Here is a 1,126,706-nt window from a genome sequence, read left to right on the forward strand (position 1 = left end):
GCATACACTTAGGAGAAGGAAAAAATTTTTCATATTTCTTCCACATATGAAATTATCTCTGAGATTTTCCAGAGTCCTGGAAAATTACAAAAGTGTTTCTTTTGTTTGTTTGTTTGTTTGTTTTTTTTAAGTTCACCTTAAGGGCAGCCCCAGTGGCGCAGCGGCTTAGTGCTGTCTGCAGCCTGGGGCGTGATCCTGGAGACCTGGGATCGAGTCCCACATCGGGCTCCCTGCATGGCGCCTGCTTCTCCCTCTGCCTGTGTCTCTGCCTCTCTCTCTCTCTGTGTGTCTCTATGAATAAATAAATAAAATCTTAAAAAAAAAAAAAAGTTCACCTTAAGAGAGATGATAGATATAATTAAGTTTGTTCAGATATGCATACTAAATTGTTCCAATATCATTTATTGAAAAAACATCAAATGGATGGATAAGGAGAGGATTTATTTTGGATGTAGAGAAATTCTAAAACTTGCACATTGCTACTGGGAACGTAAAATGGTGCAGTCATTGTAAAAAACAATAGGATAGTTCTCCAAAAATTCAACATAGAATTACCACATGATCCAGCAATTCCACTTCTGGTATATGCCTAAAAGAACTTCAAGCTGGGACTAGAACAGATATTTGTAGCTCCAGGAAGGTAGAAACAATCCCAGTGTCCACCAACAGATGAGTAGATAAACAAAATGTTTGTATGTACCTATACTGGAACTTATTCAGCCTTAAAAATGGAAGAGACTGTGGTACATTCTGTAGTGTGGGCAAACCTTGAAGACACTACACCAAGTGAAATAAGCCAAACACAAATAGGGCAAATGTTGCATGATTACATGTACGCAATGACTTATATGACAGGCAAATGCATAGAGAAAGAAAGTAGAATGGTCATTGCCCCAGGGGCTGGGAAGGTGGGGAATGCAGGGTTATTTAGCAGGTACAGAATTCAGTATGGGATGATGAGTGATACAGATGGATGGTAGTGATGGCCGGACCACATGAACAAGGTGAATGTTCTAAATGTCACTGAACTGACACTTAAAAAATGGTGAAAATGGCAAAAAAAAAAAAACAAAAAAAAAAAAACAAAACACAAAAAACAAACAAACAAAACACACAATAAAACCCACCCTCTTTTCTCCTTATGTGTCATTTTGGTTAGTATTTATCACTAGCTATTAAATTCTCTAATCTTTCTGTTTACAATGTCTAATCTGCCTTTAATATGATGTATTTTGTATCTCAGACATTGTAGTTTGTAGAAATTTGATTTGGTTCTTTTCATATCTCTTCTGTCTCTCCTTAACTTTTGTAACTAGGAAATACAGTTATAACAATTGCTTTAGTGTCAGTTAATTTTCACGTCGATCGATTGAAAGATTGTCTCCCCATTTGGGGCCCCATGTACCTGCTTCTTTGCATCCTTGGTAATTTCTCATGGGATCCCAGCCATTGTTAATTTTACCTTACTTACTCAGTAGTGAATAATATTATATCCCTCAAAGTATTACTGCTCTGTGTTCTAGGACACAGTTATTTGGAAACCATTTCATCCTTTCAGACGTTGGTTTTCAAGTCTGTCAGGAAGGACCAGAGAAGTGATGAGTCTAGGATCAATTATTGCCCACTCCCAAGGCAGGAACCTGTGCACGCTCTGCCCAAAGCACCATGAACCATGAGCTCTCCAGGGAGGTCGGTGTGAACATGCACTGCTCACCGCCCTCTGCAGGAACAGGACTCTGTTTCAGCTAAACCCTTCTCGTGGTTTTTCCACTGACCACATGTATTTTCTCACATGCATTTGCTGATCAGCTGGCTGCTGGAGGGTCCCTTTGCTGATCTCTGGAATTCTCTCTATCGTTTAGCATTTTCTTATTTGGTATTCCCTGAACCCCAGACCTAGCCTGGAAACGCTCTCAAAACAGTGATCTCAGGGAATCATAGGACTCCTTTTGCTTGTTTCCTGTCTCTTAGGGTTAATGTCCTTTTTCGCCTGCTGTCCAAAGTATAGTAGGTAGTTGTTCTATCTTGACCTGAAGCGGAAATCTTAAGTTCTTTTTTTAAACTCTTGAGTATATAGCAGAGGAACCAGGAGATCTCCGGCCACACTGTTTCTTCAAGTCCATTTATTTATTCACACTCCCTCGTCTTCCTGCTTTTCTTTCTTTAGTTAATATCAGCTAATGTTGGACATGCCAAATATTTCTAAATAACTAAAGATTCTTCATCACAAAATGCTCCCTGAAAACAACTCACCTGGAAAACATAAATGCTGTGAAGCTGACAATAATGGAAAATTGTGATGACCAGTTTTCTGTTTGTCATATCAATACTACCTTTTTAAGTAATATAAATTTTTAACATTTCTGGTTCATATTTGAAATCCTTAAGGATAATAATAAAGTTGAGTTTCATACTATTTTATTAATAAAGGGAATTAATGGGAAATCAAACAACAATTTTGAGAACTGGAAAGGAATCCAGCTTCCTGAATTTATTTTTCTTAGTAAAACCAAAAGCGAGTGCATCTATTGTATTTTAAAGTTTCTCTAAAGCCACACAACTCCCTGTTCATGCTCTTTCTTGCTCACTCTCAGATAAATAAGTAAAATAAATTTTAAAAATATCTAGTTTCCTTTTAGTTTCTTTTTTTTTTCCTTTTAGTTTCTTAAATTTTGGGGGAAAATCTACCATTGATGAAGTCACTTAGAGACTCTGAAATAAGTGACGTTTTGCCAAATTCATGATTCATTTGCTGCCCTCAGATTTCACCCTGTTCAAGTCCAGCATACAGAACAAGATAGAATATTTTCACATACTTTTATGGCTTCTGTAAAGAAAGATCAGGTCTGTGTAATTCACAAACCTAAAACTCTAGTGATTTTAGGAGACCAGCAAAATAAATGAATGTTTTCTGGGAAGACATCACCAAAAAACTAGAAACACTTCAAGGGAAGAACATCACAGGTGCGGGGTCGTAGAAGGAATCTGATGTGGGACTCATCATTTGGGAGGCTCAGTGTTCACAGGAGGGATATTTCTCTCAACTGTTGTTCATACTTCAACGCATTTTATATTTTAATGTGTGTGAAAAAAAAGGAGCAACAAGCATGTGTAGACTAATATAAACAAAATAACAAGTGAGATTTTCCTTTTCCCTTTAATATGTGAGAAATAAAATAGAGATAACTGCCTACTGCGTTTTAAAGGGGATCCCCATTGCCCATGTCAGCAATCTATAATTCTAATTTGAAATGGCCACTTAAATGTGCTTGAAAGCGTAACTCTGAAATGCTATTGGACTTGTTCCTAGTTACTGATTCAATTATGGAAGAGCTTTAGCTTGGGTAGTGTCTGGCACACAATTGATAAGCTTTGAATGTGAAATAAACAATTCTCATTAAATGCAATGTTACCTTTTTCTTGGAAATAAATAGTTCAAAATCTATTTAAAAATCCTTTTCTTTAGTATTGTTTTGAATTTAAAGTTGCAAAGAGACTGCCAAGATTTCCCATGTATTATATACTCAGTTTCGTTCACTTTTAACGTCTTTCACTAGTATTATATATTTTTCATGGTTAATGAATCAATAATGATACATAATAATGATTAGTTATTAATTATTAATTCTACTAACGTGGATTGAGATGGTTATTTTTGAAACGCATTTTACACAACCAACACATTAAAATATTTACTTAACTCTTCTTTAAAATAAGGGGCGATTTTCCTGTGGTCTAACAAACTGAGCCCTGGATATGTTAGCCATCTTTCCGATGTTATATTCTGAAAGCTGCATTGCATCAAGCGGCATGTTGAGGTTTATTAGATCAAGTCAAATTTCTCTGGTGTCATGATTCTCCCTGGAATTTATTTCTACTTCTTGGTCCTTTCAGCATTCAGTCAAATAAAATAGTATATTCTTTCCCTAGAGGAAAGTTTGAAACAGGAAAAAGCAAGAAAAAGGTGCCTATCTGTAGCTTTTAGAGAGTATTGCACATTTTCCTCACCAACCCTCCACAAACTCACTTAATGGTCTTCTGAGCTGATGAAAATAAAAGAACCAGGGGCCAGTGAGCAGCATGTGGACCCAGTGGAGCCAAGAAGAAGCCTTGGGATGGGGAGGCAAGAATGAGCAGTAGGATTTGTGGGATCTGAGAGTGGAGGGTGTGGGCACTCTATGCTCCAGGTCAAGTCCAGGGAAGGCAGCAAACACACAGAAGAATGGCTGGAAGGACAGATGTAAAACAGTCCTGCAGCATTCCTGTTCATTCCATCAGTGCACAAGAGAAACACAACAGTTTCCATGGTTCCAAACTAAAACAAAGTAAGTAAAGGGTGAAGGCAGGCTGACGAGATTTGCTGGGTTATAGCATGCCAGGAAGTATTAAATCATCCCTCTCTCCTCAAAAGCAGAAAGCCACAGGTCCTCCAGGGACCCTGCATACAAATCTTGATTGATAAATGACCAAAGACTAGAATTGGACAATAGATAGCTCACAGGTCATGGAGGATTCAGAAGGCACTCTCCCTTCTGCCTGCCTTTGGTACTCATCCTTGGTACTCCCTCACCACTAGTTTAGACCCCATCCTTTTGGGGGGAAAAACTAAATTTTCAGTGGCCAGGATTTCATTTGGAAGTTTAGTTATAGAACTGCAGACTGAGTTTTATTGCACTTTATATGCTTAAGTTAAAACTTCCCTGAATATTTTATTTACAAATGAAAGTGGAGGCTGGTGTGTGTGTATGTCCCCGTGACGGTCTATATTCAGATCTCCTGTTCTTTTAATTCTTCTTTTGTTTATCTTTCATCACTTTCAAAGGCATAGAGTATTTAAAGAAGTGTTTAAATTTATCTTGGAACCATTTTTAGATGTTAAAATGTTCTTATTGCTAATGTGATTTCTTGCTCTGTTTAAACAACAGCTGTGCACTAACATGCCATATTGTGCTTTTGTATTTTAATGGCTTGAGCTACATCCTAAGAAACTGGCAGTACTATTATTTTTGTGTTATGTTATTGATAGAAACAACTGTAATATGAAAGTTTGAAATTAAGTTCATTTGGTATCAAGTTTCTCATACGTGTAAATATTGAAATCGGCAATGAAATGAACCATCCTACAGCCTCCCGGAGAGGTGGTCAGACTTGTGAAAGCAAGCATACAGAGACCGATGAAATCCAGACTTTCTTCTGGGCTTTCTCATGAATGTTTTGTTCCAAAATTATATAAAGTGTGCAGATAACTTTTAATAATTCTGTCATTTTCTATATTTCCTATGGATATGGCATGATTTGGTGCCTAGAAAATTGCTTTTCACTCATAGAAGCAGGTTATGATTGAGCTAATAATAACTGAGTACTTAGTATGTACCAGGTACTGTGATGAGCATTTTCATGTATCAAAATATTTAGTATTCACAATAAACCCTTAAGTTCTAACATTTCTCTTTATTAATTTGTCTTAAATGTATCCACAGGGGTTTTGGATCAGAGAGAGTTCTTATTACTTACCTCAGAGCATATGATAATGTGGTCACTTCTCCTAGATCTTCTCCCTGGACCATCAGAAAGAAAGCCAGGGCAAATGTTCAACTCCAAAGATCTGTGTTGTAGGCAAGGAACAGAGGAAAATCACGTGACCTGATAGAATGAGAAGGAGACCACTGCTCTCTCTCCCTTTACATGAGTCTGCTTTGAACTGTCTTACTCCAACGGTTTGGGATGGAAGTAATTCTCCCCGGGGAAGTGACAAGCCTGGTTTCCCCAGTATTGAAGGACATAAAGATGTCACCATGGTCCAGGGCCTCCCCACTTGGAATGTTGATGGGTGTCTGGAGTTGTTACAGGCTAGACAGCACCAAATTCACTTCTGAGGCTTGTTTTCAGTTCTGGTCCATGTTGTAGTAAAGTCTGCCTGGAAAGCCCTGACTGGTCGGAAATATCCATATCTTTTCTCATGACACCACCCACATCCTGAGTTATTTTTCAGACGAAGCAAACTAAAGAAGTGAACTTGCCCTGGATCAAATTTTAAGTTATGGAGAAAACCAGGATTTTGACCCCAGCTAAAGTTAAAGCCCCAAATCTTAAAGATCACAGAATCTTGTTTATCTTTTGGTTGGATAGATGAACGAACCCATAAGATGGCCATTCCTCATCACCACATTAACTTTTACTTCACATTCTCTTTTTTCCTTCACATTTTCAGTGTGGCCTCCTCTCTATGGTGAGCCATGGAGAGCCTGTTTTATCAGCCTCTGGGTCATTTAGTGGGTTATATATAGTGATGTGGTGAATCTGTGTGTGGAAGGACTGCTTAGGGTACTCCTATTTTGCCATCTTCCCCAGAAGTCTTTTCACATTCTTTTTCAAACACATCTCATATTAATATAGAAAGGTGGTTGCAACTTGAATATCATTTATTCACTCATGAGAATGAACTCTGGACTGGGGGAAAAATGAGTGCATATGGGCATAATTAAATAAAGATAAGAATCAAGTACAAATTTGGTAAATCTATATCGATTCAGTATAGGTTGAAAAACCTGTAAATTCTGATCCCTCCAATGGGATATGTAATTTAATAAATGAACTGACAAGCACTGTGTATCACACAGCATAGGTACCTGTAATTAATAAATGAATGAAAAGTGATCTATGATCTTCTATGATTATTGCAAATGGCATGGGGAAATAAATCTTTGTAGTAGATCTTTTGTTATATGAAACCAAAAATTCATTTAAATGTAATATTTGGCTTTGTCATCTACTTTGCTCCTTTTTGCTTAAAATTTCCCTTGAGAAAAGGATATTTAACATATTTATATTTATTATGCAATTTCTAAACATCAATATTTTTCTCTATCTTAGAATAACTGACATTTAGAGTGAACAGTTATCTTAATATTTGACTATTAGTGATAGGTTGGGATTATTTTTGCCTTTTTTCCCCTCAGTATAATTGATTTTTATAGTTGCTAAAACAAAGTGTGGGAGGATGGTGGAGGGTGGAGGGACTCATCTCAAAGTCTTAGTGCTTCAGATGAAACCACTATTCTGTCTTTCCAGACCTATAATAATTTCTGGAAAGGAAAGAGAATTTGTGATTTCAATACATTTCTAAAACATTTGCTCTTCAAATTTGGACATGCTATGTGGCTTTTAATCTAACTATTTTGAGGAAACACCTACGGAGAGACTGGGAAATTTTGGTAGCATAAACAATATTATTATTGTTACTATTTTTGACAATTTATTAAATGCCAGGCATTCAGCAAGGTCATCAAGACTATGTCTTCCTGAATATTCTGGACAAACAGGGAAGAGATTCCATGTGCATTAGAGAGGGTAGGAGTTCCATGGGGAAGTAGGAATGTCCATGGAAAATAGAGTTTTGGGGAGTGGTGCACTATAATTCAAAGGCATAACACCATGAAGATAGAGTAGTAGATTCAGGGAAATGAGGCTGAAAACAATCTTGTAACTTACTACCTGGTTGTCAAGGAGGGAGTAAAGAGGAAAGGGGCAAAGGAGGCTGAAATTATCATTCCCATTTTATAGATGAGAAATTGAAATCATGGAAGTTAAGTAACTTGCTGAGGGTGAAGTAAGTAGCAGAGCAAGGATTAATCTATTTACAATGTAGATTTTTCCTATCATACCAAACTACCTCCAAAAATTAATTCTATGCACACGATTTTGCTGATAAGTTCCATTTTAAGAGTCCCCAAGGTTATGGCAACTATAAATCGATGTCACTAATAGACATCCTATTGCCTCTCCTCCCTGAAAGTAACTGTGTAAGAATTTATAATTTATATTACATCTGACAGAACAAATGTAAATATAAAATTCCAAAGAATCAGGATTGCTGAAACCATCAATACTGCATAGGAGAATTAGAGATGGCCCTAATGATAAAATCAGTAATTAGAGAAATGTGGTTAGAAAATTTTGATCTTCCACAAGGAAGCAAATGAAATACCAATATTCCACCTGGTTTCCAAAGGAATTTGAGATTGTCTGCATGAATTTACTAAAACGGGCTGCAAGATTCTTTAGATTGCATTTTGGGATGAGCAGAGCTGAATATGGCCTGCCAAACTACTTATTCCTTAGACAACTTCCCTCCATTATGTGGGAGAGCATTTGTTTACATTCCTGGGTGCGGAAACAGGCTCAGCCCCAATCCCCAAACCTTTATTGCAGGAGGCAATGATTTCATCTCCTTGCCTTGCAGCTAGTCAGGAAACAATTCTATTGCATTAGAGAGTGATCTCCACTTGCAGCTCATTTTAACCAACGTAGGATTTTCTTTCAATGTGAAGTTCCATTTTCTTTGCAAACATCTTTGCTTGCTACTGCTATCTGTCACATATAAATCTAAAAACTATGGATCTCTAAGTCTATTAAATTCAAAAATATGCAAAGAGGCCATGGAGTCAGATGCCTGAGACAAATGTTTTGTTATCAGTAGAATATTGAGAGAAAAAACGGCAGGGTGAGCTGGAGGAGAGAAGCAAATTAAATATAATAGAGAGAATACTGTAAATTAGCAACTTGACATGCTTTACACAGCTTCTAGCAGAGAAGATTGACATATTCATACTTTGCAAGATACTTGTGATTGATAACGTTATTCTCTAAGATAAAAAGTTGCATGAAAACATATTTAACTGATACTAGGAATGCATCCAATTTTTATGGGTCCTGGAGTTTATATAATTTGGACAGCTGACTTGAAGGGAAAAAAAATTCATGTACAGAGTTAAAAATAAAAACACAAGTATAAAGACTTGGAAGGAATTTGTATAAATGTGGGGACTTGAGGCTTAAATACATTAATTAGCCTCTGATTCAGATACACATAAAAATTTTAGAGATTAATGTTTCATTCTAAAAGGAAACTTTAAAAAAATTTCATAGGAGATTTAGTAGTAAAAATCCTCGAAGCAACCAGATTCTCTATGTAAATGGCACTTTTGCCTCATTGGTTTGCAGTTCATTTTGCCCTAGGATACCTGGCATTCAGGTTTAAGGAACTCGAGTAATCACTGCCCTGTTATCCGGAGTAGAACCTCTAATTTGCCACCTGTGGATGATGGCATCAAATGAAGATCTGACATTTTTGGTTTGTCATAGGATGAAATACCACGTAGTAAAACAAAACTATGTTGCTAATGATATGTTACATAGTTATTTGTTAATCCTTTTCAAAATGGTTTACACAGTGTCCTTTCAATAAATAAAAAAAATGTATCTTCACGTTTTTTCTATATTTTTAAGTCTTTAGTGCTTTGTTATTTTTTCAGATTTTCTAAACTTTCTTCAATAAGCAGTATTATAACTATTTTATTATTATTAATTAGTAGAATATTATCATTTATTTTATAAATAAAAATGTTTTAACATTGAGACAACGGTAAAATGTGAGCTTAATGTCAATCCTTTAACTCAAGATAAATAAGGAATAATTATTCTCATGAAATGGTATAAGTAGAATATCTGTTGAATCAACAGTGCATTGTCCCCTCAAAGAAAATTTCAATGTTGTGTCTCTGCACAAGTAAAATCTTGGTAACATATGTGCAAGCATTCACAATTTTCCTGGTGTGAAAAAAAAAAAACTACAACTGTCCTATTTTTATTGCATAGAAGCAATAAAAATATAACTTTTCCTTAACTGACTGACACATATGAATTCACTGTATGTTTAAAAAGAGAGATTAAATCAGAATCCATTGTGCTTTTATTGTTTATACTCCTAGCTATTTGCCATGTTCCCATAGTAAAGGATTCTAGTTGATGAATGCAAGTTTGAAATTATCTTTTTTTTTTATACCATTTAACTTCAGTTTAGTACTTAGCAATCTGGCTCATATGTGTTTCTAGCTTATGCAGTGGCTTAATTTGCAGAACAATAAAACCACAGGTTGTTTTTGACATACAACATATTTTAATGAATGAATATCTAATATCTAATATCAAGAAGATTTTAGAGGGAGCTAATAAACATTGAATACCCATATCATAGTTATATGATAGTAATATTGCTTCATCTGACATCCTAACATGTTATTTACATCTTTAGTAAAAGGACACAGGTACAGATTATTAAAATGAGCATATAAGATTTTTTAAATAATAAAAAGAATAAAAAATAATAATAAAAAGAATCTTCTGAAAACCATGGCATGTATTAAACAGTAAATATTAAAATACAAAAACAGAACATTTTAGACTATACTTTATATGGCTGAGAACAGTAAAGCACTGCTCAAGATACTCTTTTCTTACCTTATTTGTGAAACTTATGCATATCAAAGTTTATTGAGAAAATTTTAAAAAGAAGACAGATATATGCTTAAAATATGGAAGTATCCTTCCAACTCTTTACAAAACGTAAAATATAATAAATAATCAAAAGCTAAATGTAATGAAATGTGATGTAGATGATAAAGTGTTAAATTCTATAATATGGAAAGTGCTTTTTGATAATAAAAAAATTAAAGAAAGGAATGGATAGAAAGTTGGATAAAGATTTGCAAGGTCTACTATGATAACTACTGGATATGTGTAGCCATTTAAATTTAAATTAATTAAAATTAAAAATTCAGTTTCTCAGTCATAATTCTACATTTCAAAAGAGTATTTCTAGTGTCTGAAAATCCTATTGAAAAGTGCTGTTTTATGGGACACCTGGGTGGCTCAGCGGTTGAGCATCTGCCTTTGGCTCAGGGCATGATCTCGTGGTCCTGGGATCAAGTCCCACGTTGGGCTGCCTGCATGGAGCCTGCTTTTCCCTCTGCCTGTGTCTCTGCCTCTCTCTTTCTCTGTGTCTCTCATGAATAAATAAATAGAATCTTAAAAAAAAAGAAAAGTGTTTTAAATTGTAAGTTTACAGAAGAGCAAATACAAAAGGCAAGCAAGCAAACAAAAAAATGCCTATATTCACAAGTAGTGTGCACAATGGTGATTTAAGTGGCATAGAGTACTACTGAGCACACACCATACTGGCAAAACTTTAGAAGAACAAGAATATTCTCTCTGCCTGATATTGACTTATTCTCACCATTACCAGAGAACTATGAATCAGTGTATCATTTTCGAATGCAAAATAACAATATTTATTTAATAACATACTTTATAACATATATGTGTATGTACATGCCATGTATAAATCTCTTGATAGCACTATCAATCTTGGCGATCTGCCCCATAGAAATAAAAGTTCAAGTACACATAACACATATATGCAGGTGTTTATAAAGCCCCTGCGTGTAATGTCCCCTCCCCCAAAACAAGAAAGGAAAAGACACAAACAAAAGTAAAATTTAAAAACAAAGATTGCCCATGAAAGAGAAACAGAGGAACATATTATGCTGCGTATTACATATTACTTCTTGGAATATTCCACAGCCATTGAAAATAAGTTAAAACATCATAAGTTGACTTGGAATGATGCCCACACAGAGCTGTGAGTGAAAAATGAAAGGTTTAGGAAAATGCACATGAGATCAACCCATTTTTAGCAAAGCAAAAGTGAGAAATAATACATTTATGCACATACATACATAATATATGCATATATGTACACACATCAATATATGAATATGCTTGTATCATATATGTGAGCATGGAAAAACATGAAGACTATGTGCTAGACCATTCACCTTGCTAATATGTTGTGGAGGTGGGCTGGAGAATGTGATTAGGAAAAGAAACAGTTAAGCATTGAGGCACTGAAAAAGACATAGGGTTGATTTTTCATGCATTCACTTACAATTATATATGCCTGTATCTGTGTAAAGACATTAAAATAATTTAAAAGTAGATTCAAGCTTTCTAAAGCCAGGGAACATTTAAATTATCCAGAGTGAATTTTAATGCACATTTCTCCTTCAAAACACTCATATAAGATTTTTCTTGCCAGTTATTGCTTAATTGCTTTATTTAGGTTCAAGTTATGCTTTCTCTTGTTTACATAAAGATTTATTTCACACATCCAAGGAAAAGCATAATTTTATTTAAGTAATCATGATCAGAAGAATTAACATGCGAGAGCAGTACATCCAACAGAAATTAATACAAGACAGGTGAGAGTCACGTGGGTCATTTAAAGTTTTCTGATTGCCATATTTAAAAAGTGAACGGAAACAGGTGAATTTGAATAATTTGCATAATTAATAATTTTAGTAATATGTTTAGCCTCAAATATCCAAAACATCTTTATGTTAATAAGCAGTTAATATACAAATTATTGAAATATTCTACACTGTTATTTTATACTAAGCCTTTGAAGCCTCATGCAGATTTTATACTTTGAGCACTTGGTAATTTGCTCAACCACATCCTCCTTGGTAGCCAGGGCATGGGACAGAGTTGTACTATCAGCTGGCAAAAAAGGAAGGTACTAATACAAAAAGTTGCAGTTATAAAACATTTGGTCATGAAATAGAGTGATTTAGAACTATCAGATTTTTTATGTTCATTAGCATACCGCATATAGGTGGTAAATAGTGTCTCCAGGTTAAAAATTTTGCCCAACGCTTCACAAATGGTTTCCTTTTCCCCCTAATTCTACTGTGATATAATTGACAGGCAGCTCTGGGTAAGTTTAAGGTAAACAGAATAATGATGAAATTTAATACATATTGTGAAATGACCACAATGAGTTTAGTTAACTTCTGTCATACCATATAGATACAAGAAAAAAAAAAAAAAAGAAAAAATATATCATTTTCCCTTTTGATGAGAACTCTTGAAATCTAACTCTATCAACCATCAAACACACCAGATAACAGTGGTAACTGTAGTCATCATGCTGTTAAACTGTTCTTTCAGGAGGATCCATGAGGCCATTTTGCCTGCAGAGCTACACTGCCCTCACACAAATGGTAATTTTAGACACAGGGGTGCAAGGGAGAAGTGTGTGTGCACACACATGTGCGCTTCTTGTAGACTGAACTTTCTGCTTTACTAAGCAACTCATTCCAATCATCTGGAGAACTGTCATTTCTTACAATGCAGAATCTTGCACCAATCCAAACTCGTGGGTTTAAGATATTCCCAGTGGGTTGAGTGTCCATGGTTTGATTTTTTTAAAAAATCAAACTCAGGGTTCCTGGGTGACTCAATCAGTTAAGCGTCCACCTGAGTCTGGGTTCAGATCATGATCTCAGGGTCCTGAGATGTAGTCCAGTGTTGGGGCTCCAGGCTCAGAGGGAGTCTGCTTCTCTTACTCTGCTCGCCCCTTTACTCCCTTTACCACCCCCCTCACGCTTTCCTTCTCTTTCTTTCAAATAAATACAACTTTAAAAAATAAATAAATACTGCTCAACTCATGATTGTGAGGTGATAATTTCTATTGGGTTTTGATGAACTCTGTTTTAGGGAGGTCTGCCGTCTGTCTTTGGTTGCACGCATCTTAGCGCCTAAGCTGTGCAGACACTGCACCTGTGTTCTAGTGTTTTATCCCAAACTGGGTTTATTTTTTAAATTCCCACTACTATTTTCCTTTCAGCTTGAATATGAACTTTCCCCAATGTCAACTCAGGGAACATTTTCAGTGCAAGTTTTGCAACAGAAAAATAAAAAACTGAGAAGCATCAGTGTGTCTTTGCAAAACATCTTTACTAATGTGGGACTGGAGGCCTCGTTGCCCCAGGCAGTGAAAAATGAAGTTTTGCAGCAAAACAATTCATTGTGGAAGTCCATCTACCATGTGGCTAAACACACCATTTTGCTTCCCCTTTTCCTGGGTGTTATGCATCCATCCACAACCATGCCTGCTGCTGCGAGCCCTTGGGATTCTCCCACAGTGTAGAAAACCTAAGTTCTTCTGCCTGAGAGGCGCACAGGTAGGAGATACAAAGATGGAATAAAAGGAAGTGGCCAGGACTTGGAAAGGAATTAGGGAGGGAGGTGGAGGCCACCCAGTACCTTGATGCCCAAAATTGGGGGGTACATATTCAACAACTGACTGAGGCAGCATTGAAATCCCTCCTTTTAGGGTTCCAGATAGCAGCTTCTTCCCAGGCCAGCATCTACCCACCTTGGGAACAGAGTGTGAAAGGAAGCTGAAGCATGCAATGTGGGCAAGCAGGCACCCTGCTTCTGCCACCACTCCCTCTCCCTCTGCCCCACGCATACAAGACAGCATGGGCTACAATGTTGTCAGCAGCATGGTTTATGGTAAAAGAAAAAAGAAAAGAAAAGGTAAACAACTCAAATGTTCACAGATGGAGAATGGACAAGTTAGATCCTTGGACCATGGAGTACAGTATAGCAATGAAAGCAGACACAGCACTCCCATTGCTTGGAGACAGATCAGAGTGAACAGTATACACCTTAGGGATTAAACACACAGCAAAATATAGAAGAAAACACAGAAATGACTAAAAAATATAACTGAGATTTAGGATTACATCTGGGTGAAGGAAGAGTAATGCAAAAAAAAAAAAGAATTAGGAGGTGTCAAAAGCGTTGCTCATTTTCAATTTCTTAAACTACATGGGAGGCACAAATATATTACCTAATGCTATTTTTTAAAAAGATTTATTTATTTATTTTAGAGAGCAAGCAGATGGGAGGGGCAGAAGGGGAGGCAGAGAGAGAAGCTCAAGCAGACTTGGTGCTGAACGTGGAGCCTGATGCAGGGCTCCATCTTAGGACCTTGAGATCACGACTTGAGCCGAAGTCAAGCGTCAGATACTTAACCATCTAAGCCACCTAGGCATCCCATAATGCTATTTTTAATAGTGTGTGTGTGTATATATATATATATAATAGACAAGTCATATATGATGACATGTATGGCATTTTATAAACACATGCATAGATTTTATATATATGACATTCAAAAAATAAATCTAAGAATTAAAATTATGGACCTTGCATTATTATAAATTTGAGTTTGCATTTCAGCTCTGCCATATTCCAGATGTGATCCTGAACATTTGTTTGTTTTTTTTAAACAGGCTCCAGGCCCAGTGTGGAGCCCAATGTGGAGCTCAAACTCACCACCCTGAGATCAAGACCTGTGCTGAGATCAAGAGTTGGATGCTTAACTGACTGAGCCACCCAGGAGCCCTGATCCTTAGCACTTGTTAACCACTGAGAGCCACTTTTTCCAACTCTCTACAACGGGAAAGATATTTAATTTAGAGGGAAATGGTCAACTGAAACATTTTTCATTTGTAAGACTCTCATTTCCTTAAAAAAATTTTTTTAACATGAAAAACACCAGACTTGGTAGTGCGCAGATAAAGAGTCCTGCAGGGGTTCAGTTGGTCGCTGGTGCCGTGGACTCTATGAGCAACACTGAACAGCTCAGTCAGAGGTGGGTTCTGCAAGGCAGATACTGACTGCACTTCCAGAACAGTTCTCCTAAAGACTTCGTAATCAACTCTTGCCCCTTTGTAGTAATTTAAGCCTTGTTGTTATCATGAAAGGGATTTCACTTAGATGGAAACTTAGTGTTTTGGGCAATTTGCCTTACATCGGTCCCCGAATTAAGACCTTACAAGAAGTCAAATCAAGACTGCACTCTTTAACATTTCCAGCATATGTCTGCTGCAAACTGTTCTTTAAATTTTTGAAAGAAAATTCAGTAGATGAACAACCTTTGCCAAAGCAAAACTTTAAAAATTAGATTCTGTTTGTTTACAGAATTTGGAGGTAATATTTCTTCATGGATTAGTATGTAAGTGGGACAAACACAAGTTTGTGTGACTCACTAGATACTAAACTGCTAATCTTTTACAATAAAATAAATTTTATTCATAATTTCTGTGACTTTTCATGTTTTCCTTTTTTAAAAATAGATTTTATTTATTTATTTACTTTAGAGAGAGCATGAGTGGAAGGGGAACAGAGACAGAGAGGGAGAAGCAGACTCCATGCCCAACAGGGAGCTGACTCGAACTCGATCCCAGGACCCTCAGATCATGACCTGAGCTGAAACCAAGAGTCAGATGCTCAACCAACTGAGTCACCCAGGCACCCCTCCTTTACCTCTTTTATAGTACCTCACGTCAGATATTTCATGAGGCAGCTGCCTTCTTGCCTCTCTCAACCCACACAGAAAACTGTATGCAGCCAGACATTCTGGCCACAAAGAAGGTTTGCCTCATTGCTGCCTTTCAGCTACATTCTTGAGAAGGCTGTAACCATACCACAGTCTTCTGCCCATTGGGCATGGACTCTGCAAAGGCCCCTGTTTTTATTCCTCAGCTGGTTGTTCTTATGGACTTCCTCATAAGGCCACTGATCTGCATTCAAGCTGTTAGTTCATGCAAACTTATTTGGACCCTCCAGACCTGATCAAACCTGATCTATTAAATACCTTATCTTTCTCTTTTTTAAAAGATCTTTTTTATTAATTTGAGACAGAGACAGAGAGACAGAGACAGAGAGAGAGCATGAGCAGGAAGAGGGGCAGAAGGAGAGGGAGAAACAGGTTTTCGCTGAGCAGGAAGCCCAATGCAGGACTCGATCCCAGGATCCTGAGATCATGACCTGAGCCGAAGGTAGATGCTTAACCAACTGGGCCACCCAGGTGTCCCTCTTAAATTCCATTTCAAAATGATTATAGGTTGCTGTTGAGCACATCCAGTCATAGGTGTTGGGGTCAGATATCACCAGTTCATGGTGGGCATTGGTTATGTAAAATCTGAGGAGACTCACAGTCAATCAATACTAGGTCTCAGGATAAGTTAGAAGCAGTTTCCTTAAAGGAGCATAGGTATATGTACAACAGGAGATAACTGGTCTCCAAATGTCTAGAGGTCTGTGTTGGTACGGTCCTACTGGAGTCTGCCAGAAGCTGGTTCACCTTCCACAGACACTTCAATTATCATTGGATATCCTGGGTTTTAAGGCCCAAATATCTGAGGAGCTCCACCAGCCTTGGACTGATATAAAGCCTTCTCTTGTTCTATGCCTTATTCAGGCAAAAAACAGCTACTGAATGGGATACATAGCAGATAGATTGGATCAGCTCCCTAAATATACTATACATTGACTATAAAGATAAAAAGACCCACATATATAATTTGAGTAATATGAGGTGCAATGTGCAGGATTTTAGCTCCCACTTTGGAAGGGTAGATAAACATAGTCCAGATCCCTGGACATTCAGAGTGGATAGACTTCTGAATTTTCATGGGGTGTATCCCACACACTCTGGCTCACATGTCTGCTAGTAAGACATTTTAGTTTTTTGCTACTACCTCATTAGATTCAATTGGAATGACATCATCAACAGAGTTGTGACATGTTCCATAGTGAAAATATTTACAGATTAAATTATGGCAGCTCCAGAGGGTTCTCGCCAAGTAGTAGAAAGAAAAGAGTATTTTCCACATCAAAGATAGAGCAAAAAGATCTATGTTGATTTGCTATGTTGATTAGAGAATGAACAATACAATAAAGCAAAGGAGATCAGAATACATGAATGTGTACAGACAAAATTTAATGAGTTAGAAGATAGAGATTGATGAGAGTAGTTAATAAATCCAAAAGCTGCTTTTTTTCTGAGGAGCGAGGAGGGGCAGAGGGGAAGAAAATATCTTAGGCAAGTTCCATGCCCAGTGCAGAGCCAGGGAACAGGGGGCTTGATCTCATGACCCTGAGATCATGATCTGAACCAAAGTCAAGAGTTGGACACTTCATTGGCTGAGTCACCCAGGCGCCCCCAAAAGCTGATTTTTTAAAAAAAAAATTAATACACGAAAGTTATCAATTTCTATCTAATTTAAAAGAGGAAAAAATACAAAGCTCGTATTTTGAAAAAGAATGAAGTAAAAAAAGATAGCAAGAAAAAAATAATTCAAAAGAATCCTAAGAGTCATGGCTTTGAAAGTTATTTCCCATGATCTCCTTATTTGCTGCAAATTATTTTGGGCCATACACAAAAAATTATGCAACTTTTTTTTTTTAAAGATTTTACTTTTAAATAATCTCTGCATTCAACATAGGACTCAAACTCCCAATCCCAAGATCAAGAGTTACAGGTTCTACCTGACTGAACCAGCCAGGCACTCCTAAAATAACATTTTTAATCTGTTACTAACACATTTTAATCTGAGTGAAACACTTTATTAGAAAAATATAATTTTCTATAATGATTCCAGGAATCATAGGAAATATAAACATCCCAATTTTTATTAACTAAATAAGAGAAAGACTTACTGTACACTTCAATGCAAAGCATCGTGTAGCATGGGTAGTGCTATGCACAATGCTAAGAGGTATACATTGAGCCTTCTCCTGAGCTGTGTACTGCTCGCAACTGAATCTGGTACTGCTGCTTTTGTTTATATTGTATTAAAAACACATCAGTCTACTTCTATTTTATCAATATGCAATTTTACCAAGAACATATTTTTTTCATTTTTTCTTTTTTTTTTTTTCATTCGTAAGAGACACACACAGAGAGAGAGGCAGAGGGAGACGCAGGCTCCCCACAAGAGCCCAACTTGAGACTTGATCTTGGTCCACGGGGTCAAACCCTGAGCCAAAGGCAGATGCTCAACTGCTGAGCACCCACTAGTCCCCAAAGAACAGATTTTGAATCTTAAAATGCTCTTCCAGTATTAATGAAGGTCTTTTATTTTTCACCTTAGATCTGGGAATATAATGAATGATATTAACACATATCTTAATTCTAAAAAACCTTGCATGTTCAGATTCACTCGAATTGAGTCGAGTTCTATTATTCTTTTAAATTTTTGCCGAATTCTATGTAGTAACAGGGTTGTTTTTTCCCATTTATAAAAGGATTGGCCTGAAAATATCTTTTTGGACTCATCTTTTCATATTTTTATTATTAATTGGTATTTTTCTTTAAATAAGTTAGCAGCTTTTGTTCTCTTATATAATCTGGAATAGTGCTGTCCGTCTCTTTTAAGCCATGCTTCACTGAAATTCTTTGGTTGCCTTAGGCTCACACTCATCTCTTTTATTCATAAGAAAGTTAGTGTTATTTTTCCAGATCACACAGTCATAGAATTTGATCTAAAACTTTTGATGCCAATAATATGTCAAGATTGGCTACAAAATTTATAAAACAAAATGCAAAGTAAAAATGTGGACCTCTTGCTCAAAAACTACTAGAAACTTTAAGATGACCACAGAGAGTATTACACTAAGCATGGGGCTCTTCTGACTGCCCACATCACACATCCATAAGTTAGAAATGGTGACCCTCCACATCTCGTTCACAAAACCACAGATATGAAGCCAGAAAGGACTTACAAATTATATTTTGATTTCATAGAAACTTGAAATAAGTCAGTTGTCTTAGGCCATACTTTCAAAAAGCCTTGCTTTGTTGCATTAGGTGGGGGTGAAAGGTTGGAGTGGGGAATGGTTGCCAGCAGTCCTAAGTCTACTAGATCCAAATTCTGAGTTTCACTCTGCCATAACTAACTCTGATTTTGTTGGGTATGTCCTTCTCTTCAGTTTGCAACAGACCGCTGATTGAACTTGTACGTGGGTAATATTCAACACCTAGTTCTTACTGCTGCATTCAACTAGAAGGCGTTTCTGTTATTCCCACTTGGATTGCTTATACCACTGGTCACTATGTTGTTTTCATATCTTATGGAACTCAGTTTCCGAACTAGTAATCTCTTTAAAAATGACCACAGAGCTGTTCTTAAGAACTAAGTAATATAACAACACCAATTCTGTCCTCTTTGAATTCTTGGCAGGCACATCTCAACAGTTAAAGCCAGTAGACATAAAAAGGAGGGTGTGAGGGTTTTGAGGGTAAATTTAATAACAGGTCTTAATTCATTAGCTACAGAATGAAAGCCACTCCAAAATGGCAAAACTGGGTTGTTTGCTTCGTCAAAAATGGCTGACCCTAATAGGCAAAAAATACAGAGGTTCAGTCCCAGTGAGCAAGGATTTTTTTTTTTAAACTAAATTCTGAAAAAAATAAAAATAAAAAAATAAACTAAATTCTGTTTTCTGTTTATTATGCAGAACTATGACATAAGTGTCCACTGTTTAACTTCGGGGAACTGAAAGTCAAGATTTGTGTCACTGAAGACCATTTATTTTCAACCTTTTCATTGAACAATTTTTAGCCCTCTGAATGAACTAAGCTCTTCTTTTTTACTTTAAGTGGTGTTAGGACATTCTGTCCTTGATAAGTTATTGTCATTTGAGTTCTAAAAATCACTAAATCACTAAACATGAAGCTGACTATAAGAAGCAACTTGCAATTACTCTTCCTTTGAAAAAGATGAAGAAATTGTGGCAGAAACCCATTAAATCCTCTCTCCAAATGCAAAGTCAAGGACTGATGTTCCACATTGGTCAAGCACCAAGATTACTACATGTACCACACAGTTCTTGTAATCTGAGGTAGAAATCGTCTGTGATATTTTAATTTTCTGTATCAGTTTGGGTTTTGAGCTAACTTTTAAAATTACATTGTATATAACTCTTTTGAAAATATAATGATCACAAAACACTATGATAAAATTATCTTTATCCATGATCACAGAATTTCACTTGAACTAAATAATAGAGGTAACTTTTTTTTCCCAAAATGGGGACATTTTCATCCTAGGCCGTATGAAATTTGTACACGCATGTACATTTAATGAGCTGTGGATTATTGGAGTGGTGGAACCCTAGAGATTAAGTAAAGCAACTTCTTTTTATTAGGGAGATTGGAACCCCTGAAGTAAAGCACCCTCTCTAGAGCATGCTGTTAGGACCCAGCAAAGATTCGGATTTCTGTCTTTAATTTAGTGCTATCACATACTGCTGCCTTGATAAAATGCAAAGAAAAAAAACTTGACTTATTTGTGTGTGTGTGTGTGTGTGTGTGTGTATTAGGAGTTACATTAATATGGTTTAATCATCAGATTGCTCTAACCATACTAGAGTTTCAATCATTGTACATATTCTATCTGAAAATTCAAAACCATAGGGTAAGGAAAGTGTTAATAATTATCCTAATAATAATCCTGAATCCCAAGTAACACAAACGCAGGTGCTTTTCTTCTATGTTCTTTTTCTGTCTTTTTGAAGTATCCTGCTATCATTTTTGAGAAGTTCACAGGTGCTAAGGAAGTCAGATGCACTTGGCAGAGCTTCTCCCCACAAGAGAGTTTCAGGGTGGGGAGGAAGCAGTGGTCCCCCTCTGCATTGATGATATGTGGGAACAGAGGCTGTTCTAGGTGAATGACAATGCGCAATGGGCAGCAAAACTGCTGACAACCTGTGATCCATGCATGATGCAAGTTTTCCCTGTATGTCTGCCTCTGTGTCTTCACAGAAGTTTTAAAACTCCCAAAGACATGAGTGTGGCTGGACTTGTAGCATGGTACAATAGTAAAGGAGTGAATATCTATATATCAGTCGGCACAGAGCTGCAATAAAATGTTGCACACAGATGGAAAAAGGGAAGCTGAGGAATGGCGCACTTACTTAGCACTCCAAGGGTAGGCTGTCCCAAACTGAAACTGCACCTAGGTCATAATCTAGGGTCAGGAGAGGGGAATTGGGAGGCACGTGGGAGGGTTGGAGCCTAGTGTGGACTTCCGAGGGAGATGGAAACGGTGAAAAGGAAAGAAGGAAGACAGGGAGGTAGGGAATGGAAGAGTTCTGTCATCCTCATTTACGACTGAGGAAATGAGGGTACTCAGAGTATAAACAGCACCTTCAGTGTCTCAGAACTGTGTGTGATGCTTCACCACCGAGCTCTTCAGCTTGTTAAGAAAATACTTTGCAGGAACAATGGCAAACAAGGAATCTAGAAATTGGTGAAGGCCATAGTCTCTGCTGAATAGGTATAAAGAGAGATGGGACCAGAGAACTCGGGCTGAGGCAGATGCGACTAAGCTCCCTGCCACTGCACCTTCCATGTACTCCTGTCTTATATTTTCTACAGTGAGTATTTATTGCTCGAAAAAGTAAGAATAAAGAAATACAAGGCTTTTATTTTAAAACTTACATGTATGACACATGACTTCATTTGGATATTAACGGGATTTTGCTGATTTTTCTTCCTCCTTTCCTCTATAAATGCAGCCAGGACCTTTCACTCTGCCTTGTCTCAGGTTTATTATGAAAGGTAAGTAGTAATGTGCTTACAATGATGATCCAAAAAGAAAATTAAGAATAAAATTGCATTCAAAATAGCATTGAAAATACTTAGGAATAAGTTCAATAAAATAAGTGAAGATGTATAAACTAAAAATTACAAAACTTTGCTAAGAGAAATTAAAGAAAATATAAATAAATGGAGATACAACAGAGGCTCATACATTGATGGCCTCCATATTGTTAAGACAGCAGTTGTCCTCAAATTGATGTATAGTTTCAATTTACTCACAATCAAAATTGAAGCATTTGTGTGTGTGTGTGTGTGTGTGTAAAATAACAAGCAAATCAAAAAAATGTGCATGGAGATGCAAAACACATAGAATAGCCAAAACAATTTGGAAAAAAAAATTTAGTTGGAGGACCTTTCACTTACCAATTTCAAAACTTGGTGTAAGGCTCCCATTTATCAAGATAGTAAAGATAGACATATAGGCAAATGAAACAGAATTGAGAATGTAGAAAAGAAATAAGTGTATTTACAGTTCATTTATTTCTGACAATGGTGACAAGAATATTTGGGAAAAGGAAAATTTGCTCAACAAAGAGTGCTGGGACAATTGGATATCAATATGCAAAAAGATGAACTTAGATCTATACTTCAGACCACCCACAAAATTAATTCAAAATGGATCACAGGGCTAAATGAAATAACTAAAACAATGAAACTTGCAGGAGAAAGCATAGGAGAAAAACACTGAGACCTTGAGTTAGGCAAATATGTCTTAGATGTGACACTAAAAACACAGTCCACAAAAGAAAAAAAAAAAAAGATCAACTGGAACTCACCAAATATCACCACTAGTACACACCCAGTAGAATGGCCAAAATTCCTAACACCGACATCACCAAATGCTGGAAAGGATGTGGAGCAACCGAAATTCTCATTCACTGCTGTTGGAATGAAAATGGTATAGCTATTTTGGAAGACGTTTGGTCATTTCTTACAAAACTAAACATACTCTTACCATATGATCTTGGAATCACACTCCTTAGTATTTACCCAAAAGATCTGAAAACTTAGGTCCACACAAAAACCTGTACATGAATGTTTATAGCAGTTTTATTCCTAATTGTCAAAATTTAGAAGCAACCAAGATGTCCTTCAGTAGGTGAATTGATGAACAGTGGTATATACAGACAAGATAATATTACTTAGTCCTAAAAGTACATGGGCTATCAAGCCATGAAAAGACATTGGAATAATCTTTTTTTTTAAAGAGATTTTATTTATTTATTCATGAGAGACACACAGAGAGAGAGGCAGAGACACAGGCAGAGGGAGAAGCAGGCTCCATGCAGGGAGCCTGACGTGGGACTCGATCCCGAGACTGCAAGATCATGCCCTGGGCCAGAGACAGGCACTAAACCACTGAGCCACCCAGGGATCCCCGACATTGGAATAATCGTAAATGCATATTACTAAGTGAAAGAAGCGAGTCTGAATAGGCCATACACTCTGTGATGTTGACCATATGCCGTTCTGGAAAAGGCAAAATTATGGGGCTAGTAAATAGTAAATAGATCAGTGGTTGCTAGGGTGGTTAGGTGGAAGGGAGAGATGAGTAAGCAGAGCACAGAAGGTTTTTTGGACGGTAAAAATTCTCTATATCATACTATACTGGTGAATGTATCCCATTATACCTTTGTCCAAAGCTATATAATGTACAACACCAAGTGAACGGTGATGTAAACTATGGACTGTGGGTGGTAACGATGTGTTGATATAGGTTTATTCATTGTAACAACTGTTGATAATGGGGAAGCTGTGAGTGTCCAGGAGCAGAGGGTATATGGGAAATCTTTCTACCTCCCTCTTAATTTTGCTGTGAACCTGAAACTGTTCTAAAAAAATAAAGTCACAGTAAAGAAAATCACTATTAAGAAAATGAGAAGATAAGCAACAGATTGGGAGAGAATATTTGTAGAACATTTATCTGATAAAGGACTTATAGCCACAATTTACAAAGAACACAACCCAATAAGATAACTAATAAAAGAAATAGGTAAGACATATGAGCAGATATACAGAGTAAGATATACTAATGGCCAGTAAGCACATGAAAAGATGTTCAGAGTCATTAATTATTAGGGAAATGTAAATTAAAACCACAATGAGACAGTATTTCACATCTACAAAAAATGGCTATATTAAATGACAGCCCAAAACAAGTGTTGGCAAGGGATATGGAGAAAATGAACACCCACATGCATTTCTTATCGGAATGTAAAATGGTGCAGTTGCTTTGGAAAATTTCCTCAACAATTTCTCAAGAAGATAAACATAAGACTACCGTATGACCCATTATCTCCACTGTTGGATATTTACCCAAGAGAAAAAAAATATGTCCACATTAAGACTTACATGTGAATGTTCACAGCAGCATTATTTTTAATAGCCCAAACTGGAAATAACCTAAATGTTCATCAACTGGGAATGGACAGACAAATGTGGTACACTTATACAATGGATTATTATTCACCAATAAACTACTGACATATGCCACATCATAGATGGATCTTAAAAACACATTATGCTAAGAAAAAGAAGCCATAGTCAAGAAAATATATATATATATGATTTGATTTATGTAAAATATGCAGAAAAGATAAATTTATAAAGACAGAAAATGCATGGGTGGCTGCCTGAGGCTGAGGGTAGGAATGGGGGTTTACCATGAAGGAGTATGAAGAATGTTATTAGTGAGATGAAAGCATTCTAAAACCAATTTTTGATGGATTTATTATCATGAAGTTGGTAAAAGTAATATATGCATGCCAGATTAATTAATTTGGATATTCATTGTTCTGTCTTGATGAAGAAAGAGAATTCAATAAGTTCTGCATGCAACAAATTATAGGTGTGATTGGACTTTTAGCAGCAAATAGCAAAGCAGCCCATATCCACACATCGATCAGCACAGAGGGGACATATTGGAACACATCTGGCTTATAAAATTTCACTTCTCTTTTTTTTATTATTTCTAGTCATCACGGAGAGCATTTCTCTATTCAGCAGGGCTGGTATCAGAATGGTAAATCAGTGAAAAATAACATAAGAATTATGCAATGTGAGGTCATCTGAATTACTATTTACATATTATTAGTATATGTCCAATACACCTAAAAATAATAATTTTCAAGTAGTGTATGTCTTCTTTTTAAGCATGGTATTGTGAATTTATTTTAGAAATCCTGTGTACTAGGAAGAAGCTGATAATCTGTCAATAGTGAATATATTGAAAATTGTATTTTCTCATTTTCAAGAAAGAAGAGTTCATCAATCATAAGGTAAAAAGAAAAGGGCTCATTGTAAATGGAAATACTAGATCCAACAGTGATTAAATAAACACACAACACAGTAAGGGTCTACTCTGGGTTTAATGCTCTGCTGTTGTCATTTTGATATTCTTTTTTTTAAGATTTTATTTATTTATTCATGAGAGACACAGAGTGAGAGAGAGAGGCAGAGACATAGGCAGAGGGAGAAGCATGTTCCCTGAGGAAAGCCCGATATGGGATTGGATCCCAAGACCCCAGTTATCATGACCTGAGCCAAAGGCAGATGCTCAACCATTGAGCCACCCAGGTCCTGCTGTCATCTTGATATTCTTAATGATTTTTTAGCAAGGGGTCTCACGGTTTTATTTTGCACTGAGTGCAACTCATTGAGTTAGGTAGCCAGCACTTCATGAAGACAATAGCACCTGGAGAAAGGTGGGCTTTTACCATAGTAGTTCTGCTTTAATTGTCCTCCGTTGAAGCATTTCCTCTCTGTGTGCATAAAGAGATGACAACATGTGCCTTATGGTGGGTGTAGTCAAACAGCTGAAGGAATTTGTGCAAACTTCTAACTCACAATCATCATTTTGTTCAATTTATTTAATTCTTGGCAGATAGCACAAGATAGTAACTGGTTCTTATGAACAGCTTAGAAAGGTTGTCCTGTGGTGCTCACCCAGCACTGTATTTGTTTGCCAGCCGGCTTGTGGCCACTTCGCACCAGCAGTGTGTATGCTGAGCAAGACGAGGACAACAGCTGTCCAGGGATCTCATTGCTGGAGACCACTCCACCCACAGTTGACACTTGGTGATAGAGAATACGAGGAGGAAGAGGTGCCAGACAGGATAAATGGTACTTATTCTGAAACTAAAATCCATAAATTATGCTATGTTAAACACACTTGTGAAAGCAAGCTGGTGTTATCTGCTAATGAAGGTTTAGCTGCTGTAGACCTACATGAAGGCTATCAAAAGCTTTTTACAAATGAATAAAACATGTACCAGAGAACATATATTTTCTAGGAAGTAAAAATTTATTTCTCTCAGCTTCATATGAAACAATGCTTTCTTTTTTTCCTATCTTTTTTTGTCTTTTTGACCCACTCCATGTCTTCCACTCTTTTGGCAGGGGCCTATGGTTGTGAGATCTCCACATTGCCTTTTCATTAACACCCACACATGCACACACACACACACATCACCCGAGTAACCGTGGCAGCCTCGGTGCTGAGTTGAGGACTCTTCACTGCACTCTGGCAGTAGGAAGTGAGTTGATCGATTCACCACATCTCACCATAGTTGGGGGAGGGAGGCTAATGGTGGAGACACACAGGGAAGGGAGGTTAAAGGAAAGTGTATTACACATTTGCTGATCTTAAAGAGGGATCTGTTCTACTGCTACCAACCAGCCAAGTGCCCTGAGATCTGCAATTCCTTTCCATTTTTTTGCAGCTTGCATTTAAGAAACACTGACTTAATCAATGTGTCACTATTTCATATTCATTTACAAAGGGAATGTTTGATATTATAGAGGGTGAAAATCTGTGGTCAGCCTGGAGCCTAGCAGACACCCTGATTAGCACGGGGTCTTGACTGAAGCACCAAGTCAATGGGGTGAGCATTGAGGCTGCTGGACCTTGGTTCACATTTTCTTCTTCTTGAATGCCCTTGTTCACAGAATAAATGCATTCATTCTTAAATCTAGCCCAGAAGTCATCTTCCTCAGTAAGTTATCCTGCCTCTTCCAACTCAAGTCACCACATTCTTACCTTTGTTTTTATTTTTGCTTTTTTTCACTGTCAATGATTCTGTGCTTCTAACTCTAAATGGAGAGCCTCACTGAGGATCTAAGCAAGACTCAAGGAAACTTACTTTTCAAAAGACTTGCTGGGGAAAGACCTGTCATTTGGCCCCCTCAACGTGAATCCCAAAGGCCTCTATAAGCATTTTATTTTACATAACAGGGCATGAGCAAAAAGTGTTAAATCATCAGTGATCTGTTGCTGAGACTGAGCAAAATATTAAGATAGATTGATATTTCTTTCAGTTTACCTCTTTCATCAAATCACAAAATGTCTTCAATTTGGTAAGTGTTTACTAATCATTTATGAAAGAACTTGTCTTACTTTCCTAGGATGGGTATGACAAAGTCCCACAAACTGAGTGGTTTAGCCCAACAGAAATATATTGTTTAACAATTCCAGCCCCAGGAGGTCTAAAATCAAGGTGTCTGCAGGGCCATCCTTCCTTTGAAATCTGTAGGGGAAAATGCTTTCTTGTCTCTTCTGCTCTGGAGGATTGCAGACCTCTTTGACATTCCTTGGCTTATAGATGAATTACTCCAATTCTCTTTTTCACACAGCTGGCAACACATCTTATAAACCTTGGTGTAACTAATTATATTTCTAAGACCCTATCTCCAAACAAGGTTGTATTCTGAGGTAGTGGAGTCTGGGACTCCAACAATTTTTTGGGGGAGGGGGCACAATTTAGCCCATAACTAAATTTATTTTAGTCTATATATAACATTTCTAAAATGCTTCCTGCTTGCAGCAGTGAAAATGCCTTAAATTCCAAATTGAAGATTTTAAAATATTAAAGCCTCTAACTTGATCATAAGTGAATTATAGAAAATTATCTTCTTCTCTCTTCTTGATTTTAACACATAGCTGGACTTTACTAAGATTTAACAAATGTAATGTGCATGCTTACAAATTAGAATAATTCAGGGGATCCCTGGGTGGCACAGCGGTTTAGCACCTGCCTTTGGCCTAGGGCACGATCCTGGAGACCCGGGATCGAGTCCCACATCGGGCTCCCAGTGCATGGAGCCTGCTTCTCCCTCTGCCTGTGTCTCTGCCTCTCTCTCTCTTTCTGTGTGACTATCATAAATAAATAAAAATTAAAAAAAAAAAGAAAAAAAAGAAAAAGATAATTAAAAAAAAAGAATAATTCAGTAAGTGTATATTTTCAATGATACCATATGGTCTTTGAGTCCTTCTGAGTAAAGTCCCTTATAAGATAAACCCAGGTTTGCTGATGTCACTAGCAGATTTAGTTTGGGCAACATTCAAGCATCATGTGACAAAGAATGCCAAGAATATTTCATAGAATGTTAATAAAATAAAAATGAATGTTTTGATAGTTTAAAATACAGACAACCATTGAACAACATGGGTTTGATCTGTGTGGATCCCCTGATAACACAGATTTTTTTTCAAGAGCTTAGTACTGTTTTTTGTATTTTCTTTTCCTTATGAGTTTCTTTTTCTTATGATTTTCTTAATATCAGTTTCTTTTCTCCAGCTTATTTTTTTGTAAGAATATAGTACATGATATGTATAACACACAAAATACATGTTAATTGACTGTTTACATTTGTCATTGGTAAGGCCTCTGGTAGACAGTAGGCTATGAGTAGTTAAGCATTTTAGACAATTACGTTTCTGGGGAGTCAGAAGTTATACTGATTTTTGACTGTGCAGGGGGTCAGCACTCCTAATCCCCGAGATATTCAAAGGGGCACTATAGTAGTATTTCAATCATTTGGATATAGTATTGTTTTGCCTTTATTATTTAAATGATTAGTTCAGTTTTCTGTGTTATGTTTTGCATATAGTTATAGTACATTTTTGCCCAACAAAATTCTAGTAGAAAATGGTATGTTTTAGCATTATTTCTGCATTTTTGCAAGACTTTTAAGCATAAGAAATGCTAAAACCGAAAGAACAGTCATCAGCAAAATAGCAGTGTCATCTCAGCTTGCGTGATTCTGTGATTAATAGCTATGTTGGCAATCACTGAAGCCCGGATACTCAGATAAAAATCAGCAGAGTGGGTGATGAAAATGTACCATTCATTCTGTGACCAAGACAAAAATGAAAAATATGACCGTCAACCTATCCCGTACATTAAAGCGCCCATAGAATTCTGTTAGCTTCAAGTAGGAAAACTGTGAGTTACAATGTAAGACTAGAGAATCGGCTCTAATGATGGAGGCAGATGTGGCTACTGATAAATTCATTCTTAGACCTGAGTTCATCTCTTGTGCTACCACATTCATTAGCAAGGGAACAGAATGGAAAGTGTAACCAAGCCCCAAATTTAAGCATGAATTAAGAGGAATTGCCATCCATTTCAAAAACTTCAATCAATAACCATTTCAATTCAGTGGATAAAGTTTGCTTATAAGGTATTTTTATTAATAGGATGTTATTCTGCCTTTGAGTTCATCATGATTTGAATTGAAAACGTTTGTAGCTATCATCATTGTCACATTTTAATTACGGTGATGGTGATGATAGCTAACACTTGGTGAGTTTCTGTGGTAGTAATTTAAGACCAGTACCTGAAAGTGTTCTTTCTTCCTTTCCAAATGCTGCAGAATGCAAACATATCCTTTTCCTAAATGAATGTTACTACGCTTTGTTTCAAATGAATCTGGCCACAGATGGTTGGATAAAGGAGAACTACCTACTCAAACACAGAAGCTACAAGCTAATCATTGTTCTACAAGCTAAGACAGAAGAGGTGTGCCCAGTAAGGTATTAGATATGTGATGGAGACCCGATGATCCAATCAAAGGTTCATCCCCAAAAGACAGTTTCAATTGGGAGAAAATGAAATATTTGGTAGCAGCCTGAAGACGAGAGCTAATTAAAACAGATACAGAGAGTAATAGGCTCAACATTATGGCAGGGCACTAGTGCTGGAAGAAGAAGACAATTGCTTCTGAGGTGAGAGACATCTTTCCCCATCATGGGCATATATGCTTCGCATCCAGAGCAATTCTATTCAATTGAGCCTTGTCTGTGCCACTGTTAAAGTGGTTTCTTATGCTTGACTTATTCTTGATTTGGCATGAAAATAGACTCCATCCAGCGAAGTCACTTCATTAATTCTCTGATCTTTAAAATTCATACATGATAGTACAATTTAAAGAAGTTATATTATCTCACTACCATCACTAACATTGATACAGTAAATTTCTTTTGAATATGAAATGAATTGCAAGAAACCAGCATGAAAGTGTTTTTCTATTTTCTGTGTTTATATTTATTTTGCTGCTATAGTGTTTGTCTTTAAAAGTTCTAACAAATGTGATAATAAAATTTTTTTAAATGGCTGGAAAAGTTATATTCTGCAAAGAACATGTCCATTTCTAAATAAATGTAATTATAAATGCATAATTAATTATAAGGAAAATAATCTATTCACAATCTATTTGACAAAGTTTGACTTCCACTTAAAAATGATACCTTATCAAAATTTTATTTGTTTTTGAAATGTATACATTGTCTTTACATACTGATAGTCTTTGGCTATGTATTTTCTGTATAAGATTATCTCAAGAATTCTATCACTAGCATACCAATCATTTTCCCATGAAGTTTATAGTATAAAATGACACTATTTGACTTACTAATTCCTAGGATCCAAACAATTAATGGATCGCCCAATATTTAGAGCATACTATTCAGTGGTTGAAATTGTATCAAGCAAGTCATAAGACCTGGATTCCAATTTTTGCCCTACTAAAATTAGTTGTGTTTAGTTAAGTTACTAAATTAAAATGAATAATCTGAAGTCCTAGAGATGTTGTTAACCAACTTTGAAAAAAAAAAAAACCAACTTTGATGAATTATTGCTAAAATTCCCAGTAGTATTTTAAGCCTCTGATTATATGATATAAACTGGTCTACTATAATACATAAAATACTATTTCCACTTTAATTAGTTTATCATTTGACTGGGATTTACTGCTTCATTATCAAAGAAAAACATTATTAACCAGTATATAAAAATGTAAGGCAATGGATTTTAAATTGTAATCATAGATTGTAAGATGAAGTCTCATTATTCTTTGAAAGGATGATTTTAATGAACATTGTAGGATTTTAGAGCTGTCTGCTGTGATATGAGACATGATTGCCATACACATGTTATGGTGTCACTTTTCATGCCTATCCCTTTAAGTGGAGTAACATAAAACTGTTTAGTCTCTGTAGAATGCAAGGTACCTATAGCAAGCGTGTGAACAGGGTGTTACCTGTTCAGAACATCTTGACATTGTCTTAGCATTCATTCTAAGTGAGAATTGTGCCTTGCTCAAATGCAATTTAAAATCCATATTAGTTACATTAACATTGCAAGTAACAATGCCTTTTTCTTTATATATCACAGTTAGGGTGTAACTGCTCTCTTCCCCACACTCTTTCTCAACTAAAGTATTTTATAACGGATTAGTATCATTACAGCTTGTTTGGTGATTTGGTGAGGTCATTAGAAAGGAGATGAACAAAAACTGCTTTATTTTTAAAGAAAATTGGCATGAATTTTAAAGAAGCTCACCAAAGCATATATCCATTAACATTCAAATTGATCAAAATCGCTTCGTTTTATATTAATGGTTAATTAAAACTTCACCTTCCCCCACATGTAATATCAAGTAAAATTTGCTATCATTGTGGAAAAATACTAGGGGTCCCATTTATCAGATGTGATATAGTCATCTACTGCATTATTCCCTAAACACATGAACTGTTGTTTGATCTCAAGCAAAGCCAACATGAGGTTCTTACTCATGTAAGAGTAAGAAAAGGCACATTTGTGTTACCAAATGGAGGGGGTGTTATCCAGCCAATATCATCTGGGTCTTGCAAAACTTCTTATCTCACACAATAATAATACATCAATATACCTGTGGGATATACCTTAACATCTTAACATCTTCACATTGTGAAAACATTTTAAAAGCAACTATCGTGCATCACCTCTACATGTTTAAGAAGTTGGAAATAATTAGTACCTCAAGAAAAGGTGTACTTATCCTAGAAGTGAGGGACCCTGAAGACATGAGGGGCTAGGAGTTTGTCAAGGGACTGCATCTTCTCCTCTGAGGAAAACATCCCTCATAGAATCAGGATCCAGGGTTGGAATCCCTTTACAACCTGAGAGGTTTGTAGGACTCAGTCTCTCTCACCTGTAAAATAAATAACAACTACATTGGCCATTACCCACTTATGGCCAAATTTAAATGAAATATTAGATATCCAACCAATTTGAAAAATGTGAGAATGAAATGCGTGTTCAAAGACCAAAGATAGGCATACAAAGACAAGATACCAATATGATTTTCAGAGGTACTTTCAGAATAAAAATTGCTTTATTGAGGAAAATCATTCCAAAATAAAGTGGGCATTCCAATATTGGCTTATATTAACACTAGTATCATTAATATTAGTACTAATATTTGTATCATTATTATTACTGGTTAATTTTATCTTTGAAGTCCTTGAAGTTAAGTCCAATGCTTTTCAGGAATCCATGTGAGCAAGACTGATGGAATTCTTGCCATAGGGCCACAATGTTTATGACATTATCATAATTCAATGACACACAGGAGTAAAGGTGTTGCTCTTTATATATCAGTCTTCAACCATAATATCTCATGTGCTTAAAGAGTAAGTATAAGGTTAAGACCAAGAAGGAAAAAGTCTATACTCTCTCATGGAAAAAGGCATTAGTTATACTGTTTGTCTTTTGGATAAAGAAGTAACATTGCTGTCAAATCCTCAGGGATCCACCACCTAGACTACATTGTGCATGTATCATGAGGCCCATCTAATAGTTGCAATGTTATCTACATTAATGTTGATATAAGGTTCACTTGCAAGATGCAGGGAAGAGAATATTAGGGACTCAGTATGTGTAGTAACATTTGGAGTATCAGGGCAGTACTATAGTCATAGATGATGTAAACCTGTCTAGATAGGGGTAGGAGAGTGAATACAGGACCAGCTCTTGACAATCCTTGGAACTGGCTAAAGGGCTTTTTTTAGGGGGATCCTATAAATATTTGATCCATCTGTACTGTGACTAGACCTCCTGACATTCTGTTATCTTCTCTGCCTTCAATTTTAATATGAATTATGCTTTATAACTGGGTCTTGTCAAAACTGTTTCCTAATATCCTGTACTAAATTCCAAAAAGTACACACCTCAGAGCTGTTAATTAAAAGGGCCTGCTGGTATAAATAAACACATATGCTGCTGATTAGCCACCCTTTAGGGGTCAACAGTGGGGAACTCCTGCTGGGCTTCTGTTAATTGTTGTCCAAAATCCTTACAGGAACTGTCTAATGATCTCGTATGGCTTTGGCCATCTGGCCCTCTGAGTTCACTTGCCAGTAAATAGCCAACCTTTAGAGAAAGAGAGAAATATCCCTTACCAGAGGAGTAGCTTAGGAGATAAAACCTAGCATCCACAAGTGTACATAAGGATTGATTTGCTTTAATTCACTAATGAAACCCAATACACTTAATTTAAATTGCCCGTTAGATTTATTTTGATGTCAACTGCTTTAATATAGCTATAGAATGAATGTTTTTGCTTTCCTTACACGAACAGCATTAGATGCAATTAGGATTGGATTGTAATGCATATTATATTTACAGTCATAAACAATGAAGAGTCCTTCTAATAATTAATATTTCCGTATCATACTTGACTATGTTAAGTGGGGATGCATCTTTTTACTGCAGTGCCGTGCTGTGGAACTGATGACCAGGTGCAAAACCTAGTTTCACATATTCTAAAATAGACTTAGGATTTGGGTTGGTATTAGTCCTCTAAATGTTACAAAGCTGCACTATTAGCTGGTTTGTCACTACATCATCCCTTCCATTTTGAGATAAAGGTTACATAATAGAAATAACAGATTTAAAAGAGCTAAAACGAGAAGAGTGTTCATTCATAGTAAGACATTGTTTTAGAAAATCTGTCTTATTTGTCTCATTTCCAAACAGAGATGAAAGTCTGTATATGGGGGAAGAAGTCCTTCATCTTGAGGTACATATGTGCATATTATTTCATAGATAATTGTGTGTTAAATAGAAGACTACACCTCACTACGTTTACTCTCATATGTTTAATCTGCTAATATACTTTGAAAAGAGATCTGACAGCACTCTAAAATTTACCTAAGCAATGGAAATGGAAATTAATAGGGTAATATTTGTATTTCATTTTATCGGTATTTTGCCTTGTATCAAATAGATCCTTTTTTTAATTCTTTTTTTAAAGATTTTATTTATTTATTCATGAGACACAGAGTGACACACACACAGAGAGAGAGAGAGAGGCAGAGACACAGGCAGAGGGAGAAGCAGGCTCCATGCAGGGAGCCTGATGCGGGACTCGATCCTGGGACTCCAGGATCACGCCCCTGGCGAGGGCAGGCGCTGAACTGCTGAGCCACCCAGGCATCCCCAAATACATCCTTTTTTTTCCTAAATTTTCAAACTACTCTCTTTCCCAGATGATATATATTTCACCCAGGCTTTGTTTAATTGTTGAATATTATTTTAAGGAAATTAAGTACTGGCGGAACACTACTCATGGTGTTCATGTTGGCATATGACTGATCAGTGAGGCAGCATGGGTGGTGAAATTCAGCCACCCTGTGACTGTCAACTGCAAGAGACATTATGATTGTTTTTTAGTGATGTTGCCCTCATTATGAAAAATAAATAAAAACAAGTTATTTCTAAGATTTTACAAGTAAGTTTTATATGAGGAACAGAATGTCAAAAATCTTTCATGTTTTTGTTTTTTTTTCTGCTTTTTTTCTTCCATTGTAACTGTTTACCAGATATGAGGGATGAATGGGAAATGAGAAGCACCTCAACTAACTACCAAATTTTTCTAGAACTCACTTCACACAAGAAATCTCCTTCATTACACTTTCCCATTGCAAAATCAAACATTTCTTTCTAGATATAATTAAAAATGAAACAAAGCAACAAACAAAATCTTGAATGACTGGTTTCCTCTAAATGCTACATCCTTCCAGAACCCAGAACCTATAATGCTTTCTTACTCTCATTTTACTTATCCTGCCATATCCTGGTTACATCTTAGGTAATCTCCTTGGAAAATCTCATATTGTGTTCCTTCCACACATTTCTTCCTTAGTGATTTTCCAGAATCTCTCTACAATGTCATCTAAATAGTTAAGATCAATCCATTCACTTACATATTTTGCCCTTGTCAAAAGTACAGGAAAAAAAAAAGTACAGTTTTCAGAGTGTAGGCTTCTTGTCATATATTAATTTTTTAAAAAATGTATCTGTTTAAGAGATTTTGGTAAAAAATATGACCAACTGAAATTACAAAAATATTATTCATTACTGAAGTTATTTGTCAATATTTGAGTGATTCTCCACTTCAAGTAGCCAGAAGACAAGGTCATTACACATATTAAAACTAATCTATATTACATTTACATTAATATCCCCCAAATTAGTAATTGTGCTAAGTGAAAGGAAATGCAGATTTAGATGATATCGGAAATCAGCTCAAATTGCTATTTAATTAACTGAGCAATCATTAGCATAATTTGTCAGAACCTATATTGTTTACTTCCATTGTACCTTGAATTTTTTTCAAATTGGAGATGAAATTTACATAACAAAATTTGTCACTCAAGCCATTTTGAAGTACAACTGAATGACCTTCTGTACATTAAAAATATTGTGTAACTATCAGCACTATCTAATTTTATAATATTTCCATCACTATACAAGGAAATGTTTTACTCATTAAGCAGCTACTCCCCATTTCCTGCCTTGCCCTCAGCCCCTGGCAACAATGAATCTGTTTGCTATCTCTATGGATTTCCCTATTCTAGCAATCTCGAAATGTGTGTAGCTTCTTTTACTGAGCATATTGTTTTCCACATTCATTCATGTTGGAGCATATATCAGTATTTCATTTTTATGTTCAAATATTTTGTTGTATCGCTATGCCACTTTTTGTGTATCTATTCATCTATCACATTATGAATATGAATTGTTCTCACCTTTAGTTATTATGAATAATGCTGTTATGAACATTTATGTACAAATTTTTGTACTTGTTTTCAACTCTTTTGGGTATATATATCAAAGAGTAAATTTGCTCGGTTATATGGTTATTCTGTTTAACATTCTGAGGAACCACTAAACTGTTTTCCATGGTAGATTCACTGTTAAACCACTCCTAACAGGAGTGTTATCAAGGTATAGGGGTTCCAATTTCTCCACATCTTTGCCAATACTGAATGAAAATTTTTCTGACTATAGCCATCCTAGTGAGTATGAAGTGCTATCTTATTCTACTTTTTTATTTGGTGTTCCATAGTGACTAATGATGTTGAGAATATTTTCAAGTGTTTGTTGGACATGTGTATATATTCTTTGGAGAAATATCTATGAAAGCTTTTTGTTCATTTTGTAATGAGGTTGTTTGTCTTCTGCTGTTGAGTTGCAAAATTCTTCATATATTCTGGATACATGATTCTTATCAGATATATGATTTGCAAATATTTTCTCCCATTCTGCAGCTTGTCTTTTGAGTGCTCTGATAGTAATCTCTGAAACACAAAAATTTTTAATCTTGATGACATTAAATGTATTCATTTTTCTTTTCTTGCTTGTGCTTTTGGTGCTGTATTTAAGAAATTATTACTTACTGAAAGGTCACAAAGATTTACAGCTATATTTTCTTCTAAAGGTTTGACAGTTTTAACTCTTAAATTTATATCTCTGATCCATTTTGAATTTTTAATTATAATGCAAATAGGGATCCAAATTCATTCTTTCCCATTTGGTTATGAGTGGTCCTAATATCATTTGTTGAAAAGACTCTTCATTCCCCTTTGGAGAGTCCTGGCATTTTAAAATTTAAATTTCTGAATAGTCCATAGTAATGTCTACTTTCAATCCTGATTTTAGTGACTTGAGTCTTCTCTCTTCTTTTTTTTTTCTAGGTCAATCTACCTAAAGAATTGTCATTTTATTGGCATTTTCAAATTGGAGTACTGATTTTTGCCATACCTCATAAGTTTTGTTATGTTGTGTTTTCATTTTCATTAATAGCATAGTATTTTATAATTTCTTGTGATTTCTTTTTTAGCTCATTGGTTGCTTAAGACTAAGTTGTTTAATTTCCACTTATTAGTGAAATTTCCAGATTTCCTTATGTTACTAATTTCTAATATCATTTCATTGTGGTTGGAGAAGATGCTTTATGTGACTTTGATATTTTTACATTTACTGAGACTTGTTTTGTGGCCCAAGATACATGTTCAGTCCTAGAGAATGTTCTATGTGCTCGAGAGGGAAATGTATACCCTGCTGCTGTCAGGTAGAGTATTCTACATACATCTGTTAGGTCTAATTGATGCATAGTGTGGCCAAGTCCTCTAGTTCCTTGTTAATATCCTGTCTAGCTGTTCTATCTGCTATTGAAAATGGGATAACGACGTATCCATCTATTATTGTTGAACTGTCTATTTGCACATTCAACTCTGTCAATGTTTTTGCTTCATATATTTTGGGTCTCTGTGGTTTGGCGCACATATGTTCATAATTGTTATATTCTCTTGATGCTCTCACACTTTTATCAACACATTATGTCCTTCTTTGACTCTTACATCAATTTTTGACTTAGAGTCTTTTTATATAATATTAATGAAGCTACTTCAGTTCTCTTTTGGTTACTATTCCCATGGAATATCTTTTTCTATCCTTTTACATTCAACTGACCATGATATTATAACGAAGAAATTTAGAAAAGAAAGAGGCAATGAAAAAAATTGGAAGGACAGTGACAAAATTACATTTTCAAGTTTGAAAAAGAACTCTGAGAACCACTTGGAAGACACATCGAAGAGGCTGTGACTGAGGCATTCTGACCCCTGCCAAATATTGTACATTTTACTAATATTTTTCACATCCTTCTGAGGCAATGATACCTGGTAGAGGCAATGAGCCATGCTTAGGTCAGCTATTCCAATATGATTCAATTGTGAAATGATATATAAAATATATATTACATGTTTATAATATTACATAACACTAGTTTTGTTCTTTTGGAGATGCTGCATTTTAGAAAAATGCTAATGTCTTCCTTCTGAATTGAATACATCTCTAGAACATTTTTATTTCCTGTACACACCCATGTGTTTATGCATACATAATGAAAACTGTACTATTCTGGTATACACACTCTTTATGTAAGCATTATATATTCTAAAGAAGGTATTTTGAACAGTAAAAGCAATAGCCTGAAATAACATGGTTTAGGAAATAGTAAAATCAACCAGAATTACAGTAAATATTTATTATAACTCAATATGTGCTAATATCATACATCACTTATTAGATTTAATTTCTTGATTACTTTTCCTTCCCTTAGTGTGTATTAAACATTAGCTGGCAGTGCTGGTTGCTGCTCTTTACATAATGAAAGATTACCCTTATCATGCAAGCTCTCACAAAAATATTTACATTTATTTTAGATCAATAATCTCATGTGAGTTTTGTGTAAAAACATATAAGATAAAAAAGGTTCCAACTCAGACATCTTGCAGCAGAGTATAAACATGAACACTAGCATTTTGAAATTCCTTTGTAAACAGAAAGACTTGCATTACTGAACCACAAAATATGTCAAGAGAGTGTGATTGTTTATTTACTTCTCTGTTGTGTATTATATTGGGCCTTCCCCTAAGTTTGTATTTGCATATTGTTAGGCATACAGAGAAAGGAATGTATCTATTTGCATTTTTAGCATTTGGTATCTCTGGCATAAATGAAGGTAGGCCTTCATATTCCCTCAGTACATTTCTTGTCATGAAAATATCTCCCCAGTGAATCACTAATGTGGTGTGTAGAGGAAGCCAGAATATTAGTGAGACAATCTTCATACATCAGTAAAAAATTTAGGCTCTTGGTTAAATTTAAATCTCAAATGTAATTTCTAAAATGCAATGATGAGATTTGGTCACACCCCCTTTCCTCAGAAACCCATCCATCACCCCCAAATATTCCATGTATTTGTTGATACAAACTTTTCCCTGACTCTGAATATATGTGTCTAACCTCAAGGAATATATTACCACTTGGAAACTCACAGTAGCTCAATAATATGTTGATTCATTTAAGCTAATCGTCTAAGGCATAGGGCAGTCTGAATGCAAATAAGAGAAAAACAAAATTGGATAACTGTGGTATGTTCTGAAAATAGCAGCCCAAACTGGAGATTAAGGTACAATTCACGTATGTACTAAATGAAGACATCACAGATATAAAGGCTTCAGATACAAAACAGTGGGCTCAAATCCCAATTTGATGCTGACTCATTGGATCAATTGTGGTCAACTTCTAATTTATTCATCCATTTTTCAAGCACAGATCATTATTCAATAAATATTTAAAACAACCTAAGGTAAGCCAGGGCTTTACCTACTAGAATCTCATGTTACCAAACCTATCTCGTCCCTTAGTTTTTAGTAGTTTTTAGTATTATATTAAAGGTAGCCTATGCAAAGTACTTAGCACAAGGTATGAGACATTGTGGGGTATTTGACACATATTTGTTGAATGAATGGACGGATGGAATATCATTAACCAAATATGAAAATTATTCTAAAGTTAAAAAACAACTTTCTCGGTATATGAAACAATCTTTTTAGGTAAGAACACATTAGATTGCATAGGCCCATTTATAAGTTCAAAGAGAAACCAAACAAGTAATGTTTGTAATTTTTCCATCACTCACAGTTTTTCATTGTTATACCTTTGGTTTCCAAGATAATTTTGTGCCTCAGCTAATAAGCACCATCATATTATATCACTTCATGGACAGCTTTATATAATTTTTGGTACTGTATTTGAGACATCAAAATGTGTGGTGCAAACTTTTTAAACCCCTCATGGATTAAAGAATTGCATAATGTCTCAGAATAAAATAAGAATGTGCCTCCACTCATGCAATTTTTTGGTCATTGGCAATAATGAAAATTTTTCTCTAGCATATAATTTGTTATTCATGAAAATTTGTATGTCAATACCCATTAAGCAGAGAAAAATCCAGCAATTGTAATAAATATTTGGTTTTAAAAATATGTTGGAAAATATATTGTGCATATTAACGTGTATGACAAGTACGTTAAAGTTGGAGAATAATGATAAAATAAACCAATGCTTCACTAAAGTAAATATATTTGTACTCTGAAGTATCTGTGAACCACTCCCCAATCTTGTTCCCATCGCTCTCCCACACCAGTGTCAGTTTTTCTTAATTTGGAGATATTTTTTCTTCCTTTTTCTTTGTAGATTTACCACAATACTGGATATCCCTAAAAAACACGTATATGTTTTAATTTTGCTTGTTTGTTAACTTTATAAAAATGGGTTGGTACTGCATTTATTCTTCTCTGACCATGCTTTTTATTTCTCAGCATAGTTTTTAGATTCACCCAAATTTATTTGTGTACCCTGTTTCAACATTTTCACTGCTCAAAAATAGTGATTCTTGAAACTTTTGGTCTCTGGAGTCCTTTTTCTTCTCTCCTTAATACATGGTAAAATTATTTTCCCCCACCAACTGCAGTCTACCATTGTCCATATCATCACTCCAAGAAAATAGGCATGCTTGCCGGTTCTCATAGTCATTGTTTCCTTCTCCATTTTTGCATATACTCCACCACCCCTCAGCCAATGCATAAAACATCTAGAACTTCACAACTGAATTGTTAAGGATATACATCTGTTGCTTGCTTTTATGGTTTATTTTTCTCCTTGTTTTATGTGAAAACATTAAATTTTACTAAGTTATGTGAAACCATTACTTCCATCTGGTCCTATCATCCCTCCATGATATGTATTCTTCTTACTCAAGCATTTTCTCAAGAGTGATTATAAGTAGATGTTGGTATGGTAAACCACCTGATGTCTTGGAAAGCTGAAAATTTCTTTATTTGAACTCTAGTTGTCTCTAATAAATGGCATAGGTTTAGATTTGAGGAGGTCTTTTTTTTTTTTTTTTTTGGACCAGTCTGTTTTTTAAAATTATTTTTTAAAAATTTTATTTATTTATTTACTTTTGAGAGAGGAAGAGCATGTGAGAAAGCGAAGGAGGGGGTGCCAGAGGGAGAAGCAGGCTCCCCATTGAGCAGGGAGCCCCACTGTAGGGCTTGAGCCCCCGATCGCCGGGATCCTTGGATCATGACCCCAGCCTAAGGCAGATGCTTCACCGACTGAGCTACTCAGGCGCCCCAGGATAACTCTTTTAAGAAGTAAAATAATCTAGTGGCAATTGAGTTGAATATAAAAGTACGATTTTAAGGTTATTGACCTAAACACTTGAAAATACTACCGATTTTCTCTTCCATCGAAATTGCTATTGCAGTTAGAAAACACCTGGCTATACCTGACTTTGTGTGATTCACCAAGTGGCCATAAACACAAAGGTACATCTAAAAGATATCCCCGGGTGGGATCTGCCAGGGCTGTCCCTAACATTTGGCACCGTCGCCACCACGTCTTTCCAGAGCTTGTCTTGAGGTCATTTGCAGTCCTTATTTCCCATCTCTGGGCCTGCTTGCTGGGAAACAAATGCAACATCGGTCTCGCCCTGCAGGTTTTCTCTGCTGCAACCCGGAGGTGAAGTCTGACAGAACCCAGAACCCGTGTCACGAGGCACAGGCCCTGGGACGCAATAACCCCACCGTCTCAGCATCAACATCAGGTCTGCACCAACCAGCACAATTCCAGAATCGTCTCAAAACCATACAGTGAGGTCAAAAAAGAGATGCTCTGCCTTGTCCTAGCTGCAGGTGTCAAGAGTCCCTCTGTCGCCCTCCCAGAGGCGGGAGCGCCCCCGGATCACTGGCCTCAGGGTTTGGAGCCTGCCCAGGGCAGCAGTGGCGACCCCTGCCCTTTACTGAAACGGGACTCGTCGTACAGAGCTTCAGCCAGGGACCCTACCCCTGCCCCCGCCCCCGGGTCACAGGGCTCCCACAGTGCAATGTGGCTCGGTGCCTAAGGACCAGGCGGCAAGGGCCGGGATGCTCCTCTGAAGGGCGCAGCGTGGGAGGTGCCGCCCACCGTTGTCAGAGGCCCCGCCGCCTGCCCCTGGGGCGACGAGGCCCAGCAGCTCCCTGCGCTTTCCTGGGTCCCCCAGGGGAGCCCTCTGGGGCCAGGAGACTTGGGACTGAGGTTCTCCACACTGCGCTCAGTGGACGTTCAGGGGAGCAGGGATGAAGGCGCTGGGAGGAGGATGGAGACCCAGAGCAAGTGCGCCAGGTGAGCCTTGAGGAGGTGGAGAGCATGGGGGGGGGGAGGGGGGGGAGGTTGGAGAGCAGGGCGGGGCATGGAGCACGTGGTTTGAGGCCTGGGTTCAACACCAGAGCTGTTCTCACTAGGTTATCTCCGCTGGTGTGAGTGCTGCAAAGGCTTTTCTAAATGCTGTGCGTGTCTCTAGCTCCTTGTGATGATTTTAGGGGGCTAGGGGCAAGTCTCTGGAGACAGAAGTTCTCTGGCATTCTCCATTTGCACCCCTGACCTAGCACTGCTGTTTTTCAACGGTGATCTTCCTCTGCTGTAGTCCTCTACATGCGTTTGGGTGTGGAAAGAGACTTAGGATCTAGCGGATGCTGAAAGGTCAGCTGGTTAATTTCTTCCTATTGATCCCCTCTCTCCACTCTGAGTTGCACGCTGGGGGTCTTGCCACAGCAGTGGTGTCTCCCTTCCCCTGTCCCCCCAACCCTCTGGTCCGAGCCTTCCTTCATTCTGGTCTGCACTTCCTGCCTCCCTCTACCACCCCAACAGTTTCTGTGGCCTTATACACTCCAACAGGCCTTTTGTTAGTTGGCAAATCCATCAATCTCCCTCCAGCATTTGGCATGGGTGTGGGAGTCCCTGCTGCTTCGTCGTACTCAGAAACATCAGGCCTACTGCTTGATAAACTTGAGATGAGTGATTTTGTGTCTTTGACATTCCCTTCTCAGTGACTGATGGATGAAGAGGGGAAGTTGGGTTGGTAATGCTCAAATGCTCCCTTCTTCAGTAGCTATTTTTATCTATGAGAGAAGTAATAAGATGTCTGTATGCCATTCATTCAGGGTGTTAGACACCCAGACACTTGAGGCAGGGGATGCTCCCATTTCCAGTAGCAAAGTGGCACTAGATAATGATTTAGGAGTGCTGCACAACGTTGTGCTATCCAGTGAGAGACCTAGGAGGATTTGGCAGAAAACCAGGACAGCCACTGGCTTTCATTTGTAATTGAAAATGTTTATTTCTAAGGATAATCAATAGATAACTCCAACAGATTTATAAATGTATATTTTTGAAGAAGAGAAAGATAACATTGTCCTAAAAGCTCATATAAATGGTTCAAAATTTATCCTTTTAGAAATTGTGGATTTGCTTGGAAACTAGGTACAAATATAAAATGTAATTAACTAAGACAAAGTATAGGAACTAATTAAAGAGATTCTAGAGCTGAGGTGAAATCCCCAGATGACCAAACCTGGCTCAAAGGATGTTGCATTGGTAGAGAAGCTGTTGACCTTCCCTCCCACAGATTTCACACCCTTAGGTCAGGTACCTAGTGACAGGGAGACCAGCACAATGACCAGTGGCCAGTGGCCTTCCCGGCTTTCAGAACTGATAGAAACGTGGAAGGTCCTTTGACAAAAGAACTTAATAAGGAACCTCCAAAACTACACTCTTTCCAACATTGAGGAGAGAGCTCTCTTGGCAGAGTTGCTTTGATTATATAAATTAAAAAGTGGCGCTTCATGTTCTTTAAATGCTGTAGAGAAATCCAGACCTAACGCACATGCATCCTGTATACATGCACACAGACAGACACACACACAAACCCATGAAACTGATAAGGCAAAAATTTCCCAAATACCAAGATGTTTTTTAAAAAAAAGAGCGGTTCTCTCGTACTAGTGATAGTAAAAGAAGCAGTTATTTTCTTTATACTTTTATGCGTTTTTTACAATGAGCAATTACAACACTTGTTATTGGAAAAATATTATTAATGGGTAGAATATAAACTAGCCTATAATCATTCTTTCTGTCTTCCTACAAGCTGCTAGAAAAAGCCTGCCATGATTTCCTCTGAATTTAATATTCTTTCTCTTATTAAGGCTAATTTTGAAAATGAAGTGCATTGATAATGTCTGTGCTAATTTGTAATAAAGGAAAGACGGACAGAGGGGAAGTGTACCACAGTAAAAGGGCCATGTGGTACATTAGAACATCGCACCAGGCCATTTCTTGTACATGGTCCGTGTCTTTGATCTTTTCTTTTATCAGTGCTGCAATGCCAAGAGACTGGATTTTGACAGTCAGCTTAGTAGCTTTTCCTGCAGAAGTGACCCTAAATTTTAAGTATTCACCATGCCATTCTGGCAATAATCATGTAACAAAATGTCTCAGGGCAATGTGTTGCCTAATTTGTTTAAATTGTGAGCAGACAGCCATGAAAAACGAACACCAGACAATAAAGACTGTGTGTATATAGCTCTTATTCACACCATCATATTAAAACAATTTGGTAATTCATTCAACAATTGTTAACAATTAATAATTTTCTGTGACATAAACTTTTAGCTCCTGGACCATCAGAAAATGTCCCTGACTTCACAGAGCTCACATCTTAGGGACAGAGGCAGACAGAAAGCAAGCGTGCAAATAGTCATACTAGATTATAATTAACTGAATGACACTCTGGGATGTGACCTCTAATCCCCAAACACAACATGATGACCGAGAAGATAAGCCAAACTTTCAACAACCCCAGAATATTATGTAGAAATGGAAATATTATTGCTTTTACATAATCAAGTCTTGTTTTGTTTTTTACCCTTTTTTCCTTTATCATAACTTTGGATAGACTAATTATCAGGCACATAGGTGTATATATATATATATATATATATATATATATATATACACACACAGTATACACACACACACACACACACACACATACATACAGGGATAGACATAGACCCTCAAAGTACTTAGAGTCTGTCCTCTTTCCTTACACAACTTTTGGCCCTAGGGCATGTCTTAACAACCATCCTTCATGCTAAACTCTTTCATAGATTGTGCTTCTCAGGAAACCGAAACGACAATACATAGGAAATTAGGCTCTGGAAACAGAATAGTCTTTCATAGCCATCTTGAGTAGGACCAAGATAGCCAGACCTTTGTACTCTTGCCAGCCTGTCTTTGGATAAGAGCCTCTGTGGAAGAGGCCTGGCTTCAGGCAAGGTGTATGCTAGCTGTAGCCAGTGGACTTTTCCATCCTGAGTCCTGACTAACTCAGGCATCCTGGACCAGAGGCTACCCCCCCCTCCCCTCCCTCCTTCCAGGGAGATCAGTGGGTATAGGGTTGAGGCTCTAGTCAGTGAGGTTGCTGCAGGAGGGAGGCAGTTGGATCCATAGCAAGATGGTCACAAAGGTGTGGTGAAAGAACACCCCATGGATATCTCTGGAACCAGGAAAGCCTCTGGGTTATGAACATGGAGGCAAGGAAAGAAGTAATGGAAGAATGTACCCAAACCTCATAATGCCTATCCTGACCCCATCAGAAAATGATTTATAAACATGCTTACTCATATGACTTCAGGGATGAATGGACTTTTATTCCTCCCCAAATGATCATGCCCATCTCCACGCAGTGAACATTTTCTTTCTTCCATTATGCAATTAAAGATGAAAGTACAATCATTAAAGTGGAAATTTCACATAGGAGTAAAATGAATACGAGCAAATAATGCCAAGGTAAGTGTCAAATTCTTCACTATTTTGAAATAGGACTTCAGAGGACAGCATTATGACTAGAAGAAAAAAAAATGGAGTAAAAGAGAGAAACATGAATATTAAAAACACAGTTAACTGTGTACTTGGTCTATTTTAATTTTTAAGGGTATGCTTATTTTTTAAAAAAAATAGCTGCAATGAAATTAACAGACATTTCCTGAATTCATATTTCTAATAAGAAACTATTTAGGGGCAGCCTGGGTGGCTCAGCGGTTTAGCGCCACCTTCGGCCCAGGGCCTGATCCTGGAGACCCAGGATCGAGTCCCACATCGGGCTCCATGCATGGAGCCTGCTTCGCCCTCTGCCTGTATCTCTGCCCCGCCCCCTCTCTCTGTTTCTCATGAATAAATAAATAAAATCTTAAAAAAAAAACTGTTTAGGAATATGAGGAGATGGGACGCCTGAGTGGCTCAGTGGGTTGAGCATCCAACTCTTGGTTTTAGCTTAGGTTGTGATTTCAGGATTGTGGGATTGCACCCTGTGCCCCACAGTGGGCTCTGCGCTTAGTGGGGAGTCTGCTGGAGATTATCTCTCTTCCACTCGTGCTCTCCCTCTCTCTCTCAAATAAATAAATCTTAAAAAAAAACAGATTTAAGAATATGAGGAGATGAAGATACAAGGGAGAGAGAATACCTATCCTCATGGTTCAGATTTGGCTGAATTAAGAGTCCATTTTTATTTAATTTTGTATCTTTGAGAGAAACTTTGACTTTTTTGTTACAAGATAGGGTATAAATTTGGAAACCCAAAGAGTATGCAAATATTCATAATATAATTTGGAATTAAATGTGCTGTAAGAGTTCATTGCAACATGAAAGATAATCAAATGAACTCCACTGATAGGACATTTGTGATGAAGTTCAGGTGTGAAATAATCTTGAGATTTGTGGAGAGTAGAACATCTTTATCTTCTAGAGCCAATGCATTATAAAATACAAAATAGAATACATCCATGGATAATACTTTGATTTTATTGGAAAATAAGGTATATGTTTTAAAAGGTTGGCAGGTATGTCTGCAAGACTAGCTTGACTGTGTTTTAGTAAGCTTTGCAGGTAATATGGGATCCATGGCGACTTTGAACCAGGGACTAATGTTATCAGATTTGTACTTCAGAAGCACAACCTATGATCAAGGTTTGGGGAAAATTTAAATGTCTGGAAGTAAGAGGCTGAGTGAACTGTAAAGCAAAGTAGAATGAGCATTAGCATGAATATGGAAAAATATAGTAGTTCCCCAACTTGTAAATTATGTGACCCAACCAAGTTTCTTAGCTAGTCTCAGTCTTAATTTTCTAATAACTAAAAAGGGAAACAGGATAGCTATTTCACAGAAGTTCATGTAAGCAAAAAACAATGAGATTTGTAAAATATTTGAGTGCATATTTCCAATAATTACTAGTGCTGTCTGTATCTATCAACCATACAGGCTTCTGTTTATTACTGTATTCTGGGAGTAAAAAAGATGTGCCATTGAGTGTGAGCAATGAGAATAAACGGGAAAAAAACACTCACATAGTCTTCATCACTTGTACCCCCAACAGAACATGATTCATTAAAATGAATGGCAATTATGAAATTGTGGCAAATCATCTTGGGACTTCTTTTCCACTGAAAATTGTTAGAATAAAAAGCCATGATTATTTCATAAATGATCAATTAAAAACTTTGATACCCCATTCATGTTACCTTGTCTTTTCTTCATCATGGAAGATTTGTGGCCAAAAAAATTCTGGATATGGGATTTGATGATCTGACTTGATGCCAAACTTAGGGCTCAAAGTGAATATTGAGAATCATGGGGCAATTTGGTGATTCTGACAAGAAGAAACATTGTGAAGACATTTTGGCCATGCATCAAGTGGATAATCAGAATTCAAGGAGTCATTACCATGGGAATTCTGTCCTTTCTTTGCAAATAAGATTGGTCTTGGTTATGAAATGTACCAAATTTAAACTTTTCAGAGAGACAAGATTGTTTTTGAGCTGTCTTGTTTCATTTGTCAGTGTTTTCACACAATAAAAAAACAAATTATCTCTACCACTTCTTTATTAAGATGTTTATTAAACCTTACAACAGGAGAAGAAAGCAGTAGAAAGAGCAGGGTAATGTAGAAGCAATGTGATAGAATTATGTATAAAGAATGAAAAACAATGTAAATGCATATATGTATATAAAATATGCTATTACCTTAATATTTATCTATGTGTGCATATGTACATGATTGTGTAAAATACTGCAAAAATATTCTTTGAGTCCATACTTAGGACAGAGGATATATCAAAATGACTAGAGGACTCACAGGACCAGTAGTGCCAAAGGCGGAGAAGAATAAGAAATAACTTCCTAGAATTATTGGTCCAAACAATTTTTTGTCTGATTTTATTTTATTTTATTTTTTTTATTTTAAAAAAAATTTTTTTATTATTTATTTATGATAGGCAGACAGTGAGAGAGAGAGGCAGAAACACAGGCAGAGGGAGAAGCAGGCTCCATGCACCGAGAGCCCGACGTGGGATTCGATCCTGGGTCTCCAAGATCGCGCCCTGGGCCAAAGGCAGGCGCTAAACCGCTGCGCCACCCAGGGATCCCTTGTCTGATTTAAAAAATGTGTTTTTTTAAAAAGATTTGTTTATTTTAAAGAGAGAGAGAACATGCATGCATGTCTAATTTTTAAAAATTAGAAAAAAAAAAGCAACAAGATACCCTAGAATGGTCACTGAGCAGTAATGTATTGTGTGTTGATTTTCTTTAATACATGTATGGATTCATAAGATACTAGCACATAAGTCATATAATTCTACTTTTATGATTTAAAATTATATTGCCAGCACAAGCATATATTTTCTGTAATGAAAAAATGTTTTATAGTGGCTTCAGGCTATTCTAAGAGATCATCTCAACTATTTTCCAGTAATTAGACCTTAGGATTACATCCTAATTTTATCTATTATATACAATACTTCATATAATGTTTTTAATCAAATTTTTAAGTGAATGTACTAAGTTACCAAAAGTGGCTGCTTTAGAAAAAAATATTTTATTTATTTATTTGAGACAGAGAGAGAGAGAGCGCACAAGCAGAGGGAGAGGCAGAGGGAGAGGGAGAGGGAGCAGCAGACTCCCTGCTGAGGAGGGAACCAGATTCGGGAGTGGATCCCAGGACCCTGGGATTATGACCTGAGCTGAAAGCAGACTACTTAACTAATTGAGCCACCCAGACACCTCCAAAAGTGGCTTTTTTAAATAACAGAAAACAAGATCAAGCTCCGTTATAAAGATCTCAGTTCTCAGAGGGAAGCAGACTGTGGCTGATGCTTATTTTCAGTTGGTTAGTAGGTAAAGGAAATCATTGATGAAGGGTAGCAAGTTGGTCTAGGTTATTGCAAAGAGACTTTGCAATGATGTTTCACATAATGTGATCACTTAACATTGAGTGTGTGACAGGCAACATCCTAAGCCCTTTATAGGTAAAAACTTATTTAATCTTCACTATAACCCCCTGGTTGGTAATACCATGCACCTTTGTTTTACAGCATAGGAAAATATGGCACAAAAATATTATGGCCTTCACCCAAGATCACTCAGTACTAAGCAGAATTGTCAGGACCACTTTGCCCAAGAGCTCTCATGCCATGTACCTATCTTGCAGTTACATTGAGGTATTTAATATTGACTGTGCTTCAAAAATTTATCATGACCCACATCATCAGAATTCTCATGTATATTCCTGGAAACTAGAAGGCAGTAGGTGTACCATCTTTGGTATCATTCTGAAGAAATTGACCAGGTAATTTTTCTAAACAAAATCAAATGCCATCTAAGCAAGATTCAAAGATAAAAACAGAAAAATTGTGCAAGAAAAAAGGGCTCCCTCAGTACAAGGCCATGTATGCAAAGGGTGGACCTTCAAAATGCCAGATGAAAATTGCTGGGGGATGGTAAGCTGAAAGCTCCCCAGAACTCACACAAGGTACTGGATCAATTGGAGAATTCTCAATGGCTCAATTGGTTCATTTAGCCAAAATCCCTGTGGTCATGTGTTGTGGAAGAGCAGAACTTTCTGCGAAGTAAAGGCTACCCTAAGGGATGCCACCAGGACGTGATCCTGGAGTTCTGGGATCGAGTCCTACGTTGGACTCCCTGCATGGAGCCTGCTTCTCCCTCTGCCTGTGTCTCTGCCTCTCTCTTTGTATCTCTCATGAATAAATAAATAAAATCTTTTAAAAAAATCTGATGGTCCTCTAGTAGTTCATCAGATTTGAAAGCCTCAGCAGCATTAATTGGTTGTTTGATGCTATTTATGATGCTCTAGTTCCTCTTCAGTTACTACAATTTTTATTTCGTTATCTTTATAAGGTGGAGTCAGTAAGGGTGATGGACATCATGACCCAATAAATTCACACAGAGTGTGAGGGAGCGGAGACAAGAAGGAAAGATAAAACAGGCTACATGAACCCCACATTTATCTCATGTAAAGAATGTGAGGGAGAAGAAAGTGAGGAATGAGGAATAGAAGGAAAAATGAGTGTGGATAGAAGACTGCAGGTAGCAAATAAACAAAACCAAATTATGCTCATCATAGAAGTTATTTTCATGCAGACTTACCATGTTTCATGGTATCAAAATTCAGTGGAGCATCACTCATGACTTCCAGGTCTCTCACTCTGATCCAGTTTTATCTAACTTGAGAACTGGTTACAGATAACACAGTTGTGTGGGATACCAGCAAAATTTGTAATATAAAGAATGTAGGAAGAAATACTTGTAATTAAAATAATATTTCTACATCACTACTATTAACTGTCATTTATTAATTCTACATTATTAATAGGATATTTCTGATACTCATTTTGTACTTAATTGATATGTCAGAAAAGTAAACTAGAATAGGTACATATGGATAATATTTTAGTTGAAAAGTTGACTAATAGAATAAAATTACAAAAATTCCAGTCAGTCAGAAGAAAAATACTAATGCACACAACACAGGGATACAGGCAATATGTTAAAAAAAAGAATCAATAAAAACAAAGCATTTCATGAAATATTAATGCAAAACCAAGAGCAATCATATTTTTCATATCAAAAAACTTTGATTGTTCCAACCAATCTATTAAAATAAAAACACTCCCAAATAGCATCACAGAATAAAATGCGACTGTGTATTGTATGTAAATCACTAAGACAAAGTGCCTCAGAAACACTGATAATAATCAGATGTTTAAAACGCTTGGGCACAAAATGAAAGCAGTAGTCTTGATATCAGGTAGTGTTAAATTTAGAGTTATTAAATACTATGGGACACAAAGAAGGGAAATTTGTATCAATTAAGTGTGAAATCCACAACAAAAATCCAATAGTTATTATGCATGTAATAAACTATCATAAACATTCATGAAACAAAACAACAGGCAATTCAAGGAAAAATAGAAACAATGCAGGAGGTGATTTCATGGGTACTTGTCTTGTGACACAGTATGTGTACAATATAATGATAAAGGTGACCCAGGTAATTTGATGAATAAAAAGATGTACTTGATATAATGAATTCTGTACCTTGAAAACCGAGAATATGCCTTTTTTTGAAAGTGACCGTATGCTCAGCCACAAGCTCAAGGAAACTATAGGTCGACTAAGCATTTTAACTCTTGTAGCTGTTCGGAAAATAGTCTCCTGTCCTGGTTCTCAGACACTAAAATTATGAATTGACTTGGGCCAGATTGTACAACCCAGTCCGTGTAGTGATGGATGAGGGCTTCTTTATGTCTGAGGGCACTATTACCCCGCAGTGATGAATTATACAGGATATCTCAGAGATTGATGAAGCACACCTGGCCCAGGTGAGATGTTCCCTGGCATAGATTCAGATTTGACTACTATTAGGATTTCTAAAGCCTAACATACTAAATTGGATCTAGGAGACACTCAAGCTTTGAGGAATTCTGAAGTGACTTTCATTCACTCACGTATTGTTAGTAGTCTGCAGCCTTCTTTTCTCCAGTGAAGAACTTTAGGACTGAACGTTCATCTTGTCTGTAAAAATTTTGCTGATCTCTTTGCTACCTGCCAGTAGTATGCTGGTATATCTGTATCCTTTAAATAATTAAATATTGATTGATATACTTGTACATTACCTACTATTGACTATTAACCAAGTGACCATTTATCCTTAAATAGTCAAAAAATTGACAAAGAAAACCTCAATCCATCCTCAAAAGAAAAAATAAAGATATTATCAAAATACAACAACAAATAAAGAAAAACCAGGAAATAAGCTATATTACCAGCATTTGAACACTTTCTTTAAAGGCTTTTGGTTAAGACTGGGAGTGTAAGGGTGGTGGGGAAGGAAAAAGTGTTACTGCAGATCATCCCCAAAATAATTACAATGGAATATTATAGTTTGATCTTTGAAGGGGAAAAAAAAAACACAATAAAGGATACAAATTGTTAGCTAACTCTTTCCAAGGAAAAAATAAAAGGGAGGAGAGGCAAAGTGCAACTATTGAAAGCCAGATATGATAAGAAAAGCTAACCAGACAGAGAATTTAAACTCATGAGGTTTTTTTGTTCAATGCTAGGCAAATAATTTTGAAAACATGGGTGAAATGCATTATTTTCTAGAAAACTAGAAATGATCAAAACTAATCAGTGAAGATATAGAAATCCTAAACAGACCTGTTAGTTTGAGAGAATTAGGGAAAATTGTCAAACAGAAAAAAAACCTGAAGGATGTTTTAGTCTGGGTGCTTTCCTGAACAGAGAATTGTGAAGTTGATGCAGGTAAAATGTTTGGATTACTTATTAACATTTTCTTGTGTGGAAATGAAAGAGACTTTGCTTAAAAAGCGTTTTTTTTTTTTGTTTTTTTTTTTTTTTCTGACATCTGATTTTGGTCCTTCTAAATCTTGAACTCAAAGAAAATAACTTTTCTTGAACTATAAGAAAAAAAAAAAAAAGAAAAGAGAAAAGGAAAGAAAGCGCCTTATAAAAAGTACCAATTAAATAAATGAGTTGCTGGTGAGAGGCAGGAAGTCTCCTGTGAATTCTTTAAAAGAACAGGATTCCTGGGCCTGGAACAAATGAGTAACAGCACAGTAAATGTTTGTAGTAAATGGAATTACACATTTAAATGCATATAGCATCACAGTAGGCATCAGGTGAGTTGGGCTCTATGCTAGTTCCATCACCCAGTGACTGACCTTGAGCAAGTCCCTTAACTGTTTTTGTGAATTTTATTTTCTTTGCACAAATGGAAGATCCTTGCCTTAAAAAAAAATTATCCATGAGAGACACAGAGAGAGAGGCAGAGACACAGGCAGAGGGAGAAGCAGGCTCCACACAGGGAGCCCGAGGCGGTACTCAGTCCCGGGATTCCAGGATCATGCCCTGAGCCAAAGGCAGGCGCCCAACCACTGAGCCACTCAGGCATCCTGATACTTGCCTTTTTAAAATACTGTGTATAGATTGGTTTCTCACCAGTTTTTTGAAGGATGCTTTAATAGTAAGTTGAAATATTAAAATAATAGGAACATTTTATGTCTTACCTAAGTGGATGGAGTAAAATTGGTACCACTCCCTATGGGAGACTTGCCTTGATTGCTGAGAATATGTTATGGAAAAGTATGGGTTTATCATGATCATACTCAAATGTGCAAAGTAAACTTAGGTCTTTATCTTCTCTCTTTTTTTTTTCTTCTCTCTTTTTTGAAGCATTTCTTTCTCTTTCAGTGCTCTTCCCACTGGTAAGTGGGAAAATAAAATTTAACTCCAATATATTAACCTCAGTCCATGGGATAATTCAAATAGTCCTTTGAGGAATCACTCAGTGCTTTTAGAAAAACATATTCAGTCTCTATTATTACTCCATCCTCATTCCTCCACCCAAGATGATGTCCGTGTATATAAGGGGGGCTTGCTGAATCACATGGCAGCAGAGTAGGGGGTCTTCCATTCTCCTTTGTTCAGTGGTTTCTTACTAATCTTCTCTATAGAGTAGTTAAGTTTACTCTCTGGTCATTTTGGCTGGAATTTTTGTTAAAAATGGTAGCTGGTAAAGCATGTAGCCCATTTCCTTTTAGTTTAATTAAAGCCTGGATATCTTGCAGTGCTGACTGTACACACTTAGATGCTTGCTGGTTCTATTGACCCTCTCTTAGTTACCTCCACTGCTGCTTTTTGCCTTCTGACCAGGCTATCAGTGGCACAGAATTGACTGTGAAGTCTCCACTCCCTTCAACAGTTCAGACTTCACAAGTAGACTTGAACTTGACTACCTACCTCATAAAGAGATCCAGGAATTTCTGGGATCTGTCTAAACCATTTGGGAAAAATGGGAAAGCTAATATCTAGCTTGAGAGAAGAAATAATTACATCATCTAGCCAAAGTTACTCTATTTTGAGACTCTCCAAAGTTGATGTTGGATAAAAAAAAAGCACACCCTAAATGCTCTAGAGGCTCATTTCCTTCTCCCTTCCAGGAGTCCACCAGAATCTGACTAAGCATGTTTAAGTTGATTCAGAGGCAGCTCTAGAAATTCTTAATCTCAAACAATGTTACTTCCTTAGCAGGAAGATCCCATTGTTATGCAGTAGATTTCATGTTCTCTGCCCTCCTTTCTCCATAATACACAGGCTGATGTGGAGGATTGGAACTTTTTATTGTGCACTTCCTTAGTGTGGTCAGCCCTGCCCAACATGATGGTAAGAATGGCAAGAGAATATGGCAACATGTCCTTGTACTACTTAACTATCTCTGATTTTCTGAAAATCCCTGGTTTTATAGATAAAGAACACAGTTATGCCTGTTGCTATGTGCCTGTGCCATACCTGTAAAATGAGAGGAAGATTGCACACCTCAGTACTCAGGCCAAGAGGAGCTATTTTAGGGAATCATGGGGAACACATCATAGGGAATCACAACCAACATACCCTTGGCTCACTGTAATCTAAGGCAAAATACAGAGCAAATATCCAGTGGTATGCTGGAGCTGCCCCTGCCCACTTATGATAGAAGACTGTTAAAGTTTTAACATAGCCTTTGTTGCAAGTTAAATGATTTAAAATTAAATGAATTATATCAAGACAGAGTATATACTCAAGATGCATCACTTAACTATTTTATTACCATCTGTCCTCTTTGGATTATTGACATTTATTTTATCTCTATGGTGGAACTACTGCATCACAATGTACTACTTCACATTACTTCCCAAGTCTGCATTCAGTGGCATTGTGTTGTCTCCTTGAAATTGGTCATTGTAGGAATACTTAGCCTATAGAAAAAGGCAAACACTACAAACATAGGCTTTGTTTTTTTTTTTTTTCTCTCTTGGAGCTAAACATTGGACAATGTACCACTGCTCAACCTCTTCCCAAATGGAGACCATTGTTTGTTGCTGGCTAGGAGCCAGAACAGAGAGCTATCAACATGGCTGTCAGACTCACAGCTTGCCTTCCTGAAGCTCTTTCTCCTGCATAGGAAGCACAATTCAATACTGAACTGCAGTGTAGCCATTCTTGAAGATACATAATCAAAGCTCAGTTATATACACCAGCAAGAACTATGAGAAGAAAAATAATCATTTCAGTGTGGCTTTGTAATTCATTATCTACCTTATTTGGCAACGTATTTACCTTTCCAGATGTGTTTAGTTTAACTCAATCAGGTGTTAAGCATCTGAGCAAATATCTTTCATTGAAGTGCTCTGCATCCTATCTTGGAAAAAAAGAAAATAGTCTGATTAGCATGTTTTGTCACAAATAATACATTCAAGAAAAATAGTATTCTTGTAATTCCTTTCATGCCAACATTCCTAAAGTTGTTTGAAATTAACTATTCTTTAGTTTCTTTTTTTTTATTCTTATATAAAAGTCTTTAATTTATTCTTTTATCCAACACATACTTAAGATAATGATGGAGGTTCAAGGATGAATAAGGAGTGTTCCCTGCCCTTAAGGATATCATAGTCTAATTGGTGGAGATAGCCTGATAAACAGGAAGTACCCAATAACAAAGTAAATGCAGTGATATAAATGAAGGGTGATTTGTGGAAGCACATGTGTAGATAATTGTGTTTTCAAGTATATAAACATGATATTGCCTCCTCCCCTCATCTCCTCTCCCTCTCCTTTCTTCTCCTCTCCTTTCCTGTATCCCCTCAGTGCTCCTGCTGGGTAAATCCATCTGAAATATATGGTGATATCCCTCATCCTCAGTTGCTTCATGTGGTACTGTGAAAACAAAACCAATTTTAGCATCAAAAGATATTTTCAAGTATTTTTCTTCACTAGGCAAGCTGTAAGAATCTTCAGCTGTTTTGTTGCCATGGTGAGTGGAGTGGAAGCGATATTTCTAGTCAGAAAGGAGAATCTAGAAAATGAATGCTAATATGAAGTAAACCAACAGCCGTCATTCTTTAATGCAGTCAAGTTAAGTGTGAGAGTCAGCACCTCCTCTCAGACACTCGGGAAACATGTAATGGTTCATGAAGATGGGGGTAGGGGTTGCCTATTTTCTCCTCTTTGCAAATTCAGTTTTGAATATGTCTTAAGTTATGAATTTTACTTTATTTCAAGAATACACTTAAAATTTGGTTGTAGTGAGAAGGTAATTTTTATAGGGACAGAGGAACTAGTTTCAGTCAGTCCTACAGAAAATTTTTAAAATTATCATCTTCTGTTTGGTCCAGGGAATTTCATAAATTTTCAAGAGCTCAGTTTGTTCACCTATAAAGATAAAAAAAAAAAGAAAAGAAAATGAAAACTTATAGTCTTTGTTCCTTATAGAAATATTTTGATAGTAGATAATATAATGTTTTCTAAAAGACTAGTAAATTGCTAAGAACCAGATAAACATTTATTTTTGCTGTTATTGCATGGCAATACCACACACAGAAACATGTAATATTGATCACAACACCTGATACAATAAATACAGAGTTCTAGCTGGTCAGTAAAATTCTCTCACTATTTCAGATAACCTATTCCTTGCCTTTCTTTATACAGTTAGTGAGATGGCATGGTTCTTTATGGACTTCTATAGCTATAACTATATTCAGGAGGCCTAACAAGTCTTTTGCCCATTGTTTTTGTGGAGGTTTTATCTTCTTATTAATTGTAAGAATTGGTTATGTATTCTGGATATAAGTTGTGTTTAGACACTATACAAAAAAAAACATAGGATTGGCCAATAAACAGAAGAATAGGTGCTCGGTCATGGTGAATAATTTTCTTAATGTACTGTTGGATCCTATTGGCTAGTATCTTGTTGAGAATTTTTGCATCCATGTTCATCAGGGATATTGGTCTGTAATTCTCCTTTTTGGTGGGGTTTTTGTCTGGTTTGGAATTAAGGTGATGCTGGCCTCATAGAACGAATTTGGAAGTACTCCATCTCTTTCTATCTTTCCAAACAGCTTTAGGAGAATAGGTATGTTTTCTTCTTTAAACGTTTGATAAAATTCCCCTGGGAAGCCATCTGGCCCTGGACTCTTGTGTCTTGGGAGGTTTTTGATGACTGCTTCAATTTCCTCCCTGGTTATTGGCCTGTTCAGGTTTTCTATTTCTTCCTGTTCCAGTTTTGGTAGTTTGTGGCTTTCCAGGAATGCGTCCATTTCTTCTAGATTGCCTAATTTATTGGCGTATAGCTCTTCATAATATGTTTTTAAAATCGTTTGTATTTCCTTGGTGTTGGTAGTGATCTCTCCTTTCTCATTCATGATTTTATTAATTTGAGTCTTCTCTCTCTTCTTTTTAATAAGGCTGGCTAATGGTTTATCTATCTTGTTAATTCTTTCAAAGAACCAACTCCTGGTTTTGTTGATCTGTTCCACAGTTCTTCTGGTCTCGATTTCGTTGAGTTCTGCTCGAATCTTTATTAACTCCCTTCTTCTCTTGGGTGTAGGATCTATTTGCTGTTTTTTCTCTAGCTCCTTTATCCCTGGGACACAAGGCTGGTTCAACACCCGTAAAACAATCAATGTGATTCATCATATCAGCAAGAGAAAAACCAAGAACCATATGATCCTCTCATTGGATGCAGAGAAAGCATTTGACAAAATACAGCATCCATTCTTGATCAAAACTCTTCAGAGTGTAGGGATAGAGGGAACATTCCTCGACATCTTAAAAGCCATCTATGAAAAGCCCACAGCAAATATCATTCTCAATGGGGAAGCACTGGGAGCCTTTCCCCTAAGATCAGGAACAAGACAGGGATGTCCACTCTCACCACTGCTGTTCAACATAGTACTGGAAGTCCTAGCCTCAGCAATCAGACAACAAAAAGACATTAAAGGCATTCAAATTGGCAAAGAAGAAGTCAAACTCTCCCTCTTCGCCGATGACATGATACTCTACATAGAAAACCCAAAAGTCTCCACCCCAAGATTGCTAGAACTCATACAGGAATTCGGTAGCGTGGCAGGATACAAAATCAATGCCCAGAAGTCAGTGGCATTTCTATACACTAACAATGAGACTGAAGAAAGAGAAATTAAGGAGTCAATCCCATTTACAATTGCACCCAAAAGCATAAGATACCTAGGAATAAACCTAACCAAAGATGTAAAGGATCTATACCCTCAAAACTATAGAACACTTCTGAAAGAAATTGAGGAAGACACAAAGAGATGGAAAAATATTCCATGCTCATGGATTGGAAGAATTAATATTGTGAAAATGTCAATGTTACCCAGGGCAATATACACGTTTAATGCAATCCCTATCAAAATACCATGGACTTTCTTCAGAGAGTTAGAACAAATTATTTTAAGATTTGTGTGGAATCAGAAAAGACCCCGAATAGCCAGGGGAATTTTAAAAAAGAAAACCATAGCTGGGGGCATCACAATGCCAGATTTCAGGTTGTACTACAAAGCTGTGGTCATCAAGACAGTGTGGTACTGGCACAAAAACAGACACATAGATCAGTGGAACAGAATAGAGAATCCAGAAGTGGACCCTGAACTTTATGGGCAACTAATATTCGATAAAGGAGGAAAGACTATCCTTTGGAAGAAAGACAGTCTCTTCAATAAATGGTGCTGGGAAAATTGGACATCCACATGCAGAAGAATGAAACTAGACCACTCTCTTTCACCATACACAAAGATAAACTCAAAATGGATGAAAGATCTAAATGTGAGACAAGATTCCATCAAAATCCTAGAGAAGAACACAGGCAACACCCTTTTTGAACTCGGCCACAGTAACTTCTTGCAAGATACATCCACGAAGGCAAAAGAAACAAAAGCAAAAATGAACTATTGGGACTTCATCAAGATAAGAAGCTTTTGCACAGCAAAGGATACAGTCAACAAAACTCAAAGACATCCTACAGAATGGGAGAAGATATTTGCAAATGACATATCAGATAAAGGGCTAGTTTCCAAGATCTATAAAGAACTTATCAAACTCAACAGCAAAGAAACAAACAATCCAATCATGAAATGGGCAAAAGACATGAAGAGAACTCTCACAGAGGAAGACATAGACATGGCCAACATGCACATGAGAAAATGCTCTGCATCACTGGCCATCAGGGAAATACAAATCAAAACCACAATGAGATACCACCTCACACCAGTGAGAATGGGGAAAATTAACAAGACAGGAAACAACCAATGTTGGAGAGGATGCGGAGAAAAGGGAACCCTCATACACTGTTGGTGGGAATGTGAACTGGTGCAGCCACTCTGGAAAACTGTGTGGAGGTTCCTCAAACAGTTAAAAATAGACCTGCCCTACGACCCAGCAATTGCACTGTTGGGGATTTACCCCAAAGAGACAAATGCAATGAAACGCCGGGACACCTGCACCCCGATGTTTATAGCAGCAATGGCCACGATAGCCAAACTGTGGAAGGAGCCTCGGTGTCCAACGAAAGATGAATGGATAAAGAGGATGTGGTTTATGTATACAATGGAATATTACTCAGCTATTAGAAATGACAAATACCCACCATTTGCTTCAACGTGGATGGAACTGGAGGGTATTATGCTGAGTGAAGTAAGCCAGTCGGAGAAGGACAAACATTATATGTTCTCATTCATTTGGGGAATATAAATAATAGTGAAAGGGAATATAAGGGAAGGGGGAAGAAATGTGTGGGAAATATCAGAAAGGGAGACAGAACGTAAAGACTGCTAACTCTGGGAAACTAACTAGGGGTGGTGGAAGGGGAGGAGGGCGGGGGGTGGGAGTGAATGGGTGACGGGCACTGGGGGTTATTCTGTATGTTAGTAAATTGAACACCAATAAAAAATATATTAAAAAAAACAAAGAAAGAAAGAAAAAAAAAGAAGAATAGGTGCTCAAATGCATTGGTGATTAGGGGAATGCAAATTAAAATCATAATGACATGTTACTTCACAACTACTAGAGTGAATACAATTAAAAAGAATATTGGCCAGAATATGAGACAACTAGAACCCTCGTATTTTGTTAATAGAGTAAAACGGTATTTTGTCAAATTTCATTGCATTTTCTTTAAATATACACAAGATTTTTAAAAAAGATTTTATTTATTCATGAGAGACACAGAGGAGAGGCAGAGGCATAGGCAGAGGGAGAAGCAGGTTCCCTAACTGCTGGGGAGCCTAACTCAATCCCAGGACCCTGGAATCATGACCCAAGCCAAAGACAGATGCTCAACCACTGAGTTATGCAGGGGCCCACAAGATATTTTTTCCAAAGGAAATAAAGATGTGTTTAGGAAGACTGTCACACACAACTACCTCTTCATTCATAATAGCTTCAAATGGAAATAAATATTGATCCATAAGTGAATGAATACATAATTTATATTTATAAAATATAATACTACTCATCAATAAATAGTAATGAAATGCTGATTTACACATCAATGAAACTCAGAAACATCATTCTATGTGAAACAGGCTAGAAACAAAAGAATATGTACTTTGTGATTCTATTTCTGTGAGGTTCCAAAACAGAGAATATAGTATATGGTGATGCAAACCAGATAATTTGTTTGGGTGACAAGTGGGCTGGGATTGCATTCAAAGTAGGCAGGACACTTTCTGAAGTGATGGAAATGTTATATACATTGAATGATGTGGTACCTACATAGGTATATGTCTTTGTTAGTATTCATCTGATTATGCACTTAGAATTTGCCCATTTAAAAAAAAGAAAAAAGAATTTGCCCATTTTATGTAAAGTGTAATCTATAAAGTTAATTTTATTTATTTTTAAAAATATTTTGTTTATTTATTTGAGAGAGAGAGTATGAGCATGAGCAGCAGAAGTGGGGAGAGGTGGCAGAGGGAGAGGGAGAAGCAGACTCTCTGCTGGCAGACACCCTGACTCAGAGTGATCCGAGGATCCTGAGATCATGACCTGAACTGAAGGCAGACGCTTAACCATCTGAGCCACCCAGGTGCCCCTATAAAGTTAATATTAACTGATATGGGTGAAATAAAGAACTTTTCAGATAGATAAATACTGAGAAAATTTGTGGACACCTGAGACATCTTAAGAAATGCTAAATGAGGTTCTTCAGGATGAAAAGAAAAACTGCCAGAAAAAAACTCAGATCTCTCTAAAAAATTTATAGTCTTTGATTTTAAAGTTATTTTGCTGAAAATATGATTTCACATTGGTACTTTTTTGTTTCAACACTTTAAAGATGTCATCCATTAAGTTTGTGTTCCCATTGTTTCTGATGAAATGTCAGCTGTCATTCTTAGTACATATCCCATGAATGTGAAAAGTCTTTTTTCTCTCATGCTTTTAAGATTTATTCTTCATTTTTAGTGCTTATCCTTGGACTATGATATACATGAATGCGATTTTCAGTGGTTATCGTTCTTGGGATTTGCAAAACTTCTGAGATTTATGAGTTGATCTTTCTATTGGTTTTAATAAATGTACCTCAGTTTATCTTCTGTTCCTTTTCTACTTCATTCTCTTTCCTCTCTGGAAATCCAACTTCAAATATGCTAGGTTTATTTGATTTTCTACAGGTCCCTGATACTATATTTGATTTATTTTTCGTTTTAATGTTTTATGATTTGAAAGTTTTTTAAAAGATTTTATCTATCTATTTGAAAGAGAGAGACAGAGATAGTGACAGAGATAGCAAGAGAGAGCACAAGGGAGGAGGAGAGGGAGAAGCAGACTCCCTGCTCAGCAGGGAGCCCTATGCAGGGCTCAATCTCAGGACCCTGGGATCATGACCTGAGGTGAAGGCAAATGCTTAAATGACTGAGCCACCCAGCCACCCCTAGTTATTTAATTGTTGTTAATTTTATCTTAGCTTTTAATTCTTGCTTCCTAATTCCAACATCTAAGACATCCTTTATTCTTGCCGTATTGACTAATATTTTTTAAGTTGTGGGTGCCATTTTCCTATGTATCTGTATGTCTCCAATTGTTATGGTATGATGGACATTTTATATAAGGATTCAACAGACACTAAAAGAGGTCATTTTATTTTGATTTATTTTTCTTCTCTGAAAAACACACTTCCCCTTGTTAGGAGCCCTATAATTCCTTTGCAGTTTTTGGGCAATTGCAAATTTATAAGGTTCACTTTACCTCTGGTTTTATTTTATTTTATTTATTTTTTTACCTCTGGTTTTAAATGAGATAAGAGGAACTATCTTTGCTTTTCTTCCCAATTCTAAACTTCTTGAGTTGATAAAGGGAGTGTTGTATTTAATCTCTTATGTTACCTGGGACAGAGTCTCTCTGTAGCTTTAGTTATATTCAGCTTAGCTCTGGGGCACCTGGGTGGCTCAGTGGTTGAACACCTGCTTTTGGCTTAGGTCGTGATCCCAGGGTCCTGGAATTAAGTCCTGCATCAGGCTCCCTGTAGGGAGCCTGCTTCTCCTTCTGCTAATGTCTCTGCCTCTCTCTGTGTATCACTCATGAATAAATAAATTTTTAAAAAATCAGCTTAGCTCTGAATTCAATGCCAGAGGTACCCTGTCTTTTAGTTTTGCTCTACCTCAGTTAACTTAGCAAATTCCAGTGAAGGAGAATTGTCAAGTCAAGATAACCTTTTTTTGGGGGGGGGGGAGGGGTTAGACATTTTTCCAGTTACTAACAAGATTTTCCAAGCACAGTGTTAATAAAAGTTTGGCTGCTTTTTGCTTTTCCTAGAAATGTCTCTCTAGTTCCAGCAGTCACGTGCTTCTACCTAACCGTATTTAGTTTAGGCAACTGTCTCTCTTTGCTCCCCAAAGAAGGGCTTATCCTCTCCAGAATTTATTTAATTTAGATTTGTTTGCATACATTGCTCTTAATGGTATTAAAGAGAAGCATGCTTTTATTTTACCTAGTGTGTTTTTGTTTCAATGGGAGCAAGAGACTTTCACCTGAACTCAGTTACTACTTTTATTTCATAGTTTGCTTTTTTATCTTTAACAGTATATGTTTCCCCTTATCTTCCTGAAATGGACAGATCTCTAAATTAGTTCATATAACTCTGATTCATTATCTCCAATGGCTGAATGATGTATCATATTATGGCAATACCAAAATATATCCAAATAATCTCCTATTGATGGCCATTCCTATTTCAAAAAATCATGAGATGAGCAACCTTGACATATATCAGTGATATGGTTATCTCATACCTTTGTGTGGTTATTTCGTTTTGGTAAATTTCCAGGATTGGAATTGTTGACTCAAAAACAGCATGGTGGTGGGCACTGAGGGGGGCACTTAATATGATGAGCACTGGGTTATATTCTATTCTGGTAAATTGAACACCAATAAAAAATAAATTTATTAAAAAAAACATGAATTTTAACTGGTTATAAATATTTCCTTATTCTATTTACAGATAAATATTATTAATAAATGGTTCAAAATTTTATGACTGCTACTTGCTCAAGACTCCTATCCTTGTCACCACTATTGTATCTCATTCTTTTAAATTTTGCTAAATTGATGGGGGCCAATTTCATGATCAGTTATGGAATGTGTGGAGAAGATGAAAACCTCGGTGTATAATTTCATGTGTGCAAAAAGTGTAACTATTTCCTATTGTTCAACTTAACATTTAATTCAAAGCTTTTATTCTATAAAACCCAGTACCCTTAAAATATCCACCTCTCGGGATGCCTGGGTGGTTCAGCGGTTGAACATCTGCCTTTGGCTCAGGACATGATCCGTAGACCAGGGATTGAGTCCTGCATCAGGCTCCTTGAGCCTGCTTCTCCCTCTGCCTATGTCTCTGCCTCTCTCTCTCTGTCTCTTATAAATAAATAAAATATTTTTGAAATTTCCACCTCTTGCATTAGGATATAGCACTTCAAAATTGCCTTTTTTGAATTGAAGAGAAAGAAGTCATCTACACAAGATACAGAAATATGTGCAAACCAAAAATAATTGAAATATGTAGTCAGTTACTTTGGATAAATACTGCTGCTCCTTCACGATTTGTAGCAAAAAAAAAAAAATAGATTGATTTTTTTCCAACAAAATTAGCAGGTTGGATATAGAAAATCTGGATGTATCATGGAAGTGTGTCACGCATGGGAAAAATCTTCATTTATGCCTGCAGCAGGACAAAAATGTGTAGAAACTACTATTTTATAAAGAAAATTGTAGTGGGGCATGATTGATGACAGGTCCCAGTTTTCAATAAACAAATGATTTAGGAAGAATACATTTAACTAGACTCATCTAGAAAAAGTTTTCAGGAAATAAATGGACAGAAGTAAAACAGACATATTGTTTCTCTTCAATTAAATATACACATTTCATTATCCACATTGTGCATTTATTAAAAATATGTGTTTAATGGGAACTAGATGTCCAGGCATAGAACACAAGGATTCTGTTGAACATCAGGGAACAGGATATATGGGCAGGTGAAGGACAGTGTCATGACCTACATTAAACCATTATGAGTGTGCTCACTAACCATCCATTGTTATTAGCTTAAATTCCAAAATCTGTGTGACAGCACTCAACTGGCCAAGACTTCTCATGTGTGCCTCTTGATTATGTCTTTGGGAAGGTGAGGATCAAATGTCTTTGGTTTCTGTAGAGGAAGGCAGCCATTATTTCCCAGAAGTATCCAGGGTGTTAACAGGAAGGAGACCAGAAACATAGAATTTTGTTTTGTAGAATTTTTTTTCAGACTGTTTCATGGAAAAGACCATTTTTGAATCACATGTTGTACTCATTTTACATTTTGACATACATTGCCAAACTGGTCTCCAGAAAGTTTCGTTAAGTTTATATAACCATCCATAGTGCTTGAGAGAAACCATTTGTACTCTCTGTTAATAGCACTCTGGCGAGAGAGGGTAATATTCAAAGATGGTATGAGAGTAGTGAAAATTCAAGAAGGGAAAGTGGTATGTGGCTTGGACTATGGCTGTTTATTTTAGGGTTCTCTATAAAGTGTGGTCCCTCAATTAAAAGTTGGAGTTGAAAGAATAGAAGATTAATTAGAAAAATTAAAATATAGAATGACTGCTTTGAGAATTGTGATTGGAAGTGAATCGGGATGAATAAAATGATTACAAAATGGTAGAAGAGCAAACAAATTTCAAAAGCACAAATCTGTAATAGAGCAAGCCAACGCAATTATGCTTCTTCCTTATGAAATACAAACACCAAAGGAGAAATGAATTGCAGGTGGCAGAATAATGTGAGGTCTCGAGTTGGTCACTGTATTCTGAGCTCATGGAAAAGACTGGTTAGGGGAGATTTCGGCACCTAGGATCCTAGAGAAGTTACCATTGAAATAATTGGTCACAGCATCTATGAGAGCCACCAGGGCAGTCAATGATGTATCCATTGGGCTGGGGACATTGGGGAAATGTGAAGAATTGAGCATACATTCCTTACTAGAATGAAAATTCCTACATGAACCCCACATAATGCCCACCAAGACAGCCTTGCATATTTTGTTATTTAGTGCTTCATAATTGTCAGTGAACAGTATTTCCTTTAAAGATATCTAGAAAGGGGATCCCTGGGTGGCGCAGCGGTTTGGCGCCTGCCTTTGGCCCAGGGCGCGATCCTGGAGACCCGGGATCGAATCCCACATCGGGCTCCCGTCATGGAGCCTGCTTCTCCCTCTGCCTGTCTCTCTTTCTCTCCCTCTCTCTGTGACTATCATAAATAAATAAAAAATAAAAAAAAGATATCTAGAAAGATGACTAATGAGGTGGGGCAGGCACCTGAATGAGACACATTCACTTCTCAGTGTTTTTAACCCCAAACAAAGTACAGGTGGGAGATTTCCATATGAAGATGCAGCAGAAGCAGTCAGGTGGAAGGCTGGCCACTGCTTCATTAATTGAGCCCTTCTCCATAAACTTTTACTTATTCAGAAATTTGTCCAATATCCCTAGGAACGGTTGTGGAAAGGGTTCCACAACGGTTGTAGAGACCTTGGTAAGCTGAGCAGAAATGGAACCATGGCATAGACATGGAAGCAGAACAGATAAAAAATAAGATTAAATTTTCTTTTTTTAAAGATTTATTTATTTATTCATGAAAGACACACACACACACAGAGAGGCAGAGACAATAGGCAGAGGAAGAAGTAGGCTCCCCATGGGGAGCCTGATGCGGGACTTGATGCCGTATCCTGGGATCACACCCTGAGCCAAAGGCAGACACTCAACTGCTGAGCCACCCAGGCATCCTAAGATTAAATATTCTTACCATAACAAAATGAACAAGATTAATAAGGTTTTCAGAAGATCTCTAGAGACAACTTGAATTTTCAAAGCTATGGAGGAGCTAAATTTTTCCATTCCTGAAATATCTAAGGAGTCTTCTGTGGCAGGTATCGTTTCACATAGTATTTTGGTACTATAATGAAATACTAGGTATGCTCTAGGTGAAACCATCCCATAGGATCAAATTGAAAATGGACTCTGACCATGCCTCTTTCATACTTGCATGTGAGGTGATCAGAAGGTGAGACACATAAGCCTGGCCTGTGATGATCCTTCATATACCACCTCTAAGCTAGGTGTTGTGAAAACTCAGAGATCTTAATTGGAATGTTCTTGAGTTGTACATTTGAAGATTTGTTGTTTCAAGGTGAAGAGACAGTCCCTGGAGCCCTGTGTATGGGTTTAGTCTGAGAAAGCATGTGGTGATAGGAAAATGTAGACAGTGCAGTGTAAACAGGCTTGGAGAGTGAGAGCTTGTATCAGATTGGAGTTGTCTTGCCATGGGAAAGATGTCTGTGGACACTGTGCACATGTGGTGTGACCAAAGCCCCATTCCCTGACTCAAGAGACCCTCGAGGCTGGTTAGCGGTGGTGGGATTATCTCTCAAGTTTAGTTCTGAACTCCTGGTGTCACCAGAACCTAGAAACATTTACAGGAAAGACAGTGCCAGAAACAGGAGTGGAGAGTTGTGAGTTGACGTTACAATTTGTCACTAAAATTTTAGAGGAATGACAGGCCTATCCAGGAAGTGACAGATATAAATGGAAAGTTTGCAGGCCTGGCATTAAGAATTGTATCTAGTCGCATACCCTCAAATTCCTCCATTTCTAAACTGATGCACAGAGTATGTGAACTAGTATGAAGTGATGTGCAGAGTTCCCAGAATTTTGATGTTCATTTTCTCACACAGCAAAAATTTCCGCTGTAATACAGTTTAGAAAATCAGCCCTATCGATAAACCTACTGTGAAAGCAAGCTCTCTCTATATTGGATAAAGTATTTAAACAAAACAAAACAAAACCAGAAGAGACATCTGTGAGAGATTAAAGAATATGCTGGATCCTTGTAATTATCGAAGCTAAATCAGGAGAAGAGAGGAAGGTAGAATGATAGGCAGAAAGCAGATTCAGCAGTGATGTCAGCCTGGGATTCAGAGGCTGGGGTTGGTACAAGTGTGACTTAGCCCCAGTGGAAATCCTTGGGGTGAGGGAAGGTTCCAGACCTGGTTCGCCCTGCTTAGGACTCTGGCTGGCGACCAGTGTTTTCTTTCTTTCTTTCTTTCTTTCTTTCTTTCTTTCTTTCTTTCTTTCTTTCTTTCTTTCTTTCTTTCTTTTCTTTCTTTCTTTCTTTCTTTCTTTCTTTTTCTTTCTCTCTTTCTTCTTTCTTTCTTTCTTTCTTTCTTTCTTTCTTTCTTTCTTTCCTTTCTTTTCTTTCTTTTTTCTTCTTTCTTTCTCCTCCTATTCTCCTCCTCCTCCTCCTCCTCCTCCTCCTCCTCCTTCTTCTTCTTCTAAAATTTAAATTCAATTTAGTTATCATACACTGCATTATTAGTTTCAGGGGTAGAATTTAGCGATTCATCAGTTGCATTTAACACCCAGTGCTCATTACTTCAAATGTCCTCCTTAATGCCCATCACCTCATTACTGCATCCCCCCACTTCCCCTCCAGCAACTCTTAGTTTGTTTCCTAGAGTTAAGAATCTCGGGGATCCCTGGGTGGCGCAGTGGTTTGGTGCCTGCCTTTGGCCCAGGGCGCGATCCTGGAGACCCGGGATCGAATCCCACATCAGGCTCCTGGTGCATGGAGCCTGCTTCTCCCTCTGCCTATGTCTCTGCCTCTCTCTCTCTCTCTGTGACTATCATAAAAAAAATAAATAAATAAAAAAATAAAAAAATAAATAAAAAAAAAAGAATCTCTCATACTTTGCCTCTCTATTTTCCTCATATTTTATTTTTCTTTGCCATCCCAGTGACTTCTTTCTGATGCAGGAGCTGGTCACAAAAGGGCAGGCTTGAGCTCATTTGAATTTACTGCCTGACTCTCCTAAAACACTTAGTAGCAGTGGGATTCATCCTAGAAATAAAGAAAGAACTCCCTAGGGGGTCCTATGAGATCCTCGTTCTATACTGTGTCTAATTTTTATCTTTTCAATCCTGTGCAAAGACCTATAGCTCTACTCAATTTCTTAGCCTCTCAGCTGTCAATTTGGGTTAAGCCTCATGGTTTCAGAATTTAAATTAGCAGTTTGCTGATGGGGAAAATGACACCAAACATCAAGCTCACTTTTCTGGATTTTCCTTTTTAAAAAAAAATATTTTTGGATATATCCAAGAGGACTATTCTAAACCAATCTACCATTGGTTACCAATCATTATTTTTTTTAAAGATTTTATTTAATTATTAGAGAGAGAGAGAGAGAGAGAGCATGCGCACAAGCAGAGGGAGTGGCAGTGGGGGAGGGAGAAGCATGCTCCATGGAGCAGGGATCCCTACTCAGGGACAGATCCTAGGACCTTGATACCATGGACCTGAGCTGAAAGCAGATGCTTAACTGACTGAACAACCCAGGCATCCCAAATCTACCTCATTATTTGTGGGAAGCCCAGCTTCTCAGTCCTGTTATTTTATGGGTTCATTTTCTTTCCGCTCCACTTGAGTGTTTAACTATTGTTTCATATTTTTTCCATTTCACTATTTCCATGTAGGTTTTTTTAAAATGTAAAATATGGGGCAGCCCTGGTGGCGCAACGGTTTAGCGTCGCCTGCAGCCCAGGGCGTGATCCTGGAGACCTGGGATTGAGTCCCATGTCAGGCTCTTTGCATGGTGCCTGCTTCTCTCTCTGCCTGTGTCTCTGTCTGTCTGTCTGTCTCTCTCTCTCTCTGTCTCTATGAATAAATAAAGTCTTTAAAAAAATAAAATGTAAAATATGATGAGTTTTGATATATAATATACTTTTGTATCTCCACTCATGATATGAATCATTTCTATCACATTAGGAAGTCCCTTTAGTAAACCTTCACCCTCTGTAGATAACCCCTCTTCTTTCTATTGTATAGCTTCATTGTTTTTGTTCTTCTTGAATTTCACATAAATGGAATCATTTAGCATGTAATCTTTTGTGTGTGAGTCAAAACAGCATTTTCTCAGACTCATCTGGGTCAGTGCTCATGCCAGCGGTTTCCTCCTATTGGCAAGAACCCATTCGTTGTGTGAATATGGTACCCTTTGTCCATTCAGCCTTCCATCTATGCATTCTCCATTTTGTTGCTTCAGTGCCATTTGTTGAAAAGAGTCTCTTTTCCACTTTGAAATCTCTGTGCTGGCTGACCATGCACCGCTTTATCCTTTTCCTGATACTATCTCTGATTAGCTTTATAGCAAGGCATGCAGATTCCTCAAACAGATTTACATTGTATTATTGGCTATTCTAAATCTTTTTTCTTTTTTAGTTTAGAATTAAATAGTCAATATCTTCTTAAAAGCCTGTAGAGAATTTTCAACTGGGGTTGCATCAAATCTATAGATACATTTGAAGGCGTTTGACATCTTAACAATTTTGAGTCTTCTTTGATTTCTCTCAACAATGTTAAATGTATTTTTTTCAGTGTTCAAAAGTTTCATACTTGTTAAATTTATTCCTGAATGGTTTATATGTTTATGCTACTGTAAATGGAGTTTTTGAATTTTGTTTTCTGAACTTTATATTTTTAATTTTATATCTTTCATCTACTGCATACTCTGAATCAGATGGAGGAAGTTCCCTTATGTCTTAATCTGTTGATAATTTTTACCATGAATCACTGTTGAATTTTGTCAAATGCTTTTTCTGAATTTAATGAGATATTTCTATTCTTTTTAGCCTTCATTTTGTTAATATGTTGAATTATATTTATTGATTTTCAGTTGTTAAATGAACCTTGCATTTCAGGGTCAAAACTACACGGTAGTCATGGATTGTACTTTGGTTATATTGCTTGAATTGATTTTCTAGTATTTTGTTAATGTTCATGAGGGCTCTTGGTCTGCAGTTCTGCTTTGTTTTACTTGTATTGTCATTTGTTAGGTTTTGGTAACAGTTATGCCAGCCTTATAAAATGAAGGCACAGAGTTCTTCCTTTATTATCTGAAAAACATTTTGTATATTAGTATTATTCTTTCCTTAAATATTTGGTAGAATTCAACAGTGAAACCACCTGGGGCCAGAATTTTCTTTGTAGAAAATTTTCTGATTGTGAATTAAAATGCCTTTATAGGTATGAGGCTATTCAGACTTTCCTTTTCTTATTGTGTTAGTTTGGATAAGTTTTGTGTTCCAGGAAATTTTCTAGTTTTATCTAAATTGTCAGGTTTATTGTCATAGCACTGCTTGTAATATGTCTTATTATTCTCTAGTGATTATAGCATGGTAATATCTAATCTTTCATTCTTGATATTAATAATGTTTAATATTAGTAGTTAAACATTTATTATGTGCCAGGCACTTTCATAATATTATTCTCTAATATTAAAGGTAAATAATTATTGGACAATTATTAACTCTTAAGCACTGTTGTAGGCACTCTTATTTTCTAAATCTTGCAGCAATACTGTGAATTTGTTGCTATTATCATCCTGACCTTCCAGATATGAACAGTGAAGCATCTGTCTGCTGGAGGTCTCATGGCTGCTACTCTGGCCCAGTACAGGCATTTTGAAGCACTTCACTACAAAGTTCTGCATGTAATTTATTTAATTCTCACAACAACTTTATGAGCAGGTACTATTATCAATACCAGTTTTACAGATGAGGGCATTGTGTTCCAATTAACGAGTTAATTAAGTTGGGTTAATTAACTTGCAACAAGTCACAAACATAGTAATCTGTGAAGATAGATTTAAACCTAAATGTGACATCAAAGACTTTAGTAAGCATGCAAGGCTTATGTTCATTTTGCTTCAAGACAGTAAAGTGAGAGAGGGTGGTGGTAGTGTACCATGGGACTAGCATGGTTGCTAAACCAGTGCCAAAGGCATAGGGGCCCAAGACCCACTTTGCTTCCTGCATTTCAAGTATAACGTATTTGGATTTTGTTTAATTACTTGTGTACCACATATCAGTGCCAGAGGCAGTCATATGTGAACACTGGAAGGTGAAATTGTGGGGCCTCACATTTTGATGACATATGGGACTTCAGATCTCTTAGCTGCGAGGGGCAGTAAAAATCAAACTGTCCTAAACAAAGAGTCAACATGTTGGCCCAAATAGCAATCAGTTCCAGATGCAGGTTTTATTTTGTTCAGTTTAGATTAAAAAATTGTGAGGATGTCCTGAGCACACAGTCCCACATTTTCCATGTTTAGTCCTGCTTCACCGTCCTTGGTCTCCTATGGTACAGTCTTGTCTTCTTGCTATGGCAGTTCAGCCATGGCAGATCCATGTTTGAGTACTGTTCTGTTTTCCCAGGAAATCTAAAAATCCTGGCATTAAACCTCCTTTGTTTTTTTGGAATTCAGGCCTGTCTGTTAAACAGTCTCTCCCTTTAATCAGATGTGATTATTGATGCAGCAGATCTGGATTCCAGGCTCACCTTTCGTGGAAGTGAGAGAGTTTATATTGGACAGAATATGAAAGATGAATAGCCTCCTTCTTCCTTCCCCATTGGAGATAACCTCTATCTAGTTATATATATATTTTTAAGAGTTTTACTGCCTATGTGCATCCCTGAACACATACTTGGGACTGTGGTTTTGCCTGTGCAAAGTATTGACTGCACTTGTGTTTTATTCATTGTCATTAATGTATTATATTCCAAATTATTTATTTATTTATTTTAAAATATTTTATTTATTTATTAATGAGAGATACACAGAGAGAGAGAGAGAGAGAGAGGCAGACACACAGGCAGAGGGAGAAGCAGGCTCCATGCAGGGAGCCTGACGTGGGACTCGATCCAGGGTCTCCAGGATCAGGCCCTGGGTAGAAAGGTGGCGCTACACTGCTGAGCCACGCGGGCCGCCCTATATTCCAATTTATGAATAGTTAACACTTTACTTACCCATACTATAGTGTTGATGGGACCTTTTTTGGGTTGTTTCCAGCCTGAGGAGACTACAAAAGCAATGTGGCAATCACATACATATGTTCAAATGAAGAGTGTACATTTCGCTAGAACATATACCTAGAACAGAGCATCTGGGTCACAGGATGTGCATGTTTTTACACTTAGAAAATGGGGTCAAACTGTTATCCAAAATATGTGCATCAGTGTACACCTGCTACCAGAAATGTATGAGAGTTCTTGTTGCTTTAAATCTTCACGACTCAGTATTGTCAGATTAAAAACACTTATTTGTCAATCTGTTGATATATAATTGTATCAAATTGTTGTTGTCCTTGGTAGTTCTCTGATTGATGAAGTTAAGCAACGTCATCATATGTTTATTAAGCATGTGAATGTCCTTTTTTTCTGAAGTTCTTCTTTATTCTTTTGCACAATTGTGTTAGATTTTATGTCTTCATGTATATGTGCCAGTTTCTATCTTTCAACAGATCTAGGTAGTTTTTATGTATTATGGTACTAATTCATTGATGCCTAAATGATATAAATTATGGATAGCATTTCTTATGTCTTGCTTAAATGATTACTTCCTGTCTTTAAGTAAGGAAGTTATTTCCCTGTGTTCTTAGTTCTATCATTTTCCCTTTTACAGTTGATTCTAATCAACTTGGAGTTGATTTTTTTGGTAAGGTTAGTGTCAACCTTTGTTTTTACCACATGTTAATACAGTTATCCTGTAACTGTGTATTGATACCATTTATCAAAATGGTCATTGAAAAACTTTCCACTGCCTTGCATGGTGAAGTATTTTATACACCAAGCTTCCATGTAGGATATCTTTCTGCTTCTGTACCTTCCATTTTGTCCTTTAGTCTGTATGGATATCATTCATCTAATGCTATAGTGTGTTATTTATTAAAGCTTAATAATGAAGATAGCCATATAATTTATTTTCCAAACTGGACAGTTGTGAGAATAAAATAAGGCATGAAAAAAATAAAATTATGTGAATTTTAAAAGTGTTTATGTATAACTCAATTTTATTATATTGGTAAACTTACAGAAAGTTCTATTCAAAATGATTTTTTAAAATTAAAATATTTCTATTTTTATAGAAAATATATGGGTGGGTGGGGAATGGATCTAATAAGTGTTGGAAATAATTAATAATAATTTTTATGATGAAAAATGAAATTTAAAAAATCTAAAAAAATAAAATTATTTCTGAAAAATAAAATAATGTTATATATATATATATAACTTTTGTCTGTTCCAGCTGCTATAACAAAATACCATTCACTGGCTTTTAAACAACAGAAATTTATTTCTCACAGTTTTGAAGTCTGGGTTGTCCAAGATCAGGGCACCAGCAGTCTTGTGAGAGTTGGCTTTCTGATTCATGGGTCACTGTTTTCTTGTTGTGTCCGCCAATACTGGAGGGGCAAGGGAGCTCCCTTGAGCTCTTTGTAAGGGCACTCATACCATTCCTGTGGGCTCTGTGCTCCTGATCTCATCCCTTTTTAGAGCCCTAACTTCCAAGTATTATCACATTGGAGATTAGGTTACAACATATGAATTTGGGGGTGAGGAAAACACAAACTTTCAGTCTACAGCAATATTATACATATTAAACAGACCTTTAAAATCTTTGTTTGACTGTCAGCATTGATTAATATTCACAAAATCATTTCTTACCTATATCTGTAATAACCTGTATTGGTATTTTTCAGAAATGAGTTTTTTTTTCCAACATGATCTTATGTATAATTTGTTGGAAATTTTGCTGAAATTTTGGAACTTTTAATTTATGGTTAATAATTTTGTTTGTTAAGACCTTTGATTGACTTTTCTGTGTAAACCCAAATATTTTTGAGAAAATATTCCTTTCAGGTGTTGAGTTAACTGGTAGGATCACAGCAAATTCTGTTAACTGGATAATTTTCTTATGTCTTTAAAAAACATTGAGGGATCCCTGGGTGGCGCAGAGGTTTAGCGCCTGCCTTTGGCCCAGGGCGCAATCCTGGAGACCTGGGATCAAATCTCACATCGGGGTCCCAGTGCATGGAGCCTGCTTCTCCCTCTGCCTGTGTCTCTGCCTCTCTCTCTCTCTCTCTCTGTGTGACTATCATAAATAAATAAAAATTTAAAAAAAACATTGAATATGTAATTATTTTACCAAAATGTTTTCCAGGTACTGTTTTTTAGTCTCTATGCAAATCATCTTTCTTTGAAAAAAAAAATTTAGGAAAAAGATCACTTTAAATCAGTTGATTCTATTTATGATTCTTTTGAGTGTTTTACCAAATTTATATGCTCGGAAATCATAGGCCTTCTCTATTTCATTCTGTCCTAGTCGGAACATAAATTTACCTAATTAAAATAGGAATTTCATAAAAAATTCTTCTCACAATCCAAAATCTTCCAAATCGCTCTTATAGAAGTTCAGAATTAAATTCTGTACACCATCTGAGCGCTCACTCTTTGAAATGCTCACTTCCTCTCTTGCTTTTGTCAGTGTGATTTTCAATGTCTTCTTGCTTGCAAGGTCTATTTTCAATAATTGAAGTTCACCAGTTATTCAGAAGTTGAAGTTTCTTAGCATTCCATTCACTGAATATTTGGATTAAAGATTTCTAGCCAATTTTGAACAGAAGGGGACCATGTTTTTAGAATTCGTTTACAAAATAATTCAGTAATATATTACTGGTTTGATTTGGCCACACCATCTCTGAACTTTGCCACTTGCCACTTCTGATTGGTTATGTCAAGGCTTTAATTGTTTTATTAATTCTTCTAGATCACTATGAACTATTAGGCTACAGTTCCATCCATTTTGTGGCTACATGTTTTCAATGTGTTTTCGCTGTCAAATGTTAATAGGATTATTTTTACCTCTCTCCTTGTAATTCTTCTTTTAACTTATATATGGATTAGAATCTATTTCCTTTTTGTTCTTCTGTTGCAAGAGATGAAGGGACTGTGTTGGACTAGGGAGACTTTCTCCATTTCCTGGCTGGCTTGTGGGCACCCTGCTCTATTGCTTTCCTGAGGGGTTCACAATATGGCCTCACCTGTCTCAGGTAGCTGTACTTTGGTGTCTCAAATGAAGTCTTTGTCAGGATGGTTTTTTCTCTCTTGCCCCATGCTCTAGCCCCAGGGCTCATGGGCTTTGCTGCCTCTGGACAGACTCTCATTTTGCTTCCCAGTACTTATGGGACCTACTTTTCCTGGACATCTCCCCTTTGGGCCATCTGAACCTTCTCTCCCCAGCCTTCTTTCTCTGCTCAGTTTGGACTTTAGCTTTCTACTTATCCCCCAGGAGGAGCCTTTCATCTAGAGCCTTTCATGTGCTTCTGAGGCTCTTGGGCTACCTTCTGCCATGGTGGTATTTAAAGCCCTGACTCCTGGATTTTTGTGCTTGCCAGCAACTTGCCAGCAAGCCAGGAGGGCTCCTCATTGTACCTATAGCTCTTCGTCCTCCCAGGCTTCCAAACTCAGGGCTTGAATCCCTCTTTGGGGGCAAGCAAAGGTTGCCCCCTTTCATGTCCTTTTATTGCCACCCTGCAGATACTGCAATTTGTGCTGGTTTTATTTCATCCATACATTTCCTGGGGTCTTTTGAGATTCTTACTCATCAAGTTTTGTGGAATATGCCATCATCAATCATTTGCCTCATAAAGAACCACTCTTAAGGTTTTTTGAGGTGATTTTAAAAATATTTTATATAAACTTAAAAGCAATATATTGTTTCCTATAGGTTGAAATGTGTCATGCCAACATTTGCATGTTGAAGCCCCAACCACCAAATGTGAAGTTATTGGGAGATGGGGCCTTTGAAAAGTAATTAAAGATCGATTGAGGCCTGAGGGCAGGATCCTCATGATGAGATTACAAGAGACACTAGAAAACTTGCTTCCTGTCTGTCTCCCCAAGTGAGGACAAAGTAGAAAGCCACTGTTTGAAAGCCAAGAAGAGAGCCCTCACCTGAAAACCAAATCAACACCTTGGTCTAGGACTTCCAGACCGTGAGAAATAGATTTCTGTTGTTTAAGACCCCAGTCCATGGCATTTCGCTACAACAGCCCAAGCTGACAAATACACCAGTGTATTTATACTTTTACTTTATTCAGTCTCATACATGTTTTTTTGTTTTTATGAAATAATCTAGTTTTAAATATAGATTTTTAGAGATTACTAAATAATTTGAGGATTTTTACTTTATTTATCTTTTAAAAATTTTTATTTATTTATTCATAAGAGACACAGAGAGAGAGGCAGAGACACAGGCAGAGGGAGAAGCAGGCTCCATGCAAGGAGCCTGACGTGGGACTTGATCCAGGGTCTCCAGGATCACACCCTGGGCTGAAGGCGGTGCTAAACCACTAAGCCACCCAGGCTGCCCCAGGATTTTTACTTTTAATCAATACTGTTAAGTTGCTTTGTAAAACAGTTGTTTTAATTGATATTCTCACTAACAACGAATTTACTAAGAATGACTTCTTTTTATACATTATCTCTAGCATTGACACTGGCCTGACAACAATAACAACTCTACGTTCAGCCTGTGGATCTAGCCTTGAAGATTTAGATGTCTAATAGTTGGGATCTTGCCCGGTTAGAAAAGCCAATCCCCAGTCCTAAGCTAATTTAGAGAAAACACAGGCAAAGAAGACAGACATTTAGAAGTATCCTGGAACCTGAGAGAATCCTGATTCCCAAGGCCTGGCCTCAGCACCTCTTGTTCATTTCTGCCAGACAAGGAGCTCATTATCCTCCCTGTCAGGATGGTGCTGGAATGCAGCTCAGGGGCCAGAGGAAGATCTGCACCTTCTGACCTCAAGCCAGTGATCCAAATTGCCTTGAGGCATAGACTAAATTAGAGACCTGAAATTCAAAGATCTGAGCATGGATGCTTGTGAGTAAAGAAATGGACATTCATGGGTCAGATTCTAAATTCAAATATTATAAATTGAACAAGATTTCTGGCTTTGGTCTATATCCCATGGTCAGTATCCCATCATTTTCATGATGACCAAAAAAAACCAGCTCGTTTTTAATACATTCATTTACTTTTATTTAGTAGTTGTTCCAGATATTACAATCTACATCAATTACTTCTACTTTTATAATTATAGTTACAAAATTTCTGTTTGATTCAACTTCATAGTTTCTAGTTCTCTGATAAAATTTTTCATCATGTTACCTAATCTCTTCAACAACTTTAAATTCAAACTTTAAATCCAGTGCCCAGTACTACAATTTCTGTATCTCTTGCAGATCTTTTTCTTTAGATACTATTAATATTAATCTTATTAATTTGATTTTTCTCCTGAAATTCTGTCATGGTATTTTCTGATATTGGTTATTTTTATTACACTTCAAATATTGGTATGAGCCATTATAGACATAATTTGAGACTCTGGCTAATGTTAGATCCTCACAGTAGATTTGTTCTTGTGCCATGTTAGCTCATTAGAAAGGACACAGAGCCCCTCAGTCTAATCAGGAATTGAGGGGCTTCAGATTTGGGCTTCAGATCCTATGAGGACTGGTCTTTTTTTTTTTTTTTTTTTACATACAATGTGTAGATGGTTGAGGCCCCCATCTGTCTTGATAGATATCTTGAGATACCTTACAGGTTCTCTCTTCTTTAGTGGACATTGCCCTACCCTCACGTCCAGCCACAAGAGACCTGAAAGCTTCTCCAGCCTCTCAGCTGCTCCTTTCATTTTAGTTTTAAAGCCTCTCCACTCTTGCTTTAAATCAACACATTCCCAAAGAAAAACATAGACTGTTGGACTTACTGTCGTTCATCATAGCCTCCACACAGATATTCAGCTTTACTACCTGTAATGAACTTGTTTTCCAAAAATGGAAATGGAAATATATCTTCATTTACTACAAGAAATAGTTCACTTCCCACCATACTGATTGGGCATATTTTAGAGTGAGCAAGAGTACTGCTTGCATGTGAGTGGTCAGGCATATTTATTGATACATCTGCAGTTGTCAGGTCTTGAGAAACCACATCTGTACCTGAGATTATGGCATATCAGTCAGAGATCCAGGGCTTAGAGTCAGATATTAGAAGTAGATGGGAGTGTAGGTTATATTATTTGAATAATTTTTTTCTGCTCAGTATCCACTTTTTCTCTCCATCAATGTACTCTGACTTTGAGGGATCCACATGATTTCTGAAAATGAACTTTACCCCATAAGTCACTGAATATGACACATGGTTCATGGTAAGTCCTTCAACACATTCCATCCCCTTGACCACAGTGATTGGCTCAAGAATGAGCCAAGGACTAAGACACAATGAGCAGGAGCAAGACATCTCAAACTTGAAATTTAAAGGGACTTTATTTAGCTGTGGGGCAGCTAGAGGTTACAATGTGGACCCTAAAGAATGATGAGCCCAGAAAACAGAGTCTGGGTTTACTGATAATGGTTGACTGACTACAGATGTGTATGAAGTCAGCTCTGTCCCTGGTCATTTTGGTAATACAAACCAATATATTCCTTTTTGTTCTAAGTAGACTTTTTATGACATGCAAATAAAACAGACCTCAGTGATGGAGGCTGTCTCTTCTTGGAGAAGGGAAAGAGGAACTTATGTATATTTGTGTATTTTGAAGGAGTATAGATGAGAAGAAGAGTATGTGGATGTTAGGGAACAAAACTACAGGCTTTTTGGCCTTCCTGGAGTTTTGTGCATCTACTCACCCTAGTCCTGATAACAGCCTTGGATGTTCACTTATAGGTCAACCACTCTTCCTTCCCTTCAGTGTGTATGGCTGGGGTGGAAGCTCACCCAGCTCTAGATGTGGATCATGTGAGGCCACAGGGATTGGATCAAGAATGATCACACCACTTCAGCCTCTTCAATCACAGGGAATGTCAGGACTTTTTGTGGAAGCTACTGGAAGAAGATCAGTCATTCCTGATGGTCTTGAACTTTGAAGCAATGAGATGGTAGATGCTGACACACTCCTTCCCCATGCATGTGAGAAGAGCCAACAAATTAGAAGTCAGAGCAGAGTGTTAGACCATAAAACTGGCAAAGAAGTCAGTTTTCACCCCCAAAATACAGCTATACCTGAGAAAGAGTTTACCCCTGGACTATTCAGTTACATGAGCCAATAAAGTGATTTCTATTTGGGCCTGTTTAGGATTTTTTTTTCCCTATCACTTTCTATAGAAGGAATCTTAACTGATGCTGCATATGGCTCACTGTCTCTGGTACAGTTGTATCACATAGGCATAAGCATCTTTCATGCAGCATGTTTTAGAGGAGAAGATATGTGAGATCCTGTTGAATTACTCTTTCCACATAGCTACTTTCATTCAAAAAATACTGGTATGTGCTGCTACTCTATGAGCTGCAGTAAATGCAAAAAGACATTTTGTCCATGAGCAGCTTACAACAAAGTGGTTTTGCTGTGTTGTTTTGTTTTTAGAAGGTGCGATTGTATAAGCAAACACAGGCAATGCTTACAGGTACATATCAAGATGGGAGGGTCTTCAACAGATATTGCCCACTTGATGTGAATGACTCATGATAGAATTTTAGGAGGTATACGAACCCTGCAAAATTGCAGGCAGAATATTAGTGCATGAGGATATAGAATCTCTTTTGGGGAGACTCTGCAGAGCTTAGAGTATCAAAGAGATCCTTCACCTCCCACATGGTTAAGAGTCACTATTGTGTACATTATTGTGGAAACACCCAAAAGGGAAGTAATCAATAAGCTATATTTATGACATGTTGAGGACATGTTCACATTTATATTCCTAGAAAAGTAAATAGGATACGACTCAATATATACTGGTTAAATGAATTATGAACAACGAGCTCTGGTCTGGTCAAGCAGCTCTTGGGTGGTTCTATGGAATGTCACTGGGAAATATTGTACCAACCAGAGAATCCATTTGTGTAATGGTGAGACTGTTCTTTTCTTTTAAAAGAAAAAAAAAATCCCTGAAAATGTATTCTTAACTGCTGCCACATGAACATTTATCATATTGTTCTCTACCATGATCTTAAAAATCATTACTTAGAATGACATCTCATACTTGCTATTGTGGAATCATTACCCCAGAAATAATCATTAAATTTACCTTCTTTAAAAAAATGTCCTTTGTTACATTAACAGCTTCATTGGGTAATCTTATAAGCATCTAAAACCAACATTAGTGGATATTATTTTAGGGGAATGTATCTTCCCACAAAGAAGTATGAAATAAAAGAGTCCTCCATAATATGAGAGATTTTGTAAGGATTCAGATATAAAGTAGCTCTTTCTTTTACTTTTTTAAAAATATTTTTTTTATTTATGATAGACATAGAGAGAGAGAGAGGCAGAGGCACAGGCAGAGGGAGAGACAGGCTCCATGTCGGGAGCCCGACGTGGGACTCGATCCCGGGGCCTCAGGATCGTGCCCTGGGCCAAAGACAGGCGCTAAACCGCTGAGCCACCCAGGGATCCCCCTTCTTTTACTTTTATGAGGGATGAATTCTTTCAGGAAAAATAATGTTACATTGTTTTAAGGCATATGTAAATTAACTTGGAGAGAGTTTCCATCTTTATAATGATCATCTTCCTATTTAGACACTGGCAGATTTTTCCTACTGTTCAAATATCTTATATTCCTCAGTAACTTCTGTTTATTTCTCCGTGTGGACCTTGCTCTGTGAATCTTGAAATGTTTTATCTTTGTTACTTTTTTACTTGCAAAACTGTGTGTGTGTTTATTACACACATACTCAGCATAGAATTTGGGAAAAGCTTAATTTCTATGATGATGATGATATAGATTTTTAATGTTAAGTGTGAGGTACTGAATTTGCATTCTATGCAAAGTGCTCATGAAAGCCTGAAACTCTATATGTGCTAATTCTTAATCACAGATAATATTATTTAACACTACATTCTCCAACAGATGGATATTGATATTGGTTTAGAGTATGCATTCTAATTTGACCAATACTGACCTCTATCTCAAGGGGTCTTTACCTTGGACTGAAAGGTTCATTGGCTGTACCAACTTACCAAGAGGGACCCTTTTAAAAATGCAGTTTCCCTGGACCTCATCCTGGTGCTACTGAAGCAGGTCTCTAGGGAGGGGCCCAAATTTGCTAAGGCTTCACTTGATGTTGTGCCCACTAGCATTTGGAAACCACTGAGCTGCAGCCCATTGGAAGTGTAAACATGGAGAGCAAGTCCTAGTTTTGCGCAATCAACCTAATCGAGTCAAGGTCATCTGAGGTTATCAAAAGATTCTGGCACATTTACCATTGTTGCTAATTAACCAGAGTCCTCAGACACCTGATGGTACCAGAACCTGCCTTTTTCTTTAAAGAGAGGTTGTATTAGTAAATTATAGTTGGCCTAAAAGTTTAAGGTTTAATCATATTTTCTTTATAAATGAACAGGCTACTCTTTATTAGTTGTTTAAGTTTAATTTGCTTTAAAAAAAAGATATGCTGGTCAAGAATTTGCACATTATCTATGAATTCCAAAAGCACAACATTCCTTTCTAGATCAATAGGTATTTAAGGATGTAATTTATTTTCACTTATATGTGGCACATAAATAATGTATAATAAAATCAAAGAGGATGAGCCTATTTCTGCGCGCCCAGAAGACATTCAAAATGAAAAAAGAAAGCATCTCAGTGTTGTTATATATTTGGTTTTTGGAGTGGGAATATTCAAGTAGTGGTTCTCACTAGAAAAGAAGATGTTAGATTTTACTCTCTATGATAAAATTATTTGGCAGATGTTAACTCTAAGGAATTGGGGCAAATGTTTGAGAAGATGACAAATGTATTATTTTATATGTTTTATAATATAAAAACAGAGTAAGAAAACTGTCTCCCTTCCAATGCATAACAAATCTAGCCGTTTAAATAGGAATAAAATACAAATTTCCATGAAAATAAGTCTAATCAAATATTGTAACAACTCTGAACTCTTCGAAAGACAGAAGCATAGATGATACTCTAAACAGAGCAAAAGGAGCTGTGATATATATGTAGATCATTTCTGCAGTGTTCTTTTGTAAAAGGCACATCCTGTTGCCAGATCCCTCAATATAATGTATTTGCAACTGTGTACTATTCAGCAACCTTCTGAAATGTGCCTGTGCTATTAAACTACTCTGTGCCATTAGTCACACTCTTAGGTGAAACCCACGTAGGAGTTTCTAGACTCCACAGCCTGCTTTTTCTGATAAATGAAGCCTACATTCCAGCCAAGCTATTTGCTCTTCCTTTTTACTGTGCTACATTTGGGCTGATAAGTAACAAGAACCAACATTTACTAATCTGGTTAACACCTTCTCCGAACATATTTCTCATTTTGATTTTAGTGAACGGTGATGTTAATGAAAGCAAACTTTCAAATCATTATCTACATTTCCTCAATGAGTTCCAGCCACATTCAGAAAGGCCAATTTCCTTTGCTTATTGTACAGTGTCATTCATGATGGAGCTCCATCCCTTCTCTCTAATCTCTTCCTTTCCACTTCCCCACATACTTCCATACTCTAGCAGAGCCCACTCACCCATAAATTCTCCCCTGCGCTCCTTCAAGCACCAGAGTTCTTGAACATTGGGGATCTTCTTCAAGAATCCTCCCTAATGTCATTTAACCCCCCTGATACTTTCCTATCCTGATGCTTCTCAAAATCAGATTGGAGTTCACCCCTCCTGTGAAGTCTGCCTCGTTGGTAATCCTTGAGCGTTCCCCATTGTATTACGGTTGCTGGACTAGTCATTTTCTCTACTCCCTGACTAAGCTTCATGGGGTCAGACAGGGTCTATCATCTTTGTCTCCCCCCCGGCCCCAGAGAACCAACATACATCAAACAGAGGTGGGATTGGCTGTGAATGTTTTACTTTCCGAGGGCATACACCCTTATTTTAAAGCATCTTAATTCGTGGGAACTATTACAAGAAGGCAAAGTCGAGATTACAAAGAATTGTTTGTTCTTACAAAGAATTGACTATAATCTGTTGTAGAAAGAGAGTATTACTGTCCCAATTATAAAAAAAAAAAAATCAGATAAAAGAGCAGGCTTCATAGCCTCTGTTATTTTAATGCAATATATCAGACTTTTACTAAGCATCATTGAAATATTTTGTGAGACATAATTTGACTAGATATGAATAACAACAAGCTAAAAACAACAGTGCCTGGTTTTGCTTCTTCCCCTTGTTTGAGAGTAATGGTCCTTTAATTTTATATATTGTACATTTTTAGAATTTTCTCATTCTTAGTCCTCTTTCTGATTCAATCACACACTTAGAGAAAAGAAAGTGAGGCTAATATTCTGAGACCATTAGAATTTGTGAATCTCTGATTAAAATTAACAATGCAATACTGAAGGGAAATTTGTGTTATTATCTAATAAATGTGGATATGTATGCTATGATGCTTCTTACTTCAATCTTCAAAAATCTGGTTTAGTAAATATTCTAAAATGGGATTTATAATATAAAGTAAATGTTAGATACTACAAAATAGAAATAATGACTGTATATGAGTGTTGGGATTACTTATGACCTCTAAAATTGGTTGTTTGTTGTAATTCTTTATAATGTGCACACAGTAGCTGCAAAACAATAACTATATATATGAATACACATATATTTAGTTTATGATGTATTGTGGCTGAGAATCCACATATAAAGAACAGACAGTTGCCTGATTAATAAATAATATGGTTAACAAACAATATTTTCATCTGAATTATGAAGAGAAATTCTGACACTAATCAGATTTAAGTGATAATTGTCAATTACCCCTTAACTTTGGATTGAGCAGCGAGGTTAAGGGAGTTTCTAGAGAGTTTTCTAGTCTCTTGAAAAAATTCTGTAATGAGATGTATGATGAGGTGATGGTTCTAGGTGAGGAGTTTTGAGATTATAAATTCCTTAAATATAAAGTAAAAGTTACAGCTTTATCTCTGATGCCAGAGCTTCACCCATATAGATATGAATTAAGTAACTATGACTTTGGTGTGTTTCTAGAGCAGTGGTTCTCGATAGGGGCGATTTTGCCCCCAAGCATTTGGCAATGCTTGCGGACATTTTTAGTTGCCAGAACTGGGGAGAGATGGGTGTGCTACTGGTGTTTCATGAGTAGAGGCCATGCAGCCCGGTGAACCTTGTACAAAATATAGGACAGGTTCCCCCCCTCCCCAACAAAGAATTTCCTGACCCTGAATGTCCGTAGAAATGAGGCTGAGGCACACTGTGTGGAATAATTGTAAATAGTTTGATCTCAGTAGCTGTGTTGGTCCTTAGCTTTAAAAAACCTCCCTTAGGAGTTGTTATGAGTCTGTCTGTCAATAACAGGAGCACTCACCAGAGCCCAGCTCCAGGCTTATACATGAAATTTGAAGCTGAAAATAAATATGGAGCGGTTGGGTTGGGAAATGAAGTTAGTACAAAATTATAGCCTACTGGACTTGGGAGAAGAAAGACAGAATATGTATTTTAAGAATAAATAGGATAGTTCATTTTAGCACAACTTTTGCCCTTTTTTTTCTTGGAAGAGGAACTTAAGAAGGTCTTTTCATAGTCAACCAACGTGCTTTTAATCACTGTGAATAAGAGTATGTGTGACCTGAGTTGAAAGTGCCAGGATTGGAGGCACATGGGGTGTGCAGGACACTGGGTTGGGCAGTGGTGGGGTGCTGCACAGCTGGGGAGTTGCTGTCTGTTTAGGAATTTCAGCCTTGGATCCCTTACAACAGTCACTTTGCTACCCTTTTTTTGTAGGGTAGCAGAAAGGCTCTGATAGATTTTTCCATTTTTATGTGAAAAAGCCAGTTGCCCTCAGATCTTATTTGTGTTTTGAAACTCGGTCTGGTCTGTCTGTGAGCTTTCTGTGTGAGCTTTTTAGCTCAGGGACCCTGTGCGCTTCCCTAGCCAAGCATTTTCTGAGCTTTCCATCTTGTACAGGAGAGATCAAGAGAAATATAAACCGGTCAAATTAGGAAGAAACAAAGTGAAGAAAAATGAAAGGGTAGGTATGAGGCAGCAATGAAATTAAATCCTGCCACCCAGGTTTTAAATTGCTAAACGTAGAGCTAGAGATAAAGATAGATAACAGATAATCAAGAAAAATTCCTTTTAACATTATCTACAATTTTTTAAAAATCCTCACTTAGAGTCTACAAAAAGAAAGGCCTTGGATTGCATTTCATCTGTATTTTGTCACAAAGGGCCAACTGGTTCAAAACAAAAAGGAGAGGGAATCATCTCAGGATTTAGATATGTTCACTTTCATGTTCTGCAAAATCTTTTATTGAATAACAGAAATGCAGACCTCTGATATTATCTTCACATATATTATTTATACAGTAGAAAATGCCAGACCCTAAACTCATGTCCAAAAGCAGACTTTATGTTGTACTTAAATCTGATTGGGCTTAAAAGGGTTGAAGCTTTACATTTAAGAAAAGAGTAATCATGATAAGAGGGTAGAAGAATGCTCTCTAAAATTTTAAAGGATTTTTCCAAAGGATATCCTTATCTACATAACTGGTTGACAAAACAATATTTTATTCAATGTCAAGATATTTAAACTATCGAAAGAGAAGAATTAAAAGACTATCCCCTCAGCTTAAGCTGGGTTCAGATACAGAGCTCAGGAAAAAAAAAAGAAGTTTTATTTCATGTTTAATATTCAACAGAACTTCAATTTTTGTGTATTAAAAGATCTTCTGAGGTAAGGATAAACTTGCCATAGAACATATATCAGTTTCTAGATCTTATATGCAGTTAAAAAAATTAGCATGTTGAGATCCAAGTGCCAGAATGATATACTCACACGAATGGTCTTTTAAAAACATTACATGACACCTAAAGATCAACCAGCCTTCGAACTTCACCAAGCTTTGATGGTCACTGCATACAGTTTTTAGGAACTTAGTATTTATATGAGTAAAATTTAGTATATACCTTATGATGCTGCGGAAAGGGCTGGCTGCCCTTTATGTTTATAATCCTGCCCATTATGTTTTTCGCCTTGCCGTTTTAAGAGATACCCTACCCTGTTCTCGGGTCTCCACGCTCACGGCGCCTCTGGAAGGAAAGGGAATACGGATGATGATGATGATCCATCCTTTTGGTTCCCTAGGATATTTACTTAGAACAATGGCACCCTAGTATTGCCCATGTGAATGTGCACCGGACAGAGTATTTGGGTCATTAGAAAGCAGAGGAGGGAGATTGACAGAGTGAGTGGCCGGGGTGGAGCAAACCGCTGCCCAAAGCGACAGCTAGAGAGAGCTCGCGACAGCGCTGTGCTCGGGGTGCGCGCACCGGGGAGCTGGCTTGGGCGCAGCCTCCTGCTCCCGCAGCTCGGGTGGGAGTGAGGGGTGGAGCGGGCAGGGTCCTCGGGTAAAACGAGACCTTTGCCCACAGCATCGCTCGCCCCCCCACCCCCCCCCCACCCCCGATTTCCCCAGCGCGTCTGCTGCTTTGCGTTCTCGGAACTCCGAGAGCCGACGCTAAGGGGCACCAGAGGCTCGGGCTGCAGCGGCTGCCTCCTGGGCACCCCGGTAGCCCGCTCTGCGGAAGTCCTAGCGGCAGCGCAGCCCCACTCAGTGGGGGCTGGGGTGCATGCAGGCCGTCGGAGTGGGGGTCACGGGAGGTTGGGATGCTCCAGATGGGAGGGAGAATACTCCGCGGTCAAGACGTCGAGCCCGGAGCAGAGAGCGAGGCTGTGACACCCCCCTGCCCCCCGCCCCACGGCCGAGGTCTTCTTAACGGTTTTCCCCTAAGAATGTGAGCTTGCTCCCAATCTCCTATTACTCTGGGATGTGAACTGGGTCGCTGTAATATATACAGCTACAACTGTAGGTAGAGATGCACACTGCGCGCGCACCACCTCTTCCAAACGCCGAAATCATTTGACAAAACAATTCAGCACGCTGGTAGCTGTCGATCGGTAGTTCTCCGGGGATCCCTAGGCACACGCAGAGACCAAATATCACGTCCTCTCCTCCCCAGCCAGTCCGTGTCTACTCCCCCGTCCCCCATCCTTTGATGCGAAGTCCATCATTGCGTAGTGACAAGGAGGCAAGACAGACCCTCGCCCCGCTGGAAACCTCTAACCGCCCTCCTGCAGCCCGGACTTTTTCCGGAGGCGGAGTGGGAGCCGGGGATGCTGTAGGCATCAGCCAGCATCCTCGGCCGTGCGGTCCGCACGCTGACTTTGGTCAGTGGTAACGGAAAAGAGAAAACCCGAAAGGTGGGGAGGGCGCCGGGCGCGCGGAAGCCCAGGCGGGGCCCGCGGTGCGTCCTCTCCCTCCCGCTGCGCCCGGGGCCCAGCCCGGTGCCACTGCGCCAGGATGGAGAGGTTTCGGCGCGGGAGGAGATGACGCAAAAGCCAGTGCTCCCCCCAAAAAAGTGTTTCTCCAGGACGAAGATGGCGGCAACTTAGCCGGGGACTGAAGATGACTGTGGCTCTCGGGAGGCCCAGCCCAGGCGATTCGGCCCCGAGGTCCGGGGGAGGCGGCGTCAGCAGTCGGAGCCCGGCGGGCAGACCTGCGGCAGCGGCGGCGGCGGCGGCGGCGGCTGTCAGAGCGCGGGGTGGGGGGTGGGGGGGAGGGAGAGCCCTGCCGGCGGCGGCTGCCCAGGCTCCGGACTCGGGGAGCGCAGGCGAGAAGTAGGAGCAGGCGGAGGAGAGAGAAAGGAGAAGGGAAGGAAGGAGGAGGAAGAGGAGGAGGAGGAGGAGGAGAGGAGCTGGGGAGGCGCTCCGGTCGCCGTCAGTGGGCAGCGGAGACGCGGCATGCCCCTGGCAGGGGAGAGCGGGCTGTCCTCAGCAGGGCCATGGGGACCCGCGCTGTGACAATGCCTGGGTGAGAGGAGCAGCGCCAGCCACCCCGCCACCTCCACCAGCATCACCTCCTGCACTCAGCTCACCACCGGCCACCAGCCCCAGCCTCCTCCGGCTGCCTCTCCTCCTCTCTCTCTCTCTCTCTCTCTCTCTCTCTCTCTCCATTATTGTTTTCTACTCTACAGAGGATGGGGTCGGCTTATGATTAGGTCGGGAGCAAGTCAGATCTTCCTCCAAAGCTGGTAATATTTATGTAGGCAAAAAGAGAGAGAACAGAGGGAGAGAGAGAGAGAGAGAGAGAGAGAGAGAGAGAGAGAGAGAGAGAACACGAACCGGGAGGAGGGGATAAGGAAATTAAACCCTTTAAGTCAATGCATATTGTGGTGACAGCGGCACAGGAGCCCTCACGGTGGAGTCGGCCAGGGCTGTGCGTTCCCAAAATATGACCAGGGGTGCTTGGATGTGTCGGCAGTATGACGACGGCTTAAAAATCTGGTTGGCAGCACCCCGGGAGAACGAGAAACCGTTCATCGATTCAGAGAGGGCTCAGAAATGGCGACTGTCTCTGGCATCTCTCTTGTTTTTCACAGTCCTGCTCTCTGATCACTTGTGGTTCTGCGCCGAGGCCAAGCTGACCCGGACCCGGGACAAGGAGCAGCAGCAGCAGCAGCAGCAGCAGCAGCAGCAGCAGCGACAGCAGCAGCGACAGCAGCAGCGGCGGCAGCGGCAGCAGGAGCCCTCCTGGCCCGCGCTCCTGGCGAGCATGGGGGAGTCCTCGCCCGCCGCCCAGGCACACAGACTCCTCTCCGCCTCCTCGTCCCCCACCCTGCCCCCCTCCCCGGGAGACGGCGGCGGCGGCAAGGGCAACCGAGGCAAAAACAACCGGAGCAAGGCTCTTTTTCTAGGAAACTCTGCCAAGCCCGTGTGGCGCCTGGAGACTTGTTACCCCCAGGGCGCCTCCTCGGGCCAGTGCTTCACGGTGGAGAGCGCGGACGCAGTGTGCGCCAGGAACTGGAGTCGGGGGGTGGCGGCCGCGGGGGAGGAGCAGCAGGTGAGGGGGACGCATCCAACTCCGCTCTGGAACTTGTCGGATTTTTACCTTTCGTTTTGTAATTCCTACACACTTTGGGAGTTGTTCTCGGGGTTGTCCAGTCCCAACACTTTGAACTGTAGTCTGGATGTGGTGCTCAAGGAGGGCGGCGAGATGACCACTTGCAGGCAGTGCGTCGAGGCTTACCAAGACTACGACCACCACGCTCAGGAGAAATACGAAGAGTTTGAGAGTGTGCTCCATAAATATTTACAGTCGGAGGAGTACTCGGTGAAATCGTGTCCTGAGGACTGTAAGGTAGGAACAGTGGATTCTCTCCCCTCTCCCATCTTGCGTTTTTCTGTCTTGTGTGCGTTTGGCCAAGATGTCTTCTGGAGTTTAAAAAAAAAAAAAAAAAATCTTTTTTTTTTTTTTTTTTTTTGACGCTGGTTTTGTTACTTCAGTTGTTTTTGTGGTTATAAGGGCCTGACTTGCTGCTTGAGTTGGGAATGCCTCGAGGATTGCTTGTGGACTGGTGCCTTCTTCTGGGAATCCTTGGAAGCTCAGGGAAGACCCTGGTGTTCTGAGCTCATAAAGCTGTTGCTTAACTATCTCTTACAGCTATGCAATTGGTTCAAACTCTGTTCCCTTTAAAAAAAAAAAAAATGGAATTTGGATGCAGCTTGCTAGGAAGACAGACATGGGACTGCATACTGATGACCCCAGATAAAACCAGACTCAGCGACAGGCGTGTATGGTTTGGCTTATGGACCTGTACACATGATTTCTCTGATAGTGACATTATTAAATTGGTTGACCAGAGGGACAATAGAAAGTGTTTGTAGTTGTTTATGCAGGAAGATGAAAAGGCGTTTTACCTGTTTTTACAGGGGCAGTTCTGGTTGTTTGGAAAGTGTGGAGGCCTACCTAAGCATATTTATTCACCAGAAGTTTCTGGTGTTGTCTTAGACATTTGTATAATAATTGATCGGAGACTCACTACAAGTAGAAAGTTTTAATTAAGTATCTGGTGATCGAAGATGAGTGTTAGCTTATTTATCAGACATCTTATGTAATTAGCTTTAGTTTTCAGGATGCTCTTCAGAAAGGCTGAATGGCAAGTGCTAGATGCTGCGAATGAAATATACCGAACTCTTTAATAATGTGTATTATATTCAACCTCTTCCTGCTGAATATAATAAAGGGTATAATCCTTGCTGATTGACAAAGGAGAAGAGAATCCAAGTTTCTCAAGAAACGTCAATGTAATCCTGGGTGCATGTGCTAATAGGAGCGTTCCTGTCCATGGTGCTGAAATGAGATTTGCCTGGGATCTGTTGAAGATGAAGATACTGCAGTGACCTTTTAGTAGGAAAGAAATGATGACAGAGTCTCAGTAAGCCTTTATGTTTCATTCCAAGGGTAATTTCTTAAACAACACAATAAAATAGTACTGCTCTTCAAAAGAAATAATACACCACATTCTCTTCCTTTCTCTTCACTACTCCCCCACACAGGAACAGGACAACTGTCTCTCTTCTGCCTCACTTTGTATTGGGGAAATGTAATGAAGGGCAATATGGATCAAAGGTTTGAGATACTTTGATAAGAGAACTGTGCTAAAAGATACCTGTTTAAAATGAACATAGTTCAAGAGCTGTATTTTACTTTGGTTTGATCACTTGTGCTTTTGACAATTAAGCTAAACTCAAACTAAACTTGCTTTGTCAACATCCTTTAAAAGACCAGAAACATATCTTCTTTGCACATAGTAATATTGAGTTTACAACATTAATTTGGAATGCTACTTCACTAGATAAACGGATCTTAAACTTTCTACCTATTTTTCTTAACCATACCACAGTAACTCATGCCTGGAGATCAAAGTTATTCTTAATGGCAGAAGTTAATGACTAATGTTTATTGCATAGTTGTTTATGTTGACGAGATATGTTGCATCAGAATTGTAAACATAAGGACACTAATTCCACTACTAATAAAAAAGGATGCAAGGGCTTCAGTATAGTTATGTTTAAAAGTGGTACCTTGTAATAATATGAATTTGCTTGCTTCTCCGAATGCAAACTTTTGTAGAAATTTCTAGTAATTCCAATTTGTATAGATTCAGTATTTAAAAGATAGTCTCCATTGCCAATAGATTGCAGCATATTTTCAAATAAACATGTCTAACATATCTTTGTTCAAATGCCCAGATTTTAAATATATATTAATGTTTATTTTCACCTTGACCTGAAATAAATCTCAACTTGATATTTATATTATCATAGCTATAAGGTATAGTGTAGGTTAAACTAATTTATCATATTATAAGCTACTTCTGTATTGTGTTTCTTTATAAAAGAATCATCATCACCTGTACACATATTATAAAAATATTAATTCCTTTTTAGCAAGATTTCTTCCTCACATAGAAAATTAAATACAGACATTAAAAAAAATAAATACAGACATTTGAATTTTTCATTGCCATAACACAGAATTTATTACCCATGATGTCTTGTAGCCATTTCTTGGTTGTGTGATTTTGGCTGATTTGTCAATTTGACATTTATTCCATAGTAACTGTTTTCAAAAATTACAGTTTCAAATTTAAGGTGTCAGTGTTTTTGGCTAATAACTCATAAGTTGAGAATTTGGTTCCTTAGTTTAATGTATGATGTCTTTATGATTCTCCAAAAGTCACAAACATATCCACATACAAATTATACTACATGGCTAAAAATGCTACTTGTACACATTTGAAGAATGTGTCTGAGTTCTTTCTAAATACAGTTATTTCAAACATACTTATATTTATGAAAAGAAGATTATCATCAGGGACCTTGTCAAAATATACATTCTACACAAAATTTTCCATGTTTTATGGTAGCCACAAAGTCCTAGGTTATATTAAAAGTAAATGCATTATATTTCTCGCATTGGTAATATATTCATGAAAAAGATGCATTTTTGATACTTTATAAACATATTTTAGAACTAAAGGTAGAATATGTTTAATCATATTAGCTATACAAATTGTTATAATTCATATTCTAGGAGAAATATATTAGCTTTATCATACCCATATATAATCGAATGACTAAAGCAGTGATGTCTAAGTTTTAAAACTTAGGGCATGTATTATTACCTTCTAGTTTTATAATCTTCACTTCATTAAGATAAATGACACATGACATATATGTATAAAATTAGAATAGATCAAATTTAATATTTATTTAACTTTCTTGAAAAGTTTTTTGGCCCATTATGCAAAAAAAAAAAAAACAAAAACAAAAAACAAAAAACAAAACAACAAAAACAAAAAACAAACAAAAACAAACCCTTAATGTTGATCTAATACAATCATAATGTCTTGATTGAGTCCAAAGTAATTAAAGATAAAATACAGCTTACAATTACATTAGCAAGCGTTTGTATTGCAACATATAATAGAAAAAATTGGTATCCAAGAATATTTCCTAATATTCTAAAAAATAACTGGTTTATTTTTTTTGAAGAAAATACACACATTTGTCTAGGAAGTAATTTATAAAAAAATAAAGAACAAAACCCACTGCATATATCATTTATATTATAGCATTCAAACTGCTGTACTAAATAAATCAGGTAGCAAAAATTATGACAGTAATTTTTCTCTGTAGTTTGTAGTGTTGTTCAAAATAATGTTTTTGATATTCTTCTTTAAGAAGAACCTAAAAAATCTGTAAAAACCTTCAAGTTGGGTGGTGGTATTAAAAAATACAATATTCTAAGTTACAAAATTACATATGCATGTTTTTAATTTGCTGATTTTTTTTATCTAAATAAAAATCTTCTGTTAAATATGCCGTTCTTTAGCCCCTAAGTATTCTTGAAGATGTATATTATAAAAACTTGTGATACTTAGGAAATATAAATTTCTGGGTGAACAGGTGAACTTTTGTTGCTGCTAACTTTATTTACTTAGTATACCTTAATAGAGATGGTCAATGAAAGCAGGTTTGAGATTAGATTCTAACATAAATCATTAAATCCTCTGTATTTTAGTTCTGTCAGCACATAGTCTAATCTTTATACTCTCACGAATATAAGCATTCTCATATTTTTATTTCTATAATCTCATATTAAAGCAGATTTTATTGCCTATTTTTATTTAACAATCACTGACCAAAAAGCTAACCCTGCCAGGGTTAAGCATATATGACAGTTGTGATACCTGAAGCTTTCTGCATTGTTTGCAAGAACCACTCACAAACAGTAACCAGTTTGGTAATGGAATTTAGGTTACATAATGTGCAGTTTGGAAAAAAGGCATTTCTTAAGTTCTTATTTATTTTGGTGTCATGCACTATAGATTCTTAAAAAATAGTTTTTTAAAAAGAAAATCAAATATCTAACAATTCTTTCCACTAAAATATTATTTTGCTGTTAAGTGCTATTGTATGTATTATGACACTGTTCAAAAGTGTAGAATACATCTACAAATACAACTCTTTTATATTTAACCACTTTATTATTTTCAAATCTGTAAAATCAAACAGGCTAACAATGCAGATGATCACTTTAACCATTAATAAGGCCATTTATAAGGTCAAAGCCACTACCATAATCATTTTTATGACCCAGATTTTTTATTATATTTTTGCTCCACATACAACTACTGATTTATGATCTGTGTTTTATTTTTATAAGGAAACAACCCAAATTTTATCTTAATGTTGTTTTATAGACTAAAGAATGAATATTTTTACTTTGAACTTATAACTGGGTCAAATTGACAGCTATATAGGGCATAACCACAAAGTTTCAATAATTGCTGTTTTACACTCGTTTAATCACTTTAATTAGATGAAGATGATGTCTGCATATGCAAGGTGAATTAAAATATGAAGGAAAGGAGATCAAACAACACTTTGACTCTCAGGCTCCCCCATATATAGATCATAATACATTAAGATATATTTTCTTGCTAGATTGAATATGCAAGAACAAATATACAGATAGCTATTTCAAAGAAGAAAACATTTTGAATTATCTGACCTATTGCTTAATTTCAATTCTTAGTTGCCTGTTTAAATCTTCATCTTCTATATCAAAAACACATTAATTCAGCACCAAACATTTTTTGTCATTTATTTTATATTGATTTATGCTGCAAGATGTTTCTTCAATATCAATAAACATTTAGCCTAGATCAATGGTCCATGGGGTCACATTGGCATATCCTGGGGGACTCTTTGAAGAAACTCCTAGTCCCAAAAGAGATTCTAAGGAATTTCATTGGTTTGGCTTGTGTTATTGGCTTGGGATTTCCAGTTTCCCTGGTGACTCTCGTGTGTGGCAAAGGTTGAGAAGCACTGTTCTATTTGACAGTGACAGCTCCAATGCAAGGACCTTCTAGTTCCTGTGCTTCTATAATACATAATAACCTCATTTGCTCAACTGATGAGAATGGAATTCAGATATTTTTGAAAAGTTGTAGAAGCAACAGAACATAGCCAGAGGGCAGGGAGCAAATATATAGTAACTAGGATGAAGAAGTAGATGAAAAGTGAACCAACTGGATGAAAGTTTTAAGGGATATGACCAAAGAGAACGCGGAGAGAAAAGGAAGTGGATTCAGAAGACCAGAGTCTTGAATGTTTAAGAAGGGCGCTTTGGCTGTGACTATTCTTTCTTTTAGGTAGAACTGAGTCATCATACTTCTGTTCCGTAACGGGCTGATAATATGAGTGCAGAAACTGAATGATTGTCTTTCTGAGCCTGACTGATAAAGTATTAGATTAGAGGAGCTCCAGCCTTATTTTTGTCTCTAATTTTAGTCTATATAAATGGCCAAAATTTAGACTTTTTAAAAAGTACATGGTTGGTTTTAAGAGAAAATCTTTTTGCTTTTCATAATATTTTGCATGATTCTGTCCTATTCTTCATCTGTTCACTTTATTAATCCTAGGAAGTCACTAATTGTTTTTTTACTTTCCTTTAATTGTAATGATGAGACATATTTTTAAAACTTATTTCTATATTAGTATGATAACTACGTGAAATTCATACAGTTTTTTTTAAAGTACAAAAGCTAAGTAGTCACAGATTATGACAAAGCTTAGTTTAGGAATTAGTTTTAAGAGGATCTTATTATTCTGTTTGGAAGTGATTATAATACCAATAATATTTTATTTCATAACATTTTAGATAATAAGTTACAATGAAACATTAAATCTAAGTTTTAATCTAAGAAAAAATTAGATGATATTACAATTGAAATAATGGAATTTCTTTAATGAAATGTAAATTTACTCTGCTTCCTTAAAACTGAAAACAAAAGATGATTAACATTTGCCTTTCTTGTAATAAGTGGTTACTGATTTATAGTATGTACTGTATTGGAAAACATGAAAATATTTCCTTCTTGGCTGTTGAAAGTGTTAAAAGGTAATAGTTGATCCCTCCCCCACCTCCAACCACCTCTCAGGAGTTGGTTTCTACATTAAATCATTTATAAACAAAATGATGTATAAGTTACCACAGATGGTAAAAAAAAAAAAAAAGTCTTGCAAAAATAGAAATTTAATATCTGTTTAAACACTGTTGCTGATTTTAGCAGTGACAGTAGCATATTCACACATAATATGTGATAGGTGAATGCAACAATTAGTTCTATGGAAATGCATGGGGATTCTGTATGTCAGCTGGTCCATCTTGCACAGGAGGGAGAATGGGCTCTAGACAAAACTGTGTATAAAGATTCCTTGCTTTTCTTACTTTTCTCTCAGTGTACCTTCTTCTTATCACCTGGCAGAGTCTCCTGGCATCTAGAAGTGGCATTTCCAAGGCCTGTGTCTCATGGGAAGCCCAAAGTTCAGGACTCTTTGCATCTCTACTGTCATCAAAAATGATCAGTCTCTTTCTTACTAAACTATCACTGACTTTATTTGAAAAGAAGATTGAACTAAGATGTAAATGGTTGATCGTGACAATGTATTAGCTCTCACAGAAAATGATTTGAATCACTCATAGATTTAAGTGCTTGGAACAAGCTTCAGCAGTAGCAGTTTAATAAGCTTTAGAGCTTATTAGAAGTCAGAAACTTGTCTAATTCATTTAATCTTTACATCATTTCTATATGAGGTAATTTTATCACAGATTTTATCGATGAGTAAAGCGAGGACAGAAAGTTAACTATTCCAAGGTCAAACAGCTGAGCAGAGTGTTAAAGATCAAGTTCACAAAAAAAAAAAAAAAGAAAAGAAAAGATCAAGTTCACTTTGTCACTTTAATGCATTTTCTCTTTTTCTTTTAGTATGAGCTTTATCAACATACCAAAGAATGGGAAGATTAGTATGATTAGTCCGCACATACTTTCACGTAATTTAACGACTGTTAAAGATCTTGCTGTGGGAGATAGCTCTGGGGAGGTGTCTGTGCTCCATTGTGAAGGACTGTATATCCCCTGCTAAGGCCTTTGAATTTTATTTTCTGTGTGAAGAAATATCAGAGAGGAATTTTAATCAAGTGGGATTCATTTGGGAAGCTTTGTTTTTTTTCAAAAATTAACTCTGGCAGCAATGTGATAATAGGTTGGGAGAGGGTGAAGTAATGCCAGAGAGACCGATTTAGAATATGCTGTCTTCTGTAGGGGTAATAGGATGGCTCCAAATCAGTACTCTCCAACAGAATTTTCTATGATAAAGGAAATGTTTTATTCTCCACCCTGTCCAATATGGTAGCCCCAAGCTATGTGTGCTACTGAGCAGCTGAAATGTGGCTAGGGTGAATGAAGATCTGAATTTTAAATTTTATTTAAATTTAATTATCCTAAATTTAAATAGCCCAGGATCTAGTGGCTACCATGTTGGGCAGAAAATTCTAAATGACTACAGTGGCTATGGAAGTGGAGAAGAAAGGCCAATTCCAGAGACTTCTCAGTCCAATCTTACCAACTGTAGAGGAAGGATATGATTCAAGATTTATAAAGGGTGAGATTACAGATGTTGATACCATTGAAAGAAATACAGAGGGAAGAACAAGTTGGGATTGACATCATTGAAAGAAACAAGGAGTTCATTTTTGTAGATAATGATAGCAGAAGATATCCAGCAGATAGCATGCCATGTGAGTTTGGTTGAGGAAGTTTGGTTGTGAAGCTCACTCTCCACATGGAGGTTTGATGTAGGAAGCTGTGGACAGAGATTAGATGACCTAACAAAAACAAATTATATGGAAAGAAGGTTAAAGGTGAATCCTAAAGAAGAACAACATCTAAAGTTTTGGGCAGAAAAGGGACCAGGAAAGGAGACAGAGAAGCACAAGGAATGAGAGTGAAGATATGAGGGAGAATGAGAATGGGAGTGGGAGATGAATATACAAGAGAGAAGGAGAGGGAGAAGAATAGGCAGAGGGAAGGGAGAAGGAATCATGGGAATGTGATAATCTGAAGGGTAAAGGGAAGGAGTTTAAGAAAGATGCAGAATCAGTCAGGAGTGTCTTATCTTGCAGAAAGGACATGCGGGATGAAGCCTAGGCGTAGGTCACTGGATTTGGCAATTAGTTCTTGTCGACCTTACAAGAGTAGTTTCAATAGATTGTCAGGGAGAGGTGTCAAATTGTGATGGATTAAGGAATGAGTTGGAGCTGAGATAAAGACTAGTCTTAATGACTCTTCCTTAGGAGAGAAAAGAGAAAGAGAAAGGAACAGGTGGGGAGATGTGAATTTATTTATTTATTTATTTTTAAAAATGATTTTATTTATTTATTCATGAAGAAACACAGAGGAGACTGAGAGAGGGAGAGACACAGGCAGAGGGAGAAGCAGGCTCCATGCAGGGAGCCTGACGTGGGACTTGATCCTGGGTCTCCAGGATCATGCCCTGGGCAGAAGGTGGCGCTAAACTGCAGAGCTGCCCGGACTGCCCAAGGGAGATGTGAATTTAAAGAAATATTTTATGTTGAAATAAACTTGAGGATATTTGTAGATTATGATCTAAGACCCAGATGGGAATATGAGATAGAAAGTACCAGATTCAGAAAAAAATTAGTGGAGGCACCAGATCCCAAAGAAAAGGTGGTGGGCTCCCATCTATTCCTAGCCTTGGGGAGGAAGAGAGGTTGTATCTGTGCATTCTGCTATACAACTCAGATCCTTTATTTTGTTATATCTTAAACAGGATAAATGCTTTAATTTCAGGATTTCAGAAAATAAAAAGCATTTGTCATCTTGAATATGTTTTTTTTTGGTATTTTTTTTTATTGGAGTTCGATTTGCCAACATATAGTATAACACCCAGTGCTCATCCCGTCAAGTGCCTTGAATATGCTTAAATGAAGTAGGAAATTCATTTTCAAATAATACAAAATAATGACTGTAAATAGCAACAATTATATAATACATGTTACTATAAATACTTTCTTTAGGAATGTGTTGGGCTGAGGTTTAATTGTATATTTAAACATGTATTAACCCACCCAATTAAATATAGCTATCTCTTTATAGAATTTCTTTTAAAAATATTGAAATAGAAATAAAAAGTAATTTTAAACCTAATAGAGAATGTCATAAAATTATTAAAAGGACAACTGAAGATAGCCTGGGTTCAGCCCTCAGATTCACCATTTATTAGTTACGTGACATCACCCTAGTTACTTAAAATTGGGATTTTAGTATCTCTTCTATAACATGGTTACAAGGAAGAAATCAGGAGACTCCATACATATTATTATATCCAACCTAAGGCTTGATGATGCCCAATAAATGGGTAACAATTCATTAAAAACCACAGGGGGGGATCCCTGGGTGGCGCAGCGGTTTGGTGCCTGCCTTTGGCCCAGGGCGCGATCCTGGAGACCTGGGATCGAATCCCACATCGGGCTCCCGGTGCATGGAGCCTGCTTCTCTCTGCCTGTGTCTCTGCCTCTCTTTCTCTCTCTGTGACTATCATAAATAAATAAAAATTAAAAAAAAAACACAGGGGGAAAAAACATGAAAAAATCTATAAAATTAACATAGTCTTCACTTGAGATCGCATCGAAATTATCTGGGAAACAATACCCATTTACAAGAGTTTTATAAGCACACTTTGCGTCTTGGTTGATAAAATTCTCAGTTTTATTACTTCTACATGCTTTTCTAGAAAGGTGAATAAATTATTGAACAATGCTATCAGAAAACATAAGTTCAGCTGGAGTGAAAACATTCCGTTCTTAAAGCTTGAAGTTTTTCTCTATTTTAGATTAAAAATTAATTTAATTAATGTGCTGGGTTTTGGACTATGTGGATTCCCTTAGGTTACCCCAGAAGGATTTGAACCATCTTATGCAATTTTTTGAGAGGACATTTGGAGAAACCATTATAATGATCTTCCGTCTCTTGGTTAAAAAGAGAAATCTTGGGGAAGGTTCTGTGTTAGGTAGTTTGTAATGCATTGCAAAGTCGTGCCTTCAAAATCTATTTTAAAAGATAAGGCCCTTTGCTCTGCCCTCTAAATATTTGGCTCTGTTTTGGTTTTTTGTGTCCCTGTTATTTTCTGCTCTGACCCACATTTACCCACTCAGCCACACTTAATATTTTTATTGATTGGAGAGTGAGAGGAAGTTTAGGTAAAAGATTGTTTTGATATTGAACCAGAGCTAGTAGACAAGGCAAACATGGCAGGTGCCAAGACATAGAAGACTGAATGAGGAGAAGACTAGGCTATGCTCCATATGTGGGAACATGATTACCCTGGGAAAGAGAAGACACGGGGTGACACAGCAAGATTCTTTAACTAGATAAAAATCAGCGTGTGGAAGAGGGGGGTCTTATATCCAGTACTTTATATGGCTCTAGGGGTGAGAATGAGGCTCTATACATAGGTGTTTTATGCAGGAATATCTCTACTCCCTATAGGGAAGAGTGTTCTATTAAAGGGTACAATGGAAGAACTTGCCTGAGGAAATCAGAGCACATTGCTACAGAAGATGTACAAATGGGATGGGAGTTATCTGCCATGACCCTACAGGACATCCTGCCTGTGTGTTGCAGGTTGACCAGATGATTGTAAATATCCCATCCAACAGCTTTTGGCATAAGATGAGGCACCCAGAAGTGATAGGTTTACACAGTGAGCTTGTTCTTATTGCTAATCTCTGTCAAAGAAAAATTTTCTTACACAGAAAATATAACTGTTTTCGTAGTCTAGCACCTCACTGATAGTAATACTTTGCTTTAAAAAAATGAAAGTCCCGACAATATCAATGTTAAATTATTTCTCTGGTTCCTGTTTATATTGTTATTGGTCTGAATAACTTTAAAAAAGAATGAATCAACTACATATGCTTACCCTGAAGATGTATAGGAACGGAGTTAGACGATAGAGGAATTTTTTTGTTGTTTTTGCTGATTTGCAGAAACACTCATTATCTTCTGATTACAAGCGTATCCTTCCCTGTAATAGACTGTCACACACGACTCAGCACATGGTCAGACAGGGTAGAAGAAGGTGGGCAAGACATTGGGCAAGACAGTGTGGGGCACCTGTGCTCTCTGACACCATGGCCTCAGCCCAAGTCCAAGGGAAGTCGTGGGGAAAGAGACCACATGCAAATGTGAATGGTCTTACTGGCCACTGGAGCTGTGAGTCTCTGCAACCAATCTGCTCTGTGGAGGGTTGGCCAATTATGAAAGGTTTCAGATACGTTCTGTTTGTCCCATGAAGTGTCTCCATATATATTGAAAATTTAAAAGTCGCTTTCTCTATTGGTTTGGCAGTGCTTCTTTTCATGTGTTAACTCACCCCATATCTGGTTCTTTGGGGACATTATTAACAGAAGCAAAATCACTGTATAAAATTCCCCACTCTTGTAGAATGGTACTCAATATTTATTAGGTTTTTACCTTAAATAAGCCCTATTCTGATGAGCAAGCATGCATATCTTATTTCCCACAACAGTCCAACATCATGGACAAAACTAGCATTCTCACCAAAATAGGGTGACAGTGACTGAGAGTTAGAGAGGTTAAAGAATATGATGCTGAAGTTCTCACAGTAGGTGTGGTGTAGCCAGAGTTTACACCTAGTAGCTTAATCTCAGAGGTTTAATTTAGTTATTATATTACTTTGTCCACTCTGCCATAAATTGTTGCTCATGTCTAGTTGTTTTTTTGTTTTTTGTTTTTTTTTTTAAGGGTTGGGATTGTGGGTGGGAAGTAGCGGGAATAGATGGAATATAAAGTTCTTTGGCACATAAAAAGAAACACAACACACTTCATCCAGATTTCTTGTTGCTGCAGCAGCTTCGTGTGGGGAATAAACAGGGGCCTAAAAGTTAGAATGGCCAAGATACAAATTGCTGTTCCTTCAGATCCTTTGAGATAGGGGCACTTCTATCTAATTTGAGGGAACACTGAGAGGAGGAGCAGAGCATTTTACAGGATAGTAAAATGTAGCTGGCCAGTTGTCCTCTCAGCTGAAGCCACTCTGAAAGGAGATGATTGTTTCTTACTGCACGGCAGCACCACTTGTCCTACTATTTAGACACTGAGCTCGTACAAAACATTGACAAGTTTGTCCTTCTAATCTAGTAATTAGCTTCTAATCAAAACTGTCCTTCTAGTTCAGATCAGCTGCCTGATAGAGATCTTGAATTTAGTTTCCATAGGGACATTTTTAAAAGCACTGTTTTATGTTTAACCTTGGGAATCACAGAGACCCTACTTAGATAAAACCTGTGATCGTCTGTATGAAGAGAAACAAATGTTTTTTAAAAAGGGCGATCTGAATCTTAAACCACTTAAAAACAGGATTTCTCCTTCCACGTAGTGAAAACTGGGCTGACAGCCAGGAGCCATTGGGCAAGACAGTGTGGGGCACCTGTGCTTTCTGCCACCATGGCCTCAGCCCAAGTCCAAGGGAAGTCGTGGGGAAAGAGACCACATGCAAATGTGAATGATCTTGCTGGTCACTGGAGCTGTGAGTCTCTGCAACCAATCTGCTCTGTGGAGGGTTGGCCAATTATGACAAGTTTCAGATACGTTCTGTTTGTCTCGTGAAGTGTCTCACTATATATTGGAATTTTAAAAGTCACTTTGGAAAAATGAATCCTTCCATTTCACTTTGGTTTAGAATTTTTTAACTTTTCATTTTTATTCAGTGTGTCTGAAAAAGTCCAATGAAGAGGAAGGAATTCAAGTCTGAGTAAACAAAATCCTTGTGGGCATAGTTTGATTTCAATGATAAATATACATTGTGTTTTTCACCTGCTTAACCATAGACTTGATTGCCCTCTTGTTTATTGGTTAAGATTATTAAGATAATACCACTCTTTAGGTATTTTGACATTTTTTGTTCTTATAACTTAATGGATGAAATAGGTCAATCATGTATGATACACTATTTTACCTCCCAAGAGTCAAAGGAAGCTATCTATCTATCTATCTATCTATCTATCTATCTATCTATCTGTCTATCTATCATTTTTTTTTTTTCAAAAACAAGCATACTTACTATAAGAGTACATGAACTTTCTTGTTTGTTGATTTGGTCTTTGACAAATAATTTTCTTAAATTCAAATACTTCAAAATCTGAGGGAAGTTAAAAAAATCTCTTGGTATTTATAGTCCTGTCTTTAATCTTACATTTCTTTTTTTTTTCTTTAAAGATTATTTATTTATTTATTTTTCATGAGAGACACAGAGAGAGAGAGAGAGGCAGAGACACAGGCAGAGGGAGATGCAGGCTCCACACAGGGAGGGAGCCCGATGTGAGACTCGATCCCGGTCTCCGCGATCATGCCTGGACTGAAGGCAGAGCTAAACCACTGAGCTACCTGGGCTGCCCTAATCTTACATTCATATTAAGAACTTGAACTTTTTCATAATAGAAATCTAAAATGTTTCCTTAAAGCTTTGGGAATCAAAAAATTTTTGATGTTTCTCAGTTTAATAAAGGCAGAGATTTTTTTTAAAGGTCTTAGTCACAAGAGCAAGTCTTAACACTGACGAGGCCATCTGTCTTTGTCGCTGTTGCGTGGTCCAGATGGGCAGCACTGCAGATGTGTTAGCTGGAGAGTTCACTGTCCTTTCGTTCCACTGCTTGAGTATTGGTGCTGTCAGCTTTTCCTTGCTTCCACTTGGCTGTGTCCACACAGGAAAAGGAAAATAAGACCAATAAATAACTACAATTAAGACAAATACAGATTCCCAAAGATTTGAAATGCTGTTTTGTTACTCAACTTTTTGGGCTAATCATCTTTGTCAAAAATATGATGCATCCCTACCGAGGAAATGATGCTTACTTCTCCAGTGTTGCACATTAATTAGACAGATGTTTAATTTTCTCATGGCATCTGCTTTAAACAGAAAAGTGCAAAAGCTAAGCAGTGCAAATGTGTCTTTCTTTAATGACTTGATTATATTAATAATACTAAAACAGTACAGCTAAAGGCATTATACAGCACTCAACAATTTCCTTTTTTCCAAGTCAAGACTAGGGTAGATGAGGAATTGTAGAAAAGTTAACTTATGATACATACAGTTCAGGGGAAAAAAAATCATATCATCATCCAAATATATTTATTTGTCTTAATAGCCTGATATTTGAAATACATGGGTTCAGATGAAGTAGCTAAATTCATGCTACCAACAGACCAAGGGAAACATGCAATTATATTTGAAAGTTCCCATTTTCTACCTTTGACCAGTTACCCACAGTTTACTCTTGTCTTTGTAACACTGTCTCCATTCTGGGCTATTTTAATCAATTCCCATCCTACATTTTAAAAAATACCATGATAATATATAATGCATTTAATATGATAAGTTATTAAAGGTAGTTTCCCAAGCAGCTGTCCAGCCAAGTTCCTCTGACTTCTCCAATAAATGATTAAGGGTTGTCCTCTAGGGTTGCTGTTCCTTGTTGTGGAATAAGCAGGTGAATCAGTGGGGCCAAAGAAGCATCGGCACTGAAGAGAACGTGTGCATTTTCTCAGAATGATCACAACGATTATTTGCAGTGGATATGATAATTGTCATCCAGAAGCATTAAAGGATATTGCATAAAGAACATTTTAATAATTTAATTTGTAATCATTCTCTGTGACTGCATTTTGTTATACAAATTTTATGTACTATATAGGAAAAACTGTATAGAGACAAATGAATATTACTTTCTAAAAATGGATCCTTAGTGGAGACTGTTGTTGGATAGTCTGAGCACTATTATTATATGGCAACAGTAATTTAGACACTGAGATAAAAGATATCCCACAGTGCACCTAGTTAAAAAAAGAATAAATAATCAGACATTTCATCATGTGTGACTCATAAGTGGACATGCAAAAAAAAGTAAGAAATTTATATATAAACAGGGTAATTATTAAAGCAAGGGAAGGAAGGAATACGAGAGAAAATGCAGGACAACACTTGCTTTCCACACCGCCCGCCCCCCCCCCCCCAGATGCACAGGAATGAGAGCAAGATTAAAGCCATGTAAATATCTTAATCCAAAAGCTGTTGTGCTCATAATGTGTTCCTGAAAGAAAACAACCTTGGCAACAAATTTTCTTTTTTATATGGTCCCACTTTCAACCTATAAGTGAACATTAGATTTTCCTCAGTCTTGAAATTTGGACCATGCCACAACTCGCTTACAAAAACTTCATGGTTTTTCTGTTCAAATAAGTAGACTGTAAGATAATTATAAAATATGGTGTTTGATATCTTTGTCACTGAACAACAGAGGTATTTATATGGGAACTATAAACAGAGTATTTTATTTGTACATGCTTCTTTATGGGTAATTATGGGTTTGAAAAGTCAGAAACAGCAGTGTGATTACTCCATAGCTTGCAGTGGGGCTGTGTGAGTCCTTAATCTGGCCACTTAAAGAAAGAAACAACTATTCATCTCTGAACCTTTCCAGAGAAGCAATTTTTAAAATCCGAGGCTGCTTCCCAAATTTAGAAGAGTTCAGAAAAGTATATCACTTTTTGGTTCTGCTGGTGAATTTATGAATTTTAGGAAACTGGAAGGATACTGCAGCTTGATCGAAGTGCATCAAAGTCAGGAAGAGATTGAAAGAGAAAATATTCCACTTGATAGAAAAAAGCAAGAGAGACTATTTGACAGCGTAATGGAAACTTTTTCATCAATCCTCCCATAAAAATGAAGATTTTTTTCTTTATTACAAGATCCTATTCAGATATTTAACTAGGATGTTCAGAGCAGCAAAATTATTATATTACCTGAGAAATCATCCAGACAGTTCAAACAGTTCCAAAAATTCAAATTGTTCATAGGCAAATGTTTTAAAATAATACTTTCCAAACATTGTTCTTATTACTTCACATTATGAAATGATCTAGAGCGTTAGAAATAAAATAAGGAAGAGGCTCAACCCCTAATGGCCAATCATGGGCTTTGGTGGAAAGTCTATTCTGTGTATTTTTTTGATACTCCCCCAACTAAGAGGGTGCAGGCATGCCCTCCCTTTGGATCTAGGCATGCTTGTGGCTGCTTCATACAAAAGACTGGGGCGTAAGTGATGCTCTGGAACTTCCATGGTAGCTGATAGATGGCCATGCATTCTTAGTCCTGTTTTCTACGACACATATTCTGGAGGGTTTGAGCTGTCATATAAGACGTTCAAGTACCCCCAGACCACCCGCTATAAGGAAGCCTGAGGCATATAGAGAGGCCAGGGTAGGCTTTCTTGTAGACAGCCTCAGTTAAGGCCAGACTTTGTGTTGTCCCAGGCCAGGTTCAGACTTCTGGGTGAAACCTCCAGATGAGTCAGATGCCAGCCACTCTAAGTCACCCAGAACCCCTCGGATCTTCTCCAAGCAGCAGACTCTTTAGAGGGAAGAAAAGCTACCTCCTTTATGTAGTTTAACTTCCTGATCCACAGCATCTTAGACTGTAATAAAAGGGTTGTTGTTTTAAACTACATTTTTGGGTGGTATGTTAGGCAGCAACGAACTAAATGTTCAGTAATTGTTGAATGATTCTCCATTGTGTGAGAGATTCCATTGAATAAACTAATCAAAGTTGAAAAAAAAAAAAACCAACGAACAACTGATGTGGCCTCATTTTTTTATTGAATTTTTAAATTCATTTAGCAATAAATACTCATGCATTGACTCTTGTGCACAATTCATCATCTGAGGAATTAGGAGACATATGAAAAGATACAATACCTGTGAGCAGGTTGTGTACAATGTAAGTGAAAAGATACAGTTTGACACTGAATATATGAACAGTGCCCTGAAGGGATATAGCACACTCCTCTGGGAATTCAGGATAGACCAACTTCTTACTTCTTTCACTGGCTTTTTACTAATATCTTTCACCATTGTATCCATATGTGGCAAATAAAATGGAAATTAACTGTTCAATCAAAATATATCTGCTGAGGGCAGCTCTAGTGGTGCAGTGGTTTAGCACCGCCTGCAGCCCAGGGCGTGATCCTGGAGACCCTGGATCGAGTCCCACGTCGGGCTCTCTGTATGATGCCTGCTTCTCCCTCTGCCTGTGTCTCTGCCTCTCTGTCTCTATGAATAAATAAATAAAATCTTTAAAAAAATATATATATATCTGCTGAAATTTTTGAAAGAAGCAATTTTAAAGGCTGCATTATTTGGAATATTCTGTTGAAATCTTCGTATTTTAAATTTTTTTTAAAGCTAAGAAACCATAATGAATGGGTCCTCTTGAAACTGAATTATTTACTGTGCATTTAAAGCGTTTAAGCATTTTCAAGTGGGCGATTATACTGATACTCTCTCAGCCACTGAGTTTCTACTATTCTGTAGGAGAAAGTAGTTGCAGTTTCATGAACATGTTATAATATCACCTTTTTGTTCTTGCACCTTCGCCATAACTTTGGAGTATTGTAAACAGCATTTGCACAAATTTGCACATTCAATTTATCTGAATTTTTTTGGGAAACATTAAAGGCTAATAATATTCATAGAAATCACAAAAGAAAACTAGGTATGGTACAGTCAGTAGCAAGTGGCATCATTTAACCATTAGGTCGAATATGAAGAGGTGAGCAATTGTCATGAAAGCACCAACTGGTTTTCAGAATGACTTACTAGACTTTTTATTCAATGGAGTGGTTGCCGTTTTCCGTGGATTATTCCAAAAATGAAATCATGCATTAGATTTCTTTTTGAAGTGTAAGTTGAAGTGAAACAGCTTGAGTTTATTTTTCTTGCTTTGCAAAAGAAAAAAAAAAGGAGGGATTTCTGTCGTATTAGTTATCTATCACTGTGTACCAAATTACCACAAACAGAGATTTAAAACTGCGCACATTTATTATCTCACATCTGTGGGTCAGAAGTCTGGACATGGCTTAAATATGTTCTCAGCGAGCACACAGTTAAGGTGTGCGCCAGGATGGGGCCTCATCTGAGATTCAACTCTACTCTTCATCTGAAAACATCAGATAAAGCCCTTGTGGTTGTTGGCAGAGCATGTGCCTTGCTGACGGAGGAACTGAGGACTTCAGATACTTGCGGCCCGTTGGCTGGATTCCGCCCTTGATTCACTGCCATGTGTCCCTCTGTGGAGCAGCTTGTTTTTTTAAAGCCACAAGAGGGAAGGGTTCATGGCAAGATGGATGTTATAATTGTACATAATGCCATCATGAAATGACATCCTTCTTTGCTCTATTCTATTCTTTGGAAGGAAGTCCAATGGAGGCTACACAAGAACATAAAGACCATAAGGGGGATCATGGGGCCACCCAAGAGACTATTTGCACATATGTTACTTTTAAAGGTCCCTCAAATACATCATTCTTAAGATATTCAAAGACAATTTCACATATCTCAGACAGATAAATGTTTTTGTTTTATGTTGCTACCAAATCAAGAAATATTTGATAAATATTTAACAGTAATTGTAGGAAACCATCAGCATTATTAAGTACATATATGTTTTACTGTAGGAATAGGTAAATAAAACTTATTAGGCATGATCCGCATGGGGAAAATGGAATTCTAACTAAAGAAATTGAAAACAGTCATTTCCAAGCCTTTTTATTTCTTCTACAATTGTTTCTGTATAAAACTAAATTCTAAATTTGCCTTGAAATATTTCCTTAAAATATAAGAAACTTGCTATGCTTATGGAATAATAAGTGTCACATAATTGCTTTAGAGGAATATAATCTGTTTCCTAAAATGTATTTTAGGGTAAATTAATGAATCTGTACAACTGTAGTTTCTAAGTGATGACTTATAAATCCCATAAAAAGATCGACTTATTTAGACCAATACAGAAATCACACATGCCAGTTTATTCATCCATATAAATCTCATTTTTCTGGAATGCTGCCCATAATGCTAGATTCATATTAAAGGTTTCAGGAGTGGGATTTAAAATAAACATGAAGGCGCATAAGGGCAACTTCCTTTATGACTAGAGGCCAGGAAACACTCTCTTTTCAACTCTTCTGACTGTATTAGAAGAATTCTTTTTGTGATGGATTCTAGTGCTGGATATTCTTATGGGGGCTGCATTTTTGTCTTTAGACCTTGAACTTCATTAAAGTAGTTGCTTAGCACATAGAAAATGGAAATCACAGTTTTGGAAATAATGTTCTGATTTCTGGGTTCATACTCATTGAGGAACTGGTACGTTTCAGTATGGAGGGAGAGTAAATTAGATTGGATAATTGGGCAGATAGGGTAAGTAAGAGTCAAGTGTACTGCTGCCCTGTGCACCTCAACTTCAGCTATTCTATGACATCAGCTCGCTCTGTTCCACAGCACACACTGATCTTCTAGTATTTAAGGAAGTTGAGATGGATTACTGCAATATTTCATTACTAAAATGATTCCAAGCATATGCCACCCAATAGCATCAGCTTAGTATTTAAGGAAAAATGGAATTAGAAGTTCTTCATCTGGACTTGGGTCATGCCAAAATGATGAAAAGGTGCAAAGTTAAGGATTAAAAAATATATATCTCTGGGTTTTCTCTGGCTGTAATGGAACTGTCTCCTGGACATTCTGAAGTGACTGTTACAGTATGTGTATATTGTTCTTTTTTTTCCTATGTATAATTGCTGACTTAGAAATATGTGCTATGTAAAATCAGGTCCAGAACTCTATGATTTATCCTTGCACCACACTTGTTACACTAGGTACTGTTTACAAAATATTCACTGAATTGATATTATTCAATTGGAGAAAAGTTGAGTTTTGATTCCATAAACGTATAAAAAAGTTGGGTAGCCAAATCTGTTGTGATTCCCAGAAATCCCTATCCGTATGCTATCCTCTCAAGGAAATTATGTACAGTTCAGTTATGGTCCTTTGCTGTGTGGTTTTTAGATGAAGTCATGCGGGATTACAATGTCAAAATCTTGTTTGAATTAAGGAGAAAGAAATTAAACAAGCCATCTCTTCATTTCAAAGTATATTCATTTCATTGTCAAACTATCGGCACTTGTTGGATTTCTTCAAATCAAAGCATGATTCATATAATTACTGTATTATGATTCGCTTTATTAAAGGGCGGAAGGTATTTTAATGGTTTGTGACGAATGAAGAGAAGATGAAATACGAAGAACTTGTCTGAGTGAGACCTGCTGAATATTGAATTTAGTTATAGTTATTGTTGAATATTCTCTTAATAAGATTGAATCCAGAGGCAAGACATTTTGTTCCTTAAAATCCCACTGAAGTATATTTTAAGAATGACCTACATAATGATGAATTTTCAAATTCTTATTAGCATCCTGCAAAAAAGAAAAAAAAAGTACTCTGGCATAATGACCTGGCTTTTCAGTTTCAATTCATGCTTGTTATTATGTTTTCTTCCAGTCATTTCATAAGAGTATGTTGTAAAGTTATTGATTTTCCAGTTTTAAAAAAAAAATCTATATTTTATTTATAGCTACTTACAACTTGCTCTTCAACAGACTGCACTTTTTTCCTGTAATAAATATTAGAGGAGGGAATGTTAAGTTATTCTAATTGACAATTTTTAGAACCCTTCAAAAAGGACATTCCTTTAGAAATTTGGTAAGAGGAGAGTATTAATATCCATTATTTACTAATTTACATCAGGTTTAATTATGCAGAAGGTAAAGACCGAGCTTCAGTACTTGAATGGAAAATAAGGAAGTACTTTTGCAGTAACTTTGTTTCTCTGGAAACCATAGTATTTGATGTTAAGGAACAGTGTCTGTTTCATAAAATAAGATTTTGATCATCAGTTAGTATATAGTTTCTCTTCAAACATCTATAAAGTGCTATTAAGCTTTTTCTTTACTTTTCACTTGATTCCATTCATAGATGCCTTCAGTTTCTACTAGCTGTCCTTAGTGAGTTTTGAGTCGATCAGGCTCTACCCCAGGAAGGCAGCACAGACATCTTCCATATGTAATTTGGAGGTTTAAGGATGTATCTGATGGGAAATAAAACTGAAACAAAAAATTGGGCTGATTAGGCTTATTCACTTGTGGATTTCACTTACCTTTACTGGGTGAACCACTTGGGGAGCTTATTAAAATGTCAGGCTTGATTAGTGGCCTTGAGGTGGGGCCTGAGCTTCTGCATTTCCAAGTTTCCTGGTCATTGCTGTGATGCACATGCATGGAATCGACCATATTCTGTGCTGCATTGTGTGGGATTTGAGATGATAATACCAATGAGAATGCTTCCATCCTACCCTCCTTTGTTTTAGCAGACCCTTGACATTTATGATGTAACATCCAGAGTTTGACAGACTTGTAGATTTACTTTATACTACCACTGAGGTTCAATTTTGAATTGCGCATTATAAGAATAAGTCATTCATCAATTAAACAAATTTGTACTGATGCCTTATTGTGTGCTAGGCATTCTCTTAGGTGCTGGGTAACAAAGGTGAACAAGACTCAGATAAGTAAATAGATAACAGTAATATGATGTGATTATTGCTACTTAAGGAATGTCCAGGTACTATGTGAGGCTTTGGAAAGCCTGCTCCAAGGAACTCATGTGCAGGCTGAAACCTGAAGGCAGCAAGGGTATATGTGGGACACGGCATAGAGAAACATTCCAGATGTCCTGCCTCCCAGAGTGGGCTCCATAGATCAACATCAGAGACCTGACTGCAGGGCTTATTAGGAATAGAGTCGTGGGCCTCTCCCCAGGCCTCCTGCGTCCCAGAATCAGAATCTGCATTTTAACAAGATCCTCAGGTAACTCAGTCAAGGGAACACTGACTGTAGGGGAGAGAGTGGGGATGTGCAGGAGACTCTAGGAAATTTATTTCATTGGAGGAGACTGCTAGCAGTATCTTGAAAATGGTTCCTTGAAGACCAGTTGGTGAAAAGAGATTATTCCTGAGTTTCTTTGTTAGTTTATCATAAAGTGTAATGCTTTGTGTTAATTTTTAATTAACTGCTAAAAACGTCTGGAAATGCTGAGTGAAGTCCATTGTTAGCTGGAAGCTCTACCACTGTCTGAATTGGGGCTAAAGTTATCAGGAGTGGACTCCTCTGGCTTCAAGTACTTGACTAAAGTCTCTATTGTCATTCAGAGAACAATCTCTGTTTGAAAAACGTTTAATTATTTATTGCCAGACATGAGGAATATTGATTATGGCAATCTACTTCAAGAAAGGCATGTTTCTTATAGACCGTCACTCATATTTAACATGTTAAACTTCATGTGGGCATTTATTTCCAGCGATGGAGGTGATGCTTTGGTTCTTCCTAACAGATGCTCCCTATTTAATTTCAGCTTTCAAACAAAATAGTCTAAGATCTCAGTAATGTAAGAGTCATCACGTAAAAGCATAAAACTGACATAGTCTTTCTAAATTCAGCCATACTTATTGGATGCCTACTGCAAAGATTGGTATATACATTGTAACTTTTATAAATCTGTCCAGTTAACTTTTGGTAAAAAGTTGTTTTTCACAAATCCACTTTATATTCCATCCATCCATCCATCCATCCATCCATCCATCCATCCATCCTTCTAGTATCCTTGGATCACAGTTGATATATTCAAGAATATTATTTTTTCATTAGACTCATTAGACAGTTTGTATTTAATGCACGATCTATAAAAAGTGAATAAAATGAAGAGGATAGAAACTTGCACATAATAATGAAGGAAGTAAATTTCATATGCTGTGAGGTCCATAGTTAAGAATTTGTTTTAAAAGGAACTGAGGTTTGGGGCACCTGGATGGCTAAAAGGGTTAAAGCATCTGACTCTTGATTTCAGCTTACGTCATGATCTCAGGGTTGTGAGATCGAGCCCTACCTTGGACTCCACACTGGGTATGGAGCCTGCTTAGGATTGTCTCTCTCCCTCTGCCCTCCTCTGCAATATAAGCAAAAAATTAAAAATAACTGAGTTTTTAACTTATCAGTTTTAGCACCCTGGGCATTTTATTTTCAATTACTTTATTTTAAAAATGTTCTATACATTTAGCCTATGTGATGGTTAACATTTCCTCCCTCCCTCCCTTCCTCCTTCCTGTCGGTTTCTTTCTTCTCTTCTCTTCTTTTTCTCTTCTTTCTCTCTCCTCTTTTTTCTTCCTTTCTTTTTTTTCATTTTTCATTTTTCTTCTTTCTTTCTTCTGATGTTATTTAAGAAATATATCTTATTCTTCTTTCCTTCTCTGTGACCTGAAATGTTAATTATTACCATAACTTTGAAATATCTCAATGTGAGAAGCCTAATTTGTTTGAAGAGTCATCCATAATTTATAAAAGTTGTCAAGCTCTGTCCATTTTAGATGGGGAATCTCCTAAAAACAGCCATATTTAGACTGAGAGATTGCTCATTTGTTATGACCATAGCATGCATGGTCTTAACTTAGGACTTTCTATGATGGCTTGGAGTATTTTAGGCTCATTCAGTGTAATGTATTTCACTTTCAATGTCAAACTCTGAATCAGATGCTTAATCATGGGTCTGATATGGTACTGGCCCAGACCATGATGTCTCCCAGAACTTCTTATTTGGACTTGCATCAAGGTAGCTTTTACTCTTGGGTATCCGGAAAGGAGCAATTTGAAAATATAAATAAGGTGGAGACATGGGTGGGAGTGTTCAAGACACCTTCATGGATAAGAGAAAGTTGTGTGGAGACACATCTACTCACTCTGAGCTTGTTTTCTACCTCCAGCTATATCAGCATAGAAATCATTTATACTTGTCTAAACTCTCATATAAGTAGGACATTCTGGGTTTTTAAGTGTATCTCATGCAAGCAGTAGATCCCCCCCCTTTCCTACTCAGGCTTAGTTCTAGATTTCTCTTTCTCTCTCCTTGGGACTTTCCATGCTCAGTCCTGGCCACAACCTACTGCTAATATAGTATTAATTTCATATATCAAGGAGATTACTGATAGAATTCAGAGCCCTTATGGGAGAAAAGGAGGGTGAGATCAGTCAAATGAGGCTCAGAAAAACAGTTAAAAAATAGAAAGTTACATACGAATGGGCAATTATTCAGGCATCTTTAAAAAACACCAAGTAAAAGCTTTCATTTTTTTAGATCAAGTTTCAGAATTTAAATAATTTCACAAAACTACCATCTTTATAATCTCAAAGTGATATTATTCTTTTTTGTCTTAAATGTAAAATAGTCATATAAAAGAGACTAAGGATTCATTGGTTACAGTGAAGTTCCCTTGCCCTTTATTTTGCAAGGAAGTTACAGATGCTTAACCATATTTTAGCTGAGGGTACTGGAGAGCAGTGTTGCTCCACAGAATTTTCACAATAATAGAAATGTTTTGTATCTTTACCATCCAATACAAGATGGTAGTCACTAGCCACCTGTGGCAGTTGAGCACTTGAAATGTGATGAGTAAAACAGACACTACCTGTTTTAAAAACTATAAATCTTTAGTTTTTTTCTAAGTTTAATTAGTTTAAAATTTAAAGATCCACATGTGGCTAGCGGCTACCATCTTGAGCAGCACAGTTGTAGAGAATGGCAGCAATTTCATAAATGTTGTTGACTGCATGGCTTTTGGTAGCTCTGTGACAGTGTTGGGGTGACTTGCATACACCCTGTACTCAGTTAATGATGAATGAGGTGAGGTGTAATTAAAATTCACCATATATCAGTCCTTATTCATAAGTCATTTTTATCCACATGAAAGAATGTAAGACCCTTAATAAGAAGCTCTCAGGTGATTGTCAGTTTTTTGGTAAAGTCAAATGAGTTTGCTCCAATAGTTGTAAGATCAATGTTATAAGACCCACAATTGTGTGATTGTGCTATGTGGCATGAATAGGCAGACTTGGCCGTCAGTAAGGTGAGCTTTGAGGAACTGCTGTCTTATGACGGTATCTCCTTTGGTGGGGCAACATGTCATAGGGATGATTCTGTAAGTGATGCCTGAGCTTCAGGGCCAGGATGTCTACACTCAAACTCTATCTCTGCAGTTTAAAATCGGCGTGAGCCATTTTTGAGCCATTTACTTAATTTTTCTGACTTAGTTTCTTTTTCTCTAATAGGAGGAGAAAAAGCACCTAACTCCCAGGGTTGTTATAAAGATTAAATAAATCCAGATTACTAAAGCACTTAGAATAATGACTGGCACATTGTTAGTGCCACAGAAGTATTTGTTAAATAAAAGAATATACTTGGCATATAAAACATAGCTGTCAGCCATCATTCACTATTGATGATCTGCTAAATGTCATTAATTGAATGCTACATGTACTTCTGCTGCTTAGGCAAGTGTCAGTGGCGTGGATAACATGTGCTTGGTTCTTTTTTTTTTTTTTTTATGATAGTCACACACACAGAGAGAGAGAGAGAGAGAGAGACAGAGAGAGGCAGAGACACAGGCAGAGGGAGAAGCAGGCTCCATGCACTGGGAGCCCGACGTGGGATTTGATCCCGGGTCTCCAGGATCACGCCCTGGGCCAAAGGCAGGCGCCAAACTGCTGTGCCACCCAGGGATCCCCCATGTACTTGGTTCTTGGACCTTGGGCCCTTCTTTGCCTTGTCCAAGAATATCTGGGTGATACTCTTGTTGAAGAGAACATGTGAAAGCTGATTGGGGTACCAGGGAGTACACAGGGGAGTGTCTTAGTGATACTTAAATAAAAAGCTGGACATAAGCATCACACTGGCAGATGTCTCCTCCCAGACACTTGTCAAGGTTAGATTAAATCACTGTCAAGTCTTCCTGAAGGATGTGATGCGAATGATTAATTATGCAGGAGGTTACAAGATGCTGAAAGACAAAATATGTCATGCTCAAAAATGTCTGAGAATTAGTAGCTTTAAAAAGAAAAGTTAGTTATATTTCTTTATGGCAGGTCTACTCATAGTCTTCCATGTATCACTGTGCCTTGTGAATCTCCAAACTTGTTTAAGCATGAGATTCTTTTTGAAAGGCATTGTGAGGAACTCTTGCCCAGTATAACTCAAGGCACTGTAAAATAAACCAAACTATAGTAGAGAGAATTTGAACACATGCTACTATTCATTGGTAAATGTACAAACTTCTGCTGTTAGTCTTTATATGGGATATACTTTTAATCTACATATTTGATTTTGAAAGCAATTCTAAGTTTGCATCCTAATGATTGCCACCACTTAGTGAATTTTAAAAAGGCAGTATACCAAATATTTGTAGTAGACACATTATTTCTTTGTGATCTAATACAAGTAATTTGATCTCTCTTGGTTTTTGATCTTATCTATAAACTAGGTTTTGTTTACATACAAGTAGATGATGAAACATCTGTTTTTATGTTTCAGTTCTGGTATCTTTGAATACATGAATTTTGGACCACATTTACTTTAATGATATATTTGGTATTTTAAGGAAAAAATAAATTGCTTGTCTGACCTTGCTATACTTAGAAGTAATATTGTCTAAAATGTTCCAAAATAAAATAAACATTTAAAAAAAACACAATGTATATAAGAAAAGAATATAATATTTTACCAAGCTATAAATAAGAAAGATTTCATAAATACAAGCAGAAAGTAGTGTGTTTTGATTCTTCATATATAACTATTCATTTGTGTGTGTGTGTGTATATATACATATATATATATAAAATATATTTATTTATTTATTTTAAAGAGAGTGTGTGGGAGCAGAAGAGGGTGGAGCAGAGGGAGAGGGAGAGCAAGACTCTTAAGCAGGCTCCACACCCAGCATGGAGCCTGACAAGGGACTCAGTCTCATGACTCTGAGATCATGATCTGAGCTGAAATCAGGAATCGAGTGCTCAACAGACTGAGCCACCCAGGCAACCCCTGTTCACTAATATTTTCTGTCAAAGGATGAAAATTTAAATATAGATGTGTATTTCTCATATGATTTGTGAGACACATTCTTTTCTAAGAATGTTTGAGATTTCAGTGATACTTCAAGCATCCAGTAACTATCACAAATAGTGAAACAGGAATGCATGCAATCAACGTCTTTCCCAGAACTTACTCAAACAGTATGCTTCCCCTGTGGCAGTTTGAAAACAGTCTTTGTGAAATGTGGTGTGTAAAAACAAAACAAAGCAAAACAAAGTTAAACAAAAAATTGAAGACATTTTTATTTTTTCCAGTTTGGGCTTCTTTTTTTTTTAATATTTATTTATTTATTCATGAGAGACACACAGAGAGAGGCAGAGACATAGGCAGAGGGAGAAGCAGACTCCCTGCAGGGAGCCCGACTTGGGACTTGATGCCAACACCCCAAGATCATGCCCTGAGCTGAAGGCAGACGCTCAACTGCTGAGCCACGCAGGTGTCCCTAGTTTGGGCTTCTTAAAAGATTTATTATTTGAGAGAGAAAGAGAGAGAAAGAGCATGAAAGTGAGCACATGAGTGGAGAGGGAGGGGCAAAAGGAGAGGGAGAGAGAATCTCAAGCAGACTCTATGCCCAGCATGGAGCCCCAGGCATCCTCCATCTCAGGACTCTGAGATCATGACCTGAACCAAAATCAAGAGTCAGGTGCTCAACTGACTGAACCACCCAGCTGCCCATCCAGTTTGGGTTTTTTAAAATTTTTAATTGAGATTTCAGCTTTTCTTTTGCATTCTATATTGTATGGGCTATAAAAGCCCTGAGTCATTTTCATAGAGAAGAACCAAGAACTAATAAAAAATAGAACATTTGCAACTGATGATATTTAACATAGTGAATTTCAGCATTGGCATTTTCCCATGTCTTACCCTCAAGCATTTTAATATTATTTATTAATATCAATTATTTTATTATAATGAATTCATTAATAATATTATTTTCCTATTTAAGTGAAAATACTCCCGAGGAGTACTTCCTAATGTCATCCTCTTGCTAAGTGGTAATCTTTATCTTTGACCAGCCCCTTTTCCCTTTAGTATGGTACCCTGAGAGCATACATAGCCAGGGCTCTCACTCCATGGCGAGATCCTTTGGCAGTAATTTTGGCAGTGCCAGATGGAGGCATCAGCATTCCCAGATTGCCTTGACCGTCATTGGATTGGAAAACCTAAAGCACTGTTAAAATTTTATTACTTGAAATCTGCTTAGGTATAATTGCATAAATTAACAAATATGTTTTGAACATGTTCTATATACAGATCATGGGGGAGGTGCCTATAATAGTCACTGCATTTGTGCTTGTTGAATACACATGCTGAATAAAAGTGCTGGTGACCCCTGTCCTCCGATGGCACATAATTTAAGGGGAGACACAGAGTTGCTTAAAACCATTTGTATTCCAGGCTAGAATGCTGTGTATCACTAGAAAAAGGTCAAGTTGTGTCAAGTTCAACAAGGAAGGATTAGGAAAGATTTTATTTAGGAAGTGGTTTTTAAATTGAATGGTCAGGATGAGTGGGATCTTACATTACAGATAAATAGTCATCCTCTCTTTCCTGTTTTCTAATAGAGCCCCAATATCCTGAGGTTAGTTGCAGGTAAAAGGGACCATGTGATCAAGCCAAGTACTGGCCAATAAAATGCAGACAGAAATTCAGGGTAGCCCCTCGGTGGGATCATCTGAAAGGGGAAGGGCATTCCTTTCCCTTCAATGGCTCCACTTGGCTACCTGAAGGCTAGTGTGATGTTCTCCAGCACCAGCAGGCATCTCGAGCCCTCATAAGGAAGGTTGTCATTCTACGGATGGTGCAGCAGACCTGAGGAGTATTTGGAGACACTAACCCAACATCGACTACTTTAAGCCTGATGTTCCCCTTTTTTACCAGAGAAATAAATCACCTCCTTGAAGCCACTATTATTTTGGGATTTTACTGTTACATGTAGCTTGCGTGAATAAGTGATCGAAAATATGCATATGGCAGTGACGTTGCTGAAGAGGTATATGGGCCATGCTCATTTCTTTTAGTTTCTTTATATTTATATTTATATCTTGTGATATTTAATAGGATCACTTTGTAGATCTCATTTGATCTACACAAGAATATAGGAAGTCCATAGTATGTGTGTATCCGTAGAGTACTTGTGTTCGTGTCTTTGTGCATTAAGGGGAGGGGGTTGCAAGTTTAAATGGAAAGAGTATAATACACAATACCATTTTGCCATCCTAAATTATGCATAGAATAGTCTTGAAGTTATATCTAAGACACTAAAAATAATGGCCTTTCACCATCTCCATTATTTTTTCCATTTATTCTTTGGCTTCCAAATTTTTTATGGTCTGTGAACATTCCTCATTTAATATGTAAATAATATTTAAGAGATACTTTTGTCTTAAATGTGCACAGATTTTTACACTATGGACCCAGACTTGGTAATTCAACTCTGCCACTTTCTAGCTGGGTAACCTTAGGCAAGTTTCTGAAATTTTCTTTCCTTTAGTTTCATCACAGGTAAAATGGGGAAGAATAGAACTTACCCCAGAGATTGAATTAAAATATGGCACTTGGCACCAATAAACACTATCAAAGGATGAACAATTATTGTCGTGGAAATCCTTTCATGAAAAGCCATAGAGTTTAGACTTGATTGATCCACATTTAAAATAGCAAACAATTTAAATTGGGAACAGAAGCATGTTGGAATGGGAAACTGGAGTTTTAGGTAGGTTGAAAAGATTGAACTTTGGAAGAGGGACCAAAACAAGGATAAAGTACAGATGCTAAAACATCGTTTAAATAAGAACTGGGCACTTACACAGGTGACCAGAATCAGAGGAGCCAGCCTGCCTGCCTTCGCCTGGCATAGGGATTGTTTTAAGCCCTAACCTAGTTAGACCAACTAAATATCAACCTTTAACCCACAGCTTCTTTTTTTTTTTTTCTTTTTTTTTTACAAATCAGGTATATTTTTCCCACAAAGATGGCACTTTTAACCTATTTCATGGTGGCAGAGGTCATCATCAATCCTTGCTCTCCGAGGGGCCAAGACCCAGAATCAGAATAGGAATCTGAATTTTGCAGCCAAAGATAAGGCACCTGAGGTTTGTGTGGGAGAAGCATCTGGTATGCTGTCTCTTTGAAAGGCAGTTCTGTTAATTCTTCTCTTGCCAGAACATAATAATTACTCACCAATAAAATGTGATAGAAGATTTGTTTTTGAATAATGACTTCTGTACTAAAAACATCCCCAAACTCCTTGCAGATGAATGATTGAAGAGCTCCCTTACTCTCCCACCTGCTCAGGAGTAACTGGAACCTCTAACAGCATTTTTTTTTTAAAGCCAAATGAGATCACAATGGGGGGAAGACTACCGTGGAGGTGGTGTGTTTGGCATTAATTTAAATGATAGCTTGAATAAAACAGATCTATCTCCAAGGCACTTTTTACACTCTTGCTGTCTTCATTGTTTCTGCTGAGATCTCTTTAATCACTGGTATCGCCTGGATGCATATTCATATAACATACATCCCACCAATTAGCTGTTATATGCAATGCAGTCTGAAGTGCCTCTAAGAACATGTCCCTGAGCCCCCCTTGAATAGGAAAAACAAAGTAATTTCCAGATTTCCAAGTGGGATGCGCAGTGTAAGCACTTACTGAAAAACAACGTGGAAGCTGAAAACACATTCAATGTCATTTCATCTTCTTGCTTAAGGAAAAGGTAATCCATGGTGGGGCTTCTGGTATTATGCATGTGCATTAGCTGGGAGCTTAAAATGCAGATTCTGATTCCATAAATGAGACAGGGTGTGAGAGGGCATTTCTAACAGGTCCCAAGTGACGCTGATGGTGCTGGTGTTTGCACTGCATCTGTGGCATAAGGAGATGCCTTCGAATAGATGTGAGAAAGGAATCCTACTTTGTCATGAGTGGTTCTTGAGCTTGGTTTACTGGGCTTTCAGCATTTGAAAAGTCAACTGAAAACAGAAGTCTCAGGTGCTGCTACTCATATTCTGAGCACCGGATATAAATACCAAATAAGTATTTGTATAGCACATGAGTCAAACGTGAGTTTAGGACCGATGTTTTCAAAACATCTGGATCATCTAATGATGGAGGCTCTCTCGTAAGTCACTTATGACTGCTTTCTCAAAGAGATGTCTCAGTGAAGTGACCTTGGAGGTTTTCAGGCTTTTTTTTTTTAATAGAAAAAACTGGGGACACCTGGGTGGCTCAGCGGTTGAGTGTCTGCCTTTGGCTCAGGGCGTGATCTCAGTCGCGGGATCGAGTCCCACATCAGGCTCCCTGTGAAGAGCCTGCTTCTCCCTCTGTTTGTGTCTGCCTCTCTCTCTCTCTCATAAATAAATAAATAATAATCTTAAAAAAAGAGAAAAAACTGGTAAAATATCATTTTCATTCATCCTCCTCCTCAAATGTCTTTTCTGAAACCCGGTTGGGGCTATGAAGTGCTCTGTTGAGTAAGCAGAGCAGATGTCATGAGGGCTCCTGGGAGAGTCTGCATAGCTGGCAGGGCATCCAGGGTCCCAAGACTCTCCCCAGACTATGCTGGGTCTTTGTATGGCTTAGGCTGTATTATTTTTCTGTGTTCCCGGAACCTCCTATTTTTTCAGGATCCATTCTACGCAGCATCTCCTGTACTTACAGACTCACCTAAAATTCCTCTAAAAGGTGGGTACCCCAGGAAATGCATGGAGGTGTGTTGACAGTGGGAGGGGAGGGCCCTTCATTGCTAGGAAGAGTTCTCATAAGCCCACAGAGTTCTTCATTTAGTAGATCAGAACTTGAACCTGTGAGAGTGTCTGCTGCTCTCTATCTCCTCTTCTCTGGGCACCAGCCCATGTGTTTCTTCTACATGGTGGACACTCTTCAAGATTGGTGAGCTTACAAAAAGGGTTGTGAATCACATGTACTGTTAGCAACATTCATAGAGTGCTTTACCATTTACAAAGCCTTTTTACATAAATTGTCTCAACAGCGGATGTTGGGCCACTTGCCTGAGGTCAGTTGGCTGGGGTGGCTTTTGAAGGTTGTTCTGAAGCCGGGTCAGAGCTTGTCAGTGCTGGTAAATGCCGTCACATACAGAGTCTTCAAGCATACACTGGTATTTATTTACAAGTATTATGCAATCCTGATTTTCTTCCTTTTTATGTTATGGTATATTTTGAGTCTTTTCTTAATTAAAACTGTAATTTGATAAAAATTTTTTTAAAATTCCATTTCATAAGTAAATGGGCTCACCCATTTTTCAGAGATTAATTTCTCATTCTTGATGATGTCCTTATTGACATATTTAATAGGAAAAGAGCACCTGCTGAGCAGGGACACAACACTGGGCTCCATCCCACGACCCCCAGATCGTGACCTGGGCCAAAGTCAAGAACCAGATGCTTAACTGACTGAGCCATTCAGGCATGCCAGGGTTTTATTTCTCTGTGTATGTAAGAATAGAAAAAAAATAGTTTAAGAAGCCATTACATGTGCACTTGTCTGCTTCTGTGTCCTGTGACACTGTATCTTGACAGTCATCTTGTGAATAAACACCGTGCTACATCAAAGGAAAAAAATCAATAATTAACTGGTCATTAACCCTATATCAGACTCCATGGATGATGCATGATCCTATATTTTCATGAAAGAAGGAAGCAGAAGAAAAAGGAAGATACTAAGGCAATCTGTGTTCTGCTGTGTTGTTCCAAAGCCAGTTGTCCCTGATAGCAGTTCTCCTCTATGTTATCTTCTCTTACTCCTCCATGCCATTTGCTGAAATTAGTCTGGTGCTCTTGTCTCGTTTCCTTAGGAACTTTCCTGAGTGATTCGTTATACAGGAAATTATCATCCCGCAGTGAGGAAAGTAACATTATAGGTGAATGATGTTTTGACAGAATTTTCAAAATTAAATTGCATATCATACCTTAGCAGAGTTGAAATATCTTAATGTATATGCTCCTGAGAGAGTTATCTTTATCATCCAAATAGAGGATATGAGAATGAAAAACAATTTTGTTTTTCGTATCAAAAATTGGAGAGTAGAGCTTTTCTCCAGGCAAATGATCCAGCTGTCTGGGGTAACATTTAGACATGAAATTCAGAATCTTTTTAATTACACTCATTAATTGTTTACCCAGTTATTACATCATTAATTGCCACCCTTGTTGGGCCAGTACCCAGATGACTACCATCTCACAAGCTTTGCTGATAAGTAGGGGATGATTCATTGCATTTTCCTCCACTCTCTTGACATCAATTCTTAGAGGTTTATGGTTATTAAAAATATATATAACAATTCAGTTTCATGTTCCCTGACTCAAATATAAGGCCGAAATGGTCTCATTTTATCCTATGTTTGAAATTTCTCCCTTAAAGTTGCCAAAGTTCATACATACATTACTGAATGGCATTATTAAAAATAAGAAGCATCTTATCTTAATAATGTAATATTGAAAATTTAAATATTACTATGAGAAGAAATGAAAATGGTGTCAGGAAGCAATACCTTTTCACGGAAAGCATTTATGATGGCATAGATAAAGAGGTGGTCAGAAACCTCAGTTTTCTTTTTTTCATTTTTTGTATTGTGATAAGAATACTTAACTGGGGATCTACCTTCTTAATAAAATTTAAAGTGCACAGTACGGTGTTGTTAAATATGAGCACTGTATTATACAGTTAGTCTCCAGCACTCATTTATCTTGTATAACTGAACCTTTACACTAGCCCTTGAATAACAAGTCTCAATTTTCGCCTCTCTCCTACTCCCACCCCCACCCACCCCCCCGCCACCCCCAGCCTCTGGTAACTGCCCTTCTACTCTGTTTGTAGGAGTTTGGCTATTTTATTATTTATTTATTTCGATTATTTTAGATGCCTCGGGAAGTGCAGTCTTGCAGTATTCGTCCTTTGGTATCTGGTTTATTTCACTTAGTGTAGTGTCCTCTGGGTGCATACATATTGTCGCATATGGTAGAACTGCCTTCTTTTTTAAGACTGGATATATTCCATTGTGTATGTATACTACATTTTCTTTATCCACTCATCTAGCAGCGGACACATAGGTTACAGAAATCTTGGCTTTTGTTTCGCCACTTTCATGAATTGGTTGAGAAATTTTTGACCTATCGTTTAATCTTGTGGGCTGCCATTGCTTTGCTACATAAAACAACTTATTTTTACCATCTTTTTATCAGAGACAATTTTAAAGCTGAATGGTGATGGTTGAACATGAGTGAAAAAGTTAAACATGGCATACAAGAAAGCTAAATAAATTCTATATAGTTCAAATCATGATCAGGAGATTGAAATGTACAGTATGAATTTTAGCAGATAGAAGTAACCAATGTAATAAGAGAACTAACAAGAATAGTGTTTTTTTTTTTTTTAAGAAAAATTCTCTAAGTAGGGGGTGAAAAGGAGGTGACTGTTAATCCTACTAGCATATAATACAGAGAAAAGTTATTTTGAACCTGGTATAAAATGATACCAAAACATTCATATTTGTACTCAAAAGACATATCTGTCTTCTGAGGATAAATATTTCAGATTCATAGAGATAGAAAAGTAGAATGGTGGTTGCCAGGGGCTGGAGTGAGGTAGAAATGGGGACTTCTTGTTTATTGAGAATGGAGTTTCAGTTTAGGAAAACATACATTTTGGTCTGCACAATGTAAACTATCCATCTTATCAATTTGCAGACCATACACTGAGTAGGACTGCTTTGAACATATTACAACAGGAGGTAGGAAGGGCACGGGGCCGCAGACAAGTGGGTCAAAGTGGTGTCCAAGTATGTTTCTTGCTTATTTGATGAGAGTATTGGGTAATGGCAGCACTTTTGGGGGTCATGTAAATAGAGACTTATGTAGATTAGGGTCGGCATAGGTTGTGAAATTACCAAATTACTCCTTGCTAAGCCTCCCTGTGACTTCAGTGTCTTCAACACTGTGACTCAATGAATAAATTGAAAACTATATACCACCTCTCTTATGGATGACAGTTGCATACAGAAAAATGATTTATATGTTTAATGCAGTATAGCCTTCTGTTACAATACAAGCTTTATCTAGTGAATAGTGATTTCAAAAAGTATATGCATGTAAACTTTACTGGAGAAAAACAGGTAAACTTACTAATATGTTAGAAAACGTTCAGATGTGAGGAAGCTCACGATCTTTTTTCTCATAATTTATGCTGATGCACCGATAATACTTTGTTGCAGAATTAATACAGTTGTCCTAAATTTTATTATAATTGTTATAACACCAAAATGCAAAAAGAAGTTCCGTCGGTAATATGATTCCTTCAATGTCAATGGTTTTGTCTGAAAGTATTTGAAGATCTGGCGTTATGCAACCACTGCTACTGCTAAGAAAACAAACGGCTTAGGTTTTAAAAGTTTTTTCCTTTCTGTTGTGGACACAGAGTGTCAACATTGAAATGTCGAGTTTATCCTTGTGATTTTTGTCTAGTAAATTTCTGAACTACACGCATGAGATTTTCATGGCACAGGGAGTACACTCCATCAGAGTCAGGCTTCGGTTGACCAACACGATTAGAAACACATCAGTCACTGCCTGACGCTGTGCAATTTGGCCAGAGCATAGAGCAAATATGGCAGCAGGACGTAGAAGTAGGGACTTTTAGTCCATCTCCTTGTCATTCTGACACCTGCCAAAGATCCTTTTTCTCTCTGCTCTGAATACATAATAATGGAGAATCTCTATGGGGTATGTGCCTTATGTTCCCAGATTTGCATCTTCACTTTTGTTCATTTGGCCAGCCACAGTCTTACCTGCAGAAAAGGAGTGGGCTTGTTCTTGCTGCAGCTGGCTTTGAAAACTCAGTTCTAAGTTGAGACAATGAATATAAGTTGTATTGAACCCCGGCCAGGAAAACAAAACAAAACAAAACAAAACAAAACAAAACAAAACAAAACAACAGTGTACATAATCTAGTGCTTAGAGAAATGTCTTTGTCCTGGTAATGATACGTCTATAACCCAAACTATTCCTCCACGCTGATCCGAAACCCCAGCCCTATTCACCTAGATTGAGTTGCTAGTTTTTCAAGTGAAATTTTGAATTCACATCTGTTTTGTACAGTTTTTGAATAGGTGAGCAATTGTTAAGCTATTATTCTTTTATCTGCTTCTCTAAGCAGAAATAAATCTTCTCTGAAAAGAGATATTGAATTGGATGCACTAGAAATGGAAATCATGTTTGTTGGTATGGGAGATTGTATGTGTGTGTGTGTGTTCTGATTGAATGTGTTGTGCGTCATTAGATACTCTGAATTTCCTCATAGTATTCTCTTTGGGGAAAAAAGAAAGATCTCTGTGGTTCCACTTTCAAAAAACACTACTTTCTGAGTGATCTGATTTAATCAAATGAAATTAGATGGTTACAGAAAAGCAGTGAGCACACACTAGTATATGCAGGTGCTATTCTACCCAGAGCCTGACCTGAGGCCTTCTGACTTCCTGTGTTCACTGTGGTGACTGCAGATTAGAGCCACACACGATGACACGAATGCTGGCTCTATAATGCTAACAAAGTTGGGAATGCAGGTCTACTAAGGGGAATCTCCATGGTAATTACTCATGAAAACCTTTGCAGAAAGAAAGAGATTATGCAGTTTAATAAAAGTGCTACCAGCATTTTAAGACTAGGGTGAAAAATCGCCCAAATGCAAAATAATGTGAAGTCTAATTCACAGATGCCTTCGGTTTGCTCGGACACTCTAAGACCTCTCTCAGCTGCCACATGCCCGACAACATGCACACACACATAGACGTGGGAAGCTTGTTTGTGGCTCTGCTGATGTTTTATTCAAAGAAATATGTGAGCGTGGGTATTCCCAGGAGAATTGATCTTTTCTGTGTTGAGATATTTTTAACTGCCCTTTCTAAAATTTACACAAGTTCAATTTTCTTAAAACCGTAGCCAGTAATAATGATATTGTGTTTTTCCCCCCAGCTCTCTACTATACCAACAAAGATGTGATCTGTCCCATTTTTATGTCTGTGGCAAATAAAGCAGTGTGTTTACAAGTAGAATGTTGCCTTAAACATGTTGAATAAAACTAGACTTATGGATTTGCAGGATGCCATAGACTAAATGCATTTCTCCAAAATTCATATGTTGAAACCTACCCCCTAGGGTGATGGTGTTTGGAGGTGGAGCCTATGGGAGGGAATTAGATCATAAGGGTGAAGCCCCCTCGAACAGGATTAGTGCTCTTGTCAAGGAGACTCCAGAGTTCCTCCCTCCACTTGGAATGAATTGGCCAAAAGGTGGCACAATATTGCTGGTCTGGGAAGGTGGGTTTCGGCTATAGATTGTTATGCTTTTTCATGACCTGGGATCCTTGTGGCAAGACACTGGGTTTAGTTCCTAAGGATAGATCTGTTCTCAATGATTCTGTGGCATACTCTGACTCTGACAGACATTATTCTGAGGTGTCTGGGTGGAATCATTCTAAAGGAAAGATATAACTCATTAAGAAGGAGTCGTTCTGTTCCTTTAGCTAAGGCAAACTCTCAGCTGGCTGAAAGGCAGAGAACAGAAGAAGAAAATGCAAAGTGAGTTTACAAATGTAGTTAAGACTACTTGGAGTAGCCTTTTATTTATTAGGAAAAAACCTTATTTCTTGAATGCATACTTCACAAGTATTTATTTGCACAATTTATGAAATATAAAAAATAATTTATTTTACAGGTTGACTCAAATAATAGTAGATTTGATTGGTTAAAACAGGTGTCCAGTTGGAGGTGTCCTTTACTCTGAGTTGACTATGGTCTTCGCTGGTCTCGTATATGTTTTCTGCAGGCAGTCGCTTCAGTATTACCAGTTGTGGTGCTTCTGCAGGCTAATTGCCAGGGGGATGATTCTGACAGAGACAAATGCGACCCTCATTGAAAAGTGTTTATAAGCTCTCTTCTCTTTATATGAAATATTTTTCTTTTTCTGTTTCACACTTTCATCCTGGAGCCCCCCTGGCATCTTCCTGTTCATGCTGGACCATTACGGATGATCCTTCTTTCCTGCTATTTCTAGGGGATGCTCTCCTGTTTTAAGAATGCAGATTTTATTCCTGCTTTTTCTATTGTGCATGGTCCTCATGCTGTGTTTGACAGCTTTTCAACTGCTGGCATTCCCCGAGGCATACTCTCTCAGGTTGTGTTGTTGGTTGAGTGACTTTGCACTATGATGGGGGCTGCACACATGCACACATATGCATAACACATGCATATGTACACTCACGTAGGCATACACACATGCATATGTACATATGCATGCACACATATTCATACACATGCATATGCATGTGCACATACACATGCAGGAGGAATCTGGCTGGTACCTGTATAGTAAAGGACTAGTCCAGAAAGACCACTTCAAGGATCTCAGATGAGTGCACATGCTCTCTCCATCCCTACCCCCTCTGTCTTTCTGCCTGATTGTCTGTCTGTCTCTCTCATTTTCTCAGCCTGAAATAGTCTATTGCAGCCTCCAGCAAAGTGGCTACATTTAAAAGACTACCAGCTGAATACCTCTAGTCTTTAATGAGTTACACTGGTTGTAGTAAAAACACAGATACATTATTGAACTTTGTTTGGAATGGTAACTGCTTATTTAAAAGGTTTATGAAGACTTTTTTTTTCATGGTTTTCTGGGGGAGGGGAAGTACTGCTTATATGAATGATAAGGGAAGTTGATTATTTTCTACAAGTATGTGGATTTATTTATTTTTAATTATCTCCCAGCTTTGATTATTAAATAATATTTTCAGAAGTTACTCAATTAATGCTCTCCATGAACTCCATGCTCTCCATGTTTTTAACATGGTGCATAGGACTGTGGCCTAAGAATAGATTGGAATGAAGAGTTCAGAGGAAGGAAAGAAGGTCCTCATGAAAGATTATAAATATATTTTTTTAAAAATAATTAAGGAGAATCAACATTTTCTTTATATCATGAGGCATTTGATATTGAAAAATATCATTTCACCAATTAAATAGCATGTTTCTTTCAGGTTTGGTTAGCCACAATAAATTATATTTGAAGAGAGACAAGAAATTATAGTTATAGAGCCTTTTAATCATTGGAGATCATCCAATGTAAACCTATTTCCTCATCTTACTGGTGAAGGGTTGTCTAGAAAGTAGATTTTAGGTTACTTATCACAAAATAAAAGGGCTAGTTAGTAGCATAGGCCAGAAATTCTAACTCTTTCCCAGGCTAGGAATATACCAGTTTTACCCTGGGAACTGACAATTGCATTTTACTTTTGTGAATGATGAGTTTACTATTCACAACATTGCCTTTCCTTTCTAAGCATCCAAGATACTGTTGGAATCTAAATGAATAAGAAAATAAACAACAGCAGCAAGGTAACCACTAGATTCATGGTTGTGGATTATGTCCTTGAATTCAGGAGAGGTGGAAAGCAATTTCTTCCTTTATCTTTTACTTTCACATTGCCAGCATCAGCCACTGAAGTGAAAAACCAAAATTCATAAGAGCAGTGGCGCAAAGCAGGCATGGCCCATGACTACTTAATGATGGAAAGTATGTATGTACTTACACAGGTGGACCCAAGTTGTGGTGGTGGCTTCTTTTCCTAGAGCTCTGTGATTACCCATATTTGTGTATGAAGGACGGAGGAGCCCACACATGCACAGTGGGGTTGCAAAACAAGCAATTTTGGTGGGAATAGCTTCTTATAATCCTTTAACCTGGATCAGCTTAGGCCAGAGTTTCCCCCCAGGAGTATCAGATCCCTGGCTTCTATTCTTCTGCCTTGTGTTCTCAAATCTGAGGAATACTTCCCTGGAAACATTAATGGAGAAGAATTCCATCATAGACTTCTCATTTCAGTGAAGCATCAGCCAAAAGGAAATCAAAGAAGAAACTGGTTTTAAGTAGTTAGGTAGTTAAGGAAATTATAGAAGAAAATGGCGTTAAGTCAGTCTATTCACACTGTATTTTCATTTATTTTCTGATTTGGTTGCTCATTCAATAAGGCTTTACTCTATGTCTGGCACCATTAGGTACTGGAGTCAAAGCAGAGGACTTTGATATGGCTCCTGCTATTAACAGTCAGATTATCTCATGGAAAAACAGAATTATATACCTATAATAATTATTGTAAGGTGGGCTAAAGATGACAGTAGAAATAGCCATTTGTTTGTTCAACAGACAGATGTTGAAAGCCAGCCACGTACCATTAATGTGTGACACAAGACTAAGAAAACATTCTTTTCTTTAAGGCATGTGGAGTCTGATAGGGGATGATAATCAGAGCAGTAAGCACAGTAATCACACTGAGCATTTTCTAGATGCTAGCAGTCCAAGAAATGCTTGACGTGCCTAACTCATTGACTCCTCACAGCAGCTTTATGAAGGAATCACTACCACTATTTCTGTCTTAGAGATAAGATGGCTGAAAACCAGTAGGTTAAATAACCCGCACAGAATCACACAGCTAATCAGTAGCATGGACAATATTCAAACTCAAACTTTCTGGCTCTAAAATCTTATGCCTATCACACAAACTTATGTAAAACTGCATCAAAGGAAGATTACAGAAGGTCTCTGGAAGGTCATGGGAGGCTTCTCTGAAGATGTAAGCTTTGAAAGGTGGTGTAGGACAGAAGCTGGTGTACTCCACTTGGTGGAGAAGGGGAGATGATCGCAGGCAGGGGGATGAACGAAGGCCTTTGGAGAGGGTAGGCAGGCAGTAGGAAATGTCTGTGAAAGTCAGTGGGACCAGGACATAGTGGAAGGTGAGGCGAGAGGCATGGGCTTCTTGGCTACAGTGAGGAAGCCAGTGCATCGGCATGATTATATATGAAAAACGTTTGGATGCAAGGCAGAGGGGCTCGTGGAGAGTAGGCTGGGTGGCTGTTGGACTTACCTAGTGAGAGTTGCTCACAAGACTGATAATGGGGGGTTAACAAACTGACCACCTAGAAAGGGGTTTTAATTGTATTCAAGTCTCTGTTAAGGGAAGACCCAACAAAGCAGTAACAGCCATTCTGGGTATGAAAGGCAGGGGTTTGCCCAATTGACAAGGAGGGTGACCAGCTGTTCTACAAGAGGAAAGAGAGAGATACTGACAGAAGAACTTTGGGTAATTGGACTGTCACAGTAAAACCAAACAAATGCTCCCAACAGGAGCATTTCCCTTGGTCAGCTGTGTCCAGCACATTTACACAGATTCTCGTCCTCAGCATACTGCGGTGGTGCTTGCTTATTTGTTATGGCCACTGGCAAACAGTTTATTAAAACCCAGTCTGAAGAGAGAGCAGACTTCCTCAGAAGGGTGAACTAATATTCACACACCATCAATTTCCGGTTTAACTAGAGCAGTTAAACTGCCCATTTCAGTCTTTGGGGTAATACTTTTACACTAGAATTTTCCATTGTTCTTTTTACATTTCACTTCTTTAGGTCTTAACTATCTTTCCAGAAGGCTGATGCTATCTCTCCCTTTAACTGTAGTGCCGAAATTTGGAACATTTTCAATCACCTTAGTGCTAAAGCATAAAGGAAAAAGTGAAAAAGGCTGTAAATAGAAGGAGCCCAAGTTCTAACACTATGCATGATTTGTCAACTGCAGCGCTGAGACTTGTATCAGTGTCTTCGTTAATGGTGTAAAATCGCTTCCACATCTTAGTGGTGAAGCAGTGGCTCTCACAGTTGTGTTATGGGATCACCTGGAGGGCTAGTAAGAACACAGATTACTGTGCCTATCCTAGAGAGGTTCACTAGGTCTTATACTTGCATCTGGAAGGAGTTCTAATTGATGCTGATGCTGATGCTGCTAGTGTAGAAAGCACACTTTGAAAATGGCTGGTGGGAAGGAAGGGTGGTCTTAAACTACTTTTCCATGATGCTGAGCCACCACAGGGTTAGAGAGAGAGCAGAGCTCAACCACCCAAATCATTTTTTTAAAATTAAGATTGACTTTATTCATTTGAGAGAGAGAGAGAGAGAGAGAGAGAGAGATGAGAGATTGCACAGGCAGGGGAGGGGCAGAGGGAGAGGGAGAAGCAGACTCCCAGCTGAGCAGGCATCCTGATGCCGGAACTTAATCCCAGGACCCTGAGATCATGACCTGAGCTGAAGGCAGACACTTAACCAACTGAGCCACCCAGGTTCCCCTCATGCACACTTTCTAAAAGAGCCATGCTTGCAATTAATTTAGTATGTATGCTAGACAGTCTAAATAGAGTCAAAATCACTCTGAAGGCATGTCATGGCCAGCTGATTCCTATAGCCCTTAGAAAATATGCTTGAAAATAAAGATGAATTATGATATAATTAAGAGAAGTTGTTTAAAAGTTTATGGAAGGAAAAGGAGAATGACACAATCTTTTCACAAATGAATTAAATTTGATGATTGGTTTAAACTCTTATTTCCATTTTTGTTAACATGGCTCATGATTCAACTTTATTTGGATATGACCAGTTACCCCATGAATGTCCTCTGATTGTTCAGGATCCAATCCAATCCAAGCTACCACACTGCATTTTGTTGTCACGCCTCTTTAGTCTCTTCTGGCCCATGATGGTTTGTGTTATTTCTTTACTTTTCATGACTATGACAGTTTGAAGTATACTGGCTAAGCATCCTGTAGAATGTCTTCAAGCTAGATTTGTCTACATTTTTCTCAAGATTTGACTGGGGTTGTAAGTTTTTGGAAAGAATACCACAGAGAAAAAATGACCTCATCACATCGTGTAAGAGGAGGCATGACAGCCACAGGACATCACAGCATCATCTACTTTTAGACTGCTGCCAGTGTTTATATAACTACAGAGAATTCCTGATGCCATGTGGTAGTAAACATGTAATAGTAAACAACTGAGCCAAGCCCTGTTTCGGTGGTTGAAGGATATCAGGGTGTATAAGCCATGAGGAAATCAGGTAGAAAATTTTCTTTCTTATAAATATTGATATAATAAACCAAAGTTTGATGAACGTGTTGATAAAACTACAAATAAGTAAAAATTACACTTAAGCACAGAAATCTTTTTAGTTTTTAAAAGAACATTTGTTTTCTGCGCTAGAGACACATTTTAGAGTAAAGAATGTAGGCAGTGATGCACAGGTATAAGACTAGTTTGTGCTTATTCCTATTTTTTGATAAAATGCTAAGGGAGAGGGTATGCAAAATAGGTAGCTTTGCATTTTACCTATGTACTGCAGAGTGCATGGAATGCAGGGTGATTTTTACCAATACCCGAAGTCAGTTTGTGGCAGGGCCTTTTGACGCCAAATTAATTTCTTTTCCTTTCTTTCTTTCTTTCTTTCTTTCTTTCTTTCTTTCTTTCTTTCTTTCTTTCTTTCTTTCTTTCTTTTTTTCTTTCTTTCTTTCTTCTTTTCTTTCTTTCTTCTTTCTTCTTTCTTTCTTCTCTCTTTCTTTCTTTCTTTCTTTCTTTCTTTCTTTCTATCTTTCTTTTTCTTCTTCTTTCTCCTTTTGCTTTTAATTGTATGGAAAATGTTGCCCCTTTTGTAATTTCCAGTGACATCTGTCTTCCAAGCACCTTTTGCTGTAGATTGAGTCCTTGTGGTGGTGGTGGTGGGGGGGGTGGGGGTGGGAGTGGAGCTGGTGGTGAAAAGGAGTTAGCTTGCAAATGGACTTACTGAAATTGTATATTCTGGTCTGCTGAGTGTGGAGGTATTCCCAGGCCACCCTTAAGAGTGGCTGGATGGGGGAGCTCTGGGCAAGGTCTTGTTTACTACATTGTACACACAATAGATGGCCTTGAACTGTGACTCTTTGTGGTATGATGAGTTCTAGTAAACTGACCCTAAAGAGTGCAATGGTTCTTGCACTGCAGTTATACGTTTTTGATAAAGCAATATCCAAAGTTCTGTTCCTTTGAAGGAGTTGTGGGGAAACTGAGTGAAAGGTAAAGACGAGAGCAGCACCCTGATGATCTGCTAGGTGATCTGCCTTGTTGCCATCTCCATGGATAAATGGTCCGTCTGTGCATCAGGAGCCTTGAGTCAATTCAAAGTCTGCTCTTCCCAACAGTTCTCAGGTTCCTTGTGTGAGGCTTTGTCACCCAACACAGGCCTTCTAAGGGAATGTAGGACATATTCCTGACTGAGGTGGAGTGGTGACTTGTCTGCACCCTTCACATTATGTCATGTCACCACAGTGATGTTAAACCAATGGTTGGAATGATAAAGAGCATCCTTGATGGTTCTTTACAGGATCCTTGATGAAATCACTGTGTCAGTTCAGCCAGCATGCCCACACAGTTTTGATGATCCCTCTCTTCAGGTACAAATAAACATTTGCTAGATAGTCAAGGGCTCCCATGTGGGGTTGTGGCATGTCCCCTGCCCTCCGTGCCCCAGTGTGGTCACTGCGCCCGCCTTAGAGCAACCCACGGGAGCAGTAGTTTGGGGCTGGTTGCCGCCAGATTTCTAACATTGATTATGAACAACATCATGAAATAATATCATATTTTGCTAAATCAGTGTCTCCTGTGGTTATTAAGCTGCAGAGTAGAACTGGAAAATCTCTGTAAGCAGCAGGCACTGTGACAGAAATATCAATGTAGTGAGGACTGGGAAACATGTATTTCCTATTAAAATGTGAAGCCCTTGAGCACAAAGAGAAAGATTTATATAGGAGATAAAGGGAAACAGATTAACTCTCCCAATATTCATTTGGAAATTGTCATTTAGAATTTTGCACTCCCTAAATACCATAAGCTTCTGCCTCACAGGTTTTGAAAGAAGAAGTTTGCATGTCAGCACCTTTACAAGGTAGATAGCGAGCTTCGGGTAACTAGACTGAGGGCAGTTTTAGCCAGCTGTGTGATGCATTAGGGAAAGTCTCGAATAACCCATTCAAAGTAAATGTCAGATGGTATGCGCATTCAATTTTTAAAAACTATGAATGTGATTCAGGACATTGGAGTCAGTCATACTCATGAAAATATATGGTTATCAACAAGTCTAGTGACTTTAACATTTCTTTGGAAGAATAAGAAAACCTTGCATTCACAAAACATCACACAGGGCATCATCATGAAACATGGATTTTTTGAGACCTTGTCTTCCTCAAAACACTGTGTATGGCACTGCAGACGACATAAGATGTCTCTATGAGAGAACAAGTCTACTCTGAAGAAGTGTGTAAGAGCATGTGTCTGAATGACTTTTTGGACCAAGAATGGGGCATAGAGTTCGGCCAAGCTGGGTAACATGAAACAGGGGTAGGTGGCAGAAGGAAAAGCATGACTTTGAGATCTGGGCAGGAAATCTGTAATGTGTATGTCAAGGATTTAGCTTCTGGGTTCCCTGTGAATAAATCTGTTGTTCAGAGTAGGATTGAACCAGTTTCAACTAGTATATAAACAACTGCAAATCAGAGACCCTGCAAAATAGCAAATGGCAAGGGCCACAGGAAGGTATAGCTAATGAAATCTGTTTGAGAGACATCAGGGAAGGATAGAAGAAAGAAGGAAAGGAGGTAAAGGGAGAGAAAGGAAAGGACACAGGGAGGGAGAGAGAGAGTTTCCATGTGGAGGCTTTGGCTTCATTTCATGGACTTTAGAGTTCCAGAACTAGTGATACACTTCTTTTTTTTTTTTTTTTTTTTAAGATTTTGTTTATTTATTTGTTTGAGAAATAGAGAGAGAGGGAGAGAGGCAGAGACACAGGCAGAGGAACAAGCAGGCTCCATGCAGGGAGCCTGACGCGGGACTCGATCCTGGGTCTCCAGGATCACGCCCTGGGCTGAAGGCAGCGCTAAACCGCTGAGCCACCCGGGCTGCCCTAGGGATACACTTCTAAAGGGATTTATGTCTTGATCTTACTAAGTGGTCAGTGGGAAATGATTAATATGTATAAGTAGTAAAGGAACATAAATGGATGTGCACGTTAGGGAGATTGGTTGGGCCACAGTTTATAAAATAGATTTTAGATGTGTAGAACACTAACATGTTTGTATCAGTACTGCATTCATTTTTATTGCCGAATAATATTCCACAGACTGGCTCTGCCATGTATTTTTATCCATTCTCCACCTGATAGACATATGGGCCATTTGCACAACAACAAAAAATTAAAAAAATATGTAATATGTATCATATGTAATAATAAAATGTAATAAGCAATGCCTAATATATAGCCAATCTTAGAAGAAGATGTAAAATTACAGAAAGAAGCAAATAATAAAACAAGTTTGAGCTTTCCAAAATGGAAATGTTATAGGAGGAATTAAATACTTTGGTCTTCTCCAGGTAGATTTCTGTGATTCATGTGTTGTTTATTTAGGTGATAATCTGTTTCTAAATCAGCCACCTCCAAGACCTGTAATGCTGCTGCAGAATATAATAGTCATTTTTATGAACTTAATTATAGTTTTGGTTTCTTTGTTCATTGTGAAAATTTGCTGTGGGCAAATGACACATACAAATAAACATATTTATTCAAAGCTTGCAATTCACAATTTATGAAAATTTGACCAAGCCTGTGCCACAATGATTATATATTAAGAAAGTGGTTCATCATATCCTTATGAGGCCAAAGTAGAATAAGCTTTCTAAAATCTCATAATATTGTGGATGGAAATAATGTAGCATTACTTAGAAATTACCATATTATACTCCTTGAAAACAGAAGCTTTGGCTTAAGAAAAATAAAAATAAGTACTAGTTATAACGATGAGAAGTTTTACATGCCAAATATTAAATAAGCTGTATAAAGTTCTAGATGGACTCATGGGTAATATGCATATATGTCAGTAAGGAGGAGTTTGAGCTTTAATATTTTAACAAAAACTTTCTAGTCATTATCAGGAATTCTATTTCATCAATGTGTCAAAAACATCATAATGCTTGGTAGAGCTAGACTGAGATGTCAGGGTTGCATAGTCTCCACACCTGAATTAAATGAACCCATTTCAAGTTTTTTTTTTTTTCACTAATGTAAGTGAAAAAATGATCTTCAAGTATCTTAGAGGTGAACAGTCAAGAGATAGTTTTGTAATAAAACAATTCATTAAAGCAGGCCCACAGTGTTTATGCTGGCAAAATGTGGTCAGTAGTTATGTCTACTTAATGCAAGTAAAACTGCATTTATACTTGGTATTATAGCATTTATTCTATATCCATATTTTTCGTTAATGTAGCATTTATTTCGATAAAACTCGTGAAGATTTATTTTTTGTGGGACTTAATATTTCATTGCTTATTAGTAATCATGTTGAAGTGTTTGACTCTCTATGATATCCAACATTGAAATAATTTCTATTTCTTAGATTTCATTTCTCACGCTTTGTAAAAATATTGAGAAAATTTCGACTGCTATAATTAATTTTTCTAGATGCCAGTGGAAGCAACACAAGGTGTAAATGTGCAAAGAGGTAAAGAGATTTAAGTTTCACCTAAACAAAAAGCAAATTTTAGACCTTAGGGGGGCTGTAAACATCAATAAAATGCATTTTCTGTCTTCTGTGAACTCATTAGAGTGGATGCATATGTCTTATGTAAATGCTGTCAATCAACATAAAATGTAAAAAGTGTAACATAGACACTAAAAGGCACATAATCAAAATGAAAGCAACAGTTATTTCTGATTGAGGAATCAGGGACAGTTACAGAACTGTGGCCTTTAAGTTGGGGTTTGAGGGCACCTGGGTGGCTCAGTGGTTGAATGCCTTTGGCTCAGGGCATGATCTCGAGGTCCTGGGATCAAGTACTGCATCAGGATCCCCACAAGAGGATCCTGTATCTCCCTCTGCCTATGTCTCTGCCTCTCTTTCTGTGTCTCATGAATAAATAAATAAAATCTTTAGAACAAATAAGTTGGAGTGTGATGGGTTGGTAGAATTTCTTAAGTGGACAAAAAGAGACTAGCATTCCTCCTGTGGAAACAGCATGAGTAAAGCAAATATGCACTTGTACCCCACGTTTCAATGGTGATTAATTTTCCAGTGGTCCTGTTAGCTCTTTCCACCTGCTGCAGAAAGGGGAGCATGGCCACTGTTCACATGGGCAGAGGCAGTGGAGAAGAACCTTACAGGGTTTGGAGTTTTGCTGAGTAACTGTAAGAATGCTGTAAGCAGGTCCACGGTATTGGAGAATGACTTCGAATGGCACGTAGTCGTGAGGTGGCTTATCTCAATAACTGCAGGAGGTGTTGGGGCCCTGAGAGGCATATCTTTGGAAAGGAAGTGGTGATTGGCAGAGGGCTCATGTGGCTTGGGAAGAAAACTTGTGTACACAGTCCTTGTCTAATTGATAGCCTTTTGGGTTTAGTTAGGAAATTCATGGTCTGATTCACAGTGGTGTTAAGAAGTGGATTAGGGGAGAGAAAAAGAGAGGGAAAAGTAAAACAAGATGAAATCAAAGAGGGAGACAGATCATTAGAGATTGTTGATCATAGGAAACAAACTGAGGGTTGCTGGAGGGGAGAGAGGAGAGGATAACTGGGTGATGGGCATGAAGGGAGGACACATGATGGGATGAGCACTGGGTGTTACAGAAGAATGATAAAGAATCACTGAACTCCACCTCTGAAATTAGTACTACATTATATGTTAATAAATTGAATTGAATTTATTTTTATTTTTTAAAGATTTTTATTTATTTATTCGTGAGAGATACAGAGAGAGAGGCAGAGACACAGGCAGAGGGAGAAGCAGGCTCCCTGCGGGAAGCCCGATGTAGGACTTGATCCCAGGACTCCGGGATCATGACCTGAGTCGAAGGCAGATGCTCAGCCACTTAGCCACCCAGGTGCCCCAATTAATTGAATGTAAATAATAAAAAAAAGAAGTGGATTTGAGGTTTTATTTCTTTGCAAACTACACAATTAAGAGAAATGTGGAATATTGAATCCAAAATCTCCCAATCTGAAGCTCTGTACCATATGTTGACATTGAGGCTGCTTGCTGTTGTGTGGGCTCAGATTCCCAGAGTAAATTGTTTCTTTCTCACTGGTATGATTTTCACTGCAGACATTGCATGGTCTTTGATGTCAGAAAACAAGGTTCTTAGCCCTGGTCTTGATATTAGTAAATAAAAGCAGTAAATAAAAGTCACAGTTTTCCTGCCCCAAGAGTGGATCCTGAATGGGACAACCCGGTCACAAAGCACTTTGATTTGGACCTGCCTTTGGAGGTGGCTTGACCCTATTCCCAACTCTGTCTAATGTTGTGAGCAGAAGCAGGAAGATAAATTTTAAGCGATTTGAAGGAGTTATCTGCCATATGCCTTTTCTCTTACTACATTGTTCTGATCTTTCCAAGGAGTACTTTTATCCCTATAATGAGAATTCTGACAAAACTAGAAGTGAACATGGAAATAGGCAAGACTACTCTATCAGCTAAGCTTTCTTATGAGTCCTGTGTTTCTCTGAGAGCCTCTGTTCACGGTTGATGTGCGTAGCAAGGGGCTCCTTTGAAGCTAAAACAATGTCATTGTCTAGAAGTCAGGAGAAACAGAGAGATTGAAACAAGACAAAGGAAGGGACGAGCTTGGAAGAAATGTTCAAAAACCTAAGTGAAATTTATAGTTTTTGGGGAAAAAAGGAAAGATAGGGAGAGATTCCTTCAGTATTGAAAAAACTAAATAGGTATCATAAGCATTTCATTGTAAACATTGTTTGCTGCAATCATGGACATGATAGTCCTACAAAGTATTTCCTGTGGGGTATGTATCTTGGCTGCAAAAGCTCTGGAGTCCCCCAGTACCTTCACAGATTAGGTTATCATAATGGACCCGTAGATAAGTAAACTATGTGAGGACTGAAAAGAAAAAAAAGCAATTTTCCTAAATCAGCCTTGGTGAGGAAAGCCTAGAACTCAGTAGATAACGTTTGCTTACTACATATATTGCTGTTTGTAGAAGGAGCCACATTAAAATCTCTGCGTTCATGTATCAACGATGCATTTGCTATTTTATCACACTGTGTAGGTAGGTAATGCAGTGTGGGAAGTATAATGTCACATCTACTAGTGCTGCTTTGGTGGCTACCATCTATTAGCTCTGATTTGTCTTTTTGGTGAAAATTAATGCTCATCTGTTTTGAAAATGTTCATTTCTTTGTTGGCATTTTTAGATGTTTCTGGATCATTTATCTGAAGTGTTAAACCCTTGGGACGCCTGAGTGGCTCAGTGGTTGAGCGCCTGCCCTCAGCCTGGGGTGTGATCCTGGAGTCCGGGATCGAGTCCCACATCGGGCTCCCTGCATGGAGCCTGCTTCTCCCTCTGCCTGTGTCTCTGCCTCTCTCTCTCTCTCTGTCTCTCCTGAATAAATAAAAAAAAATATTTTTTAAATAATGAAGTGTTAAACCCTTTGTTTTTACTTGATATTTGATTTTTGCAGAATAAGCCAAGTACAGAAATATTATTCAATAACTTGCCACAATGTATATTTATGCCTGGTGATAATTTGTATTCTGGATGCACATAGCATGTGTTAGATTTTGAGTATGACATTTTGCCATAATGCAAAGTGTTTTATGAAGCTGAATAAGCAAACTTCTCAGATCAATGAAATCATACTTATATATTGAATATTTTATAACTGAACTTACTTACAAAGAAGTCATGAGGAGATTAATACTAGAAGAAACTAAATACATTATTATGTTTTTTGCAAGTATGTGTCACTATTAGGTATTTTGATAAGTGTCTACTGGCTCGATATTTAAAGTTTTAAATATACATTAGAAAGAACCAAAATAGAAATAAGAGGAAACTGCCAAAATTTTTTTAACTTTGAAAAAGAATTATAGGGTGTCTACTAGCAAAGTAATATGATTTATAGGGATAATTTTGAAAAAAAATAAATAAAACATAGTACCTATGAGTCAGGAGTTTTTAAGCATGTGTTACTAATTTCTTGCATTTAAATTCATGGGGTTAAAAAAGGACTATTAAAAGTAGCCCCTTTTTGTTTTCAGTTACTTGTAGTTGGTTGGAGAAACATACAGAAAGTAAAATGCAGACATTTCAGTTTCGTGGGAAATTATTTTAATGGCAGGTCAAAGATTAAGAAATGACTTTTGTAATAAATATTCTCAGAGTGAGTTTCAGATTTTCTCATCTACTTGGTATACTGAATCAACCCCATGTAAAAGCATTTTTGCTTTTCCTACAAGATGTCATATTTTGACATCATACTTTAACGATAAATGAACAATCCATTGCTTTATAAACCTCATGAAATTATATATTATTATCATTTAAAAGATTTATGAAATCATATTAAGAGATGGGCACTATCCATAATTGACTTTTTAAAAGAAATGGCTTGCCCCAAGAGTCATTACTTTTTTTTGGTTCTCCTCTGATATAATTTCTTTAATTTCAAGGATAATGTTTTAACATTTCAGTGTTTTAACATTTTTACAAGTAGTAAAGCACAATAAATTCTATTTCATCTTCTCCCAAATTAAAAGGTCAGCATGAAGCCACATTATCAAGTGGCTACATTAAGGAAACACCTAAAGGCATAGAGAATTTTAAAGCTGTCAGTAACAGAACCTGAAACACAGCAGAATATTTAGTATTAGAAACTAGGTCATCCCTGCACAGATGCATGTCCCTTCCTTTTTTCTCCAGGTCACTTTGAGGTTTATATGCTCAGTTCAAAATACTTGCAATCTGAAACTGTTACAAAAGGGTGAGCTTTCTGAATGTTTCTCTGTTTATTTCTATATAATTCTACAAAATCTATTTGGAACTTTGAATAACATTAAAAATGGTATAAGCAATCAGTCTGTTGTCAGTTTAAACCGTATTTTAAACATAAGGTGTTGGGCCTGCTCATTGTAATTTGGTGCATGAAACATCTCCTGTGATTTTATGATCAGCAGCCCTGTCCACGTGAGAGATCTGAGCCAGAAGAAGCCACAGGCCGTTAAACTGAAAATCCAACATTGACAGGAGTTAGAACTGTTAGCAATTCATTAAGAATATACGCTTGCAAAATATTTATTCAAGACTTCTGAAACTATAAAACAATGCTGTATTTGCATATAATTTGCTCCTGTGATTGTAATCTTCAGGGTTAATTGCACATAGGATTAAATAAAGTGTACCATTTCTCAAGTAAATGTGTATTTACTCATGGAATGTAATTTAGAAATGTCGAAAGTATGCATTTGTGTGTGTATGCTTGGAAATAAAGAGATTCAGAAGAAGGTGGATACACTCTGCAGTCTATTATAGCTTCTCCCATGTCCTTTATCTTGGTAGGAATAAAAGAGCCCCTAGGAGGAAGGACTGTGAACATGTTTATTTTGAAATTATCAAGGAGTAAAAGTATCTGGGACATCCTGAAATATTATCTGTGCTTATGCTAAAGAGCCTGCAAGTGAAACAGTACAAAGAGAAGCTCTTTTGGAATTTTTAGTGCTAGTGGCACTGATAGATTTTGGCAGAGATCGATGGTAACACGTGCACATTTAAGAAAATTGCATATCATATATAAGAGTAATACACGGAACGTCAGAGTGCAGAAATATTCCTCCATGGTGAGAAAGGAATCTGTTCAGATCAGCACGTGTGTACTGGTGCTCCCTGCCTGGCTGGTTTGTGAGGGGTTTGTGAGGGGTTTCCCATCTCTTTATTTGAGAAGGAAATGCTCACCTGCTAGTGGCTGATCATTCCATTGTAGATGCCTAAGGCTGTGTGCATAGGGACGACACAAGATGAGTTTATACTGTGTAAAGATTGGGGAAAGCTTCTCAGCTTCTCCCTTAGGCTCCATTAAAGAAGGAGGAAGTGCAAGGAGTGAGGATAGATCCTGTGAGTCTTTTTGCTCCTGCCTTCCTGCACTGGAGCAGAGCCTTGGACATTTCGTCAATGAATGATGGATGAGCTTGCCAGGCAAAAGGTGGTTATGTGCAAGGTCGTGAAGACACAGTGAAGAGCCATGCGAGGGGGACAGGAAGGCAGGGCTGGACTTTAGTCTGTGCTGTTTAATATTAGTGAGAGGGCTTATAGAGGAGGATTTGCATGATTGCATCTCTGCTTAGGAAAGATAATCTTGGGAAACTACAGAAGAGAATAATTGTGACAAGTTGAGTGAAGAGTGGACAGGACTTGGCAATTCATCATGACCAGGGAAAACTCAGTGAAACTACCAGTTTTGTGATTTAGGCAATGTTTTGAGATCAGAAGCATGGGAAATGAACCAGCTCACCTTGAGAATAATGGAAGAAGAAGAAAATATGGGGCTCCTGGGTGGCTCAGTGGTTGAGCATCTGCCTTCCGCTCAGGTTGTGATCCCAGGGTCCTGGAATCGAGTCCTACATCAAGTTCCCCAGAGGGAGCCTGCTTCTCCCTCAGCCTGTGTCTCTGCTTCTCTCTCAGTGTCTCTCATGAATAAATAAAATCTTTTAAAAAAGAAAATATTAGATTTTACCCTCAATCTGAATCAATGATTTCAGGAGGAAGATGTTTACCATGCAGGACATGCTAAGTTTGTTTTCCAGAAAAGCAGGTGTGGAAAACTGAAGCAGATTCCATTCCTTAGATGTCTTTGCTCAGGTTGGTGGCTCTCAAAGTCTTAGTTTGAGGTTTTCCTTGGCATCTGCAGCTCTAGCCATGCACTTAGAGTTTGGTAAAGGAGACCAAAGGACTAAGGTATGGGTACAAAATGCAATCAACTTAGAAAGCTTAGTGCATCTGGGTCTAGAAAGTCTAAACAGCCTCAAACGTGAGCTCTGAAAGCCAAGAGAGACCATTACGCATTAATAGTAAACTGTTGGCAGATAATGAGATGAACCCCTCCTTCAAGAAAAGCATTTAATTAACTTCCTGCCGATGTCCTTACTGTCCATGGGTGTTTATTCCCACTCAGAAAACAGAAACAGAGGAACACCTGGGTGGTTCAGTGTTTAGGGTCTGCCTTTGGCTCAGGGCGTGACCCCAGGGTCCTGGGATCGAGTCCCACATCGGGCTCCCCCTGAGGAGCCTGCTTCTTCTACTGCCCATATATCTGCCTCTGTGTCTCTCATGAATAAATAAATAAAATCTTTTTTTTTTTTTTAAAGAAAACAAACAGGGCCACTGGATCTGTTTAGTCGATGCTTGTGGCAGTGCGGTGTGGTTGATGGCACGCATGAGGAGAGAGGTAAAGAAAAGATGTTCTCCTGCAGGACTCAAAGAATGGGTGACAAGGTGAAGGAACATTTAGGGGCAGTGAAGAAAAGACTGAGCAAACATTTGTCTACACTACTGTCACGGGCCACCACATTCCAGGTACTCATCTACGTCCCTAGCTCACTCTTGCTCTCTGCCAGGACCAAAGGCATAATGCTCAGAGGCACTTTCTGAGAGTGAGGTATGGCCATCATGTATTGGAAATGTCTTTCTCTTGTGAATTTTTACTTTTAGCTGAAGCAGAACTAATGCCATCCTTCACCATCGTTCCCACATCAGCAATGCTAGAGACTTCTAGTGTTCACTCCTCCCTGGCTATTTCTGTGAAATCCTCTTCTTCTGTACTCCAGACTACCTCAGCCTTGGTTCAGATCCTTAAATTTTTTTTTTTTTTTTTTTTATTTATTTATGATAGGCACACAGTGAGAGAGAGAGAGGCAGAGACACAGGCAGAGGGAGAAGCAGGCTCCATGCACCGGGAGCCCGATGTGGGATTCGATCCCGGGTCTCCTTATTACACGGCATACTACACAAATCTAAAGTGGTCGATTCCATGCCAAAATTAATCCCAACATTATTTGTTCATTAGGGAATATGCAAAAAATTATATACCTTAGGGAATATACAAAAAATACAAAAACACCCCTCACTCAACCAGCCATTGGAAAGCCTCAGCTGTTAGGATCAGAATCGTCAACTTCTAGGAAGGCCTCTTTGATGACAAAGACCAAAGCAGAATGATCAGAGTGCACTGATTATAGGGTGAACACTTTGAAATTTATTATTAGTTTTTTAAGATTTTAAGAAAAGTAATCTCTATACCCAACATAGGGCTCAAACTCACAACCCCGAGATCAAGAGTCACACGGTCTTTTGAGCCAGCCAGGGGCCTCATTCTCACTTTTGATTTAGGAAGTTACTTGTATGTCCCAGAAGCCATTAGTTGAGATGAATCACGGAAGCAGCCCCTCTGCTGTGTATGGAAGAAGCCTTGATGGTCATCAGAAACCAGGATTTGGACGAGGCGCAGCCACCTTCATCAGTCCTTGGGTAGGCTGCTGCCCCCTGGGTAACTGAAGAGCTGACTTGCCTAATGTATAGTGGTGCTCATTAAAGGCATGATAAATTTGTTGTTTTGGGGTCATTTTATTTCTAATTAGTTTAGGAAATCAAAACAATAAACAAATGAAGCCTCCATATTTTGATAAAACTTTTCTAAGGGGACTTTTCAAAGAATTTAGTAACTTGTCTGCATAGGATCTATCATTCCAAGCAGGTAATCATTACACTGAAAAGTGCAGATAAAGCCCAGTGAAGTGTAAATGTAGTATATTGAGAATATATATTCAGACAATGGGAAGTTTCGTCCAAGTCTTTCTGAATGGTTTTTGTGCTAAATAATACAAACCATTTTTTAAAAAAATTCTTATCCAGACTAGGCTATAAAATAATAATCTGACTTTATAAAGTGGTTACCTGTGACTGAACAGTTTTCATTATTATTACCTGGGATTCTGAGAGAAATATTGACCAAATTATGTGAATTTTAGAAATGCTTAATTTAGAATATTGATGTCATTAAATTATTGTCATTTCCTCTTGAATTCATGCCAACATAGTTCACACATTGAATCCAATCTCCTCTGGTTTTCTGGGCTGTTCATTTGCTTCTCTCAGTAATAGGAACAACTCATAGACATCCTAACCCAAGAGGTTGAGGCCCATTTCTTCCAGGTCCGGGAGGGTTACCCCTCGTGCAGCACAATGCTAGCACTTATTAAAAAAAGGCTTAGCAAATATTTTTGAATAACTATATGCGTGATTCAATGACACCAAACTGAGATTTCCCTGAAAGTTTTTCCTTTTACCTCACATAAGAGACCTTTTCATTTCTACCTGAAGAGTGCAGATGGAGCCTTAAATATCTAGTGCAATTGAGTTGATTAGTTCATTTGATCCCAACTTCCCACTAAGATTTTTTTCTCTGGCTCTCTCAGGTGATCACTCTCAATCTTAGACCCAAGCATTTGAACTGATAATACTTCTAGCAATGAAGATGGTATAAAATTGACTTTTTTTATTCGGGTAGTCCGTCCAGGAACCTTTGTCTTATTCATTCATTGATCCACATTCTAAAATTTATTAAGTGTATACCGTTCTGTTAAGCATTGTGTTACATACTACAACTGATATAACAGAAAACATGGTCCTTTGCCTCAAGGAGCCCATGTTTTGGGCAACTCTTCCCCGTTCTAGGAAATGTATATCTATATATGTTCTGTGCTTGAGTAAATTTTGGGTGATGACAGAAAAAAGAAGACGAGGAAAGGGTTCGAGAAAAAACAAATATAAGATGTTCCATTTTTTACTGATTCTAAAATTTATAGAATCATTTACAAATTATTAGAAAACCTATGTGCAAGACGTTTGTAAGGATATATTTTATAAATAGTATGATTTCGGTATTGTTTGTCAAAGTCTTTATTTTAATCTGTATTATATACAGATAAAATAGATGCAGCTAATATAATTCAAAATAAAAATATCCCAAAGGCATGTGTTGGGAAGGCTAATTTCGTCACTTCCACCTGTGATAATAAGATATTTTTCTGGGGGTATCTCCACAGCATACTAGTGGATAACATGCTAAGTGAATAATACATTTTCTCAGATGGGGAAAAAAGGGAGTGTCTGACAAATTGAAACAAAACACTTATAAAAATTATGACAGGAAAGACTGGTAGCCTATATTGATCTGTGATAAAATATCTTTTACCCCTGAGAGGAGCCATCTAGCAAACAATTCCTTAATAATAGAGCTAAAGATATTTCCACTGAAGAGCTTTCATAATTGAGGCGATGGCATAAGATGCACTTCATGCAAATTTCCTTTTTTTTTTTTTTTTTTTTTTTTGGAAATTTCTAAAACACATTCCCACCTAAGCACATAACCAACGAGATGGCTCCTTAAGCCACCGATGCACAGATAGTTATAGAATTCAGGCAATGAAATGTACAAAAGACAGAGAGTAATTCACAATGATTTCATTCAGCCAGCGCAGCAAAGGGTGTGTGTTGGGAAAGAGGAAGAAAGCAGGCAGCTGAGGAGCTGGGTGTGTATGTGTGTATTCACGGCCAATTTGAGAGAGCTGAGAAGATTCGGTTCATCCTTGTGAAACATTTCTGGAATGGCTCTCCATCGGCGTTAATTAGGATATGAAATTAAAATCTGTTCACGTCCAAATGAATGTTATGTTAGCAACATAGGGCACATATTTAGTTGGCCCTGAGAGGATTTTAATTTCTGCAGTCAGTTTCTAGAAAAACTTGTAAGGAAGGGAATGTACTGATCTATAATTTCTATCGACAGCTGCCAAGGTCCTGCCGAAACCATCTGTCTTATTTTTACTACTTGTCATTGGATTTTCTTGGAATTCCTCGTACATGAGAGAACAGTACCTGAGTGTTACCTATGACTGCATTGTGAGGGTACCTCCCTCAGTATTTGCTCATCTATTCAGAATCTTCCATGCAAATATTTTAAAACAAATTGACATCATCTTGGTACAATTAAGCTGCTCTTCTGAGATATCTGGGAGATGTCTTACTACTGTGCTTTGTATGCATGGATACCTAGGAAAGAAAATTAGGTATGGAGGCAGTGGAGAATATTTTAATGAAATAATTATATTCAATGATCTGGGATCTCCAGATTGCTGTGACAGCAAATGACATTGTAGTTTTAAATGCTTCTCTAACAAATATCTTACTATTATGCTATTTAGTGTAACTTTAATTTTTTTATTAATGTGTAAATAAGACTACAGGACAAAGTAAGTGAGGGCCAGTGGTATTTAAGGGCATTTAAACAGTTTAACTGACGGATTATGTAGAACCTGTAGCAAAATAATTTGTGCAAGCCAATTCCCTTCAAATGTGGTTGAGGAGCTAGAGTTAGTATAGAATCGGTTGTTCATTTTGCTGATGTTCTTCTGTTGGATTAAAGATAATTCTAGAGCAACCGTCAAGGCTTTGCCCCAAAGATCTATAGGTTATTATTTTGGAGGAGGAGCACAATACACTAACTCAGTCCAAGTGATATGATACTGAGAGGGGGACTTGGGTGTTATTTTATTTGCAAACTAGAAATTACTTTGGCTGTTTCTAAATAGTTTAAACATTTTGTTTAACTGCATGAATGCAAGCCAGGATGGAGCTTCTAGAAAAATCATAGGAATCATAATAAGAATAGCACAGTAAGCTAAAGAAGATTTTCTATAAAATATCGAAACTGAACGTTAAAGTGCCTTGAACTTCCTACTTCACTTGAGCATTGGTTATCTTACTCACAAGAGTTAGGCAATTTCTAACTCCAAGCTTTAGCAGTACTCTATTGCCTTTTTCTTCTCTTCTTTCTCTTTTTCCTCTCCTTATTTGTCCTAAATTTCAGTCAAATAACAAACAAAGGTATGTCCTTTAAGTATGAGGATTGCAAAGGAAGTGTTAAGACATAGTTTGGTTCTTAACATTTATTAAGCCCCATCCTCCCCCTACCTCCTTTTCCTCTTCCCCTCCCTCCCCACCTCTCTCCCTCTTGCTTTCTCTCTTTCCCTCCCTCCCCTCCTCCTCTTTCCCTGTCCCTCCTCTCCTCCTCCCCCGTCCCTTCCTCTCCTCAGTCCCCTTCTCCCCTCCTTTTCTTCTCCCTCTCCTCCTGCCCCTCTCTTTCTTCTTCCCTCCCTCTCCTCTCTCCCCCTTTTTCCTTTCTTCCTCTCTCTTTCATTCCCTCTCTCTCTCTCTCTGTTTTTCTTCAGCTGACATTGATTTTTTTTCTTGTCTCTAATAATTAGTCAAAAATGGTGTAATGAACCAAAATCCCAGAGATTCTTTACCTGCAGTTGTTTCTTCTTCCTCCATAAAGTAAAGGGCAGCTGAGCAACATAAGGATCCTCACCCTTGCCCTTTTGCTTTCAACCACAAACCTAATCATCATACAGTTTGCAGACTTGCAGCATCCTTTGGATGATTTTTTGCATAAAACAGTTTTCTATGTTCATTCTATTTTTAAAAGCACTTAAGAATCAGTCTATGGATCTCCTTCCCTCCTACAGTTTATTATAAGCAAAACAAGCCCTGTCAATTGTAAGCATTGCTTGTATAAGTAAGTAATGAGTCCACATTTCTAGCCTCTAACCTGTGGTCTTGGGGGCAGGGTGGGGGTTGAGGGGGCTGGAGAAAACTGATGAAATAAAAAGTTCTTCTGCTTTCATCATTCTCATGCTTACATATCCAAGAGGAGGGAGATGAAAAGGAGGTTCAGGAAAACCAGTGTTTAGGAAATGCATGTTCTGGCCCTGACCCTACACTGAGTGGGGGTGGGGGGTGGGGGGTGGGGGATGGCAAGTTACCTCTTTCAGAGGCAGGCCCCTACCACAGCAGCTCCAGAAGATCCTGGCCGCTCCAGCCCCAAGGCAGAGGCTGTAAATAGGGCATAATGAGAGGAGGCTGGTGGCTGCTCCAGAAATAATTTGTTCCTGATTTTGCAGTGCATGTTTTCATATCCCAACAGAAGGTGTTTCACTCACTGCAGTAAATGTCTAAGGCCATAGACATTTCTGCAAGGTTTCCCCTGGTGTGGTGTGGGAGGATTCTGTGCTAAGTGGAGGATGTGGCTGTGCAGTGGCCAGGCAGGCAGGCTTTGGGGATGCTAATGTCTGCCATTTCCTGGTTGTGAGATTTGAAATTTATCAGGCTCTCTCCAAGGCTGGGTTTTCTGTAAAATGAGGTTAATTATGAGTGAGTTGTTGTGAGCTTAAAAGAGAAAATATAAAGTTCCTGGCATTTATACATGCACAAAAGGCCAGAATTTATGTTTTTACTCTTTTCACTAATTTGGCAAACATTGCATGTCATTCCACAATATTTTGGGTAGATTGTTTTTTCTTATTGCCAGGACTTTATGTGCTGTGGGATGCGTTCAAAGTCAGACTAGCCAGAAAGACTTAGTTTTGGAAATGAGGCATTGTTTTATCTCACACTGGCAAACTCTACTTAGAAATACTTGAAAAGAAACCGTAAAATTATTCCAAACTGAAAGAATTTCCACTCTGGGTACAATTTCTAATCATTTATATCACACCATCAGTTGGCTAATTGGCTCTTTGAGCATCTTTCAGAATTTAGAAGAATGGACAGAAAGAACACACATGAAGGAAAAAAGGATTAATCCAATGAAAAGGATGCTATTGATGAACTATCATAGCATGGAACTTTGCATCTATGTTTTAGGAGTTTCTGCTCATCTAGGACGAGAATTGCATTACTAGTGATACATGAATACAATTAATAGTAGTGTTTTTGTTCTGAATGAAAAATATCTTTAGAGACAAGAAGTTAGCACACTCAACTGCCAACATAGACTTAATGTGCATTTTATTTTATTGTGCCCTCTGAAAAATAATTTTGCACACAGAGGAGAAGAAAATACATGCAACTAAAATTGCCTGCCATCAGGGAGTGCTGATCTGTAGTGATTGTTAGTGAGTGGATAGCTGCCAAAGCGTCCTGTTTACGTGAGGATAAAAGCAGGAAGCATGAATTATGGGGAAAATTGTGTATCCTTCCTTACATATCAACACATCTCTGTGGCCAAGAATATTGTCTTCCAAATCCTAGCAATATGCCTTGCTTTTGAAAGAATTCCACAGAACCCACTTAACCCAAACTGAGGAAAACAGGGATGCTTTTCAAATTGGTGCTAATTGGAGGGCACCTGGGTGGCTCAGTGGTTGATCATCTGCCTTCAACTCAGGTTGTGATCCTGGCATCCTGGAATCAAGTCCTGTGTCAGGCTCCTCTCAGGGAGCCTGTTTCTCCCTTGGCTTGTGTCTCCGCCTCTCTTCTTTGTGTCTCTCATAAATAAATAAAAATAAAATCTTAGAAAAGAAATAAATTGGTGCTAATAATTGCCTTCAAACTTTTTTAAAGTCATTTTTAAAAAATTTTTTTAAAGATTATTTATGATAGACATAGAGAGAGAGAGGCAGAGACACAGGAGGAGGGAGAAGCAGGCCCATGCCAGGAGCCTGACCTGGGACTCGATCCCGGAACTCCAGGATCACGCCCTGGGCCAAAGGCAGGTGCTAAACAGCTAAACCGCTGAGCCACCCAGGGATCCCCGAAACTTTTTAAATACAGAAAAAAAATACAATAGTCATCTTGAACCATTTCTATTCAAATGCATTTTGTGAAGTCTGTTGAAAATCCATTCACATGCAGAATACGAAAGTAACATAAGAAGTATGGTGCACTTTTTAATGCTGGAGGAGTATGCATGGGTTAGGCTGTTTTCATTCCTGCCAGACATCAGAGGGATGCCTTTGAGAAGTTTTATTCAAGTAAGTGTCAAGTTAGAATGGTACTTTAAAAAGGTAACTCTAATAGCGTCTTGGAGAATGAATTGAGTTTGGGACCATCAGGTAGAAACAGGGAGGATAGTTTATGATTGGTATAGGGGAAAGGACCATGCTGAAAGCATAAAACAACACTGGCATTTAGAGAAAGTGAAGGAATAATAAAGATCAATAAAAATAGAGATTCATGCATTCAGAGATTATTTATATTTATTGGGAGAAATACAAGTCCTTGGAAAATATTTAGATGGCATTGGAATTGTAATGTATCTTGGCCAGCAGAAATTAAGATTAAACATATCTCAGTCACTTGTTCATTATCAAATAGGAGGAGAAAATTTGGATAATAGCCAGGTCAAAGATAATTTTTAAATTAAATACAAGCAAAACACTATACAAAATATTATATTAGGCTAGAAAAAATTCAACTTAAGACATATAGCTGAGCAGTTCTATAAAGGAGAGAGATGAATGTTAGCAAGGGATGCTTATTTGATGTGACTAAAAACCACACTCGATTTATTATAGGACTCAAAAAGTTTAAAGAAACAAAGTACATAAGACAAATAAAAGGAAATCCAATAATCATGACTTTAATCTGCAAAGGGAAATCTATTGAAGGAGAACTATTAGTCTATATAATTACCACACACAAAGATTACCTTACTTTAGCATCAGAACATGATTTGATGAAAAAAAAAAAAAGATTTAACTCTCAATATTTGATGTTTTAAGAAAGGATTGCATAGAAATATAGTAAGACACAAATATACTATGCTGATACACTTATGACTCTAGGCAGCAATCTATCTGGTAAGAACCAAGATTGATTTTAAGATTACAGAAGAGGGAGGAGGAAAGAAAGAACAAAGACTGTTTTACAGTATGGGGAAATTTCCTCACTTGTATGGACTCAGCACAGGACTACCCTGAGGAAGACAGTTGGAGAAGAATTTTTTTTTTTCCCCAGAATGTTATATAGTTGTGGAATCCTATAAATGTATGTTAAGCCATCACTCATTATTAGCTGGTGGTAATTGGGGTTTACGAATTGCAAAATGTAAAGTGCTCAATGCACTATGGGGTTTTTAGGGATAATGATCATGATAATCACTGTGTGTTTGGCATTATGCTAAGATAAAAGGATATGTGGAAATCATAAAAAAACAGCCTTCTACCTTCTGAGTATCGAGTTTGTTGGAGGAGAAGGACTGTACAGAAAAACGGAAAGGCTCTTTCTTCCATCTTTGTATACCTCCACTTGGGAAAAGGCTAGAGATGTGCAGCCCCACAGAAGCAGAGAGAGCTAACCCAGAGAGGGACTGGCTGGTCAGTTCAGGGAGACTTTCCGTTTTTTTTTTTTTTTGCTGATGTGTGACTTCTACAGAAGGATGCCTAACTGGACAAACTGCATTTGAAAGATGAGCCCTGCTGACACCTTATCCCTCCTTCCCTAGATGGGTGGCTTTTTTCCTGCTTTCAAAAGACATTTACTGAATTATTTATTTATTTTTGGGCCTGAGAATGAGCAAATTAGATTGACCTAAATATTGCTAGACTGTATTTTATTTTATCAGAAACACAGGCACGGTTTCTAATTACCCTTGTGTTCTGAGTAAAAATTGCAGATGTATGGTTCTAACATTACCTTAGCTAATTTTTGCCTGTTTTGCTTAGCATGCACTCTGTTCTTGCAATTATTTGTGTATGCAAATAAATACCGTGTGAAGTGAATGTGAGTATTCACGCACCTCTTTTATTTTATTTATTTATTTTTCTTTTTGTTCTCATTATTAAACCTCTCCAGAGATGAGGTGATGGAATAGATGGATCCAGAGATATTCTTGTCTCTCCACTGTTAGAAGAACCTGTTTGGACAGATTTTTTCCCTACTGTTTAAGAACTTACACCAATTATTTGGATCAATTGAAATAATAGCTTTAGGCATGAATATATTGTGTAAGCATTCAAAATATAACTCAAAAAGTATAAGTGCAGTAATTATTCAGTGCTTCCTTGTGATAGGAGTTTGTCTTACAGGACATTAAATTCTTACAATGACCCTGTGATGGACTTGCCATGGTTCTTAATGTCCCATAGGTAGAAAATAGGGACAGTAGGGTTTTTTTTTAAATCCAATGATGTAGGTTCCAAGAATACTTGTTGAAACTGGCAATATGTGTCAGATTTTAGTAGGTTTTTTGTTTTGTTTTTTTGTTTTTGGTGCATGAGGGGAGTTTTGAAAAAAATGGTCTTATAGTATATTGGTATATTTCGTGTTAAGTATTGACCAAAGAAACTGCATTGCACTCTGAATAGAGAACAAAAGAATTTTTCTATTATAATCTGTGTGTCTCTGTCCAGTTCCGGAGTATAACAATTAAAACAGTTTGAGGGAAAGAAGGATGTAGCAACTATTCAAGAGGGGAGAAAAGCTCACAGGAAAACAACCACAGTTTAGATTGGGTTAAAAGAAAAACCCCAAAAAGTGACATAACCAAGAGCTTTCAGACCCAGTGAAAGGGTGACAGGCAGCTCTTCCTCACTTCCATGGGCACACACAAAGAAATACGGGGTATGCTGCTCTACAATGTGTTTCCTTCAGACATATTGGCCATAAGTTAAATATCAACTGTGGGAATAACTTACTTAAAGAAGATATTTGACTCTTTTTTTCTGGATATTATTTGAAACTAGTGAAGCTTCTCTCTCCTGTTGGGAATGGTTTAGGTCTTAATTCCCATGCTTGGAAATAAGAGGAATGAGGATGAGTTAATGAAATTCATATTCAGGCTCATATTTTTTTCCAGAAAATTTCAAGCAACTTTTAAAGACTAAAATTAAAAAAAAAAAAAAAAAGGAATGATTCATTGTCGATTTAGAGACTAAAGAAAGTAGATAAGCTGAGGTGGGTTTATTTATGTCTGGATACCAGAATTTATAATAGGCTATGTAGGTGGGAGAGACTTTATAACCTAAAATTACTGTAGAAATTGATTCAGAATAACTAAGTCTGATTCAAACTTGTGACTTCTTAATGGGCAGAAACTTTTAACGATGAGATTTAAAAAGTGCTAGTACTAAAATCTTGACACAAACCTACTGCTTAATAGAAGCAGAATCAAGTTATTGCTTGCTCTGTGCTTGGCGTCAACCAATGTAGTTTGGGAAAATGATAAAAATAGGCTAAGTAAAGCATTCCTGATAGCATTTTGCATGGTACTGGGTAGAGCATTTTATTTGATCAATATATTGTGATGGCATTGACTGATTCTAAATTCAGACATACAATTTCTTCCTTTTGTGTCACAACATTTACTAACTTCTGCTCTTAGTCCGATTCATGTGAGGCTCTGATTCTCTCCCCTGGAACCTGGGGGATTGGTGCTGTTGGACCAGAGCCTCTTGGCCACTCCCATTTCTTCACTCTAGTCCCATTACCATTTGTGACAGACATTAGGGTTTCTCTTCAATCCAATCAAGGTCTCATCAACTTAATAGGCTAAACACATTTGTTTTCTGTTCTAATCAACTTCCAGGACAGCATTTTTTTTTTTTTACTTTTTTTTTTAATTGGAGTTCAATTTGCCAACATATAGCATAACACCCAGTGCTCGTCCCGCCAAGTGCCCCCCTCAGTGCCCATCACCCAGTCACCCCACCCCCCTGCCCACCTCCCTTTCCGCTACCCCTTGTTCGTTTCCCAGAGTTAGGTGTCTCTCATGTTTTGTCACCCTCACTGATATTTTCACTCCTTTCCCTTTATTCTCTTTCATTAATCTTTATATTCCCCAAATGAATGAGACCATATAATGTTTGTCCTTCTCCGATTATTTCACTCAGCATAATACCCTCCAGTTCCATCCACCTTGAAGCAACTGGTGGGTATTTGTCGTTTCTAATGGCTGAGTAATATTCCATTGTATACATAGACCACATCTTCTTTATCCATTCATCTTTCGATGGACACCGAGGCTCCTTCCACAGTTTGGCTATTGAGGACATTGCTGCTATAAACATTGGGGTGCAGGGGTTCCGGCATTTCACTGCAACTGTATCTTTGGGGTAAATCCTCAGCAGTGCAATTGCTGGGTCTAGGGCAGGTCTATTTTTAACTCTTTGAGGAACCTCCACACACTTTTCCAGAGTGGCTGCACCAGCTCACATTCCCACCAACAGTGCAAGAGGGTTCCCCTTTCTCCACATCCTCTCCAACATTTGTTGTTTCCTGTCTTATTAATTTTCACCATTCTCACTGGTGTGAGGTGGTATCTCATGGTGGTTTTGATTTGTATTTCCCTGATGGCCAGTGATGCAGAGCATTTTCTCATGTGCATGTTGGCCATGTCTATGTCTTCCTCTGTGAGATTTCTGTTCATGTCTTTTGCCCATTTCATGATTGGATTGCTTGTTTCTTTGGTGTTGAGTTTAATAAGTTCTTTATAGATCTTGGATACTAGCCCTTTATCTGATCTGTCATTTACAAATATCTTCTCCCATTCTGTAGGTTGTCTTTTAGTTCTGTTGACTGTATCCTTTGCTGTGCAGAAGCTTTTTATCTTGATGAAGTCCCAATAGTTCATTTTTGCTTTTGTTTCTCTTGCCTTCATGGATGTATCTTGCAAGAAGTTGCTGTGGCCGAGTTCAAAAAGGGCGTTGCCTGTGTTCTCCTCTAGGATTTTGATAGAATCTTGTCTCACATTAAGATCTTTCATCCATTTTGAGTTTATCTTTGTGTATGGTGCAAGAGAGTGTTCTAGTTTCATTCTTCTGCATGTGGATGTCCAATTTTCCCAGCACCATTTATTGAAGAGACTGTCTTTTTTTCCAGTGGATATTCTTTCCTCCTTTGTCGAATATTAGTTGACCATAAAGTTGAGGGTCCACTTCTGGATTGTCTATTCTGTTACATTGATCTATGTGCAGGACAGCATTTTTTTTTCTTTTTATAAGATTTTATTTATTTATTCATGAGATACACAGATAGAGAGAGAGAGGCAGAGACACAGAGGAGAAGCAGGCTCCATGCAGGAAGCCTGATGTGGGACCTGATTCCCGGGACTCTAGGATCACGCCCTGGACCGAAGGCAGGCGCCAAACTGCTGAGCCACCCAGGGATCCCCCAGCAGGACAGCATTTTTAATAACTATCGTAAATTTCCAAATTTTTCTTCAACAACTTTCTATCTCTTTCCTTCAACAACTTGCTTCTCTTAGAGGACAAAAACAAACCAGAATGAAACCATGTAATCATTGATTGGTAGATATGTCCCAGTCATCACATTAGATGCTGATGCTCTCAAGAGAAGCCCTTGGTCTCTGGATCTCACCTTGTAGTGGTTGATATTACAAGAGGACCAGCACTGAGTAGTAATGTATCATGTGGAGCTGTGGAATCACATGGGAGGAACAATAGAAATGATGGGAGTGGATGTGGAAGTTCAAGGAGGGGTTGCCATATGAAGAAAGAGGATATTTCAGGCAGGAAGGTAGTGATTGTTTACACATGGAGAGAGTGCATTCTTTACACAAGACTCACCCTATAGTTACCAGTGCAGAGAGAGCAGAGAGAGCCGAGGCCAAAACATAAATGGTTCAAATAAAAGGATTAAAAATGAGAAACATCATGATCAGGCTGATGTTTAAGAACAGGCATTCGGGCCCCCCTATGGAGAATATATCCATAGGGGCAAATGTAGAAGCTGAGATAATAATTAGGAGACTGTTGCAGTTGAGAAACAATGAGGATCAGCTGGAATGGTGGTGACGGCGTGGTGGAAAACAGAAAAATAAGGAGGCAGAAACGGCAGGATTCCAATGTGGAAGGTGGAAGTGGTTTAAATACTATGGGTAGTACCCAAAATTCAGATGGACCAAGATGTTTCAAGGGTGGTTCCACTGGGTAAACTAAATATGTAGCGTAGAGTCATGGATATACTGGCTTTAGGAGGGCTATGGCATAGTTAGTGACCACAGCTCTGGCAGATGTACACCTAATCTGGAAATTAGGAATATAAGTATGAATTAAAGTTTCATGAGTCATGGCCATTGATGAAACGAATGAATCCTATTACCTAGGAATATTTTATTAACTGAAGCACATATGATAAGTGTTCAGAGAAGAGTGGTTTTATTCCTTACTCCATAATCTATATATGTTAGTTTTCAAGAGGTTCGTTCACCCTGGTAAGAATATTTGCCTAAAGAAACGACTTTGAAAATCTATTATTTTACTTATAGACTTATTATAATAAATGATAGTCCAGCTATGGGAAGGTAGCCACACAGGTAACTCTGAATCCCATTTCCCAAAACCCATAAGAAGACATACAAACATTGACAATAGCTTTAAATCCTTTACCATGACCATATAACATTAGGTCTCGTTTTTTTTTTTTTTTTTTTTTTGTAAAATTAAAGACATATAAACTGTGAATCAGAGAGGAAACAAAGAGCATAATCAGGACACAGCTCATGTGAATTTGCAAAGCCTTTGAGTATCTAATGAAGTATGTATCTTTGAATAAGCCCACTTACTTAGATATTCTCATTCATATAATTGTGATAAGATTTTCTGCCATATGCGGCTATTCCTGGAAAAATTTAAGGCTAGAGTTTCAGATTGGCCAAAATAATTGCTGTGTATGAATATGTATGGATTGCTCAGTATAAGAATATTTTTTGTCATGGCTGTATGAGAAGATCACTTAAGAGAAATTTTACTCCTCAATAACAAATAGTGATGAGAGCTTAATATAATAAAGAAATAATAGTAGGTGTATGTAATTGTTTAAGGCCTGGGAGATTTTCATTGTAGGTCAGTAGTAAGCATAGAGTAGGAGACAGATTAATTGTGTGAAGTGATTATATTAAGGCTCTAGGGTATTTCTTTACTCAGTAGCTTTATTAGCCTTCCTGGAGTCAGTATTCTTATTCTTAAAAGGAAGATGACAGATTCACCAGACATTAATTTGTCCAACCAGATCTACTCTCTGCCATTGCCTGCTGCTATGGGAGATGAATGGGCCCATCACATCTATTCTAAGCTGTATCTTAGTGAGGTCCTTCACCATTTGGTCCAGGAAAATAGTCGCTTCAGGAGAAGATGACAGAGAGGGAGGAGCCTGTGTTTGGGGTCATCCTTTAATTCTCTTCCTGGATGTTGCCTTGTCCTGGCTGGGTCCTGAACTCACCTTTGATCTTCCAAAGGAGACCCCTCTGAAACTTTCTTTCCTTCTCACCCCTCCCCCGTCTTTTTGGGTATTGGTTGTGGGAAAAGTTAGGATCCACTAGCCCCTGGCTTCTACACTACCCTTTATGCTGTCCCTCCATCCTATCCATGACTGTCCCTTTGTACAGTAAGCCTCTCCACATAGGCCAATTTGAGTACCATCTGTATCCTATCACATCCTAGAGTTTCTAGAGTTCCATCCAGGAAAGTTATTCTTTGTTTCTTTGAGAACCACCATCATCAGAATAAAACCATTAGTAAGTTTGTTCAGGAGAACAGTTACTCTAAGCACTTCTTTGCATCTCAATGGAGCAATACTTCTTACCAATTTCATTTTCAATATTGATCAGGGTAAGTCTTCAACTGGTTCACCTGTGACACTTTTATACAACCCGAATTTTCTATTATACATAAAAACAAGAGTCAATGATTTCCTGTGGAAAATCTTCATAAACTGACACTAGGAGCTGGTCTTCGGGCATTCATGCTGCTTTTGCATAGCAGTGTAAGACAATTACTGTTTTAGTGGTCACTAGAAGCATGCAGTTTCCATATCTGCTCCTCCTGTTTGTCCAAAATCACTTTTTGTTTGAGATACATCACTTAAGTAAAACAGGGTAATAGTGGTGTGTGCTAGGTCTTCATGAAAAATCTTCTTTTCTAAAACAGATGAAATGTGTAGAGCCTAATGTGTGCAGGTTTTCCTGATGTTGTGTGTAGTTTGTCATCTCAGATACCATCTGCAGCTGTGATCAGCTTTAGGCTCTCAGGGGGAGAGTTCTCTTAATACCTTACCCTAACAGAGAGGAGCGGTAGCATGGAATTGGTTCTCTGTGATCCGCTGGCCTCCTAAGAGTGCAGCTCTGTCATTGAGCCCTAGAGAGGAGGGAGTCAGAACACTTCTAACAGCTAAGGGGTTTTCATAAGATTTTCACATAAAATTGGTACACAGAAATGTAAGTTGGCCTTCTCTATAATTTTCATCATCTGCTAGGAAGTAAACAAACAAATAAAAATCCCAGTGTTTGGTTCATAGGAGTCAGTATCATGCAGAAAAATAATCATAAAAAGGACCATAGATTAATGAGTTGCTTGGTTTATTTATTCATTCAACAAATTATACTGAGCCAGATGGTGAGACTATTATAACAGTTAAAGCATATATTCTTATTGTCCACATAATGGTTACAGTTAATGCAAGCAGTGTTCAATTCAATAAATAATTAAAATCAGAGGACAGAGCTTTTAGAAGCACCGAACTAAAAAATAGACTCCAGATGAAGTGCTGTAAGGAAGAGCTGAAGGGTAGGGTAGGTTTCAGACACGGTCTAGTCAACTGGAAAATTTCTGCCTCTGTCAATTAGCAGAAGTTGTTGATAAATTTTAAGTGATCAGGCCAAATATCACACTCTTAAAACACAATTCAGACAAGTAATATTATTAGTGATGGGAACAGACATGGACAGACTCATGCAGCACCTGGAAAGGGACAGAGTTTACATGTGGGGGCTAGGGGCAAAGTGAAATAAAGTTTTGTGCAGATCCAACACGTAGATCAGATTAAAAATAATTTCCCTGGCTATTTCTTCATCTGGAGGTTGATTTTTAAATCTCTTAAGGCTGGGGTCATACAGCCTCCACTTCAGGTAGATACACTCTCATATAGCTCCTAGGTCAGAATGATTAATGTGGGAAAGATTCATGGACTTAAAAATGAGTTTTTTTGTAGAGACATCTCTAGTTCCAAAAGTATACAAGTTTAGATCTTCTGTATAATAATATTGGCATGGACAATACTGTTTTTTTTTCCCCCCTTGCATAAGAAGAAATTTGTAAGATTAGCACAAGTAAAATGTAAGCTGCAAATCCACCATAAATTTGATAAATATTTAACATTTTTGCTAGCTCTAGTATATGCAACTGATAAAATGCATAGCAGGTATTGATTGAGTAATTCAGTAAATGAACATCTGAATTGTGATGGGCAATATACTGAATGGTAGGAATATAAAGATGAGTTAAAAACTTGTTCCTCATAATCCAGGAACTCACATCCTATCATTGAAGGCATTGAGTTTTTCCACCCCAGCTTTATCAAGATATAATTGGCATATAATATTGTGTAAGTTTAAGGTATACACTGTGATGATTTGATACACTTATATACTGCAAAGTGATTACCACAATGAGGTCATTTAACACCCTTCGCTTCATATAATCACCATTTTTTTCGTTGTTATGGTGAGAATATATAAGAGCTGTTCTCTTCATAATTTTCAATTATGCAATAAAGTACTAACTGTAGTCACCATGCTCTACATTACATCTCCAGAATGTAGTCATCTTATAACTAGAAGCTTGTATCCTTTGACCAACATCTTATCATTTCCTCTTCCCTCCGTCCCCTGGCAATCACCAGCCTACTATCTGTGTCTACAAGTTTGGCTTTTACAGATTCCACTTAAAGGGAGGTCATACAGTATTTGTCTTTCTTTGTCTGATATATTTTACCTAACACCTTGAGTGCTCTCAAGGTTCATCAATGTTGCTGCCAATGGTAGGACTTCCTTCTTTCTTGTGACTGAATAATATTCCATCATGTATATATACCACATTTTTTTTCTGTATCCATTTATCTTTCAGTAGATACTTACACTGTTTTCATGTCTTGGCTATTGTGAATGATGCTGCAGTGAACACCAGGAGCTATCTAAATGAGATGATTTTATTTCCTTTGGATAAATACACAGAGATGGGATTGCTGGATCATATGGTAGTTCTATTTTAATTTTTTGAGGAACCTCCATACTGTTCAGCCTAGTGATCGTATCAGTTTATGTTCTTGCTGATGGTGCATGATGTTCTCTTTTCCCCATATCATTACCAGGATTTATCTTTTGTCTTTTTGAACATGGGCATCCTAACAGATGCAAAGTGACAGCTCCTCATGGTATTGATTTGCATTTCTTTAATGATGAGTCATGTTGGGCACCTTTTCATGTACTTGTTCACTATTTCTGTGACTTCTTTGGAAAAATGTCTATTCATGTCCTTTGCCTATTTTTTTCAACTGGATTATTTTTTTTGTTTTGTTTTGTTTTGTTTTGTTTTGTTTTGTTTTGTTTTGTTTTTTAGCTGTTTGTTGTATGAATTCTTTATATATTTAGGTATTAACCCTTATCGGATACCTGCTCTGCAGATAACTTCTTCCATTTCAAGGTTAACTTTTTATTCTTTTATTCTGTTATTTTGTTTTGTTTTGTTCTTTGCTGTCCAGAAACTTTTTAGTTTGATGTAGTCCTACTTAGTGATTTTTGCTTTTGTTACTCATGCTTTTGGTGCCATATCCAAATATTGCCAAGCCCAGTGTCAAGGAGATTTTTTTTTGTTACAGAAGTTTTATGGTTTTATGTCTTAATGTTTGAATCCTTAAATCAATTTCAGCTTATTTTGTGATTAATGTAAGGTAGGGCTCCAATTTCATTCTTTTGCATGTTTCTATCTGGTTTTCCCAACACCATATATCGAAGAGACTTTCCTTTCTTCAATGATTGTTCCTCTCTTTGTTCCTCTGCTCTTTGTTCAGATATTAGTTGACTGTATATGCATGAATTTATTTCTGAGCTCTCAGTTCTATTCTATTAACCTATGTGTTTATTTTTTATGGCAGTGCCATACTGTTCTGATTACCATGGCTTTGTAAATATAGTTTGAAATCAGGAAGTATGGGGTTGTCAACTTGTTTTTTCCCAAACATGCTTGTACTTTAGGTATTTGACGTCTTTTGCAGTTCCATACAAAATAGATTGTTCTATTTCTGTGTAGAATGCCATTGGAGTTTTAATAGGGATTGCTTTGAATCTATAGATGGCTTGAAATAGTGTGGATATTTTAATAATATTAACCCTTCCAATCCATGAGGAAGGATGTCTTTCCACATGAGGGTTTTATTTTTTTTTAAGACTTTATTTATTTATTTATGATAGACTCAGAGAGGCAGAGGCATAAGTGGAGAAGCAGACTCCCTATGGGGAGCCTGATGTGGGACTTGATTCCAGGACCCTGGGATCATGACCTGAGCCAAAGGCAGATAGATACTCAACCTCTGAGGCACTCAGGTGCCCCTCCACAGGAGGTTTTTAATGTCAGTTTGAGGCCCCTGTGAAATGGCTACATAGTAAGAGCCACCCTTGCATAGTGCTTTTCAGAAATTAATACGCTTTTCAAATACGTTAACTTGTTTGATAGTTTAGACACTTCTGAGAAATGACTATCATTTATCACTGTCACATTGTAGATCAGGAAGTTGCAACTGGGATTAGGACTTTCCTCTAAGGCAGGGAAAACTTGTGCTAGATGGCAGTGTGGAAGTAAGCCAAAAGTTTGCATAATAAAAAAAACACTTCAAAAAAAGTTAAAGTATTTAGGTGGGTGGGGGATAGAAGATATGGAAAGTAAGAGGAAATAAATGAAGAAAGAAAGAAAGAAATGTGCAAATAGCTAGAAGATTGTGAGTAGTATACAAAGCCTGAGGTCAGCTAACTTCCAGAAGTTTTCAAATTTAAGAACAACAATTTGTGTAAAGGAGGACCAAGGAGAGAATGTTGCTCCAATAACTACAACAGCAACAACAATTGTGAATTTAGGGGAAAAAATATATCTTTTGGATACAGAGACCAAAGTAATACTAGCACATTTTGTATGAAAATTTAAGAAAATATTCTGTATTCATTTTTAATAAATACAACATTGTTTTCCAGAGGGCTTACAGCCATGAATCATCTTTAAATTTTATAGCAGAGGGTGTCCAACATCAAGGTCTCAGCATGCCATGGAAAGGAAATAATTGAATTGTTAGCATTTGCTTCCTTAGTAAAAGGAAGTTCCTTGTGGTCTTAGGAGAAGGTGGAAAGAGAGTAAAAGAAGAAATTCAAAAGACAGTTTAAGAGTACTAATTAAATCACCAGAGATCTCAGCTTGCTATGTGAAAATGCCAATGTAGAACCTAGTCTAAGAGTAGTAGAGAGTTAGCTTTTGACATGTGTAGACGCGGTGTTCTTTCACAGCTATGAATGGTTTGGCTGAGAGAATGTGAGAAGGGACTAGCATGTCAAGGGGAGAATGAGTCTGTGACTCCTTCCCTCTGCTCATTATAACCAGAAAGGCATGTGGAAACATATCAGTGTACGAAAGCTACTAGATCTGATTTAGAAACATTATTATATGTGTGAATCAGAGATTATGAACTCTGGTCTGTAACTGTATATTCCCTCAATAAAATATGGAAATGAAAATTACTTGAAGAGGGCTGCCTGGCTGGTTCAGTCGGTTAAGCACTCAGCTCTTGATTTCAGCTCAGATCATGATCTCCAGTTCATGAGATCGAGTCCTGCGTTGGGTTTCCCGCTCAGCACGGAGTCTGTTTGGGAGTCTCTCTCCCTCTCCCTCTGCTCCTTCAGCTTGTGCTGTCTCTTTCTCTCTTTCTCTCTCTCTCTCTCCCTAAAATAAATAAACCAATCTTTAAAAAAATTAAAAAAAGAAAATTAATTGAAGATATGCCATTCTCATGTATTATAGAAATGGTATCAGAGATGGACTTTTCTATTTCAGAGCAGCAATGGGCAGGGTTGAAATAGCCTAAGTAGAAATCACAAACTCAGGTATTTTTTTTTTTAATTTTTGTGTGTGTGTTTTTCTAAATTTTTTATTTAAATTCAATTTGCCAATATATGGTATAATACCCAGTGCTCATCCCATCAAGTGCCCTCCTTAGTGCCTGTCACTCAGTCACCCACCGTCTTTCCCTTCTGCAACCCTTTGTTTATTTCCCAGAGTTAGGAGTCTCTCATGAACAAACTCGAATATTTGTGTTTTTCTTTTAAGATTTTATTTATTCATGAGAGACACGGAGAATAGAGAGAGAGAGACAGACAGAAAGACAGGCAGAGGGAGAAACAGGCTCCATGCAGGGATCTTGACGTAGGACTTGATCCTGGGTCTCCAGGATCACACCCTGGGCTGAAGGCAGTGCTAAACTGCTGAGCCACCTGGGCTTCCCAAACTCAGATATTTGAATTAATTTTATAACAATGGTGGTGTGAAGATGTTCATCCTCATTTAGATCAATATGGTGAGACGATGGAATGAATATACAGCAGAGACATGTAAGAAGGTCAGTGAGATTTATGTATGAAAAAGCATAGAGCTGTGAAAATATTGCATCTCTTTATAATAATTCAATCAAAATATTCTAAACATGAAATAATGATGTTCATACAAATCTTATTTTCTTAAAAAGGAAAGAAGAACTTGATGACATATGACCGTAGGGAATGAAAGATTAGGAGCAGTTAAATAGAAATACTTTTAATCTTTTTAGTAAAAAAAAAATGGTACTGGAAAAATCAGAGTTTGTGACTAAAAGATGCAGATTTAGGAGATGAGGGTTAGGGGTGAGAGCTGAAGCTGCTGAAAGCCATTGGCTGTTGGAAAAGAGTCTCTGAGAATAGGATGCTGCACACAGAGTTGCACATACTGAACAAAGAGAGGCAGGAGGAAGAAGAGCATTGAGCAACAGCTGGGTGGGGAGTTTTGGGTTTATAGCCTTCATCTCATGTCCCTACAGAACATTTGTGCTTAGCCCCTCCTAAAAATAGGGAGTTCACTCCCTCACTAAGATGCCCCACTCCTGTCCCCGCCCTAGCTTGAAGTCTGCCTTTATCAAACGTCCAACTGTTGACTTTGGCCTGCATTCAGAAGTCATCCCATTGGTGGCGATGGCTTCCTTTAGGTGTCTCAGATGTGCACTGGGCGGTCACACCCCCTCTGGGTGTTGGGGCTCTCGAGTCCTATGTTCTTGTTTCCTCCAAGTGCTCCTCACGTGGTATCGTTTTCACTTCCTACTTCCCTGATTCTTTTCCTCTGGGCACACGCTAAGTAAGTTCCTTCCTAAAATGTGGTGGCCAGATTTAAACATGATGCTCCAAACACATTCCACACACCAAGGAATAGAGGGAGGCAGATGTTTTTCTTTGTTCTGAGTCCTGGGTTTCTGTTCCTGCAGCCTAGGTCTGTAAGGGGGCTTTGGCAGCCAGGTGTACCATTCACTCCACTTAATGTTAAATATGCAGCCACCCCCAAAGCCCTGGGTGTTGGTAACAAGTTTTTTCATTTATTTAGGTCTCCTTCATTTTGAGATCTGGAGTCAGTTCTTTCTTTCTTTTTAAAGATTTTATTTATTTATTCATGAGAGACACAGAGAGAGACAGAGAGAGAGAGAGACAGAGAGGCAGAGACACAGGCAGAGGAAGAAGCAGGCTCCATGCAGGGAGCCCAATGTGGGACTTGATCCTGGGTCTCCAGGATCACACCCTGGGCTGAAGGCAACGCTAAACCGCTGAGCCACCGGGGCTGCCCTGGAGTCAGTTCTTTAAAACTTAAAATGTGCCCTTTTAAATCTGTTTTATAAAATTACATTCTTAATTCACCAGCAAACACATTGGCAGAGAATTTGAACTGGACAAAAGGTAAGCACAATGTCATGTCACAGGCATGAAGACCATTTTGGGGAAAATGTGAAAATATGTTTACCAGTTTTTAGTAGTCTATGATATAAAGTCTATATGAAATGTGATGAGTTTTTTTTTTTTGAGGTTTATTTTCTCCAGTTTCTTTAATGTCTCTTTTACCTCCCTTCCTATAACATATATAAAATTAAAGTTCTGTCCTTGAAAGGCACCAGGGGCTTGGTCTCCCTTTCTTCACTGCTCTTCTCCAGAGCTGAAGAGGCAGACTTGCAGCTGCACCAGTTACTAGCTGTGTGGCTAGGGCAAATTTGAAATTGTCTTTTAACCTTGCTTTTCTTACCTTTGAAATGGGCACAATAATAATGTTGTTCTTGTCAGGATGCTGTGGCGATCATCCAAGATACTTTATGAAGATATGAAGCATTAGATAAATTGCCTCAAACAGAAAGGCATCAGTAAATATTAGCTATTTTTATTGGACTACCACTGAATCTGAATTTTTTTTTTATATTTCAGCACTTACATCCAAGCACATCTCAAGCATTTTTCAAGTATGCATTCACATTTTTGTCTGTTCTAAAATCTGCTACATCTGAAAGAAACTGTTTCCTACTCAACTTTGTATTCTTAAGATCTGTCATGGTTCCTGGTACATAGTGGGTCCTCAAAAAATGCTCGTGAAGTTCATGTAATAAATGGATTAATAAAGGAAGATGTGATGCAATCTAAGAGCACACATATTGACTTGACTACTGCTTGGTGATGGCGCTTATCAGGATGTAATGCTCCTGTAAACCTGTGACCTGTTCTTTACCTGTTAATCACTATGTTACTATCATTTCTAAAAGCTTACCATGTGCCAGGAGAGTTTATGTGCACTTTCACATTAATGCTCACTACCACCCTCTGACATAGGTTTGATCACTAGTCTCCTCTTACAGAAAAGGAGTGGAGGAACAGTGACTCGCTCAGCTGGGGAGGGGAGGGTAACAGAAGAACCCACCCTGTCAGGCTCCAGAGCCGAGAGAACTCCTCTTGGCCCTTTATTGCCTCTCACCCTGCTGATTTGCCCATGCTGTAGGTTTCTACTGATAATAATGATTTTTTAAATATTTTATTTATTTATTCATGAGAAACACACAGAGAGAGGTAGAGACATAGGCAGAAGGAGAAGCAGGCTCCCTCTGGGGAACTTGTTGCAGGACTCGATTCCAGGACCCCGGGGTCATGACCTGACCTGAAGGCAGATGCTCAACCCACTGAGTTACCCAGGAGCCCTGAAAATAATGATTTAAATTAAAAAAAAGACTTCGCCCCAGATTTAGGTAGATTTGTACATTTGTATTGTTCTCTCCTGACTGCTTTCAGAAGCTACAGTTGATGGGCCCCCGGCACTTCCTTCTTCCTTCTGGCTGTAAAGCCCAGTGAGTTGTGCATGTGAGAAAAAGAAGGTTAGCTGTCACTTTAGGACAGTTTTACTGTGTCAGTGTTCCTAAGATATCACCACTGGGCTGTTCCAGGCCAGGTACATCACCACCAACCTGCCCAGTCATTTCCTAACTAACCTGAGATAGACTCAGCCTCCCCAAATCATGTTCCTTTGTCTTTGAAATGGTGGACGTATTTTCTCATGTTGTTACAAAGAGTAAGTGACATAACACATCCCAGCATCTAAAATGCTGTCTAGCTTAGAGTAAAACTTGATTTTCTTGCCCAAATGACATTGATAACCCAATGGGGAGACTAGGAATTCACATCGATAACTCTAGTATGCTGTAGTCTCTGAGACTTCATGTATTAGACACATGCAGAATATGGAGATACCAGGGAGGAAAGATCCCTCCTCACTCTGAAAAGAGGGAGGAGGGTTCATAAAAATTAGGATTTCTGCCTGGTCCTTGGAGAAATTTTTGGCTTCTTCAGAGCATGGTTAATTTAATAGCAGTCTGTTTCCCTCAACTGACTGGGTGCAGAGACAGGACTGTTTTCCCAACATTCCCATCCTCACTGCCCAGCAGCAAAGTCTTACACACAACAGATACTCAGTAAATATCTGTTGGATGAATTAATAAATGATAGGGGATGCCACAACCAATGGGATATACTGTTTGTTAGATCAGAGGTATTTTTAACTCCATTTTACTGCTGAAAAATTTAGACTCAGAAAGGTCATAATTTGTTCAAAATAGTTTATTTAGTCAGGAATAGTGAGCTGAACATAGAATTTCTGTAAAATCTGTTACTTTTTTTAAGGGTTTTATCATCCTAATTTTAGAAGAAATTCCAGAATAAAATCAAACTTTTGAACTGCCTTGGGATCCAGTCTTGGTTTTCCTAGCTGATTTAAAAGTCCATTGAATCTCTTGAGAGCTTGTTAATAAAGAGCTGCCACTAAGATTTACAAATCATTTGCAAAAGGTATACCATGACATATAAAATTGGAGCTCTGCAGCACATGTACGCACGTGAAGAAAAATACACGCATTTAGACTGACTTAGAATTACAGCTACTGCAACGAACCTTCTTCAATATATTGGAAATGTCAAGAGAAGTGATAGAAATAAGTGGCTGCTCTTCTTGCATTCATTAAGGGGTAAATATTCTAGCTTGGTATCTGTAGCATAGTAGACACTCAATTAATGTTTGATGAATAGAAGCATAACAGGCTGACTTAATTAAGTAATTAATTTAATAATGAACTCTTAAAAATACTTAAAGTTGGTCATTTAAGGGGAAAAAACTGTCTTTAGCAGGACTGAAACAAAATGACCTGTATAACCTAGTTGATCTTAAACCCATACAAAATAGTGATATTTATTGTTATTTTTAAATAAAGAAAGCAAACTTAAAACACAAATATGATTTTATTAAATACAATGGAAAATTTTTGTAAGATAATTTTTTGTCTTGTTTTGTTTTAGAAAATTTATGCAGAAACGAAGATATATGGTTAGAATAAGAAGAAAATATCAATCCCCTGGGATTAGAAAATTGTTATTTTGTTTACCCCATGGCAAAGTAATCTATTAATAACTTCAAAGTATAAACATATAGTAGCTTTAAACAAAAATAGAAGTCTGGGATCCCTGGGTGGCGCAGCGGTTTGGCGCCTGCCTTTGGCCCAGGGCGCGATCCTGGAGACCTGGGATCGAATCCCGCATGGGGCTCCCGGTGCATGGAGCCTGCTTCTCCCTCTGCCTGTGTCTCTGCCTCTCTCTCTCTCTGTGACTATCATAAATAAATAAAAAAAAAAAAATAGAAGTCTGTATTCAACATTATTATTATTTATTATTATTATTATTTAATATTATTTTTAGAGGGGAGTGGGGAGGAGCAGAAGGAGAGGGAGAGAGAGAATCTTTTTTTTTTAAAAATATTTTATTTATTTATTCATGAGAGACACAGAAAAAGGCAGAGACATAGCAGAGGGAGAAACAGGCTCTACGTAGGGAGCCCGATGTGGGACTCGATCCTGGGACTCAGGGATCATGACCTGAGCCAAAGGCAGACTTTCAACCACTGAGCCACCCAGGCATCCTAGGATCTTAATCGACTCCCTGCTGTGTAGAGCCTGAATTGGGGCTGAATCTCATGACCCTGAGATCACGACCTGAGCCAAAACCAAGAGTCAGACATTCAACCAACTGAGCTCAGGCACCCCTCAATATTATTTTTTAACCTGTCTTATTCCATGCATATGATCAATAATCTGGAACTGTGATTTATCATATATCGTAAGATAGGTTCACATATTCTAGTGCTGTCTTTGTTTTCACTTCATATTTTTGATAAGAAAATTGAAAATAATTTATCAAGGTGGATTGTGTCAAGGATCTAAATAAGGTACATATCACAAGTCAATAGCTTCTGTAGACACATAGTCAATGTACTGTTTACCTTAATTAAGAACCAGTACTTTTGCCTTATTCTTTGCTGAAATTGAGCTCTTTAAAGAGTTCTTGAGAACTGTGAATTATTCATCCTAAATTACTTGTACTTAGTAAAGTACATTCTATATACTCATTTAATGTTCATTAAATAAAGCAAATATAAGATGTAAGAAACCTCTTTTAAATGTAAGAGGTAATAAAGATCCATCCTGAAATTTTCCATTCCATAAAATCTAAACATTAATTTTTAACTAGGAACAATCACAAATGGTAGAGAGTTTGCATGTAATTTTCAAATACTGCATTTTTAATAGTGTGTCCCATAGAACGCTGCTTCCAAGGGTTGTTAACAGGTGTTTCTCTTATATAGGGTCCAAGCTTTTTGGAGGTTTTATTATAATAGGCTAATACACAAGACCATGACCCAAGGAGAGATCTAATTACTGTGTTTCCTACCATCATTTCACTGCAGAGTTTCTCTTTTTATTGAGTAAATTTTAGGAAAGGCCACTGTGAATGATGCTGCAAATTTCAAATTAGTTAATTTATCCTTTGCTGATATGTTTCCTATTTTGTTAAGAGACTTTTTTTTTTTTTAAGGAAGAGACTTTTTTTCATGTAACTTTTTTTTTTTTTTTTTTTTTTTTTTTTTTATGATAGTCACACAGAGAGAGAGAGAGAGAGAGGCAGAGACACAGGCAGAGGGAGAAGTAGGCTCCATGCACCGGGAGCCCGACGTGGGATTCGATCCCGGGTCTCCAGGATAGCACCCTGGGCCAAAGGCAGGCGCCAAACCGCTGCGCCACCCAGGGATCCCTCATGTAACATTTCATACAACTCTTCAAATGCCTCAGTGAACTTATATTTTAGGTTGAATATGTATATACACATACATATTTTACATAAATACGTATTTAGGGAGACAGATAAATAGGTAGATATGGTGGCCTCCAATCTATTTGATAGCCATTAAATATTATATATGAATTACAATAATAATTTATAGACCTAAGATCTGTTTATATGTTCAATTGCAAAACATTTTAGAAATCAGAATTCAAATACTTATCATATACTAATAAAAACTTTATATTAAAATATAATCAAACCAGTCTAGAAATTTGGGATTTGGAAACATCCAAGAAATAAAGGTAAAAGTTGCATTATATTTGTAATTTGCCTAGATTTTTTGAGCTTTAATCACTAACAATGCAAATCTAAACTGTAAGATAAAATATTATATGAATTACAAGTACATTTTCTTTCTTTTTTAAAAAAAAAATTTATTTATTTGAGAGAGAGAGAGATAGCAAGCATGAGCAACGGGGGCAGAGAGAAAGGGAGAATCTCAACCAGAGTCCCTGCTGATCATGGAGCCTGACTCAGGGCTTAATTTCAGGACCCTGAGATCAGGACCTGAGATGAAACCAAGAGTTGGACTCTTAGTAGACTGCACTGCCCATGCACTCTTCTAAGGACATTTTCAAATGAAGTTACTTTATGCCCCATTGGGGAAAAAAATGCATGTCAAGTGATTTTACATAAGGTGTTAAATTCAGACTCTTCTTTGGAAGGAAGACAAATGTCTCGAAGGACCTTGAAAGGTCAAGCAAAATTTAAACCCAAACCAAGAATGCAACAAAAGAATTGCCAGAAGCAAAGAAGACACAAAGAAAAGGAAATTCTTTAAATAGGGAAGGAAAAAGATGACAGTTTAGGTCATTGGAGATTTAATTGACTCCTCAAAGTCAGAGAGAACAAAGCAGTCTGAAGACCTTTTACAATGGTCCTATTGAGACTTCACCCCAGCCATTAACATATCTTCCTAATTACACTAGTCAACTCTCAGACAGGCTACTGGTAAACCCTGCATTTTTGAGAAAAATAATTGGATAATGGCTTGAAAGCAATTAGAAGAATCATTGGGGAAGAGATTCTGTATTATTTACCTGTAAGAAGATGGTACTTTGAAGTCTATTTCAGAAGTTAAAGCCCAGTTATAAATGATTATGAAAAATATCTTTCCTGAAGCCGTGGAGCTTTTTTTGATTGGTGAACTAGAGTTGCTCTCCTGTGTTATCTGTGAATAATTTACTATGCATAAATAATGTTAAATAACTCTTTGACCTTTAAAACTTTAACATACAACAGCACTACCACATACACAGTCGAACTTGGCTCTCATCTACACTTATAATGTCAGGCCTCACACAATGGCCCCTGAATTTTAGGTCAGTCCCAACAACAGAAATAATCAAGATGTCTTAGGTAACTCTGGCTGCTGTTGGAGACTATCATAATTATAGGACAAACTGAAGTAGATTTTGAAGTTTAGATATTTGGAGGATCTACACGGATCAAATTTTCAAAGTAGTGACCATAGCCCACTACAGCTTAGGCTCACAAGCAGAACATAGCTGTGTCCACACACAGCCACGGATCTAAGGGGCACTGCCTGGTTTACTTAAGCTTAATGGAACAGTTCTTCAATTAAGCACTCTATTTCTGAATTCTGAAAAATTTGCTGTATCTATCAATCAACTACTCTTATTTCTCAATTGGTAATGTGAATTTTAAGAATTGATGCTCCTACTTCCGAAGAAGATTTGATTTCATTTTCTTCTATTTGCTTATTACGTGTTAACGATAGAGGAGTACTTACTCAGAGGATGGTTTATATTGTCCAACCCTGTTCTTAATAAGTGTTTTCTGGAGATCTCAATTAGTTTAAAAAAAAATAAGTCTCAATGATTTTGTTCATATCCTAAGTGTTTTTGAAACTACTATGTAATATTACTTGTTGTGCTCTTTCACTAGGGTATTTTCTTTCTTTCCTTCTTTTTTTTTTTTTTTTTTTTTTTTTTAACTAGGGTATTTTCATAGAATATCCCTACTCCTGCAGAGGAGTGCCAGTTATAGATAAGTATGTTTATTTTCACTTTGCAGAAGAAAAGCTAAGAATCAGAGTAGTAGAATAACTTGCCACAAGCGTGCAATATTTAGCATATCTGGGCCATAATTTTAGAAATAAACCATTATCCACGTATTGAGTGCTTATGATAAGCCAGATACTGTTCAAAGCACTGTAGTTGTAATGTCTAATTTTATTCTGGAAATGAATCCCAGAAGGCAGCTTCATGGACTTCATTTCCAGTTATGGAAACTGAGGTTCAAACGGTGCAATGACTTGTTCAAAGACTGAGGACTCAGGTGATGTGCTGAGATTTGCATTCAGGTCAGTCTTCCTCTCTGTTGCTCCTGCTCCCTCTCTAGGTCTCTAGGAGTATTTCCTATAATGACCTCCTAGTGATGATTCCTGGGGGTCCTTGCTTTCTCCATGTCTCTTTCTTTATAAATGTCTCCCCATTCTTTAAACAGATCTCTTCTTACATAGAAACATGGAAAGAGACAAACACTCTGTAAAGATTTAGCAATGTCTTAAGGTATGATCTAGAGTAGGGTCTGATAACAAACAGAGAAAATGTCTATTATAAATGACATTATAAGGATGTATATATTTACAGTTGGCCCTCAGACAACAGGGGGTTAGGAGTGCCAACCTCCCATGTGGTTAAAAATCTGCATATAACTGTTGCCGCCCTATAAACTTAACTACTAGCAGCCTGCTGTTGACTGGAAGTCTAATCCATAACATGAACAGTTGATTAACACATATTTTGTATGTTATATGCATTATATACTGTATTCTTACAATAAACTAAGATAGGGAAAAGAGAGTGTTATTGAGAAAATCATAAGGAAGAGAAAATACATCTATAGTGTTGTAGCTCTAAAACATCCACATATAAGTGGATCCCGTGTTGTTCACACACATATGTAGTGGCGTCCACATAATGCTTACATTATTATAAGAAAGCATGTGAAAAAAAAAAATCAAAAAAAAAAAAAAAAAAAAAAAAGAAAGCATGTGATAGTTCATAAATTCTCCCTAACTCTAAGGCATTAATGTGATTCTAGGTTTCTTCTCAGAAGGAATGCCCTTGTCCCCTAATTGATATATAGATATGTGATCATAGAATATTCTGATGTATACTATGAAGCTAACTCTTATAAACCATTGTAGAGCATTTTAGGATGCTAGAATAGAATTTAATAACCAGTTATTGCCACGAAACACTAATGCAGGGCTAGAATCTGCCTCTGCTGCCCAACCACACTTGGATATGGATCAGGGACAGGGAGTCCCGGCCCTTGAATTCATTCATTTCATTTGGAGGTAAGTAACAGGAAGCCACAAACCATTTATACCTCTGGCTACAAAGCACAGTGCGACTTTAACTCATGAAAATCTACCATAGAAGGTCATGTGGTGTGCATTTCCATGTGTTAAATTTTTTCTCTGTGTTTGGGCACATGGCATTTATTTTGTTTCCATATAAGAGGAGCACACCATGCGTATTTCTGCATCATTTTCTGCACCTGAATTTCTCTTTATGATTCTCCCTCTCCTGTTGCATTTTCCCTCTGACTCTTTTATGCTTTTGCCCCCACCCCAATTTCTAATTCTTGCTGTTGTCAGCCATGTGCTTCCTTTAGCCAAAATATAAAATAAAATTGTAAAAAAATAACTCTGAGTTGCTTTTGAGCTCTTCCTGTGATATGACAGCAAAAATTAATTTTCTTTTATTTCTGTAGCTTTTCGTTGATTCTTTTTATGGATCAGATGCTCATTAAAACAAAGATTGGGGCAGAAGTGCACATTCTGTGCCTTTCTGTGACTGTTTTGAACTGAATCCACGAAATCAATATAGGGCAATCAGCAGTTTAGAAGTTCGATTACATCAGTTTATTTTAATGGGGTTTGTCTTGTGTTTTAAATTGAATCAGCACTCTTTGTTGCTCCAAGTATCAGTAAGTTTGTAATAGGAAATTTTTCTTATGTTTTACATATACAGATATAAATCTTTTCATAGGCTGATCACAATTCTAAAATATTCTAATGACACTTAATCCATCTACTTAATTCTTATACAAACCATTTACCCAGCCAATACTTGAGACAATGAATTGATTACAGGTTTCAATATGTGTTTCTCCTGTCATTGTTAAAGCTAATAGATCTGCATTTTGGTCTGTTGTGTAATACAATTTCACTTGGAAGAAAATTTATTTTAGTGACCTGATCATACATTTTCTTTGTCTGATTTTCACTTGATTTAAAAAGATAATGTTTGAGTGAGTACATTGTTATCTACAACTTCATCTTTTTCAAAGCAGCATTCCTAACACATCTGCTAAGCCATTGCTTTCATTAGTTTGCTGTCGACTATGAAAGGTGTCCATTTTATTTTACTTGATTGCTGGGGATGATATGGGTTCATCTTACTAACACTGTCCTCAGTGACACTGACTAAAGATCTCAGGTGCTCATTAGCCACAATCCCCTCCTACATAAAAAGGGTGGGACTGCAAAAAGACTCCTTGTACCTACACCTTATATGCAATTACATCCACTTCACTTCGTAACTGAAGATGAAGGATAATTATCATATGTAACTACTGGTAGCCTCTAGTAGAGCTATTATGGATGATTGTTCTTTTTTTAGGTTTTTTAGTTTTACAATGAACAAAGAAAAAAACCCAGCTAATATATAGCTATTTTTAAAAAGAGGCTAATGTGACCTAGATAAAGAAGAATTTAAAACAGCTAGTTGATTGGACCCTAAAGGATGTGATTAGTCATAGACATAATATGTTCCTCAAATATTTATTAAGGCTTAATAATAGGTATGCTCTAAATATTTCATTCCTTTCACTCCCCCCCCCCCCAAATCTAGGTAATACTTATTAGTTTAAATATTTATTAATTTAGTAGGCTTAAATAAACTAAGATGATATTTCAGGACTACTCAGTGAGACCAGGTTTTATAAATGATGCAAGCAGAGCATCTATTTTCATTTATTATGAATATAAATAGTTAGGAATTCCACCTACCAAATGGTCTTGTGAGAGACCATTCAATTTCATTTTTAAATCTGTCCTCATTTTTTAAGCCTATTCTCATTTTAAAATCTGTCCTTAAGTAGTGTAACTATTTGTATGTGTATATATAGGCAGAAACACACACATTTATATACATACACACATAATTGGAACTAAATAGGTAAATATTAGGTAAGTAGGGTTGCAAGCTTCTGTGCTAAGCTCTAGTAACTAATGAAGATAAGATGGCACTTCACACACACACACACACACACACACACAAAAGATGGCACTTCACTATGCCATTACTTACATGACCAAGCTATACTGTTCCATCCACATCAACCAGATACTCACCTTGGATTTTTGTTGTTAGATAAATAAATATTTTAGGGAGAAATTTAGAAACCCTGCTGGACTGCATTTATTCAGCACACATTCTAATGATACCCAGCATTTTGGAAATGGGTATTTATGGCTTGTTGAACATTTGTGGTGCAGTGAAAAATCCATACATTGCAATTAACACAACAAAGCTGGAAAATGCAGAAAGTTGTCATTTTACTATCCTTCTGCTGAGCTGCTTGCACGTGTGGTGGTGGTGGTGGGGTGTCTGTGGCATTCTAATCCTAGCTGCATATTTTCTTTCTATGCAGTGGTAAGTCTCATTCAGTGAAGTGGCAGATATATCTGCTAGACATCTCTTTCAGTGGGTGAGGAACAGCGCTTGCTTCAGATAGCACTTACTAAGGACACCCAGTAATTTGCATTGGCTTGAAAAGCAGGGACTAGATGTCTTCCATGTATAAGCTACTCCCAAGTTGTGAGCTACATCCCTTCATAATTTGTACCAGTTCTTTCAGTCCAATACCTGGGAAATTACTAATCAATCATAGCTCTTCAAAGGGCTTGCCGTAATAACCTATAGTTTACCTTAGTACAGAGAATATTTTTCCTGGAAAAATTGTAAACTCCATTAGAATATATCCCAGACTGTCCCTGGTTGTTTTGCACTATTTCCACAGATTTTACGATATTGGTCATCTGATGAGTATTTTTGTGATTGAAGAGACTTCTCAGTATTAGCTGTTAAGCTTCCTATGTTTGACAACACAGCATGGCCATTTTGACATAATCACAGTAATTTTAGGTGCTGGTTTTAAGAAGTCAAATATGCTTGGTTTTCCCTTTCTTGATTTTTCTTATATTACTATCATTTAGATGAGACAGTCCCTTCATTAGAGTACTTTACCATATATTGATCTCAATGTCTCTGTCTCTCTTTCTAGCTCTATGTGCATAGATATAATATAGACATAGATACAGACATTGATAAACAGTTATAGATGTTTATAGATATTGTCTCTCTGTGTGTATATACACATACAATAAAGTTTGATGTAATGGTGTTGCAGTATCTAGCCATCTATTTCCTCTCTTAATGTGCTCACAATATTTCTATCCTGGCTGAAAGAAGTGGAAACAGAGAACAAAGAGGTCACTACATTGGGGACACTTCCTTAATATTATGGTACCTGACAGTATGTTGCCTGACAAGCTTTCTCAGAGGTCATGGAACAGAAGGGTTCAAAGACCAAACTAAGAAGACAGAATTGCCGAGACTATTACACCAACGTAAAGGTGCAATGCAAGGTAGGAGGAAGAAAGCTATAGGTAACACACTTAGGATAGGGTGCCTGTGGAGGGGGGCTGCTTGTGATCAAGTAAGGTAGACCTGTTGGCCTCTGCTGGGAAACTCATCCAGCTGGCTAGATACCTGCTGGTCCTGTATTTATATAATTTAAGTAATTTCAGAGTAATAATACAGTGATATAAAACAGTAGGAATTGTACTAGTGGAATATGTGTATATATCTGCATTTAAGTACACAAGTCAATGATAGAAATCATTCTGTATCTCTAAGTTTTCTAGTAATACCTATTTGCTGCTTTCCTTATATATGTCTATTTCAGAATGCAGAAATAGGCCCCATAAGCTTAAAAAATCGTTTTGAAGCAAACTTAAAATGGGAACAATCTCATCGACTATTTTTCTACCCAGTGAACCAGGATGGCCTGTCATTTTTTTTTTTTTTTAATTTCGATACGGAAAATTTTAGGATCCCAGATGTTCTGAAAGTACATAATTTGAGAGCCAGTGATTTAGTGTGAAGAAAATAATAATAGGACGACTAAATAACTATTTTAAGGCTAGAAGTGGACATTATATGGAGGATGGCATCTAGTGATACTTAATTTACTGGAGTTGCTATTTTTACCCCTCTGAAATCTGAGTGGTGACTAATTCTTGGGGGAGGAGGAGGAGGAGATTTAAGAGCACTTTAATTGGATAGTTCTTATTTGTGTAGATGTTGATTTTCTCATTTTAATAATTTTCTGTTGCATTATGTTTAGGAGATTTATGAAATATATAAAATGCTTTCAAATGATTTGTTGGATGCCAGAAAATGATTAATTCATTTTTCTTTGTTTAGATTAAATATCGACACCTCTTAATTTAAAAAAAATTATCAAAACAGATGTGCTGTTTGCTATTCTTTGTGGCATTCTCTGAGGCTGATATCAGGAGGTTGGAAATCCTGCAATTATTTCGCTTGTTCTCTCTCTGAAAACCTCATAATCAATCAGTTCTTGTTGCCACACAGATAAAATCTAATTCCTTAAGAAACAATATGACTTTTTAATTTATTATTTTATTTTTAATTGTGGTAAAAAAACACATAACCTAAAATTTACCTTCCTGGCCATTTTAAGTGTACAGTTCTGTAGCGACAAGTATATTCACATTGTTGAGTGACCTATCTCTAAAACTTCTTCAAAAGTCTCTTACAAAACCATAACTCTGAAGCCAGTAGACACCTCCCCAGTTCTTTTTTCTCCAGCCCCTGACAGCCACCACTCTGTGAGACTTTCTTCCTCTGACTCCTGTCTGCACTGTTTGGTTTTTCTCCAGCTCATCTTAAAACCTACTGTTTAGGCACACCAAACTGTCCATACCCCATTCAGGTTCCAATTTCAAGACTCTCATCCACATTCTTTCCCCAGTCATTGTATAGTTAACTTCTGACTCAACTTTCAGTTACAGACTTACAAGACTCTCTTAGAATGGGGGATGTACACCTATCGTGTGCTCCTGTATGCACCCTTTATTTCCAACTATCACAATTAGCTTAAAATTTTTCTTGGTAGAATGTGAGCCCTTCAAAAGTAAAACCAATGGCTATATAAATAAGAACATCTGATTTAGCCTATCATTTTATTCTTGGCCCCGTAGCACACCCTACATAAATAATTGTTGACTGGATTAACAGTGAAAGCTCAAAATACCTAATTTGAATCTTATTTTGTCACCTACTGGCTGTGTGCCCTTGGGTACATAAAGATGATGATGATAATATTAATTACAACATTAGTGACAGTAGTAGCAAGCAGCTATCGCTGTCACTTACAGAGCAGTTGCTATGTACAAGGCACTTTTTAAACTTTTACATGTATTAACTCATTTACTCTTCATAATAATCCTAGTCATGAGGTACTATGAATGTGCCTGTTGTTGGATGAGTAAAGAGGACAGGGGTGCAGAGTGATTTATTCAAGGTCACTTAGCTCAAAAGAACAGAACTGTTCCTGAAATCAGACACTTTGAATCTGAACTCATGTTCAGAAATATCACTGCTTTATATGTCGGACCTCCATTTCTTTATTTATAGTATGGGTTATTGTAACTATTTCAAGTATGGGTAATGAGCATTAAATGTTCTGATCTATGCAAGCCGCTTAGCACAGTGCCTATTTGTAATAGGAGTTTTTTTTTTTTTAAACTTCTTCACTTTTTTTTTTAAATTTTTATTTATTTATGATAGTCACAGAGAGAGAGAGAGAGGCAGAGACATAGGCAGAGGGAGAAGCAGGCTCCATGCACCGGGAGCCCGACGTGGGATTCGATCCCGGGTCTCCAGGATTGCGCCCTGGGCCAAAGGCAGGCGCTAAACCACTGCACCACCCAGGGATCCCTGTAATGGGAGTTTAATAAATAACTGCATTTATGACCATAATATATGTCAAGTGCCTTGCACAGTGCTTATAAGGCTGTAGGCTTTCAATAAATGTTAGCTCCCTTCTCTTTTTCCTTAGACAAAGTCAGAGGTGACTACTAATGCAAAGGAATTGGGTTGGAGCATATTGCAGTGGCCACCAAGAAAATAACGGGTACAAGCTGTAGAAGAAGAGCACATATTTAAGAAAACAGCATCCTGTAACTGAGTGCTAATACTTTGCTGGGATTGTGATACAAACATCTGGCATTTGAATAAGATTCCTGACTTTGAAAGCATGTTCACATTTCTCATGTCATTTTCGTTTCATGGCTGACCTTGGGAGAAGAGACGTAATATGACGGTTCCCATTGTACAAAGATCCTCAGCAACTTACTGAAGACAGAGAAGCTAGGGTACAGAGAGGAACTAGAAATTGTATTTCTAGATTGTTATGTCCAAATGAAATTCATCCTCAAACTAGAACATTTTTGAGAGCAGAGGTGAAAACATAATAATTAAGTTAGTAGACCGGACATAACCTGAGTCTGTCGAGGGCCGGAGGAAGTATGGGGTCCCTTTCTTCTGCTCAGATTCTTCCTTCTCTTCTTCACCTTTTCTCTTGTTGGGAGCATCACACTGACTTAAAATATTCTTCGTCCTTGAACTGCAGAGAGTGAGTCCTCCTTATCAGGGTGTCTATCCTTCCATTTGCTATATGCACAACATTCCACATTATGGAATCAAACATATCTATTTGGAAAGAATGAGAAATTTACCTTGATGCAATGACTATATACACACACATGTGTAAGTGTGGATGTGTGTGTGTATTTGAGATAAAGGTTGACAGGTCAGCCTATCTGAAGTGGTTAGCTTCTATGACTGAACTTTCTTTTTGACCTATTAAAACTTCTTTTATCAGCTATATTTAATCATGAATTAGTTTCCTTATACGGCTGTCACAAAGTGCCATAAACTAGGTGTCTTAAAAGCACAGACATTTCTTGTCTTACAGTTCTGAAAGCTAGAAGTCCAAAATCAAGTTGTTTGTGGGGTTTGTACTTTCACGGGCTTTTGAGGGAGAATCTGCTCAATCTCTGTCCCAGCTTCTGGTCGCCCCCCCCATGTTTACCTTGCCTTGCAGATAAGAGACATCACTGCAGCCCCTCATCTTCACATGCCATCTCCTGTGTGTCTGTGTCTTTACAACGGTCATCTACAGTCCTATTGAATTAGGGACCCACCGTACTCCAGCATGACCTCATCTGGACATTATGTATGCAATGGTCTTACTTCCAAATCAGGTCACATTCTAAAGTACTCAGGGTTAGAAATTCAATGCTTTTTGTTGTTGTTGTTGTTTTTCTTGGCAGGGAACAATTCAGCTCATAACAATTAGTAAGATCAACCAAACTCAGTTGTATATGGAGGAATTTGCCAATGTTGCACAGTCTGTATCGATCTCTCTTTGGTGATAATCTGTGTTTTAGGAAAGCAAGCAAATGTAAGAACTAATTGTGTCTACTGAAGATATAACCTCCTAGCGACCCTCACCATGCATTAACTGGAAGATGGTGACAGGCTGCAATTTCATCGACAGGAATTACAAACAGTTACTACAAAATTAATGTTTTGCTTAAATTATTGTGTTCACCTGCTGTGCTTAAAAGATAGGAAAATTATTTTCCTTTTAAAGTTAAACAATGATATTCATGTTTTATTGATAACTATTTATTCCATATTTCTTAGTCATGAATAGTTGCTGATTGGAATGGGATCTGATATTTAGTAGAATTATAGATTGTTCACACTCCAGATGTTGAAAATGACAAAGAAGTTATTATTGTAACATGCTCTGGCTTTACATAAACTAAAGAGCATGGTGGTATCTGGATAGCTTCCACGTTCCATGCAGGACACAGCCAGGGAAAAGTGGCAATGTGGCTGAGCAAAAGACACTGGGCTGAGTGACAGATCCTCTGGGAAGAGATCAGCAATCTCAAGCAATGAAGTCTCAAAGAAAGGGGCAAAAGTAAATGCCATTGAAGGTAGCTCGCTGAGACACCCAACAGAGGGGACCGATGGTTGCAGAGAAAGTGCAGGTAGAGTGTTGGCTGATGGCTTCTGTGAAAGTGGAAGGGCTAGGATTAGCGCCTAGTCTGGCAAGCAGTTCCTTGGATGAGTTGGAATATGGGTCTGGACTCACGAGAACCAGATTCACGTGCAAGATGGCAGAAGCATGCAGGTACCTGTTTGCTCTACGCACTTCTGCCAAGATAAAGGAGTATCCTTAAAAGACTGTCATGAAGAAGTGTTCCTTGTGTTTTGCTATTTCCTCTGAACCCATTGACTCTTCAGCATAAGACAGAGTCTGTTTCAAAACCCACAAGCATCTTTCATGCCTCTGCTCTGAGACCTCCATGGTTCTCCACCAGGCAACTGATATCATTCCTACCTGTCATCGCCATCCTCTCTGACTAGAGAGTGTGTATGTACGCTTAAACACATGTTGACCTAAGTTTTTCAAAATTATTGAAAGAGGTGCTTTGGAAGTAATGATATAAAGTGTTTATATCTACAAGAATTCCTTACTATGTATCAGACAAAATTCAGAGTCTTTCAGAGTTAGGGCCTGCATCTTTACAGATCTCTTCCTCCTTTTCCTGTTCAAATAGACCACAGTAGTATCTGTTGAGGGAATGTGATCCACGTTGTTAGCCGGAACGTGAAGCTGTCCATACACTGTTGCCCTTCATCTCTTCTGAATTATTATTTCTCCTGAATGAAGCCTCCCTGACAGTGATGTCCAATGTCTCTGCAAACCGCTGGCCCCTTCTCCCACTGCAACAACATCCATGGAACATCTTCCTTCCCTACTGCTAATTCAGACACGGTCTGTGCTGCTTTCCTATCTTCCTGCGTTTATCTGGAAGGGCTGCACACCAGCACAGGCTGCCTCGTGATGGCACTGCCCCTGGCATAAAGGCACGGACCGCTTCCTGCATCTCCTTCAAAGCTTGTGTAGGGCAAGGCTTTTGTGTTCACGGAAGTCTCCAGTCAAGAGTCATGTCTGCAAATAATGTTTTCCTTTACAAAATAACTTTGAGTGAACACTTCTAATGAGGGACAGCTGCAAGTGAAGACACATTTGTCAGTTTGTAGCCTTTGCTATGAACTTATTTTTTTTTTTTTTATGATAGTCACAGAGAGAGAGAGAGAGGCAGACACACAGGCAGAGGGAGAAGCAGGCTCCATGCACCGGGAGCCCGACGTGGGATTCGATCCCGGGTCTCCAGGATCGCGCCCTGGGCCAAAGGCAGGCGCTAAACCGCTGCGCCACCCAGGGATCCCTGCTATGAACTTATTAAGTGAGACTTACGATAAAAATGTGACAAAGAATTCATGAGACTGATTGTGAAGATTTGTGTGACCACCGTATCTAATGTTGTTACAACAAAATCAGATCCATAAACCTTTGATTGTGACCAAACAATTAGTTTTGCGGTGCACCTAGGCTTCTGTCCTTGTTTACTATGCAAAGAGAAAGTGCAGGTCTTCTCTCTGAGGTTAATTGTTGCTTTCACGGCTCACTCACCTTCTTCCCTTCGATTGTCTCTGACCTATGACGTTCCTGTGAAAATTGACATCCATGGTTAATGGGCCCCAAGAAATAATTCAAATGATGACAGATCCCTGGAGGTGTTTAGTATAGTTAAGTATGCATGTTTGAAGATGACAGTTGTGAAGCTACAAGAGCCATGTCAGGCTTTTCTGGGCTAACATTGTTTCATGTTAAAATGTGGCATCTCCATCATGTTTATATACTTCTGTTTTATATGCATTTTTGTATTTATGATTTCTATGCATTGGCATTAAACAAATAAAATACTTGGTTATGATCAATTCAGGTGCAAGTCCACACTCTGCATCTTTGCTTCTTGAAGGGCAGTCTCTGGACCAGCAACATTGCATCATAGCAAAAGCTTGTTAAACATGCAGAATTCAGGTCAAGAGACTAAGAGAAGGGACTTCAGAGGAATATTTACCTCAATTATGGCATGATCCTGAAAGGGGCTGCTCACTCAGGTTACTCTGTCCTGGAGCCTTTGAGATGTTCTAGCTGAAAGCAGCCCTGAGAGCTATATGGTGTTCCTTCAATAGCAGCTGGAAGAACAGATACAGCTCAGGGTTGTTCCAGAACCACAGCTCTGTCTACACACCAGGATCATGAAAATGAAAGAAAAAAAACCCAAAAACTTTTTATCAACCTTTGTCAGCAGAAAAGGACCGTTGACTACTCATCCAGCTCTGCAGTCAGCCACTCATCCAGTACCTGTAAGTGGTGATAACCAGAAGATATGTCTGAGACATCAGATGTGAGCATAGTTGTTGATGTAGCCTGTGATCCTCGTGTTCTCTAGGCAGAGGAAACCATCTTGCGAAAAAACATCAATTAATATGGATGGCCATGAAGTGCATTGAGGACAACTCCAATTTATTCTCTCATATTCTGACGGTATTACTGAATTTAGAATAAAAGGAAACATTCAAAGGATGAAGCAAAATCTGACTGGAATCCAAACTGACCCCATGGGTTTAAGGAGAAAATGGAGAAAAACTGATCCTTGAACAGATCAGAAGCAGTACTGTGAGCAATCCAGGTCACTTTCCTCAACTTTTATTGCCAAGAAACCAGGTTTCAAGTAAAACAAGGTTCGGATGGAAGAGCTTTCCAGTACAGAGATCCAGGTGGAGATAAAGAGAGAGAGCAGCCTATGAATTAAAAATTGTGGCTGATCAGAATGAGAAACCTCTGAAAATTGAAATGGAAGTTAAATCACCTGGTAATAATTCAGTATGTCTCCCTGACCTTAGTGTTTCTGGGGATGATTTATTGATTGAGGTCTATGAGAAGTACAGATTACATCTGAATCTTCCAGAATCTGTGCATACTGAAATGACTACAGCAAAATTTATCAAAGAGAACGCTACATTAATCATCACAATGCCAGTGGTGTAAGTCAAGAGCATCATCTGCTTTGGGTTTTCCGTGCTGAAGCCATGTGAATCACAGGACCTTAAAGGTTTATCTTAAACACTAGTTTCGTATTTTCTAAGAGTTCCTTTTCACTAAACAATGTTTTCTCATCAGCCCTCCTCCTTCTTCTTCTTCTTCTTCTTCTTCTTCTTCTTCTTCTTCTTCTTCTTCTTCTTCTTCTTCTTCTTCTTCTTTCTTCTTCTTCTTCTTTTTTAACTCTCTCCTCCTCAAACTTGGCATTAAGCAGAAACTCCTAAAAAGAGCAGTGCCATGATACACTTGTTTAAAAAGTATTTCTAAAATAAATAAATAAATAAATAAAAATAAAAAGTATTTCTAATATTATTAAAGTAACAAATATGATTTGGGAAATTCTGTCTGTTTCCAGGTGACATGTGAGAATTCTTGGTTTACTGGTTGAGTTTTTTTTTTTTTTTTTTGGTCTAGGACATTTTTACTTCAGAAAATAAAAATAAAAAATTTAAAAAGCAGAGCTCACGTGATGATTTGAACTACTACATCAAAATTACAATTCATAAGAAGCTCTATCTTAATGTTTTCTGGGCACACTAAGGTTTGAGCACTCTTCTACATCTCTATGAAGTGTACTCTTCCCAGATGTGAATTAGTGTTTGGTTTTGAAACATTGCCCTTGTTTTGGGGAGTTTAGAGCCCCCAGAAAAATAATTTAACAGTTTTCATACACCAAAACTATCTTCTAGTGTCCATCTAGCAGAAGGAGATTTTACTTTGGGGTCACAGAGGTGAAATATTATAAAGAAACCTTAGACACAGTGTCTTTGGTTACCTGGAAAGCCTGATTTCATTAGACGCTCTGTGTTCAATAGGACTAAATATTATTGAAAGTAGGTTTTTTCCTCCATAGTGACTTATTTTTCACTTGTCTATATTTTATGTAGAAGTCTATAGAATTGTATCTAAATAAAAATTGTGGCCAAATTTATTTGCTGGATCTGACTTTTATTGCTCCTTAAGTAACCGAGCTCCTGGTTGTACTGTGTCTAATTTTATATTCTGATGAATGTTACCAGCTACAATATTAAGTTAGTCCTAAGTCTGCAGTAGACTGTAACTTTTCTCCTACATGTATATACATATGTGTGCAGACTCATATTTGAAGTTAATTTTGAGCAGCTCTGATAGTTGTGTCTATCAACCTAAATTCATTATAGGAGCTGTGGCATTTATAGAGATAAGTAGAGAACAGTTCCTGCTTTTTTGGGCATTTATAATCTAGTATGCAAAATAAATTGAACAGAAATCACTTTGGTATGAAATGCAACAAAAGAGCTCCTGATTACTTTTGGGCAGGGTAATCAAAAAGACATTCTTTGATAAACTGGTATTTAATTGAACTTTGAAAGATACGTAGTACTCCAACAGGTAGAAAGAAGCAAGAGCATTTTAACTGGAAGCAACAGTATAGACAAGACAAGAAAACCAAAAATGATGAGCCACGGAGAGAAAATGACAAATTCCCAGAAAAATAAAGTGAAGATGTTTTTAAAAAAATACCAAAAATTGAAGTCTGAGTGCTCTGCTTGCCACTACTCCATAATATGTACATCTTCTAGTCTTTCTCATAGCTCCAGTATATGAAGGCATTCTTGTTAATCCTGGCAGATGAAAATACTCAGTGAATTTATTTTTTAAATAACTTTAAAAAAAAACTTTTTTTAAAAAAACTATTTTTTAAAAACGTTTTAGTTTTTTAAATAATTAAAAAAAAAAAACTTATATGATAGAGAGAGACTGAATAAGAGCACAAGCAGGGGGCCGGGGGAAGTGGCAGAGGGTAGAGAAGCAGGATCCCCACTGAGCAGGGAGCCCAACATGGGCTCTATCCCAGGACCCTGGGATCATGACCTGAGCTGAAGGCCAACACTTGACTGACTGAGCCACCCGATGCCCCTAAATACTGCAAAGAATTTAGAAGACAAATGTGTAAAGACATTTCTCAAAATAGTTAGCTACAAAACCACATAGTCTCAGAATGAAAACATCATTGAGAGGCATCTTCTACTTTCATACAAAGGATGGAAATCCTGTATGTCTCCTTCCTGGTTTCCATTTCTGTTTTGCTTAGGTTCATTTAATGACAGGTTTCTTCACTGAAATTTTTAAGACAGCTTTGGGAAAGTCCTTGTTTTCTTAAGTTGATTGGAAATCAGAGGAAAACCATCCAGGGATCTACTTGTCTGTCTATCCCTAAGTCCCAAATTAAGAAATTGGGAATTGTGAGTGTATGCATGTGTATAAAATTTCTGAATACTCTAGAATCTCTTTTTTGGATTGAATATAATGGACCAGTAAATTTAAATCAGATCAAAAGTTTGTCAAGGGATTGCATTAAAAAAATCACTATTGTGTATCTAATTTCACTTTCTATTGCATAAATAAAAATACAAATTTCACTTGAGAAGTAGGAAGAAAATAATCTCAGAATGAAACATCCCCTATTTGATAACTTAATTTTATCATATGTAGTAAAACTATGAACAATATAGTTTTTTTTCCTCACATTTTTCCATGGATTATGGGAAAATGCTTTATCGTCAGCAGACAGACTTTTCGAAAGCACGCTTCTGTGTGACCTCTATTTTGTAATTATCTCTGGGTAAAATGTCCTATCAGAACGAACACCTGCAGTGCCTGGATGGTTCGTTCGGTTAAACAGCTGACTTTTGATTTCAGCTCAAGTCTTGCTCTCAGGGTCCTGGGATTAAGTCCTGTGTCCATGCTCAGTGGGGAGTCTGCTTGTGGATTCTCTCTCCCTCCCCATCTGCCCCTGCCTCAGCTCATGAGCATTCTCTCTCTCTCTTAAATATATATATATATATATATATATATATATATATATATATATATATATATTTTTTTTTTTTTTAAGGAATTGAACAGTGTATTCTCCAGCAGCATCCTATTTGGATATACCTCTGTGTAAATGCAGCCACATACAGCTTTAGCTCTCATTGGCATCATCAGTCTTGTTTGCTCACCTTGCACTTAGACTCTCAGAGCTGTTACTCTCCCATCTTTATTTGTGCAGGAAAGTTTCTGAACCTAAAGGCATCACTGTGTATTTATTTTTATTCAGCTATATCCTATTAGTTTGCCTCAGTGTTGCATTCTGTTGAGAACTTTAATAAATAATGGTGATATATCTCTATAAAGTTTATTTACAATGTCTTCAGACTTTCAAAAAATATGAGCAGAAAAATTATATAAAATTCCTCAAAGAACATATTCTGTGTATCAGTAGTATGTGATTTTTTAATTTTGCTTGGCATAAATAAAAATTAAATCAGTTTTATGTAATTAAAAAAAAATTCTGCCAGTTTGAAGTTTTGGCAAACACAGCTTTATATCTCTCCATCATCTGTTGAACATTTTTTATAAGGAGGTTTTTAAAAATAAAAATTCTGTATATTTAAGGTGTACAATGTGATGACTTGATATAAATATACATAGTGAAATGATTACTACCATTAAGCTAACATTTCTTCACAGTTAGCATATTTTGGTGTGCAAAGAGTGTACAGTATTATTAAGTATAGTCATTATACCCATACTTTAGGTATCTTATTTATCCCACATAGCTGAAAATTTGCACCCTTTGACCAACATTTCCCCACTTCTCCCCCAACCCCAGCCCCTTGTAACCACGATTCTACTCTGCTTCTATGAGTTCAACTTTTTTTTTTTTAATTCTACATATACGTAAGATCCTACAGTATTTGTCTTTCTCTGACTTCTTTCACTTAGCATAGTGTCTTCCAGGTTCATCATGATGTCACAAATGGCAAGATTTACTTCTTTCTCAGGAATGAATAATATTACATTGTGTGTGTTGTATCTTTCTTATCCATTCATCTATGGATGGACATTTAGATTGTTTCCATATCCTGGTTATTATGAATAATTCTGCAATGAACATGGGAGTGCAGATATTTCTTTGAGATACTAATTTTGTTTCCTTTGGATATATACACAGAAGTGGAAAATTTGTATCATATGTTAGTTCTATTTTTAAGTTTTTGAGGAATCTCCATAACACTTTCCATAATGGCTATATCAGTTTGTGTTCCCATCAAGAGTGCACCACTTCCTCTCCAACATTTGTTATTTTTTGTCTTTTTCATTATAGCTATCCTAAGATATATGAGATAATATCTCATTTTGTTTTTGATTTGCATTTTTCTGATAATCATTGATATTCAGCACCTTTTCACATATCTAGGGGCCACTTGTATGTCTTCTTTTGAGAGATGTCTATTCAGATTCTTTGACCATTTTTTAATCAGGTTATTTGTTTTCTTACTATTGAGTTGTTTGAACTCCTTACATATTTTGGATATTAACCCCTTATTGGATATATGATTTGCAAGTATTTTGTCTCATTTTGTAGATTTTCTCTTCATTCTGTTTTTTTCCTTTACTGTGCAGAAGGTTTTAAGTTGGGTGTAATAACATTTGTCTGTTTTCGTTTTGTTGACTGTGCTTTTGGGATCACATCCAAAAACTCATTGCCCTGACCAATCTCCAGAGGCTTTCCCCCTATATTTTCTTCTAAAAGTTTTATGGTTTCAGGTCTTATATTTAAGACTTTAATCCACTGTGAGTTGATTTGGGTGAGTTCAAGGTCCAATCTCATTCCTCTGTATTTGGGAAACTAGTTTTCTCAGCACCACCTCGTGAAGAGACTATCCTTTCCCCTTTGTGTGTTCTTGGCACTTTCGTTGAAGTTCCACTGACCATTTATGCATGAATTTTTTAAGTTTTGGCAAACATAGCTTTGTATTTCTTCATCATCTGTTCTACATTTTCAAGAAATGTCTCCGTTGTTTTTGTGATGATCAAACATGTTTAAATTAAAACAATAACAAAGATTTATTATTTTGCTGCCAAGAAACTCAACAACTAATTTGGGGTCAGGAAGAATCAGGGCAGAAGTTCATTGGTAACCCGTAAGCAGAAGCCAGTTATAAATAGGAAAAATGGCTATAAACACTTAGAAAAGTAATGACTTCAAGAAGTTAGAAATGTGTCAGGATCCTAGGAAAGGCCTTAGATAAGAAGACAAGCATCCAAAGGGCAGATGGCCAAACAGAGACTCAGGGCTAGAGAGAGGATTTCAGAAGAAAACAGTTTTGTCCTTGTGAGGACCATTTGTCTAAAAGGTGATAAGTTGACTATGAACAAATTTTTTAAGAGTCTGAATCTCTTTGGAAAGATTTAGAACATAAATGAATTGACTTTATTTTTTTTTTTATTTTTTTTTTTGAATTGACTTTAAAAAGCAACTATGAATCTCATAAAAATCTGCTTTCATCTTATTAAACCATAGTTTAATGTTACATATATAATGTAACACAGACTTATGTTACAGCCAAAGTCTAAGTGTTGGCTAATACAACAGTGAAATATAATCAGAAGATTAATAGATTGACAGTCTAATGTAGAAGAAAGAAAAGTGTTGTATAATTTTTGTAACGAATATAACATTGGATACATAGCTAGAACATTTGACATGCCTTTAATTACCAAATTTAAGTCCTTTAATATTTTTGTTTCATTGTGTATTATGATTACATTACATTTTCTTACATACAATACTGGTTTTCAAAAATTGACACTGATAAAATGATAAAAGTGAATATATTTTACAAAATTTAAAATTTACATTTTGTTATATATGCAAGTTCTGTGTGCCTTGATTATATTAATTTCACTTGACATTAATTTAAATTATAAATTTAAATATATATAAATATTTTTATATGTTTTATGTGTTTATAGGTAATAATGAAGCACTAAGTTTGAGTTTCTTTTAAACTATTTTAAGGTGGGCAACCTCTCACAGGGTATAATAACTATGAATTTCTGCTGTATGTTTCTCATCATAATTCAGCATTTGAGACATAACTATTTTACAAGGTAGTGCCTTAATAGGACTTGCGTTTGTGCATGTTCAATACCATTGAGCAGGCGATATATACAGTAGAAAGTTCTATTAAAATTACATAGGTCTATTTTAAAGAACAATTATTTATATATTTATTTAAAAAATATTTTATTTATTTATTCATGAAAGACACACAGAGAGAGAGACAGAGACACAGGCAGAGGGAGAAGCAGGCTCCATCAGGGAGCCCGACATGGGACTCCCTCCCCAGGACCCCAGGATCACGCCCTGAGCCAAAGGCAGATGCTTAACCTCTGAGCCACTCAGGCATCCCACAATTATTTATTTATCAATAAACTGTGCATGCATTAGATAACCTGGTCTAATCTTGCAATTGATAAATAAGTAAATGTTTTTAAAATAAAATAAGCAAGCCAGGTAGTTCTTTGTGGTTACTCCAAAGATCAGTTGTTTGGCACTGTATAGCTATTTTTAAATCTAAGTAATGTTCTCCAACTCTTTACAAAACAGGGATATTCTTCAAGGTCAGTTTCTCATTATCTTTAACCTGAAAGAAGGCTTCCATAAGAATACAAATGTGACTTCTCTTTTACCTCTACCTTGGGCAAAGCAATGTGAAATATTATTGGAACATACTCTGCTGTTTTGCTATGAGTCTTAAAATAATTTACCCACTCCAGAAAGGTTAAGGCATGTCATCCAGTTAAAACCTCCTAAGCCTACGAAATAGATTATTTTATGGTAAAGCAGCTTTCCTTTCTAAGCATGCTTTGCCCTAGAGGAAATGAAGTTGCCACTTTAGAACGCTCAAGAACACCTTCCACTCAGCATCGTAACTCACCGAGATTAATCAGTTTCTGCTCTGTTTTATCACTCAGTCAAGAGGCTTCCAAATTAAGGTTGCCACCCGTCAGACTTGCACCCGTGCACTCTAGGATGCAGCCTTTAATGTAGGCTTTCTCTGTCTTTTTATTTTATTTTTGTTTTTATTTTTGGTTGTCCTACATTATTTATAGAACAGATTTTAAGATCAGTTATTTCAAATTTAGCACTTTTTAGCCCTCTGAACAAAATAAATACTCTTTGAGGAAGTTTATTTTCTAATTTTAGATATCTTATTTTAAAAAATATTTTATTTATTTATTCATGAGAGACACAGAGAGAGAGAGAGAAAGGCAGACACAGGCAGAGGGAGAAGCAGGCTCCATGCAGGAAGCCTGATGTGGGACTCGATCCCAGGTCTCCAGGATCAGGCCTTTGGCTGAAGGCGGTGCTAAACCGCTGAGCCACCCGGTCTGCCCTAAATATCTTATTTTATGGCATTTTAGCATAAAGGACTTTCATGATAACATTTAAGAAAATACCATTTAAGAGCTATGATTCTCTACTAGAATTGCCCAACTAAGTATTATAGTATAATTATTATTTTAGTGGAAATCTAATATCTACTTCAAACTATTGTTCCTTATCACTATAACATCACTATTTGTGAGTTTTTGTTTATTCACTTATTGCTTTTCTTTGTTTTGTTTGTTTTTTAAGATTTTATTTGAGAGACAGAGAGAGTGAGAGAGAGAGAGCGTGTGTAGGGAAGAGAGGTAGAGGTAGACTCCTGCTGAGCAAGGAGCCTGATGCAGAACTTGATTCTAGACCTTCAGGATCATGACCTGAGCCAAAGGCAGATACCTAACCGACTGAACTACCCAGAGGCAGTTCCCCAGTTGATTTCCAGGGAGAATCACCACCTATAACATTCTCTGCATCAGCTGATCAGGGGTTCCTGAGTGGCTCAGTTGGTTAAGCATCCGACTCTTGATTTCCACTCGGGTTATGATCTCAGGGTCATGAAATCAAGCCCCACATCAGGCTCCTTGCTCAGCAGAGAGTCTGCTTGAGATTCTCTCCCTCTCCATCTGTTCCTTCCCCTGCTCTCTCTTTCTCTCAAATAAGTAAATCTTTAATAAACAGACAAAAAGATGATCATATATTGGGGAGTATAGTTATGGTGATGCCTCATTTTGTTACTCATCTTCTAATGTCACAAATGACAGTACCTATGGATGTGACATGTATATTTTATATTGACACGTTCCCTTGCAGCTAAATGGCCTATTCCAGCTGGTTGACTTTAGATTCCTCACTTTACTTCTCTCATTCTTTCCCTCATCTTCAGACTCACACTAGGCAGGTAAAAGAACAAATATAACATAAGTAAATCAAAGACTGTGTGTGAGATTCCCTACCCCAGTATTTAGCACATAGATTTTCATATGCTAGACATTTCGAATTCTTATTACTAGCTTCAGTTAAATATTCAAGACATTAAGTTAAATACCAGAGGGCATTCAATGCTTCTGATTCTAAAATTATTCCTGACTAATGAGTATTAATTAATCCTCAGGTCAGTTAACAAATATTTATTGAGTTTACAGTTTTCAAGGAACTGTGTTGTCAACATTAGAGATTCAGTAGAAATAGAAATATGTGGAATTTAATAATCTGAACTCACGGAGAATAATTAGTGAATGAATGCAGTATAATTAGCAAAAATAGCCCATGCTGGTATAGCGTATAGACTTGTTCATTTATTGTTTTGAGATTTCCATTCTGCTGCTTATGTTAAACAAAATATCTTATGTCCAACTGCAAAGCAACCATTTGTACATAATACATGTAAAACAAAGCTGAGTTCTGTGTCTTATGAACTACAAACTACAATTGAAATATTTTTGCATACTTCTAATTAGTAAAGAATATAAAATTACCTACTGAGAAAATAGATGGCCTATTACTTGATAGAATTTACATACTTTTCATTTACTTGTACTTTTACTCTTTTCAGAGTGAATTAGCATAGAACATCTCATTTTCTCCCTGATAAGAAGTGGGGAATCTGGGAATGTGTTTCACCATGCCATGGGAAAGAATGCTTAAGTTACTATAGTTGAGAGGTGACTGGGTGACTCAGTCAGTTGGATGTCCAACTCTTGGCTCAGGTCATGATCTCAGACTCCTGGGATCTAGCCCCGTGTTGGACTCTATGCTCAGCACAGTCGGCTTGGGACTCTCCTTCTCACTCTTCCCCTTCTTCCTCAACCCCCATGAGCACACGTGCTCTCTCTCTTTCTTTCTCTCTCTAAAAGAAAAACAATAAATATTTTTAAAAAATACTGTGGTTGAGGGATGCCTGGGTGGCTCAGCAGTTGAGCGTCTGCCTTTGGCTCAGGGCATGATTCAGGAGTCCTGGGATCAAGTCCACATCAGACTTCCTGCATGGAGCCTGCTTCTCTCTCTACACATGTCTCTGCCTCTCTCTCTCTCTCTCTCTGTGTGTGTGTGTCTCATGAATAAATAAATAAAACCTTTAAAAAAATACTGTAGCTGAGATTCAACTTTGTTATTAGATGTTAGATCTTTATTTGCTAGATGTTTAATTGTTAGAATTGAAAGTATCACTTGCAGAAATAACCTGGGCTCTTTCAGTTGATAACTGGTTCACTTAAGATGCTCCTTATTAGTAATAAAAATAAAAAATTAGAGTATAAAAGGGCAGAGTGAGATAAAACAAACATACAATTAACAAAACCAAAGGATAGATGTTAATTTCCTAACAGCTGGAAGAGAATCCTGGTTTCAGTAAAGTAGGAGAAAGATCCCATCTGGTGAAAGGCTTGATCTTCACAAAATAAGCATTTGAAATTAGCTGCACAGCAATGGCAGATTTTTAACAGGTAGAGATGGAATAGAATGTCTTACAAACAGAAAACCATGTGGATCATATGTAAGAATCATGTGTAAATCATTATCAGAGTGCAGAAAATAATGCTTGATTATGGTATAAAGTGTAAGCAATGAGGGCTCAAGATGGAAACTGAAGTCAAGTTGTAAAAGTTTTGACTATCATGACACCTATTTTATTCAATGGACAATGAAAAAATAGAATTAATGACTCAACTGTAGGAATGTTGATCTGTCAGTAGAATGGATTAGAGTCGATATAATTCAGAGAAATATTGGTTTGGATGGAGATAAGTTTTTAGAACACTAAAGCTGGCTTTCTTTGAGATCAAAATCCTGGTGAGATTCAAGCAGTTCAGGAAACTAGTCTGTGTAAAAATATTTCCACTGATAACTTTTAGAAACATTCGCAAGTGAAAGGCTTATTTAGATGTTTAAATTAAAAAGATTATTTATTTAATCATTTGATTCAAATGTAAAGGGCTTTGGAAAATTTGAGTGGGGATTCCCTCACACTCAAGTACAAATCAGTATAATCGATTTTCTTCTTCCCAGTTGAGTTCACTCTAATTCCCCAGAGAGATATAATAATGTAGAATCGGGCACAATTAACAAGAAAAAAATGCCTGAAGTAGTGACAGAGGAAAACTGATAGAACTATATATAGAACCTTACTGTCATAATGGTAGATCTCAGGATATGTCTCTCAATTACTGATAGATCAAGAAAATGAAAAATCAGCAAAAATGAAGATTTGAACAACAAATGTGATTTAATAAAAACTACATCAGACTACAGTGTTTATATATAAGCATTTAAAAAAAAAGATTTACTTTAGAGAGAGAGAGAGAGTGGGAAGAGCAGAAGGAGAAGGAAAGGGAGGGAGAGAATCTCAAGCAGACTCCTTGCTGAGCCCTGACTTAGGGACTCTATCTCATGACCCAGGGATCATGACCTGAGCCAAAACCAAAAGTTGGATGCCTATTGGACTGTGCCACCCAGGTACCCCTATATTATAAACACTTTTTAATTATATGTTGTGCCTTTATTTTTTAAAATCATCTATTAAGCCATGCATAAAGTAGAACTCAACAAATCTTAATACATTTTGAAGAATTCATATTACACAAAGACATGGTGAGGTGATAGTGTTTAGTGAAGTATGGACTCTTAAGTCCGTCTGCCTGACCTCAAATCCCATGTTCTTCACTTACTGAAAACTTCAGGAAGATGAATATCCTTTTTCTACCTATTTTTCCCAACTGCAAATAGAATTAATAATAGTACTGATTTTATAGAGTTATTGGGAGTATTCCATAACTTTATATATGGGAAGTACTTGGTAAAGTTCCTGGATCATAGTAAAATGATCTAAGAACTTGCTATTATCAATTATTATTATTATTGTGCAGGATGGGAGCAATAGGGAAGAAAGTAGACTTTTTGAGTGAAGCAAGATTTCATTTGGATAGAGAGCCAGAATGGGGATAGGGGTAGAAGAGTACATGGAAGAAAAAGGGCAGAAGGGGACCCAGTAACTGGGAGGCAGAGAGGGGATCAGTAAAATGGGGATGGAAATAAAGCAAAATCCTCTCTGTTTTTTGTTGAGTGTGTTGGGTGGCAGCGATGGCATTGGAAAACTGGCTACACCATGTTTTTGGCCCTGGTTCTGTCCCTGGCAGCTGTGGAAATGTCTTTATACATCCTGGGTGGTGGTGCCTTGGGGAATAATGACACAGGTGTGTCAGTAGGCCCCCCCCCCCCATCATCTTAGGCACGTCACAGGTTGGGAATTCCGGCTTGACTCTGTAGTTTTAGATATTCTCATGGACCTGGGACAGAGTACCAGTCATGGAGCTTCTGTGCTGTGTCAGCAATCGCAACCTGCTGTCGTATGGTTTTAGGCAATTTTATAATTTCACTGCTAATTTTCTCTGAAGACCAAATACTGTGCCTTTGAGTTCTGATCTTGGTGTACATGTTCACAAGTGTTCTGATAGAAAATAGAAGCCACGGTAGTCTTTTGGACGCATTGATGACAGTAGGAACCTGAACTATCTTAGAATGAGAGTGAAATGCTTGCATGAACAGAACATTTACTCTTCATTCATTCTGATTTTTGGAAAATATGTGAATGCTTGCTGGGAAGGCCCTGTTTAAAGAGTTATTACGTCGTGCCTCTTTCCAATGAAATCTTGAGAAGAAACCTCAAGATTTTAGTGCATCTCTAGCAAAGATGTAGAAAATAACTATGTAAGGACACAAATTTTCTGACGGCAACATCCCAAGGTAAATAGAGAGTAACCACTCTAAGTGCCGTTGTGGATGAATTAAAATACAATCGATCTCAAAAGTCTATGCTAAAACAAAGTGCTAAACAGGGAAAAATTGAGTGCTGTAATGGAATGTTTTCATGTGATGTCTTCAGAGGGGACCTAATTTTTCCCCTCAACAGAATATCTATTTCCTTTACATATAGATTGAGTCATCTATTAATAAATATTTAATAAATATCTATTAATATTGATATTTATTTATTGATATCCTGAGGTGAACCTAGGATCTGAGTTACTGCACTGCCTCACTGGCTACAATAAATAATAAATATTGGCACTATGTTCAAGAATAAGAATACTCTGATTTGAGGGTTTTTTTTTAATCAGAAAAATAACATAGGTCATGATAAATATTTTACAATTTTTTTTTTATTTATGTGAACCCCATCATGAAGTAAGGAATGAGAAATATGGTCAGACCTTTGTTGGCTAAAGAGCAATGGGGGCTTCAGGGAGGATGTTAGAGCTTTAAGAGGCTTCCATAATCTCATGCAACTGTCTCATGAACATTTATGGAAGCTGGGTGCTGGCGAGAACCTGCAGTTTGACTCCCCTGCTCCACCATGACAGAAGTACGAGCCAACTCCTCTCCTTGCTTCTTCTTCCCACTGTGTTGGGATACTCCTTGCCTTTAGTCTTGCTCTGCCTAACTTTCTATAGGTAGAAAGAAAACCTTGCTTCAGTAGTTATAAAAAAATAAAGAAACCACGTGTTACCTTGTTTTTGTTTTACTTGTGTACTAGTTTCAGTGAAAAGCCAGCTTTGTCTCTTTCTACTGCAGAACTTCCCATGATAGATTATAATAGCCAGTGTCATGTTTGTTAAGAATTTTTTTTAAGATTTTAATTATTTATTTGAGGAAGAGAGAGAGAGAGAGCGAGAGAGAGAGCACAAACAAGAGGAGGAGTAGAAGGAGAGGGAGAAGCAGAGTCCCAGCTGAGCAGGGAGCCCAATGTGGAGCTCCATCCCAGGACCCTGAGATCACGACCTGAGCCGAGGGCAGACTCTTAACCAACTGAGTCACCCAGGAGCCCCTATTAAGAGATTTCTATTGAAGTTCATAATGGTTCCAACCTACTTGTTGCCAGTGAGGTGATTACAAATATTAATGAAGGAGAATGAAAAAGCTGTACCGTTGAATCATTCATTCAGGAGTGTCGAGGGTCTCCAAGTGCCACGCACTGTGAGAGAGATGAAATGTACAAACGGATCCTTTCTGCTAAGTTCTTATTGGCTTAGGATTTCATCCTGAGGTTTGGACTCTTCGAAACTTGAGTTTGTCTTGATAATTGAGAGTATAATCATTGCTAAACCATGCCATAGGAGAATATGCATGAACCTCAAATGGAAATTTATCGAACCTCAATAAAAATAACAGTTTCACAAAAAGCAGATTTCTCAGGTTGTCATGACCAGCATTTTGTGTTCTTGTAGGCAGACCAAGTAGTGGAACCGAAGTCTAATCTCAAGGTTGTTCTGAGATCATGGAAGGAGAGGAAGAGGCGTGAATTGCATGATTCACCTGGACTAATATCCTGGGTGGTGCTAGAGGCGCGCACCTGACGTCTGTCCTCCTTGCTTTGATAATTAGTTCCAGGCTGATAAACTGTACCTTTCTTCTGACTGGAATTTCTTTGAGATGTTAATATCTTTGACTAGGTTTTGGCCTTGGGAATATCATTTTTTTAAAGACTTTGAATAGTTATTTGTGGTTTAACAACAGTGACAGTAGCTACCATCAATTAATCATATGCTTAATATTCTCCAGGCCGTGTGCTGGACTTTAAATGCATGATCGCTTTGAAGCCTCACAAACCTATGGGGCATGTCTTCTTCCATTTCTTGCAAATGAAAATGTTCACATCTCAGAGGATTTAAAGAGCCTGCAAGATCTCGCATTGGATTAAACCCAAGTCCGTCTGACTCAAAGCCTTCTCTGTCTGCTTACTTTCTGAGCTTCCTTTCATAGTCATGTCCTCGCCTTACAGCCAACCAGGCTGCTTCTAATATATACACCCCTGTCTTTTCCATTCTCTCTGCTGTAGCCTTAATTCTCGGCATCGTTATTTGCTACCTAGACTACTGTGCTAGCCTTCTACAAGGATTTCACAACTCTTCTTCCCACTAGCAATCTATTTTACATGACTGAATGATCAATTTTCCTAAGGCACATGCAGATCATGTCACATACCTTTTTAAAAAAATCATGAAGGCTTCCCATCGCCCATACAAAATAATCACCATTCTTGGTAAGATATACAGTATGCTCTGTGTTTAGTGTCAAAGTCCCCTTTCCAACCATCTTCCTGCTACCCCCCCTTTGCACAGCCTACAGCCAGACAAACAGAAACACTAACTGTGTTCTCCTTATAAGTCTGCCGTATGGCCCCTATTTTTTGTTTCTCATTCCTTTCACTTGATTAGGCATATCTTCAATTTTTTCATGTCTATATCCTAATCATCACTCATGACTTAACCCAATGAAGTTTAATCTACAGTGATGGATTTGGTACATAATCCATGGTTCCTCTCTTCTTTAAGTGCCATCTCCTCTCAAGAAATGCTTCAGGTAGAGCCCTGCCTGTCAAGTGATTTGCACTTCCATTATGGCCTCTATTACTTTTAGTATTATACCAGAGTGATTTAAGTGTGCCTTTTCCTACCAGAATATAAGTATCTTGCCCCAGAAGCTTAGACCAAAACAAGGATTTGAGTGCAAGCTATTTATTTTAGAGTTGGTCCCCTTAAGGGGGAATGGGACGTGTGAAGAGGGGAGGGGAGGATGTGTGTTAAGGAGTAGGCTGATGCTCTGAGAAACTGAGATTCAGGCCTCTGGAAATCTGTGAGACATTTTGTGTGTGCCTGCCAGGGAGAAAGAAGCTTGGTTATGCATATGATGAGTTCCCTTTGGCACTAGCTGAGGACGACACCCAGGTGGACCAAACTCCCTAGCCCTCCCAGCCTGGCCTGTGCGGTCTGAGCTGGTCAAGCCAGAGGAAGCGATCAGGGATGGAACCCCATGGTGAACCTGGTAAAGGTGCATGTCAGGAAATGTGCACGCCTGGGAAAGGTGTGTGGGTAGGACTGGCATTGTCTGCCACATGCCGCCAGGGCAGAATTTTGTGGATTTACTTCTATATTCTCAGTGATGTTCATAATTCTTAGCATGGTTCCATTCATTTCATTTGCTCCTTCATTTAAAACTATCTTATCTGGTGTCCATTAGATGCCAGGCCAAGCGCTCTAGGGATTGTGGCTACAGCCATTGAACAAGATGGATATCAGTGCTGTTCATGTGAAGCTTACATACCATGAGAAAGGGTCGGTAAAGAAGGAAGGAAATAAACAAAGGGATACCTCTGTACAACTAAGTGAGGGACACCTGTAAGCAAACTTTTGTTTGCCTATGCTAAGTTAAAGAACAAAAACTATGTCAAGAGATTTTTTTTTTAATCCAGCCAGTAAGGCTTCAGGATTGAGATGCATATGAGTGGGCCTGATTTTAGATGGCTGCCTTTTCACACTTAAAAAAAAATTCCTACTTTATTTACTTAAAGCATTTTTTTCAATTATTATATAGTGGTTGTAGGTATACGAAGTCAATAAAATTGCCTTTCGGAAAGACTATAGAAAAGCAGCTAAGTAGGTGCTCAATAGCTATTTCTTATTAATAATTAAAACATTTATCCATTTTCAAAACCACACTTTATCCAAAAAACAATAATTAAATTAAAAATAAATTATATCCTTGATCAATATATGCTTCTGCAAATATTTCTCCTATGAGAGGTTAAATTGTTTTCCAATGTAGAATTACTGTTCAGTAAGATTTCCCTGTGAAATGGGCAGAGATATTCTAACCACATTTGTCATTTGGGAAACCAGCACTCAGAGAAAGTCATAATACTTGATGGAATTCCAACATCCAATTAGCACCATAACCTAATGTAAGTAATAGGTATGGGAATTGTATGTCAGATACGTCATTGATGAATCCATACATATTGCCATGAATGAACTATCTTAATATGGATTTGGTTTTATAGTTTTATAACTAACAAAATACTACTCGTGGGGATCAGTGTTATGCCAGCATATAGCAGGAACACATTAATGTGTATTGAATGAGTGAAAAAATATCATGGTCACTGCGACTCTAGCTCTTAAATTTAGCAACATCTGAAGATGTTTGCTACTGTCATATCCATCCACCTCCACTCCCACCCTTTAACCCACAGAAATAGTTTACTTTTTTTGTTTGCATTTCAAAGCATATATGTCATCCCTTGCTGTGAAGGGTTCACTATGATTTGATTTTTCTGATCCCGAAGAAAACTGGCGAGAAGTGGCAGCGTATTCCACCGACTTGGCAAACCATTCTTGGACTAGTGATGCATGCAAAGTGTTGCCTGTTGATAAAATGATCATGTGGACAAAGTGAGTAGATTCACTAATATCTAAGAATCGTCTAGGTTACTAATCATTTGATTTATGATAAAGTAGGTGAAACTAATATGCAAACATTTTAAACTTTATAATTACAGATAATAATTTTATTATACTGCACACATGAATCTGAAAGATGAATAGTGATTAATAATACAATGGCTGATGCTATGTAATTTCAAGAAATTCTTTGTAAATGACATTTCATTGATTTTTAAGTATTTATTTACTAATACCCCCCCAAACCAGGAGTAATAATTTGAAATCTCCAGTCTTTAATCTCCAGAGATAAAGAGAGTAGATATAATGTTATCAACAGATCCCTCACGGATTGTGTCTATCCTGATTCTATTCTAAGGCTTTGTTTATATTCCTAATGGGATATTCTCATTCTGCTTCTATGATTTCAAATGGGAAAATGTATAGTTTTCTATGTTCATAGATATAGTTTTTTTTTTACCTGAGAGACATAAAAACATTATTTTTGCAATACAATTTGTGCAAAGCATGTAAAAATCATACTGATTTGAATATACTGTGGAGTTTAATTCCCCTAGGCCCTAATAAATAACACAGTTTACCTTGTACAATCTGTCTGGCATTAGTCCAGTGGTATGTTGGATATATATTTGTTACCATATGTTCCTGATTCAGTGATGTCAGTATCAGCAGGTGAGAGAGTGTCCAGTGTATGACCAGAAAATCTCTGGAGTCAGATTTTTGAGCAAACATGCTCTTTGATAATAAAATTTAAACTTCACTTTTCTTTTTGCAAATCATACACAGCTTTTTCAAAGAGGTATTGACTCCATTTCCAACTGCTTTTTATTTACCCATTGTAACGTTGTAGGAGAAAAGCTCTCAATAATCTGTTGTTATTGAGCAGAGTGGTATTGCCATTGTGTCCTTGTGTATTCCCAGGTTCCTGATTATCTTAACCAAGTTGGGCATTAGGAGGATGAGACAGTTTGGGGACAGGGAATGAGGAGAAGCAGGGAAATTGGACGAAGTGCAGGCACATGTAAGACTCATAGTTTCTATGCCATTGGTTCAATGGAAGCTCTCCACCAAGGCCATGAGGCTACAGAATGTATACAAGTCCATCAGCATAGAAAATGGTGACCTTTGATCCAAAGCAAACTTCTCATATATAGAAATAAATATTAATTGGAAACATTTTTAAAAAGCATTACAGTATTCTTTTTTTTGTGACTAGACATAAAAAAATGTATATGCTATTAACAAGTTTTTAAAAGATTTTATTTATTTAGAGAGCATGAGAAGGAGGAGGCACAGAGGGAGAGAGAGAGAGAGAGAAAGAGAGAGAGAATCTCAAGCAGACTCCACACTAAGCATGGAGCTTGATGCAGAACTCGATCTCAGGACTCTGAGATTATGACCTGAGCCAATATCAAGAGTCGGACATTTATTTGACTGAACCACCCAGGTGCCCCACTATTAACAATTTTAATAAGAATTCTCAATAAAAAAGAATTCTTAAAGATATCACCAAGTTTCTCCTAGAAACACTTGAATGAGACCGATAAATAGGTGATATTAACTTACTTTTCATTTTGTTGACTTTCCACAGTATACTAGTGCTGAGTGCAGAGATTTATATTCTTAAATGTTTTAATGTTGTACTTTAATAGCACACTGACTGAACTAGTACCATTTTCACTGATTCTTGTGTGCTCATATTTATGACTCTGTAGAAATTTTGTGCTGTCCAAGTGACTTCATGTGTTTTAAATCTCTGTCCTCTCAAATCATACATAGATGTATTTTGTATTCTTCAGAAAGAATATTCTGACCTCTGCATTAAAAGAAGAAGAAAGAAATTGTTTCTGCTAGGCACACAAATGATATGATGGACCACTTGCAGTGCTTTATAGTTAACTGATACCTCATACAAAAATGTGAAAAGAAATCTACAAGGGGATATAAGGGAAAAGAGAGAAACTGAGTGGGGAAATGTTAGAGAGGAAGACAAACCATGAGATACTCCTAACTCTGGGAAACAGTGTCGCAGAAGGGGAGGAAAGGGGGGATGGGGTGACTGGGTGACGGGTGTATAACCACTGGGTGTTATACTATATGTTGGCAAATTGAATTTAAATAAAAAATTTAAAAAAAAGAAATTTACAAGTAATTAGAAAATGTGTTTCTACCCTGGTTTCTTTAGTTCCTCTGGAAGTTATTTATACAAGAGTATATGGTGAGACTAAATAAAATTTAGTGTTTTATTTTTCTCCTTTTTTTCCAGAAACCAGCAAATCTTTTAAGGTTAAGGAAAAAATGTTTATAACATAGGAAATGTAAGTGGTTAACAAACATGGATGTTGATCACATATCATTATCAGAGTTTACAGATTGTAGTAATAATGATCTTTCACTTTTCCCATAGTTTAAAAATCAATTAGTTTTAAAATGAGCATATCGGATATTATTTAGGATTCAGTGAATGGGAATTCTGCATTGCCCTGAAATGTTGATAAAACTTATTTCAAAAGTCATTTGGCTCAGTAAGCTTATAAATATGCATCGCTTTTGACCTAAGAACTTCATTTATTGTTAAATGTAGAATAGAAGCAACAACAGACTGTTAAGAAATGGTCTCATGAAATTATTAATAATAATTACGGCAACTGGAAACTACATAATGGCTAATAAGGAGGTAACTGGTGCTTGTGTATGATCTACTGTCATGCAGCTATTGTGGAACTGTTTATAAAGATTTAATAATACTACTTTAATATTTAGAATAAAAGAAAATCATGGAAAGGTTGAGGTGGTCCTCAGCTGGCTTCCAAACTGGTTGAATCAGGCAAACAAACCTGGAAGTCATAGTTCATGGATATACACATAATTAACAATGCAGACCTGCTCCAGTGGTTGGCAGGCCATTAGGGTCTCTTCACTTTCTGGATCTCCCTCACCACGTTAGTCTACAAAAAAATGAGGTTAATATGGTGGGGTGGCTTTCATTTTGTTTTTTCTTGTTTAAATTTCAGAGAAGGGTGTTGCCTGCCTCTACTCTGACGCTTCTTTGTTAGCCTTTATTTTGTCATTGATCGATCAGTGCCTCTTCAAACTCACAATTAGTTTATGAGTCTTTGATATTCACTCTGGCTTTTTTCATAACTTGTTAGCTAAAAGCACTAACTTAAATGACCAGAATTTCTAGACAGCAGGGTTGAGCAGACAAAAGGGACTGTTTAAAACCCCTAACATTTGAACAGTGCTCTAATACGCAAATTAAACAATGTGAATGTAAAATGTCACTTGGGGCCGTGCTTTATACTTGCAGGTTCCTGAAAGAACTAACAGTAGGTACATTTTAAAGAGATTCATAACTAAGCACAAAGGAATGAGTAGGTTTGCTGCTTACTTGTGTGGATTTATTCCTGCCTGTGAATTGCAGCATCTTATTTTCAGGGAAACCTACTGACAGAAGCAGTAGCAAGGGTGTAATCACCCTGTGGGAACAATCCAACAAGCAAACTCCAGCAGGGAAACATTGTACATCCTGAGACATGTGGGTGCCGCCACTGCCACCGCTCTCAGGAGGGCGTCCAAATTTCTCACACACGAGGGCGCAACTGTGGGGTACAGCTTTTTAGGTGTGTGTGCGTGTATGTCTTAGTGCAATTGGGAAAGAAGCCATAAGACATCACCTTTATTCTCTTACTTTCCACTGGAATATATATCACATTATATAATCAATCAATTATTGATTTTATGGTTATTGTCAATATGCTGGGACTGTCCCTGCCCTCAGGGTCTTCATAGTCTCCTAGGGAACCTAAAATTAACATAAAAATCACTTCAATACAAGGTAAAATGAGAAAATGCCAAGAGAGAGGCACACAAGTCAGAATAGAGAAAAATTGCTGACAAAAGCTTAGAAGTTCAAAAGCGTCCGGCTGTCATTCTTAGGTAAGACTGTGTTCAGTACCTCATCGATTAGCTATGTTGATGCGACTTCCAGATTCCACAGCTTATTGAGCATCCACATAATCCTCATGCCACGGACAGTTTGTGGGTGAGGGGATGTTGAAGAAGAAGCCTGTCTTCTTTTGATAATAATATGTTAACAATGTGAATTCAGACCTACAAGGTACAGCTATCTGTATAAAATCTATTGTTTTTTTCTAACGTGGTAAGATATTTTAGTAAAAATATGATTCTATGCTGATGGTTTCCACAGGAGTCAGTGGAGTGGCAGTGAGGATAATCCTCTTGCTCTTTCCTCTTTTGCCACTTATCCTCCTCCCCCAGCTCCATCTAAGGGTAAAGAAAAATTAAACATATGTGCGTTCAGATGGGGGAATTTGGAGAAGTGAGCTTCTGTGGTTTCATAGCATCTTCCTGGATAAAATGGGCTTGTCAGCATTCTAAAGCCAGGAGAAAAAGGCAAGCTGCCAGAACTCAAATATTGGCTGAAAATATTTGGCCACTCTCTGCAAATTAATTATTTAATTTATCCAACCATGTTATATTCCTGATCATTTGGAATCTCAAGATGCCCATTACTTAGTCAGCCACAAAGGCATATTGGCTTCGGTGTGCCCTTACTACATAGATTGAGTTCTCATATGTGGAGTTAAAACCTGATGAAAACCAAACTGTGTTATGAAAATCCTCTGTCTCTGGGACTCTGATTGGAGTAAGTGGTTGAGGTTGCTGTTCCCACCAAGGGTCCATGCAACTGGATGAAGTCTTGATTGGTGCTTCTGAGCCATTGGTGTTCCTGAACGAGGTTGCCTGGTGGAAAATCATTTTTGCCATGGGCAGACAGACAGGCTTTCCAGTTCACACCTGCAGTTTCTGCTCCCAGGACCCATGGCCTTTGATCCCATGGACACCAGTTAGCTACTGTTTTACTTCTTTTCCTAGAGAGGGATTTAGAGCAGTGTCTGCACTTTGTCCTATAATGGTGCCTGGAGCATCCTGGGGCAGTGGAAGCAGAAATAAACCATCATTTGGAGGATCTAAGGTAATACTATGTATATAAATTGCTAGCATACAGAGAGTACTGCCAGTAGTAGTTCTCATCATCATTATTTGTGAGTACATTCCATACCTTTTTAATTTCATCAAACATTTCTCTTTTTTCTTTTTTTAAAGATTTATTTATTTATTTGTTTGTTTGTTTATTTATTTATATATTTATTCATGATAGAGAGAGAGAGAGAGAGAGAGAGGCAGAGACACAGGCAGAGGAAGAAGCAGGGAGACCAACGTGGGATCAATCCTGGGTCTCTAGGATCCTGCCCCAGGCTGAAGGCGGCACTAAACCGTTGAGCCACCTGGGCTGCCCCAAACATTTTTTTTTTTCTATAAGATAAGCATTGTTATCCACATTATATATCAGAGAAAACTAGGCTCAAAAAGATCAGCGTCTTATCCAAGTCACCCATGTACTGGCAGGAAGAGCTAAACTGCCTCTTTCTGGATCCAAAATTTATAAGGATTTTTTTTTTTTATAAGATGGCTGGTGTTGCAGCCGAAAAGTAAATATATTTTCATTATTCTGCAGCCAGCTCTTGGCTCTTTCTTTAAGTTCATTATGTTGATGTTGTTTAAGGCATGAAAAAAATCCTTGGGTTTTCTCTTGCCCCCAGATGCTCCCTAGTGATGACCATCCCCAACGTTCAGTTCTAGGAGTCATCAGTGGCTGACGCTATTCTATATACGATCATAAGTAGGTGACGTGGTAGCAAGACTAGGTTCTTCTTCATGTCTTCTGTCATTTTGTCTCCTTTTTCTGGAAAGTACAAGTGAATTATATCCTAGGAGCAACTTTGATGCCACACGATATCTCAAGGTAACTATATAAATTAAGCTTTACTAATGACCCTAGTGGCTTTTAATGTCATAATTTTTCTACCAGGTTTTAAAAAAAAGTCATTGATTTATCTTCACTGTGAAGATTAGTAACAAGTAAAACATCTTTCCTTAGTTTCAAGGTAATACAAATGTATCTCTCTATTAGGCTAATTATAACATATGCCTTTGCTTTTCAAAAAAGTAATAGATTTAAGATGTATTAGTATTGATGTTATTTTGCTTTGTAAAGGCACATCCAGATAAGCGAAAATTTTAAGGTGTTGAAATCTCCCATGTGACCAAAATTCTATCACTGCTGTCAAAACTCAACAAGAAGACAAATAACTAAGATTTGAGCCACTCTGAATAAATAGAAGCCCTCAAAATTGTTATTGTATGAGTTTACACTCTTGAGCATAAGGATCTAGGAGCATCTGCAGTAAATCATGGGGACGTTCTAATAAACCGTGGGGACGTTCTGGAAGCTGATTGTAGGAAAGTGGTTCTCAAGTTGCTTTAACTTCTGCAGCCCAGAACCCTAGGGTCGCTTAAGCTGAGAGAGACTAGACATTTGTCTAATTTAAGAAACTGCCATAAGGAATGAGTGACTAATGTATTAGTGCTCTAGGCATTTTTTTATTCTAATAGAAGAATGTATTAACCCTAAGAAATGCCCACTATTTCTAGAGAATGTGAATGAAGAGGCTTTGATACAAGAGTTCTTTCTCTTCCCCAGGGAGCTGCCTTTATTTAATTCAAGAATTTTCATTTTAATTCATTGATTTAACACTTTTTTTTTCAAGTGATGGTATCCTCCCTCCTGGCCCCTTATGTTTCTCTGAACTCGAAAAATAAGTCAGAGAAAACCAAGTTTCTGCCAAATAGGTGAGCTAGATATGAAATTGCATATCCATATCTTTATGGATGAAGAAGGAGGCTTGGAGGAAAGATTCAGTGGTTAAAACCTGTCACTTATGTTACTCTGTGTACTTACATGTTTTATGTAATATATTTATATTGCTTTGTATACTTATTTATATTGACACCAAAAGTAGGCGGAAGACAAGGCAAAGCCTCAGATCTTGCTGTTAAGAAAAGTAGGTTAGCTAGCAGGTGTCCCATTCCCTGGAGGGGGCAGCTCAATGGTCAGCAAGTGACCTTCCCCAAATCACTTGGATGGAACATCTGGGAAGGAGGAATGAGTGGGAAGGGACAAGTCTTTTCTCACAAAGAGTGCAGTTATGGTATACCAAGACTCTGATGACCCAGTGTACATTACTGTGTCCTGGGGAAGATGAATTTTCTTCATGGTGTTGCTGGGGGTGTCACTGCTGTCTGGCTCCTGATGGGGGGTTCTTTCTTGTATGGCTCCTTCCAACCCCATGCCTCCATGTTATTGGGGTCCCTTTGCCTATAGAAGACTTGGTAAGGCTCCTGTGTCCACTCGTGGTAAACACACATCTTTTCTGTAAAGGGCAAGATACGTTCCAAATGCATCCTCTGTGGCATAATGAGAGGAATGAGAGGATGTGTCCCAGACACCAGGTAGATGATTACATGGCAGTCTTTCATGGAAAGGGGCTTGACCTCCTCTCTGATAGCAGTTGGAACACTACCCTTGCTCTCACACAGTGAGTAGGAGAGGAATGCCAACCCTAAAGCCAGGCAGCATGACTTCCTGGGAGGCTGTCCCTGCTGCTGAACAGTGGTTTGGCTTATAGGTAGCTAATGCATTTTTTCAAGTGCCTGTGGTGTTCAAAGCACCCTGGCAAATGAACAAGTCACTGTGTTTACTGGGCACAATACATTCAATCACATGAATCCATATCAGTTTCAAATCACCTTTGTATTTGTATATATTTGGCTTATGTATGCTATTATACATATATAGCATGTATATACGTTACGTATAGGTATATACTCATATTTATGGGATATGTAGTATAGTATATGTTGTACAGTGTTCAAAATCAAGTGGAAAGAATCCAGAAATTCTTCATGAAGAAGGATGAATGATGCTGCTCCTCAGGGAGCTCACAAAGAGCCAAGAATTGCTAGAAATGAGGGAGACAATATGTGAGGAGTTAACCTATGAGAAATAAGTCAGTTTGCAGCAGCAGTAATTCCTAATTCCAATTTTCATTTGTCTGGTTTTCCTTGTCATACAGATTCCTTTGGTTCCAAATCTAGGTGCTTAATGGAGAATTCCATAGGGCATAGGCAGCAGGAGCAAAAAGGATTTTTGGGATTTTAAAATTTACTATAGCATAAATTAATACATGAATTCTCAAGTACACTTTCCTCAACTGTTATCTCCAGGGCATAACATTTTGTTGATAATTTACATATAATATACAGGCAGTTACTGGCAGGAAACCATGACATTGTTGTTATATCAATTTAGCGATTACCATTTCCTTACAGTATACAGAAATATGATCTAAATTGTTTCCTTGTAATGGCACAGGATTCCTTCCACAGTTTGTTTTCTGGGAAGCTAGTCAGCATGCTGACTTCCTAAGGAAGACCACGGCAAAAAACATCACATTATGAGGGGCGCCTGGGTGGCTCAGTTGATTAAGTGTCCAACTCTTGATTTTGGCTCAAGTCACGATCTCATGGTCCTGGGATTGAGCCCCATGTCGGGTTCTGTGCTCAGTGCAGTCTGCTTGAGATTCTCCATCTCCTCCTTCTGCCCCTCCCCCTATTCAGGTGCACTCTCGCTCTCAGATAAATTCTTTTTTTTTTAAACATCACATAATACCCTAATAACACAGATTCCTGTACTTTATACTGTAGGAATAACTCTTATGCTCTTCCGACATTTTTGGCGTGCCATCCCACTCTGTTCATTAGCATACAGATGGCGTGTGGTGCTAAGCACTTCATCACTGTTCTGAGGCTGAAAACCCAGAGGTAATTTGCAGGGTTTCTATGTTAGATGCCCATAATTGTGCACAGAGTTTGAAATCAAGCATTTCAGTGCACGTTAGCCTACAGAGAGGAGTGTTGCTTGGTTCCTGCAGTATCACTATTTTAGATTATATTACTCATTTACTGACTTATAATAAAAGTTAAATGCATGCTGACAAGTCATTCCAAGATGCTTACGTGATTTTATGCAATAATAACAGATACTCCAAAACATTAAAGAGATATGACATTTTTATTGAAAAACACATTGAGTATGATTTCTGTATGACATTTAAAAAATTGTTTCTGAGATATCATAGGTTAATACAAGGCAATGCTGAATGTCTTTTAAGGAAAGTAAGTATTGGTTTGGAATACCAGGGATTCTTAGAGACTCATTTCCAACTCCAGCCAATGAACTAAATTAACAAACACAGCAAAACTGGGAAACATTAAATCAAAGTGAAGTCCCAAATTGAATTTATGTCATGGCTAAAGGTAAAACAACAACTACAACATAAATCACAAAACCCAAAACCAAATGAAACCAACAACAAAAAACAACTCAGCAGCTAATGTCAATCACAACAAAAACAAAAATTCAGGAACCATGGTCTATTTAATATTCATGTTATAAAGAATGTGGCTCAGTCATTAGATAGGAGAATGTTGATGGAGCCAGAATCCACGGTGATAAGTCAACTGTGAAAAGCATTCAGGTATCAGCAATATTTTTATTTTCAATAACTTATTTGTGCTGACTTCTGTGAAGAGAAATCATTTTACTTAAAATGATAATAATAATGAGAAGCTTTTTGATAATAGGTCTATTACGTACAGGTCTACTTTATGAATGTGTTCTATCTTTTCTTCTGAAACAGGTCTTTGACCTTCCTGTAGAAGCTTTAGTAGCAGACTCAGAAAACATGCCATAGAGATTATATTATTGATAATCAGCAGGAATGGCTTTTGTTTAACAGACAAAGAGTTGTACAGATATAGGAAATTTAATGTGTTTTGACTACATTGCCTAGATTAGACATCCAGTATATGCTTGAGGTGTTCCCCCAAACCCATCTGCTTTTCAATTATACATGGCCAAGGGGAGCTGCACAGTTTCTAGTTAGTTGGATTTATTTTAAACTAGTTTGCAAAATAAAAAATACATTAATGCCTAACATTTTAAAGAGCATCTTTAAACATTAGATTCCACATTTATGCTTTCTCAGGAGCAATACAACGTATCACAAATAGCATCCCATGGGGATGAGGCAGAAAAAGAATTTATGATGGCCAAATAAGGACTTCGGTTAGGGATGGGTAAATTTTTCTGTAAAGGGCAAGATACTAAATGTTTTAGGCTTTAGGCTTTGCAGTCAATGTATAGTTTCTGTCACATATTTTTCTTTGTTTTATTTTTGAAACAACCATTTAAAAATGTAAAAGTATTCTTAGACCATTGCAATACAAAACAGATGCATTTGGATCTGGGGCTGCAGTTGGCCTGCTCAACCAAATTCAGTACATAGTTGGTGGCCCAAAGAATAAGTGTCTTCTTTTCAAGGGCTGTCTGGTGCATCCCTTAAGGGGAGTCATTTCAATTGGCCCTCTCTGCCATGATGAAACATATATATATATATATATATATATATATATATATATATATATATACCATTTATTAATGTCAAGAAGTTAATCAGAATGTCTTTCAACTACTGCATGCTCTAATTTTTCTCTTCTTGGAGCCTATTCAGTGCATGTCTTCTGGCCTGTTGGTTCTAAACCTTTCCCTCGCCCTTGGACCCAATGTCACTGCTATGCCTACTTCTGAGGGAAGCTGGTTTCACACTCTCTGCCCAGGTTGTGCATTTCAAAGACTAACAGCATGTCTGCCATTTCCTCATAGACAGATTCTTCTTCCTCTCCAGAATCAGAAACTGAAGAAATTATAGGAACTTGTGCCAGGAGCAAGGATTCTAATAGATGCCTCCTGCTGGACTCATGGAAGCTTTTTCTTTCCCTGTTTTCCTCAGGGATGCTCCCGAGACCATAGAGTCCCAGGGTGTGACAGTGTGCAGATTTTAAAGGAAAGGATAACATTTCCTAAGTTCTGAAAACCTCAGCCTGTGTAACTCTCGTGAGAAGTGCCATAAGACCCCGAATATTCTTCATGGAGAGTTTTTGGAACAACCCATAGGAAGTCAAATATAGATAAGGAAGTAATGCATCTATCCATTTAAATCTTTTCAGATGGAATGTTTACAAGATTATTTTAGTTTGTTTCTTTATATATATTGTCACCTTTTCCCTCATGGCAAGCTGTGCTTCTGTCCTTTCTTTGTGCAAAAGACACACTAGTCTCAAGTCTGTGCCTCTTTTGCCATCATTCAGCCCCTTATGTCATTTAAACATTTTTTTTCTTGGTCTATTTTCTGCTCTGTCAAGTTGAAATCCTAGGGTCATATAGTTTACACCATAAAGGAAGCATGAATCCCAAACTTGGAGAAATAAAAATGAAGAACTGCCAAACCTTGAAAATATCATCTCTTAGAAAAGAAAACCAACTGAGGCAGAACTCTTTGGAAATGGGGGATGCAAAATAGTCTTGAATTTCTCCTTAAAAATATACATGAAACAAACCTCATATTCTCATCTTTAATTTTCTGTGTTTTCTTTGTAAGCAATAGTGTGTTTTTGCAAATTAATTTGCAACCATCTGTTCCCATATGAAAAAAGAATGCCTTATTTTTCAACTTAAATTATTCAGCTTAAAAGTTGACTGTGAATCTATCAATATAAAATTCTAACAAATAGGTAAGGAATTTTGATAAATGCAATTATACATAAGAGCATTTTGACTCTTTAGATCGTTTTTCCTCTTAGATAAAGAGGAAAAGTGGTGAGTAGGAAACGTGTATCAAAGGTGGAATATAAAAAAAGGCTTTGGAAAAAAGTCAAATAAAAATGGGAGTGTGCTGAGGGAAACAACGGAAAAAATCACAGCCCAGGTGTAGGTCTGCTTTATTTTGATGCACCTTCTATGAAGCCCAGTTGGACATTTAGAATTGTTTTATGGGTAATTCAATAAGTCAAGCCACTAAACTAATGCTTGCCTGATTGCTTTAGGTGGAATTTTTAACTCTAAGTTACATGATTGGCATTTTTGTCATTTTCACCCACATTAATTAATCAGCCTTGTACTTATGTTGGACCAATTTTCTCTTTCCTTATCTGCAAGTTCATTCTGTTTGCATGTGAGCTGCAAGGGGCCATTTTGTTAAAAAAATTACTGGACCCTATCAATTTTGAATTTATCCTCTCTGCATTTGTAGACAATGTAAAATAAAAACATGCATTTCAGGTAGGTCGTGAAACTGAACATCAGAAAATACAAAAGAAATTAATGAGAAACTTTATTATAGCATGTGTATTTTTTATGATAAATATTAATACTATTTTGTATTATAATCTGTATACAGATAATATGTATTCATATAGTATATTATTTAATGTATATAAACTACATTTATGTATCACATAGTATATATCATATGTTTATACATTATTTTATACATATAGTATATGTAATATATATTTAACTATAGTACATTAAATTAAAATAACTTGTTAGGTACTGATTATTTAATTTAAATTAAAAAAATATACACTTAACTCCAGTGGCCCAGTGTGTCTCTGCAGCTTCAAAGTTGATAAATGCAAAAGTCAGTGTATATTTCTAGACTTACAAAAGAGAATTCTGGGTGCAGCCCGGGTGGCTCAGCGTTTTAGTGCTGCCTTCAGCCCAGGTATGATCCGGGAGACCAGGGATCGAGTCCCACGTCAGGCTCCCTGCATGGAGCCTGTTTCTCCCTCTGCCTGTGTTTGTGCCTCTGTGTGTGTGTGTGTGTGTGTGTGTGTGTCATGAATAAATAAATAAAATTAAAAAAAAAAAAAAAAAGAATCCTGTAAAGTCAGCATTGTATATCTTGGGTGGTTTCCTTTTCTTGCTTGTCTACTGTCTCATCCAATTTTTTTTTATTTATTTTTATTTTTTTATTTTTATTTTTTTTACTATTAACCAAATGTTATTTTCTAAGCATTAGCTTGAAAGTATTAAATCTAGAGTATTTCTACACCATTGGAGAACTCTTGACATCCATACTAATCAAACAGATAGTAGTAAGACTGTGGCTCTTCTGGACAGACAGACCTGTCCAGCTCTCCAACATGTTATGCTTAGATTGATGTAGTTCTTGACTCCAGCTTACATGTCCTTACAATCAGAGATAGAGGACTTCAAGAGATGTATTTTCATCTTATTTGTACAGAAAGTAAGACTCTAATTAATTGAACTCAGTTAACTTCATATGTCTTAATAACAAAGAAACTTGTTAATATAAGTCAATTTTATGGAGGTGAGATTAATTTGATACAATGCAAATTAGACATAATATTTCCATGACTTAATTTAAAAAATATATACATAACTGTGTGCATGCCATTCAGTTTATATAAAAGTAAAATGAAACCAAATAAAAAAATATTCACACAGGATGCTGGTAGCATGTAGCTATGGGAATTGAATCAATGTATTAAGTGTAAAGTTAACTACATCTTAACTATGTACATACTGGTCTGACTGGCATTGGGAGAGAGATTTTGCTCCTTTTGGATACCTAACATCAAAATTTAGTACATGTCTATGTTAAAAATCTTGAACTAGCTGTTCCTTTCTGTAATGACCAAGAAACAGAAACATACCAGAAATATATTGATATCACATAATTCAAAATGAATTTTTAGGATGTGGGGATAGGTGTGGTTGGAAGAGAGATGCAACGTAACTTTCACATCATTGCCAATCTCTTTCTGTGTTTAATGGACAATATGTAATGCTGTTATATATAATCCCTATTTAAATAATATATATTCTGGACTTTTCCATTTGGAAAACCTCAAAAGTCTGCTGTTTCCTTTGTTCATTCATTCAAGGAAATGCATTTCCTGTCTTGGAGGTTTACGTATTTGGTCTGTTCTTTTCTTTTTTTTTTTTTTTAATATTTATTTATTTATTTATGATAGTCACAGAGAGAGAGAGAGAGAGAGAGGCAGAGACACAGGCAGAGGGAGAAGCAGGCTCCATGCACCGGGAGCCCGATGTGGGATTCGATCCCGGGTCTTCAGGATCGCGCCCCGGGCCAAAGGCAGGCGCCAAACCGCTGCGCCACCCAGGGATCCCCTGTTCTTTTCTTTTTAAGATTTTATTTATTTATTCATGAGAGACACAGAGAGAGAGAGACAGAGACACAGGCAGAGGGAGAAGTAGGTAGGCTCCGTCAGGGAGCCCGATGTGGGACTCGATCCCAGGACCCTGGGATCACGACCTGAGCCAAAGGCAGACGCTCAACCACTGAGCCACTCAGGTGCCCCATGGTCTGTTTTTTTATCATGAAGTTTAGATCCAGCAGATTTGAATGTTGACTAACCCAGTCTAACTTGTACTCATAATTTTCTTGTTAAACCTCTTATTCTTATGACAGAGTTTATGTGTATATTCATGTGTATGTACACTTTTGTATCTATGCGTAATTCAATGAGGACAGAGATTCAATAACTGGTTGAATGAATGAATGCATATGATATTTAAAGAGTGTTTAAAACCAAGTGTTAGAAATTGCCAGACTGAAATTGGGGGCTAAAGAGGAAGGAAAAGAAAGCAAGGAGGAAATGCATGAAGAGAGCACCATGGTAGGGCAGAGCCTACAAAGAACATAGTATACGATGAACAAGTAGTGGAAGTCACTAAGGATAATAAAGGATATGATACAAGAATAAGTTATCTCATGTTAATCTTAAAAAAATTTTTCTTGGAGCACCTGGTGGCTCAGTTGGTTAAGCATCTGCCTTTGGCTCAGATCATGATGCCCAGGTCCTAGGACTGAGTCCCACATCAGGCTCTCTGTTGTGTGGGGGCCTGCCTCTCCCTCTGCTCCTCCTCTGGCTTGTGCGCGCGCTCTCTCTCTCTCTTAAGTAAATAAGTAAAATCTTAAAAAAAAAAGTTTATCTTTTAACATTTATCTTGCTTCCAGTTGTATGTGACTTGTTTTGATTTATACATGCTTCACATTCAGGAAGGTTTCAAAGCAGGTCATTGGGTCTTAGTCATGTAAGCAGGGAGGATGTTCTTCTAGTCTGTATGTGCCCACAACTGCCAGCAAAATGCCTTGCGCACTGGAGACACACAAAGTCTCTTAAGTTTCTTGTTTCAGTCTTTCAGAATTTCTCAGCTGCATTCTTTTCAGCTTAGTTCAAAGAATTTAATTTTTAGCATATTTTAAGGGCTTGCCAAATGGATTTTTCGAACTAGTGTGCTAGACTATGAGTTTCCAGGGTCTGGAGGATACCTACACATGTTGGGATGGGAATTGCAGCACAAAAGATACAAAGAATCCACCAGGGACCACAGAGCAGTCAGGCATTCTGGTATGGATGCATCCATAATGGTACACCCCAGGAATCACATGCCCTATTTCACATTTATCATCTTCTTGACTATCCAGTGTAACTGACTCAATATTATAAATGGATGCAATAATTAATTAGAATTCGTTGCACAAGGAATTGCAACGAATGTAAATTTGGATGTAAATTTTAACGATGGCTAGTAAGGTTTTCTTAAATATTGAACATCTATGACAAACACATGCATTGAAAATCCTAAATTGTGTAATCATTGTAACAACCACCCTTTAAGGTCTACTCAATGCCAACATATATCATAGTGCTGTTTAATCACAACTCAGGTGTGAGTCCACTGACTTCCATCCCCTATTGTAATGATCTGACCGGACTAGGGATGAATGCTTTAAATGCAGTATTTGGGATCATTACAGCAACCCTTGAAGTAGCATTTTATTGCTTCCATATTATAGATGAAAATCAAGGTTAGGGTTAGGGACATTTAGTGAGCTGCCTGGTGCATGTGCTAGATATACCAGGTTTGGTTGCAAGTCTGTCTGAATGCAAAGCCTTTCTCCAATACTCAGTTGCTAGAGCCAGAGGCAGACATTTTAAGGAGGGAAATATTGGTGTTGTAAGAGGATGGCAGGAAGGCTTCACAGAAAACACTCCATTGAGGAACAGACTCACAGCTTCACGCCTGAGTCAGATGGCACTACTTATACCCCCTTGGTTCTGGAATAACAAAGTGAAGGCAGCCAGAGCAAGAAAGGATGTGACTGAGCTTCTTCTCAAATTCCTGTTACATGAACCATCAAATCATTGAGTTTCATAGACTGTTTCTCCTGTTTCCTTCAGTTTGGGTTCTCTGAATAGAAAAAGGCTATGGACATCCCACTTTTCTTATAATAGGATCATGTAATGAATTCCTAAATGTTCTTTCCCTTCCTCTCTGTCTCTCTACTTAGGTCATGGTCTACATATAATTCTACTGGAATGTCTCCATTTCTTAACTTACTAAATGTTTCATTTTGAATTTATAATGGCATTAAATCTCAAAGGTTGAATAAAACCCTCAAAGATGACTTCTTCAATTTATCATTGGCCAGAATGTATGGATAACCAGAGAATGCCAGAAAGCCTTATGAATGCATAGGTCGTTCAAGAAAGTTTAAAAATAATCATGAAAAGAGAGTAGGAATGTATCTGAGACATTCACAGTCACCAGCACGCTTCTCTGCACACTGCGGTTCCTCTGTCTCACAGGAGAGAGCAGGGAACATTTTAAATATTCTGCTTGCCACAGCTCAGCAGTAAGATCAGTATAACGAGAAGCTGAAATGTAGATCGAGGCTATCCCAGGCATCCATCACTCCCCAGGAGTCAGGTGTTTGGGTTCTGCCAAAGAAGCAGTCTGAAGACATTGTGGGCAGAGCCCAGAAGTGGGAAATCCCTTCTCAAGGGCTGGATGAGACTGCCTGTAATTTCCTGCAGCACGGGGCCACGCACGGACCAGGCTCAGGCTTCTCTCATTCATATATATATATATATATACAGAGAGAGAGAGAGAGAGAGAGAGAGAGACAAAGTCGAATTTGCACCACACTGGAAAGAGCTGTATTCTGCATATTTTTTCAGGAACACATAAGACTTGAAGTATTAAACCTGCTATATTTGAAATGCAGTCTAGCATGGAAAATGAAGACGTCTATATGGACTCAGGCTGCCTGCACTGCTTACCTCTCTATATGCGAGCAGTTTGTTTTTGCTTCACTCCTGGAGGCCTGTCAGGGCTCTGAGCTGGACTGGATGGGACTGTATTTTCCTGGTACTTAATCCTGGGTGCTGGTGGAAGATGATGAGGGACCAGCTCACTTGTGGAAAGGGCAAGCAGAGACAAGTGGCAGTGAAGCCACTTTCCTCATATGCAGTATTATCCCCTAAAAAACGACACCATTTTCACATATTAACTTTACTTCATGCATTTTGGTGGGTGTTATCCAGAGCATTCACAATCCTGCCCTTGGTATCTATTCTGGAAATGAAAGTTATGGTTATTTTATGCTATGTTGCTTTATATCTGTTGAGATCCAGTGTCAAACTAGGCTTAAACTCATTTGCTTCTGAGTAAATAATGCAATTCTCAAATCCCAAAGTGCCATTCCCATGATACACACAATGAAGTGCCTACAAGCAGCACTGATGTTCTCCTGGATCCAAATGGATTCAGGAAACAATTTTTCCTGTTATTTCAGGGTTCAGTTCCGATCTGACTGCACGAATGAAATTGTGCTGGGTTATTCTCCCAGTATAGAAGACAAAAGCATGTATGCAACCTTTGGTGTAGACAGATGTGTTTCAACCTGTGTTTACCTGGAAGATGGGAGGAATCGCTACCCTCAGCCCAGCAGGATTTTGCTCCAGCGTGATCAGTCATTAAAAGGACATGGGTTAGAACTGCAGTGCAGACAGATGGGTAATGCTTGGCAAATAACAAACTCTGTCTGCATCCCCAGCCAAGTTCCTTCCATCATTTGATTTGGCTAATTTGCTGCTGCAATCTTATAGGTGGTCAAATGCATAACCTAAAAATTCACATCCAACAGGCATCACTGAGCTCAGTACTCAGGTATGATACTTGGAGCTGTGGCTGCTATGAAATTGAACAGAGCATATGATTGTCTTCTAGGAGATGTAATAATGCACAAAAGACATGTACAGATCTAATGAGGGGCAAGCTAACAGGGTGGAGGGCACCACAGTGTCATGGGGTAAAAATTATGTCCCTAGTTAGAGGGGAGCTGGAGGGGCTCCAAGGAGGTGGTGACAAATGACAAATGTGGGATGATTTGGGGGTGGAGGCATAGTAGGTGGGGATGGGGAGGGTGTTCCAAACAAAGAGAGATACATGAGCAAAGAAGGGAGAGAGTAGATAATGATCATTGGAGGGAAGCAGGAGAGCAACACGATGCCATTATATTTAGAGAAATCAGTCATGCAGCCACATTTGCAATGAATATGGGTGTGGGAAGCCTGAGAACATGCCCATGAAAAGGCATTTTAGTGGAGTCTGAATTAGAAATGAAGAAGGGCTGGTGGGGGGGCGGGCAGAAGCACATGAGTATAGGTTCGGAAAGGGAAAAAAAAGAGTATACTATGACACTGGGCTTTCTTTTCTTTAAAAAATATTTATTTATTTATTTGCTTATTTATTTATTTGCTTATTTATTTATTTATTTATTTATTTATTTATTTATTTTAGACAGGAGGTGGGGGCAGAGGCAGAAAAAGAGAGAGACTCTCAAGCAGACTCCCCACTGAGCTCAGAGCCAACATGCGTCTCAATCTCATGACCCTGAGATCATGACCTGAGCCGAAATCAAGAGTCGGACACTTAACCAATTGTCTAACCCAGGTGCCCCAGCAGTGGGCATCAGAAGCCAGATCCCTGCAAACATTCTATTACCAGCAGCAAAAACTGTCTGAAAGAGGGAATGTAGTTGGAGGTGAAAGGAGAAGATCAGGGACTGGATTGGACTTATGTTAGTTTGTGTTGCTGGAGCATCTAGAGCAGACTTCTGGCAGGCAGGTAGAAATGTGGATCTGGAGCTGAGAAAAAGACCAGGATGGGATAAATAGACTTTGGTAATCTCTTTAAGAAGGCATGGTCCACGTAGAAAGCATGATCATATTACCAAAAGAGAAGGTGAATGGGAAGGAAAATGCATGCTTGCACTCAGGGAGAAGGAAGAAAGAGATCCAGATGCAGTGTCCAGAGACAGTCGTGGGAGCTGTGGGCAGACAGGACAGGCCCTTTTGGAACATCTCAGAAATGCAAGAACCATCAAATAATACAGACTTCGAGGAACTCTGTCTGTGAACTTGCAAACCGAGAGGTTCTTGGTAAGGTCCGCAGACAGCTACTAGATTTCAGGTAGCTGCAGAGCTTAGGTTTGAGGAAATAGGAAGAGATCACTCGTTCAAAATGATTGTGGTTTGCTAAAAAGACAAAAATGCAAGAAAAAAGCAAGCTTGGTTCCCTGAAAATCGTTTATGATGATACCTTTCACTAGTGTCTGCTAGAGGCCAGGCACTGCAGATAACTTACCTCATTTAATTTGAACGCATAGTCATGACTAGGATTCAGGGGGATGGAAGGAGATGAAGGCACGGAGGACCACACGTCACCATACTGCCTTCTTCAGTAGAAAAGGTGATTGAAGCAGAATTTAGGACTTTGTTTCAATTCTGAGAATCAGCCCATTCCTATCTGGATGGAGCCCCACCCAGCCTTGACCCTTCCTGGTTCCCACTGCGGTGCCCTGCGTACCGGACCTCGCTTCTTAATCGGCATCCCCTAGCTGCCCAGGTGAATACTGTCTGCTCCCTCCCAGCTCTGCCGTTCACTGTTCCCTGGTGCTTCCTTTCCTCCCCTTCAAGAATTTTCCAGTCCAGTTGTCCTCACACCCTGGAGTGCATCAAAGTAACCTGGAGGGTTTGTCGAACCGGCACTCGCTGGACTCCAGCACCAGTGCTTCTGACTCAGATTTATGAGACCTGAGCTTCTGCATTTCTAGTAAGTTCTAAGATGATGTTTATTGTGCTGGTCAGGGCACCACACATGGGGAGTTTTGCAGTTTAAGAATATTGATGGACTTTTGGGAGGATGGAGACAACTTCAGGATCTATGTGGTTGTCAGAAAGAAGAGGGATTTTGCTGATGTTTGGTCCCAGTGGATGGAAAAGAACCCGTGTGCAGAGTGTCCAGGAAAGAAAGAACTGAATTCTAAGGATGCGTTGATGTAGACAGCTGTAGACAACGTTGGGGAGCCAGGAGGACACTGCCAGGTGCCATCAAAGATTCCAGAGTGGATGGGGCCAGTGGAGCAGGGCATCTTTAAACTGCCTCCAGACTCTGCCATGTAGTGATTTTGATTCTGTCATGTTCAGCATTTTTATCAAGTGGCCTGGGCCACCCTTCCCTTCCCAGAAATGCGTCCCAACATTAAAACAATAAAAAATGTGTATAAATGAGTTCCTCTTCATAACACCAGCCTTCCTCTCACCACTCTTAGTCATGGAGCTGCCATCTAAACAACTCATACCAGTTGCTGCTCTCACCAGACCCTCGGATCAGGCATGTGGCCCTTGGAACCAGACGTTCCACAAATTTCCTCTGAAATAAGTCTGTGTTGAAATATCCATGTGTCTCCCACCTCTAGTTAAGCTGCCACTGCATTATCCACTTTGGGGAAGGAGGTATTTTCAGCATGAGGTCCAGTAAAGATTTTAAAATGTGCCGCCAGCCTGTATGGGAAGTGAAGAGAAAGTGAGTTGCCCAAACAACTTGTCTGTGACAAGTGTAGAGTTTCTCTCCATCAAGCCACGACCCTGGGTGGACTGAGAGCGAGATCGGGAGGGAAAGCTAATCAAACTGTCCTCTCCTGAATGCTGGTAAGTCCTCAGTGAGGACTGAGGAGAAAGGTGTGCAGTGAAATGTCACACACTCACTCTTTCCCCTGGTGAGTTTCACACCTGGCTTAAATCATGGAGCAGTGTTCTGGAGTGATTGAAAGTTTTCTTTTCCAAATGCACAGACTCTGATGAATCTTGAACCTTTCAGCACTCTCTTACGGTAATAACCGCTGCTAAGAAGTGCAAATGAAGTCTGATGCCTTTGACAAGTCTTGAATGGTCTTGATGGAAGCATTGATAAGGGCGAGCCTGGATATTAATGTTGCCTTGAAGAGTGACATGAATGGGTTTGAATTACCATCTGGGATGGACACCCTCGTTTTTATAGGTAGCATCCATCTTTTAGCTTCCCAAAGTTAACTGTCTTTCATTGCATTGAACTTAGCAAACTTAGATCGAGTGAAGTTAGAAAAAATGGCTAGCATGCCATATCCTTTACTTGCATTTGTTTCCTTTTCTTTGGAGAGATCTCTGCCCTTCATGGTGGGAAGAAGCTAGGAAAGAGGCAGCCAGAAAGCGCTGAAGGACAGCTTTGGGCATGTTGACTCAAAATGTTTCACAAATGGACTCATTACCCTATCTCATGATCAATGATGGATGGAATGTTGGCCACAAAATGGATTTCTGATATAAAAATTTTTAATCAGGGACTCCTGCCTGGGTGGCTCAGCCGTTAAGCGTCTGCCTTCGACTCAGGTTGTGATCTTGGAGTCCCAGGATTGAGTCCCACATTGGGCTCCCTTCATGGAGACTGCTTCTCCCTCTGCCTATGTCTCAGCCTCTCTCTCTCTCTCTGTGTCTCTCATGAATAAATAAATAAAATCTTTAATAAAATGTTTTAAATCATAGAGTTGAAACTTGCTTTGATGATTCTTTGTTCATTGTTTTGTGAAATTAACTGAAGTCTAAAGTGAAGACCTCACTGGTAGTAAAAGCTAAATTTGGACCCTTACCCAGAGCTTCTGACTCCATCTTTGAGCTCTTTCCCTATGTCCTCTTCTGTCTCTCTCTCTCTCCACCTTGATTTTTATTCTTTTTCTCTTAGTTGTTTAAAAACACTTCTCTCCATTAATCTCTGCAGAGCACTGTCCATTATGCAATTCTTTTTCAGTGTCAATGATCTTTTCTCTGATGATGCAATAAGGGCTGTCATTCACCGCCCCCCCTTTAAAAACACAGACACAGAAAAATGATAAGTGTATCATACGTGTACTGGATCTGCTGCTGAACTCGAACTCTCCATTTGATCAGGCTCTTGTGTCCACACTGTGCTGATCACAAAGTGATCAGGGGCCCAGCTGACCGATTGAGCTAAGGTTGTAATAGTGAAGTAAGAACCCCATCTCATACAATCTGCTCTTAAATCTGGGCATTGGGATCCCTGGGTGGCGCAGCGGTTTAGCGCCTGCCTTTGGCCCAGGGAGTGATCCTGGAGACCCGGGATCGAATCCTACGTCGGGCTCCCAGTGCATGGAGCCTGCTTCTCCCTCTGCCTGTGTCTCTGCCTCTCTCTCTCTCTCTCTCTCTCTCTCTGTGACTATCATAAATAAATAAAAATTTAAAAAAATACTAAAAAAAAAATCTGGGCGTTGAATCTCAGATGGCATATTTAATTTCTGTAATCTTCAGTTGCCTCATCTGTAGAATGTGGACAGGCGTCCATCGTGCAGTCCCACTGCAGGGATGATATGGGATCATTCACTGAGGCACGTGGCACAGTGCCTACCTTGCAGTACACAAGCAATAAACGGCACCCTTGTCATTATAAGTTTTTATCATTCTGTTCTACAGAGGAAAAAAAAAAATCCGAGTCCTTAAAAGAGAACAGAGAAGGGAAATATTATGTGATGAATTAAGAAAGGAACAATGACCAATTATATTGTTGTGCTCTGAGAGAGTAAAACCATTTGTCTGCTTTTATTTCCCTCAAAGGATAATCAATATTTGAAATGCTCTGCTTTCTGAAGGAGCAAGCAAATTAGAAGAATATAATTAAATTAAAAAATACATTTAAGAGTGCCATTTCTAGGGAACATTAGATGCTGCCTTGCAGTGGCAGTGATCTGACCTGCAGATTTGGGTCAGGAAAGCATCCCCACCACCGCAGGGACGCTGCAGCTCTTAATGCCCTGCTCGGAAGCGGAGGGCAGGGGTTTCCATCTCAGCGCCAGGTTACCAGGCTGGACATGGTGCACGGCCTACATGGAAATGAAGCCTGGTCCAGGGTCTGTTTGGTTTGTGGGTTAACGAGTCAGTTTCTGTCTTTGATAGCATACAAGAGAAAGTCTTTTGAATTTAAGGAATCAAACCACTGCAGCTGTTATGAGGCAACAGTTTGAAAAGCTTTTGTAGACTGTCTGCTGAAAGACAGCTCTGTACCTTTTCATACAAGCCTTTCACACTGTGTGACATTTTCACTGCTTTCATTTTTTTTTTATCCTTCTAGCACATGTCACAGTAAAATTACAAGTATAGCAGTCCACCATCTGGTGAGACTCATTCTCCCTGAAACGAAGGTGGGGCTGTGGAGGATGCTCTCCATGTTACGTTCCTGTTCTCCTACATCTGCATCGCTCTGTGTTGTTTCTTGTATTGGCTAATCAAATTTTGAAAAAGAACCTTCAAAATTAATTTCTGTGGCTCTCAAGGCGTCAGTACATCCTCCTGGATCTTGGCTTTATTCAGGACCTCAGAACTTAGTTTGTGTTGATGGCGCACATGTCACATGTTTTAGGCTGAGTATTGCCCTGGTCCCTTCCTTGTTGCTGTTTACCATCTGTGTGTTTATTTAGGGTTCCTTCTGGTTTTTGAATCCTGTTTGGGGATGTCACTGCTGATTAGTACCTCTTCCAAGGGAGAGCAGGAAAAGATGGAATACAGGCATTGAAAATTCTCCAAATCCAAATGTTCACATCTCAGTTTAATGGAGTCATTGGCCCACTTGGATATTTTTTATTTAGATCCTTGTTATCAAATAAAGGTAGAATTTATAGCTTGTGTGTTTATTATAGGATTAAAAGATAACCTAATTGAAGTTTGTATGCATTACGGTAATTTAAGTAAGGTAAAAATTCAGAGGGCTTATACTTTTGGTATGGAAAGGATTAATGTAATTAAGGCCTTATTTATGTATAGTGGCTGGGGATTATTTTGTGTGTGATTTTAGGTAATCCATGTAAAAACCTATTTCTCTTCTCTGAAAATAAATGAAAATTGTTTACTATCAATACATTTTTATTTCAAGCAGCAGAGCTAAAATATTGTTTTCATTAGCAATATTCTACTATTGCAACCATGTGTTCCCTATTAACTGGAAATTTAAAAATAAGATCAATAGTTACAGCAAAAACATGCTTTCTTAGCCAGTCTCCCAGTCTGTTTCTTTAGGAGGTAGTATTTAGAAGAACTCTTGAGAATGCGGTTTGAAATTCCCATTGAACACCTTGAGATTTGTCATATTTTAAGAAGATCTTTCTTCTTCTTCTTTTTTTTTTTTGATATTTCTTCTTTTTACAAAAGCTGCCATAGAAACCCTCGTGGAATGTAGATATCCCCATGATGATAAAGAAAGCACATGATATCATAATCATGGATACTTTCTCTAGTACCTATATAACAGTTTGCTTTTCCTTTTAAATGTATGTATTTCACACTAGGTTCTTTAGGGAACAATAAAAGAAAGATTATGAGTGTGATACAGTATCGCACTACAACACACACTTCAAGTCCATAGACATTTCTGGAATATCTACAAAGAAATGGTAATCATTTAGTTCATGCGGATAACAGTATGATGTGCAAGATACAGCCTCTTCTTTCAAGTTGCTTACAATGTTGTCGGGAGATAAGGTCGATATATAACTGCTAAAACATATGTCTGGGAGCAGTCAGTTTCCAAGCACTTCAGAAGAAGGAAGAGTCACATTATTTGGATGATACAGAAAGTATAAAGTAATAGTTAGGATTTGAGCTGGTTTTTCATAAAATAATTACTAACACCTAGATTCAATCATTCCCAACCAGATAAGACCTACTAAGATATAAAAACTAGGAAAAGTTAAAAAAAGAAAACTAGGAAAAGTTTGCTGTTCTACATAAGGTAGATGCCAGAGGGAAGATGTCATGTTGATTTTTATAGAACCACATTAATGCCATGAAGTTTAACTTTCTCTCAAAAACATCAAGCATAGACTTTTCTATAAAGCATCTTGGGATTGAAGATATCCAACCTATCTCCTTAACATTGGATGCCTATACCTGCAAATTTGACCAACTTATCCAAGTTTCAATGAAACTATCATCACATGAACAGACATCAAATTAATAAGGAAGATTTCATATACATTCATAAGTGTTCATCTGCTTTTTAATATATAAAACCAAATTAATTAATGGGAAAAACTTACTCTTTGTTCATTTTCTAACATTTTAATTGTTTCATCATGAAAAGGAAATTTATCAAATAACCATATTGTCTATACCCTAAACAGCAAATGTTGAAAGATTGGAAAGTAATAAAATGAGAAATATTTTGCGAGCCTCTCCAAAATTACTTCCTTAGCATTGTCCACTAAAGCTGTACTGTCCCTCACAGCAGCTACTGGCCATATTTGACTACTTCAATTTCAATTCATTAGAATTAAATTAAATGAAAAATTCATTTTCTCACTTGAACTAGCCATGGTTCAGGTGCTCAAATGCCACATGTGGCTAGTGGCTTCCGTATGGACAGTAGAGATACAGAACATTTCCATTTTTTTAAGGTTTTTAAATTATTATTATTGAGAGAGAGAGAGAGAGAGCACACGAGCAGTGGGAGAGGCAGAGAGAGAGAGAGAGAGAGAAGCAGACTCCCTGCTGAGCAGAAGACCGAAATGGGACTCTATCCCAGTACCTGGAGATCATGACATGAGCTGAAAGGCAGACACTTAACCATCTGAGCCACCCAGGTGCCCTGAGCATTTCCATTTTTGTAGAAAGTCCTGTGTAACAGCAGTGCACTTAAGTTCCTTTCAGGATTGGCTGCTTAGGAGATTAAACAAAATTGTATATTTTTAATAATTCATTGAAAGATAGCTCTCATCTAGAACTTTTGATCTCCTGGGGTTTCTTTCTGGACTTTGAAAATTCCTGTCTTTGGTTCAATATAAATACTAAGCTATGATAACTTTGGGTAATTATGGTAGTGATGTTGAGGGTGATGGACAGATAATGATGATGGGGCTCTTGGTAATGATAGTAAAAAGGAGAATGAATAGTGAGTCAACCTGAGGGAGTTGAATTTTTATGTGTTATCTAATGAGCGACTGTTGCCAACTCTTCCGATGGGGAAGTTTGTTACATCTGTGATGTGTGTACAGGCCCATTTATGTATACAGAGTCTTTTTCATCAGATGTGAGGGTTGGTGAAAACTTCCATTAGAAATGTTCTGTATTTTCGGCTGAGAACTGTAGAATAGACCTTGAATTTATGGTGGTGCACTATGGTCTACTGTCGATGCCTGGTTGGGATTATCATATGCTGCAATTATTTTAAATGATGTAGATACAGTGTTGTTGAATATTTAGTCTAAGCGTCTTACAATGTGAAACGGTTTAGAAGAGTTTCTATGAACCATTCACATGCCAAGGCTTCTGACCCAATTCTAGCTACTTACTAATGGAAACCAACTTCACAAGGAACTGATGGATCAACCAGAGTTTTTCCAAGGATTTTACTTTAGAGGAGATGTCTTCTCAAGGATGACAGTGATACATTTGCAATCTAAATTATGTCCTTTCCAGAGTAAGTTACCCCATGAAGCACACTTTTGGTCAGATAGCTTCTTGGTTAACACGCAGTCAGAGCTGAAGCCTTTCAGACTCATTTGATCTAGAGGCCTGAGAGAATGTAATGAATTATCCCCATACTCACTGCAGAGCACCCCTCACCTGGTAACCAGAAGTTCTGCCCAGCTCCTGGGGCAGTGTTGGATACACATGAATGAATTCCCATTCTTCATTTCTCCTGCCAAATAAACATCACTCACACTAACCCGTTTTATATTGTAATATACGTATGTATATGTCTTAATGGAATTTTATTGTCATCCTTATCCAAATATAAGTGAAACTGAGTCCTTGGAAGTGGTATTTTTAGACTCCACATTACTTTATTTTTAATATTCCATAATACAAATGTTGGGAGACTTGTCATTCAGGAAAGCTGAAACAGATCATGTCAAGTATTACAAGGCTTTTTGAACTTTGGTTTAGCCATTTTTCCTTCTAAAGTGTCATTGATAGTAGTATCATGTTGTTCTTTCATTTTTGTACACAGTTGATTTTATGTTGCCCCACATAAAGCTCTGCTTATTATGTACCTCTGATAAATATAAATGTTAGTTATTAATAAACACATTTTATTTCTAAAATGAAAACTTCTAAAACAAGGAAGGCAAAAAAAGGTTATAAGATCATTGGTTGGTGGTTAAGTTGTTGGGTTATGTTTGTGGTTGAAATTGTACCAAAAGTATCAAATTCTTGATGGATTACTTGTCTAGAATCATATCCTTCATGATTCCTTCTGTGAGTGCCCAAAAAAGGGAGGACTTCTTTGGTCATTAAACCACAGTGATACTTGGCATATATCTCTCTTAAGATAATAAAAGCTTGTTTTTTAAATTATTGTTATTTCATACTAATCTTAAGATTATTTTCCACAGCAAGATTACCCTGATTCTCGATGTAATAGAAAAAAAAAAATGAAAGCAATATATATTTTACCCTAGGGTAGGCTATTCCCTGGAAGCAAATTTTATCATGGCTTTCAATGGTCCCATCATTATCTTGATATAAAAAATTTATACAAACATTTTCTAGGTGGCTGCAAATTGACTTCGTTCATCTTTTCTTTGCCATCATCCAGAAAACACACCTATCTATGCAAACAATTTGAGGGAAATTGTAATTATTGTATTAGAATAACATGTGTTTCCAAGTCAAGGATTATTGTATATCTTCTAGGCCTAGATAGAAGTCCTAAAGCTGAAAAATTAGAGTGAAGAGAAAACAGAATATTCAGTTAGAGTTCTTATTTGCAAGCAATGGACATTGGCCACTTGGGTGACTAATGTAAGCATAAAGGTAAATTGCATTTAAGGCTATTAAGTAGCTAACGGAAACTCTAGGAAAGCCAGCTAACCCAGCTTGAGATCTATGCAGCTAGGGACCATGCAATTTGTCCTCTAAGCACCTAGTCATAAAATAAAATAAAATAAACACCTAGTCATATGAGGATGTCACCACAACCATCTGTGGGACTGTGGACAATGCTGCCACACTGCAAACCCTCCCAGAACCTGTTCTCTGCAATTCCTTCCTACTTTGCATCATTAGCTTCCTCTTCAAAGTAGGGGAAATGAGTGCTGGGTTGACCTGCTTTAGCCAGAACGCTGGAGGGGAAAGGGAGTGTCTGAAATTTTCAATTTGTTTATGAAAATTGGATTCTGCCAAATGAGGTAGGGGATTTCTTAAATGTTGGAAGGGGATTCTGAAATGAAGCAACTACAAGTAATGAAATAGACTATTCTACATAAAATCTGGTTAAATCTCTTTATCACTGACATCAGATGCATCATTTTTATGACTCAAGAAAGCAAGGAAATTAAATTTTGCCAGATTATTAGATTTACTTTGGCCTACCTGAATGGCCAAGGGAAACAACATTTGTATGAATGTACTGATTCTAAAAGCTGGAGGACAAAATTCTCTCTACATGTACGTGAGACAGCCAAGCAATTGCATTAAACTACTAATGAGATTGAAACTATTAAGAGAGAAACATTTTCCTGCTGATATTTTGGGTTGGAAGATAGGAAGTGTAAGGTCAAAGAATTGGAGACCCTCTGTATATGCAATCATTGAAGCAGTTTGAGGACAAACACACATCCTACTCCTTCTAGCACAGCCTTGTGTGAGTGGGGGCTGGGATTATAATAGTCTATTTATAAAAATCTTTTTTTTTTTCTTTTGGATGACATTGTTGCCCAGGAGTAATCCTTCTTTTAGGTAACCAAATGAAATAGATTACATCAAATGCTAAATTTAAATTAGCATGGAGAAAAGATCTTAAGGGAAGGGGCAAATAGGCATAAATGAAATCTCCTCAGGATAAAATTCATCTACTTAAAGGAACGCATGTGAGAAATCTCAGTATAACATGAATCCTTATCAGATTTAATGAAGTCACTGCCAATATGATCTTGCAGAGTTGCTTGTCCTTACCCTCCACACATCACGTATTCCCAGCAAAAAGAGATACAGGATGAAAGAAGAAATTCATAATGTCTGGAAGGAAGCAGAGTTCTGATTAATAATTTGACTTCCCTTCCCACGTAGAGAGTCCAGAGGAAGCATTTTTTAGGCATTTTATTGCCACTGAAGATTGAATCTTAATGTTTCAGAACACCCCGACCTCCCGCTTTCTCTTTCTCTGCTGTTTAGCCGGATGCTGGGAATGTGTCCTTAAACTGAACGACTTGTCATTATTCCAGATGCCTGTGTTACATAGTCCCTGGTGTCGCTGGAGTTAAACCTCAGGCTCCCTGTTAAGTTAAGCTTTCTGCGGCTCCTCCAGAGCTGGAGCCACTGCAGCACTGAACAACTCCCCCCCCCCCCAACCCCTTCCATACCCGCAGTCTGTATCAGCGGGAAGAATCACTAGCCAACCCCTTGCTCACTGCTGCAAATCTATTCCCAAATATAAGTTCTCAGTGGAAAAAAATAGTAATGAAAGCAAACCTCCCAAGTTTTATGTAAGCTTTTTCATTAAAGCAACTGTTTATATTTTCTTATACTGAAAGGTATCATTGTTTTCATTTGTCCTCAGCAGAGGGTGGTAGCTAATTCAAGATTTTTTTTTAATGTTAGAGCCTTGGTTTTGGAATAAAATTTAAAGACAATTATATTACTTTCTCAATTTCTTTTTTTTTTTTTAAAGATTGTATTTGCTTATTCATGAGAGACACAGAGAGAGAGAGGCAGAAACACAGGCTGAGTGAGAAGCATGCTCCTGGTGGAGAGCCCAATGTGGGACTCTATCCCAGGACCCTGGGATGACACCTTGAGCTGAAGGCAGACAGTCATCTGCTGAGCCACCCAAGCGTCTTCTCAATTTCTTTCTAAGCTGATGTTTTGTTATGTTTGATAAGACTCTTATTATGACCAATGCCAATTTCTATGTTGTTTTATACTTAATGGGTCACTGTGCAAACACAATTTGGATTATGACTGTAAATACACACACACACACACACACACACATTTACCCCACATGCTGTATACTATAATACACACACACACTATGTACACATATGATAGCATAAACTTTCTAGTTGGATGAAACTTGGTTCGGTCTTGTCACCCTCATTTTATAGAGTCTTGACCTTGGAAATACCTCTTTTCTTATCTATAAAAGAGATTAACATGTGCATCTCTTTCACATGGCTGATATAAAGTTGAAATTAGAGAATGTCTGAATATGGGAGAACCAACTTTCATGACTTTTATAGGCCAGGCTTGAGACTGATCATAGGAAGACTGGTGGCAAGTCCATTTGCACATTAAATAGACACACAAGTGGGAACCTAGACATCTAGGGGCATGCTTCCTCTTCCCCTCCTTCTCTGACCCCTCCCCAGCTTGTTCTCTGGAGTAAGTGAGCCAGAGAAATTGATACTCAGGGTACCTCAATTATAGACTACAGTTTAGAAATAAAACACAACGAATGCATTGAATTCTACATACTGAAAGATGGGGTTCTGTGTCCTAACATCCTTTCACTCGAAAATGCCTGTGGCCATCCATATATTTCTCATAGCTGTAGGTTTTAAATGGTTTCTTCTGATAAACCAGTAACCCCATACCAAAGCTCTGGTGACATGAAAGTTTGGGGTTTGGGAACCCCCAACAAATATATATAACTGGATCAAAATTAAATGCTGCTACATTATGGGATAAGAATGGATAGGATGTAAAATAATTGTCAGAACTGAGAACAGCTCTTATAAACTAGGAATATATATTCATTGAAAAAAAAAAGAATTTTTATCTAAAGATGAAGGGATTTCCCAAAAAGTACAATGAAAAGGAAAGACATAGTAGGACAGAAGAGATTAGCAAATGAGATAAAACAATCCAGGAAATCTTAGATCTAACTGTTTGGAATTTCAGCAAGGGAAAACAAAGGAAAAGGAATGGAACAGTATCAAAGAAAGAAAGAATTCAATAATCCAGAATCGTGAAATACAAGTCCTCCGATGAAAAAGACCCCTATGCAACCAGAACAATGGGTGGGGGAAAACTCTCTGTAAGGTACACAACCATACAATTTAAAATTGCCACACATACTATTGAGAGCCAACAATGTCTAAAAAAGAAAAACATTTCATGCACATGCATCAGATTTAATTAAATGTCTTAAGAGCAACACTAGAAACTAGAAGACAGAGAACAATGTTTTTCAATGTATTTTGTACTGGAATTATACAACCATCCAATTATCAGTAAGAGTGAGAGAAAAATCAAGACAGTTTTGGACACTTAAAATTCTCAACAAAATTTTTAACTCCCTTTCGTTATTTATCATGAAGCTTCGGAGGCTGTGCTTCACCAAAACAATGGAGTGAATCATGAAACAGAAAGCATGAGCTCCAAGAAACAGGGTATTTAATGGAGAAAAGTGGAAAGAGGGCTTCTCTATGGTGCAGGTAGGGGCAAGTTCTAGCGTGAAAGACTCCAGAAAAAATATTAAGAAAATGAAAAGTATAGGCTTTCAGGCACATTTAAAAATCAGTGGATTGAATTGGTAGGGTTTTTAGAGGGATCTTGAGAAATTTTTACAACAGATATGTTAAAAACGAGCAGAGATAACATTATTTCTTAGCCTTAAGAAAACATTTGTGGAAAGAATAAGTACATAATACAATGTTTGGGTCCAGCAGGGGACAATTAAATATTCATAAAATATATAAGCTAATTATTAATTTAACTAGGATATTGCTTGAGAGGACACAATATCCATCCACCATAATGGAAAACAAGTAGAACATTTCTAAAATATATAATTCAAGAATCAATTTTTAAGAGGCCTTTTTAAAAGAAATATTACTTTAAATGCTAAAAGAAACAGCTGAAATGGGTAATAATGATTGCTTCTGAGAAGACTAGTGAGTCAGAAGGGTGGATAGGAGACACTTGTCATAATAAGCTTTGTAATAGAAATTGATATTTTAAACTTTCTGTTGCCTGTATTAATTATAGTAGTTGCTACTCCATTGCTTTTACAGAACAGAACTGAAAGTCAAGAAAATTTAGTAAGTTTGCTAATCTCATTCAGATAGTAAGTGAAAGAAGTATAATTTAAGTCAAATCTGTCCGATTCCAAAATTCCATACTTCCTCATTAACAGAGTGTAACCAATAATTCCATATATGTATGGATACCCTTACTCTCTCTCTGCTTTGGTAAATAGACCAGTGTGATTTGCTTTCAAAGAGACATTTGGCCAGTTGAATTGGTCGGCGTGTGCCTTTATTATTATAGTTCATGGCCAGTTATGATTTCCTTATCTGTTTGTTCTAGGTAGCTGCCTATGGTGTCTACAAAGTAACTGAAGTTACGGTAAAAAAGTGTCCTAACCTTACTCACACATCCAGATTCATGGTGACTCCCCCTTGCCAGCTCTTATAGAACATACTTATTTTTCTCTGATTTATTGGCCACTGGGAGTTGCTTTCGTATTTTATTTCCCTTCATCCTAAAGGGTAGATATTATCGGTGCTATGTCAGATATGACGACACAGGCTTGGAAGGTAAGGAGCTGCTTTAAGTTCAAGTTAGTTGGGGAGCTGTGGTCTGTAACCAGAACCAACTCCAGAAAACTAATGTCACAGAAGCAGAGAATTTGCAGAAGCGGAAAAATGACTCTATTTTTAAAATAAAATTTGATGGTATAGGAATATTTTGATGTAATTAGAGTGAGCACGAAAATTGCAAGAATGAATAAAATGGGTCACAAACAGATAAATTACTGGTCATTTGGGGTAGTACCTACCTGGCTTGTTGGTGAGTTTCAGTGTTTGTTACATGTAGATCTCCCCTCTCCTGGCCCTTGAAACAAAATCCAATGTATCAGAATTCTTAGGAATGCATTCTCAGGCAAACTAGTCAGGGCTTCACAGTCAATTTTGACTTTTCAGTGAAATAGATGATAGACGAGTGTGTGTGTGTGTGTGTGTGTGTGTGACAGAGAGAGAGAGAGAAAGAGAGAGAGAGAGATTAGAATTAAATGCAGTATGCTTTTCTTTAATTTATCAAATCATCAGATTAAAAATGAAATGGAGGGCCAGGAAAAAGTGAATTCATAAATTAGATTGAAAGAGTAAGGAGCATTGGAGGAAGCAGAAGTGAATGGATTTTACCATCAAGATTGAGGCTGAAAAGTTTGACTCCTGAGTGCCTAGGATTTGAGACGTTATCTCCAGCATGTCCCAATCCTTTCTTGCTTCAACATCTGTTTGAAAATCCCATCTGTGTTTGTAACAAGCACTGCTCCTGGCTCCAGGCTGTTGCACAGATTAATTCTACCTGTAGCACAAGCTTTTCTCTGTCTAGTTCTGTCTTGTAATGCTGAAACACAGAGAAATCAGGTGATGTGATAACATGGTTTGCAATGTCACCTCTACTTTCATGAGCTTAAGTGTGGGATTTGATCATTCATTCTCTTCCTTAGTTTCCTTACCTGTAAATGAGGGTGACAGTGTGTACCACATAAGGTCTTGTAAGGATCCATGAAGTTAAGTGTATGACACAACTAGTCCAGCACTTAGAAAAGACTGTGGGTCTTAAGTCTGGGAGTCACACTTCAGCATTTCCAAAATCAAATTATTTTATATTCAATGTGTACATTTATGATATCTTTTTTTCTCCCCCCCTGGGAAACACATTCTATTACCTTCCTCTGGTCAGAGTCAGTGGCACTAAAAATGGCAATATGGCAGGAAGTCCTCAGTAATCAATAATTATTTAGCTGAGGGCCTGGGTGCAGCAAGTTCTCCCTTTAACCCTTATTATAAAGAAAAGGAAGAAAAATGAGTTTCTGAAAGAAATTTGGCTCACATATAAAATAATGGTGCTTCCCATGCAACTCTCACTGGAAAACGTTTCTCTTATTTATTTTAGATATGTACTGTTTTTTTTTTCTATATAAATCCAGAAATTGTATTAATGTTCATGTAAGGACTGCTGTTGTTTTTAATTATTTGGCTATATAGTGAATTGGTAGATTTCTAGCCATACATCTATATGAAGTAGACCTCGTTAGTTTGACATAGCTGTCAATATATGTCAAATTAAGATTATTTTCAAATATGTTATCTGCATGGTTTTTTGTTGAAGTTTGTGAGAAAATTTTTACTCATAATGGGTAGTTTGTCTTTAGACTTGTCACTTTTTTATTTGAATTTGTTGGAGATCCCTGAAAAAGGACTAAGAATCCCTTAGTCTGGGTTTCTTTAGCAGCAAGTATAACACTTTAAATCCATAAATAGCCAAAATTAAAGTAATTCCTAGATTACTTCAAACTGGGCCTGATTTGCATAATATAAAACCAATTTAGATTTGATTTCTCAAGAAAATTGAGATTTTAAATGAAAAAAAAAAGTTTGCTTTTGGCTACATTTCATATTTATATCAAAGTATAGTGCCCAGTACATTTTCAAACTTTTTTTTATAAAATATCAATATTTGGAAAAATTTATCATTATATCTTATATGTAATATATTAGGAATCCCATATGGATGTGGATCACAGGGAGGTAGCAGAAAATTGGCATTGATGACAACTCATTCTCACTAAAGTCTAATTCAAGGAGAGATGATTAAAGTTTTTATCTATTTTTGGCCTTCTCATAGGTCAGAATCATCAGGTGAGTGGTATTAAGTATCTATGAGTCTCAGTACATCTCTTCTTATCTCTTTTTTATATGAATAATTGTGGTTAAAATCATGGTATGCTCATGTGGCCATAAGGTTTTATTTTGCTTCATTTATTCTGTTCCAGACACGATAAATACTTATTAAACATGTACAATGTGCTAAAAATTATGCTATAGGTGAAGGTAAAAAAGATAGATATGCCATCAGCTTGTTCTCATTATATCTACATTGTAATGGAGGGCTTGACGTATTGAGATTTAACTTTTTTTAAAAGAAACAAACATTTTTACCAAATCTTGTTCAGATTCTGCATATGTTTGTTTTATTCATATACCTTTTTTGTTATTTTCAATTTATGGAATAGATCACAAACCATCCAACAAAGCATAACATTCATATGTTATATTTAAGAATATGTTGTATGATATAAATGGATTTCAGATGCTTGCCTTTTTCAATATTCAATTGTTTATTTGGTTAGGAGCAGATTTTAGTTTGTAAAAATTGTATTTTTTAAAAAAGACTTTTTTTTAAAGATTTTTATTTATTTATTCATGAGACACACAGAGACAGAGGCAGAGATATAGGCAGAGATATAGGCAGAGAGAGACGCAGAGAGAGAGAAGCAGGCTCCATGCAGAGAGCCTGGGTCTCCAGGATCATGCCCTGAGCCAAAGGCAGGCACCAAACTGCTGAACCACCCAGGCATCCGTAAAAAAGACTTTTTAAAAGTTTATTTATTTATTTATTTTAGAGGGAGAGAGAGAGCACGTGAGTGCAAACAGGGGAAAGCACAGAGGGAGGGAGAATCTCAAGCAGACTCCACGCTGAGTGTGGAGCCTGGCTTGGGGCTCAGTCTCACGACTCTGCGATAGTGACCTGAGCTGAAATGTAGAGTTGGTCATTTAACCACCTTGGCCATCCAGATGCCTCTGTAAAGATTATATTATTAAGAAAAACAAAAGTCTGATTTATGTGAGACTGATAATAAGCTTTTTGTTTTACTTTGACTCTAATGTCACCTGCAAAGTGTGTGTGAGTTGACTTCTCATGATCCAATGCAGTCCGTATAGAAAACCAGGTGAGGAAGACACCCTTGGACACTTTATTAGCCAGCTGGGGTGGCCATGGCAAAATACTACAGACTCACATAATACAAACTGTCTGGAGCCTAGGAGTCCAAGATCAAGATGTGGATTCCTTCTGAGATGGGTAAAGGGAGAATCTGTTCCAAGCCTCTCTCTCAGCTTTTAGTGCTTGCTGGCGATCTTTGGCATTCCTTGGCTTCCCCAGCATCACCCTAATCTCTGCCTTCATCTTCCTGTGTGTGTCTGTGATCAGATCTCCCCTTTTTATAATAAGGATGCCAGTCACATTGGATTAGGAGCCCGCCCTAATGGTCTCATCTTACCTTGATTAATTGCTTTTACAATGATCCTCTGTCTATCTAGGGTATATTCTAAGGTTTTGGGCCTTAGGACTTCAGCATATGAATTCTGGGGGAATATCATTCAACCCATAACAGATCGTGAATTCTTGGCTCGGATTTACATAAAACTAAATGGATTTTCCAAAATTCTACAAAAAGGCACCCATGACCTATATCCTTATCATCCTCTTGTTTGGTCGTGTACCTTCTTCATGACTGTTAGAAATTCTCCACAAGTATTTATAATATGAATAATTACATTTCTACCTATCATTGTTTCCTTATCCTTTCAACTCTAGCTTTGGCCCTTCGGTTAAGATGCCACTCTGAGTGCCATACATTACTTGTCCTCCACTGTTGCCTTCCAAGTATTTATTCTGACCAGATTTGGTAAACTAGACCAGAAGGTGTTTTCCCAACTACTACTTTTTTTTTTTTTAAGCTGTCCCATTGCACGCTGCTTAATTTTTATTTCCTAGATTTTAAGATGAGCACTCTCAACATAAACAATTGATCTGTTTCACTTAATCAAAATATCTTTAATTTTGAATGCTTTCTTTAGTTCAAATCATTCACTCACTAACTCCCAGGAGATAATGCAAAAACCACTTTAGCTTCTCAGGACACATACCCCTAAAAGCTGTCATTCTCAATGTCCTACATTGAATTCTCCCAGGAGAAGTCAAGCCCTGGAAACTATTTGATGCTGTTGAACCTATGAACTGCTTATTAAGAATATGCTGTTCCCCAATTTACATCCTTTCCCTCTTGGTGAAGCACTGTATCGCTTCTTGCACTGAACGCAGTCTCACTGGAAGCTTTGATTGCATCAATCCTCAAAGTATAATAGAGTACACCAAGCAAGGACTTGGGGGCACAGGAGAACTGAATTGGATTCTCAGTTCAGCATCTTCTTACCTCTGGAGCACTTCCTTCAACTCTCCTATGCTCACATGCTTCATCTATAAAATCCATACAGGAAGATTACCTTCTGAGGTTTGTTATGAGTACTAATTATCTCTAACACTTCACGGCAAAATGTTCAGCTCCTTTCTTGAACTTGCCTTTGTGTATTTTTTTCACTTACTTTTACATACTCAAATGCTTTATTAAATAATAATTTCTTCAAAAAGATTGCAAGTTAAAATTAGTTTTATCTACAAGGAGCTATATTGTTTAATTACTTAAATGATAGCATATATGCCATTCGAGATGTGACCTTTGACGATGTCTTCAATTTGAAAGAGGGAATGGAGGCAAATAGATCAAATTGAGTTAAGAGACAGGAATGGAATGTTTTCACACTTACCATAACTTACTCACTTACCCATTACAAGAATCTGAAGACTTTCCATAACATGATATGTCTCTTTCCATTGCTATTACATTCCCAGATTTGCATGAGGAATTTAAGAATCCCCCAAATAAAGCCATTTAAAAAAAATATATATCTGTCTTGACTCTTTGGTGTCTGTATTTTTTTTTAATTAAATCTTTCAACATTATTATTGTTAGAGTTCCAGTCTAGGCTTAAATAACCATCGCTTGGAATTCCTTTTTACAAGCATCCATAGGACTGAGGTATGTATATTTCTTTTAATTGCCAAACTGTCACCAAGATAGTTTTAATTGCATGCATCAGAATGCTGCCACAAAAATTCAACTCCGATGTGATTCTTTATTTACTGGGATCCTAAAACAAAGAATAGACAAAGATGATGAATTATATCAGTTATAAGAAATTGTCATTATAAGAATTAAGCAGTAAGACCTAGTAAGAGGAAAAACGAGAAAAGCGAAAGTTAAGTCCAGACACCTGGACAGGGGAGGGCAGGCCAAGGGTAAGATGTGGAAGAAAAGGTGAGACAGCACTGGCTGGGATGGAGGAGGGGAAATTGAAAATCTGACCCCCTGGGGGCACTTGCAGACACGGGGCATGGCTGTGATTGTTGGCAGGGCCACTTCTCTCTGGATGTTTCAAGGGGACTAGAGAGACAGGATCCCCAGGGAAGCAAGCTGTCTGATCAGCCTTCCTGCCCCGTCCAATGACAGAACACAATTTGGGGCTTTTCGGACTGGATCTTTTTGTTCTGTGTCATTTTGTCCTTCCACTCCATTTAAAAGTGCCTTCCTGCTTCTCCTCATTACCATCACCCTCACCAGCGACCTCCACTTGGAGATTCTTGTTTGCCTGGCTTTGGTGACATTTTCATTAGATAATGCAGTTAGGCCACCAGACGTTCTGCTAGCCTCTGCCTCTGACCTCTGAATTCCCTGAGAAGATTCCTTCAGTTCTCAGCCAGTGGGTCCTTGGCCTTTGGGGCCAGTGTACCCTGCAGAGGAGCTGTAGGATGACACTGAGGAATGCTGCCTTTGACACTGTCCTTGTTTTTTTTCCCCCCGAAAAATCCTTCTTATGCGGAAAAAAGAGGTCTGGTTGCATTTCATTTGAATAGGCACCTTAGAACTGTCATCTTTTTTTTTTTTTTCTTTTTCATTTTTTTTTACCCCCGTTAAGTTCTAAAAACAATTTCCTGGAGCTTTGCCATGCATATGTAAAACATTTTATATTGTTCAAGATATAGTTACATATTTTCCAATTGCTGGTCTCTCTGTGATTATTTTCCAGCTCACCGAAGTGAACGGAGATGGCACATAATTGAAATGTACTAATGTTGAGCTTGTCAGTACTTGAAGTAAAATCCTATCTTACCCTCTTGCAAAAGTTTTTCAAATTCTCAGCAATGTCACCCGAGAGGAGTGGTTGTAGAAAAAGTGCTTGACTGTGAGGTTTGGTGCCTCTGCTCCACATTGCAGCAGCCCTGAGGGAGTGAATGAGTGGCCCCAGGGCCTTTGTTTTCATGGCCATAAGATCATGGTTTGCATAAGAGAGCCTGTAGCATCAGATTGTAATAACAGTGACTTGAGAATGTGGTTAAGTTGTTTAGCACCAGGACGCCTGGGTGGCTCAGCGGTTGAGCATTTGCCTTCAGCTCAGGGTGTGATCCCGGGGTCCAGGATTGAGTCCCACATCCAGCTCCCTGGGTGGAACCTGCTTCTGCGTCTGCCTGAGTCTCTGCCAATCTCTCCCCCGCCCCCCCCGCCCTGGTCTCTCATGAATAAATAAATAAAATCTTTTTTTAAAAAGTTGCTTAACACCGAGTTGGCCACAAAGCAATCCAAAACTGTCAGCCATTATTATAGTGTTGAGAATTATCACATTAGTCTATTATATTTTATTTCAAAAATGTTAAAATGCTGCATAAGAGGTCTTTAAATAAAGATTGTTATTTTTAGAACTATATTTATTTCTTACTTAATGTTTGGTTTGGAGATTTCACGTGTTCTTCCGAGGGCTGTCCAGTAGCCCTCTCTGTGGTGATGGAGCTGGCCCAGGTGTGCAGAACCACATGCTCCATGTGGCTGTTCAGCACTTGACATATGCCTCGTGCAATTGACTGTCTGAATTTCTAATTTTATTTAATTTTAAGTTTTATTTTCATAGCCTAGGGTAGCCATATTTAGCAAATACAAATACAGCTATCCAGTTCAACTTTAACTTTAGACAAACAACAAATACATTTTTAGTATAAGTATACCAACAATTGCCTGAGACATACTTTTACTCATGTATTTTATCTGCAAATATAAAATAGCTCAAAAAAATAAAATAAAATAAAATAAAATAGCTCATGTCAGTAGTGTTTACAGTATTGGGCAGCATGGCTCTAGGCAACTCTTTTTTTTTTAAGGAGATGAAATTGCCATACTCATTTAACAAGAACATGAAGACTTACCACTATAGTTAATTCCTCCATCTCATTTTATGGCTTATTATCTAAAACCAAAAGGCATAGTTTCTTGGTGATATTCTGGGAAGAGTCAGAGATTTAAATAATGTTAAACTGAACCTAATTTGTAATCTGTTGTGAAAGAGAAGCCACATAAATGAAATAGTGGCTAACTTCAGGAAATAACTTACTTTCTTTGAGCCAAGTGGAATGTACAGGTGGTAAGTGGTGCACAGGTAATGTAGAAGACAAGACTCAGGGAAGCGCCAGAACATGGGTTAGATGCCAAATGGGCAAGGGTTACAGATTTAAATAAGTAACGTTAGTTCCTTAGTTATCTGCACATGTAAGTCCCGAGCATAAGGAAATACCAGCCATCATCTGCTCTCAAGAGAGGTAGTAGGAGCAAATGAGGTACTATTTGATCCCCCATCTCTGTAAACTATTTTTCATAATTTCTCAAACTTTAAAGAGAAATTATCAAATGATTGTCCTTATCATTGTCAAATTCATAATTATTTGAAGTCTGATGTATTTCATATTCTGAGACTTCAAAATTGGTTACATGTTTTTTTTCTTATTAAATTATTAGAACTATTGTTAAGACGAGGATGTTTGCATAATCACCAGACAAAATGCAGGGAATGGTAGAGAAATAGGAATAACAAGACTTTTCTGATGGGATGAGCATGGGGATGGAGTGAATGTACTTTATAGACGTTCAGACCTCACACAGTTTAAGATGTGTTCATGACGTGTAGTATGCATATCTGTGAAACTAGGGCATGTTCCTTGTCCCTCACTCTGAGTCAAGCCACCATAGCTACAGCCTTCTCTGTAACCCACTGGACATAACATGCAAGGCCACCATGTATTCCCTGTTTTCATTGTTACTATCTTACATGCAACCATCCCAGCACACTCTGTAAACACATCCCTTCTTAGATCAACTCCTGTGGCCATATCATGAGTAAGATAAAATACTCACCTGGCCTCCATGGAGGGCCCTTCCAGCCCTCCCACCCATCTACTCTCATGTCCCTACCCCGTACCCCCTCCCACTGGCCCTCTTGCTCTCTCTCCTATGAACCAGGCTTGCTCTTACCCTGCAACCTCAGAACAGACTGTTCTGGAATGTCCTACCCCCAGACATTCCCACAGCCTTACATAAAATTTTTAGATCAAACACCACTCCTTCCAAGGGGCTAGCCCTCACCACCCACTGCATCATGCCCAGCTTTGTCACCTAGTTGTGGTTTTCTTTTTCTTTTTCTTTTTCTTTTCCTTTTTCTTTTTCTTTTTTTTCTTTTTCTTTTTTTTCTTTTTCTTTTTCTTTTTTTTTCTTTTTCTTTCTTTTTCTTTTTCTTTTCTTTTTCTTTTTCTTTTTCTTTTCTTTTTCTTTTTCTTTTTTCTTTTTCTTTTTCTTTTCCTCTTTCTTTCTTTCTTTCTTTCTTTCTTTCTTTCTTTCTTTCTTTCTTTCAGACAGCAGGAAGTAGAAGGGCAGAGGAGAGGGAGAGAAAGGATTCCCAGCAGGCTGCACACCCAGCCTGGAGCTCAATGCAGGGCTTGATCCCAGGACTCTGAGATCATGACCTGAGATGAAATCAAGAGTTGGACACTTAACCGACTAAACTATACAGGTGCCCCCGCCCCATCACATTTTTACAAATCAACCTGCTGTATGGTCTTTACAAGCACCTCTAGTAATAATATTTGTGGCTTATGTGTTTGTTAAATGCTCCCTCAACTAGAATGCAAATTTGTGAGAGAGGAACTCTTTCTCACAGTCACTATTGAATACCAGTACCTCAGAACACAGCTAGAGCTGGCAAAGACTAGGTACTCCAGTTAGACTGGTTACATGAATCAACAGGATGATGTAATCACTTGCGTTTCTGCACTTTGCATTCATGTATCATCTCATTTTCCTCTGTGCTGTTGTCTTTTATTTTGAATATGGTATGAGTAGAGAAATCCACTGACCCATTAAAGATTTAGAGGGATGTTGCTGGAATAAAATTTAGTTTCAGTTAAGTTTTGCCTTTAAAATATAATATATTCTGTATCATAAAAGAATAGAGACAAGGCTAGAGTAGTTTCTACAATTTTTCATTAATCCTCACTTATAATATGAATGTGCCTTCGGAAAATAATATAGTGTCATGTCTTTTCCTTCTTCCTCCTCCTAAAGTTAGCATTCACACACATCTATCAAGAATCCAAGCTAATAAACAAAGTTGTTCTTTATAAAAAAAAAAAATTAGGTCATTCTTTATTTCAAGCTGTTGTCATTCTACACTTGAATTTTTAACTTGTTATTCTATGTAATCAATTTTCATACATTTTAAAAATACTTTAATATTCAATGTACTCATTGTGCTCTTTCCCTACCTTTAGTAATATTGAAGTAATAAAAATGATAAAGTGAGAGTTTGGGTTTCTGAGGAGGTTTTGTTTTGTTTTGTTTTGTTTCACCGGGAAGGAAGATGAAATGTGCACACAAAGACCTATAGGAGAGGGCACGATGTACCCCAGGCCCCCATGAGCCCGGGGAACAAAGGTCTGCTGAGTGATGAGAAGGAAAGAGCTCAGTGAGGCAGCAAAGGCATCCATGGGCCTTTAAAGATCTTTGAGATTAAGGTCCACTAATGCTAGCTAGTCCAAAAAGGCAGAGATGTTATTTTATTTAGAAGCTTTGCACCAGATTGGAGATATCTGCCCACATTTGTGCTTGTTGATTGAGTATCATGAAATCTCTCCTCCTTGGTAACAGAAGAATCCAGGAGACACAACTGAGCTGAAATTACATGTGTTTTCATGCCTTGCCAACTGAAAGCATCACACAGATCTAAGATGTTGTTGACAGTGTTCTATCTTAGAAACCTGTGTCTTGAAATTACAATTAGGATGGAAGGAATATCCGGCAGAGAGATGTCATTTCCTGACCCACCCTACACTTCCTCACACTGACTTCTTTCTTCTGAAATTTTCTCTGCTACCAATTGGGACTATCCCCTGCTCTGACAAATACTATGTATTTAGAATTGTTGAGGACTACACTCTTAGTGTTACATCCTGTCTTCAAGGATTGTAACAAAGTTTGGAGTAAGGGTCTTCCAACTCCAGATTCCAGATTCATGTACAGGCACTGCACACCAAAGTGAAGGTGATAAAGACTCGTCCTGTCCTCCCCTCTGCACATTCACACAAAAAATGGGTTCTGAGACTCAGATGCTCAGCATGGTCAAGGATAAGAAACAAAGTTCAAAAAGGTGCAAGGTGTCCCCCACCATATGAAGTGAAGTTGTGCATGGGGAATTACTACTTCTGATCACAAACACATTGGGGTTGGGGTAGCGGAGTTGGTAAAATACACAGAGAACTCTGAGGTATGTTCCCTGCACTTGGGAGGCTCAGAGAACTGTTGGTCTCCCATGCCTGAGAAAGTTGAAGGGGTTGTGGCCTGAGGCTCAGGTGCCCTGGGTATCCCAGATGGAGAGCAGATGGCTGAGAGGATACTCTTGGAGTGGCACCAAGGGTAGCCCCTGGCCAAAGTCTTTGGAGCAAGCATCCATGAGCACCTTACATGCAAATGATGTGGGCCATAGAGGCAAGGGCTTGTGTTGGGTTGATGTGGGTCCCATCACCCAGGAGTCCAGGAGACTGCCAAAGGACATCTTTGTCTGGGAGTCCAGAGACTGAGGGAGAATCACATGTGAGCACCTAGAATAGAACTGCACCTTTCTGGGATGATAGACACAGCCAAAGAGAGAGGAGCCAGCAGGAAATCTCTAAAGAGGATTTGCCAGCAGTATCCTCAGTAAAAAGAGGTAGCTTCACACTCATGCCTCTCTGGGCACCCAACCTGCACACCCCAGCACTGTGAGAGGGTAAGACCACACAGCCCTGTAGAGTGAAAGCACTGCTGTGTTCTCTTTCCCTTCTGCAGGCAGAGTGTGGGAAATGGGAAGGTTCAGCACTAAGTTAATTTTGGAGTTTGGAATAGCACATGTTGCCATAGATTCTCGAACTGACAACTCTTGAGATCAAGAGTTTCATGACTGAGCTAGCCATGCTGTTGTTTGGCTTCTTACAACACATTTTACATTTTGTTTTTCTTTTATCTTCAAAATGGACACAATAATACAATGTCTCTACTGTGGAATTGGAATTGTTAGGGTTTAGAAGAATTAATGCCATGTAGAGGGATTTATGTGAGGTTAGGACATGACAGAGCTCATTTGATGTTAGTTGAATCTGAGTCTATTTGGAGTTTATGAGAGTTTGGGATTGACATTTACAAACTACATATCATATCCGAAATAGTTTTTCTGTGTTTTGGGTGCATTATCTAGTTAGTCATGTCTGTCAGTGAAGCGGCTAGGGGTCCTTTGGATGCTCTGATTTCAGGTTCCAGTAGGAGTCTAGGGTTTGCATGGCTCAGGAAAGACTATGATAGAAGCAGCCTCAGGATGGTTCCAGTGGTTCCGGAGAGGAGTGAGTCAATTAGGCCACTGCATTATTTCCATTCCTCTCCTTTGCTGCTTCCTGGGCTTCTGCATCTATAAATAGGTGATGCTTCTGGGACAAGCAGCATCAAGGCTGATGATAGGAGACACAGAAGAGGGGGTGCTCTACAGCACTTTGGGCTCCCTGGAGAGTATGGCCTCCCATTGGGCACCACAGTGGTCAGAATAGTGCAGGATCCAGGTGGCAACATCAAGCATCAGAAGATGGAGCGCCTGTGGCGTAGGGACAAATTATTCCTGCTTTTCCTCTGGCTTGGTCTACCCTGCTCACCCCAGGGGCTGTCCTGGCTCTCCCTCATGTCTACAGGGTCCTATTTGATACTTAGGTTTAGAGATGAACAAGACATTGAGATTGTGTAAAATGGTGATGTTTTCCCCCAAATTTTCTCCTTGGAACCATGGGTTCCTGAATGTACCCCAGGGCCATTTAGGGAGTCAGGGGTTAGATCCAGCAGCCTGTTCAGTCACATTAATTACAGATTGCTCACATGTGTCATTTGAAGTCAGTATGAGCAGTCTTACATACACATGTATATGCACATATGTGAATAAATTGAATGAGTGAATGAATGAACAAATGAATGAATGAAAAGTAAGTAAGTAAATAAATAAATAAATAAGGTTTTGGGCCCCTGACCCAGTCAGCTTCTTTATTTTACTAGTAGAGAGGCACATTGCCTGCATTAGAAAGGCTAATCTCCTGAATACTGTGCGTGTACTTCCAGGTATTTTGCTAAGTAACATAGGGTCATGTGCTGATATTAAGGAAAAGATCATTCAAAGGTAATAATATTATTGATAGTGACTGTTTAAAAACTCAATTCTTTAAATGTTTACTCATCTGTAACTAAATTTAAAATATGTACTTCCGGGATCCCTGGGTGGCACAGCGGTTTGGCGCCTGCCTTTGGCCCAGGGCACGATCCTGGAGACCCGGGATCGAATCCCACGTCGGGCTCCCGGTGCATGGAGCCTGCTTCTCCCTCTGCCTGTGTCTCTGCCTCTCTCTCTCTCTCTCTCTCTGTGACTATCATAAATAAATAAATAAATAAATAAATAAATAAATAAATAAATAAATAAAATAAAATAAAATATGTACTTCCAAAAAAGAAAGAAGAAGAAAGAAAGAAAGAGAAAGAAAGAGAAAGAAAGAAAGAAAGAAGAGAAAGAAAGAAAGAAAGAAAGAAAGAAAGAAAGAAAGAAAGAAAGAAAGAAAGAAAAAGGAAGAAAGAAAAGCCAAAACCATAAAGAACTGACCTACACACACACACACAAGCAGAGGGGTTGGGGTCAGAGGAGGAGCAGGTTGCTGTCCTGTGCCTTCGGTGCTGAAACTTCTTGGCTGCTTGCCACCACGGTCGTCAGCTTTTGTAGAGAGAAGTTTTCCTCTCTGTGAAAGTACAACAACAAATTATAAGAAGAGGTTAGCTTGGTGTCAGTGGCTCCACTTGGCCTTGCTGCTGAGCTTGGAGTGGGAGGAGCTGAGGCTGCCTAGCTCCTGGGAGCTCCGGTACCGTTGGAAGAACCTAGCAACATCATCATCCCTTATGGCTGCTGGGAGGTCTTTGCTATTAATTTATTTATGTGAAAAGATTGACAAGCTTGTGAAAAATGAAATATTAAATTCTTGATCTAATAAAATATCATTTTGAGTTTTTAAAAAATCTCTAGGAAGCTGAATGATCTCAGAATATATAAAACGTGCGGACCAGAGAGCCAGAGATGAAAGTCAGATAAATCATCATTTAAGCTGCCTTAAGTTTCTCCCAGAAAGGAGAAGAAAATACATATCAAACTCCAGTTCTTGGCCAAATGCTTTTGGATTGTCTCACGAGGTATGATAAATGAAACAGACGTTCAGAGGGGTTGGTCACCTGCTTGAAGTTACCGAGCGAGATTTGGCTTTTACCCCATGACCATGTGGGCACTGTTGTAGGAAATCTCTCTGCCCACCTCTCAGGAGCTATGGAAACATTTAGATGAAGTGAATAGGTTATTCTAGAATGCTTTTTGCACTTGAAACCTGGAGATTTGCTGCCCACCTGTACCTTGTGTCCCTTGGACTCCGCACCTTCCCACCTTCCCAGCAGCGATATGCTGGTACATCATTAATCCCCCCACGTTAAAAACATCCTCTAGTGTATCAGGTTCCTTGGGGGAGGAGAAAGCTGTTTGAAGCACAAGCTGAATGTGTAAACCCTACGGCTCTGTAAATGCTTCAAAGAAGGTCACTGGCTTCAAAAATAGTCTAGCCAGGATTATTTTTCATTTTGACACACACACAAAAAAATGGACTTTGTGGCTTCTGTAATTGTTGATGACCTGGTTAGTAAGAAATTCAAAAATTCATGATTCCACTGAGAAAATAGGCTGCAGCTGTGTATGGGCATTTTTCACAATTTACTGTGGCAGAAACCCACATAAAAGGTCATGAAATAAGAAGAGGTCACTCTAAACCCACATGAGAAGTGGGAAGTGTTCTAGAAAGTTCAAACTTTCTTAAGGCATCTGAAGCAAAGGTCTTGTTTACTCGATTGTTTTTGCTTTCATTATCTTAGATTTCATGGTTATTCCTTCACCCTGTAATCACAGACTTGGGTTGACTGAACAACATGATTAAAAGCAGTAGGTGAGTAACATGGTTAAAAAGCCTTTTAAGCAATATTTTGATATTTTATGTTGTTTTGAATTTTTTCACTTAACATTTTATTATTATATCCTCACATATTCTTGTATGAAATAGTTTTACTGTCTATATATAATATTCTATTATCAGATTTGCCATGAAGTATTTTACTGTTCCCCTGTTGAAAATTAAGTTTACTTTTGGTTTTTAAACTCTATAAATAATAATGTTGCTATCATAATTGTTGACACAATTCTGACCCAAGTCTGATTACTGCCTATGATACAATTTTAGGGAAAGGAACTATAAAATAGAATGCTTGGCATAGAGCCTGCTTCTCCCTCTGCCTATGTCTCTGCCTCTCTGTTTCTCATGAATAAATAAATAAAATCTTTAAAAAAATAAAATAGAATGCTTGGCCTTTTAAAGAATTTTGATAAATATTGCTGTATTTTCTCTGTTTGGTTTATACCAATTTATACGGGCCTGAGTTCGGAAGTCCAATTTACTCTCTCTAGGCATCTGTCCAAATTAGAGGCAGTGTCTCATCACCTGAAGGGTGTTTGAACAGGCAGATAGTTCATATTCTATACAAATTTTTAAAAGTATTTTTTAAAGAGTTTATTTATTCATGAGAAAGAGAGAGAGAGAGAGAGAGAGAGGTAGAGGCACAGGCATAGGGAGAAGCAGGCTCAAGGAGCAGGACTCATCCCGAGACTCCAGGATCATGCCCTGGGCCAAAGGCAGATGCTCAACTGCTGAGCCAACCCAGGCATTCCTCTATAGGAATTTTTAAAATCATTTTGATATTTTAGTATCCCCCTTTTGCTTTATTAAAATATTTTATGTTTTTAATCAGGTTGTTTTATAGTCTTATAACCAAAAATAAACATAAGCATGATTTTATGTTTTTTAAAAATTTTATGTGCATATATGTGTGCATTTGAATGTGAAATATATACATATATGTGTGTGTACATATACATATTTGACACATATATTAAAATGGCATGTATATTTATTTATATAATATTTATATTATTTATGTTTGGTATACGTATATATTCTGAATATAAATATTTTTCCCGGGATCCCTGGGTGGCGCAGCGGTTTGGCGCCTGCCTTTGGCCTGGGGCGTGATCCTGGAGACCCAGGATCGAGTCCCACATCAGGTTCCCTGCATGGAGCCTGCTTCTCCCTCTGCCTATGTCTCTGTCTCTCTCTGTCTCTCTCTGTGACTATCATAAATAAATAAAAATTTAAAAAAAATTTAAAAAAATAAATAAATATTTTTCCCTAGAATCCTTCCTCCAAACTGTACCTAGAATTATGCTTCTAAAAGATAAACATCATATAAATCTGCTCGTGTAAAAATTCTATCATAACAATGTCTTGCTGACGTGACAGAGGGCAGGGCAGCCCTCTGAGTGAGCCTCATCCCATCTGGTCAGCCTTGAATCCTTTTGTATTTCACAAATAACCCACATATTTTTGTCTTGCCCACTATGTCCAAAGTAAGTGTGCCCTGGATTTTTCTTTCCACTCTTCTACACTTGAATATCTGAGGCTCTCCAAAAGTCGAATCCTCAAGCAAAAATGAGGAGAATGCTGACTGCCCACCTCATCTTTAGACACAGGATCCTACTCAGTCTTTGTGACTCTGTTGGTTGAAAAAGTAGTAGTTTATTTTATTATTTATTTGTTTGTTTATTTATTTATCTATTTATTTATTATTTGTTTATTTATTTTGAGAGAAAGGGAGAGAGAGGGGAATGGCAGAGAGAGAATCTCAAACAGGCTCCATGCTCAGTGCAGAGCCCAACATGAGACTTGATCCTACGTCCATGAGACCATGACCTGAGCCCAAATCAGGAGTCAGACACTTAAATCGACTGAACCACAAGTGCTCCAAAAAAGTAGTGTTTTAATGCATGTATACTGGCAAGTCCATGAGGTCTGGAATGGTCATTTGATCTTCATGTGGATTTGTTTAATTTGATTACATACTTTCAAGGGACGGAAGGAATGAATAACCTAGTACCCTCTTATCAGGCCTGGGTGTGCTTCCATGAAAGGAAGTGACAGTTGAGGAAGTACTTAGTGACTTTGGGGGAAGGTAGAATCACAAGATGAAGGTGGTGCGTTTGTTCCTTCAGAGGCTCTAACATTCTACCCGAGGCTGGCAGTTACTAATTAAACCTTCTAGAAATCTGATAGTGGGTGGCTCCCATTCTTGGAAGGGAAGTCCTGACATTCTCATGTACCAGACCCCCTGCCATTAGTGGCAAGAAGAGGGTGGAGGAAGAGAATCCGTGTGTGTGTGAATCTGTTTTTAATAGCTGTATATGATTGACATTCTTGGGCCTCACCTGAATTTGCTCCATGACAGTGACCTTTGGCCTTATTTGCTTCCTTGGAATCATAACCTTGCAAGGATGAAGGTTGGCATGAACTATGGCACACATCTTAGGGCAGCATTGGCAACAGCTGTTAGGTCCTTTGTCCTGACCACATTGCCTGAGGTATTCACCAGATTCAAGTCTTCTGACAATAAATGTATAGCAACAACTTCCAGGATATATCAGCACAATTAGTTAGTTCTTGACAATCAACGACAAGGGCTATTTATTCTATTTGTCTGCAGTCGGGTGCATGCAGGGGTGGCAGACAGAAATTCACAACCGACGTGGAATGGAAGTGCACAGAATGGGCCCTTCCTGACATTCCCAGTGGGGCCAGGAAGGGCTTTCCTGGGGCAGTACCCGGGCTGGAGTCAGTGAGGTGGTCATGAAGGTAGGCAGTGCAGAGCCTGGCCCAGGGGTAGGTGCAGTCCTTGCTCCCTACTCACTATTGTGTGACCTTGGAAACCGCTTGTCTCCGTGAACCTCATATTCTTTCTAAGAAGGGAATGGAAACTACTTCTTGGTATTGGTGAGGATGAAATGAGATCGTGACTGCATTTGTCCCAAGACTAGGGCTCAGAGGCTCTGTCGTACATCATCCTGTTAATCAATAGGAGTCATTTGGTGTGGGGAGTAAGGTGTATGGGCACATCCAGGTGGAGAAGGCAGGGAGAGTGGGAATCTCCATCTCCTGGGATGTGGAGCCAGTGCAGCGTTAGGTGAGGCCAGGTGAGGCACAGGAGGGCAGGTGACAGGTGGGATGGGGCTGGACAGGCAGGGCCCATGGGTGAGTAACATGGAGAGGGCAACATGCACAGGACATTCAAAGCCACGCAAATGGATGTGATGATCTGGGAGGTGGGGTTGGGGAGTGGAAGGATGACATGAAGTGGAAATAGAAACTGGGAGATCCTGTGAAAATACACATTTTTAAAAGGCTGGAGGTGGAGACTAAGTGGCAGTGGCCAAGAAGATCAAGAAATCAGACAAAGGGCAGTAAAATCATTTCTTTCCTGACACAGAGCACTCAGCATATCTCATGCCCACCTGGTATTAGATAAACTATTTCATGAGACAAAAATGTTAATTAAGAAATATTTGTGTTGTTCAGACGAGGGCAAATGAGTTTGGTAAAGCAATTAATGCCTAAAGAATAACAGTTCATGTGCTTTATTTTTTCTAAAATCAACTGTTTATTCCAGGGCCACAAGGGCATTTCCTTGGTACACGTGCTTTCCATTCACAAACATTTCCTAATGTGAAATTCAACATTATGCTACTTTACCTTCCAAACTGTGGGGGGTTTTGCCTAGAAAGATTGACGCCAAAGACAGAGGGGTGACCGAGATGCCCCCTTCTGTGTAGTGCGCAGTGAGTGGTTATATTTTCACTAGCAAGAATTGTGGTAGTGGACAAAAAGCCAACCAGGGCCCTCTTGGAAAGTAGATTTGAGGATTTATGAATACACATCCAGACAAGAAGCCTCAAAGATGTGTACTTGCTCCTGTGGTCCTCGTGTTTGCTTCCCTCAGGGTGTCTGGCCTCCCTCTTGGCAGCTGTCAGTGTCATTTTCCAGGTCACAGGCATTGCTTGCTTTCAGGGATTTGTCTTTTCAGTGGTCTCTGGCTTATGTAACCAGTTAGGACATGGAACTTTCTTGCTGGCCACTGCTGCGCCTGTGTATCATCTCTCATTGAGATGACAGCCATGTGGCTGTCTCCAGCCTGTACATGAACCATTTGTTTAGGACAGAGACGCTTTTCTTAAACATATGACACTCTAGACAGATTGTTTGGGTTAGACCACAGGTCATAGAAGGTTAGCGCTTGAGGGAGAAGGACGGTAAGGACTCTGTGGGTGCATATATAATGTGATTGTTCAAATTGTTGGAGCCTTTGTTCAGTTTGAGAAATGTCCCCTTAGTAGTATTTTAACTTTGAAAATCCTTTTCGGCTTGGGCAGAATGCTGTGGTCAACACTTATTTTAGGACTTCAGTGTGATTAATGATGCATTTCCACATTTCTAGAGATTCCTGAGATAGAGACAAAGGGTGAAGAAGTTATAATGCAATATGATGAAGACACTTTTAGCATTTCTAGCAGATACCTAAAGATTTATCCCCCTGTTCCAAAAGCCATTAGAACAACTCTAATCACATTATTCAGCAGGCGTCTGCTGGGTGATAGTGCTGTTTGTGAGCAGGTGCTGTGAGTGCTGAGGAGACGCAGGAGTCTGTACACCAGTGCAGAGAGCTCACACCAGTTTATTGGTGGTGTGCTGGGCATGCCGCAGCACAGAAGCACATTGCCTTGGAAATGGCGCACAGAATGCCATTTTTCTTCTGGAAGGAAAAGTTTAATGTGAAATGTAATATTTGGATTGGACCTTTAAAACAAACTGTAGAAATGTCTCTCCATCCCAGCTGCCTAGCCTCTGGAGGCTCCCTTGCATGCACGCAGCAGAGGACCTCTAACCAGCCTCCCTCGGGCTGGCCTCCATACCTGGTAGCAATATCCATCACACTTCCTGGTTCCCTGTTGTCTTCCTCCCTCTCCACCCATGAGAGGAGTCACTGCTGAGCTCCAAGCTTCCACCAGAACCTTACTTCCAAGTAGCTGGAGGGGTAGAAGAGGCAGCAAGATGAAACTACTTTGACAGCATTTTCTCCCACTGCTTGCTTGGCCTTCCAGTCTTACCATCCTGAATTCATCCATGGTCTCTGTCTGAGTCAGGAAAGCCCTTCACTCTCCATATTTCTCAACATCTTGTTTTATAGGCATATTGGAAGCAGTTTTTGCTTATCCTCTGTGTTATTCATGCATGTGTACATTGTAGCACAAGTTGTAGGACTGTGATCATTCTCACTGGCAGTCTCTCCCCATCTGGGGTTGAGCCCCTTGAGGGCAGGCACAGGGCCTGTCATGTTGTATGATGTGCAGAATGGACTGTGTAAAGGCTCTTTGAAAAACAAAACAAAACAAAAAATGTGTGCATAAATGCTGACGATTTCAATAGAAATGAAGTGGAAAGAAGGGCATACAGTTCAGAGGGCACAGCATAGAAAAACCTTTCCTTCTGGTTAGGAAAGCACACTGTGAAGAATCAGATGTGCCCAGGGATGAGATAGAAAATGAAGGTGGGATGATTACATGCGTGAGATGATCGATAGCACACTCCTGCTGCTGAGAACAGAATTTCCTATAATGCAGATTTTAGAAAAGGGAAGTGACATTCCCTCTTGTTTCGTGGGTCCCATTCAGACTGCAGGGCAGGGGAGTGGGATGGCAGAGAATGGAGACAAGGACTCTCCTCAGGCTCTTGGCTTTTGTTCTTTGCGTCTGAATCTTCCCACTGTGAGTGCCAGGTCTAAGGAGCCAGCAGCAGCAGGAAGCCCGGTTAGATACTGAGCTATGTGCCCAGACTGGAAGTGAAAATAAAATGGCAGGTTGGTATCATCTCCCATCACGAGGACATAGGCCCTCTTGGGATGATGGTTACTAGCCTCTGCTCAGAGCTTGAGGGGCTGGCACCAATGTGGGGACAGCACGTGCTGTGTCCTTGCCTCTGACACCCTTCGGGGCTCAGCCCCAATAGGTGCACCTGCATGACCAGGTTCCGCCCCATGCTCTCCTTGGGTGGTGGTGTTTAGTTAACAAACACAGAGATCTTGTGCTCACAGGTCCCTTTCCCCAGCGTGGCCAAAGGACTCTAAGTCCCCACCCTAAGAGAACAGGAGCAGCACCTCTGGTGAGGAGTGGCAGAGTCACCACACTCCTCCTGTGGTCTCCACCTGCCCAGGGGTGGAGGAGGCTGGGGTCCTGGGGGCAAGCCACACCGCGGGCTACCAGATGGGGGATGATGTGGGCTCTCTGCATATATTTTCCCCTAAATCTGTTAAAACATTTGCTCTGAGAACTATACTAAGCTAACAAGTGAGAAGCAGGAGAAGAAGAAACAGGAGGAGCAGGAGAGGGAAGCCTCCTAATGAGCCGTGGGCATCTCCCACAGACAGGATAGCCCTTGCGGCAGCAGCAATGACAGTAAAAGGGGAGGGAACATTTGAGGCTAGGGTTTTAGGTGTCTTTGAGGTCAGACGTCGATGCGTGGCTACTGTCAGCATTGCTGGGCTAGAAGTGAGTGTCTAGACGTTGTGGGACAGATGCCTCTCCACGGGAAGGTGTGCCAGTGGAAGAGAAGGGAGGTGTGAAAGGCAGGGCCAGGAAGGGGCCGATGGGAGTGGGGTGGGGCGAAAGGTGTCAGACTCTGGTCAGGGAGTGTGGGGATGATAGTCCGTGATGAGCAGGTCAGCAGTGACCTTGGAGAGGGTTTTCCATAGAGAACGTTATGACAACGTCCACTGCTAGACTTCAGTGAGCTCATGGCGGAGGGAATATATTGGTGAAGCTACTGCTCTGATTTCACTGCCAGTGGACATAAGAAAGTAGAGCTTTTTCAAGTAATGAGACAAAGAATAATATAAGAGAACCACAGTTTTTAAAAAGGCAATAGTTTCCATTTCACTTAAGGGTTACATGAAATATAAGCGAGTGTCCCAGTGTCCTCTCTGGCCATCTGTTTTCTTTTCTACAAAATTGTAGTAGGAGTAAGGCCGACCTAACTGTAGTTGAATGAGAATGATGTTTTCACGCCCTGTGTCTGTACTGAGCCTTTGCTCCATTCTGTGTCCTACACTAGATGCTGTGGGTAAGTCCTAAACCAGAGCTTACCTTCTGAGATAATACATGTCATGTTATTTCTGAAAGGTAAAGGGCTGTGCAAATATGTGAAAGATATTATTTGATTGAAAGTATAATAGATATATTAATAAATCTTAGGTGTTAGCAAGTTATTTGGGAAGGTCTCAGGACACTGGACATATTGGAGAAAGAACTGGATGACATATTTAATGATGACTCACAGCTGGTTAGGAGACACAAGCATGTTCAATGATAAATGCACGGCCAGGGATCCTGGAGTCTTAAGAGTGAGAAGCGGGAGAGCTTACATTGTCCAATTGTCCACTGGGCCCTGTGTTTGGGGCTTCACAGTCTTGATTTTCATTCTTTTACAAACTTAGGAGGTCAATATTTACAATGTAGTTTTACTCTAAAAGGAGACATAGGATATTTTTTTTCCTTTTATTATAAAAATCATTTATATCTTTTGAGAAGTTAAAGCACAGAAAAGTATAGGAAAAAAATCCAAAATATTTCCCAGCACACAGTAATGAACACCATTAATATTTTGGTGTATATCCTTTTAGGCATATGACCGTCTGTTGGACAGGAACTATTATATCCTGCTAACTTCTCTTTTTAGATTATTGAAGAGTTTGTGCACATTTTTCATATAATTATTGGCCATTGGTTGTTTGACATTTATGGATTTTTTTCTTTGTAAACCTAGGACTATCTGAAGATAATCAGAAGGTTTGCTAAAGGTGAATTCATTGTATAGAAGGATGGCCTGAGGCAAGCATCAAAAGATGAATGTACATAAGATTCTAAAACGTACCTAGAGAGCATGGTCTTAGGGACTACCCCCAAACAATAGCAGAATGGCAAGGTTAGTGTCACCATTGCAAGTACCTGCTCTGGGCCAAGAATGATGGTGGGCACTTTTTACACAGTAGCTCATTTAACACGTATAACAGCCCCACAAGAAAGATATCACCACTCTTATTTTACATAGGAAAACAGATGCAAAGAGATGTCTCTGTTAGAGAACTCAAGTCCCTTACCTCATGTTCACTCACACTGTTTGGAGAATGACAGAAAAAATGGGATTCTGATCCTTCCTATGTTCCTTTGAGCATGAGTGCATGTGTGAATGTATGTCTCAGAGAATATTGCTAAGGGTATGGTTATTTTTCCAGTCACTGTGACCATTCTCTTTAGGTGCATTTCAGATTTTTTAAAAATTTAAATTCAATTAATTTACATAATGTGTTATTAGTTTCAGAGGCAAAGTGAAATCTTGCCATTTGCAACGATGTGGATGGAACTAGAGGGTATAATGCTAAGCGAAATAAGTCAGTCAGAGAAAGGCAGTTATCATATGATCTCATGCATTTGTGGAAATTAAGAAACAAATCAGATGTTTTTAAATCAAAGTATCGTTGATGCACAATGGTATATTAGTAGTTTCAGGTGTACAACTTAGTGATTCAACAAGTCTCTATGTTATGCTCTGCTCACCACAAGTGTAGCTACCACCAGTCACCAGACAAGCTATTATAATACCACTGACTCTATTCCCTGTGCTGTACCTTTTATCCCTGTGACTAATTCCAGAACCAGAAGCCTGAAGTTCCCACTCCCCTTCTCCCACTTTGTTCATCCCCCCACCCTATCTGGCAAATACCAGTTTGTTCCCTGTATTTATGGGTCTGTTTCTGCTTTATTTCTTGTCTTGTTTTTTAGATTCCACTTATAAGTGAAACCATTTGGTATTTGTCTTTGTCTTATATAATGGAATATTACATATATATGATCCATCTTCTTTATCCATTTATCTGTTGATGGACACTTACGCTGCCTCCAAATCTTGGCTATTGTAAATAATGCTGCAATAAAGGTAGGGGTACCTGTGTCTTTCTCAATTAGTGTTTTCATTATATTTGGCAAATACCCTTTTCTGCTTTTAATTTTTTGAGGACCCTCCATACTGTTTTTCATAATGACTGTACCTGTTTTCATTCCCACCAGCAGTGCACGAGGGTTCCCCTTTTTTCCACCTCCTTGCCAACATTTGTCTTCTGATTCTTAGCCATTCTGACTGGGGTGAGGTGATCTCTCATTACGGTTTTGATTTACACTTCCCTGATGATGAGTGATGTTGACCATCTTTTCATGTTCCTGCTGGCCATCTGTTTGTCTTCTTTTAAAAATGTCTGTTCAAGTTCTCTCCCCATTTTAATTGGATGATTTGGGGGTTTTTTGGTGTTAAGGTGCATACATTTATACATTTAGAAATTAACCCCTTATTAGACACATCATTTACAAATATCTTCTCCCATTCAGTAGATTGCCTTTTCGTTTCATTGATGATTTCCTTCATGTGCAAAAAGCTTTCTATTTTGGTGTAGTCTCAAGACTTTATTTTTGCTTTTGTTTCCTTTGCCTAAGGAGATGTATCTAGAAAAATGTTTCCATGGCCCATGTCAAAGAGATTGTTGTCTGTGTTTCTTTTTTTTCTAGCATTTCAGAATGTTATTTAAATTTACCTTGCCAATGCCTGTCTCAGTCCATCCTTTTATATAATGGACCTACTTGTATGCAAATGAGCTAATTATCTTCAGATGGTGTTAGATTTACCAAACTTTATAAGCAATTTTCATAAGTAAGTCTACACTGGAGGCATAAACTTTTCACCGTGCATGAACATCTGGTGAAGTTCAAAGGCTTAATTTCCTAAAAGAGGATTTAACAGCAGCTATTTTGCGTTTTCTGTGAATCATTAAAAATCATAGGGTGAGACCAAATAATTCCAAACATCATTTAAGTTGAGTCAAGCTTTCATCACTGAGAATTTGCAGCATCATTATCTGTACAATTTCCCGACCTAGACAGAATCATTAAACTGGCGGTGCCAGCGAGTGGGAGGGTGGATGTGGAAATGGGACTTTGGAACTGTCCTTGCATTTGTTCTGACTTGCATTATATCCCAAAGCACTTTCACTTTTCCTCACTAGCTTTTCTCAAAAAAAAAAAAAAAAAGAAAGAAAAAGAAAAAGAAAGAAAGAAAGGAGAAAAGAAAAAAAAAAAAAGAAAAACCAACAGTTGCTTTCTTAGTGTTTGATTCCAACCCTGAGCTCATGCACACCAACAGAAGACACTTGAAATGAGGGAGACAAAAAAAAAAAAAAAGAAATGAGGGAGACAAATACGCTGTTATGTGGCTCCTCTCTGAACAACGTGGTTGTGTTGGTAAACCTATGTGATGAGCTCACATAAGCTCTGCTTGCAAACCTGTTGTAAATAACAGATGTTCCATTGTTCATGCAGCAGCTCTGTGCTCCTTCAGGAAATCCAATACTTCCAGCAGGCCTCAGCCACTCATTTCTATGGTATTGAGTTTGTTTGCTCCATTAATGCTCTGTGTTTGCATCACATGTTCCTGTTTATATTTATTTGGAATAAAGTTGGGACTTGGGTAAATGTGTACAAAGCAGTTTTAAAGTAACATTCAAAGTTGGACATTTCATCATCTTTGAAGCATTTTCTGTGATAGAACCTTTTCGGCACAACCTTTAAAACAGTGACTGAATTACTGATTATTGCTCAAGGAAGTAATAAGCAAATGCAAATAAAAATGCAAGAGTTATGCATGAGAAAAGGTATCATTAGCATGTACTGTTTACACAGTATCTCCCAAATACTAGAGTTAGATCGCTCCCCTTCTTCCTGGATATCAGGTGGAGGATGGTGCTAAATAGAGTGGGGGCTCACAAAGTGTTTATAGATTGTGTAAATGAGTATGTAACTAAAAACATAAGAAAAATACAAAGTTAATATCAATGCCACATAATTAAATTTTCCAAAAAGTATCTGTAGAGTATAAACTTGAAAAGAGAAGGATAAAAGACTTTTAGAGTATGGTTTAGTGCCTTCCAATTTTTAAGGTATTAGAATTTTGTGTGTGTGTGTGTTATCTGAAAGTGAAAACTCAGGGGATCATTCCAATATTTAGTGCACTGTTAAGGACTGTCTGTCTCTCAAGAAGATTGCGGCATCCTCCGGACCCAATCTTATTAACATCCATACCATTCCTCTGAGGTAGATGATGAGCCATGGCTAAATTATAAATGAAAAGCTGTTACATTTATGACAAAGTATTTCATGCTTGGAGTCTCAAAGGGCAGAGAGGCCTGGACTCTCCATGAGCACAACTTAGAAATCACAGGGCTGACCTACTCCTGATTCTGGTGCCCTTAGTTGTGTAGGTCCTGGGGTGGGGGGATCAGAAGATCAATGGCCAGTATTTGCTCAGGACTCCTACCTCGTGATTGTCACAACTCTGCTATGCAAGTGGAGACAAACCAACAAAGGCAGATGGAGTTATGAGGGTATCAGATACACAGACCCAACTAGCTTCCAATGGGGGCTACTCTAGGGAGGTTGGGACCCCACCCCAGCAGCCCTGGCTCCTGGCAGCACCACCTGCCACTGCCACAAGGTGCCTTGGCAGCCCTGAAACTGTCTGTGGGGCTGGGCTTCACAGAGGTCCAAGAGGAAGAAAAGGTTCAGGGACTTCGTAGATTCCAGAAAGGAGATGACTTAGTACTTTGAGATGGAAAGCCTGACTGCACAGAGGACTAGATACTATTCTCCTCTCTTTAAATCTAGCATGCTTCTTATTTGGGGAGGTGAAATGAAATATCTGGTTTTATTTGGTGGATGTTTCAATGCTATATGCTGTACCACCCTTCAGTTAATAGGAGAAAGGGCGATTTCAAAATAAATTGCAAACTACTTAAACTACCAGTATAAGTTTTCAGTTAAATATGTTAAATATTTAAATTTAAATATGTTAAATATTTCAGTTAAAATGATAAATAAATATCATTTCTACGTGAGAAATAACCATTGATACAGACTTCCACATAGCCATGTATTTTTATAATTTTAAAGATGTTAATTAAATTGGATGTATAGATACATGATATAAAAATAAATATGTAATAAAAATCATTCATCCTCCCATCACACAAAATAAAAAAATGTTTTCCATTATAGAGGGAGGAGAGTTTTCAAAAATTCAAAGTCTCTTCTATGATTTTGTAATGGTTTGATGAGATGACTCTTAAAACATGAAATAAATAATTATAGTACCCCACCTTTTCTGTAAAGAACTGATTTCTGACATCCATAGAAGTTATGCAAATTAATTTTATACCTAATGGATAGACACTTGGCTTTTTTCTAACAGGAAAATTTAAGAATGGAACTTTTAATAATTGACTTTGAAAACTAAAATTTCCTTAAAAACGTCTGTTGAACCAAGAATATTAATATTTTGTTCTCCTTTGCATTGGTTCTCTAACTTCAGATAGGCTTTAAGAATCTTAGAAATCTTCTAGTTTAAAACTTTGCATAATTAATAAGGAAACTGAGGCCCAGATTGTTAATTGACATAAATAATGAAATGGAAAGCAGATTTCTCTCATCTTAATAACCAATAACTAGCATTGATATTGGAGCTTCTTTTCCCCTTGACTCACATTTAAAATTGGAGAGGAAAAACCTTTCAATTAGATGAAGTAAAACTTTTTTAAAAAAAAAAAACATTTTATTTATTTGATAGAGTGAGTGGGAGCACAAACAGTGGCCAGGAGTGGAAGGAGAGGGAGAAGCAGACTCCTCACTGAGCAGGGAGCCCAACAAGGAGCTTGATCCCAGAACTCTGAGGTCATGACCTGAGCTGAAGGCAGACACTTAACTGACTGAGCCACCCAGGTGCCCCCAAAGTAAAACTTCCTTGGGAGGGGTGATGATAGGATCTATTCTGTGGCATGATTTTGTGAATTAAAGAAGACGGATATGGCTTATCCAAACTTAATTTTTAGTGTGTGGGGAGCAGTATCCCATAAAACTTATTTTGACTCTCAAATTTAAAATATCCTTTATGGTGGGGTGCCTGGGCAGCTCAGTCAGTTAAGCATCCGACTCTTGATTTTGGCTCAGGTCTTGATCTTGGGATCGTGGGATTGAGCCCCACATAGGCCTCCTGGCCCAGAACAGACTCTGCTTGAAATTCTCTTGCCTTCTGCTGCCCACCCCACCTCACATGTTCATGCACTCTCTAAATAAATACATAAATAAATAATCTTGAAAACTAACCTTTATAGCAACTAAATGTGACATTAAATAAAATTAGTTTGCTAGGTATCTCTTTTTTAGCTGAAACTGCATTTATTGAGTGATTAATATTGATGAAGGAAGAGTTGAGATCAAGATGATACTATAAAAATCTGAAAAAAAAAGATCTTAGGTATAACTGATACCTATTTAAAATGTTTTAATCATTTCTCTTATCCCATGACTTTTTTTTTAAATTTTCTTTTTAATTTATTTATGATAGTCACACAGAGAGATAGAGAGAGACAGAGATACAGGCAGAGAGAGAAGCAGGCTCCATGCACTGGGAGCCTGACGTGGGGTCTGATCCCGGGTCTCCAGGATCGCGCCCTGGGCCAAATGCAGGCGCTAAACCGCTGCGCCACCCAGGGATCCCTCTTATCCCATGACTCTTTACATATTTCTTTGTTTTTAATATTTTACAAAAACTTTTAAGGGAATTCACAAAATATAAGCAACATGACAAGATGAGGTAAATACAAGTAAGTATAAAAAATAATGTAGGAGAGTGGCACCTGGGTGGCTCAGTGGTTGAGTGTCTGCCTTTGGCTCAGGTCGTGATCCCGGGGTCCTGGGATCAAGTCCCACACTGGTTTCCCTGCAGGGATCCTGCTTCTCTCTCTGCCTATATCTCTGCCTCTCTCTGTGTGTCTCTCATGGATAAATAAATAAAATCTTAAAAAAAAAATAATGTAAGAGAGCAAGGATTTCCACCAGTAAGTAAGGCATTCAACTGAAGGTTATGCTTAGAACTTTGCACTAGGGCAGAGAAGGGAAAATACATTTTCTGAAGAGTTAGCATGCCTGAGTGACATTATATTTATTAGAAATGGTCCACACATTTGTCTTTAAGGTTTACTGCAACCAAAGCTGATACAAGAACCTGTCAGTTATCATATTTACAGAATCCATGTTGTAAAAAATACTCTTGCTCAAGAAAAAGTACTGTCGTGATACTAACGATATTTGTCTCCAGTTGTGTTTAGCAATATGCTCCATAGTCTTGGAATAAACACAATGATAAATCTCACCAGTCCTTGTTACGATAATTGTTATTTTATATTGTATGTAAAACAGTTGCTAAGTATCAGAAAAGGGGGCTGAAGTATGCATGTGTCTTCTACAGTCAAATAATGAGAACTGTTTAGTCAAATTTACAAATATCAAGGAGTTCAGAGCTAAATTTATTAATTTAATTTATTATCTCATACAACAAATATCATATGTCAGGTTCTAAGCACCCAGTGGTTCATTGGGGGTTTTGTCATCTCCTTTCACTTTCTGTTTCACTCACCCGCTCTTGATGTACTTTGGCCTCAGTTATTGGTGTGGTCAGCTGGTAAAAACAAAGTACCAAAGTCCCCAAAGGAGGACGACATCACCTGAGTGGATAGACCTCAAATTCAAGGTGCCCTTGGGAAGTTGTCACAGTGCTTACAGAAAACCATGCTGGGGTAAAATTAGGTAAAGACGAATACAGAATATCACTCCAGATTAAAAGAACACTGTGCAAAATTAAAGAACCTTCGGGTACCTCTCCTCCATCAATGCATTCAGAAGAACCATTTTCTTGTGTTTGTACTTGTAGCAATAGTATATTAAAATCAGCCATGGATTGGAGATGATTGGAGTAGGATAGAAGTCTGTTCAGAGATAAGTAATAGAAAAGAGGTTTATAACTTGGGTTGAGGTGTGGTGAGAAATGCAGATCAGATATGATTTGCAGATCATCATATGATGTTGGCTTTTCCTGTGAATGAAGTGAGAAAAAATGGAAGGTTTTGCTTGGAAGGGGGACATGATCCAATGTATGTTGACTGTGGTGTTGAAAGCAGAGCTAAGAGAGGGTGGCAAGAATGCAAGTGGACATCAGTTCGGAAATTAACCTGATGACTTGAGTGAACCATGAGAGAACTTGGACAAGATGGAGAAGGGGGTGAAAAGAAGTTGGGTTGTGAGTATAAATAATTGGAAGGTAGAACCAACAGAGTAAATGTGTGGACAGATGGGATATTTGAGTGAGAAGAGGAAGAATGGACGTGTCTCCTAAAAACTAGAAGAATAGAATCCTCACTAACTGCAATGGAAGAGACTGAGGGTCAGGACTCAGTCTCAGGACACACTTTTCTGAGATGTCTGTTAGACATGAAGAAGGTAGTGCAAGCATGGGCTTAGTCTTCAGTAAAGATTTTTGAGCTAGAGATATACATTTAGGAGTTCTCAACGTATAGAGGACATTTAAAACCATTGCATTAGGTGGGATCACAAAAGAGTGAATGTTGAGAAAAAAGAGGTCCAAGTAGAGAGCTATGAGCTACTACAACACCAAAAAGTTCAAGAGTTGAGGAGACCTCTTCAATAAATGGTGTTTGGAAAACTGGACAGCCACATGCTTTTGAATGAAACTGGACCACTTCCTTACACCATACACAATAATTAACTCAAAATGGATTAAAGACTTGAATGTAGGAAGAAAACATAGGTGGTAAGCTCCTTGGTATTGGTGTTGGCCATATATATATATATATATATTAGATTCAACACCAAAAACAAAGGCAATAATAGCAAAAATAAACAAGTGGCGGGCAGCCTGGGTAGCTCAGCGGTTTAGCGCCACCTTCAGCCCGGGGCATGATCCTGGAGACGCAGGATCAAGTCCCTTATCGGGCTCCCTGCATGGAGCCTGTTTCTCCCTCTGCCTCTGTCTCTGCCTCTCTCTCTCTCTGTGTTTCTCATGAATAAATAAATAAAATATTTTAAAAAATAAAAAAATAATCAAGTGGGACTACATCAAACAAAAGAAATCTGCATAGCAAAGGAAACCATCAACAAAATGAAAAAGTTACCTACTGAATGGAAGGAAATATTTGCAAATCATGTATATGATAAAGAGCTAATGTCCATAATTTATAAAGAACTTGTACAACTCAATAGCAGAAAATGAACAACCCATTGAAAACAATGGGCAGCAGATCCAAATAGACATTTTTCCAAAGAACACTTACAGATGGCCAACAGGTACATGAAAAGATGCTCAGCATCAGTAGTCATCAAGGAAATCAAAGAAAAAGCCACAGTGAGATGCTACCTCATACCTGTTAGAATGGCTATTATATAAAAGACAAGTGTTGGCAAGGATGTGGAGAAAAGGAAATTTTGTGCACTGTTGGTGGGAATGTAAATTGGCACAGCCATTATGAAAAACAGTATGGGGGTTCCTCAAAATAATAAAAATAGAACTACCATATGATCCAGCAGTTCTACACCTGGGTATTCATCCAAAGAATACAAAAACTCTAACTTGAAAAGATATATGCACCCCCATGTTCATTGCAGCATTACTTACAGTAGCCAAGACTGGAAAAAGCTTCATCCACTGACAGATGAGTACATAAAGAAAATGTTTTAAACACACACACAGATATATATATATATATATATATATATATATATATACACAAATGGAATATTATTCAGCCATAAATAAGAATGAAATCTTGCATTTGCAGCAATATGGATGAATCTTGAGGGTGTTATGCTAAGTGAAATAGACAGAGAAAGATAAATACGGTATGATCTCACTTATATGTGGAACATTAAAAAACAAGAACAATGATAAAAAAACAAGCTTAAAGATAGGACAGATTGATGCTTGCCAGAGGCAGGGTGTAGGGGTGGGAAAATGGGGGAGAAGGGGTCAAAAGGTACAAACTTCCAGTTATAAAATAAATAAGCCATGGGAATGTGAAGTATAGCATGACAACTATAGTTAATAATAATACCATATTATATATTAAAAGTTGCTAAGAGAGTAAAGCTTAGAAGTCCTCATCATAAGAAAAATTACTCTGTAACTATGTAGGGTGATGAGTGTTAGGTAGACTCGTGGTGATCATTTCACATATATGCAAATATTAAATCATTATGTTGTACACCTGGAAGTAATATGAGAAAAACAAGAGTTGAAGAGAAACCATAAATGGAGAATGAGCAGGAGAGCTGGACAGTGTGGCATCTGGGAGGCCAAGTTGGAAAGTGATTAAAGGAAGGATGGATACTGTGTACTCATGCTGTTGAGTGTGCCAGGCAGGTGAGAGCCCACCATTAATTACTGTGGGGGCCAAGGAAGCTACTGGCGACTTTATTGAGAGGAGTCTTTATAGAAGGATGAGGACAAAAAGCTGACTGGAATGTCTCATGGGAGGTGAAATAATGATGGTGATGATGAAACCTTTTAGATTTTCTGTAATAAAATATCGCATTGTTTTCTAAATGCCTGAAACACATTTTAATCTACTTCTTGAGCTAGTAATACTGAGAACTTAACGTGCGTGGCTGTAGTTAAACTGTGGCATGACATAGTAAGTTCTACATTTTAAAAAAGGACTAATATCTTGGTAGTTTTCATTGGAGTTTTCTACTTTGAAGATCATTAAAAATGAACTAGGTTCCCAATTACTGAAAATACCTCAATTGTGTGTTTTCCCTACAGTAGCAGAACCAGCTACATACCTACTGGAAGTCTCTTTTGGCTGTAGGATTAAACAGTTTTATTTCATCAGTTTTCTATTCAGGGCTATCACATTTGGACACAGAGGAGAAAATTTGTTCCCTAAAGAACTGATGAATGAATTTTGTGTGCTAAGTTATGAGAAGAATCACTAGAATTTGCCACCTATAAACACAGAACATCCTTCTTCCAGTATGAAAAATCACAGTACATTTTAATGTAAGGGCTTATTACTCTGAGTACCTATGTGACACCAGTGTAATTTCTCTTTCAGTTAAAAAGAATCATTCAAACTCAGTATTTAGTGTCATAGTAAGTGGGAGGGGAATATCTATTTTGTTTAGATTAATTTATTTAAACTTGCATAGTAGACATATCCATTCGAGTAATGTGCAGAATTTAAATTAATTAAAAATAACTAATTTAAGTTCATTTTAGTTTCCAAAATCTGTAAAACATACTTATCTTGGAAAAGCATAGTCTTATTTTAGTTGGGCTAAATATGCTTTCAATTTTGTACCTGTTCACTGAGCCCCTGAAAACTGAAAGTATATTTTTACAACTAATAACAGTATTTATTATCATTTAATTAGAATATGTTCATGGATACAGATTTCCCTTTCTTTCATTTCTTAAAAATAAGAGCTTACATAATAATATCTTACATAAAAGCTTTTTGCTGATTTGCTAATTTCAATTTTTAGAATTTTTGAAATTATAAAAAGTCATGAAAAGGTGAATTATGTGACATTAATTCTGTTTTCAGATTATTTTTAAAATATGGACATGGTACTTGAGAACAACATGAAACACACTGGAAATGATACTATGGTGGCTGAAAACAATCCCAATTGTGATTATTCCTGTATTTTTTCACTGTTTTTTTTTTTTTCCTGATTGTTATCAAGAGTTTTCTCTAAGGAAATACTATTAATGCTCTCAATAATTTTTAAAGTCTACTAGATAAAATGTAGAAGGTTAGTAGATAATATACTTCATTTGCCGCTCTGTCTTATCACAGAGACATATCCTGGAAATAATACGTTTCACTGGTACTTGGCTGACTCTAGTGCCCAGGACATCACGTGGGTGTTTTCTGGTATACCAGTGGGTGGTACCTCCACTGTGCTCTTTGCTGGCCCTGGCTGGGCTATGATGATCAGGCCATGGGACATAGAGTGAATGAGAAGAGAGATAGCCAGTGTGGGAGTGGAGAGAAACAAGTCAGAAGACTTCCCTGACCAAAAGTAGCAAAAGAAGAAATTTAATTTTAATGGAATGAGAGAAGATTTTTGTTCCTTGTCTCCATCACCATCCCTTTTACAGCTAATGGGGATTTTCGAATTTAATCTTTCCTAAAGAACAAGTGAATGCTAGTAGCTCCTTCTTGCAATTTTCCCAAAGATTGTAGCTATAGGAGAAATCCACAGAATCATAAAATTATAGATTAAGAATTGAGAAAATTTAAGAATCTGCATAGATTTTTTGCTTGTCTTTTCTTCATTGTCTTTTTTCTTTCCTTCTGGATGAGGCTGTAACAGGTTTAAGTATCAGGCTTAAAATATGTATAAAATTAGTGTTGTGGAATATATTTACTCCTTGACATTTCTTATTAGCTAGCATAATTACTTCAATGTGAATTGGGCTGGGGAACCCATGATTTTCCCCACGATGATGGATGACAGGATGTTATCTCAAACTGTGAGATGGGAGGTAATTCAGTTTTCACAGAACATTTATGTAATGCTAATTGAATTAATCCTTGGGCTTGTGGCATTTCTTGTTCAAGGTATTACACGCCTAGTGCTTTTATTTGGAAGGATGCTTTTCCGTCATGCATTTCGTATTTAGTCTGTAGTTCAAATGGCCACTTGCAAAAGACATGGCTACAGTTACTTGTTTGGCATCATTGGGTCAGTATTCTTTCTTCCTTGAACATGTCATGAACAGAAGATGCAAAAGTAAAATCAAGCTAATCAAACTGCTTTCTTAAGCTAAGGAAGAGCATATACTTTACAGATTAAATTAAAAGTATCTGATGGAGGGGATCCCTGGGTGGCGCAGCGGTTTGGCGCCTGCCTTTGGCCCAGGGCGCAATCCTGGAGACCCAGGATCGAATCCCACGTCGGGCTCCCGGTGCATGGAGCCTGCTTCTCCCTCTGCCTGTGTCTCTGCCTCTCTCTCTCTCTCTCTCTCTCTGTGTGACTATCACAAATAAATAAAAAATTAAAAAAAAAGTATCTGGTGGAGCTTGATTGAATATACTTGCTAGCACCTACTGCTGATAATGGAATGGAATCTGCTTACATGCTGATAAGCTTTGGAGTGTAGAATGAGTATGGTGGACTGCAAGTGGATGAGGAATCCTGGAGTCAAATTTACACAGAGATGTTCAGTAAATATCTCCTGATAATGACACAAACTTTTTTGAAAAGTTCCTAGACTTAAGAAGCTCAGGGTACTGAACAAGTACCTTTATTTGAGATATACTTGCTTCATTTTCCCTTCTGACAAACTAGAGTTAGTCAATAAAGATACCAACCACATGCTATAGAGGAGAGGAGGGAGATAGGGTCTCGGGAATAAGCACAGTGTTGGCAGTTTGAGGGGTAAGAAGGACAGCCTTTTTTAGATATCTATCTGACTTTTTCCTTTGAATGCCAACAACATGGAAGACACTCCACTCAGTACCAAAGATATGAAGATCAAAAGACACTCTGTACTGATAAGACACCAGCAATCTAGTGGGAGAAAAATAAATACAGTAGATTATGTACAAATTATAGGCTAGAAGTATAAATGAATGGTGTAGCACAAAGAAATGACTCTTGATTCACTCTGGGAGGTGTGGTTGACTTCCCAATGGGAAGAGACACTTCAGTGGATTCTTAAAATGTTAACTAGGAATTAAGAAAGGAAAGTATGTGTGTACATGTGTATGCATGTGTATGGTGAGCTGTGGCTAGTTGGGGAGGGTATCTCATAGAATATTTAACACAAAAGGACATAACAACATGGAAAAATAGTGGTGCATATGGGTAATGACAAATCATTCAGTGTGTATAGACTTGGAGCATTATGGAGCACATGGGCAAGATTAGCTGGATATGCAGTCCAGTTTTAGATTCTTATGGGCCTTCTTGCATTTCATGAAGAAGTAATGGGGACCTATTAAATAAAAAAAAATGAGTAGGGAATGACAATCACATTTTTGTTATAGAAATACTCTAGCGATAATAAGGGAGAAGGATCAGAATTGAGGAGTGAATCATGACGGGGGCTTGTTTTAATTATACTGGTGAGAAATGCTAAATGTGGACAAAGGTAAGACCGCTTCTGTGAGGCTGAAGGATGTGTACAAAGTAAAGGATCTGAGTTTAGAATAATAAAAGGCTGTGGGCAGAATAAGAATTTGGAGTGTGATTTTTCAGAAATAAAACAATTCTGAATTATGACAAGAAGCAGAGTTTGAAAATGATGCTAGGTTTTTCAAAAGTCATAGTGACTGAGGTGAAGGGGTCAGTCCATTTTGTAATTAAAGTATAAATTCAATATTCAACATGAAGTATAGTTTAAGGAACAAAGTTTGGATACATGATATAAAATGACCTAAAAATTGGATATATTAGTAAGGAGGTGATAGAGGGCCATGCATATTTAAAAGCAGACCAAAGAGATGAAAAATATGAAAAGAGTTCAAAAAGCACAGATAATGGACACAGAAAGCCCTTTTGTAAGCTAAGGAAAGTTGCTAGAGAGAGAAATAATTTGCAGGAGGCAAAGTTCAAAGATAGAAGAGAGTTTTGCAGAATCAGAAAAACTCACCAATCCTCATATTCAGGAGGCTTGCCAAATTTTAACAAAGATAAATAAAAATACTTATACCTAGTGACAACGTAGCAAAAGTGCAAAACAAAGAGAAAGATGGTGAGAGTAACATATAAGGGAACCACTGTCAGACTAGCAACTGGCATCTTAAAGCATCTGTGGAAACCAGGAGATAAAGTGCTCAGGAAAAATCATTCACATCCTAAAAGTCTGTACCGATTCAAATTCTCTCAGGAGGGTAGACACAATAAAGATAGTTCCAGTCCAAAATAAAGGAAAGAGTTTACCACCACAACCCTCACTAAAGGAACAAAATTCCAGAACATACAAAATGACCTTAAAATTGTATATATTAGTAAAGAGGTGATTACAGGTCTGAAGTGTCAGATGGCATCGTGAGCCAGGAAATTGGTTAACAGGCGGGAAATCTATGCAAAATTATGTGTGGTGGCAATATTTCAGGTATTGGCAGAGAATGAGGTTTAAGCACTTACTTTAGAACAATAAAATGGTGAGCCATCCTTAGATAGCATGGGAGTGGGGGGTAGGTTCTTCTTTAAAAGCAGATACACAGAGTATTTGGTCATAGTCACTGGGCAGCAGTGAAGGAAAAATGCAACTACACAGCTTTGGAACATGTACCCACAGCATTAAAATTGTAGCCAATAAAATGGAGCCTTCTCTCCACAACTCTCTTGGCAAACTTTCTCTTCTCACTGAGGTCATTGATCAGTCCAGTAGCCTCCCAAACACACACACACACATACACACACGTGCACACACACAGAGACACATTCACACAACACATACACTCACACAAAATACCATCCCCTTCCCCCCAAAATAGTCAACCGAAGTACCTTCTTAAGAGCTGCTGTGTATGGTATTGGTGGTTATATTAGCAGGGGAAGGAGTGGTTGGTTTGGGGGAATGAAGGAATATTTGTAGTACTTGTAGAATTTCACAATGTATATTCACATAAAAGAATTGGATACAGGGATATCTGCATGGCTCAGTGGTTAAGCGGCTGCCTTCAACTCAGGGCATGATCCTGAGATCCTGGGATGGAGTCTTGCATCAGGCTCCCCACAGGGAGCTTGCTTCTCTCTCTGCCTATGTCTCTGCCTCTCTCTCTGTCTCTCATGAGTAAATAAATAAACTCTTAAAAAAAAACAAGAATTGGTTACATTTGTCTGAGGCTCAGGACAAAGTTTGAAACTGAAGATATATAAATATAAATGTAAAAAAAAATAAATATAAATGTATAAAGACATTTTTCTTAATTGATGATATTTAAACACAAGTAAAATTAATATGATGCATCAATAGAATCCTATATATAATTAACCAACTAATAATCAATGCTACTTGCTTCTGATTGAGAGGAAGTAGTGGACTGAGTTTGTGGGCAACTATTTGGTATTTTCTAAATTCACTTGTAATATTAAACAATAAAAGAATAGGTTGAAGTTTAAGAATAAAGTAAGCATGTGTTTTGACATTTACAAAGGCCCAAAGTGTGGATAATTAAGTTCAGCCCTTCTTCTGCCTCCTTCTTCTTTTGCTCCTCCTTATCCTTCTTTTCTTCTCTTTTAGTCTTTGGAAATATATCATATGTCAAAGCAAAATGCCAGTTGATTTTCAGTTACCTGCTATCCCATTAATAATTACTGTGCTCCCTCAACCTGTGAAATTTCACTGGTACCCTTTCCAAAGTTGTTTTCCACCTCTTTAATTATAAACTGTTTTCTTTTTATTTTTAAATATTTTATTTAAATTCAATTTGCCTATGAACTGTTTTTTAATTGCTAAGTAGTTTATGATTATGGCCACATGCAAGGCATGCAAGGCTATGATGGACAGAATGCTGAGCAAGCAATTCTAGTTCCTCCTCAAGAGGTAACATAAATAAAAAAAATATATATTGTATTCAATTTACACTGCTTTTATAAATAAACCATGCCATCTCTGTAAAACTGGGAATATGGTTGGAAAAATATACTCTAACAGATGAGTACAATGGTCTGGTTGCTCTATATTTTGTCAACGTATGCGCAAAGTGAACTATCAACAAAAAGGAGCATCTGAAGAGCTGCTCTGTGGGAAGCAAGAAAGCTTTGACTATAGAGATTTCATGAAAGGATTTGATCAATATTTATTGTGTTTACAATATGTAGATCACAAAAATATTTCACTAAGTCAGAATGTTAATGTTATGTAAACACAGAATCTGAGAGGTCATTCAACTTTTTATTTGTGTATAGGCAGCACGTAGACACAGCCATTTAATAACACCCAACAAGATGACGTCTTCTACCTCATAGGAGTTTGCCAAACACAGAAATAAGTAACCCCTGCATCTGGAGTTTGAGCCCATTCTAAGGAAAGGGCTGCATAGCCTTCAAGCACCATGGTTGTTCTGTGCAAGTTCTACAAAACATCTAGAGAGAAAGAGAAAAGAGGGGTGCAATTTAGTCTTCAGACTAATGTTTTATGTTTAGTTTAATCTTTTACTTTGCAGTCAGGAGCAATAAAAATGCAGTCTTTTGAGTTGCAAATAAAGGCAGACTTTTGAGGATCTTGCTCCTATATTCTTCCTTTCTCATCTTTGTTACATAGAAAGTTTTCTTTTTCATCTGGAATCTTAAAATACATCCTCCTTGTCTGAAAGACCTATTAACTGCTCACATCACAGAACCTGGTCGCTGTCAGCCAATGATTTTCATTCCCTTTGCACACTTTGAAATGCAGTATGCACAGGATCTGGGTCAAGGCACACAATGCCCATATGGTGTGACCTATGGAACCCCTGGCAGGTGGAATTACCTTATTTTCCCTGATGTCTTGTGCAGAGACTGCCCTCTCCACCTGCCACAGACAGGTGACTAACTAGGCAGCCAGTCACAGTACTCCATGGTTTGAGGTGGAAAGATACTCTCCCTTTTAGGTCTTCTTCACTTTCAGATGCTACAGCAAGGACAAAATGGGCTCACTGTGTTTAAAATGGGCATTTATATTTTCACTTGCTTGATTTTTAAATTTTTATTTATAATTTCCCACCCTCAATGTATGCGTGCATATGTGTGAAGGGCAAATAGTCAAAAGCAAGTAAGCTTGACCTTGAAAATACTCCCAGGATTGTTTCCAGTGGAGCAGTTGTGGTGTTCCCTGGAAACTTCAGCTGTGGAGGTCATTCCTCAGACTCCCGTTCTTTGTGACCTGAGAAGTGGAAGGAACATATTCTATTTAAGGATGATTTATCTATACAAAAAACTCCAGATGCTTTTACTGAAAGTAAAAATGGAGATAATGACTTAGTGGACAGATTCCAACATTTCTACACTTTATTTTTTTGAATATTTTATTTATTCATTTGAGAGAGAGAGAGAGAGTGAGCACAGAGGGAAAGGGAGAAGCAGACTCCTCACTGAACAGAGAACCCAATGCAGGGTTTGATCCCACAAGATTGTGACCTGAGCTGAAGGAAGACACTTAATGGACTGAGCCACCCAGGCACCCCTATTTCTATACTTTACTTTGTAATAAAAAAGGAGAAGGAGAGGAGAGGAAGGAGAAGGAGGAGGAGAGGAGGAGGAGGCAGAAAAGATTTCCTGGGAAGATGATGTAGTAGGAGGATCCTAAGCTCACTCTGTCCCACAGAAACAAGTAGATAACAACCACATCAGTGTAAATAACCCAGAAAACAACGTTAAGACTGGCAGAATGGACTCTCCACAGCTGAATGTAGAGAACAGGCCACATCGAAGAGGATAGGAAGGGCAAAAATGCAGTCAGTAGCTAAATAGACTACAGAACTATCAGTGGGAGGGAGTGATGTTGTGGCAGAGAGAGGAGAGAAACAGACTCACACCCTAGGGAGCCTGCTCAGGAAAGGTGAATCCCCATAATATTTGGCTTTGAAAACCAGAGGGGGCCAAATTTCACAAGTTCTTACAATCAGTGAGGTTTAAAACCTGAAACTTTAAAAATCAACAGGCTTCTGGAAGAGTCAAGAGGGCAAGAGGAAACTAAGTCCTTGCCCTTAAAGAGACAAATAGTTCTGGGGAGATACAGCATAGAAGCAACAGTTTGAAAATTGCCTGGCATAAAAAGGAGGAAGATTTGTTTACTAATCTCAGGTGTATGCTGGAGGGCTAGGAATCCTTGGGAGACTTCTCCAGGAACAAAGGAGCTGCTGGACACCATTTCCTTCTCCCACCTCTCAGCACATACACAGGATCACCTGCAGGAAGCAGTACTGTGTTAACCACTCACTACTTAACTTGCTTACAGCATGCCCCGCCCAAATATTCTCCTGAGGAAATGCCCCCTCCAGCCAAACTTCCCACCCAGAATCCCTCCCACAGTAGATATGGGCAAACCTCACTAACACCTTGTGTCCCACCTACATCTCTTTTCTGCAGATCCACATCTCTAACCTGGCCTGCCTTGATCTGCCAGCTTCAGTCCCCCTCTCACCAGCACAGGCCTTGCTGACACCATCTGCGCCACCTCTGTGTTTCCCCACAGTTCAGTTGTACTGCACCTCTGGCAAATGCCTGGTCTGACTTAGCTTACACCCAAGGCAGCCCTAGACTAGCAACACAGGGGCCAAACTTTGCCTACAACAGGCCAAGGGAGCCATTGCAGGCAACTGGACTGAAGGAAGAAGTGGCCCATCCATAACAGTAGGACACACACAACACACCTAGGAGATGCCCCTGAAGCAGCAGGTTCTGATGAATAAGAGATATTGCCCTGCAGGGCACTACAGGACCTCTTTTTCATAAGAACACTATTTCAACAGCAGGAGACATAGCTGACTTTCCTAACACATAGAAACAGGTACAGAGAGTTACACAAAATGAGGAGACAGAGAAAAATGAAAGAACAAGACAAAATCACAGCAAGACACCTAAACAAAACAGAAATAAGCAATACACCTCATAGAGGATTTGAAGTAGTGGTCATAAGGATACTCACTGGACATGAGAGAAGAGTGGGGGACTTCAGTGAGACCTTTAACAAAGAAATAGAAAATATTTTAAAAAATGACCAGAGATGAAGAAACTAAAAATTTGCTAGATGGAATAAACAGTAATAAACAGTAGACTAGAGGAAGCAGAAGAACAGATCGGCAATTTGGAGGACAGAGTAATGGAAAGCAGTCAGGCTGGACAAGAAAGAGAAAAAAATAATAAAAAGTGAAAACAGACTTAGGAATCTCAGTGACATGATCAAGCATAATAACATTTGCAGTATAGGGGCCCCAGAAGAAAAGAGGGGGAAAAGAGGGCAGAAAATTTATTTGAAGAAATAAGAGCTGAGGAAGGAAATTAAAATCTAGATCCAGAAGGCATGAAGAACCCCCAGCAAAATCAACCAAAGGAAGTCCACACCAAGACACATAGTAATTAAATGGCAAAAATTGGTGATAAGGAGAGAATTTTACAGGAAGCAAGAGAACAGAAAACAGTTGCATACTAGGGAAACCCCATAAGGCTATCAGCTGAGTTTTTAGCAGAAACTTTGCAGGCCAGAAGAGAATGGCATAATATATTCAAAGTGCTGAAGGAAAAAATCCTTCAGCCAAGAATATTCTACCCAGAAATGCTCATTCAGAGTAAGAAGGAGAGATAAAGAGTTTCCCAGAAGAACAAAAGTTAAAGAAACTCATGGCCACTAAACTGGCTGTACAAGAAATATTAAAGGAGACTCTTTGAGGGGAAAAGTAAGACCATAAGTAGAAAAAAAGTAGGAAACACAAAAGCAGTAAAATTCAGCATATCTATAAAGATCAGTCAAGAGATTGACAAAATTAAAGAACGTAAAGTATGACATCATATACAAACACAATAATCCAAAACCTTGGGATGCAGCAAAAGCTTTTCTAAGAGGAAAGTTTATAGCGATACGGGCCTACATCAAGAAGCAAGAAACATCTCAAATAAACATTTAACCTTACACTTAAAGTATCTAGAAAAACAAGAACAAACAGAACTCAAAACCAATAGAAGAAGGGAATAATAAGGACAAGATCAGAAATGAGTGAAATAGAAAGTTAAAACAAACAAACAAAAAAACCACAATACAACAGATCAATGAAACCAGGATATGATTACTTCAGAAGATCAGCAAAATTGATAAACCTCTAGCAAGACTCATTAAAAAAAATAATAAAAAAGAGGACTCAAGCAGAATCAGAAATCAAAGAGGAGAAACCACAATGAACACCATAAAAATACAAAGAGTTATAAGAGAACTTTATGAAAAATTATATGCCAACAAAGTGGACAATGTAGAAATGAATAAATTTCTAAAAACATATAGCATCCCAAAACTAAATCAAGAGGAAAGAAAATTTAAACAGACTGATTACCAGTAATACACTTGACAGTAAAAACAACAACAACAATGAAATTCCCAACAAAGTCCAGAACACAATTCTACCAAACATTCAAAGAAGTGTTAGCACCTATTCTTCTCAAACTATTAAAAAAAAAATAGAACAGGAAGGAAGTCTTCCAAATTTATTCTATGAGGTCAGCAATACCTTGATATCAAAACCAGGTAAAGACACTACAAAAAAAAAGTGAACTACAGGCCAACATCCCTGATGAACATAAGTGCAAAAATCCTTAACAAAATATTAGCAAACCAAATGCAACGATATATTAAGGAAACCATTCACCATGATCAAATGAGATTTATTCCTGAGGTGCAAGTGTGGTTCAATATTCAGAAATCAATCAACATGATACATTACATCAACAAGAGAAAGGATAAAACCCATGTGATCATTTCAATAGATGCCGAAAAAGCATTTGACAAAGTACAACATCCGTTCATGATAAAATCCCCAACAAAGTCAACTTAGAGGGAATATACCTCATACATACATCATAGTCAATGGTGAAAAAATGAGAGCTTTTGCCTAAGCTCAAGAGCAAGGCAAGGATGTTCACTCTCACTCCTTTTATTTAACATAATACCAGAAGTGCTAGCTACAACAGTCAGATAAGAAAAAAGAAATAAAAGGCACCTAAATTGTTAAGGAAGAGTATAATTTTCAGTATTTGCAGATGACATGATATTGTATATAAAAAACCCTAAAGACCCCACCAAAAAACTACTAGAAGTGATAAATGAATTTCTATATATTTTTATAAAGATTTTATTTATTCATTTGAAAGAGAGAGCACAAGCAGTGGTGGAGTGAGGGGCAGAGGGAAAGGGAGAAGCAGACTCCTGACTGAGCAGGGAGCCCAATGCAAGGCTTGATCCCAGGACCCCAAGATCATGACCTGAGCTGAAAGCAGACCCTTAACTGACTGAGCCACCGAGGGACCCCAGGATTTTCTAGACATTAATAATGAAGTAACAGAAGAGAAATTAAGAAAACTATCCTATTTACAAATGCACCAAAGGAATAAAATACCTAGGAATAAACTTAACTAAGAAGGTGAAAGACCTGTACTCTGAAGACTATAAAACATGGATGAAAGAAATTGAAGATGACAGAAACAAATGGAAAAATATTCCATACCCATGCATTGGAAGAAGGGATATTGTTAAAATGTCCATACTACCCAAGCAATCTATATTTGATGCAATCCCTATCAAAATACTGATAGCATTCTTCACAGAAGTAGAATAAACCATGCTAAAATTTGTATAGAACTTCAAAAGATCCCAAATAGCTAAATCAATCTTGAGCAAAGCTGAAGGTATCACAATTCCAGATTTTCAGGTGTATTACAAAGCTGTAGTTATCAAAACAGTATGGTAATGGCACAAAAATAGACACATAGGTCAATGAAACAGAATGGAGATCCCAGAAATAAACTGACAATTATATGGCCAATTGATCTTCCACAAAGGAGGCAAAAATATGGAATAGGAAAAAGACAATCTCTTCAACAAATGGTGTTCGAAAAATTGGACAGCTACATGCAAAAGAATGAAACTGGACCATTTTCTTACAACATACATAAAAATAAATTCAAAACTGATTAAGGATCTAAATGTAAGATCTGAAACTGAAACTCCTACAAGAGAGCACAGGGTGTAATTTCTCTGACATTGACGGCATGAACATTTTTCTAGATATGTCTCTTGTTGCAGGAGAAACAAAGGCAAAGATAAACTATTGGAACAACATCAATATAAAAAAGCTTCTGCATAGCAAAGGAAACAATCAATAAAACTAAACGATAACCTACTGAATGGAAGAAAACATTTGCAAGTGACATTGATAAAGGGCTAGTACTCAAAACATATAAAGACCTTGTAAACTGAACACAAAAGAACAAACAATCCAATTAAAAATGAGCAGAAGACATGAATAGACATTTCTCCAGTGACATCCAGATGGTCAACAGACTCATGAAAAAATGCTCAACATCACTAATCATCAGGGAAAAACAAATCAAAACCACAATGAGCTATCACCTCACACTTGTCAGAATGACTAAAATAAAAAACACAAGTGTTGGCGAGGATATGGAAAGAAAGGAGGCCTTGCGCACTGTTGGTGGGAATGGAAACTGGTACAGCCACCGCAGAAAACTGTATGGAGTGTACTCAAAAAGTTAAAAATAGAACTACGCTATGATCCAGTGATTTCACTACTAAGTATTTATCTGAGGAACTCAAAACACTAATTCAAATGAGTATATGTACCCCTATGTATATTGCAGCATTATCTACGCCAGCCAAATTATGGAGCAGCCCAAGTGTCCACTGGTGAATTAGTGGATAAAGAAGACATGGTATATATGTATATAAAATGGAATATTATTCAGTCATAAGTGAAATCTTGCCATTTACAGCAACAAGAATGGATATAGAGAGTATAATAGTGAAGTAAGTCACTCAGAGAAAGCCAAATGCCATATGATTTGTAGAATTTAAGAAACAAAACAATTGAACAAAGAAAAAAAAGACAACCCAAAAGATGATTCCTACCTATAAAGAACAAACTGATGTTTACCAGAGGGGAGGTGGTTGAGGGATTGGTGAAATAGGTGATGTGGATTAAGAGTACTCTATCATGATGAGCACTGAGTAATTAATGTATAGAACTGTTGAATCACTATTATATGCAATTGAAACCAAGATAACATTGTGTGTTATCCATACTGGAATTAAAATTTTTTAAAAGGAGAGAAATTTAGCTTAATGCTAAGAATAACAGTGACTTGATTATATTTATCAGCGTTTGATGACTAGCAACTAAAATAAATAATGCCCCAACGTATAAATAGCCAGGTAATTAGTAGGTAGTTCTTCTCATCACCAAGTACACTTCATTTTCTCTTTTAGCAGTCAGGAACCTTTCAGAGAAAGGTTCACAATTACCTTCTCCTCCCTACAAAAATATATGAAAAATGAGAGTGTATTATTAATCAATTATTGGGCTAACAGTAAAACCAACTCAATATATACAATTATACATTTAACTCAAATGTGGTAAAATAAAACAAAACAGATCATTTTTCTTGAAATACAGTGTGTTTACAAATGTTTCAAAATGTCTGTATTTGTTTATAGTGTCCTATTTTAACCTTACAAAGGACATTTGCTCCTTAAAGAAATCCATGGTGAATTTGTTTGCAAATCAAAAACTAATTTTCTGTAATGCAAGATCCTTAAATTATTTTCCCCCATGTATCTGATTTATTTTATCCATTTATGCATCATTTCAATGGATGCTGATTGAGGTTTGACTGTGTGCAATTGATGTTCTATGAGTTGGGGAGACAATAGCAAATAGGTGGTTATAGTTTTCCCCTCGCCAAGTATTAGTCTACAGGTAAAGTAAATCATTAAGTAAGCAGTAATACAAAAGTAATATAAAAGTAATATAAAAATATAAAATATATATTATATATTTATATAAAAATATAAAAAAATATAAAAGTAATATAAAAGTAACATAAAAAATATAAAAAAATATATTATGGTAGAAGAACTTATAGCACTGTTGAGTATCTACTTTTCCTCTATGCTGAGGGTATATGTGTGTGCATCCCTGTCCTTAATGTGACAGTGTTTGAAAAATTTTAAGTGGCACAATGCAAGCTAGGTACATTAGAAAATCCAAAAAGGAAGCTTTGGAGAGCTTAATTTCTGTTAGTTGAAGTCTACCTGTTTAATTTTTAATATTTTCTTTAAAGCAGTGTACATATATAGAACAAACTTATAAAATAATCATCAAAATTGTTTATAAATAACAATGTTTATTGCTTTTAAAATGTATTGACTCCAACATCTGTGTGTCTTCAAATATTACATTGCCACTAGCTCCTTCTTATGTTTGTGGTAAAAGCGGAAATGAAAATATAAAGCTATAGGGTTGCCATATATATGCAATAATTTTGCAATTTAGATAAATTTAGCTGGTGTAATCTAAGAGATACTGTGCAATTGAAGTACTATTTTGGAATAACATGGGTCTTCTGAGTAGATACTCAAATTGCACAATATATCTAAATAAACTTCATTTGTTTAAGAGTCTCATTTAAAATTACCTGGATTTTTCAAATGATTATGTTTCAAAATAATTAGTTACTGGCATTAAGACATTCTGGTGGAGGAATTTAACAAATTAAGTGAAATAAGAACATATTGTACCTAATGTTTCAGGGATCCTTTAGTTGGACGTTATTAAGTATGCCTATATATTTAATTCATACTATATTTTCTGCAACTTATGTTTGAATCAGAGTCAAAATCTTATTTTTCATTTTAGCATTAAAATTAGAATTAGTCTTTTTAAAAAAGATTTTATTTATTTATTCATGAGAGACACAAAAAGAGGCAGAGACATAGGCAGAGGGAGAAGCAGGCTCCCTGCAGGATGCTCGATGTGGGATTCGACCCCAGGACTCTGGGATCATGACCTGAGCTGAAGGCAGATGCTCAACCACTGAGCCACCCCGGTGCCCCAACAAAATTAGTCTTGACCAAACAGCAACATTTTAATCACACCAAAAGTTGCCCATTTGATTTTTCACCAGTCTTCTTCAATCCTATTTCTACTTTGTTGCCTCTGACTTAACTTCTGTGGCAGCATATCTTCTGATAGCATCTGAGGTTAGAGAGTCCCTCTCAGTAATTTGACATGTCATCTTTATGTTGACATATTTACAGAGATGAATATTGCATTTATTTTCATAACCTACACCTTTCTCTTGCTACTCTGATCCCTACTATATATCAGACTCCCATACATGTATACATAATAATGGCAGAATAAATGAATACCTAGCCTCTGCCAAGAAGGCTTGGAAATACATGCAGAGTTTTCTGTACATTCTAAAGAGTACTGATTCCATTCATCAGTCAAGTTTTCAGAGAGAAGGCAACTGACACTTAGGGAGACAAGGTGACCAAGATTATGTGGTGTTAGTATTGAACTCAAGAAAGTACTGTTTTTTCTTTATTTTTCTTATTCTGCAAAGTCAGGAGCCTAGCCAACATTTTATAATGTCTCATATTAGCTTCAGGAAAAAAAAATCAAAAAGCGAAACTGGTAAAGTATTTAAGAAATCACAGATTATTCTGATTTCTCCTGATTTTGTACAGTTTGTTGTGATTGGTAGGCTGGTGAAGATGATCAGATTGGGCGAGTGTCAGATGATTAGGTGGTAATAATGAAATTAAGGCCAGTGAAGCCTACATTTACCATTCAAGTAGCTCTGAATTGTTTTATGTCAATCTATTTTTTTCCCCAATAACAGAGAACCTTTTATTATTAGTAAAGATAAATGAAATTTTCTGATGCCATTCTTTCACAGGGAAAGGGCTTTGTTTTCTGAAGAGATTGGATTTCATCCAGCATATCTGCTTCTTGAAATTACACAAAATAATCATTAACAATACAGACAAATCACCATACCAGAATCTTTGAGTGTGAAGAAAAAATATTGTGGAAAAGTTTCCATCAGCATAAAAAACTGTGTTTTAGGGATTTCCTGGCAAAATTTAAGGTTTTTATTAGTCAGTGTGTAGTTTTTATTGGGTTTTCTAGAATAAACTAGAAGGTTACCAAGCTTGATAGCTGTACTTTAATATTCCCTTCCCCACTATGAGATAGTCTTTAAAAAAAAAAAATTATTTACTTGGGAGAGAGAGAGAATGCATGTGCATGCATGAGCTCATGCCCAAGGATGGAGGGTAGGGGCTGAGGGGGAGGGAGAGTCAAAAGTCTCAAACAGAGACTGTTTTTTTTTTTTTTATTTTTTGCCTCTCTCTCTCTGTGTATCTCTCATGAGTAAATAAATAAATTTTAAAAATCTTAAAAAAAAGCATGAGCTGCTTATTAAAAAATATTGTATTATTTTTTACTTACTTCCTCTTCATATTGGGGAATCTACTGGTCAAGAAAGCTGTTACTTTAATTCAAAGTATTTTTGCAACCTAATGCCACACAGCAAGTAAGAGGAGGAAATATAAAAATAAATAAGACACAGGTAGCAAATAGGAAAATAATGGTTACATGTGTTCATATCAAATTACTTAATGCACTTGGAATTTCTAAACTTTCTCCCAGAAAGTATGTGTGGGGACAGGGAACACAGTATTTAAAAAGACATTTTTTTCTCTTTTGTTTTTTTTTTAAATTGAAATGTTGAGCCATAGTGCTTTGAACATTCCAGGCGCATTAGTCCATTTTTATTTTTCTGCCTGCTTCTATCTTGATAAATTTTTCATCCTCACATTGTCAATATAGGGCTTTATCCTTGGAAACACTATCAATTAATCCCTTTTCACAATATGGAAGCACCAATAATTAGAAGCACTGTATCACTGGATGCCTCAGATTGTAGCATCCTGAATTTGTTCACAATTTGCTGTATGTCCACTGCATTCACTTTTTTCCTCTTTCATACATGTGCCAACTATGTGTAAACAGAGGCAAATGAAGGTCAAAGTAAACCTCATTGTCCAAGGATTCCAGATTGGGAAAAACTATGACATCTCCCCTACTTGTCAGGAAATAAAAAATTTCAACACCAAAGCATTTTTGGCCATGTGAACTTTCCAGAAACACTAGCAAAGTGTTCTTGGTTTGTTTCTTAGTAGCATTTTTAGCTTTGACCAGTAACTTCACATTTACGTGGGCTTCCATGAGACTATTTAATAGAATTGTGGTATTGTATTTCTTTGCTGCTATAGAAACTAAAAAAATAAATAAATAAGCAACTGAAAGAGGTAAAAAAAAAAAAAAACTTCTTAAGCCATGCTTATGATTCTATCTTCCCATCTAAGTCTTAGATATCACTGCTGTGGTTGAAATAAATAAAAAGGAAGAAAAATGTTTCCAGTTAAGAGTATATTGGAATGCCTGAGTGGCATTCATTAAAATGGAAAACTTCCATGTTTGAAAGTAGCTTTGATGTATTCACAGAGGGCGCTCTCCATAGCCCTAGTTAAACATTTGAACATCAGGATGGAAAGATGCATCCTCTCTCCTTGCTCAACTCTGAATCTTATTTTGATTACACTAGATCTTTGTACTTGAGATTTAATAATCTTCAAGTGTGTATTACTGAAAACCCAGCACTGTGGAATAGTTCATTCGGAACCTCGTGTAATCGACTGAAGCTTCAGCTGTGTTCTGAGACAGTTGCAAGTGCTGGAAGATGGGGGTGTGGGTGGGGCTTTGGTTTCATTTCCGAAAAGAGATAAGCAACCTGAACCATCAGTCCATTTCAGAGATAAATAATAGGCTATGCCATTGAGCAGGCTAGTTTTGAAATCACTGTTTAATACTTGGATCTATCAAATTTTTCATTCTGGTAGCTGCATGGACAGTCTCCATACTTTCATGTGCAGGTTTTGTTTGTTTCAGGAATTACTCTCACTCCCTCACCCCCCACCTCATCCCAAAAGAAATCAAGTCTCTGAGACTCCAAATACTAATGAAAGCCTCAGCTATTTATTTGTTTGTTTGTTTGTTTGTTTTAAAGATTTTATTTATTTATTCATGAGAGATACAGAGACACAGGCAGAGGGAGAAGCAGGCTCCATGCAGGGAGCCCGACGTGGGACTCGATCCCAGGTCTCCAGGATCAAGCCCTGGGCTGAAGGCTGCGCTAAACTGCTGAGCCACCCAGGCTGCCCCTCAGATATTCACTTAAATGATAGACTACAAAATGGAGCTGGGTGACTCAATATTTTGGCATTGTCTAGTTAAATGGTGAAATGTTTTAAAGAAGCCCCGACATGACCTATCTCTATGATTCCTGATTATTGCTCTGCACAAATGAAGAATGAGGATGGAAGGATGCTCAACCAAATGCCTCAAGTCAATGCTAGTGGATGGAATGACCCTGGGCAAGTCCCTTACTCCCCCTCTCTCCATATATAAAATAGGGAAAATAACTCATTTTTCCCTTCTCTCATAAGTTTTTAAGATTGAATGCAGTAATGGATTTGTACTATTTCCATAAGCAGATACTACTGTTCAAATGTTTGCCAGGAATGAGTTATTTGGTTTTGTTATAGGAGACCAAATTACTACCACTAGGTGCTGCAGCCTGCTTGCACTCTCCACTGGACCAGGGCTGGACTGCCAAACACTTGGTCACTTTGGATGGGGACACTTCAGCTCCACTGAAGCTAAAGTGACCTTCCTTTGCAAATGCTGTTATTAACTTGGGAGGCATCTGTGTCTGTTGCATTTTATTTATGAGGCAGATCAACAGTAGATTATTAATAACCATGTAGGATATGCCCTAATTGGCACGAACTCCTCCAATTCTGGATATAACCAGCAGCTTTAAAATACTCATGTTAAGAATGGAGAGATGGGCAGAGTAAATTTAATCTCTTAAACATTTAGAGCGTATCATCAAGTGTTCTTTTCAACCTATAGTTCTCCTTTTAAGTTCCACAGTTTATAGGCTGAAGTAACTCATAAGTATCAGCAACAGTCTATGCAGAATTGTATTTCTAAATCCTTTTTTTTTAAATTTTTATTTATTTATGATAGTCACAGAGAGAGAGAGAGAGAGAGAGGCAGAGACATAGGCAGAGGGAGAAGCAGGCTCCATGCACCAGGAGCCTGACGTGGGACTCGATCCCAGGTCTCCAGGATCGCGCCCTGGGCCAAAGGCAGGCGCTAACCGCTGCGCCACCCAGGGATCCCCCCAGAATTGTATTTCTAAATGACAATCTGACTTTTAGAAGCCAGAGCCTGTCCTGTGCCTATAACATTGTGTTTAGGATTATCTTTGTAGTATGGAATCCAGGACCCAGCATATCACAAAATACAAGGTTTCTCAAAAGAATGTTTGTTTTGTATAAAGTTAAATCTCCTAAAAAAAAGTTAATGAAATGAGATAATTAACTCTATATCCCATGACTCAAATGTAAATATTTGACAAAGGAAACATCTGATTTAATAATTTTATACAAAAATATAACTTGGGAAAAATAGTAACTACACAGTCAGTACATTTTTAAAAAAACTATATGTAAATTATATTGTGCAAGATATAAAACCAAAGAGTAATCTTTAAGAATGTGTTTGGTGTAAACAGAACATAACTCTGTATCTTTGTATATATCTTGACATTTTATTTTATTTTATTTTATTTTATTTTATTTTAATATTTTATTTATTTATTCATGAGAGACACAGACTGAGAGAGAGAGAGAGAGGCAGAGACACAGGCAGAGGGAGAAGCAGGCTCCATGCACCGGGAGCCCGACGTGGGAATCGATCCAGGGTCTCCCGAATCGGGCCCTGGGCCAAAGGCAGGCGCCAAACCGCTGCGCCACCCAGGGATCCCTTAACATTTTAAAACAATGACATTGGGGTACCTGGGTGGCTCAGCAGTTGAGTGTCTGCCTTAGGCTCAGGTCATGATCCTGGGGTCCCCGCTGGGAGCCTGTTTCTCTCTCTGCCTGTCTCTGCCTTTCTCTGTGTGTTTCTCATGAATAAATAAAATCTTTAAAAAAAAGTAAAAGTAAAACAATGATATTAAAGAGAATGAAAACAAGGCATAGACTTGGAAAAATGTTTATAAAACACATATCAGATAAAGGACTTAATGTCTAAAATATACAAAAAACTCAACTCTAGGAAAACAAACAGCCCAACTAAAAAATGGGCAAAAGATCTGAACAGACTCATCAGCAAAGAAGATACTCAGATGGAAAATAAGCATATGTCAAGATGCTCAACAACATAAGTAATTAGGGCATTGCAAATTTGAATAACAGTGAAATACCTCTGCACACCTTATTTCACTGAGCATAATCAAAGCTGTTCTCTTAAAAAAAAAGGAAGTCTTAGGAGAGATCTTTATTCTTTCCTTTTTATTGCTTATCATCTTGTACTATATTCTCCACATTTAAAATGCCTGATGACTTAGATTACTACCCTATACTTAAATAGTGAGTGATATCTTCTTTTTAGGTGAATTATTACACTCTGTGTCATGTGTACAATAATGTATTTGATTTCTGAAAACCTGAGTAGACCATACAGAGTCCAGTATATAAGTCGATCAGAAAAGGACAATCATCATATGGTTTCATTCATATGTGGAATGTAAGAAATAGTGAAAGGAATTATAAGGGAAAGGAGGGGAACTGAGTGGGGAAAATTAGAGAGGGAGACAAACCATGAGAGAGTCCTAACTCTGAGAAACAAAGAAAGAGTTGCAGAAGGGGAGGTGGATGGTGGATGGGGTGACTGGGTGATGGGCACTGAGGAGGGCACTCGATGAGATGAGCACTGGGTGTTATACTATATGTTGGCAAACTGAATTTAAATTAAAAAATGTAAAAAAAAAAAAAAGAGAGAACAGCTTTGCAATAGTTGGGAAAATTAGAATCCCATGTCATGACATTTTATTTCACCACATCATTAGAAAATACTCATGCTACTATTTAGAATTTGGAAAGGTTCTCACCTGTCTATACCTTTTTTGTTACTTTTTCCCCTCTCTACATAGCTGCCAGTTATCCAGGGAGTATGTGTGAAGAACAAGGTAGGGAATGTTAGTGTTTTCCATGTATAACATAAAACCACTTACTCTTCAGTTGTGATGGAATAGTCTGTGGTTGACAGTGCTCCTTCTGATAATAACTAGAATAGTTTTATAAAATTTGTGAAAAAAGTTTCTGAGAAGTATCAGCTGCTGAAGCTGTCGGAACTGGAAAGACCATGATTGAGAGTGAAGGGAAGACACTGGTATGAACCGAACTTGCTGTGCTGCATCTTCTCATAGTGGGGTCTGGGGACTGCTGAGGGCCAGCAGATCAGGACCTCATGCTAAGAGCAGCCAATGGGAGGCAGAGAAAGCACTCAGGCTCTTTGCATCCCTTTTGAGCTTGAAAGAAAAAAAAAAAAGTTGGAGATGACCTTTGTCCTGAGACCCAGGAGTAAGGAACACAGAGAGAAGAGAAGCACAAAGAAATAAGCCCAGCACTCAGTACCAATTTCATTTTGAGTTATTTACTGATTTAGCCACTCAGGGCAAGAGTCTAAGAAGCCAAGCATAATACAGCTGAAAAGTAAAGCTTTTTTTTTTTTTTTTTTTCTTCTACTGTTTTCATGATGCTAAGGAGAGAGAATCTAGAGTTTGGAGCCTGCAAAAGAGGACAAGCTGTAGAAAATACAGGCTGTCCATTGTCAAAAGAAAGCAAGGGAACAGAAAAACAATAATACTAAATGGTAAGTCAAGTAGGTTATACATAGTAATATGGTAGACATAAACATATCAGCAAAACCAAGTAAAATCAGCAAAACCAAGTAAAATCAGCAAAATGTATATAAACAGTCAAAATATGCCCCTTGACAATAGTGAATTAGATACAATATATGACTGTAGGACATTCAAAAAGATTCTACCTAAAGGTAACAATGGAAGATCGAGAAATGGAGAAAATATATCATATAACTTTATTTTTATTTTTTTAAATTTCATTTTAAAGATTTATTTATTTATTCATGAGAAACACACAGAGAGAGGCAGAGACACAGGCAGAGGGAGAAGCAGGCTCCACGCAGGGAGCCTGACGTGGGACGCGATCTTGGGTCTCCAGGATCACACCCTGGGCTGACGGCGGCACTAAACCGCTGAGCCTCTTGGGCTGCCCTATCATATGACTTTAAAAAGAAAACTGACTTAGCTATACTAACTCAATCAAGATATATTATGTAAGTAAATCATAACATTTCATACAGATAAATTATTTCATGGAAAGATGTAATAATGTGTAGGTAACTAATATTCTAGTTTCAAAATAATCATAGAAGTAAAATGGAAAATAGCCAATTTCACAATCTAGAAGAAAATTTAACCTACCACCCTCAGAAACTGTTGGAACAAGCTGAAAAAAAATTAGGATTTGGGAATTTGAACAGCATAATTAGCAAGCTTGACCTAATTTCCACTACCACCAATAAGTTGTGGGTACCTATTCTTTTCAAGTTCATATGAAACATGTACAAAAATTAACCATAGGCAATCTCAGTACACAAAATGAAGCAAGTCTCAACTACAGGCAAAGGATTTATATCTTTCAGGGCACAAACATTTTAAACTGAATGATAATGGAAAGATAATATATGAAAAGTTACAGAATGTAGCCAAACCTGTACTTAGAAGGACATTTTTATCCATAGATACATTACTAAAAAAGAGAGATAAAAGGGCAGTGAACTGAATAACCATCTCCAAAGTCAGAAAAACATGAGCACTTTGCATTCAAAGAAAGTAGATAGATAATAATAAAAATGAGTTGATATTAATTAATTGAATATAAATATCGAGTGACTATATGTAAACAAAGTCTCTTTAAATTGGGTTTTTGAATAGATTAATAAAATTGACAGATGCTTGGGGCACCCAGGTGGCTCAGTTGGTTGAAAGTTCAACTCTTGATTTTAGCTCAAGTTGTGATCTTGGGGTTGTGAGATCAAGCCCCGCATTCAGCATGGAGTCTGCTTGAGATTCTGTCTCTCCCTCTGCCCCTTTCCCCACTCTCTCTCGCTCTCTCTAAATAAATAAAATCTTAAAGATATTAACAGATGCTTGGCAAATCTGGTCAAGATCTAAAATAGGAAAAAAAAACAAATTATCGATATGAGGAAGAAAAAAATGGAGCATCATGACAAATTTTACAGATATTTAAAAGTTCCTAGGAAGTTATCAAAAATAGCTGTGGCAATAAGTTTGAAGATATAAGTAAACTGGAAAATTTCTAGAAAGTTACTTAATTACTCAAAATCGACTGATTAGCAAACTTAATTGCCTTGTAACACAACATCTTCCCAAGTTTTGGGGATGAAGAAGTGAACATCTTTGGAGGGACCGTTATTCTGTTCACCACAGTCATCAAAGAAATGCAAACTGAATCTACAAGTTGGCTCCTCTCCATGTGCCAGGTTGGCTCAGTTGAAAATCACAAAAGCAAGAGATGGGGAGAATGTGGACTAGCCATACTTGTTGATGGGATTGCAAACTAGAATAATCAATGAAAACTTGTTTGGTAGTATCTACTACAGATATATATATATATATATATATATATATATATATATAATATAATATGTATATAATATATATATTATATATTATATTATAATATGTACATATGCACATGTGTGTATGTATAATTAGCAATTTCACTTCTAGATATACACACATGGAAATGCTTATATATATTTATAGCAGCACTATCCATGGTAGCCCCAAACTGGAAACTTCAAATATTCATCAATGACATAAAGGACAAATAAATTGTGGTCATTGATATATAGTCAAATAAAGCAATGAGATTGAGTGATCACTTGACAAAAGACAGACACAATACAACACAGGATATATGATTCCAGTTCTATAAAGTTCAAAATCAAGCAAAACTGATGTGTGATGTTAGAGTCTCAGAATAAAAAAAAAAAAATAGAGTCTCAGAATAGTGGTTACTTTTTCTGAAAAAACAGGATAGGTTAGGGATAGGTAGTATTGATCTGTGTAATGTTTCCAGAAGTATATTTATTTTATGTATGATAAAGTTCAAAATTTTTCAAAAAAGGTTTACTTTAAAAACAAACACTTAAAAATGAAAATACAGACTACTGGGACATTTCATCATTTGTAACTTAGGTAAAAGCATCTAAGTATCTTTCCAAACACTGTTCTTCCCAGTCCATAATGCTGGAGTTAGGGAGAATTCTTTCAGTAAGTTCAGGGAGGGGCGTTGGAATAGAAGAGGCACGTGCTGTAAAATTAATTACAGTTTGGTTCCAATCCAATCTCTGACATGTATTGGCCACTTAGCACTGGATGGTTCTTGACCTCAGTTTCTGTGTAAACAGAGGGAAGTACCACCAAACCTGATGGGCTAGTGTGAAAATTGGAATAGTAGAAGCATGGTTCTGAACACCTAGTACTGTTCCGGAATTAGCAGAAGCTGTCACCCAGTTGTGGATACCTGTCATTAAGCATTCATCGGACTTCAGTGGCAGAAGGAGTTTCAGATTCCTGACTATGAACTTCTTTCTCAGTATGACATCCAGCTGCCAAGCAGGGCAGGCAGTCCGTGCTGCTTTGATACCTGCTCTCCCTGGACTCTGGAAGAAGTGAGTTATCACAAGGCTCAAGGTTGCTGAGTGAGCAGGAAATGCAACAAAAAGATTTAGTTGTAAGATTCAAATGTTTTGGGGCACCTGGGTGGCTCAGTGGTTGAGCATCTGTCTTTAGTTCAGGTCGCTATCCCGTGGTCCTGGGATCAAGTCCTGCATTGGGCTCCCTGCAGGGAGCCTGCTTCTCCTTCTGCCTATGTCTCTGCCTCTCTCCCTGTGTCTCTCATGAATAAATAAATAAATATATTTTAAAAAAATGATTCAAATATTTTATGGCATTAGGCACGGTACAACTTTCTTTGTGGTTCAAAAAACCCTCTCCTCTTTTGAAATTGAAAATGTATTTTTTCTCATAAAAAGTTAATTTATTAAAATTTAATAAACTGGAAATAAAATTATGGGGGAGAAAATAAAATTACTCATTGTCCTAATTGACCATCCCCTTTTTTTATTCCCTTTCTCCAAATAACCATATTTTATTTCTTCCCAGATTTATTGAGGGATAACTGACACATAAAATTATATATATTTCATGTCTGCAATATGATATTTTGATGTAGGTATATATTGTGAAATGAACACCATGATTAAACTGACACATCCATCACCTGATGTAGATACCTTTTCTGTGTGTGTGTTGAGAACACTTAAGATCTATTCTCTTAGCAAATTTCAAGTATATGATATATTATTACTAACTATAGTCAGTGTATTTTAAATTGTCTTCACTTCCTTCCATTCTTTCCCACCCCCTCACTATCTATAGGGGTTTCTATATCCTGAATTTTTCTAAATCTCATTCTACTGGAAGTTTTTTTTTCTAAATAACTTACATATTCTTTGAAACTATATTATATTATAACTAGTATATCCCATACCACCCATGGAAATACCCACAAATCATTTATGTATTCATTTATAGCACAAATCATTTATTTGGATTTTGTAACATATTTAAGGGACCATGTTTTTGAGGAAGTGCATCACCAGCTCATAGATCATCTTAATGGGAATTGGAACAAATGACCCCTTCCTTCTATCAGGCCACACCCCATGCCAAGGCTCCATGGTTGAATTGAATTGGTGAATGCAGCCCCTTCCATCCCTTGGGTTAGATGCACTGAGCAGAGAATGAACTGCAAAACTTAATGACATAACAGGGCTCCTGAACCAACGAACGGTCTGCTGTGATATATGCCATCTGCTGACTAATGCTGAGATTTGCTATTTGCCTCCACACGCTGTGACTCTCATTCATGCATGCGACGTTATGACAAGGCAGATACTCCAACATGAGGTCTCTGATTGAGCTTCTTTTCCTCAGATACCCATGACACAAGAGAGAGCACAGCAGCTGTATTTAAGTACAGCTGAACAGGCTTCTGAGTTAAGGAAACACAACGAGAAGGATGAAACAAGGTGTCAGTTAATGATGAACTGCCTGGCGTGGCTGTGTTAGGGGCCACACACTGACTCCTGGTTCTCCCTCCACTTGCTCAGTCCCTTTTGCAGCAGCTTCTGCTGACTTTCGCCTTTTCACTGACTGTCCACACATCAATGTGATGGTCTGTCCTTTCTCAGAAACTGTACACATTTCAGAAATAAATAAAAAGTAAATAGGGGATTCATCTGGGACAAATCTCATTCATATTTTCAAGAATTTTTGTTGATATTTGTGGGTACATGTTAGGAATTTATTCTTCAGAAAGATCAAAGTAGATGAATTTTGGCTCCACAACATGCAAGGTGCATGATTATTACCATCTTACACCCTAGGCGGATAAAACGTCTATTTTTTTTTTTTTTTCATTTCTTGGAAACTGAAACTCTACAGCGTTTGATACAGTACCAGACATACTTAATAAATACTCAGTGGATAAATGCAGAAATGTTTATTTCACTTCAGATATTTGCTTATTGTACAAACATAAGCCAATATTTTTAGTTTGGTTAACTGAATCACAGACAAAGAAAAAGTGAAACTCAGCCTTTCCTTTTAGTAAAATACAACTCCATGAGTTATGGCAGTCACTTCCTACTGGCTCTGGTATGCATCTAGAGCAATGCCTCTCAGCTTTTACTGTGCATAGAAATCTCCAGGGGATTGTCATCCAGTAGTTCTGGGGGATTCTATATTTCTAACAAGTTCCCAGAGAGTTTGGTAGTTTTGGTCCAAGGACCTCACTCGGTCTCAGCCCTGTTTGTCATGCTTGACTGCAATTGGAATCACGTAGGGAGCTAGAAAAGCTGCTGATGCTGAATCTGACTCCTGAGATATTGGGATTTAATTGGTGTGGTGTCAGAAGTGGGTATTGAGGTTGTTGAAGTTCCCCTGAGTTTAACACAGAAGCCCTTTTAGCTTTTTATATACTTCCAATATACAGGAATTTGAGAGCACTGTGTGTAGAGAAGCAGCCCTTAAACCTCTCCTAGACTGTTCTCCTCAACCCTGCTGAGTCGCCCCTGCCACCCAAGTCCAATATGTGAGGCTGATGTAGTTCATGAGCTCCTAAGCTGAGGCTGTGTGAACCTGGCATTGCCTAATGCAGACTGAAAGGTGAGGTAAATCTGGGTAGCTGGCTGCTATCTGCCACTTGAGAAGTAGAAGCAGTGGTCTGTGTGGTGATTGAAGAATGAAACAAACAAACAAGAATGGAGATCTTGGGGCCCGGTTTTCATTCCTCTCTTTTGAGGTCCAACTACACTTAACTGCTTTAGCCTTTACAAAATATTTCTACATCTTTGAAAGAAACAGCCCTTTGGAGGGTAGCTAGCTACTAGCAAAGGATTCTTGCTATGATAATAACTGATCAGTTTAAGCAACAAGGTTTGAAAGTCCTACTGATTATTAAATTATAAATGAATACATATGCTCACATAATCTTCATAGAAATATATTGTCAAAATGGCATCATTGGTGAAAAAAAATAGGAAGGTGAATGCAAGAGAAAGGAAGGATGCCAAGAACAGGGGCAACCATTCTTTCCTGATGACATTGGACCATTTATATTCTCAGCTTTTGTGAACACCTCACCAAAGAGAGATTGAAAGTGTAGGTAAAGTTATATAGGGTGCATAAAACTCTGCTCCATATGGGAGTTAATAAACCTGTATCTCAGCGGGTTTGGTCCTCTTCATTTGGTCCTCTTTGCTTTATTCTCCTGCGGCGGCAGGGTTAGGGGGGTTGGGGGGGTGGGGGGTCGGGTGGGGGTGGAAATGCACGAACAGATTTCCCTAAGGAAGTATGTTCATGCCAAAGTTGCTGGAGATACCTGGAAAATTAAAACTGATGCATGAGATTTGGTGCTCTGATCTTATTTCTTAGCACTTTGGTACATAATTTGCAGAGGCAAAAGTGTTTTATATTCATGGTCCCTACTTTTGAGGAGTCTCCTATACAGTTTCTTTTATTTGTACATCGTTTTATAGGTGCTGATATGATAGACAGACATTCAGGATTTAGAACCTTGTCATGCACATTCAAATTATAGCTCTGTCACTTTCTGTTGTGTAACCCTGGACTTCCATTTCTTCATCTGTGAGATGGAGTGATGAAGGTGTCCACCTCTGGTGGATATTGACATGATTAAATTATTTCTGATCAAGGGCTTGGAAGAGGATGGTCCATGCCAGTGGTGGTAAACATTTGTTTTCTAGCCATTATTACTATTCTATTCTTGCTCTCATGATGATTTTTATCCTCAAATTTGTATTTCTCTTCTCCAACTAGAAATGCTGACCTCTTATGCCTTTGAATCCTTCACATCTGGTCCTGGGGCCTCATATTTATTGTACTTACTGAGTAGCAAGGTCCAGGGATAATGCAGTGAATGTTAACTCCTTTGCATTTGGGACTCTTGTTATTTCTGCTCTCGGGAATGATGCAACACACAGTTCAAATTTCTTTCACTAAAGCATTATTGTTAGAAAAATATTCATACAAATGAAGTCTTTGGGAAAAAAATTCTTAGAGGAGTATTTTCACAAATACTGTTCCTTTGCTTATAAATATTCCCATAAAATGATGGATCAAAGTCCACTCTGAATAATACTTTATCTATGGATTATTGTTTGAGCCTCATATTTATTAATGTCAAATTTCAGGAATTCAGACTGATTTGGGATTAACGAGAGATTATAAGGATGTTACTCAAATAGTTTGAACACATTCTTACTTTATCACAAAAGCATTATATTACAATGAAATAAAACCAACTAAAGCTGATACATCCAGGAGTATTTCATTTTAACTCATATTCTAAAATTCCTTGTCTTTTTAAATCCTAAAAATACTTGCACTGCTGTGTAACAAGGCACATTCTCATCAGTTTGGCTGTAGGCTAGATCATCTAGGGCAGGTCATAATTTTTATTTTGTTCCCCTGACTAATGCCTTGGTACTTTGCAGTTGAGACATGGAATTTGTTTATAACCTTCAACACTGTGTAAACTTGTTTTCTTCTTCTTTGGCAGAAGACTCTTCTAATTATAATTTTAAATGATTTCCTTTGCACTCACCAAAGCAATGCCATCATAAGAAGGCAAGGTAAACTATAAATATTTAAAGAGTTAAATGATTCTAATCTTTCTGAATATAAGATTTTCTATGATCTTCTCATGCATTTTCTTGGATGATTTTAAATATTGGCTTAAAATAATCTTAATATAAAGGAAGTTCAGTGATACTTCTCAAATATTTATACATTCAACAAATATTTATTACATGCCCACTGTCTTTCTCAGGTACTGGGAATACCAACATAAGTAGAACACAGTCCCATTCATATAAATATTTATAGGTCGCTACAAATATAAAAATGAAACAATACATGAGTATTATGAGGACATGAAGCCAAGCATGCCCATTTCCACTTAGGGTATGAGGCATGACACCGAAGCATAGATACTTTTGATAGGAGTCAAGAAAATCCATTGACCTTTCACTATTTATTGAATATCTATTTATATCAAGATTGCTCCTAGGTATTAAGGATACCAAGATTTATATGCTCAAACCCTGTGTCCCAAGGAAGCCTGTGCCCTGGTGACGATAACGTGCATTCCTAAACAAACGATGGTATAAAAAATATGTGAGGGCTACAGTGAAGACATGTTGGGGAGGATGAAGGGAAGAGGACAGTCAGTACAGGAAGGGCAGTAAGGGAGGTCACTGAGCTGAAATGTCACCTAGTTGGAGGCATAGGGTAAGGACACTCCAAGTAGTGTAAATAAGTATGGGCAAATGCAGAGATGACGTGGTGGGTCTGCAGGACTGTAACATTGTTTGGCTGGACAGCTGGGAGAGAAGAGAAGGTGACTTTGTTGACAGATACTTTTGAAAAAGTAGGGAAGTGTCAGATCATGGAAGGTCTTGCATTCCAGGTTAAGGTCTGTATTCTGTGGAAAGCAGAGGGGGGTGGCATAAGAGTTTGCCTTGCAAGTCAGTCTGGCTGCCATAGAGGATGGATTAGGAGTAATCCATTTGTCCTCCGGCAAAATAAATGGCTATATTAGGTAAATTATCTCTTCCATGGGACAGCTATCTTTTTCATTATTTCTCTCAGGAGAACAATTTGCTTTTACTGGGAGTGTACTGTAATCAATCAGCTGTTCCAACAATAATCAATCAGCAACTGCTTATTGAGCCTCAGTTAATGAAAAGCATTTTACATGGTATGTGTGTACATGGAAGCCACATGAATGCCCCTGGTTCTGCAGTCTTTGGGAGGAAGCCTGACCCCCGCCCCTGCCCCGCGCCTGTGAGTTCATTACCCACCCCCCTCCCTGCAGCTTTCGCTTCAGACTCTCCATCCGTCTCAGTGCTTCCAGTACACTCTCTCCATCTGGCCCAGGGCCACTGCTCCCTCCCTCCACCCAGGGAGCTTTTCTCCAAAATCTTCAAATGGCTGCCTTCTGACTCATACAGGTTCTAACTCTGCAGAGGTCTTTCCTGATTATACCATAGAAACGCCCTCAGCTGCCCCTTATTTCATTACTCTCCTGTTTTCTCCTTTAAAGGGTACCTTGCTCTCTGAAATTGCTTTATTCAACAATGACCTAAGTTTGTGGTTACCTGGTTATCTCTTTTCCCTATGCCTTGTCCCAGTTAGAAAACTCATTAAAGCAGGGACTTCTCCTGCCTTATTCACCACTACCCAGCACCCCCATCCCCCAGCACTTTGAGCAGAGGCTGGCACATATCAAGCTTTCAATAAATATTTGTTGAATGAATGACAATGAGAAAATTCTCTTGAGAGCACAACAAAATCAAATCTATGGATCAGGCTTACTTCATATATTATGTATTTATGAGTATGTGAGCAAGTGAAACTTATGAAGACTAGCAAGTATTAAGAAAAAAAAGAAAATGAGTTTGGTATACTGAAGAAAACACATAGAAAGACTAATAATTAAGTAAATTATAGGATTAGGACCGACTTAAAGCCTACTATAATTTCATATTTTGAAGCATATCTCTCCTTTCCATGCAAATTTGTGTAAGAAGAGTTTTTTTTTAAAAAAAGGCCACCATTGCTTCCAGGAGCAATCAAAAAGCAAAACAAAATAAAGCCCAATAAAAATAAATAGAAAAATAAAAATAAATGTATCTCTGAGTTACAAAGGCATCTGATTCTGTTACAGTGAGAAATGAAGAAAAGGGTTTGTCCTTTAGCATTTTTGTCTGAAAATAAATAATTGTATAGTCTTCTCAATCAATCTCTATTTTCAGCAATCACAAGTCAATCTTTTAAATAATATGCAAAGAAGAAATATTTCGGTTCATCTTGCAAGTTCTATGGAATTGGCACAAGACAATTCCAAACAATTATGTGTTTGTTTAAAAGCTTTCAATGGATGGATGCATGAGCAAACCTATCAATATTTCATTCTAGTTTACTTCTTGTTTGGCAACTTTGATTTTTGGATCAAATTATGCTGGTTAATGGATTCAATAATTCAACTGGTATAGTGAAAGTTTGTGCTTCTCAGCCATTTAGAAGGAACTCAACTGACCTTCTGCTTTATGCTTCCTTTGGTACAGATTCAAACTGCACTAATTAGAGCACTCATTCTTTGAATTAGTAGAGTTTCCTACTTATCTTTCCTTCCATACCTTCAAAAAATGTTTTTGTTTACATCTCATGTAGATGGCTTTCTTCCAATATCTCTCAATCTGATTTGGGGCTACACATTTAATAACTGAGTAAACTAGAGTGGAGAGACCAAATTATATTATAAATTTGAAAAAGGCTTTTGCTTCCTATTCAAGCCAATCATTTAACTGTGCAACTAATAGTTTTGCTTTTGGGGTGCTGCTGTTCATAATCAACTGTGAGCATTAAACAGCAGCTATGTGCTGTTCATGGGGTTAGGTGTTCTCCATACACTGGTAAATTCCTCAAAATTACAAGGTCCTTACCATCATTCCACCACCATTTTATGGATGGGAGATTGAAATTTCGGAAGGCTAAGTGCATGCTCCAAGAAGTAGCTGGTAAGTAATGCACTTCAGACAGAGATCATGTTGGGAACATGCAGTAGCCTTCAATGGTAGTCTTCAAGACATGAAGGAACTTGAGTGTGTGGCAACAGCCCCAATGTTTGTAGAAGGAACTCTAGTTCTTAAGATGTTCAGATATTCATTTTTGGTCTAAATATTTTAATTATTGCCGATTATAGTTTATATGTACTACTAATTTGTGATTTGGATAACTATGAAGTGGAAAACAGAAGATAATGTACAAATATACCAGAAACTCCTTTTTTGGTCTAACCATAATATCACACCCATTCCTGGGCTTGTTCCCAGCACTTTCCAGAAAGGGCTCTCTTCAGAGTTAACTGGAACTCTGGCTCAACTTCACACCCATCCTTAACCTCTCCCTCAGCCACATGCTGTAGCATTCCATGCTGATACTGTAGGTTCTGCCTTTCATCTGGCTCTCTTCTGCCATCATGAGAATCATCGACTTTTTTGATTATCTCAACATTCTTGCCATTGATTCTGCCTCTGCCTCTACTATTCTTCCCTCCCTGGAAAAAAAAAAAAAAGAGAGGCAAAGAAAGAGGGGTTGGGGAGCCAGTAGGAAAAGGAGGGAGGGAAGGTAAGAGGAAGGGAGGAAGTAAGGGAAGGAGAGAGGAAATAACTGCCTCTGGGTCTCTTTTCATATCCTTTTCCCACCTCTGTGTTCCTTCTCTCTGCTTATCTACATCTTTCCCACATTAACCGAAATCCCACCTCCAGAAATCTGTCTTTTCCTTTGCTCCAAGCTGTGGAGTTTTCTCCTTTCTCTAAACCTCTGCAGCAACACCACATGTTTTAGACACTAATTTGTTCTCTGATTTGCTCACATATATTAACTACATTTTCCCAGGTAGAATACAAATAAATGTGAAAGAAGGGGAAAAAATTAACACGTTGGTTACTCACTGCCTCCCCATCATCCTTAACTCCCTTCTCAGGGGCTATTCAGTAAATACACCTTATTGGAGAGTAAGTGCTTGTTAATGAACCAGCTAATGTCCCCTGCTTGGAGTGAGTCCTATAATTCTACACTATTTCATAAGGAACTAAAGAGCAGGTACTTAGCATATCTTGATTTCATTTTATTTTTTTAAGATTTTTATTTACTTAGTCATGAAAGACACAGAGAGAGAGGTAGAGACACAGGCAGAGGGAGAAGCAGGCTCCATGCAGGGAGCCTGACATGAGACTCAATCCCAGGTCTCCAGGATCAGGCCCTGGGCTGAAGGCGGCGCTAAACTGCTGAGCCACCTGGGCTGCCCCATATCTTGATTTTTAAAAATGTCATTAAAACCCAATAATTCTGGGATCCCTGGGTGGCGCAGCGGTTTGGCGCCTGCCTTTGGCCCAGGGCGCGATCCTGGAGACCCGGGATCGAATCCCATGTCGGGCTCCCAGTGCATGGAGCCTGCTTCTCCCTCTGCCTGTGTCTCTCCCTCTCTCTCTCTCTCTCTCTCTCTCTCTCTGTGACTATCATAAATAAAAAAAAAAAATTTAAAACCCAATAATTCTCTCACCAGTATCATATCCAGAACAACATGAGACAAGCTGACCAATTTTGTGATCTAAATATGCATATACTGTTTTATGTTTGTATACTATTATATATGTATTTATACAAATATACATATATGGGGAAAATAAAATGTTGGACAAATGTAGAGTGAACTTCAAAGAAAATTGTCTGGATTTGTTTTCTTCTTATTACTGAATGTCTCAGTATGGAGAAAAGAAAATAGAAAAGAGGCTTAGAAAGGTGGTAGTGTGACTGTGATGAGATCTAAGCCATAGAGCATCACAGAGATTAGGGGAGGGAGTGAATGAATTGGGGGGGGAGTAAAATCAGTGATGGGGTCAGCATTAACAACATGGCATGATCATTTCACAAAGATAATCTGTAACATGTGGCATTGGTAGAACAAGGGAGCTTGAAATGACCCTTCCCAGCTACTTACATTACAGGTGTAATGTCTGAAAAACAAAGGGATATATGATTTGCTCCGTGGCAGCATAGCTCTTACAAGTGTCTTTGTGTCCTGACCTGACTTTCTTTACATTCTACATTATTGTTTTGAGAATTTCTTATATCTGTATTTTGTATGTGTGCTTTATATACATGGAGAGCTTTAAACAATTATTTTTGAAATGTCACTAACTTCAGCAATTGTCTGCCTTTATATCAAACTATATACTCTTGTGTATCTGAATGTGCTGCTCAGCCATTCTTTTGCTTGTAAGCAAAGCCTATTTCCTCCCCCCAAAAATTTCAAAATAGAGTATAATTGTAAAATCAACAGATTGATTATTCCCCTCTTCTAAAAATACATGCATGCCTTATTTAGCATGTCAATTCTCACTGAAGACAGGTGTTAATTTTTTTAAAAAGAGCTGCATTAATTGAAATTCATCAGTGAATCTACACACCTGCACTTCCATGTTTTTTTGTGAGACCTGTCATAAAAGTTTCTGCTTCTATTTTTGTTTTTCTGGGCTTTCTTTCTCTAGAAAACACATAATACAATAATCGTATTCAGTTTATTTTCTCATTCATTTTTTAAATAATTTGATTATACGTTTTTAATTAAATTCACTTGATTAACATACAGTGCATAGTTTCAGAGGTAGAGGTCAGTGATTCATGAGTCTTATATAATACCCAGTGTTCATTACATCACTTGCCCTCTTTAATATTCATCACCTCATTACCCTATCCCCCACTCACCCTCAGTTTGTTTCCTATGATTAAGAGTCTCTTAAGTTTATCTCCCTCTCTGATTTCGTCTTGTTTTATTTTTCTCTCTCTTCCCTAAGATTCTCTGTTTTGTTTCTTAAATTCCACTACAAGTGAGATCATGTGACAATTGTCTTTCTCTGATTGACTTATTTCACTTAGCATAATATGCTCTAGTTCCATCCACATCATTTCAAGTGGCAAGATTTCATTTTTTTTTTTTTGATGCTGAGCAGTATTCATTTAATATATATACCACATCTTCATTATCCATTTATCTGTCAAGAGACATCTGGGCTTTTTCCATAGTTTGGCTGTTGTGAACATTGCTGCTATAAACATTGGGGTGCAAGTGTCCCTTCAGATCACTACGTTTGTATATTTGGGGTAAATAGCCAGTAGTGCAATTGCTGGGTCGTAGGGTCCTCATTCATTTTGAATATAACATTTATGCTCATTTTGTCATAAAGTCATTGATGCAAATATACTTGCATTATAATCTACTTAAATATAAACTGCTATCAAATTTAACCTTCAATACTTCTGGATAGAAGCAGCTAAAAGTGGAATTTATTTTTTAACCTTCAATTACTGGGTTTGGTGAGGGAATTAAGGGCAAATGACATTATCCTGGGGAGGCAGTTGAAAACATGGTGAAGAAGAAGTCATTAAGAGATGGAAGAGAAGGCCACCTGGATGGCTCAATCAGTAGAGCATGTAACTCTTGATCTTGGGGTCATGAGTTTGAGCCCTATGTTGGGCATAGAACTTACTTTGAAAAAAGATGGGAGAGAAATTAAGAGAGGATCAGTGACCTTGGAACATGCCCATGTGTGGAAACCACAAAAGTTGCAAATATTATTAGGAAGTTGAGTCCCTAGAGAAGGGAAGGGAAGAGCAGTTAAAGGAAAGCCAAGGAGACACATAAAGGGGTCTTGTGTCAGTGTCAGCCAAGGTTAGGCTTACCGAGCTCACCCTGGTGTGCTTCCTTCCCCAGGGATGGGAATCCAGAAGGGCCACACAGAGGTGTGAATAACCCAAGGAGAGAAAGACAGATAAAGCAATCAAAGGGATGTGTGAGTGTGTGTGTGTTGGGGGGGAAGGGGCAGCGAGGGATGGTGAATGACTAGATGGAGGTAGAGAAATACATACATACATAGAGAAAGATACATAAATACAGAGATAGAGAGGTAGACATAGCATTTGCCACCAGAGCATTGAAAATAGGTATATCCTATTACAGACACTTAAAATATTCGGATGTAATGCATCAGTGTAAATTAAATACCACATGCAAAGATTTCTGTCAATTACATATGTCGTGTAAGTGATAGCTCTCTGTATTGTTATTAATATATTAACATATAAATTTAAAACTTTATACCCCAAATATGAAATGTGGAGGACTAAGATATTGGGATTTTGTCATTTCTGAGGCCCATATGCCAAAACTTTGATGAAGAAATCCAAGAGGAGAAAGAAAGAGAGAGAAAGAGAGAGAGAGAGAGGTGGTGGGATTGGTGGAGAGAGAGAGGAAAGAATATTATAATGTGGCTGAATTGCCTTTGAAAAATAAAAAAGAGCTCATGGTAAATATTACTATTTCCAGCTGTATATAATCTGTATCAGACAAGCTGAGTTGTCCCTCAATTTGATGTCAGCAAGGATTTGTGGGAGCTTATCATAAAGAAAACAAATCATCTGCTACCTAAGGTCCTGGCAGGTCTGCATGACTAAAGAACTTGGAATCCACCAGTCAAGCAACTTTTAGGAGTCGGGCAGCCCTGGTGGTGCAGCGGTTTAGCACCACCTGCAGCCCAGGGTGTGATCCTGGAGTCCCGGGATGGAGTCCCACGCCTGGGCTCCCTGTGTGGAGCCTGCTTCTCCCTCTGCCTGGTGCTTGGTGTATGAGAGAGGGATTAGACAGTGGAAAATACAATTTGTCTCAATTAAATATTCTTGAAATAGAGTGCAGTCTATAAATACTCGTACTTGCAATATCAGACAAAAGTAAAACAAATGTCCTAGAATAGGAAATTTAATTGGGAAACAGGTAAAGGAGAAAAAAAATTCACAGAGAAAGAGCATAGTAACATCACTTTTTTTTTTTTTTTTTAAGAGAGAGAGAGAAAGAGGAGGAGCAGAGGAAGGGGGACAGAGAATCCCAAGCAGGCTCCTCCATGTCCAGCGCAGAGCACAATGAGGGGCTCCATCTCACAACCCTGAGACCATGACGAGAGCAGAAATCAAGAGTGATGCTCAAATGACTGAGCCGCCCAGGCGACCAAGTAACATCACTTCTTAATCCAAGGTTAAAAGTTTGTCTAAGAAGCATTTGATGTTGCAGTGCCCCAGTTATTAAAAATTGCCCAAGTTTTTAATGAATTATTTTGAAGTAAAAACATCAATAATTATTAAAAAATATGTATCACATTTGGCATTCCATGTGCAAGCTAATTAGGGTTTTGTTTGTTTAGATGGTTTTAGGTAACATTTACAGGTTGGCTGGACAACATTAGACAATGGCTTCTTGGGGTTCCTGGCTGGCTCAGTCAGAGGAACATATGACTCTAGATCTCAAAGTTCAAGCCCAGGTTGGGTGTAGATATTACTTAATTTTTTTTTAATCTTAGGAAAAAGATAAAAGACAATGGCTTGGGATCCCTGGGTGGCGCGGCGGTTTGGCGCCTGCCTTTGGCCCGGGGCGCAATCCTGGAGACCCGGGATCGAATCCCACGTCGGGCTCCCGGTGCATGGAGCCTGCTTCTGTCTCTGCCTCACTCTCTCTCTCTCTCTCTGTGACTATCGTAAAAAAAAAAAAAAAAAAAAAAAAAAAAAAAAAAAAAAAAAAAAAGTTTAATTAGCTTCTACTGGGGTTCTTTAAGTAACTTTGAGGTGACTTTACGAATGTGGTCCATAACTGTCCTTTCATGTTTAAAAAAAAAAAAAAAAGACAATGGCTTCTTCCCTGAATAAGGGGAAAAAATGTGTGACTGGGAGAATGTTCAAGCTATTCCTTAAAACTCTGATCATCTCATTTTAAAAGAGCATTGAGAATCACCTCAAGCAACTGAAAATCCATGTTACCTTTTGATATGCAAAATACTTTAGCAAATTTATTTTAGCTAATTACTTTTCCCATTTGCTGTATAGTTGTGAGCACATTAAATCAATACACCGCTTAATAATGTGAAACACATCTTATGAAAAGTAAAAGAGGTAAAGTGCTTTTCAGACATTTCTGTGACACAAAAGCAGATGAAGCAAAGGGTAAGCTTTTGAGTGAAAGCATGTTAACTCTAACAGTTTTGCCAGTGGCCTCAGTTTCTGACTGAGGCTCACAAAACAGCAAGAGATCAATTAGTATACTCACTTGACATTCTTCTTGAAAAAAACAGTGACATAAAGGGATAGCCTAATGAAAGGAAAGTGGAGATTGGGGATGTATAATGTTCATCACACGGAAAGGGCTTTGGATTTTGCCTTAAAGCAGCTCAAATGCACTGTAAAAAATGCAAAGTGGAACAGTCAGAACCGTCTGTTGATTCCTAACAGCAAATGACCAGAGCATGAATCTTGGCTGTCTTTTTAATTGAAATGCCTTGCTTTGAGAAGATGTCAAGTGTCTGTTACAAGGGTAGTAGGCCTTCATGATGGTTTATTAAAAAGCAAACCAACAAACAGACATAAGAGATCAATCACATGGACAAGGAGGCTGTCCATGCCACTGAAGATAGCTTTGTGTGATAACTTGTACATTTTCAGATTTTATATGGAATCTATAAATGTTGTGAAGATGAAATTAGAGATAGAACTCCTTCTTCATAACATTTATAGATTCCATATAGACATTACTGAGAAATGAAAGTAATTACTTTCATTGTTCTATATATTTTATTTTTCTAGATTCAAGGCAGGAAAAAGAAAAAAAAAACCTTTCAAATTGCATTCCTATTGTTTAAATGAGCTTAGTTTCAGAATAACTCCAAGGGGGTAACCACCTCCCATTTAAGGCAAATGAAGCCAAACTTATGGATGGTATTCATATTGAATATAGCAAATTTGTACTTTCTCTATGAAAAGTGGGATGTTTTCAGAACTAAGCTGAGAATCAATAATAATGGAGGCAGGGGGAGAAAACATAGAATCCACAGTTACAGTTCTTTCTGCATAATGGTATATTTCATTTGATTCTTTGTTCCAAATTGCTTTCTGAGTGGCATTATGTGTAGGCTTTAAAATATAAGTTTTAGAGGAAATTGCACTCCTGGGCTTACAGGGAAGAATGTTCCTTGGTTACTGACATTCAGGCAGCTTTCATGTAGAGAAAATGTAGGTGCAAAGAGACTCTTGCATTGCAGTTCCCCTGGCACATGTTAAAAGACAGCCTCCCTGTCCCCCATGGTAAAGAACACTGAAAGGAATATGACTTTCTGCTAAAACATGGACTCCATTATGGGCTTTTCCGATAATAATCATAAGGAGGAGAAAACTTCATGAAGCCTGGTCATTTTAATAATACAGGGGCTGATAAATTAGTATCATGAAATCAAGCTGGTGCAGCACTTAACCGCACAAGGCACCCATTTCCTTTCCTAAGTTGTTTGAAAATCACTATCTAATTCCCACATCTCAGGAGAAATAATAATATTTCTCTAGGTAGTTAAAACTCTTCTGAGGTTACTGGTGTATAGAGCACTGGCTAAGGCAGTTAAAATAGAAATATTTTTTTTTAAATTTTATTTATTTAATTATAATTGAGAGAGAGAGAGCACAAGCAGGGGAAGGGGCAGAGGGAGAGAGAGAGCACAAGAGGGGAAGAGAGAGAGAGGGAGAAGAGAGAGCACAAGAGGGGAAGGGGCAGAGGGAGAAGCAGACTCCCTGCTGAGCAGGGAGCCTGAGGTGTGAGGCTTGATCCGGGGACCCTTGGATCATGACCTGAGCCCAAGGCAGATGCCCAACCAACTGAACCACACGGGTACCCCAATTAGAAATATTTTTTGGAAAAAAAAAATAAAAAAAAAGAAATATTTTTTTGGGAAAAGAAGTCACCTTCTGTACGTTTCGATTCCAGGTCCAATGTGTGATGGCACCTTGAGGTGGACTCCACTTTTGGTGTTCACGCTGGCAGGGTGTGGCAAAGAGCAACGAGAACCAGACGATGCCTTCATTTACTCAACCACGTTCTTACTATAGATCTTCTGGCTTGTTTCCACTGTCTAGTTAAAATAATAATGCAAGGAGCACTTTTGCATATAACTCTTTCACAGCATCTGTGATTGTGATAGATTTATAAAAGCTGGAGCTCCATATACTTTTAGAAGATTTCAAAACATCAATCATCTGATCGGTTATTAACAGAATCTATTAAACATCCATGCCATTATTTTATGTTGTGCATAAGATCAACAAGTCAAAAAAAAAAAGCCCTTTGTAATCTGTATAGTCAATACTTTTAAAATAGGTATTAGGGAACCGAATAAACACTCTGAGTGTTGAGTGAACAACTGTACAATTCCTCTGCTTTGAATATGGAACCCCTCATGTATCATTCATACACTAAATTGACTAAGCTGGTGTCGACATTGCCAAAACAACCTGTCAGTTCAGAGAAAATAATCAGTCAAAACAGTTATTTAGTGTCAGGTAGGAATGAATTTTCTCTTTTTAATGGGTTTTGCTGGATTCGTGTAGCTCAGACTTAGAAAGCACATTTATTCCAGAAACATTGTCCTTCCTAGGAAACAATCACATTCTCGTGGCTTGGAAGACAGATGGAAAGACCCTATTAAGAAATGATGAAGAGGAACTGAACATTGGGATTAAATGGAGCAAAAGAGACTGGGTTATTTTTTTTTTCAGAGTGTCATTTATAAACTTTCATTTTCCAGAAGCATTTTGTAAGATAAGCAATGCCTCACATTAAATGTAGCACTAACATAGTAGAAATAAAAGATGGGAAATTAAGTTTTTTTACAATATACCCAAGGTACTCTGAAATTTGTTCTGATGTTGCTTAATTGCTTACGATATAGCTGATTATTTGAAGCTGATGGTTCATTTATATGTGCCATTGTCTGCTAAATGCAAGAGTCAACATCTTTCCTGAATCTTTTGGATGTTCTCCAGTTAGATCTTTTTATCAAAAACATTGAACCATATATGTTTATTTTTTATTTTTTATTTTTTATTTTTTATTTTTCAAGTTACATTGCCCCTGGGTGGAGATGAATCTAATTCTGCATCTACATAAAGCTGCAAGTAGAGTAGATTAGGATCAAATTATCAGGTGCTTGTGGAAATTTAATCTCTAAAAGCAAGAAAAAGCGTTCAATCTACGTGGGAGTTGTGTGTCTGTGCCATCATCTTTGGTAATTCTTTACCATAAATGGCTGGAAGGAGCCATGTGCATATAAAAGCAGAGGTTATGCAGAAGAAATTCATGTGTTAAAAATAGAGATTTGTAAATGTCCAAGGTTTAGCACATTTGAATGTGTTACTTTTAACTTTGGCCTGAAATGCAACTTAGCATTTACCTTGAAAATTTGGAGCTTGAGCATCTTACTCTCATCCTGCTGTGGTCTCACCTCCTTTACTGAGAAGACTGGTGAGGGTAGAATTGGTGAGGGTAGTCAGGCAGCTGAAGAGCTAGAGGATCAGAAAAGGGATTGTGGGAAGACATAAAGTCAAAGTCGGGCAGCCCTGATGTCCCAGCGGTTTGGTGCCACCTTCGGCCCGGGGTGTGATCCTGGAGACCCCGGATCGAGTCCCACATCAGGCTCCCTGCATGGAGCCTGCTTCTCCGTCTGCCTGTGTCTCTGCCTCTCTCTCTTTCTCTGTGTCTGTCATGAATAAATAAATAAAATCTTTAAAAAAAAGTCAGAGTCCATAGTTATGGGTAAATCCAAACTTACAACTTAACTATGTCTGGTCTAGGATTCACTATTCAAAAGTTTTACACCAAAAATTGGAAAGAAGCCAAGTGCTCATCCATAAATATTAGGGGGAAAAAAAAGGAAACTGATTCTATTGTATTAACTATAAAGTATCTCAGGATAGGTTAAATTTTAAAACAGTGCAGAGTAAGGTGCCTCTTATGCTACAATTAATGCAATACGTAGGGAAAAGTGAGTTTGGATGCACGTGTGTATGTATGGATGCATGTGTGCTTATGTGTCGTGTGTATATGCAGTCCAGGGGGTACACACTATGAGATTAGAATGAGCTGGTGGAGGTGAAGATTGAGGACAATAGAAATCAGAGTAAGAGCAAGACTTTTAATCTATAATTTATTAAATCGTTTTGATTTCCAAGCCATATGAATGAATGACTATTCTAAATAATAAAGTTCACTTTGAAAAAGAAAAACTTTATACCATTTAAAAAAAATTTATTTTCCACCTCAAAACAAATAACTTACTTGAAAAAAAGTATTACACAAGATGACATCCTGTGGTTTTCCCCAGAACTACAGGTGGAGGAATCTCTGATTTCTGAAGAATTTTTACCAGAAAATTCCAGTATACTATGGAGGGTATGAGATATAATAAATAATTTGAATTTAAAGAGCTCCAATAATTGTCTACTATGTATTTCCCCATCCTTCCTTCCCACTGGTCACATAGAATTTGTACTTATATGTATATAAACCACACAGTAGCTTAGTAGAGGCGCATTAGATAGTAAATCAGAAGTAATCTGCATATAACCTCTTCCATTTTCTTGTATCTTTAGATAATGGACTAACATTTCTGAGCCTTCATTCCTTTGTTTGCAAAATGAAGATGATTATTCCTCCATCACAGAGTTATTCTCCATCAAAGACTTAATGGTATAATATTCAGAAACCTTTTACAAATATTAAAGTACGATGCAAATGGCATTTGATGGTATTATGGTTGTTTTGTGATACTATTGAATGGCATTTACGCTTCATTAAAGTCTACATGTTGACATACTGTGCACATCCCCGGTAAATGTTCTCATCCATTGTCTTGCTTTAAAATACTTCTGCATGTTATTTTCTCTACTTCTGGAAATTATTTCCTCATCCTTTGGGCCAAACCAATTTCTTTCCTTCTGTTAGGTTTTCTTTTAATGATCGGCGGAGAAAAGACAGCAGAGCCAGGAGGTAAGTTGGAGCGTGCTTTAATGGGGAGCGCTCCTGGGCGAGGTTCCGTGACTTGGAGAGGTTCGAGTCAGAGAAGTTGCACCCAGGCAAACCTCAGGGGGGTTTTATAAAGAGTTTTTTGGGGGAAGATGGGGGTGGGGCGGCAAGGCGGTGCTGGCGGGAAGATGCTGGCCTGGGGTTGGCCATTTTCAGGTCCCCAATCTCGCCAGCCCACCATTCTGATCTTTTTTGTTTTGTTATAATGGGGCGATGATTCAGATCTGGCTGCTTCCTGCTGATAATAGGGGCGTCGTGGGGTTTATTGGAGGTGGGCAGGCGAGTGCAGGGGTGTAAGAGGAGTTGGTTGACCAACATCTGGGCGATTTCTTGGAGCTTTCCCTACAAAAATTGGATGACACAAGGGGCAAAGGAAATTAGGATGATTATGGCACACAGGGGGCCAGCCAAGGGGAGAAACCAAGTCATCCATGTATGGGGGAAGAGGTCCCAAACAGTGGCACCCTGCCATTGTGACTGGATGTGCTTCCGGAGTTCCTGGATTTTGGTGGTGATGATACCCGATTGATTGATATAGTAGCAGCATTCTTCATTGGGGAATAGGCATGTTCCTCCTTTGTCAGCTGTGAGGAGGTCTAAAGCCCACCTGTTTTGGAGGCCACCGCTGCCAGGCTAGAGAGTTGGGTCTGTAGGGCCGTTAGGAAGTCGGAGATCCCGTTCCATGTCATCGTTAAGCTCCTGAGAAAGCTTATGATAAAAGTTGACTGAGGCCCCAATGCCTCCGGCCCCAGCCACCACCCCTGTCAACACTCCTATACCTACCATGAAGGGGAGAAAGACCACTCTTTTTTTTCCTGTGGGAGGGGAGTAAGGCAGACTCAAATTCAGCATCTGAGTACAAGGACGCAGAGGGGGAGAGGAATACCAGAATACACCCAAATGTGGATGAGTCGTTGCTGTCACGGCACCTGAAGAGTAACCCATCCTCGCAGGAAAGAAAGACTCCAGGAACAGTGCAGTAAGGAGAGGATATGCTTATATTTATGCAGCGTGGATCGGGTGAGGCTGTACTGTTAGAGGGCAGGAGGCATGTGAAGTTTGGGGCGCTGGTGAGGGAAATGGGTCACCCAATAAGTCCAGAGTGAAGGGTATGATCAGTTAGGTTAGTGACTGTAATGGGCAGGTTCCAGGAGGGCGGGACAGGTACCCCAACAATAGCAGATCGGACCAGGGGAAGACAAACCCAGCAGGTGTTAGTGGTAGAAGTATTAAGCCACAGTTGATAGCTAGTGTTAATGATTTCCCTTGTGATGTGTTGGGTGTTAGGGATTTTGGTTAGTTGTTGGAGTGCCGTTAGGTTGATTCCCCTATATTGAGGTGGGGTTGAGAGTTTGGTCAGATTCTGCAGTATTGTTTTAGACTGATTTTTTAAGGCCTGGTACTGTACCCCGCCTCTGTCCAAGAGCCCTATTTGGGCCAAGTAGGACCAACATACTCATCTGGATTTGGGGTAAGCAGTACAGGGGGAGCAACTGGTTTGGGTTAGTTCAGAAATCCAAAAAATCTTGCCCTGGGTTTGAGTAGTGGTATTGGTCTGGGGGTTTTTTCCTGCATAGCCTTGGGAAGGCATGAAGGTGAAGGACTGGAAATATTGATTGCGTCCTGAGCTCTGCATGCATGGATCACAGGAGTTAGTCATGGTTCCCTGAGGGAGTGTCAGAACGAGGAGAAGGGGCACGGACCAGCGGAAGTTTGGTGGGCCCCGAGTTTTGGATAGTCCAATCATTTTGTAAGGGGGTCTCTTTAGTTTGGATATATGTACCCACGGGGGGTGACCTAGGAGTTTTGCAGCTGTAGGAGTGGTTAGGAAAACAGTATAGGGGCCTGTCCACTTAGATTGTAGAGTCTTAGGGTGTAATTCTTTTAGTAAAACACTATCTCCGGGCGACAGATCTCGCAACATGTCAGGAGTCAGTGGCCCTGGGGCAGGAATGACAGAATCAGCATGGGCCCAGAGAAGGGCTCTCAAGTCAGGTAAGGTAGGTAGGGGAGAAGAGGGGGTGGTGATGAAGGAAGGTTATGAATAAGTAGAAAGGGTTGCCCGCCCGTACAGTAATTCGAAAGGGCTAAGTCCCGAGGGTCCCCTTGGGGCTGCACTAGGCCTGGTTAGGGCATGGGGGAGGAGGGAAGGCCATGACAAGCATGTTTCAAGGGTTAATTTGATAAGCTATTCCTTGAGAAGGCTGTTGGCCCTCTCTACCTTACCCGACGACTGGGGATGGTAGGGTACATGCAGTTTCCAGGCAATGTTGAGACTTTCAGAGACCTGCTAGGTGATGCTGGATGTGAAAGCCGGCCCGTTATCTGACTGTAAGGTTCGAGGGAGGCTGAATCTGGGGATGATGTGTTCGATAAGTATTTCAGCAACAACGTCAACAGTCTCTCGGGCAGTGGGGAAAGGTTCGATCCAACCTGTAAAGGTATCCACTAAAGTTAAGATATATCGGAAAGCTTTATGACAGGGTATATGGGTAAAGTCAAGTTGCCAGTCCTCGCCCAGTTGGTGTCCCCTCAGTTGGTGGTTGGGCCCCGGTCGACGGATCCCTCCTTGTTAGTTAATGGAGGAGCATGTTTTACAGGCGTGGTGGACGGTTTCGATAGCCCCATGGAGATGAGGGTGATAAAAAAGGGGCGACAGAAAGTGACACAAAGCCTTAGATCCTATGTGTAGAGACTGATGGATTTCAGTAAGCAGGGTGTGGAGGAGTTTGTTTGGGAGGGTGATTTTCTCTTGGAGAAAGATCCATCCTTTATCACCAGGTTTGCCCCCCAATTGTTTGAGGGTGTTGAGCTCCTCATCCGAGTAAGACGGGGTATGGGATGTGTTCAGAAACAGAAGAGTGGCTGGGGAAGCCTTTTTAGCCATCTGTTTGGCCACAGTGTCGGCTTTGTTGTTCCCTCGAGAAACGAGGTCCTGGGATGTCTAATGGCCTCAGCAATGTATAATGGCCACTTTGGTGGGGAGGTTGAGGGTCTCCAACTATGGGCATACCCTTGGTGGTCAGGAACCCCCATTCCTGCCAAAGTACAGAATGTGTGTTTGTAATTAGGTAGGCGTATTTAAAATCTGTATAGATGTTAACCTGTAAGTTCTTGGAGAGATGGAGTGCCCTGATGAGGGCAACTAACTCAGCCTTTTGGGAGGTAGTTTCCAGAGGAAGGGGAACCACCTCAACAATGGTCTCCAGAGTGACCACTGCGTATCCAGTATGCCACTGGCCATCTGGAGCCATGACGGAACTCCCATCTACAAACAGTACTCCGTTGGGATCAGGAAGAGGCTGATCGGAGAGACTTGGATGAGAAGGGGTAGGATCATCCAGGAGTTGTGGGCAAGAGTGGGTTGGTTCAGAAATAAGAGAAGGTGTGGGTAGAAGAGTAGCAGAGTTGAGATGTGGAGAAGTAGATAAAGAGACTTGAGGATTTTCAATAAACAGTAGATAATAGATTTGGAGGTGTGAGGGGGTCAAATGGGCCAGGAATCTATGGCCAACCAGGTCTATTAATTGGTGTGGGGAAACAACAGTGAGGGGCTGCCCAAAGTGAGTTTTAGAGTCTCCTTAGTGAGGGAGGCAGCTGCCGCCAGGGCTCTGAGACAGGGTTGCCAGCCTTTAGTTGTGTGGTCCAGCTATTTGGATAGAAGGGCTACTGCCTGGTACGTTGGCCCAGCTGGTTGGGCAAGGAGGCCAGTAGCAGACCCAGATCATTTGTCAGTAAAAAGATGAAATGGTCTACAAGGGTCTGGGAGGGTTAAAGTGGGTCCTGAGATTAGTAGGTCCCTGAGTTTGGAAAACAGGTTTTGGACTGCAGTGGGGTCAGTCAGGGGACCGTGGGGGGTTTCCTTGGCTGCTTGATATATGGGTTGAGCCAGAAGGGTGAAGTTAGGTATCCAATGTCGGAAAAAAACCCCACCAATCCCAGGAAGGAAAGGATATTGGCGGCGCTTTGAGGGGGTTGGAGGTCCCGGAGCAGCTGGATGCGGTCCTCTGTCAAGGACTTGGAGGTGGGAGTTAGGGAATATCCAAGTAGGTGATAGTTGGAGTGCAGAGTTGAGCCTTGGCTGGCATGACCCTGTATCTCCTGGACCCCAAAAGTTCAGTAGAGTGGTGGTATCGTCCTCTGAAGATGAGAGGGAAGGGCTGCAGAGAAGGAGGCCGTCTACATACTGAAGGAGGGTACTAGTTTTCAGAGAACATTGTTGGAGGTCCTCGGCCGGGGCCTGCCCGAAGACGTGGGGGCTATCTCGAAAACCCAGAGGGAGGACCATCCACATAAACTGCCCTGAGATGTGTGTGTCTGGGTCCTCCCAGGTAAAGGCAAAGAGAAAGTAGGAATCGGGGTGTGAGGGGACAGTGAAGAAGGCGTCCTTGATGTCATGAGGATGGAAAAATGAGTGGTGTTGGGTGGGACATTGGAAAGAAGAAAAAAAAAAAAAAGAAAAAAAAAAAAAGAAAGAAGAGTGTAGGGGTTGGGACCGGCGGAGCCACCCGCTGGTGGCCTGGGACCCCCGAGCTTACATGACCCCTGGACGGAGGCTTGGGATGGGGAACCTGCCCGGTGTTTCCAGCGCTGGGTTCAGTTAAGGTCCTGGTGGTAAGAAGAGAGGGGCTCCCCGCCAGCGTGGGGCCTCCCTCCTCTCCCGGGTTTCGGCACCAAATGTTAGGTTTTCCTTTAATGATGGGCAGAGAAAATTAAAGACAGCAGAGCCAGGAGGTAGGTTTGAGCGTGCTTTAATGGGGAGGCTCCCGGGTGGGCGTTCTCGTCGGGGAAGTCGCGCCCAGGCAAACCTGGGGATGGTGGGGGGCGGGGGGTGTAAAGAGTTTTCGGCGGGAAGAAGTTAGGGTGGCGTTGGCGGGAAGATGCTGGCCTGGAGTCGGCCGTTTTCAGGTCCCCAGTCTCGCCAGCCCAACACCTTCTATCCCCTGATTAAATATCATCTAATCCCTAAAGTCTTTCCTAATTAATATTGTCTTCTATATGGGACCCTTTAATTTGCTTAATTAATGAATAGACATTTATGATCATTTCCTATGTTTTAGAATTCTCAAGAGATGTGGGGAGCACAAGGAATCAACCTCACCTCATCCACCTTACTTCGCAGCAAGCATGCTTACAAATTTCTGTGCATTTCTGCAGAAATTTTGTGCAGTTGACTCAAACTGCACATATGTTGGGGAGAGGAGAAATTTTCTCTGCCTTTCAAGATTATTTTGGCTCTTCTAAGAATTAAATTGACATGAAACAGATTAACAAAAGAGAATCAAATTTAATTACATACATACAGAGAGTCTCTATAAGAATAGGAGACCCACTGGCAGTCAGGCAATTAAGGCTTACATGCCAGCTAGAGCTAAGGAGAAGCCTGTAGTGGTCTGAGACTTCAAAAAGAAGGAAAGCAACTCACAGGAATATGAAAAAAGTAAATGTTTGGTAAATCTGTGTTTGTTGAGTGCTGGGCCATACAGAAACAATAGAACCTAGAGAGGAATTTTAAGGAAGAGGCTTTGCTAGATGTCTACCCCACCTAGCTCATATTATACTATAGTTATCTATCATGATTGCTTCCTTCCTGGAGGAGGTCCTCTAGCCATATTCTTTTGGGCAGTTGGGTGAAGGTCTGAGGTTTTACCTGAGCCTTCTGTTTCTTAAAAATAATCAGCCTAAAATAATACACAGGACAAAGAGATACATTTTGGAGTGGCAAATTTATGTAGGAGAGCAAAATTTGCCATATTGTATATGTAGGAGAGCAATACAACAGGAAGAAACAATGGTGCAGATAGTACATTTGCCTACATTTCACAACAGACATTGGAATATTTTGGAATTTATAATTCTTAAACATTCAGGACTTATCCCAGAATAACTTTAGATATATGGCTCAACGGCAGTTAAATTATTTTCTAATATAATTACCCTGTTCTGAAGCTCAGAAATATTTCCTTTCTGAATGATGTAGACTTTCAACCTAAACAATGTGATCTTGCTTGAAAAACATTATTTTCTTGGAAAAAATGCATATAGAGAAAAATTGCTATATGGTTTGCTTTTTTGAATATAGATTAAATAAATAAGTCATGATAAGAGATATTAAAGCAGTGGAAGATTTTTTTTTTTTTTTTTAAGCCGTGGAAGATTTATAAACCTTCTAAATAATATTAATGGGAACTTGAAAGAAAGACTAGTCATAAATAATACAGAGTTGACAATGTATGTTTTATATTAATGCTATCTGTGCATTCTTATGAGGCAGTCATAGGCCCAGGTGACGCCAGCCCTCTCTTGTGATCAAGCCTGGGGCAGGACACACTGCATTCTTAAGAGCATGTCTTTGGCAATGGCGGCAACCTATTACAGGTTTTTTTTAATAATTTATTTTTAGGGGCTCCTGGGTGGCTCAGTCAGTTAAGTGTCTGCCAGACTCAGGTCATGATCTCCGAGTCCTGGAATCAAGCCCTGCATTGGGTTCCCTGCTCAGTGGGAAGCCTGCTTTTCCCTCTCTCTCTACTTGCTTGTGCTCTGTCTGCCAAATAAATAAAATCTTAAAAATAAATAAATAAAAGTAATTTATTTTTTATCTTTCCAGCATTATTGAGATATAATTGACATATTGTGGAAGTTTAAAGTATATAACATGTTGATTTGATATGCTTAAATATTGCAAAATGATTACCACTGTAGTGCTAGCTAATGCTTTCATCACATCACAGAATCACCATTTCTTTTTTGTACTGAGAATATTTAAGATCTACTCTCCTAGCAACTTTCAAGTATATAATAAAATATTAATAACTTAATCACCATGATGTACATTAGATCCCCAGACTGTATTCATCTTATTATTGGAAGTCTGCAGCCCTGGACCAACATCTTCACTTTTCCCCCACGCTGACAACCACCAAACTACTCTGTTTCTATGAGTTCAATTTTTTTTTTTTTTATATCCCACATTTAAGTGATATATTTACCTTTCATATACTGGCATATTGTAGATTTTGTTGGTCAGATCAGGTTTGTTCAATGATCTCACCAAGTTTACAAGGTGCAATGAATCTGTTTCCCAGATATACATGGTTTCATACTAATGCATTTTTCTCACTTTGACAGAAAACCAATGAAGATGGTGTCAATCACTCCCAATTCCACTTCTATGATAAATTTCTATAATAGTTTCTGAAGATCATTTCCTATGGGATACACTGTTTAAATAAATAAATGAATAAATAAATAAATAAATAAATAAATAAATAAATAAATAAATAAATATTTAACAAAATCAGCCCTTCACTTAAATTAGATCTGAAATGGAGTGAGTTTGGCTGGTGACCAGTGATTTTTTTCACTGACTAATCATTGGCATTCCACCTTGGCAGACTGATTTGTAAATCCTTGGGGTGAAAGCAACTCCAAGATTTTGCACACTGTATTTTTCTCTTTTCAGTAGCTTACTTTTGAGGTAAGCAGGTAAAATTCATCAGTGACAGGCTTGATAGAATATTCATTCTTGGAAAAACTCTGTCATGGGCGTTTTTCAATATTATTCCATGAATCACAGTAGCAACAATTTCATTCCTAGTTACATGTGGCAGAACTGAGTCTTAGAGCAAAGAAGGAGATGAAGGCTCGATTATCCAGTTGTTCATGATGACACTTGGATCAGAACCCCAGAAATTTGATTCCAATATGATTTCTGCTCAGGAGGTCAGAGCTTGGTCTAAGCCTTCATTATAGTCTCAGTGGAGTGGAGTGTGTCTCAATTTTTGTCATGGGTTTTGAGTGTTCAGTATTTGAGTAGAGATGATAGGTCAGATAGCCAAACATGGCCTTCAGGCACATCTGAAGTAAATGTGTATTGTCCCAGAGGAAGGAGAATACCTAGATACAAAAGGTAATATACTGGGCAGCCCTGGTGGTACAGTGGTTTAGCGCTGCCTACAGCCCAGGGCATGATCCTGGAGACCCTGGATTGAGTCCCACGTCAGGCTCTCTGCATGGAGCCTGCTTCTCCCTCTGCCTGTGTCTCTGCCTCTCTCTCTGTGTCTCTATGAATAAATAACTAAAATCTTTTTTTTTTTTAAAAGGTAATATCCTAACAACCATAATGGAGGAAAAATACAATACAACCATCTGAAAGTGAGAGCTTGTTAGTAGTAAGTAGCACAGTACTGGAATGGGACAGTGGACATGAAAAACATGATTGCCTTTTCCTAGGACAAAAGGCTTTCGATGACTCAAAGACCACCCGTCTATATTTTTACATCTGTCTAATTTAGCTTAAAAGTTCACCAAACATGACTCTTACTGTCCTGTTTCTCAAAGTTCAAAGTTTCTTGATTTTCTTGATAGAGATTAGAAAGCTTAACATTGTCATTAATAAAAGATATGTGCCCTCATGTTTCTATAATTCTTTTAACCTCAAGCAACCTTAATAATATCAGAAGATACTGATTACATCAAAATATATTAAGAATATAGTCTTACTGATCAGGAAATATGCAAGCTACCTCATAATGGACTGATGTGTTAACACAGTAATTTAGGACAGGAAGAATTTGGTGAAATTGCAAGGAGAGTTAAGGCAGTCAGATGTAATTACTGGCTCGATCAATCAGAGCATCACATACCTTCCGTGATGGGATGGGCCAGCAGAAAAAATTTCAAGATCGTGCATTGGTCTGGTCTTAATCATATGTTCTGCTTGGCAGATGGATGCTCCCTGAGACTATGAGTCAAGTGTACCCTGTGTTTGAGCCTCTAGTTAGCTAAGTGTCATGAAAGCTACCAAGAGGGGAATGGCATGAGTCCTTCCTAATGAACTTAGCGAAAAGAGAGAGAAAGAGAGAGAGAGAAAGCATGACCTGGAGTGAGTATGAGAAAGGATTGCTTCTGGCACTGGGAACTAAAGTTTCTTTTCAAAAAAATCAAATACATTTTGGAAAACTTAGAAACACACAGAAGGGTTATTAATTTAGATGAGGGAAAGCTTTAAATTCATGTGATGGGTACATTTCCATCATTCCTTCCCTGCAAAGATAGTTCTAGATTCCTCTACCACATGGTCTTATGGGAGTGGAATATCAAAGGAAAAATGGTTGAGTTGGAAATATACTTCATATTTAGGAGCCTATATCTGGCATGATTTGTTGGTTGGATGTCACTGTGTACTAAATGCATATATTGATTGTCTTTTATACCCTAAATGTCCCAAGAGTGGGCAGAAGAAAAGAGATACGGTGGAAAACAACACATATGCACCAGGTTGTTAATGCTGTGACAAAGTGATTTTGTGCAACGGTATCAAAAACCATTTCCCATCCACCAGGAAACGCATGGATGAAAAAAAAACATCCTTTGGTGGGATGATGAGGTGAGAAATGTGGTAAAGAAAGAAAGGGTCTAGCTGGTAAAGAATCTTGTTAGAGATTTGTGAACATTCAGTTTTAGAATTGCAAAGCTGGAGACTTTTCAGTTCCTCCTAGAATTTCCAGATGACACATACAATTAGAGATTACCCTGTCTCATTCAAACAATAGCACATCATTCTTCACAGAGATTATCTCTATTAGTGTATTATGGCTCTTTGTGGCTCAGGTATTGATAGGTTTAAATACCAAGGGCATTCCCACTTGACCAAATCACCACCATTGTTTTGAAATCCTTTCTCTGGCTCACTATCAAATTGTGGTTCCAATGTGTACTTTGGACTTCAATGATAAGCTTCCTGGCTAAGGATTGGCAGCTTTATTCTCTCTCTCTCTCTCTCTCTCTCTCTCTCTCTCCTCTGTCCTAGAGGAGGCTTTTCTGGAATAGGTTTCAAACATCACAATTAGGGATTATTCAGTTTTAAAGGCCCTATAAAAGCCAATTGGAAAATGCCAAGAAAAAAAATGTTCAATTGATGTGTGCCAGATTACTTAATAATGAACACACAAAAAGGACACCTGTTTCTTTCCACCCCCCCTAATCTATTAATGATATGGGAAATTTTACAAGAAAACAGAATGTCCAGGCACTAGAGCCTTGGAAATTTCTATATTGGCCTCCTCTGGGAGGGGATGGGGGTTGGGGGAAAGCTTTGGCTGCTGTTGTTTTGGTTAAATCTTGTCATACAACATGGTTACATTAGAAGTCTAAATGATAGACTATGGATAAGGAGACTTGCCTTCTTGTCCCAGTCCTGCCATTAGCTAGTTGTGGACTTTGACGTATGTCACCCAGCAAGCCATTCATCATATAAGCCAGGTGGCAGGACTCCATGATCTCTGAGTACCTTCAAGATCAAAGTCTGCAATTTTCTCTAAAATTGGAATTCATTACATGACTAATATTTTTTCTTATCTTTACAAATTTGGCTGTAGGAAAAGACTGTATGTTTGGCCATGATCTAAGAAAGAAAAGGACAGTGCATAAAAGAGTCATTTTATGTTCTGAGGCGACCCCCTCTGAATTTTTTGTCATTGAGCTGCATTCCTTCCAAAATCCCACTTAATTAGGAGGGCTCAGGAGGATGTTGGTATTGCTGTGAGGCGATAAGGTACTTTAAGACAGAATACTGCTCCCAGTGTTGTTCCAGGTATCAGAAGAGGGGGATCTTTCAGAGAAGCATGACTAGGACTATGGAGCAAGGGATAGATATCAGAAATATTTAGAAATACATCAGCAAGCTTTGGTCATTGTTGCCACATCTTAGCCCATCCTCAGACTGGCAGTCCTGTTCCCATCCCACTCTGTATACCCTGATCTTCAAACTTCTCCCCCAAGACCCTGACACAAGTGAAATCCACCAGCCAGTTGAATCAACTCTCCTCATCTCCATAGCCAGCACCAGCTCTCCTGCCTGGATGGCTGCAGAAGCATTCAGAGAAGTCTCCTGTTTTCAGCTCTTGTCCTGACTCCACCCCATTTTTCACCCAATGGCCAAGAGCTCTTTTATAAGGTAGAGGGGCACCTGGATAGCTCAGTCAGTTGGGTATCTGCTCTTAGATTATGGTCTCATGATCTCAGGGTTATGGGATCAATTTGCATGTCGGGCTCCACGCTTAGTGAGGAGTCCGCTGGAGATACTCTCTATCCCACTCCATCTGCTCCTCTCCCTGCTCTCTCTCTCTCTCTCTCAAATAAATAAAAATAAAATATTTAAAATATTTAAAAAATAAAAGCATAAGTTGGAATATGTCACACTTCAATTTAAAACTCAATGGTTGGGGTGCCTGGGTGACACAGTCAGCGCAGCATCTGACTCTGGTTTTTAGCTTAGGTCATGATCTCAGGGTGGTGGGATCCAGCCCTTTGTCAGGCTCCATACTCAATGGTGAGTCTGCTTGGGATTCTCTCTGTCCTTCTCCCTCTGCTTCTTCTGCTCATGCTCTCTCTCTCTCTCTCTCTCAAATAAATAAATAAATCTTAAAAAAATTAAAAAATAAAACTCAAGGGTTTTTCCTTAATACTTAAGACACTACATGATGCTATGGCCCTATGACCTGAGGGCTCACAGTGCTCGAACCCCTACCTTCCTTTGCCATCTCTAAGAAAGTTATGCCCACACTGCAAATAGCTGGTTTCTTCCCATCTCAGCTGAAATCTTTCTCTGAAGAGGCTTTTCCTGATTGTCTTACTTTGGTCCCTCCTGTATTTTCTGTCTCAGCACCATATTTATGTGTTCCAGAGCACTTACCACAAACTGAGTAGCTTTTTATGTGTTTGTGTTCTTTTTTTTTTTTTTTTATGATCTGCTTGGTGAGAGCAAGGATCATGCTTGTCTTATTCATTGTGAAATATTCTAATAAACATGTGTTGAATGAATGAATAAATAAATGAACAAAATGCATTTATCAGTCCAGTTACTTGCATCAATCACTTCTAAGAATGAGATACAGGAGAATTTCAGGAAGAAAAGGGGATAATAAAAATTCAGAAGCTCAAAAGTTACTCAGAATGGCAAGTCAAGGGCAATCTGGAACAGCATGGGAACTCTGCCAGACAAGGTGCTGTGGGATGTTAAAGAGAAAATCAAAGGGGAAGATGGAGACAATATCAGGACACCTAAAACCAGTACCCCTCCTCTTTGGACTTGCTTTTCCAGGGAGCTCCTTCTTCCAATTTGTCATTCCTGTGCTGCTTTGTCTGCCAGACTTGCCTGTCTCGACTTACTTTAGCATTCATTTTGTGGCCTCTTCCTTACTTTTTGCCTTCTCTAACCCAGTGATATCCCCAGGTGCCTTCTTTGTGGCTCATCTTTACTGGAGCTTTTTTTTGACTAGCCATTGACCACCCTCTGTGGTGATAGACTATTGTTCTTAAGAATTGTTTTGTCTCACCTCATATACAGGTAATAAAACCAAAATATTCTGGGGATCCCTGGGTGGCTCAGCGGTTTCGCGCCTGCCTTTGGCCCAGGGTGCGATCCTGGAGTCCCGGGATCGAGTCCCGCGTCGGGCTCCCGGCATGGAGCCTGCTTTTCCCTCTCCCCTCTCCTCTGCCTGTGTCTCTGCCTCTCTCTCTCTCTCTCTCTCTCTATGTCTATCATAAATAAATAAAAATAAATTTAAAAAAACAAAATATTCATTCAGCCTCTGATAAGTTGATATTCAAACAACTTGTTATATGGGGGGCATTATGTTCCTCCTCAGCAATGTGAAATAGAAACTTATTACATCTTTTTCACAGAATGATAGTAACTGAAAGTATTCTGGTAAGACAGTTCAGTGTAATCAATAAGTGATTAAGTGATTCTTTTTGTCATTTTAAAAAGGGGCTTCCATATCATGAAGTACACTTGGATTGCTTCCTCAAATGAATTCAGGTTTTCAAAAATTTTTCATGGTTAAATTTAGTACATAAATGTGTTCAAATTTAAGAAAACAAAAGTCTGAAATGTAAAATGCCTAATTTCTCATATTTGGATTATAAATCCCATGACAAACTGAATATATCTACCATGAATTTAGCTTCTTTTCTATAAACCTATTTATATATACTGGAGAGATCCCAGATTTGTATAGGGTATATACAAATATACCCTAACATCTTTATATTAGAAATAATTCTTCAGAATGATTACATGTGATGCTCTATATAGAAAAAAAACAACAGGAATTGTTCTGTAAGAGCTTTTCCTTTGCCATTCCTAGATGTTTCACTTGTGTATTTTTATGCTTCAGTGGCATGTGGCTGCCAATCCTGTTTGCCTGCAGTCTGGGACAGCACTTTTGGAACTGTGTCTGTTGGTCATGTTCCCTCACTGTAGTGGGAGAGGACTCGGCAGCATGGCCACTGGCTTGTCCTTTCCTTCTCTCACTATTACTGGTGACCCCAGAGTACAATATGTCTCCTCCTGTGTCAGCTTGTCTGGCATTTGTTCTATGGAGGATGATGAACTGGCAGATGCTGACATCTGCTTTGGACTAAAGGGAGGGAGAGTAAACATCTTGTTATCTGAGTCACAGGTAGGCTTCCCTGTATTTCAGAAGGCTTCCCTGAATTCCCTTGCAAAACCAAATTTGTATTTTGTTTTCAGTTTTGACATTTTTCCATCAAAAAAGTGGTGATCAATGGCTTGGAAAGAGACACTTAAAAAATCTGGTCACAACATATATGGTGACAAAATGCTTAGATTATATTGAACTAAAACTGGCCAAAGCTCTTGGATTATTGCTAAGTATGATGGCCTCAGCATGACCAGGAGGCATCTCACAAAGAACAGGATGTTCATCAGGCAGGTTGACAGAATCAGTCACTGGAGATCAGGTGCTCACTTTCAACCTGAGCGCACGTGTGTGTCTGTGTTCTGGAATTTTAATCTTAATGTTCAAATTTGGATTTTCTCTTCTTATAAACTTTTATCTTAAAAATAGATTTTTCTTTTCCAGGAGGTTCCTATCTTGTTGATGCAGGCATGACCTTTCACATCTGCTCCTTTACCCTCATCAGCTGTGTTAATATCATGTAAGAAAGCAACGGTCACTTACTGAGTATCAGCGGTGTGACAGGCATGGCACTTCTGATGCATTTGCTCATTTGGTCCTCACTACAGCCCTGTGTAAATTATATCAGTACAGCCACTTTACAGATTAGGACTTCACAGACTGGGCATTATGAAATTCCAAGGGACCCTGGAACTTTAAAATGGCAAGGCTGGCATTATAAACCCAGGCGTGGGAGACTTGCTTTGAGGAGTACATTCTTCTGAGCAGCTACCATATGTTTGGCTTTCTGTTAGACTGAGATGTGATAGTGTTCATCAGTCTTGGAAGGGCTTATAATTTAACTGAGCAGAATGCACATCTGCATTAAAAGAAAAAACAATTCAAGATAATCATTTCTAAGTTTAGATGACTACTAAGTTTATTTTTTTAAGATTTTATTTATTTATTCATGAGAGATTCAGAGAGAGAGAGAGAGACAGAGGCAGAGACATAGGTAGAGGGACAAGCAGGCTCCATGCAGGAAGCCCAGTGTGGGACTCAATCTCAGGACCCCCAGGATCACGCCCTGAGTCGAAGGCAGACGCTTAACCGCTGAGCCACCCAGGTGTCCCAATGGCTACTAAGTTTAGATGGACCAGTGCTAGTCAGCCTTTTCATATTAGGTGCACACAGAATCGATGAGGCTGGTTCGCAAGGAGGTAACTGGTCCATGGGCTCTAGCACCTCTTGGCTATGTCCCATTGCCCTGGAGGTGGAGTGCATTGATAAATTAGTACCATTTTGAGCTATTTCCTGACTAATGGCTAGCAACTTTATAGACCATCAGTGCTTAGAAATTGGAGAAGGAAGGCTGCAAGGAGCAGGTCTTTTTATGGTACAGATGGAGGGGTTATGAAATAATCCTGGGATTTTGACAAGAGAGCAGTTGTGGGAGAAGAATTAGGCTGGGGGAATAGTAAGAGCAAGCATCAGTAGGTAAACCTGAAAACAGCGGAACCCGGGTGTAAAGACCATGAAAGGCAGGGTAGGCTTCACTGAATATTTACTATAGACAGAGCACTGTGCTATCACAGAGAGAATACATACATTGACAGACATGATTTTTCCTTGATAGGAAAAAAATAAATAAACAGCGTGTTGGTTGAATCGAGGGAGGAAAAGTGGAGGTCAAACTTAGATTGAATTTTAAAATCATGGTTTCATATTTAGATATTGGTGGTTAGAAACAAAAAGATATATAGGATTGAAATTAAGGAACTTGTTCTTCATTGTCAGAGTAGAAAAAGAATGTATGTGGTTGATGGACAAACTCCCATCTTTCTCCAGAGAACACAGAGAAAATTTGCTTATTTAATGAACATTTAAATAATAGCTTTCTATTTTTGTGGTGTGTTTTTAAGTGCTTTATCAATATTCATTCATCAAATCCTCTTAACTTCCTTCAGGAGAGACTGCACTACTTTCTTTTTATTTAACGTGGTAAAAAAGACGTAAATTAACTCTTTGTATTAGTTGGGGTCTCCAGAGATGCAGAACCAATAGGCCATTTGGAATATCTGTATATCTGTATCTATATTTATATCATCTATGTATCTATAGATCTAATAGAGTCAATATAAGGAATTGGCTCACACAAATGAGAGCCATTTGTGAGGCTGTCATATCACAAGATCTGCAGCTGGCAAGGTGGAGACCTAGGAGAAGCAATGGATGGAGGTCAAAGACTTTAGAGCCTGGAAAGCCAATGGGATAAGATCCAGTCCAAAAGCTGGCCAGAGACCGAGGGAGAGCTGATATTTCAGCCAGACAAAGGACAGAAAAGACCAGTTCCCCAGCTCTGTCAATAGGAGTTCCCTCTTAATCAGGTTTTTTGTTCTATCCAGGTCTCCAGTGGATTGGATGAAAGCCCACCATTAAGGGAGGGCAAAGTGCTTTACTCCCTTTACTGATTCAAATGTTAATGCCATCCATACACTCTCACCGACACATCCAGACTCATGCTTGCCAAATCTCTGGGCATCCTGTGGCCCAGTCAAATTAACACATAAGATTTACTATTACAGACTCTTAACAGTTATTAAGTGTACATTACGGTATTGTTAACCATATGCTCTTTGCTGTGCCATGGATCTCTGCAAATTTTTCGTCTTGCTAAATCTGTATGCATTGAACAGGAACTCCCTATCTTCCTGCCTCTGCCCCAGGCCTGGCCTCTGCCATCCACCATTTTATATTCTGTTTCTATGAGTTTGACTATATCTCATAAATGGGGAAATAGGCAATCTTTGTCTTTTTCTGACTGGCTTATTTCACTGAGCATAATGTCTTTGAGGTTCATCCATGTTGTCACATAGAATTCCCTTCTTTTTTAAGGCTGAATATATTCCATTGTATGTATGCACCACGTTTTAAAAATTTATGCATTCATGGACACTTAGGTTGTTTCCATATCTTACTCCTATAAATGATCCTGTAACCACCATGGGTCTTTAGGATCTCGTTTTCAATTCTTGTGGATATACCCCCAGAAGTGGGATTGCTAGATTCTATGGCAGTTCTATTTTTAAATCTTTCTGAGGAAACTCTATAGTGTTTTCCATTGTGACAGCACCATTTACAAACCCCAACAGAAGCTCTACTCTTCTTAAAACTCCAACTAAAACACCTTTTCTTGTTTTCTCTTAGCACAGCTGAGACAGACAGACACAAAAATCTATCAAGTACTGTGGGAGAAGAAAAAATGAAAAAAATCACACAAGGTGCAACATAAAAACAGTTAAATCTAAAAGGGCAGTTGCTACTCTGAAGATACCCACATTCCAGGCCCAAAGAGGGAGGAGTGTTTCTTGCACTCTGCTCTGTTTCTCTCACTCCACCTTCCTGTAACATCTACACATGGCAGGCAGCCCTGTGCTGCAGACAGAAGGGAGAGCTTTCCCTGACACCTCACTCCTTCGCAGACAGTGCCAACTTCATTCTTGAGGCTCTCTGGTGTCATCTTGCTGTGTGCCTGCTCCTGGACCAATGAAAACCATTCTCCATGGTGATTCCTTCCTTCTTCAAATACTGGAAATAGACTTAGGGGGCACTGATGGCTGGACATCAGGTTGACATCACCCACACATAAGCTCACTTACCCCTTTCTTACTTACCATTTCTACTTAGAAAAGTATTTGTTTCCAAGCATCTTAATATAACCTAACTTTTTTAGTACAAATAAACTTCATAACCTCTTAAACCACCATTGACAACCCAGAGACAATCACTGTTATGGATTTGACACGTTATCGTCCAGTGCAATTTTTAAAAATTTGAACATGTATTATATTCAGAAAAACAAAGTATGTCATTGTTTCATGCCTATTTAAAGTTTATAAATGACAAAATACTGTATGCATTGCTCTGTGTTTTTGCCCTTAGAATTATGTGTATGAGAGCTTTTTGTTGATATAGACAAGATTCCTTTTAAGTGTCATCTCATCTGGGCACCTGGGTGGATCAGTTGATTAAGCATCTGACTTCAGCTCAGGTCCTGATTCCAGGGTCCTTGTATGGAGACCCGCATTGGGTTCCCTGTTTAGCAGGGTGCCTACTTTTCCCTCTCCCTCTGCCCCTACCCTTTCTTGTACACTCTCTCTTTCTCTCTCTCTCTCTCTCTCTCTCACTCACTGTCCAATAAATAAATAAAAAATCTTGTTCATCTACATAGACAAATGGATATTTAATCTGTTTTTGAATTCTTTCTTTTTATAAATAGTGACACATTGGACATTCTTCCTTAAATCCTCTACTTTATTGTAAAATATGAGTGTTTCTCTAGTATATACTCTTGCAAGGAGAACCAATAGGCTATAAGTGAGAACACATATATCCAGTTATGCTAGGTACTGCCAAGTTGCTGGTCAAAGTAGCTGTCCCAATTTGCTGTTCCCTAACACAGACTGCGAGTTCCTTTTCCACATAGCTTCATCAACGTTTGATGTTTCTGAATTTACGTTTGTGCGAATCTGAGAGCAGAAAGAGAATTTCATTGTAGCTTTAATTTGTGTGTTCTTCATTACTTATGAAGTAAGTGGATAATTTCTGTGTCCTCTCTATCAGTACCATTATGTATCCATCTTCTTTTTGTGATTTGCTTTTTCTTTGCTGTTGTATGCTCTGTGCCAGGACACCCAGAGTTTAATGTACCACAATAATTATTTTATCTTAAACCTATAAATTGGCTATTCTTTTTCTTCTGCTGTTCTCTAATTTTTAATTTTTTTCCTTTCTCAAAAATTGATTTTTAAGAATGCTTACAAACACACACACACATTACATAGATATATTCATCCAAGTTGAGACACATACACACACATATATTAGATAAATGCAGATATGTTTGGGATAATTGTCTGTTATGCAAATGCAATTATTTTCTCCAAGTGTGTTGCTTGTCTTTTAAATCTGTGGTAATCTATGGCAATAATTGTTAAGATTCTTTTACAGGGATGGGGATTTTATTGAATGCCTTTTTTTCTGAATTAAATGATATGGTCATATGATTTTATGCTATAATTTTGAAATGTGGTTAATTATATTTGATATATATCAAACACAGTATAATCCATGCTTGCATTTCTAGAATTAGTTGTATATCACCAAGTACAGCTTCCAACTCCCAGCCAGTCACAAGGCTACTCACACGTGTCAGGTTTTCTGATATGGTACCACCCCGCTTTTAGCAACACAATCTGTAGTGTAAATGTATTGCTGTGTACCAAGCCACCCAGAGCTTAATTTACAGCAATAATTATTTTATCTTAAGTCTGCAAACTGGATGGGCTCCACTTAGCTCCAGCTTAAGTGGCTTGAAGGAGGCCTAGAATCATCTGGATATTGTCTCACTAGAATATCCGGTGATTGATACTGGCTGTTGGTAGAACTCTTAGTTAGAGCTGCTGGCCAGAAGACTAGTATGTGTCCTCACAATATAGTGGCTGGGTCCCAAGGGCAACAATCCTAAGAAAGAGCCCATGGAAGCTATGGGAAATTTAATGACTTAATCTCAGAAGTCATGTAGCCTCACTTCCAACACACTCTGTTCTTCAAAAAAGACACTAAGTTTGGTCCATATTTAAAGAGGGAGAAGTTATATCACTTTTGTTTGGTAGAACTGTCAAAGAATTTGAAAACATGTTTTAACACAAGATGAAATGGCTATCAAGAAAGGGACAAATTTTCTCAAAGAGCAGCATCCAATATTTCAGTGTGGTCCAAGGAAAAAGTCCCATCCTCCTGTAAAGAAAAATCAGGGGATTTTATTTATTGGGTAAATATATTTTCTTTGTCCAGGTATGGTTTTAATTTCTTTACAAATTTTGTTCATCAAGTCCTTATAAAACCCTATGTGTTAGGTTCTCTGATTATCCCATTTTCAAGATGCAGAGAATGAGTCAGAGTTGGTTAAGTAAGCTGTTCAAGGTTGCACAGGTAGTAGCAGAGAACCGGGGCTCAGACCCATATGGTATATTTCCAGAACCTAGGTTTTATTACATCCTGATTTCTTCTCTGCAGCAGAGACAGGTTGGGGCACATGAGAGGCAGGGAGGGGACACAGTGGCGAAGTGGTTGTCCTTAAGTGAGCCAGTGGAATGAAATGAACTACCTCTGTTTATTTTTATTTTATACTTATTTCTTTAAAAAGATACAAATTATGCTGGCCCGAAATTTTTCCATTTTACTACTAGCTTCAAAGAACTAGAGTCTCTTTTATTGAAAATCTCATCTGCTTTTGCTAATTATTTAATTCTACTTTCTTTTCATTATTCACTTCCTTCTTTGGGTTTTCCATAAGCTTATTTTACAGCATTTAGAATGTAATTCTTAGGTTATTTATTTATAACCTTTCTTTATATTTATACTAAAAATTCATTCAAGTTTACACATGTGCAAGACCAGTGTAGTTGACTTTCTAATGTTTCTGTATGCAGTCCTCTTTTTGCTGTTAAGGTCTAAATACTTTACAAGTTCATTACTGTTTCCTCTTGGCTCACTTTTTTTGTTGATACACCTTGAAAATCTCTAGCCACATTGGAATGAGGACTTACACAATATAGCCCCTGAGAGTATTTTCTAGACACTCCCCAGGAACTGTAAACTAACTACAGTAACAATTAGCCTTCATGGTACCACAGAGGGAATTACCTCCAGTTACAAAAGGGCTGGGGTAAAGTTCAAATAGTGCTCTTGTTAATTGAGGAAATTTGATTGCTTCGAAATGAAAACAAATTAAGCCTAATAAATTGTTTCAGTTTTCAGGACGGTTAAAATTTATTTTAAAGAAATCCAAATCACGAGTGCCTCAGAGAAACATTAGAGCAGAGAAAATATGGAACCAGCCCGCCAACTGACTAAATATTCAACTTAGAAACAAGATTTGTGTTAAGAAATTAAGTTTTAAGTTGAATTTTTTTATTTATCTCTAAATATACTTCAAATGTTTCTTCTCGAAAGGCGTTAAGAAATAGAAAACCAATAGGAAGATACAAGAATGTTTCCTCAGGGAGTAGTCAGTCCACAGCCTAGTGTTTAATTTGGTCATTGTAAACACTAGTGCCACTGTCACACAGTCATAGCAAGGCTTGGAAAGTGCTCATTTGGGGGCTTTTAATGTACATGTGAGTTTAACTAGTAGAAAACACATTTGTCTCAAATTGTACATTTTGCCTGCAATGTAGATATGAGTGAAGAATTATGTTCTTTAGGGTATGTCAGGAAATCTGCTGGATATTTAACTACTGAATACTAAAATTCAAACATCTCTAGGTTTGTGTCCCATGATGGATTATGATTTGAATGACATACCCTGGCTGAGTCTACATGTGTTTTTGGAAGGAATTAACTGGTGCATAAGAGGTAAGGCATTAGCTTCTCAGCATGGGAACAGGTTGTCTGCTAGAAAATGTTTCAACAAATGTTTTTCTTTTTTTCAACTAATGTGTTTCACTGTGTGGAGGGGATGTTTCCCCGAAGCAATGCCTCCATTCTGCTCTGCTTAATGGGAGACACCCTCGTCTAGCTCTCTAGAGACACACCATATGGGAAAATACACCATATTTTCAGCCTATAGAACATTTGTGGAGTCATATGCAGACGGATGGAAATTTAGAAGACTCAAGTTAGGAGTTTTCCCTTCCTAGGGGTACAGCCTTATTTTCTTTAACAAGTCTTATTTTTTTAAATGAAACTCATAAGTAATACCCATAGAAAAAGCAAACAGGTAGAAATATTAAAAACAAAATTATGATAATATAAAATCAAGTAAATAGGCCTAATAGTGAATTTATCATTGAGTCTATTATCAATCTGCACAGCCAAATCCTGAATCAGTTAATGGGGTGGTCAAAAAATGTCTTTACTAGTTTCAGGAACAGTTGGCTATGAAACCTGTTAAGCTGGAAAGAGCAGGAGGATGTGTTACATATTTGATACCATGAACAGTAATAGCTTAAACTATTTCACGGAAGAGAAGCACATCAAGTTCTCAGAATTTTGATTTAAGAGAAACACAGGATATTATTAGATGTGATTATATGAAATAATGTCCTTGTCACAAATGGGAGTCATGCTTTGCCCAACCCTTTGTATAAATCATCTTTTTGAAGTTGTAGGGCAAAACAGTTTAGAGCCCATCTCTGGAGCTAATGTGTGCAACCCAGTTAGTTGTCCCATGACCTTGGGCAGATTATGAAACTTCTAATTCTTGGTTTTCTCTCATCTGTAAAAAAGAAACTATATTGCATCTACTTTAGAGTATATTTTAAAAATAAAAATATACATATAAAGTACTTAGCATGAGATTTGTCACATAGAAAGCACTCAGATAGTGAAAGTTATCAATATTATGTATAGCATTATTACTATTTTGTGGCTAACCGGGTGATTGAAAAGGAAAACACCAATATCTGCTTCATAACAGAGTTCAGCCATGTTTTAAGCACAAAGCAGAGGTTCAAGACCAATGTACCATTGTTCATTGTCATCAGGTAACTTGGAAGTAGCACAAAAATTTTCCTTAGATAAATTTCATCCTGAGGACTTAATTTTTTTAAACAGATTTATTTATTTATTTATTTATTTATTTATTTATTTATTTATTTATTTATTTATTTTTTTATCTATCTATCTATCTATCTATCTATCTATTTATTTATTTTAGAGGGACAGAGCATGTATGTGAGTGGGGGGAGAGGCAGAGGAAGAAGGAGAGAGTATCAAGTGGACTCTGAGCTGAGCACAGAGCCCTGGGCACAGGGCTGTATCTCACTACCCTAAAATAATTATTTGAGCCAAAATCAAGAGTAGGACACTCTACCGACTAAGCCACCCAGGTATCCAGAGGACTTAAATTTTTCAAATCAAAATATGGAATATTAATGAGGCAAACTGCCATATTCTGCTTATGTTTCTCAACCTATGTTTTACTCCCTAGCCTTAGTTAGGATAATTTTTGTATTTGTGTTTTCACTAAAGTCTTCCAAAAGAGTATCAAACATGTAAACTAGCATGCATTCTAGACTTTTCTGAAATAAGCAATGTTTTTTCCAGATACATTTCCTCAGAAATGAAAAATCCACTAATTCAGGTTGGAATTACATTGCCTTGAGTATTTTCATTTTGATTCTGACTCTTCTGAAATGCCTAATTATACAAATAAGAAAAATTGTTTCTCAGTTCCTTAGAAATAGGAAAAAAAAAAAAACTACTGAAATTTAAATGTAGGTGGAAAAAAAATGAGCAAATAATTGTTTAGATAAAGGACTAGCAATTTTGAATGCCGCTTCTCAGTTCCCCTAAACAGCGAAAAAGCAATTTTTGCAGGCTTGCATTTGGGGGATGGTGATGATGGTGGTGACAATGATGATGATTGGCAAGAATGCAATTATCTGGAGTATGATCATTTCTGACCTAAAGGTCACAGTTTAAAAACTGTTTGGAGGAGGAGTGACATTTGTATTTTAACTTCTGCTTGGATGCTTTTGTGATGACTTAGACATTAAGCTATGTGGTTCATTTTTGTCTTCAAGTATGATTAGAGGACAAATTACTTCTGGAAGATTTGGATTGAAAATGACTTATTCCTCAATTAAAAATAAAATATTTGAGGTAAAACATGGTCTCCTGCATGTGACTCCTGTGTGTCCCTGTGAGACAGCCCTTCAGCTCCAGGGCAGCATAAGGGAAAAATGTCCCGGTGTTCAGTGAATTACATGTAAGTCATCAGAGTGTCAAAAGGTACAAAAAACATGACATTTTCAAAATAGGTAACTGTATTCACCAAAATCCTGTTGGCATTTGGAGTAGCAGATAGAAACATGGAATATGGCACAGCTATACACAGGGACCATGGTTCACTGGGCAGCCCCATGATAGTCAAAGGATTCTCATTTTAATCATTGCTTTCTTCTTCAATTTAGTTCATATTATCAGATTTTAAATTGGGTCTTTGTTCACGTGCCATTATGGATCTGTTATTAAAAGGAGAGGAGTGCACTTTTTATATGATATTCTTTAATTCATTTTCCTCTTTCATATTCTATACAGATTGGCATGTTGAAAAAAATAACCCCTTATCATTGATTTCAGACTATGTTATTTACATGGTTTATGACTTTAGTCTTTTAAAAACAGCAGTAGTGATTCATTACTGCTTCAAAATTATAAAAAGAGCCCCTCATATTTGGCTAATGTTTCTGATTAACCTGAGAGTAAGTTCTTACATTTGAGCAGTTTTGGGTAGAACATGGCAATCTTTCTTCTTGAGATATGAGCTTGTGCCTCTACGGATTTTTGAACAAACAGGAAATGGAGTCCTGAGTCCATAAGTCACCTGGAAAATGTGAATAGAAAGTGCATTTTAATTAGAAAAGCTTTGAGAATACCATTTCAATAGCATTGAAATTTCACAACTAATTATTAAATTGCAGACATGTTCAAGAAAAAAGAAAAATGATCATTTGGATTAATCTTAACATTGCTTTTTGAAACAAGGAGTAATTTTTTTTAATCTCAAGAAGAATTTTGAATTTACCAAAATTTCTCTTCACCGACAGTTCTGTGACCAGAGAATCTGTATTAGGACAACAGCTTATACTATCCTAGCCTTTATATCTCTGTAAAAACTTCTGGTCTAACTCATTCTATAGAATGAAAAGATTCACTGTGCAATTCCTAGACAAGTTGTGAAATAAGCATATATTGTTAAATGTATAATGAAATATAAATATAGGAAATCATGTGTTTTTGTGTGTTTATCCTTTTTGGTCCTGCCAGCCTATGAATGGTATTGGTGAGATGCCTGGATCGATGTGAAAACTTGCAGATAGGAGCATATGAATTGCAAGGCCAGATACCAAGGAAAAATTTAATGAATTCAATCTTTTACAGAATCAAACTAAATATTAAGTTAAGCCTTTAAATATTTCTCAAATGTTTAGATGTAAACTAGAATACAATTGGAAATCTGTTGTATAATATTTAAGGAAGGTAAGAAAGTATTAATAAGCCGTGTCACAATGATAGAAATACCTGCATTCTAGGTTGTTATAATTTCTCAAGTGATCTACCTAAAAAATATTTGAGATAAACAAACAGGTTTATCATTATTCTTTTAAGAAAATACCACTTCACTTCAGGGAGGTTGAGTAACCGGGCCACAGACCCTAAGCTAATAATGGCAGAGACACATCTAGATACATCTCTGATATGACTCTATTCTGATGCACCTTACATTGTAACAGGCTATACTTTCTCTCCAAAAAGTAAATCCTTTCTCAACCCTCTCTCCAAAAAGTTAATCCTTTCTCAACCCTTTTCCAATTATAATTCGTAAGAAGCCTTCTCTCTTATGACTTGAGTGTGTGGCAGATTCAAATCTCATGGTTTTGTAGAATATTATACTGAGTGATCTGTGGATCTTTTTGTCCAATCTTGTTATTGAGTACATATGCTCATTAAGACCAAAGGAATTTAAATGATTTGCTCAAGCTTCTGCGTCACAGAGCTGGCAATCACAACCAAGTGTATCTCATTCAGGTCAGAAGCCTTTCTACAATAAATAATCAAACCATCTGAACCTTTCTTTGATGCGATTGTCCAGATCATACTATTGATCTATAAGGAAAAAATGCTTAAGGAAACAAGGAGAAACTTATGCTATCAAAAAAGGAGGGAGGAGAGAGAAAAGAAAGCTTCAGTATTTTCACTCTAATAGGGTGAAGTGGCCATTGGTTTTAAGTCACAGCATGATTCATTCATAGCTAAGGATTTGTCTATCTGAAGAAACAACTTTGGTTCTACCTTTCCTAGGCAAAGACTATCCTTTGTCTTTGTTGTTTTTTTGCGTGTGTAGATATATGTGTGCGCATGTGTTTTGTCTGATTTTTTCATTGACAGCTTCAAAATAGTGCCTAAGGAAAAGAAAATGCTATAAACTAGTTGTGAATGAGGTACTGCATTAGTCCTTTTGAAAGTGTGATGAAGACATTGCCTTTTTTTAGGGTATTCATACAACCTTGTGAGATTATAGTCAGGAGGCAGTATAATAATTTAGTTAACAACACTCAAACCCTATTAGTAAAAAACGTGAATGCTAACTGAATTGGAGTTAATCAAGGAAGAGAGCCCAAGGGGATCTAAAATAATTCTTTCCAGAAAGGCACAAGGACACAGTGTTAGAAGGTATGTTGGAGGGCAGCCTGGTGGCGTAGCGGTTTAGCACCGCCTGCAGCTCTGGGTGTGATCCTGGAGACCTGGGATCGAGTCCCATGTCAGGCTCCCTGCATGGAGCCTGCTTCTCCCTCTGCCTGTGTCTCTGCCTCTCTCTCTCTCTGTCTCTCATGAATAAATAAATAAAATCTTAAAAAAAAAAAAGAAGGTATGTTGGATGTATAACTTCAGGAAGGTCACTCCATTTTTCTAGACCTCACTTCCTCAACCACAAATGAAAAAGCAATGTGGTTAAAATAATCTATGAGATTATTTCAAGTTACCAAACTTGCATTTTTGTATAATAAATTCTTACATTGGAATCCACCTTTTCTCTCTTCATCCTGATTAGTACCATTCCACTTCAGCTTACCAGCTTGGCGTAGTGCGCCAGTCTCCCCATGGGATCTTGGGCAGGTGAAAGGGAATAAGCGTGGGAGGGGAGCCTTGTGGAAGCCACTCCATTTCCTAGATGGAATCTAAAGCAATCTTCTACAGGTTAGTTGGACCTTGTCAGTCCCCCCATCTGATGATTTTTCAATGGCTCTCTGTTTTTCTTAGGATGAAGACCAGTCTTTCACATAATGAGGAAAAACCCTGATCAGCATCCTCTCATTAATATCTGTTTTTTCATCCACAGTGTGTCTTCCAAGGTCTTTGCCCAGAGCATTTCCCAATGGCACAGACATTTCTCTCGCTCTGCACTCAGCTAACATCACTTCCAATCACGTCTCAAGTCCCTGCATACACATAATGTTGCCCTTTTATTCAAGAAATACTGAGTTCACAGTCAGGAATTCTTCAAAGTACTGGTGATCGATTTTAGAGGCCAAGGAAAGACTGCCCAAAATGTGCTACTTTAGCATATTGATTATTTTAAAGAAAAAAAATACTTAAGAGACAGACTGCGGAAGGACACTAAGGCCCTCTTCTGTTCTCCTGAAAGGAGGAAATGAACCTTCTAGGTGAAATATTCCCTCCTTCTCCCAGGAGGTAAGGAGTCATCCTAATCTCCAGAGGTATCACCAAGAAGACTATACAAACAACGCTTGTTACTTTTTACTCTTTTCCTACCCCAGCCCAAACTCTGTTTAGAATTCCTTACCAATTAAGCTCCCAAAATTGCATTTTCTTGGCCCTGTCAATTCCTCACAGATGCAACCAGTACATGGGGATCAAGCCGCATGTCCGATTCTGGGTTCAGTGGGGAGGCTGCTTGAGGATTCTCTCTCCCTCTCCCTCTGCCCATTGTATGCACTCACTCTCTCTCTCAAAAAATAAAATAATGTTTTTTTAAAAAAGTCATTCTACCTCTAAAATATTAATAATGTGACAGAGGCATTGACAAGTTAACATTATTCTGTCTTTGCTTGCTACTGGTTGCATATTCATAAATATAAGAGAGACTATCACATTAGCTAAAAAAACTTAATTAAGTTGGTTGTTGGATGCCTGTCTTAATTGTCATTGTAACATATAATCTTCAAACTTCAACTTCAAATATCATGGTGATTCTCTTATCTATAATATTTCCTAGAGAGATGCATTTCCTACAGCTTCTTAACTGGAGGTAAGAATCTGATTGCTGTAATTAACCACCAGGTGATAAGCTACTGAAACACTGGTCTCGAGTTTTTGTGATTTTATTTTATACAATGTGATAATTTTGCTTCTGTAAGAATATAATATGGAGTTAGGCTGTATAATGGGAAAGTGTTTAAAGTTTTTAAAATTTGCTCTTAGTACAGAATTATATATATAAATATATAAGTATATAGGTATATGTGTATATATGTGTGTGTCTAATTAATTAATTATTTATTTATTTATTTATTTATTTATTTATTTATTTATATTTATGATCTATTTAATTAGCCAGGGACTTAACCAACTGCCTGTAGGTATTCAGGTATAATTCCTCTAATCTGCCCCATTTTATTTATTTATTTATTTATTTATTTATTTATCTATTTATCTATTTATCTATTTATCTATTTATTTATAAATATTTTATTTATTTATTTATTCATGAGAGACACAGAGAGAGAGAGAGAAGCAGAGACCCAGGCAGAGGGAGAAGCAGGCTCCAGGCAGGGAGCCCGATGTGGGACTCGATCCCAGGTCTCCAGGATCAGGCCCTGGGCTGAAGTCAGCGCTAAACTGCTGAGCCACCCAGGCTGCCCACAAGTTACTTAAATAAAGAAACTAAGTAATATATCTTCATTGGATTTCTCTATAATAATTAGAATTTGTCAGCTCCTGATTCCACTATACTAGTTAAAATTGACATGAAAGTAAGACTCTAGTGGCAAAAAAAAAAAAACAAACAAGAGTACATAAAATGATTTTCAATCTCAACAATAATTTTGAAATGAATTTAAAGTAAAAAATAATAAAATGTCATTTTCATTGGATTTACAAAACTTTAAATATATGTCAATGACAAGTATTGGCTGGAATATGGAAAAAATGAGAAACCAGACTTCCAGAAGGGGTGAAAATGAAATATCTATTTTGAGAAGCAATTTGGCAATATTTTCGAAAGATGATACTAGATATGCTACAACTTAATGTTATTTCTAGATATATCCCTGGAGATACTCTCACAAATTCTGAGAATAATGTCTAACAATCTATTTGTGTTGTTTCATCATGAAAACCTATAAAAATCCAAATGGTCATCAATAAAATAATTTGTGACAAACTTCTATCATGGGATACCATAAAACAAATCAAATTATTTGATTCCTTAATTCAGAAAATATTTATTGTACATCATGTACTCTCCTAGTCTTTGAGGAAAAATCAGCAAACAAGTCAACAGTAATAACAACAAAAAGTCCCAAATACCATTCGGCTTTGCAAACAGGGAAGACAGATTATGTCAGATCATGATAAATAAGAAAAATATGCTAGGTAACTAAGTAGTGATGTAGAAAGCAAAAAAGCTGCTATGTCAGATAGGGTGCTCACTTATAAGGTGATATTTGGTCAGGAACCTGATTTAAGTCAGGGAGCAAACCCTGTCATTATGCGGAGGAAGAAGTTCTTATGCAGAAAGGGCCAGTGAATACCTAAGCATGGACGTCAAAGGAGTCCTAGATTGTAATTTCTGGCTAGCGAAAGTGGAATAATGGACTTTCCTTTTTGTTCCTATGGACAAGATTAAGGAAGGAACATTCTGAGGAGGGGAAGAATAAAACATTTGGTTTTGGAAATATTAAATTTGTTATGCACATCAGGCTTCCATTCAATGATGTTGTCTTGGCAACTGAATAAATGAAACTGGTGTTCAAGGAGAAAGTTCAGCACTGGAGGTATATATTGGCAACTTCCATCTATAAATTGATTTAAACCTCGGAGACTGGCTGTGATAATCTAATAGCTGAGTATAGACATTAAAGACTGAGCCTTGGGTTATTTAAATATTTAGAGATTGGAAAATAAGAGAATCCAGTGAAAAGAGAACACAAAATTGTTCCAAAGATGAAGGCACAGAACCAGGAGTGCTTGGTTCCATGATATCAAAATTAAATAAAATGGAAATTATGTATCTATGAAAAATTAGGGGTGTGTGCAGGTGTCCATAAAGCATAATGTGGACAGACAGCACAATGTTACTGGCAGTTATCATTCTAAGTGATAGGAATAGGGATTAGGATATGTATTATGTTGACTTTTATTCATTACTGTACTGATTGGCTTTTTTTAAAGTAATTATATATTATTTTTCCAATTAGCAGCAAAAGCTTTTTGCATCAAAAACAAAACAAAACAAAACAAAAACAAAAAACACAGACTGTGCATAAGCTTAGTCTCAGGATAAGTTTCTCCCTTTACCATTCTATCGAACTACCTAACATTGATTATTTTTCTTTGTAGCTTTTATGTTTTTCCCCTAGAAGTCATTTGCACAGTTCAATACTCTTTATGTTACCTCTATTATTTATAAGAACAAAAGCCCTGGGAAGAAAGAATTTTCATGAGCATGAGATTGATAGTCTCCCCTGGACTTTAATGTCCACACTAAAATTCATTCATTTTTACTGTCTTTATTATATGAAAGAAGGCTTTGGAACGAATGATGTGGAAGATGAGAATCTTCTGTAGGCATTATCTAAATCTTGCCCCAAAAGCATAACTTAAACCAGTTTTTGTTTTGTTTTGCCTTTTTTTTTAAGACTTTGTTCATCTATTTAGGGGAGACACACAGAGAGAGGCAGAGACATAGGTAGAGGGAGAAGCAGGCTCTCTGTGGGGAGCCTAACTAACGCAGGACTCGATCCCAGGACCCTGAGATCATGCCCCTGAGCCAAAGGCAGATGCTCAACCACTGAGCCACCCAGGCATTCCAACTTAAACCAGTTTTACCTTAATTCACCTTGTACTATACCTGCAGGAGTGCCATGTGTGCATGCGAGTGTGTGTGTGTGTGTGTGTGTGTGTGTGTGCGCGCGCGCGCGCAGGCACGGAGGGTCCATTGGTTACACAGATCACGAGACATTAAGGCAGCAACATGCTGCTTTCTGCTAGTATCTTCAATAATAAGTAGCGTTTTTTCAAAGATTGACTTGGACAGTTTATCTGCAAGAGCAAGTCTCATATTCCAGGAGGGCAAATATGAAAATTAGCCCTTTCAAATGTGCAAAATATTGTGTAAGGTTTATCTGAATTCTGAAATAGATCAAAATATCTCAAATGAATACCAAATTAAAGCAGGACAGATAGAGTCACATGCCTAGAAGAGCAAATGATCGCTGTTACTTTAAGTGATGTGACATAATTTCCAAAAGTTCAGCTTTTTAAAAGAACAGGCATGGTGTCCTTCCTAAGATGAGTATAACACTGAGTCCATTGCCAATTTGGAAAAGAGAAAAAAACAAGAAACAGGAAAAAAATTGCTTTTTTGTATGAGAAGGCACTTAAACTTCTTTAGAGCATCTGACATAGACAGCGTGGTTATTTTCCTGGTGAGATTCGGGGAGATCTTAATGTCATGGGACAGCTGCAACCTGCAACCCTGTATTCGCAGAGATGTTCCCTCCCTTCGATTACAGCTCCTCCATGAAGATTCCTCCTCTTGTTGCTCTCAGAGCCTGATCCCTTACACACATAAGTGTGTACTCACACCACACGTGCAGACACACACACACACATACACACAGCAACACAGGCTTTCACTTGCAGGCTGAATTTTAGCAGGCTCCATCCAAAAAGTCTTTAATGTTATTCATTTTGTTTAGCATCTCAGTAGCTAGTGGTGACTATCTGAACTATTTTATTTTATTTTTTATTTTATTTTTCAAGATTTTATTTACTTATTCATGAGAGACAGAGAGAGAGAGAGAGAGAGAGAGAGGTAGAGACATAGGCAGAGGGAGAAACAGGCTCTCCGAGGGGAGCCTGATGCGGGACTCGATCCCAGGACCCCAGGATCATGCCCTGAGCCAAAGGTAGATGCTCAACCACTGAGCCACCCAGATGCCCCAGTGGCTGACTATCTAAACGAAGCCCCCAGAAATATCTAAAAAATAAGTGAGAAAGCCAAATGGTACACTGCCCCTTCAGGGCAGACTTTTAGACAATGGTGGCAGATCCTACAAGCGTCTGTAAGGTAGGACTTCCCTCCTCCTTGTGTGAAAATGTGTCTAGTCCTTTGAGTCTTAATTTTCCAGTTATGTGGAATTGTTCTGCATTTTTCTCTCACTCACTTCTAATGGTCACAGATGGTGCAACTGATGATCACCTCAGACTAGACATGTTAATCAGAGCTTTGCATTTATCCTTTTAAAAGTGTTTATTGGGAAATATGGCAATTAGAAAGCATGCATTAGAAACATATCCGTGATTTCTCATAGAGAAGTATAATCAGCCGTGGTACTGCACTTAACTCAGTATCAACTATTTTGGATTGTCAGGAAAGTAGAGTCTGTAATATTGGTGTGCCATGGAAAACATAAATAGCTAGGCAGTAATAGAAAAGCTTCCCGCAGTGATTTACACCCATGGCTATTTTTAGTATGATCAATAGGAAATATGAGAAACCTCCTTCTAACAATTTTAATCTACTAAAGTTTCTGGACAAGCAAGGAGGAGATCCCCTGAATTTGTTCTCATTGTTTAGAATGTTCTGTATAAGAATAATCTTTCTTAGAGGCATATTATGTTCTCATTCTGTCCTAGATTTGATGGACTCCAATTAAAAGGAAAAATTTTCCCTGGTTACGAGCAATGTGACAATTTTAAAACAATGAAGTTGCAGTTTTAATTTTAAAAAGCCTGAAAGATTTCCATTTCGCTTTACGTTGACACTAGAACACTTCAGGTACCCGGGTACCTGCCTGAGTAGCTCATGTTCTGGAATGTTTGCTAACAGAATGTGTGAATGTGTATGTATGTGTGTATACATGTGTGTGCCTCTATATGTGTGTGCACATGCCTGTATATATATATATGTATATATACAGGCACATGCATGTATGTGTGATCATGAGTGCATATATGTGCATCTGTGTGTATGCATGTGCCTGCATGTGGGTGCATGTATATATGTGTGTTTGTGTGTGCACATGCATGCATGCAGATGTGTGTAAAAATGATACCAGGCTCGTAAGCTTCTGGAACATCTTACACTGGAAATCATACCATTTTAAGAGATAATAAACCCCCCAGCCTGAGAGTATACAGAAGATTCAGTGCATTCTAATTTTGTGCCAAGATTTTCTAACTTTTAACAGAGTTGTCATTGGGGAAGCACCATTTTAACACTTATTTTTTTAAGGAAAAACAATAACATTAGTTTGCTTTTATTTTCCAACTTTAAGGATAATTGTCATAATTGAATTTTGGGTAATTAAAATACTATCATGTTTTTATATAGAAAAATTTGCTTTAAAATTTGCTATACAAAATTATTTTGGCTGTTGTAGTTCTCACTATTTCTGGCTCTCATAAATTAAACTCTAGTGGGTAAAAAATATTTTTAAGATCATCTTAACAGCAATAAATGTAGGATATTTAGGTAACATGTCAATTGATCAATTTCTACAGAGTATGAAAAATGAGGAGAAGGAAAAAGACAGAGATTGGTAATCTTAAAGTCACAAAGTGACTATGTATTTCATTGCTCAAATTCATACAGATAATTCATTTATTCACTAGTCATAAATTATCCCATCAAATGTTTACTAAATGTCTAATTTCCAAGCAGTAAAGTAGGGGATAGAGTGTTTAAAGGAGAACTGACATTCTCTGGAAGGCAGCACAGAACCAGATTCGGGGGTTTGATGGTGAGGGAGGGTTGGCTTGTAGAAATATTTAGAAATTGACAATTAGTTGGATACTAGGGGTAGATTGGAAAAGAGTCAAAGTTGACTCATATTTCTAGAACAGTTGACTTTGTAATGATCCCAAGAAAAGTTAAAAAAGAATGGCTACTGCAACCCTGATTGACATATTGCACATGTGGTGTGTGCTTTGCAGATAGATATGACATCAAATTTCAGAGCCTCAGAGGGCTGGTCTGAAGATCGTGACATGGGGAGTATCAATGTGCAGGTGAGAGTTAAAATAAAGAGAGTGTATGGGGTCACAGATGAAAGTAGAGAGAAAGCAGGGTAGTGGAAGAATGGAACCCTACAGAAAACCAGCATTTAGGAGGAATTCAGAGGAAGAGTCAGCACTGGCACTCCAGGGAGAAAAATCAATGGTGAACAAAGGCCAGACCTATCTTACTTCTGGCATGGTTCTACCAGGGAAGAATCAAAAAAGGGGACTTGGATTTGTAAGGGTAAAAGAATGAACTATGGAGGGGGAGAGAAAGCATAATATAATTAGTGAAGTTTTGTGTTGTCAGGAAAGCCACATAGTGAGTTTCAAGGTCAACAGTATGGAAAATAGAAGGGAGATTACTTAAAATCAAAACTGGAGTATCATTTCAGTGTTTCTGTTTCAGTAGGCTAGTGGGCCCAAGAGCCTGCACTCACATTTTGAGCCCAATTTCAAGGTTAGGTGGGAAGTTTTGAGAAAATTGGTTATGAAGACAGATGGATAAATGGATCATCATCTACAAGATTGAGATACAGTGTTTTGGTCTCGTCAGGCTGCTATAACAATATACCCCAGACTGGGTGGCTTAGAAACAGACATATTTCTCACAGTCTTGGAGGTTGGAAGTCCAAGATCAAGGTCCCAGCATGGTTGGTTGAGAGGTGTCTTCCATAGATTTCTTGTTGTGTCTTATCTGGTGGAAGGCACTAATCTCATTCATGAAGTTTCCCCTCTCGTGATTTAAACGCCTTCCAAAGTCCCTACCTCCAAATACCATCACCTTTGGGGGCTAAGATTTCAATATATGGATTTGGGGGACACATAAACATTCAGACCCCATTCATCATTTTGTAGAATAAGAAAGTTTTATTTAGATGTAAATTTGTCTTTCTATCCGGGGGCCTGAAGCTCCATATTCTTGAGCTTCTATAGCTGGCCGCACACGTTTAAATATATTTTAAAAGACCTGATAGAGTACCTGGGCCATGATAGGTTCTAAACAAAAGCAATTTCCCATTTCTCTTCATCTCTGCTTTTTCTTTGGTAGAAATGTACCAGCGACAATCCAAATTGGTCCTTGGTCAAAAATGATTTTTTTCCGTGATCTATAGTGATGACATTAAACAGTCATTTTACTATCATTCAGGGTATTCGTGTCATGTGTGATCTCAAGCAAATGATGTGTGTTCCCCAAACCTATCACTTATTCTCACTGGATCTCAGAGTTGGCATTTATTGAGTGTTGTAAAGGACAACTTGGCCTTAGGTCCCTCAGAGCTCTAAAGTTGTTATGCATTTGTAACCTCTCACTTAGGGTCATCATGTACTAGTTGAATTTATTAAAAGCCATTTTATGTCTATGGGAAGTTGTAGTGATAGTAGGATAATGACCCGATTCTATGTGAAATCAGTAAACAGTTTTCAATACATACTGTCCTAAGCATTATAACAAATTTCAGGATTAAAAAGTAACATAAACATAATAAATGCCAAGAAACACAAGATAAGATGTTTTAGAATATGGTATATAACTTTACATGTTCTTAAAATTTAACTTTCTAGATTAAATTAATGATCCTAAATGTGATAAGAGTATCTATTTGAAACCTATTATTTAGATAATTAATGAAAAATAGCTAAATATATATTCTTTTAGGGAGGTATTAATGCTTAGTTCTTAATGTGAGCCTCATACATTTAGAATTATATGCATATTAAAAAATCACATTTGCTGTAGACCTCAATAGTGTTAACTAAATACTATTTTTACATATCTATAAATGACAAATGCTTGCTTGTATTTCTTTGGGCTTGTATTTCTAAATGCCAATATTAAAAATTTTGCTTTGGGCAAAAGTACACAAAAAAACATATGAATGTCATGTAAGGACAGATGGCTTTCATCCTGGAGGTTTTCGTTTCTTATGTACATTTTTTAGAATTCACTAGTAACTACAAACACTGTCAAAAGTTATGCAGAGAAGATTCTTTAGAAATACGTGAAATATCTGTCTAGGTCTGTATACCTACTGATTTTCAGAGCCTGGGGATGCTAACTTAAACATTTGCATATATTTTTAAATAGAATTTTAGTTCAAATACATCAAGACAAACCTTGGTCAAACCAAAGCAAGGCATCCTATTATCTCTGCCATGAAATACAGTCACCTCTATAGTTGTCCCTCTGTTAGTAGATCTTACTGGTTTTAGATGTCATGGTAATTTTATCCCATTTCTTCTTAGAATTAAATTTTAATAATTTTTAAATAGTAGTGATGTAAATAATGTCAAAGGACAAGTCATACTTTTATGAAACTGTGGTACAACATATTAAAAATAGGATAATATATTAAAGTATTTTTAAATGGATTCTTCTTGCTAGAAAAAATATAAGCTTCATGATGATAATTACAAGCTTATTAGAATTTTTTTATATATCTGTAGATAACTAGTGTTCCCATTCTTGCATCTTTTCATTCATAGGCATGATAGTAAATGTAACAGTTTGAGTAGACAAAATGTAATTTAAATTCCTTCTTTAAGGAAGATTCTAGCTATTTTTAGCTATATATATATATAGAGAGAGAGAGATTAAAAAGGTTAGAAATAGCTAAAATGCTTTCATTTGGCCTTTTCTAAAAAATAAAAATGTTTTTGTTGCTTGGATATATCCATACAAATACAAAATATTCTTTTTGGGGAGGCACAAAAAACAATGGGGTCACAGTATAGCAGATTTGCAAGAGACTTTGATTAGAAGAACTAGAAAGTGACATCTCTGCATTTGGTTAGACAAATACTTGAAATTATAGGATAGGGCAAATGTCAATTTTCTACTTGCCCATCCCACAAGCTATAGAATCCCCTCTATCTAATACATCAGAAATAATAGTTCTTTCATATAGGTTCGTTGTTGGGGGAAAATGTACAGACTAAGTTTAATTTTTAGAAACTATTTTATCAAATATTTTAATTTGTTTAATTTACATATTTGAAATGATACCGAGAGTCAATCAAGAAGCTTTATTATTACGTTTTTACTTTATTTCTCTCAGAATGAAATGTTAGTTTACAATTCTAAAACCACAAATGGTTGAAGAAAAGAAAGTGGCTTTCTTCTTTCCTCAATAGGAAGAGATATAAAATCAATCAAACCTTAATCTAGTTACACTTTAGTCATTTGGAAGTAAAGTCGCCTTTGTAATAAAAGGTAAAATAAAATGAATATGAATTCCTTCTTATGTTGCATCTGGCATTTAACTGACATATGTGGTGGAAGTAAGTAAAAATGTTCTAATTAATTTTTACATTTGTATACAGTTATTCATCTGGGAGGTAGTTTCTCAATGTACTCAAATATTTCCGTCAGTCTTTGAAAAAGTCTGAAACAATGCTGACTGTCCTAAGCCTATTATATCGCAGAGTAGATGTTAAACTTGGTCACTCAAATGAGAATCCTTATTTGTTTGTCACTGCATTTACCAAAGCCTTGGGAAGGAAGAGGTTTCTGGAATATTCCTTCCATACTCTGTGTCTCACTCATGCCCTCCTTGCACTCACTTGACAGTTTTCTTTTTGTTTCCAATGCTAAGCATAACTACCAGAATGTCTATGGAAAGATATTTTGGTTATATAAAAAATACTTGAGAACTTTTGAAATATAGAATTCCCCTGATGTGAATTCTGTTACATTTCTCATTATTATTCACCCCATTAGGTATTTGGTCCACTGATTGGTCTCTTTCTTTCCTACCTATCCATTTCACATTTACAAGTTCTCTCTATCAACAAGTTTTATAACAGTTCTTATAAACTCTGTTACAGAGTTTATAATTGTAGGCTTCGTAAAGAGTCACACAAACCGCATGACTTCAGAGTTTATCAATCAACTATAGGTAACCTACAGGGGTTTCCAGGTGTCTGTAAGATAAGGCCATATTGCAGATAGAGGCAGTGGAAAATTGGTAGCTGATGAGCAAGGGAGTTATCAAAACCACACATGAAGAAAGTAACTGGGCCAATGGAAGTTCTTGCTATGATGAGACAAACATAGCCTGAACTTCTTACTTAATAAGACAATTAAAATGATACTCATTTACTGCTACCAAAGGACAGCTTAGATAAATTCACAAGTGAGAGCCAGATCAAGAGATAAAGAGGTTCGTTGGCAATGCTTGAAGCTTGTTCCTAACTTCTGAGAAGGACTCTACCTAGTTTAAATAACAATTTTTTCTGTGTTCAAAATATTTCTTGACATTGCCAAATATACAAAGTGATTCCATTTTACTGTATGCTGTTGTACCTCAGAAAGATTTTGTAGACTTACGAATAATAGTTATGAAGATTATATAATTACTAATCTATAATATAAGCAACTTTATTTTCTTTGAATCAATGAACAGATTTGCTCAGTACATGATATTTAAGACAATAAAATGCCACACAGTACAGTCTTAATTGTGAATATATGTTCCACTGTTTTTTTCCTAAACAAGTCTAAGATATTTTAGAAATCCAGAGGTTAACAAACTCATTTCTGTTTCCTATAAAAAAAAAAATCATGCAAATAAAATTCTCATTTTGTAAAGTAGATGTCAAATGTTGTAATTTTCATGAAATTATTACTGCTCTTTAAAGATATTAAATCCTTTTATTTACCTTTACATGACAAATAAGATTAAATATTTTCTAAATATATGATGGTGGTATTTTTCATGATAAGAATATTTGTCAAAACAGTATTTGTGACTATTATAATTATTATCTTGATGTATCTCTAGTGTCTTTTTTGCCAGCAAAGCACAGGAGTAAAAAGATCTAATTCTGTTCAAGTAAAAGATAAAGAATATTAGCCTGTTAACTGATAAAAATAGAAGTGGCTAAGAGCTGACCTTGACCTTCTTTTAGCAGAGGTGTCAGTAATCCAGCTGCTCTAAATATGTGATCTGTTTGGTCATCCTGCTGGATGTTATAAATTTAAGCAAATATTGCATGTTCAATCACAGTAGATAATCACTGCCTCAAGGGAATTGCCCAAAATCAGGCAATCAATGAAGAAACTAGTTTACTAGATAATCTACCTCCTTAATCAGTATCTAATTATACATGAATTGTTGTGTTTTAGAAATATTTTACTTTAATGTTTCATTTCACAATTGCAGTTTAATTACACAGAATTTAGAGGTATTTTGTTAAACATCACAAAAACTAAGTAATAGCAGATGTACTCTAATAACCTTAATGTTTAGGCGCAAAACCCCTAGCTCTCACTATCCAGGAAAAGAAAATGTCGGAGAGATCATCTATCCTCAGGCCATTGATAATTTTTGTATATGACAGCAAACTCATAAAATAAAATTTTGAAATTTCCAAAAACTTAGTTAATACGGCCAGCTTCAGTGCACTTGTAAAATCACAAAAGGTATCAGGAATTATTTTTTTAAATGAATTTGTTATAGTAAAAAACATTTCAGCTACTATTTAGTAAAAAGCTACCAGAATTTAGACATTTGGAATCTGCTTTTGGCTTCTCTTACAACCTGAAAAAGTAACCAAAAATTTAATGGTGGTGAGACTAGTATGTGGAAATTTATCCTCACCTTGATTTTCCAACTACTCCTAGGGAGCCAGTATTCTTAAAATGTTAAAAGGCAGAAAAAGTTAAGACAACAAGATAAACAACAATTTGAGTAATTCACTGACTGACATTTGATTCTTGACTTAACAATCCATCATACACACTACCACAAAAAAAGAAAGAGAGAGACAGAGAGAAAGAGACAGAGAAACCATGAACAAAAATTTGTGGTCCAGCGTATCTTGGCAGTAACCGGTTTGCTATTTTCTGTCCTGAATATTTTAAGCAAATTTTCAATTAAAATGGATTATAATTAAATTATTTTGGGCAGAAATGTGCCCTAGCCTTTGATTAAGTTGATCATTTCAGCATTTTTAAATGCTTAATCTGTTAAAATGACATCAAGTTGTGATATTGCCACTTATGGAAGTTCACTTGCTCTTGGTGCATTTAAAGATTTGGCTCTCTTTCTCTTTTTTCATGACTCCTGGAAAATATGATTGATTCAGTTTTATACACATGCAGAATGCCATCAACATGGTGCCAGGTATACCCCATTCAGAAAAAAACAAAAATTAAAAAGACATTACTTTTTCTGCAGCAGCCAGAATTATGCAGATGTAGAAATTAAAAATCCTCAGAAAAAAAAAAATCCTCAGAGTACACAACAGAAATTGTTCAGGGGAAATTTATGTTATTCCTTTTCCAATCCCAAATAACAAGATTCATCAATACCAAAACAGCGTAATAGGCAGAGTGGTTCTGTGATGACTACTTTCTCTCTTCCAATTATGCTCAAACCATCATATCTCAGATTCGTTTTTCACTCCTACTTATTTTGGGGTTGTCTTTTTTCTTTTTTCCCCGCATCAAGGCCCAGTTATCAAGGACTTTCCTCACAGTCTCCAGACATCTTAGGCTCTTATGGTCATGTTTGTCAACTCACCCTTCCCAGGACCTACAACATACCCTTGTACATTGTCACACTGTATCAAGCAAGAGACAAAAATTGTCTAAAGTGAAATGGACCATTAACTTAGCTGAGACGCTCACTTCTCCTAAGGTTCTCTGTACTTTAAATCTCAGCCTAAATGTGTGTATGTTGATAGTGTCCTACCACTGTGACTCTACTTTTGGAGGCTCTTGGACAGTATCATTGTGAGAGAACAAAGAAGGATATTTAAGACATGCCCACTTGATGTGGGCACTGTGGAAATAGCCCTTGTAGCTTAATTAAATAAATTGCTGGGAATAAAGTCTTATTAAAGTCAGCAGGAAAATTTTTACAAGTCATTCAATCATTCATCCATTCATTCATTTATTTCTAAAAAAAAAAAAAAAAAAGATTTATTTATCTATTTTAGAGTAGGGGGAAGGGCAGAGGGAAAGGGAGAGAGAAGCAGACTCCGCCCTGAGTGTCTAGCCGGATATGGGGCTCCGTCTCAGGACCATGAGATTACAACTCTGAGATCACATCCTGAGCCGACACCAAGAGTTGGAGGCTTAACAGACTGCACCACTCAGGCACCCCTATTCATTCATTCCTTTACCACACTGCATAGTGGTGTGGTCTGAGGATGTGGAAGAGAGGGATAAAGATTGTCTGAATCCTCGTGTGCTTTGTGGTTTAGCAGGGCTGCACTCATGTCTATGTGACTCACCCCCTAAATCCAGGTAAAAGTAAAAATACAGACAGCAATCATGCAAAAAACATTAATGATAAAAGTTAACGACTTGAAGGTTGATCAGGAGCCATACACTTGCCTCATTCATCCTGAGACAAGGTGTGTTTCTTTCACTTCCTGGCCTGTTGCCTGGCTTTTTCCCCTCATGTCAGGTGCATGTGCATCACAGTCTCAGATCCCCTTATAATAATATGTATATTCCTTATCCATTCTTCCTCTCTCCTTTCTTCTCACCCCGCTCTGCCCAGGAGCAGCAGATTGAATTGAACTTTTGGCAACAATTACCATCAGAAAAAGCAACATTTATATTTGAAAACTTTCTTTATAGAGAACCTGGGATTTAAAAGCAAAGCATCATTGAAATAGGGAAGGATTATGCTGAAAAATATAGCTCAGAAGTATGTCTATTTTGTAGGTTGGTAACTGACCTTCCTAAAAGGTCAGTTTGGGCTTTTGCACCACATAGTTTTTAAGTCTTTTGCTTCTCAAGGATCCATGCCTGGCTGAGAAAAGCATCTCAATCCCTGTCGTAGTTCAGGTAGAAAGGTTCATTAGTCCTGTGGAATTTCTGGGTCTCCTTCACACCTCTCCCACCCTCTTGAAACTCAGAGCCATGGGGATGCATTTGAACCATCAGCAGCTTTTATCATGCACACCCCCATAATTGTGCCCATTTATGGCTTCACGGAAGTAACTGAGGATGACGGAAGAATCACAGGAAATGTGAGGCCCTTACTGTTTCACCTTCTACTGTGATGCCTTTTGTTCTTTCTCTCTGAATCTCATCCATTTCTCTTCTCTGTCCATAGATCTTATCCAAAGGCTACCAAAGCATAATGTTGACAATAGGAGAAGGTAAACATGGTAGGGTTTTGGTGATTTGGGAGTGGTCCCCCAGACAATATTCCTTACCTGTGTCCACGTTCTTTGCTCTAACACATTTTGTAAACCTGTTGTAGCAAAAATCTACTTAGGAGAGCTCTGAGTAACAGCATCATCTCTGAGTGATGGCTTTCTGAAACTATATTTCTAAAATGCAGTTAAATAACCTACCCCCATAAATAACTAAATACAGTTATTTATTTAAATAACCAACAAAATAGTTAGAAACAGACCCCACATATTAATGTTCCAGCAGCATGTTGGGGCCATTGCATTCAGCACTAGAGCTGTGTGGAACCGAAAGTCCCTGTGACACTCAAACTAACTTTTGGTGCATATGTCTTTTTTTAAAGATTGATTGACTGATTGATTTGAGAGAGAGAGAGGGAGAGAGCACACGTACAAGCAGGGGGACAGGCAGAGGGAGAGAGAGAGAACCTCAAGCAGATTCCCCACCGAGTGTGAAGCCTGACACAGAGTTGAATCTCAAGACCCTGTGATCATGACCTGAGCTGAAATGAAGAGTCTGATGCTCAACCCACTGAGCCACCCACGCGCCCCTCAATGCATGTCTATAAGCCACGTTGACTGCTGGGATGCTCATTAGGATAAAGGATGGCAGGACTACAGTTTTAGTGCTTTACTTTCCTAATAACAACTCCAAGTTGGTTGAATAGTTATCCACCTCACTTTATAAATGGGGAAAGTGAGGTTAAGATTCCTTGGGATTGCAAACTCAGACCTACTCTTCCCTTTAGCGCCTTTCCAGAGCACCATATCATCACCAGGAGCCTTGTCTCTTCTTCCTTTCCTCACACACAGTCTTCTATACTCAGCAAGTGTAAGATGAATGCTATTGCTTGACTACATTTTGTTACCTGCCGAGGTGACAGGCATTCTTCCAGAGCTTAAGCTTCTGTGTTAGATGTTTTGGAGTATTACCTTTAAAACCTATCATATGCGAATGTTCCAGTGCCAAACATATGGTCAGAAGTAATTAAATACGTACTTTGCTTGAGATTTCAGAGAATTGATATTTGTCCCCAACAGAAAGGATTTTGTGAAAGGAGTGATCAAATCAATGAAATCCCATACAGTGTGTTTATGAGGTTGGTATGTGGCAATGGCAGAAAATAAACACAAAGAGCGTCGCTTTGTTGTTCCGAGGTATTTAGTGTCCTTGACTGTGATCCAAGAACAGATGGCAGAGGCTGTCAGCTGGGTGGTGAGGCCCCAGCAAGCAGGAAGTAGGTGATGATAAATGATGGGTAATTTCCCATAGTGGAGCAAATATGCAGAAGGCTCTGCTGAAATAACTACATGCTGGGCTAAGACATCATCCACAGGATCTTGTCCAATAGTTCATTTTTTCCTCCAAGAAAAGAAAATGCAGAAGTCTTCTCCTTTGCCTTTGTGAAATTTTCTTCAATAAACTGACAATTTATTTGCCCCTGAGGGAAAAAAAATGTCAGCCTTATCTGAAAGGTAAAACTGCAGGTTTCTTGCAAGATGAGTTGGATATTTCTTTCTGTCTGTAAGCACTTGGCTTTACCCAAGACATCTTGTTTGCTCACCTTTGCCATGCTGGTCCTGATGGGTTTTGCCCTTTGGTTAAAGGTTTGATCTTGTAATTCAATTACCAGATTTATTTGTATCCATTTTCAGATGAAGGAACATAAGAGATGCCTTATTTGATTTGTTTCAACAACTGATTATGAAGGATCCATTTTGAAAGGAGATTGATGCCTAACTTAATAGAAAAGTTAAGTCTCCAAAACCAGAATAAGTCCGAATTGCAATTTTATCACATTCTACCTGTGTGTCCATAGTCACTCACTTTATCTTTCTGAGCCTCTCTTAATCATCTGAAAAATGGAAAAAAAAAAATCTCTCCCAAGGCAAATGTAAGGATAAATTATTTTTAATTATTTAAGGAAGCCAGCTGCTATCCTACGTAGTAAGTAGCTCATAGGCTACTATGGTAGCCTGACATGCCATGGTAGTGACAGCTCTAGTATTAGTAGCAGTAATAGTGTAGTAGTAGTAGTAGTAGTAGTAGTAGTAATAGTAGTAGTAGTAGTAATCTCAAGAATACAGCATAGTGGAAGAAACAGGCATGGAGTTAGGAGGAATGTGAGAGCCACCCAGCCTGTGGGCTTCAGATGAAATGGTGCATGATGCAGAGAAGTTCCATCTGAGCAGCTAAAAAGTAATAGAGAGACCTACTACTATCAGAAATGAATCTCTCCCTTTATCCCAAGTTAGGAGTAAAAACAAGCTGAAAGCATGTGGTGGTTCATTGATATTTAGTTAAATTTATTTATTGCAGCGATAAAGAATGAGAACCGTTTTGATATTTGACATTCACACAAGAAGCAATAATTTAAAAGCCTCTTCCAACTATTGCCTGTATTTGACACACTGATCACTGATTCTCTAGGGTTTAATTTATGATGTTAAATACAGGTATGAACTGATAAATGAATGCAAAAAAATGAGCTCTTCAAATCCAAGATTTGAAAGCAAATAGCTCATTTCGTTAAACAGCCATGCATTAAAATATGTTAAGTGAGTGTACTTTGTAAGTGTCTTGCTTATGAGTGGTAGCTTTATAGACTCTCTGACATTACAAAGCACAATTTCTGTTAAATCTCTTAAATCACTCTGGTTTATGTCTAATTTTCTTACGTTTGTGATATTAATCTTGTGTTCGTTTGCTGACTCCCTTGTCCTTAGGTGTGATTCATTCAAGCAAATACAGTATTCCTTTTAGGAACAAAAAAGGAAAATTGTTTATTGGAGAACCCATAGGTTGTTACTCATCTTTAAAAACATCTCGTGAGTTAAAACCAGAGGTTCTAGATGGCCAGGTACCAGCGACCTCTTAGAAAACATAACCTAAATCCTATATGCCCTTAGGCCTCGTTGCTGTACACTTCCTTATGACAGATATTGAACAAATAAGGGAAAGTTAGGAATGTGCTTGGAATGTGCTGGAATGTGCTGGGAATCTTCTTTAATGGAAGTCAAAGGAAAAGGTGATGAGGAGAGGAGAGAAATGGGCAGAGAAAGGGCCGCATGAGTGATCAGGTGTATTTCAGTGGGTAGGAACACCTAGGGACACACTCTTCAAAATTTCGAGGAAAGCCAGGTAGTTGCATCCCTGCAGAACTTATATACACACAAAATTCTGTGTATAGTTTCTGAAAGTTTAATTACCCCCTAAAATATTCATTAGTGATGTTAGATTAAGAAGCCTCAGTCCCTTTAGGTCAGAGACTAGAAATCATATATGCTAACCTAGTGTACTTCCAATATCAAAGAAACTGAGGGTGCAAACAGCTTGTGATTTCAGAGGTATTTGTTATAGGAAGCTAGACTTAGAACCGCAGTAGTCTTCTCAAACTGATCATAGGAATGGATACTCACTGCATTTTACCATCACACAACCATAGGCAGCAAGTATTGATTATTCAGAAACTGAGATCGTGTATGTCTTACCAAATCATACTTCATGGTTTATAATTGATCTGAAATAAAACATTTGTGATATTATAAAACATACTGATAAATTATCTGAAAACTTTTTCATCTGATAAAATGTATCCATAGATCCTAAAATTTAAGATGCACATCACTAAAATGGTTTTGCAAAAATACATCTATATTATAAATATTATATTTTATAAATTGTATATTTTAGAACTATATATTATATTTTATGAATATTTTATATATATGTATATATATAAAAGTTTTACCTGTCAAAATCAGAATCTGTATTTCTTTCTTTTTCAAAATACTGTATGACTCAGAAAAAGAGACAAAGAAAGAAGAAGGAAATCATAATGAAATAGTTTAAGAAGTGATGGCAATACTCCCACCCTAGGTGTATTATGGGGAAATTTCAGATCATTGTGAAGAAAGGAAAGCTCTGAAATCTTCCGGAGAGGGAAAAGAATGGACATATGAAGAATCAGGAATCAGAACAGGGGGGATCCCTGGGTGGCTCAGCGGTTTGGCGCCTGCCTTTGGCCCAGGGCACAATCTTGGAGTCCGGGGATCGAGTCCTGCGTCGGGCTCCTGGCATGGAGCCTACTTCTCTGCCTCTCTCTTTCTCTCTCTCTATGTCTATCATAAACAAATAAAATACATCTTTAAAAAAAAAAGGAATCAGAACAGCTCTGGATTTCTCAATAGCAAAACCAAAGTGAGAGAACAGGTGCAGACAGATGTCAGGCTGCATATATATTGCAAATGAAAGATTTGAAACTGTCTGGATCATACATAAACTTTGATGTTTCATTAGAGGAGAAAAGTCATAATTAAACTATTGTTCTTAGAATTATTTGTTCTTAAGCATAAACTTTTCCATGTTTATGGGTATATAGGTTTGCTTACCCCCCCAAAAAAATACTTTATACATTTAACTTCAAATTTACCTTAAATCCTTCCCTAAATTAAAATTTAAGAAATTATTTATAACTATAGTTTATGGTTAAAACAATCTATACATTTTGACCCAATAACCAGTTATGCTTCCTGCTTATTCAACTTACAGGTCACCATACTGAACATCTGACATTTCTCTATTTTTTCTTGGTCCAGAATGGTTTGACAAGGCCTCTCTTTTTTGTTTTCAGAGTTTAAGGACAGATTCAATAGTTAGCTGCCTGTGACACCTTTCCTGCTTTCTCTGAAAATACAGAGGAACTTCTTTATCAGTGCTTCTGGAACAATTGTATCTCCATCATTATTGTGTTTGCCATTCTGTACAGAATTTGAGTGTTTCCACATCACTCTTTTCCCATCAGCAGAGCAGAATCCGTGTTCTCCACGCTTATGTTCTAAGTTTCTTTCTTAGTGCTTATTCAGAGTTTGTTCTTAATCACTCTTTGAAAAACAAACCTATGTCTTGGTGTTCATGTCATTATATTAATTTTGGGACACTGTCCAGTCAACAAAATTACCTTTCTTATTTCTTTAAAAAAAAAGTCTGTAAGTAGCATAGATGGGCTTTGCACTGAGCAACCTATGGCATAGGAGACTTTATTGACAGTGTAGACCAAAATACAAAGATTGCTAGGAGAAAGCCCATAAGTCTATAGCATAGGAGAAGTAAGTGCCCAAAGAGATCTTATGAGAGAATGATCATCATAAGATGGAATCTGTGGGAACCAGACCAGTGGCCAATATCACGAACATAAGACGATGGGTGAGAAGAGAGTCACACAGAGTGGGAATGTGTTTGATGTGAACTGATGAGGGTCTGAATGGGTATGGACTGGACATAGAGTGACACATCACTCATGAGGGAACAGGCCACAGGACTCAAGCACTTATTTGCAAGGTTACATCTATTATCTGGACACTTCATAGAATATATGTTCATTTTGCTTTATTAATTAGTACTACAATGATCTACTTACTTTTCTCAGAGTTCAGTTCCCTCTCTCATTACACAATTTTCTTGTACTAAACAAGCTTTTGGTGTTAGTTTTTATTTAAACCATCAGGAGAGCTGAGTTTGAAAGCTCATTGATATCTTGGTATTGCCTCTCTCTAAACAATAAACACATACTACATTAAACTCTTGAGGCGTATATAACAACTAAGGTGAGTGCTAAGTAGGGAACTCAAAAGGTTTGAATCAGAAATGAGTTATGGTACAGGTTACAGAGCTTTGCTCTGTTGGTCCTGCTCCCCCTTTTTTGGCCTTTAATGGGGTTACTTTTTTCCTATATGGAAAAATACCACATGTTCACATTCAAGTAATATCGTAAAGAAACAATAACACAGCCATTACCCAGCCTCTGACAAATGTCCTGAATCAGTGGTTAGCTTACCGTGGCCTAATCAAAATGCCTCCAAGGAACAAGCAGTGCAAACGAAACAGGAGAAATAACTCTATTTTTCTTCAAAAAATCGTTTCCAGGTCTTGGTTTTCCCTGCCAGAGCTTTTTACTTAGCTCTTATCTGGGTTTACCGTGTTGTGGGCATTTTTTCTCTGGTCTCCAGCTCATTAAAAGCCTCTCTTGGCTCCTGTTCAGACAGCCACAGTGAAGGACAGTTTTCCTTCTATTGTTACAGTGGCTCTCTCTTTCCTTTTATTCTTCAGCTTCTTTTTCTTTGATTCTTAAGTTGCCATCAAGCTGCTAGACCTTGCTGGTCAAAACCTGGCATTCTTTCCTCCAGTTCTTAAACTGTTCAGTTATGATTCAGAAAGAGGAGAAAAAAATCCATGCATTAAACATTATCCCCCAAAGTTTTCAGCTTCTGCCTCCAAACTCAGAAAGAATACTTGTTTGTTTTAATAAATAGCTTTATTTATTCGGCAAATATATCAATTGACTGTCTTCTGTGTGCTAGGCACAGTTCCAGGCCAAACAAATAGAGCAACAAGCAAGAAAAAGCCCCGTCTTTCATGAATCATATGTTTAAGAGAAGACACAGAAAAACTGAACAAATACACAATAGTACAATTTCAGAGAGTGAAAAGGAAAGAGGGTCATGTCATGAAGAACAAGTGGGGTGGGGAAGCACTACTTTCGAGCCATCAGCCAAACAGACCTCTCAGGGGTGCCATTGAAGTTGGGACATGAATGATGAAAAATGGACCCATTGTATCCAGAATGGAGGCAGAGCATTCCAAGGGAGAGGAAAAACAGGTCCAAAACTCTTGGATAGGAACCAGGCAAAAGTGTTAGGGAGCAAAGGGAAGACAGACTGGAACATAGTACTTGAAAAGAAAAGTAAATACTGAATGAATACTGATTTTGAAATAGAAAGGAGACAAGATATGGATTCTAGGGGTCTCAGCAAGGAAGCTTGATGCCCAATTAGTAAGTTATTGTAGTCATTCAGACAGGATATAAAGATGGCTTGTATCAAAGGGATAATAGTTAAGAAAGGGGTATGGGACTTGTAGAAAGAACAGGACTTGCTGATAGATTAATGTAGAATATGGGGGAAAGGAAAAATCCCAGATGAGACCAGTTTTGGGCTTGAGGCTCTAATGTGTACAAAGATCAGAGACTATTTAAGAAAGTAAAATTCAGTTAAGAATCAGGGGCTGTTAACAGACAGTTAACAAATTGGAACAAATTGGATCAGAAAAATAAGTGGAGGGGTCAAGGATTCAGATTTTAAGTTCTAGCCACTCACAATGGACTCTCAAAGAAGTAAAAGAGGAGACAATAATTGGAGGACGAAAGGAGGAGATATAGTATCAGCCTTGGACCCATGGAATTTAGGTCTCAGTGAAATCAGGAGATATTTTAAATGAATGGAGAATCAGAGAGTTTTAGTCTGGGATTTTAGATCTAAAGACAGAGTAGTAGAAGTGAAACTTGAGAGTGAAAAGAGGGATGATACTGATGAAAAGGCAAATATCTTCTCACAAAATGGACAAAGACAAAAGCTGAGCTCAAGGCAGGAAGGAAGAGGAAGAACCAGAAAAGGCAGAGAGTAGAAGGGGATCTTGAAGAGATCTGGAATAACAAGAAGTTGATGGGATGGAATTGGGAGAGTCTTAAGAACACTGTGGTTCATACAGCATTGGAGGCTACAAAAAATTTGAGGGAGAAAAAATATGCCAAAAAACAAAACAAAACAAAACAAAAACAAATCCACCCAGTCATCTAATAAGGAGATCTTCACAACAGAGGCAAGAAGATTTAAGTAAATCCTTTAAATCAGAGAGGTAATAAATTGAGTGAGAAGCAATATGGTACACCCCTTGACTTTGCAAAGTAATTACGAACATATATTTCCCAGATTACAGATTACTTTGTTTGGAAGTATTATCACTTTACTAGCTTGGGGTATTGCAGACTGTTAGCTTTTCCCCCCAGATTCATTGATCCTTTCATCCTGGGCCAGTAGAGGTTAACGAGCACACACATACCACTCTCCTTGCAGCTAGGTGTGGCCACATGACCAAGTTCTAGCCAATGGGAGGTGAAAAAGAGATATGTGGGATTTGCATATGTTCATTAAATTGCTCCTTGTTCACTCTCTCCCATTCCCAAATGGAACCTAGGTTTGCTGGTAGACAAACTTCTATAATGTAGATGAGAATGATGAGAATGTCCAAGATGACGACAGAGTTAGAAGATGGAAATAAATTGGAATCTAAAATATCTTCATAAAGCAAAGCCATCATGCCAGCCTGATTTGCCCACTCCCTGCCTCTCACGTGAGGGAGAAACAAACTTTTATATTACTTAGGACATAAAATACTAAGCACTTTTTTCTTCTGAAAGCTTTGCTTAACTTGTAATTTATAAAAGGGATACAGTCCTGGAATATTATCTAGCTATGAAAAAGAATTACATCTTACCATTTGCAACAACATGAATAGAGCTAGGGAATATGATGTTAAGGGAAATAAGTCAGTCCAGGAAGACAAATACCCTATGATCTCACTCATATGTGGAATTTAAGAGACAAAACAAATGAGCAAAGGGGGAAAAATGGAAGAGAGACAAGCCAAGAAAAGACTCTTAACCACAGAGAACACACTGATGGTTTCCAGAGGGGAGGTAGATGGGGGATTGGGTTACATACGTAATAAGGATGAAGGGGTGCACCTGTCGTGATTAGCACCAGGTGATGTATGGAAGAATTGAATCACTATATTGTATACCTGAAACTAATATAACACTATATGTCAACTATGCAGGATTTTAAATAAAAACTTATAAAGAAGGGATACAGGCCAGAGTTCGTGTACCTCTAGTCTCTTTAGGGTTGGCTATGATTTACCCCCCTTATGAGAACTCTTATCCACAGAAGATTCTGAAGATTTTGAGCAATTGTTAAGTCCATCTCCAACTGAAACTGGAAAATATTTTGTTCCTATACTTCTGTCCTTCTAGACTCCTGATCTTTTGCCATTTGTCACACATTGCATGCCATTTCACCTGCCCTTGCTTTCGTGCAGTTGTCTTCTCTTCCTAGAGCGGTCTTTCACATTTTTTTGCCTGGTTTATCCTACCCTATTTTGTGAGATCTAGATCGTGAAACCTTCCCTGAATTAATCGGGCAATGAGTCATTCCCTTCTTTGACCTATATAGAGGTGACCCACATGCAGGACTTCTTACATAGTCTTACCCTAGAGTATCACATTGTGTGGTAATCATCTTTTTACATTAGCCTCCTCTACCAGGCTATGGTCTCCTGGTTGAGTAGATAGAATGATTTTTTTCATCATTGTTTTCCCACCTGGTTCTCCCTTTAGAGTTTCTGACACATAGAAGTCTTTAAAACTTTGAAGCAAAGAATTCTCAGGAGAATAGAGAAAGAAAAACGTTCTCTCCTTTGAGGTAATTACTGTTTCACTATCAGGAATTTTAGACCAGGAAGGAAGGTTGTCAGTGAATAGGTACAGATTACTAACTCAGTGGCTACATAGTACATTTAACTTTGGTCCAGCAAGAGCTGAATCATTATCTGCAATGATAAGACCTGTGGACCTTTCACTCTTACATGAAAAGTTGATGAGGACAGTAGATTGTATTCTACTTTCCTGATTTGAGCAGGACAGAGAACTAGTCACATCTGAGCTTGTTGCTGTTTTATGCCTTTGCTCTTGATCAGGAGTCAGAAATCAAATGTATTAAACCTATATACTTATACACACACACAATCATACATGCACAAGTACATAAACATATGTGTGCACACACCACTTTCCAAGTGTGACTTCATATTTTCAGACTAGAATTCAGAGTCCAAGGCTTGTGTTATAGATAGAGAAAAAATTATCACCTTAATATGCAATGATTTGGTTCATACTACAAAAATCTGACATTTTCACAAACTCTCCCCAAACACAAGCAGGTGGCAGAAAGTAGCATTCAGGTGTCCATCTTTAACCAAGGAAAGAGAAAAGGGACCATGAGGCATGCAGAGAGGGTGAAGGAAATAGACCACATTCATGAGAGAAAATGTCATATTGTGGGTGACAGCCACAAGTCATTTCTGTGGAGAAACAAACATGGCTTGCCATTTCCCAACACTCTTATCTATCCTTATGGACTCTCACTATGCTGTTGGCCTTAGTGCTTTGATGTAATTTTGCTCTCCTGCATGTATAAAAGAACCAGGTAGAGCATTAGAGTGTTTGGTGAACTAATTTACATTGTTTAATGGAGCTCCTAGGGTGGAGCCTTGGACAGGTAGGAGTCCTGGTTGGCTTGCTGGTTCTGGCTCTGCCCTGACTTCATTGGCCTGGGGCTACTCCCTCCATCTCTTCCTCCTAGATCTTCTCAAATGCAAAATGAGTGCATTCCAACTGGTGTTGGCCTTGGAATCCCTCTGAGTTTAAGATGTTTTTCTTTTTACCCCTGGACTCTGCTTACTAATTTTGTTGATGTCAAAGACTCATTAAAGCCCTACGGCTCCAATCTATTACATATAATTTTTTATTCTATATCCAAATAATTTTTTTTATTGCTAGTAGAACATAGAATTTCACAGTAGGCCTTATCTGTGTAAGTTTCAAATTTTCTTTACTTTTAGTACAGTAAAAAGGGTTAAACCTTCCTTTATAAATCTCAAGAAGAACTTTATAGCATAAATCCAGGAATTTTAGTAGCTGAGAGCATTATAATATAACATATATAAGTGCAAGATACTTTAATGTAAGAATATTTATTGGTCATTGTACTATTTCCAAGTTAACAAGAACTTCTCTGCCTGCCCTAGATGGTTTCACTTTCTTTGCCAGCCTGTTGTACTAGGAGTGCAAGCTTCTGTTTGTAATTCAAAGATAATGTCTCAGCTAAAGAGGCTAAAGAGGAGCTGTTCATTGATAGGCAGATTGAAGCATTGGGTGTGTCTTTTAGGAGTTTCAAGCTTCGGAATCAACCACTGGCCTGCAGAATAATAGGGCCACAGAGCCTTTTACTTGGTGAAACTGATCTACTACCAAGGAGTAAACCAAGTTTCATCTGTATGCTTTATAACATGAAAAAGCAAAGCATGATCTCCAGTAAGTGATTCTAAAACATAAGTATGGTTTTAGCATCAAATGCGTCTTTTCTTGGTTTGTCCATAGTACCAGGCCAGTTGTAAAAATTCAATGATTGAATCATTCAGTGATACATTCAACAAATAACTTCTTGAGTGCTTGTTTTTGTTGGTACTAGGAATAGACCCGAGGTCAAGAAAGAGCCTCTGTTGTCCTGGAGTTTCTCATTCTAGTTGGGATGAAGAAGGAAGCAACAGACCAGGCACAGACATATGACATATGACAAATGACATATTCGCCATGTCACGTGATGATAAGTGATAGAAGAAAAATGGTGCAGGATGAGGGGACAAAATGGAAAGTAATCAGTTTGCCATTTGAGCTAGTCTATTTGGTCAAATCTCTGAGCACTGTATCTTTTAGGATCATGTCTTGATGCATAAAATGGAAACTCCACAATAACACTAGTTTAACCAGGACTGAAATTTGTTTCTCATGTGATAGAAGTTCAGAGGCAAGTGATCTAGAGCTGTTATATCAAAGACCTGAGTGACATACATTTATGGTCTTCTATCTATCTGGCCTATCATCCTGACAAGTGACTTTTTTGTTCTCAAAGTCATTTTATTGATGTGGAAGCTCAAGCATCCTGTCCACATTCTAGGCAACAGGAAGGAAGTGCGTCTAAATGCTCTCTAAGCAGCATTCTTGGACATCACCTACAAGTTCTATTTACACCTCATGGACCAGAATTTAGTTTCCACACCTGGATGCAAGAGTGACTGGGAACTGCAGTTTTTAGCAGAAGACATTGACAAAAAAAGAAGAGGTATATTTGGGGCAGAAAGTTCCTTTCTCAGACACCAATTATGTGCTAAGTACTGTGGGTGTTCTGATTACCCAAGTCAATTATTTCTCCTACCCTGGCCCTGGCGAGCTAAGAGTTCTAAAGAAAGCCAAATTTGGGTCACAGCAAAAGAGACATCTACACAAAAAAAGTACAAAATAAGAAAAATTAGATAACTGAGCAGAACCACATTGAAAAGACAGTAAAACTATTTGGTCTAATTATCACGACACAATTCTGTTTCAACAGGAGGTCCGTGGGCTATTTCTTGATGTGGTTGTCAGGTCAAGAATAATTCTAGAGGCACAAGCAGAAAAATGAAAAGGGCTTTCTAAGGGAAGTGGGTATTGTGTGGCTGCAGAATTAGCAAAGGGAAGCATAGCGAGCTCATGAGGATTTCAGAGAAGTAACAGGACACCAGATTCTATAGGGTCTTTTAGGCTATGGGTAGCACTTTGGATTTTTCTTTAAGTGGGTTGGAGAGATCACTGATATGCTTTGAGGAGAGTGATACAATTTGACATGTTTTAGAGGAAACATAAATTATTTTTTTTTAAGAAAAAGATAACATTAAAACCAAAATGAATGATGAATTTTATTCCTGGACAGAAATGTGACATTTTGTAAGTTATCTTTTTCTAGAGATTTAAAAAATAACTTCTGTCTTTCATGAATAAAATGTTTACTTGCTAATTAGTTTACTCAGTGTAAAGCTAATGATATATGTCGCTCAAGAACTATGAAGGGCCTAAGACTTTACCCTACCTACAAGCTTATAAGAGCCTGACAGTTTCATGGATATGTTGGAAATCATGGGAATACTGAGTCAGAACAAAGGGCAATTTATTACCAAATAGCAACATGCAGACTGTTGTCACTTTATAACTGTTACTGAGCCCCCGTCCCCATAGGGCAACACAGAGAGTCCAGTGCCACTGACCCACTTGGTGGGTTGCATTACAGGAGGGGAACCCTGAGCTTAGAGACACCACATCATTTATAATGGGTTGTAGGTATCCCTTCCCTTTGCTCTCTGGAAAGACCAAGAAAGATAATGTGATACATGATAGAGACAGATCTCTATTGCCCAAGGCCATTCTCTATACAAAGTTCCTTGGAGAAGTAGACCAGACAAAAGGGAATCAGTACCTTTTTATAGGATATGCAGACATGCAGGAGACACTTAGAGAATTATTTCTTGAAATACAATTCTAGTAGTATCATTTGAAAGTATTTGTGCAAGATATAACAATCTCATTATATATGAATGATCATTTTAGTGAATTATAAATTTTCACACAGCATTTTAGGGTAAATCTGAAATGCTATTTACATTGACACCTGGAATGTGAAGTTCCTTAGAAGCATTGAGCATTTTTTGTAATATGTCAAATAGGTTCCACAATGATATTCTCATGTTTTATACATAAAAATAATTTTATTTTTTCTGTTTTAATTTTTTAAATTATTGAAGTATAATTAACATATGATGTTCTATTAATTTCCAGTGTACAGCATAGTGATTCAGTAATTCTGTATATTCTTCAGTGCTTTCCACAATAAGCATACCTACCATCTGTCACCATATAACATACAATATTACTGACTATATTCCCTATGCTGTACTTTTCATTCTCATGACATGTATTTTATTACTTGCTGATTTTTAATGCATTTTTTGTATTTACTTCTATCCTTTTGCCCATTTTATTTTATTATTTTTTAATGTTTTTTATTTAAATTCCAGTTAGTTAACATGCGGTATAATATTAGTTTCAGGCATGTATATAGTGATTCACTAATTCCATACATCACCCTGTGCTCATCACAAGTGCACTCCTTCATACCCATTCCTATATCCCCCATCCACCTGCCCATCTCCCCTCTAGAAACCATCAGTGTGTTCTCTTAGTTAAGACTCTGTTTCTTGGTTTTCTTCTCTCTCTCTCTCTCTCTCTCGCTCTTTCTCTTTTTTTCCCATTCACAATAGTATACTTATAGGTCAATGATTTGGAACACTTTGAATTTAAAAAAAGGCAGTGTTCATTTCCTGTCTTATACAGTGATGATTATAAAAGTATTTCCATGTCAAATGTTTTCCTGTCCATTACAGCTGTAATACTAAGATTTTCTTGCCATAGAAATTTATAGGGACTAAAGTATACAAATCTAACTTAATTCTAAAAGTTTCTATCAAAAAAAAACAAAAAAAATAAAAAAAATAAAAGTTTCTATCTTTTTTTTTCACCTCAGTATACAATTGAGGTATTTCTGATTATTTTCCTAAATTCCAACAAAAACGTAGTCCAAAGGACATAGTTGTTTGTATTCACTTTAAATAAAATACATATTAGAGTACAAAGCAAGTTCTGATTTTTTTTTCCTGCAAGTCTCCAATATGTAATATTGAAGTTACTTGGTATATCCTCTGTGAAATACATCAGGTAATATTTTCTCTAAATATCCCATGTACCTAGTGATATACGTACTTTGCTGTTAGAAGTAAACACGGACCAAGCAGGACTTATTTCAGGTATGCTAGACAGTTCAGTAGTTGAAACACAATCTATGTAAATCCTCCATATCAACAGGTTAAGAAGGAAAATCTAATAATCAATTAATTTACACAGAAAAGGCATTTGACAAAATACCATATCTGTTTGTGATAAAAATGCTTAGTGCGTTAGCATTGTGTTAAGAATATAGAAAGAGGGATCCCTGGGTGGCGCAGCGGTTTGGCGCCTGCCTTTGGCCCAGGGCGCGATCCTGGAGACCCGGGATCGAATCCCACATCAGGCTCCCGGTGCATGGAGCCTGCTTCTCCCTCTGCCTGTGCCTCTGCCTCTCTCTCTCTCTCTCTCTCTCTGTGACTATCATAAAAAAAAAAAAAAAAAAAAAAAGAATATAGAAAGAACTCTCAAAACTCAAAATTAGAAAACAATTAAAAATGTGCAACATAGGGCACCTGGGTGGCTCAGTGATTGGGTGTCTGCCTTTGGCTCAGGTCGTGACCCCGGGGTCCTGGAATTGGTTCCCACAACAGGCTGCCCACAGGGACCCAGCTTCTCTCTCTGCATATGTCTCTGCCTCTCTCGCTGTGTCTCTCATGAATAAATAAATAAAATCTTTTAAAAAAATGAGCAAAATACATTCCCAGTCATTTCACTGAAGAGGACATACAGATGGTAAACAAGCCCATGAGAAGATGTTCAACATCATTATCCCCTGGAGACGTGTGCATTAGTGTTACAGTGAGAGGTCACTACGTACTTCTCAGAATCACCCAAACAGCAAGCAGTTGACAACGTCAGATGCCGGTGAGGGGGTGGAGAACTGCATTGCTCATCCCTTGCTCATAGGTGTATAAAGTGGCACAGCCACTCTAGAAGTGGTTTGCTACTTCCTCTCAAAGCTACAAATGGACTTACAAAGGATCTAATAATTGTACTCTTGGGCACTTATCCCACATAATGAACATTTATTTTCAGGCAAGAATTTGTACATGAATGTTCACTGCTGCCAAAAACTGGAGACTACCCAAATGTCCTCCAATAGGTATATGGTTAAACAGCCTGCTATATACCCATGGAATGAAATATTACTCAGCAATAAAAAAGAATAAAAGTACTGATAACACACAATTTGGATGAACCTCAAGGAGATTTTGTGGGTGGTAAAAAGCCAGTCTCCCATCAGGTTATTGCCTGATTCCATGTACACAATGTTCCTGAACTGACATAGCTGCAGGGATGGAGAATATGTTAGTGGTCACCAGGAGTTAGGACTAAGGGATGGGGTGGATGTAGATATGAAGTGGTAGCTCCAGGGAGGTGTATGGTGATGCTTCAGTTGAATATGTTGATTGCAGTGGTGGTTACACAAAGCTACATATGTAATAACATTGTATAGAACCACACACCTAGACACACAAACACACAAACAGATAAGTGCATCTATAATGGTGAAATCTTGGTAAGTTTATGGATTGTAGCAATGTCAATTTTTTGTTTTTGATGTTTTTACCCTACTTGTGTAAGATGTTAAAGTTGGGGTTAGCTGGGAGAAGGATATTAAGAGTTTCTCTGCATAGTTCTGTATAATCCAATACATATCTGTAATTATTTCAGAATGAAAACTTTGAAAAAGTGGGTGTCATTTCAAGTAGACTGTGTATTTGACTAAATTCTAATTATTTTCTGACTTTGAGTCCTTATAACTATTCGTTTAAAGATTTTGTTTATTCATCTGAGAGAGAGCAAGAGAGCATAAGTAGGGGTGGGAGGACTAGTGGGGTGAGGGAAGGGACAGAAAAAGAGGGAGAAGCAGACTCTCTGCTGAGCAGGAAACCCTACCCAGGGCTTAATTCCAGAATCCTGAGATCATGACCTGAGCCAAAGGCAAGCTGCTTAACTGATGGGGCCAACCAGACACCCCAAATAACTATTATTTTTTTAAAGGCTGAATTTAATATTAATGTTAGCTGGGATTTTCATGCTAAATTTGACAGAATTTAAAGTTTATTATCAAATATCTAAGGTATCTTGGTAAGTATTAGAAAACCTGTACTTGTCGTGGGTATATACATGTACAAAATACATAGACCATTTTAATTTTTAAAGCAAACATTTATATATGTACATATAGATATATGAATAATCTAGTTTTATAAAAAATAATTCTAAAAATATGTATGGACAAAATTGGGAGACTGTACATTATACTGTAGAAGATAGTTAATTTGGAGGTATAGAGTTTTTTCTTTTTTACTTTCTCCATCACATATTTCATTAATATTTGACATTTGTATATCTTAGTCATTTTCTTTTAGTCGGAAAAAAAAAGTAAAAATCAGGAGAAAAGAAAATGAAGTTTGGCATCTGGCTATACACCAAAAACATTGCTGCATTTCATTAAATAAAAAGATTCAACATGCACTACTATAAGGGCACTGAGGTCAGCTGCCCAGCCCGCAGCTGTTCAGGGGCACAGCCTCTGAGGCTCCCAGCCCTTAGTAAATGGATCTTGCTGGCAAATGTCAAATTCCCTCGGTTCACACAGCTCTCATTTAGATTCCCTAATGGTGACCTATAAAATTGGACATCATAAAAAATATGACAAAATAATTTGTTATAAAAGGGACCAAGAGCAATCATGAAATAAGAATGGAAGAAACCATACACAAATGAGACTGTGAGATGTTACAAGTGTATACAAATGAAGGAAACAACTTCTGCAGGAAGCAAGCTCTGGAGGCCTCCAGAGATCCTCTCCTTATGGGCTGCAGTTGGCAGCCACCCACTTGGGAGGAAGCAGGAGGCCGCTGAGGGTGGGCTCCCCCAGCACCTGTGGTGGGCTGATGGGTACCCTGCCCCTGGACCAGGCAGCTCTGGATACCTCTGGCTATCTCAGCTCAAACTCCAAACATTCTTGCTCCTCTGCAATTGTGCCTCGTATTGTCATTGAAATGCAGAGAGGCATGGCTGTGACTACAGAGACTTCCTCGCCTCTATTTTTGGGATGGAGGCAATTTAGGTTCATATTTATTAGTGCACAAATACGCAGGGTGTGACACACTGCCGGTGGGCCTCATTTCCAATTGAATGTGCTCTGCTCCACCCTTCTGTAAAATCCCTCCTGGCCAGGAAAATTGTGAATATCTTCTGTGAAGTGCCTCTCAAGAAATCCTCCCCATTGCCATGAATAGGATGAATGTTTTTATAGAAATTCTTGACTTCAGGTGGGAAATGAATTATTTCTCAGCTTAATGTTGCTGAGAAAAATTTCCCTATCAGTTGGAAGTTTTCTTTTAACAACTGTTTCTCGCTAGGAAAGAGTCTTTTGGCTTACCTCGAAGTAAGTTGCCATTCATATATGTTAGCATCCTGGTGTATTCTTTGATTCTATCTGGAAACAGAGACTATCTTTTACCTGAAAAGTTAAGCCCTACGAGTCATGATAGGTGACTTTTAAGATTGAGAAACATTTGTTTCTGTTTTAAAGAAAAATTTAAATGTTAGAAGCTGCTGGAGGTCACAAGTGAAAACACTGCAAAGTTTCATAGGGAGATTCAAAATTGTACCTAGACAAATATTGTAGGCTGGAGAATTTTGAGAACAATCAGATTAAGGAGAAAAGTCCAACTCCTCTCATGCTGGAAGAAATAGAGGCCCAAGAAAATGTAAATACAGAGAACAAAAACAGAAAGGAGAGAGAGCAAACACAGGCCACACCCTGATACTGATAGAGACCCACAGGCATGCACATCATGTAGCACCATGACAACTGTCTCATGCTACGGATGAGGAGATCATGCCCACTGAGAATAATAGCGTGCTCAAGAATGCATTTGTGGCAGTTTCAGGCCTAGAGAGGAGATTTGCCAACTCTCAGGATTGCTTTCTTTCCAAAATATCTTTGTGCATCTTCTCTAGTGCATTGTAAATGGGGATTCTGTTTTGTGTTTTGGTTTTTGTTTGATTTGAACATGGCTTCCTTCTTGGCAGATTTTCTTTATCACATTCCTAGAGTTCCTATTGTATTATTCCTCTTCATTTCAATGATTCCTTCTTTTGGGCCTTTTTTTTTTTTTTTTTGGTTTCCTCTGGCAACCTCTAAAACTTCTGTTTCTTCTAGTGTGACACTATTTATTTCATTTTATGTTGGTTGCTTGTCTTTGATTCTGCTCTTTTGTCTTTCCCTCTGACATAGACTACTTTTATGCCTGCTTTTCCTACATTCCCACATTCTTGCACCTTCCTTTGTTCCCACCTTTCTCTACTTCCTACCTGTATTTTGAGTTAGCATTCATCTGTATCTTTGTCTTTATTCTGTTTCTTTTTATTTCTGCCTCTTCCTCTTCCATTTGCTTTCTTACTTCATTAAATGACACATTCCCCTGATATTTTTTTTTTCTCTCACTATAACCAGTTTCACCTTCCTGTTCTTCTCTGATGTAAATGATTGTGTATGTAAGGTGAAAACCAAGGAAAATATCTTTTTTGGTAAGCATTGATGTTTCATTGCATTGGTCAATATAAAAATTAAAATCATATATATATATATATATATATATATATATATATATATATGCTTTTATATATAATCCTGTTCCCAAAATACATCTACAATGTTCTCTCAGATTTGGGAACATGTGGACATTCTTGTGGTGAGTCGTCATGAATGATACCAATAAAAGCAAATCAAATCCTTTTCTTTCACACCCTGCAACAGTTTTACCTGTATGGGGGTTTGGGCTAAGAATTATAATGACTGTCTTAGATCTGAAGGATAAAGAGACTCTGCTGCCACTAGCTGGACTGTGGATGAGAAAAACTGACCAAAAGAGAATCCTTGTTCCCTTGTGCTCACCCCTTCAAACCTAGAGCCCAATAAGGTAGAGGCTGATTCAGAGCCAGTGGTTCTTTCTAAAAGAGAGGGAGGAAAGATGTGCAGAGGCTCTGTTAGGCTCTGTTAGATGTTAGAGGCTCTGTTAGGAGCAACTTGTGGTGTTCAGGTGGCTTCTCATGTGGGATATTTGTCTGAGCTAGTCTGAAGAGAAGCAGAATTCTGCCTCCCTAAGAATCAAGGTCCAAGATCTAGGGGCTTGGACCCTAGGATTAGACTGTTATCCCCTGGGGATGAGAAAGAGCACCCAGGGTGAGCTCAGAAAGGCCTGGCCAGGTACAACAACCTCACTGATGAGAGGATATGGCTTATTTCCTCCAGGACACACTTGAAGGTTGATTGGCAATGACTTCTCTTCCATGGAGATTCCCAATGTAAGGAAGTAAGACTGTTTTGAAGAATCAGTCTCTCTCTCTGCCTGTCCCCCCCCCCCCCATTCATAACCACTTTATGTTACATTGTGCATTTCTAAAACCTTTGAAATTGAGCAAAAAACAAATTAGAATCATGAGACTCTAGAGCTGACAAGACCTTACCATTGGTTACTTACAGCTCTACATTTGAGAGATGAGCCTCTGAGTTGTAGGAATAGAGGAAATCTCATTACCCTGAGCTCTGTCAGAATGGACAGCATCTCCTTCCCTACCACAGCTGCTTTCCAGGCAGGACGTTTTTCCCAATACGGCCCACACGTTCTAGAGAGAGCTCAGGATAGCAAGAGTCCCAAAATCCTGCTCTGGTGAATAACAGCCGGTCAAATGTGAGCCATCCGACAGATGTTGAGAGATCTTTGGAAAGGTTTTTTTTTGATAAGGTTATAAAGGATTTGTAAATAGCATTTAATTCTCTCTCATATTCTAAAATGGTTATCTGTCTGACATGTTCATAGTGGATTAATTTATGCTTTTTATTTGGCCCTAGATGGATAAACCAAATAGAATTAGAATTACACAAGTAAATGTTATTTCAAACCCTCCAGTAGCAGGAAATAGCTTTATAACAAAATTACATAACAGCTGGCGCTGTCACCAGTGACCAGAATGGTAGTGTTTTCTTTTGATTCCCTTGCAACTGCACTATCTTCAAAGACTTTTGGAAAAGAGAGGCAGAGCTAAGGGACACGGGGGCTTTACAGAACTAGGTAAGTTATATGTTGCAATATCCACTGCAGTCTCTTCTCCTCATATGAAGTTGACTTTGCAAACTTATGTCACCATTTCAAATGTAAATAAAAGAGTAACACCACCACACTAGTGCTTCTCAGATCTTCATGTGCATCCGAGGCATCTCAGAAGTTTGTCATCATGCAGGTTTTATTTCCAAGTTCTGGCTGGAGCCAGAGATTCTGCTTTTCTATGGAGATTTCAAATGACTATGGTCTTGAACCTTGAATTCTCAGGGGCAGAAGTCTATACTACTGATCATGTTTGTCAACTCTGATGGCTATGGTCTAGCCTGACTCTTAAGAGCACAGATCTGCGAGGACTGAGTGTTTTGGGGTGACAGCTTGTGATTTTAATCAGCAGCTGACATTCACATAAAGTTGCCATCTCCATACTTACATGAGAGTCACCTTGAGGCAAAGACCATGTCACCTTTCATGGTTTCACTCCTTCAAGTGATGACCTTAAACTAACTTTGTGCTCAATAAATTTAAAAAAAATCAAATTTGAATAAATGTTGTTAAAACTTCATTAGACATATTTTCACTCACATTAACCTATTCGTTTGAAAAAGTCTTCTGAATTGTGAGTTGAGAAAGCCTTCCCATCAGAGCTCTTAGTAGGGCCCCAGCTCCAGAATTCCAGAAGTCAGCATTGGCAATTCTGAGGTGGAAGAGAGAGGGAATTGGATGTTGAAACTAGGAAGACTCTAGTTGGCTGGGAAGTAACATTTTCTTTAAAAAGAAAGAACTCGGGATCCCTGGGTGGCGCAGCGGTTTGGTGCCTGCCTTTGGCCCAGGGCGCGATCCTGGAGTCCCGGGATCGAATCCCACGTCGGGCTCCCGGTGCATGGAGCCTGCTTCTCCCTCTGCCTGTGTCTCTACCTCTCTCTCTCTCTCTCTGTGAGACTATCATAAATAAATAAAAATAAATAAAAATAAAAACAAAAAATAAAAATAAAAAGAAAGAACTCATAGCACCCAGTGCTGCTCCATCAGATTATTGCACAATCCTTTAGGGCAGGGACCGATTTAATTTATCCTTGTAGCCTCCTCAGCCTGGAGCTCGGAGGGTGGTCAAAAAACATCTGAAGAGTGAGTTCATACGGCCTGGGAAACAAAGGGCATATGGTTCTGAAGTTTACATCTGGAGGCTGAAACCCGGAGACTATACAAAGAAGATTATGGTTTGAAAGACCCACTAGTTCCTTAGCACTTATCAACTGATTTTTCAGAGGAAAATAAAATGGAAACTTTTGTAGTGATATCAGATATCTGCAGCAAGCCGGGTGCTGCAGCTGTGGCGGATGCATACAGAGCAGAAGAGGCACAGCAGGGGAGGAATCTGTGCAAGTACAGTGACTGCAAAGTTTACAACCTTCTATCTTTTAGAACAGTCATGCAGCTAGAAATTGAGTGGCAGATAAGGATAGAATACACGCATTACAAACACGTCTCTGACCGTCATTTCTGCGAGAAATGAAACTGCACAGATGCTAGCTTAAAGACTCCTTCAAAGTAGCATGTGTTACAGAATGAAATGGAGGTTAAGTCTATACCAAAATACGCTAATTCCATAGGTTTTCTACCATTCTGAGAAAGTGCATACAGGTCTTCAAGTTGTATGGTACAGTGGGCCCAGGAATAAAAGGCAATATTTTTTAATTTCTAAGATCTCAAAGCAAAGTCAAATAGCAAAACCTCTGTTTTGAATTTTCTGAGTCTATTAAACAGTTACTGTTAGGTTCTACAAATAAGGTTTCATTAAAGATGTCTAAATCCAAGGGATTACAAGATGGGCTCCTCCCTTTTGCATCCTGTTAGAGATGTTAAAATGCAAATGTTGGAGGATTTCTTTCAATAAAATCAAGTCTCTTAATACTAATGTAACTAATTTGCAAGCCTGAGAAGTAAGTGCTGGCAATATGTTGTCTCTGCCTTTGAAAAGTCAGTAGAGGGAGAAGACCATTATGTAAGTGTGCACTTGCGCTGTGTCCTTCAGCAGGGGCACGCACAGGGCATAGCATCAGCTGTGCTTTGGGACCCGTGAAAGTTTCATACAAAGAGATGGCAATCTTCAAAAATCATAGGTAGGAATCCACAAACCAAAAATCTGACAAGGAGTAGAGAATTTGCTCGTGCTCAGAGTTTCTCCCTCCATATGGCATGTTGGGTAAAGAATAAAGTGGCAACTGCACGCCCCTTGACCAGGAATACAAAATTAGGATCATCAGAGAGAGCGGAGAGACACTGGCTGCCCTCAAACACAGTGCCCTGAGAAACAGATACGTGTTTTTCAGAGGGGTGCCTCACGTCTGCCCAAAGTGAGAAACACCACCATATAACTGGCTTTTGGTCTTCAAAATATCAATGTCATGAAGGACTGAGTAAAATTGAGATACTCCAAGTTAAAAGGAGACTGAAGAGACATGGCAGCTAAGTATACTATGTGATCTCAAACTGAATTTCTATCAGAGCAGGGGAAACATCACAGAGGACATCTAGGTCATCACTGGGTTTGTCACAATTGCAATATGGAATGTATATTCGATGAAACTGTGATATCTGTGCTGTACTTGCTAACTGTGATAGCTGAACTGTTACATAAGAGGATATCTTTGTTCTTGAGAAATGGGAACTTAAATGTGTATTAAGGGGTAAATGGACCTGAATCAAAAAAATAACCTTCTCCCACATGGTTCAGCAAAAACAAAACAAAACAACTGGCAAAGTCGTGCAACATTCAGAACACACATGTAATGACACAGAATAAGGAGTTGGCATGAAGTATTTTTAAAAATAGAAATAGTCTCATAGAAACATGGGATTGGTAGCAGGTGGCAGGAAATCAGGTTAGGGAAAGGTATGTTGAGAACAAGTAATTAACTTTCTTCTCAACCATGTTGAGGAGTTTATCCTGGGTTTAAAATGTTCCCAGTGAGGACTTTCATGGTATATTTTTTAAAAAGTTGTTTCTGTGCCTTAGCAAATATAAACATATGAACATTTAAAAATATACTGGTCTTGGCAGAGCACCAGTAGATCGCTATCACTGGGGAGCATAGAGTGCAGACATCTCTGTGTGTGAGAGGGGTATATGTGTGTGGATTTATTATTATGAAGACACGACTAGAAAGAATGCACTAATAAGCACATAGTCATGGGCAATTGCTCTCCATTTAAAATAATATAAAGTCTAACCCTACTTCCTACCATATTACAGTTATACTCCAGACCCTTTAAAAGACTAAAACATAATGAGTAAAAAAAGTACTAAAAGAAACATAAAATATTTTAAATCTTGGGCTGCAGAGGGACTTCTGAGTAATACAGATTGTAATGCCAGTAGCTATTTTGCTTTTTTATTTGCAGGATCCTTGAAAGAAAATCAACAGACAAATTCTTAATTATTTCTTCTCTTCAGAGATTTCTCTGTCCTGGCTCTCTGGATCCCCACATCTCCCATTCCCAGCCCCACCCTGTGTCTCCTCAAAGGACCTTTCTCCTTTCCTGTCCTGTCTGGAGTCTACTGTTTCTTTTACTTCAAAACCCCCTTCATGCATTTCTCCCCATATCCTGCCACCAATTTATTCTCTGCATCTATGAGCTTATGTTTTGTTCTGTTTTGTTTTGCTTTAGATTCCACATACAAGAGAGATCCTATGATATTTATCTTTATCTGTCTGAATTATTTCACTTGGCATAACACCATTGAGGTCCATTCATGTTGCCGTAAATGGCACAATCTCATTCCTCTCATAGGGTTGAATAACCAAGTCCGCTTTTGACCTTATCTCATTCAAGCTTTCCCTTGGAGCTTCCAAATGCATGTTCCAGGAAGCCTGTGGATTCGATCAACAGTGCTCTAAGCTTTTACTGGCTTTCAAACTCAACATGTGCAAACCTACTTTTCTGCATTCTCTACCCAAGTAATGTGGTCATTTCCCTGATGCTCCTTACCTTGCTTAATGGGCTTTCACTCTCTATTGTGATTGGGCAAGACCCTGGAACGGTGTGACTTCCTGCTCTCTTCAGCCAGTTTCAGCCTCATCACCACAGATTCTATCTCTCTGCAATATTGTTCCTCTTCCCCTGCTTTTCTCACACTAGTATTGTTCTATTTTAAATCATTATTGTCCTTTCCCTTTTATACAATATTTTAGTTTTAATTTAAAATTTTATCATGAGTGAACACTGAAAAGTGATACAAGTTACAGCCCTACAGATTTTATTACTTGTTTTTGCATAGATCTTATGCTGAGTGTATAGTGCATTGTATGACCTTCGTGTCCCTGAGAAGGAGGAGAATCTCCATCTTGATGAGTAGCTTTCCTCGCCCGAGCAACTTATCTAATAATGCATGTGGACCATGTGTATCACCTCTACGGATATGATGACTGCCTAGACTGATCGTGTTTCTTCCCTTACTTTGGATCTAGGAAGCTCAGATAACAACTATTAATATAGTATTGGATATTTTCTTTTGATTTCATCTTATTTCTCTTGAATGTATTTTTCTTGTTCACAAATGTTTTTTTTTTTCAATTATTCTTACATTTCATCATACTCTTTGTATCTTTGTCAGCTACTTTTAACTTGTTTTCTCTTTATGAATCACAATCCTTAAGCAATTAAATAATTATTCCTTACCTGGGCTATTTTCTCTGTCCAGTCACATCCATACTATGCAAGGTGTTGGGGATCACTGACTAAAGTCTTCTCTACTTCTTGTTTTTGAACACACAGGCTGTACTTTGGACACAATTCATCCTCTCTGGTTGCCTGCATTTGCTTCTGTGGTTTCTTCCCCATGAGATCTATCCATGCATGCAGCTTGACTTACCACATCCATCTCTCCAAACCAAATTTCAGTTCAGACCACCGTTGAGGCCAGCTGCAAGCATAGGGAGTGATTTAGTTATGCTCTCCTCATGAAAATAATTATAAGCAACCACAGTTGTTCTTACTATTTTATTTATGTGGTCACATTGGTATGTCTTAAAGATTTATTTATTTATTTATTTATTTACTTATTTATTTATTTATTCATGAGAGACACACAGAGAGAGAGAGAGAGAGAGAGAGAGGCAGAGGCACAGGCAGAAGCAGGCTCCGTGCAGGGAGCCCGACGCAGGACTCGACCCTGGGTTGCCAGGACCACACCCTGGGCTGCAGGCGGCACTAAACTGCTGCACCACCAGGGCTGCCCTGGTATGTCTTTTAAGAAATCTGGGAAACTGTATTTGGACACAAATTTAGCTTATTGGAATTCTATAAAGGAAAGAAGGGACATCAGTTTATTCACAGATTTACCACTTATTGTCTGCAGTATTTGGGGGCCATTAATTTCTACCTCCGAACTCATCATCAACACTTAAATAACTTTTTTTTTTCCTTAGAAGATTCTCAGGGGAGGCTCTCAATGATATGGAGCCAGTAACCTCTGTGTCTCTGTAGGGATGTGTTTTGGGTTTGAGCTGTGTTTCCTCTTTCTGAATACCAAACCTTTCCATTATGAGCGACCACTGTGACTACAACCCATCCCACAAATACACAAACCCACAACTATAGTGCATAAACGTAACACTGAGAATAGGCACTTCTGATGAAATTATAAATGTTTCTGTTTAACAATAAAGAAAATTGGAGTCACTGTGGAACCTCTTTTCTATTCATCAGACACATGTTTCAGTTGTTTGTATTTTCTTACACAGTGTGGTATGGTAGAAAGTATATTGAAATGGGATTTGGGAACCACAGATTTTGTGCCTTAGGAAAAGCCTTAAATTTTCTGTGCCTGAGTGTTCTGTTCTACAAAATGTGATTTCTTTCATCTTGAAAAGGCCATCCTTCTGAGAAACCAAAATAATTAAAGGAAGAATAACCATCATCCATTTCCTGGGATAGTGGCAACAGTGGAGCAGGAGCAGCCCCATCATTTTGTGTCAACAGCACAAACAAAGCATCTAGAGTCCCTTATGGTGGCAGCAGTGTCCTCAGTTGGTTCTGAAGGGCAATTTGCACAGTGCTTAGCAATGATTTGGGCCATATTACTTCTCATTCTCCAAGTCTGGTCCTCCAAGTTTTTAGGCAATTTTGTATTTATTTTCTGCTATAATCAGCCCAAACCCGTTTCTTTTGCTTTGGAACTTAGAAGTGATCTAGTCAACTTACATGGTAAGCAATCATCTATAGCAAAAATTTAGAGTAAAATTAGACCAAGATTGATTGAACATTCATGTTTCAAACTGCAGAAAATCTTGGAGTTTTTTAGACAATAATATTAATGTTACTACTGCTAATAAAAGATAGCTTTCTTGAGAAACTACTGTATGTCATGATCTGTATTAAGCCTTTATATGCATTATTCCCTATAATTCAAGGAAGATATAGGAACTCAAATCTGATGAAAATGAGCCAGATGAAAAAACATGGCATATAATCTAGTGGAGGAGGAGGAGGAGGATGATGATGACAATGATGAAGATTATGATGACAATGATGTTGGTAATGATAATGATGACAACATCTGGAATCACAGTTAGGGTCAACCTCCTATATAACAGAGCTTGTTTGAAGTGTCTCAAGTCCCAGGCTCTAATGGACCCCAACTCTGATAAATCACCTTCATGCTCAGAAGGAAAGATAAGACTTACGCAACTATTGCTTATAATGATAACCTCTACATCTCCTGGAATTAGCCTCAACTTAGTGGTAAGCATTCAGTTTTAGAATCCTAATGGGGATCCCTGGGTGGCGCAGCGGTTTGGCGCCTGCCTTTGGCCCAGGGCGCGATCCTGGAGACCTGGGATCGAATCCCATGTCGGGCTCCCGGTGCATGGAGCCTACTTCTCCCTCTGCCAGTGTCTCTGCCTCTCTCTCCCTCTCTCTGTGTGACTATCATAAATAAATAAATATTAAAAAAAAAGAATCCTAATGAATTTATTTGTGAAGCTGTTAATATCTACCATTGGGTTGATGTTTAGGCCGAAAGGACCATTTGAACAGGTATGGTACCTCAGCCAAAACACACCAGTGTGATTTTTGTGGGCTTACCCACAGGGAGGAAAGGCATCCGTGGTCACTCTTTGGTACAGAGTAGTTGGATAACCAGCACAATTTCAGTAAGTTCTCTTGGTGTTAAACAAAAAATAGCTTGCTTTTAATAAATTAGGAAAACCAGTAAAAATAATGTATATGTAAGTACTCAAAGACATAAGTCAAATGAAACTTTTAGCAAAATAAGTACTAACAACCTATCAAGATCCTTTTTTCTGAATTAAAGAATACAGGGGCAAAGAAAAATAAAATATTCCAGTTGAACTTGAAGTGGGGCATTATTTATTGCACAGCCCAGGAAGGTTAGGACTAGTTAGGACAAGATATAACTAGTAAAGACCAGGCTGGTCCTCTTCTGCCAGCTGCATGGAGACATTTAACACCCTTCCCCCACAAGCCTTCCCAAAGTTTCCATGTTTTGCTGAATGTATGTGGAATTATCACTACACCCTCCCATATGCTTCTAGAAGAGCTAAATAAGAACTCTGTACACACCGTGCTTGTTCACATGTTTGTTGTGTTTGTGGTAGTAGTCCTCAAGCTTAGAAGAATTTGGTGTGGTCAATACTCAGTTTAGGTGAATGAAAAAATGGATAAATGAACAATCTTTTAAAAATACTAACAAAGGGTGCCTGGGTGGCTCAGTTTCTAAACCGTCTTGATTTTGGCTCAGGTTGTTGATCTCAGGGTCCTCTTCCTCTGCTCCTCCCCAAATCATGCTCTCTCTCTCTCAAATAAATAGAATCTGAAAAAACAAATACAAAAACAAAAACAAAAACAAAAAAACCAACTAACTAAACGATATTCTTACTAGGAAGCAAGGCCCTGACCATAAGATTTGATCTAAGAACTTTTTAGGTGTTTCGTTTCTTTTTTTTTTTTTTTTTTTTTAATATTTAAAAATCTAATTAAACCATATCACTATTTTGGGAAGATAAACTGCTGTACACTAATCCATAACCCAACACATACGTGCATGTCCAAGGCTGGAAATTTGCATTATGCAAATAATGTAGCACGGGTGTACTTGCTTCTCTTCTGTGTATTACTGAAGTATTCCTTCCCCCTCCTCCCTCCCACATCCTCTGGCCCTTCCCTGCTCCTCCTTCTCCCCTCCCCTCCTCAGTTCCTTCCTCACCTCCTCCAGCTCTCCTTCCTCCTTCTGTCAAATCCTGGCAGATAAGTAGAGCTTAATAAGAAGGAAGGGTTGAACAATAAAACAGGTAAGAATTCAGTATGTATCTATAAGGTCTCTGAGTCCTAATGTTAAAGAAAAAAAATGAGAAAAATGTTTTAACCCAAATATTTCCTAAGGCTTCTCCACATACATACAAGAAATATATTTTTGGCATATTTTCTAAGATAAGCAAAAAGAACTATTATCGGTCCACATCTGTGGCCAGTGCAAACCTCCCTTCCGCTATCCCTTTCTCTCTTTTATTTTATGTCTCCAAGGACCTCATTTGTGTAAGAATTTGACTGAATTCTCTTCAGCTAAAATAAGTTTAGTTTAACTATAAAACCAGAATAACTTTCAAGAGAAGAATATATCCTACTGTTTTTTTGAAAATAGAATACAATCTTAGACTAGACTTAGATAGAATTTTATTGATTTAGGGTTTGAGAATATTCAGTAATAATTTGAGTAAAGGAGTCATTTAACAGTATTCCTAAACCACATTATTTTAAGTAACATTGGGGCACTTGTTTTGATTTAAACAATATTCTAAACACATATTGTTCATGCCCAGTCATTAAAATAGACCTTCATAACTGTTGGTGTGAATGTAAGCTGCTGTAGACAGTGGAAAACAACATGTAAATTCCTCAAAAATATCAAAACTAACTCTATCATATGATCTAGCAATTCCTCTTGTGGATATATTTTCAAAGGGATTAAAATCAGGATTGTGAAGGGATATCTGCACCCCCATGCCAAGTCTGTATTATTCACAATAGCCAAGATTTGGAAACAACCCAAATCTCTGCCAAGAGGTGACTGGAGATAGAAAATTAGTGTATCCATACAATGGAATATTAGCCTTAAAAAAGAAGGAAATCCTACCACATGCTACAACATGAGTAGAGTTTAAGGATAATTGAAGGGAAATAAACCAGTCACGAGAAGACAAACACTGCATGGTTCTGCCATTTCCATGAGTTAGATCTAAAGGAGAATGGTGGTTGGGGGAGGACGAGGAGTATGGTGGTTGGTGAGGATGAGTTGTTGTTAAAGAGATATAAAGTTTCAGCCCTGCATGATGAAAAGGTTCTAGACATCTGCTGTACTGAATAATGCCTGGAGTGACAATACACTTAAAACTTTGTTAAGAGGTTGGATCTTAAAAAAAAAAAAAGAGGTTGGATCTTGCACTAGGTGGTTTTTGCCACAAGAAAAACAATCCAAAAGGTCCACATGGATGTACTAGTGTTATATTTTGCTAGCTACTTTTTTATCTAACCATATCAGCTTACAGACGGTAGAACTAAATTTCTTCTAAAATTATTTGATAAAGCCTATTCTTTCCTAATTTAAATAGAACCCTCCCCAATTATTCACAATTGTTTTTTATTGTTCTTAAGGAGGCTACCTGATGAATGATACACTAATTAACAATAAAGGCAATTTGAATAAGCAGAGAAAAGTTAATGACTGTTATCCAGAGTGAATTTGGGTTTCTAGAGAGCTTCCCAAATTTGTTTTACTACAATCAAACATTTTCTCCACTCACAAAATAAACTTTGAGTGATAATTTGCATGAAGAAATTTGTATTATCCTGTTCCAGAGCCCTATTCTAATGGTTAGGGGTTGTGAACCACAATATAATTAAACAGCCTGCTGAATGATCGATTCCATTATTTTGGTTGCTGCTGACTGGAATAATTAGAGATTTGCAATAATCACTCAAATTAAAGTGATTGTTTTACACTTCACCTTGTCTTCTTTACCTGTAATATTTAGGAAACAGAGAATTGCTTCCAGTGGCAGCCTGCCTGGGCAGCTGGGGCTCACAGGCTCTTCTGCGCTGTTTTCAGGGCCCCGGGTAGGTGGGTCCTTGTGATGCTCCCTGCAGAGTAGAGGGCCACAGGTAGCTTGCAGGTTCTCCTGCCTGCCTGCACTGGCCTCTCCCTGCCTAAGCATTCTCTATGCTCTCAGCCAACATGCCGAGCTCCATCCCTGTGAGCCAGCCTGATTGTGCATTCTGCAGAGGGGAAGACCTTCCCTCCACCGAAGAAATGGCAATATTTATTATCATGCCTTAGTGGCAGCTGGAGAGCGAGAGAGACAATATGAAAGTGTGGGCAGCAAATGTGGATGGTGAGCCACGCTCAGAGCCTATTAGAAAGGAAGAGTGCATTTCAAATTCTGAAGTCAAACCTGTGAAAATAATGTATCCAATTTGATGGGCACCATGGCTCGTGGTGACAACTCGTCTCCAGCTCCCATATGTTAACTTATTCTCTCAGCATCTTTAGGCCGGCTGCTGCCACCCAGGCAAGGCATGAGGGCATGCCATGCAGGCGGCTGTCCCATGTACCCAAGCTGCAAAGTCTCACAGTGACTAATTGCACTGCTTTCCCTCAGCCCTCCCTTGGCGAGAGATGCTCTGTGTTAAGTGCAGGACACGGTGGCTCTGCTGGGACCTTCCTTGCCCACTCTCTGAAGCAATGGACCCTCTGACTCAGGCCTTAACGTATCTGTATTTCTAACTTGTCCTTGTTGCCTTTTCTCAGAGATTTCTGACGTACATCCTGGGACTGGACAGAAGGACAGACACTGTTAATCTGCAGAAAGCTAAAAACAAAGTTTTGTGCAAAGAGCAGCTCAGGCGCCTCCAGCTACACCATGTGACAGCCTGGCTCTGGCTCTGAACTTTGTTCTGGGCTCAGCGCAGACTGTCTGCCTTACATCAGGAGACCCTACAGGGAACCTGGGGCTTTCTACAGTGGGAGCACCCATCTGCCCAACTGCATAAGGCCACAGGAGTATCATCAACTGCAGAGGGGGAAACTGAGGCCCGCAGGGGCTGATCAACAGGCATTGTACTTGGCAGACCGTCTGAAGTGAGTGGGGATGCTGAGACTGGAACAGGTGACTTCCTGGCTCTGTTGCTTCATGAATCTGCTTTTTAAGTAGGCATGGGCTCCTCTGTGCACGTGCTTTACCTGAGGCCGAATCAAGTCTAGGATAAAGATTCATGTGACCTTGAGTAACAGAGCAGGGTTGGGGGAAGTGTGTTGACTCTTCAAGGCTGGGACATTCAGGGCTGGCCTTCTTATAATTAAATCTGAGTCAAAAGACCCTCTATTTGGCATAACTTACTATTTGTTCTAAGTGTATCAGTAAGTTTTCATGAATTAATGAGGCTTAGGGGGACACCTGGGTGGCTTGGTGGTTTAGCGTCTGCCTTTGGCTCAGGATGTGATCCTGGAGTCCTGGGATCGAGTCCCACATTGGGCTTCCTGCATGGAGCCTGCTTCTCCCTCTGCCTGTGTCTCTGCCTCTCTCTCTGTGTCTCTCATGAATAAATAAATAAAATCTTAAAAAAAATTAATGAGGCTTAATTAACTCCTATTTCTATTAAATGTCAGGTAAATTGATGGATATTTTGAGTGGTGAGGTTTTATTGACAGGAGAGTTCAGCTAAGACCTTACAAATAAAAAATTATCATAATTTATCCATACATTGTAAAAATAAAATTAAAATAATGCGTAGTAAACCGTAATGTTAACTTCAGAAGTAATTGCTAGGTTCATTGAAAGATTAGATGATGTATGTAAAAGGTTTCTTACAATTACTTACAATAATAAAAACTCTATAAATATTAGCTTAAAAATGTAGTTACATTTTTAATATACTGCAACTCCTCCTCACATATCTGTTGTTAAGAGTGATGGGTAACAGGTAGGGAGGGGGTATGGAGCTATGGGCTGGCATGGGATATGTTTATTGATGATTGCCCAAAGCATGATAACAAAAAAAATTTTTTTTTTAATGAAGTGCATTAGGTACAGTGGGATTTCTTACATGATATAAAATAGTTTTATGAAAAAATTGTGTAGTGTGTTCCTAGCTTTTGCAGGCCAGCAAGCACACCTTATTTTTAACCACTAGGTAGAATTTTTCTCTCAGAAAATTTCCATCCTTTCACTTTGCCTGTGTTGATTTTCACTTACTGAATATAGATGCTATGGGCAACTCATCTATATGTATTTATGAGATAGAGCTTCTAAACCTTACAAAATTAAATGAGGGTCATTGAATATCTAGTTTTAATTCAATGGTTTGCTAGAGAAAAATTCAGAGTGGAAATTGATGTAATGTGTTATATACCCTTTATACTTTATTTAATATGAGTACACACCATATTTGGATATATGAATATATATAAATCACTGGTAAAACATACATTTTTTTAATTCCAAAAAATGTGCTGTAACTCCATAAACATATTTCAAAAACTATAAGATTAAAGTATCGTCTGAAGACTAGAAATGCCTAATGCAGAGCCATAAGATAATTATCCATCATTTTCATATGTTCTTTCCTTTTGTGAGACAACTACTCATTATGAATAAATATGCTATAGTTCCCAGAATGTTCTACAATGCAGTAAGGCTGAAACTCAGAAAGACTGATGTCAGGAGTGTTTTTGTGGTACCTTCAAGAATAGAAAATTATCTTTGAACTAAGGCACTTCCTACATTCTCTGTTTATGAGAAGGCAGTATGCACACATGAGCCCAGTTAATAAGCCTGCAGCCTCATGGTTCACTTATCTTTCAGAGAAGCATTTAAAATCACTAAATTCTCCTCTGTAAAGAAGGAAATTCTATTAAATGATCTGTATCTCGATTAAATGATCTGTTTTCCTGATATAATTTAATTTGCTAATGCATAATTTGCTCAATGCATTAATTTAATTAAATAACTCTATAGGCATATTTTGAGTCTTGAAAACAAGCATATGATATATTTATTACATATTGCACGTCATAATTTACACACATATATGCATAGTATATGCATTATTTGTTATATATATTATGTATAGCACATATTATATATGTTATAAATATATGCAAAATAAGGAAATAACCTAGTTCGTAGGTTGCAGGCAGATGGTCAAGAAGAGCATCAGTGGTTTCAACACAGCACAATTAGTGCTACATGTAGTGTGTCATGGAATTAAAAGAGAGACAGGGAAGGGTTGCAGAACTTTCCGGAGGGATATTAGGAGACATCTCGAAGGGAGTGCAGTACTTGATGGATGGTGTAAGAGGAGGAAGGACTAGGTTGGCACCAAGATGGGGCAAGGATTTCTAGACAATGCTAACAGTGGCAAGGACAGGAGCCTCATTTCTTCTTTCCTAATGGAGCTTTTCTTTTCTGTAATCACTTGTCCTACTGTAGGTGTTCGTGCAGACATAGCTCTTCTATCTCAATTTAAAAAAAAAAAAATGTTGTTTTACTAGTGGTCTCATGGATTTTAGGCTAGATCAATACATTCCAATTTAATACAAGTGTGTATTCACCACTTTGTTAAAATCTGTGTTAGCCCTACATGAAATTGCTCTAACATGGCCCTAGTATTGAATGCTGAGAATCGTGTATGGGGAGGGGCCATAGGTGTAGGTGTCAGGAGCAGGGGCTCTGCAGCTGCTGGCCTGCATTTAAAACTGGCCCCGCCATTTGCTACCTGTGTCACACTGGCAAATCATGCCTTGATGACCTCATCTGTAAATCAGGGATAATGATAGCAGGCTACCTCACAGAGTTATAGTGAGGATTAATTAAGCAAATGCACATAAAGTACTTTGCATAGTACCTAGCCAATAGGAAACACAGAAGAGTCATTAGCTGTGTTATTACTCAACTACTGTTAAAAATTAATTTGGTAATCCATGGGTGGTATCTACTGTAGACTCTCTTAAATTTCTAATAATTGAAATTTATATTATTTTAATAAATATTATAAAATGAAAGGATCTGGGATTCCATAACAGAATTCAGCTTTTCTGGATTTCAGTTTCAGTGGAGCATTTCTCTTTGAGGAAAACACTGGAACACTTACTTCACCACCTCACCCCTCCCAGTCACACGAACATGGTAAGCTATATGATTCTACATGTGAATTACTCTCTAATGCCACAAGAAGTACAATAAATGATATACATTCTATTTATGAAGTATGATTATTATTAATGACCATTTATTGGATACTCTCCAAGTATTGGGCACTGAGCAAAGAGCTTCACAAATACTTGCATTTACTTCTCTTAACAAAACTATGAAGCAAGTATTTATTGTCCTGACTTACAAATTAGGAGCTTAAGATGATAAGACAGAAGAGGTGACTTAGTGACTATCACACAGCTCACATTTGACTTGGATTTAGAATATCAGGTCTGTGGATGTCTTTCTGCAAATCCTCTATCATGGTTCTTTCCTATTCAATAAAAGGGCAAATATATTAGAGACTCGATTATACTGAGTGCTGTGGGAAGTGTTACTTGGATACATCAAACAATGCACATACACATATTGAGAGAGCGATATGTGTGTGTTTGTGTGTGTGTCTGTGTATACACACACACACATCTTGTAGCTAGATATACGTATGTACATACGTATCTGTTCTTTTTGTAGACATATTTTATATATGTTTATAAATATATACATACATCTTGGGTATCATCTATCACAACATTTCTATTCTTTGTTAACAGCTGTATTAATATAGATGACACCATTTCTATTCTTTACAAAAACAGAAGGTCATTTATATGCTTTATCAGTAGGATTTTGTTGATCTATTTTTTTAAAATTTGGTAATGGACTTTGGGTTTTTTTTGTAGGCATAGAGAGGCTGGAGGGTTAGGTTGAAGAAAGCTAGCCAAGAGAAAGAAAGAGAAACCAAATAATGAAACTGGCCTCATAGTGAAGTATTTTTGATTTGTATTTGCAGTGCTTGAGGTTGCAGCTAGAGCTCTCTGCCCCCTGGAAGTGCAAATAAAAAGGTCAATATAGAACATGAATCTACAAATGAATGTCGTATTTAGGGGGGCTGATCCTAATTTAAAATGAAATAGCTCAGACCATTATACTGGACACTGAACCCCCATGAGGTCAACTAAGGGGAAACACGTAAGAGATTTTGTAGGCAAACCTGCTCTCTGAAGAAGGCTGAAAAACTCAGCACCTTGCATGCGCTTCCTATTGATTTCTCTTGCCTGCAGGGCAAACACAGTAGGTGTCTGTTAAGAGCATGAAGTTCAAGTGGCAACTTTCCCTCTGACGTGAGGCCTGAAGGGAGCAGCAGGACAGGGTGAATCTGAACCACCTTCCCCAGCACAGCAGCACCTGGGATGCCAGAGGCCAAGTGGGAGTTTGCAAGCATCCCTGGAAGAAGGAAGCCCCAGAGGCTTCAGGCTATTTGTGGGCAGGCACCTGAAAGCTAGCAAGTGTCCTCAGATGCCTGACCTAGAGACTGTGATCACTTCAATGTCAAGGAAGCTCTTGTTTGTATTTGCTGAACAGAAGCCTACAAGAATGCAGCATCATTCTTTCTGGAAAAGTATTTGCTACTGGGGAGAAGTTACACTACAGAGGCAAACTAGTTATGAGACATACAAGTACCTCCTGCTTTCGGGAAGTTCTCTTTGCCACGCTTTACCTTTAGGCAAGATCTACAGGAGTCTCTTTTCCCTAATGGGAAGAAACCCAGATAGGATTCTCACTGCGCGCAGAGTGTGTTTGAGGTTAGTTTTGCAGAGAGCCCACGCGGGGACCGCAGCGCCCTCCAGCGCCTTCCCTGGCCACAGCGCGCAGCATCCCCGCAGCAAGGGCCGGCACTGCGCACTGTGTCCCTGAGCATCTGGGCTTTTCCACTGTGCATTTTGTGTATCCCTAAGCAAAATGTATCCGAAGGTATCAGAAAAGCCTAAAGGAGGTGCTTTTTGGGGCCTAGGAATTCTAAAAAAAAAATATTTTACACATAAATTAGTGACGATTGCTTCTTTGCTTTACACCATTTCGGTTTGGGAAGGCTTCATAGGAACGCTCTACTTTGGGACAGTGGGGAAGCCCTGTGGCCCCTCGTTAGATCTATTCCTGGGTGTTAGAGCTGAAAGGAGCAGAGATTCCTTTCTCAGTTCAAAGGGCCTTCAGGACCTTGCCCTGCCTGCCTGCCCCATGACCCACACTGCCTGGGTGTCTGGGGCATCTTCACACCCACCCCCTCTCAACTAGAATGCATCAGACATCCTGCCTTCTCAGCCCTCTGGACACACTGGCGCTGCCTGCAAACACCCTTACACCCCACCCCCACCCCATTAGCTGCTCTGACCCTACTTCAAGCTTTAAGGTTGGTTTGGGAGGGATGTTTTCCCAGACCCCACACCCGGCCCCCTTCCATCTGGCAGTAAGCTCAGGCTTTCCTGCCATACACTCCCATAGCCCGTTAGTTTCCTGAGACTGCAGTAACAAAATCCCACAAGCCGGGTCACTTAAAACAGCAGAAATTTCTCTCAGTCCGGGAGGCCTGAAGCTTGACATCATGGTTTCGGCAGGGCCCAGTTCTCTCTGGAGCCTCCAGAGGAGAATCTGTTCCTTGCCTTGCTCTTGGCTTCTGGTGCTGCTGGTGGTCCCTGGCATTCCTTGGCTTCTAGATGCACCACTCCAATCTGTCACCACAGGACATTCTCCCTGTGTTTCTTCGTATCTTCTTCCCTTCCTGAGAACCTCTCTCTGTGTCTTTCTCTTCTTACAGAGACCAGCAGTGCCTCTACCCTAATGGCCTCATCTGAACTTGACTATGTCTGCAAAGACCTTATTTCCAAATAAGGCTACATTTATAAATACTGAATAGGACCTTGACCTATCTTTTGGGGAGATACAATTAACCCCTAACATATAGCAAACTGTATTTGTCCTCCAGAGTGCCCAGGACAGTCTGCCATTGCATGTTTGCTGTGTGGTAGTGAATTGTGTCAAGCCGGTCCCCTCTGGTGGATTGTGAGCCACATGTGTCCACCTCCAGCTATGCCAGATCCCTACACAGGGCCCGGCACACAGTGGCTCAAAAATGTTTATGAATGGATGTCTTACTTTTCCTTCCCTCCTGTGTGAACTATTCCCCATCCCCTTCTCCTTCCAAAGGCAGACGTTAATAATGGTGACCTCCTTAGATCTGAGCTTGAAAAAGCCTCTACACAGGGACAATGACAGAAGCAGAGATAGTGTAGTGGTTGGTGCCGGCGAATGCCCATGTTGTCATTCTGGCCTGTTCGGTCGAAATATGTATTGTCAGACTCTAGGCTAATCTAAGTTTAGCAGCAAGATGGCTTAAAAGAAACTGGATTTCTGACTTTGGAAATTGCTCATGCTTCTATTTTGCCTTTGAGACATTTTTGTTTATTGTAGTGGAAAATTTTGAGGAAAATTGCTGTTTTTCTTCATTTTGGATAGTTAAGGCATCTATTCTCAATTATGGCTAGGCCCATTTGAAGTAAAGAAGTCTCTGAACTGGGAATATAAAGCATATTAAAATAACATCCTAAATGCCAAGCCTTTCTAACTAAGGATTTGGGAAAATAAAAATGTTATTCTATTTGGATGCCCCAGAGAGTGTGTTTGAAGATTCAAGGCCACTTATCTGAAAGCATGTGTCAGCCCACCTCCTTTATGCTTGCAAATTGCTATTACACAGTTTGTTTAGAATTTTTCATAATTTAACTTGCTCTGCGTGTGGCTTGCTATCAGGTGTGCACACTTGGATTATCTATCTAATTCTAGCAGAAAGGGCGCATGTGTTACATTTGAGTATCAAGATACTTTTTTTTTTTTTTTTGCCTTTTGGATTGTTTTTAATTGCTGTTCGCAGACCAGAAACATCACTCACTGCTTGATTAAAAAAATTTCAGCTATATATATAGATAATAAAAATATTTTATCACCCATAGATATTTTAACACTGTAAACTTCTCTATATTTTACTATTTCACTCCTAGTTTTCTCTGCACCTCTGAAATGTTCAGAGCTCTAAAACTTTTCGTATCGATGAAACTTTTATTTTTCTTTAGGAAGATATCTAGTAAGCAGAAATTCTCTAATGATTGAATGGTATCTAATGATACCTGCTTTTTCAGATACCCAGTTTCAGTGCCTGCTTGGATCATTTTCCCCAGGGGTAGGCTTGCATAATGTTGCAGAGTTATGGCACTTGAATTCATAATATGAGGTTGTTGTTTGATGGTGTTACTATTTTAAATAAAGTGAGCTGCAATTGAATCATAACATATGATGTAGCATTAATTTCAGGTTTCAATGCTACACATACCTTGAGCTATATTTATTCAGGTTTGGTATCTGGTATGGGAACTATTTATTCTGAATCTAAGAACAGAATTTACCCTGAGAAATAATAGTGTTTGTTACTCATTTCAGAGGACACGAACTTAGGGATAGCCCTGTTCCATATAGATCTTATAGCTTTACAATAATTAAATATATTTCTAATGTGCATTTTGCTTTTTCAAAAGACAATTTGACTTCTAATATTCAGGAAGTCTGTTAAATAGTTTTTGATCAGAATGAATGTGGATGATTTAAATGATCTCTATAACTGAGTAAATTACCAGGGCTTTCCAGAACACAAAGATCAGAAACTTAATAACAATGATGTTGCCAAGGTTCTGGGTACCCATTGATTGGCTTATGACAGATAAAGGCATTAAGACAGCTTATGTAAATCATCAGGGAATACATGCTATCTGAATGCCACGGCTTCCAATGTTTTCTTCTTTTTTTTTTTTTTTTTTTAAGATTTTATTTATTTATTCATGAGAGAGAGGGAGAGAGAGAGGCAGAGACATAGGCAGAGGGAGAAACAGGCTCCATGCAGGGAACCCAATGTGGGACTCGATCCCGGGACTCCAAGATCACACCCTGAGCTGAAGGCAGGCACTTAACCGCTGAGCCACCCAGATGTCCCATGTTTTCAAAACCTGAATTAGAATGATAAATTATAGTATAATTTTAAAAGTCTGAATTTATAATATTTTAGTATATTTTCTAACAAGAGCTTAAAGTTCCTAATTCAACTTTTGTTCTTAATAAATTTGAAAAACCACGTAGAACCATCAGTACCTATTCTAGCAACAACATGTGTGGAATAACTTCAGTTTTGCTTTAATTTTATTTCCGGTCAGTGTGTATACTGATGAAAATCTATGGCTTCATACCAAACCAACACATTAAACAAACAAATCAGTAGATTTTGTTTGGGTAGAAATATTGATATTGATGGTCTTGTAAGTGATAAAAACACATTTGGACCAAATCTAATTCAACTATTTAAAAAAAAAAAAAAAACAAACCTCAGCTTTATAGAGACAGTTCAATACAATTTAGCTGTTTAAAGTGTACAGTTGAATGGGCTATAATGTACTCACCGATGTATGCAAGCTTTGGCACAGTTAGCTTTAGAACGTTTCATCACCACAGAGAAACCTGTAGCCTTTAATTTTTACCCCTTTATCCCTCAGTTTCCACACCCACCCCCTCAACCCTCAGTAATTGTGACTGGGTTATTTTCTGGGTCTATAGATTGGTCCTATTCTAGACATTTTATGTACAAGGAATCCTAAACCATATGGTCTCCTGTGGCTGGCATTTCAGGATCCACCCATATGGTTGGTACAAGTGGTCAGCACTTCATTTTCATGCATGAACAGTATTCTACCACATGGATAGAGGGTAACTTGTTTTCCCATTCGTCTTTCCATGGGCATTTATTTGGGTGGCTCTTACCCCTCGGCAGTTGCCAATTCATAAATGAAGTTTTGTTAGCACACCTGTTCTAAATTCCTTGGCATATATACCTAGGGGATGACTTGCCAGCTTCTATGGTGACTCTGTGTTTGGACAACTAAAAACTGCAGACCTGTTTTTCAAAGAAGCTGTGCCATTTTCCCATCTGCCAGCATCACCTGGGGGCCTGGTTTCTCTGCATCCTGGTCCCTAGCTGGTTTTCATCTGACTTTTCAATACTAGCATCTCACAGACTCAAGGTGGTGTCTCACAGTGGGTTCCGGTTGCATTTTCCTGATGACTAACAAGGGCAAGCATCTTTGTATGTGCTCTTTGCCCATGTGTATATATTCCTTGGAGAAATATCTCTTCATCTCCTTTCCACATTTATTAATTGGGTTAATCCAACCTGCTTTGTAATTTTGGTGATTTTAATTCTTTCCCATAACTGTGCATCTCCATAGTAAGGCTGTTTCTATCAAAGAAAGCTAAGCAGACTCTCCTTTGTCTTGCATTCTCTCTTGCCCTATGCAGCCTCCACTTGCATGCATCTCATTCACATCTATCACATTTAGGTTCATAGGTCACCTGCAAAAAGAAATTTTCCTGATTCCTCTGGACTGGGTCGGGGCGGGGGAGTGGGGGGGCGCCCTATGAATGCCTCCATGGAAGGCTGTGTTTGGCTCTGCAGCCCTGGAGTTGATGACATTTATTCAACAGAGTATGGTGGACATGTCTCCAAAGTCTCTGCTTGCATTTATCTCTCTCTCTCTGTCTCTCTGTCTCTCTCTTTTTAAGATTTAATTTGTTTACATGATAGAGAGAATACACAAGCAGGGGGAAAGACAGAGGGAGAGGGAGTAGCAGGCTCTCCCTGAGCAGGGAGCCCGATGTGGGGCTCAACCCCAGGATCCTAGGATCATGACCTGAGCCAAAGGCAGATGCCCAACCCACTGAGCCACCTAGGCGCCCCTCTGCATGCCTTTCTTACTAACCTTTACATGACTGAGGGCTTAAGTAACTTACCCAAGAACTCAGATCTATCACGTGGATAACCTGGGATTCAAGCCTTGATACCTGATTCCAGAGCTCATCTTCTTAATCTACACTGGTTCATTTTGCTCATTTTTACCATATTTAGTTCTGGTAAGTAATTGGCTTACTGTAGTCCTTGACCCTGGTGATTTCCAAGGCTGACACCGGATATCTACTCCTCACAGGATTCCCAACACTCATTACAGGAAGTGCTGCTTATGCCTTCTCTCTCAGCTGCAGAATTCCCTGCAGAATTCCCTGTCTTTGCTCAGCTAACCCTTGTTCATCTTTCAAAACACAGATCAGACCCAATCATTTCTAGAAGCGGACCCTCCAAGTGAGTATTGAAGAAAGCACATGTGCTTTCCTAAAGCAGAGCATTTATCATGCTATATTTTAACTCTTGCTTTTTCTGACTCTCCCAGTAAACTATGAGTTTCTTGGGAGCAGGGAGAGGAGTAAACTCATTGTACCCATAGTATATCCCACAGAATGTTTGTTGAATCGTTGCATAGACTTGTCTGCACTGTATCTATCTCAGTCATGGCTGTGTATCCACTAATATCTGTAGTTGCATTCAAGTAAATATTTGTAATTTAGCTGTGTAGAATTAATAAACCAATGTAAAGTATTAACTGAAAAATCAGGCTCTCTGGGTCTTGAATAATATACTAGCTGCTAATGCAGCAGGGTTCCTAATTCATTTCTTTGGCAGCAAAATTTTATATACTGCAGCCATAAAAGGAACAGGTAAGGCTTCCTTATTATTCTTCTGGGAAGAAAAACTGAGTTCATGGCCATGTATGCTGCCTGGCTCTAAAAGCTTGGTGAATGACATAGGCTTGGTAATACAAGGCCATCCCTGAACTCTGCCATCATATTTTATTTTGTTTTGTTTTGTCCCTATTCTTAGTTATCAAGGGATCCTTCTGATTTCTTACTAAGGTAAAAGGAACAGTGCAGTGGTGGACCACAGTTCTTTCAGCTACACTGCCTTAAAATCTCACTGAGGCAAAGCCATCATCCAAGGATGGAGATTTGATAAATAAGTAGAGTCTACTGGTTTTCTTCATCCTGGGAAAATACTTAACATTTTCCCCTTTATCTGCGGTTCCATTTTGTATCAGAAAGCTCTCATGTCATTGCTATTATAGGCTATTGGTGGGAATTTTAAGATACTTTCCATCTAAAGGACTCTTTGCTGGGGGGTCATTCATTTTAATAAGATCATCTTTGTTCTACCTAGTTTTTGTCTGTAGCACATCTATTGCTTCAAATTATATATATGAAGTGCAGAGTGGAGGTTTAAAGCTATATATAATGGAAGTTCAGGACTTGATTGTGGTCAATAGGGGGCATAAGTTTCTCTTTCTCTTTCTCTAAAGGTCAAGAGATTGGTCACTCAGGTGTCTTGAGTCCGGAATAAAAGTTATACCTTTCTTCTGCTTACAAGCTCCTTTTGATCTAGAAAATGAAGGAGAAAGGATACTTTTGCAGGTATAGACATACCAAATTAATATATTGAAGCTATAACAGGACAATGGACCATTCAAACTGTAAGCAGCTTCTTTAAGAGCAAGGCTAGAATAGCAGCTCCAGTAATCAGCTTCCATTTTGAAATAACAAGAAGGCCTTCTTCAAACATGCATATAATGATACTAGCTTTATATTCTTGACAGTTGAATAATTAATCGCAATAAATTTGTAAGATTATTAAAAGCTTTGGATTGGGTGGGGGAAGTAAAGAGCATAAATCTTGCTTTTCATTTTTTGTTTATTACAAGTGGCTGTCAGGACTGTTTTTAATTCATTTAATATTCTTGTTAATAACAAGTCTAATTAAGAAATCCATTAGAAGTCTGTAAAGTTAATTTAACAGGGGGAAATCCTAATGGAGTGTTATTGGAATTGTCTTTATAAAAAGAATGCCACGGGCTTTCATGGATTCTTAATCAGAATCCCCTATCATCTAAATTAGTTCATGTGCGCAAACTTGTACATTTTCAGATTTTTAGTTCGAGCATATCTCAAAACATTTTTAGTGTATATTGTATATGCGTGGAGTAGGTCTATCTCCCAGAAATGAATGTTTGCTATGTTGTCAGGAATTTGGAAACTAGATAACTAGATTATATAAAGTGTTCTGAGTATGAAAGAAGATTAAATGATTTTTATTTGTAATGAATTCAGTCTCTTAAAATTCAGTGACCAGCAGTCACTGTGGAAATTGACACCAGAACATTCAATCAATTACTCTTTACAAAAGCAAATTGTTCACCTCTCTAGAAGATCTGTATTTTCTGCCTCCCAGTCAGCATATATTTACACAAATAAAATATCCATTTTAGAAAATCAAGAATGCAACTTTAGGTTATAGGATACTATCTTTTGATCATGATAGGGAAATTAGAGTTTCAAATGTTACTTATGTAGCAGTAGACTGATAAGTGTTTAAATCAAAACTGAGAGGCAGTTTCTTCAAATTTAACAATACTTTTTATATATTGGGTATTTCCAGCCTTATCAGAGGCTGAAGAATATGGAGTTACACTCCTTTTCAGTATCTTAGAGTCATACTGTAAGGAGCAGGAGTCAATGTAAAACCCAGTCTATTCTGTACCCAAGGAGAATGGCATAATGGTCTAAGGGGTATTCCTCAACCATGACAGAGAATGACTTAGTGACATTCTGCTGGGAATTCTAACAGAATAATAATTCTTTTAGAAATTGTCCTCCAGTAATTATTATGTAGCTTAGGAACACTTTAAATTCTGATTAGGCTAATAATACCTAGTCGCTATCTGTTTCTTTGTGTTTTCTTAGTTTTTAATGGTATTTTAAGAAACTACTTATTAACTAGAACAACTCTTAAAATTGCCATCATTAAGAACTTGAAAAAAAAGACTTTGTAAGTGTATACATCTCAGTAATGTAGAGTAAGACCCATACATCATGCTAGTTAAGAATACCTGCTTTGGAGTCAGGAAGAAGAACTGGGTTTGAATCTCAACTTCAACAGTTATAATGTAGACACAAAGTCATAACAGCTGTAGTGATAAACACATATTCATGTGACTTGGACCATTTCAAAGGCCAAATAAAGGAATAGTCTATAAAAGAAAAAGCGAAGGATGTATTTATTAAATGACTTAATTAGAATGTAAGTCAATCAGTGTAGAAAACAGATGGTCCTGCAGCTTTTGAGCTGGTTCTCTCCATGTTGGATCCCAATAATATCACCTTTGACATGAGTCTGTAAACTACTGTTGAGATGGCAAAGTGTAAAACCATCCCTTGGATTATAGAAATCAGATGTTAAGGGAATTCTAGTTCTACTAAAATTCTCAAGTGGAATGTAGAAAATGTACCCCAATCACTAAGTAAACAAGCTAGAATAATGAAGCCAAAGAATAATCAAATGTTACATCTCAGTGATAAAACAGAGCACATGTTAGAGGGAATACATGTTCAAGTTAGTTTTCAAATTGTGGTGACTATTACATACAAAGCCCTCCCATAAAAAGGCTCATTTGGAGGTCTAAATGCCCCGAGGTAAGTAATCAGAAGAGGAGGGAAAACATATTAGTGGTTTTCCAACTTAAGAGTGCATGAGGATCCCCTGGTGGGACCCACTACAGAGTTTCTGAGTCTGTAAGACTGGTGGAAGCTGAGCACTTGTGTTTATCACAGGTTTCCAAGTAATGCTGATATTGCCGGTCCAAGGACCATACTTTGGAAACCACGACTCTAGCTTCCCTCTCATATTCCATCATCTCCACCATCCTTCTCCCTGTCCGTGATGCAAAGAATTTTTTTCCTGTATCCTTTTGCCTCCCAGATACTTACTTCCCTGGTTCTCCCCAGGCAACAATAGATCCCTCTATCCCTTCTCCTCACTACTGTCCAATAAATCAGATCCTTATGTCATCAAACAATCTGAAGAACTGCTTTCACCTCATGCCATCTTGTGACAGATGAAGACACTCCTTTACAGGTATTAAACTTTTAAGAAGTTCTTAACCAAAGCCATGATCTTTGATGATGCCCTTCCAGCCCCCTGTGTGCAACACAGGAGTGAGTGGGGAGGTCGTTGTATTCGGTGAGCTTGTTTTGTTTTGTTTTCCAAAGGAAAACCTTTCTAATACTCCCTAAATTCCAGTTCAAAAGATTCCTGGACACACATTAAAGAAACGATGCTAGGGGCATCTAAGTGGCTCAGTTGGTGTAGTGTCTGTCTTGGGCCCAGGTCATGATCCCAGAGTCCTGGGATTGATTCCTGCACCAGGCTCCCTGCCCAATGGGGAGTCTGTTTCTCCCTTTGCTTCTCATCCTGCTTGTGCTCTTTCTCACTTTCAAATAAGTAAATAAAATCCTTAAAAAAAAAAAAAAAAAGAAATGGTTCTAGAACCATAAATTTACCATTATGCAGTTCAAATGTATAAAATGACTGAAAGTTTTATTTTATTATTTTTTTTATTGAAAGTTTTAATTAAAAGGACAGATAGCAGTCGGATCAAGGCAAAACAATCCAGTTTCTTAAATGTTATTTTAAGTTTCAGCTTAGTATTTATACTTAATTTGTTTTCTTATCATTTAAAATATGGTGTAGCTATCATCTTTATGTAGTTTTTCTAGTAGCTCTTCTAACATTAATGTGATTTTTGGAGCCTATCTAGGGGGCAAACCTCTTGTCTTTGGTCAACATAATTGCAATTTTATCTTAAAAACCAGCATGAAAATATTATTATATTCCTAAATTAATTTCTAAATTGCTATTTTTTAGGGATTTATGTTTTCTTTAAATTGAAATTCTTGAGAGTTTCATTAACATCCAAGGCTCATCATATAAATGGACTAGGCATATGACATGGGAATAATCAAAGTCGAATGGTATCTATGAGAAATAATCAGACATTTTGAATAACTCATGTCAGAATATATAGGTATATAGTAACTTCATGAAGTGCATTTTGATTAATTTTCCAGTAGTTTATGAAATGTGAGTTTGGACTAGATTAGACCAAAAATCTGATGTTTCACGGAAACTGAACTCTTAATATTTAATAAGAGAAGTTCCAAATTTATTGATGAGGATGTACACATTCAGGCCACTAGATAAAACACTTCTTTGAAAAACATCGTAATAAAAAAGAAATACTATCAATGTTTGTGACTCATTAAGAAAGTAAGTAGTAGAGTGTCTGGGTGGCTCAATGGGTTAAGCATCTGCTTTCAGCTCAGGTCATGATCTCAGGGTCCTGGGACCCAGCTCCACATCAGGCTCCTTGCTCCGTGGGGAGCCGGCTTCTTCCTCTCCCTCTGCTGGTCCCCTGCTTGTACTGTCTCTCTCATTCTCTGTCAAATAAATAACATCTTTTAAAAAGGTAAGTAGCAAAGTAATCCATGATGACAGTTCATTCAAAGAAAATAAAAATCACTGAACATTCTTAATGAATTCTTCAAGGCTAACTCTTGTATAGGAACACATTTCACATTGGGAGAATTCACAGTATTTCAAAGGCTCTGATGCAGTTTTACTTTAAAAATTTGCCCTTGAACATCTATAGATTTTGAGATTCTACTTCTGTTCAATTTCTCCTGTTTCTCTTTCATTTTATTCTTGGTTGACTACTGTATTCAGACCTGCACACTTAAAAATGATTTAGTGCCCAATAAAGTTACTTGTAAATCAGTTAAGAAATAAAACATTTTTCAGCTAATGCTTTTTGGGTTACTAGCTAACTATGTGAGTTAAAAAAATTTAAGTTAAATCAGTGCACTAAATCAGCTATATTAAAGGTTGACTTACAAAATATGATGCCTTAATCACATGGAAAACAAATACAAGAATATCAATTGACAAAATGATGAAGAACTTCATGAACATAAAAGGAATGAAAAACTCAAGGGAAAATGTCCACAAACAGTCTTTAGAAAATCCAAAAGTTCGGCATGTCTTTTTAATTCAAAAGACAGGCAACAACTGCATCTAGGCAAATCAATCCAGTTCCTAAAATGTTATTTTTAGATAAGCCCCATTAAATTAAAATGCAAGTGAGACCTGGAAAAACTATTTGCAAAATATCTGGCTGTCAAAGTCGAACCAAGATGAGCATACTGACAGAAAAATGGAAAAAAATACATATGAACAGACAAACCATAAAACCCCCAAATGTTCAATGTAAATTTAACTAAAAAGTACCATTCTAAATTTGGAATTAGAATAAATGAGGAACATTGATGATAAAATTGATGCTCCTCTTTTTAGAGGAGCACATTAAAAATATATAAAAACTATATATGAAACTCCATACTTTCTGGTTCAGTACTTCCTCTCATAGGAATGTCCCTTAAGATAACATCTCAGGTGCCAAGGGATAAATATTTTTAAGCGTTCAGCAAGGGGTATTTACATAAGACTGCAGAGGACAGAGTTCTGTCTCTTTAAGAGTTTTCACACAATTAGAATTTTGCCACTAAAAATTGCAATAAACATAGGGAGTATTCTTTGCACAGGGCCCAGATACATCCCTGACATTTACACTACTTCTATATTATTTCTGAAATTTTCCTGACAGAATGGGGGAAAACAGTTCATAGTTCATCTGTTACTTAGTAAAGCTTGTTTTTCTTTGTATGGTGTCAGCTGCTTTTCATAGATGATTAGCCTCAGTGTTCTGGATGGATTCCAGTTCATATAATTATAATGTAATTGGTATTATGTTTTCCCAATAGCTTTGGTGATTTGCAATATTGTTTTGCCTCCTGTTTGTCATGTCAGAGCTGTTCGGTTGTCCCAACAGGGAGAATTTCTGCCCTGGCTTTTTTGAATGGAAGGAGTGTTTAATGTGTGCATGTGCATATATTATGCACATGTGCATGCTATGGACATATTAAAATAATCATGTTGAGTACATTTAAGCTTAAGCCAATTCTTTCAACTTTAGAAATATTAAAAAAGAGAAATTTGTCAGATTCTGCTTCTTCCCATGTGCATCTATGTCATTCACAAAAACATTCCTTACCCACCACTTACTATGCACCAGGTTCTACATGGTTCCTGTGCTGGTGGGGGCAGCCGGCAGGACATAGGAAAACATGCAGGGATAATTAATGATTGGAGTATATACTATGAATAGAACAAAGGGAGAATGTCTTACAGTGGCAGAGAATTTGCTGTGCACAGACTCAGCAGGCACTCTGAGCAAGTGACTGGAATGTACCTATGGGACTGAGGTAGCTCTCTAGAGAGAACAGGGCAAAGGCCTGAGCCTGGGAGTCACAGACATCGGAGTGCTGGCTCTAAAGGTGCCCATGCAGCTGAAGGAGAGTGAACCGTGGGTGAAAGTGCCTGTAGGGTGGCAATAGAACCCTTGCTTTTTACCCGTGGCTATTGGTCATTCCTTCTCTTTGATAGGTGAGACTTCTGGGTTAGGCCACTTGTGAATTTGGCTTCTTTCTTCTTTATGAAAGCTAACTTGAAATCCATGGCCACTAGATGAAGGGATATCAAGCCGAGACCAGCCTGTTACACTCGTACCATAGATGGTTTCTCTAGTTCTGTCACTGTCAGAATCTAGTAAGAGCCCATCCTCTGAGCCCATCCACCAGGCATCAGGTGGTGCCTGGTCATCTCTCATGTGGCTGTGTGCCCTGGATTCTAGATCTGAACAAAATGAATCTTGCAATCAATGCAATGTGGGCAGAGCTAGTAGGTGTTTGGCTGGTAGTACCTGAGGCCATCCTGGAGAGCTGGAAGCCAGCACTCTGCACCTTTTAACTGAGAGTCCAAATTAAGAGCAACAGAACACTACTTCAGGGATTTCAGTGTTTATAGTATGAGAATATGGGATTGTATGAAGAGTCAAAATCATGAAACTTGAGGGCCATCCAAACTTGCTAAATCTTTAACTATTCCATGGAAATTCCTCACTCCCTTCTGTCTCTCTATTTCCAAATCCCCTTTTCCCTATCTGGAATGTTCTCTTTTCCTGACTCTCTCCTCAATTCCTACTCACCTTTTAAAAAAAATATTTCATTTATTTATTCATGAGAGACACACAGAGAGAGAGGCAGAGACATCAGGCTTGCGGGAGAATGATGTGGGACTTGATTCCAGGACTCTCGGATCACGAACTGAGCCAAAGGCAGATGCTCACATACTGAGCCCTAGGTGAGGTGTCCCTCTCCTCACCCTTTTTAAGGCCAAGGAGTTAAGTGACTTCTCAAAACGACGCAACTTGTTAATGACAGAACTATAGTCTCATCTTCTGTTATTCATTTCTGTCTTCAAATGTGGGCATTGGGAGTGGTCTGCTTGCTGAGCTGTAAGCACTGAGAAGAGGAACGTGATTCAGACCATGTCTCTGACTTTAGGCTGCCCACCATCTCTCTTGGGTAGCCCTGGTTGAACAAGTGGAATGGGATGATGGGATGTAAATGAATGGATGGGGCGTTGTGGGGTGACAGAGGTGGGGCTGGGCAACCCAGGATGAAAGGACTGTAGAATTCACTGTCTATCTGAAAAATAATTAGTGCTTAGCCAGGAAGAGGAAAAGGTTAGTATAGGCAAGGGCCACTCACAACCGGTCTACAGAAGTTCACAATACAAGGTATTATGCCATTTTTATTCATTAAAATATTAAGCTGTTCTCTGGTTTCTTGAATACGCTATATCCTCAAATTTTGAACAACACAGAAGTAGAAGTTTGATTGCAAGTGATCAACGCCGGGTTCTTTTCTGTACACCCTGAAAAATCCAATCTGTATTTTAGGAGTGCTATAAATGATTTTCCTAGATGCATCAACAACTGCTGACAGCAGCTTTTGTCATTAAGGAATGTCATCTGTTGTCCTTATCCGATGGGGTAATAATACCTCAGGGCTGAATGGATTCTCTGTTTTCACCACAGCTCATCCTCAGCTCATGCTCACACACCTGAGAGCAGGACAATGCCCTCAGATGCCTCCAGGATGCTGGCATTTTTGAAACTGGACACTTATGCTGGAGGTTTGTCAAAAGCAGATTTTGAAGCCTCAGATAATTTCATAGGATAAAAAAGAAACAAATGTTCCAGGGAATCAGGTAGTGAATCCCTAATTAATTGGACAGATTTTAATTAAATACGCATATGTTTCCATACAGATTGTAAGTAACTGATATGCCACATTGTTAGGATATATTTTTATACTTTTTCTTAACCAGAATATGTGACTTAAACTCATTTTTATTACAGCATAAATGTAGTTTCTATTTACCTCATTATGTCAATGAACAAATTAGGCCCATTGTGAACACTTCTTTTCTAATCAGTAAAACATGTTGATGTTTTTTAATTGCTATTACCAACATGCAAATTATTGTATTATTGTCTAGATTAATTGCAGAGAATAATTTTGAGCTATCTTTATCACATAATTTGCTGGTAATTTAAGAATATTTATGTTTATATACACTTACATTTTTTAATTAGTCAATGTTCTTTCAATTATATTAGTAATAACCTCATTCATTTTAAAGTATATTATGTTTATATTCATTTGTAATAAGCAAAATACTTCTGAAATATAAGAAATACTATTTTTTAAAGAGGAAAAATCCAGGCCGGCTTAGGCTGTGCAGAATTTTTTCAATTGAGGCCAAAACTTAGGTAGTTAATGTTCAACCATGTAAAACACACGTGTGTGTATATGCATGCACACAGGTGCACACTCATCCTCATACATTAATGTGATTAAAAATAATACTTGTGTTCAAAAATGAAAGATTTATGCTTCCCAAATGGATCATATCTATGCAAACTCTCAAAACATTTTTTTTTTCTGGACCATCAGAGTTCCTCTGTTCATGTTCCCACAGATGTCCTCTGAACCTCTTGCAAATGTTAACAATTTATCACAGAGGAGCCAAGTTAAACATGGAAGTGTATCAAGCACAAATCTGTTCATCCTTCTCCACATCAAAATGATCCCCCATGACAGCAGGTCAAGAGCTGTGATTTTCCAAGTAAGCGTCAACACATCATAGCCCTACTGGACACTTTCTTTTCCTTACCACTCATGGCAACAGAAAATCATGTTTGAAATTTCTCTGGGGTTAATTAGAAAGCTCCAAAAGGCGCATTGCAAGTAACGTGGCTTAGAAGAATCATGAACGTCCTCATTTTCTCGTATCTGAGAGCCTCAGTGGATCTTCAGCAGATCAATTGGGTGGATCATAACTAGGTTAGACTATACTCCTTCTCAGTTTAATTTCCTATTGTCATTTGATAGACAAACACTTTCAAAGCTGTCTCGTGTTTGACTAATTTTTATCTGAGCAGCAGATGCTATTTCTTAATCATTAAGGATCTCTAAAATTGAATAGATTTCCATTGATTTGGAAGGTCTTACACTGAATGTTCTCTAAAAACACAGAGGTATGAGCTGTACTTCTTGGTAGGACTAATCCCAGGCCTGTAATTTTAGATTGTCTTCTTTTGTTTTGACTTCTAAATCATATCAGTTACATCCATAACATAGCAATTCATATCACTCTCTTAGGATCCCCTTGCTAAACAATTTCTCACTGTTTATCCTACTATGGTAATCTTATTTGTAGTTGCAATGTAACTCAATCCTCAAAAATTGCCAGGCTTACCGTACTGCCTTGGAAAATCTTGCATGAGATGAATAATGAATATTAAATTATTTGCACAAATAACCACACTGTACAAGGACTCTGGTTTTCTCTGCTAGGGGATACATGGATGGCATCAAACAATCAATTGAAACAAAGTTCAGAGATAAAGTCATCAGAAAGTGGTACATCAGCTGCTGCCAGCAAAAGCTTTCAGTCATACTCTCAGTAGAGATGAGCTCTAAGTCACTGTTTTAGGTATAGCTAAACGGTCAAATTATGTTAATAATGTACTTTGTCTCAGCACACAGATGCTCAAGAAAAAAGTATAGGCAGAGGGTAAGTATCTCTAGAAAGAAAGCTAAATGAAAGCAACAAGGTAAAAAGAAAAGACATTTGAAACTTTTGCCCTATGAAAGACAGTTAAAGAGTAAAAAGAAACTAAAAATGGGTAGGGGAGCGATATTTGCAAAGCTGATCTTGCATTAAGAGTAGACAACACTGAAAACCAATAGTAAGAAAAGCAAAAACCCCATCAAAACGTGGGAAGAAAACGTGTATGGGCACTCTAGCAAGGAGGATCTATGGATAGCACATGACAAGATGTTCCACATTATTAGCCGTATGGAAATGCAAATTAAAGCCCACTGAAGATAGCACAACATTAGAATGACTAATATTAAGTATATATGTACTTGCATGCACATATGTATGTATACACGCACACACACAAGATCACGTGCTGGTGCATATGCAGACAACTGGATCTCTCCTATATTGTTGAAGTAAAATAGAGCAAAAAAAAAGTACAAAATAGTAGATGCATCCAGGAAAAGCTTGTCAGTTTCTTTTAAAATTAATTATGTACTTATCATATGCCCCAGAAACCCTAATGCTTTCAAAAGAAAGCACCTGGGTGGCTCAGTTGGTTAAGTATCTGACTCTTGATGTCAGATCAGGTCATGATCTTAGGGATCTGGGATCGAACCTCAAGTCTGGCTCTATGCTTGGCAGGGAGTCTGCTCAAGATCCTCTCCCTCTCCCTCTGCTGCTCCTCCACTTGTGCCCTTGCATGCACATGCACGCACACACTCTCTCCAATAAATAAATCTTAAAAAAAAAATAAAAGAATCTGGATGACTGGGTGGCTCAGCTGCTTAAGCATCTGCTTTCAGCTCAGGTCATGATCCCAGTGTCCTAGGTCAAGTCCCACTTCAGGCTCACTACTCAGTGGAGAATCTGCTTCTTCCTCTACCCCTCGCCCCTGCTCATGATCTCTGTCTGTCTTATGCTCTCTCTCTCAAACAAATAAATAAATAAATAATCTTATTAAAAAAAGGAACCCTTTTATTTTTTTACCCAGGCAAATATATATATATATATATATATATATATATATATATTAAATATTTTTATTTATTTATTCAAGAGACACAGAGAGAGAGAGAGGCAGAGACATAGGCAGAGGAGGAAGTGGTCTCCTCACAGGAAGCCCGATGTGGGACTCCATCCCAGGACCCCGGGATCACGCCCTGAGCTGAGAGCAGATGCTCAATCACCGAGCCAACCAGGCATCCTGCAAATGTATATTTTACCCAGGCAAAAATATAAATATATGTTTATACAAGTTTGTATATAAGTTTATAAAGACTATTCATAATGGCCAAAAACTGGAATCGACTCAAATACCTTCCAGTGGATGAATAAATAAACTGTGGTACTTCCATGCCATGGAATGGTACTCAGCAATTGAAAACAATGAAATATTGATACACACAACAACATAGATGCATCTCTGGTGCATAGCTGAAAGAGAGAAGTTAGTCCTGAAATGTTGCAAACTGTAAGATTTCAGTTCTGTTTTGTTTACATTTTGGAAAAGCCAAAGCTCTGAAGAGATGGAAAATATAGTAGTGTTTTGCTAGGGGCCATGGGTGAGGGGACTGTGCGACTTTCAAGGAACAGTATGAAGGAAGTTTAGGGGGTAGAAGGACCATCCTGTATCCTGATTGTGGTGGTTATTACATGAACGGACACGAGTCAAAATTCATGGAACTTTACACACAAAAAGATCTGTTTAGCTATATGCTAACTTAAGTGGAAACTTTTAAAAAGAGGGTTCACATAGTCTCTTCAAATGTTCAGGATTCAGTGACTCATCTGTAGGTTAATCTCCCCGAAGCCCCATGCGCAAAACAAAGTCAGAGATGTGGGGTGAAGTTAAAAGCTTAGAAGTTCACTCCATCTCTGAGATCTTTGTTTTCTGCCAGAAATTAACTCTGCTACCAAAATGTTTAAATTCACAGCTTTTAATCTGCAGCTGCTGAACTGTGGCTTTGGAAATCATGTGAAACTGGGAATGTGTAAATATTATATATACAGTAACCTGGAAGGGAGTCTACGTTCCCTTTCTTAACTCAGGTTTGGAGTCCCTGACATCCCTGAGGTTGAGTAAACTTTTGAGTCATCCATCGACCTAACCCCTTTTTATTCAAGTTTTCCTATTGACTTACTCTCTCCGTACCAAGGGTATTCTAAAATTCTGATCATTACACTGCAGAGTGCTTTGAGGCTATGGGATATAGAATGCTAATTATTATTCTGTGGTATCCTAAAAAAGAAATCTCACCTATCTTGCCTACTGTTCTACTGCTTTCTTCCTATTTTCCACCACTTTACTGATTATTTTAGTCTGACTTTTTTCTGTAGGTCTACTTTCTCTCACCCTCCAAATGTTGACATTTTGTTGAGCTAGAAAGTTGGATCTATTGGTTCTCTTCCCTTACACAGTTTTTTCTTTGAAAAATGGCGTTAACTGTTCTGACTTCTTAGCAAATCTGCTGTGGCCTCTTCAGTGAACTACAGACATTCGTTTCCAGTCAGTTGGATGTTCTGTACCTGACTTTTCTGACAACACCTGGCACTTTCTGTATTTGGAAAAATCCCAGTGCTGCCCAGAGTTGGAATAGAAATTCTCTTGCATTATTGATAGAAATTAAAGCTAGATGCAATTATGGAATTCAAGTTATCAAATGGTACCCAGGGTTTCCATGGCATGCCCTATGAGCCAGGAGTATCACCTTTTGGAATAAAAAGCAAAGCAAAACAAAATGTATAATCAAGGCCTCATTTTATAGCTGAAAATTTGAAAAAAAAGAAAAAAAACCCTTCAACATCTGTAGCTTGGTAATTGTCAAAATGAAGATAATTCTGTGGAATGCACTTCTGTATAGTCATTGCAGGTTTACATTTATTAATATAAAATATACCCACATTATACTATAAAACATAGCATAGTATATAATTGCTTCTAATTTTGATTTTCCTTGGCTTCATCAGATATTATTTTTATCATCAGGAAAAAAAATGGATAAGATTGTAAACAAGCTGGGGATACAATTTAAACAAAAAATAATTTTACTCTCATCTTAAATGTATTTATCATTCTGATTTGCCTTATTTCCACTGGTAGGAACCCCTAGTCCTCCTTTTTTTTTTTAATTTTTTTTTTATTTTTACCCCTAGTCCTCCTAACACACACATGTGAAGCATAAGAAGGCAATCTCTCCTTCTCCAGCTTTCATATCTCAGACAGTCTTGGCCCTTGGAACTCTGCAAGAACTCTGTTCTTCCAGAGAGTCTGGGTATGGGGTGGTATAGATAAAAATTGCTATTGTGGAATGGTGTGCAGGGGTGCTTTTGCAATGGAGACTCCGAAATATCTGTGAACTGCTCACCTGTACCGCTTTGAGTATCATTCTTTTCATTGAAGTCTATCACCGACAACAGAGTCATCCCATCGTGGGTGATCCAGGGCAAACACCATGGTGAGGACCACAGCTCTGAATTCCATTCCTAATTTTATGAATGACCATCCGTATGTGTGAGCCAAAGTCACTTCATTATATAACAAAAGACACCTTTGTCCTTCTCATCACTTTGGAAATCCCAAGGGTTTTAGGAACTCTGTCCCAGAAACAGGGGCAAAGGCCAAAGATATATTTCTTATTTTGAATTGCAATATCACAGATGCATTTAAATTCTTGTAAATTAAAATGATCTAGTGTGTTGGGAAATGCCGTCCTGGGAGGGATTTTTCAAACATCAGCTCCGTATGGCTTACAAGTGGACTCTGCAACTGCTTGCCTCTTGGAACCTCCTATAGGACTTCTGTGAGATTCACAGCAGTTACTCAACCTCTTTATGCTTCAGTGCCCTCCCCTCTAAATGGGGCTTAGAGTAGGAACTCTCCTACGGGTTTGGGGAGAGAGTAATATATCTAAGGTCCTTATACTAGTGGCTTGGACAACATACCAGTGTTAGCTAGGAGGAGGAGGAATAAGGAGGGCTTATTGCCTGCTGCAATTAATACACCTCTCCATATTTCTAAATATGCAAGGCCAGGCAGTCACAAGCCCAGCTCCTGGAGGGCAGGGATCTGTCCATCTAGCTCCAGCAGGTGAGAGTTTACAGTGGACGTTGGTACTGCCCCACCCTATGTGTTTAGAAATGTGTAGGGAGGCACATTTGGTTGTCAAGGCAGGACTGGGGAACCCTACCAGTAGCTATGGCTACGGATGCCAATTGCTCTGCAGTGCACGGGGCAGTCACACACAGTGAAGAGCTGCTTCAGCAAATGACAGAAGTAGCCCTGTTGAGAATCACAGTGTACAGTGGCTTGCATTTAGTAAAGGTCTGATAAGTCATTAAGGATTGAGGGAATAAAGTTCATTCACGATGAACTGAATGTAAAATGCTTACTCAGGTGCCAAGCACGGGGTAGCTCTAATAAATGTTGGAGCTTATTAGCTATTGCAGTTACTAAAGACACTGTTTTGGGAGCTGTTTCTCTGATTTCAGATTTAGGTCAAAAGACCTTTCCCAGTCTTGGAGCTCGTTTTCTCCAGGTATGTCTCAGATCTCTGCCTCTCTCTTATTGCAACAATCTTTGTTCTTCAACATTTTATTTCTGGATATTCAATGTGAAGAAAATATGTTGAATGAAGAAATGTAAATTACACGGGAGTTCTGAAACTCATTTACATTCTTTTAATTGTGGTTTTAGAGTACAGAATCCTTATCTAAGTGAAAACTGATGAAGCTGACAGCTTTAACAACAGATTGTTTTTATTTTCATGCACATTTCCTTTTGTACATGCCTGAAAACAGTTATATTCACTGGATCTACAAAAGCAATTTCAAAGGTATGACTTGGGCTGGTACAAATAAACTTCAATTACCTATAATTTTCTTCCTGTACAAACCTTTATGATGCTGTCCTAGTGACTATCCCAAAGACCTTCCCGAGTCATCAAAAAATAAAGTCTGATCATTGGAGTATTCATTCTACTTCTTGAATTTTATTTTTCTCATCGAAGCATGGTTGGCAAACAATATTATATTAGTTCTGGTGTACAAAGTAGTGGTTTGACACACATATACATCACACAGTCATCACAATGGTTCTAGTTGCCACCTGTCCCCATACAAAGTGATTACCATATGCTTGTCTATTTTCCCCATGCCGTACTTTACATCCTTATGACTTACTTATTTTACAACTGGAAGTTGGTACCTTATAATCCCCCTCACTTATTTTACCCATTCCTCCACTCCCTTCCTGTCTGGCAACCATCAGTTTGTCCTCTGTACCTGAGGGTCTTGTTTGTTTGTTTTTTAGATTCTATATATGAGTGACATCACATGGTATTTGTCTTCCTCTGTCTGACTCATTTCACTCAGCTACTACTCTCTAGGCTTATCCATGTGGTCACAAATGGCAAGATTTCATTCTGTTTATGGCTGAGTAATATTCCACTTTGTGTGTGTACATATATCTTCTTTATCCATTCATTTACTGGTAAACACTTTATTTGCTTCCATAGCTTGGCTGTTGTAAATAATGCTGTAAAGAACACAGGGGTGCATATATCTTTTTGAATTTGTGTTTTCATTCGGGGGAGAGGGGGATAAATGCCCAGAAGTGGAATTGCTGGATCACATAATAGTTCTATTTTTAATCTTTTGAGATGCCTCCATACTGTTTTCCATGGTACCTATGTTAATTTAAATTCCCAGAAACGGTGCACAAGGGTTCCCTTTCTCCATTTTCACCAACACTTGTAACTTCCTGAGTTGTTGATTTTAACCATTCTGACAGGTGTAAGATGACATCTCATTGTAGGTTCAATTTGCATTTCCCCGATGGTGAGTGATGTTGAGCATCTTTTCATATATCTGTTGGCCATTGAATTCTAATTTTTAAACTGCTTTCCATATGAATTAATGCGTGATATTATTGGCAACTTTAATCTAACCAGAGTGCTTCATTTATAAAAACGTCCATTCTCTAACTCAACTCTAGTTAGAGATGATTGCTATCTCCAGAATTAGCTGGTAGTTAATTTTAACTGAATAATGCCTGGACATCGTGCCCCAAGCTAATTCTTTCCTCTCTACTTCTGTCTCTTGGTAATGTCAGGAGGCAACTGCAGTGGAAGAAAACATTACTTGGGCTGGAAAGTATAGTTCATTTTATTAATTCATGTAGATTCAGTTTCATTTAATATTTTGGTGTTAGATATTCATATTTTGACACTTCAGTTTCTGTGACTAAGAAAGAGTTAAAATAGGATCCTTCAGCAACTTTCTGTGTTCCAGCAAAAAGCAGCAGCTCTTTAACGACTTAAATCACCTTCTAATAATGGGCAAATGGCCATCCCTTGGTAAGCCATGCACTGGATGTTGTTTCCTCCTAAAATGATCCTCCAAACCATCACTCCACTTAATTCTTATAGCACAAAGTGTTTGTAAGTTATAACTTACAGCTACACACTTTAATGAGTGTTCTATGAGTTCTCTTTTCTTTCCCTACATCCTCTAATACGGTGTTTTATAAAAGTCCTCTTTTATCATCCACATACTATGACTTCATTTGTTGAATAACCCACCACAACTGGAATTCAGTGCCCTAAAGACGTTTGGATCTCTTTTTGAGAATCTGAAATATACTATCATTCTGGTTGGAGATCATGTGAACAATAATTAAGTTTTATTTGTACCTGTGACTGATTATAAACACAGCTCACAAGCCATTGCCTAATGATTTTTACCCGATATTAACCAAAGCTCCCTGGAAGATGCTTTGTAAGCTCTGCACATTACAGTTTCCAGCAGAAGCCGTGCTTTGAGTGCACATCATCTGGGTGCTGGTCTATTTGTATGTTTGCTTTGTTGTCTGACTTTCAATCTCATCTCACTTGGTTTCCCCACAAGGGTCACTGTGGTCTTATCTTCACGTGGTAGTCCCATTTTACTTATGTGTTTCCCATGAATCACTCTGGCCTTGTAGTCTGGCATAATTCCATTTCAAATTCACTTTCCTGAATAAATCATCATGATGTTGAAATGGTCTCCTTTATTTAGGATGCTCCACCTGAAAATCATCATGCCTGTTGAAAAGCACCCAGAAGCAAATGTGCAATTTCAGGCTGACTCAGATACCCTCTTTCACTCACCTTCAGGATAAAGTAATAGCTGAAGCCTGTCAAGGCTGTGATTCACTTATGGAAACTTGCTCTCTGGCCCCCCTGCCCCGGCACTCACCAGCTCCTTACCTGAGTCTGCTTCTTATTTTTTCCCCTAAAACAGTTACCACTTCTCAGATGTCATACATTTCCTCGTTTATCATGTTTTCATTGATCTTCTGTCTATCCCCACTAGGATGGAAGCTCCAGGAGAACAGGTAACCTTGTTTTATAACCAGAAGTATCCTGAGTAATGAGCAAAGTGACACACAGTGCAACCAGTAAATATCTGTTAAATGAATAAGTGAGTGAAACAAAATATATACGTGGAGAAGAAAGAAACTTAAAATTGAGAAAATGGTCTAGTATTTTCTCTAATTGGGAAACAGAATTACTGTTCTGTTTTCATAGACATGTCCCACTGAAGTGTATCTCTGCGTTGCTGAAATATAGGATATATATTTTAAATTCACCATTCATTTCACTTAGGCCTTCCTGGGGCTTGTCCTTCTCCTGTTACCTGTCAGCTGCGATAGATTCACAGACCTTAACGTCATTTCCTAGAAATGTAGAGAGCACCTTTCTTTCCAGATACATATATGAGCACCTCAAATTGCATTTCATCAATTCCACAAAAACTACACTTACTCCTCCAACTCCCTGGTACCCCAAATTTGAATTTACTCATAGAGCGTGCATAAATGACTAAATAAACCAAATCCATGTGTGGCCCCCATAAAAATGATCTTCTTTATATTTAATCATTTGGGAGCAACATTTGACCTCATCTAATCTGTTTCTCTTCTGTCCTTTCTTTGCCAGCATTTAATTCTTGAAATTGAAATTAAACAATAAAAAATAACAGGGCTTTGCAGGAGACAGAAAATAAAACAAATGTTTTTTCTCATAGATGACAGAATCATTTTATACCTCAGTTCTTCATAACTTTTAAGACTTGTGATCCGAGGCAACTCATCTCCTCAGCTGCATTCTGTGCAGGCTTCGTGGGTTGTTTCTGTGTGTGCTATGATCTGGCCTTACTGCAAACTACTTCTCTTACATTAACTTGTAATTTCCTTTCGTTTTCTACTTTAAAAAAGAATTTCCCATTGTTATGGAGGAAGAAGTTAATTCAGGGTTGCTTTTGCCAACATTGCCAGTGTTTTACTGCTTTTTATTTCTTTTCTTTTGATTTTTTAATTATATTTTCTCTATGTTATTAAACATTCTGAGCTCTTCAATTCTACTTTCAATACATTGAAAAGCATGTACTAAATAGCACAGATTTTTTAATATTCTTTTTTTTTTTTTTTGATTTTTTAATATTCTTAAAAATTTATTTATTCATGAGAGACACACACAGAGAGGCAGAGACACAGGCAAAGGGAGAAGCAGGCTCCCAAAACACAATGGCCAGTGCTTGTATAAAGACAGTTCCTCTGTTCTTGACATAATAGCAGTTACTTTTCACTACAGTATGTTTTATGTGGATAGAACAGCCAGCAAATGGGATGCACAGTTTTTTGACCCTTTTGTCCGCCATGTTAGTGGTTTGGTTCACCTTGTCTTTATTCTGGGGTCTGCCCTTTCTTTCTTCCCTTCTGTGTCCTCAGACCCAGACTCTGTTCATGGTTGTCTTTGTCTTCTGTCATTTTAGAAAGCTGGATGGGAACTCTTTATTGCTTGTGAATCAAACATCAGCCTTTCTCTCCTGAAAACCCTGCAGGTCATGCCAGTCACTTCGCTGCAGAATGAATGTTTTCACTTTGTTTCCAGAATGGCCGAGGGAGATCCTCCTGGAAAGGTGGCTCTCCCGCACAGGGCATAGCCTGAAGGAGCCAGTTCACTTCTTTGGAAGGGCTCCTTGGTCCCTTTCACACCCAACTCAACACCTGAGATAGTTTCCTTCTACAGCAGTGATGTTACCTTTTCTCCCATCTTTGTCCCATCACTTTGAATTATTTCTTTTTTCCCTGAAATCTGTTTTCATACCATGGGTACAGTAAGACCATTTCCACTCCAGTCCAACTCCAGAAATGAGCCTGGTAGGGCAGCTATCCCAGTGCCTGGGACGCGAGAGGCATGGCTCACTGTCTGTGAAGAAGGTATTGAGGGAAAAGTGGAATAAATATCTCTAACTCATGGTTACCATGGTGTGTTACAGCACTCTGTGTAATAGTACCTGCTTATTGTTAGCAATAATAGTAACAGATGAGCATAATTGTTTTGTGACTGAGAGTTGTTTCAAACCCAACATCTGCCGTTATAAAACTCTAATTTGGGGCAAATGTCACTGATTTCATCATAAATCTTTTCTGTTTCCTCTCCTGGCCCATGGGGATCATGGTAGTACCTACCAGTGGAGCTGGCTATAAGGATGAAGTGGGTTTTTTGATGTAAAGGGCTTCACGTGGTGAATGACACATGGTAAGTGCTCAGTATACTGATATTTGATACTCAGTATTATCTAAGCATGAATCTCCAAAGAAAAAAGTTTCCAGGAATCTTTAACTTTTCTGTCAAACAATGCCCCATGCCTGACCTTTCCATCCTTGCTGTCAGGGCAGAGGTTTTGGCACCAGGCACCACTCAACTGTTGGCACAGGTCATATTTTCTCATTTGGGCATGGTTTTGTAACAATAGTGCACTTTTACAGAAGCGGTGTATTTGGTCCACAAAGCTTCCATTTGGAGTGTCCATGATTTCTTATATTCTGTGAGTGAGTTAACTCAGAGTGAGTTGCTCAGAGGAGTTAAGTGACCTGCTTACAACCACATAGCTGGTGGGTCACATAGCCTATTGAATCTTCTTGGAGCTATTTGAGGACAGGTTGTATTCTTATTTATCATGGGAAGCACAGGATTAATACCTGTTAGGTAAGCAAAGATCAGATCTGATCACATTGTCCAGTGCCTACCAATTACCTATGTAATTCCTTAGCCTGACTAATTTGTTTTTTTACCTCTATATCCTGTTGTCTGTCCAGTGATTCAACAACAGGAGTGAACAATTAAGTGGGCACATTCTAGGCTTTAGATCAGACAGACCAGAGTTTGAATATGGGCTCAACTATTTGCTCCTTGAACTTGAGCAAATTCCTTAAACTCTCCAAGAAAAGAAAGGCAGGCTTTGGCAAACAAAAACAACGTGTATGACTTGGTTTCCCACTGCCATGTGAAACGTGTACATCTCTCTCAAGCAATTCACATATGCAAGAAAACGCATCTTACATTTATCTAAATCCAGTCAGAGAAGTTAGTTTGATGTCCACATTTATAACTGGCCCAGTGGTCACTCACATGTCTCAGGATTCTTATGCCAAAGGAAAAATTAGAAGAGGCTCCTCAAATCATAAACTATGAGCCACCAAGACACCCACTGTCCATTGAAGTGCATCCCATTATGTCTGATGACCTGGGTCTTCCAAATGGCTTGGTCTAATTCTTTTTCTGGTTTAGCATGCCTTGTTGGACCTTTGACCATTCCTCCAGATGACCTGCTACCTACAGGGAACAGGGGCCCAATGTGAGGAAGAGAACCTGGGATCTTATCTGCTTGTGCATCTTCATCATTTCCCTAGGCTCGAGGCAATCATTTTGCTTTCTATTCTTACTTCTACCACCATACTTCAAAGGCACTTCTCTTCTCCCTTACAATAGCAATACACCCTTAATTAGTTCAGATTTCAGACAGGAAAAGAGCCAGGATGCTCTGGTCTTTTTTTTTTTTTTAATTTTTTTTTATTTATTTATGATAGTCACAGAGAGAGAGAGAGAGAGAGGCAGAGACATAGGCAGAGGGAGAAGCAGGCTCCATGCCTGACGTGGGATTCGATCCCGGGTCTCCAGGATCGCGCCCTGGGCCAAAGGCAGGCGCCAAACCGCTGCGCCACCCAGGGATCCCGATGCTCTGGTCTTAAACAACTGCTTTTCCCTACAATACAAACCTCCTCTGAGGCAGGGAAATACAGAAGTCTCAGAAAGGGCTTGGAGATGGAGAGTGAGAACAATTCCTGGCATGACAGTAGCACACAACATACTGTTCTGGCAACTTTTCTGTAGGTTTGATTTTTTTTTTTTAAAGGGTTGAGGGCAGCCCCGTTGGAGCAGTGTGATTTAGTGCCGCCTGCAACCCAGGGTGTGATCCTGGAGACCCGGGATCAAGTCCCACATCGGGCTCCCTGCATGGAGCCTGCTTCTCCTTCTGCCTGTGTCTCTGCCTCTCTCTCTGTGTGTGTGTGTGTGTGTGTGTGTGTCTCATGAATAAATAAATAAAATCCTAAAAAAAATAAAAATAAAAAATAAAAAAAGGTTGAAAAAATATTTTTTCTTTCTAGATTAATAGCTAAGTGAGTTATTTTGCCACAGAGCACATAGAAGAATGATACATGTTAAGCATGCAGTAATCAGTAACCACCTCAAATGTCCAAATATCAAGGAGAGTTTTTTTTTTCCCCTAAAGTTATCCTTCAAACAAGATGGCATTGTCTTACATTTGAGTCCGCACAAAGTCCTTCCAACTGTGATGCATTGTTTTAAATACTTATTTTGCAAATACTGTTTTGGGAAGGCATACCAGTTCGAAGTATATTCAAGTAGTGCTGTTTTGATACCTCTTATAAGAGCTCCCTTAATGATATTTAAGTCATAGAAATTTACTACAGGTCTAATATTTACTCCTCGGGGTTAGGAGCCTACAGTGGCAATGAGCTTTAGATATCTATAACTCCACAAGGAAATGAAAACAATCACAAACACTGGCTTTATCCAGATGCTTTTTGTGGTCTGGCATTTGATTTTCAGGAGATTGATCAAAGAGAGTCAAAGTTGTTGCTGGGAATGTGAAGGGGGTTCTCACCTGTTGCATAGCAAGGGAGAGTGCACCATGGAGAATCAAGGGTATCTTGGCAGGTGGATGTTAGAAAGGACTGATCATATGGCATGGAGGTTTGTGATAGGTGATTCCGGAAGGGCTTAAGTGGGGCTTTGCTCTGGAGGCTGTCCAGAAGCAGGACAGGGTGGGGGATTCCATAATAGGAGATCTCAATCAGGGATCCCTGGGTGGCGCAGCGGTTTGGCGCCTGCCTTTGGCCCAGGGCGCGATCCTGGAGACCCAGGATCAAATCCCACGTCGGGCTCCCAGTGCATGGAGCCTGCTTCTCCCTCTGCCTATGTCTCTGCCTCTGTCTCTCTCTCTGTGTGTGTGTGTGTGACTATCATAAATAAATAAAAAATTAAAAAAAAAAAGGAGATCTCAATCAATATTATCTAGAAGAAGGGAAGACGGGAGTGACAACTCCACTGGACTGTGTATGAAAGTAGGAGTTACTCATGAGCCCAGATGGAGGGGTGTGAGGCTGTCTCTGATCTGAACAACATCCACATTTTGTCTGTGTTCAGACGTGATTATAGAGTGCTGTTGACCTGTCATGGTCACAGAGTGGCCTTGGCTCATGTTGAGGTTCTGTGGAATAGTTTGTGTTCAATAACAGAATGCCAAGGCATGGCTGGGAGTGACCACAGTCTCTAGATGCCAGAAGCAGCTCTGCCCTTTCTCAACCATTTTGTCATCTATGAATTGGGTATGACAATATTGATGTCACAGGATGGTAGTTAAGAACTACATTTTAAAAAAATATTTTATTATTTATTTATTCATGAGAGACACAGAAAGAGAGAGACAGAGACATAGGCAGAGGTAGAAGCAGGTTCCATGCAGGGAGCCCGATGCGGGACTGGATCCCAGGCCTCCAGGACCACTCCCTGAGCCGAAGGCAGACATGCTCAACCACCGAGCCTTCTAGGTGTCCCAAGAACTGCATTAAATAGGTATGAAAGTATGTGACATAGTATCTGAAAAATATTAAGTGCTTGATAAAATTTAGTATTAGGGCAGCCCTGGTGGCTCAGTGGTTTAGTGCCGCCTTCACCCCAGGGCCTGATCCTGGAGACCCGGGATCAAGTCCCACATCAGGCTACCTGCATGGAGCCTGCTTCTACGTCTGTCTATGTCTCTGCCTCTCTCTCTCTCTCTTTCTCTGTGTGTGTGTCTCTCATGAATAAATAAAATCTTTAAGAAAAAAAATTTAGTATTATTTCTTTGTTAGCTTAGAAAATACCAGGATCCCAAGCCACATCCACCTCTGTGGTGATTCTGATCTTGGTTTTCCACTGAAAGCAATGAGATTAAACCCTCTGTTGTCAGCTTACATGGGAAAGCATTTGAGCTTTGGGTAGGTAGCATGCAAGGATACACACTTTGTCCAGGAAAAGCAATAGCCAGCTTAAATTTTAGTTAAACTAATTGTTCTTTTAAGAATTTCAAAGGAAAGTTATTTCAAAGTTATTTTCTCATGATGGTGGTAAGGAAATGTTTTGAACTGGTTAGTGGTTACTTGTTTCCAATTTCCTTGTTAATGTATTTACTATCCTGCTGTTTTTTGTTGTTGTTTTTGTGTGTGTGGCTAAAATGATGAGATGAATCTGCATCTAATAAGAGATGTTGAAATTTTGAAAAAAAAAAAAAAATGGAACAGACCTTGTAAGAGTGATTGTGGAAAGTGCCCCAGGCTTAAGGAAGCCTCACCAGTATTGGGTCTTGAAGCGTGAATATTTCAAAACTGAAGGAATACCCCACGTTGTAATCCGAGGATATCAATTTCAAATTGTTTCTCACAAGGTCCTTTCCTAAAATCTTTGTTGTGATGATTTGGTTCCAGTAAATTTAATCAACGGTTCCCTAATTATTAATTTACCTTTCAATTGTTATTTAAATTTCTTGGAGTTAAACCACTAAAATAGTGAAAAGTTGTCAATTGAGTCAGATAAATATGAAATAAGAGCCCCAAGAATGACCGGTATGTTTGTGTGTGTGTATGTATGCATCTGTGTACAAGGTTACAATGCAGTATGTAATATGTAGATATAATGCTACAAAATATAGACACTAATGGTAAATAGGAGAAATCAGTTCTGCATGAATAGTAGGCTGAATTTGTTTATTTTGCATATTCTCAACTAATTTCTGTTTGAAACAGAGAAACTGATTAAAAAATAAAACATATGTATCTCAAATATTTAACTGCCTTTGCTAACTACTGGAGCTTTGTTAAAATGTAATTTGCAAATAATGATTTATTCCGATGTTAGACTTATTTTCATGACAAATGATTATAGCAAGCTCTAACAAGAGACATGTAAGTGTCCCAAATCCAAAGGGCGCCTGGGTGGCTGTGGTCAATTGAGCATCGGACTCTTGATTTCGGCTCAGGTCACATTTTTTTTTTCTTTTCCTTAGGCTTTTCATTTGGCTTTGCAATCATCTATGCAACAAGTGCTAATTATTCCCTAATATTCCCTAATATTTTCATAAACATAGCAGGTATGGTTTGAAGGAATCCCAGCAGCAAGAAGCTAAGATAATTTAAGATACCTCAAACCCAAAGTCCTGATTTCAAAGCCAGTTCACCACACCAGAAAAAGTGGGTACTTTACAGCTACTGTAAACTTCGCTATCTTGAGTATTTTTGCCTTAGCTGTCTGTGTAGAGGCTGGAAAACGAATACATACTGAGGAGACATTTTTTCCCCCCAAAGGACGTGACTTGTACTTTTAAACATGTATGAGCAGCTTTGTTAACCTCTGGTTACCTCAATTGCTTGTTTCTCATGTAACTTTCTTTCATCAGCCATTAAAAAAAAAAAAAAAAATTCCAGCACATGAAATGCATGTATTTTTTCTGTGGCCATTATAAACAAATGCTCTGCATTCTAAGTCAATAAAGGCAAGTAAGTTTGAAGGAAAGTCTACCTTCCTCCTACATTTTGCTGCCATTTTTATAGCTTAAAAATCTGCAAATACCCCAAACTCGCTAACTGGGAAATCCCTAACAAAATGCTTAAACTATATCAGCTTAACATAAAATTCTATTTATGAAGTTCTATTTACAATATAAGTAATGATTCCTTCCCTGAGAAGTAGCTTAGAATTCTCATATGCATCCTCTTAATGTGCCATATATTTTGGACATGGTAGCTCTGTCAAAGAGCTCCCAATTCAATTAGAAATTAGCAATATCCCAGAAACTAAGTATTTTTTTCCTCCCTACTAAAAATCATTGAATTGTACACTTTAAATGGGTGAACTCTATTATACGTGAATTATATCTCCATAAAGCTACTCAGTTTTAAAAAATATACTATTTTATTTTTAATTTTAGTATATTTATGAAACACTTCATTGAGATATGATTGATATATAAGAAGCTGTACGTATTTAACATACACAATTCAATTAGTTAGGGGTGAATATACACACCTGTGAAACCATCTCCACCATCAGTGTCATGGCTATGGTCATTATCTTCCAAAGTACACTCAGCATTAATATCTACCCTCTTAGCGAATTTTAAGTATGAAGTACACAGTATATTAACTGTAGGCATTATGCTGTGAGGGATTTGTTTTCCATATACAAGTGAGATGTTAAACTTGAAAAACAAAAAACCTCCCAATACCATGGATATGTCAAACTTTCCAAATTTATATGCCTAGCTCTGGAAATCCAAGACTCACTCGTGCAAAGGCATACTAAGAATCTCTCTTGGCAGTCACCATCTGGACACATCAGAGACACCTCAAGTTCCATATGGATCTAGAGGACCCCTTAGCCTCTGCTGCCCACAAACTGGCTCTTCTATCACCATTCTCTGATTCTTCCCCACGCCCCCGTTGTCAGGTCTCACACATGGAAGTCATGCCTGGCTTTCTCTTTCACTCCCACATCCAGTCCAGCATCCGTGCATCTGCTGTCCTACTTCCCTGTAAATCAGACTTTAACCAGCTTTGACCTTCTTCCTGGTACTAATGAACCCTGTGGACCCCTGCCAGGGTCACCTCCCCGCTCCCTGCCTACACTGCGAGCCTCCTGCCTTTCCAGCAGGACATCAAATCTTATCATTCAGCTCTGCACACACTGAGGAGGAAATCCACTCCTCGAGCCATACTCGGAGGGGGCCTCCTGCCTTCACTCATTGCACATTAACCTCTCCCACGGCCTCGACGTTCCCCACAAGTACCCTGTTCTCCCTGCACTGCCTTCCAACTTGCTGTGCTGTCTCTCTGGAACATTCTTCCCTCACCTGCATGCCTCTGCTCCCTCACTGTCACCTGCTCTGAGCTTCTTCTGAGTTGCAATCCCTCTCTGTTCCCTCTGCAGGTAATTCTCCTTAGTCCTTACAGCTTCTGGCAGTTTTGCCTCAGACGTAGTGGTGTACCTATGATCGTCTGCTTCCCCAACTGGAGCATAACCTCTCCACAGGCCTCTTTTGTCTGTTTTGTTCAACACTGGGTCCCTGGGCTAAAAGCAGGGCATGGCGTAGGTGGGCATTGCCGACTATTTGTTGGATAAACGCATGTGGAGGGTATGGTATCTAGATTCCAGGGCTCAAAGCAACTTTGCCCAGGATGACAAGAGGAATGACAGGAGAGGGACAGTTAGAATGACACCAAATGCTATGATGGGACTTGAAGGCAAAATAGAGAAAAAGGCCTGAGTGAAAAGATACTTGTCCACAATAAAAATATTAGTTTTGTGGTTAGGTTAGTGCCTAGCATAAAATTGAAAGAAAAAAAAAAGGTAGTGTATGGAAAAACCTTCAATGTCAGTATCAAGAACTTTGACCTTCAGGTTATAAGCAATATATACATTTTTTTGCAATATATACATTTATATTAGAGAATGCATAACTGAATAATGATGTGATTAGACTTTTTTTTTTTAATTAGACCTTATTGATAAGAAATCAGTTGTCTTTAAAACTTACAAAGAGCAAGAATACCCACTGGAGGGTCTGCTAAAAAATAGGCCTGTCCTGTCTTATCCCATCTGTCTTCTGTTAAAGGTCAGTGTTCAGGCCACAGGTGTGAATGTCTCCCGGGGTCGATGGGGCAGCAGGGAACCTGAACGGATGAGCTGGCGGGTTGGCGTCCACCTGAGGCATCCGTGTTCGGTTTTACTTGTTTGCATTTGGGAGTCAGAGAGCACTGGTGTGCTGCTAGGAGTCAGCCGAGGGCTCTGACCCTGCTAGAGTTTTCTGCAGGCTCCAATCAGCTGAAGTGCCAGCCGCAGTTGGAGCCAGACTCGGCTCAGAACGAGCTATGTTCTGGGCCATGCTCCCCGCCGGCCCTGAAGTGGTTATTTCCACAAATACAGAAACGAGCAAGCTGCATCCCGTGTTTATAGGTCTTTTTTTGAAAGGAAAAAAATACTCACCAAATGACAATATCATTATTCGTCCAGCTATGTTTTCCCAAAGCATTTAGGAAGTCAAATTTCACAAAAAATGCCAATGCAGGAGAGAAATTTCAATGTAATCCTGTGGCTGCTTTCACACTTTCATCTCATTGTCTAGAAAAACATCTGACATCATCTGACATTCTAGAATTTATTGTTTGGTTATAAGAAGCAGATAGTACCTTATGGAGGGTTTTTTGTAGTTGTTCTTGTTTGTTTATTTTTAAGTAAAGATGCATCCAGAGTGCTATGGGCTTATGATCAGGTGCTCTGGAGCCACGGGAGGTGACCTGCAGAGATGGTGATCAGGGGGGAGCAGGTGGGGGTCTCTCAAGGGAGGGATCTCATCAAGGTCATCACTTTTCTCATCTGTTTTATGATCTCAGATGATACCTTTGATGCATCTCACTTGTCTAGATGAATAACCACTGACCTGTACCATAACATATATCTTTAAATAAAAATCTACCAAGGGGTATAACTCAGAGTAGTATAAGGATGATTTAGACTATGTACTATAAGGGGGTGGGTGTTGGAGGGATGAAAGGGAGCCTGGTGTGCTCAAATATCTCTTAAAGGCCTTTCTTGAAAACCAAAGAGTGGTATTAACTGTATTTTTCCCATTGTCACACCATCAACATAAAACATTCTCAGTGTTTTTATCATGTTCATATCTTCATCAGACTCTCCAAAACATTAAATAAGAAGGAAGCCTTAATATACCCATCATCCAAAATTATGTGTCCTTTGCACTCTTGACCTTATCAGGCAGGGACTCCATCATAGAAATGGATTGCTTTGCCCATAGTTTGGGCCCAGAAAGAATCTATCTTGTTCTAGGTTTAACAGTCTGCAAATGACAAAAAAATTTATCCAGTCCTTTTAAACTTGAGGGATTCTCACTGCTTCCTCAGAAGAGAGCCTCGAATCGTAATCCTTTCGCATTTGTTCATGAGAAGAGCAGTGAAATGCCCTTCCAGAAGTTCCATTTTTTCCAGTTGGAGATAAATTGTTAGTTGTTCCTATTATACATCAAACAGACTTACTCACATTAAAAGGAATGCCTGAAAGTATGTATTTCATAAGATGGAAGAATGCAAAGAAAAGTAATTCCCTTCTCTTATTTTCTGGCAAATCATTATTTCATTTATCCTCCTTAAATCACCACATTCAACAAAAAGTAGAACTCTCCTCCCATCCTTGTGCAGTGTAAATAATTCACACGCCCACGCTTAACTTTGTCTGAGGAAATTGACTTGGTAAATGCATGCAGTCACGTTCACGTGATATGTTTGACATCCTGAAAATGGAGTTTCTCCTTAAGTACTTCAGTTTATTGAGTCACTGTGCAAAATATTTGTTATTTCAGCAGCTTCCCAGTGGACATCTTCACACCAAGGCAGAGGACACAAAGGAAATGACAAAATATATATGTGTATATACATGTATATATGTAATGTGTAAATATGTATAAATATATGTAATGTGTAAATATATATACACAAAAATATATATGTAAATATATAAGTATACATATTTATATATAGTAAATATAAATAAATAAACATAGATAGATATATGAACACATGAGAAAAATGAGAGTTGCAGCAAAGTGATGTTAGACATACAATTATGTTTTAAGACGTAAGTTTTTACAATCACTAGTAACAAAATAGTAGGGCAGTTTTTTGTATCTCTGTCCACTTTAGAATTAATGTATGTTGGACTGTTAAGCCTTCTCATATTTTTGCTGACAGGCTCCATTATAATCTTCTAACCTCATACATAATAATTGATACAGCTGACCTATAAACTGTGTGTGATCTGTTTTGATGGTATAGATAATTTTGATGCTACTTTTATATCTGACCTTTTAAACGAAATGTTAGGATGAGTTTTAAAGATAATGAGTTGCTTCGGAGAAACAATAGAGTTGTCTATCAGCATATTACTTGGAAATAATGAATAAAAATTGTACTATATGTAGGATGAAGGGAAAGAAAAGTCCCAAAGTCACTTATATTCCAGGAAAAGGGAAAATACACACACATAAAAGAAATTTAGAATAATTAGAGAAGAATATGTCAAATTAAGAATAGCAAGAAAAATAAACCAAGGCACAAGGAAATAAGTGATTATATTTTTCCTTTGGTCTGTAAATATTGGTCTTTTTTTTTTTTACAGCGTTCTCAATTTTTAGAATGATACTGTAAAAATCACACATTATTACAATAGTGTGAAACAGTGACTTAATCAAGATTATGCATGAGGCATGTAACCTAGAAATTTCCACCTGAATTATGACCTCTGGTTATAAGACAGTGATTTAATTCTAATTGTTTGTGGATACTATGGATCTGTAAATCTCAAAATGTTTGAGAAACAATCATTTCAGTGTTTGAAGAAGTGTCTTTGAAGTGAACTATATTAATAAAATTTTATAAAGTGACCATATATGAGTGTTTTTTTTCCCCTTCTGGCATTAATTTACTGACTAAAATAATTGAGATAGTAAGAAATCAGGCATCATCTCATTTTACCTGCAAGTGTGTTGAACTGTTTTCTTTGCTGAAGTATAGGCATCCTTAGGACTACACCATGAAGGAGTGTGTGCGCACGTGTGTGCGTGATAGATAGGTACCTGCAGACAGACATAGATGACAAAACCCTAAAACATTTAAAAATTCATTACTATTATTCTTCCTACACATGTCCATTCTCGTTCAGTTGTTCTGCACGAAAACTGCTTCTAAATGTTCTATTGAAGATTTTTTTTTTCTTAACCTGAAAAAAATCCTTTCTAAATCTTAATTGTCAGGGATTGCAGTTTTTAGTTCTCTTGTTGAAGAAACTTGGACTTCCTTGCTAAAATAATGACAGAAACATGAATAAAAAAATCAAACTCCTGTTTAATTTTCTCAGAATCTGTACATTTCCTTTCATTTTCCTTCCCCTGGTGATTGAGAGAGTCTCATTTGCAAGGCGTCTCTTCGGTCTGCAATTACTACCCAGCTCCACACCGTTTTCCCAGGGTCTCCTTCCCCACATTTTCTCTCCTTGAAATTGCAGTGATAAATCTTACCCTTTGATCATTAGTCATCATCTTCCCATATCCCTTTCTGCACAAAATCTGCTTACCCTCTGAAATCACTGCCCCAATTCAATTGACTTTTAGAAACCTGAAGCCATTTTTAATGATGATCAGAAAGAGACATCTCCAGGGCTTTCTTATTTTCCCCAACATCAATTGTTCCTATTCTCCCAGAATTCTTTCCCAAGCCCTTGAATTCATCTCCTGTACTTATTCTGTCATGCATCCAACAATAGGAGCCTTTCCTTGGGCTTTCTCCTGTCGGACACATTTTATCGGCATGACTTCTTTGCTATGTGACTAATATTTTCCCAGCTTTCTTTGTCTTGATGTGGGAATAAGACCATCACCAAATACAACTTTTTCATTCTTTCTGGCTGTTTACACACAGATTCTGTGTACAGGATTGGTTTTATGTGGCATCTCTTTATTTGGATCATCAATATCCCACCTACTATAATACTAAATTAATAAAATAAAAGATTAAATCTGCTTGGCTTCATCTTAGTTCTTTTGGACAGCAGTTGGAGCCTGGGGGAAGTGGTCAAACCACATGGTTGTATTTTATAAACCAGTATCTGATCTTACAGGGACAAAGATTCTGATAAACAGGGAACAGGTAAGGTTTACAACTGCTGACTTTACCTGCATGCATGTGGTAGATCTGCTGATTTGAGTTCCAGTTGTTTTGTTCTATTCAATTGTCAGATGCAACAGAGACAAATTCAGTCATCATCATTAATGGCCTATACCGAGAAGCCCTAGAAGCATGTGAAGGTACCTGAGGCTTGGCTTCTGACTCTGGACTGTCTGTATTTGATGAAGAAGATTTTCATGCCATAGATGTCTATGATACCAATCAAATTACAGGGAAGTTATATCCAAAGCTCTGTGGGGAATGCTGAGGGTTATTAATTTTCAGTGCTTTGATTATAAAAGCCATTATTGATGGAGTAGCATTGGATGTGGATCTGAAATCAACTGGAAAAATATAACTGAAGGAAAATACGTCACGAGGAGAGAGTGACTTTCCTGATATAACCTTGGTGATCAGAATGCCCACCTTTCTAGGGAGACAACTCAGGATACAGCCATAGCAGATAAAACAGAAACACCACAACATTATATATGATCAGCGATGGTATGCCTGTGTGTTATTGCTTTACAAAATTATGAAATATTGGTGTTTATTTGAAATGGCATTCGGTTATTTACTTTTCTATTAGATAAATGCTATTTAAATAATAGGTTGGGAGAGTGCCTGGGTGGCTCAGTGTATTAAATGTCTGACTCAGATCATGATCTCCTGGTCGTGGGATCAAGCCCCCCAAGGGGTCTGCACTCAGTGTGGAGTCTGCTTTGAATTCTTCTTTCTCTCTGCCCCTCCCCACTTGCACTCCTCCTTTCCCTCCATCTCTTAAATAAATAAATAAATAAATAAATAAATAAATAAATAAATAAAATAGAATGAATTAACAGTGTCAATTAATAGTAATTAAATAGGACTGATAAGTCAAATATATATAATAGAAATATAACAATATTTTTATAACATTTATTTTTGTTCTTGGGTATAGCAACTTATTCTGACTTTTCTTAAACCCCCTCGTGGATTGTTTAAAATTCATAGGCTGTATTATTATATATTCCTAACATTCATAAATGTGATCATTTTAGAAAGGAAATACATAAAAACAGGACTAATTAACCACATATTTCCTACATTTAATAAAAAATGCTGACTGTTGCTGTCTGCTCTCTGGCACAGTAGGGTATCTTTACCGTTTGTTTCCATGTGCAGTAATACTTCTCTGGAGTGTCTGAAGCCTTCATTTCTTGTGCATGGTAGTAAAACTGAATACAGTCAAACATGAATTTCACTTTGAGTTGTAGCTCTGTTCTTGTCAGACCCACATGAGACTGATTTCTGGTGTCCATCCCATGTGATGACGTCAACCTAACGATCCTCTCAACAAAGGGTTCAGAGCAGGAGCAACTTAGGGTTTTCCCTATTAGCAACAGCAGGTTTTAGACTTGTAGGAATTCATTTCCAGTTTTGCAAAAATGGCCCTCCACACTGTACCTATGGGCTTGTTTTGGGAATCCAGCTGTTTGTCAGTTAGGTCCTCTGCATCTAAAAATTCATCACACTGGCTCTCTGTGCCCCCAAAGGGTTGACATTTTTCAACACTCTAAAGCACACTGGTTGTCATCATAAGTTAAACATCCTCTTTCTCAGGAAACATGCTGTCAAAGCACAAACGTAATTTGAGCTTGTGAAATCAAAGTAGGTTTCCAAATAAGTTATAATTTTAGTGAAGAAATTGAGAAAGGACTATTTAATTCATTTTCCCTTTTCTGATAACTTTTTTTTAAATTTTATTTATTTATTCATAGACAGAGAGAGGCAGAGACACAGACAGAGGGAGAAACAGGCTCCATGCAGGGAGCCCGATGTGGGACTCGATCCTGGTCCCCAGGATCACACCCCAGGCTGCAGGCGGTGCCAAACCGCTGCGCCACCGGGGCTGCCCTTTTTTTTAAATTCTTATGCAGTCTTGGTGAGTTTTTGACATGGCCTACACAGACCTCTGCACAACTCAGGTGTGGTCAGTTTATTCCTTTTGAGTCTTCCTCTGGACTCTTCAAAGGTGGTTTTGGAGGAGCAGTATAGACATTTCTGTAGAACTATCATCCTGTTCTCTCTTCTCATTCTCAGTGAACTTTCAAATTAGTGAAAGGCATCCTTCATTGTCACACTTTGAAAGTATAACCTTTCAAGCAGGTCGACATTTTAACATCTTCTGTGGCTGACAACATGAATAACCATCTGGTCTATGGGTGCGATCTCCTTCCACAGCTGTGAATTCAAAAAAATCTCATTAAGTGTTTCCACATATTTTAAGGCAACTGAACAGCGGCCAGAACTTTCAATGTGAAAGCCTTAAGGCCACAGGGTAGCAAACCACACCCCCATTTAGCGGTGTTGTATATGAGGTATACAGTACATTTGGAAGTAATTTTGGGGTGGAAGTGAGTATACAGATTATAGGCTGAGTGCAGTGTGCCAAAATTTTTTATTTGTGCTTTCTGCACATGTGCAGATAGGTGAGCAATGTGAGCAATGTCTAGTTTGCATTGGGACAATATCGCAATAGTCAGCAATGTCTGTTTTATGTTTACTTTCATTAAATCTTCATAGAAATCAAGATAACATCTTCAAACTCCACTTTTCAGATCAAAGTTCCCTTGAGCTAGGGAAGACCATTTTTGACGTTTTCATTGCTGTCATTGGATATATCATTTGATACATTACACAAAACATGATTGTTAGTAGGATCTGGGAAGATCAGCTCTACAGCCTAAAGGCCAACATATGTGTTGTCAAAATTCTTTTTGTTCACCCATAGAGCAGATTGTAGCTTCTGATTTAGGAAATGTAACTTCACTCAGTCTCATTAGGCCAACAAGAGAATGATATGATAATGTGTGCCTGTTTGTGCAGTGGCTGCTATGTTTGACTGAGTATCGGTGTCTTTTGGGGAGGCAAAATATTTTGATTGATTTAGAAACTGGCCCATATTGATTGATTGATTGATTGATTGATTGATTTAGAAACATGCTGATGAGGAGAGTCAGTCCCCCGATGCACTTTCACATCCCCTTCACATGCCTAAACCCAAATTCTTTTCCTCATTCTGTGAAATATGCTTTCTTCTGATTGTTTGCCACCCTGATCTGGTCACATGTGTCCTTCCATCTGCCATTAAAATAACACCTTCATTTTACCTTATTTTTCTGTGATGTCTGGGTCAGGCTGGCTTGTATAATCATCTTTTACCTCATGTGAACTCTTAGGAAACATGGCCACAATATCCATTACCTTGAACAATTAAACTAGAGTATAATAGTTCTTGATCCAGAACATGATACAGGGTATCTTGATACAGAGTATGATAGTTAAGCAACAGGCAAACAGACAGACTGTTAAGATGCATGATCAATGCCCATAAGCTGCAATACTGTGACTCATACAGCAGCAGGTGGGTCAATCCATGAGCCAAGTCACGGTCATCAACATCCATGGTCAGGGAAAACCAGCAGAGGTGACTGCAGAAGGCAAACCATCTACACCATAGCCACTCAAAGTTGAAAACAGTGCTGTTCTCAGCGCTGATTTTTGGACTGACATTGGAGGTGTGTATTTCTCAGGAGGCATTTCCTGGGTATAGGGGACCCCTCGGTCAGAGCAGAATGCTTGGTCAGCTCAGCAGTTTATGCATCTTGATTGCTTGGTACGGAAAGGTGCACCAATGGTTTCTAATCCCCTGAATAAACATTCTTTTAGCTTAAGTCTTTGCTCTGTGCTAAAATACCAATATTGCAAAGAGATAAGAGAGATGAAGATGATGATTTAACTACACTTATTGTGAATCAATTTGCCAGAGAATGAAGCATGAACTAGCAGGACCCCTTGAAGTGGACTGTTTTATGGGATAGATTGAGCAAATCGTCTGTAACTATAGAAGGGGGATCTGGGAGTGTAATAGACAAACCTCCCCACCTCAAAATGTTGCTTACGGTTCCTTCTCTTCTAAGGAACCCTGATGCATTCAGGTTCTTTTTTTCTTTAGAGGGGAATTTTAGTATAAAGAAGGGAATATGGAATCTCCAGCAAAAGAGCAATTGGCCTTGAGAATGTGGATGAAGTTGTTTAAAGTCATCTCTACTAGAACATAAATTGCAGCTACTGTACCAGTCAGGGATGATTAGTACAGACAAAATCCAAAATTAAGATTCAGCTTTTGTCCTCACAGACCATTTAAAATTTCAGCCATAGTAAGTGTTACAGAGGGGAAGCACATGGTTTTGTGAATGTGTGATAAAGGGCAATTGTGCTGATTAAGAGTAGGCTTATCTGGAAGAAGGAGCACTGAGCTGACATCTGAGGAAAGGTTAGGAGTCCCTATGGCCAAAGGCTGCAGAATAGGTCAGGAAACAGCATGTGCAAAGGCCCTGTGGTGGAAAGCAGTATATTGATTTTGAGGAACTGAAAGAAGACCAGTGTCTTTTTTAGTGATAGAGGAAGTGGAGCACGATGCAAACAGAGGCAAGGTGCTGAGTTGAAATCGTGGGTATGTCTTTTCTTCTGTTTCTTGTTTCCTTTTTTTAAGAAAGTATCTTTTTACATCCAGCCATTTCTGTTCGGAGCTGAGTGAATAATAACCCCCACTAACCCTTCTGTCTACCTGCCAGTGGATGCTAGCTGCCCTAGGCATGATAACAACCTGTCCTTTCTAACTGTCCAAAGCAGATAGATACTCTGTCTATCCAGATTCTTGTGATCACTATCTTCCCCTATCAGTTCAACTATGGCAAGGGGTAAATGCTGGCCTGCTATGAATATGCTTTTGACCTGGCAACACATACACTTCTTTTTATCAGTATTTCTACTACTGGTCTCAAATCCTATCCATTTTCAGAATGAATCATTAGACCTATTTATAAGCAAGCAAAATAGTTCAGTGCTGATGAAACCAACTGATAAGTCTTTTGCCTCATCCATAGTTTCTTCTACAGTTTTTTGTCTTATTTTTCTCTGCTTGCTTCCCCTAAGCCTTCAGAACACTTACACTACTTTATTTGTTAATGTTCCTGACCCTACATTTCACTGAAGTCATTATTTGTGCAGGGCGACTAAAAGCACCGATACCTCCTACATTTACCCATTGGGACTCCAAATCAAGGGTTACAACATGGCGGCCAACCTGAGAGCCTAACTTGCCCATTTCTTACATTCTACACAATATAAATAAAAGGCTCAGTGTAAGTACTCTTTTGCATCACTTCTTTTTGCGCTCATTTTCTGGGTGCAGATGTTCCCAGGGAATGCCTGTTTGTCCATTCATCACCATTTTTGGTTTGTGTGACAGTCCTGAGCCTCGGCTCAGGGAAATCTCTTTACCACTGTGAATGCTATTTTCCTTGTACATAAAATGGAAATGATAATATCTTTTCCTGCATCTCAGGGCTATCATGAGAGGATAAAACCATAAACAAAATCCTGATCACGAAAGCCCTTGGAACAATTCTAAAAATTATAAAATAGTGGATCATCTTCTTTTAAAATTCCAGCAATAAATTCTAATTCAGCCAGACTTGTTCTTAATAACAGATTGCTCCATTTGTCATAATTATTCTACATATTAATATCACTGTGAAGTCATTTCAACAGCTGTCTCTTTTGGCTGCAGATGTTTACCCTCAAAGAAAATGGAATTGTGTACTTGATTTTTCTGGAGTTTTGACTGAACCAGCTTGGAATCTCAACAAACTACAAAAGATCTATTGTTGCCTACCCATGAAGTGCATCTATTAGCAGAACCTCAAAGTTAATCTTTTCCGTCATGCTTTCTTCCTTTGGTATCTAAGAAAACATCCTCCTGGTAGACAGCGGGAGTGATAGGAAACCAGGAGAGAGGACAAAGAAACAGCCAGTTATAAAAATACTGTGCAATTGTAGGCCTAGAAATATGGGAAGGGTGGGGGGTGGTGAGATTGTAGCCAGCCTGGAGGAAGGCAGCAGAGGCTTCTGTGACAGACACTTCACAAAATGAGGTTTTACAGAATGAGAAATATAGGGAGGCCATGGTGCAGAGAAGAGCACAAGAAGACCTATGAAAGCAAGAGTAGGTATTTCAGTTTTTAGACCATCAGTCTGGGACTATTTCTGATGCATCAATCCTCCAAGTCAGGGTACGTTTAAGCCAGGCCTGTAGAAATGAGGCCAAAATACATTTGGAGCCGGGCAGAGTGCCCTGATGGGTACATGCACGCAGACATCGTTTATCAGGATGATAACACTGGCGATAATAGAATTATGATTATAAAATAATTACATATTCCATATTATAATTATTTTATCATTTACAATGATGGATCCCACCATGTTTTCACTTTGGCTCATTTTATCTGTTATCTTCAGTTTTTTTCCTCTTTTTTTTTTTTTTTTTTCCCTTTCTATGCACTCTTTGTAAGAATGAATTAAATGTGCTCTGTAAGTCTCCATTCATGTTTACTCCAAACTTGTGGGGTGTTGTAAGGAGAGCACGTGTGTCTGGGGGGCAGGAGTGAGTGGGAGTGTGTATCAGGTAACCAGGAATCACATACGGGGTGAATGGGAGCCAGGCAAGGTTTGTTAGCAGCATTTCTGATGTGGTTATTTTTATGGATTTCACATACCAGTGATCATTTCTGCCTTCTCCTCTTGCATCCTTAATTTAGTCTTTGCAGGGGTAGAAAGCTAGGGCTGCCCTAGTTCCCATGGCACCTTTTGGACTGTGGATCGAGGATGCGCTTCTGGTGGGCACAATCCAGGTGGCTGGTCTTCCACTCCCCCTTACTCACATGGCAGGGCACCCTGACCCTCCAAAGCTATCTATTCAACTACAAATGCAGATTCTAGACTCTTCTGGAAACCTTGTCTTCTTGTAGGTATCATTCACTTTTCCCTTTCTGTTTCAGACCTGGAATCAATCACCTAGTGCCATGTCTGTCATCATTTATGACCAACAAAATCACTCGCATGGGACCCTAAAGGGGTTCTTCAAGGCTTTGTAAGTGCTTGCAGTCCCAAGTCCTGGTTTACCACCTGCAGTGTACAAAATATCCTGTCATTTGGTTCCATATTTGTTAGGCGTTCCACTTTGCTATGAAGTGAATCAGGACATGGCCTCTGCCACAATTTCTTTTTTCCTTTATTTTTAAAACAAACGTCTTCAACTATAATCCACCGTCTTGCTAGACTCATAAGGCCTTCACTCTTACGCCTTTTTAAGTTGAGTATGTTAAGATGCGTGGCTTAATTTTATTGAGGTAAAACAGTAAGTAGGGGTAGGTGCACAGGTGTCCTTTTTCCTGGAAAATTAGGGGTGTAGGCAATTCTGCAAGGTTTCTCTGCAGAATATGCAGGAGATGATTTGGATTAATTAGCTTTTTTATTAGTGTCTCAGGTACATTATATTACCATTTACCATTTTGACAGGCTGCAATGAGTTCTTACATAATAAACCTGAAAAGTAAACCCCAAGAGAGTGATGCTCATATAAATAATGGTACTCTTTTTAAAAATGTGACAGTTTGTGGAAAAATCATAAAATGTTACATGGAGCTTACCAACAATGGATATACATTTACAACCCTGTGGATCCGCCACATGGTGTAAATGTGTGCCGAATCAGTGCATGCTGAAGGTTTCATACTGCTGATCATAAACCCCCGATGTTTTCACAAAGGCCCCCTGTTTATTTTTAAGCACCTCATCAACAATAAATTCAGTGTCCGAATAGATAAGACGTATCCACGTACTTGGAAACTCACTTCCTAAGTCCTAACTCACTTCCTATGACATTGTGTGTGAAAATAACCAGTGGTTCGTCAACACCTGTTACCTCAGACCATTTTCCAGACACAACAGGCTTAACTACACCCAAGGAGTTACTGTTCTGCATCCACATCACTCTCTGTTTTATATATAAGAAGAGCTAGCTCTCCTTGTACATTGCTACATGGCTTTATAAAATGATGATTTAGAATCTTTATGGATATATATATTTCTTACACCCTTAGTGTCGATTTTACTCTTCAGACAGTTATAATATTTCTCAAAGTATTACCTCTATGAAAACATGATTAAAAAAAGCTGACCCCTTAGGGTCTCCAAAGACTAGTGGAAATATTTTATGAGAAATGGAGGGAATGAGAGGGAAGAAGGAAATACTACATTCATTTTCTTGTTCCCTCCCTAGGAAAATTCAAATTGGAAAGAGGGCATGAGAGAGTTGAAAGGAACACTCCTCTGTGCATACCTTCCCTGCCATCTTTGGGCAGCTCTCCGTGGGTCGCCAGCTAGTGAGGCCACTTGCCCACACAAGACTGGGAAGCATCTCAAACATAGGAACGACTTTTCTCTCCCTTGGGCCTGTCCTCTGCTCTTAGAGACATGAGGATGGAGGGAGACTGTACATCTACTGGAAATTCCTCTCATAATCTTTCACCTCATAATTGCTGTCTGCTCCTATTACCTTTCATCTGTGGCTTAACAACGCCAGACCCAGCTTTGCTTTTTTTCTCTTCAGCAGTTTCTCATCACGAGGTGCATCTAGTTAACTGGTACGTATAAGATCAAGGCCTAGTGGAAAGGTCCACCTGTCCATTGAGCTCAGCTCCCCTTAATACCCATGGAGCAGAGAGAGAGTCATCCTGCACATGTGCAATTTTGGCCAAGATAAACAATGAATACATGTTCTGGATACTGAACCCTTTGCCTGACACTGAGTGACCTTCTAGAGACACACTGGGAAATGAAACCATGGGAGCTGCAGCATTTGGCAGAGTGGGAGGTAAAAGAGGGTATACATAGGTTAGACAAGCGATTTCACAGATTCATAGAGAATCATAACCATCCTCAGTGCTTTGAGCATAGATAACAGGGAAACCTGTTGTGGTCTAGGGATTCAGGAGTGGGTCCTCAGGGATGTAGGTATACTGGAGGGAACAATAAGAGGTGATGGGGGGCGGGGTTAGGCCATGTGCACATGCAAAGATCCCCCCATCCTACCCTGGAGAGGAGCACAGTGTTTTGGGATCTGAGAAGAGGAGCCACAACCAAAGACCCTGAAAGTACAGCAAAGGTTTTGGACTTCCATCAAATTTTAGGGAAACATCACACAAGACAGTTTCCAGAAGCTGTGCGAGGATGCATCTGTATTTCTCTCCAAGCAATTGTTCGTTTGTGCATTCAGTGAATAGTTACTGGAAATTCTCTCAGACTTGTCTCTCTGCTGCATACCTGCCGTTTAGAAGCCACTGAGACCCAACCTCTGCCTGCCCCCCTAGCATCTCGGTCCCTGAAGTATTCACAGCATCATCGCTGAATGTGTGAAGGAATGAGATGTGGGAAACGCACTGCCTTAATGGGGAGGAAGGTAGAGGACTTGTTTACAAGGTAATGATATTCACTCAGAAGTCTGCCCTGCAATGAGCTGCTTCGCGCTGGTGGATCGAGTTTACGGAACAAGAGGACTGCTGTCACTGCAGATGTCTGGAGCTTTAGAATGCTGGGAAATGTGGAAGGGACTAATGGGGTCCAAGTACTAAGCCTGCCGCAGCTCTAACACAAGTGCCAGTAGAGTGTCTAATTAATTTTTACTAATTAGCAATCACTGAGAGAGGCAACATTGAAAGGCACCGCCGTCATCTCCAAGAGGAGCACAGACACAACTTGTGAAGCCTTCATAATATGTCATTATTACCCTTGAAGCCCTACTTCCTTATTGTGACTATCATAGCTGCCCATTGAGATGTGCTGAGAAGGAAGATCCATTTCAAGTCCTGTGCATGTTAACTAGCATTTATGAGGCTGGTGAGTCCTGGGTGGGTAGGAACAGGAGCAGAAATTGATATACTATCATGGTCCACTGGTCAAGTACTTTGATCGCTGGAAAAACTCTCGAGACAAACACTCCACAACCGTGATCCCTCCAAGAAGCTTCAAAGGAGAAATGGATCATCGTGGCTATGAACACCAGGTTCTTTGCAGACTGTCTCTGCTTAAACATCTGCAGAGTTCTGATTCAAAGAATTAGGACTGCCTGCTGCTCCTAGGAGAGCAGGACTCATGGTACCTTCTTCTGTTTAGAAGTCAGTGCAGGTATCAGAATGCCTCACACATTCTGTAAAGTTGTCTCAGAATCAAAGAAATTTGGGACATGGGATGGGATTTATATATATATTATCTGTTAGCCAAAGCATTCAGTATGCTGATTATATACATATCATATACATGAACATGTGCAGATATCAGAATGCCTCATGTATTTCTGCTCTACTCACCTTTGCCCAATGCCTCCTAGGCAGGCTGCATTGCCTGCATGCAGGACGTTAACCACAGCTGCGAAGAGACTGGAAACATTTATTCCTTTGGGCATTCATTTCACAAGTATTGATTGGCTGGCACAGGGAATCCATAGATGAGTAGTAAGAAGCCCTGTTAGAGCCTTGCTTGTTCTTCATTTAACCTCGATGAGGGAGAAGGAAAAAGAAGGAGCAAGAAGAAGGTCCCTCCAAGTCCAGACTGTCCAGACTGTACGCTCTGCCCCTGCTAACCTAGTTCTCCTTGCCAAGGTCTTGTGGGGATTTCAAACTACTGAAGAATAATTTAAAGTTCAGACATCTAATGTGTTCTTGTGATTGAAAATATGACCATTCCCCAAAGTAATTTTCCGGAAAGTGTTTATAAAGCAAGAGAGTCATAATTGGACACAAAACTAGTTCAATTCGATTTTGAATATATAATATGCAGGAAAAATGAATAATTCTTTTTTTCTAGGAGTACTGTAATATATAGGGATATTGGACACATATTTCTTTATTTCAATTACCTTTTTACTGTCAGCGAGCTGTAATGAATGATGAATTTCTCATTCTTTTTTTGGCTTTCTGCATTGTGTTATAGTGATTTGAGGGAAAAAATGAGATTTTTGGAGTTAGGAAATTTGCATTGAATATTGGCTTTTCCATTTACTTGCTAGGGGACTATGGGTAAAACATTTAACCTTCAAAATTGTGAACAGAGGGACTAGTAATAATAATAATAAACCAATAGCTATTCCTTTGATTTTTTTTGAGACTCTTACAAGATTTTATATATGTACTTTAAACATATATTATATATACATATATATAATTTAAAAAATATTTTTCTAAACTCCAAAGATGTTTTAACTGTATGTTTGTGTAATATATTTATATTTATAAAACTGCAGTCCTCGTGAGTGCTACAGTGTTGTGATGTAACTAGAAAAGAGTTTAAAAATTAGGTTCCAGGGATGCCTGGGTGGCTCAGGAGGTTAAGTGTCAGGCTCTTGATTTTGGCTCAGGTCATGATCTCAGGGTCGTGAGATCAAGCCCCGAATTGGGCTCCTCACTTAGTACAGAGTCTACTTCTTGGTCCCCTCTCTTTCCCTCTGCCCCTCCCCTCACTCCTGCTCTCTCTCTTTCTCAAATAAATAAAATCTTTTAAAAAATTGGGTTCCAAGTTGATGCTCTAATCCCTTTCTGTGTAACCTAATTCTCATCTAATATCATAATAATGATTGGTTCAAAGCTCTCTGAATAAAATACGCACGGTTTAAAAAATCATGCAAGTCCTGAAGTAATCTGAAGTCTACTTTGTCTTACGGTTTCCTCCTTGGAAAGGCCTGTATTTGTGTCTGGGTAAGAAATATGCTTTACGGGGCAGCCCCGGGTGGCTCAGCAGTTTAGCGCCGCCTTCAGCCCAGGGTGTGATCCTGGGGACCTGGGATCGAGTCCCATGTTGGGCTCCCTGCATGGAGCCTGCATCTCCCTCTGCCTGTGTCTCTGCCTCTTTCTCTCTGTCTCTCATGAATAAATAAATAAAATCTTAAAAAAAAAAGAAATATCCTTTTACTTATTGCTGCCTTAGTTGCTTTAATAAATCAGATTTCTCTATGTCACAGGTGGAAATCTGATTAGAAGAAGACTTAAACGTACACTGCACATCATCAAATCAAATATGCTGTCCAGTAGCTGACCATGAAAAAAACAGACAATTAAAATATGATAAGCTATTGACTTTATTACACAACCAGATTCTAGAAATGGGTAAAGTTGTCTCAGAATCAAAGTAATTTGGGACATGGGATGGGATTTATATATACTTTATCTGTTAGCCAAAGCATTCAGTAATATACATATCATATACATAAACATGTGCATTCATGCCCTCATTCAGTGGTAGGTCCTGAGAATGTTTGCTTGTGCTGCCATGACGCTTGGTGAACAAAAACACGGAATCAGTGTGGCATATTTCTGTATGGAGCCCACGTGCCGTTTAGGAGGCAGACACTAAACTGAATATCCCACCAATAAATGTAAAACCCCCACACTAAGCACTGCTGGGTCATGTGGTCCTGGCAGGGCAGAGAGTTGCATGAAGCTGCAGCCAGGAGGATGACAGGGTATTAATTGTCGGGGGAGGGAGCAGCAGGACATGGTGACTTCTATTTTTCAATTACTCTCAGTACTGAACTTTGGCACCATGGCCAGGGAACTGCTGTGGGGTTGGTCTTGTTCATGTCTGTTTTCTCCCTGCCTGTCTGAGGCCCGCAGTTTCTCTCCCAGGTAGACCACTCTCCATCTGCCGTGTGGAGCGGTTCCAATGCATCTTTGCTTTCCCAAGACAATTATTCCAGGCCGATTCCTACACTCTTGCTGCAAATTGACCTTGTGTAAAGTTTTCTTAATTATTCTGCTTAAAAGCTCTGTTTATTTCTCCTATGTGCTGCAAAAATGTGCCCCCCCACTTTACTTAAAGTGAAACTTGCTGCAGTCTCTCCCCTCTTTTTCCATCCCCTGTCCTATACTTAAGTTCTGTGCTCTGCTGTAGATGTAGAAGGATATTACAAGCCTTCTTTTGTTGAAAAGTGATGTCTTCATTGGAGTCCCTGACTGTTTTAGGGTTCTCTAGAGGAAGAACCAGTAAAGTATGTGTGTCTGTCACTATGTATATATGGAATTGGCTCATAAGATTGTTTGCCCTGCAAGTCCAAAATCTGCAGGGCAGGAGGCAGGCTGGAGACCAGGGAAGAGTTGCTATTGCCATCTTGAGTCTGTGGGTAAATTCTGCTAGCATAATTCCCTCTCCTTTGGGGTACCCCAGTCTTTTTTTTCTTAAGACCTTCAATTGATTGAACGAGGCCCACCCATATTATGGAGGGTCATCTGCTTTTTCTAATATCCGTGGGTTCCAGTGTTAATGCCATATAAGAAATATGTTCACAGCAACATGTAGGCTTGTGTTGAACCCAACTATCTGGGCACCTGAGCCTAGCCAAACTGACATATAAAATTAACCACCACGCTGAACTCATCAGTTTCAGGCAGATGGTAGAAATACAGATAATAGAACACTAATAGAACACTTTCTATATGGCCTAAGTCAACAGTCTTTTTTTTCCACTAAAGCTCCTGGTATTTCTATTATTGATGAGCTAGCACCACTTAAAAATTAGTGTCACAGAGCAGAGGACTCCTGTCAACACTTCTGATCCTCTTGGCACCGTCAAACGTCATCTTTGACCAGCATTGCTTATGCTGCTAATTAGACCCACACAATCCTTCCACTGAGCCCCATAGAACCTTGCACATTCTCCCCCTCAGGTCTTCACTAGCATTTCCTCACCCACAACCCTTTCACTGGAGACAGGACTCTTTTTCATGCATTGCCCGCCCAAGCAGTATCTTTCATAACAGGCCCTTAACAGACAGTTTTTAGGTGAACTACAAACAAAAAAGTCAAGCTTAGTGTATATGTTTACATGCTTCCGGGAGAAGTAACAAACAATTGTTAGTTCAGTACGATTGCTTTCACATAATATCCTCTTTCTAATAGAAAAGAAAATATCACTAGGTTTTCTTTTTCCACGAGTGTTTGAAAAGAAAGCGAGAAAGACTTATGTGCTGTGAAATCATTTCAGATATACCATTGTGACAAAGATAGCATTTCATTTATTAGAAATTTTATGTATGGGCAATTTCCACTCTTGGAGAGAAGTGTCATGATAGGAAATCCATTTAACTGTGTGAAATGAACACTTTCCTTCAGTGACTTTCTCGTAATCCCTAAGCATTATAATGCAATTGCTGTCTAATTGTGCTAATCAAACTCTTAGCAATCAATCCAGCGGTTATATGTCTGTCAGATCAGCTTAAATGTAGTTAATAGAGGAGAAGATCTTCAGCCTCAAAGAAGCAAATGCTGCTGCAGAACCTCCTTGGTTGCTCAGAAGAATAGACATGTTCAGGTCTTGGTCACAGGAACATCAAAAGGGTTACTTCAGTACCAAATGATTAAGATGTTTTCACTCTCTGTTTAGAATATTTTGAAGAATACAGAATAATTAGTAGATATATTAACCAAAGGATATGGGAAGACCTTCATCAGTACATTTTGTTTAAAATTAGAGATTTGGGAATGCCTGGGTGGCTCAGCGGTTGAGCACCTCCCTTCGGCCCAGGGCATGAGCCTGGAGTCCCAGGATCGAGTCCTGCATCGGGCTCCCTACACGGGGCCTGCTTCTCTCTCTGCCTATGTCTCTGCCCTCTCTGTGTCTCTCATGAATAAATAAATAAAATCTTTAAAAAAAAATAAAATTAGAGGTTCAATGGCAATCCTATATTTAGTGAATACTTACAGCTCTGGAGTTCACCTCTTTTTTTTTTTTTAATTTTATTTATTTATTCATGAGAGACACAGAGAGAGAGGCAGAGACAGAGGCAAAGACAGAGGCAAAGACAGAAGCAGGCTCTATGCAGGGAGCCCGATGTGGGACTCGATCCTGGATCTCTGGGATCATGCCCTGGGCTGAAGGCAGCGTTAAACCCCTGAACAACCCGGGCTGCCCTGGAGTTTACCTTAACTTGTATAACTGCTGCTGATCAGCTTCTAACATACTTCATTTCAGGCCAGAATAAAAAAATACAGTAGGGCTGCAGTATAAACAGGGTTTAGTTTTACAGATACCCCAAAGAACCACAACATGGCACAATTTAGAATCTTTCTGAAGAACAGATTTGTGTCAGAATATCTGCAAGGCAGATATGCTAGGATGATTTAGCTAATGAACAACTTAGCTGATGAATTACCTAGTAAATAAGTAAGCTTAACCTCTAGAGAGGCAAACTTAGTGTTACGGAGAGAGTGTCCCTGAGGTCAGCAGCCAGTTTTTTAAAAAATATATTTTATTTATTTATTCATGAGAGACAGAGAGAGAGAGAAAGAGGCAGAGACACAGGCAGAGGGAGAAGCAGGCTCCATGCAGGGAGCCCGATGCGGGCCTTGATCCCGGTCTCCAGGATCACGATCTGAGCTGAAGGCATATGCTCAACCGCTAAGCCACCCGGGTATCCCTAGCTGCCAGTTTGAACTCCAGCTCCCCCTCACTAGCCCCTTGTCCTTGACCCCTCCACTGTACCCCCCTACCACCTCAACCCTCACTCCCCAAGCTTTGCCAGCCTTGCTGTGAAGTGAACATTAAGAGTGCTAAAATAAGTTAGCTTTCGATAACTTGATTTGTCTTTTTCATCTCTACATTATGAGTAAAGTAATCCCCTCCATTCATTACTGTTTTGGGATCTTTATGAAAATTGACCCTTTTTTAAAAAGATTTTTATTTATTTATTTATTCATGAAAGATACAGAGAGAGAGAGAGAGAGAGGCAGAGACACAGGCAGAGGGAAAAGCAGGCTCCATGCAGGGAGCCCGATGTGGGACTCGATCCCGGGTCTCCAGGATCATGCCTTGGGCTGAAGGCAGGCACCAAACCGCTGAGCCATTCAGGGATCCTGAAAATTGACTTTTTGAAACACACACACACACACACACACACACACACACACACACTTTTCCTGCTGTCCTTCAAGCCAGAAATTCTGTAAATGGCTCATCTTCTAGAGCTTTAATCTCATACTCGGTGTCACAGCACTTCTCAGGAAAGTAAAACAGAGTGACAAAAGGTGGGGCAGGAGGCTGGGAGGGGGCAGAAATTGAGTCGAAATAATTGTGTACAACTTTCCAGAATGATTTAAGTTCTTCCACAATATTTATTTTCTTAAAAAAATCCACTTTGGGGATCCCTGCGTGGCACAGCGGTTTGGCGCCTGCCTTTGGCCCAGGGCGCGATCCTGGAGATCCGGGATCGAATCCCACATCGGGCTCCCGGTGCATGGAGCCTGTGTCTGCTTCTCCCTCTGCCTGTGTCTCTGCCTCTCTCTCTCTCTGTGTGTGTGTGACTATCATAAATAAATAATTTTTTTTTAAAAAATCCACTTTGATTTAAATAAAGTTATTGGCAATTTTCAAATACATGATGGTCTCACTTCATGTCTGAAATAATCATTTTACAACAGATTGACACTGGTTTGAGCATCATATCCTCCTTGATATTATTTAATTAGTAAGTGTTCTCTACCCCTCTTTCCAATTCTTTCCCTAGAGCAGATCTCACAAAAAACCTCATCTAGCACTTGAATTCAGTTTAGAAATTAATTATTTGATAATTCTAGTCACCAAAGAGCAAAACGCCACAATGGTGAAAATGGATACGTGTAGAATATATGTCAGGGACAAATGTAACTATTTAAGAAGCTGGTGTGGAGGAGGGCAGAATTAGGATGAGTCTCCTTTGACAGATATGTTAAAATAATCAAAGTTCTTTGTGATACAGGAGATGAATATACTCTTCGTATTTCTTTAATGTGAGTATAAAACTATAACGAGGGATATTAGGAAGAAAAATTATTCATAAGAAGCCAGTTGTTCTGATGTCAGGAGTTTTGAAATTCCCAAAGGCAGATCCTGATTATACATTGGACATCTTGAGGATTTTGCATTGCCACTTTTCACAGTCAAATGTTTAAGATGCCTGGGCAGGGAAGGAAGAAATGGACCCAAAGTGGGGTGGCTGGTCCTTACTTGGTTTAAGGGACCCACATGAATAGCATCTTCCATGGAAGGAAGGCTGGAACTGACAATGTGAGCAATTCCTTTGGCACTCAGAAACCCATTTGAATAAAAAAGTAACTTTGATGTGAAGAATTTTTAATTCTCCTGGTTTGCCAAGTACTCTGCATGATGAAACTCTAGAGAAAAGTTTGAACTGCAACTTTTATGAAAAGTTAGAAATTATTTCATTTTAGCATTTGGAACAAGCACATTTGTTTCTAAAGATCCTATAAATTAATCAAATGCATATTTTTAATATTTAATGCAGCTGTATAAGATACTTATATAACAGGGAGATTTTTGTGATGCCCATTACTTATTAAATATTCAACAAATAATGGCATATATTATTACCTATAAGCTCACATGTGTGCCTTACTGTGATGCTTTATATTACACTTGTAAAATAATTTCATTGGAAGTATGTATGTTTTATATAATTTCTAAGTATGCATTTATCAAATTGCAGAATTGATTAGATTTTGTTGAATTCCCTGAAGAAAAGAAAATGAGGTCCAACTAGAAATAAAAAGCATTTGCATTAAACCCAACCATGTTTGAGTCGTGCATTAAAAATGTATATTTTCATGTGAGAAAATTAGCTTTGACCACCAAATACTTGAAAGACCATTCCAAAACAAAAATCGTACCTGCTAAGGTTAAAAAAGCCAGCATGAATTTATTCAAGGCTGCTGTAATAAAGGAGAGAAGCCAGCATCTCATCTAAATCCACTCTGCCAAAACAAAGTATGGAATGGGATTGTTGACTGTCTGAGTGTGCTGATTGTTTTTACTCCTTTTCCCTAAAAAAGTCAATTTTTCATGATGGGAGGTACTATTACCACTTGTAGCTATGCACCTGCAGAAGATCGGTCCCTCTCCCACCACAGAGACCAGGAGATGGGACGCTATCTCCTCTGAAGTCTACATTTCAAAGGAATGGCTCCCAGGTTCTCAGGAAGACACTCCTGGTTTGTAGAAGTGTCAAGAGGCTTTACAACGATTTACAGCTCAAAAGGACAAAACTTGTAATATTTACAAGTTTAAAAAAAGAGTGCTCTAGGAAACAGAAGTTCAGAGGCCTAGAACCAGGAAGAAGCTTGTGTTTGTGGCTTCATCTCATGGAGGAGAACATTGGGACCATCATGGTTAACCACTGGACTAACATGTTGACCAAGCCAAGTTTCTTTCATTACCTTCACTGTAGGACAAGGCATGACAGAGTCATTTAGTGGCTTCAGAAGAGAGACCCATGGACAGGTATTGATGAGCTTTTGAGATCTGGACTCAAAGGATTTAAAATGAGTCTTTCATTGCAGGGATCTGATTGAGATTGAGTCAAGGCCATGATACTGTAATTTAGGACTGGTAGACCCAAAAAGGCAAGTGTCTTGAAGCCAGTATTTACAAATGAACAGTGGTTTAAATAGCGAAGGATTCTATTTGGGCAGTTTGGTGGTTTGGGGAAAGTTCTTGAAGCATACAATGAAGTTATTTACAGGCTTATATATGTATAGCTTTATCTTCTTGAGAAAGAATTTGCTGGAACAAATAATAAAGGCGGTTGATGTAGAAGGCCTTCATCTTGGTCCTGGTCATTAAACTATGGGATGACTTGAGGTCTCAATTCTTGGTAGTTAATTGAAGATTTAACTGTGCATGTGCATTCATGTGTGTGTGTGTGTGTGTGTGTGCATGCGTGTGTGTGTTAGAAATTGAAATAGAAGACAGAGATGGTTTTCATTTGACTTGGATTTGCTTATTAACTCAGTTTCCCTAACTACAAATGCCATTCCTGAGAGCTTCAGGGATCACATGAAAACACTTTATGAGGTCACATCAATATGATTTGTGTTTTTAAAGGAATTAATGTCCATTTAAACACTCTAGTTACTCTCCTAAATTGTTTGTTGACTTACAAATTAATTGATCCCTGAGTTTCTAAATACCTCTTGGCTCATTACAGGAACACTTGTATTAATTGACTCAGCAGAGGATCTCTGTGGTTGTCTCTGCTGCCAGATAATTTTTACCAGGTGAGTCCATTTAGGGATTCTAACATAAATCTGTGATCATACCCGGATGAGACTGGATGCAAAAATCCCAACTCCATGTGCCTAAAGTGAAATGTAGTTTTAAACCGAATTAACCAAATGACCAAAAGTTTATAGATAACTTTAGTCACTGCCATATGAAGGATTAAATGTTTTGGATGGGATGATTCTGTCCAAATATCAAAGAAATAATTTCAAGTTCTTACTCAGAATGATCATCAATTTGCTTAAAATATACTAAAAATTAATTCAATAGTATCAATATTTTTTAAAGATTTATTTATTAGAGAGAGAGAGAGAGAGAGGCAGAGACACAGGAGGAGGGAGAAGCAGGCTCCATGCTGGGAGCCCGACGTGGGACTCGATCCCGGGACTCCAGGATCACGCGCTGGGCCAAAGGCAGGCGCCAAACTGCTGAGCCACCCAGGGATCCCTAGTATCAATATTTTTAAAGACAGTAATATACTTTTGCAGCCAAAATTTAATTTAGTTTATTTTGTCTTATTTTTCTCTTACATAATTTTATGCATGAGGGATGTGGTCAAATAGGTGGTGGGGGAAGTCATATATTTTCAACTTGTGTTATAGCTTTTTATTCTCTATCACATAACTGGATAGGATAGGATAGCTGACCTTTTACAATCACTCTTTGATGAGCGGTCCTTATTTCAAAATTCAGAGCTCAGGATAGATCATTTGTGTCCATAAAATGTCAACTCAGTTATCAAGAGACTTGTTGCCTACAAGGACAGGACTTCCTTTGTCACTTGAGGATGCCACTCCCAAAAGTAATTGTATTAATCCTAAAAGACTTCCTTTTTGAAATAGGTATTTCTTTCACAAAATCAATGTGTGGGCTGAGTGCTAATTTGTCTCCCAAAAGAATGGGGTTGCCTGTAGACCTAGAATCTCCTCTTTCCAATGTGCATGTCCCCAGAGGAGTCCTGGACCAGCATTTTATAGGGTTTTGGGCTGCTTTCCCTGTTAGTCCTCCATGCATTTCTACTTCTTTGTCTATTAAAAAGAATAAAGGGGAGAACTGTATTTTTGCACTGGATGAAGGCTATGGGTGTTTCTCTGTGAGCTTCTACAGAACATTGTTCATCCTCAATAAAGAGCTCCTGTGAGGGAATAAGTTCTCCCTCAAAGTCTGTTATTTTCTGATTTAATTGTGTCCACTTAATTGAACTGAAAGAGACAATAAATTTCCTGAGAATTTCTTTAGCAGTTTCCAAAATAAAACGAAGTTGTAATTATACTTGTTTTCATTACTTTATCATTTGCCTTTTCAAGGGCACCTTTAAAAACACTGATTTGGGGATCCCTGGGTGGCGCAGCGGTTTAGCGCCTGCCTTTGGCCCAGGGCGCGATCCTGGAGACCCGGGATCGAATCCCACGTCGGGCTCCCGGTGCATGGAGCCTGCTTCTCCCTCTGCCTCTGTCTCTGCCTCTCTCTCTCTCTCTGTGACTATCATAAATAAATAAAAATTAAAAATAAATAAAAAATAAAAGAATAAAAACACTGATTTGAAGAGTAAATTCTTATTTATCTAAAGAATCCCCAATAAACCCATTGTCGAGAAGATCAGGCATTTGATCTTTTTGTGGTAATTAACACATATGCATGGAAACAAAATGCCGTATGCAAGCCAGAAGAGTGGTATCTTTCTCCTGTATTCAGTAGAGGAGCTGCATTTGTATGTAGAGTGCAGAGCTGCAACCCATCACCATGTCTGCCTCCTGGGCTTCAGCTTTTCTGCTCTCCTCTTGAACAATCTAGAGCCTCCTGGCTTTCTGAGGAGAATCTTTTCTTCCATCTTTCTGGATAGAACCAGTTCCAGAGAGCCATGGGTTTGTCTCTCAGTATCTCCAGGTAGGATGGATAGCTTTATCAGCAAGATTTGCATAAGAGTGGCTTAATGTCAAAATGCCATCATCTACCATGCTTCATTTCCTGGCTCTGTGAATCATTGTTCCTTCTCAGTCATAAACTGTTTATTTTCATCTTCATTTCATTTTTTTTTAATTTTTATTTATTTGTGATAGTCACAGAGAGAGAGAGAGAATGAGGCAGAGACACAGGCAGAGGGAGAAGCAGGCTCCATGCACCGGGAGCCCGATGTGGGATTCGATCCCGGGTCTCCAGGATCGCGCCCTGGGCCAAAGGCAGGCGCCAAACCGCTGCGCCACCCAGGGATCCCTTCATCTTCATTTCAAATTGCAAAAGCGATATGTACTCTGCAAACACTCAGTTGATATAAAAACGTAGAAAATATAGAGTCAAAGTTGCCCCTCAGATTACTCAGAATAACTGTTATTAATAATTTAATATTATCTTTTGTGATGTATAAATATCTGTGTACAAAATATATATGCCTTATAAGTAACCTAATTATATAAAATATTTTTAATAAAAATATTTCATGGGCAGGGTGGAGCACCTGGGTGGCTCAGTCAGTTGAGTGTCCGAATCTTGGTTTCGGCTCAGGTCGTGATCTTATGTGTTGTATGACTGAGCCCCAAGTGGGGCTCCATGCTCAGTGGGCAGTTCACTTAGAGATACTCTCCCTCTGCTCCTTCCCCCCACTCACTCTCTCTCTCTTTCTTTCAAGTAAATCTTTAAAAACAGTATTTCATGTTTATATAGATTCATCTTTCTATTTTTCATGGCCACATTATATTCTGTGATATGTACGTAAAATAATTCATTTCACAATGGATCGTTAGGGGGCTTTTAGGTTTTTCCAGCTTCCTCAGTTTTAGAAGTAAGTCTTCAATAAACGTTTTTGTACATTGTCTTAGTCAGCCTAAGCTGCTGTATTGAAATATCATAGACTGGAGGACTTAGACAAGAGACATTTATCTCTCACAGTTCTGGAGGCTGGGCGATAAAGGTGCTGACAGATTTGATTCTGAAGATCATCTTCCTGGCTTACAGACTGCTGCTTCTTGCTGTGTCTTCCTATGATGAGGGAGAGAGAGAGAGCAGAGGCAGAAACAGAGTGGGGGGGGGGAAGCACTCTTGTCTGTTCTTCTAAGACACTAATCTCATATGAGGACACCACCCTATGGCCTCATCCAAACCTAATTGCCTTCCAGAGGCCCCATCTCTGTATACCATCACATTAGGGGTTAGAGCTTCAACATATAGATTTTTGAGGGGGACACAGTTGAATATATAGCATATGTATATACATGTGCCTATATAAAAATATTTCTAAAGGATAGTTCTAGAAAAGAAATTTTTGGTATAATAAACTTCTGTTTTTATTCATAACAGGTTATGACTGAGCAGTGTAAGAAAATGTCCTGACTTCCCTGAGCATATTACTATTATATATTATAGCATATTACTACTAACAAATATTTATGACCTTCTCCATCCCAGTAAAGCCGTTTTGCTTTTTTATCTGCTTGAGAGAGAGTTTCATTTTCCTTTTGAAAATGAGTATGTTTAAATAATTGACCTAAAGCATTGAAAACTCAAAACTTGGGCAGCCCCGGTGGCTTAGCGGTTTAGCGCCGCCTTCAGCCCAGGGCGTGATCCTGGAGACCCGGGATCCAGTCCCATGTCGGGCTCCCTGCATGGAGCCTGCTTCTCCCTCTGCCTGTGTCTCTGCCTCTCTCTCTCTCTCTCTCTCTCTCTCTCTCAATCTCTCTCTCTCTCTCAAATAAATAGATAAAATCTTAAAAAAAAAGAAAGAAAACTCAAAACTTTCCTATACTACTTACCTGAACTGTCAATCAGTAAAGAAGTAAGTTAAGAAATAATTAACTATTGTTAATAACACGGTATTGCACACATGAAAGTTGCTGAGTAGATCTTAAAAGTTCTCATCACAAGAAAATAATTTTGTGATTATGGTGATGAATGTTAGCTGTATATACTCTAGTGATCACTTTGCAATATGCCTGAAACTAATATTAAATTAGGTGTCAATTATACCTCAATAAAAAAGAAATAGCTGTAATAAGTATATGCAAAATACTTAGCATTTTAATAAGTACCTTAACAATAAAGTATATGCAAAATAATAAGTATATGCAAAAAAATAGAAATAAGTTGAGGTAGGGTTCATTAGACCCTTCCAGCTAAGAATTAATCATTCCAGCATGTTTTAAAATAATTTGTTTTTTAATAATTACTACAAGATAATTACTATGAGATCCAAAATAGCCATAGATATTGATTTGTATGCTCTAAGAAATATGCCATAAATATATCTTGACTATAAGGATGCACTTTACATCTGTAGTAGACACTTTGAATTTCTTGTTACTATGGTTAGACTTACAGAAATCATGTGCCTGTTTTGTAAGTTTAAAAAATATAGCTTGAAACATGATCTGTGAGCCTGATCATCTATAAACAATACAATCTTTTATCTCTCAGTCCAAGGATATATTTAAAGACTAAATGTAGCTGGGTTGTAAGATAATATATATATTCTAAAGTAGAATTTATTAACACTTTGTTATCACTGTGTTTTTCAAATATTGAGATTTTTAAATCGCATTAAAAAAATCAGTATATCTGTGAAAGTAAGACCTTAGAGCTTTGGGAGAAATCAAGGTCATATTTTTTGGTAAAAATTGTACTGAGGAACTGTGCTCAAAATTCAACAAAACATACCATCTTTTATGTACTATTAGCTATAATCATACTTCTGTGTATTTATTAAAGAATCATCAAAGATTAATTTCAGTTGCTAATTGTGTATGTTACTAGGTGCATTTTGACCTGATGCCATGCAAATATACCTCTAAGATAATGATTTTCTCTCTCTGTATTTTCCCTCTTCTTTATTTCCAAAGTGCTTTGCTCCTATCTCATCCCTCCTTCATTCTTCCCTCCTTCCTTCCCTCTCTCCCTTTCTTTCTTTTTTTTTAAATTTAAGTAAACATACAGTGTTATTTTGGTTTCAGATGTGCAATATAATTATTCAACAGTGCTATACATTCCTCAGTGCTTTCTTTCTTTTTACTGAAGTATAGTTGACATGAAATTTTTTAAAGGATTTTCTGTATTGATTTGACAGAGAAAGAGAGAACAAGCAGAGGAAGGGACAGAGGCAAAGGGAGGAGAAGACTCCCCATTGAGCAGGAATTCCCAACTAGGGCTCATCCCAGGACCCCAGGATCATGACCTGAGCAAAAGGCAGATGCTTAACCAACTGAGCCACCCAGGCGCCTCAACATACAATGCTATATTAGTTTCAGGAGTACAATAAGTGATTCCACAATTTTACACAGAAAGCTATGCCTACCACGGTAAGTATAGTTGCCATTCATCACCATACAATATTATTACAATATGGACTATATTCCCCATGCTGTACTTTTCTTCTCCTTATTTATTTTATAACTAGAAGTATATCCTTCTTAATCCTGTCTATTTCATCCACACCCCAACCCTCTCTCTTCTAGCAACCACCAGTTTGTTTTCTGTATTTATGATTCTGTTTCTATTTGTTTGTTCATTCATTGGTTTTGCTCTTTAAATTGTATACAGAATGAAATCACATGGTATTTGTTTTCCTCTGACTTGTTTCACTTAGCATAATACCCTCTTGGTCCATCCACATTGTCAAAAATGGCAAAATACCATTCTTTTTCTGTGGCTGACTGGCATTCCAGTGTGTGTGTGTGTGTGTGTGTGTGTGTGTGTGTGTGACATCTTCCTTATCCATTCAGCTATTGAAGGGCACTTAGGTTGCTTTCATACCTTGACTATTGTAAATAAGGCTATAATGAACATAGGGATGCAAGTATCTTTTCAGATTAGAGTTTTATTTTCTGTGGGTAAATACTCAGTAGTGGAATTGCTAGATCATATAGTATGGCTATTTAAAAATGTTTGAGGAATCTCCATACTATTTTCACAGTAGCTGCACCAGTTTACATTCCTACCAATAATGCACAAGAGTTCTCTTTTCTTCACCTCTTCAGTCAACACTTGTTATTCTTCTATTTTTGATAATAGCCATTATTATAGCTATGTGTCTACATATTGGATTCCTCTCTTACTATTCCATAAGCTCACTCACTCATTAAAAGATGTTCATTAGGTGCTTATTTTCCCCAGAAGTTGTAGGTGTTTTGTATCTGCAGTTTAAAAATATATATCTAGTTAACCAACTGCTGAAAACAGACACCTGTTCACATCTTGTTTCATTTCATTCTCATATTTTTCTTATAATGACTCGTGTTAAAGTGAGAAAACAGGCACAGAATTTTAAGTGGAGGAAGCTCTGGTAACTGGCATGACAGTTGTGGCTCTGAAGACTTAGAGCAGCACATGCTCAGCACTGATTTCATCCTGCTGTGGACTAGCATCAAGGGTTGCTGGCTCCTTCTTCTCCAGATATTAAGGTTTATGAGTGTAGAAACATGAACAGCTATTCTTCTTGGTACCTGCAAACATTTGTTGAATGGAATTTAGCTTTTCAGATAGTGGTCTCCATTTCCCTGTAAAATTATTACATTTTAATAAGTTAGGATTGTACTAAATTGAAACAAAAATCACTATACAGCTCACCAGAATGTTTAGCACTTTTCTTCTTTGAGTTGTAAAACACATCAGCAATTTGTTTCTTATTTTCATTAATTCAGTGCATCGCCATGACTCAAGATAGAGATAAGGAACAATCATATGACTTCTCTTAGCCTGATAGTTACTGATTTTAATAGTTCCAAAATATTGATTGCTAATTTGTCTAAAAATTTTACTGATAAAGTAGTTGACTTTTCAATTATCTTATTTGCTCTCATGTAGCTATTCTTCTGCTCAATGCAATATGAACATCAAACTTTTTAACTGGTTCTTATTTTCATTAATCATAAAAAATTGTACCATAAAAAAGAATTGTACCATAAGAGTTAGAAGAAGGTAATGGAATTCTTATTGTGGATTTCACTTTGGTTGTGAAATCAAGCTACTGAAATGAAAGGATCAGTGGGACTTGAATACACTGCTATCCCTTTGTAGGTGGATTGTGGAATTTTAAAATTTACTTTACAGAGAAAATGGGAGAATATGGAATAGAAATAGTTTTGCTAGAGAACCGGAGGCATATTTTTGACCTTAGCCTTTCAGTAGAGAAAGTATATATCTATGCAGGGGTGCCAAAATTATACAGACTTTAACTTGATATTTTTCATTTCTATTCATAATAGAAATGTTACCAGGACTCATCTACTTCCATGTCAGGGTAGAATGATGTAGCTTGCTCTGTAAATTCAAGTGGCCAGGAACACATGTTACACTATATATAAAAAAAACTTACACATGTGTTTAAAGGACATATTGAAATAATAGATAAAAAAGAATAATAAAAACTGCCAAAAGAGAAAAGGTGGTCAAAACTGTCATGTGAAGTTTGGTGAGAGAGGGAGTCAAGTCTGTAAGTGATTGCCAGGCACCACCAGTTGAGTGCAGCATCACACGGACATAAGTACACGGGAAACTTGGAATGAATGAAGTTGGTAGAGCAATTTGAAAGAGGCAAGAGCAGATTGCAACACCATCACCCCATCTGCACATTGCCTAAACAACCCCCAAATAGAGGAAAAACTGAGAAAACACCCTGAAAAGAAAAACATGCATACACACAACTTTTCAAGAAGTTTCGAAAAACCATATGATACAAAGAGATTTTTCCCAGTTCAAAACCCATTTCCAGCTTAATTCAGTGTTTTTTTTTTGTTGTTGTTTTGTTGTTGTTGTTTCTCTCTCTTATCTTGAGGAAGAGGCCTTTGAACCATTAAATAAGCTCTCTCCATCCCTGATTCTGCCTAAAGTCAAATAGATCAGATGATCCAAAATTAGATTTTAGAAGATGTCCATGTGCTCTAAGCCACAAAGGGCAGGCGATGGTTGGACTCCAGGAAGCAGGAAGTTTCATGCCCCATTCACTCAAGATCCCATGCTGAGACTCTTGGTGACCAACCCCCCCATTAATCTCTTCTACCCCCAGCTCTCCCCACAACTGACCTTGCCCTTATTATTGGATACATCACATTCCTGAACTTACCCCCAGTGCTCCATCTAATCAATAGCTACAGCACTATTTAGGGTATGAGTAGGATTCCTTTCCTGGTTCTACTTAGTGAAAATGGCCAAAACTCATTATATAGGAGAGCATTAACACAGAAGATGTGCCAGTGTAAGCAATTGGTGAACCAACAGATTGCCTAGGAGTTGTTTTGTTCAGTCTTCTGTGATAGAGGTTCCCACAGAGCACAGAGGACCAGGCAGGTGCTAAGATAGGAGTAACAAGAGTTTGAACAGGGCAGGCTAGGGATGCAGAAAGATTCAAAGGAAAAAGGGAAAACCTTAAGGTTTTTGCTGAACCAAAAGAGTAAACAGAAAGATATCTAAATAACTATACCATTTGATTAATGGTATATATTAATAATATACAAATATTTAATAAACCCCAAACCAAGAGATATTTAGTAAGCCAGGATGCTACATGTCATTTCCTTTTATATTAAAAAAATCCAAGTTAAACACTTCTATGATATTACCAAAATCCTGATAATTTTAATGATAGAAGGAATAAGTAAATAGTAAATCAGTAAAATAATAAGTAAAAATAAATCAGACTTTCTGATTTTTGTGCCATAAATAAAAAAAAAGGTAAAAGTAAAACTTATATGCCAAAATGTAAATTTAATAAAAAGGACAAAGTGTGACCTGTAGGGTCAATCCTTTGTGAAAAATAAAACACAAGCTTACCTTATAGAAAAGTGAAGATCCAATCATACATGAGTTATTTCACTCATTTAAAATTTCATATTGCACACATTTAAACTATGGCATGTTTTCCCATAATGTAAAGATTCAAAGTAAGTCTTATAAGCATTTGGAGCTCACAGTGGGATACTTCTCTCAGCCCCCTTGTTTTGTCACCAAAGTGTCATTTTGACTCTTCCCCCTCCCAGGCAACATACACTGTTCTTCACATTTAAATTTCCTTCCTTTTCCTGAGTAATAAGAGTAACAGCCGGTCACTTAGCAATTGTCCTTTTATATGCCAGTTTCTTATAGGAGTGGGTGAATAAATTATCTCTAATTTTACAATTGGGCAAAGTTGCCACTATGGGATTTGGTAACGTGTCCAAGGTAGCATGGTTTAGGAAGTTGAGGAGTCGGAGTCAGCCACCTGCCTGAATGGGTGTCTGACAGGTGGGTTGGAGACTGGGAGGATTGCCTCTTTCTAAGCCCAACTGGTGGTCCTGTTTCTCAGGTTTATAGCTCTTTGGTCCTAGCTCTTGTTTTTTTGTTTTCTGTTTTTTTTTAAGATTTTATTTATTTATTCTTGAGAGACAGAGAAAGAGAGAGAGAGAGAGAGAGAGAGGCAGAGACACAGGCCGGGAGAGAAGCAGGCTCCATGCAGGGAGCCCGATGTGGGACTGGATCCCGGGTCTCCAGGATCAGGCTCTGGGCTGAAGGCAGGCACTAAACCACTGAGCCTCCCAGGCTGCCCCTAGCTCTTGTTTTATACTGATCTAGGACTGAAGAGCTTTGTTTACCCCAAAGTTCTCCACAACAGGCTTCCTAGCATCCGAAGGGAAGAAAGCAAGCCTTCCTTCTCATTATGCCAGCGACAAACACAGTTTCTGGTTCTTGGCAGGGGTTCACTAACTGCTCTTCCTGCCTTTTTGGAGTCCTTTTTTTCTTTTTTTCTTTTTCCCTTGTCTTGTGTCAATTCAATCCATGCTTCTTACTTTCTCTATGGTGTGTTCCTTACCCTATAAGAGCTCTCTGATCTCCACAGCTACCCTGCCTCCATTTTGAGCCTTTGTGACACTATTTCTATCATGTACGATAAATAAACCTTATTTTCGGGTGCATGATATTAGGGGACCTTTATGTCTGTCTTATTTTGTACTTTGCATTTATGTCCACGCTTCTCAGTTCATAAGCTTTTCGAAGACAAAACCTCAAATCTCTCTCTTTCACCTTACTCAGTATACCCATATTGCCAAAAGAGTGAAGTCAAATTCTGAGGTGCATGCTTTTCCTGCCCAGCTCTCCTTTCCCCTCACTCTATCATATACCTTCTCGCAGGTATTTACAATTTCCTTAGCAGATCATATGGGATGATGCTTCAGTGCCCTGAGGATGGTGAGGCATGGACTTTGGGGTCTAAACCACCTACCGTGAAATATTGCATCTTTTCCTTCCATCTATATGTTTTCCTCACTCGTAAAATGAAGACAATAATTCCTACATCACAGGGCACCATGAGGCCCCAATGAAATAATAAATGTAACATCATGAAGCACTGTTTCTAGTATGAGTAGTTACTCAGAAATGAGAGTCCCTTTCTTTTTCTTATTCAAGACCCCACATCTCCTTCGATCTCAGGTCACTCCTGACTCTGTGGAGAACCATCTTTCCATCTGTGCTTCTGTCATGGTGTGCATACCCATGTTGGGAGTTCACTAGTAGGTCTCACAGGCCTCAGAAAAGCGGTTGTGCTCATGATCATGGTTTCTTACAGCAAAAGGATGCAGAATTATAATCAGCAAAGGGAAAAGGTACATAAGGTGAAGACCAGGAGAAACCAGGGGCCAGTTTCCAGATGTCTTCTCCCAGTGAAGTCTTACCAATTGTGTTCATTCCCTCTGCAATGAAGAGACAGCATGTATGAAGGGTGCCAGCCGGGGATGCTCACCAAGCCTCGGGGTGCAGGGTTCATTAAGGGCCTGTCTCATAGGCATGTGAAACTGACTCCTGCTCCTCACTCTCCAGCTCTGAATAGGTCAAACCACTGAGATCATGGGGCCAAAGGCCTCGAGAATAATTTAAAAAGGCCTTTACTGTAAGTTACACTATCTGTCGTCATAAACTATCTGGTTAAACTGATACAGCATGGCCCAGGGCTGCAGACACACCTAATCACCGTGGTCAGGCAGGACCTTCCAAGCACTGAGAAGTTAGGCCCCAAGAGCCCGCCCAAGACCAGCCCTGCCCAAGCAGGTCTTTTTTTCTGGAATGCTCAGGGCTTGGACCACATGAGCCTGCTGAAGTGACCCTTTGCTGCACACTATTGTTTGGTTTTGTTTTTAAGATTTTATTTATTCATGAGAGACACAGAGAGAAAAGCAGAGACATAGGCAAAGGGAGAAGCAGGCTCTCCCCACAAGCAGCCTGATGTGGGACTCGATCCCAGGACCCCGGGATCACGACCTGAGCTCAAGGCAGACGCTCATCCCTGAGCCATCCAGGTGCCCCTCAAACTTTGTACTTGTATTTTTTTGGATTCTCCGAGAGCCTTTCAAAGATTCTTAGCAATTTATGGTTACAGTAGAAAGCAAAAGAATTCAGCATGGATCTTTAACTCCAAGAACACATGATGGCAAAATGCATGATTTCTAGGTGAACAGAGAAACACCTTCCTTGGAAGCCTTTGAACTCTATGAAAACTCTAAAAAGAGAAGAGTCAAAGCTAATGTTTGCAAAGCTAATGTTAGATAAGTGACTGCCTAAAGATATGAATGGGACTAGCCTACTGCCTTTTCGAAATGCCGTCTTTGTGATGATTGGCAGGATCTGGGATCTGAGACCGAGGGCAAAAAAAAGTAGGATGAAGAACGTGTCTTTGCTTCTCCCACTCAGTTCAATGTAGTATTTCGCTGCATCTTTAGAGTATCATCAAAAACCATGTTTTGAAAACTTGTGGAGCATAGCCTTACTGCAATGGGTACATAAAAGGAAAGAAAAAAGCAGGTATAATTAAAAAAAATGCTTCTGACCTAGTTGAAGACAAAATATGCATGCAGGAAAATGACATGTTTTTTATTCTGTCTACCTCACCTTCTGGCAGGAGGTAGAGTGCTTTCATGTAGAACACAGGGTTTTGGAAGTTTGACACAGAGGTGAAGGAATGTTTTTAATGCATTTATTAAAACCTCACATTCTTCAGCTGGCCAGGTCTAATTTTCTTTGTAGCTCTTTAGTTCATAAACGACATTACATGTGAATATTTATATAAGCCATTGTGTGATTTCACCTGGTTTTACCTACTTTATGGTAATGATAGTTTTCATTGATACAAAGACATTTATCATTAATATATTTTTTCCATTCAATGAAACTATAATTTCTCAAAGTTAATTTTACTAGATCTAATTTTTTAAAAAGGAATAAAAGTTATTTCTACCTTAAACAATGTCAGTGATAAATCTGAAACCTTGCAGCCTAATCCATATCTTTGGTCTTTACTCAGCCTTCAGGTTTTGTTATTGTCCCTTTTAACAAAAATACCCTCTGAATTTTGGTCTTTTAGGTGATCAGTTAAAATCAAGGCAGTATGCTCTGATTTATATACTCTATATTTTATAAGGTGGATTTAGTCCCACATTAAATATTAAAAGATGTGTCCTCATGTGCCAATTGATTCCTTTGTAGAGAATAGGATTATGTTGAAAACAACCCTAATGTCATTTATTTCCTTCTAATAGCCATGATTAGATTATACTGCCACAAGTCAGAGGCGTTCTTTCATTTAAAGGCTAACTTTGATGCCTCTAGAAGAATCTCTAGAAGAAAAGTAATTTTAGAATAACTTTCCCTTGAGAAATATGAGTTGAGAGAAAGTAAAATCACATTTAAAAAACCTGTGGTAAAGGGGCACCTGAGTGGCTCAGTAGGTTAAGCAGCTGACTCTTGATTTCACTTTAGGTCTTGATCTCATATTGGGCTTTGTACTCAACACAGTCTACTTGTCTTCTCTCTCACTCTCCTTCTGCCGCTCCCCCGTCTTAAGTAAGTAAGTAAATAAATAAATAAATAAATAAATAAATAAATAAAATCTTAAATAAAAAAACTATGGTAACTTTTTATTATCATTATACACAGTCTGGTACATATACTAAGTACAACTATAATAACTATGAAGTTTTTTGCCACCTTGCAAAAGATAGCACCATGTCAAAATCTATCATGAGATTTACCAGGTGCAAAACAGATCAATGCTTTACTTAACCCCAGAATTCTGTGTGCCTTTTGCAGAAATTGAATTTGATGCCCAGAAACATCTTTTATCGAACAAAAGGCCTTGAAACAAATAAGCATATTGGGATAGAGCACACCCACTCCTAGCACAGAATAATACCCTGCATGTCAGTTGTTAGTTCATAATATTAGAGGTAGCTGCTAAGTCTGAGAATTTTGGAGATATGTGTTAAATTAGAAAAATAATTGGATGTTATGTAAAGAGTTGCTAACCCCAGTTGCTGAGCTCCCATCTATAATCCCTCTAGGTGAAGAGCCTGGTTTGAGGGATGCATAGCAGTGCCTCTTGGGGATAAATGTGGAGGTTGTGAATCCCTGGAGATGTCCTGGGCTTCTGGCTTTTTAATTTATCATCTTGTCACCTCCCACTCTTGCCTCTTTGGGGGTGAGATGAAAGAAACGAGGTATAAAGGAATATTCATTTCACTTTTTAATTAAACATTTGGTTTGGTTCCAAAATACAAGACTTCAGTTCACATGCACAGAAAAGATGTCAGAAAAGTGAAAAAAAACAAAAAAAAAAAAAGTTAAGCCTAGAAAGGATTTTCTTACATAGGGGACTTTTACTTACTTTTGCTTTAGCAGGAAGAAAACTCTGCTTACAGATCTAAATGGCTTTCACATATTGCACCCTTGGAATGACGCTATTTCTTGAACTCTGTTAGCGCGACTGCGCCACGCACCATAGAAGTACAAGACTACAATATTACTATGGTAATATTGTAAAAAATACCATCTCTTTTAAATATATTATGTATGAAAATTTGTCAGTCTTTGGCTCTATTGTGTCATGTTATGGCTGAGAAAGTTTTTTCATAGCGTGTTTACAAAATGCATCTGTTTATTTGTGTTTATATTGTACTTTAAAGGTTTTTATCAATGTGTAATTTATTAGCTCTATGGTGTAAAGTGAAAAGATCTATTTTAAAAGTAACCGATGCTTATATGCATATCTGGTGAAGTGTCCATTCAGGTCTTCTGCCCATTTTTAAATTGGGTTCTTTCTTTTTTCATTGTTGAGTTTTCTTTGTATATTTTGGAGACAAGTCCTTTTGTCTCCAAAATATGTGTTTTGGAAATACATTCTCCCTAGTCTGTGGCTTGTTTTCTTGACCACGTCTTTACAGAGCACAAGTTTTTAATTTAATGTAGTCTAACATCAATTTTTTCCCTGGATTATGGTTTTGGTGCTGTATCTAAACTGCTTCTAAAAATAGTCTGATAGTTAAAAAAATTATTAGTCTGGTGACAAATATTAAGTAACTCCTTTCGTTTTATTGAAATAACACTTGTCATAGGTGGAAAATGAAAACTTCGTCCTAGACCTTTTATTCTTTGTCTTTATATGTCCATTTTGCCCCATTGGTATACTCTTCAGAAAATTTTAATTTAAACCTTTTAAGAGTACATAAATCAATCAGAGAAGGACAAACATTATATGGTCTCATTCATTTGGGGAATATAAATAATAGTGAAAGGGAATAGAAGGGAAGGGAGAAGAAATGGGTAGGAAATATCAGAAAGGGAGACAGAACTTGAAGACTCCTAACTCTGGGAAACGAACTAGGGGTGGTGGAAGGGCAGGAGGGCGGGGGTGGGGGTGAATGGGTGACGGGCACTGAGGGGGGCACTTGATGGGATGAGCACTGGGTGTTATTCTGTATGTTGGCAAATTGAACACCAATAAAAAATAAATTTATTATTTAAAAAAAAGAGTACATAAATCAAAGCAGTTTTCCTTAGTTCCAAAAACATGTTGAAGGTCAAGGAAGTTCTTTTTAAACTTTAAATGCCTCCCTGTTGAACTTCACTTTGTACTTGATCTATCACATGCTCCTTTTTCTATCACAGCCCTGGGAAATAGTGGCATTTGACTTTACCTGGCAGGCATTTCCTGCCCCGAACAGCATGCTCCTCCTTTGATAGTTTCTTCTCTCCTTCTGTCGGTCCGGGTTCTGATGGTTCTCCCTATGTGCCTCTGGCAACTCCTGAGAGTGAGGCAGCCCAAGGCTCTTGGGATTTGCACACCCTGTTCTTTCTGCCTGGAGTGCCTTTCCCACTGCTTCTTTTAACTTCTTTTTTTTCTTCTCTTGCTGTCATCTGCCTGTCTGCACACATACACATGTATAAACACATATATATGACATATAAGAACTGTATATAATTAATATATACACCTTGATGAGTTTGGAGGTAAGTGTTCATTCGTGAATTAATCAGAATGACCTATGCCGTACACCTATCCATCCAAAAGTTTCCTTCTACCTTTATATCTATCTATCTATCTATCTATCTATCTATCTATCTATCTATCTATAATTATCATCTATCCATCTAGTAAGAAAACCTAACATAAGACCTACCCGCTTAGCAAAATGTTAAGATTGCAATACAGTATTGTTAATGATAGACACTATGTTTTACAGTAGATTTCTCAAATTGATTCATCCTGTATAGCCAAAACTTTGTAGCCTTTGACCATCACCTCTCTGTATTGTCCTTCCCCCAGCCCCTGGTACCAGTCATTCTATTTTCTACTTCCAAGACTTTGGTAATTTTTTTAAAAAGATTTTATTATTTATTCATGAGAGACACACAGAGAGAGGCAGAGACATAGGCAGAGGGAGAAGCAGGCTCCCTTTGGGAAGCCCTATATGGGAATCGATCCCAGGACCCCAGGATCATGCCTTGAGCCAAAGGCAGACACTCAGCCCCTGAGCCACCCAGATGTCCCAACTTTGGTAATTTTTGATTCATCTTGTAAATGGGATCATGCAGTATTTGTCCTGTGATTGACTTACTTTATTTAGCATAATGACCTCCAGATTCATCTATGTTGTCACAAATGGCAAGATTTCTTTCCTTTTTAAGGCTGAATAATGTTCCATTGCATGTCGATACCATACCATATTTTCTTTATCCATTCATCTGTCAGTGGACATTTAGTTTGCTTCTATGTATTGGCCATTGCGAATTATACTACAACGAATATGGGAGTGCAGGTATCTCTTTGAGATCCTGATTTCAGTTCCTTTGAACTTCTACTCAAAGTAGAATTTCTGGATCAATGCTAGTTCCATTTTAGTTTTTCGAGGAATCTGCATGCTGTTTTTCCACAGTGGTTGCACTAATTTACATTTCCACCACAACAGTGCACAAGGGTTCCATTTTTTTTCCCACATCTTCTCTGACATTTGTTGTCTTGGCTTTTTATTTTTCTGTTTGTTTTTGACAAAGCCATCCTAACAGTTACAAATGGCCAACAGGTATATAAAGGTGCTAAACATCACAAATCATCAGGGAAATGCAAATCAAAACCACAATGATATATTGCTTCTTTGTGCTCATTCTTACTAGGTAAAGACCTGCTCAGGTACTGTTTCCTCCAGAGGTCTTGCTGGTCTCCTCCATCTAATAAAGTGCCCCTTATCTCTCTTGTCACAGTGATTCTCCACTGCTCATTGTGCCATATGTGAGGGCTGGTTGCTTATTTATCTTCCCTTTCCCTCACCAAACGGAACTGTTCTTCTGCCATAGAATATGCCTTTCCTTTGTTTGTCTATACTGTGTCTAGAATGAAATCAGCATTAAGTAGATGGGCTTTTTTTTTTGAACCAAAAAACAAATGAACAAATGTATAAATGCAAAATGTTTCCCTCTGTATTATTTTCTTCCTGTGGCTTTGTTTTTTGAGAGCAGTAAAATGATAAGCATAGCGCATGAGAGATTACTCAAGGATAGTGCTGTGGAGTGCCTATCAGTTAAACCATGTAGCCTGAACGACATAAGGAAGAATTCACCATACAGAAATGAGCAGGCGAGAGAGAGGCAACGTCTGTATTTGCATTTGGAAATATCTCTGAAGACTATCAGATTCTGCACTTGCACAAATAAAGAAAATAACCTTGAATGAGGTTGCCAAAGATAAATAAATAAATCAATGGAAACATGCTTGGGAAGTGTTTTTTTGTTGTTGTTGTTGGGCTTTCTTAACCAAAACAAATATTAGAACATTTGTTTAAAAGATGATCTTAGATTTCTATTTACATCTGTTCATGTTATCTTCAATTGGGCCATTAAGCTTTGAACAATAAGTAAATTGTAGTATGTTCAAAACCACATATATTGCTTTTATTTCATCTTAGCCTAGAAAGATAGAGTTACCAGTTCAGCAAATGAAATATTAAGCATCCTCCTAATGAGGTTTTATGCTAGTAAGTACTCAAATTAGGGAATAGAATCCATTCCTGCTTCTCTCCTGCCTACCACAAATTCTGGGCCCTCAGCACATTGTTTGTAGAAACAAATTTGCTTAAGATATTATTTCATCAATTATATCAATGCCAGTGTTAGTTCTGCATGTCTGAAAATCTCAGTGATCTTCTATGGTCTCCTGATTTCACCTGCTGTGCTTCTCACAGGTCCAGCGAGAATGCTCATGCTTCCTGGCCTCTGGCTGGTTAACGGGGTGACCATGGGTATGCCACCTCACCATGGCAGGTCTTAGATTCCTCACCAGCAACATGAGGGATTCAGAGCAAATCCTCGACTGTCTCCTCCAGTGCTCATCTTCCATGGACACATTATTGTGTCAATACCTCATGTAGAGGTTTTACTTCAAACCAGACCATTCACTGTTGGGTTATAAACTTCTTCACTATTTAGCCAGTTCTATTCATATTTCTTGGAAAAATTAAGGAAAGGCTCTTTCCAGTGATGTGACCATTGAATCTTTTTTGTATGTTACTTTCTACCTGATGTTCTTCTGCCTTTTGCTCTCAAGTCAGTAGATACCATATAAATGTCATCATTTTAAAGTTCTGAACTAAATGAAGACAGTAACTTCTAGAGCTGCTTAGTGGTGACAGAGAACATATTATGGGAACTGTTGTGGAAAGTTCACATCGATCAAATCTCATTTCTTTAATGAGATGATATTGTTTGATTTTAAATACCAGTTTTTTTTTTTTTAAATATGAACATGACACTATACTTCTCACGTGCCATCCATATAAACCACTCCTGAGCATAGATGAGTTCTGTTTCATTTTTCTGAAATAAAGGCCATAAGAAATCTAGGAGTGCACAAGGAGGGTCATAGGACCTGTACCGTCGCTGAAAATAAGACTCTTTCTGGAAACCCTCATAGTGGGAAGAGTTTCCCGATTTGTGCACCAGGGAGTAAAAAAGCCTGATGCAGAGACAGGAAATACTGTTTAGAATCTTTAAATGTTTTATTAAACTGAATAGGCCAAGTAGAGAGTTTCATTTAGATGTGGTATGATTTATTTGCGTGATTCCAACCGGTCTCAACCAAAGAATTCTGAAGTTGTTAGATTACTCAGATAATAAGCAAATTCTGAAAAGTTAATGATAAATGTCATGGGCAACATAAATCTCAGCGATAGTGTGGTGTAGGTGTTGACCATTGCTTTCACTTTTATGCAATGCACTTGAGTGAAAAATAGTATCTTGTGCTCAAGTTCTGAATTAAATAGGCACAGTGGTGTCAGGATAAAGAAAGTCCTAACTCTTGACAAATTACAATTCTAGGCTATTCTCCTACCTTCTGATAAGGATTGTTAATAGTCTGTAGCAATGAAGAAGATCCTCACAGCTCCCTTCCCCAATACCTAGTATTTTGATAATCCTACAGTAAAAAAGGGAACACTGCAAAAGGCATCTGCGTGGTTCAGTGGTTAAGCATCTGCCTTTGACTCAGGTCATGATCCCAGGGTCCTGAGATCGAGTCTTGATTTGGGATCCTTGTAGGGAGTGTGCTTCTCCCTCTGCCTGTGTCTCTGCCTCTCTCTCTCTCTCTCTCTCTCTCTCTGTGTGTGTGTAAGAAAGAAAGAAAGAAAGAAAGAAAGAAAGAAAGAAAGAAAGATTTTTTTTTAAAGGAGCACTGCAAAATAAGGTAAGACAATCCAGGATATTTATCTGGTGAGCTGGAAAACTCATGTCCACCCAAAAATTTGACATGGATGTTTATAGGAGCTTTATTCAGAATTGCCAAAATGTGAAAGCAACCAGGATGTCAGGTAGGTGAGTGCTAAATAAATATCCAGACAATGCACTATTATTCAGAGCTAAAAAAAAAAAAAAAGGCAATGAAGCCATGAAAAGACATGGAGAAACCTTAAATACATATTACAAAATGAAAGAAGTCAGTCTGAAAAGGCTGCCTACTGGAAGGTTCAAACTCTGTGACATTTAGAAGAAAGTATAACTATGGAGACAGCAAAAGATCAGTGGTTGCTAAGAGTTAGGAAGGAAGAAGGGATGAATAGGTGAACCACAGGGGATTTTTAGGGCAGTGAAAGTGCTATGCATGATACCAAAACATTGGATATGTGTCATTGTACATCTGTGAACACCTAATAAAATATACAACACTAAGATTGAGCCCTAATGTAAACTCTGGACTGTGGGTGATGATGATGTGACATCAGAGTGTATCAGTTATAATAAATATACCATTCGATCAGGAGATGTGGATAGTGGGGGAGGCTGTACATGTGTGGGGACGGGCTATATGGGAAATCTCTATCTTCTGGTCAACTTTGCTGTGAACCTCAAAGTGCTTTAAGTCTTTTTTTAAAATAAGGTAGTATTTATGTTCAATCATAGAATTGTTGAGGTGTTCAATGTAACTTGGAATTTCATTAAACATTAGCATTTAAGTACTTAATTTAACTGGGAGACAATGTGTTCTATTGCAACTAAAGCAAAAACTGGATTATTAAAAACACTCCCATTGCACTTTAATTTAACGTGATAAAAATGTTCACTAGCCAGCCCCTAATATACTGGTAATAACACATAAGTCTCTTTCATCTGCCTAATGGCAAGAAGATTTAACTCCTAGCAAACAACCACCGTAACAACACAATCTCGAGAAAGGATCTATGGGCCCAGGAAAATCATGTGAATGGTGAGCAATCCCTGGAGGGACCTCTGGGGTGAGTGTAGGGATTATGTTCTGTCCAGAATGATGTCATTCAGCTGGTTGTGAGACAGAAATATTTCCAGATTGTTCACATTTTCTATAGAAGCCAGACTGTAAAAACCTCCCCATTTCAAAACCATGCTTCAATGTTAAGCTCATCTTGGCTGGCGAAAACAAGCATATTGGCAAGACCAATGGGGCCTGTGGGTCAGCAGTGTCTCACCTGCTAGTGTGACAGTGCTGGTTTGAGAACGAGACTCTTGAGGTGTGCTGAGCTAAGGCACTAAGGTGAAGTTGGGCTGGGAAGAGGGATGGAGAAGCAGGACGAGGCGTGGGCAGCAAGGTCAGAAGAAAAAGGTGGATCAGGGCATGATAGAAGGATGGAGATGGAGCAGACAGAGGGATCAAGGAAGGAAGAAAATAGTGTGAAATCAGGGGAGCGATAAAGCAGAGGGCAAGCAAGCAGGACAAGGTGAGAGCCGTGCCCTGTCCCTGGAATTCACATCCAATAGATAAGGCTGAAGGCAGTCCACTCTGTTGGGCCAGTGAGGTGACTTTTGACCTTTGCCACTCGTACAACAGTTGAACCTTGGGGGGATAAATGTCATTTAGGAGTTGGCAAAAGTCAAAGATGGTGGGAGGTTGGAAAGCATCATGTACAATTTCTTTATTTGAGAAGTCTGATAGTTAAAAGAAAGGAACTGATCAGAGACGATGGAGAGTAGGTGAAGTCAAGAGAGGACTAATTTTCTGGTTAAGGGACGAGATCTGTTCAAGTGTAAAGCAGAAGTGAGAACCAGCGAGGAGGACAGTGAATAAAAGTGCTGGTGGAAAAGAGAAAATGAGGCCGAGATCTCTCAAGCGTTTATTTAAACATGCTTCTTGTTGCACCTATTTTTAAAACGACACTGTGCCCTGTCATTCCGGAAGCTCCTATTATTTCACACACTCATGGCTTATTAAGTGCTGTTTGTTCTGGGGATTATAACCCCTAAGTGATCTGGACACAGTATGTTATTATAAAGCTTTAAATTCATCTAATCTAGCCAATGTGCTTCAAGAAGATATCTTGAGACACCCACAATATAATAACTAGGAGGGGAGATCAGGAAAACCTAATTAACTCATCCCAGGCCTTCCTCCCCCGACTGACAAGTCTACACAGTTATATAAATCTCAGGGATGAGTCCTTATATCTGCATCTGCATCCTGGCACAAGAGAAGCAGACATTTCCGCCTGCTGACGTGCTGGCAGGCTCCTGCCAGCCCTGGTGTCAGAGCTCTGAGCCAGCCTGCGGTCCGTGCACGGTCTGCTCAGCAGAGCCCGGTCATCCTAATTGCCTCCCTTTGGGTTTTCATTTCATCTACAGGGGAGCTGGTTTCCAAAGGTCCACATCCTTTGTGTAAGCAAAATAATATGAAATCCAGTGTTATTTCCTGTTCTGTGACTCACGCCCCATCTGGCACAGTCAGGGATTGAAACATCGTCTCCAGGGCACAAAGTGTTTAAAATTTAGCTCATCGTTTGAGGTTTGCACAGCCCATTCCAAGCCTATATTTTCCATTGGTTAAATATTTAGTATTGGCAACATGAATTTGGATTCTTTCGTCGTCTTGCAAATTATTGCTTTATAACGACGAGGGAGGCCTAATGAGGTTGGCAGAGCCTTACTCCATGCCAGATTTGAAGCTGCTTCAGGCCACAGAGGCTGGGGGATCCGCCCGTGGCATCCGTAAGACACCTTCCACATGGCCCTTCTGCCTCCTGTTCCTCTGTCCCCACGTTAAGCGCACGTCTGGTGCTTCGTTGCTCCCACACCCCCAATCACTCTGGGCAGCAGCCTCAGTGACATGCTTGTTTGGTCACCTCACTCCTGTACTCCAGCCCCTCATAGCTGGCTGCCCAAATCACTGCAGAAACAGCTCTGGGAAAATCCTCAGGTGCATCAAGTCTTTCAGATGCCTGCATCCCATTCTCTTCCCGGTCCTCACCACTTTGTCTACCTGCCCTCCCCAACGCTGGCCAGAAGCCACCTTCTCCACCTGTGGCCTGCCTGTCCCTGCCATTCTGGGATGGGCACTGTCGTGTTTCCCCACCTCCCTTGGGATGATTCCTCTTCTGTGGTTCCCATTCCCCCGTTGACTTCCCCCAGCCCTTTAGATGTCGGTGTTTTGAAGATCTTCTGGCTACATGGTCGCCTTTATGGTGTCGTCTAGCCCGTTGGACCTTAGCTGTAACTCTTAGAGCGACTCTAAGATCTGTCTCCTATTCAGGGCACTGGGATTGGCTTCCAGGGGGCCCTATGGTGGAAGGTGTGTCACTATTTCTGTCACACTCTCGGTGCCTGTGCCTTCTTCCTGTCACTTTCCTCATCATGTCTCAATCCCCAGATCCCCTTGGACAGACACCCGTTGGACAGACACTCTCTCTTGGAGAGAGGCCATCGGAGGCAGTCCACGCTGTCCCCTTATTAGTTGTGGAATCCTAGCAAGGCATCCAACCTCTGTGTGCCTCTGTTTCCCTGTTTGCAACATGTGGAATGTTGATGAGACCTCTCGCTTGGGTTGTTATGATGATAAAAAAAGTTGCTATATTTATTTTTTATTTTTTTAAGATTTTATTTATTTATTCATGATAAATAATGCCTCACAGAGAGAGAGAGGCAGAGACACAGGCCGAGGGAGAAGCAGGCTCCCTGCAGAGAGCCCGATGTGGGACTTGATCCCCGGACCCCAGGATCACAACCTGAGCCAAAGGCAGATGCTCAACCCCTGAGCCACCCAGGGGGCCCATGTTACTATATTTAAAAGACTGAGAATAGCATCTGACACATATTAAGAGCCGTGTGGATGTTCGCTATTATTATTAAACACAGTTTTGTTCGCTAACCTACATTTCTAGCACCAACCTCTCTCCTAAGCTCTAGGGGCAGAGTGGTGTCTTGACCTCCATGCTCCCCAAGCTCCTGACGACAGGATCAATTGCTCTTTACCTACTTCTACCAGCCTGCTTGAGCATTATCTTCCCGGACTTTTAAAGAAAACTCATCATTATATCCTACTGGCATTCTTGCTTAAATCTCCTCAGTCACTTTAATTTCTTTAACTCTTTTACCCTCCAAATATACCCTCTGCAATGTTACCTCTTCCCTTTTTATCCATTTCATTCTTATGGTTCCATTGTCAATTATCTAGGTCAGTCTTTCTTCGCTAGTTGGGACAATGAAGGTTTCCCAACCAATTCTTCCATTTTCACATGTCACCCAACCCATCCTCTGGTCCCGCCTGCCCACAGCCCATGCGATGTTCAGACAGCACAGCTGGGCTCTGTAAGCATTCAGAGGCCAGGAAGAGCCCTTCTGCTCCTATCACATTAGCTTGAAAAAGACAGTGCCTGTGTGAACCCTATTTGGGCATAGCATCCTTATTCCCTTGAATCTCTAACGTAGGGATCCCTGGGTGGCGCAGCGGTTTGGTGCCTGCCTTTGGCCCAGGGCGCGATCCTGGAGACCTGGGATCGAATCCCATGTCAGGCTCCCGGTGCATGGAGCCTGCTTCTCCTTCTGCCTGTGTCTCTGCCTCTCTCTCTCTCTCTCTCTGTGACTATCATAAATAAATAAAAAATTAAAAAAAAAAAAAAAGAATCTCTAACGTATATGTGTATTGTGGCACTTTTAGATGTTTAACTTTCAAAAACAATCCCAGGGCTGTTTGTATACACAAGTGTGGGGTTTTTTTGGACCCTTGTCACCTAAAAAAATCTCCTGGCAACTTATAGGTGCTCATTAGTTGTTTCTCAAATGATTGAATGAATCAGTAATGCATACAAGGGGAGCCTGGGTGACTCAGTTGGTTAAGCATCTGCCTACAGCTCCAGCTCAGGTCATGATCCCAGGGTCCTGGGATCCAGCTTTGCATTGGGCTCCCTGCTCCTCTGGGGGTCTGTTTCTCCCTCTCTCCCTGCTGCTCCCCTGCTTGTGCTCTCTCTCTCTCTCTCTCTCTCTCTAAAATAAATAAATAAAATTCTTTAAAAAAAGTAATGCATACAAAAGTACCTAAACACAAATGTGAACATGTGCATATGACCACCAATCTGGGCCATGACCCATCCTGGACACTATCCCTCCCATTCTTCCCTGTAATTATTATATAAATACTCTATCTCCCCACTTTAGAGGACAAGGCCAACTCTATGCTAAGGTAGGATGAAGTGGTCCAAGTTATCAGACTATGAGAAATTGTCTCTTCGATGTCCACACCATGTGACTAAAATTCCAAATACAGGAATTTCTCCTTAGGATAAAGTATCAGAAAGAGAAGAACAATGTTAAAAAATCAAATTATCGCTTTAATATATCTGCATGCTTCTTTTCCCCTTTTTTGGTCAAATTCGCTCCAGTCATTGTTGCACAGTGATTGGGCACTGGTTGAAAGACACGGCTTGGTGTCAGGTTTGAGCAAGGTACCTGTCGTGTGGGGCCAAGACACAGGGTGACATGGAGCTCAGGACAGAGCAGGAAGGCTGCCTGAGGGCCATTAGTCAGAAGCTAATGAACACTATATGTCAAAGAAAGGGATCAAATTCAAGTATGGGGGGGCGGGTGGCAGGAGGTAAACAGAAGACAAAGGGTTAAAATGACCCTGTATTTGAAATAACAGCCATCAGTTCCCCAGGAATCAGAGCTGGATCAGAAGCCTTTTAGATGCTCTGGACTGCAGTAAGATCATACCAACACCCTCCCAAGTGAAGCCCAGAAAGTTCAAGTGCAGACAGCCCTGCACTTCAGCAGTGGCTGCAATTGTCAGGTAGGGTCTTGTGCTCCAGTGTCTATGGCTATTGTGGAGCTTAATCACTGGGAGCCCTGACACCAGATGGCTGGCTTCAAATGCAGTGGTGTTGATGGTGGTTGCTACCCCTGGGCTTGTACTCAACACGCACAAATCTGTGCCTTGATGGGTAAGTGACCCTTAGCCACTTACTTCTACCTGCCATGACTCATTTCTTCCTCTGTGAAATGGGACTAATAGAAACAACCTCCTGAGAGAGCTCGGAAAGACAATGGATAAACAATACCTATAAAGTGCTCAGTATGGTGCGTCTTGCCAAAGCTCCATAAAAGTTAGCTCTTGATTTTCCTGTTTATTAGTAATGCAGAGATTTGAACATATCTAGGAGATTGTGCCACTCAGTAGAAATAAGCTTTCCAGAGTGACTGGACTGACACTGCTAAGTTTTGTGGAGAGAGGAGAGAGGGAGTTAAGTGTGGAGCCCTCTGTCAGGTCTAGTTTGGGTGAATTCTAAAGGGGAAGGACCAAGGAAGCAAGAGGGCAGCCAGCGTTTACAGCGATCTTTCTAGGGAAATAATAATAGTAGTAGTAACAGTAATAATAGCAATAGTAATAATAAAACTTGGAAAGCAAAATGTTGCTATTTTATGACTTAGCTACTGGCCACTCCTGATTTAACCAGCTTGGCAAACCAGGAAAAGTGACTACAGGAAACATTCTTCTTCATGAAAGGGCTCACAAAAGGGCTGAACACATATTTATGAAATGCAAACACCTATGCAGAGCTTCCTCTGTTCATGAGACAAATATTTATTTTATATCTACTATTTGTCGAGCAATGTCAGGTGCTAAGTGTACAGTGGTGAGGAAAAAGGTCGCTGCTTCTGCTCTCACAAGGCAAACATATGTCTACTGGCTCAGAATGGACCATGTGATTACTGCAGATATTGCCAGGCTTCTTAATGCATAAATGCCTCTGCAAAACCAATGTACTTTGCAATTATTTAGTGGTGTTCTATATTTTTGTCATCTGGAGGACATAAATAATAAGCTTGCAGAACAATGTAGAAGAGGATTTTGCCATAGAGTCAGCGTATCCTCTTGACCATCTCTTTATTTCAATGTAAGAATAAGCAAACCAGGACACAAATAGTGTGGGAGGGGAGTAACCAGCATAAATTATAGATAGTCCTTGAGGAAACAATATCTCTTCTGGGAAATTAGCCTTAGAAAAAGTATACAATATTACAAAGACAAGTGAATAAAAGTACCATCGATACAGTAGTTATAATATAAATTTTTTTTTAATTTTTACTTATTTATGATAGTCACAGAATGAGAGAGAGAGAGGCAGAGACACAGGCAGAGGGAGAAGCAGGCTCCATGCACCGGGAGCCCGATGTGGGATTCGATCCCGGGTCTCCAGGATCGCGCCCTGGGCCAAAGGCAGGCGCTAAACCGCTGCGCCACCCAGGGATCCCATGCGCCACCCAGGGATCCCCAGTAGTTATAATATAGAGAAAATGGGAATTCCTTCCATAAATAATGTCTATGAAATGAAATAGTATGCTGCCAAGAAAAATAATGATGTAGAATAACCATGATGGAGAAAAAGTCATGATACACTAGATTTTAAAAAGGTAGGAAGCAAAATATAGAGGGTACAATTACAATTTTCTAACTGTGTGTGTGTGTGTGTGCGTGTGTGTGTGTGTGTGTCTGTGGGTATATAAGATTATTCCTGAGGGATGAGATTTTAGGCATGTGTTTTTCTTATTCCTTTATCTCCCTTCAGTTTTTTTCATATTTCTCTATTGAATGTAATTTACTTTAAAATCAGAAATGTGTAAACACACCAAAAGTTTAGGGAAATAAGAACATAAAAAGTACTAAATGGATTTACATAAAAGAACATACTGGATGGAATTCCTCTTAGCTATGAAAAGCAATCTGTCCCAAATAAAAATATGACATATATTTTTTAAAAACATTATGATAGATTCCAATGAAAAAATCAATCACAGATGAATTACATGGGGTCATTCAAATTAAAGATGAGTTTTTCTGCTCAGCACCATTAGCTCCAGGAGAAATGTAAATTAAAACCACCACGATATACCCCAATGCATCTATCAGAGTCACTAAAATGAAAACATAGAGATAACTCCAAATGCTCGTGAGGATGCAGAGAAATGGGATCATTCATACCCTGCTAGTGAACCTGGAGAAAGTCACAGCTATTCTGGAAAATAGTTTGCTGGTCTCTTTCAAAACTAAACCCAGCAATTGTCCAGAGAGATGAAAAATTTACGTTCACACAAACAACGTACATGAGTGGTAATAAAAGCTCTATTTGTAAGCAGCCCAAATTGAAAGCAACCCAAATGCCCTTCAATGAGTAAATAGTTAAACACACTGTGGTCTATCCAAGGAGTGGAATAAAAAATAACAAACCGTAGATACAAGTAACTACTTGGATGGATCTCAAAGGAATTCTAGTGAGTGGGGAAAACCAATCTTAACAGGCTGCATATTGTATGATTCCATTTGTATAACATTTGCTGAAATAACAAAATTATAGAGACAAAGAACAGATTTGTGGTTTTTAGGAATTAGGGATTGTAGACAGAGGGTGCTGGTATGCCTATAATGAGCTAGTAGAAGGGAGTTTGGAATAGTTCTTTAACTTGAATGTAGCAGTGGTTACATGAAAATACACAAGTGATAAAATTGCATAGAACAAGCATGTGCATGCAAGCACACACATACACAAATGCACACACATGTGTTTGTAAAACTGTTGAAATCTGAAAACTGATCAACCCTATCAGTGGGTCAGTTTTCTGTTTTCGTAGTAAACTATAATTATGCAAGACGTACTAGTGCAGGAAGCTTGATGAACAGTTCATGAAACTTCTTTGTATATTGTTTTTGTTTTTGTTTGCCACCTTCCTGTGAATCTACAATTATTTCCAGATAAAAAGCTTAAAAGGCATGTGTGTAGGAATAGATGAAATAAGATCAGCAAAACGTTAATAATCGTTGAAGCTAATGGGTAGCTGCAGGTTAATTATCTTATTATTTTATTTTTCATATTTTTGAAAATTTCCTTAATGAAACAGTAAAGAAAAACATTTTTTAATGAATTTTTGTGGGGCACCTGGGTAGTACAGTCAGTTAGACATCTGACTCTTTTTTTTTTTTTAAGATTTTATTTATTTATTCATGAGAGACAGAGAGAGAGAGAGAGAGGCAGAGACACAGGCAGAGGGAGAAGCAGGTCCCATGCAGGGAGCCTGACGCAGGACTCGATCCCTGGACTCCCGGATCACGCCCCAGGCTAAAGGCGGTGCTAAACCGCTGAGCCACTCGGGCTTCCCCAAGGCATCTGACTCTTGATTTCAGCTCAAGTCATAATCTCAGGGTCCTGACACCTAGTCCGGTATTGGGCTCCACACTCAGCACAGCGTCTGTTTGTCTCTCTTCCTTTGTTTTTCCTTTCTCTCTCTTTAAAATAAACAAAATCTTTAAAAAATGAATTCTTTTTTTAAATGAATTCTTTTATTTAAAAAAAGACGTGTATAGAAACTGTTACTCTTTCTTAGTAAATAATTAAGAAGAACAATGTCTTGTGCAAAATGGAACTATCCATATAAATATATTTTAACAGTCAAGACATAGCTCTAGGATGGCCCATGAAAACAAATAAGAGGTTTAATGATCGTGTGCATTTAGTCAAGGTTTATTCTAGGCCTTAGTTTTTCCCTTTTATTTTTCATTAATGTAATTTTTTTCTGCACCATTCCAACATTCTTCTTTCATTTGAAGAATGTAGGTATACTAAGATATAAGGATGTTAAGGTGGTTTCTGATTTGCTGGGTTCATAGTGCTGCTCCATCCCCCACCCCCCCACCCCCCACCAAAAAGCTAATAGTCTCCAGAAATTTGTGGGCAATAGAATTGGCCACATCAAATTACTAAAGGGTGAAGACACCAAATCACAGACTGTTCTACCTAGATTTTTTTTTCTCCTTAAATAATCCAAATTGATGTAAATCCATGTTAGCATTGCATACCATAAGATGACTAGGTTAAAATGCTCAGTTAAAGGAAGGCACCAAGTAAACATCTTTATCTTAATATGATAAGCAGGAAATTTTCAGTAATATTCTTAGCAAAAGATTTCAGTGGGGTGGGGGGCACCTGGGTGGCTCAGTCAATTAAGCATCTGCCTTCTGCTCAGGTCACAATCTCAGGGTCCTGGGATTGAGCCCCATATCAGGTATCCCTGCTCAGCAGGGACTCTAGTTCTCTCTCTCCCTCTGCCGCTCTTTCTTTGCTCATGCACTCTCTCTCTCTCTCAGATAAATAAATAAGATCTAAAAAAAAAAAAAAAAAAAGATTTTGGTGGATATTCTATGCCTAAAGTGAATCCTGATTTTATAATCAATTTTTATCGTAGACATATTAAAGTAGTCAAGTATATGCAAGGAAAAATGGGAAAAGATAATTCCAGGGAAACCAAAACTAAAAAGAAAATTAGTTAGGATGGTTAATATGAATACTAAAAATGAAATGCTTCATGTTGCTAATAAAATTGGAAGATGCAAATTTAAATATATTACCAGAAGGACTGTTTGGATTATGCGAAGCACATTTTAATAACCACATTTGAAAACAAATTAAATGTCACTAACGATTTCTCTAGGTCCTTTTTTAGTGAATTACTTAAACTTCCTAACAAGTATTTATTTAAAATATAGTCTCTGTGCACCTACTATGCACTGACTGCCATTGTGCAAACCACAATATGCTGAGATGACATTTTATAGACATGCCCACTTGCAAATACGAGACTAGAAAACCTTTAAGGGGAGCTAAACATAATTGCAAATACATAAAATTAGTTAAAAGAGAAGGTGTTCTTTATATTTGGGCATATTTATAACTGAGAATTTTTCTAAAAATAGGCTTTAATATTTCTGTTCATATATGTGGTATTTCCAGTGTTGTAATGAATTTTTCTTTCTTGAAACAAATTGACTGCATATTCTCTCACACTTTTAACTGTTAGGAAGGCTAATTTATTTTCTATAAATTATTCTACACATCAGAAAAATTTATTTTTAAGCTTCTTTATTTTACCTTCTTGCCTGTGTTTAGGGACTACTCGGATAAATTATGCCTTTATGCTTTAGTCTTATTTTTTTAAAGGCTTTATTTATTTATGAGAGACACACAGAGAGAGGCTGAGACTTAGGTTGAGGGGGAAGCAGGCTCCCTGCAGGGAGCCCAACATGGGACTTGATCCGGGACTCCAGGATCACACCCTGAGCCAAAGGCAGACGCTCAACCGCTGAGCCACCCAGGCATTCCTATGCTTTAGTCTTAAACACAGGACTTAAAAATATCATCCTTAGCATCATAGGAATCTGCACTTGTGAGCTTGCTGTTTCAGTTCAATTTTGGCCACTGTTTCAACATTGATTTGCCATTTTGTTTTTGGTTTTTCATGTTTGGGTTATTTTAAAAATTGTGACCCTAAAGCATTTTAATATGACTCAAAAGTTTAATATACATAGTTAAATTTCTTTGCTTCCTTTTAACTACCCTACCCAACACTGTGAGGGAAATCAACTGGATAGCTTAGACCCTTATATTCATTCTCTTGTATGACAGTAATGGGTTTCCACCTTAAGCCCTAGGGCCCTCTCCCATCACACACTCTGCACTGCAATGTAAGGTATCTGAGAGCAGATACCAAACTAAAAATCATCTCAATGAGAAAACAAACTTAAAACAGAAATTGTCACATTTTTCTATGATTTTACCTTGCCATAATTACAAAATAAGCCTTTCTTTGTTGTTGACACCCTTGGCTTGCCATCTTACCTATGCTCATCCAGCACCGAGACACCCTAGATGAACATGAGAGCCCTACAGAACTTTTAGAAAAAAATAAAGAAAACATTTAAGGAGCATCTGTTTGACACATGGAGCAATTTAAGATTTTTTTAAAAATATTTTATTTATCTATTGATGAGAGACACACAGAGAGAGGCAGAGACATAGGCAGAGGGAGAAGCAGGCTCCCTGTGGGAGCCTGACGTAGGACTCGATCCCAGGACTCTGGGATCATGCCCTGAGCCAAAGACAGATGCTCAAACACTGAGCCATCCAGGTGTCCCCAATTTAAGATTTTAAAAGCTTATCAGTAATTAGAAATAATGCTATTAAAATTTGAAAGATCTCAAAGAAACATTCAAGCAGCATCTTGCCAAGGGAAAGGAATAAAAGCTTAAGGATATTGCTCACTTGAATGTAACGCCCATTTCTGAAAACTAATTTCATCAGTTCTGTCTGCACATGCATAATAAAATACAACCAAATAAAAATTATAGGTGCTTCAAAAAGAAAAAAAAAAACAGAAAGAAGTATAGATGCTTCAATTCAGGATTTTTTTAAACTTTTTTTTTTTTTTCAATTGAAGCATAGTTGGCGCAATGTTACATTAGTTTCAGGTGTATGACATAGCAATTCAGCATCTCTACACGTCTCATCATGCTGTGCTCACCACGGGGGTAACTACCATCCACCGGACAAGGCTGTCACAGTACCATTGACTATAGTCCCAATGCTGTGCCTTTTCTTTCCATGACTTATTCATTCCATAACTGGAAGCCTGGATTATTTACTTTCATGACTGAGGACACTTTCCCTAGTTGGAATCATTTGGGTTGGTTATGTAGTCATGGCTCTACCCTTCTCTTTCCACTTCGTACCAGAGACCAACAGCTCTCCCTGGATCATGACTCATTCGTGCCCATTTTATAGTTTCTGAATTTTTTTATTTGTATATGGGATACTGGTCCTGAGGCTCTACTGGTTTCAACTATACAAACTTTTGAAAAGCTCACTTACATTACTGTGCATGTTAACTACCCTGTTAGCTGGTGTTCTTGGTTCTTCATTGCTAGTCAGAATGATGACAGGACGCCAAATTGCCTTTTGCCATAGAACAGCCTCTCAGTTGACAGCCACTAAAACATTTTCACAAGATTTCATGTTGTTTGGCATTCTCTTGACCAAAATGATTGGGGTTTTCCCCCCTGCCATCTTCCTAAAATGTATATAGCAATAAGTGAAGTTTCTTTGGAGTTTATTAAAATATCTGTGTGGTACATGCATTTACTGTATCATCTTGTCCTCACAACAACCTGAGAATCAGGTCTGACCCCCTCCCTGAAAAGGTGAGAAACAGGTTTAGAAGTGCCCACAGTGGTAAGAGGCAGGGATAGAGACCTACGGCTGAACGAGCCTGAGATTATTTCATACTGATCCACAGCTGACTATCATGAGCTCCAGTGGATTTGGGAGAGATTGCTACTTAGATGATCATGTCTTGATGCCTTAATTTTTAAATTAAAAAGTGGAAAGAAACTTATTAAGAGGCCTGAGAGATCTTCAGGTGAAGAGAGGACAAGGATTAGTTAAATGGCCAAGGGGCAGGAGGAGGAAGGGGATGAGGTGTGGACGGGAAGATTTCTAGGGCTGCGGTACCAATAGGATTTGCCACCTGATTCCTTCTAATCCTCCAAAAAATAGAAAATAGAATTGCATATCGTGGATGAGGGCTCTTTAGTGCTGAGACAAGTGGGAAAACGACTTCACATCTAGTTTCTGATCTCTTCATTTTGGTTTCCTGATTTTTCAAGCCCAGTGTGCTGGGCACTACAGTGGGCTCCTGGTGGTTGTTGTGCCGACTGCAGCAGGTGCCTTGGGTGGCTTAGAGCAGCTCAGAGGAAGGGTCCATCCATCCTAAGCATTGAGCCCCACCCCATGCTTGTTTCCCCATCTGCTCAGTCACCATCACTGTGCACCTTTACATTCTTGTAAATGACATCATGAATGCCAAGCAGCAAGTGTACCTTAAAATTATATTTGAGGGACGGCTGGGAGGCTCAGTGGTTGAGCATCTGCTTTCAGCTCAGGGTATGATCCCAGGGTACTGGGATCAAGTCCCACATCAGGCTCCCTGCAGGGAGCCTGCTTCTCCCTCTGTCTCTGCCTCTCTCGCTCTCTCTCTCTGTCTCTCATGAATAAATAAATAAAATCTTTAAAAATGAAACAAAACAAACAAACAAAAACTTATTTGATGACCAATGTTTTTGTCCTGCACATTCTGGGATTGCCTGGTACATGTGTAGCTTCCTCTAACCAGAGAAATGGAGAATAATTAGGGAAAAAGAGGACATTTACCCAGCTTTATCTAGGCAGGACCACACATACTAGATCATTTCGATACACCTACATGTAACATCATAGGAATATATTTTTGATCAGTGGTTTTCAGACCTCTTTTAGTAAGTGATTCTTTCCTTCAAAATGAAGCCCAGTAGTCGAAAAACATGCAAAGACCTGAGCTGACATCTCGATGTAAATGAAACAGAACAAACAATAGTAATTTCCACTAGAAAAAAAAAAAATCAGGTAGATGGGAAGGTGGGTTTCCTTAAAGCAGGCCTGAACCCAGAACCATCCCCAAATTACTCAGGCCAGCCCATCATCACTTCAACCTGGAAACCTGGAGACATAGGTCCCCATTCATAGTTAAATTACAGATAACATCAGCATGTAATTAGAGCACAGAGTCTCAAAATTGCCTCTCAAAAATGCCATCCAGGCCAAAAAGACTTTATTTTTACCAAATGGAATTATCAGCATATTTTAAAAATGAATGTGTTAACTAGAAGGAAGTTTGGTCAGCCAGGAAACTTAGTAAGATGAGAATTGCAGAGAACACATTGGCAGTATCCACGAGAACATGACGGAAACAGAAGCTGACCAGAATTAGGAATCTGTAATTGTAGTACAGATAATTAGAATAGGAGAACAACTAGCTTGCTTTTATTACTGTGTGCTAGATTTTGTACTAGGTACTTGATGTATATTAACTCCCTTAATCGCCCTGACCACCCTATAAAATAAATTATTATCCTTACTTCCCATAAGAAAACCCAGACACAGAGAACTTAAATAAGTTATTCAACGTCACAGGGGAGTAGAGCCAGAGCTTCAAAACAGGTAAGCTGGTCTACAGTCTGTGCCCTGCCTGGGCTCTAGATGAACTGACCAGACGATCTCACTTGACACCATAAATAGTCCAGTACTCATAGGCCAACTTGACTTCTTTGATGTTTTAAAGGCAACCTTCTAGTGATGAGAGGTTTCAACATGTGGTTCCACCTGCAGAAATCATGCTGATAGTTTTACTTCCAAGGGTAAAATATTAAATCAGCATTTTGGTTTTAATCATCTGTCTTATTTAATGAAATCACTCTAAAACTTTCCCTCTTGATGTGCTGAAAAGTGCTATCTGTGGACCTATAGAGCTGAAGGCCTAACCCGAGCCATGGTCCAATGCACCGTCATTGGCGCATTGTGTGGACAGGCCATACTATCACCTTGCTTCTTGCCTTCTTGTTTCTGTTTGTTCCTGTTATGAGACCACTTCTAGAATGTAAGGCCTTTCTGGCTCCACCAGCCTTCAGGTGAGTAATTAACACCAGCGGCACTCCTATTAGCCCTGAAAAGGTAAAATCCTGTCTGAGGCTCATGGAAATAAGCCCAGGGACTGGAAAGGAAAGCAAGGAGCCCTGTAGGGCATCCAGTTGATAGCAGACTTAGATCCAGCTGCAAAGTGAACAGGAAATGCCATGTCTCCCAAGGTCCTGCAGCAGCTGAGGATTGCCCTAATGATGCCCTCTTTCTTACCAGTAATGCCCCATGCCCACTTTGCTGTTCTTCTCTATACTGGTATATACAAATGTTGAACTGCTCTAGCTCCATGGTGGCACCCAGTCCCAATCTTTACTGCTTCCTGATTTTCTGACTCAGAAGCAGCAACCAATCTAAAATTGATCCCACTTCCCTTAGATCATCCTTTGAGTCCTTCTTCCCCATCACCAAAAGATAAAATGCTTCCTGTTTCACTCTCATGGAATGGCAGTCCATGGTTCTTGAGTCACCTCCCTCCTTGCAGCTAGTCAAATAAATCTGATTTTGTCAAACTGGTGGCCTTTGAGCCTTTGGCACCTCGTCCAGATCCAGCACCTGGGTTCTGAGACTCCTGGCCTGGCCTCAATCTCTATGGCCTCAATTTGCTGCTCTTTTAACCAGTCTGTAACTTCCAATCTCCAAGACATGATCTCTGGTTTATGGCCAGTTCATCAGGTCCTTCTATTCACTTAAATTCCCACTTTTTTTGAGAAAGACATTAATGTGCACCAGGTGGAGCAGGGAATCAGTATTCATGCAAGCCTGATTATAAGAAGCATTATGTAAGCTTCAGGTTCCTCATTGGTAAAATGAAAATAATATCTACCTCATTTAGTAATGTCATGAGGAATAAATAATGAAATTATAGAATGTGTCTAAAGACTAATAGTTTTTAAAACGATCTATTCCTTCCCAAGATATTGCTCACTTTTCTGACCCCAAACTAAGTAGAGCCACTGCCCAATTCCAACTATGGTCTTTGTCTCATATGTAATAATACTAATACTAATGATAATGATAATAATACAAGAGTACCAATTCAGTAGTTAACAGTGACTGTTACTAGATATTAACAGATATCCTAAGCAGTTAAAATTCACTTAACAGGGACACCTGGGTGGCTCAGACATTGAGCATCTGCCTTGCCTTCAGTTCAGGTTGTGATCCTGGAGTCCTGGGATTGAGTCCCACTTTGGGCTGCCCACAGGGAGCCTGCTTCTCCCTTTGCCTATGTCTCTGCATTTCTCTGTGCCTCTCATGAATAAATAAATAAAATCTTTAAAAAATTTACTTAACATTTCCAATACCTCTCTAAAGCAAGTCTCATTAAAAATTTCACTTCATAGATGAGAAAACAGGACCATGGCAAGGTTACATTACCTGCCATCACACAGCCTGGCATAGTGCTTTAAAAAGTTGAATTGGTGGACAATATTTTTAGAAATCCAAAAATTTTATCTAAGACTCCAGATTTCTAGCTTCTTTGGAAAAAGTTGAAACTCTGGCAGCACCTGGCATGAATTCTGACACAGCAAAGTTAACAGGGTCCGGGTAGTTGACTTAGATGGGTGGGTGCCTTCAGGCAAGCGCATCACCATCTAACACTGTACACCCACTATTTTGCTCCGTTTTGTAGACTCCTGGCCCCTAGGCTCCTGCTTAAGTAAAGTAAGACTGTGTTTGCATGTAAGAAATGCAGTAAGAGAGTGAGAAGAGGAAGAGATTTTTTTAGCCTTTGGAACCTAGATACTGGCCGTAATGAAACTCTTCTATTGTTATGTTTGTTTAGCTTTCAGAATTAAATTACGGACCCTAATAAATTGATAGTGGTTTTGCTCATTCCAGTGTTAGACTTCCTTCCTGTAACATTACAACAAATTTAACTCATGCATTGAGAGAAAAAAAAACTTATTAATACCAGTGCTATACATTTTTTAAAGTGATGGATTGTCTTAGTCTTATATTCTAAAAGAAATGACTTAAACATTTATTTTTTGAAAATTGCAAGTCATTTATGATTCACAAGTATTAGATATGTTTTTATTACTCTAGGCAAAATAAATCAATTTCTCCAAACTAGCCCCAAAGACTCCTCTTAGGAAGAAAAGATATGCACATGTTGAAGAAAAATGAGTAACTTGTAAATAGGATCAAAGGCATGGCCAGGAAAAGCTTTGACTGTCTTGCTTATTCTATAAATATTTTAGAATGAAGCTTACAACACAGATTCACTCAGTTTACTTCCAGCTAAATCTGAAGTAACTAGGGCACTCCACTGATGTTGACTAAGGGTAGTAGAATTTTAATGCAAAAATATATAAAGATAGAAATTAGTCAACATTTCATACAGTTTCAGATCTATTTCTGAGTCTTCTCTTGTACTAAGGGTATTCAATGGAGAATGGTCTGGAAGACCTTCTTCCATGATTCTCTGATTATGCAAAATTTCCCAGAATTTGGTCAATATGGCAAATTATATGGAACCAGATACTTGAAGGGAGTCCTAACAAACTCCCCAACACAATTTTTAAAAACATTGATTGGGGAGTTGGAAAGGGACCTTTTAGATAACATCACCTAAGGTCAGATGACCTGTCACGATTGGTGACCTGCTCACCTTGGTTGAAGACAGGGACATTTTTTAAATTTTATACAATAGCAAAAAAAAAAAAAAAAAAAAAAAATTTTATACAATAGCAGCCAAATGAAAATTATAACTGCAAAGATTGAGATTGAGATAAGGCTGTGTCTAAAGGAGCTCCTTGAACAACAACACAGTACAAGAATTATGAAACAAGTTCGGTCCGGTGACAGAAATTGGCTTAAACTTTTAGATTTTAAATTTATGGAATTTCATTAGTTGACTAAAATCCAGTTTCAAGCAAGATGCCACGTTAACTTCCTCACAAATAAGAATAGATTGCAATAAATATGCACAGTCAACAAGTGCTTGATTTCTGAGTGTTTACTTCTCCTTTATACTTTATGCTTCAGCACCAGACTTACTAGGAGCTCATCAAACACACCACCTTCTGCTCTTCCTTCCAGTGTTCAGTACAAACACTATCACTGACTTTTGCAAAAATGTGTTCCCCTGATTCTCCAGCACTTGGGATGGTGTATGTAGTAGGTGCTAAATAAACACTTGCTGACTTAATGTAGTAATGTGACACATTCTTTAGCTTCTGTTGGCTCACTTAGTTATGCCTCCTACTAAACTTTAACACACTCTAGTTAGAGCAACTCTTTTCAGTTGATATTTTGATATGTTATTTATGTTTTACTAGTCCACTGTCCTCACCTATGTATATATTCCACAAAACCTTTTCCTCAACTGGGGTAGCTAGGATACTCCACTGTTGTTGATCAAAGGTAGAGTGTTAATGCAAATATATGAAGAGATGGAAGTTAGCATCTCTCAGGGCTTCAAAATGTATTTCTGTAGCCTCCTTTGTAACCAAAGGATACTGGACTAGAAAACCTCTTATATCTCTTCTTTCTATGATTCTCTGATCCTGCATAAAATACAGTTATAATGGATAAAGTAGATATTTTGAAATATTAAATGGAAGCATTTGTTTTTAAAAGTTCAGATACTAAAGTATACATATAATTAAAGCATGTAATTTCCTTTTAAATTGTCAGCGATCTGTAATTTGCTTTGCAATTTCAAGCACAGTGGAAGGATAATACAGTCAAGGGTAAATTGGTTTGTTTGTTTTAGATTATATTTATATATTCATGAGAGATACAGAGAAAGGCAGAGATATAGACAGAGGGAGAAGTGGGCTCCCCACAGGGAGCCTGATGCAGGGATTCATTCAATCTCAGGACCCCGGGATCATGACCTGAGGCAAAGTCAGATGTTCAATCACTGAACTGCCCAGGTGCCCAAGGTAAATTGTTTTTCTTTCTCCCCGCTCTCCCTTGCTCCCACACTCCTTCCTGCCCAGCAGCATCTGAGACTCTTTCCAGGGAAACTCATTTACTTTGGCTGCAAAATCTGGTCTCATGATGAAAGTTCAAGAAGCGATTCAAGAGACAAATACTGAAACCAGGAAGGATACTCTAGAAGTGGAGTAACTGGTTTCACCATATCCAGCTAAAAGCAGAGTTCCCCACCAACTTGGAGTGATGTGGAGATTAATGAACATAGAGAACAGGACGATCAGGGGAAGACAACACAGGAACAAAAGAAGCTGGAGAAGATGTGGTGCAGCGTTGCAATGGGGAAAGAAGACATGCTAGTTGTCTTGTCTTCTAAAATCACAATCCAAGGGCAAGTGAAGTTTCCCTTAGATATCTCAGAAATATTGTCATTCCCTACTTAAAGACTCAGGCCAACATATATACCAGCAATGGAATGAGAAGGCAGCCAAGAACAGGATCCTGGTGAAAAACAGCCACAAGGGGAACAACTAGAGAGGGTTTGTTAGTGTGAGTCCTGTTAACATGGAATGTTCTCACTGTCCTCTGTCTAAGGAGTCAGTATTTATTTTCCTTTAAATGTTATCACTCCTCTGGCAGCCACATGGGCATAATATTACTCTAAGTGCTCAGTATGAGAATAACAGAATATGGCAAAAATATGATCTCTGTCTTTGTGCTCTTGATACTAAATTAATACATAACGCTGTGTTGGAATTAGGGCAGCAACCACCCAGAACTGTGGTTACTGAGCATTAAATATAACTAATATAAAAAAATTAAAAAATAAATATAACTAATATAAATTTAGATATTTTGGGGTACCTGAGTGGCTCAGTTGGTTACATGTCTGACTTTGGCTCAGGTCAGGATCCCAGGGTCCTGGGACTGAGCCCTGTGTTGGGTTCTTCATTCATTGGGAAGTCTGCTTGTCTCTCTCCCTCTGCCCTTCCCTCCTGCTTGTGTGAGCACTCTCTCTCACAAATAAATAACTAAAATCTTTAAAGATAAATAAATAAATAATTAAAGATAAAGAAAGGGTTTAGATATTTGTAAAATTAAAAAAAAAAGACATTTGCAATTTTAGCTTTTGGGTTATGTGAACTCTTCATTCCTCAACCCATTAATAATAGCTGACATCTTTGAACTTAAATACCAAAAACATACCAATATGCTTTAAAAATGAATGGCCACAGCATGTATAAGATCATGTTGCTTGTGCACAATGTTAAGAGTCTTAAAAAGCAAACATAGGCATAGAAGTGAGAGTGCATGTTCTTTTCTTTGCTCCTCCACTTAAGGGGAGACATCTACCATTTCACCATAAACTCTGACGGTAGCTTTTCATAGATGCTCTTTAGGAGACAGAGCAAATTCCCTTTTATTCTTTGCTGGCAGTTTTTATCATGAATGGGTGTTGAATTTTTTCAAATGCCTTTTCTGCATTGATTAAAATGATCCCAAGTTTGATTTTGTTATTTTGCTAATATGGTAAATGTCATTAATTTATTCCCAAATACTAAACCAGTCCCACTGTTCAAGATAATCCACACTTGGTCACAATCTATTAATTATCCTTTTTTATGTGCTGGTGAATTCTACCTCTTTTTAAACATTTCTAGATTTGGGAGGTGTTTTTTAATTGTTTGCCTAACATTTTTTTTCAACAAAACGAATTTTCTCTTTGGAAAACACTGAGTTCCTAATTGTAACTTCAAGTATTATTTCTGAGAACATATGTAAGCAGTATTTAAAAATGTATCTGGAAATCTGGAAGACACTCTAAAAGGCAGAACAAATAGGTTAATAAATGAACAATGTTCATTGGGCAGGATTGCTTGTTTACTGTTCTTGTTGGGACTTCTTGCCTTCTTTTTTTTCTTTTTTTTTTTTTTTTTTTTTTTTTTTTTTACTTCTTGCCTTCTAAGATGAAGTTTTCATCTTGCAGTTTTAGAAAGGTGGCTCTCTTAAGGTGAACCACTGACTCAGTTTCCTTTGTATGTGACACAAACTCCCTGGCTCCACAGCATCGGTGGGGTTCTGCAGCACCAGCACACTGCTGTGAGTATAGCGAGGAGGAATCAGGGATTCCAGGGGCTGGGGAGGCTGCAGGAGGTCTTCTGGGACCCTTGGGGCCCTGCTCGCTGAAAGCAATGCTCTCAGAAAGGAAGCAGCTGTTCTGGTCAGACCATTGTTCCGATTATGTAATGTTACCCCCCACCCCCACCGTATCTCACCGTCTATCTTCAGTTACATAGTGAGGATGTGAATATTTCGCAAAGGCCTCCACGTCTCAGGCATCAGATTGTTACCCCTTACCATGGCCTTCCTTTTCATCTTTAAGAGCACACTATACCATCAGCCTGTTTGAGCAGGGGAAAAACTCCAGTACTATTGCAGTTTCCTTCAGGAAGCAAATGGCTAGGTTAATAGCTATGTTGAAACTGCTTGATTTGTCAGCAAGTTAGCACAAAATGTAATCATTTCTTGAATGGGAAATAGACCTTTATGTCCCTATATAATCACACAAAAGTCATTTAAGAAACAAATAGATTCGTCACTCAGAAAAGCAGGTAAACTGCTGCATGCACTTATTAATATAATGAAGGAAAACACCTCAAATGGATCTGCTAACATCATTTTGAGCTAACTTGGCTTTTGATTTTTTTTTTCTAATCAACATCTAGATGCTATTATTTTTAATGTCATCTTAGCTCCACAGCTGGGAAAGATTTTCAGAAGCCCATGAAGCAGCTCTATGGTCCGTTTCAGGGCCAGAACTAGGAGAACATGTCTGCTTTGTTATTTTCAAGTGACTGGAATTTCTGACACCTTTGGCTTTTTGTCCACATATTTCTTTTCTTCGGTCTCTCTTTTTCTTTTTTCTTTTTCTTTCTTTCTTTTTAAAGAAGGAGAGTGTGCACAAGCAGGGGAGGAGCAGAGGGAAAGGGAGAGAGAGAATCTTAAGCAGGCTCCACATCCAGTGATGAGCCTGATGCAGGACTTGATCTCACAACCCTGAGATCATGACCTGAGCCAAAACCAAGTGTTAGATGCTTAACGGACTGAGACACTCAGGCACCCCATCCATGTATTTCTTGCAGAGACCAAATTATAAATGGTGATATGTGTCAAATCTGCCTCCACAAATAAAACTGATGTAAGGGCCCCATGAAGGAAAATATCTTGTCAACACAGCCAATCCTTCCACAAATCTACTATTTGATGATCGTCATCATCTGGAATCCAACATGGAGATGAGATGTCCCAGAAGAAAGGGCACGCCAGGCAGTGTGGTTGTATTTCTGTGTCTCCACTTTTCTGTAAAGACTGGTAATGGTAACCACATTTACTGAACACTCTCAATATTTGGGGCCCTCTGCTAAGCCCTTTATATTCACCATCCTATTGAAAGTAAACAAGAATTCTGTGAGATGAAATACTCTCTTCATTTGGAAAATGGGGAAAATGTATCTTGGAAAGGATATTTCAGGCCCTCGAAGTCAGAGCGAGTAAGTGCAGAGCTCGAATACAGAGCAAGATTTGTCTCACTTCCCAGCTCTGTGTTCTCAAGTGTTGAATGCTGCTATCCTTCTATGATGTAGATCCAATGACTTAAGTGGTCTTGTGTTTGTGAGCTCTTATTATTGTTCATATTTGGAAAAGCATAAATCATTTTGGGATTCTAGAGCCAACTGGAAGAAAGGTGCAGAAGGGCTAGGCTGGCAAAATGAACAGAGAGAAAAATCTAACCAAACAGCCTTCTATGAATTGTATGGACTCCTTTTACAACTATAGAGCTAGTGTGAATTTCATTATCTTTGTGATGATGGATCTTTATGCACAGATGAAGAGAAGATCCCATGTCTCTTCACCTACTAAGAGAGAAGTAAAATGAATGTTAAGTTTAAGTATCAGTGAAAATCAACCTACAATAAATTGGTATAAAATTCCTAATTTTGTAAATATGGTAATTGAAACAGTAGAGTCCATTGACTGATCCAAGATGTCTTTACATGTTGGCAAAATAATTTTCAACTCAATACAGAGTGGAATTATACCGCACTGAAATCAGACTTCTTCAAAAGGTAACATAATTTTGAAATTCTAAAATTGGATATGCAATTGGCCAATTCACCTCATATTTTAATATTTTCATAGGGCAGGGATGTCACACGTTGGCACTTGATATTTTCTTGATGTTCTAACACCTCCTCCTAGTTCAATGGACAGCTAATTTGCTCACATTCCCTGGTGGCATAGTGTCTGCAGTGAACAAGACTGGTTGGCCTTGAGATCCAAGCACAGAGATCTGCTCACTCCCAGTGCTCATCCACACATCAGCTGGCAAATTGGCTGCTTCTATGTTTCTTAAGATGTATCTCTCTATTTCAGCAGAACATCGTGGAGTGTAACCTTACACACTTAATGGAAAATGATCTCTAGGGAAATATTCCCCTTTCACTTCTCCAAGAATTTTTGATAGGATGTGATCCATGATAATTGTCTTTCTTTCATGACCCAAAATGAACCATCTTTTAACTGAAGAAATGGAAAGCATTCTTCCAAGAAAAAAGAGAATTATCTCTTTAATCTGCCCTCCATAATCTGTAACCCTAGCAGCAGATTAATTTGGGATTGGCTGGGCAAATTACCGTAAAAGCCAAATCTGTGGCCAGTTAAGATGTAGATCAGATAAATTAAGATCATCTTATTTGTAGAAGAAAAATGTAGTCTAACCTCAGAAAGTTATCAGTCATCATTATATAGCAACTGGTCTCTTTTCTAGCCTAAAGTTATTATAATATGCAAAATGCATTGTAAAATGATAAATTATGTACAATAATGTACAACAATAAAATTAATCCAGTTTTCTTTTTTTGTTTACCTGGCAGCTGTAACAAAATGAGCATTTTTTCGTGGTGTAACTACTAATACCAGAATTTTTAGGTTCAGACTGTTTTTGAGAATATGCACACGCAACTTGCTGAGAAGTGAAGTTAGAACAGTGGGGAGTGGATGTCTATTCATGGCCAACACAAGGGGCTGGTCAGACTTCTCTGTAAGATCAAACATAAAAGCTAACCTTGAGGTGGGGATGAAAGAAAAGATTGTGATGACATGAGTGGGGGCTGGAGAGAAGGGTCAGTGATTGGGAGTAGGCTTTGGGACTCAATGGGAGGAAGTGCAGCATCTTTGTGATGGGCAACTTAAGAATACAGCAAGAAATGAATGTCTCATTTATATCATTTTTGCCTTCATGAATATAAATTCCTTTATTGTTGTCCAAAGTAGTAAATGAAACTGATCATAATATGAAATTATTTGGCTGGGCAAATTATTGAAATCCCAAAGAAGAAATGAAAACGGATAATGCAGGTAGTGAAAGCTTAAGGTCAGAGGTATTTGAAAATAAAGGCCCCAACGAAGTTGAAGTGTCTTGTTGGGAGTTGTGAATTTACATAGACAAGCAATTTTGGATCTAGGTCACCCTATCTAGAGGTCAATGCTTAAGGTACAGCTGACAATTGGCTTCCTCACACTTTCATTTATTCACAGAAGTTATTCTTAACCTTGAACGCATTTTGGATTATGCTTGGCTAGCTTTTAACACCTACTAATGCCTGAGCCCCAACCCAGAGAGTCTGATTTTTTGAGAGGAATAGAGAGGGATGGCATCTGATCATCACCATTATTTTAAAGCTTCCCAGAGAATTCTAACCTGCAGCCAAGATGAAGGAGCATTGAACTTTGTGAGAATAGGGAATATAATGCTGAAAATGTCATGCAAACAAGGAATTTGGAATGGTCCACTTTCTCAAGTGAGGTTCCTCATTGAATCACAGAACATCCAAAAGTATTTTAAATCATTACTTTTTCTTAGTTCCTCCAAGGATTCATACAACCACTGCCATCTAGATGCATGTGAAGGAAGTGAATTCATTACATACAATGGCTGCCTTGGGGCAGTCAGGGCTTAATTTTCTTACAGAACCCCTGGTTAGGGATATCTGGTAGATAGAAGAAGGGGGCATTACACAAAGAGTGAGAACCACACACAGAGCAGCATAAATATTTGGGAGTGCATTTCAGAGCCTTGAGGCAGTCACTTCTGTGTCCATTAAGGAATGGTGGCGCTATTCAAAGTTGGGACAAGCCTCTGTCACACAAACCTCCTTAACATGGCTCCTATTATCAACCAACACCTAATCAATTGAGGTTATGCTGTGCATTGAAACTATTGGCATCATGGCACTAAGCAAGGTGACCAAATTCTTCATCATGCAAACTGGAACAGTGTGGGCATTTGTGTGTTCAGGGAGTACCGTGATGGGTAAACTGAAACATCAGGGGTCAATTGGGACCTCTTCAAGCATACCAAGAGGCAGACTTGAACCTGTTGCTGGACAGTAAGGAGTGCTACTAGAAGGGAAAGTTATTTGGACAGCACAGAGAGGGCCACATTATGAAGAGAAAAGTAGTATGTGCCCTGGAGTCAGACGGAACTGGCTTTAGATACGAAACTCAGCATCTGTTAAATCTGCTGGCCTTGGTATGTCCAATGCTAAGTATTTGGATTAGCTTTTTTGCTCAATGTTGTATTCCACCTGCCTGACTGTTATGGAATAGCTTTTCAATAAGTTTGTTTGACTATATGGACAAATGAATGAATAAATATATTCCAGAATCTCTCTCCATTTGATTTCCCCTGCTGTGAATGTATTCTGTAGAGATTGATCTCTCTTATTATTCGGAAATCCAAATCTAATCTCTCAGCCCTTCTAGAGGGAAGTTAAGCAGCCTAATATATATATTTTTAAGATTTTATTTATTTATTCATGAGACACAGAGAGAGGCAGAGACACAGGCAGAGAGAGAGGCAGCCTCCCCTCAGGGAGTTCAATGTGGGACTCAATCTCAGACCCTGGGATCCTGCCCTGAACCGAAGGCAGATACTCAACTGCTGAGCCACCAAGGAGTCCTCTAGGTAGCCTGATATTTCATATATTTTAATAGCTTTATCAAACGTTGCCCTTATGAAACTGCGGTACATTAAGATCCCCAAGTCTTTGTACATCAAACTGCTTTAATTGTCTCCAAAGTGTACATGCATGTGTGATAGATTGAATTTAGGGTTTTTACATTTATCTCTGTTAAATTTATCTCAGGTATTTTGTTCTGTATTTTCCTTACATTTGATTTCTTTAAATTTTATTCTGTCTTTATCCTCATGTTTCTTAGCAGTTTGGTGGTGCTGAAAATAGGTCATTAATAATAATATTGAATAAGAAGGGGAGAAGGAGAGAACACAGTGCCCTCCACTATAGGCTCTTCTCTCCATTGACATCATTTCATTCATGAACATTAGTGAGTACAGTTCTCCTGTCAATAGCAAATCAACCCATCAGAGCTATGAGCCCACACTGATTTTGTCATATTATCTAAACAGAATCTTCAGGAGGTGTTTTAGGTGCCCTCTGCACTCCCCCTCAATTGTTTTAGCAAATGGTATTCTACTAATCACCCTAATTTACATTTGGCAAGTAAGCATAATAAATACATGGAAAATATTTTGCCCACTTTATGATTTTTTTTCTTTAAAAGATCTGAACAATACATACTGCAAGCATTTTAAAGTCATGGCTATATGATTAGGACCCAATATAGTGCCTGGTCTGTAGCATGTACTCAAGAATCATGCTGAATAATGGATCTTTAAATGTCTGATGATTTATTTAAGGGCTTAGATGGGAGGATTTCACTATTTAAAAATAGTGAAAAGGATGTAGGTTTGTTATTAGCCAGATAGATGTTATGTTGCACCAGAATATTCCTAGTATGTTAAAATAGGAGACCAAAGGGCACCATAAAAAGTTAACAATGGAATATTTAGCTTAGAACCTCCTCAAAAGCACTGAATTTTTTTTTTCCAAAATACTTGATCAGACATTTGAGCATCCAGAATTTAACACTATGCCACCATGTTGCTCTCTTTTGTAACGTCCCTGTTATTTTGTGGCTCAGTGCCTTTTCTTGGGCTGTTTCTGATCCTGAGAGGTTCTGTCCTCGGAATGTCAGAGCTGGAAAAGACCAAACAATAATACGGTTTTCAATACCTCTCAAATAATCGGTGATTAGAATGAGATCCAGAAAATGGTTTTTGACATTCAGCCTTCAGTAGCTCTCATCTGCTGACTTCCAGTATGGAGAGAAGCAGAGGTCTGGGGGAAGATCCCAGGTTCTGGGTCCAGATTGCCAAAATTCTGGTCCTGGTTAGGTCATTTGCAGAAGCTGTGTGATCTCAGCCAAATGACTCTCCTAACTTCTGAACCTCAGTTTCTTCATCTCTAAAATAATAATAATAATAATCACATTCCTGACCTCATTTGGCTGGGTCAGCTGGAGCTGAGAGATGTAAAAGCCAGAGAAGAGGGGGCACCATGTACAAGTTAGATTCCACTCTTGTCAATATTACCCTCCCCACTTCTTCAGGAGTCAGCTCATGCACCCCTCTTCCAGGAAATCTTTCCAGCCATTTCACCTGCTACTTCAGTAATTCTGTTTTGCCAATTAGTTTGTTCTGCCTTAGATAACTCAATGTCTTTCTCTCTGGGTAAGGTGGCCTGCCCTATAGACCCAGTGGAATATTTCAAATCAAATACATGCTTGTTGAATGGAAGAACATTTTCCTTTAGTGTACTGAATTTTGGAGATAGCTTTATCTTTTTTTTCCACATTCTTAATAGTCTTTAATGGGGAATTTTTATTCCTGGAACAGAGCTCTCAGCCAGCTTATGAACAATTCCTGTTAGGCCTCTTGAAAGAGGAAGTTCATAATTGGATCTGAAAAGGAAGCCCTGTTCCCTAAGCCTAATCACCCTAGCTTTGAGCAAGCCCAAGAGAAATCACAAGTGCACCCTCTCTCTTTCTGAATCTCTCTCTTCTCTCTCTCTGTATATATATAATTAATATGTATATTAATTAAAGATGACAAAGATGTCAGAGACCTTTTTTCAAATCTCTTTTTCTTCAGTTTTTGCTAACTTCATCTCTGTGTCTCTTTTCTTTCTTCCTGTTCAAAATTGATTGATTTGAAGTACTATTTAAGAACATATTATCTAGGACTGACAACTCTGTTCTGGTTCTCTGGATATTCCTTCCGTTTCTTAAGAATTTCAACTTTTAAGAAGTGAAATTCAAAGAAATGTGCATGTTTATACTTCAGGTAGTATGCCTCTTGGAAAAATAAAATAAAATTCCCCAGTCAAAATGACTGTGATAACCTCTTAACAACTTATACCATAGTGCTTTTTAAAATTTAAAACAAAATGTTCTGCATGTTACATTCTGGAACTAAAAAATATTTTGGAAGCAGTGTAGTAAAAGTATAAAAAAGTGAATAGAAAACACAAATATCTACGTTGTTCTGAAAAACAAATTGTATACAAATAGTATAATCATGTATGTTAAATGGAATAAAATAATTATTTGTAGTAAAAAAAGAAATTTTAACTACTTCCTCTGTGTATATTTATCTATTTGAAAAGCCAACATACTTATTTTAAAAATAATGAAATTATCCATTAACATACATCATTGCATGATTTTAGATTTGCATATTAATTTTCTCTACATATGCATTTGGAATATATAATAATAAGTGAGGTAATCAGCTAACTTGTTTAAGTTATATAATGGGCTAGTAATTATTTCATATAATATAAGATTAACTGTATCATCTTAGTTTTGTAGTCTTTACAAAGATCAGTTTTAATAACTGTATTATACTTCATTCTCTTATATCAGAAGCCTGAAATCTGAATTATTTTATGACTCAAGGTAGCATGATGTCATTGAGCCAGTGTTTCCAAAAAGCAAGCTGTTGTGGGGTAAAGGAAGAGAAATAAATCTTGGAAGCAATCTGATGAAAATCCTTAGTCTGTGTCTTTGAAGATAGTGCTTACTTGGTTGGAAAAATCTAGAAATTCTGAAGCTGCAGTGCCATTTTGAGGATAGAGCCTGGTTACATAGAAGCAGGTGTGGAGGCCACAACTCTGACCTCTCTCAAAAGCACATCTAATTGGACCTTTTCAAGTTCCTCTTTTTTCTGTATATTTAATGATTCCTTGTGAAAATATGAGAAAAAAAATCCTCCCAGACACTCTCCTGCATTTCAAAACTGGTAGAGTAGCATGAAGGTTCAGATGTGGTGAAATCTCATGTGAATCTCATGTGACTCTTAGGTGAAGTTTCAAGTATCTGTTCTGTCTGTAGGTTTCTAAAACTCTCTAAAATGTCATGCCACATTTATTCATTTATTCAACAATTCCTGTTCTTTTGGAGCTTACCGCTGAACACAGGTGACAGATAGTAACCAAGCACTGACACCTTGGAGGGTGCAAGAAAAAGAATCCCATTCTTTAACAGCATGTAACAGAAGTCCTTACCTGGTGTGACATGTCAAGGAAGCCTTCTCTGAGGGAGTGATCTTGAAATATGAGGGGATATTGGATTACAGCTAGGAGATGTGAGATGGAAAGAACCCATTGGGGGAACATCTCCTACAGAAGAAAGAAGTACTAATTTCCGGGAGTGAGGGCTTGCATGCTCCCTCCAGGAAGAAGAGAAGGATGTGTGGTTGACAGGATGGAGGAAGAGATAAGAGTGGAAAATGTCTTGCAGTCTCCAGTACGGAGATATCTGAGATGTTCTCTTAAAAAATAAATAAGTAAAAATCAGAGTGAGTAGGAGGTTAAACTTTTCCTAATAGGTTAGTCCTAACTTAGTCATTCTCTTTTTTCTCCTTCTATACTTTGTATAGAAATATATGCTCTCTGTGATATTTTGCCACTGGTTTTACAGTACATTAGGCCAGACTCACTGATGACATTTTTCTCTTAGGAAATGCACCAGGTCTAAGATGAATGACCCATTAACAGGAAGAATATATCTACATGTTCACCAATGTTTGATTTGTGGTTGTTCATATTGCTTCCACTAGGATAGCTCTGAAGTTCTCTGTCTTTGATGTAAAGCATTCTTGTCTCAAAGAGCTAGTTTGCATTTTATTCCAACCAATTCTCTTAATGTTTCCAGTAGGCAAAAATCAGGAGCACAATACTACTTTTTATTTGCCAGAGAAGTTTTGATCTGCTTAACAGAGCAAGGTTCTAGAATAGATACCCCTTTCTCACCCAACAGGAAGATTGAGGAACTTTGCAACTGACAAGTGAAAGGATGTATATTTTGTGTGTCCAATTTATAGGGGAAATGCTAAGGAACAGAGAGATATAGACCTATCAAGGTGTCATCTCTTCATGTGGAATACCAAAGCACTAAAAATGAACATTTTAGAGACATGTCAATAACTCGCTACATGGGAAATCTTACAAATCCCTGGAGAAGTTCTGCAAATCAAGTGAGCTTTCACAGAAATCACAAAAGTTGAGATCAATAGGGGCTTGAACAGGAAGATGGCCTATTATCGATGGCACACGTCTAAGGAAAATCTGAAATGCTAACTGCTTCTCTCCAACAATGACATCAATTACTTTACACAACCTCATTATTTTTTTTTATGTGGGTTGAGGTGATAAATTGGCCTTTGTAAGGTCATCAATAATCACTTAAATTAAAATACTATTCTGTTAATCATGTGCAAAAGCAATCTGCAAGCATGTGGTATGTCAGACTGCCTACGTGTGTTTGAGAAGGCAGCTTGTCCAGACAGACTGAACAAGCTCCATACACTTTGGAAAGTTATCTAGGAGTTAGCTACACCGGTACACTTGTTGTGTCTCTTGTTTTATGAGATCTGATAATAGAGGCTTGCATTTAAAAAATTGAAATCTGAAGCAGGGAAACAATTCTGTTAGAAACAGTATTTCTTAAAATCTAGATGAATGCTGACAGAGATAAATGGTTCTGTTCAATTAATAATTTAGTGTTCTTTAAAAATAACTTGATAAATTATCTGCATATACTCACTTGTCTGAGGCTGTAGCCCCAGGAAACTGGCAAACAGAAGTTTATGGTGAGTTTACATGTTTGTGTTTACATTGGGGTTACTGAGGTAGTCTGACTCTGGTTCTAGAGTCAATGAAGATTGAAGATTTCTGTCTCTAGCTTATTAATCCTTTATGTCTGATAAATCTTCAAGGAACATGATTATTAGTGTAACAAAATGATTATAAGCAGATTTTGGAATAAGATAGTCTGGCATAGAGTCCTGGCTTGACTACTAAATATATCAGTTACTTTGGGAAGTTATTTTAGTGCTTTCAGCCACTGCCTATTTGCAAAGAGGGAATAATCTTGGGACACTTCTCAATGGGTGGATATGAGTGTTCAGTGCAGGCTGATTATGAATAACTGCTCCATAAACTGTTACTTGCCTCTCTTATGAGTGAAAAAGATAAGAGAAGGATCTTTTTAGCCCTTTTAGGATATTCTGGATATGTGGTAGGCGAATAGGTAGTAAAGAGTTCTTATATAATTGATGACAATACTGTAGGGAGTGCCTCTCCCTGGTAGACATTCTCCTTGGGAAGTGGTGGGTCCTGGAGGCAGGTTGCTCTGACTCTTACTACCTAGGAGATTCAACGATGTGGTTTACTGAAACAGTTTTGCTTCATAATCTTTGTCTTTTGCAATGTGTCCGTGGTATGTAGTGGGCACCCAGTAAAGGTGAGCTCCTATTACCTGCAAGGCAAAGCATCTGTCAGACAAAAGAGAAAAGGCCACTAGACCTATTGCCACCTATCGAGTGGGTGGAGATGAGTGAGTACTGTCAACCCAGCAGCATACACGTGTGCAGGTGTCTCAGTCCAGTGGAAGTGATTTCAAATTTGCTTTTCCCTTTAAAGGAAAATTTTTCTTTGGTTTATCTGTAGTGCGAGATGGAGAGGGTTTCATAAGCACTAATATTAAGTATTAAGAAGGTATTATAAGAGTTTGAAATAAGGAGATGGATAGGATGTTTTGGAGGAGAGAAGCAGGTATAGGAACAGGGATGCTAGCTGTGTCTGAGTAGTAGATGATACTCCCCATGTGTCTCTAGGACTTGTTTGAAGCTGCCCAGGATTCTAAACTGGGAAATTGGAATGTGTACATCTTCCAAGTGGCACTATCACTCCCCTTCTGACTCCTCCTTTTCTTTTTCTTCCCTTTCTTGTCCTCCTCCACATAGATTATCCTCTTCTCTTGTTCTTTTGTGCACCTTTCTCATGATTTGTAGCAGTGGAAGGAGTTTTACATTTGACTACTATGTTTGGAAGTAGAAATGCCAGTATCTCCAGCCCTGCCCCATGACATCGCTCAGGAATCATAAAAGGTACTAATAGCTGTGTTTTCTTCATTATAGTAGAATTGCAGTTAATACATACAAAAGGGGTGATGGAAATAGCACAATTTATCAAACATCCCAGTAGTAATTATTTCAGACAATTGGCATCGATGGATGCTAAATCTAGTAGCCTAGAGTATGATGAAAAAGAAGACATTTGCATATTCTGAAAGTATCTTTCTGTGAGATATTTGTTAATTGCAAAGGAGAAAAATAACTTTACAGTGGAGAAACCTGGAAGACCTCACACTAACCAAGTAATCAAAGTGAACATCACCAGTAATGAGATGTGTCAACATCACACATTCTCTAATATGATGTAGAGAGCAGGACACAGCACCACTATTGTAGTGTGTTTTTCCAAAAGCATACTCTGAATTTAATCTTGATGAAACATTAGACAAACCCAAATTGAGGGACATTCTAAAAGGAAAAATAATTATTTTCTGGAGATTCATAACAAATCATCCTGAGCATATAATACAGTCTTGCTTAGCAGTAAAAAAAAAAAATCTTGTAAATAAATAATTAGAAGATCTGTATTCAGCATATGGAATTCTTCTGAAGCTTTTGGCAGATATACAGAATTATCCATATGTCTTAACTAAATTCATAATAATAACTTATTGCCTTTCCAGAGCAATTTCAAAGTTAGACATGTTATTAGGGCTCCAAAATTTATTTTATTTTTTACCTGAGCTGAAAATATTTAATATGAAAATATTATAGGATTTTCCGTCAAAAGCAATCATAGTGAGTATACCAGGAAAGCTTAATACAGGATTTATTTGCACATTTTCTTTCTCTTGTGTTTTCCCCTTCTGTCATTTGAGAATAAAATAAAGAAAAATGTATTTTCTTCAAGTTGCTGTCCTCTTTTTGAAATAATATTTGCTGTTTGAGAGAGGCTACTCGTTTGGAGCACTGGTTTCCCCCATCAGCAGAGGTGGAATATTCCTTAACTACCAGTGACAACAGCTTGGGTTGCAGAAGACAGGAGAAAAATAGCTTCCTTTACTGATTCTGGCTCTTTGTACCACTGACTATGTCTTGGACTTCCTAGACTTAGAAACTTTTGCTCCAAATTATCTGTTCCTTATCATCTTTCCTTATTTTTCTGAACTCAGCTGGTTGGAGTCCACTCTTAAATAACGATGTTACTAGTACCAGATTGGGTTTTCCTTATGAAGTCGAGAGTGAAAAGAAATGCATCAGTATGTTGATGCCTCCCAAGGCAAGAGTCCATGTGTCCACATCTACATGTGTTGTGGATGTGAACAAAGTGATATACTTCAGAGTCAGTATATCATCACTGTGTTAATTTTCTGTCACTGCTGTGACAAATCATCACTAATATGGTGGTCTGAAACAACACAACTTTATTATCTTACAGTTTTGGAGGTCAGAAGACCAAAATAGGCTTCACTAGGGTAATGTCAAGATGTTGATAGGATGGCATGACTTCTGGAGACTCTTGGAAATGTTGCATTCTTTCCCCTTCCCACGTAGGCAGTCCCAGGGGCTGCCTGCATTCCTTGGTTCCTGGTCTCTAGGCAACTATCACACCAATCTGACCTTAACTCCCCCAGCCACATATTTCTCTTGTGGAGGACCCTTTTGGTTACACTGGGTTCGTCCAGATAGTCCAGAACCATCTCTCTGTCTCGAGAGCCTGTACTTACATGGATCGGCAAAGTTCCTTTTGCCATGTAAGATAATATATTTGCAGGTTTTGGGGATTAGGTTGTGAGCATTTGGGGGGCCATTACTCTGCCTATAATATTCAACCTGCCATCTATATGCAGTAAGGATGTGTTGAAAAAGCAGGATTTTAGAGATGTGGAGAACCATCTACATTGCTAGCATTCATTGATGTGTTGAATGTAATTATTAATATTCATGCAGTGGTTTTTAAACTTTATTTCATGAGACACTCAGGTGCATAGAATATCTCTCTGGCTAATTTAAAATAAAGTCTTGTTGGGGACTGGTTTGTTGATTAACACTCTTCTTCATCATCAGCATGTAGTAAGGTAAAACACATGACAACAGTTGAGATCCTAAAACTCAGAGACAGTGTAGGTTATAATTTCACATCAATCTTACCAGTACTGAAGAGTAAAATCCTAATGGGGAGGAAAATTAGTTTATTTTTTAAAAAATATTTTGTTTATTTATTCATGAAAGACACAGATTGAGAGGCAGAGGGATAAGCAGGCTCCATGCAGGGAGCCGGATGTGGGACTTGATCCCAGGACCCCGGGATCAGACCTGAGCTAAAGGCAGATGCTGAACCATTGAGCTATCCAGGTACCCCAAGTTTAATTTTTTAATATGATGCTGGGCATAGTCATGTGTAGAGAAGAATTTAGTAAATATTTTCATAAGAATGATTGCAACCATGATGATGAATGGGAACAGTGGCCCTTCCCTTAAAAGGGGATCTATAAAGCAAATATGGAATGTTTTACAAGTAAGAATCTAATGGTGACATGGAGAGAACCATTACTTCTTAGGGAAAAGAAAACCAAAGCAGAATCCCATGCCTCATTGATGTCACCTTCAGAAAACACAGCTCCAGTTGCTTTGCTTCTAAATACCCAATATTGTCAGTTAGCCTTTTCCAAAGATGTGTGTGAGTCAGGGCTTTGGTGAAGATTGGGCTGAAAACCAGCAACACTCTGACCTTTTACACCGCTCAGGACCATTCTTCCAGTGTCTGCAGGAGAGGATCTGCTCAATCAACAGGGCAAGCTTGCAGTGAAGGGTACTGACATTGCTCCCCAAGCCTCTCTGCCAGTCTCCTGAGGGCCACACGTGCGAGATCTATCAGGGTAATTGAGCACAAGGAAGAGTCGTTATAGCATTGGGCATAACAACCCTTGTGTCTATCCTTCTCTTTTATATTTATGTAATAACATAAAATTTTCTTGGAGCAATTTGTTCTCTCATTTGTAATGTGCTGTTTTCTGAATCAGAGTTATCATGCCATTTTACTAAGGAGTTATTTTATACACCTATATAGCACAACATACCCCCAGTAAACAAATAAAACCATGACTGGCTGACAAGTAACTCACACTGGAGCAGTTAAAAACTCTTTTTTTCAAGGAGAATCAGGATATAAATGTGGAGCAAACACCAAAGAAAATGCAGAACAAATCTGTGCTTGGGAAGATTATAAATCACCAGAGCTCAGAGAAGACTACTGTTTAAGATTTCAACACCTGTCACGAGGTTATGTGAAATGGTTTCCTTTTTCCACTCTTGAAGTAGAGAGTATGCATTGCTGAGAGGGGCACAGTTTGGAGAAAGAATGGTATTTACCCCCCACATGTCAAGCCACTTGAGCACTGTATGTTGGTGAGATAAAAACCAATCACAGATCTTCTTTATAACCTTCTATTTGCATTGTTCAGTAAATGTAGTTAAGGCAGCCTCTAAAATAAAAATAATAGCGCAACATCAGGTGAATATTCGATGGCATGCCTGGAGAAATGCACAAAAACACAAAAAGTAGGGAGTTATAAAATGTTCCCTAGCCAATGATAAATAAGGCACATAGAAATGAAAACGTGGCTCTATAGGCCCATGCATGTGGCTGACTCTCCCTAGATAAAGTATGGAATGGGTTCCACTATAAACCCACAAGAGACATTATCATTTCTGAACTGAAAGCCATCTATGTAGTTCTCATCACTTTTAGGTGATCACCACTGTGCCCTCATGCATCAGCTGTAACTTCTCTTGGAATCATGTCAGGTGTATGAGCATCGATGGAATTCAGTTTTATCAGCTAGACATGGACAGTATCTGGCATCATAATAAAAATAAGCTCGAGCATGTATTTTTTGTTTTCGCTTGTACATCATTATTACTTTATTAATTAACTTTTCTCAAGGATAGAAGGAATACATTATTAAAAGTGTCAAGTTAACAATTTTTGAGAAATTTATATTAAGGAATCCAGCTAAATAAAACAAGCGTGCCTCTAAAACAGTCCAATGATCGTATTCATTTGTTATTTTTTAGCTTTTTTCTAAAATTGAAAAAAATATTACCTTTGCTGGTTATAAAAGCATGCATGTAATTCAAAGCAGTATCCATTTGAACCAGGATTCTTCTTTTAATTCTCTTTGTGGTATGCCTGAATCAAATTTTATAACTATAGTGCCCTAGGAGCAATAGGATATAGAAAGTAAGAAGCCAAATGCCTTTCTAGGGTATAAACTCAGACTCACTTCATTTCTTTACTGTTTTTTTTCAATGTTTTCAATCTTGCAAGTATAATTGAGCCTGGACCCCATGAATATCAGACACGTAAATGTAAGTAAATTGTCTTCCTGGCAGTCCATAGCAAATTGACATCTGATTTTTTCAAATATTTTTACAATTCACTGAAGAACAATTGAACTTTCAGATAACAATGAAAGATACACACACACACACACACACACACGCACGCACACACGATTATTTATTTATTTGAGAGAGCAGAGGAGAGCCTGAGCGGGGGTGAGGGGCAGAGGGAGGGAGAAGCAGACACCTTGCTGAGCAGGGAGCTGGACATGGGGCTCAATCCTAGGACCCTGAGATCATGACTTGAGCCTAAGGCAGACACTTAACCAACTAAGTCACCCAGGCGCCCCTAAAAGCTATGTATTTTTAAAAACATGAAAATCAGGGAAATACTTTAGTAATTAATTTGCTTATTTTCAGTTGCCAGCATGATTGATATCTTCACAATATTTTATAATTTTGCCTCTTTTTTTAAGGAAATAGTTCATAAATCATGTTGATTAAACATTTTGAAAGAAATGGCTTTAAAAGGGCTAAAAAAAGAACTTAAAATTTTTGCACCATTTAATTATTTCACTAGGAAAGGATCTCAAAGTTGAACCACCCACTTGGGGCTTCCACCTATGCCTTATACCTTTGCCCACTGGTTATTCAATCTATGCTGGAAATTTCTCTAGGATGTGAAGTCTGCTGCCTCCTACAAGAGACAGTTCTGTTTGTATTTAATGCTATTCCTTCTTATCCAAAACTTATATATCTTTTTCTGTACATTCCAGGATTAGCTTTATAGCAATATTACATGAGTCATGTCCTATCTGCAGGAAAACTGCCTGATTTTAGATATAGGCACAGATGATATACCCAATAGCTGATATTATGTTAGAGAGCTTCTCAAATGTAGCTTTATAATTCTAGAAATTTTTAGAACTAATGTAACTACTTCTATTTCATTATTTTTTAATTAGAAAATTATGTTTAAACCAATCATATGTAAATCTACAAACCAAAATTAGAAAGAACCATAAACTCTTGTGAAGAAAAAATATCTACTCAGAACATAATGCAGTTCAATGAATCTTTAGTTCTTTGAGGAAAAGTTAAGAATTCTGATTCTAGATCACTTATGTTTCATTTTTAGAGTGTATATAAATGATCTTTATTTTTGTGGTAGTGGGTGTACATGTATGAGAACTAGATTGTGTGTTATCTCTTGCTGCATACAAATAAACAACTGAATAAAACAAACAGGTTTTATCTCACAGTGTCTGTGGGTCAGGAATTCAGGACCAGTGTAGCTGAGTGGTTCTTGCTTGGGGTGTCCCTGGAGGCAGGAATTGTGGATTTGTGGTCATCACAAGGGGCCACCAGGAAAAGATGTGCTTCCAGGCTCACATGGGCCTTAACATACAGCTCTGTCCTGGGTTTTCTTAGAAGTAAGTGATCTAAGGGAGAGGGAAAGAGGGAGAACCTAAGCCATTAGCAGTGGTCTTTTTTGTAACCTATAGAGTAAATAAGTCATGGAGATGAAATGTACAGCATGGGGAATGTAGTCAATAGTGTTGTAATAAAGTTGTATGGTGACCGATAATGTCTACACTGATCGTAGTGAGCACTGAGTAACATGTAGAACTATTGACTCCAGTATGTTATGCACCTAAAGCTAATAGAACAATGTCTGTTAATTTAAAAAAATACACATAATAGACTGAAAGGGAAGGGATAGGGAAGGATATTCCACGTAAGTGGGAGGAATACCTGATAGGAAAAGAACTTACCCTGGGAAATTAGAACCATAGCACAGGTAATGGGTAGTGGTCCAACACAGGATGACTGAGGAAATCATGGGACTGGTTATTCGGAATGTCTTCCAGCCAGTCCCAGAAAATAAATTCTACATTATGAAGGGGGATAACTGAGAGAAAGAATGGTGTTTTGAAAAAAAGTTAAGTAAAGCATTGTGTCACAGGTCCATTGTAAGAAAGGGAGTGAATGAGGTAGTTGTTGTAATAGATGGCCCCTGGGATGGGAGGAAAAGGCCCCAGCTTGGCGATGTGAATGTTGGAAGCCAACTGTAGCCATGAACACCGTGAGATGGGCACCCGAGTTCTGGAGAGGCAGGACAGTTCAATAACAGGTCTTCATGGCAAAGAGTGAGGACTGATTCTTCTTTCAAGGGAATGTTGATAAAGTCAAATTGAGATGAGACAATGAAAGCATAAGAAATAGTACACGTAAATGTGTAAAGACGGGCAGGAAGAAGGGAAGAGTATGGGAAGAGGTCAGTGGGAAGTATTTGCAAAGGCTGGGAAGACAGCTTTAAGCTCAAGTGGGTCTCAGATGTCAGACTCTATGTCACCCACACAGAAGTTCATGTGTGCAACGAGCATTTCTCAATGCTGTAGTGAGGAACCAGGAAATCTTACAGAGCTGCCAGGTCTTAGTGGAACACATCATTTTGGTATGACTTTCAGAATATATTAGAGATTATTTTAAATGGGAAGTACAATGCAGAATTGGATGACCTAATTTGGTTGCATTTTCAGTGAGAGGAAAGGTAAGCCATGATGCCACATACATGATTATACAATTTAATTTTACTCATTTCAGAGTGAAGTCCTTTTATGGCAACAGTAATTAATTTGGGTGGAATGTCACAAATATATTATTTTTCTATTGATTTTGGAAGTTTGAGGCTTTTTTTTTCTTTCATAATGATGAAATCTGCTATGTTGTCAGTAAGATTCATGGGAAGGAAAGCTTGCCAGTTTTCGCCCACCGCTAATCCTAAATCTGTTTCAATCTAGGTAGTACAGTATGTACTGTTGTTTCCAAGCAGAGGAGACTGTTGTGCACAGAAAAAGAATATCTCATTTTGGTCCTCATTTTTTTTTCCTTAGGATGCTGGGCATTTGGAAGTGGACATAAAATCAAATAAAATTTTACTATCTCAGAGTTAATATATTCTTTGGTTAATCATTTAACTTTTAACTCACTAGTCCCTCATCTTCATGATAAAAAAGAAAAGAAAGTTAGCACTTGTTATTTATGAAGACAGGATATATACAAGGCAGAGAGAAATTCATAAATGTATTTCCTATATACAAATTGTAATAAAATCAGTTAACTTTGTATATCTTGGTTCATCAATCTATGATACGTTTTAAAAATAAGTTTGCAAAAGTAAATTTAAAGAATTATGTTGGGTTATACTTACTAAAATGTCCCACAAAGTTTCTTCTGAAAATTCAAATATTACTAGACTGTTATTTGCTCATATGGATTTTATTTGCAGTGAAACATCCTAATTCATCACTTGAATTTTTATCTTGCAATGACAATTTTGATTTTATCTTTATATATGTTGAAGTTATCAAACACTTGCTTCTAGAATGTTGAGCAAGGGTAAAATCATCTGTAGCTATTGATAAAAAGAAAATTTTAGAATAAGTCTATTTTTAAAATATTATTTTAATAGCCTGATTGTTTATGATTTCCACTTTAAGACTTGCCTCCTTCCAAAAACAAACCCACTTACATATATAAACATGATTTTATAGAAACATCTGTTATCAAGATAGAGAAGTAAAATTTAAATTAATCTGAATGTTAAAAAAATAATTAAAAAAATTTGTTTACTGGGAGCAAGACATTTCCATTTTAAGTGGAGAGAAAAAAATTATTATTTAAGGATGATATGATTTTTAACCTTGGAAAATGTAAGGTAATTTAATGAAAATCTGGTTGAAAAAAATAGAGGTCAGCGAGACGACAGACTATGCAATTAATATATAGAATAAATTATATACATGTTATTGAATATAATGGAAGAAATGGACTACAAATTTAATTTTGAAAAAATAACAATTACTCATAAAATGCATAGGTAGAAACTTAACAAGGAATACCCAGAATCTATAAAAGGAATGCTGTATAGCTTTTGGAACAAACAAAAGAAAAAGAATCAATGCAGAAACATTTCTTGCTGTGAAACTCAGTGCTACAAAACATTGATTAATTTAAAATCTCATACTTATATTGAATTTAAGCTCAGCCTAAATCCTACAAACTCTTTTTGTTTTCAACTCCAGAAAATAATTCTGATTTGTATAAGGAGGAATGAACAGGAGCAAAGAGGCAGAAGAAGAAGATTTGAGGAAGGAATTGGTTCACTGGCATTTGTTGGGGAAATAGAATTAGAAACAAAACCATCTCTCCTCCCAGAAAACCTCTCCACAAAGATAGAAGAGAAAGCCCTCATAGCACTGAATGAGCATTAAACTAGAAAGTCAGGAGACTGGGGGATGGAGAGGGAGCCGGTCTGAGAAAGAAGGACGTGGAGACCCTTCTGGAGATAGAGTGCCTGGGCCTGCTTCCACAGAACCCTCCTGGGACCCTCTCCACAAAGCAGAGTTTGGGGCATTGTTCTACTAAATGAGTCAGTCCTTTGGCAGGTTTAACCTTCAGGGAGTTAACTTTCGACCATGATGTCTTCAGCAAGTAGTCTAGAGTGACAATGAAATTGGCACAGGAATGAGCAGCAAGTCAGGGACAGAATGGACACCCCATAAAAACAACCATATATATAAATGGAATGCAAATGAATAAAGAAATATTGTTTAATAAATGCAGGTAGGATGGTGGGGTAGCCATTTGAAGTAAAAACTCAAAGACAGAGGCAGAAAAAAAGGAATGAAGGAAGGATGGAGGAAGAAGGCTTCATAACTTTGATCAAATTATTATCAATATTAAATATTAAAAAGTGACATCATGAAAGTACAATAAATATACATAGAGGATTCTTTAAAAATAACGTTCAGTATGGGGAAACTTTTTAAAGCATGTGATTATTACAAGAAATTATTTTAACATATAATTTCAACTACATAAACAAAGCATTTAAAACAAAGCATTTAAAATGTGTCCATATAACAAAATTCCCATTTAAATAAAAGTTAAACGAAAACCTGAGAAAAAGTTTTTCAATATCTATGAGAGTCCTTCCATCTTTTTTTTTTTAAGATTTTATTTATTTATTCATGATAGACAGAGAGAGGCAGAGACACAGGCAGAGGGAGAAGCAGGCTCCATGCCCGGAGCCCGACACGGGACTGGATCCCAGGTCTCCAGGATCACGCCCTGGGCCAAAGGCAGGCACTAAACCACTGGGCCACCCAGGGATCCCCCCTTCCATCTTTAATATATATTCCTAATATAAGATCAACATGACGAGGAAACCTCACAGTAGAAAAAAACAGTAAAATACACAGAGTTGGGATGCTTGGGTGGCTCAGTGGTTGAGCATCTGTCTTTAGCTCAGGTCATGATCCTGGGGTTCTGGGATTGAGTCCCGCATTGGGGTCCCTGCAGGGAGCCTGCTTCTTCCTCTGCCTATGTCTCTGCCTCTCTGAGTCTCTCATGAATAAATAAATAAAATTCTTTAAAAAATACACAGAGTTGATTCACAAAGGGAGAAAAATAAACGGTCAGTAAACATGAGATATTCCCCTTTTCAGTTATCCTGTAATTCAATGAACTCGTATCCATAATTATATCATTCTGTTTTTTTAAACATATATATTCTAAAAATTGTACAGAGACAATTTAAGAAGATTGATAACTTTGGTTTTGACATTTTTCTCTCATTTGCCTATAATATGCAAGTAGGCCTTATTAATGGATGATACTTAGACATAGAAATTATGTTTCTTATACTGGAAATATGACTTAAATCTATTGTCATTTAACCTTTTTATCATTGCAAATAGCATGCACTTAGAATTAGGTGGTAATTAATTATTTTTTTCAAGCTTATGTATTCAGAACCACTTGCTAAAATATGATATTAATACATTAACATAAATTATACAATAATACACGTTAAATATTTCCCATAAGAGCCAAAAAACTTCTTTTCACTCTGGCAGATGGAAATGGGATTATTCTCTTTTCTTTGCGTTCTCTTCTGACTGGGTTCTGGAAAAGATGTTCCTCCTTTTGGCAAGAAAACTGCGGTTAACGTATTCAACAAACCCAGGTTAGGTTTTTTCAAAGCTCACATGGCTTTCATAGACCACACACAATGGGAAGTTCTTCTCATAATATTTCCCTAATGAGAAAAATGGGTGTTTTGCTGGAAAGCAAAGCGACACGTTAGACTTTGATAGGTAGACACTGTACACTGCTACAAAAGCATATTTCTTTTACTATTACAAAGGAAGATTCTACAAGTTCAAATATAGCATGATGTCCATTACTTCCTTCCTGTCTGAGACAATTTCCTGAGGCCTGATGCTCTCATGTGGTACAGCTAGAACTGGAGCACTTGCAGTGTGCTGCATTAATGTATTAATGGGTTAGTCTGCCTTTTTTTGATATTACACTTTATAAATATTCTTGAGGCAAGATTCGACTGAATAATTGTCTTATCCTGTGCTGCAGCCATCACATTATGTGATGGTGACATGCAGAGCGCATTAAATGCAATACCCACTCTGCAATTGTGACTTGCTGCAGAAAACAAAAACAGAGCGGGTGGTAACCTACTACTGTCCTTTATGAAAATCTACTGTGCTGGTGAAGATAGCATATCTGGCAATCTGGGAGTCTAATAATACTGCAATGGCAGCAACAGGTCGATATTCTGGTGACATGGAAAACTATTGCCTTGCAGGCAGCAGATGCAATTCATACCCAATAACAGTGATCATTTACTAATATATTTTTTTAATTTAATGTGAGGTTATCTTTAAATATCACTAATATTCAAGTTTTTATCCACCTAATGAAAATAATAATAGTACCTGATCCATAGCCTTATGCTAAAGATTAAATGAGGTGATTTTTGTGACATGTTCAGCATGGTGCTTGGTATAAATAAATCTTCAGTAAGTGTGAGCCATTCTTGTTGCTGTTATTCCAGAGAAAGCTGAGGTTCATCTGGGAAACTCATTCCAGTGTGTGGAAATCTGGACCTTATGGTGTTTCAGTCTCTGTCCCTTGGAGTCACAGCTCAGTTAGCTGTGAAAGTGTGTGCTGGACAGATTTTAATAATTTGTGGATTGTCAGGTTTTTAAAAGTGCAAATCAGATTGTGTCCATGGCTTCCCATGGTTCTTAGGATAAAATAGTAAAGAGAGATAGACTTTTACTAACCTCACTGGCCTCAGCTCCAGCTTCTCCCTTCTCTACACCACTACTCCTGCACCCTCAAATCTGCAGAGGTGCTTCAAAGGAAATTCCTGCGGGCATTCTGTGGTTGTCTTTCTGGACTTCTCCCAGGGTGTCCTTTGGCCTTAAAAGACCCCTTCTTTCCAGTCCCGTTTATCTAGTTAGCTGTTCTCATTATTTCAAAGTGACATCTTCTAGGAAGTTAACCCTAAGCCCACCCCATGTCAATGCAGCAGTGAGTGCTTAAGGTAGTCCTGTGTGCGGGATGAGTGAGGAAGGGCACCCGTAGCTCACTGTAAGTGGTCAGTAAATATAGCTAGTTTTCCTTTATTATAGCTCCTAATACTCTGCTCTTCCTGGTGACTGCCATCATCCTATGATCACTTGTCCTCATTGCAGTGAAGTGCAGTGATGGAGGGAACACCATGGTCTGTTGGCACACTTCATCTGCACCTACCTAGCGTGTAGCCTACAGGAAGACTTGGACACCTGAATGTCTGAATGAGGAATGAGGAATGAGGAATGAATCAATGATTTCAAGTCAACTTCAGATTTTATGTTTATCTTCACCGTGTGGGCAGGACTACAATGAACCATTCCCAGAAGAAATGGATCATGGGCCCTGCCACATAGGAAAACCCAGAATCTCCTTACATTTCCTTGAATTTCACATTCCCTCCTTTTGTTCATGAGACTTCTCAAACCACCCTGAGGGTCTTAAAAGCTTAGATGTAATTTTGTTGTAAAATATATATATATTTCTTTCACATTCTAAAAATGTCACCTAAACAAATGGGATGCCTGGTTTCCGACACTTCTATTGGCAGTGTTGTGACTCTCAATTTGCTATACTACCTCCCACCTGCAAATCTTACTGTTATTGAAAATTGGGTGACTGTGGAGAATCTCAGAATTGAGTTTTAAAGTCTCTTCCAGGGGACCCTGGGTGGCTCAGTCAGTTGGGCATCTGCCTTTGTCTCAGGTCATGATCCCAGGGTCCTGGTATCGAACCTCACATCGGGCTCCCTGCTCAGGGGGAAGCCTGCTTCTGCCTCTCTCTCTGCCTGCTTCTCCCCCTGTTTGTGCTCTCTCTCTCTTTATGTCAAATAAATAAATAAAATCTTTAAAAACATAAAATCTCTTACAGGACAAATGAATTCAATAGAGGTGGAAGTTATAGCTCTGCATAGATCTTTTTCAGAACAGATGCAGAGTCGCCATGATTTTCCCTGTGTCTTTTACACCACCACCCACTCCTCCTTTAAGATTTTGAATAAGAAATATGGGGCACAGCTGAAGTAAATATTCTGAAACTGATTGACACAAATCCCAGAATCCCAGGCTGTTTTCACCTAAGTGCCATGTAGACTGGTTTACTATTTCTACTTTTTTTTTTCTGAGACATCTAGAGTTTCCCTAGTCCATACCCAGAAAAACTTTCAAGTGTTTTAAGAGCTTTAGTTGTTATTTGCATGTGTCTGTTTGATTCTTCTAGCCTTTCCAAATGCAACTATTCCAATTCATAAGGGCCAGGTCCTCATAAATGATTGTCCAGGGCCATTGGGCAGAGCCCGCATCTTCCCAATGGAGTTCATGTGACCCTGGCTTGACAGACCCATGTTTCAGTCTCAATGTGGATCATATTTGTCAGTTGATTTCTTTTAGTAGATCATATACAGATTTGCTTTTCCATCTTCATTCTTATACTTTGGGGAAGGAGAGTTCCCATAGTGCAAATCAGAATATAACGACAGGAAATCTGCATATTTAGCAATGCCAATGCTGAAAATATGTCATTAAAAATAAGACTCTTTGAATATTGTATTGGCTGCTAGGTTAGAAACGCTAATCATTAAATTTTTATCATTACCCACTCCCTGAACACTGTAATCTCTGTGTATCTTGACTTTCCCATCATTGAGAGTTTACTTCAGTTCCTTTCCTTTATGAAAACAACACTGAATATGTCATTTTCCTGTATCATTTTCTTTGAACTTTGAATTCAACTTTTCACCTTTAATCATAAATTGCTTCTCATCATTCTTTGAACCAGTTTCAATTTGTTTCCAATCTTCCTAATGCATGAGAAAGCTGACATAAGTTAAGAGTTCAGGGTATGCAGTCAGGTAGGTTGAATTGAAATGTATCCATCCGTTCCATAAATACTGGTTGACCTCTCCTTATGTGCCAAGAACATGTTTTGTTCTAGACACTGAGATGCAACAGTGAATAAAACATACAAAATTCCTGTTCTCTAATGGTTGACATTCTAGTGGGTGTGACACAATGTAAACAACTAAACAAATGCATATCATAACATCAGGTATAGATATGAATATGAAGGAGGAAAATCCAAAAGGATAGAAGACAGGAAGGTTGGGAGTATGCTGTTAATTAGGTAGTGTGGACAGGAGAGTTCTCTCTGATGATTGAGGACAAATCATGATGGTATATGGAGAGAACATTCCCGGAAGAGAAAGAGCAAGTGTGAAAAGGTGGGGGAGTGCTTGACATGAACTAACAAGAACTGCAAGCAGTCAGTGTGCCTGGAGCAGAATGGCAGTGATATAAGTGGTTAAGTGTAGAGAGAGGTAAGGTGCCGATTTGGGATACCAGGACACATGTTCTGAATTGCAGTGGTGCAAGCCATGCATGGAGAGTTGAACAGGACCATGGTGTGTTCACACTTGCTTCATGAAAGGCTGGCCATTCTCTGGGTAACAGATTATAGGGTAGCATCTTTCAAATGTTTAGATCATTAACCACTGCTGTAAATCCATTTTTCACTGTGTCCCAGTATAAATATACATATATATATTATGTCTGTTTATATCATGAATAATAGTTTCATGAAATAATCCTTCACAACGTGCAATACACTTTATATCGCCAATTCCACTACAGTTATTCCTTTACTCCTGTTTTGCCAAGTGACTGCAATATACTAAGTACATTCTCCCACCCAGTTCTGAAATGTACTACTCTAGGACATCAAAAGTAAAGAGCAAGGATACTTATCAGGAAGTAGGAGTAGAATTTTAGGTGAGAGACAATGGTGGCTCTAACTAAGGTGGGTATGGGAAGGTGTGGAGGTTTGCTGGTGGACTGGATGTTTGGTGTGAGAGAAACAAGGGTGTGTGAATTTTTATTTCTATTTTTCCCCAGAGTAATCTAAAGGCTGGGATTGTTCAAGAAGACACAGAGGACTGAAGGAGGAAAATATTTGGAGCAGAGAATCAGTAGTTCAGTTTGGGACATGTTCAGTTTCAAGTTCCCTTAGACTTCCAAGTAGCAATATCAAATAGACTTCTAGAGGCACAAATTAGGGAGGAGGATGAGACCATAGATAATATTTTAAAGGCTCTAGCCAAAAGCCATTGGCCTGGGTGAGATCATAACGTGAGCAAGTGAAGATGGGAAAAATCAAAGGCCCAAGATTTTCAGAGATATTGGACACATCACCAGGAAGAAAAGGAGACCCACAGAAAGTCCAAGGAAATAAGGGGAAACCAGCAGCACATGACATCCTGGAAGCCAAGTGAAAAGGGGTTTTAATTGATGGGAATCACCTGCTACAGATAATTTAATGTGTTGAACCAAAGACAGTTGATCTTCATGGTTCCACTACCCCAGCTTAAAAAAAGATATCTTTCAAACCCACTTATATTTTAAATATTTTCCACTTCATAGGAAGCTCCAAAGATCATTAATACACACACACACACACACACACACACTAGAGTATTTTCATAAATTTTCATAAAACTGAACCCTTGAAAGCTGATGGTATACTTTCCAATTCCGGTATTTTGGAATTTATAGGAATTAATGTATCTATATATTTAATTATCACATATACATCTATTAAATCCCTTCTCCTCTCTGCTCTTATGGTATGTCCCATTCCCAGCATCTGACAATCCAAATTAAAAAGCTATTACACTCTGGGTAATCAATAGACAGGGAAAGGTGGCCTGTTGGCAATGGTTGGGTTTGCTCTGTATAAAGAATGTGTAGAAGTGGGGCACTACAAGAGGCAATGTGTTGGACAGATGAGGGTGTGGGTAGAAATCTCCAGTCTGGCTGTATGGTATCTTTATGTAATTCACACTAATGGATGTTATTAGATCAAGATCTGCAATTTAATTTCTGGATAACTATAGATAAGTTGTGTAAACTTTGTAAGCATTGGCTTCCACATGTACATACTGAGAACCGTATTAAAACTGATTTCATTGGTTGTTGTGATGGATACGTGTGATAGCATGCAACGCTCATAGAGTACATGCATTGTCTAATTCACTAGCATTGATGTTCTTTGAGTTCCTGAATGTGTTCGAGTCATCATTCACCCTGAGATGGGGCACACACTGTTCTTCTAAGCCTCATTGTTCTTCACTGATTAACCTCTGCTCATCAATCATGGTGGAGCCCAGGCAGCAGTTCTCTAGGAAAATTTTCCCTAGTTGCCCAGACTCTTTCCCAGGTTTCCCTCTACCTGGCCTTTCCTTCTTACACTTTTTGCATTATTATATAGGGACTTGATTAATTTCTTCCTAAGACCATAAGAAGGTCAATGAAGGGTCATTTCTCTTTTGAGCATCATTGTGTCTCCAACATCTATCCCAGAGCCTCATCTTTTCCATCAACACTTGTTGACAGAATGTTCAATGACTAGTATCATCATTATTTCACTGCAATGGTGATTAGGTGTTAGGTCTTTTTTCAAGAACCTCTTCAATTGAGTTAAGATATGACATCTACCACTTGGGGCCCAGCTGGTAGCCATCCCTCCTGTTCCTGATAACTTCTTTCAACATAAAGCTGATAGTCTACTCACTTTGGTTTTCTTTATTGATTCATCTTTTTAAACTCCTTGTTATTATCCAGCTCAATATTATTTTGCTATGCTATATATAATCCACAAGATTCGTTCCATAGAAAATTTATATTCCTATTAAAGTACATATGGCAGCATTGGAATATTTGTTGACTGTCTAGCTTCATCAGTGACATCCCTGTGTATTATTTAATAATGAAATTCGTTCCCTAAGTTTTCATGAGCACATATTGCATGCTCTTTTGATGACTGCCTTCTTAGGAATCAACTGTTTATTCTTCAGAATATGTTTTCTCTGGGTCAATTTAACCTTAATTTTTAAAAAAACTCTACATGACCATTAATTGGAAACATATTTATTTTTATTTTTCAAACCTAAGCCATATTGTCTCAGTGGGAAAATCTTTTGAAGCTACCATTAATTCAGGGGAGCTGTCATGGGACTGCTGAGACACCTGAAAGGCCATTTACTCTTGAAGTGCCTCCATTCTGTAATGGTTCATGCAGGTTTCAGGAATTGTTTTAACCTCCAAGTTGCAAGTTGCACACTGACAGAATCTCAGTCAGAAAAATTTTCAGAATTACATTTTCATTAGGAGAAAAATATTCCACCCTGAGGCAGGAGTGGAAGGATGATTTTGGATTCATATCCCTTCCGAAAAGGTATACTTCAGGATGGGATTTAAGGTCATCTTTATCATGATAATGATGTATTTTCATGTGTGTGTCTTACAGAAGATCTGAAAATAAAGTTTTATCTTTTCAAAACTTTCATTGGTTGCACTCTGATGCATGATAAAATCATCAGTTAACACTGATAAATCTTCAGCCTTACTTTTTTGTTATCCAATAGTACTTTACCCATTTATTCTTTTCCGCAAACTAAAACAATCTTAGGACCATTTTTTAAAAAGTAATGTAAGATCATGGAGATAGGAAGTAAAAATAAGATTCTCTTAGGATATAAAAAGGAAAAGACACTAAAGAGGCATATAATTTCAATCATATATATAATGTTCCTGAATGAGGTGAATCATTGCTTTTCTTTGATCTTTGAGGGGAGAAAAGGTATTGGATTTCCTTGTGGAAGAATTTGCCTTCAGTGTTTAGCATTTATTAAAACTGCTGACCACTTTCCCCCCTGCTTTGCAGGACTGATTTAGCAACTTGCTTAAGCATTACATCCAGCATGTCATATAAGCTATGAAAAATGCATTCTTTTTCATCTTCAGAGAACATTTAAAATGTTGAATTATGCATTTTAAAGACCAAATAAACAGAGTTATTGAGTAGCCTGGATGTCTAATCAGTTCAGACATGCTGCTTTTTTCTCCAGACCAGATTCACCTGCAGAGTGGCTCTTTACTCAGTGGGATTTCTACTGGTTGCATATGTGCTCTGTTAGAGCAAGTGCATTCATTACATGGGAAAGCAAGATACTGAGGATTAAAAAAATAGCTTGAAAAAATAAAAAATTAAAAAATAGCTTGATATAATCTTTAAGTACAAGAATAAGAAACGTTGAACTCTTTCCATGATCACCCTTCTATGCATCCAAATCAGAAGGGATTGTGGAAACAGAGGGAAAAGGCAGAAGAGAAAAAGAAAAGGTGGGAAGAAGAATTTGGGGTCAGATAGGGAGTGCTATCCCTATATTTGCCAAGAAGCTGCAATTAGTCAATTCAAAGTCTAAATCATCAGGCCTGGAGGTACCCATACCAGACACCTTGATAGTGACAAAACTCTGGCCTCTAGCAGGACAATTCTTATACAGTTTTTGCTGAGGACTGATACTTGGAGCAATAGATAGTGCTGAAATGGTGATGAGTTGGGGTGGCAGAATGGCCAGAAACAAGGAAAAGATCCTAAAAGTCATGGATTACAGTGTTATCTTTAGAACTACTAATAGTGGTAATTCTAAATAACCTGGGGATGCCTGGGTGGCTCAGTGGTCAAGCATCTGCCTTTGGCTCAGGTTGTGATCCCGGGGTCCTGGGATCAAGTCCCACATTGGGCTCCCTTGGGGAGCCTGCTTCTCCCTCTGCCTGTGTCTCTGCCTCTCTCTGTGTCTCTCATGAATAAATAAATAAAGTCTTTAAATAAATAAATAACCTGTTTAAGTTGATACACAGTCCCCTCATATACTTCAACAAGCCAGCCCTCTTAGGTAAGAAGGATATAACCCCTTCTAGAGGCAAGGAACTGAAGCCTGGGGAATTTAAATACTTTGCATAAATACACAGATTTCACATTCAGCTCCTGCTTTGAAGCCCATTCTTTTCTGTGTCCCTTAGTGAACTTGTAGTTGCAGAATACCTCTAGTTGATGTATTTATCAGCAAAAGCCATTAATGACTTATGTAACTCAAAACCTAGATAAAGTGTCAAGTATTGTGTTAGTTACCTATTGCTGCATAGTGAATTGCCTTTATGTTTGTGGCAATAGCAGTTTACAACGACACTGGCTTATCTCAGTGTCTATGGCTCAGGAATCCAGGCACAGCTTAACTGGCTCCTCTGCTCCTCCAGACTGCATTCAAGCTCTTGGGCAGGGTCAAAGCCTCATCTGAAGCCTCGACTGTGGAAGGATCCATTTCTAAGTTCATGTGGTAGTTGGCAGAACTCAGGTTCTTTTTTTTTTTTTAAGATTTTATTTATTTATTCACAAGAGATACACACAGAGAGGCAGAGACATAGGAAGAGGGAGAAGCAGGTTCCCTGTAGGGAGCCTGACATGGGACTGGATCCCAGGACCCTGAGATCACGACTTGAGCCAAAGGCAGACACTCAACTGCTGAGCCACCCAGGTACCCTAGAACTCCAGTTCTGAGGGATTTTGAACTAAGAACTATTGGTTGGAGGCTTTGCTCCATTCCTGACTACATGGGCCTCTCCAGTGTTGCTGCTTGTTTCATCAAGGCCAGCAAAGGGGAGAGTCAGTCAGTAAGGGTGAAATATCTGCCTTATGAGGCCTTAGCATGAAAAGAGCATCCCATCAGTTTTGCTAGGCCAGCCCTAGCAAAGGGCTGAAGGAGGAGGGGAATATACATGGGCATGAAGGTAAGAATCCCTGGGGGCCATGTGAATGTCTGCCCTCAATAGGAATGGAGATTAAAATACCTTTTTATAAGAAATTATAAGAATGTAATCTCACAATTCAGCTTAATGCTAAAATAAATCAATTAATTAATTCAAGAATAATTAAAAAGTCCGGTTTTGGAATTAAAGTGATGCTGGCCTCATAGAACGAGTTTGGAAGTACTCCATCTCTTTCTATCTTTCCAAACAGCTTTAGTAGAATAGGTATGGTTTCTTCTTTAAACATTTGATAGAATTCCCTTGGGAAGCCATCTGGCCCTGGACTCTTGTGTCTTGGGAGGTTTTTGATGACTGCTTCAATTTCCGCCCTGGTTATTGGCCTGTTCAGGTTTTCTATTTCTTTCAGTTCCAGTTTTGGTAGTTTGTGGTTTTCCAGAAATGCGTCCATTTCTTCTAGATTGCCTAATTTATTGGCATAAAGCTGCTCGTAATATGTTTTAAAAATCGTTTGTATTTCCTTGGTGTTGGTAGTGATCTCTCCTTTCTCATTCATGATTTCATTAATTTGAGTCTTCTCTCTTTTTTTAATAAGGTTGGCTAATGGTTTATCTATCTTATTAATTCTTTCAAAGAACCAACTCCTGGTTTTGTTGATCTGTTCCACAGTTCTTCTGATCTCAATTTCGTTGAGTTCTGCTCAAATCTTTATTAACTCTCTTCTTCTGCTGGGCGTAGGATCTATTTGCTATTTTTTCTCTAGCTCCTTTAGGTGTAAGGTTAGCTTTTGTATTTGAGTTCTTTCCAATTTTTGGATGGCTGTTTGTATTGCAATGTATTTCCCCCTCAGGACTGCTTTTGCTATACCCCAAAGATTTTGAACGGTTGTATCTTCATTCTCATTAGTTTCCATGAATCCTTCAAATTCTTCCTTAATTTCCTGGTTGACCCTTTCATCTTTTAGCAGGATGGCTCTTAACCTCCATGTGTTTGAAATCCTTCCAAACTTCTTCTTGTGATTTAGCTCTAATTTCAAGGCAATATGGTCTGAGAATATGCAGGGGACGATTCCAATCTTTTGGTATTGGTTCAGACCCGATTTGTGACCCAGTATGTGGTCTATTCTGGAGAAAATTCCATGTGCACTTGAGAAGAATGTGTATTCAGTTGCGTTTGGATGTAAAGTTCTGTCAATATCTGTGAAATTCATCTGGTCCAGTGTATCATTTAAAGCTCTTGTTTCTTTGGAGATGTTGTGTTTAGAAGACCTATCGAGTGTAGAAAGCACTACACTGAAAGTCAAATTGCTTGTGTAAAAAAATCCTTGTTGCCTTTACTCTCTTATATATGCATTATGCAATCATGTATCTCCAGTCACATGGCATCAGTCAGCTGATTGGTAATTATTACAGCAAAAAAAGAAGCTCAACATCGTCTTTTAAAGTGACAATTCTTTCAGTTGGGTGAGGATAATTTAAAAGTGGTCTGTTTGTTTTAGAGATGCATAATATTTTTTCCTTTGACATGGAAATGAGCAGCTCCAGAGAAAAGCCTGTCATACAAAAACCAATTGACAAAATAATAATTTGCTTTAATTTATCACAGTATTTGTTGTGATAAAGATATTTCAGATTTTATTTTAAAGAGACACCATAATCATCAGTGGACTGCTGGACAAGAAAATGAAATCCTTTTAATATCCCAGAGTTGATACAAAGTTCCTTGGGTTCAACATGTTGACCAAATCAGAATATACACATAATCAAGACCTAATTTATTCTGCAACATTCTTGAGCCCATCTCGTGGGGTTGCAATAATCAGGTATCTAAAAAATTTCAGAGGGGAAGAAGTACCTACGTGGGGTCTTATCTAAACTGGCCCAGTCAGTTACTTTTGAGCACAGTGATATATAAGGGTTTGTTTTATAAACTGTGCCATTACAAAAGATAGTAAGAGACTTTTAAAGATAAAAAGTAAAACTGATTGTGTTAAGGCACGTTAAGAAAAGCAAATTTAAATTTGTGGGTTTTTCAATGAAAGTTCAAAGATAGGATAATTCAGAAAAGATATAAGACATGTTTTAGAAAAACACAAGAGCAGTATAGTGAAATCAGATCAATCATATCATTTGTTGCCCATTTGGAGACAATTTTGAACGTGAAAAAGGATATTTGAAATACGTACTTTAAAAAATGTATGTATTGACCAACAAATTGATTTATTACATTGGCTGACATTAAAGAGTTAGATACAAAAATCATTTTAATGAAATTCCCTTTAAAAATAAAAAATCCATTATATTAAAACAAAATAGTCCTTAATAACCTCATATTAATTATTTAGACATTAAATAGTACCACTAACAATAATTATTCTTGATAAGTTTTCACATACTTTTAATGGGTGCATTGGCTACATCTCTCCTAAACACTATATCTTTGGTATTTTCCAGTGGGATGCTTTTTATAATGTGTTCTTAAGTTTTTAAGAATATTATTGTCTTCAATCTTCATCAAATATGAATTTTGCATTGTTTTACTTGTTTTATGTTCACAATATTTGAAAATATCAACATGTCCAATTAACTCTGATCATGCTATACTATTTTTAATTTAGGAAAAGAGTCTTTATCTGAGAAAGTCAGAGGAAATTTTACTAATTGGAGCTTATTCTCAATATAGCTTTGTTTGTCTTTAATTGGGTAAATATTTGTGCACGAACATTAGAAATTTTTTTGTTTCAAGTCGTTCCATCTTTGCTTGAAAATACTTTTGTGACAAACTTAACAATGTGTATTTATTATTATTATGCTAGATGCTTTATGGATTGGTTCTTCAAAACTGTAGGTGTTCCAAATAACACGTAATTCTGGTACAGAGCATAATTTATCCAGTTAAAATTAAGAGTTCCTTCAAAAACTCTTCCTATGAGTTGAGATATTTCAAGGCTGTAGGTAGAATATCAAAATTAAATCTTGAATACCTTTGAACTCATATCACATTATTTTGTTCAGATTAATCTGTTCTGTTCCTTCCTTGCTTTTATAAAACTACCGTTTTATTTTTCCTTTTTACACACTTTATTTTCAATTGCTAAAAGTACCAAAAAGCACTATAAAAAATCAAAAGCTAATTGTTTTGGTGCTTCATCGAATATTTTTATTACAGATTTCCACTTTATTTTGACCAAATAGAGCAAAAATTTACAGGCTTTCAGTTCAATGACATCTAATAGTATGCTTGGAATAATTTGCAAAGCTCTTCAATCGTTCAAACATTTCTAAAATCTGATCTATAGCTAACTTTACATTGTACCTAAACATTGTAATTGAAAATGGACGAACTCAATCTAAAAGAACAAGAATAACACATTTCACTATGAACAGAACAAATTTCCTAAAGCTTTACTTTGATTTCATGAATTGGTTGGAAAAAATCAAACTTACTGAAACGAACTGATTTTTAATTTGGAACATCTGACGATCCTGCCATTGTTACTCTCCATTCATAAATGCTAACTGCTGGTGATCTGTACCTTGAAATCTCAGTGTTGGCAATTCCTTGAAGTTAACCTTGTCCTAAAGCAGTTTTCAAAGTGTGGATCCCAAACCAGCAGCATCAGTGTTAACCAGAAATTCATTAGAAAAACAGTTTCTCAGGCTCCAACCCAGACCTCCTAAGAGGTTAGCAATCAATGTTATTACAAGTCCCCAGATGTCTTTGATGCTTGAAGTTCGAGAACCACTGCCAAAGAGCATAGTTGAAGGCCATCTTCTCGCTTTTGATATTTATTCTGTGAATGCAATTTTTTTAAAGTTTACCTAAGGTAAGCATACTTATACAGAAAAAAATATAACCGCCAAGTAAATTGTTTACTATTAAAAAAAACTTAGCTACTCCATCGAGTAATCCATGCCTCAATTTACATAACTAATTGATAATAGGCTAAATTCATATGTGTTAATATGCCTAATTATGTTTGAAAAGCTAGAAAATTAGATGATTTGTGAATCGTTTATTAAACAATTACATGCGTGAGACATAGTACACAATTCTAAGGTAGAGATATAAATATGGTATTAAGCAAATGTCATGGAGACAATTAGCAAAATTCTAAGTCTAGTCTCATTTTTATTGTACATTATGGTCTTGTAAAATGGTTTAAATAAAACATTATGGTCTTTTAAAAGGAGCATCATTATGCATTGTCTCTAGTTAACATCATTTTATATAAATAACTTAATTTTGCAACAGTAGGGTACACAGAATTATATAATTATTGCATACCTTCTTGTTTTTTCCTGCTTTCAATGGTTGTTTTTGTATGGTCTTTTTAATGACATGTCTATAAAGGAAGAATCAAAGTCATTTTAATAGAAATCAAAACTGAGCTTTGGGGCATCCTGCTACTTCCTTTCCTCTTGGTAATATGTGTCAGAATTTCCCTAGTACTTTAAACTCTGAGATTGTTGGTGGGGTCTGAGGAGGGTCTGAACTCTTCCAGGGAGTGGAAAGCCAGGGAACTTGAATTAATCAGGGTTCTGCAGGCAAGGGACTCGGGGCGGATGTATCACGGTAATGATGCGGCCAGACCACAGAGTTTTGAGGAGCACTGTGACAGAGCAGACAGGAGAAGGGACCTGTCTTTTTCATCACCTAAACTCTTTTCTTCCTCAGGCATTTTGTCAGTGTGTATGTGTGTCTGTGCTTGCGCTTGTGTGTGTCTCTTGTTTTCTCTTAGTTTTGAAGGCTTAGTTTTAGGAAGGTACAGTGCAGGTTATATGAGCCATGAATGTTGAGCATCTCACTATATTGTGGGTGTTTTATTGTGTATCTCAAAGTAAGTGTTCATTTATATGGAGACGCACACACATCTGTGTGCATACAAACACACGTACACACTCTCAGGCACATTTGAACACAGGTACATTTTTCTATTTTATATGTGTGTATCTCCATAAAAAAGCATATATACACATAAATACATGTAATTACATATACATATATGTTTATATGAAAGGTTGAATAACATTTCTTTCCTCAGAGTATGACATAACACACATCTATCTTAGGTATATATATTTTATGTATAGCTCCCCACCTCCATTTTTTCTTCTATTAAACAAATAATAAGACAGTAAGAGAGCTGATTCTGAAACTTTTGTTGCAGGTCCCTATGTCTAGCCATGGCACTGAGTCTGAGGCTTTTATGGTAAAAGTGCAACCCGTAGCTGTATTGGCTTTCATGGAGATTTTGGTTGCAAGACTTATATTTCTTTAACCTACTACTGTGCTACTCATTAAGATAGACATTTTTCACTGCAACCAAGACATTCTGCTCTAAAATGGAAGCTTTTCTACCATTCCCTGAATTCAGGCTTCTTCACTTATAGAAATGCTCAGATTTAAGAGTGAGGGAATCAATTTTCTAACTGGTGAAAATTCAAAGAGAATGATTTGTTTCTTTTATCTCTTCAAGTTGGAAGAATATTGCTTATGTGTTCCTAACTATCAATTCATTCTCTTCTTCTTATAACAAATATATGTTAAGTATTAGTTATATGCTGAACATTGTCTTTTGTGTTGAGAGATTAGCCAGTCATCCAGATCCTTGTGAGTATTAAATCACTCAATATTAAAAGATCAAGTCTGCTTATCATAAATAATGTGTGGACATTATTTGTACTGGAGACAGGAATAAGTAAAGAAAAATAAATGAATTTACAATTTAGCAAAATATACTCTTCTATTAATTTATTCCACAAAAGAAGAATTACCCCAAAAAGCCATCATTTTAAAATACTTCCACTCAGTTTTGAGAAGTACCAATGAGAGGGCATATATGTTCTTAAACATTACTATTCACATTGTCCATTTTTTCCATATTGTTTGAGGTTTTTTTTTTTTTATATTTCTTTACGAATGAATTAGTTACAACTTCCAACATTTATGATTCCATCCCTCTTTTGGGGAGGTTGAGGGTAAAATCTCTCTCTCCTGAATCCATGGGATAACTGGGAAAAATCTGAATCTTAACAGTGTTAAGCTTTTGTAGTTATTGCTGTGGATAGCCAAAATAACAAGAAAATATGCAGAAAAGATCATCATTTTGCAAGGAGAAGCATTCCACACTTATTTCAAAATGATTTCTAAAGTTGGAAATTATAACCTTTACCATGAAGTTTAGAGAAAAAATACCAAATTCATTTTTTGAAAAGGACAACCAGGGTGAAAAATGAATTGCCCATTATTTTTCTGCTTCTGGAACATTGTCAGGCTGGTGGAGGGAGAATTAATAAATATCAGTCAAGTTCATCTATATGAGGATCAATTATGTAGTAGCATATTAGCCACCGCAATTTTAACCACTTTTCAGAATGGCCATCATTTATATCATTAGCCTTATATGCCAATCCTTGGGTCATTTTTAGGATGTTGGAATTTTCTATATTTAGGAAGACATATTAATATTAAACATCAAAGTAAGTTTTTGATTCACCTCCTGTCTATGACCACTAATTAAATAGACAAGAGCCAGGGATTAGGTCCTTAGGGCCTCAAATTGGAAACTGTAATAGGTTATTCTACTTGACAAATATAGAGCAAAGGGATGAACCCAAGGTTGTGTCTTTGGGGAGCTCTAAAAATCAAAGTGTTGGCAGCCAAAGTTAATATCAAGTAATGTTTGCATACAGAGACTCTGCCAGACTGGGGAACAGCTCGCACACGATGAGAGTAGAATCCTGGGGGGTTTGCCTCCAATTACATAGGAGTGACTAGGAATCATCTCTTTTGGCTGACACATACATGCAATTAATAGCAGACATACCAGTCTAAGTGAGTGTACTTGGGTGGGTGCAGTGAATTTGAAAATCACCTCCAAGATCTCATCAATGTTCCTTGACATTCCATGGAAGTTTTATCTTCATGTCAGAAACACACAGATTATAGGTTGAATCCTGGAGCATCTCTAAGTGATTCTTCCTCTTCTTGGCATCTCTAGGCCTAGAGAAGAGAAGGGACATATAAAGGATAGGAAAAAGGCAATCGCTACGGGCACTGCATGGAGCTAGAAAGAAAAGCAGACACTTGTGAATGGACTCTCGAATGGCAGACTTCAGGAATGGTGTTTCTTAAGTGGTTTCCCTACTCTGATGGCTAGCTGGGTGCTTAGAGACCCTCAACTGCTGTTTGTGGTATTGAGGGCAATACAAACCAGACTTGTAGTAACAGGTGTTCCTTTCCACAAAGGGTAGAGTTCTTTTGTCCAAATATTTTCCCAGGGTCACCTTGATTCCTTTAGCCTCTGCCTTTATCTTAACTGATTTTATATATATTTATATGAACTCACAGTCTGATTAACATCATTCAAACAATTAATATTGATAATTCTTACTTTATAATTTTCACCCAGAAGTAATCTCTCTCTCTCTCTCTCTCTCTCTCTCTCTCTCACACACACACACACACACACACACACTCTGTGGAAGACCTGAAGTGAGGGTGTGAGCAAGGAAGAATCCTGAGAAACCAGCCCCAGGACACCATGAGGGAACTACAATAACTGCATCACATTTTTTGATGTGATGCAGCTTAAATTAACAAGAATGGCACTGGAGCATTCTTTTTCAGTTCTTTCATTCAGTGCTCACGATGGGGCTTTTCACAATACTTTCTGTGTGTGCCTGATGTCTTTATTCCCTGGCCTCACCTGAGACACCTGTCTCCATGATAGCTTGCAGTGCTGTCCTTGCTGTAATGATCATTTTCCATCATTGCTCTCCTGACAATCAGTCTAGCTCCTTGAGTGCTTTCAGCCTTGCAATGGGATATCGAGATATTCTTTTGATTGAAAAAAGCCTTCTATATGGTCTCCTTGGTAGCACAGCTGTGCCTCCTGGAGAAGTAATATTGAGAAGCTTCCCTGAATGTCCTGCCTCACGTGCTTCCAGAACTAAATGTGGAAGAGACCATAGGAGAGTTTCTTTGATATCAGGATGTTTCCATTATGGGTTGAATTGTGCCACCCTCCCCATTTGTACTTTGAAATGTTCTGCAGATTGCATGGTGTCCTCCCACATTCATATGTTGAAGGCCTAATCCTCAATGTGATTGTATTTGGAAATAGAGACTCCAAGGAGGTGACAAAGGTTAAGGGAAGTCATAAAGATGGAGCCCTAATCTGATAGGGTTGGTGTCCTTATAAGGAGAGGAAGAGGCACCAGTTCTCTCTATATATGCTGAATGAGGTTGCCGTCAACAACCTAAGGAGAGAGATCCCATGAGACACCAAACCTGCTGGCACTTTGATCTTGAACTTCCAGTCTTCAGAACTTTGAAAAAATTAATGTCTGTGGTTTAAGCCATTCAGTCTAAGGTATTTTGTTACATCATCTGAGTTGACTAAGACAGTCTTAACCCCATACTTCGGAATGTGATTGTATTTGGAGGTAGGGTCTGTAAATTTCATTGAGTGAAAATGAGGATATTAAAGTGGGCCCTAATCCAGTATGAAAGCATCCTTATAATAAGAGTAAATTTGGAAATAGACAGAGGAGAGACCACGTGAAGACCATATAGATGGTCACCTCTAAAGAGAGGCTTCAGAAGAAACCACACCTGCCAATATCTTTATATCAGATTTCTAGGTTCCAGAAGAGTGAGACAATAAATTTCTGTGGTTTAAGCCACTTGTCTATAGGATATTGTTATGACAACCTAGCAAACAAACTACTATAGTTTCAGAGAAAATTACAAATTTTCTGTCTAGCAGAAGCAGGAATAACATAAAGAGGTAAACCTCAGAAAGATATGCCCATGAGTTCATGGTGACAATGTCAAAGGCTTAGCCCTATAGTTCTTGGATACTCAAAAGGAATCAGGAGTGGGTTCTGATTTGTCTGCATCTCCTGGGAGGCTCTGAATATTTACTAGGAGGTTTACCGTGGTCTTCAGTTGAAGATCTTCAGCGTGGCTGTTATAAACTTCAGTGTGGAGAAGATCCTGACCTTTCCTAGTGTCACCCTATGGCTGACCAAGTGAGCATAATCATCAGTCAACTCAGCAACCACCACCATAGGTTAAAGTGTGACCAGTGGGATCAACTCACTTGATGTAGTCAAGAAGATTATCTCAGTTTCTGAAAATAACGTTCCAACTACTGGCTGCCACAAACACAGAGGTAACCAACTAGACTAATTAGTTCTTCTTGTCTTATAAAAGCTGGTCTTCTTGGAAAACATTAATATTCTCATTTATGAAGTAGCTCCTTGATGGTCTATTAATTTCTTTGGGGCCGAGGGAAACTATGCCCTATATTTTTGTGTTCTCTCTTAGCACTTAGCACAAACGGGAACTCAAAAATATGCCGTTCAATTTAATGAAGCAGGACATAATTGGTTCTCCCCATTAGTATGCTCTACTTGTACCATCCCTGATACTTTGCTGGGTGGAGATGTTGGTAGAGTGTGTTTTGCTTTCCTTCCTCCTTCCCTGATTCTTGCTTTCCTTCTGCCCCCACTGTCCCTTCCAGATCCCCTTTCTGACATCCACATGAGCATGGCCCACACATTTCTGGACGATGCCCTCAGCTCCACAATTAATCTGCTGTCGGTTTTGGGTTTTTTTCCTATAAAAATCTCATTTATCTTAGATATTTTCATAGATAAAAGCCTCTAATGACAGAATTTGCCCTGAAGTTTCAGTAATGTTAAGAATATATAATATCTCTGCAGGTACCTTTTTTATTTCAGAAATAAAGACTTAAAGAAACACTTTCATAATATTAGTCTCTTCGGTGTCACCAATCTTACCACCTTGTCATCAGACAGATTTGTGTATACCTGGGCTTCAGATGATGCCAGTTTATATCTTTATCTCAGCTTAAATATTAGTAGCTCTTCCTTGAAGCACTTGGGTGGCTCAGTCAGTTAAGTGTCCAACTCTTGATTTGGCTCAAGTCATGATCTCAGGGTTCTGAGATGAGGCCCTGTGTCAGGGTCCTCGCTCAGCATGTAGTCGGCATGAGATGCTCTCTCTCCCTCTTCCTCTGCCCCTCCCCCTGGTCTCTCTCTCTCTAAATAAATTAATTAGATAATCTTTAATGGTTTTTACTTCACTCTCAAGTGTTCCATCTTGAATGATGTATTATGTGGCCACATCACATAGTCTACACATTTACAAGGGCAGTTTTGACTCCCAAAAACCATTATTTTAAGGTTTCATTTATTTGAAGTTGCCGAGATCTTCTCCAGTAGATGTTATTTACTACCAGACTCAATCTGAAACCTGTAGAAATATTTCCCAGTATCATTTTAATAAGTTACTGAACCAATGATGTCTAATAAAATAAAGATTACTATTTTTAATTGATAACTTCATGTGAACATCCCCTAAAATAATAATGTAAGTGCACTGCTTAAGGGACAGGAGTAACACAAGTCACTAAAGTACTTAGTAAAAATCTGAGAAGTATCTTTGGCATGACATTATTTGCCTGTTATCTTTGGTGTGACATTATTTGTCTATTACATTATCCCGCAGGTTCCTCTGATCCAGGCTTCAGCTGCATGCATCTTAGCCACCTTGATACTATCTTCCCAACTGTCAATCTGGGCATTTATTATGCAGCATTTTCCTTTTTATTGGTTTAGTCAAGTATCTTGGAAACTGTCTGCTTTTCATTTCTTTGTCAGCTCTGAAACCCAAAATTCTGGATAGAGATATATTTTGCAGATCATTTTTTCCTATCAGTTTTGAATTAAAATATACAATGTTAGTACAGGTAAGATTTTACAATAATAAAAAAAAACTATAACAAAAAACCCCAAAACTCGCCAAGTCATTTTGGCTGAATCCATCATCGACATTTCTGAAACGACTGTCAGAGTATTATTTTCTCATACTGTGGTTTATTTAATCATCAATAACGTTTGTTGGTTAGCATAAGCATAATTCCTAGGTTTTTTTTTTTTTTTTTGAGCTATTTTATCTTTGTCATCTCTGTTCTTTCTCTCCCAATGGGGATTGAACCCATGGGCCTATTGATCCATGGAGTTATTGAAAATTAAATAACATCTCCCTTGCAGGAAGAAAGGCAATCCTAGTGAGTGTAGACATTGGCTTTGGGTCACCTCCCAAGCTAATCATTCCAGCTTCATGGCAAAGACTTTTACAGCATCACTGCTTACATCAAGTAGTGATAAATTTGAAAAATGTATAAAATCTGGGTGAATTGCCATGAAGCCAAATGACTAATGCAGTGACGTGGAATAGTAAGAAGTTGACCTCCTTCACTTATTTTCCCCTTCCTCTTCCTCTTCTTTTTCCTCCTTCTTTTTAACAGAATTACTCACATTGAAAAGGAATTCTAGAGTCTTCGAAAGTTGAATATGACATAAATCCAAAGTTAATGCATATTCTTTCCCATATAACTCTTTATAGTAAGTAAAACATCAGGGCAAATCTTAAATGTCTTTAAAGAATTACCAAGTTAACACAGATAACAAGGTTTCACAACATGCTTCCTTCCCCCTCCCTCCTTCACTCCATTTCTTCCTTCCTCTCCTCCTCTGGCCTTTGTTACACTCTGCCACACATTGACATTCTTTAAGCTCCTGACACAAGCCATGATTTGCCCTCTCCACCCCCACTGCTCCTGGGGTATAACTCCTCCCTGGAATCTTCATCTCTCCATGCTGGTGAGATCCTTCTTGCAATCTTGATAAAACAGGATGTTAAATGGAACTGTGTCACCCAGATTCTACCAAGGCCCAAAACAATAGATAACACCTTCCAAAATGAGACGGTAGATACATTCTTAAGAAGATAGAGAAACAGTGATGTGTCCCCCACCCCTGGAAAATCTGACCATCAAAAGCCTGGCCAGCCACTTCTGAAAACAGAGGCGTGAAAAATTATTGTTTGAGGGGGCTGTCTCTATCTGATACTTGTCGAATATCATAATTTGACAGGGCAAAAGATGCATGAGTGTTTAGCAGGCTGCCTGTACGGGAGGCAGCGAGCAAGGGATTGCTTTAGATATTGTCAAATAGAGCAGCTGAAGGGACAAAGGACATAGTGCAAAGATGCTGGAAGTGTTGGCAGATGCCTGGGGACAGAGCAAGAACCACAGGCAGCCAGCTAGACCAGTGATGCTCTGGCCTGGGTGTGGTGTGGGCCTCTTCTGGGTTGGGCCTCCAGGGGACTGAGGGGGAGGAGTCCCGAAGATTCCATAGAAGTAGCCCAGGAAACAAAGACTTACCTTCTATCAGCTGTAAGTGAAGAGTGCCGATGTCAGGGGTTAAGCAAGAAGGGAGCACAGAAAAGAGAGAAGCCAAGACAAAAGGTAGGGGAGCAATCAGAATTTCAAATAAAATTTGACATTTCTTTATTATTACACTGGACTGGGTACTTGGATTCCTGATCTGAGAACATGACTTGACTTTAAGTGTCTACAGCACTGTTTTATCATCTGGGAAGGAGACACTTCTTGGAACCTGTCCTGGATTCTACCAGCAGAGATTCTACCAGCAAAGAAACTACCACATAGATTTCAACGGGTGGTAAAGGGAAGGAAAGAGTTGCTTTAGGATGACACTCCCCAAATATCTTACCTGCTCAGGGAGTGCTTATATCAGCTTCAATGTTCCTTCCTCCGCATTTCATCCCCAGGGCTAATTATTGTGCCTGGCACATAATAGATGGTTAACATTTTTCTAAAAATACATTGTCGTAGTGAGCAATCTCAACCTTCCTTCCATTCTTTAAAAGAGGGCCTTGTCTGAAATCTGACAATTGAGTTAATTTCTCCGTGCTTTCCCTCTCTCGTCAGTAAAATGACAGCATTGTCTAGGGTTGGTCTCAGAGAGTTAATGATGCCCACGAGTCAGCCTTGTCTCAAGCTAATTCTAATAACATCAGTTTTTCAGTATTATTGCTTATTTGTTTCTGTTCTGGTGGTTTTCTTTTTGCTTGTTTGTTTTGCATCTTAGTTATGTTTCAAGATGCTGAATTCATTCAGAGTTTAGAAGTTATAAGAGTCCAATGTCAAATTAAGTTTCTGTTCAAAAGCAAATAGCCAACCATGAATTTCACCTAGAAATTGTGAGATAAGTCGAAATATAATTAAAAAAAATTCAAACCCACGAGTCTTATTTTCATGTTTCAGCATCTGACAAGTTACATTGAGGGACAATATTAACTAATAATTGGGCCATTAAATCTATCTTCTTTTCTTTAGTTTCTAGCTCCAACTCTCACAGCAAATTACATATGAATATTATAAATTCTGACCCTTGGAGGCGCCTGGGTGGCTCAGTGGGTGAAACACCTCCCTTGGGCTCAAGTCATAATCCCAGGGTTCTGGGATCCAGCCCCACATCGGGGTCCCTGCTCAGCAAGGAGGAGTCTGCTTCTCCTTCTCCCTCTGCCGCTCCCTCTGCTTGTACACTCTCTGTCAAATAAATAAATAAAATGTTTAAAAATAAATAAGTAAATATAAATTCTGACCCTTGAAATAATTCACTTATTCAGTAAGTGTTAATTGAACAGAGCTGACTGCCAGGCACTGCATTCAGCAGCTACAAACATCAAATGATCATGAACAAATCAGGCAAAATCTTGCCGTCATGAACTTACATGTTAGCGTATTTGCAGGACAGGCACGCCATAAATCATGAAGTCATAAACAGCTATATAAATTAGATAGTATGTGCTCATTTTCTAGCGCTACCGCAAGAAATTACGACAATCAGGATGGCTCTAAGAGTAGAAATTTAGTCTCAGTCTTGAAGGGTAAAGTCTGAAATCCAGGTGTCAGCAGGATTGGTTCTGTCTGTGGCCACGAGAGAGAATCTGTTCCAGGCTTCTCTCCTAGGCTTGTACATGACGATCTTCTCCCTAGATCTCTCCATTGTCTTCCTTCTATGCCTGTGTCCGAATTTCCCTGTTTTAACAAATAAGGACACCAACCATATCATGTTGGGACCCACCAAAACACCTCGTTTTAACTTGATTACCTCTGTAAAGACTTTGTCTTTAAATAAGGTTACATTCTGAGGTCTAGGGGTTGGGACTCTACCACTATCTTTCTTGATGTGGCAACAGACCTCAACCCATAACAGTATGTGAGAAGGTGATAGATATTTTGCACAGGGACCTGGAGTGTGGCTGTCTGCAGAGGGAGCAACCTTGTGATGTGGTAAGTTACAAACATTGTCACACCTCCCAGCAGCTTCATTGTGTCTGAAAGTCAAGGATCAGGGGAAGCCTGAATAGCCACGGTAGGGGAGGGGGTGGCCCATTGGGCAAAGACACAGCTCTAGGACCAGATCAGTCCCTGAAGCTAGAGAATTACATTATGCTGACATGTTCTTGTGTCATGAGAGCTGCAATATTTTAAAGATATTTATGGTTGTAAGGAGTTTAAAGAAGAATTAACAAGAAATGTTTAATATAATATGTGGTATATTCTTTCATTTCTTGTTGCATGACTGTTCTGGAGATGTCTTCTTTTTTTTAAATTTTATTTATTTATTTGAGAGAGACAGAGAGAGACAGAGAGAGAGAGCATAAGGGTGGAGGCAGAGAGAAAAGCAGGCTTACTGCTAAGTAGGGAGCCTGATGCAGGGCTCAATCCCAAGATCCTAGGATCATGACCTGAGTTGAAGGCAGATGTTTAACCTACTGAGCCACCCAGGTGCCCCTGGAGATCTTCTCTTATAGATTGTAATGACCTTCCTCCCCTTGCATGGGGGCCTCCTGGATTTCAGCAGCTTACAGGCTCTGATGCTATGCCTCTTTCTTTTCCTCACATTCTGTGTGTGCTGAGATGAAGGTGTAGAGAAGCAGGCACCATTCCTTCTTAATATATTTTACTTGATGGAGTGCATTTTATTTAAAAGGAGTTAAGTGTCCAGCCTGCAGTGTCTCTATCCAGGGCAAGACTTTCTCCCTTAGGTTGTAAAATCTTGTGTCAAATGATACCTGCTTTGTTTTGCATGACACTGAGGTCTTGTTTATTAGGAGATGCTTACTTTCTCAGATTATAGGGCCTTTTTTTTCCAATTTCTTAAGTATTCAAAAAGAGGTTATGTTAGGACAGACATATGGATGAGAACATAACAGAGTTATGCGTGAGCATAGCTACTTGTTCCCCCCTGAAGCTTTACAGTTTGCAAAGTACTTGGGAATAGAGCTTTTAGCAGAGAACTTTTGAGAAATAAAGGTATTTAAGCTTTTGTATCTCGGTACCTGTCCAGTGGACACATCCAGGGTAATAAAATATATATGACAGTTTTTCTCTTGCTTCAGATCATAGCTAAAAAATATCTGTGTTGAGTGGATTTCAGGTGATCTATAGTTATGAATGATTAAGTGCTGTAAGAGGAATATAGGGAGCATTACATTATACCTCTGATCCTTTAATAACTAGACCAAAGATAGCAACCTGTTTATTTCTCAGAGTCAGTGGGTGAGAATGGGGTTTGGTGCTGCTTCTGTATTATCATTAACAGAAGGGAGAGGATATAGAAAGGAAGTGTGTGGTGGGGCAAGGCTGGGGGTGCTGTTCAGTCCTTGTGCACCAAATGCTTTCCAAATGGGTTCCGATGAAGCAAGCAGAGAAAGAGAGAATGGCCAGGGGGAGAGGGTCAATGATGGTACTTCCACTGCAGGTTAAGGGCACCAAGACTTCTGTTTTAATCATGCTGAGGAATGACTTAGCTTAAAAATGCAAATACCTATGAACTTCAGCCAACTTTATGCAAAATTTGGGCTGCTGCCTAACCAATTGTTACCATCACAGACTTGCAAATTTGGCACCTTCCCTCCTGCACACATTCTGAGTCTCCACTTCTGTGAGTTTGGGGGGAAGGCTTGGCCTCCTCTGACACCATGATTACATAAATCTCACCTCAGATCAGAATTGATCTTGGAAATTGTATCGCCCGTGGAGTGGGGGAGGGGGGGGATGTGGGGCTCATTTTCCTGACACTGAGCAGATTGTCTGTAGAGTCCCAGAAAACTCCCTTTTAATCTGGCGGTGTGCTTTTGATGGAACACGGCAGCAGTAGACAGGAGAGTGGCAAACCCCAATCAGTCGGGGTTGACAGTAGCCCATTAAAGGTGTGAAGATAAATCATGTCTTGTTCGGGAGACTGGAGCTCTTGGAGGCAGGGAAGAACCTGCTGCTCACTTGTGTCTGGAGTAGGGGAAGGGGGCTGAACCTGGGAGGGAAACTCTGTGTCAAACATCATCCCGCCTGCGGTCACAGAACGAGACGAATCAATTCATACAAGGAGTAATGCAGATTTCCGAAATGTCTGAGTTTTCAAAGTTTACATTTGGATCACTTCCAGAAAAATCACTTAATTTCTGTTAGATTTCTCCCAAGTCTCGAAGACATTTGAAATGGCCAGAATGGCATATAAAAGAAGCATTTTATTTGGCCTACCCAGGGATGCATCCCTCCGTCGTTGTCGCCCTTGTGTGCAGCAGCTACAGATGCAGGAGGTCAAGTGGTTTTCTCTTGGGGGCGGGGGGGGGGGCTTATCTAATGCATGGACTGAGCAGATCAATGTATCACCTACTGGTCCGTGGTGCCAGCTACTACATGAAGAGACTATTTGCAATTCTCTGTTTAATGTGTCACTTTGACTTAAAAGATAACTTTGTTCTTATCCCTTCCCTGGGACATCTGTCACCTTACACTACTTCCCTTTGACCTCTACGCTTGCTGTGTGGAAACTAAGTGCTTTCCAAGGCACAAGTGACAGCACTTGAGTAGAATAATCTCAGGTTCCTCTAGGGAGTAGCCTGTGAAAAATTTGTGGACTTATCTGCAAGAGTCACCAGGATGTCCTTAGAATATTAAAAATCTGGGCGGCTGGGTGGCTCAGTCAGTTAAGAGTCTGCCTTTGGCTCAGTTCATGATCTCCCGTCCCCAGATCAAGTCCCATTTCTGGCTCCCTCCCTGCTCAGTGGAGAGTCAGCATCTCCCTCTGCCACTCCCCCCTCATTCTCTGTCTCTCTGCCTCTCTCTCTCATAAGTTAATAAAATCTTTAAAAAAAAAAAAGAGAGAATATTAAAAATCTGAGGTCATCAAGCCATTTCCTTTCCTTTACAGAATCCACATGATTGTCAAAGATCCCATCTCAGTTAGCTACCATGAAACCAAGTCAGAGACTAAGTATAGGTCTTAAAATCAAGAGAAAATTAGAGATTCAGGAAAATCTTCTCAGAGCAGGTGACAGTTCGGTGACAACATAGGAAAGGAAGAGCTCGGAGAGTGCCACGGACCGAATGTGTGTGTCGTCCATATCCAGATGTGAAACCCTAGCCCCAAACGTGAAGGCCTTAGGAGGAAAGGAGGTTTGATCTTCAGGGTGGAGCCCCTGTGAAAGGGATTAGGTACCTCACAAAGGGTACCTTGGAGAGCTCCCTCCCCCTTCTGCCTGCAGAGGGTCACCCTGTGATGTTGTCATCCTCAACCAGGAAGAGGGCTCTCAGGAGACCCTCGGTGCCTGCAACCTAGCCAGGACTTGCAGCCTCCACGACTGTGAGAAATAATTTCTGTTGCTCCTAAGCCACCCAATCTGTGGTCCTTGGTTACAGAAGCATGGATGGACTACGGGAGAGGATTACAGAAGGACTTTTCAAGTAGTGTAAGGAATTGTGCAAAAGCCCAGATGGTAGAGAGCAAATTGCTCACAAACTGAGGAGGAGATATCGCACACACAATCATATCCCATAATGGAGAAGTGGCTCCACATGAATCAGGGTATCAATTTGACTTTATAGAAAACCAATCAAGGAGACTTTGTCTATAAATAGCACTTTTATACACTTTGTTTTGTAAAAATCCTAAACATCACATTAACTCAGTTTTGAAGAAAATATATTTTGAGTGAAGATACCTATATTTGACCTGCTATTTACCAGCCAGCCTCAATGCCAAGCTTACTAAGCATGTTCTTCCTGAGAAGACATGCAAAGGAATAACAATCTCTTGTCCAATAGTGTTTATGAGAAGTGTGATTTTATGTCCTTTAAAGGTGAAAGTTTTTCCCTATTTCAAAACTGAAAAAAAAAAAAAAAAAAGGAAAGCATCTATCTGGTTTTGACAAAACCAAAGGCATTTGTATCTATATGTGGGACCCATGTTTTAATCCGCAGTTTTGAGCTGATGGACTGTTCCTATTCCAAGAGGTATTATTTTTTCATATCGTATCTGGATTGATTTAAGAAAGGTCATTTGGGGCAGCCTGGGTGGTTCAGTGGTTTAGCGCCACCTTTGGCCTGGGGCGTGATCCTGGAGACTTGGGATTGAATCCCACGTCGGGCTCCCTACATACAGCCTGCTTCTGCCTTTGCCTGTGTCTCTGCCTGTCTCTCTCTGTGTCTCTCAGAATAAATAAAATCTTAAAAAGAAAAAAAAGGAAAAAAAGTGGGGGGACACCCAGTGGTTTGGCGCCTGCCTCTGGCCTAGGGTGTGATCCTGGAGACCAGGAATCTAGTTCTGTGTCGGGCTCCCTGCATGGAGCCTTCTTCTCTCTCTGCCTGTGTCTCTGCCTCTCTCTCTCTGTGTGTCTCTCATGAATAAATAAATAAAATCTCTTTTTTTTTTTTTTTAAGAAAGGTCATTTTTGTTCAACTTAAATATCATATCATTAATGATTGAGAACAAAATTAAAAACTGCTTGATGAAATAGCATTTTCTGTCAATGAAACTAGAATGTGGAAATATGGAATTTTCTCCTTTAACATTGTTTTCTAAGAATTGCCATACACAGATTGCAAACTATTGAACAAAATGGAATCTTGTCCTCCAAGTAGCAGGAAACCTGTTATTTTAAGATACTATCAGTGCAATTAATTTCCAAGAACTTAAAAACGTTTGTTTCACCTCTCCTCATCATTGACATATTTTGAGTTAAATAAAGGAACTCTTGATTTAAAAAAGAAAAAGAAAACAAGGGAAGGGGAGAGACTTATCTTTTTTTTCGACTAAGCATACAAAAAAATGAGCGATTCTTTGTGTTAACTTCAGAGATTTCTGAAATAACAAGGTTGGGAATAATAGCTAACATTTAATTACTTCTTACTATGTGCCAGAACTATGTTAACCACTTTACTCTGATTATATAATTTAATTTTTATAACCATATAAGGTAGGTATGGATATTATCATCTGCTTTCTACAGATGGAGAAGCAGATTTACAGGGAATACTTTTCTTGCCTGAAGTCCCACAGTGGTGTGTGGGGCTGAGATTCAGACCCAGGCAGCCTGAATCCCAATCCTAAAGGCAGAACCATTGGGAAGTAAACTAGGTGTTGCATCATGCCTTATAAAGAAACAGTAACAAAGCTTCCATATGAAATTCTGTATTTGTGTGGCTTATTTTCATTTTTTAATCATGTAGATAAAGACATGTTTATTAACCTTTTATTTCATGGCTCTGATTCAGCGGGTTGTGTTGTTCATAAAATCACCTCATAAGGAGGGAAGTTGATTGGAAATAATCAATAGACGATACTCATAAATAAAGGTTCATATAGTATCTTACATCTGATTGAAAAAGAAGCCTTGCTTGATTTCACTTATTTAAATTATAATGGATTTACCTCTAATTTGGGAAGAATTATTATTCCAAATCAGTCACTATAAAGGGATATAAATTATATAAATTATAGAGAAAGAAATAACAAATTGCTCCCACTCCAAAAAAAATTTCAGAAGAGTACCCTGCTTCTTAAAAAATATAATTGTTTAGTGGCTCTGGCACTAAATGCCTAGATTTCCTAAAAAGTAAGACAAGAGGCCAAATCTAGTCTTCTCTAGAGGCACACCAACATTTGAGATATAGATGCATTTGGTTTAAAACAGTGCTTTTAAAAACGAATTATAAAGCCCAGAGTTTTTAATTGTTAAATTGTGTTTAACTTGAATTTATAAGGCAATAATACCTAACCTAACTGCCCTGAGTGTGCATTAAAAATGAGCCAACCAAATTGTCTTTCACATAGATAAATAATTTATTTGTAATTTTTATTTTTATTTTTTAAAGATTTTATATTTTTTAAGAAATCTCTACACCCAAAAGTGGGGCTCAAACTCACAACTTTAAGATCAAGGGTCTCATGCTCCACTGACTAACCAGCCAGCCCCTGTATTTGTAACTTTTAGAATTAGTTCCTGATTTTACAAATTACTCATTTTTCACAAGCTTTTTTTCCCCATTTCTTAAACTTGACTACACTTAAATACCATGGATTTATTATTGCCTCAGGAAAAAAAAGAGCAAATGTGGTCAGGCAAACGGTTTCTTTAGTGCATGGGAATAGAAATTTTATTCCCAAAATCTGATTGTTATCCCCACAAAATATTTTTAAACATGATAAGGAGATAAACATTGATTATTATGCACAAAGAAATTGAGAACTTTTTTTCTGAAAAGTGTAAATCTTGGAACATGTTGAACTTCAAAATTTGATAGTTTTAGAATTAAGAGAAAAGGAGATCAAATGTAAATGAATCTGAAATGTCCAATATGCAGAATGACTATAGACACAGCTATGGAGGCTTATGTAAATTGAGTAAGCATGTCAAATCCTAACCAGGTTAGTAGAACACCACCAGATGGAGAAGAGGGTCACCAAATGATTTTTACCATTTTATTCCTAAAGCTGTGTGTTAAGTAGCAGGGATCACATAATACCCTCAACAATTGCTGTTATTATTTTGGAGCTGTAGACATCTTGCAGACTTGTGCTGCAAGAAATCTTTATCGTTTAATGAAATCACAAAATGTTCAAAATGAACCCAGCGATGGAGCTTCATGATTTAGAGACTGAGGAAGCCCTGCAAAGAGTTGAGATGTGCCGTGTGTCCATCCTGGTGTCGCCTTTCATCTGTCACTGGCAGCTGAAGCTGGGAGAGCTAGGGCTGCTGCCTCTGAGAATCTGGCAATCATTTCTTCATGTACCTGCTCTGTGCCACCTGCTCCACATCCATGTTTATTCCCTAATGTAGAGCTATCACAAGCCATGTAGCCACAAGCTGATGAACCACGTCGGAGAACAGGTCGGAGAGAAGACACTGAACTCAAAATCAGCTGATACTGTGCTTAGTGTCCACCGGCAAACTGAGGGACGCTCTACTAAACCACTGACCGGTATGCTCGAAAGTGTCAGGGTCGTGAAGACAAGGAAGGGCAGAAGAATGGTCTCAGATCACAGGATACTTGGGAGGTGGGACAATTAAAACGTTGCAAGGTCTTGAATCCCTTCCTGACATAACAAAGACACTAGTGGTAGAAGAAGGATTATTGTTTAGTTAATAGCATTACACTGATGTTAATTTCTTAGGTCTGATAATTAAACCATGATTATGTAAGACAATGATATTAGGAGAAGCTGGGTGAAGGCTATATTGGAATTCTTGGAACTGTTTTGGCAACTCTTCTGTAAGGCTAAAATTATTTCAAAATTAGGACTATAAAAAGTTAAGAAGTAAAACACATGAAGAAAGATAAGGTTGTAGGATTCCAAATCATACATTATGACTCCTAAAAATTTATATGTTGACATCTAAACCCCAAAGCGATGGTATCAGGAGGTGGGGCCTTTGGGAGGTACTTAAGTCATGAGGATGGGGACTTCACAAATGGGATTAGTTCTCATGAAAGAGATCCCACAGAGCTCCCTCACTCCTTCCACCATGTGAGGACAACAAGGAAGAACTATGAATCAGGAAGAGAAACAGACCCCAAATCTCCCTGTGCCTTGGTCTTGGACTCTCCAGCCTTTAGAACATTGAGAAATAAATTTCTGTTGTTTATAAGCCACCCAGTTTATAGTATTGTGTTAGAATAGCCTAAACGGACTAAGACAATAAGAATATTTGGCCAAACTCCTCTTATTGTGCTGGGTTGTTAATACAACTATGCAAATATGATTTTTACTTTTAAGTCTTCATTTATATATCACTATATACATGTACCATGCATAAGCTGTGTACATATCATGTGTATACCACCATGTCTATATAAACGAGGTCATTTTATGATGGTTTCATACTTTCATACATAAAATGTTATAAATTTGAACATTTTTAGTGAACATCATATTTCAAATTCATGGTCCCCTTCCTTTTTCTAGGAACACGTAGCCTAAAAACCTTTTAAAGCAACGGTCAACCGAATAGACCAATAGTTCTGAGTTTACTCAACATATCTAATGGATATCTCACTTCCTATGTCCTTAGCTAATTTTCTCAAGAACAGAAGATTATAACCCATTCATTGCAAATTATAGAAAGTGACAATATTAAAATTATTAAATGCATGTATTTTAGTGGCATGAAGTAGTATTGGGCATTACTGCTTCATAACTCTCATGAATTTACCCATCTTTTAGCAAAACATATAAATGCAATTGATAAATTATAGTTGTATTCATTAAATTATTTTTTCAAATTGTTATAAAATTCCACTTGTGTAATTCATTTGACAGAGTTCCATTTTTAAAATTTATAAGAATTCAGATAGGCTCTGAATTAGATGAACTATTTGCATAGTCTTCTGATTTATTTTTCCATCGTAAGCAGTGATTGGCCAGATGGAAAATGTTTCCTTTGTTGGGAGGAGGATTGGAGGCTCTGCACATGCCTAGAGGCAGCATATCATTATTTTGTTTTCGTTCATTTGCCCAACAGCTATTTATGGCACTCTACTTTGTTCTAGGCACTGTTTTAAATGCTAAGTATTTAACTTGGAAAAAAAAAAAAGGAAAATTTCTGCCTTAGAGAAGGTATATCTCCATAGGAGAGGTAGACAATAAATATTCAATGTAATTTCAGGATTGATGAGCACTATGATATAAAGAAATGGGTAAGTAAATAAGAAGTTGAATGTGACGAGGGAGAGGCCATTCTAAGAACAGTGGTCAAAGATGAGCTCTTTGAGGAACTGGCATCTGCATAAAGATCTAAATGTAGCGATAACTTTAGGTGGTGAGAAGAATGGGCAATAGCCTTGAGAAAGGAAGGAATCATTTGGAATGTTTGAAATCCAACAGGAAGACCAATGTGACTACTGGGGACTCAGCAAGGCAGAGATAAATTGGTTGTTGAGGAATCAGGGTCTAGATTATTAGAGGCTTGCAATCTTTGAGAAGGAGGTTGCACCTCATTCTGAATGCAGGGTAAGCCATTGGAGGGTATTGGGATGAAGTGTAACATGATCTGATTAAGGAAAATTTTGGATGGGTCACTGGGACTGCTTCGGGCAGAAGACACTCTAGATGGGAAGGGTAGACACAAGGAAGTGGATGAGGAGGCAATTGCAGAAGCTCAGCAAGGGAGGATGGTGGCATGAGCTAGGCTGGTACCACTGTGAGAAGTCAGAAGACTTTGTTAATGGAGTCAGTGCGAAGTAGAAGAGAAAAATCATGGATGAGCCCTGTGGTTTCTCACCAGTGTCATACTGTGAGTGGTGATGCCATTTTCTGAGAGAGGAAGTGCTAGGGGAGGAACAGTAGCCATTGGTGGGGAGTGGAGGTGAAGTTGGGGGTACAGTTCAAATAGCAGCAATGGATTTGGGGGAGAGTTCAAGGATGGGGATCGAAGTGGCACTCATGCTTCAGAGATGGCTGATGGATATTCCTGCAGGCTGGAAACATAGGGACCAGAGGGAACTAAGCTTTAGGAAGAGAGGCAAGACCCCTCCTGCTGTCCTGTGCCTGTTGGATCCCATGCATCAGCAGGAACTTGGTTGAGAAACAACCTATGAAAATCTCCTACTCTCAGATCCCCCTAAACTATTCAGGAGTCCTCAGCATCTCTCACTCCAGCCTTTCTGCTCAGAACTTGGTCATGGAGAGGCAGAAGGGGCTGAGATTCCCTTTCTCCTTCTTCTTTTTCTTCTTCAAGCCTCATTTCCATCTATAATAAAACCTTCTTAAAATATGTGTATAATTGGGGCTCTTCGGTGACTCAGTCAGTTAAGCATCTGCCTTTGGCTCAGGTATGATCCCAGGGTCCTGGGATCTTGCCCTGTGTAGGGATTCCTGCTCAGCGGGGAGTCTGCTTCTCTCTCTCCCTCTTCCTCTGCCTTTTCTCCTGCTCTTGCTCTCTCTCACACACACTCTCTTTCTCTCAAAAAATATTAAAATATGTGTATGATGAAATAGGATTAATCCAGTACTACTAACATGTATCCACTTTTTAATCTCCATCTTTTGACAAAACTTTTCTATTTTCCTCAGAGATGGAATATTCTCTGTTTTCTTTGTTTCTGGAAAATACTCCCTCAACAAAATAACAACCCATGTTCTTGTACTGAAAAGGATGTGGGAGGAACTTCACATCCTATTTGATGTTCCAGAACTGCCTTGAATTAATACTTACATGTCTCCCTTCCATGTAAATATCCACTCAAGTTTTAAGTTTCATTGGTTAAGGCTATCAAGTCAAACTTCCTAAGATTTTTTTAAGATGATTTGTTTGTGAAGCTTTATGTTGTTTTGGTTTTTGTAATCACTATTATATAAGTAAATAAACAGAGTTAAGATAATACAACTATAAAAGAAACAAGTTTTCCAGTATGCAAAAATCTACTAAAGGCTGGGAAAGTTAGAATTTTTCATCCTATGTTGATTTAAATTGCAGAACTGGAACATTAAAAATACTAATGCTTTTTTAAAACATGTATTTTAGTAGATATATTCCATGAACAACCCAGAAATGCCACATATAAAGAAATAACAAATGAGTACTGGATGTATTGATATAGTAATTATAGAATAATCTGTTCCTTTCTCAGTACCATAGAGGGGAGAGAGGGCCGTATCTGCCGCACACACACACACACACACACACACCCACACACAAATTCTTGGCACATGTGTAACTTTGTTTTCTTGAAACTTAAAAGGGGTCTATATTAAATGCAGAGGTAAGTGTGGTTTTTAGAATAGAGCATTTATTCACCTCTGGCTTGGCATTTGGGGCATCCACATGTCCTACTGATTAAACATAAAGACTACATTTCAGCCTTGAGTATAAAGCACATATGTTCTCTTCAGTCCATCATTCCTCTCTCACGGGTGATAGGTTGTCTTAGGGCCTATCATTGGTCTGAAGGTCTAATTAGTTCTGAGCAGGTGTCAAATAAAGTGCTCAGAATGGGGCGCAGTTAATCAGAGGGGGAGGTTCCTTGGGTGCAGTGGGCGGAAGAGGAGAGAGAATTCTCTAGGTAGGTTCCTGCGAGTCCAGGGTGACAGTGACGAGGCTGTGCTGGCAGTGGGGACACCCTCTAAGGAGGGCGGGCACTCCCCATGGTCCCCGTGTGGGTACAGAGCATCACTGCCTCTGCTGCATCTCCCCTTCACCTGCCGTTCATAGAGCGCTCCAGGCACTCCGAAGCCTATTCCGAATGGGAAAACATTATATCAGCAAATTATCCTTTCTGCTTTGTACAAACATAGAAATCCTAGACTGTTTTGAGCAACTAATGGAGAGTTACTATAGCAATAACCAAATCAGGTCTGGGTTGGGACTAGGACTTTTGAAGTCATTGTGATTTGTTTTTGTCCGTTTCCTTGGTGATAAGAGAAGCTATAATTAATTAACAGCCTACTACTATGGTTATTTCTGGGTTATCACTGAACAGAACATAAAGTGATTTTTTTGAGCTGTGTACCTTCCAACTCTATTTAAAGTAATTTTTAACAGACAAGGTGGTCTATAGAGATAAAATAATTTCTTTTTAGAAGAGGCCCTGTGAGTTACCTAGCAAAGCAATTACTCTTTCATGATACAATACCAAGTTGTATTAGCTGTGACTTATCAACCCACAGTGGTGATCATTACTTTGGCCAAAAACTACACAGAATAAAAGCATCCTAAATTAATGTGATCTTAATTTCATTTTTCATTTAAAATAATAAGTCCTGATTTCATTTCCCCATGTTTCAAGATAATCAATATATCATTTGTTTTTCTTCAAAGAACCTGAATTTAAAAAATAATAATAATAAAAGACTCAATCCCTCTCTATCTTATTTTTCAGCAATATTAAAAATCGGGGGAAAAATCTTGTTACCTAAGATTTCTTATAAGGTTAATTATGAATTTTTTGTTCTGTTCTTACCTATATTTTTCAACAATAGCACTGACAATAATTCAAGTGAGTTTCCAGCTTTCTAAATTCTCAACTCAATGTTTTATCACTCTGAACCAGAATTTGTGCTAATTTCTCATAACGCTTATGGCTAGAAAAAATGTCACAATCCTCACAGAAGTTTTATTCTCAGGATAAGTTTAGAAATGGATTTTATTTCACAGTGTTCAAAAGCACTTGGTGAGATGTGTCCCCACATGTTTAATCTGAACATATAAAAATTGGCCCTGTCACAAATACATATATATGTATATACTCATATATACATTATATATACATAATGCATCTGCAGTTTTTTAACCTGCTAAGGAGCAGATACATAATAATAATTACCATTCATCCTTCTATATCTCAAGTATACAAATCCAATACAAATCTGTGAGAACCTTTTGGTTTACTCTTGGGGAAAAGGTTGTCTTTGTCATTGTCTCCAGCATCACAGAGAAGGTAAAACAAAAACTGGTGTACCTTTGATCTTGCAGGCAACTCCTGTGCATGGCAGCCCAGAATTTAGAGCGTAATTGTGTTTTGAATTCCCACTCTGGTTAAATTTGGAGGTGGCCACAAAAGACAAGCAGGAAGAGTGAGGAGACAGATTTTAAGTGAAGAAATCACATCTGATAAAAACTAGAACAGCTTAGAGAGAAGAAAAGCTGTTTTGGGGAAGGAATGTGAACATGCATACATTGTGTCCATTTGCTGCCCCCAGTCCTCAAAGTTGGAGTTACAAGTGATTTATGTATTGCTGTTGGAAAATTAGTCCAATATGCTGGACTATTTTGAAAATAAACAGAAACCTATCTCTCAGGGCATTTTATACCAGGGCCCTGAGTCAGGGGAGAGACCCTGCCAATTTTCCCGGCTCCTCCTTGTCTGCATGAACCCCTGGAATTCCTTTTATTTCTATGACCCCCGAGAAGATCCCTGTCGAGTGAAGAAGCAAAGTGCATGTGTTCAGTCTCCACCATCCCCTTTGGGGATGCAGGCACAAGGCTGGGTGATGTTTTGACTCAGGAGCAGACCTGGCTACTGTGCCGCTTTCAAGTGCCAGACGTGGAGGTGTTTCTTTTTCGCCCTTGTACCTGTCACTTGCGCATCCGCCAAGGCTCCTGAGTTCCTCTAAGCCTTCCTCAGGAGGAGGGACATATCTGACCACCAGTAAAAGTCCCAGCTCTGGTTTCTGATAAGCCCCTTGTCCTAAGGAGGCCCTAAGGCAAGGCTCCTCTCCCATCAGATTGGGGAAAGACAATGCATGGGCTACTGCCCAGGTGTGAATTGCTTTCTACAGTTTTTGTCTTCTTTGCTAATAGGAGGCAAAATGATTTAATTGTCTGGGAGGGAAACAGAGACACTGGTTGGTATTAAGTGTCTGGGAGAGGAAGGAGGCTCTCACTGTGCTGAACAGGAGGGAGTTGACAAGAGAAACACAGAACAATGGCCAGGTGTTTAACACTGGCTGAGGTCAGTGAACATGGGTTTGCAGTGCAATCAATGCTCCTGGTTGTGCAATTCTCTCCATTTGTGTCTAGAACATATGTGATAAAGTGGGTGACTTTTTATCCTCCTTTCTAATGTGGCAGGTGTGGGTTACAGACCTATCATTGGTAAGAGGACTCTCTTTCCTAGGGGTTTTGAACCATTTGATGTATTTTTTGTAGGTAGGAGCTAAGGTATTTTTAAAATATTGGATGTAATTTGTGGACTCTGTTACATTACAGTCTTCAGCAACCCCCTGAAGACAGAACGTGGCTGATTATATTTGCAAGGTCTTCTGGTTTTCATACGGGCCCAACTGTAACTGAAACAACTACTCATTTAGTTTATTCAACAAACATTTATTGAGAACCTGTTATGTGCCAGCTACTTTTCTAGGCATGGAAATACAGAGATAGACAAGGTAGGCAAAGTTGCTGCTTTTGTGATGCTTATATGAATATATGCTAATTGTCTTTAAAACAAACAAGAAAATATTGAGAAGAGAAAGTGAAAGTTCATCTATGAGAGGTGGGGATGTCCATGAGTGTGTGAACATCGGGGGAGGATCACTGGTATCATCCTACAGCCTGGCTCTCCTCCCAGGCTCCACTTTCCCAAGTCCATTCCCTATCCCAGTTTGATATATCCTTTCCAAGCTGTCTCTAGAACATTCTTTTCTGTGTGCTGTGAATGTTTATCAGGATAAGGGAATCATGTTCTGTGTTTATCCTTTCCTCAACTTGCAGCTACTTTTTTTGTTCTTTCTTTTCTTTATAGAGTTCTTATATTGATTTAATAAATTAGAATATTAAACTATTAAGAATTTAAAATTGAAGCCAAAATCAATTTGCTCTATTCCTATTGTTCTATTCCTTTCCTCAATTGATGATGGGAAATATGCAACATGAGGCAGTCAATCCCTGAAATTGGAGAAAGCACAAAGATGAGATATTTCCTAATTACCTACATGGTAGATATTTTCTGGAGTGTTTTTTTTTTCTTTTTTTAAATTAGATTTTTTAAAGATTTTATTTATTTATTTATTTGAGAGAGAGAGAGAGAGAGAACATGAGCAGGTGGGGGAGAGGCAGTGGGAGAGAGAGAAGCAGACTCTCCACTGAACAAGGAGCCTGATCCCAGGATCCTGAGATCATGACCTAAGCCAAAGGCAGATGCTTAACCAACTGAGCCACCCAGGTGCCCCTGTTTTTTTTTTTTAATTCTTTAATATAAATTTTCATACATAATAATATTTTTGTGGAATGTGACCAAGCACGTTCCAGATTTACTCTTTGACAACATGAAAAATACAAAAAGAATTTCCAATTTATCTTCATTGGCTTGGTCGAACAGAAATGTCAAGTGCAGCTTGTGCATATTTAATGGATATGATTAGGCAAGAAGATTACATTTTTAAAACCACATACTTGAAAGCTAAACACACACATATGAGATATTATAGTCTATCCCACTTATACAGTTAACTCATTTTTATTTCTTGAATCATAATTGCTAAAACGTTAAATGTACTACATTTATCCTATCAGTTAATGCAATTATATTTATTCGCACTTTTTTTCCTGTAAAACTACACAAAACAGAACTGAATCATGTATATAGTTAAAGACTACCAGAGGTGACTTTTAAAAAATATTCTACCCTTCAGTGAAGGGTGCCACTTCAGTTACAAAAATGTACCTCTTTGCCAAACCTACATAAAAATAATCAGGCGACCTTTTTCATTTCATCAAAATAGATTGTTAGTCAAATTATCTGAGAGAATAAATTAGAAAAAAAAAACACAAACAACAAATTCTCTTTGTTGATCTTCTGAGATTAGGGTAAAGCCCAGCTTCTGGGTCCAAATGATCAGGGTAACTCTTAGCGTTTCATTCAGTATTTCTGTGAGCCACTCCGTGATGATTACCGAGTGCTTTTCTCAAGTGTAAGCTGCTTAATTACTGTTATTTTATCATTGTAAAGAACATATATTACAAAATCCACCAATGTCCTCTGTTCTTCTTGTTTCCCTATGCAAACCCTTCTGCTTCACTCAACCTGAAGCAGTTCTCTTCCCAGGGATGCACCTTTGCTTGGATTGTCCCCCCCATGGAACCTGCACATTCTGTGGGGAAGAATTTACTATTAAGCACGTGGAGGAGCACCTGGGGCCTCAGTGCTTGAGCATCTGCTCAGGTCATGATCCTGGGGTCCTAGAATCAGGTCCCACATTGGGCCCGCTTCTCCCTCTGCCTGTGTCTCTGCCTCTCTCTCTCTGTGTCTCTCATGAATAAATAAATAAAATCTGAAAAAAAAAAGAACGTGAGTTGTCATAAAATAACATGGGAAACATGCTAGTTAGAGAAACAGTGGAAAGGTTGGAAAAGTGAGTATTTTAATATAACTTAATAATTTCCATTGGGAGGAAAACATCCTAACTGTGTTTTTTAGGTGATAAGAGGAAAAACAATGCTCCATCTTCAAGAATAAGTATGATGTTTAAAACTTTGATCCTCAGGACGCCTGGGTGGCTCAGTGGTTGAGCGGCTAGGGCATGATTCTGGAGTCCCGGGATCGAATCCCACATTGGACTCCCTGCAGGGAGCCTGCTTTTCCCTCTGCCTGTGTCTCTGCCTCTCTTTCTCTGTGGATCTCATGAATAAATAAATACAAACTTAAAAAAAATAAAAATAAAACTTTAGTCCTCAAGTGCTATTTTTCATAAATATTTTTAAATGAATAGAAACTGCCTTAAATAGGTTGTTTGGACTGATAACCTTTTACCATGCTCAGTCAGATTTCCTTGGCCTTTATGAATCGAAACTGTGCTTGTGTGTGGTGAATCAGACTAAATCTTCATGTTCAAAAAAAAAAAAAAAAAAAGAGAGAGAGAGAGAGAAGAAAAGAAAAAGAAAGGAAAACAAGATGATAGTGTTGCCCTCTTGTGGCTGTTTCAAAGACCAGGTTGATGCTTAGAAAGGTCGGATATGAGGAATATCTGTTACAGGGAGAGGAGTTAGCCCTGGGAATATGGACAGCCTCTTTTATTTGGTCCTGTTTAGGAATGTCACTGGACCAGTGAGTTCTGACCCAGTAGAGGTCCCATCTTTCAGCAGCTGTAGGAGCTGCATTGAGTGCAAAGTGCAAAGTGATTCAGGTTTGGTCAGGATGCCAGCTCTCACTGGAATCTTGATTAAGTCCCTAAAGAGACTCTCAAGTTGAGACTCCTACACATCGGGATTCAAATTCTTTTTCTCATATCCAGTCGGTTCTGGACCTTCAGCCTGGTCTGGGGTCTGCTTCCCTGCTGGAAATCCACATCACCGATTATCCTCTGTTCTCCTTCCCAAGAACCGTGGGCTGGCTGTCCCGAATACCAGGTGCTGGTCTTGGATTTGCTGCTCACTTACAGTCATTACTAAGTTACTTTCCTCCTCTGCCTTATTCTTCTGTACTAAAGAATACAAGGAAGAGAGCAGGAAAACCCACACTTGTTGAGCCCCTACCAAGAATCTTGTTTTCTCTTAGGTGTTCTGTACACTTTATATGAAGGTGTCATTATTCATACGATGATTATGTCACTCAGATAATTATAGGGACTGATGATCCTAAAGGAATCAAACAGAGTATGCGTTATTATCCTTGGTTTATAAGTAGGAAATCAAGACTCAGAAAGGTTAAATGACTTCATTGAGTTAATAGAGACTAGTAGTGGAGGAATTAGGGTCCAATCCAGACATCTTTCATACTCTAGTCACGAGCGTTACTGAGAGTGGGTGAGTTCCATTAGTAGGTGCCTAAGTTTGAGAAATGCTGAGCTGAACAATGTCAGGTAGATTTTCTCCAGTGCTCCTCTTGGCCTCTGATATTAAATGTCCACATTTGACCACAGATTAGTGCTCTTCCAGGCTCGTTTGGAAAACATCGATAGATGGATGTCCACACATTGTTTTCCATTGTCTCACAGAATCAAGGATCTTCCTTGATTATTTCCTCCACCTCTGAAAGCATTTGTCCTGATTCGTGTTTCTTCCTATGACTGTCTTTCACAATGCTTATCATATGATTTATTTTAGTGTGGTAATTTCAAGTATTTCTTCTTTGCTTAAATTTTAAATTCCTAGAGGGCCGACATTAGTCTAGAGGTTAAGTATAGTGCCTTTCAAGGAATAGGCACTCAATAAAGAGTTGTGGAATGTGAGAATAAAAGGCTGCGCTTAGGCAAATTACAGTTCATATTTAAGCTTGCCTGGGATGTTCATGGCTGGCATGTCAGATGTCCCTGACAAGTTATTATTGTTTCAACAGAGGCATTGCCTGTCTTACCCGGAAGGGTGTCTAAAATAGAAATTGCAGGCATCGTGACACGGCCAGATGGATCTGATCGAAAGGAGGTTTCAGGGCCCTTGAAATCACAAGCCCATTGTTAGAAACTTAGCATCAGAGGGGCTTATAGGAATTTGAAAGATGACAGAAGGAGACACTTAGTTCATCTGTGAGGATTTATTCTCCCAGCACTTGTCCTCTGCGGCTACACGAGGCTCCCCTGAGCTTGTAGGGCTCTGGAGCAAGAGTCCACCCCACCTCCCTGAGCCCTATTCAGGTCCAACAGCAGAGATGCAGTCACAGCATCCTTGGGTTGAACGAGCTCTTAGAGGCCATCTTGACAGGTTATTTTCAAACCATATAGGATACTGGGATGAGGGAAGTCTGGAAAGTTCGATTCAATTTTTATTTCATGACATATGTTTAAATATGCCTAAAACTTAATAAAATGGTAACGCATCAGGCACCACTTTTCCTTTGACTGGCACTGCAAGTTCTTATCTTTTGCTGTTTCTACCCAATCAAAAAATGTCCTGGATTGGAGGGTCAATTACTACTTTTTTTTTTTTTTTATTGTGATTCCTCAGGGTCAGTATAATCACAAGAACTTAAAATCGGATATTAAGACCTTCATAAAATCCCAACCCTATGCTGTGACTAACTTCAAACTGCTGTCTTTGTCAAAACCACCACTTCTGGGTGATGGACTTTCTCATAATCAAAGGTCTAAGGACAGTCTCATGAAATATGCTTATTCTAATGAACTACCACCATTGCTGGTTTATATTTTGGGTCTCTCCTGTGATGATGTCTCAAAACTCTTGCTTCCAACACCCCCCGCACCCGCCCCCCACACCTGCAGTGGAAAAATGTGGGCTCACAGAAAAAGAAATAAAATTTGGATCTCTTAACTCAAAGTTTGCTGTTCGACCTTCCAATATGCTTTGCCACAGTTTTGGTTAAAGTCAAATAATGTGGTGAGTGAGGAGGAAGTAAATCTTTTAATGGATTAAAAATTATAAAGCTTTGATTTTTTTCCCCTTCATATGAAGTCACTTTTAGATCTACATGTAGAACAGCCCTCATCTGATTCATTGAAGCCAGCATTAATCTGAGTTCATTATGACCACCAAGGATAGACATTGGCTTTCCACCACCACTGACTTAGCCTTTGCAAGTCTTCGAGATTCCTCATTTTGAGAATGTAGGGTAGTACACAGACCTTTGCAAAAGCATGTTTGAATTCTCTCTAGAAATCAGGAAACTCCAGTTTCTTTCAGAGTGGGGTCAGACACAGACCATTTGGGGTAGAGGAAGGATGCCCCCCCACCCCGGCCATTGCCCATTCATCTCACTGTGGTTCGTATGCCCTGGGTAGGGATTACTCGGTGATTGCTGACAAGTATTTGCAGCAAAGCTAACTTTCCCCCCAAACAATAATTTAGAAGGCAGAAAGTGTATCTGGGGTTTTTATTCTTTGTCAAGTTCATCGACTTGAAATTTCTGTGCCTCCGGCTAATAGAAATTTGACTTTTTGAAAATAAAATTTACAGGTTTCTGAAGAATGGCATTCTATCCACAAGCTTCCCATGATCGCTCTTCCCCCTGCAGGGCAATTCGTGTTAATATGAATTCATAAAAAATAAAAGTTCGTGATAGCTTGTCTTGTTTATTTTCTGTTCCTCCTTTGGGTTGGTAAACGAATGGACCAGACATTTATAAGGCCTTAATTACTATCTTTTCACATTTGCCCTAAGACCATCTTTGAAAAGGCACTAAAGCTCAAAGCATGGAGAAAACATCCTGTCTTTTATTATATTGTAGAACATCATAAATAAGAGGTATTTTTAAGAATAAACTACTTTTATAGTATCCACTATCCAGAAGAGTTTCATCTCTTCCAATTCTTTAAAACTATAAACAGCTTGGATAATAATTAAACCGTATTTGATAGGATCTTCTAAACAAATCTTTAGCAACTCAAGCAGAGGCTCATGTTTGGGCCAAAGTAATGATTTCTCCAAACCTTTTATTTCATGACTATGTTAGCTTTCTGTAGGTGGTAGCTCTTAATTTTTAATACATCAGTGTATTAATGTACTCAACATATATTTATTAAATATACTCTTTTAGGAGGACAAAACATGTACTGTGGCTTTTTATATACATGCAAATTTGTACACATACAATGAAAAAGATATAGGGGCACTGAGTGGCTCAGCCAGTTAAAGCATCTGATTCTTGATTTTGGCTCAGATCATGATCTCAGCAACCTGAGATAGAGCCCTGCTCTGGCTCTGCGCTTAGTGGGGAATCTGCTTGGAGTTCTGTCCTTCTGCCCCTCCCCACAATCATGCCCTTGTATGCTCTCTCTCTCTCTCTAAAATGAATAAATAAATCTTAAAAAGGTATAAATATGGGATCCCTGGGTGGCGCAGCGGTTTAGTGCCTGCCTTTGGCCCGGGGCGTGATCCTGGAGACCCGGGATCGAATCCCACGTCGGGCTCCCGGTGCATGGAGCCTGCTTCTCCCTCTGCCTATGTCTCTGCCTCTCTCTCTCTCTCTCTCTGTGTGACTATCATAAGTAAATAAAAAATTAAAAAAAAAAAGGTATAAATATTGCAAAGATAGAGCAGCCCGGGTGGCTCAGCAGTTTAGCACCGCCTTCAGCCCAGTGTCTGATCCGGGAGTTCCGGGATCGAGTCCCACATCGGGCTCCCTGCATGGAGCCTGCTTTTCCCTCTGCCTGTGTCTCTGCCCCTCTCTCTCTCTCTCTCTCTCTCTCTCTCTCTCTTTGTCTCTCATGAATAAATAAATAAAATCTTTAAAAAATATATTGCAAAGATATACATCCATTAAATATTTCCTGTATTAATTGTAAACAGGCAATTACAATTTTCTTCTTTTATGCTACTTAACTAATCTAAATTTATCTGTAATAAGAAAAAGTTTTTGAAAAACATTATAGAGTACCTAGGAAAAACTATTATATTCCAGATAGTGAAACGTAAGTCCAAAGATGACTCTTGACATTCTCTGGTGGAGGAACCACACCTGGTTGAGGACATTTGGGAAACGCGTCAGAACACATCCTGAGTGACCTGCTGTGGTCATGCATTCCATGCTATGGAAGTTCAGAGGAAGAGCCCCGAACTGCCCTTAGAGCAATGGGTCAAAGAGGCAAAAACTGGCAGTTTGGGAGCAGATAATGAGTAGACCACAAGTAGAGCAAAAAGGGAGCTACATTTCATGCAGAAGAAATGGAGGGTGCAAATGCACAAAACTGTGTGAACAGTTGGCATATTTGATAGTGATGAGTAAATAGGTCAAAATATAATGCATTGGGGGTGTGGCAGGAGATGAGATTAAAATGTGCAAAGGAACTTCACCATAAAAGGACTTCAACCCCAGGCTGAACTGGGGCTCCCCAAAGGGTATATTGGGAAAAGGACCTTTATAAATATAATTAAGCTAAAGATCTTGAGATGAAAAGATTATGCTAGATTATCTGGATGAGCCCTAAATCCATTCATAAGTGACCTTATAGGAGACACTTAGAAGAGAAGCCCTGGAGGAGATGCCCTAAAGAGAGAGGCAGATATCGGAGTACAGTGGCTACAAGGAATGCCAAGGATTGTCTGCTGCCACCAGAAGCTAGGAGAGGCAAGGAACAAAATCTCGCTAAGAGCCTCTGGAGGAAGCCCAGCACTGCTGACACCTAGGTTTTGGACTTGTGGCCTCCAGAACCATGATAGAATACATTTCTGTGGGTTTAAGCCACCAGGTCTGTGTCTGTGGTGACTGGCTGTGGCTGCCATAAGAAACTAATACAAAGGGCATTGCATGCTATCTAATGAAGACCTTTACATGGACTTCAGTTGGGAATAAATCCATCATATTTGTGTTACAACTTTCCATGGATGAAAATAATCCTTTAGCTTAGATGCAAGAGCACATAGGTTTTTATAATAATTATAATGAGTTAGAAAAGCCAATTTGGGTCTGTTTATCTCAAAATAATTGCACAGAACCACATATTTTATATACATAGGGTTAAAATACTCTATCATTAGCACTTTCCACAGGGTATCTAGGTGCTCAGTATAATGGCTGCACTGAAATCAAAGATAGTGTCTTCAGAAAGACATCCTTTTAAAATAAATATTATTGATATGAATGTACTTTTTTGCACAATGAAATAATCTACCTGAGTTCCTTAAGCCCTATCTTGATTTTTTAAAAAAGATTTTATTTATTTATTCATGAGAGACACAGAGTGAGAGGCAGAAACATAGGCAGAGGGAGAAGCAGGCTCCCTACAGGGATCCCGATGTGGGACTCGATATCAGGACCCCAGGATCATACCCTGAGCAGAAGACAGATGCTCAACTGCTGAGCCAACCAGGTACCCCAAGCTCCATTCTGATTTGAGCAATATTCTTAGCCTGTCCGAACATTTGGTAGTTTGTCAAAGGATAATGATATTTTGCCTCTTTGCCTCTAGGGTAGTTATGAATATCAAAATGAAATCCCATATGATTTTGCACAAAGGGGTGCAAAACTGGATGTGAGAACATGTGTGACTCTGGGTACACTTCTGCACATAATTATGATGTGGTATTATGGAAACGTCCTAGATAGCTTGTCCTGTGAGCCCACGAAGCTCCTAATGAAGCCACAGGCTTTGTGTATGCATGTCCTCTAGGTGGACCAAAATTCAGGCCACCTTCCCAATTTATTCTCCCCAGCTTTGATTTACTTTTGTCAGCCAGGAGAGATGCTGAACAAATAGGAAACATGATCTACACCAGAGCTGAGGCTGAGACTTTGTCCTCTAGCTTCTTGGCCTGAAATCAGTCAGGACAATGTGAATCCTGGAACAGTACTCAGGCCAGTCTCATTCAGGACTGAGCCACCTGTGCACACCTAAGGAGCACTGGCTGACGAGGCACTGGCCTGTGCTCTGGCAGAGAGCGAGCCATGGCTCTCACCAAGAGCTTTGCTTTAAACTCAATCTTCAATCACTGCAATTCCTTCCTGAATTGCATATTCAGGATGGAATTAATGTAGTAAACCTGTTCTTATCTTTCACTGATTTCTTTAAATTAATTACCAAATTTAAGCACATACCACTTAAATGTAGTGTTTCTTTCCTTTTCCTAACTTATACTACCCCATCGTCATCCTTGAGTTGTTCCCAGCATCCCTTCTTGTCTTCCACAGAGGTTGTCCATGCCCAGGGACACTCAGAATAAAGACTCCATTCCCCACATAACAAAGTTTGGGCCAGTGGGATTTATATGGGAATGACATGGAATATTCAGGAAGTGTCTTAAAGGGATGTCTTCATTTCTTCCATTACTTCTTTGTCTGCATGGTCCAACACTTAGGTGATACCTTGACATGGAAAGTATATTGAGGGCAGTGGATCAACAGAGGAGAAAGAGGTGGGATCCCAGCCGATGTGGAAACCTCAGACCAGACATGATGGCTTATAATTAATTGACAGAGCTATAAATTTCTACACTGCATAAACCACTGTTATTCTGGATTTTCTATCCCATAGCTTGATCTCTCAAAGCAAAAGCCAGATGGCAGAGTTCAAGGTGTGTGGTCGGAATTGGCCATACTGACAATGCGTCATTGAAGGAATAAAATAAAGGGGAAATTATAACCACTATGAGAATTTCTTGTCCCCCAAAATAAACTGGCCTGTGAACTTTTGATGATATACTTACTCATAATGAACTTACTCATCTCAGTATGCCCCCTTCTTTTTGGTTGCAGGCTTAGAGCAGACTTTGCATTAGAGAACTTAGTAGCAGACACAGAATAAAAGGGAAAGAATGGAGAATGTTATAAAAATCAAAATGGTTATAATTCTCCCTTTAAGTTTAGATGTTTGAAATCTATGTCTCATCATTAGGAGTAATGAATCTCTGCGTATGACCTAATATTTTGGGGTCTTAGAACCATAGCACGGCGAACACTTTCTGCTCCACACATCTGTAGCTACAAATCCAGATTTCATAGAAACCATTAGTACGAGGAAAGTTCATGTATGAGGCTCTCACAACAACCAGCTTCCTGGTATTGAGCCACAGCACATGCTAAGAATGACTTTGTTGTTTCTATCAAAATAGTGATTATCACTCTATGTGTCTCTGGGTGCTTCAGGATGGCCTGTGCATTCCTTGTGTAACTTATTTTGTTTTATTCAGCACACAGGGAAATACAAAACATATCCACAACTGGGTTCATAAAACTTCCGACCCTGTTACACTGCAACCAAATAGCCAGGTGCTTGGTGTGTGGGGACAGCATGCTGAATAACAAGCCAGAATAGGGAAAAGTATATGCAAGTGCATGGTTGTGAGGGTTATTTGACAAGCCAGTGAGGTCGTAGCTAGAAGGCTCTATTAAAGTTCGTGCTATTTCTAGAGGGGGATCTCTCTGCTTGGATTTAAATGTCCAGTTGCCTGTCGGACTCAGTCCACCAGTGAAGCTACAAGAGGTCACTCTCTTGAGGAATCAGAAAGTCTCTGCAGGAGAAGGTCTACCTTTCCAGCAGCCTGAGTGTAGCACAGCACATTAGGAAGCACCGTCAGAACAGCAAAAGGCCAGAACTACTGGAGGTATCCATGCTTCCATTATTCTTTTCTGCTTCTCCACTTTGGCCATGTTGCCTCAGCTCAAAACCTCTCGAGAGAATTCTCTAAAGCAGAGGAAGATTGAACTGAGAGTTACACATTCATGGTGTGAATATCCTTTGTACAGGGATCCAAGAAAAAGGTTAGAGCAAAAAGAGCTATGAGTGAATAATTTTGAAGTTTGGGGAATACTTAGGGTTCTTTGGCAAGAGGGAAACAGAAGGCCAACAACTTGTGTTTGCCTTCACACCTGGAAAGTACTTCTGGCTTGCAATGGAGGTTTTTTGTTGTTGTTGTTGTTGTTGTGGGGGGTGGGGGTTGTTTTGTTTTGTTTTGAGCAAAAAAAAATTTTTTTTTTTTTTAGCTGCTGATATTTCTGCTCCTTTTTCAAACTTGGTCTGATCACTTCCACAATAAAACCGCATCCATCATTTTATGTGTTGATGAGCAGGTTTTTTTTTTTTTTTTAATGAAGAAAAGAAAACACCATTACACAGTTTAGACATAGAGCTGAGTGGTGACAAGTGCTCTGTCCTTACTTCAGTATTGATATTACATCATCACACATCAGGACCCTTGAGAGTTGTTCAAAGCAGGACAAATTTTCACAATATTAATTCTGCCAATCCATGAGCATGGACTATTTTTCCATCTCTTTGTGTCTCCCTCAATTTCTTTCAGAAGTGTTCTATAGTTTTTAGGGTATAGATCCTTTACCTCTTTGGTTAGGTTTATTCCTAGGTATCTTATGCTTTTGGGTGCAATTGTAAATGGGATTGACTCCTTAATTTCTCTTTCTTCAGTCTCATTGTTAGTGTATAGAAATGCCACTGAATTCATGTATGCAATGGAATATTACTCAGCCATTAGAAATGACAAATACCCACCATTTGCTTCAATGTAGATGGAACTGGAGGGTATTATGCTGAGTGCAATAAATCAATCGGAGAAGGACAAACATTATATGGTCCCATTCATTTGGGTAATATAAATAATAGTGAAAGGGAATAGAAGGGAAGGGAGAAGAAATGGGTAGGAAATATCAGAAAAAGGAGACAGAACATGAAGACTCCTAGCTCTGGGAAACGAACTAGGTGTGGTGGAAGGGGAGGAGGGCAGGGGGGTGGGGGTGAATGGATGACGGGCACTGAGGGGGGCACTTGACGGGATGGGCACTGGGTGTTATTCTGTATGTTGGCAAATTGAACACCAATAAAAAATAAATTTATTATTAAAAAACAAAACAAAACAAAGCAGGACAAATGCGTGGAGCTTTGCAGGTGCATCAGAGCTCCACAGCCCTCCAAAATCTGTTCTTGTGGGTTGACTTTTGTCCTCCAAACCAGATATTTTGAAGTTCTGACTCTCAACACCTGGGAAAGTGATCTTATTTGGAAAGGTTTTTGCACGTGTAATCAAGTTCAGATGAACTCATTAGAGTGGATCTTCCTCTGAGGTAAGTAGGGCCCCCTACTTACCATAAGAAGGAAGTGCCATGAGAACACAGGCACTCCCAGAGGTGACATCACATGCCCGCAGAGGCTGAGACCACAGTGATGCAGCTGCACACAAGAAGTTCCACCACCAACAGCAGGAAGAGGCCAAGAAGGAGTTTCCCCTCAACGTTTCAGACGGGGAAAGACTCAGACGACATCCTAATTTCAGACTTGCAGCCTCTGGAACTATAAGGCAATAAATATCTGTTGTTTTAACACCCCTACCCCTGTTGGTGGTACTTTGTTACAGAGGCCCTAGAAAACCAATAGGTCTACTCTTTCCCATTTTTGCGAATATCATGGCCAAAGTCATGACCTGACCCAGTGTTTTCATACCCTCAGGGTAGCTTTGTCATTTGTTGAATCGACCAATATAAGATAGATGATGCTCTAGTAATGAGCATCTCCAAAATTTGGCAGCTTAAGAAAACAGGAGTTTAACTCTCCCTTCTGTACTCATGTAATGCAGCTCAGCAGTGGGAATTCTGTTTATCACTGTTTTTCAGACCCCAGCCTATGACTGTGCCATCTCGAAACAAGCATTCAGGATTTTCTTAGGAGAAGACGTCATGGAAAATCCTGCACTGGCTTCTAAATGATTCAAGCCAGAGGGGCATCTCATCTTTTACTCACACTTTATTGCCCCAAAGTAAGTTATTTGGCCTTGCCTCATTCCTAGGAGATGAGAGAGTGTGCCTGGAAGCAGAGATGAGCAAAACGTAATGAGGACCCCTGGTCATGTTACCACATTTGCTACTTTTTTTAAAAAAAGATTGTATTTATTTATTCATGAGAGACACAGAGAGAGAGAGAGGCAGAGACATAGGCAGAGGGGGAAGTCGGCTTTCTGTGGGGAGTCTGATGCGGGACTCGATCCCAGGACCCTGGGATCACACCCTGAGCCAAAGGTGATGTACAACTACTGAGCCACCCAGGCATCCCCCACATTTGCTAATTGCTTCACTTCATTTTCTCACTTTTAAATTGGAATCTCAATACTTACCTTCTTTGGTTGTTGTGAGATTCCAATAAAGGTGTGTAGACCACAACAAATATTAATTCTTTCTCTTTCCACCTTGTTTCTGCATCTTTATAAAACCTTTCCTTCTGTTGCACCATGCTCTGACTTGAGAGTTTCTCTCTGGCCCATTCAGTGATCCCTCTACTGCCTCCCATTCTCAGCCCTTATGTCTTCTTTTGACTCTTCTTCCTCTTCCAGACTCTGAAATCTAGGCTCCCTGCAATGTCATCTTTTCCATTTGCACCTCCTCTTTCAATGGTCTCCATGTCTATTACTGCACCTCATATCTTTGTGTAGCTATCTCTGGTCTTAACTCTCCTCGAACAACAGAGCCAAATTTCCAACTACTTGCTGTTTACAGTTTCCCGAACTAGCCGTGTTTCCTTGTTCTTCCAGAGGCTTTCTGCAGCAGACTCCACCACAGGCTTTGAAGCTTACACCAAACGTCACTTCCTTTCACAGATGTTGCCTGAATTCCTCCAGCCTACTTAGACCTAATGTTTAAGTACTTTTTATGTACCTACCTAAGTATGGATTCAAGAAAAGAGGCTAGGCCATGATTTGGCAAGTAAGGACAGCAAGTTCTTGGTTGCTGGCATAAGACGAAAATATTTCCATGTGTGTAAGAAAGACTTGGCTGAAAAGAATGGAACCTGAAACTGATCAAGCCTATAGACTTAGAGGAAGCATGGGAAAAAAAAATTACACAACACCACCGCTATGTGGTCCATGAACTGAGACTATAGGAAACTACAGGAAGAGAAAATGTTGTTAGCCAAGCATATATAAGAAAAAACACAGAGAAAAAGAGGAGGAAGAGAGAGGAAGAGAAGAGCGGTGGGGGCTGGGGGTGAGAGATAGCTGTAGATCAGAAAAGACATATCAACCTGCTACAATTGTTGCATCCTGATTTGAACAACCCATTAAAAATTATGAAGTAAGAGAAATTTGATTCTTTGAAGGTATTATTTTAGTTTTCAGGTATGATAATGTTATTTAGTTATGTCCTAAAAGTATATTTAAATATTTTTAAATAAAATACATTAATATAATGTCTGGTATTCAAAATAATCCAGAGTGTGAAAGTGTGGGTGGGGATATAGATCAAGTATAATTTGGTGCGAATTGAAGCTGGATAATAATATGTGACGGTTCATATTATTCTCTTTTCTTTCTGTACGTGCAAAATTTTTCATAATTAAAAAAAAGATCAGCTGAACTTGATAAACAACAACAAAGCCTCCACCAATTTTCCTGATGTGAAAGGGTGAGATATCTCATTAGCAGTTCAGTTCCAAATGGATTTGATGATTCCTATGGGTTTTTGATATGGAAGTGCAGAGGAAAGACAATTTGGTGCCTGAATTCTTTTGGGATCTGAGGATCATAGATCAGTGGTTTGCATTATAATTTAAATCAAGTTTAAACTCTAATATACTGTCGAATCACAAATAACTAACAACTTTACACAAACTTCCTTTCGCTCCAATTCATTTCATTTCCAATGCAATCTGTTGACTTGTGAATGCATACAAGTGTCTACTTTTATTTTCTCTTTATTAGTGTCATAGCAGCCATCATCAAAGTAATTATTTCTATTGCCATGCATTTAATTTTAACTTGTCTCTTGCATGTTGCTACAAGTCATTTGCAAATTCTCATGTCTATGCAAGAGCATAACCACATTCATGGTCGTGGTCGTCAACTTTAAAAATCAATTTCTCCCTTGTGCCCATAGTGAAAATGATTACAGGTTATATAAAAGCAAGTTTTATCATGACAGTGGAGCAGAACTGATGTGGCATACTAATTTAGTCATTAAAGTGTACACAAAAAATTACAGTGGAAAGTTGTCTGCAGAGTTTGATTTTTTATTTTTTTCTGCCACAGTTGCCCTGTTGCAGGAGAGCACCCTCTCTTCTGATGGGATACAGAATCTCTGAAGCTCTTAGGGGCACTTTGATTTCAACTTCACTTAGAAAGTGATTAAAATGTTACACTCTAGGGGCTCCTGGGTGGCTCAGTCCGTAAAGTGTCTGCCTTCAGCTCAGGTCATGATCCCAGGGTCCTGGGATCCAGCCCCACGTCAGGCTCCCTGCTCAGCCGGGTGTCTGCTTCTCCCTTTCCCCCTGCTTGTGCTCTCTTTCTCTCTGTCAAATAAATAGGTAGGTTCCTGCGAGTCCAGGGTGACAGTGACAAGGCTGCACTGGCAGAGAGACACAAAATTTAAAAAATAAATAAAATGTGACACTCTAGAAGTGGCAACATTTTTTCCTTAATTCCTAAAGTGGAGAGATATTGCCATTAACCAAACAAGAAGGAATGGAAAGAGGAAGGAAGAAAAAGGGGAAAGACCTCTTAGCAAGTAGAACTTCGTAATTTTTATCGATATGCCACTTAGTACTTTCTCCATATTGATGAAATCGGCCACTTGTAAAGGAATATTCTGTTTGTGTCTTTTTTGAAGCGACATCACAGCAGCTATTCAACAACTCTTTTAGCTCTAAATCTAACTAGATCACCCATTTATTCCATTCTAAACACCGAGGGATGGGAAGGCAAAGCCCTTTCAAACTCAGACCTTTGAAGTCAAGGAGAAGAGTCGGGATAATCGCAAAATACATCAATGAACAATACACAGCCAGACAGCGGGACAACTGGGAAGGTGGGAGATGTTCACTGTGGGTTTCAGTGTCCAGGAAGCAATCCCCACAAGAGGAAGGACACTAAAAGAGACAAATGGGAATCCTTTGATCTGGGAGAAGAGGAAAGCATGAGAGAGCAGTGCACGCAATTCCAGGAAGGGAACGTTCAGAGCCTGTTTGGGGGAACTTAGTGCACCAGCCCGATAGCAGTGCAGAAGGTAAGATTATAGGCTAATTCAGTGAAGTTGTTCAGGATCTCCAGTAATATCCAGGACTTTAAGCATCTTTTAAAACCAGGAATTAACACACAAAGTGACACTTTAAGAACGTGCTCTTGTGGTTGAAATGCTGATAAAAAGCTGCAAAGGTAAGCATTCTCTCTCTCTGCCATTCTGTCTTTCACCGGACCCCAGAGGAACCTGTATGTCAATAGAAAGCCTACACGTCACCCATCAAGATCAACATCTCAATTATGCATATTGTCATGGTTTTCCAGCTTGTACGTTAGCATAGATCTCGGTTCAGGGGTGTGGGCTAAATTTGCTTGCATAATATAGTGTGTTCAATGATGCAGGGGCCACACATATGGTTCATTCTCTGCGATTGGCAGAGGACCTTGTATTTTTAATTTGCAGCACTGTGATTATTTGGATACTTTAGAAAGCCATGTTTCTGGGAGTTTCTTCTCCAAACCTCCTTTTTAAGGAGGCCTACTGTTCCAGTAGTTTAATAAGCTTTCCATATCTCTTGTACTGTGGTTGGCACAACCACACAGACAATAATGGGTGTTCAGCATATGTGGGGCGTCTGGTTCCCAGCATTTGCCAAGAGCCATGCACTGGGAAGCAATTCTCATCTTTACCTCACTGAAGCTCTCGTACTTTGTGTGGTAGTTACTTACCATCCTTTCATGTTCAGTGAAGAGTTAGGTCATTTTCTGAAGGTAACAGAGCAAGCAAATGATGAAGCCAGGGAAAAATCAAATTAATAATATTAAATTAATAATAATTTCATTAAGTTGGTAATAAATTTGATTGAATTATATAGTTGAGGTATATGAAGGGACTGTGTATCCACTTAACAGGTTATTTATTTATTTGTTTAAAGAGTGTATTTATTCATGAGAGACACACAGAGAGAGGCAGAGACATAGGCAGAAGGGGAAGCAGGCTCACTGCGGGGAGCCTGATGCAGGACTCGATCCCATGACCCTGCGATCATGACCTGAGCCAAAGGCAGATGCTCAACCACTGAGCCACCCAGGTGCCCCTCCTTTGTTTTTGTTTGTTTGTTTGTTTGTTTGTTTGTTTGTTTGTTTTACTTATTGCAAACATAATAAATGCATAGGCCAATGGCCTGCTGGGACAATTATCTAACCCTAATACTATTCCTGCAAATAACAGGCCACAGTGACCCCTGAAGTAGCAGGGAGCTGTGCCGAGCTGTTTATTTGAAAACCCTTCAAGAAATGATCCGTTAAACTAAGTGCTCTAATTCATGCCCATATGTTATTTCATGGCTCTCTGCAAGAAAAATGTAGAATTACTTCCCATTATCATCTGCAGATTATGTCACAGCACTTGGGTGGCAACATTTATTTTTTTTGGAGGATCGAATGAGTACAGGGGAGAAAAGAAAGGGATCATCCACTGGCGATGCCCTTCCTCTCCATCTCTGTGTGCAAACATGTCAAAGCTACTTCCTCTGTGACGTATCCCAGAAGCCGTCTCTCTCTGAAGAACTGCCACAACATCATTCCGCAACATTGTCTGCTTTCTGTATTGTATTATATGTATTCTTATTCATCTCCTTTCTCTTTTATCGGATTTCAGGCCACTTTATGTTTGATTCATCTTCTTATCTCTCACTGTGCGTACGTGAGTAGGACATATGGTAGTCATCAAAAATTTGTCTAAACTATAGGATCGTAACATAGGAAAGTCCTGAGTAGGAACAGAATCAGTGAATTTTAAGTGGATGGCCTCTCTTTTTCACATTGATGTTCAAAAGGTGAACAAAGATTTCTCATAATAATGAATTCGACAATCTGATTGAAATTCATTTTGGTCCTTGCTGAATTTGACCACAGAACATATCCCTGTCCAGTGTGGCTAACAAGAGAAATTTTATTTTTAAAGATTTTATTTATTGATTCATGAGAGACACAGAGAGAGAGGCAGAGACACACACAGAGGGAGAAGCAGGCTCCCCATAGGAAGCCCAATGCAGGACTCTATCCCAGGACCCCAAGATCATGACCTGAGCCAAAGGCAGATGCTCAACCCCTGAGCCATCCAGGCGTCCCTCCAGAGAACTTTTAAAAAGAGTTAATTAATTGTAACAAGACTTAGGTCCTCTCTAACTAGCTAAATTTTATTTCAGCAAGAGTTCTATTTACTTTCATCTTTTGTTTGATCATGAACTTTTAAAAGTGCAGATGCCAGTTACTACTCAAAGTGATTTAATTCTAAAGCTTTGCCCTGGTTAAATTGCATGATCTGTGGGTTTGTATCACCTCTCCTGACCATGAGTTCTAGGCAACCAGTGAAGGTAGATGAGTCAAGAAGTCAGTGACAGAACAGATGCATTCTAGAAGAATGGGGCAAAATTATTGGGTTAATTTTGGATCGATAAAGACTAACCAAACCATAATTTTTTTCCAAGAAATTTAAGATTCCTTGGTAGATAAACAGCAATATGAAAGAATCTAAGTTTTAGGAAATCACTGTGGCCCTCATCTCCCAAGAGACCTAAGTTCCTATTTTGTGAAAGATCCTTGACATTTTGAAAACTTAATTAACTGAGCATCCCTGGGGTGTAGTGGAGTCTATATTTTCATTAAACTCCCCCTGCCTAAAATATCTGACATAGATTTTCTGTGAAAACTAAACTGTAGACAGGAACCAGTAGTACATCTTTCGGGGCAGTGGGCACATCTGTGCAGCCTCACAGAAGATCTGTGAAGTTCCTGAGGTTTTCATCCCTGCTGACTGCTCAGAAGCGTTGCATCTGCTGTGTGTCTGCTGAAGCAGGGGCCACCAGGACTTCAGGGAACGGGCTTTCCGAGAGACAGTAATTTGTTACAGAAGAGAGGGCCTTTATGTAGATAGAGGCGAGATACCACTGATCCTAGATTTTCATTGAAATTGTTAGGTGCCAGGAATCTTAATGATTAAATGCACCAATGCACCTTGCTTGAGAAACAGATATCCTACAATGTGAAAAATCTTTCATCTTTTCTTTTCCCAATATCTAGTCAGTATTTTCTGCACAGGAGTCTTCCTTAGGAAAAAAAATGTAAAATAAGTATATTCTAGAACCTGTTTTCACTATGCCAAAATGAATGGTTGCCAAGACCAGGATTTGTCAAACTGAAATTAGAGACTGATCCTCATACATAGCCTTGCTTGGAACGCCTTGTGACTTAGTTTATCCCCCTTTCCCTGTTCTTTTTTTTTTTCTCCTTCTGCCTCAAAAACTGCCTTTCGGCGTCCAATTAGTTGTTTATTCCCGTGATGATATGTCAGTACACTTGAGTTTACAATCCTATTAGGCAGGCCTAATAGGCCTGTGAGCCCTGTCACCTCACTGTGCACTGTGTCCCCAGAAGGACAGTGGCACCTTCCCTAAGCAGGAACATGGAAAACTAAGGGCAAAGGCTAGCATTGCCCAGATGCCTGCTGGGGCTTGCCTGCTAGGAAGATGGGTTTGAGGTTCTCCATTCTACAACCTTCTGAAATCCTTCATCCTCTCAACCCTCCGTGAAATCCTGGGATTGCAGCTTTCAGCAGGACAGGTGATTGTGTTCGGCTATCTTCTCTTTCTGGAATCTTCTTTCTCCAGCACAGTTTCTGTTGTGTCCCCGTGTCTTTGCAAATGTGATGCCAATACTCAATTCTCATAGACACTTCTAAATCCAGGAGACTTTACTAAGGAGCCAAGGGCATCAGAAAGGGGCCACAAGGGGGAAAAAAAAAAAACAGTCAAATTCTTAGTGTCCAAAATCTTTCTGAACCACCTCACCTGTGGAAATAGACCCTCACCTACAAGTGGCTCCTGGATTTCTCAGCTTTGTCTTCCCCTCCTCCACAGAGCCTTTTCAGCTTCTTCCTCAGAGTCCACGGACTCCCTGACACCTGCCTTACGTCAGGCAGGACGGTCTACGGCTCTGCTCCCGGCCCTGCCCAAGCCCTCGCCGGCCTGCAACGCAGTCCGTTCATTCCTGCATCTGGAGAAGGTAGAGTGCAAGTAGGTAGCTCAGCAAGTGAATAAAATACAAATGCAGTTCGCATTTTTCACAGTTCTAAACATTTATTTTAGGTGACAGTAAAAGAATGATGGCTTGGATGTCAAGGGGATCCTGGTTCCAATTTCTGTGTAATTTTGAACAAGCTATTTGTATTTTCAGATCCTAGGTTTTCTCAGCTGGAAACGGGGCCCTAATATGAGGTCGTTGTGAGAAGTAAAAGTGTCAACACACGTTGAGCATTTAGGGTGAGGCCTGACACAGACTAGATGCTCAATAGATACTTTGGCTTGTTTCCCTTGTTTAAAGTATAACTATAAATGCCCATAAAGTTTACAGATAATAGATGATATCCCTGATAGTAAACAAGCACTCATCAGTATGTCTTGCACTGTTACTGGTGTATGTGAGCATGCCAACGTCGGGATAGGCTATTGCCATCATAACAAATCACCAAAAAGTTTACAACTTAAAAGAATACAAATAAGTGGGGCACCGGGGTGGCTCAGCCCATTAGGTGTCTGCCTTCAGCTCAGGTCTCAGGGTCCAGGGATCTTGCCCCAAGTGAGGTTTCCTGCTCAGTGAGGAGCCTACTTCTCCCTCTCTTCCTTGCTCTTGCTCTCTCTCTCAAATACACAAATAAAACTTAAAAAACAAAAAACCCAAATATGTTAAAAAAGAAAAAGAAAAGAACACAAATATCTCATCACGGGTTCTGTGGATCCAAAGTCCTCATTGGCTCAGCTGTGGGATTTCAGAGCCTGAGATGCAGGTTTGTACAGGTTCTTACCAGGAGGCTCTGGGACACATACCCCACCAAGCATGCTCAGGGCATAGCAGAATCCAGGTCCTCAGAGTTGTAGGACAGGGATCCCCATTTCCTCTCTTGCTGTCAGCTGGTGGGCGGAGGGCTGCCCTTACTTCCTAGAAGATTCTCTCCAATCCTTACATGTGGGGCCTACATCTCAGAGCCAGAAACAGCACCTTCAATTGTGTTCACACCTGGGGTTCCTCTGACTTTTCCTTCCTCTGCATTTTTCTGTTTCCGGTGAAAAAATGTTCTCCACTTTTAAGGATGCATGTGATTAGATTGGGACCAATCAGATCATCTAAAACAATCTCCCTGTTTTCAGTGCCATCATACTTCTATCTGCAGAGGTGAGGAGTCCTTCAGAACATCTTTGCTCTCCAATCCTTACACGGGAAGAGTTAGCATTTGAAATAGAATGGAGACGTAATAAGTACAGAATGGAAATGAGCAACATATGAAGAATGTATTGTATCAGATTTCATTGATCTTTATCCTTATAATTTTAATGACCTAAAAATATCATCCTACACATATTCCCTTTGCTTCTTCTGAAAATAAATGACTTGTCGCCAAATGAAATAAGTGAACATTCTTCATTAATGATTAAGAAAAGCATGTTTATTATATGCATTTTAAATTCACCCTATTGATTTCAGACATTTGTTGATATCTGTTGAAGTATTAAAGTTACTTTTGAGTAAACTTACCTTTTTAATGCCAATGAAATGTTTTTTAAGTCTGATATTTCAAACTTATAAGAATTAAATTATTTGATTCAATAATATGCACGAATGACATTACTATTAATTTTCCTTTGAAAATGCCCCTGGCAAATCAATCAACCAATCAAATATTGAGAAGCTCTTTTGTTTTCTGCCGAAGTCTAATAAAACAAATAACATCCAAAGCTAGTTTCACAATTGTTACAACAACTGAGAAGTGTTTTGAGATAATTTAATGTAGCCAAAAGGGGTGGCTCAGTTGGTTAAAGGTCTGCCTTTGGCTTAGGTCAAGATCCTGGGGTCTTGAGATTGAGCCCCACTTTGGGCTCCCTGCTCAGTGGGGAGCCTGCTTCTTCTTCTCCCTCTGCCTGCTGCTCCCCCTGCTTGTGCTCTCTCTCTGCAAATAAATAAATAAAAACCTTTAAAAAATAATAAATGCAGCCAAAAGAATAACTGGAGTATTTTGAATCTGGGGAAGAATGTCAGTGGTGTTTGACATGTCTTACTTAGAATCAAAAGATATGTTCAGGCTATTCCTCTGCTAGGAAGTAGGATAGACCAGACCACGTCCAGCCTGGTGCAGAGTAGCTGCTGGTGTGAGGAGTGTTCTTGCTATAGCATTTGCGTCATAAGGACTGTGTGTCTTAAAAGCTTGGAACATTTCATGGACAACCAACAATTAGCTCTCATCACTGTAACACGCTCAGCAGACATTGCTGGAGTTTAAGTTTATACGTTATTATTAGCATAAGTACAATATTTGCAGCCACTCCTAGAGGTATGGTTAGTAATTAGAAAGTCTTTTTATTTTCATTTGACGCAAACACAGACTTTTCTATTTGCACTCTGTATTATTAAACAAGAACTCAGAAATGAGGACAGGCCCGTGGACTCAGGGTCGGGCATTTCATGCTCATCATTAGTTGACTTGGCTGGATAGTCTGCCCATGAAAAAGATGATGGAATTTTAAAGTAGATCGTGTTGTAGAGCTTGTCATAATTACACAGACTAGTTTGTGCACCTTGTTTCATAACTCAAGACATTGTTTGCTTTTCTAGGAAGGCACAGAGTTTAGATATGTCCAATTGAAATTTCAAGTGCCAAAGAATGCTCAATTTAACAGGTAGAAAGAAGTGTACTGAGGTAAGGGTATCAGATGTTTGGTGGTCCCCTGGGTGAGCTGGCATCCCTGATGTCAAAAATAGAATGATGAGGTGACTCCACAGGCAAATGAAACAGGCTGAACCCAGAAGTCAAGACAATGAGCAGCCCCTACATCTGCGGGCAGTATCACAGCCCAACCATCAGTAGAAGCTCCTTGGAGAGGAATCCGGTAAGACCAAAGAAATATATTCACTTTCAAGACCTCATTATGGCTTTTATAGCCCTTTCCTCCATAAAATAATATGAAAAATTATGCTTGATCACTTCATTAGCGTAAAGGTGAGTGGGATTCAGGCTGGATTGTATTCACCTTTTATTTTCTTTTCTGATTAAAAAAAAAAAAACAAAAACATTTATAGGTCCCTAGTTGGAAAGGATTTAAGACAATTCAGGATTAGTCCTGAACTCCTGAATATAAGTATAATTTGAAAGACCTCATTAGTAAAATTGTGAGCCTCCTCCTCAAATTCCAAGGAGGAAGAAAAATAGGCAGTTGTCCAAATTACATAATCTACAATACAGAATTGGCTTCATTGTTTCTCAAATTTTGTCAGAATCCTAAGTTTGTGACAGTGTAAAACTTGCTCCTTAAAACTAACAATTTCAGAGAAAAACCATCATCATCAGACATTTTAATTATGCCCTAATATAAAAAAAAAAATTATGCCCTAATATACCAATTTTTTGTCAACTGCCTTTCTGTGTGGCTTGTGCTCAAGCATTTAAAGATGACTACAACAATGGGAATAGCCCTGTCTACTTTCATTTCAATTGTAAGACCTAAGTACATATCTACCTTGTGCCATTTATACTTTATTTTATTTAGCAAGCACATACTGTGTTTACGTGATGACATCTCTAAGACTTTTAAAATATCAATCCTCGTTTAATCTCCACAACCATTCATTATGGGTTAAATTGAATCACCCCAAAAGCTATGTTGAAGTCTCAACCCCCAGAATCTGTGGATGTGGCCTTAATCGAAAAGAAACTCTTTGCAGACATAATCAAATTAAGGTAAAGTCATCCTGGAGGAGTGTGGGCCCTAAGTCCAGTGTGGCTGGTGTCCTTATTGTAAGAGGCTATGTTATGTGTGTGCGTGTGTGTGTGTGTGTGTGTTTACCACAATAAAATATAATCCTTATATACGTTGTAACTAAAAATTAAGGAAAAGGATCTATTACCCATAGTCACGAGAACAATTTAAATTATTCCATTATAGTTAAACAACACATAAAAGGTTTTGAAAAATACAACATATCGCATCCCAAAGAAAGACTTCATAAAAATTGGGCTACAATATCTGCCATGAAATTGAAACAGCAAGAGCAGGGCTAGGGGATGGACTTTCTTTCCCAAGTGAGCAATTAACTTCTTTGAACAGACTCTTCTGCAGATTCATGCCTTGTCAACCCAGCCTGCTGTAAGAGGGACTATTTTTCTGGATGGTGCATTCTAAGCAAAAAAAGAGAAAAAAATGAACTGTGAAGATAGGATCTTACAACTATTGATCCATAGCAATGTCTGAAGATGGCCTTCAGCCAGATCTTAACAAGCAAGCAAAACTTTACTTGAAACACAACTAAGTTCCCAGTCTTAGTGAAAAACACTTCATCATATATCATTCATGTGGGCAGTAAAGTAGAGTGGTTAAAAGCTTGTACTCAGAAGCAATTGGATTCCAGTTCATCTGCTCTCCAGATGGGCTTTGGGCTGGCTATCTCTCTTAGTGCCTCACTTTCTTCCCTGTAGAGGGAGGTGGTAACAGTCCTTCCCTCATGGGTGGTCTATGAGTTTTTAGGGCTGCCATGACAAAATACCACAACTGGGGCTTAAAATAACAGAAATCTATTCTCTCAGAGTGTGGGAGGCCAAGAGTCTGAAATCAGGGTTGTTCCTTCTTGGGTGCTAAGAGGAAGAACCTATTTCATGGCTCTGTCCCAAATTCTGGGTGCTGTCCATAATCCTGGGCAATTAGTGGTTTGTAACCACATCACTCTAATCTCTTCCTCTATAGCCGTATAGGTGCCTTCCCTCTGTGTGTCTTTGTCTCTGTGTAAATAAATATATATTTACAATATGAAGGCTATATATATATATATATATATATATATATATATATATATATATTTACTATATAAAATAATAGTGACGATAGTAACCATGGTTTGTGGTGAGGATTATAAAACTAATATGTATTATATACATTTAAGTAGTTGGCTTATTCCCCCCACACCCCGTATGCACACACACACACACACACACACACACACTCAGTAGGTTTAGGTCAGTTGGCATAAACTGTGTTTATTGTATTATTTCTTTTCAAGTACACTGAAAGTGAAAAGCAGTTCTCTACATAAGAGCCCTGTTCTAAATATTTCAGAATTTATGCAAAAGTAACCTCCTTGGATCGATGTTTTCACCATCGATATAGTCTAGGCCTTCTTGTCCTTAGCACCAAGTGTCTGTTGGAAATCACTGCCATTCGCTAGCATGTTGGCAGAAAGGAGGATATGTGTGGGTGTTCCAGGAAAAAACTTATTAGGAGAAAGAAAAATTGGGCAGTAACAGAACTTTTCCTAAATCTTTTCAGCTTTCATTCTATAAATCAACTAGAGTTCTGCAGAGCCAAAATCTGTCACTAAAGTTCTTTCCCTGGGCTGCAGGGTTGTGATTGAGTGACTTGTCCAAATCTCACAGACGTGATGGTTCAGGAGCTGCCCTTCGCAGTCTGTGATGAGATAGAGACTATTTGTTTTTAAAAAAAGGACTTTATGAAAATTGAATTTATGAGGAAATAAACCAGGATATAAAGAGAATATTAAAACACCAAAACTGAAAACGCACAAAACATAGACTTCCAAAGGCCACAGTGGGAATGTAAAGGAGACACCTGAGTTGTGTGCAGCCTCGTGGCCGCTGGCACCCTTCAAACACGATAGATCTGTATTCTGCTGTCGGTGAAATATACAATAATTCCTTTTTTCCCTCAAATGCTTTCTCCCTTTCCCAAGTTAGGTTCTACCTTAATAAAATAAAAAGGAAAGAAAAAATATACAGGAAGCACTTAAAAGAGTGCATGTGACAACATACAAATGTAAGAGGGAGTACCATGTTGGCGTGGTAATGGCCATACCTGAAGACAGATTGGTGAGGAAGTCCTGCCGTCTTTGAAATACATTAGGCAGGAGGGATTTTCCTCTCTGCAGTTTTACATGGTAAATCAAGAACTGTGTTTTATTATTGTCGAGACTCAAGAGGCAGGTAAAATTAACCAAGAATAGGAAATATAATAAAGAAATTGAAGAGGAAGGTGTTTTTCTTTTTTCTTTTTTTCTGGCTTCCTCTTTTTTTTTAATTTATTTTTTATTGGTGTTCAATTTACAACATACAGAATAACCCCCAGTGCCCATCACCCATTCACTCCCACCCCTGCCCTCCTCCCCTTCTACCACCCCTAGTTCGTTTCCCAGTGTTAGGAGTCTTTATGTTCTGTCTCCCTTTCTGATATTTCCCACACATTTCTTCTCCCTTCCCTTATATTCCCTTTCACTATTATTTATATTCCCCAAATGAATGAGAACATATAATGTTTGTCCTTCTCCGACTGACTTACTTCACTCAGCATAATACCCTCCAGTTCCATCCACATCGAAGCAAATGGTGGGCATTAGTCGTTTCTAATGGCTGAGGAATATTCCATTGTATACATAAACCACATCTTCTTTATCCATTCATCTTTCGATGGACACCGAGGCTCCTTCCACAGTTTGGCTATTGTGGACATTGCTGCTAGAAACATCGGGGTGCAGGTGTCCCGGCGTTTCATTGCATCTGAATCTTTGGGGTAAATCCCCAACAGTGCAATTGCTGGGCCGTAGGGCAGGTCTATTTTTAACTCTTTGAGGAACCTCCACACAGTTTTCCAGAGTGGCTGCACCAGTTCACATTCCCACCAACAGTGAAAGAGGGTTCCCTTTCTCCGCATCCTCTCCAACATTTGTGGTTTCCTGCCTTGTTAATTTTCCCCATTCTCACTGGTGTGAGGTGGTATCTCATTGTGGTTTTGATTTGTATTTGCCTGATGGCAAGTGATGCAGAGCATTTTCTCATGTGCATGTTGGCCATGTCTATGTCTTCCTCTGTGAGATTTCTCTTCATGTCTTTTGCCCATTTCATGATTGGATTGTTTGTTTCTTTGGTGTTGAGTTTAATAAGTTCTTTATAGATCTTAGAAACTAGCCCCTTATCTGATATGTCATTTGCAAATATCTTCTCCCATTCTGTAGGTTGTCTTTGAGTTTTGTTGACTGTATCCTTTGCTGTGCAAAAGCTTCTTATCTTGATGAAGTCCCAATAGTTCATTTTTGCTTTTGTTTCTTTTGCCTTCGTGGATGTATCTTGCAAGAAGTTGCTGTGACCGAGTTCAAAAAGGGTGTTGCCTGTGTTCTCCTCTAGGATTTTGATGGAATCGTGTCTCACATTTAGATCTTTCATCCATTTTGAGTTTATCTTTGTGTATGGTGTAAGAGAATGGTTCAGTTTCATTCTTCTGCATGTGGATGTCCAATTTTCCCAGCACCATTTATTGAAGAGACTGTCTTTCTTCCAATGGATAGTCTTTCCTCAGGAAGGTGTTTTTCTTAAGAGAAAAAATCAGAGCAGAACGCAGTTAGGAAATGTGTGCATATTTGTGTGCATGCATACACGTGTTTGTGTACATACACTCAAAGAACCAGATCTGTACAACAGCATTTCTATTGATTATGTTATTTGTAAAAGCATAATACATTCTGTCTAGTGTCAGGATCTGATGAGAGATGAAGGAGAAAGTAATGACTTCTTTAAAATTGATGTTTATTGGAACTGGGAAATGTTCTGTCATTATTAGCAAGGAAAGTATGGAATTTCTCATGTTAAAAAATGTAAGTGGTATGGCTTGTCCAGTGCCACTAAACCCTCTAGTTCCCCAGAATTTACATGAGTGACTCTATGATGTCACTAAAGAAGTCATATATCCCTTTGTTTTTTCTGAGGGGGATATGATTTTTGAATGACATTTTTGGGGCATCCTGGGCCTTTGCTTCTCAAAGAGTGTTCCGTTGGACCAACAGCATAAGTATCACCAGTGGCTTGTTAAAAATGCAGATTTCTTAGACCCCACCTCAGACTTACTAAATTAGAATGGGGCCGAGGCAGGAATCTCTATTTCAGCCACCCCTCCAAGGTGACTTGTATGCTCATTTAAATTTGAGAAGCATCATCAAAATACATAGACATGATTATTTGACAACCTAACATCTTTGCCTTCCTTCTGTGCCCTTAATAGAAATTTGCTACATTTTAAATAAACCCAGTACATGAATCTCTAAGCCAAGAACAACAATAACAAAACCGCAAATAATAAAATTTTTAAATGAAGTTTTTTTAAATGAAATAGATTATGAAATTTTAAATTATGGGCACTTGTCGATACTTTGTGAACTTAGGATATGACTCCATTTGTTAATCTGTTTTACTTTATTTTTTAAAGATTTTTATTTATTTATCCATGAGAAATACAGAGAGAGAGGCAGAGACATAGGCAGAGGGAGAAGTAGGCTCCCTATGTGGAGCTTATTGTAGGACTCAATCCCCAGACACCAGGATCACACCCTGAGCCGAAGGCAGATGCTCAACCGCTGAGCCACCCAGGTGACCCTGTTAGTCTGTTTTATACATAAAGTTTCAAGAAAGACACAGGCAAATAGGCCCAATATTGCATAAAATAGCTATTTCTAAACAAACCCTCCCATAAATCTCACATTTGTATTAGATAATAATAGTAGTAGCCACTCTTACCTAGTGCTTAGTGACAGGCCTTTTCCTAGAAGCTTTGCAAAAATGAATTGACTGAATCCTTACAACATACCCATGATGTGTTGTTTGGTTATTAGCTCCATCTTACAAATGGGAAAATCAAGACTCTGAGAGGTTGAGTCAATGGCTAAGGTCACACACGTAATAAGTAACAAAGCCCGTAATCCATGGCATGCAGCCTAGCTCCAGATGTCATACCTTAATCACCAAGTATGTGATTTTATTTGTGTTATTTCACTAGTGAGAAAAGTGAAAAGTTCAACACTTTCTTAAGGTGACACAGTTGCTACTTGGCAACCCAGTTTTACTTCTCTGTCCAAACTTGACTGTTTCCTATTCCAGCTCTGTCTCTAAATACTAACCACATAAAATGGCCTTGGCCTCTTCTATAAAGGGATTGTATCCCACTGGGACTGTTAAAAGAATTAGTCCAAATCCAACCTGTGCAAAGAGTTTAGTGCTTTGCACATAGTAAAAACTCAACTTTAGCAAAGATTATTCATTACTGTATTAAGTAGACAAAGATTATACTGATTTCATAGAGTTTAGGAAGTTGTTCTAGCTAAGAAACATCTCCATCTCAGAGATGTTAAAATGAGTAAATACATGCATATTATAATGGATAAAATATGGCCTTCTCTACATGTTGGATTTTAAATCAGTGTGGAATATTGGATTGTCCCAGCATAACCATACCTGCAGCCAGTTTGTTAAGTTGTTATTATGTGCATGACAGGTGGCAGGAATATATATTTATTTTTCCCCCAGAAATCTGCTAAGGTATTTTTATTATTTCACTGCACAGATAAGACAATTGGGACTTAGGACAATTGGGACTTAGAAAAATTAAACAGCTTTTTCAAAATCAAACCAGTGAGCTCCAGAGTCACAATGGATATTTGGACCCTCTGATCCCAGCCTTTGTACTAAGCTGTGGTGCATCAATGGTCCCAATCCCTGGATACTTTTCTTCAATCTTTCTTCTGTGCAAGTCTTTCAGCTCTGAGATCCTGACTCTTCACAAAGGAAAGAGCCATAACAATTGCATCAAAGGGCTTCATGAGATCAAGGGAGAGAAGGCAAGACCATTGAGGGATGGTGTATCCAGCCCAATTCAAAGGCAAGAGTTCAGCTCTTTATTAGTATTAATTGCACTCAGGAAATAAATACATTACACATCAATGAACTTTAGCAATTAAGTGAGAAGTCCCCAAATACACCTCAACTCCCTCAAGAATTAAATTAAAAAGAAAATGGTGACATTTGAAAGCAATGCAGGTAGGGCCACTGGGATCTAGTTCTTCAAAGTATTTATGCAGTAGATTTTATTCTGCTGCAAAGTAATTACCCTATCATTAAATATAAAGAAATAATAAAATTATTGACTTTGATATTGCATTATGGTCTGAGATAGACACATCAGCACCTGGCATTCTAAAGGACCCAACATAGGCTTTCTGATCTAACAAAACACATTTTCCAAGGTATAGGCCACACCGTGATAGGTGTCATGCCCAGAATAAGCCCTGTTCTTCTAATGTGCTTTCATCGTTAACAGCAGTAAGCATTTTATTTTCAGGACAAGCTAATACTTGGGACAAAAGAACAATAATGCTGGTTTCTTTTCTTTTGATTGATCATTATGCATATTAATTAATAATGATTAGAAAGGTCACTTCAAAGTTGTTCTTACGTTTCTATCTTGATCTCCTTGTCACTGTAAATTAACGAAAAATGAAATGACTTGAAGACACTTCAAACCAAGCCCAATCATAAATTTAAATTTATTTTTCCCCCATTCAGGAGGTTTGCTTGAAGCAGGCAGTTGGAAAACAAAATGTAAACTTGTTCTGTAACAAATGACTTTCAGGGTAGTTTCATTAAAAAACAAAACAAAACCAGTTACTTCTACTATTGATAATGGGCTTTCCTCCCAGTTTTGTGCTACATGAAATTAAGGTTCAAACATATTAATACAGCAGAGGAAGTTAAGGTCTGGTTAGTTGATAGCATGTGACCCCCCAGCCCTTCTTGCCGACAAGGTAGAAAATAGCAGCTATGTTGTGCTCTGTGTGGTTTCAACAAGTGACTTTACAACCTTGGTGGCTGTTACACTGGTAGCAACCATCAGATTAAATATATGCAGAATTCCATTATTTTAATATTTGCCCTGTGAAGGTTCTGGAACATAGTTTTGCCACTCATGAATTTACCACTAGACTTTAGATACTAAAAAGATACTAATTATGCAAGAAAAAGGAAGACTACAAAGAAGATCCATCCCCTCCCCCATTCTTTTCTTCACCATCCTGTGGTTCTCTAGGACACTTGTTTAGCGGTTTAATTTTGAAAGATTCTTTAATTTTGAAAGATGCATTTCCTACAGATGAAAGAATTAATTCATTAAAATTTGGAAAGTCTCAATTTATAAAACTGAAAAAAAAGGAACTAGTGAAAATTTGGAAGTTACATCTTTATTAATGAAGTTAAACACAAGTGTAGTACAGTTGATTGGGAGAATTAAAAAATGAGTATAACTTGCTTAAGATGAAAAGAAATGCAATCAATTATATTTGTAAATGGCTATAGATTTTGAGATGGCCATGAAGAAGTCACAGACATGCCCCCATGGCTGGGATTTTAAATTTTTAAAGTGATGGAAAATTAAATGGAGACAGTCAATTGTAGATGAAAGTAAGGAAAAGGTCATTGCTCTGTGGGATTTGATAGGAGATCTCATATGTGCTTCCTCTAGACTTTCTGAAGACTGGTGAAGATTGGTGATAGCTTCAAAACACTTCATGAGTTTTATCTGTAGTACATATAATACAGGAGATCAGAGAGCTGCTGTTTTGGTCACAGTGCCCAACAGAAGTTGTCAGGTGTCATTTAATACAATCTTGAGGAATTTAATGTTCTCATATAGGCATGCCACTAATTTTAACTTCCAGGGGATTAACAATGAGATTATGGATATTAATTACTGAGTCTCATCTTATTCTCTCTCATTAGCAGAAGACAGTCTCTGTGTGAGAGTACATTGATGCTGGCTTTGCACCTGACTTGGGCAAACGTTCTCTACAAATCAGTGTCCTCAGACTTCGTGCTGACTCTGCCAGTGGGGAGACATACCAGGACTCAGGGAAGTGACCTCTTTAGATTTCCTCAGCTCCTCATCTCTGACAGCAGCTCTCAACATCTCAAAACCTAAACCACAAAAACACCACCATTAATAATAAACAGTAATATAACTCTTCATCATGAATTCTGCCTGAAGCTAAGAACATTGCTTTCCATTACACCCAGCAAAACAAAACACCACAAAACTGGCAGCCTCAACAACTTAGTAAACATCCCCAGCAGTTTGTTCCCAGGCCGGCCGTGTATTCAGGTGGCTTCATTATTTACACGTGGCCCTGCCAAAAGAAGGAGGTGATTGCTTTCAATTTGTATAAAGAACCATTCTAGAAAGTAAAAAAACAACAACAAACAAAAACCAACCAAACAAAAAAACCCCACATATCCCTAAAGTTAAATGAAGACTCCATTTCTAGTAAGAATTGTAGTTTCAATACATTTTATCTCTGCTTTCACTTTTCAAGGTTAAAAGCATAATCTTACCTCTGGTGAACTCTCAAAGTCTTCCACTAAGGGAATGGACAGAGCCTTCTGAAGAATGTGTAAATCAAAGGAAATGTAAAGGAACATTCTAGAGAATCAGAGCTCATTTGGCAGGATGCTTATGAAGGAGGCATTGGAAAAGATTCTGAATAGGAAAGTGAGGGTCCAGTTGAGGAGTTGAGCCTTGGTCGTTGGTTCTATGGGCCACATGTTCTTAATTGCATGATCAAATCAGATTATCAGATTCACCAAGGAAGCATTTTTCAAAAGACACACATTCTGGAGTTTCTGTTTTGAGAAGATTACCCAGGTAATAATGACATCTCTGTATGCAAATCTTAGAATATTAATGCTATATTACCTAAAGGTTTGTTGAAAATTGATTTCCTTGAATTCGATCTGGCATCACATTAATTAAAATATAACAAGAATATTTAAATAGTGTTCAGTTTCCTTTACAATGAAGATTTTGAAATTTGCTGAGGCATTTCTTAACTTCTAAACATAACTTCATGAATGAAACAGTGACATGAATGAACAGAATACATTCCCTTTATTTAAGGGAATCTCAAAAGAAAATAAATATACAAAAATAAAGATACATCCTTTCCCTGAATTATTCATCAGTGAGGAATTCTGAAACTTGCAAATCAAAATAGGTTCTTGAATAGCAGGGAAAATACAGCCCAAACCAACCAACAGAAGCAATCCCTCCTACAGATTGGAAGCATTTACTGTCCTCTCAGGAAAAGAAAGAGGGAGAGCCGATCACCCCCATTGTGACTTTCCCTTCTGCATTTAAGCACACTGTATTAATAAGCATTTTATGGAGCAGACCTTTTAAAATATCTCAGGTATTGAATATTTTATGTGCTTTTTCAGATTCTATTAATCTCAACTGTTCATTGATTGTGTATTTGGGAATTTACCTACAAATTTATTTGTAACCCCCAACTCAACACTTGCATGTTTTCATGGTTATTCAGGGACACACACAGAGCAGCGAGCAGTTTGTGTTACCCTGTGGGCATGTCCCCAGCTGAGGTCACACAAGGAAACACTTTGCATCTTACTTTAACTCTAATACCACAAACAAGTACTGTTTTTGTAGTCTGGGTAGTGACATGTTTTGGGGCTTTTTTTTTAATGCTTTTTGTTGGTGGTTTCACCATTTAAACAGCCACTGAGAGTAGTGTTGTAGTGTTGTCTAGTGTTCCTCAGTACAAGAAAGCTGTGATGTACCTTACAGAGAAAATACATCTGTCAGATAAGCTGTATTCTGACACAAGCTACAGTGCTGTTCGTTAGAGTTCCATGTTGACAAATCACCGTTATATATCAAATCAGGTCTCTTTAAACAGAAACACACATAAACAAGGTGGAGTACTGATTAGTTGATGAAAATGTTGGGAGTGGGAACTCTCAGGAACCCAACCCTTTATGTCTCCTAGGAGCAATGGTTCAGTATTTGTTAATTTAGTGTTTGTGGGATCTTGACATATATTACCATGAGTAATGAAACTACTTCACATTTTCCACAATTTATTTAAAATTGTTATTAGGTGTAGAATTGCATTATTCTTTTATTGTTTTAAATGCTGATAGGAATTCTGTTTCAGCAACGAGTTTCTGCAGAAATATGCTCCCATCTTTACTGTTCTTCAGTGTAACCATGAGTGGAAGAGTTACTGTCTATATTCCATCGATCTGGAGCTGCAGCTCTGGTGATGAAAGAGCTTTGCTCCTCTGTTAAGCCCTGAGGGAAGCCATCTGTCACAGTAGGTGAAAAGGATACCCTCTAGTGATGTTTCTCCACTTCTGCTTCTCTATGGAATTTTTGTCACTGTTTAAACAGTTTTGATTTAACCCCCTTCCATGTTTAAATTCTCTCTATATATGCCAGGTGGCACTGTGGTTAAATGTAAGTGGTTTTGTCTCTTCTGCAAAGTGGGCAATCAGTATGGGGTGGAAAGACTCATTCCAGAATTGTTATGGAACCAATAACTGAATGTTTTTGAAAGTAGGTTGTTTATTGCCATTTTAACAAAATCTATGTATTCAAAAGCAGATCATCTTACATACACAATATGATTATATACAAACAGACAATTCCAGGAACTAAGCATTAATATGCAATTTATTTTTTTAAATTAATTTATTTATTCATGAGAGACACACACAGAGAGAGAGAGAGGCAGAGACACAGACAGAGGGAGAAGCAGGCTTCGTGCAGGGAACCTGATGTGGGACTTGATCCCGGGACTCCAGGATCACACCCTGGATCAAAGGCAGGCACCAAACCACTGAGCAACCCAGGGATCTCCATTAATATGCAATTTAAAATGGCTCCTTTATTGGTATCTAATTTAAATTTACTGGCAATTTTCTTTGAAAAGGAAATATTTTACACATAATTTTCTTTTGAAATTGACAATAGAGACAGGATACTTATTGATTTTTGCCTTTTTTTTTATAGACTATTTTGATGTCCTTTGAAACGTATTTAGTATTCAAGGACAAATGAAGCTGAAATACTTTGAGAAAACATTTGTGAGCATTTGGATTTTCTTTTCTAAATATCTGACCCTTTATGATTCTTTAAAATACGCATAATAATTTCCTCTAATGATTAGTTGAAAGAAGATTGTATCTATTACAAAAAATTGCTTCTTGTTCTAATGAATAATTATGTAAGTTTAGAGAAAGAGCCCAGGATATCCATCAGGAGAACAGGAGTTTAGTAGTGATTCTATTACTAGTTCAGCATGTGAACCACTACAAGATACTTGATTTTTCTGAGACTTGGTAACTCTAATTGTGGATTGAGGTGCTGACATAGTGTTTCACCTCTGATTCATGTCATCTAGAGGAAAATATGGTAATGTGCACATGCCAAAGGAACTTTGCCTTTATGGCTGTATCATTTTTGTTATTTACAAACAAATTGTTTCTCAGTTCCACAAGCAATTGAACAATTGTTCTACAGTCTTCAGAATATATTACTAAGAAAGGTATCAGAAAAATAAGTTAGGTTTGAATTTTCTCTAAATGATAACAAAACTTGAAATCAATATGTAGGACACTCTGGTTCAATTTTGTAAAACTGAAGTTTTACTGCTGTCATGTAAACTTGATTTGAAACACTTTAGAAAAAGTGAATATTTGAAACTACTAGTGTTTTATTTTCTTCTTTAGTTCTCTTACCATCCTATTCTCTATTGTTGTAATTATTACATATTTTATGTAAGTTTGGGGCCATGCTACATTTCTGTGTTTATATGATAGCAACCCTAGTCAGCCATTAAAACGATTCACTATGTAATTTAGAGAAAGGATAGATGTGGAAGTAGAAAAAGATGTGGTGCAAAAGGACAAGTTGGTAAAAACATGTTCATGTATTTGAAAGAATTTTGTGAGCATAAATGCTTATATTTATTCTTGTTTTGGCCATTCTATGATGTTCTTCATGACAGAATTTGAATTTGGACTTATCACATTTGAAATTGAAAGATCCAGTTCAGCTGTTTGTACACAAATATGAAACAATTATTGCTGGAAGCACATTTATTCCAGTATCCCTGTGTAACCATGGTGATACAGCCCCACAGCTTGAAAAAAATTGCATAGGACTTGCGTCTATGAAAAAGACCTCATGCTATAATTCTGGATCAGCCAAGAGAAGAGGGTGGAAACACAATATACTTAAAGCCCAAAATATGCATTGCCTTTTATTTGACACTTTCTCATTTGGGCTTACATATACATAAACAATTCCTTTCATAGTTACCTTGATGTATTTTTCAGGCCAATTGAGAGTCAAGTGAGTACTAGTGTGATTCAGGATTTTATTCCCTACAATTTCATCTATTTTATCAGAATATCAAGGATGTAGATAAAAATGGAAATATTATGTTGATATCATAGATACTAAATATCAAATACCCACATATTTGTCAATGTCTTTTCCCTTTTGTCATCTAGTAAACAGAGTCTCAAATTAGTCCTCTTTGGAGTGAGAATAAGAGATCAGCTCCTCTTCTAAGGGCTGAAAATCTCCTGGGTTGGTGCCATAACGCATATTCCAGCCAGAGATACTAGAATTTTGACAAGGGCACATTGCCTTGAAATGACTGCTTTTGATTCTGGTCAGTGTAGCTAATCAATGCACCCATCCTCAAGCTCTCTTCACCCTTCCTGTGGGAAGCATGAGTCTGGAGGCTGTGCTGGGAGTGAGTACCGAGACACTTCCCAGAGAGCTGCTCCTCTTGAGTTCTCCAGAACCAAAGAGGCCTTGCAAGCAAAAGTCACATGTGTCATTCCTCAACCTCACTTATCCAAGTCTTAGGACCTTGCCTTGGTCAGCTGAGGTTGCTTTAATAAAATACTTTAGACCAGGGGGATTAAACAACAGACCGTTATTTCCCACAGCTCTGGAGGTGAGAAGTCCAAGATTAGGGTGCCACCTGGGCAGGTCCTGGGGAGTTTACAGATGGCTGCCTTTTTTCTGTGCTTCACATTGGAAGAAGGGGGGGGACATGCACCCTGGTCTCTTCTTATAAAAACACTACTCCCATTCACGAGGCCCCCACCCTCATGACTCCATGCACCCCTCCAAAGCCCCATCCCTTAACACCATTATGATAGGAGTGAGGTCTTCCACATATGAATTTGGGGGAGACACATCCAGTCCATGATAGGCCTGAAATGGAAGGGGAAAGGAAAGAAGTGATCTAAAATTTCAAAAGGTGAGGTAAGGCAACAAACCCCATGGGGACAATTTCTTTCTCTCAAAAAGTGAATTAAAGAGTCAAGTCAGATTTTCTTAGGAGAGAGCTACTAAACAGATGAAAATTAGGTTTGTTGAAAAACAGTTACCTAGGTCAGGACATGATGTTTTCTGGATACTCGACATCAGATTGCATTTACTAAGGAGCAATGCTAGTGTGATTATTTCCACACCACTTGACTATTAAATCTCTACATGGATTTCCAGAAAAATGTTGCAGAGTTACTTGCATTGAAAATTCAATCTCTTGTGCCAGAGAAAACTTTAATGTCTACTGAGATTTTATTCTTATAATATACTTTTGTAAATTCCATAAGGCTAATTCTCAGTTTTATACTTAAACAATATTTTAGAGAAATGTAGTTTTTTTATGTTTATGGTCTTGAATATTAAGTATCTCATGATCCTGATAATATAGGTCGATTGAGAAGCTCTGCCTCATATATAGATGTTACAGTGTCAAACTCTAAGTTATGTCTCTGATTTAAAACCTAATTAACAATATTTTTGTAGACATATTAGCTCAGAGTATCTGTCCTGAAATTCTTTTTTGATCTTCAGTGGAATTGTGTTTGCTTGAGATTCAGCAAAAGAAGTAAATTCTGATGGCTTAGATAACCAGTGTGGATGCACCCAGAAACCATGTGTGTTGTCTCATTTATTTCTTCCTGTGAATGTAAGGGCTTAGACTTTGGATTACAAGTTTATCCCTCTATTTCCTCCTTTAAAAAAATGAGCTGAGAGGGACACCTGAGTAGCTCAGTTGGTTGGTTAAGTGTCTGCCTTTGGCTCAGGTCATCTTCAGTCCTGGAATTGAGCCCTGCATTGGCTCCTCACTCAGACAAATAATATCTTTTAAAAAAAGGAGATGAGAAAATTGTGTTCTTAGAACCTGGGCAAAAATATTTATGAGGCACTATGCCTCATTTAGAAATGAATTTCATTGAGAAATGTATTTTATTCTTCCAAACACTGGTGCATCCCTGAGACAAGAGAAGAGAGCAGAGCAAACAAAGGTTGAGGCAAAGCCATCCTGTCAAAGTGATCATTATAACTAATTGACAGAGGAAACTGCATTCTGTGAGGGCTTCTTATATCAGGTTTAAAGTTTAGGTTGATCTAAATTAGATAATTATAAAAAAAAAACAATTGAATAAACCTCAAGAAAAGTTTGTTTTAAGCACCAGAAGTATTCCAAGCAATGGAGGTAGAGTGTGAAACTCTAAAGAGGAAAATACAAGAAAATAGAGCAGTGAAATCTGAGTTCATGTGCATGTGCATGTGTGTATGGATGCATGTGTGTGTGCATGTCAGAGGGGAAGGGGGTTTAGAAAGACAAGGGATAGGTGCCTGGGTGGCTCAGTCAGTTAAGCCTCTGCCTTCAGCTCAAGTCATGATCCCGGGGTCCTGGGATCGAGCCCCACATCGAGCTCCCTGCTCAGAGGGGAGCCTGCTTCTCCCTTTCCCTCTGCCTGCTGCTCCCTCTGCTTGTGCTCTCTCTCTTTCTGTCAAATAAATAAATAAAACCTTAAGAAAGAAAGAAAGACTGACAAGGGATTTAGGAAAGAGAAAGTCACTTAGACTCACCTCTGAAGGGTGAGCTGTGCTGGATGGAGGGAGCCACACTCTCAAGAGGGAATGGCAAAGACCTAGGTGTGTCCCCACCCAACCTGTACAGTCACCAGTCACATACAACTGATAACCACACCCTAGAAATCTGATAGCTGTTGAGGCCAACTACAAGGAACTTAAGAAGAGATTATTAGCCATTTGAATGCTGGCCTTGCAATCCCAAATACTCATAACAAAGAGAAATTGAAATGATCACCTACAGTGAGATGTGTTTGAGGTCTGGTGGCTAATGTCAGTGAAAGTTTTAAAAGTATTGCCATCATCACGTTTCATCACCCTGAAATTATTCACAAGCCTGATATATTACCATATCTAGGACACCCAGTGACATTTGATTAAGTGGTAATTACATCAAAAGCCTGATAATAGGAAAAAATGCATTAAAATATGTGAATGACAACCTATTAGAATATTACCCATTATAGAATAGTTTGGACATGGCAGTCTCATTCATATTGCATTTGTTTAATAAAATGATCTCTCTCCAAATGAGTATAGCTGGACAGCATCAGGTTGAGGAGAAGGCAGCATTTCCTGCTTCCCCTCTTCCAGTTAGCCTCATAAGGTATGGGAAGCAAGTGGCCAGCAGAGCTGCAGCCAATGAGCCTAAGACTGTTGTTGGACTCCCTGTTTGATTGTTTTGTAGCTTCTGGTGTTTAGAGACAGGCAAGAGCTGTAGATCTCCTTTCCTGCAACTTTGTTATCCGGTAGACTACTAGTACAGTGGAATCAAATTTCTCTCTAAAGCAAATATTTATTAGCAATGTGACACTAAGACAGTCATTCTATCTGTGCTTCCAGCTCCCTCAAGCCCCAGCTCTCTGGCCTGGCCCTATTTGGTGGCGAAAACTGTCAGTGCAGGCTTCCCACATAGCAGGTGTGCCAGTGGCAAGATCTGCCTAACCTGATGGGATCCTGCCGGTGAATTCTCTAAGGCCACATTCAGGACCCGATGAGGGCTCTAGGCAGGAGGGGGCTCCATGCGAATGAGCACAAATTCCATGCTGGCTACTTCCCCATATCCCAGTCCTGCAGGGTCTGAAGCTCCTGTGCAGCATTTATAGACAGTGTACAAATCTTCAACACCCCTTGTAATAGGATGATCATTACAATACCCATTACATTGCTCAGTCCTTTGGATGTGGTCTGAGACAAAGAACCTGAGTCCTAATCCAGATTTCTTCACTTGTTAAAAATAAACTAATTACTTAGCCAAGTCTCAATTTTTATTTTTATAAAATAGGCAAAAGAGAGAGCTATTCTAAGAATTAATTGAAATAATGCATGGAAATAACACAGTGCCTTGCACATAGGAAACGTTAATAATTAGTAAAGGCTCTCATGCCTATGGTTGGCAATATTCTCGCAGTCCAGGAAAGCATTTTTCAGTCAGCCATGCTTGGACAATCTTGTTTATCTGATGGAGGATGGACAAAAGTGTTTTTGTTGGGTAGCAGAGCCCAACCTATGTTAAACTGCACTTCAGACATGCCGTTAAGAAATGCCGTTTGCTAATTTTGCCAGATGATGGATTACTTAGATAGGGTTCAAATAAATCCCAACCTCCTGCTTCCTGCTTCCTAGCTTTTCTGCCTTCCATATTTTTTCTACTGCCACAAATTTTTTAAAAATTTGTTTCAAATTTGCATATTTTCCTTTTCTGATGACTTGCTGCTCATCAAATGATTTGATAAGAAATAAGAACATTTTCTTAAGAACTAGCAGGTACTATAGGATAAAGTACCAGAAGTCAAAGGACAGAAATGGACTTTTTTCTCCTCTCGGCTCTGAAACTAACCAGCAGATTTGGGACCAGTCATTATTTTTCATTTATTCCTTTTCTTTGGTCAAATCAGGACATGAGCCTCACATGATTGTCTGGAAACTGAGTTAAGACATAGATGTGAAATTGGAAAATATAAACATTTTTGAAGAGGTAAGTCAGGATGCATTCTATAATCAGGTCTTTATATTACATTATGTTATTTGTATATTTGATTTTTATTTTTATTTACAATGTATTCTATTATCCCATTTTTAGGACAATATGCACACTATGCTTTTCAAATTATATGGTACTTGTTAAGGGTCATGAATAATTTGAGAACATGAAAAATAAGTCACATGTTAACAGAGTACTTCCACATTTCCACTGACAATTTCAACATTTGACTGAACAGAGGATCTTTGGCAGGTTGGAGTGGATTGCGATAGCCATCTTTATAATTGATTCTGTTGTTTCAGCAAATCCATTTTGCATCAATAAACATAAATCATTTAAGAGGATTAAAGTAAGAACTTCTATTCATCCAGGTTTTGTTAATATCGAGTGTAGAAATGGTCTATGTGGTATTGAAGAATGTACCTTGAGCTATTGACAGGACATACTTTGGCATAACTGTCCTGGATCAATATATTTTGTTTTAGCTCATCTGCAATGAATAATGATTTCTTTAGAAGTTGCATAAACTACTGAAAAGTGGAAAAAAATTTCAGGGAAATCTGGCCATTGTTTCATGAGATTACCAGTACATCTTTTACACACACACACACACACACACACACATATACACATGTACATGCACCCACGCATGCGTGCACGCATGCACATCAAACTCATACACAAAATACCATGAGTTAATGTAATGGTGTGGTGAAGAAATGCAAAACTTTGATTAACTGACAGTTAAGTCTTTATGCCATGTTTTACCTGACATAAAGATACATTCTTCGAATTTAGAGATTTTCCAGAAACTTGTTTCTGAATATATAGAGACATCTTGATACTGTTTTAAAACAGCTTTTGTTTGTTTATTTGTTTGTTTTTTTTTTTTAATAGAACTGTACTACTTTAATCTGCTAACCAGAAAGCTAATTACAAGGTTAAATATGGTAATTTGACCTCAGGTATGCAAATTTGAAATTGCCTCTAGTCGTTTAGGTAAGCATACTGACCAGAAGGAGGAAGAGTTAGAATGGGTTTAAAGCCTGTCATGAAAAAAAAATAAAAATAAAAAAAATAAAATAAAATAAAATAAAATAAAATAAAATAAAATAAAATAAAATAAAGCCTGTCATGGACAAAAAGCAAAATGTCTTAAAATGATAGACATTTTGAAATAAATGTTTGATTAATTGGGATCCCTGGGTGGCTCAGTGGTTCAACACACCTGCCTCTGGCCCAGGGAGTGATCCTGGAGACTCGGGATCAAGTCCCACATCGGGCTCCCTGCATGGAGCCTGCCTCTCCCTCTGCCTGCGTCTCTGCCTCTCTCTCTCTCTCTGTGTCTCTCATGAATAATTAAAATCTTTAAAAAAAAAATGTTTGATTAAAAATACAAGATAGGGATCCCTGGGTGGGTCAGCGGTTTAGTGACTGCCTTTGGCCCAGGGCTGATCCTGGAGTCCTGGGATCGAGTTCCGCATCAGGCTCCCTGCATGGAGCCTGCTTCTCCCTCTGCCTGTGTCTCTGCCTCTCTCTCTGTGTGTGTCTCTCATGAATAAATAAATAAAATCTTTAAAAAAAAATAAAGATATCTATGACTTATAAAAAATAGGAAGTACTGAAAAATATTTGTCTAAGTGTTGAGACAATTATAAAAACGCATCTTTTCTAAAGCCACCTATAGCTTTCCTACTGGTGGAAAACAAACAAACAAAAATCCATACAGGAAATGAAGGAGAGATACATTCTAACAGTTTGTCTGATATATTCAAATTTAAAACAAAAATTTAGGGAAAAAGTATAAACAAAGGACCAAAGAAACATATAATGAGTATGTATTCATAATTTAGGTATTTTATTCTACAAATATTTGCTGTAGGCCTACCATAGTACTCTAGTACTAAGTACTCTAGTAGGCTCATGAACTGGAGCCTACATCTTATAATCTGATGTGCAGAGCAATGAACAACGAGGAGCCACTGGTAGATTTTTAAGTAGAGGAAACTATAGTTAAACTTATATTTGTAAATGAGTTCTCCAAGTACAAAGTAAACAAATTATTGGAAAGGCAAAATCAGAAACTAACTCAGAGGCTAATAATATAACCTTTCCTCCAAATCCCCCCAAAAGCAATAGAGCTGTGCAAGACTAGAAATGTGGAAGCAGGATGGATTTTCTCAAAAATTCTAAAATGACAACCTGAAGATTAAAGCCCAGTTGAAGCAAGATCGTTTAAGTGCCCTGAAATCAGAGTAGAGCTTTTAAAGCTGTTCACTAGACACTGGGGTTTATGGACATCATACTCTCTCACTGAGCTAGCTCTCTTAAAGTGACTCAGAAGCTAAAAAAAAAAAAAAAAGTGACTCAGAAGCTGTGTGGCACAAAGGGCATTTGCAGCTTTGTGGGGAGGCAGAGCTGAACCCTGCCACAATTGTAGATAGTGAGGGTCAATGGGCCAGCAATCGCTTGATGGGACTTCACTGGCCACTTCTCATCTGCTGTATTGAGGAAGTGATAAAAATTTCTTCATGAAAAGATGAGTGTCTTGAAAACAGAACCAGCTCTAATTGCAGAGTTAGATGAAAAGAGCAAGTGAAGTCAGTGCTAGTAAAATCTTCCTTGGTCTTTACCCTGAAACCAGGGATTAGCATGCAGTTTCCAGGAAATTACAGATGGAATATTTTTCTGAAATACACAAGGAAGAGAAGGGGAAAGGTAGTGTAATAATGATCCAAGATTGGTTTCTGATATTCAGTGATTGGTTTGTGGTTACTTAAGAAACAAGAGTCATCCCAAGAATCCACCATTAGTTTATCCAAGCTAGTGCCAGAGATTATTTACCTTCTGGGACATCTTTATTGTTGTCAAAGAGGCACTCAACAAACTAAAGCCTTGTGACAGCCTTTTAGGTGTGAAGATATAGATATGTAGGTTTGTTCACATTGCACATAGATGAGTTTATAGCTGCTTGAAGTGTTCTTCTAGAGAATGTTGTTGAAGAAAAATACCAGTGTGAAGGGAGCAATGTACTACAGGACTTACAAGGACCGATTGGATCAGCGTGACCAACCAACTGAAATAACAAGGCAAATTTAGAGATTGTGCGAATGTTCCACAACATTTTGGATAATCTCCACAAATACAAGACAACGAAACCTGGTTTAACAAAAACCCTGAGTTCAATGTAAAACAATAGGGTAGATGGTATGGCTATAATAATAGCAATAATAATAATAATAGGGCATTAGGCTCTATTAATAGAGAAAAAAGGCGGAAACTCTCACGCTACCTGAAATGGTTGAATATGTTAGAGTTTTCGTTAAGTGTTAACAGGTGGAAAGTCTGTGGAAACCCCCCAAATGGTGTGTTTTAAAAAGAAATTGTGGACAAAACCTGTGTCATTCCAAATGTAGGACCAGGAACAATTCACAGAAATTACTGGAAACCAGAGTTCAGTTCCAGATGAGGACAAGTTTTGTACCATCTAGAGTTATCTGAAAATGGAAAGGGCTGCTTTTCCAGAGAGAAAAAAAGTTGGCCAACGTCCTGATCCTCAGAAAGTCATCTCGCTAATTATTCCTGAAATCAGCATTTAAACACTTGGAACAAACTTGCTAAGTGTAGCTTTTTCTTCAACTCACAAAGCAGATTTAATGTTTCCAGTGGAGTTCGAGATGTTCTTCTAGCAGTGAAAATTGCCCAAACTACAGGGAAAATGATTAATACTCATTATCAATCACTTGCAATGTTCTCATATTTTTGTCTCAATATTCAGAAAAATAAAATTGCTTGTTCTGTTCTTTTAGGCAGCCTGTTCCCTTCAACTCATTAATTTATCTTGGAAACTCCACTTTTCAAATTTAAAGGCTCATAATTAGAATGTTTAATATTGATGGAAAAAGTAAAATGAATACATTACCAACAAAAATAAAAACATTTGCCAACCTTTTGAATAAATGTCCGGTAGACTTGCTTCATCTACTGTAACCCTCGCTATTTATCTTAAGATCCGGTGTGTAATAATATTGTAAATTTCTCCAAGTTTTAAACATCCACATCCATAGCCTATGAAGTCACATGAAATCTTTTTTATAAATACTCACAGGAAATAATATTCTGAAAGATACAGTTTCTCTTGAAACAATGTCATCAATAAAAGTTTACAGAGGTTCATAGACCGAAGGAGCATTAGCGGTCGTGCGATATAACCTTTTCGTTGTAAGATGAAATTTTGCAATCAATAATGATGACACGGGGAAGCTTGTCCTGTCACAGATCACGTGCCCAGGACATAGAGCTTAGTAAACGTTCATTTAAGCCATGGCTCCTTACTCAAAGGACCTATGGTTCTTGCAACATTAAACATTTATTTATTAATGATGAGAGGCTTGTAGAAATAATTCTTGATTGTTACAAGATCTGTTTTGTAGTCCTGATGATTTATTATCCATCCCAGACCCTGCGTGATTAACAATTGAATTCTGTTTCGGTCCAGTGGTCCCTGGACTTGATTCTCAGTAACAGTGAAGTCAATGGGGAAGATTGATTTGGAAAATGCCCATTTGGAGTTGTGGTTTCACTGACCACAGCAGGGTGGGTCAGGAAAAGGTAATTTCATTTGATTAGTTGGTTTTCTTTGTGGTTTTGTGTTTGGTGGGTGAGAAGAACTCAGGGGAAAACTTCCAAAGGAAAGGTTGCTGTTGGGATGTTTTTCTCCTTAACGGTGAATTTTCAGATTTACTTTCAAGGACTGAAAACGGCCATGTCTTCCTACTGCCAGTCAGTGTCTGTTTATTTTATATGCGCATATTTAAGAGGCTTATCCTAGAGAAGTATCTGCATAGCATTACACACAACAAGCCAAAAGTCCTGGGATTTGCTTTCCTGGCAAAGTGCTTCTATGCCCATGTCTTCATATACCATATGTTTGCCAATGAGGTTTGAAATTTATATCTGGAGCCCTGTTCTCTTCTCTGAGCTGCTGTTAAATGTCTCCACTTGGATGCGTCACAGACACTTTAAATTTAAACTCTTTAAATCGGCCTCCTGGGCTGTCCATTCAATCCAGCTTCTCCATTTCCAGCCTCAGATTGGTGGTGGCTCTTCTCACCATTCAACCACCCTGGAATCATCATCATCTGAGCAGCTCAGAGTCCTCAGGTGAGCGTGAGGGCAGAGTGCGGTGGGAAAGGCACGCACAGTGGCAAGAGGCTGCCTTAGTTGCTAATTCTGGGACCACCATACACTGACTGCATGCCTTGGACAAGTTATTTGAATCTCACAATTCTACTATTTAATCATCTGTACAAGGAGGACGATTGTCTTAGAACCTACCTTACATAGATGTTTTGAGGGTTTAAAATTAATATTTGTTATTCTATATTTATATTATGTTTGCACCTTTAAGAACAACGCATAGCATATCACACTTTCTCCTCACATGTAGCCAACCACTGATTTTCACCAAGTTACCCCTTTAATTTTTTTCTTCATCCGTTCCATCCTTTCTGTCCTGGCTGCCAGTACTTGAATTCTGGTCCTTGTCACCTCTCCGTGAGATACTGCAGTTGCCAGATTATTTATTCATCGTCCCTATGTTGGTCTTACTTTAAATCCATTCTTTATGCTCCTGGCAGAGTGATCTTCCACCATATAAATCGAATCATCATAGCATTCTGTTTAATGTTTATCAGTTCAATATTCCTTTGTGACTCATCATTCGTTTTTAAAGATTTTACTTATTTATTCATGAGAGACAAAGAGAGAGGCAGAGACATAGGCAGAGGGAGAAGCAGGCTCCTTGCGGGGAACACGATGTGGGACTTGATCCCGGGATCCCAGGATCAAGACCTGAGCCAAAGGCGGATGCTCAACCACTGAGCCACCCAGGCATCCTGTGACTCATCATTTTAACATCTAAACTCTTTGGTATTTTTGATGAGACCATTCACGAATAGCCTACTTACCAGTTGGTCCAGCCTTGTATCTTGGCACTTCCTCTTTCATATCTTCTGACCAACGCTGTTCAGTCCTCTGTCTCTGGCATCTGGCATCTTGTGAAGCTATTAAGTTCGGGGTGTATTAGCAAGCTGAGCTCCTGAACTATGCTGCTTAATCTTCTCCCAGACAAATGTAAGTCTCTGTATGAAGATGTATGGGTGAATGTGTCTTAGAAATATACATTCATTTTCTTTAGAGATGTGCCTACATATGGGAGCAACTATACATACAGGTGCTTCACCTTGCTTCTGTAATTTAGCAGAACCTAGAGGACATGGCTTCATAAGCAGTCTGTACAGATCGAATCCTTTGAGTCACTGTTTCATGAATTTTGCGTAAGACATTCTCCAGTAATGAACCTTTACTCTGTCCCCATATTTTTGCTTGCATAAACAGTGTGACCATGAGCATCCTTTTACATAGTCTTTGCCTACAAATGTAAGAACACCGAGTGAGAAAATTACCAGAAGTAGAATTGTTAAGTCTAAGGGTGAGAACACTTAAAATGTTTATAAATATTTCCAAGTTATGCTTCAAGAAGGAGCCCGATTTTTACTCCCACGACAGTACACGTGAGATCCCATTACCGTCTTCTGCCTCAGAGCATACAGACATTTTTGCCTATGTGAATCTGAATTCCCATTCAACAGCTATACTTTATAAATACTTCCTTTCTCCTCCGAGGTTTTTTGGGTTTAAAAAAGTGATAGTCCCGCTATGGTTCACTATAGAATAAATCTGGGTTTTTGCAATTTGCATGCATTCAGCAGCTCAATAACTTGGAGAACCTTCTGAAAGCAGTGACAGATTCTATGCAAAAAGAATACAAATGTGAATTATAGCTTTTATTTCGTTAAAGGATGAGTTTTGCTGTTGATAATAAGAGGGAGAAAAACTTCGAAAAGATGTGTTTATTGTGTGCTAATCGACATTGATGTAGTTCACATATGTCCTTGGAAAACTGTCACTCCTAAACAAATCCTTAGTACGTAAATATTTTCCAAATGAAATGAAAGTTAATAGAAGTTATTTGCTTCTTTTACTTTTTTTCTGGCGGAATTCTTTTTTTTTTTTTAATTTTTATTTATTTATGATAGTCACAGAGAGAGAGAGAGAGAGAGGCAGAGACACAGGAAGAGGGAGAAGCAGGCTCCATGCACCGGGAGCCCGACGTGGGATTCGATCCCGGGTCTCCAGGATCGCGCCCTGGGCCAAAGGCAGGTGCCAAACCGCTGCGCCCCCCAGGGATCCCTCTGGCGGAATTCTTATGCACAGTCTTATCACAACATATCTGCATGCTTCTTATGCAGTAGCAGGAAAGTACTAGAATCTTTAGTGATTATTTCTTGTGTTGGTTCTCTTAACTTGTGGTATAGGGTTTGCATGCTTGTGAAACACATTTTCATTCCAGAAATTCAGCTTTTATTTTTAATTATTCAATTCTTTTGTTAGTCTTTGCTTCTTTTCCATGACTACCTTAAACAATTTCTGTGACATTTTTATTTAAAAAATTCTTTTTTTTTAAATTTTTATTTATTTATTTATTATAGTCACAGAGAGAGAGAGAGAGGCAGAGACATAGGCAGAGGGAGAAGCAGGCTCCATGCACCGGGAGCCCGACGAGGGATTCGATCCCGGGTCTCCAGGATCACGCCCTGGGCCAAAGGCAGGCGCCAAACCACTGCGCCACCCAGGGATCCCTAAAAAATTCTAAAATTAATATTTGGCTGCTTTATTTTATCTGAAATAAAATATTATTTATCTGCTTTATTTTGGTATCTTTATTTTATCTCGATTATCCCAGATCTTCTTTATGGCATGGAGATTGTGGTTTAATGTAATTGCTGGTTAAGAGTTCAAAAATAAATTAATTATTTCCTGTTTTTAGGCTATTTTGTGCATATTATCAATATGCATCTGTTATATACTATTTCATATAACAAATACTTTATAATATACTCTTAAAACTGATAAGATTTAAACCAGACTAGAAATGCCATCCATTCTGTTCATGATATAACTTATCTTCTCCAAACTAATATTAAACTTTATGCTTTTGAGTAGAGGGTTTAGGAGCTATCTTGATTTTGAACCTAATGATGATTCCCAGGAATTGTTGTTTTCAGATCTCTAATTTGCTGACATTGCAAATATATAAAATTGTTATCAAAGTCATAGAAAAAATGGATAAAAACTCAATCTTTTTCTTACTGGGACCAAAAAAATGGCTTTGTTAAAAGCCAATGACTGTTATTCAAGTGCCCGCATTCTTGAATATTTGTTAGAAATGCATTAAGATATATACTTAGCTAGGCAAGTGTTCCTGTCTCAGTGATGGATTTTTTGCATGGACTGGCTAACTCCAGAAAATTGTTACATTATCATCTTGACTCTTAGCTTATTGACAATCACACTCGCCTTTCAAATAATCTTCTGTTTTACTGAAAAGTTTTGTCATAGGTGATAAAAAATTAAATGTAAGACAAAGTATTATTCTGATTGCAAAATCAGAATTAGAGTCTTAGTCACTAACTGTTTCAGGTATAATGTTAGGTAAGTTCCATATCTATCACACAATCTTTTTTCTCTTTCTAGAAAGTAGTTTTCATTTACATTTCTAAAAATAAAATAAAAACTTAGGTGTTTACTTTAGAAAATGTTCAGTACTTCCCACTTCTTGCTTTCTGTTATAATTGCAGTGATGACTTAATTAAAGATTTAGGCACTATTCTTTGGCAACAGAGAATGTAAAATGGCGGTCACGGGTTGCAAATAAATCAGCAAAATGCAAAGCAAGTACATTTTTTTAAAAAGAGAACTACAACTTAAATCGTAAGATTTTAAGACTTTTTAACTTCCATTTCATTTCTCATTTTTATTGGGAAAAGACTATGCTCATTTCTACTACTTTGGGAAGGAGAAACCAAAAGTAAAAATAATTTTAAGCCAAGAGAGATGCTGTAGACTCAAAAAAATAAAACAAAACAAAACAACAACAACAACAACAAAAAAAAAAACACTGAACAGAAATAGAGACTTAAGCTGAACGTAGGAAAGAGTTGCCACATTTTTCATCCTTAAGTTCTGATAAGTTTGGAAGACCTGGAGGAACTGAATTTCAGTGTCTAAAGTAGAAAACACTTATTCAAAAGTAAATCTGACAAAGTACATTGGAAATTGCACTTGCTCAATGCTAGCATGAAGTTGCCTGTGTATGTTTTACTTTATGTTACAGGACAAAGTAACCAAGAGAAGGCAGTTGAGGTAAGAGTATGGAAGGCTTTTCAAGTCACAGGGAGGAAGCGGCACATATGCCACAAAGCATCATAAACTCCTAAGTAAAAAACCGCTCAGGGGCGCCTGGGTGGCTCAGTGGTTGAGTGTCTGCCTTTGGCTCAGGTCATGATCCCGGGACCCCAGGATAGAGTTCCGCATCAGGCTCCCTGCAGGAAGCCTGCTTGTCCCTCTGCCTATGTCTCTGCCTCTCTCTGGGTGTGCCTCTCATGAATAAATAAATAAAATCTTTAAAAAAAAAAAAAACTGTTCAGTGCAAACCAGTGTCCTAAAGAAAAGAGTTGGTCTGCATGGTTCCTCAGAGGCATGGGAAGAAGGTGTCAGGAGGGGTAGCAAGCAGTGCCAAGAGCTTGTCTTCCAGGGGAGCCATGAAGAGGGGTAAACCCAAGAGACATCTTTCAGAACGCATGAAGGAACGCATGAAATTTATGATGAGGAACTTTGCCAATGAAAAGCAGAGAAATCCTGAAGTCTTTCATATTTTCTATTTTGACACACAAAAAGGGCATCAAGCAAGGAGCCAATCTGAAGGGAAGGGTCATATTTTTAGTTTTGGTCAAGCTGCATTTAAAGTGAGGGCAAGGAATTGTCATGGGAGGGCCCGGTTAATTGTTGGGGAGTGTATGGCAATCTAGGGGAATGACCACATCGAGAGAATTGGCGGTGACGTGGCAACGGGGAAAAATGAAGGAACATTGAAAAATATTTTCAGGCTCTGCACCTGCCCCCCTCCACCTTGCGGCATTGTATGGCTTTGATTCCATTCCATTGCGTGAGCTTTTTCTCATTTGTTCCACAAATACTTTTGAGAGACTACTAAGTATTTTGCATGGTGCTTATGTACTGGAGATGCTAATAGAAAATGAAGAGATTCCATTCTGGGGTAGGCAGTTTATCAGAAAATATACACAAAAGGAAAAGACGGTAAGAACCCAAGGGGGTAAGTTCAATGTCCAATGAAGTATATACCTAACCTAGACTGGGCAGGGAGGGGGTGCACAGAAAAAAATGTTATTAAAGCTAGATAATTAGGGTAAATCCTGGTGAAGGGGAAGAGGGGGAGATCCTGCGCAAAGAAATAAAAGTGAGAGGGAAAAGAGAAGATCACTTCATGCAGGACCTAGTGGAAATCCACTAGGATCTAGTCTTGCTATAGAATTAATAGAGGGTGTGACTAGACAGACCTCAGAGAGGGTGCGAAATAAAGCACTAAGTCCGGGCACATCACGCAGAGTCTCATTAAGGAACTAGTTCATTAACCTGGGGCAATGAGAGGATGAAAGGATTTGCATTTCCAGATTATGCAGACGGTCCTGAGGAAAGTGGATTCTAGGAGGCCAGCTGGAGGCCGCAAGCCTAATTAGAAAGCAATCAGAGTGTTCTAGGACAGCAAGGATGAGGGCCCTTACTGGGGTGATGGTGGCAGGGCTCGAGAGAAGGGGAGCAGACCTGAGAGTTATTTCGAAGATGGCCAGACTCAGTAAATTATAAATACTCGCAGGTGACTCGCAGGTGTTTCGCTTTCTTCTTTCATTGCTTTAATTTTGTTTTAGAGTTAATTTAGGTTGTGGTTATGATTAGTCTTTTCCATCTGGGAACTCATGCCTTTAAAGTGCTGAGAAATACATTTACATTACTTTTTAAGAAAATCTTGTCCTGGGACACCTGGGTGGCTCAGTGGCTGAGCATCAGGTTGTGATCCTGGTGTCCTGGAATCGAGTCCTGCATCAGGCTCCCCGCAGGAAGCCTGCTTCTCCCTCTGCCTGTGCCTCTGCCTCTCTCTCTGAATCTCTCTTGAATAAATAAATAAAATCTTTAAAAAGGGAAAAAAGAAAATCTTTTCCCTTCTTGTCTGTGCTCTCTTTCGGAGAGAGCTTTATTTCTTTCATTTATCAATCTCTTAATGCCTGTTCTTGATCTTGCTCTTGGCCATTTCTCTCTCTCCCCTATTTTTTTCTTTGTTACTTCCTGGAGATTTCCTAATTTTATCCTTCACATATCAGAAAAATTTTTTTGTTATTTCAACTATCAGCTGAATATTTTAAATTTCTTTATATTTTACATTATAAACTTCGAAGAGGTCTTTCTTCTCTAGTCCATTTGTCATGAATGCAGTTTTTTTTTTTCCTTTCATTTTGATGAGAACATAATTTTTGTAGTAGAGGCATTTTCTTCTGCTGTTGGTATTATGGTCGTTTTCCCAAGTTCTCCCTTCTCATTTGTTTTGGTTCTAGTCTTTTTAAGTCAGGAGTTTTTATCAAATACCTTGTGACACTTTTTTTTTCTTTTTCTTTTTTTTAATGATTAGGAGTGAGACACTTAAAAAGCTGACTGGGTAATCTCTTAATGGTGGGTGGGAATATTGGCGTGATTGCGGAATTCTCTGTGTGAAAGCTCCAGCGCGGGCCCTGGAGGGTTCTTTCTCTGCCAGGTCAGTTGTCACTTCTGCATTTTGTCTTGTATGGATTACAATTGTCGCTTTTAGGCGTCTCTCTCTGAGTTGCACAGAAGCTGAAGTTCTTATTTCTGTTCCGATTCTCCTTGATTTTATTTTAATGATTTCTAAATTCAGACAGAACTTTTAGAAATGTTTGCATTGGGGCACCTGGGTGGCTCAGTGGTTGATGGCTGTCTGTGGCTCAAGGTGTGACCGGGGTCCAGGGACTGAGTCCTGCATTGGGCTCCCTGCAGGGAGAGCCTGCCTCTCCCTCTGCCTGTGTCTCTGCCTCTCTCTGTGTCTCTCATGAATAAATAAATAAAATGTTTTTTAAAAATCTGAATTTTACTACCTTACCATCAGGAGCCTGCCCCCTCCACCAACTCTTTTTTTTTAATGGATCACTTTTGGGGAAACTGAATTGTGGTGGATTTGCTCAAAGAGTATCATGTTAATTTAATGAACAATAAAATAGAGTTCAATTTCGAAAAAAACTCTTCTTTGGCTAATGTGCTGCAGTGTTCACTTCTAGGCCAGCAAACCTAAGGAATCCCACATAAAGATGTTTTATTAATTAGAAAGCTTATACGTTCTGAGATATGTGTTTTAAGATCTGACAGTTTTCAGATTAAAGAAGCAACATCAACCATTTCACTTTTCAGAGGCTTCTTTGAAAATTGACATACAGTTTCAATCACAGCTTAAGCTTGGGTGGTAAACATGTTTATCTTTTACAGAAGCTGGCTGAGAGGTAACAGGAATTATCTGCGTGTGCGGAGCCTCTTTTATAGCTCGTTTTTTCACTTAGATTGTAGATGAAGTACCTTCAAGCAAAAATAATACAAGCAGTATGGATAGTGGAGATGAGAACAGCTGAAGAACGATCTCATTTGGTAGAAAAAAAAATGTGTTATAACGTCATTCAGGATATTTGGCTGGCTCTGACTGAGTAGTTTTCTTATCAGATTGAGACTTTTTTTTAATCCTTTGTGTTATTTTATCCATTTGTGTTGTTTTATCCACCATGTCTTATGATGAGGGGTGGATATATTTCCATATTTCACATAAAGAGAAAACCAGATCTTTTTTGTTATCATCATTTTTTTTTTCCTGGCAGAAGAGCTACCTTTTTCCTTTATATTTGACGAAATGAAATGAATGATGATACCTCGATATAAAGAAACATCACTGGTGAGAAGAAAAGAAAATCCGTTTTGGTTATTTGTCACTATTATAGGGGAAATCCCATCTTACTACCTGAAGCATTAAGATATTAAAAGCAAGACAAAAACAAAAACAACACATTCACAGAAACACAAAACCAGCTAGCCCTGCAAATACATCCCCCCCTGGCTGGGAGCCGCTGACACAGAGTGCCATAGGGATTGACATCTGGAGTTTTGGAGGTAATCTCTCGGGGTATTCTGCTTCTATGTGAAGGAATAAAATGGCTCTTTATGCTTACTAAGAGGAATCTTGTTGACTGTAAAACTCAGAGAATGATTAAAATTGTAAAAGCAAACCACTTCAACACAACAAACACGAGGCTGGAAAGTGAGCCATATGATAACCTCATCCATCACAGAAGCAGTGTGCTTTTTAAGAGGAATATGCTGTATGTTCTGACTGTATTCTGGCCAGTGCCCTGGTGAAGAACATGCTAACTGAGCTCCAGAACTGGGAGTAGTCACAAAAAGTAGACAGATTCTTCTGCACACCAAGCACTAACCTCCATGCTAAGCTCCAGCAACATTACCCCCTAACCGAATAGATTTTCCAGATCTTTCCTTGCCTTTCTAGGCAAGGAGGATCTTTCCAGATCTTACTGTTCTTACTACAGACATGTGTGCTAGCCTCTTATCAGGGTGACACCATCTCATTACACGTCAGTTCAGGCTTTCCTGACTCAGATCAACTCTGCCTTCTCTTGACAATGTCTGAGTCTTCCTTGCCTCAGGATTTCTCTCAGAGCTTTGAGAAATGTCCAGTGAAAGTGATCATGTTCTTTGGCATTTAGAAGCAGGAGTATTTCTGGCTTTCATTTAAGTGGTCAAGAATTCCAGAAGCCAATGGATGTGAGGAAACCAGTCATCCTGGAGACCTTATTGTAGTCTATGATCCCTAACCCCTTCTGTACTCAGAGAAAGCCTTTTTCTGAACAAAGAGCTCCTTTTGCTCCGGCTTGTACTGTTCATTCACTCATCAACAGTTTGGTGAAACAGTAAGGGCTAGGCAGATACAAAAATGAATGAGATGATGACTCACTATAGTGAACTCCTTGACTAGCAAAGAGGAGAGTTAAGTGATGGACCCATTTCTACTGAAACAATGCTGTTGTAAAAGATAGATACACAAGTGGACAAGACATTTGGTCTGTAGTCTACATGCCTTAAATTGGATTAGAAGTCAATCCAGTTTCTCACCTCAAAAAATTGGAGTGGGGGAGGAATTAAAAAAATGGACAGATAAGGCAGGATTCAAGTGTGAAGAGGCTGGTGGCTCCAGAGAAGAGGAGAAGGAATGTATGGGGATGCTTGATTGAGTATTGGCTTGAGGAAAACGGTTGATGGGTCACCCACACCACATTTTTGCCATTGTAAACAATTTTGCATAAATCTATTAGTTAATAAATACTTTTCAGATTTGGGATTGATTTTTTTTTTTTAGTAGAGACTTTCAAAAGTAGAGGTAGTAGATTGGAGGTACGAGCATTAAAAATTCCCTAATATGTATTGCAAATCACTTTCCTAAAGGGTATGCCAATTGATGCTCACCCATGATATCTGAGAGTGCTGGTTTCCCCAAAACTGTGGTAGGATTTGTTTATTTATTTTTGTAACTGTCTATTGGAAAATGGAGAACCTTTGGTTTTGATTTAAAATCAATCAATGTTGGGGCTTAGTAGTTGAGCATCTGCTTTTGGCTCAGGGTGTGATCCCGGGGTCCTGGGATCGAGTCCTGCATCAGGCTCCCCATGGGGAGTCTGCTTCTCCCTCTGCCTATGTCTCTGCCTCTGTGTGTCTCTCATGAATAAATACATAAAATCTTTAAAATATAGATATAGATATAATAAAAGCAACTAATGTTAAATATTTTTTTCTCAGTCATCAAATGACTGGGTGCTGGTATCTCCTTTGTTCTGAATCATCATTTCATGTCTTGCTCTCAGTAATTTTTGGAAACTTCAAGTGTCTCTTTATTGATAATCCATGGGAAATTGGTGGTGATATTTCATATGGTTACAAATATTTCTCAGTTCCTCTTTACAGTTTTGGTTATGGTGGTTATGGCTCTTAAAGAAATATGGCAAAGGAGAGCACAGATACAAGGTAGGGGAAAAATAGAGGAAGTGGGTTGTAGAAATCTAATGATATTCCCAGTGCTTCCCTGAGCAAGACACCATGTAGAAAAAACAATGGCATTAAGCAGCACAATTACCATATTTACTACCTCCCCCACATTAGTGTTATACCAAGGATGTAAGATGACATATTTCATAATACCAGCTGTGCCTCAGAAGACAATCACAATATCATTAATGATAGTTAGAAATTTCATCATAGGTTACAGTGTAATATATCACTTCTAAATAATTGTCATTAATCACAGCAAGTTTATATGTCCACTGAAAATATTAGTATAAAGCGAAGGAAGATTTCTTTTTGGCCATTAGACATGAAGCCATACTATTTGCGTTAAAGAGTATCTATTCTCCCAGTGGTTCAAGAGTGAGTGGACTCTGTGGTGCTGCAGAGAATGAGGAGGTCAGGGGTGGGGGCGTCTAAGACTGAAGCCATCTACCAGCTTATCTTCTGTCATCAGATTGAATGTTTGCCGTCATAACTCCAGCAGATTTTTCTTTAAATTAAAAAAAAAATCATGTAAATATAATTCAAATGAATCAGTCAAACTAATGAGCAAAAATGATCCTCTCTTGAAGTGAATATATTCTACCTGCTTCAGGGCTGCTACTCTGAGGTTGGTGCCCAAATGGAATCAGTTAAACCACAGCCTTCCACTCTGTCCTGTCCTCCCATCTCTGTCTCCAGAAATAACACCTTTTCTTAATGTAGGTAATAATTTTCGTTGTCACAGCAAACAACAGAAAACAAAACATTCTCTCTGATTAGTGGGGAGAAATGGGCACAAAACAGGACAAAAGCTCCAAGCTACTGGTTCTCCAACTTGGCTGCATGGTGGTATAATCTGGGGCTCTTTGACAACTCTGGGGGGGCTCACCCCAGAGGGTCTGATTTAATGGGGTTCAGCCAAGGCATTGGCATTTCTAAACTCCCCAGGAGGATTCTTAAGGCAGTAAAGGCTGAGAACAAGTGGTCTGTGGTGCCACCCCTCCTCCCAGGTGTGCCCGTTAATAATTAAAGTGACTAAGAGGTCAGATGTAGCATGGCTTTGGTAAGGGGTGGGAGTGTATGCTTTACAAGGAAACACACACACATATGAACACAATATTATGTCATTAAGAAAAAAATGTCAACTCAGGGCTTTCAGGTGAGGTTGAACATGGCAAGGACACAGTATTCTTTAAATTCTTAATTCTCATGGTAAAAATATCAGGTAAGATGGTGTTTCCAATCAGTTATTGGTTGAAAATAAGATGTTATTCACTTTTGTGGTGGTGGTGGTCACTCTTGTTGACAGATCATGATCAGAGCCTTTTCCCTGAGCTCCAAAACTTATAAGATTAAGTTATAAGTTATCATTATAAATGATAATCCATGCAACATTATTTACCAATCATTGAAATACCAGATTTCATCCTTGATACTAAATCACCACTGATACTAAATGATAGCAAAACCATTGCCATTATTCACACGTACACGCAACTGTGGACCATGGTAGTGAGCTTTGACTTGGATTCTGCTGTTGCTATAGAGTTTCACGGTTGCTGTAAGGTTCTGCTGTTGCTATATGATTCCACTGTTGCTGTATGATTCCACTGTTACTATGATTCCACGGTTGCTATATGGTATGTCTGCAACAGATGGGGAGTGGAGATTCATTTCTATAACCACCTTCCAATATCCGTCTTATGTCAATGTGAGAGGTCTCAGCATGGGTTCTTTGGTTTGTTCTTAATGTTTGGCCCGTCCAGTGTTTCTCTTTATTTTCAAGGAAGTTAATCTGAGAAAAAGAACAAAAACTTTTTTGGGTATAATGAATAATTAATTTGAGATAATATTTTAATCATAGTTGTTAATTTTTAAATTTTATTTAATTTTCAATTATTTAATATGTAATCATTTTTAATTTTTTTAATTTGTAATTTTGAAAAATCTTAAACATGTAGGAAGGAATAAGAATAATGAATCCCCAGATATCCATCACCCAACTTCAACAGTTATTAACATCTTGCCACTTTTATTTCACACTTCCCACACTCCTGTTTGGTTAATTTGTTACTGTTTTTATGATTTTTAAGATAAAAATTACAAACTTCAAAATGCATGCATCCTAGAGATGCAATTTTAACAAATGTGTATACCAATGTCATCTATACTTCTTCATAGCATTGAATATTTTCTCTACTAGAATGTTTCTTTCTTATTACACCAGGTCAGCCCTGAACCTCCAGAGGCAACTACTGTTTATATTTTTCACATTGTATTATTTTTAGTATTTTCTAAAATTTCAGATGTATGGAAATATGCAGTATATATTTCTTTTGTACCTGACTTCTTGTACTCAATGTAAAGTATGTAAGATTCATCTATGTTGCTCTTTGTAGGAATGTCTTGTTCTTTTCCATTGCTATTTAGTATCCAGGGAGAAAATATGGGTTGGTCAGCAACTCAATGATGCCATTAAGGATACAGGCACCTTCTTTCTACCAACTTCTGTGTCAGAGTTGCCAATTTTCATGGATACAAGTTATATCCTTTTGTATCAATATCTAAAGCAGGATAAGGGGATAAATTAGAAAATCTTGGAAATTTTTAAGCTTAGTCTGGAATAAATAAAATTAATATTTGGATAAATAAGTGAAAGATATGGATATAATGATGCCATTTGTTTTAAAAATCTCACTAACCTATAGGCAACCAACTTTTTAATTTCATTTTTATCTCCAAACAATTGTTACTCTGAAATTCTGCCTAGATATGGAACAGAGGAATATGAGATTTTATGATTTATTATGTTGCTTTTCTTAATGTAATTCACCTAAAAATGGTAAAGGAAAAAAAATGCCTTAAAAAAAAAAAAGCATGTTTGGTCCCTAAACAATGTGCTGGACACATTGTAGAGACCCACCTATAGGAGATAGTATGGTTTGCTGACTTATGACCACCCAGTTGATGAGTGTAAGGCTATGACTTGGAGGAGTGGCATAGGGTTGAATTGGAGGGTTAATTTTGTTCAACCAACTGTAGTTCCGAAACCACTGGTCACATTCCTTTTAATAGCTTGTTATCACCTGCATGCTGAAGGACTTCATCTGAGTTCTTATCATTTTATATTCACAAAAGACCTCCAATAAGACCTTGGAAGACTTCTACATTTATTTTCCAGGAGTTAGCCTGTACTCATAATTACCTAATGGTGTTTAGTATGTTCGTGGAATAATAACAATAGTGATAAATATGAGACGACATTTGCATAGGGCTACAAAGTTGACAAAGCCCTGACTTCACTCTAGCAATTGACATTCTTATCACTGCCATCTCATTGACACTGGGTTCCCTTGGCTTACTAACGTGTTATGGATCCCCTTTCTCGTTTCACTCTGTCTTCTTTAATTGGATTTTCCTCCTGCCTCTAAGTGTAATTATCATTCAAGGTTCTTAAGGAGCAGTAGACCAAGAATGAGAACATTAGAATTCTAGTCTTGGATCTGCATTTTAAGCATTTATAGTGGATTCCATTAAATCTCTCAAGCCGTAGTTTGTTTCACTATAAAATGGGCATCTTCATATTTTTAAAATTAATTCTATGGTTTGTTGTCACTATCAATTGAGGTAACACGTGTCCAACACTCTGAACACTCAAAGTTCCTTAAAGTGCAGTGCAAATTTATGGCACCGCAATTACTCTGCTCTCTGCATGGTCTCAGCAAATGCGTCTTTTTTTTGGTCACAGCTCCATCTGTATTTATGACTCCTAAATGTAAAAATATATTTTTCTACTTCTGGCCTAAATTTCAATTTTTAATTTTCAAAATTCATATCTTAATGTTCATTAGTACCTCAAATTCAAAGTTGAGGAACCAATTGTCATAGTTGAAGCATAAAAGGGAAGCTAGATATGAGCATAACACATCTAACTAGAGAAGGGGGATGCTCCCCTGTATGTAATATCTGCATTATTAAATATGTTACTGTAACCAAATTTGATTTTTAAAGTTGCAATCACTATTACTATCTCTCTTGAGTTATATAGGATAAAATGACATGGTAAAAAAAGTGTATGGCCATAAGAAACTGTGGGTATATCTCTAAATAATTTGTAAAGCTTGAATGGGAAACTGAACTATAAAGAACAGGCTGTGTTTTGACTTATTTTTCAAAAGGATCCTGATAGTGAAAAATAAAATAAGAAAGTAAATTAATATATGGTTACTTAAAATACAGTAGTATTTAGACAATTTAACTACCTGAAGATCTATCCCCCCGAAAAAGAAAAAAACCTCAGTCTTTTAAAAGATACTATCTGCCATAATTTTGAGTTCCTCTTTTTGAAATTCAGTTGCTCACAAGGGAAAATGTTTATTGAAGAGAACAGCTAATCCCTCATGAATCTGGAACATCAAGAAAAGATTAGCTCGATAATGTGTTATGTAATTGGGTAGCAGAAAGGCCATGTTGGAAAAGGAAACTTCATTACTTTGGAGTTTGTAATAACAGATAGAAAATGATATTGAGTCCAGCAGTATCACTGCTTTCGGGAACTTCAGAAAATAGATTGAAAATGGGTCAGGCTATGTTGATTCTATATCGTTAATAACAAGTGTCTCAAATTAGGAGAAAAGAGGAAATCAGGGTAATTCCACTTGTGGTACAAACATCCTAATGTTTTTATTTGTCACTTATACACCTGTAGTTGATTTATTTTATATATATGTATATACATATATACACACCTCTATCATATACCTACAGAAAAGTGCATAACACATACATGTACAGTTTGTTAAATTTTCTCTCTTGGTTTGGGTCATTTGAACTTGTCAAGCTATTTTTGTTTGAATTTTATGATAACCATTCAATATCCAGAATACAAAAATCTCCCACAACTCAACAACAAAAAGACAAACAAAATTGGACAGAGGACATAAATAGTTCTTTGAAGCAGATTTACAGATGGTCTATATGCATATGAAAAAATACATTGTCAGTCATTAGGGAAATGTGAATCAAAACCATCACGAAGTCCCAATTCATATCCACCATGATGCCTACAATAAAATAAGGAACAACAATTTTAAAAAAAGGAAAATCATGAGTGTTATCGAGGATGTGGAGTATGTTCTATAAATCAGGTTCAGTAAGAAAGAGAAGATCCTTTGAGGCTCTGGACCAGAAGGAGGCAAACCATGGCCTATGGCCCAAACCTGGCCAGCAGCACCATTTTTGGCAATTATTGCTCAGCTCTGCTCATGATTCCATAGTTTATAATTCAGCAAATACTTCAAGGCAAAAACAGACAAGAAAGCAAGTGTTTTAAATGAAGGGCTGACCTCTGTGCGGCTCATGCTTCTAAGCTCTGGGATCCTCACATCCCCACATCCATGCTTACTCTCTGGTGGTGTAAACAAGAGTAGATTTTCCACCTAACTTTTCTGGTTGTTTGTGGCCATAGCATTGGTCTCTTAGAAGCTTGTCTGCCACTACTGGCAGGATGACAGTCTCAGGGTGTTCCTTGTTGTTATTATATATAAATTTTATTTTAACAAAATATGTGAGAATAACTACTGTTAAGTATAAACTATAAGAATAGTGGTCCGAAGAAGTTCAGAAATGAGCAAAAGAACAATAATGTCATACCATAACTTGTAGGGAATAATTTCATTTCAAGATGTAGTTATATAAGTGTGTATATGTGTGTGTATATATATATATATGTACATACATATAAGTGTATATATATGTATATACATACACATGTAACTATGTATATATTTGTGTATATTTATGTAAGTGTACCAAGATATCTATATATATCTTGATATATATATTTATATATATGTATATCTATAATCTATATATCTATATATCTCTCTCTATATATATATCAGTAAGTTTATAAAAATGTAATCCCATATAATGTTCTCACTTTTGGTGGTGACAGATGCAGGCGAGTGGTTCAGTGACCCTTCCACATTCACACAGTAAGTCATATCAGAGGCGAATCTACAGCAGAAGTGTGGTTCTCTGCCTTTAGAGCACTTTTGGGGGAGGGCAATATTTCAAAGGTAGTGCCTCATGTTACTGGGTGTGTCTTGTTTCAGTAATTTTTATATTTGCTTTACATTTTATCGCCTTGTATGGTTTTTACCTTTTCACTTTTTAATTCTTCACATCATGGTGTTTGGTGGTCCTCGGGTTTGAATTAGTGAGTACACAAATGACGGGACACTTGGATGAATGTCGCACATTGCAGGCTGGAAACTGCAACACAAGTCCAAGAACCACCAAAATGTGTGTAGGGATCAGGATGAGGCATTAAACCCACCAGCCTCTGCTAAATTTCATAGGTAGTCTGTATACAAGGGGAAAATAGTTCACACCACAGACTGTATTTAAAAGGGAGAAGAATTCAGGGAAATCTCAAACCTTGAATGCTGGCATCTTGTTTTGTAATAGTTTAACCTTAAAGATGTAAGAATATGTAAGAAAGGTTTGTGACCTAAGAATTAAGGTTTTTAATCTGCACCTGAATTTTGACTGCTCTGGATATTTATCCTTCTAGCTTTGGGGGATTTATTGAAACAAACAAACAAACACTTGAAAAGTTAATCTGAAAGAAAAAAAAAAGTTAATCTGTTCCTCTTGCTAAAACCTTATTTTAGCTAATACATTTTAAAACTGCCCGTGGAGGGTAAACCAGCATGAATATTAGGCACTTAAATAATCTATTTATTCAGTTAGTTGCATTGTTTTTCATTGATATTTGGATGCAATATTTTCATATTTTATTCCATGATGTGTCAATAAGGAAGTGGCAACTGCTAAAATATTCAAACAGCATGAAGTTTTAGCTTACAGTTAAAACTTAAGATGAAAATAATATTGTTCTATCTTTTATCATAACCGATTATAAATACTTTGAATATGGTAAAAAATAAAGAAAGTATATGTGTACATTCATTTCCTGTCACTTAGGAATAATGCAGATATTAGTATGAATCATTCTAGTTGTCCAAATGAACTTAATTAAAACAACAGTGTAAATAACTCATCTTGTTTAACGAAACTACAAGCACATCTGATTAAAATTTGGGCCCATGGCTGTAAATGCAAGGGATATATTCCTATCATGTCATTATCTTGGATTGGAATTTTCTAGATCAATTTTAGTACTGGTTTTCTAACTAAGTGGAGATACATGACAGAGCTATGGCATGAATAATGATCAGAGCAGGAACCTTGGGTAACCAGGATTTCTAATTATTTAGAGTGCTAGTGTTTAATAGTGTAACGCTCAGATCCCCAATCCTTGCTGGCCAGTGTAAGAGTAGACTCAGTTGGTATCTGTCTAGATTTGGGGAACTCATTACCCCATACTGACCTTCAGTTCCTGCAAACATTTTGGAAGTTCCTGTGAGGGGTGGGATCTTATGTAAGCAAAGAAATACCTTTTTCTTGCTATAGGCAACATGGATGCTGCCTGACTGAGGATCCTCTGAGTCTTGAGCCCAACTGGGCCTGTCTGGCAATTCCAGAGTGAAAAAATCCAAGAATTAGTTTTACAAAACTTGCAGGGGCACCTGAATGGCTCAGTGGTTGAGAATCTGCCTTTGGCTCAGATCGTGATCCTGGGGTCCTGGGATCAGGTCTCACATCAGGCTCCCTGCATGGAGCCTGCTTCTCCCTCTGCCTATGTCTCTGCCTCTCTCTGTGTCTCATGAATAAATAAAAATTTTTTTTTTAAAGTTAACAATAACAAACCTTGCAGCTCTTCTTTCTCTCACAAAGAACTTGGCAGGAATACATTCATGTTACTCTTTCTATTCTGGAATGAGAATGATCATTTCCCTCCAATAACAAACATTTTTAAATTAGGCTGAAATCATCTTGCCTCCTATCCATCATAGGAGATCCCAGGGTCTGCCCCACACCCTGCCCCTCCACCACAGAGGCACGCAGGTGCATACCACTCACCCATGCATGCCCCATTCTATCTGCACTGCTGTGCTGTGTGAGAAAATAATACTCCTCTCACATCTTTTCCATCCCAATAAAATTAGGGTTCATGTGAAGCTGAGGCTCAGGTTCCTTTGTCTGACATGACCTGCAGGTCTAAATCTTTCAGGCTCGGGCTGAGACTACTATTATATAGTTATCCAGATGTAAAAACTGCGAAGACAAGCTAATAACGTACTCATTGCTATTGAATTAATCACTATTAGTCGAAAGCACAGTTAGTATCGACTTTGAGAAAAAAAGTTTGTTTTACAGTGTTTTGGTAAATATATCCCTTTCAGCGCACATTCCTCCATTTCCAGTTCTTAGCTGTAATCTTTTTCTTGATGCTGTTCTCTAAGAACAAGAACCAGGTTTTGTTGAGAAATAGCTGATTCTCAGGCAGGACAGGGAACATCCCAGCAGAGCCTGAGACAAAGGTGGGCAAAAGATCACTTCTGTGCTACAGCATGAGAAAATAACAGGCAAAGCCAAAATGAGAGACAGTCTATGAAAACCTGCTTGGTCCTCCTCCAGAGTGTCAAGATCATGAAAGATGAGGGAAGAATGAACCCTCCCAGATAGAAGGAGAGGATGAACAGATAATAACAATATCCAGGGTGGGACCCTGGCTTGGATCCTAGGGCAGAAAAAAAGGATGATGGGAGGTGGGTGGGAAACTAGTAGGTGTCAATAAGCTATTATATTTATTTAAAAATATTATTCCAAAGTGAATTACCTGTTTTTGAGAATTGTGCTACAGTTATGTGCATCATTATCATTAGGAAAAGCTGGGGGAATAGTATATGAAAAACCTCTATACGCTTTTTGTAATTTCTCTGTAAGCTTCAGGTTCTTTCAGTGGAAAAAAATAAATATATGTCTGTGTGTGTGTGTGTGTATAAATATATGTTTCTTGACTCACAACCTGATCTGTTAGATTTGCCCAAGCTCCAGTGCATAAATATAGAAGTTTTGACTACAGTTGGGGACATGTTTGGGTGGATAACAGATGGCTTTTACTGTAATAAGGGCTCCCTTTAATTGTTCAATAATTCCTCAGAGAATTGGATATCATTGTCTGACCTGTGTGGATCCATGGAGATATTTATAAATGTGCCCTGTTTCTCGTTTTTCTGCTAATGTATGCACAGTTCATATCCATGTGGCTATAATCCGTTCGGCAATAATTCATTAAGTCTGTTCCATGTTGCCATCTGTTAGATAACTTCAAAAGTCATTACCAAAATATAAAAATAAGTCTGATTATTAAAGTAGGAAATTATGCACTAAACAAGTTTAATTCCAGTTTGGATTCTATCTCCCAGGCTGGACTGCTTTCAGAGTGTTCCTCAGTTGTGCTGGTGGCCATTGCCTTTCTATAGAAGTTCTGAGATCCCTTGATTTCTTTCCCCCTTTCTCCTTGTGAGTTACACTTTCCAAAATCTAGCCTTTGGGGGATTTCTGGCTATGTCCCTGGGTAAAATGTAAAGATAAAGTTACCTGCTCCTTTTAATATCCTGAGGTCAGATACCCTCCTCTGTAAGTTTCAGACACAGAATAAATTTCAGCAATATACTTTATTTTAGAGACAAGGCAGTAAGACTCGGGTAGATGAACTGTACAAGACCTCAATGATTTTACTAGGAAATTGAGAAAAACACTGTTTCTTTTCATTATCAAGGCAGTCATTAAGTCATTCATTCTTTCATTCATTCATTCCTGTTCATTCATTCATTAACAAACATTCATCTTGTGTTTCCAGGTCCTCAACACTGGAGGTAGGAACAGTGAAAAGACATGATCCTTTTTCCCCACAGAGCCTCCAATTTAATGACAAAGGAAAACCAACAGTTATAATAAAGCCCAGAGGAGATTCACAATAAAATCACAGGCAAGAGACCCATTATACAGACTGAGAAGGTCGAGGATACTACACAACAAGAATTTCATTTGTATTTTCTTTTTCTTTAATTCTTTTTTTAAATTTTTATTTATTTATGATAGTCGAGAGAGAGAGAGAGAGAGAGAGAGAGGCAGAGACACAGGCAGAGGGAGAAGCAGGCTCCATGCAGGGAGCCCGACGTAGGATTCGATCCTGGGACTCCAGGATCGCGCCCTGGGCCAAAGGCAGGCGCTAAACCGCTGCACCACCCAGGGATCCCTCATTTGTATTTTCTATTAAAGGTCTAATAATCCATGAAAAATAATACTCTGGCCGAATGTGGGTCTAAGGGTGGCTAATAATGCTGCATGAATTTTCTAACTTTCCCCCAGTGTGAACTGGAGTTAACACCTGCCGCTGCTCATTTGCAGAGGTGGCTTGTCCTTGACATTGGAGGAGAACCCTTGAACTAAGGACCTCCACCCTCCTTTGAAATCTAATCTGCAAACACTTCCAATCACTTCACCTTGTTTTGATCAGCTCCTGCCATTCTTTAAGATTCTATCTTTATTCACTTTTTACCTGGTAATTGCCTATCTCCCCCTGTAAAGACCTTAACATTTATACTCGTGCTGTGATCCAGAAGATTGTGTGACAAGCCAGTCCTTACTACCTATTCGTTAAGAGAGTGAAATCCAGGTATCAGTGGATACCCTTGCTCATCACTTTAAAGTGAAATGCTTTCTCTTAAGATGTTCCTCAGTGTAGGTGAAACCAACTTGAAGAGCTTTACAGAAATGATTTTTTCTGGAGCAATGTTAGTGACAAAGTTAGCAACTAAAGCATCTCCATCTTAGATCTGGTTCCTCTCTTAATCGCTCTCGAGGAGCATATTATTTTACTTTCAGAGTTCTGGTCTCACTGATGAATATTCACCAGATAGCCTTCTAAAAGGTAGCCAGCCTCACAAAATTAAACTATGAACAAATTTAGCTGTAACTTTTGTTTGTTTGTTTGTTTTAGAGAAAGAAAGAGAGGGGGGTGGGGAGGAGCAGAGAGAGATTTTTAAGCAGTCTTCACACCCAGAGTGGAGCCTAACCTGATGACCCTGAGATCACAACCTGAGCCGAAACCAAGTCGGGTACCCAACCAACTGAGCTACCCAGGTGCCCCCTAACTGTAATTCCTTTTTAATAGCATTAAGTCTAGGTATCTTCCAGTTGTTCTTCTGACATGTTCAAAGAAAATGAAAAAAAAAAACCCACACTATAATGGATTACAACTGAAAATGCAGTTGGATGCATTACAAGGACTCTATTGGCAGTGTTTCTTGGCAGAGAAAATACAGTTTGGGGGACTGTTATTAATTTGATGATATTGTGCAATTTTTTGTTTCTTTCATTAATTCGTGTCTTATTAAATTAGATAAGAAAATGTACATAAAAATGGAAATAGAGCCAAATTGGCAATGTTTTAAAAAAATGTTTTGAGTGTTCCTGGTATTTTGCTTAATAATTTTCAGAATATATTTTGGCAAGCTATTTTCTTTGGTTCTTTAAGCTCTTGCATTTTAAAGGAATTCAAAGTTTGTCTCAGAATTTGCACTGAGAGTTCAAAATACCAACTTCCAAAGTGGAACTGAAATAACCAGTATTTTCTGTAAGAACTTTTGAGAAACTTTTAAAACAGTGCTTCTTTAAATAATCAGATTTTGACAGATGAGGGTGAATTTCATGTCCATAGGGTTTGGTTCTAAAAGAAAACTATAACATTTGATTTAAAATAAAAAACAATAATGTAGTTCAAAATCAAAGTAATTCAATACATATGTTTGTTTTGCTGCTGAGCATCCATCCCTCCTGCTCTTCCCCATCCCCTCCTCTGCTCCCTCCTCCTCCTCTGCTCCCTCCTACCCCTCCTGTTTCAATAATCTGGGAGAGGTTTGAAGCAACAGAGCAAGAGAGCCAGAACAGCAGTGAGAAGGATCTCCAGTGTCTCTTACCGAGGGTGAAAAGATGGTGTGTTGTATTGTTGAGTGAGGAATCTTCCAGGGGCAGTGCCTGAGACACTCATTTGCAAGGATGGGAGACTTTGAAGAGATGTGCCTGAAGAGACACAGGGCAGGGATGACAACTTTCTGACCTCAGACATGTTTCTCGAACTCTTGTTTCTGTTTCCACATCTTTAAGATGAGGATGCCAGTAGTCCTGTCCGGGAGATAGCATTGGTGCGGATTCTATGAGTTAGAACGTGGCAAATGTTAAGAAGAGTACCCAGCACATGTTACACACTAAATAAATACCTGTGAAAAGAAGAAAATTGTCAACAAATTTTAGTTATTATTGTGCTTGTTGCCACCACCATTACCTAGCTTCTACAAAGTTCTACAGCTGGTGTGGGATATAGGTCTGAGTTTGAAGTTTGGATCTGATATTTCATGACCATGTGACCATGGGCAAGTTATGTATCATGAGGCTCAATGTAGCTATAATGAATGGGAAAACATTGCCCTCAAAGAGTATCAGGATTAAATAAAATAATGCAAGTCAAAAGGAAGAAACAGTATCTGAGCTCTGATGGTAGGAGTGTCACCTTCCTCCTTCACTTCCTCCATCCCCATGTTCTGAGACTGGCCAGGCCCCCAGTGGGCTGAGACTGGCAGTGGAAATCCCTCGGGTTAACTAGACGGACAACTGAGCAGCCACCGGCAGACCTGATGACAGTGCCTGGCAGACACTGGCTTACCTCGCAGTAAAAGAAGGTAGAGGAAACCCTGTCAGTCCTGTGTAGTAGGTCAGGTGGTCTAAGATGAGCTTAAACCCTCTCAATTTCTCTGCTAAACTTGCACCCTGTGCCAGAAAATATCTGTGTTTATTTTTATATAAAATCAAAAAGTCTTTCCTCCAAGTCTTTAAACAAAATTGCTTTTCCAGCAAGATGCTTTGTATTCTTTGGTTTGCTTGGGTTTGTGCCCACTAAAGCCTGGTTTCTCTAAACAGGAGCTTCTTACAAATGCATATTCCCAGGCTCCACTCCAAAATTTCCATGGGCCAGGCCCAGGAATTCACTTTTTTTTTTTTGTTTTTTTTTAAACAAGGGCATATGGGAATACTAAACAGGCCCGAAATGGGGATGACTCTATTAATTGCCACTGGTTGCATTAAGTCAAATTTTTTCTTCCAGAAGCTTTTTGCTGGCTGTTGTGATAAAGCTCAATCCAATGCCAGTGAGTGGGAAGCAGGAAAATAAGAATTGGAGGCTGCCAGGAAAGTGTTTGGTTGTCTTCAGTCTATGATAGAATATCATGAAATAGCAAAATCAATGCATGCTTTTCAAAGAATCAGACTCCAATAGGGACAGGGTAGCTATGGTGAGATACTGCTTTTCATTGATAAATTTCAGTATCCTGTATTGAATTGTGTAAGAAGTTAAAATGTTTCAGGACTGTGTTCTATTTGGAAATTAAATCAATTTAGAAAATGTACTGATTGTGAAAGTAAAATATCTGAGATATTTAGTTGAGATAAACAGAGCATTTCTTTGAAAAAAATATTTTCCTTACTTTTCTAGATACCTAATTTCTAGATATCTCAAGAGATGAGTAACTGAAAATCTTTGGTTTTAAAGGTAACTTCAGGTTATCCTTTATCAATATAAATCACATCAATGGGGACTTTTATTTCTTATTATTAGTGCTTTTATTTTATTTTATTTTATTTTTAAGATTTAATTTATTTATTAATGAGATACCCAGAGAGAGAGGCAGAGACACAGATAGAGTAAAGCAGGCTGCCTGCAGGGAGCCCCCGATGTGGGACTCGATCCCAGGAGCCTGGGATCACGACCTGAGCCAAAGGCAGATGCTCAACTAGTGAGCCACCTGGTGCCCCAACTTAGTTTTAGAAAATGTTAAATCAGATATAGTTTGTCATTTGTTGTTCACATCGGTATAGCTAATGGATAATCAGCCTCCAGAATAAAGATATACATTTGGGGAGAGGATTTTACATATTTGATTATATACTTGAACTAGTCAGGAAGCATAATTAAGCTACAAAATATGGCACAGTAGACACCGTGATGCAATGATAGAAGTATAGTATAGCTGATTCAGGGTAAGCCTCAGCCAACCAGGAACAAGCAAAAGCCTTGTTCCTGAAATTTGCCTCACAGTCTGAACTGAGGACTCCAGGACACTCACACCTTCGATTAGTAACTACTTCCAATTGTGTCAGTTAAGTGTGACTATTTTTCCTTCTATTGAATGACGTGCAGATTTGAAGATAAACTCAGAAATCTATGACAGTCTATTAAAACTACAGATGATATGTACGTAAATATATTTAAGTAGCACATGCCTTGATATCAATTTCTTTACTTAAACTATAGCAGGTTCATTTTAAGATAAAATATTGATACAGAAATACTTTGTTTTTTAATTAATCCTTTTTTTAAGAGAAGAGGGAAATACCTTGCTTACTTAAATCACTAGAACAGGTTTCATGATATGAAATTAACCACCATAATTTGTAACAAGATGTATTTCAATTTCCTGTTGCTAGGAGGAAGTGAGGTGGCGAGGAAGTTTCTGAGAGAGGTGCTACTTAGCAGTTTCAAAAGCTTAATAAAAGAATTCTATCAATGAAGTCTATTGAAGTCCAAGCATCCTGACTATATGACAATTCTGTCATTATCTTGTCAGAACACGGAAATGCCAATATGCTGTTACCTGCCACCCTTTTCTTCTGAGCATCCCTGGGTAAGATCATGGTCCAAACTCTCCCACATCTGAACAGCCTCATTATTGCGACTGCTAGTCCTAAGAAACGGCTTGAGTTTTAAATGCATTTATTCTTCATACCTATTCGTTCACACTTTGTGACTCATGGAATGGCCATATTTCTTTAATGTTCTTTTAGTCATTGAAGCTTCTATATTCCAAGCTATTCTGGTAGAGTGCTGGTGACGAATTCATCCAGGAAATAGCCTGTTTTATCCCCAAATGGCTCTCAGCTGGATGACTGCAGATGGAGACTGATGGATTTGTGTGTGTATACTCAGATGTCTACACTCCCTGAAAGGATTAGTAAATTTGGATCTGATTATCTTCTAGTTCACTGGTCTTTAAACTATCAGTAAACAGTTTTGAACACATCCCTCCAATAGGTTTGTGTATGTATTCATACATAGCATGTCATATCATAGTATTCATATGTTACAAAGGTATACCATGATATGCCTCTATAATGTATACCTACATTATACAACAAAAAGAACAGAAAATTCAAAGTTTCAGTGAATTTATCAACTCTTTCATTGAGTATTTAAGAAGCACCTGTTTTGTGCCAGATGCTATTCTAAGTGGTAAGGATTCAGCAGTGAATAGGACAAACTTTGATTCTTCATGGAGCATGTATTTTAATGGGTAGATAAACAATAAATACATAAATATATGACATAATGCTAGTGATAAGTATTTTGAAAAACACATGGTGTTTTTCAGAGCATGATGAGAGGGTATTATTTTAGCTAGGGTGATCAGGAACTCTTGAGTAAAGTCTCTAATAAGCAGAGGGAGGGAAGAATAGTATTTGAAGCAGAGGGAATTGAAAGTAGGAAGACTTGAGAATGGGGGATGGAATGAAGGTAAACATAATTTACATATTAATAGTTAATGAGCTGCTGTAAGGAGAATGAGGGCATATGTATATTTCACATGGTCTTTTAATACTTTGAATCTTTTTGAGCGAACTGCTTGTTTTGTCTAATGGACTTATCATTTTTTCTAACTTCAAAAAATAGCTAACAGAGAACTCATACCAGGAGTAAGAGAGTATCACTGTGTCACTGTTTTCTTTTATCTACACATAAAATATTTTCAGATCATATATTTTCCTACCAAGACATAACACTAGTCTGCTATTAAATATGATTTATATTGGTCAATTGAGGTATGACATCAAGTCTTTTAATAACAGTTATGAATTTTGATTAGATAAGATTATTTTATGATAAAAGCATAGAGTTAGTTCTTAAAATTTTACATTTGTTATTTTACTATTCAATATTAATACAGAAAGACCTAGAAGATAAGGATCAAGTCTTTGGAAGTGTCTGTATATCACTGTGAAATTATTAGAACCAGAAACACACAGAAGCTTAAATTTATTAATAATGAGCTGTACAATTTTAACAAACATCAGAAGGTCATTTAGGTTAGGATACAAATCTCATATTAGGTAATCAGAATTCCATGTGATGTAACAAACCCGTCTTTGAAAAAAGCTCTGTGAATTCTGGAAGAAATCTGAATTGCTTGCTCTTTGTTTGACCTGTTCAGAGTATCAGAGGGGCCCTAACAAAATAAAAACCCAAACTTCTAAGACAGCAATTGAGAAGCATAATGATATACTAGCTTGTATTATGTATGATTTGTGTACATTATTGCAGAAAGGGAAAACTCTAAACTAGAAAGTGTTTTTAATGCACACTCATAGAAGGGGCCAGATTGATTACTCGATAGTGTTATATTTGCTGTAATATTCCACAGACAAAGTCTGAATCTGTACCAGAATGGTTTTCCAAACAGCATATGTTGATGGATTGTAGCAGAGATGGAGTGAAGACTATAGTTATCAGATATTTTTAGTTACTAACAGTTCTTATCAATTCTACAGCAAGGTAATCACTTCACACCTTCCTAAGAATATGAATCATCTGTGTATGTCTATTTTTAAAATAATTCATTGAAGTGAAATTTATATAACATAAAATTAACCATTTTAAAATGAGCAATTCAGTAGCATTTTACTGCATTCACAAGGTTGTATAACTACTACCTCTATCTACTTCTAAAATCTTATCATTGCTCCAAAGCAACGCCCTGCATACGTTAATCAGTTTCTCTCCTTTCCTTGTCCCTGGCAACTACCAATCTATGTGTTGTCTCTATAGATATATCTATTCTGAATATTTTATATAGAATGAATCATACAATATGTAATCTTTTATGTCTGGCTTGTTTTCCTTAGAATAATGTTTTCAAAGTTCATCCATGTTTTAACATGTGTCAGTAATTTCATTCTTTTTTATGACCAAATAGTATTCCATTGTGTATATATGTGTGTGTGATGTATGTGTGTGTGTGTGTGTGTGTGTGTGTGTGTGTGTCCCAATTTGTTTATTCATCAATTCATGGGCATTTGAGCTCTTTCTGTCTTTTGGCTAATGTCAGTAGTACTGCTACGAATGTGTGTGTACATGAATTTGGTTATCTGTCTCCAATTCTTTTATTAGTAGGATATATGATAATTCTGTGATTAACTTTTAGAGGAAACTGCCAAACTTTTTCCACAACAGCTGAACTATTTTACATTCCCACCAGCAATGAATGAGATTCTCTATTTTTCTTTGATTTTCCACAGTTTGATTATAAAGTTGGTGTGGATCTCTTCGAGTTTATTCTACTTGGAATTTTTAGAACTTCTTAGAAGTATAGCTTGATTTATGTCAACAACTTTGGGGACTTTTGGCCATTATGTCTTCAAATATTCTCTGTGTCATTTTTCTCTCTTCTTGCCTTCTGGGACTCCCATAATGCATATATTGATTAACTTTAAAATTTCCCATAAATCCTTTAGGCTCTGATCATGTTTCTTCATTCCTTTTATTTTTGACTCCTTGGGCTGGATGCTTTCAATTGTCTCATCTTCAAATGAGCCAATTATTTTTTCTGTCTGCTCAAATATGTTGTTGAACCTCTCTAAGGAATTTTGCATTTCAGTTTTTGTACTTTCTGTCCCCTAAATTTCTATTCCATTACTGTATTAGTTAACAGGCTGCCATAACAAAATACCATAGACTGAGTGGCTTAAACAACAGAAATTTGTTTCTCAGTTCTGGAGACTAGTAAGTCTAAGATGAAGATGCCAGCTAGGTATGTTTCATTCTGCAGTATCTTCTCTTGGCTTCTAGGTGGCATTTTCTCTCTCTGAAGGTACATAAGAACTCCTCTTTGTGATTTCATGAAGAGAAACAGGGAGAACTATCTGGTGTCTCTTCTTATCCCATTAATCCCATTGAGAGGCCAGAATCACTAGGGACCAGGTTGAAAACAGGTTCCACATCAAGTTTCTGATTAGCTAACAAGTTCACCAATTTTACCTCTATCATTTATCTTCTCCAGGCCATTCTCTCTGCTGTAACCCCTATCTAGTCTTTAAATGAAAGCATTATATATTTTCTTAAAGCACTTAGTGCTGAACCCAATGGCATTGGTAGCAAGCACTCAGTTACTGCTATGATTATTTACTCCATTGTTTGCCATATAAGTTAAGCCTGGCCTCAAAAGTCTTGTCTGGGGGATCCCTGGGTGGCGCAGCGGTTTAGCGCCTGCCTTTGGCCCAGGGTGCGATCCTGGAGACCCGGGATCGAATCCCATATCAGGCTCCCAGTGCATGGAGCCTGCTTCTCCCTCTGCCTGTGTCTCTGCCTCTCTCTCTCTCTCTCTCTCTGTGACTATCATACATAAATAAATAAATTAATTAATTAAAAAAAAAAAGTCTTGTCTGGGATAGAATATTGGTGTTGGAGGACCTGGGTGGCTCAGTCAGTTAAGCATGAGACTCTTGATTTCAGCTCAAGTCATGATCTCAGGATTGTAAGAATGAGCTCTGCTTTGGGCTCCACACTTGGCATGGAGCCTGCTTAAGATTCTCTTTTCCTCTCCCTCTGTCCCTCTTCCTGCCAGAAGAAAAAAAAAAATACTATGTTAATGATGAAAACTTGGAGTTTGGATGGGGCTGGTCAAATTAGCAGTGTTAGGTATGTAAGGTTACACCTAGATAGAGTCTACCCTTCCCTGGGTCCTCCCTCTTCTTCAACTAAGGTGCAACAGTTCAGCTGACAATTCAGTCAGTACAGAGTGAAAGCCTTCTGTGTCAGGGTTAAGGAAGTCAGGGCTTTAGACTCCTTGCCTTCATATACTTGGACCAAGAGAGTTACCTCATCATCACTCAAGGGTCTAACTACTGTCATTTTTTATCATTTCTTGCTTCACCACCCTATTCTATTTCATTCTGTATCATCGGGCTTATAGCAGGACCATGGTTACTCTAAAGTATTCTCTTTGCCTCTTCTCATTTTATTTCCTCTAATTAAAATATTTTCCCCTCATGTTCAAATTATGCCAGATGGTAAAGGATCAGCTCACGTTCCACATTTTCTGTGATGCCTTTCCTGCTCCTTCTTGCTACAGAAAGAACCTCATTATTTCAAGAACTCCCATGGCATCTCTTCTGTAAAGCTCTTATGGGATATATCACTGTCAACCTTGTACCAGAGGTATTTGTGTATGTTTCTTATGTTCCCTGTTATTTTGGGAATCCCTTAAGAGCAGATTTTTTTTTTTCTAAAACATCCTTATATCCCCAAAGCACCTAGCAGTATTTGCATGCTGCAAGCACTCAATAGATATTTTTGGAATAAATTAACATTTTTGCCAATGAATATATGTCAGGATACAACACTAATATAGACATAGACCTTTATGTTTGCATGTGTATAGAGATACAAAAGATGGACATGCATCATAGAACAGTTCATAGAGAATATTAAGTGAAATTAAGCAAATATATAGCTCTGCTGTGGCAAACTATCAATACGAAACACTGCAATATTCTATTTCTGATCACATGCCTTTTTAAAGCCAATTAGGAAAACTAAGGACATGGTATCTAGCTGTGAGACTTTTCAGTTTGAGATGTAAGTTCTCATAGTTTCCAGGGACAAGTGATACAAAAGACAGATACAAAATGGAGATTGTGGGGATTAATGATAAAACAGAAGAAAGATAAGACTGCAGGTTGCAAAGAAGCAAGATTGGGTGGGATTTTTCAGAACAAGGAAGCATTTTGTAGGCAGAGTTGAGTGGGTAGAGATGGACAGATTAAAGACAGAGGGATAAAAAAAAAATAAAGACAGAGTGATAACAGGATAATTGATGGTGCAAGGTCTGGGAAGAGGAGATTTCAAGAGCATCTCCGGAAAAAAATTTACATTAGAAAGGGTTGAGAAAAAAAAAAAAAGAAAGAAAGGGTTGAGGAATGGGTGAGGAATGGGGCAGCCATTTCTTCCCTTGTGTCTGTAGGAAGTAGAAAGCAGATGAATGTTTTGAGTAAAAGAAGAAAATTGACAGCTTAAATCAAGATGGCCTTGATCTCAGTCCAGTTAGAGGCTGATGTAGAAATTGAGAGGTTAAGAAAGTGCAGATAATTTGTTTAAAAAAAAAAAGTCCTAAAAAAACAAATAGGCAGATGAATGCTTGAGAACAGATGACATTCATTTACCTTGAATCCAGTCACCATTTTTTTGCGGACTTTTTCTGGTAACCTTGCTGCAATGTTGAAAGGGGAATTTTATATAACATGGGAAGTTTAGCTAAATATGTAAAGCAGATAAAAAAAATTCCTATATGCTCTGGAAAACATTATTCAAAATATTCAAAAGTTAATGGTTTTTGTTAACTCTTCTGCTTCTTCTTAGGCAGTCATTTGTAGCTTAATAGGATCAGGTAAAAGTATTATCATTGTGAGATATAAAAGAATAATAACAAATCAGTAGTAATTAACTGTTAAGTGGTTTTATTTCATATAAACAAACTATTTTATTGGGCACCCAAAATAAACGAATATATTCAGAATATCTGGCATTCTTTTTTTGCTCTATTTTAGATTATGAGAAACATGATAGACTCACCCACTCGTTTACTTATTCATTCACTTATTCATCATGTTATTGGAACTACTGAGTGTCAGGAAACATGAAAGCAGTGTCAGAGAGAAGGAGGAGGAAAAAAGCCCCGCACAATCCCTAATTCCAGGGAGTTTACTATCTGATGTCTTATATCATCTTCTTCATGTATTTGCTGCATGAACAAATATCAAATAACACAGACTTATTAAGAGTGTTTCTAATTAAAAAAACAAACAGACCAAACACTATGCTTGGGCAGATAAATGGTAAGGCTAACATTAGATCAGGAGTTTAGGAAAGGCAAAATTCAACATTGAGTACAGATCTGTTTTGAGGATGAATGGGTGTATAAAAGACATAAAACAACCTACCTAGTAACTGACTCTTTCCTTTACTAAATACACTCAAAACCACAAATTTACATGAATGACAAGTTGATCATTAATGTGACCTATTATTAAATGGATAACTGATATTTTGTGACACATTTTTTAGCATCTTATAGAAACTTACCATTAATCATTGTATAAAAGGAAACACATCAGATGCCTTTGACCAAATTTTCTCTTCAATTACTAAATCAGCAAAGTTAAAGGCATAAATACAGTAATGATATGGTAAAAATATTATACACTGTAAATGGGAAAAACAACATTTACTTAAAAAGATTCATAGGAGGATTACCTGATGATGGTGAAGGGCAAATTATGTAAAACACTTACCATCATATTCATTTCATTTGTGAAACTCTTACCAACTTGCTTGTTCTCTTAGGGTCATTTTGATTTGATGCTTATAATTTAGAATATAGTTTAGTATATCATTTCCAGAAGCTCTCTCATTGATACTTTTGAAATTACAGGTCAGTAGAAAAAATGCCTGGCATTAGTTGATAGACGTGGGTGTGGACCAAAGTAGAAGTTAGGGAGATGGAGGAGAGAGCCAGAAATAAGAAACCTAGTTACATCCTATAGGCATTGGTTCTAAAAGCCAATTTCAGTAGTAGAATGAGTGACTTCTAGTAGCCATTTTCCAGTGCAACATTAATGAGAACCTGACAGCCAAAATCCAAATTTAGAAACTGATAATGACTCTCCTTGGCCCACAGACAACTTAAAACCGCTAAATCTTGACCAAGGGAAGAAATAGAAAGCTTCCCTTCTGGGTAGTTGAGTTTTAAAAGGAAATTGCCTAAAGTAGACATGAATATGTCATTCTTCCTTTTCTGAGAGAAGACAATTGAGAAGAATTCAGAAGAATTTATTATCTAACTCTTAACATTGTATGCTGGACACTAGAAATTGTGGCTTTATTCATAACTAGGATAATTGTTTAGAAAAGGAGAGACTTGCATAAATAATAAGCCATTTTTTTAAACTGTAGCATTCGATAACGCTTTTAGTCATTACAAATGACTTTGTAATTTTAAAGTAATTAGTTGGAAATTTTCTAGTTGATATCCATCATACCTTATTTCTAAATCACAGTAGAAAAAAAAAAAAACAGTTATTTTAAATTACCAGGAAGCTCAAATAATTTTGTAGAACTGAAAGAAAAACCTATAATGTGAATGCAGTGTTCTGTATCTCCTATAACTTATTTAGAAGAAAGATAATTTAATTTTGAAATGTTTCTTGAAGAATATTCTTTTATATTTTTCTCTTCATTTCTCTCTTCATTTATTTCTTTAAAATATACTCATTAAGTTCAAAAAAAGACATCAATATTTTTAGCAAAAAAGAATTGGCTAGCTAAGTATAAAGATAGCTTTCAGATTATACAATGTTTTAAACTTTAAACACCAACACATAAATTTAGATTTCTTAAATTTATGAATGATGCATTTATCTCTTGATGTAGTTTGGGAAAAAGCCTAATTTTATGTCATAATCTATAGAAAGCTGGAATGGAATATGTTGGTTTTCTTTATAATTGTCAAAAGAGGAGGGATATAAATATTTTTCTTTATTGAACTAGACTTGCAGAAAGGTGACCTTAAAATAGCTTTTATTAGACCCAGAATTTATGATTTTATGTGTATGAGTTTCAAGGTCAATTTTTTTTTTCTAATTCTTCAACATTGATTTTACATTTAACTGGTTGTGTGCTAAATCCATTATGGCCATGTTAGCCTATTATTTCTTACTTTGCACATGATATAAGGGGACAGAGGAATAACCCAAGGGAAAAAAAAATGAGATATATGTTTAAAAGATGCTCTGAGCATGTTTCTTAGAAAATTTAATTTATTTGGGATATGTTCATGGTAGATCACCACTAAGGAGACCCCATGACCTCTGTTTCCTGATATTCATACCCTTGTATATTTCCTCCTTTGAGTGTGAACTGGACTTATGTCTTCTCTATAATAAGTAGAACATAGAGGAAAGGATGGGATGATATTTAGGAGATTGGAATAGAAACAGACAGTAGCTTCCTTTGGGGCTCTCTCTTGACTCTCTGGTGCTAAGGGGAGCCAGATGCCATGTTATGAGCAGCCCAGTGGAGTGGTCCCTGTGGTGTAGCAAAGAACTGAGGCCCTAGTCCGACAGCTGTCAAGGAACCGAGGACCTTGGATTAACAGCCCTTTAGAAAATGAAACCTGCAAAAACCATATGAGTGAGCTTGGAAGTCAGTCTTTCAGCCTCAGCCTGGTCTTAATATACTGAAGGCCTAACCCACATCTTAACTACAGCCACATGAGTAATGTGTTCAGGTTTAGCAAATAAAAATACAGGACAGCCTGATGAACTGGAAATTCACATAATCAAAGATAACATTTTTCAGTATAAGAATGTCCCATACAAAGTTTGACACACACATACTTATTGTTTATCTGATGTTCAAATTTAATCTGTTTTTTGTCAGGCAGCATTAGACCTGAGCTGTGGTGAACTGGAGGCATAACTAGGCACCATTCAGATTCCTGATCCCTAGATACTGCAAGATAAGAAATATTTGCTATTTGAAGCCATGAAGTTTGGGGGTTATCTGTTACACAGCAAATGTACTAATGCATTATCTTATGATTAGATAAAGGGTCATACAGGCCTGCAAGGTGGACCAAATTGATTGACATGTGTTTTAATTGGTCTCACAAATGGCAACTAATGATTATGCCTTTATTTTACCTATCTTAGTAGGATAGAACACGATTATTACTGTGGGAATGGGAGAGACACATTACTTGCATTTAAGTACTACTGACTGAACACTGTCATGCTATTCACTGTAATATTTCTCAAACCCTTCCCTTCTTTTCTCTTCTTGCTTTTTCTCCTGCCAACCAGATAAAGCAAACCCTATCAATTCACCTGATCCACTGCTGTGGCCTTCTAATGGCTCTCCCTGCCAGGATGCTTCTACTTGCCTAGGGATTCTCTACGATGCCAGGGTCCATCTTCCTAAATACACAGTCATCATACTTGTTTTCCACAACCCAGAGATTGGGCAGGATAATATTTGGACCAGAAGTAATGCATCCTAAAAATATGGCTAGTCTAAACTTTTGTTGGTTTTGTTCTGCCGGGTTGTCTTATTTCCTGGTGTAAGAGTTACCAAATCATTCACCATACACCCATTGCGATAGGAGTTCCATAAAGAATGGCTCCGTTGTTACCTAAGTATGTGAAATGCAGGCTGTCACTCCCGATGTGGTATATTCATGACATGCAGCAGCAAGGGCCAATACAAGCTTTGTGGATATTTATTTAAAAAAATATGCAAATTCACCAGTACAAAAATTTGTTTTCTTAAGATTTTATTTATTTATTTGACAGCAAGAAAGAGAGAGAGAAAGAGGGCACAAAAAGGAGGAGTGGCAGGCAAAGGGAAAGGGAGAAGCAGGCTCTCCACTGAGCAGGGAACCCCATGTGGGGCTCGATCCCAGGACTCTGGGATCATGACCTGAGCGGAAGGCAGATGCTTAACCGACTAAGCCATCCAAGTGCCTCCATCAGTACAAAATTTTGTATGAAAATTAAAGATTGGTTAAAATTAAAAAATAAAATAAAATAAAATAAATAAAATAAAATAAAATAAAATAAATAAAATAAGATAAAATAAAATAAAATAAAATAAAATAAAATAAAATAAAATAGGTTATCAGACCCCTGGAGATTCAGGTCTTTTTCTTTGGAGAGCTCACTAGAGTGATAGTTATTAACTTTATTGGTATTGCAGACTCCATTGAGAAGTTAGTAAGCATGATTCCTGTCCCCAGCAAAACGCAGGGCAGTGCTCCCACAGAAATTTGTAAGCAGTTGAAGGTATTCATAGGACACTTCAACCTATGTGGATTAAGAAGCATAATCTCACTTTATGCTGTGAGATCTGTGATCCTGGGACTCAGCAGGATGTCTGCTCAGCACCTCTGTTTGGAAAGTGCCTTGTCCACTCTCAGTGACTGACCCTGCTTTACACTATGGATTCCAGCTAAAGGAGATTAATTCCCTAGAAATTGGTTTACATTCTTCTTTTTCATAATTCTTCTTTCTTATGTCATTTTTCTTTCTTCTGGGCACTATCACTTTGCAGCCAAAAGACAATAAAGATGTTTGGTGTCCCAGCTGAACATTTGCAATTCTCCTTTGTAATCAAGTTGAATGTTTGTCTTAATGACGTTATATGTTAATCCTTCAAATGGAAAACAAAAACTTTATATAATGTGGAAATAATCGCTTTCTATTTGGGCAGATAAATGTGACAGTGGCTTCTTTTTTCTTGTCTATTGAGTAAAAATACAAAGGCAAAGGATAACACTGTTCAATATAATTTTTATTATCAAATAGTATGGTAGGACTGATTTACTGGTCCAATGGTGGAAACTTTACAGTAAATTTAGTAACCAGAGTTGCATAAATAAAAAGGCACTTTATACCTATTGAAAATAAAAATATTATATTTATTTACAAAGTTATTTTCACTCATTAATTAATGTTTTTTTTTTTTCCCTGTCATTGGTGTTAGCAGGTCCTTATGTTTCATTTTGCAATTAGGCTGGGATGCAAGTTTCAAAGACCTTAATCTTAGTGCCGTAAGCAAAATAGGAATTTATCACCCTCTCAGATTAAGTGGGCATAGGCAATTAGAACTGGAAGGTAGCTTTATGGTGGCAGGGACCTCAGCTGCCCCTGTGGTTGTGCCACACATGATTGCCAGGATGTTCATGTTCAAAGATGCTCTAGTGGTTCCAGCTATTACATCCATCCGCGAAGCAGCTGGAAGAAGATGAAGGCAAAGAAGGCATACTTGTTTCCTTAGGGACACTTCAAATTTCCTGCCTGGTTTCTCATGAGGAAATAACTTAGATCCCATGATATATATCTAGTTACAAGGAAAGACAGGGAATGTGACCCTTTAGATGGAAGAGAATTCACCCAGTTAAAATGTGATGATATCATGCACATATGTGTATGAGAGTAATGATGGTTTATTTTAATGTTTTATCTTAAAGTCAATCTCAGCATAGACTTTTAAAAATATTTTATGACTGAGGAAAAGGAATGCAGCTGAAGCAATGAGCTGCTAAAAGAGATATTCCTGATACGTGTGTGTGTATATATAATTGTGTCTGTGTCTGAATATGTGTGTCTGTGTGTGTGTGTGTCTGTATGGTGTTTGTGTGGGTGTATGTGCATGTATTTGACAATTTTATAAATATTTTGCAGAAGGAAAAGTTTAGAAACACAACCTAGCCAATAAATGATTTGGTAAAATAAAAGTGACACAGTGCACTCAGGAGCTTACCCAGAAATAAAATCTCTCTGGCTGCAAGTGACTAGGCAATGTTTGAACCCAATGCTGAATTGATCATAATGAAATTTAATTCTAAATCAATGTAAAATCAAGATATATTTCCTGTTTTTGAGAAAAATAATCACCAGCCAAATAAGCAGTCCTTTCTAATCTTTGGTTTGATCCTTAGTATGCAGCACATTGAAAATTTGGTCAAAACTCTGCATGTAACTTGTTTAGAAGAATTAAAAGATAACTATGATTTTTAAAGCCTGATGAGGTAGAAAGTTCCATTCTTGTTATCTGCCAATAGGTGAATGAACAGAAGACATGAAGACCCTCTGTGAAAAGTCTCATCCTTACTAAATCATGGCTCTCCTTGTGGCTCACTCATTCTTGGACATCGCAATGTGCATGGGTGGTTGTTTTAAAAGCACTGTTGTGTGTTTGTAGAGCTAGCCCTCTAAGACACACTGCCACCTGTAGGAACTGGGACAGCTTAGAACAATTCTATGTTGGGTGTTGTGTTGTAAAAATCTAGTACCATTTTTAAATTTCTGGGTAGAAGTCCTGCTGGCAGAGGGGATGCTCAATGCCATTCTCAGTAACAGTGTTCCCTTTCTAAATATTTCATGCTGATCTATTCCCATGTAAAAATAATATGTAATTGTTTATGTGTAAAAATAATACAAAGAGATCCCATGTGCCCCTTATTTGCTTCCCCAGTGGTATTATCTTGCCAAGTTAAAACATCGCAACAAGAATATGATGATAATGCTATCTATCCATCCTATTATGTTTCTCTAGGTTTACTTGTGCTCATTGGTGTGTGTGTGCGTGTGTGTGTGTTTATTTGTATACAATTTCATTGTACGTGTGGGTTTGTGTATACACCACCCCAGAAAAAGCACAGAAGCACAGTTCCATCACAGGCCTTTTTATAAGCCAGCCCCACCCCCTTTAATCCATAGCAAGCATTCAAGCAGATCCCTTTGATTCCCTCCTTTATCCGTCTGTACTTTTGTCATCGCTTTGCCCAACTGTACCTTCATTGTCAATCCTTATTTATCTGTGGTCCCAGCTAGACTGTAAATTCCATGTTGACCCTGTATTTCCAGCACCTTCCATATGGCATGAGGCAAAGTAGGTGGTCAATTAGCATTTATTGACTCACTGATGGATTCTGAGGGAAAATGAAAGAAACAAGGTGTGGTGGATGGAGCCTTGCCGAGGAGACAAGTGATTAGCCCTGCAGTGAAATGATTGATTTGTGGAGCTCAGATAACCCTTGTATAAAATAAGGCAGAACAGACCTTGAAGCAGTGCTTGTTCAGGTAATGAGCTGTGTAGAAAGTTGAACTGGTTGGGCTCTCAGGTTGTACCCACCGTGTCAGAAGGGAAGAAGCCTGATGCGGTGGCCATGCCTCTCTCTGGGGGGGCCCTGTTCAGACTTTAACGTGGTGCTAGAATCTAGCCTGAAGAAAAACTGCCTTATCATTGAGCAATAGAAGGGAATTTTGTTAAAATTCATATAGCTGATTTTGTGCATAATTATGGCTCATGTTCTGTCTTTTTTCTCCCCCTTTTGGATAGTTAGAAATTGCAGTGTGGTGTGCTGTGAGGTTGGTCAACTTCCGGCATGTGTTTTTCCCATGATGCTACACTTCTGTGTTCATAGTTTAAAAATAGATGATCTATAGAGTCATATTATGAAACTCTTCAACAGGTGAAGTCCAAACATAAGAGGGTGGAAAACTTAGAGCAACGGGAAAAAAACTGAGTAAGAAGGAATCAATGCCAATAGGGAAAGCAGGTGTTTGGACAGCGGTGTGAACTCCTTTTTATCAGCTGTCTTGGTAGGCATCTATTTGCCAGGATTGGTGTGGTCAAAGTGCCATGTTAACTTATAATGAAGAGCCTTGTATCCTTTTGCACACTAAAAATGTGATTTCTTTAATTTCAAGAGGATAAATAGGGAAATTTTTTATATTTTAAATAAAATATAAACACAAAATATGTATGAGTATTTTGTACCCATGACAAAATCATGAAGTTGCTTAAAATCTATGAGTCATACAAAAAAGAACTTTGCACGGGAAGAGAGTAGAATTATATGGTATCTTCAGCTTGCTTATAGGATGTGTATGTTATCTTGTCTAGGTCACTGGCACTCTCTCTTTTGCTGGATTGCTTTGCAAAAACATTTAACCTTTCTTTGTCTCTTTTGCTACTTTTAGGATTAGAGTTGATAGCATTTGACACTACTTCCGGGAAGTATGAGAGGATAATTCAGAAAGAATCTGAAATACTGATCTTTCAACACTTTAAAGAAAATCCAAATACTATCCATCTCATATTTTTGTAATTCCCTACAGTGAAACTAAATTGCTGATTTCTTTCTTAAATAATACTTCAGAAATTCTTAAATTATTTAGCTTATATTTAAACCTCTCCCTTGTGGAAAAAAATGACAAGAGTTCCAAGATATCATGGGAAAAATAGCTTTGTATTCAGAGACCAAAGGAATTGTTATAATTTTTCTAAATATGTTTCATTTTAGAAAATGTCAGCTCTATGGCATGCCTTCAGATTAATGTTTAAAGTGAATTTTGACATTTAACAGTTGAATTGAAATAAAATGCAGTGAACTACAAAGTATCGAGGGATATGTTAATTAATAACCAAATTCAGTAATGTGGCTAGATGGAGAATAATAAAGAAATTCAACAAATCATTGAGGAAAAGATCAACAACTCAACAGCATGTTGGAAAAAGCACAGGCAGTTCATGAAAGAAAAATAACTGGACAACACCAGAAAATATATTTAATCTCATCATAATCAAAGAAATAGGTAATATAACCAAAATTAAATCACTTTTTTAATCAAGCAGTTGGCAAAAAAAAAAAAAAAGAAAGAAAAAAAAAGCTGGATGACACTAGTTTTCATAAAGGCATGCTGGTAGCATTTCTCTAAAGATAAAATGCTTTCCAACCTGGTAGGTAATCTTTAAGGAATGTCTCCTGTAGAGATACTTCGTGAACTGCACACAAACCTAAGTGCAAGTCTATGAAGTGCAACAGGGTTTGAAGGAGTGAAAGATCAGAAATTACCCAAATGCCCAGCGAAGAGGAAATGATAGATTAGATTATGAAATATACGTATGGCATTAAGATGGGTATTGTATGATCACATTAATCTCTAAGTCAGCATTAACCAAAAAATGAAATTCAACAATAGAATTGTAACACACAATGTGATTCTAGTTATGTATTAAAAATGACTATTGCACAAACATCACCTGAGTGGCCACACAGGTGCATATAAATGTAAATGCATCGAGAAACAGTTGGAATAACTGGTCACCGGAACACCAAACTAGTCACCGCTGTTCCTTCTAGAGAAGGAAGTGGGACATGACATTGGGTCAAGGTAGATGTGGTTGCAAACAGCATGTTTGTCCTTTTTAAAATCACATTACAATCGTATTTATAAAAAAATATATTTTTTTTGTAAAAAATATTTTTAAATGCAAGTGGCATCGTGGACTAATTGTGTTAACAACAACAATAAAAAGAAAGCGGCATTAGTCCAGTTGATGATAGAGTGTATAAAGTTTGCAATAGCAGTAGTGATGATATAAAGCAAAACAAACCAAGCAAATATTTCCCGTCACTCGAACTGGTAAGTTGCCTCCCTTGTGTGAGATCAGGCCTTAGTTGCATCTGAATTTGCTAACTGGTTTATAAACAGAATTGGGGTAGTTACTTCAATTTAGTCAAAGAAACATATGCTTCCCCAATGAGTTTCTAATAGAAACCAGTTAAACGAATTTAATCTTCAAAATGAGGGACGCCTGGATGGCTCAGGGCGTGGTCACAGATCCTGGGATAAAGTCCCGCAAGCGCTCTCTGTAGGGAGCCTACTTCTCCTTCTATTATTCTGATTTGCTCTCTCTCTCTCTCTCTCTCTGTCTCTCATGAGTAAATAAATCAATCTTTTAAAAAATAAAATGTGATGAGAAGCAAATTATTTGTGTATATAAACTAATGATTATAAACCAACATTTAAATTATTTATCTGAAATGACCTCAACAATTATTAAGAAATTGACAACAGAGTTAATGAAAAAAATCAGTAATTCACCACAACTGAAAAAGTCTTTTAAGTTATTATGGAAAATAAGGATTATAAATACATTAAAAGCAATGGTATGTTTCTCACATTTGGGGGGTTCCAATATCATGAATGGAGAAAAAATTTAAACACATTTTCTTTTCAACTTATTTTGCATCTGAATCTGCCAAATGTACTCTTCATTATCAAGTTAAATCTGGCCAGAATTTCATAAGGAATGGTCAGCTATGTTTCTAATTCAATGGAAGGATTTACATTGGTTATTGCTGTAAGGTATCTGTGAGTACCAGTTAGGCATGAAGGGAGGCCTTAAGCCTTGCCCACATGGTTCCAATCTATGGAAAGACCTAGAATAATTTGTATAGTAAAGTGATATAATAGGATGGTACCTATGGACCATTAGGAAATAAATGGAGTATAGAGGCCATAAAAATATGTGGTAGTCTTCATGTTCAGGAACTTGAGTGACCCAGTATGTTTTCTATAAAAACCCAGCAAAGATTCACAGAATGGTTGCTGTGAGTCCACTGAAGCAGGTGTGTGTATAAGTGTAAGTACACAAACGTATATACATTTGTATATGTGTATACGTGTGTAAGCATATATATATATATATATATACACACACACACACACATATACACTTGCATATGTGTAGGTATATGTGTGTGTGTGTGTGTGCCCTTATTGTCTTTTTATGGACTGTTGGGAGACTATACATTTATGCATAGAATATAGTTTAGCTGCTAGACTAAGAACCCTCCGAGGGTGACTAGCCATCCTGATCTGCCAATAATGATTTCTAGGATGTGGGACTTTCCTAAAATCCCTGGTAGACCGGGTAGACACCCTAGCCCTTCCTGGCTTTTTTTTTTTCCTTTGCTACCCACTTAAGGTCATTTTTCCTGCTCTTAAACATTTGGCAGAAGAGCCTTTTGTCATCTCATTATGAGCATCAACTCTGTAATGTTCTTCATTTTGCCCAATACTTCTACATTGAACACCACATGCAAATGGTACAATTATAATAGATATTGTAAAGTCACTTATCACTTTGATTTTCATGATATATTGAAGTCACTTATGTACAATGTCATGATCTTGCCCAAGAATGAGGGAGTAAGCCCAGGGCTATGCCACTCAGTACAGTACCGTCATGTATTTTTGCCCTGATAATATCAGAAATATATGTTAGTCGAGAGCATCAACCCAGTCAGGTAGCCTAAGTGATATAGTTTTATAAACAGTACTTATTCCTATCATAATGTAAAATTTTAGCGTAACTTAAAATTTCTGGTTTGCTGGGGTAAACAGTTGTTTTCTGTGCCTATATCAAATGACTCTTAGAAGTGAATGTATATGGGCACCTGGGTGGCTCAGCTGGCTAAGCATCTGCCTTCGGCTCAGATTGTGATCCCAGGGTCCTGGGATGGAGCCCCACATTCAGCTCCCTGCTTAGCAGGGAGTCTGCTTCTCCCGCCCCCTCTCCCTGCTGCTCCCCCTGCTTGTGCTCTCTCTCTCTATTTCGCTCTCTCTCTCTCTCTCTTTCTGTCAAATAAATAAATACAATCTTAATTTAAAAAAAAAAGAAATGAATGTATTCATCTGGGGAAATAGATCCCATGGAAGGGACTGCTGTTTTGGTTTGATGTACAGAATAAGCATTATCTGAAAAGAAATATGCAGTTTTCACATATTCTTGCTTTATTTGTTATAATAGGCAGAAGCTTGCTCAATCTTATTTATTCCTTAATGTGCTAAGCATGTAAGTAAACAAGGAAATAAATTAATAAATGTGATTTATTGTTAGGTCACATTATTAGTGCATTGAAATAAGCACTATTTTTGTTTCATTTTAAAATTCATTTATAAAATGTAAAGTTAGATCTGACACAGCGAGTACAAAATGAGTTAAGTGCAATGTAACGTTGAACACTGGGGAGCATTAATCTGGGTTTCAGAAGTTAATGATCTAGCTATCGACAAATGATCCCAGAAATGCTTTGCAAAGATACATGTGACCTAGATTTTCATGCCCAGATACTTTGTTGAAATGGAGAGAAAAATAGGAAAGCCCTATGCCTATAAAGCTGTGCCCTGAAATTTCCACTTTGAAGCTGCAATGGTCAAGCTATTTGTCCTCTGGTATATTTATTACTTTTTGTTAAATGATAAGGGATTTATTTGCTCAAGTAACTGTATATCTAGAAACAGTTCAGTCTCTGAGCTCAACTTAATCCAGTGGTTCCTGCCCTATTCTCTGTATTTTGTCATTTTCTCAGCTGTGACCTCTGTATGTGTTGACTCAAGGACGTCTTGTTGCTTTCCCTTAATTCTGGATTCCTTTTTTTTATTCCCTTCGACCTTTTAGCCCTGGTTCTCAACATTGACTTTTACTACCTGACCACATATGCTTCACTGTTGCTTTGTTCCTTTCTCCCAGTCTCTATGGGTATTTGTTTTGCAAACTTCCTTTTGTGGCTTCCTGATGGAAACTTTTAGCATAATGTGGGTTAGAACCCAATTTTCTTGCTCTGATGATCTCTGGGTCTTGACATGAGAGTAGGGTTTTACAGAATTACAGGCTTGGTATTTGGATAGGGACTAAATTATTTCTATCACAAATCTTGAGGCCCTAAGTTCCTCTATTAAATGATCTTCTATAGATTTTGAATACTAGCCATTTATATAATAAGACATTTATAAATATCTCCTCCCATTCCACAGGTTGCCTTTTAGTTTTGCTGACTGCTAAGAAAGGCACTTGATGTGATGAGCACTCGGTGTTGCATGCAACTGATGAATCACTGAATTCTACCGATGAAACTAATAAAAAGAAATGATCATATAGTTTCTGCCTAAATCGTTTTAAAGATAGGGAGCTCAGGGTACTTTCTGTCTGAGAGCTTTCCTGTGAGCACCTTCTTCTTTCACCTTTAAACTGAAAGTTAACTCCCTGAAAATAGCACCTGGAAATTTTAATTTAGTATTAGACAACCACAATCCTGTTTCAACATGAACATCCTTCAATATTGAAAAGCAACTTAGAGATCTTTCACTGTCTGTGCCTTGATTCCATAAACTATTCATAAATATATTTCCTTTCATGGGTCATTCATTATTCTAGTTCCCTTGTTTTTGGATGCTTTTCACTTTGTCAATATAGGGCAAGAATTTAACACAATACTCTTTGTGTGGTGTCATCAGTGAAGAATAAATCTATAGTATTATATCTCATCCTGGTAACATCCTCTTCTCCAAGAACTCCAAAATCAGCTGGCATCTTGGTGTCCATATCATCCTAACATCACATCAAGCTTACATAATTAGCTGCAGATAAATCACACCTCAGGTACTTACACAGCTGGGTTTTAGACTTATGAAAGGACTTTGTATGTATCCTAATTAAATTTCACCATGGTAGATTTTACCAATCTTTCAAGCTAATAATGATCTTCAACTCAGAGGCTATTAGCTCTCTCTTTAGCTGGAAGAATGACACACGGAAACATGAAACATTTTGTTTTACCTTGAATTTCAAATGCTTGAGGAGGCATTGGGAGTGGGATTTTGCAGTGTAAAACCAAAACAAACAGAAACAATGTCTATCTTGCCTGACACACTGATTTAGTGTCCTCAAGTTAAAAAATACAAACCTAGAATAAAAAGTAATACTCAATTTTAATTCATTTAATTCATTAGAAACTATTATCATTTAATAGATAATTAATATCATTTAATATATTTTGCCTAAGATCTGAACCAGATCATCTTTGCAGTCATTTGCCATTGCCCAAAATGATATGCCAGGTTGTTTCACAAAAGTATATTCTAGCAGGAAGCAAATCATCTTACTTAAAAACTTCTCCAGTTCAATATGCACTAGATTAGATTCACTTAAATATTACTGCATATGTGTGTATATATTATATTCATATCATATAGAAGCTGTGCCCTTTACCACTGATTACTACTAAATTACATTTCCCTCTGAAAAGGAGCTCTGTAACTTGCTAAAAGCATCCAGCAAAGCCCAAGTTGTTTAGAGCTAAAATTTTCCCTTACTCCAATCCTGATAGAAGAAAGACTTTCAGAGCCGATAGGGAAGGGTCTTTACAATGTTTCATCACCCACCCTTGCCATCCCTGCAACACCCCAAGGGCAGGCTTTCTGCATAGTCATGTCACTCAGCTGCCACGGTTCCTCTGCAGAGATGGCTGCCCGCGCCTCTGGCCACCACAGGGCATCAAGTGGTGGGAAATAGGTCACTGGCCTCTTCACAGATGGGAGAGCTCCCTGGAGCAGTTTCTCAAGATCAAAAGAGAAAAACCCATCTCAGTAATGCTCTGAGGTTCTTTATAACCATTCCAGTGGTTTTTACCAGAGCATATGAGATTAAATCTAAATCCAAAAAAAAAAAAAAAAAATGTGGGAAGGATGATTTTGAAGTCTCATGAGTATTCATGGTAGCTCTTTTACACACTGGCATTTTCTCCAGACATTAAGCATATGTTAGATGCATCAAGTATTCTGAATTTCCTATCATTAGTGAAACAATTCTGTGCTCCATGAGAGGTGAGATCTTGACTGTCTTATTTGCTGCCATACCCTAGGGGCAGACTAGTAAATGGTCAACAACTGAGTCAAAGGATATGCATGAGTGTATGCATCTAAGTTTATTATACATTTTGCTGATATAAAGGATGCATAGCACAGTTTATATAAACAGAAATATGAAATACTCTTGTAAATTCTTTGTAGCCAATTGATTCTCACAGAATGTTTTTGCTTATTTTTGCAAACTCTTCTCTAAGTAGCCAAACTATGGTTGCAACTGACAAGAGTGTGTAATCCCAGATTGAATGATGGTTGATACTTTTAGTTATTTACATTAACCATGAGAAGAAACTGATAGGGCAAAAAGTATATTAAAACTCCACTTATCTGTCCATCTTATGAATAAAGCAATTTCCTTTCTGGGTGGATATCTTTTGAACCCTGGAAGAATATTTCCTCAACTCTTTTTTTTTTTTTATTTCCTCAACTCTTAAAATGTGACAACTACTTCCATGAAGCACTTTTAAATTTAATTTGATTAAAACATTTTCTTCATCAATTTCTTAGGATTAGACAATCAATACAACAATAAAACAAGCTGGGTTTACATGGTTTACCTATTTCTGTGCTATAAACTTCCATCAGGGCTGGTCTCAAGGTACAATGTGACATCACTGAAGGCAGAGCTGAAAAAAGATTTACTGTAGCACACCACTATGCAGTATGCAGTGTCTCCACCACCCAAACAGACTAGATGTAAACAATCTCAAGCACAGATCACAGTAAAATGCAGTACAGTAAAAAGTGATACATTTTGAGTATATTTTGTCTCTTCCTAATATGATTTATTTAACTGTAAATTTATATAATTTCACTTTTAATAATGTCTGTCCTTGACAACTAGTTTGCAAAATCCTTAGAAATTTAACAATAGGATTTCCCAAGTCAGTATGAACTGGATTCACAAACCATGGAATATCGTTCTTGTGTGATAAGCATATTTTCACACTGAACATACAGTGTCAAATAATGTTGTTAACATTGCCTGTGCCAATAACTTATTTCTCAAATTTCTTAACATATTGATGATATCTGCCTGTATTAAGAGGCCAACAAACGTGTTGATCAGTTGGTAAGATTCCACTTTTTATTTGAAGGCACAAAAGAAAAGTGACTAAGAGGCAGACAAATTGAGTTTAAATCTTGGCTCTGCCACCTACTGGGTGGGCATAACTAAGAAACTGACCCAGGATGCTTCACATTATAACGTGGTGATAATAGTAAGAACCACTTTACAGGTTGTTGTAAGCATTAAATCAGAGGCTGTTTATCCTATATGAGCTTGGCACATGGCAAAAACTTGGGAAAATGTGAATTCTTGTCAATTTTGGATTTGTCCTTCCAAATATTAATTTAGCAGTTGGATTTCTATGTCTGTAATCCAGAGTGGGTCATGTTTGCTTTTCTCAAACCTTGCAAAGGTGTCAGCCAATGACCCAGTAAGGCTGAGGAGCACTCTGTCGCTCAGAGAGTGAGGGGCTCATCCACCAGTGAGTCTTCCCTTGCCCAGTACCCACTGCTGATGCAGAGAAGTTGAATTCTGACCTATCCTCTAATGTAATAGGACTTATTTCACTATTAGGGGATACTAAAACCTAAAAGGATGAACAGAAAAAGAAAGATCTTTCTTGATAAGAATGAATATAGACAAAAGCTTTCTGCCAATACAAGAAGGAAAGGCTAAAAGAGTTCACTGTGTTTTCTGCCAATATGCCACCATTCAGGGAGAGGATGAGCCATCTTTTAAAAAATCGTCAATTTTTTCTGCTTTAAAATAGGAATTGTATGTCTATGAGTGACATAGATGTTTTCCGGGTGCCTATAATCCTCTTCCTTGAGGGGTAGAAGATTGCAGAGTATTTGTGAAATGCCTATAAATGAGAAACTGAAGAGAAACTGAATGTGTCCTCAGTTGAGCAATCTTAGACTTCTAAAGAAATACGCTAATACAGATAAACTAGAAAACTAATTTGGAAAAGAAAAGATTAAGTAAATATAGATTACCATAGGTCAGATGATATGTATTAACTCCTATTGTGTGTTTTTGTTGAGTTGGATATTTTAGGGCTATAAGCCAATAGGTTAATAACAACCAGAAAGTGTTTGCTTGATTGAATTGTACAGAATTGAAGTGTAATTTTTCAGAACCTTTAGACATATTAGGGAAGTGACATCAGCAATAAGAATTTTTAAAATTTCTGTCCGTGACAACTAAGAGGTAAAAGGACAGGTCTTGTGATGCAGGCTGCGTCATATTGCTTACCGGAGGTGGCATACTTAGTGTAAGTCAAATGACTGACAAATGGGAGTAGTGGCTATAGAGATCACAGTCCCTCACTCCACTGACAATTTTTTGGTTGCAGTGTTAGAAACTTCTACTAAGCCTTTTCTACGACTTTGCCCATCTCCATCTTGTAATGTGGATGGCTCCCCTCCAGCTCATCAGTGTAACTTCTCTTTACTATCCAATACCCAGTGTAAGTCTTTTTTTCTCACAGGATGCTTTTCAGGGTCATGTGAGGCTAATGGTGTGAGCTTCTGATGGAAAAATCTGACTTCAAATTCCTTCCTGGCTCTTCCTCTGTCACCATGTCGCCTTGACAGGTTAATTCTCCTGCTCTCTGTTCTACAAAGTAAGAATGAGAACATCTCCCTCACAGGACCATGTGTTATTCAAATTGTCGGAACATGTCAAGTGCTCCACACTTTGCCTGTGTGAGCTTGGCATTTAATGATTATTACTCATCTTACTCTTGCCAAGCTCCTATGTGGTTACGGTTTAGATAAGCACATTTAATGCTTCTGGACTAAACATCTGTCATTTGCAGATAGTACTGGATGCACTGGGCATAGAGACAGTGGTTTGTGCAAGATGGAGCCCTTGCCATCATAAAGTTTATATTCTGCTGGGAGATACATACAGTAAACAAGTGAAGACATGAATACACAATAAGATGGTGCATGAGAGAAGCTATGAAGAATACAGAGACAATGTGGGGCATTGAGAGGGAAGGCTCCTCTGGAGACATGTCATTTGAATAGAATACTGGATGACATTTGAAGGTCCTGAAGAGGCAATGATGAGGAGTGAGGATTGCATGCACAAAGGTACCCAGTCAAGAATGCGCTGATATGCTCAGAAAGATGCACAAAGCCCTGGGTGGCTGGAGAGAAATAATCCCGATAGTGACTAATTTGGTTATAGAAATTGGCAGGAGCCATGCTAAGGAGGAAGTGTTCCATAAGTCGTTTTATAAACCATGCTGTGGAATTCATATGTTAGAATGATACAATCTGATTGCAGCATGCAAACAAGCATCAGAGATGTTGGGAACACAAACTCTGAGTTGCAAAGGGGTAGGATGAGGCGGCTTCCCCCACCCCAGTGTGGAATGTAGGAACCCCACAAAGGGACTAACTTGTGTCTGTTTGCTGTTGTGGGTGGTCTCCTGCAGAGAGGATGGGAACATCTGCAAGCCAGTCCCAAGTGGGTCTGCATCTGGAGAAGCTCTAGCTATCAATCACTTGGTGTCTCTCTTGGTTTATGGGCCAATGAATTTAGGAAGAACCTGCTGGGTGTCTACATTGTTGCTAAAAAGATGTGCTTCACTGCTCCAAAAACAAAGTGGTCACTTGATAAATGGAGGTAATAATTTGGAAAGCATCTGAGACAGAAAAAAGCAGCGGAGAAGGGAATGGTACAACAAGAAAGTAGAAGACATCATTTCAAAGTCTTAGCAAATATGAATGGGTTCAAACAGGCCTTTAAAAATTCTATGTAGTGGCTCTGAAAAGCCATACAATAGTAGAATTAAGAGATTTCAAGGAAATGAAAACCAACACGTTCTAAACACCATTCTTGAAGAGACTTTCACAATCTCATTTTTCTCTCAAAATCCAACCATGTAACTCCCAATTAAACTTGACAGGAAAAAGTCCCTCTTGGTAGCGGACCACAGATAAGTCAACGTAGCCTCCCAACACACTTTAGCTTATATTGTGTTAACATTCTGCCTTCTTTGGCTTTTCCATAATTAAATTCCAGGGCTCTCCTACCTGCAAGTCACTGATCTGTTTTATTTATTTATTTTTTTCGTTTTGCATTTTAAATTATTTTATTTTTTATTTATTTATTTTTAATAATACATTTTTTATTGGTGTTCAATTAGCCAACATACAGAATAACACCCAGTGCTCATCCAGTCAAGTGCCCCCCTCAGTGCCTGTCACCCATTCACCCCCACCCCCCGCCCTCCTCCCCTTCCACCACCCCTAGTTCGTTTCCCAGAGTTAGGAGTCTTCATGTTCTGTCTCCCTTTCTGATATTTCCTACCTATTTCTCTCCCTTCCCTTCTATTCCCTTTCACTATTATTTATATTCCCCAAATGAATGAGAACATATAATGTTTGTCCTTCTCCGATTGACTCATTTCACTCAGCATCACTGATCTCTTTGAAGCAGAATACTGTAACCTCTTCTGATGCAGCGGATCCCCAGGCCACCGCCCATTGGCTGTGGCTGCCAGTAGGTACTCACCTCGTCGCTGGCGACACTTAGTCTGCATTGGGGCCGGCTGCATGTCCCATCCGCCTGTCTGCGGAGCACAATTTGCTCTTCCACTTTTACCAGATTTGTGTCTTTTTAATTGAGATAAGACAAGCCCTGTGTCTTACATTACTTTCTAATTCCATGACTTCTTCTTTTTTTTTTTTTTTTTTTGATCAGCCAGAAATAGAACTTTCTAGGACTTCCTGGGTTTACTGCTTTCTGAACATGCTCCTTCCAATGAGGTCGAAATGGAGGCATTCATTGGAGAACAAATTCAGCTGGATGATGGGCCCAGACTAATGAATGGCAGCATTTTGCATGTTTCTCTCCTCCGGAAACTGTAGTCCAAGATGTTATTGAAAATAAACATGGGTAGCATTCCAATCTCATGTCTCCCACATCGAATGTCACTACTGTCCACAGTGCCCTTGCAGTTACAGGGGAGAGAAGATATGAACATCCTCCTCCTTCTGACATTCTCTTATCCTGCTCTCTTGTTTGTTTTTGTTATTAAAATATTTGAAAAATCTTGGAGATCCTGTGTGGCTCAGTCAGTTAAGCGTCTGTCTTCAGCTCAGGTCATGATCTCAGGGTCCTGGGATCAAGCCCCGCATTTGACTTCCTGCTCTGTGGGGAATCTGCTTCTCCCTCTTCCCCCCCCCCCCACTCATGTTCTCCCTCTCTCAATCTCAAATGAATACATAAAATCTTTTTAAAAAATAAAGTATTTGAAAATTCCCGTTACTGTTGCCGAGGGTCATATTTTGAACTCTTTTTTTCTGATATGAATACACAAATACCTTTTTGTTTGGTTAACATCAGAAAATAGTTTTTAGCTAATTTCAATGATGTACATATACTTTCTCTGTGGTATTTTCTCTTGGTAATATGTCCTTAAATAAATAGATGATTTCTTTTTCCGATGTAGAAACAGCATTACACGTGACTCAAATTTAGATTCCTAGTGGTAGTAAAGAATTGGTCTCATCCTTACTTCTGAACCCTGGCTGCACAGTCGAATTAACTTGGGAGCTTGGAAGAGAATGCCAGCACCGCAGCTAACCCCCAGAGAATCTGTTATAGTTGTTCTGATTAGGAGACAAAGCATTATTCTATTTTGAAACTCCTCCAAGGGATACTAGTTAGCATCTGGAGTTGAGAACCAGTAATTTATAACTGCCAGAATGCCCCTTACTGCAGGTGCATACTTATAAAGTGATCACCTGATACACATGTAGTGGGTCCATAGGAAAATCAAGTGTTATAATTAAATTAACAAATATAATTTACAAACCAAAACTTTTATGAAACAAAAACTTTTAGAAGCTCAAGACAACATGACTTATTAACAATATGTTTTTTTATTTATTTTATTTTTTTAAGATTTTATTTATTTATTCACAGGAGACACACAGAGAGAGGCAGAGACACAGGCAGAGGGAGAAGCAGGTTCCCTGAGGGGAGCCCAATGCGGGACTAGATCCCAGGACCCCAGGATCACAACCTGAGCTGAAGGCAGATGCTCAACCACTCAGCTACCCAGGCATCCCAACAATATGTTTTTTTGTTTTGTTTTGTTTTGTTTTGTTTTGTTTATTTTATTTTATTTTATTTTTGTTTTGTTTTGTTTTAAAGATAGATCCTAAGAGGGAGGGAAGGAGAGGACAAAAGGACAGAAAAGGAAGGGAGAGCAGGAAGATACTTGGGATACAGTGAGAGTGTCGTGCATCCCTGGCTTAATAAAAATGACCGTTTCAGCCATATCCTTATATCTGTATTCAAAACTTAAATTGTTTGCCTCTTTTGAATCTAAAAGTGAAAGCAAACGTTTGTACATGACAAGTATGTATAAGTACATACGAAGGAGTCACTACCCTTCAGGATGTGTCAGGCTCCTGAGGGGCTCAGCCAGCGAAGTGTCTGCCTTCAGCTCAGGTCATGATCCCAGGGTTCTGGGATCAAGTCCCTCATTGGGCTCCCTGCTCAGCAGATAGTCTGCTTCTCCCTCTCCCCCTGCCTCTTCTCCCCTTGTGTGCAGGCATTCTCTCTCACTTGCTCACTCGCTCACTCACTAGCTCTCAAATAACTAAATAAAATCTTTCAAGAAAGAGCATTAATCAGAATAGACTCCATCCCTAGCATTCTCCTGTGCAGTTTTACTTGTCTCAGTTGGAAAGACCTTTTGGGATGTGATTTTTTTTTCAGATAATATATTTTTTTTATTCCTCTATATTTATTCCCCAGTGAGAAGATGAGTTTCCCAACAAACTGTATTTAATCTAGATTTCCTTGCCATAAATCATCACAAAACAGAAATGTAAGCTTGTAACTGAAAATACAATTATCTTCCTATCATATCTTTGTCAATAAAATCCCAGAAGATAAATTTTGCTTTGATAGCAATCTGGGTTATTTTCTGTCATTTTGTACAGGTGATATTAAATAATAGTAGTGCTCTTACTCTGAATAGACTGCAGGCTAAGGAGAAGGATACAAATTCTGGAATCAGGAAATTTTTCTGGAGTAAGATGCTCCAACTCATGACATGTCACTGCCATTTTAAAGATACACATTTTGCTTTAAAAATATGTTTGCACATTCATGTAAACAAGGTACACACCTGTGTTTTCTATTTCTCATCTTAGATCAGCCTTCCAGAATTTTATTTTTAATCTTTGTATTAGTTGCAATGTCTCCATCCACATTCCTTCATGGGAGCACCATTCACTTACAAATCATTTTTGCATTCTGTGTAGCAAAGTCTATCCATCACCCCGTACATTCAAAGTTTCCGTTTGTCAAAATGTCCCACTGAACTCTAGCAGAACAATTCTTGTCCATTAGAACGTTCTGCAAAGATGAAAATGTTTATGTCTCTGCCGTCCAACATGACCACACAGCACAGGAACTAGAAATGTGGCTAGTGCAACTGAAAAACCACCACCAACAACAACTATATTTTAAATTTTATTTAATTGTAATTAATTTAAATTTAAAATGCTGTATGTGGCTACCAAAGTGGATGATTAACATACAGAAAAAAATTAGAAAAGTTAGACTTTATTAAGTTTCACTGTTAGCTTTTCCTTAGGCTACAGAGGATTTTGAATGTTTTGAATGGGTAAGTTTTGTGAGAATTTAAGCTTCTGAATAGATTACTTTCAGTGGTTGTCCATAATACCTGAGAGTAGGCCATAATCAGTTGGATAACTAAACTCTCAAGATCTCAGCAGGAAATGATAGGTTGTAGCCTGAATGCTAAGTGTGACATTCTTGGAAGAGTGAGCACCTGGGTATTGTACAGTAAAAGTTCTGCATAGAATTTCTTTCCAGATTCTGCAGAATACTTGGGTCTTTCTTCCTTTTAATGCATGTTCTTTTGTTTTGTGACAATCGCCTTCCCCTTCCCTTGTGAAGAGCCATATTCTTCTGCTTTCTTGCTCTCTTTTTACCTTTAACTTTCTAAATAATTTTCCTCACCCATTCATTGTTTCAGCAAAGTGGTGGGAATATTAATAATAATGTTAAGATACTTGGCAGGGTACCTTTTCATCTGAGATGCTTAAGGTTCTCCTGTCAATGCGAGTATCCTCCGTGATGCTTGATAATGGCTAGCGATTTCTCCATCCTTCCCCACCTCCTCACTGAGCCAGTCTTGTGTTAGACTTGAGCAAAATGTCCAGGTGTGACCTCTTCAGATGCTGCATAATAATACACTGATTGATATTCAGCACATTTCTGTTTTGGAAGTCAGCCAGAATGAGCCCAGGGAGGGACTTTGTTATCTGTTTCCTCCTCTGTGATTTCAAAATCCCTCAGTTATTTGAGATCCCTGTACTTCCTCTATTCTGATCTCATTCCATCATCGTTACCTTTTGTTTGCTACATTGAATTTAGTAAATTCCTTTCAGTCAAAATAACAAATATCCCCATGTCTCCCTGGAGAAGTAGAGAGTTCTTTCAAGTACGTGCGATTTAATGGACACATATCTATGGTCTTGGCGAATGATATTCTTTTCTTTCCTACTATATGAGGCAGCTCTTTTGTTCCTGCCTTAATATTAAACATCTTTTCACCAAGGATTTTTATTTTTATTTATTTTTTTTTTTTTTTCACCAAGGATTTTTAAAAGTTGCTTTTATATTATAATTTATTTAAAAATAATCAAATGGTATTGTCTTTTCCTCAATTGCTTTGATTGCTTATGCAAATCAAATTCATTCTGGGGTATACGTATCATGAAGAACACTGACTATCCATGTCTGTCAAGATAATGCAAGTCAACAGATTATGTCTGCCACCATCTTCTCAAGAGCTTTATTTCAATGGATAACATTAGATAAAAGTGTAAGATAAATGGACTGCTCATTCTTAACTCTTAAAAATTTCCCCTGTCAATATCAAGGAAGAAAAAGGGGTCATATGCTTAGGAGTGACTTCCATAATATTTTGCCATTATGTGTCTCAACCAGTAGATTACGGGTGGCATTAATCTGGATTCACTATAGCACTTCCAACTGTTTCCTTTTCCTCCTTCACGTTAATCCAAGGAGATAAAAAGGCCAAACTAATTAAAAATTAAATTGGATGCGAAGAATTTATTTCCTGGCTAAGAAATGTTCGGTTGCAACTCTGAGTAAATTTTTACAGATGAGAAGTAAATCCTTATGAATAGGTCTCATAATGGGAAAACTAGAATTCTCCAATAAAAAGGACTCCGGTGGAAATTGTCATAAATGTGTGCAATGACTGTACTAGAAATGTACTTTGTCATCCAGAAAATTACCATTTAATTAGTTGTTTATCATGATTTGGGGAAATACTTTTGAAAGATGAGATGCTCTCCTTTTTTCTTTCCTACATCCTAACATAAGTATGATGTTTGGTAATTTATCGTAAAGAATAATCTCCAAAGTAGTGTTTTCTCCCAGAGCAAATGTAAACCATAATTTTCTTATGTTTAAATAGCCTTTAGTTTTCATATTTTTAGTGTCAAAAGACTCCAGCAAAACCATCTGAATAGAGAAATGTTTTTTTAACAGATTTTACAATCTTCAACAGATACTCATGAGACATCAAAATATGTAAATATGGTTGAACCGTCTTTTTGAAAGATATACCTTTACCTCATGAGAATTCTGTGTGACATCTCGCCCTGCTCTGAAAAACAAAACAGGTATTAAAAAAAAAAAAAAAAAAAAACTTGATCTCTGAAAGAAATAAAAAAATTCTACATCCTCTAACAGGATTTCAAGCATTAGTATTTGATATTCAAGCAGGATTATAACTCTCCCAGTTTTGCTTCTTTTAAAAAATAGTTTGTTAAATATCATAAACCAGAATTTACTGTATACTGTACAAAAAAAAAAAAAAAGTAGCCCTCTGATAGGGACTGAAGATAAGCCAGGGGAAGCTGGATCTCAAAAAGTGAAGACAATGATTTTTATCTTTGTTTTTGTATAAGGACTTCTTATACCTGAAAATCTGCGAGAAAAATATCCCATACTATTTGAAGCATGTCTTCACATGAATTTTTTAAAATGCACAGATGCAGAGTGTGCAAATGCTGAGGGTTTCAGAGCAGTAAGATGATGTTGGAGCAGAATGAGATACAAGACCGTGGTGGAGGGATGGACATTCTCAGGAGCAGCAGGAGGGAGGAGATGCCAGCCTGAGGGGAAGGTGATGGCTTCTGTTTCATATGAGCTGAGTTGAGTGTGAGGTGATACTTGTTTTTTGTTTGTTTGTTTGTTTGTTTTTTGTTTGTTTTTTTATGGTTCTGACAGCAAGATGTCAACAGTTCATTTTATTGTAATGCATTTCCTAGGGTCTTATTCAAGTACATGGGACAACAACATTCTTAACAGTTTATTTTTTTTCATATAAGATTGCTGTATTTAAAAATTTTTGTATTAATTTTTCTTTTTCTAATTTATTTTTTATTGGGTGTTCAATTTGCCAACATATAGAATAACACCCAGTGCCCATTCCATCAAGTACCCCCCTCAGTGCCTGTCACCCAGTCACCCCCACCCAGCTATTGCACTGCTGGGGATTTACCCCAAAGATACAGATGCAGCGAAACGCCGGAACACCTGCACCTCGATGTTTATAGCAGCAATGTCCACGATACTTGTTCCTCCAGAAGGAAATGCCAGAGCTCCATTCAGGATGTGGAGTCAAGCCTCAGGAGAAAAGGAGCAGTGGTGTAGACATTTGGTTTTAGGAACCAGCCACACTTAAACAAGAGAAATCCAGGTTGGAGGAGGGACTTAATTCAAGTTGAATGTCCAAGAAAGAATTCCTTTATTTTAAAATGTTGAGGGGTGCCTGGGTGGCTCAGTGGTTGAGCGTTTGCCTTTGGCGCAGATCATGATCCCAGGGTCCTGGGACTGAGTCCCACATCAGGCTCCCTGCATGGAGCCTGCTTCTCCTTCTGCCTGTGTCTCTGCCTCTCTCTGTGTGTCTCTCATGAATAAATAAATAAAATCCTTAAAAATAAAAATAAAATGTTTGAGAAGGGATTATTTTGGGAAAAATTGAAAATATGACTTTTGTCTGCATGGTTGTTAGGCAAACAGAATGTTTTTTCTATTTGATATGATTTCAGTCTCTTTCTGAAAACGTTTCTAGGAGAAAAGATGTGAAGAAGAAAATCAGCGAAATGAGTAGATCAGTGTGTAAAATGACTAAAATGATCCTCTTTGGATTTATTTTGCAGGAAGGATATATTCCTAGAGAAAATTATTATTAAACAATACTGATTTGAAAGCCAGTTATTCCTCGGTGAGCAAAGATTGAATATATCTTTCTTTGACTTTCTACAATAGCTTATATTTGGAAATATAATTATATTTATAATATAATTCAGTAATTGGTTTCCCATCTACTACCCAAGTACTGTCTTTAGTATTTTCATTATAAGAACAGTATGAGGCACAGGGAGATGTTACTTTTCCTCCCTGAGGACTTTGGGTCAGCTGTGCAAACAGGACCATTCAGATTCAAGGAAGGGAGAAATGAGAAACAAGCTTCAAAAGATATACAAGAACTAGATCAGGCAAGCTTCCCAAACACTGGCAGCGTTTAATCATTGACAAGGAGAATCTATGTCAGAGGAAAGAACACACCCACCCATGAAGAAAAGCAAATTAGTCATAGTAAGGCTAAAATTTATTTCACATTTTTTTTGTCTTTCAGACGAAAAATGAGTCTATTCTGGTAAGATGTGAGGTCATTATCATAAAGCTTGTGCAGCACTTAAATAAATAAATTGTGGATTTGGCATCGATACATACCTCTTGAGAGCGACAGTCCACACTCTATAGATGGTGTGTTTCTTTGAATATATGGTCATCAGAAAATTACAAGAAGCATCTTTTCCCAAGCAAGATCACTATAGCAATTGGTATTTATTTTATCAACATCACAGCATTGTTCTGGCTCAACTTTTTGCCATGTCATTATCTAGAGTCAATACGAACGATGGAGTAATTTATTGCAGGATTTGAAATGGCATCCTGTTGAGGGAAAATTCTATTGCAAATCCTGACACAGAATGATGACACAGACTGTTGTGAAGTCCTCGATATGCCTTTTATTGATGAGTTCAGTACATGGGGCAGCTTTCTTGTAGTCCACAAGGCTAGCCTGATTTCTGTGACTTCAGAAGCTTTTGGCACTGCTCTGTCCAGTATTTTTCCTCAGTGATTGGAATAGTGAGGGAGAGGAGCAGAGAGGATAAATGAGAAGTACCTTCAACCGCACAGCTTTTCTTTGGCAGAATTGAATGACTCACAGAACCCATAGTGTGGGAATCGAATGGAGATATCACATCTCTTTCTCTCCTTCCAGCTGCCTTCCGGATCCTCAGCAGAGAATACCCTTCAGCTTACTGATCCCTGACGGTCAGCCCTGTTTATACGTACAGCACTGGCTGTTCATCTCATGCTATAGGAAAAAGAAATAAAAATTCAGCTTTATAAGAAATAAAGAGAGTGAAAGGGAAGGTAGCATTTAACATCTGAAGGCCTTTCTCTAGCTCTATCAATACAGATGTGTGCATTCATTTAGTTTCATTTCTTTAAAAAATATTTAATGAGTGTCTAGCGTGTTCTAAGCATTATGTTTGATGCCAGGCAATAAATGAAGACAGATAGTGGTCCTAGACTTATACCTAAGTCATATAGGGTCAGGATTTGGATGAGGAAATGTGGTCATCAAGTACAGGAAGACATACCAGCACACATTGTCACAAGGGCCCTGCAGGAAACCAGCCGGGCTGTGACCAGGACCGATAGGAGTGAGGAGTGGGGCTGGGCTGAAGCTAGTCAAGTGGTCTAGGGGAGTCTCTCTAAGGAAATGGAGTTTAAGCAGAGATCTGAAGAGGGAGAAAGGAGAGGTGGAGGGTAAGGCAGGTGGCATTCCAGCACAAAAAACACAGAAAATGCAGAAAGAGCTTAGCTTGCTTGAAGAGACAGAGCCAAGTGGCAGACTCAAGGGAGGGAACCAAGAGCATGGCACAGTGCGACACAGTGGTCAGATCACAGCGCGGTCTTGGAGGTGAGACCTCAGCAGCAATTGCTAGGGCGGTGAGAAGGGAGAGGTCAGCAAAGGCTTGAAAGCAGGGAGTGATGAGGTTTGGGTCAGGTGCCTTGGCCGCTGTGTGAGGATGGATTGCCCTGGGGCCAGCACATAAGTGGTGGCCGAGGGGAGGGTGGCTTGCTTGAGGCTGGCAGTGGTGATGGAGTGAAGGGACAGCTTGGAGGGATTCCAGATGCTCCTTGCAGGTGTGATTGATGGCAGGTGAGATTATCAGTCTGTTTGCTAACAGAGCCGAAGCTGGAATATGGCTGAGAGTGGTCTGTCCAACACATTCAATTTATTTAGGAGATGATTCAGGGAGTCTCTATAACATGCTCACCTCTCACATCTAGAGAGTGACAGAGTCTATAAACCAAGTCTTCTTGCTGTGGTCTTTTTCCAACAACGCCACTCTGCAAAATGGACCTTCAGGTAAACAGAGACACCAATCACATGCACGTGGCCATAACTTTGAATCATCTATGAGTTCTGCGTTAATCAATTAATTAAAATAAATGTAAATGAATTCAAAACATATCATTCATAGCTTGTTCAAATATTATGAAAGAAAAGGAACGTGTCACTGGCAAAAACAAAAAAACCCCACAAAACCACGATGCCACTGTATTCTGTAGAATAAGTAGAAGAGAGGTCATAGTACCAAACACATCTCACCATTGGTCTATGTTTCCTTTCCGGTCCATCTGGCCGTCAGAGGCTGACAGCTCCTGCCGCGTGCTCCCCTGGAGCAGGGCAGGGAGGAGGGAGACCGAAGGACGTTCCCAGCAAGGGTCCTTCTCGTCCTCTGCAGCTTCCAAGGCGGACACAGTGAGGACAGTGGGCTGCAGGCTGGAGTGCGCAGAGGAGGCAGGGCAGAGGAAGGCCAGCTCCTCACTCAGAGCCGGCAAGTCTTTGATCGAGAGGATTATTCACTGGTCCTACCAGACCCTCTTTGAAGATGTGTTTATCTACTTTTCTGAGCTGGGAGTGTCAGCCAGGAAATGGACTCTCAAGGCCAATTTGAACTAATTTTAAAAATAGGGATGAGTGGCTCCATGGTCTGTTTGTCCAAGGGTTTAAGAATTCAGAGGGTTTTCAAGAGCAGTGCTAATTGGAAGATGAGAGTTGCCCCAAGACCCACTGGAGTCAGCAGGCTCTCCCACGTGTGCCCGCCAAGGGACCTGTTTGGATTCACTGCAGTGGCCTCAGGGAAAGTCGTGTGCACAGAAGTGACAAAGGAGGGATCCGCTCCCGGCCAACCCTGCTCGCCTTGGCTCCACAGCACCTCGCTTTTAGGGATTCCACATTGCTGATGGCAGTAATGCCTGTGACGTAGATGTTCCCATTTTACAGGCAAAGAAATAAGTGTTGGAATAATTGCATGACTTTTATAGGGCCTGACATTCAGTAATAGTAGGGACATGTGTCGGAATAATTGCATGACTTTTATAGGGCCTGACATTCAGTAATAGTAGGGACATGTGTCGGCTTTCCACATGACAATAAGATGCCTACTGGATGCCAAAAACTGTGAAGGACTTTTCCTATGTTAATCATTAAATCCTCCCAAAGACCACTCAATGAGCTCAGTCTCATTCATAACGTACTGCTTGGGGAGAAACTGAGGCATGCACAGGCTCAGTAATGTGCTCTTGGATGCAGAGCTACTTACTAGCTACTTACTAGCTTACATGAAGAGAATTCATGTTCTTATCAAGTAGGCTTCACTACACTTATTAAAATGGCAGGTGTTTATTTCTAACCAATATTAAAGTGTTCTGGGGTTCTCTATGATCACATCCCAATGTGTGGGAGACACTGTCGCTGGATGGTGATCAGCCAGGACGCCAGTGGTGCTTTTCTGGGAGGGTGGTCTTCACATGGGGTGTTAGGTTATGATGCCTATGTTTCTGGTTGTGCTGACAGCGCTGTACTCCTGTGCTATCGTAGGAAAAAACAGAAGTGAAATCAGGAGTGTTTGGTAATATACCATGATCCTATAGAGGAGGAATGGTATTGGAGCAACATTATACTCTAATTAAACTCTGAGGGAATCAGGTTGGCCCCAGAAAGTTACTCTGAAAATTTCTTTTCCTACCATTTCCGTTGATATATATTTTAAAAGACTTTATTTATTCATGAGACACACAGAGAGAGGCAGAGACAATGGCAGAGGAAGAAGCAGAATCCCTGCAGAGAGCCTGATGCGGCACTTGATCCCAGGACCCCAGGATCACGACCTGAGCCAAAGGCAAACGCTCAACCACTGAGCCACCCAGGGCCCCCCATTTCTGTTGATTTTTAAGCTTCAAGGTAGAAGGTATATCAGCTCTCCTTTATTGCCATCATAAGCACGCATTTTTGTAGTTTGTGCCTTCCCTGCAAGGGTTCATAACAAAGCTGCCATTGTTTGTGAATAAATATTCAGTTTATGCATATAAACAGATTTTCTCTCTTACTGAGAGGATCAAAACCTATAGTTTCACACTTAATGAGTCATAGATTATGTATTCATCACTAATTGAATCAATTGAGATTGATGTTTTTATAGCTAGCGAAATAAAGGGCTGTCTATGAAGAATTTCTGTGCTGAGCACAAGTCGTGGTAGGTAAGGAGATGAATTCAAGCAAGATGGGGTCAGTGGGGAGCCCCATGCACCCTGGCCACGGCACCCGGAGGAGCAGGAATTGCCCTCATGGGTAGGCATGGTCTCCTGGTGGTTCACCAGCAGAAGAAGATTTGGGAAAGACAATTTTCTATTAACCATTCTGAGACATATTTCCTATGTTATGATGCCTTCTGACACTCCTTTTCCTTTTGAATTCAGCCTAAAAAAATAGGTGAAGCAAAGGATATCTTTAGACAAAGAATTTCTTCTTTGGATAAAGTATAAACACCTTAAACTCTGAAACTGTGCCCTAACCAAAAAAATCTGATTTATAGCCTCACGGAATTCTTAAAAATGTGCTCTGACACAGAAATGGAGTACAGATTCCCACCTCAGCTAAGGTTGTTCTTGTCATGTATTTTCGAAAGAACCTGGATTGTTAAGACCCCGTGGTGTCTCAGGAGAGAGCCCTCATCTTTGTGGATTTCAGCCTTCTCCTGTCCTAACACAGATGGTAATAGATGAGCACTTACTGAATACATTCTCTGGAGGGGTGAAGTCCTTTCATCTAATAACAGTCCCACCATTATTATTGTTATCTCTGTTTCATAGTTTAGCAGACTGAGAGAGAAATAAAGTAGCCTGTCCAAAGTCATGGACACAGTAAATGGCACCACTGACCTGGGAACCCGGGAGGTCAGGTGCTCAGAACCACAACCCATCAGCCCCTAAAGGTTGGGAGGAAGAACTGAAACTGCATGAAAACACCCAGCCATGTTCCTGGTTTCCATATTGTTCATCCCAATATTGAAAAATAAGTGTGACACTTGTCAATAACTTGTTAAATGCCTGTTTTCCTCTGATACTGTTGACTTCATCAAGGTAGAGCACAATTCTCCTACTATGTAGCACAGTTGGAACCCCAGAAACAATTACTGTGTGAATGAATGGAAATCTCATTATCTTGAGGTTGATATTTGAGTATATTACTTAATTTCCACCTACTGCAGGAACTATTTCTATTAAATATTTTTGTAGAAAGCATTCGTATTGGTTGTATGGCTAGGGCTGCCATAACAACGTACCACAGACTTGGTGGCTGAAACAACAGAAATTATTTTCTCACAATTCTGAGAACTTGAAGTACAAGATCAAGGTGTTGGCAGGGTTAGTGAGGCCTCAAGGTCAGGCCTCTCCTCGCAAATGCTAGTTGACCATCTTTAGCCTATGTCTTCACATGGTCTCCCCTCTGTGTGTGTCTGTGTCCTGATTTCCTTGTCTCATAAGGACAGCTGTCTAATGGATTAGGGTCTACCCTGTTGACCTCATTTTAACTTCGTTACCACTTTAAAGGGATCTCTTCAAACATAGTCACATTCTGAGGTGCTGGGAGTTATGGCTTCAGCATATGGATTTGGGGGAGACACAGTTCAGAAGCCTGTGAAACCATTTCGATTTAGAGTGACTCCTAAGTTCCATTTCTAGTAACAAAAATTAACCTCCTCAAAAAAAAAAAAAAAAAAAAAAAGAAAGAAAAAAAAAATTAACCTCCTCACCAGATCTGCCTTAACAGAGCTCTTAAATTCAGAAACTTAGAAATCACCTGACTCCTTTGGCCTCCACAATGCCTCCCTCCAGGCTGTCTGCTCACCACCAACCATTCCCCCCAGGGTGCTTTCCTCTTGTTTCACAACGAATTTGCTCCCAAAGACCTGTGCTACTATTCTTCTTTCCTTTCATTCTTCCTGGGAAAATGTGTATAACAGCATGTGTCAACAGCTCCTAGATTTGTATCTTAAACCCCAGTCTCTCTCCTGAGTTCTAGAATAGTGTAAACTCATAGTCTTCCTCCCCAAACCAGCTTTTAATACTCTCCTAGAATAAATGGCACTAACTTAGCTAAACTAGGAATTTGGTACTTGTTATAGGTTGAACTGTGTCCCCTCTCCCCAAAATATATGTTGAAGTCCTAAGCACTTGTGAATGCAGCTGTATGTGGAAACTGGGTCTTCGTAGATATACTCAAGCTAAGACAAGGTCATTCGGGTGGGCCCTAATCCAATATGGCCAGCAGCCTTGGAAGAAGAGGAAGCTGCCTTGGGAGGACACAGACATACCCTGGAAGCCATGTGATGACAGGCAGAATGTGGAGGGTACAGCTGCCAGTGACACCAGCTGCTGGGAGAGAGACATGGAGAAGTCTCCATAGAGCCTTCCAGAAACCATGACTCTGCCAACACCTCCGCAGAGTCTTGGGCTTCGGTCTCCTGAGGTATGTGTGAGAGAATGAATTTCTGTTGTGTTAAGCCCCCCAGATTGTGGTCCTTTGTTACAACTGCCCCAGGGAACTGACACATGCTCAATCTTCAATAGTTGTGTTGTTCCTTTTGCCTTCTATGTACTGTCAATCACTTTGTCCTGTGTTATTATCCCACAAATTCTCAAATGCATCTCCTCCTTTCCGTTGCAATGCCACTGCCCTAGCTCAGGTTTTTATCACTTCTCGTGAATATTGCATGTCACTTGTTTCTCTTGCTAGCATCTTGCCCCACTTAAATCTATCCTCCATACTGCTGCTGCCATAATCTAAGTAAAACATCTCTTCATAAAGCTCCCCCTTTCTTAAAATCCTATCTTCCGGTATATGATCAAGTCCAAGTTTCTCGCAAGGACTTAGAAGCTCAGCCTCTCCGTCTGATTGTTGGGTTGCACTGCCACTGCCTGCCCTGCAATTTACAAGAACAGCAAATTGCTGATATTCTGTCCACGCAAAAGCACATCGTTCTAGGACTCTTTATTGTTGCTCCTGTGCCATCTGTCTGGAGAGCCCTTTCCTTCTTGATTCCCTGAGCTAAGGTCTACTCATCATCCCAGATTCAGCTCAGAATCAGTTCCTGGCATGAAGGCACCTTGCCCTTGCCCACATCTGGCCTTATGTGTTCCTACAGATCTAAGTAGGTAGTTATTAGCTAATTCTCATCCCCCAGGGGACCGAGCGCTTCTTGGGGGCAGGAGCCATTCCCTACCAAGAGGGTGCCTACAGGGCCATCGTGTTCAACCTGGACAGTCTGCTCACTGGCACATTGACCAGCTGTCCATTTTAGAGAAAAGCCATGACTCCCATGTCCTTCTCATCCTTCAAACAGCATTTACTGAGTGGACATGATGGCAAGTGCCCATCACCTAATTCTGGTAGGAAGATAAGTTTTTAGGAGCTAAATGACTCGTCTAAGGCCACACAGTTGGTAAGTGGTGATTTCAAAGCATAGACAGGTCACACTGTACCACGCCGGCTCTCTATTTTATAATCTTGACACTTGCAACAAATTACACTTACTTAATAGACAGTATTCCTCTTTTTTTTTTAATTTTTATTTATTTATTTATGATAGTCACAGAGAGAGAGAGAGAGGCAGAGACACAGGCAGAGGGAGAAGCAGGCTCCATGCACCGGGAGCCCGACGTGGGATTTGATCCCAGGTCTCCAGGATCGCGCCCCGGGCCAAAGGCAGGCCCCAAACCGCTGTGCCACCCAGGGATCCCGACAGTATTCCTCTTATACAAAGTTCAACTCTATCCTGGAAAAGAAATCTTATTTTACACTATTAGCCTTGATGTTTTATAATCCTCCCGATTGGAGATAATACACTTGCTCATCCTGTGCGTCTCCCATGGGAGATTTTACTGTCACGTGTGTGTGTTTGAGTGTGTGTGTGTGTGTGTATCATGCATGTCATTATTTCTTAATCATATGTATGTCTTCCGGGAATATGCTTGAGACGACTGCAGCAAAGTTAGGACACGGAATATTTCTAAATATTTTTATACTTTTCTTCATACTTAGAACTTCAACATTCTGCATACTTATGGTCTAAATGTGTGTTCTAGAACTCACAATCTACAGAGTTTAACTTTCCCTATACCTATTTCCACCTCTTATTATTAAATATTTCTAGTTCTGCGATTTCAAATTCGGTTGCTAGTTGAAATTACTTATAATGCACAAATTCTATATTTTGTGTGGGTTTATAATAATTTCTCATAAAATAATCAAGGGAGAAGTATTATATAATATGTCCTGGGAATGTAATTGGCCAGTTATATTGGTCAAATTTAATTAGACCATTAGACAGGAGATTTGTAATGTATGTTCACTAATTCGATGGGTAACATTGAGAAACCCATGGCTTCATGTCTGAGTTCCGATGTTCAAAGTGAAAATATTATTCGCCTAGCCCTGGCGTTTGCAGTTCTGGTATCTCTGGGCTGTGCCACCTTTTCTTCTGTATCCTGACAAGAGCCTTGCACGTTATTGAAATAACGTCAATAACGTCAATAACGTCTGGTCAAATGCAGCTCCCCTGGAACATTTGAACGGACTTCTCCACAGAAAAAGTGGAGGCTTTCTGCCTTGCCAACCTGAGAGATGGTGATACTTCACTGGACTTTATCCCCGTCTCGTTCCTTTCTCTGTGTCCTTTTGCAGATGGCATGTCTGACACTAGACAAAATGCTGTGACCTGGTACAAACTGCAGCCCGAAACCGAGAACACCAAACAATAACAAGCCCTGGGGACTCCAGTCCTCGTCATCCCCAGTCTTCTCCATTATCCCAAGCAGATGGGATGGGGGCAGAGCTCGGAGGAGGAGAAAGGAGGTAGCAGACATGGGTACCCGCCGCACAGTGCTCCCAAGCACTGTTTGCAGATAGTGATTGAAGGAATTCATGTATGAGTCATATGCTTTTTCTTTTGGAATATTTTCTCTTTGTAAAATGACATCATTCTCCATGATAATATTTACAAGTGCAGAAAACTCCTTCACGTGTCTTCAAAATGTGGGAGACAGTAATAATAACCAACGCCTTTTGAGATGTAGACCCACACTAAGTAGTAATTGAACAGAGTAGAATAATATCAATCTCTATAGTTCATATGATTCTGTCATAATTCTTTGAAAACCATTGGATTAGAAGTGTTCTTGAAAATGATGCTCCTTTGGGTCATAAAAACAAATTGCATTTTACTGGATGCAATGACTTTTTAAAAAAGTATGTGTTCCAAAACTTGGATTCTTTTTATGTTACTCTTCAGGCAGCCAAAAAATGTTAATAGATGGAATTATTAGTAAATATGTAACAACTAGGGGCACCTGGATGGCTCAGTGGTTGAGTGTCTGCCTTCCACTCAGGTTGTGGTCCCAGGGTCCTGGGATCGAGTTCTGCATCAGTATCCCTGCAGGGAGCCTGCTTCTCCCTCTGCCTATGTTTTTGCCTCTCCCTCTGTGTCTCTCATGAATAAATAAATAAAATCTTTATATATATGTATATATATATTTATATATATATAGTTTTAAAATATATATATAAAAAACTGTATATATTTATATAGTTTATATATATATATAAACTACTTTCAGGGATCATTCAAATAGTAGGAAGGTGGTATACTTTGTTAGTAAATATTACCTGTTTTATTGATTTGTAATAAGATTTCTAATAAGTTATAAATTAATGAATGGTATAGTGGTATGTTAATCCCTTAAAGGAGTTAAACACAAAACCCTACAGGAAGAGAATGTGAAAAAGAAAAGGTGACTATTTATGGAGAGTTTTGAGCCTCTGTTTCAGAGGAAAGCTGCATGGGATTAATTGGCTCTGAGGCTCATCAGGATGAAGGAAGCAGAAAGGAAGGAGGTGTGGGGTATGGGAGCAGCACCATAGCTTGTTAGCATTCAAGAAAGCAGAGCATTGGGGTTGTCATGTCATCAAGTCTGTCTGATGTCTAAGGAAGGGATACTGGGTGTCAATCAAACTAATTACCCAAAATAGAGAAGTCATAAACCAGTTCTTGAGAATAACCATGTTGGAAGGCATTTAAAAATTATAAAGTAAAGCAGTAGCAGAGCTTTTGTGCTTTCTTTTTTTTTCTTAGCTGAGCTTATACCTGGAAACAGTAGTAGAGACTCAGGCGAAGTCACCTGAGATTGCTCTTGGCAAGGCCAAATAGCCCTGGGTGAAGGAGAACAGATGATCTTGGAGGAACGTGTTCTGCTACTTTTCCATGTGACCCAGGACGCTGCTGAGCACAGGGTCGGCTCACAGAATCTCTCAGGCCTCCCAGGCTGGCTGTCCAGCCTGTCTTTGATGTTTATAAAAATGGCATCCTCATTAAAGCAGAGAACACAAAATCCTGCCACCTCAAGGACACGTTCCCTCTTGTGAAAGGGTAATCAGGTCACAGTTGGCACAGACTCCGCCACACAGGTGGTGTTGTCTTATGTCTGAAGATGCAGGCACAGCCAGTCACCCGGTTTCCCTAGCAAGATGGGGCTCACCGAAGCTTTGGGGAAAGTCCTCCTTGCCAGTTGAGTTCCACCGGATACAAATTTTCTTTGTTTAAAGATATAAGGAAGAAAGGTAGAGAGTGTTTGGAATAAGATGTTGATTCAAAAATCTCCACCGAATGGTGCTGGGTTTATTTAAAATAGAACATTGGCCCTAATACTTAATTTCTTGTTTGACACTCGGAGTACTGGAAACCATAGTCAGTTTGTACTATTGCAAAAGTAAAGATTTTTCAGCAGCACACTTCATTTCTATTGTCGTTCTATTCCTCATATAATTTTTACAGTAATGCAGGAATTTGAATAGCAATATAATAAAAGGAATGTATAACAGAATACATTCATGTGATATGAGAATAATACATCTAAAACTCTTATTCTTTGTCATTTTACAAATATACTGTACATATTCTTAATCAGGGTATGATTTTTCGTTTAGCTTGAGAATGAATAACTTTTAAAAGTGACTTGTTAGCTGCCTTGTGCATATTTTATGAATGATACTCTCTCCAATTATGATTATTTGACTCATTTTTGCATATGAAATACCTTCACAGTCAATTTTCTGTTGACTTTTAAAAAAGCATGTCTTTTAAATGGCAAATAATTTTTAGACAAAAACTTTCAAGAAAAAGGAACAGAAGAAATTCTGCTTTCCTTGGGCACATGGTGGGATGCAAAAGTTGTTTCTAAAATGAAGGCTATGTTGCTATAATTACATTTCATTAATAAAATATTTTTAAATGTCAGGGGAGAAAATTATTGTTCACCTCATTATTTGATAACTTATATTAGGAATAAATAGCACTTTGTGTGTGTGTTATTTAAATCTCTCTCTCTTCCTCTCTCTCTCTCTTTTTCTGGCCTTGTGTGGTAAATGTAGTTGTTCAGGCACTGAATTCAATTTAGCTGGTATTGATTGTTGTTCTGCTCTTCCTGCCTAAGACCTGCTTATGTAATACGCAGCAGAGCCAGACAGAAATACGCCTTCGTAAGTCTGTAAGCAAACCACTTACATGTATTTTTGTCCTTTTTACTGTTCCCAAATTTTGGCTGCGATTGTCTGTTGGGGATGTTTTCCCCTCAGATATCTATTTCAATGCCCAAAAAGGTCTTTTCACTCAAGATCTCCTGAGGATTAAAATGGGCTGAGGATTAGTGGGCCCACACTCTAGGCTGTGAATGCTCTACCCCTGTGCCTTCTCCTACGTGGTAAGTTGTTTTCTGCTATAGCGAACCCCAGATGCTTCTTGTTCTAACTTGTAATCCTTTCTCCCTAGAAAAAGCTACTACTGCTAGTTGGAGGTGACTCTCATCCCTCTTGCTGTGGTCTTTTGCTGGGGGGCACTTACTTCTATGTCTCTTCCTGCTCCACTCGATCTTCCTGAGATGAGGTTTCAAACTAAGACATGGAGAGGAATCTGTCTTTACATTTGCATTACTCAATTTTCAGCATTACAGTACATCCCTTTTCAGCTTAACCATGTTTATTGTTTTATATCAATTCTCAGGGGCATAGAACCAAAAAGCTTTCCTTTGAACTTAAAACAGTCTCCAGAAGAGAAGCAGTGTGTTGAGCAAAGAAGAACACAGATTCTGAAGCTAGTCTGTTAGAGCTCTGAGTCTTACTCCAACTCCAATCACCTGTGTATGTGATCTTAAGCAGGTAACTTCTCTGTGTCTCAATTCTTTCACCTGTAAAGATGGAGCTGTGACAGTGCCTCATGCCTGGAATTATTTGGATGATGACAGTCTCATCATACCAAGTATCTAGAACAATAACTTAAAAGGAGCAAGTGCTCAAAAAAATGTAGGCTCTTTATATTGTCTGTTTCGTTAGTTTTCCAGGAGCTATGCATAGTCTTTTTGCATGGGGTTTTAGCACTCTCTCTCTCTCTCTCTCCTCTCTCGCTCTGAGTACTCCACATCTAGCCTGAGCAAGTACCCTCATCATTTCCACCAATGTCACTAGTGAAGTGAGAAATATTATTAAAATGATGAAATTTCCTAAATTTTAAGTACATATCTAGCAATTTGAGCTTATCAAATTGGTCGGTATTGTGAAGAAGAGCCCCTTTGTGTCTCTTCTCAAAGGATTGTGATTAGGGCGATGCATTCAGTTGATTTCTAGCTCTGTTGTCTGTGCTGGGTGAAAGAGCATAGAAGCTTAGAGCTGGAAGGCCTCTGTGAGATCCCATCTTTGTTTCCCTGTTCTCCCATAGTTGAGATCTCTTCTACTCTCTGTGATGTCGAAGATGATTTAGATAATCAAGATGACTACACTCGGGGATGGTCTTTCCAGTGTCGGACAGCCTCCTTGATGAGCTCTATTGTTTCCCTTATTTGGAACTCTTCATTTGTTCATCTCTGATGTGGATGTCAGGCAGGAATAATAGGGCATGCCCTTCCCCACTTAATTACCCTGGCTTTATCTCCAAGGACTTACGTAAATGGTGACTATGAAAAAGGAAATGACCATGATTTGTAGGACTGACGTCCATGTCTCTCCATTCTTCCCAGGCCTTAATTGTAAATGTTTAAATTTAGATCAAAGTGCTTGATCAAGCTTGCTCATTCTAAGTGCCCTAACTTTCATAGTTGTCCTGACATACTTCTTTACACCCAACCATTTTGAACTCTATTATTGGAAAATAAAAGGAAATAGATTAAAATTACTTAAAAATATTTGACTACTTGCACATGAGATGAAACATCAAAACTTCTCTGCTGCAAAGGATGCTGTCTGTAGTCACCAGTGAAGCAGAAGATTTAAAAGATTTTTGAAGGGTAGCTAATATTTTCAGTCCTTCTCTTTGACCTTGAAACCATTATCATATGGTTTGGGGTTGCTCTTTAAATGCACAAATCAGGGCAGTCCCGGTGGCCCAGCGGTTTAGCGCCACCTTCAGTCCAGGGCGTGCTCCTGGAGACAGAGGATCGAGTCCCATGTCAGGCTCCCTGCATGGAGCCTGCTCCTCCCTCTGCCTGTGTCTCTGCCTCTCTCTTTCTCTCTCTGTGTCTCTCATGAATAAATAAATAAAAATCTTTTAAAAAATGCACAAATCAGTTTGAGACTCAAAATTACAAAAATTAACAGCTTTCTCTTGAGGGCAAAGAAATTTTTGCACAGCTTAAAAACTGCTTTTTTGTATATCATAGTCTGAAGGCTTTAATGAAGAGCTACCATTAAGGCCAAATTGTAGTTGATTGATAGCAATGTTGAGAAGCAAAAAGGTGAAAAATACGGTTCATTTTTTTTTTTTTAATGTGGAGCTCTTCTGTGTAAAGGAAATTCTAGTCTGAAATTAAGGCAACTGCCAATATGCAAAATTCTTCTCAACATAGGGGGGAAAAACACGGATCATATGAACCGTTAAAAGAGCCACCATCTGGAAGACATTACTGTCTAATGAATTGTACTTACGTAACATTTAAAATCATTACTACTGTAGAAGACGTTTGAGATAACATGGACAAAAATATGCAACTAAATGAGATGTGAACCTTTTTGTATAAAGGTTTGTATGCCATTGGTATGTGTATGGTCTTGGATCTCATATTCCTTCTTTTCCCTTTCTTACCTTGTCCTGGGCAAACATTTTCTATAAAAACTCTATTTGTGGGCAGCCCAGGTGGCTCAGCGGTTTAGCGCCGCCTTCGGCTCAGGGTCTGATCCTGGAGACCCGAGATCGAGTCCCAAGTCAGGCTCCCTGCATGGAGCCTGCTTCTCCCTCTGCCTGTGTCTCTGCCTCTCTCTCTCTCTCTCTCTCTCTCTCTCTCTCTGTCTCTCTCTCTCTCTCTCTGTGTCTCTCTCTCATGAATAAATAAATAAAATCTTTAAAAAAAAACCCTCTATTTGCCAATTTTCCATTTCAAGATACATGCTACTGAGCTTCCATTTGATAAGTTGAAAACCCTTGAATCTAGAACAGCCCACAGCCATCCTGGCTTGTGAACATCTAAGGCACCCCCAGGGGTCCTGTTCTCCACCGCCCAGCCTGGCTGGCTGGGTGGCTGCCTTTCTCTTTTACCTTCTCTTTTTGGGTTTTCTTCCACTTTTCCACATCTTGTCTTCTTTGTATTCCTAACAATACCTACTAGTCAGGCAATAAATATTTATTATCTTGGAGTTTATAATTTTCCTACTTAATTCTACTGTTTCTTACATATTCAAGGGGGGAAATAACCCAAAGAGAAGACATGGGGTATGGAAGTAAATACAATAATGCCGATATATTCACACACAAAAATACTTAAAGGCTTTTCCACCCCAACAGACAATCAAAGATAAAATTGCTGACCTTATTTTGTGCTTCTGGTCTATGTGCATAGATATGGAAATGCTTTTGAAATTCAAGGGCATATAGAGATGAAGGTGAGAACATTTTGTAAGTATAGTTTCTCTCCATGTACAAAATCTGGACTTTCTAGTTCATTAGATTGAACCATATGAACGTGCCATTTTTGCAGATCAAAATGCTTGAATATTAAGAGTTTCTTTTGGCTTCACTTACTAAGATGAACATATACTTGAAATAATAATTTTAATTCAGAAGTGCTTCTGTTGATAAAGATAAACGGTGGCATCTCTTTGTCAAGTTAACTGCACTCAGTCAGCTGCAACTCACACACATTATTTTGTAATAATTCAAATGGTCTTTCTTCTCAAGGGCAAAATCCTAGGAGAAAAGACTTCTCTATAACGTGTCAAATCTTCCGTCACAGCATGGCACAGGGCTCCTCTGCCTTTCCTTTTTTCTTGCACACACTTGAAGCTTAGTTTGGAATCCAAGGCAAGAAAAATAGTTTCGCTGAGACAGCAATGAGAACATAAGTGAACGTGGAAAACCCCTACCTGGCAAATGAGCTTTCTCGAGCCCAGGGAGACTTTAATTAATGTTAATGGAGAAACCTCCTTCAAAACCCAATTAAGCACTTAAATGTGTTCTTAATGATCTCTGCTCCCTGAGTCAGGGTGTAGAGAGGGGAATTGATTTAACACCAAGAACAAAAATATAAATGTTCGTGGGTCTGTCGTGCTGCTTTTTCTGTGGAAGCTTTGCTTTCTCTTGGTAAACAGGCTTTCCTCCAGATTTCTCAGGCACTCTGAATCTCCTGTTGACCCCTCGGGCTCGTCCCGCTCTCTTGAACGATGCCGTGCAAAGGTTAGTAGCTGAGCCAAAGGCATTCTTTGATGCATAATAACAGTTATATAAAGCATTTTTAAAATACAAACAGATTTTGAATACCTAATTATGCTGCAGGTGTTGCTCAGTCCCCAACATGAAAAATGATCCTCACTCTGTCTTTATCAAGGGCTGACAGAATGAAAACTCCCTCTCCTCAGAGAGAGAATGTCTTTCTCCAGCAGCCCATCATCCCCATCATCATAATTGGTACTGATGTTAGATTAGCATGTATTTCCCATGATGTATATCCTCATTAAATGTTTTTTAAAGTGAAATCCAAAATGAATTTGCCCACCTAGGTTTACCATTACTTCCAAATAGTTGAGTACCTGTGTCTAAAAGACGGCTTATATTTCATCTGACACATCTCTGGCTCTTCCAATAGTTTTATACTGGAAGCTAAAAGCAAGACAACATTAGGAAATACTATAAAACATTCACATGACATAGCTTCTAAGAAGAGGGTTGGCTTGAACCACAGAAGATAATCAATTTTTCAGAAGAGAATCATCATAATTAAAATGGAGGTTTTTGTTTTTTTTTTCATTTTTTATTTTATTTTATATTTTAGGGAATCAAGCAGAAACATCATCAGCCAAGAGTCTTCAAAGTCCTTCAACTTGTGTATTACCCTTATATTACTGTGTGTGTTGATGTTGTTCCAAATAACAATACAAATGACTCCAAAGGACCAAATTCTTTGTGGCATATGTTTGAGATGAACTTGACTACAGAGCATATTGAATGGCTCAGGCCATTGCTTTGCCTTTCCAACAGAAGTATACATTTAACCTCTAGGCCTCTTTTCCCCGCGGTGACGCAATGGTCTTTTTCTTGCCTGCTTTCCCTTCTCTCCCTACTCTCCTGACACTGAATTCTTCCCTCCGTTCTACCCCGTTTGAGATGCATAAGATCACACAAGTGATGTTTGATGATCTGATTTCTCTGAATTAGACTGCCAATCTGGCAACAAAGAGATCATTTCAATATAATTATAAGAGCTATGTTCATAATTCCATGCTGCCTCATTACTTATATTGCATATTTTCAAACAGGCTAGGATAGGTTGGAGCTGCCATTAGGCTTAAGATTCACCTTCATGGATATCACTGTTCATCTAAATTAGCCCGAAATACAAACTGTTCTATTATGGTACCATTCCTCTTACCAGGGTATCTGGTCTATGATTCTCACATACTTAGCACGTGTTGGTGGAAGGAGAAAGTCCATAGAAAAGGCAACTCACTATTCTACCAGCATGTGTAGCGCTCACATTTTGAAATATGGGATTTTGCCAGCACATACTATTGGCAAAGTCCTATTGGATTTGACTTTCCTTACATATATATGATCATTTTATCTTTCCTACAATCCTATGAGGTTGGTATTACCCATGGAAGCTCAAGTAAATAAGCTAAGTGCAAATAAATGCACTTCTTCAATGTATACCAAGTAATAAAAGCCATGGCTCACAGCTTCCCGTGGCTCTTTCTCATGGGAAGGGATCTATTTCTCCATTATGTTTTCTTCTTCATTATATTGTCAATCTCATCTTGTAAAACTGGAATATATGGGGGAGTGTGTGATTGTTTTAACCATACCTACTTTCTTGTTTATCAAGACATGAAAATCACTAGTACTATGCAGTCTTGAATGATGTAATGAAGATGTTTCAGAAAAGCAGTTTGCTAGAATTTTAACTTTAAGTAATTACTGAGAATAGTTGATCAGAAGGTCTGAATTCATTCATAATCACCATTTTGATGTTTAAAAGCCCTCTACAGACATGGTGTTTACCAAACATTTTCCTTAGGAGTTTTACACATCTTGTGTCTTGAAAATCTTTAGCAGCTTGCAATGATCAAACCCATTCAATAAATCTTCATACGTGATCAAGGCACAGTGCTAGACATGGAGGGCTTTCTACATGTGTCAGAAAAAATATTGCCCCAATGACGAGTTTGTAGATGGCAAACTGCCTTACCATTGTCAAAGGAGAAATTAAGGCAACCACAAAGCCGGTATCATGTGATTCACAACAGTGAGAACTGCAGGATTGAGAGGTGTCTGTAGTGGTCATCTGAGGGGTTACTAAGGATGGCCATGCTTTTTTCCTACAAAGAATATTGGGGCAAATTGCACACACAAGTGAAGGTCTATGTAAGTACACAATATCTGTATTGCAAGATGGGAGATATGTAGAAAAGGATTAGACTTTGACTTAAACAGGAAGAGAATGATTGCAGATGCACAGTGTCAGGCCTCAAGGAATTTCCCATGCAGCTCTGATGATGTGTTGAGGTGTTCAGTCTATACTTTTTATTTTGCCAAAGAGAAATCTCCTGAAATAATAGAACACAGAAATGTCTACATACCATATAAATATAGTGACAAATGAACCACCTACTTAGTGAACAGAAAATATCTAGTCTTCACAGATGCCATGTAGCCAAACGGCAGAGGCCACATAGCCAGCCAAGTGCCTGGGTCCTTGGGGTCTGAAAATAGTCTGGATTCTAATTTCTGGCTTAGCTTGGTTGCTTCGAGCAGGAATGTGAGCTTTTGAGGCCTCATTTTTCATACCCACAAGAAAAGAGGTAGATGTTATTTACTGCAGAGGTTTGCTGTGAGGATCAAATGAACTACTACATATAATACTTCTCCCAACATTTTCTGGCACATAATAGATGCTATGTGTTCTTGCCTATCATCTTTGATTTCCTCAACCTGTCAACTTCATTCTGTTGTTTCAGATTGATAGTGATTAAGAAAAGTCATGAAATGGATGTTAACATTTTTTAGATGGTAGATCTACAAAATGCAAGCCTCAGGATCTCGTATTTTGTTACTCGCTCACTTTACTCCACACAGTGAGTGAGAAACCTTGCTGAGCGGCTTCTTACATGAGTACTATGTGAAAGAAACAGGCTACTGGCTAATTCTCACTGTGAAAGAAGCAATTTCCATCTAAATGTTTTATGCATTCCAATAAGTATGTAATTAACATTATTTTGCTCATGTAATAGACAATGGAAAAGACATTTTCTAGCTGAATCCAGTTTTAAATAATGGGGAGGACCACAAATTTTAACCAATAAAATCAAACTCTCTCTCTCTCTCTCTCTCTCTCTCTCTATATATATATATATATATATATGTATATATATATATATGAGAAAATATATATTTTAGCTGCCTGGCACAATGTCTCCCACATTATGAACTCTTTATTATTTATTTATTTTTTAGTTGAACTACAGTGGACACACAATGTTATCTGAGTTTCAGATGTACAACTTAGTGATTGGACAAATCTAAATCTTATGTTGTGCTCATAAGTACATTTACCATGTGTCACCAATAGTTGACTACATCCTCTGTGTCAGACCTTTTATCCCCATGACTGAAACCAAACTAGATTTTTGCCAGAGTTTTCTGATTTCTTCATCTGATAATATACAACTTACCCAGAGTCTTCCCTCCGGTCTCTCCTCTGGGTGCTGGGTGACATCAGCAGTGGCATGTAGCATGGGTTTAAATCCCAGGCACTCACTGCAATAAATCACTTTCCTTCCAGCTCACTGACCTTCAAGTGAGAAACTTTTACAAAGGGTACTAAATTGCGTAAAGACTATTAGAATCCTGGTTCTACTCAGGGAAATGTAAGGAGTGTTCATGGATGTGGAAAGTAAAGTTTTGGGTTTTCTTGTTTGGTTGGCTTTTGTTTTAATGTGTAAGGAATAGCTCAGCTCTAGTTGCAGTGAAAGGGGAGCAGGCAGGTGGTGTTTTTTTCCCCTTGATGTGGTAGTGATATTTGGCCATATGTAAAGAAAATGTGTGTGAGTGTGTGTGTGTGTGTGTGTGTGTGTGCATGTAGTGAAAGTATAAGAAGAGGATGTCCCTTTGATTTGATTTTATTTTTTAGTATCTCTGTGTAATGAAGCTGAATGAGAAGTTAACTTTGTTGTTGGGGTTTCAGAATAGGTATTTTAAAATGTATTCTAGGGGCTCCTGGGTGGCTCAGTCAGTTAAGTGTCTGACTCTTGATCTCAGCTCCCATCTCGATCTCAGGGTCACTGAGTTCAAGCCCAATGTTGGGCTCCAAGTATTCCATTTACACACGTGACTGCCCTCTCCCCACCCCCATCTCCATTGTTGGCGGCATTTGAGTTTTATTTGTCACCTGAAACTCCCCATTATGATCTTGCCATGTTGTTATATTTTATCTCCATTTGCTCTTGTTGCTTTTTTTCCCCTACTGAGAACACAAAGAATGTGGATTCATCAGTTAACAGATTCTCTCACTTACATAGTGATAAACTTTGAATAACTAAAAACCAAACAAGTGGGGTTTGTGTATTAAAAATCACATTTTAGGGGCGCCTGGGTGGCTTAGTCACTTAAGCGTCCACCTTTGGCTCAGGTCATGATCCCAGGGTCCTGGGACTGAGCCCCACATTGGGCTCCCTGCTAAGCAGGGTGTCTGCTTCTCCCTTTGCCCCTGCCCCTCCCTGTACTACTACTACTACTACTACTACTACTTCTTCTTCTTCTTCTTCTTCTTCTTCTTCTTCTTCTTCTTCTTCTTCATCTTCTCTCTCTCTCAAATAAATAAAATATTTTTAAAAATTAATTAATTAAAATCACATTAAAAATCACTATCAGCACTAAGCTACAAAGCTTTATCATTACTCTTGATTTAAAATGATCTTTAAGACTTATTATTTAAAACCAATTTATTAGATGATTAATCATTGTTTTAGGGGCTATCGTCATCAGCACAGCAAAACACTATAAGGATGCTAACTGCTAGTTTTAAGTTTTAAGGCATTGTCAGGACACAAACTTCGTGAGCTTTTTATCAACCAGCCTCGCTTTGGACTACTAATATACAACTAATATTCAAATATGGAAATGTCATTTATATGTGTAATGATTTATGTTTTATTGATGCATATGGACATTCATTCTCAATACAGAAAATTATTCAATTTAAATATCCAGATCTTCTGATAGAAGTCTACATAAAGGTTTGAAAAAGTACTTTCTTTTTTTTTTTTTTTTTGAAAAAGTACTTTCTTAATTTAATTTAGACATATTCCGGTACAGTTATAGACTTCCTGCCAGGCTTTACTCTGAATGGTGCTGCCCTCTTCATTCGGAACAATATGTAATAATCAACCCTCTGCTCTGAGGCTGCACCTCCCATGGTTACTAGCAATTTTATTATTCCAATGAATTTCATTAATTATAGTTTTCAGTAATAGTGAATATTGTATTGCCTTAAACAAGGCATTATTCTGTATTAAAAACATGTTTCCAATATGATGCTAATCCCTGGATAAGATAAGACATATGTACTAAGAGTGGTCCACCTGCCTCAAAACTACTGTACTGTGTCTGTGTCTGTGGAAGTGAGAACAAGATGTCTTCTTGTCCCAGATTCCTATGTTCTGAAGCACAACATTTTCAGGGTGAGTAGAAAGGGTCCATTAACCTATATTCGTATTCTCAACTCTATGAATAGTGTGGCTGATTTTTCTCCGTGACACACACAACACGGAGAAGAGTAAATGCCTTATATTTCACTAACCTACAGGATCAGATCATGGAAAGTATGGGACAAAAGAACACTCAATTAAAAATTGTCTTAGGAAATGTTTTAGGGAGGAATTAAAAAGCCCTATCTTTTATCTTGACTGTTTGCCTTATTTTGAATTATGAAGCCATTGTGCTTGAGTGAATATTTCTGTTACTTGAGCGATCTCAACTTCTCCATTCGAAGACATGTATTTTTGGACTTCTTCAACAACTACATGACCTAAAATGTTAAGGGACTACATCTTGCTTAATCTCAGTGTTTAATGAGGAATTAGAGAAACAAACAAATTCAGGAAGGAAAATATTTCCATCTTCTGTTATCCCTCTAAAATTGTTGAAAACGTTTAAGAATCAAAAGGAGGAGTTATTAACAATATTCTTTGGACTCAACAAAGTATTTAATTTTCACAAGATGCCAATAAATGTAGTATTAGCAGTCACAGATTTAAGGCTTAGCAACTAAGTCAGCTAGGTAATACCAATCATAACAAAGAAATAGTAGCTTTTACCACTATTAGTGCTCATTAAATTTAGCACCCTGATGGCTTATCCAAAATTGTATTTATTTGCCCAGTTTCTATGGCTTAGCCTCAAAAAAGTGCATCAGGAGTATCTGATGTCATTGAGTTTCTGGGTTAGTAATAGTGATAACTAAGTGTTGGTCAAGAAAATAAATTCTACTAAATAGAGCAGGACCACCTCATTGGCCTATGCCACTTGGACTCACCTCTCACTTATGTATGCACGAATTCATTTATCATTCAGGAAATAACCCAGTCCTGCCCCAGACCAAGCCCCCCACTAGTGGATTATTCAATTGATGAGTAAGGACAGAGCAGGTTCTTGCCCTCATTATGATTTTATTTTTTGTGTAGTCAGTTAGATAAAATCCATTAAAATATGCTAGTGCAATTCAAGCAAATGCTCAGTTTAAAAGTCTGGCCAACACGATTTCACAATTGACATGACTTTTTCCAGTACTTAAAAAGTTTATCATTGCTTTTTTAACTATTTCAGGTTTCTTATAAGTGGGCTATACACACTCAGGGCATTCACAAGATGATCCATTGGAATGTGACCGGAAAATAGTAGAATTCTATTCAGAGTTATCATCTATCCTATTCTTTGCAATAGCTTATGTTTTGTGTCTGTTTTATAGTGTGTGTATTATACAACGGTTCTTGTGTATATTTTATAAATCAATATTTATGTAACAGAATATGCTAAAATTTTTTGAACAAGTGAATAATACCAACTTTAGCAAGTATTGTTTAAAATGTATACAATTTAATGTCACTTCTGTATAATAATAGCTGAATAAATGTTTATGGGAGAAATGACCAGTGTAGGGTAAAGGGGTGGATTTAGGACCAGGACCAGAAAAATAAGCTTCCTGACTGGTGGTAGCCGTTAGTTCTAGCAAGAGGCATTTTTTTTTTTCCAGACATAGTTCTGGTTCCTTCCTCATTAACAATAGTATTACTTGTGTCATCAATGGTAGATTTTCAAGCATGTGTCAATAAGACCACAAACATGATCCTTTGCAGCCCTTAAAATATTTCACTCTTGGATAAACTGCAGAGCAGTTGGTAAAATGTCTTATTGAAATAGGCAGTGGATTGTGAAGTGTAGAGAAAGTTTGAATCTCCAAAACTTACCCCCAGAAGAGGGGTTTCTCCCAGCCCAGGAACAACTCACAGAAACTCCTGGGGGTTGGTGTTTGTTTATACCTGATGTGGGTGGTGTGCAATAAAACAGATTCAGATGATGAATGGGAGCAGAGGAGAGTGACCCCAATTCTCAGCCCGACTCTGCTCAATTCTGCTATGCGGCTCTGCCCAAGTTGCTGTGATTCCTGAGCCTAGTTTTTCATACTTGTAAAGTTGGAATAATCGCACTCTTCTCACATAGCTAATGCATTGAAGACACAGCAGGAAAACCGATCGTAGTAAATAGTTATTGGCTTTCACCACTATCTTCCTCCTGCCCTCTGCTCTGCTTCTTTCACAGGCATGCCGGCCTCTACTCTCTTCCTCTCTCTGATGAGCCATGTCACTCCCTTTCAAGGACTTATCCCTCCTCTGGTCCAGAACCCTCCCCCCTTTCGGTCATCAGTGATTTCTGCTTTCTCCAAATGCAAGAGCCCTGATCAGAACACGCCACCTAGCATGTCTTGCCTCGTCTCCTTTCATTTGATGACAATATTTTTGACGCCAGGAAAAATGCCCTCTAATGAAATTTTTAACCTGCCCTCCACCCCTGCTTTCAAGAGTACTTATCTCGTGTCAGGTCCATAGCCAGCTCTCAAGAAATAATTTTGGATTAACAGATAGATTGAACGATACCTTTGAAGTTCCAGTTAGCTTCTTCTGTTTCATGATAACAGGCTGTAAGTCTGTATCCTAATTGGAATTTTGTGTAGTTTTGTGCTCACTCTGTGACTTTTTAAAGCTGTAAATTCTAATAGGATCATGGGCACTTTTTGCTGGCAATCAGTACAGATCAGGTTTAAATAAATAGCATGTTTCAAGGGCTACTGCTCTCCCAAGGCACTGGTTTGCTCATAGTCTACAAGGGCAGTGGTCGTCTTTCCCCATGCCTGCTCCTCACTGCTAGCAAACGTTCTCGGATAAAGCAGAAAACCATACTGATAACATGCTGTTGGCACTAGTTGTTGTGCATCAACTCTGATGTCAAAATCAGAAGTGCTCACATCCGTGGAAAACATAAAGACTGGAAAGATCTCACTCAACCAAGGGACAGGGCACCTTCTTTGAGCAAAGGTAGATTATTGTTTTAATTGATATCTCTTGTGAATCTGCTACTGGTAAAGCAGGGCTGCCATTGTGCATTGTTGGTTCAGAAACATCCGGACAATACAGCAAGGAGATAGGAAATTTGGATATATACCCACAGCATTTTATATTATGGTTCTGTAATGTATACAACTATGTAAAATTATTAGAATAGAATGTTAGAAATGGTATCAGAAACAACTAGAAAATAGATAACTAACTTTATTCTTTCAGATTTTCCATATCTTACTTTGGGTACTATGACAAAGTCATGCATTAACTTTCTTCAGACCTTTTCTATGTGTGTGTTTAAATGAGACAATTAAGAGTAAGTTCCATTCTATTTAGTCTTATAAAGAAATGAATACATCTGAATTTTTTTTGGTGAATTTACTGATGACTTATAGTTCTACTGAATACATTAGTATTTTCTAAATATGTTCTAGATTCCGGATTATGACACTCATTAATTTAAGTAATCATCAAGTGCTCTTGTAGTCCTACCTGAGTCCTACAGAATAGGGGAAATTTGACACATTGCCACATTCACTTTCCTTCTTTATTTGGTAAATACATTATCCTTTTATATGCCTAAGACTGGTTTTAGATTTTCTATCTATAGACTCACTTCTCTTTCTTCAAAAGGCTGATTTCCCACCTTTTAAACCTTTTTCAACATTCTAAACTGGCCTAAGGCATGCAACACAAAACTGAATTTATATTGAAGTGTTTGCTCACTGCTTTTTTAAAGCTGTAAATTTCTAATAAGGTCCTTGGTACTTTTGCTGCAGTTCGTAGAGACCAAGTTTAAATACATGGTGTGTTTAGAGCATGATGAGACATGAAATACTGCCGCATTCCCAGGTATTAAGTGGTTGATGGTCTATAAAAGGAATTTCATTTATTCCTATTCCTACAGCCATGCCCACCCATGGCTGAGACTGGGAAGTAGTCTCCATGAAAGAAATGCTTTTCTTTCCAACTTCCATAGCAGAGCTCCTGGCGTCTTTGTCACTAACATGAAAATCTGAACGTGGATCCTTAAAAGAGATCTTTCCTGACACTGAGATGGCTGTTCACTGTAAGCTTAATTCATCTACTACTAGCATCTTTATATTCATTTCTGAGCGTACAATAGAGCAGTTCAGGAAACGCATGAATTAGCGTAATCTGTCTGCCAGAGCTTTTTAGCCAAACTCTCGGCCAAAGCGGCAGGTCCATTTTTAAAAACAAGTAAAGAATAAACTCTGCCCTCTGAGGCTCTGCAAGCCTTCCTGAACCCTGCTCATTCCACCACACCCGGCCACCCCTTTGTGTGGGAGCCTTGGCTGCTTGTATCCCAACCCCCATTGTGTCTCAGGACCTAAACACGGCCAGCTGTTTGGAGAGTGAGGTTCAATTCATGAAGTAGTCTTTCCAAATCTTATTTTCAAAGGATTTCCTTGGCCTCCAATAGAAGAGTTAGTTAATCAGTTCAAAGGGATCCATAGGATTCACTGTCTTGGAAGCTCATCAAGGTTCTGGTTTGAGCCTCTATTCTGTACAGGGGTCCAGAGCCAGTGGGACTGGCTCATACTAACCACATCACAAGACAGAGCTGTGAAGACCTGAGGGCCATGGGATAACTTTCCAATGAGAATCTGAGGAAGGGACAACCCAGGGCTCTGAGACACGAAAATGCACAAGTGTCCCTAGCAGGGAAGGCAGACATAAAGGAACTTCGGGTTCAGGGCAAACCTATAGAGACAGTCCATTTCAGTTCCTGAGAGGTGCGTTAGGCTTACAGATGGGGCCACACAGGGTGGTAAGAACCAGCTGGGCTAAGGGATCTGCAAGTCGAACAGGTTGAAGAGCATGGCTGCAGGACCATGAGGGCATGGCAGGTTTAGTGAACCCACAGGTCTCTCTCCATGGCTAGAGAGTAGAGTGATGAAGGGCACAGAGAGAAATGAGCACCAGTGCCAGGCAAGCAAAAGTCACGATGCTCTGGGCCCATTAAGGAGTTCCACCTTCTTCCTGAGTACTGTACAGAGGCCTGGAGTGATTTCAAGTGGCACAATGAAATAATCGCATCAATTGTGGAAAGATTACTCAAGCTCAGCGTGGAGAGCAGCATGGAGGAGGAGTCCATGCCTGAAGTCACCCAGTGAGGTCTGTGGATGTGTCCATGTGGCAGTCTAGTGATGGTGACAGTTGGGGTGGTAGGGGAGTGATGATGGTGATAGGAATCAGAAGGTGTGAGTAGATCTCAGAGATGTTTAGGAGGTGGACTTGGAGGTCAAACAGCTGTGAGAGGGAGCAAAAGGAGGCGTCAGGTGTGACTCCCAGCTTTCTCACTCTTGACTCTCCCTGAAGGGAAGACGCCAAATTCCACTGTGGGACCCACAACGATTAAGAAGATTGAGGACTGACACAGAAACATGTCAGGGACCATTTCAAGAGCAACCAGATGCTTGAGAGAGAGAGAGAAAGGTACTTTGCAAACCAAGATTTTAGCTTCACTGTTTTACAGATGACCACTGAATCACCATGGGACTGGATGATTGCCCTGAAAGTTTAGAACAGAAGCCTGAGTAACACCAACATTTTGGGGGAATGGCCAGGGATAGCAGTGACAGCAGAGACACTGGCACAGACGGGGGATGCAACAGGGAGTGGATAGCTGGAGTCCCACGGATGTGGCAAGAAGGAGCTCAATCAGTAGCGTTCAATACTGCCAAGAGGTCACATAAGAAAACAATCGATTTTAGCAGCTGGGTTTATCATCAGAGAGGCCAAGTTGCTTAAAAAGAACAGCCTCTGTGGAGTGGTTGGGGCTGATGCCAAGTCAAGGAAAAGAAGTTGAGGCAAGCAAACTGGGGGCAAAGCCAGGCAGGTGTAAATGAGGGAGAAAGGGGAAGGAGAAACCAGGTTGGCTTTGTATCCCTTGGATAGCTCTGAAGACGGGGACAAATTCTCTGCTTGTTTAGGATGGAGCGTTCTCTATTTATGAAAGTTCCATAAAGTGGGCTTTTTTTTTTTTTTTTTTTTTTGTCATCTGCAGCATCTCATGTATATCCACAGACCTTCGCAATAGCACCCCAGTTGGCAGACTGGCCCAGCTGGCCTCACCCCCTTTACTGACCGGCCTCTCTTCCTGTGTGGAGTGAGCCCAGGTGCTAGCATGGTAGTGAGCATGCTTCGGGTGGACTTCAAAATGTAGGGCAGCGCCAGGAAGCTAGGGGAGTTCTGAAGTTCAGGGGAATAGACCAAGTGAATAACAAGATCCCGAAGTGGGTCACAGACAGAAACGAAGACATCTGCATCTTATTTAGGAAACAGAGCCAAGACATAGCCCCGAAGACAAGGTGAGCTGACATTGGAGGATCAAGGAGCCTGGCGCTCAGCACACTGTCCATCTCTTAATGTATCCTGCAGAAGCCTTAGCTCATCATTAGGCAGAGGTTTGTTTTCTTGTTTCCCTCTTAGAATACATCAGCATTTCTGATTTCTGGGTGCAGTGTGCTTTCACGAGACACAGACACAAATAAAAAAGAAAGCCGACATTCAGACACAGGAACGTGAGCATTCATTTTGGCTTCTACCTGCATTTACAGTTGCAACAGCATGCGGCATGCATCAAAGTGCACTAGCCCGAGGCACTTGCTATAGCAGACTATTGCTTATATAACCAGTTATTTCACCCTCACACACTCAAAACTTGGCCACTAGTGCATTAGAGCTAACAGGGAAGGATCTAATAAAATGTATCAACACATGTTATAAATGTAGAAAGAATCCGTCCTTGCTAATACTTGGAGAAATAGGGAAGCAACCTCCTAGTAGAAGATGACAGCCATTTTCGATACATGACATTTTTCTTAAATGATAAAATATTGTAACCAACGTGATATTTTTTTTCAGCAGGCCAATGTATAGTTGCAATATAATTCTCTATCTAACTCTGAATCATTGATACAGATTTGGGGGAGGAAGGCAAGCATATTTAAAAGAAATGAGAATCCCAGTTTCTATTAGAATCATATTACTCTTATGTTTTTGAAAGGCTCCCCACAAGATTAGTCATATCCAAATGGAATGTCCAGAGCCAAAAGAAGTAATAAGAACCAGACATGGTAGATGCTAATGGTCATTTATAACCGCAATCCTGTTGACCATGATTATTTAGGACACCATGTATAACTTCTAAGGAACAAAATGGTGACTGTTTTAGGGTCACCCTTCTACCCACATAAAGCATTCCCTTCTGGAGTCCTATAGCTTAACATCCCCTGACCGCCCATTGTACCTCTTGGGATTCTCAGCTCAACCATGCATGGTTATGCATTACACCCCAAACACAGCTGAATAATGAAAATTATCTTTGAGATACATCATTCTTCATTGTGAGTTACGAGATGAGTTCTGTAGACCAGGCTCCCGTGGATTGCCCCTCCTCTCCTCTCTCTTTGCTATCCTTATTCACAGCTTCAAATAGGCCTGTGTGTCCCAGGGATAGGCATGCAGAGAAGACCCAGAAGTCAGCCTGGAGGGCAGGTGGGGTGGCTCATGACAGCCCACTGTGTGCAATTACAAGGGAAAGCTTCCAAAGTGCAGTCCTGAAATGAGATGACTTGGGGGCGGGAGGGGTGGCGGGAAGGATGTTAGGAGTGAATGATGCCTTCCAAATAACATGGCACATTATTAAAACAACAGCCTGGAAGCCAGGTTGCCATCAACTGTGATCTTTCGAGGCCCTGATGTCCACTTTAAAATGAAGGGCTCAGCAGGACCACTGCCAGGACCTCTCCATCTGGAACACCCTGCCTCAGTGACTCCAGAGATGCACACCTGTTCAGGTGGCGACCACTTCCCGCATCCTCCAGGGGAGCTCCAGCTGCCAGAGTTCCCAGTGAAAACAGTGCTGGTCTGGCTGTGGAGACCTGAACTCCATTTGTTTGCTACTATAAATTCTCTGTACTTGTTATTTTATTTGTAAAATATTTCCCAAATACATCTTGAAGTTTTCCCGGGAAACAAATAGCAAGTGAGAAGATGGTTTGGGGAAAAGAGAGAATATCGTGATCCTGGTATTCGGTAAAAATGACATTCTTCTTTAGGCCATTTTTATCCCTTAGTCTGTTGCTTTTGTAGACTATAACTTGAGAATATTCCCTATTAGCTGTATGATGGGCAGCTGTCAAGCAAACATTCTGTACAGTCAGTGGTCATTTGCAGAGTGGAGGTGAGCACGCAGGTGGAGGGATCCTTTGAGAAGTCCTTCGTGAGCAGGGTCACCTGGCAAACATTGCTGTCCAGACACAAGAGTCCCTGCCCTCGGGGAGGGGTGTGGGTGAACGTAGTTCACCCATGAGTTTATCGACTTACACATTGCATTGTTTCCTTCTCAATTTATTGTTCAGCATCATATAACCATTTGTACCATTGAGTGACACCTAGCAAAGCAATTACCTAATACTTCTCTTGAGAGGAGAAAGTGAAGCCATCATAAGAAAAGACTCCTGACCTTCTTCATACGGTAGTTTTCATGAAAAAAAGACAGCTGTATTTATTGTCATTGTGTGCTTTTGTTTGAAAATCCGTTAGTACTTTTAAAAATTAATCATCTGGTTTCTTTAGCTTTGTGCCACTGAAAACCATCCAACTTTCTCAGACTCCCTTCTTCAGAACAGTCTAAAAGGGAGTTAGAAAGTATCTCAGAGCCATTCACTTCTGACACTGTCCTACTGAGAAGCCTCCTCACAGTGCATTGGCACAAGCTCTCAGGATCTCCCAGGATAGCCTGTTTTATTCTGGTACATCTTTTCTTGCAAGAAAGCTCTTCATGCCACACCATCATGTACCTGTCTCCTCTCCCTTTTGTCTTTAGCCTCTGAGTTCACATTTAAAAAGCTCTTGGCTTCAGTACATGGCAGTCATTCCCTCCAAGTCAACAGTAAAGGACTCACCTTTCTTTTTCTGCTCAGAAATCTTTCCCTGATTAGGACACCTGGGTGGCTCAGTAGTTGAACATCTGCTTTTGGCTCAGGTCCTGATCTCGGGGTCCTGGGATCAAGTCCTGCATCAGGCTCCTGCAGGGAACCTGCTTCTCTCTCTGCCTATGTCTCTGCCTCTGTGTGTCTCTCATGAATAAATAAATAAAATTTTTAAGAAAAAAAAAAAAGCTTTCCCTAATTGCTTTCTGACATATCAAATCCCCAGCACTAAAATTTTAGAAGATGTTTAAGGTGCAGATGAGGAATCTTCCATTGCATTTTAAAAGTCTTGGAGTTAAAAAAAAAAAAAAAAAAAAGTCTTGGAGTTAGTGCATAAGAACTGGTGATGTGTTGAAACCTGGCCGGAGAGGTTGTTATTATGCCATGGAAGGTCCAGAGTCCTGAACACTTTCATCCAGAGTTACTACCTGATATTTATAAAAACTGCTTTCATTACTTACTAGGCCTTTAAGTGAAAAATCTGAGAAGGAGATATAGCTGAAATAGCATTTAAGGAACCAGAATAAAAATGGATCCATTCCAGTTGCATGATGCCGATTGCAAAGAGAATGTGGATATTTCAGGATGGTCTCCAATCTGTGATACCCCATTGTCTACAAGAGGGGACAGAGTCCTGCCCATGATGGGGTTACCAGGACCAAGATGCAACTTGCTGTTCAAAAACCACTTTAATTTGAAAAATTGGTGCAAAAGCAAAGTAGGAGGCAGAATAAGAAGTGCACAGTCTGGCCCATGCATTACATGCAACTTTCTGGAATTACAGAGCAGTATTCCCCAAAAGCAAAGGCGTAACTCTACTTTTCACAACCCAGAAGTACACAGAATGTGAGCATTCCTCAAAACAGAACTTTACTGTTGGAACTGTATACATACTCCTACCCCTAGAACCGAGAAAAGGAAATTAGAACCAGGAATTGCAAGACAGAAATCCCATTCTTAGATTATATCATAAATGTCCTCTATCGTATTATATATTATGTTGGATTGCACGAGTACCAATGGTATTTTGAAAAACCATCTGCAACTGCCCCCAAGTACAGCTGAAGAACCATTCACTTTTCTTTCTTCTGAAATGCATACTTCTAGCATGGTGGCACTGCCCCCACCTGCCACTTCTGTCCTGGTGGCCCACATTCACACACTTAAACTTGTTTCCACATTGAAATTTAAGAAACCTTAGGGGTTCCCTCAGCTATTGTATTATTTCCTAATGTATGCTATTATCTTAAGACCTTTTCGGGGGATCCCCGGGTGGCTCAGTGGTTTGGCGCCTGCCTTTGGCCCAGGGCACGATCCTGGAGTCCCGGGATCGAGTCCTGCGTCGGGCTCCCGGCATGGAGCCTGCTTCTCCCTCTGTGTCTCTGCCTCTCTCTCTCTCTCTATGTCTATCACGAATAAAAAAATAAAAATTTAAAAAAATTTAAAAAGACCTATTCAAAAGACCTATGGGAGTACAAATTATTTGTATATTTTCCTATCAAGTTTTAAAGAGTTATAAGCCCTTATAAATAAATTACTTTCAAGGTGGGGGTGCTTGGGTGGCTCTGTTGGTTGGACATCCAACTCCTGATTGCAGTTAAGGTCTTGATCTCAGGGTCGTGAGTTCAGGCCCCTCCGTTGGGCTCCACATTGGGCTTGGAGCCTACTTAAAATAAATAATTAGATACATAAATACATAAATAAATAACTGAGGACAGCAAATAAATTACTCTTAGCCTATATCTGAATTTCACATGCATCCCATTATACCCCCACCAAAGCACCTTTGATCAAAGAATTAAGTTTCATGTTGATCAAACTAATGCAAAGTTATGAATAAAATTGCAACACCAAACAGACATTGGCCAGGCAAATGCAATTTGGTGCTGATGTCAGATTGATTCATCAACTCCCTAAGTTCTTCTTAAAAAACATTTCCAGATTAAACATAGCATAATTCTGAAGATGCAGGATTTGGAATCCTATGGAGAGTAGGTTTGAATTCTGGATTTTTCATTTACTCCCATTCCTAATTATTATTTGTATGCAAAGCACAACTCATAGTTACCTTCCAAGTGTGTGCAGAGAATTACCTGGAGGAAAAAGTACAGAACGTGCTTAGAACAGAGTATGAAGTTAGTAAATACTAAGTGCTGTTCTCGCTCTTACTGTCAAATGTTGATGACCTCGTAGTGTACGTTTAACTGTAAACCAGTCACGTTTCTAGATAAAACTGAGTTCACAAAATCTTCCCTGAATGCTATTAACCCGGGAAATAGACAAACAGCCACCATCGGTGCCTGGAATCTGGGAACGACCTGAGTCATAGTGATCTATACTGTACATGGGTATTTTTGTCCTTGTTTTATTTGGATTTAGGTGCAGCTCGATTCCTTATGGTAGAAAAAGGTATTGGTTCTATATTTGTTTTCCTAAATATCTATTAAAAACAAAGAGATAAATGAAGTCATAAGCATTTCACATTTTATCAAATTAACTAAATTCTTAACCCATATTCATGTGGATCTTACGCTATCCCAAAGGTCCAAATTGTGGTTTTGATGAGGTTTCACTCCGAAACACATCGAGGTATGTGAGGTCTGCACCAGGCTGGTTGTTTCCGGGCTTTGGGACGATGAGGTTTTTAATGCACTTGATGTGAGTCATAAATGTAAATGCCCACTGCTACTTGTTCTAGGGCTCTGGGGCTGAAGCTGGGGCTGGCAGGCTTTGTCTGCACCGCCTGTTGGCCCCGTTGGCAGAGGACTCAGCGCCATCTAGTGTCCCCTGGAAGCCCAGCTAGAGGGATTTGCTATTCAGGACTGAGTCGCCGCCGGGCACCCTGCAGTCAGTGCCTACAGACCGCGCACTGGTTATTTGCTCTCTGTATCACTGGATTTTGAAGCTTCCGGTTCTGATGAACTCCACTGTTTCTCAAGCGAGCTCCATCAACTCCAAAGCCACGTGACCTTTTGCATTCTCTGAGAAGCTCACTCACTCCATAACGTTTTGCTCTATTGCAGACTTTCGTTGCTACGTTGTTATCACTTGCAGCTGGCATTGTGTAAAAGAGCTTTCTGGAAATGAGAGTTTCCTTATGATCCACTTGGCACCACAGCATGCTTCTCACAGTACAGCATGTCCTGTGTTAGAGACAGAACTCTTGTCATCCCTCCCGATTTTTGATTCTTCTCTTTTTCAGATTGTCTACAAAGCCTGGCTCTGTTCCCAGTACTTTGAAGTCGCTCAGTTTAACTGCAGAAAGACAATTCCTTGCAAGCAATACTGTTTGGAGGTTCAGACGAGGTGTCCGTTTATATTGCCCGACAATGATGAAGTCATCTACGGGGGACTCTCAAGTTTCATCTGTACAGGTACAGTGCAGGGCAGGGTCTGCCACACAGCCTCTCCTGGTGGTTTGCTTCCCTAGGTGACGTTGCTTTGCTTTGTTGTTTCCTTCTATGGATGTAACCTTGAAGATGTGCCTGGCAGGTTTCCATGCTTTCCTCAGAGATGCCCTGAAAGAACTTGGTTAGGAAAGATCACATTATGTCTAGAGTGCCTGTGACCCATAAGCATTAATTTTGCAAAGGAATAATTCTGAGGGGAAAATGTTATAGCAATCATGAGATATGCTTAAATCTGACTTACAGAATGCTGCGTGCATCTTTGTATTACATAAGAACAGATGATGTGACAAGGCCAGTAAAATTATGCATCTTCTTCACATTAGACTATTTTCCTGAGAAGTTTTACATTACTTTATCTTAAATAATCAAGATCATAAAGAACCGTCTACCTAAGGTATTCATGTGTGCGTTAGAGATGCACAATAAAGGTTCAATACAATTTTATCTTATAGTCCCCCTTAACAAGGTTTGCTTCTTTCAGCAAATGACTCAGACTGGGCCAAACACTAATATCAGCCTTCAATTTCTGGATACTTACAAGCATTACATAAGTTAGACAAAAATAAAATGTAAAGAATAAGAGCAAATTGTTTTAAAAAAAAAAAAATGGTGAGTAGACAAGTGAGAATAAGACACTTTGCCATGATGATGTGATAATCAGAGTTGTTGCTCTACATTATCTCAGTACAAAAAGTGTTATGCGTGTCCTTGTCACTAGATGACTTCAGTTGCGGCAGGGTTAATTTTCAAGGTTTAAGGATAAAATGCTACCATAAACATCAAGAAATATGAAAGGCTCCTTCATGTATTAGATTTTATGAACCACCCCCAAAACAGGGTACCGTGTTGAGATGCTCAACATGAGAGTTTATCAAATTCGTTCTAGCTCACGTATTCATATAACTATGCGTTAGCCATACTGTCCTAAGTGATAGGATATCAAGAGACAGTTGAACAAATTACTCCCCTAAGAACTGGATGCTTTAAAAACTGGATGATTATTTCCTGTGCTGCCCAGCCTTGTGAGAAGAACATCTCAGTGAAGGCTACGAGACATGGGCTTTTGTCTTATTGCTATTAAATACATTCTTTCCCAGCCATCAGGTAGCTCCTCATTAGTAAATTAGTAGTAACAGATACCCCTTAAGCACGTTTGCTATGAGGATTTTGGATAAGGGAGAAGCACAAGATACATCAGCAATAGGCAATAGTCATTGTATGTAAGAAAGTGATTTGTAGAATGTAAATGGATTTACTAATCATTTTTGTTATTCACTGGTTGAATGCAGAAACCATTTCTCCAGCTCCTCTCTTGTGGGAAGACAGAGCAAGAATGAGAGAGAGAGAGAGAGAGAGAATGAAAGGGGAAGGAAGAAGGAAGGAAAGAGGGGAGGAAGGAGGAGAGAAGGAAGGAAATAAATTAGTATCATCTCCCTTTGAATTTGAGCCAAAATTAATCAGACACAGGCTATTAATTTACTTGACATTCACATAAAACTTTCCATAAGTTGTCATCAAGATAAAGTCTTCAGCTCTTGACTCTGTGGGCAATCAGGTTGTCTGTGATGTTAGGACTTCAGAGAACCTTGTGGGATTTTATGTAAAGGTTGTCTGTTCATTCACATGCATATCGATTTTTTTTTTTTTCCTAGAGAAGGTCAGTAGTTTTCACCAGATTCTCATAGTAGACAACAACCTCAAAACCCTCAAATGAAGGATGGATGGTTGTCTTTGTCTTCTCCTGTTCCTGGTCTTTGATCTGCATGTGTGGATCTGATATAGGTTTGAATATTCACCCCTCTTCCTTGTACACTTTCAAGGCCATCAGAGAGCTGAAGATAGGATGCAATCTCTTTTCCACATAACATGGGCAGAAAGTCCACCATATATGTTTTTGAACTGGGGTATAGTTGATTAGCATTACATTAGTTTCAGGTGTACAGTACAGTGATTTGACAAGTTTATAAGTTACGCTCTGCTCACCACAAGAGTAGCTGCCATCTGTCACCCTAAACACTATTACAATATCACTGGCTATTTTTCTACCCCTTGTTCCTGTGACTTATTAATTTTATAATTGGAAGTCTGTACCTCCCACTCCCCTTTACCCATTTTGGTCATCCCTCACACCTTTTCCCTCTGGCCACCATCAGTTTATTCTCTGTATTTATGGGTCTGTTTCTGGTTTTGGTTGGTTCTTTGGTTGGTTGGTTGGTTTTGCCGATTCCACATCTAAGTGAAGTCAAATGGTATTTGTCTCCTACCTTATAGTCTTAATGGTCTTTGAGTTTTGAAAATTCAGCTTTTTTATAGCCATGGCTACATCATTACAGAAAACAGGAAAAAGGGAGGTGTGTCACTGGGAGGGTCCAGAGAAAATGCCATGGAGCCTAGAAGATTTTCGAGAGAATCCCATCCCTGAATACCCAGAACCTAACTCTTCATTCACCACTCTCACTTCGGCTCCTGTTCCTTTCATTACTCAACTTCTCAGGATCCCTGGGTGGCTCAGCGGTTTAGCACCTGCCTTTGGCCCAGGAGTCCTGAGAGTTGCAGGATCAAGTCCCACATCAGGCTCCCTGCATGGAGCCTGCCTCTCCCTCTGCCTGTGTCTCTGTACCTCTCTCTCTCTCTCTCTCTGTCTCTCATGAATAAATAAATAAAATCTTAAAAAAAAGAAAACATTGCTCAACTTCTAAAAATGTGCAGAATAAAACTGAAGGCATCTTATCCTGAAGTTCTACAAAATTTTCTGACAGAAACAATACTGATCCTCAGATTGAGCTTCTTTTCTAAGGTATGACCCAGGTCTTCTTGAAGAATTCTCTCTCTTGATAACTAGCAGTCACCATTCCCCCTTCAGAGGTCCCTTGAATTTTGCTGCTGGACCTGAATGAGAGAGATGTGTCTACTGATGCCAATCACTTGCTGGCTTTTCTCCACTAATGACGGTTCCAAACAAGACCCCAGAATAGCATCCTTCTGGGATGATGTTGGCCCAGAGAATAGCTCCCAAGAACCACTTGGTCAAAGCGAGGGAGCCAAGAGTAAGACTTTTGTAGGTATAGTATTTATTCTCCAACATTGTCACACAATTTTTGGCAGCTCATCTCTTACAGACGGACATGAAGATCCAAATAACTCACCTTTTAGATGGAGTGAATGTGACTCATGTCAGATGCCTTATTCATTTTGAACGAAATGTCTTCAGTACTCAGGCAGGATTGGACTAAATATAGGAAAGAAATAGGAATATTTTTTTTGCTAGTTTCCCACTTGGCTTCAGTTAACCTAAGGCCACCTTGGAAGGCTGGCCCACAGTAACTTTTCGTGTTCATGAGTGGTGTTGGACTCCTTCCTTATTGAAATAGGTAGGATGACAATCACTAAACACAGTTTTATGAAAAGAAATTAACTAATAGGTTGGTCTTAATCTTGCCTCAGTAATTCCTCGTTTTTGTTTTAATTTAATACGTTTTTTTTCCATTCTATATTGTGAAAAATATAATCATTTATCATCAAGAATTGAATGAGTAGATGGAGTGTCCTTAAATTCCACATACTTAATTATGGAGGTTTCCCTACTATTGGAAATATATCCAATTCACATATTCCAGAAGAATAGAGATATCCTCTAGATTCAACCTCAGAAAAAGTGTTCAAAAAGCACATTCCTACATATGGCTTGTTGCCAGATGCTGTCCGAGGGAGCATCAATTTTGTTCAAGGTTCTTCTGCATGGAAATAAACAAGTGGTGTGATGATGGCTTTTCCTTAGAGTCATCTGCATCCCGCCTTTTCGGGAGGTGGGGTTCTAGGACACCCAGTTCTTCCTCTCATAGGTGTTATTATTACTATTATAGACACTCAGGATTCCTGTCATCTGCCCAAAAAGGGCATCTCAGCTCTTGGGTTCCGTTTTGGTGACAGTTAGTAGAGTTAGTGTTTAGGGCATCGTTATTTTATGACATTTGCATTGCTTACCCACCTCCTAAATTTGAATGTTTTAAATTTTTATGTTTCGATCACCTGCTACTTCATGTGTCTATGATCCTTAGTAAGCCCATCAGTCACGAAAAAACCCAAAACATCCTAGAACGCATGTCTACTGCTACTCAGTGTCTTTAACTAAGGATGTTACAGAAGGTCTTGGCCAAATGTTCTAACCACAAATGTAGATGACAGGAAGAGTGCCTCCGTATATGTTTAATTTTGATTCTGTTTTAGGAGATAAAGGAAAGACACTTTGCCTGAGATCACTCTTGGGTTTGTTTTTTTTGTTTGTTTGTTTTTTTTTTTTTGTTGTTCTGTTTTTGTTTTTGTTTTTCCTGCTAAAGAATAAAATGGACACATTACTGAAGGAGTATTTGAAAAATTAATTGGGCAGAAATTCTGATGTGCTGTCAGGGTGAAACCTGTCTTTGATGTTAGGCATTACTGAGCTAAAACTTTCCAAGGTGGGTTCTGTTCTTGAGCTCAGTTCGCATAATGCGCTGCTATTTTAGAAACTCCGTTTTTTCATCTTCAAAGCGCTGGGGTGGAGTCGTTGGTAGATTCTAGGATGTCAACCCATCACTGTGGTAATTATGTGGATTTCCCCCTGCACCCTCCCCCGCCTTGTTCTAGATTCCCCGGGAGGAATCCCTGATTGCTTACCTGTAACAGTGAACCAACATTAAGAAAACAGAAGTAGCAGAGGATCACAGACTGTGGGTGCTATGGTAACAAACATTATGAAAATTGCCATTTGATTGATAGATAAAATAGAGCAGACAAGATTTGCTGCTCTAGTTTTCATGAATTATTGGAAGGAAAAAAGTAAAGTTGGTCTGCTGGGGGTTACTGACAACGGAGATAAAACATATTTTGAGAAATCTGTGTAAATTCTGCATTTCATTTTTCAGGGCTGTGACAAGAATAGGGTTATGTTTCTGCCTCTGGGGGAACACAGTGGGCTGCTGTTGGTGGTGACGGTGACAGGGCTGATTAGAAGTGATGGAGGACGGCCGCCCCCTGGTGGCGCCGCTGCGCCACTGCAGCAGGACGTGGTCCCTGCTGGCGAGAGGGGGAAACGTCCCCGGGGAGAAGAAGATGGGAGGAAATACTTTGATATGCATATTGTTCAAATCAGAGAGGAATTTTTCTTAATGTCTCATGTCTCATAGTTCACATGGAAGCATTCATAACTGGGAAGTATTATCTCCAAAACCCAGTTCTGACACGACTAGAACTGATAAAGACTTTTTTTTTTTTTTTTTGAATGCTATAAAAGATTTTCCCATTAAAGGACAGTTTTAGTGGAAAAAACCAGCTGCCCGTAGATTTTCTTTTGTACACCTATGCTGTTTTAAATTTCTGCATTTTCCTCAGTGTGTGAATATATTTCACTGTTTTCTAGAACGTGGCGGAAGAGGAGTTCTGAGAATAGAATGACCAAGGGACACTTTTTTTATAGTGACATTTATTGTCAAGCACCTTCTAATAAATACATAAAAAATAAGGCCAAGAGAAATTTGAGAGGAGAAAGCATGACTAGAATAGAATAAGGAAATATGAAATTGGGTTATTTAAAAAAAAAAAGTAGAATGGAGTATCTTTGTGTATTGGGGACATCTTCTTCCATTAAAACATTGTGCTTTCTGAAGTTTATTTGACTTCATATATCCTGATCTGAGTTCAGGTCTTCATCCTCAAGACTGCCTTTCCCAAATTCCCCTCCGACATACTCCCAACAGCTCAGGTTTGCCTCGAACAACAGGATAATGCAGGGAATAGGTGCCGAATGGCAGTTAGGAGTCTGGATTGTGCCCCCAAATGTGAATTTTGGAGAGCCACACCCTCTAGAAGGTTTCTATGCCCTTGTCCCTCCAAGAGGCTCACAGAATCTGGAGTTTAACGGGGACCATCTCTGGTCCATCATGGTACTTGCAGAAGGTCAAAGTGCCATCGTCATTCCAGAGCAGAAGGAAGAGTCCAGGCTCATTCATGTTTGGGCAGCAAGATACTTGATACCTGAATGATCCCAAGAAGAAATGTGGAGAAATTCATCTAGTTCTGGCTTTGCTGATAACAGTGATCAAACCCTTCATAAGCCTGCTCCCTGAGACAAAGTTTGGGGGAATTCTAAGAGAACTCAAGTTGTCCTTCATGATCCACCTGATGGAACAGGAGAACTGGAAGGGGTTAGACCAAGGGAAGTTGAGGCAACCAGGCCTGGAACCAGCCCCAAGAAGGGTACAACCTGGATCGCGTTGAGCTTGGAGCTTGCCACTCCAGAGAAACATCAAGGGCTGAGCCTGATCAGGTAAGTGAGCCCTGCAGATGGACCAAGCAGAAAGCTGGCCTCTTTGATGCCACCTAGGGAGGATATGAGTGACACTGGCTCACGGTTGCCCATTACCTTGCAGGGCAGGTGACCTTTCCTGTATCTGCCAGCTATGTCTGGTCTTCTCTGAACCACCCAGGATGGACAACCACCCTCTGCTCAAGCCAGAACTGCTGAATGCTACCGTCACCCAGGGGCAGTGCCAGGGACCGGGATGGCGAGATGGTTAGTCTGAACCGAGGTGGAAGTTGAATGAAAACGTCAGCGATTTTCTCTAGAGTGAGAAGGGGGATGACATACACGTCCTCATGCAAGTTCCCCAGAACTTTGTGTGACTCATTAAATTCAAAAGTGCTTACAACTGGCATGGTAGCGGTGAAGGCAGTAAGGCAAGGGAACGATGCTAATTCTGGAATTTCCATTAAGAAGGGCTGGGCAAGGACGGATCTCCCAGAACAGGTGAAATCTTATTTAATGAAGTAGTGTACCTGGTTTGCCTGCAATTCAGTGTCTCTGAATCATCTACAATCTCCTTGTAGCTGCTCTGAATCCTGAACTGCTTTAGACATTGCAGGTATCTGACAAGATTATAGAGTCAGCCAGTTTTAGAACCAGCTTGAATTACAGAAGCCATGTGGTCCGATGTTGCTTTAACAGAGGATGATACAGAGCCTCCCCCCCAACACATACACCCCCCTAACGAATGCTGTTATTCCAGAAAAAAGGAATAGACCCACATTCCCTGGCTGGTAGACCAGTGTTTGTCTTACTAGCACGAGGGGAAATGACCAGTCAATCCATCCTGAGATGAGCCTGTAGGCAGTTGTTTCCTTCCCATATAGCAGCTGGAGGACACGGGTCCGTGGGTGCGAGGACCAACCACAGCTGGGGCCTGGGTAACACGTGTTCAGCACTTCAGCATACACGTCCCCTTTCACGACACCACGTGTTGCACTAAAAATGAGTATGATGAGTATTCTCTGCCCAGCCCATTTTTTTTCTGGTTGAAGGAAAGAGACCTGTCAAGCTCTGTTCTCTGGGAAATGCATTTGGATGAGTTAGCAAGGGTTTTAGGTTGCGTACGTACAGAGATGCACACGTGTTAGTGCAAAGGGTCATGACAAAGATCCGAAGTCTCTAAAATGTTGGTGTAAATAATATTGTCAATCTAAATGACCTTCCTCTACTTTGTGTTTGTTCATATGCTCGGGTCCCCTAAAGAAGTAATGCATTGCATAAACTTTAGAAAGGAAAATGAACCAATTTTTCTCAATTTTAAACTCTTGTGGGGTTGTTTTGTTTTGTTTTGTTTTGTTTTGATAGTTTGGCTTGGAATTACCAGATGAGATGTATCAGGTAGTCATAATGAATACTCTTTTAGAAAAATAATATTAGAACATGTTGTCAATGTGCATGTTCTTCAAATTAGTAGAATTTAGAAACTCAGTTTTTACACCCATGATGCAGTCATCGTTCAAAATAATTTTTAAAATTTTCTTTGAAAATAATTTTCATAGGGGTGCCTTAGTGGCTCAGTCAGGGGGTAGATGTCTGCCTTCAGCTCAGGTCGTGATCCTGGGGTCCTGGGCTAGAGCCCCGTGTTGGGCTCCCTGCTCAGCCGGGAGTCTGCTTCTCCCTTTCCCTCTGCCCCTTCTCCTGACTCATGCTCTCTCTGTCTCTCAAATACATAAATAAAATCTTTAAAAAGAAAATAATTTTCACAGTCTACAGCATCCTTTTTAGGCTTTAGGAGATTTATCTGAATGTGTGTATACACATGCACATGGATACAGACATATAGCCATATATGTATAAGAAATTTGTATATAAAAGTCACATATAGAATTTAAATATGCATATAATGAAAAGAGCTAAATTTCACAAGTAATGCAGATAATTATAAAAGGAAATTCGTTTAAAAATTGAAAATCAGTTTTAATTTAAATTAGCTTTAAAGCCAATTCCAAAAACTGGAGTGAATCCAATTTAGGGAAGACAGCACTGATGGAATTAATGTTTAACCTCCCTAAAGGAAAGCTTGAAAATACAGAGCGCAGTCGAGAATAAAACTTCTAGGATGCTATTTAAGACGATTTTTTAAGATTTTATTTATTTATTCATTAGAGACAGAGAGAGAGACACAGAAGCAGAGAAGAAGCAGGCTCCTCGCAGGGAGCCCGATGTGGGACTCGATCCCAGGACCCCGGAATCACACCCTGAGCCAAAGGCAGATGTTCAACCTCCTGAGCCACCCAGGCATACCAAGACAATGATTTTATTGCCTTTATTACCCTATTGGTGCTACTACTTTCCAGTCCCAAAGGTGCCATATTGTCTTTTTATTAACCGGTCGATGCCATCCAAAGTCAAGCAGGGAGTCTGATAACACTGGCTTCACCATGACACTTGCTCCCTCTGGTGAGTGTAGGGTTCTGGGTACTCTCCATTAGCATTCCCTCCTGACTGAACATTTCATCATCAGAGGGGAAAGAAAGCTTTGTTGGGTTGAGTTGGAACCTTTGCCATGATTCAGTCTTTCTTTGTGTATGTGGCCTCAGAAAGCCCCAGAAAGTCCAGCTTCCTCTTTCACCTTTGAAGACAAACATTGCGAGGGAAATTAAAATAATTTCAACCACAAGAGAAATAATGGTCCCGAGATAGTGTCTATTTCATACTGCAGCATGAATTCTTACAGACATCTCTTACTCATTAAATGTAGAGTCCTATTTTGAACGTGCAAAGCCAAAGATTGTTGAGTCTGATCTCTTCCAAGGTCTCATATTACGTGCACATGAGTAGATAAAGTCAATATCTTTGCCCAACATACCACATTGTAAAGGCCAGTTTTGGGCAGCCCGGGTGGCTCAGCGGTTTAGCACCACCTTCACCCCAGGGCCTGATCCTGGGGTCCCGGGTTCAAGTCCCGCATCAAGCTCCCTGCATGGACCCCGCTTCTCCCTCTGCCTGTGTCTCTGCCTCTCTCTTTCTCTCTCTCTCTCTCTGTCTCTCATGAATAAATAAAATCTTTAAAAAAAAATAAAAATAAAGGCCAGTTTTCAGGATTTGGTTACAAAGCCACACTAGTTTTCACTAGCTGTCATTTCTCCTACAGTGATCTTTCTCTGTGCCAGCACGGTGGGTAGACCCGTGCACTGCATCATGTCCCACTCACCCCACCCCTCTTCCCTCTCTTGGTTTGACAATAGAGTTGCTGCCCATTGTATCCATGAATAGGAGTAAAACCATATGACTGTGCTGATGTCACTGAGACTAAGGAAGCTATGACATGGGCTTGAAATAAATACATTGTATTTACTTATTTTTGAATTTGTAATACATGCACATGGCACAATGTTTGAAAGATATTGAGGAGTGGAAATGAAGCCAAGTCTATCCCCACTCCAACCGACAACACAGTTGTTAGCTAGAAATTTATCAAATTCCAACCCGTTCCAAATCGATGGCATTTAGGTGATTTCTAATTTGTTATTAAATCCAGTTTGGCAAGGGCTGTTTTTGTTGCCTTGTCATTCCTCCACTTGTGAGGTTATCTGTAGGGTAGATGCTGTAGCAAGAGGTGGAGGTGGGCTTGTTGGATCAGAGGGTTCTAGGCGATTAGCATTTGGAAGAAACTCGTCATGTGGCCCATTCAGAGCAAGGATCATCCCTTTCTCAAAGTCCTCATGCCTTTAGGTGGTCCCTAAACTCCTGCACAGGGTTAGATTTGACCCCTGTAACCCACGGTGCCCTGCCAGCCTCACTTGCCATCCCTTCTCCTGTGGAGTCCAGCCCTCCCAATGCCATCCAGCATGAGTGTTCCCCATGCCCGGCACACCCTTCTTCATGCTTTCACTTGGCCAACCCTTGGGTATTTGTCATTCTCTTTGGAGGCTCCTGACACTCCACGTTGGGGCTGAATGTATTTGTGCCCACAGCACCCGTGCCCCAATCTTGTAACCCTGCTGTGCTGCAGGGCACTTCATCATGTGGGACGGGCCCATCCTTCCCACCCGACAGTGAACCAAATGGGGGCCAGAACTTAACACTGCTTCTGGAAGTGTCTCCAAGGGCCAACAAAAGTGCCTGACATAGAGTGCTTAGTAAGCAACTACATAATGAATGAATTAATGGGTGACAGCCCAAAGGGCTCAATGGTGGTCCCCATTGTAAGCAAAGAGGGTGCTTCCCTCACCTCGGGAAGTCCTGAGAGCCGGCAGGTGCCTTCTGCCTGTATCCCTCTTCCCGACATCATGAGGACTCACACAAAAGGGGGCTGACAGTTAGATGCACTTTAACAAAATATTTCCCCTGTGGAGACAAAAGAAAGTCAGCATTTCACTTTAAAGCCATCTGTTCCCTCTTGTTCCATCCCCCACTGCATACATTATGAAAATTTGTGTTGAATGGAGTTCACACCATCCTCCTGCAGCTTGCTTACTCAGTGCAGCCAGAAGCATTGGGATTTTACAAAAGCCTAGTAATAAATGATGTGACATCTCACCTTATGGGATTTACATATTAAATGCCCCCCACTTGCCACCAAACTGAATGTCATAATTCTGTCCTCAGCCCCCTAAATTCATGGGTTGACGTCCTAGCCCCCAGGTCCTCAAAATGTGATCTTATTTGAAAGTGGGGTCTTTATGGAGATAATCACGTTAAAGTAAGGTCATTCACCTGGGCCCTCATCCAATATTGGCTAATGTACATAAGATTTTGCTGGGCCTGCCATAACAAAATGCCACCGACTGGGTGGTTTAAGCAACAGAAATTAATTTCCTCATAGTCCCGGAGGCTGAAAGTCCAAAATCAAAGAGCTGGTGGGTTTGGCTTCACCAAAGCCACTGCTTGTGCCACTTTTTGTGGTGTCTTCACATTTCCTTCCCTTTGTATGTACTCCTGGCATCTTTCTGTGTGTCCAAATGTCCTCCTTCTATTAGGACATCAGATTAGAACCCTTCCCCCTCCAAGACCTCATTTTAAATTAACCCCTCTTTAAAGGATCCATCTCTAAATAGGACCACATTTTGAGTTACTGGAACTTAGGGCTTCAACATAACAATTTTAGGGCATACAGTTTGTCCCACAAGAACAGGCTCATAAAATAGGAAAAGTTGGACAACAGAGAGAAGATGCTGTGGAGAGGCACAGGGAAGATGATGGTCTTCAAACCAACTGACCAACACCCTGACCTCAGACTTCTGGTGCCCAGAACCATAAAAGCAGACATTCCTGTTGTTCAACTCTCCCTCTGTGGCATGGTGTCATGGCAGCCCCAAGCAATGCCTAGCAATTTTGGAGTAAAGCAGGCAAATTCAGTATTGTTTGTTCAAGAATAGAATAATGTGTAAGTCTTATATGAAGACAAATTTTGCGTACTTCAAAAGTTCTGGAGGATTAGAGGAGAGGAAGCAATAAAAAGGAATTATAAAGGCAATGAGGTAACTCAGCAGAGAGGATTTAAAGGATAATACTTATGTAGGGAGAGTAATAATGAAGAAGAGAGAGCACTAACCATTACATATCATTTTTAATTGTAAAATAAAATTATTTTGGTAAATTTCATGGATCTTCTTCTGAAGGAGTTTAGAATCACAGCTTGCAATGTTGTCGTGTGTGCTGTGTCCACATTTTCATGGTCCAACCATTAGCAGATTTCTAAGCCTGGATCCAAAAACCCTTCATCTCAGATAACTGCTGTTAGAGAATTTTTGTTTTAGAGAAATCTAGCCACTCTCTGTACTTTCTGTTCAATATTGCTGTGAACCTAAAACTGTTCTAAAAAATAAAGTCAATTGTAAAAGGGGGGAGGGAAAAGCTCGAGCCAAATAAACTTTCCATCTCTAGATAAATTGTCTTCTATTTGAAAATGTGTTTGTTCTAATCACTTCTAACCTACTCTTGCGTTGGAAGGAAATATATAACAGTTTTATTAAATTGGTGGACAGCTTTCAAATTCTAAATCTTAATCCTTTCAAAAAGAATGGTTTACATCTATGTTTATTGCAGTTATTCTTTCCAAAAAGAGATAACTTTTGAAAAGCTTGAAGAAATTTCCATCTAGGAAAAAATCACATTTATTGAAACATTACGAGCTCCATCAATTAGCACAAACAGAAGCAAACCTAATCATGGAACTAGGGGACCCCCTGTGTGAAATCATGAAATCTCCTGGCTGAAAAGACCCCGTCTATCACCCAGCACTTTGGTGGGTCTCACGCTGTCTCCAAGGACCGTCCCTTGGACTGAGGGAAAGCTGAAGTGTCACTGGGAACTGGTTCAGTAATCACTCAGAAGTGTCTGCAGGGTGAAGAAGCAGGTAATGCCTTGCTTGACTCATATTTGTCCAACACAGTAGCTCAATGATTAAACCTGGGAGATAAGAACACTGAAGAGTAGGGAAATTAGGAAGCCTTCCCAAGTTTCCATGGAAGCCACAGGAGAAGCCATAAGAGAAGCCACAGAAGAAGCCACGGCATCTGACTTCCTGCCTAGCACAGCACTGGCTCTCACTCACTGGTCCTTTTCACCAGGACTTTACTTTGTAACTTCCATAGCTGACCTTCTCTTACTGTGAGTTTCTTACCACACACTGGACTCCAGAGGGTCATGAGCTCTTCTGGTTTTTATTATAAAATGCTTGCTATGCTAGAGAGATTTGTCCAAGGATAAATGTGGTGAATGTCTGTAAAATTATATTCTTGGGGGTGCTGGGTGGCTCAGTTTGTTAGGTGTCTGACTCTTGGTTTCTGCTCAGGTCATGATCTCAGGGTCCTGAGACCACCTTGGGCGTGGAGTCTGCTTAAGATTCTCTCTCTCCCTCTGCCTCTCTCTCTCTCTCTTTCAAATAAATAAATCTTTTTAAAAAATCATATTCTTTCTTCTCCATATTTTACCTCCTGAAAAGCATGTTCTGTGTCCTTTCTTCCTAAGTATGTTTTTTTTTTACATTTTCATGCATTCAACAAAAATTTCCTAAAGACCCATTGCATTAATTTTCTATTACTACTCTGACAAACTGTCACAAATGTAGTGTTTAGAGGCTTAAAGCAAAGCAAATATATTATCTCACAGTTCTGTAGGTCACAATGTGGACACAGATCTCATCAGGCTAAAATCAAGATGTCCAAAGGCTTTGTTCTTTCTAGAGGCCTGAGAAGAAGATTCAATTCCTGTTCATTCTGAATGTTGGCAGAATTAATTTCCTTGCTGTTGTCAGACCAAGTCCCTCTTTCTTGCTGGATGTCTGCTAGGATAACTCCCAGCTTCTAGAAGTTACTTACATTCCTTGGCTTGTGGTGCCCCTTCTCCATGCTCAAAGTCAGCAACGGTGGAGAAGGTTCACCCATCACATCTCTCTTACCCACAATTTGGACAGATACAGCAGTGATAAAAATTAAGCTATGAATCCCTTTCCATTTTAAGAGCTCATGTGATTGGATTAGTCTCATTTGGATAATCTCCCTGTTTTAAGGTTGGCTAATGAGCAATCTTAATTCCATCTGCATCCCTAATTCCTTTTTGCCATGTAACCAGATATTCATGTTTTGGGATTCAGATGTGGACACCTCTGGGGGACATCACTTTGCATACACATATTATCGAGCATTATGCCAGATGCTGGTGATAGAAAGACTAATAAATGTGGTTCGTAACCTAAGAAACACATGTTCATTTGTAGAAGTGAACAAATTAAATGAAGGCTGGACTGGTGCTATTATATGTAAAGTATGAAGAAAGTACAGAGGAGGAAGGGCATATTCACTAGTTCTCCATAATTTTTCTTGTAAGTATGGAGAAAGTTATTATCACAAATGCACAGGCATGAGAAGGGGATACAAACTAGTTTTTCCCAGTTTAAACAGGTTATTTCCTAAGCAAAGATAAAATCCAAGAAGATTTAATTCATTGCTTCCAGGCTACCTTCCTGTGTCACTATCACTACTATTGCAACTACTACTATTGCAGTAGGACTCCTACGGCCACTAAACATGAGTGGGGACCTGGGCAAGACATTCAGCTGAGCACTTAATATACACCATCTCATTAAATCCTCACAATGTCTCTATGAGGACATTATGTGTTGGTGACTCTTGCAAGTGGCAGAAACCTAACTGAAACTTACTTAAGCAAAATGAGAATTCATTGTTTATATAATTGAAAAGTCCTGAGATAAACTTCAGAGCGTCTTATATATCATTCATTAGGTGGATGAGAGAGAGAGAGAGAGAAATAATAGATAATAATAATAGATAATAATAATCATAATAGATAGATAATAATAATAGAAATAATAGATAGATAATAGACAAACATAGATACAGTGAGATATATAGATATATGATCCATATATAGGTACACATGGAGAGATTAAATATTTATGTGGATCAATCACTATTTCTAGCTCCAACACTCATTTTGCTTTTTCTCCCCAGCTCTGAGCTCTGCTTTTCTCTCTGCTAATTGAGTTTACCAACAGCGACAGATTTACAACCTCTTGGTTTAGAAACCACAGCTGGAAGAAACCACCCCATTCCCAGTATTTCCGCAGAAGTCCTGCATTGGAGTAGATAGCCCTAACTTAGGGTCCCATGACCACACTTGAACAGTCATGGTGGTGTGGGCCAGTCAGGTGGCCCCTGGGCCCTCCTGCATGGGGAAGAGGCCAACCAGCCTCACCTGCACTACATCCATCCAGTGGAGGAGGACTGTTTCCTAAAATAAAATCCCTATGCTCTGCTCAGGGGAGAAAGGCACGTTCCCTAAACTAAACTGCAGGTGTACCTGGAGACATGCCCCTGCCACCAAGGAGATCAAGGAAGCATGCGTGACTCTCTGAGGGAGCTGTACTGGTAAGTGCCCTGGCAGAGCCCGGGGCAGCCTCATCAGACACTGTGCTCACAGTGGTGTGCCAACTACATTACAGAAACTAGGCATCTCCTTGACAAATCTAACTAGAAAAAAAAATAAGCTTAATCATTTTAAAACGTTTTGGTGAGTCCACATGAGCAAAAAGGAGGTAAGAAAAGAAAAACCACCATCTATCACCAAGAGGAAAATACCACTTTATACCATGAACAGGGCTTCAAATTATTAAATACTCTTCCATAGCATAATTTAATGTTTGAGTGATAATACAGTATATGAGCATAATGTAACTTACTTAAGTGTTTTACTGAATGCAGGACTATAGAAGACATGCTGCTATGAACATGTATGCACACTTATCTCCACACACTTCAGATTTAGTTCCCTAAATGCACTGAAGTGGGCTTGGTGGGTAAAAGGGCACACAAAAGTTTAACCTTTGATATTTATTGCTGAAAACTCAGAAAGTTCATGACAACATAGATTTCCCCAGCAGTGTGTTATACTTCTTGTTTGTGAGCATAGCTTGTCATAAGGAATATGCCCCCTTGTTCTAAGTGAAATAATTATGCTTCATTACTTTTCAATTCTTTAGATAGTATTTGGACTTTTTTACATTGGCTCTTTTTATTTCTCTTCTATGTTGCCTAATAACATGTCCTTTTAATTTAATACACCATCTTTTCTTTTTTCCTTCCTTTCTTTCTGTCATCAGCCATGCACCTTCTCCTTTCCCTGCATCTGTTTCTTGTGGGAAACACAGAATTTTTAAGGATGCTGTTTCACCCACGTGGGGTAAGACGGCACTAATCAAACAGTGCAGATGTCAAGCAGAGGGGACCCACTGAGCCTCATTTCTCCACACATTAGTTTATATTAGTACTGCCTCTGAGAGGCGTTACTTCGCAACACATTCTTACTATTATTTTTCATACCTTCTCAGTTTAATAGGTCTCCTACCAAACTGATATTCTCCATCTCTCAAATAAGTGTTGTAACTAAAGGTTAAATCCTGCTATTTTTCAAAAAAGAAGAGGAAGAAGAAGAAGAAGAAGAAGAAGAAGAAGAAGAAGAAGAAGAAGAAGAAGAGGGAGGAGGAGGAGATGGAGGAGGAGGAGGAGGAGGAGGAGGAGGAGAATTTCCTGATGTTTTATCTCTATCACTTTAAACGCTTCCTTTGGCTAATTAGCAACCATTGTCAGTCTCCTTTGCATTTTGTTAAAACTTGAGTCTTGTTTCTTCAATGGCAGATGTAAACCAATGACCCCAGAGGGCGACAATCAGAAAGCAAACAGAAATAATTCAAGATGTCATTGGATGAAATGAATCATAATTACATCGCTCCACCTGGCATTGTAACTAAGGAAATAAACAATTAATGTGCTGCTGCCTGAGACGTTCCCTTTGGCAATCAACGTGCCCGAATCTCACTTAATGGAAAATATGTGTGAATATAAGATATAACCTTATTTTTAATGGAAGCGTGCCTTCTATCAATGAGTGATAGCTTCTTCAAATGGATCTATCCCCCATCTGCCAAATCCCCACCTGCCCACCACCAATGTCCCTGCTTCCAATGTTTCTGTAATTCCTTTCTGAAAATAGTTATCTTAAATTGCTTTATTTTCCTTTGAATGCCCTACTTTATTTTTTTTTAAGATTTTATTTATTTACTCATGAGAGACAACAGTGAGGCAGAGACACAGTCAGAGGGAGAAGCAGGCTCCCTGCAGGGAACCCGATGCAGGACTGATCCTGGATCTGGGACCACACCCCAAGCCAAAGGCAGACACTCAACCACTGAGCCACCCAGGCGCCCCTGTTAAATTTAATATTAACTCTCAAATACAGAGACCAATGTTCTTACCTGGTCCACAACTGTCTTGTATATTGACTTTGGAGTCAGACTATTGCCAACTTAAGTTTTGGCATTTGTTTTGAGTAAAGACATTTTGACTGAAGTCACAACTGTTTTTGTTCACATTTAATGTTTCAAAAACTGGTACATCAAATTGGGAAAATAATTTCCCCCTAGCTCATTGAAAAGAAAGCCTATTTTTGAAGTCAGGATCTACTTATGAGGTGTTTCCCTGCCTTGAAGCCATTAACGTGTGTCTGCGCATGCATGAGTGTACACAGACGTTGGGATAGTTCTATATGGGCTCTATTACAGAGAAAGTCTGGTTTTCTTTTTAGAAAGAAAAGCAGGAAATGTTGTTCGTACTCTAAAAACACTGACGGATCAAAGCATTAGCAAAACTGTCTCTTCAATTACAACTCATGGTTTGAGACACTGCAGCCCTAGAATTATTTATATAGTTTCCTGTTTGCAAGGATATTTCCTTTGCAGACTCATAGGTACCAAGGATTTCCAAATTAGAAAAAGGACTGTGGGATATACACTAAACAATGACACTGATTTATAACCAGTGGGCCTACCGTGCCATTTCCCAGAGGAAAATAACAAAAATAAATAGAAACAGAGTAATAGGTAATGTTCTTAACAAGGACCATACAGTTTTCTTCATGGGGCTTCTTGGGCAATGCTGCTGAGCTGGCTAGTGCTAAGCACGAAGTCACAGAAACATCTATGAGAGAGAGCCAACGTTTTCACATCCTCCTGTGATGTGAATTCCTATGACACACTTACACAAATTTTTCTGAATCTCTGAAATGTACTTCATGAAATTCCTCCAACACTCTTCCCATCTGTGACAGCAGTGTGACCAGAGAAGTGAAAGCATCTCGCAGCAATGTTGGTTCATAGTGAAGAAAGAGAAAGAATTAAGATTTTTATTCCTTTCTCTGATGACTCTTGTAGGCACCACTTGAGTCCCAGGTACTTGGTAACTTATGAGAAACAAGAAGAGGAACATGAGTCTTTCTATCCCAACAGTACCCATGGCCCTGAACCCTGCCTTGTTTTGAGACTTTGTGCAGACCCAAATAGTTGCACTGTAGCCTGGAATCCATACGGCTCTCCTCCACACCGTCCAATAAAGCCTCCTTCAAGGACGCCAGCAAAGGGTTCATTGGGGAGGGAGTAGAAAATAAAAATGATACAATTGGTGAGAATGTATCTTCTTTGTCCATTTTTTTTTTGCTTTTCTATTTTCTTATAATACATTTTTAAAAATTAAGAACTCACTTATAGCTATTTTCTGGCAAATAACAATGTGAAATGTGATATTTAACAGTGTGTGTCAGATTTCTGTTTAGATTATATTCCCTCCGGCTGCAGACAGTCTTTGTTTTTCTAGCACAGTCCTAGAAAACTTTAGGACCCATTATCAAGACATTTTCAAATGCCCAATTTATTTCTCGACTCAGTTTATGGCCTTAATGAATGAGTGAATTCTCTGTAGAATATCTCTGCCATTTTAATGTGGGCTTTTGATTTTCATTTCATTTAGCATCATTTTCAGTTTTTAGAGCAATTTATAGTCTAGTTAATGCAGAGTTAGCTTTCAATGTTGAATGGCCTTTATATAACCAGGTATTTGTGCTTTGTCATCTAATATACTCAACTTACTGAAACGTTCTCTTACAACTCCAGATACATTATTCTTTGCGTCTTTCCCCTCATCAAACAAATACTTATTATTCTTTGGCGGATAAACAGCCTGCTAGGTATTTAGATCACCAAGATGGCATGAAGGAGTGATCCTTATTCTCAAATGTCAACTAGAAGAAAAGTAATATAATGCTGTTAATATTAGATGCCAGACCATGCTAGCATTTGTTCATCACAGTGATCTGAGACACCTCCACTGCTCTCCTCAAAAAACTACTCAAACGTATACCTTAAATACCTAAAATTTACCCTTGCTTAAAAAAGATACTATAAAAATTATAAATATACAAATACTCACAAATTTGATTCTATTTATTTCCGTAGATGGTCATTATAATTTGGTCATTATGATTTCTAAATTTCTTAGCTTGACTTCTCATTTAATATTGTCTTACCAGCCCAATTATAAAAGAACCCTAGAAAACTAGAAAATTCTCAAGAGATAACTTATTTCTATTATTTTTACCTTAAAAAGGGTGGACACTGGGATCCCCGGGTGGCTCAGTGGTTTGGAGCCTGCCTTTGGCCCAGGGTATGATTCTAGAGTCCCGGGATCGAGTCCCACATCAGGCTTCCTGCATGGAGCCTGCTTCTCCCTCTGCCTGTGTCTCTGCCTCTCTGTCTCTGTGTCTCTTATGAATAAATAAATAAAATCTTAAAAAAAATAAAAAGGGTGGACACAATTTGGATACTGTTGTTGATTTTGTATTTTTTGTATTTTTTGTATTTCCAAATAAATCCTATTGTGTTCATGTGAAATTACTCTTCTAGCCAATATACAATGAAGAGATACTAAAATTTAAACACTAAGTTCTGCAACACTAAGGATTTACATGATGGCAAAAATTATCTTGGTAATGAGTAAACCATTGCATTGCAAACCATGGGTGTAACTAATGATCCAAGCTGGCAAGCTGAAGCCAAAATTTTATGTCCCATGTGTCTCTAAATCTTATCAAAATTGAAATAAGAACTATAAAATGAAACTTATTTGTAGAAGCAACAGAACCATTTTGTTTTGTTTTGTTTTACAAAGTGGGACACTATTAAAATGCAGACTTACGATTTTTTTTTTTCTGTGGAAGAGCAAAGGCAGTTGTAAGATTTTAGAACACAGCCAGAATTGGGAGCAGGTTCTAAGAGACCCCACAGCAGGGAAGGGTATCGTTCTTCCATCAGGGCCCTCTACTGATTGTGGCTTGTTCTGAGGATATAGCAGGATCAGGAGGACACAGAAGCGCTCTGATGAAGTGCAGCTCTCAGCAGACACTGAGCCACAAAACTCAAGGATCTACCTGCTAATGACATTGAATGAGCTCCTGAGAGGGGTGCAAGGAAGCCTTCTTAGCAATGCCTCTGGAAGTTGTGGGAAGGGAACCTCAGCTTGTTCCATCCCCACCCAAGGAGAATGCTGCCCTGCAGAGAGACCTGCAGCCTGAAGGCAACAGAGATGGAAACGTTATATGGAAGGGCTGGGACCCACCCAATATAATCTTTTTGGAGAAAACATAACAAAACAAAAGGACACAGAGTGGAAGCAGACGAGGGATTGGCTATCAAAGCAATGTGTGAAGGACTTTTTCCAGAGTGAAAGAAAAATACGGTTTTAGTTGCAAGGAGTTCAGCAAAAGAAGCTATAGAGAAACCATATGCAAACATATCTTCTTGAGATTTTATAATACAACAGATACATGCAATATCCAAAAAGGTTTCACTGAAGATAGCAAGCCCTCTGTGAAACGAGACGGATGCTGACAGTGTGGAGGCAGGGTGTGGGACTCCTTGGTCTTCTCCCCCAATAATATGCCTGTGGGCACATGACATTACATGACAGAAAGCACTCTGCATGTGGAATTAAGGTTGCTAACCAGCTCATATTAAATCTTCCTAAAAATAGGAAGATTGTCCTGGGGGATCCCTGGGTGGCTCAGCGGTTTAGCGCCTGCCTTTGGCCCAGGGAGTGATCCTGGAGTCCCAGGATTGAGTCCCGCGTCAGGCTCCCGGCATGGAGCCTGCTTCTCCCTCTGCCTGTGTCTCTGCCTCATTCTCTCTCTCTATGTATGTCTATCATAAATAAATAAATAAATAAATAAATAAATAAATAAATAAATCTTAAAAAAAAAAAACAAAAAAAAACAGGAAGATTGTCTTGGGTCAACCAGCTGGGCCCAACGTCATCACAGAAGAGAGAAGTGCAGGGCCAGAAGGATGAGTCATGAGGATCAGAGAAATGGGAGGTGGGAAAGACTCAACTCCACTGTTACTAGATTTCATAATGGGGAAAGAGGCCACCAGCCAGGGGGATGAGGTGGCTTCTAGAAGCAGATCTCTAGTCAACTGCTGCAAGAAAATAGGGATCTACAACCACAGGAGAGTAAATTTTGCAAATGTCCTGAATCAGCCTGGATAGTCAAGGCCAATTCCTATATTTCAGCCTCACAGAACCCCAAGTGGGGAAGTCAGTCAAACTTACCCTGGCTTCTGACCTACAGAACTGGGAGGTGAGAAACAGATGCCATTTTAAGCCACTGTGTCTGTGACAGGTTTTTACAGTAGCAATAGAAAGCCAAAACACATCTTGGTACTGGAAGTCTGGGGCTGAATAACAAATACCAGGAAATGTGGAAGTGGCTTTGGAACCAGACCATGGGGGATGTTGGGAGAAGTTTGAATAGCATGATAACAAAATTCCCAGATTGCCTTGAGCTGGATGTTGGTAGAAGTGTGGCATGAAAGACCACTGGCCAGGGCTCAGAGGGAGATGAGGAGGAGGGTGTTAATGGTAACTGGAAACATGTTATGTAGTATTAGGAAGCCTATCAGAATGGGATCCTGCAGAAGCATGGAAGGCAGAGATTGTAAGTGATGGAGTTGGCTCTATGGTGGAAAAGATTTCCCAGCAAAGTGTTTCAGGCTACATCTGTAGCCTGGTGTTTTCTTGCTGCCTAGAATAAAATGCAAAAAGAGACAGATAAATTGAGGGAACCATTAAACAATACAAATCCAGGATTTGATAATTTGGGAAAATCTCTGTCTTCCAAGATGGCAAGAGATAAAAAAATGTCCTGTCAGGAAAGCATGCTCTGGAGAAAACAAAACAGAACAGAACAGAGGGTGTGGCAGCACAACCAATGCCAACACCTCAGAAAGTCTGAATGTTCCACGTACGCAGCTATACAGAGGCTCTTTGAAGAGGTGACAGGTGTGACTCAGAGATCCTCTCAGCCATCTGAGCAAGGGCCAAAAACAGCAAAGGGATTATCTAGGAAAGATCTGTGGAGGCGCTTCTTGTCTGAGAGAGAGTGAATCCTTGTGACACAGACAAGAGTCTCACATAGTTATCAAGAATTCATATCAGCAAAAACGCTGCCAGCTTGGACTGGAAGGGACAGGCAGGATGGAAGGAAGAAAGGGAGTCAGACACCCCCAGCCACACTAATGAAACTACTCAGCTGTAAACACGTGCCGTTTGTCATAAAAGAGGAAGGATGGTCAGAGGGCAGAGCTCTGGGCCCAGAGGGGAAGCTGAGAACCACACAGGATTATTCCCAAGCCTGGAAACCAAATGGAGTTTGTGGTGCTGGCCTTCAAAACTGAATTGGACGATGACGTGTTTTCCTGCCATTGTCTTCATTTATGACGCTGAGTGTCTGTAAGTCCTAGCCTGTGCTTGTCTCAACGTCTCAACATTGGATGCTGGGAGCAGATAACTTGCTTTCTACAATCTCCACAGATGGAGAGAAATTGTGCCCCAGGATGGATTACATTTAGAATCACATCCATACCTAATGTAGGTGATTTGGGTCAAGAAATTCGAGGATTTTGAACTAAGATCTAGAGGTTTCCATACTTTGAGTTGCTGCTGTTTTGGGTGGAGACATTTGGAATCTTTGGATGTGGTTTGCATGTGGCATGGATGTGAATCTTTGTAAGCCAGAGGGCAGAGTGATAGACTGAGTAATGCCTTCCTCAATGAAAAAGATGCCTGTGACCATTCCTTGGAACCTATGAACACACTGTATGGCAAAAAAGATTTTGCAGGTAGGATTGAGGTTATGGACTTTGAGGTAGAAGATCATCCTGGATAATCTGGGTGGGCCCATTCTGATCACATGAGCCCTGAAAACCACAGAAGAAGGCAGACAGTCAGTCAGAGACACAGTATGAGAGGCAGGAGAGTTGACACTAACTAAGGTTAGAGAGAATGAGTAGGACCCACAGATCATTGCTGGCTTGGAAGGTGGAGAAAGGGACCACCAGCCAAGAAGCAGGGATAGACACCTCCTGGATGCTGAGAGTTACCCTGTCAAGAGTGTGTGAGGACTGCAGGACCCCAGTCCTACAAGTAAAGAAAACCAAATTCTGCCAATACACTTAATGGCCTTAGAAGTAAATCCTCCTCAGAATCTCCAGAAAGGAATTCAGCCCTGCCACCTTTTTGATTTTAGTTTGTGAACACAGGCCAGAGAAACCAATCAGCCCTGCTAGACTTCCCACAGGAGTGTGAGTAGATGAATGAGTGCTGGTTTCACCGCTGAATGTGTGGTGAGCTTTTACTCATCAACAGGAAACACAACTAGAACCTTCACCACTGGATGCTGAGATACAGCCAACTGATGCCTCAAAAGTTATTAGAACCAAAAAGATTGTGAACTAGGATCTATACCTGACAAACTGTCTTTCAATTGTGAGAATGAAGTTTTTTTGTTTAAATTAAATATGTATACTCTTGAAAGTTTACCTTCCACACATCCCATCTGGAACATAATTTAAAGTTTTACTCTAGTCAAACAAAAGAGTAGCCTGAGAAAGAGGATACTGTAGGATCTTGTGGTGGTGGTATAGTGGAAATCACTCATGAGATAATATGTGCAACAAAAATATTAGAACTGCTCATATTAGAACATTGAAACTGGTATGATTATGAGACTGGATGGGTCAGTGATACAGGGAAGAAGTTAAAACATTTTTTTTCTGATTCTATGAAAAAATGCAAGACAACTAGAACCTCAGGAAAAATGTGCAAGAGAATCATGGGTCATATATCAAGGAATCTAAAATTTTCATGATTTTTATGAATTGATGAAGCATAAAAAGTGAGAATCTGTTTTTCCTAATATGTAAATGATGTTGAGTAAGAGTATTGTAATGAAATAGGATTAAATGAATTCTCAGGATGCACTTTTGTTTTCTAACTTTCAATATTCAAAATTAATGTACATCACACATACACACAGGAAACTGTAGTTTTAGAGAAAAAAAAATGATTGGCCACCTTTTGGGATCAGGGGAGGAGGAAAGAACTGTAGTGGGTTCTTTAGTGGGTCTAAAAATCACTGGATTAAGAAATAGCTGAAGGAATTTGTTGTATAGAGTTACAGAGATAATCATTCCCAACACAAAAGCAAACCAAAAGCAGATACAATCCATCAGAAATGTTTATCCTTGGAGAACAGGATTAGGATTGAAGAGAAAGGTAATTGTTTGCTTTCCATTTTATGCTTTATGTTATTCCAGGGTTATTATTTCCATACTCATGTAATAATTTTCTCATTGCCATTATTGCTCATTTATTTCAAAAACATTTATTTTTTTATGATGAAAATGTATTCCAGTTAAAGTCTCCTGGGTGGGCATAAGTAAAAGGTTATCATGCAGTCTTATCCTTAGGACCTTTAACAATTCCTCTTTAGGAAAACAAACAAAAAAAAGGAGCAGACAGTAAGTGGCAAAGTAAACAGAAGCATCTGACTTCCCCACTTCTGACTCCAGTGAAATAACCAAGGGAACATGACAACTATAGGTCATTAGAAAGGGGCCTTCTAGCCACCCCGAAACAGAGCCATTTCTTTAAGAGGAATAGAAATCAGATCAGATTCGAGCACTCTGAGGACTTGCTTGCAATTCTCCCTTGGGACTGGGAGGGAAAACATGGAGATCTGTGATCCACGAGTCCTTATTTGGAGGAAAATGCTTTACAGAGTTGAGAGAGAGCTGGTCAATGTTCCACTGGATTTTCTGAAGCCAGTGCTGACCCTAGGCATTCTCCACAGCTGTGCAGGGGCCCTCAGGACAGGGCATGGGCTTCTTCTGAAATGCAGCCCCGAGGAGGTGTGGGTGGTCACAGGAAAGCAGATTCAGAAAAGATGCAGGTGAAAAGAACTAACTGGGGAAAGGTTAGCCAGAGCCCTGAATCCCTTTCTGTACTTCTAGCAGCATCCTCAGGGGAGTGAGATGTCAAACTAAATAAATAACAAAGCTACTCCAGCTGTTCTGGAGGCAAATGGAAACATATCTTTGTTCAAAGATAAATATACAGAATATTATTTCCTAGGGCTATTGTAAGAAAAATGTCTCACAATTCTGGAGGCTAGAAGTCCAAGATGAATGTGTCATAAGGTTAGTTCCTTTTGAGGGATGAGAGGGACTGTCTGTTCCACTCTTGCCTCCTAGCAGATTGCTGGGTTTGCCAGCAATCTCTTGTTTTCCTTGACTTGTAGATGCCTCACCCCTTCACATGACCTTCTCCCTGATCTGTTCCAGTCTTCCCTCTATCCATGCCTGTCTCTGGGTCCAATTTCTTTTTTATTATTATTATTTTAAATTTATGGACACAGATCACATTGGACTAGATATCACATAATGACCTCATCTTGATTAAGTCTCTTAAGACCTTCTTTCCAAATCAGGTCACATTCTGTAGTACTAGGTTCTAGGTCTTCAACATATCTCTTTGGGGGACTTGATTCAACCTTTAACACACAGAAAATGAAATATGGAATCTAATTAGAATATACTTTACATGGGAGGAGGAAGACAGAGTTTGAGAAAAAGAATGATAGAGCACATATTTGAGAAAAGTTACTATAAGGGTAATTTTAGACTGCATCTACTCAATAAAATTCAAGAACATATAGGACCTTTAAAACAAAGGGAGAAGAGTAAAAAGGGAATTTGGCTGAGAAGCAGGCAACCATAACACTAGGTTTAAGTTTAAAAAAGACAATATTGCAGGGCAACAAAGAAAATTTGCAAATACATTATAGATGTATAGTATCAACCATCTAGAAATTGGAATAAGCCAAGGGGAGGGATGAGCATGTAGGGGCAAGGCCCAAGGCAGAAACTAAAAATGTAGAAATGGTGACAGGGAATGTGATAAGTTGAAAACATACAAAACATAAAACCGAGGAAAGAAACAATAAAAGAAACTATGAGAAATATCTTTCCTGAGATTCAGGACACTCATTGGCAGGTTAAAGTGATTCCTCCCATTCTGGAAAAATTTTTTAAATGAGATTAAATTCAAAACATTTCTGAATTTTGAGAGTGAAGGAGGTATCCTACAAGCTCCAGGGAGAAACTACCATAGTTGACCACTGACGTTTCATGTCTCTCAAAAAGAGTGGATGGCATCCATGGATGTGTCTGTTCTGCAGGCATCTCTCTCTCATCTCAGTAGGTGGCTGGTGGGACCGGCAAGGATGATCAGAACAAGTCCAGGATTGTGTCACAACCTGATGGCATTGAACTGAGAGAACCAGATGAGGAAGTCCTGTGTGTGCATATGCATAAAAAGACAGCCAAGCCTTCCTTCCCCTGCGAGGTGTGCAGCAGGGAGTTGAGATTACAGTGCTCATCTCCACCACATGAGGACACGTCCCTTTCTGATGACCAACCCCATGATTCATGTCACCTGGTGTACCTTGTATTTCATGAAAAAGGCTTGAATGTTTCCACTATTACTCCTACCATCTGTTCTTATCCTTTTAATTTTTCACCTAAATCAGCTCCTGTGAGTTTCTGTTAATTGCAACCACAGAATCTCTGAATAAGATCAATATAAAGCAAGTTGCAGGTATTATTAATAATTAAGAGGAGACAGGCTATAAAATGAGTAATGTGACAATAATTGACTGTAAAACATCTGATGGTAGCCAAAAATGATACAGAATGAGGTGTTGAAGGAAACAAAATTTTGTTGATTTCTTTATCAGTGATCCTGAATTACAAAAAAAATCGGTTCAACTATGTATGTTTTCTAAAAGCCAAGGTCTAGTAGAATTGACAACAGCAAGCATTTAGCACATTATGAAAAAACAGCATTTAAATATGCTCACATAGAAAAAGATAGAAAAAAGTAAAGAAACATTTTTAAATGTTTGGAAATGCTATTATATGATGATAAAAGCAAGATCAAGCACTACAAGTCTGACAATAAATGTAAGTGGATTAAACTCTCCTTTTCAATCATTGTGAAATTCTTATAGGTAGAACACAGTACAGAGAAAATATAGAGGTCAAGAAAAATTAAAATAATGGACAAAGATATATCAGATGACTGTGCTAACATGCATCAAGTTTACATTAATACTGGACAAAATATGTTCAAAACCACAACAGAATAAAACCAACAAAACTTCACCAAAAAAAAGTATATGTATGTACTTTGTAAGAACAAAGAGTATCATGTTTTCTTGATTAATAGTAAATGTCTAGTGAAAAATATGAAGTTATTAATTTTCTTTACCTACTGACTTAATAGCCAAATGTATAAAGCAGAATCATCAGAAATGGTTGAAGAAGACACATTTCTCAGTTGATGACATTCTGAATAAGAAAAAAATATATAAACATAAAGATTAAGCATTGTTACCAATGTTACTATTTGTAAAAAATAATAAAGATGATAATTTTATATAACATGAAGAAAATCCACAAAGAAAGCAATTAGAGAAAAACTTTTTAAAGGCCACATTCTTGAAATTAAGGTAAATAAAACCTGAAATTAGTGACAAAAATAGTTTTGAAAATGTATCAGTGACATTATTTTAAAAGCCATAAAACACTCTTTTAAGTCATTTAGATATAAAAGGAAATGGGTATTGCAATTACAGAATATGGAAAATCACTACATATTAAAACAAGAAAATTGGCTGAAGCTATTCTCAGATGGAAATTTAGATCAGTAACTAAGTTATTAAGGAAAAACATGAATTTAAATGAATAAAGTGGCACTCAATTCAATATAGTTAAAAGGGTAAATAATAAATGAAAATCAACCAAAAGATAAAAATAATTAAGAAATCGATGTATTAATGAAGAGAATATATCAATGTTCAAGAGCTATATCCCTGATAATGCAAAACAAAGTGGGCAAAAAAAATCTTGAAAATCTTACCAGGGTCAAAAAAAGATGAAACAAAGTTTAATGATGAAGGAGAGGATTAGAAAACTAGTTTTAAAATATGTATAGTTCTACATGGATAAATGTAAAAGTCTCAAAAAAAAAGCTATTTTTAGAGAAATATGAATGATCAAACTTGGCACAAAACCACCTTGACAGATTAATAGCCATGAAAGAAATTGTAAAATTATGAAAATTACCTTAAAGAAAGACCTTATAGCTAGAAAGTTTTATAGATTCCATGCCATATAAATTACTCTAGAGTTACTAAAACTCAATAGTAATGTGTATAGAATACGCATTTATAGTATATGCATATTACATATACACTCTCACTTAGTAATATAAACACAACATTTAAAATCAATACTACCCAATCAAATAAAGAATAACATGGTAAAGTATAGTCACACATGCTGAATAGACTTTTCCATGTGAAATATAGAAATTACATGCACACTGTGTGTGTATATATGTGTCTGTATTAATTAAAAAGTTGGGGAAACCAAAAAAAAGAAAAGTTGGGGAAACCAATTCCAGCAGTCTCTTTTTGTTTCTTTTTTCCTCCTATCAAAGTCAGATTTGGAGTGATTTCCTCTCTTCTTTTTACTTTACTGTTTTTTTTTAAGACTTTTGCATTCAGAAAAATTTTAAGTATATCACTTGTTCAGATATCTGAAAAAATTAGTCTCATATATGATGGTAAAAGGCAAATTACTGAGATAACAAAGGATTATATGTGGTTATTTTAAGGATTTCCTTAGAATATTTGGCTTTCCTGTACTTAGACGATATTTATAATGACCATACTAGAGTAATTGTTTTGAGCTATGAAAAATAAGGTTTTTCCCATTGAGTGGCTCAGATGAATGGGAAACAGTAAAATAATTTGAATTGGATGTTCCTTAAAGTCTTTTTTCATAATAGATTCTGATTCCACTATTTATCCCAACTTAGTATAGGAATAATAATTATTATGTGAGATTTTACTATCTGCCAGGCACTCTTCTCAGCAATTTATGTGTATTATTTAATTTGCAAAGAAATCTCATGAGGTTGGTACTCTAAGCTAGCATAATAATTGCTATTATTATTATTATTCAATGTCAAATAGCAACTAATGATTCATCAGAGATTGCAAATAGAGCATTTTGTAAGCAAAATGTATCAGAACATTTCATTCACTGAAAATTTCCTCTTTTCCTTTTGAAACCCCAATCAGTTATATACCTGTGCAATGAAATGATTGCTTGAGAAATGATTTTCTTTTGGAAATAAGTTCTTGTGGTCCCTTGAATGATGTGGAAGAGTTAGATGCTTTGGGTAGACTTCCCAGGAAATGCATCTGTGTGCAGGTGGTTCATCGGGAAAGTGTATCTCTGAGAGAGTCAGGGAAGGAAGGTTGGGCAGGGGGTCAGTATCCGAAGCTGAGATGGCCCTTCACAGATGCTCTGATGACTGGAAGTGGCTGCCCAGAGGCTGGGAGATCGTTTCCGGGGAAACACTGAGGCAGGATCCACCTGCCAGCAGCATTCCTAGCTAGGGGAGTGAATCTGAGATGGAACAGAGTAGAATGGGGCAGAGAAGAGTGCAGTCATGTTTTCTATGCAGACCCAACAGGAAAGAAATTATTTTTAGGCATAAATCTGAAAGAATGAAAGAATGGAGACAACAACCAGAACCTCTTAGAAACTAGAACGAAAACTGGTGCCCAGTAAAGGGTTTGTTGAAACCTTTGCTGACACAGCAGAGGGGAACCAGGAAGCGGGATTCACATCCCAAACTCTCCAGACACAGGGACAGAGGGCAGCCCATACTGTGAAGGCAGCAGCAGAGTGAGGATAGGGTGGAAGGTAGAAATCTGTTTAGAAGCCATCAGATCTGCACAGCCCATGCCCGCCTCTCCAACTCAGCACTTGCTCTCCCCAACCCCAGAGAAAGGCATTTACCCATTTATTTATGCAGGGAGGACTATTTTTAGGAGATGGTTGGAGAGAGTTGTTGGGTTTGGTGCCACTAGGGTGGGGAGGTTTGGGGAGGGACCCAAAATGTGGGTTAAATGAATGTGTACACACTGGGTGGAGACCCTCCCATCCCCAGCTATCTTCTCCCATTTGATTTTCAGCACAGCCTCTGTTCTCCTGGACAGATAACACTGGCTATTTTCTAGGAAATCTCACCAATGTAAAGGGAAGAAATGAACAAGTTTTTCCATTTAAACAGTTCAGGCAGGTTCCCTCACCAGGCCACTCACACCCCTCCTTAGGTGTCCTGATTTGCAATGCTTTTCACTGTGGGCGTTCAATCAAGAATGCATAGGCTTCCCACATAAAAAATAAGAAACAAAGAAGAAAAAAGTGGCTCAGAGAAAACAGAGCCCATTCAGGGAGGAAATAAAACATGAAAAATACAACCCCTGCAAATATCTCAGCGATAAAATGATATGTTGCAACTGTGAAATGAAAACAGTTCAAAAGAAAGAAAGAAAGAAAGAGAAATAAAGAAAGAAAGAAACAAAGAAAGAAAGAAACAAAGAAAGAAACAAAGAGAAATCCAACATTCAGAGTTCATAAAAGATCTCTCGGAAATTAAAATGTGATAGAAAAAAAAACACAATAAAATCATTACACGATAAAGCTCCCTGAATCCTCCAGAAAGTAGAGCAAAGAGATGAAGTGGCATAAAAGTAGGAGAGTTGAGATCAGAGAATTACAGGACAGTTCCCAGAGGCCTGATGAAGGAAGGCAGGAGTCATGCTCAGAAATCGGAAGGATAAGAATTTCTGAACCAGAATTCCATGCTTAGCCAAACAAGCAGTTAAATACAAGGTAGAATAAACACATTTTTCGACATGCAGCATCTTAGATATTTGCTCCAATGAACTTTCCTTAGGAAGATGCTAGATGCCACAGTCCCTTAAATCGAGAAAGGACACGTAGGCTATTCCTGAATAGGAAACCCAGAGAACGGGGATGCAAGCATCCCCCACAAGGGCGTTCACTGAGACAGTCGGGCTGGAGGTTGGGCGCCAGGCATAAAACCATAGGTCCCAATGGTAGAAAACTCCAGGAGAAAAGATAGAATGCCCTATTTTGCTGGAACAGCTGGGAAGTACTTGAGGTTGAAGTAGTAAGTACTTAGGAAGCTGTAAGATAATTATTATCTTAGGAAAACCAAAGCTGTAAGTTACAGAAAACTCAAGTTGACTGTGTGTCTGAGTTAAGAACTGTTTTTTGTCGTATCCTAATAAAGAGAACTTTGTTGAATGACTACCATGCAGGGACGGGGGTGCATAGGAGCTGAAAAATGAGTATTGATGATGTTGCTGTCATGTGTCCCAGGGGGAAATCTATGAAGACAACAAGCGAAAAATCAAGAAAAGCATAAAACAGGTTATTTGCAGGAATGTAGCTAAATACAGAAACAGCGAAAAGAGGTTCAAGTACTTGCCTCTGAGAAGGAAGAATTAGGGATGGGGGAGGTGGAGGCATTAAAAAAAATTTCTTGTGGAATTGTTTGATTATTCATGTATATGCATGTATAACCCTGAAAAAAAATCTTACTAAAAGGATGCACAAGGGGAAAAGGAACAGTATGAATTTTATCAGTCGAGAAGAAGAGTACATTTATTGGCCTGAATGACCTGCCTTATTCTCTATGAAATGACTTTAGTCATAGAGTTTGCTAGTCAGCAAACTAGCTTCTGAGTTTGGGAGAGCTTCTTACTTGGATGAAATCATTAAATATATTCTTGTTATATTCTAAAATGTTGATCTAAATGACCTTTAGATTTCTATTCTTATGATCTTAACTATAAACTCTCTTCTTTGTAGAATATAATTTTGGAAAACGTATACTTCAATAAATGATTAGCCTACTAGTGAGGTATCGTATATGAAAAAAGAAAATATCATACATTAAAAATGTCGGAGCTGCAGACCTCATTAATTCAGTTTTTTTTCCATATTCTATCTAGGAGAAGGTGAAGTTTACCTTTGAATGCCTAAGAAGAAATGAATATTGTAAGCATCATTATAAGGATATCTTGGTCATTTCTTTAAAAGAATCTGAAGATTGTAGTATATAATATTGTATTTAATAGAGTCTCTTTTTTTAACAAATATATATCGAGTGTATTCATGTAATAAATGCTTGTTAAGGATCTATTTTGTTCAGGCATTCTACTACGTATTGGGAACACAAAGCCAAAATACATAGTTCTTGCTTTTAAGGTGACAGATGAATAAGGAAATTGACATAAAACTAGCAAGTGTGCTGAAAAGGACAGATAACAGTGGCTCCATTGAAGAGTTAAGGTAGAATGGACTTGCAGCCCAGGAGAGAGTGTAGACTTCACACAGGGAATTTCAGGGGAGTTGAACTTGAAGCATAAATGAGAGTAAAGTCCGTGGACTGATGGGAAAGAATCCAGGAACAAAAGGCAGTCTTGGGCAGTGGTGAAAGTATCATGTGTTCTGGGAAGAGCCAGTAGCTCAGGATGTCCTGAAGCACAGGTCAAGGAGTCTGAAGAGATGGGAAAAGACATTTTAGATTGTATTATGTAGGTGGAGGCAATGAGACACTATTAATAGCTATTATTATTAAGAGCGAACATTTTCAAATGACTTCTCTATGCTAGGCACTAAGCCCAGGTCTTCGATACCAAATCTTATTTAAAACTACTCTATCCTCACTTCCAAAGTTTCAGGCTTGAGGATAGCCCAATACAATTTGTGTAGAAACTTTATTCTACCATTCTTGAGAAAATGCAGCTGTCGAGTGAAAAGAAAAAAAAAGACACAGAATGGTTTAAGTAGCTACTTAACAACATCACATATAATAGGGCAAGGGACAAGATCGGAAAGATAGAGGTAGTCGAGTGTTTTATTCTTTTTACCACTTTGAAAGTTTCTAGGATATCCATCAATCAATTTAAAAATGAGAGCAATGTCTTATTATAGAGGAAGAGGGGAAAGGAAGGGGGAGAAAGAAGAGATTGGGGGGGGAGGGAAGAAAAGAGAGAGGGAGCAAAGGAGACAGTCATTCATGGGGAGGCAGCTGCTGGAGGAGGGGAGGCTGGAAACAGAACTCCTAGAAGGACGGGGAGACCCTTCTGGCAAAGTCCAGGCACAGGATAGGCATCCTTCCGCAGAACAGCAAATGGAAGAATCAGAGCCTAATTTACCAAATAAATCCAAAGGAAAGGGTCCCCCCCGCCCCCTTGGATGCTTGGGCGAGCAAGCAAGAAGGAGAGCGAGGACCCCTGAGGTTGGGGAGACCAGTGAAGGCGGTTCCCGAAGCTGTGATGCTGTGATTGGGGGGGTTGTTTGGCTTGGCTTTGGGCGATGCACCAGTTAATCGTATTCCTGGTGAAGAGAAGGGGCGGTGGTGCGATCCTGGGCACCAAGCGGGTGATTCCGTACTCATCAGGACCCAGAACTCCCCCACCCCGCCCCCCCCCGCCCCGGTGTGAGCTCCAGGAATAGAAAAAGCACAGCGAGGCATTTGCAAAGACGGGCCTGGGCACAGGTGACCGACCGTGCCCCCACATGGTCTCCGCTGGCCTCTCCTTTACAAGGGGCTCCGGCCCCCCGGGTTTGGTGGCTCAGAACTGAGAGGGTTGGCAGCTTCTGTCTCCTGGGAGCTCCTCCCGGCAGCTCGGCCTTCCCCCTAACCGGCCCCTGTCTTCCTGCCGTCCCCAGGGCTCTACGAAACCTTTCTAACCAACGATGACCCCGAATGCTGTGATGTCAGGAGAGAAGAGCGCCCGAGCAAGCCCTCCAGAGGGACGCTGGGGCCCAGCAGCGCCTGTCACAGGACGTCCCCCACAGTGTCATCAGCGAGCAGGCTGTGCCACAGCAGACTCAAACTGTGCGTGCTCGTGCTCATCCTGCTGCACACAGTGCTCACGGCCTCGGCGGCGCAGAACGGCACGGCGCTGGGCCTCGGGGGCGTGCAGGCGCTGGACGAGAGCTCGCCGCGAGACGAGTAGCCCGGGGCGCGGGGGCGCGGGGGCGCGGGGGCGCGGGGGGCGCGGGGGGCGCCCCCAGCCCCGGCCCCCGCCCGGGCCCAGGCCCCGTCCCGCCCCGCCCCCGCTCGGACCCACCCTCGGGGCGTTCTGACCCTCTCGCCGCTGCTGGGGCAAAACTGAAGATGGGCCTGGATCCAAACGAGGACACGAGCACAGCTTTTTATTGACTAAAAGGCTGTAAAGTGACTTAAATTTCTCACACCATTTTATACACTGTGTTTTAATGTTTGGAGGTTTTATTTGCTTTCCTTCGGTTTGGATTGATTTTTGTTGTGTTTTGTTTTAAATTTATCTTTTTTTTTTTTTTGATTTTTGATTTTTTTTTTTTTTTTTTTTTTTTTTTTTTTTTTTTGCACTTGTTACTACAGGATTTATTTTCGGGGATGGTTTCTCAGAGGTAAACTAAGTCTTCACTGTCTCTTTCTCTCTATCTATATATATATTTCTAGTCATTGTGTGTGTTCATCAGATAGTTCTGTCTCTATGTCCTGTCAGTTTCTATTAGAGGAATGATCGCTATGACCTCACGGTATAGCAAAATACAACAACAACAACAAAAAAAAATCATAAAAGATAAAAAAAGACAAAAAAAAGAAAACAACAAAAAATACAAATAAAAAAAAAAAAACCCTAACTCTTCCCTCCTGCCTCCAGACCCCAGGGCCCTCCCAGCACCTCCCCCCTCCCCCCTCCCCCCCGCCCCCAGCCTCTCCTCCCCCTATCCCCTCCCCCATCCCCTCCCCCTCCCTCCCCCCCCCCCCCCCCCCCGCCCCCAGCAGACAACGTGGCTTGCTTCTGTTTGTGCAGCCGCAGTGCGGGCGCGCACGCTCCGGGGCTTTGGGCCTCAGTGGTCCACCCCACCGGGAGCAGAACAAGGGGTTCCTTTTTAGCTGAACAAACAAGTGCTCTCCATGGTAGGCGGAATCAGACACTTAACACATTTTTATGTTGACAACAAAATAAAAGCAAAGAAAACCACCATGAACTAGGTTGCTCCCGTTCCCCTTCTCCAAGCCCCCGCCCCCCCGCCCGCTGCCCCCACCCCGAGTCGGGATGCACGAGGCTGGAAGCCCCTCCTGCAGGACTGCAGGCAGGCTTTCGTGCACATCTCGGTGTGTGGGGGCCTTTGAACGACAACAGAGGGTCTGAGGACACAAATCTGGGTTTCTTTCTCCTCTCTGTGGTTGTGGAGGAGACTGTAGAGATGCTCCAACACCTGCAGTATACAGAATATGTACAATTTTACCCCAGTATCTCCCCAACCCATAATTTAAAATTTTCCAGGTATAAAGTGTATGCAATTCTGCATTATCACAAAAGAACTTGTTAAAAGAAATAGATTAGCCATTTTCATTCAAGTGCAAAAACTTTGTCACTCAAACACGCTCTAGATAGTTGATGAGAAAAGGAGAAGTCAGATCGCTCTGTTTGTATTTTTCTTTTTGTGGGAACATTTCACCTGCTGAGTGTATATGAATTTGCTTTCTAAAAAAAAAAAAGGCTTTTATGAGTTTACAGTAGAATCAGTGGAAGGAAGAGTTCATAAGGGCTGTTTTTAAAAAAACAAACAAACAAACAAAACAAATGATTTAAAAAAAAAAAAACACTTCACATTCCTTCCTATACTCTAACTACATTTGGGAAGTGCACTTCAGATATGTTTGCTGTGTAGCTGGGAGATGAAGGAAAACCATAGAAAAGGTCCTCGTAGCGAACAAAATTTAGTTATTAACTTTATAGCTATGAAATTCCCCCTGGCATTTGTTTTTGTTCAAACAAACTTTAATCTCTGCATCATACTTAACCCTGCGACATGCGTACAGTATGCATATTTTGTTTTGAATAAAAAAAATGTTTTGTTCCAGTCTGTTAAGAATATTCAAAAAATAATAAAGGTATTGCTTAATAAAATTGCTAGAATTGTTTAGCAGTACATGCACAAATATTTTACTAGATTCTTCGTTTTAATAGTGTTTTGTTGAGACTGAAAATCCTAAAATGGTCTGCGCAAATACAAAAAAGAAAAAAAAAACACCAAAAATCCAAAATTCTCCAGTTTTTGTTCCTTTTTTAAAAATATTTTTTTTCCTGGAAATGTTAACACACATTCACAAGTGCATGTGCACACACACACACACACACACACATATAACAGGCACAGTATTTTTAATTTACAGAAATACAGTGCTATTTCTGGGGCCACAGTGGGTGGAAAGAGGGCTGGGGGCACTGAGTTGTGGTGAGTGTTAAACACTCGTAGAAATGAATGTGTTTAAAGGCCATCTACTGATAGGCCACAGATTTCTGTGGAATTGGGGGATGACAGAAGTAGGGAAGCAGTGGTTGGAGGGTGAATGGGTGCTGACTCATAAGAAAAGATTTAAGGTGAGCTCTTTTTCAATTGCCCTCTTTAAGAGCTTTAAGACATATGGCTAGGAAGAAGTTTGTTCTGAACTTCCCCTACCTCTGCCATGCAAAGGCCACACCACAGTGCATTTATCCAGTGCTCCTCATGCTTTTGTTTGTGCCATGGGAATTTCCATTCTTTGGGACGATGACAAATCAACACAGATGCAAATTCCACCCACTCTCATGGGAAGAAGTTATTATTTCTAGGCACTGGGCAACATGATTGAAAAAAAAAAAAAACAGTATCCCATGACAATCAGGGTTCCATTTTCTCTTAGTATCTTTTGCATCTGGTTAATTTTTTTTTCAAATATAGAGGGATTGGAAGATACCACTGGGCCATGTTTCAGCTTTAGTTTGGGGAAGATGGCAGCCAAAAGAGGGAGACCAAAAACCACCACTACTTTACCAGACAGGTAAGTCCTCCAGAAAACAATTTCAAGGGTTGGGAGAAACAGCACACAGTATTTAATTGTACTGTGAACCTATAATTTAGGTGAGGAAGGGCGGGAAGGGAGAGGGCAGGGATGAGTTACATCCCTCACGTCAACCATTGGATTGTCGCTCCTTCTAGTAGGATTCTTTTCTTGCCATATACGTTTATTCTTATTATGTGAAAATAATCTCAGTGCCTGGTATTTAATACTGTAAATGTGTAAGTACTTCCCTATGACATTTCCACTGACACAGGGAACTAAAGCAGCTTTTCCTGGGGTCAGCCAAAGGAACTGAACAGGCAATGACTCCTAGTCAGAGTCAAAAAGCAGCCATGGAAGATGCAAATCTCACTACACCCACAGGTCATTTAGTTTTTCCACTTGATCAACATACATATGTTAATTCTACACACAAAAAAATTAAGACACTGCACCTTTCTTTTTTTTTTTAAGATTTTATTTATTTATTCATGAGAGACACACAGAGAGAGAGAGAAAGAGAGAGAGGCAGAGACACAGGCAGAGGGAGAAGCAGGCTCCATGCAGGGAGCCTGACGGGGACTCGATCCTGAGACTCCAGGATCACGCCCTAGGCTGAAGGCAGGCGCTAAACCACTGAGCCACCCAGGGATCCCCAACACTGCACCTTTGTAATCGTCATCCCGTTTTATTTTTCTCATAGTGGATATCCATGGCATAGTAGATAATGAATGACAATATTGAAACTTTTATTTCTGAAAGCAAATTGAAAATCAAGAAAATAATATTTCATCCACAAATGTGTAGAACAGTCTTCCTCATGTTTAAAATTGTCTTTTTTTTTTTTTTTTCTGCAATAGAGAAATTCCAGCTTGTGGAAGATTTTGATTCTGGAAAACCAAATGTCAAGTAACATAGTGGAGTTGGAGGTCATGCCTTACAGCATTTACATTCAGTGAGACTTCAAACTGACTGTTCTTTGATTAAAAAGATCATGTTGTGGGCAGCCCAGGTGGCTTAGCGGTTTAGCGGCGCCTTCAGCCCAGGGCCTGATCCAGGAGACCCGGGATCAAGTCCCCGTCAGGCTCCCTGCATGGAGCCTGCTTCTCCCTCTGCCTGTGTCTCTGCCTCTCTCGCCTCTCTCTCTCTCTCTGTGTGTGTCTCTCATGAATAAATAAATAAAATCTTAAAAAAAAATCATGTTGCTCCCCTCTCTCACTATATAGTAAGTGAAAGTTGTTCATTTAAATGGCATCTTTAGAGACAAAGGAATGTAGTTCCTTACCAATGAATTGCTGCCATTAAGTACTAGAACCTGTAGTCATTAAAATAAAAGATTTAAGTCAGGCAGCAAGGAAAGAAAGGAAAACAAGAAAGAGAGAGAAGGAAGGAAGGTAGGAAGAAAAACAAAAATGAATTTTTATATGAATGAATACGAACATCATTTTTGCCAGGAAAAAAGAATAAATGAAAGATCCATGTGCCCAAGAGATTGCATTTGATACCCAGACAGCATTAAAACATTGATCAGTCTAAGACACCATTTGTGTTCTTTTTTAGGTAACAACTATATTTGCTACTGGAAGTATTCAGTCAGAGATATGAAAGGTGCATCTTGTTTTTACTAGAATTGCAGACAGGTATTTGATTATATACACATGCAAATATACATATAAGGAGGAAAGCTATAATGCTATAGCACGCCTTCATAGTGATATGTAGGCATATAATGTATATGTATATACATCATTTACAAGTAAAACTTTAACCACAAAATTATTCCATCCATGACAATACACACATAACATTATAATGAATGAATTCTATTTTTGTTTTTTTTTCCTATTTTTGTTTTGCTAAAGTTTGAGCAGCATGCTCATTTAAACACTCTACCTACTTTGATGCAGAAAACAGACTCTCAGATTGTCTCTATTAGTGAAGGAATAATAATTTTTAAGTAATCAGAATAGTCTCTATCTCCCAAGCATTAATGATGTTTAGAAAAAAATGAATATTTCATGCAGGTACTGAGTGATGGTGAACAACCAGTCTTTAAATGGGAAGGGGGAAAAAACCAAGTGGAGCATAAAGCAGTATCTCCACAACATTTATAAGAAATTTGAAACTGCTTCAGAGCCTAGAAATTCTCTGTACAATGATAAAATGAGATAGATAATCCTCTTGGCCTTGGAATAAAACTCAAGGCACGAAACCAAATATGAAAGATATTCTGACATACTTCAGGGCTGTGTTTACCTGACACAAGACATTCAGCTTAAAGTTACAAATCGTCAATTGCCTGCTGTGTCATCTGAAGCCACACAGGCTGGTAGCCAGAAGCTGGAGCTCCCACCACATCTGAGGGTGAATTCCAAACATGGGCTCTGTAGCGCAGTGAGAATCATAGGTCTCACCCCTGCTATGGAAGTATAATTTATTTTCTCCAAATTCTAAGATAATTATAAGATGTATAGGTTTTAAACTTAAAAAGGTAAAAATGATTAAAAGAACACAAAAGGTTTCCAATGTCTTAAGCCACATCTGGCCAAGTTTCATCTTGCTACACCCCTAGCTGCTCCTCCGGTCAATGCAGTGAAATAAAGAAGAAGGAGGTCGGTGGGAACATCTAGATGAAATCCCCAGCTAAGAGTGGTAGTACAGTGTGCTTTTAAAACTCTTTGTTTACAGCTGAAAAAAAGCACAGGATCTTAGGGGCAAAGCCATGGTCTGCACAAGGCAGCCAGGACATATTTGAACATGAGATCACATAATGTGCAAACACCTCGGGGGCCACTTAAGTGAGACAAATAATATAAATGTGCCTAGACACAATGGGGTCCTTGGTTACAGTTGTGATGATTACATGTTCTTGAAGGAAATTTACTGCTTTCTTGTGGGAACTGCTCCTGCAGTCTTTCGGGGTCACGGGATTAGACTGGTTTTTCTCTTAACATATTTTAAGCCACACTTCACATTTTTAATCTAGCAAACTGACCATGGATGACTTTTCAACAGTATAAAAAATACATATATATATATATATATATATATATATATATATATATATATATATATTATAGAATTAAAGTGAACTCTAATGACTTAACGTACACAGCTTCTGTTTCTTATTGTCTGCCCCTCCCCCCACACCAATCCTACAAGGAATAGTAAAAGAAATACATAAGAATTGAGAGGTGGCCCCATAGGCAAGTGTGAATTGATCTAAGATGGTTCTGGAAATAATGATGCAGACTCAGAGTGGTTTTTAAGCTGCTTGTGGATTTATTTTTTCTAAGTACAAATCTTTGACACTGCTGGATTCCATAAGCAAAAACACTACAAGTAAATTTAAACCTATTCTGCATGAATATAGTTCTAAACTGAATTGCTATCTCTTTGTCTTAAAAGAATATTATAATTCCCATGGAAAGAAATCACACTGAAAAAAATCAGGAAGCCTGAAAAGTTTTTGATAAAGTCTACAGAAATGGATTATGTAGAGTTCTTTTATTTTCTTTCATTTTTTTTTTTTTTTGGTAGAACCATTTGTTCCCAGCACTCAGTTTAAATGGAAAGACCTGAAGTGTGATTATAATCTGAACAGCCTACATTTGAGAGAAGCAAATATTGTGGATATGAAATTTAATTTTTTTTTAAGTTTTAGTTTTAATTCCACTTGGTTAACATGGTGTTCTATTAGTTTCAAATGTATGACATCGTGTTTCAACATCCATATATCATTCTGTGCTCATCACAAGTGCACTTCTTAATCCCGGCACCTATTTAATGCATCCACTCCACCTCTCTTCTGGTACCCATCAGTTTGTTTTCTATAATTTATTCTGTTTCTTGGGTGACCTTTCTCATTTCCCCAATTCTAGTCTTTCTACCCCATCTTGCCACTTCTCTGTATCTACTAGATATTTTAATGTATTTGCATATATTTGACCCACTCCCTATTTCTGACTAAAACTAACATATTCAAATGTTTTCCCATTTACAATTTCACTGGAAAGCCAGACTATTGCTATTGATCTCTGGATATTGGCTGCTGATCAGCAGGTATAGAAATGGTGACCCTTTCTTTGAAAACTTCCAGCCTCTGCCACACTGACTGCCTCCAGCTGCCAGCTGTTCAAATGCTAGCTAACTAGAAGGGCATTTGTTTTGAAAAGTAAATTTCAACATATGTCCATTTCTTATTGACCGTCACACCTAACAGAAAGTGAACATCCAAGCAAAAATTAAAGTTCTATGTGGACATTGGGAAAAGCCTGAAATGAAGACTACATCCCTGTTACTTTTTCTCCTTATTTTCTTCCTTTTACTTGATATGATTTTTCATTTCTATGTCATGATAAGCATCTGAATGTTTGCACTGGAACTTAATGGGCCATATTTCCATTTTTAATAGATTTATCAATGATAAATGATTTATTAAAAATAGGTATGACTTACAAACACATGTTATTTTCATTTTTTTCTAAGTTCATTCAAATACACTTTTAAGTAAATAGAAACAGAAACAAGTACTAATAGCTGGCAATTCTGAAGGGTTAAGAGTGATGTAAAAATGAGCAAATTTCACTAAGCTGTTATGTAGTACAGAAGCAGCTAGAAGAATGCTTTATTTCTCAAATTTCAAATTCTAAGATCATTAAAATATTAAATATTAAACACTGATTTTTCAAAAGTTATAAAAGTCACTGGTAAGATTTGTTTATGCCTTGTTTCTTTGGTCAGCTAGATTGTTCCTCTGCTTTTCCTCTCACTACCATTATGTTATTGATCCAAGTAACTCCTCTTTAAATAGAATTGGCCAAATTTCTCTATGTAGATATGTTGTTAGGCTTGATTGTCTGTTGATTGAGATTTTAAAAATTATCTAGTTAAATATGAAGCTTTCAGTGCTTTATTTGGCTTCTTTCTTTTGTATCTTATTTTTATTTTATTTTTTATTCCTGGCTATTTCTATATATGGTTTGAAAAAATGGAGCAGCCCAGCTAAGGTAATAATTTCTACTGACTTTGTCGATCCATGGAGAAGATGAGGGAACCAAGCATATGGATTGAAGGTGCCCTAAATGGTCAGTCCAGCTACAGTCTTGTTCCCAACCTCAACAGCCACAGGCATGATGTTTCTGGATAAGCCAGGTGCTGATGTGGCCATAAAACCAGGGATCCTACTGAAGCCCTTGTTAAGAATGTCATTATATTATACCACCAAAAATGATATGTCTATCTATATTTTCCTTCCCCTTCATTTAAAGGGCACGCAAAAGTTATCAGTAAATGAAATCTAACAGCAACAAATTTTGTTTCTAAGCCTTTAAACAATGATTGAATTTTGATGAAAAACTCCATAAAAAACATTTGCTACACTCCCTACACAAAAATCAAGTTGAGCCAAAGCATTTTGATTTAATGTGATTATCTTTTTCTGAAATATGATACAATGAAATAAGGTTTGGGGTACCTAAAGTGTACACCGTGATAAATAAGTAATCAACTATATTTAAAATATTTTCACGTAATTCTGCCATAATTAGTCTAAAATTTGGTACTCTTCTTTGTATTGCAGTTTGCCTTTCCCTTTAAAACAATGTAACCTTTTATTTAGTTGATGTGGTTTTTTAGAAGCTGTTTTTCTGTAGTTTTCTGGATCTCTTCAAATTTCATATGGAACCTTGGAGAGTCAGACTCCTTTCAGTAAAAAGCTTGGAATTAAAATCTCTACTCATCTGTTGACCCCAATGTGTATCAAAGTACTCATGTTGTTACAAGAGATTTAAGTACCTGCTTTGATTCTGATCTTCTTTGCCCTTTCCTCCTCCTTCCCAATCTCTCTCTACCTCCCTCTCCTCTCTCCTCTCTGTCTCTGTCTCAGCTTTTCTGTCTCTGTCTCAACTTCAGGATTTTGAAATGAGATCTCTTAGTGTCAATGTCATTATTGAACCATGTGGGCTGTCCTCTGATTGTTAAAATTGGAAAGAGGATTAAATGATATTAAAAGATGTGAAATATATTAAATGCAGCATCCTTAGAATATGTTTGGTTGTGCAACCAAGACCTTTTAATTTTCTTATGAAAACTCTGATGCTCTAATTCTATTACAATTACAAAGAGATAGTCTGTTCAAAAAGAGGAAAGCTGTAAGAGCATATGAAAAGCACTAATATAATACCTTTACAAGAACGCATTTAAAGATGCAAACAGTGACTTTGACTTTTTCAGGGTTAGGCATTTGGATTTACATATATTATAATAAAAGAGAAAATTTACTTTCAAAACTCGATTTTGGAAAAAATGTATTTCAACTGAAATGGAAATTTAACCTCCACAGAAATCCAATTGTATTGCATACATTTTTAAACTCTTGAGAAATCCATTTTTATATTTTTTATGGAGAAGTAGCATCTTGAAAGAGCTTGGCCCTCTTTATCAACACCCACAACATCCCACAACAGCACTGATTTTGTATTTATCTGAATAATCTGCAAACTATACAGTGGTAAGTAACACTACACCTTCAAATGGGTGGATCGATTTTGAAAGACCTAGGGCTAAAGAAAATACGTGAAGGGATTCTTTCTTTTAAGAGTAATCCATCTCAAATTTTATAACCCTGTACAATGACAAATAACAGCCAAATCCAGCAGAATGGAACAGGAATATTTAATGTATCAAATCAGCATGGAATTTTATTCATAGATACAGATAAACACCAGATTTCTTCTTTCTTTTCCCCGTGAACCCAGCCAATCAATTCATCTATTTCTCCCTCAGGTTTTTCTCAGAGGTAAGTGTAAAGTGAAAATTTATTTCTTGTGTCATTTGAGGAGGAACGATGAAGCTCAGGCACAATATTATTTGTACCCCTGTCAAAAAGTCCCTGGTACACTCAGCTCTCATCATCAGAGCAGGGGGCACTGCATCTCCCAGACAGCACCCTGTCAGCTTCTGATGACTAAGCTTTTCTACTGAAGAGGATGAGGAACCTGTCCTGAAACAGCAGTCAAGCTCATATAAGAACAAGATGTGGGGGAAGAGAATACATTTCTTTTTTAAATCATGTGATGAACACCAATAAAATTTCTGGGCAATAAAAATATGTCTTGAGGTATTCAAAGGAGCATTATATAAATTTCTTTTCTTCTGTTTTATTTTATTAAAGTTTCCAGAAAGTGGAGCACCTGGGTGGCTCAGTTAGTTAAGCTCTGCTTTGGGCTCAGGTTGTGATCCCAGAGTCTAGGGATCTGGCCCTGCATCAGGCTCTCTGCTCAGTGGGGAGTCTCTGCTTCTCCCTCTCCCTCTGCTGTTCCTCCCCCTGCTCATGCTCTCTTTCTCAACTAACTAACTAACTAACTAACTAAATAAATAAATAAATAAATAAAATCTTTAAAAAAAAAGTTTCCAAAGAGTGGAAAAAAACCCTGGAAGTTAAAATCAAGTTCTAATGCTTTTCATTTTCAGAAGAGTAAGTATACCTTACATTTCCATTTATTAACTTATTTTAAACAGACATATGAACTGCCTACATTCATGACTTTCAATCATTTATTGGAAAAAAAAACTTTGTGAGAAGCCTCCAGTCACTGGGACTAAGCTAGGCTTTGGAGAAACTGACATAAAAGAAGTAATTTTGGTCTTCTGGGAGTTCTGGGACCAGTATGGGAGAAGGGCATAGGGTGATGATGCAAAGAGTAGGCCAATAGTATGGTAAACTTAGAGCCCTATGGGAGCATTTAACTCTGACTGGCAAAAGTTAAAATTTCACAGATAAAGTGGCCTCATAACCAAAGAAGAGGTTAGCAAGCAAATGACAGAGTATGTGGTCTCATACAAAAGACTAAAGCAGAAGAGACCACTGTGTGCAGTTCAGAGAGACACACTGGGAGAGTCTCATGGTTGGAGAAACAAGGGGCCACCCAGCTCAGAAGTTTGGATTTGACCCCCAAAGAAAAAACCATGAGAGACTATTTTAAAAATGATACTGCACAAGGACCTTCACGCATTTAAAATTTTTCCCTTGGCAAGAGCATACAGCATAGATCGAGGGAAGTAAAGCCGTAAGGGACTATAACATTGGTGGGAAATAATGAGAATCTGAGCAAATGCAGCAGTGAATGAGACCAAGAAAAGGAATGGATCTGAGAAATAGTATGATGTAGAATAGCGGGGCTTGATGATTTTCTGAATACGAGTGTTAAAGACAAGTAAAAAAAAAAAAAAAAAAAAAAAAAGACATGCATGAAAAGGAATCTCAGTTTTCCAGTGTGGCCATTCATCATATAAAGAATCCTGGAAGAAGAATGTATTTGGGACCATGGACAACCTGTGCACATTTAGGAATGTTTCAGGGGGCCAGGAGACTGCCTCACAGAAGCATAATACATCTGTTACTTAGGATAATGCTGCCTGTTCTACAAAATTTCAATAGCTCAGCATAAGAGTTTACCTTTTGCTTCCTTGAACACCCAGTGAATGCCTCTCCTGTGGCTACTTCCAATGCCCAGGCTTCTTGTCTTGACCTCCCACCCAACCTGAGGCCTCATCTGGGCCCATATCAACCCAGATGAAAGGGACAGTGTTGGGATCCCTGGGTGGCGCAGCGGTTTGGCGCCTGCCTTTGGCCCAGGGCGCGATCCTGGAGACCTGGGATCGAATCCCACATCGGGCTCCCGGTGCATGGAGCCTGCTTCTCCCTCTGCCTATGTCTCTGCCTCTCTCTCTCTCTCTCACTGTGTGCTTATCATAAATAAAATAAAATTAAAAAAAAAAAAAAGGAAAGGGACAGTGTGGGAAAGTTGCAACCACTTTCCAAACATGACAGTGACTGAAGCTTTGGAGACTAGAGCTCTGAGGGAATTGAGTGACGTCGGGCATAGTGGTTAAAAAGACAAAGAAGGCTTACAGGAGACATAACTTTTTCTTTAATCATCTGTCAAGGTCAGGCATTTTTCATAATTCATTTCTGGTTCTCACAACAAACCTCAAAAAAGTTGTTTTTCATTCTAGATTTTTGGAGGAGGTACAAGTCTCAGAGAGCCACAGAAACAGGTCAAGGTCATATAAGTACTAAACACCTATGTTTGGACTCAAGTGTGATTTTTCTAATGCCAGGCTTTTCTGCTTCCCTCACAAAACACTTAGTATAACCCTGCTCTCCTTCATCTGGGAAGAGTCCAGAGTAAATGAAACTATTTAAAGTTCAATTTAGTCTTAAATAATAGAAACAAATTGCATTTTTAATTGTCAAAAATAAAGGAGAATTGCAATGAAATTGGTGAAAGCATCCCCATTTTTCCATTCATGCCTTTTGGTCCTCAAGGTCAGTGAATTTATAGAACTTCCTATTCACAGATTTATACTTGCCAAATCTCTGGTCTTATAATGAAGATCTGGCTTCAGTGTTGATTAAATATGATCATATCACAAGGCTGTGGAATTCCAAAGAAAATTAGTCAACATTAATTGAAATAGGCTACATAGTGTTCAGGTCAATGGTCAAGATGAGTAATAGACATTATCTTCAATTTTGACAGCTTTACAGCTTAGTGAAGGCTACAGGCATACAGAACTGGCAGCCATACTTTTCACTTTATATTATTGGCCTATTGTTAGCAAGTGATCAAATAATCTTTGTATCCAATGATTTAGTGGTTGGGATTCATTCTTTCAAAGCTGAGAGTGAAAAATCACTGTTCTCCATAGGGAAATATATTAAAAGAGAGAACATAAATGTTATTACTAAGGACATATAAAACTGAAAGGTGACACATTATAAACCCAATGCTATATCCAGCTCAATGACAACAATGGTCATTTGTGGACAAAGTTGGAAATTCTTCCTGAAGTCTCCACATGTTGGGGTGCCCAGAAAAATTCCTATAATGTCATAAAAATCTATTTTTCAAGAGAGTATTTAATTTTTCTAAATGACTCTTTAATCTATTTATTTACTTGATTTTCAGAATCAAAGATAGCATGATATATACACTTTTTTTTTTTTAATCAGCAACTGGTAAATACTTTATTTTATTTTTTTTTAATGTAACTCTGGGTAACTGTTTTTTTTTTTTAATTTTTTATTGGTGTTCAATTTACTAACATACAGAATAACCCCCAGTGCCCGTCACCCATTCACTCCCACCCCCCGCCCTCCTCCCCTTCTACCACCCCTAGTTCGTTTCCCAGAGTTAGCAGTCTTTACGTTCTGTCTCCCTTTCTGATATTTCCCACACATTTCTTCTCCCTTCCCTTATATTCCCTTTCACTATTATTTATATTCCCCAAATGAATGAGAACATATAATGTTTGTCCTTCTCCGACTGACTTACTTCACTCAGCATAATACCCTCCAGTTCCATCCACGTTGAAGCAAATGGTGGGTATTTGTCATTTCTAATAGCTGAGTAATATTCCATTGTATACATAAACCACATCTTCTTTATCCATTCATCTTTCGTTGGACACCGAGGCTCCTTCCACAGTTTGGCTATCGTGGCCATTGCTGCTATAAACATCGGGGTGCAGGTGTCCCGGCGTTTCACTGCATCTGTATCTTTGGGGTAAATCCCCAATAGTGCAATTGCTGGGTCGTAGGGCAGGTCTATTTTTAACTCTTTGAGGAACCTCCACACAGTTTTCCAGAGTGGCTGCACCAGTTCACATTCCCACCAACAGTGTAAGAGGGTTCCCTTTTCTCCGCATCCCCTCCAACATTTGTTGTTTCCTGCCTTGTTAATTTGCCCCATTCTCACCGGTGTGAGGTGGTATCTCATTGTGGTTTTGATTTGTATTTCCCTGATGGCAAGTGATGCAGAGCATTTTCTCATATGCATGTTGGCCATGTCTATGTCTTCCTCTGTGAGATTTCTCTTCATGTCTTTTGCCCATTTCATGATTGGATTGTTTGTTTCTTTGGTTTTGAGTCTATGAAAAGCCCAGAGCAAATATCATTCTCAATGGGGAAGCACTAGGAGCCTTTCCCCTAAAATCAGGAACAAAACAGGGATGTCCACTCTCACCACTGCTATTCAACATAGTACTGGAAGTCCTAGCCTCAGCAATCAGACAACAAAAAGACATTAAAGGCATTCAAATTGGCAAAGAAGAAGTCAAACTCTCCCTCTTCGCCGATGACATGATACTCTACATAGAAAACCCAAAAGTCTCCACCCCAAGATTGCTAGAACTCATACAGCAATTCGGTAGCGTGGCAGGATACAAAATCAATGCCCAGAAATCAGTGGCATTTCTATACACTAACAATGAGACTAAAGAAAGAGAAATTAAGGAGTCAATCCCATTTACAATTGCACCCAAAAGCATAAGATACCTAGGAATAAACCTAACCAAAGATGTAAAGGATCTATACCCTCAAAACTATAGAACACTTCTGAAAGAAATTGAGGAAGACACAAAGAGATGGAAAAATATTCCATGCTCATGGATTGGCAGAATTAATATTGTGAAAATGTCAATGTTACCCAGGGCAATATACACGTTTAATGCAATCTCTATCAAAATACCATGGACTTTCTTCAGAGAGTTAGAACAAATTATTTTAAGATTTGTGTGGAATCAGAAAAGACCCCGAATAGCCAGGGGAATTTTAAAAAAGAAAACCATATCTGGGGGCATCACAATGCCAGATTTCAGGTTATACTACAAAGCTGTGGTCATCAAGACAGTGTGGTACTGGCACAAAAACACACATAGATCAGTGGAACAGAATAGAGAATCCAGAAGTGGACCCTGAACTTTATGGGCAACTAATATTCGATAAAGGAGGAAAGACTATCCATTGGAAGAAAGACAGTCTCTTCAATGAATGGTGCTGGGAAAATTGGACATCCACATGCAGAAGAATGAAACTAGACCACTCTCTTTCACCATACACAAAGATAAACTCAAAATGGATGAAAGATCTAAATGTGAGACAAGATTCCATCAAAATCCTAGAGAAGAACACAGGCAACACCCTTTTTGAACTCGGCCACAGTAACTTCTTGCAAGATACATCCACGAAGGCAAAAGAAACAAAAGCAAAAATGAACTATTGGGACTTCATCAAGATAAGAAGCTTTTGCACAGCAAAGGATACAGTCAACAAAACTCAAAGACAACCTACAGAATGGGAGAAGATATTTGCAAATGACATATCAGATAAAGGGCTAGTTTCCAAGATCTATAAAGAACTTATTAAACTCAACACCAAAGATATATACACTTTTTAAAAAGATATGTTCTGGATTTTATTGTCTTAGGCTTGGTCCTTCTAACTTCTGAAATCTTTAAAACCTGCCTCTATATTCCAAAATAATATATAATAAGCAGTTCGAGAAAGCACTGGGTAGTTGATTTTACTAATTGGCAAGAGAAATATGCATTGTACTGACTTTTGGTTAGATAAAATTAATGAGTATAGTTGTCTTGGAGTGCCTGGGTGGCTCAGTCGGTTAAGTGTCTGCCTTCAGCTCAAGTCATGATCTCAGAGTCCTGGGATTGAGCCCCCCGTATCAGGCTTCCTGCTCACCAGGGAATCTGCTTTTCCCTCTCCCTCTCCCCCTCCCCCCCTGCTCGTGCTCTTTCTTTTTCTCTTTCTCTCTTTCTCAGATAAATAAATAAAATCTTTTTTAAAAATGAATACAATTGTGTGAGCAAAATGGAGATTCTGGGTATAATAGACTATGCTGGGTTTTAGTCTATTTCCTGATAATAAGCCCAAATTAAATATCTTCATAATATCTGTCAGGTTTTATGTGCAGAAATTACAAGTTGTTTGCATTATTCAATATGGTAATGGGACTATTATGAAAATCCCAAGCTGATTTGTGAGCTAACACACTGAATAAGAACTCACTAGAAATTAAAGAATCTATATTTTGTTGTTCTTATAGGGAAGTTGTTCAATATAAATCTGGTTGAGGAACAAAGCATTTGGAAAGGTTAAACTAATAAACCTGTGTTTAGATTATCTGGGATTATCTGTCAAAACTCAATTTCCAGATTAATATTAATGCATTTCTGCTCAATGGGAATATCTCTATTTCTTGGAACAGTGACTTTGCTAATAGTAATTTGATTATGTATGGTAAGATTTAGAAAAGAGTTAATGGCAATGTATTTTAATATTCCTTAGCATTATAAAATTAATCATTTAAAGTAACCTTACCCACCTAGCACATCAGTAACTAACAGATAGCTAACATATCAGTTACTTAATTCCATGAACACAATATTTAGATACTTATCACTTGTACATACCCAAAGGAGATGCCAAAATCTCACTGGCCCACTATAAAACATAACTATGTAAAAAAACTATTATAATACAAAATAGATATATTAGAATTTTAATGAAAATGAAACATTGCCTGATATTTTATTTTTTTTAATTTTTATTTATTTATGATAGTCACACACACAGAGAGAGAGAGAGAGAGAGGCAGAGACACAGGCAGAGGGAGAAGCAGGCTCCATGCACCAGGAGCCCGACATGGGATTCGATCCCGGGTCTCCAGGATCGTGCCCTGGGCCAAAGGCAGGCGCCAAACCGCCGCGCCACCCAGGGATCCCATTGCCTGATATTTTAGATAGCAAAATCAAAATTGTAAATTTTTGTCACCTACTGAATATATGAATTAAAATTCTTTTTTTCATCAAATAAAAAGTAGAAAGCCAGGTCACTTGTTCATTAATCCAAATATCCTAGTTTTACATAATTTGTGGTGTGATATTTCTAAAATAATTTGAGGGTGTTCTTAGCTAACTTAGCCCTTTTAAAGTTTCTATTATTTTAATACAATTTATTTCTAATTATGAAAAACTGTGTGGTCTTTTTTGTTACACTGAAACAATCACAAACTTGCAGTATAGTTGCAAGAACAGTCCAATCAACTTTTCCCCCTTTCCCAAACTATTTGATAATAAATTGCCAACCTGAAGTCCTACCTTCTCTGATAAATTTTAAGTGTATTTCCTATGAAAAAAAAAAAACACTCTTCTTCATAACTACAATACAATCTTCAAAATCAGAAAGCTAATAATGAAACTTGCCACTGTCTATTTCTTGGATCTTATTCAAAATTTCACCTATTGTCTCAAAAGTGACCTATAGGGTAAAATAGTCCAATTTAGAATCACATGTTACATTAAGCTGTCATGCTTCTTTTGTCGCCTTCAGTGCGAAACAGTTCCTTAGTATGTCTCTTACTTTTATGATTTTAAAAGTTATACGCTACTTATTTTTTAGAAAGTCTCTTAATTTGTGTTTTTCTGATCATTTTATAGTATTATATTGAAGGAATATCAGAAATATTTATCCTATCATGTAAAACATGATTTTGGCCTGTCCCATTAATGATGATCTTCATTTTGACTACATTATAAAAGTGGTTGCCAGCCCCATGCCTGGGGACATCACCATAAAAAAAACAACGGAAATAGAAAAAGCAAAATAAATTCAAGTAAAGAGGAAAATCATGAAAGCAGACAGAGCAAAACAACACTTTATATACAGAGAACCATCAAGCAAAGAATGTCAGCACATCATCAGAACTTATGGGACCAGAACAACATTTTTAAAATTCTGAAAGGAAAAAGTGAACTTTCTCCCTCAAATATTCTATAACTAGTGAAAATATCCTTCAATAATTAAGATGAAACAAAAGCATTTTCAGCTAAAGTCAAACAGAGAATTTATCAAAACTAGACCTGTACTCTAATAAATGTTAAGAGAAGTTTTTGAGACTAAGGAAAATGGTAGCAGTGGGAAATTAGGATTGTCCAGAATGAATGGGGAGCATTGGAAAAGGTAAATATAGAGCTAAATATAATTTTTTTTCTTAATTTCTTTTAAAAGGTCACTTTTGAAAATGTAAAGTGTAAGATTGCATCAGGGGGTTTATAATGTTATTAGATGTATTGTGAAAAGATAAAGATGCATATTGTAATCCCATTTACAAAAATAAATAAATAAACAAGTACAGAGAGTTATAGCTAAGGAGATAATATAAATTAAATTAAAATTCTGAAAATATTCAAAGAAGACAAAAAAGAGAGAACAAAGGAATGAAACACATAGGGACAAACACATAGGGACAAACTATTTTAAAATAGTAAAATATTAGACCTAAATCCAACTATGTCACTAATTACATTAAATATTCCAATTAAAAGGCAGAGATTATTCAATCAGTGGTTCTAATCAGACCCAACTGTCTAGGTTCTAACAAGACCCAACTGTCTATAAGAGAGACATTTTAAATATAAAACCATAACCAGGTTGAAAGCAAATAGCTGTAAAAAATATATGCTATGTAAACAGTAAGTGTAAGAAAGCTGAAATGGCTATATTAGTTAAAACAGACTTTGAGAATCCAGTATTACCGAAGTAAATAAGGGGGTTTCCATAATGATAGAATTAAAGTGAGAAATTCTATGATAGTAGGAGACTTTCATACTTCTCCTTCAGCAACTGACAGAACTGAAGAAAAAAACAGCAAAGATATAGAAGATCAGAGCACTAACAATCACCTAGTTGTACTTGATACTTAACAGTGGTAGAGTGCATGCTCTTGATACTTACAATGGTAGAGGATATGTTCTTTTCAAGTGCTGATAGTATAATGCAAACAATAGAGTTAACAATAGTATAAACAAAAGTATATACACAGGGCTATAAAACATGTCTTTAAATTTTTTCAAGGATTAAAGTAATACAGAATGTGTTACATGATCACAAGTGAATTAAATAAAAAGCCAATAATAGTAAGATATCTTTTAAAAAGGCTAATATATTTAGAAATCATTTTTAATATTAATGTATTTATTCATTTTTTAAGATTTTATTCATTTATTTATTTGAGAGAGAGAGAGTATGAGCAGGGGAAGGAGTAGAGGGAGAGGCAAATTCCCCATTGAGCAGAGAGCCTGACTCAGGGCTCAGTATTAGGACCAGAGATCATGACATGAACCAAAGGCAGATGCTTAACCAACTGAGCCACACAGGCACCCTTATTTTTAAAAATATTTACAAATTAAACACATTCAAAGAAATCACATAAGAAATTAGAAAATATTTGTAATAAAAATGCAATATATCAAAATTTGTAAGGAATAGCTAAAGTAGTTTTCAGACAAATATACATAAATTCAAATGCTTATATTAGACAATAAGGAAAATTTAATATCAATATTCTAAAGTTCTGGACAGCCCGGGTGGCTCAGCTGTTTAGTGCTGCCTTCAGCCCAGGGCATGATCTTGGAGACTCGGGATCGAGTCCCTGTCAGGCTCCCTGCATGGAGCCTGCTTCTCCCTCTGCCTGTGTCTCTGCCTCTCTCTCTGTGTTTCTCATGAATAAATAAATAAAATCTTTTAAGTTTTTTTAAAAAAATAAAAAATAATAAAATATTCTAAAGTTCTACTGCAAGATGGTAGAAAAGGAAGGGCAAAGTATACTCAAAGCATGTAGAAAGGAAAAAATACTAAGAGTTAGAGATGAGTTTTTGCTATGCACTTAATGTTTGTATCTCCTCAAAATTCATATGTTGAAACCCTATTCCCCAATGTTATGGTATTTGAAGATGGAACCTTCGAAATGCAATTAGGTCATAAAAGTAGAGTTTTAGTGATGAAAGTATTATCCTTATAAAAGACACATTAGAGAAATGATGCCTTCCTGCCATGTGAAGACACAGCAAGAAGGTTGCCATTACAAATAAGAAAGAAAGCTCTCACTAGACATTGAAATCTTCTGGTAACTTAATTCTTGACTTTGTAGCCTCCAGACCGTGAGTAATAAAGTTCTGTTGTTTAAGCCACTCATGCTATAATAGTTTGTTACAGCAAATCAAACTGATTAAGACAGGAATCATCAAGATCGCAAAATAAAATAGAGAAAAGTAACCAATCCAAAACCTTGCTTTTTGAAGTTATTGACATTTACAACACCCTAGCTAAACTAATCTAAAAATGAAAGGACACAAATTATCAATATAACAAGTAACTAAAGGGTTATTACTACAGATCCTACAGACATTAAAAGGATACTATGATAATATTACAAACAACTTTTTGCCAATAATTTCAAAAAAAAAAAAAAAGGAATATAAAAATCCCCTGAAAGGTCTCACAAACTACAAAAGCTCACTCAATAAGAAAATAATAACTCAAATAGCCTTGTATTTAGTAAAGAAAATTGAATTCACAGTCCAAACCTTTCAAACAGAAACTCCAGTACAAGGTGGCTTCATTAGAGAAACTTTCAAACATTTAAGAAAATAGTAATACCATTCCATACAAAGTCTTTTAGAAAATATAATAAGAGGGAACATTAACCAACTTATGTTATTGGTCTGCATTACTCTATCAAAACCATTTGCTTTTATAAGAAAAAAAAAGCTACAAAAACTATATTCTTCTTGAATATGGCTGAAAAATCCATGGGTCTTGTCAGTCAGAATGGTTTTCAATCAAACTTGAAGTTTTACTGACTATGTCAATATACGTGCACAATTTAGTTACATGCCTATAGGAGTTTGTGCATGTTGAAATAACAAAATGAAATAAAAATTTTCATTTTTACTATATTAATAAATATTATAATTACACAAACGTTACAAATATGTAAAAATTAGAGGGAAATAATCTCCATATATATATATATTTTAAACTTTGCTGAATACTGGCTGGATGGGTCAATATTGCTCAGTATTTCCTTATAAGGGCATTCCCCAAAAAGGCCAAATAAGCCAAAAAAATTATGCACAATAGTTGTTAATATATGTGTATATAGATGTGGATACCTGTGTACTTTTATGTTCAATGAGTAAAGTAGCCTGATTAAATATTATAAAGGGCCTTTAAATATTTATATACATTGCCTTTTCATCTCCTATACAATTTCATATGATTATAAGATAGATTTTTTTTTAGCTATAAACATTGATGTGTGTTGCTTCTTTGGCAAATAGTGGCACTAATTATGGACACAATATACATCATCAAGGTGTTGGCAGAACCATGCTGCCTCTGAAAATTCTAGATGAGAATTCTTCCTGCCTCCTGGTCCCCTCAGGTGTTTCTTGGTTTGTGACAGCTTCATTTCAACCTCTGCCACTGTCTTCACATGGCCATCTTCCTCATTTGTGTCTTTGGCTTCACATGGTGTTCTTTTTTCTGAGTCTCTACTTGTAAAGACATCACTCACAATGGATTAGGGTCCATCCTAATGACCTCATCTAACTTGATTATATTTGCCAAGATCCATTTGCCAAAAATGGTCATATTCACAGGTACTGGGGGGTTAGGATTTCAACAATCTTTTGTGGGGTATGATTCAACCCATAACAAATAATATTATTTGCCTGAAGGATCAAAGCTGATCATTATTACTAAGTGGATCAAGCACTTTGTGTTAATTTTCTAATAAAAGAATTTGAATTGGCAGCACTTTCCCTCTCATTCGCCTGTGCATATTAGCATTGTTTGATTGGTCTGTAAGACCTAATCAGTAGGCTTAACTATAATTTTGTTGAATTCAACAAGAATCACTTGTTCATATATAGGAACAATATCTACAAACTAGCTCTCATTAACAATGTCATTTTATACTGATACAGTTAATTATTCAAATATTCAACATCAATGAGATTTATGTCCAAGGAGTAATCATAATTCCCTCACACATATTTGTTTCATCAAACTGGATTATCTGTAGTGACTTGCCTGACTGGATTACACATGAGGATGGTTCATTCTAGAACCTTAGTCTCTTGTTCTGATCATCATTTAATATAGATTGACTTTATGAAAATCATTTGAGTCCTAGTTCTTTTCTCCATGCTCAAGTTAACTCTGAAAGTAAGTTTTTCTTCCTGGATATCAAGATTCCTGATTTTTTTCTTTACAAATTTATATTGCAGATCCATCCTGAGGATCTATCAGTGGGCTTAACAACACTTCATGTAACAAAGGAAAGCATCCCTATGGCCCCTCTTCATCAATGATGTCTCTAGGTACTTCCAATCTTTGCACTACTGACATTCTGGGATTGATACTTTTTTGTCATGGGGCTGTCCTGTGCATTGGAGGATGTTCATCTGTATCCGTGGTCTCTACACTAGATGCCAGAAGTGCCCCCATCCCTATTATTGTGACAATCAAAACATCTTCATACATTGCCATCCATTTTTTGAGGATCCCTGCCCTTGACTGAATTATGACCCCTTGAAGGAAACTGGATGGGCTCTCACTTATACAAAAATGCCAAAAATGCTGGAAAAAATCTTATAGCTCTTAATGTCTTTGTTTTTCCAAGACAGAATCTTTAAAAATGCATGCAATTAAGTGTTGTCATTATTTATTGATACTGGTAGGATAATATTGATAACACAGCATTATTTATTTATTTTTTAATATTTCATTTATCTGTTTAGAAAGCATAAGAGAAGGGCTGAGGGGAGAGAGAGGGTGAGAGAGGATCCAAAGCTGACTCCCCACTGAGCTTGGACCTCAATGCAGGGCTCCATCCCATAACCTGAGCAGAAATCAAGAGTGGGATGCTTAACCAGCTGAGCCACCCAGGCGCTCCAATTTGGTATTATCTATCGATAAACATTTTATTTGGAGTCATTCTGAAGGAGTTTTGTTTGGCGATGTTTTGTAATTAAAATCCAAACTTTTAATTCTCTTACACCCATTTGAAATTCAATTTAAGAAGCCATACTTGTGCCCTAATTAAAATAATTTGCTCAACAGCTACTAGTGAAATAAACAAACACAAGGAGGAAAGGAATGAACTTTTGGATGGCAGGTGCTTCCAAATGTTTTTAAAAATTGTTTTTTTCTTTCTTTTATTTTCTCTCGGGTAAGGAAACTAATTCGGAAGGAATAAAATAATTGACCTAGGTGTGACAGCTCATTTTTTATGTTTTGTTTTTATACATAGAAAAACAATTTACTTCTTCAGATATTGATGACAATATATTCACAAAACTCTGAAATACTCAGGATAGTTATGTCATACAATGGTATTGGTGTCCATATTCATTAACCAGATAAGTCAATACCATTCTGAGTGATGGGGTGACTGTTTTCTACATAAATAATCAATCTTAGCAACCAAAACCTAAGAGAATATTACCTCATATCATGGGCCACTCACAAGGACTATCCCCTGAAATTCATATTTATGTTGATAAATATTTGTAGTCATAAGTATTTGACTACCCTTGAAGCGCATGTCTTCTGAGTTACATAAATAATTAAGTAATAAAGCATTATTTTACAAAAGGAAGTTGTAATCCTAGTAAACACAAGTAGATATTGCTGCTAGCAGTCTCAAACAACAAACAGAAAACAGTACCAAAACTGAAGCATTACCGGAGCAATTTATGATAAAGAAAAAAAAAAAAGAGAATTTCAGGATGAATAAGTGTAGAGGATTGAGAGATAAAGTCTTCTAGTCATAAAATAAATAATACACAGGGATATAATGTATAGAACAAGTAATGTAGTAAATATTATAACCAGATTTATTCTAGTGATCATTTCATTTTGTATATAAATATCAAGTCACCATGTTGTTCATCTGAAACTGATATGATGCTGTATGTCAATCATACCTGAATAAAAATAATAATTTCAGGAAAGTAGAATACAAAACAAAAAAAGTGTAAGGCTATTATGAAATTATAAAGACTTCTCTGCGAATCTGAAGCATATAGCAAAATTATAAGCTGAAAAGCAAACAACCTGCTCAAGCTATTGTGTGCATTGTCTCCATTATATAAAAATGCTTCGCCTAATCTATAAGGTCACAAATACTGGAAACTAAGGTTTTGGTTCTTAATAAAAACTAACTTTTTTCTAAAGATTGATTTTAAATAATAAGATTATGGTAATCTTTTGAACAAATGTTTATAATTGAATGACTCTCCATAGAAAGGACATAGGATGACTTTACTATGCTCTGTGGTAGAAAGTGTGCCTGGAATCTTCTTAACAAGGGCAGCCCCTTAGTTCCTATGCCAGCACTCCAATACTGGGGACTGTCTCCTAACCAGGGTTGTGCAGCAGGGCTGGGGCAGCCTATTGCTTGATATAATCTAGGAGTTAACAGATTGGTGCTTTCAGAGTTTATCAAAATATAGTTTTGAATTTTTCATCTACCATTCAGTTTACTAAGAAGAGAAATTCACAGCATTGGGTACAGAATTATTCCATCCAAAATAATATAAAGGACCATCAGTGACTTAGATTCCAACACTGAGCTACTTAAGAGGAAGTACCTTAATAAAGGCGCTTCTTCTACATTTCAAGAAGACATTCATATGACGAAGGTAATTTTTCCTCTGAGGGGCAGAAGGGAGAATGGAACCTGTATTGGGTCCTGGGTGAGGAGGGGCAGAGATCCATGCAGGACCTTAGACTTCAGTGATCCTTCCTCCCTCCAGGGAAAAGGGCACATGGGCTATGTGAGTGTGCCTGTCCCTTGGCCCTGTGGAAATTAGGGGAACTCAACATCTGGGTGGAGAAAGAGCAAAGATATATGGGAACAGAAAGAACATTTTTCTGGAGTCTCAACAGGACACTTATCACTTTCATTCTGCCACTCTACAGGCTCCAAGAGCAGAAAATTCTGTCCTTTCCATCACATGCCAACCCATAAGATGCTGAGGCAGTTCACCTCTGCCACTTAATGTACCAAAGAACTGTTGGTCTAAGAGGCCTTGGCAGCTGGGGCATAGGAAGAACCAGCTCCTTGGTGAATTCGAGTAAATGCAAGAGTTCAATGATGACTTTTTAAAAATTAAATGAGAGTATTCAAGGATATTAAAGCACATAAGACAACTCATGTTTTGGAGGATGTTTTTAAAAATCTGATTATTGAAATAAAGAGTCAGGTACTAAATTGAATGTTGTGGAGATCTAGTAGGTCAAGTGGGAAAATTCTTTCAAATCGTAGGAAAATATATGAAAAGATAGAAATCATGAAGGCAAAGCTAGGGGACTTTAAGGAGAGATTCAAAAAATTTATGAAAAGATGTAATGAGTAGAAGATAGCCAATTAATCAAATAATAGAAGAAATTTCCCTCAGAGGAAGAATTTTGTCTGGAAATTGAGAGGGATCATTGAATTTCATATGGGATTGGTGAGAAGAAACAAATATCTAAGCACAGACCTGGTCCAAAATCCCCAAGCCTCAAGGATAAACAAGAATCCTTATTAAAGTATACAGAAATAGAAAAATAAATTCTTATACTCTTATTTTTACGTTTTGCACAATGACATTTCTACTCTTTTACATGAAATTGATGGACTGCATCATTTAATGAAAATGTATGGTGTTTTAGTACAAATATAATATTTTAATATAGTAGTAGCATGGTGGAAATAGCAAGAACTTCAGAGTTAGACAGACATGACCTTTTTAATCTTATGGCCTCCAGAAAAGAATCTATTTTACTGAAGCCCCAGTGTATTTGTCTGTAAAGTGGGGATATTTATGTCACAGAGTTGCGGGAAGCATTAAGTGGCTAATTTCACAAACATGTATAGAGATACTTACTCTGTGAACATCATCATGCCAGGCCCAGGGCATCCAGCTGTGAACAACACAGATATAATCACCTTCTCAAGAAGCTTAGAGATGTAGACTATCGCAGTATAGACAGATACTACATGGCTAACCTTATTGTTTGTAATTTTTTTAGAGTTGTGGTAACTCTTACAGATTGAAGCACAGGATGAGCTGTGACGGCAAGCCATGGGTGGGAATGAAGGCAGAACTGATGTTGGTGTTCATGTAGACTTCCTTCACAGCAATCAAGATGGGCTCTTAAGGGTGTGGGACCAAAGATGTAGCAGTCTGATGCAATGAAGAGAAAACAAAGGGAAAAGTGGAAAACTATAGAGCCTACCAGGTAGAGGGAAAGGCCTGGACATGGGGAGATGGTGTGGAGGAATTTGGTAGTTTCCAGGAACTAGAAGAAAACTCATGTAGATAAGCAAGTGATGGCCTGTGAGCCAAATCCTGCTGCCCTTTCTGTACAGCCAGTGAGCTAAGAACATTCTTATCTTGTTGAACAGTCAAAAATGTTTAGATCTCATGTTTTTTTCTCACCACAATACAATAACATAAAATAAAATATTTTAAAAAGATAATATTTTGTGAAGATGAAGATAGGAAATTCAAATTTCAGTTTCCATAAAGTTTTATTAGAACACGGTCCTATCCACTTACTTCTGTGACTGCTTCCACATTATGATGGTGGCTTTGAGTGGTTGTGCCAGAAATCAATGGCCCACAAAGGCTGAAGTATGTACTATCCACATCTCTGCAGAAAACGTTTGCCAACCTCTGACATAGATAAAACACAAAAACTCAGGGAAGAGTGGAAAAATGAAACCCTGATGAGGTAGGCAGGACACGAATCATAGGCGGTATTTAACAAACAATAGGCTGTTGATAAATGATTGTTGTTATTATTATGCGAGACACTTAATCACAATTTATATCACTGCATCTACAGGAAAACACATTTCAATATTCCAGCCAAACACCTTTAATATCAACTTTGGATCCTAATCAATTCTTTTTCTGAAAGTTCAAGAATTCCTTTATTTAAAAAATAGTTCTGATTTATATATAAGCTCCAGTTTATAAACAAGTTTATAAAAAATGATGAGCATCCCTTTATGTTCTTGGTTGTACCTAGAGGATAATTAGCTGCCCAGTGGTGGAGAGAGATAGTCTTATTAGCCACTGCTGGCAGAGCAATTTTTCTGCTTTGAAAGTAAAGTCAATTGTAGTGCTATGTTATGAGATGATGAGCCAAAAATACACTTGATTGAGCCAAATGGGCCACTCTATTCCGGGTTACTCAAATCAGAAGGGACACATCTTGGAAAGATTATAAAGAAAATTAGTTAAGAGGATATTTTCAAAGTAGGGACCACAGTGATCACTACCATGTTCTAGGAGTTGGGCAGGTTTTTATACAAATGCTGCTTTGGAATTTCAATCAACTGTTAATTATCCATGCTAATGGGGGAGAAAGGAAGTAGAGACATTACAAAAGTGTGAATAACCCCAAGTCATTTTTGTCTGGCTTTGGTATGCATTCTATGTGTTTTCAGCACCTGGCTCACCTTAACAATTACATTTGATTAATATTAAAAATTCTATTTCCTAGGCACTAACAGATGATAGCAGGGAAAAGTCACTCAGAAACAGCTTGAGAGAAGCTGCTCTTGAATTTAAAAACTTGCTATTATAGCAAAGTGGATAATTCCCGGAAATGTTGTTTAAATGGTAGAATATTGGCAGCTGTCAATATTTGCCACATGGAGAGGGCACCAGCTTGGCTACAAAGCAAAATCTTCCCATTCCTTTGGAGATTCCTTTTGCTAAGTGCTACAAACTTTCATGTGACCAAATCTCCCCATGACAGCTCCATGTCCTAATTCTTGACTAGTCCTGATTCTCATGGCTTCCTAGGACCTTTACACATCTGGAGCTGATGCAGGAACTTTCTTGACAGTAGAGTAAGTAAGACTTAGCAAAAACAAAAACAAAAACAAAAACAGGGCAGCCCCAGTGGCACAGCGGTTCAGGGCCGCATGCAGCCTGGGGTGTGATCCTGGAGACCCGGGATCGAGTCCCATATCTGGCTCCCTGCATGGAGCCTGCTTCTCCCTCTGTCTGTGTCTCTGCCTGTCTCTCTGAATAAATAAAAAATAAAAAATCTTAAAAAAACAAAACCTAGTCTACTGTATTGGCTACGATGGTGTAACATCTAGCTGTATTCTTCCCTGAAGGGACCAGATACAGAAAATGGAAACCCTACAATCTGGCCTATGGAATATAAATAACCCTAACCATTTCCTCATAGGTGAGGTAATTAATAGACTGCGGCCAGAGAGAAACGAAAGACCTTTCAAAAAAAGGAAAGTGCGGCAGAAAGAGTCTTAAATTTGCCACATATGATCCATGTCTCCTGTTTCACTCTTTTTGGTTAGTCCCACACCCTTAAGTCAGATATTCTCTATTACTCTTGCCAGTCAAAAATCCCATTCTTGATCCATGTTTCTCCATGGTTTTACCCAAGATGCTAAGAGCACCAGAAGAAAAACAACTATACCGTGATGCTGTTTGATGCTGCCATTACAAATACAGAAGGTCTAACAGTGACAACAAACATTCGTGCTGTGCTAACTTTGCTTTCTCTCTCCTGTGCTCTTCTCTGGTTATTTCAAACTATCTTTTCCCTTCTCAGATCATTGACTTCTTATTACTCAGCTTAAGCAAATGACCTCACCTTCCCCTTCTCAAAGAAATGACAAGCCATCACAGGAGACATTTTCACTTTCTGTCCCTAGTGATGACTATCCATTTGTACCCAAACACACACACACACCGCACATGTGGAGTCTTCTGCCTGCAATGGGTAACATGTCTGTCCCTGCCTAGATCAATCCCTTCTTCTGCCTCAGGACACCATCTCCTCCTAATATCTTCAGGGATTTTTCTCACTTGATGATTTTTTTTCCTTGTATCTTTAGCTTTCTTTTTTTTTCTATATTGGATTCTTCTAATCACTACTTAAGCATTCTTCATCCTCCATCTTAAAATAGACACTTGACCCCACTAGCAACAGCTGTATCTCTCTCTTCCACTTCAAGTAACTTTTTCAAATACTTGTTTATACTTGCTGCCTCTAGCTCTTCCCTTCCTGCCCTACTCTGTCCCCTAAAATCCACCATCTCCTCTTTTACTTCATTATAATGGTTCTCATTGAGATCACCATGACTTCCTTGTCGATAAATCCAGTGGACATTTCTAGCTTTATATTCCTTGACCTTTCTGCAGATCGTGGTCACTCCCTGCTTCTTGAACTGTTCCCTCTCATCACTTTCATGACTGCAAACTCTTCTGATTGCTCTCCTGCCTCTTTTAGCCTGTCCTCTTTTGCTTTCTTTCCTACTGTCTCCATCTTCCCAGCCCGTCTCTGGTTTCTGTCCTAATCCCTCCCCCTTGTCACAGTGCCCCTTGATGAATTCATCCTCTCCACGACAGTTACAACCAACAAATCCAACCTGGATGTGCTTCATAGTCCCAACGAAATCCCAACAAACCCCAACAAAAGCTCTCCATTGAGATATCCTTTGGCATCTCAACCCCAAAATATCCAAAATTAAAAACCTTCTCACTTATAGTCCTCCAACTTCTGTTTCTACCTTGGTGGATGGTTCAAATACCGAGTTAAATAACCCAGAAAGTTGAGACTCTTCATGGCCCCTCCTTTAGACAAACCTAAAGTCCTATTGATTCTACCTCTTAAATGTTTCTCTTATATGTTCACTGTTTTTCATTCCAACAATCAATCCCTTAGGATGATGCTGACTTTTCTAGTGAATTGTTGGAAGAACTTTCTAAGTAACTTGTACTCCAGTCTTGATTGTTCTCAGTCCCTTATCCACAGTGGCAGCATGACTTTTTGTAAAAGACATAAATCTGATTATCCTTTCCTTTTGTAAAACATTATAGTCATATTTTTTTGGTCATACATTGGCAAAAATCATCATTAACATGGCTAATAAGGATCTTATCAAATTCTCTTCTTTGTCAGTCCTATAATTTTCTTTCCATCCACCAATGTCCTCTTTTCCTCATTTTTGATTGTATTTCATTGAAATCACAGGTTTAAGCAAGCATTCCAATTAGAAAAACCATTACACAAGGGTTTCCAAACACAGCCATGTTTTGGTCTGGGGTTTCCCATTTTACTGGCTATGACCTCGGGCAAGGTATTTAACCTATTCATAACTTAGTTTCCTCAACTATAAAATGGCGTTGCTAGTGATAATCATTTCTGGCTCACGGTACTATTTTAAGGGCTAAATAGGTAATTCAAGCCCAGTGGTTAAAAAAGAGATTGGCATGTACCAAGTGCTCTGAAGGTGTGGTCCACTATTTTTTCACAATTATTTCCTTGCAATTGCTCAGACTCCCTTGATGGTTCTCCTAAGATGTTAACTAGACAAACTCTAACACAGGAAAAATACAAATTTACACAATCTCTGGCTTGACCCATACAGAAAGTAGTTGCCGGATCTTTCCAGCACACAAGCAGGCTGATTATATAACCCATGGGCTCCAGTGGGCTTGTAATACTGTCCAACAAAATGCCAGGTTTTCTAGTCATAATACAAAGATGTTTTGATGACTTTTCTCAATTCTCAAACCTCCTGTGGCCTCCTTCCCACAAATCCTCATTTTCAGCTTATTAATTTGCCTTATGTTCAATCAAGAGACCAGGAAATTTCAGACTGAAAGCCTGTGATCATCTCATCTCAAATCTAAATCCCCACCTGAGTCATTTCCTACTTCTCTCTGTCTTTCCAAAGAAAGGGGTGAGACTTCTCTCATCAAAGAGCAATACACACCATCCAGGGTCCCACCCCCTTAAACCTTTCCTGGGGATGTGGCTCCCTTGGCTGTCTGCCCCACTGTCTCTGTCCACTTTGCCCTCTGCTGATTCCTCTCACCAGCATTCTGGATATTTCACCCAGTCTGTAACCTAATGAGAAGCCAGGTTAGAGATTGAAAAAAAAAAAAAAAAAAAAAACCAACGGCCCAAGCAAGATCATCTGAGAAGAGAGCAGAATGTAGATTAAAAGAGGCCAGAGCCCTAGGGCCCACCAGCATTTAGATATCGTGAAGGAGGAGCCAGAAAGGCTCAGATCACCCCCCACACATGTATTCTTGTCCACCTGTCCTTCTATAACCATGGGCTGATGTCTCTGCTGACACCCAGGTTTCCTGACACTTTCAATACCAGGGCTTCCTGCTTCTCATTCCAACTACGCCCAACTGAACTCTGAACAGGTGCAAGTTTTAAAATTACTTCAATTTATTTTGCTCACATCTCTTTTTCATGTTCACTTAAAGGTGACATATGATTTGAAAAATCTATGCCTGAATATGTCAAGAACAATATCTGCTGATAAGTATAAAGAGGGATTCTAATTAAAGGACAGCTTTGGGTTATAGTTTAATTAGCCACATTTTTTCCCAGTGGAACATAGAATACCAATGTGTCCTATAATCAGCGGCATCTGAGTTGAGATGGGAAACTTACCACAGATGTACAGACACCTTCACTGATCACCAGTAATACCATGCTCGTCTCCCCCCACTGGAACGCTCTTCTGTTCCTCCAGGTGCTTATCCCAATCCTAAATTTGTTTGTCTCTGTATCTGCTGTGTAACTATCTCTGGAACTAAGGTCTTTGAAAGCAAAGCCATACCTGTTTGGTTCACCCAATATACATGCTGCCAACAGACAACTGGTTCATGATGGACTTTCACTTCGTGTTTGTGGGTTTTCTTAATCAGTGGGTGCAAGCCTCCTTTGGGAAGCTCACCGCATGTCAGTAATGAAATGTTAGTTGCTATAGGCTACAATGAAGTAAAAGACCATCGACTTTGATTTTTACCCTAGACTTCTGTCCTTAAGTACTAAAACAAACTTGCTGTAAAAACACTTTAACATGAGAACACTCTAGGGCTTTATAAAATAAGACATATAAAAGGCCATTGGTTTTTATTTAGCAGTACAATTAGGATAAAGCTTTAAGATTTGGTCACTGCATTCCCCAGGTGAACCTTATTAATGAAATGACCAAATGTATAGTCAGGAAATGTCCTGCAAGCATGGTTGCAGACCCTAAAAATGGGACTTTTCCAGAAGACAGAAGGCAAACATAAACAAAGCTCTGGAAATTTCTTGCACAAATCTAAAGCAAAAATCCCCATCTGGGTTTTCCTTTGTGCAACGGTGGACATAAACCAGAGTACAGCAACCATTCCATAATCTCTCAAGTCCTTAAGCAAAGGATAAACGCAATTTTCCCTTCTGGATAAGAAAATTAAAAGTCAACGCTGATTTGGAGCAGGTGTCAATGCTTAAGTGGATCATAAATCATAATTAAATAAATGGTGCCTTATCTCATCTTTTGATCTAAGTTTTTCCTTTTCAAGACAAAGTGAAATGGTAGAAATCCTTAGACCAGTTATGTTTCTCTGGAATGTGGATTTGTCCCTTTGGTTCTGGGTGGAGACTGGTGTTATTCCATGAGACATCATCATTTGTGTACATGTGTTTGGGCACTGTCTTTGGCTGCTCTTGTAGGATGGAAAAACGCAATTGAATCACAAAAGCAATTAGAGATCTACAACTTGCATTTGAAAAATCAATTATGAGCTGCCACAACAGACCTAAGAAGTTGAACAAATAAAATGTAATAATTTGCTTCCTCCTGGGGATAATGTGAGACTAAATAAGAAAACATGTAATGTATGAAGTGCTCTTTGAAAACGTCTCAATGCATGATATTAACGATCATTATTTTTCCTATATTTTCTGGCTCATTAATTTATATCCAGATTTGAAAAGATTTATGCACCATTTTAATTTAAAAAGCCACATGAAATAATAATTTTAAAATAGATTACATGTAAATTCACAAAGGAGAATGTTTCTAGGGTGCAAAATGATTTTTAAAATTTGGTTTCTTGTTAAATCCTTTTTAGAAACGTTAGACCAAATATAACCAGGAGAGGGCAGTCATGCTTCATACTTCTACATTCTGCTCTTTCGCTTGGACAGGAATAGTCATTTCAATTTTTCATTGCAAATCAAAGCATAATTATAAGCTAATGTCCTATTCTGCCACCAGCCTCAAAGGTCATCAGAGTATGTTCTATAAATGAAAAGAAATTGTTAGTTCTAATTACATGTAAAATTAGTATTGTATGCTCTGGAACTGCTTGTTTCTTGTTGGTTTTACTCTTCCTCTTTAAATGGAAATATCATTAGAGAGACAGAGAGCTCCCAATATCCTTCATGGATTAAATCCTATGCATTGTAGTCTATTTCAAATATTTGATTTATTATCTCTAAAACTTAGATCACTTCAAATGCAATTACTATGTGTTTGTAGCTCCTGAATTTCTCAGCAAAGATACTTAAACTTACTTGAGTGAAATGAAACCAAACAAGAAGTAAATTTAGTTTTTTGTAAACCAGATACTTTCCCTACAGTGTCCTGTACTCAGGAAAACTAAAAATAGTGGAGTTGGCTTGGGCTCTGACCTGGCTGAAGGGGTGAATGTGGCTGTGTGTGCATTTGAATCATGACTCTCCCCAAGTCTTGGAAATGATGTGTGGTTAATTTGAACATAAGATGTATCAGCAAGAGGAGCACATTCATGCAGAAGGAATAACATTCTAAGTGACCCTGAAGAGCCCAAGGCAAAATTCTCAAGTAAGCAACTATCTGGGGGACTCTCATCCATTTGGGCACTGATACTCCCGAATTCAAGTCAAATTTAGCAGAACCGAGAACAATGGATGGAAACTACAATGAAGCAGATTTCAGATCAGCTCAGACAGAGCTTTGTAACAATCAGGGCCAGGGAATGAAAGAATGGTTTCTGTGAGAAATGAATTAGTGACCAAGGACCAAAGTAGCTACTGAAGTTCAAGCAGGATATCTTTAAGTCAGTTGACAAATCTAGAATGTTGTAAAGGCACTACATACTTGTTGAATGTCTATTACGTGCAAGCTACTGTCTCCATGGATCTTCATGCTGTTATCACTCTCCAAATCCTACTTTGGTACCATCCAAGAGCCAGTGTTTGAAGAGATACTCAGTGGGTTTCCCTTTGCTTTCAAACTTTAATTGGCCCATAGACCAAAGACTCTACCAGCTTCTGAATCTCACAAATAGGTACAATCTATAAAGAAGGAAAGTGTAGAATAGGTTCATCTTTGTTTCACTTTCTCAGGTGCCTACCGGTGAGTCAGTGGCAGTAGACACTGGGTTCAGATGCTAAACTGCAATTAGAGCCTCCTGTTCTGTGCCATCAAAATGCCCCACTCCTTCGCAAATGTCCTTTCCCAAAAATGTGCACCCTGACGTTCTGAGGATATCCAAATCCTTCCCTGTGAGTGAGAAGAGTCAGACTTTGTCCATTGCACCTGCCTCTTGTTTGGGCATGGGGGCTGAGCTGCTCTTCACCCCTCTTCCGCCCCATCTCATCCCCTGCGCTGGGTTGGTTACCCAAATCACTTCTCTTTGTCCATCAGTGCCCTGTGGGATCATGAAATCCCACTGCCTTTGAGGTCTTCAGTAATTCTCTTTTGATCCCTGTGCCCATCCTTCATTGTATAAGCCAGACCCCCTAAAGCACTCTCCAAATGGCCTTTTAGAGATTCTCCCAGTGGATATTTCCTGACCACTACATATGGAGCACCATATATACCAGGCATCAGATAAGCTGGGCTTTAAATGAATTACTTCATTTAATATTTAAAGTGACACAAATTAACAAAATTAATTATGAGAATTAATTAGTGATAGATGTCAGGAAGCCCATCCAGTAAAAGTGACCTGGCAACGAAGCCTGCCACATCCTATACCAGTTTGATTGAACCACGAATGGAAAATATATATTAATGTGTTTTGCAGCCAAAATGAACAATAGCTAGTGAGTAGACTAGGTTAAATACGTTTAATTTACTAAACTACTGGAGGAGTCATAAAAAGTCATCAAAACCCAAACTGATCCAAACCAATATTTCAATTAACTCTAGTGCTCCAATTTAATGTAAAAATTAAGCAGAGACATGGTGCTTTTTTTTCTTACTGTTCTTACTACTGTTCTTCTATTCATTTACATAAAACACTTGCAATTGCAAAATAAAATTCCTTATTTATACACTGGAATAATAATATTACCTACATCATAGGAATAACTTTGAAACTACGTTAGATTATCAAAGCACCAACACATAGTAAATGTTCAGTAAATGTCAGCTATTTTTATGATTTGCAATATTACCAGAATGTCATTCCTAAAGCAAGAATTTGTGTCCCATTTGTTCATTCCTATGAATGAACCTAAAACAGAACCTGGAATGTCATACACACTCAAGAAATGACTGTTGAGGGGCAGCCCTGGTGGGTCAGCAGTTTAGCGCTGCCTTTGGCCAAGGGCATGATCCTGGAGACCTGGGATTGAGTCCCGCGTTGGGCTTCCTGCATGGAGCCTGCTTCTCTCTGCCTGTATCTGTGTGCCTCTCTCTCTCTGTCTCTCATGAATAAATAAATAAAATCTTTTTTTTAAAATACATAAAATCTTTTAAAAAAAAAAAGAAAAGAAAGAAAGACATGACTGTTGAATGGTGTCTGGCATAGTGAATAGAGCCTGGGCCATGACACAAAACTGTTCAGAGAGCAACGTGCCCACTCCGCTGTACAGCCTAGATACTGCTCAATCTCCCTTTACTTCTTCATTGATAAGTGAAGGTAATGTTAATACTCATCCCATAGGTTTATTGTGAGGGTTAAGTGGGAAATGCTCATAAAATACTTAGAAAAGCCCTTGGAATATTTACTAAGTGGCACATAACTATTAACAGTTGCTATACTGTCTTTGTAGTGTAAGAAATTAAAATTTCGGGTACAGTATTTAGTCCTTCCAATACACCAATGCTTATACTTACGTGTGAGCTGTTACAAATGAGAAAGTCAAAGCTTAAGAGTTATGTAAGTTTTCTAAGGTCAACTTCTAAAGCTCTGTGGTCATAGCTCCAGGTTTTGAAGCAAGGTGTGCCTCATTTTAGTGACCACGTTCTTCAGCATTAGCTCCTTTATACATGGTCCTGGGTAGGTTGTTTTAAAATAAATACAGGGCAGCCCCGGTGGCCCAGCAATTTAGCACTGCCTTCAGCCCAGAGTGTGATCCTGGAGACCCTGGATCGAGTCCCATGTCAGGCTCCTGGCATGGAGCCCGCTTCTCCCTCTGCCTGTGTCTCTGCCTCTCTCTTTCTCTCTGTGTCTATCATGAATAAATAAACAAAATCTTTTTTAAAAATAATAAAATAAAATAAATACAGTATACTCACACAACTGGTATATGATATAAGTGATAGTTGGTATGAATTAACCTGAAAATACTCAACATGCATATACTTGCACGAATCTTTTTGCTTATGAAGGCAGCTTTCTGGCATTCGTCAACACTCTGACCAAACAACTGGGCTGCTGGTCTGAGACACATTTGGGCCAGCAGTGTATCTGAGGAGTCATCAAGATGTCCCTGTAAATGCATATGGGTAGGCAACATCAGAAGCAGGCCCCAAGGCATAAGATTTAAACATGAAGAATAGTTTCAGAAGGAGCATGCTGAAGTTCAGAATGAGACAATGAGAGAGGGAGGTTTTTTAAAAAGATTTATTTATTTGAGGGGGAGGGGCAGAGGGAGAGGAAGAGAGAACCTTCAAGCAGACTCCTCACTGAGTGTGGAGTCCAATACAGGGCTCGATCTCATCACAACTCTGAGATCATGACCTGAGCCAAAGTCAAGAGTCGGAGGCTTAACTGACTGAACCACCCAGGGGCTGAGAGAGGGCAAGTTTTGAGAGGGAGATGTAGGGCCCTACCTGAAGCAGTGTGGAGATCCCATAGCTTCAAGAATTGTTATTCCCACCAGGCTAAGATGATGTGTAGGTCATCCTTGTAAGTCTATGACTGCTTATCTAGTCCCATGTCTTAGACCAGACCTCTTTGTTATAATATTCTCCTGGGCCTAAAGGAAGCTTGGTTAGCATCCTCTGCTAATTCATACCATGCATATTGGGTATCCAGTAGACCAGAAGCCCAGTCTTCTGACCTGACTGGCAACTTAAGATTTGACCAATTTTTATCTTCTTAGACACCTCTTGTCTCTTTTTCAGTGCACTATTTATCCTTGGAGACTTCTGTCTTTCAGAGCAAGGACAAAGGAGCATCCTGGGCCCATGGTGTTGACTTTCTTAGGGGAAGATTTTATTTATTTATTCGTGAGGCACAGAGAGAGAGAGAGAGAGAGAGAGAGAATGAGAGAAAGAGAGAGGCAGAGGGAGAAGCAGGCTCCATGCAGGGAGCCCAATGTGGGACCCATCCCTGGGCTCCAGGATCACGCCCTGAGCCGAAGGCAGACGCTCAACCGCTGAGCCAGCCAGGCATCCCTATCTTAACTATTAACATGAAATTTTTTTTCTCAGTATTTCAGATCATCCCTGGGTGGAATGGGGTGGGGAGGTGATAGAGCAAGCATATAGATGTTACCGGAGCTTAGCCTCCACACATCTCACTGAATCGTATAGCAATTTATTCTTCTTGTATGGCTGGGGTCATGCATACATAGGATTGAGAGAATTGTGTGTGTCAGGACGAAAGTACATAGTATGTACCATCATACTATTATGAGAATGCCTGGTTAATGCTTGATTTTGTAAAGAGCAAAAAGAAAGATGGTTTTCTTATTAACCGGGCTTAAGCAAGTTCAAATATACTTTGAAGTATTAATAAATAACTGATACTAAGGTGTATTAATTTGTTGACAACTCTGCTACATACTTTTTCTGATGTTTTAAATGAAATATTAACCAGTGTTTAGACTTTAGCTCCAGATGATGAATCAGGAATATAGTTTCCCACAGCACTGATTGGATGATTTTGTTTATGGCTGACTCATGCATATTTTGGAAGCTTCCCCATCATTCCCACCCTCACTTCAACATGTAAGAGTTCAGATTTGTTCATTCCTAACTAGGAGTTAAATTTTGCAGTAGAAGAAAGTGGATGTAACATCTCTCTATTTAAAAAATTAAATCGAGAGCATATATGGTCTTACCAGGAGCATTTCCAGGCTTGCCAATAAAATTAAAGTATCATTTGTGTGCATCCCTTTGCACACTTCCAAATCTTCCAGTAGGTTGTTGCACGTACCACTAGCATCTATAAGTTATTTCACGAGGCTTTCTCAGAACAGAATGGCTGTGCTGACTTGTGCTGCTTTCAACAGCTTTTTCTGTCTCACACATCCCCTTGTAACTTTCAGCTACACACTGTACAGTTAAGATTTATGTTAACAAAAAATTATTGTTAATTATTTGCCAGATATTCTGCTAAGCATTTGTGTTTGCTGCTTCTCGTATAGCCCCATAAAGTAAGAAGTGCTCTTATCTCCAGTATAAAAGTTGGAAGATTTGAGACTAAGAGATATTGAACAGCTGCTATGTGGCAGGTATTAAATTTTAGCCCAGAGCCTTCATCTCTGAATTTTCACTAAGCATTTTGCTCAGACACTAGAAATGTAAAAAATAAAAAAAAAGAAAGAAATCTTCTACCAGGTAGAAAAAGTTAGAAGATGACATATAAACAAAGAAAATAATTATAATATGGTTTCAAAGTACTAATATTTACTAAATATTACGGGAGGGAGATTCACTGAGATTAAGTTCCTATTGTGTGCCACCTACTCTTCTGGGCACCTTGCAGATGCTATGCCATTTAATGATCAAATTAAACTTCTAAGGAAGCTAGTGTTGGCCCATCTAGAAATGCAGAAGAACAAGGAACGTCAGGAGCCATGGTTGGGGATGGCCAGGGAACAGAATGGACAGGCCTCTCACAGAATGGAATGGACACTAAATATATCCTCTGCATGGCAAAGTCTGCTCTGGATTCATCAAGCCCCAGGACTTTCTCCAGGTGGGCACACATCCAGACCCATCTCCCAACCTTCCCTGAGTAAAGTAGGCTCCTGTGAGTGATTTCTGGCCAGTGGGATGTGAGCCTAAGGGATACTCATCATTTCTGGACTTGACCCCTGCAAGGTTCACCTGCCCCTTCTCATGTCCCTCATCAGCCAGCTGGAAGCAGAGCATCCCATGCCAACTCTAAGCCACAGGGCACAGTAGAGCCACCATATGAAGAAGGCTGTGTCTCTGAAAAATGGAGGGAGGGACAAATCATCCTACATGACATTAAGCTGCTGGGGGTTGGAACTTGTTAGAGCCTTGAGCTTACCCTAAGTATCTTGGATGTTGGTTTGGTTTTAGAGAGGGAGACGGTATGTGTTTTGAAGATGAATCTGAAGTGTCTGGTATTTGGCAAGAACTGATGCTCGTGACAAATTGTGGGGGAAAAACAGGAAAGTTCTGATGTTCTTCCAATTCAAGTCGCAAACATTAGTTTATGCCATTTGGGGACTACTTGCCAATTCTTGTTGAAACAATTTCTAACTGGCCCAATAACAACCTACAAATCGACCAAATAGGACCTTTAGTATGCTGGTGTAACACCAGCTCTCAAATTTACTGTGTGCAATAAGCACCTGGGGACAAATTCAGATTCTAACTCACAAGGTTTGAGACCTGATAGTTTTTACTCCTAACAATCATCCAAGTGATTCTGACACAGAGGGTTAATGGTGAGCCCCATTTTGGAAAAAGCTGCCTGAGGTCTAATCTACAGATGGGATCCAGACTTTCTGAGATTAAAAATGGAAGAAAACAGCAGTGCTCAGCACACATGAATAAGGACTCTGTAGGCAGAATCTCAGGACAGGACAGAAGAGCAGCCCCGAGGGGATGTGGTCCCAGAGGGAGCGAGGCAAACGAATACCCGACTCACCTTTGTTCACCTGGCAGAGTTTCTTCTTGGGCCAAACAGCGTTCCAATGGACCCATTACCTGGAGGGGTCAGCAAATAGGACCCATCGGCTTCTCCAGGTCCCACATTCCTGTTCTATGTTATATGAATCCGTATGGTGTAAATAATTTAAATACTGCTGCATATAAAATACATATCAGCATCTACTTCTGGAATCAAGATTCTGTCTTGAGACTTGGAAGGTATTTTTAATAAACATGAGCTACCTTTGGATGTTCGTCACTGTGAACTGACCATCAGAACACGTGAGCTATAAACTGGTGCATTTGCTCTTGCTCATTCATGAACTTATTCGAATAAGATGATGGCATTTCTTCCTGACAAGCTCCCCATTGTGTATTCCTCTCCTCTTCCTGCTCTAAGGTGACAGGATGGAGCAGGTTCCATTACGTTCCATCTCGGCTTAATCCCTTGCTGCCACGAGAAGTGGAAAATGCAATTAAATGCACTTCTGAAACCTGCCCCCAGAGAGCTGTTTACAATATTGCCTGCATTAAACAGGCGGAGCACGGCCATGCGGCCACTCTTTGCATCTGGTAGCTTTGTCGAGCTTTGGGAGACCCGTTTGTAAATTAAAGCATTCAATCAGCTGGCCTAGGAATAAATCCCAGTTGTTATAAAAGAATATAGTTCAAATAAACACTCTTGTGAGCTTTATGCAGAGTCGGGTTGCAGGGTGGGAGGGCTGGCAGAGACTCCATGGGGGCTGAATTTGGGTTCAGTTTTGTTCAGAAAATGTCAGTGGAATTTAAATATTCACAGACCTTAAAGTGGCCTTAAAAATAGGACTTTAAACCGTGCAGGACTTTACCTTCCTCACCTTAAATGTCAATCTGTTATTTGGTTAAGCAGAAGCATCGTGAAGGCTGCGCATTTCTTTAGGTGAAAGATATTGCTTTCCTGTCTGACCATATGTTCCATTCCCTCCTCTCACAGGGAAGAGTGCTAAGTAACAGGTGTGTAGGAGCCAAGATAAGATGAAACATGTTCTTGGCTCCACCTAGTGCCTGGTGGGTGGCCATAGTCAGGACAGGAAGCCTCTCGGTGTTGCCATTTGCCTGTTTAAATCGATGGCATCAGATGGACGAGGACATCACACTTTCTACCCACAGCATCCTTGTTCCATCTTTAAGGGGCTGGGAATTAGATGGGGCGGGCACACTGAGTGAACATTTCTTCAGCACCTTCCCTCAAAGGATGGTCGATTTCCACCCCACCACTCCCTCCTGAATATCCTTTTTCCCTCTCAGAAATGCTTTCTTTTTCCATTGATGAGTGACCACATTCCCAGGCATCCTCCACACATGAGCCACTGGCTGGAGATGACTTGTAGTAGCTGTGGTCTCGGGGGTCCTTCACCATCTTCTTCTGTGTCCCTTCTCGCTCTTTCTCTCATTTTGTCACAGTTAAAATATTTGCATTCCCATCCACGGCTTACCCCAACATAGGCAATTCCAGAGCATGGACAATTCATCTCCTGCCTGTATTTGCCATTTGTCACTCCATCTCTGTCTCCCACTGTCCCCTCTCTGTCTCTCTGTCTCTGTTCACTGGTCCCCCATCTTGCTCCATCTCTGTGTCCCTGTCCTCCATGCATTGCTCTCCTGTAAGGTGGTAAGTAAACTCAAGATGCAATTCTCTTCAGTAGCAGCTGCAAATGTGTTGAGAGGCTGAGGTGAGTCAAGCACAGAGCTAAGTGCTTAGGATCAAAAGAGGCCTCACAGGAGGACACCAGTCCCTGTGTTCCCCAGAGCCTTTCATCAGGGAACACTCTCAGCTTTGGCAAAAACATTTAGCCCCAATGATCCACAAGCCTGAGGTGACCAAAGAGCTTGTGTGTCCGTCTTCATGGACCATGTGCCCACGGGTCTCGCTATTCCATGAGCCTGAGAAACGCCCGTGTGCAGATAGTCCTAGCACCTTCGTCTCCCCAGAACACTGGACCAACATTTAAAGATTTTATTTATTCATGAGAGACACAGAGAGAGAGAGAGGCAGAGACATAGACAGAGGGAGAAGCAGGCTCCCTGTGGGAAGCGCGATGCAGGACTCCTGAAGCTCAACCACTGAGCCACCCATGTGTCCCTGGATCAGCATTTATAATGATTTTCAATTCAGCTCTCTTTTCCCTTGCTGGGATTGACATCTTCACCTGACTCTAAGCCCTGGAGCTAGTGTCTTGCCACCATACCTGTGTCTTATCAGCTCCATCTTCTATGCTTGACCTGAAATTGCATCCTGAGGCCGGGTGCTGGGATGGGTCTCCTGGTCCCACCTGACCCTACATTCTGCACACACATGTCTGCCAGTGTGCCTGTCAACCAAGTTGGAAACCATGTGCATAGGAACACTCACTGGACGGAAACTGGAGTGGACTTCTGGTCACCCTACTTAACAATGGTCAGCTTTGCTCTTCCCCACATACAGCCTTTCCAGGTCCAGCTTCTTCACCCCAACACCTGCTTTGGGTTTCAGGCTTCACTGTCTCTCACAACTCCTTCTACCCCACTTATAACTCCATGAAGAAATAGGCTCATAATATGGTTAGAAGGACTTATATTTGGCAGACCAAAAATAACAATGAGTAGGTTATGTTTATAACATTGCTGCAGGTAAGAGATCTCACAACATGGGCAGCAGGAGCCGTGAGAAAGTAGGAAGCTTGTAGTAGACTCAGAGACGCAAGTGTTGTGTGGGGGCCTAACAATGAATACATAGTAGAGATGGGGCATAGTCTGTAGGAAAAAGGATGAAGATTGACAAGCAAAGGTGAGAAGTGGAAACATTTTTGCGGAACTATAGGTTTCATTTAGGAGGTCATGACAAATCTTCGGAGATGTCACTGAAGTCAAACAGGGGCATATACCAGGCTAAGTACTAAAAAGAGGTTTCCATGAACAGCCTAGAGAATTGGATTATAACCCCAGGTCCGCCTGGGCCGGGATGTATAGTTTTAGACAAGTTATTTATTCTCCCACTGACCTTAGGTATTAAGGCATGTGTAGAAGTGATCAGTAACATTTTTTTGTGATGAACCACTATGTAGTAAGATGACTCTGAGACATATTAGGAGGGACTCCATAAGAGTTCTGAAGGAAAGATATTTTATGGAGTTAGAAAAATTAATAAGGAGTATATCACATGATGAGCAAGGGGGCAAAATGTAGCAGTAGGGAAATTAGCCAAAGAATCTTTATAATTATGATATGGACTAGTGTGGTGAGTATAAGCAAACATAATAGAATGTGAGAGACTTTAAAAAGAAGGAAATTTACAGAATGTTTTTGTATTTTGAAATGGAAGAGGTGAAAAGGAAGTCATAATGACATAGAGATTTTAACTGAGTTAGAGCAAGAATGATAGTACCATAACTCAAAATTAAGGAATTAGAATCAGAACAAGACCTGGGGATGACAAACACTTTCTGTAAAAGGCCAGATAGTAAAAATTTTTGTGGCCATATTGTCTCAGTCAGCACTGCTTAATTCTGCTGTGATAGCACAATGGTAGCTGTAGACAACATGTAAACAAGTGGTCATAACTTTATAAATAAAACTTTATTTATAAAAACAGATGGTAGGCCAGATTTGGCCCATGGACCGTAATTTGCTGACCCCTTTGCTAGATGAGTAGACATTTGAAAAGTTGTTTTTTGAGAAATCACAAACTTAAATGCTTACAATGTTGAGTAGGTACTGCAAATGTGTGAATTGGTTCAATGTAAGTAATAAAGAATGATGGGGTATGCAGCAAGAAATCATGCATTATGTATGATGAAATTAAAATTCAAAGCATTAAAAAATAAATGTTGTATTAGCTAGTCAAAACAAGTGGCAGTTATGTGAATAGGGCATCCAGGCAAAGATAACCTGGGTGGATAAATCACAGATTGATATTATGGAGTTACCTATACAAATGTAATGACTGATTCTAGGAGTTTGATCTGCCTAGAGAAAAATTAGGGGAAAAAAAGTGAATTTCATTGTTAAGTCCTGGAATATGCCCACTTTAGAAACAGAAAAATGTGTTAGTCACAAAAAGTGTAGCCCAAGAAATGAGAGGTTCAAAGAAGGGAAACTATTTCCTGAAGAGCTGAAGATGGAAGAGTTTGAAGAAGGAGCAGTCAGGTCAACAGGATGCTGTACTGCCTAGCAGTCTCAGAGAACACAAACTGATAGGAGACCCATTGGTTTAGAGTGCAAGAGGTGTTGATGTCCTTGGAGAGGTTGTCTCAGTGGAGAAGTGTGAGTGGAATCTTTAGGATTTTAGGTTACATTGTGAGGATAAGACATGAGTAGGAGACCAACCCTGTAGGCAGGACATTTGATGTAGGAACAGACAGGTCTGGGTTCAGCCCTCTGCTCAGATTGTTATTAGCTACTTATAACTTAATCTCGTTACAGTTAATTTAATCTCTTTGAGATACAGTTCTATTATATTTAAAATGAAGGAATTAATATTCTTGCTCAGGATTGTGATAGAACTGGAAATGAGACAGATTCGCGCACATCCTACCGTGGTGCCTGGCATGTATCAGCCCCTCGATATTTGCCTCCCTGGCCTCTCACTTCCCAATTTTCTTGGAATATATATATCTCTGTTTTAAAAGGTATGGTGGTCAACACCCAGTTATAACCTGGCATAAATCAACCTCAAGTTCTTGTCCACGTGAAAAAATAAAGGGTCAAGTTGAAGCCATGAGATAGTCCATTTCTTAATGTGAGAGAACATACCAGCAAGAACCAGAGCTTGCTCATATGTCTGCTCAACTAGTTATGATTCAATGCAATGTTGTTGTTTTTTTTTTTTCTACTCTAGGTGCTTTTATGCTAAAGGAGAAGACAGCAAGATTTTTTTAAATGTTAAATAACTTCCTTTACTACCGTTTGAAGAAAAAGGACTTTTATTTTAAAATTAATAACATAAGGAAAAAGGATTCTACCCTATGATTAAGTCAAAATGAACATAAGGCAATTTTGAACTCTTTTTTCCTAATTGTCAAGCCCATGAATTAAAGTTGTAAAGTCTCAGAAAATTAATGGTTAACATTAGTTCAATTGCTCTAAGAACATTTCATACTACAGACTAAATTTTTAGAGATTTTTAAATAAGAATATTCTGGATTCCATACTTAATATATAGGTGACTCTTGAATCACACAAGTTTGAATTGCATGGGTTCACTTACAGGTGGGCTTTTTACAGTTCATACTATAAATATACTTTCTCTTTTTAATGATTTTCTTAATAACATTTTCTTTGGCTTACTTTAGTGTATGATAGTATAAAATAAACATCACATAAAACATCCCATGTGTTAATTGACTGTATTATCAGTAAGGCTTCTGGTTAACAGTAAGCTATTAATTGCTAAGTGTTTGGGGAGTCAAAAGTAATACATGGATTTTTGGCTGCATGGGGGTTGCACACCTTAACCCCCACATTGTTCAAGGGTCAACTATAAACTGTAATGAAATTAATGAATTTCCTAAGTGTCATATGTAGGTCTGACACTCTTTTGATATTATTAGCCTAATTTATTTTTTTTAGAATTTTATTTATTTGAGAGAGAGAGAGAGAGAGAGAACATGCGCATGAGTGGAGGGAGGAACAGAAGGAGAGGGAGAGGGAGAAGCAGACTCTCTGCTAAGCAGGTAGTCAGATGCGGGGCTTGATCCCAGGACGCTGAGGTCATGACCTGAGCTGAAGGCAGACGCTTAATCAACTAAGCCATCTAGGTGCCCCTTAATAGCTTAATTTAAATAATACTTTATAGTTATTTGGGTTAGTATTTTATTAAATGTCAATCCCCAAACTTTTAAGATGAACTATATAATACCTATATTTAAAATGAGGATATTGATCCTACAAAGATTATCACAAAATGACTCAACTTTTTACTACCTGGTTTCATCTCTAATGTTTGTCCTTGGATTGGAGAAGTATCTACTTCTTCAGAGATCCCTAAAAGGCCTGAAAACCACTGTGAAAACTGGTTTGTATCTTCACCCTCAAATCCAGATCCTAAAATAATTGTCTATCATCCCAAGAGTGAGAGCCTGAAGTAGTTGGAAAATATGAATAAGCCAAGGGGCATTAGGGGGCACAGGTATAGAGCCCAGACCCAAGGGGGGGTGACCAGCAGTCCAAATCACAATTTCCTAAGTTACAGCACAAAATAAAATTTCAATCTGCATTTCTCCCTCTATATGAGAAACCTGATCTGGCAGGTGGACACTTAAGAGGAATCTTAAGCATAAGACTTCTAGGAGACTTAGTACCTTTGCAACAGAGAAGTAGAGAGAGTCAATGAGGATGAGCCTTCCAGAAAGCTGACTGTAAGACAAAGAGTATATGATGGAGGGAGAAAGAGGGAAAGGACTGAACACACTCTTTCATCCATTGACCAGATAATTGTCATCTCCTTGATAGTAGATGAACAGGCGGCATGGAGAAGATGATGAACAAGATACTACGAGTCCCCTACAGGATCTTTCCTCCAGACACGACCTTGGGATTTGAAGCAGTGAGTGGCTGGGGAGATGGGCAACAATCCAGTCCCTGAGGAGAAGGGCTTGGCGGGCTAAAGCAAGTCAGCTGGAATCCAGGGCAGAATTCCATTCTCAGAAGAGAATAATGGTACAAGACAGGAAACCAAGACAGACACTCAGCTGCAGACTAAACAAACGCAGGGGAATATTGGGGCAGAATTATAACTTGATGCACAGGGACTGTGCAGGGGCTCTGCATAGACTCCAGGAAGGACACTCATGAGCTGAGACTAACTTTAGACTTCATCCAATGAAGAATGGACCACTAGCTAAAGAGTGTCTGTAGCTGAAAGGGACTTAACCAAGATGAACTGAGACTTAGCCTTTAGACAACAGTCATCACATGGTGTCTCCTAAATAGTCAATTTTGGTGTGTATTTTTAAAGTTAACTTCTATCTCTGAAATTTTCACATTTTCTCTCAGTCCAAAATTTAGATTACCATGAATGTTATAAAAGATCCAAGTTGATTATAACTTCTAACAAAGTTAAACAGTGAATTTGTTATTTTTAGTATATTCATATCACTCAATAAATATCCATAGTATTATCCCTTCAGATGTAAAAGAGGGATTAAAATCTGTCCAGCGTTGGCGATCCTGAAATTAGAATTTTGCCTTGTCTATATGATAATCAAACATGTGGTCAAGTAAATCAAACATCCTGGAGATTTAAAGTGAATTCTTTCTAACTATTTTCTGATATGTGGCAAAATAGTTCATCAGTTGAAATTTTAGGTTGAATATTGGAATAATACTATTTTTTAAGTATTTCCAGATTTTTCTAATTCTCATGTTTTTTATACTATTAAATAAAGCAATCCACATTTTTAAGACATTATATAAAGAGCATTTCCTGCCTGGAGTTGCTGGCAAAGATTATGTTTTTAGTTTTCTTGTACCCCAAGTACCTGAAAGTCTCCTGGGAATGTTAGCAATTGCTAAAAAATTATTTGATTTGTACTTCATGTAAATATGGCGAGCTGATTCAATATTTTTACCTATTGGGTATACAGATGGTCCCCAGGATGGTTTGCCAGGTCCAAACAGGATGGTTTGACAACAATCCATCAAGGTTGCCAAATCTAACAAGATTTCACAACAATGAAAGAGTGATACTATTCAGGAGAAACTGAATTCAAATTTGGAATTTGGGTCTTGTCTCAGTGCAGTGATATGCGGTTCAATCCTCTATCCCAGTCCTGGGAAGTGGCAGCACATCGCCCACTCAGCCACATGGTCACCAGGGTCAACAACTGATATGCTGACAACCCTTGTGTACCTGTGCATCACTTTCAGTATTCTATATATTACATGAGATATTCCACCTCTTATTATCAAATAGGCTTTGTGTTAGATGACTTTACCCAACCATAGGCTAACGTAAGTGTTCTGAGCATGTTTAAGGCAGGCTAGGCTAAGCTATGGTATTTGGTAGATTAGGTATATTAAATTCATTTTTGATGTATGATATTTTCAACTTACAATGGGTGTTTTTTAGAGGGGAGGAGGGGCAGAGGGAGAGGGAAAGAGAGAATCATAAGCAGACTCCACGCCCAGTGCAGAGCCTGATGCAGGACTGGATCTCACAAACCTGAGATCATCACCTGAACCAAAGGAGTCAGACACTTAATGAACCAAGCCACACAGGCACCCCTACAATAGGTTTTTCAGGATATAAACCTATGGTAAGTTGAGGAAGATCTGTATAGTGATTCTTGTGTTATACCCTGCTGGAGAAGGGCCACCAGGATGGCCACTGGGAAACTGATATCCTGGAAAACTGATCTAGAAGATCTCCCAGGGAAAGAAAATGCCTATCCTCCTACCATAACTGAAATGTTTGGAATACTTAGATGGATGAAGGAAGTTTTAGATTTACACATTGAATCACCAGTTAATCAGGACTGAGTGTTCATTCATTCAACAGATTTTTATAGAGCACCTACCTTCTCCATGCCACACACAGTGTAGACCAGGAATACAGGGAAGGCTAAGTCAAAGACTCTAACCCCATGATACTCCCACTTTTATGGGAAACACCGAAAACAACCAAGAGATCACAAAAGAGCACTCTCTCTGGTTCATGGCTATAGCTGTACTAGGTGGCCAGAAGCAATCAAACAGCTAGCATATTTAAGCGTGTTAAAACCCAGCACCAGTCTTATAAATAAATTCTAATATTACTAGCTCCTTCTTTAAAATATTTTTTACAATTCTTCCATTCCATGTCATTCATTCATTCATCAAACTACTTATAGAGTGCCTAATGCCAGGCACTTGGTAAGCTGATATGACTACAAACTTGACAAGTGTCTGCTTTGAGGAATAATGTATGTGAACCACATTACTGAACGTGTTGATTGATGATAGATAGATAGATAGATAGATAGATAGATAGATAGATAGATATCTCTATAGGAATTCACATGAAGGAGTGCTCAATTTTGTGTGCTAGGCATAAGGTGGAGGAGGGCTTCTGAGAAAAATGTTTCACTGGAATTAAGCAGAATTTCATTATGCGATGAAGAACTCAAGAAAGCTTTCCCAGGCACAGAGGCAGCTAGGATAATAGTAACAGTATTTTGGAAACAGCAAGTAATGTGTCTGAACAAAGGAATTTTGGCAACAGCAGGGAGATGGCCCCATGGAGATGGGGAAGAAAGATTTGTTCTTTGATACTCGAAGGTAGTCTGGAGTGGGCAGTGAAAGGCTTTGCAGACTTTGCAGGGTTTCATCTGATTGGAATCATCCAATTGTCCACATGAAAGCCCTGGAAATCCTGCCTCTGTGTACTCTAACATTTATCCTCATGTAAGTTCAAGTGGGGAGGAAATCACCATGTACATAACCTTAGAAGATAATTATTTATCACTATATTATAATCTACATAGAGCAGTTATTAGCAGTCACTCTTCTCAGCCATAAAAAGATCATTAATAAGGTGAAAGACCTAGATATACAGCAAGGGGGATTTTCTCAACGCTTTATTTCAATGAAGGAGAATACAATATAAATCACTTTTTAGTGATGATGAAATGTGTGACAGCAAATCTAAGTGTCATATATCATAAGGAGGATTTTGTCAAATATCATATTTCATTCTGCTGACACAAAACTATCAAACATCTCAGACACTGTCTCTGCCTGGCTACATAAATTTCATGTCAATTTTATTGCCATTTTGTTAATGAAATATAAAAATTAAATGTATTGCAATGAAACCGTGAAATAAGTCATATTCCACATGCCTTTGGCTTTAAGGAAAATAGAGTGGAATAGTGATAATCAGGTATTGAGCCCAGTGGTGAAAAAAAGAGTGAAAGTCTATAAAAGTAATCTGATGGATGTTCTCTACCTTTCCTCATTTCAAATTTAGTCTGCTTGGGAATCTGTGTTTAGGTAAGTCATAGGTCATTCTCTATGAGCTAGGATTGATTGACTGATTGACCAAACCAAAGCTAATCCTTTGTTTAATTAATTTTATGATAGCACTCTGATGAACAAAAGGGGTCAAATAATAGATCCCTGTTGTATAAGTTACATGAAATTGCAAGCAATATGCAACCCCAAATGGCAGCGTAGCCGGCCAATTGCCTTCAGTGAGCATTAATTTGTGTCCAAGTGTATGCCAGGCCCTGTGCTTGTAAATTGCTTTGTCACAACCTCATGATATTTGTGCTCAGGGTTTCAACATCATTTCTACATTTTCCCAACCCACTCTATACAGAATGGATGATAAAAAGAGGGTGCCCTTATGGAAGATTCTGGGAGGAATAGACATAACCAGAAAGAGCCCCAGCCCAGCTGGATTTCTGAGCTTCTGGGGCATTAGATATATTTACAGCAGAATGCCAGTCTCTGCATGGCTAACCTACTGAATGAGATGACTCCAAAGGCTGTGTTCCTGCTCCCGCGAGCATCCCACGAAACCTCTGAGTCAATAAAAAAGCACATAAAGGTGCAGGAAAGGTGAGCCAAAAACCCAAGACAGACATAAGGGGCAATGTCAGGATTTTAAACAAGTATCACAGACAAAACTTTCTAATGATTATTGCAATATATGACTTTGCAAACAATATTTTCTATAAATTGGGTTTTGACTTGAAGAAAACAGAAATCTATGTAAATAGGGGCTGAAGCTTGATTTTCTCAGACTCTGTCTATTCTAACAATGAATGAATCCGTTCTAAGCTTATCTAACTGTGGCAGAAGCAAAAGATCAGCTCATCAGATTTTGGCCTAGAATTCTTTATAAAGGTGGAGAAAATTATGCCTACTAAGAATTCCATTTCAGTTCAATTTACTCTCAGCTATATGGAGCATCTGAAATGGGAACAATATAAAAGGATCAGGAGAGCTTTAAGAATAAAAGGAGAGAATTAAGTGTGCAGAGTGGGTACACTGAAGTTTTAGCACTAAGTAGAATGCTTTTACCAGGTAATTGTGTGTGTGGGGGGGGTGTAACAGCAAGCAAATAACACTTGTTTATTTTCTTGTATTTCAATTTATGTATCACCTATATTTGTAATACTTCTGTCCACCACAAAAAAATAAAATAGAGAAATTTTACTTTTTGAAGATTTAATGTGGGAGCAAGACTCAGAAACAACTCTTTTCTCCCCCTCAAATGCAGTATTCTATATCCAGACAGCAAACATCATTGAGAAAAGACTTCATGCCTAGCAACGGACTGACTCCTGTCTATACTTACAGAACACTTAATAATCAGAAGGATTTATTAATGAAACTCATACAGTCTTACTCTGATTATTGTATATAAACAAAAGTTCTTAAAAATTATTAAAGAATTAAAATTACTAATTAAGTTAACAATAAATATCAAGAATAGGGTAACTTCCCCAGGAGTAAGAAACTCGTTGTTTATATATTCAAACCACTTGTCTAGCATCAGTTTTGTTTGCTGTAGAACCTGGACAATGCTGAGATGGGTATCAAGCCTTCTGTTCAAAAAATTCCTAGTATTTTGCTACTTATTAAGTAGGTCTCCGTGTTTTACAACCGTTCTGCCTGTGACATTAGACACTGCGTAAATATTTGTAATTTATTTTCTTTCTATTTTACCAAGGGAAGATCAAAAGGTTTTATGATTTATGTTAACTCGGCAAAGAACTAGTCAAATGTCTACCTCACGTGTGAGCCATAAAGGTTGCTTATCTCTTTTACTGCATGCTTGGATCAGTAGAATTCTAAAAGCTTATAATATTTATCGAAATGTATTTTCTGAGGAGGATTTATTATTAATGTATATGATTCTGTCATTTGTTCACCTTAGCATTTATTTTGTTAAGCACAGGGATATAGACAAGGATGAAATGCAGTCTGCTATTCAAAGGCCCACGCTGTTATCCGCATCCCTACCTAGGACCAGGATCAAGCAGGTCACCTTCACGATTGTGACATTTGTGCCTTACCAACTACCTTGCTGCATCTACTCTCAAAATCAGAGTCCCCATGTTGGAAGTAATTTTTTTTTTTATTTCTAGGTTTGGAATAACACTGGAGTAAATCATTTCCTTGATTCTGTTGTGCTTGAAGCACATTCTAAACTCTGCTTTCCCAGTGAAGCCTGGCTGGGTGAATGCTTCCTCTTTGAATGGGCTGAGGCTTTGTTCTTTTTTATCATCTACACACAGGCACCAAGGGGTCTCTTGGCTGAAGTAGGTTCCTCGGGGCTGAGGTTTTCGTTGTGATAACCTAACCATTCAAGGCTTTGCCCTTTAGATGGGCCCTTCAGACTGTTTAATGAAGCGAAGAGCTGGCAAAGGACTTTGTTCTCTCGGGGCCCTTTCCACCGCTTGGGACCATATTGTTTTACAACACACTGATAGAGAGCTTTTATAAGATTTGCCTCACGTAAGTGCATTTTAAGAAATTCACATAATGCTTGGAAGAGCAAGATAATCAAAGATGGAATGGGGAATGTGAGGATGATTGCATTTTAAAGGCAGAGCATACGATTGGATGTTAAAAACAACTTTCCCAATTTTCAAAAGTACCAGGTTTTAATATTCACATGCAAAAATGCCACGATAGATTTAACAGAAACGCTGCACTTAGAAATTAAGAAAGTAAAGAAGCGAAATGTGGTCAGGGTTGGTGTAAAGGCTTCCCTTTCAGACACAGAAGCTGAATTTCCCATGCAGCCGGAGACTCTGAGGGTCCTGCAGGGCGCATTGGAAATCACCGTGGTCCCTGGAGACGGAAAGCTCTCAATGAGTACAAAGTGTTATTATTATCCTGACAGTTTGAGACACCCTTAATGGCAATCACTTAAAAGAAGGCTTTCACAACCAAAATATTGCAAAATTAACCTTTTGGGGTGTTGGGGGGCAGTTATCAAATATTTGGAAGCAAGAACAATTTAAGGGAGCCATCAGAAACTCCACAGTCTAACAAGAATGAGGTTGATGAAGGTTGTGTCCAGGTTAGGAACAGAATACTGACTCCACCGTCCTGAAAACGCTCTGCAGGGAGAGGCCTTTCAGAGAATGGAGGCTGTGATTTGTCTTCTTCGCCAGGGATAATGGGCTTCTCTCCTCACCTGCTTGCACAGAACTCAGTGCACACATGAGGGGTCTTCGCAGAGAGGGGAACGAGGATCCTGCTTTCAGAGCAGATCTAACCTGGCTTAGAAATTGCAGAATTTTTTTTAAAGGTTGTATTTTTTTATTCATGAGAGAGACACAGAAAGAGAGGGAGAGACACAGGCAGAAGGAGAGGCAGCATCCCTGAAGGGAGCCCGATGCAGGACTCGATCCCAGGACCCTGGGATCACGACCTGAGCCAAAGGCAGTCGCTCAACCATAGAGCCACCCAGGCTTAACCTTGCAGAACATTTTTAAGAGTTCGAGGCCAGGGGTAATTGATATATCTTATCAAATTATACACAGTTAATTGTATCACCTGACATGACCCAGGTGACAAAGAATATGTGATTGCCCTTCAGGAGCCCTGGACTTGTATCCCAGGGATTCCCACACCTACTTATGTGCTCTGTGTCAAATCACTGAACCTGATGAGCCTGCTTATCAGTTGTCACATGGAGGACTCTGGACGAGATAATCACTGAAGTCACTTCTAACATTCCATGTTTGAAAGTCAATATACCTAACATCCATCTCAATACATCCAAGCTCTTCTGGCATGCTTTTCAATTTATAACATCATCTGTGGACAAGATCCCCACGATGTTGGGAAAGTGGAAATGAGGAGAGGTGTATATTGATATATTTTTGGGAAATTGTGATTGTGTTAGTATTTTCAAGTTGCAACCTGAATATAAAAACTCTTTCCTGTACCAGGCATTGGGCTGGGGGCTGGGATATAATGAACCTAACCCAATGTCCACACTCAGTGCAGTTGGGAAACCATACAAATAAAAAGACAAACTACAGTGTGATCAATATAATGACACAGGTTTCTTCCTAATATCCTGTGTGTATTTTCATGTCCATAAAACACAGCTTTATGTTTGCTGAGCTGAAAGTCCATCTATGAATAATACTGACCTAATGTCACAAGCTTTCATAATAGCTCTCTGTTAAAAATGTGAAAAACATACGTTTTTATGTGCCATGTTGACTCTGGATTCTAGGCCTGTGCCTGAAACCCTCCTTCCCATCAGGTCCCCTCCCCACCTTCATCTAGCTATATCCCACTCACCCTTTAGGCCAACTTCCATTGCAACTGGTCATAACCTCATCTCAGCAAGCTCCATAGACTGGTTCTCAGAGTATAGCTCCTTGGGCAGCAGCATCACCAGGGACTGCTTAGAATGCAAACTCTCTGGCCTCATCCAGAGCTGAAGAATCAGTAGACCTGGGAGGGGGACCCAGCAATCTGTGGTTGAGCCAGCCTTCCGGGCGATTTGGATTCTGCTGACTCATAAGATTGAATCACTGCTTTGTTGCCATTGTTCACTTACACGGCCAGCTCCACGTGGTCAGCTCCACGTATGCAGCAACACACTTCCCAATGCTCTGCTATTCCCGGTGTCTGATGCATATTGGGTAGTCAAATATTTTGAAACAAATCTTTAAAACATAATATAAAATAAAAAATAAAAGCATCCATCTGTGTGATAAAATATAAACTTTAACTAAGGAATCTATCCTGCTAGAGATGACAGATTAATCCCACTTAAAGCCTTCATCTTGTACTTCCTTCCCTAATAATTCCCATAAGCTTCTAGTTACTGATGTAGTTAGATCAGTGACTCTCCACTGGGATCACCCCTCCCCTCCCTGCCAAGGGATATGTGGCAATGTCTGGAAGCATTTTTGGTTCTGACAACTTGAGTAGATGGACACTTCTTGCATCCAGTGAGTAGAGACCAGGGATGCTGCTAAACATCCTACAATGTCCAGGACAGCCCTTCACTATAAAGAACTATCCAGTCCAAAATGTCAACAGTGCCAAGTTAAGAAACACTGATCTGATGTGTGAGAAAGTGATTCCAACATCCTGCCCAGCATTCAAGCCCTTTATTAGAAACTTACCCACCCACCACTGGAGTTCTTCAAAAATGTCCCTGATATCCTCCTAACATATTATGTCTTGCCAATGTAATTTTTAATAAACTGTAGGAACTGAATTAAACATTATAGCAGTTAATTAGACATAAAACTTTCTTCTCCTAAACATTCACTAAGACTCAGGTGCAGACTACAGCTTAATGGCTTTACAACAATGGCATATCTTCACCAGAGATGCTGAACTTCTGGATCTGCAGAAGTCCCTGTAAGAAGTGATTTTTTTTTAAAATTCTTCATAGCAGTTATCCCCAAGGTTAGGAAGTCAATAGTTCTTTCCCTCTGACTCATTATAGGGAGATACAGGAGACTACAGGCACTTCTTTTTAAATCTGTTTCCCCGGGGACACCTGGAGAGCTCAGCAGTTGAGCTCTGCTTTCGGCTCAGGGCATGATCTTGGCGTCTGGGATCAAGTCCCACATCAGGCTCCTTGAAGGGAGCTTGCTTCTCTCTCTACCTGTGTCTCTGCCTGTCTCTCTCTCTCTCTGTGGGTCTCTCATGAATAAATAAATAAAATCTCAAAAAAAAAATCTGTTTCCCCAGTTGTAAAGTGGAGGCTTGAACAACCTGAGGAATAGCTTACCTTTGGAAGATATTTCAAGAAATGCCTTTTACACACATGACCAACATGATGAATCAACAGGGCATTTTTACCACTGAGTCTGGATAGAGCTTCAGATGTAGCATAGAGCAACAGCCACTGGTTTGGCAACTATAACCTGGGAGTGGAGATCTGTTTTGTGCTTCCCTGATATACATTAAGTCTGTGTTCTTTAAATGATGTATCTCCAAGCTCTCTGAGCAGATATTTCACCTTAACCTGGCATACCACCTACTCCACACAATGGTAACTCCAAAAGGAGCATCAAGAGTGCATGGTTGGTGGGTTGTCAACAGCTGCTTCCAGCAACAGAACAGAACAAGTTATTCCTGCCAGGACAATGGAGGCAACATATTCAGCCATGACTTCTATAGATCTGTAGGACCCAAGCTGCCAGGGGTGACCTCTCACCACAACCTGCACAGGACAGATGAGGGTAGGACGCCACATGATGGTTGTGAGACCAAAGAGCCCTGCATGCCTGAGTGCCAGCTGAGTCACACTTCAAGGCATCACCTTCAGTGCATGTTTTCCTCTGCTCTCCTTGAAGCAGGACTACAGAGGAGACTTGAAATGACACAGGTTTCTAGGAAATGTGGTAAAACCCCAAACCCTAGCCCAAGAAGTGGGAGCACACAAAGAACACTCAAATCTCAGGTAGCCATGCACTGCACGCTCACCTTCATGAGGAATTCTAGGTTCCAGAGATTATAGGGTGCAGTTACATAATTAGATGTTGGTAATGGTGACTTCAGAGCAAAATTTAATTTACTGATATGGTTAAGATAAAGAGGATAGTGATCAGCTGTCTGTTAAATTAGGCCTTCACTGGTTGTAAAGGGTTCAATGGGGTCTCCATGTAAAAGGTTTGGGTTGCCTGAGTCTATGTCTAGAAACTTGGCTTCTGTCGGTATGCTTAGAAAGGATTAAATGTGGACCAGCTTACAGTGATAAAACTTAGAAGAGATCAAGCTAGTATTTCACATTATAAGACTAAACGAGTGAGATAAAAATACTTGAGCTTACTGTGCAGAATTTACAGGGTCACTCTGCAGTTTTCAGGAACCTGAGGATAGGTGGGCACCAGAGGAAAGGTACAACAGTATTAATAATTATTGTCCTAGATAATATATAAACCTAGTGGACTCTGCAGTTCTTGAAACTGAGCACACTAGTTATTTCACTGCTTGAATATTCAGATATGGGAGATGTATGATTTCTTTCTGTTAAATGTTGAATGGATACTATAATTTTGTGTTTTCTGACTCCCATTTTTCTATGCTTTGTATAGATTTTCCCTCTTTGGTTGATACTGACCTTTTCTCATACAACCAATATACTAATTCTATCACAGATCATCACAATTAATCATTCCAGGCTGAAGATTTCCATCCTGGGCTTTTCCAATTTGGATGGAGATACAGCATTTGCAATTAGCTGTCACTCAGGCGAGCTAACTTTCATTAGGTTATTTCCTAAGGATTTACCTTAATTGTAGTTTCTAGGGTCATATTTCTATAGATCAATATTCATTGAACTCGAATCAGATAAGATTATTGTTTCAGGGGCGCCTGAGTGGCTCAGTTGGTTAAACATCTGCCTTCAACTCAGGTCATGATCCCGGGGTCCTGGGATGGAGCCCCACAAAAGCCTTCTTTTCTCTCTGCCCCCTCACCCCCATCATGCTTGCTCACTCTCTCTCTCTCTGAAATAAATAAAACCTTAAAAAAAAAAAAAGACCATTGTTTCAGCTAGTTCATGCTCTTCATAACCTCTAGCTCAGTACTATGCCCTGGACCATATGATGGATGGCTGTTAATCAAATAGAGTGAAATTAGGGATTCCCTAATTTCAGGGGTTTAGCGCCTGCCCTCTGCCTAGGGCATGATCCTGGAGTCCCGGGATTGAGTCCCACATCGGGCTCCCTGCGTGAAGCCTGCTTCTCCCTCTGCCTGTGTCTCTGCCTATCTCTCTCTCTGTTAAATGTTGAATGAATACTATAATTTTGTGTTTTCTGACTCCCATTTTTCTGTGCTTTGTATAGATTTTCTCTGTGTCTCTCATGAATAAATAAATAAAATCTTTAAAAAAATAGAGTGAAATTCATAGACATATTTTTGGTCTACTCAATGCTAAGCATCGACTCTGACTCCTTCTTTCCTCACAGAATTAATTACTTTGGCTACATTTTCCAAATCACATACAAATGGAGTATTTCTCAAAAACCCTTTCCTGTCACCTATGTATGAAATAAGCACTTAAAAGTTTTTTATGAAATTGATTTTTAAAATTATTGGGTAATCTTTCCCCTGAAATGCTGCGATAAACGTGGAGTGTAAACTTCTGGGAAGCTGGGGATCAGCCACGTACAGTCCTGGAGCTTCTCTTCACACAACACTCTTTGCACCCAACGGTTCTCAAACATTTTCCTCCTGAAGACATTCTTTGTTTTGTTTTGTTTTCCTCTCCACAGCCATATGCTTTTAAAGCAATCCTCCAAAGATAGTTAAGTACAGAGCTAATCCAGAGAAACCATTACCACCAAGCAGCTATCCCGTGTCCTCTGCATGCTGCCTCCTGCCAAAAGCCCTCAAGCCTCAGAAGGAACAGCAGCAGGTAGAGAAGTGGGAGACTGACAACGGGGCAAACTAGGTCCATTCATTCTGTTTCATGGTGCTGCCATCAAGCAGTTATTTGGGGATATTTCAATATGTTTTTTCACTTCATTAGAAGTCTCCCACGTGTCTGCCTTTCCGATGAACAGAGACTTTGTGGGCATCGGCTAAGTCTACATGGCGATGCTGCATCAAAATGGTACCAAGGGGTCTGACACCTTCTGATTGCTTCTCCATATAAAAGCCCCGTTTCAGGGAAAACCAGAATTCTGTATGCTCCAGAGGAAAAATAAGGGAGCATATATGGGTTAGCACAAAATTTCACATGAAAAGCATTACACACCAACATCTGTTGAGGGTGAATGGTGTTAGCCACTTAGTGAGCTTCACATCCAGTGTGGTGGTGTAACAGGTCATGATTATGTGAAGTACATTAGTCCTTTGCTTTGACAAAAGGCAAGAGTACCCAGAATGACCTATTCCAGTTCCGTGACTTTCTGAAAGTCAATGTTGGTGGTGATAATTTTAGATAAATAAAACCTTCATTGGTCCTAAGAACTTGGACATTATTCTTTCCTGAGAATTATTCACCCATTACAGCCAAAATGTGTGATTTAACATCTTCTCTTCCCAGCATTCATCCTCCTTCTTTGACGGCATACTATTAACTTTTATACTTAAATTTTTCTGTAATTCAGAAATGTGTAATGACTGTCTTAAAGCCTACCCACAATACATAAAAATGCATTTGTACTATTCTAATATAAAATTGCTTCTATGAGAAAAGAAAATGTGTTAAAGATCAAGGAATATTGTTTATAAGTGAAATGAGAAGTGACACTCTTGATACCACTTAAAAATTGCTTCTTTCAGTATTCATTCGCGCACTTTGATTATTTGTATGTCTCACATTCGTGTTGTTTTTCCTTAGCAGAAAACAAATATTTAATAAGTTTGATTGACATTGGGGCTGACTGGAATATCATGCCAATAAATTTTGAAAAACCAGCTAACAGCAGAATACTGAGAAATGCAATGTCACTTCATCATTGCAGAAATAAAAATACATTTTCAATTTTTCATGACGTTTAACCATCCTTTCCTGAACTCAATGAATCTAAAATATGTGGTTGGACAAAAGTAATTAAAGTGTGGATGTTTTGAGTTATTTTGATATTTGAAATGAGAACTTGTCTACCTTACTGCTCCTCATCCATCAACCTTTTTTTTAGCTTCAAGTGACCTTAAAGTTATTTAGACACAATAACCTTGAAGACCAGTTCTTAAACTTTGATAAGAAGCCCTTCTTTATTTTAGTAAGATTTCTTTGACAGGGACAATAAGATCAAGGGTTCCTTCATTTTCACTGACAACTGAGGCCAGAAGCAAAATCCAAGCGTCGCACTGAACGAGCCTCTCCTCAAAGACAATGCTTTATGGATCACATAGACACAACCAAGCAGTCACCTCTTTCTGGTTCAAGAAACATTGCAGCAAACAATGGGGGGGGGGGGGAAGCTATGTTGTTCTTGAACATGATCTTAGATTATTATAGTTTCTTGATTTTAGAAGTGGTGCATCAGGTACCCTGATAACATGTCCATGGTACATTTATAATATCCTACCTTCTTCCAAGTTGCCAGTCTGAAGAGACATTTTGATAGCAATAATACAACCCAGGTGCTTTTTTATTCCCAAATTATGAACTTAATGTTAATTTTGTATAAAATGCAATTCCAGATGATACATGGATATAGGACATGTTTATACCTGCACAGATATGGATCTTAGCATTCAAGTAAGAGATGTATATTTAGGAATTATGTATTAAAGGACTGGATTTCCCTTCTGCAGAACTGGTTCTTAAGTTGTGGTCTCCAGATCAGCAGCACCACCTGAGAAATTGTTAGAAATCAAGATTCTGGGGTAACTGGGTGATGGACATTAAGGAAGGTACATGATGTAATGAGCCGTGGATATCATATGAGACTAATGAATCACTGGTCTCTACCTCTGAAACCAATAATACATTATACGTTAATTAATTGAATTTAAATTTAAAAGAAGAAGAAAAAAAAAGAGAAATGAAGATTCTTGAGCTCATCCAGACCTACTGAGTCAGGATCTCTTGTGGTGGGGCCCAGAAGTCTGCATTTTAACAAGCATTTTAACAAAAAGAATCTGATGCACACTGATCTGAGAGCCACAGTTTTGTAGCAGTGGTTCTCAAAGCATGCTGTATGCTTTGGCGGATCCCCAAGACCTTTTGAGCTGCAAGGAAAACTACTTTTTATAATAATACTAAGATTCTATTTGCCTTTTATACTGTGTTAGCTTTTGCCCTTCTGCTATAAAAGCAAGGATGAATGACCCTGCTGATTCCTTAACACCAAACAAGGCAGTGGCACCGAACTATATTAATAGATACATATTTTTTTTTACCAGCATAAGCATACAGTTTTACAAAGAAATGCTAATTTCACTTAAATACATTATTTATTTTAAAAAAGATTTTATTTATTTATAAGAGACACACAAAGAGAGAGGCAGAGACATAGGCAGAGGGAGAAGCAAGCTCGCCGCCAGAATCCTGATAAGGGACTTGATCCCAGGACCCAGGATCACGACCTGAGCCAAAGGCAGATGCTCAACTACTGAGCCACCCAGGGGTCCCAAATACATTCTTTATTACACAGTAAAAAAAAAAAAAATTACTTCTATTAGAACTTGACCCTTGGATGCCTACTTTTTACTATTCCATGTGATGAAGTAGGAAGAATGCATTAAGTACTAGGTGTAAACCAAAGAGGGATGGTTGTCTGAAGGAAAAGTAATGATATCACTTGAGTTGCAAGCTGAATTAGCAGCCTTTATTCGTGGAACAATATTTTTACTTGATAGAAAACTGACAGACTGGTTATTCAGATGTGAGTATCTGGCAGACATTTTCTCCAAAATGCATAAAGTGAATTCATCATCACAAGGAAAAACAATTGACAGGATTTGTTGCCAAATGTTGAGTTTAGAAAAAAATTAATATTTTGGACACCTGGTGTTTGTCATTGTAGGCTTAATGGTTTTCCTGTGCTTTACAAACTCTCTAATGAAATCAGTTAGGATAATTAAAATGTGATTTTTAAAATAACACATATGAATATGTTAGCTGCATAATTTATCAAATTGTGTACAGTAGAATAGCCACCCAAAGTGCAAGCCAGAACAAAGGTTTCTAAAGTAAGAACACATGGGAAGTTCAATGGTAGAATTTTGGGTTCCATGTTTCACCTGACTTTCCAAAACAAGTACTTGTTGAGTTTTGCTGAAGTATCAAAGAACACCCAGAATTACCTGAAAGGACGCCAGAGTACTCCTTTCTTCTTACATTTCATATTTGTGTGAGGCTAGATTTTTTTCTCCTATACCTAAGCCAAAACAATGGCTTACAGCAGATTGAACGCAAAAGCAGATCTGAGAGCACAGCTGTCTTCTGTTAAGTCAGACATTAATAGATTTGCAAAATGCAAAACGACGTCAGGCTTCTCACTTTTTTACACATTGGAAAACATGGTTATTTTCATACAGAGGTGTTGTTTATCTTAACATAGGATGGTTTTATTATTGCTTTTTAAAGAATAATTAATAAATAAATACATTAAAATTGTACAGCCTTTATATCACAAGTGTCCATAGTTATAACTCACACAAACAGAAGTTCTTGGCATCCCTAATAAATTTCACCTTCCCCTGAGAAGTAAGTGCTCCCCTGTCAAAGCAGTACATTGATGGTGTCGGTCACAGGATGGAGACATGACCTGCTGTGCTCCCTGGTTCTGCACCTACCAGAGTCTTTGCTATTTCCAGGACCCAGCCCTCAGGCCGTCCTCTCTGAAGAGGAGCTTCTCCTGATTTCTTCTTGCTCAGATCCTTGTTAAGGCTTCACTGCAATAGAACAGACTCCCGTTTGTTTAGGCCATTGTTAATGAGAGGCCTTGAAATTAACACCATTATTATTATTATTATTATTATTATTATGCTAATAATGAGTTGTTTTTCCTTCCAAAAAAGAAGTATGGACTCTGTGGTTCAGAGTGAGTCACTGCACAGGATGGTACGGGGACACAGTATCTTGCCTTTTCATTCTCCCAAGGCCTCCATTTCTTATTTTCAGGATCGCAGGTTCCTTGTGGAGCTTCTAGGCACCACATCAGCATCCCTGGGGGCAGGAGGGGAAAGGAGATGGATGTTCTCCTAGCAGATTGTCTTCTTCTTTGTAAAGGGAAGCCTTCTTCAGGGGCTTCTGCTTGTCCCTTGCTGGCCAGAACTGGGTCGTGCGACTATACCAGTTGCAAGAAGGCTGGGATAGTAAGGATTTTTACCTTCCCAGCTATTGGGGCAGCTGAAGGTGGAGGGAGAGGGGTTGTAATGGCTTTCAGAGAGCAAACCCATGGTATCTGCCATGTGCATCTGTTAGTGTGCCAGTCATTCTCTGTCACACCTCTCCCACTTGCCACTATGCCTCTCCACAGCCAAGACCTGCCTAACATTCCATCTTCATTCCTGTGTCTATCCCAGCACCTGGCTCCATGGTCTGAGGGGCTTCCTCTACGAACACTCTATTTTAAAGTTATAACATTGTTAATTATTCCCATATTGGCCCTCCTTACCCCTTTTCCTGCTTATTTTTTCTTCAAGGGCAATTGTTAACATCTAATACTCCTTCTCTCTCTCTCTCTCTCTCTCTCTCTCTGTATATATATATATATATATATATATATATATATATATATATATAAACTCTAATACCAGCTCAGAGAAATATGAGTTTTGCCTTTTTTTAACAGATGCTAAGGTCTCAGGTTTATTTGTGCAAATAGCACAGAAGGACACCAGCCCCGTGCAGACAGAAGCTCAGGGGTTGTACCAGTCTTTCCATCCTCACATTGGCTGACAGAGGCCCCTACACAGAAACCTTTGTGGGGCCCTGGACATCTTCAGGAGACTGAGCTGGTCTTGAAGCTACAGCCAGGGCCTTAGTTTGAAACCTGGCCTTGGCTTTTGGCCTGTAGAGCCTGAGATCCTTGGCAAGATGGGCATGAGCATGTTTCCAGAGCTTGGGGTGAATGACATAGGCAAGTCAATTGAGCTTGCAGCTGCTACCCTTTGGGACCTTGGGTTGACCTCATTGAACTTGATGAGGGCCCTGATGGCCTTGGCACATGTATCACGGCCTTGGCAGTGTTGGCTTGCATCTCCTTTAGGATCTTCTTGTGTTTCTTGGCAAAGCACTGTTCCTCAAGAACTTGGTTCCAAACTTCCTTTGTGATGGAGGCTTCTTGATGCCATTTCTGTACTATTTTCATAACTAGTTGTGAGTGGTGTGGTTCTTGGACTTGACTGTGTCTGCATCAAAGCCAGTGACTCTCAGGGTTCCTGGCTAGAAGAAAAAGAATAATTTTTCCTCTTTGACTGCTACATCCCAGGACCTAGTACAATGTGAAACATGCATAAATGTGGTGCTCCATAAATGCTTGTTGAATGAATAAATAACCGCAGTGAATGTTCATGGAAGGAGAGAAAGAAAGAATGAAGGAAAGAAAGAAGAGGACACAACAAGAGAAAAACTAATCACTTCTTTCCAAACCAAAATCTTATAAATTATTGATGAAAAATCATTTTGTAGGAGTTAAGAAGTATGAATATACCTTCAGCTTATTGCCAGCTTATCACTGCATAGCATTTCTTATAATTACTGTCTTTTAGAATATACCATACCACTAACTTTCAGACGCTTTACTAATAAATGTGATTATGTGACTCTCTATATTCTTCAGAATGAATGCTGTATGAGTTAAAGATGTTATCATTATAATAATTTTATTTTGCCGACATTACTTTGAATCATGCTATGTAGGCAATGGACACCTCGCAATGACTCATCATGAGGCAGTAAACCATCTCTTTTTTAAATCTGAAAGAGACATTTTCTCAAAAACATACATTTCTCAAAAAAAAATCCCTCTTCTTAATATGAATGTTGTATTTCTTTCTTTGGAAGATGCTGTTTGAAATTCTGAAGACTGACAACTTCACACAGGCTTGATTTGTTATTTTCTGTAGGAAAAGCCTCCTGAGGATGTGAGAGCTGCTCTCAGAATGAAGAGTAACAGTGCACACTTGAGTTTACAACAGGGAACTGCTGTTCTGTCATTTAGACGTGCAATGTTGCTGTGCCAAGCAGCACAGAGCATCAGAAAAGATTCAATAATCATCCCTTCACTAATGTTAATTGTGACTGGCAATGGACAGCAGTGTATGACTCTTGAAAAGAATTCCCAAAGTGAGGTTTCAATTCTACATTCTTTTAAACAAATAAAATACATAAAACCACTCAATATTCAGAATGAATCTTACAGAAAATTTCCAAGGGCCAAACAAATGCTCTTCCATTCATCGTTACAAGCGGGTGGCAGGCAGACCATATTTCACTGTTCGAGATGGGAAGCAAAAAACAAAAGGACCTTCCAATATGGAGCAGTTAAGAGACTAATCATGGCAATCACCTGGTGCTTGCATTTCAGCCTCTATTCTGAAAACCCTCCGCACAAGTTCATTAAAATGGTGCTGCCTTTTCAAATCATTGCTATCAATATTTATTTTCACAGACTTCTAAAGCTGCAATCGTCCCCCGCCTCCCAAAATTTGGCTGCAGAGCCTCAAAAACACTTTGTTCAAAACAGGAAACGGAAGGTAACTTGCTGTTAGTTTTATTGGATCCTGTGAAATGTTAAAACAAACAAACAAACAAACAAACTCGTGCATTGATATTTTATTCCATTTTTTAGAAAATGGGATGTTTAATTTCGTCATCCTCCCCATCACCATCCGGGTTTGGTAAAATATAAGGCAGTGGGGAGGAACAACATACCCTCTAGATGCTCAGGACTTCACCGCTATGTTTTATCAACCGGGGAAGAAACAATGGAGCCAGAGGTGGCCTTGGTGAGGTGGGAAATTAAGTTTTTAAAAACATTTTCCAGCTGTGGCATAGGTATTTGTGCATGCCCCTATACTAGACTCAATAATATTTTTGAGGATAATGATAAAGAGGGTGTTTTTGTAGGGATAAAAGCAGGAAAGAGATGGGGCAAAGAAAACCTGTTTGGAAGGCTGCCCAAGACTCAACATCGGGTCAACAGGACGATCTTGTTTCCATTCCCACAAAGGCACCAACCTCAGGTGGGAGGGCTGCCGTAACCCTGTGAGAAGGAAAGTGGAGCAAGAAACTGCCTGTTTCCATACATCATTTGTGTAACTTGGGGGTGACTCAAGCCCTAGAGGAAGTCCGACTGATTTGCCATTCAAAGCAGCAAGAAGGAAAAGGGGCTTGCTGTTGCAAAGATATCCCTCAAGACCTTCAGAGCTGGAGAAGGCAGAAATCTGCAGAGACCCTCTAGTCTCTGATGCCCCGGGATGTGTGTTGGGTCATTTTCAACCTTGCCTGACTGTCACTGAAGGTTGAAAGCCACCCAGCGTGGCCGCTTTGGTGTCCAAGGTGTGGGAGTAGATCACGGAACCCTTGTATCCATCTGTGACACTGACCAGGGGGTTGAGTCCCTGCAGGCACACTGCTGGGGCCCCGGGCTGGTTCTGCCCCAATCCCAGTGCAGAAGGAGGAATGAAGACGCCTCCAGGTGGACACCCAGAACCTTTGCCGTTCCCTGTCCACAGGTGACACGAGCCTTTGAATGTGCCACCCTAACAGCCACGCCCCACCAGGCAGGGCCCGCTGCTGGGTTCTAATGTGTCATCCCGGCTGGCACCTCATTTCTAATACTGGTAAGTACTAAATGCATATGCATGAGAATGGGCACATTTGCCATTAAAAGTAGGTTTCCTTTAATTAGAATTTTTTATACTCTGGTCTCTCAGTTTATAAACCTTTCTGATAGATGAAGCTTCTTTTAGATAATTGGTTGGGATGAGTGAATACCCCAATATTTGTTTAGCAAGGATGTCAATGAATTATGAATGGAAGCAAATAGTTCCATTGGGCAAGCACCCTAATTAATAAAGCCAGTTTCCTGTGGTCTCACGTATGCAAGAGCGGTACCAGGGCTCTGTGGCAATGTAGCCGATGTGTGTAACAGATGTTAGAGGTATTCCTGGAGACAGAACAAGGCCCAGGGGAGGCAAGCTGGCTGGACTCTGAGACAATGCTCTTTTATTCTCTGAATATCTTTTCTCCCTTCCTTACCACAAGGACCTGGACCATATCAAGGCATTTGCATAAGACACTTGGATAGTTTCATCGTTAGCCCTGATGATGTTTGACAGGACCTCTCCTGGGAATTCTCTTGGGAAGTAAATATTCGTAAACTACAAACAAAGCCAATCTATAGCCAGTGTGCACATGCTGCATACCAACTGATAAAATAGCCAAACATCTCTATACCTTTTGCTAAATAAACTGCTCATAAGCTTTAGGCCCCACCTTAGATTGCAGAACCTCATCATTAACCGGTAACAGTAGAGTTAAAGTCTGGCCCCACAAGAAGTCTTTAGGTCCAGCTCCCGATATCAGTCTGGTCTGTCCTTATTGGAAATTTCTTCTGCCTTACTGGTTGTGATATATTTGGAGTTTGATGTCTGGGCCGCCTTCTAAACCCCCAAATCTTACATTCTTTTATTTTTCAAAGATTTTATTTATTTATTTGAGAGAGAGGGAAAGCATGAGCTAGGGGGAGGGGTAGAGGGAGGGAGAGAAGCAGATTCCCCACTGAGCAGGGGGCCCAACGAAGGGCACAATCCTAGGACCCCGGGATCATGACCTGAGCCAAAGGCAGGCGCTTAACCACCTGAAGCACTCAGGGCTCCACCAAATCTTACATTCGTAAATTTTGCACAACAATACAGAGTGGAATGCTATTTGAGTCTACAGCAATGACTAGTACCTTTTCATCTTCCATGTAGGCATCCATCTACCTGGATAGCCTTGGGAGGAAGAATAGAAGGCAGGGCACTGTCGTGGCCTTAAAATATATTACATTCTGGTGTAGCAAGAATATGAAGCAATACTAAGTCCCTGGTAGGTTCTGTGCTGCTCTAAGGCTGACTATGTTGCTAGGTGCTTTGATGCATGTTTTATGTCACTTAATCTTCATGATATGTACATGGGTGGAGGTATTACAGTGCACATTTTATGGCTGAGTACAAGAGTTTTGACTCTTTTCAGTGGAACATGGGGTGTCACCCTTACTCTGGATGACCTCTGAGATTCCTGCCCCCTCATCTACATACACAGTGTCTATTACTGAACTCTTTGTCCGTGGGTAAAACCTTGGAATACACGGCAAAGGGAAAGAGATTTGCAGATGTCATTAAGGTCTCTAATCAGTTAACTTGAACTTAATCAAAGGATGGAGTAATCTGAATGTGTCTGGCCAATCAGATAAGCACTTGAAAAGAGACCCAGAGGCCAGAGAACATCTGAACAGCAGCAAATGTCCTATGTGAAGAAGGAAATTGCAATGGTATGGAGAGGACCACACAGCAGAGAAAGGCAGGGAGCCTCTGGGAGCTGAGATTGTAGACCCACAACCATGGAGAGCAGCATTCTGCCGACAGCCAGTGAACTGAGGCAAGGAAACGAGCATTGGATGGGACCACAGGCTCAGCTGGACCCAGATTCACACTTTGATGAGAACCAGGGAATAAGAACCTAAGTTACCAAGTTTGTACATTAGACCCCTGAAAACTAGAAGAAGACAGACATATTTTAAGTGTGGAGTCTGTGGGAGCTATTATGTTAGGCCTCTGGCCAGCTCAGAGGTTATGCACATGAAGGTCACACACAACAGACCATCCACAAGAAAACACATGAAGTCATCTATTGCCTGCCTACAAGGGGGATAACCTATAGTAGCCCGATGTTCAATTTATGCCAAGTATTGGTTGCTAATGGGTACCAGCATTTAACTTCAAGGTGAATGAGCAGAAGCTCAGGCCTACATTCATCCTGGAAAATATTTGATGTCAATTACATGTCAGTCAATAAACCAAATGATGTTGAAGCTTCAGTACCAAAAAAAGAAACAGGGTAGTTGTTTACCCTATGAAGTATCAGAGACCACGTAACTATTAATTAGAACTAAGTTAGTACAGATGTGGTTAAAATATACCATGAGAGGTAGGGTGAGTGGGGGGGCATCTCATCAGTTGGGGAACCTGCATTGGCTTAAACTGATAGCTGTGTCGGTTAACCTGAAAGTAGGCCAAAGATAGCAGTCTTTCCATTTTGATTGAGCATCATTGTACATCATCTACTTAGGATAATTCGAATGACTTTCTCTTAAAACCACTATAATGAACATAAATGACACTGACAAATATGGGAATCATATTTGTAAATCGAAAATTTACTGTGCTACATTGAATTGGGCTTGAAGCCTTGCCATGCTGTCAGAAAATTGTCATTACAACGAGCCCGTGGGTAGAGAAAAGAGCAGCTGTTAAGTTCTGTTACCTTGGAGAAGGGTCCTCTAGGCTTCAAGGCATCCAAGATCATCCAGCTACACCTCCAAACACCAGTTTCCCTTCAAGGCTGGCAACACCTCTATGTCCATAGCTAACGAGGATGCAGGATTGTTCTGCTATGGCTCCAGTATGCCTGTTTAGGGTCCTATCTACTAGAATCCTTGTGATATCCTGTTATGCCTTCATTTAAGACAACTGGATAATGCACCAGCATCATGTTCGGCCAATGCTGTAGACGTAGATTGGGATTAGAGATGTTTCCCCAGCCTTGCTACCAAATCAGGCTCCCTTAGGGATTGGAAGTGGAGGGCTATTTGTAATTATACCTGGAGAACAGGTATAAACTAGGGCACTGCAGGCAAATCAGGTCTTATGGTCACCTTTGTTCTGAGGGTCATTGATCTCAGCTAAATTCAGCCACACTTGCAGACATTTGATGGCAAACAAAATGGTCAGCAACCTGTTACATGAGCAGTGAGATTCCAGCTCTTTACTTTTGGTAATCTGAGAAATGTTCCATTGAAGTTTCTTCTTGGACAAGCAGAGCATTGTTACAGTGGCAGGGTTCACCGTGACCAACCAGAATCAGGTTGGAATAAGCTTCACACGAGCACCTAGTGTCAGGTGATCACAAACCTTCTGACCAGTGACAGCACAGAGCACCATGCAGGGCTTACTGCCTGAGATGTCACTCCCAAGGTTAGAAGGTGAAGGTTCTGCTAGATTCATAGAGCCTCTCATGCAAGACTGGGAGTAACTCAAAAATATCTGAGCCAACCCATGAGTCCTGAATAACAGTGCTATGGCTTGAAATGTGTACCCCAGAAAAGTTATGTTGGAGTCCTAACTCCCAGAACCTCACATTATAATTTTATTTGGAGATAAGGTTTTCATGGAAGTGATCCCATTAAAATGAGTTTGTTAGGGTAGGCCAAGGGGAGTTTAGAAACAGAGGCTGATAAGCACACAAGGAGAATGCCGTGTGAAGGTGACGACAGGGGTGGTGGTGAGGCTTCTATAAGCTAAGAAACGCCAAAGATTGTGAGCAAACCCCCCAGAAGCTAGGAAGAGGCAGGAAGAATTCTGTCCAGAGTCTTATGGGATCATGACCCTGCTGGCACCTCCATTTCACACTTTTAACCTCCAGAACTGTGAGGCAATAAATTTCTGTTGCTTGAAGCCACTCAGTTTGTGGCATTTTATTATAGCAGCCCCAGAAAAATGAATACAGCCACATTCATAAACAAACCAGCTGTCACAATTAACATGATCCTGTTTTGAAAAGGGAAGATGTACACACCTAGGGACTCCATATTCCGAGTAACTGAGCACACACATAAAGGTGAATGTCAATGTCAGGAGAAGAAGACTGTAGCCATGCAAAAGATGTGAGTGAATATGAGTGGTAGGAGACAACTATTCCACAAAACTATATCCCTCTTAGACACTTCCCAGGAAACATGCTTTGCTCAAGGATTTTTCCATCTCAGGGCACATGGGGTGGTCATAGCACAGACTCCCCTAGAATACATTAGCTTTGCAGATGTATTCTCATCAGAGCAAAGCCAAAATCAACCCCCTGCTGTTTCACAGACCCATCTTCCCAAGCAGTCACGTAGGTCAGGAGGACATCTTCCTGTCCCTTAAAGTCACTAGCATCCTGGAGCCCAACACACGCTGATCATCTTTCATTTCTGTCTCTATCCCCCAGTGCCCTGATCCCCATACATGACCTTTCTGCCCACCTACAGGAAAGTAGAGTCCTCCCTGGAGAAATGCCCTCAGTTGCCACTCTTTCTGCTTGAATAAGTTGATTTCAGTATGACTCCTCTCTCTTTCCCTCTTGCCAGGAAGAAGTACCACTGCTCCTTTCCTAGATTAACCTCTCTTCATTCATCTTTCCATAGAGTATCTGGTGATTTTCTGGTTTATGCCATACACTGTCCCAGGAACTCTCCATACAAAATACTTCTGCACCCAGGGACATTACAGCTGCTTGTAAAAGACAGGCTTAGGGAAAGAAAGCTACAGTGCAGAGTGATGGGCTTAAAGGCAGGATACAATGATACCAATCCAGCCCTACAGCTAAGCTACAATTTTTAATCAGACAGCGAGATCCCCTCCCCTTCTGTGCCCTCTCAGCCATGGCATTCATTCTCTCTACCTTCACCTTTCTGCATTTCATCCTGTGATTTTGCTTCATGATTCTCTCACTAAAACCTTGATGCATAATCATTATTTTATTTTATTTATTTATTTTTTCATAATCATTATTTTAGGTAAGGAAAGGTCCCAACCTCATAGGATAACTTATGTGTTTTTTACATGTGGTGTGTCACCATGATTCTAGGAATAGATCACTTTTTTAAAAAAGATTTTATTTATTTATTTATTTATTTATTTATTTATTTATTTATTTATTTGACAGAGTGGGAGAGAGAGAGAGAGAGAACACAAGCAAGGGAGTGGCAGGCAGAGTGGGAGAAGCAGGCTGTCGCTAAGCAAAGAGTCCCATGTGGGACTCAATCCCAGGACCCTGGTATCACCACCTGAGTAGAAGGCAGATGCCTAACTGAGTGAGCCGCCCAGGTGCCCTAGGTCAGTATTTTTAATTGAATCATACAACACACACAGTTTTGAGATCTTTTTAATTTTGCCTATTACCATATTATGTCATAATTCAATCTTCCTTCATACATGGCACATGCATTTTAAATTTTTTAGCCTTATTGCCTATAGTTAGATATTTCCCAGACTTGTGTTAATGGAAACAATCCTCTTGTGAATATCTATACTAATATGCAAATCTTTCGCACATCTCTGATAGTTTCCTTTGGAATTCCTGAATCCATATGTATATACTGTTATAATAACATATATAGCTAAATAGTCATGCAAAGATTATTTTTACCAATTTACTCTCCCAGATGCAGTTTAAAGGTTAGCCTCTTTTTTAATTGAAAGGAACAATGACTCATTCATATTTCTTAAGTACTATCAAGGGGGTGGGAGTAATATGAAGACGCACAGGAAAGGGAGTCTGGAGAAAGCCAAATTATCAGAGAACAAAAAGGACCAGGACCAGGAAAAAAAACATTCTCAATGACCTTAAAAATTGAAATCACAAGTTTTTACATGCTTCTGTATTTTCATTATACATCTCCGCCGTGACTATGATCTGGTTATTTTCTGCATTCTCTTTTTTTTAACTAAAATCTTCTTTCTTTTTTTATTTAAATTCAATTAGCCAACATACAGATCATCATTAGTTTCAGATATAGTGTTCAATAATTCATCAGTAGTGTATAACACCCAGTGCTCATCACATCACGTGCCCTACCTCATGCCCATCACCCAGTTGCCCTATCCCCCCAACACCTCCCCTTCTCAACCCTCAGTTTGTTTTCCAGAGTTAGGAGTCTCTCAAGGTTTGTTTTCCTCTTTAATTTTTCCCCCTCTCAGTTTCCCCACTTTCCCTTATGGTCCCTTTCACTATTTCTTATATTTCACATATAAGTGAGATGATATGATAATTGTCTTTCTCTGATTGACTTATTTCACTCAGCATAATACCCTCCAGTTCAAAAAAAAAAAAATACCCTCCAGTTCCATCCACATTGATATAAATGGTAGTTATTCATCCTTTCTGATGGCTAATATTCCACTGTGTATATAGACCACATCTTCTTTATCCATTCATCTGTTGATGGTCATATTGGCTCTTTCCACAGTTTGGCCATTGTGGACATTGCTGCTATAAACAGTGGGGTTCAGGTGCCCTTTGGATCACTACATTTGTATTTTTGGGGTAAAGACCCAGTAGTACAATTGCTGGGTCAGAGGGTAGCTCTATTCTTAACTTCTTGAGGAACTTCCATACTTTTTTCCAGAGTGGCTACACCAGCTTGCATTCCCACTAACAGTGCAAGAGGATTCCCCTTTCTCCACATCCTCTCCAACATTTGTTGTTTCCTGTCTTGTTAATTTTAGCCTTTCTGACAGGTGTGAGGTGGTATCTCATTGCAGTTTTGATTTGTATTTCCCTGATGACAAATGATGTGGAGCATTTTTTCATGTGTCTGTTGGCCATTTGCATGTCTTCTTTGGAGAAATGTCTGTTCATGTATTCTGGATTATTTGTTTTTTGGGTGTTGAGTTTGATATGTTCTTTATAGATCTTGGATACTAGCCCTTTCTCTGATATGTCATTTGCAAATATGTTCTCCCATTCTGTAGGTTGTCTTTTAGTTCTGTTGACTGGTTCCTTTGTTTTGCAGAAGTTTTTATCTTAATGAAGTCCCAATAGTTCATTTTTGCTTTTGTTTCCCTTGCCTTTAGAGACATGTCTTGCAAGAAGTTGCTGCAGCTAGGTCAAAGAGGTTGCTGCCTGTGTTCTCACCTGTATTTTTGATGGATTCCTATCTCACATTGAGGTCTTTCATCCATTTTGAATTTATCTTTGTGTCTGGTGTAAGAGAATGTTCCAGTTTCATTTTTCTGCATGTGGCTGTCCAATTTCCCCAGAACCATTTATTGAAGAGACTGTTCTTATCCCATTGCATATTCCTCCTGCTTTGTCAAGTATTAATTGACCATAAAGTTGAGGGTCCATTTCTGGGTTCTCTATTCTGTTCCATTGGTCTATGTGTCTGTTTTTGTGCCAGTAATGATTACACCTCTATAACATCACTTGCATCAGGCATTGTGATGACATCAACTTTGTTTTTTATTTTTTTATTCATCATTCCACTGGCTATTAGGGGTCTTTTCTGGTTCCATACAAATTTCAGGATTATTTGTTCCACCTCTGTGAAAAATGTCAATGGTAGGGATTGCATTGAATGTGTATATTGCTCTGGGTATCATAGATATTTTAACAATATTCTTCTAATTCATGAGCATGGAATGTTTTTCTAACCCTTGTGTCTTCCTCAATTTCTTTCATAAGTGTTCTGGAGTTTTTAGAGTACAGATCCTTTACCTCTTTGGTTAGGTTTATTCCTAAGTATGTTATGGGTTTTGGTGCAATTATAAATGGGATTGATCCCTTAATTTCTCTTTCTTCAGTTTCATTGTTAGTGTATAGGAATGCAGCTGATTCCTGTGTATTGATTTTGTATCCTGACATGTTGCTGAATTCCTGTATGAGTTCTAACAATTTTGAGATGGAGTCTTTTGAGTTTCCACATATAGTATCATGTCATCTGCAAAGAGTGAGTTTGACTTCTTCTTTGCCAATTTGAATGTCTTTTATTTCTTTTTGTTGTCTCTTGCCGAGGCTAGGACTTCTAGTACTATGTTGAACAAAATGGTGAGAGTGGGTATCCCTGTCATGTTCCTCACCTTAGGGAAAAGCCCTCAGTTTTTCCCCCATTGAGAATGATATTCTATGTGGGCTTTTCACAGATGGCTTTTTATGATATTGAAGTATGATCCCTCTATCCCTACACTTTGAAGAATTTTAATCAAGAAAGGATCCTGTATTTGGTCAAATTCTTTTTCTGCATCAATTAAGAAGATCATATGGTTCTTGTTTTTTCTTTTATTAATGTGATCTATCATGTTGATTGATTTATGAATGTTGAACCACCCTTGCCTCTCAGGAATAAATCCCACTTGGTCATGCTGAATAATTCTTTTAACATACTCTTGGATCCTATTGACTAGTATCTTGGTGAGTATTTGGACATCCATGTTCATCAGAGATATTAGTCTCTAATTCTCCTTTTTGATGGGATCTTTGTCTGGTTTTGGGATCAAGGTAATGCTGGCCTCATAGAAGGAGTTTGAAAGTTTTCCTTCTACTTCTATTTTTTGAAACAGCTTCAGTAGAAGAAATATTATTTCTTCTTTAAATGTTTGGTAGAATTTCCCTGGGAAGCTATCTGGCCCTGGACTCTTGTTTTTTGGAAAGTTTTTGATTACTGCTTCAATTTCCTTGCTGGTTACTGGTCTTTTCAGGTTTTCTATTTCTTCTTGTTTCAGTTTTGATTGTTTATAAATTTCTAGGAATGCATCCATTTCTTCCAGATTGTCTACTTTGTTGGCATACAGTTGCTCATAATATATTCTTAAAATTGTTTGAATTTTCTTGGTGTCATTGATGATTTTTTATTTTGGGTCCTTTCCTTCTCTTTTTGGTAAGTCTGGCTAGGTGTTTATCGATCTTATTAACTTTTTCAAAGAACCAGCTCCTAGTTTTATTGATCTTTTCTACTCTTCTCCTGATTTCCATTTCATTGAGCTCTGCTCTAATGTTTATTATTTCTCTTCTTGGCCTTGGTTTAAGTTTTATTTGCTGTTCTTTATCCAGCCCCTTTAAGTGTAAAGTTAGTTTGCATATTTGAAAGTTTTCTAATTTTTTGAGAGAGACTTATATTGCTATGTACTTCCCTCTTAGGACTGCCTTTGGTGTATCCCAAAGGTTTTGAACATTGTATTTTCATTTTCATTTGTTTCCATGAATTTTTTATTTTATTTTTTATTTTTTATTTTTTTCCATGAATTTTTAAAATTCTTCTTTAATTTCCTGGTTGACCCATTCAATCTTTAGTGGGATGCTCTTTAACCTCCAACTGTTTGAGTTCCCAGAAATTTCCTCTTGTGATAGAGTTCAAGTTTCAAAGCATTGTGGTCTGTAACTAAGCAGGAAATAATCCCAGTCATTTGTTACTGGTTGAGACCTGATTCGTGACCTAGCATGTGATCTATTCTGGAGAATGTTCCATGTGCATTCAAAAAGAATGTGTATTCTGTTGCTTTAGGGTGGAATGTTCTGCATATACCTATGAAGTCCATCTGATCCACAGGTTATTCAAAGTCCTTGTTTCCTTATTGATCTTCTGCTTAGATGAATCTGCCCATTGCTGTGAGTGGGGTGTTGACATCCCCTACTATTATTATATTATTATCAATGTACTTCTTTAATTTGCTTATTAATTGATTAATATAATTGGCTGCTCCCAATTTAGGAGCATAAATATTTATAATTGTTAAGTCTTGTTGGATAGGCCTTTTAAGTATGATATAGTGTCCCTCTTCATCCCTTACTACAATCTTTGGTTTAAAATCTAACTTGTCTGATATGAGGATTACTACCCCAGCTTTCTTTTAAGGTGCATTAGCATGATAAATTGTTCTCCATTCCCTCACTTTCAATCTGGAAGTGTCTTTAGGTCTAAAATGAGTCTCTTGTAGCATATGGATGGATCTTGCTCTTTTATCCAATCTGACACCCTGTGCCTTTTGCTTGGAGCAGTTAGCCCATTTACATTCAGAGTAACTAATGAAAGATATGCATTTCGTGACATTGTATTGTCCCTGTTTCTGTAGATGACTGTTTCTTTCTGGTCTATGTCACTTTTGGACTCTCTCTCTCTTCATTTACAGGATCCCTCTTAATATTTCTTGCAGGGTTGGTTTACTGGTCACAGATTCATTCAGTTTCTGTCTATCCTGGAAGCTCTTTATCTCTCCTTCCATTCCGAATGACAGCCTTGCTGGATAAAATATTCCTGGCAGCATGTTTTTCTCATTGAGTACCCTGAATACATCATGCCAGTCCTCTCTGGCCTGCCAGGTCTCTGTGGATAGGTCTGCTGCCAGTCTAATGTTCCTACCACTATAGGTTAAGGAGTTCTTGTCTCAAACTACTTTCAGGATTTTCTCTTTATCTCTAAAATTTGCAAGCCTCACCATTATATATCGGGGTGTTGATCTATTTTTATTGATTTGGGGAGAGGTCCTCTCTTCCTTTTGTACTTCAATGCCTGTTTCCTTCCCCAGATTAGAGAAGTTCTCAGCTATGACTTGTTCAAATATCCCTGTTGAACCCCCTTCTTTTTCTTCTCCCTTAGGGTCCCCAATAATTCTAATATTGCTTTGCTTTATGACATCACTGACTTGCATTCTCTTTTGTAGATATTCCCACTTTATATTTTCTCTGCTGCTGGTTGTTTAGTGATTTCATTTTATCTGTTGATTTCTCTATGCCCTATCCCCTTGTAGTTCTTCCTTCTTTAAAACTTAGGCATATCTTGGGGTGCCTGGGTGGTTCAATTGGTTAAGCATCTGCCTTGGGCTCAGGTCATGATCCCAGGGTCCTGGGATTGAGCCTGCTCCTGTTTGGGCTCCCTGCTCAGCGGGAAGTCTGCTTCTCCCCCCAGTCATGCTCTCTCTCACTCCCAAAGAAATAAATAAAATCTTTACAAAAAAAAAAACAAAAACAAAAACAAAAACAACTTAGGCATATCTTGCCACATTTTGGATCTGACTCTTTTCCATTCAGCATAGTGTCTCTCTATTTAAATTGGTAAATATCATCTACATGAATAACAAATTACTTTCCCTACTCCCTTCTGCTTTTAGATCTTGATATCTAAGTGTAATATGCAGAGCTACTTGTGGATCTCAGAACTACAGAATGGAATGTATTCCCTTCCTCCTAAATCATGGTCTTCCTTCTATATTCTGGATCTCAATTAATAATCTCATTGTCACTTAGCCATCTAAACTAGAAAATTTGCAATCTCTAACTTCTAAATAACAACCAAATGGTATGCATTCTCCTATGGGTTCTAAATGTTTGGCACTATATTCCACTTACCCTAACACTACGTGACCCTGGTATTTTTCCCTTAAAGTATTAAAACAGTTTCCATCAGGATTTACTGACAATAGGTTAGTCCCAGCTTCCAAACAAGCATGGTTCAATTGCTTTATCATATCACTGTCAAAATAATCTTTCAAAAAAAGAGTGATCAAGCAACTCCAACGCTTATAATATTGTGTTGGCTTTCCAGAATAAAAATGTAAACTCAGTGCAACAAGGACCTTCAACTCAGCAATAGTCTACTCTTTTTCTGGCATCTGCTTCTGCTCATCATTGCATACTATGTCTCTGCCATGTTCCCTAGACTTGTTGATTTCTTCTTCACCATCCAAGCCATGCATGCCTCACGATTTCCATTTATACCCTCTCATTCCCTTCTTTGCTGGGAAAACTCCTACCACGGGCTCAGTTCAAATTACACCCTCCCCACAGAGCCTTCCCTGACTCTGCAGGCAGAAACTTGCTTTTTCTCTGTATTTCTGTATCATTGTGTATATTTATCTACTCATTACACTCATATGATATGATCTCATGTTTCTCATACATATCCCTTCTGTTGTATTTCACATTCCTGAGATCATTTCACATTCTCTTTCCATCTCTAACAGTTAATATAACACTTATCACAGAACAAAAACCTCAGTAGTATTTGATAAATGACCAGATAGCTAAAATAATAAAAAAATATAATAGACATTATATAGCACATATAATTTACATATAATATATACATATGCAACAATTTAAAAATTTGTGTTGTGTGCGCTGAATCAAACTTCACTACTTGTACCTAAATGTGTGACATCTGACTATATTGTTGTATGAATATATGGTTCAGGAATGACCACTAACAAGGAGTATACCTCTGTATCCTCAAAAATAGACAGCAGAGCTAGGGTTTGCAGCAGTTAGAGAAAGAAAGAGTTCAAAAGTATTTGAGACATGACCAATGCTGATTGGCAGACCCCTCAGAGATTCGGCAAGGCAGGGGCTACTTACATTTTACAATGAGAAAATGCTCAAATAAGATTATGCTTCAAAGCTTCATTTTATCTCATTAATAATATCTTAACACACACAATTAATGTATTGTCTCATTTAGAGTCTGAATTTGAGTCCCTCTCTCTTTTTGTTTATTTGTTTGTTTGTAAAAATTTGGCTTTATTTGTCACTTAATCACCTTAACTCAGTTTCCCATTTTGGTGTCCACAATGACAGCCCCATAGAAGCTGGGGTCAGCCCCTACCCACGGTCATCACTGACCATAGAACAATGCAGGGCCTCACCCATGAGGCTGTTATCCACCATGTTCCCATCGGTGGGGCCGCAGACTGGGTAGATTGTGAGGAGGTGTCAAGTGTCTGCTCAGGACTGGGTCTAACAAGGCCACATATAGTGGTATGCTCTGGACTGGGGGTCGACAGACCTACTGGGCCCATCCTGGTTCTGCTGCTGACTTGCCAGGTGGCTTTAGGCAAATTGGTTCTTATCCTTTGGTTGGTTTGTTTCCTGATTAGTGTCACTAGTAAGATCTCCTAGGAGCTCCAACTGTGTCAGGTGCCAGCTTTGTCACCTCTACTAAGTTGTGACCATGTGAAGCCCTCTTTTAAGTTGGAACTTGGACAAAGTAGACATGTTGATTAGGCCTTGCTGGGGGGAGGCAGTTGGAATGGGAGAAATAATTTATTCTCTATGTGTAAATATTCCTGAGATTTTCTCAAGGCCAGGTACTATGCAGGCAGGTGACAAAGAAATATACCAGATGGAGATCCTTATCTTCATGGAATGTTCATTCTGGTGGAAAGAAGGCAAGAAAGAAGCAATTGGGGAACCTGAGTGCTTCAGTTGGTTGAGCTTCTGACTCTTGATTTTGGCTCAGGTCATGATTCCAGGGTCCTGGGATTGAACCCCGTGTCAGGCTCCCCACTCAGCAGACAGGCTGCTTCCCCCTCTGCCTCTCTCAATCTCTCTCTCTCTCTCTCTCTCTCTTTCTCTCTCTCTCAAATAAATAAATAAATCCTTAAAATAAATTTAAAAAGGAGCAAACATTAATGATTTTGGAGTGAGCAAGTACAAGAAAGAGAAAAAAAAAAACAGAAGGAAGATGCAGCACTAGATCACTGAGGTTGGGCACTGGGCAATGTCAAGCTATAGGAGACTCCTGGAGGAGGTGGTATTGAGATTGAGCTTTGGACGCCAAGATGGAGACAATTATGGGAAAATTAAGGGAAAGGATGCTCCTAGCAGAGAGAACAGTGTGTTCAGGGTCTGGAACAAGCCTAGGACACTTGAGAAACAGAGACAAATAGCATGGCTGCAGCAGTTCTGGAAAAAGGCTGAGAGTGAGACAAGGCTGGAGATGCAGCTATGCAGCAAAGCCTACCTGGGGTCTCCTGGTGGAAATGAGGAAGCTGAGATGTCATTGTGTCTTCACTTAGTTCCTGTATGCCTCTGTCAGCAATACGACCGAAGAAAACCTGTCTACTTAACCACCATGTCCTCAGTTGCATCATACAGGTGCTCTGTAACTGTTGAATTACTGAATGAGTGAAGGAGGTTGCACATGGCAAGAACCAAGATGCCTATCAGAAATTCAGTGGAGGTAATATGGTCTAGAATGCACTGAGAACTTACCATGGACCAAGGGAGCTTTAAGCATTTTATCTATAGTAACCAATTTAATCTTCATAACATGTAAAGAAAGGGGACTGTTATTATCCAGTGCACTATTGAAGCAGCTGAGGCCCAAATTACCTTTTGCAGTAACACAGCATTGGAAGGGGCAGAGTCTAAGCAATCCTAACCCTTCTCTTAAGCTGCCATCTCTCGGCTGGTGGTGTAGATGTCTGGGTAAACAAGCCTAGGTTATGGTTGAGGTTGGGCCAGGAGGTGTAAGCAAGATTAGCACAGAGGTGCTGGGCAAGCTGAGGGCTCCAATTTAACAGCCAGTGCCACCAACCGTATCGTTGGAAGCATTTTACATACATATCATATGACCCGCAATTTGATAAGGTAGTGACTTTATCCATGCTCTATAATAAAACAAACAAACAAACAAACAAAACTCAGTTTCAGGAAAATTAAACAACCTGACCAAAGCCAGATGGCTGGAGAATTCAAACCCTGGGAGTCTACTCCTGGCAGAACTTGATGAAACTGAAACGGTTTATTATCCAGTGGAAATCAGAGACATGAGAAACATTCCTCCCCTTCAGAATCTTGGCCTGGATCGAGGGTGTGAGTGTCCCATGTTCTCCTGGAGAAACAATAACAGCATGTCTGGCTCAGCCCCAGTTGGAGAATTGAGAGACTGTCTCAATGCCTGGAGGACTTTTGCATTGGGCAGAGATTTGAGATTGAATGTGATGTCACATCAGATGTCCCCTGGCCACTGTGGTGGGTTTTCTCTTCCCCGTGAAAATTATCTGGATCTTTGAGGTCTACCTCCATTGGTGTGCCTTCGCTCCAGAAATAGGCTAGGGGTTCCACCCTGTGCACTGCACCCCATGCTCCGCTCCACATTCCCATGTGTGGCTGGCCCCCCGTATGCACAGTGAGAGGGTCATGGGGTGCTGTCCTCCTGCTTGGTTTCATTCTGCCCACGGGGCACAAGGCAGTGCTTCTGTGTGTTGTGGTACCTTTCAGAGATCTCATGAGCACATCTATTCTCTTGACTCACTCTCTGGAAAGCTTTCTTACCCCAGGCCCCAGGTGAGGCTCCATACGTTCCAGACTGGGGGTCAGTCAGTTGACAGGTCCTCACAACCAGCTCTCTTTCTACCCTTCCTTCTACCACTCACCCACAGCTTGAGGTCCAGGGAGCCCCTTGACTCTCTCCACTTTGTTGAGTAGCTTCACATAACATAGATAGTTGTGGATGGGTTCTTGCTCTTCGTACTGAAATGGATGTGTCTGAATCCACATTGCAGACAGAGCTTAGCTTCCCATGCAAAAACCCCTTTTGACCAATTCTTGAGGGGGGAGGAAAGTGAGCATGGAAATGCTTGCCATGGACTATTCTGTTTGCTTAGGTAAGTGCTCTTTCTGTTACTTTCTTCTTACTATTTGCTTATCCCTGTTTCAAAGTGGTAAGTGGTATTTTTGAACTTATGAAGACCTATCTGAAAGCGTGTTCTTAAAAGAGTTTGGAAAATAAGAGTAAGAATAAATTCCCAAGATTGTAGCCACTGAAATCTCTTCGACTTTCTTCAAGGAGTGACACATAAGGCTGTGGAGGGTCCAGCTGCCCAATAGCGCATTTCTGGATCTCCAAGGGATTGCATAGTTGGAAAGGCACCCTCAATGCTATAATTGGTTTCTTTGGCTGCTTTTATAAATGTCCAAATTGCAAGTGACACTAAAGAAAGATTTTCTTTGTCTACCAGAAGGTAGAAGAGGTTTTTAAAAAGTACAAAACGAGCAAACATAAGTCTCTGCCCTGGCAGCCATGTTGGCAGGGACCTTATGCCATTAAAGATCCAAACCAATGTTACACAGTGTTTCAAATCCAAATTATGTTTAAAAAAACAACAACAATAAACATTTTGACACTTGAAAGAATTAAGTTCAGATAAATCATCTCAATAACCGATGGCATTTATGTGTTTGCCATTGTTTGGGCAAGTCCAGAGTGTACTCTGGGATACATCCCATAAACCACTCCCTTGCAAGCCCCACCTCTAGAAATAAATAACAAACTTTTCCTTTCCTCACTTCTTCCTTGGAAATTACTGTGTAAGAATTTCCACTGGAGAAGACCATTCTTTTCCCTTGAGGAAAAATATAATTCCCCCTCCCGCCCCCAGAACACCTTACTCCCATGCTCTCAATAGGATCCTCAAAGCCTACAGTAAGGAGGCAGATCTCTAATTGCACGTCTTCAAAATAATAGCTTGATAAAAACGACAGATTTGGCCACTGCATTGTCTTTTTGTCTACCTGACACCAAACAATCCTGGTGGCCAATATTTCTGTGGAATTAATTGGACAAAGTGTCAGGCGCACCCTCATTTTGCAACTCACCGCCCCATGCAGCCCTGGGGTGGGGGATGGGCAGGTTGGTCTCCCTTTGAAGTTCTCATTTTGGGAGTTGGGCTGTCAAGTCTCCTGCAGCTTGTCCTAACGACAGTAAAACTAAAGACAGTAACCCGACTCTTGTCCAGATCCTCTCCAGACCTCAAATCTATCTTAACTCCTAGCTCCTACAGAGTGATTTCCCTCACATATGTCTTCACTGATCCCTTTCTTCCCTCACATTTCTTGTTCTATTTTTAAAATCAATCGATGTGCCAATACTCAAATGCCGCCTTGTGTTGTTATTTAACAGTTTTATGTACATCTTGTTGATGGTAGAACTTGCGATTTATATTTAACTGGGTTTACGGCCCCCCTCTACTTATCTTGTCTGGGCCCATGCCCAAAAAAGTTTTTATATTATATATATATAATATAAATTATATAATTTATATACAAAATGAGCAAACATAAGTTTGATTATATAATTTATATATATTATATAATAATATATTATATATAATTTATATATATAATATAATTGTATGTATAATTTAACAAATATACAATAATATTAAAACCAAATAATAAATAATCACATTAAGTTATGGCTTTTAAAATTCATAACTTGCAGTACGTCCTGTGTTGTATAATTACCAAAGTGTGTGTGTTTTTTAAAGAAATGTAGCTCCTCTCTATTTTCTACAATTCCTAAAAGGTATTTCTGCAATTCCTAAAATCCACCCAACTGATGGATTCTTCTCTTCCAGATCCCATCTCTTTACTGTTTCTGGAATTTCATCAAAGAATAAACTTAGGAATTTTCAAGGTCCAATGCTCTACATTTGTTTTCTTTAACTTTGTGCACATTGCAACTTCATCACATAATCTGCTTTTCTTGGATACATACATTTTACATGGATTATATTATTTTGACCTTTGGCTCACCTTCAGTGGGAGAGTGGTTTAAAAAACCTTTTATTTTAACCACATCTGCACCCCATACTTTTGGTTCTATGGAAATAATAAAATTTACAAAAACATTTCATTAACAACTTTTCATCTCATGTGTATTTTTATGTATATTTACCATTAAGGTAATTATCATTAAGTTTTCCCAAATTCTTCATTGATGAGTCTTCATTATGCCAATTTGCAAGAAGTTTTGATTATTTCAAGCATCTTTGTTCTGGCTAGTGGCTTTTTCACTAGATTCAGCCATCAGTCCTCGCTAAAAATGTCAGTTCTTATCATGGGTTAACCTACCATTTGTTCAGCCTGACTCTAAACACAAGTTCAGCTATTAAATAACTCTGAAAAAATAGACCAACTTTCTTACTGATAATCCATGATAAGGGTTCTTGACCCAAGATCTTTATATTTCCTATAAGTTATAAACAGAATTCGGTGCATGTGGATATGTTATTTTTCTGGATCGAGGGACTGTATCTTTGTCAGATTCCCTTGAAAGTTCTAGGAGGCTGGGCTGTGATCCTTTTTTAGTATTCTCCGGGGGTGCTGGAGGCACTGTCATTCATACCCCAAAGGCGATAGTCACTTGTGAATCTTAAAGACCTCTGTACTTGATGAATAATTTATATTTCCTCATAACACTTTTGTAGAAGAAGAAGAAGTGATCAACCCCATTGCTTCTATTTTCCATGTGCCAGAGCAGAGCCGGAAGGAGGTTAAGTGATAGGGGTGCTTGGGGACAGGTTCAGGCTGAGGGAGGGAAAGCAGAGCTTGGCCTCTGATGGTTGCAAATATGTTTCTTTCTCTGGGGGAGTCTCGTTCTCTCCTGCTCTCCCATCCTCCACTTTCTAGTTCCTGATCACACAGAGAAGCCAGTGTTTCTCCCAGAAAGATTTGTCTCTCCTCCGGGAACACCATAACTAGGACTTAGAGAAACGGAACTCGGCCACTCAGGTTGTTCCCTGAGACCACCCCTGTATGGACCACTGCTTCTCCTGCCCCACATAGAACCACAGTAGGATGGAGACCTCAGTTTTCTGTGTGTTCTGAGGGAAGGACCAACAAGGGCAGGGTGGTGGGGGGTGGGCATTTGCTTCCCAACCCTTTCCTCTGCATCTCTACAGGCACAGGGATACTTTAAAAAATGCTTGTTTGATTCCCCCAAATTAAAGCCTGTGTTTCTGAACAAGCTTTTTCGCTTTTGCCCCATATGTGTCTCCTGTGATCACTTCGCATCCAGACAGGAGGAAACAACTTCTGTAATTGCTGACTTAATTGGCAAGCATGGATCTCCAGGCAGCACTTACATGTCTTATCATGTCAGGTTGTTCCACGAGTCTTGGTTGCTCCAGAATCACATTATTCCCAAGAATGGCACCACACATGCCTTTCATTTCCCAGTCACTGTGTTAATTCCCACTCCCCACTCCCACTGGTTTCAGCCACCTTGACGGTGTATGTGTGGGGGGGGGGTGAACACCTGTAGCCACTTGGCTGTGTCACAAGGAAGCTTCTTCGTGTGTGTGTATATTTGTTTGCAGACTCTGTTGGTACAACTCACCCACGGATGGTCCCCAGCCAGCGGGGAGTGAGGGGTCCCTCAGGGGTTTTCTCAGTGCAGGGACCATAGGGTTGTGGCAGGGGACGTGGGCGAAGAATTTCTCAGCGGGCTAAGGATGAGATTGCTTATTGAAACTGGAAATAAAAATAATGAAACCACAAGATCACAGAAATCCAAGGATTGTAGACTTGAAAGGGACTGTGGAGAACATCTAATTTAATTCCCTCTTCTAGGATAAAACACAGGGCTGAGTCCCAGTGAGGTTAAAAGATTTTAAAAAGGATAATTTCATATTTCTCTTTGTTTTCTTCCTCGAGGGCTTTCAATACTTTTTGTTTGTTTTTGTCTATATGATGTCTTCTCTGAGAATCTACTCTTAATTACACTGGACATGAGGTGGGAAAGACAGACAAATTCAGTGTTAAAGAATGAAGCCATATTCTTCAGACCTCCTCATGTCAGAACGTAAACTTACCAAATTTCTTATTCGACTGCTGTTGGTATTTATTTATTTATTTTTAAATTTATTTTATTAAAGGTTTATTTATTCATGAGAGACACAGACAAAGAGGCAGACACATAGGTAGAGGGAGAAGCAGGTTCCCTGTAGGGAGCCTGACATGGGACTCGATCCCAGGACCCCAGGATCATGACCTGAGTCAAAGGCAGACATTCAACCACTGAGTTACCCAGGTGCCCCAAAAAGGAGAATATTCTGCTGTAATCCAACCTCCTGCCTCCACCACGAGCTTTCTATACCTGGACAGAGTACGGCCTTTCTATATGTGTCCTCTAAGAAAAGGGGTGTCGCTGGAAGAGGGATGAGGTGTTTTGTAGGATTATAAAATTTCTACCTGTGTTTCTACTGTGCGTCTTTATAGAGTTGATCTTTCTATACTTACTGTGCCGTTTGCACTGATGATAATGAATTTGTTTCAATTGCCTTGTCACTGTGAGATTGTGCTTCCCGGAACACTGTGTCAAGGAGGATTCTGAGTCCCCGTGACCTCCAAAAGACTCCCTATCTCTATTCTGTTGTGTGAGGCAAATCCGGGGGTATTTTCACCTGCATCAACACAGTGCATTGGTTATAAGAGAGGATGATCAATGGGAAAAGCAGCCATAACAAGACACATTTTAGTGGTCCTAAAGAGTCATAGCAACTCTAAATGTTGAAAAGACTAGAACACTCTTAAAAACAAAGTCTTTAAAACATTCAACTTAGTTATTTTTTTAAAGCTTCTCTTCACTTACTTAAGAATAGCTCATTCTTTTTAGAAAGCCTTGAGGCTACTGGACCTAAATAATATTAACCTACTACTTGGACTTTCATTTAACACATTTCTCAAATTCTCATTAGCATTTACAACCATGAAATGAACTTAATTCATTTTTTTTTCATAAGAAAGAGTGTATAATTTAAGGTTTGTTTTGCTACTAAAATAATTATCTGCCAATTACTGGTGGAGGGTGGGAGTGGGAAAAGACAAGTGGTGCATTCCATTTAGAAGTTAATTATCTTACCAGAAGTCACCCTCTATTGGCACGCAGTGCCCCTGTCAACATGGATTTGTATGCCAGGGTATGATGCGCCCTAATCCATCTCAAAGCACCAGAAAACTACATACCAAAGAATGGACTCTTTTTAAAAACTACAGTATTGAAAGAAAATAGTTAATACAAGAAGTGTGAAATCTGCCATGATGCCCAGAGGAGTGTCAAAAGTATGGTATCCTATATTTGTTTTATATTTTTTAGCATGTGATTTTTTAATAGTAGAACCTGTGGACTATTATTATTGTGCACAGATTATCTTCATCAGGCAACATTTCATTTCTCTGCTGATGAGCATTTTTTAAAGAAATTATTTAAGGGACGCATAGATGAGACCTTAGAGCTCTCTCCCTCTCCAGTGGGAACCAGCTTGCTTAGTGACTGTCTTTTGAGTAAGCCTGATTCTGTTTTTTAAGAACTTTATTGAAATTTGGTTGACATACAATAAACTTTACGTATGTAAAGTATACAGATTTATAAACTTCAACTTACATATACACAAAAACTATCACTGCAATTCAGATAATCAACATATATATAACCCATCCACATTCCCTCATGGCCTTGGTAATCCTCACTCTTGTCCATCCCTGTGATGGTTTTATTTTGTGTTAACTTGTCTGGTCCAATGGTGCCCAGATATTTGGTCAAATATTATTCTGGATATTTCTGTGAAGGTGTTTTTTGGATGAGTAGCATTTAAATTGGTAGATGTAGAGTAAAAGAGATTGCCCCCTATTATGTGGGTGGGACTCACCCAATCATTTGAAGGACTTAAGAGAAAAGATGAGCTCCCTAAGTGAGAAGGAATTTTGCCATCAGAAGGCCTTTGGACTTTAGCTGTACAGCTACTCTTTCTTCCAGATTTTGGACTTGCACCTGCACAATTAGAGGAATCTGTCCTCAAGATAAAACTCCCTTTCTCCACATCCTGTTGGTCCTGTTTCTCTGGACAATTATGACTCATATATTTCCCCATTGCCCCACTATCCCCAGCCCACTCTCTACCTCAGGACATCAGGCATCATTAATCTGTTCTCAGTCACTATAGATTAATTTGGATTTTTAAGAACTTAATCCAAATGAAACAATACAGTATATACTCCTTTATTGTCTGGCTTCTTTCATTCATCACCATTAGTTGAAGATCCATCAATGTTGTATGCATTGATAATTTGACTTTTTATTGATAATTTGACTTTTTATGGCTGAGTCATATAGTGTAGTATGGATATGCCGCAAATTTTTTATCCATTCATTCGTTACTGGACGTTAGTGTAGTTTCCAGTTTTGGGCTATTACTAATAATTTTCTATGAACATTTGTGTATGGAAATATGCTTTTGGCTCATTTGGGTCAATGCCTAGAAGGATGGCTTGGGGTCATGAAGTACATGTATAGGGCTAATAGGCTTTTAATTCTGCTGTTCTCTATTATATAATAGATCAGAAGCCCAATGCACCATTCTCCTATAAATTCTAGCTATGAATTATGATTTATTTCCTCATTAGAGTGCAGTTCCACTTTTTGAACGACTATTTACAGGTATGTCTTTGAAGTCGAAGGGAAATAAATCTAAACTCACAAGTTGTAAAAAAATAACTCTCGTTTCAATTAAAAAGAGGATTGCTTTACATTCTTTCCATTTAACTTCAGTCAGTGAAGAATAAAATCAAACTCAATGAAGAATAGAATTACAGGTTTTTGTAGGTGTCAAAAATGTTAAATACATGCCTCAGTCTAAAAAATATGCAGTCATCTTTTCCCATTATGGAGTAGTCTGTAGTACAGTGTGGGACTTGGTTTAGCAGGTCAGACAAGTATTTACTGGAAAAAAAAAAAAAAACAACAAGCTTTTACTGTTGAAACAGAACTGCAGAAACATTCCTCAAATTACCTCAAAACTGAGAATTAGGTAGAATTTTTTACCAACTAAACTCAACCAAACTGCTTGCCTTTCTGCTTTCCTTAGATTCAGATTTGTTTGCTCTCACCTGTATAGGGGGAGTTTGTCACCAAGCAATGTTTTCACCATTAGCAGACTTATCTTCCAGAATCTTCTTTGTTGGCACAGGTAAGGACTCAGAAGCAAAAACATATCGAGTCCTGGGACACTAAGGGAAACATCATTTGAAGTGGTATTATCATTGTTCTGTAAGTGAATTCTTGGCTTATCGCTAACATCAGAAAGATAATTTTAAAATAAATAAAATAAAGTCAATCAGTTATTGAGCCCTTGGGCACCATCAGATAGGAAGAGTAATAAATCAGGCTGATAGCCTTAAAACAGCCCCTGATTTTTCCTACTAATCAAATGAGATCAGAACTCCTCCATCACTACAGGAGAAAAGCCAAAATTAATTAGCTTATCCAACAGTGTCATTTACTAAATCAAAAGCCTTTGAAAGGTCAATGAATCTTGCCCTTATCATCTCATTATCTTCTATCAGTAATGAGGTATCATTAACCAGCCCCAAAGCAACAGTTATTTTAGTGTCGTGCAGAAGCTTGCTGTAGCTGGTGACACTTGGCTGCTTCAAAAACAGTAGCATGTGAAAAAGTCTGTTGTCTTACTTCCAGCTCTGTTTTAATACTTTAAGTTCTCCATGACTATATGGAAATAATATTTTCCCTCCCTTACTTAATACATTTTAACTGGAAAGATACCATAAAATTCATCAGTGCCAGTACCCATGCAAACCCTTGTAATATATATATTTTTAAAGATCTACTTATCTATTTGAGAGACAGAGAGAGATAGGAAAAAAAATGAGAGAGAGAGAGAGAGAGAAAGACAGAGAGCGTGTGGTGTGGAGGGTAGAGGCAGAGAGAGAGAGAGAGAGAGAGAGAGAAACCCAAACAGACTCCCTGCTGGTGCAGAGCCCAATGAGGGGCCCCATCTCACCACCCTGAGATCATAACCAGAGCCAAAATCAAGAGTCACCCAGGTACCCCTCACAGTAATTTAAGTATAACTTTTCTACTACTTGTTTAATCCACTCAATAATATTGATTGATCACCTACTGTATGCCAGGCATTCACGGAGGCACCCATAACCTCAATGTCCTTGGACATTGTTAGTGAGGAAGTAACTCACTCTTTGTTTGATATTTCCTTTGGCAACAGGGATGAGCTACCTTAAAATGACGCATTAAACACGCAGTACGTGAGGGTCTACCCCACGCTACCCCATGCTTGGGATTTGCTGGTTCGACGAGATCCTGTTGAATAGAGAATTGGGTCATAGAAAGAAGGCCTCTCCTCCTCCAGGGCTTAATTTTTAAGCGGCATGAGACATACAGAATTGAGAATCTTGATGGGAGCCTGGGAAGCACTGGATCACCTTGGACTGGCTGAGTGAACTGGGAAATTGGGACTCACAGCAGAGGAGGGAGAGCCAGGGCTGGGAAGTGGGTGGAGAATTGATCCTGGGATGGGTGCAAGTGTGTTATTTGGAGAGCAAACTTCAGGGAAGGGAACTCAGAAGCAGAGGTACAGATGCAGGAATACAGACCGGGCTTTTAGAGAATAGCCCAGCAAACCAATTCTCCCGCGGCCACAGATGCCTTGGCGTTGTAGTTCCCCAACATTTTGGGGCCACAGACCCCTTCACATACATACTGGGGTGAGGAGGTTAACAGTAACAATAAGAAGAACAGCGGTGACAGTATCACACGCACAATTTCAATGTGCTGTGTGCTGTGTTTCATACAAGTCCTTTCTCCTAATTCAATCCTTCCAACCACATCATTTCCCTTTGTACCAGGCAACAAGACAGGTACACATAGTGTAAAAGTCCCTCAGCGAGAAGTGGGTCACTGGAATTTGAGCTCAGCACTGACCTGCCACTACAAGACAGGCCTTTTTTCCCAGAAAAAAAAAAGAAAGCAATCTGCATTTCCCACACAATTTTAGTGGGTCTATGGACTTTGTTTCCAGGACTGCAGGATTCAGCAGTTTTGACCTGTAGGATAGTTGATAAAAATGCCAAATGAGGTGTTTTCTGTCAAAAGAAGAAACATGGAATAATATTCCTCAACTGGGAATGATGCAAAAAAGCAGGTTAATGTAGGAAGTATGGAGAGAAAGTTACAACAGACCAGTGATGAGTGCACTGGAGGTGATGTGCCAAGCACTTTGACACAGTATTTTATATCCCTTCATCCTCCACTAGCGCCATCTCTGTAGGTAACTCCTCTCCCACCCCCCACATCCACACAAACAGGTAAGGAACCCAGTTTTCTGAAAGTGTGAGCATTTTCCCCAAGGTCGGAGGAAGCAGGCAGAGTTTGTGTCTACTCTCCCCTCCCCAGGTAACACAGAATCCGTGTCTTGCACCAGCTCTGTGCATCCGTCTCCCAGCCTCTGTGAACTGACCGCTAATGGCTCACATCAGCCCCCTGCAGACTGGTCTTGGCCACCCAGTTCACTGCCCAACTGGTAAAGAGAGTCAGAAGTCCTCTTGACCACCACCACCAGCAGCAGCAGCTCAAGATCAACGACTGGAATGGACATACAAACACCCTGTACTTGGCTTTGAATCTAGACACACTCTCAGAGCCCCTGAAGAATCCTGGGAAGTCTGGGTCTTCATCTGATATCCCACCCTTTCTTTGTATGTCCTTTCCTCTGTTCTGCTTTCCCTGGCACCCTGGAGCACTTCCTAATCAATTGCTTGCACTCAGATCTTTGGCTCAGGCATTGTTCCTGGAAGAACCCAAATTCAGATAGTCATACCAGCAGTAAGACTAAAAGAGTACTAGACCTGTATTTGATCTGCTTTTACTGGCTTCATTACATCACAAAAGCCAATAGCTACAGAATCATAAAGAATCAGCATCTTTCTAGATTATTTATTTGTAGCATCATTTGGACAAACCAACTCTAAGGACTCTTACAAATGGAGATTTTGTTAAATAAAAACATTTGAAGATAAAATTAACAGCATAAATTATTTTTAATATAACTTCTAATGACTTAATTTTCAAATGTGTGGATTATAAATATGTAGATTGCACATGATGCATGAACTCCCAAAGGCTTCTAAAACCAAACTAAAGGTGAGAACTCTTGAGTGAACTTCAATATTATGAATGAGGGCAATTCTAAAAGAAATATGATAAGAAATTGTACCAGTAATGCAGAGTTAATAGGCTCCAGTAGTAGCTTCTGGCTTGGTCCTGATGTAGATTTTTGAAGGTGTATCTTTCCTTGTCCTGTCCCGGATCCATGGATGGAGAGCCTCATACTACATATCTTAGCTGCACAGGGTAATGACTGTGGAAGCCACGAAATCCCATTGTGTGTGGTATCAACAAACTGTGGGCCACCACAGGTGTGAGAGGTGTGGCTACTGGTGGTAAGAATGCGAAGAAGCAGCACATATACAACACAATTCCAGGAGAACATTTCTATGGATCATGGTCCTATATGCTTAATTTTTCTGCAAGGGAGAAAAGAATTGAATTTAATTGAGTCCTCTAAGACACAGGGTTTGATTAAAGCAAGCATGTTGATCACCATAATTTAATATGTGGCAGATCTTTCCTTCTATAAATCATAGAAATGAATTTATTTTAAATACATATTTTTCTCTAGCCTGCTCACTGAGACAAAGAGATATTTTTCATTCCCTTAGGAAAACCTATACTCAGCATGATTTTTATAAAACATTACCATTGGTCTTAGGGAAAGTTAGTTCCCTTCCTAGAAGAGAAAAAAAAATAAAGAGAACTTTACCTTTTCCAGCACTTTTGATATTTTGATATCAAAATACGTTATAGCCTTTTAAAATTATGATTGCATTCCTCCATTAGTCCCATATGTGGTATTTTTAAAACACTTTTTTTATTTTTGTGAAACAGAGGAATCAATCACAAGACGAATTCTATAAAATGGAGGAAAAAAAAGAACTATAAAGCAGAGTCCCCAGAAGTGGGTCTGGATGAAGAGTCAGATGAGGAGTACCCCAGATAAAGCTTCTTCCTTTCATTAGGAATGAAGTTGTTCCTTTCACTCATCAGCGGGGGTTCTGCAGTGAGCTCGTAGGACCTGATCTGAAATAGCATGCCTTTGGCCAAAATACATGGGACTTCTCTACACAAATAATCAGATGGAGAGACCCAGTTGGGAAAAAGAACAATCTTTTTAAAACATAAACATTAGTGAGAACATGAAGAAAGCTGTAAGACAAATAAATGCCTTTTAGAATATCATTTTTTAGGAGGAAGCAATGAGTCTTCTGCTAAAGACATCTTTGACATTCATAAAGCTGCTATTTATAATTCAATTGTTTCTTTGTGATGTATTAAACAGTAGTGGTTTTCTCTTTGGATTTGCTGGAGGTATTTGATCAGAATCTCTAAAAATGTACTTGCATGAACTTCTGTCAAGTGCCTGAATGACAGTGTGAAAGAATGTTTGGGGATGGAAAACATCAGTGCATATGGGATTGAGTGACAACTTCTTAAGGAAAACCTTAAAAAGGAGGTTTCTAGCCAAAATGTTTAATTACTGCCTAATCAAGATAGGCCAAGCCATCTGTTGGCTGAGATCTTGTCCCCACCTTGCCTGGTGATTGGTCCATCATGTGTGAGAGAGCCATTTCCAACTGACATGTGTCATCTGTCAACCCCCCAACTGTAATGATGAGCAAAGTTGCTATCAGCTGTCAATGGGCCATATGGAAGGATGAGTAACGAACAGATTGCAACCATATCACACAGACTTGGGAGTGTTTAAACAGGCGAACCAACATGCCACTCCCGAGCCACTTCCACTTAGATTGGAGCCCCGCAAGGGAAGGTGAAGGAAGTGGGGCCATGGCTATGCATTAGATGCCCTCTTGTCTTCACTTTTTACTGGAAAGTGGAATAGAACAAATAAGTAAAAAAAAAAAATTATATATCCTATCAATCAGTCAATTGATCAATCAGTATATATTTGTTAAGGTGGAACTAGAATAAATCTATACACAGCAATAGGCTAATGTCAAGACACTAGCCTCAGGAGTACTGTCAGTAGGAAAAAAATGATCTTGATTGATTAGTTTGAAAACTAAGGCGAAACATCCATGAACAAGGCTCTAATATCATCTCACTCTGTTTTGGGGAGGAGCCTCATGTAGACAAGTGAATCACCCAGGGAGAATGTTTTGGTCTAAATATATATATAAAGTACACTTAACTACTTGGCAAATAAGGCTGCGATCTTAATGTCATGTCACACATTAGACTTTCCCAGAAGCCTTGTGTAGTCCAGTATTCTTGGTTATTCCAAGATTTGTTCATGAGTTTTTTTGTTGTTGTTGTTGTTGTTGTTGTTCATGAGTTTATTATGGTGAGTAACTTAAAGAGTTATCCCATAGCCTTTAAGCTGTAGAATGCATTCATATTACCAAAATTAAATTAAAACTTGATATTGAGCCCAAGGGAGTAGTCATTTCTAGAACTAGAGTCAAGAGCAAGTGGATGGCAGCATCTTTTTATAATCGAGGAATTAATTTGCAATCCCAAATTTTTCAACTCCATTTAGTTGTGGGCACTAATTATTTTGCTTAGTGGTTCTCATTCCCAGCTACACATTAAACCAATAAAATAAAAATTGTAGGAATTGAGACCCAGATATGAATGTATTTTTAAGATGTTACCTATCATTCAAATATACAATCGAGAGGAATTATTTGTAAATTTAGTTCAACTGAATTTTGAGAATACAAGACCTAGACTCACCTCAGGCAAACTGAAGGCTGAAACAACTTAGTTTTGCCACACATCTAGTAGTCAGTGTGCCTACAGTGAACCAGGGACCTTGGTGTTCAAGGTCCAGTCTTTTTCCAGCCTTTTCTGTGTGCATCCATTTCATGCAAATTGTTTTCTACGTGAATATCCTGCCAGTACTCTAGTTCTATGCAGACCAACGCTTGTCTCTGAACCCCCATCTATCTTCAATTCCCTTGCTCTACAAGGATTCTCTAGGATCCCAAAATGTCAACCGTGCAGACTTGACCAGCCTCGTGGCCAATAGGAAGTCAGAATTATTACCACCATTTTGAAGACAGGGAGAAATAAAGCTTGAAGAGGTCAAAAAAATTTGGCTGTGTAATTGTAGTGCTAGATTTCGTCCCAGGCCTCTCTGACTCCAAAGCTGGCATTTGCCTGTTTTAGCCAGGAGCATGGAACTACTGCTCCCCTCCCTCAAATGTGGATCTAACTTTTCTAGAGAGGAGTCATTTCTGTAGCTCTGGCCCATTCATCTCTAGCCAGTTCCATCAGCCTCCTCCTTCTCACTGGAGGATATATCTGGGTCTGGTCCTATCACCAGCTGAATTACAAGAGGGCCAAATATACACACCATCTTCTCTTTCTCATTTACCACTGACCAATAAAGGCTCCTCTGACCTTTATACATCTAGACTTCTCCTTCTCATTATTATAAGAACATTTCTGTGTAGCTTGGTTTATATTTAAATGCTTGATATTTGATCAATAAAATGAAAATAGTCTGATAAATGGATTCTCTTTTCCCTCACCTTTGGAGCAAGATTTCTTTCTTTCTTTCTTTCTTTCTTTCTTTCTTTCTTTCTTTCTTTCTTTCTTTCTTTCTTTCTTTTCTTTCTTTCTTTCTTTCTTTCTTTCTTTCTTTCTTTCTTTTCTTTCTTCTTTCTTTCTTTCTTTCTTTCTTTCTTTCTTTCTTTCTTTCTTCTTTCCTTTCTTTTGTATTTAATATTGATGAATTTCATTAAAACTTCTGAGATCTGTTTTTCTTAAAATGAAAGGAAAAATAATTTTGGATTAAACATTAATAGTAATATTAATTACATTTACTCAGAAGTAATGGAACTCTACAAAGTAAGTAGGACAATTTGATTTACTGAATTTTTAATAAGTAAAGGAAATAAACAGCAAAATAGACTGAAAATCTACTTCATCTCTTCATCCAACCAAAAGAGTTCTGAGGTCTTTCTGGAATTGGGTTACAATACTGTAAATAACATTTAAAACATTTGTTTGGTATTTTTAATACATTTATTTGCTTAAATGACATACTGTTTTATTTTAAAAAATAATATATACTCATGCTATAAAACTTGGAAAAATAGAAAAAGGAATAATCACGAAAAGAAAACTGTTAATATTTTAATCAAACTGTTTGATTTTACTCATACTTATTGGAAAAAGAAATAAAACTGAAGAACTTGCTAAATGTAAAATAAAAAAATTCCTCTCAACAATATGTATTAATTCTTAAAGGTTACAATGAAGCATAAAATTTTCCAAAAACTTTACAAAGTTGGTCATTATCCAAAAAGTGATAAATCATTTACCGATGGTGAAGTAATTATGGCTTATAGCTATCATAAATCTACCATGATTATATCCCTCAACTAAGAATATCAGTCAGCATTCACTCTTCTTAGGAATTACCTGAATATTGTTTGTTTGACTTTAATATTTCAAAGGCACTGCTTTTTAAACGCCATCAATTGTTAAAAAATTATGTCAAGCTTTCATTTTGGGAAGCATGATTTATTTTCATTTTTTTTTTAACCTTCGTAATTGCCTTTTTTTTTTTTTTCTTGACAGAAAAGATAATCACTCATTTTGGATGACACTATCTATTTTCTTCTTCAAGACATTTTCTTGCAGTCCTCAGACTTCAGGTTCTAATTTGGAATGATTATTTCTTTACCAGCAGTAAAGAAGTCACTCTAAAATGTATCTGTTATTCCCAGTCGAGAGTTAGTCCCACTTTTCTTTAAACTTTTATCCTTTACTTCTTCATATTTCTATTTGAATTTGCTTTTTAGATTTTTAAAAATTGTTTATAGTCAAAGAAAATGTGCATGGACAAATAAACTTCCTGAATCTCTTCATGTTGGAAAGTACCTAATTTTGCCCTCAAGCTTGAATGCTAATGTGGTTTCCTCATTATGGTTGTTGCTCCATTGTTGTCAAACATTGGATTTTGCTAATAAAAAGTCCGGTGTTCGTTTAATACTCACTGCTATTTCTTTTTAAAACAAAGTTTAGAATTTTTCTCTGTCTGTGGATGTCTGAAATCCCTCACCATGCTATGTCTATATGTGAGTTGTGTTCATGCTTTTCAGAAATTCCTGAGTTTTGATTTGCTAATGATCCCCTACCTTTTCACAGTTGTTCAGATCCTGTTTTGTTATTAAGTAATATGGTCAGTGTTCCATCCTGAACTAGCATTGCATACTTATTCTTTCATTTGGCACTAACTGTTCTAGGAAAACAAATATTGAGAGGACTACTCTTGTCATCCACAAGGAAGTAAAACACACACAAAAAAATTAATTGTAGTACAAAGCGTTTAGGTCACTTATCATTAAGCATCTTGCATTGGAATTCTTAAGTGACAGGATGTCTGATGCAAGAAAAATCTCTTTCAGTTGTGATAATTAAGAAAGGCTGTGTAAAGAAAAACAGCACTTGAGTAGAATGAGTAGGAACTGAAATGGTGGAAAAGAACCTAGTTTGGATAGCCACAAAGGGAGGAAAAGAAAGAGATTGGTGGGGAAGAGTGAGAAGACGGGCCGTACAGTACATGTTCTTTGAGTGGAACAGAAACACTTGTGTGAGAAACTGGTGGGATGTATAAGTTTGGAAGGAAATTTCATTTACTCACAAAATGCCTGAGCACCTATGATGAAGCAGTCAACAAACCCAGTGCAGAGTCAACAGGTTAGCTGTGCTCTTTGAGTGTAAAGCCTCTGGGAAATTCAGTGGAGTAAATAAAATGTAGTAAATATGTCCAAATTTATAAGCTGACACACAGTTATGTATATATATATACATATATATATATACACACACATACACACAGTATGTTAAATATATATAGAATTAAAATTAAATATATATAAAATATGTCATAGGACATAAAAGGAGTGATTTTTTTTTTTCCTGGAAGTGGATCATGAATTGAGGCTAGGTGGTGGGGTATTATTCTTTAATGTGAGTATAAAGCCACTGGACCTGAATCGGTAGGAAACTGAATGCTTTTGAAAGCTTCTGATCCGGGAAAGGTGATACAAAATGTGCCTTATAAACTTAAATCTGATTATGGTGTATGGTACTCAGCAAAGAATAAAAATCAGAAGAACCACCAAGCTAATGAGGATGCTTTTACAGAAGTCCATATGAGAAACTCAAGAAAAATGAAAAAAAAAAAAAAAAAAAGCCAGAGGCAAATACAAAATGTTAAGTCAACAGAAAGTAGGCAGATACCCATACCTGAAAGAAAGCAGCAGGGATTAAGGGAAGAAACAAGAGTGAGTGTGGTCAACAGAAATGGAGATTTTCCGTTTTAGTAACTGGGGATAATGAAGGTATTCTAATAAAGAGAAAACAAAATACATTATGATAAAGGAAAAAGCACAAAGTCCTTGCACATGGTAGATCTAAATCAAATCATGTTTCTACTTCTGTTATGGAAACTTTGATGAGTCTCTATAGTTTCTGGGCCTCATTTCCTTCATCTATAAAACGTATTGCAGAGGATATATATGTATAATATTATATATGTACTAATATATATATTAATCTTCAGATTAAAATTCTATAATTTGTACTAAGTTTGCACAGTATTTTTGGTGTTATTTCTTCAGTACCTTTGTCCCATATATTCATAAGAAATACACAAATTCTATCCTATATGGGTAATGATGCTAATCCCCTACTTATATATCTCACCTTAGGAAGGTTAGTTTTTAAGTGTCCCTTGCACTTCCCTTCAAATTCCAGAGCAGGAGATCAAGTAGAGGAATTTTAATGTGGATTTCAGTTTTATATATAAATCATCCTGTCATTTTGGCACTGCAGCTGAGTTTCCTCATATTAGCTGGAGAAGATCATGAATAAATTTGCAGCATGCTGCACAGGGGATTATGCGTACATGAAATAATTCTTATTGGCAATTGCTTTTACAATTCACTGCACAGAAAATTTAACATGAAGGCACGGAATCCCATTTCTCACACTAAAGTGAAAGCTGAGAGCCACACACACAGATGTTGAAGAGCCACTGCTATGCCGATCAATGTGTCTTCTCTACAAACCTATTTGGTTGATCCAATTCAACATCAGGAGTGCACATCCCTACTGGCCATGATCTTCCAGTGGGGACCTTTAGTGCTCATAGAAAATTGTGATCCTTTCATCTGGTAATCAAAATCTGCCATACTGACTCTCATTCCTGAGTGTGATTTGGAATGTTCTGATGCAGGAGCCAAGAACATGTGAGGCATGTGCTGATCTCTGTACCATGCCCAGGAAAGTCACCATCACTGGACTGTGGTGTTCCTTCACACCAAGTAATGACAGGCTCTCAAGCTTTCTCAGCATCGTGTTCCAGGCAGCGGCTATCAACTGATCAGAGCAGGCATGCTAGGTCAAAAAGATCTGTTACTTCTCCCCTTATTTCCTGGTGCTTGTGGCTAGGCACCCTGAACATCCATCTTCTAGTTCAGCTCTAACACAGGCTCTGAGGCCAGCCTTTCCCATTAGGGAAAAAATTTAAGGAACCATAAGTCAGAACTCTAGAGGCTCAGAAAGAAGTCACCCTCTTTATTGGTGCCACAAGATATTGATCTTGTACCTTACTTCTAGTCACTGGGCTTTGACTTATTCCTTGAAATTGTTGGTATATAGTGTCAGATCTGAGTTGACGTCTTGGTTACTTGCCAAGGACACATCATTTCTTATTCTTAATAGTCTCTCTAGAAGGCCAGAGTCCTTTCCCTAATGCCTACTGCTTATGTTACCTATTTTCTGGAAACTTAAATAGGTTTCATAGCTTTCCACTTCTGCTGGGACACACTCTTTTGGCCTCCCTTAGACCTGAGCATTACCTGGTGCCAGGCTTCCTGACATTCATCCTGTCAGTTCAAGTCTCTAGGTGAAAATAGAGTAAACTTGGCACTTGTAAAGCATTTCTGAGTTGACAAAATCTGCTCTCTTCCCATAGGCTGTATCACACTGTTCCTCACTGAGTCCGGTTTTTATACAATACTACATGAATCTTCATCTTAGTCAAATTGATCTCTGAGTGTGTTTGGTAATTTTTTCCTCCTCTGGAGATTTTCTTAAAACATTCTCTCCATCCTGAATATCCTCTCATGTCTTCCACAAATATTTCCCTCCCTTATTCAGCCCAGAGCTGCTTTAGACCCTCTCATCTTCCTTGAAACTTACTTCTTAAAGCCAGTATCACAATTCATTCTATAGCTTAATAATTCTTGATACTCTGTCTCACAGAATCAAAAGTTCCCAGGTTTGGGGGGAATACTGGAAACCAACTTGTTTAAATCCCAACCTAGTGTCATGTATGAGCCTCCTCCACAAACCCCAATCAAGTGTATACCTAGGCCATATTTGAATTTCCAGTGACATGGGGCTTACTACCCCTTCTGTTTTGTAAATATTTAACTACCAGTAATCTCCTCCTCAGTTACTTTACTCTCATGGTTCTAACTATACTCGGGATGGAAACCATAACCACAAAATGATGGTCCCTTACATGTTTAAGACAAACTCTTATGTGTTCCCCAGTTCTTTGGTTAATACCCTGAGACTTCAGTTATTTCTGAAAGTGTACAGTTTCTACTTATCTCACAATTCTGGGTCTGATTTACATTACCTTTTCTTTTTATTTGTCTTCAGATAGTCTCATTGGAGATAAGTTCCATTCTTCACTCTGTTCTCCATAATGATCATCATCAATGCTTGAATATATATTCTAGAGCTGTTGATTAAAACTGACTTTTTTAAAAAAAGATTTTATTTATTTATTCATGAAAGACACACACACACACAGAGAGAGAGAGAGAGAGAGAGAGAGGCAGAGACACAGGCAGAGGGAGAAGCAGGCTCCACATAGGGGGCCTGATGCGGGACTCGATCCAGGATCTCCAGGATCACACCCTGGGCCGAAGGCAGCGCTAAACCACTGAGTCACCAGGCTGCCCCTAAAACTGAATTTTTAGTGAGGATTTATAAATCATAGGCTGGTATTACTGTGTGTGTGTGTGTGTGTGTGTGTGTGTGTGTGTGTTGCAAGGTACACCATATGTTAGGCCATCAGATAAATCTCAATGAATTAAAAAATATTGAAGCAAGACAAATTATGATCTCCAAACACAACAGAATCAAATTAGAAATTAATCATACAAGGAAATCTGAAAAAAAATTCAAACATGTAATAATTAAGTGACACTGTCTTAAATAACCAGTGGGTCAAAGAAATTAGAAACTGTTTTGAGGTGAATTAAAACAAAAATACAAAATGCCAAAATTTATGAAATGTAGCTAAAGAACTTAGAGGGAAAAATATAGATGTATGTAAAGATGTATATAAAAAAGTAAGAAAGATGACAAATCAATAACCTAACCATTACTGAAGAAATCAGGAAAAGAGGAGCAAACTACACACAAAGTGAGCAAAGGGAAGGAAATAAAAAATATAAGGATAGAAATAAATGAAATAGAAAATCAATAAAAAAGTCAACAAAACCAGAAGTTATTTTTTTAAAGTTCAACAAAGTGTACAATCATTAGTTCTACTGTCCAAGAAAAAGAAAGAAAAGAGAGAAAAGGCTCAAACTACTAGAATCAGTAATATAAGAGAAAGAATTGGTACTGATCTTATGGAAACAATGAGAACCACTAGGGGATACTATAGACAATTTTATGTCAAAAATTTGATAACTTAGATGAATTTGATAAATTTCTAGAGAGAAATGAACTAACAAACTTGACTCAAAAAGAAATTTTAAAAAATCTGAAAAGAACAATAACAAGAGATTAAATAAGTAATCAAAAAACAGCCCACAAAGAAAACCTCAGGTTCAGAGGTCCATTAAGATGGCTTCACTGTTGAGTTGTATCAAATATTCAAAGAAAATTTAAAACCAGCTCTCAGCAAACTTTTCCAAAAAATAGAGGAGGAGTGAATAGAGGCACCTCAGCGGCTCATATAGTTAAGTGGTCAGCTCTTAATTTTGGCCAGGTCATGAACTCAGGGTCCTCTGATTGAGCCCCCTCACCCCACCCCTACCTCCCTGCTCCACGCTCAATGTGTTCTGTTTGGAATTCTCTCTCTCTTCCTCTGCCCCTCTTCCACACTCATGCACACACGTGCAGGCACTTTCTTTCTCTTCCTCTCTCTAAAATAACAAAAAAACCCAAACACATGATCTTAGTAGATTAAGAAAAAAGTGTTGGACAAAATCCAACATTCTTTAATGATAAAAAAAACTCAACAAACTGGGAATAGATGAGAACTTTCTCAGCCTGATACATTATATCTATGGAACCCCAATAGCTAATATCAATCATACTTACTAGTAAAAGCTTAAAAGCTTTCCATATGAAATAAAAAATAAAACAAAGATAACTACTATTTCCATTCAACATCAACTAGAGGTTCTAGCAAGGGAAGTTAGACAAGAAAAGAAAAATATCTAGATTACAAAGGAGAAAGTAAAACAATCTCTATTTTTAAATGACATACTACTGGATGTAGAAAATTCTAAGGAATCCACATAAGAAACTATTAGAGACAACAAAAAAGTTCATCAACATTGCAGGATACAAGACCAGTATGCAAAATCAGTTATGTTTCTATACACTGGAAATGAACAATCCAAAAATGGAGTTAAGAAATCAATTCCATTCACTGTCAACTGCATCAAAGAATGAAACTTTGGAGTTAATTTAGCAAATGAATTGCAAGACTTACACACTAAAAACTATAAAATATCATTGAAAGAAATTGAAGATGGGGAAACAATATTGTTAAGATAACAATACTCTTCATATTGATTTGTAGGTTCAACAAGACACTGGGATAGAAATCCCAACTACCATTTTTGCAAAAACTGACAAGCTGATTCTAAAATTCATATGAAAATGCAGAGGACCCAGAATATCAAAGAATCTTGAGAGAAAGAAAAAAAAAAGTTAGAAGACTCACTCTTCCCAATTTCAAAAATTTTAACAAAGTATAGGAAATAAGACAGCATGGTGTTGGCATACCAGTAGGCTTGCAGATCAATGGAATATAACTGAGACACCAAAAATAACCTTAAACATTGTGATTAATCAGATTTTGACAAAAGTGTTCAGAAGTTTTAATGGGGACAGAAAAATCTCTTCCACAGATGGTGCTGTAGCAACTAGATATCCACATGTAAAAGAGTGAAGTTGGACCCTACCTCTCATCATATCAAAACTTAACTCAAAATCGAGTGGAAACAAAACAGGTATAAGTCTCTGTGTCCTTGGATTAGGCAATGGTTTTTTAATGTGACACCAAAGCACAAGCGACCAAAGACAAAAGAGATAAATTGGAATACAGAGATACATCAAAATAAAAACCTTTGTGCTCCAAAGGGCACTATCAAAGACATCAAAAGATACTCACAGAAGAGGAGAAAGTATTTGCATGAATCTGATAAGGGTCCAACAGCTAAAACAAACAATTCTTATAAGTCAACAATACAACTACAAAATAATCCAAGTATTTGAATAAACATTTCTTCAAAAAAGGTAATACAAATGACCAATAAGTACATGAAAAGACTCAAAATTATTAGTTTTTAGGAAAATGCAAACCAAAACTGCAGTAAGGTATCATATCAACCTACTAGGATGGTTATAACCTAAAAGATGGACAATACCAAGTATCAGTGAGGATGTGGAGAAATTGAATCCTTCATGCATTGCTTGTATAAGTTTAACATGGTACAGCCACTCGGAAAACATTTTGGCAATTACTCAAAATGTGAAACTGAAGGTTATTATCCAACCTAAGAATTCTACTTCCATGTATATACTGAGAGAATTAAAAATATGTATTCACACAAGAATATGTATATGTTTTTAGCAGCATTATTCAAAAATATTCAGAAAGTAGAAAGAACCAAAGTTTTCATGAAATGGTAAATGAATATACAAAATGTGTAATAGTCCATACAATCAAATACTATTCAGTCATCAAAAGGAGTGAAGTGTTGATCTGCTACAATATAGATGAACCTTGAAAATATGATGCTAAGTGAAAGAGGCCAGATTCTTCAAACACAATTTGGTTTGTATGAATTGTCCAGTAGAGACACCTTTATAGAAACAGAATGTATGTCAGTGGTTGTGTAGAGTTAGGATGTATGGGGAAATGGGAAAGGACTACTAGTGGGTACCGAGTTTCTTCTGGGGTGTGATGAAAAATTTTCAAATTGATTGCCACAAAGGTTGCATAACTCTGAATATACCACAGATAACTGGATTGTACACTTTAAAAGGATGAATTGTGTAGTATGAGGATTTATATCTCATCTAAGCTGTCACATTAAAAAATATAAATGGGTGGGCTTGGAAGGCTGAGCAAAAAAATATATACATTTAGAAAATTGATTCCTGTCATTTGTTTAGTTAACAACTATTTATAGGTGCTTAATCCATTTCTGGAACTATTCTAGATGCTGTGGATACAAGGATGAACAAGCCAAGCTCCCTGCCCTTAAGAACAGAACAAAGCATGTGGATTACAGGTGCCTGATGTATGTCCTCTAGAGTCCCAGAGAACACAAAGACACACAGAAATGTGGATAACTGGGCCACAATATGATACCGTGTGGATAAGAGAGCATAGGCTGGTCAGGGCAGAACTTCTAGTAACTGTACTACTGGGAAGTGAAGATGGATTAAGAAACACATTATAGATACAGAGAACCAATGTTTTAGATTTTGAGCAAAACTGAACACATAATCTGGATAAACTGTTTGGTTTTTCTATCAACTGATTCAAATATCTGAGGCTTTTCATATCTGCTTTATTCAATAAATTGTAATCTCTATCTCAAGCATTTATAATGTCCAGGCATCAAAGAGCATTCCCTGTCCTATCTCATCAAATCCAGTGGTACGTAGCATCCCCTGCATTTTACAGAAAAGTTCAGTGAGCCTGTACATTAAATGGTGAAGTCAGGACTCGGGCAGAGTTCTGCTGACTCAAAGAGTCCTCTGTTCTCTCTTTCTGGGGCACCTGGGGGGCTGAGTCGGGTAAGCATCTGCCTGGGGCTCAGGTCATGATCTCAGGTTCCTGGCATCAAGCCACATGTCAGGCTCCCTGCTCAGTGAGGAGCCTGCTTCTGCCACTCCCCTGCTGGTGCTCTCTCTCTGTCAAATATATAAATAAAATCTTTAAAAAAATAAAGGATCCTCTCTTTCTGCCACACAACCTCCTCTCTTTTGCAAGGTGTAGCATCTCATTGCAAATGAATGTGTGCTAGGTAAAATTTCCTGCAGAAGCACATCGTGAAAACTGAATGGGAAAAAAATCAGAGAGGGAGACAAACCATCAGAGACTCTTAACTCTGGGAAACAAACTGAGGGTCATGGAAGGGGAGGGGGACGGAGGGATGGGGTAACTGGATGTTGGGCATTGAGGAGGGCAAGTGATGTGATGAGGACCAAATGTCATATGCAACTGATAAATTATTGAACACTACATCTGAAACTAATGATGTACTATATGTTGGCTAATTGAATTTAAATTAAAAAAAAAGCACACAGTGAAATGACATCTTTTATGCACTCAGAGAGAAATATCAGGGAGCATGAAGCACTACGGTTTTACAACACCCCACCCCCCACCCTGGAGAAAGTCCCCTGCTTAGTAATGACATTGTTGCATGACTACGTGAGCCTCCAGTGATACTCTCCACTTCTCCCAAGAGTCAAGTGGCCACCGTTGGGCCAGCCAGAGGGGACCTCTGTGGAAAGCCACATAGAAGCTGAGAAACTCACCCTCTTTAATTTAGGAGAAAATCAATTAGTTAAATTCTCTCAAAAATAAGAGCTGCTTATTATTTGAGGAAGAGAATTAGAATCAAATCATTATAATTCGTGGTTCAGTGAGCTCCAAACCTCTCATTAGAATCGCAGAAATTTTCCCATTTAAAAATTCTGTTTAGTCTTCATTTTTTTCTAGGATGGTGAATGGATTTACAAAGAAAAGCTTTAGTATATTTTGATGGCATTCATATTGCAAAGTAGAAAAATTCATGCAGAAAACTTCAGTTCATCCAAATGCCAACGTGAGGTGTCATGAAGAAACAAGAAACTGTACTTTCGCCAACACGAACATGGGCTTCGTTCAGCCACAAGTTCCTGCTCTGCTGTGCAAATTAAACGTGTTCTACAGTTTATGCCAAATTTCTCTTGTTTGGCATCTAACATGTTCTCTCCCATTTTTGGCCCCCAATTTTTAAAAAAAGAATATTTTTGACTATCAATCATGTAAGATCTATGCTTGTATTTGATTCATAACCTCATTCTGGCACTGCAATGTCCTGGATATTCAGATGACTAACTAGGTTGCAATACTATTTATATCGGCATTATATCATTTATACAAATTTGATTTTAATTCAGCACTGGTTAATGGGCCATAAAAATAAAGGGTGAGCCAATAACAAAAGGAATATGGTTTATTGCCTGAAAGAATGCCTTGGGACTGCAGTTGCTTGATAAGTTAATAATAGCAAAACATTAACTTCCCCCAAGGCCTTTGTCATCTGTGAAAGTGAGATTGTATGATAGCCTTTTATAAAATAATAACTTTATATATTCTGAAAGAAAGAAAACATAAAATGCAGGGAAATTGGGTGATTTCCTGCCTGAACAATAAAGCTGAAAGTTCAGGTGTTCTTCCGGCACACTGAAGAAGAACCTGGTTTTCACCAGCATCCTGCTACAGCTCCTTCTCCATCACCATCCATAGAAATAGACTGGCTGGAGACAGGTTTTTGGTCAGGTGTATCAGCCATAAAATATAAGCAAATCTGTTCCATGTTTTAAGAATACTATAACCACACTTAACAATCAATCTAGTTTAATTTTCTGTTAAAAAAAAAACAAACCATTTTTTCTCCCAAGGATTGTGTTCACAATGGAGCATGCTGTGAAATGTTGCTAAATATGATCTATTCAGTCCTCTTGCTGAACTGACTTCGGAGTTATGGCTGCAGACCAAAATGGTGGGTGGGGTGAGAGCCCCTCCCCTTCCTCCACAGTAGATAAAATTGAAAAATATGTTCTCTGACTGGGGCAAAAGGGTTTTCCCTAAAGGTTTTATCCTTAGAAGCAGGCCATTTTAGAATAATGAGTAGAGAAAGAAAATAAAAGATGCTATTTTTTTTAATTGCTGGTAATATTATTCAAGCAGCATTTGACTGGGATCAGAGGCAGATAAAACGGGGTGGCGGGGGAAGACTTTCGGATGGAAACATTTCTAAAGTTCAGGGGTTTGAGGATGAATTATTAGATGTAGCATTCAACATCACACTATAAAAGTGGATGATAAATGAACGCACACCATTTAATTATGGGTAGAAATTCTTTGAAAAGAAGAAAATAATTTTGTTGAAGTAAAACTATAAAGAGTCCTTTGAATGTAAACTTTACTTTAAATATTTGCATTTCACAAAAGGTTGGTTTTTGTAGATCAATAGTAGGAATGGCCCCATGACTGTAGGATGTTTCCACTGCTTTGTAACAGTGCTGCTATAGTGCAAATGTAAAAACTGGAAGATAAAAATGCACTTTTCAACAAAATACTTAATGATGTAGAAGACACAGCTTCTACCACCCTTACTAAAGTGGAGATTTTTGTGATGAATCTTTTGGTTCACAGTGACATGAATTATTTTTAATTTGATTATCATCTGGCATAAAACAAAAGTTCTAGGAACTCCTGGCTCAGTGAGTAGACATGTGACTCTTGATCTCCAGGTAGTGAGTTCAAGCCCCACACTGGGTGTAAAGGTTATTTAACAAAATAAAAAAAAAAATCTAGAACAATTTGCATGCTGTGGTCCTTTACCTGCCTAATAATTTGATTGCAATATTGACTTTTAACCTTTGTTTTTTATAAGTTCTCCTGCCCAGCGCAGCACAGAAAGTCAGGACCCAAAAGAGGTGAGAAGGATAGCTGGGAAGAGGGCAGCCCAGTGTAGGGAGCTTGAGTCCACGCAGAGTTGGGATGGCATTCACACGAGGAAATGCTCCAGCCCAGGGTGAATGTTATAGCTTAAGCAATGTGAGGGGACAGCCTGTGGTGGCTCGTCATGCTGGGATGCCATAGCTTGAGAGAGGCTAATCTCAAATAATAGCTCAGGGTAGTAGCAAGGGAAGATTGGCTGCAGGAAGGGGAATTGATCATCTAAGGAAATAGTTTAAAGGTTGTCTGAGGCAGATTTCTCACTGTTGGAAGAATCGCAAATACAAAAAGAAAGAAAACTAGAATCCTTTGTGTTTGCTTTAGAAATGAGGTATCAGAGTGAACTCATCGCTTTCAGTAAGAATAAATAGATACAGAAATAATTTAGATGTAAATGTTTGTATCTTTGTAATTCCCTTCTCCCAACAGTGAAAAAAAATTCATCTTGCATATTCCTTACTTTATGTCTTTATTTGCTATAGTTCTTACCTCCGTCCACTAAGAAGACCCATGATTAGTGACACCACAAAAGCACATCTGGTATCTGGACCTTGGCTTCTAACAGTATTTTCCTCTCCAAGGAGCCAGGCCTTCTGGAAAAAATGGTTGATTCCAAGACAGGGGCAAGGAGAGTACACAATGACCTTTGATCATCTTATGCCAGATAGCAAAAAAATGTGCTAAAGAAAAAAATTGTGGTAACATGTTAAAACACACGGAAGCCTTCCTAAAGGGGCTCCCACTGGTCAAATCTGGGACAGCTTGAGCATTAAAATAAATAATGGAAATAACAGATTGTACCCGGAAGTATCTTTGAGTACCTTCTGATATTATGTATACATGAATAAATTGACAGTTTGATGAGGAATAAGATTTTCATATGATCTCAAAAACTCCACACTCCCCTCTCCAAGCAAAGCAAAAACTGTCAATTACCAAGGGAAAAATTACATTTTAGAGTGAGAAAGGTCAACATATACCATCTAATTAATGATCAAAATTAACTTCATCAACAATGCGACAAATTGAACATGTGTTCCACCAGGAAGGATGAAGAACACAGCTGCTTCTGAGACATTCCTGACAAATGTATATAACTTGTATTCATTTATGAAGAAACCTCAGACAAACCCCAGTCGAGGAAGGTGCTACAAAACAAATGGTCTGTAATCCTCAAAACATTCAAGATCATAAAAGCCAAGGAATTGATTGGAAACTCTTCCAGGTTCAATGAGCTAAGGATTATAACAAGAAATGCATGTGTGGTCCTGAGACAAAAGATTTTGCTGTACAAGGACATATTGGGGACAGCTAGAAAGAACTGGAAAGAGGTCTGAGGATTGGATGGTGATACCTAATGAATGGTGTTTCCCTCATTTGAGGTCTGTACATGGAAGAGTGTCTTTGTTTACAGGAACTACAAGCCAAAGCATTGAGGGAAGAATGAGACGCTCATTGGCAACATATCCTCAAATAGCTCAAGGGAAAAACTGTTTCCATACACTGTCCTTGCAACTGATTTATAGGAAACGATTATATCAAAGTTAAAAAATAAAAATAAAAAAAAAGTTATCAAAGTGAAATCACATTTATGACGTTGTCTCTTCCAGCTCAGCCTAATCCCTGACGATCAAGAGAATTTGGTCTGAGTGAGAGGAAACCCAAGCACTTCAGAGCTTGATCTTGAGTAGCTCTTCAAGTGAGATGGCATTGCTCTTGGGAAGAATGTTTGGTGATCTCCCTTGTCTGTTTTCAGGGACAAGTTGCTGTTTCTCACAATTCATGATGGCCACATCTCAGTATCACCTGTGAATCACTTTATCTTCCCAGGATTTCCAGTGGGAATTCACAGTACTATATGAATTGAGGAATTCAAGAAATCAGCCAGGACATTTCGATTTGAACACATCCCATGGAGCATTTTGCAAACTTTGGGATCAGCTCAGCCTGCTCCTATGAGCGTTGTCATAAAGTGAACTGTCCTTTCCATGCCTGAAACTCCTTTTTCAGGGGAAAAATTTTTTCTTTGGATTGCAATTCCCAGTCTCCAGTATTATTTCTTTTGGAATGAGCTGTTATTCTCCATTGCGCCACCATGCCAAGATCATCTTTTACCTCTTTCTGCCCTGCACCACGTCTCAGGAGCCTGACCTCTAAATTGGTCCTTGGCTCCTTGGTCCTCTGGCTTCTTATGGGCTCGACTAGAGGCTCTTCCATGATTTTAGTTCTCACAGAGGCTCATTTGTTAGTGTTTCCACTCTCAGATCCTTTCTCCAGGCTTCAGAAAGATGGTTCCATATCTTTACCTCTTCAGGCCCAGGGTGGTAACAGCTTCCCATCATAGCCAGCTCCTGGACACTTCACTCTTTCTCATTCTGCAAACACTGTCTCAACCCTGTCTCTCCATCCATCTGCAAAGAGTCCCTTTACTGAACAAACCTCATTAAACCCTATGATTGTGCCAGCTGCTTCTTTCAGAGCCCCAACTGAATCTTCATATGCAGTTTGCCTTGGGGTATCAGCTAACCAAATATGAAATCTGGAAATCAGAAACTGAAGGAGTGAGTCATGGGGAAAAACTTTTCTACAGCATAACATGCAATTTGGAGCATGGGGGGCACTCTAGGTGATAGAGGGGGGCCGAGGAGGTGGTGCAAGATCCCTGTGAACCGTCTCCTTGGGGGTAGAAGAAGAGAGGGTGAGGGGAAAGAAAATATCAGAGCTGAAAAGGAACGTCATTCTGGCCGTGCCAGTAGCCGAGGTAAAATGAACACGGAAAGCCAGCCAGTAGCTTTATATCAGCATCGGCTTTGGTAGTAAACATGCCTCCTTAACACGTGTCCACTCACCCGCCATATGTGGAAACCAGAGAGTCAAAAAGAACTGTAAGATGTGTTTGCTGAAAACTGCTCATATGGTGTTGAGAATGCCCTCCAGTTGGGGCCAGTCAAGCTTCTGACCTGTTTCAAAAGTTCTCACAGTCCTTCTCTCTGCTAAAATAAAAGTATTATGTACCAAGAATGGAAAGTCTAAATAGTACTGTTTCTAAGTTTATTTTAAAGTTGTATCTATAGATGCTAGCCTCTATTTGAACTTCCTAGGGATGGATTTGCTGCTTTAGATCATACTGAAAAGCCTGCACTGTTTTTTTTTTTTTTCTCTAGAATTGTACTAGATTTTTGAAAAGAAAAAAAATACATGAGGGATCCATCATCTGTTGAAACAACCACATTTCTTGAGCTGGAAATTAAGATGTGGGTCAGAACTTCGAAGAGCAGGGTCATGTAAAAATGGGCAGGAAAGTCAACCTGCTGCCAGGGATTCTTTTTAAAACATTCTTAGAAAACTGCCCTCGAATTGAGTTCAGGTAGGAAAAAATGACATGTGAGTCAGTATTGATATTCTGTAGCTTCTATGATATTTCAGAATTACACCCAGTACCAAGATGAATAAAAGAAATTCTTTAAGAAAACATGGTTTTTGACATGAAATTATACCATGACTTGGTGGTGGGAATGTTAGGCACCTTGAGTCTTTCTTTTTGGAAAAAGGAGCTTGCTGGTTTGGGAAGTGGCATGCCTTGTCAAGACCCAGGTTTACTAGTGGTCTAGCAGGGACTGGAGAGTGTGGCTTGGGCTGCCAGGTGGTCATGCCTCAGTCCTGGGGCCACAACATGGGAGTGGCTGGGTCACGGTTCATGGCAAGGCCTCACACTCCCAAAGTGCCTGTCACCTCACTTGTAAAAGAGGGATTTATGAAAAAAAAAAGAGGGATTTATGATAATCCGTCGGGTAGTCATTGTGAGTATCAAATCAGTAATACATGTGGAGGTACTTTCTAAACCTATAAAAAGAAGATACTAACTATGTGAGTCTTTTTATTATGATATCACACAATCCCCTCAGTGAACCTGATGAGATGTCTGGAGCTGGGGTTGCAGATTGATTTGTGAATACTCACCCAGGAGGTGATTCCAGAACTGGGTCTCATTTGTACATCTGAATGTGGTTTCTACAGACATCAGCTTCCTCTCTATGACATTCCTACCAAAGTTCGCAGTGGCATGTGACATGGACCCAGAAAACAGGACTGGGCAAACCTATTTTTACATAAGGATCTACTTGAGCTCCACCTAGAGAGAGAGGTATTTGAAGGTTTGGCAATGCTAATGGTCATAACAGCCATGAAGATGGTCTCATCTGTACATCTCAGTCCAGTTTGTAACATGTAATAGGATAAAGAAAAATCTTTCTAATATTCACCTAGCCGTATAGTAATGGAAGTATTTCAAATTTTCAAATTTACAGAAATCGACGCTCCCTGGTGGTCTAGTGGTTAGGATTCGGCGCTCTCAAATTTGCAGAAATCTTTTTTTTTTTTAATTTATTTATGATAGTCACACAGAGAGAGAGAGAGAGAGAGAGAGAGAGGCAGAGACACAGGCAGAGGGAGAAGCAGGCTCCATGCACCGGGAGCCCGACGTGGGATTCGATCCCGGGTCTCCAGGATCGCGCCCTGGGCCAAAGGCAAGCGCCAAACCGCTGTGCCACCCAGGGATCCCATTTGCAAAAATCTTAAATATCCTCTGTCACACAGCAGGGTTGGTTGGATATAATCCCCAACACATGCTTTTATTCCGTGTCCCAGGTATTCCAAAATAAATTCTAAGCATCACAGTGCACACAGTACAGTATATTTAATGTTCCTCAGATATATTTGTCAACATAAAATAGATTTGTTTATCTTTTATGGCTTGATTTTTAGATATTGGTAAACATCTTGACATAGGTGAATCCAAGGAGAGGAGCGTTTTGAACTTCTGAATGCCACCATGTCCTCAAATAATTAGACAGCAGATGGAATCCTGATGTTATCACTCTGTGCTAGTCCCAATATCTTCTGTTCCTTCAATATTTTGGTATATATGAGAGTAACTGTCAACCGCATTGGGCATGTGGGAAATATGTACCTGGTAATACAAACAAAATTTTTTAAATCGCTCTGGTCTGCCATGACACGTTTTTAGTAAACCCACAAGATTCTTTTCTAAATACAGACAACCCACTAAAAAGAATTTATTACATATTTTGGGCAAAATTTACAATCGTCTAGCTTCTGGAAATTCCAGAAGATTTGCAATATTTGCCATTCTCCAGTCAAAAAACAAAACCAAAAATACCTCTTTCTATAATCCATATGTTTTTAAAAATTGTAAAGTTTGTCTGAGATGATGCAAATTTACTTGACGAGTTCAAATGTAATTCTCATATACATCAAAATTTGAATTTCTTTAAACTGATAGGATTTGTCGTCTATGTTCTGTGCAGTAGACTGGAGTTTTGAGCTCTGCCCGTGGGAATTGCCCTACCTTTGGCAGTCTGGAACCATGCTCTGAGTGGACGGCTCTAAAGCCAGATCGAAATTGCAGTTTTGCCTTGGTCAGCACTGCCTCATACTTCCCAAATGCCTATGCCTTTTTTGTTCTTGTTGTTTCAAACAAACAAAAAAGCTCTATTTTTTTTTCTCCAGCATTTCTCATGATTTTCATTGGTCACAGGTTTGAGCTTTTCCTGACACGGCTCTCACAGGTTGGTTTTATGCTTTCCTCGTGTTTCCATTTAATTTTGCATTACAGCTTGTTTCATGAGATTCATCAGGAGTCAGGGATGAAGAAAATCAAGCGAATATAGGAGGCAAACATGCTTTCAGGACTGGCACATCTGAAGACGAGCACGCACAACGTGCCAGAGCCCTAATTCCTATTGTTTCCCACTCCCTTCTCCTTCAGAGGTCATTCCTCAGGAGAGTCTTCCTGGGAAAGTTCCTGGCAGCAGCCCCAACACAGGGATGGAAAGCCCCTAGTGTCCCCTGAAACGGCTCTCCAGCTTCACCCCTTCTGGCCACAGAATGCCTGTTTTAAGAAACTCCCCAGGCTTCCCAGAAGAAGCAATAGGAACTGTGCCTTCCTTCATTTGCTCCTTCATTCATTCATTCATTCGACTGCTAACTTATTGAGTGCCTATCACATGTGACAGGCACTGTTCTGGGTGTCCAGAATACCCCTGGAAACAAAAGTCAGAACCCCCTGCCCTCCTGCAGCTTGACATTGTAGGCATTCTTGTGGATCTCAAAGGACAAGAAGAGAAAAGAAACCTCAAAGGGGGGAAAAAAAAACAACCAGCACGTACTAAAGCTGAGAACCACAGAACAGCCTGATGTTTTATTAGAAATCTCTGCAGATTCTTCAAGAATGCAAGAACATAATGTCCAAGGTGAAGAGCAGCCAGGAGCCTGGATAGACAGGATGGTCCCATCAAGGAGGCTCTGAGTGTTGCTGGGTCTGCCCAAGTTCCTACTTGTAATAACCCAATATTTGTTGAAATGGAGTAAAAAAGGTAGGACATGCAGTTTAAATTTTATTTTGAGAAGCACAGTAGTTCTTATAAAAACTAGTTGATGGGTAGTTTTTGATGACTGAATAAACGAAGGAAGGAATGAGTGGCCTAAGGAAAGGGATTAGCGCCAGATTTGCATTTTCGGGGGCGCCTTGGTGGCTCAGTGATTGAGCCTCTACCTTTGGCTCGGGGCGTGATTCCAGGGTCCTGGGATCAAGTCTCCCCATTGGGCTCCCCACAGGGAGCCTGCTTTTCCCTCTGCCTCCCTCTGTGTCTCTAACGAATAAATAAATAAAATCTTAAAAAAATAAAAGATTTGCATTTTCAAAAGATAATTACTGCATCATTTTAGAAAGATTTGAATGGGAGAGTGGGCAACCAGAATGGAGGAGACCAGATAAAAATGCAGCAAGAGCCCCAGGATGAGAATCAGAGGCTTGCAAGTCACCAGCCCGAGTAGCTGGAGGGACATCATGGAACCGCTCACTGTGCAGGTGCACACACTGCCACTGGAGTTGTGCAGGGGGCCAGCCTTTGGGTGGACAACAGCGAGGGCAATGGGAACGAAATGTGTGAGCAAGACAAAAACATACTTGGGGAATAAAAACAGATGGACTTGATGAGTGGTTGGAGTTTTAAATTTAAATTCAGTTTATGGCTAATGACAGAAGTACTGAAAATTACGGATAGCTTTCCTTAAATGTTATTTGTGTGACCATAGCATCCATTCTTAGCTTAACATTAGCAAACCACAGACTACAGGTAATAATTCTAAAAAATTGAAAAAGTGATTTTTTTCACCTGTTATTCCCCAAAAGGCCAATGAACATGAGATCTGTTGCTATAACTGTATATGTTAAATTTAACGCACACTTAGTTCCCTTTATGAAACTTTTGAATCTACCATGATATCCCCCTGGCCGCTCCCACTGTCCGCCCTTTGTCTAGACATCTGCTGTGCTCAAACACTTTAGCACATTTCTTAATGCTTGATCATATATGGCTCTCTAAGTATTTCTTGCTTGCTACTCTAAAGTCACCATGAGGGCAAGCTCCTCTTTGTAGGTTAGAGGTGGCTTAATGTATGGTGGGGTAAAATAATGAAATTAATGTCTTTAATTTCATCTTTCAAGTTTTGCAAAAGCAAAGCCTCCCTCTTGCAAAAAAAAAAAATCTTTGTTTTAAATGTGTTCTTTCAGTCAAGTAATTTTTGAATATCTTCATATAAAATTTTTTTTCAAAGATTTTCTTTATTTATTCATGAGAGACCGAGAGAGAGAGAGAGGCAGAGACACAGACAGAGGGAAAAGCAGGCTCTCTGCGGGGAGCCTGACATGGGACTCGATCCTGGGTCTCCAGGATCACACCTGGGTCGAAGGCAGCGCTAAACTGCTGGGCCACCCGGGCTGCCCTTCATATAAAAATTAATGTGTTAGAAAAGATAGTAAATGTCTTCCCATCTCAGCATTAGAATGATTAAAAGTCACCGATCTGTTCTTTTGGGGGCCATTTAATTTCTTCATCTCAAAAGTTTATTGCAAGTTTGTAAGATTTCATGTTTCTCAGTTTCTATTTCCAATGTGTGGATGTTATTTCTATATTTGTTAAAAATGTGTCTGCATTTTGCACATTTCTAAGATGATCTGCAGGTGTGAAGTTTCTGTTCAGATTTTTAAGTAACTTGGTTTTTAAAATCTTATCTTTACATGAGAAACTCTAAGGTGCTGGAAGCTGATTTGGTTTTCAGAAGATAGGCTTGGTTTTTAATGGCTTATTCACTTTAAAAGTAAATTCAGAATGTTTATTAAAAGTCTTACCTAATAAAATTTTGTTGTCATTCTTCACATCATGATTTGGGACACTTCGCAAGATAAAGAGACCGTAAACCAGGTGGCACAATAAATTTGGGTAGGAATAAGAGAGGATCATTTATTTTCCAGCCATTATTGAGATTTCCTGGAAGAATAATTTTGTAGTAGGCAGGGATAGAGGGCATATTTGATCGTATTTGTGGTGAGCAACTTTACACTTGAAATCTGGTGAGTGTTACTCTCAGGTGTAGGTTTCAGACAAGGGGCCTCAGACAAGGAGAAAACGTCCTCCTGGGGGAGCCTCCCAGGCCAAGGTTAGATCGGGGACGTTAAGGTCATCTGGCTGCGATGTCCATGCCTGAAGCCTGTGCAATTGACCTTGGCATAGCCAGGCCTGCCTTCCTCATGCACTGCTGCCCATGCTCTCCTCCTGAAATGTGAAGGCACATGATCTGAAACAAGAGGATTACTATCTGGTCAAGAATATTTAAGCAGTTCTGCGATTCCACTAGAAGTCCAGGCCAACTTATATGCAAACGCTGATTTCCTGCCCAAAATCACTCTGTTACCCCCACCACACTGGATTGATAAAGCAAAGGCAGCAAGCAAGACAGCAGGAAAGGGGTGGGCTAGATGATACATCTCCGTTCAGCCTAAGTCTTGTTGACTTACAATCTTGACCTTGCTGATCTCGGCTTCCTCATTCTTGAAATATGGCCAGTCACCACGGTTCAGGAAAGAGGTCAAGACCAAAAGCACTGGCAAATGTCCATGAGCTATTTATAAGAAATCAAGAAAGTCACTTTGTGAACTTCATCTTTATTGGGACTTCTTTGTGTTCGTGTTGATTCTCTTATTTGATGGTGAACTCCTTGAGGACCTGTCTCCTGGCTCAGCTAAAAGCATTCATACCACCTGCATGTTGCTTCTCATGGAGCACCATGAAATCATAGAACCTCAGAAAGGTTCTGAAACTGTTAATCACCAGCCAGATTCTTGATATTTCTGCCTAAAGTGCACTGTAGTGGTGAGTTTTCCATGTCAGGTTGGCTAGGTTATGGTACCTGGTTCTTGGTCATACACCAATCTAGAAGTTACTATGAAGGTATTTTTTTGGATTAGATTAACATTTAAATCAGTAGACTTTGAGTAAAATGGATTACTCTCTCCATGATGTGGGTAGGCTTCATCCCATCAGTTAAAAGGCCTTAAGAGAAAAGACTGTGCTTCTCCAGGAAAAAGGAATTCTGCATCCAGATGGCCTTTGGATGCAAGACTGTAACATCACAGCATCAGCTCCTCCCTGGGTCTTCAGCCTGCTAGCCTACTCTGTAGATTCTGAACTTGTCAACCCCTATAATCTCATATTACTCATAATACTCATAATATATATAATATTATATATAGTAGTATATATAATATTAATATATATGTATGTATAAGTACTATATAGAGACAGTAGTATATATAATATATATATATATTAGTGTGTGTGTGTGTATATATATATATATATATATACAGTATGTATACAGACTATATATATAGTCTGTTTTTCTCTGGAAAGCTCTACCTAATATAACCATCTAGCCACACCTCAAATATTGTCCAGTGATCAGGAGTGTTTTTCTAGGATTGACCTCTGTAACAATACAATCTTGAGATTCAACCCCACCTCAACAAAGTTCCTATGATTTTGAGGAAATTGCCTAGACCTTTTTAAGCCTGTCTCTTCATCTACGAAACAGGTATAATACCAACTATCCTGACAGAATGTCTTGGAAATTCCAGATGTTATGTTATGATAAATGGTAGTCACCATTTTTGGTTTGATAAACTAAATGTGAATAAATCCTGCTAATTGACAGTACCAACAGCCAATGGCATAGCTAGTTTGAACTTCCAAATGAATTCATCTTTCTTGGCTAGAAATTATCTGAGTACTGCATATTTTAAGATTGGCTTTTGTTACAATGTTGCTATGCAGGCTACAAAGAGATCCCTCCAGAACAGAGTCAACTTTGTTTTCTCTGACACAATAAAGAGAAACTGCTCAGAAGATGGCTCTCCTTGGCCGTAAGAGCAAGAGCTAGTTGGGGGAACCACAACTGATAGTCAAGGCATTGAAAAACAATGGTTTGAAGAGCTGATTGGCCCCATGGAACTTGCTTTAAAAACAAATAGTGTAGGAATTCGATGGAGAATCTTTTTAAGGACAGGCTCATCACCATTAATCGGATTCCCAAGTAAATCAGATTTTTCAGAAGTGATAAATCAATAGCCTAATGTGCATAGGTGGTATGAGATATTTTTTATATGAGAGGACTCATATTTTTTCTACAGACCATGACCACTGCGTGGGTATTATTTTCTAAAGGTAAGTAGTGATTTCAAGGGCATATCAGTGTTATGACTGATATTTTGGATATGAAGTCATAAAAAATTATTAAAGATAACTTTTAAAAAGGAAAACATAAGATTATGTGAAATTAAATGCTTATATTTCATATTTAATTTGATGCTATGATGGTTCTCGAAAGATATATTTCAATTCAACGCTATCTCACTACGTTCATGTTACAACTAACAACTTTTACACCTTTCCTTCTGTTCTAGGTCCCAAACTACTTCAGACAGGATATTGGGATTTTCTTTTTAATTAATCAATATCTACATTCATTATATCCAAGAAAAATATCAGAGCAGCTTTCAAGGAAAATTTTGTCACCTCTTCTTAAAATACATTTCAAACTGGGGGGACTGGGTGGCTCAGTGAGCTAAGCATCTGCCTCCAGCTCAGGTCATGATCCCAGGGTCCTGGGATCGAGCCCCACATTGGGCTCCCTACTCAACAGGGAATCTGCTTCTCCTTCTGTCTGTGCTGCTCCCCCTGCTTGTGTTCTCTCTCTCTTAAATAAATAAAATTTAAAAAAAATACATTTCAAATTCGAAACATGGTATTGTATACAGCACAAGTGAGATTGTGCTTTTAAGAATCAAGATAGGTAGACATGACTTTAAAATAAGAAAGGGGGATCCCTGGGTGGCTCAGCGGTTTAGCGCCTGCCTTCTGCCCAGGGCATGATCCTGGAGTCCCAGGATCGAGGCCCACATCGGGCTCCCTGCATGGAGCCTGCTTCTCCCTCTGCCTGTGTCTCTGCCTCTCTCTCTCTCTCTCTCTCTCTCTCTCATGAATAAATGAATAAAATCTTAAAAAAAAATAAGAGAGTCAGAAATCACAAGACCTCTTACCTAAGGATAATTTGGTTGCACCGTATAGACATAGCCAGAGAGTTACCTACTAAGCTGTAATGAAAATTGTTAGTAAGAACCTATTAGATGTCTAGTTCTGTGCCAAGTGTCATCCGGTCAGCAGCAGAAGCTGTTTGTTGTGAGTGGTTGGCCCATAGCCTGTGGCCATCTGAATAATCGCACAAGAGTAGAAGTTACTCACAGACTCTCAGCCTAAACCTAGAATATTAACTGCAACAATCAGACAGGATGTTTGCTGGACTCCAAGCAGTAAGCTACTGAGGATGAGCCAGGACTTGTCTGGAGTGTTCTGAAAACAATGAATGGGAGAAGGTTTAAATCAGGGAAGTTGCATAGTATTTTCTTCAGTAATGAAAATAATACAAATACTAGCAAAAGCTTATATTTAGGTACTGCCTATGTTTAAGCCCATAACTTCTGGGGGAAAACGGTGAGAAATTATGCTTTTTTGCATTGGGCTTTTGAAAATAACCAAAATTTTTCCATAATTGACTTTACCATCTATCCTCCAAATAGTTTGTTCAAATTTAACATTTGTCATTTTATCTTCTTCCTGTTGATTCTGTCCTTTAGAATTATTTCTTTAGGGATTTTTTTTTTTTTTTGATTTGTCAACGACACGGGATAAGACTCCTTATGACCCTGTGAGAGAGTGCACGGAATCAGGAGAGAGATATCTATCCACCAGAACAAAAACCCAGTCCTCTAGATTGTCCGTAAGCAAGCAATTTAATATTGTTTCTTTCCAAGACCTTATGATTATTCAGGAACAAAATTATCTCTCTTTGCTTGACTTTGTAAGGCATTTGATAGGTTGATTTTCCTCTTTTGGTCATTTGAAGCCAGTCTTATCTACCTATTCATGGGAGCTGTCTCAGCAGTTAGCTCTTATTTTAGGGAAAAAAAGAATTTATGCAGTAATATTTCATTTTGTCATCACAGATAACAAATCACAAAAGAGTTTAGCTCATAATGTACTGAAAAAGAATAGTTCCTAAGGATGCTCATTTTAAAATAATACTAAAAAAAGAAAGGCAAGCTCTCTTGATTAGCGATTTTAAGAATTACTAGGTCTTGCTTTTATATGAGCTTAGAAAAGCTATATTCTATCAAATAAATATTTTTATATCAATATTACAGACAGTCTTCAAAATTTACTGAAATTCAAAATGTAAACGGTGTGAGAGTCAAATTTTTAAAGTTTACTCTTGTAGTTTGTGCTGGTTCATTATGCTCTATAATATGCATTGCTAAATTTGTATTTAATTCCCAGATATGCCCTTCACTATGTGAGCACACTTAATTTTTAAGCCCCTCCTCATGTTCCTTGTATTCTAGTCTCTAGTTGGCAAAGCTAGAGGATAAACAACATATTTACTCGTAGGAGTTTTAGTGAAATGAACACAAATCACTGAAGAATGCTTAAAAAAGTCTTTATATTTGAGAGCAATATAGTGAGGTTTTTAAAACAAGGAATTTGGACTATGATTAGGCCTGTGTTTGTGACTGCATTCTGCTAAGTATGAAGTACATGGCCTGGAGAAAATTTTAATTTGTCTCTCTAAAGTTTGTTATCTTTAAAATTAGGTTAACAGGGGTGCCTGGGTGGCTCAGTCTGTTAAATGTCTGCCTTCAGCTCAGGTCGTGATCCTGGGGTCCTGGGATCAAGCCCCACATCAGGCTCCCTGCTCAGCAGAGAGCTTGATCCCCTTCTACCCTTTTGCTCCTCGCCTGCCTGTGCAAGCATTCTCTCTCTCTCTCTCTCTCTCTCTCTCTCTCTGTCAAATGAATAATTAAAATCTTTTTTAAAAATAATAAATAAAAAATAAAATTAAGATAACAATCATACCTATCACATCGAGTTGTCATGAGGATTATATGACATAGGAAAGGCCATTTAGCATATATACTGGATCTCGCCACTCAGCTAACACTGATGTCCATTTATTCTCGCACAAATAATAGTTGATTAATCTATTTCCATCTAATTAATATTGTTTCCTTCAGGTTGAAAAGTAGAACTGGTTCCAGTCTCAGCTGGAAATGCAGGTGGGGGTCTGGAGTGAAAAGTCTTAGCTAGACATTGTTTTCAGAGTCATCAGTCATTGTGCAGTCATCGAAGCCACAAAATGGATGCAACCGCCTGGTAAAATACAGAGAGAGAGCAGGAGAGAGAAGAGGCAGAAAGAGAGATGAGGGCAAATTCATAGGGAACATAGAGTGATGGTCAGTAAGAGGAAGGAGAAAGTATGTATTTTCCCTGAAGCAAGAGGGATGGAATTTGGATTGGGTATGGATACAACCAAAAGTTTTAGCTGGGAAGAAGGAAAAGAATTGACATATTTAATGATCTCCACTTTCTCTGGTGTGGGTTTTGAAATAATTAATTAGAAATCAAGGAAGAATATATGTAGGAGCAGTCAATCGACCAGTTTCAGGAATGCATTTAATTCACCTATGAGAATCGAAGTCGAGGTTAGAAAAAAACATGGGGCCAGTCAGGAAAGCTCCTAGCTCTTAGAATAACATTTATCTTCCCACTAAGGGAAATGATAAGATGAACACAAAAGATTTGGAATCTCAAATTCCTCATATAGTGCAGGATAAACTATAAAAAAAACTCAAGAATCACTTTTCCAGGATTCCTCTCTTTGACACTTGGTCCAATCTTAATGTCCATCCTCAGTATTCCCAGAGCACCCTATCAAGAAACTCATCACACTGGCTTTTCTATTTGTCTTTCTCCCCAGCTAAGCTACAACCTTCCTAAAGGCAGAACCGTGTCTTCTCATTCCCTGGCATCTAGCATATAACCTGGAACATTGTTAAAATTCAGTGATGATGAATGAAAGTGAGTAAATCAACAAACAAATACATATGTACAGAAGCTAACTAAATAGTAGTGATATAAATAACAAAATCGTGGGGTGCTTGGGTGGCTCAGTCTGTTAAATGTCCAACTGCTGATTTTGGTTCAGGTCGTGATCTTGTGCGTCATGAGATCGAGCCTCATAGGGCTCCAGGGTCAGTGGGGAATCTGCTTGAAAATTTTTCTCTCTGCCCCTCCCCACACTCATGCACGTGCATGTAAGCACTCGTTCTCTCTTTCTCTCTCTCAAATAAATAAATCTAAAAAAAATAAAATCTAAATGGAACATGGACATAACATATAGAGAGAGTAAGCTATATTAAAATGGGTCTTCTAAGAAAATGAAGGATAGATAATTAATGAACACTTTTTTTTGCAGCAAAGGTCAATAAATTTTTATCAAGTCATTCTAGTCAAAATTTGCATCCAAACAATAAGTGTGCTCCTCGTGATTGATTCCAAGTTATTCTGTGAAGCACTTAACAGATGCACTAAGCCTTCTGTCAGCTGAGAGCCAAGGGAGTAAGAAAATAATGAAAGGACTTTTCTTTTCACGTATTCTCGAACAGGCTTTTCTGTTATAGAATCAAATCAGCCTGACCTTCCCTGCAACCAGCAATGTCTTTATAGTATTTGAAAAATGCCCCACAGATGGCAGTGTCTTTTATATGGTGAAGCTATGCCTGTAGCCACTCAAAGTCGGTGATTTTATGGAATAGGTCTGGTGGTGACTTGTCACAGCTCGGAGATGGTCAGCCAGAGCAATTAGGGAGAAAGTATCTTAGGCCTAGAGAAGATGAAATCCCCCTACCTTTCAGAGCATAATTTATTTTAGCATCCCTCTATACACTGTTTTTCCAACCTTTTTTAATATGAACTCATGAGACTACGACCTGGTTATTTCTACATGCACAAGTATATCAGAAGTTTCGTGAATTTTCCTCTTTTACCTCTCACTTGATGCTATTGCTCTTCTGTTCCGCTTTGTGAAGTCCACACCAACCCATACACTGATTTCTCAGCCATCAGGGGTCTTGATCACAGAGTGAGAAGCACTGCTTTGATAACTACCCTGTGCTATGACATGGCAGGAACATTGAAGCCATTCTCTACAGAGTACCCTCTGCTGTCCCACTGTTCTATCTGTTTCTGCTCTTTTCCCTAATTTCTTTAGCCCAGCTGATCCATTCAGTCAAATGTCAGACTCTTCTTTTCTGTGATTAATTTTATCTGTTAACTTCTTTTTGTTGCATTTGGTCATCTTGTTTTGTTTGTGGTGGGAGCTAGTGATGAGAGAGAGAAAGAGAAACACCAGACCATGTGAGCTTTGTCTTGGGGTAAAAGGTAAACTCTGGGAATCCTGAAAGGTAAACGGGACTTTAGTGTCATCCATCTTAACATGGATGACATCTTAACATCTTCACCTTGATTTTTGACTCTTTCATGCATCCACCATTTTGTGGTACTTGGTATCTGTCAAGTTCTATGCCAGGCTGTGGGGATTCAAAGATGAATTACAGTTTTCTGTCATAAATATGTTCTTAATCTGGGAAGGAGAGCAATGTGGGGAAAATTAGGAAGTCATTTTGAAAAGTCAACCTGTTCTGGAAGGCCACAGCATCCCCATCTGAGTGAAATATATCTCAGTTCAATAAACTCTTGTAAGACATGTTGCCGTGATATTTAAATTTCAGTTGATGGAGAAATACACTTCTGGGCCCAGGAGTGGCTCTATCTTTGGGGTGGGGAAGTGATTTGAGCTTATGAACCAGCTCTGAACTAGCCAAGGCTTCCTTTAAACCACTCTTTCCTTCTTGATTTCAGACCCTCATCCCTCTCTGGAGGGACCACTTGAGATTCTTCTCAGTGATGGGTCATTGCATGGGTGGGGCGGGGGCGGGAGGGGCATGCAATACTTTAATCAATCCATTCTGCTAATCTTAGTACCTATCCTGCTCTGCACCAGGGCCAGGATCCACCTCATTGTTAAATAAGTGTAAGGCAGAAAAAGCTTCAGAAAGCCGAGGTGTAGATAACTCTAGGTGTGATTCGGTACATATTTGCTTTCCTCCTGTGGATAGCTAGAGGAGATTATCTTGCGTCTGATACCATTTGCTAATAGTGATATAAAAATGCATGTCAGGAGAAAGAAATCCAAAAGCATGAATAAGCCCTTAATTATTTTCAAGAAAAAAAAAATGTATAAATAGACTGCTTGCTGGGAAAAGATTTACATTTTACCTTATAAGTCATTTTAATGGCTTATGTTTGAACTGAAATGTGATAGCTAAACTAGTGACTATAAATACACAGAGAGTTCCAACCAGAACAGAATAATTTGGTAGGGAAAGGAACAAGCAGTGAGATTAGGTATAAGACAAGGTCTGGTTTGTATTTGCTTTGGAAGTCAAAGCCAGCCAAGCCAAAGTACATTGGAGGGTCTCAATGACAACTGTGGACTCTGCTCAGTTTCCAATATCTATCCCTTGGGCCTCATTCTGAGGCTGCTGTGCCCTGGAGTACAAATAGCTGCCCTTGGTTCTACAGTTCCCAAACCCCATGCTCCTCAACAGGCCGTGCTATCTTTCTCATGCCCAGGCTGCTCTTCTACCACGAGTGACATTTTTGTGCCCACCTCACCAGATTATGCTGATAATTACAGGAAGGCCTGGTGGTGGCTCTAAATTTGAACCCAAATTTGTTCTTCCATTCGCTGTTTCTTGAATGTACCATCCAGTCCCAAGACTCCCCTATTGTCTTTATACAGAAGATTACCAAATCCTTTCTGCCTGAGTTGCATTGCTTGCTGCATGCGTTCTCTTGGGTAAATCACCTTCACTTCCAACTCCGCATGTTAAATTATCGTATTCATCTTCAAACCAGCTTCATGTCCCAGCCTCTTTCCCTCTAAATGGTAGAATTATCGAGATCAGTTGGGTAAGGTCAAAATACTGGTGTCATCTTCAACTCTGTCCTTCCATTCATTAATCCCACCCCTAGTTATTGTCTGCACTGTGTCAGGCACTGCCTTAGCACTTAGCATCCACACAGTGATGAGCAACCGGGACATTCAGACCATTCAAACCCAATCTTCATTCTCTTCCTCTGCTTTGGCCCAGTCAGCCCAACTTGCCTGTTACCCCCTTCTGCCATCCCCTTACCTCAAGCCCTCAACTAGAGTAGCAGTTAGACCTGCCTTCCCATCTGTAGGTGTGGTCCCTACCCCTTGCCAAGCTGCTCTGTGGTTGCCACATCCTAACACAGGACAGCAACTATTCCTCCTGCCTCTGGCAGGCGGCACACACTCCTTACCTCGTCAATGGGATGAAATCACCTTTCCTGTCTTCTCCAGCACAGATCGTTGTAGCTCTCTTGTTCCTAGAACACAATGGGAGCTCTTTTATTCCTTTGCTTTCGCTGAAATCTCTCCTCTCATCTCCTAAAACATGGAAGGTTTTGCCTTCACTCCTGAAAACTTTGCTGATCTTCTATCAACTTTTTTTCCCTAAAGACTTTACAGAGCATTCCTAGCCAGAAGCTGATAACACTCCTTCATGCTGATCTATGCTTTATTTTATGAGAAGAATATCTCAGAATTTTCATGCTTATCAATTAGCATGTTTTAAAGTTGAAAGTACATTTATTGCCAGGAGCTGAAGTTGCTATGGCTTGTGGCTTGAAATTTCTAGTCAGACTGTCACTGCTTCCAGAACAAGACTTATGGACTGTTAATGGACTCCCAAATGAGAATAACTCTCCAGATCACCTGCCTTCGTTGGCTAAGTTCAGACTTGAACTGTGACTCTTCTTTGATTACATATATACTTCTGTCTCCAATTTATATTCTTTTTCAAAGAATGCAAAATAGTTCTGGAGAGTTTGCATGTTTGTTTTTCAGTTGTGGAGTTTCTGAAGAAGTTATGTTAAATGTTTGAAAGATGCCAGAAGAAATAAGCTTACAACAATTTTTTTGTAATCATGAAAAAATATTTTCCTGACAAGTGAGAAAAGGTACATTTATTTTCCTTAGTTTCTCTGCAGGTTTTTGACGAGACTATACAATGTTCTTACTGTTCATATCTCTCTGTCTCCATATATATATATATATTTATATATATTTTATATATATATAAATATATATACATTTTACATATTAATATATATTTTTTACATATTAATATATATTTTATATATACATATTTATTTATATTCATATATACCTATATATATAACACATTTATATGTCTATATTTATATATATTGAGAAAACAATAAAATTTGGAGCCTAGTCCTGCTTATATGAAAAACACAATACAGTTTGGAAATTTCATATCATTATGTTTGCATGTAAATAATTACTTGTAAAATCTAAGTAAAAATGATTGGCCTCCACAGCCTTCCAGCATTTACCACCAAAATGGCTGAGATATGCATCCAACACAGGGGACTCTAAAGTAATCTTGACAAAAATGGCCTTAGGTCTTTGCAGTGGTGACTTCAGTTCTTAAATTCACTGGAGTTTCTTTTCTGTAGCTAGGTTGTGATTGTGTTCTAAACAGAAACACCGGTAGATCAGAGAATTAACTAAGGGAAATCACAATGTTTCTCCTTCTCTCCACTCTGCACCCAGTACCTGCTGGGCAGGTGGACCCAGCGCTGGTAAGCGGGTTATCACTCCTTAGGGTGCTCAGAAAACAGCAAATGTTTTCATTGACAGGCTGAAGGGGTTTATAGTGAGAAAAGGCTCACTTATGAGGTAACAAGTGAAGACTATCCAAAGAAATCGATCACAGTTAATCTTCCAATTGGTAAACAAATATGTACTAAATTTTTTTAAAAAATTAAAAATTAAGGGATCCCTGGGTGGCGCAGCGGTTTGGCGCCTGCCTTTGGCCCAGGGCGCGATCCTGGAGACCCAGGATCGAATCCCGAGTCGGGCTCCCAGTGCATGGAGCCTGCTTCTCCCTCTGCCAGTGTCTCTGCCTCTCTCTCTGTGTGTGTGACTATCATAAAATAAAAAGAAAAAAAGAAAAAAAAATTAAAAATTAAAAAATAGGGATCTGCACTAATATATAGTCTGAGAAAATGATTCATAAAACTAACACATTTGGAATTACAAATCCACAATTTCATATGAAATAAATTACCCTCTGGTCTTTTCATAAATTCCTTGGAAGTAGATTTATTACCAAGAAAGGTTACATGGCAAATATTTATAGATTGAAATATATTTTTACATGCACAAAGGCACTACTGCAAGGTTGTTTTGGTGGGGGGAGGGGTATCCTAAAGTAAAGTGCTTTTTGGCTCTTTATAGAGTGCACCTTACTATATGTGGTCTAACAAGTCTGTGGTCGCTTGTTTCCTGCTGCTTAGAAACAAATGAAGAACTTTTATTTTTTTAATTAAATTATTTAAATTATTTTTTTAATTGCATTTTAAACTTTCGAAATGCGTGTTCTAAAAATCCTTCCCTGGAGGCACCCTCCTCTTCCCTTCAGCTGTACAGATGTACAGACTGTTGCTCTGTCCAGACCAAATACCTCCCTCTCTCAACCTATTACCTCACTTATTGCTTTACTTCCCATACAGAACAGTTCATGATTTAGCTAACATCTGTTTCTTTCTTTCTTTCTTTTTCTTTTTTTAAGTAGGCTCCACACCCAGTATGGAGCCCAACATGGGGCTTGAACTCATGATCCTGACACTAAGACCTGAATTGAGATAAAGAGTGGGATGCTTGACTTACTGAGCCCCCCGAGGTGCCCCAACTTTTATTTCTATCAGTACATAGTGATTTTAGGAGTGAAGGTAGATTGCCCAGCTTTCAGTTTGAATCAGTGCCTATGTTTCCAATCAAAGTTTGAAGTTCATGAAAGAAAAAACAGGAGATAAAGGTTGAGGAAGGTTTCTCTTTTGGATAAATATACCCCAAAGTTCTTCCCTAGAGCCTGACCATTTGGTAATACTTGAAGTCTAGTTATAAGTGCTATTTAGAAAATATCAAAACAAAACTTTTTAAGATGGTCTTCAAAATCCTTTTTGAGTTGGCCTCTGCTAACTCTTCTTATGCTTCCTTTCACACCACAATGTCTCTGGAATGTTGTGCCTCCCTCATACTCAAATCCTTCCAGAGTCATGAGGTGAGGTGCTATGTTCTTTCCATTTGTACTCCCCATGTCTCTCCAATTTGCTTCCATCTTTTGTCACTCAACCATAGGAGACACCAAATTGTCATCTCCTCCACAATGTAGGTAAGGATCATCCCCACCTAGCCCCCATTATATTCCCTGAAACTTTACTATATGTTAGCTGTATACTAATTGCTTAATCCCCACCCACATCTGCCTTGAAACCCCAGAACCTCAACTGGCACCTGACATGAAGAAAGTACTCACAAGCACTTTTTTGAATGAAATAATAAATCAGTGCATGTGTGGATGGATAAAATTATCAATGAATGTTTTTCTGAGCCCACCATAGATAATGCACTTTTCCCTATGATTGATCTTTCCACTCCTGATACGGTTCTTCTGTGTGTAGACGTGTTTTGGATATGGAAAGAAGGGTTGTTTGTTGATCCCCATTCTGAAAAACCTCCTTTTTGAGAACAGGCACTTGCAGCTGTGAATTTGGTATAACCACAGAAGAGTATACAGACAGAGATCAGAGGATCTCAGGAGTTATGTTTTACAGACCTGTCCCAACCATACAGGGAGATCCTTGTTTTCATTGATTCCTGAATAAAAGCCAATTTCCTTTGCTTTTTTCCAAAATAACTATTATGTTTAGGACACATCCTTGTCCTTGCTTTATAGACTCCATGATGGGGGTAGGGAGATGAATGAGAAACGTATCCCCTCGTGTCTTTCAGATAGCCCTCTACACCAGAGGTTCTTAATATTTTGGACTGTCAATGTATAATTTCCAAAAAGTTAAGAATATTTTCTGTGTACCCAAATAGAATGAAGGTGTTCAAGGGTTTTATTCATCTCCTTAATTAGTGGAGGAACCAGGAAGATGACAAATCTGGATCCAAGAACATCTGAAGAAGAGAGGTTTGGATATATCCTCTGGAGATGCATTTAAAAAGTTGGATATTCGAATGAGATGGGATAAGCTAAATAGAAAACTGATTAAAATCCTATAGAACAACAACAGCAAAAAACCTAACAAAGTCTTTTGGGATTATTTTTTTCCTACTGAACAAAAATCCACAATTAACATGTAACTTCATGGAGCCTACCCTATAGTAATAAAGCAAACAACCAAGTCAAACATGTTGAATATATATTGGGTAAACTTGATGAACAATAACCCAATATGATATGGAAAGAGCATACATACAATTGCATTTTTTGCCTAATTTCCAAGTTTCAAATAATTTTTCTTAATAGCTGTTAACCTCTTTGAGAATTGATGAAAGCCATGAATCAGTTTTGGGATCTCCCTGAAGCCCAACCACAGGTTCCCCATGGTCCATAAACTCAAGACTGGAAGCTCCTGGTCCTTATTCTGCATAGCTGAAGCTTGTGCATAAGCCAGGAGATATTTGGTCACAACCAGACTGACCATGTATCTTGATTTTCTTTTCAAGGAGAGTGCAAGATAGCTAAAACAAAGTGGATTCAAACTCAGGTAATTGGGCCAGCTAACTCTTCCAGTCTCCAGAGTAGAAGAGAAGTACCTTGCACCACTGTTTCAGCTTGTCAAATGCAAACAATAGCCAGTTGTGAGTGGCCACTGCCTTGTGCTGTGAGAGTCATGAAGCCACTGAGCTCCAAGTGAACTGTCTCCAGGGGAAATGTGAGAAACTCTAGCCTGTATAGATGTGAAAAAATGAGTAGGAAATAGGGACTGAGCCATCATGATACAGAGCAGATAGAGAGGACTCTGTCCTCTCTTTAGCCTACAGTAAAAAAAATGCAACTGTTTATTATTGTTTTATGATGCTTTTCCTTATTTTCCAATAAATACTTTGGACAACTAAAAACTAAAAATATATTTATTTTCAATGAAAATATGGCACTGAGTTTCCATTTTCTAAGAATGTTGATGAAGCAATTGCATGGATTAGCTTGTTTTTCAAAGTTCACCATCCACAGAGGGAGAGGAGGAGGGTCCTAATGATGTCACCAACTGCTTCTGAAAGAGCCCCAGTATCTACTTTTAAAGCTTGTTTTTATTTTTGAGACTTGACCCAAATATTATCTGACGGCTTTAGGAAAGCTGCTTATTTACATATTATTCAGTAAAGCATGATGTTTCATTTAGATCAATGACTCTTTCAATTAATTTCACTGATTTCTTTAATTTTTTTTTTTTTTTTTTTTTTTTAGTAATCTCTACACCCAACATGGACCTTGAACTCACAAACTCAAGATCAAGAGTCACATGTTTCACTCTCTGAGCCAGCCAGGTACTCCACACTATGTTTTTTTGATACCAGATTTTCATGTGCATTCGCAAAAAGTGAAATCTTTCATATGTTGGCTCCATTGGAGGAAGAATATGTCAAGGAGTTAAATAAACAGCACCAGTTTTATACCAGTGCCATCAGGTGCTTCAAAGGGGAAAGAAGTTAATCCTAATAAGACTTCTAAGTTTTCACTCAGTTCGCAGAATCAGGGGAAGGTTCTTGGAGTTTCTGTTAAAGGTGAAACATGATTACAAATGTTATTATAAAGTCAAATGAAAAGTTTAACATTGAAGATAAGACAATATGTTCTGTTGTTTTATGTGTTTGCTTTTAATGATAACACATAATATATATTTTGGTCACAGCATTATGGTAAAGCAATTCTTTAACTAAATTAAGAAACCTAAGATCTTCGTTATGGTGTATACATAATTCATAATTGCATCCAAATAAATTTCAATATTATGTCAAATATAGAATGATCGCAAATATTTTAGTATTTTTACACTTACAAAAACTCAACTCCAAATTTTTGAAGGAAGTTGATAAGAAAAAATCCTTTGGCATGGCAGTTAACTCTGCCACCCAACATCAGTTAGGTTTTGAAATGTTTGATCCTTTGAAGAATTGATTTCATACCTAAAGTAATATTGAACTTTAGTTGCAATTTTGTTCAAAGTCATTTGAAAATCTCTACTCATATTTAATATGTTGAATATCCAAAGAAAGTCAACTTAGGAAAGTTTTAGCAAATTGCAAAAATTCAAAACAAAGCTTCTGAGTTGGAAGATATTATAAATTGCTCCTAAAAAGCAGGGGATGAACCAAACAGATTAAGTGGTGAGAATTCAAAAGGCATTCAAGACTTAAATGTGATCTTTTATCATTGTATTTTGAAATAAATTGATTCAGCATAAATATCATTCGATGGACTCCTATTTTTAATTGGGTAAATCAGTAATTTGTAGCAAATTAAAGTGAATCGAGAAGAGTTCTAAATGTGCAGCATCTAAATTTAATTCTCCTAAAATGCATTAAAAAAATCTTTTCAAATATCTGCTGAATAAAAGTATCCAAAATGGAAGTATTGGGGAAAATAGCTAATATGAAATATTTACACAATTTAACATGAAAACAAATGAGAATATTATATGTGTAGAATAATTCATTTTCAGATTACTAGCTACCTTAGCTCCCATAAAAAGTTTTTCTTTCTCATTTAAAAACATTATGGTCATACATCTATTTCTTTGCTCTTTCAGCTCAGTGACTGGAGGCAATGGACACTCCAGTAGCAATAAGTACACTAATGGTCAGATCTTGGTTTCTTTTTCTTTTTTTTTTTTTTTTGTTTTGTTTTTTGTTTTTTAGATCTTGGTTTCTAATACCATTCTCCAAGAAAGGAAGTCAGGGCTGCAGGGCAAATTAGTTGAATTGAGGACTGTGCAGCAGATATATTTGATGGAGCTTATAGGATCTGGCAGTGCCAGAAAACAAGGTAGGCTAACGAAAATAAGTATCTACATTGATGGCATTCTGTCAGTGGGACATAGAGGCCAACTAAAGGAGCTCTCAATGGCCAAAACTGGAACATGTTGAGCAACAATATACAGTAGTGTTGAAATATAACTCAAATTATAAAATGAATGTCTAAATATCCATGAGATCTTACTAAGTAAGTAAGTAAGTAAGTAAATAAATAAATAAATAAGAGAAACTATATAAACATCCCATGCAGAATAATTTGAAATAATTTATGTAGATATTCTTCCCTTAAGGAGGTAGAGCATAAACCCCTTCTGCTTAAGTATGGACTGTAAATAGTGACTTTCTCCCTAAAGGGACAGTATGGAAAGTTAAGGGGAGTAACTTTCTGGTGAAGACACCTGGCAAACACTACCTCAGTCATATGATCCATGTTGGCATCAACACGGATCACATTACATGCCATCATCATGATCATTAATGCTTGATATATCATCACGTTGCTATGATACAAGAGTTGGACTTTACTTCTGTGATCTTCCTCATCAGAACACATTAGCCCAGTCTGATCTTGAAAAACAACAACAAAAAACAAACAAACAAAAAATTAGACAAATTCCAATAGAGGGGCATCCTGAAAAATATCTGGCCAGCGCTCCTCAAAACTGTCAAGGGCATCAAAAACAAGTTTAAGAAACTATCACAGCCAAGAGGAACTTAAGGGGACATGATGGCTATATGCTCTGTAGCATTCTGAATAGAAGTCTGGAATAGAAAAAGAGTGTTATATTAAAACAAAGACAATCTGAATAAGCTGTGTACTTTGGTTCATAATAATGTACCAATATTGATTCAGTAATTATAACAAATGTATCATACTAATGTAACATATTAATAGCAGGAAACTGGGTAAGGAGGTACATGGGAACTGGCTGCACTATGTTTTTAATTATTCTGTAATTCTAAAACAGTATTAAAAATAAAATCTATTTAAAAAAATAATAAAAGTATATATACAAGGACTCACATTTCCCTTTTAGCTTGAGCTCCAATATGGCTCAACTGACACTGACTGTATCCCCAACTCTGTCAGCTGGAAGATCCCAATATTTCGTATATTCGTTTTAAGATTGTCAATGTATTTCTACTGAATTTGAGCCAGAATTTCTTTCAAGAAACAATCCCAAGTGTAAAAATACTATAGTATGCTATGATTTGAGGCAGTCAAAACCCTTAGTAAATAGGTATTTTGCATAAAGAAATCATTATCTAAATTTGAGTTCAGTAGCTAGAAAATGATGCTTTGAAAAATATTGCTTATCTTAAAAAAATCTACACTTTAAAAATTAAAAATAATAGTACCTTATTGAAAAAAGTCTTCAGAAAAATATCAGTGCCGTGCATCAATGTTTAATATCTTTGCTGTTTTTCTCCCTTTACAAATTACTTCTACTGAATTTACTCTTAATTTTAAAGATTCATAATCAGTGTGAGGGCACTCACTTGCTAGGTATTCTTCATATAGAAACTTTTATATTTTGTGAATACTTTAAGGAAAAAAATCCCTTTGTACATTTTCTTACTATCTAATTTGATGAATGCCTAAGAAATCATTTGTATTCATCTTGTTTCTATTGATCAATCTTGTCCGTTGCATCTTAACTCTTCACTCTCCAAATGAAGATATTCCCATTTCTGATTTTTTTCACATTGAAGTATGCAAATATTTCATCCTAAGTATTTCTCACAGACATTGCCTTTATGCCTCCATTCAAAGTAGCTTTCTTTAACAAACATTTTGTCACTAAATAATACCTCGCTACCTCTATCTGACCCATTCTTGCAGTTGTACTTATTCTCACATCTCACTCTGTGTGAGATTCTTTAGATCATGCAAAAAAATTATCTTTGTGCCGCAACATCACTTGGTATTCATTCATCTTTATAACCACGGAAACGCACCACACAATATGGCAAACTCCCATAAAACTATTTGTAGGAAGAACTGCAGTTTGGGCCAAAATCTGTCAAAAGAACTGTTGCAACAGTATTGAGATTAATGAAATGGTGTTTCCAGAACAGGGGTAAACTCCAGAAACACTATGGTAAATGGAAGAAATCAGATGCAAAGACCATGTATTGCTGGACTTCATTTACACAAAATATCTGTAAGGCAAATATATAAAGAAAAATATATAAAGACCGGTGATGCGCCCGGGTCAAGGGGTGGAGATGAATTGACCTAAAATGAATACCTCCCTTCCTGGGGTGATGGAAAAGTTCTCAATCTGGATTATGGTAATGTTTGCATAATTATGCAAATTTATTAAAATTCATTGAATTGCACACTTAAAAGGGTACTTTTTGTAGTATGTGAATTTACCTCAATAAGTTACACCTCAGTAATTTAAAAATGATGCTTGACAAGATGGCAGTGCAGGCGAATAATTCAGCCAGTTTGACCTCACCAAGATGAATTTCTAAACTTGAAAGTTATTATAGTTACTTTACCTCTGAATCTGCTCTGAATTTCATAGGGGGCAAATTGCAATCCTAGTGTGTAGGAACAAATGTGTTCAGGCTGCTTAATACATGATAGAAACTGCAAAGTACTTTACAATGAATCCGCTCTACCGAGAGCTTCAGAAATTAATTATTCTGGATCTTGTAATTACTTTCAGTTTTATTCAGCCATTACCCCTTCACTTCTATCATTTCTGTTTGACAACTTTAAAAAAATAACCCCTTATCTTTCTTCTTTTCATAGTTAAATGTCAGCTAGAGTTTTAGATGCCCCTTTTCATTAATGCAAAGTTCCTTTCTTTGTGTACATGAGACTACCGAGTTCAAGCAATTAGTTGTAGAAAAAGCTATGAAAATTTTATATTTCCAAGTGAACTGAAGCTCCTAACCTGGGAATAAATAAATGTCATTGATGGGCTAGAAATCAATAAAGAAAAGCTACAAGGAAGGCTTTGTTGCAAGAATGGGTTCTCTTAAGCAACCCCTAATTTCTGGATATTTATGGAAAGTATTCATGAACATAGAACAAGGGCATTATTCGCTTCTTTGTATGATTGGGGGAAAGGACCAGAAAGGAGCCAGTTAATAAAAAAATTAAAAAGTCCAATGGTGAGAAATTGAACATATCAACCATGAAATTGTGTTAATTTGATAATTAAAGTGTCTTAGTTCAAATGTAGATCCTGGACACTTAACAACATGGTGACAAAATCATTAGGAATGAAGGCATATTAGACACACATTAATAGCTGAAACGGATAAAGTGTAAAGCTCCCTTCAAGAAAATGCTTTTTGAACAGCACACAGCAATTATGCATAGACCTTATATTATTTCATCGTTCAAAGAGGATCTGGGAAGAAAGACACGGAGTCTTTCTAGTTCGGGTGAGTTCTGAAGGGCACAATCAGAAACAGAGGAGGACCGGAGATGAAAGGGAGGAGTGGGGGGATGCGGAAAAGTAACAAATGAAGAAAGATGAGCACAAAGCACAGGGGCTCAGCCCTCCTCTGGCTCGCAGCTCCCCGCTTTCTGCTTGGACTCTCCCCTCACCAGCATCCTTTGACACTTTGTCCCTTCCAGATTTCCTCTAGTCTCTTCCTATAGTCCACCTTCACTCCTCTCTTGCCTTTCTTCTCATAAAAACATCCATTAAGGCCAGAAAACTCTTGAGAAAAATGAAAACGAATGGTTTAATTTTTGTACCAAAGTCAGGAGGTGCAAATGAGGAAAGGCAGCGATGCATCACCTCTTTATAGCTCAGACGGGAGGGCCACCTTCTGAGAAAATCGCAAACCGGGGGGCTTTGAAACAGAGGGCTGTAGGGGAAGAGGGTAATTCATTACAATACCTATTGTTCTGAGGCTGGGTGTGCGAGCTGATATTTGTACAGTTTCAGCTGGGTAATTGGGTTCTCTGGCTTTGTCTCTTTCCCTTGAGGAGTTTAAATTTTTCCTTTCAGAACCATAATAGAAAGATGAGTCAGTGGCCCAATTTTTTAAAAAGTAGATGTTTTTTAACGTAGTTTACAGTGTAGTTAGAAAAGACATGGGACACCTGAGTGGCTCAAGGTTGAGCATCTGCCTTTGGCTCAGGTCATGACCCCAGGGTCCTGGGATCGAGTCCCACACAGGGCTCCCCGCAGGGAGCCTGCTTCTCCCTCTGCCTGTGTCTCTGTCTTTCTCTCTGTGTGTCTCATGAATAAATAAATAAAATCTTTAAGAAAAGAAATGGCCCCAATTCACAAGAGGGTCTTCTCTTATGCATAAAGCATCCATGAAGCTCATTTTGAATGAGAAGAAAAAGGAAACTAGATGCTATAATATTATATTCCACATCAAAGCAATATTCATTGAGTCATTTTATATCATCAAAGCCACCTTTGCACTTACTGCCCCACGTTAGCCCCTGCTGTCCATTATTACTATTCATAATTATTATTATTATGGTACGTTCATTATTATTTGCATTTTTACTTCTGTGATGTATAGAAGGCAAATGAGATTAAATAAGTTGGGTGGGGCCATTCGTGTCATACATTTTTAGACTGAAAAAGACCAATCCCTTCATCTTGCAGACAGGAATAGATGTTGTAGAAAAATCTGAGGCCTCGCCTGGGTTACCCTGCCAATTGGGAGCAGGCTTGGAGCTAGAAGGTCCGGCCTCCTAGCCAGCACTGGCCACTAGATCAAGCTACCTTTTATTGGGCCTCACAGTGACCCACCAGCATGGAAACAAGCATATTTTACATGTGTTTGCATTCTTTTTGACTAGATCATGAAGCAGAGAACTCCTTGCAAACAAACCAGTTGGGATGCGCTGGCCAGCGCCAGAGACCTCAGAAGAGTAGAAGACAGAGATGGTAATTCAAGGGCAGCCTTAGGCCACACTTTTAAAGCACCCCCAATATGCCAGGAACTGGAACATTTGCCAGGACCACAATGAGGAACAGATCCCGGGTAAGAAATCTCCAAGGCAGCCCCCTCGTTCCTGTCTTGCTCTTCGCAATTGCTGAATGCAGCTGGAGCTCTCTTGATCTCTGCTTTCACTCCCCATTCCAAGTCCGCTTTCCTTCAAAGCCTCGATCATTCTCCTTGCTATTTTCTGAAAAAAACAAGAGAGCATTCTGCGGCGCTGTCCTGAAAGTGCACATGACATTGAGGCAGGCAGTGGGCATCTGCATGCTCCTTTATCACTGACATTCCTGAACATGCATGCACATCACCATAGGCTCCAACAAGAGAAGAGAGCAGATCCTCATGAATATTTTCATAATCAATCTTCATTTTCAGAGATGTTTTATTTTTATGACATATCTCAGACAAAACTCAGGATACGTTGCATTAGAGTTGATTGCCTAGAGAGCAGTTCTTTATTACTTCCCTCTGGTGGCTTCAGGCCACGGATCCCACCTCTCTGTGCCTCCTTTCCTCCTCTGTGAAGTGAGGCTAACAACAGTCTGTACCTCAAAGGCCGGCTGTGAGGATTAAATGAGCGAGCTAAAATTCAAAGCCCTTAGAGGAATGACGGGTGCATGATCAGACCCAAATAACAGCTGTTTACAATTTATCCCTGGAAAAATACTAAAGTTGTGGATGAACTACCACATTCTAGAGTAAATTATCTTTTAGAATAATCATACCTGGTTAGCCATGGACTGTTCACTAGTTTGTTTGTTCATTGTCCATGGGTCATAAGAGACCAGACAGCCCCCACACACTCCCAGGCAGGCCTGCTGCGGGGTGCTTGAACTCAAGTCTTGATCTTTCCACCTTCACACTCAATCCAAGATTCTAGGAGGTTCATGGCTCTGATGTTTGTAGTGTTCCTTGGAAATAGTTAACGTTTGTGGGGTTATTTATATTATGGAAATTAATACTCTCACTGTTTTATTCATTAATATTTTAATATGTTTATGATAAGACTCAACCCAAACCAATTTCCAAATCAAATCTGTCCCTTAATAATTTGATTTGTCGGAACAGAGAACAAAAGCATTACCAACAGAGTACTTTGAATGAAATTATAATTAATTAGGCATCTGAATGCACTAACTAATTTTGGATGAGTAATTAGATGACTAATTATGTTGAAAACAGAACCGTGTGCTTAATGAGATGACCACGGCCAATTCTACCCACAGGGAATTTTTTCTATTAGTTAAACTTTTGATTGTCTTTGATGATCTAGGGTCACCTGTTGCATAAAAAGATACGAGGTTCGAGTTGAGCCTGGTTTTGATTTGTACTTTCCATTAGACACCCACAATTTAAAGCCTCTTTCCAAAACCTGTGTTCCATGATGATCCACTGCAGACTTATTGGCATGCCATTTCTTCCCCTTGACATCTTTCACACATACATACCTTCCCACCCCCACTTACATCCTAAGATAATTGCTTAAAGTTCCTAAATATAGCTACAGTGTATTATTTCTGCTTAGGTTTGGGATCTACACAATGATAAATTAAACAAGAGGAGAAGTAACACATTGATTGGGCTATAGATAAATCTTAATCCATCCAGAAGAAGTATCTGAACTGGCAGTTTCTCCTTTGAAAAGGCGCTGCCTGCGACCAGCTCAGATCACAGGCAACCTTGAAGCAGTCAGCAGTTCCGTTTCAGGCAGCTGGTTCTAACTAGCACCTACTTGGCAGAAAGCTACATTCAGGATTTCTGGTTTTAAGTTCAAACCAATATTTCATAGCAATTGTGTTGTCAGAATTCAGGTCAGGAAGATGGCAGATGTTAATTTAAACCAAAGAAGCAAAAACAAACTCTTTTCACTTTTTCTTTTTTTATCACAGAATTGGCAGCTCTGCCTCAAATTCTGGACACAAAATAAACTGCAAGTGGGTTAGAGGCACATTGTGTAGAGGAGACTTTCTGAAGGTATTTTGGTGCCTGGGAAATACAGAATAGAATCTGAAATCAGGCAAATCATGTAATGGTAGGAAAAAGGGACTGTCTTTGTAAGTCGGAAAACAATACCATTGATTTGCTTCATTTTAAAAAACAAGCTTAAAATCATACTGATCCCAGCTTTTGTGAAAAGGCTTTTGCTGGTCCATACTAACCAGTGAGCCAGATGGTAAGATCCATCCCCAGAGAAAGGCACCAGCCCTGATCTCTCCTTGTTTCCTAGACTTAGAAAAGACTTCTGTTCCAGAAAGGGCTACATCTACACAAAACCAAGTATCCATACCTGGAATCCAAGTAGAGTCATACCTACTCTCTGATTCAAATCAAGATTCTCCATCCTTTTAAGCTCAATGCAAAGTTAAGAAAAGAGTCTATGAGTCCACAGTAACATATGTGTATGCGGGGATCTGTGTATGGGCAAAGGGCTGAACATTTGCCCTTCTCTTCCATCTGTTTGTTAGTTTAATAAGGTAAAGAAAGATCTACCATTGAACATCTCCCTATTCTATCTTGAGAGAGTATCAGACCTCATAATTCTTCACATTCTTCAGAGTACTATCTACTGAATGAAATAGGGAGTTCTTTTCACACCAAGGCAATTATTAAAAAATTATCTATTGTACTCTTCAAATCAGTCACCAATTATTTGACTAGTGTTTGAAGATTATCAGGTGGAATTACCTGTCTGATCAATATTTTCTTTCCATGACACCAATAAACTATGTGCACCCCTGATTCCTTTTATGGCTTGCTTGTTGACCAAACATTCCCATCACCCCCAAGCAGTTCTTAGGTCTGTGAAGTGATAATCTTATCTGGTCTGCCATTTTATTTTGGTTATTTTTGCTGACCTTTTCCTTGCTCAAGAAAGCTTTCAAAAATGTGGGTCTTCTACCTGAGAATATTGAAACATTATTTACCTTAGATTAGGCACTTTGGAAGGTCTTTCTTGAGGAGACACCTCATGCTTCCACATCCTGCCCGGAAAAGATCACTTTAGATACGGCAGACTGCGTGTGACTTGTTTCCGTGCAGACAGAGTTGCACTTAAGGAAACTGGTGACCTTTTGCTTCTGCCAGTTTAACCCCAAAAGCAAAAATAGAAGCCCGCTTTGTAGTGTATTCCTCTATGAGAAAAAAAAATAAAAAAGAAAAGCTTTGAAAGAGAAAGGTGGTTCTACAAACGTCCTGATGTGGAAACGTAGGCCAAATTGGGGAATTGACACAACAAAATCCTAAGAATTGTTTAGCTTATCCTCTTTTCAGGTTAATTTTTCCCAAGTTGGGCACCATGATGCACTCTCCTCTAAGGTAACAATTCCTCTGACTTCAGAAGGCTAGGCATTGTTTCCTTTTCACACCAGAGACTTACTAGAAAAATCTATACTATGTCAAAATAGCTGCAAATATGAACAGATAAGGGATTTCAAAACAGTCACATGCTTCTGTTTCTTAAATGTGTAATTTTAAGAGCCAACCCTGGCACATTTTCACAACTTGAGAATATTCTGTCCACTGTCCCTGCATTGATGTCAGTGTTAAACATACTAGGAAAGACAGTAAGAGAATTTGACTGTAAAAAAACTGTTTACTCAGTCCAGTCCACTACTGTCCAATATAAGTGGCTTTCCATAAACCAGGAGTCTATACATAACTGAACTCTTTCAATTCAAGTAAGTCAGAGTTAACAAATATTTATTGAGTGTCCCTAATATGTGCTGAACATATGCTTGGTCTTATGGAATAGAAAATACCAGAATTCAGGAGAAAGAAAAAAATAGTTTGCAATTTATTATTGACCAAGAGTTGATTTAGTGCTAACATGTTTTGATATGTCAGTGTATGCTGTGTGTGTGTGTGTGTGTGCATGCGAGTTTGCGCATGTATGCATATGCATGTTTGTTGTTTATGTGTGTGCTCCATGTTTGCTGAAAGCATATATTTTCTAAATTATGTATAATTCAGATTGGTGTCTTTTCCCAACTCTAAAGCAAAAAAATCTCCTTAATTTTTATGTCTGGTTAAACTATATTTGCTTTCATGCATTGCTTATTATAGAATTCTACTTGGTATTTGTATTGAGAAATCCATTTCCCTAGCTTTTTGATAGAGTACAGTACACATTTTTCCAAAGCAAATGCATCAAGCACATTAAACAGGCTTTAAATTTTGTATTTAAATGAATGAACTTCACTGGCTGTGTTTGTCTGATCTGTTAACATTTACTTTTTAGTGCTTTGTAGAAAGGACGTAAGTTTATATTGGACACAAGAATTAGTGTTCTAAATAGAGTTACTTCTGTATGTAACATTCCATGACTTAGAATGAAAAGTATGTCTTCACTACCGTTTATTTATGTGGACATTCACTGAAGTCCATGCTCTAACTACAGTGGAATTCCTTAGGCAAGTTACATTTCAATGTACATTTATAAAGGATGTAAGGCTCCAGAAAATGAATTGAGAAGAAGCCAAGAGAAGAGTACCACACTTTGTCTCTTGATAAAAATGTTCAGATATAGTTGGTCAGTGAATTCTATCATTTTGAAAATTATATTTAAAAGATTAGAGTGACTTTATTGTTTTATTCTTTTATAGTTTGTGGGGCTATGATAAAAGACTATTAATACTAAGCAGGGGTAAATTCTTTCCAATAATTTATTAACTGCTTCCCAATTAAACTAACACAGACCTCAGAGACTATGAAGTGAAAAACAGGTATTAGATCGCCTTTATCCTGTACAAGATCTGGAACTGTCACTTTAATGTCATACACGTGGTAGGCAGGCACTGCTGAATGGTTCTCAGGACGATGCTACCCAAAACAATGATACCATGGTTCCTACAACAAAACAGAACAAAAAGAGAAGAAGAAGAAGAAGAGGAAGAAAGAAGAAGAAGAAGAAGAAGAAGAAGAAGAAGAAGAAGAAGAAGAAGAAGGAAAAAGAAAGAAGAAAGAAAGAAAGAAAGAAAGAAAGAAAGAAAGAAAGAAAAGAAAGAAAGAAAGAAAGAAAGAAAGAAAGAAAGAAAGAAAGAAAGAAAGAAAGAAAGAAAATGGCGATATACTGTTAACAACTCATGAGTTGAAGTGTCTAAGAGTCAATGATCAATTCTAAGTTGAAAATGGAGAAATAGACCAAAAAATGTTAGACATAGTTTCTGCTTTTCATTCCTGGTTTCATATAGACCTTAACAAGTCACATCCTTTCACATGGTGTGCTGCAGAGGAGGATTAGCATCATCACTGCAATTTTGTTGTAGCATACCCCATCTCTGTCCATGCATGAGAGCTATTAAGAAGGACTTGGTCCAAGGTCAAGTATAAATTCAGCTGCAGAGGTTCCTCCAAGAAGGTAAAATTATGATTACTTCAAGATGGCTTATGCTCCCCCATTAGCTGAGGTTGAGAGCCCATGCAGCTGTGCCACAGCTGGGAAGGCACCTGGCTTCCCACCATCTAGGGCTGAGCCCGCACGCCGCTCTGGAGCCTCCTGCCCTTCCTCACCAGTGAGGTGGAGACGAGGGCTGGGAACAGAGTTCAGAAGTTGAAATCTTCTCTCCACTCCAGGTGGCTATGTAACAAATACCATCCTATGCAGATCTAAAGGATCCATTTGTCAACAGGAATTCTTCAAAGCCATGGTATGTAATGTTACTTCCAAATACTAAAAAAATTTCCATATATTGTGAATGTACTTAAAGCAGTTAAAACTTATCGATTTATAAAAGTGAAATCTTATTCATAATCCCCATCATTTGAAATGCAAAGAGTTAAGTCCTATATTTCAAATAACCATTTTAATCACAGTTGGTAAAAGCTGGAACAATAAGAGCACACAAGTAAAACATTCATTTATCAACCTGTATGCATGTAGCCAAGAAATTTTAAAGAACCTGAAGTACCAGAGCTACAGTGTGGAGTAGAAATCAGGCTGCTGGGTGACGTTTCTTTATTGTTGGTCAACTTGGAAATTAAAGGAATTAAGTAAATTCTGAAAACATAAATCAAGGAAAAGTTTGAGATCAAGTAGATCCAAGTAGATGACATAGATGCATGTGGGAACTAAGCAACCCAGAAAGACTCAGAATGGTGAAAAATAGGCACTTTCTTCCCTCAAAAAAGCAAACAGTCCAGGATGGGAAAAAAACCAATGTGTGTAAGTAATACAATGGAAAGAGAGGAATTATCAGTCAAGAAAGGGTTGTTTGAGCTGAGTATAATAGTATCTGCATTGCTGATAGTGAATAACTGTATAAAATAATAATGAATAGTTAATCCAAATTGGAATACTAGAATTCCTATATTTGTGTCTTTAAAAGGCAGCTATACTGGATGCCTGGATGGCTCAGTCAGTTAAATAAATGACTCTTGATTTCATCTCAGGTCGTGATCTCAGGGTCATGGGATCAAGCCCTGAGTCAGATGTCAGGCTCTCAGCTCAATGGGGAATCTGCTTGAGATTCTCTCTCTCCCTCTCCCTCTGCCCTTCCTCCCTGTCCCCTCGCAAATAAATAAATAAATCTTTAAAAAAAATGCAGCCATAGTACTGCCATTTAAATTGGTTTCAATTATTGAACTGTGTGAAAGTTCTATACCACAAATCAACCCTGAGATAACAGAACAATTATTACTGTTCCTGGTTTATAGGTAAAGATACTGAGGACCATGGTAGCTGTATTGCAAGATTCCACTGGGCACTATTCACATTATAACTATCCAGTGACTTTCATCAAGTACCAAAGATAGTTAATGACAAAGCTGGGTCTCATTGGCAAAGCTTCAGAATGTGAACATTAGAACCATGTGAGTGAGCCTTTCCCAGCTGGGTAGTCTTGGTCCTGATATTTACCAGCATCATCATCCTTTATTCTTTGTGCCTGTTTCCTAAACTGCAAAGTAAGATAATAGTACTTTTTTTCACATGTATGTTGGGAGGATTAAGGAAATACACATGCAAAGCACTTAGTACAAAATTGACATATAATAAATAGTTGCAGTTATGTAAAAATGAAGAACTAATGTCTTCTGTCTTTGAGGTGAGAACTCATTTTGATATATCGAGCTTATTATTTTTTAAATGGATGGATTCCATTTAGCTGTATCATTTTTATAGGTATTTTACATGTAAAACGCACACTGATACACATACACCAAACTCACATACACCTAACTTTGTAAAATCTGTGAGAATTTGCCCAGCCTGGAATTTGCATAGTAATCTTTACTGAACATCAAAAACTTTGCTATTGGGACAGCCTGGGTAGCCCAGCGGTTTAGCGCTGCCTTCGGCCCAGGGCCTGATCCTGGAGACCCTGGATCGAGTCCCACGTCGGGCTCCGTGCATGGAGCCCGCTTCTCCCTCTGCCTGTCTCTCTCTCTCTCTCTCTCTGTCTGTCATAAATAAATAAAATCTTAAAAAAAAAACAACTTGCTATTGTAAGAGCTTAAATACTGTTCCATTTTTTTGGAATAGTCTAATGGGTTACGTAAGTTCCTGTCATTAAATTATTATCAAAAGTTAAATTTGTAATAAGCAGCTGACTTAGTATGTAAAAAAATGTTTCCTTTCAGGACAATGTGATGATGGTTTTAACTTTCCTTAGAAAATGTCTTTGGGTTTAATTTACTTAATCTGAAGATAATTAAAGATAATAAAACAAAAAGTCATACAAAATTTAACTTCCAATAAAAAAAAAAAAGAATCATCATTTGGGCAGGAAGAAAAGGGGAGTTTTGTCTTTAAAATGTGACTCTTCGCTTTGATAATAGAAGTTTTCAATAAAATCCCTTCCAAGAGAAGTTTAATCAAATGAAAAAGCACCCAAGTGTGTATAATTAAAAGTATCAGCAACTTAATTCATCAATGTGTATTCAGGGTATTGCTAATACACCCATAAATAATTTTTTTCCAGATTTTGTATACTCTTCTCATTCGCTAAAGAGCAAAATATGTTTCATTCATTCATTTTTTCCTTTCATTAGTGTCTTCATTTAGTCCATCAAGAATTACTTCAGCAAATAGTAATAATATGCACCAGGACTGGGTAAGATATGTCTTTGTTTTGAAGGAATATAATGTACATGTAAGTCAAGACACATAAATATTCAGAAACAGAAAGAGAGTAAAGCACTTGCAGCAGGAGCCATTTAGAAAGCTTGAGGGAGAAGTAGCAGCTGGACTGAGCAGGGACAGGCCGAGATGGGTGACAGGACATTCTAGATGCAGGAGAAGGTAAGTCATGTAAAGAGGACCAATCTGTGAGGAATTGAAAATAGGATTATGCAAGATTTTGAGAGCAGATTTTAGAACTATTTGGTGTCAATCACAAATTCCACCTGTATTTTGGGAGATTCTATACAGGTGCCAGGCACCTTTTTCCTTCATTCTAAGTGAGATGGTGAATAAAACACATGCCAATCCTTGCCTTCATCGAATTTACATTCTAGGGTAATGCGGGATGGGGCAGGGGAGACAGACAACAAGATAAATACACAATATATGTTATGTGTGTGTGTGTGTGTGTGTGTGTGTGTGGTGTATTATATTAGGGCTGAACATTTTAAGTAGGGTGTCAAGGATATGCCCAGTGAAGTGACATTTGAGTATCAACCAGCCAGGAAGAGGTGAAGTAGCAAGCACTAATGGTATACGAGGGAAGAACATTCCAGGTGCAAAGCAGCCAGTGGAAAGGCCCTGAGCTGGGTACATGCCTGATGTGTCAGAAGAATAGGGAGGGGCTAGTGTAGCAGGAGAGGAATAAGCAAGAGCTGAGGGCAGGGTGGGGGGTGGGGGAAGGGGGTGAGGGATGTGACATAGGGTACTGGAAGCAGAACTTGAAGAAGTAGGCTACTTTAAGAGGCTCTGGCTCTCACTCGAATTGGTATGGGAAGTCTCAGAGAGTGACTCGATCTTCCTAGATAATTAAAGGATCGTCTACAGAGCCTGTTTTCTAGAGGTCAGGAGTAGAAGCCAAGGGAAAAACTGTGAGGAGGTGAATTGTCCACAAATGGTCATGACAGCTGGGACCAGTGTGGGATGAGCAGAGTGGTGGAAAGTGATCAGGCGCTGCATACATTGAAGGTAAGGTTGACAGGACTTGCTGTTGAGGTGTGCAAGGAATAGCAGACCTAAGATAACTCCAAAGTTTTAGCCCTAAGCCTTTGAAAAGAAGGATTTGTCCTTACCTGGAAAGGAAAAAGTGGGAGGAGCAATCTGGGATGGAGAGTGGTCAGGAGTATGGCTATTTTGGTGCCAATTTGTTCAATTTAGTCATTCATTATTCATCCATTATTTGTTAATTATGCTTATTAATTATACTTTTATACTGAGATAAAGTCACACAAACCTACAAAATAAGGCTGCTTTATCAACGGATAGTTAAGAGCTTTACCTCTTTAAAGAACGCAGTATTGCCAGTGTTAATGATCATTTTATTTTGGTTGTTTTGTTTTTAGCATGACAAAGAAGTGAATAAAATAGTTGGCCAGCAGAGATGGGTGAGTGCATAAAGACAAACTGTTTCTGTGAAGCAGGCTTTGGAAATTCCATAATGCCAAGGCATAGGAGGAGCTTCCCAGGGGTCTACTCAGGAGACCGAAAGAGACAAAAATGCCCCATCAGGCTCCTGTATATCCAAAGCTACCCTAAACTGGAGAAAGAGAAAGAGGGATCCTTTCAATGAGAACAAGGGACTATCCATTCCTCTCCTCCCCACGTCCAAGAATATCATAAGTACCAATTTTGATTCCAATATTTCAAACTATAGCATCATAAATTATGATGGGTGGCCCTGAGATTTAATAACCTGCCATATTACAATGAAGAGCTGTCCCATCAATATCAATAACTGAGAACATGTGCAGAAATCTGTCAAATATATAGGAATCGAAAGAGCAAGACGTCTTACCATACTTCCTGTGCTAATGTACACTAAATGATTTTAAATGCCCTTTTTCAGTTTCATAGATTTTTTGGCATGTATTTGGCCAATTTCAGCCTTACATAAAGAAACATGTATGTGTGTTTTCTTGGAGAAATCTTTACAATATTTGATGGCCACGTTTTTAAAGATGCAACAAAAACTTTTGTTTGGAGAGTTTAATTATGAGCACTACAGTGACTATTCTCCCCTATGTCTCATGCATCCCCAGGTTTGTTCTATTAAACATCTGAAACAACACTTGTTAAAAACATTATATCCTCTCGTTTCTAATTTGACATGCTGGTATTCTTTTATTCCTTAAACTTTCATCTTTTTAATAGGAAATAATTGTCTAATTCATATTTAATTTTCTGCATAGAGGGCTTTTTTTCTAAATTAAAAATAGAAAATTACAAACTAGGGTACAGTTGGATAAAGGGCTGCCTACAGCCCATTTGCCATCAATGGGTTTAACCTCAGGAAAAGCAAAAACAAAGCAACTTTTAGTTCATTCATCACTCATGGTTGATTGATGCCAGCAGCAGCTGAACTGAGTGATATGATGCTGTTTCATGAAAGAGGAAGGAAAGAAGGAAGGAGGGAAGGAAGGAAAGAAGGAAGGAAGGAAGGAAGGAAGGAAGGAAGGAAGGAAGGAAGGAAGGAAGGAAGGAAGGAAGGAAGGAGAGGGAGGGAGGGAGAGAGGAAGGAAAAGAAAGGAAAAAAGAGGGAGGGAGAGAGAGGAAAAAAGTGGGGAGGGAGGGAGAAAAGGAGGGAGAAAAAGAAAACTAGAGAAGAAAAAATAGAAATCAAAACAATAGAATTGTTTGTAAATTAAAATGGAGCGATGCTATGGATGAACAAGTAGTGCCAACGTCAGTGGCACTTTGTGTCTTACTTTAGGTCTTGCTTCTTGTTATGGGGCGCGAGTTTGCGTCTCCCCCAGATCCACATTTGAAGCCCGACCCAACTTGGGATGACATTAGGAGCTGGGACCCCTGGGAGGGGGAAGAAAAGGTGCCCCTGTAAGGAGAAGAGAGACCAGTGCTCTGCCTCCCCCGCCAAGCACAAGCTGAGAGGACCCCTTCTAGGAGCCTGGAAGAGGACCCCCAGAACCCCACCGTGCTGCTGTCCTCATGTCAGACTCCCCGGCTTCCAGAACTGTGAGAAATGCATGTCTGTTCTATGATGTTCCGTGATGGCAGCTCGCCGGCCGGTCGGTATCTAGGTGGTGGTCTCCGGCTGCCCCTCTGCCGTACACCTGCCGCCCCACCGGCCCGCGTGGAGGGGAGCAGGCTGTACCCCGACCTCAGAGCACTAGACCCAGACACCGTGGGGAGCGACTTTTATTTCCTTTTTGCTGGTGCATCTGCTCATTTGCAGACCAGTTAGCTCAAGGAAAGCCTAAGGAAGGTCAAAAAGGCCAAAAAGAGCTATTTCACCCAACGTCCTTCTTGCAAATGTCAAAAAATAGGCTGTAGGTTTACCAATCTTCAGAGACGTCGCCTGAAATAAACCAACAAACGAACATTCTTCACAGTCCGTGCTGCTGCTTGGAGTATGTGGCACTTTGTTTTTGACAAACGAAACTTGCCTCTTCCCACCATGTGCTCCTATCTGGGAGCGTGTAACTCTAAGGATTAACTTCCAAGTGCATTCGTAAGAGAAGTAGTTCACATCTTTATCCTCCAATATTCTGCTGCCAACCTGGGCAGCTCTACTTTTAGAAGTTTACATTTTACACTAGTAACAACCCAAACATGTTGCTTGTGTGAGGCTAACTGAGAGACCCGTGCCTCTTGGTGATAAATTGAGGGAAAGTTCCTACCTCACCTGTGCAGTCTTGACACCATGAGAGTGACACCATGTGGCACTGCGGGACATATCTGGCGCCTCTTAATACCTAAGACATATGCTGGTTTCTTTAACTGAATGTTTTTTAAAAGCTGAGAAAACAATTGGTTGAATAGAAAGAAATTTACGGTGTATTATACAAAGTTAAGCTTAATGATTTTCTTAAATACAAACATTATGCCTATCAGTCTCTTTTCAGGAATAATGATAATGATCAGGAGCTGGTCTAGGTTCTGCAGCGCCTGAAGCTTAACAGTTTTTTGGATCTTGTTTAACAAAAAGAAAACAAAATGCTTAATACAACCGTAGGGCTCCTCCAGGGTCTTGAATTGGTGTCATACAAGAGACAGGACCTGAAGCATGGTCATCAGCTGCCCGATCATGTCTTTTTTCTGCCTGAAACCTTACCAGGGGAAAACCAGACACAAACCACCACCTTACAATGACACCACTCTGCTCTTCGAGTCAAATGCAAACCACTTTTATGTCTCAGGAGTAAACCCTGGCCCCTGTCATCTCGCCAGCTCCATCCTCCTCCATCCCCCCTTCACACTATGATGTGCAGCATGCTGTCATCCTTACACACCTGAGACACATGGGGGCATTCCCTCAGGAACACTGCGCCTCTTCATGAGCTCATCTTTATCCCCAGGCCTCCCAATAGCTGGGCTGATGCACTGCACAGTGTGAGTTATGCTTCCAGAGTGTCCTTGCACCCTCTGTTCTTCATTATCACCATGTGCTGGGTTTGCTATTGACTTATTTGTAGGCTATAACACGTTGAGGACAGGACCAAAGACATTGGGTAATTTGCAGTCCTGGCATCCATCCTCCAGCAGATGGGCAAGTTGTTAAATCTCCCTGTGCCTGAACTCTAAAGTGGGGATGCTGATAGCCATGGCCTCCTCGTTGTCGGGAGCACTGAGTGAACTCTTGCCTGTAAAGCACTTGAAATAGCACCTGGCACATAGTAGATGCTCAATAAATGTTAGCGGTTGAGATCTCATGAAAAGGCGAGTATGTGCTCCGATTAAAGGAACTCCTTCCCTGGGTCTGTTTGGCTCGATACTCCCCATACGAGCAAAGATCTGCAAATAGTGAGTGTCAGTGTGTTGAACTCAACTAATCTGTATTGGGACAAACTACCCTATGCGAGGTGCAGGGTGCAGGATGAGTGCACAGCGTCCTAGACCTCAGCATCTCAACCACCGGCTCTAATACGATGGAGGGAGAGCCAAGTCTGAGGTAAGTGATGGGGCTGGAGTGGACACTTGCAGGAAGGAGAGCGTTAGAAGAGGGGCACCTGGGGGGCTCATTCGGTGAAGCGTCTGCCTTCAGCTCAGGTCATGATCCCAGGGTCCTGGAATCAAGCCCCACATCGGTTCCCTGCTCAGCAGGGAACCTGCTTCTCCCTCTCCTTCTGCCTCTTCCCTTGTTTGTGCTCTTTGTCTCTCAAACAAACAAATAATTTTTTAGAAGACGAAGAAGAAGAAGAAGAAGAAGAAGAAGAAGAAGAAGAGGAGGAGGAGGAGGAGGAGGAGGAGGAGGAGGAGGAGGTAGGCCAGATATTGATGAATGCATCTAAGAGCTCACTTCAAATTTTTTAATTTGAAGGAAAAACACTATGATAAAAATAGGTATCACCGGCAAAGACAGAGAACATCAAGTTACTTCACAAACCCATCAGGATAATCTATTACATTGAATAATTATTTAATTAAGGTTCACACAGAAAGCATTCATTTTTATAGGAACTACCTAAGGTATAAATCACACTGGAGCTGAGAGAAAAGCCAGACAATCTGAAATTTGAGATTCCATTTGGTAAATTTATATTAAAGGGAGGACAAAAAAGGGTGGCAGAGACTTACAGAACGCTTTGTCTCTCCAAAGCCACAATTAATGTTACCTAATAAAAGGATCAGAGCTGTACCCCCTTGAGTAATATAAATTATAATCCTTAGAGTCCACATTATAGAAACCAGCACTTCAGATTCACATTTGCACTCACAATTTTTACTCGTATGGGTTTAACTGTGAATCTAACCTAAAGAACATCAGACACCAAATCTCTCAGAGGACATGGCCACAGCTCTTCTTTGTAAAAATGTCATCATGAAATACAGGGATAAATATATTTGTGTCTATTCTTATGCCCTTTCTCAATACATTCTCTACTTCACTGACCAGAATCAGCTGTTTTAGAGTACAAATACCCTGAGGACAAGAACTAAATCAAATTTGCACGTACAGCAGTGCACACAGTGTTGATAATAAGAATGATTAGCATCAGGGGTTTTTAACTTGGCACTATTGAGGCCGTGGGCTGTGTGATGCGCTGTGGTGGACACCAGCCTTGCATTGCGGGATGTCGGCAACAACCCTGGCTTCCACCCTCTAGATGCCAGTTATCCCCCCACCCCTCCAACCAACCAAAAATGTCTTCAGACTTTGCCAAATGTCAACAGGGGGGCAAGATCGCCCCCCAGTTGAGAACCACCACTCTGAAGATGTGCAGGCACCATGTCCTGTCCTAAAGGCAACTACAGTTGGACGATCTTAATGCACCGGGCTAGTGAGGGCAGAAAGAGGTATAGGCAGGCCACGGATTCTACCTAGAATCTGATTAAATTACCCACTGGATTCAAAATTGGGAGACAGCATTCTATTTTTAAAACTCTGTATAAGGAGACAATTGAGAATCCGTGCCCTAGTGGTAGCATCAAAGAGCCATGTGGGGTCCTAGGTAGATTAAACTCTTTCTAAAGCCACAGTGCAATGTGACTGGCTGCCAGGTCGATTGCAGTTTGATCTTCAGCTGCATTAAGACTTGCACAATTTATTAAATGGAGAAGTTAATACTCTGTACTTTAATTTCTGGAATGTCCTGAGACCACATTTTAAGAATATCTAGGGGTATACTGGGAAATACTCAAGGAATTGTAAACTGTCAGAGAAATCCCTCATCTCAAAACAGAATAAATGGTTTTAGGAGGTATGATATGTTTTAATATTATTGAAACTCAAGCACACACCTGAAGACCATTGATAAGATGTTACAGAAACGGACTTAAATTCCACATGAGCAATTAAACTTGAGTACCGGTGCCCCTTCTAATCCCTATTAAACAGCATTCCTTAAAATGATCATTCATTTTTTCCTCTCTGGCCCATCTAAGATTGGGACCAGAAGGGTGCTGGGATGGGTCATCCCTTTAGTGGAGAAGCGAATCCTCACTGCACTTCATATTTTGATTTCATATGCATATGCATAACTCAATACTCCTTTACAACCATCTTCTTCTCTTGGCGTTGTTCTCTTAAGAACAGGATAAATAGCAAGCCCCTGGTGAGCGCTACTTGGCTTCTGCAGATATGCAGGAAGTGTTTCAGACCAAATAAATTATTGACTATTCTATTCTAATACAACAGAATTTATCTTTTCTAAATAGCTTTAATCTTAGTCACCTAGTGCATCATTATTTGCACAGCTTGGGTTTATCCATGAGAAGGTCACCACTGAGGTTCTAATCAGATGTAGCTGAAGGATCCCGCCAATAAAGCTGTTCTCATTCAACTGGCTTGTGAAGATGTCCTCATAGAGAAACTTCCAGAATTACCTGCTAGCTCTAGGATTCCTTATTTCTTGGGTCAACCTGTTCATAAATAGATTCTTCTTATTCACTTATGTCTCAAGTATTAGGTTGGAGTCACTTGTGAGCACAAAGTGATTCGATGCCATAGCGTTCTTGGGTCCCTGTTGTAGAGTATACTTCCAGAATATGATGTGTTCTTACTTAAAAATGTAACTTTTGTTTGTTTTCAGTTTAACCTGAAGATGGCCGACATGCCCTGGTCTTAAAATTCCTTACAGAAAACACATACCTCTTTTATTTTTTAAAACATAGCATTATATCTCTAGTTAGAAAGCATTCCAAATCTTTGAAATCCTCTCTTGTTCAAATATCACTTATTCTCTTTTGTGTAATCCCAATCTTTCAATTCTCAATCAGGTTAATAATTCCCTACCAAGTAAAACAGCAAGTTTCCTCTCACTCCAAAGTCAAACATAATCTGAGGGCAAAAGTATTCTACAAATGAAATCATCTGATAAGAGTCTACCACAAAGGACCCATCAATTTGTCAGATGTTTCCATTATTGTCAAAATTTTCACTGGTCCTCTTCAGCAAGTGTCTTCACTTTGTCTCATATACACAGATTTCCTTGCTTGGCTCAGTACTGTTGTTGAGTTCAGTAGATGGTGTTGAAGTTAAAAGTCAGGAAATTGATTTTTCTCATCATCACTAATCATGAATCTCTTCATTTCTGTGTCAGACATTTCCTACCTGTAAGGTGAACTCTGGTCCAAGGTGAGGATGTGATTAGGATTAATAAATAAATATCCAAGGGTTTTCAAAGATACTAGACACATTATGACACAGATTTTTATATTAGTTCTACAACTTACCACGAGGTCCTAGGGGTTTGATGGTTATGAATTCAGGAACTGATAAAGCCTGTGAAAATGTAAAACATGCAAGCATGCCCTTGTACGTTCTTTGAGGGAAGGTGCCCTCTTTTCCTCCTGTCCCTGTAAAGTTCACACTTGCAGTTATAAATCTGTTTGTGGATCCGCCTTGTCTGAAGCTATGGCCCTCTACAGAGAGAGGTTCCTGTCAGCCTGGAGGGAGCAAGACCACTAGACACATCCAGAAATTCTATCTCTCCATGTTCATCACAGCATGATCAGCATGATAGCTAGATACAACCTGCCCATCCACTCACGACATCCTCCCAGCTTCTCTCTCACTTATTCCTCAGTCTGTCCACCCAACAAGCTCTTACGGGGGACTAAACAGACACTGGCATACTCCATGTCACACCTCCTCTGCCCACCTCTGGCTTCAGCTGTGGCTGGATGGACAGATGTCTGCTTTCCAACAGTTTCCCTCCACAGTCGGCCCTGTGTGACTCTCAGCTTGTTTGTCTCTGCACTTTCTCCAAAGTCTTAAGAGCTCACCCAGTCTGGGCATCAAAGAAGTTGGGAGGGTGGATCCCCATGATAACCATTACTGGTGGGTGGAGAGATGGACAGATAAATGCCCCAATCCATCTTCCTTTGGAGGAGAGTTCTGGGTTCCATGTGATGCCATTTCTCAGCAGGGTCTCCAGAGGAGGGGAGCCCCATTGCTCACAGTGATAACCAACTCTTTATTGGCTTTTTAGTGACACACCCTTTATTGGTTATTTCCTTCCCCATGCCCTCACTCCTAGAACCATCTCCCAAACAGACCACCTGCACTCCAGATCTTATCTCAAGCTCTCTTTTTGAGTGAACTCAAGCTAAAGCATTTCCCAAATCACTTCAGTTCAATAAACTTTGTTTGGCTATTAACTCTATGCTAGAAAATGTGCTCAGGTTTGAAGATAAGCAGTGCTATAGCGCATTCTCGTCTCAAAGAGTTAGGGACTTTCTTTGGCAGGGTGCCACAGGAGATACATCACCACAATGCAGTACTATAATTGTGTTAAGAACAGCATGTACAAAAAATGAGCATGGTCGCTCAGGAGAGGGAACAACAAATTTTTTGTGGGGTGGGAGCAGTGGAAGCAGGGAATCTGTTCTAGAATGCTTCCAGGAAGGTATTTAAATCAATGCTAGCTATATCAAAATATAATGGGCTGTATGAAAAACAAAGGAAAAGCAGAAGTAATCTGAACAAAGGCTAATATCATGGAATATCTATTCTTTCAACATGAGTTATAAGAACATTTACTACACATCAAGTTTCCCACTAGGAACTTGGACCGTGTCAGTAAAGAAGACAGCATTTTGTAGGACATCTTGTCAGGACCCATTGTTCTATGTCCCAAGTGCTTCTCTGACTTTCCAATGACTTCTCTGACACTACACTGTGAACATCTTCACATCAGGGACTACATTTTCTTGTGTTTTTTTTTCTTTTCCATGCATATTTTATCAAAAATCTCCCATTTCTCATTTCTTATAAGTAGATATACTTTAGTAGGCAGTGTGATGTCTTGAGCCATTTTGAGGAGTGACTCGATATAGAGATGAAGGGACCCACAATGATGTGTCTGAGGAGCTTAAAAATTTTTGGCATTCTTGGACCAGAATGTCTAAAACAATCAAATGTTCTTGGTTTAACACTTCCCCTTAGCTTCTCAAGCCACTTCTCTCACCCTTGAAATGGCAGCGTGTGAAACACTCAGCTGAAGGAGGGCTTCACCCAGAATAATCAGTCAAGAAATTCGGATCTGCAAACCTGACCCAGAGTCATTCAGAAACCCGGCTCCGAGAGCTTCATCTGGAAAACTGTCAGTGTGGTGGAATCAAAAGTGGAAATGCAGGTGCAAAGGGACACAACTGGCTCCTGACCTAATAAATTGCACCGCCATCTACGTCTGTAGGACAGATTTGTTTCCTGCTAACATGTGTCTTTCTTGTCTTCTAAACACAACTTGAGCACACCTTTTCACACCCTCCAAGAGAGACAGAGTCTCGGGGCAGCGGGGCCTGAGGGATGGGACCAGTGCGCACTGGGCTTGTCTTCATCCACAGAAGGTCACACTTCTTGCAAAGTCAGCGACTGCCTGCCTCACCAGGTCCCGGCTTTTAAATGATGATCTCAGTTTCTCAGCTCAGTAAACTTCCTCGTTTAAATATTCCTCTCATCTATTTTTTTCCTCCTCGGGGGAGCAAAGTATTTCCTGACATCTGTTTTGAATTTGTTTCTCTTTTAATTTCTGTGTATGCCTCTTTTTCCTATCATCTGCCCCAAATTGAAAATAACATATGGGCTTGAAGAGTTTCCTGCCATTTCCAAAATAATACTACCTTTCACCTCAGGGGACTCCAACAGGGCATTTGGTGCTACCTATACATAGATCACGTGGCCAGTGCAATGCAACCCCCTCCGTGTTAGGGGACTGAAATGAAGGTGTGTGTCCCTAAATGTCTCCTACCGAGTATTTCATAAGCCTGAAAAACCTCTGAAATAGAAAGATGGATGGCCCCTGTTCTGGACTGAATACTTGTATCATCCCCAAAATCTTACTCTGAAGCCTTAACCCCCAATGGGATGGTATTTGGAGATGGCGTCTTAGGGAGGCAACAAAAGTTAGATGAGGTGAAAGGTCACAGGGTGGAGCCCTTGTGATGAGATTAGTGCCTTTACAAAAAGAGACACCAGAGAGCTCTCCTGAGATCTCTGTCTCTGCCCTTGTGAGGACACAGCAAGGAAGTGGCCGTGTGTAAGCCAGGAGGAGAGCTCATGCCAGAACCTGACCTTGCTCACACCTTGACCTTCTACTTTCATTCTCCAGAACTGGAGACAAAATCACAGTTGCTTAACTAAAATCACAATTGTTACACCATGGTTGTTGAAGCCACCCAGTATATATTTTGTTGTGGCAGCCCTAGCAGACAAAAGCAGCCTGGTTGCAGAGATTGTCACTGTGGACTCTCTGTGTATTCCATAATGTCCTTAAGAGATGTGGTAGCCTCACTTCCGGTATTTAGGGCTCTACTGCCCCTATTGACCATATTGATCAATATATTCTGGATTCCCTGAAGTCTGGTAACTCATGTCTAAGGCAAAGACTTTGCCTCTGCCATATGCAATGATGCTATTTGGGGCATGTCTTTAATGTATTCATTTTTGGAGAATAGATGGACATCAAATGATCTATAATCCCACCATCCTAAGATAAATAACAAGTATAAATTACTAAGATTATTTCCAGTCTTTATAATATGCTTATCTATGCTTAAACTGAAGCACATATATGCAAGCTTGCTGTGTATATGCTCATGCGTGTATCATCCTTGTATATTCACATGTATCACTGCAGGTCCAGCAGATATGTCTGTATACGTGTGTGTACACTCTGATACATCTGCATGTGTGTCTTACATATCCGTACACACGCACACCGCACCTCTGATATTAGCACAGGATTCTGTGTGGTCTGGAATCTAGAGAATGAGCAAAACTGGAAAGTGAGGAAAAAAGAGTTCATGGAAAGTGTTGCTGAAAATTAGAAAATGAATTCCCCTTACTGTTCTTTGAAAAATGAGAGTAAAAATCAGAATTCCTTTTTATTTACTGCTCGACAACTGGACTCCTCTCTGAATACCACTCCATGCAAAGACTACGTCATGCAGTTCTTTGCTTATATTTAGGATAATATATAAGGTATGCCACCAAATGGTAATGACAAGGTCCAGTCTGTTCCAGCATGTGTCACTTTCCAAAGGGCTTCATCATTTTCTGCACTGAACATCTGTCTCTTTAAATGAAATGTTTTATGAATAAGCACTTGTTACACAGTACAGTGGTGTGTAAATGTGGAATAGTGTTCTTAGCAATAACAGAGGAAAAACTCGGGAATCAAAGTGAAATGTGGATAAGGGGGAAAAGCACGATGAAGATCTAGCTCTTGCCATTGTCTCCCCAGGACTGCAATGAGGCCTATACCAAGGATAGTGCCCGTGAAAGCCGCTGCCAGCCCAGCACGGCTGGGCTCTGGGTCAGAGGGTGGCTCTGCCATCTCTGAGTGACACTGGCAGCCTTTCCACATTCCCATGTCTGCTGGCCCCTGGCCATCTGCATTTTGAGATGTCCACAAAAGAGTGGGAAAATATTTTCCTCTCTTTTCCAGCAGGAAATAATTTCTGCGAGTGATTGACTACTCTAAACAGTCTTCATTCTAGAATCCGCATTTACTTAGATGAGCATCTCCTTTTATAAAATGGAGTATCTGTTCAGACCATCCCACAGTTCAATTCTCACGGTCTCCTATGACCTTGGAAAGGAAAGAACAGGCCTAGAGGGGTTTGCTGGGATATGGTGTTCCTTAACTGTCGATTATGAACTTCTAAAATTACGAAGATGGAGAAAATCTTGGAATCTTTCCTGAAGGTACTTAGTCTATGCTTTTCAAAGTTCAGAATGTGGCATGATGATGAAACGTTAAGACATAAATAATGATTTTTAAACATCATAAGAGGTTTTTCCAAATTAAATGATTACACGATTCCTTTAAAAAAAAAATGGATACAGGTGTTCGGTTTCTTTACAAGTTACCTGAAAAATGATTTCCTGAAGCTGACCAAGTAAACGGCTCCATTACCATTTTGCATCAATTCCAAAGGATGTGGGGTGTCCAACTTGGGTGAGGGAGGGGTAAAAAAGAGCCTGAGAATATGAGATCAAAGCATGTACACGATAGGAGAAAGCGCTTTTTCTCTGTGGCTTTGAAAATCTTTTGCAAGGGATCCCCTCCCCACCTACTCTGGGGTTTGGCAGATGGTGTGTGCTACAGATGGATACGGAGTAATACAGCTGTTAAGGATCTGGCACTCTTGCTCTGTGGTGCTCTATGCCAGCTGGCCGGCAGCAGCCCGAGCTCGGAGAAGGAGCTGATTCCTCCCAGCTGTTATGCAAAAGACAGGAGAGAACTGTTGTTGCTCACCAATTTTCCTTCTAAGCCATTTTAGCTTGAGCTTGAGCCCAACAAAATAACGTTTCCCCCGATGGCTACTTCTTGCCACACAGAGCGCTTCGCCCACTTTATGCACACCGCTGAATGGAATTACATTTGGATAAGGTTAGGAAGCGGTGAAAGCACTCCATGCAGTGAGTTGTGAGTAGTGCATGAAGGGAGGACTCTCAGTCCAGCAGGAGGGGTGTGTGGGGTGTCCCCAGGGGCTACCCGCCACCAGCCCCAATGCAGGCCACTTAGACAGGCGGCCAGGAGACGCGTCTCCCAGCACACCCAAGAACTCCACACGTGGACATCACCTTGCTCAATAACTAGTTTCTAGCAGAAGATGCATCAAACAATATTTACAGTTAATACTTTAGAAAAAAGAGCTCTGAATTTGAAATGAAATGGAGAAAGGAGTCTACACCTTTCAAAGACTGAAGAGCAAATCCTATCTGCAAGACTGGAGGTGCAGGGGAAAGTTATGTAACCTGAGAGTCCAGGGAAGCCCGCAGACCATTTCACTTAGAAAGCATGAGGTCACATTGCCTTTTAGAAATGTGCATGTTGTATTTTCCCGCAAGAAGAGGAATTCATTAAGTTCGGCATTTATTTCGTATGTTTTTGAATTTATACTTTTTAAGGGTGTTTTGGTATCAAACCCTCAATGTACACTGGAAGAGAAAACTCTAGTCCCTCCCTGGTGCCATCCGATACCATCTCCCACTCTATCCCCAAACATTTCCTCACAGGGCATTTGTTCCTTGTGCCTCGTTGGTCCTAGCAGCTCTGTGAAGTGGGGATGAAAAGGGTGAAGAATGATTTACTGGGAAATGGGATGCCTGCAAGATTCTCTGAGGTGATTTGCACCACCCAAGATGCTGCCAAGGCCTATAGATAAGCCATCATCAAAAAAAAGAAAAAAAAAAAAAAAAAAAAAAAAGATGAGCCAACATCTTGACCTCTGGGCAAAACTAAAGGAGAAAACAGAAAGAACATGCAGAGGTTCTACCTGCCAGAAAGGCACAGACCACCAAGCAACCCACATGTTGGCTTCCTAGAATTCCTTGCTTAGAGTATACCATGTGGACTCCCAAACCCAATACGCATAACAGAATCTAAAAATCAGTGGTCAAGACCAAGTTCATCTAACACAGTGGAAGGCAATGAGTCAAGGCCCACCATCCCAGAGAACCTTGTGGGGTTCCAACAGGACACTATCTCTCTGACCTGCCTCATAACTACGTTGGGATTCATTGACCCTCCATCTCTTGAGATTTGATGCACCCCCCTAGCTTTCCCCAAGTGCAATGAAAGCTATCATAAAACTTACATGTGCTACCCATGACCTGGGAGAAGGCAGGGCAACCAGTGGTATGATTATTATAGAACATGGAACATAAAACCAATAAAAGACAAATTTATAATTTACAGACATCAGAGACCAGTTGTGGAGAAGCAGGGGAAGAATATATGAATGACTGCTGACTTCCATTAATACATAATCATGAAATATTTTCATAAACAGAGTTGGAGGAACGATAACTCTTATTTGTAAATAGTGTTTTTTAATACAGCGAGGTGAAATTAAAGAACAGGATTTCTCATGTAATCTATGCTATATTTCTGCAATTCATCTAGGACTTGTGGATAAAGCACTTTCAAACACCCTTTTTATCTCCCCTGGCTGCCAATTTTATCACAAATAGAAGCAGCACTTTAGGAAGTAACAGAACATTGACCAATAAACACTGTCCGATTCAGTGATTTATTTTCTTCAAAAGTTATAGCTGTGTTCTAAATGATACCCAGCAAAGGGTCACACATTAATTTAAAAATGTCTCAATGGGAAAATTTATCTGTGAACTTTGTGATGTCACCACATTATTGTAAAACACCTTCTCATTTTTTTCCCTTCTGCAGGCAGCAATAATAGCAACCTACCTCACAAATGTTACTAAAGACTCAACAAAATGCATATGTTAAGCACCTCCTGTGTGTGGAGTGCTGTATGAGGCAATATGGCAGGGTAGGGATGGTAGGGGAAGGAAGAAGACAGGAAAGGAAAAGTCTATTTTAAGGAGTAGACTTTGTGCTGATGATCCTAGTGAGCTAAATTCTTTCAGTGCTAAAGAAACTATTGATTGGATTTTCTGGGGGCAAGGAAAGAGGGGGGTAACCCCCACTAAGTTTTTCAAAGCAGATAGGCTTAGATGAAGAAGAGTAAAGGAGATAGAAAGATGGATAGAAACAAGTTATGTCTGTTATGCCTCATGGCTAATATTTTTTTTTAAGATTTTTATTTATTTATTCATGAGAGACACAGAGAGAGAGACAGAGACATAGGCAGAGGGAGAAGCAGTTTCCATGAAGGGAGCCCAATGTGGGACTCGATCCCGGAACTCCAGGATCACGCCCTGAGCCAAAAGCAGATGCTCAACCACTGAGCTACCCAGGTGTTCCTCATGATAAATATATGAAAAGATTGGAAGAAATAGGACTTATTTTAGAGATGAGAAAAAAGTCACGGATTTCCAAAAAACTCTTCCAAAAATTGAGTTACTTAGTCCTAAGATATATTTTTCTCATACATGTATTTGTAGGTCATCAGACCAGATTATATTATTTTTTATTATACTGTTGGATTTGAGGTTTATGACAAAGAATGATAGATCAACTGTTAATTTCCTCCCTTCACCAGTATAATGCTCCCTCCCTTGAGATTTGTTGGGTAGCTTCTCTTTCTCTACTACTAAAACCCAGGGACAATTTGCTGTGCTCTTACCCAAGAACAGTGCCTCTGGAAATAAACCTTATACTGTAGAAGACCCTGTGAATATTAGCAGAAGAGAGACCCAAATAACGTCTAGGGCAGCCGAGAACTATGAGCTGTGGAGGGCGTCTGATACCATGGTAAATCCACCTTCCTTTCCAAACTAGGTCTTCCTTACTTTGAAAAACAAATTCTTAGTGCTAACTAAAGCTAATCGCTATTTGCCAAACTCATTGTGAATGTCTCTATCTTCATATTCTCACTCATGCCAATTTTTATGATGTCGTAAGGGTCATTGTGAATGATAAATGAGATTGTACACATATGGCTCTTGCCATGAGCCCTGTACTTAACTAGCTGTCAGTGAAGATCAGAATTTAGCAATAAGTCTTTTTGGTCCTATTCACAACCCAGCTTTTCTATGCATCTTTTCTGAACTTTTGAAACTGTTGTGATCTATGCATAGGAAAGGGGGCAGTACTTCCAAACAATGAGTCTTATTTGGTTATTCTTCATGAATGTGTGTAGGATAGTAATTACATATCCACTTCCAGAGCCTCTCTCTATACCTGAAGTACGATTTTGAGCTGAGTATCATATATGGCAAGAAAGTTAAAATACTGGAACACTATGATGAAGCGTGGTTATCAGAGTACTAAAGAACAAAATAGGTGTGAAATGAGCCATAAGAAATGATCAGCCACTCATGAAATCCTCAGTCTTCAGAATGTCTTTCCTTTTGTTTTAGTTCGACTATTATTTCTCAGTAGTCTTGTGACTTGGCCAAATTCCTTAATAAGGGTGGATGTGTTAATTGCAGAGGGTACTCAGTCTGCCTTCTGTCTCAAAGTTGTCTTCAAATTATATTAATTTCACCTACTGAATTTCTGTCATCTCAGCACTCTTTCCTCCTAATTGCTGTTCCATGTATCCTTGAAGTGCCAGAAAAACTAATCTCTCCTAATATTAATGTCCTCTTGAAAAAAAAAAAAAAACCCCACCTGTTATAAAAAGATGGTGACCACCAAATAGGTGGGAAATGTTAGAGAATTCTCTGGTTTGGGAAGAGACAGAATAATTTCTAGGTGGAGTACAAAGGAGAAGGACGCCTGAAGTAAAGTCTTTCAGTCTCTGATTGTTATGATTGTTTTCTGAATTCTGCCACCTTTGGCAATCCCTTGTTCTCACTGCAGGATCCAGGTCTAAAAGAAATAACTCTACTGCTTCACTAGGATCTATTTAACTGTGTTAATCTCACTTAAATTTGGTAAAGGCTATCTTCCGTGTAATTATTGTCCATTCATTCACTTTTTAAATAAACTTAGTTGGCAACTACTCTGCATCAGGCATTGCCCCTGGTCTAGGGATATAGTGGTGAACAAAACAGACAAACATCTTTGCTCTGATAAAACTTCATTTGCCTGGAGGGAGGCAAGCAATAGGATGAAAGATACTCCTAAATGCAAACAAATAAAAATGCATGGGAAATATCAGGATGAGAGTTGAGATGACATTTCAGATGAGATGGCCCAAGGAATGAGAAAAGAGAGAAAGAGGGAAATAAATGTCAAGGATGACACCATGGCATTTGGTCTGAGTGACTAGAAGAATAGAGTCCATTACTTGGAAGGAGATGAGTTCAGAGCGGGTTCAAATATCAGGAAATGTCAGGTTTTAGACCCATTACCTATTTTCAAGTATGAGAGTCAAGTGGGAATGTCAACAAGATATTTGGGCAGTTGGGTATAGAGGGAGATGACTGGATTCAAGATATCAATCTGGGAAACAACCTCCAGATGCTGGTCAAGGTCATATATCTGGCTGACATCCCCCAGGGCGCACAAAGGTAGGAGACAAGTGGGAGGTCTAAACGCTGTAGAGGTCAGGGAAGTGGAGAAATCTGCAGAGGACCTGGGAAGCCAAGAGGAAACCCTGACAATGTGACATCATGAAAACCAAGGAGAGAAAACATCTGAAGGCATCTGTCTATCAAATGCTACTGAGGAGAAAGGGACACAGGGACTCAGAAACGGCCACTGGATTTGCAACTTGGAGGCCAGTGATGACTGAGGTGGATGGTGGCTTTAGGAAACTAAACCGCAGGGGACTCAGGCAGAAAGGGAAGAGAGAATTTGGCTTCTTAAGCATCAAGCGTTTTCCTCCAAACCTTTCTTTATTGAGTGGATTGGCAATAAGAATTCTTTCCATTTTTTTCAACCAAAGAAATAGATGGGTTGTTTTCTTAAAAAATATTTGAAAGACACAAGGACACTTGTTTAGCTAAGGTGTTACTTGAGCAGCTTGGCAAACACAGTCCTATATCCAGCAATAACCAGTGACAAAATTCCTTCAATAAGGATGTTCCAAAACAACACTCAAGTTAGCTTTCAATCCAAAAAGCTTGAGGCATTTTTTTCCCCTGGTAAAAATGGTAGGCTGGAGTATGATTACTAAAAAATCCTGGAAAGCTGGCATTTTCTTTTTTTAGGAGTAATCTCCTAAAAGCTTTTTCTCATGTATGAGTACCAAAATACCAAAGTCAACATCATTTTCCTTTCGTTTCCATAGCCCTTCATGGAAAATATTTCTCAACCTGGGAGCAACTCAGATTTGCACTCTGGAAAAATAAGAGCAACATCAACCTCAAGTATTGTAGAGAAAAAAATCAGAAGTTATATCTTCCAGTAGTAGATTCTGGGCTCAATTACTAGCTTCTGTGCCAAAAGAAAAGTAACAGTGTGTTTTCTCTACCTAGAAAGGTGGAAGTACAAGGAGACTCTCATCTTTGCCGTGTTAGACAATTAAACGGATTATATTGCAGTAATAAGTACTAACAAAATCTCACTAATCATGGCCACCATTTGTTTTCTAATAATAACTCACTCCCTTTTCGATGAATAAGAAGCACAGGGGTGCCTGCCAAAGTGCCCTGTAATCAATTTCTGACTACTAGAAAGGTCCTTTTGCATGAGAGGAGAGATAAAAACATGAGCTTTGAAGCAGAATTTTGATACATTTAAAAAATCATAGATCTGATGCTGGTTAACTCCTGAAATGCCAACCAATGTTATTAGAAGTTCTGCATAAAGAGGAAACAAGGTCCTCTATTCAATCATCATTTGATATCCACATGGGCAACACCTTTGTAACGTGGGTTGTCATCCATCAGCTCGCCTGTGATCAAGGAGCCCCAGTTCAACATTGAGTTCCTGAAGTCTAATATTTACCAAATGTGCAGCCTTGATCCCATGCAATCCTCTTTACAAGTCAGAAAATGGAGACCCCTAGCTTCCTCGAAGCCCCCCAGTGACTTGTGATTATAACTGGTACACAGCTCCAAGTCTACACAATTGCCATTGTGATTCTCATTCCACAAAAGCGTATCCCGTTCCAAACCTCTTTCAGCAAAGTTAAATCAGTTTGCTGATCTAACACAGTGGCACTTGCCTTAATTTGGGGGTAACTATTTTAAAAGGGCATTTAAGGAATATAATTAGATCCCATAATTAACTAACCATGAGCATCCCAAACTTACAGCATTATTATTGAGGATACAAAATTACTTAAAATTTTATTTACACTTTCAGAAATTATGGAAACTTTAGTGCAGTCACAAGCTATACCTGTTTTTCCATTAGAATGGTAATTTGCTTAATTAAAAAGAAACAAACTAAATAGGCTATGAATTTACTTTTCATGGTTCAATGTAGGGTTTCCAAATTTAACAAAATTATCCATGGGATATACTTACACTAAAGAGTCATTAGCTGTTTCTCTTATAGTCAAATTTAACAGGGTATTCCATATTCTATCTGGCAACCCCGAACAGCGTCACAAAACAAAATTCATCATAAACATGAATAGCATTTATGTGATTCTTTTCTGGAATGGCAAAAGGAAAACACTTTCCTTTAAGATAGCGGTACTGTTTTTAAAACATGATACAAAACTCTTTCTAAGCTGAATTCAGAAGTAACAGTTAAGAGCAGTGATTCCCAAATGTGGTCCCAGGGTCCACACATTAGTGTCACCTAGGCACTGCTAGACGTGCAAACTCAAGTCTCACCCATACTTAAAGAATCAGAGATTTTAGGGAGTGGGGCCCAGCAATTCTGATATGTGTCCAAGTTTGACATCCACTGACTAGCAAACTGTTTTCCTTGCATTAACATCTCAAACCAACCAGAAGACACTTACAAACTTAAAAACCTAAGTTTGGGTTGTTGTGGTTGTTTTCTGGTTTTTGTTTTTTTATTATAGATGCAGAGAACTTGAATCTTGCCTTTTACAAGGAGGATATGGCTCTGGGGAGAGAGGAGAGGCAAAGAGAGAGTAAGGTTTGACAACTTGTTTTGTACAGCTTTTCATCCAAGGGCTCCCTGAGATAGTTTCCTAAGCAGCAAGATTATTTATTGACTACGACTTAAAGTCATTTAATCAAATGAGCTCCATTGTAAGGTCAGCTTTGCAGATAGCAGGGCCACCTTATCTAAACAATGCTTTATAATGGTTCTTAAGTAATAGCAGGTAATGAACATTCTGAAGCTGCCGGGTAAAATGCTAGATATAAGGCTTTTGCTTTTCACACCGTAGTCTGGATCCAAGATGTAAATAAGGAAATGAAACAAAGAACGTCTAAAGCATTGGATGATCTGTGAACCACAGTCCTAGGCTTAAGCACATTCTCACTTTGGTAGAGATTGGTTGGGTAATATATTATCTTAATTACGTTAACAGTGAATTAAATATCCATGGGCTCAAAGTACATATTTCATGTATCCTAATGATATTAAATTAGAATTGTATCACGTGATGACAAAAAGCTATCACTTAGCTGGGATCAACGATCTTTTATATCTGTTTGTTTACCTTAGATTTTGGCATGGTCTAAGGTTTTTGATTAAGCAAGTGTATGTTTTGTTTGGTTTTTAGATAAAGGAATAAACATAAATTAGCTTTGATGTTATGAACCTCTTCGTCACATTCTTTTTTGAGTTTTCTCTCTTAGGTTCTAAGTGTAGGAAATAACTACTGTTTATATATGATGTAATGTCACCCTTTCCAATATAACAATATATCTTCCTTCAAAGATGTCTGATTAAATGTTTCATTAAATATTTATAATGTTAAAGTCATAATATGTATAAAGACAAATGCAGATGTGTATAACTGTATTTATAATAGGTGCATAAATACATATATTACACAGCTATCACATCTGTCAACTTTTGCACAAGATTATAATCATCTATATGATGTTGTGGCTTCCTATACTAAGTATATACCATGGCTACATAGAACTTCTCAGTAAATATATGGGCTGCCAACCCAGAAAGTCTCAAGAAAAAGGGATAAGGACTATGATGTCAGACAAAGTGCCTTACCTGATCCTCATTATAACTAGAGGATGAGCAACTCACTCACATGAAGACTTTTCCTCAAGCTTAAGATGGCAGAAAATTACCCATCACAATTGCAGTGAATAGCCAATTTCTAATCTGAACTCTTGAACTAAAACTTGAAGGGTAGGACATTCATCCTTGAATAATGGGTCCATGCAAGAATTAGAAAATGATCAGTTCTCCCAGGATTTATTAATTTCTCTAGGACGAAACTGGTCCTAACCAAAATTATGCAAATCTTCACTGGCCTGGTATCCTCAAGAGTGTGGCATACAATGAAATTTGGTTAGTGGCACAAATGACGAGACGATGACAGTCAATCACAGAAGCCTAGAGTGAGCCAACCAGGTGCTCATGCATTTGCAGCAAGAAGTGTTTGAGTTAATCTTATTGTGAAATTTGACAAATTAAAAAAAAAAAAAGGTATAGTTGTGTGTAACAATTTACTGTGTGTAAACCTGTTAACTTAAGAAAGAAAGAAAGAAAGAAAGAAAGAAAGAAAGAAAGAAAGAAAGAAAGAAAACAAAATATTCCCCTTCAGTTATACACTGACTTTAGCTGAAAGTAATGTGAACAGTAATAAACTGCATCTGTTTGAAAATACAATTCCCTAATTCTATCATTCCCCGAGGCAGAAACAGCTATGACAAATAATTATCTTTGTGCCACTCAAGCATGAAGAGCCCAACATTGTTTTGAAAACTTACTCCAGCTAACTTCAAGGAGAGTCCTCTAAATTCCCTTGATTATGAATATGTTTCTCTTCTAAAGCAGAGGAGAGAGTATTCTAGAATGTTCAAGTCACATTTGTTTCCTACAACTCATTTCTTTGTGAAAAGAATTTCATCCATATGGCAAATCACAAATTCATTAATATTTTTATGGCCCAACAAGTCAAGACATGCTTTTATAGGTAACGTCAAGGCAAAGATTTTTTTGTGTTTTATCAAACACTAATATTTGCAAAAAATTATTAGACCTAAAAGTTCTTCCACTGAACAAATAAAACTACAGCAAAACTAGAGAAAAAAAATCATTAAAAAAGGAACAATTCCAGTACTAGTCCTAATGTTTGATTTGGGTGTAAAAGGTACTTCAGTTGAAATGTTCCGATGATGTAAATGGCCTTCTTGCTAAACCAAAGTGAAAGGAATACAGTGCATTTCTTTAATGATACGGGGTTTCTACAGATTCTCTCATAGCCCAATTTCTGTAACTAGTGTTCACAGATTCCTGAGGCACTTTGATTTAAAATGCTCACATGACTAAATTCTTCTATTTTACATGGCTAAATACATTCTGGATAGTGAGTCATTTTATTTTTGTTCAGAGAAAATAGTTTGACTATGAAGGCTGAGCAGAAAATTTAATCTTGAGTTGTAAAATGTGGCATGAAATGCTATGAAATTAAGATGTAAAATGCTGCCAAAGGAGGCTTTCAAAGAAATAAAAAGTAAAAATGTTTCACTGGACATTTCTTTTTTTTTTTCCACTGGGCATTTCTTAACTGGACTACTGAATTGTAGTGTGTTGCATATGAGAGATGTGTGCCCAGGAGAGACAGCGAAGTTTGAGACAGGCTGGAGGTGGGGGTGGGGGGGTGGGGGGGTGGGATGGACAGTGGGCCTGAGCATTTTCAGATGCTCAGTTCTCTGGACCAAACCAAGTTCACATTTCTGAGAACTCAAGTTCCATTCAGTGCACCCAACGTGCTTCTTAAACAGTCACTCCCAACAAACCAAGGTCTGGGCATGGCAAGGATTACAAAGAAGAGGAAAACACTCTTGGATTTTGCAGCCTCTGAAGGGTCATATGTGGGTAGACAAAGAGGAGAGAGAGAAACAAGATATAGTTACTTTAGGTCTTAGTATGGTTGGTGATAAAAAGCCATTGCGAGGAATTTGTATTTGTTTCCTTTGCTGGTCACAGAAGAGGGCCAGGAGGTATCTCACTGGAGTGGAGACATGGTGAGAGTTAGTTTGTCAACCACGGGGAGGAGCTAGAGGAAAAACAGGATGTGGGAGACAGTGGAGTGAATTAGGAAAAAGATCAGTGACGTCTGATTCATCCATGAGTACCAAGCCCCAAACTCCTCCAACTTTCTCTCCTTGCTGTAAGGAGCTTAAAGAATGACAATTTGGGCATCTGGTCAATAGCCAACTGCCGTTTATCTAAACAGGGAGATACCTTTACAAATTATAAGTAGAATTTTAACAAGAACTCATTTTTCACAGGGGAAAGCTACAGATCAAGTGATGAAGTAAAACGGATTCCCCCCGCACCACTGTACTGCCACCTGAAGTATTGTTAGGAGCCTGTATAGTCAAAGCCATGCTTCTTAAGAGTAAGAATCCCCTGAAGATGCTGTAAAAAGGTGCTCCACCTGGGGCCAGGATGAGACTGCATCTAACCCAGGTATTGACGATACTGATGGTCCACCAACCACATCTTGAGTACCGAACAAAGTATTAAAATGCCTCATTTTTGCATCATGTATGAAGGGAAAGTGGTTGAAAGGTGGGCAGACATAGATCCACTATATAATAGTAGGATCATCATTAAAAACAGTAATGATAATAATAGTGCCTCACATTTATTTAGGGTGTTATAGTATACAAAGTTCTTTTATCACATTAGCTCATGTGCCACTATCCAAATGACCTATATATTCAACTACTATCATCTAACGTGTGTATAAAATTGAGATAATTTGTATATTCATTTTCCTTAAAAATTTTTATTTATTTATTTTTTAAAGATTTTATTTATCTATTCATGAGAGATACAGAAAGAGAGGCAGAGACATAGGCAGAGGGAGAGGCAGACTCCCCACAGGGAGCCCAATCCTGGACTTGATCCCAGGACGCTGGGATCAAAGTGCTGAGCCAAAGGCAAATGCTCAACCGCTGAGCCACCCAGGCGTCCCAATGATGACGAACACTTTAAAGAGATGACTAGCAATAGTGAAAAATTTTAGGACCTTCTGCATTATACAGAAAGTAAATAGCACTGCATCCCCAGTTTCCATGTCACCTTAAAATCAGAATTCCAACAAAAAGATGTGAACTCAAAGCCTTTTGCCTATGTATATCCACCAAATTATGTGGATTTTTCCATGGGCGTATTTCATAGCGAGGAAAAGTAGGTTGCAAGAATAGAAATTGCCATTTAAGAATTTTTCCCCCTCAGAGCATTTACATCAGTTATTTCCATACAGATTTTTCTAAGAGTCACATCCAGATAACAAAGTACTGCAGAAGAGAATTGGGAGTTTCCTTTATAATTGTACACCAGATTCATCTTCTGTAAGATGGATCAAGAAATACATAGTAAGAGTCCAACTGACCAACAAGAGAATTCAACATGCATTGCATTATTTAAAATTTTTTTTGAAAAAGTCAAGTCTATCTAAGGAATGAGGAAGCATAAATAAAGGCCAACGGTCCAAATCCTTTTTCCCAAAAGAAAGCATGATAAATCCCTATCTTTAGCTACTGCCACTTACTCCATGAAATTGGGGCAGCACGGGGTATGCAGAATGGAGGGCCAGCCATGCAGACTTTGCAAGGCCAGAATACTTCTCTGGTGCCTGGGGCATGCTTATAGCTGTGCTGGGATCCTGGTGATGAGGGCTTCTCAGCTATTCCAAGTTTCACCTGCTTCCTCTCTTCTCTGACCATAGTAAATGGGATTCCCAGAGCATAGATACTCACCTTTGATTAATTAAAAGACCATAAATGTACGTTTTGACATCCTCCTTTCTCTGATTGGGCCAATTCTAACTCTACTATAAAGATTCAACGGAAAATAGAAAAATGGAACAGAAGCAGGCTCAGCAAAAAAATGGAAGGCGCAAGAACCAGTTAAGTGGATCTGTCTCCCTGTCACAAATGTGTCAACGTAGAGGTCTCACTGCACCAAGTTCATGAACTAGTGGAAGAACCCTTTCGATTTCTCTTGATTTCCTAAGCTCTTCCATTATCAGGTATCCACCCAACTACGGTTGGGTCAACCTTCTATCGATGTGGCCATGTTCTGAAATTGAAATGCATTAAAAAAAAAAAAAAAACTCTTGGGTCAAAATATAGAAGATGCTGTGATATCATTTTGAACTTATGTAAATATGATAGAGAACACTTCTGTCCGGAATTTCTTGGGTTTTTGTAAAATGTGTCCAAGGCAAGTAGATAAACTGTTACCTGCCTGGCTTGTAATTGAAGAGATTGCTGATGCCATGCACTTGTCTGGGGTCATAGCTCCATGCCTTCCTGGTGTTCCAAAGAATAGCAAAAAAAAACAGTTTAAATATTATGTGACTTTTTTTTTTTTAATGTGAAGAAGGGACCTTGAAAATCACTAAGTTGTTAAAAATGTGGATACGTCAGCATGCCGGGGAACATGGGAAGAGCTCACAATTGAGATCCCATGGGTCTTCCTTTTGCCTCTTCCCCAGACCTGCAGGTGACTGCTGGCAGAGCATCGTTTTCTCATTTCTGCTGGAAAATACACCCCTCCGGCCCTGTGACCTGCAGGCAGCAGACCGGACATAAAGGTCCTCCAGCTCACTCCTGATGCTTGTAAACTGGGAAAAAGAAAGGGACCCAAAATGTATGAATGAATAGTCTACCTCCACTATCAGTGAATGGCAAACAGGCTACCGTGAACAATAACAAAACACTCAAAAGAATCAATGCAGGCCAAGACGGTAAGGATTTTGCATGTTTTGTAAATATATCGACCCGTGCGCTGTATTCTTTCATTTTTCCAGTTCTTAGGGTTTAGCTTCCCCATTTCTTATATGTATATGCAAACTGTAGTTAAATATTCAAGTCAGGACATGCTCCCCCCACCCCACCCCAGAAAAAGATTACGAATTAACTGAGGTGAGGACAGCCTGGGTGGCTCAGCAGTTTAGCACCACCTTCAGTCCAGGGCGTGATCCTGGAGACCCAGAATCGAGTCCCACATCAGGCTCCCTGCATGGAGCCTGCTTCTCCCTCTGCCTGTGTCTCTGCCTCTGTGTGGTGTGTGTGTGTGTGTGTGTGTGTGTGTGTGTGTCATGAATAAATATTAAAAAATAAAAAAAGAGAATTAACTGAGGTGGTAATTTATCCAGAACAGACAAATGAAAATCTTCAATAAGGAGTACACAGGGGAATGGATACTAGGCAGGACATGAATAATTCTGTTCCAAAAAAAGTTATCTGGAAGCCAAAACACATTTTCCATAGGATCGTTTTACTCATGATGGAACCCTAGAAGTCTACTCAGTTAACAATCGAACTGGATTAGAGCCCTCTGCATACTAGCCCATCTAACCAGCATCTGAGGGAATGAGCTCAGATTTCTGATCTGGTGCTGCGGGGGCAGGAGCTTGCAGGGTGGTCCCCAGGCTGAGCACCCCCAGGGAGCCAAGGAGGCTGGGGGTAGCGGGGCACTCAGGGCCAGGCTGGGAACAGTCTTGGGGGGTGGGGTGCATCTGAGCAGCTAGCATAGCTCAGCTTTACCCTCCCAGAGTTTAGCCTCCTCGCTCCCCCTCCTCTCCCACCCTGTCATCCCTCCTAATAGCCAATCCCAGAGACACTGTCCTGTGCCATCTGTACCCTTAGTATCTCAGCTCTCTAAACACCTGACCCTCTCCCCTAAGCTCAAAACTCCACTGAATCGCTCAGGACCACTCCCTTGGTGGATTCCACTGTCTCTGTTCAAGCCCCACTGCTTCAGTCTTCCTTCTGGGAGTAGGGTCCTGGCCACCTCCACAGAGTCCCCTAACGCTGCTGCTCATCTCAGCAAGTGCCTGCCGGGGTCCTTCATTGTTCTTCTCCTCACATTTGCCCATTAAATGTTGGGTTTCCTAAACTCTCTGTCCTCTTTCTGCCTCTCTTCCCTCACCATGGCACCCATCCTGGGGCCTGGCCTCCTACTGCTGGATAGCACCCACCCCAGGGGCCTGCCCTTCCTGCACACTAGCACCCACCCTGGGGCCCCTCCTCTTCCTGCACCTTGGTACCTACCCTGAGGCCCCACCCCTTCCTGTATCCTGGCACCCACCCTGGGGCCCTGCCCTTTCCTTGTAACAGTGATTATAAAATGGAAAGCAACAACAAAATACTATTCAATAAATAGTAGTTGTTACGGACATTAGTTTTTAAATTAGTAAGTTGCTATTTCCTAAATTTTGTAGTTTTAAACATCTCTTCCATGTGTTATTAAAAACAAACAAACAGGTTCCCATATTGAATAGACTGAACCTTCTAAAGATCCTAACTTGGAGAAAAAACCAGACATACCAAATCTAGCTTTGTCGCCCAGGCCTGAAAAGTATTCTATGAAGGGTTTCCCTATTGTCCTTCACCCCTAAATTAAGATTCCAAGAGCTTCCCCTAGAGCTCCTCAATTTCTTTGTCCTCAACCATCCCAGCTGCTCCTTCTCATGTTGGTATAGATACTTCTGTAAAACTACAATTAGTTATGCTATATTGACATAAACATTAATTGTGTTGATAGAAATTCTGTTCTTGCATACTCAGTCTCTCTCTCAGTGAGTGATGCACTGGATCCTCAAGAGCAAGAAGGATATTTTCTGATGCCATGAAACTTCTCATACTCATACTACAGACCATGGTATGGGAAGGCTTATTGCTGCCTGCATAGCTGGTTTAAGGGACAAAGCCAGGTCCCCAAGGCTGTTGCAGGACTCCAGCCAGGCATGAGTTGATGTACGGCTCTTGCAAAAAGAGGAGACTCCTGGATTACACTCTAGACCAACACAGCTTCATGCTTTACTCATACTGATATATCTGGACATTTTCAACTTTTGCCTTTGACTTCACAGGAGTATTCACACACCCCCAAAAAAGCTCTATTTAAAACATGTTATCCTTTCCTTGTTTCTGAGACCGTGTTAAGTACAAAGATGCATGCAATGTACAAAACAAAATTAATTAATATAGATAACGAAAATCTAAATGTGACATAAAAGATTGAAAAGTGCAATGGAATCTGGAATGAAGTCAGACTGCAAAATGCTTGCCATAAATTTCCCGCACCTCACTGGAACCGGACCACAAACCCAGACCAAAGTGTTCTAGAATGAGCAGATGCAGGAGTTACCGTGCTCTGAATTTATGAACAAAGCAGTTCCTCGAAAGGACCACAACTCTTTCTAATATTAAAAACAGAAGAAATTTCTCCTGTGGATTTCATGTGATGTACATAATTCCATGAGTAAAAATGATTTTAAGGACAGCATCCTTCCAAAACTGCTTTTCATTAACTCATTTTAGAAACACACTCACATTGTACAATAAAGGCGATGGTCTAAAACAAAAACAGCATCCACATTTATAGTGTCCTGCTTTCCTGGAATACAGTGATCAGTCATGCTCCTCTTTGACAATGCACATCACACCTTGTGATATATGAATGAGAGACATGTTACTTGCAGAAATAAATACAATCGAAGCATAGTTTCCACATGCTACATCCTTGCATTCTCGTTTTTTGATATAATGAGAAAAGGAAAGCAAAGATGTAGCATGTGGAAACTAAACTACAACTGCATTTATTTCTGCAACTAAGGTGTCTTTGATTCATATATCAAAAAAGTAATTTTTATAGCACTTCATCTTAATTTCAGTTTTCCTTAAAAACATTTTATCCGTCTATGGATTTGATTTTGGAAACAACTTCCTCTGGAAAAGATGGCATCGATTTTTTTTCCCTTTAACATACAAAAATATTTATAAAAGATCCTATCAAGATGACCTCCTGCTTGCCTTACTGGATTCATGGCAGTACAATAATGAAGGAATTCAAGGAGCAGATTCTAAATTAATCGGCAATTTGAACTTTGAATGATCATTGCTTTGTGCCTGTTTGGGAAACATGATTGCTGGATTTGGAGTCGGATAAAGACAAACCACTCTGCCCTGACAAATCATTCTTCTGAGAAAATTGAACTGTTCTTTTTCCAACGGGGTAATGATACCTAATCCATCGAGATGTAAAAACTCTATAAAAAGGCCTCTTTACAGAGCACTCGGTCAGCTGGTTAAAGAAAGTGAGCGGTGTTCTTAATGGAAGATAAACGGTTGCCCTATAGGGTTTTATCTGTCATACTAATCTCAAAAAGCGTCTCATATAAAACTAGAGTTAAAAAGACTGTCAAGGCGAGCTATACTACTCCGTAAACGAATATCTGGAGCTTAGCTCCCCAGCCCTGTGCATGTGAAATGTTTAAAATAGGTGGAAGAAAGCTTTTCCCTCCACATTAGTCTAGGCATACTCAGTGAACCCGATGTGAGATAATCCAAAACAATTCAGGTTCAACAAAGGTTGGGAAAATATTGTAGTAGACATAAAGCTTTGATGGAGAACTTCTTTGATCTGAAGATTATAAAATACACCGTTTCTAATCTGACAAATTTTGAGCTGCAAAGCACAGTATCTAAACATTCCTCTTTTGTCATAACAGTTTAATCCCTTAAGAATGTGATTTAAACCACTGGGGAGCAAAGGTTACCATGAGATTTGTATGAAAGAGGAAAACTGCCTCAGACACCTTGATAGAAGTATGCGAGGGTCATTAAATTATAGAACAATTGTCTCTGCCAGGTCACCTTCAGTTCAAGACATGCTCAGTGTCCCTTTTTTCCCCTTGCAATTAGGTAAAAGATGAAACAAGTCTCTTCTCTCTTTCTCTCTCTCTCTCTCTCTCTGTGGTTTTACCTTAATGTCTACCTTTCCATTTCCTCTTTTTTTTTTTAATTGAAGTTGAATTTCCTTGGTGACACAAACCAATGTCTGTACGTTCCCCAATAGCCACAATGAAATTATTTGTAAAAAAGGCTACCAAGTCACCATCACATGCTATCCACGCATATGGTTATGCATGGTTTTATCAAAAATGCATATAGAGTATTGTAACCAGTGATACCAAGTGTTAAGCACAAGAATGACCATCCATTGTAACAAAATGAATACAGTTGTTTTTCACGTGGGGCCAAATGAAGTTCAAAATACCCATGGTGACCAAATGCACTTCCTCGTTCCCTCTGATGAAAGGGAGTTTATGCCTCTGAACATGAAGACAAAAGCATATTAACCACAGTTATCTTAACTTTCTCCAACTACTAACATAGAGCTGGGGTCAAAGTATACTAGATATAGGACTGTCTGTCCACTGATCATTAGGAACCTCAGTATAACTGATGCTTCCCTATGTGTTAAGTGTCCCTCTTTGGGATTCAATTTAAAACAGATTATCAATGATGTGCTCGCGTGGGTGGCAGAGGCATTATAGAAATGATGTTCAGTATTTAAATTAAAGATGAATATCGCACCTCTACTCCACCTCTCACTTTTTGCTGTGAGAAAGGGGAAAGAAGGCTGGCTAGAGCAGAGAGATTTAGAGCTTCATTCAGTAAATACTGCTTCCCAGCCCCCACAACTCCAGATGGTTTGGAAAGCCTAGAAAACATGCATTCTATTTCTCCCAGAAGTGCAGAGTTAGGAGGAATCTTGTAAAATACTCTGCTCCAAGAAGCCAGATTTATGTATGTAAATGTCTAGATGCTTCAGGAAACAGATATTCTTTTCTTAAATATTTTATAAGCAAATTAACCCGCACACCGAGCTTGCCAGATGACTAATTTGACATCTATTTCTCAGGAATAGGTACCAGAAGACACAGAGACATAAAACTAAGTCTGAAACCCCTGGGGCTTTTGGTTCTTGTCACTGCAGAGATTGAAAACCACCTTGAAATGACATGTCAGTGCAACAGCTTCCCTGAAGGTCTAAGCCCGTCATCAGGGTGATGAAGAGAGGTTAATGGAAATCTAAGCAGAGTTCTGGACTAAATCCCATCCCTGCAGCGAATGAGGACACAGAGTTGATTTGGGGAAAGTGTCTGAGAGCATCCTAACACAAGTTAGAAAGAACCTGCACCTTCTAGGAGATAAGATCAGAGTCACCTGGCCCAACCCTGGCAGAGCTCATGGCCAGTACTGTGCAGCCATGCACTCACGTAGCATTCACTAAATGCCCTGAGCCTCCTGTAGAAACATGGTGTCTGCCCACAGGGAACTTACAGTCCCTTTCCCTGGCACCTAAGGATTGGTTCTAGGTCTGATGGGCTGAGTCAACTCTTGCCAAGGGCCTGGACTTCTCTATAAGCCATATGGATTTACAATTCTATTAAAATCTTGGTAAGAAAAAAAAAATCTTGGTAAGAGGAACAAGTGCTATTCATTCACTTCTTGCATCATTGGGGAAGGGGCATAAAATTAGCACGTCACTCTGTGAACACAATGCTGTGTTTATATGAGAAAAAATTAGAAATCGCACTTAACGATACTTTCCTATGGAAGCTTGACAGTGTTTCTTCACCAGAACAAGTAGGCTCCCATCAACAAGAGTTTTTTTACCTTTGTCTTGTTAGATGTGTCATCTTAACTCCATTCTACTTAAAAAAAGAAAAAAACAACATTTTAAAAGCATCGAGTTTTTCAAATCCACAGAACTAACAGCTTAATATGTCAGAGGACTCAGCTGAACTATTTATCAGGTGACCAGCTATTATTTGTAAGAACTCGTGGAGGACACTTGTGAAGCAATAGAGGACATGTAAGGGCAAATGTAGTGTCTATATTTAAAAATGGGATGAACAATGACCCTGGAACTATACGCGTCAGCTTATTTTCCTTACCTGGAAAAAACAGAACAAATCATCCAAAAATCAATTTGCAAGCTCCGAGGAGAGCACAGAGTGCTAGATAATAATTCACAGGCCATCGTGAAGCAAAAGGTTGTCAAAGTTTTATAATTTCTTCCTATGATACTGATAGCCTGGTAAATTAGAGGACAGAAATGGCCTCGTATTTCTTCCTTAATAAAGTTTATTGTCTTTTATTCCCATATAATCTGAGTAAATATGAACTAGGGCTGGAGGTCATGATAAAGGTACACGGTCACAGACATAATCATGGCATTTCACTGAAATATTAATCAATGAATAATTCCATTTCAACTTTATAGCTTAATAAAGTGGGATTTTGTAAGAGGTCCAGTTGGGACCTAGTCCTATTTAATATTTTCAATTTGACCCACATACAAAATAGACTGTACACCTGTTACGTGAACCAATGATAGTCTAAAAGGTGTAATTATCACCTCTAGGGAAAGAATTAGAATTCAAAATAACACTGAAATAATAAACAGTGGGATGTAGCAGCAAAGGGAAAGATATAGGATATTTTTCTTCTTGAACAACAAGAAATCTATGAAGAAAGGATCATCAAGGAATTTTCAAGTATAAATTAGAAGGGGAAAAAAAGGACCTAGGGTTTCAACTGAATAACTGTTCAATAAAAAAGAAATCAGTTTAAAAATGGAAATTCGGAAATAAAAAGGCATTTTTAAATGATCAAATTCAAAAAAATAAATAAAATGATCAGATTCATTATTTTACAGTTAAATATAACTGCTTTTGAAAGGAGGATTCCAACAAAATTAATGTAGAGTTGAGTGGACTAGCACATGATTTGCCTGAAACGTAGCGGGTGGGATGCGGGTCTCACACAGCGGGGACAGCGGGCTGTTCTCCCCTCTCCCCAGAAGACACCTGGTGAGCATGCCGGGGTTGAACTGGACACCCCCTTGCTCAGAGTGTCTAAATATATGCCTCTGTGCTTTGATAGCTACTCCAAAACTTCTACCTGTCCTTGGAATTAAGAGCAAACTTTTAGAAACATCTAGAACATTTTGACAGGGTGACTGTACACCTGTTGAATCAAGTAATCTAAAAGTTGGCTTATATTTTATATACCTTTTCTTTTCATTTTCCTAGTATTTCATTTATTTTGTAGTTTACAAATACATGGTTTTGCAATGAGCTGGAAATTTGAAAACCCGGCTTCTCATGACAGATAGTTTGAGAAAAATTGATGTGGAGCACATAGAAAAGTGAAAAAAATTAACTCCATTCATTATGTTAACACCAGTTTGGTTTATTGAAGACTATTTCCAGAAAACAGATTGTAATATGCAAAAAAATATCAAAAAGATTCAGAGTTATGAATATGATTCCCAAATAAGATGTAAGACCAATCAATGGATTCTCAATCTATGGACATAAGACAATTCCTTTAAAGGTCTTTCTGTTTTGTGATATCATCTTTCTAGTTCTTCAGGGTCATTTTTAAGTGTCTTTCTCTCCTCCAGAACACTTCAGGCAAACATGTTTATTTTAGTATCAGTGGTCATGCTAGTAATGGTCTTCAAATTCTTCATTTTAATGGATTATTTCTTAAACTATCAAGCAGTCCTGGTCCTGTCATTGTTTATGTCTAGAGTCATTGCAGAATCAGTTGCTAGGTGCTAGCCATGATCAAAAGCCTGAAGTCCACACGGATTGTCTATCTGTTTCCTCTTATCTATGTTCCGATCACTCCCCACAGAGCTCAGCGAGAGTGGAGGAACTGGGACGATCCTTCACACCTTATTTCTCTAGGCTCAGGCCTGCTTGGCATCCTCTTTTATCTATGAGGGGGGGCAAGTTCCATCCACACTCACACCTTCAACATGTCACTTTATAGTAATTCATAATGGAGGGTCTTCCAAATGTAAAGATAATGAGAAAAACTATATGAAAACACCCACAGGTTAATAGCCTGATGGGCAAAAGTTCATCTCATCTTTTCCATCTACGATTTTCCTAACACTCTGTTCTTTGACACCCCCAGGGAAGAACAATGGTGAGTTCCCATACAAATCACACTGGTGTTGCTAACTGAAATATACATGTACCAACCTAAATGAACCACGTGGATGGCCATGCATTGGCCTGTAAGACCCTGTTTGTAACACTGTGTTATAGGCTCTGTCAATATGGGTCCCTTCTTCTCTGTTAGGACTAGTCTTGAATTTCTCAGTGACCGCCCAAAGAGCAGTCATAGGGCCTATCTGCAGAACAGCACATTGTCCTTGTCAAGAAGCCAGGGCCTCATCAGTATTTGACTCCTGCTTAACTACTTCAGAGGGACCCATTCAGCTCTACCTTAAAGGCTCAAGCCCAGAAGACTTACCCATACTCTGCAGCCCAGCATTTGGGGATGCCACCACTGCACAGCTATGATATCCAGGCCTCCTGTTCTCACCCACCCAGAGGCCTCCAGTCTGCTGTGCCCTACAAATTTCTGGAATGCCTTCCACTCTTACACCATCACCAACCATCCTCTAGCTGCATTGTATCCATCTGTCAGGGCTCACTAGCCTCACATCTTCTATGCAACCTTCCTGGTCAGGGCCAGGCCCCCTATATGTGCGCCTATAACATGATGCTTACATGGTTCTTCCTCTCCATGACCCCACAACTGACAGCTCCTTCACAGCCTAGAGCAGCCTCCCTTGTCCCTTATCTTAGTCTTCATGGTCCCTGACATGCACTGATGAGCATGCTGTCTGAGCACAACTCCTTACTTTCTGGGCCTTGACACATCCGATAGGATAGCCAACCTCTATATGGGAATCTGTGAGGAACCAACTAGCTACTCCATGTCCTGTGTCCTTATCATCCCTCCCTGCTACCCAGAATGTAGGTGTCACTGCTCATTAGTTTTCTCCTGAGGAGTCATTTAAACTGTCATTCTGCAATTCTCTGTGCTTTCACTTTGGTGGCATCCTGTCACAGATGCTGCTCTGGAACTTCCCTACATCTTCCTCTCCCTGGCCCCGCCTGGAAATTCTGTTCCTCTTAGTCCTCTTCAGTACATCTTTTGCCTAATATTGCCTGTGTCCTCTTCCTCCATTCCATGTCCTTTCTGCTTCATTCTCCATCACCCACAGCCAGAGTCTGCACTGTCTCATCACCCAGAACTGCCTTTCTCCATCATACACTCCATCTGACCAACCACCTCCTACTCTGTCAGTTTTCCCTCCCTTCCTACCCACTTTCTCTGCTAAATCTCCACACTCTCCATTCCTCCATTTCTCCTCTTGGATTGGACCCTCTCAGCTTTCCCTCCTTCTCCTCATGGTTCAGTCTCTCTGTGTGATCACCTGAACAGTGGTCTCACTGGAAGCCTTGGTTTCCTGCACCCCCATGTCTATCCACACATCCCTCTGACAAAATCCCAACCCTAGCTCATCTCCAAAGAGCCTAGAGCCAAGTGACCCAGGCTTTGAGGAACAAAACTAAGAGGTAAGATGGTCCCACCAATATTTTATGTCCACCAAGGTGTGTGAGCTGCCTGCTGGGCAGAGTACTGGGCACACAGAGCACATGACTGCTTTCCATTAGCCCTCCAGTGCCTCTTCTGGAACTCTAGTTGAATCTGAGGTGAATCCCTTTTAATGAATTCTTTCTATTTTTCTCCTTTTTCCATTTTTGCAATAAAACACTTAGATTTTTTAAAGATTCTGTTTATTTATTTATTTAGAGAGACTGAGAACTAGCTTGCATGCATGAGCAGTGGGGAGGAACAGAGGGAGAGGGAGAGGGAGAGAATCCGCAAACAGACTCCTCGGTAAGCACAGACCAATGTGGGGCTCAATCCCATGACCCTGAGATTTTGACCTGAACCAAAACCAAAAGTCAGTCAACTAACTGAACCACCCAGGCACTCCAAAAAAACTCTTATTTTTGAGTGAAGTCTTATTAAGAAATCCTCAACATTAAAAATAGATGAAAGCGATAAAAGGCAGTATCCACTTCAATTGTTTGGCAGAAATAAATGTTTAATTTTCATAGCCTCAGAAACACCTTATGTCATCCAGGGTGGCACAGGGCTCATTTCAAGAACTGCTATGCTATTCCTTCAGGCTGTAAGATTTATTATAAAATAAAAAAGGCAAATCGCACAGGAGTAGATTTAGTATCACTCCATTTATACATACATACATAGCATAAGATCTTACCACTGGAATAGGGTGGATCCCAAAGCCAGGATGACCAGTGTCCTTACAAGAAAAGGAGAGAGACAAGAGAGAAGCATCCATGCAAAGACCCAGAGATACAGGAGAGGTCCACATAAAGACGGAGCAGAGATGGGAGTGATGTGACAACCAGCTTTACAACACCAAGGAGACGGCACCACCTGAGGCTGGGAAGAGGCAAGTGAGGATTCTACTCAAAGCCCTCAGAATGAACCAACCCCATTAACACCCCATCCAGACTTTCAGGCTCCAGAATTGCAGGAAAATGAATCCCTACTTTTCAATCTACCCACTTGTGTGATACTTTGTCACAGCAGCCCTAGAAAAAGAATACACAAGACTACCTTCTCAGTAAGGCATATCTTTCTAGCTTCACCATTTCCCACATGGCTGCCCGTCCTGCCCACATGCTGAACAGTTGTCAAACCCTATAAAGAAGACACAGTAAATGGAATTTGTATTCAGTGGCCCCTGGATTCAAATTCAAGAAGGAGTTACACTCAAGGATTTAATAATTTTATGTCTGGTTTTGAACTATGTGATGTATGATAATATAACGATTGGAACATAATAATATTCCAACAGATGGAATTAGAGTCATCATATTGCTTTATTTAAGATCCAACTGAATCAATAGTGCATTATTGATTATATTTCCCATCAACTGTCAGTAAAGAAGTGGAATTGAACCATGAATATTTGACATAAAAAAAATCATTAATTTGGAAAGAGCTTTCAAAATTACACACATAACAGGGATCTGGAGTTAATCCTCACAAAGTGCATTAGATTACTTTTGATTTTAAAATGTCCATATAATTCTTAGGCAGCATTATTTTTCCACTGTAATAAATTTCTAGAATTAGACTATATTCTATTCCAATTTATCACCGAGAATAAAATCACACACTTAAGAGGAGAAACTGTGAGGTTAACTTCGCGTGCAGTAGGGACTCCCACACAACTGACCTAGAAACATCCAAAAGTTGTTACAGTAGCTGTCTTTGAACTTAACCAAAACAGAACAAAAACTTCATAATTTCCTGTCAACAAAAATCTCAGCTGGACCTCTGGGACCTATAATTAGTTGATTTTCAGGTTTAATTTTTTTCTGTTTTGTTTGAAGCTTTTCTTTCTAGAAAAATCTCAGTCTCCTGATGAAAAGTGCTTGATGTGAAATGGTCTTTGACCTAAACAAAGGTATTCATGATGTATTTAAGGTGCTCCTTCTGTATACCAATTATTTTAGCCTCCATGGTTCTAGATAAAAAAGCAAAAAATGAATATGATGCCTTATTTTATCAAAGTTCACCAATTAATAATTCACCAATTATACAAATAGAAGAGATAAACATGTCACTAAATCTAAAAATAAATAAAAGTCAGGTCCTGCCCCAACCATGGACCTACCCCTGAGCTCTCTTTGAGGTATTCATACCAGAATTCTCCTCTTCCTCTGGACACATCAAGAACATCAGCCACACTTAATAACTGGGGGACTTTCAACCTAACCTTATGTGGACAAGCATGCCAGTCATGCTCATGCCCCTAATCTCCATGGAGATTTGGGTTTTGATCGCCTCCTCTGCCCCAGCCCTCCCTGAGAGCCTCCGTGGGTGTGGTGAGCCTTGGTTAAAACTGGAGATCAGACAATTATCCTGTTTTTACCTGCAAAGTGCCCCCTACCATTCGCAGGGGTTGAGAGGTGAGGGGGAAGGTAAGAAGTGCAGTGAAAAAGTGAAAGTAGGAAAGTAGGTGAGGGATGGGCTGGGAAGGGCTTTGGATGCCAGCAGAGAAGGAACAATATGATCAGATCCTTCTCTGAAAACAATTGCTCATATTCCAAATGCTCCTAACACTCATGTGGGCCATTACTTTTATATTTGAATATCACAAGTGCCAAATTTTGCAAATGACTTATTTGCCATATAAATTAAAGTGCAATCAATATTATTCCCAAAATAATGGAGTTTCTCAAACTTGAGTAGTATGTATACTAAAGAGAGAGAGAGAAAACAAACTTTTAATGGTGACCCCTCATTTTCATTATTAAGTTATTATGGCAGGCTGAACATGCACCTTCCTCTCTCAAAGATATTCAGGTCCTATTTTCCAGAACCTATAAATACTACTTTATATAACAAAAAAGGGAGAAGGTAGTTTGGAGAAATGATTAAAGAGAGAATTTGAAACAAGGAGGTTATCTTGGATTATCTTGGTTGCAGTCATGTGTCACCCCAATAGAAATGAGGCATGGGAAGAAGGTAGTATGAAGGCAGAGGAGAGAAAAGTTTGAAGATGCAGCCACAAGCCAAGGAATACTGGTCACCATCAAAAGCTGGAAGAGGCAAGGAACAGATTCTTCCTTGGAGTTTCTGGAAAGAGTGTAGCCCTGCTCAGACCACGATATTGGCCCAGTGTTAGTGACTTGGGGCTTCCAGTCCCCAGGACTGTGAGAGAATACATTTCTTTCATCTTAAGTCACCAAGTCTGTGGAAATTTGTTGCAGCAGCCTTAGGAAAACAAATACAGCTACCAACTATTTCTAGGATAAAGTTGCTGTATAAACATCAAAGAATGGATAAACTCCTTATTCTTAATTCTATAATACACCTGTCAAAATTGCCAGCTAATTGATAAATAAAAAGGAAATGAGTCAATAAAAGTAACATAACATGCACAAAGATTGCAAAATTTGTCACCCTTAGCACCAGGAATATAACCCTGAATGCCATGGTCCAAGTTCTCCTAAATGTACCTCTCCTAACTTCTACCTAAATTGTACCAGGGGCCAGATGAGGACCTAAATCTCCCACCACTTTGCTCTGATTAAACTACTGCAAGACCTCAGGGAAGCCCACCACGCTAAATATTTAATGTTCACATACACAGGCTGTCTCTGTCCTTTTCTCATTAGCCTTTGCAATTCAATGAGAACTAACTGGTGGCAAGGAAAGAGTGAACACAGATGCCAGTGGGAGTCAGTAATGTTTACAGGTGGGCCCCTAAAGCAGTGCTTCTTAAACTTTTTGGTGTGCAGCCACAGACCCTCTGAGCATCCTCTGGGCACTGTCTGAGAATCTCTTAAAGTCCCCACTCAGGTGATGTCAGTGTTGCTGGATCACAGTTTGAGAACAGAAGATGTAAATAGCCCATCAGAACTGTGTTTATTTTCCTTCTTCAGATGAATGGATAAAGAAGATATGGAACTGGAGAGTATTATGCTGAGTGAAATAAGTCAATCGAAGAAAGACAATTATCATATGGTCTCACTCATATATGGAATATAAGAAATAGTGAAAGGGACCAGAGGGAAGGGAGAGAAACTGAGTGAAGAAAACTCAGAGAGGAAGGCAAACCATGAGAGACTTCTAACTATGGGAAACAAAGGGTTGCAGAGGGGGAGGTGGGTGGTGGGATGGGGTCATTTGGTGATGAGCATGAAGGAGGGCGCTTGATGAGATGAGCACTGGGTGTTATTCTGTATGTTAGCAAATTGCATTTAAATAAAATATTAAAAAATTAAAATAAAAAATAAATACATAAAGGAAATGTGCTTATTTTACATTTCTTCATCTCTTGATAGAAATCTTTTGAAAGCCTTTAGTGAGTGGATGGAACCCCCACACCCACCCCAACAGAAAGGTCAGTCTGAGGCACACTCCTATTGGTTGAGATGGGCACAGAAAGCTGTGCTGGCAAGCACCTCAGGAATATCAGTGCTTCACACACAACAATATATTTCTTTTACAGGACAAGCCCCCTGGCCTGTGAAGTAATGTGCATCCAATGGCATCTCTCCAACAGCAGCTTCCCAGGCTCTGGCATTCAGGCTGGTAAAATCTCCTAAGGGATCTCTGCAATGTGTGGCCCAAAGTTTGTGGCCACAGGCAGCCCTGGCAGGAGTGCTGCTCACCAGCTCCCAGGGGCATGGCTCCAAAGTGAACACATTGCCCTTCTACTCATTGTCTGGTTTCCAGAACTGGTCACCTGGCCCCATGTCACTCCAAGAGGGTCGGAAATTTGGGAGCGCTCATGGATATTTGGGGAGCAGTAAATATCTCTGCCCAAATGTTCATCTATAGTAATGTCTCTCTCAACCACTTCCTTCAAAATATTTGATGTGAGAGAAGGAGCAGAAAGTACCAGGAGCCTTCCCAGAATTGGTCTATTAGCCAGCTTGTCTATGACACAGCTGTAATAAAACATTTGCACAATTATGCAAATAGTCCTCACACCAATATTAATTTATCATACTTATGTCATCTCCCAATTTTAAACTACATATAATTTGGGAAGACAGAAAGGGCTTTTTAAAAATCTATTCAAAGGACATTTGTGGGACACCTGGGTGGCTCAGTGGTTGAGCGTCTGCCTTTGGCTGAAGTCATGATCCCGGGGTCCTGGGATCGAGTCCTGCATTGGCTCCCTACGAGGAGCCTGCTTCTCCCTCTGACCATGTGTCTCTGCCCTTCTCTGTGTGTCTCTCATGAATAAATAAATAAAATCTTTAAAAAAAACAACAAAAGGCATTTGTTTCTGTATTGTACCTGGATTAGATTAATTCTATAAATATATCGTTTACTATAACAAAGTCAGAAGTAGATAAAGTCATTATTTGTGTGAAATTGCCAATATTATATTCCAAATAATATGTTAAATAATGTAAATTCTATTATGTGCGTCTTTAGATAAAATAAGAATTTGTATAGTTAGTGTTTAGTAGTATATGCTTGATTTTTAAAAATTTGTATAATGCTGGGCAGCCTGGGTGGCTCAGTGGTTTAGCACCTGCCTTCAGCCCAGGGCCTGATCCTGGAGACCAGGGATCAAGTCCCACATAGGGCTCCCTGCATGGAGCCCGCTTCTCCCTCTGCCTGTGTCTCTGCCTCTCTCTCTCTGTCTCTCATGAATAAATAAATAAATATATTTTTTTAATTTATGTAATGCATGAGATTAAGACCTGGAAAAACCCGAAGTTACATTTTAAATCTTTTCTCTTATAAAATATGATATAAACACATATAAAATGGATATTTTAAAATTATTTATATATAAAACTATTTTAATATATATTTGATCAAAAGGCAGGCCCCCAGACCTGGAAACAGGATATCTGATACATGTGGCATTACAAATCAATAGAAACATAAATACTAAGATCAAAGACCATACACAAACTAATGAAATTACACACTCAAATACATGTGCACACACACACACACATACACTCACAATTCATTGGATTTTTTAAAGGTTTTTTTAGATAAACTAAAAAAATTTTAAAGCAAATATAAAATAATGGCACTGTTGTTAAATAGCTTTTAAGTAAAGCTCATACACACATAAATGAAATGCCAAAGATTGACAAAGTTGGCTTAATTAAATTAAAATATGGAATATGGTACAAGCTAATTTAAAAAAAAAAAGGACAACTCAATAAAGAAATGGGCAAAAATTGTGAATATTTTGCCATTCACAGAAAAGAAAATGAGATTAGCCAATAAACATATGAGTATAGTCCTGCAACGTCATTAGGAATCTCAGAAATGCAAATTAAACCAATGATGAATTCTATTTCAATTCATCAGACTGGAAAAACTATTAACGGCTCAGTGTGTGGCAGTGAGGAGGACGGAACTGGCAGAGACCAGTAAGACCCAGTAAAGCTAAACGTGGGGTTTAGGGGTTCTGCTTCTAGACAGCAACCTTTCTACTCTCGCACTAGAATGTCTGCCATATGTGCACAAGGATGTTCAGGAGGATTTTTGCAGCAGTATTTGTAACAGCGAAATAATGAGAGGGCTGGAACAAAATCACTATCCCTCAGTATAGAAATATGTAAATAAGCGGGTTTATTCAGATATGGGAATTCTGTAAGACAACTGATTGAGTGAACTATATCAACATGTATCAACGTATGTTGACGACAAAAAGTAAGGTGCATAAGGGCAAATACAGGGTGATATACTTTAAGTAAAAATATAAGCAGGACAATAATGTACGTTGCTTATGAACATAAACAAATATCCAGGAATACAAACATCTGCACAGCAATGATATACAAAATTTCAGCCTCCAGGGAGAAAGAGAAGGAGAATGGACAGGACACCAGTGTTACTGTATCTCTAACTTTTTTTTCTTTAAAACAAAGAAAAGAACTCTGAAGCCAACGTAGCAAACTGTTAACATCTGTTAACTCTGGGTGGTCGACACATGGTTAACTGTTATATTATTTTCATTGCTTTTTGGTATGTTTGAATTATTTCGTATAAAAATAAAAATGCTTAAAATCAAAATTGTCAATTTATTTATTTTTCCAGTTAAATGGCATTTTTTATATCTCCAAATGGTTGATTTCATTACTCACATGCTTTTAAAATATTTTAATGATGATCACACCAAAAAAAAAAGGGGGGCAATATTTGCTTTATTTCTGCATACAATTGTGGGAAGGGAGAGTGAATATTCATTCATGTGCATGTGAGTATGCTGCTTACGTGGAAGTCAGAGCTCATAAAAGAATGAAAGCTTTTAGCATAGAAAGGTAAGTCAGAGAGCGAGATCCAGGATGGAAAAGAAAGAGACTAGAAGCAGAGGTCAGCTGTAGTAATAAGTCACCCAGCAAAGTTATGAAGTCTTAGCAGGGGGAATGCAAAATTAGAGATTTAAAAAATATATTTTTAATAACAAATTCAACAAGATTTGACAATTAAGTCAGTATAAAGCGATGTGTAAAGACAGCTGAGATTTTATGCCTCAAAGGAAGCAATATTAAGGTAAAGGAGACATAGCACTTTTAAATGGAGGGATGGCAGGTCCTGTTTCGAACATGCTGGATTTCTTGTGAGTTACTTCAAAGTACAAAATGCTTTCCTTTCCTTTTATTTTCTTTTTTAAAGGTTTTATTTATTTATTTGAGAGAGAGAGAGAGAGAAACAGAGAGAGCAGGAGCAAAGGGAGGGGCAGAAGCAGAAGCAGACTACCCGCTGAGTGTTGAGCCCAACACTGGGCTCTATCCCAGGACCCTGAGATCATGATCTGAGCTGAAGTCAGACACTTAACAGACTGAGCTACCCAAGCTCACCAAAATGGTTTTCTAAGTGATCAAATGTCACTAGAGTGACCTGGAACTTGGGTTGTTAATGGGTCGTGTATATGTTGTCTCCCATAGGAAGCTGGAGATGCCAGTTCCCCAGCACAGAGGAAGGTCAACCACAATAAGGCGGTGGGAAGAGGGGCGCTCCCCTCAAAGCTCTTTCCCTTGGTTTCCACCCCCCCTCCATATATTTCCTTTCTTCTTCCTCCAGGCCCCATTCCCCCTGTATGACTAAATATATAAATATATTTTTAATATTGGCTATTTCATAAGAGTTCAAGGGTCCTTATCGTTTTTTTATAAAAAGCAAATTGAACTTACTTAAATTCCTTACTTTAAAATGTACTATATACAGCATGAAATGACATACTGCAGTTAGTTTTGCTTCTTTGAGGGTGTTGTGTTGGCAGATCCTTTTTCTGGGGCTTATTGCCCTTTCAAGATGAACTGAAACTTCCCTAAGTGTTTCCATATCATCACCACCAAGTGTGCCTCCTCCTGAGTCTAAGGATGCTGAGTCTAACCATTCGTCTACACAGCCCAGCCTGCTTTAGCCTCACCAAACAGCCATATTCACCAATTCTCTGGATCTAGGATAGAGCATTCCAATCTGCAGAATTTCAGTTGCCTTGTGACCTGCTTGTTCTTTGCCAGGAATGTCCAGAACATCTCTATAAAAAAGGGAATTTATCATTTCTCCTACCATTCTAGCTTAAACTTCCCTCATCTTAAGGTATGACTCATAAAGAAAGGCATATGGAAACATTATTTTGGCCCACAATTATTTATTCAATAAGTATTAGTTCCAGGCAAAAATCCAGACACTAAAGTATAGTAATAAATCTTTAAAAAATAAAAATCTGTATCCTTACAGAGTTTATATTTTTGGAGCAAACTATCAAGTACATCACTAAACTAAAGCAAGAGAAGAGAATAGGTAGGTATTCAGGAGAGTTTACAGATTTAAATAGAGTTGGCCAAGGAAGGATTCATGTAACATATAATCAGAACATACAGTTGAGCAAAGACCTCTGAGATGTAAGAGATTTTACAAGCCGCTAATTAGGAGATGAGTGTCCATGCAGAAAGCAGAGCACATGCAAAGGCCCTGAGGTAGGGCTTCTTACTGTGTCGAAGGAATAGCAATGAGGCTGATTGAACTAGAAATTGAGTGAATGATGCCAGGAGAATGAAGGAGAATCGTGATGAAGACATTGTTAGAGGGTGAGTGCAGAGCTGCACACACGGTCATTAAAGCCAGAGTAAAGATTTTGCCTTTTACTCAGAGTGAAATGGGAAGACGCTGGAGGATTTGATTAGAATGATATGCTCAGGTTGCTGTGTTATGAACATACTGTGCGGACAAGGACAGAAGCAGGGGGACCTATTAAAACGTCTTTGAAACCGTGCATGGAAAAGATGATGGTAAATTAGCCTTTGAAATTAGCAACAGAGCAGCAGTATTTTGAGGCTAGATCAATTGCATGCAAACTACAAGTGAAAGAGGAAAATTAAAGTTTTTTTGTGGCCTGGACAGCCTGAGAGGATAAATGTGTTTTTTACTGTGACACAGGAGAATGCAGAGGGAATGGCTTTGAAGGCAATGAAGAGTTTACGTTGGAGATTAGACCCCGAGGTGAATGGGAGTAGGTGACTATTCATCCAATTCTGGTGTCCTGGGGACTATTTCCCTAGTGTGGTTTGTAGTTCAGAGCAAAGCGCATAGGTCTTCCGCTGGATTCCACATAGGTCTAGGGCTGCCTACAGCACTGTCTGTCTCTTCTGTGGCCAGAGGTAAAGAATGGGCTCTTTATCCTTTCCTGCTGTTGCTCAGAGATGCTCCTGTATCTCGTGATTATCCCCTGAACAGAAAGTACCTGTGCACCTTGCACCTGCATGAGTGCGCACACATGCACACACTCACACACCCAAGCACCTGTGCGCATTGCACCTGCTTGAGTGCACACACATGCACACACATACCTAAGTACCTGTGTACATTGCATCTGTGTAAGTGCAAACACAAGCACATACACACACACACCCAAGTACCTGTGCGCCTTGCATCTGCATGAGTGTGCACACACACACACACACCTAAGTACCTGTGCACTTTGCACCTTCATGAGTGAGCAGACATTCACATACACACCTCCCTGGGACAAAGAATACTTTTTCAAAGACTGTGGGGTCCAACTCTATTTGTAAGAAAAATAGGGGATGCCTGGGTGGCTCAGTGGTTGAGCACCTGCCTTTGGCCCAGGGGATAATCCTGGAGTCCTGGGATTGAGTCCTACATCCGGCTCCCTGCATGGAGCCTGCTTCTCTCTCTGCTTCTCTCTCTCTCTCTCTCATGAATAAATAAATAAAATCTTTTTAAAGATTAAAAAAATAGCATTCCCCTAACTAAAGGAAATGAGAACTGCTATGCCAGCCAATTTATATTTTTAAGAGGACCTCTAGGCTATTGGTCTAAAACGAGCTTCCCCAGCAGCTCTGGGTAAATCCATGTGTTGTATCTGCGACATTCTGCAGCTCACAGCGTGCCTTCACCTATCACAAATGGTGAGGACCCAAAAACAAAATTTTGCTCCCGCCTCAGAAGAAAGTGTTTACAGTCACATGAAAAAGAACATTCTACCTTAACCTGTTTTAACTCTTATGCTATATCAAGGACTCTTTATATTAACAACACAGTATTTTTCAAAAAGCGTCCAGCTATTGTATTCCATGTAATAATTTTAAGTTAAACATAATTGAGAAAATGCATTTGGATACTAAAAGACAACTAACCCCCCCCCCAACATAAAATAGAAGTAAAAAAGTAAAGAGAACTACCCTGGAATATTAGCACTGAAATGGCCTTGAAGCCTGTCATTCCAAACCTTGTCTAAAAGAGAGAATTTACAAGACTTCAGATTCGAGACTTCCTGCTTCCCTGACATTCTCTCGTTCCCTTCCACTCTGGGGCTTTCTTTCCTTCTTTTTAAGATAAGAAGTAAGATCAGGTCTCCAGGTTTCTCCATTCTTAGTGATACTTTCAGTTCTGTTTTCTTAATCTCTCTTCTGGTGCTACTTCTAATTTCTTCTAAAAAGATAATGAGTAGAAAGGCTTTCAAATTTTCTACACAATAAAGAGTGCAGTTATTTGTGTGTAACTTCTTTTTTCTGCTGAGAAATTTTCCATTAGGGCAGCCCGGTGGCTCAGCGGTTTAGCACTGCCTTTAGCCCAGTGCCAGATCCTGGGGACCTGGGATCGAGTCCCATGTCAGGCTCACTGCATGGAGCCTGCTTCTCCCTCTGCCTGTGTCTGTCTCTCTGTCTCTTATGAATAAATAAAATCTCTTTTAAAAAAAAAAAGGAAGTTTTCCATTATCCTCATGTAGTGGGAGACATTTGAAGGTACTAAAGGAGCTCCTTCTCATACCATTATCAAGCTAACCCTGTTGTACATATACTCTTTTTTTACCCTCGGAGAGGACACATACCGATTGTCAGGTATTGCTGTGTACAAGGACCTACAAGGAATGGTCATTTTCTCGAACGGGTTCAAAGTCTGCTGGTGCCAAGATAAGCATGTGTGTAGATGACAGCTTTCAGGTAAAGTCTGTGATCGGATGAAACGGCTGTGCTGAGATTGCTAAGGCAGGTAAGAGTCTCTGGGGCTAGAAAAGTTTCACCAGGCCTATGGAGGAATAAATGCAAAGGCAGAGTCATGGACTGACATGACCCTTTGGTGAAGTTCAGTGACCTGGTGGGAGCTAAAACAGGGTGGAGTCAGGAAAGAAGGGGTAGACGGAACTGGCCTCTTATTCAGAGGATGAAAAGCTTTGTAAGCTCAGCCACACATCCCAGAGTTTATCCCTCTGACAAGGGGAGCTGATGAGGAATGCTTAAGTAGGGAAGAATGATGAGGACCACTCTGGAGGGGACACCACCAGCAAGTGACAACATTGTCCTAACATACCAGAGGTCCCGTGAGGCTCTGCTGCCCTTCCCCTAGACCATACAATTCTGACAATTGACCTTGATATTTTTGTGATTCCATTATCCTTTTAGTGATATACTGTTCAGAGAACTACCTTTTAAAAATTATTAAAACAGGACAAAATGAAATGGAATGTACATTCTATTGTTTAAATATCCTTTGGAAATTAATTGATATGAAAGTATCCTATCAATGTCTTACAAGATTTAACAGATTTTAGCGTCAATCAAAGATGTGTCCCATGTTCGGCTTTAGGTTTTCATTCTTTCTTGTAGGGTTAGGTAATGTTTGGCCTGACAGTCTCTTCTCACTGTAACTTGTGGTCAATGGAAAGTATTTTATGGGTGCAACAGGAGTTAGGAAAAAGAGGGAAGCAGAGAGAGGAGGAGTATATTAGTCAGGTTTCTTCAGAGAAATGGAACTAATGGAATATTTATTTATTTACTTTATAATATTTATTTATTTATATGTTACAAAATATAATATTTATATTTTATTTTAAGGACCTAGTTCACTCTATTAAGAGGGCTGATAAGTCCAAAGTCTCGAGGGTAGGCTACCAGGCTGGAGTCCCAGGGCAGAACCAATATTGCAGTTCAAGTCGAAAGGCGATCAGGGTGGAAAATTTCTTCTTGCTGGAGGAAGGTCAATCTTTTGCTATATTCAGGCCTTCAACTGATCAGATGAGGCCCACCAACATTACAAAGTACCTATCCACATTGTGAAAGGCAATCTGTTTTCCTCCAAGTTCATTGGTTTAAATAATGACCTCACCCAAAAACACCCTCCGAGACACATCCAAAATACTGCTCAACTAAATAGCTGGGCACTATGGCCAGCCAACATGACACATAAAATTAGCCTTCCCAAGCAGGGGAGGTAAAACAAAGGATAGAGAGGAGTAGGGAATGCATCTGTGTGTGGTAGAAGCTGTGTCCTGTTGCTGAGCATGGGCCGGGTCCGATATGCTTCATATATGAAGCATGATTCATTTCCTAAAACAGGCAATGCATAAAAAGGAAGCATACTATTATTTTAGGTTTTAAGTTAGACTAAAGATCAATATAAAAGTAAACATACCCCTCCTTGATTCTCTGTGGATTCTGCAGAAATGTACTATTGCCAGACTACCTTTCCATAGCATGTAGAGAGATACTTTTGGTGTGGCTGATCAGAACATCCATGCTTTCTACGTTATGTCCATGCAAAATCAGCTGATTTTTGCTACCTTAATGGATCATAAAAACTGCCATGGGAAGCGTGTGGCTATGACATCCTGCCAGGCCCCGCTCTAGTACCCTGTCATATACTGGCATGGCCCATGTGGCTTTAAAACACTTTGAAACTATATTTAGAGCTTCTCAGGATATAAAAATTTGATCATCCATTCCTTTATTTTTATGCTCAATTTCCCACTTCATCCCCTCTCACTTACTTTCCACTTCAGGTAATACCTCCCTGTCAGAGTCTGTTGTGTCTAAAGCTTTCTTCCCCGGCTCTCGGAGGCAGTGAGCAAGCTCCCATCTAAAGCCAGCCTCCTTTCTTCACATCAGGTTGTCTGACCCGTAAGAACTCAAGCTCTTGCAAGGAGGAGAAAAGTTCAGACCTTAGTTTTGTGGCTTCCGTATTCCAGGGCCTCCCTGGAAGCAAGGAGAGAACTGAGAGAGCCACCACCCACACCCCCATGGAGTCAGCCAAGCCATGTGGAGATTTTTCAAGACAAAACTGGGAGACTACTTGCTTTGGGAGGAAAATCTCCCTGCCCAGATGGGAGGTCTCAGAGCAGCACCTGTGGGAGGTAAAAGAATCTTCTGGAACAGGAAGTGATTTAAGATAAGAAGTGAGGTGAGGGCACAGTCTACCGCCCAGGCAGCCCACACTTATCATCTTGATGAGGACAATACCCAACCTTCACAAGGGGCAACGGGCACAGTGTCCTTACCTTGCCGGGCTTTTGTGAACTCAGGAGCAGACATCATCTTTCCTGGATACGAGACTATGTGATAGTCAATTAGTGAGGGAGATGAAAGTAAAATTACAACAGTATAAAGGGATTTTTCACAATGGTTTGAGAAAAAAGCCCTGTGAGAAGACAGATAACCCTCGGACGATGAAGGACAAGACGACTTCCGTTACTTAACATCTTTTCTGACTGATGACAAGGGCATTCTTCCAGCTTCTCTTGGAGACTTTAGGGGAAAATGATTTTTTCTTATTCAATATAATAATTTTCCGGATTCCTTGCCTATGAGGAAATGTTTCGAAAAGGTTTTTTTTTTTTTTTAAATAAAGACCTCTTAAGAATAGATGAAAGGTGAGTTGATGGCTGAATTGTTCTTCAACCCTCCTCCATTTTTCTGGAAAGCAGCGCTACCACAGAATGTGAATAAATATATCTATCTGCTGAGAAAAAGTGCCAAGAAATTGCCATCAAATTCCTGGAGTTTTAATTTAAAAAAGAATTAAGGGAATATAACCTGTTCCAGTGTTCCTACTTTTGGTATCTTCTTATATTTTAGCTTGGCTCCTTTAAAGGGAATTATATAAAAATTACTGAGATTCAGGACATTTTTGCTAAATTCACAAAAATCATGACATCTGGCCCCATGATAATTGCAAAACCAATATCAAATCATCCTCAGGTAAGGAAATTTTAAAAATGTATGACCGTGAATGATAACTTGCCTTTGGCTAGATTTGTCCCCAGCGTTGCAAAGGCGACCAATGTATAGACATGGGGCATGTTTGGAAGAGCCCCAGGGCTGTTTCTCCATAGCTCCCCATGCATTTATTCTGTGGATTTTTTTCATGGATGGGCTGGGATTACTCACTACATTATCTTTATCTTCATTTATTTCCATTTAACTAAAGGAAAAGGAGCTTCTCTCCATTGCCTCAAAAGTAGCACCCAATCCTCCAGGCAGAAAGTGACATAAAGTGATGAAGAAATCATTTTTGCAAACTTCGATAGATCTTTCCCTGCTAATGATCAGATCGAAGCAATAGATTCTTTCCCCACCCGTGTCTCTCTGTCTCTCTCTCTGTCTCTCCCTCACCCTCACCCTCACCTCACTCAAGTTTCTGAGTGAGTACTTGGCTCAGCCTTTGACCCTAAGCATGAAAGAAATCACTACTAGCTAGTAAATGCCAATGGAAAGCCAATGTCCTTCATTGAGAGGGATTGTTCTCTTAAACGAATACCAAAGGGGAAACTTAGTGTTGTAACTTAGTGTTGCAATTACCTGACTTCCTGTGATGGTCTCTTTTTGGCACATATCCACATATCACAAATTCTTTTCTAAAATCATAGCTCAGCTCCTGTTTTCTAATTTTATGTAGCTAATATCTTCACACTATTTCAAGGACTCTTCACTCCCTCCGTCGCTTCCTGAAAGAAAAAGGAATTATTTTAAGAAGGAGAGTATTCTTTAAGGAAACTAATCGGTTAGATAGGGAAGAGATTTAAAAGCAAATTTAAAGACTTGGAAAGTAATTTAAAAAAAAAAAGAAGAAATCTTTAGAAAAAGATATTGCATCTGTAACGTTGCTTTAGAGTGTCTCAGTTAAGGAAATGGGCTAATCAGTAGAGAGTATTAAGTGGAATCAACTAACATGATTTCTAGTCTGAGGATAAATGTTAAAAAACAAAAACAAAACAAAACAAAACAAAAACGCTGCAAGGCCAACCTTTATTTGTTTGAAGAGTTTCACTAAGAAGGAACAACTGTAAAAACATCTGCAGGCAGCTGGAACTACATTTCCATCACCACAGGGCAGCTGAGATTCATCCAACCATCTCTTCTAGGACATCAAAAAAAGATGAGCCTAATTGCTTTAGCCTTGGCTGGTTAAATAGTTAAGTGCAGGGCTGTGCTTCACTATGTGCGAGGGGGAATAAATGATTGTGTGATGAGATTGAACAATAGCATCTCAAAAGAACTTCCCTTCCCCAAAGCTCCCCCGGGCGTGCAGCATGAAATGGGGTCAGCCTGGGATGCCAGCTCCGACTCGGCAGCCTCACGGCAAATAGGAGATGCTTTTCGGTCTGACACTTTTATAAGAAATTTATTCTTCTGAATGGAAAACCTAACCCTTTTGGGGGAAAGTGAAGCTTCTAGACTGAAGCTAGGCAGCATTCTTTTGAATTGAAGCTGAACAAAGTACTGTCTTCTAAGACAAATTAGGCCCATTATACATGTGAAATTGGCTGAACTTACTTATTTAGCTAGAAATTAGTTGCTACTATTCACTGACTTTTTCTATTCCATTTTCTTCCTTGGTGTTCTTGCAGGTGTAAATATAAGTTGTAGTCATACAGAGCATGCCTCCTTATGGTTTATCCCTCCTACTTTTCTAATATGATGTCCCTTCTCTATTCATTTCCCCATACAGTGGCCAATTTGTACAGAGAACCATACCAACGTACGTGAGAAATCTGGAAAAGCCACCACCATCAAAGTGCTGTGACAAAGCACTTCACCTTAGGCCATCCATATTCTCCATCTTGTCACCCTCCTCAAAGATCACACTTTTATATGATGCTATCGGACTATCCCTTGGTAAGATGTAGCCTTCTACCCATTGTGTGTAATTTGGATCTACCCTATTATAATGATGTCATACTAATGCTTCCTTTTCATGTTGTTCTATGTATGGATACAGTCACATATTGCCATTGCTTTACTGTACCGATGTTCCTAAAAAGGGCAGAAAAGAAAGAAGCTATCCTTTGTTCATTTCAGAGAAGTATACTTCTCCTTATCACAAATGGAATTAAATATGAGAACTACATTAATTTCCTTGGACACAAAGATAAAATTCATTGTGAAGAATTCCGAGCAAAATTCAGAAGAGAGACAGAAGGAAAAAAAAAAAACCTCAATTTTCTGTTAACAGGAGACAAAGTATTTACACGAATACCATCTCTAAAACAGAAGATACCTGGGGCCCTGGATGACATCAAGATCCCTGGAATCCCTAATATGGAAGGTAAAATCTGCTAAATCATGGACATTTTCTACCAAAATGTTTCATCAGATTTTCAAATGACCCAAAAAGTTTCAAAATAACTCGAAGGGGAAACTGATCCATTCTGTTATTTCAAAGGACTACATTTTAACCCTGATCAGGATCTGGGAAGAGGTAATTATATGAGTACATCCTACATACAGACATACAGTTACTCACAGGCAAAGGGGTTGGTGTAGAAAGGCTTCTGGTATGAATTACCCATAAAAAAGTTGCCAGGGTCCTATTTGCACTCTGATCCACATGACTTCCTGTGAGAAAAGCAAAGACACTGTGTTAGCTACGGCCATCATGTTGAATGTTATATCTCTGGCACTCATTTATTTTATAACTGGAAGTTGGTACCTTTTGGTCACCTTCCTCCAATTCCCCATCCCCAAAGCCCCTGCCTCCTCTCCTCCTTTGGTGACCAAATGTCTGATCTCTCTCTCTCTCTCTTCTTTTTTTATGAGTTTGGCTTTTTTTTTTTAATTCCACACATAAGTGAGATCTTACAGTATTTATCTTTCCCTGCTTGACATTTCACTTAGCATAGTGTCCTCAAGTTTCATCCGTGTTGTTGTAGATGGTAGGATTTCCTCATTTTTCATGGTTGAATAATATCCCATTATTTACATACCACAACTCCTTTACCCACTCATTCATTGATGGGTGCTTAAGTGGTTTCCATGTCCTGGCTATCATAAATAATACTGCTATGAACATGGGGCCCATATATCTTTTTGAGTTAGTGTCTTCTTTTTTTTTTTAAGATTTATTTATTTATTTATGATAGACACAAAGAGAGAGAGAGAGAGAGAGAGGCAGAGACACAGGCAGAGGGAAAAGCAGGCTCCATGCCAGGAGGAGCCTGAAGCGGAACTTGATCCTGGGACTCCAGGATTGCACCCTGGGCCAAAGGCAGGCGCCAAACCGCTGAGCCATCCAGGGATCTCCGAGTTAGTGTTTTCTTTTCCTGTAGATATATGTCCAGAACTGGAATTGCTAGATCATATGGTAGCTCTATTTTTAATTTTTTAAGATACTGCCATACCGTTTTCCACCAAGTTACATGCCACCAATTAATATCACTACCAGCAGTGTACAAGGGTTATCTTTTCTCCACATCCATGGCAATATTTCTCTCTTGTCTTTTTGATAATAGCCATCCTGACAGGAGAGAGGTGGTATCTCAGTAAGGTTTTAATTAATGACGAATGATGTTGAGCACTAAAATGGTGTACTTGTTGGCCTTTCATATATTTTCTTCAGAAAAATACCTATTGAGGACCTTTGCCCATTTTAATTAGATTATTATTATTAATTTTTTTATTTTTTTAAAGATTTTCTTTATTTGACAGAGAGAATGCACAAGTTGGGGGAGGGGCAGAGGGAGAAACAGACTCCCCTTTGAGAGGTGAGCCCCATGTGAGGCTCAATCCCAGGACCCTGAGATCATGACCTGAGCCAAAGTCAGAGGCTTAATCGACTGAGCCACCCAGGTATCCCTTTTAATTATGATTATGATTATGATTATGATTATCATTATTATTTCTATTGAGTTGTGTAAGTTCTTTATAAGTTTTTAATATTAACCCTTTATCAGATACATGGTTTACAAATATTTTTTTCCCATTCCATAGTTGGTCTTTTCACTTTTGATGGTGTCTTTTTCTATGAAGCTTTTTAGTTTGATTTAGTCCTGCTTATTTATTTTTTATTTTGTTGCTGTGCTTCAAGTGTTGTATCAAAAAAAGCATTAGTAAGACCCATGACAAGGATCTTTGTTCCTCTGTTTTCTTCTAGGAATTTTATGGTCTCTGGTCTTACATTTAAATTTTCAGTCAATTTTGAATTTTTATGAGTGGTATAAGATATAGGTCCAGTTTAAGTCTTTTACATGTGAATAGCCAATTGTCGCAGCACCATTTATTAAAGAGATTGTCCTTTTTCCAATGAATATTCTTGGCTCCCATGTCAAATATTAGTTGACCATATATGTTTGAGTTCTGATTCTGTTCCATTGGCATATTTGTCTGTTTTCATAACAGTACCATACTGTTTTGATGACAATAGCTTTATACTATAGCTTGAAATTAGGAAATGTCTTACTTCCTACACATTTTTCTTCCTTTTTAGGTTTCTTTGGATATTTGGGGCCTTTTGTGATTCCACAGAGAATTTAGGAGTATTTTTCTACTCTTATAAAATATGCCTTGGAATCTTGATAGGAAGTATATTGAATCTATAGATGGCTTTTGGTAGTATTGGCATTTTAATGATATTAATTCTTCTGGTCCATGAACACAGAATGCCTTTCCATTTACTTGTATCTTCTTCAGTTTCTTTCACTAATATCTTGTGATCTTCAGTGTAGAGATCTTTCACCTCTTCAGTTAGATTTAGTTCTAAGTATTTTGTTGTTTTTGATGCTATGGTAAATGGGATCAATTTATTTCTTCTTCAGAAATTTTATTACTAGTACATAGAAACATTACTGATTCTTGTATATTATTTTTGTATCCTGCAACTTTGCTGAATTTGTGGATTAGATCTGATAGTTGGCTTGGTCTAATAGTCTTTAGGATTTTCTCTACATAAATTATGTCATCTGCAAACAAAGACAATTTTACTTCATCCTTTCTAATTCTGATACCTCTTATTTCTTTTTCTTTCCTAATTGCTCTGGCTGCGACTTCCCATTCTACACTGAATATGAGTGGTGGGAACAGGCACCCTTATCTTGTTCCTGATCTTAGGGAAAAAGCTTTCAATCTTTCATCATTGAGCATGATGCTAGCTGTAGGCTTGTCATATATGGCCTCTATCATGTTGAGAAATATTCCTCCCATGCCTAATCTGTTATTACTTTTTACCATAAATCACTGATGAATTTTGTCAAATGCTTTTTTTTTCATCTATTGAGATGACTATAAGATTCTTTTATTTTGTTCTATTAGTGGGATGTATCACATTGATTTGTGTATTGATTTGTGTTGGACCATCATTTTACCCCAGGGATAAATCCTACTTGATCATGGTGAATGATTCTTTAAATGTGCTATAAATTTGGTGTGCTTGTATTTTATTAAGGATTTTTTTCTCTATTAATCAAGGATATTGGCCTATTATTCTCTAGTACCCTTTTCTGGTTTTGATATCATGATAATGCTGGCCTTATAAAATGAGTTTGGGAGTGTTTCCAGCTGTTTGAGTGGTTGCTCAGGACAGTTGCGTTTAATGGTTGTTATTTCCTTGTTGAGCCTCTTGTTTTGTTCATGCATTATTTTCCTATTTCATTTAGTCCTCTGTTTTTTTTTGTAATTTGCCGAACTTCCTTAAAAGATTTCTTCTGAATTCTTTGTCTGACGGTTCATCAATCATTTTCTCAAGGTCAGTTATTAGAGCTTGATTAGTTTCCTTTGGTGGTGTCATATTCACCTGACTTTTCATGATCTTTGATTCCTACATTGGTGTCTGTGCATCTGAGTAATGAGTCTCCTCTTTCAGACTTTATAAGTTTGCTTTGGCAGAGAAGATTCTTCACCCATGAGCTCACTTTGGGTTTTTGGGTGTTTCTGCTGATAATGTCTTTGGGCAGCGGGGTCTGCTGTTACAGTCTATTTGAGGCAAGGCAACTGTTTGAATTCTGAGGATGGGAATGGAAGCGTGTACTGCAGGTTGAAGGCAGTTGGATAGAACTATTGGTTTAGTTCTCTACCCAAGTGAGACTGTAGGATGGGCTCCATGGTTGCATGAATTCTCTGGTCAGGCTTTCAAGATGGTCGGGACTGGGTATTATACTCAGGAGTACAAAGACCTATGCATTAGCTCACATGCCTTGGCAGGATAGCAGGCCAGAACTCAGAGCCTGTACAGCTCACCGTTTGGGGACCTGAATCAGGCCTGAGTGTGTACTAAATTCCCTGGTTAGGTGAGGGCCAGTTTTGGTCTACAGACAGGGGAAGCACAGGCTCTCTGTCCAAGTGCCATGTGCATTCCCACTGGCTGGGCCCTGAGATTCCTGTAATCTCTGTGCTGGGGGACCAGAGTCCAGGCTCCCCTAGCGTGCCCCACAATGCTGGAGAGGGGCTGGTTTTCCCCACTGCTCTCTTTTGCTGCTGGAGGAACCAGAAGCTCAGGGAGAACTCCATGTGATGCAGGGCTGTCCTGGAGAAGGGGCAATGTGATCGACAAGCAGCCTCCTCTCTTACCCCTCCAGCACAATCTGCCTTGGTCCCTGGGGCTCTAGGGTGCTTCAGGCTCACCCCTATGTTCTAGAATTCTCTCAGTCATGTCTTATTCTGCTCAAGTTGTTCCTGTGAAGGGGAGGCAAAGTTAGGAACCATCTACATGGCCACCTTGGTGATGTCACTCTAACTGGATATATAATCCACTAAGTAAAATACACACTTACAGAATCACATTTATTTTCATTTATTTGAATGGACCTAACCAGTGATAAATAAAAGTTACACTTATGACTGTTTATGATTGTTCCTAGTGTATCGCTTATGACAGAATCCAAGTTTTTACCTGCTACTTATATTGGAAAGAATTCTATTTGACAGAGGAAATATTATCATTATGTAAGGAAATATTGCTAATGCATTGATGGTAACAGTGTGACACATAATCCAGTTAACTGCAAAAACAATTGGTCAGCAGGCTCAAGGTTTGGGTTTCTCATTGGAGCGATCTTTTTTCGAAACATAGTCCTTAGATAAAATAACAATAAGAAATATTTTTTAAAGATTTTATTTATTTATTTGAGGGAGGGAGGGAGGGAGAGAGATAGAGAGAGAGAGAGAACAAGCAGAGGGAGAGCCAGAGGGAAAAACAGACTCCCTGCGAGTAGGAAACCCAACTCAGGGCTCGGTCCCAAGACCCTGAGATCATGACTTGAGCCAATGGCAGATGCTTAACCAAGCCATCTAGGTGCCCCAACAATGGTAAAAATATTAACAAAGATTACTAATAGCACCACTAGTGGTCATAACCAAGGAAAACTTGTAAGAATATAAAATGTTGCACAATTTTTATGGGACCAGAGTTGGACACACAAAGAGTAATTTCTAGAAATCTATATGGGGCCAATCACAGCAAATTGTCTAGCCAGGAGGGGACAGTTGGCTCTGGTGACCACAGGAGAGGCCAGCTATGTCTCCTGGTAGGTAAAGAGACAGGATGACTCTGATTCCAGATAAAACTAAAGGGAAACTTAGCAACAAACTTGACAAGTTCACCGCACTTCCGCAAGGGGGTCTTACCACAGCCTGATAACTCTGCCCTCACAGCTTAATATCAAACAAATTATAAGTGCTGAAAGTTTTTGCTATATTTATTGAGAATTGTGACTTTCTGAAGTTTCAATTTTGTCTACTTCTGTAAGTATTTTCAGGTTTAAAGCACTGTGCTGATGATTTTCCACCTTATAAAGTATGGTACAGAAAACACCCCTAAAGCTGCAGATATCCTCATGGGTCTAACACACTTCCTTAATGGCTCCCCTTGTGGCTGTGCATTATCACTCAAGCTCATAATATCTCTTTCGAACACCGAAGAGTGAATATGAAACCTTAATGTTTTGGGGTGAGGGAAATATTTGGAGTGAGCAGAGTCTATTTGTTGGGTTGTTAAAAAGGTGACGGGTAGATGAAATCACTATAGTATAAGTTACCATAAGTCAGTTTAGGAGGCCATCTCAACCTCTCCAAGTTGAACATTTAGAGTTAGATACTCCTAGTTATGAGCTCAGTTCTTAAATTCCCTGCACACACCAGACACAGTGCTATTTTTCACTTTATCAAAGTTAAGAAGGCTCAAACATGGACCTCTATGATTTCGGCATTTTTTTTCTCTTAACAACAGTGCTATTAGTCTTCAGGATTAACTGCGTTGTTTGTTTTGTTGTGGCTCTGTCAACTCTTCTTTCAACATGGTGATAGAGGCCCCGCAAAATGAAAATTCTCTACTTGAGTCTGATCTCTGATTTGTCTGTATAATACTATCTGAAACACAGACACATTAGCCATCGAAGGATAATATTTGTATTTAATTAAGATTAATGAGAAGACAACATTTTTATAAATTTCTGGAAGTACAACAGCAGATACAACATGACCTTTGCTCTTGCAAGAGCTGTATCATTCCCTGGTGGAGACAGGCGTGTGATTCATTCCATTGGGCACAAGGCTATTGGGGGCTCCTGATACGTTCACACGAAACCAGGCAGAAAAGCAGAACATGGAAGCAAGTGGGACCAGGCTAACGCTTGAGGACGTTTGGGAAACCTTGGCAGAAGAGTTGGCATTTAAACTGAATCTTGAAAAGATGGGAATTTTGCATTGGAAGGACCGTGGGAGGACAGTGTAGGCAGAGAGAAAGGAGTGAAGAAATGTACTGATGATGACAGCTAGCCCTGGAACATGTCTTCTGAGCCCCAGCCTGTTCTAAGGACTTTAATTATTGACTTTTTTAATCCTCTTAACAATCCAATAAAGTAAATGCTACTTTCCCCCACTTTATAGATAAGAAAGCCTGGAAACATGGACAATAACCTGTCCAAGCTTACAAAACCTGTAAGTGGTGGATGAGAGGCTGGACCCAGGCAGACACCCTCCGGGACCCATATAGATGTTTAAGGAGCTACGAGTTGGCATGACCAGACATTAGATACATAGGAAGAAAAGGATGACCTGATTCACAAGGACACCTGTGTGGTGTGCCTTGTCTCACCTTGCAAGCTAAGGAGTTTGGAGTTTATCCAAATGGAGTTGATGGAGAATCATTACAGAATTTTAAACCAAGAGAATGAAATGTGTTCTAGAAAAATGGTTCTGGCAGCCTAGTGGGTTGGACCAAAGGAAGTGGGGCAGGGAATGGGGGAGGTTTACAGGGCAATTGCAAGAAAAAGTCAGGGGACACAGTCCAGAAAAGTCCCCTATAACTCATGAAACCCAGGTATCTCCTTCGTGGAGTTAGTGAAGACCAAAGAGTCATAGATTAGAAGGAGACCTGGTAATGGTGTCCTTTGGGACTCCGATGAGACAAGTACAATAAAAGAGTCACAGAGGGTGGGGATTGTGCTGATTAAGATCCCGTAGTGAGGACTGAGAAGGGAAAAAGTTCATCTTGTCCCCATTCTCTTGCTCAGGTGTCCTTACACTCTCCTGGTATCTCTCCCCTTCCTCCCTCCCCCAACCCTTCCACTTGCTTCCACACAACTCTCTTTATTTCACAAAATAAAATAAAGTCACTCTGACTCCTTGTGGCTTCAGAGCTCCCACCTTTTGCTTTTGTTCCCTTCTCAGCCAAGTTGCTTGAAAGTGATAAAAGTGACATCTTCCTCCTCTTCCTTCCCTTCCTCATCTCCTGTTCATGTTTCCACCAACTACCATCTGTGCTCTGCCTCCACAACTCCACAGAAATGACTCTGGCAAAGGGTGGCAAAGTCATCTTTCTCATCAGAACTCCTAGGCACTCTCCAGTCCTTATCACCCTGAGTCTCCACGATCACTCAGTATTTCAGATCTTTCCTTGGCCAAATTTTAATCTCCTTTCCAAATTACAAATGTATTAAGTAGTATTTTTTTTTAATTATGGCACTGATGGGTGGATTTTTTAAACTTCAGAGATAGATTTCAAGCAGAAGATTTTTTTTTTTTTCTGTTTGAATTTTAACAAACTCTATTTCCTAGAAATACAGCTTTCTCTGGCCTTGCTGGAAATATTCTTAAACCATTTCACAATTTAGGTAGAGAAAAAGCTACCAAAGAAACGAAATTCATCCACAGTCTCAGTGGACATCGCCTAATGAATGTTCTCCCCTTATGGGGTAACCTGCCTCCTTCTTTCATTTTTGAGAGGATTCACAATGATGCTATGGTGTGGCAATCCTTCTTGTGTCCTCTGGGACCCTGAGAAGGGTGTTCCCTCTATAACAAAAATAGTATGAAATAAAAAGCATAAAAACCTTTCTCAGGGGGAGTTCCCCTCTACTTGCTCTGTGGGGTGCTGCCTTATTTGTGAATCATTTAACAAAACCAATTAGAGTTAAAAAAAAAATCTCAAAGCCCATCCAATAGATATAAAATAAAAACATTCCTACCATGATAAGTCCTACTCACCATATAATTTATATAAATTATCTGTAGAGAATATATGGATCAAGCCTCATAATCCTACACTCCCGTTGCCAGAGTTTATCAGCTCCTAATGAAGTTTCCAGATAAACAGACACTATTCCATGACAAATGCTCCCTGTGTAAAGATTGTAGGATTAACGGACACAGTTAGACTATGACACTATTCCCTTATGATCCTTCTTCTACATAATGTTTTTCTACCTCGTGTAGAGGTCCTTCTCTCCTTACCCTCAAAACTGGTGTTCCCTAGGCTCTTTCCATGGCCTACGGGCCTCCTTTCTCTCATTGCTCTGGATGATCTTAGTATTCTCAAGATTTTGATGATGTGTACAGACTGACATTCACAACCCTGCCTTGTCCCTTTCTCCCTACCTGTGCTCAGAGCCATCACTCTCGGGGTTCAGATTTCTGGATGTGCCACAGGCTAGCCATTGGTGTTATCCAACACATCCTAAACTGGGCCTGTGATCTCTTCAACTTCCCAACCAAAACTGATGCCTCTTAATATTCTCCCAATCTCAAATATCAGTACTATCAAGAAGCCAACCACTCATACCAGAAATTTTAGAGTATTCCTAGATCACTCCCCCAAAATGAACACTTTGTTAACTATGCTTATGTCCCTTACCCTGGCTTTTCCTCACAAATATGTTTCCCACTCTTCCCTGGATCAACTTCTGACTCTCAAGTCAGAGCACAAGGAGAACCACTAGTCTATGCATGCCCCCAGGACAATGAGAGCATTTTCTTAAAGGTAGTTTGACATAATGTTTGTACCTTTATACCTGAGGGGTTTTTTTCAATCACTGTGTAGGGAAATTTGTGAGCAAAAATATTTTGATCTAATACACATGATATTAGCCAAGACCCATAAGAGATTGAAACTATGGTTTAAGAAGAAAACACACAAGAAATATGACACCAAGTTTATCCATTAGAGAAGGAATATAAATCCATAATTAAACTGGTAGCTCACCTTCTGCATGACTTTCCTGTCTCTACTATTAATTTGATCAAACCTTAAACTATAATATCAGCCACTTTACTAAAGGGATAAAAAATTTCCCCAATATGTATTCCACTTACCAATATGTCACCCTAAAGCAGAACCTATCTATTTGGGTCATTTCCCTATAGCTATTCATGTCAAATTAAATTATCTGATCATCTCGTTTTGATTCTTCATATGTATTAACTATAAAAGAGCTTTCCCCCCAAAAAAGGAGATTGAACAAACAGGGTGGTAAAAAGAAGAGCTTGCCTTCCTTCCAGATGACTCGTTCCAGAGATCTAAATGGGATTCAATTGTGCACAAGATACCTGTGACTTTCAGTTTCCAAATCAGTATGTGTATGTTTCCAAGCGTGTATGTTCATAACTTATTTTGTCTGAAAACCCAGTTGTCACTTGGCCCATTCAACTAAATCTAAACCTTGGAAATGATGTAATGAAACTCAGTCAAATCCTAGAAGTACCATTTGGTGTGTCCATCAGCCCTTTGCTGATGCAAATGAACAAGATTTAAATTTCAATTGATCAAAACCATTAATTCATTCAATACATCTATAAACTGGCCATCAATTTTCACAGAGGGAAGTGATTCATCCCAAACAATTAGGACTCTGAAATTGAAATTGAGCTCCCCCTCCCGCCACAATAGATTGGTCTGTTTTGGAGCTCCCTTGGTAAAGTCCATGTAAATTTTACCTCTTTCCCACTCTGACCTCTGAAATCTTCTACAGTTTTGGGGTGGAGTGGAGGGCGGGGAGGGGATGGGCAGCAAGAATGAAAGAAACCCAAAGTGTGTTTTACATGTAGGTGCCTCCAAGGGATTGCAGCTATTGTTGTGGAACTGGCTTCATGGGTGAGCTTTTTATCTACTTGAGGGGAATAGTAAGAATGAGCTCCTGAGGGAACAGGATCTCAGAGTGTGAATTCACATCATCATTTTCAAAGGATGACATCTGATTTTTAGAAAGTTGTCTACTACGTTGTGTGTTATCTTCTGCAATGAACTAGTCCTGAAAGGCAAATGAGTTGCTAAAAAGGCAAATTTACAGGAAAATATTTAAATCTTGGAGTTTGATGGTACACCCATCAGCAAATCAGCCATTGTGACAACCTACTTCTTTAAGATACCAAACATCCATATGTGTGTTGTCTAAGACAACTTGCTGAATTTCAAAGTATTTCAAACTGAGAGCCGAGTATATGGATGGCAGGTGTCTCTTAAATCCCAACTCACTGGGATACACTCTGACATTTGCCCAGAAAAGCTTCAGAGTGTTTAGTGAAACTCAAAATAGTAACATAAATATTGACTTAAAAAAAAAAAAAAAGAGCCCTTTAGGTCTTCTGGTTCATCCCAAATGGGTTCTCAGTGTTTTTCATAACTACTTTTAGGATGGCAGATAATGCACTGGTGATAAAGCTTTTTATTAATAAATAATTCAGTAGCCAGAGAGTGTAAAAACATCATTTGTACTGTGGCTGAGCGTCTTGTTTTCTAATTATAAAGCGCCTGGAAGGCCTGCTGCTCCAGGCCTGAGTGATTTCACCAGGTTTGTTCTGTGGTTCCCCATTGTCGCCCTTGAAAAGAACATTCCCACAGAGCGGGCTCTAAAGACAATAAACATCATATGTAAAAAGAAATGACATAATCTTCGGTGCTGATAAGAGGCTTTTCCCAGGAGCTGCGTGGGACTGCAGGGGAGGCCTGCCCAGGCGGCCGCCTGCTCTGGGTGCCTGGAAGGAAGTGTCCCTACAGGCCGTTTACTGGGGCCAGAAGTGGGCAGGTCCCTCCCTGACTCGCTGAAAATCAATCCAAGGAAGTCTGATGCCATGGAACGGTTTCCTGTCCGCTGTGTGGGAAATTTAACGGAGTGCAAACGGCCAGCAACAATGGGACAATATATTATAATAAACAGGAAAGATAGCATTGGCCACGGAACTCAATGGCTGGAGTTCATGAGGCATTCATAAGATTGACAAGTGAATAAATTAAAACCAAAAGGTTAGGACATTGAAAGAGAAGTTAATTTTATGTCTGCCCCGGAGCTCCCCTTTTCAGACTCAAATTAAGACTGTGTATAATAAAATGAACATAAAGTCTTAGATGTACAAAAAAGACTTCGTTAAGACCTACATCATCAGAAAACCAGAGAGTCTTTTACAAACGTCCCCATGCATGTATAGTCGTTGCTCATGGTGCATTAACAACCCCCTCGACAGCGTGACCAAAGACTTATTTAAACGAGTTTCTTGCTTTAAATAAACCTGCTCTCAGCAACCAACTGTTCATCCAGGAAGTGATGTGACACCCCAATACACTGAAGAAGTTTACTCAACCAGAACCAAATGGAAATGTGTGCAACTCAGCTCTTTTTAAAGAACCCAAGGAAAAGCCACATGAGATCCTTCAAAACTCCAAATAATTATAAACAACAGAACATAACGAACTCTAAAACAGACTTCAGCTAAATAAACAATGATCAACTCATTTCTATGCCATCGTAGCTTCCCTTTCTAAAGATGCTCTAAAGTTTAGGATTTTTTTTTTTTTTTAAATAAGAAAATGACTTTAATTAGAATTCACCACTGAACCTTGGTTTGGCAATGAAGTGTGTAACACACCAAATTCTTTCTCCTAATTTCTATTAAGGGCAGAACGTTGCTCAGTAGACAAAGCAATACGCTGAGGATTTTGAAACAATTAATTGCAATCCAGACTCTGCCACTAACTCTCACTCAATCACGGCTGCTTGACAGGGAAGCATGAATCTACTATGTAGTTTATGAACATTTGTTTTAAATTATTACAAAGCATGAAGTGGTTTGGTGATTGTTGCTCGTGAGCGATTCCACATAACCTAGTATTTAGAAGCTCTCTCTCAAGTGCGCCTTGCAAAGCTTTGTGTGGGCTTCAAAGACATTTCTCTGCCTTATTCATTGTACTCTTTTATTTTGGACTGAGATGGTCTCTTTCTACATTGTGGATTATTGACAGGCCCTAATATGTGGAAAGTTATATGACTTAGTCTTTGTAAATAAAAATAAGCCCGAGAATTTCTAGTCACATAATAGTCTTCAGTACTTTAGAACAGAAAGATAATACCCGGGAGCCAAACTCTGGTTTTATTCTAAAATAAAATGTCCAAAAAAAATAATAATAAAAATAAAAATAAATAAATAAAATAAAATGTCCACTATACTTTTAGAAGAATATAGCACGGTTAAGAAATAACACCCTTTGTTCTATTTATTATTTTAAATGTGGTAACATCCTAGGTTTTTTTGTTAGGTTTGCTTAAAAAGAGTTTTTGGGTTTCTTTTGAAGTCAAATTTATTTATTTGTTTAAATTAATCCAACCTCACTCAGCCTCTGGGAAAACACAATGGAAGTGGCCAGCAGAGGGCAATAGATCACAGCAGAAACAGGCTGTTTATCTGAAAGGTAAACCCTATTCCTTCTACCAGACCAAAAAAAAAAAAAAAATCTATAGTTTTATGTGTAGCAATCTCTGAGCGAAGAAACCAAAATGCTGGCATCAAAATATGAATCAAAATGTGGAAGGAGAACTCTGAGGCTTCCCAGAAACACTGCTGGGTTTAGTGACGTTCCCCTAGGGAGTCACCTCCACACCCCTGACTCCATTTTGTCTCTCACCAAAAAACTCGCAATGGGCTTCTTCACCTCAGCTTCGTGTTTCATTTCGACCGGATGCCACAAGGCAGCAGACACGCCGAGGGCTGCTCTATGCAGGAGCCCAGGGCGCCTTCAGCACTGGTGGGGGGCTAGCTGCCCGGGGCCTGGGGCAGGGCTGGGCCTGCTGGGCCCACAGAGCTCGTCCTGTCCCCCTCTGCCCTTCCCCTTCTCCCCTGCTCCATGGGACAGGTCTCTTATCCCCTTTCCTGTGCCCAGAGTCACCAGAACATTCTGAGTGCCAGCCAAAGATTGCAGAGAGAGCCCCAATCCTCCCAAGAGGCTGTACCTCCAGATTGGCCCTCTGGGTCTTCCAATCTTTTAATAGAGTCATTGAAATTAAAAATAGAATGCTTTCATTTAGAGCTCAGGCGTTGGTCCTCCTGTGTCCTCCCTCTATGGAGCCAAGGCCAGATGTTCGTGGGTTCCCCTCCCGCCCACCCTTCCTTCAGCGTCTCTCCACCCCCAGCACAGCCACCCCCAGCAGCTCTCACTCCCTGTTCCCCTCTGCAGGCCTCCACTGGGGCCTGGATGCATCCTGGGCTGGCCTGTTGGGCCCTGACCTCTCATCCCTTCTTCTGTGACCTGTCACCCCCTGAGCTCCCCCAGCTGCCTGCTCCTGGGCTCCTAGGCTTCATTTCTTATTGCTCACTATTTTTGTTCCAATCTCTTCCTCAGGAAAGCAAAGTAAGGGACAAAGGCCAACACAGACTATTATAATAATCACAATAAGAAAAAAGACAGGCTCCCTGGGGTCTAAGAGCCCAGGACTCCCGTGAATCCACCGTCCCTTGGTGAGTAAGACCTTGGGTCATCTGACTGAGTGGGCTTACTTTTTAAAATTCGTTGTATTATGCAGAGGAAAAAAACAAACAAAACCACTTAATTCCTAAGCAGCAGCCATGTCCAGTGAATTCAAGGTACATAGCAGGTGTAGCACTGAGTCCTTCCCCTCTGCAGACACAGTGCAGCTCCATTCACTTCACATCGGGCGCCCCGCATGCTGGATGGCCACGGGTTTTACTTGAAAGGTAGAACTTGGCTACCACTCTCAGATACTTCAGGACAAATGTCAGAATTCACACTTGTAAAAGAAATCTATGTCACCATCCAGATTATGCATGTTTGATTTTAAAGGAAAAGGTATTTTTAACTATTCGGTAAGGGTCATGGGATTTCCAAGGGTCATGCAAAATCCTCATGCTTCCCTGCGACTGGCTACCCTCCTCACACCTCAGCTGAACTTGATCTTTTCAAAAAGATATCACTCTGGAAAAAAAAAAAAGATTCTACAGTTTGACCCAACAAGCCTACCTTTGAAAGAAAGCCTTCCGTGGACAGTCGACAGTCAGTCACTAGAGACAGTTGCATTTCTCCTCATAGCCAAAAGGAAGAGCCCAAGGCTCCCTTGGCCTGCATGATTTTGAAAACCATCATATCACCAGCAACATTTTCCACTCTGGTCAAAATTCAGAAGCCTGGTTATTTAACCTTGTACACAATTTCAACATTTTAATTATGTTCATACACCTCAGCGTAAACATGAGGGTTCTCGATACTGAGCCTGAGATTTAGGGGCAGGGCTGTGTCTGGCCCTCGCTCAGAGTTAACCCCCTGGCTGGCCTCTAAGTAAAGCCCATCAATAGAAATGCTCGCGAACTCTCAGCCTTCATTTTCAAAATACCCCATGATGGAGAAGTCACTATCTCAAAAGGAGGTCCCCTCTATGTTTACCTAATATAAGGGCCAGATCATCCATCCTTATAGGAACCCCAGCTTTGCTCATAATTTCTCTGAACTGATCCTAATTCTAACTCCTGGGTACCCACTGGGCAGAAATCAAAACGTTCTTCTATAATCAGATTGAACAAAGCTCTCAAAAACAAACAACAACAACAAAAAGAACAAAGCTCTCCTGTCTTCTTGAGAATCCTCTGGGCTACACAGGCCTGGCTCCTCTGTTGTTAAACGGGTGGAGAATCAGGGCAGACCCAGCCTCATTTCTCAGGGTGTGTGTTCCAGACATGAAGCACTGGGCCCAGAACAGAGTCCCCTGGGGGTGGCCTGGCCAGCTCCTGATGAGACATCTCATTTTTCTTGATCAAGTCATTCTCAAACTTTTTTGTGTCTGAGAATTACCTAGGGAAGTTGTTAAAAATGGACATTTCTAAGCTCTTTTTCTAGACATTCAGGTTTCTAGGGGCCCTGAAAGCTACATTTTAAACAAAATAACCCAGATTTCATGGACAGGATCCCCTCAGCCCGTATTTCAGATACATTTCCTGAGGGGGTCTATTTTTTTTAAAAATCTGGCCTCAGATCTTACTGGGGGTTTTTTGTTTTCTTTTGTTTTGTTTTTTAACCACCCTATGGACTCACAGTGATATTACAATCCACCGAAACAATAAGTCTTCTTACAGGAACCTCTATCACAGTTCCCCATCCTACAATTGTATAACCAAGTTTTAAGGCTAAAATTCATGAAAATGCATTTATTTCTATGTAGTGCTGCCAGATAAAACACAGGAAACACAGTAAAATTTGAATTTCAGATAAACAATAAATCATTTTTCTTAGTGGTATGAATCTATACTAAGACATTATTCATCATCTACCTGAAATTCAGATTTAACTCCTATATTTTTATTTGCTAAATCTGATAATCCTATCCCTGGGTAACATATTCTGACTAAATAGGATTTTTTTTCTAGTCATGCCTGTTGTGACCATTTGGGATCCTAATTCTGCCCTCAAATGTTTTTTCCTTCTCAAAAATACTGCTCCTACTTCTGACCATCAAGTTACAATCCCTGTTTATGTAAACTTCCAGGGACAGGTGCAGAGTTGATGTTTGTACACCAGCTGTAAAAAGAGATCCAGGCCCTGAAGCTCACAGAAGTGATTGTATACAAAATGTTCATTTTTCTCCATTATTGCCAACCTGCCCCCAAGTCTGTGATGGCTAGTTTCTTTTCAGCTTTAGTATAAATAAAAGCACACACGCTTTAGGATCAGACGGCTTGAGTTGAAATACTGGCTCTGCCATTTAAAAGCTGTGCAACCTTGAGCCATGAGTAGACCTCTCTGAAACTTGATTCCCTCACTTGTCAAAATGGGAAGGCTGCTGTCATTATGAGAAGTTAGTGAGCTGACACAGAGGAAAATCTCAAGCTTTGTGCTTAATAATTCATAATTCCTCAAAAATAATTCTTCATTCATGAATTTTTTAACTAGATATGAGAGCTGCAAGTTCAAGTTGGCAGGACCAAGCGCATGGATCATTTCCCATTTCTCTTAAAGTCCATCAGAAGTATATAAAGTCCAGAAGAAGTATAAAAAGAAATAAATCCATAGCTATAAAGAAAAAGAAGAGAAAAAGAAGGGAAGTCATTATCAGATGTACATTATCAATGAATTATAGGAAGATGGAAAGCCAAGCCAAGTCCCTGGGCACGTGGAACAGAACTCAGGTGGCACGGCCCAGAGTCCACTCCCCCGTGAAGGGGGCCGAGGGAAGGTGAAGCCCTTCTGTGCCTCTGCACCCAGAGGTACCGATACAAGGGAAAGACAGCAGGTATGGGGAGGATGGGAATGACAATATGGCTAAAAATGGTGGAACCATGTGAATATTTCTTTTCACTGATGCTCTTCTATGCATAGGTAGCCAGGGGTTTATGGGCCCTGACACAACAATAGGAGGGACGATGTGGGTGTGACAGTCCCAAGTTGTGACATTTCCTTTTGGGAGGGGGTGGCGCTTGCAGCCAACGACAGGCTGGAGGGAAGCCAGCTGGGAGGCAGGCTGACCCCAACTTCTCTGGGGCTCCCGTCAGTGTCCCCACAGCAGGGAGAAACTGAAGGGTGCACCTGGGGGTGGAGTTTGTGGCAGCGCGGTGGAGGAAACCTCAACCAGCAACTCAGTCTTTTGGTCATTTTTTTTTTTTTGTATATTTTTTTATTGGAGTTTGATTTGCCAACATATAGCATAACACCCAGTGCTCATCCCATCAAGTGCCCCCCTCAGTGCCCGTCACCCAGTCACCCCATCCCCCCACCCACCTCCCTTCCACTACCCTTTGTTTGTTTCCCAGAGTTAGGAGTCTTTCATGCTCTGTCACGCTCATTGATATTTCCCACTCATTTTCTCTCCTTTCCCCTTTATTCCCTTTCACTATTTTTTATATTCCCCAAATGAATGAGACCATATAATGTTTGTCCTTCTCCAATTGACTTACTTCACTCAGCATAATGCCCTCCAGGTCCATCCACGTTGAAGCAAATGGTGGGTATTCGTCCTTTCTAATGGCTTCAGTCTTTTGGTCTTAAAAGGGGGGCAGGTGTCAAGGAGGAACCTCATCTGGATGAAGAAGAAAACAGAGAAGACAGGAAACTTTAAAAAGAAGGAATAAAAGGAGAAGGAGGAGAAATAAATCTCTTATTGATAAAATTAGATTTGAGGAAAAAAATCTGTTTCAAACAGAATGTTATGAAAAAAATCACAGTGAAGACAGGTGGGAAACTATATATGATTGGTGAAATTGAAAACAAATTCATCAGTGGAAGAGACAGAAAATAAAAGCCAGGCAATCCACCAGAATGTAGAACGACATAGCAGAGGTGGAAAGTCTAAAGGCACATCCACAACATAGAGGACAAATCCAGGAGGCCTAATAGGCAAATAATGCATATGACAAATGGGGGAAAGAAAAAAAGTGGGAATTATCAAGACATAATGGAGAATGAATTCCCCAAACCTGAAAAAAAGGTCACCTGTTTTCAGATCAAAATAATCTAATGAGGATAAAGGAAAATAGATGCAAAAGTCCTATGCTGAGATGCAGAGTCATGCATTCTCACAAGAGCAGAGATAAAAGTCTCACAGGCTCCTGTAAGGGGTGGAAGAGGCGTCTTATCCATGAACAAACATGCCATGGCTGTCAGATCCCTTGCCAGCAACACTGGCAGAAGGAGAAAATGGAGAAATGCCTTTAAAATCTAACGGAAAATGATTTAGACTCCAATTAGAAATCAAATGTGAGATGCTAGCCACCTTGCTAACCATTCAGAGATCCTAAATTTTACTCCTCATAGACCCTTTTCTGAAACTCCGTACAAATATGAGCCACCAAAAGCAGGCAGGAAAAAATAGAAAAGGATAAACCGTGGGATTCAGGCAACGATGGATCCAGACCAAAAGCAGGTAAAGTCAATCCCAGGATGAGAGCGGCACAAGTGTGGAGCAGATCCAGAAGCAAAAGGTCCAGCTTGGACTACTCAGGAAAAGGCACATAACTATAAACTTCCAGGCAAGCAAATACTGCAAACAAATTGTTGTCCAATTAGGACACAAACTAATAATGAGGCAAGAAAAGCAGGGCTAGCCAGGGGCCCTCAGGTACAGGAGTCAGGCATGATGCTGACAGGCCTTGTGGGAAGAAATGGACTCCAAGTCATGTGCCGAAGCCATGCCATTTCTTGAGGTTAGAAAGTAGAGGGCAGCCCCGGTGGCCCAGCAGTTTAGCGCCACCTTCAGCCCAGGGCATGACCCTGGAGACCCCGGATTGAGTCCCACATCGGGCTCCCTGCATGGAGCCTGCTTCTCCCTCTGCCTGTGTCTCTGCCTCTCTCTCTCTCTCTATGCCTCTCATGAATAAATAAATTATTTTAAAAAAAAAGAAGAAGAAAGAAAGTAGGTGATAGCAATGGGGAGAAAGAGATGGAGATTCATGTGAAGTGTCTTGAGCCTCAAAAAGCCAAGGTCTGCAGTTGCTGTGGCTTCATTTTCTACTTACAGGGGAAGGAGGAGCAGTGATCTGAAGGCAGCATACAAAAGAGGGAGGAGAGAGCCATGCCTTGCTCTGTCCCCAAGGGATGTGAAATGCACGACAATACACAACAGCTATGGGGAGGAGGTCTGCAGGGCAGGTCATCACCCCCAGACAATAGCCAGGAAAGAAGAGTTGGAGGACACAAGGTGTCTGCATCACATGGGGCTGTGGGAGGTGGGTGAAGGTGAGGCCGGGCACAGGGAAGGTGGCGATGAAGACAAGGACGAGAAGTGTGGTGAGCTTGGATCTCAGCAGACCGATCTGGGTGGATTCTGGGTTTGGTGTATCTTTAAGTCACAGACAAAAAAGACTCACTTCTACCTACAGTGCCCTGGATAAGCACAACTTCTGAATGTGTGGAGTGTTTCTTTCTAAGATTTTGATCCAAGATAAAGTAAAATATTCGTGGAAAAAAAGGGTCATGAGAAAAGGCTCAGATGAATAAAACAGAAAGTCTGGGGGGGATGGGGGTAGTCAGTGATGCAGATTTTCCTAGGACAAGGAAAGGAATGACAGGAAAATGCTAGCATTCAAGAGAAGGATGGGACCTCCTATTAACCCGGGAGCAGAAAGTGTGTCATCTCACTAAATGGTGACAGACACGAATGGGAGGGTTGGAGGTGATGATCAGTGCATCAATTCACATTTACATCTGGGTGTGAGAGGTGATATTGCAAGCCCATGCTGTTCATGTGTCATTTCAATTCTTATCACATGTGTCAGGGATTTAAATTTAAGACAGCGACATAAAGATAATCATGCAAACAATGATTTGTTTCAAATATGTCCTACAAGGAAACTCAAAGTCAAAGGTGATTCAAAGATTAGAAAGTCTGAAAAATGGTTCCAGAAATCATGCAGAATGAAGGAGCTAATAGATATCTCTGTGGAGAGGACTTTTCTGTAAGAGCACTATTTTATCAGAATTATGCTTAAGAAAATTAGCCAACATCCAAACATTAGTATCAGAAGAGCAATCAGCAGATGCAGCAGGAGCCATTGTGGTCTTTGCAAAGACCCATAAATATCCCCAAGTGCCATTAGTCTGACAGTGTAGGTGATGAGCGCAGGTTATTCTGACGAATAGATGCATATTCCAGACACGCTGAACTGGTTCCAGAATATATCATTATGGGACACCGATGACATTGGAGATAGGGGACCTCAAAGCAATATACAGCAAAGAGCAAGATAGATGCAGTATAATTAAGGCAAATGGTCAAAGGTGTCAGAGGGCACAGAGTTGTTCAACAGGACCAAGAAAGAGGTGAGGGCAACGTGGCTTTGGCTAAGCACACAGGCCACTGCAGACAGTAGAAGGACACAGAGGGGACTGAGGTGCACAAGATGTCACAGAGCAGATCAATTCTGACTTACACAGTAATGGAGATAAACTGCCTAAAAACAAGATTTATAATTATCGACAATGCTAACAACACATGGTAGCAATTTTTAGGACTTTATCTTAAAGGAAACAATATACCTTAAGCTAAACTGGCCCCCCAAAAAGTTAAGTGTGGTGTCTGGGGGTACCTGCAGTGGGGTCCCTTTCAGAAGACATTACTGAATGTCAACTACATGTCAGGCACTGGGCTAGGATTTGGAGGCACAATACAAATATGAGTCAGTGAGGAGTTTGCAGTATAGACAGAGAGAGGGACCATGGGAACATCTCGGTATTCCATGTGTTAGAGGCAGGGCATTGACATGTTGTCATGGAAGGGTCATGGCCAGGAAGATTTTCCATAATGCTTGGCAGTTAAAAAAAAATAAGTAAATAAAAACTCTGTTTATGGCAAGAGGAGGTAAAGGGGCATCCCAACAGAAGCAAAGGGTGGTGGGATGGCACCCTGTGATCAGGGCCTGCACACTGTCTGGTCTTGGTAGAGGAGAAGATTTCAAGCAGGCAGAAAAGAAATGGAGATAAGACGGGAAAAGTGTGGCTCAGTGTGGATCACGGGCGACCTTGTGTTTCAAGTGGGGAAGAAAGATTTTGTCTTCAGGTGATGCAGTCAGGAAAGGGTTTAAATCAGGAAGCACCATCGAGAGATCCAGGCTTTCTGCTGGATCATTCTGGTGGCAAGGTCCGAAGTCAGTGAACCACATCACAGGATGGGGACGGGGAAATGCTGGACAAGAGGTGTGTCTGGAGCTCCTCCCCCAACATTATAATAATAGCTGCGAACTATTAACCGAGCCCTGTGTGCGCCTTACCTGCGTTAACCTCCGCTACTCCTGCGAGCAGCCAGCTGTCTCTGTGTTCCAGATGTGGACTTCTCCCTGAAGCTCAGAAGAGGTAAACAACTTGTCAAATGCACATCTGAGTCCCGGAGAGGCTGTAAAACTCACCCTCTTTCTACCACATGTGCTTGAGAAAAGTTTTTCCCTAAAAATCGTTAAAACTAAATAAATCTGAAAATCTGTAAATAAATTCACTTTGGTGAGGAAAGCAGGCTCACACCTCTTCCCATAACTTCCATCGTGTGTCTCAGGCTGGACCCCAAACCATTTCTTTCTGAAATACTATCTTGATTTGAGCCCTTTGCACAGGCTTCTCCTGCAGACTTGAGCTTCGGAAGGGCAGAGTGTCCCACATGTCTCGACCCTCAGTTCTCTGCAAATGCTTGGCACCCAGTAGACCCAATTATTGGCTGAATGAATAAAAGATTCTTCACCGAATTGCTTTTTAGCACTGTAAAACAACATTGGTAAGGGCCACATTACAGCTTAGGTAATGGTTTTAACTCTGAGAGTTAATGTCCCTCATCAAAGGACAGGCCTTCCCTAGATGAGCACAGGGGATGCTTTTTCTTTCCTTGGACTGGCCTGACCACCAAGCTTTTAACCAGAGAGTGATAAAGAAATCAACTAGTGGAGATCTTTATTCACTGATCTTATATATATGGTCTAATTATTAAATAGGCTAGAAATCAAAGAAAACTACATTAAATGCATTTACAGACTCTGATTTCTTTAAATGCTCAAGTGAGATGTCCATTTTCCAGGCTTTGCTCACTCTAGCATAGAGCTTCACGTAACCATCATCCCTGTCTGTCTTTGCAAAGTATCCCCCTAACCAGGTGTGAAGTTGGATATTAGGATTGCAGCGCTTCCAGGGACCCTCAGCCATCAAGGGACATTAGACCGCCCTGTCTTCTCGGGGCACTCTGGGCTTCTTACACCCACCAAAGGTTTTCTCTCCATTGGGCACCCTAGATCCACTCTCCAATTAAGGCCACTCATGCTAATTAAATGGCAGTTCTCTCAGTGTCCCTGTCCTTATCATTCCAGAATGTGCTTTCTCTCCTTCCCATCCCCTGACTCTACTCTCAACGAGGGACCCAAGCAGGCAGGAAGCAATTAAAGTAATAAGAAACCAGTCTGCTTTTTATCTCTGAGTCTAGAAGACCCCTTCACACCTGACTGCCTCAAGGGATTTTCTTTACTCGCTGCCTTTTTTGGTTGTTCTTTCTTTTTCATTTTGAGACCATTCCCTCCAAGTCTTCCCTCTTTCCTGATCAAATCTCTATTTTATAAACAAAGACTTTTGTTATGAGCTCCCTTACAGCCATCAACTTCCGCATACTCCGTGAAAGGGGCTCTACCATCATGCATAGATCGTAAGTTTTAAAAACCAAGCCTCAAAAGGATTGAAAGCTCATATTTTACATAGTTTTTCCCTTAATCATCTGACCTTTCTCCTGGGTAAATAAGATTCTCATCTTTCACTCGATAAAGCAGGTACATTTTAAAGGAGTTCAAACTGAATTGCTAAATATATTTTCCCAGCTGACTGAGGAGGGAAATCAAGGCACCCAAATGGAAAGCCTAGAGCCCTGAAGCCAGACGACTAGCCTTGCAGACAACAGAATGCGGCTCGCTCATCACGGCAACGATAGATCTCCGTCCTCCCTAAAAACCTGCATCGTAAATAATGCAGCAAGCACAGAGCAAGAAATCATCACTTTGCTTTTCTTCCCTTCGTGATCCCTCCCCATGTACTACATAGATGCTGGTGAGACAAAAGTGATATAAATAATGATGGTGATGACAAAGAAGCCTAATAGCAGAGAGAAACTTGGAATCCTCGCTGTCCCGAAAAGAACAGTATTCATCACCCTAGTGAAGTGCACTTGCCAATTCCCTCTGTTGAAGTGGATACCAATATTATATTAAATATAACAAAATATATTACTATTTTGTTATTTACTAGTTTCTCCCCACCAGAATTTGTTTTTCTCAACTAGAATTTAGTCCCCAGGATAGACGTTATAGTTCTACTGAATCCCCGGTGCAAAATAGAGTGTCTGGCCTGCAGAAAACACTTAGTCAATACTTGCTTAATTAATTAGTCAGTTCATACCCCGTTGTCATCCAACTCATACATAAACCTTCTGTAAATAGATATTCACCACCTCCCTAGATAATCCATTCTGTCCTTGGAGAACTCTGTTGTCATCTTCTTAGACCTTTTACCTCTTACCCAGGATGCAGGGTAACACTGTGGAGCTCAGCGAGCAGGGTTCATGCCTGCAGACTCGAAATTCCCTAGGCTTCATGACACCACACCACTTAGGGGCACTTACTTTGTGCAGCCAGCCAGAAGGAAGTGGATCTGCAGGACCCCCAGGAGCACGGGCATCTGTCCTTCCCCTGCCTACTTCTCGATGCCAGGCAGTTCCTCTTTGGTCCTTCCTTGGATGGCCGAGTGCTCTGAGAAATGCCTGATGAAAACATTTCCCTCCACTTCATGGAGCCAGAAAGAATTAACATCCTCAGTAGCCAGATTCAAACAATTACTGTGCTATGACATTAAAAACAGGGCATTTGAAAGGAGAAAAACCTATGTTTTAAGTTCAATTCTTATACTCATCCCTGCTTGCATGTAGGGATCATCTGGAAACCTAAAAGCAGACAGCAAGGCAAAACCATTTCCAGAGACTTGGATTTAATTCACCTAAGGCAAGTCCTGAGCATGGGAGTCATATCTTGGCTTCCCTGTTGTTCTCATGTGCGACCACCATTGAGAACACATGCACATGGACATACATACTTCAAGTTGTGAGAATAAGACAAGCACTTAACTTCCTCGCATCCCAGGTTTATCATCGGCAGAACAGGGGTTGTTAACTTCTTCCCTTACCTGACAAGGCACAACAAAGATTAAATATGGTGTGTATATAAAGGCACATAAAATATTTAATATATTTCATAGTTACATAAATATATGTTTCATAACATATATGAAACATAAATATATAAAATATATATTTATAGTTACATAAATATATAAAATGTATATTTTATGATAATAGTTCTAAATACATGTTACAAGAAAATTTGTTGACTTACTGATTTCTATTTATTCTTTATCTTATTGTTATTTTTCTTTCCATCCCAAAATGTTAGTAAGGACTTTACGTTGCCTTGCCTTGAGTGTATATGATCGTGTGTGTGTGTGTGTGTGTGTGTGTGCGGGTGCGTGTGTGTGTGTGTGTGTGTGTGTGTGATTTTTAGGGACAAGACAGAAGCTTCCAGGAACTCAGAGGCCTCCCCAGTCCAGACTGTTTGGAAAAGCCTAGACTCCTCGGGGAGCTGGAGGCCAGGAGCTGGGAGGCTTATACCAGCTTCCTTAGCACAAGAGGAGGGAAGACTTGTAGTGCCCAGATGCAGGAAGAAGGGGGTTGGGCTTGCAGGGAAGGCAACTTGGTAAAGCGATCCCTTCCCAGTGGACCTCTGACTGCCCAGGGGCAGCTCTCATGACCCCAAGCCTCAGTCCCTTAAGCAAGTGGCCAGATCTATAGGATGAGCCAGGGGAGTGAGCCCAGAGAGCTACCTCAGGTGCCTGCCCAGCTGGCCGCTGCAAGCAACAGAACTTACCATTTCAAAGCCCACATTTCACTTCATTGTCACTAGAATGCTTCTTTCTGTTAGCTCCAAGGGATCCTGGAGCAAACGCTTTGAGGTATAGAAATAAAGAAATATCACTATTTATCGTACAACTCCAATAGTGTGAAATAAAAGTCAGAATGAATAGTTTTTCCTTCAATGAAAGTTAAACAAGACCTGCCATGTATCTCATAGCTACTATATTTGTTCCTAGGAATATCCTTTAACCTCAACAAACTAGAGGCACCTGAGTAGATCAGTGGTTGAGCATCTGTCTTTGGCTCAGGGCATGATCCCGGTATCATGGGATCGAGTCCCACATCTGAGTCCCCACAGGGAGCCTGCTTCTCCCTCTGCCTGTGTCTCTGCCTCTCTGTATCTCTCATGAATAAATAAATAAAACCTTCAAAAAATAATGAACTCAACAAACCAGGTTAGGAATAATAATGATAGAAATACTATCATGCTAATACATTTGTCCCCCTTACCTGAAGGGGTTGGGTTCAAATGGCACCGTATGTTTCATAGTAAAAATCTGTTCTGTCATCACAATGAATGAAGAAACTATGTCTATGCCATCGCTAGATACAAACACATGAGCTGAGCAGAGTCAAATTCAGTAACTTCTAAATAGCAGTGAGTAGGTCGGAAATTCAGAATAACACCAAACAGTAAATGCTGTTTAGCATTCATCATTAGTTGCTTCCACATGCAGGATGAAGTAGCCTAGACACGTTGCAGACTCACATAGGCTGGGACTTGGAGATGTTGCAGATTCAAGTCGAAGTGTAGTCCCTGCCCCTGACAGCCCAGTTCCACTTCAGAACCATTCCAGAAAAGCTCTGTCTGTCCGTCTGTCTGTCTCTCACAATTGGGAGAAAAGTCATCCTGGATGACTACCCCTGCAGATCTCCTACTCCAGCCAGAATCTCTGAATGCACAAATTCAGCCTGTCAATGATATAATCCAATTTACTTGGGATAGGAAATCGCTTCCATAAAAGATTAATAGGTACTATAAATAACCCAGGAAGGTTTGGAATTAAGTATATTGATGACATAAATCAAATTCACAGTGTGAGGATTTTGTGTTAAGTTTAGGAATAACAACCCGTGTATTTGATATTTAGAGTAGTTGCAATCAATGTTCAAGAGACTTAGCGTCCAAGAGAATCCACAAGATTAGCCTGAGATTGCAATCTTTTAAATGTAGCTAAGCAATTGCTTTAAACTTATCATTTTAAGTTGAAAGCTATAAGATAATTTGACTAAGTTTTTAAATTATACTAGAATATATAAAACCAGCTGAAATCACCATGTTGTCTAGAATAAACAGTAAATTTGTCCATTGGATGCTATGTCTTTGCTCTGATAAAGTATAGAAATTATTTAGCATTTAAGGACAAAAAAATTGAAGCGTTTCTAATATCAAATAAAAATGCCTGTACCCTTTTACTAGGTAATTTTTGCAACCCTCAAGATGTCTGACCTCCTTTTTCCTGGAGTTTTAGACACAAACAGGTTGAACAATGTCATTAGATCAATTCCTAACCATGTTAATGAAGAAACAGACAATTTAACAGAAGTTAAGTGATTTGCTCATACTACAGAGTTATTTAGGGACAAAGCCAACAGGAGATTTCATGACCCCTCATCAGAGTATTTTCTGTATGGTATCATCTGCTTGGCTTATTGTTTAATAGAATGATATTGTCCCCTGGGACATTTCACTGATTGTATCTTAGTCCAAACACAATAGATGGTCCTATTTTTCTAGCCAAAAGAAAGTACTTAGGCTATCCCAATCTTTACAACCAAGAACTTTCCTCCTCCTGGTTATAAAAATTATCTTTTGTGTACATAATAAGAAAGCTGATATCCTAACCAAACTACACCCACTTCGTTTCTAAAACCATTGGAAAATCCCACTGAACTGAACAGTGGATTGTTCTGGCTACAGCTTATCCATCATTCAAAAATACTGACTTTCACAGTGTCCAATGTTCTGTGTTCAATTTCACAAGTGTAACAAAGAACGATTCCATGCGATATTCTGTGAAGTGCTTAAAACACTAAATAATCCTCCCAGGACCTATTGGAGAAGTATCTTATCCTTTAAGAACACTGATTACTTTATTTCTGCTATAAGCACAAATCAAGGTCCTGTTCTCAAGTGTTAATATTTCTCTAGGGGTAGATGGAGAATAGCTTACTCAGGGGAAGAAATTTGGCTCACTGTCGACAAAGCACTCACAGCTCTTTGGAAGAGCAGCATTGTATAAATGCAAAGCTATTATTATATAAAAGCATTCAGAAGATAATATTAGCCATAATTGTATTAAATATTAATATTAATGCAAATGGTGGCTGAAAGCTTAAAGAAGAACTGTTGTAGTCAATAACAAATGGAGCAAAAGTATACAAAATTCGTGTATTTCTAACTATACATATCATGCAAACCCAACACACTGAAGACAAATAATGAATTGTTAGAAGTCATGCTGTCCATCTTTGTTAACTCTTTCAGCTCAAAATAAATTACAGAAAAAAAAAAAAAAACAAGACTGTCAAATGTTTTTCAATAAGCATTGAAAATTGGACTTTAAAACTCAACTATATTTTATTCTCATATGTGATGGCTTTTTGATATGGCAAATTGGCTAGGCTAAAATACAGTCCTCAGTCATTCAAACAAACACGAATCTAGGGATTTTGTGGATATGATTAGAATCCCCCAATGATTTGACTTTAAGTTAATCAAAAGGGAGATTATCCTAGATGGGTCTGACCTTATCAGGTAAGCCCCTAAAAAATAAAGAGGGTTTAGGGCTTCACTGAGCCTGATGATTCTATGCTTTAGCTCAAACTCATGGATAACAGTCTGCTCATCATCTTCCCTTCCTGACTTTCATCCTATGGACCTCAGACTTACTTAGATAATTCCCACAAGGGTGTAAGCCATTGCAATAAATTAAATAAATGCAATAAATGTATTTTCAATAAATAAAAATATCTATGTTCTCTCCATCTGTCCCTCTATCTGTATCTGTGTCTATCTACTTTCTCTCCCACCCCCCTTTAGTTCTTTTCTCTGATTGAATCCTGATGGATACACTGTATTTTCCAGAAAACATGTATATGGATGATTAGATTTTCATGAGTAAAAGAATGTGTTCTAAGAAATGTGGTCTTATTTTGTATACATAACATATTAGGGAAAATAGTTGTTTAATTTTGCTACCGTTATAAGTGAAAATCTGCCATTGATTTTGAAGGACATCACGACTCAAGATGGATGATCTTTTCCAATATTTCTTAATTGTATTTCAAATGAAATTCTAAGGATAATAAATCATTGGGTCCTCAAAATAAAAGCTTCAATATTTCAGCTTAAAGCAAAGTTTTAAAACCTGGCAATCATACATGATCACATGAACATAAACACACACTCTAGCAGAGCAAAACAAAATGTAAGAGTGGGGCCATTTCTAGACAAGCCCTGGGAATACTGAAAAAATTTTAAATAAATTGAACTCTAAGTTAAAAGTTAAACAAAGTAATTGAAGTAATTTCATTTGGTTGTAATAATTATCTTCAACCTTTTCTCCTGGGCAGGTTTTGCCATCTTAGTAGATGTCATACATGTATAATTGACCCCCTTTTAAGAAGCAAAAAAGCCAAAATAATTCAAATGACATATCAAAAAGGGTTAAATTAATTCCCCTCTTGGTTAAAACCCCATGCTTGGTGAAAACTCCCTAAACAATAATGTCTCAAAATTAAAAGGCATCAGGGAAAGTAAAATACAACACATTCATAAAATGGAATATTACACAGCCATAGGAAATTATATTATGAAGTAATTGGTACAGTTGGAAAACGGATATATAATCAACAAAAGTAGGATAGAGAATTCCATATATATAATCTGATTTATAAAACATACAGAAAAAAATATTGGGGATGATGTCCACAAAACCTAAACAGCATTTATCTCTTGGTTGTGGAGTTCTCAGGGATTTCCCCCCGGATTTCTACAGCTATTATGTATTACTTGTACACCTAAAGCTATTTGCAAAAAATGGAATCAAATGCTCACTTTGGCAGCACATACCCAAAAAATGAAACCAATAATTTTAATTAATTATTGTCTATTAAATAATGGCAAAATTTTGATACCAAAGCATGAAGCATTCCTCCTGGAGCATCCACTGCATTTAAGGTAGGAACTGCACACATTCTGTAATGAGCTCTTCGTGTGCCATGTATCAGTGGTCCTGGCAGATCTCTGAGTCTAGACTCTGCACTGGTCATGCAGGATGCTTCTGGATCAGCTTCCTGCCTTCAGTCTGCATGTGATCAACACAACCTGATTTAGTAAGAGAAGTCAAGAGTACACTAAAGCCTTGGTAGTGCATGTATGTATATATATATATATATATATATATATATATATATATATATATATAAGCACGCACACTTACACACATAGATACAAAGTTGTGAACTTTGAAGTTCATCAAAGAATTTGTTTTACTTTTGCAGAGACCTAGTTAAAATTCATCATTGTGGCCAGGCTGCTTCACATATACCCCTGTTCTTATGGTTGAATTATCTGTGTTTTCTCAAACAGATGTTTTGATTCCAGTATTCTTACTCCATTTACCACTTTTCTCCCTCGGGGATCATGGTTCCCTCTGCCAGGGAGCTTCTCCTTCCCATGTTAGGCTCTCTTTTGTCAAAATTATTTTTCAAATTTGAGACAGCCAGATGGACAGAAAGTATAAGAAAGGAGTCCAAAACATGGGATATTTAAATCAAATTTTCAAAAACTAGTAATTCTTCCTCATAATTTATAGGTAATAATCTCCCTGCTTTTTCTCTCACATCTGTGTTCCCTACATATGGAAAGGAGTGTAGAAGATCAGTGACTTCAAACATTTTCTATTCTGGATCTATGCTGGATGTCACAGCAGACTCTTTCTTTTGTCTTGCAGTTTACAAAACATCTCTGTCATCGCTTAAAAAAATTTTAGGGCATAATGTTCCAGCCCAAAGGCTTGCCTGGAGAAAATGATTGGGAATGTATGAACAGCTCTATGGGGAATCAGTGTGATCTGGATGAAGTGGAAATAAATTCTCCTTTCACCAAAACCACTGAGAGGTTTTCCTTTGCTTATTGATAATAAATCAAGAATATACACTACACCCAGATCAGATGGCCAAAGTTCTAATTTTTTTCAAAATCAGATTCAATGTATTAAATGTAGCTTGTGGGGTACCTGAGTGGCTTGGGGGGTTAAGCTCAGGACTCTTGGTTACAGCTCAGGTCATGATCTCAGGGTGGTAGGACCGAGCCCTGCATGGGGCTCCATGCTTGGCTGGGAGTCTGTTTGGGCTTCTTTCCCCTCCCTTCTCCCTTTGCTCCTTCCCCTCCAAAATAAACAAACAAACAAACAAACAAACAAACAAATAAATAAAATCTTTTTAAAAAAATGTAGCTTGTTATCTGGCACAATGATAAAGAAAACAACCAAACGGATTAAAAAAATATTTTTAGTAACAACAAAAACTTGATTGTCTATGCTATAAATATGCAATTATCATGTGTCAAGGAAATAAATGTAGATTTTTGGAATATTGAAAGAATCAAGTAATAGCATTAGGAACAACAATAAAAATAGCTTGGAAGTTGTATAAAATGGTATATGTTGGGTTTAGAACCATATGCACACACTGGACTACTGGCTAAATGTTTCGAATAAAAAAAAATCTCACTTAGAAATTGGGGCTGCTTCAGCTCCTGTCACGATGTCAAGCAAATGGGGGGCTGCCAACCTTCTCCCCCAGGCTCAGCTTGGAGATCCACATACATGAGGCAAAGTCAGGTGGTGTGAGATGCTGACATGAAAGCCATATGACAGCCCTGGGAAGAGAGAAGGTGGTTGTTTCTGGGGAGTGCAGGAAATGATGGCCCAGACAGAAGTGGTCAAGGAGTGTGATAGGGATATGTTGAGGGAGAGCATTTTCTTGGTGAGGTTTTCTTCCTCAGTCAGAACCCGGGGCATGTCATTGCTGCCTGTCAGGTTAAAAGCTTCCAGAAGAAGAAGGCAGATCACCTACCAGGAAGTTAGAATCAGGCTGCAATCAGACTTCTCATCAGCAACACAAGATGCTAGAAGACAATGGAGCAAGTAGTTTTGGTAACACTGAAACTAGAATTTTTCCATTGAATTATTTTATCAATCATATGCATCCACAGAAGTTTCAGTAGACAAAACTTTCCTGAAAGAAACAACTCAGACATAAGGAAAATAGGGGGAGCCTGGGTGGCTCAGTCCATTAGGCATCTGCTTTCAGCTCAGGTCATGATCTCAGTCAGGTTCCTAGGATCAAGTGCCATATTGGGCTCCCTGCTGAGTGGGGAGTCTGTTCTTCTCCCTCTGTCTCTCTTCCCCACTTGTGCTCTCTCTCTTTCTCATGTGCAAGTTCTCCCCCCCCTCAAATAAATAAATATTTCAAAAATATAAATAAGGGAAAATAAATTTAGGTTCTATGATATATATATATTTCATATATATGTAGTTACAGATGAATAAATAACTTACTATTGTGTGCTATTTAGGGAAAAAGGCAGAAAAGCAGGTAAGGAGAAAGAATGAGTTTGGAAGTAAAAGACCAGGCTAGAGTTCAGTTTTAATTGCTTGGTTCTGTTTTGTTTAAGGATACAGACACAGATAATGAAAAGTCTAAAAATTCATGCAAAAAATGTAAATAACTATGGGCCCTTAAAAATCAAGGAGTGCTTGCCATAGCACAAAAATAAAACACAATTTTTAAACCAAAAGAAGAAAAGATTGATCTATTAAAGAACAGAAAAGGAGAAAAAATTAAATATATGGTTCAAAAAAACACAAAAAATGCCATAGTAAATCTGGCTATAAGACTTACAGGAATACTTTCATTCTGTGATCAAGACATTCTCAGACTCGGGATCCTCCAATATAACAGATTGAACAATTTGTTGTCTAGAAGAGACACAGTTAAAAACCAAAGGATCCGGGAGGATTGTAAATCAAGGGATCAAGAAAGATATAACCAGACAGAGGTAAGCCATAAGAAAGCCAAGACAGCGACTTTAATATCATGAAAAGTAAAACTCAAAGCAAAAATGTCATAGCTGACATTGAATAATAAAATAACATATCTTAGGATATTATTTTATAAACATTTATTGGCCTGACAACATTGCCTCACAAAATATAAAGAAACAACGAACAAAATTTAAGAAGAAAGAGATAACTCAAAAAAGTTAATTAGTCTTGCTCGTAGGGAAAAGAAAGTATATTACACTTCACTGAGATACTGTACATTATTTATAAGCCCCGTAAAAATCTGAATATTTGGCAATGTATTTTATTAGTGAGACAACAGGGAAATAAATGTGCTTGCTTGTATGCTGTGAGTGGCAATGCAAAATCATTTAACGCTTTGGAAAAGGATTTGTCTCTTTATAGAAAAGCTCTAGATGAATTAACTCTGACCCAGCAGTCCTACTCCTTAAAAATCTATCTCAAAGACACAGTAACAAAAATACAAAATGAAATTCACACAGGGTACCTTTTCAGCATTTATGTCTCATAGCAACATACTGGAGACAACCCAGGTGACCACTAACAGAACGTTGAAAAACTTAACACATCCCCAAGATGGGAAGCATGTGACCAAGTATAACAAGCACTACAGAGGAGCTCTAGAGAGTGAAAGATCTCTAGGCTATATTGTTAATGAAAGAGGCAAAGTAGAGACAGGGGTAACATTTTTTTAAAAAACTTTATTTATTTGAGAGAGGGAGAGAGAGAGAGTAGGTATGCATGAGCAAGGGGAAGGGCAGAGGGAGAGGGCAAAGCAGACTCCTGCCTGATCCGGGGCTGGATCTCAGGACCCTGAGCTCAAGGCTCACACTTAACCAACTGAGCCATCCAGGTGCTCTGACAGTGATTACTTTTTACAAACTCTTCAGTAAGTAAGAGGGAAGGCAATATATACCTTTTCAAAAGAAACAATGTAAGGATAAATAATAAGCTGGTTATCTCTGGGAGAAGGAAAGAAGTAAATTTCTGAGCAAATAACATAAAATAGGTTGAAAATCTTGTAATATTGCATTTAAATTGGAAATATCACCACAGTTTTATGATATGCCTGGTTTTACAAACCTTATATATGTTCCAGACTAGGAGCCAGGAACTTACGAGCCCTGCTGGCCCTCACCTGTGCTCTCCCAAAATAATTCCCATGAAAGGAGCCTGGGCACATAGACCTACAGCTGATGCCAGGTCTGTGGCGGAAAGTTCATACATTTGTATCTTTCTGGCATAAATTTTTGTTATGCCAAAAAGTAAGGAAGTTATCAAAGACTAACAAATCTACTAAAAGGACACAGGAACTCACCTAAAGATGCTTCTGTTGGACATAAAGGGAGAAACTGGAGCATGAAAAAGAGTCCTGATAACAAATGGAGATGCTTCCAGCATATTTATGTGCACAAGATCTTGGTATTAAAATACACAGGTTGGTCACCACTGGAGGTTGCTAGGATGCCAGCCCATGATTCTGAAAACTGATAAAGGCAAGAAAATCAAATATCCATTCTGAATTATTTTTGCTAGTTCTATTTCAGGGTAAGAAAATGGCTACTGAGGGACATGTCTTTCCTACGGAACATTTCCAGCTAATAAATGCAGAAGGAATGAGAATCACAAAATCACCATTTTGCTATTTCTAATGACATAATACATTTAGGCAACAAGGACCCAAGATCTCTGATTTTAAGTTTAGCAAAATTGGAAATCAATAGCAACAACAACAAAAAGACTAAACAAAGTTCCACATACATGAATACAAGAGATTATTATTAGAGGAGTTTGGAGTAAAAGAATAAATTACATGAGAAATTGTGGAATATTTAAGCTGAGCAGTAGAATTCTACATGTCAAAATGTGTGCAATGCATTCAAAACAGCATGTAGCTTGTGATGAATTACTTGGCGAGCAAGAAAGTTGGAAAATAAATAAGCTAAGCAATTTAAGAAGTTGAAAAAAAAGAACAAGAGGATAAATTCAAAGGAAAGAGGTGGAAACAAAGAAAATACATAGGAGGGTAAATCAGTGAAATGGAGAATTACAACAAACCCAAGAATAGTAGTGATCCATGAAGTAAGGAGCATCGGGATCACTCGACTTTCTGCCCTTGAGATCAAATACTATGCAAGTGCATAAGCCAAAGTCTAGAAATAAAGTCTAGATCTGCAAAGGCCTCAATATAATATAGTCTAGTGGTGTCCTTCAAATCCTTTTTAACAGTTTCTAACTCCTTTCAAATGTACTAAATGCAATGAGAGGATGACCGCAAAGTCTGAGAAAACAGTCCCCACGCAACTGCCACTACCTCAGGCATCAGCAGCAAGTGCAGGAACCACCTTTGTTGCCATCAGCTGACTACAAATTCAAGGATCTCCACACTCACCCCTGGGTTCAATAACTCACTAAAAAGACTCATAGAACTCACTGAGGCTCTTACACTCATGGTCACTTTTTTTTTTTTTTTTTTTTTGCAGGCAAAGGATGTGAACTAGAACAGTCAGAGGAAGAAGGCTAGAGGATGGAATCAGGACACATCACTGCCCCTTCATTATAAGTCTACTGGGGAAGCTCACCCAGACTTCTAGGGTCCCAGGTTTTTGTGAGGACCCCATCACATACTGCTTGCCCCTCCTGGAGGTTTGGGCTAATGCCTTTTTTCTCCAGCTCCTCCAAAAGTCAAAATTAATATTGCTTGCCCACCAAGGTCCCCATCATAAGCACATTGTCAGACTGTCCAGTGGCCAATGTCCCAGGCAGACAAGGATGTGCCTATCAGGCAGGACACTCCAGGTGCCTAGAAATCACATCTCAGTATCAGAGAGCAAAGGCCAGGCCACTTTTTCTTTTCTTTCTTTCCTTTTTTCTTTTTTTTTTTTTAAAGAAACTACGAGGCCACCTGGGTGACTCAGTGGTTGAGCATCTGCCTTTGGCTCAGTTTGGGATCTTGGGGTCCTAGGATTGAGTCTCATATCAGGCTCCCCACAGGGAGCCTGCTTTTCCCTCTGCCTACGTCTCTGCCTCTCTCTCTGTCTCTGATGAATAAATAAACAAAATCTTAAAGAGAGAGAGAGAGAGAGAGAGAGAGAGAGAGAGAGAAAGCATGAGCTAGGGGGAGGGCCAGAGGGGGATGGAGAGAGAGAATCTTAGTGGAGCCTGACTTGGAGCTCCATATTATGACTGAGCAGAAATCAAGAGTCACATACTTACCTCCCAGACCACTCCTTAGGTAAGGATCATTCATCACTGCACACTGAACAAGAATTTTGGGAAATGAGACAAGAGAAACTGTTTTTTAAGACCTAGGTGATCCTGATAAGCTAGATTCAGAAACCGGTGATCTAGTTAATATTGCATGTACAAATGAAAAATCTGAAGACCCAAGAAATTAAATGGTTTGTTTATGTGGCAATGACCACACAGACAATAAGAGAGGAGATAAGTCTAGAGCTTGGCAGCTTGACTGAGCTACAGAGGACATGGGTCACCATTGGACATCCTCTCCCATATTACTCACGCATTGTCTGCTGATGGAACAATGCCTTTCCCATGTATCTATAAACCTGTTCACATGCAAAAGTATTGATGAATTCTTTATGACATTGTAATTACAAAGTGGCAAAGGAGGTTTGGAAGGTGTGCTCTGTAGAGAAGACTAAAGAGTAACAGCATGAGTATCATTTACCTATTACACCAACAACCTCATCCTTGCCTTAGCCAATCTCTGTGAGAAAATTTAATCTCCTCAGTCAAACATTAGCAATTGCTAATTTAATAAACCGAAATGGAAGAAAAGTCCGGTGGTCCAATTATTTCTTGAATAATTTACCATTCATTCAACTTCACCTGTGCTTCACCTATGCAGGAATCTTGTATAGTACCTTCATTGCTAAGAGATCATCATCCCTACTGAACTGTCAACTATCTACTCCTCCTTTTCCCAGTTGTACCTCATAGTGGCACTTAATATCATAGAAATATCAGAATCAGATCAGAATCTATTTTCTTATTCTGGGTTGTTCATATTATTAAGCCTTGTTGCATAAATGTTGTCTTTTCCCACAGTAACTGAAATAAATCCCCCTACTCAAATTGATTATTATTGCTGAAATTTCTGAGATTGCTGATATGGAATTAATGATGCAGATATGATTTATGTCAAAAAAATTGTCACAAGTAGATAAACAAAATCTAAATTCTACTCAACTGATAAATACTTGTTAAGATGAATTTTATTCCAATATTATTAAATCTAACTCCTAGATTTCACCAAGGTGGTGATGCTCTATCACTATCTGCTTCCAGATTTGTATGAAGATGAAGGTTTGTACAGTCCAAGCATTCTTCTGGCCATCTGTTCAGTCTGGTCACCACTGATAGGCTCATTGTCTAATGCAGCAGGATTCTTTGGCCATCTCTTTGGGGTCAAGCTTGGGTTCTGGGATTTGGGTCAGGGTTGGTGGTAAGGTCACCCTCTTGAGATGCTCAGTAAATCCAATCTCTTCCAGATCATCCCCTTTCCCTGCATTCTACAAGGGAGAAGAGTTGGTGGTCCAAATGAACTCACCTTTCCATTTCTGCAAATCTATCATCCCCCTTTGCTTTGGTTTCTTCTCCATGCAAGAACAGTATCTCCTTTCCCCTCCTGTCTAGAACAAACCAACATCATCCTCTTAGTAAACAAAGGTTTTAGAATATAAGACCAGGATTGGGTATCTACAGGTAACTTCTGCTTCAGGTTTCATAATAGAAACATCAATGGGGTTTTCTCTTTGGAGGTGGGAAAAAGAAAGAAACGGGGAAAATTAGTATCTCATTGAGTCATCTTTTTTTTTTTTTTAATATTCTATCCACTTATAAGAGAGAGAGAGAGAAAGCACTAATGAGGGGAGAGGCAGAAGGAGAGGAAGAAGCAGACTCCCCACTGAGCAGTAAGCCCAACACGGGACTGGATCCCAGGACCCTGGGATCATGACCTGAGCCAAAGTCAGACGCTTAACCAACTGAGCCACCCAGGCACCCCTCAATAAGCCATCTTGTTACACATGAATCCAGAGGACGATGGTTTGTTATAGTCTTTTGAAGTGATAGTAGCAGAAAAGAGCAAAAAGTGTTAGTGTGGAATAGTGCCCCCTCACTACTCCTGTGACAACACAAGAATGGATTGGTCCAGATCATCAGCCCACAATCATGGTATTACTTTCTTTTACCCTCTGCTTGAAAAGGCATAAGACATGAGACGGTAGTCACTTATTTTAATGTGTTTGGTATATAGGTTAAGAAAATATTGCTATTCATTCATAAGAGCTGTTAGAATTGAACACATACATATGATTAGTTGAAGTTATTAGACTTTTGCTAAAAATGTAGTGTGACTACACAGAAAGAACCAAGGTGCTCTTCTCTCTGAAGTAGAAGATACCATAACTATCTTGTGCTCGGGACAAATACTTATATATCATTTACATCATTCACCATCATTTTGGGTAAACCACCCTCAAACTTTAAGGGTTAGCAAACTGCAATGTGGAGCACCAGAGCTAAGAATGGTTGTTGCTTTTTTTAAATTATTTTTTAAAAGTCAAAAGAAGAATGATATTTCATGACACTGGACATTTATGAAATCAAAAGGAAATGGACATGAGCAAAGTTTTATAGGAACGCAGCCATCTCAATGGTTTATAGAGTGTCTCTATCCATTTCTGTGCTACAATAATGGAGTTAGGAGTTGCAGCAGAGAGAGTGTGGTCCACTAAACCCCAAAATATTTACTCTTTAGTCCTTTCCATAAAATTATGGCTAACTCCTGCATTAGAATGTATTAGAGGCAGAAAGAGAGGAGGTTTGGGTTGTTTGGGTTTATTTTTAACGCGTGTTTTCTGGTTCTATTCCCAAGGTTCTAATTGTGCAGCTTGTATAGAAGACCAGGAATCTGCATATTTAATAAGCATCTCAGGTGATACTGTAGCAAAAGATCCTGGGATCACTCTGAAAAAAGCATTTTTAAACCCGGTTCTGAATGTACATATCGCCTGTGGATATCTCCTCCTGGGCAAATAAACATTCCTTATCTCTCTAGGATATTCAGGGGAATAAGTACATTTAAATAATAAACTATAAATAGATGTTTAAATATTTAAATATTCTTATTTGCTAAGCCTGAGGTGCCTTTGTGCCTTTTTTAAAAATAAATTTACTTCCTACATATACTTGGGGAAAAAAGAAATCATTCTTTCTAAATAACATTTGTCAGAAATAATAATTCTCTTCTTCCCCAATCTAGCTCAAATTTAAACGTTTGAACAAAAAGAACATAACTAAGAATAAAATGTGAGGGAAAGGAAATATTTCCATAACAATGTGTGCAGAGACTAACCCTACCCAGGAGGCACACATGGCAGAAAATGCTGTATTTAAGGATACAAAACGCTTTCTGTTTCAAGTTGCAATTTAAAGACACTTGTAGGTTTTCGCAATTTTTCTTCAAGGTTAAAATTTCTGAGATTATTCCTAAGAATGTTGGGGAAATAGATCACCAGGAAATGCTTCTTTATCTGCTTCTTAACAGATAGTGGGTGATGTGTATAAAGCACGTATTCACAAACGAAAAAGAAAAAGGAGCTGAAATGTCGGATTTAAAACTTTTAAATTCAGCCTATAATTACATTGCAGTACACTTGTGATATTTGTAAAATTCTAATAAAATAAATATGATAAATTTAAAGAGTATTAATGAGTTGTGACTCAGCCAATTAAGCTGGGTTTTCCCACTAATGGAGGATCAAAGTTATTAGAGCTTCTATCCTAACTCTTTTGGGAGATTTTCAGTTCTTGGTTCTTGGTGCAGAGAATGTGGATCATCATGGAGTATGGTCCAGTTCAGTTGGCCACAGGACCTAACCTTCCCTAAGCACAGGGTCTATACAGTAGGAATATTTAGCCCCATAACAATATGTTTGCTGATCCTTCCCTCAACTTTACTGACCACCACTCTGCTGCCTGGTTAGCATTTCAGCTCAGCCTTCCTTCTTCAAGTCCACACAGAGCAACCTTCTCTGATCACTATTCCTTTCTTTCCCTCTTGACTATATTCTGCTTTCACACCCTTAAGTCTGCATATTAGGAAGAAATTCCTGTAAGAACATCAATCTTGGTTGTGCCAGAGCTCTGGATGCCTTTTCATCAATCCTGGTTTCCAGGAGACACTGTAATTGTGTTTCTCAGCCTTTCAATTCATGGACCTATAAAGGCAGAGAAGAGTGAATGCATACACCCAGGAGGTATGAGACATGCCCTAACCCGCCTGCAAGTGCCCTTCACTGTCTCACATAGGGTAGTATAAGTTGACCAGATGACTGATATGTCTATATAGACAAGGTACCATTTTGTAATTGTAAACCTGAAGTCTATGAAGTGACCTTGAATCCAATCCAATCCAATGGTTGAAACAGTCCCTTATCTACTTTTAAGCCCTTTAGTTTTGGGTAGGCTGGAGTACTTATAGGATCTCTTGGTGCAGGGTAAGAGCCAAGACCCTTGGGATTGGTGTTCTTTGCCTCCTCTGGTCTCCAGAGGGATGTCCCTATCTATCTGACATTGAAAGCTACAGTAGTTTAGTATGAAGTCTGGTCTCCCTCACCACCAGAACCTATACCTTCTCTGAGAACCTGAATCTTACCATAGTTCTCACCTGTCACAGATGCCTCGCATAGACCATGCCTTGTCAAGAAGCCTTCCCATAGTCTTTTCGGAAGGGTGACCTCATCTCTTAATGTAAATGGTCTTTGGCAAGGTTCAGCTATCTTCTGAGTCTTATATTAAGGAATTTTGGGACTTCCTTTACCCCCTGTCTACCACATAGGAACCAAAACTGACACAGCAAATCTTAATTTCTGTGAATTGTATCCTTTCCAAAAACAATATGTTGAAGTCCTAACCCCTAGTACCTCAGAATGGGAACTTATTTGTAAATAAGGTTGTTGCAGATAGAATTAGGCTAAGATGAAGTTATGCTAGAGTAGGATAGGCCTTAATCAAATAGACTGATGTCATTATGACAAGAGAGAAGGCTCTGGTGACAATGGAGGCAGAGATCGGAGTGACACACCTACAAGTCAAGGAACTCTGAGGATTGTCAGAAAATACTAGAAGCTAGAAGAGGCAAGGAAAAGTTAGCTCCTAGAGGTTCTCAAGACAGTATGTTCCTACAAATACTTTTATTTCAGACTTATAGACCATGAGACAATAAACGTGTGTTAATTTAAGCCACACAATCTGTGGTACTTTGTCACGGCAGCCCTGAACAACTCATGCAACCTACTTCTGTGCTGTTGTCTACTTTGACCTTGATGGTCTCTATGCTGGGGCCGAAGCAGCTGGGGCCGATGTCGAAGCAATTCCCAAGCTCTAAGTCAGGAAGGCAGCAGAAGCCCCTTTCCTCCTAAGCTCTTCCTTACCCAGCTAACCTAAGTCCCGAGCTGACATCTTGAAAGAGAAAACCAGAGCAGAGTATTGACCCCTTCACTATCCTCTCCGATTTCTCTTTCCCCACCAATCCCTGGTCTCAGAGGGACAACCTTCCTGCCTCCCTCTGTGTCATGACTATCCTCCCACAGCACAGCTTAATGTCTTATGAGCTTGTCTGTCCTGGATTGAAGAGGAACCATTTATTTATTTATTTATTTATTTATTTATAACCTTCTTTACACCGTGGGGCACCATATGACTCAAATATTCAAGTCAAGGAGACCTTGGCTGGCTCAGTTGGAAGAGCATGTAACTCTTGATCTTGGAGTCTTGAGTTCGAGTTCCACATAGGGTGTAGGATTATTTAATCAAATATTCAAGTCAAACACTTGATAAGCTAAATAGGATTGAAAAGAATTTGGAAATAAGGGACTCTCTTCAGAAGAAAATGTGTCTCTGGAAAGAGACTACTAATTCATAGCCAGGAAAATATTGGCCTGTTTCACAGTCCTTTCACATGGATATGATCAATTGATAGCAAGTACAGTGATACTGGACTTCTGAGAGGCTAGCTGCTCTATATCTTCATTCTTTGCTACTATCCTATGATTTGCACTTAATTCTGCTGCACCTGGTAGCCTCTGTTGGCTTTGGAGGGAAGAGTATTAGAGTTGACGCTCCTCGCACATGGATGCCGGACACAGGTGTATGTCGGATGAGGACAACCGAGAAGTACCAAGTCATTCTCTGGGACCTTCAGAAGTCCTGAGAAAGGAGAGAGTGACTTCTCTACCCATCCTGGGACCTCAGATTTTCACGTTGCATTGAACCCTTGCAAATAATGCAGTTGGTCGCATTGAGAATGAAATTAACGCTTCTTGTCTCCTCTCTGTACATCCAAGGTAATAGGCAGTGGCTAATGAGAGCTCCTGGCTTAAGGACTGGTGTGGTGAGAGCTCAAGAAAGCCTGAAAACTTGGGAGGAGAGCAGGGAAAAGACAATGACAGCCGAGGGCAGGACAGGGGCAAGGTGACAGGTGGCAGCACCCACCCTCCCACTTGGACACAACCTGACTGGAAATCAGCTCTTGTGAAGTAGTAGGAATACTTTGTTTTCAAATGTGAGAGTTAGTGTCTCTGTTACTGATTAGGTACTCAGATTCTTAAAGCACCATAAAGAAGTAATCAGGTAAAGATGCAATCGATTTTCGACAACAGACTTATTGGGACCAAATGTTTCTGCAATTAAAGAAGCCCCAAGAAATATGTGAGTGACCTACACTTCCCTGAACCACGGCCCACTGGCCTGTCCTCCGACTTTCCATTTGCACTTGTTTTCTTCTAATAAACAGATACACGGGACTTCTATTACTGGAAAACCTAAAGGCAAAGTCAAAAAATGTTAAAATTAGACTTTGCATTTCCAGGTGGAGTACCAACACACATGCATCTTATTGTTAAAAGCAAACATGCTTATGTGCGCGAGTGTGCCTACATGTGCATGAGTGTGTGCTTGTGTGACACAGAGACGGTCACTGCCACTGTGGACCTCACCCTGAGCCCCAGTCCTCTGAAGCCTGTCAGAGAACACATGGGGAAGCATCATGTGGTTTTGCCCGAGGTGGAAGAGAGGACAGCCAAGTGGTGAACCGGCTCAACAGAAGGCACAGCAGATCCACGGGAGGCAGTTTTCCTTTCCTTGCTGTCTTCTAGCCCCAGAGAACACGGGGCTGATCTGCGAAACCAGAAGGAAAAAAGAAGTTAGAGAGAAAGTAATCTTCCCTTGAGTCCTAGTTACTGGAAGGTCTTGTCTTTAGGGACATAATTTTTCAATGGTTTGGTAAATATGGAATTGGGCAAGTGCTATGTAGGCCCCATTTTGTAAGCAGATAAAATTATGGTTGTAAGACTAGAAAGCAGGCCACAGTTGTTTTATGAAGTTATTTGGATTCATGCTGAACCTTTTTGTGCTTTGGTAGGTTTCACCCACAGATGGGGATGCTTTCTCCATTGGGCACCCACAGGGTGTTATGCCCGGTGACACCAGGCAATCTGGCAAAATGTACTTGCTCCACATAATGGTAATTCCATGTGTTTTGTGTAGTTCTTGTCTGTCCAACTTCATTATTAAATTACTTTCTTTTCTTTTTTTTTAAAGTTCATTTATTTATTCATGAGAGACTTGGAGAGAGAGTCAGAGACACATGCAGAGGGAGCAGGCTCTCTGAGGGAAGCCCAATGCAGGGCTCAATTCCAGGACCCCAGGATCACAACCTGAGCCAAACGCAGACCCTCAAATACTGAGCCTCACAGGCATCCTGAATTACTTGCTTTTCTTATCAATAATAAAAAATGTATTGCGTGCTTATTCTGTGTGAAGCCCTTTAAATAAATCATCCATGTAATTCTTATGCCCACCCCGTTGGGGCAGGTGCTAGTGTGAGATGCCCTTTAGGAAAGGTGTAGGTGGAATGAACTTATAGAACCAAGTGGAGGGTCTGTATGAATCCAAGTGCATGCTCTTTAATCAGGTTTATGACATATCATAGATATGGCCAAAGAATGATACAGTGCTTTAAAGAAAAAATAAAACTGGGAGAAAATACATTGCAATAATTTTATTAGGCTGTTGTGAATTCTTTCTATAGTAGTTGAAAAAAAAAACTAATGAAAAAAGCTCAGCATTTTCCATTGTTTCTTATCACAGACTCCCTTTTCCCCTTCATTCAACTACTGTGTTGCTGCAAAACATATCATAACAAAGTGCTTTTGACCTTTTTTCTAATCCCTGGGGGCCCAGATACAAACATTTATTCATGGGGAAAATACCTTAATCGGGACACAAAAATTACAGGTGAAAATGATATTACATTTGATAAAAAGGAACAAGACGTGAGAACTTTTGAAAGAAACGAATCCAAATTTTTACATTTCAAACAGATTCATTTTTAATGGACATCACACATATAATGTCTTCAATAATAAACACAAAAAGCAGCTATTTTCAGGGCTTCCAAAAAGACACAGTCAAAAAAAACCAAAAACAAACAAACAAAGAGACACAGTCTTTCCCTGATCCACCCTCCTCCCTCCTCCGGTAACTCTGTTTCCCAGAGACAAGACCACTTTTACATATTTTGGCTTTAGTTTTGCTGCTGGTTATTTTTGTATCACTAAGGAAAATGGCCATATTGCTGCCTTGATGCATGAGATGTGAGCATGATCCAGTGATTTCCACCTGTGGTTGGCAAGGGAAGGCAAAGGCAAGCCATTGAAGACTCCAAGTCATATCCCAGCCAAACCCTGTCCGTGGACAGCCTGTCTTCCACAAACCCATGGAAAATAAAAGTCAGTTCTGAAACTAGTGAGGAGGTCAAGCCTTCAGCAACCAACTTACACACACACACACACACACACACACACACACACACACACGAAGAATGTGACCTTTGGCCTCCCTGAAGAATGAAGTCCATCTAGCAGTCCTTCAGGGAAGTTCTAGGCACAGACAACTCAAAAGGATTCTTGTTGAAACCCTTTTTCTTTCTACTTTGTTTTCGCTCACACCCTTTGCTTGGCTGAGTGGGTAATCCAGGACTTTTGAAATTCCAGGGCATTGTGTGTGCTGGCTACGAAACCCGACCCCAGTGTGAAGGCTCCAGGAAGTCGTTTTAAGGAACGAAGAATATTTTGTAAACAGACAACTAGCACTGGATTGAACACAAATACACATAAGCCACCACTTGTTTGTGTCTGCTAATGGTCTTCAGGGTTGGAGACAAGGTTTTAGGTTTTAGCTTACACTTCAATGCAGCCCAAATTAGTATGGCCAGCAGCAGTCAAGTGATTTTCTTCACTTAAGAAGTGATGGACTTTTTAAAATAAAAGGCACAGCACTTTTTTCTATGGGAGTCTCCTCAAAAGTAATCCTAGCTATCTTTAATAAAAGAGAAACAAGGAGCATGCTTTTGGAAGTAGAAATAGGCACAGTGTAGATGGGCAAGATCTAAAATAGCCAAGTGTGCTGAGTATTTCCCAGTGGTCATTCCCAGGGACCTTGGGATTGTTTACATGATCTTAAAATATTTTTAACAGTCTTGAGATATGGCAAAGCCAAAACGTTTTTGATTTGGGAACCAACATAACAATCATGTTTTTTCTGGCAGATTTTATAATATGACTTTAGTAGGGAAAACATAATGAATGTATGAAATAACCTGTCTGCTCACATTTGAGCAAATGTGGATTCAGTTACAAACTGTGTGTATATGTGTGTATGTGTGTGTGTACATAAAACACCTACCCAAACTTTTCAGAAAAGTGACAATGAATCTTTGAGTCTGTTACCATCCACATCATGCTTTACCTCATACAGATCAGTGCATGAGAGTCGTGTTCGGCTCATTTCCCTGGCCCTGTCTGCAATAAAATCTACATCGTCTATTCCCAATCTGCTATGCAAACACATCATTATCACAGATTCAGGAAAATCAGACTTTCTGAAAAAATTTCCTGAATGCTGATTCATTTTACATTTTCCCACCACAGAAGAGACATTCATGAATGTCTGTCACAATTGTGATGACATGTGCACAAATCTATGACAGAAGAGCCAACGAGCTCTCATCTTGGAGAAAGAATCCGCCGTGAAAGGAATTTAAAAATAAGAGCAGACAAGAGTCATGGTTCAGGCAATGAAGAGTTTGTTAAGCAGAAAATAGAAGAGTTTTCAATTAGCTAAATGAATCGGGAAGGCCACCTGTTTTTCTCAATCACAACAAAGTCTTCAACTATCACATGGACATCATCACCAGATACACTTCTATGTTTCCCTCCATGATTTTTCAGCACATGGCTTTGTGCCGTGGAAAGGACACAGTGAGTATCGTGACATGTTATGAGTCGCATTGCACTTACTTAGTGATGCATTCACTGACATGTCTGGCAATACTAATTCTACACTTCAATGGATGTTGGTTGAAGGCTGAGTTGGCTTAGCAGAGATGCATCTTTCTTTTGGATTTCTGTGTTTTGTTAAGTACTCTCTCACAGGGAAAAAGAAAAGAAAAAAATCAAATGTGGACACCTATTAAGGATGACAGCAGAACAGACATAAAGGACTGAGCCCTCCTGGTATAAGCTCATCTGCCAAGAAGAGCATCCGGAGTCTGGAAGGTTGGTCCTCACCTGGTCACGGGCGTGGCATGTCACTTGGGGTGTGTTGTTGCCATCCCGGAAACCTATTTTTCCTTAATAGCAGTAGCCTCCTCCAGGAAAGGTTAGTGAGCTCTCTGATTGAAATGACAGACCAAAATAAAAATGGTCCTTTCTCTTCTGTCACTGTTGACTGGCTTCCCCCAAAGCCTGAGCACAGGGTAAATCCTCAGAGTTAAGATGGTGCTTATTTTTAGAAGTACTGTAAGCTCCGTGGGTACGAACACAAGGCATTTGTCTTAGCAGTTCACAAATTGCCATCGTGTTAACAATTTCCCTCTTGTGCTACTAAATCACCAACAACTAAAAGTAGAAAACGTATTATCAAGTGTGGGCTGTGATTTAGGGAGTGTTTATCTAGACAGAATCTGTGAGACAGTAGAGAAAGTTGGATTTCTCATTGAAGACTTTGCTTGAAATCTTGTCTGTGTCCCTGAAGGCTGAAGGACCTTGAGAAAGTCCCCTCAACGGTCAGATACTCAGTGTCTCTTCTTCATTGTGAGCATAATAACATCGACCCTAAACATTAGGGGAGCAAAAACAAGTAAGACAAAGGCTTGCGGGGCTGCTTTAAAATACGACATCCAATTCTGAGTTTCTCACTTTCGTTCAGAATGCTTCTACATTCTAAAAAACAATTTAAATGATGCCACGAGAGAAAGAAAACTGAATGAGATTCAGTTGGTTTACCAGATTCAGCTTCTCATAAACTGAATAACTGTTTCACTGAATTTGTAACTTCCTAACTAATGATTCTGGAATTGTTTAGAAGCATTCACCGAGGACCCAAAGAGGAGCAAAGGTTGACCTTTAAACTTCAGAAGCATCCCCTGATGGTATTTTTGTTATTTTCAACTTATTCTGGAATCCTCCCTCCTGAGAAAAAAAGCTGGCTTCTGGAAAGAATTTCTGTGGCTCCCATTGTCATCGCTGTACGCCCATCTCAGCAGAAGGCTACATTTTGTTCGCAGCGATCACATCCCTGCTATGAGTGTAGTCACCGCCTGGAGAATTGAGACGACTTGAGAGATAATTTAATATTGAAAATAATTACTCTTCCCACCACTATTGCACTATCTCAAATGATATTTTCCCCTTAATTATGTAATTAATTGCCTCAGTTCTTCATTTCACTCTGATGGAAAACCCGTGAAACATCCAGCCTCAGAGAGCAAGATATTATGATTTTCCATCTACAAACAAACAAATAAAACTGAGGGGTAGACAAAAAAAAAAAATTGTGACAAAAATAAATGTATTCCCAAGACTCAAGTATGCTACGTTTCTGCATGTAAACAAATATTCCTGTTTATGAGATTAACACATCAATGGCGACAGAGACAACCTCTCTGAGAGAGAGCAGGGCCAGGAGGGCGTCATGCTGTGGATGGGCGCTCAGGTGGTGCTCTGCCAACTGGAGGAGCTTTACGGAGCCCCAAAGTCGTGGGTATGATTGTTCAGTCACTGAAGTATGTGCAGCTGTAACGTGTGGGTGGTCCCACATTCTTCCCAGATCCTGAATTCAGCTGTAAGGCAATGACTCCCAAATGCACATCCCTAGACCAGATCACTATTCTAAGTTCCAACCAATTAAATCCAACTCTCTAGAGGACCTCACTCTTGGGATATGGGCAAGTCCCTTCCACATTTCTAAGCTTCTGATACCATGAAGTCTTTAAAAGCAGGGGCTCCAGGGGCGCCTGGGTGGCGCTGTCAGTCAAGCACTTGGCTCTTGGTTTTGGCTCAGGTCATGATCTCATGGTTTGTGAGACTGAGACCTACATTAGTCTCTATGCTCAGTGGAGAGTCAGCTTGAGGAATCTCTCTGTCCCTTTCCCTCTGCACCTCCCCACTGCGTACTCTCTCTCTCTCATGTTCTCTCTCTCTAAAATAAATAAATAAATCTTAAAAAAAAAAATGCATATGCTCTAGAGCCAGATTGCCCCCATTCAAATTTTGACTCTTCTACTTTACAAGCTGTGTGATCTTGGCCAAAGTACCTAGTCTCTCTGTGCCTTAGTTTCTTCATCTATAAAATGGGGGAAACAATAATAATACACTGTCACAGAGTTATTGGGAAAATTAAGTTAGTTAGTTTCTGAAAGGGCCTTCAGTACTGCCTGACACTATAGTAAACACTCAATAACTGCCAGATTCTCTTGTGATTCTTCTTCAGTTTCAATGAATGGCTCCAGGAGTTCCCGGGCTTTTAAACCTGGGTCCATCTCTGGGACCAATCACTGATAGGCTCGGTGACCTTTGGCAAGTGACACAACCTCTTTGAGAGCCTCATTCCTCATCTTGGGAAATTGGCTTGACAGAGATTTCTTTAAAAAAAATATTTTATTTATTTATTCATTCATGAGAGACACAGGCAGACGGAGAAGCAGGGTCCATGCAGGGAGCCCGACGTGGGACTCGATCCAGGGTCTGCTAGGATCACGCCCTGGGCTGAAGGCAGTGCTAAACTGCTGAGCCACCTGGGCTGCCCTTGACAGAGATTTCTAATATGCACTTAGTGAAACAACTCGAAGGAAGTGCTTAGGGCTGCCAGCTCCAAGTAAAGGTAAGAGATTGCTGCTGTGGTCCTGGACTCCTCTCCTGAGCTCCCATTTCTAATTATTTAGCAAGTCTTGTTGCTTCCAACCCTTACAAAAGTCTCGAACAGCTCCCCTCTTCCTTATGCTACCTCTCACCTTTTGTCTTTCATCTCCTGATGGAGCCTGGGACCCCGGCTTCTAGCTCTGCGGGCCATCTGCAGACCTGCCCTGGAACAAGATTCTCAGGTGTAAGGAGGGTATATTCCTGTTCCCATCCCTCCAGGCCTTCCATCCTCTCACTTCCAGCATCGTTAGAGCTGCCAGCCCAGAGAGATGCCACACCCCTGCTCTATCCCCACTGCAGCCCAGCTCAGCTCCCTGCGGGGACACCCCAGTCTCATCTCTCACACAGCCTGTGGGTCTCTGGTGCCACCACCCATGCCCACCGCCCAGCACAGCAGTGCCACAGTCATAGGAAACAGCAGAACAAGATATCGGGGGCAAATCCTGCAAAGCCTTCTACCCAGATGCCTGCACTCTGAAAGTACCACTCCGTATGTGTGTTTGAGCTGTCAAGCTAGCAATTCTGTATGGTCTTGTGTAATATACAGAAGAGAATACAAATTCCCCCTCTACTTTCAAGCTGAAATATAGGATTGACATATGCTTTTTTTTTAAGATTTTATTTATTTATTTGAGAGAGAGAGAGAAAGCCCTGGGGGTATGGGACAGAGGAACAGGGGAGAGAATCTCAAGCAGACTCCCTGCTGAGTGCAGAGCCTGACCCTGAGATCATGACCTGAGCCAAAATCAAGAGTCAAATGTTCAACCCACTGCACCATCCAGATGCCCCGAGAATTCACATATTCTTTGGTGAGTCTGAATGGTTGCAGTGGCGGTGATGGGAAAGCTTTGGAGTCTGCATTCACTCCTTGCTGCCATTCAGATTATTTCAGGGAAAACACGGGTCCCTTCACATCTTCTCTGAGCAACTTGACCGTCGGGAACAGCTCTGCCCCCTGCTCTCACCCAGCTGTGCCTGCACACAGGGTTCGCTCTGTGGTCCCTGCCTTTCCGTGTGGGTCCTCCCTACCTGGTCACCCTCTTACCTGTCTCTGCTCTTGTAGACCCTGCAAGCAGGGCGGTAACCTGTTGGTCCATATTGTCAGAGCCCAGCACGGTTCCCGACGCAGACGCACGCAGGAATGCTACAGTAACAGTAGGCAAAGGTCATGAGTCCCCAGAATAAATTTTGTGCCACAGGAAAAGCAAGCTGGATATCTGACTAAGCTTTTTCTTGACTCTATTTCCAGTTCTATAAGATACACCATGAGACTACGAGAGATGGTCCTCGAGGTCGTGGATGATGTAAGCCCGTGCTGGCTGATGTCACCCGGTCACGTATTGGTGGATGCCTGAAGAATACCTTAAAAATGTTTGAAGTAAAAGTTTTCAACAGTCGTGAGTAAATAATTCAATCTTCCTGGCCCATAAGGACCTACGGGTATAGCAGGTCCTTTGAAAACATTTTGGATCATCTGCAGGTGATTTATTTTGCACAAAGATTGCCATGGGTTCTATCCATTCCAACCTCCCTTGAGACTCCTGGGACCTGCTGCACTCTTTGTCACCAGGACTACACCCTTTCCAAGGCAACATGCCAAACAGAAACGTTTTTTTATTTGTTTTGGTGGTTTTGTTTTGGAGAGGTTTTGGTGTTTTGTTGTGGTGGGTTTTGGGGAGTTTTTTTGTTTTTTGTTTTGTTTTGTTTTTTGGGGTTTTTTTTGTTTTGTTTTTTTTTTACTTTTTGTCAACATTTGGCTTACAATAGCTGTGACAGTAGCCAAGCTGATAAGAAGGGAAAACCTTTTAAAAGTACAAACCTTGAGCAAGAAAGGAAATTACCAAATAGAGATTTTTCATTCTCCTGGAATTAAAAACAGCCTGAAATTAAAGCAGCATGACTGGAAGTCTACTCCGGTTTTTTTCTAATTGGCTTTTGAAGTCGGCAAAGAGCCGATTCTGAAAATAGAGCACAGCAATAGCCCTTCCTCCCCCCCTTCTTCCAACAACAGGAGCTCCTTAGTCCCAAGAATATCATGAACCTGGAAGCTCAAGAATTCTTCTTCAAGTTCAACTGCTCTTCTACTGTTTTCTGGCCCTTTAAAGAGAGTCACCAATAAAGTCGGCCTTAAAATTGCAGTGCTTTAAAAAAAAATAGTGCAGACTAAGCTTGATCAGGAATTTTGGCATCTCTTGAATGGAAGTCCACAAACTGACTTGTTCTAATTTGGAGCGGGGGAGGCGGGGACAGGGAGCATAGAGGGAGGTGAAAGCGAGTGCCAGGAGGATATAGAAACTTCAGCCAATTAACTTTGTCTTTCTCACGCCTTGAGGGTTGGGCAGGGAGGGACCCCAGAGGTCACAGTCCAAGTATTCTTTCCTTTGGGCATGGACGGGATCTGGGTGGGCCATCACAGTTCCTTGAACTCAAAGACTCTTAACTTTGCTTCTTCTGACCTTCCATTCCCTTCTTAGATTAATTAGTTGACAGTAAAATCAAAATGCAAAGAAGTACAGAGTACTTCTGCAAAAATCAATTGCCCTGAGTAGTTTGGAAGATGTGCATATCAGATTTCACCTTCTGTCTCTGGCTCTCACTTCCTTCAAATCCAGAGGATGGCAAAGTCACTGCCAATGGCAGCTGTTGAGCTGCTGTAGCAAGAGTATCTCCCTCCTCAAACTGTCTAAACTTTTCATTAAAAGATACATGATTGACTTTTCAATTATTGTAGTTCTTCATGCTAATCCAGGGTGAGAACAAACTATATCACAACAGAAGTAAATGGAGGACAAGTCCCAGCCACCTTAATCCAGCAGGTCTAGCTTAAAAACCATGAAATTTAGGATTTCTTAAGTTTCTTTTCAAGTAGATAAAATTTTTTGAGTGGATTGCTATGTAGTCAGCTCAGGCTGCTGTAACAAAATACCATAGACTGGGGGCTTCAGTGACAGACAATTATCTCTAATGGTTCTGGAGGCTGGAAGCCCAGGATCAAGGTCCCAGCAGATTTGGTTGTCAGTGAGGACCCACTTCTTGGTTTGCACCTGACAGTCTTCCGACTATGAGGGCTGTTTCAGTAAATGAGCCTCCTAACCCCGTCTCCTTCTAAACCCTAAAGACAGCATGTTTAAAGCTTATGGCTGTTTTGTTAGGATGTGTGTTTCATTTCTTTTTGTTTTGTTCTTTTCTAGTAAAGTTCTTTAACAGTAGACTTAAAGGTAAACTTGATTATACCTCTGAAGCTCATTCCCCTATACAAGAGGTAGAATTGTCTAGAAGCTGGAACTCCTTATGTTTTGTGATCACAAAGTGTAGCTTCACAAGAGGAAAAGAGCTATATTTTTCCAGGCAAACAAACTGGCCAGGAATATGCCATCAATGACCAGGCTGTGGCTTCTGAATCATGGCGATAAGGAAATGACTGTCCTCTATACTTTCCTATGTAGTACATCGTTTGCCAGAAAAGTATCTGAATTGTATGTGAATAATTCAAGGCACTATAGTCTTTCCTTTTCTGATGGCCATACTCTAAAGCAATTGGGCAAAAATCCTACTCTTCAACTACCTGCAGAAAAAAACTGGAGAGTGGATATTAGCAGAGCAACTACATAAAATCTCACTAATTAGTGAAAAAGTCCATTTCTCAGGATCATCATATGCTGTGATCCATGTTGTTCCCCCACACCGTGTTACTGAGTGACAAGATAAGACAGGACAGGAAGCAAGAGCTTTTGGAAGGATTTTGCCAGGCCCTAGGAAGGGCTTAAAGCCCCTAAAACTCACAAGAATATGTTAAGTTCTATTTGGGGTAATTGCGGTAAACATCCAATTAAGGGATTTCTCGCCAGAAGTTTGGAGTCAACACATTTCAGAGCTTTTCTCTGAGTCCCACTATACCACCAAAGCAGCACTGATATCAAAAAAGGCAATCCTAGGAGAAGGGGACTGTGAGCCCACAAACACAAAATAAGTACCTCAAATCATTGCAATAATGGCTGAATTTAAGGCAAGAAGGTCCTTCCATTTATCTAGGTTTTGTCTGTTTGTTTGGTAATGCATTTGCTTCTGTATAGTTAAAAAAAGAAAGAAAGAAAGAAAGAAAGAAAGAAAGAAAGAAAGAAAGAAAGAAAGAAAATCACTTTGTTAAGAAATTGATTCTGCACAAATGGTACTAATTAGCGAGGATTTTAAATATTTTTTTTAAGAAACATTATATGAGTCAGCTAATAATGTCCTAAAATACCCAAGACTGGAAAGTCATCTTAACTGTAAACACTGGGTGATTTAATAGATATGACAGCCATTGAAATGACCAACCTGGTGCCAAGAAAGAAAGAAACTCTTTCTAAAGAGTATGCCTTGCAAATGAAATCTTATTTTATTAACTGATAGAATCACAAGTAATCAGTAGAGCAATGCAAGAATGAATGTTGAAAGTTATCTTCATGTGTGAATCTAAGGCACTCATAATCCAGTATTTATATGAGAGAATATAATAATAAAGAAAATTATGTTTCCATAATTAAATTGATATCCTTTGAACATGTTATTTAGAAGATTTAAGCATAAAGTCATATTTTTAAATATACTTTTTAAGTGATCTATAATTACATGGGAGAACAAAGCATTGCAGCAAACATCCTGTCCTAGAAACAAAATGTCTGCTGCATCTCTGCTTAGAACCTGAAATAATTAATACCTATGACCTCAATTTTGCAAAGTATTATTTTTTCCATTTTGCCTATAGGGGAGTGTTTTGTGAAAACTCGTTTGTAACACTGTAAGTGGCTATGTATTATTGAAACTGAGTAAGAAGTAGCTTGCCTAAGGCCACTCATAATAACAGTTCCAAAAAGGAGAAAAATTCAGGAGTGTCAGACTATTAATGTTTTACGTTTATTTGGATAAAATAAATTTAAATATATTATTTTGTGATTTAGTTAAGATGATCTGTAGTCAAGCCTTTACAATCAAATTTGAACTACTCTTCAACCAAAAACTATGGTTTATGGATTGAATGTGGGGGGGGTGGTGAGACAAAAATTTTATGATACCTATAATATTCTTCAAAGTCTGTGATTTTAGGTGCCATTGTAATGGCAAAGATAAAGACCAGATCACGAATTCATGAATGGATTTGAAGTAGAATCATGAGTCTTGATGTTGATTAAGATCAAGACGACTTTAAATTTATATAAGACTCTTATCATACTTTACAAGTTTCAATTTATTAAATTGTTCATATTTATCACTAAACCTCCTCCTAAGCCTGTCTTCTCTATCGCATTTGTTGATATAGCTATCTACTCATACTTTCAAGCAATAGACCCATCCTTGACCTATCCCCCTCAACATCCATATCCTATTTCCAAAATATTAGTCAAGCTCTTTCTCTCCTTCACATTCCCATCAACACTACTCTTGTTCAGGCTCCCATCTTACTAATCACTGCATTAGCATCCTTCGTGCACACTCCTTCCAGTTTTGCACACCTTAATTCCATCATTTTCAAAATCACAGTCCATTGAATCAGAACAAGGGAAGTTAGTTAGCTGGCCACAAAGCATACTAGCCGGATGTGCCCATTGGGATACGGTGCTAATGAGCCATCTCTCCTAAAACTTTTAATGACTTTCAATCACTTAAAGAAGAACCCAATTCTTTGACATCCCAATGAAACTTTCCATGACCTGTCTATGGATATCTTCCCTTTGTCCCATCTGGTTGATCTGTGTGCATTATTTCCTCAGACTCCATATTCCCAGCTGGGCTCAGCCAATAGGGAGTACAGCCAGACTGGCGGAAAGGAAGGGAATGGCGTCAGACTACCTCCGCTCCAGCTACCTCCCTACATTCTCACCTCATCTTCCTCAACAGAAGACAGGTCCTCTTGTCAGGGTGCCTCCTCCACAGAGCACTCTCTGTCCAGAATCTGGAGACTTTTCATGCCTACGGGCAGTAGCACTGCCTTCCTCATGGGTCAGCACTATTTTGTGGTTTCCTAGACGCTTGGCACGGCTCTGAACATAGCACCTTGATCAAATTGTGGAACCCGGTATCCTACTGCATTGCTGGAGACTCACTGCCAAGTTGGCCTCCTGGTCACTCCCTTTTGTTTCCAATGTTGAACCATCTTCTTTCCCCTCCTCTTGCCAACCCCTTTCTTTATTTGTACTCTAGAGTGCTCTCCTTACATGATCTAACTCACTATCAGTGTGCTGCATAGATGCATTCTTCTAGAACAACATCATTTCTCCATTTTCAAGTATAGGGTTGTGTGTGATTAATGTAGGCATGTAATATCTCTTCCCTGTATAATTCCAGAGTCTTTTTTGTTGTTGTTGTTAAATCTTGGCATCTACACTAAGATAGTTGGAGTCTTAATTCTAGAATCCTTCCACTTTCTTACTGATGTGTCTCTTTGGGCACTTTATCTCATCAGTTCAGATCCTGGCAAAAGGAGATGACACTAGCACTTTCCCCCCAAAGTTGGTATGGGGGTTAAATGAGATAACTCATGCTAATTTCGTAGCCCAATTTCTTAAGTGTGGGCTCCCCATATCCTTGCTGAATATTATTTTTCTGTTTTTCTATAGAGGCAAAAAAGGAATTCCTATTTCTTCTAATAATGTCTAGTCATATTCTGTTCCATTCAGTTTATTGATACCAGGTTCTAGATACATGTGTCTAATACACGATCATTCAAATTGGACTGCAAAATGTTAAGCGAGAGTCCCACTCAAATACCCCACTATCAAAACGCCTTCATAGGATAAGTCCTGCTATGGCCCTGCTGTGTGTTGGACACTCAGGTGAATGTTGGAGACACTCAGGTGAGTGTTAGAGTGAGTAAGGAACGCACCCAAACTCATAAATGGGTGGGGGCTGAGCTTAGCGCTGAACTTCTGACTGCAAAGTCATCTTTCCACTACATGGCTCCCCGAATGAACATCTACAACTTGCAAAACACTGTCATGCAAACTGCAAGGGTTATGTGGATTAGAGTTTTGACTACTGCCCTAAGGAAGCATAAAAAAATTACTAGCTCTGCCAAGCTGGAATCCAAATCGGTAATAAGAGAGTTGTATTTAAGAACCATAAATATTACATTGTAAACTGTCATATAAATAATCTGTAGTTCTTCCCAAGTGTTCTGGAGGGAGCTGCACATGTGCGTATCTGTCTGCTTGAGTCACCCTCATCGACAATCTTCGGGGTGTATTCTTCTCTGGCTGTCATCTCCTGCATCAAAAACGCAGTAAGCGTCTCCCTGTTGGCCTATGTTTGTCTAACACCTTTTTCTGATTGTGTTCAGAAACATCACAAGGGAGAACTTTGCAATCTCACTGCCGATAGAGTTGAGTTTGCTGAAACTTCTTCAATAGGAAGGAGTCTCAGCTCTTGCCCTCAGCCCGCCTTGCCCTCCTTCGCCTACGATGACTTGGCCCTTGAATAGCGCTCCAACAGAGTTGACTGCTCTGACAATCTAACTTCTTAAGACAGAGGTGACCTAAGAAGCACAAATTCCCTTTCCCTGCATGAGGCAAAAAGAAGTTTGTGTCACCGCTGGTATGAGGGGGGAACAAACCCCAGAACGTCTGTCAGACCCCTTGGGTTTGGCCGGGCAGACCACCCTGGGTCCCAGGCACTGGGCCCTGCACACTTGCTGCTGTGCCTTCAAAGGAGCGCAGGCTCTGTGGACTCTGACTTTTCATTTCTAATCGAAGCTTTCTGCCCATCCCTTTGTCTCCCTTGATTCTTTCAGTGCCTCCTTTTCATCTTTTCTCTCCCGCTTTTTTTTTCTCTTTCCACTTTGTTTTCAAAGACAAATAATGTGTTGTTAAATCATGTTTAAAGGATGATAAGAGAGAAAAAAATAAGTTAAAAGAAATAAGCCTTTTGTGTTTTCTTGTGACTTTTAATCCATAGAAATATATTAGTTTCATATCTTTAGTGGTCACCGTATCCACAAGTATTGTGTTCTAGTTTTTCACTCGACACTCTTTGGTGAACACTTCTTCCTTCCCTATAATGTTAGTATAGTGCGTATTTTAATAATTAGGTGATAATCTGTTTTGTCAAGATGCCTCTTCTTTTTCTCTCCTTCTTCTTTTTAACATACTCAGGTATCTCTGTTTTAATGATGTCTGCTTGAGCGGGCATTAGGTTTCTCATAGCAACAGGTGGTGGAAAATTCTAGTAAAACTTTCATATAGCCGATTTTAGCTAACCTGGAATTCATTCATTTCTATGCACAGAGTTTGGGGGCATGTTAACGAGTATCAGCAGTGTGTGGTACACATAAAGCCAGTACTTCTTCCATCTTAACCGCTGTTGTTAAGCTCATATCAGGTTACTAGTTCCAGTTCCCAAAACCATTCCAGGCAGAGACTGATAAGGGTTACAGTTCATACCTTGTCAGCTATGTGGAACATGGGTTGGATACCTGTTGTGTCAATTATTTTAAAGCTTTTGCCATTTCTCACACTTTCACTCCACTCTTAGAATTCTTAAGGGATAATTCAACTCTAGTTTTTTCTAGATAGGCACAATATCCCTGTTTCCAATTCTCAAGCAATTTTCCTAAGGTGCAACTGTATTTATATTTATGTGTCCAACCTGCCTAGGAATGGGAGGCCAAAGGAAAATAAACTGAGCTTTGCGATCAGCATTTTCTCCTCTAACCATGGACCCACATTCCCCGTGCTTCCATGTGTCATGCCACACCATCCAGGAATACTCTCAAGTTCTAGCTGGATATCATGAACAAACTCAAGACACACGTCGTTCTATTCTTATGGCAGTGAAATATTAACCAACAAAATGAGCAGCAACATTGTAGTTAAAGTCTCGTAATCTCTAATCCATGAAGGCAGGTTTTTAGAATGAGGAGAAATGCCTGACTCATACACCAAGCTTAGAATTTATTTCTTTGCTTTATGTTGTTCCCTGGTACTATTCCTCAACCCTGCAATAACCACATTCAAGTAATTTCCTACTACACCTCCCCCCAAGTGAAAAACAGGTATGGTAATAGAAGAAACCACAAACACAGGTTACATTGAAAAAATGTCCCATTTCCCCTGACAAATGAGCTGGAATAAAAGCATTATTAGGACACAAGCGGGCGAAAACCCTTGATTTTTCAAGGTAAAATCATCATTTTCATGTAAACATAAAATGAATACACATAAAGATTTTATTTAACTCATTTATAACAGTGGGAACCAGCCAGATGTTAAAATCAGTTCAAAACTGAATTTAAAGAATAGACATCGACAGAGCCAGTCAGGAGTGCTGAAATGAATTTATAAGCAAACAATAAATTGACTAATATCCAATGGGGAGATAAAATGCAGTATTTGGGGTCATTTTTTCAGTAAGGTAAAAAAATCAGTTAATGCACTGGATAAAATTCATTTGCTTTGCTCTGGACCAGAATCATTTCCATTATCAGTTTTCTGCAATTTCCACTCTAAAGAGTTATAAAACAGAAAGGTAATTGAAATTCTACACTTCTGTAAAATCGGTCCCCACACTGCTCAATCCCATTGCTACTAGCCACGTGTGGACAGGGCAGGTGCAGAATGTTCCCATGGAAAATTCTACTGAACAGCACTGTACTACCTGATGACCAATGTTTCAGCTCAAAGTGATACCCAGGGATCAGTTTTGTCCATTTCCAAATCTTCGACTATCTTTTTTGACAAAACAAAAGAAGTAACAGCAATAGTAATGTGAAGCAGGGCATATAAGGGAGTAACAGCTAATATTTATTGAGTATCAGCTACTCCTAGGAATTGTATAAGACCATTAATGTATCTTACCTAATTGGGTTTTCACGATTTATATATATATTACCTAATCCAGTCCTTATAATAGTTTAACCCCACATATTATTTGAGGAAACAGAAACTCAAAGAGTTTAAATAATTTGTGTCCCAAAATTTATGTACATCATCTGATGAGGCCTCATAATAACTTAACCTCACTTACTAGTTGACGATTCGAAAAATCTGCTCAATTCAACTATTAAGGGGTTGAACCAGGGTTTGATCTCACATACCTGTAACTCTTTAGTCTTGCTTGTTTCATGAGACCAGATTGCTCAGGTTATGTATCTTAAAAGAGAACCAAGTATAGTAGATGCAGATAAACATAGAATACAGATAAAATACAACTAATAAAAGAGACACCCAAGACATCTGACCTGCCCACGTTGACTTAGGCCACTTTGTCTCAGGAGAGGAAAACATGGTGGCTTGCCTGCTGAAGGAAGAAATGAGAAGTGTCTGATCCAGACTTCTCTGTGTCCAAGGATGTCACTGAGCCAATGCCAGCGCACGTTGTGTTCACACAAAGCATTAATAAACATCACAGCATATTCATTGTGGAATGTCCCTCTCCCTAGTTAGAGCTTCCATTACTCCGGGGGTGGGCAGAATCAGAAGAAAACATGCTGACTTACATCATCCTGCCTGGTGCATAGCTGTTCAGTTATGTTTGCTAATAACATGATTTCTAACCATTACTACACCCTACCCCGTAACACCAAACCACACCATACGGAATTTTAGGTGGCTAGACAACTTGCTAGGCACACACCCGTGTTTCTACTACTATTTTACTTTTGCAACTATTGGGCGGCATTGTACCATCACATGTGGACTGGTGCCACACTGATGCTGCCCAGCTCCAGCACTGCTGGCTGGAAGACTAGAGAAGTTGTTCAAACTCTTTAGGCCTCTATAATGACATATCATCTCATACCTGTCAGAATGGCTAAAATTGACAATACAAGAAACAAGTTTTGATGAGCATGTGGAGAAGAAGGAACCCTTGTGCACTGTTGGTGGGAATTCATAGTGGGGCAGCCACTGTGGAAGACAGTATGGAGGGTCCTCAAAATGTTAAAAATGGAACTACCCAATAATGACCCCGTTGGGTATTTACCCAAAATACAAAAACACTAATTCAAAGGACACATGCACTCCTATGTTCATTATAGCATTATTTATAGTAGCCAAGATAGGGAAGCAACTCACGTGTCCACTGTAGATGAATGGATAAAGAGTATGTAGTATATAAATATTACTCAAAATATAATGGAATATTATATATGTGGGAATATTTTGTATATATAGTGCAGTATTACTCAACCATAAAAAGGAATGAGATCTTGCCATTTGTGATGACATGGATGGAGCTAGAGAGTATAATGCTAAGTGAAATAAATCAGAGAAAGACAAATACCATATGATTTCACTAATGTGTGGAATTTAAGAAACAAAACAAACAAGCAAAGGGGAAAAAAAAGACAGAAGAAGGCAAACCAAGAAACAGACTCTTAACCATGGAGAACACACTACTGGTCACCAGAGGGGAGGCAGGAGGGGGATGGGTGAAATAGGTGATGGGGATGAAGGAAGGCACCTGTCATGAGGAGTACCGGCTGATGTATGGAAGTATTCAATCACTACATTGTACACCTGAAATGAATACGATACTGAATGTTAATAAACCGGAATTAAAATTTAATAAAAAATAAAATAAAAAACACAGGATGTGGGGAAATAGACATCTTTCTACATGACTTGTGAGAGTGTGAACATCTGTAACCTAATAAAGGGAAAACTCTACACACTTTGTGATCCAGCAACCCAGTTTCAGAAATAAAAGTTTCACCAACAAGTAAGAATTAAAAAAAAAAAGAAAGAAAACGTTAGGCTTCATATTTTTTTGACAAAATATGGACAATAATCAAACCTACATCATACAGTTGATGGAAGAATTTAATGAGATAATATGCATAAGAAACTTATGCGAGGTCTCATATTTAGACCCAGGAAATGTTTTCTATTAGTGCTAGTATTTTGAGTCAAATAAATAATGAACATTGTTAAAATGCCATAAATCTCAAAATGTCATTCAATATCACTTCTTATTTTCAAGGGAGTTAGAGAACAGAAAGTTGCGTAAGAGGTTGTGACCATTTTCCACGATACATTTTTTTTTTCTTATGAATGGACCAGATGTCCCACATAAAACCATAAAACCTCCCCACACTGGTCACTGCACACAGTGAGAAAAAGAAAAAAAAAAAAAAAAAACCCGGAAACGAACACTTAGGAACGACCAGAAGCAACGGAATTAAATGAGAATTTTGCCGAAAACCAGATCTAATTTTCTGGCTAAAAACACACGCCTTTTTTGAGCGTTTCAGTTTGTTTCAGCTCCCCTTCCCGTGGGAGCCCATCGCATGGCTGTGTGCTTCCTCTGCTTCAGCCAGGATGGAAATGCCTTCTTTCTCTCTTTGTTTTTTTTTTTTTTTTTTTTAATTTATTTTTTTATTGGTGTTCAATTTACTAACATACAGAATAACCCCCAGTGCCCGTCACCCACTCACTCCCACCTCTCTTTGGTTTTTTCTGGGATGTCGCAGTACCGCTGCTGAGGCTGCAATGAAGGGAGAAGTGGGGGGGGGCGGGGGGGGCGGTCGGAGACCCCTGCGACGCGGGGCAAGCCCCCTCCCCACCCCCCAAGCCAGAATAAGAGGCTGGGAGGGGGGATTCTTGGAAATTCGGTGCGAGAGGGGGGCCCTGCTCAGGAGGGCTGATGCAGGGGTGCGCAGTGCCACCTCCCCAGGCGTGCACGCACCCAGGGGCTGAGAAGGGCCAGGGTCCCTTCTAAATGAGCTAATCTCCTGAAGCAGGTCGGCCCCAGCCCTTGAAACCCGAGCGGACCTAGTGGCAGAGCCCGAGGGTGAAATCCTAGCACGCTAATCAGCAGCAGGATCCTACCCTTGGAAAATTCTGTGTTTGCTAAACACCTTGCGTCTGTGTACCCAGCGCTGAAAGGGGATGCCTTCTCCTTTTCGGCCCTCGGGGGCTAATGTTCCGCATCAGGCGGCGGGGCCATCCTCGATCCGACATCCTCCCTTTTAAATGCACACGAGTTTCCTTTTTCATGATGTGAGCAAATTGAAGTCTGTGCGCTAGTGATTTGCAAAATGCAGCGTGCTGCAGGGAGAGCTTTCTGATGAGTCTGGTCCTGTTGTAATCATTGGTTTTCCAGGAGTAATTCAGGAAATGTGCTCAGAGCGACCTCATGCCCGCCCGCATGCACGAGGAGACACAGGAGGATTTTGCAGCTGGATATTTAATATACAAATAGTCAAGAGGAGCCGTTCGATTGCATTGTGAGGACCCAGCTAGTTAGTATGTGAGGACCAGGGCCAAGAAGCATGGTAGAGGGTTCTTTCTCTCCCCAGAAATGCCTAAGATAATTGTCTTGTGAAGGTGAGAGGGTGCTCGAAACCAGATCCGCCTTCATTCCAAACCCTTCAGGTAGCCTGAGAGGTTTATGATAATGAAATCCTCCTTTGTCGTTTACATTTCTTTAGTGGTTATTTATGCAAATGATCAGATGTTTCACTACCTAGAAACAGATTTACGGATGAATAAATCCCTTCCTCTTAATGAAAACATTTCAGCCCTCCTAGCAGGGAAGTCTCAGAAAGGATATTTGTTTGGGTGATTATAAACTACTTTGATACCCTACTACGCTGAGCTTTGGAAAATAAATAACTATATTATTTGTGACTGCCGCATGACTGAGCCTTTGAGTAATCACATTTCCACTTAAACAAAGAAGCAAAGTGAAATCGGTATTTTAAAAATCGCTACATGTACCTAAACACAGTACTACTCGGTGGATTTAACAATGAAACGTCCCCCGATCTCTTCCGAAGAAGATCTCTCCAGAGTAAACAGGGACCTCTCAATGCAAAGAAAGGAAAAAAAAAAAAAAAAAAAGAAAGAAGAAGAAAAGGCCCATGCAGCTGTCATTCATTTACTTGGAGAAATGCTCACAGAGAAAGCCCTGCAATGATTTCTACTCAGAGAAAAGATTGCTGCACCTTGAGATCTCTCTCACCATCATCAAAGGGTCCTGCCACCAGTTTGGTGCCGACGATAAAGAAACCACCCAACACAGAAAACAGACCTGGAGAACCATCCTCAGACATACTAGGAAGGAAATCAAACAATAAACAACCCAGTGCCTTCAGGCATCCTCGCAAGCATGCAGGAACTATGCTTTCTGATTTGACAGAGTGTCACAAGCAGCTGTGCCATCATGTGAGGGTCTGGGTGTTTCACAACAGCTCAGATAACCACTTAAATATGTCTGCATGATGGGAAAAGTCACTTTATTCCTGCTTTTTCATTTCAATCGGTTGCTTCGGGAAAGCTGTACTTGACACTTGTACAAAAATTTCTTTTATTTAACAATTTGAACATGCCCCCTGGACTTGTAACCTAAATAGATGATGGCTTTGTAAAAAAACGTCAAGCTGGTCACTGACTTCTGAAAAGAGAGTGCAAACATTTTATTACATTTCATTTTATTAAAAATGTGTTATGTGTCAGTTTGCAACTTCTGAGTTCCTATGTCTATCACAAGGAGCACGTGGAAACAAGGGGCAACCTCGTTTGAGGGTGTTTGAGTTCAGTCTCTGCACCAGGCTGCAAACATAAACCATAGAGGAGCACGCACTGGGTGAAGTCCGCCCTTTCCTGGGTGGGTGACCACTGGCAGATGTTGGATTTCTGAGTTTTAGTTGTCTCCTATAAAAGGGAGGGTTATGAAACCTAAGGAGCAGAATTAAGTTAGGTGATCAATGAATAAAACAAGTAGTCTATCAAAAGTTACTGAGTAATTGCTAATTATCAGACACTGTGTCTGAAATGCAGCTCTCAAAAAAAAAAAAAGAGCCATTATTAGAGGGATGTATTAATTTTTATCCATCTATGTCTGGATCAATACATGGCCAACTGCTACTCATAAATAATCACCTAGCTCAGAAGATTATCAGATTTCACTAATTTGGGCAAATTAACTCACTTTCAACTTTCAGAGGAGAAAGCAAGAATCTTTTTTTAATTTTGCAGATTTAATTTTGAAAAGATTTTAACTTAATTTTAATTTTGCAAGATTTTTAATATTTTTAATTTTGCAGATGAAACAGGCTGAAAAGGTCAAGTGCATTTTACAAGGCACTGAAAATCTCCAAGAGCAGGCACATTAGTTACAGATACAACTTACAATCACCATTTCGGAAAAAGTTTAATTTACTTTTGCTTTGCCATTTGTAAAGCAGAGTATAGAAATAGTGTAATGGTTAAGTAAACAAAGGATAAAGCTAATACAAAAATAAAGTTTAACTCATTATAATATTCCAGGCATTAATGAAGTAATATCCCTGTATCTGTATGATTTATAGATGAAAAGTCTGTTTTAATTCACATTCCCAAGGGGTCAGTGCCTAAGAGTGACTATTCACATTCTAGCAATGCAGTGGTTAAAACTTTGAGTCTTATTATTATGATCATTTCTCTTTTCATCTGTTAATTGCCAATTGATGTTTCTTCTTTCATATTTCCTCCTCATAACCAAAAAATTTTGTCTCTGAGGATGGTTGTTTTTAAAAAAAAAAAAGATTTATTTATTTTTGAGAGAGAGAGAGAGCCCATGCACTCTCACAAGCAAGAGTAGGGGCAGAGGGAGAGGGAGACCCCCTGCTGAGCAAAGAGCCCCCGACGTGGGACTCCATCCCAGGATCCCAGGACCTGAGCCAAAGGCAGACACTCAACCAGCTGAGCCACCCAAGAGCCCTGTTGGTAGTCTTTTCAAAAAAAATTTTTTATTAAGAAATTGATTGAAGAGGTGAAAGGTATTATTTTATGATATATTTTGCGTATATTTTTGCCAATTTTGAAGTTTGTCTTTTAACACCTTTTTATGCTGTTACGTATTGTTAAATAGTAAAGCTACTAATTTTATGGGATCATCTATTTTTTACAGAAGCTTTAACTTTCTATGTCACAACTCTTTATCTTTTCCAGTGTAAATCCCAACATTTGTATCTGACTTAAGAAAGGCCTTCTCCATCTCAAGTTTATAAAGATACGTTCTCTCTTTTCCGTTACCCAGAGAATTTTATTTCTTTGGGTCTAATGTTTACTTGTTTCCACTGGACAAATGCCTCTCTCCGCAGTGACTTGAAATGCCAATGGGACAGTCACAGGCAGTGGTGGACTGATTACCTAGGATCCCCTAATTAGTGGTCTCCCTGCAACCTTGTCCTGCACCTGCATCAGCAACTGCAGGTTCTCCATCATTCATCTGGGCTGGCCTTGTCACTTTGGCCAGAAGAAGGTGGCTGTAGTGATGGTGTGCCTATCTCAGGTGGCCATGCGGGCTTCTGCTCTCTCTCTCAACACACCTGGATCAGCTGGTCCAAGAGACCATGTAGAGAAGAGCCACGGTCCTCAGCCTAGGTTGTTTTGAACCAGTTTACAACCAGCCAAACTTCAACAAGGTTGGCTTGTAGATTCATGAGCAGTAAGAAATGCTTACTGGGGGGCACCTGGGTGGCTCAGTCACTGAAACGTCTGCCTTTGGCTCAGGTCATGATCCCATGATCCCAGGGTCCTAGGATTGAGCTCTGCATCCATCAGCTCCTGCTCAGCAGGGAGCCTGCTTTCTCCCCCTCCCTCTCCTGCTCCCCCTGCTTATGCTCTTATGCTCTGTCAAATTTAAAAAAAAAAAATCTTTAAAAAAGAGAGAAAGACTTACACTTTCCATAACCCCTTCCCAACTTGAAAGTATTTAACTGTCCACCCCTCATGATCCCCGTGCAGCATTTTCTGCCCACGGGTCCTGTCCCCCTGCTGTAATAAAACCACCCTTTTGCACCAAAGATGTCTCAAGAATTCTCTCTTGGCCATCGGCTTCCAACTCCAACATCTTTCCTACATCACTTATTATTATAAGCATCTGAGATTTTATTAAACAAGAGAGGTTAACTGTTATAGACACTCAATTCTTATATGTACATATGAGTTTTCTGGACTTTATCGTGTTCTGTGGGTTCTGGGTATGTTTCTGCAGATTATATTTCCATATTGCTATTCTATTGATGATTTTCTGCCAAATTCTTAGCTATGGAGAGTGTAAATGCTTCTGGAGAAGGCTTTTCGCTTCTTTAAGTAAATATCTGTGCGATACCTACTACATACATAATATGAGGTTCTACAACAGATGGGAGGATGGGCGTGAAACCACATGCTGGGATCGTACAAACTCTCAGATCTTCCATACTGAGTGGCTTTGCTAGAAAATAAAAATATGTGGACAGCAAAGCAAATATTGCGCTGATAACCAGAGGCAGAGAATCACCCTCTGGCTCAAGAGTGGTTGGGAATAAAAGTAGAATGCAACCAAAGAAAGAAATAAAATCTCGTAGTAACAATCTGCAAAATGACTCAATAAGATAAGGCTGTTACCTTCATTTTATAGATGTGAAAAATCTGTACATAAACAGACTTTTACGTTTTGCCCAAATCTTCTAATAAATGGAAATATGTGATTCCTGAGATAAGAGGCAACTGGGTGGTCCAGGGCTGAACTGTGCTCTCTTTCCAAACTCAAATTTATATTCTCATCCCTTCTCCCATCTTATACAATAAAGGCAGACTTTCAACTGTACTGGCTTTCACTTTATGTATTAATAACATTGCAGCATGTTGTGAGGTTTAATTAGATAATAAAGCACTTTGAGGCTCCTCCCTCATCAGCCTGTGTAAGTGAAGAATATTGCTAATGTAATAATTATCGTATGCACTGACAAATTCCCACTCCCCCCATAATGTGCAGACACACTTTAAAAAACCCGGACAATCACATCAGTTTTGAGTATGGGAAAAAAATAAGATCTGATGAGGACCTTCATCTTGGGATGGATGAACTATGTCGTGCTCACCCGCTTTTTAAAATTTCTATTTATACTCCCTCTTCATTTAAATGTTTAATTAGGAAGGAACACTTCCATGCATTATAATTAAATGCAAGCACGGATTCTTCACCACAAAAGAGTCATTTTCCATTCAGTTTATACAAAGTTTTGTTTTGTCCCCGAATGAATCAATATGAAAATTAAGCTGGTAGCCTGAAAGCCTTAAAAAGAAGTATAGCTTTCATAATACAAGGAAGATGAAAATGAATTAAAAACTCAAAGCCTATCCTTTTAGAATAATTGCATGCTATATTCTTGCAACCTTAAAGGTAGCTTTCCCAGAGAAAAGAAAAATGAACAAAAGGGCCTTTCGTTCCAGTTTATCTTCTTTAGAAGCTGGAACCTTCCACAACTGAAGTCCGATTTTTCACTTTTAATTGGGGAACTTGTAAAGGGATGATGGCAGGCAGGACAAAAGGGATCCTTGTTCTGATTAGTGATGGAGGGAATCCTGGACTGGATGGTACGTTTGGAGATAGAGAAGGAGTCAAAGTTCTCATGTTCATGTGTTTCTTGGAATCTTCTTCAGGCATTCTCACCCTTGCAAGAGCTACAGAATGTGGCCAGAAATCTTGTACCTGAGAACGTACTGAAGCTATGAAATTCTTGTTTTGCCTGTTTGATCCTCCCTCTGGGCTTCCATGCGCCCAAACTCGTGGGCAATGTGTACACATGTGTGCGTGTACAAGTGTCTGTGTATGCGTGGAGCCAAGAAAATGAACGTTATTCCGTTTGATTTTGTGCTGAACACTTTACAGACTGTAAAACTTTCCCATGCAGCACTAGCATGGACCTCACGCTCGCACAATGACTGTGGAAGTCTTTCTCTTGGTATTTTTTTTTTTTTGAAGATATTATTGATTTGTTCATGAAAGACATACAGAGGGAGGCAGAGAGACACAGGCCGAAGGAGAAGCAGGCTCCCTCCCTGCAGGGAGCCCAATGTGGGACTCAATTCCAGTACCCTGGGATCATGACCTAAGCCAAAGGCAAATGTCCAACCACTGAGCCACCCAGGTGTCCCTCCCCTGGTATTTTTATTCCTCCTCTAAATAATTCACTAACACCCTCCTTCCAGGACCTTGACATTAAAGAAATTCCATCCGGACCGAAATAGACCCCTTTCCTCCTCCTTGAAAGCATGTAGTAGGTGTGAGTTCAGACTGAACTGGACATAAGACAGCTCACATTTACCAAAATATTTTGTTCATTTTAAACGTCGATGTTGAGTTTTGGGTTCAGTGTGTCTAACCTGCTCTTTTTGTTAGCTTGAAGAGCAGATAATTCCAGGCTTTTCTGTGTGCAAATCGCACAAACACGCGGATGGCATCTTAATTATCGTGGTGTCCAGAAGCTAATATGTATGAATCTGTCCACCAGCATTTAAATGGGAGTGTTTTTTACTTACCTAATTGCAGGGGGCGAAAGACAATGGAAATCAGCAAACCACTGGAATAGCCCATCTCAGGGCCACTGACTGAGCTGGTGCCATCTTGGTGTATTTTCAAGTAACTAGAAAGTTAAAGTACAGCCTGATGGATTCAGATTGTGTTGAGAGCAAATTATGAACCAAAAAATCGATACAAAGATAATTATGTTTTTCTCCTCAATAATGTATGTGACACGTTATTGCCCCAAATACACACATCATTGTCCTTTGCAGTCGCACATAGATTCTATAACACATTTGCTAAAGATTTCCCTGGTAACATGACTTCTGTCCCTTGTGCCTGAGCAATCAAAGGGCTTACTTACTGAGCAGGTTTGCATAGCCATGGAACACTGGAGAAGGCCAACTTGCCCAGTTGTGTGGTGGCAACTCACCAAACTCGCCTCCCCAGGGAAGAAAGGTTGCAAGCCTTCCCTTCACTCCCAGATGCTGATGCTCATGACATTGTTGCTGACAACCGTGGTCTGCAAAGCACTCTTTTGTGGCTATTTCTGAAGGATGGAACTGCTCACTGAGGTTTCCTAGCACAACATCTTGCCACCTCATCTCTGATCAGGTCCTGGTACACTAATATATGTTTGTAGGCCAGAGGAAACCACTTTTCCATGCATGGGAGGCATCTTCTACACCCCTCCTCACTTGTGTTTCATCCCAAGCCTCGCACTCCGTCTTGGTCTTGGTGAAGCCAGCCAGTTACCTTCCTCCTAGCCAAGCCCGAGCGTGGAACACACCAGAGCAGGCAGGGCAGATGTGCCCACAGGTGCCCCTCTGGAGTCAGAAGGACCTGAGTGGGGAAACTGCCAGAAGGTCTTGCCCATCAGTTCACAGCAGTGTTTGTTTCTCAGTTCCAAAAAGATTGAGCATGAGAAAAACTGACAGGCACCTAGGTATTCTCTCTACTCTCTTTGTGACTCTTCTGTGAGTCTAAAATAATTTTGATAGAAAAAGAATAATACTCATTAATTTTTACTGATCACTCTGTGCTGGACACTGTTCTAACTCCCATGCATGTAATTATATCTATATTCATACATATAATATAACTATAATTTCATTTAATCCCTGCAAAGTCCAAAAAGATAAGCCATTTTAAAGATGAGGTAACTAAGACACAAAGAATTTAGGTCACTAGCTCCAGACCACACTCACACTTGGGAAACACCAGAACCAGACTTGGGACCAAAGCCACATAGTTCCAAAGACCTTCTGAAGCTTCCCCTGGGTTTCTTTGCTCATTTTTAATAAAAATCAGGTTTGTTGGGATCCCTGGGTGGCGCAGCGGTTTGGTGCCTGCCTTTGGCCCAGGGCGCGATCCTGGAGACCCGGGATCGAATCCCACGTCGGGCTCCCGGTACATGGAGTCTGCTTCTCCCTCTGCCTGTGTCTCTGCCTCTCTCTCTCTCTCTCTCTCTCTCTCTCGCTCTCTCTGTGACTATCATAAAAAAAAAAAAAGATTCTTTAAAAAAAAATCAGGTTTGTTATGATTCTTCAAGGTATTACAAATACACATTCAAGAAAGAATTTTGGTTCCCAGGTCACCAGAAATTGAGAGACATAGCTGAAGTGCAAGCTTAGCTGAAATAGCATACATTTAGGCAAAGAACTAGGCGCGTCCGCGCATGGCTTCTTGGGAACATGAGATGGAAGCGCAGAGGACTGCAGAGAGCAGGCCTAGTGTTTCATGCATCCTTCATGTTGTGCTGGTAAAGGCCTCACAACTGGCTCTCCAGAGGGGGTTAGCCGAGCCATAGTTTGCAACATTTGCTTATTTTTGTGGTGAGATTCCTGCCATGGGTGATGTGGAACTACCAACATAGCATCCACAGGCCCTCAAGTACCTAAAAAGATAACAATTAGCTCTTGGAGCAGGTCTACGTGGACTCTAGCACACCACTGGATTATCATTACAATGACTGTAGCATCCTATTTTTTAAAAGAGAGAAGGAGAACAAGGTAGGAGATTTCATGACATGCCTCACATTGATGCATGTAATACTTGGGCAAACATGGGGAAGAAAATGTATAAAGACAGCTCCTCTTTAGAGGGCTGACCCACATTACGAGTCAATTCCCCATAGAAGACTAAGTCACTCATAACAGTTTAGAAATCTGTTTTTCTCCGGCTTACCTTGTGAGCTGTTCACATTACACAGAAAGAAAAAAGAGAGGTCGTGTCACCATGTCACAGGGCAGTCAGGAGGATTGACCAGACATGCCATCTGTGAGTTTGAAGATTTTCTAAAGAAGTTACATGGTAAGAAAAGAAAGAAAAAAAAAAAAAAGCAAGTGTCTTAAATATGTTACTTAAATACGTTACTACCAAAGTGAAGATGTTAACATGGGCACAAATTCAGCGGGAAAATACCAACTTTACATTGTTCGCTTTCATGTTCATGTGTTGGGACATATGGAACATTCCAGGGCAAGTCTTCCTGGAGAGGAAGAGGAGCGCTTTGCATACGGGGACGAGAGGATTTCCTGACGACTACTGAACCAGACAGGAGGCCTGGTTGGGTGCTTCTGGTGGACAAACACACATTTATTTGGTTATTACCATACTCACCTCCTGTACTCTCAAACGCAGCGCACACATGGTCACTTACAGACAGCTCCCCAACCACTTCACTGGCTCATTCCAGCAGTATTTAATGACCTGCTAGGCATGGTTCTTGAGAGGCTGAAAATACAGTATTGAATGTTTTCTGCTGCCAGGGAGTATGTTCTTGATAATTGCTGCGGAGGCAGAGGGGAAAATGCATGGTGGGGAGTACGGAGCTGTCTAGCATGACCCAGCAGCATATGGTAAGGTTGGAGCTTACTGAGGAGCTCCCTGGGAAAGACCCATGAGATGTGAAGGACGGTGTCTAGATGGTGTTATCTAGATGAAGCTCAACATGGCATGTGTAGAGACCCACGTGCTTGAAGGTTTTAAGGCAGAAGGAGTCAGAAGAACAGAGAGAAGCCTCGTGTGTGGGGCGCTTTGAAAGCCAGGCAAGGATTGCCTCCCAAGGGCTCCCGCAGGCCAAGTTCAGGGATTATATTTACGGTAAGAGCAAAAGGAGGCCAGCGAAGGGCGAGGCAGGGTGTGACACCATTGGATCTGCAGTAAGAGTAAAAGAAGAAATTGCTCAGCTTGGTCTATAAACCCCCTGACTATGAGCTGTAGAGTGATTAAGCCAGTTAATATTGAAAGCACATGACAGAAGCATTTTGGTAGGCGGTTAACTACTTTCAGTAGGGGCTGAAGTAGACAGAGAACTAACATACTTTGTAAAAACAAAACAAAACAAAACAAAAAACAAAAACAACTATTATTTTAAGTACTAAATGAAAGTTTATATTTCCCAACTGAAAACCTGTAATATTGCCTTCATCTTCTAAGTATTTATTAAGTTTGTTTTATTTTTAAAGAAGAATCCAGATCTGTAAGGCTCCATTAAGCCATTCCAAAGCTACAAATGGAAAGAAATGAATTTATTTAATTCCTTTGGAGCACTCATAAAATCCACAACTCCCGCATGTGTCCATTTTCCTACTCAACCAGCATTTTGAAATATCTATTATTTAAGGAGTCCAGACCTCTGTTAATCAGATGGCAGACTGAGCCTATGGTAAGGCTCAAATCTTTCTTCAAATCCATGGCAATGATAGAAGGTATAGAAATATACAAAAGAAAAAAATTTGCAGCACTCTCAAAGCAGAGCATAGGCCTATCAATGGACTAGAAATTTTGAAGAATTTCTAAGAGATACATGACATCTGGAATTCAAAAGAGGAAGGCTTGGTCAGCATGAATATTCCAGAAGTTAAAACAAGGCAGAGAAAGCAGAGCCTGAAAGTAACTGGATGTTTTGACAACAAAACACCAGAAAAATCTCCTCTAAAATCTTGTGGTGAGGGAAGGTCTCATAATTTTAGGGAAAGAGGGCCATGAAATAAAGTCCAACATACTTGACTTCATAAAAAATAAAAGCTTCTGTGAGGGAAAAACCAAGTTATTAAAACTATGAATATGAACAACAGCAATAGCAACAAACAGGAAATATTTTTGCAATGTGGAAGACAGATAAAAGTTTAATGATTTTATTTATTTATTTTTTAAGATTTTTATTTGTTTATTCATGAGAGACGGAGAGAAAGAGGCAGAGACACAGGCAGAGAGGCAGAAGCAGGCTCCAAGCAGGGAGTCCGATGTGGGACTTGATCCCGGGATTCCAGGATCACGCTCTGGGCCAAAGGCAGGCACCAAACCACTAAGCCATCCAGGGATCCTAAGGTTTAATGATTTTAATGTATAATAAGTATTTCTTAAAGAACCATCTTTAAGAAAGAGATGAATACCATAATGGAATAATGGGGAAGAACCAATGGGAAGTTGTAAAAGCATTCAAAGGACCATGGAATCTGTTTTGTTTAGTTATAATGCTCCACTTACTAATAATCAAGAGAATTCAAAATACAACATTTACATACACGTGTCTTTTCAATCCAATCGCTTATCGAACAGAACACTACCCAACGTTGACAGGCGTATGGAAAAACCAGGCACATGGCTCTTTGGGAATGTAGTGTTGCTGGAGAAAAATCTGCTAATAAGCACCATAAGCCTTGAAAATGTTCACCACTGCTAGTTATCAATTGCATTTGTAGCCATGAACAGGTGAGTGTGTATATTACTCTGATGTACTGTGTGCATTTTGTCTATGAATGTGGTTTAAGCCTCACAGTGAATCTTGAAGGAGGCTTGGCTATACTTCTGTAGAGATGAAGGAATTCACCACCAGCATGGTCAGTGAACCCCTCAGACCACACAGCCAGGAAATGGACAAAGCAAGTTTGGCATCCTATGCGCTTTACCACAAGCCCACGCACGATCTCTGGTATTCCATTACATCTAATATATGTCCACGTGTGTGTCCCACTTCTTTGCCTGGGGCACGGAACCTCTTGTTTTGGCAATGTTCTCTGCTTTATTAACTGGAGTCTGAGAAAGGCAAGAGTAGGAATGGAAGTCCACCCTAAAGCTGAAGTTCATTTGTAAAAACGAAATTAAAGACAGATAAAGAGAAAATAACAATTGTAGAAACCCAATGTCAATAAAACCTAGTTTAAATCAATTTAAAGAACGAAACTTAGTGAATTAAATACTATATGTCGTACATGATACCTAACTTTATGTACACAAGCTGATGCTGCCTATAATGCTATGTAAATTATAAAAGAGATACATAAAATATTCTTTGCGAATCACATCGTTTTTATCCCATTCACATTATAAAACCATGTGTATATATGTGTTTATGTAGTCTCTTAAATCTCTTATTGGTATTTTTTTTTATTTGACAGAGAAAGATAGAGAGCATTAGTAGGGGGAGTGGCAGGCAGAGCGAGAGGGGGAAGCAGGCTCCCTGCTGAGCAGGGACCCCAATATGGGGCTCCATGTGGGGCTCAATCCTAGGACCCTGGGATCATGACCTGAGCTGAAGGCAGACACTTAACTGACTGAGTCCCCCAGGTACCCCTCTGACTGATACTTTTAACGCAATATTCCCAATCTGAGCAAGGTCTGAAGTGCAGTAATACATAGGTGTCCCCAGTGGGGCGTTTGCACACTTGAGCTGCTCTTTCTTCTACCTTCTGCTCGTTGCAAATGACCACATCTCAGGCCAACACCAGGAGGCCCCCACATGTGGAAGTGGAAATAAATGTCCTCATTGTGTTAGGTCTGTCATCTCAGGGCTTCCTCCAACACCTGAGCCCAATGCATCCAGTCTGCAGATCAGGACAGGAAGGGAAGATGCTGTGAGAGCACATGCAGAAAGGGGCCACTTGAGTATTCCCTCAAGCCTACTGGGGCCTGATGAGCTCCGAGCAGGACAGGAAGCTTCCTACCAAACAAGCGGGTGGTGCAGGGTTATATCTGCTTGTCCGCTATCAGACTTGGAACTCCTTGAAGCAATGCCTTATTCATCTCATCATTGTCTTCTTTATCCCACCAAGGTGCCTGTCATGGACCAGATCAATGAATGAAACTATCAGACATCAAACTGGTGCAAATGACTTGAAAGCGCAGGTGAGCCTAGGGCTTCATGTTTTTATAATTTCTGTCAAGAAGAAAGAAAGTTTATATATATATATTGTATATACACTATATAAAGTATATATATATATTATCTGTGTGAATATATATATATTCACATATATAATATATATATAGTATTGTCAGGTCATCGTTATGTGACCAAAGAGTATGCAACATATAATCACGGATGAATGCATCCAGAACTGTCTTGAGTCCTAGAAACACAAAGCATATCAAAATGCCAGGAGCCAGAAAAGCAGATTTGGGGAGTGACTTAAGTTAGGGGTTGCTGACAAACACACATCGCCTTGCTCTGCTGCCTTTGAGTCTACCTTTCATGTAATCAACACTACAAATAATGGAGAGGTAATCCAATCTTTTTTGATTAAATATATTTATGTGCAATCGTAGGACAATGGGACAGTGATTGATCCACAAAGTAAAATACAATTGGGGGAAGTTGTCAATGTCATAATTAAACAACAAAGGGAATCATCCATCCGGAAGGTGGAAGGAAATAAATCTGTCCTGGGGAAAGGCATGTAATGAGAGCTATTGAATGGCCCTAGGTCTGGGCAAGCGTGAGAAACACTGTGGAATTCCCACGCAACCATCAGTTCAGATCCTGCTCAAAGAAATACGGGGCTTTAACTGTAACATTGGGGTAAAAAAATCCACAGAAAAACTTGTTATTCTAAAACTGATGGTTTATTTAAATACTTAATTTTTATAACAGGAACCAGGTGTCTTTATACGCAGTGTGGACTTCTATACAGAGCAGGGGAGGGTTATTGCCCAAGATACTCACTTCAGCTGAAGAACCATTGCAGCAATGACCACTAGCGTCCCAGGCTCAGAGGAAATGGGGAATCGCGTGACCAGACCCACGGGCCCCTGCATGGCTGCAGGAACAGCTCCTCTGTGCACGAGGAGAAACGGGACACAAATGTTTGTGGGTTGCTGCCCGTGGCACGTCAGCATATCAGCACCCCCACACAGGCCACTAAGAGTTTTCACTCATCTCGGCTGGCGTAGGTGAAATATCACAGTAATTATCAAATTCAGGATGCTGGGTAGGAGAACTTTAGGAATGCTCCAGCAAATTGCTTCCATTTTTCAGCTCACAGTGAGAAGAAAGGCAGAACCAGAGAGAGATAAAAAAGAAAGCAAATGAGCATGCCTAATACAGGCTGTATATTCTGCGTGTGTACATATATAAATATATTAAGCTTCCCTTTTGTGCCTTGGAGAGAAAAGAACAGCAATCAGCAATTCAGGGACAATCAAATAGATTAAAGTGAACATCTTATATGTCTCAGAGGAGCCAGCACTAACATCTTTATCCCTGCTCAGCTACCTCTACTCCATACTGGGTGAGGGAATATATTTTATTAAAAACATTTCTTTTACCTGGAGGTCCTGTCAATGAACAGAATGAAAAGAAAGGAAACTGAGTATTCTTTGTGTGCCAAAAATAAGCTAGTTAAGAAAACGTTATTCTTTTTTTAATAGGGGGAAAGAGAAGAGAAATGAACTCAGATTTTTCCCCTGTGAATTTCAGCAGCACGTCTGTTTCCTTGACGGACCCTCCTTTCGTATTCAAGATGCGTGGACTCATCAAAAATAAACTTTGCACTAAATATAAGCAATTTGGTTCTTAAAACATTTTTTTTCAAAGACGCCCAGGGCATCTTATTTGAAAAATTTTGTTTTATCAGAACTACGTTGACATTGCTTGATCTTACATGTACCAGCTAGCACAGATATTGCAATGTATTTTTATTGACAAAAGAGTCAGATAATACAATTTAATCTAATTTGACTCACGGTATATTGATATTTGTACTATGGCTGTCATGTTTTAAAATGTTGGCTGGGTTTTCTGTAGATCCATTGAAGTCTTAGCTTTAAAAACAAATATACGTCCCTCAAAAATGTTAAGGTGATTCTGCTTTGAAGCTGGGTTCTCTTCAATAGCAATAGAGCATAGGGCAGTCAAAGACCTTTCATTTATTTCACTTTCTGTTTATCCTCTTGGAACTTTCTTTCAATGCTTGAACATTTTAATATGGCAGTAAGTTATGATTTCACATTTCATCATTGTAACTAATGTTTAAATATCTAGTTGTTGAATAGATAAACGTAGAAACATTAAATTCCATTTTCTGAAAATCACAAATGCTTTAAAAGGGAGGGTATTACTTTACAAATTAGAGATCTGTGACTTTTTCTCCAAATTCTCTTAACCAAAAATGAGTCCCTCAAAAGGCAGACAGCCAGCTGGGATTTTCATAAATGCTCTTTCTAATGCAGAGTCAGCTTGGGATTACTGGAGGAGAGCGCATCTCACTTTGCACATCTGAGCCTTGTAAGCAATCAATTTAAAGATGGTGGCTGAGCAGAATTTCATGATTTTTCCTGATTTATTTTCCTCACTTACAAAATGGGTGAAAAGGGTTATTCAGCAGGAACCACCCCAAATGTCCTTGTCTCTTCCAAAATGAGTGCCCATTATGGGCCAAGTCTGACAAGCAGCCCACAGAGCATGCTTTCCTGTAGACTTGAAACCCGCAGTTTAATGATTTCATGTCAGTAGCCCAGAGTGAAGACAAAGCAGAAAATATCCAGGGCAGCTCTATCTGACCCCAAAGATCCCGAGTTTTGTGCTAGACATTGCTGCCTCTTCATCAACTCCAGGTCCAACTGCTCTGAGTTGCTTTTATAATCTTCCTTCTTTATTTTCAGTTCTTCACCATTAGGCGTGGGTTACTTTTGTCGGTCAGTCTTCCGTATATCCCACAATTATAGAACTTCAAAAGCATATCTGTCTTCTTTTGGGACAAAGCTTCTGGAGGCCTTGTAACTCAGCGAACTGGATTTCCCTCACCAATTATTGCATTTCTGGAGCAGAATACATCATGCAAGTCTTGATGATTAAATCCTTGCTTGTCATCTGTGTTAATTGAATCTACTGAACTCTTTGAAGTGAGAGACAATGACCTTCCCAATGTGGTTTTCCTATAGTATCTTCAAAAATAACCCGACATCTATGCAGTTAGAAGACATTTCCATGTTTCCTAATGTTTAACAAAGCACTCTATCCCTTCTCTCTGTAGAATATTCCATTACACTCTGCTTACCGATGGGTTAGCCAAAATAGAAATCCACCCAGGCCTGAGCAAGGATGTGGGGAATCAGTGAATTTCTCAGGAATTCATGGGAATATGACTGCAATAGACTCAATGTTTATGTCCCCTCAAGATTTGTATGATTAAACCCAAAATCCCCAATGTGATGATATTAGGAGGTGAGGTCTCTGGGGGTGATTAGATCATGACAGGGGGGCCATCATGAATGGGAGTAGTGCCTTTATAAGAAGAGATAAGGGAAGTGATCTCTTTCTCTGCCATGTGAGGATACAATGAGAAGGCAGCCATCTGCAAACAAGAGAGTCTCACCAGACACCCAATGTGCAGACCCCTCGATCTATGACCATGCATCCTCTAGAACTGTGGGAAATGAACGTGTGTTGTTTGTAAGTCTCTCAGTCAACGGTATTCTGTCTCAGCAGCCTTGACTAAGACGATGACCCATACCAACATACACTTCGTTTCCTAGAGCTGTTGTAACAAATTGCCACACATCGGATAACTGAACAGAACAGAAAGCTATTCTCTCACAATTCAGAAGTCAGAAGTCTGAAATTAGGGTGCCAAAGGGATGGTTCCTTCTGGAGGCTGTGAAGGAGGGTTTATTCCATGTCTCTCTCCAGCTTCTAGGGGTTGCAGTCAATCCTCGGCATGCGTTGGCCTATAGACACATCCCTCCTGTCTTTGCCTCCCTCTTCACATGGCTTCTCTCCCTGTCTGTGACCTCTCCTCTTTTTATAAAGAGTCATTGAATTTAGGATCCACCTAAATCCAGGATGATCTCACCTTCAGATCCTTGACTTCATTACATCTGCAAAAACCCTCTTTTCAAGTAAAGTCTCATTCTGAAGTTAAAAGTGGACATGAATTTTGAGGGGACAATATTCAACCCACTAAACACATGTACATACTCATGCCATACTAGCACTATCCCAGAAACAGAGCCAATGAGTTATAGAGACATAGACACAGATATACGGAAAGAGAGAGATTGCACACATCCATCTATATGTATATTCACATATTTATATTTGTATATTTATTATATGGCATTGGCTTATGCCATTACAGAAGCTGAGAAATCCCACCATCTGGTGCCTGCTAGCTGGTGACACGGGAAAGCAGTGCTCAGTCCTAGGGCCTGAGAGCTTTGAGATGGTATACATTCCAGCCTGAGAAGCAGGAGTGCTGAGGGCAGGGGAAGACTGATGCCCCAGCTAAGCAGTGAGGCAGAGTGAATCTAACCTCCTTCCATCCTTTTGTTCTGTTGGGTCTCTCAGTGGATGGGATCATGATTCCTACCCACTTGATGAGGACAGTCTGCTTTACTCAGTGCACCAGTTCAAATGCTAAGCTCTTCTGGAAATACCCTCCCGGACACACTCAGAAGTAATATTCACCCAGCTATCTGGGCCTCCGTTGGCCTTGTTATGTTGACATATAAAATTAACCATTACAGGTGCATACATGTGTTAGAGACGTTCCTATTGTTGAAGGTGTACGGAGACTGGAAACCTATTTTTTTTATTTGTTTCTTTAAAAAAGGCATCTGGCTAGCATGGTGATAAAAAACAAAACCCCTCAGATACATAAAGTTTGAAGGAAAAACTGCAGCTGTTACATTTTAACACGTTTGAATTTATATTGTATTATTGTATTTCTTGATACTCTATTTTCAGAATCTTATTTGGAATAAAGCAAGCAGAATTAAAAAGAGAGTAATACAATAAGTGGATGGCCCTGCTTATTGATTAAAATATAAAAGAGTCTATTAATAAGAAAGCAACAGTCTTTTCAATTTCAAAAACACATTAGTATTTGAAGCATATACACATTTAAAATTGCTTTAAAAATAGTCTAATATGCTATTGACCTTTTACTAATATAGAATCTGCATACAAGACTTGGGCTCTTCCAAGTGCTAAACAAATATACCCTAAGTGATCAGCCATCCATGGGGTGGTTTGGTGAGATGTTTTTACAGCAATGGTTCTCCAATAGGAGTCATCACGTAAGCCAGGGACATTGGACTATGTGTGCTGTCCTGGTTGTCAGGATTGGGGGAGAAGGCTGTGTGCCACTGGCATCTAGCAGGTAGAGGCCAGGGGTGCTGCTAATCACCCTGCCATACACGGCACAGCCCACTGCAAACCTCTACCTGACTCAACTGTCAGTAGGTCCAAGGTTGAGAAACCTGTTTTACACATAGAAAGATTCATGCTCTTTGAGGAACCTCCACACAGTTTTCCAGAGTGGCTGCACCAGTTCACATTCCCACCAACAGTGTAAGAGGGTTCCCTTTTCTCCGCTTCCTCTCCAACATTTGTGGTTTCCTGCCTTGTTAAATTTTCCCCATTCTCACTGCATGCTGTTCCAGCATACTCTTCATTCCTGGCATAACCAGAGACATCTATGACTGAGTTCCCTGGCTAGAAAACAAAGGATCAGTTGCCCCCAGATGATTGTACCTAGAACTTACACTTCATTTCCACCATGACTTAACTGGTTTTCACTGTAGGCAAGAATGCAAGCACATGAGCTGTGCAATGATCATGATGCTAAGTGATCGGAGCCCTGCGTGCAGTGGGCCAGTCTTCTCGTTGCTCAATCCCAAGTGTCCCCCAGGAATTATATTCCAAGGAAAATCTTGCACGGATTGCAGGGGTCACCAGGCCCCACCTCTACTCTCCTCTTTCCCCCAGGTTTTAGGATGATAACTACTCCCACGTGGTTTGGAGTCCTAACACCTAACTCAGAGTCAGGAGACATCCTTTCCACCCACCCACCTGAAGGCAAGGGATGTTGTGGGACATGATGACGTCATGGTATCATTTGAATAATGAAGGCTATAATAGTTATTTCCCTTAAGTATTAGAATTTATGATGCTTGTTTTCATTTGGATCAACTCTAGTGTGCCATCCTCTCCACCCACCCACCCACCCCTCCTCCTGAGGAGTGGCTTCCTGCCTGAGCCCTATGGCTGCGGGGCCTCCATCAGATTTCCCTTCCTGGAGTGGTAACATAAAAGGGGAGGGGGATTCCACTGTGCTCTCCCGTGTGTGTATGTGTGTATTTGTATGTGAGCATGACAGTGTGTGCACATGTGTGTGCAATTACCTTTGATTCCTTCTCAACATCCTTGTGAAGCAGACAGGTGATGAGCTGAGCCTTGCATTTCGTCTACAGGAAATTGGGGCCCACGGCATTAAATCCACTCATCCCCAGTTGGTCAGGCAGCTCAGAATCTCAGTTTCCTGACTCCTAGCCCAGGTCTTGCTCTTGACCCCACAACCTCATAAGCCTTCATGGGCAGCAAGCCTGCACGCTAGAAGGCTGTGATCAGTTCCAGCCATATCTGAGGGGTTATGTCTGGCCGGTAACTCAGACACACCAGGTTCAACTCCATTCATATCCACTTGGAAACAGTTTAGCCAACAGAGCCAAAAGCCTAAAATATCAGAAGATAGACTATCTCTGTCACCTAATCACTGTCTGTTTTACACTTCATGATGCATGTGAGTAATGAGTTTGAGGACTTCAGCAACTTCTTTTATTGCTTGTTCTTTGGTGGCTTCCCCCTTGTAACGAACCTGCCTCTGAGACAGCTATTATTAATTGCATATTGTTTTGTGTTTCTCAGGTTTCATTTCACTGACTCCTCTCTTTTTCTCCCCCTTTTGGTTTGCAGATCCCTGCTGATTGCAATATTTAACCATTTCTTCATAGGGATCTTTCTAATCCAATCTAATCTTGGGATATGAATTAAAGTGACCAAATTGTTTGCTACAGTCTCGTCAGCATTTCTGCATTTAAAGGTGCTTTTAGACTCAGTGGCAGTAATACGGATTTTCCTACATGGTCTCTTTGACTCCTGCAAGTCCACTCTGTCCCAACATCTATTGTGTTAAGCAAATAACCAACCACACCGGGCTGGCATCCTACTCATTGTTAATGCCAAAGCAACAGGATTTTCTCCAGTTCACTGACAGCCGAACCTGTTATCAGCAAACCCTCTCCAGATGAAAACTGAAGAGAATCATATGACCCAGAAAAAAGATTAGCCTTCAGGAAGTCTTTGGGTTTTGCCATTTTTATCAAGACATCCCAGAGGGAGTGGAAAATAATAAAGTAAAATCTATTTCGGGAATGAAGCCTGTTTCAAAATAGAGTCTATGAACTTTCAAATTTGCAAGACAGGGCTTCTCAAAATAAGCGGCACTAAACTGGGCTATGGTAAACCCAAGGGGACCAGGAGCAATTCAAAACAAGGAATTTAGGAACTTTTAATTGCCTCATTTTCAATTCAAACAGGAGTGTAAGTATTGATATTAAGCTATAGCTCAATTGCACATACCGATCAGCTAGTTTGCTGTGACACATGAATCCTCAGAGATTTGTCATTACACAGGATTTCTGTCATTTCAGATGAATTTTCCACCTTGTTGGAAACAACTTGCTGTATTGCGCTGATCTTCTCCTTTCTACACTTGTGTCGGGGGAGGCTGATAAACATTACAATGTTCTGAAAAAAGCTTGGGTAGGAAGCACAGTCAGTAACTTTTATATCTAAAAAGACATGGTGTAAAAAGGCTTATTCTGAAAGCATATGACATTTGTTTACCAAAAGGGATACAAGGGCTTCGGAACCCAAGATTGAAATGTGGGTTAAACCGAAAAATCTGAAGTTTACAGAATTAGAAAACAGATAAACAGGCCAACAAACTGCCAAGATTTATGCCCCAGCACCAGTTGCAAGGATGTCAAACCAATTCAGAGATCCTGGAGTGCCTGGTACACCTCTCCAACTAGCACGTTATACTTAAACGGGAGCCGGTGTGTGGTCTTCTGGTCTATGCCAGCTCCCGGTGCTCCATGGACAGAAGAGGCAGGAAGCAACAGCACCTCTCCTTCAGAACCATCAGCAATAAGCAAAAATATTCATATTAGTCAGTTTGTATATGAGCTATCTATTGTTGCATGATAAATTATGGCTAAACTTAGTAGAATAAGGAACAACCACTTATCATCTCACTGTAATAGTCCGCTCCCAAGTTGGTCCACAAGGATCCCCATCTCAGGAATGTATTATGGAATCACCAGAGGGATGCAGAGGTTACCCTTGAGAGCTGGCTCAGTCAGTTAAGCATCCGACTCTTGAGTGTGGCCCAGGTCATGATCTCTGGGTGGTGAGAGCCCCGTGTAGGGCTCTGCGCTCAACAGGGAGATTCCTTCTCCTTTTCTCCCTCTGCAGCTCCCCCCACTTGTGTACATGTGCTCTCTCTCTCTCTCTTAAAAATAAATATTTAAAGCCACCAGAGTATGAACTTTAAAGACGAATTATTAACTTTTCCCCCACAGGCAAAACATAGACACTTTCTCCTACACTCCCCAAATCTCATTATTACGGCAGCAACTGAGACTCATGTTAGAGATCTTGGCACCCAAGTAAAGCTCTGCCACAAACCTCTTTAAATGTGCTTGCTTGACTACAGCTCCTCCCTATCTGAAGACCTGCCAACTGAAGAGACAATTCCTCTGTGCCACATACCAATAAGTGATGATGAGAAAAACTTAGGCACCCAGGGTACACCCCACCCCTTTTAAAAATGGTAGGACAGAGAACACACAGGAGACACTAGTCCATGGCGATTTTGAAATCTAGCAGGGCACATGTTGACAGTTCCTCGATGAATAGTCAAGGTCTGGGAATAATCTCCACTCACAGTTTGTGGCTCTGCCCTCCAACCACTTGCTTTCCTCTGAATTATTCTTTCTTCTCCACAAAAAGTAGTTCATGTTTTCAGCTGAATAGTTTTCTCAGAAATTTCGTGGTTCTAGAGGTCTCTTTTTGATGCTACTGTTTCTGTTCCTCATCCTTCAAGTAAGCAATGTTTGTGCCAATAAAATTCTTCAAAAATGTTATGGGCCTCCTATGATCCCTGCAAGCATTCACTCCTTTAGACAAAAGCCATAACCACAAATATCTTTGAGATAAACCTTTCTCTACCCTGGACTTTCTCTGAGACTGGTAAGAGACAACCTTTTTTAAGATTTCTGGAAACTTTATTTTCTGAATGGTCCACTCAGGTATGGATTAAGTATTTCTGCAGTCTTAGCAAAGGAGTTTATAGCCACACCCTTGGCTACTTCTTCACATCATGCTTTCTTGGCTATGCTCTGGATTTCATTTTTGCCCTAGAGCCATTTTTAACATTGGCATCATTTGATAGAGAGTCTGGGGTTTTCTAAACAGCAATTCCTGTCTCCTTGATTATTCCAGAACTTCCTCTACTGCATCTTCTTCTACAAGCAGCAAGTAGAGTCCAGGCGATCCTCCCCACTGCCTGAGCGATTCCAGATCCAAGCCTACATTTAAGTGTTTCGTTATGGCAGGACCCCACTTCTAGATAACACATTCCATATTAGTTAAATACAACTGGATGACAAACTGCCCCAAAACTTAGTGGGCTAACAATAAAAAGGATTGTCTCTTATCATATATTCTCTGTGGCTCAGAAGTTCTGGTTCAGCTCAGCCAGAGTCTCTCCCATGATCAGACTCAAGATGACAGATAGTGCTTGACCGGGGCTGGTGGGTCCGCCCCCCACGATGGCATTCTCAAGTGCCTGGCACACAGGTGCTGGCTGTTGGCAAGAAATCTCAGTTCCATGCTGTAATAGCTTCTCCAAGAGCTGAGAGGTTACCCTTGAGAGCTGGCTATTGACCCAAAAGATGGATCAAGACAGAAGTGATATTTTTATGACCCAGCCTTAGAAGTTACTCACCACCATTTCTGCTACATCCTGCGTGGATCAAAAGTTCTAAGTCAGACCCATAAAATCAAAGTTCTAAGTCAGACCCATATCCAAGTAGAAGAAGAGTGGTCCTTTTGCATGAAGAGTGCCAAAGATTTTGTGGAAATGTTTTTAAAGTACCACAGTATGCCTTGAAACTGCAAGTATTCACAATCCCGGGATACATCCAGAACTGTCCAGTAATCCTCCACGTCTTCAGGATGAACAAGACCAGCATCCTTAGGAAAAAGGAAGGCATTAGGTCTTCCTTGGTCTCAGGTTAATCTGAAGGGCGAGCCAGGAGCCAGGCCCTTGCAGAGCCAACCTGAAGATTTGGACACAAGAGCTGGCTTTGCCTCACAGCCTCGAAGCAGACTGACCAGAGCAGGTGTCTCATCCCAGGAGAGTCCACAGTGTTTGTCTGCCCCTCCAGGAGGCTGGCCTCTCAGGACCTCAGAAAGAACGCTAACCCATGAAGTAAAGGAAAATTGTTTGTAAAAGTTCATAAAATAAAATGATTTCTATGGCTGGATAAGAGAGAGAAGTAGCTGTGATGGGGGTGGGAGGGTAGGTCAATCCTTTAAGCTCTCTGTTTAATACTAGTTAGCTTAAGCATAGTTTAAGCATTGCGCTTTATAATTTCCAAAGTAGTTTTATATGTATTTTAAGATAATATGCAACATTTCTTTTGATGCCAAAAACTCTGGGTAACTTGATATTTGGGTAGGTGCTTATTTGTACGTGTCGGAAAGAAAGAAGTTAGAGCTCATTAATATTTTATGACATGGTCATGATAAAGATTAACATTGGAAAACATCTATGAATAGGGCAGCATGCATACACATTTGAGAAATACTAGCTATTTCAATTCCATACACAGGGAGTGTGGTCTTCAAGGAATCAGGAGTTTCTTGGAGAAGGTGGCAGTACTTGTGGTGTTCTGTAATACAAGACTAATTGTCATCATATTCATAGCAGAGGAACTAACAATGGCTCTGAAAGCCTGATGAACAGAAATATTCATTTTGACACTATCAGGATAGTTCTCAGAAACCTCAATCTTGGATGATGAATAAAATTTTCTTTCAAGAGATGAAGAGAAAGAAAGTCAATCTCCATGACGGAATGAAGCTGCAGGGACCAGATTCAGGGCAGAGGTCGTAGGTGGAGGTCTGAATCCCCAACTAACCGACTGACCTGTGCTCTGTTGAAGGCAGAGGGGAACGAGGGCAGAGTCCTGCGGGAAATGAGACAATCAGGTCTTCATTTGAGGAACCTTGTTCATCATCATTTCTCCACTTTAATTCTATGTGTGTACTTTTATTGATCTTAGAAGCAAATTAGCATCTCCTGGACTTGCTGTGAGAATTTAGTATATTAATATGTGAGAATTAATGATTAAGCAAAGGGCTGGAATAGCTTTGGCCAAAACATAATGCAGAAAAGTATTTGGAAATGCTCACAAATGAGAGGATTCTCTAAATCCTTCCACTTAATTGTAATAACAATAAAAACAACAGCAAAGGCTCATTCTGTAATCCACATATAGTATGAAAAGAAGAAACTAATCTTGTCTTTACATTCCAAGACAATAGCAAGATAGATTTTTTTAGAGGATCTTTTCAGGACTCTCTCTTTAGAGTTTGCTATCCTTCTTCACGAGGTATTAACATACCTTATTGAACAAAAATATGTCAGAAGCACAAAAATAAATTTTCCTCCTTTTCCCCTGTGATGCTCATTTTTCTCCTGGACTAGGATGCATGCAGAGCAGTTGTGTGCACAGAGCAGTTTCCTAAAGCTTCCAACATGGTACACCAGGCTCATGGCCAGTGTGGGGTGGAGTGAACCTCAGGGCCACTCTGAGAGCAGGCAGTTGCTTTCTGAGATTCTGAGATGATGGAGCCCAGTAAAGGGAGGCAAATAACTTCTTTCCTCAAATGCTGTTCTTTTTAATTTATTTTTGTGATGGGGCTTACTTTAAGCAGAATTATCAAAGTGGTCTCTAAATAGTTTTTATTGGAACTCAATTAAAATTTAAGGGGCATCTGGGTGACTCAGCCAGTGAAGCATCTGCTTTCAGCTCAGGTCATGATCCTGTGGTCCCAGGATAGAGCCCTACATGGGGCTCCCTGCTCATCAGGAAGCCTGCTTCTCCCTCTCCCTCTGCTTGCTGCTTCCCCTGCTCGTGCTCCCTTTATATACTAAATAAATAAATAATACCTTTATTAAAAAAACAACAACAACAACATGAGGCAGAAAGCTCCAGGATCTAACTCATTTTTTTCAATTGGTGTTCCCAAGATATGTGTTGTTGAGTGATGAATGGCTGGGTGTGGGAAAGCTGTACAGAGGTGCACTGAGATGAAGGGCAATGTGCCTAAGAAAAGCAGATGGAGGAAGAGGTCAGGATCAGATCATGCTGGAAAGCAGGCTACTGTTCTGGAAAAAAGCATTTTTTTTTAAGAGAAAAAAAAATGCTAGTGTAAGGAACATCGTCAAACACAGGATATGACGCAACTTATACAGACTACAAATAAGATGTACAATGGGAGAATTACCCTTTTTTTTTTAATTGCTGTTTCAACACACTCTGATCGAAATGTGAATTGGGAAATAAAATGTAGATTCTAGAAATAGAAGGAGGAAAAGCATAATAATAAATTACCCTTATTTCTAAACATTGCCATCTGTTTTTTTTTTAATTGAAATTATATACACATGCGGTGTTTATTAAGAAATGAAAAAGAAAGTCTTCTCTGCATTCATGACATCAAGTTTTAGTCAATTGCGGATACAAAAATAAGATTTTTTAGGGGCACACCTGGGTGGCTCAGTGGTTGGGCAGCTGCCTTTGGCTCAGAGTATGATCCCTGGGTCCTAGGATCAAGTCCCGCAGTAGGTCCCTGCTTCTCCCTCTGCCTATCTCTCTGCGCCTCTTTCTCTGTGTGTCTTTCATGAATAAATAAGTAAAATCTATTAAAAAAAGATTTTTTAGAATACATATTTAATTGAAATAAATTACAGCGCATTAAACTCAAACCTTAAAATCTCTAGAAAGACGGACATCTGGGTTTTGGAATCAGTTCCTCTGCTGCTAGGCAAATCTGTCTTTTTGTGTCCCACCCATAAGTGTGGGTTAAGTTCTGTGGAAGGAAAAACAGCATGTGGGAGGCTACATGGAGTCCTTGTCTTCCTGGAGCCGGGTGTCGGAAGTCGGCCGAGAAAGGATCTGAAAAAAGAGGAGAAAACAGGCCAGGAGAAGGAAGGAGTATGAAAGCTCATGTTTTCCTGGGCCTCTGCTCCATGTTGAAAGCTGGAGCAACAGGAACCTTTAAAAATACAGGATCCTTCCTTCCTCCCCCAGTGGATTTTAATGAGGAGACACAACGCCTGAGCTATGGGAGCTCTTGTCCCTTTTGGGCCTCTCTCCCAGTCCCTGACAGAGCTGTCGTTGTGGGGACCTCCTCACCTATCAGAAAGCCCCCAGGGAGGCTCCCCAGGAGCATAGGGACTCTGAGGTACTGTGCTCAGAGTTAGGCCCCTTAGAAGCCCTACGTTCTGTGTCAAGACAAGGGGCCCCAGGAAGCCAGTGGAGCATTTCACTAATTTCTTCTGGGTTAATCCATAAGTTCCAGAAGAAAAGCACTGACCAGCTGCTGAGCTCTGTCTGTGCACTGCTCTAAGCCGGCTCAAGTGCAGCCCGCTCTGTGGCACTCCGTTCCAGAACATGTCCAGGCTGTGGGCCCCAGACCCAGCCCACACCTGAGCCCAGGCGCCTTGCCTCTGCAGGCCCAGGATGTGAGCTCCCTGACAGAAACAGATGGTGGGGTTTCAAGCCGTCGCTTCCAGCAGAAGGTAGATGTGCAAGCAAGTGAGGAAGAGAGCCCAGAGGGAAGCAGCAGGGTGGGAGAGGGGCCATTTGTGCTCCAAATGGAATATGAGAGAAAACAGGCTCACACTGGAAGTTTTCTGTGGATCAGCTCAGAGGAAAAGACCATAATTAGAGAAGATACTTTGCCACCTTTTCGGCCCAAAAGGATAACCACAGCCCGGTTTTCTCTCTGAGCTGTGTCCCTTTTAAAGCCACTAGGTATCAGGGTCATCGCCATGGAAGACCAGAGAGATTCAACTACTAAATCTGGAGGCTATCATCTCTCCCAGAAAGTTCTTTGCACCACCTGGCAGCACAGTACAAGGCATACAAACCTATCTGATAATGACATGGGTAAACCAAATGGGAGGTGGTATCCTCATGCCTTAGCTGTGAAGACTGGCCACAGAGTATTTTTCTTTTATTTAAAAATTAGCTTAGAGAAAAACCAGAAATAGTGCCTAATGTTTACTTCAATAGAAAAAGCAGAATCTGAAGAAGAGGTAGGGAAATGAAGTGATTTGAATATATTACCCACAAAAACTGCAATACCGTGTGATATAACCAAATACTCACTTTGAATATATAAGGACATGTTTAATGCTATTCTTGTGCTTGGAGACATCTACCCAAGCACTCAAACTCATCCACATGCTTTCCAAGGACATGGCAGGTGTGTTCCCTTTGATGGACAGCTCCATTGGCTGCAAAATCTTCCCCTTAAAAGTATTCCAGAAGTTAGATCCCAGGATGGACTGCAGGTCCTAAAGTGAATTTTGTAATCAATTGCTGAAATTCAAATCTCCAGGAATATCAACCAGAAAGTTCTTTCCAGGATTATCAGTACAAGACAAAGTCCATGCAAAGTCTAAGAGCTATTTGATAAGGACAGCAGAGTCCCTGAAAAGAGCTGTTCCTGGTGAGGGTCTTTCTTCCATTTGTTGGAGAAGCTCATGTAGCCCTGTTTGTAACCAGAAACGAAGAAGGCAAAGCACTCAAGCAACCAGGAACTGGCAAATGCACGTTTGCAATTATAAGTCGACACTGAAAAAAAAAAAGAAAAAAAGAAAAAAGAAAAAAAAAGATACCCTGGTGGGACACAGAGGTGGCTTTATTTCAATAGATTCATTCCTGATGTGCAACGTGTTCTCAAAAAGAGCAAAGAAACAAGGGTATAACATAGTGCTAAAAACGAATAGGAGGATCATAAATACATAGTTGACAAGAGTGATAAAGTCTCCTAATCCTACTGCTCATTATTTATGTTTGTTTGTTTTGTTTGTTTAAGAGAGGGAAGGGGAGAGGCAGAGGGAGAGGAGAGAGAGAATCCCAAGCAGACTCTCCCACTGAGCACTAAGCACTAAGTCCAACTCTAGACTCTGGGCTCGATCTCATGACCCTGAGTCAAAATTGAGAGTGGGCCACTTCACAGACTGAGCCCCCAGGCACCTCTACCACTCATCATTTAATCTTAACAACACCAAGAGAGGGGGAAAAGCCCAATTTACACAAGCAGAAATATCCAGGCATCTTTTCTTCATCTCCCTGACAGTAGCCCCCAGACAGGATCAGGCCATAAACTGTCCTCTGGTGTTAGCAGCAACTACTCTAGAATGGATACTTATGTGTTTTCAAGGCCACATATTGAGAGCAACTTCTCCTACCCTCTCTTCCTGATCTGTTCTTCCGACATGCCACACACAGTCCCCACTCAGGACCTTTGCACACGCTATTACTCTAGATGGAAGACTCTCCAAACATCTTGCTTACTCAATACAATCCTCATCCAATACTCATTCAATACAATCTTAACTGTTCCTCATGCCCCCCACCAAAACCCATTTCTCTGTTATCATTTTATTATTCTCCAGATATTTTTTTCCACCTGGCAGACTATGTATTTGTTCATTTGTTTATCATGTTTCTCTAACCACTAAAATGTAAGCTCCATGAGGGATGCCTTTCTCTTCAGTGCTGAGTTTCCAGTTCCTGGAATACCCTCTTGCACATAGTAGGTGCTCAATAAATATTGGCTGAATAATTGCATGAAGCTATCATAGTTGAAGTTCCACTGAACTTAGAGTTTTCTGCCCCTCTCCACACAACTGGGAAAGTGGCCATGGCTTTAGAGCACAGATCTGACCGTTGTCACTTCCTTATTTTCAAACTTTGCATAGCAAACAGAGAAATGAATAATTTAGAAGGCTCCTCACATAAGATAGATCCTAAATCTATCTTACAGGGCACCTGGGACCTACCCCCTGGACATTTCTGCAGACTTGTTTTGTCACTACTCTATCATGTACTAGAAGCGTGAATTTTGGAATGAAATTACTGGGGTCAGACTTTGGCTTTATCACTTACTGCCTGTGTGTCCACAGCATTTTCGTGATTGTTTCATTTGCAAAATGATGATAATAATTGTACTCACCTTATAAATTGTGTTTTGAGAAAGTTAAGAGGACAGGGCACCTGGCTGGCAACAGTGGGTTCAGGGTCTGACTCTTAATTTGCTCTGTGTCTTGAGAGAGCATTGGGTTGTAAGCATTTGCCAAAATTCAGAGAATGTACACTTTTCATTAGGTGTAAATCTTACACCAAAAGAATATAAGTAAGTATTCAAAGTCATGATGCACTGCATAGGTATTTAGGAAGAATTATACTATCTGCAAGGTACTTTGAAATACACCAGGAACATATGATGATTAATTGCTGGATACAGGAATGGAAAAATGGGTAGGACACGTGATAAAGAAACTTTAGTTCATTGTTAATGCTAGAATCCAGGTGGCAAATATATGGATGTTTGTGTAGAAAAGCCTTCCATTTTTCTGTATTGTAACATTTTCACAATAAATCTCAAGGAAAAAAAATACAAAAGCTATCTGGCAAAAAAATACTAATTTAGATTATCTTTAGGTAAAAAGATTTCACACTTGTCTGTTTCCTGTGAAAATAAACCCAAGCAAGTTTCCTCTAGTTCTTTGAAAGTCCGTATTATATATACTGCCTGACAATTATTGACAAATTTACCCACACTAGCTCTAACCGTATTTTTAATTGACCATTTTTATAGAACAAAAGTTAAATGAGCCCAGTCTTTTGCAATTAATTTTTATAGCATCATTGATTAGATTTCCCCAAATAATTTATTTCTCACTTCATACACTAGAAGGTAATCCCATTAAATATAGTAGTGTAACATTTTAAACCAGACTGCCTTGGCTTCCCATTGAAAGATTTACATAGGTCTGAAACAAGAGCTATTTCTGCCTAATGATCTGTATGTAAAAGCAACAGAAATATAGGAGATAGGAATAATCAATCTATAATATGTTATATATTTCCTTAGAGTTGTCCAAGTAATCAAAGATTTCCTATTGATGGTGATTATACATTGCTGTGACTCCAGTTAACTAAACACCCAAAATATATGTTTCTCTTCAATTTAACATTACCTCTGCACAGATGGGATAGTAAACCATTTGGTGTGGGCCATTCAAATATATAGCCTAATTATCTAATTCAACCAGTAAATAAAATAAAGCAATCATCTACAGCCTATAGGGCACCAATAGCCTCTCTGGGAAGTTATAGAGGCATAGACAGAGCCCTTAACCTTGGAGGGTTTTCTATCAATGACAGTTAAGGAAGTCATACAAATAGAGGGAAATGAAGACCCTGCTCTTAGGAACTCTCTGCCTTGCTGAGGGGCAATGCAAAGATAAAGTGAGAAAATAAACACAACATGGTGTCATGAGAAAATACACATATAAAGATGAAGTAGTCTAAAGTATCTCTCCTTCAGGAGGCCAAATGCAAGCTACAAAAAAAATTTCAGATTGTTAATGAATACTTTAAAAATCAGTAACTTTGGGGCACCTGGTGGCTCAGTGGTTGAGCATCTGCCTTCAGCTCAGGTCGTGATCCCAGGGTGCTGGGGCATCCACAGGGAGCCTGCCTTTCCTTCTTCCTATCTCTGCCTCTCTCTCTGCGTCTCTCATGAATAAATAAATAAAATCTTTAAAAAAAAATAAAAATAAAGATCAATAACTTCAGTGTAGTACCTTAATATTGAATTTAGAGAAAGGAAAATGAACAAATATTTTCTAATGTTACGCACAATAATGGCTAACATTTATGGAATATGTTTTAAGGTAGTCTGTTACTTTTCTAGTAGTAGTAGAGAAATTCTCATAATTTTATGAAGTAGATGATCTTTTCCCCATATTACACTGATAAGAAAACTGAGAGGTTCGGATTAGGTCAACTGCCCAAATCTAACGTGACTAATAAGAGAGAGGGTGGCACTGGTGGATATGTGGCTCCCTGGTCTGTGGGCTGAGCCCTTCTGTTCCACTGGAATGAGCCATACCTGGTGCAGAAATGAGTCTTTAGGTCAGGATTGGGTTAAATAATTCATTTTTCCAGATATTATGTGTTCTATAATGTCTCTGAGTCATTTAGACTAGAATCAAAGAATTTTAGCTCTTGTGATGTATAAGAAAAACTGAGAACAAAAGTATTTTGGAGAATCTTTAAAAAATGTAAGCTAGGTGTACCTGGGTGGCTCAGTCTGTGAAGCGACTGCCTTCTTCTCAGGTCATGATCCCGGAGTCCTGGGATGGAGCCCCACATCGGGCTCCCTGATCAGCGGAGAGCCTGCTTCTCCCTCTCCCTCTGCTGCTCCCTCTGCTTGTGTTTTCTCTCTCTCTCTGTCAAATAAATAAATGAAATCTTAATAAAATAAAATAAATAAAATAATATAAAATAAAATAAAATAAAATAAAATAAAATAAAATAAAAGTGTAAACTAAACTAAACTTTTTCCAGCAAGCTGGCTCACATTTAATTTAGAAATCAGGCAGGGGCATGAGGGATGATCCCCAAGCATTAGCCATATTCTCCCCTCCATATAAATAACAATTAGCTTTTACTGAGTGCTTACTGTGTACCAGGCACTGTTGTAGCCCTTATACATATCGGGTAACACTCCACATTGTAGAGTTAAGGAACCTGGGGCATAAGTACTTAGGGGAATCGCTCAAGGTCATTCCACTGGCAGAGCTGGGTTCACACCCCAATACTGTCTATCACGGAGGCCAGTCACATTCCTGTTGACTCAGATGCACTGCCTTGTCCCCAAAATGCACAGTATGCACTTTCAACCTTGCCAATTCCTCTGTGTGGGGGCAGAATTTTCCAGCGTGATATACCTATTAACCAGCTCTGACTTCATTTTCCATTCTTAAGTCTCCCAGGTCTGTATTTCTACAGTGATTATTTACCTCTCCCTTCTTCAGGGTTCTGAATGAAATGGAAGAAAGAAGGGTATGTCTCTATATTGTCTGCATCTCTGTCTGTGTCTACATATCTACGTATCTCCATGTGCCAAACATATCCTTGCTCTTTTCCTGTCTGGAAGATTCACTGTGGGAGGTTGGCCTCAGTTGCAGACATTCAAAAGTGACAAGTTTTTGAGATGGAACAATGTATACAATGGGTGTTTTATCCCTGACAATAGCAATTAAAATCTCCTAGACATCTCTTTCTATATACCGAGGTACATAAATATATAGCTATATGCCTATGCACTGAGACATACTATGCATACATACAGAAAAGGTGTGTAAACATATGTCTATGTACCTATCTACATACATGTGCATGTGTTTAGGTGGATAGATAGATAGATAGATAGATGATAGCTAATAAGTAGATGATACAGGTATTTTCAAGAGTGAGTAGGGGAAGTTGAATGCTCACTTCCTATAATGAACCATTTTTTCTTTTAAATTAACTGCTTTTTATCTTAGCCTTTGGTAGTGTAGAAATGTATTCATTGCTTGTTTGGCTTAGGTAGTTTCAAACTTGGGGGAACCTCCTTCATGGTCACAAGCTATGGGCTGTCTTCTGGGTGGCCATCTTGCTCTGTTTATTCCAAAAGGAGCCTTCTCCAAGTGAGTGATATAAGCCAAATCTCAAGTCTTTTTTTTTTTTTTTTCCTTTTAGATTTTACTTTTTATCTGAAAGAGAGAGAGAGAGCACGAGTTGGAGGTACAGACAGAGGGACAAGCAGATTTTCCTACTAAGCAGGGTGCCTGATGTGAGGCTCGATTCTAGGACCTTGAGATCATGACCTGAGCTGAAGCCAGGAGCTTAACCAACTAAGCACTCAGGTGCCCCCAAACTTCAACTTTTAATGACCTTTAAACCCACCACCCAAGGGTGCTTCTGAGTAGCATTCTTGCGTTAGGAAAACTGGACCATACTTCTTCATAATTCTAACTCAAAAGCATTGTGTGTACCTATGTACAAAAATAAGAAGTAGCATATGATTTTTAAAACTCTGCACTTGAACTATATATAATATATGTTATATATAACTATATATATTCTCTATATAGTTAAACCATAAAGTTCTATATTTAGTAACTTAATAAAAATACCTTAATTTTATCTTTATTTTTTTGTGGATAAAGAGGCCCAAAGCAAATAGATCTTTAAAATCTTCAGAAATAAATCACATGAAAATAATTATAATCTATAATTCATAGCTTTGTTTTTCACAAAGGTAATAAGTTAAACATTCTCCTTGGAGGTTTCTTTATTGTGCAAAATGCTACTAATTAATTAGAACTGTTCTTTCTACAACTTCTTGACATGCCAAGCAAGGATATTTACGTTTCCAAAGAGAAATGGAAACAGTTGCAGGGTTTGAAGAAGGACTAGGGATCATCAGCCTGAAATTAGACATTGATTATGTTATCTTCCCAGCCTTGATTCCTTCAAGATTTTCTTCTAGGAAGCAATGGTCAGCTGGAGGAAAGGAAAGCAATATGTAGCCGCACACATTTGCAACTTGGTCTGAATATCACAATGAGGAAAGAAATGATGGGCTAGCTGGTGGCCAAAGTGTTCTCAGTAATAGTGTTTCACTGTGTCTCCTCTTCACAACTCCAACTCTTAGCAGCATAACTTGAGCCTTTGTTCTATGCACAAACATCCCCAATTCCACTCAGATTGTCCTGTGGTCATTAGGAAGCCAACACTGTGCAGACCCTTCACACCTACATCCTCCCTGTGTCTCCAACTGTCTTGCAAAGAGAAGTATGCCTTCCTAAAAGTAGCCATTCAACATATTTTATCTCTACCAATGCGATACAACACGCAAATATTTTTATGGCCACAGGCACACACAGAGAAGACTGTTACAAAGAGCATTTCCAAGACAGTGCTTAAAATATTTTGTTTATCCCATTTGAGTACCAAAAGAAAAAGAAAATCCCTCCTGTTTGGATCTCAGTTCCCTTCATAAGACCTATGCTGTTGAACAGTGCCCCTGGTCAATAAAAAATCTAAGTAGTGATGATAGCTGACTTTCCTTCCAGAGGTTGACCCTTACGTTTCACAAGTATTTATCTTCATGGCTCACTTAGGAACACCCTCCCTTACCTCACATGTCAGTCCCTGTAGATAGAAACCTTAGATCATAACAATGAGAGCAGAAAATCCCGAACCCCTCACATCTCCCGGACTCTTCGAAGCGTCCACTCAAAGAAAAAGGAAAGCATAGTGGACACTGCTCAAAAGTTGGTGCGTGCTGCATGTGGGGTCTTGGCGACCCTCTGAGTGAGACGCACAGGTGAGATGGTCAACACTTCTGCCGTTGGATGTCACCTCTTCATGGCACTCTGTGTGCTAAAAAAAGGAAGGTGCTCAAGCTGGAATATGCATCAATTTTCCTATGCATCAGTCTTCCAAGAGATGCTAAAATTTGAAAGACTGATTGAAAAAATGCTATTTAGGCAACTTCAAGAGGAAAGAGAAAGAATTCGTTTTTCAGGGTCGTGACCAGGAGAAGACTAATGTCAAGAGTCAGGGAGGAGCTCTACCAGGTGTCTACTAAATCTCTCTTTTCTTCAATTTAAATAATGAGGTGACAGGTGCATTTGCATTAAACATATTTATTTGTGGGTAACATATTCGAACTAGTTCATCACTTTTAATTTAGGTTTAATTGAATGTTTATAGATATTCAGGGTTGCTAATGTGATTAACGTTTTTATATATTTCCTAACCTAATTTACTTGAATACGTGTTCAATGTATATTTTCGACATTGATCATGCTGGGCTTAATTTCCAGATTTTCATCTACATTTTCATGCCAAATGAACTCCCAGTTTCAATTCAGCCTACAACCATACTTTTATTCTATATCTTAGGCTCTCTAAATACATTTTGCAATCAAAGCCCAGATGTATTCTTTAAAAAAATCTGTAATTTGACATGTGACTGAACTTCTTGAAATGAAAACATTTTGTTATTTCAGAAACTCAGTGGGTTCGATTTTTTTCCTTAAATGTAGGCATCCTTATAATAAAGATGATTTTAAAAATCAAAAGAGAATTTGTTTTTTATGCATATTGCCCTAGAATTGCTGAAGGGGAACAACCTCACCAAGAATTTTTTTTTTTTTTTAATGAAATTGAAAATAAAAGGTAACAGTTTCACCTAACAGACTGGCAAAAATTGAAACAGAAGCCCAAGCCTAGCACCGGCCAGGGCAGCAGTCTATAACCTGGCTGATGGAATTGCAAACTGCCATGTCACTCACTACTGTAGGAAAAGTCTTTAAAATATGCATACCCTCTAATACAGTAGTTTTACTTTTAGGAATCTAACCTATGGAGATAACCAGAAATGTTGGAAAGCTATATGTACGAGGACATTCCTGCCCACTCATTTATAGTAGATAAAGGTAATAAACAACATAAATATTTAGACAAAATATTTAAGGAAGTACTCATAAAAAGACACTGGTAGCCATTTAAAGTAAAGGTAGAGAGAAGTACTTGGTAGCATGGAAAGACACGATATACCACTAACCAAAGGAGTAGGCTACCGATAGCATAATGCCAATTTTTACTAACTTGCATGTAGTATCTTAAATGCAGGGAACAAAGATAAGATTAGATATATCCCGAAATGTTAGCATCACTTATATTTGACTTGTGAGACAATGGGAGATTTAATTTGGTTTGTCTTTGTTATTATTATTGTTGCCTTTTGTTTTTATTTATTTTTATAGTTTCTTCAGAGAACATCTGCTATTTTCATAGAATGAAGAGAGTTAAGTAGCCTTTGATTGGAACAATGCTTAATAGAAATGACATTTTCCTTCTATTTTTTCTTTATTGTGTTTAAGAGAGGCAAGAGGAGGCCCTCCCATCCGTGTCGCCTCTACCCGCCCTCCCTGTCCAGAGGTGTTAGTGGATCCGCTGGGTCACAGCCCATGACCCTTTGGATCATGAGCGAGGCTGCTGCACATCCAAACACCACACTCATAAATGGGGTATCTTTTTTGGCTTTTTCTTGCTTCTCTTTGGCCAAAATGGCTCACTGAACTGAGTGTCCCTCCCAAGCCAAAGTCTGGCTTGCTGTCTCTCTCTGTCTTTACATTCAGTTGTTTGGGTTTGGATTCTTTCCACAGCTTCCCCCTTCCCCCAGAATAAGTCAGCTTTGAGGAGAAGAGTGAGAGTCCAAAACTGGATTTGGGCTCCCTGCAGTGAGGAGGACACTGAGACTTGAAGTTAGGCTGCCTACTCCAGTCTTGTTTGCCAAAGCACTCTGCAGATTTCCTGCACAAGTCCCTCCAACACAAGGTTGTGTGTCCAGTCTTATTTTTCTCCTATTCTTACTTATGCCTGAAACTCCCTGGGAGCCTCCTAAGCCAGGGACACTAGGATTTGAAGTGAGAATCAGGCATTCCTCAGTCCCCTAAGCAAACACCACTCATTAATTTAAAGATTTTTGCCCCATCCAGGCCTCACATCAGGGGCCTTTGATCTGAGGTGTCCTGTAGGCTCTGCTCCTCGAATGGCCCTGAGCTTGGTTTAATGCTCTGCTGCTGCCATCTTGAATTGTTGAGGGATATTTCAACAAAAGGCACCCGGCCTGCCAAATTGTGTAGCTGGTTATACCCTAGCCTCAAGCACTGAAAGTTCTTTCTGATAAAATATGTGGCAAAGTCAAAATTCACAAATAGATAAATTTGCTTCGTGTACTGGGGAAAAGAACATAGGAGCACCTCTTTTCTTTTGGATTGCCCGTTAATACAAAGAACTGTAAGAACTGTCTCTCTTTCCCAGCAAGCCTTCTGAGCCCTTCTTTTTTTTTTTTTTTGCACCTAACTGTAGATTTGTATTTGAGAATTACTTTCAGAGCTGAAGTAAAACCCCTGGGCTTTCTGCAGTGTTATCGGAAGAATGGACAGGAAAGGTCACTAAACTATGGAAAATTATAGATAATCTGTGACCTCAAGATTTCAGCTCTGTAAGTATTTTCACTTAATCATGACAGGCTGACTAATCTTTGGGGGGTTCTAAACTTATGTCGAGATTAAATTCATATGTAAATAGAAGAGCAAGCCTTGTCTGATGAGCCCAGCGAGGCTCTCTTGGATCTTAATCAGTCATTGGCTGGCGGGCAGGTCAGTTAGTAAATCAAATTATGACATCATAGAATGTTCCCAGTATTGATTCTTTGTCGTGCCATCTCTAAGAAAAATAACATCACTCTCATCCTTCCCCAGGATTTAGTTGAGAGGCCTGTGCTCATGGCCTTTCTAATCAATGTCAAATTTCCTTTGGGGCAAGGTCAGGAATAGCCGTTTTAGCTGAAACAATAACTAGAGATCACAATGGAATTATTTCTATCCATAGCCAGCATGAAGTTATGTTTACTGTGTCTCTTTTAATCCAGTGCGCTGCCAACAAATTTATATTAAATGCATGTAATATTCCAATCTGTTTAAAAGATTTGGTAGAAAATGAAAGAATAGAGTGTATTATGAATAACTGTCTGTTGAGAGGCTCCAGGGACACCCTGTACTCGTTTTAAATTCATCATATTAAAACAGATATGGTTCTCCTATGCCAATACCCTTTCCAATTTGTTTACAGCAAAATGGGTCAACGGACCATTAATTCAGTTGCAAAACTGTCATCTCTCGCTTTAGGTTTTGTACAACTAATGAGACTTCACTGGTATTTGCTCACACAGTCTTCTGCACTTCAACGTTAACGATTTCTATTGACAAGGTTATTGGATTCAAAGTGAAATGTTTACACTGAAAGGGGAAACAAGCGTCAAATATGAAGCTCAAATAGATACTCCAAGCTGGAGAAGCTTATCATGGCTAAACCTGCTACTGTTTATTCCCTCTAATGAAAAGCAAGAACAACAGGAGACATGGGGATGAATGTAATGAAGAGAAACAATACCAGGATTCTGAGAGGTTAATCCAGGCACAACAGAGTTAATCTGGGAGACGCCCGGGGAGGTGTAGGGCTAAAGACTTAGACAAAACTTGCTACTTTTTGATCCGGTTGTACCCAATGAATGACTCTATTTGCAAAGAAGATTTTGGATTTTCAAACCAGTGGGGCAGAAGTTACATCCTTCATTTGTCTTGTGAAACACACTTGGGTACTTATTTCCCGAATAAATGATGTCAAACATCTTAATTTTCTTCTTGAACAGCAAAACAAAAGGACCGTGACAATACAGATACTTAAGAAGACACAGAGTTTGACTCAAGACCAAAAAGTCTCTGAGAGCCAAACCATGTATCCAACAGATGCTACAATAATATTATTTTGTAAGATGGGATAAAATGTCATTTTATTTAATGTTCCAAGGTTGAAAAGATAAAATGTACACGTTTGATGAATGATCACTTAAAGTGCTTTGAAATAATCATTTATTTCAAACTGCATAGTCTACATTATTATAGCTGACAAAAGGGTTAAATTTAAGAGTACGGCTCTGCTTTGCACATGAGTGGAAAAGCTCTGGCTTGAAAAGCTGAACTTTCAAACTATGAGTGAATTAAACTCACTTAGGATTTTCCTAAGTAAAAAACCAACCATAACCTGGAGGTGGGGGGGGTTATTTGAGTCAAATTAATATTTCTGAGAACTAACCATGTTTTTTGAATTCAATAGCATATCTTCAACATATCATTAAACACTCACATGAAAATCCCCAGAGATTAGAGCAAAGACTACAACACATAAACTGTCCACAATTACACCACACTCCACATTTGAATGAATGGGAAAATCTGAAAACAGAGTAATAAGAACCAAATAAAGGCAATATCACAGACTTTTTGGAGAATGGGTAGATGGACATGGGGGTATGCTACTGTCAGAACATTAAATTGGTCTTGCCCTAAATCCAAGTGAATGTTTCCACAGTTGTGTAAGAGAAAGGTTTTATCTTAATGGCAATTTTCTGTTCACTTTCCTAATTTGAAATGTTATCATGGAAACATATTTTAAGTGAAATGTTTTATATCAAACTATAAAACAATCTTCTTACAAAAGATTCTTAAATTTACACAGTTTTAAAAAGTATATTTTAACCTAAAGAGGTAATATAAAAATCATGCTGAAGTGTAAGTGCTACTTGAAAATGTATTTACCATTGTTATTTCTTATTGTTTAATAAAATGAGCTTCAAAGCAAATAAGACATCTTCATCTCTCAAGGATGTATCATTTTTTTTACATTTATAAATGCATCAGAAAAATAAATATGTTTATAAGAGATTCTTTTTGAATTGCATTAGTGAGGTTATATTTGATCTCATTATTCAAACCATTTTCATTTTCCAGGATATTATTTTTATATTGGTTAAGTAGAAATGAACACAACTTATATAAAGCAACAGTAAAAATGCTTTCTCATGCACATGTTTTGTTTAATTCTGAACTGTTTTGTGTAATCCTCTTTTTAAAAATAATTTATAATGTTATATGCTTAACTTTGTCAAGATCACTCAAAAGTTTCTAGGTAACAACATCACTAAAATAAACCAAATAGATTAAAAGATAAAACTGAATCCTTAGTTATTGTAGTTAGCACAACTTGCCTCCTGGAACATATAAAGGAGGCCCTCAACAATGGGCATTATTTCATCCAAAGAATAAAGAGAAACCATGATATTGTCTGAATTTGCAGAAAAAAAAAATGCTTCCCCCACTTCCCCCCAAGGACAGAACAAGGACTGATGTTGGAAATTGCAATTACAAGTAGACTTCAGGTCAATATAAACTGAGACATTTAGAAAATTTTAGGTGCTCAACAGTCAAAATGGCTGCTTTGATTTGTGGTAGGCTTCATATCACAGGATATTTATTTAAGAGAAAATAAGAAAACAAGAAAAAACACCTTTCTGTAAAAGGAAGTCTTTATGGTCAGGTGGTGGAACTAAAGAGCCCATAAAGTCTGTCTCAGTGTAATATGTTACATTCTGCAAACATCACAAGCGAGTCAGGAGGCTATCACATCAGGTGTGTGGACATATGTTTACCTGGGACTTCTGTGGAAAACAGAGCAAAGCCCATTTGGGGCTGCCTTTGGAAAATCATGGTGAGACCCATCCAAACTGACTCTAGAGAAACTGATTCAAGGTTATCATCATCTAAGACATAAAGAATCTCAATGCTTCTGAAATGTTGACCCTTTTTCCTGCCTCATTATCACTCCTTATAGCACAAGGTGTGAGCAAACAACCCTCATCTGGGTGCTTCCTCACCCACCAGTTTGTGAGATGGATGGATAGATATCTATGATTGTGTCTTTGTGGACATTCTGTTCCCCGGAAAGAATTCCAGAAAAGATGACAGGCAGGGGAGCTGAAATGGATGGAGAAATAGGAAGAAAACCCACAGAGGTTGTTGGGAGAAAATAATCTCTGAGATTGGAACGGGGAAAAGAGAGAGTTTTTTATTGGGGCATTTTCCCCCTCAATTAATAGTGGATACAAATAATGTCCCCCCCTCCCCGCCCCTCGGATGCCTTTCCTTACCTTCCAGATCTGACTGAGGCTCTGCTATGTGGTCCCCACCTCCTGTAATTCTTGCTTACCTGTTACTTGTGCCCCTGGGTAGGAAGTGACCATCTGAACATCTGCATCCTACAGAAGTGAGCTCAGTGAGCAAGGGGGGATCACTTTCTATTACAGAGCCAATGTCTCCCCCATGCTCACCAGGGATCTTGCACAGGGAGCCCCACTACACCTTCAAGACAGCTAAGTAGCAGTATTTGTGGTGCCCGACAGGGCATAGCAGCACACTCAGATTTTGGCCTTTGGAGCCAGAGGGGCCTGCGTTGTAGTCCTGGTTTCTGTCACCATTTGCTGTTGGACTTAGGGAAGTCGGTTACCTCTGTATGCCTCCAATTCGTCCTCTGTAAAGAGAGGATTCAGGCAGTGCATACCTCCTAGGAGCACCAAATAATCAGTGAGTATCAGGCACTTGGAACAGTGCCAGGCACGGAGTGGATGGATCTGACTCTTAAACACTCTGCGAAGATGCCCTAAATTATAAGATATAAAAAGATTTTCTTCCCAGAACAGAGAACAACAATAGGTGATGGACAAGTGTTGTTAGGAGGGATGAGTGGTAGAAGTAGTACCCCCACTAGGACAGCCCCCAAGGGACACACAAGAGCTGCTGTGGAGGACAGACACCGGCGAGTCACAAGTACTCCGACGTCTTTGCCTGAGAAGCCATTCCCACTGGAAGGGGCCTGAGTGAGGCTCTGATGAGAGGTATTCCTTCCCAGCATCTGGCCGCTTTACAGAATATCAATTCTTTCCTTACTAATCATTGTCATTACACACCACCAACCAGGAGATGCATGTCCAAAAGAACTCCTTATTAAAAGCACATATGTTGTCTGAAAGTTGTGACCAAACAGCATGGGGAGGGGACAGGGACAGGTTCAGGAAGTATCTGTTTACCCAACAGAGAATTCATCGAGCAGCTACTATGGACCAGATGTCACAGTAGATGTAGATGTTTGTGATGCCAAGTTAGGTAAGGCCATGTCTTGGGATCCTAAGGTCTTTCTTCAGTGGTTGATGCTGAGGAAATTGGTCAACCTCTTAAGGAGGGAGGATACATCTCGATCCTCACCTTGCACCACACGTTAAAACAAAATCTTAGGCGTCTTAAATGTAAAACAACGAACAAACAAACAAACAGAAAACAAATACAAACTATAAATGAAGAATTGCCTGATACGCTGGTAGAATAGACCTTTCTAAATGCATAGGTTCAGTAAAAGAAATTTAAAAAGATTATAAGATGATATTAATTCACAATTATTATACTTACAAGTCAACATATCATGAAAATAACAAACCAGGGAAAATATCTGAAATAAAAACAAAAAGTCAGCAATCTGGAATTCACTTTATTGCCTTATAGGATGCTGAGCCCTCCCCAAGCCCACTGCACCATCAGTTGATAACATCGTGCCCTGGCTACCGGGTGAGATTCTTAAACAAAACAAAACAAAACAAAACAAAACAAAACAAAACAAAACAAAACAAAGGATGCCAGGCCAATGCTCAGGAATTCTAGAGAAGCTGAGGACTTCCAATAGAAATAATTAATCATAACAAATTTAGGGTGTTAGCAATAGCAGAAAGCTGTGGAAGATCTATAAAAGCTATCTGTACTGTCTCCCTAATTTTTTAGTATATTTAAAACTGCTCTAAAACATAGTCTACTTAAGACTAAAATAAAAATATACATATTGAAAGTAAAGTCTGTTACTAAACCGTAAGCAAGAGAGACAACTTTGGCTGATACATGGTAATCATTATTCTTTTAAGATATTTTTTTTTCTATTGAACAAAAAAAAATGTAGTGATCTATATTCATATCCTTCTTTTTAAATTTGTGGTCCTGATTAATTTTACTGGTAGTATTTTTCTTCATTTAAGAGTAGTGATTGGTCATCGCGAAAAGAAAATCTAACTATATAGCCATATACAAGTGAGATAGATCTGGTAGTGAAAGAATACTTCGTGTGTTTGAGTGACTGGGTGTATCCTGAAAATATACAAAGGATATGCAATTTATATGCATATGACTTTTAATGGCTGCAGAACCCTGCATTATATGACAGATTATTCTTATTTGGCCAGTACCTTACTTTGGGACATTAACATTCTTCACAATCTTAAATGTTGTTTTTTTAAAACTTCACTCAGTGAAGCACTCTTTCTATTCATTGTGGCATATTTCTGTAATTATTTCCTTAGCAGAAATACCTAGAAATGGGATTTCTGAGTCAAAAGCTATGAATAATTCTAGGATGTCTATAAATGTTGCCAAATCACTCCCAAAATTAGTGCCACTGTACATTCTAATAAGCCACGTTGGAGAGCATCTGGCATCTGGCATGTCCCTTCATTAATTAGATCAGCCGTTTGGCAGAAAAAAAGTTTGAGAAGCACTTGTAGATACCATGCTCTTGTTATAAAATGCCCTATTGTCCAAATATAAAATAAACTAAAGAAAAATTTCAAATGAAATTCTTACATTTTAAAATTATAACATTCTACAAAACATTCTATTATAACATTCTATAAAATTAAAAAAGATTTTGGGTTATTTCCCTTGTTGCTCTATTAAAAACTACAAATTAGGGATGTGTGGGTGGCTTAGCAGTTGAGTGTCTGCCTTCAGCTCAGGGCGTGATCCTGAGTCCCCAGATCGAGTCCCACATCAGGCTCCCTGCACGGAGCCTGCTTCTCCCTCTGCCTATGTCTCTGCCTCTCTCTCTCTCTCTCTTTCTCCGTGTCTCTCATGAATGAATAAATAAAATCTTTTTTAAAAACTATAAATTAACATTGTTAAATACAAAATACATTAAATAATAAGGAGAGATAGACATGTATTGGCATCTATATAAAATTCTACTTCCCACAACAATAGGGCTTCAGTTAAAAATCAGTTGATGGGGATCCCTGGGTGGCGCAGTGGTTTCGTGCCTGCCTTTGGCCCAGGGCACAATCCTGGAGACCCGGGATTGAATCCCATGTCGGGCTCCCGGTGCATGGAGCCTGCTTCTCCCTCTGCCTATGTCTCTGCCTCTGTCTCTCTCTGTGTGACTATCATAAATAAAAATTTAAAAAAAAATCAGTTGATGATCATGTTTATAATTTTTATAAACTGGTAAATTGGAAATTGACTTATCATGGCTGCATAGAGCTGGCTAGCTAAGTAGCTGCAGTCCTCAGCGTGTTTTACATCAACTCAGGGTGTTTTACATAAAACAGTAAGTATAACATAATTATTGTAGAAAGAATGCCTTTTGGCCAACAGGATGAAGTGTGCAGGAAATGTTCCTTATTTTCAGGAAGTCAGCCTCTCTGGCTCTCTGTGCCCCATGTTTCCAGACTTATGGGAAATGCAATCTCAAATATGACGGCATCACCCTCCATCTCCAGAACTGTGGAGATGATTCCAGAAGTTCCCACATGGGTCTTGCAGGTTCTGAGGCTCTGATGCATCTGCACTGGCAGGTTCCTGTTTGGGCGGGATGGGGAGACCCAGGACCCCTTCCCCTTTCTAAACCCAGAACCAGCTCTTTCTCTACTTGGGCACTCAGTCCATGCAGAAGCCCGTCAGGTACAATCCCTGCATGTGCTTTCCTTCTGCAAGAGAGAAACCCAGGCTCCAGGAGAACGCATCTCTACTTTCTAGCTCTGCAGAAATTCCTCCCGCAAACTCTCCCAAAGCAACAGCTACCTGCTGATATCTTGCAGAGGAAAATACAGAGTAAAGAGAAGACACAAAACAATATTTAAACTTTCTTTCTTTCTTTCTTTTTCTTTCTTTCTTTCTTTCTTTCTTTCTTTCTTTCTTTCTTTCTTTCTTTTTCTTTCTTTTTCTTTCTTTCTTTCTCTTTCTTTCTTTTTCTTTGCTTGCAAAGGAGGATCCTGTCTAGTGTAGATAATGTCATCAGCTGTCCTGAGATGGATCACTCTGGAAACCTCAATTTCTCAATAATTAGTAAATTAGGGGGAAAAGAAGTCTGAACAATTTCAGTAGAGGGAAAAGAAAGACAAAGAACATACTGGGCTGGGATTTAAACAGAGTTTACTGCTTCCAATGAGGATCTTCAAATGCCAATAGGGTTGGGCTCAGAGTTACTGCAGACATTTTAAAAGATGGGAGGTTTGCTCTTCTTTCACCTCCCCGGAACGTTCTCCTCCACCAGAAACTTTCTTCCTACCTTAGCATCCTCAAGTGTTTGTATCTGATACTGAATCTCCCTCCTTTTTTTCCTCTCAAGCTCAGGCTGCAGGTGCTCTCAAGGTGAGCTCAATACCTGAGCACCTGTAGGCTACATATGGAAAATCCTTCTGGAGCTCTGTAGGGACCATGCTCTGAGTGGGCAGCCTGGAGATGGGACTTTCACAGAGGGAATGTCGTGCCCCTCCTTAGGAAAGGAAGCTGCTGTAGCGAACCAACAGAAGAGACATTTGGAGCACCTGAACAAATTAGACCTTCTGTAAACTCAGGAACACAATGTGCACACGAAGTTACTCTGTTTGCTCGAAAGGGTGGCCACGACCATGTGGCAGCTGAGAGGGGATGGGGGACTACACACTTTCAAAGGTTTCTAAAGTAATTACTTAGGCAGGGAGGCATCTGTTTACCATAATTTTCTACATAAAAGGTTTTCTTTTCCCCATTTGCACTGAACACCCTTCCTCTCCATGTCCAGTCTGCTCCTGGAGTCAGAATTAATTAATCCATCTCTGGACTCGAGTGACATGTTGTTGATATGGCCACTGATGTACTGGGTTTGGCTCTGTCATATTTGATATGTGCTTGTCTCTTCTGGTAGATTCTGAATGGCTCTGAAACAGGGGCCAGGTTTCCGTCCTATATTCACTCACACATTCAAGCAATGTCATCGCTCTGCTCCAGGGAGGACTGCAGGTAAGTAGCTAGCTAGATATATGCAACAATGCTAATGTGGGGAGGGAGAACTGCTTGCAGAGGATATTAGATCTCATTGAGATCAAGCATCTGGGTCCTTTGGCTTTAAAGTCCCAGCACTCAGCATGGTACTTGGCACATAGTTCGAACCATGTTTGCCCTGCTGAATTAAGTTTGTGTTTGTATCTAAAGTTTGATATAGGGGCACCCAGGTGGCTTAGTCAGTTAAGCATCTGCCTTCAGCTCAGGTCATGATACCAGGATCCTGGGATTGAGGCCCACATTGCGCTCCTTGCTCAGTGGGGAGTCTGCTTCTTCTTCTCCATCTGCCCCTCCCCCTGTTCATGCTCACTCTCTCTCTCAAATAAATAAATAAAATCTTTAAAATAATAAAATAAAATCTAAGCCCAACTTAGATTTGGAGTCTTGCTAGTCCGGTAATAAGTGGCCCTGGCCCTCACCTGTCAGTTGACTATTTCTGAAAATAGATGATCTATGTGAAAGATGCTTATTGTTCTAAAAAATGATGCTGTCCTAAAGATACGTGAGCAAGCAGTGCTGCTTCAGTGTCAATACTAGATCTGTTCTCATTCTCCACAAAATAATCAGGATAGAAGTCATGTCAGTGGGAAAAAGGTATAAAGAGATTTCTAGCAGTCCAACCTTCTTTTTCTGTGGCTGGTAACACTGAGTCCAGATAGCGCTCAGATTGAAACATTGGAGAATGTCCTTGTCTCTACAATGATGAGTAAATGCGTCCACCTGGGGCTTTTGAAGATTTTATTTACACCTCCACTATCTCAGCAATTTTAATAAGCTACAATAGCTTCATGTTCTGTTTTGAAGTGTGTAAGTAAATATTCAAATTGCCTTAAACTTATGTTTATATCTCCTACAGGACTATTGAGATTTTGATGTGAAAACTTAATCTTTCACATTTTTATACTAATGTCCTTGTTGATGGTTATCTGAAAGAAATAATGAATGAATGAATGAATGAATGAATGGCACTTTTGATGTAGACTGAATGCTAGTTCCATTTGGATCCTGCAGTACTGACACTTTTCTTCACTTTGAGTCTATTAAGTCAATTGAAGGAAATCTTTCTAATCAGTATCACCCATTTCCCTCTAAAGAATAAGATTCTTTTTTTGGAAGTTACTAAAAATGAGTTTGCAAAGATCTGAGCAGGGTCCTATGTATAAATTTAGTAAACAGACACAAATTCTTGTGACCAATAAACTTGTATTATTTGTAATCAAAGCTCTGGTTCCTTTATTCAGTACTTGGCTCTTGGGCCATACACAGAATTAACACGACACATTCCAGGGAAAAGTTCTGTGAGACTGGGTGGGCGGTATCTCATGATCTGTGACATCTTTACTTTGTGCAATCATTAAAAACTAATCCTAAGCACACTTTGTCATTTGTAAAGGCCGACCCTGCAACATGTTGGGGTAGTTACCCCTTCCTTTTGTTCAGAAACAGAAAAGATTTCAAACACTTCTAAAGTAATTTCATACATAAGTGCTTTTAAAAACCACAAATGACTATTAACTGTTCATGGAAAGGAGCCCTTCTATCCCGATAAGAATGTAATCATATTTAGACAAATTTAGGAGATGACATTCTAGACCTAGCAACACCTAGAAGATCTCTTCACACATCATTTGCTTTTTTTCTTCTTCTTTTTGATGGATGGATGAGCAAACTTTAAGGAGCTAATGAGCAGTTAAAAGTTGAAATGGGAAGGGACAGTAACGTTAAGACAAGTTAAAAGCTCTTCCCCACACCAGCTCCCAACACTGCCTCCCCAGCCGCTTCCCCTGTGAACTTTTTGTGTTTCATTCATTTTGCTGGAATTGGAAGTGGAGAGGCCAAGAAAAGGCCATCTCCTGCTTCATTGACTAGAGCTATCCTGTAAGCGAGTTTAATGGGTTAGAAGTTAATACAGTGACAGTTCTAAGGAAAGTTACCAAGTGTTTCCAGGGCCTGGAGAGGCTCCCTGCAGCTCTGGCTTCTCCATTCCCCTTGTCTTGTATGTGTGGAAGCTTCCATGACAAACCAGGGGCACGTCTCAGGAAACAAAGCCAGCAGCTAATAGGAGTGTGAAGAGCCTCATTAAGGAAGGATCTGGCAAAGAACTAGCTGTAATTACAGCTGACCTTAAAGTGTTGGTCACGTGAACAGATAAGCTCTTAAAAGAGAAATCAAATTTCCTTTAAATTTGCAAACTATTGTTTTCTTGTGTTCATCTTCTAAAGAGGGGCCCTCCTCAGTGGTGATGTGAGCCCTCTTGGTTACACCAGGTTCCTCTGTGAGCTTCTATTTTATCATCTTCTTTTATCAATTTGTCATTTTCCCATGTGGTTTCCTCCAAAGCACATCCAGGAAGGGGCAACAGAGCCATGAAATTCTTTCCTTAAAAAAAAAAAAAAAAAAAGAAATTCTTTCCTTCAACAGAGCACAAAAAGAGCCTTTCCCTCCATACCATCCAAGCACATGCTTTGGGATATATATTTTTGCCTTTTTGTTGGAGTAATGTACATGAGAGAAGAGCACACAGCTCCTAAAACTGTCTGAGCTTTTGCAAATGGAAAATTCTCATCTAAGCAGCGCTCAGAGTAAGAACAGAATGTGGCCAGCTGTGGAAATAAGTGCCAGCAAGTTTGTTGTCTTACAGTTCTAAAGGCAAGATGTCCCAATCAAGCTGTTAGCAGGGTTGGTTCCTTCTGGAAGCTGTCTGTTCTGGGCCTGTCCCTTAGCTGGAGGGACAGCTGGCAATCTTTGGGGTTCCTTGGCTTGTCAATGCATCCCTCCAGTCTTTGCCTCTATCTTCCCATGGCGTCTTCCCTGTGTGTCCTCTTCTCTTCTTATGAGGTCACTCCGATGATGAGTCTAAACCTGATTACATCGGCAAAAACTCTTATTTCCAAATTAGGTCACACTTCCAGGTACTGGGGCTTAGGGCTTCAACATATCTTTTGGAGGGACACAATTCAGCCCATAACAATCAGTTTGTAGACACTCTCACACCCACCTTTCCAGTCTCTCTCCTCCCCACAACCCACGACAACCACTGACATAATTTCTGACAGCACAGTTTTTCATTTGAGCTTTATTTGAGTATGCACATAGAGTTCTATGTGCTATGATAGGATTTTTAAGGGTGGCTTCCCAAATGTTACTAGTCATGCAGATTCTCTGAACTGGCTTCACAGCCAATACTTCTGATTAGCAATTAATTACACAAACAGTACATAGTATTACAAATCAGTTAGCCAATCATAAAATCATCATGCCATTATTATGGAAGAGAAGTGAGGGAGTTTAGAACACGTTACCCCAAAATATGGCACCTTGGAATATTGAATATTCTGAGCTGAAGGACTTTGAGAAATGGACTCTGTCTGCCCCTTCTCTATTTTTTTTTTAATTTTTTATTTATTTATGATAGTCACACACAGAGAGAGAGAGAGAGAGAGGCAGAGACATAGGCAGAGGGAGAAGCAGGCTCCATGCAGGGAGCCCGACGTGGGATTCGATCCTGGGTCTCCAGGATCGCGCCCTGGGCCAAAGGCAGGCGCCAAACCGCTGCGCCACCCAGGGATCCCTGCCCCTTCTCTAGTACAGGTCATAGGACCCTTGTGTGAGAGGTGCCCTCATCATACCCAGAGGAAAGAGCATCCTATCTTCAAGATGGAGGGATGCCACAAAAAATCTGAGCCAACAGGACCTGTCAAGTTTCCCCCAGTTTATCACCTTTACCTAATATTCCTTAACCTATCATACCTTTCCAGGACTTCCCACTCTTCCTCAAACCTAGTATAGAAACATGTTTAACTCTTTCTTCGTGTCTTCACTTCCTCCCACGTCACATATTAAATATTAAATATGTGTGTGTGCTTTTGTCCTGTGCATCCGTCCTGGTTAGGGCTAATTTCAGACTAAGAGGGTAGAGGAAAAGTTTTTCTCCTCTACAGAAGAAAGCAAAGTAAGTTTGTTTGTAAACAATGGTTCTTCAATAGTGGCAACATTTTACATGAATGCATCAGATATATTCAGGTCAGCTCTCCAACATTTGTAGTATCAGGTGTGCAAGAAATGCACCTCCCCTGATTTCTCATTTTAAGCCAGCACTCCACTACGACAATAGAACTTAACCACTGTTGATGTCATGTTTCCTGGATTGGGTCTAAGTTCTGGGGAGCTATGTGGTGGAGAGCCCTGGGGAAGGTTTAAGGATCTCTGGGTCACCTGTCTCTGCAAGTATCTGCTGAGATGTCCGTGGCTCTGATTGTGGACTGTTAGTCCATGTTGGGCCACAAAACAGCTCAGCTCTCAGCTCTGTCTCCTGTGAATCCTGAATTTCCTGAGAATCTTCCTTTTATTTCTATGCTATGTGAGCCTGGGATCTTTGAGTCCATTTCTTTGTTCCTGTCTGCCTTGAGCTTTGCCCTTCCCCAAAACTCCCCAGGGAAGGGGAAATAGGTTGCAGAACATCCTGCTCTTACCTCATGACCTTCCCCATGGCCATTCCACCAGCCCAGGGAAATCTTTTTCTCTCCAGGGCAGAGAGGGGAGCCCTTTGTCTTGATCATTTTCTCAACTATCTCATCTAGGCCTTGACTTTTCCAAGTCCCCTTAAAGATTTTCATTTTTCAAGTATATCCTTATTTTAAGATAATGAACATAATGTTGTGTTCAATGATTGTGTACCTTTGGACAAGTTATTTATTCTAAGTAAAGACTTTCTTTATCTATAAAGAAGGGATAAGAACAGTCTCCACCTCAATGAATTTTTTTTTTTTAAGAAAAGGGAATTGAATTAGTTGAGTTTATCTGTGGAAACATTTCTAATGATGCCTGGCACATAGAGAGACTCTATAATGTCAATTGTTATTAATTCATGTATTTATTAACAGCTTAAATAGGAGTGGGATACAAAATAATAGGAGGAAAAAGATTCACTTTGCAAATTAGAACAGATAGTTATTTCCTAAACTTATAAAAGTCACTCTAAATCCAATAACAGGATGGTGGAAATGAACTGTAGTGAGATGCCAAGAACAGAAATGTGATTGACGCTCTATTCACTCTAATATGGCAGCTAATGGTATTCTGAGAGTATGGGGGGGTGTGGTGCTTGCATGTGTCCTAGACAAAGGATTCTCAGGTTAAAGCATTCAAACAAGATAAAGTTAAGGTACTCATTCCACCTAAAAACATGGAAGGATAAACAATGGCATCATGAAAACTCTAATGAACTTTTCGAATGAACACAGGATGAGTCAGTGAAGTAAAAACCATGGGTTGTCAACACCACAATTAGTCCTCCCGTGCTGAGTAAACACAGAAGGGCAAGTCGGCACTTCTAAATGGTTTCATTTTGTCACTTTCAGTGGTGTCAAATGGACTACAATTAAGACTTAGATAGCATGTTAAGTGACACTGGTCTCACTGAATCTAAAGATCACTTTCACAGCAAACACTTTGTTTAGAGTGCCATACACCCAGTGAGGAAAATAAATATTCAATGGAAATGATCCCGATACCTAAGGTGTCATGTGTCTGACAAGTTGACAGTCATCTCAGCTGGAATGCATGGAAACCCAACTGGATGTCTGTTCTACTCTGCAAGTTATACTCTTGGACAAGTGAGAAGCCTTTTGAAAGAGAGAATTAGTGACCAGCTGTTCTTCCTCCACATTAAGAAGGAAGGGGAAAGATAGTTAACATACAGCAGGAGGGATTTCAGTGACATATGAGATACAACACACTCAATAGATAGTAGAGGGTACTAACCCCATACAAACATAACTGTAAGATCTTCTTTAAAGATATTAAAAAACCAGAGACAAAATCTGTGAAGATTCATGGACACTGATGCTTCAAATTAAGGAATATGGATTAAAGCGAACGGGTTAGAGTAAATGGAGTGCTCTTTGAGATGTCTTTTGTCCCATAGTACTGTAACACTTTTAAGTATTGAGAAAGTCATTTGGTGCTTAGACTTATCTCAAACTTTCTGCATATCTTAGGTATGTGATTCTGCATTAAATTCTTGTAGCTACTTGTTATAGGAAGTAACTACTACAAAATATTTTGGTGGATATGGCAACTAGTGAGAGCAAAAGGATTTAAAAATCCTGATATGACCATTAATTTATCACATGGCCTGCACTTTAAATCATGAGTCACCCAGAAAGTGCTTTCCCAGTTAGTGACTTAAATAAGTCTCATGCATTGTCTTTTCAATAAAATTCAAAATATTTATTGAAATAGAATTCAGTGCAGTGATTATTTGTATAGAATAGTATTTAATGATTTGGGGGGATAAGTTGCCAATATATTGGTCTTAAAGTAGGTTACCTAACTATATAAATGACCACTTTGCCTTTTTTAGAAACATGTTTAGTAGAAAGAAAACAAAAGAATATAAACTAATATATTAGCAGTATTGCTCAGCGATAGATTTAAAGGTGGATTTTTGCCTTTCTTATGTTTTCTGAACTTTCCATGATGAATATGTATCATTGCATAATGAGAAGCAAAAGCTATTATAAAAGTAAAGAACATTGTGTCTTAATGGTGAAGAATAGATTAACATTCTTAAAAGGAAAATTTTGTCATGGAATCCTCAGGTGAGTCTCTGCACCCCAGCCTGAATGGAGGCAAAGCGTGTTTATGGGATTGAGCTGAGAGGTGATAAACATCTATTTAAAAATATCAACTGGCTCCACCAAATGTTGCAGAAATAGCCTGGCATTTCGGGGTATTATGATTCATGGGAGGGGGATCCTACTCTGATGAAATAGAGCTACCCTCACAAACACTGTGCTTCCACATCCCAACTCGAGTGTGTCCAATGGTACTTGTGATAGAGCCGCAGCTCACCGAAGCACATTCCAATCATGTGGCATTCAGGAAAGCTTGGGCAAATGTTCACCTTAGCAAAATCTTTCTCTGTGCTACAAATGAATTACGGTGCCGATGTTGATAATTCACAAAAACCCTTTCAAACATCATCACTTTTAAAAAAAAATTTATTAACATAAGTTCCTTATAGAATTTTTTCCCACACTAACTTGAGTTGTATGTACTTCGCAGTAATAAACTGTGTTTTCTCCTTGAAATATAGTGTACTTTTAAAAATAGTCATTAACTTACATAAAACCTTCACATTAAAATCAGGGCAGGACTGTGGAAAGGGTTGAAAGAGATGTCAGTTGCTCTCTAAATCTCTTCAAGATCACCAGCAAAGAGAATCAAGCCTCGGTATGTGTACTTTGTAGAATAGAAACTAATTGTCAATATTTAATTTTTTTAAAGTGTATTGGAGAGAAAATTGGATGTGACTAAGGTCTACTGCCTGGACATGGAAAGTAGACCAGCACTTTGTCCCCTGAGTGCCAGCATGTGGTGGGAGGTGCCACGATCATGGGAGCTCTAAGGGAAATCCTGGGTTTCTTAAAGGCATCTCAGGGATGTATTTACTTTCAGGATGGAGTTCTGGGCAGCTGCATCCCCTTAGAGAGGCCTCAACCAGCAGAGCTTCTGAATGCTAGAATAGAGGCTCTAACCAAGATGCTCCCCTACCAAGACCATCACCTGCACCTGTGAAATGCAGATGGAGGCCCCACCTCAGACCTACCAAATCAGAAACTCTGTGGTGTGGCTCAGCACTTTGTCTATCGAGTCCTCCAGTGAACCCGATGCACACTTCAGCTTCTGAGCCACTGCTGTGGAGGTATAACAAGGGAAGCGTCAAGCAAGACAGCTGAGTAGGTCATTAGTAATTAGCACTCCTCCTCAGGTTTCTTCCTGGGCCTGCAGTGGGATTGTATTTGCCCCACCCTAAAAGATAAGAATGGCCATGTGGTTTGCCATGGTTGATCCAATGTGAATGGCAATGCCTCGTGTCATGTGGGAGATGCCAATTGCTATATCTCCTAGGTCCTGGAGGTATCAGAAGCAAAGTCCAGTTGGCGCTTGTAGAATATGTTACATGAGCAAAAACGAACCAGTACTTCTTTCAGCCACTGATCTTTGGGAGTCACCTGTTACTACATCATAAGCTAGCCTATCCCGATGGGTACAAGAGATCCAAGGACCGTGGGGCTGGTCGACCAGCCCACCAGCACAGCTACATCCATCCCAGGCACTTTCCCTGCCAAAGTAGCATTAGAGCACCCCTGGGCTTCCCAAGAAAGGAAGGATGGGAACCAGAGAAGACTAGCAAACTGGAAGAGACAAATTGTACATTCAGAGAAGATTTCAAGAAATGTGTTTCTGATGACCATAGGTACAACAAGGACAACAGGTAACTGCAGCTAATGCACAGAGGTGAGGCTCAAAGACCACGTGCAGTGGTCCCCTCAGCAAGACATAGATAAGAGGCCTTCTGACAGTTTGTCCTAAAGGTATGAGCCCCAAAGGCCATCTCAGAAGGAGGAATCAAGAGGGACAAACAGAGGCAAAAGGAAAGACTGAGCATTGACATCAAGATCAGAATTGATGGAGGTGAACTGTGACTAACTTCATTACATGTAATTGGACTTATGGGTGGTGGTGGCATCTATGACGGATGCAGAATTAAGGCACAGCATTCTATTAGAAATGTAGAAGGCTACATTTGTGCACATCTGATCTATGCTATAATTTTTATATCTTCTAGTTACAGAAACAAAAAATGATTATGTTCACAGAGTAATTTGTGAGGGCTATGGATGGAGAAGACTAGGCAGATGGAGCTACCATCTAAAGGTCTGGGTGGCCTTTTTGGGAAACAACATTTTCACTTATGAAACTTCTGAGCTGAGTCTCGATGATGGCAAGGAGCCAGCCCTTGGAGGTTCTAGGAAAAGCAAAATCCTGGCAAAGGGAAGAGCAAGTGCAAAGGCCTAGAGGCGGGTATTGATGTTAAAGTGACAAGAACATCTCTGTGTCTGCAAGTCCAGAAGGCTTTCTCCACCAGAATTGCCAAGAGAATTAAGCCCTGTGGGAAATGACCTGAGTGAGCATTTTCTCAGCAATCTTTTTAAAAAAAAAATTTAAAGACCTATTTATTTATTCATGAGAGACACACACACATGGGCGGGGGGGGGGGCGCGGGGGGCAGAAACATAGGCAGAGGGAAAAGCAGGCTCCTCTCAGGGAGCCCGATGCGGGACTCGATCCTGGATCCCAGGATCACGACCTGAGCCAGAGGCAGGTGCCCAACTGCTGAGCCACCCAGGCATCCCTTTCTCAGCTCTCTCAAGTTTGGTACCATCCTGGATGCCCCAGAGAAAGGCCATCATGCATAATGCATACTTAGGGTGCTATGGCTAGTTTTCTCAAAGAATCACAACTGAGAAGGGCCAGCCAGAGGGAGGGATATCAAAACCCAGTTGGATGAAGTAGGCAAGGTAGGTTTTGTCTACGTAAGGTGGCAAACAGCAGTGGGGTGCTATCCTCTTACATTTGTAGAAAAGCACTGGTCGCTGTTTGTAAAATGGGTTACAGAAAGACAAGAGCGACAAAAGAAAAGGCACTCCATCAAGAGGCTTCTGAGTTGTTCCAGATGAAAGATGACAAGACAAAGACAGCTGGTGTGGGAGGTGATGACAAAAGTCCACTTTAGAATATAATTTAATATAGAGCCAGATTCGCTTATGGGCTCTACATGGGGCCAGGTAGGAAGGGATGGGCCAGGGAAGACGAGATGAGAGAAAGTCCAAAACCAAATATGATTCCCAAGCAAGTGATGGTTGTGATGCCAGTAGAGGATGTCTGAGGAAGGCTAGAGGGAGAATGGAGCCCAGGATGGGAGAATCATGTGGATGCACCAAGTCAATAGTTGAAAATATGAATTTGGAGCTCAAAGGAGAGGCAAAATCTGGATATGTAAATAAAGGAATCATCAGTATACAAAAGTGTTTAAACCATACAATGGGATGAGATCAACTAACCCTATTAATTTCTCTTAGAAAGCCATCTCTTCCTCTTACTTGTCCTGCCATTAATCTTTGCTTCCCAAAGCCCCACTGCGGTACTTCCGTACCTGATGTGTGGTCTGTCTCCTCAGCCATCCTTCTTGATCATAACTTCAATTTATCTTAATTTTGCACAAATTAGATCATTCTTTTATTCAGTAAAAACTAAGTACTCATTGTGTGCAAATCTCTCTGTTAGGTGCTTTGGTGATTCAAGAAGGAATAAGAAATAGATTCTGATATTAGGATCTTGTAGTCTATAGAAATGACAGGTTCGTAAAAAAAACATATTTCTGGTACTAGTAATAAGAGTCTTATTTCCTTAGGAAGGAAAGCAAAAAGAAGGTTTTAGGACATGGAGAGGTGATTTTTAGTTTCATGGGTCTCAAATATCTTTGTTGGGAAGGATATATATGGGTTGGAAAGAAATGCCAAAATTACATCTTGATCTTGATTAGGTTCATGGTGCTCTATGGTCCCAGGTCTCCCAAGAGCTCCATATTTGGCTGCTCTTCCATCCTCTGACTTTCAAACATTAGAGTTTTAAGTTTATTTTTCTCCACTCCTGGTACAACACTCATTCCCTAGGCAAGCTCATCTACTCTGATGGCAAATCTATACTACCCCTCCACCTTTTGGCCATACAACATTTTTTTAAAAATGCAAATCTGATTCTGACAGCTCCTGCTTAGAGTGTGTCAATTCTACTGCCTTTAGGATGAACATCCAAAATCTGACGCCCCACCCTTAGCCTGCTTTTTGCCTCTTTACCCTCTGAATGCTCTTCTGGAGTCATGTTCCTCCAATAAGATGTGCTCTTTCCTGCCTCCGGGATGTTATTCATGAGATTCCTGGTGTTTGCCATGTTTCTTCATCCTCGCCTTCCTCTAGCACCCAGCTCATTCCTACTACTTCCCAGATTAGATGGTGACCTCAGGAAGCCTTCCCTGATTCTGAAGGACTTGCTGCTATCCATTCTCAAAGCAGCTTGTATTTCTCCTTCACTGTATCAGCAGAAGTATGACGAATTTGTTTGTGCAATATTTGTGTTCTTCCTCCTTGTCCCAATAGTCTATAAGCACTGTCAGACCTAAAGCCAGGTTGCACTCACCCAACATTGCACCCCCAATACAAGGAAGACCTGACCTGGATCATAACAGGGGCACTTTAACTTTTACTATTCAATGGACACATGCTATTCCTCGATTTCTCTACTTGACTTTACTCTCCCTCATTTCTTGGACACATCTGTCCTCGACCACTCCAATGCCATTTTTCCTTTCCCATTATATTTTACATTTCCACCTATTAGAATATTTTGGAGGGCCGTTCTCTCTGCCCCTTTGATGGGGAAATGGTCTCCCCTCTTCTAAACCTGGGGTGTATTTTCTGGTTTCTCCAACTGACATGGATCACTCCTGCCAAGCTCTATGATGATTCATAAAGAAACAGAGTGCCGATTCAGTTTTTTTAGCTGCCAGGAGGCAAGGACTATGTCTTCTATAATTCTGAGGCACTGATAGCACCTACCATAAGATTTTAGAATTTAGGAGGTATTCAAATCACACTAGCATGATGAATGGTTACTAAAAAAAAAAAAAGTTGCCACTTAGAAGGTTAATATTAAATTATTTGGAAAAATCTCAAATGTAGAATGGTTTCCTCCTGAATGACATTGGATAAAGAGAAAATTATTGTTCTTGCACATGAACTAGGATTTCCAAAGAGCTAAAAAAGAATTTCCCTGCTCTCTGCTGTTAAGCAACATAAGCAGTTGTTTCTAATCCATTTGTTGTAAGGATAATGGGATCTTGTTAGAGAAAAGACAGCTTATATGACCTTCCAGGTCCACACGTGTGGTCAGGGGACCTAAACCACATCGTAGGGGGACCAGTTAGAGATATGCAGTTGTTTAGCTCATAGGAGAATATAATATGAAGGGGAAACAGGCATCCTGGTTATCTTCAAATATTAAAAAGGCTCTCTGTTGGAAGGGGAAATAGACTTATTCAAATGGCCCCAAGAAGTCTTTCTAGGAATAATGAAGAACTATTTCAGGAAGATGGGAGGTTTCCTTAAGATGAAGGCGAGCATTATAATATCCAGAACTCTCCAATGAGAGAATGAATTACCTGTGAAGGTGCCGAGTCTCCTTTCACTCGGAGCATTGAAGAAGTTGTATGAATATTTAACAGGAATGTTATAGGAGATCTCAGATGCGGCAAGGGTGGATCTAGCACTTTTCACACCCAAGATTCTTTGATTCTATCATAATAACAGCTAAGACATATGCAGCATTAACCACAGGCCACGTCCTGTCCTGAGCTTTTTATATGTGTTACCTCATTTCATTGTCACAACTGTTATTACACCCTTGCAGGATTAAAGACAAGGAAATGGAGGTTCAGAGACATTAGGTAATTTGCCCTAGTTCCCACAATGAGTAAGAGTTTAATACCAGGACATCTCATTTACGTTGCCTTTCTTTTTTTTTTTTAAGATTTATTTATTTAGAGAGAGGCAGAGACATAGGCAGAGGGATAAGCAGATTCCCTCTGGGAGCCCATGCAGAACTCCAGCCCAGAACCCCAGGATCACGACCTGAGCCAAAAGCAGACACTCAACCACTGAGCCACCCAGGTGTCCTGTGTTGCCTTTCAGAAGCATACAACAGATGTAGGTCCAAGAAGGGAAAGCACTTCCCTGAAAGAGGAATGAAAAGGCCGACACGTGAGTTGATCTCAGGAAGTGTGTATTGAGAATGATTTCTCTGTATTGCATAGTCCCCATGTGGGGTAATCCTATTTCTTAGTCCTTTCAGCTGCTATAACAGATAGCCCATAGACTGGGAGCCTTACAGACAACAGAACTTTATTTCTCACAGTTCTGGTATGTCCTCAAAGATAGAAGGGACAAGAGGGACCTCTCTGGGGTCTCTTTTATAAAGGCACTTATCCCATTCAGGAGGGTTCCCCCTCATGACCTAATCACCCCCAAAGGCCTCACCTCCTAATCCTGGGGTTAGGATTTCTCCAATACATTGGGGTTAGTATTTCTATATATAAATCCGTGGAGGGGCAGGACACAAATATTCAATCCATAACAGACAATAAAGCTGGGGATATGGGATTGGTGAGGTGGGGAAAACCTTCCTTGGAGCCACACTGATCAAGGAGGTTGGACGCTAGGTCTTAGACTGGATACCCAGTCTAAGATGGGTATTTTTTGTTTGTTTCTTTATTTAAAGATTGTATTTTTTTATTCATGAGAAACACAGAGAGAGGCAGAGACATAGGCAGAGGGAGAAGCACACACCCCGACACGGGACTCGATCCCAGGACTCCGGGATCACACCCTGAGCTGAAGGCAGACGCTCAACCCCTGAGCCACCCAGGCGTCCCCTTCATGGGTATTAAAGCAGCAGGACAAATGCCTGGACGCAGGATAGAAAAGTATGAGTCAGAAACTGAAGTCTGGAATAATGTGAGGGCATGTTTGAGAGTTCGGTCATTGAAAATGAAGAAGAAAGGTATGGGAGGGTGTGACCGGAGGGCAGGAGGCGCAAAGGAGGAAGATGCTCTGAACCTGAGGTAAGGGTCAATCAGCGGCCAGAGCCTGTTCATTTCCTAGCGATGCTGTAAAAACCACCACAGACCTAGTGGCTTCAAACAACAGAAATGCATTCTGTTACAGTTCTGGAGGCCAGACGTTCAATCCGAGTCTTCTGGGCCTACGAACAAGGAGCGGCAGACTCTGCCTCTCACCCCCTCTGGCTTCTGGTGGCCTCTGGCCTCCTTGTTTTGAAGGCGCATAAATGGAGACTTTACCTGCATAAGGCTGCATTTACCTGCAGGGAGCCTGCTCCTCCCTCTGCCTGTGTCTCTGCCTCCCTCTCTCTCTGTGTCTCTCATGGATACATAAATAAAAATCTTTAAAAAAATTAAAAATAAATGGAGATTTTACCTCCGGGGCCACATTGCCCCCTCCTCTGTGTGCACTTGTCATCGAACGTCCCTCTGCCTCTCTCTCATAAGGATAACTGAGCTGCACTTAGGATCTACCTAGAGAATTCAGAAAAACCTCCCCACCTCAGGATCTTTAATCACATCTGCATAGACCTGTCTTTCTCTCTTTCTCTCAACCGAATAAAGTAGCATTTGCAGGATCCAGAGATTAGGATGTGGCTATCTTTTGCAGTGCCTTTGTTCAGTTTATCACAAATGGTAAAGTAGATGTATAGAAGGGTCCCCAGGAATGAGCTAGAATCCGGGAAGAAGCAGGGTCTGCAGACCACAGGCTGGAGGCCCTTGTCTGTGTGTGCAAACAGTTTTATGAGAGCACAGCCTTGCCAACTTGTTTACATACCATCTCTGGCTGCTTTCCTGCTACAGGGCAGAGTTGAGTAGTTTCGACAATAACCATATGGTCCTCAAAGCTGAAAATATTTACTATCCGGCCCTTTACAGAAAAAGTTTGCCAGTCTCTGGGTTGGACCAAGAATGTCACAAAATCATCCTAGGGAGATGTTTTCATTTACCATCGATCAGTGGTCACATGTGGATAAGAAGGTCAGCGGGAGAAAAACCTACCAAAGAAATCCTTAAAAACGCCATTGGGTTTTACAGTTTAGAGTTTACAGTCTGGGGTAAAGATATTTTATTAAGATGATGAAGGTAGAAAACAGGGATTAAGAAAATGCTAAGGAAATTGATATTAGCAAAATATTTTGTCATTTGCTTAATAAAATATATCCATTATCTTATATATTTTATATACAAATATGTATTTTTACTAATTACGTATTCATTGGTAAAATATATTTCCTGGAAAACACATTTCAAGAAGTTTGTGTACGTCCTTAAAGGAAAAAATTAGAATAGGAATATATTCATATAGCAAGGTAAAATAAAGGGAGGCTTATGATAATGTTTGATTGTGTCAACAAAGACAGGAAAAATGTAGACAAACTACGGGGGAGAGCGATGGATGGAGCAGGCGGGAGGGAAAGCTCAAGAGGACCAAAGCAGGGAGCTCAGGGAGCAGGATTCCCCTCAACAGGCAACCGCCCTTGCCAGGCACCTTAGAGGAGGAAATGGTTGGAGTGCATCTTCAACGCAAATCTTGAGATTAGAGATACGGCAGAAAGGGAGTTTGGGAACTTTATAACAAATGAAATGCATCTAATCATAGATTTTAGCAGCACAGGGGTCTTTATAGGATCCTGATTAAATTGAGACCCTGGATAATTCGGTGAGAAAATTTTATTAGAAACCCAAGGAGTAGGGTCGTCTGCTGAGTGGAAGGAAGTCCAGACTGGGGCTTGGCTGTGGGAAATGTGTTTCCCAGCTGTTGGAGGGAATGCATGTAGGGACCTCAGGAGAGGCCCCAGAAGGGTTTAAGCTCCACTGGGGAGCATGGGTTTGACCCAGTCAGTAGAGAGGTGGTGTGTGTATGTGTGTGTGTATGTGTGTGTGTGTAAGAAAGAGAGAATTAGATGAAGAGCAGGTGTACAGAAAGAGATAGAGACAGAGAGGCTCCCTGACAGCATTGTGTAATCCTGAAAAAGGACATGCTAAAGGGTGCCAAGTGAGGGCTTCCTTCAGCACACAGTTTACTACAGCGGGAATGGCCAAAACGTAAGGGCAGGAGGGATTCTTAGAGAGAGGATGGCATTACCACATGAGGACAGCAGAAGGGGGCAGGTATTTGGGAAAATAGGAAGGTGGTAGCAAGGAAATCTTGCTGTTCATTCTTGCATCCTTGGTGACTATAAGAGCTCCCGGCACAAGGGAGGAGCTCAGATATTTGAAGACTGAATTAATGATAAATTACATTTTCAAGAGCCTACAATGCACTAAGCACAACCTTCCCTCATGACAAACTCTCCAAATGGCAGTATTATTAGCATGTTACATCCCATGCTTACCATCAACATCCGGATGGGAATACTGGGCCCAGAGAGGTAATAGCATTTGCCAGAATAGACAGCAGCTCAGGGGCAGAGCGGGGACTCGAACTCAGGTCCACCTCGCCACTCTGACTCATTCCCACCATCTTAGGCTCCCTCGAGTAAACCTGCAGAGGCCAGTGAAGGCCCAGCGCCCGGTGGCAGGATAGGAGGAAAGGAGTTCTCTGCTTTTGCACTTTATTTGAAGCTCTGAGTCTGTAACTGCTGGTAAAAGCAGTGTCATTAATACCCATCCTTCCACATTTTACCACCTGCTCATGTTGGGGTCTGCTTGTTCAAACATCCCGGTGAGCGGAGGCCCCTGTGGTGGGGTCAGGGCTGCCTGTGGGGACAGGCCAGGAGGAAGGGAAGACAGAGGAAGGCATCCAGAGGGAAGAGCTAGCAATCATGGAGACAGTGTAAACAATGTCAAAGAAGCAATCGAAGGCCCTGGTGGAAAGCACAGGTCCCGGTCTTTGCGGATCCTGACTCCACTGTAATGACCTTCCCAGGTGATTGTTGGGGGCCGGTGATGTTTGGGAAACCCTTCATGACAATGCATTGCTCTACCCCTTTCCCTCAAAGGGGGATTGTCTTTCACCATCTGCAGGGAAGCCATGGAGGGAGAGCTGGGATCAGAGGTGGGGAAGAGCCTGGCAAGAGTCTGGCTGCTAGAAGCAGTTCTGGAGCAGAGAAGCTTAAAAACTGGGAGTCACTTTCCAGCATGACCACTACAACCTCCACAATGTTCTCTTTGTCCAAATTCCCAAAATCTCATTCTCTCTTTAGGAAGCCATCTTCTGTTGTCTTTTATTGGGTTGGTCTTGTATTCATAGTTGAGCTTCTCAGCCACATTAATAAATTGAGTGATTATTAAGAAGAATGTTCAATTCATCCTTATCTCTTAGTATGTAACATAAGGCTTGTTAATTAATTGATTTAAGGCCCATTTTCACTTCCAATTTGCAAGACAAACAACAAGACAATATTTTCCCATTCTCTTGCCATAACCACACAGAGTAACTAGAAGGATTATGGAAAAAACGCACATTCCATTTTTATAGAAAAATAAAACACCTGAAAAATCAGTCATATGTGAGAAAAAGCTGCTAAACCCAGTGAAGGTCAAATTAGGGTGAGGGTGAGGGGGAGTAAATATAAAGAGACAATCTCTGTAGGTGCAGATCTCAGACTCAGTCAGGAAAACACTCATTTTCCCAGAAACCACCACATCCACGCCCTGATATAGAGCATAGGAAGGGGCTTGTGGTCAGAGTTGCTGGGATCTGTGTGGATATGTGGGGGAGCTGGCCCAGGCCAAGGGGGTATCACACATGCCACATTTCTAGGAAGCCCTGTGCAGTTGAGGCAGAGCATAGGAAAGAGTCTCTGCACTGTGGGCAGACCTTCAGCCCCTGACTCTGGTGAAGGAACAAGAACACTCACATAATCCTATTTTATAAGAAGGATTCCTGCTAGCCTGGAACTCATCACATCCAAAGGCAAAAACAGCTAAGAAGAGAAGAGAGGAGAAAGGGTGGAGGGGGAGATAGTACACAACCACACAGCTTTAAGAAAAAAGAAGAAAGCAAAATAACGCTCATCAGAAGACAATGACACAAGCAGATATAAAAGTATGACCCAATATCTAGCCACATACACGCTCAAAAAAAAAAAAAAAAAATCAATCACATAAAACCAGATCAGGAAATTGCTTCTGTAAAGCAAAAGTTCCATGTGGTAATATAAAAATTCAGAGAAGATCTGCCAGGAAGACAGGAAAAGTTGAAACTTGAGCTAGCAGGGTTCAGGAAATAAGTGGGAAATTAATAAAACACTATCTCGGAGACAAAGAGCATAGTGGAGGTAGCAAAAGAGAACACAGACATCTTATGGAAACCTAACAAAGGCCAGGCAAAGTATAACTTAAGGAAGGTGACATGCAAATGAACTAAGTATCAAAAGAATTAGAGAGAAAATGGTAATTAATCATGGGTAATGCAAGACAAAGGAAATCCAACATATGAATAATTAGTGCCCCAACTCCGAAGAAAGGAGACTCCATGAACCTTCCGTAGTTCAAAAAGACTTACTGAAATGGCATATGTCTTAGAACGAAACAGTAATAGAAACAAAAGACAACAGTCAACAACAGGACATACCCCGGTGATGTTGCTGGACTTCACAAATCAGCAAAGGAAGGAAACTGAAAGCCTAAATAACAAATTTGAGAACACATGCGGGTGTTCTCAATAATGTGGGTGACACATTATCACTGTAAGGTCAATGAAAAACAATATTTATCTTTTGGTCTGTTACAAAGGTAGTAAACTTACAATGTTACAAAATTTGCCATTTCCTGAATTAAGCAAGTCTTAAGTGTCATTAAGCAGTTACCTCTTAATCCTTTGCTTCATGGTAGAGAAAAGCACCAGCCCATCCCAATTGAGTGCAGGGCTGGCACCCACTGCTCATCACTAATCCTGTTGTGTCCAAAATATCTGGAATTCCAAGGTGCCTCAACAGCAGGGTCAGTGCCATAAAACAGTATTTTCTTATCATAATATAACATAAAGTGTTTTTAAAGAATGACGTTTACAAAATCTATCCACTTAAGATTTTAAAGGTTTCCAACCTTAAATGACTATTGATAACAAAAACCATAGGCTCTAGAAAATATCATAGAGCTAAGATATCTTAATAGTTAATTGTTGATGTTATAACGTAAATAGAAAATAAAATACTAAATTTAAGTATTTAATATTTTATATAATATATAATATAATTTAATATTATATAACTAAAATACTGTAAAGCCTAAAGCCAGAGAGAAGATACTGCATTATTTATATTTGCCACGATAAAGAGTAAAAATAAATGAGCTAAGGATCTAAGTCACAGCCAGAAAAGGAAAAAGAAAGTCCAAACTGATTTATTAGCCTGAAATATATGGACACCTAACTTAGCAGGGATAAAGCCAACAATTACTTCTCACCATATTTCCTTTTGTACATTTAGATGTTGCTCCATGGGTATGTTGATATGTATTATCTTTTTCAATGAATACTTTTTTGGTGGGGGAGGAGAGAGAGAGAGAGAGAGAGAGAGAGAGAGGGAATGCATGCAGTCTGGGTGGGAGGGAGGAGCAGAGGGAGAGAATCTCAAGACAGGTCTTGATCTCACAACCTTAGAGAACATGACCTGAGTAAAATCAAGAGCTGGATGCTTAACCAATTGAGCCACCCAGGTGCCCCAAGTAAATACATCTTTTTTCCTGGGATTCCTGGGTGGCTCAGTGGTTGAGCGTCCACCTTTGGCTCAGGGCATGATCCCAAGGTCCAGGGATCGAGTCCTGCATCGAGCTCCCTGTAAGGAGCCTGCTTTTCCCTCTGCTTATGTTTCTGCCTTTCTCTCTGTGTCCCTCATGATAAGTAAATAGATAAAATCTTTAGAAAAATAAAAAATAAAAGTGAGTGATTCTTTCCAGATCTAAAAGGTTCTGATTCTGCATCTAGAACATGAACCCACACGTCAGAAAGAAAAGGCTTGAGGATCAGGCCTGACCTTGCAGGGTGGCCAGTGTCTGGAAGAACACCCAGCAGTCCTCCCCAAGGACCCTAGGTCCCATCCTACGTCATAACCTGGGGTGTGGACACCAGTGCCTGTGCTCACTCTAAATCCCATCCTGGAAGTGCCCAAACTCTCTGACCTGGAAAAGGCTTATGGGACACACTTGAACTCGAGTAAGACTCATAGGGTGAAGGTTTGAAGAAAGGGAGAAGATAGGAAATGTAGTCTGAAAGGGCAAGGGGCAATTCTGGAAGACGATCCAGCTCCCGTCTTTATGAACTGTGTGATCTCCAATGACACAGCGAGCTGGTTGTTCTCGTCTGAAAGCTGGGAGAGCAACACCCACTTTACGTGGCGCTGTAGGTGCTGAGTGACAAGGAATGTAAAGTATCTGGCATGATGAGCACTCAAATAGCTCTCTCCTTTCTCGCTCCCAGAGGGCTCTCCCTTCGCTTCGCAGCAAAACTCCCACCTGGTGACACCATCAGCCCCCGAAGGGATGAGACCAGCTTTCACCAAATCTGTGAGACTGGCCGGTACCCAAAGAGGATGCAGTGAAAAGGCTGACATGGACTCACGAGGATACATTCCTCCCAACGTTACTCTGGTTCCAATTATATAAATTGGCGGTTCTATTAGAAACAAACAAAAGAAGCAAACAGGAAATAATACGTACATCTAACGTGAGTGTGTCCCTCTAGGGCCGCGGGGCTAGGGGCTATAATCAAGGAGGATGGTCCTGTGCCAGCAGCAGAACTGCCACCGCCCCCCCCCCCCCCCCCCCCAGGACTCCACTCAGCCCTCCTGGCCTCTCAGGCTCCGCGGCACCCGAGGAGATTCCCGCAGGTCCTGCCGCAATCACCTCTGTGCTGATGACTTTGCAGATGTCATCTCCAGTCGGACGTGCCTTCTAAGCTCCAGACCAACAGAAAGACTTGCCTTCCAGACACCTCCGGCTGGACACCTTGTGTCCAAAGGCTACCGTAGACTGAGTGGCTTAAGGACAAGCATCTGTTTCCCTCAGGTCTGGAGTGAGGGATTCGGTGTCTGGTGAGAGCCCCTTTCCGGTTCACACGGCAGAAGGGAGGGGGGCACACTCTGGGGTCTCTTTTACAAGGGCACTAATCCCATTCATGACGGCCCCACTTTCATGACCTGATCACCGACCAGAGGCCCTGACTGCACATACAATCACATTAGATTTCAGCCTATGGATCTGGGGGGACCATGAACATTGCCCATAGCCCACCTCAAAGTCAACATGCCTCCCACTGAACTCATGAAGTCCCCACATTGACTTTAGTCCCTTCAACTTGCGGTTTCTCTGTGCCTTGTCTCACCGCATCACAGAGCCCGATGACCCATGAGCTGAGTGATGCTAGACCGCGAGCTCTCTCTGAACCCTCACATCAAGCAGACGTCAATTCTCTCCATCCCACGCCATGAGTATACTTACAATTCCACCCCTCCTGTCCTTCCTCAACTTTTTAGCTCAAATCATCTCATTGGTTTCTGGGAGTTAACTACATGAGATTCCTGACAGTCTTGTGATGCCTCATCCAATGCATCACCTATGCCAATACCACGCTGATCGTTCTAGAACCTAGGGAGGATTAAATCACCCCCTGGGCTGAGATTTTTCCATGCTTCCTCATCACCTACAGATTGAATCTAAAATCCTGGAGCACCTGGGTGGCTCAGTGGTTGAGCATCTGCCTTTGGCTCAGGGCATGATCCCGGGGCCCTGGGATGGAGTCCCGCATCGGGCTTCCCCATGGGGAGCCTGCTTCTCCCTCTGCCTGTGTCTCTGCCTCTCTGTGTCCCTCATGAATAAATAAATAAATAAAATCTTTTAAAAAAGAAATCTAAAATTCTTTGTATAGCATACAAACCCCTACTAATTCTTTAGCTTCACATCCCCATTACCTAGCCACTAATTCTTAGGAATTAATTTGTTTGGAAGATCAAGAAGCTGTTTTTTTACTTTAATCATTGCGTCTGTCATTCTCTCCTCTTAAAATGTGTCCTAGAACCACTACAACCCAACTTGTGGGTTGCCTCCCTGCGAGCCTGTCCCTCTAGCAGTCTCCTTTGCCAACACTTACCCAGGCACTGCCAGGCTCCCCTCATCTCTTCTCCCTCCAGAGCTTGCTGTGAAAGCGCTCACCACCTCATTACAACTCTGACAGTGTCATTTCCCCTCGTGATCATTTAAGAGAAGGAATCTGTGGTCCTCACCTTGTGGTTCACGATGATTGGAAACCAAGGCAATCATTGAATTAAGGGAGGCCTTTCTTTGCTTTCTTGCAGAAGTTTGGAGCCTATGCCCCTTCCCCCAGCTAACTGTCCTCTTCAAAATGCCATGGCATCTGTAACTTTGCTGCCAATTTTCTCATCCCTGAGGACATGCAGACAGCATGTGCCAACATGGATGTCAAAATTAATGCATAAATTCACCACCTTTCAAGCCATCCAGCTTCCTGTTCTTATTTCTTCCTTTTGTCACTAACATTCCCAATTCTTAGCATCTTGGGCTCCGTCTCACTCATCCTTCTATTTGATTGCTTCCTTAACATTTATTATTCCTTGGTATTTCAGTTTTCAAAGAGACCTCTGCCTAAAGCCTTTGCCATGTGGCTGATCCACACAAACTATACTGCAAGGTCTGCTTCATAAAGCCAGTCCTTCATCCTGAACCTCAACATTTCTGTGTTTATCTGACATTAAAAATCTCAGTCCTTTTATAATTTACCCTCAAACTACAAATCCAACTTCATCCAAAGTAAATCCCCATAGTAAAGCCTAGTTTTTTGAGTTAGCCTAGTTCTTCTGAACAAAAACCAGGCCCCCACCTGTGTTCATGTGTCTTCACACCAAAATAGATGACTGCTTCTTTTATTCTTCACAGAGATCCTGCTCATTCTCCAAAGACAAACTCAAATTCTACATTGTCCTTGATCTTGACCCTCCCTGAATTCTGGTATTATATGCCTGTAACGCACATACCGTGCTTTATCACTTCCTAAGTATGATTCACGTCCTGGTCAGGACCACTACAACGAAATACCACAGACTGAGTAGCTCATAAACAACAGAAATTTACTTCCCAGGATTCTGAAGGCTGGAAGTCCAGGATCAGGGTCAGCATGGAGGGTGATGGCTCACTCCTGGGTCTCATATGGACCTCTCACTGTGACCTCATATGGTGGGAGGAAAGGGTCTGGGTAGCGCTGTGGGGTCTTTAAAAGGTACTGATATTCTTTAGAAGGCTCCACCCTCATGACTTAAGCATGTCTCAAAGTTCCCATGTACTAACACCATCTATCACCGTTGGAGGTTGAGAACGTTAGCATATGAATTTGGGGGTGGAGGATGCATTCAGTCTGGAGCAGCATAAGTATTCCATTGATTAGAAAAATAAAAATAAAAGAAGCAGCTGGAGCTGTGTTTATTGCTCTGACTCTGGCGTGCTCTCCTCTAAATCTGAACCTTTGCAGCATAAATCAGAGCCACAGGAGTAATTAACACACAGCAAGTTGGGTAATTGATCCTCAGTAAGTGGCCAGCATGATTTCAGAAGCTTCAGTTGAAATGGGCATTGCGTATAAATGGATAACTCAGTGGAGATTTGGCTTCCTACTATTTCTGATTTGCTTCGACATTCTTGGAGAAGGATGAGGGGCCCTCATCCTCATCCCCAACACACTTGAATCATTTGTGTTGAGAGAAGTTTCATTTGAGGAGAATCATTTGAGGGGCAGGGTCTACACTTGTGAAACTTTCATATCTGGTCCTGAAAATTGAGAAGATACATGAATGGCTACTTAGAAGCCATGGTGTTTGTGTTTAGATGGTAAGAATATCCAGGTCCAGAGAGAGATCCAGTTCCATGGGAAACAAAGACAAAGTCATAAGTCAAAAGGACATGGGTGACAAAACAAAACAAAAGGACATGGGTGACAATGGTTAGACCCTGCCATATGGAAAAGTGATGGAGTTGACTTAGCACTACATCTTGGCATTACCCAAGGCACTGGCCAAGAAACACCATCTTTCATGAGCCTCCATCTATACTCCTGTCAGATCATCTTTGTATCAGCTGCCTCTCAGACTTCTGGGATGGTCTCTTGGGGATACAGCCCACCGAGATTCCATAAGTTCTGTGGGCCTGCTTGATGGTAACTGTAGCCTTAATCCTGAGATGTTAACTTACATCTTCTATTTCTAGGATTCTTAGCTGCTTGACATTTATCAGGAAGGCTAAAAGGTATGCTTATGAATCTGCTAATAAATAGCTTCTTTGAATCCAGATGTCAATGGATAAGAAGAAATGAAAAATCAATTTAGGCTAAAGAATATGTATTTCAACTTTCATTGAGTATCTTTATTTTTCTTCAATCATCTGATATGTTTATCTATTTTGAAATGACATAGAAAAGAAAAGAAAGTAGTGCCGTGCTCAGGAGTACAAGCTATGGGTTAAAATCCAGGATGCCTCAGGTACTAGCTCTGCAATCGTGGACAAATTATTTAGTGATTCTGTGTTTCTACTTCTTCCCCTGTAAGATAGTGAGGAAGTGCCCTCTGGAAGAGTGTTGTGTTGAGTCAGGAAGGTAACACATGAGGGTTAACATCTGGCACAGTGCTGGTATTAGGTACCACAATCATAATCTTATTATAGGCCCTAAATACCTTCTGACTCATCTTGGCATTCAAGACCCCATATATACAAGGAAGATCATACCAGAAAATAATCCTTCTGACTACCTTCAATGAATTTGCTGTTTAGCTTTCACTTTCTATTAGCTTTTTTATTTAATATCAGTTACTTGCCCAAGTCCACAGAGCAAGTAGCAAATCTGCAGTTGAAGATGGGCCTTATGTGCTCTTTCTCTTGACCATTTCATAGAGGTTGTTTTAAAATTATTATAATTAATTGTATTAGCACCTGGGTACCTCAGTGGGTTAATCATCGACCTTGATTCGGCTCAGGTCATGATCTTAGGGTCTGAGACAGAGCCCTGTATCAGGCTCCATGCTCAGTGTGGACTCTGCTTGAAAATCTCTCTCTTCCCCCTCTCCTTCTGCCCCTCTCCCACCTGTGCAAGCTCACAATCTCTCCCTAAAATAAATAAATAAACCTTAAAAAATAAATTATAATTAATTGTAATAGATAGTGAATATTAAAGAGTTCAGTGATAACATGTAATTAGCCCTCAAGGATCAGCATGAAAGATGGGAAGGGTCAGAATCATGAATGCCCTGATGGAGAGGTGTTGAGTGGGAGGGCCAGATGGAGGCTCCTAAGCTGAATATGATCATCCTGGTGTATCTTCATCTGTGTGTTGGTGACATGAATGTGGATATTTATAAAAGTCCATCATGCTGAATGCTTAAAACTTGTACCCTTTACTTTATCATTATTTTTCAAAAAGAGAGCTCAAAAAGTCAGCAAAGTATCAGAGAAAATTATCCAAGGCATACAGTTACATGTGTTCATAGTTCTCATTCTATTGAATTAGTTTTATATCAGAAGCTTAAACTATCCCACAATTACACATAGCAAAGAGGAGATTTGGTAATTATTTGTTTAAATTAAGATAGACAGCCAAACTTGAGCAGAAAAGAGATAAGATTTAGAAGACTGACCCATTGTGGATCAAACATAGTACCCAGAAGCTTGATGTTGGAGATACACCCTCTGCCCAGGGAGGCAGGTTAACCAGCAGCCCTTTTGCTTCCTGGCATCCCACACAAAAGTTGTCACCTCAGCCCTGTGGGCTTGGCCATCTGCTTTCCTAGCAGCCATACAACCCGCCACAGGAGAGGGGACCTGGGGGCCAAGCCAACTTCTTTCCAATCAGGCAGCTTTGGTTTTAAAACCTGAGGGACCTGGGCAGTCCACAGGGAGCTTCACCTTTGTGTACTGAACAGCACACCAATTGAAACTCTTTTCTTAGGCCAAAGACCAGCCCTAATGATCCCCCGAGACTAAAGGATAGAATAGCAAGTTCACCACCTTCTATAATCCACCCTACACTAGAGCTACACTGGAATTTGGAGCCGACTCATTTCCTCCTGGGGAACCTCAGTGAGGACTACCCTCAACAGGTCAGCATCACAAGCACCCGGGGAGGAGGGCGGGGACCTAGGGGTAACAGTAGCTGCTCTGTAGTAGCACCGCCTGCATGCCAGCACCCAGCTAAAGGGTCACCTGTGTGGCCCCTTCAATCTCAGGCAGCCCCGTGTCAACTCTCATTACCTTCATGTTACAGAGAAGAGGTCAAAGCCCAGGAAAGCTACAAATGACCAAGTTGACATATGAGCCAGGATTGGAACCCAAGTCACATGGCCCCCAAGAACCTGGGTTGTTCATCAATAAAATAAATTTAGTTTGAAGCACTTTTTTTTTTAACCTATGGATGAAAGAATGATATATGCCAGTGGACTGTATCCTTCTACCCTACACACCACACTGCTCCAGAAATAAGCCAATAGTAGCCACATTAAAAAAAAAAAAAATCTGTATGAAACAACACTAAGTCCATTACTACCATTCACACTGCTTTATAGATAGTGCTCATGTGACAGTTTTGGGAACCCTCACGTGGAAAAGAATGAAATAAAATCTCTAAAGAGGTAGAAACTGTTTTCATATTAATTTTTATTTAACAATATCACCAATGTGCATGAAGTATATATTTGCTGAATCCAAGAAGATGATTGAACAGAATAAATGAGATTTTCAACAAATTTTTAGCCTTGATAAATTTCTCCATGTCATGGATTGGGTTCAGCAGAAAGCAGACAGTTGAAATGGAGGCAGTGGCTTCCTAGGAGTATGCCCTCTGGACCAGGGCTGGTATAAGTGCTGGAGGGAGGCGTTAGTGGAGGGATGGGGTGCTGGGGGCAGTTACAGTGGAGACCCCAGCCTCTGCCATGGAGAGCTCCGGAGCTGAGCAGATCCTTCAGACTTGTCACCAACTGACACAAGGAAACTGGCCTTTCTATCCCCCACCCTGGACCAGTCACTAGGTCGGGCCTGCCTGCCATCAGGGTACAGTCTCAGTCAACGCAATTCCTTTGTGTTGGGGGGAAGACCCCATGCAGTGACCTTAGCCTTAGCACACAAGCTTGTGTGCACCTCCTAGAGATACGTCCATGTCCTAAACCCTGAAAACCATGACCTTATTTGGAAAAAGAGTCTTTTCAGATGCAATCAAGTGATGGATCTGGAGATGAGATCATTCTGAATTATGTGAGTGTGCCCTAAGTCCAATAAGAAGTGTGCTTACAAGAGACACACAAAGGAAGATATGGGAAGAAAAGAAGGCCATGGGAGAATGAAGAGAGATTGGAGCAGTGTAGCCACAAACCAAGGAGCTCCTGGGGCCACCAGAAGCTGGATGACACAAAGAAGGCATCTACTCCAGTGCCTTCAGGGGATCCCGGACTTCTGTCCTCCAACACCATGAGGGATGCACTTCAATTGTTCATTTTTCTGTCATAAATGTTTGTCACCATGACAGGTGAGGGCCACCCTTGGAAAGGGAGAGTTTGGGAAGCAGAGGCAGGGTTGGGGGGGTGGAAGGAGCAGCATCTTGGTTTCAAAAGGAAGGACCTGAGAAGTGAGTGTACTTCAGCACCCACCACACCACCAGCGCTGGCTTCCTCCAGAAGGGTGCACGCTTCCTCCTCTAGGTTCTGTCTTTGTGACATCCCCACCAGTATCTCCCTTCCAGACTGCACAGCTGTGTGGAGGCCCAGCCGTTGCTGTGGGCACACTAGCAACGGAGGGAGCAGCAGCTGCCATCCGCTGGCTCACAGAATGGCAGACCAGTAAGACCTGTCAAAAAACCTCAAAGCTCTTTGGTGGGGACATCAGGAAGTTGCCTCACCTAAATCAAAGGAGGAATGTGGCCCAAGGGGCAGGGAGAGGAAAGGACCCCTGACTGAGTCCCAGGAAAGAGTTGGCCAGGTGAGGAGCGAAAAATCTGGAAGATGAGACAGCAGGTCTGAGTAGTGAGTCTGGACGTGAACCTCAAAGGCTGGAGCGAGGAAGGAACTTGCAAAGAGTGGCTCGTGGCCTTCCGCACCCGGGCTCCCCCAAGGGCAGCCACCGTCCTGCAGCCACACTCAGGGGGGATCCCCAAGATGAGCACACAGGGAGGAGGGGCAGGCAGGGTCAGCGTGTCTGAGGGCAACCGTGTCCCCCACAGACCTGTCCTGTGAGTCCATAGGCACAGCATTGACACCTGTTGCTCTAACAGAATGTTATATAATGTTAGTGCTACATAATGTTAGTGTTATATAATGTCAGTGTAGTGCTCTAACATTCTGTTGCACACTTTTCATGCACACTTTTCATTGTTTGCAATAAGGAAATGATTTCTAACTCTTCCTATGGGCAATGTAACTACCATATAAAGAAGTTAGCAAGGGGCGCCTGGGTAGCTCAGTTGGTGAAGCATCTGCCTTCAGCTCAAGTCATGATCCTGGGGTCCTGGGATCGAGTCCTGATGTCGGGCTCCCTGCTCAGTGGGGAGTCTGCTTTTCTCTCTCCCTCTGCCTCTTCCCCGTACTCATGCTCTCTCTCTTTCAAATAAATACAATAAATCTTTTTTTAAAAAAGAGGTTAGCAATTTGTTACAAAAACAAGTCTAAGTTTTAAGTCTTCTCTTTCGTGGATATGCTATGTACATACGTAGGTATGCATGGATACCCTATTCATACACATCTACGTATTGTACACATATAAAATCTTTACCAAACAAAACAAATCTTTACCATTAGTCTCTCTCTGAGTCTGTGTGGATGTCCTGGTTAGTTTTAACCATGAGCAGATAAAATCTGATGAAACTTTTTTGGTTATCCTATTTAAGTCTGTTTGTACAGATATAAATGTATGGATGCAAGCAGGATTTGTCAGCCTCTGCATTCCAAGCACAACACTCGTCTGTGCTGACAGTGGCTGGAAGTAAAGAGGACTAGCTGGTGGCTGGAGATATAAAAGGCGTAGCAGCAATGACAGTCACCCCTGGATGGACACCCTCCTGAAAGCCAGCAGCGTTCAACACCCATCTGGCTCCTGCTCCAGGAGGCAACTGCAGCATCTGCTTCTGGAAGTCCCAGAAACGAGTACACTCCTGGCTTCTATTCTGTGGACAGCAAGCAGCGTGGAGGGGAGAAGGAGAGGGGCTTTGAGCAGAGCCTACCGGGGTGGCCAGCAGCTCAGAAGTGGGGGTGTGTAAACAGCTGCTTGGTCAATAGATTCCTCGGGCTTCCGCATGCTCCCTGCACTTGTCTGTGAAAGCTGCCACGCCGGGCCTCTTGTGTGATTCTCTTGTGGTGGCAACATGGGCCTTAAAAGCAAATAGACTAGCTTAGCTATTAAGGGTCAATCAAAGCTGCTGGGAGGGTGGTGTTACAAGCTTAATCAGTTTGCATAGTTTTTTTGTCTGTTTGTTTGTGATCGCTCTAGTTTATTTTAATTTACTACATTTAGGTGAACAGAATTCTGCATGCCTTTTATCACCAGGCTTGCTTCTTTTTTTTTCTTTCTTTCTTTCTTTCTTTCTTTCTTTCTTTCTTTCTTTCTTTCTTGGCCCTGGCAACAGTCTCAGATCCTGGGTGTAGATACGCAGTTTTCTGGCACTGAGCACGTGTACATATTTATACCTGTGAGAACTCAATTGGTGTGGTGACAGTTATCACAGGAGTGGTCTTCAGAGCCTAGGCTGCCAGGAGCTTTGCTTTCTTCCTGCGTCTGTCACCAGTCTGCTCATTAGCAAGGCTTTGAAGAAGAACCATGGGGAAGTAACTAAAAGTAACAAGTGATCGCTCCTTCTGTCCTTCTCAAAGCAAAACACAAAATAAAACATGATGTAAAGAATAGAAAGTATATACCAGGAGGTGTGAAGAAGAATAGAAAGTATACATTAGGAGAATGATTCCTTCAACATCGCTTCCGGGTTCTTCTTCTTCAGTTGACACAGAGGACAATCAGGCAAATGTCTACGCATGAGGCTCCAAAAATCTCCAGGGTTTGTAGCTTGCCGTGGCTTGCCGTGGACGCTGTTCACATTTCCTTAGTTATGTGTGTGAACTGTAAGAACCTTCCCTTTCAACGTATCAAGACAAAGGTGGATCCAGAGAGTGCACCCCGCTGCAGAGCCAGAGAGAGCTCAGAGAAAGCACCCCCCTCCAGAACCCAGAGAGAGCATCCACCTGCAAAGTGTGTCTCCAGGGAGCAAGTGTCCTGTCCCATCACACCGTCACGTGACCATGTCTCCTGTTCTGACCAACTGGATTTCTCAGACCCTGGCAATAAAATGTCCACCTTTTGTTTACAAAATATTATCTATATAAAGACAAAAAGGAGGAAAATAACAGGAAAGCAAGCATTCTTAGCCCTGTCAGATAAGTGCAGAATTGGCTTTTACGAGCTGGAAGGAAGCTGCCTTCAGGGTGTCCGAGGAAATCTGCACAAGGACGATCTATTTTCGTATTCCAGAATTGAAGCCATGCACCTAAAATGGATACAAGTAATCTCCTGTGTCTGAAAAAATACACATGATCCAAAGGGAACCTCCAAGACAACTGTTCAGTTTTGTGCGGTTTTTTTTTTTTTTACAATAATGTGCGGTCCCAAATGCCCTGAGCAATGTGATGCCCTCTAATAGGAGAGCAGAGGAGAGGGGTCTATAAAGAAGAGCTCCAGGCAGAAATACTGGGTGGGGAGCGTGAGGCAGTTCCCTCTGAGGAGAGGCCCACAGATGCATTGCCCTCAATGCCTGCCTCCCTGCCCACGGCCACAGCCACGGCGGGAGGAGCCCAGGGTCAGCATTACGGCAATCCCCCATCCACAGTACCTGCTGCGGAGAAACCTAACCCTATGGCCAACAGCTGAGGGTCAGTTAAATAAAGTATAATGTCAGCTGTGAAAAAAACGAGATCGGACAAGATTCCAGTGATAGTGTGTAAAAGCAAATGACACAACAGGATCCCTTCTTGCAGAATACCGGCCTTGGGAGGTTAATACAGAGCTACCCAAAGACAGACACACAGAAAAGGGAGTGAATGGGTGACGGGCACTGGGGTTATTCTGTATGTTAGTAAATTGAACACCAATAAAAAATAAATTAAAAAAAAGGGGGGGGGCTGAAATCAGGCAAACTGAAATGTCAACAGTGCTTAGCAACAGATGAGAGTGGCCAACTGTGCTTTCCTTCTTTGCATTTTTCTCCTGCCTTTTTGAAAAAATGTTCTATGTTGAATACATGCCAACTAATTTTTTTTCTTAATTTCTAGGTGTTTTGGTCCTCCCAGCATGCAAAGCTGTTGTTGCTATTCCTCTTAGAAATCATTTTTTTTAAATCACGCCAAACTTTTCGCCTCGTAGTTTTCAGATGAACATTAAATTCCATGATTACTCTCAGGTATTAATAAGCAGTTGCTTTATTTATAATCAAGAAATTGGTCACGTAAATTATTTACCACATGAAGGACTATTTTACTATTTTTTTGTGACTCGGTCTGAAGAGAAGGGATTAAGTGGATATTGGGTTCATCAAAGTTCAACAAAGAATTAGGAAGAAATCACTTGTTTCAGAACTGTTCTTCATGTACCATGTTGATACAGTGTCACCTTTTGTTGAAGCGAACATCTCTGCATACACATGCACCCACATGCACCCGAAATGCCAAAAACTCCAGTCATTTCTAAAAACGTCTATGCAAGGTTATGAGTTTTAAAACCAGTATAAAAACAATAGGCATGGGGATGCCTGGGTGGCTCAGTGTTTGAGCATCTGCCTTTGGCTCAGGTTGTGATCCCGGGGTCCTGGGATTGAGTCCTGCATCAGGTTCCCCGCAGGGAGCCTGCTCCTCCCTCTGCCTGTGTCTCTGCCTCTCTGTGTATCTCTCATGAATAAATAAATAAAACTTTTAAAAACAAAAACAAAACAAAACCCCAACAGGCATGGGCAATAAACACGAGTTTCCTGTTGTATTAACACTATTTCTTCTGAAAATCTAAAAAAAGCATTTTTCAAATATAATTCGGTCATACACGGCACCTTGTTGGCTATTTTGAATTTACCTTCACCAGTATGTGTGAAAACATGAGCCCAAGGGGTGTGCACATCAACAGGAGAACTAGAAGCCACGCATCAAATTTGTACAGAGCAACTGGATTTTCAAAATGTGTTTCATTGAAACACTTGCAGCATCAGCCACAACCTCAAGGCCGCGGAGCCAGTACAAAGGGCCTCTCACTCCTGCACTCACGTGAGGTTTTATTTTCTCCAAATATTTACTTGTGTGCACTTGCCAAGAGATTGTTTGGGGCGGGGGGGGGGGGGGAGGTGGGAATTAAAGGTCTCTCGGGACAGGTGGAGAGTAAGATGAAATCTCTCACTAGTTCATGGCCTAGTGAGAGATCCATCCAACGTTCCTGGTCAAGTTTGTTTTAATCATGCACGCAACACCAACCCCGATCGAGAAAATTCTATGTCAGGACAGGAATACTTTTATTCCCAACATCCCGATCCATTCGCTGGTTCTCCTTAGTGCTTCTTCCCTCTGTTACTGCACCTTGACTTCCTCCTATTTTTCATCCTGACACGCACATAAATGGTTGTTACTGTGCCTTCTAGAATTTGGCTTCTGGTTGCATTCTATTCGGCTAAAAGCTTGGAGTAGGCAAGCGAGCCCATAAAAATACAGTCTTTAATCTTAAGGACTTCCCGTCCCGAGAGGCGTCAGAGCAGACCCAGCGGCACCGAGCAGACCGCCTGCCCTGCGTGGCTCCGGGCGGGTAAACAACCGGGCGGAGAGCCGCTCTGGGGAGCTCCACCGGCTGCCGCATCACGGAGGCTTCCGGCCCCTGCTGGGATGTCAGGCCGCGCCGGGGATGAAACGAAGCCTGCTCAGGGGTGACGCGGGAGAGTGTTGGCTTTCCTTCCCGGCGGGCGAGGGAAACGCAGGGAGGTTGCGGGCTTCCTCTGCGCCTGGGAGCGCGGGGCCGGCAGGGCCGCTCACTCACGCCCAGCCCTTGGCTCTTCTGGCAGCGCAGGGTCCTGACACGCTCGCCCCGTCGCCACAACCGCCAGCACCTCGCAGGGGCCCGCACGTCGCCGGGTCCCTCACGTCACGGGGTCCCGCACGTCACAAGGTCCCACATGTCACGGGGTCCCTCATGTCGCCGGGTCCCTCACGTCGCCGGGTCCCTCACGTCACGGGGTCCCTCACATCGCCGGGTCCCGCACGTCACCGAGTCCCACACGTCACGGGTCCCTCATGTCGCCGAGTCCTTCACGTCGCGGGGTCCTTCACGTCGCAGGGTCCCTCACGTCGCAGGGTCCCTCACGTCGCCGAGTCCTTCACGTCGCCGAGTCCTTCACGTCGCCGGGTCCCTCACGTCGCCGGGTCCCTCACGTCGCGGGGTCCCTCACGTCGCGGGGTCCCTCACGTCGCCGGGTCCCTCACGTCGCAGGGTCCCTCACGTCGCCGGGTCCTTCACGTCGCCGAGTCCTTCACGTCGCCGGGTCCCTCACGTCGCCGGGTCCCTCACGTCGCGGGGTCCCTCACGTCGCGGGGTCCCTCACGTCGCCGGGTCCCTCACGTCGCAGGGTCCCTCACGTCGCCGGGTCCTTCACGTCGCCGAGTCCTTCACGTCGCCGGGTCCCTCACGTCGCCGGGTCCCTCACGTCGCCGAGTCCTTCACGTCGCCGGGTCCCTCACGTCGCGGGGTCCCTCACGTCGCCGGGTCCCTCACGTCGCCGGGTCCTTCACGTCGCGGGGTCCTTCACGTCGCAGGGTCCCTCACGTCGCAGGGTCCCTCACGTCGCCGGGTCCCTCACGTCGCAGGGTCCCTCACGTCGCGGGGTCCCTCACGTCGCGGGGTCCCTCACGTCGCCGGGTCCTTCACGTCGCCGGGTCCCTCATGTCAACGGGTCCCTCACGTCGCGGGGTCCCTCACGTCACGGGGTCCCTCACGTCGCGGGGTCCCTCACGTCGCGGGGTCCCTCACGTCACGGGGTCCCGCATGTCACGAGGTCCCGCATGTCACGGGGTCCCTCACGTCGCCGGGTCCCTCACGTCGCCGGGTCCCACACGTCGCGGGGTCCCGCACGTCGCGAGGTCTTCCGAGGCCCCGCGGCCCCACAGCCCTGGGCTTCCGAGGCCGCAGCCTGGGCCCCCCCCCCCCCCCCCCCCCCCCCCCCCCCCCGGCGCCCCGGCCCGCGCCTCCGCAGCATCGCCCTGGGCGGCGCCCCGCCCGCCAGAAGCAGATACTGCCCGGGCAGCAATGGAGCGTAAAGGGAGAGCAGCGTCCACCTCAGCGTCTCGCACGTCTGACCCCCGCCCCCCCCGCCCCCAGGCTGGACTCTGCGTCCGACGTCCAGGCACACTCCGCCCGCCCGCCCGCCGCGGGGATTGCTCGCTCGGCGGAGAGCGCCCCTGACGCTTTGGGCGGGCGTTGCCCGCGGGTGGGAAGAGGAACCACAGCGCGGCCGCCGGACGGACGGACGGACGGTGGGAAGGAGTGAGGAGAAGCGAGAAGCGGGCAGATTCATTGTGATGCCCTTTGTGTCCCGGGGGGGGGGGGGGCGCAGACGGACCTGGACACGGCCAATGCGGACCAACGTTTTTCCTGCTAACTTGCCGCTGCCCGGATGACGTCTGCATTGCTCTGTCCTGTAGAAAACCACAGGGAACGCGTCCGAAACGTCTGACGGGCGCCCGGGGTGGGGGGGGGGGGCAGCCGTTGGGCGCCTGCCTTCGGCCCGGGGCGTGACCCTGGAGTCCCGGGATCGAGTCCCGCGTCGGGCTCCCTGCAGGGAGCCTGCTTCTCCCTCTGCCTGGGTCTCTGCTTCTCTCTCTCTCTCTCTCTCTGTGTCTCTCATGAATAAATAAATAAATCTTAAAAAAAAAAAAAAACAGCTTATGAGGAGGTGTCCTCATTTAGGTCTATGGGCGTAAGTAACTTTCTCCTGCAACATCTCCACCAGGAAGGCTCAGGTCTGGTGCTTATGGCATCATGTATCAGTTAATGACTCGCACACATTCTAGGCCTGAGTATAAAAAATTTTGATGATGACTTTATGCTAATAAAAACCCGTGGCTGGAAAATAAAATATATATTGTGACCTGTCTGCTAACCTTTATCTTTAAAATAAATAATATCTTGCTCGTGTGGATGTGTCCCGGAATTAAGAAAAGAAATTCTCCTTGAAAATTAGTTTCTGTTTTCTGCACTAATAGTAAGGAAGGTTAAAACTTTTTTTAAAAAAAGATTTTATTTATTTATTCATGAGAGACACACAGAGAGAGAGAGAGAGGCAGAGGCATAGGCAGAGGGAAAGCAGGCTCCCCGTGGGGAGCCCGATGTGGGACTCAATCCCAGGACCTTGGGATCAAGACCCAAGCTGAAGGCAGAGTCTGCTCAACCGCTGAGCTATCCAGGAGCCATGGAAGGTTAAAATTTAAGAAAGAAAGAAAAATAGGGAGAGTAGAGGGCTAACTGAGGACAGTAGCTGAGAGCCCTGGGCCGCCACCCAGACTAGGCCAGCATGATGGCAACAAACCACTCCCCTTCTTTGAGTCTCAGGATCCCCCTCTGTGAATCTCCAGAATACACAAGGCCCAGAGCCCAAGGTAACACTCACCCTGCACACTCGGCGCATTCCAGCAGCTTTTCAAACATGCACTCCATCAATAAGCCCAAACCCCACGAGGCACCCACTGCTGGATGAGGTCATTTCGGCCCAGAGAGGCAGAGCTCCCGTTGAAACCCAGAACAACTCTAGGAGTGACCTGCTGACCACTGCACTACACCAGCTTCTGATCTGGGGCTCTGGCTCTCACTTGGAAGGGAGTAAGGAAAGACATGGTTGGCAAGACAGGCCCATGAGCCGTGTTCACAAACCAGGGCGACTACTCTGTAACTGCTGACGCGCTCATCTCACCTTGCAGCCGTCAGCATCTGGATTTGGGCTTGCCATCCTCTCCGGAGGCTGAGGTGCACAGATGTACTTTCAGGAGCGGTGCAAGGGTTGAGTGACCAGACTCTGCCATCTTATCCTGAGCCTTTAAGTTGCAGAAACTGGACTTAAAAATCAAAATTATGCCTAGAGGTGATCATACTTATAAGAGCAGATTTCACGCTTAGGAGACTGACAGGGGAATTGTTGCATAAACCCCAGAGCCCCTGTAGTCATCTATGAAGGAGCTGTTCAAATTTTCTTTGTCTCTGTGCTGGTGCTCACAGTCTTTTACAAGATTTAAACAAAGTAGATTTTAAAATATATATATATATATATATATAGCAACAATGCAGCTCGTAATTTATCAGCATTAGTAAGCAAATGGTAACAATTGCAGGTGTGAGCACAGCAGGATGGTTTCCTATACTCCCAAGTCCTGAGGAGATTTTCAAAACACCTAATGTTCCTGGGATGATTCCAGTCTATTTTTCTTAAAGGTACAAAGTCATCGACTTTTTTTTTTTTAATTTTTATTTATTTATGATAGTCACAGAGAGAGAGAGAGAGAGAGAGAGGCAGAGAAACAGGCAGAGGGAGAAGCAGGCTCCAAGCACCGGGAGCCCGACGTGGGATTCGATCCCGGGTCTCCAGGATCACGCCCCGGGCCAAAGGCAGGCGCTAAACCGCTACGCCACCCAGGGATCCCCAAAGTCATCGACTTTAAGAAAGTCCTACTCACGCTCTCCTATTTTTTCATGGACTATAGAGTCAGTATCTAAAACTCAAAACTATTTCCAACAATCTGTGTCTCTTTTCAAAGATTTGGAAATCATGGTGCAGACGCTCTTTTGTTTCCCCCTAGATATCTTTTTGTACAAAGACTTTAATATCTTCAGCTTGGATTATTTTTCATTTGTTTGAGCTATTTATACATTACGAGGAACATTCTTAAAGATTTAAGAATTGATATACTGGAATAATTGCATTATTTAACATTTAGCTGTATCTTTTTCTAAAATAGGCATAGTGCTTCTGAGATGTATCTGGAGTACCTGCCCTTCTTTGTATCATGATGTGGTTCTCCAAACTCCCTAAATGATCTGCACTGAGTGACAAAGGGCCCAGTGATTTTTTTCAGAAGAGAGTAGACCCCAGACACTGTTCCTACTCAGTGATTCTAACCTGGCATCATCCTGTCATGATGATAAATTGTATGTACAATGCATAGTCGGAGCAGATGGGAGAGTGCTGGTTATTAAAATCTAAATCTGTTTCCCAAACAAAAAGAGAATTGTTTACCTCTCAATGAAACATAGATTTTTCATAAAGGAAATTTTGGATATTCCAGTTTTAGTAACTGAAGCAATTATACAGTTAGGGACACCTAGACTCTAATAAAATTAAGGTTGACTCTAAATGAAGTTAAATAGAAGGCACTCATTCATTTATTCCCCAAATTCACTGAATGCCTGCTAGCTTCCAGGAATAGAAAGATTTACCAGAAAATATGCTGTGAAAATAAATAATATTTTTCTTTCCATTAAATACTTAATTTTGGGGCAAATAAACCTTATGGTATGTTACTGCAGCCTGGTCACATAGAGAGACTGTTTTAAGAAGTACTATACAATAGCAAAAAGACAAGACACATTTGGCTTTTAAAATACTTGTAAATTCACTAATCTTCAAGGCTACTCAAAAACCCAGACTTCAAAATTTAAGCCCATAGATGGAGACAAATGCTGTAAAAGGTAAACTGAATTCCATTTGTCAGCTTCAGAGTTTTAGGCCAGCCAGGGTAAAAGAAAATCAGGAGATTTCAGATCCAAATTTATTGATCTATTCATTCATTCTTAATTTAGCAACTATTGATTGAGCTCTAGTATGTGACAGTCTTGTGGAAACTTCTGGAAACTGTCATTCATATATTATTGGCCCCAGAAGTCATCTTGTTCCAGATGCATTAGTTGTACCTTTGGTGAAGCTGAATGACATCAGTCAGCTTGATTACCTAGATGACCTCCAAAAAGACATTGACTTTAGAAAACAACAAAACAACAAAACTCTATTTATTATCTTACTATGTGCTGGACACTTTTCATGCATTGTCACATATCTCTATGATTCTGAGAAGTTTTGGGTGTCACTGTTTCACCTATAATTAATGAACCTGTGTCTTAAGCAGGAAATTCTGCCCAACGTCTCACAGATTAAGAGGCAGGATGAAGCTCGAATTTACCATCTACTGGCTCTGAGGCCCTATCCCCAATCTGTACACCGCACTATCTTCCAAGGAAGGGACATAGCTCTCCATCTAGGCAAGCAGGCAGTCCCGATCTTGGAATTCTTACAGAAAAAAACGTGCACTGTTCCATTTTAATGTCGGCATTGATTTTTCTTTAATGAGTTACAGTTCAAGCATTTTGTTTTCAGAAAATGTAACTATAAATTCCTAAATTCCTATAGGCCATATCTGCCAGAACTTGCCAGAGATACCCAATAATTGAAGAGACAATCTAAGGGGCATGTGATTTACCAGTTCCTCCTGATTTTCTAAGCCATATTCCTGAATAATGATACCATCAAAACCGAAACTAGATTATATTATCTTCTCTCTCTTAGAGAAAGTTCTTTACACAAGTTGAAATTTAGTATAATGTCCTGAGATTTGAAGATGGTATAGAAAGGCTTCTATCAGAAAAATTCACTCATTCAACAAATCTTTACTGAGTACTGCCTTATGCCAGCCTTGTGTCCAAAACACAATGTTGAACAAAAGTGTATTTAGCCTCTACTCTCATCAAATTTACATTTAGTGTATGCAAGATACAGAAAATGATCGTGAACAAATTATAACACTGCTAAGTACTTTGAAGGAGAGAAACATGATACTTAAAGAGTGGATCATTGATGGGGTTTGACCTAGGCGAGAGATTAGCCTGCAAAACGATAGAAATGATGCTGCAGAATATAAACTATCTGTTTTTGTTAGGATTCATATACGAAGCATTCTTTGTAAAATTAGGTAAATTAAAATGTTTTAAAAAATTTGTTTCACTACTTGGTTGTGTGGTTTTTTTTGTTTGTTTGTTTTTGTTTTTGGTCGTTTCCCTCCTTCTTTTCTTTTCTTTTTTCTTTTTTGGCCTTTCATCTGACAAAGACAAACTATAATGTAATCTAACACAGTCTATTCCTGTATTTAAAATATACTTTCTAGGGACGCCTGGGTGGCTCAGCAGTTGAGCATCTGTCTTTGGCTCAGAGCGTGATCTTGGGATCCGGGATCGAGTCCCACATCAGGCCTACATGGAGCCTGCTTCTCCCTCTGCCTATGTCTCTGCCTTTCTCTCTCTGTGTCTCTCATGAGTAAATAAATAAAATCTTTAAAAATATATATATATGTACTTTCTAGAAATTAAATGTAAGTTTGCTGTTGAACAGTATTAAGGTATAATTCATTTTTCTTTGTTACTTTAACTTTGTTCTCTTTGTATTTTAATTGCTCTGTTTTAGATATGCTTTAACATTTAATATGCCTCAAATTTTTCAAAAAATCGTTAAATATGAGTAAAAAGAAATGATTAAAAATTACTTATTTTTAATTATCACCAGATTTGTTGCAGGACTTTAATTTTTTTTTAACTGCAACCCCTATCTTGTGAAGGAACAGGTCACAATATACCTAGTCACATTGATAACTTACTCAAATAGTCTTTTTGTGGCATTATCTTACATTGTACATACCTCTATCTTTGTTGTGAAAGCTTACAACTACAGAATAAAATAGTTATTGCCCATTTGTTTAGTAAAGATTAGAAAGATGAACTGAAGCCAAATTATATTCAGATTGAAAGTAATGAAGAAGAAGCAATGCCTTCATTGGTCCAACCTTAGTACAACTTTTTAAAACAAAGAAGCTGGTCTACAAGGCATGCTCCCTGGGAGCTGAGTTTTTGCAGGAGTGTACAGCCATCCACCTTTCCAGTACAAGTGTACTACAACCACTTACAAGTCTACAGAGAAATGAGACATTTATGTATTATCTACATTTACCTCTTTCTTTTAGGTCATCTGCCTTTTTTCCCCTCAAATGTCACTTTTGCTTCCAAATGTCGGTATACTTGATCATTAGTTACATATATTAAAGGACATAAGAAAAATGGTCCCTGGGATTTCAGAAGTTAAAATTGCCCTTCTGGCCAACACTTTGGAATACCAATGAGTAATCATCAGTCTTTATGTCTAAGTACATGGTGACTTAAGTCAGGTAAAAGGAGATTTCCAAAGTCTGCCAATCAAGGTCCAGCTCTGGTGCTTGAGTAACTTCAGTAAAACTGCCCCCAGACAAACATCTCTTCAGTTTTCAACTTCTTTGCCATAAAGTGTGGGATGCCTGAAATTTTTCTACTCTTGAGTTTCTCTCTGGAGGATTTATGATTCTTAGGTTTCAGGAAAGTTGAGCTAACTTGATGACCTATTTTCCTTCCCAGCTACTCAACGTTCATTAGTGTGACTCTCGCGTCACACCATCTTACACCATGTTATTGCTAGGTGACATTCAAGAAATGACATAAGAGCTGTAGGCAAAGCTTGTACTAGAAGAGTAGTAGAGTTGTTCACCCACAGATCAACTAAGAGAAAAAAATGGACCTCAAGGGCAATAAGACAAAAATAATAGTTATGGAACATGGAGAAAAGTTGTACATGAGAATAGAACAATGTAGCTCACCTCAGATAGTTCAAAGCTCCTCCTGTTGGTCTCCAGTGTAAGATGTCTTACCAAGTCAATCTAAGAAAATGAAATCCATCCCAGATGAATGAAAAATAATACTTTGGAAAAAGAATAACCTAAGAAGTCAATAAGGAAAATAAACTCAGCTGTGGTGACAAAAAAAAAGAGGTGACAGTGAAGAACAAATTGTGGGTGACAAAATGGTAATGAGAAGCAAAATGGTAGCCAGCCCATGACAAGCTAGTGTGAGAGTTCCTTTTCTTGGAATGAAACCGAATATCAAAGAAACGTCAATAGAAGCTCATTGGCGGTCTCTCGCGAAATACTCTTTCCAGAATGATACTTTTTAGGCCTATTTCTCAGACTTTCTCACTTTTAAAACTTTCTAACCTCTTTTGTTTAAATGTCTACTTTGGTATCAGATCTTTTCCATTATGACAGAATGAATGTCTTTTAAACATTTGAAATCTTTCCTAAATGAGATTTCTGATGGGAGGCAGTAATGATGCTGGTTTGTCAAATCCTCCTTTGTCATTCGCTGTTTTCAAATCAAGTACAAATTAGATCAAAAAGCACCAGCACCGGACTTGAAAACTGTTGTATTTCTGTGAAAATCCGAAGGGCAAACAATTATGTGTAAGTGGAGAAAAGGTGATTTTACGCAAAGGTTGTTTTCCAGCTTACTGCAAGGAGCTAATAAATGCGTGTCTTAAAATTCACTTAGAGCAACCCAAGAAAAATGTTAAGCTTGGATTAAGCACAGCAAGTCTTGTTCACCAGTAAAATTAAAACAAAATAATTGCTATCCTGGAAGTGCCTAAGTAGTTAGCTGCTATATAAAACTAACCAAGAGGATATCAGCCCATAAGAACCTTCTGATAAAAACAAATGGACAGAGAGAAAGCTCCCTTTTTTTTCAAAGATTTTATGTATTTATTCGTGAGAGACACAGAGAGAGGCAGAGACATAGGCAGAGGGAGAAGCAAGATCCCTTTGGGGAGTCCCATGTGGGACTCGATGCCAGGACCCCAGGATCATGACCTGAGCTGAAGACAGACGCTCAATCACTGAGCCACCCAGCTGCCCCAAGCCCCCATTTTTTATCAGAACATAGGATCAGGGAAGACTGATGCAAACACGGCAGGCCCTTTTCTAGCAAACTAGCAAAAATGTTTACACTGAAGAAGGCTGTGAGCGCAATTCCCACCTTGTGCTATAAGACTGGCCCACTGCAATCTGGGGAGCGATGATGGACATATCTAGAGGACAGATGTGAAGTTACACACAGTTGTTTTCACAAGAAAATGAAAAAGAGGGATTTAGGAAAAGACCACAACTAACATCAAGCAGGACAAAAAGAAGGTCCTATTTGAAGAAAGCAGAGAACTGAGGTAATCCTACAGATTCTTCCTACATAAGAACTGTCTTTGTGGGGGAAGCATTCTAGCCTGGGCCTCTGTGGTTAGGGTGGTGCTTGCACACCTCTTAATTTTTTGTTTCTTTTGAAAATCTCCCGGCTACCCTATTTCTCTTGCCACTTTTATAGCACTCCTTGAAAATGGCATTTAAAAGACGGAATAACAAACTGGCACATGTGATTTTTGCTAAAGCCCTATGATTGTCTTACAAATGTAAAGTTTTTATGCCAGTGGAGGAACCAAAAGATTAAGCCTTGTTCTTTTTTCCTTTCTTTCTTTTTTTTTTTTTTTTTGGTTTGCAATTTTATCTATCAATTTGACAGAGAGAGTACAAGCAGGGGGAAAAGGCAGAGGGAGGGGGAGAAGCAGACTCCCCGCTGAGCAGGGAGCTCCATGCAGGGCTGGATCCCAGGAACCCCCCACCCCCCACCCCGGCAGGGATCGGGACCTGAGCGGAAGGCAGAGGCTTCATCCACTGATCCACCCACATGCCCCAAGAAACTGACCCTTTAAAGGACGTTGGGGGGAATCCCTGGGTGGTGCAGTGGTTTGGCGCCTGCCTTTGGCCCAGGGCGCGATCCTGGAGACCCGGGATCGAATCCCATGTCGGGCTCCCGGTGCATGGAGCCTGCTTCTCCCTCTGCCTGTGTCTCTGCCTCTCTCTCTCTCTCTGTGTGTGACTATCATAAATAAATAAAGAAAAAAAATATTAAAAAAAAATAAAGGATGTTGGGAATACTTGGGGCTTTTAAAAGTTGGAAGGAAGATATAGCAATAAACATGTGGCTCAATTTAAATAAAAAGTATAGTGGAGCAGAACCCTGACCTTTGCAAAAGTCCCACAGCAAAAAGACTGGGTCTACTTTGAATGAGCATCTAAGTTAAGTGAAGGAAAGGCTGACAGGCAATGGTTTTAATTATTCTCCCTACGTACCATTCTGCAGGCACTTTGCCAAGTATATTTTCATAGAGAAAATGCAAACACAAAAATAAGATGCAAATAGGGCAGCCCGGGTGGCTCGGCGTGATCCTGGGCACCCGGGATCGAGTCCCACGTTGGGCTCCCTGCATGGAGCCTGTTTCTCCCTCTGCCTGTGCCTGTGACTTTCTCTCTGTGTGTGTGTGTCTCTCATGAACAAATAAATAAAATCTTAAAAAAAAAAAAAAGGATGCAAATGGCTCTCAAGTGTACCAGTATGTCTTCCAGAAATGTTCTGAGACTTTATTCATGTTTTGAAATTTGCTACTTGTCTTTAAAAGCCATCCTGTGTTTCACAACTTCTCTTAAGGTCAAGCACTTGAAACTTCTTTCGCTCTATGAGGAGCTGTCTACATTTTGCTAAATGCATTTTCTAAAAAAAAATTCTCATGACTTTACCGTCGACTTAAATTTTTAAGCTCAATGTCGAGTGGGATAGATGAACACTTTCTACAGGATTTGTGAAAATCGGAATTCAAACACTAACTAAAGATAGGGTTTCTGGTGGGTTATAAAGGGAAGATGGGACATGTAACATATCTCACTGTCAAGAGTATCTACTTAGGAATTGTGTCACTTTTTATTCTTTATTCTTTTTAAAGGTAAAATGATAAAAATGCTCTGTATGTGATGAGTGTGATTATTGCCAGCTGGCTCTTTGGCTTTTGATAGTGTGTCAGGATTTGATTCCTGTTTACCTAAGTCAAAGAAAACAAGGTTATTGTGAAGGCTGCCTGTGCCTGTTTACATAACATACCTCTCAATTCTAAGAATGAGTACTGCTTCCTGCTCAAACCCAAAAAGCTGCAATGGGGCATGTAGTATTCGGACACACAAAATCACAGCAACAGGTATGATCAGCAAACCCTTAGGTTAATGAGAGATCTCATTTCTACCTTCCCACGTACCTTTACACAGCATGATTATTCTGTGAATTCACTGTGTATTTTTACCTCTTCCTTTTGTCTGAAATACCATTCCCTTTTCTCCTTGCTCTAACTCATGAACGCCCACCTATCTTCTTAGCTTTCTTAACTCCAATGCCACCTCTTCTGGTTTTCCTCAACTATGTCAAGCAGAAGAAATTATCCTCTCCTCCGCATTTCCATAGCATTTTATAAGCATGCATCTTTTAACAAATATCCTGTGGTATCTGAATTAAAAATTTACATGTGGAATTCCACAGCTAGACTATAAGTATCCCATACACAAAGCCCTTGACTTATTCACTCTTCTGCCTCTGGAAACCAGTGGTAGAAACTGACAGATAGTGGTCATTCAATGCCTATTTGCTGGATGGATGGATGGACGGATGAGAGAATGAGTCTATTACTCTGAATCGGTGCTGTTTAGTTCACTTGATGTCACAACTCTATCAAAATCATAAGATCTTATGGGATTCTTACGCAGGATGCAAGAATCGACAATCACAAACAAACATGAGCCAACCTAAAAGATTTCTAAAATCTTTTCGAACTCTAGCAGTCTGTGATTTTATGATTTTTAGGCATTTAGGTGGTGAGCCATCTCCCATGTCCCTTTGCCCATGGATGGTGAAGGATGCATGAAGAATAATGGAGTTGTGGTGTTATATTTGATTTTATTTACTTGGGCATCTACGTGGCCCAGTGGAAGAGCATCTGCCTTGGGCTCAGGTCATGATCCTAGGATCCTGGGATCAAGTTCCATATTGGGCTCCCCACAGGAGCTTCTCCCTCTGCCTATGTCTCTGCCTCTCTCTGTGTGTCTCTCATGAATAATTTTTTTAAAAGATTTTTATTTATTAAGTAATCTCTACACTCAATGTGGGACTCGAACTCAGAACCCCAAGATCAAAAGTCACATGCTCTACCAACTGAATACACTGAGTCATGGTATTTTTTAGCATATTTCTCGCTTCACTGCCTTTTTTAGAAGTTAGTGAAGCAGACGAGCTCTCTCTGCTGTCCAGGCAGGTACTGAGTCCTTTCCTCTCTACTTGATATGGCAGGTGTCCTAACAGAGCAATCCTCTGTTTGCCTCCCTCATCTGCTTGCTTCCACACACTGGGTGTCAAATGACTCACAACAGCCTTTTTCCTGAGGCTCTGGGAGAGTCAATTTTGTGTTGACTTTGGTTGCATTATTAACTACATTCTTTGAGATCATCTATAGTTTTCAAGATGAAGCACTTCATGATGTTTTCTTACTAAGCAGGTTTTGAGTTTATATAGGAAAAGATGATAGCTACCAAAATAACATCTCTCCAGAGAAATGAAATTCACTTGGAGGTAAACATGGTAAATTCTGTTAAAAGATAAGTGAGAAAAGAAGAATGACCATCAACACATTCAGGAGCAATACTGAAATCTCAGAAGATCACTGCTGTACACTGGCCCCTATTAAAGTTTATTTATCCAGAATTTTCTCTACAAGGAGATGGAATTTCACTCTACTGATGCAAGCTGACTGATTACAGAGAGCAAGATTTCTCTCTCTGATAGCATCCCTGTGTAAGGGTTATCTTTTCATTCAAACATTTATTTACTCAATAAAGATTTCTTTTTCCATATCAGACTTCATACAAAGTCATGCAGCCCCCCCAGGATTATTCTCCAACCTGGGGTGAAGATTCCATAAACACTGAGAATGCTCAGAACAAGACCAAGCAGAGATAGTTTAACCATACCATATCGCACATGGGTCATTCCAGTTATGGTAAGGATGGCATTGGCCCAGCACTTAGAAACTTTTCCTCCATTTCTTTAAATAGCAAAGTCAAATCACCAGTCTTTAAGTATCTCGGTTTTGCAACTTGTACCAACCACCAGCAAGTCTTCATTAGAAGCATAACCATAGTTTCTGCTTTTAACAAATTGAAATATTGATAAATTATAAGATGAATGTTAAAATGTTTAAATAATGATGACTAAAATGAAATGATAGTTTAGTTGTACAATATGGCGAGGCAGGGGAAGGGCTTCATGTTTTGTAAAGACAACTGTGTTCACTCAGAGCATTCATGAGGTTGAATTCCGACTCTTAGTAAAGAAATGCTCTAAATTCCAGCTCTTTTTATTTTCACAAAGTTTTCATGAAAATGAGAAATAAAGCTAAGTTTAGCAGCAAATCACTGATATTTTTACAAGCTAAAAGGGCTTCATGGAGGAGACAGAATTTGAGGGCATCTTTAAAGGATGATAGAGGTGGAGTAAACAATGAAGAAGGGAAAACGCTGCCATGTAAAGGGTATGGTGAAGCAGAGTCTCAGGAGCCATTCTGCTTATCTTGCTCAGAATGCAAAGGCTTAAAGATCCACCTTAATTGTGCTGAACACATTTAAAATTCAATTTCCCCCCAAATGAAGTATCACCTGCAATCTCTCAACCAGGTACAGTGTAAGAGATCCCCTCACCACTTTCTTGGGTTTAATGGGCTAATTACTCTAGCTGAGTTCTCATCCCAGTTTTGTTGCAGCCTCCATGGGCTACTCTCCACGATTCCTCACTCCAGAAGTTAGGAGGATTAACCAATCAATTTGAAACACCTTGTAAAAACATGTCAGGCTTTCTAATTCCTTTCTGAATTAATTCCTGTTCCATTCACATTTTTACCGTGATGGGTTTTAAACTACATGTACAATTGCAGGACCCCTGACCTCGAGCTCCAAAATTCCTCCAGCCTGCTTGTCTCACATTATATTAATATTGCAGAAGCAGCAAAAACGGTGCTTCCAAATTCTACTTAGGCAAGGGACTTCCTGGGGGAAGATTGCTGGGATGTTCTGCATGGACCAATTTAGCATTGCCTCTCATATTTAGTCCCGTTTATGAATGTGCTGCCAAAATTTCTAAACCATGCGAAAACAACTTAAAATCACAGTGAGAATTAGACTTTGTCGCCTTATTCATCTTAATGCCCAAAAGATCCTAGGGTTCTTGATTTCTTCCTTTCTTTCTTTTTTCTTTCTTTCTTTCTTTCTTTCTTTCTTTCTTTCTTTCTTTCTTTCTTCTCTCTCTCTCTCTTTTTTTTTTGCCATGAGAAGGAAGTGTAAGCAATCATATCTGGGTCCTGGCTGGACTCCTAGCTATGATTCCAGAGAAGGCTGAGCTCATGGCACCAGCAACTTTCCTCTCTCGACCCTCAGCGACTCCCATGGGCCAAAATAAGCAATGCCATCCTGGTACTTGGCAAAACAAACTCTTCTCAACTGGAGGTCATCTGCACATATCTCCTGAAAGATGCTTAAATTCAAAGCAAAGATTGAATCCAACACACTAACCTAAGGTTCGGTGGGTGGATCACGCAAGGCAGAGCACCAGAATAAGTCCCTTTGGCAAATTTTTCTTTCCTACTCAAATGTGTCTACTTCTAGTTAACAAGTAACAAAAAATTAAGTCACACTGTCACACTGGTATTCTGGGTTTTTTGTTTGTTTGTTTGTTTGTTTTTAACTTTAACCGCTAATAGGAATGAAGTAAGTTAGCCATTTTCTAGAATTAGTTTCTTGCAGAAATCTTTTCTGTGGTAAGAGTTGAAAAAAATCCCTAATTATTGTTTGGGGAAAAAAAAAACAAAAAACCCAGACTAATAGATCTGACCTTGAGGTAGCACTGTATAAATATTTCCTGGACAAATTACATTTCTTTTCTTTTTTTTTTTTAAAAGATTTTATTTATTCATTCATGAGAGACACAAAGAGAGAGGCAGAGGGAGAAGCAGGCTCCATGCAGGGAGCCTGACATGGGACTTGATCCTGGGTCTCCAGGATCACACCCCGGGCTAAAGGCGGCACTAAACCGCTAAGCCACCAGGGCTGCCCCAAATTACATTTCTAAGATCTAACAGAGCAGTGATAACTTAGAATATAAGCTCAAAAGATCATTTTTTACTGATAGCTGATAAAACTAACTTTTCTCACTGTCCCTTAGCCACGCTATGGTATAGCTCAGTGTGTCCATGCTGACAATATATTAGGATCTTATCATTAAAATATATTCACTTCATATACATACACTTTAATCTTTAGGAAACCACATGGAAGTATCATTGCCAGGGTTATAGCCTATTTAATCACACTGGCACATAATTATTTTAAAAAAAAATCTTAATTTACAAAACTTTGTGCACAGACCTTTTAGATAAACCAAAGTTCCCAAAGAATTAAAAATAGAATCTTCGTAAAAGAGGCCAATTTGAGGAAGAGAAAGAAAAATTGTCAAAAGCTTCTGGCCAGCAATCCCTCCTCAGAAATCCAGAAGGGTCTCCAAATGATGACACTGATGGGGCCGTCCTTTCTCAAGAACAGGATGTGCCAGCAGAGTGGTTAGCCAGGAAACCGTGCACTCAGCACACCGCCTCCTCCCGCTCTGAACTTGGTTCCCGAAGCAGAACTCAGTTGACATCTGCGCTGCTGCAGCCCGGGTCACAATTCGCCTTTGAAGGAGTTTCAAAGTCAAACAAGATAAGAAGCACCTTTTCAAAAAGAATCCTTCCAACAAGTTCTGTGATGTGAGAGTGGAGTGCAAGAGCCCCGGTATCTTCTCAAGAGCACTTTCTGGTCCTTTGAATAGATAAGAGAAGTAAACTGGCCCAGGGGTGGGGGGTGCAAAGGAAAGGGAGCACCACCAGATCAGAGACAGAGGGTGTCTGTTCTCCCTGGAGGGGACAGGCCACCAGGCATCCAGGAATGACAGTGAGAGACACACAAGTCAGAGTCCCTGAAATCCGTGAGCCACAACCAGCTGCTAGTGTACCAACTAGAGAGAATGTGGCCCACCTTTCAGAGGGGCAAAGATATCTTTAGGCCTAAAGATAACAGTAACCATTCACTCCGATCTTCCTGGACCCTCTCCCTCAAAAACACCTCCTCCTTGGCAAAGAGGCAGCTGGTGACAGGCCTGGTCCCCTGGGAAAGGACAGGCATGGGAGTGGGGAATGACCTGACCTGGGCTGAATCACTCAATGAAACATGTTGAAACCGTCACAAAGATTTTTTTTTTTTTTTTTTTGAGATTGACAAGATTAGGCCTGTCCTGTCCACTTTCCCTGGGGCCCCCACTGAGTGTGAGTAATGAGTAAACTTGGGGAAGAGCTCCATCACCATGGACATCATCTGGCCATCTGAGCCAGTCCACAGCCCTTTGCTATTTACCTTGGTCATTAGGTTCATCAACACAGGGCAGTGTTCACTTTAATTACATTTATTAACATCTCTACATACAACCCATTCTTTTCTTTTCTTTTTTTTTTTAAGATTTTATTTATTTTTTCATGAGAGGCACAGAGAGAGAGAGGGAGAGAGGCAGAGACACAGGCAGAGGGAGAAGCAGGCTCCATGCAGGGAGCCCGACGTGGGACTTGATCCCAGGACTCCAGGATCACACCCTGGGCTGAAGGCGGCACTAAACTGCTGAACCTCTCAGGGATCCCCCAACCCATTTGTTTCTATGTGCAATTTTTAATAATGTATTCTCTTCAGAAAAAGTTGTTTTGTTTTCCTATTTTTTTTCTCTCCCTAATTTAAGTGTTTTTTTTTTTTAAGCCATTAGGATCATTACTAAAACCGTAATATCTCTCCCCACTATTTTTTTTTAAGTAAGTTTCCTATAGTTTCCTTTAGTTTGTGTAGAAAAACTAGTCATAACAGGCTCTAAGCTAAATTTGTAAAATTGGAACCAGTGAGAATTTTATACCCTTCTACAGAATTTGGTTAGTTAGCTGCTACTGCTTCTTCTACTTCCTCCTCTTCCTGTCTCCTTCTGAAATAAAATATTTTATTTCATCTTACTGAATAAATAAAGGGATTTTTTTGTTAAGATTTTAATTTATTTATTCATAAGAGATACAGAGAGAGAGGCAGAGACAGAGGCAGAAGGAGAAGCAGGCTCCCTGAAGGGAATCAGATACAGGACTCGATCCAGGACCCCAGGATCACGCCCTGAGCTGAAGGCAGATGCTCAACCACTGAGCCACCCAGGCATCCCAAAAAAAGGAATTTTTAATTACAGAGGTAAGTGTGGAGCTTCATGGTGTATGATTTTAATTCTCTGAAAGTCAGTCTGAACCAACCATTGTTCTTACTTACTCCACGGCAACTGTAAGCCTGGGACTATTTATTTCTTCTACAGTTATTTAAAAGTAATTCTGTAAAATGTTTCTACAAAAGGTTGAGTCATAATGTGAAAACATATATTTAAATTGTCAGAAAATGCCAAAGCTTATAATATGGGATATTATTCGTAAGGTTAAGGAGATTGATGTAACAGAAAAAGTAAAAACTCTGAAGATAGATACTTGATGAAACCCTGGCCAAGTTGTTGATGCTCTCAAATATCAAATAGAATTTGTTTTTTTTTGTTTTTTTTTTAATTTTTATTTATTATTTATGATAGTCACAGAGAGAGAGAGAGGCAGAGACATAGGCAGAGGGAGAAGCAGGCTCCATGCACTGGGAGCCCGACGTGGGATTCGATCCCGGGTCTCCAGGATCGCGCCCTGGGCCAAAGGCAGGTGCCAAACCGCTGCGCCACCCAGGGATCCCATCAAATAGAATTTGATATTCTATATCGTAAACAGAGATGGGGTTTAGATACAAAATAGATAGAGGCTGAAACTATGCAGCCGAAATAAAAGAGAAAGTTAAAAACTTATCTTTGCAAAACTTTCTGGAAAAGCAATGGCTTTAGTAAAAAGTCAATCTGACCTTCAATTGTCATTCAATACAAAACATACCATGCTTTATGTTAGCTGCTCTTTCACTCAGCTACTAGCATCAGCTGTTCCTAACAGAGCCAAGAGCTCAGAAATAAATCAGAACACTTTCAGCACTCAAAAGTGTTGTCATGAAATCAGGGGCCTTAAGCTCACTTACTCAACCCTAAAAGAGTCCCTTACAGTGTTTACAGAAAATATTGCCACAACTTGTATATAAGATACTACTATGCATAAATGAAAAAAAACACAAGGGAATAACTATAGATCAGCCACGCAAGAAGAAAAACAAGGTGCTAAGAAATACATAGGAAAAAGTTTCAACTTCAGGAGTAGTCAAAGAACTACAGATTGAAATAAAAGACATTATTTTAATTGTTAAACAAGCCAGTATTTATTTTTAATGATCGTATTGAGTGCGTACAGGAGTTAAGGGGCAAAGGGAAGTCTGTCTCTCCTGTTCTGGAGATGGATAGATAAAGCCACACAGCCATTCTGAAAAGTAATGTGGGAAATATTTGCCAGGTTCCTTAAGAAGAGTTATCTGGGGTGCCTGAGTGGCTCAGTCAGTTAAGCGTCTGCCTTTGGCTTGGGTCATGATCTGGGGGTCCTGGGATCGAGCCCTCTGTTGGGCTCCCTGCTCAGTGGGGAGCCTGCTGCTCCTGCTGCTTGTGCTCTCTCTCTTTCTCAAATAAATGATATCTTTAAAAAAATTTTAAAGAGTTATCCTCTTTAACAAGGTAACTCCCCTTCTAGCATGCTATTTTAAAGAAACAAATCAAACTGGAGACAAAATTTGTGTACAAAGGTGATTCTTCTAGCCCTATTTATAACAGCTAAAAATGGAAACAAGATAAATCCAAAAATAGGTTAAGATTTATTCAAATTACAGTCATGATTGAAAATTGTGCCTGCAATTGTAATGAAAAAAAAAAGTTCTAAGAAATTATTAACATCCTGGGAAAATGCTCATAGAACAATAGTAAGTGAAGAATGAATAATGCAAAGTATTACATGCAGCTTTATTGCAAGCATGTAAAATGGTATAATACAGATGACAGCATTATATGTATAAATAATACTTGCATATTTACATGGAAACACATAAAATGTATTTGCATGTTTATGAGTAAATATATATGGAAACCATCTTAAAGAGACTCCAAAGGTAGTAGTATTATCTTTGACTAGTTTGCATATTACATTTTCCATGATACTTTTCTATTTTTCAGAGTTTCCACAGTGGATCCATATTATTATTATATAATCAGCATTATACATTACACTTGGAAAAATGACTCATTAAATATAATTACTTTAAAAAGACGCTCAGAGCCTCCTTGCTCTGTGTTACAGGCCCACTTCCTTTGTAGATGGTCATGTGGCTTCCCACTGCAGAAGTGATTAGGATCTGTCCGTGAAGAAGCAGAGGGAGGTGAGCAAGTTTCTTAGAGCAGTGCATCTCAGTAAGCCGCACCCCAGTGGGGTCCCTTTCATCTGGTGGACATCAGGTCCTCCCACAGGTAAGTCTGATCCTTTAGCAGACACTCAAGGAACCAGAAATGGAAATTCATCCATAAGATGTTGAGCAAGGCTTATCTCTGCATATCTGAATTGAGCATATAACATGATGGTCAAGCCCTGCAGTCAGGAAGGCTGGCTTGGAACCTTAATTTTGCCACTTGATGGTGAGGCGATCTGGTAAGACAATGAAGTCATTCCAGTGCTCAGTACCAGATCAGAAACATGGGGGCAAACGTAATGCCTACTCCACGGTGTTGCTGTGAGCACTGAATGAGCCAATCCGTGGAAGACTATAGACCAGCACCTGACGATAAGGTTTGGTTGTTATGATTATTGCCATCTTCTAAATTATGCTCTCAAAGCCAGTGTTTCTGCACGTGTGTGTCCCGTGACTGCCTAGACCAGAATCGGGAGGAATCATGAGGAATGCTTGTCACAGATGCAGATTCCACACTACTGAGTAGGAATTTCCATAATAGGTCCTGAGAATATATATTTTTGACAAGCTCCAAGTTTGTTCTCACATGCACTAAACTTTAAGGCACACTGCACTAAAAATGTTATTATAATTCTCTATAAGTGTCCCTAAGCTATCAAGGAAAAGTCAAACAATGTTCACTAATTCTGCTTAGGTAGCTGAGAAGTGCAAATGCCCTCGTAAATTGAGGCCTGACAAAAAAAAAAAAAAATGAAGAAATAAAACTTTATCTCTAAGTTCATTTTATTTCAAAGAGAAAAGTTTTCACTATCAGGAAAATTCATTTATTTGGAAGACTTCATTTCTTGAAGATGTTAGTTCAAAAAGGTGTTACTGTATCAGTGTCTGCTTATGTATAATACCATCCATTGTATCACAAAAGTAAGATATTTGCTTCAACATAGTTCCCAAATTTTCGAAGTTATGGAGAAATTTTGTCTATCCATAATGAAGTAAATCTGCCTGCTTCTAAATAAAAAGGAGGTACTTAGAGGTTACATGCTTAAAATGATTTTTAAAAAATGCAGTGTCTAATTTTTAGATTTTTTTTTCTCTTGGCAGCTTCTCTTATTACTCTCTGTACCTCATAAATACAAAGAATTTTTAAAATTTGTGTTTAACACCAGTGATAGCATTATCCAATGTCCATGTCTTCAAGCTGTATTCTGACTCATGAAGCCCAGAGCTCTTCTGACCAACTTGTCCGACTGAATCTCCTGAACATGTCCACGTGGCCAAATGCAAGCCCAGCACTTGTTCTTCTGCTCTGGCTCCTAGCATCATCCAGGGAGTCACCTCAGGTCAGGATGGAACATTCATCGAACCCACTCCACACACAACTCAGGAATAAGGGAAGGACACTCTACCCGGCAAACTGCAGACTTCCATCAATACATGGGCTGTAATTGCAATTACAGCAGATTTCTACTCAAAACCCAAGCATTCATAACTTCAAAAAGTTCTTCTGTAAAATAGTTTTACTTCAGTAAGCATTATCAAAACTGATTTCCATGTCAATTTTAAATTTCAGAATTTTTATCACTCTAAATGCATATTAGCAAATTAATCTAATTTATAGACTATACCTTACTTAAGTAGATGATTTTGTCTAGGTTTCCTTGAAATAAATGAGGATTTTGGATGACACTGATCTCTTTAATTATACTAAAGAGACAACCATTTATTTTAAGTGCATGCTATTCAGAGTTATTTTTAGTTCGTGGTAGATATCAAAATATTCACTTGAAAAGTTGAAGAAACCCATGCTTGTTAAATTGGGGGAAGATAAATGAGCAAGCTCAGGAAGCTTTCAAGACTATGGCTACTTGCAAAAGGTACTCATGTCAGCATCCAAATATGCCTCAAGTTTCTATTAAATGTCGCTCTTATTCTTGTAAATGGTTGTTTAATGACCAATACAGTGAGCTTTTAACACATCAGAGGCCAGGATGATTTAGACATTTAAGGGGTATACCACTCTGCTCCCAAACAAAATACTCAATGTCAACTAGCTGAAGTCATCATAATGCTGAAAACAACAGTACCATGGTTTAGCCCCCATTAGTCTCTCTCTCTTTCCTTTTTTTAAAGATGCATTTAGAGAGAGACAGAAACAGAGACAGAGAGCATGAGCGGGAGGGGCAGTGGGAGAGGGAGAAAATCTCAAGTGGACCATGCACTGAGTATGGAGTTTAATGCAGAGCCCCATCTCACCACCATGAGATCACGACCTGAGCCAAAACCAAGATACAGTTTCTCAACTGACTGTACCCCCAGGCACCCCCACCCCATTAGTCTCTTAAAAGCTCATTGCCACCTACTTTGTCAAAATAATACATTAGGAAGCTGAACCTAAGTTTGGTGTTGTAGAGAAGTATAGGTAAAGTTTGGAAAGAATATGAGTTAACCCAAATGGGTCCCTCTTGATGACATCAACACAGACCACCATAAGGGGCTCATCCATATGGAGTCATGGATGCCCCAGAGGAGAGCAAGAGACTATATGACCCCAAAGGGTAGCTGTCATTTGTCTTGGGTGTTTGTTGGACATGTATCCATTTATGAAATGATAATTTTTCTCTCTAATTGCAATATTTCAAAAACTAAATAAATAAATATGTGTGATGCAAAAAACCTACAGTCCTTTTAAAACATTTTGACAGGCTTTCTCTCTAAGGGAGTTCACTTTAAAAAGCCTCTATTTGTTTAAAATGCAAGGTCTTGTTATTGACTGTTTTCATTCCAATTCTGGTGAAAACTAATATTCTAGTCATACCAAATAAAATTTTATAAAGAAAAAAAGTGTTTCTAGCTAGTGATATTGTACTTATTCAATTGTCCTCCCTCTAAATGAAAAATTAAAGGGAAGAGCTCTTGATAAGTTGCATAAAATTCATTTTTCAATGTAGGAAAGGCAAATAAAAGAGACCTCTTAACTCAGTACTTTCCTTCATCATATCATATATTTTCCCCCAGGAAAGACTACCAGTCCCAAAGTGTCTAATGGCTTGAATGCTTAGGTCCCCTGCAAAGTCATATGTGGAAATTCTAACCCTCATGGTGATGGTATTAGGAGGGGAGAGGCCTTGGGGAGGTGATTAGGTCACGAGGGTGGAGCCCTGATGAATGGGATTAGTGCTTTGATTAAGGAGACCCCAGAGAGCTCTCCAGCTCCCTCTGCCCTGTGAAGATACAGCAAAAAGACCAGCCATCCAGGAAAGGTTCTTCAGCACTCACTTAATCTACCAGTGCCTTGATCTTGCACTTCTCAGACCCCAGAACTGTGAGAAATAAATTTATGTTGTTTATAAGCTGCCCCGTCTATGGTTTTCTGTTACAGCAGACTGAACAGACTGACAGTGGCTTTCTCCAGCTCTTAAAGTTCATAACTAAGTATGGCTAAACCATGGTTCCTCCTCGCTCCTCCAAGAAGCCAACAAGCTGAACTGCCACCACCTCTCTTGAAGGCAGTTGCACAAGCCAATACCTCACCCCCTCACCCAGATCAGTTGCTTCTGCTCCAACCTTGAATCTAAACCCCTTTCACACACCTTTGCACACTTCTGCTGACTTTCATTGTTAAAGAGAAAGATGCGATTCAGACTCTGGAATTAGATTCTCCCTAGAGCCATAGCAATGCTTTGTAGGTAAAAGAAGCCAAGTGGAGTACATGGCTCCTTTATTCTATTACTACTACATTTCCTAGCTTTTAATAGTGTAAAGGCAGGTACTTGCTAATGAACTCTTCCTGTTGGAGTTTTCTCTCCAAATCTAAGAACCCAGTAGATTTGGAAATGACTTCAGAAAACTCTTTGCTCTCAAAATTCTTTGATTCATTTTCTGAAACCCAAACACTAGTAGGATTCTGGGATTTTACTAGTTAACAAGAGGCCTGGATGCTAGTTTATCCTCACCTTCTTTTATTATCTGGGGAATGCGGGGAGTGTCATTTACCTTGATTGGGTCTCAATTGCTTCATTTAATCTACTTCAACAAATACTTATGCAATATCTGCTATCAATTAAGCACACCTTGACAGTTCAAGGACAGGACCTATGCCAATGACCTGAGCTGAACCTTTCCCCTGCTCAATAGTGTGGCTATTAAACACTTGGGTGATTTGGGGGTGCCTGGGTGATTCAGTCAGTTAAGTGTCCAATTCTTAATTTTGGCTCAGGTCATGATCTCAGGATCGTGAGATCGAGCCTTGTGTTGGGCTCTGTGCTGGGTGTGGAGCCTACTTAAGATGCCCGCCCTCACTCTCTACTCCTCCTGCCCATGAGTGTATGAATGAGCGAGCTTTCAAAAAGAAAGAAAAGAAAGAAAGAAGAAGAAAGAAAGAAAGAAAGAAAGAAAGAAAGAAAGAAAGAAAGAAGGAAGGAAGGAAGGAAGGAAGGAAGGAAGGAAGGAAGGAAGGAAGGAAGGAAGGAGAAAAACAAAACAAAAACAAAAATAAACACTTAAAATGTGGCTAGTGAGACTGAGGAATTGACTTTCAAATTTTAATTTTCATTAGTTTATTTTTTTTTAATTTTTTATTTATTTATGATAGTCACAGAGAGAGAGAGAGAGAGGCAGAGACATAGGCAGAGGGAGAAGCAGGCTCCATGCACTGAGAGCCTGACGTGGGATTTGATCCCGGGTCTCCAAGATCGCGCCCTGGGCCAAAGGCAGGCGCCAAACCGCTGCGCCACCCAGGGATCCCGAATTTTCATTAGTTTAAATTTTAATTGAAAAACTGATATTTATTCAGTCATTAGAAGACTATGTTTGGAACAACTTGAGAAAATGAATTTAATTTTTAGATGTTAATTTTACAAAGTCTTACTACGGATCAATTATTCCCAATGAAAATTTTTTGCCCAAGTTGAGATGTGCTATAAAGAGCACATGTTTTGAAAGCTAGTAAGAAATAGGAGTACAAAATACCCATTAATGATTTTTATATTGATTATATGTTTAAATGGAAATATTTTGGATATGCTAGGTTAATTAAAACATATTTTAAAAATTATTGTAGTGGTTTCTATTTCACATTTTTTAATGTGGCTGCCACAGCTCATAGTTTATATTACATGTTTATTGGACAGTGCAGCTCTAGAACTCCAAAATAAATGATTCCATGTAACACACCTGCCTCACCTGTAGCTAATTTCCTATATTCCATGCAACCTGTCTAGGTTTTTTTCCTGTAGAAAATCCAACTATACTTACTTTCGTCCTTTGTACCCTGCTTAATTCTGAGTCTTCCACCAAAAGCAGCTTGCTACAATGCATTTGCTTGCTCTGTTATTTCCTAATATGTGAAAATTTCACAAGGAAAGAAACAACGGTTTGCTATTGCACCTTCAGTCCTGGCATAGCACAATGCCACACACAGAGCAGGTGCTCACATGGGTGTGTGTAAATTAGAAAGTATATGTGTTCCTGAGAAGAGGCTACATTTAGTACTTGAAGGTACCAAGTTGTTCTTTTGTTCTTTTTAATAGGACAATTCACCTACAAGTAGAAAGTCACTTAAATTTCTTTGGAAAAACTTTCCAGTTTCTTTAGAGAACCACACGACGGGAGTTCTTTCATCAAAACCATAAACAGTAGTAAATATAACTTAATTCTTAATATTATTGCCCCAATAATTTGAATTAAAATTTGCATATCTTTAGAAGCACACAGAGCATTACTACACATACACACAAAAATAGTAAAGACACAAACTAATTTATCCCATTGCAACTATTCTTCAAGATATAAAGGGGTAGCACTCAATTTCTTGATAAAATCATACATTAGTAAAGCAATTTGGAAATAGACACCCAGTTTGACCCCTTGTTTTTCCTCATTATATGCTTTACCTTGTGCAAAAGGGACAGAGAATGACTTTGCTGGCATTTCTGACTGTCACTTATGGCTGACATAATACATAGTATGAGGATTGCTATTTGTGGTTTAATTAGATTGAATTCCCACTCATAATGTTATATGTGTCTGCATATTATTTGCTAAAATGTAGAAATAATAGAGCAGTATTCTTTGAAAATTTCTTTTACAAACTTCCATTACTAAATAGCTTTTGCTTTCATTTGTCTTTTAATTTAATTATTATAACAGCAATATTATCATTGAAGAAGAAATGAGCTCCATTCTCCCCTGTGTATGCTGACATAGTTTTGCTAAGAACCCACTGAATTCTGATGAAAGAGTACCTGAAAAATAAATAGAGCTCACAGCTGTATCAAGAAAATATGGTCTCTCTATCATGTTATCCACCAATGCTTCTGCCCAAAAAGGTAATAATTGATCAGATACCAAAAGTGTGAGTCCCAGTGCTGGACGCCAATGCTAAAATGTGCTTTCATTCTAATGTAACTCTTTACCAAAGGAACTCTACCAATGAGCTCTTAAGGCAAAATCCCAATACTCCAGAACTCAAAACACAAAAGATCCTTTGGATTTTATAGTTACCTTGACATCAACAACAAAAACAGAAGATTAAAAGAAGCACTGGACTAATGTGTAGAATGAATTAGTAGAAACAAGATAATATATACATATTAGAATACATTAACAGAGAGTCACCTCTGGAATGGTAAGAGCCTCTGAAAATCTGCCTCTCCATTAAAGCAATGACAACACTGGCAAAATGATTAAAATCAATTTTGTCAGAATTATGGAAATCATCCAAAGACTTACAAAAATCTGAGGAATGTTTATTCAATAAAAACCAGCTGAAGCTTGGTAAGAACAGTGAGTTTTGAGACATTTCAAATTGCTCTATTTCCATCCTTTACTCTCTACCCTTACAGGAGACTTAAAAAACAACAGCCTTGCAATCATGATAGCCATGAAAAACAGTAGCCTAGCAGCCACTGGTGGGTGCAGAAAGACTTTGGAATTACCCCAAAATCCTCCTTCACAGAAAATTGTCATTGTTTGGCCTGTCTGGAAGTTCCATGGGAACCCTAATTTGTAAACCTTCTCTTCATTTGACAATCAAAATAAATTCACTGAAAATAATCTCTTCCTAGAACATTTTTCACAAACAATCACTCTCAATTGCTTAACATTGTGGCTGCCTGAGGAAGTGATGTAGTGGAGGCAAATGAGAAGCTGATCAAGAAACTTAAAGGAAAATCTGAGGAATGAGATGTACATAGAATCTTTGAAGAATTCTGACATATTACTGATAATCAAGAAGTCTACATGCATATGCAATACTGTAGACAGGTTCAGGAAAGAACTGAGTAAGCCTTGATACCTCACCTCTGGTGGACCTTGAGCTTCTGCACAAACAGAACGTAAAGCAACCAAAGAGTAGTAGCCTGACTCCTGGAGTGTTAAAGCTAGACACTCCAGGAGACACACAGAACCTGTTGACAAGAGCTGGGATAGTTATTCATTCAAGGTATTTCTGGAAATCTTGGCATAAACATTAGCTGGCCACTAAGCTAACTGAGCAGAGACCTCAGTGGTCATAAATAAAGAATAGAAACTTTACAGAATTAGTTCAATAAAATCATTAAACAACAACAACTATAAAAGAGGAAAGGATGGCCAATACATATTTTGTCAAAAGCAGTCAGTAGAAACCTTCCCTGAAGAAGCCTAGGTAACAGACTTTCTAGACATGTACTTTAAATCAGCTATTATAAATATGACCAAAGTGCTAAATGAAAACATGTCTCATGAACTAAACTAAAAAGTATGACAATGGTGTCTTGCTAAATGAAGAATGTGAATAAAAAGATACAAATTATAAAAAGGAACCAAGGAGAAATTCTGGAGCTGAAATATTCGGTAACTAAAATGCAAAATTCACTAGAGGTCTCAACATCAGATTTGAACTGGCAGAAGAAAGAATCAGCACATTTTTAGAAGGTCAGTTGATATTATCCAGTCTGAAGAGGAGAGAATAATAATAATAACAATAATAATAATAATATTCATGGTAATAAACATGAACAGAGCCTCAGAGACCCATGAAACACGATCCAACCTATCAACACAGGAATAATGTGAATGCTAGAAGGAGAGAGAGGAAGAAAAAAGAAAGAATATTTGAATAAATAAGATCTGAAAACTTCTATTATCTGATGAAAAACATTAATATACAGATCCAAGAATCTCAACAAATTCCAAGTAAAATAAGTACAAAGACATTCATGCCTAGTCATCTCATTTTAATAATCAAACCATAGAAAGCCAAAGACAAACAGAGAATCTTAAAGTAGCAAGGGAGAAGTGTGACTCATTGCTTATACAGAATCCTCAGTAAGATTATAGTTGGAGAAAAAAAAAAGATTAACATTTGATTTCTCATCAGAAACTATGGTAGACATAGAAAGAGGGATGGTATATTTAAAGTGCTGAAAGAAAACAATTGTCAACCAAGAATTCTATATCCAGAAAAGCTCCTCTTCAAAAATGAAGGAGAAACTAGGACATTTCCAGCTAAATAAGCTAAAAGAGTTGCTCACTAGCATACCTGCCCTACAAGGAATACTAAAGGGAGTCTACTGGACTGAAATGAAAGGACAATATACAGCAACTCAAAACCACATGAAGACTAAAGAGCATCAGTGAAGGTAACTCATAGCTAAATATAGAAGACAATATAAATGTACATTTTTTTGTTTGTTTATAGCTTTTCTTCTATCTGGTTTAAAAGATAATTGAATAAAATAATAATCATAAAGTTGTTTCCATGGGTTTATAATGTATGAAATGTCATTTTTATGACAATAATAGCACAAAGGATGGAAGGTGCAACAGAGCTATGTAGAAGCAAAATTTTTGTATACTACTGAATTTCAATTGTTATTAATCTGAACTTGATTGCTACTAACTGAAATGTTCATTCTAAACTTCAGGAAGGCACTAAGAAAATAACTCAAAAAATATATAAAAGAAACAAAAAGGGAATTAAAATAGTACACAAGCATCTGTTTTACACAAAAGAATGCAGTAATGGAGGAACAGGTGAGGAAAATAGACACTAGACATTTTAAGAAACATAGCAAAATGGCAATGTCTTGGGCTGAATGCTGTCCTCCCCCAAATTCAGATGTTGAAGCCCTAACCTCTAGTATCTCAGAATGTGAATATATCAGAAGATATGTGTTTTTTTTTTTTAAGATTTTATTTATTTATTCATGAGAGACGCAGAGAGAGAGGCAGAGACATAGGCAGAGGGAGAAACAGGCTCCCTGTGGGGAGCCCAAAGAAGGATTTGATCCTAGGCCCCTGGGATCATGCCCTGAGGTTCAACCATTGAGCCACCCAGGCATCCCAGAAGATATGTTCTTAAAAGGGCTGATTAATTTAAATCAGGCCATTGGGATGGGATTTAATCAAACCTGACTGATGTCTATAAAAAAGGAAATTTGAAAAAAAAGGAAATTTGGACATGCCTTTACATGAGGAATTTCATGCACAGAAAAAGACTATGTGAGGACAGAGTGAGAAAGCAGCCATGTACATGCCAATGAGAGAAGCCTCAGAACACATCTAACCTGCTGATGCCTTAATCTTGGACTTCTAGCTTCTGAGAGTGGAGGAAATTATTTTTTATTATTTAATCCACGTAGTCTTGTGGTTCTTTGTTATGGCTGCCCTAGAGAACTAATACAAGTAGACATTACTTCTATCTTATTAGTTAATACACCAAATGCAAGTGGATTAAACACTCCAATCAAAAGGCAGACAGAGATGGATAGAATGAATTGGAAAAAGAAAGAAAAACAAGCATGACCTAACTATATGTTCTTTCCAAGTAACACACGTTAGATTAAAACACACAAATATGTTGAAAATAAAAGGAGGAAAAATATATATAGTGTAAACAGTAACCAAAGAGAAGTGGAATAGCTATATCAGACAAAAAGCCTTAAAAAATGATACTGGAGACAAAAAGAACATTCTGGGGCAGCCTGGGTGGCTCAGCGGTTTAGTGCTGCCTTCAGCCCAGGTTGTGATCCTAGAGACCCGGGCTTGAGCCCCATGTCAGGCTCCCTACATGGAGCCTGCTTCTCCCTCTGCCTGTGTCTCTGCCTCTCTCTCTCGTGTTCTGTGTTTCTCGTGAATAAATAAATGAAAATCTTAAAAAAAAAAAAAAGGTTTAAAAAAAAAAGAACATTCTGTGTTGATAAAAGAATCAATCTATCAAGAAAAAACTCTAAATATGTATATACCTAACAAAATCCTGACAAAATTCAAGGGACAAGCAAAGGTCACAATACCCAGAGACTCCAACACTCCATTTTCAATAATGGAGAGAAGAGCTAGACAGCAGGTAACAAAGAATTACAATTCTTGAACCACATTATAGACCAACAAGACCTAAAAAATTTCTATAGAATAGTTCATTCAGCAACGGCAAGATATACATCTTTTCAAGTGTACGTATTCTCTAGGATTGGGCAACTGGGTGGCTCAGTTGGTTAAGTGTCTAACTCTTGATTTTGGCTCAAGTCATGGTCTTAGGGTCGTGGAAATCCCTGCATCAGGCTCTGTGCTCACTGGGGAGTCTGCCTGGGATTCTCTCTCTCTTACTCTCTCTCTATCCCTCCTTTCCTAAAATAATAAATATATCCCAAAAATATGTGTTTTCTAGTATAGACCATATGTTAGGCCATAAAATAGGTCTCCATAAATTAAAAAAGGGCTGAAATCATACAAAGTATGTTCTCCAAACGCAATGAAATGAAATTAGAAATCAATAACAGAAAGTTGGGAAATTCACAAATACATTAAAATTGAATTACACATTTCCACATAATCAATAGGTCAAGTAGAAGTATAAAATACTTTTAGATGAATGAAAATAAAAATAACATACTTAAATGTATATGTCCAAAGATCAGAGAAAATTTTATAGCTGTAAGTACCTACATATAAAAAAAAAGGAAGATCTCAAATACGTGTCCTAACCTTTTACCTTATAGTGCTGGAAAAAGAAGAGCAAGCCAAAGAAAGGAAATAATATTTGCAGCAGAAATAAATGAAATAGAGAATTGAAAAACAATAAAGAAAATCAAAAATTGTTTTTTTGGGAAGATCACCAAAATTGACAACTCTTAACTAGTCTGACAAAGAGAAAAAAAGACAAGACTAATTAGAATAAAAAATGAAAGAAGAAATATTACTACCATCTTTACAGAAATAAAAGGGATTATAGAGAATGCTATGAACTATTACACATCAAACAAATTAGACAACTTTGATGGAATGGACAAACTCCTAGAAAGAACATAAACTACCAAACTGTCTAAAGATATTCAAAAGTATGAAAAAACCTATAACAAGTTAAAAAAAAAAAAAAAACAAAGAAAATTCCCCACAAAGAAAAATTCAGGCTCATATACCTTTACTGGTAAATTCTACAACATTTAAAGAGTAATACCAATCTTTCACAAAGTATTCCCAAAACTAGACTAGGAGGGAAGACATCCCAACTCATTCTCTGAGACCAATATTACTCTAATAATAAAAAACAAAGATGTCACAAGAAACGAAAACTACAGTCCAATACCCATTATGAAATAGATATAAAAATTCTCAATAGTGCACTAGCAAAAGCAATCCAGCAACATCCTAAAGGGATTATATACTAGGACCAAGTAAGATTTATTCCAGGAAGGCAAGGTTAGCTCAACATATGGCAATCGATCATTGTAGCACATCATATTTATAAAATAAAGAAGCAAAAAAGCACATGAGCATGTCCATCGAGGAAAAAGCATTTGACAAAATCCAAAATTCTTTCATGATAAGAAAACTTAAAGAACATGAACAGAAGGGACTTTCACAACCTGAGAAAGGAATCTACCGAAAAAGAGACTCCACAAACAATATCATACTTAATGGTAAACAAATGAAAGCTTTATCCTTTAGATAGGAAACAAGACAGGATATTCACTACTGCCACATTTATTCAATATTGTACTGGAAGTTCTAGCCAAGAAGATTAGGCAAGAAAAATAATAAAAAGACATCCAAAGTAGAAAGAAAGAAGTAAAACTATTTCTATTCTCAGATCACATGACCTTGAATAGAGAAAATACTAAAGAACACACACACACAGGCATACACAGAGGAAAATACTCTAAGAACTAAAGAACAAGATCAATAAGATTACAAAATACCAACTCAATATACAAATGTAAATTGTATTTCTGTACACTAATAATAAACAATCTGAACACAAAATTAATGATTCCATTGACAATAGCATCAAAAGCAATAAAATATCTACAAGGAAACTTAACAAAATAAGTGTAAGACAAACACTGAAAATTACAAAACACCTTTAAAAGAAATTAAAGGACATCCAAATAAATGGCAAAACATTCCATGCTCATGAATCAGAAAACTTAATATTGATAATATGGTAAATATCCCGAATTTGATTTGCAGATTTAACACAGTGCCTATCAAAATTCTAGCTAACTTTTTTTGTTGTTGCAGAAATTGACAAATTAATCATAAAGTTCATTTGAAAATGCAAGAAAACAATGATAGCCAAAACAATCTTGGATAAAAGGAGCAAAGCTGGAGGACTCACATTTCTGGAATTCATAATTTATTACAAAATGGCAGTAATCAAGACAGTGAGGTATGGGCCTACGGATGACATATAGATCAATGGAAAATAACTGAGACTCCAGAAATAAGCTCTTACATTCGTGGTCAGTTGATTTCAGCAAGGGTGCCAATAAAATTCAATTTGGAAGGAATTATCTTTTCAATAAATGATGCTGGACAACTGGGTATCCACATTCCAAGTAATGAACTTCCATCTCTACCTAGACCATATGCAAAATTTAACTCAAAATAGATCAAACCTCTAAACATAAGAGATAAATTTTTAAGAATCTTGTAAGAAAATACAGGCTTAAATCTTCATGAACTTGAATGAGGCAATAGTTGTTATATATACCAAAACATAAGCAATGAAAGGAGAAAAGAGAAATTGACTTTATTCAAAATGAAATGCTTTTATGTTTCAAAGGACTCCATCAAGAAAGTGAAAATACAAACCACAGAATGGTAGGAAATATGTGCAAATTACATATCTGAAAAGTTCCTTATATCCAGAATATACAAAGAACTCTCACAACTTAACAATAAAAATACAAATAATCTGATTTTAAAATAGTAGAAAGATGTGAATAGACATTACTCCAAAGAAGATATGCGACTGGCTTACAAATTCATGAAAAGATGCTCAGCATCATTAGTCATTAAGGAAATGCAAATAAAAACCACAAGATACCGCTTCACACCCATAGTGATGGCCATAGTTAAGAAGATGGACAGTAAAGATTGTTGATGAGAATGTGGGGAAATCAAATACATTGCTGGTAGGAATATAAAATGGTTCAGCAACTGTGGAAAAGAGTTTGGCATTTCCTCAGTTAAACATGACACCATACAACCCAACAATTTCACTCTTGGATAGGTATCCAAGAGAATTGAAAATATGTGTTTTCACACAAGAAAGTGTATATGAGTATTCATAGCAGCATTAGTCATAATAGCCAAAGAGTGAAAACAGTCCAAATATCTGATGAATGAATAAATAAAATGTGGTATATCCATATAGTGGATGATTATTCATCAATTAAAAGGAACCAAGTAGTAATACATGCTACAACATGGATGACATTTTCTCAAAGTGCACATCATGATAAGTGATAGAATAAGTCACAAATGATCATCAACTGAATGATTCCATTTATATGAAATGCCCAGAATAGGCAAATCCATAGGGACAGAAATTAGGTTAGTGTTTGCCAGGGTCAGGGTGGAGGAGAGGGAAGTGATTGCTAATGGGTCTAAGATTTCTTTGGAGGTGATTAAAGTGTTCTGGAATCAGGTAGTAATTATGATTATGACTTTATAGCCATGGGAGTCTATGATACCATTTAGTTCCATGATTTAAAAGCAATATTAGCAATATGTAGAAGAGATAAAGGGAAGTGGCTCTGTGAGCCAAACACCTGGACTTTGTCACCTCAGCCACCCCATGGACACCCAGGGGGCAGCAGTGCTATCTAATATAGCATATACTCCTCATTTTAGAGATGAAGACACTGAAAGACAAAGATTGAGTTGCCATCACAAGAACACACCATTTGTTCTTGACAAAATGTGTTCAGGCTTCAAGGGGAAATGAAATAGGCAGAGATGATGCGTGGAGAATGTTCGAGAATGTTCAGGAAAAGAATAGTACAGTGTGGAGAGAGCCAAGACAATTGCGTTTCTGTGATGAAGTCATCCAGACCTGGCATGAGTTTAAATTAGGCAGTGATGTAACCCCCGTTGTGTGGGAGCTCGTCTGAAACACATCTGTCTCTTTCACAATGCTCTGCACACAACAAGTGTTTATTGATTCAATGAATGAATCAGTATTCTCCTTGGGTTTGTTCAAGGGCAGCCCCTGTGGTGGCATCTGCTATCTATCTGCAGGATGATCAGAGGTGGCCCTCCACAGGGAAATAAGATACTCTTCTCTACCCCCGCATGCACCAGACTACAGGAGAAGCCCTAGGGGAGGGATTCCAGAAAACTTCTCTCTCCTCCAAGCTTGAGAAGGAGGGCAGCAAAACAGAAAACAGGGTACATTGTACTCGCTTATTTCTTAATGGCTGATAACAATAGACAAAGTCTGCACTTTGGTCCTCAACTTTCATCTTTTTGATTGGCCAGAGGCAAAAACGAACCAGTCCATTCTGTAAATACAATGGGCAGACATTTCCAAGGGGTCCCCATCAGTCCTGCCTGACCTTCTTTCAATACCCCAACAACCGGTACAGTCTTTGGGGGGCTGAATGTCTCCAAACTGAGTCATGGTCTTGGTTGGATGGGGAGAAAAAGTATATGAACTTATCTGAGAAACAAAGACTAGTGAAAGAAAGAGCCTTCTAACCTGGAAATGAGAGAAACCTTTTGTGAAGACATTTCCTAGTTTTCAATACCCAGGGAAGACGTACACAATAGAGAAAACCCCAGCGGCCAGCGAGGAGGAAATCTATTTATTTGCACTGTATTGTTTCTTGCATTAGATCATGATTCCCAGGAAGTGCTGTTGTGACTGTTTGAATTCTAATCGTTACAAGATGCAAGTTATGCCTCAAGATGGTCATGTGAACACCACAAATAATGACAATTTCTTTTAAACATACGTACCTTTGTTTTAAATATACAAGCCGTGGCATTATCCAGTAAAACCACGATCACCCCACCACCCAATAATGGGAAGCAACCCCTGTGAGGACACGACATAGGATCACAGGGCTATTCCTTATTTTAGGATCTCAAGGAAAAAAAGTCTGAGCGAAAGTCTTCTCGTCATGGTAGAATTTCCTGCCTCTTTCTTTGTTGGACATTAAAGCGATTAAAAGGCTTCTATAAACACAGTTTGTTTGCTTTGTTTCAGGTATACTCTTCTATTATTAAAGTTTATCTGAAGACAGAATTTCTTTAGGGAAATTAATGCCAAATCGTCTTTCCTGAGGATGCAACACATGGAAAGATGTTAAAAAAAAAACAAAAACAAAAAATTCTTTTGCCAGAGGGGAACATACTCCTGGCATTAGCCATGATGCACTTTGTTCTCATTATCATAAACTACAATCATTGCCCATAAACATGCACAGAAGACACGCAGAGAACGTTCCAATCGCTAGGGAAAATTACTCATCTTCATCTCCCCCAGTGGCTCTGGGCTTTGGCACGAGGGCACACACCCGGAGGATGTGGTCTGGTGATCAAAGGCCAGCCGCCCTGGTCCAGTCTCCTCCAGCGGGATGGGTCAGAGGGGTCCCTCGGTCGGAAATGAGGCTGCTTCGATTCCACAAATGTGCCGCAGCCCAACACCCCTCTGCGCCTCCATGGCTGACCTTTGCTTCCTCAGTGGCCTTGGGTTTGGCACGGCTTTTTATTTCATTTTAGAGCAGCTGCAGGGAATTCCTGTTTGGATTCGTTACCCTCTGCTACACGTCCCTCCTACTTTCCTCTCTGCGCCTTCTTTTCCAGGGGGTGGGGTTAAACAATATCAATTATCCCTTCGGAATTGGGGAGTCAATCTGGCCCTCTCCCTGGCACCCTCGGCAAAGGATTGGGATGAATCAAAGCTTGCTTCACATTTTCAAAGGAAAATGCCTCCTCAGATCAGATTTTTGATGACTTTAATTTTCCCCCTTTGAGCCTCCAGTGGAATCATAATTCCCTTTATGTGGAAGAAAGTACATTGGCTCCATTAGCCAAATACTACAAAGCTGCAGAGTGAAGAGCGGGGGACAGCTTGGCAATCGGATGCTTATGTAAAGGATCTTGTTTTATAGTAGCTGCTTCTAACATGTGTGACTCTCTGCCAACTAGTAAACCAGGCTCCGTGTATAAAGCTTGTTATGAGCTTATAATGAAGCATCCAGGTCCATTAGTCCTCAAAGCATTAGGTTTTTTGTTGTCTTTTGTCAGCTTAGTGGGCTGTGCTGCTAGATGTGGTGCACGGCTAAATGAAATCAAATCAAATTAAAATAAGCAAATAAAAATGGAGCTGATGAGCACAAGCCTCACAGATTACCCTGTGGTTTCTCTATAACCTAATTATTGTACCGGTTAACTTTTCTCCTTCTTCTTTTTCCTCATTTGTGAAGGATGAATAAACTTTGGTGAGTATAACAAATAGTTTAAATAATTTAGACGCCAACTGGATAGCTCCCTAAAAGTATAAAGGAAAACAATCTTCTTCAACATTTTGCATTTGGATAAAAATAAATTTCAGACAAAAATACTCTATCATTTTTTGTTTTTATTTAATTTTTAAGATTTTTGAGCATAGTTGACATACAGCATATTTTTTAAATTTTTTTGCCTTTTTTGAGTTGGTGGGTAATTGATATATAACATATTAGTTTCAGGCATACGACACAATGGTTCAATATTGGAATATATTGAGATGATCACAAAAATCAATAGATTTTGATTAAAAGGTGGAAGATGCTTTCCCGCCTGTATGTGGAAGGTGAAAAGAAAATCCTTTCCCCCCTGTTTTTTATATTCTCTGGTTCCACCAGTCATGGGGACTTAGTTACAAAACCTCTAAGGGAAGGAGGTCTCTAACTTTGCATATTCCAAAACCTTGCTTATCTATGATAAATTGCCCTAAATCACCCTGTGTGTTTTGGTTCAAAGCACTGTTTTCACCTCTGTTTCTTGTGATTATGCCTTTAAAGTCAAAAGGGGAGGAGGGGCGAGAGGAATTATACAGATGACCCAGGTCAACATAGTGTCCCGTACTCCTCAAGAGACACCCAGTGAAAATTATTAGGGGCATTAAATAAACTTCCTGAGTTCTTCACTTCATTTTATTAGCACAGAAGCAGACTTTCTGGGCACGACACCTCTTAAGGAAAGGTTGGCAGTGGATATAAATATCTTCAATCTATTTTTCCCTTCCTTGACTAGGCATAGCCTAGTAGACGAGGCATAGCCCAGGAAGCATAGCAGAAAAAAACTTTAGTTTTGGGGTCTTGCTTTGGGACCTCAACTTGCACCTTGTCCCTGTAACTGAGCTAGCTATGAAACCAAGTACATTACTTAGCCAATACAAGCCTCAATTCTCGATTCCAAAAACGAGCCAAAGGTAGTCTCCAATCCCCCCTGAAAGGGTTAAATGAGACCGCATACTTAATGAACGGTTTGGTAGAGCATGCATGCAATAATCATTATTTTGTTTGACTCTGGATTGGATCCTTAGGGCAGTATGAAGAAATCATTGATCCTATAAAGATTCTTACTCTCATAGAATCCTCACCACCACCCACCTACCAAAACCAAAACCCAAACAGAAAAACAGAAAAATCACATTAGCGTGTTGGAGCTATTTCAATATGGTTATAGTCAGTCTTCACAGTTCACTTAGACAAATCATCTGCTTATTGCGATGCTTCAACAAATTTTAATGTCCTCCTTATCTGTACTTTTCTCTATGTCCTTGAGATACATGGAAGCGTGGATTACCAGGTTGGCTGTTGCCATCAGCGGTTCACTTAGGCATTATTAAAACAAATTCCCAATCCAATAAAGCCTCTCCCTTCTGTAAACGTAAATTATATTTCACAAGCCTGAGAACATACGAGATTGCCAAATGTGAAGCAAGAAGCCTTGATGACTTCAGTGCGTTCTCAGCCCTTGATTACAATTTGATTTCCTTTGGCATCAAAAGACAAACTATTTTAGTGAACAATGTTCTTCCGCTAGCAAGAGTGAGATCTAGTTACTTGGCAAAGGACCTGCTCATTTGCCAGACAACATGTCCAATCTCTCATCAAGAGCAGCAACACCGAATCTGATTTAAGAGCAACACGAGGTGAGAAAAACCACCGAAAGTCTGCGGCTCCCTGGCTTGTGCATGTTGGAGCGCTGGCTGGTTAATGACCACGTCGCTGTTGGCTTCTCAGGTGCCTGCTTGCTGTGAGGTCACACCGGGGAGTGAAAGCCATGCCTTTCGCTGGTCCCTAGGCTGGGCACTGAAGTCAGTAGGTTTTAAAATATTATATTCTACTCAAAATGCTTTTTCTTTCCCTGATGTTTGTCACTTGGGCTTTAAAGCTAACCATGTGGCTTCAGTCTCCTAGAGAACCACCTAACCTCCACCTAACTTCACACGCTGGCAAGTTGCTCTCTCAAGAACTTTCGGCCTCTCTCGACAACAGTGAATGTCTTTCCTTGGGAGTTCCTCTGAGGTTTCATTCAGCCTGTGCATGGAATCATGCTTGATCACCTGGGGAGTATTGTTAATAGTATTGCTAGCCTCATGTTAGCAAGTTGGCTTACCTGCCTTTCTACCAGGAAGGATTTGGCTTGTGTGTGCATGAGGAGGAGCCAGGAGCATCTCTGTTCTCGTACTGGGCGTAGAGAGAAGTATTAGGACTCAGAGACTCTGGGTTCCCTTTACATTTCTCACGCTGGAGGGAAACACTGACCACATACCCTTGTCCTCAGTACTTTCCACTTTGGACCAGTACCATTCCAAAGGAGAAAGCATCTTTCAGCCACATGGGATGGTGAATCAGCCTATCCTGGTAACAAGACAGTATGTGAGCCCATCCAAACCATCTGAGGGCTCTGGAACCTGATCCTTTTAAAATCTCCAACCAACCAGAGCCTTGTGCTGGCTACCTAGAGCTCTCCAACCCAGCTTGTGCTAGAGAATTTTCTCCATGCCTTAGTCTCTTCAATTCTGTCCTGAAAACATAGAAAAAGATAGAAGATCTAATTCCTGATCTGTTTCCTGTCTGGTTCTCACAGAAGGCCATTCTTTGCGGGTTCATGGTTGAATCTGATACACACGTCAAGTCTAAGAAATCAGCAGATCCTCATGTATTAAAGGTTCCCCCCTCATGTGTTGTATTTGCATTTTAACAGAAGCACACTACAGATAATGAATTTAATCCCATAAATATTGGCCTAATTTGGTAGTAGTTTCAGGCACCAAGACAGAACCTCAGAGGGAAAAATACATTTTGAGGTAAGTGGGACTTTGGCATTTAATTCATTATATCATGTAGGCATATGTCAAAGTTGGTTTAATTATTAGCTAACCGCAGCACAGAAATAAAAGTATCTGAGTCAAGTGTGTGAAACACCAGAAGGATCCACATTTGGGCATCCTGATGGAAAAATTAGGCCATTGTTTTTTTCATACCTAAAACTTCTGTAACATTGTGGCTCCTGGGTGGCTCAGTCGGTTAAGTGTCTGCCTTTGGCTGAGGTCATGATCTCAGGGTCCTGGGATCGAGCCCCACATCAAGCCCCACATTGAGGTCCCTGCTCAGCAAGGAGTCTGCTTCTCCTTCCCCTCTGTCCTTCCCTCCTCTCATGCTCTCTCTCAAATAAATAAATAAATAAAATCTTTAAAAAAAAAAACAAAACAAAACAAACAAAAAAAAACTCACAAACTCTGTGACATCAATTTTGCCACTAACAATCCAATAACAGCTTGGCCTGAGTGGATTTTATGATTCTTTTTTCTTTTTTGTATAACAGTAGAAGGCCCACTTTAAGAAGTACCATAAATTTGATGGAGAGAGGGAGGAGCAATCTATTAATACTTAAATGTCTTTGTCCTCATTCTGACATAGTTGAGCAAATCCCTCAACAACATTTTTGAAAGTCTCTTGGATAGGGGTAATTCAACAATGATAGAAGATTTAATTCTTTTTTTTTTAAACTTATTTTTCTTTTTTTTATTTTATTTTTTTAATTTTTATTTATTTATGATAGTCACAGAGAGAGAGAGAGAGGCAGAGACACAGGCAGAGGGAGAAGCAGGCTCCATGCACTGGGAGCCCGATGTGGGATTCGATCCCGGGTCTCCAGAATCGCGCCCTGGGCCAAAGGCGGGCGCCAAACCGCTGCGCCACCCAGGGATCCCAGAAGATTTAATTCTTGACCTAAAGTTGTTTCTAATCAAGCAAAGACATTAAGCATACATATGAGAAACAAACAACCTATGTGGCGTGCAAAATATGTTCTGATGAGCAAAGAAGATAGAATTTCTGAGAAATGTAGGAGTGACTTAGTCACTTGGAAAGTTAGTGAAGATCTCCGTAAAATTATATTCTTTTCCAGCAATTCTGCATGTACATTACAGAAAATTTGGGAAACACCGAGTGGTTCACAGAACGACATGGGAAACAGTAGAAGTCTCACCCTCCAGGTGAGATGCGATGAATTCACTCCAGGCAAATAGCAGATTTACTGGGTACTTACATATGTGTATGAGACAGCATGAGGTCTTACAGAATTGAGATGATATTACATAGGACGCTGTCATGCTTCTTTTCACTTATCATTAAATTATAAACTTTCCCCCATACGGTATAACTTTTTCAGAAACACATGTCTCACATTTTTGACCGAATTGTCTGTTAGCGTTACCCATGCAAGATAATGGGAGAAAATCAAGAACAAACCATGTATCAAGTTGGAAAGTACCAGACATAGTTAAAACCATCCTTATTTCAGAAAGAAATACTCAAGAGCACACACAAACAATATTAAAATAGAAAGGTGGGTGAACTCTAATGGAGTGTGCAAAAAAATACCAGGCAGACATCATACTGGAATATCACCTAAGGACTCAGGGGAAACAGAATCTCTGAACATTATTAAACAGAACCCAGAAGAAATGCTTTCAAGTTTTTGAAATTCTTTATAGCAATCATATTGTTTATAGTTGTTGCCTCTGAACTTTTTTAGCAAAAGAATCTATTTTTCATGTGAGGGATCCCACTACAGAAAATTCAATAAAGGAGACACCTGGGTGGCTTAGTGGTTGAGTGTCTGCCTTTGGCTCAGGGCATGATCCCGGGGTCCTGGGATCAAGTCCCGCATTGGGCTCCCCGCAGGGAGCTTCTCCCTCTGCCTGTGTCTCTGCCTTTTCTCTGTGTCTCTCATGAATAAACAAATAAAATCTTTTTAAAAAAGGAAAAGAAAATTCGATAAAGGGTAGGCTCGGAGCCAGCCAACCAAGGGAGGTCAAGAAAAAGCTCAGCTCTGGTTTCAGATCAGCAGTTGTGATGGGGAGCTCAGTCGGGCACTGTTATTATACAGGAGATTAGAAATTACCCAGTCTCCCTGCTCCTTTCCACCTGGACCTTTCACAGGCAATATGCATTTCTGGGGAACTTCCAGATTGAGGATTCCAACCATAACATTTGGAAATGTCCTTCTAAGGGTCCCTCCAACCTAAAACAGAAAGCATGGAGGATAGGGGAGTAGAAGTCTCTCTGCTGACAAAGTACAAACAGATTGGGATTTAGTGCCTGGTCTGCCCTCAAGGGTCCCTAAATGAGGATAGGATGTGAATGAATTAGTAAAAGCCAAGGTTATATTATGCTCTGGCTTTACCTGTAACCCATGTAATTGATTTATTACTATCTCTGTTGGACTCACAGGAAACTGAGTCTTGCTGGTCCAAGTGGGCTGCTCAGTCCCAGTGGTCTCCTCAAACCAGAGCTCTTCTCATGGCACAAAATGTGGACTCTGCAGATGGGTCCTTTCAAAAGTCATTTTAGGGCAGTTCTCTGAGTTCTACCTATTTCATTTTCTTATTGCTTGGGCAGATTTCACCAGAACATATATAAACATATATATAAACATTAGATTTCAAAACAAATAAAAAAATAATGTAAGAGAAAGTCCCTAAGAGAAAAAGAGTACATTAACTTTGTGTGGTGACCCCTAGAGGGTGGTACAGAGTGGTTCATTCTTTATTATTTTATGTGTCTGCAAAATGGTGATTAATGAATTAATCATGGGGAAAAAACTCAACGAGTTTATTTGTTGGAAACGAAGTATAGATTAGTTAACTTTGTTTCTCTGTCGCACACACACAGTACACACGAGGAGAAATACATATACATGCTGAAGATTCACAGTTCATTTTATTCCTCTATATTTTTTAACATTTTGTACCTTTTCTATAATGACCAAATAGTAGTTTCATAAGTGAAAAAGATGATAATTGTTGTTTTTCAACGAAAAAATAAATAAAAAACGCTCATTGTTTTCTCCCACATCCTATCTAGGCTAAACCAGAATTGAGCACAACTGAAGTAGACAATACCTCATGCCAGCATTTATAGGATTTCTCTAGCCCAGAAGGAGGACTATAGTGCACTAAATACAGAGTCATCCATTTTAGGAACTTTCTACATGCCAGGCACTGTTGGTATATGACCCAACAGTGCATATGATCCGTTTAATAATGCAACGGTCCTATTAGGTAAACTCAATTAAGTACTTCCAGTTCACGGAGGACGAAACCGAGGCCTCCAGGTGAGGTGTCTTTACCGAGCTGGTAGAGGCTGGTTGAGCCCAGGCAGTCTGTCCACAGACCCCATCCGAACCATCAAGTGGCCTTTCCTTAGAGAGAGCACAGAGGCAGCACACTGCTGACATGCACTCCCAGGATTCACGAAATAGACTTGTGCCAAAGCCAGTGCACATCCCTCACCTAGATGGTTCAAGACTATGAGGGCATGTGCCCTGGCATCCACACAAATGATGAGGCCATTTGCAAAATCATAGTTCTTCCACTAACAAGAAGGAGGCACTTGGTGCAAGGAGACAAGAAGAGTTCCAAGGCATTGTGTACTAACTTGCTTCTACATTTCCTTCCAGGGTAGAACAGACCAAAAAGTATATACATGGGCGTGTGTGTGTGTGTGTGTGTGTGTGTATGTGTGTAATTTGTTTTCTTTTTCTTTTTTAATTTTTATTTATTTGAAGAGAGAGAGAAGGAGCAGGGGAGAGAAGGAAGCAGACTCCCCACTGAGCAGGGATTCCCATGTGGGGCTTGAACCTGGGACTCCGGAATCATGATCTGAGCCGAAGGCAGTCACTGAACCCACTGAGCCACCCAGGTGCCCCAATTTGTTTTCTTTTAGTTAAAGAACCAAATTTGACTTAGGGAGGGAATCACCGGCTGAATCACTAGCATCACTTCCTTCAGCATCTTGATAATGATTTAGAAAAGGAAATCATCTGAGAAAAGGAACATCTCACAATGTTCTTCTCCATGGGAAAAATATATATATATTCAGTACCAAAGACCCGATTCAACTTGAATGTGAGAATCTTTCATTTTCTGACAAGTCCTCCATGCTGGAAGAATTCATAATCTTAACCAATTAGTGATGGATCAAATTTGAAAGATGTGTGCGAGCAGAGAAACACATGCCCTCACATGCTTCTCTCCAATCAGGAGATGCCACTTCTGGATTTGCTTGGAGCAGGGACGGTGGCTTGCTCACTCAGTTGCTCATTCATTCATTCATTCCTTCATTCAACAAAGACATGTAGCTGTAATCTAAGATGTCAGCTGTTGCCTGGACTACATTTGTGAACCCACTAAAATTTCAGTCTTCCGGGAGTTTATGTTCTACTGGGAGAGGCCAGCAAGAAACAAACAAATGAAAGTGTGAGATAAATTCAGGTAGGAGTTATGCTATGACACGAAATGAGGCAGGATCAGAAGGGAAAGATGATAGATTTGAGGAAATGAGTCATGAAAAGCTCGTGGGAGGAGAGATCTGGGATGTGGGAGCTGCAGTTCAGAGGCTCCAAAGTAAGACTGGCTCACATGGTACAAGCAGTGAGGAGGCAATGACCCGCAGGATCCCAACCCAGTGGGTGGCTCTCAAAGTGAGGAAGTGCTGCCACCCAGGGACACCTGGAGTGCCCGGATGCCTGGGGATGCTTCTGATTATCTTATTATCTGAGATGGGGGTGCAAGGCGAGTTTTCCTGGCATCTAGTGGGTAGAGGCCAAGGATGATGTTAATCATCCTACAACACAGAGGAGAGCCCCCAAATGAAGAATCAGCCAACCCAAGACATCAGTAGTGCCCACAGTTTAGAAACTCCCTGTTCTAGGGACCCCTGGGTGGCTCATTTGGTTGAGCATCTGCCTCACAGGGTCCTGGGATCGAGTCCTGCCTCAGGCTCCCTGCTCATTGGGGGTTCTGGTTCTCCCTCTGCCCCTCCCACTTTCTTGTGCTTTATCTCTGTCTCTCAAATAAATAAATAAAATATTTTTTTAAAAAAAGAAAACCTGTTCTAAATTCTCCCCTTCAGTCCTTCACAGATTGTCCTCTTTCCTGTGATTAAGGAGGACTAATTAACAGAAAATTTAGGCAATAAACCAAAACAAGCTTCTGTCCCAGACTGTATACACCCCCTCAGGAGGAAGGACAGTTGAACTGACCATACATTCACTGTACTAAATGAATAAGAAGTGCACCATCTCAAAGAAACATACAATCAAAAGATTAATACAGAAGCACTCTTAGCTTTATAAAATCTCTAACTGCAATATTAGGGAGTATAAATACGATACGGTGTCAATTCCTTTTCTATTCTACATGGCCTCTCATACCTTAGTGCCGTGACATCACTTTGTCTCACACAAGGCAGCACAACAACCCCTTCGTTTCCTATCTGTAGCCAAAAATTTGGCAGGAAATGATGCAGTTCCCCTAAGCAGGATCCGGGATGACCCAGGAAGAGTCAAAATCACAAGGTCAAGGCCCGGGAGCAAAGATGCAGCCATATGGGCTAGATGTGAGATGGGAGTCGGGAGGTGAAGAAAAGCAGCAGATTGGGCTCTTGGAGAGGGCAGGCATCACCCAGCAGGGGCAGCTCTGGGCGATCATGGCAAGACTGTGCCAGACACGAGAAGCCAAACGAGCTGCACAGAGAATGAGACGAGAGAGAAGTAGAGAAAGTCAAAGGTTAGGGGCACCTGGGTGGCTCAGTGGTTGAGCGTTTACCTTCAGCTCAGGTCATGATCCTGGGGTCCTGGGATGGAGTCCTGCATCGGGCTCCCTGCGGGGAGCCTGCTTCTCGAACCTCTGCCTATGTCTCTGCCTCTCTCTGTCTCTCATGAATAAATAAATAAAATCTTTTAAAAAAAGTCGGGGGGATCCCTTTGTGGCGCACTGGTTTGGCGCCTGCCTTTGGCCCAGGGCACGATCCTGGAGACCCGGGATCGAATCCCACGTCGGGCTCCCGGTGCATGGAGCCTGCTTCTCCCTCTGCCTGTGTCTCTCTGCCTCTCTCTCTCTCTCTATCTCTCTCTGTGTGACTATCATAAATAAATAAATTTAAAAAAGAAGTCAAAGGTCACAATTTCTAGTTTTCATTATACAGTTTTTCCAATACCTTTTAAGTGAAATGTGTTCAACTCTGCTACCAAGATGTTTTGGGGGGAGATGAGCAAGTCGCTTGTATTCTGGGGAAAATGATTGAAGAGCCATGCAAAAGAGTGTGCATTTGCACTTTCCTGACCTCCCTCCACTTTCCCTGTGATAAACCATTTCAGATGTCCCAAGTATGAGTTCACTTACAATCAGCGGGTTGTATTCTTCAGGATTAAAGAGAAACGAGAAAACGCTAGGCGTCTTTTTCTCAGCCCTGGTCTCACAATCTCCTCATTCATCCATGGATTCTGATTGCTGTGACTTTCCTCTCCTCTCCCTCCCACCTCTTTCTTCTATGTTTAAGAAGTGGAGACCTGAAGACGGAAACCAGGAGAAGACCCTGTAGGCCTAGAAAATTAGCCTCAGTAAGTGGAGTCCACAGAAATTAAGTAAAATCCGGTACATGGCACCTAAAGATGCTCCAGTAACTATGTTCTAGCATAAATATACAAAATCTGAGATTTTTAAAATCTGCCTGAAAATTTGGATATATATGATCACTGTGGTCATAATGTGGATAAGGTGCAGCTGTTATATTTCCGACCAAAATATGTATCAAACTTGTGAAAATTGTGAAAAGGTAGAAACCCCTCTGGAACCAACCAAAATGACACACACACACACACACACACACACACACACACCCAGTTAGGGGATGAGTGAGTACAGAACAGACATTATTCTCATGGGAAATAGTATTATGTATTTATGACTGCCTCTGCCTCGTTTCACAGTTCATTAAGGAGACAGTCCAAGAGGAGATTGCACTGTTATTGCTTAGCGCCCGTCCTGTCTATGCCGCTGCACAGACACGTACATCCCCGCATAAATAGCACACAGTTCAGGTACCTTTGGAACCAGCCATCCGTCTTACACGCTGATAAATGTCTCTCCACATCACTGGGTAAATTTACATTGTCTGGAGTTAGGGGGGGAGCAAAGAGTACAGAGGAGCTACAGCTGAGTTCAGAACCAGAAAAAAAGGCGTCCAGGAGGGGCCTAGGGAGTCCCCACCGTCGGAGGAGGCAGGCCAGTGACACTGCGGAGCCCGGAGACCCATCTGGTGCAAGGTCTAATGCTGGCATGAACGGCTGGGAAAAGAAAGTTGATAAGGATCAAGTCTAGATCTTAACACAGAGGTTCATCTCGCTTCTGTTTGGTCTACACAAGGTTCGGGGGAGGGGCTGGTGGTGTTCTCTTGCGTGTGTGTGTGTGTGTGTGTGTGTGTGTGTTCAGAAGGGGAGCCTGGGACGTGAAGCTGAGTGTACACCAGAGGAGCAGAGAGTCAATCCTGCGTGTGCGCCCAGGTTCCAGGGCTCCTCTGCGCGGCCAGGAATCCCCAGAAGGTTCCAGGAAGGGGCCTGGTGGGCGTGCTCGGCGGCCAGGCCACAGGCCACTGCTTGTCTTTTCCCATCAGGGTCTAAATTTGTCTCCATTGTTTCTTCTTCTTCTTTTTTTTTTTTTTCCTCTCTCCTGCTAAAAATGGGACTCGGGCCCAGGGAGGGACAACATCTTGCCGGAGGGCCCTGACGGTCGGTGCCGGGTCATCCGCAGTGTCCGCTCCATGTGCCGCAGAGATTACGGCCCGAGAACAAAGGCGCGCAGAGCCGGGCGGCGGGTGAACCGGGAACGTGACCCGCGGAGCGCGCCTTCCTGCCACGCCGGGACCCGGGGGAGCCCGGGGGAGGGGGGGAGCCGGGGGAGCCTGGGGGACTGGGGAGCCGGGGGGGGGGGGGGGGGGGGGGGAGCCCGGGGGAGGGGGGAGCTGGGGGAGCCTGGGGGAGGGGGGAGCTGGGGGAGCCTGGGGGAGGGGGGAGCCGGGGGGAGCCCGGGGGAGGGGGGAGCCCGTGGGAGCCGGGGGGGGGGGGGGGGGCGGGGAGGGGGAGCCCGGGGGAGGGGGGAGCCCGTGGGAGCCTGGGGGAGGGGGGAGCCGGGGGGAGCCTGGGGGAGGGGGGAGCCGGGGGGAGCCCGGGGGAGGGGGGAGCCCGTGGGAGCCGGGGGGGGGGGGGGGGGGGCGGGGAGGGGGAGCCCGGGGGAGGGGGGAGCCCGTGGGAGCCTGGGGGAGGGGGGAGCCTGGGGGAGGGGGGGCCCGGGGGAGGGGGGAGCCGGGGGAGCCTGGGGGAGGGGGGAGCCGGGGGGGGGGGGGGAGCCCGGGGGAGGGGGGAGCTGGGGGAGCCTGGGGGAGGGGGGAGCCGGGGGGAGCCCGGGGGAGGGGGTGGGAACCCGTGGGAGCCCGTGGGGGCCCGTGGGAGGTGCGGGGAGCCCGTGGGAGCCCATGGGAGGCGGTGGGGGCCTGTGGGAGGGGGTGGGAACCCGTGGGAGGCGGTGGGAGCCCGTGGGGGGAGCCCGTGGGAGCCCCTGGGAGGCGGGGGGAGCCCGTGGCGTGGGGGGCTCCCGTGCCAGCGCCCGGCCTCGGCGTCAGGCCGCCGACCTCGCATCCCGCAGCGGCTGGATTGCTGCTGGGATTGCCCGGGCTCGGCCCGGGAGCCTGGGGCTGGGGCCTCGGGCGCTGCACAGCTTGCATTGCACCAAAGGGTACCCGGTGGACCTCAATTCCACTTCCAGTAGGTCTGTTATGCCTGGGGGGTGCAGTCCAATATTTTTCATTTATGCGGGATATTAGGCTTCCTAAATCAATGGCACGCAAGTCAGTGACCCAGGTGATATATTTATTGGAGCTGAAGGCAGCAAATCACTTCTCGGTCACCCAACCAACGTTTCTCTCGGCCGGGTTTCTAGCTCAGCGGTGGGTTCGGGCGCTACTGGCAGGTGTCTCAGCACCTTTGCCCCTGTGAGGGCCTCTGATGTGAAGGACCACATATCTTAAAAAAAGAAAAAAAAAAAAAAGAAAAGAAAAGCAAAACAGAACAAAACAAAACACGATAGCCTTAGAAGTTAAAAACTGTACACTGGGGGCACCTGGGTGGCTCAGTGGTTGAGCCTCTGCCTTTAGCTCAGGTCGTGATCCCAGGGTCCTGGGATCAGTCCCCCATGGGGCTCCCCGCAGGGACCCTCCTTCTCCCTCTGCCTGTGTCTCTGCCTCTCTCTCTGGATCTCTTATGAACAAATAAAATCTTTTTTTAAGAAAAAGTGTGCACCATTTCTTTCAGAGATTCAGGGTAGGAAAATGTACCTGCCTTAGAAGCCTTTCTCAATTATATTTTACAAGATAGAAAGAATGCAAATACCCACAGCCTTGCTAAACTGGATCGAGTCTCCTGGTACTTTGAAGATGAACGTCTCAATAGCCTCTGTCATCACTGCTGCAGCGTCTTGGGGAATAACGACAGGACAGCAGGACTGGGGTTGACTCAGACATACCAACCAAGGCTCCCCATATCCCTGCGGCGCCACCGCTGAGCACCTGCCAGCCCCCTTCCCCGTGTTTACTGATGCTATCACTCCTGAAAGCAAGTTGTGCGTGGCAAGCGGCTCCCAAAGAGCTGATGGAAAATCGGTAAGTGGAGGGCAACGATGTGTACACTCTTCCCCAAAGTGAAATTCGTGAAACTTTTACTGTTGTTTTTGCAGCGATTCAACTTTCATTGAACTTCTTGTGCAGTATCATTTATGAACTCCCAGCAATGAGGTCAGCATCCAACATGTGGGGGAAATGAAGAGAGGAATGAACGTGTGTGCAGAAGGTAGTGATAAGTGAGAGGCGAAAAGCAACCAAGATATGCTTTTTCTTAATGCTATTACTGCTCATTTCAAAATCCCATAATCAAATTTCCAATCTCCGTATCATTAATCACCTTTCCCAGATACCACGGAAGTAAAATACTTTACGATAATGGCCCCTGGGTCGTTTTGCATCCACTCATCTCATGTGCCTGTGATAATATTATTTCCCTTTGATTTTTGCAGAAGTATGTGGAACCTGTCATCATTAGGCATTTGGAAAGCAATTTGCAGCCTCTTGGCTGTTGGTCTATCCTTGAGATCTAGAGGGTGTATGGAGGAACGTGGGTCAATGAGGCCCAAGGCAAGCAGAGAACATGCTTCCAGAGTGCATCAAAGTACATATTAAGGTCATTTTACATGGCTGTTGAAACTCAAGAGATAATGTTAGAAAACAAATTTTACTGGTACCTAAAATCAGAAATCACTGGTTTAGTGGAATTCAGATTTGGAGAAATTGTGTATCGACCCCAGAGGGCCGTGATAGAGTTATTTCTTCTTTCTTATATCAAATTTATCTCAGGACTCTGTGTTCTAAGAGGCAATAACAAATAGAAAAGTCAACCCCCAAAACTTAGGGTTTAATCACATTAATATTCACCTGATCTCAGGGTAGGAAAAGACTCTTCTTAGGATAAAACTATGAAAGAAATGATCAATGAAAAAAAAAACCTGTTTATACTTTTCTGATGCTTGCAGTATACTAGATACTGTTGTGGGCGCTTCACAAATACCAGCTGACCTGATATTTCTAACAAATAAATGTATGAGATATACTCTAAATTAACCCCATTCTGCAGTAAAGGAAACAGGGACCATGAAAGAAGACACGATTTGCCTAAGACGCCAAGGACAAAGGTGGGATCATCCAAGTCCTGTGACTTCTGAGTACATCACATAGGCTTTCTGGAACTCGTGCCTAGACTTTATTTAAAGAATGTAAACATTTATAAAAATTTTTAAAAAGTAAACAACAAAATATAACAAGAGAGCTAGTTCATATCTATAGAGAGTCTAGATCAGTAGACCTCAACTCTGGCAACAGAATCATTGAGGAAGCTTTAAAAAATGCCAAAGCTGGGGCGCCTGGGTGGCTCAGCAGTTGAGCATCTGCCTTCAGCTCAGGGTGTTATCCTGGATCCCAGGGTCCCAGGATCGAGTCCCACATCAGGCTCCCCACAAGAAGCCTGCTTCTCCCTCTGCCTGTGTTTCTGCCTCTCCCTCTGTGTCTCTCATGAATAAATAAGTAAAATCTTAAAAAAAAAAAAATTGCCAAAGCTCATAACCAAACCCAGGCCAACTAACTTGGAAATCACTGAGGAGGAATCTGGCACTGCTACATTTATTAAAGCACCACAGATGATTCTAATGTGCAGCCAAGGTTGAGGATGACGGAGAGATAAGGAGAAATTTATATCATCATTTTAACCTAAAAAAAAAAAAAAAAAAAAAAAAAAGAACAATGAGCATCAGTAAATGAATCACAGAAAAATTTCAAGTGGATGATGGCAAATGATTACTCTCATCACTGGTAAGCAGAGATATATGGTTTCAAACAATGGGACATCATTTAGTTCCTATCAAATTAACAAAAGGTTTTTTAAAATTTTTTGACAATGATAATGGCGATGATGATATCCTTTTTTAGCAAAAGAAGTGTATTAGGTCTATAATTTGGTACATGCTTCCTAGAAGTATTTAATGAATATGGATTAAAACACTAAAACTGATTCCACTTCTCAGAATCTATCTTAAAGAAATAGAGATGGGCACTTTCAATCATGATAGCGTGTCTGTAATATTATTATTTATAGTAGCAAACTTGGAAACTTTGTTCACGGCAAACATCAGGAGAGTGAATAAATACATTTTTGGTACACTGGTACTGTGGACTACATCACTGAGGCATTTCAAAGTCCTCTTCATGTAGAGGAAATGTACCTATGGTGTGATATTATGTGAAGAAAAACCAGACACTATGTATTTCCCATGCTGCATGTGCATAAGTAAATTACTGGAAGATAATAAGTGAAACATGCCCCATAGTTATCCCTACATTCACATTGTTTCTTGTAATCCCAGTAAGTGGCAATGCAGTTATAGAACATAGTCCAGCAGGCTGGGTGACCACTAGTGTGGGAAGGCAGCGGGATCATTCAGATGCTGATCACGTTATTCTGCTGAGAAATCCTATGTAATTCTGAGACCCATGAAATGTGGTCCCAAATCCAAGGACCTGAGATACAGTGCACACATGCAGAGCCGGAGTTCACCACGCCAGGCCTCTTGGTGACATACGTGAGTATCTGCTGCGCTCTAGGCTTTCGGGTCCCTTGCAGCCACCTGGTTCCCGGTGTCACGTCAGTGCTAAAAGATGAGCAAACCTCTGCAGATATTTTCAAAAATCCAGAAGCAGAATCTATGTTCCCAGATCACATTAAACAACTTTTAACATATTTATGCAACTTATAAATGTAAGCCAATTAGCACACATGAACCGACACTGCATTCCCAGGGTGCGCATTAACTCCAGTTGTATATGAAAATTGTATATGAAAGTGTACAGCTGTAAATTCTGAGATTTCATGAAACATCACATCCTTAGAGACATGTCGCCGCTCCAGAAGACCCTTATGCTTGGGGATCAGACACTCATAACTTCTGCATATTGAGTATTTAGTGCCCCTCACCCCATTCCAACTTCCAGAAAAGTCCAACTGTAAACAAAGAGAAGGAGAATTTTTCTGAGTTTAAGAGATATAAGGAAATAGTATGTATGTGTATACATATATATGCATATGTTTATGTCTCTGTATAATTCTCGTATTTTTTGCTGAAATTCATCATTTAAAGAACTTTTCTTCCTGAAACTGCCACTTCCTCCCTGAACCTGGGGATCAGTAATAATATCCCATCAGGATTAGCTAGAGACCATCACACAATTCAGTAGATGGAATCTAGATAAAATGACTTGCACAGCGGGAGCAAAATCATTCTATCTTCAGCAGGAAGCTATAGCAAAAGAAGCAAAAAACAAGAGTTAGACCGAGACTCTGGTTTTTGTGCTTCTCCCACGTTAACAAGCATCACAATGAGAGGCAAGTCACAGCCATCAGGATCAAGATCCCAGCAGGGAGCATGCTACTGCAGGCCATCCTGCCCACTTACAACACACCTCTGGTCTGACTACGTTCTCAGGGCTGGGGTTTTTTTACAGCTCACCGTGAAGACACGGGAAGCTCTGACTCTCCTGGCTGTGTGTGGCTCCACCCCACTCCCCTGCATGTCATTCTGTGCCCACAGAGTTGAAAGGACCAACAAAAACCATCTAGAAATGTCTTGGTAGGCAGCAGATCTGAGGGTGTAAGAGAAACAAAGCCACCAGTCCTCACTGTGGGTTGTTGCTTTTCCTACTTCGGTAAATGAACAAAAAAGGAGGTGAGCCCATCTCTACTGAGTACTATGGGCAAAGGTTGCAGAAATGTTTTGATAGAGGGAAGCACATAATGCTGCCCAGCCGTGGGACATATGGGATGACAGCAGAGGAGAAGCCTGACAGTTCACAATCCAAGAGGCTGGCTCTTTGGTTAAAGATGTGATGTGTGTGGCTTGTAAGTGGCCTTCAGAGTTAGCATAAATGGGCGTGAATATACCTTATGGGATTAAATCCCCACCTTGCATTGTACCCTGCAATGCATGGGCTTCTCTGTACTCAGAAATGAGGCCTGCCTGCATTTGGGAAGAGGCCAAGGAAAGATAAAATGAGGTTCCCCCCCCCCCACAAAGAAGCTTTCATCAACACTAGAAGGAGGTAGATAATGCTATTGATAGCACAGCTAATTTAGCTGCCCTGCACCCACTGTCACCTTGTTTCCTTCAGATTCCAAGGAGAAGAAGTGCTCCCCTAGACTGACCCCAACCCCGCCTACACCCCACACATCATCCAGCCTAACTGAGCTTGCTCCCTGTGGGCCTCTCTCTGTGTACATCCAGCCTCTCTGTCTCTACACCATCTGCACCTCCTATGGAATCAGAGCACATGCTCAGGCTGCTTCCTCTATGGTGAACGCCTTTCTTTCAAGCCCACAGCCTTTCTCTCTCCCACCCTGCCTCTCCTTTCCTTCACAGCCAAGCATCCAAAAGAACACTCGACCCCTGCTGGCCTCGGCTCTCCTATTCTGTCTGCAACTGTAAGCAATTAATCTTCTCTCCCTACCCATCTGTCACATCTGCTCCTGCGAGGCAGTTTGCTGGTTGTCACCTGAAGGGACTCCAGTGTCTGTACTCAGCATTGTCCTTAGTGTATGAGATGTCTTATGTCCTTAGGGTAGACTCTCATCTTTAGCCTCGAGGCCACCAGAGCTACCTCACTGGGTCACCTGGTTTCCAATGTCACACTTCCGAAATTCATTTCCAGGTTTCTGCTGGATGATCTTCCCAAACTGCCATCCAGTCATCAGAATCTTTCAGTGAGTCCTTTCTGTCCAAAGATAATGTGGAATGTTGTTGGTGCACATGTGGGGCAGCTGGGTGACTCAGTTGGTTGAGCGACCGACTCATGGTTTTGGCTCAGGTCATGACCTTGGGGTCCTGGGATCAAGCCCGGTGTCGAGCTCCATGCTCAGTGTGGAGGCTGCTTGGGATTCTCTCTCTCCCTCTCCCTCTGCCCTTCTCCACCCCAAAATAGATAAATAGATAGATAAATATATTAAAAAATAAAATCTTTAAAGTATGTTGGTGGTGCACATCTACTCAGTGTACTGAGTGCTGCATTGTGCCAGGTATTTTTTTTTAAGATTTTATTTATTTATTTGAGAAAGAGAGGGAGAGAGAGCATGCACAGCTGTGGGGGAGGGGCAGAGAGAGAAGCAGACTCCCTGCTGCGTGGGGAGCCCGATGTGGAGCTCAGTCCCAGGACCCCAGGATCATGACCTGAACTGAAGGCAGATGCTTCACCCACTGAGCCCCCAGGTACCCCTGCATCCTACCAAGTATTGTGTCAGTGCTGGCGCACAATGGAATACACAGACATAATCCTTGCCCCATGGAGCTTATAGTCAGAATGAAAGAGCAAGTAAAGTGATGAATAGTATGGTTTCAAACTGCAGTGAGGGTTACCTAGGAAACAAATCCTATCATAGAAATTAAAAGGATGGGGAAAATATTTTGGATAGAGAAGTGTGGAAAATTCTCTCTGAAAAGGTAGCATTAAAGCAAAGCAGAATTAAGCTCCAGCTGAGGGTTCAGGGAACACAGAATCCAGGAGCATCTAAGATCCTGATTCAGGACAGTGCTGGGCATGCCTAAGGAAAGGCAAGGGGGTTGGGGCACCTGGTGGCTCAGTCGGTGAAACATCCATCTCTTGTTTTCAGCTCAGTTCATTATCTCAGGGTCATGAGATGGAGCCCTGTGTGGGGCAGGCTCTGTGCTGAGCATGGAGCTTGCTTGGTATTCTCTCTCCTTCTCCCTCTCTTCCCCCATCCTCTCTCTCTCTCTCTCTCTCTCTCAAATAAAATTAAAAAAAAAAATTTTTAAGGGCAAGAAGGTCACTGGACAGCAAGAAGGCTGGACAGCAAAAAGAGAAGAGTCAAGAAAGAAGGTTGCTAAAGCAGGCAGGGGCAAATCCTGCCTGGTCTTACAGACTAGATCAAGGAATCTGGAGTTCATTATAAGCACGATGGAAAGCTTTTGAAGCATAATAAGCAAGGGAGACACAATCTAATTTTGTTTTTGAAACAAAATTCTGGCTGCACAGTGACAAATGAAATGTGGAACAGACAGGAAGCTAGCCAGAAATTATTGCGATGGTCCAGGCCAGTGACAATGGCCTAAACTCTGGAGGTGGGAGTGCAGGGGGAAGGAGACAGGTGCAGAGGCAGCACTGCGGGGCTGGCCAGCCGAGCAGAAGGGAAAGCAGGAAGGAGACAAGGATGCCAGAGTTTCTTAGCCTGGCAACCTAGTGGGTGGGATGCCATCATTGAGATGAGGGTGATGGAGATGAACAGATTTTGGGGAAAATTAGGAGTTCGGCCTCAGAGGTGTTAACTCTGAAATGTTTAGTTAGAGACATACTGTAGATAATTAGAAATATGAGTCAGAGGAACTATCTGGATGAATATATAAGTCATCTATACATGAATTATATTTATAGCCATGGGGATGGATGAAATCATCCAACAAGAGGGTGGCAAGTGAGAAGAGTGTACAGCAAAAAGAAACCCCAAATCTTGGAGGTGCAATAGAGGAAGGGGTGCCCAAAAAGGAGAGAAAGGAAGGTGCCAATGAGAAAAGAAAACAGGAGAAGGTGGTGCGAGAGAGGCCAAATGAAGAATGTGTTTCAAGAAAAAGGAATAAGCAAACATACCAGTAAGATGAGGGTGGGAAATTAATCATTGGAATGGGAAGAGAGGTGATGAATAAAAGACATCTGGAAACGTATAGCTAAGTGGATAGATAATTCAGGGAGGCAAAACTACAACCACCCGCTAAGTTACGCAGGAAACATACAGACCCTCACAATTAATCAAAGATATAAATACCGACGAAAAGCTTTTTTGCTAATAAATTGGTAAATCATCTTTTTAAGTTATAATAACAAGACAAGTACCATATGATTTCACTCGTATGTGGGTTTAAGAAACAAAAGGGAGAGAGAGAGAGAGAAGGCAAACAAACAAAAAAACGACTCTTGAATACAGAGAACAAACTGGTGGTCGCCTGTGGAGAGTGGGGTAGAGATGGTGAGCTAGGTGATGGGGATCAACAGGGCACTTCCTGTGATGAGCACCGAGTACACACAGAATTATTGAATCATTATATTGTACACCTGAAACTAATACAACACTATAGGTTCATCATATTCAAATAAAAATAAGTTTTTATAATAACAAAATGTCAACCAAAGTGCAACAGGGTTGGTATTCTATATATTGCTTTTGACATTATTCATTGGTGCAACTCTCTACAAAAAAAATAATTAGGCAGTATCTATATCAAGAACTTTGCCCCAGAAGTTGCACTTATAGGAATCCAACTTAAAAAGTTAACCTAAAATATTTGCATGCCCCAGGTTGTTCATTCTAATATTATTTATGATACTAAAAAAAAAAAAAAAAAAAACAGAAAAAATTAAATATCCCCAAATAGTGAAATAGTTAGGTAAATTACAGTACATCTACTGAAATAATATGCAGACTAGAATATAAAACATGTTTATGATACAGAGGGAAGTAACAGACAAAAATACATTTCAACTCTGATTATAATGTAAAAGTTTATATGCACTTAAGAAAAAGTTTCCAGAAAGAAAGACACTTAGAAAAGCTAGTAGTTTTATAAGGCAGGTAGAATCATAGCAGATTATTCCTTCTGTTTTCTGTATTTGCTGTAATGTAGTCTGTATCACTTTCATAATAAAGAAGATGTTATTAAATATTTTTGACAATATTATTCTCTCTTGGCCATATGGGTAACAACTCTGTCATGAATTTAATTTTAAATAAAAAGGGAAAATATTAATATTTATGATCTTGAGATCACAGTTGTGGGGTTTGTTTTTTTAATGAATGCAAGACTACGTGTGCTGACATATTTATTTTGAGACCCAAGTTCCTTGGTTTATTCCATTTATAAATATGTACCTTAGTGAGTTGTTGTAAATGTGCTCCAACTCTTGCCCGGCTAGCAGTTGACAATCTCTTGAAAGATCTTTACTTTCAGGATTTTTCCATTCCTACTTTGCCAAGTCACCAGTGTCTGAGGCAGCTGCTCCATGAGACGTCTCAGCTCTTTGAAAATTAAGACCCCAGACTCCTTGGGACATGAGCAGAGTCCCTACTAAGCAAGTATTTTTAGAGCGCAGGGGCTGAGGGGCTGTCAGCCCCTACCTGAAACCACATTCCCCGAGCAAGGATTGAGGTGACAGACAGGTGGCTTTTCCCTTCTCAGTAAAGGATCTGGGCTGGGGAAGCAGGGAAGGGCCTTTCTCTATTTTGTAATCAAAAGGACACAGGGCAAGTTATGGCAAACCATTTCTGAGAGACATCCCATCCAATCATTGGTTAAAAAAAAGAGAGAGAGAAAAAATAAATAGAAAAGGATGAAGAAAGTAGAAGAAAAAATTAAAATACCTTTAAACAATGACAGCAAATTGTCCAAATTAACCACCAGGTTTAATTTTGGAGAAAAAAATATTTTAATAATGTCAAATAAATTTACCCTCGTTTATCTCTATAGGAAACTGGACAGAAGAGGGAGGAGGAGCCTGAAAGCAATGCTCGGTGTGCCCTGTGTGAGTTACTCAGGCGTCGGAGAGAAACTGAAGCACGTGAGAAAAAGTGAGGCACAGCCCAGAGAACTTGGGGAGACCACAAAGCAATCTATAATCTTCAAGTCTGGTCTCCACGTAGAATAACAGGTTTCTTCTCCATTCTAGTAAGATGCAACAGATGATTGAAAACCTTCACGTGTAACTTGGTAATGCAATTTTAAAACATGCTTTCTCCAAGGCAAAGGCTGACTGGCTCAGTGAAGAGAGCAGCCCCCATCTTCCCAAAATCTGACTGAAGCTAAAAATGACATAAATCACATAGAACTATAATTTGCAAATTCACTGTGTGAAGTAATTAATTAAAGTATGGCTGAGTTTTAGGAGCTGGGACTTTGATCTGACACGTGGAAAAAATACAGTGAAACTAGTCGGGATCAGGCTGTAACGTTAGGGCTTAAATGGTTTTCTATGCTAGTCACAAGTTTAATTACTTCCTTTTTTTCCACTGACAGTCCCAAATTAAAATAAATGGACCACATCGAGACAAATCTCGGATGCATGTAGTGCCTAAGATTATATTATTTCTAGTACAAGAATAGCTGGAAAGCCACAGTAAGTTTGCTCCTCCAGTTTGTGCTGAGTGAAGAGGAGGAAGGAGGGGTCATGTGGGCCATGGAGGGGAAAGCAAACAGCTAATCCTGAACCCAGGTCCATGGACTGCTTGGGGGAGCTGCAAGTTTTGCTTGCTGTACCCTCTCTTTATGCAGACCAGCGGGAAGGTTTTAACAGAAAAGTCAGCCGGGGGGAAGTGGCATAGACAAATGCCCTGTGGTCACACGGTGTACTGGGCCAATTCCTTTCTAAGTGCAGGTAAATTGTTTTATATTTAGTGACAACAATTGACTGTATTACGAATTAATGAGGGGTCGGAAGCTTGTTTGGAGATTGTCTGCCCACACATTTGCCATCACCATAAAAAAAAAAAAAAGAAAAAACACAGCAACAACAACAAAATAGACTGCTCATAACTTGAAGCAAGGAGATGGCTGAAGACCTCAGCCTCGGGAGTTCTAGAAGCCTCCAAGAGTCCTCTGGAGGATTTCCCTTCCGGCTCCTCCGGCTCTGGGGAACTCCTGGGCAGCATCCACACTTTGTCAGAATCCACCACTGAGAGGGGTTCTTGGGTCACCCGACCTTCTTGTTTTCAAATTCCCAGCTTCCTAGTATTTTCCCAGGACGCATTGTATCTCACTAGAATGACTTGGAAAGGAGCCGGGGTCTAGGGCAGTGGGAAACAGGAAGAAAGCTGCCCCCTCAGAACCAGGGCCTGCTGCCCTCCTGGTGCTCAGACTCGGGAGGCAGAAGGAAGCCGGCGCGTGGACACGGTCACAAGGAGGTGACAGCCTGACCAACTCACCCAGGAGGTTTGGCAAACATTTCAAATAGGCCTCCTTCCAGAAACCATGCTCTGGCTGCCAAGGCCACATTTCTTCACGAGAAAACTGTGTGAGGGTCTGTGTCTGGCGTGGGTCTTGGGTCATGCTGAACAGCATGGCCAGAACGTGGCACTTCCCTCTCCAACCACCACAGAGGCTGTTTGAGGTTTTCCAGTTTTCCACAGACCTCCTCTGGCCCAGCCTCTCAGGAGGCGACCTCCTCTCCTCCCTCAGAGAGAATGTGCATGGAGAGGTAGAGCAGCTCTCCACGAAGCCAAACAACCTACAAGTGCGCCCAGCCTTCCAAGAAACCCTTGTGCTTCAGTCTTCCAGACTGTTTCTGTGTCTTTGGGACGTTGCCTCACTCCGCCAGTTCCTGAAGGCCGTCCCCTTCACCAGAGATCTGCTAGGCATCTTTGGTCATCTTCGTGAAAACATAATTATGAAAAGATAATTTCCTCTAACCACTTCCTCTAACTATACCTCTTGAATCTCATCCCCAGGGTGACCCCTCCCCATGTGGCTCTGCCCCCTCCCCATCATCAGCAGCAGGGCTGCTTATTCTGTTATTCTGTTCCTTCAAACCCCAGTGTTTGCCTGCGTCCATGCCAGCTAGTTCTTAAAAATGTCAAGAAAGAGAGGAGACTGAGGAGACCTAACTACAAAATCTTCTTCTTTTCTAACAAATTCCTATTTCTCATACATGAACTTTCTGGAAGTGTGGTCTACGTGAGTCTAGCCCTCTTCCTCACCTTCAATGTAGTCTTCAGCCTACTAAAATCTGCCTTATACTTCTTTGCTGAAATCACTCTCATAAAAATCTGTTTTGTCCTTTGTCACTACTGGTGTGCTATAGTGGGGTTGGCCACTCCCTCTTCTTCAGGCTTTCATGACCCTTCCCCAAAAAATCTCCTAGTTTTCCTCCTATCTCTCTGACTGGTCGTGCCAGCCCTTTGAATATTGAAATCTTTCCAGTTACTGTCCTGAAGTGCTTTCTCCTTTCACTCTAACTCTCTCACTGGTTGGTCCCATTCATTCCAGAATTTTAATAACTCTATCTCTTCTGATGACCATCAGCCAAAGAGCCCCCAAACTCCAAACCTACAGAGCCAATTGCCCAATGGACAGCAGCTCTACTTGGATAACCAATTAGCACTCACATCCACAAATCTCAACATGAAACTTACTATAGCTCGGTGAGGGATATAACTATCAACTCAGTTGCCCAAGCCGGGCAGCACCTTGATTCTTTTCTATTCCTTTCCATCACCCTACAAACCAATGGACAAGTTGACAAGTGGTATCTACTCTGTTTGCTACGTGATTGTCAACTGCACCCAGTGGTGTGCTTATGCTCAGTACCTTCTCTCCAGAATTCTAAGTGTCTCAACTGCTTTTACAACCTCTCTTCTTGACCATTTCTATCCCACTTTCTAGAATTATCTTTCTAAAGCACAAGTATGACTTTGCCCACTGCCGCTTAAAATCCCTTAGTTGTTCCTTGTTACTCAAATATACAACCTAAAATTCTTTAAAGTGGCTTATATGGCCCTATGTAACCTAACATTTCTCTGTCCTTTTCTCTCAGTATCACCTCTGTACACTAACTTCCTCTGGCTTCTAGAGCACATCTTATCTTATACTGTCCCACATGACATTCCATCTGCCTAAGATATCAGCTGTCCAACCCCCCCTGCCCAACAGCTATGTAGCTCTAACCCCCTGCTCCTCTTTCACAGTTCAACCCAACCATCACTTCCACTGGAATACTTTCCCTGACCTTTAGATCCTACCACCTCTGGTGGTATCCTAGGTCTGGGATAGGTACTGTGCAACTTAAGGAAAATTATTGAGTCACATAAATTATGAATTCAAAGAAGATTCTAGCTTTCATAATATGATATGCAGGGCTCCATTTTCTCCATGTTTCAGCAATGCTTCTCACTGGCGTGGACTTCATTCTTGTGTGAACTTTCTTTGGGAGGCAGGAATAATGCCAAGCCTGCATCTTCACTTGCCTGCTGTCCCAAGGGATTAATAACAAAAGTAGAAGAATGGAATGTAAAAAAAATAAAATAAAAAAAAAAAAAAAAAGAAGAATGGAATGTCAGGAGGGCAGGGAACTAAGTAAAACCATGATTTTACCATGGTAGTAGTCCAGGCAAGTACCATTTAAACCCAAGAAATGATGGAAAAATGTATTATACATGAGGTCCTAGATCATTCTTGAAGCCATCCCTCATCACTCCCCAGCCTAAAATTCTCTTCTACCAATCATGAGATGGTTTCAGGAGTTACTATAGACTGGGTGACAGGCAGTGGGAATACATCATCTTCACAGACTCTGCACAGACTGTAGGGGAGTGAGCAGGGACAATACAAAGGGCCAGTTGTTACAATGAAGGAGAGCTAGATGCTACGGGAGTCCATGGGGGGAGTGGAATCCAGCTTTTTGGGTAGAGCTGATGTTAGAACCATGCACGGAGGGCCACTTAAACTTATTCCAGGGTTTGGAGTTTATCCAAAGGGAAGCCAATGAAGAGCTTTAGGACTAGAAGACAGACAAGTCAACTGAGATGAAGAAAGAGGTAGGACTGCCATGGTTTCAGCCAAAGATGGCAAAACTGGGGATGGTGAAAATATATAATATATGAGGGTGAAAGACTGGAAAGCTGCCTAGGAGAGTATAGAGGATTTGGGGATGACTTGGAAGTGGATAGAGAAGGAGAGAAAAGAATTAGGATTGCTTCTCAAGTGATTCTATCAAGTTATTTACTGAGCTCAAGGAGACAGTGTGGGGCAAGTTGCCTGTACTTTTACAGTAGGACTAACAATCTTGGCGCTTGATTATATCACACCTGTAAAGATATAATAAAGGAACCAGCTTCCCTGGCACTGGAAAAATGATAAATCCTGATAGTGACAGTGACATCTCCTATACTTCTGAGTCCATTAAGGAAGAAAATTAGCAGAACAATGACTACCAAAGAAGCTGCGGAGATTCTACCTTGAGAATTCTCCACGTTGGACTGGAAAGCCATGCACATTGTTGAATGGCAAGGCAGAGTTCTGTCTAGCCATTAGACCATCGTTTTTATTTATATTTAAAGATTTTTTATTTGTTTGAGAGAGAGAGCACGAATGGGAGGCGCCAAGGGAGAGGGCAAGACAATCTCAGCAGACTCCATGCAGAGCCTGATGTGGGGCTCAATCTTATGACCCTGAGATCATGACCTGACCCGAAATCAAGAATCTGTCATTCAACCAACTGAGCCACCCAGATGCCCCAAGGCCATTGTTCTTAAAATTTCTTTTCCAGGGGCATCTGGGGGCTCAGCGGTTGGGCACCTGCCTTCAGCCCAGGGCGTGATCCTGGAGACCTGGGATCAAGTCCCACATCAGGCTCCCTGCATGGAGCCTGATTCTCCCTCTGCCTGTGTCTCTGCCTCTCTCCCTCTTCCTCTGTGTATCTCAGGAATAAATAAATAAAATATTTAAAATGATAAAATAAAATAAAAATAAAATAAAATAAAATAAAATAAAATAATAATAAAATAAAATAAAATAAAATAAAATAAAATAAAATAAAATAAAATAAAATAAAATATCTCTTTTCCAGACTGTTGAACTCAACAACTTCACAATTACTTCGGCTGGCAGAGATACTCGATGTGCTCTTTTGATCTTTGAAGTGTTTTATTTTCATTCTAGCTCATTCCAGAATAGTTCTCTTCACATCCAGAATCATCTTCTTAGGAACTGAAATCACGAATTTAGCTATTTTGCATTGCCAGGTAGCACATTAATGAAGAAAAGTGAAAACTATAAATAGCCTTGATGATGATAAGTAATCAGATTGAATACCACAATGAACACTTTTCCCTGAAGTATTTTCAATTATTTCTCTTTTTTTTTAAAGTCGCTGTATCCTGAAAATCAGGATAAAATTTTTTTCATAAAATGCCCAGAAAACTGCCTGCATTTTAAGAAACCAAAGATAGCAGTGAGGTTAACATGAAGCTAAACAAAGATGCTTGTCTGCAAACTAAAAATAAAATTGAAATGGACCCTAAGAAGGAGTAAATAAAAAGTATCATTTAAAGGTAATTAAGTAAAAATAATAAATAAATAAAGGTAATTAAGTTTGGGACGCCTGGGTGACTCAGGTCGTGATCCCAGGGTCCTAGGATCGAGTCCCACATCGGGCTGTCTGCAGGGAGCCTGCTTCTCCCTGTACCTGCGTCTCTGCCTTTCTCTGTGTGTTTCTCCTGAACAAATAAATAAAATCTTTTAAAAAATAAATAAATAAAGATAACTAAGTTCTGTCTCTCCTTAACCCAGCTGAGTCACTATTCCCTCTTCTAAGAGAAAAGCTACTTAAGAAAAAGTTCTTAGGGGCATCTGTGCTATTTTTCGGCCAGGCTGCCAGTTAGGTATAAATGAAAAATGTATTTGTTCAAATTCTATAAATCGGGGGAGAAAAGGGGGATGGGACTGGTGACTTGACGGGAGAGAATGAATAGGCATCAGAGAGAAGCTCTAAAACTTACCAACAGACTATTTGTCTTGTCGCTTTATTGTCTCCATATGGAGCTATTAAAATAGAACAACATAGAAACAATACATAGGGCGATAGCCCAAGTTCAGTCTTCAATTATATGCTTTTTGATTACACAGAAAACTGTATTCAGATTGCCCCTCCACCCACATTTTATTATCTGAGTTGAGGATGTCTGGACAGAGATCAGAAACTTTATTGGAGTGACCATTTACTCTGGAAATCTTTGCTGAGCACACTTCGCCCCGCGGAGCTGCCCTCCCTTTGCCCAGATCACCCATCTGGTTTTGCCCTGTGTGAAAGCTTTTAAGTGGGAGGAAAACAATGTGATAAATGTCTTATTTTCCTCCATCGTTGGAAACAAAGCTTTGTGACACATTTACTAAAAAGGGCAGTTTATCTGAGTGTGTGTACATCTGTGTTCAGGATTAAATGAAGTCTAAAAAGAATAAAATAGTATGTCTTCTAAACATTGTAATGACTGGGACAGCTGATAATGTCAATTGTAATGACATAATTTTTGAATCTTTTCTAGGATCTCAGAATAGTTCATTAAAAGAGACTGTCTCGTGCAATTAGGTGAGTGAGTGGGAAGGTTAACCTAACAACCACAAATAACCAATCCTATTTTTCTCTCTGAATTAACTAGATTCTTAACTGAATCGATCCACTGTCTCGTATTTACAGGAAGGCATCCAGAGTCAGCTCTGCGGTTATGAGAGCCTTATACAGGTCATCTATTTGCATCCTGTATAAGAACTGCGCAGACACTCCCAGAACAAATCAATATCAATATCTAACATACATTTCAAAACATTTTCCTTTCTAATTTATTTCTGTAATTCCGTTTTATTCCAGAACCATTCTCCTTTCTCTTTGCACTTCAATTCTGAAAAGGTAAAAAAATATCTTTCAGAAACCTGGGAACTGATTATATTTCGACACACAATTAGAAATTTCACATTGGAGATAAAAAAGACTTTAGGAGTAAAACAAGTGCCTTTTAGAAAGTTAGTTAAGAGGACATAATCAATTCTAAGTATGAGCAAAAACAAATTTTCCCAGAAAAGAAGCTACATAGACACGTGGCAGTCTTGGAACAAAGAACAGAGAGAGAGTCTTTTTAGGGTTAGGATTTCAGCTGCTAAGAATGAAGGCTCCCTCTCTAATCAGAAGTAAGAGGGGGAAGGAGTACAGAGCAGTGGTGCTCACACTTGAGCACAAGAATGGGCCTGAGGGCTTGTGAAAACAGATTTCTGGGCAACATCCCCCAGGGATTCTGGTGCAGTGGGTTCTGCAGTGAGACCTAATAGGGCACTTCTGAGACTACACATGATGCTGATAATCGGTCTAGGGACAGAGGAACCAAACTGCAGATTCTACCAGCATCTGGGCTGGGGCCAGCCGGCCTCCTCCAACAGGAGAGGTACTCACAGTCTCTCCACGCCAATGGCATCTGGAAGGGGGAGATCTGATTTGTCTTTTCTCCCTACATCTTGGTGACCTCCAAAGGACCAGATCAGAGCTCCTCGACAAACCCAGGCTAACTATACACCTACTAAATACTTTTTTAGTTTTGTGATTTTTTTATTTTAATTTCAGTACAGTTAACATCCAGTGTTATAATGGCTTCACTTGTACAATATAGTGATTCAACAATTCTATACATTTCTCAATGCTCATCACAGCAGTTGCACTCTTTCATCCCCAACCCCTACATCCCCCATTGCCTCCCCGCCACCCTGCTGCCCTCCCGTCTGGAAACCATCAGTGTGTTCTATGTAGTTAAGATTCTGTTTCTTGCTTTTTCTCTCTGTCTCCCTCCACCACCTTTGCTCAAGTGTTTTGTTTCTTAAATTCCACATATGAATGAGGTTATAGGGTATTTATCTTTCTCTAACCGACTAATTTCACTTTGCATTATACTCTCTAGCTCCATCTTTGTTGCAAATGGCAAGATTTCATTATTTTTTCATGGCTGAGTAATATTCCATTTTACATATGTAAAACACACATGCACGCGCGCACACACACACACACACACACACACCACTTCTTCTTTACCCATTCATTTATCAGTGCACATTTGGGCTGCTTCCATAATTTGGCTTTGTAAATAATAATGCAAAAAACATATGGATGCATATATCCCTTTGAATGTGTATTTTTTATTTGGGGGGTAATACTGAGTAGTATCGTTACTGGATCATAGGATAGTTGTATTTTTAACTTTTTGGGGAACATCCATTCTGTTTTCCACAGGGGCTGTACCGGTTTGCATCCCTACTAACAGTCCAGGAGTGTTCTTGTTTCTCCGCATCCTCACCAACTTTTCACCTAATGTCTGCCTCCAGAAGTACCTTTCCAACCTCTTTTTTGCAAAGTATTGGGATCTCGGGGTAAGAGCAAATAATTTCTACAGGGTCATCGTGCTCCTTAACTGCAGTGCTAATTGTACAAGCTTGAGTTCATCAGGTCATTCCTCCAAAGCTCAGTTTCCCGAGGCATAAAAATGGTGGTGGTATGACATATAATATGTGCCTCTACAACATCAATGAAGATCAATGAGACAAAGCCAAAGTCCCTGTGAAGCTGCAAAGCACCCCAGAAATTTCCAAGGACCGTTATTAGATTTCTGAAAATGTCTTGATAACGGGGCCAAGATCCTTTTGGAGCAAAGGGAGAGAAGCCTTAAAATGCACAGCTCTGTGGAAGGTGAGTGCGCTGTAAATGAAAACAATTCAAGATACAAACAAGAATCCTATCCGGTTATCTGAGTGTTTCCGGTCTGGATGGTAAAAAAGAGGCAGAAACCTGAGAAGGCAGGAGGAGAAAGTGCCCGAAGACGAAGGAGGAAGTAGGATGCCAGAAGGGCCTCCAGTCATTAGCCAGGGGCAGGAGCTGGGACAAAGCAGCCAGGGCTTCTCCTCTTACAAAGCCTCCAGCGGCAGTGGAGATCTTTTTGTTTGTTTTGTTTTGTTTTGTTTTGTTTTGTTTTGTTTTGTTTTGTTTTTACACTAGGAGTACTTCACACACAGAAATCTGGTTCCTTAAGGTGCATTTTTAAGAGAATTTTCAGTTAAGTGTTCCTCTGTTAACACCATCTCCTCATTCAAAGAGGGTGCCTGAAACAAGCGTTGCCTTTCATTGTAATGATAGTATCTTTTATGCTGCGAAACTCCTCTCGGGCCTAGAAGTCACAGGAAACCATTTCTGCCCCTGTCTCTATCTTCTCTCATTCTATGAATTTTGTGTCTCAGATGAGTCATTTATAATTTGGTTATTACAATATTTATCTCAGAGAGAGATTAGGAGCCTTAGCTGATGTTTTTTAGAATATGCGGAAAGTCCCTACTGTAAGATTTAGAAAGAATGAAAATGACATTAATATATTACGAATAATGAAAACAGTGGCAAAGAGAGATGATTGAATTTCAAATGTTGCCATTACTCTTTTTCAAAAACAATTTTTTTTTAAATAAATGAACTCCTGCTAGACATTTTCTTTCTTGAGAGATAATCTTTCCATTAGTAGAGTAATTTGCAAAGCAAAACCTTTGTATTTCCTTGGGTTGACTTGTTTTTCTTCTTTTTAAATAGATAAAAGTTCTGTGACCAGGTTATTTAAGGGGCCCGGTTTCCATTTGCAGAACACTCAAGCCTTGGGCAACAGAGGACTCTGCACATCGCATGTGTGCGGTGCTGCTGAGAGAGACCCCCTGAGACTTCTATCACCAGCCTGACTCTGGGATCAGTTTAACAACTTGCTTTGAATGCATATGAGTCCTGACTGCTAAATTTGCAAATGCCTCCCCACAAAGGTTACGCACCCACTGTAAATGCAGCATCTATTCAAAAAGATGGCCAGGTTGGTTGCTAGGAGATGGTGGGATTCTCTTAGAGAAAAATCAGTCCTGACAAAAAAAAAAAAAAAAAAAAAGAAAAAAAGGAAGAAAAATTTTTACATAAAGACCTTTTAAATATAAATACCTTTGACAGCAGCTATTATTATTCACTGAGTTCCTTCACATCTGAATAAATGGCAGAAAAATGATATTATTCATATGCCATTATACACTAAAGTGTTAAAATAGAAGAGTCTTATTCCCTTCTCTCTCTCTCTCTCTCACACACACACACTCTTTCTCTTTGTTGTTGCTAAAGAGAAAGGAGAAAGCTTTTTTTTCTTTCTTTCCTCTGGATTTCTCTGCTTTCCATTTTGGATTCTTCCCCTCTCCCCCACCCCCCCATGAAGGAACCTCTCGGAAAAACCTCAGACCAAAGATGCGCATTACTGCATTTTCCTTCCAGACCCAAATGCCTATTTCTAAAGGAGGGTGGAGGTGGAGAAGAGGGGACACCAGCTAGATGATGCAAGCAACTTCCCCAAAGGGGGGTTGGGAGCACGCACGTGGGAGGCTGTGCCCCCTGACAGCAGGCACTGTCCAATTCCATTTCAATAATGCTTACGATTTTCCTCCTACTGGGTTGACCAGAGCCATAGCTGCCCTATACGTGGCTCCATGTGCTCAACTTTTTGCTGAAAGTGACCCCAACAAATAAAACATGCAGCAAGTAATAATTCGCTGTTCATAAACGGTGTCGTGGGTAAATGAAGCTGCAATCATTCCTAATTTTGTGTGCCCTGCCTGCCCATTGAGAACCTGGGAACCTCCCAGCTGAAACACACAAAGGCGCGGGGACACACAATGCTCCAGGGGGCCAGGGCCCTGCCTCCCTTTGACCAGAGCCCCGAGACTTGTCGCCCTGGAGCTCACAATAAGGGATCAGTGTTGAAACACATTTCATTACCATGAGAATGGCCACCCCCAACTCCAAGTGTATTATTTTTGTTGTTATTGTGAATACTGTACAGAGTTTCTCAAGAATTTTTTTTTTTTGTAGCCTGCCTTAGAATTGGGCTGAGCCATGTTTCCTTACACAAATATTGACATGAATCCCTCCGTTTATTTAGCATTTTCCTGTGAAAGGCGCAGTATGGTAATGTCCCTTCATCCCCTTTCACACATTTGTTCTGACTCTTGGCACCAGGAAGTTCTCATTGTTCTAATCAATGCTTACTGGCCCAATGACATTTTTTCTCTTTTAGTGACAGACATGGTATGTTTCCTTCTCAGAAGTTCTCATGAGACTTTCTTGTACTATGTTCGATACACACCAGGAAAAAAAAGAGGCAGAGGCAAAACATTTGCAGGTTCTTCTTTTCCTGGTTCTTTTTCACCCACCGTCTTCGTCAAAGTTTCCCTGGCTGAGGCTGCTGCTAATCGTATAAAATGCCAGGATGCCAAATAAGAAAGCCCCTCAAGATCCCAGTCACTTGCTCTAAATTCATGGTACAAGAATCCACTGCTGAATTATGGCAAAAATCCCTTTGTCAGTGATCCAAGGAGGTTACATTCTGCTTTTTTATGAAGGCACTCACTTGAATAGCTAGTGTTTCAGGTGTTCCAGATACCCCCTCCTTTTTTTTTTTAAGATTTATTTATTTATTTATTCATAGAGACACAGAGAGAGAGAGGGAGAGAGAGAGAGAGAGAGAGGCAGAGACACAGGCAGAGGGAGAAGCAGGCTCCATGCAGGGAGCCCAACACGTGACTCGATCCCAGGTCTCCAGGATCACACCCCAGGCTGTAGGCGGTACTAAACGCTGCGCCACCGGGGCTGCCCCCCCCCTTTTTAAATACACTCCCTCAATTTATACAATTTTTGCTGGTCAGATAGCATTCTCTCTGCTAGTGATGAGCATTTCAGTTTCAAGAGCTAACTGGTTAGTGTGCATTTCTTGCTAGAAGAGAACTCATTTATGGATTTCTCCATTGAAATACAGACTACAAATGGAAGCAACTGGAAGCCCCCTGGATTTGGAGCCCCATCCGTTGTGGGGAATGAGCGGTGTGCTCTCCAGGTTTTCAGAAGGAGAATCATTTGACTTCCCCTCTTTTGCTGCTCCTACCCATTCAAATATGTATCCCAATGGTCCCAAGTATTTCTGGACAAGTTAGGGTAGACTAAACTGTGGCAGAGAAGCCCTGCTCTAAACTCTCAGTGGGAGAGGAGTCTTTGGGGAAACCGAGAAGCTCAAGGCTGACTTCAGCCTCACGGAGGGTGTACAGGTTTGACCCCTCCTATCATGGTTTCCTCTTGGCTCCTTTTTTTCAAAGACATCAGGTCTGTGTTGGTAAACTGGTTTTATTAGAGAAAAATCACTGCAGGTGAAGGCAAGGATCTGGGCATATTGACAGAACCAAAGACCTGTCAGGTCCAAAGGGCCACAAGCAATTAAGCTGAGATCAGGACCACAGTGGTTCCCATGGGCTGCGGAGCCGGGCCCAGACACGGAGCTGCGCCCTGGCTCAGTGCCAGCGAGGCTCTCAGGCCCAGGAAAGTGTGGCCCAGTGCTGCCTGGACAGGCTCAGGGGCACCGTGGAAGGTCAGCAAGAGGCTTTTAGGGAGCATCACCCAGCATCAGCGACAGCCCTAAGCATTCCTCACTGTCTCTGCGCTCCCCCATCACTCCTCTGTGCTCTACTCTCACCCCAGATCCAATCGAGAAACCCTCCTCCCCTAAACTGTGAGCCAGTCCAATTGTCACCCAGTGTGAAGTTTTCCAGGGCACAATGCAAACATCTCTCCTTGTTGTTACATTCTTCTGCGAGTTATACTCCAGGTATGATTTATTTCTGGTTCATTTCCGGTGACTCAGTTACACAGGATGCAAAATTATGATAATAATGCTTGTCTCCAGATAATGAATCAGGGGGTTTGAATTTCTCATAGCAGAGATGTTATACAAATGCAAAGTATCATTACAACTAAAATCCATGACTAAAGAAATTAAATTTCCTGGAATGTTTTATATCTGACAAGAATGTTTGTAATCCTATATATTTACCACTAAACGAGGTAGACTACAAGAAAGAAGATATTTAAAGGGAAAGAATGAGTTCAATGGGAAAAATTAACAAATGGGAAAATTGCAGTGCTGCATTTGTATTTTATGGAGAAAAAGAGTTTGGTAAACATGCAACAGGAAACCCTGTTTGATTTCTGCAAGGGAAATTTAACCAGCAACAGACTCATGTAGAATCTTCAAAGGAGAAGTTTCTAGACTTGTTTACCTTTTGATATGTGGCTGAAAGAGAACACTAAGGCCTTGGTTTAAAAGGAGTGATATCATGAATAGTTTCCCCGCTCGGCAAAAAAAGCTAAATTCCTAACGGGGCATGGAGCAAATGAAAAGCTTGACCGTGAAAAGCTGAAGAAAACATATACTACATTTTTGGGGGGTGGGAAGGGGTGACATATCCCAAATTATTTTCCAAATTCAGTTTTCTTTGTTGTTTCACAAACACGCAAGGCAATCAGACTCAGGCTTGTTGTTTATACGCCACAAGGATTTGGAAAATGCAACCTACTGGCTCTTTTTCATACTATTTCCGGCTCCCTTTTTGTTGAGGGGTACAGACCTCTGGCCTTATGACATCAGAACAATGACAGAATCAGCACCTCTGGAAACCTCGTGCATTTATGACATCATGCACACCGATTTAGAGGTGTGCCCTCCACCCAGGTGATGACTGGTATCGCGTCAAGCTATCAATCCAAGAAATGTCAATGACACCGCCCCACCTCCATCAGAACTAAGGACTCCTCTTTGAGACTCCACCATGCCACTGCTAGAACCACAACACGCCAGCCCATTTCTGTGCTTCCTGAGAAGCAAGGAGAAGACTGTGAGGTCGGCAGCAAGAGCTGGGAACAGTGGGCAGAGTGTGCTCAAAAATATACATCCTATATCAACTTCAGCTCTATTACCCCCTACACCTCTCATCTTTCAAATCTGGGTCATAGTTCTCTCAGTGCCTTGAGTGCGCTCCACTTCCAGGTCAGCTTGGATGGAGGCGATGCTCCCTGACCCCAGCAGTGCTGTTTGCGGATCCGGGTACCAGACTCGGCAGTTGAAAAGGCTGATGAAGAAGCTCCTTTATGTCTCCAACCCTGGGGGTGCCCTGTGCCTACACCAGCTTCCCTGGCCCCATAAACCTTGCAGAACCCTCCAGTCAAGCACCTTCACCTCACACATGTGTCCTCACACGCACCCCCTTCTTGAGACCCTAAGTCCCTTGCTCAGACAGATGTCTGCCACTCAGGATCTATAGACATGTCACTTCGCTTACTCCTTTGGAACTCCCTTTGCACTTGACATAAATGGACAGATTAGGAGCTTTCTGAGGGGGTCCCAAAGGATAGGGACACTCCTTGACACTCCTTGACACACTCACTCAATGGCAGCAAAGACTTCATCTCTATGATCATATCAGAACGAGATTTGCTCAGAATTGACTTTGGGAAAAATAAGCATAATGGGGAAGCTGAAGAAGAGAGTCCAAGCATTATATTTTAGTACAGTCAAGTTGAAGTCATATTCAATTCGTTATGTTTTTAATCAATTATAAATATTTCAAACCTGTACGCAAGTGCCGAAAAACATAACACACACCTACTGACTTACCATAGACATTAAACAAACACTAGCATGGTGCAGCATTTGCTTCAAATTACTTCAAACATTTTAGTTTGAAGAGGTGAAGTGCAACATTTTAAAGCGTCCTTCTTCCTATCTCTTACTCATCTCTCTCCCCAGTGTTAGCTTCTCATCTAATAGTGGTGTGTATCATACTTGTTTTTGTCACTTATCTATGTAAGAATGCATATACAAAATATATATGCCTCTGCTTCCATGTCTTAAATTTTACGTAAAGGTTTTCATGCTGTTTTATAGTTTGCTTTTAGACTCAATTATGTTTTTCCACATTATCCACATGGTTGTAGATGGATATAGTCCTACATATGTTGTACACTCTCCCACCTGGTGATTATACCCTTGTTCTTTATTCATCACTCTAAGAAGGGATGTGTAAATTGTTTCTGCTCTCTGCTGCTATGGGCAGCATTGCAATGATGATCATTTTGCATGCCTTCTTGAATATTCTTTCCTAGAACAAGATACCCATAAGTGAAGTTGCTGGCACCTTCAATTTTCCTCCGTATTGTTCAGTTTCTCTTCAAAGAGGTGATAGTAATTCACAATTCCACCAGAGATGCGTGTACATTCCTGTTTTCCCACAAGTTCATTAGACAAGTAGGAAACTACTGTGTTACCTTGCATCTCCATGGAGGCCCGCATGGGTGAGCATTCCTCTGTTGGCTCTTCCTTCGTGTCCAAGGCCATTATTTCCCTATTAGGTATTTAAGCTCTTTCCAGTTGATTCACAAGAGTCCTTTATATATTCTAGATACGAATCTTTGCTGTGTAGGTTGCAAATACCTTCTTTGGTTTGGTTTTCCAATTAATATTAAGGAAAGCCAGTGCTTATAGAAGAGTTCTGATGTTAATATTGGGTAACTTATAAAGATGTCTAAAAAAATAAAAATAAAAAAAAATAAAGATGTCTAGAAATAGTTCTTTTTTTTTAAGATTTTATTTATTTATTCATGAAAGACACAGAAAGAGAGGCAGAGGGGAGCCCTGGATGGCTAAGCGGTTTAGTGCCTGACTTCGGCCCAGGGCATGGTCCTGGAGACCCGGGATCAAGTCCCATGTCAGGCTCCCTGCATGGAGCCTACTTCTCCCTCTGCCTGTGTCTCTGCCTCTCTCTCTGTCTATCATGAATAAATAAATAAAATCTTAAAAAAAAAAAAAGAGGCTAGCTTTGCAGCCTCTGTGTGTGGTCAGGTAGATGGTTCTCCCTCTCCTTTCAAGGAAACTGAGGCTCAGAGTGGTCAAGAACACAAAGTAATGAGTGGAGATGGGATTTGAGAGTCTTCTGACCACCTGAATTCTATCATATTGAGTTGTACTCCATGAAATTGTCATTTCTGTAGTAGCGTTGTTAAGTTCCTATGGTTTTCTCTATACGATGCCATCTTACTCAGAATTAAGAGCCACTTAATATTTGTTAATCCACCTGTTAAAGAGAGAGAATGCAGAGACACAGGCAGAGGAAGAAGCAGGCTCCCTGCAGGGAACCCAATGCAGGACTCGATCCTGGGACCCTGGGATCACTACCTGAGCCAAAGGCAGATGCTAAACCACTGAGCCACCCAGGAGTCCCTAGAAATAGTTCTTTGGATAATTTCCTTCTTTTCAGGGCTGAGCATAAAGCTACTTAGGTTTACCTAAAATGTTATATTGTATATGTCCTCTTAAATATTTTCAAAAGATGTGACAGTCTTTAAAGTCCGTATCTTGGCATCGGTATGGGAATTGTTAAAATTGATTTATACAATAAAAAGCAGATTCTGTGCCTGCTAAGCCTGAGTTTGAAGGGTAGAATGCCAGTAGAATATCCTCAAGCAACTACTTATCTTAGAAATCATTTTATAAAACAAATCCTGGTCTTGGTGACATAATTTGTTCTCTGCCCAGAGTACCAGGGAGAGCTTCATGAGAAGTAAATGTATATCTGTGTACACATGTGTATATTTGTATATGTCTAGAGAGTATCTTTATTTTAATCTTACACTCCACTTGATAAATTAAAGTTTGAGGAAACTATGTTTTTATGGCACTAGTGTAACATATGCATCATGGAAAAGTAATTTAGTTATGTCTTAATTCTTCACTCATTTCCACTAAAATAAATACAGAACAGATTCAGAAAACTGATGCTGAGGACAGACCTAGTGAATCTGTGAGCCTGTGGCTGGAAGCCTAAAATATTATTTTGAATTAGGCTATTAACTCATTTGAGATAATTCTATCCAGATTTTGGTCTGTATTTATTCAACTGATTTATTGTCTGTTTTTCTCCCTCCCAAATGGGACTCATTATGTCTCTTTAAAGCAGTGTTTTCCATGTTTTCTACCATTTTTATTTTTCAGGGTACTTGATATCCTAATTATTGAGTTATGTATCATGTAGTCCTAATTATGAAACTTAGATTTACTGTGTTTCCATTTTAATGGGTAAGTTTGTATGTATGGACATACACACGTACACACTGTGTCAAAACGGCCTTTTTAAAAGATGGCGATCACACTTTAGTAGCTTTGCACCCCTTCAAACATCTCTGTGGATTTGTGGAGACTACTGACATGAAAATGGATTTCCCTGTAGGACTGGAAACACTAGAAACAACCAGAGCCCACTCAGTCATCTACCTGGTGCCTCTGTTCATCTGCCCTGGAAGAAGAACGAGGTGAACTGGGTGGTCTTTGTTTTACAAATATCAACATGGGAACTGAGCCTGGGCAGTCTCAGGTGGGGACCTTACCTCTGTAGCTGGTTGTGATCTTGAGAGAGCCACTTAATATTTGTTAATCCACCTGTTAAAGTGAGAACACTATCTTCTGTGATCAACTGTCCTAGCTCACGGTAAGCTAGAATAAGCACACAGTAAGTGCCAGCTGCTTGTTCATCCCAACTGTGCCTTGCTGAGTCCTAAGAATATCCTCATAAACAGAGTCCTTCCTTAATTTTCTCACACTAGAAACCATCCCAAAGTAAGAAGACCTTATGTCCATCAGCTCTTGCCAGCTCCACTGAAAGCCAGGTACCCATGAACCCTCCAAGATGCCCCCAGATGGGGAGAAGATTATCTGCCATGAGTCAGGGCTTGATAACAGTCTCAAAGAAACTGTGATATCCTCACAGCCTCACCTGTGCCAGCAATTCTGGAAATCTGCCGAAGTGCCAGGGGAAAGATCATCCTAATAAACCATAACACATCCCAGGGAATCAGACCTTCCCATGAGTAATAACAGGTTACATTCCTACAGGGTCCAACAGTTGATAGAGGTTTTCATGTGCTTTATCGGCTTTCACAGCCTGTGTGTGTGGTGAGGTAGATGGTTCTCCCTCTCCTTTCAAGGAAACTGAGGCTCAGAGTGGTCAAGAACACAAAGTAATGAGTGGAGATGGGATTTGAGAGTCTTCTGACCACCTGAATTCCATCATATTGAGTTGTACTCCATGAAATTGTCATTTCTGTAGTAGTGTTGTTAAGTTCCTATGGTTTTCTCTATACGATGCCATCTTACTCAGAATTTAGTAGCATGTGGCACACAGTGTCACAAACCAGTCTAAGCAAAACTAGGAAATCAAATTGCTGGGGGAACTGAGAATCCTGCAGTGTGGCTGGCATCAGGTGGAGACCAACAGAGACTCAAACATAGAGACACATTTCGACCTCCACCTGGGCATTCCTTGGCATTACTGGGTAAGCCCACCTCAACTAGTACAAAGCTGACTACTGAATGCTCCAAGTTTCCCTGATCCTAACAACCAGAGGTTTCAGTGAATAGAGGGTTCCCCTCTTACGTTATGTTCCAGGAAATGCTAGTCTGAGCCTATGTCCAAGCCCAGGTCTGCCACCACGACACTGATGGAGTTTTGGGGGATGTATGATTGACAGCTCTATCGGTAATAGGAGGGAGCTTCCAAAGTTGAAGAGGAACTCAATTCCCAGAAGAAAGGGAACATACCCTTTCCCTTTCATGTTCAAGTACACATTCCTACCAAGAGTCTAACGTTCACTTCAATCCTGCACTGAGACTCCACTGAAATCCTGCACTGAGACTCCACAGTCTCCACTAAAAGCAGAACAAAAAGAGAGAAAGAGGGCCAATGATGAGAAAAGACAGAGAAAACTCATCAGAGACCAAGTTAAAAATGAACTCCAAAATAGCTAATTTAGTTAGCAACACAATAGCATTAATCACTTATAAAGTTGAAGAAATGTATTTCCTTGATGTTGACAATGTTCTTATCTAAAAAATAAGAAAAAAAGTGAAGTTTTATATGGAGTTTTTAAATATCAAAGGTTGGCTCAAGGACAAGGTTTACTCTTTCATCTATCAATTCCTTTCGATGTCATTTGAAAAGTAAATAATGTTCATCTACTAGACAGCCCACCTCCACTGCCCCAAATTTCAGTTGAACAGGAAAGAGAATTGATTTCAGGTCAGAAACAAGCAAGCTACTCACATCTACCCTACAAATTGTATTGGCAAGAGTAAATAAGAAAGAGCCCACTGTGCCTTCACCACACATTAGGGCCTATACGAGAAAAGCACTGTCTTGTGAAAGCAAGGCAAGCTATCAGTTCAATGAGTATATTTTACATTTAGTATGCTTGATTTCCTTCATTTTTAAGTAAAAACTAAAATTAAATACTCCAATAGTTTCCTTCTACACCCCAATCAGCCCCTGGGCATCACTTGAGTGCATACAATGCTCCTGTAGACACTGAGGTGGCTGCATGACCCCACTTCGGGCTGGCCCAACACTTCGTGGTCCCTGCAGAAAACAATTATGCTCTTACTGTTTAAACAGCACACCAGTGACACAGCAGAAAAGCGAAGGAGAAAATTCAATTCTGAAAGGTTTACTGACTTTTTTCAAACTCATAGAACTGAATTACTCATAGGATATACAGAGAAGTCGTAGTTTCCAAGAATCATGGTCTTGTGCCTTAATGAATACCTTAAAAAATAACTCAGAAGTATTTTAACAGAACATTTTAACTGAATTTGCTATCTTCACCCCCAAACCTAAGTCATTTCTTTGATCAATGAGTAATTACATAGAGCAAATTTTTCATTTAAATGCCATGGCACCTGATCTTGCTAAAAATACACCAGAAAAATGAAGTCTCAAGCATGTCTTCTTTTCCATAAACCTTTCAAAGGATTCATATAGCATCCAATGCTCATTTTTTCTGCTCCGTATTATTACTAAGATGAGCTCTTCATTTTACATCTATACTGATAAAATTTTGACATAAACACATTTCATAGGGAAGAGATTGAAGAATTTCTGCCAGTAAGTAAAGAAAAATTTCCATTAGTAAATACAGATATCTCTCCATTTTCAAACATAAATGGAGTAAACTGTTGGTTATTAGACTTGAAATTATTTAATCAATTCCTATTTCTGTTAAAGAACAAACAAATTTTAAGGAGACGCAAGGATCTAACTGCTTGGATTCTTTTTCACACTGACTCCTGAAATCTCCAAGACATTTCCAATCACTTGCTTCACTTTCTAAAGACAAGTATAACTCATTGTCTTATATAAAAGGTAGTAATTTTTTTTTAACTTCCAAGTAATGCCCTTGAGAAATGGCATAGTCACAAATCATTAGCATTGCAGGACACTTTGCAGAATGGCTGCAAAGAGAATTCAAGGTCAGAAGAGAATTATGCATAACTCAGTTTGATTTCCAGTTGATCCAGAATCTCAGTAGTACTTAACACTAAAGTTTTACTAATTATTTAATTAGCATTAGGCAAGGGAAAAAAAGACATGACTCTGCTTTTGCTATGTTTTGTTTTGCCTGCTAAGAGACACAATTTTAATATAGTGAACACCAAAGATTTTAAAATATATTTGCAAGAGCTGTTTTCTTCTTTCCACAACTATACGTTTAATTTCAAGGAGAAGTTATACTTCCGGCATCTGCAATAACAGTGTTTGCTGTGTAAAAAGAACCAATGGAGAGTACATTTTAAGTTCTATTTCAGGGTTTAGTTACAAGTAAAGAAGGAGGGGAAGGCAAGAGCGGTAAAATTACAGAATGGTCATGAGTTCCAAGAGAAATCCATCATCCAGCTCTTGCTCCAGGATATCAGTTGATAGCATCAAAAGATAAAAGTCTCATTTGCCAATCACATCTCCTAAATAGGAAAACATTTTAAGTGCCAGGCAAAACCCAGTTTATAAATGTTCAGATGTGCTCCAGATTATGTCCTCAGGAAATCTAAGTTACGTGTTCTTCTAAGAGAAATCTTAAAAGGAATAATTATTGAAATGATATTACCCTGAGCTTTTCCAGACTGTTGCTGTACACACAAGATCCTCCTGTGGTCTCCCCCTCGACTGGCTGCTCCGTGCTCGCCCTACAGTTTCCTTTGCCCGACATCTAAGTCCCCTTAGTTACATGATGGCTTTCACTTGCTTTGCATGTCAAATTCATATTTGAATAGTCTTTTTATATTTCCCTATTTCTAAGCAAATAAGAGAGACCTGCATGGTGAGAGGACTGTTAATCATATTATATGAAGAACATGCAAATAGAAACAAGAGGGAAGTGGAACATTAGTTTTATCTTCAAATACCCGAAGGATTGCCAGGTGCATATGACATTTTGTACACATCTTGTTAACTTCAGAGCATATCTAGGACCAAGCAAGTTTGAGCTCAGAAGAAGGACAAAGGCTTCCACAGTCCTGGTTGTCCACAAACAGAATGAGCTGTCTAGTAAAGAATTAAGTCAGGGTGTTTATTTATCTGGTAGAAGAATAATGCAGGGATATCTCAACTGGGAAGTTCATCAACCTGAATAATAGCTAAAGACTCTTTCAACTCCTAGAGAATCTGGCTTCCTTTGTCTTCTTCCAGTGACCTCATGCCATGTATCTGCCACCCAACTCTCCCCTTCAATCTACCCTCATCTGATAACCCGGTTTACATAACACTTTTTGCTCCTGTTCATTAATCACCAAATTGTCTCTGTTTCAGACTGTAATACCTTCCAAACTATATGATCATAAGCAAATTATTTAACTGCTCAGGCCTGCAATTTCCTATCTACCTCAAGGGGTGGTTGTGAGGGATAATTAGATCATTTATGTGCAGCATTTAGCACAACTCCTGGCACATAGTAATTACTAAATAATGTTTGCTATTATTAGCTATTATTATTGTACCCCAACTCCCAGCTCACTGTCTCCATGAGGCATGCATGCACTAATCAGACCCAGGTTTGGTTGATTCACTAAAGCAATTTCTCTCACTCTTAGGCATGCAGTTATTTCCAGCTGGTTCAAATTTGCTTAAAGACATTTGGATAGAGTAGTGGAATTGCCAGGGATCCTCACATAAGAATCCTACCTGAAAAAAAGCAAAAATCTACTAAACTTGGTGTCACTCGGCCTGGAAGTCTTCAGGGATACAAAATGTCCACTCGAAGCAGAGGGAACCTCAGGCTTTCTGTGGCTAGCCCAATCTCTGGACATGCCTTTAACTAGAAGTCAAATCAGCAAATGAGAGAAACACCCAGGGGACCCTCCCTTAAAAATAAAAGGAACAACAAACCCAAACTGAAGACTTAACAAAATAACTGTCCAGTAGGGGCGCTTGGGTGGATCAGTAGGTTAAGTGTCTGTATTGGAGCAGAAAACAGGCCTTGCTTGAAAAATTGGTAAAATTCTAATATGGTCTGTAATTGAGCTAATGGTATTAGATCCTCCTCCCTTCCCTGAGTCCAGTTGTGTAGTGTTGACATAGAGGATGCTAGAGAAGCTGGGCGAAGAATGTAGGGAACTCTGCATTGTCTCTATAAATTTTCTGTAAGTCTGAAATTGTTTTAAAATAAAAAGCATAAAAGTATAATATAAACATTTTTAAAGGAAGAATATTTTATTTATTAATTTTTATGATTTTATTTATTTATTTGAGAGACCGAGAGAGAGAGCATAAGCAGG

General features: G+C 39.1%; 1 protein-coding gene, 6 long non-coding RNA genes and 1 pseudogene across 12 annotated transcripts; 5 read left to right on the plus strand and 3 right to left on the minus strand.

The window, feature by feature from the left end:
- The first annotated feature begins 87,776 nt into the window (after positions 1-87,776).
- Positions 87,777-711,971, plus strand: NALF1 (NALCN channel auxiliary factor 1). Of its 2 annotated transcripts, XM_077854986.1 has the most exons (4): positions 87,777-90,012; positions 677,793-677,964; positions 709,931-709,976; positions 711,657-711,795. In XM_077854986.1, the coding sequence occupies exons 1-3, from the start codon at positions 89,107-89,109 to the stop codon at positions 709,951-709,953; spliced, it is 1,101 nt and encodes a 366-aa protein (XP_077711112.1). In that variant the 5' UTR covers positions 87,777-89,106; the 3' UTR covers positions 709,954-709,976; positions 711,657-711,795. The 2 variants fall into 2 exon arrangements, with proteins under 2 accessions (XP_077711112.1, XP_077711111.1); XM_077854985.1 differs by lacking the exon at positions 709,931-709,976 and having other exon boundaries at positions 87,787-90,012; positions 711,657-711,971.
- LOC144287419 (PIH1 domain-containing protein 2 pseudogene) lies at positions 184,238-185,330 on the plus strand (annotated as a pseudogene).
- Positions 566,169-612,600, minus strand: LOC144287727 (uncharacterized). 5 transcript variants are annotated; one of them, XR_013355477.1, is made up of 6 exons: positions 612,432-612,600; positions 609,705-610,004; positions 599,084-599,602; positions 573,875-573,949; positions 568,500-569,525; positions 566,169-566,335 (listed from the first exon to the last, which is right to left on the minus strand). It is a non-coding gene; the product is annotated as an uncharacterized LOC144287727 (long non-coding RNA). The 5 variants fall into 5 exon arrangements; XR_013355480.1 differs by lacking the exons at positions 566,169-566,335; positions 568,500-569,525 and adding exons at positions 573,223-573,554; positions 610,448-610,551 and having other exon boundaries at positions 612,432-612,599; XR_013355478.1 differs by lacking the exon at positions 573,875-573,949 and having other exon boundaries at positions 566,170-566,335.
- On the plus strand, positions 599,444-638,009 carry LOC144287728 (uncharacterized). Its single transcript, XR_013355481.1, has 4 exons — positions 599,444-599,518; positions 603,764-603,803; positions 612,265-612,461; positions 637,670-638,009. It is a non-coding gene; the product is annotated as an uncharacterized LOC144287728 (long non-coding RNA).
- On the minus strand, positions 644,649-647,018 carry LOC144287420 (uncharacterized). Its single transcript, XR_013355226.1, has 3 exons — positions 646,752-647,018; positions 646,417-646,502; positions 644,649-645,443 (listed from the first exon to the last, which is right to left on the minus strand). It is a non-coding gene; the product is annotated as an uncharacterized LOC144287420 (long non-coding RNA).
- A 783-nt stretch (positions 711,972-712,754) lies between the features above and the next one.
- Positions 712,755-720,844, plus strand: LOC144287729 (uncharacterized). The gene is made up of 2 exons (XR_013355482.1): positions 712,755-714,810; positions 715,671-720,844. It is a non-coding gene; the product is annotated as an uncharacterized LOC144287729 (long non-coding RNA).
- A 108,386-nt stretch (positions 720,845-829,230) lies between these two features.
- Positions 829,231-858,362, plus strand: LOC144287421 (uncharacterized). Its single transcript, XR_013355227.1, has 4 exons — positions 829,231-829,567; positions 841,672-841,751; positions 848,032-848,216; positions 857,634-858,362. It is a non-coding gene; the product is annotated as an uncharacterized LOC144287421 (long non-coding RNA).
- Positions 858,363-994,712: 136,350 nt separating this feature from the next.
- On the minus strand, positions 994,713-1,048,913 carry LOC144287422 (uncharacterized). Its single transcript, XR_013355228.1, has 4 exons — positions 1,048,796-1,048,913; positions 1,000,425-1,000,577; positions 996,439-996,906; positions 994,713-995,220 (listed from the first exon to the last, which is right to left on the minus strand). It is a non-coding gene; the product is annotated as an uncharacterized LOC144287422 (long non-coding RNA).
- Positions 1,048,914-1,126,706: the final 77,793 nt, after the last annotated feature.

The sequence above is a fragment of the Canis aureus genome, chromosome 17 (genome assembly GCF_053574225.1).
Source record: "Canis aureus isolate CA01 chromosome 17, VMU_Caureus_v.1.0, whole genome shotgun sequence".
Taxonomy (NCBI): domain Eukaryota; kingdom Metazoa; phylum Chordata; class Mammalia; order Carnivora; family Canidae; genus Canis; species Canis aureus.

Bases quoted from the DNA above. Each gene is read 5' to 3' on its own strand.
- NALF1 (XM_077854985.1), top strand. From the start codon at position 89,107: ATGACCAGGGGTGCTTGGATGTGTCGGCAGTATGACGACGGCTTAAAA. The intron at 90,013-677,792 runs GTAGGAACAGTG...TCTCTTTTTCAG, and splicing joins CGTGTCCTGAGGACTGTAAG to ATTGTCTACAAAGCCTGGCT. The intron at 677,965-711,656 runs GTACAGTGCAGG...TGCCGTCCCCAG, and splicing joins CTCAAGTTTCATCTGTACAG to GGCTCTACGAAACCTTTCTA.